Genomic DNA, 1,039,485 nt, shown 5'->3' with positions numbered 1-1,039,485 from the left:
TCTGTCACCAGGGTGGCATCATGGTCCTGGGGTAGAGAAGCCCAGTGAGGGCACAGATTGAGGCACTGAAGGCATCGATGCCTGTGTCGGGCAGGCTCCACAGCTCCCAGAAGCTCCTCACGCAACCTCCCCTACCCTGGTGCTGAATCTGACCACAATCCTCCAACACAAACAGGAAGCAGCTCTAGCCTGGGAGGCCAAAGCTGGTGGCTGTACCTCAAGCACCTCAAGCATCAAGGGAAGAAGGGGCTTCTGTGGCAGAGTCTAGCCTGGCCCATGAGGATTCTCCAGTCTCACTGGGCAGGCCCCCACCCCAGGCAGGGAGGTAAGGGGTGCCAGATGCAGCAGGACTGGAAGCGGGACTCTCAGGAATATGGGGCTCACACAATCTGAATTGGTGGGAAGACCACAGGAAAAATCAAAGTGCAGATGACTCCAAGCAGAAGCCAGTTATCCTCAATCCCACAGTTCACGTCCCCTGAGTGACAGGCTCAGCCTTGCAGAACTGAGGAGAGCCTGGGACATTTCTAGATGTCCTTGATTCTCACTGGATGGAGTGTGGATCCTGCTGCCTTCCCCAGCAGGGACCATGACAGGGGTGGGAGTTGGCATGAATGGGGGATTTGAGGGTCAGCTGAGGACTTAGAGCTCAAGAATGTATCTCACAAAGAACATGACCTCAGAAGGCAGAGGCCAAGAATGGAGAAGCCTCTGGAAAGAGCAATGCCAGATAGCAGAGCAGAGGTCAGCCGGTCAGGCCCAGGAGCCATCAGAGGCAGACTGAGGACGCCACAGGTTGTGGGAAGGGGCACTGGTGCTGGGCTGGTCAATGAGTCTCACTCCGGGTTCTCTGCTGGAGCTGGCCAGGGGGCCCCCTTTTCCCTGACCCCACTTGTTGCCTCACCTGGCACCTGTTCCTTTTCCGTACTTGAGGTTCACTTTTATCTGAGGGGCGAATTTCCGGTCCTCGCCCTGGAACGGTGACTCCATGGGAGTCAGCCCGCTCCCCAAAGCCGGCTTTACTTCGTCCACCTCAGCGCCATCTTCTTGGCCTCCATCTAATGTCTCCAGCCTGAAAACTGGAGAGCTGGGGGGTACGGTCATCCTAGGAGGAGGAGGCTGCTCAGTCCAGCCAGGACCTCTGTGGAGATGGAGATGTCAAGGGTCCCGTCTTCCTCCCAGCTGCAGGTTGGTGTTGGCCTTACTGGAGCCTGAAAAAGGAGGTATTAGGTTGATGCAAAAGGTTGGGCGCGGTGGCTTACACGTGTAATCCCAGCACTTTGGGAGGCTGAGGCAGGCTGGTCAGGAGTTAGTTCGAGACCAGCCTGACCAACATGGTGAAACCCTATCTCTACTAAAAAAAAATACAAAAATTAGCCAGGCGTGGTGGCTTGTGCCTGTAATCCCAGCTACTTGGGAGACTAAGGCAGGAGAATTGCTAAACCCAGGAGCTAAGATGGCACCACTGCACTCCAACCTGGGCAACAGAGCAAGACTCTGTCTCAAAAAAAAAAAAGGAATTGCGGTTTTTGCCATTACTTCTCATTACTTCTAATGGCAAAAAGCCAAGCGCAAGTAGGTCCACCCGCTGTGTGGGAGCCCAGCCACAATACAGAGGAAGTTTGCCAGGAGGGATGAGGAGCAGGGGTGAGGAGAGGGAGGGAAGCCCGTGGTGTGAGGAACAGGGAACCAACAGGGCCACCCCTTTGATGTTGTCCCCCAGGAGAGCCATGACTGTCCCCGACTTTTCCTCTGGGACTTCCTGGTATCTGAGGGGTCGCAACCCCTGTTCCCATTTGCATTAACAGCACAACACTTTCTTCACACAACATCTTGCCTGGCGGCCAATATTCCAACAGAGAAAAGTACGATGGCTGGGATGGGGCCAGTCACTCAACCCCTCACCACAGAAGGGGAGCTCTAAGGAGAAATAATTGGGAAAACCACTAGACTATCAAGCCCTTCATTTTGCTGCCAAGACTACTAAGGCTTAGAAGGGGGAGTGGCTTTCCCAAGGTCACCAGTTGTTGGCAGAGCCGGATCTGACACCATGCGTCTACCATGAGGTTCCTCTTCCGTTCTCAAAGTCTTTCAGGGTCTATCTATATTTTCAGTCTGATTCAGCTCTGAAGGCATCGAATGCCACCTCTGTGCCTCAGGGCCTCTGGGGGCTTCACGAGGGGAGGGAGGCCCCTAGCCTGTGGCCCAGGCTGTCTCCACCACCCTACCTTGGGCCTTAGGCTGGCCTAGGAAGCTCAGCAAACAGCACAATCTCACCCTCACAGGAAAACTGAAACCACAGCCTCCATCACTTGGCAAGGGTGGGGCCTCAGTCAGGGATGGGCAACCCCCGTGGGCCCAGTGAGCAGGATCAGAAAGAAGAAAAACAAGTCAGAGAGTGATAAAGAGACAGAAGCGTGGAGAAGGGGGCCGGGGGCAGACAGCAGAGAGGAGCAGCAGCAGCAGAGGGAAGTGGAGAGGGTAGGCTGGGATCAGGCCCTGGGGACCCACGTGGGGCATTTTCCCATGGAAATATGGGAGGCGGGGAGCTACCTGACTGCCTCAGTTTGCAGATGTGACCCACCACCCTTTCTACGCACACTGGGGCAGGAGGGCATCCTTTCTGTTTCGTACCATTTAGCCCATCTCTGTCCCCAACCAAACCCTGGCCCATTCCTCCAGCCCAAGACTCCCAAGCCTCAGCAGCAACAGCTGTCTGTCCAGCCCCTACCCCACCTCCTGGGACCCCCACCCACCCTGGCAGGAGAGGAAGGGGTGTGGAGGTCCAGGGAGAGGGAGCCGGAGCCCCACACAGACCCTGACTCCAGGCTGTAGAAGCCAGGAGCCCACTAGCCTTCCCCGCCCCATCATTCGCTGTCAGGCTTGGGGACCCGGCCCCCTCCAACATCCCCAGCATTGCTCACCGACTTACTGCGCAGGCTGAAAGCAGGGTGTGGCGGCTGCTGGGATCCTGGAGCTTCTCGGTGGCAGGGGCTGCGGGAGGAAGTGAAGCGGGGAGGGGCTGCGGGCGCTCACAGCGGAGGAGCCGCGGAACCTCCCTCCCCAGCTCTGAGCACTGAGCTCCAGCAAGCAGGTTCTGGTCTCTGGGTCACCCTTAGCCCACCTGGCCAGCCGGCACGGTGGAGAGTGGGAGCTTAACTCTCCCCTGTCAGGACAGGCTAGCCACCACAGACTGACCATCTGGACACACCCTGCTGCGAATCAGGCCCCGCCCCCACCCCTCCCCCATCTAACCACTAAGGTCTCAGGTGGGGGTGGGTAACAATCAGAGGCAGCCCTTGGATGCTGGGGCCTTGCCTCCCATGGAAGCTGCCATGGATGGGGGATTCTTCCCCAAGTACACTGACAGCTATCCCCTCCCATTCTCCACCACCACACCCTTCCAGCAGCCTTATGGCCCATAAATGGGCCTGAGTTGACCCACAGCAGGGGAGAGAGCTGATGTGGACAGCCCCCAGGGAGAGGCTCAGCCCAGCAGATGCCCTTGGGAACGCAGTCCCACCCACCCATTCACCCAGCAGTTGGGGGACTTTCCCACCTCCCAGGACCTTCCCCCAGCCTCCTGACCCCAGGACTCATGGCTAAAGTTCCCCTAAAGATGCTCCCAGCACCAGCCAGCAGGTGGAGACAAGGAGGTGGGCACACACTGCTAAAATCAGACCTCACCACCGACTGGGCCCTGGTCTGGACTCAGTCTTGGAGCTTGGGGACCCAGCCGCCACCGAAGTAGCCCTAGGACTCCCTCTCCCTCACTCCCAAAACCTGGCATCAGCTCTGCCTCCAAAATTCGTCTTTCTGCTTGGTCCAAGCCACAATCATTGCTCCCCTAGGCAACTGCAGCCACCTCCAAACTGGTCTCCCTGCTTCATTCTTGCCCCACACTCATAATCCATTTCTCCTTATAGCAACTGAAGTGACCTTTTAAAAATGGGAACCAAGTCCGGGCGCGGTGGCTCACACTTGCAATCCCAGCACTTTGGGAGGCCGAGGCACATGGATCACTTGAGGTCAGGAGTTCAAGACCAGCCTGACCAACATAGTGAAACCCCATCTCTACTAAAAATACAAAATTAGGCCAGGCGCAGTGGCTTACGCCCCTAATCCCAGCACTTTGGGAGGCCGAGGTAGGTGGATCACTTGAGGTGAGGACTTCGAGACCAGCCTGGCAATATTGTAAAACCCAGTCTCTACTAAAAATTTAAAAATTAGCTAGGCGTAGTGGTGCATGCCTGTAATCCCGGCTACTTGGGAGGTTGAGGCAGGAGAATCGCTTGAACCTGGGAGGCAGAGGTTGCAGTGAGCCAAGATTGTGCCATTGCACTCCAGCCTGGGCAACAAGAGCAAAACTCTGTCTCAAAAATAAATACATAATAAAATAACAGTAAACATTCAGTTCTACTGTCCCATTAGCCACATTTCAAATGCTCAAGCAGCACATGTGGCTAGTAGCTACCATACTGGGCAGCACACAGAGAGATAAATTTTTCTTTTCTTTTTTTTTTTTTTGAGACAGAGTTTCATTCTTGTTGCCCAGGCTGGAGCATAACGGCGTGATTTCAGCTCACTGCAACCTCCGCCTCCTGGGTTCGAGTGATTCTCCTACCTCAGCCTCCCGAGTAACTGGGATTACAGGCACGCACCACCAGGCCTGGTTAATTTTGTATTTTTAGTAGATACGGGTTTTCTCCATGTTGGTCAGGCTGGTCTCAAACTCCCGACCTCAGGAGATCCGCCCCCCTCAGCCTCCCAAAGTACTGCGATTACAGGCGTAAACCACCATGCCCGGCCTGAGAAATTTTTCGTAAACATAGAGTTCTATTGGACAGCACTGCTCCAGACATTCTGAACACATTTCAGTCTCCCCAGTATACCATGCCTCTTCTGTTCCACCTTCCAGGAACACACACACACACACACACACACACACTCACACACACACTGCTCTTGATCTGATCTAGCCAACTACTGCTCATCCATCACCTCTCAATTTAAGCATCAATTCTTTGGATAGCCTTTCCTAGACCCTGAACTGGGCTGGGGATGCCACTCTGTGCTCCCATGACACTCTGTACTTCCCCTATCACATCTCATTATCTGTTACTGTAATATTTATTATATTGTCTGGCTTCACTTTTTTTTTTGAGACAGAGTCTCATTCTGTTGCCCAGGCTGGAGCACAGTGGCATGATCTTGGCTCGCTGCAACTCCGCCTCCCTGATTCAAGTGATTCTCCTGCTTCAGCCTCCACAGTAGCTAGGATTACAGGCACACACCACCACACCCGGCTAATTTTTGTATTTTTAGTAGAGACGGGGCTTCACCATGTTGGCCAGGCTGGTCTCGAACTCCTGACCTCAAGTGATCCAGCCACCTCGGCCTCCCAAAGTGCTGAGATTACAGGCAGGAGCCACCATGCCTGCCTTCACCTTTAACAATAAAAAATACTTAGTGAGCACTCACTATGTACCAGACACTGTGCTAAGTGCTCAATGTGTAACTCCCAGAGCAACCTTATTTCACAGACAAGAAAACTGAGCATGGGAAAGGCCAAGGCCACAAGGCTAGGAGGTGAGAAAGCAGGGATTCAAGTCCAGGGTCCCATGCTTACCACCATACTTTCCAAGGGGTGAGATCTTGCTTTTTTGCTGTGTCCCCAACAACCAGCACAGTGCCTGGCACGCAAGTGGTGCTCAAGAAGGCTTTGAGTGACAGGGTGGCTAATTATAATCACAGTGCAGAGGGCACTGCTGTGCTGCTGAGAAAAAAGTGAAAAGTGGACAACCTGAAGTCCTCCAGAGCCATCACCACATCTGGTGAAAATGACAGTTGGCTAGACAAACAACCTTAACTGCAAATTCTGGTTACAAAAAGGCCTTGGATCATAGCCATCAGGGAAATGCAAATCAAAAGCACAATGTGGTCCCACTTCACACTACTAGCATGGCTATTATAAAAAGACATGTAACAACAAAGTGTTGGCAAGGGTGTGGAGAAACTGGACCTGTCCTACACTCCTGGGAGATTGTAAAATGGTGGAACTACTTTGGAAAACAGTCCGGCTGCTCCTCAAAAGATTAAACATAGAGGGCTGGGCGCGGTGGCTCACTCCTATAATCCCAGCATGTTGGGAGGCCGAGGTGGGTGGATCATGTGAGGTCAGGCATTTGAGACCAGCCTGGACAACATGGCGAAAACCCTCCTCTATTAAAAATACAAAAATTAGGCCGGGCACGGCGACTCATGCCTGTAATCCCAGCACTTTGGGCGGCCAAGGCGGGTGCATCACCTGAGGTCAGGAGTTCGAGAGCAGCCTGGCCAACACAGCGAAACCCTGTTTGTACTAAAATTGCAAAAATTAGCTGGGCATGGTGGCGGATGCCTGTAATCCCAGCTACTCCGGAGGCTGAGGAAGGAGAATCACTTGAACCCAGGAGGCAGAGGTCACAGTGAGCCAAGATCGCCCCATTGCACTCCAGCCTACACGACAGACCAAGACTGTGTCTCAAAAAAAAAAAAGAAAAAAAAATTAGAGGGGCACAGTGGCACATGCCTATAATCCCAGCTACTGGGGAGGCTGAGGCAGGAGAATTGCTTGAACCCAGATGGCGGATGGCAGAGGTTGTGGTGAACTGAGATCCTGCCATTGTACTGCAGCTTGGGCAACAGAGCAAGACTGTCTCAGAAAAAAAAAAAAAAAGTTAAACATAGTTACCATATGACCCAGCAATTCCACTCCTAGGTATGTACTCAAATAAATAGAAACATATGTCCACAACAATTGTACATGAATGTTTACAGCAGCATTATTCATAATAACCAAATAGAAACATCCCAAATGATGATTAACTGATGAATGGATAAATAAAATGTGGCATATCCATTTAATGGAATATTATTTGGCCACAAAAAGAGAAATTAAATACTGATATACACTACAGCATGGAAGAAACTTGAAAAATTAGGCTAAATGAAAGAAGTCAGTCACAAAAATCACATATTGCATGATTCCATTTATTTATGCTTATTTTTATTACATCCTCAGATAGGGGACACATCAATCTGGTAAGAACAGATATTACACTTGATTTTAGCTGAAAGGTCAAGAAGTAATCTGCATGATTCCATTTATATGAAATATCCAAAACAGGGAACTGTAGAGTGCTTGTCTAGGGCAAAGGGGTGTTGGGGGGTGAGTGTAGAAAGGACTGACTGCTAAAATGTATGAGATTTCTTTTTTTATTTTTTTGAGACAGGGTCTCATTCCATCGCCCAGGATGGAATGCTGTGGCACGTGATTACGGCTCACTGCAGCCTCAACTTCTCCAGGCTCGGGGGATCCTTCTGCCTTGACCTCCCAAGTAGTTACAGGCACATGCCACCATACCTGGGTCTTTTTTTTTTTTTTTGTATAGGCAGGTTTTGCCATGTATAGCATTTTTATATAGGCAGGTTTTTGCCATGTTGCCCAGGCTGGTCTCAGACTTCTAGACTCAAGCCATCTACCTCAGCCTCCCATAGTGCTGGGATTACAGGCGTGAGCCAATGCACCCAGCTCAGGTATGAAGCTTCTTTTGCGGGTGATAAAATGTTCTAAAGTTGATTGTGATGACAGCTGTGTAACTTTTGTGAATTATACTAAAAGACCAACGAAATGTACACTTTATATTTGTGAATTGTATGTGAATTATATCTTTGTTTTAAAAAGTCCTCTGTGTAGGGAAGAATGCCTGTGTTTTTAGTGGGAAGTGAATCAAGCAGGGAAGCAAGACTTCCTCAATCTCAATACCACTGGATTCATATTTTAAGAAGTCTCACAAATCAGCCGGGCATGGTGGCACGCACCTGTAGTCCCAGCTACTCCGGAAGCTGAGGTAATGAGGAAAGAAAAAGACCCTCTCACACTGTTTTATGTTGTTTTATACTCAGTACCTCTTATAAGAAAAAAAACAAGGAAGTAAAACCAAAGACAGGTAGCCCAGCGCCAGGCCCAAAAACAGGCCTGGGTCTGCCTGGCCTAAACCCAGTAGTTAAAAATCAATTCATAACTTAGAAACCGACGTTATTCATAGATTCCAGACATTGTATAGAAGAACACTGAGAAACTCCCTGCCCTGTTCTGTTTCTATCTGTGCATTAAACCCCTGTCACGTATCCCCTAGACTGCTCAATCAATCATGACCCTTTCATGTGAAATCTGTAGTGTTGTGAGCCCTTAAAAGGGACAGAAATTGTGCACTCGGGGAGCTCGGATTTTGAGACAGTAGCTTGGCCGATGCTCCCAGCTGAATAAAGCCCTTCCTTCTACAACTTGGTGTCTGAAAGGTTTTGTCTGTGGCCTGTCCTGCTGCAGTAAGAGAACTGCTTGAACCTGGGAGGCAGAGGTTGCAGTGAGCCGAGACTGTGCCATTGCACTCCAGCCTGGGAGATGGAGTGCAAGATTCCGACTCCATTAAAAGAAATAACAACAAAAAAAAGAAGCCTCACTCAGTCCAGTGTCCACCTAAGGAAAATCTACCCCAAGCAGGCTTTGTACCCTATTTTTCCGATTGTGCTTCATTTCATTTGGTAACTTTTTGTAAATGTTTCTTTTATTTGAATTTTCTTTCACATAGATTTTTAATAAGAGCAAAGAGAGATCACAAAAATATGTAGCAGATGTTTCCTCTGGAGCAGGGAACTAGAGGTCAGGGGCGGGAAGGCACATAAGATGCATCCTTTGTATATTTGAAATTTTTTTATTTTTTATTTTTATTTTCATTTTTTGAGATGGAGTTTTGCTCATCGCCCAGCTAGAGTGCAGTGGTGCGATCTCGGCTCACTGCAACCTCCGCCTCCCAGGTTCAAACGATTCTCCTGCCTCAGCCTCTCGAGTAGCTGGGATTATAGGCTCCCGCCACCACGCTTGGCTAATTTTTTGTATTTTCAGTAGAGACAGGGTTTCGCCATGTTGGGCAGGCTGGTCTCGAACTCCTGCCCTCAGGTGATCCACCCACCTCGACCTCCCAAAGTGCTGGGATTACAGGCGTAAGTCACCGCGCCCGGTTTTTTTGTTTGTTTGTTTTGTTTTTGTTTGTTTTGAGACGGAGTTTTACTCTTGTTGCTCAGGCTGGAGTGCAATAGCAGGATCTCAGCTCACCGCAACCTCTGCCTCAGCCTCCCGAGTAGCTGGGATTACAGGCATGCGCCACCATACCCGGCTAATTTTATATTTTTAGTAGAGACTGGGTTTCTCCATGTTGGTCAGATTGGTCTCAAACTTTCAACCTCAGGTGATCCGCCCGCCTGGGCCTCCCAAAGTGCTGGGATTACAGGCCTGAGCCACCGCGCCCCGCCTGTTTGAAATTTTTGCCACTGGCTTTAAAAAATAAAATTGGCATCTCATTTAGATGTAAAAAAAAAAAAAATTCAACTCAAATGTGCAAGAGATGTCTAAACCCTGTGCATAATATAAATTCAAAAAAGAGGTGGGAGAGAGGATTTCAGGGTCTGGAAGGTGGAAACTGCCCTGGCCTTAAAAGGAAAAAAAGGTGGGACACTTGAGGGTGCTGGGGGTAGGGATTGGAGCGGTGTAGACAAGCCAGGGCCTGAACCTGCAGCCTTTGCTTCTTTTTGTACTAATTCTGAAACTTGGCCCCGAGCCAGGGCTGGGGCTATGTCTAACTGGCCAGATGTAGCTTCCCTGAGCAGATTGTGTCTGAGTCTGACAGAAAAGAAGAAAGAATAAGGCAGTTTAGCAGGCAGCACAGGCTTCCTGGAGCAAGGAAGACTGAGGCGGCGGAGGAAAAAAAATGCTAGCTGGTCCTCAAACAGGGCCTGAGGGGACCAACGGGGACCAGCTGGCTGGGTACAGTCGGCCCGGCTTGAGAGAATTTCCGCTCTCACGGAAAGCGTGCCCCTTCCCACACCGCCCCAGGGAGCCCCAGAGGCCACAGCTTGGCCAGGCCCAGACGTTCCGTCTCTTCCAGGACCAAGAAGAGCCACAGCCAGGTCCTGGGCCAAATCTAGGAGCCCAGCCCCAAGCCCCTACCCCTCTGGGGAATTTTCCCAATTTCCGCAGGCACAGGATGCATTCCCAACCGCCTCAGCCTCCCCACCACCGCTCACTCTTCCACCTGCCTCCCACCGCGCCTCCTCCTCCCCTACCCCGACCCCTCCAGCCTCCAACTCCTCCACCCCTCACCCCCCCACCTGCCTCCCACCCCACATCCGCCTCTCCTACCCTCACCCCCACCTGCCTCCCACCCTACCTCTGCCACTTCCACCCCTCACCCCACTACCCCTCACCCCCACCTCCCTCCCACCCTCGCCTCTGCTTCCTCCACCTCTCACCACCCACCCCTCACCCCCACCTGCCTCCCACCCCACCTCTGCCTCCTCCACCCCTCACCCCCCCCCCTACCCCTCACCCCCACCTCCCTCCCCTACCCCTTACCCCGCTACTTTCCTCTCACCCCACCTCAGCTGCGCCTCCCACCCTTGCCTCTCCACGCCCTCCCATCCCACTTCAGCCGCGCCTCCCACCCCTCACACCCCGACCCGCCTCAGCCGCGCCCCCCACCCCGTCTCTCGGGTAGTCGGCTCCACAGCGGTTCTGCTAAGACCCCCACCGCGACTCCAGTTCCTCTAGCTACTGAGCTTCAGGCGCGTCCCCCCAACTAACTACCCAGAATCCTGGGCCCCCTCCCACTGCGCCTCGACCGCATCCCCCGCGCGCGTTCCCTGCTCTTTCCCCTCACGCCTCCCCACGAATCCCGCGAGTCTCCCGCCCTGTTATCTGACGTAGGCATCGGTCCCCCTGCCGGACACGCCCTCCTGGGACAGGCCTGGGAACCGCGTCCGCAGTCGCTTCGGCGGATCCGGGGTCGGGGGCCGGGACGGAAGGACCTTCCTTTGGACTCCGGCTTCGCGCTCCTCATGCGCCACTCCCTTCCCCAAGTCACTGAGCTGGACTGTAAGGGTGTCAGGGACTGTGGGCTCCACTCCCCTTCCCTCCAAAGGAACCTGAGGATGCAGGCGGACGGCGTGACCACAGCATCTCCCTCCGGCTTGGAGGGCGGGAGCCGACCCGGGAGCGCGCTCTGGAGCGGTGAGCCAGGCGCCTTGGGACGCTTTCTTTCGAGGCAGGGTCTTGCTCTGTCGCCCAGGCTGGAGTGCAGCGGCCCCATCACGGCTCACTGCAGCCTCCATCTCCCGGGCTCAAGCGATTCTCCTGCCTCAGCCTCCGGATAGCTGGGACCACAGGCGCGTGCCACCACGTCTGGCTAATGTTTGTTTATTTATTTATTTAGAGATGGAGTCTGGCTCTGCCTAGGCTGGAGTGCAGTGGCATGATCTCGGCTCACTGCACCCTCCACCTTCCGGGTTCAAGAGATTCTCCTGCCTCAGCCTCCCGAGTAGATGGGATTACAGGTGCCCACTATCACACCTGGATAGTTTTTGCATTTTTAGTAGAGACCGGATTCCACCCTGTTGGCCAGGCTAGTCTCGAACTCCTGACCTCAGGTGATCCGCCCACCTCGGCCTCCCAAAGTGTTGAGATTACAGGCGTGAGCCACCGCCGCAGTCCGATTCTTTCTTTCTTTTCTTTTCTTTTCTTTCTCTTTTATTTATTAGGATTATTTTTTTGAGATGGAATCTTGCTCTGTTGCCCAGGCTGGGGTGCAGCGGCGCAATCTCGGCTCACTGCAAGCTCCGCCTCCCGGGTTCACGCCATTCTTCTGCCTCAGCCTCCGGAGTAGCTGGGACTACAGGCGCCCACCGCCACGCCAGGCAAATGTTTTGTATTTTTAGTAGAGACGGGGTTTCACCGTGTTAGCCAGGATGGTCTGGATCTCCTGACCTCGTGATCAGCCCACCTTGGCCTCCCAAATTGCTGGGATTACAGGCGTGAGCCACTGCGCCCGGCCGCTTTCTTTCTTCATCCTTTCCACACCCCAGGAGGTAGGTTCTGCTGTAACCTCCATTTCGGTCAAAAGAAAAGAAAAAGTAACTGACTTGCTGTAGGTTACTGCACAGTTTGCAAGTGATGACGGTGGGATTTGAACCCAGAAGGTCTCATTCCTATAGACTACAATACAGTATTCTCTCCCTTTACCTTCTCATCTCCTACTTAAAAAAAAAAAATCAGATTTATTGTGGTATAATTTACACCCTTTTTAACATTAGTTAATTTACACTCATTTAATTTTTAAAAGTTTACGCTCTTTTTAAGTGTATAGTTCAAAGAATTTTGACAAACGGTGTGAGCAGCACCATATTTTTTTTTTTTTTTGAGATGGAATCTTGCTCTGTTGCCCAGTCTGGAGTGCAGTGGCACGATCTCTGCTCACTGGAAGCTCCACCTCCCCAGCTCACTCCGTTCTCCTGCCTCAGCCTCCTGAGTAGCTGGGACTACAGGCGCCCGCCACCACACCCGGCTAATTTTTTGTATTTTTAGTAGAGAAGGGATTTCAGCCTGTTAGCCAGGATGGTCTCAATCTCCTGACCTCGTGATCCGCCCACCTCGGGCTGCCAAAGTGCTAGGATTACAGGTGTGAGCCACCGCACCCAGCAGCACCATAATTAACATATAGGGAATTTCCATCACCCCAAAATGTGTCCTGGTGCGCGGTGGCTCACACCTGTCTGTAATCCCAGTACTTTGGGAGGCGGAGGCCAGTGGATCACCTAAAGTCAGGAGTTCGAGACCAGCCTGACCTTCATGGTGAAACTCCATCTCCACTAAATAGAAAAACTTAGCCGGGAGTGGTGGTGCACGCCTGTAAACCCAGCTACTTGGAAGGCTGAGGCAGGAGAATCGCTAGAACCCATGAGGCGGAGGTTACAATGAGCTGAGATCAGGCCACTGCACTCCAGCTTTGGTGACAAGAATGAGAAAATATCTCAAAAAAAAAAAAAAAAAGTGCCCTGGTGCCCCTTTGCACCCCCCTCGCCTGCCACCAGTCTCTGATAATCATTAATCTGATTTCTATCCTTGCATCCCTGCCATGTCTCCACGGGAGTGGAGTCCCCTGGTGCGCACCTGTGCACCTGGCTCCTTTGAAGGGACTGTGTTTCTTATTCTTGCTGCAGTTGCCGTTGGCAGTGTCTGACCTGCCTCCCAGACCCATAGTCTTTTCTTAAAATTTTTTTTAAAAATTTTTAAAATTTTTTTAGACGGAGTCTCTCTCTGTCATCTGTCATCCAGGCTGTGGTGCAGTGGTGCGATCACCTCTCACTGCAGCCTCCGCCTTCTTCCAGACTCACAGACTTTAAGGAAAGTTTATTGCCACTGCTTGGGGAAAAGGAGAGTGGGAAGAATGTTTTGAGGGGATGACACATTAGCTAAAGAACCAGGGACAAAGCTGGGCACGGTGGTTCACGCCTATAATCCCAGCACTTTAGGAGGCCGAGGAGGGTCTCCTAAAGTGACTCGAGGTCAGGAATTCAAAACCAGCGTGGCCAACACAGTGAAACCCTGTCTCTACTAAAAATACAAGAATTAGCCAGGCATCCTGGCGTGGGCCTGTGGTCCCAGCTACTGACTGAGGCTGAGAATCACTTGAACCAGGGAGCCGGAGGCTGCAGTTAGCCAAGATTGCACCACTGTACTCCAGCCAGGGCAACAGAGCAAGACTCTGTCCCCCACCCCACCCACCGCAAACGCACACACAAAAACTGAAATAGAAACTGAAACTGAAAATTTGAAAACGCTGGGTTAAACAATGTTAAACCAGTTCCTATAAGGTAGAACTCCTTGTTAGCTAGGCATGGGAGTGAATGCCTGTAATCTCAGCTACTCAGGAGGCTGAGGCAGGAGAATCACTTGAGTTTGGGAGTTGAGGCTGTAGTAAACTATGATTGTTCCACTGCACTCCAGCCTAGGTAACCAAGTTGAGACAGTCTCTGAAAAAAACAAACAAGCAAACAAAACAACAACAACAACAACAAAACACACAAAGAAAATAAGATCTTTCTGAGATGGAGTCTCACTCTGTTGCCCAGGCTGGAGTGCAGTGGCGCCATCTGGGCTCACTGCAACCTGCGCCTCCTGGGTTCAAGTGATTGTCCTGCCTCAGCCTCCCAAGTAGCTAGAATTACAGGCGCCCGCCACAAGCACGCCCGGCTAATTTTTTGTGTTTTTAGTAGAGATGAGGTTTCACCATTGTTGGTCAGGTTGGTCTTGAACTCCTGACCTCAGGTGATCCACCTGCCTCGGCCTCCCAAAGTGCTGGGATTACAGCATGAGCCACTGCACCCAACAACTTTTTAATTTTTGTATAATTATTCTAGAGGAATTTGTGCAGGAAGCCATTTTTAAACTGGAAACCAAACGTAACTGTCATATTCATTTCTTTCTTTCTTTTTTTTTTTTTTTGAGACGGAGTCTCACTCTGTCGCCAAGGCTGGAGTGCAATGGCGCGATCTTGGCTCACTGCAACCTCTGCCTCTCAGGTTCAAGTAATTCTCCTGCCTCAGCCTCCTGAGTAGCTGGGATTACAGGCGCCCGCCACCGCGCCCGGCTAATTTTTGTATTTTTAGTAGAGACAGCGTTTCACCATGTTGGCCAGGCTGGTCTTGAACTCCTGACCTCAGATGATCCACCTGCCTCGGCCTCCCAAAGTGCTGGGATTATAGGCATGAGCCCCTGCGCCCAGCCTATTTTATTTCTTTTTAAAAGACAATCTATATGTGATGAATTTCAGGACTGTAGAAAAAAAAAGGAAATCTAAAACAAAAAAAAAAGCGGATGGAGTGGAGACAATGTCTGCAGATCACCCTTTGGAGATGCTTCATTGTAGAGGGAAGCAGAGAGGTGGCAACTAACTGGAAGGAAATATGGGGTCCATGGGCAGTAGGGAGATTTCTTGATTTAAAGGTCAAAGCCAGGTACAGTGGCTTACGCCCATAATCCCAGCACATTGGGAGGTCAAAGCAGGATGACTGCTTGAGCTCAGGACTTCAAGACCTGCCTGGTCAATATAGCGAGACTGGGTCTCTACTAAAAATAAAAAAAACTAGCTGGGCATGGTGGTGTGTGCCCATAGTCTCAACTACTTGGGAGGCTGAGATGGGAGGATCACCTGAGCGTGGGGCATTGCCGCTGCAGTAAGCTATAATCACACCACTGTACTCCAGCCTGGGCAACAGAGCAAGACCCTGTCTCAAAAAGAAATTCTAGGTTCTAAGATATTTCTCTTCATTACTTTGAAAATTCTATGCCATTGTCTTCTTCCACCTGGTATTGGTGTTGAAAAATCTAATGTTAATAAATAGGCCTCTTCAGCTGGCACAGTGGCTCACGCCTGTAATCCCAGCACTTTGAGGGGCCAAGGCGGGCAGATCACCTGAGGTCAGGAGTTCAAGAGTAGCCTGGCCAACATAGTGAAACCCCATCTCTACTGAAAGTACAAAAATTAGCTGGGCCTGGTGGTAGTCACCTGTAATCCCAGCTACTCAGGAGGCTAAGGCAGGAGAATCGCTTGAGCTCAGGAGGCAGAGGTTGCAGTGAACCCAGATGGCACCACTGCACTCCAGCCTGGGCAACAGAGTGAGACTCTGTCTCAAAAATAATAAACAAATAGATCTCTTTTTCCTTTATCTGTGATCTGACTCTCTGGAAATTTTTAGAATGCTCTTTCTGTCTCTGATATTCTTAAATTTTCCCCAAATGTTTCTGGCTATAAGTTGTTTTGTTTTTTGTTTTTTGTTTTTTGTTTTTTTTGAGACAGAGTCTTGCTCTGTCACCCAGGCTGGAGTGCAGTGGCGCGATCTCAGCTCACTGCAAGCTCTGCCTCCCAGGTTCACGCCATTCTTCTGCCTCAGCCTCTCAAGTAGCTTGGACTACAGGCGCCCACCACTACACCCAGCTAATTTTTTTTCTGTATTTTTAGTAGAGACATGGCTTCACCGTGTTAGCCAGGATGGTCTCAATCTGCTGATCTCGTAATCTGCCCACCTCGACCTCCCAAAGTGCTGGGATTACAGGTGTGAGCCACCACACTGGGCGCTGGCTGTAAGTTTTTCCTTCTCTCTCCTCATTGACATATTCCAACTCTCATTTTTTTTTTTTTTTTTTTGACAGGGTCTTGCTCTGTTGCCAAGGCTGAAGTGCAGTGGAGTGATCACGTCTCACTGCACCCTCCATCTCCTAGGCTCAAGCGACTCTCCTACCTATAGGTTTGTGCCACCACACCAGACTAATTTTTTTTAGGTTTTCTTTTTTTTTTGAGAGACAGGGTTTTGCCCACCCAGACTGATCTCTAACTCCTAGGCTCAAGAGATCCTCTGGCCTTGGGCCTCCCAAAGTGCTGGGATTATAGGTGCGAGCCACCACGCTTGGCCAAAAAAAAATTTTTTTGTTTTTTGAGACGGACTCTTGCTCTGTCCCCCAGGCTGGAGTGCAGTGGCACAATCTCGGCTCACTGCAAGCTCCGCCTCCTGGGTTCACGCCATTCTCCTGCCTCAGCCTCCTGAGTAGCTGGAACTACAGGGGCCCGCCACCACGCCCGGCTAATTTTTTGTATTTTTAGTAGAGATGGGGTTTCACCATGTTAGCCAGGATGGTCTCGATCTCCTGACCTCGTGATCCACCCGCCTCGGCCTCCCAAAGTGCTGGGATTATAAGCATGAGCCACCGCGCCTGGCCATGCTTGGCCAAAATTATTTTCAATGAGGAATAATCTGTATACAGATCTTGTGTTCACACTTCATCTTTTTTTCCTAATTCTGAGAATTTTTTCTTCATTATTTTTTCAAATATTTCCTCTTCTCTATTTTTCTCTTTCTCTTTCCATGAATCTTATCTTCTGAATGTTACCATTTCACTTTTATTCTCCATATCTCTTAGCCATTCTTTTATATTTCCTGTTCTTTTATTTTTTCTTCTTCCTTTTGGGGAATTTATGTTATTCCAGTTCACTAATATATTCCTCAGCTCTGTCCATTCTGCTGTTTATTCAATCATTTGTGTTCTTTAGTACAACTGTTATATTTTCTTTTCTTTTCTTTTCTTTTCTTTTTGAGACAGAGTCTTGCTCTGTCGCCCAGGCTAGAGTGCAGTGGTGCGATCTCGGCTCACCGCAAGCTCCGCCTCCTGGGTTCGCGCCATTCTCCTGCCTCAGCCTCCAGAGTAGCTGGGACTACAGGTGCCCACCACCATGCTCAGCTAATTTTTTTTGTATTTTTAGTAGAGACGGGGTTTCACCCTGTTAGCCAGGATGGTCTCGATCTTCCGACCTCGTGATCCGCCCGCCTTAGCCTCCCAAAGTGCTGGGATTACAGGCATGAGCCACTGCGACCGGCCTTTTTTTTTTTTTTTTTGAGCCGGAGTTTTGCTCTTGTTGCCAAGGCTGGAGTGCAGTGGCGTGATCTTGGCTCACCGCAACCTCCGCCTCTTGGGTTCAAGCAATTCTCCTGCCTCAGCCTCCTGAGTAGCTGGGATAACAGGCATGCGCCACCGCAGCCAGCTAATTTTGTATTTTTAGTAGAGACAGGGTTTCTCTATGTTGGTCAGGCTGATCTTGAACTTCCAACCTCAGGTGATCCACCTGTCTCGGAGTCCCAAAGTGGTGGGATTACAGGAGTGAGCTGCCACGCCTGGCAACAACCGTACTATTTTCTCTTTTTTTTTTTTTTTGAGATGGAGTCTTACTCTGTCACCCAGGCTGCAGTACAGTGGCACGATCTTTGCTCACTGCAACTTCCGCCTCCCAGATTCAAGCAATTCTCCTGCCTCAGCCTCCTGAGTAGCCGGGATTACAGCAGGCGCCACCACGCTCGCCTAATGTTTGTATTTTTAGTGGAGACGGGGTTTCACCATGTTGGTCAGGCTGGTCTTGAACTCCTGACCTCAGGTGATCCACCCTCCTTGGCCTCCCAAAGTGCTGGGATTATAGGCATAAGCCGCCGTGCCCAGCCTCAACTGTTATATTTTCAACTTAGTATTTCTTGTTGGTTCTTTTTGGTGTTTTTGTGTTCATTTGTTTCATAGTTCTAGTATCTTCCTTATATCTTTTAATGTGTTTATTAGGCTAATTAAAAATTCTTATTCTGAAGAATTTCATTTTATGGTTTTTTCTTTTCAAAGTGGTGATGCTTGTTATTGTGGCCTGGAAATTTATTTCCCTTAGTGGGTATATTCTGTTTGGCCAGGCAGGCCCCAGTGATCTCAGGGAATGGGGGCAGATGAGCTCAGGGAGGCTCCGAAAAAAGACAGCCAATCGTGCCTCACCCCATGAGACAACTCCTTGGGTCAATTTTCACACATTGCTCTCCAAAGAGAAGCAGCGTTAGGAGGACTCATCCCCAAAATGTCATTCCCCAGCCTGGGTGTTTGGAAGAGGGTGGATGAGTAGGCAACTGCTGGAAGCCAGTTAGTCCCCATCTGTTTTTCTCAGCATTTCACAAACACAGGATATCTGGGCAGCCCTGATTTGACTGCAAGTATGCCCAGAGCAGAGATCTGAGTCATTGCAGATGTGGAGGCAGATACTGTTTGTTCCAAGGCAATGGTGCAGAACCCCCGTGGCTCTGTTTTTATCTTCCCATTTCAAAACAGTACACCCCTTCCCATCACCGCAATAGCTTTTTCACACCTTTTCAATGCAGGACCTTGCTTGACTCTGGCCTGGCTCTGTATCACGACATATCCCCAGCATCTGTTTACTTAAGCTGTCTCCACTCTATTCCCAGCATCTGTTTACTTATCTGTCTCCACTCCATGACTAAGCATATTTGTCAGGGGAGCACTTTGCCCAGGGTAGGAAAGATCAATTTTATTCCTACAAATATCAGGCTTTTAGGGTTAGGTTGAGAACAACATGCTTATTTACTGAGGAGGCATTTTAGACCTGGACTCTAACAGGGAACTGGTTCCCCACACAAAGCTGTCAGGCCCCACCTTTCCAGAAAAGAAGGGGTGGTATTTGCCTGTTTCTAGGTGCACCCAAGCCATGACCTGCAGGAAAAAGTCCACATCTCTCCCTCCCCACAACCCACATTCTGTAGTCCAGGGTCACCCGAGAGAGCCTGTACAGTGTTATATTTACCCTGTGGTATGTCTTAAGGCACGGGCCCCTTATTTTATTATAAATTTCCATGTTATCTGTTTCAGGCCCTGCTCACCTGAGCCCACTCGACTGTTGACAAAAAAAGTATTTGAGGAGATTTATTCTGAGCCAAACATGAGTGATCAATGGCCTTTGACACAGCCCTCAGGAGATCCTGAGAACATGTGCCCAAGGTGCTCAGGGCACAGCCTAGTTTTATGCATTTTAGGGAGACATGAGACATCAGTCAAATACATATAGGACTTACATGGGTTCCATATGGAAGGGCAGGACAACCCAAAGTGCTTGGGGGGAGTGTATCCACGTAACACACAGATTTTAAATTTTTTCTGATTGGCAATTGGTTGAAAGAGTTGGCCAGGTGCCGTGGCTCACGCCTGTAATCCCAGCACTTTGGGAGGCTGAGGCGGGTGGATCACCTGAGGTCAGGAGTTCAAAACCAGCTTGGCCAACATGGAGAAACCCCATCTTTACTAAAAATACAAAATTAGCTGGGTGTGGTGGTGCATGCCTGTAATCCCAGCTACTAGGGAGGTTGAGGCAGGAGAATCGCATGAACCAGGAAGCAGAAGTTGTGGTGAGCCGAGACTGCAACATTGCACTCCAGCCTGGGCAACAAGAGCGAAACTCTGTCTCAAAAAAGAAAAAAAAGAAAATTAGCCGGGTGTGGTGGCACGTGCCTGCAATCCCAGCTACTCGGGAGGCTGAGGCAGGAGAATCACTTGAACCTGGGAGGAGGAGGTTGCAGTGAGCCGAGATGGCGCTACTGCACTCCAGTCTGGGTGACAGAGCAAGACTCTGTCTAGCAAAAAAAAAAAAAAAAAAGAAGAAGAAGAAAGAGTTATTATCAGTAGAAAGGAATGTCTGGGTTGTGATAAGGGGTTGTAGAGACTAAGGTTTTATCAGGCAGATGAAGCTTTCAGGTAGCAAGCTTCAGAGAAAATCGTAAATGTTTCTTACCAGACTTAAGATCTGTGTTGATGTTAATGCTGGTTGGCTTTTCCTGAATTCCAAAAGGGAGGAGGTTATAATGATGCCTGTGGGACCTGCTCTTCCATCATGGCCTGAACCAGATTTTCAGATTTGCTTGGGAATATCCTTAGCCAAGGAGAAGGGCCCATTCAGATGGTTGTGGAGGGGCCTTAGAATTGTATTTGTGGTTTACAGGACAGAGCTTGGGACCTCACTGTACTGCTCTGGCCTGAAATGCAAGTGGAGAGGACAGAGCTAACAATGAAACGAGTGAATTATTTTAAGTGTATGAAGTCAGTCTGCAGAGGATCAGGCACTTAGAGTGAATCAGCACATTGCGGGAAGCTTTTGAACAGCCCCAACCTGAGCTCTTATAGTTTTGTGAAAGGAGAAGAGACAGCAGAAGCATGAGCAGCACAGGCGATGGCCAAGGCCCAGAGCAGCAAACAGGCTGCCATCTACACATCTCCAGGCTCTTCTAGCACCCACTTCTTCAGCTTCTCCCTCCTTGTGTTTAGAGGTCCCTGTTTTTCTGGTTCCCCCCACCCTTTTTTTTTTTGAGAATGGAGTCTCACTGTATTGCCCAGGCAGGTTGCAAGTCCCTGTTTTTCTAAGCTCCCCTGGCCATGTGCTTGAGTGGCTCAGCACCTTCTCCCTTCTCAAGGACTTGGCTGGTGTGGGGGTAGGAGCCATACTGTTCCAGTAAACCTTGCCAGCCTGCTTCCAGGAAAAGCCCAGAGGGGAAGGAGAAGCATATATAAGTCTAAAAGGCCAACAGAATTTCTGTATTAAAGTGTTGTCAGTAAAAGAAGAACAGGTCACGTCAGCTTCTAAAGCAGATTATGCTCAGGCCTGATGCTCAGACAAACAGCTTTCACAGGGGCTGCTTCTCAGGAAAGGCAAACTGCAGAGTGTTGGAGGCTGGCAGCTAATCTGAAAGTGGGGGTGGGAGCCCTGGGTCTAAGGACAGGCTGTTTGGCATGGTGGGGAGATGACAGTAAGGCCCTCGTCAGATAAGCCCTACAGGCCCTTCTTCCCAAAACAGTGCTGAAACATCTCCTTTGCTAGATGCAGCAGTCAGTATTTTCCACTCTGACTCAGAGTGAGCAGAACAGTTCTGAAAATTGGGAGCATTATCTTTATTCCTGAAGGCTGGTTTTTGGGAAGCCTGGGCCACTGCCTCCCTCTGCTATTTCCAGCAGAGCCACCTGGTCTCAGAGCTTACTCAGCCCCTCCCGTCACAGCTAATTCATACCCATCCCTACTGCAGGCTTCAGAGAGCAAAGGTGATGGCTGCCTTGCTGCTGCTAAGGTTTACATTATTCTATTCTATTCTATTCTATTCTATTCTATTCTATTCTATTCTATTCTATTCTGTTCTGTTCTGTTCTGTTCTGTTCTGTTCTGTTCTGTTCTATTCTATTCTATTCTATTCTATTCTATTCTATTCTATTCCATTCCATTCCATTCCATTCCATTCCATTCCATTTTTGATGGAGTCTCTCTCTGTTGCCCAGGCTGGAGTGCAATGGTGTGATCTCGGCTCACTGCAAACTCCGCCTCCCGGGTTGAAGTGATTCTCCCACCTCAGCCTCCCGAGTAGCTGGGACTACAGGGGTGAGACACCACGCCTGGCTAATTTTTGTATCTTTAGTAGAGACGGGGTTTCACCATGCTAGCCAGACTGCTCTCCAACTCCTGCCCTCAAGTGATCCACCCATCTTGGCCTCCCAAAGTGCTGGAATTACAGGTATGAGCCACCGTGCCCAGCCTTGAGTGTATTTCTATTAACAATACTGCAGGGAACATCTGTGCTCATACTTCTTTTTTCACATCTGTGAGAGTATCTGTAAAATTCCCAGATGTGGAATTGCTGGCACAAAGGGTATGTGCACTCAAGATTTTCTTTTGTTTATTTTTTTTTTGAGACAGAGTCTCGCTCTGTCGCCCAGACTGGAGTGCAATGGTGCCACCTCGGCTCACTGAAACTTCTGCCTCCTGGGTTTAAGCAATTCTCCCTGCCTCAGCTTCCCAAGTAGCTGGGATTATAGGTGCCCGCCACTACGCCTGACTAATTTTTTTTTTTTTTTTTGTATTTTTAGTAGAGACGGGGTTTCGCCATGTTGACCAGGCTATTCTTGAACTCCTGACCTCAGGTGATCCACCCGCCTTGGTCTCCCAAAGTGCTGGGATGACAGGCACCTCACCCAGCTGCATGTGAGATTTTCATAGCTACTTACCCAACTGCCTTCCAAAGAGGTTGTACCAGTTTACACTGATCAACAATGCACGAGGATGCATTTCTCTGCACTCTTGGAAACAAAAGTATTAACAGTCTCATTTTATCTTTGTCAATCTGAAATATTAAAAAATGCCACTTCAGGGCTGGGTGCGGTGGCTCACGCCTGTAATCCCAGCTCTTTGGGAGGGCGAGGCAGGCGGATCACAAGGTCAGGAGATCGAAACCATCCTGGCTAACATGGTGAAACCCTGTCTCTACTAAAAATACAAAACAATTAGCTAGGCGTGGTGGCGGGCGCCTGTAGTCCCAGCTACTCGGGAGGCTGAGGCAGGAGAATGGCGTGAACCCGGGAGATGGATCTTTCAGTGAGCCGAGATTGCATTACTGCACTCCAGCCTAGGCAACAGAGCGAGACTCCATCTCAAAAAAAGAAAAAAAAAAAAGCCACTTCATACACTGAATGGTCATTTTTCTTATGCTAAGTGAAGCTGCACATCTTGTCATGCATTTAAGAACAATTTTCGTCTGGGCATGGTGGTTCACGCCTGTAATCCCAGCACTTTGGGAGACTGAGGCGGGTGGATCACGAGGTCAGGAGATCGAGACCATCCTGGCTAACACGGTGAAACCCCATCTCTACTAAAAATACGAAAAAACAAAATTAGCCAGGCGTGGTGGCGGGCGCCTGTAGTCCCAGCTACTCAGGAGGCAGAGGCAGAATGGCGTGAACCCAGGAGGCAGAGCTTGCAGTGAGCCGAGATAGCGCCACCACTGCACTCCAGCCTGGGCAAGACTCCGTCTCAAGAAAAAAAAAAAAAAAAGAAAAAAAAAGAACAATTTTCTTTTCTGTGAATTGTCTGATCCTGTCCTTTGTCCATTTTCCTATTGTGTTATTAATCTGTTTCTCATATATTTATAGAAACCGCTTATATATTGAAGAAATTAGTCCTTTTGGTGAGTGCGGTGGCCCATGCCTGTAATCCCAGCACTTTCAGAGGCTGAGGCAGAAGGATTGCTTGAGGTCAGCAGTTCAGGACCACTCTGGGAAATATAGCAAGAACCTGTCTCTACAAAAAGTTTTTAAAATTAGCCAGGTATAGTGATGTGCCCCTGTAATCCCAGTTACTTGGGAAGCTGAGGTGGATCACTTGTGCCTGGGACCCGTGGAGACTGAGATGAGCTCTGATTGCATCACAGCACTCCAGTCTGGGTGACAGAGTAAGATCCTGTCTCAAAAGAAAAGAAAAAAAAAGAAAGAAAGTAGTCATTTAAGGTCAGGCGCAGTGCCTCATGCTTGTAAGCCCAGCACTTTGGGAGGCCAAGGTGGGCGGATCACTTGAGGTCAGGAGTTTGAGACCAACCTGGCCAATATGGTGAAACCCTGTCTCTACTAAAAATACAAAAAATTAGCTGGGCATGGTGGCACACGCCTCTGTTGTAAACATTTCTTCCTTGTTTTTTATTTACAAAATATGTCAAGAGACTGGGCACAGTGGTTCCTGCCTCTAAATCTCAATGCTTTAGGAGGCAGAGGTAGGAGGATCACTTGAGGCCATGAGTTTGAGACCGGCCTGGGCAATATGGTGACAACCCAGCTCTACAAAAACTTAAAAATAAAAATAAATTAGCCAGGCATGGTGGCATGTGCCTGTGGTCCCAGCTACTCAGGAAGCTGAGGTGGGAAGATTACTTGACCCCAGAATTTGAGGCTACAGTTAGCTATGATGGTACCACTGCACACAAGCCTGGGCAGCAGAGTGGGAGCCTATCTCTAAATACACACACACACACACACACACACACACACACACACACATATATAAATATATGAAGAGATGCATTTATATCATAGAGTTGTTTATAAGTGCCCCATTAGTATGATTTAAATAAATTATGATATATACAACAGAAAGCTATGCAGCTATTTAAATGAAGATATATATTTATTAGAATAAAACAATGTTAAGTAGAAAAGTTTAAAAAAGCAGGATAAAAAATAGAAAGCATTATATGATAACCCATTTTTAAAAAATCTGTGCTATCAGTAGTTACCTCCAGATGATGGGAATTTGGTAATTTATTTGGGTAATTTTACTCTTTTCTTTTTACCGTTCCAGATTATCTGAATTTTTTTTTTTTTCTTTTTGAGATGGAGATTCGCTCTTGTTGTCCAGGCTGTAGTGCAATGGCACGATCTCGGCTTACCACAACCTCTGCCTCCTGGGTTCAAGCAATTCTCCTGCCTCAGCCTCCCTAGTAGCTGGGATTACAGGCTCCCACCCGCCATGCCCAGCTAATTCTTTTTTTTTTTTTTTTGAGACGGAGTTTTGCTCTTGTTGCCCGGGCTGGAGTGCACTGATGCAATCTCGGTTCACCACAACCTCTGCCTCCTGGGTTCAAGCGATTCTCCTGCCTCAGCCTCCCAATTAGCTAGGATTACAGGCCTGGGCCACCACGCCTGGCTAATTTTGTATTTTTAGTAGAGACAGGGTTTCTCCATGTTGGTCAGGTTGGTCTTGAACTCCCAACCTCAGGTGATCCACCCGCCTCAGCCTCCCAAAGTGCTGGGATTACAGGCATGAGCCCCCGCCCCCGGCATCATGCTATTTTTAAATGTGTTACGAACTTATGAAGAAGCATGGGGGTATCACATGGAGTATTAAGAAACAATTATAATAGTGTTCAGTATGCTTGGCAAAGTATAGTCATGTGATATAAAAGGCGTTTGTCAAAGCTACTACTGACACTGGAGTTAAGATAGGCATTAATCAGTAGATTCTTTTTTTTTTTTTTATGAGACGGAGTCTTGCTCTTGTCGCCCAGGCTGGAGTACAATGGCACGATATTGGCTCACTGCAACCTCTGCCTCCCAGGTTCAAGTGGTTCTCCTGCCTCAGGCTCCTGAGTAGCTGGGATTCCAGGCACCCACCACCACACCTGGCTAATTTTTTTTTTTGTATTTTTAGTAGAGATGGGGTTTTGCTATGTTGACCAGGCTGGTCTCGAACTCCTGACCTCGTGATCCTCCCGCCTTGGCCTCCCAAAGTGCCAACAGGCGTGAGCCACCATGCCCGGCCTTAATTAGCAGATTTCAATGGCTCCACAGTCTCTCTATCACTGGTTTGTTGGTCCCTGGAGGGAATAAATGCTATTATGGTCTAGGGGTTGTGGGATGGCAGGTTTCCTCTTCCTGGAACATCCTTACCCTAAGAAGGTCATGAATTTGATTTCCCCACCCCAGCCCCTGCCCCTTTTGTCCCTGGCTTGGGTGAGGCTTGGGCGAGGGCTCCAGGGTGGTAGCTGCCTAGTGGCTGGAGTGGGAGGCTCAGGCAGGCAGAAACGCTGATCCTTTGAAAGGAGCCTCTCAGAGGTCGCTGGGCTCGCTAGGCTCCCAGTCGTGCTTGAGGGTGGCAAGACTTTGGAAAAGACAGTCGCCTGGCCTGGTTCCTGGCGACCAGCCCGCAGAGGTCAGGCGATCATCCAGTCTCTTGACGAGTTTCACTACCACATCTAGGAAAGGCCTCTCTAGGAAGTCCTGAGGTCTGTGCCAGCAGAACCTGGGGCATGAAGACCCAGAAGAGGCTAGTTCAGGCTCCACTCCAGGGCCAAGGCTGCCCCTGTGGCGTCCAGGGTTTTATCCCACTCATCTCATCTGCAGGTCCTACAAAAGAGTGAGCCGCCACGCTGGCTTTGCATCTTCCAGAGACACTTGGCCAGTTCGCCTTCCAGAGCCACATCGTCGCGGCCGAAGTAGAAGCTCAGAGAGATGCCGGTTGACCAGGCAGTTGGTGGCTGCCTCTGCCTGGGCAGAATCATTCTGACACATCTGGGAGCTCATGCTTGGGGACAAGAAGCAGATAACCACAAAAACAGTGTTGGCTGGGCCCAGAAGCAGGAGGTTGCCAAGAAGATGGCGTCGGAGGCTGCAAGTGGAAAGGAGTTGGGAGGCGATCAGAGGCTGGAAGAGGGAGCACCCTGGTCTGTTCGTTCCAAACACTGTTCAAGCAAGAGACAGAACCAGAACCCAACATGCTAACTTCAGGCAATGTGCCGTAGATTTCAAATGTGTGTTATGTATAGTTTTTTGTTTTTTTTTTAAAATGTGTGTTATTAATAGTTATCAACAAGCCTTAAACCTTCATTTAATCCTTTGGCCCAGAAGCCATAAAGAAAAAGATTGTCAGATGATGATGATGATGATTGAGACAGGGTCTTGCTCTGTCACCCCGGCTGGAGAGCAGTGGGGAGATCACAGCTCACTGCAGCCTCGACCCCTGGGCTCAGGTGATCCTCCCACCTCAGTCTCCCGAATAGCTGGGCCAACAGGTGTGTGTTACCACCCCCAGCTAATTTTGTATTTTTGGAGAGATGGGAGCTTTTTTTTTTTTTTAATTAAAAATGTCTGTTTTTACAAAAGACACCATAATTGAGCAGTGAAGTAAGGCCAGGCGTAGTGGCTCACGCCTGTAATCCCAGCACTGTGGGAGGGTGAGGCAGGCGGATCACTTGAGGCCAGGAGTTCGAGACCAGCCTGGCCAACATGGTGAAACCCTGTCTCTACTAAAAATACAAAAATTAGCTGGGTGTGGTGGCGTGCACCTGTAAGCCCAGCTACTCGAGAGTCTTGAACCCCGGAGGTGAAGGCTGCAGTGAGCGGAGATCACACCACTGCACTCCAGCCTAGACAGCAGAGTAAGACTGTCTCAAAAAAAAAAAAAAAAAAAGCCAGGCGCAGTGGCTCAAGCCTGTAATCCCAGCACTTTGGGAGGCCGAGACGGGCGGATCACAAGGTCAGGAGATCGAGACCATCCTGGCTAACACGGTGAAACCCCGTCTCTACTAAAAAAATACAAAAAACTAGCCAGGCGAGGTGGCGGGCGCCTGTGGTCCCAGCTACTCCGGAGGCTGAGGCAGGAGAATGGCGTAAACCCGGGAGGCGGCCACTGCACTCCAGCCTGGGCGACAGAGCCAGACTCAGTCTCAAAAAAAAAAAAAAAAAAAAAAAAAGAAGTAAGTCTGAAAGACAATATTTACCACAATTAGATAAATTATTAGTTGTTAGAATATATAAAGAAGTCGTACAAATTCATACTAAAATTGGGCAAAGGAAATGAACAGATAATTCACAAGACAAATTAATGTTAAATAAACATTTAAAAGGGATCCAATCTCAGAAGTAATCGGGCACATGCAAATTAAAACAATAAAGTGTTGTTTTTGCCCCTCAATGTGTCCAAAGTATAATATTAATGAAGTGGTGGAGGACTAGATACTCTCTCTTATGCAGTATTGGTGGGAATTGATATTGGTACAGTCTTTTTAAAAATTGTGGTCAACAATAACAAAAAATGTGCCATTTAAGCCATTTTTAAGCGTACAGTTTGGTAGCAGTAATTAATATTCATTGTGTGTGACCATCACCACTATCCATCTCCAGAACTCTTTTCGTCTTTTTCCCCACTAAACACTAACTCCCCATTCCCTCCTTTCCCAGTCCCTGGCACCCACCATTCTACTTTCTGTCTTTATGAGTTTGACTACTCTAGCTACCTCATATAGTGGAATCACACAGTATTTGTCCTTTTGTGTCTGTCTTGTTTCATTTAATGTAATGTCTTTAAGATTCATCCATGTGGTAATATGTGTCAGAAGTTCCTCCTACGTTCAAGAGATTCTCCTGCCTCAGCTTTCAGAGTAGCTGGGATTGCAGGCGCCTGCCATGACACCCGGCTAATTTTTGTATTTGTAGTAGAGACAAGTTTCACCATGTTGGCAAGGCTGATCTTTTTTTTTTTTTTGAGGTGGAGTCTCGCTCTGTAGCCCAGGCTAGAGTGCAGTGGCTCAATCTCAGCTCACTGCAACTTCTGCCTCCTGGGTTCAAGCGATTCCCCTACCTCAGCCTCCGGAGTAACTGGGATTACAGGCGTGCGCCACCACACCCAGCTAATTTTTGCATTTTTAGTAGAGACGGGGTTTCACCATATTAGCCAGGCGGGTCTGGAACTCCCGACCTCGAGTGATCTGCCCTCCTTGGCCTTCCAAAATGTTGGGGTTACTGGCATAAGCCACCGCGCCTAGCAGGAGTTCTTTTTTTTTTTTTTTTTTTTTTTTGAGACAGAGTCTCGCTCTGCCTCCAGGCTGAAGTGCAGTGCCCTGATCTCGGCTCACTGCAACCTCTGCTTCCCAGATTCAAGCGATTCTCCTGCCTCAGCCTCCCAAGTAGCTGAGTGGGACTACAGGTGCGTGCCACCACGCCCAGCTAATTTTTGTATTTTTAGTAGAGACGAGGTTTCACCATGTTGGCCAAGATAGTCTCCATCTGTTGACCTCGTGATCCGCCCACCTCGGCCTCCCAAAGTGCTGGAATTACAGGCATGAGCCACCGCACCCAGTCAGAAGTTCCTTTTTTTATTTTTCAGTTTCTGCTCTGCTAAATGAATTTTCTTCCTTTTAAGGCTGAATAATATTCCATTGTTTGTTGTACAGTCTTTCGAAGGGTAATTTTGTAATAATCCCCAATTTTTAAATGACATAATCTTTGATACAGCAATTCTACTTCTAGTATATCCTGAAGAAATACTTGCACATTTGTGACAAGAGACATTTACAAGGATGTTAATTGCAGTATTAATAGTAAAAAATTAGAAACAATCTAAATACCATCAGCAAGGAGAAGGATAAAATATGGTGTATCTATACCATGAAATGTTTTGCAGCAGTTTAAAAAGAATAAGGCACATCTATATGTGCTAGCATGGAAATGTCTCTAAGAAAGATGGGTATGTAATGTATAATTCCATTTATATATAATTTTTAAAGTATGTTTTTATATAACACAAACATATGTGACACATTGAAAACAATCTGGTGGTAAATACACCAAACTTCTAGCAAGTGGCACAGAAAAAGATGCGTGGGAAGAGGACAGCTGGGAAAGGACGCTGAAAAAGGACTTCAATGTTTTTACTCACTATGTATCTGCTGGTTGAGTCCTTACAACTGCATTGTATTTGTTTTTATTTAAGTAAAAAATTAATACTGGGAAAAGAGGAAACATGCCAAACTGAATATACTTGGATCGTAGGGATAATGAGTGCTTTCTTTTCCTATATTTCCCAAATTTCCTACACTGAGCATGTATTACATTCATAGTTAGCAATAACATTATTTGAAGGAGAAAATGGTATATCTAGTGTAAATGCAGCCGTGAACAAGGTGGGAGTAACTATATATGGAGATATCTATACACATATGCATGTTTACATTGGCATAGAAGTTCAGAAAGACAGGTATAAATGTGGCATTACAGTGTCCTCACACAGCAATTACCAGCAATGTTCCTATTACCTTTTTTTTTTTTTTTTTTTTTTTTTTTGAGACAGAGTTTCATTCTTGTGGCCCAGGCTGGAGTGCAATGGTGTGATCTCAACCCACTGCGACCTCTGCCTCCCGGGTTCAAGCGATTCTCCTGCCTCAGCTTCCCGAGTAGCTGGGATTACAGGCACCCGCCACCACGCCCAGCTATTTTTGTGTGTGTGTGTTTTTAGTAGAGACGGGGTTTCACCATGTTGGCCAGGCTGGTCTCGAACTCCTGACCGCAGATGATCCACCAGCCTCGGCCTCCCAAAGTGCTGGGATTATAGGCTTGAGTCACCGCGCCCGGCCCCCCATTACCTTTTTTGTTTGTTTGTGTTTTGGAGACAGGGTCTCCTCGCTCTGTCACCCAGAGGCTTGAGTGCAGTGGCGCGATCACGGTCCTTCCTTTCTGGAAGGCAGGGGCGCGCTTCCCGAAAAGAGGGGTATTTCCGGCGGGAGAAGGAGAGGTCTTTCGCTCCGGCCTCCAAAGTTCCAGTTCCCCAAATTCTGCGTTTTCGGGCAGTAAGCTAGGAAAAGCGGGCTCTGCAGCCAGTTTCTCAGACAGGCCACCGCGCCACAGACGCGGGACGGCGCGGCACCCGATGTCGCGACACCTGGTGGTGACCGTGAAGCACAATTCCCTCTCACATCTTAAAAACGCGCGCCCCTCACACACTGGCCAGTTTTTTGTTTTTCTTTTTCTTTCTTTTCTTTTTTTTTTTTTTTTTTTTTTTTTTGAGATAAGTTCTGGCTCTGTCCCCCAGCGCGATCACCGCTCACTGCAGCCTCGAACTCCCTGGCTCAAGTGATCCTCCCACCTCAGCCTCCAGAGTGGCTGGGACCACAGGCGTGTGCGCCACCATGCCTGCCAAATGCTTGTTTTTTTGTTTTTTTGTTTTGTTTTGTTTTGTTTTTGAGACGGAATCTCGCTCTGTCGCCCAGGTTGGAGTGCAGTGGCGTGATCTCGGCTCACTGCAACCTCCGCCTCCCGGGTTCAAAATGCTTGTATTTTTTTCAGAAACGAAGTCTCGCTATGTCGTCCAGGCTGGTCTCGACTCCTGGGTTCAAGCGATCCCCTTGTGTCGGCCTCCAAAAATCCTGGGGATTATAGACGTGAGCCACAGTGCCCGGTGAGATCCCATCTCTTTAAAAGAAAAAAAAAAGAAAAAGGTCTCGGCCGGGCGCGGTGGCTCACGCCTGCAATCACAGCACTTTGGGAGGCCGAGGCGGGCGGATCACGAAGTCAGGAAATCGAGACCATCCTGGCTAACACGGTGAAACCCCCGTCTCTACTAAAAATACAAAAAAATTAGCCGGGCGTGGTGGTGGGCGCCTGCAGTCCCAACTACTTGGGAGGCTGAGACAGGAGAATGGCGTGAACCCGGAAGGTGGAGCCTGCAGTGAGCCGAGATCGCGCCACTGCACACCAGCCTGGGCAACAGAACAAGACTCCATTAAAAAAAAAAAAAAGTCCTGGCGCCGTGGCTCACACCTGTAATCCCAGCACTTTGGGAGGCCGAGACGGGTGGATCACCCGAGGTCAGGAGTTCAAGACCAGCCTGGCCAAGATGGTCTCTACTGAAAATACAAAAAATTACAAAAAATACAAAAAATTAGCTGGACGTGATGGCAGACACCTGTAATCCCAGCTACTCCGAAGGCTGAGGCAGGGAATTGCTTGAAACCGGAAGGCAGAGGTTGCAGTGAGCCGAGATGGCACCACTGCACTCCAGCCTGGGCTACAGAGCCAGACTCCATATCAAAAAAAAAAAAAAAAAAAAAAAAGAGAAAGAAGAAGAAAAAGTTTTTTAATGAGCCTGGCTTAGTGGCAGGTGCCTGTAGTCCTAGCTACTCGGGAGGCTAAGGTGCGAGGATGGCTTCAGCCCGGGAGTTTAAGGCTGCAGTAAGCTATGATTGTGTCACTGCACTCCAGGCAGGGCCACAGAGTGAGACCCTGTCTCTAAAAAATTAAATTAAATTTTTTTAAAAAACAGCAAACACCTAATATTTGTTGAATGAATAAATAAATGAAAACATATACTCTCATTAAACGGTTTTTTTCTGGGGATACAAGGAAAGGTTAGAGGGGAGTTTTTACTGGATACCTTTTTTTTTTTTTTTTTTTTTTTTTTTTTTTTTTTTTTTGCAACGGCCAGGCTGGAATGCAATGGTGAGATCTTGGCTCACTGCAACCTCCGCTTCCCAGGTTCAAGAAATTCTCCTACCTCAGTCTCCCTAGTAGCTGGTACTACGGCATGCACCACCATGCCTGGCTAATTTTTGTGTTTTTAGTAGAGACAGGGTTTCACCATGTTGGCCAGGCTGGTCTTGAATTCCTGACCTTAAGTGATCCGCCCGCCTTGGCCTCCCAAAGTACTGGGATTACAGGTGTGAGCCATGTGCCCAGCCTGCTGGATACTCTTATATGCCACTAAATGTATTTTTATCAAGAGCTTGTTATCACTTTTGTATTTTACAAAACCAATCAGGCTGGTCATGGTGGCTTAATGCCTATAAATGCAGTACTTTGGGGGACAGAGGCAGGCGGAACACTTGAGGTCAAGAGTTTGAGACCAACCTGGCCAACATGGCAAAACACCATCTCTACTAAAAATACGAAAAGCAGAGTGTGGCGACGGGCACCAATAATCCCAGCTACTTCGGAAAGTAAAGCAGAAGGGTCGCTTGAACCCGGGAGGTAGAGGTTGCAATGAGCAGAGATTGGGCCACTGCACTCCAACCTGGGCAACAGAGTGAGACCCTGTTTTGAAAAAACAAAACAAAACCAGGACTGGGCAGGGTGGCTCAGGCCTGTAAGAGAGGGGCTAATCACCTGAGGTCAGGAGTTCGAGACCAGCCTGGCCAAACATGGTGAAACCCTGTCTCTACTAAAAATACAAAAATTAGGCAGGGCACACCTGTAATCCTAGCACTTTGGGAGTCTGAGGCAGGTGGATCGCTTGAGGTCAGGAGTTCGAAATCAGCTTGGCCATCATGGTGAAACCCCATCTCTACTAAAAATACAAAAAATTAGCTGGGCATGGCGGTGTGCGCCTGTAATCCTAGTTACTCAGGAGGCTGAGGTAAGAGAATCACTTGAACCCATGAGGTGGAGGTTACAGTGAGCTGAGATCATGCCACCATACTCCAGCCTGGGCGACAGAGCAAGACTCCATCTCAAAAAAAAAAAAAAAAAAAAAATTAGCTGGGCATGGTGGTGCATGCCTGTAATCCCAGCTATCCAGAGGCTGAGGCATGAGAATCACTGGACCCTTGGAAGCAGAGGTTGCAGTGAGCCGAGATCACACCACTGCACTCCATTCTGGGCAAGAGTGAGACTCTGTCTCAAAAAATGGCAGAGGTTGCAGTGAGCCAAAATTGTACCACTGCACTCCAGCCTAGGCGATAGAGTGAGACTCTGTCTCAAAAAGAAGAAAACAACCAATTAGATAATTTTTTTAAATTCCATGTCCAGGCCCGGCACGGTGGTTCACTCCTGTAATCCCAGAACTTTGGGAGGCCAAGGTGGGCGGATCACGAGGTCAACAGTTTGAGACCAGCCTGGCCAATATGGTGAAACCCCATCTATACTAAATAATACAAAAATTAGCCAGATGTGGTGGCATGCGCCTATAGTCCCAGCTACTCAGGAGGCTGAAGTAGGAGAATCCATTGAACCTAGGAGGCAGAGGTGGCAATGAGCTGAGATCATGCCACTACACTTTACCCTGGGCGACAGAGTGAGACTCTGTCTCAAAAAAAAAAAAAAAAAAAAAAAAAAAATTCCATGTTGAAATGTGTCTGTTAATTTGTCTGGTAACATATGCTTAAAGACAACCTGCAGCCAAGTGGCAACTGATTAAGATAATCTATAAGCCGGGCATGGTGGCTCACGCCTGTAATCCCAGCACTTTGGGAGGCCAAGGCAGGCAGATCATGAGGTCAGGATATACAGACCATCCTGGCTAACACGGTGAAACCCCATCTCTACTAAAAATACAAAAAATTGGCCGGGTGCAGTGATTCACACCTGTAATCCCAGCACTTTGGGAGGCCGAGGCATGTGGATCACCTGAGATTAGGAGTTGAAGACCAGCCTGACTAACATGGTGAAACCCTGTCTCTACTAAAAACACAAAAATTAGCTGGGTGTGGTGGCGCACACCTGTAGTCCCAGCTACTCGGGAGGCTGAGGCAGGAGAATTGCTTGAACTGTTGCAGGATTCAGGAGGACAAGAGAGATCTCGGGTTGAAATAGGAGAATCTTTATTGAGTGCACTCAGGCCCGGCTGACTCATATCTAAAAGACTGGGCCCGGAATAAAGACAGCACCTGACTTTTATACACACTTCACAAAAGGGGGTGGGCTAGCTTGAAGCAAGGTTATAGTGGCATGAAATCAGGCATACAGAGGCAGGACAAAGGCAGGATTGCACATGACTGTTGCCAAGCAACCCAGATGTCCGTTATCTAGGTTTGTCTGGGCACAGGCTTATCCTATAACCTTCACTATGGTGCCCAGGCAGCTGTAGTTCAGGCCTACTCGGGCTTCTTGTGACCTTCGTTGTACTTCTTAGATAAAACAGAATACTTGAAATCATTAGTTACAGAGAACAAGAATCTATAAACTCATTCCATGAAACAAAGGAAAATCTGTTTTTCTTCTCCCATGTTGAGGGAGTGCTGGGAGTCTCCAGAACACATTAGATAATATTATCAAGACTTTTCCTGGGTCTGGGCTGTGCCTGTTGCCACCTCTGGGACAAGTCAGCCTAATACAGGACAATTTATTTCTCTTTCTTTTAAATTTTATTTTTCTTTAATTTTCCGCCTTAGAACCTGGCAGGTGGAGGTTGCAGTGAGCCAAGATCATGCCACTGTACTTCAGCTTGGGTGACAGACCAAGACTTCGTCTCCCCAGTATTTGAATTGTTCTTTTTTTTTTGAGACGTAGTCTTGCTCTTCCTTTTTTCATACATTTTTTTTCTTTTCTTTCTTTCTTTCTTTTTTTTTTTTTTTTTGAGACAAAGTCTCACTCCGTCACCCAGGCTGGAGTGCAGTGGCGGAATCTCAGCTCGCTGCAACCTCTGCTGCCCCGAGTTCCTGTGATTCTCCTGCCTCAGCCTCCTGAGTAGCTGGAATTACAGGTGCCCACCACTATGCCCGGCTAATTTTTGTATTTTTAGTAGAGACGGGGTTTCACCATGTTGGCCAGGCTGGTAGCGAACTCCTGATCTCAGGTGATCCAACTACCTCGTCCTCCCAAAGTGCTGGGATTACAGATGTGAGTCATCGCGACTGGCCTGTATTGTTCTTTTTTTTTTTTTTTTTTTTTTTTTGAGACGGAGTCTTGCTCTGTTGCCCAGGCTGAAGTGCGGTGGCGCGATCTCGGCTCACTGCGTGCTCCTCCTCCTGGGTTCACACCATTCTCCTGCCTCAGCCCCTTGAGTAGCTGGGACTACAGGCACCCACCACCAGGCCTGGCTAATTTTTTATATTTTTAGTAGAGACGGGGTTTCACCGTGTTAGCCAGGATGGTCTCGATCTTCTGACCTTGTGATCTGCCTGCCTCAGCCTCCCAAAGTGCTGGGATTACAGGCGTGAGCCACCACGCCTGGCCCTATTGTTCTATTTTAAAAGTAGAAGATCCAAGACCAGTGTGCAGCCTGCCTCAAATTCACAGCAGCATGTTTCTGTCATTGAAACACGCCTAGAACCAAGCACAATCAGTAGTACTAGATATGGAGACAGGAGAGAGGGCATGGCTTGAACACTGTTTCTCAAAGTATGAAAAATGTTAAGTCATTAAAAAAGAAAGTGATGGCCAGGCACAGTGGCTCACGCCTGTAATCCCAGCACTTTGGGAGGCAAGGCGGGTGGATCATAAGGTCAAGAGATTGAGACCATCCTGGCCAACATGGTAAAACCCTGTCTCTACTAAAAATACAAAAATTAGCTGGGCATGGTGGTGCGCACCTGTAGTCCCAGCTACTTGGGAGGCTGAGGTAGGTGGATCTCCAAATATCTCGGTGCCGGCTAGCCTCAAAAACTTGAGCCTTGCTCAAAATTTTCTGGAATGTTCTTTTCCAGATCCTTATATGACTGTCTTCTGCTTATTCTCTCAGGAGATTTTATCTTGAATCATTAACAGCAAGAACTCTGGAGCCAGCCTGCCTAGGCTCAAACCCCAGTTCTGTGTGCCTGAGTGGGTGGATAGTTGTGAAAATCAAACAAGCCAGTGCATGTAAAATCTTAGAATAATGCCTATTGCATGGTAAGTGCAATTAAGAGTTAACTATTACAGTTCATTAATAATAATATGTCACCTCCTGTTAGAATCACATGAACCCGGGAGGTGGAGGTTGCAGTGAGCTGAGATGGCGCCAGTGCACTCCAGCCTTGGGGACAAAAAAAAAAAGAGTGATGGCCAGACGCAATGACTCACACCTGTAATCCCAACATTTTGAGAGGCTGAAGTGGGTGGATCGTTTGAGGCCAGGAATTCAAGACCAGCCTGGCCAAACTGGTGAAACCCTGTCTCTACTAAAAATACAAAAATTAGCTGGGCATGGTGACACATGCCTGTAATCCCAGCTACTCGGCAGTGTGAGGCAGGAGAATCTCTTGAACGCAGGAGGTGGAGGTTGCAGTGAGGCAAGATTGCCCCACTGTACTTCAGCTTAGGTGACAGACCAAGACTTTGTCTCCCCCATCAAAAAAAAAAGTAAGGCCGGGCGCTGTGGCTCAATAAGTGAAATTGAAAATTGGAAAACACTGGGTTAAACAATGTTAAACCAGTTCCTATAAGGTAGCACTCCTTGGAGACTTAAATATGCTAATGTACATTGTAGGACATTGTAGGTCTTCCGGGGGGAGATAATGGATAACTTCCCAAGCTCCTTGTGATCACAGCATCCTTTTTCATAGTGGTTGTAACGTTTGGAAGATACAGTTTGGGGAAACACTGACATCAGAAATTTCTGAAGATAATGCTGTTTCTTAAAACGGGTCCTGGTTAGTGTTGTGTGGTTAGAATAGGTTTTAGAATTTTATAGAAGCTGGCTAGGACCTGCTGGCTGGAGAGTGAACTTCACCACCCAACTTTTGATATTAAAAAAAGTGGGAGGCCAGGCACAGTGGCTCACACCTATAATTCCAGCACTTTGGGAGGCTGAGGTGGGCGGATCACCTGAGGTCAGGAGTTTGAGACCAGCCTGACCAACATGGTGAAACCCTGTCTCTACTAAAAATACAAAATTAGCCGGGTGTGGTGGTGCATGCCTGTAATCCCAGCTACTCAGGAGGCTGAGACAGGAGAATCACTTGAACCTGGGAGGTGGAGGTTGTAGTGAGCCAAGATCGCGTCATTGCACTCCAGCCTGGGCAACAAGAGTGAAACGCCTTATCAAAAAAGAAAAAAGGAAAAAAAAAGTGGGAGATCAGCTGGGCACGGTGGCTCACGCTTGTAATCCCAACACTTTGGGAGGCCGAGGTTGGCAAATCAGTGGAGGTCAGGAGTTCGACACCAGCCTGACCAACATGATGAAACCCCGTCTCTACTAAAAATACAGCAATTAGCCGGACGTGGCTATGGGCACCTGTAATCCCAGCTACATGGGAGGCTGAGACAGGAGAATCGCTTGAACCTGGGAGGCAGAAGTTACAGTGAGCCGAGATCGTGCCACTGCACTCCAGCCTGGGCAGCAGAGTGAGACTCCATCTCAAAAAAAAAAAAAAAAAAAAAAAAAAAAGTGGGAGATTAAGAAAGTATAAAACCCAGCTACTCGGGAGGCTGAGGCAGGAAAATTGCTTGAACCCATGAGGTGGAGGTTGCAGTGAGCCGAGATCACACCACCGCACTCTAGCCAGGATGACAGAGAGAGGCTTTGTCTCAAAAAAGAAAAGAAAAAAGTATGAAAAAAGGAAAAACCTCAAAACCTACTTCCTTGTTGCACTGAAGAAGCTAAGTACTTATTGTTGGACTAAGGAAACTAAGTACTTATATCACTAAGTAATTATTGCTGCACTAAGTATAAGGTCCTTTCCCAGAACCCAACATGGATCTAAAGCTTCCATTTAGAGTTAGCTGGGCCCGATTAAAATGGAGTCATGAATTGCCCCCTCAGATTCTTTGAGGAATGAATAAGGTATAGCTTAAATAAAGTATGTTGAGGTTCAGGAAGTCTCATGAGATAGAGTTTCTAGAGGCCCTATAGGAGTGATAGAGATTGAACCAGAGACTCGTGCAAAATGTCTACTCTATCCAATTAAGAAACACAGTCTGACTTCAGGGCTGAGTTACATTGCTGGCTGTTAAACATGGGGTACTTGTGAACAATGCTTATGTTATGTGGGTGCCAAATTTAAGAATATCTAGAGAGGAGCTGAAATATGCCCGCCTTTAAAACTACTCCTCTATTCTCCTGAAGCAACCATTGTTAACAGTGGCCCACCTGTCTTTGTGCTTAGGCATATTTTTTTCCTATAGCATTTTTTACTCTATTGGATATTGCCCCATGAAGTTCCCATCACCTTCATTCAGTTTACTTATTGCATTACCACCTTTTTTTTTTTTTTTTTTTTTTAGATAGGGTCTCATTCCCATCACCCAGGCTGGAGTGCAGTGGCAAGATCACAGCTCATTACAGTCTTAACCTCGTTGCTGTGATCCTCCTGCCTTATTATTATTGTTTTATTTTTTGTAGAGATGAGTTCTTACTATGTCGCCAGGCTGATCTCAAACTACCAGGTTCAAGCAATCCTCCCACCTCGGGCTCCTAAAGTGCTAAGATTACACAGGTGTGAGCCACAGCACCCAACCTATCATCTCTTTTTGATTGGTAATTTTATTACAAAAAATAGCATATTAAGCACTATGCAAGTGTGTGGGGTTTTTGGTTTTGTTTTTAGAGACAGGGTTTCATTCTGTTGCCCAGGCTGGAGTGCAGTGCAGTGGCATTACCCGTAACTCACTGCAGCCCTGTCCTGGGCTCAAGCCATTCTGCTTGTTTTCCAAGTAGTTGGGACTACAGGCATGAGTCACCTCACCTGGCCAAGTTTTTAACATTGTTTTAAGTACTTCACATGTAATTATAACTACTCTGAGACAGGTGTAATTAACCCAATTTTTATAGATGAGGAATTTGATGTACTGACAGGATAAATTAGTTGCCCAGCGTTACAAGCTTGTAAGTAGTTAGCCAGATTTGACTCAAGAAGTCTTGTATCCAGAGCCACACTAAACCATTAGACCACAACATTTTTTTTTTTTTTTTTTTTTTTTTTTTTGAGACGGAGTCTCACGCTGTTGCCCAGGCTAGAGTGCAGTGGCGCGATCTCGGCTCACAGCAAGCTCCGCCTCCCGGGTTCCCGCCATTCTCCTGCCTCAGCCTCCTGAGTAGCTGGGACTACAGGCGCCCGCCACCGCGCCCGGCTAATTTTTTGTATTTTTAGTAGAGACGGGGTTTCACTGTGGTCTCGATCTCCTGACCTTGTGATCCGCCCGCCTCGGCCTCCCAAAGTGCTGGGATTACAGGCTTGAGCCACCGCGCCCGGCCGACCACAACATTTTTACAGAGGACATGTCTCACTGAAATCTCTGCCTCCTGGGTTCAAGTAATTATCCTGCCTCACACTTCTGAGTAGCTGGGATTACAGGCGCGCGACACCACATCCACCTAATTTTTTGTATTTTTAGTAGAGACGGGGTTTCACCATGTAGGTCAGGCTGGTCTCGAACTCCTGGCCTCGTGATCCGCACGCCCCCCACACCCCCGCACCCCGTCCTCCCAAAGTGCTGCAATTACAGGCATGAACCACCGCACCTGGCCGCTGTTATCATTTTTATTTACCTGAGAGCTGACAAAAACTATTTTGGACTGGCATCAGGCCATAGACCAGGCCTCCAACACATATTTAAAGAGCCTTTCCCTGGCCAGGTGCGGTGGCTCATGCCTGCGATCACAGCACTTTGGGGGGCCGAGGCAGGTGGATCACCTGAAGTCAGGAGTTCAAGACCAGCCTGGCCAACATGGTGACACTCTGTCTTTATTAAAAAATACAAAAATTAACCAGGTGTGGTGACCACTCTTGTAATCCGTTAGTCAGGAGGCTGAGGCACAAGAATTGCTTGAACCTGGGAGGCGGAGGTTGCAGTGAGCCAAGATCGTGCCACTGCACTCTGGCTTGGTCTACAGAGTGAGACTCTGTCTCAAAATTGCTCAAATTCATTTGTGTGCAGACTGAATTTGCTGAGATCCATGAATTACTTAGAGGGGGATTTCTACAGAAAATAAGATTGATTCCCCCCCCCAAAAAAAAAGAAAAGAAGATATTCCAAAAGAGAACTAAAGAGCAATAGCTGAATCTTCTTCTGAAGGATTCACCAGACTACAGACCTATGAGCCTATCGTGTCAGACAGCAATGCTTTGGGAGAAATGACTGCACAGTATTTTTAAGCCCTATTGCCCCAGATAATAGTTTTTAGGTATTCAGTGAAATGTTCTAATTTTCCAGGTTTGAAGAGCTAGGTTTTTAGTGACAAGATCTTGCTATGTTAGGCTGACCTGGAACTCCTGAACTCAAGCAATCCTTCCACCTCAGCTTCCCAGGTAGCTAGGACTACAGGCATATGCCACCATGCCCATTTAAACTTTTTTTTTTTTTCTTTTTTTGGTAAACAGCCAATTGCCTAGTCTGGCCTCAAGCTCTAGCCTCAAATGATCCTCCCGCCTCCACCTCCCAAAGTGCTGGGATTATAGGCATAAGCCACCATGCCTGGCCACGTTGACTGGTTTATTATAAAGGTATTACAAAGGACTCAGATGAAGAGATGCATAGGACAAGGTATGGGGGAAGGGGTGCAAAGCTTTAATGCCTTGCCTGGGTGTGCCATCCTCCAGGAACCTCCATGTGTTCAGATATCCAAACTCAATCCTCTTGGTTTTCTAGGGAGGCTTCACGATGACAGCATTCCTTTCCCCAGGGTATAGGACAGAACCCTCTCTGAAATGGGGGTCTTAGGACTCACAGAAAGGTAGGGGAAGATTAGGAGTCCTGTCTTAGGGAAGGTAAAAGGGCACAAGTTAGGTGAGTTTCCTGTGGCCTCACACACCCAACATGACTATAACAAGGGCTATAGAAGTTATGAGACAGGAACTGTGGGCAAAGAACGGTAAAACCAGAGTGACTAAGGCAGATTACCTAAAATTATGCGTGAAACCATTCTCAGGTACACCATGAATATCAAAGGCGTATTTATAGATATGCTATTCCTGCATTTGTGCAATATACCCATGGGTACTTTTTGCATGCCAAACCACTAACTAGAGATCAACTGGCCAGTGATTTAAAGTCCTAAGTATGCACTTAAACCATGCCAGTTTTAGTACCAGAAAATGTTATTTCTCTACTATAAACCTGAAAAAACCAAACAGGGCTCCCCACACCACTCCCAATTTTGTGCCAAAAATCACATTTATTGAAGTTATATTACAGAAGATACTGAAGGGGGAGGATTGAGAACTTCCTTAGTACACCCTTACTCCCTCAAATATTTTCTATTAGCACTGTGCATGTATTACTGCCTGGTATCCATTGGCATAGAAGCCTAAGAACTGCTTATGTTGCCAGACTGAGACAAGGATAAGCATTTTTACCAAATACAGGTAAAACTCATTTGTTGCTGCAATCTTTTCACAATAAAGTTAAGCTGTTAGTCCTTAAGAACCAACAGCGTGGCCAGGTGTGGTGGCTCATGCCTATAATCCAGGCACTTTGGGAGGCCAAGGTGGGCGGATCACTTGAAGCCAGAAGTCTGAGACCAACCTGGTCAACATGGTAAAACCCCATCTCTACTGAAAATACACAAATTAGCTGGTGTGCCCCTGTAGTCCCCAGCTATGTGGGGGGCTGAGGCACGCGAACTGCTTGAACCTGGGAGGTGGAGGTTGCAGTGAGCCGAGATCGCACCATTGCACTCCAGTCTGCGGCAAGAGTAAGATTGTGAGTTTAAAAAAAAAGTGTGAGGAACCACTCTAATTTGTCACCTAATTCATCAAATCAGGAAGATTGTCTTAGATCAGGATACCGTTTTAAACATTAAGTACCTGCAAGCCATCTTTCTCCACAGCCAGTCTTCTTCCATACTCTGATTAGCTGCTTTCTTGGCTCATCAGTTAAAACATACACAGCAGAGACATTAATGGTCCCGTATTACTACCCAGGTTAAACACCTTGCTGTAATACACTACAGAGCAATAAACACACAACCGATAGTCACTCAGTAATTGCAGAATTGAAAGCAGTTACCACTATTCAAGCAGCGTCAAAACTTTATTTCTCCGGCCATCTTTGATTAGGTCTAGGCAAGCACATTTGCTTTCCTTCAATGTAAAGAAAATGCCTGCAAGCACTTGAGCCCAGGAATGATAGTGAGCTATCAATGTACCACCGTACACCAGTCTGGACTACAGAGCAAGACCGTCTTTTAAAAAAAGCCTGCCTATCCAACTTTTTGAGATGGCGTGTTGCTCTGTCACCAGGCTGGGGTGCAGTGGCATGAGCTCGGCTCACTACAACCTCTGCCTCCCAGGTTCAAGTGATTCTCCTGCCTCAGCCTCCCAAGTAGCTGGAACTACAGGAACGCGACACCACGCCCAGCTAATTTTTTTAAGTAGACAGGGTTTCACCATCTTAGCCAGGATAGTCTCGATTTCGTGACGCGCCCGCCTCGGCCTCCCAACAGACTTTAAATTCGAGCTTCAGAAAGTTCGCCATTAATCCAGGATCCTAACTTGTAATGACTTACAGCAAAGAAAGCTCTTACCCCTCAGCTCACCCAACTCTATTCTAGAGTCAAGTGACTTCACTTTGGGCACAATACCAATCTCAAAATTAAATCCCTCCCCCTCGACATTTTCACTAGTTTTAAGTGTACCCACACATCACTACAGAATTTCATGACAAAACACCAAGTATGCTACCATGCAACGAAACCTTTATTAACATTTTGAACAGGTTCAGCTATTACTGAAACTTGTAATTTCTAAACTTAAGTTGGGGCAAATGGCTATAGTGCAGAGTAATGCCATCACTGGGCACTGCAAATGCAAGACTTAAGAATTAACAGCCACCCCTCAGGCGCAGGACCAGGTGCAGGGTTGACTCCTTCTGGATGTTGTAGTCAGAAAGAGTGCGGCCATCTTCCAGCTGCTTGCCTGCAAAGATGAGCCTCTGCTGGTCGGGGGGGATGCCTTCTTTATCTTGGATCTTGGCCTTCACATTTTCGATGGTGTCACTGGGCTCCACCTCCAGGGTGATGGTCTTGCCGGTCAGGGTTTTCACGAAGATCTGCATACCACCTCTCAGGCGCAGGACCAGGTGCAGGGTCGACTCCTTCTGGATGTTGTAGTCAGAAAGAGTGCGGCCATCTTCCAGCTGCTTGCCTGCAAAGATGAGCCTCTGCTGGTCGGGGGGGATGCCTTCTTTATCCTGGATCTTGGCCTTCACATTTTCGATGGTGTCACTGGGCTCCACTTCCAGGGTGATGGTCTTGCCGGTCAGGGTCTTCACGAAGATCTGCATACCACCTCTCAGGCGCAGGACCAGGTGCAGGGTCGACTCTTTCTGGATGTTGTAGTCAGAAAGAGTGCGGCCATCTTCCAGCTGCTTGCCTGCAAAGATGAGCCTCTGCTGGTCGGGGGGAATGCCTTCCTTATCCTGGATTTTGGCCTTCACATTTTCGATGGTGTCACTGGGCTCCACCTCAAGGGTGATGGTCTTGCCGGTCAGGGTCTTCACGAAGATCTGCATTTTGACCTAGTTTAAAAGTAAAACATAAGCATGTCATCTCAAGATTATTGTATTTCTTGCTTCAAGAATTCTTGCTTCATCTAATAAGCTTCAAAGTTAGCAACTATTCCTTCAAAATGCCTTAAACACGTTAACATTCCGCCAATCTCCCCTCATTTATACGAGACTAAGTCACTTAATATGAAATTCGTCACTCAAGGTTTCAACGTCAACGGCGGAGAATCCAAAGCACTCTCTAACAAGCGTCCACAGCTTTCTCCACTAACAGTTCCGGATATTCAAACTCCCCCGACCCAACTCCAATCCGCCTCAAACCTAAGCACAGTGTTAGGTAAACTGAAAACAAAACCGAACCCACAAGACTCGCGAAGTAAAAATCCCACTGAAACACAAGGGGCACCTTTCTTAAGTAAAGGTTTCCAAAAGCCACACAAACTACCTCTTTTCCGCCTTCCCCCGAAGTAAACGCGAGGAAATCGCCGTCGGTTAAGCGTCCTTTAGTTTCCCTCGGCGCGCGCGCGCGCGCGGCAACCGCCCTCGCCCCCCTCAGGTCAACAAGGCCCACTCTCCCAGAAAGGCCCGGCGCCGCGTCACCTCGCCCTCCCCTCCCCCACGCCCTCCCCTCAGCGGCCCACCCAACCCCAAAAAGCCTCCAGCTTGACTTCACCCATTCCCCCCTCTCACGCCCCCGGAGGTCGTAATGGCAGCGGGACAGTACCTGTTAGCGGTTACGAGGATGCTGCGAATCACCAATCACGGTCAGCCGCAGGGACACCAAACCAAGCACAACCAACAAAGCCAGCCACCCCTGAATGCTCCCGTTTGGCGGAGCGCAAATTTATACAACGTGTGTTGCGTTACTTATCACTTCTTACGTAGACGCCGTCTCCGTGCGCCACTGAAAGTAGTTCTCCGCGCCCAAACTCCCGAGACGTAGTTTAGGCTTTTCAACTGAGCCACAAATTCCTCATAGCCGTAAGGAAGGATCCCAACAAATTATGTCCCTTCTTCTCTATGCGCTTCTCTTCCTTCTTTAGGAAAATATAAGAAAATTATAGGGCGGATGAATTCGAGTTAAAGAAACCTTCCTCGAAAGCTCTGGAAACTTCCTCGCAGCGCCGGCACTGATTGGTTAGGCATGCGAAGGCGAGATCGGCGCTGATTGGTGGGGGACGCAGTGACTCTATTGTTGCTGGGCTCCGCCTGGGGTGGTTTAGCGCCGACGTTGCTAAGTAACTGAGTGCGCGTGCGCCGCACGGGCGCGCCTTCCTGAAAGAGGGTATTTCCGGCGGGAGAAGGAGGAGGGTGTTTGTTTTTTTTCCTTTTTTTTTCTTTTTTTTTTTACTGAGAGGGAGTTTCGCTCTTGTTTCCCAGGCTGGAGTGCAATGGCGCGATCTCGGCTCACCGCAACCTCCGCCTCCCGGGTTCAAGTGATTCTCCTGCCTCAGCCTCCCGAGTAGCTGAGATTACAGGCATGCGCCACCACCTCTGGCTAATTTTTTGTATGTTTAGTAGAGACAGGGTTTCACCATGTTGGACAGGCTGGTCTCGAACTCCGTACCTCAGGTAATCCACCCGCCTCGGCCTCCCAGAGTGGGCCGCCGCGCCTCAGAAGCGGGACGGCATGGCACTTGATGTCGCGACACCTGGTGGTGATTGTGAAGCACAGTTCCCTGTCCCATGTTTTAAAAAACACGCGCCCCTGGTCGGGCGCGGGGGCTCACGCCTGTAATCCCAGCACTTTGGGAGGCCGAGGCGGGTGGATCACGAGGTCAGGAGTTCAAGACCAGCCTGGCCAAGATGGTGAAACCCTATCTCTACTAAAAATGTTTTAAAAATTAGCCTGGCGTGGTGGCAGGCGCCTGTAATCCCAGCTACTTGGGACGCTGAGGCAGATAATTGCTTGAACCCAGGAGGCAGAGATTGCAGTAAGCCGAGATCGCGCCACTGGACTCCAGCCTGGCGACAGAGCGAGACTCCGTCTCAACAAACAAACAACGCGAGCCCCTCATACACTGGCCAGTTGTTTTTGCTTTTTTGAGACAAAGTCTGGCTCTGTCCCGCATGCTGGAGTGCAGTGGCGTGATCATTGCTCACTGCAGCCTCGACCTCCAGGGTTCAAGTTATCCTCCCACCTCAGCCTTCCAAGCAGCTGGGACCACAGGTGTGGAACACGCCTGGCTTTTAAATTTTGTATTTATTTTTTGAGACAGAGACTCGCTCTGTCATCCAACCTGAAGGCCAGTGGCATGATGTGGCTCACTGCAACCTCCGCCTCCCTGATTCAAGCGATTCTCCTGCCTCAGCTTCCTGAGTAGCTGGGATTACAAGTGCTTGCCACCATGCCCGGCTAATTTTTGTATTTTTCAGTACAGGTGGGGTTTCACCATGTTGGTCAGGCTGGTCTTGAACTCCTGACCTCAGGTGATCTGTCTGCCTCGGCCTCCCAAAGTGCTGGGATTACAGGTGTGAGCCACCGTGCCCGGTCTAATTTTTTTGATTTTTTTTTTTTTGGTAGATCAGAGTCTTGCTATGTTACCCATGCTGTTATTGAACTCTTGGGCTCAAGAGATCTGCCTCCCTCGGGCTCCCAAAGTGCTAGGATTACAGGCATGAACCACCGTGCCTGGCGGACTAGCCATTTTTTATTTTTGTTCATGGTTATTGCAGGGTTGTGGAGCTTTAAATCATGCTTCTGTAGTCAGAGTGCTCTTAATTGTGTTGTCTTAATCCTCATCACGGCCCTAGGACAGTCTGTAAATCTGGAGTTCAGAGTGGGACCCTCGGCAGGGCCCGGGCACCTGTTGCTGAAGCCCCTCACCACCAGGCCCAGAGAGGCGAGGCTAGAGTCCAGGGTGACAGTGGCTGGGCTTCTCTCTGGCTCCGGCAATACCTCAAATCCAGTCCTTCCCTGTTGTTTCTCCAAACTGGTAAGAAAAAAAAGTGCAGATTAGGGAGCCGAAACCCCATTTCAAGAAACGGTAATTCACCTATAAGAAAGTAGCTGATACTGCTCCCATTGACGTGCTTGTTGTGCAAGGGTGGGGTTAACCAGCTAGGACCAAGTGACGGGTTTCCCTACACCCTGGGTGTGGCCACTCGTCCTGCAAGGAGATAACCCAAGGAGGGTGAGTAAGGCAGATGTGTTTGGATCCTGGTGCCTGGCAGAGTCACGGGGGTGGGGTGGAAGTAAACATGAAATTGCCTGTTTTTCACGTGATACCAACCTTCATAATGTAAGAAGTAGTCTAGAAATGTGCATGTTAATACAATTAAGTAAACATCACTTAGAAAGGTCGCTAATTACTAAATTCAACATACCTGATCATAACGTTGGGAAGCTGTCGACAAATGAGCTGGTATATGAGTTAACACCTAGACAGCTTTCAGTTAAATTAAGTAAAACCAGGATCTACTGTCTCCTGACGTGAATAAGCAGGAGATAGAAATAAACAGTTTAAGATAATTTTGGAAGTGATTTTGAACGACTTGGGAGGTGGTTTATAAAACGTTTATTTGAATATACAAAGTATGGATTTTCCTTTTTGTTAGCCTAACAGTGATTCTGAAATTTGTTTCACCAACAAGCAGCTCCTCCTGAATCATACATGTTGATCGAAGAATGAGCTAGAAGGCAGCTCTCATGACTGGTATAATGACTTCACTGGGAAGTTCTAGCAGTTGCCGGAACTTATAGTCAGTCATACAGGCTCCTGGTTCAGTGTTTTCCCAAAGTAGGTAATTTGGTAACTTAAGATCAAGAATTTGGTAATCTGGCACAGTAGGCACTGTGCTCAATAAGTGTTTGTTCAGTGACGAAAATGCAATTTTCTCTTTTGTTCAACTGGAAAAAAGAAATTTTGTGACAGCCTTGAAACACAAAGCAAAAAGACAGTAGAGTACTGTATTTCATCTCCATAGGCAAATGGTATTTGCCCTGGCAGTTCCTTCAAAAGAAACAAAGGGGGATTGATTCTGAGATCTAAGTGATTTTACTTGGCTAGATGCCTTTTAATGAAAATCTGTGAGAAAACTGTGGTTCCAATTAAAAGTTCATAGTTGTTTTCTTGACATTATTTGGTGATGTTTAAAATGTGGCATTAATCTCTGGTTTGTCAATTCCTTTATATTTCACATTTGGCTATTTCAATACAATTATGTAATGGACTCCTGATTTTTTTACAAGCAAGTGAGAAACTTTGATATTGAATGCCCAAAGGAACACAGAGCAAAATTCTGTACTGTTTTCATGTTAGGCCTGAAAAGTACAGAAATCTATCCATTAAAAAATAGCTACTTTAGGCAGATTGCAGCAGTTTGGGAGGCTGAGGCAGGTGGATCACTTGAGTCCCAGCAGTTCAAGACCAGCCTGGCCACCATGGCAAAACCCATCTCTACTAAAAATACAAAAATTATCTGGGCGTGGTGACGCATTCCTGTGATCCCAACTACTTGGGAGGCTGAGGCATGAGAATCCCTTGAACCCAGGAGGTGGAGGTTGCAGTGAGCTGAGATCACGCCACTGCACTCCAGCCTAGGTGACAGAGTGAGACTCCATCTCAAATACAAACAAACAAAAAATAGCTACTTTAAATTTTTTTTTAACATATTTATTATCTATTTTAGAGTATCTGTTGCCCAGACTGGAGTGCAGTGGTGCAATCATAGCTTACTTCAGCCTCCAACTCCTGGGCTCAAGCACTCCTCCTGTGTCAGCCTTCCAAGTAGGTGGGATTACACATACAAGCCGCTCTGCCTGGCTACAATATTGTTATGAAATATTACATAAATTCATGAAAGCTGGAGGTAACAAACCAAATACCATATAATTCCCAATTTGCTTAAGCATTTAAAAACCTTTTTTTTTTGGCCAGGCATGGTGGCTTACACCTGTAATCTCAGCACTTTGGGAGGCCAGATCACCTGAGGACAGGCGGTGGATCACCTGAGGTCAGGGGTTTGAAACCAGCCTGGCCAACATGGTGAAACCCCATCTATACTAAAATACAAAATTAGCCAGGCATGGTGGCGCATGCCTGTAATCCCAGCTACTTGGGAAGCTGAGACAGGAGAATCAATTGAACCTGGGAGGCGGAGGTTGCAGTGAGCCAAGATGTTGGCATTGCACTCTAGCCTGGGCAATAAGAGCGAAACTCCGTCTCAAAAAAAAAAAAAAAACCTTTATTTTTAAATTTTAAATTGTGATTTAAAAAAAATACATAACCTGGCCCGGCGCGGTGGCTCACACCTGTAATCCCAGCACTTTGGGAGGCCGAGGCAGGTGAATCACGAGGTCAGGAGATTGAGACCATCCTGGCTAACACGGTGAAACCCTGTCTCTACTAAAAATACAAAAAATTAGCTGGGCATGGTGGTGGGCACCTGTAGTCCTCGAGAGGCTGAGGCAGGAGAACGGCGTGAACCTGGGAGGCGGAGCTGGCAGTGAGCCGAGATTGCGCCACTGCACTCTAGCCTGGACAACAAAGCAAGATTTCCGTCTCAGAAAAAAACAAAACAAAAAAAAAAAACACATAACCTGACATTTACCCCCAATTTTGATTGTACAATTTGCTAGTGTTAACTATATTCATATTATTGTGCAACAGTTTTGTTTGTTTTTTTGTTTGTTTTGAGACGGAGTTTTGCTCTTGTTGCCCAGGCTGGAGTGTAGTGGCGCGATCTCGGCTCACTGCAACCTCCATCTCCCGGGTTTAAGCAGTTCGCCTGCCTCAGCCTCCCAAATAGCTGGGATTACAGGTGCCCACCACCACGCCCAGCTAATTTTTGTATTTTTAATAAAGACAGGGTTTCACCATGTTGGTCAGGCTGGTCTCAAACTCCTGACCTCAAGTGATCCACCTGCCTTGGCCTCCCAAAGTGCTGGGATTACAGGCGTGAGCCACTGCGCCTGGCCATGTGCAACAGATGTTCTGTGGCACTTTTTCATCTTGTAAAACTGAAGCTCTGTCTACATCGAATAATAACTCCCTTTTCCCCCTCCTCCCAACCCTGGCATCCACCATTCTACTTTCTGTCTCTATGAGTTTGACCACTTTAATGCCTCATATAAGTGGAATTGTACAATATGTGTTTTTTTGTTACTGGCTTATTTATTTATTTATTTTTGAGATAGGGCCTTGCTTTGTTACCTAGGCTGGAGTGCGGTAGTGCAAACGTGACTCACTACAGCCTCGACCTCCCAGGCTCAAGTGATCCTCCTGCCTCAGCCCCCGAGTAGCTGGGGCTGTAGGCACACATCACCACACCAGGCTAATATTTTGGTATTTTTTGTAGAGATGGGGTTTCACCATGTTGCCCAGGCCTCCCAAAGTGCTGGGATTGCAGGTATGAGCCACCATGCCTGGACTGGCTTATTTCATTTAGCATAATGTCCTCAAGGTTCATCCATGTTTCAGCATGTGACAGAATTTCCCTCTTTTTTTGAGATGGAGTCTTGCTCAGTTGCCCAGGCTGGAGTACAGTGGCAAGATCTCAGCTCACTGCAACTACTGTCTCCCGGGTTCAAGCAATTCTCCTGTCTCAGCCTCCTAAGTAGCTGGGATTACAGGCACCCGCCATCATGCCCGGCTAATTTTTTTTGTATTTTAGTAGAGACGGGGTTTCACCATGTTGGCCAGGCTGGTCTTGAACTCCTGACTTCAAGTAATTTGCCCATCTTGGCCTCCCAAAGTGCTAGGATTACAGGTGTGAGCCACCGCACCCGGCCTCCTCTTTTAAGACTAATATTCCCTTGTATGTACCTCATTTTTTTTTTTTTTTTTTTTTTGAGACGGAGTCATGCTCTGTCGCCCAGGCTGGAGTGCAGTGGCCGGATCTCAGCTCACTGCAAGCTCCGCCTCCCGGGTACACGCCATTCTCCTGCCTCAGCCTCCCAAGTAGCTGGGACTACAGGCGCCCGCCACTTCGCCCGGCTAGTTTTTTGTATTTTTTAGTAGAGACGGGGTTTCACCGTGTTAGCCAGGATGGTCTCGAAATCCTGACCTCGTGATCCGCCCGTCTCGGCCTCCCAAAGTGCTGGGATTACAGGCTTGAGCCACCGCGCCCGGCCTTGTACCTCATTTTCTTTATCCATTCATCTGTTGATGGACACTTGGGTTGTTTCTACATTTTAGCTATTGTGAATAATACTGCAATGAACATGGGTGTACAAATATCTGTTCAAGTCCTTTCAGATCTTTTGGGGTATATACCCAGAAGTGGAATTGCTGGACCATATGGTAATTCAATGTAAAAAAAAATTTTTTTTTTTTGGTGACAGGGTCTTGCTTTGTTGCCCAGGCTAAAGTGCAGTGGTACAATGACAGCCCACTGTAGCCTTGATGTCCCAGACTCAAGGGATCCTTCCATGTCAGCTCCCAGAGTAGCCGGGGCTATAGGCATGTACCACCATGCCTGACTAATTTTTAAATTTTTTGTAGCAACAGGAATCTCACTATGTTGCCCAGGCTGGTCTCAAACTTCTAGCCCCAAGCAGTCCTCCCACCTCAGCCTGCCAAAGTGCTGAGATTACAGGCGCAAGCCACAGTGCCTGGCCCAAAATGGTGGCTCTCATCTGTAATCCCAGCACTTTGGGAGGCCAAGTCAGGAGGATCAGTTGAACTTAGGAGTTTGAGACCAGCCTGAGCAATATAGTGAGATCTTGTCTCTGTAAAAAAAAATGTTTTTGGCTGGGCATGGTGGCTCATGCCTGTAATCCCAGCACTTTGGAAGGCCAAGGCGGGCAGATCACAAGGTCAGAAGATTGAGACCATCATGGCTAACATGGTGAAACCCTGTCTCTGTTAAAAATACAAAAAAATTAGCCCTGGCATGGTGGCGGGCACCTGTAGTCCCAGTTACTCGGGAGGCTGAGGCAGGAGAATGGCGTGAGCCCAGGAGGCAGAGCTTGCAGTGAGCTGAGATTGCACCACTGCACTCCAGCCTGGGTGACAGAGCGAGATTCTATCTCAAAAAAAAAAAAAAAAAGTTTTTAATTTAAAATTTTATTTTTTTCTTTTCCAAAATGCAGAAAAGATCAATTTTTAATTTTTGCGGCGTCACCATACTGTTTTCCATAGCAGTTGCACCATTTTTTTCTTCCTTTCTTTTTTTTTTTTTTTTTTTTTTTTTTTTTTTTAGAGGTACAGTTTCTCTTGTTGCCCAGGCTGTAGTACAATGGCGCAATCTTGACTCACTGCATCCTCCGCCTCCCAAGTTCAAGTGATTCTCCTGTCTCAGCCTCCCAAGTAGCTGGGATTACAGCATGCACCACCACACCCCGCTAATTTTTTGTATTTAGTAAAGAGGGGGTTTCACCATGTTTGTTAGGCTGGTCTTGAACTCCTGACCTCAGGTGATCCACCCACTTTGACCTTCCAAATTGCTGGGATTACAGGCGTAAGCCACCGCACCTGGCATTTTTTTTTTTTTGAGATGGAGTCTCGCTCTGTCGCCCAGGTGGGACTGCAGTGGTGCGATCTCAGCTCACTGTAACTTCTGCCTACTGGATTCAAGCGATTCTCCTGCCTCAGCCTCCCGAGTAGCTCGACTACAGGTGCCCGCCACTAAGCCCAGCTAATTTTTTTTTGTATTTTTAGTAGAGACGGGGTTTCACCATATTGGTCAGGCTAGTCTCAAACTCTTGACCTTGTGATTTGCCCGCCTTGGCATCCCAAAGTACTGGGATTATAGGTGTGAGCCACCGTGCCCAGCCTGATTTACTCATTTTTAACCTTTGGTTTCCCTATCTGTAAAGAAAAAAATGTGGACTAGATGTTATCCTACCTTGTCAAATTAAGGTGAGTCTTAAATCTTTGTCTTTTTGCCTAGTTTCCATTGCCTTTTCAGAGCTGCCCTTTGGGAGACTGATTTTTTTTTTCCTATGCTTTTCTAGGGAATTCTCAAGCCTAGTCAAGAAACTAAGAAACTGAGGCTTGCTGTAGCAATTTCCCAAGCTGTCAGAAAGTTCTGTTATGGATGGGCACGGTGGCTCACTCTTGTAATCCCAGCATTTTTGGAGGCTGAGACGGGTGAATTCCTTGAGCTAAACTCAGGAGTTTGAGCAACATGGCAAAACCCCATCTCTACAAAAATACAAAACAACTGGGTGTAGTGGCATGCACCTGTAGTCCTAGCTATCTGGGATGATGAGGTGGGAGGATTGCTTGAGCCCAGGAGGTGGAGGTTGCAGTCAGCTGAGATAGGACATTTAAACATAGATTAGATTGGGCGCGGTGGTTCATACTTGTAATCCCAGCACTTTGGGAGGCCAAGGCGGGCGGATCACTTGATGCCAGGAGTTGAGACCACCCTGGCCAACATGGGGAAACCTAGTCTTTAGTAAAAATACAAAAAATTAGCCAGGTGTGGTGGCGGGTGCCTGTAATCCCAGCTACTTGTGAGGCTGAGGCAGGAGAATCTCTTGAACCCGGGAGGAGGTTTCAGTAAGCTAAGATTATGCCATTGCACTCTGACCTGGGTGACAGAGCGAGACCCATTAGATTTATGGCCAGCTGTGTTGCATTTAAACATAGATTACACTTAGGGGACCTAATACATATATATATGTGTGTGTGTGTGTGTGTGTATATATATGTGTGTGTGTATATATATATATAAAACAATCTCTGATACATAAATTTGAAATACAGTGATTATACATATTAAATCAGCCTTTATATTATGTTCTCATTGATGTGTATATACTACAATGCATTTACAACCATTATCGTAAATTCCTCCAGCCAGCTATTCCTGGGCATTGTTATGCTCTTGAAGTTTGAATCCTGAGCCAAGAGAAAGATACTAGGTCATTCATCCAGTCAGCAGACGTTTGTTGAGCAAGTTCTGGGTGTGGGAGGCATTTAGATTGCTGACTGAGACAGGATATGGACTCCACCCAAGAGAAAGATGGTCTTGGTGCCCGTAAGGGGGTCATTGTGAGGACTAACAGTATCCACCTTAAGGAGTTGTTGGAGAATTCATTGAGTTGATTCGTGTTGAGGTTTATTGATTAATTGATTGATTTTTGAGATGCAGTCTCACTCTGACTTGCCCAGGCTGGAGTGCAGTGGCACAATCTTGGCTCACTGCAGCCTCCGCCTCAGGGGTTCAAGCAATTCTCCTGTCTCAGCCTCCCGAGTAGCTGGGATTACAGGCATGTACCACCATACCTGGCTGATTCTTGTATTTTTAGTAGAGACAGGGTTCTACTATGTTGGCCAGGCTGGTCTCAAACTCCTGATCTCAAGTGATCTGCCTGCCTCGGCCTCCCAGAGTGCTAGGATTATAGGCGTGAGCCACTTGGCCAAGTTTTTGAGGATTAAATGGACTTGCCTCATATGGTTGCGTTAATATGGCTAAAATGCTTAGAACAGATCCTGGGCGTTGAAAGCACTCAATAAATATTAGCTATGTAGAAAACTAACTGATTGCTGACTGAGACAGACCAATCAGAGGCACATACAGACTTCTGTGGAGGCACAGAGGAGGAAGGGGCCGTTTAGCGGTCTGGAGTAGGGCAGGAGGGGAACCAGAACATTTCAGAGAAGGCGTTATTTAGAAACCCAGTCACAAGGCAGGAGGGAATAGGTGAAAGATGAGAAGGCATAGAGTATTGAGGAAATAGTGGGGAGCAATTTATAGCTGGAATTTAGGGCAGCTGCTTGTGGGCCTGTGGTTTTCCATGGGAGAAGCAGCCAGGGCTCAACTCGCCAGCAGCCTCGTCATCTCCAGCCATCCTGGCCATCTGTAGTTCTTAGGAAACACCAGGTTTTTTCCCACGTGTGGACCTTTGCAACCAATGTTTCCTTTGCCTAAAACTCTTCTCATGGCCATTTCTGTTCCATATTTTAGGCAGAGTAAATGTTGCCACCACAGAAAGACCTCTGACATCCACCTCTGCTCCTGCATCTCAGTCATAACACCCAGGTTATTTCTTTCTCAACAATTTCATATTAGGCTGGGTACCAGTGGCTCATGCCTGCAATCCCAGCACTTTGGGAGGTCGAGGCAGCCAACCCGGCCAACATGTTGAAACCTTGTGTCTATTAAAAATACAGAAATTAGCTGGATGTGGTAGTAGACCCCATCTCTACTAAAAATATAAAAATTAGTCGAGCGTGGTGGTGGGCACCTGTAATTTCAGCTACTTGGGAGGCTGAGGCAGGAGAATCATTTGAACCTGGGAGGCAGAGGTTGCAGTGAGCCAAGATCACACCACTGCTCTCCAGCCTGAGTGACAGAGCGAGACTCTGTCTCAAAAAAAAAAAAAAAAAAAAAAAAAAGAACTATTTTGTATTTGTTCAATCTGTAACTTTACTGCTTGATTGGTTGCTTATCTCTTTGTTTTCCCCCAAGTGGAACGTAAACTCCGCGAGGGTACGGGCCTTGTCTATCTAGTTTATCACCATATCTCCACACGTAGCCAGCTGGCATAGTGCCTTCTACATAATCAGGACTTAGTAAATATTTATTTGTAAGTAATTAATCTTTTTTTTTTTTTTTTTTTTTTTGAGACACGGTCTCAGTCGTCACCCAGACTGGAGTGCAGTGGCGCAATCACTGCAGCTTCGACCTCCCAGCCTCAAGGGATCCACCCACCTCAGCTTCCCAAGTAGCTGGGACTACAGACACACACCACCATGCTCAGCTAATTTTTCATATATATATATATATATATATATATATATATTTTTTTTTTTTTTTTTTTTTTTGGCAGAGAGAGAGTTTTGCCATATTGCCCACATGGGTCTTGAACTGCTGGATTCAAGTGATCCACCCACCTCGGCTTTCCAAAGTGTTAGGATTATAGGCGTGAGCCACTGTGCCCAGCCAGTAAATATTTATTGAATGAATGAGCGACAAATGAAGGGCCCACCTTGCTATATTAAGAACTTAAGACTTCTTCCTGTGTATTGCATGGGAATGACATGATCAGATTTCTATTTTAGAATGATAACTTGGTGACATCATAGCAGGTGATTAGAAGGAAGATTAGATTACAGCACCTCAGAGATTGTGGCATTTGTCCAAGCAGGATATGATGAGCATCTATAAGTAGGCTCAGTCTACAAAAGCCAGTGTCCCTAAAGAAAGCAGGAGGAAGGAACTGATACAGTCAAATAAAAACAGAGCATTGTTTACTTGTATTCATTTATTTATTATTTTTTTGAGACGGAGTCTCACTCTGTAGCCCAGGCTGGAGTGCAGTGGCGAGATCTCAGCTCACTGCAACCTCCGCCTCCCGGGTTCAAGTGATTCTCCTGCCTCAGCCTCCTGAGTAGCTGGGATTACAGGTATGTGCCACCACGCCCAGCTAATTTTTTGTATTTTTAGTAGAAATGGGGTTTCACCATGTTGGCCAGGCTAGTCTTGAACTCCTGACCTCAAGTGATCCACCCGTCTTGGCCTCCCAAAGTGTTGGGATTACAGGCATGAGCCACTGCGCCTGGCCTTGTTTACTTGTAATTAGTTCTTGTTCCAGAAAATATCCAAGGTAACTGAATTAAATATATATATAACAAAATAAAATAAAGATAAGTGGACAAGGAACATATACAAAGGGAAAGGAAAAGAGAAAATACAGTTAGGAATGAGATTAGTGTACAAAATGCTGGTTTTGAAGTTTTCCCTTTGGTAGAGGTAGGCCATAGATTTAGTGGGGTTTTGGGGGAGGTTTTTAGTTTTTCTCCCCCAGCCAGTGCGAAGAGAAGGGCACATAATAAGGTCATGTGATTTAAAAAATGAATTGTAGGCCGGGTGTGGTGGCTCACACCTGTAATCCTTGCACTTTGGGAGGCCGAGGCAGGCAGATTGCTTGAGGTCAGGAGTTTGAGAGCAGCCTGGCCAACATGGTGAAACCCCATCTCTACTAAAAATACAAAAATTAGCCCAGCATGGTGGTGCTCGCCTTTAGTCCCAGCTACTCGGGAGGCTGAGGCAGAATTGCTTGAACCTGGGAGGCGGAGGTTGCAGTGAGCTAAGATCACGCCATTGCACTCTAGCCTAGGTGACAGAGCGAGACTCCGTCTCAAAAATAATAACAAAATAAAAATGAATTGTAGTATATACAATGGAATACTACTCAGTAGTAAAAAGAAATGAACCTTTGATACACATAACATAGATGAATCTCAAAAATAATTATGCTGAGTGAAAGAACCCAGACCAAAAAAGGGTATAAGCTGTATGATTTCATTCCATATCAAATTCTAGAAAATGCAAACTAATGAAAGAGAAAGATCAGTGATCACTTGAGGATGGAGGCAAGGAGGAGGAATGAGATGGGATGGATTATAAAGGCAGGAAAAACTTTTAGGGGTGAGGGAAATGTTTATTATCTTGATTATGGTGATTGTTTCACAGGTATAAGCATGTATAGAAATGTATCTGTTTATATTCTGTACATATTTATATATAGTTAGGTAAATCCTCAGTGAGCATGAAGGTATCCCAGTAAGTAAAAGTAAAAGATTTTTTTATTATTATTTTTTCTTTTTTTTTTTCTTTCTTTTTTTTTTTTTTTTTTTGAGATGGAGTCTTGCTCTGTCGCTCAGGCTGGAGTGCAGTGGCGCGATCTCAGCTCACTGCAAGCTCCGCCCCCTGGGTTCAGGCCATTCTCCTGCCTCAGCCTCCGGAGTAGCTGGGACCACAGGCGCCCGCCACCTCACCTGGCTAATTTTTTATATTTTTAGTAGAGACGGGGTTTCACAAGATCATGTTAGCCAGGATGGTCTTGATCTCCTGACCTCGTTATCTGCCCGTCTTGGCCTCCCAAAGTGCTGGGATTACAGGCGTGAGCCACCGTGCCCAGCCTATTTTTTCTTTTTTCAATTTTTTCAGACCTGGTCAACGGGAAGTTTTTTTTTTTTTAGATGGTGTCTCACTCTGCTGCACAGGCTGGAGTACAGTGGCGCCATCTCAGTTCACTGCAACCTCCGCCTCTGGGGTTCAAGCGATTCTCCTGCCTCAGCCTCCTGGGTAGCTGGGACTGCCAACGTGCCTGGCTAATTTTTGTATTTTTAGCAGAGAGGGGTATATTAATCAGGGTTCTCCTAGAGGGACAGGACTAATAGGATGTATATATAGACACTCACATAACGGGGTTATATGTGTGTGTGTGTATATATACATATATACACATAATGGAGAGTTTATTAACTATTCACTTATATGATCACAAGGTCCCACAATAGGCCGTCTGCAAGCTGAGGAGCAAGGAGAGCCAGTCCCAGTCCCAAAACTGAAGAGCTTGGAGTCCAACATTCGAGGGCAGGAAGAATCCAGCACAGGAGAAAGATGTAGGCTGGGGCCAGAATCAGTGGTTCACACCTGTAATCCTAACACTTTGGGAGTCCAAGGTGGGCGGATCACCTGAGATCAGAAGTTCAAGACCAACCTGGCCAACATAGGGAACTCCCACCTCTATTAAAAATATAAAAAATAGCCAGGTGTCATGGTTGGCACCTGTAATCCCAGCTACTCAGGAGGCTGAGGCAGGAGAATCGCTTGAACCCGAGACGCGGAGGTTGCAGTGAGCTGACATCATGCCACTGCATTCCAGCCCAGGCGACAGAGTGAGACTCTTGTCTCAAAAATTAAAAAGAAAGATATAGCCTGGGAGGCCAGGCCCATCTCTCCTTTTCATGTTTTCCTGCCTGCTTTATATTCACTGGCAGCTGATTAGATCGTGCCCACCAGATTAAGTGTGGATCTGCCTTCCCCAGCCCACTGACTCAAATGTTAATCTCTTTTGGCAACACCCTCACAGACACACCCAGGATCAATACTTTGTATCCTTCAAGCCAATCAACTTCACACTCATTATTAACCATCACAATGGGGTTTCACCATGTTGGCCAGGCTGGTCTTGAACTCCTGACCTCAGATGATCCACCCACCTCGGCCTCCCATAGTGGTGGGATTACAGGCGTGAGCCACCTCACCCAGCCTAGGAAATAATTTTGTTGTTGTTGTTGAGGTGAAGTTTTGCTCTTGTTGCAAAACTTCGTCTGGAGTGCAATGGCGCAAATCTCGGCTCACTGCAGCCTCCGCCTTCTGGGTTCAAGTGATTATCCTGCCTCAGCCTCCTGAGTAGCTGAGATTACAGGCATGCACTACCACACCCAGCTCATTTTGTATGTTTATTACAGACGGGATTTTTCCATGTTGGCCAGGCTGGTCTCGAATTCCTGACTTCAGGTGATCTGCCTGCCTCAGCCTCCCAAAGTGCTGGGATTACAGGCGTGAGCCACTGCATCTGGCCGACTTTTTTTTTTTTTTTTTTTTTTTTAAGACAAGGTCTCACTGTGTCACCTAGGCTGGAGTGCAGTGGTACATTCATAGGTACGGCAACCTTGAACTCCAGGGTTCAAGCAATTCTCACCTCACCCTCCCAAGTAGCTAGGACACAAAGATAAGTCATCTTGCCGGACTAATTTTTTTTTTTTTTTTTTTTTAAAGTAGAGATGAGGTCTCTTCCTGTGTTGTCCAGACTGGTCTCAAACTCCTGGCTTCAAGTGATCCTCTCATCTTGACCTCCCAAAATGTCGGGATTATAGCCATAAGCCACTGCATCCGGCCTGTTTTAAAAATAGAAATTGACGAACTATTCTTTTTTTTTTTTTTTTTTTGAGACGGAGTCTCGCTCTGTTGCCCAGGCTGGAGTGCAGTGGCCGGATCTCAGCTCACTGCAAGCTCCGCCTCCCGGGTTCCCGCCATTCTCCTGCCTCAGCCTCCCGAGTAGCTGGGACCACAGGCGCCGCCACCTTGCCCGGCTAATTTTTTTTGTGTTTTTAGTAGAGACGGGGTTTCACCGTGTTAGCCAGGATGGTCTCGATCTCCTGACCTTGTGATCCGCCCGTCTCGGCCTCCCAAAGTGCTGGGATTACAGGCTTGAGCCACCGCGCCCGGCCTGACGAACTATTCTTAAAATGTATATGTAAATGGAAAGGACCTGGAATAGCCAAACTATTCTTTTAAAAAGATAAGGCTGGGCACAGTGGCTCACACCTGTAATCCCAGTACTTTGGAAGGCAGAGAAGGGTGGGTCACCTGAGGTCAGGAGTTCAAGACCAGCCTGGCCAACATGTGAAACCCTGTCTCTACTAAAAACACAAAGTCAGCCTGGTATGGTGGCACATGCCTGTAATCCCAGCTACTCGGGAGGCTGAGGCAGGAGAATCACTTGAACCTAGGAGGCGGAGGTTGCAGTGAGATGAGATGGTGCCACTGCCCTCCAGCCTGGGTGACAGAGTGAGACTCTGCCTCAAAATATAAATAAATAAAATAAACCCATGACAAGATGCCATTTCACAACCTCCATATGGGCAAAAAAAAAAAAGCCAAGTGTGGTGGCTCACTCCTGTAATTCCAACATTTTAAGAGGCCAAGGTGGAAGAGTTGCTTGAGGCTGAGAGTTTAACAGCCTGGGCAACAAGTGAGACCCCCATTTCTAGGGGAAAAAAAAAAAAACCTAAAAATTCAGACAATATCAAGTATTGGATAGGATGTAGAGCAATAGGAACTTTCTCCCACTGTTGGCAAGACTGTAAACTGGTATAACCCCTTTAGAAACAAAATTTAATATGCATATATCCTAGATACAGCAATCCAACTGTGGTTATTATAAAAGAAAAATTGTCCTAAACTTGGCTTGAGGTGGAATATTTTTGGGTAATGTAATTCACAACCTTCTCAAGGAAGACAGTAGTATCCCTAATAAAATATTTGGGTCAGGAGTGGTGGCTGATGCCTGTAATCCCAGCACTCTGGAAGGCCAAGTTGGGAGGATCGCTTGAGGCTGGGAGTTTGAGACCAGTCTGGACAACATAGCAAGACCCTCCATCTCCACAAAACTTTAAAAAATTCCCTCATGTGGTGGCATGCACCTGCAGTCTTAACTATTTGGTGGCTGAGGCAGGAGGATCCTTGAGCCCAGGAATCAAGGCCACAGTGAGCTATGATCGTACCACTGCTCTCCCACCTGGGTGACAGAGGGAGATTCTGTCTCCTACCCCTGACCCCAACAAAAAATTTAAGCAATTTTTTGATAGTTTGTCATCGAATTAAGACACTCTCCTGAGAAGCTAGATCCCCACTCACCAAGATGAATATCAGCTATCAGTCAAGAGTCTATCAAGATCTTTAGGCATTTCTTTTGTATACAGTCTAAATAGTGATTATGTAGTCATTTTCCCCCATTGTTTCTACCAAGAGAGAAATCTTTGACTTGGTCTGTCAGAGGCCTTTGTTGTTGTAGCAAGACTATAGTGAAACTTTGTCACATATTCATAATCAAATTGCCTGAAAGTCTTTTTATTTTTAAATTTTTTCTACTATTTATTTTTTGAGGCAGGGTCTTGCTCTGTCACCCAGGCTGGAGTGCACTGGCATGATCATAGCTCACTGCAGCCTTGACTTCCTGGGCTCAAGTGATCCTCCCTCCTCCGCTTCCCAAATAGCTGGGACCACAGGCATGCACCACCACGCCCAGCTAATTTATTTTATTTTATTTTTGTTGCAATAGGAGTCTCACTATGTTGCCTAGGCTGGTCTTGAATTCCTGGGCTCAATTGATTCTCCTGTCTTGGCCTCCCAAAGTGTTGAGATTACAGGCGCGAACCACTGTGCCTAGCTGAAAAGATTTTTAAACATCTCATACCCTAGAGAATCTCTTGCACATGTGTGCCAGGAGAGATGAACAAGAATGTTTATATCAACATTGTTCAGAATAGCAATAACTGTAAACATATATTCCATCAACAGAAAAATGGACGATTGTAGAAAGTTCCTCCTGTGCAATAATGAACACACATCAACTCTAGGATACACATCAATATGCATGAATCACAAAAGAAAAGTCTCAGAAGAATGCATGCATTATTTGCTAACTTATATAATGAGTTCAAAAACAGATGAGACTGCAGGGAGTGGTGGTTCACACCTGTAATCCCAGCACTTTGGGAGGCCAAGGCAGACCAATCACCTGAGGTCAGGAGTTCAAGACCAGCCTGGCCAACCTGGTGAAACCCCGTCTCTACTAAAAATAAATTAGCTGGGCATAGTGGTGCGAGCCTGTAGTCCCAGCTAGTCAGGAGGCTGAGGCAGGATAATTGCTTGAACCCGGGAGGTGGAGGTTGCAGTGAGCCGAGATCACGCCACTGTACTCCAGACTGGGAGACAGAATGAGACTCCATCTCAAAAAAAAAAAAAAAAAAAAAAAAAAAAAAAAAAATTAGCCAGGCATGATGTCTCATGCCTGTAATCCCAGGCTCTCAGGAGGCTGAGGCAGGAGAATCACCTGAATCCAGGAGGTGGAGGTTGCAGTGAGCCGAGATCGCACTACTGCACTCCAGCCTGGGTGACAGAGTGAAACCCTGTCTCAAAAAAACCCCCAAGAAACCAGATGATACTAAATGTTATTTAGATATATGTACTTCTATGTGATAAAGATGAGCACAAAAGTCAGAAGGGTGGTTACCTCTTGAGCGGTGAGGGGGATGATGGGGCACATCAGAGCAATTGATAAAGCTCCATTGCTTGTCATAATTGGACATTCTTACTATTGTTTGAATTCTACATGTATGTGATATACATTAGTTAGTATAGCAATAAAGAGTTAAGAAAATCACTCTTATCCCAGCACTTTGGGAGGCCGAGACGGGCGGATCACGAGGTCGGGAGATCGAGACCATCCTGGCTAACACGGTGAAACACCATCTCTACTAAAAAATACAAAAAACTAGCTGGGCGAGGTGGCGGGCGCCTGTAGTCCCAGCTACTTGGGAGGCTGAGGCAGGAGAATGGCGTGAACCTGGGAGGCGGAGCTTGCAGTGAGCTGAGATCCGGCCGCTGCACTCCAGCCTGGGCGACAGAGCGAGACTCCGTCTCAAAAAAAAAAAAAAAAAAAAAAAGAAAAAAGAAAATCACTCTTGCTGCTGTGAGCATGTAGTTTGGGATGAGATGAGGGGAGACTCTGGTGAGTTCAGTGGATGTGGGAATAAGTTCAGGACATCTGAGGTCATTATCCATCCTTTTGCGCTCTACCACTTGCTAGCTGTGTGACCCTGAGTGAGTTACTTACAAACACCCTCAATTTTCTCAGCAGAAAAATGTGGACAATAAAAGTGCTTGCCTTTTTGTGAAGATTGTTAGACAAAGTTTGCAAAGTTCATCTCAGCACAGTGCCTGGTGCTTAGTAAACACTCAGGGCTACCACATAGGGCTGCACAGGAAGAAGGGGTGTCTTTTTCTAATTCACTCAGAAGCACTGACAAAGATTCGTTGCTTGGACAAACTTCAGTCAGGCTTCTGAACTTTCTCCAGAGGCCCATCTGTGTACTTCCTTATAAATCCAGTTTTAGCAAAAGAACTCTGCTAAGTCATTTTAGCCAGAACCCCTGTATCTTGATATCTGATCATCTTCAATATCTGATTAGGTTTCTCATCCCCCATCATCCTCCAGCGGATGTTGGGTCACCTTGGCCTGTCTTCAGCAAGAGTCCTGTTAGGTGGGTTTGGCCAGAATCCCCCTTACTCTTTTTTTTTTTTTTTTTTGAGACGGAGTCATGCTCTGTCGCCCAGGCTGGAGTGCAGTGGCCGGATCTCAGCTCACTGCAAGCTCCGCCTCCCGGGTTCACGCCATTCTCCTGCCTCAGCCTCCCGAGTAGCTGGGACTACAGGCGCCCGCCACTTCGCCCGGCTAGTTTTTTGTATTTTTTAGTAGAGACGGGGTTTCACCGTGTTAGCCAGGATGGTCTCGATCTCCTGACCTCGTGATCCGCCCGTCTCCGCCTCCCAAAGTGCTGGGATTACAGGCTTGAGCCACCGCGCCCGGCCTCCCCTTACTCTCTTAGTAATTTTCCATCCACTGACCTCCACCCTGCTCCTTGGCTATAAATTCCCACTTGCCCATGCTGTATTTAGAGTTGAGCCCAATCTCTCTCCTCTATAGCAAAATCCCACTACGGTGGTTTCTATACCCATCTTGATGGTCCCAGATAAAGTCTTGCTTACTATCCTTTACAAGTATCATTGAATAACTTTTCCTTTAACAGCATCAGGCAGCTTGCCAAGTTCCGGGCCTAATAGGTTGTGTCTGTCCAGGAGAGGCTTCTTTTTCTTCTTGGCACAAAGGTTAGTGGTGCCGCTGAAAAAGGTGAGAAAAATAACATTTACCACAAGTATGCTGATAAGAGAGATATAAATATTGAGGTAAATAATACCATCAGGGAAAGAAATGAGGCCTGCCACATGAGCTGAGAAATTTGAGTGCTCCTGCTATGGTTGAGAGTACAGCCTGCCAGTCCACCCTAAACTCCATCAAAGTCTTTCCCCACTTGTAGGAGGCTAGAGTAGCTTGCCCGCTCTCAAGCCTGGGGGTACAAAATGATGCCCCTTAGTTGATTGCATTAATTCCTTGTCACTGCCCGATCTGTATGACACATGCTCCTGCCCCCTAGCGGCTGTTGCGGATTCTGCTGCACACTCCCAGGAGCTAAACAAGAATTCTGTTTCTGGAGGGAGCCTTACCAGGTACAGCTCAAAACAAGCACAGACAGATCCAATCTGAAAAGCACATTTGCATATGAAGGTACCATTATTTACTCTCTTTTGCTTCTTTATTTCTAGCAGCTCCACCCCCTGCATAGGAACTTACAGAGCAGTGCTTTAGAGAAAAGCGAATCAAACACACCATACCGTTTTCAGATTCCCTTAAAAGCCTGTACAGATATACCAGGACTTTTTTTTTTTTTTCCCTTTGGAGTTGAGTGTTGCATGTGTTCTCCTTCTGTGAACACATCACATACTAGATCTGTTTCTCCTTATCCTGAGTCACCAGAGACTTCATCATGTTGGTTTTAGGGGCCTAAGCTGGAGTCAAAAATGCTCATTTAAAACATTTTTTCAGGCCGGGCGTGGTGGCTCACGCCTGTAATCCCAGCACTTTGGGAGGCTGAGGCAGGCGGATCACCTGAGGTTAGGAGTCCGAGACCAGCCTGACCAACATGGAGAAACCCTGTCTCTACTAAAAATACAAAATTAGCCGAGCGTGGTGGTGCATGCCTGTAATCCCAGCTACTCAGCAGTCTGAGGCAGGAGAATCGCTTGAACCCGGGAGGCGGAGGTTGCCGTGAGCCGAGATCGCACCATTGCACTCCAGCCTGGACAACAAAAGTGAAACTCCGACTCAAAAAAAAAAAAAAAAAAAAAAAAAAAAGAAAGAAAGAAAGAAAAAAAAAATGTCAGTTGGGTGCAGTGGTTTATGTCTGTAATCCTAGCACCTTGGGAGGCCAAGGTGGGCGGATCAATTGAGCCCAGGAGCTGGAGACCAGCCTGGACAACATGGCAAAATTCCTCGTCCTTTTTTTTTTCTTTTTCTTTTTCTTTTTTTTTTGAGACGGAGTCTTGCTTTGTCGCCCAGGCTGGAGTGCAATGGCAGGATCACGGCTCACTGCAAGCTCCGCCTCCCGGGTTCAAGCCATTCTCCTGCCTCAGCCTCCCGCGTAGCTGGGACTACAGGCACCCACCACCATGCCCGGCTAATTTTTTTCGTATTTTTAGTAGAGATAGGGTTTCACTGTGTTAGCCAGGATGGTCTCGATCTCCTGACCTCGTGACCCGCCCGCCTCAGCCTCCCAAAGTGCTGGGATTACAGGCGTGAGCCACCGCACCCGGCCACAAAATTCCGTCTTTACAAAAAAAATTAGCGAGTTGTGGTAGCTTGCATGTGTGGTCCCAGCTACTTGGGAGGCTGGGGTGGGAGGATCCCTTGAGCTGGGGAGGTCGAAGCTGCAGTGAGCTGAAATCTTGCCACTGCTCTCTAGCCTGGGCACCAGTGAGGCCCTGTCTCAAAAAAACATTCTTTTTTATTTTTTAAATTGTGAAAAACGCATACATACACAAAAAGTTGGGTGCAGTGTCCAACTTTTGGGATCACACCTGTAATCCCAAAACTTTGGGAGGCTGAGGCAGGCAGATCACCTGAGGTCAGGAGTTCGAGACCAGCCTGGCCAACATATAGTGAAACCCCGTCTCTACTAAAAAATACAAAACTGGGTGTGGTGATGCACACCTGTAGTTTCAGTTACTTTCGAATCTGAGACAGGAGAATTGCTTGAACCTGAGATTGCACCATTGCACCCCAGCCTGGGTGACAGAGCAAGACTCCTTCTCTCAAAAAAAAAAAAAAAAAAAAAAAAGAAAAGAAAAGAAAAAAAAAACACGAAAGTTACCATTTTAACTCTTTTTAAGTGTACAGTCCAGTGGCATTAGGTATGTTCATACTGTTGTGCACCCATCACCACCATCCCTCTCCAGAATTTTTTCTTCCTCCCTAACTATACCCATTAAAGAACTCCCGGCGGGGTCCAGTGGGCTCACGTCTGTAATCTCAGCACTTTGGAAGGTCAAGGCAGGGGGATCACCTAAGGTCAGGAAGTCAAGATGAGTTTGACCAACATGGCGAAACCCAGTCTCCACTAAAAACAAAAAAACTAGCTGGGTGTGGTGGCAGGCACCTGAAATCCCAGCTACTCAGGAGCCCGAGGCATGAGAATTGTTTGAATCTGGGAGGCAGAGGTTGCAGCGAGCTGAGATTGGGCCACTGCACTCCAGCCTGGCCTACAGAGCAAGACTCTGTCTCAAAAAAACCCAAAAACAACAACAAAAACTCCCTAATCCCCGTACCCCTAGCCCCTAGTAACCACCATCCTACTTTTTGTCTACTAATTTGACTATTCTAGGTACAAAAACAACCACTTTTGATTTTCATGAATGGGCATTGATATTGGGACTCTACTGCCGTATTGTGCATCCACAATGTGCAAATGATGAGGCATTCTTTTCTTTATTCATTCTGCTTGTGCTTTAAAGTCCAGGAAGAATTCTTTTTGTGTGTGGTAAAATATATACTGTATAACATAACATTTTAACTATATAAGTGCACAGTTCAGTAGCAGTAAATATATTCACAGTGTGCAGCATCACTACTGTTTCCAGAACTTTTTCATCACCCCAAACAGAAACTCATTAAGAAAAACTCGGACCGGGCGCGGTGGCTCATGCCTGTAATCCTAGCACTTTGGGAGGCCAAAGTGGGCGGATCACCTGAGGTCGGGAGCTCCAGACCAGCCTGACAAACACGGCGAAACCCCATCTCTACTAAAAATACAAAATTAGCCTGGTGTGGTGGCGCATGCCTGTTAATCCCAGCTGCTTGGGAGGCTGAGGCAGGAGAATTGCATGAACCCGGGAGGCGAAGGTTACAGTGAGCTGAGATCGCTCCATTTGCACTCCGGCCTGGGCGACAAGAGGGAAATTCCGTCTCAGAAAAAAAAAAACAAAAAAACCAAAAACCAAAAAAACCACCAGTAACTCCCCACTCCCTCCTCCCTCAGCCCCTGGCAATCTCTATTCTACTTTATGGCTGACATGGGAGGATGCCTTGAGCCCAGGAGTTCAAGGCCGCAGTGAGCTATGATCACGCCACTGCACTCTAGCCTGGGTGACAGAGTTAGACCCTGTTTCAGAAAATAAAAATAAAAATAGACGTTATGATTTAGTAAGTCTTATCAAAACCTACGCAAACTCATGTATGCTACTAAGAGGGTATAACAGAGATGATGAAAATATTTTCCAAAGGACCCAAGAAAGCATATAAGATCCTGTGATAAGCATTTTGAGTTTATTCTGTTTCTCTAGTTAAATTTTCTTCTTCATTTATAATGTATAAATGTAATTTTGATTTATCTTTCTTCTTTATCAGGCCATCTAGACAGGAGTAATAAAAATATGTATATACCTATACACACATCCTGGCAAAAGTCCTAAATTCCATGGGAAAAGAGAGAGGTGCACAAGTTTTCACATTGAAGAAAGAGGCTGTTTTATAAAAAAGGAAAACAAAACTAGCATTCGAATTCTCATTTCTGGCTGGGCATGGTGGCTCACACCTGTAATCCCCAGCCCTTTGGGAGGCTGAGGCGAGCGGATCACGAGGTCAGGAGTTTGATACCAGTCTGGCCGACATAGTGAAACCCCATCTCTACTAAAAATACAAGAATTAGCCAGGCGTGGTGGCACATGCCTGTAGTCCCACCTACTGGGGTGACTGAGAAAGGAGAATCGCTTGAACCCAGGAGGCAGAGGTTGTGGCGAGCCAAGATCACACCACTGCACTCCAGCCTGGGCAACAGAGTGAGAGTCCGTCTTAAAAAAAAAAAAAAAAAAAAGAATTCTCATTTCCAGCCGGCACGGTGACTCATGCCTGTTATCCCAGTACTTTGGGAGGCTGAGGTGGGCGGACTGCTTGAGCCCAGGAGTTCGAGACCAGCCTGGCCAACATGGTGAAACCCCGTCTCTAGAAAAAAATACAAAAATTAGCCAGACATGGTGGCGCATGCCTATGGTCCCAGCTACTTGAGAGGCTGAGGCATGAGAATCACTTGGACCAAGCTGGCGGAGGTTGCAGTGAGCCGAGATCGTGCCACTGCAAGAGCGAGACTGTGTCTGGAAAAAAAAAAAAAGGCTCAAACCTGTAATCCCAGCGCTTTGGGAGGCCGAGGCAGGAGAATCACTCTAGTCCAAGAGTTTGAGACCAGCCTGAGCAAAATAGCAAGATCCCTGTCTCTATAAAAATAAGTAAAATGAAAAAATTAGCTGAGCACGATGGTCCCAGCTACAGGGGTGGCTGAGGTGAGAGGATCCCTTGAGCCAAGGAATTCAAGGCTGCAACGAGCCATGATCAAATTGCTGAACAATGGTCTGGGTGACAGTGAGACCATGTCTCAAAAAAAAAAAAAAAATCTGTCCCCAGACAAAATGTCATTCATCTTTTGGGGCAAAAGAAGATAAGTTAAGCACCTATGTACTCAGTATCACCCATGCACCCTACCCGAGGAAAATACGGAAAAGTTCTCTAGGTGTGCAGTGGCTCACGCCTGTAATCCAGGCATTTTTGGGATGCCGAGGCGGGCAGATCATGAGGTCAGGAGTTCAAGACCAGCCTGGCCAACACGGCAAAACTCTGTCTCTACTAAAAATAAAAAAATTAGCCAGGCATGGTGGTGGCTGCTTATAAGCCCAGCTACTTGGGAGGTTGAGGCAGGAGAATCACTTAAACCTAGGAGGTGGAGGTAGCAGTGAGCCGAGATCGGGCCACTGCACTCCGGCCTGGGCGACAAGAGTGAAACAGTCTCAAAAAAAAAAAAAAAAAAAAATTCTCTAATCAATTGTTAATCATATTTAAAAAGAGACCTCAGGCTGAGTGCAGTGGCTCACACCTGTAATCCCAGCACTTTGGAAGGCTGAGGCAGGTGGAACACTTGAGGTCAGGAGTTCGAGCTGAGCCTGGCCAACATGGTGAATGAAACTACGTATCTACTAAAAATACAAAATTTAGCTAGGTATAATGGCCTACCCCTCTATTCCCAGTGACTCAAGATGCTGAGGCAGGAGAATTGCTTGAACCTGGGAGGCGGAGTTTGCAGTGAGCCAAGATCATGCCATTGCACTCCAGCCTGGGCGACACAGCAAGACACCATCTCAAAAAAAATAAATAAAGTAAAATAAAATAAAAAGAGACCTCAGTATTAGGTAGATGGTGAGCACAATGCTTGTTGTGAACAATTGATCTTGTAATAAATATGGTTATATCTAAATGAATAGTTTATTCATTCAACAAATATTTTGAGTGCTGGGCTCAGTTCTTAGCTCTGTGGACACAAAAGAACAACAAAAGTCATCAGAATTCTTGGAGCTGGCCTTATGGTTAATAAGAAATACCGAGTGTACATGCTCTGAAGGAATCTTCAGAAGAAAGTGTACTTCAGAGAGGCTGGGCATGAGGTCAGTGGGAAAGTGAGGAACTAAAAATTTCAATTTCCAAAATTTTCCTCTAGGTGAAGGGTTGGGGAGTGAGTGGATAAAATATTTTGGAAAACATATTTGTTGATCAATTTGGCAACATTACTAGAGGAACACAGGTTTTATCATAACTACTAGATATAAGAAAGGAAACCACCACCATTATAAAGATAAACGATAGAATTTCCAAATTAACAGGAAGGCAAAAAGGGAATGAAGAAAACTTTTCCAAGTCAATATAAAGAAAAAGATGGCCGGGCGCAGTGGCTCACGCCTGTAATCCCAGCACTTTGGAAGGCCGAGGCGGGCGGATCACAAGGTCAGGAGATCGAGACCATGGTGAAACCCCGTCTCTACTAAAAATAGAAAAAATTAGCCGGGCGCAGTGGCGGGCGCCTGTAGTCCCAGCTACTCGGGAGGCTGAGGCCGGAGAATGGCGTGAACCCGGGAGGCGGAGCTTGCAGTGAGCCGAGATTGCGCCACTGCACTCCAGCCTGGGCGACAGAGCGAGACTCCGTCTCAAAAAAAAAAAAAAAAAAAAAAAAAAAAAAAAAAGATAAGGGCTGGGCACGGTGGCTCACACCTGTAATCCCAGCATTTTGAGAGGCTGAGGTGGTTGGATCACAAAGTCAGGAGTTTGAGACCAGCCTGAACAACATGGTGAAAGGCTGTCTCTACTAAAAATACAAAAATTAGCCAGGCGTGGTGGCATGTGCCATTAATCCCAGCTACTCGGGAGGCTGAGGCAGGAGAATTGCTTCAACCCAGGAGGAGGTTGCAGTGAGCCGAGATCATGCCATTGTACTCCAGCCTGGGCAACAAGAGCGAAACTCCATCTCAAAAAAAAAAAAAAAAAAAAAGATAAATAGATTGAGTTTTAAAAAAGTTCACCTATTAATTATTTTCATTTAAAAGTGTTGGCTGGGCATAGCAGCTCACGTCTGTCATCCCAGCACTTTGGGAGGCCGAGGCGGGCGTATCACTTGAGGCCAGGAGTTCAAGACCAGCCTGGGCAACATGGAGAAATCCCGTCTCTACTGAAAGTACAAAATTAGGTGGGCATGGTGGCACATGCCTGTAATCCCAGCTACTCAGAGGGTGAGGCAGGAGAATAGCTTGAACCCAGGAGGCAAAGCTTGCTGTGAGCCGAGATCGCGCCATTGCACTCCAGCCCGGGGAACAAGAGCAAAACTCTGTCTCAAAAAAAAAAAAAAATTCAAGTGATCCATTACATGTGGATCAATGTCTCAACCCTCCATTCTGTTCCAGTGATCTACTTACCTATCCTTAGACCAGTTCCACTTTGTTTAAACTACTTAGCTTATTTCCTTAGTTCTGAAATGAGATACATCAAGTCCTCCAAATTTTTTGTTCTTCAAGATTATTTTGGCCCGTCTAAGTCATGTGCATATCCACATAAAGTATAGAATTGGCTGTTAATTTCTACAGAAAAGCCTGATGTGATATGCTATGTCAATCATATTTCTGTTTTTTTGTTTTGTTTTGTTTTGTTTTTGACAGAGTCTCACTCTGTCGCCCAGGCTGGAGTACAGTGGCGCCATCTCAGCTCATTGCAACCTCTGCCCCCCGGGTTCAAGCGATTCTCCTGGCTCAATGTCCCAAGTAGCTGGGATTACAGGTGACTGCCACCACACCTGGCTAATTTTTGTATTTTTAGTAGATACGGGGTTTCACCAACTTGGCCAGGCTGGTCTTGAACTCCTGACCTCATGATCCACCTGCCTCGGCCTCCCAAAGTGCTGGGATTACAGGCATGAGCCACCGCGCCCAGCCTATCAATCATATTTCTATGAAAATCCCTCACTTCCTCCAATTTGATAGCCTTAACCTCATTCCTTTAATTTTCAGTTTTTCACTTCTAGTGTTCTGAGAGCCTAATGAATAATTTTCATCTTATTCTAGTTACTCCTTGATTTTCCAATGCCATGATTAAATCAACTCAATTTCATTCCCAGAGTCAGACTGTTCCGGGCACATGCCTTGTTTGTTTGTTTTGAGACGGAGTCTCTCTCTGTCGCCCAGACTGGAGTGCAGTGGCACCATCTTAGCTCACTGCAACCTCTGCCTACCGTGTTCAAGCTATTCTCCTGCCTTAGTCTCCCGAGTAGCTGGGACTACAGGCATGCACCACCATGCCCGACTAATTTTTTGTATGTTTTTCGTAGAGATGGGGTTTCACCATGTTGGCCAGGGTGGTCCCGAACTCTTGACCTCAAGTAATCCACCCGTCTCGGTCTCCCAGATTACAGGCGTGAGCCACCGCACCCGGCCTTTTTTTTTTTTTTTTTTTTTTTTTTTGAGACAGAGTTTTGTTCCAGGCTGGAGTGCAATCTCACTGCAACCTCCACTTTCTGGGTTCAAGCGATTCTCCTCGCTCAGCTTCCTGAGTAGTTGGGATTACAGGTACCTGCCATCACGCCAGGCTAATTTTTGTGATTTTAGTAGAGATGGAGTTTCACCATGTTGACCAGGCTGGTCTTGAACTCCTGACCTCAATGATCTGCCCTCCTAGACCTCCCAAAGTGCTGGGATTACAGGCGTGAGCCACTGCACCTGGCCAGCACATGCCTTTTTAATTGCCTTCTTGAGTTTTGGGTTTGCATAACTATTCAATTGTTTTCTTCACCTCAAGCCTACTTAATGGTATAATGTCTTTAAAATAAAAGCTTAACTTATAGATTTTTTTTTTTTTTTTTTGAGACAGAGTTTCACTCTTGTTACCCAGGCTGTAGTGCAATGGCGCGATCTCAGCTCACTGCAACCTCCGCCTCCTGGGTTCAAGCAATTCTCCTGCTGCAGCCTCCTGAGTAGCTGGAATCAAAGGCATGAGCTACCATGCCCAGCTAATTTTGTATTTTTATTAGAGATGGGGTTTCTCCATGTTGGTCAGGCTGGTCTCGAACTCTTGATCTCAGGTGATCTGCCACCTTGGCCTCCCAAAGTGCTGGGATTACAGGTGTGAGCCACCGTGCCCAAACACATTCTTCATTTTTAAATTGAGCTAAGTCTTACATACACTGAAGTGTTTTTATGTGTTTTACATATCTCCGTAACTACCACCTGGATCAAGATAATGTGGAGAACATATCCAGTGTCTTGTTTTTCTTTGAGACGGAGTCTTGCTCTGTTGCCCAGGCTGGAGTGCAATGTTGCAACCTCCCGCTCACTACAACCGCCATCTCCCGGGTTCAAGAGATTCTCGTGTGTCAACCTCCTGAGTAGCTGGGGTTGCAGGTGCCTGCCAACACGCCCAGCTAGTTTTTGTATTTCTAGTAGAGACAGGGTTTTGCCATGCTGGCCAGGCTGGTTTCAAACTCCTGACCTCAGGTAATACGCCCACCTCCACCTCCCAAAGTGTTGGGATTACAGGCGTGAGCCACTGTGCCTGGCCATATCCAGCATTTTAGAAGAGTCCTTTGTTCTCTTTCCCAGTTAGTTCTCCTCAAGGATAAGCACTCTCCACACCCAGTTTTTTGTTGTTGTTGTTTTTTCTTTTTTTTTTTGAGAGGGAGTCTCGCGCTGTCGTCCGGGCTGGAGTGTAGTGGCCGGATCTCAGCTCACTGCAAGCTCCGCCTCCCGGGTTTACGCCATTCTCCTGCCTCAGCCTCCCGAGTAGCTGGGACTACAGGCGCCCGCCACCTCGCCCGGCTATTTTTTTGTATTTTTTAGTAGAGACGGGGTTTCACTGCGTTAGCCAGGATGGTCTCGATCTCCTGACCTCGTGATCCGCCCGTCTCGGCCTCCCAAAGTGCTGGGATTACAGGCTTGAGCCACCGCGCCCGGCCTGTTTTTTCTTTTTTGAGACAAGGTCTCACTCTGTCACCCAGGATAGAGTATGGTGGTGCAATCACAGTTCACTGCAACTTCTACCTCCTGGGCTCAGCAATCCTCCTTGCCTCAGCCTCCTGAGTCGCTGGGACTACAGGTGTGTGCCATGACATCCACCTAATTTTTGTATTTTTCGTAGAGATGCAGCCTCGCTCTGTTGCGCAGACTGGTCTGGAACTCCTGGCCTCAAGTGATTCACCTGCTTCGGCTTCCCAAAGTACTGGGATTAAAGGCATGAGCCCCCACACCCAGCCACCACTTGTCTTATATTATTACTGTGAAATAGTTTTGGTTGATTTTGAACTTCATTTAAATGTATTTACACAATATGTACTCTTGTGTATGACTTATTTTACTCAATATGTCTGTGAGATTAATCCATGTTGTTGTACATATCTGTGGTTCACTCACTTGCATTGTGCTGTAGGATTCCATTAAATGATTATACCTTTTTTTTTTTTTTTTTTTTTTTTGAGTCAGAGTCTCACTCTGTCGCTCAGGCTAGAGTGCAGTGGCACAATCTCGGCTCACTGCAACCTCTGCCTCCCAGGTTCAAGTGATTCTCGTGCCTCAGCCTCCCAAGTAGCTGGGATTATAGGCATCTGCCACCACACCCGGCTAATTTTTGTATTTTCAGTAGAGACAGGGTTTCGACATGTTGGCCAGGTTGGTCTTGAACTCCTGACCTCAAGTGATCCATCTGCCTCAGCTTCCCAAAGTGCTGGGATTACAGGTGTGAGCCACCTTGCCTGGCCTACATTTTATTTAATCTATGGTTGAAGAACATTTAGGGTGTTTCCAGTTTTTGGCTATTTGAACAGGCCGCTATGATATTGTTGCAACCCCCTAACCCCACTGGAATGTTGGTGGTTTGTGTGGTGTGTGGTGGTGGGCACCTGTGTTCCCAGCTACAGGAGGTTGAGGTGGAACAATTGCTTGAGACTGGGAGGTGGAAGTTGCAGTGCGCCCGATCATGTTACTGCACTCCAGCCTGGGTAATGGGGAAGACCTCGTCTCAAAAACAAAAACCACACCAAAAAACAACAGTGCTAACCTGTGACCCACAGAGTCCACTCCAATGTATGTACTGAAGAGAAATGTGAATCCACAAAAACCTTGTATACAAATGTCCATGTAAATAGGAGCTTTATTCATAATTGCCACAATTTGGAAACAACCCAAATATCCATTAACAGAATAAATTTTAATATATTCATAAATCAAATATTTCAGAGCAATAAAAAATCAATATACATAACATGGATGATTCCCAAAAACATGTTGAGTGAAAGATGTCAGGTGTAACAGAGTACATGCTGCTTTTACACTTGGTCTTAGCCAAAAGGCCGAGAAGCGATAATGCTGTTTTTATTTTTTAAATTTTTTAAGTTGTTGAGACAAGGTCTCTCTGTTGCTGAGGCTTGACTGCAATGGTGTGAGCTCCACTCACTGTAGCCTCGACCTTCGGGACTCAAGCGATCCTCTCACCTCAGCCTCCCGAGTAGCTGGGACCCCAGGCACAAGCTACCATGCCTGGCTTTTTTTTTTTTTTTTTTTTTTTGACAGAGTTTCGTTCTTGTTGCCCAGGTTAGAGTGCAATGGTGCGGTCTCAGCTCGGTGCAACCTCTGCCTCCCGGGTTGGAGCAATTCTCATGTCTCAGCCTCCGGAGTAGCTGGGACTACCGGCAGGTGCCACCATGCCCGGCTAATTACATTTTTTTCAGTAGAGACGGGCTTTCACTATGTTGGCTAGGCTGGTCTCGAACGCCTGACCTCAAGTGATCCACCCGCCTCGGCCCAAAGTGCTGGAATTACAGGCGTGAGCCACCGCACCGGCCCCGACTATTTTGTGTGTGTTTGTTTGTAGAGACGGATTTCACCATGTTGGCCAAGGTTGGTCTTAAAAAACTCCTGGGCTCAAGCGATTTGCGCGCCTCGGCCTCCCAATAATGCTGGGATTAGGCATGAGTCAATGCGTCCGGCCTACATGTTGTTTTAAAATGATGTTCAAGAATAAGGAAAACCAACCTATGGTGGTGAAAGAACAGTGATTGCCTCTGTTTTCTTTTGCCTGAAAGAAACTCTGGTGTGTTGAAAATGTTCTGTATCTGAAGTGGTGGTGGTCACATAAGCTGTACATGTAAGATATTTGCACGTTGCTGTGTGTAAACCATAATTCCAACAACAACAACAAAATGGCAAGGTGGGGCTCGGTGGCTCACGCCTGTAATCCCAACACATGGGAAGGACTAGGCGGGAGGATCGCTTGAGGCCAGGAGTTAGATAGAGACCAGCCTGGGCAACATAGGGAAACTCGGTATCTACAAAACAATAGCAACAATTAGCGGGGCGTGGTGGCGCCCGCAGCCTGTTGTCCCAGCTGCTCCAGAGGCCCAGGCGGGATGATCGCTTGAGGCCAGGAGTTCTTGGCTACACTGAGCCGAGATCGCCACTGCACTCCAGTATGTTAGATCCTGTATGGAGGGCGGGGGGAAGACAGTTAAACTACGCCTTTAATTCAATAAACTATTAAACTAAAAATACCACGAAGAAAATCAGAATAAAGAAGAAAGATAGACTGAGTCAGGAGAATCGCTGGAACCGGGAGGCGGAGGTTGCAGTGAGCCGAGATCGTGCCACTACACTCCAGCCTGGCGACAGAGCGAGACTCCCCCCAAAAAAGAAAGATAGGCTGGGCACGGTTACTTAGTAATCCCAGCACTTTGGGTGGCCGAGGCGGGCAGATCACCTGAGGTCAGGAGATCAAGACCAGCCTGGCTAACATGGTGAACCCGTCTCTACTAAAAATACAAAAATTGGCCGTGCACTGTGGCTCACGCCTGTAATCCCAGCACTTTGGGAGGCCGAGGAGGATGAATCACCTGAGGTCGGGGGTTCGGAACCAGTCTGACCAACATGGTGAAACCCCGTCTCTACCAAAAATACAAAATTAGCCGGGTGTGATGGCGAATGCCTGTAATCCCAGCTACTCGGGATGCTGAGGCAGGAGAATCGCTTGAACCTGGGAGGTGGAGGTTGAGGTGAGCCGAGGCCATTGCACTCCAGCCTGGGCAACAAGAGCGAAATTCCGTCTGGAAAAAAAAAAAAAAAAAAAAAAGAAGAAGAAGAAGAAAAAAGAAGAAGAAATTAAAGACGTAGAAAAATAAAAGAGTCAAAAAAAAAAACAAAAACGCGAGTTCTTTGCAGATATGATTAAAATAGAGCAACTAATAGGTTTGGGGACCATCTGGGTTCCATCAACGATTCTTGTGCCTTTTGTCTTTAAACTTTGGTGCTGCATTCATCAAAATCATACTAATGAAATTCGATGCGCCGGGTCATTCATTTAATTAAAATGAAACCCTAAATCTGTTGACTATTGGTATCCTCATGACACTGTTCTATAATGTGACAGAAAAGACGAAGGTGAAGAACTATGGTTTTGGCCGCTGTTACCCAGGAGGTAGCAGGTGGCAGGCCGTTTACACAAATTAACTCGTTTTTGCAGACGAAGTTACCCTAGGCTGCCCGCTCGGATGAGCCTGCGAATTCAGGCCCGACCCAGGCCCCTCCAGGTCAGGAAGGTACGAAGAGCCCGCTGGATTCACACAAGGCAGGGGCGCCTTCGCAGGTGCGAGTGGATTCTGGGTATCGCGTAGGCCGGGCGCAGCCCCTCTGGGCCTGCGGGACTGAACAGGCAGGTGCGTCCCAGCGGCCGGGCGGGCCGGGTCTCCCTCCTGCGGGCAGGCGCCTGGCTGCGGGACGCGGCGGGCGGAGCGGGGGAGCCGGGCGCAGCGCCCCCTGGGCCTGAAGACTGGCGGGCGGCGGGGGCGCGCGCGGGCCAGCGGGGGCGCGCCGCGTTGCGAGGCCTGCGCGCCAGGCTGCGGGAGCCATGCGGCGATCGAGGAGCTCTGCGGCCGCCAAGCTGCGCGGGCAGAAGCGGTCCGGGGCCTCCGGGGCCTCCGCGGCCTCCGGGGCCCCCGCGGCCGCTGCCTCGGCCCCCAGCGCCATCCGCACACGGCGCTCCGCGAGCCAGGCCGAGAGCAAGAGCCAGGCGGCGGCGAAGCCGCCGTCGGAGAAGCCGCGGCTGAGGCGCTCGTCGCCGCGGGCCCAGGAGGAGGGCCCGGGGGAGCCGCCGCCGCCGCCGGAGCTGGCGTTGCTCCCGCCACCGCCGCCGCCGACTCCCGCGACCCCGACGTCCTCGGCGTCCAACCTGGATCTGGGCGAGCAGCGGGAGCGCTGGGAGACGTTCCAGAAGCGGCAGAAGCTCACCTCCGAGGGCGCCGCCAAGCTCCTGCTGGACACCTTGTGAGTGCGGCGGGCCGGGACGCGCGGGAGCCGGTGCCACGCGGACCCCTCGGCAGGAGTCGGGCTCGCCGCCCGCGCGCAGGCCTTGGGCGCCTTTCAGCTCTGATCCTTCCACGTTACGGAGCCGACGCGGCTCCCCCGTTAGCACTGGGGTTGTTCGCTAATTCTAAGGGCGGCGGGGCGGTGCTTCTAGGGCTCTGTGGTCCGGGAATTGAAAGGGGGCTTCGTCCGGAGCTTGAGGGCGCGCGCGGCCGTCTTGGGACACAAAGGGTCTTTCCTGGCTACAAGCATCGTGCTCGGGGACGTTGTCTCTTGCTGGCGCGCAAAGGGTGTGGGGGCCTTTCCTAATGAAAAGAAGATATATCCCACGGCTTTCTCTTACCCGAATCCCGTTTTTTTTATGTTTGCACACGTGTTTTTGAGGGTAGGTGGAAGGGAAAGGTAGAATCGCTGAAGGAAGCATGAGTAGTTTTGAACTAACTGGGAAGCGAAATCCCGTCATTGTTCCAGGCACTGCCAGGGAGGGAGCAGGGGGCGGGGGTTATTGATCTGGGAGAGAAGCGCGCGCAAAGAGATGCTCCGGCGGCGGCGGCGGGGATGCCTGCGCAAGGAGGCTTTTATGTGCTCCGCCAGCTAATGCTCCCGGCCGCTCGTCGTCCTGGCTGCCCCGCAGTCTTTTAGATGGCCCAATGAGCATCCCGAGTGTCCGCAAGTTAGAAAAGAGCTGTTAACTGGGCTGTTAAAGGGCTGCCTTCTTTTCTCCAAATGTGATCTGGATTCCTGCTTCGGGGAAAAGTTGTGCTACGGAGAGATATTTTAACGGCCTGATAATGTATTTCAGTGTCAATTTTACGAATTAAAAAGAACAATCAAAACACTAGGGGGAAAGACCGACAAGAATAACCTAGCAGTTGCATAACCTGAGAATTACTTCTTTTCTTGAACATGTTCCTTTGAGCTGCTTGCAGAATAAATTCTCTTAGTTAGGATGGGTCGTCCCTGACAGAAGATATATATTTGGTTTTCTGTGTGCTTCATACATATTTGGTTTTCTCTGTGCTTCACTTTTTGGTTTTTCATCTTGGACTGCACACTGAATTTTTAAAAAACGTTCATCCATCAAACATTTTTTGAGTACCTATGGGGTAACGGCTGCCTCTGGGCAGAAGGAATATGAAGATCCTTAGGAATGTAAAACTCATGGTGTCTTCAAGGCATACAGAAAAAGAAAAAAAAAAGGAATGTAAAACTCAAATTTGAGGTAAATTTTGACTTTAAGACAAACTGATAAATGGTCAAGAAAAAGATTTAAAATAGTGACATAAAAGAGATGTTTTTCTCCCACTAGATTGCCATGACTTTGTACTTATAAAGTCCACTAAATTATATTCAAAAAGTGTGTATAACTGTATCATTTTCATTACAATATTGTATAGAAAAAAGTTTGGGAGAATATATAGCAAATAATTACCTGTAGATCCCTCTGGGTGTAAAGATTACAGGAGGCTTTCACTTTGAGCACTCTCAGATACTGTAAAGTTTGGATTTTTTACAATAAGCATTATGTATGCCCCCAAAATTAAAATACATAAACTTGTAAAGAAACATGAAAAAATGATCAGTCTTAATCATGCAAATTAAAACTGCAGTGAGCTATTTTTCCTATGATTATTGCCGGAGACTGTACTGTGAAATGTTTTCTCATTTGTGTATCGGGTAAGAGTGTTCAGTCCTTTTGGAAAGCAATTTTATGACATTTATCAGATCTTAATGTTCATTTCTGAGTTTGGCTTATATATAAGCTTTAAAAGGATTAAAATGGTATATAGGCCAGGTGAGGTGGCTCACGCCTGTAATCCCAGCACCTTGGGAGGCCAAGGCGGGCGGATCACCTGAGGTGGGGAGTTTGAGACCAGCCTGACCAAATGGAGAAACCCTGTCTCTACTAAAAATACAAAATTAGCCAGGTGTGGTGGAGCATGCCTGTAATCCCAGCTACTCAGGAGGCTGAGGCAGGAGAATTGTTTGAATACTGGAGGCAGAGGTTGCAGTGAGCAGAGATTGTGCCACTGTACTCCAGCCTGGGCAACAAGAATGAAACTCTGTCTCAAAAAAAAAAAATTGTATGTAATGTGTATTACAACTATATAAAACGCCTGTGTATGAAGAATAGTGGAAAGAAATAGAGTAAAAATATGAGCCTTTATTAACTTTCTCAAAAGGCTCTTCGGAACCTCTGGACTTGATTGAGTACCCAGTCTTAATTTTCATAGCAGCCTGTACCTCCTTTATCACAATCATAATTAATTATTATTTGAGTAATTTGTTAATGTCGGTAAGGGCAGCAATCGTGTCTGCTGTGTCTTGTTTACTGTTCTCTCCTTCGTGCCCAGCTCATAAAAATTTTTAGTATTTGAGGCTGGGAGTGGTGGCTCATGCCTATAATTCCAGCACTTTGGGAGTCCAAGGTGGGTGGATCACGAGGTCAGGAGTTCAAGACCAGCTTGGCCAAGATGGTGAAACCCTATCTCTACTAAATACAAAAATTAGCAGGGTGTGGTGGCAGGCATTTGTAATCCCAGCTACTTGGGAGGCTGAGGCAGAAGAATTGCTTGAACCCAGGCGGCAGAGGTTGCAGTGAGCCAAGATTGCACCACTGCACTCTAGCCTGGGCAATAGAGTGAGACTCCATCTCCAAAAAAAAAAAAAAAAAAAAAAAAAAAAAAAAAAAAAAAAAAAATTTGTATTTGACATATAAATAAAAATGTTTGGTAGTGGGTTAGGATCCCTCACATTTTCGAAATGTTTGGAATGTTCTATTTTGCAACTTAATACAATTTAAGAAATTGGAGAAAAGAGAGCTCATAGATAAAGAAGGTGCTGAAACCATTCTTGACTTAGAAAATTGACAGTATCTCCCTAAAAGCAGAAGTGCATTTGGTTGTCATGTAGAAAAGACTTTTGTCTAATCTTACGTCTTTCATTCAACAACGAAAAGAAAGAGAGCAGGAGGTAGCTATTCAGAAATTCTTATCTTTCTGATTTTTGTTTCATTTAGTGAATACCAGGGCCTGGTGAAGCACACAGGAGGCTGCCACTGTGGAGCAGTTCGTTTTGAAGTTTGGGCCTCAGCAGACTTGCATATATTTGACTGCAAGTGAGTATTTTTTTTTCCCCCTAAATTGACTTAAAAGAATTTCAGAGTTAAAATGCAGTATTTCAAAATAATCTGGGGAGTTGGGGTACAGAGGAAACATTGGCCATGGGCTGGTAACTGCTGAAGTCAGGTGATGGGGACAGAAAGGTTCATTGTTCTATTCTTTCTCCTTTTGTGTGGCTCACCACAGAGCTTCAACAGCATGGCCCAGGTGAGACAGAGCAGGGTCCTCAGGGCTTGTGACTTGTGGCAGCGTCACCCTCAGACTGACACTGCTGAGGAGCCGGGGGCGGTTAGCTGCAGGTGTGCCTGGCTGGGTACTGAATGGAAAGCCTTGGGCAGAATCTTCGTAGGAGTCTGGAGTTGGGGAGAATTGGAGGGTGCTTTAGTGAAGGGTGTGTACACCTAGAGGCTCCCCAGGCCCTACACTCTCGCTCTGCTCTTTGGTTGAGGCAGATGGTGCTGCTGGCTGTGGAGGGCCTGATTTGTACCACCTTCCCCGGCATTATGATGGAGCAGGGATGACAGGCTCTGGCTTTGGGACCCAAAGTTGGCATGCAGCTAATTATTTAACAGCATCCAGTCCTTTTTGCCCCTAGGTACCGGAATTATATATGAATAATAAACACATACGATGGAATTACTCAAATGGAGAACTGACCAGGCTACTAACAATAGAGTCCAGATTGGAAAAGAAGCACTGTGGAATAACTTGTGAGAGGATTCTATACTAAATTAGAACTTTTTCAAAGGTGGCCTGAAAAGAGGGGACTTCAGTTTAATTCCAGAGATGGTAATTCTGGGGACGTGTTTTACTTGGAGCTGGACTTTTTGTGACATGGTGATGAAGAAAGAGGGCAACCTAAACATCCTTGTCCATTTTTGATGTGGATGTCTCAGAGACATCAGGTTGTAGAAGTGTCTGAAATTTGTTTTCTAAGTGTCTCTGAAGTCCAGCGCCTCTCCTTCACTATAAAGAACTGGGGGGTGGGCAGTACAGACGTGTCTGTTGGTCCTGTGTTCTGAGCATTGCAGAGCCTCGACTGCTGACTTGGGACCCCCCTGGGCTCTGCTGTACCTGCAAACCAGAGGCCCTGGATATCCAGGCCTTTGCCCCAGCTCCTCAGCCCTGGATGGTACTGAAAAGAGCCTTATCTGTGGGGTCGGCTGGCTCTGAAAACATATCAGGCTGGGCTGCTCAGGCACAGAGGACGCAGGTGGCTGCTCACAATCTGGAATTTGCTCTCTTTTTGTAGCTGCAGCATTTGCAAGAAGAAGCAGAATAGACACTTCATTGTTCCAGCTTCTCGCTTCAAGCTCCTGAAGGTCAGTGCTTAAGAGCAGGGTCAAAGAGTGCAGAACGCATTGGTGAGATTTACAACACTCCCCAACGAACCCTCAGCATGCCCTCTGTAGCATGGGAGGGGCCTGGAGCTTAGCAGGGCCTCTCACAGGCTTTGGTTTCAGATTGACATTTAAAAGGTGGGCTGGGCGCAGTGGCTCACGCCTGTAATCCCAGCACTTTGGGAGGCCAAGATGGGTGGATCATCTGAAGTCAGGAGTTGAGGACCAGCCTGGCCAACATGGTGAAACCCTATCTTTACTAAAAATACAAAAATTAGCTGAGCATGGTGGTGCATGCCTGTAATCCCAGCTACTTGGGAGGCCACGACAGGAGAATCACTTGAACCTGGGAGGCGGAGGTTGCAGTGAGCCAAGATCGCGCCATTGCACTCCAGCCTGGTTGATGAGCGAAACTCCATCTCAAAAAAAAATGAAAATAAAAAATAAAAGGTTGTGTTATTTTTTACCTTTATTTTTTGGAGGCCTATTTGGTATTGTGGAAACATTTTCAAATTCAGAGAATCAAAAAACAATAAAATCACCTAAATCCTATCAACTAAAGGTAACCACTGTTAATATTTTGGTGTCTGTCCTTGTGTATAATTTTCTACTCTGAGAAAATACATCTGAGACTACATCTAAACCTATTGTCTTATGTTTATTAAATAGAATTTTACCATTCTTTTTGTTGATAATCTGCTTATCTCATTTCCCAATGAAAAACTTATATACATATTTTTAACTTTAATTTTATTATTTTGGGGAATTTTTTGTACTTGGTACAAAATTTGAAAGGTAGAAGAAAATATATATATACACAGTGAAAAGTCTTTCCCTACTGTCCCCATGCCCCAGTCTCCCTCTTCCCCACAGCCGATTTCCTAGTCTACTTATCCCATCACTGTCTCTGCATCATTGCACTTCTAGGTTGAATCCAGTTTTTTTCTGATTATCAACAACACTGTGGTGAACCTCCTTGGTATACATTTTTGACAATTTAGAAATTTTTTCTTCGGGATCAATTCTCTTAGAAATAAGTTATCTGGCTATTCTGGGCACACTTCTATACCCTGCTCTACAAGGAGCAGTGAAAAAAAAAAAAAAAGAGAGCGCTTTAATTCCATCCAGATAATGCTGGATAGCTTGGGACCACCTGGCAGTCCTTTGCTGCTTTTCTGTGCTGCAGTGGCTATGGAGTGAGCAAGGCTCCTCAGGGAGCTATTTCTATAGGAAGCACAATTCTGGATGGTATGTTAGTGGCTGGGGAAGCGTAAAGAGGGTTAACAATGATAAGAAACCTCTACCCCCTCCCCTTCAGCTGTCTGATTTCTCTCCCTAAAGGTAGGCCATTGTTTCTTGGATCCCTCTTCAAAGATACACATGCATATAAAAGCACATACAGGCCAGGCAGGGTGGCTCATGCCTGTAGTCCTAGCACTTTGGAAGGCCAAGGCGGGCAGATCACTTGAGCCCAGGAGTTCAACTCCAGCCTGGGCAACACAGTGAGACCCCCATGTCTACAGAAAATAAAAAAATCAGCTAGGCGTGGTGTTGCATGACTATAGTCCCAGCTACTCGGGAGGCTGAGGTGGGAGAATCACTTGAACCTGGGAGGTCAAGGCTGCAGTAAGCCGTGATCATACCACTGCACTTCAGCCTGGGTAACAGTGAGACCTTGTCTCAAAAAACAAAACAAAACAAAAACAAAAAACAACACACATACCAGTATATAGCCTTAAAAAAAAAAAAGAAAAAAGAAATGGTAGTATACCACATACATTGTTTTATACCTTGCTTAACTTTTTTTTTTAGACAGTCTCACTCTGTCGCCTAGGCTGGAGTGCAGTGGTGTGATCTCGGCTCACTGTAACCTCCGCCTCCCAGGCTCAAGTGATTCTTCTGCCTCAGCCTCCTGAGTAGCTGGGACTGCAGGTGCCCGCCACCACATCTGGCTAATTTTTATATTTTTAGTAGAGTCGAGTTTTTGCCATGTTGGCCAGGCTGGTCTTGAACTCCTGACCTCAAGTGATCTGCCCACCTTGGCCTCCCAAAGTGCTGGGATTACAGGCATGAGCCACTGTGCCTGGCCTATACCTGGCTTAACTTTGTAACCTTGGCAATTGTTCTATGTTAGTATTTGTAGTGCTGTCTCATTCTTCTCAAAAGTCGGAGAATATTCCATTTTATGAGTGTCCATAATGCCTAACGGGTCCTCTATTGATGGACATTTTCAATTTTTTCAATCTTTAGCCTTTATAAATGGTGCTATAGTATCTATATACCTATGTCATTGAGACATTTGTAATACATTTGTAAGATAAATTTCAAGAAATGGAATTATGTGCTAAAGCGTATGTACACTTTAAAATTTTGGTAGATATTGGTGAATTGTACCAATTCCTATTCCTGTGACTGATGTATGAGAGCACATATTTCTCTACATACTTGTCAATACCATGTTAACAGCTTTGATTTTGCCCACCTGACAGTGAAATACATCTCACTGAAGTTCATTTAGGTGAGCATTTCATAGGCTAAAGAGTGATTTATTTTTCTATCTGAACTGGCCATTCATGTCCTTTGTCCAGTCTCCCATTTGTATTATCCATTAAGGAAATTAGCCTATCTATGATGTCTGGCAAATATTTTTTTCCTGGTTTGTCCTTTGTGGATAAATTAAGCACAGCCATCTGTTTTCTTAAGACCTTGAGTCGTTCTGTTTGGGGACATGGAGAGCCAGACCCTTGGGTAAACTGTTTCTCCACATAGGCCCTAGGAAGCAAGCTCTCTCCCTCCCTGATGTGATGTATGAGGGAAGGCTCAAGGCTCAATTCTGTGTGCAGCTGACCTAAGGGAAGCTGTAAGCTGTCACGCTGCAGACTGACATGACTCTGTATAGTGTAGATGGGTCTCTGTCCTCAAGAAGGTCCCAGTCTCTTACAGGAGATAGGAAGTGGCCTCTTAATACAAAGAGCCCTACAAAAGACCTCCCCCCATTAAATTTTTTTCAATATGTATTTTTTAATGGTGCAGTCTCAGCTCACCGCAGCCTCCACCTCCCCAGGCTCAACTGATGCTCCTACCTCAGCCACCCAAGTAGCTGGGACTACAGGTGTGCGCCACTGCACCTGGCTAATTTCTGGAGTTTTTTTTGTAGAAACAGGGTTTTGCCATGTTGCCCAGGTTGGTCTTGAACTTCTGGGCTCAAGCAATCCGCCTGCCTTGGTCTCTCAAAGTGTTGGGATTACAGGCATGAGCCATCATGCCTGGCCAAAGATGTATTTTTTAAGTGACAAAAAAAATCTCTTTGTGGCCAGGCATGGTGGCTCACACCTGTAATCCCAGCACTTTGGGAGGCCGAGGCAGATGAATCACGAGGTCAGGAGTTCGAGACCAGCCTGGCCAACATGGTGAAACCCTGTCTGTACTAAAAATACAAAAAATTAGCCGGTCTTGGGGGCACGCGCTTGTAATTCCAGCTACTTGGGAGGCTGAGGCAGGAAAATCTCTTGAACCTGGGCAGGCGGAGGTTGCAGTGAGCCAAGATCGTGCCACTGCACTCCAGCCTGAGAGACAGTGGGAGACTCTGTCTCGAAAAATAAACAAACAAACAAACAAACAAACAAAGCTCTTTGTAAAAAAGAACACCTGTTTGTCTGTTTTCACCTAGGGAGCTGAGCACATAACGACTTACACATTCAATACTCACAAAGCCCAGCACACCTTCTGTAAGAGATGTGGCGTTCAGAGCTTCTATACTCCACGCTCAAACCCTGGAGGCTTCGGTGAGTAATGGGGATGGACTGCAAGCTCAGGGGGACACAGAGAGGCCCGTGGTGCTCTCACTTAAAGTCTTGGTTGGACAGGGGGACACTGACTAGACCCTGTCACATGCGTATCTTAGAGGAACAGGGCTCCTCAGCAGAGCGCTTTCCAAGTGATAGAATGTGAGTTGGGCTCTGGTGAAACTTGTCTGAATCCCATATCTGAATGTGGTGAAGTTGGACTCGGAGCCCATCCAGGTTGTGATTCTCATTCACTGGTGCTGCCAGAGCTGGTGTTGCTGGGGATCGTGTTGAAGGGTAGGGAGTAGAGGGGTGGGGAGATGGGCTTGTGGGGCCAGGGGAGGCAGGTTTAATAATGACAGGGGTTAAGGGAGTGAAGGAGGCAAGATTGGGGAGCATTGATAATGCCATTTGAAAGCTTTTTGGTTGTTCAAAAATTAGGCAGGACTGGCTGGCTGCGGTGGCTCACACCTGTATCCCAGCACTTTGGGAGGCCAAAGTGGGAGGATTTCTTGAGCTCAGGAGTTTGAGACCAGCCTGGGAAACATAGCAAGACCCTATCTCTGTTCTTTCTAAAAAATAAACAAGCAGGGGACCCTCCAAGCCCCGCTTCAGGGCCTACTTGGGTCTGACAGTTGTTGAGAATCATACCAATTGTAGTGTGAATTGAAGGGGAAAGCAGAGGTGGAAGATGTTCCTGAGGACTCTTGTTCTCTGGGTCAGTGCAGCCTCCAGAGCTGCGAGAGCAGCTGTGACTGTCAGTGTCTTTTGCTTTATGTCAGTGTCTTTTGCAGAGGGGTGCATGGTGTCATCCTTACCGCACCCCCATTGCTTCAGGGGCTCTGTTCCTCATCTGTCACATGGAGACTCATTCCTGTCTACCTCGCAGAACAGGAAAGAGTTTTGAAAAGTATGAAATCTTGTACAAATGGGAAGACATTTAATTCTTAGAAAGTTATCTATCTAAGGCCAGGCGTGGTGGCTCACCTGAGGTCAGGAGTTCGAGACCAGCCTGACCAACATGGAGAAACCCTGTCTCTACTAAAAATACAAAAGTAGCCAGGCTTTGGTAGTGCACACCTGTAATCCCAGCTACTTGGGAGACTGAGGCAGGAGAATCACTTGAACCCGGGAGGCAGAGGTTGCCAAGAGCCAAGATCACACCATTGTACTCCAGCCTGGGCAACAAGAGCTAAACTCTGTCTCATAAAAAAGGAAAGAAAGTTATCTATCTAAACACAGGAAAGGCCTGTGAATTCTTTAGGCCGCCAGTCAGAGATTGCTCTGGGCTGTGCCTTTCTGCATGTTGTACTGTCAGCTTGGTATTGAATGATGTCTAGCCTTGGCCATCCCTGGTTCAGGGAGTGTGATTCCCATCTGGCAGCTGAGGAAAGTGAGCCAGAGGGCTGAAGCGGTAGGCTAGAGCCAGTGCTTTCCGAGCCAGCTGGCAGCCTGTGGGTCTCATCGCTGAAGCCATAAGCTGTGGCATATCCTTTGGAATCCCTAATGTGTAGCATGATGATGCCTGCAGGTGGGAGCTTATCCAGGAGCCAGTACACCATCTGGTCTCACTCATACTGAGGATCCCTCTTTGTCTGTGCCACTTTCTCCTAGGAATCGCCCCCCACTGCCTGGATGAGGGCACTGTGAGGAGTATGGTCACTGAGGAATTCAATGGCAGTGATTGGGAGAAGGCCATGAAAGAGCACAAGACCATCAAGAACATGTCTAAAGAGTGAGCTTCTGCCTCTCCTGCCCTGAAAAGGAGGAATGATTGGGGCCAGCAACTTTGCTTTCCTTGCCGTGCCTCGGTGGTGCTCCTAAATGTGGCTGACCTGGGCTGCTGGTTCCGTTAACTAGGGCCATCTTGATCTCTGCAGTTTGCTCCAGCTACCAGTTTCTTTAGGCAGCTCTTTGTCCTCCCTCTGCCCAGATTTTGATGTAGTCTAGTTGACATCCTTCTCTTCCCAACTTTTGTGTGATCTTTTAGGAAAAAAAAATAAATATTTTTAACATTAAAGCAGTTACTTTGGTTTATCATTTCTTTTGTACTGTGATTTGCTTCTGAGGCCAGTCGATTAATAGCAGATATATACTCAGCACTATCAAGATGTTTGCAACCAGGCATTGTGGCTTAAGCCTGTAGTTCCAGCTAGTCTGGAGGGTTGATCGAGCCCAGGAGGTTGAGGCTGCAGTGAGCTGTGTTCACGCCACTGCACTCCAGCCTGGGTGACAGAATGAGACTGTCTCGAAAAAAAAAAAAAAAAAGTTTGTAGCCAAATTGGAAAGAAGACATAAACAATTATTAAAAATGGAAGATTGTGGCCGGGCATGGTGGCTCACACCTGTAATCCCAGCACTTTGGGAGGCTGAGGCGGGTGGATTACTTGAGGTCAGGAATTCGAGACCAGCCTGGCCAACATGTTGAGACCCTGTCTCTACTAAAATTACAAAAATTAGCTGGGCATGGTGGTGTGTGCCTGTAGTACCCAGCTACTTGTGAGGCTGAGGCAGGAGAATCACTTGAACCTGAGAGGCAGAGGTTGCAGTGAGTGGAGATTGCGCCACTGCACTCCAGCCTGGGTGATGGAGTGAGACTCCATCTCAAAAAAGAAAAAAAAAAAAAAAAGGCTGGGCACCATGGCTCACACCTGTCATCCTAGCACTTTGGGATGCCAAGGCAGGTGGATCACCTGAGGTCGGGTATTTGAGACCAGGCTGGCCAACATGGTGAAACCCCATTTCTACTAAAAATACAGATTAGCCTGGTGTGGTGGTGGGCGCTTGTAATCCCAGCTACTCAGGAGGCTGAGGCAGGATAATTGCTTGAACCCAGGAGGCAGAGGTTGTAGTGAGCCAAGATTGCACCACTGCACTCCAGCCTGGGTGACAGTATAAGACTGTCTCAAAAAAAAAAAAAAATTGTGAATGGTTACAATCCATGTGAGCTGTAAAGATAATAAGAGCTCTAAGAGTTCAAAGGAGAGAATTCAGGGAAGCCTTGAGGAGAGAATGATTTGAGTCTATTTTTAAAAAGTTAAATCAGCTTCTAATTTCTTTTTCAGTTGTAAAATACACATAAAATTTACCATAAACTTAATTTATTTAGAGACAGTCTCCCTCTTGAGTTATTTTGAGACTGTCTTGCTCTGTCACCTAGGCTGGAGTGCAGTACATGAACATGGCTCACTATAGCCTTGACTTAGACTTAGATCTCCCCACTCTTAGCTTCTGGAGTAGCTGGGACTACAGGTGTGTGCCACTACATCCGGCTAATATTTTTTGTAGAGACAAGGTCACTCCATGTTGCCCAGGCTGGTCTCAAACTCCTGGGCTCAAGCAGTCCTCCTGCCTCGGCCTCCCAAAGTGTTGTGATTACAGGCATGAGCCACTGCACTTGGTCTTAACCATTTTTAAGTGTACAATTCAGCAGTGTTAAGTACATTCTCATTGTTGCGTGGCCAACACTGCCATCCATCTCCAGAACTCTTCACCTTGCAAAACTGAAACTCTGTACCCATGAAACAACAACTTTGATCCTATTTTTAAAGGAAGCAGGATTTCGGCTGGGCACGATATCTCATGCCTGTAATCCCTGCACTTTGGGAGGCCAAGGCAGGTGGATGGCCTGAGATCGGGAGTTCAAGACCAGCCTGGCCAATGTCGTGAAACCCTGTCTCTACTAAAAATACAAGAATTAGCCGGGCGCGGTGGCTCAAGCCTGTAATCCCAGCACTTTGGGAGGCCGAGGCGGGTGGATCACGAGGTCAGGAGATCGAGACCATCCTGGCTAACATGGTGAAACCCCGTCTCTACTAAAAATACAAAAAACTAGCCGGGCGTGGTGGCGGGCGCCTGTAGTCCCAGCTACTCGGAGGCTGAGGCAGGAGAATGGCGTGAACCTGGGAGGCGGAGCTTGCAGTGAGCTGAGATTGCGCCACTGCACTCCAGCCTGGGCGACAGAGCGAGACTCCGTCTCAAAAAAAAAAAACAAAAAAAAAGAATTAGTTGGGCGTGGTGGCAGGCACCTGTAATCCCAGCTACTCGGGAGGATGAGGCAGAATTGCTTGAACCCAGGAGGCGGAGGTTGCAGTGAGCTGTTTGCGCCATTGCACTCCAGCCTGGGCAACAAGAGCAAAACTCCGTCTCAATCAATCAATCAATCAATCAATAAAGGAAGCAATATTTAAGGAGACAGGAGAAGTAACTGTGAACAGAGGTACGCACACATGCGAAAGCCAGGCTGAAGCTGCATGTGGTGGTGCACACTTGTAGTTGCAGCTACTCAGGAAGCTGGGGACCTCATGGGCCCAGGAGTTTTGAGACTGCAGTGAGCTTGATGGTGTAATGCATTCCACCCTGGGAGACACAGCAAGACCTCATCTCAAAAAAAAAAAAAAAAAAAAAAAAAAAAAAAAAAAGGCTGAATTGGAGGCTTTTAATGGGAAGAAGTAATGAAGAGATCAGAAAGGTATGTTGAGGATAGACTGGACGGTCTTGGATATTAGGCTCAGGAATTTGGCCTTTATTTTGTAGGCATTGGGAAGCTGTGACCACCTCTGAACAGGATGAATAAAGCCTGGCCTGATACCGTCTTTTGATTGGTTGCCATCTCCCTCTTTTCTTAACTTCACATTGCCCCATATTACTATCATATTAACTTTCCTCAAATATTCCTGCCATTACCAAATACTGAGTACAAATAATGGCAAATGCTTAATAAATATTTGCTCTTTGCTTTAGGCAAATTAATCATGAAATGATTTGTGAGGTAGACTAGACAAGGAAAAAGAACAGGGAGAAGAAATAAAGATCTCAGAACAAAGGTCTCTGAGGAAAAAAAAAACATTAAAAAAAAAAAAGCCAAGTGTGGTGGCTCACACCTGTAATCCCAGCACTCTGGGAGGCCAAGACGGGTGGATCACCTGAGGACAGGAGTTCAAGACCAGCCTGGCCAATATGGTGAAACCCCATCTCTACTGAAAATACAAAAATTAGCTGGGCGTAGTGGCGTGTGCCTGTAATCCCAGCTACTCGGGACGCTGAGGCAGGAGAATGGCTTGAGCCCAGGAGGCAGAGGTTGCAGTAAGCTGAGATGACACCACTGACTCCAGCCTGGAAGACAGAGTGAGATTCTGTCTCAAAAACAAACAAACCAACAAGAAAGAAATATAGACAGCCAGGCCAGGCATGGTGACTCACACCTGTAATACAGCACTATGGGAGGCTGAGGCAGGAGGATTGCTTGAGCCCAGGAGTTCAAGACCAGCCTGGGCAATATAGTGAGACCCCCATCTCTACAGGAAACAATAAAATACAATAAAAATGGCAGTTTCTCGGTTTGCTGTGCTGGGGTTCTGTGTGGTAACTGCCTCTTCAGAATCACTGATGGCCAGGTTCACTCCTCAAGACTGGAAGGAACACCCACAAGGATGGGATTTTCGAGGTCAGAACTCCAGGTATTTTTAATTTTTAAAAAAATTTTAAAATTATACAGGGGCCAAGCACGGTGGCTCATACCTGTAATCCCAGTACTTTGGGAGAACATGGCAAAACCCTGTCTCTACTAAAAATACAAAAAATCAGGCCGGGCACGGTAGCTCACGCCTGCAATCCCAGCACTTTGGGAGGCCAAGGCAGGTGGATCACCTGAGGTCAGGAGTCTGAGACTAGCCTGGCCAACATGGCGAAACCCCATCTCTACTAAAAATACAAAAATTAGCCAGGCATGGTGGCAGGCACCTTTAATCCCAGCTACTAAGGAGGCTGAGGCAAGAGAATTGCTTGAACCTGGGAGGCGGTGGTTGTAGTCAGTCAAGATTGTGTGCCATTGCAATCCAGCCTGGGTGACAACGAGACTCTGTCTCAAAAATAAATAAATAAATAAATAAATAAATAAATAAATAAATAAATTAGCTGGGTGTGTTGTGCTCACCTGTAGTCCTAATTACTCAGGAGGCTGAGGTGGGAGGATCACCTGAGCCCAGGAAGTTGAGGCTGCAGTGAGCTGTGATCACACCATTGCACTACAGCCTGGGTGACAGAGCGAGACTCCGTCTTAAAAAAAAAAAACTTTTTTTTTTAGAGATATGTGATCACAGCTCACTGTAACCTTGAACTCCTTACTTCAAGCAATCCTACCACAGCCTACAGGTGTGTGCCACCACACCTGGCAAATTTTTTAAAATTTTTTGTAGAGATGGGGTCATGCTATGTTGCCCAGGCTGGTCTCAAACTCCTGGCCTCAAGTGAGCCTCCTGCCTCAGCCTCCCTAAGTGCTGGGGTTATAGGTGGGAGCCACAGAACCTGGTTGCATTTTTTTATTTAATCACATCTTGATCTTTTCATATCAATAAACATATCCTCATTATTAACTGTTGTGTAGAATAGCATACTGTGGGTATAGTTTATTTAGCTATTCTTTTTTTCATGGAAATTATGATTGTTTCCAGTTTTTTGCTACTACCAAGAGTGTTAACAATTGTATAAAGAGTGTACCTCTTTATACATACATATGTGTATTATTTGAGAATAGAGAAGTGGGATTGCTGAGCTGAAAGATATGCATTTGTTTTTTTTTTTTTGAGATGGAGTTTCGCTCTTGTTGCCCAGACTGGAGTGCAATGGCGTGACTTGGCTCACTGAAACCTCTGCCTTCCTAGTTCAAGGGATTCTCCAGCCTCAGCCTCCCAAGTAGCTGGGGTTACAGGCACCGGCCACCATGCCCAGCTAATTTGTTTTGTATTTTTTGTAGAGATGGGGTTTCACTATGTTGGCCAGGCTGGTCTCCAACTCCTGAACTCATGATCCACCCACCTCGGCCTCTCAAAGTGCTGGGATTACAGGCATGAGCCACCACACCTGGCCGAGTTTTAATTTTTGATGGAGTCAAATTTATTAGTCTTTTTTTTTTTTGTCTTAATGGCTCTCTGACTTGGGTTTTCTGTTTTTGTGTGTGATTTCTTTCTTTCTTTCTTTCTTTCTTTTTTTTTGAGATGGAGTCTGGCTCTGTTGCCTAGGCTGGAGTGCAATGGCATGATCTCGGCTCATTGCAACCTCCACCTCCTGGGTTCAAGCGATTCTCCTGCCTCAGCCTCAGCCTCCTGAGTAGCTGGGATTACAGGTGCGTGCCACCATGCCCAGCTAATTTTTGTATTTTTAGTAGAAACGGGGTTTCAACATGTTGGTCAGGCTGGTCTCAAACTCCTGACCTTGTGATCCACCTGCCTCAGCCTCCCGAAGTGCCAGGATTACAGGCGTGAGCCACCGCATCTGGCTGTAATTTATTTCTTGTTTGAGAATATCTTTCTGGGACTAGGTGTGGTGGCTCACACCTGTAATTCCAAAACTTTGGGAGACCAAATGAGGAAGACCACTTGAGGCCAGGAGTTTGAGACCAAACTGGACAACACAGGGAGACCTCATATTTGCAAAAAATTTTTAAAAATTAGCTTAGCAGGGACGGGCGCGGGTGGTGGCACATGCCTGTAGTCCCAGCTACTTGGGAGCCTGAAGCAGAGGGTTCCTTGAGCCCAGGAATTTGAGGCTGCAGTGAGCTGTGATCACACCACTGCATTCCAAGCCTGGGTGACAGAACAAGACCCTGTCTGAAATAAATAAATAAATAAATAAATAAATGGATTTATCAGTGGCCAATAAACAGTCAACTTTTGTAAACATTCTATCACATAAGTGAATGTTTGCTTTATTCAAACGTTCGATGTTATTATTTTTTGCCAACTTGATTTTTCAAAATTCTGAAAAAATACTGAGGCCTCCTACTATTATTGTGGTGTTTTGTTTATTTTTGTTTTTTAATAAAGGTCTTGTATGTCTGGGAGGTTTTGTTTTATGTATCTGGCTACTGTGATGTTGGGTGCCTATCATCTCACGGAGTGAACCTGTTAACATACCCATCTTCATCCAGTTTAGTGCTTCTTGGTGTCATATTGGGCTTGGCCTGGATTTCTGGTGTTGCTCTTCCTTCTTTTTGTTCTCCTGCTATATGGTATATGGTTCATCCTTTTATTTTTAGCCTTTGTTACTTTTAGATGTACCTAGATTTTATTTTCTAACACATTGATTTGACAGTCTGTTTTGGTCAGGAAATTCAACCTATTCATATTTTTTGAAGTAGCTCTGATTTTATTCTTTTTGTATTACTTCTATTATATTTATTACATTTTATACTATTTTCCTTTTTTCTTACTTTTGCAGTCTTTTAAGTTTCTCTTCGTTTCCTGCTTTCCTCTTTGTTAATTGAGATCCCATGCTTTTCAGTTTCAGTCCTGGAACTTTATACCTTTCAGTTCCTCACAATCCAGACTGCAGCCCATCACTTGTCTGTTTGTCGCCCTGCACCATGCGGCTTTACCCCTAGCCCAGCCCAGCCTCCCCTTGACCCCAGAGGACACCACTTTTTTTTTTTTTTTTTTAACGAAGTGTCGCTCTGTTGCCAGGCTGGAGTGCAGTGGCGCAATCTTGGCTTACTGCAACCTCCATCTCCTGGGTTCAAGTGATTCTCCTGCCTCAGCCTCCCGAGTAGCTGGGACTACAGGTGTGCACCACCACGCCCAGCTAATTTTTTGTATGTTTAGTAGACAGGGGGGTTTCACCATGTTGACCAGGATGGTCTTGATCTCTTGACCTCATGATCCGCCCGCCTTGGCCTCCCAAAGTGCTGAGATTACAGGCATGAGCCACTGCACCTGGCCTGGTTTCTTTTTTTTTTTGAAACAGAGTCTCATTCTGTAGCCCAGACTGGAGTGCAATGGCACAATCTCGGCTCACTGCAACTTCTGCCTCCTGGGTTCAAGTGATTCTCCTGCCTCAGCCTCCCGAGTAGCTGGGATTACAGGCATGTGCCACCACACCCAGCTGATTTTTGTATTTTTAGTAGAGACTCCTGACCTCAAGTGATCTGCCTGCCTCGGCCTCCCAAAGTGCTAGGATTACAGGTGTGAGCCATGGTGCCTGGCCCCCAGAGGAGACCTTTTGAATACTTTAATCTCCCCCTTCTCACTGGGAACTTAGGAATTTCATAGCATATTTGTGCTTCTGTTTTAAAAATCAAAGCTGCCTAGGATTTGGCGGGCTCTTTTAGTGTACTCAGTCTTCTTGAGATTATGGAAGTTCTCCTGTATTACCCTCCTGCTTTTGTTCCTTCTGAAACTTCCATTATTCATGGAAATCATTCACCCATTAAGGCTCTCCTTAATGTGTTTTCAAATCTCTTTCCCACCCTTATTTCTATTTCTTGGCTTTTTTACCTCTTTGTTCTGCAATCTATCTTCTGCTTGATGTTCCACATTACTAATTTGGTCACCATGGAGAAGCATGCTTTTTCGTCTGGGTCAGTGCCCGGGCTTTCCCTACTATTTCTGATAAAGTCTCTTCCATTTAATTGCTACGTCAGTGAGATCTGCCCTATTCCCCTCCATCTGAGCCTCCTCAGGTCAGGGTTCCCCTTTTCTGTTGTGTCTGGTTGCTCTCGGTTTTTGTGTTTCCTTAATGAGTCAGGGCTGCTGAGTAGTGGCCAAGTGGGGAGTGGTTTCTGCTCTCTGGACCGAGGTGAGAACTGGCAAACCGTCAGCCCTTGCTGAGGATGTGGGTGGGGGATGGTTTGCAGGTCTCTCTGACAAGGGGTGACCCTCTCCTGATTTCAGCACACACACCCCGGCCTGGCTGCTCTCCAGGCCTCTGAGCAAGTGGATGCTGCCCCTCCCAGAGGATTCTTAGTTCACTGAGATCCTTTCTATGTGGGCAGTTGGAGGAAAGAATTCTCTCTCTTCTCTTCCTTTCTTTTTCTTTTTTTCTTTTTCTTTCTTTTTTTTTTTTTTTTTGGTGTTCCTTCAAGGAACCATGAGATTCTGATTTTTGCTCCAGGCTTCGGCGCTACTGCTGCCTAGTTCTGCAAGTTGTTAACCAAACAAGGGCATCCGGTTAAGTGGATGCTTAAGTCTCTGCTCCTTCTCTACAAGGCTGTTGGTGGCTGTCCCTGGGGAGGGAATGTGTTGCCTGCAGGAAAGACTACCTTTTGATAATTTGCACAAGGACACTCTTTTCTTGCTAGGACAAGTGTCCCCAGGGCTGCATTGCATCTGGAGGGTACTTTCCTCACCAAGGCACTGGTAGTGGCTGCCCTAACTGGCTTCCAGGGGCTTCCTTCCCTCCTGTGCTGCGGTCCCTTGGCTCTCTGCTGGTACCAAGGAGAGCCTAGTTCTGGTCTGTCCTCTTTCCTGAACCCAGAGTAGAACTTGCAGTCTCAGATGCAGCAACCCTCTTTTTTTATTTTTTAAATTAAATTAAATTAATTAATTTATTTATTTTGAGACAGAGTCTCCCTCTGTTGCCAAGGCTGGAGTGCAGTGGTGTGATCTTGACTCACTGCAACCTCTACCTCTCAGGTTCAAGCAATTTTGCCTCAGCCTCCCAAGTAGCTGGGATTATAGGTGTGAGCCACCGTGCCGGCCTATTTTTACTTAATTATTTCAAAAAAGTGGAATGTACAGTAAAACAAAACAGGCAGGAAGGCTGGGCACAGTGGCTCACGCCTGTAATCCCAGCATTTTGGGAGGCCGAGGCATGCGGATCATGAAGTCAGAAGATTGAGACCATCCTGGCTAACATGGTGAAACCACATCTCTACTAAAAATACAAAAATTTAGCCGGGTGTGGTGGCAGGAGCCTGTAGTCCCAGCTACTCAGGCAGCTGAAACAGGAGAATGGCGTGAACCCGGGAGGCGGAGCTTGCAGTGTGCCACTGCACTCCAGCCTAGGCGACAGAGCGAGACTCTATTTCAAAAAACAAAATAAACAAACAAACAAACAAAAAAGGCAGGAAATAAGTTTCAAATCTCACCATCCAGAAGCAATATTAATAATTTTGTTTGGCCGGGTGTGGTGGCTCAAGCCTGTAATCCCAGCACTTTGGGAGGCCGAGATGGGCGGATCACGAGGTCAGGAGATCGAGACCATCCTGGCTAACACGGTGAAACCCCGTCTCTACTAAAAAAAATACAAAAAACTAGCCGGGCGTGGTGGCAGGCACCTGTAGTCCCAGCTACTCGGGAGGCTGAGGCAGGAGAATGGCGTAAACCAGGGAGGCGGAGCTTGCAGTGAGCTGAGATCCGGCCACTGCACTCCAGCCCGGGCGACAGAGCGAGACTCCGTCTCCAAAAAAAAAAAAATAATAATAATAATTTTGTTCATCTTTCTAACCTCTAAGATTTATACATATAAATATACATATATATATATATATATATATATATTTTTTTTTTTTTTTTTTTTTTTTTTTGAGACAGGGTCTCATTCTGTGGCCTAGGCTGGAGTGCAGTGGTATGATCATGGCTCACTGCAGCCTCAACCTCCTGGCACAAGTGATCTTCCCTCTTCAGCCTCCTGAGTAGCTGGGACTATACATACCCACCACCAAGCCTGGGTAATTTTTAAATTTTTTGTAAAGATGGTGTCTTACTATGTTGCCCAGGCTGGTTTCAAACTCCTGAGCTCAAGTAATCCCCCTGCATCAGCCTCCCGAAGTGCTGGGATTACAGGTGTGAGCCACTGCACCTGGCCTATACACGCTTTTTTTTTTTTCCTTTGAGATGGACTCTCACTCTGTTGTCAGGCTGGAGTGCAGTGGTGTGATCTCAGCTCACTGCAATCTCTGCCTCCCAGGTTCAAGTGATTCGCCTGCCTCAGCCACCTGAGTAGCTGGGACTATAGGCGCTCGCCACCACGCCCGGCTAATTTTTGTGTTTTTAGTAGAGACGGAGTTTCACCATGTTGGCCAGGATGGTCTTGATCTCTTGACCTTGTGATCTGCCTGCCTCGGCCTCCCAAAGTGCTGAGATTACAGGCGTGAGCCACCGCGGCCAGGCCTATAAATGCACTTTTTAAAAACTTCACATGATATCAAAATTCTCCCATCCAAATGATCCATAAACAATAACAAAGTCCTCTACAATTATAAATGTTCATTGTTGAAAGATTACCTTGCCAGCTAGTATTTATCTTTTGGATATATATCTTTTGATATATATGTATTTATTTATTTGTATACTTGTGTATATATTTATTCAACAAAAATGGGATTGTGCTATTCCTAACCCTTTTAAAAATTTAATACGGTGTGAACGTTCTTCCTTGTTAGAAAACACAATTGCATCACTGGATTTTTCCAGTTTTGCTATTATAAATAATACAATGATGAACTTGTGTATATAATTATTGTTGTTTTTTTGGAGACAGAGTTTCGCTCTGTCACCCAGGCTGGAGTGCAGTGGTGCGATCTTGGCTCACTGCAGCCTCCGCCTTCTGGGTTCGAGCAATTCTTGTGCTTCTGAATAGCTGGGACCACAGGCCCGCGGCACCATGCCTGGCTAATTTTATATTTTTAGTAGACACGGGGTTTTGCCACGTTGCCAAGCTGGTCTCAAACTCCTGGCCTCAAGTGATCCACCCACCTCGGCCTCCCAAAGTGCTAGGATTACAGGTGTGAGCCACTGCGCCCAGCCTGTGCGTATATAATTTTGATTTTCTAAGTATTCCTTAGTTCATAGAGTATGCATATTTTAAAAGCTCTGAGCAGAGTTGCTGTTCAGAAAGGCTGGGTCAGTGTCTGTCTTCCTAGTAACAGGGCAGAAGTCAGCCTGTCCTACCACACTCTCCTACTGCACTCTAGCCAGTGTTAGTAACGTGCTTCTGGTCACACTTTCACATGAAGGCTATTAGGAGCTACTGACAAAGTTTAAGTAGACAAATCACATAACCACATTTGCATTTTTGATTCCAGCTTCAGGGCCTAATAGCTCTATTAGTCTTATATGGCCCCTAGGAGGCATTCAAGATAATGATGACACTAAGCAAAGTGGGGGCAAGTTGAGGTAGAGAGTCTGAACAAGCAGGTCTCTAACCTGCAGCTATGGAGAAGCAATTCAGTGTTTCCTGTGGCAGGTGGAGGGAATACTTACCCAGCAGAGCATGCGAGACTCTTCGATATGCACCTTCATGTATTATCTGGTTCAGTTCTCTGAGGCTGGGATCGTTGTTATCTCCCATTTTGCAGGTGGGAGAATTGAGGCAGAGAAAGGTTCAGCACCTTGCCTTTGGTTACACAGCTGATCATTCTGGCTTCAATCACAGGGCTACCAGCCTGTGCTCTTCACCACTGAGCTTCCCTGCCTCAGGCCACTTCCCCGGACCATTAGCTGGATTCTGAGAGTAGTTTCCAAGCCAGAGCTTTCAGAGTGCTTTTGTTTGTAGGACAATTTTAAGACAGTGGGTTCTTGAATCTTTTGTGTTTTTTTAAGTCTCAGATTTATCTTCCTATTTCCTACTTCTCCAAAAAGACTGAGAGCTGACATATTTGATTGTAAGCTCTTTGGGGCAGAGCCCTTGTAATCGTCTCTGTATAAAACAGTGCCCACCCCAGTGACTGGTACTTGGATGCTTCAGTCAACAGCTGTGCTGTTAAATAGGGCAAGTTTTTCCTAGACCCGCATTCTGATAAAAGAAAAATCAAATGAATTATGATTGAACCAATTCAACACACACTGTTGCATTTTATGTATGTGTTTTTGGTGACCTTACTTTGGAAACAATGTAAAAGTCACATCTGTGGAGTGTTTTTAGAGCACTTTTACATTCATTTATGATAATAGGGACCTGCCCAGACACTGGGCTAGGTGTTCCACATATACTGTGTCATTATGTAAATTGTGATTCACAAGAACTTGAGAAGCTAGCAGGGTAGCTATTATTATCCTTGGGGTGGTTTGTTTTTGGTTCTTTGGGTTTTTTCCCAGGGGAAGAAGCTGGAGTTTGGACAGCCCCTGGCCTACATGGGCTCCCTTTTGCAGAGGCTGCTCCAGTGGGGATCTCCTTGAGCTCAGGCAAATAAGCCAGTGCCAGGCCAGGTCCCCTGCACACCTTTGTCTATTTTCCCCTTTGTTCCTTGGATCTGAAAACCCTTCAAGGCTTCAGAGGAAGCTCAGTGAGTTGATTCTCATGTACCGGGAGAAGAGAATGTAGAGGCGGCGGAACCAGAGGAGCTGGCTGCGGTGGCAGGACATGGCTCTCTAGAAGAATCAAAGAGAATCAGTTATGAAACACTTGCACTGGAGCTGTTTCATTACTTTCAGATCTGGCCTCCTCACCTTAAATCCTTCCTCGCACTAATATGCTTCATGCTATAGCCTTATCTTCTTCCCGTAACCCACGAACCTCTCTGGATTGGCCCCCTATCATGGCCCCTGCTTTCATATGTCCTACTTACTCCCTGTGATTATAACACACAGTGCTCACGGTAGCTACAACACTCACTATGGGATGCCAGAAAACTGGCAAAACAGTCCACATGCATCATCTCAATGTTAATAACCCTGTGAATCAAGTACTGTTATTACTGTTTTTTTAAAAAATAAATAGATGAGGAAACTCATCAGTCTCAAATAGCTAGTAGGTAGTAGAGCTGGCTGAGATTTTAACCCAGAGCCATCTGATTGACTCTACAGTCCACATTCTTTTTTTTCTTTTTTTTTTTTTTTTTTTGAGATGGAGTCTCGCTGTGTCGCCCAGGCTGGAGTGCAGTGGCCGGATCTCAGCTCACTGCAAGCTCCGCCTCCTGGGTTTACGCCATTCTCCTGCCTCAGCCTCCCGAGTAGCTGGGACTACAGGCGCCCGCCACCTCGCCCGGCTAGTTTTTTGTATTTTTAGTAGAGACGGGGTTTCACCGTGTTAGCCAGGATGGTCTCGATCTCCTGACCTCGTGATCCGCCCGTCTCGGCCTCCCAAAGTGCTGGGATTACAGGCTTGAGCCACCGCGCCCGGCCTTTTTTTTTCTTTTTTTTTAGTTTTTTCTTTTTTTTTTTTGAGATGGAGTCTCGCCCTGTCGCCCAGTCTGGAGTGCGGTGGCGCAATCTTGGCTCACTACAAACTCTGTCTCCCGGGTTCACGCCATTCTCCTGCCTCAGCCTCCCGAGTATCTGGGACTATAGGCACTCGCCACCACACCCAGCTAATTTTTTGTATTTTTGGTAGAGACAGGGTTTCACTGCGTTAGCCAGGATGGTCTCCTGACCTTGTGATCTGCCCGCCTCGGCCTCCCAAAGTGCTGGGATTACAAGCCTGAGCCACCACGCCTGGCCGTTTACAGTCCACATTCTTAATCATGTTGCTACTACCTCAAATGTACAACACAGACAGGGATGTTTCATGGGAAGCAACCTAGTACGTGCTAGTACACTATGCCCAAATTCCTCTGAGTTAGGTCATTTCGGAGGTACAATCACTGTCAGAAGAAGAAAACAAGGAATGGCACACAGGCGTGAGTTGTCGTTCCCACCTTCTAGGGGAAATGTACATTATCTTGTTATTCAGACCTAGTATAGTTCGGTTTTTAAACAGAATAGATTACAGCAACTGACTTCACTAGATATACATAAAAGGATGTGCCTGTTTATCTCTGAGTACCATAATTAACTTGCCTCTCTAAGCTAATATCTTCACAAACTTTTATGTAAAGAACCCCTTTTATATTCATTGTCAGACGCTACATGACTTGCCAGGTGCAGTGGCTCACACCTGTAACCCCAGCACTTTGGGAGGCCAAAGTAGGCGGATCACCTGAGATCAGGAGTTCGAGACCAGCCTGACCAAAGTGGAGAAACCCCGTCTCTATGGAAAATACAAAATTAGCCGGGTGTGGGAGCTCATGCCTGTAATCCCAGCTACTTGGGAGCCTGAGGCAGGAGAATCGCTTGAACCTGGGAGGCAGAGGTCGCAGTGAGCTGAGATCACACCATTGCACTCCAGCCTGGGCAACAAGAGTGAAACTCCATCTCAAAAAAAAAGAAAAAAAGAAAAGAAAAGAAAAAGAACCTACATGACTTTAAAGACATAAACACACCTGTGATAACCAAGCTTTAACTGATAAAGAGAATTGAGGCAGAACAATCACCATAGAATATTATTGAGTAAATATTATGCAGCATTATTTCAACAGGAAATCCAACTATGATTTTTTTTTTTTTGAGATGGAGTCTCTATCGCCCAGGCTGGGGTGCAGTGGCACGATCTCAGCTCACTGCAACCTCCGCCTCCCGGGTTCAAGCAATTCTCCTGCCTCAGCCTCCTGGGTAGTTGGGATTACAGGCTCCCACTGCCATACTCACCTAATTTTTGTATTTTTAGTAGAGATGGGGTTTCATCATGTTGGCCAGGCTGGTGTCGAACTTCTGACCTCAAGTGATCCACCCACCTCAGCCTCCTAAAGTGCTGGAATTACAGGTGTGAGCCACCGTACCCAGCCCAACTATAATTTTTTTTTTTTCTTTTTTGAGATGGAGTCTCACTCTGTCGCCCAGGCTGGAGTGCAATGGTTCAATCTCGGTTTAGCGCAACCTCTGCCTCCTGGGTTCAAGTGATTCTCCTGCCTTAGCCCCCAAGTAGCTGGGATTACAGGCACCTGCCACCACGCCTGGCTAATTTTTGTTTTTTTAGTAGACACCTGGTTTCACTATGTTGTTCAGGCTGGTCTTGAACTCCTGACCTCAAGTGATCCACCTGCCTTGGCCTCCCAAAGTGCTGGAATTACAGGAGTGAGCCACTTCGCCCGGCCCAATTACAATGTTTTCTTTTTCTTTCTTTCTTTTTTTTTTTTTTGTTGAGATGGAGTCTTGCTGTGTTGCCAGGCTGGAGTACAGTGGCCCCACCTCGGCTCACCACAACCTCTGCCTCCTGGGTTCAAGCTATTTTCCTGCCTCGGCCTCCCGAGTAGCTGGGATTACAGGTGCGTGCCACCACATCTGGCTAATTTTTGTATTTTTAGTAGAGATGGGGTCTCACCATGTTGGCCAGGATGGTCTTGATCTCCTAACCACATGATCCACCCGCCTCGGCCTCCCAAAGTGCTGGGATTACAGGCGTGAGCCACTGTGCCCAGCTATAATTTTTAAAGGAAATTTACCATCAAACAAAATGGATGTGTAAGATCACAGAATAAAATGAAAATTTTGAAGACTGTAATAAAGAAAAAAATATTTAGGAAAAAATTGAGAGAGATCATTGTAGTCCAATCACACTTGATTTGTCTACTTGTAATAGTTACCAAGTTACAAGGATTTCCCATATCATGCTGCCTACATGGCCCATATACTGAGATGCCCTAATCTTTCAATGACTTTCAGCATTCATTAAGATAGACACTTATAGAAATTATTTATGTAGTGTGTCCAAAAATTTATTTAGATGTGTCCAAAATTATGTGTGCAATTTTGTATTTCTGCTTTTTCCCCTCTTTTGGAGCATTTTCACTATATATCCTTCAAAACTGTAATTTTATTCGTTATATAGTACTGTCTCATTCACCTGGTGAATATTAGTTCCTATTTTGGTTATTATAAATTATTCTAATGAAAATCCTTGGACATAAATTTCTGGACACATCTTTGTTCACTTCCTGAACATAAAATTGTAAAAATATACAGAAGGAGTAGGATTGAAAAAAATTATGGAAATAAAAATTATCGGGTCAAAGTACATATATTTTATTTTATTTATATATATATATATGTGTATATATATATATATATATTTTTTTTCTAGAGACAGGGTCTCACTCTATTGCCCAGGATGGAGTGCAGTGGCATGATCATGACTCACCGCAGTCTCCAATTCTTGGGCTCAAATGATACTCCTACCTCAGCCTCTCAAGTAGCTGGGACTACAGATAGGCTTTGCCACACCTGGCTATTTTTTTTTTTTTTTTTGGAGACAGAGTTTTGCTCTTTTTGCCCAAGCTGGAGTGCAATGGCGTGATCTCAGCTCACTGCAACCTCTGCCTCCCGGGTTCAAGTGATTCTCCTGCCTCATCCTCCCGAGTAGCTGGGATTACAGGCGCCTGCCACCACGTCCGGCTAATTTTTTGTATTTTTAGTAGAGATGGGGTTTTGCCATGTTGGCCAGGATGGTCTCAATCTCTTGACCTTGTGATCTGCCCACCTCGGGCTCCCAAAGTGCTGGGATCGCAGGCGTGAGCCACTGCACCTGGCCTTTTACACCTGGCTAATTTAAAAAAAAAATTTTTTGTAGAGACAGGGTCTTGCTATGTTGCCCAGGCTGGTCTTAAACTCCTGGCCTCAAGCGATCCTCCTCCCTTGGCCTTCCAAAGTGCTGGGATTAGAGGCATGAGCCACCATGCCCAGACTAATTTTTTCTTTTTAATTTTTTTTGAGACAAAGTTTTGTTCTTGTCACTCAGGCTGGAGTGCAATGGCGCGACCTTGGCTCGCTGCAACCTCCACCTCGCAGGTTCAAGTGATTCTCCTGCCTCAGCCTCCCAGGTAGCTGGGGTTACAGGGATGCGCCACCATGCCCAGCTAATTTTTGTATTTTTAGTAGAGACGGGGTTTGGCTATGTTGGTCAGGTTGATCGCGAACTCCTGACCTCAGGCGATCCACCAGCCTCCCAAACTGCTGGGATTATAGGCGTGAGCCAATGTGCACAGCCTTTCTTTTTAAAATTTTTAAACATCTTAATAATTGTGTAATTATTACTTGTAATTATACATAATAATTACTTATATAATTCAATACATTTGCCCAGGTGCAGCGGCTACTTGGGAGACTGAGGTCAGAGGATTTCTTGAGCTCAGGAGTTCAAGGCTTCTGTGGGTTATGACCATGTCACTGCACACCAGCCTGGGAGACAGACAGAATGAGAGCCTATCTCTAAAAAAAATTTTAAATTATATTTTAAAAAATGTAGGGGGCCACCACAAACAGCAGGGAGAGAAACAAGGGAGAGAGACTGTGGAAAACTTGACTAATAGAAGGCAGGAAAAGAATTGGGGGTGGGAGGAGTGTTGAACAGAAAACACAAAATTAGATAGTAGAACTGTCTAAATATAGCAGTAATTACAAATAAAAATAGACCAAATATATCCGCGATATTTCATAGCAGGACTTAAAAAAATTCCAACTACACGCCACTTACAGAAAATACAACTAAAAATCACAAGAAAAGGGTGAAAATAAAAGGATGAAAGAGAAAGATAAACCATGCAGATACTAACCTAAAGAAAGCTGGTATATGGAGGCCAGGCGTGGTGGATGACACCTGTAATCCCAGCACTTTGGGAGGCCGAGGCAGGTAGATCATCTGAGGTCAGGAGTTTGAGACCAGCTTGGCCAACATGGCAAAACCCTGTCTCTATCAAAAATATAAAAATTAGCTGGGTATGGTGGCACATACACATAATCCCAGCTACTTGGCAGGCTGAGGCAGGAGAATCGCTTGAACCCAGGAGGCGGAGGTTGCAGTGAGCCGAGATCGCACTGCTGTACTCCAGACTGGTGACAGAATGAGACTCCGTCTCAAAATAAAATTAAAATTAAAAAAAAAAAAGAAAGAAAACTAGTATATGGGCCAGGAATGGTGGCTCACGCCTGTAATCTCAGCACTTTGGGAGGCCAAGGCGGGCGGATCACGAGGTCAGGAGATCGAGACCATCCTGGCCAACATGGTGAAAGCCCATCTCTACTAAAAATACAACAATTAAGGCTGGGCATGGTGGCTCATGCCTGTAATTGCAGCACTTTGGGAGACCAAGGCAGGTTGATCACCTGAGGTGGGGAGTTCGAGACCATCCTGACCAACATGGAGAAACTCTGTCTCTACTAAAAATACAAAATTAGTGGGGCGTGGTGGTGGGCGCCTGTAATCCCAGCTACTCGGGAAGCTGAGGCAGGAGAATTGCTTGAACCCGGGAGGTGGAGATTGCAATGAGTGGAGATTGCAGTGAGCCGAGATCGCCACTGCACTCCAGCCTGGCGACAGAGCGAGACCCTGTCTCAAAAAAATAAATAAATAAAAATAAAATAGAAGATAAAGGGAAAACCATTACAAAAGAGGGAACTTATAAGATAATAAGAGGAATTGGTTAGATGCAGTGGCTCATGCCTGTAACCTCAGCACCTTGGGAGCCTGGGGCGGGTGGATAACTTGAGGTCAGGAGTTTGAGACCAGCCTGACCAACATGGTGAAACCCCATCTCTACTAAAAAAAAAAAATCCAAAATTAGCTGGGCGTGGTAGTGCATGCCTGTAACTCCAGCTACTAAGGAGGCTGAGGCAGGGGAATCGCTTGAACCCAGGAGGCAGCGGTTGTGGTGAGCTGAGATTGTATCATCGCATTCCAGCCTGGGCAACAAGAGCAAAACTCTGTCTCAAAATAAATAAATAAATAAGATAAATAATTTCCTAAAAAGATATGACAGAGCCTGGGCGCAGTGGCTCCCACCTGTAATCCCAGCACTTTGGGAGGCCGAGGCAGGCGGATCACAAGGTCAGGCGATCGAGACCATCCTGGCTAACACGGTGAAACCCCGTCTCTACTAAAAATACAAAAAATTAGCCGAGCGTGGTGGCAGGTGCCTGTAGTCCCAGCTGCTGGGGAGGCTGAAGCAGGAGAATGGCATGAACCTGGGAGGTGGAGCTTACAGTGAGCCGAGATTGTGCCAATGCACTCCAGCCTAGGCAACACAGCGAGACTCCGTCTCAAAAAAAAAAAAAAAAAAAAAAAAAAGATATAGCAGCTTTGGGCAGGGTGCGGTGGCTCATGTTTGTAATCCCATCACTTTGGGAGGCTGAGGTGTGCGGACGACCAGGTCAGGAGTTCAAGACCAGCTTGGCCAATATAGTGAAACTCCGTCTCTACTAAAAATACAAAAAACTTAGCCAGGCTTGGTGGTGTCAGCCTGTCTGTAATACCAGCTACTCAGGAGGCTGAGGCAGGAGAATCACTTGAACCCAGGAGGCAGAGGTTTCAGTGAGCTGAGATCTCACCACTACACTCCAGCCTGGGCAACAGAGCAAGACTCCACCTCAAAAAAAAAAAAAAAAATCAGTGTTACGAAAACCATTCACTGACCACAAAGCAATTAAATTATAAATTAACAATAAAAATACCACATACACGGCAGGGCACAGTGGCTCACGCCCGTAATCCCACCACTTTGGGAGGCCGAGGCGGGCAGATCACCTGAGGTCGGGAGTTGGAGACCAGCCTGACCAACATGGAGAAACCCTGTCTCTACTAAAAATTAGAAAATTAGCCGGGCATGGTGGCGCGTGCCTGTAATCCCAGCTCCTTGGGAGGCTGAGGCAGGAGAATCATTTGAACCTGGGAGGTGGAGGTTGCAATGAGCTGAGATCGCACCATTGCACACCAGCATGGGCAATAAGAGTGAAACTCTGTCTCAAAGAAAAAAAAAAAACAAGAAAAAAAAAAGACCACATATACACACATAGCCATGCCATTCTCATTTGTGGTAGTTCTATAAAGTCACTGAGAACACTGAATTAGTGAATACTGAACCATTGTTTCTAGCGGAAATACAGGGTTGGGTTCCCCCAAGCCTTTGGCCACAATAGTTTCATCCATCCATCAATATATAACCTTGTTTTATGTATATTTCTGTTTAAAAACTCCATATGAAATACATATTGTGGATTCATTAGCACTGAACTCATGGCCAATTGCACTGTAACTCATGCTTGTGATCAAACCCACATAAGGCATATTACAGCCTCTTGTGCTTAGGAATGCAAGACAGCAGTTCAGCATCATTCTTAGAGGCTATTTTAAACAGCAAAATCAACAAAAACCACAAAAATGAGAAAAATGGGGCATGAAATATACCACAAAAAGGTATTTTTTTACAGTGGGAGAGTTGAAACAGTTGGGAACATGCATATGTGCATCCAGTGACTCACGTTTCACCCCTCTGCGAGTGTCCACGAATGACCACAAAAGCACTTCGAGCACTGACTTTGGAGTTACAAATGAATTTTAGTGAGTAGGTGCATTCATAAATATTGAACTACAAATAATGAAGATTGACATACATGTCTGTAAACTCTATACCCTCAAAGATTAAGGAGGAACTCACAATGGAGACTATAAATTACTTATAATTAGGTGACAATAGGAGAACTACATATCAAAACTTATCATGTGTAGCTAAAGAAACACTTCAAGGAAAATTAATAGTATTAAAGTTTTTTTTTTTGAAGATTGTAAGTGAAAACAAAACTAACCTTTCAAGTTAAAGAGATTTAAAGAACAGGCTGGGTGCGGTGACTCACGCCTGTAATCCCAGCACTTTGGGAGGCCGAGCTGGGTGGATCACTTGAGGTCAGAAGTTCAAGACCAGCCTGGCCAACATGGCGAAACCCAGTGTCTACTAAAAATACAAAAGTTAGCCAGACACGGTAGTGGGTCCCTGTAGTTCCAGCTACTCAGGAGACTGAGGCAGGAGAATTGCTTGAACCCAGGAGGTGGAGGTTGTGGTGAGCTGAGATCGCTCCACTGCACTCCAGCCTCAGCGACAGAGCAAGACTGTGTCAAAAAATAAAAATAAAAAATAAATAAATAGGCTGGGTGCGATGATTTATGCCTGTAATCCCAGCACTTTGGGAGGCTGAGGTGGGCGGATCACCTGAGGTCGGGAGTTCGAGACCAGCCTGACCAACATGGAGAAACCCTGTCTCTACTAAAAATACAAAATTAGCCAGGCATGGTGGTGTGTGCCTGTAATTTCAGCTACTCGGGAGGCTGAGGCAGGAGAATCACTTGAACCCAGGAGGCGAAGGTTGAAGTGAGCCGAGATCACACCATTGTACTCCAGCCTGGGCAACAAGAGCAAAACTCTGTCTAAAAAAAATAAATAAATAACAGCAGAAAGAAAGAAAGAAAGAGCAGAAAGAAGGAAGGAAGGAAGGAAGGAAGGAAGGAAGGAAGGAAGGAAGGGAATAAAACCATAAATAAAGTAGGACAGAAATAATAAAGTACAAAAACTAATGTACGATCAAAGAAACAAGATATGTGCTCAACACTGCATTCTCAGTACCTAGCAAAGTGCCTCTTACTAGGTACAAAGGTTTACTGTAGAAAATTCAGAAAATATGGGCTGGGAACGGTGGCTCATGCCTGTAATCCCAGCACTACGGGAGGCTGAGGCGGATGGATCACCTGAGGTCAGGAGTTCAAGACCAGCCTGACAAATGTGGCGAAACCCTGTGTCTACTAAAAATACAAAATTAGCTGGGCATGGTGGCACATGCCTGTAATCCCAGCTACTCGGGAGTGTGATGCAGAAAAATCACTTGAACCCAGGAGGTGGAGGGTGCAGTGATCCGAGATCGCACCATTGCACTCCAGCCTGGGCAACAAGAGCGAAACTACGTCTCAAAAAGAAAAAAGAAGAAAAAAAAAAAAACAAGCCCAGTGCAGTGGTTCACGCCTGTAATCCCAGCACTTTGGGAAGCAGAGGTGAGTGGATCATCTGAGGTCAGGAGTTCAAGACCAGCCTGGCCAACCTGGTGAAACCCCGCCTCTACTAAAAATACAAAAATTAGCTGGGCGTGGTGGCATGTGCCTGTACTCCCAGTTACTCGAGAGCCTGAGGCAAGAGAATCGCTTGAACTTGGGAGGCAGAGGTTGCAGTGTGCTGAGATCATGTCATTGCACCCCAGCCTGGGTGACAGAGCAAGACTCCATCTAAAAAAAAAAAAAAAAAAATCGCCAGGCACGGTGGCTTAGCCTGTAATCCCAGCACTTTGGGAGGCCAAGGTGGGTAGATCACCAGCGGTCAGGAGTTCGAGACCAACCTGACCAATATGGTGAAACTCTGTTTCTATTAAAAATACAAAAATTAGCTGGGCGTGGTGGTGTGCACCTGTAGTCCCAGTTACTGGAGAAGCTGAGATGGAATTACTTGAACCTGGGAGGCGGAGGTTGCAGTGAGCCGAGATTGTGCCACTGCACTCCAGTCTGGGTAACAGAGGAAGACTCCATCTCAAATAAAATTTAGAAAATAAAGCTAGGCCGGGCACGGTGGCTCAAGCCTGTAATCCCAGCACTTTGGGAGGCCGAGACGGGTGGATCACGAGGTCAGGAGATCGAGACCGTCCTGGCTAACACGGTGAAACCCCGTCTCTACTAAAAAATACAAAAAGCTAGCCGGGCGTGGTGGCGGGCACCTGTAGTCCCAGCTACTCGGGAGGCTGAGGCAGGAGGATGGCGTAAACCCAGGAGGCGGAGCTTGCAGTGAGCTGAGATCCGGCCACTGCACTCCAGCCTGGGCGAAAGAGCGAGACTCCGTCTCAAAAAAAAAAAAAAAAAAAAGAAAAGAAAAGAAAATAGGCCGGGCGCGGTGGCTCAAGCCTGTAATCCCAGCACTTTGGGAGGCCGAGACGGGCGGATCACGAGGTCAGGAGATCGAGACCATCCTGGTTAACACGGTGAAACCCCGTCTCTACTAAAAAATACAAAAAACTAGCCGGGCGAGGTGGCGGGCGCCTGTAGTCCCAGCTACTCGGGAGGCGGAGGCAGGAGAATGGCGTGAACCCGGGAGGCGGAGCTTGCAGTGAGCTGAGATCCGGCCACTGCACTCCAGCCTGGGTGACAGCGCGAGACTCCGTCTCAAAAAAAAAAAAAAAAAAAAAAAAAAAAAAAAAAAAAAGAAAAGAAAATAAAGCTAGTGCAGCACACCAACATGGCACAAGTATACATATGTAACAAACCTGCACGTTATGCACATGTACCCTACAACTTAAAGTATAATAATAATAAATAAATTAAAAAAAAAAGAGAACCTAAAAAAAAAAAAGAAAAGAAAATAAAGCTAAACAAAAAAACCCCAAAACCAAAATAATCATCCTGAGTTTCTTCTATTCTCTTAGATTTTTTTCCTTCCTTCCTTCCTTTTTTCTCTCTCTCTCCCTCGCTTCTTTGTTTCCTTCCTTCCTTCCCTCCTTCTCTCCCTTCCTTCTTTCCTTCCTTCCCTCCCTCCCTTCCTTCCTCTCTCCTTCTCTCTCCCTCCCTTCTCTTTCTTTCTCCCTTCCTCTCTCTCTTCCTTCCCTTCCTTCCTTCCCTTCCCCTTCCTCTCTCCCCGCTTCCTTCCTTCCTTCTTTCCTTCCTTCCTTCCTTCCTTCCTTCCTTCCTTCCTTCCTTCCTTCTTTCCTTTTCTTTCTCTCACTCTCTCCTTCTCTCTCTCTCTTTCTTTCTCCCTTCCTTCCTCTCTCTCTCCCTTCCCTTTCCCCTTCCCCTTCCCTTCTTCCTAATAAAGCTGTGTTGCCCAGGGCAGACACAAACTCCTGGGCTCAAGCTATCCTCCCACCCCAACCTCTCAAGCAGCTGAGACTACAGGCACGAGCCACAATCCCCGACTTGGTTCTTTCACTTATTGTGCTACCCGTCTCTCTGTGGGGGGCTTAAGTCTACAGGGGGATGCACCTGGAGACAAACTGGGGAACAATTCTCCTCAGCCCACCCTCTCCCTAACTCTGATGGCACTCAATCACCTGCTCCATGGACAGCTAAGAGTTTTCCCTAGGATGACCTGACCTGGCCTAGCTCTTCCTCAACCTGCATATAGGCTTCATATAGGCTTCTTGCAGTCTGCCCTGGGCTCTTTTTTTTTTTTTTTTTTTGGAGACGGAGACTCGGAGTCTCACTCTGTTGTCCAGGCTGGAGTACAGTGGCGTGATCTCAGCTCACTGCAACTTCTGCCTCCCGGGTTCAAGCAAGTCTCCTGCCTCAGCCTACCGAGTAACCGGGACTACAGATGTATGCTGCCACGCCTGGGAGGGTGTGTTGTGTTGATAGTGTGAGACCTGCCCATCTCACAGGATTAATATAAGAATCAAATGGCTGGGTGCAGTGGCTCATGCCTGTAATCCTAGCACTTTGGGAGGCCGAGGCGGGTGGATCACCTGAGGTCAGGAGTTCAAGACCAGCCTGACCAACATGGAGAAACTCCATCTAAAAATACAAAAAAAAAAAAATACTTTTTTGTATTTTAGTAGAGACGGGGTTTCACCATGTTGGCTGGTCTCAAACTCCTGAACTCAGACGATTCGCCCATCTCAGCCCACCAAAGTGCTAGGATTACAGGCGTGAGCCACCCTGCCTGGCCTCCCCTAGGCTCTTTACAGAGGCTCCTGGCAGGTCTGAATTCTCCTTAACCTCAAGCTGGGAGCATTGCTCCATGTATAACAGTGATAAAATGGCAAATCAAAATGTCTAACAGTAAGGGATTCATGATATATCTTATGGTATATACATACAGTGGAGTAATTGGCAGCCATTGCTATTTGAATACTAAATGAAATAGGAGAAAATGTTCATAATAAATAGTTCTGATTTTTTTTTGGCTAGGGTCTGGCTCTGTTGCCCAGGCTGGAGTGCAATGGTGTGATCAGGGTTCATTGCAACCTTGACCTCCTGGGCTCAAGTGAACCTCCTGCCTCAGCTTCCCGAGTAGCTGGGACCACTGGCATGTGCCACCATGCCTGGCTAATTTTTTTGTAGAGATGGGTTTTGCTCTGTTGCCCAGCAAGCAGTCCACCCACCCTGGCCTCCCAAAGTACTTGGATTACAGGCATGTGCCACTGTGCCCAACCCATAACATATTGTTAAAGCAGGTTTTTTTTTTTTTTTTTTTTTTTTTTTAGACAGAATCAGCTCTGTCGCCCGGGCTGGAGTGCAGTGGTGTGATCCCAGCTCACTGCAACCTCTGCCTCCCAGGTTCAAGTGATTCTTCTGCCTCAGCTTCCCGAGTAGCTGGGACTACAGGTGCATGCCACTATGCTCGGCTAATTTTTGTAGCTTTAGTAAAGACGGGGTTTCAACATGTTGGCCAGGATGGTCTCGAACCCCTGACCTCGTAATTTGCCCACCTCAGCCTCCCAAAATGCTGCGATTACAGGCGTGAGCCACCGCGCCCGGCCGAAGCAGGTTTTAAATAGACACTGTGTGATCCCATCTGAAATGCGTTTACACCTACACACCATAAATATATAAAGAGTAGGGCCGGGCGCAGTGGCTCACGCCTGTAATCCCTGCATTTTGGGAGGTCAAGGTGGCCGGATCACCTGAGATCAGGAGGTTGAGACCAGCCTGGCCAACATGATGAAACCCCAGCTCTACTAAAAATACAAAAAATTAGCCAGGTGTGGGGGCGGGTGCCTGTTATCCCAGCTACTCAGGAGGCTGAGGCAGGAGAATCGCTTGAACCCGGGAGGCGGAGGTTGCAGTGAGCCGAGATTGTGCCACTGCACTGCAGCTTGGGCGACAAGAGCAAAACTCCGTCTCAAAAAAAAAAAAAAAGAGTAGAAAGATGTAGCCCAACATGTTAACAAGGATTACCTGTGATTGGTGGGGCTGCAGGTAATTGTTCCTATTTTTATTTTCTTTTTGATGCTTTTATGTTTTTCAAAATTTTCTGCAATGAGCATGTGTTACTTAGTTTTAGAAAAAGCATATATTATTTTTATAATTAGAAAAAAAGGCTAAAGTCATTGAAAAATCTATGCCTCTCAAGATCTAGCTGGCCTAGTCCTAACTCTCAGGGACAGATGCTGAACCACTGTGGAAGGCCTTCAATTAGGGCTTCTGCAGAGGTGGGGCTTTGAGGAGACAAGGGGTCTGGGGCAGAGATCTGAGTTGGGGTGTCCAGGAATTTACAATCCTCACCTTGGCCTGTGCCACTTCTTTGCTGTTGAGCACAAAGAGGACATCCTGAGTATGAAGCCGAGACAAGGGCAAATCCAGAAGGGAGATGTACTTGCGCAGCACATTCACAGACTGAAGTGTGAGCACAGAACACCCTGGTTGGAAAGGAGACAGGGAGAAGTGATGAGCCTTGAGGTCTCCAGCCAGATTTTCTCCTGAGCGTCCTCCCTCTACCCTGTGGCTCAGGGCAGGGCAGGACAGTGGCCACAGCATTGCCAGGTGTTTCTGTGGCACCAAAGCTGCTCTGTGCCCATCATTCTTGCAGCTAGAATGAGTAAAAGGGCCACAGAAGACCTGGCTGGCTACCCTCTACCCTGCCGTGTGCCCTACCAAAAAAAGGTTGGTTGCTAGAGGTTGAGATCTGGCTACCTCAAAGCCAAAGGAAAGGTGAAGGAGACAGGAATTACTGTATTGGGAGGTTAAAGACCCGGTTCTAGCTCTGTCAGTCAAAAACTGACAGGGTTGGCAAAGTCCTTTAACCTCCCTGAGACTCAGGTATTTTTGTTTGTTTTTGTTTTTTTTTAGATGGAGTCTCGCTCTGTTGCCTAGACTGGAGTGCAGTGGCATGATCTTGGCTCACTGCAAGCTCCACCTCCCGGGTTCATGCCATTCTCCTGCCTCAGCCTTCCAAGTAGCTGGGACTGCAGGCGCCCGCCACCATGCCTGGCTAATTTTTTGTATTTTTTAGTAGAGACGGGGTTTCACCGTGTTAGTCAGGATGGTCTTGATCTCCTGACCTCGTGATCCACCCGCCTGGGCCTCCCAAAGTGCTGGTATTACAGGTGTGAGCCACCGTACCCAGCCTGAGTCTCAGTTTTCTAATCTGTAAAATTGTGTTGATAGTGTGAGACCTGCCCGTCTCACAGGATTGATATAAGAATCAAATGGCTGGGTGCAGTGGCTCATGCCTGTAATCCTAGCACTTTGGGAGGCCAAGGCGGGTGGATCACCTGAGGTCAGGAGTTCAAGACCAGCCTGACCAACATGGAGAAACTCCATCTAAAATTGCAAAAAAAAAAAAAAAAAAAAAAAAAAAATTAGCCAGGGATGGTGGTGCATGTCTGTAATCCCAGCTACTGGGGAGGGTGAGGCAGGAGAATGGCCTGAACCCAGGAGGTGGAGGTTGCAGTGAGCCAAGATCCTCCATTGCACTCTAGCCTGGGCAACAAGAGCGAAACTCCATCTCAAAAAAAAAAAAAAAAAAAAAAGAGAATCAAACGAACTATAGTCATGTACCAAAGACATCATGGCTTGGTAAGCTCTTTTCAGTCATCCCACACAGAAAGGGCATAACCTACTTATGTTTTCATTCATTGAATCTTCATATCGCTCCTATGAGGTATGACAGACCACCCCAGAAACTGGCCCAGAGAGGATAAGCATGGGGGTCATGCAGTAAATGGTCAGGTGAGGTCAAATACTTTCTGTGGGTTAGGGAGAGTTCCTGACTAAGGCAAATTGATCCATCAAGCATCCAGCAGTCATTTACAACCTGCCTAATTGGTGGGGGGATGGGATTGAGTTCAGACTGGAAGAATACCAGAGGTGTAAAACATCCACCCTGTGAAAAAGCTAGACAGGTGAGGGGCAAACCTGGCCTCCCCACTCATCTAGAGGTGGCCCTGCAGGCAGGCACTTGCTGGCAGATACAATTTGCCAGGTACCCTGAGGTGAGTGAGGAAGAGCTTGGCGGCCTCCCCAACCACTGCCTCTGCTCGGCTGAGGGCAGCTCTCCGTGGATTTGCAAATTTCCCTCTCATAAGTTTCTCAGAAGGACAGTATATTGTGGCCCTTTGCAAAAGGAACAAGCCTTACCTTTAGGTAACTTCCCTTCTGAGTGCAGGGCCCTGGAGGAGGGAAAGGACAAGAGTGAGACGCATAAGAATCATTTCCTTTGTAGGTAATAGGAGGGGCCTTCAGAGGAAAGCCTGCCATGCCCATGGTCCCCCTCCATGTGAGTTTCCAGGTGGTTTCTTTTGCATAAATCACTGCATAGATTTCCAGGATCCCATACCTCTGGCAACAGCTGAAGGGATCCGGATGGGCACCTGAGCCAGGGACAGCCAATCCAGAGGCTGGTCTGTGGCTTGTGAAGTACCCTGGTCTAAGCTTTGCCCATTAGAGAATGAAGATAACTGTGCTGGACTCTTCATAGTTTTCCTCTTGAAATTGTAATGGGAGTATGATGGGGGAATATTTTACAATGCTAACTGATAGCTCTTCCCTGATATTTCCTTTCTCCTTTCTGAGCTCCCCCACACCTACCTTCTGACAGTGAAGGTCATTCTGTGCTCACCACCTTAAGAGGAGGAGAGTGTCAACTGCAATGAGCTCCAAGTCTCTTCCCTACTTTGTTGTTTAGAAATCTGGGGGCAGAGAAGGATTGGGAAGGTAGCCCCGGCAACTTAGACACACATACTTATATGAACAGAGACTCTTGGGAACAGGGGTTAAAGAAGAGAAGTTGAGAGAGAATTGACAAACTCATGGAACTGACTGCCTAGCAGAGCCTGAGAGGTAGAAAAACCTGAAAAAGGAGGCAGGCGCGGTGGCTCACACCTGTAAACCTAGCACTTTGGGAGGCCGAGGTCGGTGGATCACGAGGTCAGGAGTTCAACTCAGCCTGGCCAACATGGTGAAACTCCATCTCTAATAAAAATACAATAGCCAGGTGTGGTGGCATGCACTGGTAGTCCCAGCTACTCAGGAGGCTGAAGCAGGAGAATCGCTTGAACCCAGGAGGCGGAGGCTGCAGTGAGCCGAGATCACGCCACTGCCCTCCAGCCTGGATGACAGAGCGAGACTCTGTCTTTAAAAAAAAAAAAAAAAAAAAAAAAGAAAAAGAAAAGAAAGAAAAGAAAAACCTGAAAAAGATTTCTGGGATCCTGAGAATGAAGTGGCTTGTTCTGTTCTCTGGGCAAAGCCCTGTGGATATTCTGATAACCAGGGAAAGCAGTGAGCTGGAGGCACCTGTCTGGAAATAGAGCTTATAGTCCTTAAAGCCACAGGGGAAGCTGTGCTGAGGAGGCCTGGGGAGCGAGTCTTGGGGACAGGGGGATCAAGGGGCCACTGGTGGGAGGGAAGCCAGGAAGAGACTGAGAAGTAGCCAGAAAGGCCAGAGTGAGGAGGGCAAGCTGGTGCCATATAAGCCAAAGCAGCATTGCAGTGAGGGACATGCAGGGCCAAATGCCACAGAAAGTTGAAGATGGCTGAGGGCTAAGGTGAGTCTAATGAATTTAGCAGGCAAGAGATGACTGTGGGGAAAAAGGTTTTAGAAGATTGGTGGCATGTCCACGAATTGTTTTATCTGAAGCACAGTGGCCCACCTTCGTGCTGAGAGCCTGTGGCACTCCAGCCTCTTCTGAGGAAAATGGTCCCAGGCAGTTCTATCTACACAGAGTTGTCTCCTTGGGTTCTTTCCATCCAGAATGATGCCTTCTCTGCTTTTCCCCACTTCAGTGATGACTGGACCAGGAATGGGACCAGGTGACTCAATCTCAAGTGCCCCAGCCCCCTGCCTGTGGAGGTACTCTTAGTATGTTTGCAACAGACCTGACCTGATCCTTTCTCTGGTGCAGCGTAAATTCTTGGTGAGAAATCACCAGGCTCAGTGTGCATCCAGAATGAGGTGAGACCATTTTTCCAGTTCTCCATGGGGCTTGCTGTCCATGCTAGTCTTGGAAGCTCAAGGCCTCAGAGTAACCATGTGGTTGGAAAGACCACTCCGGGGCTGCCTCATTTTTCCATATATCATCAAAAAAATTTGTATTTCAGACTAACCAGGGAATGTTCCTTTCCTGAATCTGAAGGGACCTAATGTGACTAGCAGCATGTCTCCTCTAAAGCTGTGGCCACTGGCTGGACCAGGAACTGAATAGCCTTCACGGGAGAACAGTCTAGCCTCCCCTCATTCCACAGTCAAGGAAACAGGGAAAGCTGCCTAGAAAGAGTATGTGGGTAAAACTATAGCATCTTCCACCAAGTGATGTAAAATTTAAGGACAAGGAGGGTCTTCAGTTTGGATTGGTCTTCACATACATCTGAGAGAATAATGAATGGAGAACTAGGATTCCTGAATTCTGCCTCTGCCATAGTTTAACCTTGTAGTGCTGGGCAAACCACTTCCCAGCCTCAGTAAAATGAGGTGGCTGGACTTAATGGTTGGTGAGGTCATTTCCAACTTTACATATTGCATTGCTTCAGTCTGAGTGTTAAGCATGTTTAGAAGAAGGTTATCAAATAAGTCCTTCCCTTCAAGTTGCTCCTTTCCTTCCTCAGTAGCTGGGACAGGCCTGCCACACCGCTGATCAGGGGCCCAGGAGAAGCACTTTGCTAGGGGACAGGAAACACATCTATGTTTCTATGACTCTATGTCACTCCATATCTTTGAGCTTGCATTTTACTTTTATTGGTAAAATGTAAATAAATATCAGTAAAATCGGGTGACTGTGAAGAACAAACGCATTTCATATTATGTATGTATATCCTCCTTCTCCAAAGATTTGAGAGTTGTATAAAATACATGAAGGAAGTGAGAGTAAGGGGAAGAAGATGGTGAATCTGGAGGCACACTGATTCACAGCACTCATTCCTTAAAGTCTTGTCCATGTGGCACAGGGGTTGCAAATTTGGCCCTCAAGATTTCTGTGGCCACAGAAAAGAGATGAATAAAGTCAATTACCCCATTTGCAGTATTCAGTGTATACAAAAAATTCAGCTGTTTAGGAGATGAGCATTCGTACTAGGACTCGAGAGAGATTTCTCAGAGAGAGGACATGGTGAGATGCAGTGAGCAGGGCTAGATGATAAGCCAGCAGTGAGTTTCATGGGCTCACATAACAAGTGGGAAAGTGCTTTAGACTTTAAACCATGAGCCCTAATCAAACAAACAAACCCTCCCCCACCTCCATCGCCCAGAGAATCATACCTCACAGCTGCATACAGAGCAATGTGATTGCTGTGGCCACTTACTCCCCCTGCATCGAAAGTCACCACCTGTAGAGAAACACAGGGTTTTCACTTATGACTGTCTGAATGCCTTCTCCACCACCTCAACTTCAATGGAGCTATCTCCATCCCTTGGGAAGGAGAGGAGAGAACAGAACCCTGACACTTTCCAAATGCAGCATCTATCTGAAGTGACTTCGGAGCAGATCAGTGGTGTGTAGCTCGTGCTGTGGTTGATCACGTAGAGACTGTTTCCCAGCGTTTGACGCTTTACTCTTGTTCCTAACCAGTGGAGCAGAGTGGAATTCAGCCATGATATCAACTTGGGTTCAGAATATCTTTGTTGCTTATCGGTTTAGCCATTTATTAGCACATTTAGCATTCCTGGCTAGCTTCTAAGTGAACTCTGTTCATGCAGATACAGCCTGAATTACTGGTTCTCTTTTTCTCGTGCCATACTGAGGGCAAAAAAAAAACTTTGAGGGACAATGTCCACCGTGTCCTGGGATTGAGTTCATGGAAAAAGTGTATTTATTCATAGACTGCCTCTGTTCCCATTTTCACAGCTATATCAACATCTGTTTATTAACTACAAGCTCAGTCTGTATTCCAACATTTCATTTCTACACAAATGAATTAAAGAAAAAACAAAGAATAATTTGAATAATTATAATAAAAAGGCTAACTTAAATAATAAAAGAAACATAAAAACGACAACAAGGACTGAAGAAAAGGATAGAATGGTTGATTAGGGGTGATAGAAAGAGGCCAGCTGTCCCCAAGGAAAGGTGACCATCCTGCATGGATGAAGGAGCCTGGAACTGGGATTGGAATGGTCTGGGAAGGGATTCACTCTTGGTCTTTCTATTTTAAACTGTAAAGCATAGTGACTGCATATACAGCAAGCCCTCTGTTAATAAGAGTGGCTAACATTTACTGAGCAAAGGCATAGTATTAACCCTATCTTACATCTGAGGAAGTTCAGAAAGCAGAGGCCGAAGCTGGGATCACCTTGCCACTGAGTGGAGGAGTTGTTCTTGGGGTTTGGATCTTTCTGACTCCACAGTCCACGCTCTTTACCAGCATCCTCTATGTGAGAAGGCGTGCTAGGTTGCAGGAAGAAGCACTGTGTAAGAATCAAAAGACCTTTGGGAGACCGAGGCGGGCAGATAACTTGAGGTCAGGAGTTCGAGACCAGCCTGGCCAACATGGCGAAATCCTGTCTACTAAAAATACAAAAATGAGCCGGACGTGGTGGTGAGCGCCTGTAATCCCAGCTACCTGAGAGGCTGAGGCAGGAGAATCACTTGAACCTGGGAGGTGGAGGTTGCAGTGAGCCAATATCACGTCACTAGACTCCAGCCTGGGTGACAAGAGTGAAATTCCATCTCAAAAAAAAAAAAAAAAAAAAAAAGAGAGAATCAGAAGACCTGTACTCTTATTCTGATAGCTACCAACCAAGTACATAAGTTTAGATTAGTTATGCTTTCTCCTGGAGTCTGGAAGAGCTCATCTGTGAGGGAATATGGTATTCCAGGCAAGCAAACACTCTGGTTAGAAGGATTATCTTGAGAGTCATTAATAGATCCCTTATTTGAAAAGATAAGTACATAGTTAACCTCACTGTTCATGGCACCAAACACACACACACACACACACACACACACACACACACACACACACACTTTTTTGTTTTGTTTTGTTTTTGTTTTTGTTTTTTTTGAGACGGAGTCTCGCTGTGTCTCCCAGGCTGGAGTGCAGTGGCGTGATCTCGGCTCACTGCAAGCTCCGCCTCCCGGGTTCACGCCATTCTCCCGCCTCAGCCTCCCAAGTAGCTGAGACTACAGGCGCCCGCCACCATGCCCGGCTAGTTTTTTGTATTTTTAGTAGAGACGGGGTTTCACCATGTTAGCCAGGATAGTCTTGATCTCCTGACCTTGTGATCCACCCGCCTCGGCCTCCCAAAGTGCTGGGATTACAGGCTTGAGCCACCGCGCCCGGCCACACACACACAAACTTTTTAATAATTCAGAAGACATTTTAGGATCCTGTGACGTTAAAGTTACCATGACCCTCAATGTATTACCATGTTGACAAAATCAACAGAAGTGGTGGGTAATGGAAGAATTTTAACAACAGAATGCCATAATTCAACTAGAGTCTTTTAATGATGAATGGTTTATATTACTTTTTCTTTCTTTCTTTTTCTGAGATGGAGTCTTGCTCTGTTGCCCAAACTAGAGTGCAGTGGTGCAATCTTGGCTCACTGTAACCCGTCTCCTGGGTTCAAGAGATTCTCTCACCTCTGTTCCCAAGTAGCTGGGCCTACCGTTACGTGCCACCACGCCTGGCTAATTTTTGTATTTTTAGTAGAGACAGGGTTTCACCATGTTGGCCAGGCTGGTCTCGAACTCCTGACTCAAGTGATCCACCCGCCTCGGCCTCCCAGTGTTGGGATTACAGGCATGAGCCATGTGCCTGGCCTAATGTTTATATTTCTGTTTCTTTTTTTTTTTTTTTTGAGATGGAGTCTTGCTCTGTTGCCCAGGCTGGAGTGCAGTGGCGTGATCTCTCGGCTCACTGCAACTTCCACCTCCCAGGTTCAAGCAATTCTTCTGCCTCAGCCTTCTGAGTAGCTGGGATTACAGGTGCGTGCCACCACACCTGGCTAATTTTTTATATATTTGGTAGGGATGGGTTTTATCATGTTGGCCAGGCTGGTCTCGAACTCCTGACTTGCTGATCCACCCGCCTTGGCCTCCCAAAGTGCTGGGATTACAGATGTGAGCCCTGACACCAGGCCTAATGTTTATATTTCTATCCTGAACCAGATTACTGTTTTGTGCTCAACGATGGAATCCAAGTAAGAACTAATTTAAAAATGATACTTTTCGGCTGGGCGGGGTCTCTACAAAAGGTACAAAAAATTAGCTGGGCGTGGTGGCGGGCACCTGTAGTCCCAGCTACTCAGGAGGCTGAGGTGGGAGAATGGCGTGAATCCAGGAGGCGGAGGTTGCAGTGAGCCGAGATCGTGCCACTGCACTCCAGCCTGGGTGACTGAGTGAGACTCATCTCAAAAAAAACAAAAACAAACAAACACACAACAACAAAAAAAACAGGATACTTTTCATGCTTCTGTCACTTACTTTTCAAACTGCTTTTATGTTCACTTTATTACTTTCCTCTTTAGGTCCCTGGAAGAAGACTAATCTAATTATCTATGAGATGGTTAAGTGTTCCTGCTCTGCCTCCCAGGCTGTAGTACAGTGGCATGATCATAGCTCACTGCAGCCTTGACCTCCTGGGCTCATGCAGTCCTCCCACCTCATCCTCCTAAGTAGCTGGGACTACAGGGGCATGCCACCATGCCTGGCTAATTTTCTAAATTTTTAGTAGAGACAAGGTCTCATTATGTTACTGAGGTTGGTCTTGAACTCCTGGGCTCAAGCAATCTGCCTGCTTCAGCCTCCCAAAATGCTGGGATTACAGGCGTGAGCCACTGCATCCAGGGTTTCTTTGTTTTTGTTTTTGTTTTATTTTTTAGAGACAAGGTCTTCCTCTGTCGCCCAGGCTGGAATGGTGTGATCATGGCTCACTGTAACTTTGAACTCCTGGGCTCAAGTGATCCTCCTGTCTTCCTCTCCCAAGTAGCTGAGACTATAGGCACATGCCACCAGGCCCAGCTAATTAAAAAATTTTCTTTTTGTAAAGACAAGGTCTCGCCACATTGCCCAGGCTGGTCTCAAACCCAGGGGTCAAATGATCCTCCTGTTTTGGCCTCCTAAAGTGCTGGGATTACAGGCATAAGATATTGTGCCCAGCCGAGCATTTCTTTTTAGAGGTTGTGGTAATAGCTGTAATAATAGCTAACTGACATTACTGAGCACTTACTCTGTACCAGGCACTGGGGTCAAAATCATTCTTACCTTTGATGACAGAACTATATGTAATGCCCAGAGGATACATAAGGGGACACATTTTTAAATGTGGTTTCCTTCATGGTAGTAAAGAAAGAGTCTTGACAACTGTGCTAGGTGCAGTTATTGCATTCAAGCTGCCCTCTCCCACCCAGCATGCACGGTGCAGGCTGGAAACGCGCAGCTGTGGAAATAAAGCAGAAACTTTGAAGGAGTTAGCACCTAGGCCAAGGTGCCCTGGACTTTACTGCACTGGGTCAGGCCCACACCCTATGGCCTAGCAAGAGGACCAAATCTAAGAGGTGGAGACAGTGGAAACAACCACAGAACACAAGGTCCAGTCACCAAACATCCTCTGAGAGTGCCATGGCCATGGGGAGACCGGCTTCTGGGCATCATGAGATTCAGGAATCATTGGGAACATCATGAAGAGTCAGCATCACTTTAGGTGAATTCAGGGTGATCTCAACATGGTCTCCTGATAACAGAGAGAAGGGTTGTGCTTGTGCCATGGGAATGGCCCCTTTTGTTAAAACCGAGCAGCTCCCTGACAGAACCCTCTCTCTTTCATTTCCCTCTCCCTTTCCTTTTAAAGCTCCAACTGCCAAGTTTCCATGGGATCAAGTGCCCTGAAGAGAAAGGCTTTCCCAGGGCTGGGCAATCGAAGCTGAGTCTTACTATTAGTAGCATGTGTTTCCATCTCCCCTACTCTCCTGGCCGTCTCTGAACTGTCATTCTAAGAATCTCACCCCTTCAGGGTTGATATAGTTCAAAAGCCGGCCGGGTGCGGTGGCTCACGCCCGTAATCCCAGCACTTTGGGAGGCAGAGGCAGGCAGATCACCTGAGGTCGGGAGTTCAAGACGAGCCTGACCAACATGGAGAAACCCCGTCTCTACTAAAAATACAAAATTAGCTGGGCCTGGTGGCGCATGCCTGTAATCCCAGCTACTCGGGAGGCTGAGGCAGGAGAATCACTTGAACCTAGGAGTCAGAGGTTGCAGTGAGACAAGATTGCGCCATTGCACTGCAACATGGCCAACAAGAGGGAAACTCCATCTCAAAAAAAAAAAAGAGCTAAACATATAACTTAGATACATGGTTCTGATCTCACCCTTCCATGCAGTACAAGGTGGGTGGTGGGGTGGTGGTTGGGGGAGATCAAAGTCTACTTTTATCTCTAACTCTAGTTAATCACAGCACCTTGGGTAAGTCGGAAAACTTTAGTACTGGAAGTTATTTCAACACGGAATGTCTTGGTTTTCCTCATGTATAAGATCAGGAAAAGTAATGCCAGCTCTACTTTCCTCGCTGGGTTGAGGTGAAGATAGTCTTTAAAAACTGTACAGCGAGGCCGAGCGCGGTGGCTCAAGCCTGTAATCCCAGCACTTTGGGAGGCCGAGACGGGCGGATCACAAGGTCAGGAGATCGAGACCATCCTGGCTAACACGGTGAAACCCCGTCTCTACTAAAACATAGAAAAAACTAGCCGGGCGAGGTGGTGGGCGCCTGTAGTCCCAGCTACTCGGGAGGCTGAGGCAGGAGAATGGTGGGAACCCGGGAGGCGGAGCTTGCAGTGAGCTGAGATCGTTCCACTGCACTCCAACCTGGGCGACAGAGCGAAACTCCGTCTCAAAAAAAAACAAAAAACAAACAAACAAAAAAAAACAAAAAACTGTACAGTGAGGCCGGGCACGATGGCTCACGCCCGTAATCCCAGCATTTTGGAGGGCCGAGGTGGGTGGGAGATGAGGTCAGGAGTTCAAGATCAGCCTGGCCAGGTTGGTGAAACCCTGTCTCTACTAAAAATACAAAAAAACTAGCCAGGCACGATGGCGTGCTTCTGTAGTCCCTGCTACTCAGGAGGCTGAGGCAGGAGATTCACTTGAACCCGGGAGGCAGAGGTTAGTAGTGAGCTGAGATCACACCACTGCACTCCAGCCTGGCGACAGAGTGAGACTCTGTCTCAAAAAACAACAACAGGCCGGGCGCCGGTGGCTCACGCCTGTAATCCCGGCACGTTGGGAGGCCGAGGCAGGTGGATAACGAGGTCAGGAGATCGAGACCATCCTGGCTAACATGGTGAAACCCCGTATCTACTAAAAATACAAAAAATTAGCCGGACATGGTGGCAGGTGCCTGTAGTCCCAGCTACTCGGGAGGCTGAGGCAGGAGAATGGCGTGAATCCGGGAGGCAGAGATTGCAGTGAGCCGAGATGGCGCCACTGCAGTCCAGCCTGGGTGACAGAGCAAGACTCTGCCTCAAAAACAACAACAACAACAACAACAAAATTAGCTGGGCATTCTGGCGTGCACCTGTAGCCCCAGCTACTCAGGAGGTTGAGGCAGGAGGGTCATTTGAGCCTAGGAGTTTGATGTTATAGTGGGCTATGATAGCACCACGCATTCCAGCCTAGGCGACAAGAACAAGAACCTCATCTTGCTACAAAAACGAAAACTGTACAGCAGAAAACCCTAGAATAACTCAACTCCCAGTCTGTTGCCATCAGATGGAGCTGGCTAGCACACTGGCTGGATGAATATCAGAAGGGTGCTGGAGGGGAGTCCCTTGGTTAGTGGATTTGGGGTCCCATGAAATTCAGCTCCATCACTTTTGAAATTCTCCAGTCTTTGCTTTTTCTCTCATCCTGTACCTTGCAGTTTCTCCCTTTCTGTTGCAAGTAGGGCTAAGCTAAATTATGTTCAGTTCTCTGAACTTTGCAAATTTGTACATGACAATGTCACCTGTCATTCTTTACAAAACTCCATCCACTGTTATTTTTTCCTAAAGTGCAAAAGTATTTGTTCAAATAAAATCTTACCCAGATCCCAAAAAATAGGTAACTATGGGGCTGCTCTGGTTTCTAAGACACTGGTTCTCACCTAGGGTAGTTTTGCCCCGGGCTCATTTGGTAACTTTTGGAGGTTTTTGGTTTTTTTTTGAGTCACAGTCTTGCTCTGTTGCCCAGGCTGGAGTAGTGCAGTGGCACGATCTCAGCTCACTGCAAGCTCTGCCTCCCGGGTTCACGCAATTCTCCTGCCTCAGCCTCCCAAGTAGCTGGGACTACAGGCGCCTGCCACCATGCCCGGCTAATTTTTTGTGTTTTTAGTAGAGACGGGGTTTCACTGCATTAGCCAGGATGGTCTCGATCTCCTGATGTCGTGATCCGCCTGCCTCGGCCTCCCTAAGTGCTGGGATTACAGGCGTGAGCCACTGCGCCCAGCTGGTTTTTGTTTTTTTGTTTTGTTTTGAGACAGGGTCTCATTCTGTCACCTAGGCTGGAGTGCAGTGACGTGATCATGCTCACTGCAGCCTCAACCTCCCAGGCTCAAGTGATTCTTCCACCTCAGCCTCAGCCTTCTGAGTAGCTGGGACTATAAGTGTGTGCTACCACACCTAGCTAATTTTTAAATTTTTTTGTAAAGGCAGGGTCTCACTGTGTTGTCCAGGCTGGTCTCAAGCGATCTACCCCCTGCCTGAGCCTCTGAAAGTGTTGGAATTACAGGTGTGAGCCATTGCATGCAGCCTAGAGACGTTTCGATTGTGACAACTGAGGAGGGGGATTGCTACTGACATCTAGTGGGTAGTGGCCAGGGATGCAGCTAAACATCCTTCAATTCACAAGGCCAACCCCCACAACAAATTCTCCAGTCTCAAATGTGCAATAGTGCCGCACCGACACATCCTGCTCTATGGGAGCAAGGACTAAGTGCTTCTGGCTCACTGTTGTATTGCCAGTTCACCACTGATAGTGAATGTCCCATATTGAGTACTCAATAAATATTGGATGAAAGTTGAGGTAGAGGGGTTGAGGCCCAGGACCTAGCCTGCTTGACACCCAGAGAGGACATTACTACCCCCCTAGGCTGCTTTCCAAGGATGGTAGCTTTGTACTTTTCTTTTTAACATTTATTTTATTTCATTTTATTTAAAAATAGAGATGGAGTCTTGCTATATTGCCCAGGCTGGTCATAAACTCCTGGCCTCAAGTGATCCTCCCACCTCAGCCTCCCAAAGTGCTAGGATTATAGGCGTGAGCCACCACACCCAGCCACCTTTGTACTTTTCAAAGCTCTGTCCTGTCTGCTATTCCTTGTGGTCTTTGTGATGTTCCTGCAGTACTATAGAGCTGAGGCCAGACAGAACCCAGTTTCCTGCATTGATGGCTGCAGAGTCAGTTTTGCTTTGGATGATGATGGAGAGCTTATGCTCTCATCCTGGTTCAGCCCAGGTGAGAAACTCTCTCCCCGTGGCTTAGTCTGTGCTCCACACCTCTGTCTGTGCTTCTGTGTTGCTGTTCCACCATCTCTTGTGTGCAGTTGAAACTTCTGGGCTGAATGGAAACCCATGCTCAGCTCGAATGATGGCCAGTTATAGCTACACTGGCCACGGTGTTAGCATGATCTTATACTTCTACTATGGCACTAAGTGCAGGCCAGAGAAATCATTCTCAACTGTACTGTAAACTTGAGTTTCCTTATTAATAGCAAGTGTGTCACAAGAAATTTGTTAGTAGGCTGGGCGCAGTGGCTCACGCCTGTAATCCCAGCACTTTGAGAGACTGTGAAACCCCATCTCTACCAAAAAAAAAAAAAATTATCTGGGCATGGTGGCGCACACCTGTAGTCCAAGCTACTCGGGAGGCTGAGGCAGGAGAATCGCTTGAACTGGGGAGTCAGAGGTTGCAGTGAGCTGAGGTCACGCCACTGCACTCCAGTACGGAGACAGAGTGAAACTCCGTCTCACAGGAAAAAAAAAAGATGAGAGTATCCTACAGCAGGAGCAACTTGAAGACCAGTAGTTCTCGTGCACTGAAGTAGGGGAGGACAGAGAGTATTTAGGGACTGGGAAGCCACTAGCATAGAAAATGAGGTGCCAGGGGGTACTTCAGGCTGGCCCTGACAACTTCCAACCTCAGCCCTGTCTACATATCTAGGCTGTGGAGGCTCTGAGAAGTTCCAACTGTGTGGGCTGAAGAGGAGGAGTAAGAGAACCAAGGCAAGCCCCAGTCAGCACAGCTGGGCATTATTCCTAAGCCCATGGATCTAACACTACTGCTTTCATGCTCAGACCCTCTGGGAAGGGTAAGCAAGATTGTGGGGCCTGCAAGCTGCCAGTGACCATTTTTCCAGCCAGGAAAAGGAATAAAGCCAACATGCAGAGCAAGATGGAGATGAGTCCTGGTAGGGTCGGGGTATCTGAGGCCCATCTGTAGCTCAGCCTTTATGTGACTCAGGGTGAGTCAGTTAAGTGCCTGTTTTGGCCTGTGTGTACTAAATTTCAGTTGTATTTCTGTCATTAGAAAACAAAAACAGTTCAATCAATATATCAATGAAAATCTGCTCTCAGGACCTGGTGCAGTGGCTCACACCTGTAATCCCAGTGCTTTGGGAGGCCAGTGAGGGAGGATAGCTTGAGCCCAAGAGATGGAGACCAGCCTGGCCAACATAGCAAGATCCTGTAACTAAAAAAAAAATTTAGGCCGGGCATGGTGGCTGATGCCTGTAATCTCAGCACTTTGGGAGGCCAAGGTGGGTGGATCATGAGGTCAGGAGATCGAGACCATCCTGGCTAATATAGGGAAACCCCTTCCCTATTAAAAATACAAAAAATTAGCCGGGCGTGGTGGCAGGCGCCTGTAGTCCCAGCTACTCGGGAGGCTGAGGCAGGAGAATGGTGTGATCCCAGGAGGTGGAACTTGCAGTGAGTGGAGATCGTGCGACTGCACTCCAGCCTGGGCGACAGAGCAAGACTGTATCTCAAAAAAAAAAAAAAAAAATAAAAATTGGCTGGGTGTGGTGGCTCACGCCTGTAATCCCAGCACTTGGGAGACCGAGGTGGGTGGATCATGAGGTCAGGAGTTTGAGACCAGCCTGACCAACATGGTGAAACTCCATCTCTACTAAAAATACAAAAATTGCCGGGCGCGGTGGCTCAAGCCTGTAATCCCAGCACTTTGGGAGGCCAAGACGGGTGGATCACAACGTCAGGAGATTGAGACCATCCTGGCTAACACAGTGAAACCCCGTCTCTACTAAAAAATACAAAAAACGAGCCGGGCGAGGTGGCAGGCGCCTGTAGTCCCAGCTACTCAGGAGGGAGGCAGGAGAATGGCATTAAACCCGGGAGGCGGAGCTTGCAGTGAGCTGAGATCCGGTCACTGCACTCCAGCCTGGGAGACAGAGCGAGACTCCGTCTCAAAAAAAAACAAAAAACAAAAAACAAAAAACAAAAATTAGCCTGGCGTGGTGGAACTCACCTGTAGTTCCAGCTACTCGGGAGGCTGAGGCAGGAGAATCACTTGAACCCAGGAGGCGGAGGTTGCAGTGAGCCAAGATCCCGCCACTGCACTCCAGCCTGGGCGATAGAGGGAGACTCCATTTCAGGAAAAAAAAAGAAAAAAAGAAAAAAAAAATTTACCTGGACATGATGGTATGTGCCTATAGTCCTAGCTACTTGGGAGGCTGAGGCAGCCACTGCACTCCAGCTTGGGCAACAGAGGGACAACCTGTGCCTAAAAAAAAAAAAAAAAAAAAGCCTAATATGTTTCTCTGCCAGCAGGATTCATGTTTAATGAGAACTTAATCAAAACTCAAGCCAAATGAGTGAGGCTTTAAATGTGGAATTTTAGGTATTATCTCATGAAGGATTACTATATATTTTTTGAGTGGTAGACAGTAAGCCTCCTTGGCAGCTTTAAAATTGACTATGGGCTAAGCAGTCCTGCTGATCCTAGAAGAGCTGAGACTGGTGTTGCTTGGCTTGTCCACCTTTGCAGTAAATACGAATCTCTGCTATTGCTCTAATTGCATGTAAAATTTTCTTCCTTAGTGGGTATAAATGCATTCTCATGGTTTTTTTGGAATGAAGAAATCAACGCTTAAAAATCCTAGCTTCACCACCACTTGCTTACCTTGGACAAGCTGCTTGGCCTCTGCAAAACCTGTTTCTTCAACGTAAACTGAGAATTTTACTTTTTTTTTTTTTTTTGAGACGGAGTCTCGCTCTGTCACCCAGGCTGGAGTGCAGTGGCCGGATCTCAGCTCACTGCAAGCTCCACTTCCTGGGTTTACGCCATTCTCCTGCCTCAGCCTCCCGAGTAGCTGGGACTACAGGCGCCGCCACCTCGCCCGGCTAGTTTTTTGTATTATTTTTAGTAGACATGGGGTTTCACTGTGTTAGCCAGGATGGTCTTGATCTCCTGACCTCGTGATACGCCCGTCTCGGCCTCCCAAAGTGCTGGGATTACAGGCTTGAGCCACCGCGCCTGGCCCTACTTTTTTTTTGAATTTCTGAGACAGAGTCTTGCTCTGCCGCCCAGGATGGAGTGCAGTAACAGAATCTTTGCGCACTGCAACCTCTGCCTCCCAAGTTCAAGTGATTCTCGAGCCTCAGCCTCCCAAGTAGCTGCGATACAGGCACACACAACCACACCCGGCTAATTTTTGTATTTTTAATAGAGACGGGGTTTCACCATGCTGGCCAGGCTGGTCTGGAACTCCCGACTTAGGTGATCTGTCCAACTCGGCCTACCAATGTGCTGGGATTACAGGCATGAGCCACCGCATCCAGCCGCAAAGTTTACTTTTAAAGTTAAGATGATATTCTGTGAAAATGCTTGGTAAACAGTGAGGTGAAGTTCTGTATAAATGAGAATCATTGGGCAGGCTATGGGAGACCTGAGTTTTTAGGTGTCAGGACAAACGCAGGGGCTTGAGGGTGTTAAGGGGCACAGTTTAGAAAAAACTTCTGCCTCTATCTGAGCATTGATAATTTAGTTATTCAGTCTCACAAAAGATAGTAAATATATCAAAAGGCATGTTTGTTCCTCAGTAGGTTTAACAGTGAGCATTGGAAGTTCTGGCCTCCTTAGAGAGTGGCCCTGGAGAAGGACTGGAAGTGGGAGGGCAGCCACAGGAAAAATTACAGAAACCACCTGGTGTGAATGGGACCAAGACCTCAGGCTTTCCATTCAGGGAGCTGTCCCCTTACCAGATTGATGCCATTCACTTCTATGTGCTGGAGGAGGACGCTGGCCACATGCTCTGTGTCCCACTGCACACCTGGGTCATCTGGGAAATCCCTACAAGGGAGAAGCACAACTTGAACACATTTTCTAATCAGGCGCAACCTTCTCCCTAAGCTCCAGTAAGTAGGTGCATGCCCGGTTTTGTGATAATTACATTGGGGGTAAGGGGTCCCTGCCCTTAAGCTTCCTCAGATTTCAGTTAAGGTGAAATTCACAAACATGAGACAACTAGAAATTAATGCACAATTCCACACAACACACTTTTGGAGCTTTATGCTTATTGCTGAGGGGAAGAAACAATATCAACGAGATAAGGCTCTGTTTACAAGTTGGGGAGACAAATGTGTTAAAAATGAACTTGAGCACAAGGCATGATGATATGCACTTTATGAGAATAATAGTAACAGTACTTTAATAAAAAGTACAAAGATATGTTATTTCATTAACCTCATGAACACCTTTTGATGGAGTTTTTTTTTTTTGAGATGGAGTCTCCCTCTGTCACCCAGGCTGGAGTACAGTGGTGAGATCTCGGTTCACTACAATCTTTGCCTCCTGGGTTCAAGCGATTCTCCTGCCTCAGCCTCCTGAGTAGCTGGGATTGCAGGCACCCACCACCACGCCCGGCTAATTTTTGTATTTTTAGTAGAGACGGGGTTTCACCATGTTGGCCAGCCTGGTCTCGAACTCCTGACCTCAGGTGATCGGCCCAACCTCGGCCTCCCGAAGTGCTAGAATTACTGCTCCGTCACCTAGGCTGGAGTACAGTGGCTCACTGCAACCTCCGCCTCCTGGGTTCAAGAAATTCTCCCACCTCAGTCTCCCGAGTAGCTGGGATTACAGGCATATACCACCACACCTGGCTAATTTTTTTTTTTTTTTCCCTGAGACTGAGTCCTGCTCTGTTGCCCAGGCTGCAATGTAGTGGCGTGATCTTAGCTCACTGTAACCTCCACCTCCTGGGTTCCAACAGTTCTCCTACTCAGCCTCCCAAGTAGCTGGGATTACAGGTGCCCGTCACCACACCCAGCTACTTTTTTGTATTTTTAGTAGAGATGAAGTTTCACCATGTTGGCTAGACTAGTCTTGAACTTCTGACCTCAGGTGATCTGCCTGCCTCAGCCTCCCAAAGTGCTGGGATTAGAGGTGTGAACCATCATGCCTGGCCTTTGACAGAGCCTTTATCAATGAAGTTAAGTAGCTTGTTTGCAAGACTGTTAGAGTTAGATTTTGAATGCAGGTTTTGCCTGCAAAGCCAAAATGCTTTAGCAGTAGGGAGCTGGCTACATCCCCCCTCCATCAGGACTGGGGCTTGCTGCATGTTAGGTACAAAAGTCTTTACCAGAATAAACTGCAACTTATCTGTGTCTCCACCTGGCCACACCACAGGCCTATCTATCTCCTTCTCCAACCTGCTGAAATCCTTCCTATCTCTTTTTTGTGCTTTGATCTATGGTGTCACCTGATATGAGACCAAGGCCTACTTTGGCCCCCTTTTTTGAAAATATTATTAATAATCTTATAAACTGATACCTATCTCTCTTTTGGTCAGGTCCTACAGCAACACCCATAATGCTGCTGAGAGGACATGGGCTCTGCTCCCTACCAGGCAGGTTGTTATCACTTCCCTATGGACAAAGGTCATTAACTGGCCCCCTTTCGAACTTTGGGCAAAGGAGAGTCACAGGAGGTTTTTCAGCACAAAAATGACATGAGCCTCAGCAATAAATAGTGTCATTATTTCCTTTGCTTCAGCTGGTTCATTTACCAACCACTTATGGCAGTGGTCCCCAACCTTTTTGGCACCAGGGACCAGTTTCATGGAAGATACTTTTTCCACGGACAGGGGTGGGAGGCATTAGATTCTCATAGGGGTGTGCAACCTAGATCCCTCGCATGTGGAGTTCAAAATAGCGTTTGCACTCCTATGAGAATCTAATTCCACCACTGATCTGACAGGAGGCAGAGTTGGGGCAGTAATGCTTGCTTGCCCGCCACTCACCTCCTGCTGTGCTGCCTGGTTCCTAACAGGCCAGGGACGTGTACTGGTCTGAAGCCTGGGGGTTGAGGACCTCTTCTTTAGGGTGTTTACTGCAGAGGGCAGCTTTGTACTTTTCAAAGCCCTATCCCGTCGGCCACTCCAGGTGGTTCTCATAGTGCTCCTGCAGTGAGCAGGACGGGCAGCTCAGCAGGTGGGGGACAGGATTGGGAGAAAGGGATAAAGTGGGATCAGGACAAAGTCCAGTTTTGCTTCCTGGATATGGAGCTGAATATGATGTGTAAAACATAACCCCCTGAGCTCAGGCAGCTGAAGGAGAAATAGACACAGGGCACAGAGAAAATGTCTTGGAGTGACAACAGCTACATACATACTCCCGGCTGAGAGGTCCACATAAATGTACCAAGGCATCATTTTGGAGAGAGAATACACCAGTAATAGTATATGGAACGTTAGCACACGAGAGAAAGGATAGGAGGATAGTTGGCTAAGCCTACTAATTCTCTGTTGTTCTGAGGTTCTAACGTGCTGAAAGATAAACCTCAAAGAGGGGGAAGTTCATGGCTGCCTTTCATTTATCTTCAGAGAACTGGGATCTGCTTTTTTGAGGGGCGATGCAGGAACAAGTGTTGCTCCATGCCTTTCTTTCGGTGGCTCCACCCAGTCATTGTGGGTGAGGCCAATCATTTAGGGAGGGACTTTGAACTGTAAATATCTGCTCTGTGATGTGACACATCTGATAACGCATCATCACTTTTATGATTAAGTCCAAACTCCTCTGGTCAGGCATTCAAGTTTTCCCCAATCTATATCCTATTTTGATTCACTTCCTTTCTCATTATTTGAAGGGGTCAATGAGATAACACAGGTCAGAAGGCATTTAAGAACTGTCTGTAATGCCAGCACTTTGGGAGGCTGAGGCGGGTGGATCACAAGGTCAGGAGATCGAGACCATCCTGGCTAATACAGTGAAACCCCGTCTCTACTAAAAATGCAAAAAAAATTAGCTGGGCGTGGTGGCGGGTGCCTGTAGTCCCAGCTACTCAGGAGGTTGAGGCAGGATAATGGCATGAACCTGGGAGGTGGAGCTTGCAGTAAGCTGAGACTGCGCCACTGCACTCCAGCCTGGGCCATGGAGCGAGACTCCAAGAACTGTAAAGAAATGTGTAAACATCAAAATCGTGGCTGTTATTGCTGCATTAGCCTAATTTAAACCCCCCTTTAAAAAAAAAAAGAAAGAACTCCCCAGTCCTTTTTTTTTTTTTTTTTTTTTTTTTTTTTTTTGGGATGGAGTCTCACTCTGTAGCCCAGGCTGGAGTGCAGTGGGGCAATCTCAGCTCACTGCAACATCTGCCTCCTAGGTTCAAGTTATTTTCCTGCCTCAGCCTCCCCAGTAGCTGGGACTACAGACACCTGCCACCATACCCAGCTAATTTTTGTATTTTTAGTAGAGACAGGGTTTCACCATATTGGACAGGCTGGTCTCAAACTCCTGACCTTGTAATCCACCCACCTCGGTCTTCCAAAGTGTTGGGATTACAGGTGTGAGCCACCGCGCCCAGCCCCCAGTCCTTCTTTCTTGCAGTCCCTTGCAGAGCTCTTTGACGGCCACTTCTATTGCGGTTGATGATTTCAAAGTGGGGTAGGCACCACAGGAGATGTGTAAGATGACTCACTGAGGTAAAGCAATGAATCACCAGGACTTCTATTTACCTGTTTTTCTGTTTAAATCTATATTTTGTAGCTATTTTATAAGGCATCATATACGAACGGGGTTAACATGTATATAATTTGAGTAAATAAGTATATAAATATGGAGGTGCAAGCTCAAATGTTGTTTCTTGCCATTAGGGGAGTGTGATAAAAATGTTTGGAGATCACTAATCTACTCATTTTTCATTTATTTTCTCCTGAATATTTTATTTTATTTATTTATTTTTGAGACAGAGTTTTACTCTTGTTGCCTAGGCTGGAGTGCAATGTCACCATCTTGGTTCACTGTAACCTCTGCCTCCCGGGTTCAAGTGATTCTCTTGCCTCAGTCTCCCAAGTAGCTGGGATTACAGGCGTGCGCCACCATGCCCGGCTAATTTTGTATTTTTAGTAGAGACAGGGTTTCACCATATTGGCCAGGCCAGTCTCAAACTCCTGACCTTGTGATCCACCCACCTTGGCGTCCCAAAGTGCTGGGATTACAGGCGTGAGCCACCACGCCTGGCTGATATTTTATTTTTTTGAGACAGATACTTGCTCTGTCACCCAGGCTAGAATGCGGTGGTACAAGCACAGCTCACTGGAGCCTTGACCTCCAGGCTCAAGTGATCCTCCCATCTCAGCCTCCCAAGTAGCTGAGATTACAGGTGTCAGCCACCAAGCCCAGCTAATAACTCGGTGATTTTTAGTACATGTATGGAATCTCTACATTTTATTTTACTAGTATTTTACATATATATATATATACACACACATATATACACACACACACACACACATATATATATATATATATTTTTTTTTGAGACAGAGTCTTGCTCTGTCACCCAGGTTGGAGTGCAGCGACATGATCTCAGCTCACTGCAACCTCCGCCTCCTGGGTTCAAGCGATTCTCCTGCCTCAGCCCATCAGTAGCTGGGATTACAGGCATGCAACACCATGCCCGGTTAGTTTTTGTATTTTCAGTAGAGACAGGGTTTCACCATGTTGGCCAGCCTGGTCTAGAACTCCTGACCTCAGATGATCCACCCACCTCAGCCTCCCAAAGTGCTGGGATTACAGGCTACATATATTTAATTCTTTACTCTCCAACCTATCATAAGTCCCCTGATGGACGATGTTACATGAGCCATTCATCAGTCAAGGTCTAGCCAAGTAAATAGAGACCACCAGGTATTTCAGAAGGAATTTAATACAGAAATCTGTTTACCCACTCACTGTATGGGAAGAGCTGAGAGGCCAAACAGTGAAACAACGCAGAGACTGGCAACAACAGAAGGGCACCACCGCCTCTAAGATGGGACACCAGAGCCATGGAAGGGGAGCAGTGGTGGGAACTAGATGTCAGGAGAACTAGCCTGATGTCAGGAAAAATACCAACCTGCTGATGGACATGCCACTTAGGGTGGAGGGTGGGGGAAATACCTTGTTCTTCCCTCTGCTACCTCCTAGTCATCCATCATTGCCATCTACTGGTCAAACCTCTCCAGAAGCCAATGGACATGGGAGCCTGGAAACTGTAGTTTCCATTGGAAAAGAGCAAAGGCGTAAGATTGAGGCGACGTCTTACTCACAGCAAGTGTTCAATTGATACTTACTTTCAATTGCTGCTCAATCTTGACCCTAAACCTTCAAAGGACAGCAGCAGTCTGGCCACCTGCCTCTCACTGTCTAAGAGTTTTCCAACTTTATGGAAAAGCAATAACCCACCATGTGCTTGGTTATAGAGGGCAGCGGGGAGCACTGTAGTGGGGGACATGGGGGCACCACAGGGCAATCAGGATTCAAGGCCAGCGAAGGGAGACATGGCAAAGGTTAATAGCCAACTTCACCCCAGAAGCTCAAGGACAGAGTACTGTCCATGATTACAATGGTCCAGTGTCACCAGCAGGCAATGTGATGTGGCAGAGAGAACATGGGGTAGGATGACACAGAACCCGAGTTCTAGCTCCCCTGCTTTCCATGTGACCATGGCAGGAGCTGCATCATCAGTAAAGATAAAATAATTCTGGGATGCACCTGATGACTGCCTGAGAGTCCTTCCAACTCGTAAGTTTAGGACTGTGTCATAAGCAAATGATTGACCTCACCCACTATCAGGAGGTGGACCAACTGAAAGAAAAGCATGGAGCAACACCTGTTCCTGTGAGCCTTTCTCCAAACGAGCTTCCCTCACAGAGCAAAGACACGGCTATCAGGTATGACACAGATAACCTCCCAAAAGCCAGAGACCAGATCTCTCATTGGGCAAGGCCAAATTCTTTTAAAAAAAAATTTTTTTTTCTATGAAATACTTTATTAGGCAAAACTGCATACTATACACATGCTTTAAAATGCATCAGGAAAGGTGAAGACACAAATGAACAAGTGTGTAGTGACACATGGCTGTCAGAACACACTAAAGAACCCAGTTTCCCTCCTTTACCAAGAAGCAAGGCCAAATTCTTTACTACACACCTTTCTTGTATTTAAAAACCTTCACTGAACTCCTCTACCAACTATAGCTCAAACTACCCGACTTCGTACCTGATTCGAATAGTATTCTATTATTTTCTGTTGTTTTGTGTGTCTCTTCAGCTAAAGTTAAAATATAAGACTAGGCCTGTTCCTTATTCTTCTATTTCTTAGGTGGTACATGGCACAACTCAAGTAAATGAACAAGTTTTTAAAATAAATAAACAATGAGTAATTGTGCTTCTACCCTATGCAAGGAAGAGTGTTTGGGGGTTTAATAAGCACCAGTTGCTTGATAGAAGTACCCTGTATTTGGATGAACCAAAGGCAATTATACCAGCTACTGGGGGCTGATGCATGTAAGCAAGATGTTTGAAAGATTGCAATTTTCTTTTTCTTTTTTTTTTTTTTTTTTTTTTTGAGATGGAGTCTGCCTCTGTCGCCCAGGCTGAAGTGCAGTGGTGTGATCTCGGCTCACTGCAACCTCTGCCTCCCGGGTTCACGCCATTCTCCTGCCTCAGCCTCCCGAGTAGCTGGGACTACAGGTGCCCGCCACCATGCCCGGCTAATTTTGTTTTTGTATTTTTAGTAGAGATGGGGTTTCACTGTGTTAGCCAGGATGGTCTCGATCTCCTGACCTCGCGATCCGCCCGCCTCGGCCTCCCAAAGTGCTGGCATTACAGGCATGAGCCACTGCGCCTGGCTGAAAGATTGCAATTTTATAAAACAGATTAGGGGTAAAAAGTGTACACACTGGGCAAAAGGGCAAAATATCCTAATAGAACCCCTTCCCCTTGATATAGGAAAATATAAAATTTAATGCTGGGAAATTTCAAACAGATAAATGTAGAAAAAACTCCTTTTAGACCAACTATCTGAGTTGTTATTTGCCTAAAGTTCAATCCTAATCAGCTCAAGGCCTAGGTCCAAGTATTGTTTCTGTCTTCTATAATAGAGTAACAATTCTACCCTAGATAAACATGTTGTAAGTCAGTTTTTGGATGCTTCCTTAAGAGACAGTTGGTGAATGCCATTTGCCCCAGTTTTCTTTGTCTCGTCCCTCTTCCTGATAACTAGAACAGGAGAAGCCCTCTTGGTCTGTGAAGTAATCTTAGGTATGAAGTCAGACACAGCAGAGTAATGAAAAAGGAGAAAACCTGCAAGGACTCTGGGGAGTGAGCCATCACACGGTCCCGGACAGCACCCCTCCTCCTACCTCAGTTACTGTGGGTCATCTGCTATTTGCAGCACAGCCAAATTCTCATTTACAGATGCCATAATTTTTTAAAGCTTCCCTATCATCAGTTATTTAGGTTGTATCCAGTTTTTTAGTATTGTAAAAAGGTTGTAATGAGCATCCTTATCCATAACTCTCTGTACGCCTCTCTCAATACTTCTTTGTGATAAAATCATAAATGTAACTTCTGAGTCAATGGTGAAATGAAAAGCACATGTGTGGATCTCTCTTGTAAGAACTCTGCTATGAAGAGTAGATGGAAAGTGTGTTAACTTGCAAGGGGTACAGCATCAAAGGAGTGCTTTTTTTTTTTTTTTTAAAAAGAGAGAGATTTGTACATTTTATAGGCTGAAAGGAAAAACTAATAAGTACAATTTATATCAAGAGCTCCATTCCAGCCCGAGATGTTGGCTCATGCCTGTAATCCCAGCACTTTGGGAGGCTGAGGTGGGTGGATCACCTGACATCAGGAATTCGAGACCAGCCTGGCCAACACGGTGAAACACGTCTCTACTAAAAGTCAAAAAATTAGCTAGATATGGTGGTGCACGCCTGTAATCCCAGCTACTCGGGAGGCTGAGGCAGGAAAATCGCTTGAACCTGGGAGGTGGAGGTTGCAGTGAGCCAAGATCATGTCACTGTACTCCAGTCTGGGTGACAGAGCAAGGCTCCATTTCAAAAAAAAAAAAAAAAAAAAAAAAGAGCTCCATTACTTTGAAAAATCTAAGGTATTTTAATATTGTCTGCTTTTTAATCCTTTTTAAATTTTATAGCCATGGGGTCTTGCTATGTTGCCCAGCTAGTCTTTAACTCCTGGTATCAAGCGATCCTCCTGCCTCAGCCTTATTTTCTTTTTTCCTTTTCCTTCTTTTTTTTTTTTTTGAGATGGAGCACCCGCCATCATGCCTGGCTAATTTTTGTGCTTTTGTAGAGACGGGGTTTCACCACGTTGGTCAAGCTGGTGTCAAACTCCTGACCTCAGGTGATACACCCTCCTCTGCCTCCCAAAGTGCTGGGATTACAGGCATGAGCCACCGCATCCAGCCAAGTCCTATTCTCTTATCCTTGTAAGCTCTCTGAAAAATCCATATCATTTACTTCTTCTTCTTCTTCTTTTTTTTTTTTTGAGCTAGCGTCTCGCTCTGTTGCCCAGGCTATAGTGCAGTGGTGCCATCTCAGCTCACTGCAACCTCTGTCTCCTGGGTTCAAGCAATTCTCCTTCTTCAGCCTCCTGAGTAGTTGGGACTACAGGCACCCACCACCACGCCCGACTAATTTTTGTAGTTTTAATGAAAATGGGGTTTCACCATATTGGCCAGGCTGTTCTCAAACTTCCGACCTCAAGTGATTTGCCCACCTTGGGCTCCCAAAGTGCTGGGATTACAGGCACGAGCCACCACGCCCAGCCCCATATAATTTACTTCTTTCCACAGTTGGAAAGAACTGGTTAAAAGAGATTTACTTAGTACATGTGGACTTATACAAGCACTAATGGGGCCAACTGAGAATATAAAAGAATGCACATATGGTAAAGACCACAATTTTATCTTGTTAACTGACGCTCCTCCTTGGAAATTACTTGTATGTAATTCAAAACCAATTTGAAAGCATAAGTCAAGCCTCAAAGAGCAGTCAAGCTTTACACTTAAAAGAATATCTGGGGGCCATGTATGGTGGCTCACACCTGTCATCTCGGCACTTTGGGAGGCCAAAATGGGAGGATCACTTGAGCACAGGAGTTCAAGACCAGCCTGGGCAACATAGCGAGATCCCATCTCTACAAAAAATAAATTATAAAAATTAGCCAGGTCAGTGGCATGCACCTGTAGTCCTAGCTACTTGGGAGGCTGAGGTATAAGGATCACTTGAGCCTGGGAGATCAAGACTGCAGTGAACCGTAATCACACCACTGCACTGCAGCCTGGGCAACAGAATGAGACCCTGTCTCAAAAGAGAGGGAAGGGAAGGGGAGGGGAGGAAAGGGGAGAGGAGGGGAGGGGAGGGGAGAGGACAGATCACTCCTGTAATCCCAGCACTTTGGGAGGCCCGGGAGCGGGGGGCGGATCACTTGAGGTCAAGAGTTTGAGACATGCCTGGCTAACATGTTGAAACCCCATCTCTAGTAAAAATACAATAATTAGCCGGGTGTAGTAGCACATGCCTGTAGTCCCAGCTACTCTGGAGGCTGAGGCAGGAGAATCACTTGAACCCAGGAGGCGGATGTTGCAGTGAGCAACTGCATTCCAGCCTGGGCAACAAAGCGAGTCTCAAAAAACAAACAAACAAACAAAACCCCCCCAAAAAAACAAAGAAAAAAAGAAGGCTGGGTGTGGTGGCTCACACCTGTAATCCCAGCACTTTGGGAGGCCAAGGTGGGCGGATCACCTGAGGTCAAGAGTTTGAGACCAGCCTGACCAACAAGGAGAAACCCCATCTCTACTTAAAATACAAAATTAGCCAGGCGTGGTGGTGGGCGCCTGTAATCCCAGTTACTTGGGAGGCTGAGGCAGGAGAATCGCTTGAACCCAGGAGGCGGAGGTTGCAGTGAGCTAAGATCGTGCCACTGCACTCCAGCCTGGACAACAAGAGCGAAACTCTGTCTTTTTTTTTAAAAAAAGAAAAGTCTGGCATTTCCCTCCCTATGTGACATAGGCATGAACCAGGCAATGGATTTGCTCCAACAAAAGACAGGTATTCTAGTGCACTTCCCTTGCGGCCTGTGACTTTTCAAATCCAGACCTTTGCAGCTGTACAGGGAATGGTCGTAAAGTTACTGAGCTTAGAGTTCCTAGAAACTTCCTTTCATTTTAAGCAAGGTCCTTTGTGACTTTTATTGCAATTTTAATCAAAGAGTATGGAAATTTCTCAGATACTGATGTGCGTGGGTAAGTTTGCAAAGATGTAAAGCTGAGTTAAGTCTGCCTAAAACAGATGGATATGGAGGACTGAAGCCAAGTTTCCGGCCAGGTTTTATCCAAGTAAAGGAGAGATGACGAATCTGAAGAATGGAGCTAGATGAGATAGCATCATATACTGCTGGTGCAGGACGAAGATAACTAGAGATTGCATCAGGCAGTTGCCGAATCCTCCTTTGTTGACATATTGCTCTCCTTTCAGAATTCCAGTCCAAAGGGTTTATCTCACCTGGCCTTCTCAGCTCAGAAATGATAAAAGGCAAGCTGTGAAATATCTGGTAAGGTTGTACCTTGCACCTAAACCTTCGAATACAGAGACCTGTGGTCTTTGCACTCCATCACTTTACATCTCAAATCAGAATTCCAGTCCAAAGGGTTTATCTCACCTGGCCTTCTCAGCTCAGAAATGATAAAAGGCAAGCTCTGAAATATCTGGTAAGGTTGTACCTTGCACCTAGACCTTCGAATGCAGAGATGGTCTTTGCCCTCCATCACTTTATATCCCAAATCAGTTAGGTGGTGTTTCCTGATAAGAAGCCAGCAAAAGAGAACTGAGAATAAAAGGCAAAACTTTCAAGAGGGTTCACAGAGAAAATCTGAGGACTACTTAAAACATTAAAGAGACCTATTAAAGAATGTTTAGCCAGGTGCAGTGGCTCACACCTGTAATCCCAGCACTTTGGGAGGCCGAGGTGGGTGGATCACCTGAGGTCGGGAGTTCGAGACCAGCCTGGCCAACACGGAGAACCCTGTCTCTACTAAAAATACAAAAATTAGCCGGGTGTGGTGGCAGGCACCTGTAATCCCAGCTACTCGGAAGGCTGAGGCAGGAGAATAGCCTCAACCCAGGAGGCGGGGGCTGCAGTGAGCCGAGACTGCACCACTGCACTCCAGCCTAGGCAACAAGAGTGAGACTTCGTCTCAATAAATAAATAAAAAGAAAACAGTCAATTTAGAAAAGAAGAAATGCAAACTGCCAACATATATTCCTTCTGCTTCTCAGAAAGAATCAAAGAAATGCAAGATTAAAGCAAGATGTCTGTGTTGGAGAAAGACACAGAGAAAGGGGCACCGTTATATACTGCTGGTATCAGTTTAAATTGTTGCATCTCAAGAAGAAGGCAACTTGCCTAGATGTGAATATCTGTGCCCTTTGACCCTGTGTTTCTGGAAATCTATCCTAAGGAAATAATTAGAGAAGCCTAAAGGCCAACGTCAGCTCAGGCAGAGAGATACCACTTTCACTGCAATTGGAGCGGAAAGAGGTCGGCAGTTCTGTTGCTCTGCACCAGGGAGCAATTTCTCTAACTTCCTGAATTGTGGCTTATGAAAAATGCTAAAGATAACACAAGAGTTTTTTTGGGCATGTTCAGAGTAACAGCAAAGAAAGCACAGATACACCCACAGTAAGGAATGTCAACGTATAACAGGACAAAAAAACCCTAGTCACTAAACTTTAATTTTGCTTCTGACTTCTCAGTCAAAAAGAATGAGACTCAGACGAAAGAGGAACAGAAATATATTTAGAGGAATTGAATTTTGAAAACAAAAATAAGTCTGTGAGAGAACTTCTTAAAGGGCTCTGAATGTATTCAAGTCTCAGTTCCCCTAGGAAGAAGGCCTCAGCTTAGTGTGTACTTTACTGGGGACTGCGACCCCAGGAGCAGAAGCCACTGACAGATGGAGAAGGCAGGGAAGCAGGGATGCTCTATTGATGTGGCCCTACTTAGGGGCACTGGCTGTTGTGATCCCACGAAACTGTCTGAAAGATGTAAGAAAATCATCTTACAAATGTCCATCTTCCCAGGAAGATAAAGAAGGAAGTACTTATCTCCATAGGCTGTTAGCTCTCTAATCTTTCCGAGTTGAGCCCGCTTGGGGACCCCAGAGCAATGGCAAGTCCTGGGGCAGACAGCAGGAGGAGCAGTGTGGGCCTGAGGCGAGGGGCTGTGAGCTGGAACCAGCCTGAGGCTTCTGGGTGCCTGCACAGCCGTGGCTGGAGAAAGGCATCTGGAGGGGTCCCCAGGGACCCACACCACCAGAGCGGGGCTCCGAGATAATGAAATCATTGTATATTTAAGTGATCTGGACTAAGCACACACTATGTGCCAAACATAGGGCTGAGTTTTAGGGATATAAACATGAATACAAGTCATGGTCCCTTCCCTTGGGAAGCTTAGAGGCAGAGTTCGGGCCGCTGTAGGCTGAGCAGTTTGCTGAGGGAAGGAGAGATGGGCAGGGGAAGAGGTGAGAATCCAGGCAGGTTCACGGTACCATCAGTCAGTGGCTATTGAAGCACATGAGGCACCTCACGAATATGACGGCACCGCGCGTCTGACTCTGAGGAGAAAGAGACTACTATTTTGGAAGCTAAGAATACAACAGAAGAAGCCAACTCTTGCCAGTCTTTAAGTGTGACACGTACAAGCCCGACGACTCCTTCCCTGAGGTGTACTTAGCAAACACAGTGTTAATACCTCTGGAAAAGGCCCCAAACTCTAAGCCCCGCCCTAGACCTTAATGTTCAGGAAACAAGCCAGGCTGAAAGAGTTCATTAAAATAACGTTGTGTTTTTCTCCTCCACTGGCTGCATATATCCTCAAACAGTGACCTTTCCTACACATTCTAATGAGTCACACTGGCTGGCACTTTTTAGTCGGGAGAGTCATGGAAACCCTTTGTGAAAATCTGTGGGGTTATGGGTCCCTTCAGTCACCAGGTGCTGGTGAGGGAAGCCCCCCTTCCTTCCTCTCCCCTGCTAAGTAAGCCCAGGGGCCCAGATCTTCCTCCCCCAGACCTAGCCCTGCACGGAGCGGGAGACTCCGCAGCCTCCGCTGCTGGAACTCAAGCAGGGTTGGGTAACAGCTTATCTCTGAAAACCTAGTCCCACTTTTGCACACTGCACTCTGAACTTTAATACAGACGGAGGCGGCTCACACGCCCTTATTTGGTCCTGTGGCTTGTACAGCGCAGGCCGGAAGGTTCAGCCACCCCTCCACCCACCTCTGGCCCATCTCTAAACTCGATTACTTCCTTTGTCATCCAAAGCGAGCAAAGGTCAGTAGAGTTCAGAGCTAACGTTAAGGCTAGCCAAGGACGTGGAAGCCTAACCTGGGACTGCCAATATCGCCCCCCAAGGGCCACTGTGGGAGGCAGCAACTGTCTCCTGGTCTGAGGGCCTGGCAGGATCGTCGCTGCTCCAACTATAGGAGTGTGAAGAAATGAAGTCTAAGCTGCAGGGAGATTGCAGCAGGGTCCAACAACTTCTGGGGGGTGTCTCTGCACCGCCAAGGACTAACGTAAACCATAGGCAGAGAAAAGAAACGGAAAAGATGAGTAAGAGAAGGAAAAGGTGATCCGAGAAAAAGAAAAAGGACTGAAAAAAGAGATGTATAAAGATCAATGCACTTTTATTAAGTATCTGCTGTGATAAGGACATCATTTCCAAGCAGCTTAGGAGCCCAGACAGACCAAATGCCCCAAGAGAGCCTTTTCCACATACGGCTTGAAGCCCCCAAATCAAACCACAAAATGGATTTTTTTTTCTTTTTTTTGGGAGACAAAGTCTCACTCTGTCGCCCAGGCTGGAGTGCAGTGGCGCAACCTCTGCTGTCCGAGTTCAAGCGATTCTCTCGCCTCAGCCTTCCGAGTAGCTGGGATTACAGGCACCTGCCATCATGCCTGGCTAATTTTTGTAGTTTTAGTAGAGACGGAGGTTTCACCATCTTGGCCAGGATGGTCTTGAACTCCTGACCTCGTGATCCACCTGCCTTGGCCTCCCAAAGTGCTGGGATTACAGGCGTGAGCCACCATGCCCAGCCTGGATTTTTCCTGTCTCATAGGACATAAAAGGATTAGCAAATCATGAGTGCCAAGTATTATACCGAAATCAGTTACCTGTGTTCTTCTTCCCAGAAAGATGCATTTCATATTATTGCAACAAATAAAGTACATAAAGCTTGCAAAGTCCTTGTGAGAAATCTTTCTTCAAAAATTGCCAATTTGGCCAGGTATGGTGGCTCATGCCTATAATCTCAGCCTTTTGGGAGGCTGAAGTGGGAGTGCTGCTTAAGGCCAGGAGTTTAAGACCAGCTGGGCAACAATAGTAAGATCCTGTCTCTACAAATATATTCTTTAATTGCCAATTTGCTATCTAATGTTGTAACCACCCAGTGGGTTCACCTTGCCTGCTGCCTAGACAGAGTCGATTTATCAAGACACAGGAATTGCAGTAGAGAAAGAGTAATTAATTCATGCAGAGCCGGCTGTAATGGAGACCAGAGTCTCTTATTATTACTCAAGTCAGTCTCCCGTAGCATTCTGGAATGAGTTTTTAAGGACGACCTGGTGCAGGGGGAAGCCAGTTAGCGAGGAGTGCTGATTGGTTAAGTAGGAGATGAAATCATAGGGAATTGAAGCTGTCCTGTTGTGCTGAGTCAGTTCCTGGGTGGGGGCCACAAGATCAGATGAGCCAGTTAATCGATCTGGGTGGTGCCCGCTGATCCATCAAGTGCAGAGTCTGCAAAATATCTCAAGCACTGATCTTAGGAGCAGTTTAGGGAGGGTCAGAATCTCATAGCCCCCCCCGCTGCATGACTCCTAAAACCTAATTTTTAATCTTGTGCCTAATTCGTTAGTCCTACAAAGGCAGTCTAGTCCCCAGGCAAAAGGAGATATGTTTTGAGAAAGGGCTGCTATCATCTTTGTTTTAAACTATGAACTGGCGGGGTGCAGTGGCTCACGTCTGTAATCCCAGCACTTTGGGAGGCAGAGGAGAGTGGATTGCCTGAGGTCAGAAGTTCCAGATCAGCCTGGCTAACATGTTAAAACCCGGTCTCTACTAAAAATACAAAAAGATTAGCCAGGCCTGGTAGCGCACACCTGTAGTCCTAGCTACTTGGGAGGCTGAAGCAGGAGAATCGCTTCAACCCGGGAGGCGGAGGTTGCAACCCGAGATCGCGCCGTTGCACTCCAGCCTGGGCAATAGAGCGAGATTCCATCTCAAAAAAAAAAAAAAAAAAAAAAAAAAGAAAAGAAAAGAAGTTTGAGTGAGTGAGAGTGATAGGAAAGTGAAAAAATAAAGATCTAAAGGAGTGACAGCCTGGGGAAGGAGTTTTATAAGCTAGAAGATGTTTGACTAGTGAGGCAAAGAAGTTGGTAGAATTGGAGGATGAAGCTACTGGAGGGGGCAAAATAACAGAGACAGAACAGAGGAATTGCAGATAAAAGTGTGGTGCAGTTTGTGATTGGGGAAAAGGGACATATCAAGCAGGGAGCAGAGCTGTTGGTTTTAACTGGGTTAACTGCTCCCACTTCATCAGGCCGCTATGAGGATTAAATGAGATAGTATCTGAAAATCACTAAGAACAGAGGTTGGCATATGGCAAGTGTCCAATTAATGTTAGCTATTGAGCTTATTCTTGATTGGAAGGTAATTCAATGCTGGGGAAAGAAATGAGCAATGGGGCGGCTAGGCGCAGTGTCTCACACCTGCAATCCCAGCACTTTGGGAGGCCGGGGCAGGTGGATCACTTGAGGTCAGGAGTTTGAGACCAGCCTGGCCAACATGGTGAAACCCAGTCTCTACTAAAGATACAAAAATTAGCCAGGTGAGATGATGGGTGCCTGTAATCCCACCTAATTGGGAGGCTGAGGCAGGAGAATCGCTCAAACCCAAGAGGCAGAGTTTGCAGTGAGCTGAGGCCACTGCACTCCAGCCTGGACTACAGAGTGAGATGTCATCTCAAAAAAAAAAAAAAAAAAAAAAAAAAAGAAAGAAAGAAAGAAAAAGAAAAAAATAAATGAATGGGATATGAGGCTTCACGAAGAAGTGGTCAGCTAACAGCAGACAGCCCTGTGTGATTAGATTGCAAAATGAAGGAGAATAGAGCTGGGCCATGAGGGGCCTTCAATATTCTGCTCAAGGGATTGGACTAAGATAGACCCAATAGGGGGCCTTTAAAGATTTTGGGGGATTCAATCTATGTTTTAGAAAGGCATACTCTGGAGCAGGCTGAATGAGATAAAAATCTTTGCAGATGTGCATAGAGAAGATGATGAGGAGGGCCTGGATTAAGATGGTGGGGTTGAAAAGATGGATATCAATAGCAGAATGATACAGAACTAGACTCTACCTGATGAGGATGCTGACTAGAATGGAAGGTAGACTGAGAGAGAAGACCTGAGGCATTTACCAGAGGGACTGGGGGGAGGGTGGTGGTGCCAGCAGCACAGATGTGAGAACTGAAACTGCCTAGGAGAGGGCACTTTAAAGACAGCACTTTAAAGATCTACAAAGAAAGAGCTGGCAAGAAGAGGAGCCAGGAAAGGAGAGAGGAGGAGCAGTTGGAGATTGCCTGTCTGACTTGCTCTGGATAGGACATAAACATTTACCAGATACCAGCAGCATGCCAAGGACGAGGCTGGGTGCTGGTAACTGAGCATGACAAGTACAGAACCTGTTTATAAAAGCAGCTTTCAGGCTGAGCGCAGTGGCTCATGCCTGTAATCCTAGCACTTTGGGAGGCCGAGGTAGGCAGATCACCTGAGGTCAGAAGTTCGAGACCAGCCTGGCCAACATGGTGAAACCCCATCTCTACTAAAAATATAAAAAAATAGCTGGGCATGGTGGCGGGCACCTGTAATCCCAGTTACTCGGGAGGCTGAGGCAGGAGAATCGCTTGAACCTGGGAGGCAGAGGTTGCAGTGAGGCGAGAGTGCGACATTGCACTCCAGCCTGGGCAACAAGAGTGAAATTCTGTCTCAAAAAAAAAAAAAAAAAAAAAAAAAAGCAGCTTTCATGAGCAATATCCTGGTGGCCACCCAAGTTCATGAGGCAAACGCAAGATACATTTCCCTCTCTATGAGGCAACCTTGGCAGACCAGGAAGGGAATTATGAGATAAGGCTTTAAGCTTGATCAATGGATTCTGATCGAAGTGAAGTGGGTTCTTACTCATATTCAACAGCATTAATAGTAATTGCTAACTCCTTAATAATTCAATAAGAGCTTTTGTATAATCGGTGATTTAAAAAGTTTTACAGGCCGGGCGCGGTGGCTCACGCCTGTAATCCCAGCACTTTGGGAGGCCGAGGCGGGCGGATCACAAGGTCAGGAGATCGAGACCACGGTGAAACCCCGTCTCTACTAAAAATACAAAAAATTAGCCGGGTGCGGTGGCGGGCGCCTATAGTCCCAGCTACTCGGGAGGCTGAGGCAGGAGAATGGCCTGAACCCAGGAGACGGAGCTTGCAGTGAGCCGAGATCGTGCCACTGCACTCCAGCCTGGGGGACAGAGCGAGACTCTGTCTCAAAAAAAAAAAAAAAAAAAAATTAAAAAATAAAAAGTTTTACAAAATCTTCACGCTATTCAATTGTTTAATATAGATTAACATCTCTCTCTCTCTCTCTTATTTTTTTTAAGAGACAGAGTCTTACTCTGTTGCTTAGGCTGATCTTGAACTCCGGGTCTCAGATGATCCTCCCACCTCAGCCTCCCAAAGTGCTCAGATTACAGGTGTGAGCCACGCCACCTGGCCAGATTAACACCTCTTCTAAGAGCAGTGAGTCTTGAATGATAAATTTTGCTCCTCAGAAATATATATATTTTTGAAACAGGGTCTTGCTCTGTCATCCAGGCTGGAGTGCAGTGGTGCAGACACAGCTCACCGCAGCCTCAACCTCCTAGGATCAGGTAATCCTCCTTCCTCAGCCTCCTAAGTAGTTGGGACTACAGGCATGCACCACCATGGCCAACTGATTAAAACAATTGTTTTGGCCAGGCATGGTGTCTCACACCTGTAATCCCAGCACTTTGGGAGGCCAAGGCTGGCGGATCACCTGAGGTCAGAAATTAGACACCAGCCTGGCCAACATGGCGAAACCTCATTTCTACTAAAAATACAAAAATTAGCTGGGCATGGTGATGTGCGCCTGTAATCCTAGCTACTCAGGAGGCTGAGGCAGGAGAATCGCTTAAACCCGGGAGACAGAAGTTGCAGTGAGCCAAGATCATGCCACTGCACTCCAACCTGGGCGACAAGTGAGACTCTGTCTCAAAAAAAAAATTTTTTTTTTTTTTTTTTTTTAACACATGGGGTCTCACCATGTTGCCCAGGCTGGTCTTGTACTCCTGGGTTCAAGTGATGCTCCCGCTTCAACCTCCCAAAGTGCTGGGATTGAACCACCGCACCTGGCCAGAAATATCTTTTGAAGTAGGCATTGCTTACTATTACTGGCTGCTGGACCCATAATGGGGGCTGAGTCCTATGACCAGCCTGGACATCTTGGCCAGCTTCTTTTTTTTTTTTTTTGAGACGGAGTCTCGCTCTGTCGCCCAGGCTGGAGTACAGTGGCCGGATCTCAGCTCACTGCAAGCTCCGCCTCCCAGGTTCACGCCATTCTCCTGCCTCAGCCTCCCGAGTAGCTGGGACTACAGGCGCCCGCCACCTCGCCCGGCTAATTTTTTTGTATTTTTTAGTAGAGACGGGGTTTTACTGTGCTAGCCAGGATGGTCTCGATCTCCTGACCTCGTGATCCGCCCGTCTCGGCCTCCCAAAGTGCTGGGATTACAGGCGTGAGCCACCGCGCCCAGCCGCCCAGCTTCTTGAGAGGTGCCAGCATCACATCAGGATATATGTATGAGCTGCATTCTGCACTGACTCTTTCACCAACTTAATGAGTACTCTGGATTCCCTGATACCATTCTTAAAAAGAGTTTGAGGAAGATACTTTCCTTCCACATGATTAATGCTGATTCATTAACCAGAGAATGCAGGAGTTAGAAGGGACTTTAAGAATCATCTAAGTAGTCCTGTTAGCCTTAGAAAGAGTAATTCTAGGGATATTTTGTGAAATCCTCACTGACTATGTTTGGGAAGTAAAATGATTGCTTTGTTAAGGTGTTCAGGTTTGGGTGTTTAGGGTATGTAAAAATAGGTATTTTACATAATAGTAGTAACTAGACTGGTGAAAAAAAACCCAGACCAATTATTTACCTCTAATTCAGCATTCCATTGTGCTATCTCTCTCCTATAACTCAGGCTTTTCTAAGTTGTAAAGAACAAGGGTATGGAGTCTTTCTACCTCCCTCCTGCATGTTCGCTCTGAGATGCTGGCTATGGTGGGCAAGAAGGAGGCTAAGCCAAGGAATCCCCAGCCATTCCTGTCACACCCAGAAAAAGAGAGGGCTTTTAGGGCACTGTGGGCAGGCAAAGCTGAGGGAAATTTGGGATTTGTGCTAATTTCCAGGAAGACCTTGTCTGGTGATGCTCAGATAGCTTTTGCAGGGTGAATTCTTCTCAAAAGGCAGTGGTCTCCAGATCAGGGCAGTCCACCACTACGGTGAGTTACAGTCCTGATCTGCTGATCAACACCCTCTTAGCAGTGCCCCTATGGACAGCTGTCGCCCCCCTTCCATTGTCTAAGGGCAACAGCAGAATGTCTGAGGATAGGTCTTACAGGTTGCATTGCTCTTGCTCCCCTTCGGCTTGCCTGCTTCTTGTCAGATGGGAGCTGTATCAGTGGGCACCCCACCTGTGTACCAGAGCTCCTGCTTCTGCAGGAGACTGAGGCCAGTATTTCCCCCTTGTCTTGGAAGATTCTAACACAGGTCCCCTTCTTCTTTCTCCTTTAGCCAGTCTTGTAAAAATTTGTCAATATCGGTACCCAATTCCTTCTAAAATTAGTATTTCTTAGATGTAGGCAAGGAACTAAGCATTAAATATTGCAGCAGAAAATATGCACGCCTACCAGGCTAGGGATTTATAGAGAAAATATACAAGAGAGATCCAAATCACTTCGAAATCATTTCCAAGTGGGTTGACGCTATTTGATGTGGTTACTTAAGAGTGTAGATAAAAGATACACTTGCAGTGCTGGCCAGAAGATAGCCTTAGTTATTACAAATGTTGCATCTGGCTTTGCAGAGAGCAAATGCCTAGACACACTCTCAGGGATGGGATGGGATTTGTTAAACAATCTCTTGCATCCAGTCTTTGAAACATAAAAGCCGTTGATATTCTTTTAGAGCAGGTGAAAAATGCTTGGACTTTTCTTAGAAAAGGGAGAACATTCCTAGAATTAGCATCTAAAACATGTCAAAATTTAGCTTGCAAAAACGAGTTAAAAATGAACTACTGTTCTACAGCAATGTTTTCCAACTGAGGTCCACAAATCCCTGAGAGTCTGTGGCTAAATTCTCAGGGGTTCATGCATTCCTAGAAAAATTTTTACTTAAATAATAATCTGAAACATTTCACGATTATTTCCTTGACAACTTCAAATGAATGTATGTTCACGTGATTTTAGTGCTTATATTTATACATGTGAAAGCACAAGAGTCTTCTCAAAGTAACTGAGATTTTTTTCCTTTTAAAAAACACCTAGTGGGCCAGGCATGGTGGCTCATGCCTGTAATCCCAGCACTTTGGAAGGTTGAGGTGGGCGGATCACAAGGTCAGGAGTTCAAGACCAGCCTGGCCAAGATGGTGAAACCCCATCTCTACTAAAAATACAAAAATTGGCCAGGTGCAGTGGCTCAAACCTGCAATCCCAGCACTTTGGGAGGCCGAGACGGGCAAATCACGAGGTCAGGAGATCGAGACCATCCTGGCTAACATGGTGAAATGCCGTCTCTACTAAAAAATACAAAAAAGTAGCCGGGCGAGGTGGCGGGTGCCTGTAGTCCCAGCTACTCGGGAGGCTGAGGCAGGAGAATGGCATAAACCCGGAAGGCGGAGCTTGCAGTGAGCTGAGATCCGGCCACTGCACTCCAGCCTGGGCGACAGAGCGAGACTCCGTCTCAAAAACAAACAAACAAACAAACAAAAATTAGTCAGGCATAGTGGCAGGCACCTATAATCCCAGCTACTTGGGAGGCTGAGGCAGATAATTGGTTGAACCCGGCAGGTGGAGGTTGCAGTGAGCCAAGATCGTGCCACTGCTCTCCAGCCTGGGTGACAGAGTGAGATTCCATCTCAAACAAACAAACAAACAAACAAAAGAAAACACTGAGTGAACCCTAATGTAAATTATGGATTCCAGGTGATAACTATATGTCAATGTTGGCTAATCAAGTGTAACAAATGTACCATTTTGGTTGGGGATGCTGATAACCAGAGAGGCTGTGCAGGCGTGGGACAAGGGCTATAACTTCTGCTCAATTTTGCTGTGAACTTAAAACTGCTCTAAAAAATAAAGTCTGTTAGAAAAAAAATTATTTAAAAAATGACCCAATACTGTATGTAAGCTAAACATGAACAGAAAAGTTAAATTACAAGAAAAAAAAGATCCATCCATCACTCAAAGTTAACCAATCCTGCTCCAAAGTATTGGGGGCTAAAAACCAGCTGACGTTCACTAGGCAATTAAGGCTAATCTATCTGCATCAACCCTCTTTCTCCAGTCTTATGGGACCCTTAGCCTCTCTCGAGTAGAGTCAGTATGGACCCATGCAGGCACCATTTGGTGGGACCTGCCCCTGGGAGCAGATAAGGTCTAGAATTACCAATGTGAAAACATATTTCAGACCCAGTATCTAATGGACCGGGGTGAATCTCAAGCATCTGTGTGTACATCAAACTCCAGGCACTTCCTCAGTGATGCATACAGTTTTCCATGTCCATGTGCCTGGGCTTCTGCCCTGATGTAGTTGTCTGTTCCTCTACTGAGAATAAAGCCTGCCCAGTTGGTCAAGACCGTAAGAGGGTCTGGCAAGATGACATGTTCAAGCCTAGTGACTTGAACCCGTTTTCTCTCCTAGATGCTGGCTATAGTCATCTAGCTCCAAACAAGGTCAACCCAGAATCACAGCAAGGCACCCCTGCCTGACTCTGACCATCTTGTTAGCTAGAAACATTTGCCGTAATGGCTTACCCAATAGATTGGGCCTCCTTGGAAATAGATACTAGTCCAGTTCAAGCCTGTATTCACCCCATTCCCAGGCTACTATAATCTGATGACTGACTCACTGGCATGTGCTGTTGAGGTCCCTGTGCCTCTGATAGACACAGCAGTCTAAGATATGACAATCTGGAGCAAGAGAAAGACAATGGGGACTGAGTTGAGGTACAATAGGAAGAATTTAATAAACCTTTTATAAAAAATCTTCTCTTGGGAAGTGTAATAAAATAAACAAATGTAAATGAAAATTTAAAAGTTAGATATATAAATCTGTTCAAGGATAATGCTGAGCCTAAGTCCATCCTAAGTGGGTCTCATTGGCCTTGCAGGCAAAATATCTCTTTATTACATGCATTTGTTTAGAAGTCGCAGTCCTTTGATGCCAACAAGTCTAATCTTATGCCTTACACTAAATGAACTGGCATCTAAAATATGTGAAAAATTAGGTTGTAAAAATGAATTTAAAGTGACTGGCTGCTCTGCCTATGGAGTAGCTATTCTTTTATTTCCTTTACTTAATAAACTTCCTTTCACTTTACTCTATGGATTTGCCTTGAATTCCTTCTTGGGCAAGATCCAGAACCCCCTCTTGTGGTCTGGATCAGGACTCCTTCCCGGTAACATCTTTCAGGTGAACCCTGAAGGGACAATACTGAGGAAACCCTGGCCCAAAGGAAATAGACTGCTGCACCAATTGGCCACCTTTGGCTGTACCTGCTTACGATGCCCTAGAAACTGCATGCTTTCCTGGGCCTGTTCCTCCAAGTGCTCTACCCTGAAGCCCATAATCCAATTAAGAAACTGGTAAATGAAAAATCTTAACAACTACTGAATATTCTTCTGTCTGTGTATTTATATGTGTTGTGTGTATGATATGAAAGCATTTTGATTAATTAGTTTAAAAATAATAGGTGCTTAAATCAAATATTGTCAGAAAAGTAAAAAGTATAAATGCTTTTTAGTTCATGAGACTTAAGCAATCTTTGAGAAATAAAAATAGTTTTACATGCAAGGAAAGTGAAATGTGGTTTTTGGTAAAAGATTATAAGAAGGCAAGTGAATGTGGATTTTTTTTTAACCTAGATTTAAGGGTTAAAGGATTGTTTTAGGTTAGATAGGAAAAAGCTGAAGTTTGAACAAGTTGTAGAAGGTGTGTGAAAAATTAATCTTGTAAAAGAAATTCTGTGTGTGAACATATTAGCTAAAATTAAAGGGGTATTATTCAGTTTATCCATAAATTGAAGACTGAAATAAAAGCACAACAGAGTTTTCTTAGAACACGAATCTGCCCTTTAACAAAAATTGTAAAGGGTTTTAAAAGGTTTATAAGAATCTTACCTTATGGTCAGACATTAAAATTGGATAGATTTGCCTATAAGGTTTTATTAAGAATCGGGTTTGAGCCTGGGCACAGTGGCTCACGCTTATAATCCCAGCACTTTGGGAGGCCAAGGCAGGTGCATCACCTGAGGTCAGGAGTTTGAGACCCATCCTCACTGGCGTGTGCTGTTGAGGTCCCTGTGCCTGGCCAACATGGCAAAACCCTGTTTCTACTAAAAATACAAAAATTAGCTGGGCGTGGTAGCTCACACTTGTAATCCCAGTTACTTGGGAGACTGAGGCAGGAGAATTGCTTGAACCTGGGAGGCAGAGGTTGCGGTGAGCCGAGATTGCACCACTGCACTCCAGCCTGAGCAACAGAGTGAGATTCTGTCTCAGGAAAAAAAAAAAAAAAAAGAATTGGATTTGACATCAATAATGCACTAATTCAATTGTGAAGTTTGACTTATTGGTATAAAAATCACATACGAAGCACTGTCAAATACAAAATGGTGTTTGGCTTTCTTTGGGCTATATTTGTATAAATATGTTATTGGTATATGTTCCAAAATCATAGAAAACTATAATTCTGATATGACTCAGTGTATGTTGTTAATCATTATAATTGTTATGTAAAAATTGTTATATGCCACAGAAGTAACCAAAATTCTTAGTCAACAGTGGCTTTAATAGAGGCTGCCCTAAGGTGTTTTGTCATCCATGGATAATTGTTGTCTTGTCTTGATCCTCTTTAGAAGGTGGTTTTATAATCAACTATAGAACTCTAATAGGTGTTATTGAATGTAGGTTTCTAATAACTTTGGAAATTGTGACATTAAAATAGAGGCAAAAGCTTTCAGGACTCATGGAGAGCTGAAATGTTCATGAATATCAAGCAAAACAGGAGTTAACTGCATGGATTGACCTAACAGAAGACTGAAGCAATCTTTTTTTAACTTTGGCTTAAAATGTTGCTGATCCTGGCCTGGTGCGGTGGCTCATGCCTGTAATTCCAGCACTTTGGGAGGCCGAGGTGGGTGGATCACAAGGTCAGGAGATAGAGATCATCCTGGCTAACACAGTGAAACCCTGTCTCTACTAAAAATGCAAAAAAAATTAGCCAGGTGTGGTGGCGGGCTCCTGTAGTCCCAGCTACTCAGGAGGCTGAGGCAGGAGAATGGCGTGAACCTGGGAGGCAGAGCTTGCAGTGAGCCGAGATCGTGCCGCTGCACTCCAGCCTGGTTGACAGAGCGAGTCTCTGTCTCAAAAAAAAAAAAAAAAAAAAAGTTGCTGATCATTCCTTTTGTTTTTTAGAGCCAAAGAAGCTTTTCTTTTGAGCTATTAACAGCTTTTAACAATTGAGTAAAGTATACTCCTGTGAACAAAATTTGAAGCATATTTGTTTCTCTCTACCCAATTTCTCCAAAATTTGGAAACCATTTGTGAATATTTTTAACTTATAGCAATATAATTGTTTGCATAAATGCAATAAGAATGTTTTCTTTTGTACCAGAACACAATTGGAGAAACTGATTTTTTACCAAGGCTTTGACTGGAATGACACTTTTTCCTTTAAGGAATCAAACTTGACTTACAGTGCCAATAAAAGCCCCTTAGGAAAACTGGCCTCATACATTGTCTACGTAGTCCCTGTACAGGGTTCCTGACCTGTGGTAAGTAAGGAATGTCACTTTATGACAAGTCCAGGAGCCTCAAGTTATCTTGGGACCTCAAGAGGAGAGAAATTTACCCAATTCATACAGATATTTGAGGGTACAGATCCATGGCTGGGCTCAGCTTTAAAAAAGTCTTATCTGAGATTCCTTCTAAGGAACAAAGTTCCATCAAAGCCGATTTAAAAAGCCTATCTGAAAAATAATTATTGTTGCTGTACTTTATACAAATAATCAGGCCACGTATAATAAAGCAAACCACTCTTACTTGTTTTTAGTAAAAATGGGAGACTAGAGAGAAAAAAGTTATCTTTCAAAAACTATGGTACATGTGTTATTAGAGTGTAGATTTTTATTTTATTTTATTTATTTTATTTTTTGAGATGGAGTCTTGCTCTCGTCACCCAGGCTGGAGTGCAGTGGCGTGATCGTGGCTCACTGCAGCCTCCATCTCCCAGGTTCAAGTAATTCTCCTGCTTCAGCCTCTTGAGTAGCTGGGATTACAGATGCCCACCACCACGCCCACTTGGTTAATTTTTGTACTTTTCGTAGAGACGAGGTTTTGCCATGTTGGCCAGGCTGGTCTCAAACTCTTGACCTCAGGTGATCCACCCACCTTGGCCTCCCAAAGTGCTGGAATTACAGGCATGAGCCACCGCGCTCAGCCAGAGTTAGTCTTATTGGTTGTTTTTAAGTTTTTTTTCCTGCAATTTTAACTGACTGCTTATTCCTGAGAACCAACCAGTGATCTCTGGCTGCTGCTTAGAAGAAACAAAAGGGATGGATAATGTAAAAATCTGGATCAATATTCTAATTCTGGCCACATATTGGAATCAGCTAGTGACCCCATATCAGCTTGGTTTCAACAATTGCCCAGTTCATAGAAAGCCTTCTTATTTAGTTTACTTGGAATAATTTCACTTATTTTGCTTTACCGTTGTGGAATATGTTATTGTTATACTCTTTGTGTAGGAATGCAGGATAAGCTTATTGAATGTTTCCTTAAATTGAACACTTATTAATCTTTTAGATATCACCTTTTGTCAGAGTTACAAATGGACTTCACCATAATGACGCTTTCTTTCTTTTTTTTTGAGACAGAGTCTCACTCTGTCACCCAGACAGGAGTACAATGGCCTGATCTCGGCTCACTGCAACCTCCACCTCCTGGGTTCAAACGATTCTCCTGCCTCAGCCTCTTGAGTAGCTATGATTACAGGCACCCACCACCACACTTGGCTAATTTTTATATTTGTAGTAGAGACAGGGCTTCACCATGTTGCCCAGGCTGGTCTTGAACTCCTGATCTCAAGTGATCTGCCTGCCTTGGCCTCCCAAAGCACTGGGATTCCAGGTGTGAGCCCCTGCGCCCAGCCTCTATACTGACACTTTCTGTCAGAGCTCCTCTCTACCCCAAATACAAGAGACCCTAATAGGCAGTAATATCATTGCCCCTATTCAGCCTGAAGAAGTCACAGAAGATGGATCTTCATCTCTCTACAACCCTTAGGATTAAGGTTCTCTTATAAAAGGAAAGGGCGAAATATGTCAGAGGCATTTGAACCAGAGCAATTCCATCTTGAATAGCGGCTGGGTAAAATAAGGCTGACACCTACTGGGTTGCATTCTCAGGAGGTTAGCATTCTTACTTATGAGATAGGAGGTCGGCACAAAATACAGGTCATAAAGACCTTATTGATAAAACAACATGCAGTAAAATGTTGTTTTACTGCATGCCCACCAAAACCAAGATGGCAATGAAAGTGACCTCTGGTGGTTCTCATTGCTCATTATTCGCTAATTATAATGCATTAGCATGCTAAAGGACACTCCCACCAGTGCCACTGACAGTTTACAAATGCCATGGCAACGTCAGGAAGTTACCCACTATGGTCTAAAATGGGGAGGAACCCTCAGTTCTGGGAACTGCCCACCCCTTTCCCGGAAAACTCACGAATAAGCCAACACTTGTTTAGAGTATAATCAGGAAATGACTGTAAGTCTTCTTAGTGCAGCAGCCCACTTTGCTGCTCTGCCTGTGGAACAGCCATTCTTTATTCTTTTACTTTCTTTTTTTTTTGAGACGGAGTCTTGCTCTGTCGCCCAGGCTGGGGTGCAGTGGTGCGATCTCAGCTCACTGCAGCCTCTGCCTCCCGGGTTCCAGCAATTCTCCTGCCCCAGCCTCCTGAGTAGCTAGGATTATAGGCGCAAGCCACCACACCCGGCTACTTTTTGTATATTTAGTAGAGACAAGGATCACCTCAGGTGATCCGCCCGCCTCGGCCTCCTAAAGCGCTGATATTACAGGCGTGAGCCATAGCGCCCGGCCTATTCCTTTACTTTCCTTTTTTGTTTTAGATGAAATATCGCTCTTGTCCCCCAGGCTGGAGTGCCATGGGGCGATCTCGGCTCAATGCAACCTCCACCTCCTGGGTTCAAGCGATTCTCCTGCCTCAGCCTCCCGAGTAGCTGAGATTACAGGCGTGTGCCACCACGCCTGGCTAATTTTTGTATTTTTAGTAGAGACAGGGTTTCACCATGTTGGCCAGGCTGGTCTCGAACTCCTGACCTCAAGTGATCCGCCCGCCTCAGCCTCCCAAAGTGCTGGGATTACAGGTGTGAGCCACCGTGCCTGGCCTCCTTTACTTCCTTAATAAACTTGCTTTCACTTAAAATAAATAAATAAAGTGACCTACGTTCTACAGCAACATTTTCCAACTGAGATCCACAAGAGAACTCTTGCCTTCCTCTTCTTGGCCTCAGGTCTGAACTCCCTGTCCTGCGACCCATTTCCTTTATCACACTCCAACCTCCTCCTCACGTCTGGCCTCAGTCTTATCTCCTACATCTGGCGTTGTCCTGACTTCCACACTTGACACCTGACACTATCTTCTTGGCAATAACCTTAGTTCCCAACTGACCGGACTAAGGTTCCCTATTTGTGATAGTCAGCTTCAGAATACTTTAAATAAATGCCTTTCCTGATTAAGTACACTCTAGAAGCCCTGATGATCTGGGGCTTTGAACCACACCCTGTGAGTATCAAGGGCAACGACGGAGGCCATCAGTTTGCTAATGAGAACAGGAGCCTCTTCACTAGCCAGGAGAACCTGGAGACCTTACTCTCCTCCAGAAGCCCTGTTCACGCCTCTAACACTTCAGCCCTAAAAAGTATTCAATGGCTTAGTTTAGCCATAGGGCAAAAGGGTTTTCCCTCAAAGAAATGTTTTCCCCCTTTAGGCAGAGTGATATTTTTGGTGTCCAGACTAACAGGGATGATGAACAGATGAATTATTTAGTGGAGGTGATGCATTATGCAGTCACTAAATCCACACATCTGGGACACCCTTTGGTTTTTTTCCTCCCTCTTATCTTTGACAATCAATTGTTCATCAAGCCTTAGAAACGCTACCTCTGTAGCAGCACTAGAAACTATCTCCTCTCAATTTCCTCTGCCATTGTTTCTTTTCTGACTCTCCTTTCTCACCTGACCATGCCCATTGGTTCCACTGCACCAAGTCTGGAGCCCCCTTCCCAAGCTGCTCTCCACAGTATTGTCAGAGAAATCTTTCTAAAATGAAAATCAGATCAAGTTATCGCCCAGTTTGACGTACTTCAAAGCTCCTTATAGTTTTAAGACATTTCAATTCCATAACCTTCGCCTCACACATGGTCTTTGTGATCTGGCATTTGCCTGGCTCCCTCACTTGATCTTCTGTCATATTCCCTCAGGCATGTGGACTCCAGCTATCTGGAAGAACTCATATGGAATGCAACTGGCTAATTCCTACTTGTTCCTTAAAGCTCAGATCACAGGTAACCTGTCTCTAGTGTCTTTCCTGGCTCCTGCATCTGAGTCCATGGTACCTTTGTGTGCGGTCCTCACATCATTAGTCAGTTTGTTGGCTTTTACTAGACTGCAAGTTCCTTGAGGGCAAGGACTTGACTTGCCATTTTGTACTCCCAGGACCTGATATTTGAGATACAGTATATGCTCAAAAAATGAGTGCTAAATGGACAAACAAATATATTTCAAAGATTAATAAAGAAACAAAGTGAAATCCATGTTCCTCTCATGTCCTCTCAGAATCCTGTTTCATCCTGACTTCCATGTGAACCTGGCTCAGTGGGGCACCAGTGTTTTGTAAATACCTCAATCACAACTACAGAGTGTGCATCAAACACTGAGAATCCCAGGCAGATGACAAGAGTGGCTGAAGGTGACTGACCCAAGTGGTCAGGGAAGTAAGAAGGTAGGAGGACAGCTGGAGCCAGGGACTGTTAACAGAAGCCAAGAGTGGTTTGTGGGTTGGGGGAGTGGTCAACATTGGCCAGAGCTGCTGAGAGGTCCAGTAGGACTGGGACTGAAAAGCATCCTACTGATTTCACAAATAGGAAGTTACCAGTGACTCTGGAAAGAGGAGCTTCAATGGCAGCGAGAGGAAGGAGGATGATGAGCCAGAATTTAATGCATTGGGGAATTAATAAGAGGATGTGAAGACAATACATGTAGATAATACTTGGTTATGAAGGAAGAGAGAGAAGTAGGGCAGTAGTGGGATGAGGAGGGTTAAGCAGAGGTTCGTGTTTATTTGTTTTTAATGATGAGAGAATCTTGAACAAACAAATATGGAAAGAACCCAAGCAATACAATAGGAATAGAGGCAAATGAAAATTTCCAGGAAGGCATGCTATGGTATAACAGATTACATGGCATAGGTCAGAACTATTGACAAAATGTCAATAATGAGGCTGTAAATAACAGACGTCCAGGTGTAGTCCTGGCAGCTAGTTGTAGGAAACAGATTGCTGTTAACTATTCTCTCCAAGTTCTGGGAATTTATTTCATAGGTAAGGCAATGGAGTGAGTGAAAATTTGATATTCACAACCTGTTTCAGGCTAAGGATAAAAGGCAGAAATAAGCAAGTTCACAGGAGGGAAACAGTGACACTGACTTTCACAAAATGGGATAAAAAGCAATGGCTTTGGGGTTAGGGTTGCCAATAGCCAGTTACAATTTGATTTTAAGCTGGGCATGGAGGCTCACACCTATAATCACAGTGCTTTGGGGGGCCAAGGTGGGAAGATTGCTTAAGGCCAGGAGTTCGAAACCAGCCTGGGAGACAGAGGAAACTATGTCTCAAAAAATAATAAAAATAAAATAAAATAAAATTTGAATTTCAGATAAACAAGTGAATAATTTTTTCAGTATAATTATGTTCTGGCAGGGCATGGTGGCTTACGCCTATAATCCCAGCACTTTGGGAGGCCGAGGTGGGCAGACCACGAGGTCAGGAGTTCAAGACCGGCCTGGCCAATATGGTGAAACCCCATCTCTACTAAAAATACAAAAATTAGCTGGGTGTGGTGGCGCGCGCCTGTAGTCCCAGCTACTCAGGAGGCTGAGGCAGAAGGATTGCTTGAACCCAGGAGGTGGAGGTTGCGGTGAGCCGAGATTGCACCACTGCACTCCAGTGTGGGCGACAGAGTGAAACTTCATCTCAAAAAAAAAAAAAAAAAAATTTGTTCTATGTTAAATTTGGGACACACTTAACATTAAAAAATTATTGTTTATCTGAAATTAAAATTTAATTAGGCATTTTGTATTTTAGTTGTAACCCTATGTAGGGTACATACCTATTTGCAGGACAGTTAATCCGTTTATTGAATCACAAAATGCTAGTTGTGAAAAAACCTCAGAGATAATCTAACACAATGCTTCTGTTTGATGAAGAGAAGCCTGAGGGTCAGAGCATGAATGTGCCTGCCCGCTGTCGCAAAAGGTGGAGCTGAGGACTGATCCTGGACTGCTCGAGGTTGCTACAGAAGAATAATTCCTAATTCTATTTTTGAGTCTAGCTTTAGGAGACATAACGAAATTCCCTAAGATGCCTTAGAATCACAATAATTTTAATAAACATTATTCAATAAAGAAATACATATATATTCCATGACTTCTTTAGGAATTACTGAGGAAAAAGGTACATTGTTGAATTGATCTGTCATTCATAATACATCCCAATTACAAAAAGGTTAATAACCTTTACACTGGAAATGAGTCCAAGGGAGGGACCATGACTACTTTTCTTTTTCTCTCTTTTTTTTTTTGAGACAGAGCCTCGCTTTGTCGTGCAGGCTGGAATGGAGTTGCACGATCTCGGCTCACTGCAGTCTCCACCTCCTGGGTTCAAGTGATTCTGCTCAGCCTCCCGAGTAGCAGGGATTACAGGCGCCCGCCACCACACCAGGCTAATTTTTGTATTTTCAGTAGAGACGGGGTTTCACCATGTCCGCCAGGCTGGTCTCAAACTCCTGGCCTCAGGTGATCCGCCCACCTCAGCCTCCTGAAGTGCTGGGATTACAGGCGTGAGCCACTGTGCCCGGCCTGACTACATAAGTTTTCATGGGTAACGTCTAGCGTGCTTGTAAGTAGGAGGCTGACAATCATCTAATGAAAAAAATACTGCATAATTTTTTCTCAGGTTCTATTTAATAAACTTGAAATTAATTGTGTGATCACAGAGGATCAGTCTAGGAAAACACCTGCAAAATTAGAACACAGGCAGGACAATGAACTAAATATGCCACAGTGGGAAGACTGGAGAGTGACAGCAAGACTAGCATCTGATTAGAATTTTTTTTTTTTTTTTTGACACAGCGTTTCACTCTTGTCGCCCAGGCTGGAGTGCAGTAGTGCGAGCTCGGCTCACTGCAACCTCCGCCTCCTGGGTTCAAGCAATTCTTCTGCCTCAGCCTCCTGAGTAGCTGGGACTACAGGTGCCTGCCACCATGCCTGGCTAATTTTTTTTATTTTTAGTAGACAAGGTTTCGCAATGTTGGGCAGGCTGGTCTCAAACTCCTGACCTCAGGTGATCTGCCTGCCTCAGCCTCCCAAAGTGCTGAGATTACAGGCGTGAGCCACCATGTCCGGCCTAGAATTTTTAAAGTATAGATGAGTGCTGAAGAAACAGGATATGGTTTCAGCTCTGTAACTTTGTAAAAACAGATGAATGAAGTGTAAGATTATCTTGGTCAAATACTTGAAAGATGCAATGACTCATTCTTAAAAAAAAACAAAACAAAACTTGGATTTCAACCCAGAGACTCCAGCCCAGAGGTTCCCAAACATTACTGTGCCTTAGGATCATTTGGGGAGTTAAAAAAAAAAAATTCGGGTTTTTAATCACCCACCCCATTAGATTCATGCAGAGTACAGTGGAGCCTAGGTATCTGTGTTTTATCAAATGCCCCAGGTAATTCTTTTTCTTTTTTTTTTTTTTTTTGAGATGGAGTCTCACTGTGTCACCAGGCTGGAGTGCAGTGGATGATCTAGGCATCTAGGCTCACTGCAACCTTAGCCTCCCGGGTTTAAGTGATTCTCCTACCTGAGCCTCCTGAGTAGCTGGGATTACCGGCACATGCCAACACACCCAGCTAATTTTTTTTGTATTTTTAGTAGAGATGGGATTTCACCATGTTAGCCAGGCTAGTCTCGAACTCCTGACCCCAGGTGATTCACCTGCCTCAGCCTCCCAAAATGCTGGGATTGCAGGCATGAGCCACTGTGCCTGGTCTGCCCCAGGTAATTCTATTGCACCTAGGCTGCAGATCAACCTCTGTGTTTTACAAAACACCACTCTAGTCAGTCTGGATGGAGAGTGGTCATGTAAAGTCTAGGCTATAGAGGCCATATGTGTCGGCTAAAGCACAGATGACAGACCACATGGCCCTATGTGTACCTTTGAGAAGTTACTTACTCTCCCTCTAACTCAGTTTCCTCATCTGTAAAATGGGAGTAATAACAGCATTTACTCCTAGAGAATTTAACAACTTAATAAATTTAAGGGATGTAGAATAGAGTTGGACACAGAGTAAAAACCTGGCTGGGCATGGTGGCTCACGCCTGTAATCCCAGCACTTTGGGAGGCCGAGGCGGGCAGATCATGAGGTCAGGAGATCAAGACCATCCTGGCCAACATGGTGTAACTCTGTCTCTACTAAAAACACAAAAAAATAGTCAGGCATGGTGGCGCACGCCTGTAGTCCCAGCTACTCGGGAGGTTGAGGCAGGAGAATTGCTTGAATCCTGGAGGCAGAGGCTGCAGCGAGCCAAGATTGCGCCACTCCACTCCAGCCTGGGTGACAGAACAAGACTCCATCTAAAACAAAACAAAACAAAACAACAACAAAAGAAAAAATGCCAGGCGCGGTGGCTCACGCCTGCAATCTCAACACTTTGGGAGGCTGAGGTGGGTGGATCACTTGACGTCAGGAGTTTGAGATCAGCCTGGCCAACGTGGTGAAATTCCATCTCTACTAAAAATACAAAAAACTAGTCAGGCATGGTGGTGGGTGCCTGTAATCCCAGCTACTTGGAAGACTGAGAGGTAGGAGAATTGCTTGAATCCAGGAGGCAGAGGTTGCAGTTAGCCAAGATTGCACCACCGCACTCTAGCCTGGTCAACAAGAGCAAGACTTCATCTCAAGAAAAACAAAACAAAACAGAACAAAAAACAAAAAACACCTAATATATGTCAGCTATGATTGTTATTAGGCTGCTAGCAATGTTTCACTTAAAAGGGGAAAAGGAAGTGGCAACAGAAGGGAAATGGCTCAGAAGACAGCAAATATCTCACTTTACACCCCTGTCTTGCACTATGTTTGTGCTACTATTACCCCCAATATTCATAGCATGCAGCTTGGGGCCTCTGATGCCTTTGGGTTTTCTTTTTTTTTTTTTTTTTTTTTTTTTTTTTGAGACTTTGAGACGGAGTCTCGCTTTGTCGCCCAGGCTGGAGTGCAGTGGCACGATCTCGGCTCACTGCAAGCTCCGCCTCCCGGGTTCACGCCATTCTCCCGCCTCAGCCTCCAAGTAGCTGTGACTACAGGCGCGCACCACCACGCCTGGCTAATTTTTTGTATTTTTAGTAGAGATGGGGTTTCACCGTGTTAGCCAGGATGGTCTCGATCTCCTGACCTCGTGATTCGCCCGCCTCGGCCTCCCAAAGTGCTGGGATTACAGGCGTGAGCCACCGCGCTCAGCGCCTTTGGGTTTTCTATCTGTAATGCTCTTCTCCTGCTTCTTCACAAGCCTATCTTTCAACCCATTCCCATCTTGGCTGAGGTCATGTAGACCAGTCATCATCTTCAGGAGAACTTTCCCTAAATCTCAGGTTAGACAAAGTACCTCTCTTCCGAGATCTTTCTCTACACTTCCCCTTGTGCTCCATCTCTGCTCTTACCACGGCATGGTGAATATTTACAATCTCCTCCCCTCACTGGTCTGGGAGCTCCTTGAGGGGTGAGTCTGTTCTCCTTACCAATCTAGCCCCTGTTCTTCCCTGGCATAGAGTTAAGTAGAGCAGAGCCTGCCTCCACCAGGAGAGCCTGGGACACCTTCTTTACTGTGGCTAGTATTGCGCAAACAATTCTGGTGCTCAAGTTGCACCCCCTGGGCTGGCTCTTAGTGAAGATATTGAGTCTAAACTTGGGGTCAAAGAAAAATTAATTGCCAAGTTAGAAACCGCAAATTCGGGTTAATTTCTTTCCTTTTCTTTTCTTTTTTTTTGATATGGAGTCTCACTATGTTACCCAGGCTGGAGTGCAGTGGCACCATTATAGCCCACTGCAGTCTGGGTTCAAGTGATCTTCCTGCCTCAGCCTCTCAGGTAGCTGGAATTATAGGGCGTGTGCTACTGTGTCTGGCTAAATTTAGGTTAATTTCTAAGACCTAATGGCTAAAGAACCCCGACAATATGACCACAGTTGACCCTTGAACATGTTTGAACTGTGTGGGTCCACTTATACAAAGATATTTTTTCAACAAAAGTTACACCAACTGTGCCTGCCTCTCCCGCTTTCCCATCCACTTCCTCTACTTCTTCCGCCTCTGCCACCCCTGAGACAGCAAGATAGCCTACTCAATGTGAAGACAGGGATGAAGACCTTCATGATGATCCATTTCCACTTCATGAATAGTAAATACACTTTCTCTTCCTTATGATTTTCTTAATAACATTTCTTTTCTCTAGCTTACCTTATTGTAAAAATACAGTATATGATAAAGATACAAAATATGTGTTAATCAATTGTTTATTTTATCAAGAAGGCTTCTGGTCAATAGGCTACTAGTGGTTTGGGGAATCTAATGTTTTATGTAGGTTTTCAACTGTGTGGTGGGGGGTTGGCACCCTAACACTCTCATTGTTCAAAGGTCACCTGTAACTCTAAAAACAATGAAAAGGAATTGCTGGGATGGTGCTGTTTGGAATAATTCAGAGATCAAGGAGATTCATAAACTTAGTTTCCACGACAATCCCCCACCCCTGCAGGAAAAAAAAAAAAAAAAAAAAGCCAGGCTCGGTGGCTCAAGCCTGTAATCCCAGCACTTTGGGAGGCTGAGGCAGGCAGATCACAAGGTCAGGAGATCGAGACCATCCTGGCTAACACAGTGAAACCCCGTCTCTACTAAAAATACAAAAAAATTAGCCGGGCGTGTTGGCGGGTGCCTGTAGTCCTAGCTACTCAGGAGGTTGAGGCAGAAGAATGGCGTGAACGCAGGATGCAGAGCTTGCAGTGAGCCGAGATAGCGCCACTGCACTCCAGCCTGGGTGACAGAGCGAGACTCCCATCTCAAAAAAAAAAAAAAAGAGACTATTATCTGTTGAGCAGCTTCCCTTGTAAGTCAGGATACTAGGCAGTTAAAGGTCTTGATTCAGTCAACGTAAGAGGCTGGTGATGTGAGTACCACCTCACTCAATTCGTAGATATGAAGCCATGATTTCAGTTGCCCAAGAGTATCTGACACAATAAATGAAGTAATAGAAGATACTCATTCTTTTTTTTTGAGACAGAGTCTTACTCTGTTTCCCAAGCTGGAGTGCAATGGCGCGATCTCAGCTCAGGCAACCTCCCTCTCTTGGGTTCCAGCAATTCTTCCGCCTTAGCCTCCCCCTATCATGTGGGGCTAATTTTTGTATTTTTGTAGAGATGGGGTTTCACCATGTTGGCCAGGCTGGTCCTGAACCACTGACCTCAGGTGATCCGCCTGCCTCGGCCTCCCAAAGTGCTGGGATTACAGGCGTGAGCCACCACACCAGGCCAGAAGATACTCATTCTAATTCTGGAGATGAATGAGGTTATGTAAAATAGCACTGAGATTTTTCTAGAAAGAGACATGACAGCCAGATACTTGGTGTGTTTTTCAGACTAACACTTAGGGGTATATGGTAAGGTAACTAAGACATGTCCTCTCAGTCCTCTTACTTCTTTTCAGCATGAAGAGTCCTTTCTGGGTGAAAGGGCCCTCAGTTCCCCTTCTTCATGATTAGTACTGAGGAGAAGCTGCCCAGGGATGGGATGATTCCTAACAGGATATTCAGGACTTTTACTCTTCTTAAAGTACAGGGTCTATAATGCTCTTCAGGGCATGGGGGGAAATGCAGGGTCTGAAGCCCAGAAACTCTCCTTTACTTGTTGGGACTATTAAGCCCCAGCTGTTTCTAAGAAAGTTTCCTTGATTTTTCTTTCTTTTTTTTTTCAATATGGAGTCTCGCTCTGTTGCCCATGCTACAAGTGCAGTGGTGCAATCTTGGCTCATTGCAACCTCTGCCTCCTGGGTTCAAGCGATTCTCCTGCCTCAGTCTCCCAAGTAGCTAGGACTACAGGTGTGCGCCACGATGCCTGGCTAATTTTTGTATTTTTAGTAGAGAGGGGTTTCACTATGTTGGCCAGGCTGGTCTCAAACTCCTCACCTCGTGATCTGCCCGCCTCGGCCTCCCAAAGTGCTGGGATTACAGACGTAAGCCACCACGCCTGGCCTGGTTTCCTTAACTCTTGATGCCAATTAGGTTGTGAGGACTAATATTCCATCATGGGCAGTCTTGAGCACCTATGCAGTCATCATGTTAACACCCACAGGAGTCTCCAGCCCTAAATCATCTGTCCAAATCACCTCGTGACCACAACTTGCTCACTATGTGCCCTTTTGCATCACTCCCCACCCATTTATGAATGTGACCTAATTAGCACCCTTAAGGTCACCCTTAGTTACCTTACCATATACCCCTAAGTGTTAGTCTTAAGGTAACACTATTGCCTTTATTCCTAGGTGTTCTTCTCCAAACCCCTTTCTGTTACCTCACAATGACACAGTGTCACTTCCCCTCTCATACAGAAAGAATTAATACCACTACTCTGCAGTCAGTGGGCTGATTCTTCACAAAGGCCTTTACCATCTTAGAAGGACTATCAGCACTATATAAATTGACGTGAAACGTTATAAAACTGTTTGTCTCTTTATTCATGTTGCCACGTGAAAATGACTACATTGCATTTCAATAATATGGAAAGTAGCCAGGCACAGTGGCTCACACCTGTAATCCCAGCACTTTGGGAGGCAGAGGAGGGCGGGTTACCTGAGGTCAGGAGTTAGAGACCAGCCGGGCCAACATGGTGAAACCCCCGTCTCTACGAAAAACACAAAAATTAGCCGGGCGTGGTGGCGGGCACCTGTAATCCCAGCTACTTGGGAGGCTGAGGCAGAAGAATCGCTTGAACCGGGGAGGCAGAGGTTGCAGTGAGCTGAGATCACACCGTTGCACTCCAGCCTGGGCGACAAGAGTGAGACTCTGGCTCAAAATAATAATAATAATAATAATAATAATAATAATAATAATAATAAGGACAATGTGTTTGGGAAGACTAGTTTGACTTAAAGGTTACATGGCATACACAAAATTCCTTGTGAGGACATTCTAGGTGAGGCATTTCAAAGAGATAGGCAGTTATCTTCTAGAGCAGCTAATCTGCTTCTGGTATTAAGAGTCAATTTATATAGGCCATATGTAGTGGTTCACACCTGTAATCTGAGAACTTTGGGAGGCTGAGGTGGGTGGATCACCTGAGGTCAGGAGCTTGAGACCAGCCTGGCCAACATGGTGAAACCTTGTCTCTACTAAAAATACAAAAAATTAAGGCTGGGCCCAGAGACTCATGCCTATAATCCCAGCACTTTGGGAGGCTGAGGCGGGTGGATCACTTGAGGTCAGGAGTTCAAGACCAGCCTGGCCAACATGGTGAAACCCCATCTGTACTAAAAATATAAAAATTAGCCGGGCATAGTAGTATGTGCCTGTAGTCCCAGCTACTCTGGAGGCTGAGGCAGGAGGATCACTTGAGCCCAGCAGTTTGAGGCTGCCATGAGCTGTGACTAAGCCACTGCACTCCAGCCTGAGAGCAAGATCCTGTCTCAATGAAATAAAAGAAAATGTACAATTCAAGTTTTTAGTATGTTCACAGAGTTGTACAGCCATTACACTAATCAATTCAATTTTTTTACTATGTTCACAGAGTTGTGCAGTCATTACCACAATCAATTATCAAATCTAGAACATTTTCATCCCCCCCCACAAATAAATCATATTTTAATAAACCCCATTTTTCCCTCCTCCCAGCCCCTGGCAAACACTTATATACTCTGTTTCTATGGATTTGTTTCTGGGCATTTAATATAAGTGGAATTGTATGTAGCTTTTTGTGTCTAATTTATTTCACTTAGCATAATGTTTTCCAGTTTCATCCATGCTACAGCATCAATAAGTATTTTATTCCTTTTATGGCCCAAATAATATTGTAATTGTATTAACATACTACATTGTGTTTATCCACTTATCAGTGACAAACGTTTCGGTTGTTTCTGCCTGTTGGCTAGTGTGAAAAGTATTGCTATGAACATTCATATACAAGTTTTTGTTTGAATTATTATTTTCAATTCTTTTAGGCATTTACCTAGAAAGATAATTGCTAGTCATATGGTAATTCTATGTTTATTTTTAATTTTAATTTTTTTTTAGAGATGGGGTTTCACTATGTTGCTGAGGCTGGTCTTGAACTGGCCTCAAATAATCCTCCTGCCTCAGTCTCCCAAGTAGCTGGGGTTACAGGCACAAACCATTGTATCTGATGTTTATTTTTAATTTTTTGAGGAACTGCCAAACTGTTTTCCACGGTGGCTGCATCATTTTTCATGCCTACCAGCAATGTATTAGGGTTCCAATTTCTTTGCATTCTCACTAACACTTTTATTTTTCCTTTAAAAAATTTATGTAGGTGTGAGTGGCATCTCGCTGTGGTTTGGATTTACATTCCACTAATGACTTATGATGTTGAACATCTTTTCATGTGATTTGGGGCCATTTGTCCCATCTGACATCTTCTTTGGAGAAATGCCTACTCAAGTCCTTTGCCTGTTTTTCAACTGGACTGTCTTTTTTTTCTTGAGACAGTGTGTCACTCTGTTGCCCAGGCTGCAGTGCAGTGGTGTGATCTTGCCTCACTGCAACCTCTGCCTCCCGGGTTCAAGTGATTCTCCTGCCTCAGCCTCTTGAGTAGCTGGGATTACAGGCGCCCACCACCGTACCCGGCTAATTTTTGTATTTTTAGTAGAGACGGGGTTTCACCATGTTGACCAGGCTGGTCTTGAACTCCTGGTCTCAAGTGATCTGCCCGCCTTGGCCTCCCAAAGTGCTGGGATTACAGGCATGAGCCACTGTGCCTGGCCACAGGGGCAATTTTAATAATTTTTAAAATTACTTTTTCAGCCACACATGGTAGCTGACACCTATAATCCTAGTGTTTTGGGAGGCTGAGGCAGGCAGATCACTGGGAGCCTCAGAGGTCAAGACCAGCCTGGGCAACATGATGAAACCTCGTATCTACAAAAAATACAAAAAAATTAGCCAGGCATGGTGGTGCGCACCTATAGTCTCAGGTACTTGGGAGGCACTGAGGTGGAGGGATCATCCCTGTCTCAAATTCCAGGCTGGTCTCAAACTCCTGGCTTCAAGCAATAATAATAATGTATTATTATTTTCTCTGCCTCCAGAGTATTGGGATTACAGGCGTGAACCACTGTGCCCACCCTATTTGTTGTCTTTTTGTTGTAAGACTTCTTTATATATTCTGAATGTCAATCCCTGATGAGCTATATGGCTTGTAAATATTTTCTCCCATTCTTCAGATTGTCTTTCCCAATCTAGGTTCAAATGATCCTCCTGCCTCGGCCTCCCAAAGTCAACTTCATTATTTTGCATGTGGATGTTCCAGCACCATTTGTTGAAAAGAGTATTCTTTTCCCATTGAATTGTCTTGGCACCATTGTTGAAAATCAACTGACTATATGTGAGAGTAGAATGTATTATTCTTTTTTTTTTCCTGCCAAGTCCAGGATTGAGGCTTAGAACGTATTACTAAAAAGAAAGAAACAAAAAAGAGCAACATAACATAATAAAGCCTACTCATCCTTCCATTACAGAAACCAGCCCATTAAGTTGTGTCTCAGTCTTAAGGAACTAGGTCTATCTGATCATAACAGTTGTACCAAACTAGTAGATGTAGCAACACATCATCTTGAATTACAACACAAACAGCTGCAACTTTACTTGTCCTAAGGGCTCTCTGGAACATCCCACACACGACTAGAAATTGTTTTTTGGAACTTGGTGTTATGGGGAAATAATCTGAAAGACTGACCCAATAACCTTTCTTCTGGACACTAACATTATTTGTCTTTAAGACTTGCATTTTAGAAAATTCGTTGCCTCATATACAGTTTTTGGTCCCAGTACAATTTTTGTAGAGGCAACGGTGAGCCAACTAAATTCATTTTGGTTAAGAAAAAAATGTCTACTTCCAGGCTGGATGTGGTGGCTCACACCTTTAATCCCAGCACTTTGGGAGGCCGAGGTGGGCCAATCACCTGAAGTCAGGAGTTCAAGACCAGCCTGACCAACATGGAGAAATCCCACCTCTACTAAAAATAAAATTAGCTGGGCGTGGTGGTGCATGCCTGTAATCCTAGCTACTAGGGAGGCTGAGGCAGGAGACTCCCTTGAACCCAGGAGGTGGAGGTTGCAGTGAGCTGAGATTGCACCATTGCACTCCAGCCTGGGCAACAGCAGCGAAACTCTGTCTCAAAAAATAAATAAATAAATAAAATAAAAATAAAAGAGGCCGGGCGCAGTGGCTCACGCCTGTAATCCCAGCACTTTGGGATTGGTGACAGTGGGAGACTCCATCTAAGAAAAAAAAATAAAAAGAAAAAAAAATCTCCTTCCTTCCTTCCTTCCTTCCTTCCCTTCCTTCCTTCCTTCCTTCCTCCCTCCCTCCCTCCCTCCCTCCCTCCTTCCTTCCTTCCTTCCTTCCTGCCTTCCAAGTTTTGCTCCTGTGGCCCAGGCTGGAGTACAGTGACGCTGTCTTAGCTCACTGCATCCTCCGCCTCCCAGGTTGAAGCGATTCTCCCACCTCAGCCTCCCGAATAGCTAGGATTACTGGTGCCCGCCACAACACCCAGTTAATTTGTATTTTTAGTAGAGATGGGGTTTCACCATGTTGGCCAGGCTGCTCTCAAATTCCTGACCTCAAGTGATCCGCCCGCCTTGGCCTCCCAAAGTGCTGGGATTACAGGCATGAGCTACCGTGCCCGGTGGAAATATGGACTTCTAGTTAAAGGACTAGTGTCATTTTCACTTTACTCTCTTCTCTCAAACCCCATTAAAAACAACAACAAAAGGAATAAGAATTAAATAGCATCAATTTCTATTAAGAAAGAAAGAAAAAAAAAAACACCGCTGAAAACCACAAAACATGATACATTCCTGCCTATTACTGTCAACCCTGCCCCAGAAAGAGGAGGGCATACAGCCGTCTGGTACATGCTGCACCTTGGACTTTTAACAGGATATAGAATTCCCTCAAAACTGAGCCTCAGAGGCATCTTCAGAGGCTCACCATCTTCAGAGACAACTAGTGTTCTTTTTGGTTGTTTTTTGCTTGTTTTTTTTCAGATGGAGTTTCGCTCTTGTTGCCCAGGCTGGAGTGCAACGGTGCGATCTCAGCTCACTGCAACCTCCGCCTCCTGGGTTCAAGTGATTCTCCTGCCTCAGCCTCCCGAGTAGCTGGGATTACAGGCGCCCGCTGCCAGTCCTTGCTAATTTTTGTATTTTTAGTAGAGATGGGGTTTCACCATGTTGGCCAGGCTGGTCTCAAACTCCTGACCTCAGGTGATCCACATGCCTTGGCCTCCCAAAGTGCTGGGATTACAGGTGTGAGCCACCGCGTCTGGCCTGTTGTTTGTTTTTTAAGGACATTAATTAATTAATTTTGTTTGAGACAGGGTCTCACTCTGCTGTCCAGGCTAGAGTGCAGTGGCAGTGGAGTGCATGGCTCATTGTGGCCTTGACTTCCTGGGCTCAAATGATCAGGAAGAGGGTCTTAAAAAGAGACTGGCTGGCATGGTGGCTCATGCCTGCAATCCTAGCACTTTGAGAGGCTAAAGTGGGCAGATCACTTGAGCCCAAGAGTTCAAGACCAGCCTAGGCAACATGGCAAAACCCATTTCTACTAAAAACACAAAAAATTCCCGAGTGTGGTAGAGCATGCCTATAGTCCCAGCTACTTGGGAGGCTGAGGATCACCTGAGCCCAGGAGGCAGAGGTTGCAGTGAGTTGAGACTACACCACTGCACTCCAGTGACAGAGTAATACCCTGTCTCAGAAACAAAACAAAACAAAAAACAAAACAAACAAATATAAAGGGTGAAAAATGGCTGGGCATGGTGGCCCATGCCTGTAACCCTAGCACTTTAGGAGGCTAAGGCAGGCAGATCACAAGGTCAGGAGTTTGAGACCAGCCTGGCCAACATAGTGAAATCCCATCTCTACTAAAAAATACAAAATTAGCCAGGCGTGGTGGCACACGACTGTAGTCCCAGCTACTTGGGAGGCTGAGGCAGGAGAATCGCTTGAACCCGGGAGGTGGAGGTTGCAGTGAGCAGAGATCACGCCATTGCACTCCAGCCCAGGTAACAGTGTGAGACTGTCTCATACAAATAAACAAACAACAAAAACCCCTCAATATTATATTATGAGCATCTTCCTGGGTTATTAAATATGCACAGAAAACTTTAAATTGTGGTTTAATGTTCTAGACCATGGCTATAAAACAGTTCACCTACTGCTAGATGTTTCAGTTGCTACCAGTTTTTTGCTATTATAAATAGTACTGCAATGAATATCACAATATATAAAGGCACCTCGAATCCTATTTTTGTGGTATTTGCAAACCTTTTCCAAACAACCTCTTCCAATGAGTGGTATTAGCTCCAAGTGTATGCTTTGTTCCTTCCTGGTCTCATTTTTTTTTGTATTTGACTTCCCTAGTCATATTACTTTAAGGCTCAGTCTCCCTTCAGTTCCCAGAATAAACTGGCTTTGAAGTAGTATCGAAGCAGCTTTCAGTTTTCACGTAATAGCTCTATTATCAGCTAGGTCTACTTTGGTCTCCTTCCTTGGTTTCTTTTCTAGGAAACATTCTTGTCCTTTGCACCCTTTGGGAGGACCAGAGCCCTGCCCTGCTCTTGCCAACAGGGACTGGAACTGTGCCCTTGAGCCTCAGCCCAGTCACTTCTTTGTGTATTTGGAGAAAAGGACTGCTGGAGGCTTTATTTTAATCTCTCAGAGTGAGAGGACACTTGGTCAGATCCACTTTGGCAGCAAGCTATGGTCTTTTTTGTTTTTTGTAGGGGGAAGCCTCTCACAGAGTTTCAAGAGGAGAAAGAGTTTAATTACTAACATGATCCCAACAGTCCCAGCCTCTGCTTTGTGGCTTCTCTTTCCCTGTTACGATTTGCATGGATTTATTGGAAAACACAATGACTTCCAGGAACTGTTAGCAAGCCAGGCCCATTTATGTTTCTTAGTAGGTACTAGATTCTATATCCTTGTTCAGCTTAAATTAAAAGTCTTGGACTTTTTAATGCTACATTGATGTCAAGACAAGCACTGGGAGAAACGAGATTTTTATTGTGCTGAAACCTTAGGACAATGGAGCCAAATCTATAGAATGGCAAAATAAATAGATGTAGAAAAATACTTTCAAACCTAAGTATTCATTTAGAACTTTCCATCCAGTGTGGCAATCAGGAACAGGAAGAGAGAGAGAGAGAGAGAGAAAGAACTTTCCAGAAGGTTAAAACTAGTAAGTCAAGGGTTTAGACTTTAAATAAAAGGAAAACAATTTCACTTAAGACTCAGAAATTAGTTTGCTAATTTCCATTTCTGGGTAAATAAAAACTGAGGAAAGTGGGTTGAATAGCTTAAGCATCATTCAAGTTCTTAGAGACCACACATTCACATGCTGGCCACAGGAAGAAAGTTTATTGTATAAATGGAATCATTCCTTTACTAAACAAACATAATTGAGCAAGTACTATATATCAAGGGTTCAAAGGGTCTTATGACCTACAGTAAAAAACTAGTGTATATGGGCCAGGCGCGGTGGTTCACGCCTGTAATCCCAGCACTTTGAGAGGCTGAGGCGGGCGGATCACGAGGTCAGGAGATCGAGACCATCCTGGCTAACACAGTGAAACCTCGTTTCTACTAAAAATAGAAAACATTAGCCCGACCTGGTGGTGGGCGCCTGTAGTCCCAGTTACTCAGGAGGCTGAGGCAGGAGAATGATGTGAACCTGGGAGGCGAAGCTTGCAGTGAGTTGAGATAGCACCACTGCACTCCAGCCTGGGCGATAAAGCAAGACTCTGTCTCAAAAAAACAAAACCAACCAACCAAAAAAAAAAAAAAATTCGTGTATATGCCGGGTGCGGTGGCTCACGCCTGTACTCCCAGTACTTTGGGAGGCCGAGGCAGGCGGATCACCTGAGGTTGCAAGTTAGAGACCAGCCTGAACAACATGGAGAAACACCATCTCTACTAAAAATACAAAACTAGCCAGGTGTGGCGGCGCATGCCTGTAATCCCAGCTACTCGGGAGGCTGAGGTAGGAGAGTCACTTGAACCCGGGAGGCAGAGGTTGCGTTGAGCCGAGATCACGCCATTGCACTCTAGCCTGGGCAACAAGAGCAAAACTCTGTCTCAAAAAAGAAAAGAAAAAAAGAAAAAAAAATTAGTTTATATGCTAGATATACAACACAGTGGAACAATGGGAATGTAACAAAAGTGTTCAAGAAAACCTGGGGCAAATCAGGGATGATGCCATGGGATCTAAGATAATTCTTCTGAAGGATAAACAGAAGGTTGCTAGAGGGACAAGACGAGCGGTGTTGGAAAATGAGGAAGCGTGTTAGAGGAGGGACTAGCACATACAAAGGCGTGGATGCATTAGACAGCATGGTGTATTGGAGGCACAGCTTAAATAGGAGACTGGGAGATGGAGAGGAGAAACATAGATTGGGGTACTGAGAAGTCCTACCTTTTTTTTTTTTTCTTAGACGAAGTCTTGTTTTGTCACCTAGGTGGGAGTACAGTGGCATGATCATCACTAATTGCAGCCTTGACCTCCTGGGCTCAAGTGATCCTCCTGCCTCAGCCTCCCCAGTTCCTAGAACTACTGGTGTGCAGCATGCCTGGCTAATTTTTAATTTTTAGTAGAGATAGGGTCTGGTGTGTTGCCCCGGCTGGTCTTGAATTCCTGGGCGCAAACTATTGAGCCTCCCATCTTGGTCTCCCAAAGTGCTGGGATTACAGGCATGAGCCACTGTGTCTGGCCAGTTCTACCTATTTTTGTTATGGGAATAGAGGTGATATGTGTATAAACAAGTGCTAAAAGATGAGGCTGAGCAAGGAAAAAGAAATTAGACCACAAACTGCTTTTTGTGTGTATTTTTTAAAAGTTTTAAAAAACCTTTTAGAAAAGTAATAATTGTATATATTCATGGGTTACAATGTGATCTTTTGATATAAGTATACATTGTAGGTTGATCAAATCAGGCTATTTATCACATTCATCACCTCAACTATAAATTGTTTCTTTGACCAGGAACAGCTTTTAGACCTTCAAGTTGTGCCAAACAATAGGTCATTGGGGCCCCATGCACTTTAATAGGCATAGGTTTTAATTGGAGGGATCTTGTTTGTTTTCTGTTTTTTTTTTTGAGATGGAGTTTCCCTCGTGTTGCCCAGGCTGGAGTGCAATAGCACGATCTTGGCTCACCGCAACCTCCGCCTTCCAGGTTCAAGCTATTCTCCTGCCTCAGCCTCCCGAGCAGCTGGGATTACAGGCACATGCCTCCACGCCTAGCTAATTTTTGTATTTTTAGTAGAGACGGAGTTTCACCATGTTGGCCAGGCTGGTCTCGAACTCCTGACCTCAGGTCATCTGCCCACCTCAGCCTCCCAAAGTGCTGGGATTACAGGAATAAGCCACCGCGCCGAGCCTTCTTTATTTTATTTTACCATAAACAGTCCTCTTCTGACTCCCTCACCATTTCTAGTCTAAGCGCTTAGGAGTGGTGTCTCTGGGTCACTCCCTACTCATCCTCCAGAAAGAAGCACACGAGAAGACTACACTGTTTATGAAAAGGTTTAAAGGCATTGTCATCTTTTAAAGGAACTCTGTTCTATGCTTTGAACTTATCAAGTAAAATATTATCAAAATGTACACAGAATTATTTCTAATCTAGCATTCACTTGGATGGCTAGAAGTTGAGTAGAGAGGGAGGAAAGTTTTATTAGTTATGTAGGGTAGTCTTTTAAATTATATATATGCTTTCAAAATTATATACATATAATTATTATTATATACACATAATTTTAAAAGTAATAAAGGCTTACTAAAAACAACCTACACAGATTCATGTGGAATTAAAAAGTGATTATCCCTCTTCCCTGGCTCCAACTAAGTAGTAGCTACTGTTAAAGAGTTTGGTGTCTATCCTTTTAGAAATTGTCTGTGCATACTACCTAAGTCTTGTCTTAGTGTTATTTAAAAAAGGAAAAGAGGCTGGGTGGGGTGGCCCACGCCTGTAATCCCAGCACTTTGGGAGGCCAAGGTGGGTGGACCATGAGGTCAAGAGATCGAGACCATCCTTGCCAGCATGGTGAAACACCGTCTCTAATAAAAATACAAAAATTAGCTGGGCGTGTTGGCGTGTGCCTGTAATCCCAGCTACTTGGGAAGCTGAGGCAGGAGACTCGCTTGAACCTGGGAGGTGGAGGTTGCAGTGAGCCGAGATCGCACCATTGCACTCCAGCCTGGTGACAGAGCGAGACTCTATCTCAACAACAACAACAACAACAACAACAACAAAAGAAATAAATTATCTGTGCATACAGAAATTCATGTTTTTGTTTTTTTAAATATAAATAAAATAATTCTATAGATTCTTCATAATATGCTAAGAAGCACAAAAGCAACAAATGAAGACCAAATCTGTTGGCTGCATTTCTCAATCACATACAGTTCCCAAGTATTCTGGAAAGGGTCTCTAATCTTCTTTCTAGGCCTGACCTTCAACACACACATAATGAAATATCTGTCCACAAATCCAGCAGCAATGACTGTCATGGCAAAACCTATTATTCATTTCCTATACCTTTCACTACTTTTCTCTTTCTTCAGCATCTAGCACAGTGTTATTCTAGGTACTGACTAGGTATCTGTTAACATCTGTGTAGCACACATTTTAACATCATACTAGATGTTAAGGTACTGGGTAAAGTTGCCAAAAGTCCCCATATAGTCATCTTATGATTGAGATTATGCCTTCTTTTCTTGAGAACTAGATTTTTCCCCCTTCTTTAACTGATTAGTTGAGGGGTTTACTTGGATGAGCTCCCCTGGCTAAATGTTTTGTAGTGAAGTTCAGAACAAGGGGAAAATAGAGCTGATTCTGTACGATGTCAACTAAATATAGTCATAAACCCATGTTGGTCTTTTAAACAATTTTTATTATTTTTTTATTTTTATTTTTTATTTATTTATTTTTTGAGACAGAGTCTTGCTCTGTTGCCCAGGCTGGGGTGCAATGGCATGATCAAGGCTCACTGTAACCTTGACCTCTTGGCCCCAAGCGATTCTCCCACTTCAACCTCCCGAGGAGCTGGGACCACAGGCACACGCCACCATACCAGGTTAGTTTTACTTTTTGTAGAGACGGGGTTTCACTATGTTGCCCAGGCTGGTCTTGAAATCCTGGGCTCAGGTGATCCTCCCACCTCGGTCTCCCAAAGTGCTAGGATTACATGCACAAGCCACTGTGCCTAGCTTGTCTTTCAAATACAGTAACAAAGTGGTGATCTGTTTCCCTGAAGAAAGTCAGAATCTATTCCATCTCCCTTTCTGTTTTTGAATCCTCACATTGTCATTTATTAAACGTGTGACCACAAAGATTCTCTTAACCTCTCTGAGCTTTAGTTTCTTCCTGTGAAACAAAAAAAGAAAATAAAACCTATCTTGTGCAGTTAGTCTAAGAATTAAATGAGATTGCCTTTGTGAAAGCATGTGTCAGGCATGGAGAAGGTGGAAAATACAGTGGTTGAAGCGTACACTCTGCAGCCAGATTGCATCAGCTCAAATGCCAGCTCTACCACTTATTAGCTGGATGACCTTGAGCAAATTACTCAGTCTCTCACTGTGTCTCTGTAAGATGGGAAAAATAATTGGACTATTTTGAGGATTAAGTAAGATCATATATTTATTACTATTTTTTGGCACTGACAGTAGTAGTTTTATATTTACTCTTATTGTTATAAGTGCAGGTCCTCTATAAAACTTCCCTTTCTCTTCTTCCCCTTCATTATTCTCTTTGATTTATCTAAATAATCTAAAGTAAGATTTGAAAGCTCTGCTTTTTCTGGGTTAAGAGATGAGAGGCTGAAAGACTGACTGTTGCGTGTTGCTATGGATTAAACTGTGATCCCTCCAAATTCATCTTAGGTTGAAGCCCTAAACCCAAATGTGACTGTATTTGGAGGCAGGTTTTTTGGAGGTACAGCACCCTCCCTTTACCTGTGGATGATATGTTCCAAGATCCCCAGTGGATACCTGAAATAGCGGATGGTACTGAACCCTATATATACTACGTCTTTTCCTATACACACATAACTATGATGAAGTTTAATTTATAAATTAGACACAGTAAGTGGGTTAGTTAATTTTAAGTATTGGCCAGGCATGGTGGCTCACACCCCTGTAATCCCAGCACTTTGAGAGACCAAGGAGGCGGATGGATCACCTGAGGTCAGGAGTTTAAGACCAGCCTGACCAACATGGGAAAACCCTGACTCGACTAAAAATACAAAATTAGCTGGGCATGGTGGCGCACGTCAGTAATCCTGGCTACTTGGGAGGCTGAGGCAGGAGAATAATTTGAACCCAAGAGGTGGAGGGTGCAGTAAGCCAAAATCATGCCACTGCATTCCAGCCTGGGCAACAAGAGTGAAACTCTGTCACACACACACAAAAAACAATAATTTAGGTATCAACTTGACTGGATTAAGGACTACCTAGAGAACTGGTAAAGGATTATTTCTGGGCATTTTTATGAGGGGGTTTCCAGAGGATACTGGCCTGTGATTCAGGGAACTGAGAGGGGAAGACATGCCATCAATGCAGGTAGGCACAATCCAATCAGTGGGGGACCCGCATGCAACAAAAAGGTGACTTCTTCTCTCCTGGAGCTGGGATACATTCTTTTTCTTCTGTCCTTGGACATCAGAACTCCAGACTCTTTGGCTTTTAGATTCTAGGGCTTATACCAGTGGCCTGCTGGTTTCTCAGGCCCTTGGCCTTGGACTGAGTCATACTTCTGGCATCCAGCTTGCAGATGGCCTGTTGTGGGACTTCTCAGCCTCCATAATCACATGAGCCAACTCCCCAAATAAATCCCCTCATATATCTATATCCTACTTTTTGTTTTTTTTTTTTGTTTTTGTTCTTGTCTTTGTCTCACTCTGTTGCTCAGGCTGGAGTGTAATGGTGCAATCTTGGCTCACTGCAACTTGTTGCCTCCCAGGATCAACTGATTCTCGCGCCTCAGCCTCCTGAGTAGCTGGGACTACAGGCATGCGCCACCACGCTCAGCTAATTTTTGTATTTTTAGTAGAGATGGGGTTTCATCATGTTGACCAGGCTGGTCTTGAACTCCTGACCTCAGATGATCCACCTGCCTCAGCCTCCCAAATTGCTGGGATTACAGGTGTTGAGTGAACCACTGTGCCCAGCCAGAATGGTGTACATTTTAAAAGGTATAAATTGTTTATTTCTGGAATTTCCATTTAATATTTTTAGACCACAGTTGACTGCAGGTAACCGAAACAATAGAAAGCAAAACTGTGGATAAGGGAGGACTACTGCAATTAAGGTTATATAAGCCCATAAATGTAGGGCCCTAATCTGATAGAACTGATGGTGCTATAAGAAAAGGAAGAGATCTCTCTCCGTCTGTCTCTCCACCACATGAGGCACAGTGAGAAGGCAGCCATGTGTAAGTCAGGATGAGGACCCTTACCAGAAACCAACTCTGCCAGACCTTGATCTTGGACTTCTAGTCTGCAGGACTGTGAGAAAACAAATTTGTGTTGTTTAAGCCATCCAGTCTATGGTGTTTTGTTTTGGCAGCCCAACCTGACTAAGACAGATTTTAGTACTGTGAAGTAACAGATACATAAAAATGTGCAAGTGGCTTTGGAACTAGATAATGGGTAGAGGTTGGAGGAGTTTTGAGGTGAATGTTAGAAAAAATCCTAGACTGCCAGGAAGGAGTGGTTGGTAGAAACATGGACATTAAAGCTGATTCTCGTGAGGACTCAGTAAGGGAAAAGGAGAGCTGGAGAGAAAACCTCCATCTTCTTAAGAGAATACATAAACAATCATGAACAGAATGTCAGTAGAAATATGGTCTTTAAGGCCATTCTGATGGGGTCTCAGAGAAAAATGAGATAAGATATTGGAAAATGGAGAAAAAGTGATCACTATTATAAAGAAGCAAAGAACTTGCCCGTATTGTGTTCTAGTGTTTTGTGGAAGATAGAACTTGTGAAGGATGAAATTAGATATTTAGCTGAGGTGAATTCTAAGTAAAATTTTGAAGGTGTGGCCTGGGTCCTCTTGACTGTTTATAGTAAAATGTAAGAGTTGAGAGATAAAGAGGGAAGTGTTATGCTTAAAAGGAACCAGAACGTAAAGGTTTGGGAAAATTTTCAGCCTGTCCATTTTGTAAAAAAATGAGAAAGCTTGAGGTCGAGTGCGGTGGCTCAAGCCTGTAATCCCAGCACTTTGGGACACCAAGGCGGGTGGATCACGAGGTCAGGAGTTCGGGACCAGCCTGACCAACATGCTGAAACCCTGTCTCTACTAAAAACACAAAAATTAGCCTGGTGTGGTGGTGTGCACCTGTAATCACAGCTACTTGGGAGGCTGAGGCAGGAGAATCACTTGAACCCGGAAGGCAGAGGCTGCAGTGAGCCAAGATCGTGCCACTGCACTTCAGCCTGGGCAGCAGAGTGAGACTCCATCTCAAAAACAAAAACAAAAACAAAAAAAAGAGAGAAAGCTTGTTCTGAAGAGAGCACTCTGGTGTGACTGAACAACCATTTGATGAGGAGATTAGCACAGGTGTGAACCACACATGTAATCAACCACCTCAACAACAGCCAGGAGAAAGAAAAAATCGGGCGGGACGAAAGAAGGCTGCTGGACTTAGAGTCTACAGGACGAGACAACAGAGCTATCTGGCTGCAAACATGCATTGTCCTTCAGGAAAAGGGAAGAAGGACCTCAAAAGTTATCCAGAGATCAGAAGGACTACTATTTCCACCACAGGCTCCAGAGGGCTTGGAGGGCCTAATATCGACCCAAAGAGGATTATTCTCAAGCCTCAAGATCTAATGGAGTTTACTTTCCTAGGTTTTGGCCTTGCCTGGGGCCTGTCACCCATTTCTCCCTTTTGGAATGAAAATATCTATCCTATGCCTCTCCATTCCTTGTATTTTGTAAATATATAACTTGTCTGTTTTCACAGGTTCCACAGCTGGTGAGGCTATTTAGATGAGACTTTGGACTTTCGAGTTAATGCTGGAATGAGTAAAGACTTTGGAGGCTGTTAGGATGGGATGAATGTATTTTGTATGCAATAAGGACATTAATTTTGGGAGTCTGGGATGGAATGCTATAAATTGAATAGTGTCCTCAACAAATTCATGTGCTGAAGCCCTAACCACTAGTTGTAACTGTATTTTGAGATAGGGTTTTAGGAGGTAACTAAGATTACATGAGGTCATACGAGTGGGGCTTTAATCCAATAAAACTTGTAGCTTTATAAGAAGAGCCAGGGAAGAAGGAGAGGGTGAGAGAATCTCTTTCCAGCATGTGAGAACATAGCGAGAAGGTCATCTACAAGCCAGGAAGAGAATCCTCATCAGAAAGTGACCCTGCAAGACCTTGATCTGGACTTCTAGCCTGCAGAAATGTGGGAAAATAAATTTCTATTGTTTAAGCTACACTGTCTATGGTATTTTGTTAAGGGAGCCTGAGCAGACTAAGATGCATTTTTCTTGAATCTTCAAACTGGTTTCTTGAAGTATTTACTTTTTTTTTTTTGAGACGGAATCTCACTCTGTTGCCAGGCTGGAGTGTAGTGGCACAATCTCAGCTCACTGCAACCTCTGCCTCCCGGGTTCAATTGATTCTCCTGTGTCAGCCTCCCAAGTAGCTGGGACTACAGGCATGCACCACCACACCCAGCTAATTTTTGTATTTTTAGTAGAGATGGGGTTTCACCATGTTGGCCAGGATGTTCTCAATCTCTTGACCACGTGATCCACCCCTCAGCCTCCCAAAGTGCTGGGATTACAGGTGTGAGCCACCGCACATGGCCTGAAGTACTTACTTTTAACAGGCTTACTATCCCTCTACTATAGCATTTCACGAGTAGGAGAGTGATGCTGAAGCTACATGGTCTTCATGTGATACTATAAAAAATACAGGGGACATGGCCGGGCGTGGTGGCTGGGCCAGGCATAGTGGCTCGCACCTGTAATCCCAGCACTTTGGGAGGCTGAGGCGGGCGGATCATGAGGTCAAGAGATTGAGATCATCCTGGCCAACATGGTGAAACCCCATCTCTACTAAAAATACAAAAAATTAGCCACTGCACTCCAGCTTGGTGACAGAGCAAGACTCTGTCTCAAAAACAAAAAAACAAACAACAACAACAAAAAAACATATATATATGTACTCCCTGGCTTACAATCCGGCTACATCCCAATAAACCCATCCTAAATTGAAAATATCATAAGTAAAAAACACACTCTAGGTCGGGTGCAGTGGCTCATGCTTGTAATCCCAGCACTTTGGAAGGTCGAGGCGGATGGATCATTTGAGGTTAGGAGTTCGAGACCAGCCTCGCCAACATGGCAAAACCCCATCTCTACTAAAAATACAAAAATTTAGCTGGGTGTAGTGGTGGGCGTCTGTAATCCCAGCTTCTTGGGAGGCCGAGGCGGGCGGATCACGAGGTCAAGAGATCGAGACCATCCTGGCCAACATGTGAAACTTCGTCTCTACTAAAAATACAAAAATTAGCTGGGCGTGGCAGTGGGTGCCTGTAATCCCAGCTTCTTGGGACGCTGAGGTAGGAGAATTGCTTGAACCCGGGAGTTGGAGGTTGCAGTGAGCCGAGATTGCACCATTACACTCCTACACTCCAGCCTGGGCAACAAAAGCGAAACTCTGTCTCAAAAAAATAACAAGAACAACAAAAAACACACTCCAGTCTGGGTGTGATGGCTCACACCTGTAATCCCAGCACTTTGGAAGACTGAGGTAGGTGGGTTGCTTGAGCTCAGGAGCTCAAAACCAGCCTATGCAATGTGGTGAAACCCTGTCTCTAAAATAATTATCAAAAAAATTAGCTGTAAGTGGTGAGGTGTGCCTGTAGTCCCAGCTACTCAGAAGGCTAAGGCAGGAGGGTAACTTGAGCCCAGGAGGTGGAGGCTGCAGTAAGCCATGATCCTGCCACTGCATTCTAGCCTGGGTAACAGAGTGAGACCCTGTCTCAAAAGCAAAAAACAAAAACCAAAAACTCCCCACTCTATACCTTCAACTTAGTAGGTGTTTATCCAAATGTAACCCCATCCCAAGTTGAGGAGTGTACTGAATGCACATTGCTTTCTATCAGAGTAAAGATCTTAATAACCAAGATCTCCAAAACAGATTTGGCCCTGAAAAAAATTGCATTACTGGGCCAAAGCAGACACTGCACAGGCAGGACACTGTGCAAATGGAGTGCCTGAGAAAAAATGCATCATTATTAACATTGAAATTGCCTTTGCAAAATTTTGACTGAGGCAGTGAAAGAGAGCTAACTTAACCGACTCCATCTTGCTTCTAACCTCCATGCTGTCCTTGTTCATTCCTGGGCATAGGATGAACTAACTTTGGGAGAAACTCAGTTTATAGATCATAGTTTAAACAAAGATGGTAACAGCCCTTTCCCAAAGCAGACCTCCTTCTTGCCTGGGGACTAGATTGCCTTTGTAGGACTAATGAATTAGGTCCAAGATTAGAAATTATGGTTTAGGAGTCATGCAGCTGGAGGATACAAGATTCTGACCCTCCCTAAACTGCTAAGATAAGTGCTTGAGATATTTTGCAGATCCTGCATTTGATGGATCACCCAGATCAATAAACTGGCTCATCTGATCTTGTAGCCCCCCACCCAGGAACTGACTCAGCCCAAGAAGAGAACTTTGACTCCCCATGATTTCATCTCTGACCAATCAGCTCACTGGCTTCACCCCACTCACCAAGTTATCCTCAAAAACTCTGCTGCCTGAATGCTCAGGGAGACAGATTTGAGTAACAATAAAACTCTGGTCTCCCGCAGCTCTGTGTGAATTACTCTTTCACCATTGCAATTCCTGGTCTTGATAAAGTGGCTCTGTCTAGGCAGTGGGCAAGGTGAACCCCTTGGGCGGTTACAATATTAACGTGAAAAAACAAATCACAACATTCACAGAGTAAGAGGGCGGGATATCATCTTTGAAAACAGGCCGGGCGCGGTGGCTCACGCCTGTAATCCCAGCACTTTGGGAGGCCGAGGCGGGCGGATCACAAGGTCAGGAGATCGAGACCACGGTGAAACCCCGTCTCTACTAAAAATACAAAAAATTAGCCGGGCGCGGTTGTGGGCGCCTGTAGTCCCAGCTACTCGGGAGGCTGAGGCAGGAGAATGGCGTGAACCCGGGAGGTGGAGCTTGCAGTGAGCCGAGATCGCGCCACTGCACTCCAGCCTGGGCGACAGAGCGAGACTCCGTCTCAAAAAAAAAAAAAAAAAAAAAAAAAAAAGAAAACAAAGGAACCCATGATTCCTTTCACAAATTGACTCAAAACCATGTATCTTTCGAGGTTTACGGAGGAAGAAATTTAGGAACAGAATTCAGTAACTTGCCTAGGTTATGCAATTAAAAACTTGATTAAACTTGGGTCTCATTCTGGGCAGTCTGGCTCTATAAATTCACTGGCATAAACAGAAGAAAGTCTCCCGTGGTGACCTCAGCAGTTTACCCTGAAGCAAGTAAGATCAAGAATAAATCTAAACTTTTTCTTCATCTCTTTGTAGCATACTGAAATGAACAGGATCCCCTCCCCAAATTGAATACAATGAACATCAATTCCCACCAATGCCTAATATTATAAAGAATAACCAGCAGGTCGGGCACGGTGGCTCATGCCTGTAATCCCAGCACTTTTGGAGGCTGAGGCAGAAGGATCCCCTAAGGTCAGCTTTGAGACCAGCCTGGCCAACATGGTGAAACCCTGTCTCTACTAAAAATATAAAAATTACCTGGGTGTGGTGGCACATGCCTGTGATCCTAGCTACTTGGGAGGCTGAGGCAGGAGAATCGCTTGAACCCAAGAGGTGGAGGCTGACATGAGCCAAGATTGCACCACTGCATTCCAGCCTGGGTGACAGAGCAAGACTCCGTCTCATAAAAAACAAACAAATAAACAAACAAACAAACACACACCAGTAACAACACAGTTAATGGTCAAACACTAGATATGTTGTCAATCAAATCATAAATAAAGATAAAGTTGCCTGCTTTCCCTATTTTGTTTAACATAGATTAAGGAAATCCACTCAAAGCAATAAGAAATGGATCAGGGCCAAGCGCAGTGGCTCACGCCTGTAATCTCAGCACTTTGGGAGGCAGATCATTTGTGGTCAGGAGTTCAAGACTAGCCTGACCAACATGGTGAAACCCTATCTCTACTGAAAAAACAAAAAATTAGCCGGGCATGGTGGCGTACGCCTGTAATTTCAGCTACTCAGGAGGCTGAGACAGAAGAATCACTTGAACCCAGGAGGCAGAGGTTGCAATGAGCTGAGATCGTGCCACTGCACTCCAGCCTGTGTGACAGAGCAAAACTCTGTCTCAAAAAAAAAAAAAAAAAAAAAAAAAAAAAAAAAAAAGGATCAGAAATAAGAGACATACCTTGAAAAAATGAAGGATTGTATTAGCATTATTTGCAGATGATTTACCTACAAAACTTTAGGGAATCAAGTTAAAACTGGTAGGTTTTTTACAGAAGTTTCAAAGTGATGAATATAAAATAAATATGTTAAAAAAATCAATAAAGCTACATACTAGCAGTAAATTCTTAGCCAAAAAATCTTATTCACAACAATAACAATAAAAAAGAATCAAAATAACTTTAGCAGAATTGTTTAGTACCTAGATGAAGAAAACTACAAAAAGTCCTATATAGACTGGGAATGGTGGCTCATGCTGTAATATCAACACTTTGGGAAGCTGAGGCAGATCACTTGAGCCCAAGGGTTGGAGACCAGCCTAGGTGACATGGCAAGACTCTGTCTCTAAAAAAACTTTTAAAATTAGTTGGGCATGGTGGTGCACACCTGTAGTCCTAGCTACTTAGGAGGCTGAGGTGGGAAGATTGCTTGAGCCCAGAAGTTAGAGCTTGCAGTAAGACATGATCACGTCATTGCACTTTAGCCTGATGGCAGAGACCGTGTCTCCAAAAACTAACAAACAAAAAAAAACTCCAAAGAAAAAGTCCTATACTCCGACCCAGTAATTCAATATCTGGAAATTCATTTATGGAAAGAGTCAGAACTTCAAAGATTTGCTAAAAAAAATTATAAGTGCTTAAATATTAGAAAGATTTAAATATTCAATAGTAGGAGCATGTTAAATGTTATGGTACATCTTTACTATTAAATCTTTACAATCATTAAAGACTTTTAATGATTATTTAATGACATAGGAAAATGCTAAAAATACTCTCTAGTGAAAAAAAGCAGGGTACCAAATTTCTTATACCATTTGATGCTAATTTTGTTTAACACTGGGCAGATAATTCTCATTTTCCTTATAATTTTCTCAAGTATTCCCACCTTACATCTCAATTCTTCCAGTTCTCCTCATTATAGTTTGTGGTTTTATTTTCCTCTGACTGATCCCCAATTCTTATCACTCCAGTTAATCCACAGGCAATTTCATTCACCCCAAATACTTTCTTTTTTTTTTTTTTTTTTTTGGAGATGGAGTTTCACTCTTGTTGCCCAGGCTGGAGTATAATGGTGCGATCTCAGCTCACCGCAACCTCCTCTTCCCAGGTTCAAGTGATTCTCCTGCCTCAGCCTCCCGAGTAGCTGGGATTATAAGCATGCACCACCATACTTGGCTAATTTTGTATTTTTAGTAGAGATGGGGTTTCTCCATGTTGGTCAGGCTGGTCTCAAACTCCCAACCTCAGGTGATCCACCCTCCTTGGCCTCCCAAAGCGCTGGGATTACAGGTATGAGCCACTGCACTCAGCCCACCCCAAAGACTTTCATCCTCCCATATGCTAAAGATGCCTAATTTATTATCTCTTCATACCCAATTCTCCTCCTTTGCAAACTACCCTCGCTAATCTTTATCCACCTAGATATCTAGGTGGGTTTCCATTATCCCAAATTTCTTCTGTTCCTTGAATTCCTACCATTTCTTTCTTTCTTTTTTTTTTTTTTTTGAGAGGGAGTTTCGTTCTTATTGCCCGGGCTGGAGTGCAATGGCGTGATTTCGGCTCACCGCAACCTCTGCCTCCTGGGTTCAAGCCATTCTCCTGCCTCAGCCTCCCAAGTAGCTGGGATTACAGGGATGCGCCACCACACCCAGCTAATTTTGTATTTTTAGTAGAGACCGGGTTTCTCCATGTTGGTCAGGCTGGTCTCGAATTCCTGACCTCAGGTGATCTGCCCCCTCTCGGCCTCCCAAAGTGCTGGGATTAGAGGCGTGAGCCACCGCACCCAGCCTATTTCTACCTTTTAAATAAGATTGGAGGCCAGCTGTGGTGGCTCATGCCTATAATCCCAGCATTTTGGAAGGCCAAAGTGGGAGACTGCTTGAGTCCAGGAGTTCAAGACCTGCTTGGGCAAGCTAGCAAGACCCCATCTCTACCAAAAAAAAAAAAAAAAAAAAAAAAAAAAAAAGGTAGCTAGCATGGTGGTGCATGCCTGTGGTCCCAGTTACTCAGGAGGCTGAGGTGGAAGGATCCTTGAACCGCGGAGTTAGGCTGCAGTGAGCTGTGATTGTGCCACTGCATTTATCCTGGGTGACACAGCAAAACTCTGTCTCAAGTAAAATGAAACAAAACAAAACTTTGAGGCTCGGGCTGGGCATGGTGGCTCACATCCATAATCTCAGCACTTTGAGGGGTTGAGGTGGGAGGATTGCTTGAGGAGTTCCAGACCAGCCTGGGTTCATTAGTCCATTCTCACATTGCTATAAATACCTGAGACTTGGTAATTTATAAGGAAAAGAGGTTTAATTGGCTCATGGTTCTGCAGGCTATAAAGGAAGAATAGTAGTTTCCGATTTTGAGGAGGCCTCAGGAAGCTTCCAATATGGCAGAAGGCAAAGGGGGAGCAAACATCTTACATGGCAGAGGGAGGAGCAAGAGAGAGAGGGAGGAAGTACTATATACTTTTAAACAAGCAGATCTTGCCAGAACACACTGACAAGGACAGTACCAAGCAGGATAGTGCCAAACTATTCATGAGAAATCGGCCTCCATGATCCAACCACCTCCGACTGATCCAAGGCCCCACCTCCAATATTAGGATTACAATTCCACATGAGATTTGGTGGGGACACAGATCAAAACTATATCACTGCGTAACTCAGGGAGAACCCATCTCGACGAAAAGTTAAAAAATAAGCCAGGCATGGTGGCCCACACCTGTAGTCCCAGCTACTCAAGAGTTCAAGGCTGCAGTAAGCTAAGATTGCACCACTGCCTAACAGCCTGGGTGTCAGCGTGACACCTTGTCTCTTAAAAAAAAAAAAAAAGAGTTGAATTCATCCCATCATCTCCATCTCAGTTGCTGCTACTCTAATTTGAGATATCCTCCTTCCACTGGGACAAAAACAGTAGACTAACCCATCTACAATCTTGATCTCTTCAATCCATACTTTCATTAGAGTAATCATTCTAAAGCACAAAACTCATCATCTCTCTCCACTATTCAGTTTACATTTCTGTATGGTATCATGAAGGTTCAACAGAAAGAGATATATGTTCTGCCAAAGCTAATGTGTTCACAGCTCACCTGAATTTTACTGCCTTTTCTTTTCCTTTTTTTTTTTTTTTGAGACGGAGTCTCACTCTGTCACCCAGGTTGGAGTGTAGTGGTGCGATCTCAGCTCACTGCAACCTCTGTCTCCTGGGTTCAAGTGATTCTCCTGCCTTAGCCTCCCGAGTAGCTGGGATTACAGGCACGTGCCTCCACGCCTAGCTAATTTTTGTATTTTTTAGTACAGACGGAGTTTCACCATGTTGGCCAGGCTGGTCTCGAACTCCTGACCTCGTGATCCACCCGCCTTGGCCTCCCAAAGTGTTGGGATTACAGGCGTCAGCCACCGCACCCGGCCCTGAAATTCTTGAAAAGATTAAAGAAGAAAATGAGTAATTATGTTCATGTTCTTGGAAAGGACTTTCAGTGTGACAGAAAAGAGATTCAGTTTTTTTTTTTTTTTTTTTTTCTTTTGAGACAGGATCTCACTCTGTTATCCAGGCTGGAGTTCAGTGAGCATGACCTTGGCTCACTGCAGCCTCCACCTTATGGGTTCAGGTGATCTCTCACCTCAGTCACCCAAGTAGCTGGGATTTCGGGCATGCCACCATGCCTGGCTAATTGTTTGTATTTTTAGTAGAGACAGGGTTTCACCACATTGCCCAGGCTGGTGTCAAACTCCTAGGCTCAAGCGATCTGTCCACCTCGGCCTCCCAAAGTGCTTGGAGCCACTTCACCCAACTAGAGATTCCATTGTAAATATCAATGATGTTAAACAAAACCCCTGAAATATTAACTTTGAATTGTAATTATCGGTATATATTTCTGATTTTTTTTCCTTAAAAAAAAAAAAATAGGCCAGGCATGGTGGCTCACGCCTGTAATCCCAGACTTTGGGAGGCCGAGGAGGGTGGATCACTTGAGGTCAAGAGTTCAAAACAAGCCCGGCCAACATGGCAAAACCCCTTCTCTACTAAAGATACAAAAATTAGCCAGATGTAGTGGTGTGTGCCTGTAATCCCAGCTACTCGGGAGGCTGAGGCAGGAGAATCACTTTAGCTCAGGTGGCGGAGGTTGCAGTGAGCTGAGATCGCACCCCTGCACTCCAGCCTGGGCAACAGAGCAAGACTCTATCTCAAAAAAAAAGAAAAAAAAAATTAGCCAGGTGTGGTGGTAAGTGCCTATAGTCCCAGCTACTCGGGAGGCTGACACAGGAGGATTGCCTGAACCCAGGAATTCAAGGCTACAGTGAAGTGTGATCACGCCAGTTCACTCCACCCTGGGTAACAGTGAGCTCCTGTCTCTAAAAAAGCCAAAAGCACACAAAAAACACACATCCTAGCTCTGTCCACTATAAAAGTCAAGTAGCAATGAGAAATAATAACACTATAGCAGCCAGGCGTGGTGGCTCATGCCTATAATCCCAACGCTTTGGGAGGGTGAGGCAGGCGGATCACCTGAGGTCAGGAGTTTGAGACCAGCCTGACCAACATGGTGAAACCCTGTCTCTACTAAAAATACAAAAATTAGCTGGGCGTGGTGGCGTGCACCTGTAATCCCAGCTACTCAGGCTAAATTTTTGTATTTTTAGTAGAGGTGGGGTTTCACCATATTGGCTGAAACCAATATGGTGAGGCTGAGGCAGGAAACTTGCTGGAACCTGGGAGGCAGAGGCTACAGTGAGCCAAGATCGCACCACTGCACTCCAGCCTGGGCAACAGAGCAAGACTCCGTCTAAAAAAATAAATAAATAACACTATAGAGTCCGGGCGCGGTGGCTCAAGCCTGTAATCCCAGCACTTTGGGAGGCCGAGACGGGCGGATCACGAGGTCAGGAGATCGAGACTAACGGTGAAACCCCGTCTCTACTAAAAAATACAAAAAAAACTAGCCGGGCGAGGTGGCGGGCGCCTGTAGTCCCAGCTACTCGGGAGGCTGAGGCAGGAGAATGGCGTGAACCCAGGAGGCGGAGCTTGCAGTGAGCCGAGATCGGGCCACTGCACTCCAGTATGGGCAAGAGTGCCAGACTCCGCCTCAAAAAAAAAAAAAAAAATAACACTATAGCAATGAACACTCCTACTATGCTGGTTATGGCCTCTAAATACCATTCCCTACCAAGACAAACAAAGGCTCTTTGGAGAAATGGCTGATTTCAGAATTGGGGCAGGAAAGTATACAACATAGTACTGGAAAGTCTCATTGTACTTGAAAGAAAGGAAGGAAATCATAAAAGACAAGGAGGTCATATGAAAAGGATCTATAAGCCAACATGAAGAGACTCTCTGGCCAAACATGAGACAATTTAGTATTAAAGAACATTACAACTGAACCTGAAACACTGAATACATGAAAACACACAATTTCCTAATGAAAGTTAAAAGTGTCCTCCCCATTCAAGAAACAAACAAACAATAGATCACGACTGTAGGTGTACAGCGTATCAACTCTTTATTCTGAAAAATGTCAATTAAAGGGAAAAAGTTAAGCACATATCCTGTTTTTTGTTTCAGATTATTATACATAGCAGTGTAACTTAATAGTGAAGATTCTGTTTTATAAAAGAATTATAGCTAGTACACATAGAATATGTGAGACAATTGGAAACTCAGCATTTTGCAACTTCTAGGTAATTAATGATTCAGGCAATAGGCATGAGAACATATGAAAGGTTGATGGGGCCTTTAAAATAAAGGGAATCATTGCCATCTGAACTTGCTGATCAATTGTAGATTCACTATAGGTCTATCAGATAGTACATGTCTCCTGATAAGATGCAAAGTACATAGTGCAGCCTATGAAATATTCTTGCCCCCCAAAAATTTAGACCCAAATCTGATTTGTTGTGTGAAAAAAAAAAAAAAAGACCAGGCGTGGTAGCTCATGGCTATAATCACAGCACTTTGGGAGGCTGAGGCGGGTGGATCACCTGAGGTCAGGAGTTCAAGACCAGCCTGGCCAATATGGTGAAACCCCATCTCTACTAAAAATATAAAAAATTTGCCAGGTATGGTGGTAGATGCCTGTAATCCCAACTACTCGGGAGACTTAGGGGGGAGAATCGCTTGAATCCAGGAGGCGGAGGTTGCAGTGAGCTGAGATGGCACTACTGCACTCCAGCCTGGGTGTGACAGAGTGAGACTCAGTCTCAAAAAAAAAAAAAAAAAAAAAGAAAAGAAAATAACTTAGACATACAGGAAACAAACAGATAAATCTAGAATGTAGAACACTCTGTATGACAACATAATTCAGTTTCTTCAACAAATCCACTGATTTGGAGAAAAGGGGAATTAAAAGCAGAATATCAACTAACTATAATGTGTGGTCCTTGCCGAGATCCTGATTTGAGTAAACCAAGTGTAAAAGGAAATTTTTGAGCTACCTGAAGAAATTCTGATATGGACTGGGTGTTAGTAGACACCAAAAAATTACTGTTATTGTTAATATTGTTAGATGTAAAGATAATGGCTGTCTGTAGCTAGGTGAAAAGTGTCCCATCTTCTTAAGAGATGCAGACCTAGGTACCGAGGGGTAAAAAACCTGATGGCTGGAGTTTTCTTTAAAATGCTTTGCATACACAAAAGATGTTAAGTTAGGGATAGCTGAAGAAACAAGCACTGTATAGTAAAGTCTAGATAATCAGTGAGTTTAGGTAATGGGCACATGGGAGTTTATGATACTGTTCTTTATACTTTTGTGTGTTTTTGAAATTTATAATAAAACTTTTTAAAGCTGTAGATATAAAGAGAAGTAGCCATGTCAGGAAAAAAAATCCAAACAGAAGTTAAAAAATTTCTTTCAATCACGCTGTCATTTAAAAACAAATGTGAAGTTTTATTACTATTATTATTATTATTATTATTATTTTTGAGATGGAGTATTCCTCTTTTGCCAAGGCTAAAGTGCAATGGTGTGATCTTGGCTCACTGCAATCTCTGCCTCCCAGGTTCAAGTGATTCTTCTGCCTCAGCTTCCCAAGTAGCTGAGATTACAGGTGTGTGCCAACAAGCCCGGCTAATTTTTGTATTTTTAGTAGATGTGGGGTTTTACCATGTTGGCCAGGCTGCTCTCGAACTCCTGACCTGAGGTGACCTGCCCACCTCGGCCTCCCAAAGTGCTGGGATTACAGGTGTGAGCCACCGTGCCCTGCCATGAAGTTATTTTATGTAGACTTTTCGTTTCTTTTTTTTTTTTTTTTTGAGATGAAGTCTCACTCTGTTGCCCAGGCTGAAGTACAACAGCTTGATCTTGGCTCACTGCAACCTCCGCCTCCTGGGTCTAAGTGATTCTCCTGCCTCAGCCTCTTGAGTAGCTGGGATTACAGGCGTGTGCCACCATGCCCAGCTAATTTTTGTATTTTTAGTAGAGGGGGGGTTTCACCATGTTGGCCAGGCTGGTCTCAAACTCCTCACCTCAAGGGATCCGCCCACCTCGGCATCCCAAAGTGCTGGGATTATAGGCGTGAACCAAAACACTGAGCCCTAGATTTTTCATACAAGATGTTCTAAGCCACTCACATTAGTTTTTTTTGTGTCTTTTGAGTATATCACTGCATATTTATTGCCAATAAATTTCTACATTGTTAAAAGATATATTACCTGTTGTCAATAATCATTACACTGGAGAGTGGAATCCCCAAAACATCACAGCTCTGCAAAAGTTCTTTCTTACGAGTCTCTCCTTGATTGTAGTAATTTCCTGAGGATAACAAATATACAGTGGTAGATTTTTTTAACAGTGGAGAACTATCTATTCACTCATTCTCATCCTGTTTTTGTTCCTTGAAGGATTTAAGCTGCCTGAAAATGTGTGATTATGATACAAAGTTTAAGAAAACACAACACCAAGATACTCCTGTGAGAAGACTACCAGTAGCACAATCTTTAGAACCACCATTCACAATTCTTTCCCATCTTTGTATTTATCTACCTATCTTTCTGACTGCATTTCAGTCACATGCTAGAGGCAGCATGGTACACAGCCAAGGGTACTAACTTTGAAGTTAAGCAGATTTAGGATCAACCCATGTATGACCACTGAGAACAACTGGGACCCCCTCTTCATTGACAGCCCTCAAATAACTGTTTAACATTGATTTAAGGATGAAGCTTTCCAAGCTCATTCTTGTTGGTATAGAAAAAGAAAATAGAGGCTGCTACTCTTGAGTATTACAGGAAAATGTGCAGATACACGGAAAGCATCCTCTTTTGAAGAGTTTCACAGCCAGCTATCCAGCATACCCCAAGGGGATCTTGATCCCATTGGCACCCCAAACAACATATATTCTTTATTTTCCCAAAACATATACTATATTCCCTAAAAATAGTTCTGGTAAATAAAACTCTTCTGTATTCTTACAAATAATACAGTGACATTTTGGTGTCACCTAAGTTGGACTCATTTTGAGCAACTGTCCAGCTAATGCACCTGTTAATTCAACTCTCCGATAAATAATTGCAGGTCTGATTTGTGCAAGTTACTTAACTTTCTTGAGCTACAGTTTCTTCACCAGTTAAGTGGGGATAATGGCTATTTCTTTTTTTTTTAGAGTCTTGCTCTGTTGCCCCAGCTGGAATACAGCGATCTCAGCTCACTGCAACCTCTGCCTCCAGAGTTCAAGCGATTCTCCTGCTTCAGCGCAGTAGTTGGGATTACAGGCACCCGCCACCATGCCTGGCTGATTTTTGTATTTTTAATTGAGATGGGGTTTCACTATGTTGCCCAGACTGGTCTCGAACTCCTGACCTTGTGCTCCACCTGCCTCAGCCTCCCAAAGTGCTGGGATTACAAGTGTGAGCCACTGCACCTGGCAAACAGGCTTAGTTTTGTATTGTCCTCATCATACCTTTTTTCTTGTTTTTTTTTTTTTTTTTTTTTTGTCATAAACATTTTGTGTATATTTTGGGTTTCCCTCAAATCTCTATACATACCCTCTCCCATTTTTTTGCTCCCTAGATTACTTGATTTTTGGTGATAGTCTCATGTACATTAGTACTGCAATTGCTAAGTTCAAAGGCTGTGCACATTAGTCTATGATTATGGTTATGAGAAACTGCTTAGAATTGAGGTTAATGTGTTTTATTGGGGCCAGTTTTATTGCTTTGTGTTTGAACTAAGGAACTTACAACAGTTCTGGAAGTTGAAGTCAAGGACCATTTTAATTGTTTTCAATAAGTTTGGTGAACATGTAGGCACTCAACAGAACACGTCTGAGATCCTTCAGCAGCTTTTAACTGATACATTCTAGAACAATGTCCAAGTAAGATGGGTACACCCTGGGATGCACAAAATAATCTTTTGGGGGTGGTAGAGGAAAAGCATTAGGATGTCTCCCCCTAATTTTCTTTTCTTTTTTCTTTTTTTTTTTGAGACACAGTTTTGCTCTTATTGTCCAGGCTGGAGTATAGTGGTGTGATCTCAGTTCACTGCAACCTCCGCTTCCCGGGTGCAAGCGATTCTCTTGCCTCAGCCTCCTGAGTAGCTGGGTTTACAGGTGCCTGCCACCACGCCTGGCTAATTTTTGTATTTTTAGTAGAGACAAGATTTCATTATGTTGGCCAGGCTGGTCTTGAACTCCTGACCTCAGGTGATCCACCCACCTCGGCCTCCCAAACTGAAGGGATTACAGGAGTGAACCACAGTGCTCGGCCATCTCCCCCTAATTTGTTTACCTTGTTTTTTACAAATGTAAGTTTTTGTTAATGTTTTTAATGTACACATTAGTCCATATACTTATGATATATTGTAAATAAATATACATATAATGGGAGTATATGCTCCACATTTTTTACCGATAGGAAAATGTGACCAAAGAGTTTTGAGACTATTATTCTAGGAAACAGAAAATGATAAAATTAATGTAATTTCTAGATGTAGAACTACATTATGCGTGTGTGTATAAGCTCATGCACAATTGTATGCTTAGTAGTCTTCCCATAACATACTTCTCAGTCATAACTAGCAATCATAATCACATTTAATACAAAGTAAAGACATTTTGTAAAGACTCAAATGTATACATTATAATTTATAAAGGTAAACATTTTATTTTACTTAAAAAATTTAAAATTAATTTATTCTAAATAGGTAATAGATTTATATGGTTAAAAAAAAAATCAAAGCTGGGCATAGTGGCAAAGTGTCCCAGCATTTTGGAAGGCTGTGGCAAGAGGATCAGTTGAGGCAAGGAGTTCAAAACCAGCCTGGTCAACATAGTGTCTTTACAAAAGAAAAATTTTAAAAATTAGCTGGGCATGGTGGTTCACGCCTGTAGTCCCACCTACTCGGGAGGCTGAGGTGGGAGGACCACTTAAGCCTGGAAGTTCGAGGCTATAGTGAACCATGACCACACCACTGTATTACAGCCTGGATGACAGTGTGAGACCCTGTGTCTCAAAAAAAAAAAAAAAAAAGAAAAAGAAAATAAATCAGTAAGAAGCTGGCTCATGCCTGTAATCCCAGCTTCCACCACTTTGGAAGGCGGGAACATTGTTTGAGACCAGGAATTGAAGACCAGGCTGGGGAATATAGCAAGACCTCTCTCTACCAAAAAAAAATAATAATAATAATAAAGGAAAAAAAGCTCCTCTCCCACTCCAACCTGGGAAGTTTTAATTTGTTAGAACAAGAAGTGGACTGGGCATGAAGGCATCATGGTCCCAACACTATCTGGTCTTTTACTAACTATATGAATTTGGAGAAATTCTTTAATTTCTTTAATTTTATTATTTAAAAAAGTTTTACCTTTATACATTGTGATGTAAAATTTGAGTCTTTACAACGTGACTTTACTTTGTATTAAATGTGATTATGAGGCTGGGCGCGGTGGCTCAGGCGTGTAATCCCAGCCTGTAATTACTTGGGAGGCTGAGGCAGGAGAAATGCTTGAACCCAGAAAGCAGAAGTTGCAGTGAGCTGAGTTTGTGCCACTGCACTCCAGCCTGGTAACAGAGTGAGACTCCAACTCAAAAACAAAAAGTGATTATGACTGCTAGATTGCTAGTTATGACTGAGAAGTATGTTATGGGAAGGAATAGCTGCAAGGTTTTTCCTTTAACATGACCAAGTAATTCTAAAATGTATTTGGAAGACAAAATGGTACAAGTTTCTTCCCCTATAAAATGAGGGAATTTAGATGCTATGTCAAGATCTATCCAGGGTAACAGAAACCACATCAAATAGTTAAAACAGCAAGAATTTAATGCAAAGATTTTGACACATAACTGTTGGAGGATCTAAGGGGTCAAACAGAACAGTGAAGTAATCCAGAGTTTAGAGATAGCTAGAAGTGACTACCAACCCTCGGTTGGTGAGGTAAAGGAAGGAGGCACTGTTATTGGAGCCCAAAGGCCTGGGTTCCCAAAGGAAGCTGAAACTAAGAGAGCTGGATCCCCTTCTGTTAGGATGTGTCCACAGAACCTAGTCTAAGAAATCATGACTTGGCCGGGCGCAGTGCCTCACACCTGTAATCCCAGCACTTTGGGAGGCCGAGGCGGGCGGATCACGAGGTCAAGAGATTGAGACCATCCTGGCCAACATAGTGAAATCCCGTCTCTACTAAAAATACAAAAATTAGCTGGGCGTGGTGGCAGGTGCCTGTAGTCCCAGCTACTCAAGAGGTTAAGGCAGGAGAATCTCTTGAACTCAGGAGGTGGAGGTTGCAGTGAGCCGAGATCGTACCACTGCACTACGGCCTGGCAACAGAGCGAGACTCCATCTCAAAAAAAAGAAATCATGACTTAAAAATGAAACTAGAATCAGAAAATGGGCAAAATACTTGAACAGGTATTCTCTAAAGAAGATATATAGATGGCCAATAAGCATGTGAAAAGATGCTCATCATCATTAGTCATTAGGGAAATGAAAATAAAAACCACAATGTGACATCATCACTGCACACTTACTAGGATAACTATAGTCCAAAAAATGGAAAATTACAAATGTTGACAAAGATGTGGAGAAACTGGAACCATGGTTAATTGCTGGTGGGAACGTAAAACTGTACAGTTGCTGCAGAATACAGTTTGTCAATTTTCAAAAAAATTAAATATAGAATTACCACATGTCTCAGCAATTATACTCAAAAAAAAAGAAAAAGGAAAACTGGTACTCACAAATAAATACTTGTACACCGATGTTCATAGAAGCATTATTCCTAATAGCCCCAAATTGGAAATAACCAAGTGCCTATCATTAGATGAATGATAAACAAAATGTAGTATGTGTATATATATATATATATATATATATATATATATACACACACAATGGAATAATAAAGCTATAAAAAGAAATGAAGTTTTTTTTGAGACAGGGACTTGCTCTGTCACCCAGGCCAGAATGCAGCAGACTGATCAAGCTTACTGCAGCTTTGACCTCCTGGATTTAAGGGATTCTCCCACTTCAGCCTCCTAAGTAGGTGGGACTACAGGCACTTGCCACCCAGCCTGGCTAATTTTTTTATTTTTATTTTTTGTAAAGACGAAATCTCACTATGTTGCCCAGACTGGTCTTGAACTCCTGGTCTCAAGGGATCCTTCCACTTCGGCCTCCCAAAGTGCTGGGATTACAGGCGTGAGTCACTGAGCTCAACCAGAAATGAAGTTCTGATAACATGCCACAATATGGATGAACTTTGAAAACAGTATGCTAATTAACATAAGCCAGGCATAAAATAACAATTATTATATGATTCCACTTATTCAAGTTACCTAGAATAGACAAATTCATAGATATAGAAATAATGGTGGTTACCAGAGGCTGGGGAGAGCAGGGGATAAGGAATGCTAAATGGGTATAGAGTTTCTATTTGGGATGATGAAATAGTGGTCATGGTTACATAATACTATGAAAGTGCTTACTGCCATGGAATTGAACACTTAAAATGTTTAAAATCGCCGGGCGCAGTGGTTCACGCCTGTAATCCTAGTACTTTGGGAGGCCGAGACAGGTAGATCACCTGAGGTCAGGAGTTCAAGACAAGCCTGGCCAACATGGTGAAACCCTGTCTCTAATAAAAATATAAAAAATTAGCTGGGCATGGTGGCAGGCACCTGTAATCCCAGCTACTCAGAAGGGTGAGGCAGGAGAATTGCTTGAACCTAGGAGGCAGAGGTTGCAGTGAGCCAAGATCACGCCATGGCACTCTAGCCTGGGCAACAAGAGTGAAACTCCATCTAAAAAAAAAAAGTTTAAAATGGTAAGTTCTTGTTATGTATGTCTTAACACAATTTAAGTAATATTAAAAACTGGATTCTCAATGAATAAAATCTTTCAATTATGAAATTGCTGGGATTACAGGCGTTATCCCTATAAAACAGAAATTGTCTTTAAAATTCTTCAACAACTTTTTAAAGGATCATTAAGATAAAAAAATTAAAAAGGCCAGGCGCAGTGGCTCACGCCTGTAATCCCAAACTTTGGGGGGGCCAAGGTGGGCGGATCACCTGAGGTCAGGAGTTTGAGACCAGCCTGACTAACATGGAGAAACCCCATCTCTACTAAAAATACAAAATCAGCCGGGCGTGGTGGCGCATGCCTGTAATCCCAGTCACTCGGGAGGCTGAGGCAGGAGAATAGCTTGAACTTGGGAGGCAGAAGTTGCAGTGAGCTGAGATCATGCCATTGTACTCTAGCCCGGGCAACAAGAGGAAAACCCCGTCTCAAATAAAAAAAAAAAGAAAAGAAAATTAAGAAGAAAGCTGAGCACGTATCTCTGCAGATCAAGAAACATTGTCACATGATATTATCAGCCAATATAGCCATACTTGCGAGTAGTGTCATTTCTCATTATTCCCAAAAGGATTGCATTCATATCGACTCTTACTAATGAAATTGCTACCTTTCACCGGGTGTGGTGGCTCACGCCTATAATCCCAGCACTTTGGGAGGCCAAGGTGGATGGATCACTTGAGGTCAGGAGTTTGAGAGCCATTTATTCCACTACTAATTTATTCCACTCTTTTTTTTTTCTTTTGTCACCCAGGCTGGAGTGCAGTGGTGCTATCACAGCTCAATGCAGCCTTAACCTCTGGCTCAAGCTATCCTCCCATCTCAGCCTCCCGAGTAGCTGAGACCCCAGGCACACGCCACCATGCTTGGCTAGTTTTTTTTTTTTTTGCAGAGACGATGTCTCACTATGTTGTCCAGGCTGGTCTTGAACTGTTGGGCTCAAGTGATTGTCCTGCCTTGGCCTCAAAGTGCTGACATTACAGGCATGAGCCACTGCCCATTCCATTCTTTTTTTTTTTTTTTTTTTTTTTTTTTTGAGACAGGGTCTTGCTCTGCCTTGTAGGCTAGAGTGCAGTGGCACAATCTTGCTCACTGTAACCTCCACCTCCCAGGTTCAAGCGATTCTCCTGCCTCGGCCTCCCGAATAGCTGGGAATACTGGCTTGTGCCACCACGCCTGGCTAATTTTTGTATTCTTAGTAGAGACGGAGTTTCGCCATGTTGGCCAGGCTGGTCTTGAACGCTTGGCCTCAAGTGATTCACCCACTTCAGCCTCCCAAAGTGCTGGGATTACAGGCCTGAGTCACAGCGGCCAGCCCCAGTCTATTCCATTCTTTACAGGATGCAGTCAATACTTAAAATCATATTAAAAAAATTTCAAAGATATTGAGTTGGAAAGAACAGAGTTAGAAAGACAAGACTAACACTTTGAGGCTAGGTCTAAATATATCTCAATATGAAAAACTTTGGGTCAGGTGCAGTGGCTCACACCTGTAATCCTAGCACTCTGGGAGGCCGAGGCGGGCAGATTGCCTGAGCTCAGGAGTTTGAGACCAGCCTGTGCAACTCGGCGAAGCCCCGTCTCTACTAAAATACAAAAAATTAGCCGGGCATGGCAGTGTGCGCCTGTAGTCCCAGCAACTTGGGAGGCTGAGGCAGGAGAATTGCTTGAACCTGGGAGGCAGAGGTTGCGGTGAACCGAGATTGCACCACTGCACTCCAGCCTGGGCGACAGAGCCACACTCCGTCTCCAAGAAAAAGAAAAAACTTTGAAGAATTATTAATGATTAAAAGCAATATTAAGGCCTGGCATGGTGGCTCATGCCTGTCATCCCAGCACTTTGGGAGGCCAAGGCGGGTGGATTACTTGAGGTCAGGAAGTTGAGACCAGCCTGGCGAAACCCTGGCTCTACAAAAATACCAAAATTAGCTGGTTATGAGGGTGGCACGTGCCTGTAATCCCAGCTACTCGGGAAGCTGAGGCAGGAGAATCACTTGAACCCAGGAGGTGGAGGTTGCAGTGAGCTGAGATCGTGCCACTGCACTCCAGCCTGGGTGACAGAGGGAGACTCTGTCTAAAAAAAAAGCAATATTAAAAATAACCTCATAAGTTCTATTTAGGCAACATGGCAAATCAGATATGCAGAGAAACCCTCAGGACGAATACCTGAACATGTGAGATAAGAGGCAAATGTGTTCTAGAATGCATGGTTTAACTAGCAGGAACGTAAGGGATATCCTTGATGGACTAAAACAATAGGCAGACATGAATCCTGAGAGGTATTATGGGGCTGACCCAGAGCACTTTGTGAACATCTGCATATCCTTGGTGGCCTAAAGTCAGGGGAGCAGGAGATAAAGCTTGGACACAAATAAGGAGACCTCCACATAAAGACAGGACCTTCAAAAGGCAACACCTTCTCTGGATGAACCAGGAAAAAACTTGCCCTAGACAGATATGGTGGGGCTACTTCCTATCCGTAGGCTTGGTTCTAGCAGAAGGGAAAATAAGACAAAATGTCACCGCCTAAGAATTGCTAACCACATACTCTTTTACTTGGTGTGATAGACTGTATTTTCCAAAAGTAGTGAAAGCAATATTTCTAGTCCCACATGCACTTCTAGAATGTCTACATTCCCCATTAGGAGGTGGAATCTAATTCTCTCCTTGAACCTGGATGTGGCTTATGATATTGCATGATTTTCAAGGATAGGTCCTGAAAGGAAATATGGTTATCCCTAGCACAGGTCTTTCTTAGGACACTTGCCCAAGAACTCAGCCACCAGGCTGTGAGGAAGCCCAAGTCACATGGATATACCGTATGTGGATGTTCTGGTTGACATCTGTAGCAAAGTCCCCAGCTGACAGCCAGATACATAAGTGAACGAGTATTCAGGTGATTCCAGTCCCTAGTCTTTGGGTTCTCCAAATGAGGTACTAAACGTTGTGAGGCAGAGACAAGTATACTTTGTCTGAAACCATGAGAAAAAAGGTTTTTCTTGTTTTGTTTGTTTTTGAGACAGGGTCTCAGTCTACAAGGCATGATCATCATAGCTCACTGTAGTCACAAACTCCTGGGCTCAAGTATTCCTCTACCTCAGCCTCCCAAGTAGCTGAGACTACATGCAGGTGCCACCAAGATCGGCCTTTTTTTTTTTTTCCTGGTCTGGCTATGTTGCCCAGGCTGAACTCTTGAGTTAAGTGATCCTCCTGCCTCGGCCTCAGAAAGTGCCAGGATTATAGGTGTGTGCCAGCACACAGGCTGGAAAGATTTAATTATGGTTTTAAGCCACACGGTTTTGAGACAATTTGTTACACAGCATTCCACAATGAATGCTCTTGGGTTAGATCCCTGAATTTATATGACCTCTGTGGCCTGAAAAATCTCAATCTAAAATTTTAGAGTGATCACAGGTAGGTAGTGCCCTTAGCTACCTGGCTGAAGCTAAAGCAAATCACCAAAATATTACCACAAATACGGTTCTAAGAAACATGTGCAAAAAAAAAAAAAAAAAAAAAAAAAAAAGGCCAGGCACGGTGGCTGATGCCTGTAATCCCAGCACTTTGAGAGGCTGAGGCAGGTGGATCACCAGGTCAGGAGATCAAGATCATCCTGGCCAACACAGTGAAATCCCGTCTCTACTAAAAAAAAAAAAAAAAAAAAAAAAAAAAAAAAAAAAAAAAAAAAAAAAAAAATTAGCCGGGCATGGTGGCGGGTGCCTGTAGTCCCAGCTACTCGGGAGGCTGAGGTAGGAGAATGGCGTGAATCCGGGAGGCAGAACTTGCAGGGAGCCGAGATCGCGCCACTACACTCCAGCCTGGGGGACAGAGCAAGACTCCGTCTCAAAAAAAAATAAGAAAGAAAAAAAAGAAACGTGCTTACATTAAAAAAAAAAAATCACAAAATACACATGGAACCAAGTCACCCAGAATGAATTACTAGAACAAAGAACAGAATCAGATATACAGACTGCAGAAACTGGAATTATTAGAGGCAGATATAAATGTTTAATATAGTTAAAGAAATTAAAGAAGATACTGAAGTATGAGAAAGTAACAGACTATATTTGCAAAAGGAATGTCTACACATAAGAACAGATTAATGGACACAATGACATAATCATCTCAATATACATATTTAAGACATTAATTATAAAACTATTAACAGACAGTAAAAAAGGCCAACATATAATAAATGGAAGCATACCATAATATCAGAGACACAAAGGCTTTATATTGGAAATGTCAGTTCTCCTTTTATTAATCAGTAGAGTCAATGAAATTCCAATAAAAATGCCAGCAAGCACTGTGCACTGTGGTTCATGCCTGTAATCCCAGCACTTTGTGAGGCCGAGGCGGGTGGATCACAAGCTCAGGAGATCGAGACCATCCTGGCTAACACAGTGAAACCCCATCTCTGCTAAAAATACAAAAAAGTTAGCCGGGCATGGTGGCACATGCCGGTAGTCCCAGCTACTTGGGAGGTTGAGGCAGGAGAATCGCTTGAACCCGGGAGGTGGAGGTTGCAGCGAGCTGAGATCGCGCCACTGCACTCCAGCCTGGATGTCAGAGCGAGACTCTGTCTCAAGGGGGAAAAAAAAATGTCAGCAAGATTTTTCCTTGAACATCACCAAGCTAATTCTAAAATGTATTTGGGGGCTGGGCATGGTGGCTCATCTTGTAATCCCAGCACTTTAGGAGGCCTAGGAGGGTGGATCACCTGAGGTCAAGAGTTGGAGACCAGCCTGGCCAACATGGCAAAACCCTGTCTCTACTAAAAATACAAAAATTAGCTGGGCGTGGTGATTCATGCCTGTAGTCCCAGCTACTTGGGAGGCTGAAGCAGGGGGATCACTTGAATCCAGGAGACAGAGGTTGCAGTGAGCGTAGATCGTCTGTGCAACAGAGTGAGGCTCTGTCTCCCCACATAAAAAAGGTATTTGTAAAAAAGGGTCAACAACAGCAAACATACCCTGAAGAACAGTCAGAAGGCTATTCATATCAGATAATAGAGCTTCCATAATATAGTGTAGCTTTTTTTTTTTTTTTCCCTGAGACAGAGTCTTGCTCTGTCACCCAGGCTGGAGTGCAGTGGCACAATCCTGGCTCACTGCAACCTCCGCCTCCAGGTTCAAGTGATTCTCCTGCCTCAGTCTTCCGAGTAGCTGGGACTACAGGTGCACGTCACCATGCCCAGCTAATTTTTGTATTTTTAGTAGAGACAGGGTTTCACCCTGTTGGCCAGGATGGTCTCACTCTCTTGAACTAGTGATCCACCCATCTCTGTCTCCCAAAGTGCTGGGACTACAGGAGTGAGCCAACACGGCTGGCCTAGTGTAGCTTTTATAAGCTGCAGTAATTAAGATAGGGTTGTTGAAATGACTATAGTGTATAGACCAGAATTACATACAAATCTAATATATGAGAGCTGGCAGTGCAGTCTAGAGAAGAAGCCTGGGCTGAATTGGTTTTCCTGACTCCAATATTTCCTTCCAAACCATTCTCCACATTGCCACCAGAATCAGCTTTTTTTTTTTTTTTTTTTTTTCTCCTTTTTTAAATAGATGGGATCTCACTATGTTGACCAGGTTGGTCTTGAACTCCTGGCCTCAAGTGATCCTCCCACTTTGGCCTCCCAAAGGGTTGGGATTACAGGCATGAGCCACCATACCTGGTCCAAGACGGAGCTTTTATTTTTGAGACAAGAGTCTAGCTCTGTCGCTCAGGCTGAAGTGCAGTGGAGCAATCTTGGCTCACCGCAACCTCTGCCTCCCGGGTTCAAGCAATTCTCCTGCCTCAGCCTCCCGAGTAGCTGGGATTACAGGCATCCACCACCATGCCCGGCTAATTTTTGTATTTTTAGTAGAGATGGGGTTTCACCATGTTTGCCAGGCTGGTCTCGAACTCCTGACCTCATGATCCACCCACCTCAGCCTCCCAAAGTTCTGGGGTTACAGGCATGAGGCACTGTGCCTGGCCAAGAATGAGCTTTCTAAAACACAAAACTGATTATGTTACTTCTCTACCATATATATTCAATGACATCCTACTACATAAGAGATGCATCTATTAGTAGGTATTTTAGTGGTCACATAAATTGGAGGAATACTGGATTAAACCAAGTAAAAGTTTTTTGCAGCAATGCTTCTCGAAGATGTTGATATTCTCATACAGACTGTAAACGTCTACATAAAGGATAGCACATCTGGCTATTCTCCAAACTTGACCAAGGCATTCTTTTTATTTTATTTATTTATTCTGAGTTGGAGTCTTGCTCTGATGCCCAAGCTGGAGTGCAGTGGTACGATCTCTGCTCACTGCAACCTCTGCCTACTGGGTTCAAGCGATTCTCCTGTCTCAGCCCCCCAAGTAGCTGGGATTACAGGCGTGTGCCACCACACCTGGCTAATTTTTGTATTTTTAGTAGAAATGGGGTTTCTCCATGTTGGCCAGGCTGGTCTGGAACTCCTGACCTCACGTGATGCACCTGCCTCGGCCTCCCAAAGTGCTGGGATTACTGGTATGAGCTACTGTGCCTGGCCTCTTTTTTTAAAATAGCAGCTTGATGAACTAATGTTCCTTGGAACATACACTGGGAATCAATTTAGGTATTTCATCAACTGACAAGGCATACAAGGCAATGTGAGAGGCAGATTGGGTGTAATGGTTTTAGAACAGAGAAAAACCACGGGATCCTGGCTTCTTCACACTGTAGCTGGTCACTTCGGTTGTTAGTTAAACTTCATGATTCAGTTCCCATACTTGTATAATGGAGAAAACAATGGTACCTACCTCATAGAGTTGCTGACAGGATGAAATGAGCCACCAATAACAAAGCAATTATTAGTTTTTCCCTGCTTCTCCCCTTCTCTTAAACTGAAGATCTTGGTAGAATGAATTATTCATGCGAATCCAAGAGTTACTGATGCCTTTACTACTGCTTGCTTCCTATATATATCTACTCCTATTTTTAAAGTCCAGCTCAAAAGAAAACCAATTTGGAGATTTCCTTAATCTAAAACCCTGAAAAGAGATTTAATGCTTTTTTCCATTTTGTGTCCATAGTACTTTCTCCATCAAAACATCATAGCTTTCATTATATTACAAATCAATAGCTTCCTGTTTTTCATATTAGTATGTTAAGTCAGCAGAATAGATAATGTTTAATCCCTACATGTTTGAATAACTTGTGAATTTAAAAAGTGATTTTAAAAATTAGGCCTGGAGCAGTGGCTCACGCTGTAATCATTATTTCCTCTGAATCCAACTTACCATTTTTTCTTGTATGTTATTCAGTTTGGTTTATTTTATAAAGACAGGGTCTTCCTCTGTCACCTGATATAAGAGCTGGCAGTGCAGTCTGGAGGGGAAAGGCTCTAGACAGAACAAGATCCTGTTTTATAAAATAAACAAACAGGCCATGTTCGGTGGCTCATGCATGTAATCCCAGCACTTTGGGAGGCCGGGGCAGGCGGATCGCCTGAGGTCAGGAGTTCGAGACCAGTTTGGCCATCATGGTAAAACCGTGTCTCTACTGAAAATACAAAAATTAGCCTGACGTGGCCAGGCGTGGTGGCTCACACCTGTAATCCCAGCACTTTGGGAGGCTGAGGTGGGCGAGTCACTTGAGGTCAGGAGTTCGAGACCAGCCTGAACAACATGGTGAAACCCCGTCTCTACAAAAAATACAAAATTGGCTGGGCGTGGTGGTGCATGCCTGTAATCCCAGCTACTCGAGAGGTTCAAGTGAGGCAGGAGAATCACTTGAACCCAGGAAGCAGATGTTGCAGTGAGCCAAGATCGAACTACTGTACTCCAGCCTGAGAGACAGGGTGAGACTCCGTCTCAAAATAAAATAAAATAAAATAAAAAACAAAACACGAATAAAGAATAAATAACATACAAGAAAAAACAAAATGGATTCAGAGGAAATAATGAAAGACAATAAAAACATTGAGTGCCAAGTGCGTGCTCTCTATACATATATATGTACATATATCTCTATGTATATATATATTTTGAGACGGAATCTCCCTCTGTTGCCAGGCTGGAGTGCAGTGGCGCGATCTCGGCTCACTGCAACCTCCGCCTCCCGGGTTCAAGTGATTCTCCTGCTTCAGCCTTCCGAGTAGCTGGGACTATAGGCGCAGACCACCACAGCCAGCTAATTTTTGTATTTTTAGGAGGGACGGGGTTTCAACACGTTGGCCAGGATGGTCTCGATCTCTTGACCTCGTGATCTGCCCGACTTGGCCTATCAAAGTGCTTGGATTACAGGCATGAGCCACCATGCCCAGCCTATATTTTTTATTTGAACAAATTTTCAATTGTGGTCCCAAATTTTTATGAACTTATTGAAAATAAGGGTAAGTTTATTAAAGAGCAGTACCTATAATGTTTTGCAAATAAAATCTAGGCTTCTCTTGAAGATCTTGTAACAAACTAGCTTATCATTTGACTCCTACAGTTGTAATATAAAATACAAATACAACTAAAAGCTAGCCGGCTGGGTGCGGTGGCTTACACCTGTGGGCAGATCACTTGTCAGGAGTTCGAGACCAGCCTGGCCATCATGGTGAAACCTTGGCTCCACTAAAAATACAAAAATTAGCCCAGCATGTGGTGCACACTGTAGTCCTAGCTACTCGAGAGGCTGAGGTAGGAGAATTGCCATCCTGGCTAACACAGTGAAACCCCGTCTCTACTAAAAAAAACAAAAAAACAAAAAAATTAGCTGGGTGTAGTGGTGGACACCTGTAGTCCCAGAAAGAAAGGTGTGAACCTAGGAGGCAGAACTTGCAGTGAGCCGAGATTGCGCCACTGCACTCCAGCCTGGGCAATAGAGCGAGACTCTGTCTCACACACACGCACAAGAAAGAAATTTATAAAAAAATCAGTCAATGCTACAGGAAGTAATATATTAAGACAGATACTCTCATTAGTGTCAGTAAGAATGCAAATGGGTAGGCCAGGCATGGTGGCTCACACTTGTAATCCCAAGCACTTTGGGAGGCCAAGGTGGGTGGATCACTAGAGGTCAGGAGTTTGAGACCAGCCTGGCTGACATGGTGAAACCCCATCTCTACTGAAAGTACAAACATTAGCCAGGTGTGGTGGCATGCGCCTGTAAACCCAGCTACTCGGCAGGCTGAAGCAGGAGAATCACTTGAACCCGGGAGGTGGAGGTTGCAATGAGCCGAGATCGTGCCACTGCACTCCGGCCTGGGAGACAGAGTGAGACTCCATCTCAAAACAAAAAGAGTAAATTGGCATATAGTTTTTGGGAATGTGTTTTGCATGCAAAGCCTCAAAACAGCCAATTTTAGAAATTAATACTAATGAAATAATATAAAATACATACAGATGTTTTCTGCTCTTTGCAATAAACTAGGAAAAAACCTCTGAAGGTACAGACAATAAAGGATGATTAAGATTTATCCCAATGAAGCCATTTAACAAGCTATACATTTAGATCTAATTAATATGGGTAGATGTTTTAAGTTTCATGAGGACACTGCTCTTATCTAGCTTTTCACTTTTGTATCCCTAGGGCATAGAATAAGGCCTAGCACATAAATGTTTAATAAGTATTTGGTAAGTAAATGAAAAAGTAATGTTAAGTAAAAATGATATAAAATTTTATAAAATGTGATTTCTGTGAAGAAGCTGTATAGAAAAAGAATTGGAAAGACACACAACCAAATGGGAAAAGAGGTCATGGGCAATTTTACAAAACAGCTTTATTGAGGTATAATTTGACATACCATGAAATTCACCCATTGTATGTGTACAATTCAATTACTTCATTTATACAACTGTTCAATAATCACCATATTCCAGCTTGATGGTCAATATTTGCTTTGTCATTTGATCTTTTCTCTATGGTAAACAAAAATCTATTATTTGAAAGGTTCCTTCACTGAAAGCTGGGTGCAGTTGAACTCTAAAATTACCTACAAAATTACTTTCTATGTAATCATCTATGTCTAATTCTTCAGTTTGACACATGCATGTTACTAGCACAAGTTGCATTTAAAGGCAGCAGGAAGGTCTTTCACTATTATTAAAAATTAACTTTAAGGATGGAGCAGGCACGATACAGTATAGATTGTTTCGTGAACTATATAGTAAGGTCAATATTCTTGCTCCTTCTACAAATAAAAAAAAAATGTTCCGCAGAATAACAAGTACAGGTGGAGTTCCCATTGGAAATGCAGGTATTGAATGCAACCAACCGCAACTGTTTCTCTGCTCCTCAATCCTGCTAGCGTACTACGCGAGCTGCCGACGTCCCCCAACCCACCAGGTAAGCCAGCCGCTCCTGTCCCCAGCCTGTGAGGGGGTCAGAGGTAAGACCCTCGGTGTATTCACTTAGCTCCCTACGGAAAACTCTTCGAGAAGAAGGCGACTGAGATCGGTTAGCACTTAAATCCCTTTCACAGCCCCGGCTCCCATCGCCCCTCCTATGGCCTCCTACCTGCAGAGAAGCAGAGCAGGTACACCCAGTGCCTTAGGCGGGCCAAGCCTAGCACTGTGGGAGCAAAAAACATGGCTTCATCGTCAGGGTGCGCTATGGCCAGGAGGGTCCGGCTTTCGGCTCCCAGCCGTTCTCCCTGCTCCCGACTCTTCACTCGTTCTGAGGAGTCCCAAACCCAGAGGAAGCCCCATGCCACGACCGCCGCCGCCACACACAGGAGCCACATTGCTTCCATTACGGGTAAGTAGCATTGAGCCTGCGCAGTAGGAAAGGCTAACTGACCCCGACTCCGGCTGGAAAACGGCACCCGGGGATGTTGGGTTCCGCGGTTAAGTCCCTCCCCACCGACATGCTCCGGAAGCTTGAGGTTTTACCATTAAGGGTTCTCCTGTGTTTTAACACAGAAGTCGCCATGCCGTCCAGTTTCCTAACCTAGTCCTACCACACTGTACAATCGCTTTAAAAGGACGCGTCTTATATATAAGCTACCACTTCTTGTCTTGTAGGAAGAGTGCCTTCCTCTTCTTCAACTCATTTTCGAACTCATTTCTTAAAACTCGGGCCCTTCTCGTAATTATAGGGTTAGATAGCCCGTTATCCGGATGACAGTTTTCCGAAACAGCCAGTTACACCAACTTTGTTTTTCCTTCTCACTTTTGGATGGCTTTTCTTTTCTTTTTTTGAGAGGCTCTGTCGGCCAGGCTGTAGTGCAGTGGAGCGATCTCGGCTCACTGCAACCTCTGTCTCCCGGGTTTAAGCGACTGTTCTGCCTCAGCCTCCCGAGTAGTTGGGACTATAGGCGCGCGCCACCACGCCCGACTAATTTTTGTATTTTTAGTAGAGACAGTGGTTCACCATATTAACTAGGCTGGTCTCGAACACCATATTAACTAGGCTGATCCGCTCGCCTAGGCCTCCCAAAGTGCTGGGATTACAGGCGTGAGCCACCGCTCCCGGCTCCTTCTTTTTTTTTGAGTCAGGGTCTGGCTCTGGTCGCCCAGGCTGGAGTGCAGTGGCGCGATCTAGGCTCGCTGCAACCTCAGCCTCCCGCGTTCAAGCAATTCTCCCACTTCGGCCTCCCCAGTAGCTGGGATTACAGGCACGCGCCACCACGCCCGGTTAATTTTTGTATTTTTAGTAGTGACGGAGTTTCTCCATGTTGGTCAGGCTGGTCTCGAACTCCTGACCTTAAGTGATGGGCCGGCCTCGGCCTCCCAAAGTGCTGGGATTTACAAGCGTGACCCAATGCGTCCTGTCGGGCCTGGCTTTTCTAAAGGAAAGTATGCGTGCGGTTACGAGGAACCGTCATTTCCCCGGCAGGGTAAGGCTGAGAGTGCACTTAACAGTCGCGAGGGCCACAGGCTCCTATTGCAAGTAACTTAAGGTTAAGGAGCAACATCGTGGACAAATCGGCCTCGCCCAGCATTTCAGTGAGGGCTTGATGCGAATTCCAGCCAGAGCCCTAGAAAGTATCTTGGGCAGGTCGAAATGCACCCCTCCGGCTCCCAGCCACGAGGGGGACCTGGCTTCCCTCTCCGCGGCTCCGGACAGAGGAGGCCGCCACCGCCCCGCCGCCGAGGGGTTGCAGGGTCCCTTGCACGGCCTGGCGTTTTTCCTTTTCCCACGCCTGGGGAAGGCCTCGGGCGCGCAGAACAGACTGGCTCGCGGGGGGCGCACAAGCCCAGGGCGCGATGGCAGCCGCGCTGGATCCGGCTACGCGCTGCCCGGCCCCGTCTCCGTCCGAGAGGACCGCCGCTGCCAGGCCTAGAGGAGACGTGAGGAGACCGGGCGCGGCGCGACCCAGGAAGCTCCGCCGAGGTAGGAGAGGCGCCCGGCCAGCGGAGGGAGTCGGTCTCCCAACTCTCCGGAAGGAGGAGGAGCCGGCGCCGGAGCCGCCTTAGCCGCGGCTCCCCGGGCTGGGGGGAGGGAGAGGGGTTGAGTCAAGATGGCGGCCAAGGTGGCGAAGCAGCAGCAGCGGCGGCGGCGGCGGCGGCTGGAGTGAGCGCCCGGCTCGCCGCGCCAAGCGAGGTCCCGGTGTAGGGCCGCGCGCCGGGACCGCGCCCCACTGCTCAGGCCGGGGCGCACGTCGGCTCCCACGCTCAGCCAGCTCCCGGTGAGTAGGCCCTGGCGCCTGCAACCCCGGCCTCCGGGCTCCTGTTAGTCCGGGGGCTTCCGAGGTCTCCCGGGGCAGCAGCCGCTGGGACGGTTTCTCCGCCAGGCGGGGGGTGTCGCAGGCCTGGGCAGGTCGGGACCCGTCCTGGCCGCCTGGCCTCTTCTCCTCGGTAGCCCAGGGGAGAGCCGGGCGCGGCGCGGAGCTCGGGCTCGGCTAGCGGAGGCTTATGGAGTTTGAAGGAAGAATGGGCTGTGGCCGGGCCGGGGCTGGTCCCGAGGTGTCCTGTGCGGAGGGGCGTGCAGAGCCTACAGGGCCCGCGAGGGAGAGCGGGCAGCCGGGGCCCCGGGTGGGGCCGGCGCAGGTGGCGGGCCTGGGCTCACTGAGGCGGAGTTGGTGGCCGACTTGGGAGTGTAGAAGGGGGCTAGGGAGGGTGACAGCCATGGACAAGTGCGAGCAGAGTAAATTAGTTCACCTTTCTAACAGACCGCTTCAGGGTGTAATGGCGAAGGCTGGGTACTGGTGGAGATGGCAAAGATCCGAACCCTATACCTCTGCCGTTTATTGTTGGTGTTTTCTTGAGCGAAGTCCGTGAGTGCACCTCTTTTTGGGGAGAGAGGAATTTGAGAAACTGTAGTTGTGAAATCAGCCTTTATGGAGAGGAGACTGAATTCTTCAAATTCACTGGATCAGGAATAGTCACGTATTAGAGGAATGGATGGGAATAAGTGATATGGACGAAAACTATTTGCTCAGAAAGTGTCAGTTTTCTTTATGTGATGTTGCATGCTGCAGTGCCTCTTCAACAGAGTTAACCTTGGAGAGTAGTGGTATAGGTAATTCTAATCTTTGGGATTAGTATGTAAACCTGCATCAGATTTGCTTCTCTAATTATATCCTAATTATATTGAAATTTACATTCCATGTGTGCACCCTGCTGAGGCAGTGATGGAAGGCTGAACATGGCAATGTGCAAGGAGCAACAGGCCTGGGATCTAAAAATGCCTACAAAGATTCATTCATTCGTTCAACATATCTTGATCAATAGCTGCTGATGCTGGGTTACATGTGATTGTCCTGTGGATAACTGAAGAGTTGATGGCATTGTTTAATTTTTAATAGCTTTTTGAAATGTTTTGATGTACCTTTTCATGAAGATATTTATTGGATGAACCAACTTGTACTTGCCCGGGCTCAGGAGCAGACCAATTTTAGAATGTTATTTAGACAAGGGTAACAATTACAGAAGAAGTAACCGCAAGTTACTGGAGAGAGAAATCTTGTATCTTTTTTTCTTCTTCTGTTAACATCCGGTGGAAATTTATTTATTTATTTTAGTATTTATAGTACCCAGTTGCTTGGCCTTGCTTTAAGCACACCTGTTAATGGAAGTCAAGATTAATTGTATATATGGATATAGCTATGTATAAAATGCTCACAGTAGGAACTGATTACTTACAATACTAAAATACTCTTTCCTTTTACAAAAGGCTTGCCATATGTTGAACTACTCCCCCGGAGAAAATATAATACAAAGTATCTTGATTCTTGCTGTAACTATGTGACATTTTGGAACTTGATCAACCTTTCTGTGCTTCAGTTTCCTCATCTTTCATATTAGGTAAACATCTACTCTCCTAGGGTTGGCTATTGTGAGCCTAAAGGGAGTTAATAGTTATCAAATTGTTTTAAACAAATTGAAGGGGTTATATTTCTGTGAGGTGGTAACAGCTCCCTCTGGACTCCTGTAATGCTTTTTCTGCACATCTCTTGTGGCATTTACACTTTCAATCTTGTAGGTATTTATGTACCTATTTTATCTCTTGAGAGCAGGATAGGCCCTTCTCTGATTTTATCTTTTTTTTTTTTTTTTTTTTTTTTTTTTTTGAGATGGAGTCTCGCTCTGTCGCCCAGGCTGGAGTGCAGTGGCACAATCTTGGCTCATTGCAACCTCTACCTCCGGGTTCAAGTGATTCTCCTGCCTCAGCCTCCCAAGTAGCTGGGACTACAGGCGCGTGCCACCACGACCAGCTAATTTTTTTGTATTTTCAGTAGAGGCGGGGATTCACCGTGTTAGCCGGGATGGTCTCGATCTCCTGACCTCGTGATCTGCCCGCCTTGGCCTCCCAAAGTGCTGGGATTACAGGTGTGAGCCTCCATGCCTGCCTTATTTTTAATTGAATTTAAAAAACAGTAAAATTTGTGTTTTGCCTATCCTCTTAATCAAAAAAGAATGAAATGATGGAAATTAACTTATAGGCAAAATTAGATTAGTCAATAACTTCTGTAAAGCTTTTTTTTTTTTTTTTTTTTTTTTTTTTTTGAGACAGGGTCTCTTTTGCCCAGGCTGAAGAACAGTGGCTCGCTGCAGCCTTGACCTCTGGACTCAGGTGATCCTTCCACCTCAGCCTCCCCAAGTTGCTGGGACTACAGGCGCAGGCCACCATGGCTGGGTAATTTTTTTTTTTTTTTTTTTTTTTTGAGACGGAGTCTCGCTCTGTCGCCCAGGCTGGAGTGCAGTGGCTGGATCTCAGCTCACTGCAAGCTCCGCTTCCCGGGTTTACGCCATTCTCCTGCCTCAGCCTCCCGAGTAGCTGGGACTACAGGCGCCCGCCACCTCGCCCGGCTAGTTTTTTGTATTTTTAGTAGAGACGGGGTTTCACCATGTTAGCCAGGATGGTCTCGATCTCCTGACCTTGTGATCCGCCCATCTCGGCCTCCCAAAGTGCTGGGATTACAGCCTTGAGCCACCGCGCCCGGCCCTTTTTTTTTTTTTTTTTTGTAGAGACAGGGTTTAACCATGTTGCCTAGGCTGGTCTCCAGCTCCTGGGCTCCAGCGATCTGCCTGTCTCAGCCTCCCAAAGTGCTAAGATGATAGGGGTGAGCCGCTGCAACCGGCCTTAAAAGCATTTAAAAAAAGTTGTGTTATGAATTGGTGAGATTTTCTTTTCTTACCTTTGTTATCTGCTGTAGAAGGCAAAGGACTTTGGATAGACTGGGGGCTGATGTAGGTGAATGTCAGGCTGTTTGTTTTTTAAAAAATATGTTTTGGTTATTTGGTTTTGATTGTATTCTGTGATCTATCTTAGTTGTAATTTCAAATTCTTATTGATGCCTGGGAATGATATAACTCTTGCATATTTAGTTCCATCTGTTCTTTTACTTCCGATATTGGATTTTACTAGACTATGATACAAAACAACTAGTAAAGGTTGATCAGAATTTATTATGTATAATCTTATTTGTAGATTAGAGATTCATGTATTTTTGTTTACTCACTTATTCAACCAGTATGAGGTGTTTTTTATGTTCTGGCACACTATTAGTAAATACTAGAGAGTTATAAAGTATAGTCGAGCAGGTCAGTTATGTTCACAAATAACTCAGTCTATAGATTATCTTTTTTTTTCTTTTTTTTCCTTTTTTTTCCTTTGAGACGGAGTTTCACTCTTGTCGCCCAGGCTGGAGTGCAGTGGCGCGATCTCAGCTCACTGCAACTTCCGCCTCCCAGGTTCAAGTGATTTCTCCTGCCTCAGCCTCCTGAGTAGCTGGGATTACAGGCATGCGCCACCATGCCTGGCTAATTTTTGTATTTTTAGTAGAGACGGGGTTTCACCGTGTTGGTCAGCCTAGTCTCGAACTCCTGACCTCGTGATCTGCCCGCCTTGGCTTCCCAAAGTGCTGGGATTACAGGTGTGAGCCACTGTGCCCGGCCACATAGATTATCTTATATTTGGTCCTTTCCAGGTTTGAGGATGTGAAAAATACATGTAATACATGTAAATGGTTAAGAAAACATTTTCTTTTTTTATTTGCCCTTTTTAAGAGCACTGAAAAACTATGAAAAGCTTCTGTAATGTAGTAATAACCGTATGTGGAGCATCTGTTTTTTATTTTGGTTTTTTTCTGGTGGCATTTTTCCTTGAACACTTACACTATTCTTCTACTATTTTTTCCTACCCCAGTAGCTTGTGTGGTCAAAATATTACTAGAATAGTCTTCAGATACAACCTATTTTTTTTTCTTTGCATTTGAAAGTCAGAGACTGTATGAAACACTGCAGATGTTCCTATGGAGTTCATCAGACAGTTTGCTTCTTCCATATGTGCTGCTGTTACTTTTATTTAACGACGATCTCAAAACCAACAAAATTGGTTAAAATAAAATGTTAATGGCAGGGCACAGTGGCTCACGCCTGTAATCGGAGGCTGAGGTGAGAGGACCACTTGAGGCCAGGAGTTTGAGACCAACCTACATAACAGAGTGAGATCCCATCTCTATAAAAAAATTTAAAAATTAGCTGAGTGTGCTTGTGGTTCCAGCTACTTGGGAAGCTGAGCCTGGGAGGTTGAGGTTGCAGTGAGCCGTGATGGTGCCACTGCTCTCACTTCAGACTGGGTGATAGAGCAAGACCGTCTGTCAAAATAAATAAATAAATAAAGCTAATTTATAGAATGTAGAGTCAGATTATCTAGTCTTGTTTTACTTTTGATAAAACCGAAGGTCCCAGAAGTAAAGTGATTTATCTGCCTAAGTTGCTAAAGTTGGGCAATAGTGGAAATCTAAGTCTTTTCATATCCATTATAGTGTTCACTGTGTTACACTGTATCATCCATGGGATGAATCGATTTGATGATTGACACTTAAAAATTGGCCGGTGGCGGTGGCTCACACCTGTAATCCCAGCATTTTGGGAGGCTGAGGCGTGCAGATCACGAGGTCAGGAGATTGAGACCATCCTGGCCAACATGGTGAAACCCCATTTCTACTTAAAAAAAATACAAAAAATTAGCCTGGCGTGGTGGCGGGTGCCTGTAGTCCCAGCTACTCGGGAGGCTGAGGCAGGAGAATGGCTTGAACCCGGGAGGCGGAGCTTGCAGTAAGCTGAGATCGTGTCACTGCACTCCAGCCTGGGTGACAGAGCAAGACTCTGTCTCAAAAAAAAAAAAAATTGGAGTAATAGGAAATGAGAGATTACTCTGGATATTTAGCTTAGGTGTTGAATTTAAGGTACTTCTTAATATTAAATTTCTGCAATGAAAATATAGTTTGAAAAAATTGATACTGATCTATGTCAGTGTTACAGTGATCAGGAATTACTTAGTTTGCTTAATTTTTAATCTGCTTTGATGAATATCTTTTTTTTTTTTTTTTTTGAGACGGAGTCTCGCTCTGTCACCCAGGCTGGAGTGCAGTGGCCGGATCTCAGCTCACTGCAAGCTCCGCCTCCCGGGTTTACGCCATTCTCCTGCCTCAGCCTCCCAAGTAGCTGGGACTACAGGCGCCCGCCACCTCGCCCGGCTAGTTTTTTGTATTTCTTAATAGAGACGGGGTTTCACCGTGTTAGCCAGGATGGTCTCGATCTCCTGACCTCGTGATCCGCCCGACTCGGCCTCCCAAAGTGCTGGGATTACAGGCTTGAGCCACCGCGCCCGGCCTGAATATCTTCTTAAGATATTCTGTCTTTGAGGTTATCTGGATCCAGTGACACTTCATGGAATTTAAGTATTATAGTGATGGAAATTTTATTATGCCAGTGGTTTAAATACCTCTGAGGCCCAAACAAATAGGTTAAATAATAATAATAATTATTATTATTATTTTTGAGGCGGAGTTTCACTCTTGTTGTCCAGGCTGGAGTGTAGTGGCGCCATGTCAGCTCACCGTAACCTCCGCCTCCTTGGTTCAAGCAATTCTCCTGCCTCAGCCTCCCGAGTCGCTGGGATTACAGGCGCCCGCCACGACGCCTGGCTAATTTTGTATTTTTTAGTAGAGACAGGGTTTCTCCATATTGGACAGGCTGGTCTCGAACTCCTGACCTCAGGTGATCCGCTCGCCTCGGCCTCCCAAAGTGCTGGGATTACAGGCGAGAGCCACTGCACCCGGCCTACAAGTAGTTTAAATTATTTTGTAAATTAGCTGTTGCCTGTTTTGCCTACTCTCAGACTTCTGGATTTTTTTTTTTTAAGTATGAAGGATTTCAATTGTTATATTAATATAAAAGCTTAGATAAATAGTACAAACATGAACCTTTTTTTTTTTTTTTTTTTTTGAGACAGAGTCTCACTCTGTTGCCCAGGCTGGAGTGCAGTGGCACAGTCTCAGCTCACTGCAACCTCCACTTCCCAGGTTCAAGCGATTCTTGTGCTCAGCCTCCCAAGTAGCTGGGGTTACAGGCATATGCCACCATGCCCAGCTAATTTTTGTATTTTTAGTAGAGACGGAGTTTCACCATTTTGGCCAGGCTGGTCTCGAATTCCTGGCCTGAAGTGATCTGCCTGCCTTGGCCTCCCAAAGTGTTGGGATTACAGGCGTGAGCTATTGCACTTGGCTGACTGTATTCTTTATGAATTTTTTTTACATCAAAAAGCTCATTTGTAATATTCATTTTCTTTATGTATTCATGCTATAAAATTTATTTTATTTTAATTTTTTAAAAATAGAGACGGGGTCTGACTTTTTTGCCCAGCCTGGTCTTGAATTCTGGGCTCAAGTAATCCTCCCACCATAGCCTCCCAAAGTGCTGGGATTACAGGCATAAGCCACCATACCCGGCCTATAAAATTTATTGTAAAGGAAAAGGCATATTCTTATTAAGCTGATAATCTTTACCTAAATACTGAAGCATGGCATATTTATTCTACTTGGGCTATTTTGTGTTGCATTAAGAAGAATTTTTTGTTTGTGTTTTCTTGTTACTATGCTTGCTTCTGGAATACTGCTTTCCTCCCTTACTCTTCCAAACTCTACTACGTCTAAATTTATCCTATTTTTCAAGGGTTTGATCACATATTACATCATCCAGGAAGTGTCTCTGCTATTCCCTCTTCTCCAAAATGTATATTTTTTATTCTGGAAACTCTTGATCCTTTGCCTCTAGACCATAAGCCCTTTGTAGGCATGTCTGTATCTGAGTTTTAAAAAAATTTTTTCTTCTTTTCCCACTCCCAGAATAACACCGTATGCCCAGGAGTAGTAGATACTTGTTGAATACATAAAAAAGAGCTTAGCAGCTAGAGTTAGTGTGGATGCTGTAGAAGATGTCTGATACACATGTGGCAGTTTGATGCTGAATAGTTTTTGGAAATTAAAAAACAGGTAGACATTTCACCAATGTCAGTGACTAACATAGCTGTAATTAGTAAATTATCAAAATATTTCTTTCTTTTTTTCTTTTTTACAGAGAGGGTCTCTCTCTGTTGCCCAGGCTGGAGTGTAGTGGTGCGATCATAGTTCAATGCAGCCTCCAAGCCCTGGGCTCACGCGGTCCTCCCGAGTAGCTGGGACTACAGGTGTGTGCCACCACACCTGGTCAATTTTTTAATTTTGTAGAAACAGGGTCTCATTATGTTGCCCAGGTTGACCTCAGATTGGTGGGTTCAAGTGATCCTCCCACCTTGGCCTTCTGAAGTGCTGGGGTTATAGGTGTCGGCCACTGAACCCAGTTAAAAGCATTTCTTTAAAAAAAAAAAATTCTGGCCGCCGCGGTGGCTCACGCCTGTAATCCCAGCCCTTTGAGAGGCCGAGACGGGCGGATCACGAGGTCAGGAGATCGAGACCATCCTGGCTAACACGGTGAAACCCCGTCTCTACTAAAAAATACAAAAAAGTAGCCGGGCGAGGTGGCGGGCATCTGTAGTCCCAGCTACCCGGGAGGCTGAGGCAGGAGAATGGCGTGAACCCGGGAGGCGGAGCTTGCAGTGAGTTGAGATCCGGCCACTGCACTCCAGCCTGGGTGACAGAGCAAGACTCCAACTCAAAAAAAAAAAAAATTCTGTTTATTGGGATTTTGGGGAGGAAGAGAAAGTAAACATGGGGTTGGTTCATCCTAGACAGCACTCATGGTTCTAGATAATATTAGAATGCAGTAATGTTTTAATTTATATATGCAGGGAATTTTGGAGTAGTTTCAATCTTAGGAGAAAACTGTGAGTTAGAAATATGGAAGGCTGGCCGGGCACGGTGGCTCATTCCTGTAATCCCAGCACTTTGGGAGGCCGAGGCAGGCGGATTATGAGGTCAAGAGATCGAGACCATTCTGGCCAACATGGTGAAACCCCATCCCTACTAAAAATATCAAAAAAACCAAAAAAACAAAAAACTAGCCGGGAATGGTGTTGGGTGCCTGTAATCCCTGCTACTCAGGAGGCTGAGGGAGGAGAATCGCTTGAACCCTGGAGGCGGAGGTTGCAGTGGGTGCCATTGCACTCCAGCCTGGCAACAGAGCAAGACTCTGTCTCTCAAAAAAAAAAAAAAAAAAAAAAAAAAAAAAAAAAAATACAGAACGGTTGGTGTTGATAGGATTATAATAGAATTTGAGACTCCCTTTGAAAGAATAATATCGACTAGTTTTATATAAAAAATTAAATTCTTAAGTAGATTAGTCAGGAGTAAAGGAAAAGTCAAGATTCCCAACTTATTTGGATTTCTTTCCCCCATTACAGTGTACTCGAGGAACAAAATTTGGGCTGTTTGGCTGTTTTTATTCTTTGTTATACACAAATAAACTGATATAAAAACCAAATATGTTGAGGTTACATTTTTCTTTCCTTTTTTTTTTTTTGAGACAGAGTCTCGCTCTGTCGCCCAGGCTGGAGTGCAGTGGCGCGATCTTGGCTCACTGCAAGCTCTGCCTCCCAGGTTCACGCCATTCTCCTGCCTCAGCCTCCCGAGTAGCTGGGACTACAGGCGCCCGCCACCACGCCCAGCTAATTTTTTGTATTTTTAGTAGAGACGGGGTTTCACCGTGTTAGCCAGGATGGTCTCGATCTCCTGACCTCTTGATCCACCCGCCTCGGCCTCCCAAAGTGCTGGGATTACAGGCGTGAGCCACTGCACCCGGCCAAGATTACATTTTTCTGGGGAAAATTTGACTCTTAGATTTATGATGAGAGTCACCTTTATGCTTATAGATTGCCCCTTTACCCCATACTTTTGTTGAACTAAGACATTCTTCTTGCCATTATCACTGTCATACACAGTTCACATTCAGAGTAATTTGTTTCAGGCAATTCATTTCCCTTGACAATAACAGCGATTTGTGTAATTTTGAAAATATTTGTTTTAAGTAGTCATGATCATGACTTTGAGTTTCTGTTCAAAGATGTTTAACTTTGCATTACTTTAAGAGTTTTAAATTCATTTTTAATTACAGTAACTTTTATGTATTTGGAGGTATTTGGAATGAAATCAAAACTTGTGCTATCTAGGAGTTATAACCTAAAATATGCAGAATGTAAATATACCTGATGTAGGAGTATATATATTCTGCTGAGGGGGGAAGAAGAAGTTACTTTATATTCACACAAAATCATTTTAATGCATGAAGGAGGATATGCTATTTTAAAATCTTATCTTTCATTAATTATAAGTAATACATTATTTTACATATATACTGAAATTGAAAGAACTACTTCCTGGATGTAATCTAGTGAGAGTTTGTTGCATTTTAAGACAGAGCCTTGCTCTTGTTGCCCAGGTCGGAGTGCAGTGGCACGATCTTGGCTCACTGCAACCTCCGCCTCCCAGGTTCAAGCGATTCTCCTGCCTCAGCCTCCCAAGTAGCTGGGATTACAGGCGTCCGCCACTATGCCTGGCTAATTTATGTATTTAGTAGAAGATGGGGTTTCACCATGTTAGTCAGGCTGGTGTCCAACTCCTGACCTCAGATGATCCACCCTCTTCGGCCTCCTAGAGTGCTGGGGTTACAGGCGTGCGTCACCACGCCCAGCCATATGTCTTTTATAAATTGCCTTCTGTTGTTCTTTGGTTATTTTCTGATGGGGTTATTGGTTTTTAACAGGTTAAAAAGTTCTCTACATATTCACTTTTTTCTTTTTTTTCTTTCTTTCTTTTTCTTTCTTTTTATTTTTGAGACAGAGTTTTGTTCTTGTTGCCTAGGCTGGAGTGCAATGGCATGATTTCAGCTCACCTCAACCTCCACTTCCCAGGTTCAAGCGATTCTCCTGCCTCAGTCTCCTGAGTAGCTGGGATTACAGGCATGCGCCACCATGCCTGACTAATTTTGTGTTTTTACTAGAGATGGGGTTTCTCCATTTTGGTCAGGCTGGTCTCAAACTCCTGACTTCAGGTGATCCGCCCACCTTAGCCTCCCAAAGTGTTGGGATTACAGGCGTGAGCCAATGCGCCTGACCTTATTCACTTTTTTCATACGTGTGCACATATCCCCCTAGCAATTCTTTTGTAGTGTTATGTACTCAGATATATCCAAACCCAGCACTGTGCTGCTGTGGGACCTTGGGCACATTATTTAACCTCTGTACACCTTAATTTCCTTATTTGTAAAATGGACATAATGTAAATAGCATTAGGCATAGTGGCTGGCACAAAGTAAATACTCAATAAATCTTAGCTGTGATTATTTGTCTATTTATGTGACTTTTGTGTTTTGTGCTCTACTTAAGACTTTCTTTACTCCAAAATGTAAAATATTCACCTATCTACTAAACTAGAAAAACAAAGTGACATTATATGCCTCTATGTTTCTTTGAGTTAAAGATGAAAAGCATTGTATACATGTTTGCTTGTATATCACAGGATATATGATACTTGGAAACACTGGTTGTCATAGTAAGAAGAATGAATGAGAGGAAGACTTTTTGACTGCATGCCTTTTTGTATTTTTAAAACAAAGAAGTCCTCAGATTGTAATTTAATACTTCAATGGTTTCTTTTTCTCCTTTTCTTTTCCTTCTCTTTTTAACCCTTCTAATTCTTTGATCCATCTGGAATTTATTTCTGGTATAAGAAGTGAGACATATTTTGGGGAATAAAATTGTGTGTGAATTCTACCCCAACTAGCTAGTTGTGTCAGCACCATTTAGTGAATAATCTGTTTTTTGCCCCACTGTTAGAATTGCAACTTTTGTCATTTACTAAATGTGTTTGGGACTGTTTCTGATTGGCCTTATTATTTTATTTTGATCTCGTGTGTTACCATACCCTTTAAATTACTATCATTTTATAATTTTAATACAGATGGGGTTAGTTACCTGTTCATTACTTTTTTTTCCATACTTTGACAATTCTGGTCTATGTGTTCTTCTATATGAACTTTAGAATCATTCTGTGACATTCAAAAAGAAATCATAGAGATTTTTATTGAATACTGAATGTTGATTGGGAATACTGAAATTGTAGGTGAAGTTTGGGGAAATTGACATCTTTATGTACTTTCTGTCCTGTGTTCAAATAGATTTTTATGTCCCTCAGTAGATTTTCAAACTTTGCTTCAAATAAGTCCTGTACAAATAAGTCTTGTATATTTCTTCTTTATTTCTTTTAAAAAACATCAGACCCATGAATGGGAGTTTGTTTGTTTATTTTATTCAACAAATATTGTAGAGAATCAAACAGGTAGCTTTTATTCTAGTGAGAGAAGACAGAACATACTCAAATAAAATGAAGTACATAATCCATTTAAGATTATGATAAACCTATAAAGGAACCAAAAGGGTGATGTGATGGAGAGTAACAAGTGGGAGCTTACCTTATATGTAGGGTGGTTGGAAAGACTCTCCTGAGATGACATTTGAACTGAGACCTTAAGTTTGAGGAGGAGCTAGCCACCTGAATGAGCCAGGAACAGCATTCCTGGCAGAGAGTAAAGAAGGACAAAGGCCCAGCTAGGAAGGACCTGGCAGAGAAGGGCTCCTGAGGAAACTAAAAGGAAACTCACGTTGCTGGGGCCTAGCAAACAATCTGGAAAGTAAGCAGGCCAAATCAAGTAGGGCCTTGGGTCATCGTAGGTAGTTTAGAGTTTGTTTGCCGTGCTTAGGAAATCCTTGGGGAATCTGAAGCAGGAGAGTGATGTGTTCTAATTTAAGGCTTAAAAAGAATACTTGGCTTTTTGAGTTGAGAAAGTATTGAAGTGGGAAGCCCAGTTAGGAATTTTTTTGCGGCAATAGGTAAGGATGGTGGTAGTTAGATGGAGAGGCCTGGGAGGCTTCAGAGAGTGTGTGTGTGTGTGTGTGTGTGTGTGTGTGTGTGTATGTAAGGAACAGCTAAACAACTTGCTGTTGGACTGGGTGTTACTGAGAGCTAAGTACTGCTAACTCCTGCAGAGGCCATGTAGAGCAGAACAGAGCTGATCTTTGCCTTCATAGGTGGTGTCTGATAGCTCTGTTTGTTTCTAACGTGTGTACCAAAATAAAGTAGGCTAAAAGCATTTGACTTTAAGATTTATGGAGCTCGGGGGTGCTGAGGCGGGTGCAGCAAAAAACAGAGTCTGTTCATAACCCATGTTTTATATTGCTTAATAACCTGTCTCTGTTAGTGGGTCAAAGGGGAGGCAGCAGCAGGTGATCTTTAAGGTATCTGTCTCTGAGTTAGAAAAACATAGCTTGAGGAAGTTATGTAGCTTCCCTACAGCCTTAGAGGTAATAGTGGAACCAGACTTTTAGGTGAGCTCATGCACACACCAAGTCTTAGTACACTGCCTAGTATATATGTAGAACTCAATAAATGGTAACTCTTTTAGTAATATCCACTTAGATATTGTTATATCTGTTTATTTAGGCCAAATATCTACATTAAAATTTTTCTCATCTCAATTTCTTTGTTCTTCTTTTGTGTTAATCAAGGAGGGAATTGGCATGTAGTCATCCATTTTTGTTGTGAAATATATTTGTTTTTTTTTTTTTTTTAAGATGAAGTCTTGCTCTGTCACCGAGCCTGGAGTGCAGGGGTGCGATCTCGGCTCACTGCAACCTCCACCTCCCAGGTTCAAGTGATTCTCATGCCTCAGCCTCCTGAGTAGCTGGGATTACAGGTGCACACCACCACGCCTGACTAATTTTTTGTATTATTATTATTATTTTTTGAGATGGAGTCTTGCGCTGTCGCCCAGGTGGGAATGCAGTGGTTCTCTGCTCACTGCAAACTCTGCCTCCCGGGTTCAAGCAATTCTCCTGCCCCAGCCTCCCAATTAGCTGGGATTATAGGCGCACGCCACTATGCCCAACTAATTTTTGTGTTTTTAGTAGAGATGGGGTTTCACATGTTGGTCAGGCTAGTCTCAAACTCTTGACCTCGTGATCCGCCTGCCTCAGCCCCCCAAAGTGCTGGGATTACAGGCGTGAGCTACCACGCCCAGCCAATTTTTTTGTATTTTTAGTGGAGACAAGATTTCACCAGGTTGGCCAGACTGGCCTTGAACTCCTGACCTCCAGTGATCCACCTGCCTCAGCCTCTCAAAGTGCTGGGATTACAAACATGAGCCACCACGGTTGGCTGGTTTTGAAATAACATTTGTTCTTATAAGTTGAGTGAGTGAGTGTTGTTCAGTTCAGAGAATTAGTTCAATGTAGTGCCGATACACCACAGAGTTCTCAGTTGGATATTGTTATATTGTACTGCTGTCTTGGGACAGCACTTTATGTAGAGGTAAAGTAGCATCATTTTCCTTTCATTTAAGAATTATATATTATTTATTATTATTTTTTGAGATAGAGTCTTGTTTTGTTGCTTAGGCTGGAGTGCAGTGACACGGTCTCACCTCACTGCATCCTCTGCCTCCTGAGTTCAAGTGATTCTTGTGCTCAGCCTCCTGAGTAGCTGGGATTACAGACATGTGCCACCACGCCCGGTTAGTTTTTGTATTTTTAGTGTAGACAGGGTTTTGCCTTTTTGGCTGGACTGGTCTCAAACTCCTGGCTTCTAGTGATCCTCTTGCCTCGGTCTCCCAGAGTGCTGGGATTACAGGCATGAGCCACTGTGCCTGGCCAGAATTACTTATTGAATATGTGTACCCATAGATTTATCAAATAATTATATCCTTATTAAAATTTTTCTTTCAATATCATATTTTATAAGAGGTAGGATAGGTTAACTAAAAATCTTTTTCTTTAGCTTCCATTTGTTTCTCTGTCTTTAAGTAAGATGTCATGATATCAAAAGAGGCTGCAAATAAAATACCTTGTTAATGGCATTCCCCCAGAGTAGATCTTAACCAAAGGCTGAGAAACAGTAGCTTTTTTCCCCCCAAAGAGAAGAATGCTTTAGTTTATTTTACAAGAGAAAATTTATTATAGTGTAGCACTACTCTGGTCTTGTACAAATTACAGAATTCACTTAGATAATTTCTAGTCTTTTCTCTCCTGGATGCTGGACTCTGTAATACGTTTAGGAGGTTGTCTTTGTTTAAATTGTCCCCAGGTTGGAGGATTTTAGGTGGTTGGGATGCCCAGGGTGGTGATCCTTCTTAGCCTTGTCTTGCCTAACATACTTTTAGAATTGGACTAGAGGTGGACAGCTTTGTGGGAACTGGTGTGACCTAATTTGCCTCAGTTTAATAACTAATATTTAAGCATTTGAATGTCATAGAGGCATTGCCCTATCCCATACTTGTGTATTAGGATATTTTATTATTTTATCAGTTAAAAATTGTGTATTTTGTAGGATCCTTTTTCTGCTTTGGTGAAATGTAGGCTTCACCTATATTGTGACGCTTGGTGGATTCATTCTTGCTCATCCGAAGTGGCATCTTTAGTCCTGCCACAGTGAAGTGTATTTTTAGCTTCTTTTTTTTTTTTGTGAGATGGAGTCTCACTCTGTTGTCAGGCTAGAGTGCAGTGGTGCGATGCCAGCTCACTACAACCTCCGCTTCCCGGATTCAAGCGATTCCCCTGCCTCAGCCTCCCAAGTAGCTGGGACTACCAGGTGCGTGCCACCATGTCCGGCTAATGTTTTTTTTTTTGTATTTTAGTAGAGATGGAGTTTCACCACGTTGGCCAGGATGGTCTTGATCTCCTGGCCTTGTGATCTGCCAGCCTTGGCCTCTCAAAGTGCTGGATTACAGGTGTGAGCCACCGTGCCCGGCCATTTTTAGCTTTTTTTCCAAGATGGCTTAGGCCACCTTGAACACCTTTGCATAACACATTTTGGTTATGCAAAGGTTGTGGGCCAAAAGCCAGGAGTTCCTGCTGAGAGGAAAAATTGCTTTTTTTTTTTGGCAGGATAGTATTTGAAATTTTGTTGTTGCAAGATTTTCCTGTTGAGTAAATATGTATGTGTTTATTTAATATGAGAAGATTTAAAAAGGAACTTAAATAGATCATTTTCATTTTGCAACATCATATTGCTTGTTTGCAATATATAAGAGGCTAGTTCTGGGTTTATCTGTGTAATTCAGTTAGAAGTGCTATTGTCTTTTATGACAGTGACATATAATTATTACTATATTATTCCCATCCTAAAACATTGTATGTTGATATTTAAGAGATGAGGAAGTTGATTATAAAATCTTGATCAGATTTCTTAAACAATTCATAGAATTTTTTTCAGTTCATGAGTCAACCATGTAACTACCCTGAGTTAATGAGTTTTGGTGGCTAAGAACTGAAGTTGTAATTTGATACTGCCACTTAAGGTGCTCCCTTCCCCTTCAGTCTGAACTTTAAGCTAGATTCTTTTATTTCAGTGGATTTCAAATGTAAAGTATTCTGCCCAGATATCTTAGTGAGCCAGGACTGGAGTGAAGGGTGGAGGGGAGGATGGGGAAGGGCAGGGGGAGACTGAAAAGATGAATCCTAGGTCTCCCATTCTCACTAGATCAGAATGTTTCTCCATTGTATCTTTTGTACATTTAGCTTTCATTTAAGACTTTTGAGGAAAACATTCTGGTTAAAAAATAAGATCTGAGCACTGTTGCTGTGTATCTCGTGGATACGTTTTGAGGAAGGAGGTTGTAGTGTTCTCCAGGCTGCAGTTCATGTGAGGACAGGAAGGGCTTGCTTTAACCTGTAAATTTGTATGCCAGTAGGGGCTAATTTCCTGATTTTGCTAGTGTTTTTTTTTTTTTTTTTTTCCCTTCTGTGTTGGGCGGATAGTACTTTTAAATAAAACTGACTTTTGTTTTTTTTTTTTTTTGAGATAATAAAGTTAAACTTCACTAAAGTCATACCACAAAACTAGGACAACAGGAAGGATTACTGAGATGAGGGAAAAAATGGACAAGTCACTTAACTTGTGACTTTGAGTGACATTGAGTGTAATTGTTGAACCCAGGACTCACCATAGCTGAAAGTTAAACAATGTGCATTAAAAAATTATACCTCATGGGTTTCTAATCATTTAGGCCACTGTTGGAAAAAAATTGGATGACCCTGGGTTAAAATCTTTTTATTTTTAATTTTTTGCTTCTCCATTCCATTTATAGCTTTATTTATTTGGGATGTCTGAGTTGGGAGGAGAACGCAGAGATAGATCACTTAAAGCATGTTTTAGGACAGCACATCATACTTAGTTGGAAAACTTACAAAATGAATGAACGTTCATATAGTGAAATACTCTTTTTTTTTTTTTGACTGAGTTTCACTCTTGTTGCCTAGGCTGGAGTACAATGCTATGATCTCGGTTCACCGCAACCTCTGCTTCCCAGGTTCAAGCGATTCTTCTGCTTCAGCCTCTCGAGTAGCTGCAATTACAGGCATGTACCACTATGCCTGGCTAATTTTTGTATTTTCAGTAGAGATGGGGTTTCACCATGTTGGTCAGGCCGGTCTCGAAAACTCGACCTCAGGTGATCCACCCGCCTCAGTCTCCCAAAGTGCTGGGATTACAGGCGTGAGCCACCATGCCCGGCCCATATAGTGAAATACTCTTTAGCAATAGAAAGAACCATAAATTCATGAGAATAATTGCCAAGATTTTTTTTATTGTTTGTTTGGTTTTTTTTTGAGATGGAATCTCGCTCTGTTGCCCAGGCTGGAATGCAGTGGTGTGATCTCGGCTCACTGCAAGCTCTGCCTCCCAGGTTCACGCCATTCTCCCGCCTCAGCCTCCTGAGTGGCTGGGACTACAGGCGCCCGCCACCATGCCCGGCTAATTTTTTTGTATTTTTAGTAGAGACGGGGTTTCACCGTGTTAGCCAGGATGGTCTTGATCTCCTAACCTTGTGATCCGCCCACGTCGGCCATCCAAAGTGTTGGGATTACAGGCGTGAGCCACCGCACCCGGCCAGCCAAGATGTATTAAGTAATGAAAGCAAGATACAGAACAGTGTGTATCTAGTATGCTACCATTTACATAGGGGAAAAAGTGTGAGTGTATGTATGTGTAGGATCTTTCTAAAGGACACTCTAGAAACTAGTAACTTTAGTTGCTTTCTGGTAGGGTAACTGGGTAGCAGCTAGAGGAGAAGGGCGAGGAGATTTTTCACTTTGTATTCTGTGGTACTTTTAAAAACTCTTAAGTCCTGCATATAATATTTATTTCCAAAAAGATCAACCCTCCCCACAAGGCCAAATGTTGGCTTTTCCCTTTCCACTTGGAGCAGTTGCAGGTGTATAGATGAGGCGAAAGCTCCTCAGGTGGTTTTAATGTGTGGTCTCACTGAACATCTCAGCTCCTCCTAGTTCACTACTTGCTGAGAAAGCGGCAAAGCATTGCAGAAAACATTAGTTTTTCCCGTTTTGCCACAGACAATTATGTGATATTGGAGGAATTGTTGACTTTCTCTGATCTTCAGATTTCTCATCAGTGTTAGCTGGGTAATCTCAACCTTCCAATCCTTAAGATTTGCTGACCTCCATGCCTCGGGCCTTGGAAGGGAGCAGGGAGAAAACAGACTGAGGGACAGCTGGTCAGTCTTCTGACTCTTTTCCTGGTCAGCTTTCACAACAGCAGGAAATGTGACATCAGGAGGAAATATGGTATATTTATTTAAAATATTTATATATTACATGGTACCACATATGGTTTTTTTTTTTTTTTGAGACAGAGTCTGGACCCCTCGCCCAGGCTGGAATGCAGTGGCGCCATCTCGGCTCACTGCAACCTCTGCCTCCCAGCTTCAAGTGATTCTTCTGCCTCAGCCTCCCCAGTAGCTGGGTTTACAGGCATGCGCCACCATGCCTGGCTAATATTTTGTATCTTTAGTAGAGATTGGGTTTCACCATGTTGGCAGGCTGGCCTTGAACTCCTGACCTTGTGATTTGCCCGCATTGGCCTCCTAAAGTGTTGGGATTATAGGCGTGAGCCACTGCGCCCGGCCTTAAAGTTCTTTCTATACGTTTTTTCTTTTTGTTTTTTGAGTCAGAGTTTCATTGTATCACCCAGGCTGGAGTGCAGTAGCACAATCACGGCTTACTGCAGTCTTGACCTCCTGGGCTCAAGTGATCCTCCTGCTTCAGCCTCCCAGGCAGCTGGGACCATGGGTGTGTACTGCCATGCCTGACTAATTATTATTATTATTATTTTAATTTTCTTGTAGAGATAAGTCTGCCTTCATTGCCCTGACTGGTCTCGAATGCCTGGCCTTAGGAGATCCTCCGATCTTGACTTCCCAAAGTGCTGGGATTACAGGTGTAAGCCACTGTGGCCAGCCTACAAGTTTTGTTTTAAAGTTAGATTGAACGACAATTCCCTAGAAAATTTTACTTTCTAAACCTAAACTGGGTAAAGAATATATTGATAAAAACTGGGAAATTGATCAAGTTGTTACACTGAATTATTTTTTGAATTTGCCCTCTTCCCAAATCCCTTGAAATGATGGAAATAAAATTAAAACTTTATGAATAAAATATTAAATGGGTGGAGATTTTATATATATAAAATTTATATATTTTTATATATGCAGTTATATAATTTTCATCTTATGTATAAATTCTGTTTTTTTAAAACCACCCAATTAGGTAATAGTAGAAATCCTGTCTTAAAGTAAGAGTGTATGTACACACATGCACATGTATATATGTGTATGTATATAACATTTTTGTCATGGGAGTTTTATATATGATTAAGATAGAAATTATATATTATAGCACACATTTTTATACATGTGTAATATTCTTTATCATATGTATGTAAAATACTCCCATATTAATTATGTATAACATAAATATGCTATCCTGAAACATAAACATAGATAATCATGTTTTAGGATGGGAATACTCAGGAGTATAAAGGTACCTGTTCTCTCATTAGTCAGTCTGTGAATTCAGTATTTATGTGTTCTTATCCAGAATTTCTATGGGACCTGACAAGCCGACTCTGATGCTAGTGTGCAAGAGGAAATGTGCTAGAATAGCTGAGAAGGCGATGAAAGTAGCAGCAACAACAAAGCACAGCGCAGGTGAAACTTGCCTTGCTGAATATGAAACCTCGTAATACTAGAGTAATTTGAAAAGTATGGCATTGGCACAAGAAAAGACAGACAAAAGACAAATCAAATTAGTCTGGAATTGTGGATAAGTAGGAATGTACTTTATAATGAAGATGGCTTTGTTTTTCTTTGTTTTTTCTTGAGACGGAGTCTTACTCTGTTGCCCCGGCTGGCGTACAGTGGCGTGATCTTGGCTCACTGCAACCTCTGCCTCCCAGGCTTAAGCAATTCTCCTGCCTCAGCCTCCCAAGTAGCTGGGATTACAGGCGCATGTCACCATGCCCGGCTAATTTTTGTATTTTTAGTAGAAAGGAGGTTTGACCATGTTGGCCAGGCTAGTCTCGGAACTCCTGACCTCAAGTGATCCACCTGCCTCAGCCTCCCAGAGTGCTGGGATTAACAGGAGTAGCCACCACTCCTGGCCTTTTTCTTTATTTGCTATTTCAGGTCCATAGAAGCATGCAAAGAGTAATATAGCAAATGTCCAACTACCTACCATCTCTGATTACAAAACTTAGTATTTTATCATCCTTGCTTCAGAATTATTAAATAAAGACAATACTTCCTCTGCACAAATACTTACCTTAAAACTACTCTTGAATTCTTTTCACAATTGACTTATCAACTCCCAAATTTAGAACCATGTATTTTTGTCTTTATATTTGTTTCTCAGACATTTATAGAAATATATTTACTGAGCAGTTACAATGTGTCAGACTTTATGCTGTTTTTATATACTGTTTTTACTTATATAGCTAATTATATTATTTGTCACATATTAACCTATTTTAAGCATAAAAAGAAATGACCCATTAATGTTTTGAAACTTTGGTAACTTTTATTAAGTAAATACATGAGAGGAAGCTTTTACTGGTAATTCTGGTTTTATTTATGTAGCTATAGTTATAATTTATTAGAAGTACACTTGGTGTTGGCCGGGCGCAGCGGCTCATGCTTATAATCCCAGCACTTTAGGAGGCCGAGGTGGGCAGATCACGAGGTCAGGAGATCGAGACTATCCTGGCTAACACGGTGAAACCACGTCTCTACTAAAAAAAATACAAAAAAACTAGCTGGACATGGTGGTGGGCACCTGTGGTCCCAGCTACTTGGGAGGCTGAGGCAGGAGAATGGTGTGAACCTGAGGCAGAGCTTGCAGTGAGAATAGATCGGGCCACTGCACTCCAGCCTGGGTGACAGAGCGAGACTCTGTCTCAAAAAAAAAAAAAAAAAAAAGCACACTTGGTGTTTTAGTTCTTATTAATTCTATTTTTTCCCATCCTGTTTAGGTGGTTTCCTGGAAACATGATTGTTTATTGGTGTTGATCTCACAGTCTGGTGAGGACTTCTTTACTGATAATGTCAAGTTCAGGTTATCCTCCCAACCAAGGAGCATTCAGCACAGAACAAAGTCGTTATCCTCCTCACTCTGTCCAGTATACATTTCCCAGCACCCGCCACCAGCAGGTAAGGAACAAATACTATGCAAATTATACGTGTTTTTTGTGTTTTTCTTTACTTTTCCTATTTAAGACACATGTTGGTCAGAAACCACCAAATTTACATTTTTTTAAGTGGCAAGAGCTATTTACAAAGACGAGGAACCAAAGGTTGGGAATTAATTATTTCTGTCTTCTTACTGTGGTTTTATGCCGGATTTCAGGAGTTGAACTTGTGTTTGCTTTTGATGATAGGAATTGATGATAAATAGAAAACGTATCAATTCTCTAGAATTTCTAGGGTAAGACCTATATTTATACTCCCAAGTTGTGGTTGAGTTTTAAGCTGGCCAGATAACTTCGCATGTCTTGAGAGATGGCCAGGATAAAAACCTCTCTCTTCTTGAGAGATTGATGGTAGGAAGATTTGCATAGTAGGTAGGAAGGAAGGAAGGAAGGGATGGTAGATAGAAAGGAAGACTTTATCATAGGAAGAGTTTGTAAGAGATTGATTTACCTTGTGAAAAATAAAATATGAGGTGAAATAATCATCTCAGAGGGAGACCAAGGATATGTAAGAGGTTTAAAGAAAAATAGGAAAGGATGGGATAAAACGACCATCTCAGAGACTAAGAAAGCAGATTTGTCATCAAAATGTACTATGGGGTCCTACTGAGGACTCCTTTGAAGTGTAGTCATGATTACAGAGTTAGAATGGACATTCTTACATTGTTCCTGTGTAGGGAGGCATTTAGTCTTTCACCATTACATGGAATGTTAGTTGCACGTTTTTGTTGATGCTTTTGGTTGAAGAGGTTGCTTTCTGTTCCTAGTTTGGGAATTTCTGTCATGATTGGGTGTTGAATTTTGCTTGTATTGTCCCCCTACCCCAGTGTTATTAATCTGATTACCAATTTTCTGGATTATCGTTGCTGCTGGTTTTTTTTAAAAAATCAGGCCGGGCGCGGTGGCTCACACCTTTAATCTCAGCACTTTGGGAGGCTGAGGCAGGTGGATCACTTGAGGTCAGGAGTTTGAGACTAGCCTGGCCAACATGATGAAACCCCTTCTCTACTAAATATATGAAAAAATTTGCCAGGCATCGTGGCAGGCACCTGTGATCCCAGCTACTCAGGAGGCTGAGGCAGGAGAATCGCTTGAACCCGGGAGGCGGAGGTTGCAGTGAGCCAAAATCGTGCTGTTGCACTCCAGCCTGGGCAACAAGAGTGAAACCCCATCTTAAAAGAAACAAAATTAACTTTGCAGTTTAGTTTATATATATACACATATATCTTTATTAATGCACTCATTATATGTGTACATTGTAACAAATTTTGAAAAATTCATAAACTCATAGAACCATCACCAAAATGAAGATGAACAACATTTCTAACACTCCAGAACGTTTCTTGGTACCCCATCCTCCTTGGCACCCTATCGGTGTCAGTCCTTCTCCCCCACTTCCTACTAACCTCAGCTCCTAGGAAACCACTGATCTGCTTTCTATCATAATACATTGTGTATGTTCAGAGCTTCATGGGAACTCTTTTGTCTGTGGCCTTTTTTGCTTCCCATGATACTTCTGTGATCTATCCATGTCTGGCATGTCTCGGTTCATTCCTTTTTATTGTTGAGTATGGGTATGCCACAATTTATCCAGTCGCCTATTCCAGGTTTTGATTATTATAAGTAAAATTACTTAGAAAACATATATCTATATATTTGTTGTATCTAGATTATTAAAAGAAGTATTGCCTCGTTTTCTTAACAGTATCCTTTGGAGAGTGTACATTTTTTATTTTCATCAAGTCCGATGTACTTTTTTTTTTGAGATGGAGTCTTGCTCTGTTGCCCAGGCTGGAGTGCTATGGTGCCATTTCAGCTCACTGCAGCCTCTGCCTGCCGGGTTCAAACAATTCTCCTGCCTCAGCCTCCCGAGTAGCTGGAATTACAGGCATGTGCCACCACACCCAGGTAAGTTTTGTATTTTTAGTAGAGATGGAGTTTCACCATGTTGGCCAGGCTGGGGTCGAACTCCTGACCTCAGGTGATCCACCCTCCTCGGCCTTCCAAAGTGCTGGGATTACAGGCATGAGCCACTGTACCCAGCCCCAATGTATTATTTTTATTGTTCCTTTTTTGTGCTTTTTGTGTCATACCTAAGAAATTTTTGCCAAATTCACTAAGATTTTCACTTATGTTTTCTTCTCTAAGTTTTATAATTTTAGGTTTTTCATTTAGGTAAATTACCTATTTTGAATTAAAATTTTATATGTGATGTGGTAAGCATTGAGTTTCAGTCTTTCTGCATTAAGAATAATGTTAGCTCGGAGAGTGGTCTTTACTCCTGTGTTTTCTTAAGGGGTTTGCGTAGGATTGGTACTTTTTTTTTTGAGATGGAGTCTCGCTCTGTCGTCCAGGCTGGAGTACAGTGGCATGATCTTGGCTCACTGCAACCTCCATCTCCTGGGTTCAAGCGATTCTACTGCCTTAGCCTCCTGAGTAGTTGGGATTACAGGTGCGTGCCACCACACCTGGCTAATTTTTGTATTTTTAGTAGAGATGGGGTTTCACCGTGTTGGCCAGGCTGGTCTCGAACTTCTGACCTCAAGTGATCCACCCGCCTCAGCCTCCCAAAGTGTTGGGATTATAGGCATGAGCCACCGTGCCTGGCCTTCTCTCTCTCTCTCTCTCTCTCTCTGCCCCTCTCCCTCTCTTTCCCCCTCTCTCCTCTTTCTCCTCTTTCTCCCTTTGAGTCTTACTCTGTCACCCAGGCTGGAGTGGGCAATTGCATGATCTTGGCTCACTGCAACCTCCTCCTGGTTCAAGCAATTCTCCTGCCTCAGCCTCCCAAGTAATTGGGATTACAAGCGCCCACCACGTTGCCTGGCTAATTTTTTGTATTTTTATTTGCAACAGGGTTTCGCCATGTTGGCCAGACTAGTCTCGAACTCCTGACCTTAGGTTATCTACCCACCTCAGCCTCCCAAAAGTGCTGGGATTACAGATGTGAGCCACCACGTGTGGCCCAGGATTGATACTTTTTCATCCTTAGATATTTGATAGAATTTATCAGTGAAACTATTGGGCCCAGAATTTTTTTTGTGGGAAGAATTGAAATATGAGCTCCCTTTCTTTAATAGTTATAATTCAGATACTCAGTTTTTTTCTTGAGTCAGTTTGGATGTATTTTGTTGTTTAAGGTATCAGATTTATTGACATAATTTGTCACAATATTTCCTCATCATTTCAGTGCCTTTGATCAGATATGTTGCAATGTTGTTCCTCATGTGGATAATGTGTTTTTTTTATTTTATTTTTTTTTAATCAGTCTGCCTAGAGGTTTATCAGTTTAATAGATTCTTGAAGAACTACCTTTGGTTTCAGTCATTTTCACTATTTTCTCTATTTCATTGATTTCTGCTCTTTATTGTTTTTTTCCTTCTTTAATTGTCTGTGTATATATCATTTCTGACATCCTTCATTCTTTCTGTATATTCAGGTTTTCTTCTGATATTATTGTGTTTTTGCCTGAAGAACTTCATTTCTCTTAGTTTAGGTCTTTTGGCAATTAATTCTCTCAGCTTTTATTTGCCTGAAAAAGTTTTTATTTCTGAAGACTATTTTCACTAGATATAGAATTCTAAGTTGACAGTTTCAGTATTTTAAGAGATACCTGGCTAGTATGATTTCTGACTAGAAGCCTGTGGTCATTCTTAATTTTTGTTCATTAATGTATAAAACACATTTTCCCCCCTCTGGCTACTTGTTGTTTTTTTTGAGGCAGTCTTGCTCTGTCATTCAGGCTGGAGAGCAGTGGTACAATCTCAGCTCCCTACAACCTCTACCTCCCGGGTTCAAGCAATTCTTGTGCCTCAGCCTCCTGAGTAGCTGGGGCTGCAGGCATGCACTACCACGCCCAGCTAATCTTTTTTTTTTTGAGACGGAGTTTCACTCTTGTTGCCCAGGCTGGAGTGCAGTGATGCAATCTTGGCTCACCACAACCTCCGCCTCCTTCAAGCGATTCTCCTGCCTCAGCCTCCCGAGTAGCTGGGATTATAGGCATGTGCCACCATGCCCGGCTAATTTTGTATTTTTAGTAGCTACAGATGGGATTTCTTCATGTTGGTCAGGCTGGTCTTGAACTCCTGACCTCAGGTGATCCATCCGCCTCAGCCGCCCAAAGTGCTGAGATTACAGGCGTGAACCACTGTGCCCGGCCCTAGCTAATTTTTTGTATTTTTAGTAGGGACAAGTTTTCGCTATGTTAGCCAGGCTGGTCTTGAACGCCTGGCCTCAAGTGATCTGCCTGCCTTCGCCTCCCAAAGTGTGGGGATTTCAGGTGTGAGCCACTGTGCCTGGTCTCCTCTTGTTACTTTTTAAGAGTTTTATCTTTATCATTGGTGCCTTGCTATGTTGCCTAGGCTGGAGTGCAGTGGTTTTCATAGGTGCAGTCCCACTGCTGATCACACAGGAGTTGTGACCTGCTCCTTTTTGTTTTTTTTTTAACCTGGGTGGGTTCATCCCTCCTTAGGCAACCTGGTAGTCCCCCTGCTTCTGAGAGGTCATCATATAAATGCTGAACTTAGTGTAGACATCTGATTGGCATAGCCCAGAGCGGTAGCCCAGAACTACTGGGCTGAAGGGATCCTCTTGCCTCAGCCTCCCAAGTAGATGGGAATACAGGTGTGAGTCACGACACCTGGCTGTTGTGCTTTTTGAATGAATACATTATTGTCCCTGACATTCACCAAGCTTCCTGATTCTGTGGATTTACAATTTTCATAAAATTTGAGCAGTTTGGGGCCATTGTTTTTTCAAATATTTTTTCCTGTCTCCTTTCCCCCTAGTTTCTATCTGGGACTCCAGTTACTCATGTTGCATGTTATTCCACAGTTCACTGTACCTCTGTTCACTTTTTTCCTCCTGTGTTTTTAAATCCATTAGCTTCATTTTGCTATGGTATCATAGTTAGTGATCTTTTCTTTTGTACTTTTCAGCCTGTTGTTAGTTTTATCCAGTGACACTTCTATTGCAGATGGATTTCATTTTTGATTAGAATATGAACGTGAATTTCGTACTTTTTTAGTGCTGGCCTTTGTTATATTCCTGTAAAGAGAGATGAAGTCCTTCTGGTAGGAAATTAAGTTACTTTTGAGGCTTGTTTTTAAACTCTTAGGGCAGGTCTAGAGTAGTCTCTTTATTCTAGGTCTAATTTATTCCCCACCTCTAAGCTTGTCTCCTAGGGTTTCTGTTGAATGTCCCATGTATTCAGTGGGGTTTCCTCACTCTTGCTGGAAGAAATTTGAATGAGTTCTTGCCCTGAGTGAGCTCAGGGAATTGTTTGCTTTATAGTTGCTTCTAATTGTTCTATCATCAGAAATTATTTTTATCCCAGCCTGTGATATTTCTCCTTATGCATTTACAGACTAGAATTCAGACAGAGGCTTAAGGGATCCTAAATTCAGAGTTCAAGAAATCTTTCTCTTTGAAACTCACTTGTGAAAGTTCAGTCCCTATGGCTTATCCAAACCTCATACGGTTGCTTCTTCAATGACTGTGATTGTGGGACACGAATTAGGTTCCCTTCCCATGGCTGCAGTTTGGAAATTGCCTTTAGGCAGAGGGCCTAGAGTATGGTAGGTAGGGCTTACCTCATTTGCTTCATTTCTCTCAGTGATCAAGCCCTTTTTTTTTAGCTGTTGACTGTGGGAAGGTAATTCTGAGCAGTGTTACCTGCTTATACCTGGAAGCTGCAGTGCACTGTTGTTACTTTTATTTTACTCCTTACTCTTAATTTTTCTTGCTGGGTACATCCTTTAGAAATTCTTTCAGAGAGTATTGGCTGGGCGCGGTGGCTCATACCTGTAATCCCAGCACCTTGGGAGGCTGACGCGGGCAGATCACGAGGTCAGGAGATCAAGATCATCCTGGCTAACACGGTGAAACCCCGTCTCTCACTTTGGGAGGCCGAGGCGGGCGGATCACAAGGTCAGGAGATCGAGACCACGGTGAAACCCCGTCTCTACTAAAAATACAAAAAATTAGCCGGGCGCGGTTGTGGGCGCCTGTAGTCCCAGCTACTCGGGAGGCTGAGGCAGGAGAATGGCGTGAACCCGGGAGGCGGAGCTTGCAGTGAGCCGAGATCGCGCCACTGCACTCCAGCCTGGGCGGCAGAGCGAGACTCCGTCTCAAAAAAAAAAAAAAAAAAAAAAAAAGAAACCCCGTCTCTACTAAAAATACAAAAAAAAAAAAAAAACCCAAAAATTAGCTGGGCATGGTGGCCGGCACCTGTAGTCCCACCTTCTCGGGAGGCTGAGGCAGGAGAATGGTGTGAACCCGGAAGGTGGAGTTTGCAGTGAGTCGAGATTACGCCGCTGCACTCCAGCCTGGACGACAGAGTGAGACTCCTTCTCAAAAAAAAAAAAAAAAAAAAAAAAAAAAAAGAAGTTCTTTCAGAGAGTGTCTGTGGTTGGTACATTTTTTGAGTTCTTGAATACTCAAAAGTTAGTAGCCTTAAAACTTGAGTGATGGTTTATTTTTTATTTCATTTTATTTTTAAAGACAAGGTTTCACTCTATCACCCAGGCCAAAATGCAGTAACACAGTCATAGTTCACTGTAACTTTGAGCTCCTGGGCTCAAGTGATTCTCCCACCTCAGCCTCGTGAGTAGCTGGGACTACAGGTTTGTACCACCGCCGTGCCCAGCTGATTTTTAAATTTTTTGTAGAGATGGGCTCTCACTGCACAGGCTTATCTCAAACCACTGGCCTCAAGCTGTCCTCCTGCCTTGCCCTCCCAAAATGCTGGGATTACAGGCATGAACCAGCATGGCTGGTCAATGATGACTTAGTTATTCAATTTGTAGCTTCAAAGTTATTTTCCTCTGAACTTGGAATATGCTATTATTTGCTGTTTGCTTCTATTCAGTGTTGCTAATGAGAAGCCTGCTTTTATTATGATCCTTCTAACTTTGTAGGAAATCTGCTTTTTATTTCATGGAACTTATAACAAAGTTTCAATTTATTCTTGTTTTCTAATATTTTTATGTGTCCAGTATGGATTAATTTTTAAAATACATCCAGTTTTTTCCTTAAGCCCTTTTAAATCTGAAGACCATGTTTTTTTTTCTAACTTCAGAGAAATGCTGTTCTATTATTTCTCAGGATCCTGTCTCTTACCTGTTGATATGGGAAGTTGGAACTTTTTGCACTAGCTCCCATTTTTAACTTTTCTTCTGTGGTTTCTATGTCTTTGTGCTTTACTGGGTACTGAGAGAATTCCTCAGTTCTCTCTTAGCTTTTCACTTCTGTGTGTTCAACTATTGTTTACATTCAGTGATTCAATTTTTAGTTTCTTTGATTTTTTTTTTTTTTTTGAGATGGAGTCTCGCTCTGTCACCCAGGCTGGAGTGCAGTGGTGCCATCTCGGCTCACTGCAAGCTCCACCTCCTGGGTTCAGGCCATTCTCCTACCTCAGCCTCCCGAGTAGCTGGGACTATAGATTCTGCCACCGCGCCTGGCTTATTTTTTGTATTTTTAGTAGAGATGGGGTTTCACCGTGTTAGCCAGGACGGTCTCGATCTCCTGACCTCGTGATCTACCTGCCTCGGCCTCACAAAGTGCTGGGATTACAGGCGTGAGCCACCGCACCCGGCCTCTGATTCTTTTATTAAATTTTAAAAAAATTTTTTGAGACAGAGTCTGACTCTGTTGCCCAGGCTTGAGTACAGTGGCATGATCTTGGCTCATTGCAACCTCCACCTCCTGGGTGCAAGCAATTCTCGTACCTCAGCCTTCTGAGTAGCTGGGACCACAGACATGTGCCACCACGCCCAGCTAATTTTTGTAATTTTAGTACACATGGGGTTTTGCCAAGTTGGCCAGGTTGGTGTCAAGCTCCTGGCCTCAAGTAACCCTCTCACCTTGGCCTCCCAACGTGCTAAGATTACAGGTGTGAGCTACCATGCCCGGCCTACCATTTTATTTATTTTTTATTTATTTATTTTTTTTACAAACCCTTGTGATGAGGGCTGACTTTTTTTTTTTAATTAAAAAAAACAAAACAAAACAGAATCTCGCTCTGTCGCCGAGGCTGGAGTTCAGTGACTTGGTCTTGGCTCACTGCAACATCTTTCTCCCAGGTTCAAGCGATTCTCCTGCCTCAGCCTCTGGAGTAGCTGGGATTACATGTGCCTGCCACCATGCCTGGCTAGTTTTTGTATTTTTAGTAGAGATGGGATTTCACCATGTTGGCCAGGCTGGTCTTGAACTCCTGACCTCAAGTGATCTGCCTACCTTGGCCTCCCAAAGTTCTGGGATTACAAGCGTGAGCCATAGCACCTGGCCTATTTGATTGTTTTTGAGAATATTATTATTATTTTCTAAGTCCTTTTTATTTTTATCTACTGTTTTACCTGTTTCCTTGGATGTAAATTCTTTTTTGTTTTGGTGCCTTTGAAAAAACTTTTTTTTTTTTTTTTTTTTTTTTTTTTTGTGAGACAGAGTCTTGCACTTTTGTCTGGGCTGGAGTGCAATGGTAAGGTCTCGGCTCACTGCAGCCTCTGCCTCCCAGGTTCACGTGATTCTCCTGCCTCAGTCTCCTGAGTAGCTGGGATTACAGGAGCACGCCACCACGCCCAGCTAATTTTTTGTATTTTTAGTAGAGACGGGGTTTCGTTATGTTGGCCGGGCTGTTCTCAAACTCCTGACCTTGTGATCTGCCCGCCTTGGCCTCCCAAAGTGCTGGGATTATGGGCGTGAGCCACCGTGCCAGGCTGAAAAAGTTTTTTAAATGGTTTTGTTTTTTATGTATTCAACTTTATATCTGAGATTTCTTCTTAGACTATGAGTTATTTTTCACTCATAACTTACAGAGAAGGGCTCTCAATGGCTTTATCTACCCCCTGTTTTATCCTGGACAGCACAGTTTTATCTGTTTATGATTTTTAAAACATTTTTGTTGACACAGAATTCATATAACAGAAAATTTACCATTTTAAAGTATATAATATAGCAGCTTTTAATATATTCATTATATTGTGCAACTATCACCATTACCCAATTTCAGGATATCTCCATCACCTGCAACGAAACCCCATACCTAATAGCAGTTTCAGTTCTCCTCCTCTCCCCATCTTTTGGCAGCCACCAATTCATTTTCTGTTTCTATGGATTTGTTGCCTTTTCTTTTCTTTTTTTTTTTTTGTTTTCTTTTTAAATACAGTGTCTTGCTCTGTCACCCAGGCTGGAGTGCAGTGACGCAGTCGGAGCTCACTGCAGCCTCTAACTCTTGGGCTCAAGTGATCCTCCCGCCTTAGCCTACCGAGTAGCTGGGACGTGCCACAATGCCTGGCTAATTTTTAAATTTATTTTTTGTAGAGATGAAGTCTCACTATGTTGCCCAGACTAGTCTTGAATCTCTGGGGTCAAGCAATCTGCCCACCTTGGCCTCCCAAAGTGTTGGGATTACAGACGTGAGCCATAGCACCCAGGCTGGATTTGCTTATTATAGACATTTTATATAAATGGAATAATAATATGTGACCTTTTGTGCCTGGCCTTTTTTTTTTTTTAAACTTAGTATAATGTTTTCTATGTTCATCTGTGTTCTAGCATGCGTTCTAGCATCTCTTCTTTTTTAAGGCTGAATGATATTCAGTTGTATGGTTATACTACATTTTGTTTATTTGTTCATTAGTTGATGGACATTTTGGTTGTTTTTTGTTTTTATTTTTTGGCTATTGTGAATAATGCACCCATGAAAAATTGTTTACTAGGTTTTGTGTGTGGTTTTATGTACTTGCAATTCTTTGGGGTATATACCTAAGACTGGAGTTCCTAGCTTATTTAGTAATTTAGTAATTCTGTGTTTTTCTGTTTATGATTGAGTTAGCACAATAGATTTGTTTGGAAAATAAGTTTTTGCCAAAAAACAAAAACAAAGGAAAGGTACAAAAACAAACACAAAAAACGCACCTAGTTTTGATGGGAAAAACTACTACTCTTAACTAGCAGGTTGATTCTCCGGATTTCAGTTTCTTCATTGTAGGTGTGGAAGGATTTGATTAGACTTCCATGACCCTTCTTCCAGCTTACTCATTATGAATTTAGTATTGGAATGCTTTTTAGGATTTCATATTGAACACGTGAGTTTGAGATTTTACTGACGTGAGTAATACGGATTGGGAGTTATTGTAATTTGTTATTAGAGGAATGAATCAATATAGATTAAACTTGAAATTTCATTTTGGATTATTTTTAATGATACACGGTTAAAATGTTGATTATTTTAAGGAGAAGATTATGTCAATGAAGGATTGAAATAGTCATTGCTCTTTCTTTCCATACTTAGTGGTCCATAACTACCTTTATACTTGCTTTGATTTCATGATGCTGTTCAGTTTTTGGTTAACGACTGATGTATGATTATTTTAATACTAGGAGTTCGCAGTCCCTGATTATCGTTCTTCTCATCTTGAAGTGAGTCAGGCATCACAGCTTTTGCAGCAACAGCAGCAGCAACAGCTTCGAAGGCGACCTTCCTTGCTTTCAGAATTTCACCCAGGTTCTGACAGGTAATGAGGTTTCTTTTATGTTTCTATTTAGGATTATAACTGTGAAGTATACAAGTTTGTCATTATTTTATATTTTTACTTTTTATTAACCAAGCCATGACTGGTCATTTATAGTTTACATTTTGAATTCTTTCTTGTTGGTTGGTTGCAGTAGTTAACAAGCTCTTAAAACTTGTTTCCTTAGTTTGGCATTAATATTATATAGTAGAAAGGCAGTAAACCCCCTGGTCACCTGTGTGTCCTTGGTTATGTTCTATAGACTTGGGCTGCACATTAGAACCACCTGGGATGCCCAAGTCTCATCACAAAACACTTAAATCAATCTCTGGGGTTGGGCCCAGGCTTTATTTTATCGCGGAAGTTTTTCTGGTAATTCTGATTTGCAGCTAGGGTTTCCAATCAGTGATCTCAACTCTTCAAGCTTAAGTTTTCCCTCCTATAGAAATGGAGATAATAGTGGCATTGTCCTCAACTGATAGTAAATATTCTATCAGATAATGTAGGTCCTGTAAAATGCATGGTGGGTTCTCTTTTTCCTCAGTGTCCTTACCATCTCTGCTTTCTTTTACTTCATTCTCATTCTGAAAGTTGTGTGTTTTTGTTTTTTTTGAGACGGGATATTTGTAGCTCTGTTGCCCAGGCTGGAGTGCAGTGGCATGATCGTGGCTTATTGCAGCCTCAGCCCCCTGGGCTCAAGTGATTCTCCCACCTTAGTTTCCCAGTCCAGGCAAATTTTGTAATTTTTGTAGAGACAGGATTTCGCCATGTTGAGGCGAAATTGAAGGAGTCTTGAACTCCTGAGCTCAAGTGATCCGCCCACCCCTACCTCCCAAAATAGTTAATTCTTTTTTTTTTTTTTGAGAAGGAGTCTCGCTCTGTCACTCAGGCTGGAGTGCAGTGGCATGATCTCAGCTCACTGCAACGTCTGTCTCCAGGGTTCAAGTGATTCTCATGCCTCAGCTTCCTAAATAGCTGGGATTACAGGTGTACACCACCACACCCAGCTAGTTTTTGTATTTTTAGTAGAGACGGAGTTTTGCCATGTTGACCAGGCTGGTCTTGAATTCCTGGCCTCAAGTGATCTGCCTGCTTTGGCCTCCCAAAGTGTCGGGATCACAGGCATGAGCCACTGCACCTGGCCAGGGTTTTTTTTTTAAATTGCGTGTGTTTAAGGCATACAGCATGTTGTTACGGGATATGTATAGATAATAAAAAGGTCACTATGGTGAAGCAAATTAACGTATCCATCATCTCACAAAGTTATTTATTTTTGCTTTTTGGTTTTTTTTTTTTACTCTTATGGCTGGACCAACTAAAATGTACTCATTTATCATGAATCCCAGATATAGCACAATATTATTGCCTGTAGTCCTCATGTTGTACACAAGAACTCTAGACTTGTTCATTCTATATATCTGCTACTTTACATCCTCTGACTTTCATCTCCCGCATTTTCTTTCCACCTCCTGCCCCTGGTAACCACTGTTACCACTGTTTTGTTCTCTTTGTAGAGTTCCTTTTTTTTTTTTTTTTTTTAAAGATTCCACATATAAATGAAATCATGCAATATTTTACTTTCTGTGTCTGGTTTATTTCACATAGCATAATGTCCTCCAGGCTTATCCATGTTGTGGAAGGCAAGATCTCTTTTTTTTTGGGGGTGGGTGGTGAATAATATTCCATAGTATATATATACCACAGTTTATGATTCATTCATTGACAGACACTTAGATTGTTTTTATATCTTGGCTATTGTGAATAATGCTGCAATAAACATGGGAGTGCAGTTATCTTTACAAGATGGTGATTTCATTTCCTTTGGGTATATATCCAGAAGAAGGATTGCTGGGTCATATGGTAGTTCTATTTTTAATTTCTTTAGGAACTTCCATACTGTTTTTCATAATGGTTGTACTAATTTACATTACCACCAGCAGTGTACAAGAGTTCTTTTTTCTTCACACCCTCGTTAATATTTGTTATCTTTTGACTTTTTGGTAATAACTATCCTAATGGGTGTGAGAGTATCTCATAGTGCTTTTAATATACAGTTCCCTGATGACTAATGATACTGAACATCTTTTCATATACCTGTTGGTGATTTTTGTGTTTTCTTTTGAGAAATGTCTATTCAGGTCTTCTGCCCATTTTAAAATCAGGTTATTTGTTTCTCTGCTATTGAGTTTTATGAGTTCTTTATAAATTCTGGATATTAATCTCTTAGCAGATACATAGTTTACAAATATGTTTTCTGTGTCTACAGGCTGCTGACTCATTTTGTTGTTTTCAGAAGCTTTTTAGTTTGATGTAGTCCCATTTACATATTTGTGCTTTTGTGGCCTGACCTTTTGATATGCAAAAAATCATTGCCAAGGTCAGTGTCCTGGAGTTTTCTCTTGCAGGACTTTTATAGTTTCTGATCTTATATTTAAGTCTTTTATCCATTTCGAGTTGATTTTTGTGTATGGTGTAAAACAAGGGTCTAATTTCGTTCTTTTGCATCTGGATATCTAGTTTTCCCAGCATTATTGAAGAGACTACCCTTTCCCCATTGTGTTGCTGTGGTGCCCTTGTCAAAAGTTAGGCGGCCATATGTTTAGATTTATTTCTGGGCTTTCTATTCTAATGATCGGTGTGTCTGTTTTTTTTTTTTTTTTTTGAGACGGAGTCTCGCTCTGTCACCCAGGCTGGAGTGCTGTGGCCGGATCTCAGCTCACTGCAAGCTCCGCCTCCCGGGTTCCCGCCATTCTCCTGCCTCAGCCTCCCGAGTAGCTGGGACTGCAGGCGCCCGCCACTTCGCCCGGCTAGTTTTTTGTATTTTTTAGTAGAGACGGGGTTTCACCGTGTTAGCCAGGATGGTCTCGATCTCCTGACCTCATGATCCTCCCGTCTCGGCCTCCCAAAGTGCTGGGATTACAGGCTTGAGCCACCGCACCTGGCCCAGTGTGTCTGTTTTTATGCCAATACCATATTGTTTTGATTACTGTAACTTGGTAATACAATTTTAAATCAGGAAGTGTGATGCCTCTTTGTTTTTCTTTTTCAGAATTGATTTTGCTATTGGGGGTCTTTCATACACTTCCATGTGAATTTTAGGGTTTTTTTCTATTTATGTGAAAAACGCCATTGGGATTTTAATAAGGATTGTGTTGAATCTGTACTGTATATTTCTTTGGGTTGTGTGTACATTTTTGCAACATTCTTCTGATCCATGAGCACATGATATCTCTTCATTTATTTGTGGCATGAGTTTCTTTAATCAGTGTTTTATAGTTTTCAGTATACAGATTTTTCACCTCCTTGGTTAAATTTATTTAAATGTTTTTTAAAACTCTGTCATAAATTGTTTCCTTGATTTCTTTTTCAGTTAGGTTGTTATTTGTGTATAAGACTGCTGTTGATTTTGTATCCTGCAACTGTACTGAATTCATTTATTCTAACAGTTTTTTTTAAATGTGTGGAATCTTGGGGAACTTTTATATGTAGGATTGTGTCATCTGCAAATAGAGATATTTTTACTTAGGATGCCTTTTATTTCTTTTATTATTATTTTTTTTTGTTTGGTTGCTCTTGCTAGTACTTCTAGTACTATGTTGAATAGAAGCATTTGCCACTGCTTCTAATCAACATAGTACTAGATGGGAAAAGGATCCCATCCTTACCTTTCATGGTATCTTAGTGGAAAATCTTTCAGTTTTTCCCTTTTGATTATGTTGTTAGTTGTGGAATTTTCCCAAATGGCCTTTATTTATGTTAAGGAACTTTCGTTTTCCTAAGCTGTTGAGTTTTTTAAGTCAAGAAAAGATTTTGGACTTTGTTGAATGCTTTTTCTGCAGCAGTTAAGATGATGTGTTTTGTTTTTGTTTTTACTTCTCTTCTTTTTACCAATAGGATATTTTATATTGTCGTTTTTTTCTTCTTGAATATTTATTTCTTCTCCTCAGTAAAATTTTTTTGCTAACGTATTTATTCTTAATAGCATTTTACTTACTGATGACTCTCATATATTTCTGCTACAAATACATATAGAAATTTTGGGCCAGGCACTGTGGCTTATGCCTGTAATCCCAGCACTTTGGGAGACCAAGGCGGGCGGACCACGAGGTCGGGAGATTGAGACCATCCTGGCTAACATGGTGAAACACCATCTCTACTAAAAATACAAAAAAATTAGCCGGGCGTGGTGGCGGGCACCTGTAGGCTCAGCCACTCTGGAGGCTGAGGCAGGAGAATGGCATGAACCCGGGAGGCGGAGCTTACAGTGAGCCAAGATTGTGCCACTGGACTCCAGCCTGGGCGACAGAGTGAGACTCCATCTCAAAAATAAATAAATAAATAAATAAATAAATAAATAAAATAAATTTATTTAAATTTTCTGTGATTTTAGGCCCTGAGTGTTTAAAAGTTTTACTCTGGATTAAGTTATGACAATTAGTAGTAGTAGATCATCGAACAAAAAAGCATAAATATATGTATACATTTTATTTATATTATTATTAAAAGCAAAAAGTAAAATCTTATTAAAAACATATCTTTTAATGAGAGAGGACTGGTTTCCCTTCCCCCAATTATTGTAATTTTTGAGTACTAATTACTGGAAACAGGCAGGCTTCTATGTGAATACTATTCCAATTTTTATTTTTTTTAAACAATGAATAATGTTCATATAAGTAGGTAGAAGTGGAATAAATTTTGTAGCTGCAATTTTGCTTAATTCTCTGAGTGCCTTCCAATTTCTAGACCAACAATCACAATTATCTGATGTCTAAAATTATTTTTTTGATCTTTCAGCTAAAATACAGTTTCTCCTTTGATACAAAAGCAAAGAATTAGAAACCACTTGGTTTGGAAAAAAGTTTGTTACCCATACTTTTGCCATTCTCTTCTTTCAGTATTGACATCATTATTTCAAATTGTTCTTTTGCAGTACTGGAGGTTTAGTTTTATTGGTTTTTCACTTTTTTTATTATCTAGGATAGAGGTTGCCAAACTAAGGCTAGTTAGTGCTGACCATATCTTGCCTGTCCTGTTTTTGTTGAGCCCTCAAGTTAAGAATGATTTTTTACATTTATGTGTTAAAATAAATTTTATTTTGTATATTTGAGGTTTACGTGATGTTATGGAATACACATGGTTTAGCCAATGAACATGCCTGTCATCTCACATATTTTGTTTTGGTGATGAACAGCTAAAATCTATCCATTTAGCAAAAATCCCTGATATAATATAATTGTATTAACTTTAGTTCTCATGTTATACATTAGATCTCTAGACTTGTTCATCCTACACATCTGCTATTTTGTATCCTTTGACCTGCATCTCCTTATTTCCCCATCCCCAACTGGTAAACCACTGTTTCATTCTCTAGCCCTGTGTAATTGAGTGCTTTTTTTTTTTTTTTTTTTTTAAATATTTCATATATAGGGGAGATCATGCAATATTTTTCTTTTTGTGTCTGGCTTATTTCAGCATGGTTTCAGCGTGGTCCATCCACGTTATGGCATATGAAAGGATTTTTTTCTTTTTTAAAGCTGAATAATATTTTATATACATATATATATACACACACACACACACACATACACACATACATACATATATATGTATACACACACACATCACATTTTCTTTTTTTTTTTTTTAGACAGAGTCTCACTCTGTCACCCAAGCTGAAGTGCAATGGTACAACCTTGGTTCACTGCAACCTCCACTCCTGGGTTCAGGCTATTCTCCTGCCTCAGCCTCTGGACTAGCTGGGACTACAGGCACGTGCCACCATGCCCAGCTAATTTTTGTATTTTTAGTAGAGATGAGGTTTCGCCATGTTGGCGAGGCTGGTCTCGAACTGTGGACCTCAAGTGATCCACCCACCTCAGCCTCCCAAAGTGCAGGGATTACAGGTGTGAGCCACTGTGCCTGGCTTGCACATTTTCTTTATCCATTCATCTGTCAGTGGGCATCTAGGTTGTTTCTATATATTAACTATTGTGAATGATGCTGCCGTGAACATGGGAATGTAGATATCTGGTGGTTGTTTTTTTTTCTTTTGAGATAGGGTCTTGCTTTACCACTCAGGCTGGAGTACAGTGGCATGATCATGACTCGCTGCAGCCTGGACCTCCCAGGCTCAAATGATCCTCCCACCACAGCCTCCCAGGTAGCTGGCACCACAGGTGCATGCCACAGTGGCATGTTAATTTTGTATTTTTTGTAGAGACAGGGTCTCACTATATCCAGGCTGGCCTTGAACTCCTGGCCTCAAGCGATCCTTCTGCCTCGGCCTCCCAAAGTGCTAGGATTACAAGCATGAACCTCTGAGCCCAGCCCAGATATCTTTATGAGGTGGTGACTTCATTCCTTTTGAGTATACAACCAGAAGAGGGACTGCTGGGTCTATAGTAGTTCTATTTTTAATTTCTTTGGAACCTTTCATACTGTTTTCCATAATGGCTATAACAATCTACATTCCCACTAACAATATACTAGGGTTCCCTTTTCTCCATACCTTTGCCAACATTTGTTATCTTTTGTCTTTTGGAGAATAGCCATCCTTACAGGTGTGAGGTGAGATCTCATTGTAGTTTTAATTTGCGTTTCCATTGTGATTAGTGATATAGAGCGCCATTTTATATATCTCTTGGCCATTTTTATGTTTCTTTGGAGAAGTGTCTGTTTAGGTCCTTTTCCCATTGTTTTCACTTCTCTTAATATATCACATTGATTGATTTGTGTGTGTTAAACCAGTCTTGCATGCCGGGGTAAATCCCACTTGCTAGTGGTTTGTAATCTTCGTAATGTGTTGTTGAATTCAGTTTGTTAATATTTTATTAAGGATTTTTGCATCAGTGTTCATTAGAGAGATTGGCCTCTAGTTTTGTTTTCTTGTGATGTCCTTGACTTAGATATCAACCTAAATGCCATTGACTTAGATATGCTGGCCTCATATAATGTGTTGGGAAATATTCCCTCTAGCTCTATTTTTTGGAAGAGTTTAGGAGGAGTTGGTAGATATTTTTCTTTGACTATTCAGTACAGTTCTGCCATGAAGCCTTCAGATCCTGGAGTTTTCTTTGTTGAGAAGTTTTTGATTACTTCTTCAGCCTCTTCATTCGTTATTGGTCTGTTCAGGCTTTCTACTTCTGCCTAACTCAATCTTGGTAGGTTGTATTTTTCTAGGAATTTATCCATTTCCTCTAGGTTATCCAATTTACTGACATATAATGTTTCATATAGTTCCTTATGATCCTTTTCATTTCTGAGGCATCTGTTGTAATTTCTTCATTTTCTTTCTTTATTTTATTTATATGAATTCTAAGGTATTTTGAAATATAATTACCTTGATAAATTTCCTTTCTGATTTCAGCAATTTTATAAGGTACCTGATTTCCCATTTCAAAAATATGCTCACTGTTTAGGTTCTAAGATGATCAAAGATTTGAAATATAATATTATTTTTTTTGAGACGGAGTCTCACTCTGTTGCACAGGCTGGGGTACAGTGGCGTAATTTTGGCTCACTGCAATCTCTGCCTCTCATGTTCAGGCGATTCTTCTGTCTCAGGCTCCGATTAGCTGGAACTACAGGCACTACAAAAAAAAATACTTTTTTTGTATTTTTAGTAGAAACAGGGTCTCACCGTGTTGGCCAACCTGGTCTCAAACTCCTGACCTCAGGTGATCCCCCGCATCAGCCTCCCAAAGTGCTACGATTATAGGCGTGAGCTACCACTCCCAGCCTAAAATTTTTATATAATACATTTCTTGGTTAAGTTTGGAGAGAGAATTCAGATTACTTGTCCCCTGATACCTAAAAAATATACAAAAATATTTATTTTTCAAAAAGGCTAAAAATTTACCCTTTTATGAACAAGGAAAGGCATATAGCTATTGTCAAAAACTTGGAAAAGTGGGATTCACAGAAAGAATTACAAGTATCTTGAATGACTTGGCCTCCTATTTTCTATTTTTTTTTTTTTTTTTTTTTTGAGACGGAGTGTCGCTCTGTCGCCCAGGCTGGAGTGCGGTGGCACGATCTCAGCTCACTGCAAGCTCCACCTCCCGGGTTCACGCCATTCTCCTGCCTCAGCCTCCCGAGTAACTGGGTCTACAGGCGCCCACCACCGCAACCGGCCAGTTTTTTTTTGGTGTTTTTAGTAGAGACGAGGTTTCACCGTGTTAGCCAGGATGGTCTCGATCTCCTGACCTCGTGATCCGCCCGTCTCGGCCTCCCAAAGTGCTGGGATTACAGGCTTGAGCCACCGCACCCAGCCTATTTTATTTTTTTGAGACAGAGTTTCGCTCTTTTTGCCCAAGCTGGAGTGCAGTGGTGCAATCTCTGCCTCCCAGGTTCACGGGATTCTCATGCCTCAGCTTTAAGAGTCGCTGAGATTACAGGTGCCTGCCTCCGTGACCGGCTAATTTTATATTTTTAGTAGAGGTGGGATTTCACCATGTTGGCCAGGCTAGTTTCGAGCTCCTGACCTCAGGTGATCCGCCTGCCTCAGCCTCCCAAAGTGCTGGGATTACAGGCGTGAGCCACTGTGCCCGGTGAACATGAGTTTTTAGAAAAGAAAATTTTAAAAAAGCGATATTGAAGAAAATAAGTTAGTGAAATCCTAGGATTTCTCATGAATATTCCTTGATTGGAGAAAATTTAAATTGGTGGTGGTGAATGGTGTGCTTGAGAATTCCCATTATGCCATCCTGGTTTCTTAACAGCTGCAGAAAGGACAGTTGGGATGTGCCATTCTGTAAGTGATGAGCCAGAACCTTCTGGAGTGGTCTACATGTCTGGCTGGTAGAGGGGGCCAGAGTCCTTAGCAAAGGCAGTTACAGCCCTAACCAAGATTTTTCCTCCTTTGCCCCACTTCCTTGCTCCCTCGGGTCGTAGAACAGTATATAGGAAGCCATACCCAGTCTTCCGTTTGCAGAGAAGATGAACACATGCCAGAAAAAGTGGGAACAATCAAGGAGAACCTACCCAGACTATCCCACACCGAGAGAAAGGCTGCCACAATGTACCTGAGCAGGAGGGTGGGGAATGGCACAAACAAGGTGAATATATTCCTAGAGAAGAAAATTAAAGCAACACAGTATGCCAAAAATAAAATCACCACGTGTAAGAAACATAAAGAGCATGCCTCGTAAGTGCTATGCACTATAAAAGAACTTAAATAATGAAGTATTCAAAAACAAAATGATAAGACAGACAAATGGGCTAAGTGTAGTTCAGACATTTGACTGCCCTCGAGATATAAAATGAGAAAGAAAAGGAATAAAGTAGATGTGGCTTAAGGTAAACCTTGTCTTAGAACAAAGTCTTGATATAATTAGAGTGAGTACAGAAGAAAAGGACAAAGATTAAGACAATTAGAACTTGTAGGGAGGACAAATAAGGATCATCCAGGATACTGTAAGAACATGTTTTTGAGGTGGAAAACCTGATAAAGGAACAGTAACAATATTCATAATATAGAAATTCCCCATAAAGTTAAGGAAGAATCGATAGAATCTATAGATTGATAAAACACCTTGTTCCAGGAAAAATTTGTACAGAAAGAATGATCCATACCAAGACAGATCATGGTTAAGGAATTAAATTGCGAGGATAACTAAAAGAATTAGGAAGTCAGGAAACAAAATAAATGCTCCACAAGGTGGAAGAATCAGGCTGCAAACGTCTATATAGCAGAATTGAGTGACTGAAGATAGTGGAGCAATAGCTACAACGTTCTGAGTAAAAGAAATTGATATTCAAGAATATTATACCAGACAGTTTAACAATCAAAAGCAACAGGCAGATGTTCTTAGACATGAAAGCACTGAGCAATTATAGCATCTAAAACTGAAAGAGGCCGAGTGTGGTGGCTCACACCTGCAATCCCAGCACTTTGGGAGGCCAAGGCAGGCGTATCACCTGAGGTCAGGAGTTCAAGACCAGCCTCACCAACATGGTGAAACCCTGTCTCTACTGAAAATATAAAAAATTGCCGGGAGTGGTGGCGCACGCCTATAATCTCAGCTACTCTAGAGTCTGAGGCAGGAGAATTGCTTGAACCCAGGAGGTGGAGGTTGCAGTGAGCCAAGATTGTACCACTGTACTGTTGCCTGGGAGACAGAGCGATACTCTGTCTCAAATAAAACAAAACAAATCAAAACAAACAAACCAACCTGAAAGAATTTCTTTTTTTTTCTTTTCTTTTTGTTTATTTTTTTTGAGACGGAGTTTTGCTCTTGTTGCTCAGGCTGGAGTGCAATGATGCGATCTTGGCTCACTGAAACCTCCGCTTCCTGGGTTCAAGTGATTCTCCTGCCTCAGCCTCCCGAGTAGCTGGGATTATGGGCATGCGCCCTCACACCTGGCTAAATTTTTTGTATTTTTAGTAGAGATGGGGTTTCTCCATGTTGGCCAGGCTGGTCTCGAACTCCTGACCTCAGGCGATCCACCTGCCTCGGCCTCCCAAAGTGCTGGGATTATAGGCATGAGCCACTGCACCTGGCCTGAGAATTTCTTGATGACCGATTCCGGCCAAATAAAGAATGGATGCCACGGTAAGAGGATTGGTAGTAAGCCATAAACCCATCTTTTTTGTTTGTTTGTTTGTTTGTTTTTAAAGAGACAAAGTCTCCAAATTCCTGGGCTCAAGTGATCCTCCTGCCTCAGTCTTCTGAGTAGCTGGGATTACAGGCGCATGGCATTGTGCCTGACTAATTTTTTTTTTTTGTAGAGACAGAGTTGCTATGTTGCCCAGACTGGTCTCAAAACTTCCAGCCTCAAGCGATCCTCCTGACTTGGCCCCCGAAAATGATGGGAAACATGTGTGAGCCACTACATCCGGCAACTAGGGCACAGGAAAATTAAGAAAAACATTGAGTATGGAACATTCTCTTTTTATCAAGAAATCAGACTGCTTTAGAATTCTTTAAAATTCAAATGATAAAGTGTAGTTATTTAAATGTGTTTTGTAATTTTAATTTGTTTTAAAGATGTTTAAGGATGGTGTTACTAGATGACAAAAGTCAGTAAAATGGGGAACTTTACAAAGTTTGCAAGCCTACAGAGTTTTGTTTTTGTTTTTTTTGTTTTTTGTTTTTTTTTGAGACGGAGTCTCGCTGTGTCGCCCAGGCTGGAGTGCAGTGGCCGGATCTCAGCTCACTGCAAGCTCTGCCTCCCGGGTTTTTACGCCATTCTCCTGCCTCAGCCTCCCGAGTAGCCGGGACTGCAGGCACCCGCCACCTCGCTCGGCTAGTTTTTTGTATTTTTTAGTAGAGACAGGGTTTCACCGTGTTAGCCAGGATGGTCTCGAACTCCTGACCTCGTGATCCGCCCGTCTCGGCCTCCCAAAGTGCTGGGATTACAGGCTTGAGCCACCGCGCCCGGCCTTGTTTTTGTTTTTTTAAAGACATGAGTCTCGCTTCATCGCCCAGACTGTTGTGTTGTGCAGTGGCATGATCTTAACTCACTTCAACCTCTGCCTCCCGGGTTCAAGCGATTCTCCTGCCTCAGGTTCCCGAGTAGCTGGGACTACATGCGCGCACCACCACCCCCGGCTAATTTTTGTATTTTTTGTAGAGACAGGCTTTCACCTTATTGGCCAGGCTGGTCTCGAACTCTTGACCTCAAGCGATCCACCTATCTTGGCCTCTCAAAGTCTTGGGATTACAGGCATGAGCCACGGCATCCGACCCTACAAAGATTTCTTTATATGAAAATTTGGTGTTAGGTTTTGTTTTGTTTTGATTTGGTATACCACATTTTATTTATCTATTTTCATCAGCTGATGGGTGTTTGGATCATTTTTACTTTTTGACAATTATGAATAATTCTGTGAACATTCATGTACAAGTTTTTGTTTGGGCATATATTTTCCTTTCTGTTGGTTAGATACCTAGGAGTGGAATTGCTGGGTCATATGGTAACTCTATGTTTATTTAACTATTTGAGAAACTACCAGATCATTTTCGAAGTGTACCATTCTACTGGTGTTAATTTTAAAAGGCAAATACATTAATTTAAATTGGAGATTTCATGCTTAGTTGTACCAGAACTCCTAATATTAAATTGTACTTAGCAAAGATTTTCGTAGTTTATTTAAATTTCTGAGATTTTATACATTATATATTTATTTATGGCTGAGTAGGTTTGTTCTTCTAAAAAGGATTGGCGGGCTGAAATGGGAAGTAGTCTGATTTCTAGATAGAAAAGGAGCATTCCATACTCACTGTTTTCTTAATTGTCCTGTTCCTTGGTTTCCTTAGTTTCTTCTCCAGTACTGGGTATGGTATATCTCAACTTCTAGCTTTGATAAATCTCAGAGGCAGAGTTGCTGGAAATGAAATGTCATACTTGAAAATTATGCTTTTGTCGGTTATGTTCTAACTGAGGGGGCAACTGAGGGTGGAAGTCCAGGTAAGGCATTACTTGGGTAGATTACCTCTGGCCTTAGTGGAGGATGAATCTTTTGATTATAATAGCTTTGTAGTAAGCTTTAAAAGGTGAAGTGTGAGTTTTCCAACTTTGTTCTTTTCCAAGATTGTTTGGCTGTTTGTAATCCCTTGAGATTCCATATGAATTTTGTGATGACTTTTTCTGTTTCTGCAAAACAAGCCAATGGCATTTGATAGAGATTGCATTGAATCCACAGGTTGCTTTGTATAGTATTGTCATTTTAATGACATTGTCTTCCAACATACGAATTTGAGATTTCTTACTATGTATTAAGTCTTTTATTTCTTCGAGCAATGTTTTGTGGTTTTCAGCGTTTAAAGTTGTAAGCCTCCTTGGTCAAATTTATTCCTAGCTATGTTCTTTTGGGTGCTCTTATAAATGTATTGTTTTTGTTTTTTGAGACAGAGTTCCGCTGTTATTGCCCAGGCTGGAGTGCATGGCACGATCTCGGCTCACTGCAACCTCTGCCTCCTGGGTTGAAGTGATTCTCCCGCCTCAGCCTCCTGAATAGCTGGGATTGCAGGCGTGTGCCACCACGTCCGGCTAATTTTGTATTTTTTAGTAGTGATGGGTTTCTTTATGGTGGTCAGGCTGGTTTCGAACTCTCCATATCAGATAATCCGCCCGCCCCGGCCTCCCAAAGTGCTGGGATGACAGGCATGAGCCACCGCACCTGGCATAAATGTATTGTTTTTAAAGTTTCATGTTTGGATTGTTTAGTGCTAGTGTATAGAATACAACCGAATTTTGTGTGTTGATTTTGTGTCCTGCAACTTCGATGTATTTATTTGTTAGCTCTAATAGTTTTTTTTGCCAATTCTTAGGGTGCTACATATGGAATCATGTTGTCTTGAATAAAAATGCTTATTTCTTTTTAATTTGGATACCTTTTATTTCTTTTTCTTTCCTAGTGCTCTGACAATAATTTCCAATATCATATTGAATATAAATGGTGAATGCAGTCATCTTTGTCTTGTTCCTGAAGTTTTCCACCCCATCATTTTTTGTGATGTCACTCTGAATTTTAAGATAATGGGATTCTATGTGTTGAATGAGATTTAAAATTTTGAAGTATAATAATTTTTACAGAATTTAGCATTCAGGCCAGGTGCGGTGGCTCATGCCTGTAATCTCAGCACTTTGGGAGGCTGAGGCAGGTGGATTGCTTGAGCTCAGGAGTTTAAGACCAGCCTGGGCAATGTAGCGAGATCTCATCTCTACAAAAATTAGCCCGGCATGTTAGCTCTCGCCTGTAATCACAGCTACTGGGGAGGCTGAGGCAGGATAATCACTTGAATCTGGGAGGTGGAGGTTGCAGTGAGCCAAGATGGGGCACTCCAGCCTGGGCCTCCAAAAGCAAATGAACAAACAAACAAGGAATTTAGCATTCATTTCATTGTCTGTCCTCAATATGAAACCTAGTGATTCTGTTTTCAATGAAATATTGCTTTACAAAGCATTAGTTTACAGGTTGTCTGTGAGATACAATATCACCTCTGTAAACATCTGGTAGAAAATGAAAAGTCAAATTAATGAGCACTCACGAGCAGGACTCAATAATACATCCTGTAAAGAAATAAAAGATTCTGATCTTCAAGTCGTGTATTTAGGGAAACTAGACAGAATACATGTTTTGGGGGCCAGGATGATGTTTTAGAAGCAATGTTGGATTTCTCCTCAAGATACTTGTCTTTAAGACTGAATCGTACCTCATAACTGAAGTCATTTCTCTTTCTATGTAGCGGTAGCTGGGAGAGTTTTATTTCTTGCTTGTTTTTATTATTGGTTGAAAAATGGTGGCTCTTCTGGTTTATATTATCCCAAATTTAATTATTATGGCATTTTAACATTTAAAAATATTAGTTTATAGATATTCTTCAGCAACTAAATTTTCTGCAAATGTTTTGTTTTGTCTTTCACTTCCAGATTAGTTTTTAACCCTCTCCTCAAACATTTTTTTTTAAGACGGAGTCTCATACTGTTGCCCAGGCTGTAGTGCAGTGGTGCCATCTCAGCTCACTGCAACCTCCACCTCCCAGGTTCAAGCAATTCTCCTGCCTCAGCCTCCTGAGTAGCTGGGATTACAGGGGCCTGCTACCACGCCCAACTAATTCAAACCTTTTTTAGAAATTAGAATTGAAGTTGAATGGTACTATAGTGAGGTATCTATTCTTCGGGGGTGGGAACAGAAGGGGTACGGGTTCACTTTGAATGCAAGCATGACTTTTTCATTTATTATTTCAAAGTCTATCCAGGGATATTAGCAGGGAGTTGTACATCACTTACAAATTTTCAAGTGTTTATTTTCTTTGTATGTATTAGGCCTCAAGAAAGGAGAACTGGTTATGAACCGTTTCATCCAGGCCCATCCCCAGTGGATCATGATTCACTGGAATCGAAGCGACCACGGCTGGAACAGGTTTCTGATTCTCATTTTCAGCGTGTCAGTGCTGCGGTTTTGCCTTTAGTGCACCCACTGCCAGAAGGGCTGAGGTCTTCTGCAGATGCTAAGAAGGTAAATATTTGTTCTCTTACCCTGTGGAGTTGTAGGTTTGTAATGTTTGTTTAGTTGTATTCATGCATAGCATCTCAAAGAAAGTCCAGTGACGCCAGTCTCTAAAGGTTAGTGGTATGGGAAAGTAAAAATTTTGTTAAACAAAGCTAGAAACCACAGATGAGTGCTCCAGACTGCTAAAGTGAGCACTTTTGCCTTTTTGGTAAGTGAAAACAATCCAAGAAGACTGCTCCCGTAAAGAAGAATTTCTATTAAATAATGCTCAAGCATTTTTGTATTGGCTTGCTGGCTATAAAATGTGGTCAGAGGTACTCAAGACTACTAGTTTTGTTAAATCTTAATTAAATTTTAAATAAGTCCCTTAAATTTAGTAGCAGTTTATTAACTGCTATATGGGAGAAAACACATCTAGGTTAGGTTTAATTGTGCTTATAAGTTTTATACAAAAAAAAATTGTTCCTAATTTATATAAGTAATACATACTTATAGAAAACTTGGAAAATACAGAGGAAAAAAGTTACTTGTAATCCTATAACTTGGAGATAATGACCCTCCCCCAGTTTTATTGTGGAATAAAACTTGTATATATTTATGGTGATATTTATACAGTGTGATATTTTGATATATGTATACATTGGGAAACACATCAAGCTAATTAACATATCACCTCACATAGTTTTTTTTTTTTTGTGGTAAGAACATTTAAAATCCACTCTTAGCAATTTTTAAGTATATAATACATATTGTTAGCTATAGTTGCCATGCTGCACAAAAATAACAAGTTTTAATATTTGGCTATATTTTGTGATATTTCAAACAATGAGAGTTCTATTAATAACTTTCCCCATGCACTTATTTTTATTTACCCATCTTTTGTGAAATGTTTGCTCATGTATTATGTCCTTGTTTTGTTGCTGTGTTTACCTTTTTCTTTCTTTTTGTTTTTTTTTTTTTGAAATGGAGTCTCACTCTATACCCCAGGCTCCCAGGCTGGAGTGCAGTGGTGCAATCTCGGCTCACTGCAACCTCTGCCTCCTGGGTCCTGGTTTAAGCAATTCTCCTGCCTCAGCCTCCCGAGTAGCTGGGATTACAGGGATGCACCACCATGCCCAGCTAATTTTTGTATTTTTAGTAGAGACAGGGTTTCACCATGTTGGCTAGGCTGGTCTCTTGAACTCCTGACTTCATGATCCACCCACCTTGGCCTCCCAAAGTGCTGGGATTACAGGCGTGAGCCACCGCGCCTGGCCTATGTTGACCTTTTTCAGCCCTCTGCTTTGCTTATTATTAATTCTGCAGATTAGGAAGTGCCTGACACTTAGTAGATACAGAATAAATATTTGTCATAGAAAGAACAAATGAATTTAAAAAACTCTTAAACAGTAAAGTGTTAACCTTTTTATTAACATATACTAATATTTTTCCCAATGTCTTTTTGTTTCAGTTTTTCTTTTTTTTAAAGCATACTGAAGTTTAAAATGTTTTTACTGTCATCAAATCTTTTTTCTATAATGTTTATTAACCTTTATGCCTAATTGCCCTTTCTTCCCTGGTATCAGGTAAATAAGTACCCACGCATTTTCTTTGAGTTTTCATGCAATGAAGAATAATTTAAAAGATAGTAAATGTTACGTACAATTTATTTTCAAATAGTTCAGGCAAAATGAAGTTATATACACACACACACACATACACACCCCCGAACACACACACAGAAAGCAAATATATTAACTACTGGTGAATCTAGATAAAGGATAAATGAGTGTCCATTATACTGTTCCTTCAACTTTTAAGTAAATTTGAAATTTTTCAAAATAGTAAGTTGGATGGGGAAAAATTCTTTGCCATAAGCTAGAAATTAGCTAAGCGTCTAGGTGTTTTGTGACCCACCTTATCATGTAAAATATCTTGATCATACAGTAGTCTGTGAGGTTTATAAGAAATGTTCTGCTGCATTAAAAAAAAAGAAATTTAAAAATATAGTGAATAAAGGTCATCTTCCATGGCTGAATACATGACCACAAATGTAATTTATAACTATAGAATTTTGTTTTTTAGCAGAAAAGTGTCTTAAAAACTCATTCATTAAAATGGGACGTGTCATGTTGTAGTGTGACCCATTTCCATGTTATAATTAAGAAACTGGATGTTCAGAAAAATTAAGTGACCTAGGTAGTACCTCCTGAGTTGGAATTAACCCAGGACCCCTGACTCTAGTCCTGCTTTTTTCCCCCTAAAGTGTAAACCATGGCTACTACTACTAACTAATACTTCTCCTTCCGTCTTCCTCTCCCCTTTCTCTCCCAACTGCCCACCTCCAGAAGTAAGGATTTAAAAAGAACTGACATTTGTTATATATATATTTTTAAATGTTAAGCCTAGGTATATCATTTATAGAAGAGTTGAATAAGCTTGAAAGAAAAAATTACCTACAGTTTTGCCACTTAAAAGTTATTAACATTTTCATGTTGATTCTTCCCTATTTCTATGTGTATTATTTTAATATTAATTTTGTGGGGTGTTTTTTTTTTTTTTTTTTGCTACTCCTTGTGGAACAGGGCTAACCCACAGGCGGTGTATCCAGAGTCAGCCTGTAAGACTATTTTAATGTGCTCACTTTGTACATTCTGTTTAACTTTACTTTTGCTTAAATATGTGCTTAGCTTCTTTTTGTGCCAATAAGTTTACAACTGTATTGTTAGTGGCTGCTTAGTATTCCACATATGAATAAATAAAGTTCATTGATTAAGTAAAGTTATTTATTAAATTGTCATACATTTAGGTTACCTATTTATTCAGAAGTACGGTGTTGTGACATGCATTGTTTTTTTTTTTGAGACGGAGTCTCACTTTGTTGCCCAGGCTGGAGTGCAGTGGCACGATCTTGGCTCACTGCAACCTATACATTCCAGCGGTTCTCCTGCCTCAGCCTCCAGAGTAGCTGGGACTACAGGTTCATGCCATCAAGTTCAGTTAATTTTTGTATTTTTAGTGGAGACGAGGTTTCACCATGTTGGCCAGGCTGGTCTCGAACTCCTGACCTCAGGTGATCTGCCCACCTTGGCCTCCCAAAGTGCTGGGATTATAGGCGTGAGCCACTGAAGCTGGCCCATACATTATTTAGGTTGATTTTTTTTGTATACATTCTTACTTATTTCCTTGAGGTAGATTTCTTTTAGTATAATTAATTACAGACCAGGTTGATTTTTAAGGTTCAGTGGATATTTCCCGATTGTCCTGCAAAAGAGTAGGGCCAGTTCTTAACTCCTGACAGCAGTGTAGAAAGGTACCCACTTCTTGGCCAGGCGTGGTGGCTCACGCCTGTAATCCCAGTGCTTTGGGAGGCCGAGGTAGGTGGATCACCAGAAGTCAGGAGTTCGAGACCAGCCTGGCCAACATAGTGAAACCCTGTCTCTACTAAAAATACAAAAATTAGCCAGACATAGTGGCAGGCGCCTGTAATCCCAGCTACTCGGGAGGTTGAGGCAAGAGAATCGCTTGAACCTGGGAGGCGGAGGTTGCAGTGAGCTGAAATTGCGCCATTGCACTCTAGCCTGGGGGACAAGAGTGAGACTTCGTCTCAAAAAATAAAAAAAAAAAGGTATCCACTTCTTTTGTATCCTTGCTGACACCACGTGTTTATTGTTTAACAGAAAGATTGTTAATTTGATGAATGATTGTTTTTTAACTTACACTTATTATTTGTTAGTAAAATTTAACATTTTTAAATTTGTTTATTGGTTATTTTTCCTGTTTTGTAAATTGTTTTTTCATATATGTTGCCCATTTTTCTGTTGGTTCATTTTATATTGAGTTGTTAGTGCATGTTTTACAGAAGGTTTTCCTATTTAATCATTTGCCTTTTTAATTTGTTATTGCTGTTTTGATAAGCAGAAGAAGATTGTGTTTTTTTGTGTGTGGGTTATTTATTTATTTATTTATTTTTTATTTTTTTTGAGACGGAGTCTTCCTCTGTCACTCAGGTTGGAGTGCAGTGGTGCCATCTCTGCTCACTGCAACCTCCGCCTCCTGGGTTCAAGCCCTTCTCCTGCCTCAGCCTCCCAAGTAGCTGGGATTACAGGCACTCACCACACCTGGCTGATGTTTGTATTTTTAATAGAGATGGGATTTACCATGTTGGCCAGGCTGGTCTTGAACTCCTGACCTCAAGTGGTCTGCCCACCTTGGCCTGCCAAAGTGCTGGGGTTACAGGTGTGAGCCATTGTGCCCAGCAGAAGATTGTTTTTATTTTGATCCATCAATCTCTCCTTTTTTGAAACTAATGTCTTTTATATCTTTTGCTTTTGGCCTTCCTGAACAAGATAATGTGAATCCTTTTTTTTTTTTTTCCTTTAAACTTGAGGCTTTTGTGATTTGCTAATAAGCCTTTTATAAATGTTTACTATTACTTGGCTTTTTTTTTGATGTAAGATATGAGGTAATAATCTAATTCTTTTTCTTCAGGATTGGTATCTGGCTGTTTCAACCCAAGATTGTAAGCTGCATGAAGGCAGATAGTTTGTTTTGATCCACCACCCTATTCCTGTTATATAAGTAGGCACTTGAGGATTTGTTTTCTTGTTAAATATTTAATATTTAGAAAGGAAGTCAGTGGAAAATATTCATTTGTAATATTAATTCTTTGGGCATGCATCAGAATCACCTGAGGAGCATTTTTGAAGATTGCTGAATCAAAATATAATCTCTTTTGCTATTATATATGTTTCTATAACACAAATTTGCTCATATGCATATAGTGGGAGAATGATATTAATTAATGTATCATGAATGTCCTGGTGGTTCACCAAAGATCTTTCTTTATGCATTAACATTTCTAAGTTCTCAGGAGTATGCCATCTCATAATGAAAGAAAAAGGCTTCACAACACATGAAGACTTAGAAATATTTGAACATTCTGCATTTAGTTTTCATTTAGTGCAAGTAGTAGCTGGTTTAGTGAATTTAAGAACTGCTGTGCTTTTCACAGTGCTAGTGAAGATTTGAGCATTGAAAAGACAGTGTGAAGAAAATTTTCTTTTAACGTTGATAAAGGAGGGAGGGGGAGAAAAAAAGGTTGATAAAGATGGTTATATGCCAAATCTGATTTTTTTCTTTTCTTGAGATGGAGTCTCCCTCTGTCACCCATGCTTGAGTGCAGTAGTGCAATCTCAGCTCACTGCAACCTCTGCCTCCTGGGTTCAAGCCATTCTCCTGCCCCAGCCTCCCGAGTAGCTGGGACTACAGGTGCCCCCCACCACGCCCAGCTAATTTTTGTATTTTTTAGTAGATATGGGGTTTCACCATGTTGGTCAGGTTGGTCTCGAACTCCTGACTTCGTGACCTGTCTGCCTCAGCATCCCAAAGTGCTGGGATTACAGGCATGAGCCACTCTGCCCGGCCACTGATATTTTATTTAGATGAAACATACTGGTTTATTTTGGAAGCCAGTGACCTCAAGGATTTACATCTTAAGAGAGGAATCATAAACTCTAGGGCTTAAAGCTGCCAAAGATTGACTGTATGCCAGATGCAAAGGATACTGGAGCTCTAACTCTATTAAGTCTATTAGAATTGTTATTGTTTTTATTGGTGCTTTCCTTACAGAATTGTACAGGTTTTAGGGTATAGCCATAATCTTATTTTCCCAGAAGGCCTCTTAGATTCAGTGCATACTATTACAGAATTTGAGGCTTTTCATCAGTGTATATTAGCTGAAATATCTGTACGAAGGTGTTTTGAAGCAGCTGTCCCGTTATCTCCTGTATACATTCTTGACTCACAACTATTGACTTTTCACAGTTCCTTAATCATTATTTAATACATTTTAGGGTTCTGTAATCCTGTGAACTCTCATTGCAGGTTTCTCATAGTCTAAGTAAAACTAGTTCTCTAAAATTTATCTGTTTTATAGTATTGCTTATATCTTTAGAGCAGACTGGAAATTAATAGGGTGTGTGTGGATGTGTGTTGGAGTGTAGTGGATTTTGGGTGAAGGGGCTTTCATTCTGGTACAGCTCTGCTGATTTGGAGGTACAGTGGGATGTTTTTGACTAAGGAAATGTTATGTATGCTGTAGTGTGGGCTTTATGAAATTAGGCCCAGAGATAGTAGCAACTGAAGTTCCTAGGTCACTTCTCTGACTTGTGTACCTCAGTTTTGGTTTGGAAAGCCTGAAAACTTTTGATAGGAACTCTTGGCCATGTTATAGTTGTTAAGTTGGGTGGGTACACAGGTTTTGCCTGGAATAATAATATTTCCCAACCACTTGTTCAGACCATTTGAAGAGCCATTGCAAGGAAATGGCTGAGAAGTTGGTATCTTCCTTTGTCGTGGTTGCATTATTTACCTATAAATTCTCTATAGTTTTGGTATTGTTACACTAGAGGCTGAACAACACTAACTCACCTCACTTTGTATAGCTTTTAGGGTCTTCAAAATAGTACATGGTATATCTGAACTATGAGGTGTGAATTTGCATGTATGTGAATATGAAAGTTACTACTAAAAGTTTCATTAGAGACATAGTACACATGGCTCTGCTGTGGTTTAAAACTGACTTTTTCATTTAAGGCAATCTGGACTGTATTAGTGAGAAATAAATTGTTTTTCTTCGTTTTATTCTCTAAAGGATCCAGCATTCGGAGGCAAACATGAAGCTCCATCCTCTCCAATTTCGGGGCAACCATGTGGAGATGATCAAAATGCTTCACCTTCGAAACTTTCAAAGGAAGAGTTAATACAGAGTATGGATCGTGTAGATCGAGAAATTGCAAAAGTAGAACAGCAGATCCTTAAACTGAAAAAGAAACAAGTAAATGTCTTTGCTTAATATATTCTAAGAATGTATGTTTGTCTCCCTACAGAAGATATTTTTGAGTTTTCCATATTTTGAAACTTTACATAAAAGGAATCATGCCTTATATATTCTGACTTGCTGTTTTTTGTTACTATTGTGGTTTTCTTACATTCATTCATTTCCCTTGCTGCACTGTCTGATTATGTGATTGTAGAGGGTGAAATTTGTTTGTCCATTCTATTTTTGATTTTTTTTTTTCCTATTCCATACAATGGTGCTGGTTTTTGGTTCACATGTAGAGGTTTTTCCAGGGCATGTGCCCAGGAATGGCAGTGCTTGGCCCAAGATTATGCACAGTGAACTATTTAATAGATGATACCAAATTTGCTAAGAAGTAACACCATTTTACATTCCCACTGGCAGCTTATGTGAGTACTGGTTTGTGCACATTCTTGCCTTTACTTGATATCGTTTTTTCAGATATGAGATAGTCTTCTCTGTGGTTTTGAAGGAGGCTGAGCTTATTTTCATTTGTTTATGGGTTATTTGGGTTCCTTATGTGCATTGTTCAAGTCTTTTGTCTATATTCTCCTATTTTGTCTTTGAAATTTTTAGGATTTCCTCAAGTCCCTTGTCAGATATGTATATAGAAGATTTGCCTAGTTTGTGGCCTGTCACTTCACTTTTAGCCAGTATTCACTCTAAGTGTACACTAAGTGCATTTTTTTTTTCTTCTGATTTGGAGTCTCACTCTGTCACCCAGGCTGGAGTGCAGTGGTGCGATCTTGGCTCACTGCAACCTCCGCCTCCCAGGTTCAAGCAATTCTCCTGCATCAGCTTCCTGAGTAGCTGGGACTATAGGCGCTTTAAATGCTTTTAATGTATTTGTAAAGTTGTACAGCTATCACCACTCTCTAATTCTAGAACATTTTTATCATTTCAAAAAGGAACTCCATACTTACTAGCAGTTATTCCCCATTTCCCCCTTTCCCCAGCCCCTGACAGCCACTAGCCTATTCTCTGTCTCTGTGGATTAGCATATGCCGAATATCAGAAAAAACAGAATCATATGTGACCTCTTTGTTTGGCATCATTTATTTAGCATGTTGTCCTGATTCATCCATGTTGTATCTCGTCTCAGCACTTCATTACTTTTTATGCCTGAATCCCATTGCATGAGTATACTATGTTTTGTTTATCCATTCATTAGTTGATGGATATTTGAGTTGTGTTCATTTTTTGACTATGATTAATAATGTACTGTGATGAGATTCATGTACTCGTTTTTGTGTGGACGTATTTTTACAATTTTCTTTATATATCCAGGAGTGGGCATATGGTAAATCTATGTTTAAATTTTTGAAAAACTTCAAAACTGTTTTCCAAAGTCTCTGTACCATTTTATATTCTTACCAGCAGTGTATGGAGGTTCCATTTTTTCCTACCTCCTTGCCAACATCTGTTATTTTCCTTTTTTAAAAAAAATAGCCATCCTTATAGATGTGAAGTGGTATCTAGTTGTAGTTTTCATTTTCATGTCCTTAATGACTAATGATTTTGAGCATCTTTTCATGTGCTGATTGGCCATATGTATATCTTTTTAGAGAAATGTTCATTTAGATTGTTTGCTCATTATTTAATTGGGTTGTCTTTTTGTTATTCTAAGAATTCTTTATATATTCTGGACATGAGTTCCTCGTCAGATGTATGACTTAATAGATATTTTCTCTCATTCTGTGGGTTCTTTTCCCTTTCTTGATAGTATCCTGTGATGTACAAAAGTTTTGAATTTTGATGAAGTCCAGTTTGTTTTTTCCTTTTGTCGCTCTTGCATTTGGTGTTGTATCTAAGACCCATTGCCTAATTCATGGTCACAGATTTATACCTATGTTTTCCTCTATAAATTTTATAGTTTTACCTCTTATATTTGGGTCTTTGATCCTGATAGTGTTTTTTTTTTTTTTGGTGAACAGAATTTGTTTAGGTTTTATATGAAAACCCCCTGGGGTTATTAAGGTAGTTTTACTGTATTATTTTTAGAAGTTTTATAGTTTTGCTTCTCATCTTGTTCTTAATCCACTGAAAACTACATGTTGTATAGTCAGTGTTCATTTATATTTACCTATATATTTGTCTTCTTACATGCTCACCATTTCTTCTCGCAACTCAAGTCTTCCATCTAGGGGAACACCCTTCTACTGAAGAACATCTCTTAGAATTTCCTTTAGTGAAGGTCTTTTAGTTGGCAAATTCAGTATTTGTTTGGTTTTTATGACTTAAATATTGTCTTATATTTGGCCTGTTTATTAAAAGATATATTAATTTGGTATGTAATTATCTTGTCTTAGTACATAGTCTTCTTGCTTCCACTTTTAAGACATTAGCTCTTGGTCTAAATCCGTATTCTTTAATGGATAATGTGAATTTTCTCTCTGGTTGTTTTCAATATATTCTTTTCTTTGGGGTTCCGTTATTTTTATGATGATATATTTAGGTGTTTTCTTTTCCTTTTAAATCTATCCAACTTGAGCTTCCTGAATATAAAGGGTGGAGTTTTTCATCACTTTGGGAAAATTCCAAGCCATTATCTTTTTTACAAAACCTTTCTAACCGTTTCTTGTTCTACTTAAAAAATTCCTGTTAGTTGTAACATCTTATCACTCTTGTCTTCCCTATCTCTTGTTTCTCTTTCTTATTTTTTACTTCTTTAGGCTTCATTCTGAGCAATTTCTTCAGCCTGTCTTCCAGTTTACATTTTCCTTTTCAGTTATATGTAATCTGCTGTCAAATCTGTCTTCAGTTTCAACAATTATGTTTTTATTTCTGGAATTCCTGTTTGTTGTCCTTCTCAAATCTGCCTGGTCATTTTTTAAAACTTTTTTTTTTTTTTTTTTTTTTGAGACGGAGTCTCGCTCTGTCACCCAGGCTGGAGTGCAGTGGCCGGATCTCAGCTCACTGCAAGCTTTGCCTCCCGGGTTTACGCCATTCTCCTGCCTCAGCCTCCCGAGTAGCTGGGACTACAGGCGCCCGCCACCTTGCCCAGCTAGTTTTTTGTATTTTTTAGTAGAGACAGGGTTTTACCTTGTTAGCCAGGATGGTCTTGATCTCCTGACCTTGTGATCCGCCCGTCTCGGCCTCCCAAAGTGCTGGGATTACAGGCTTGAGCCATCGCGCCTGGCCCTTTAAAACATTTTTTTTTGCTTTCATTGAGTTGTATTAAATTTTTATTATATGCCCAACAATTCTAATTAAGTCTTTATTGGTTTGATTTTGCTGAGTCTCTTTTCTTTCTTTTGTCCTTATTTTCTTTACTTGCACAATGGTAATAATCTAGTAATAACACCAACTAAATCACATGATTGTTTTATGAATTGAGATAATGAATATATTGCATAATATCTGGTACATAGTAAATGTACATGCAATCCATTATAATAATTAGAAATAATGAAATACGGTGTATGATTATTATGAAATGTACCAGAGCCACAAATTTTATTGAGAGATATAAAAGACAACTAGAGAAAACAAAGAAATATGCCATAGCTGAATGGAAACAGTAATAATACTGTGTGTTCATCTTGCATTAAATCATGTCTCATACAGTTTCAATAAAATTCCAATTAAATTTATTTTTAAAACATGGCAAATACATTGTAAAGTTAATGTAAAAGAACAACCAGGGCCAGGCTTGTTGGCTTGACCTATAATCCCAGCACTTTGGGAGGCTGAAGCAGGCCGGATCACCTGAGGTCAGGAGTTTGAGACCAGCCTGGCCAACATGGTGAAACCCCACCTCTACTAAAAATAGAAAAAATTAGCTGGGCGTGGTGGCGGGCGCCTGTAATCCCAGCTACTCTACTTGGGAGGCTGAGGCAGGAGAATCACTTGAACCCCGGAGGTGGAGGTTGCAGAGAGCCGAGATTGTGCCACTGTGCTCCAGCCTCGGCAAAAAGAGTGAGACTCCGTCTCAAAAAATCAAAACAAAACAAACAAAAAAACAAAAACAAATAGGTGAGGAGGGAGTGTGTGTGTATGTGTGTGTGTGTGTGTGTTTGCTTTTAGCCTTTGAAGTGTAATGATTTTGTCCCAGGGCTATTTGAGTACTAAGAACAAAGTGTGATGTGTTTATTCCTTAACAAAGATTCTTTTTTTTTTTTTTTTTTTTTTTTTTTGAGACGGAGTCTCGCTCTGTTGACCAGGCTGGAGTGCAGTGGCTTGATCTTGGCTTACTGCAAGCTCCGCCTCCCGGGTTCACGCATTCTCCTGCCTCTCCCTCCGGAGTAGCTGGGACTACAGGCGCTTGCCACCACACCGGGCTAATTTTTTTGTATTTTTAATAGAGACGGGATTTCACCGTGTTAGCCAGGATGGTCTCGATCTCCTGACCTCGATCTGCCCACCTCGGCCTCCCAAAGTGCTGGGATTACAGGCGTGAGCCACCGCGCCCGGCCTACAAGGATTCTAAAAGAAGGACTGAGGCAGGAGAATGGCATGAACCTGGGAGGCGCAGCTTGCAGTGAGCCGAGATGGTGCCACTACACTCCCACCTGGGCGACACAGCAAGACTCCGTCTCAAAAAAATAACAACAACAACAAAAAAAATAAATAAATAAATAAAATAAGACCCTCTAAGCAGGAAAGAAAGGGAATCATTGAAGAACCCTTTACCATAAAAATGATCTCAGAATTTCCAAATCTTTCTTTTGCTTATACAGATAACAGACTGCAAGAGTACTTATAATTCCAAAAAGTGGAAGTGTTCCATACAGTTTACACTCTCTTGGTGGTTATTTATTATTATTTAAAAAAATTTTTTTTCAAATCAGGCAGCCTTTTGAGCCAGAATAGATTCAGAAACTCCCTCTTGGTGTATTTTTATGCTTTCATTTGGACATGGTCTGATTTAGAGTACTGGGAGCTTTGACTATCACCCTTATTTATTTTATTTTTTTGAGACGGAGTCTCCCCTTGTCACCTAGGCTGGAGTACAATGGTGTGATCTTGGCTTACTGCAAACTCCACCTCCTGGGTTCAAGCGATTCTTCTGCCTCGGCCTCCTGAGTAGGTGGGGTTACAGGTGTGCGCCACCACGCTGAGCTAATTTTTTGTATCTTTAGTAGAGATGGAATTTCACCATGTTGGCCAGGCTGGTCTTGAACTCCTGGGCTCAAGTGATCCACCTTCTTGTTCTCCCAAAGTGCTGGGATTACAGATGTGAGCCATTGCACCCAGCCTGTCAGTCTTATTTAGTAGTGTAGATCATTTTTTCCTATAGGCTATACTAGACTTAACCTTTATTTGTCTTTACCTAATTTTTCTTTTATCATGTTAGACAGTGAACTTATGCTAAATTTATTCATGTGGATATTTTTAAAGCATTAACTAGGTATCAGGCACTGGTTTAGGTGTTGAAAAAAAGCAGTAGACAAAGCAGACAAGTCCCTGCTTGCTTCACTGGTAATACTGGATAATATTTAAAATTTATAGTTGTAATATGCTTTATATATATGTTAAGTCATTTAGTCTTTTCAAAAAACTGTATGATAGGTAGTATTATTATCCCTACTTTATTTATGAGTAGTTTAGGTGTTTGCTTAATATCGACTTAAGGGAGCCAGGCATGGTGGCTCACACGGGTAATCCCAGCACTTTGGGAGGCCAAGGTGGGTGGATCACCTGAGGTCAGGAGTTCGAGACCAGGCTGACCAACATGGTGAAACCCCGTCTCTACTAAAAAAAAAATACAAAAATTAGCCGGGCATGGTGGTGGGCACCTGTAATCCCAGCTACTCAGGAGACTGAGGCAGGACCAGGCTTGAACCCTGGAGGCGGAGGTTGCAGTGAGCACCATTGCACTCCAGACTTGGTGACAGAGCAAGACTCCATCTCAAAAAAAAAAAAAAAAAAAAAAAAAAAAAAAAAAAGAAAAAAAAAGATTGACCTAAGTACCCAGAAAGTTTCCTAGGATCACACCACCTATAAAGGGTGACCCTGAGGCTCAAACTCAGGCACGCTAATACAGTTAGCTTTTTCTTTATACTTGCGCACACCAACAGTCTATATTTTTGTAGTTTTGTTGATTGCCCTTTGACTGGAGCACTGTAACATGTGAAGGTTGGGTGTTGAGGGTGGCATGGTGCCATGCTGAGTTAAGGATTAACCCTTGAACTCCTTTCTACCATATTCTGCCCAGCAAATATTAATGTATACTGTGTATCTATAACATATAAGAGTGTTTTTTCAGTGCTGTCAAAGGTCATTGTGATAGAGGTATGTAGAGTACCTTCATTAAATTTAATTTCTCTTATTATTTTGCTTTAAGTTTGTCAGAATTAAAATCTTAAAGGATGCTTCCTCTTATTTATTTATTTTTTTAATTCTGTGTCTTATGAAAATTTGTGTTGTTTGATTATGAAATAAATCTGGTTAATTCTCTTTGAGCTCTTGGTCCATGAGACCTTTGTGGATTAATTGGTTACCCTACAGAATCTACAAGCAAAGCTTAGTAGCCTGTGTTATCTCCAGCGGTTAATCACTGCTGGGTGTGGTGTGCAGCATATGCTTAATTCTTTCTTTCTGGATCTCTCAGCAACAGCTTGAAGAAGAAGCAGCTAAACCTCCTGAGCCTGAGAAGCCCGTGTCCCCTCCTCCTGTGGAGCAGAAACACCGCAGTATTGTCCAAATTATTTATGATGAGAATCGGGTAAGCTCATACCATCTCTGGCAGCACAGGCCTTTAAACCCACTTGACTCTGCCCTTTTCAGTTTTGAATGTATGCTGGTATAATTTTAATTTTATTAAAACCTGATTTCTTTTATAATTTTGAATGTTCGTAACTTTGGCTGACTGAAGCTTGGTGTTTTTTTCCTTGTCAATTGAAAGAAAGTTTACAGTTGTGCTTTAAATTATGTAATATTTCATTTTACATTATACATTATATAAATATTTAATCAGTAAAATTTTGTCAGCTGAGTCTACTATTGTATGAATACTGGCAAGGAAGTTTGGTAGCACATAATACAAAACAACCATTCTGCAATTTTTCATATAATACATGATGTTTAATGCTGACTACTGATAACATTTTAGTAAAGATAGGTCATTGTATGTGGAAATGAACTTTCTTATCAGCATTAGTTCACAGTCCAATGTAGTTGGGCTGTGGTTTGAACTTCAGTTAAAAAGTTCAAGGCGGGGCATGGTGGCTCACTTGAGGTCAGGAGTTCGAGACCAGCCTGGCCAACATGGAGAAACCCCGTGTCTACTAAAAATACAAAAATTAGCCAAGTGTGATGATGCATGCCTGTAGTCCCAGCTACTCGAGAGGCTGCGGCGGGAGAATCGGTTGCACCCAGGAGGTAGAGGTTGTAGTGAGCTGAGATTGAGCCACTTCATCCCAGCTGTTTGGGTCTGTTTGGACAACAGACCAAAACTCAGGTCTCAAAAAAAAAAAAAAACCAGTTCAAGGTAGATTTTGACCTTTAGGTAGACTTTGCTTTTTTAGGTTTACTTTCATACTCTTAATTAAAAATGTTCATGGATTCAGAAAAGCCAGCCATGAATTCTATGAACCATTTTTGTAATATCAAAATTAGTTTTGGCCAGAATATAGCCCAGGAACTAGCTGTTAGAGGGAAACTGATTTTACCTCAACATGAAGAAAGTGTCTGTTTAACAGTGGGCTTCCAGAAGTCCTCAGTGCAAAAGATGATAATATGCTCTATACTGTGGGATGGAATAGGCTTTTTAGCTAAAGGTGTGATCATCAGGTAAAATTTGGGATTGTTGTTTTGATTTATTTGATTTGTAGTGAGTGGATTCATCTGTCAGTGTATCTTACACATACAGTCTGTAACTTTATAGTAGTCCACAGCCTAAAGGAAATTGACCTTAAGTAAAGCAATTGTGAATTAATAAATATTTATGTACATGTACTCCTGAACTTAAAAGCTAAAGAAATAAACATTTATAGGAATGATCTTGGATTTAGATATACATGTATCAAGTAGATTACTGAGAGTCATCAGAAATATACTTATGGTAATGGTAAGTGTTATGGGCAGGTAAAAATACGGGCAATTAACATTATTTTCTTGGCTGGGTTCAACATTTGTCCAATTTATTGTATGGCCACAACAGTCTACATGAAGATAAATCCAGTAAAGAAAGGGAAGGAGGTGACCATGCCTAAGATGGGGGCTGTGGCCCAGGATATACAGTTGCTCCCTTGTTTAAGAAAAGCCCAAAATAGGGGTTTTATGTGAAATCTCTGATTTGTTTAAAAAAAAAAAAGTCCTCTGCATAGCTGCAAAACACTTTTGTGGGCTCATGGGCTCCATAGCCAGTTTGTGACTGTGACCTCAGGGATAAAGTAAATAGGCATTAGTGGGGATACCAATGGAGATTTGATAGTTTTTTTTTTTTTTAAGTTTTATAACTTTTTTTTTTTAGTATGAATTATTTTTCAAATACATTGGATTTGGTAATAATTATTAATGGATCTAATTTATTAATGAGCCTTTTCTTACAATATTAGTCAATTCTGTGGTTGCCTCACTGAGATTTGAGGACTGAATACTATTGAACAAGATCTGATCTGATAGAGAATTTAATTTGTGTTTAATTTTTATATACAGATGTTTTTATTAGTATAGTGTTTCTTGGTGCACATTAGCAAAACTTGAAAACTACTTTTACACCTCTTCTTTCTGTTTTAACATGTCCATATTTGGTTTGTTGTTTATTCTATGAAGAAAACCAAATCTGAAATCTGTTTTAGTATTAGACTTGCCTTCCTACAGTGAAGATTTTTTCTAACCCACAGCAACTATAGAAGTCATCTTTCTTTTCCTTTTTTTCTTTTATTTTTCTTCTCCACCCTCTCCTATTCTCCCTCTCCCTCTTCTCCTCCCTCTCCTTTCCTTTCCTTCTTTTCTTTTCTTCTTTTTTTTTTTTTTTTTTTTGAGACAGAATTTTGCTTTGTCCCCAAGGCTGGAGTGCTGTGGCGCAATCTCGGCTCACTGCAACCTCTGCCTCCCAGGTTCAAGCAATTCTCCTGTGTCAGCCTCCCAAGTAATTGGGATTACAGGTGTGAACCACCACACTCAGCTAATTTTTGTATTTTTAGTAGAGACGGGGTTTCGCCATGTTGGCCAGGCTGGTCTTGAACTCCTGGGCTCAAGTCATCTACCCATCTCGGCCTCCCAAAGTGTTGGGATTACAGACGTCAGCCACTGCACCCGGCCTCTTTTATTCCTTAACAGACAGGGTCTCACTAGGTCTTGAACTCCTGGCTTCAAATGATCCTCCTGCCTCAGTCTCCCAAAGTACTGAGATTACACATGTGAGCCCCCATGCCTGGTCTCATCTCTTTTTTATGTATGTTTTATACATGTACCTGTGCAGTTTCACAATTGTAACAGGGAGCTCCCGGAGGGAAGGAGGAGAGCACAGTGGGCCTAGAACCCAGTCTTTCTCATATGTACTCTCCAAGGCTTTTTCTGCCCCAATATGCTCCCTTTGAAAGGCCCTCCCTGTCTCTTTAGCATTTTTTAATGAATGAGCATATCTGTTTCAGCGCCATAGGCAAGGAGGAAAGTGGTGATTACAGAAGTACACCTCCCTCTTAGTCATTGTGTGACATCGGTCTACACTAGTTGGAATTAAGCCAAGTGTAGCTTAAGAGATCGAGGGACCGTTTCTTTTATTTAGAAAGTTAGTGGGAGGAAAAAAACTGCCCCAAAGTGTTAAAGTTGACTTCCTGAGAAAAGTCGACTTGCATCATAGTTAAATTTCAGTCTAAGTTTGTTTAGTCTCTAAACAGACTATTTTTAACAGTTCTATTTGATATTACCCTATCAGTTGTAAGTTCCAAAAATATTTGTAAATATACTAATTTCAGAAGAATAATACATATAGAAAGGTGATTATTGGGCTCTACTAGAGAAATTTGCAGAATATCTTGTGTGTGTGTGTGTGTGTGTGTGTGTGTGTGTGTGTGTGTGTGTATAAAAAAAATTTTTTTTTTTTTTGAGGCGGAACCTTGTTCTGTTGCCCAGGCTGGAGTGCAGTGGCACGATCTTGGCTCACTGAAACCTCTGCCTCCCGGTTTCAAGTGATTCTCCCGCCTCAGCCTCCCAAGTAGCTGGGATTATAGGCACCTGCCACCTTGCCTGGCTAATTTTTGCATTTTTAGTAGAGACCGGGTTTCGCCATATTTTTAGGCTGGTCTTGAACTCCTGACCTCAAGTGATCCACCTGCCTCAGCCTCCCAAAGTGTTGGTATTACAGGCATGAGCCACCGCAACCTGCCTTGTTTATATTTTGATGGGTTGATTTGCAAGAGAATGTGACATCAGAAGAAAGAAAAGGGTGATGGTAGGAAGTATATTCTGTGCCAGCACCTCTGGTCATCTAGGCCAGCATCCTAGGAATTATCCAGTTCTCTCTCTTTGCCTCTTCATGTATGTTGAGGTAATCAATGAAGAGTGTTAGTCCCACCTCCTATATATTGGTCTGGTCTTGCGCTTCTTTCCTCTACCTTTATCATTAGCTTAATTTGAGCCTTCATCTCCCACACAGTTATTGAGTCTCACTCTTCAGTCTTTTTTTTTTTGAGACGGAGTCTCACTTTGTCGCCCAGGCTGGAGTGCAGTAGCGAGATCTGGGCTCACTGCAAGCTCCGCCTCCCGGGTTCACGCTATTCTCCTGCCTCAGCCTCCCGAGTAGCTGGGACTACAGGCGCCCGCCACCTCGCCCGGCTAGTTTTTCGTATTTTTTAGTAGAGACGGGGTTTCACCGTGTTAGCCAGGATGGTCTCGATCTCCTGACCTCATGATCCGCCCATCTCGGCCTCCCAAAGTGCTGGGATTACAGGCTTGAGCCACCGCGCCCGGCCTCAGTCTTTTCTTGCTAACCCATCTTTCATATTTTCTCCCATTTAACGATTCTCCAAATAGAACCTTTTGATGATTTCCCACTTTATACAGAATAGCCCAAGCTTTTATTGATGTTTACATGCTTACCCGTCTGGCCCTTTCCCCATACTCTTTTCTTAGTAATATTCCACCAGAGGAGGTTTTGGATGTTCTCTTGTTAGTAATATATTTACCCCACTATGTTGCCCCTGCTGTCACGTGGCCCCGTGTTTTGTCTTTTCTGCCGAGCACACTCTTACCTCAAGCCCCAGTTCAAGTATCATTTTCTCTAGGAAAACTTTCAAGACTCCTCATCTTCCTATGGTGGGAAGGCTTATCTTATTCATTATTTTCTTAGTGTCTAGCGAGTGCTTGGCACATAGAACATACCGAACATATGTTTGAAGTGTTGTTTACTTATGTCTGTAGACTTAGAATACAAATTCTAATACGAACATATGAGGGTCTTAAGTTAAAATTTTTGTTGCCAAAATATTGATTGATTAATCTTAGCAAGGGAAGATTTCTGCTGGTTAACACTTTGGTCTAGATTATTTTGCTTTTGAAAATAGCAACTGGGGCCGGGCACGGTGGCTCACGCCTGTAATCCCAGCACTTTGGGAGGCCGAGGCGGATGGATCACAAGGTCAAGAGATCGAGACCATCCTGGCTAACACGGTGAAACCCCATCTCTACTAAAAATACAAAAAATTAGCCGGGCGTGGTGGCAGGTGCCTGTAGTCCCAGCTACTCGGGAGGCTGAGGCAGGAGAATGGCGTGAACCCAGGAGGTGGAGCTGGCAGTGAGCCGAGATCGCTCCACTGCACTCTAACCTGGGCGACAGAGCGAGACTCCATCTCAAAAAAAAAAAAAAAAAAATAGCAACTGGGTGCTGTGGTTCACACCTGTAATGGAAGAGCTTTTGGAGGCTGAGTTGGGGACATTATTTGAGTCCAGGAAGTTGAGGCTGCAGTGAGCTATGATGGTGCTATTGTGTTCCAGCCTGGGCGACAGAGTGAGACCCTGTCTCAAAAAAAAAAGGGGGGCGGGGGGGGGAAATAGCATGTTACAAATACATATAATTCAGCATTTTTTAACTACTGAGCACTTTGAATAATTCAAATTAGCGGTTTTCTTTGTTGTTCAGCTATTACTAAGGATTCCTTGTGACTAGAAAATTAGCTCATTAACAGCTTTTCTTCAAAGAGATCAGTGTGGCTTACCACAGTAAAGAGTGGCCATTTTATGGTATTTTATTGCTTTAAAAAGTTTCTGTTAGAGATAATATGAGTTAAAGTATGTAGAATGTTTGGGGGATTTATTTCTAATAGTGAATTTTCATTCCCTCTCTCCAGATTTTTAATATAATTATTTGCTTTTTAAAAACTTGTCAATTCTTCAGGCATTGCTTTCAATACAAATGTTAAGTTTTGACTGAATTTGGTGAGGAAAGCTATGAAAATACAATTTCAGAGTTTTTTTTATCATTGTAACTACAAATTAAGAAAAAATAAAAAATAATTGGAACATATTTCAGCCTATCATATAGAAGAAGGATATTTGGAAATAAGGATAAGTTCATCTATAGATTAGTCTTAGATAAATATATTTAAATAATGATTTTGCACTTAGATAATGTAATTTTTAATTATATGATACAACAATGTCTTTATCTCTAGAAAAAAGCAGAAGAAGCTCATAAAATTTTTGAAGGTCTTGGCCCAAAAGTTGAACTGGTAAGTAAGAAATTACTTTTTTCATTTGCAGTGATTTTATTTTTATTTTTTTTGGTAGTTTTCTTGGGATAAGATGGAATATGATCCATTTATTTTGGGATAAGAGAGATGTAGCTGAGCAGAGTTTGAGATGAAGTTTAAAGTAATGATGAGTGAACTTGGTTACCTTTGCAGACCTTTGCAGAAGCATCATCCTGGGCTTGTTTTTGCTTGAGCAGCTATTTAATCCTTCCAGGTAGAATGAGAATTAAGAACAGAATTAGAAAACTCTTTGAATGTTACTGTTAAAATAGTGACAATGGTTAATACTCCTGAGTATTAGGGAATATTAATACTTTGAAATTAAAAATGTGCATAAATATACTTATTATGGGAAACAATGGATTTATAAACTGTATTGTGGGAGTGACAGGAGATGGGATTAACAGTTATTGAGGGAATCTAAAAGTTAGGAGGTTTTGCCACAATGAGGTACCATCTCATACTAGTTAGAATGGCGATCATTAAAAAGTCAGGAAACAACTGGTGCTGGAGAGGATGTGGACTAATAGGAACACTTTTACACTGTTGGTGGGAGTGTAAACTAGTTCAGCCATTGTGGAAGACAGTGTGGCAATTCCTCGAGGATCTGGAACTAGAAATACCATTTGACCCAGCGATCCCATTACTGGGTATATACCCAAAGGATTATAAATCATGCTACTATAAAGACACATGCACATGTATGTTTGTTGCGGCACTATTCACAATAGCAAAGACTTGGAACCAACCCAGATGTCCATCAATGATAGACTGGATTAAGAAAATGTGGCCCATATACACCATGGAATGCTATGCAGCCATAAAAAAGGATGAGTTCATGTCCTTTGTAGGGACATGGAGGAAGCTGGAAACCATCATTCTGAGCAAACTATCGCAAGGACAGAAAACCAAACACCGTATGTTCTCACTCATAGGTGGGAATTGAACAATGAGAACAGTTGGACACAGGGTGGGAAACATCACACACTGGGGCCTGTCGTGGGGTGGGGAATGGGGGAGGAATAGCATTAGGAGAAATACCTAATGTAAATGACAAGTTAATTGGTACAGCAAACCAACACAGCACATGTATACGTATGTAACAAACCTGCACGTTGTGCGCGTGTACCCTAGAACTTAAAGTATAATTTAAAAAATAAGTAAATAAAAAAAATAGAAGTTTGGAGGTTTTGGTAGGGCATGTTATTGTGTAGATCCATTAGTACTTTACCTGTGCTTACATTAAAATTATGTTTCTTTGTCTCTTCATAGATATATGTACAACATTTTATATATAAATATTTGATTTCTTTTATAGCCACTCTATAACCAGCCATCAGATACCAAGGTGTACCATGAGAACATCAAGACGTAAGTATTGATCATCTTTGGAGTTCTTCAATTAAAGACCATATATTCTATAAAGAGATCATTTTTGTTATCTGCTGACATTATTATAATATAGTGTAGGTATGTTTTAGATTTGTGTAATTTGCTGTCGTTTTACTATATGTTATCTTCCTCTGGCTTCTTGGGGGTTGGGGTAACAGCTTTGAGTTTCCGAGGCCAAAAAATGAAATAAATTATTGCATAAAACTAGCTGGTTTTATAATCTGCTAGTAAAAAAGGTGGATACTTAACATTGAAATGGCTTACCTTGAGGCTTGAATTTTTTGCCTCCTGTTTTGTCTTTTTTTCAGTGGAGTACCTGCAAGGCGCATGATGAAGTAAGATAATGAAGCTTTTTCATTTAAGACTAGTGATGACACCGTCCCCCACCAAGCCACATCTGCCATTGCAAAGTAGAAGTGCCACGGATCATTTTATCATTATTCAAAATCCTATTCTAGGGAAATCCCTTCCATGACTCTTGCTAATGACGGTATTTGTAGACCCTTCTGCCATTTAATGTCCTGGTGCCTTGGAAGCGCTCAGTCACCTCGTGGGTGAGGAGGCTGCTCCAGAATGTAGTTTGCTTAGCCTTGCTCATCCTAGTACCAGGCCTTTATGGATGCAGATTTTGGAATAAGAAAATAAGTGAAAAGAAAATCTTAATTTCTTGATCTGATTGAAGTAAGAGAGGAAGCTAGATAGGTATCTTTTTTTTTTTTTTTTTTTTTTTTTAAATTATACTTTAAGAGAGTTTTAGGTGCTTTATTCTTAGTTTGTGACAAAAATGTGATATTTCTACTTTATATGTTTTATTAAGTATAACCAGAACATTATAATTATTTACTAGTGTGGTTACTAATGAGCACATTGCTATTTTATATATATATATATATATACTTTTTTCTTTTTAAAAATTTCTTAACTGAGAGTATGTGCAATTATTGACTACTTTGCAGAACTGGTGGCAAATATGATTTGCATGGTAGTATGCATGAAAACAATTGAATTTGAATAATTTTAACTTTTGTTAAGTAAGTGGTTCATAATAAAATTTATGTATTTGTGAATTTTTCTGTGAGATGCTATTATGATCTTGAGAACCCTTAGAAGTAAGTTAGTCAAAACTCACATATAATATACCTTGTTTTGGAACTGCTTAGCTGTTTTAACATTTTTAAAGAGTAGAAGAGCAGATAAGATCTAGTTGGCTACTTAATGACTTTTTTTTTTTTCCCCACAAAGCCTCCGTGTTATGTTTGTGGTGTTGTCCTGTTTCTCCTGATACAGTCTGGAGAGCAGCCCTGTCCGATTTATTTCATGTCATCTACATTGCCTATTTAGTGCTCAGCACACTATCCTGAGATGGATTACTGACTGGCTGACTTCATTTAAATTCCTAGGAAACATTTAAGATTGTATTTGTTCATTGTCATTTGCTTTTGAGTAACATATAATTATAATTAGAGCAAATTGAGTATATAGTAATGCTTCCCTGTATGACACCTTTTGAAATATTTCCTCAGCTGCATGCATCTGTATGAGTCATTCAGTAGCTATTCTTTCATCACCGTCATTTGCTTTGTATGAAATAGCAAATGTACATTTTAATAATTCTTTTCATCTCTTGGCTACTTTTTCATATAGCCAGCTCCTGATTGTCCATGCTTATTTGAGTGGAGCCAGTGTCAATGTTAGTCCTGAGTGGCAGATAATCCAAAAAATTATTTCTACTTGCCTTGGCTTTGTATTTGTATTTGAATAATCAGCTTGAAATCCTTTCTGGAAATAGGTGGGGTATAAATATTTATATTTGAACCTGCATGTCATTGTTTTTGAAGGTCACAGTGCTTCCAATTTAAAAAGTGATTAAGATATATTAGAAATCTTCCTGTTTTGTCACATTGCCCTCCGTTACTTCTTAGAGTGGACTGTGTCATTCTGTGACTGAAGAAAATCTTCTGTTTAAAGCAGAAGTCTCCTATCTCTACATATGTTGGTATACATTCTCCTCGTAGAAGGGAGGTTAGCACCTGATGTAGGGAGGTAACTGTAAAAACATTTCCTTCTCTTCTCCCTCCCTTCCTCAAAGAGTAAGATGTTTATGTCACCAGAGTTGTTAAGAAGGATAAGTAACTGTAATTTTAATTTGAAAATATTTATCTTATAATTGGATGTGCTAATTGAAAGTTAAAACCATTTTGTATAAAGTCTTACTGTAGAATGGGAGGAACTTTAGTCAGTTCTAATTTTTGCAAAAATTATAAAGTCTTATTTTGCAGGGTGAAAAAATTAGGATTAACTTTGTTTACATCATAAATTCTTAAGTGATCTTTGCCTATTTTCCAGTGTCTCTGGAAAAAAAGTGAGTGCATTATTAAATTGTGCTTTTTCTAAATGTCATGCAACCATATTTTTCTCTTCTAGAAACCAGGTGATGAGGAAAAAACTCATTTTATTTTTTAAAAGAAGAAATCATGCAAGAAAACAAAGGGTGAGGTCCTATCCTTGTTAACTGAAATTTGTACAGCTTTCCCATTCATGCTCATTTAGGCATTCACTTTCCTACTATTAATAAGATTGGTCCTTGACTTCATTTGAGGATAAGTGCTGATTTAGAAAGTAATCATATATATATATGACTTAAATCTAATTGTAGTAACATTTTGATACCATAGTTTATATTTAATATTATCAAATTAATTTCATTGGTCATCTATCTAGCACATTTTCATTTAGTCAAAATAAAATGGTGAGTAGTTTAAAAGAATATGAAAGATACTTTAGTTTCTTAAGCCTCAAACAGTTGTGGGTAAGTTGCAGTCGTGCTGATTAGATATTACTATTCTTTCTTTTATTAGAAATGGGGTCAGCTAGGGTTCAGCTTTTTCAAATTCAAATAGTTTTCCATATTTTGTTATATGACTTACAGTCCAAAAGTTTTGTGGTTATATACATGGGAATTAAGTTATAGAAAATATAATGCCAGTAATTTTATTTTCATAATATGTTTACACTAATTTTACAGATAAACTGTTACTACATTTAAACTCAAGTGTCTATTAAATAAATGCTACTCTTTAAATCGACATCAAAAATGAACTTTGTGCCTTAAGTTAATGACCTGACAGTTTAATGAGTTGTAAAGCTCAAGAGTCAGCAGCTTTTATTTGGTGGAAAACATCTAACGTTCTAATTTGCCAGTCTGTTCCTTCATACAACCTTAAATTACTGGTCTTGAATTGTTTTTTTGCCAAGAACATATAAATATCAAGTAAGAAATTCGTTCATGTATTTTTTTTTTCCTTTCCAAGTAATTTTGTTGTAATTCTGGTACTCACTAAATAAGTTCACTGGTGATGCAAACACTATAAGGTTTGTATTTTCACCGATTTGCTTAGATATCACTTGGCTGTGTACTCTGTGCCATATATTATTCTGCAAAGGTGAGCAAGATAGCCATATGGTTTTAGTAGTTAGGGGGAGCCTAACGTGTTGGGAGTCAGACAGGTCAGTCATAGTATTGGATCACACCATGGTCATGGACTATGGATGACTGAGGAGGACACCTAAGGCAGATAGGAGTTATGAGGGGAAGTTTCAGGGGAAAACCAATTCTCTGCAAACTTGTATACACAGAGGGAGTGGCTTAAGTGAAGGTCTGGGAGCCGGAGGGAGTGTAGACTGAGCTGGCAGTGTGGTGAGAAATGAGGCTGCTGAGGGAAGCCAGAGCCAGGTTGCATACTGTCCTGGAGGTTGCATAATGTTTGGGTTTGCATTTTAAGAATTTGCATTTAGCGGGGCAGGCGCAGTGGCTCATGCCTGTAATCCCAGCACTTTGGGAGGCCAAGGCCGGTGGATCACGTAAGGTTGGGAGTTCAAGACTGGCCTGACCAACATGGAGAAACTCCATCTCTACTAAAAATACAAAATTAGCTGGGTATGGTGGTGCATGCCTGTAACCCCAGCTACTCAGGAGGCTGAGGCAGGAGAATAACTTGAACCCGGGAGGCAGAGGTTGTGGTGAGCTGAGATTGTGCCATTGCACTCCAGCCTGGGCAACAAGAGTGAAACTCCATCTCAAAAAAAAAAAAAAGAATTTGCATTTGGCTACAACATTAAGAATGTATGGGAGCTATTGTTTTGATCTAGGTGAGGGATGGTGTTGGCCTGGATTATGAGGGTACCAGTGGAAATGGAGAAAAGGTGAAGGACACAGAAGACATACAAGAGTAATTGAGAAGTGGGAGTGGGGTGTGGTGTGGAATGTGAGGAAGACAATATTCTCTTCTACAGTGCCACTTTCTTAAGATGAACATGTTAGCAGTTTTTCATGAACCCTTCCTCACTTTCCTCTATCCATATGTCATCAGATATGTTGACAGTTCTTTGTCCACAGTGGGGGGTTCGTCTGTCTTTTCTTCTCTGTTTAGAAAATGGTATCATAATTCAATTACTTCTCTAGAAGCATTAATTCTCAATTTCATGTAGTTCACTGGATTTCTGTTTTTTTTTTTTTTTTTTTTTTTGTCTGTCACCCAGGTTGGAGTGCAGTGGCGTGATCCTGGCTCACTGCAACCTCCGCCTCCCGGGTTCAAGCGATTCTGCTTCCTTAGCCTCCCAAATAGCGGGGACTACAGGTGCCCGCCACCATGCCTGGCTAATTTTTGTATTTTTAGTAGAGATGGGGTTTCACCATATTGGCCAGGCTGGACTTGAACTCCTGACCTTGTGATCCACCCACCTCGGCCTCCCAAAGTGCTGGGATTACAAGTGTGAGCCATGTGCCCAGCCTGGATTTCTTTTTTTGATAAAGTACAACCAATCATTTTCTGCCTTTTTCATACTGTCAAAATGTTTATTATATAACATTATTTATAATAGCAAAAAGTGTCAGTCAGCCAGAACCTCCAACAATAGAACCGTTAAAGCATGCGTGTTTTGTTTCGCAGATTGGAAGGATGACAACAAAATGTTCATATGGTTGCCTTTGGGTAATTGGTCAGATTATGAACTATTTACATGTTTGTATTTTAAATTTTCCATTTTTTTGGGACAACAATAACATAATGTTTTAAGCAAAATAAAAGTAACTGGTCAGCTACTACTAGTAGTAGGTGTCAAGTAGTTTATAAATATGCATAGCCTTAATGTTAACTAAAATATCCAGCCAACCTGTGCTCTGTGTATTGATCTTAGTAGGAAACAGAGCTACCTTTCCTCTCTCCTCTTTCAGCTTTTCATTCACAATTGAGTCATAAGCCAAATGTACTTCTGACTTAACCTTAAGAAGTAGCATTTATTTTAAAGTATTAGGTTTGTCAGAATCAGAGTTTAGTTTAATTATTATTAATTTGCTACGGATATTTAATAGGAACAAAAAATCTGCCAGCGTTATGATCAGCTCATGGAAGCATGGGAGAAAAAAGTGGACAGAATAGAAAATAATCCTCGGAGGAAAGCTAAAGAAAGCAAAACAAGGGAATACTATGAAAAACAGTTTCCAGAAATTCGAAAACAAAGAGAACAGCAAGAAAGATTTCAGCGGTAAGTAGTTTGGTGTTTAATGACTGTGATATTTTTCCTCAAATATTTATTGTTTCTTGAAACTGATCATGAAGAAAGTTTATAACGAACTTTTATGTTTTGGACACATAGAGGGGAACAACACATACTGGGCCCTATCGGAGGGTAGAGGGTGGAGGATGGAAGGAGGGAGAGGGATCAGGAAAAATAACTAGTGGGTAGTAGGTTTAACAGCAGAGTGATGAAATAATCTGTACAATAGATCACCATGACACAGGTTTACCTATAAAACAAACTTGCGCATGTACCCACGAACTTAAAAGTTAAAAAGAACTTTTATGTTGAAAAGAAAACTTTATTATCAACCAGTAAACATTGTGTCTTAGTAAATTTAATTTTTTGTATTATCCCGTCGAATCTAAATATGTGATTATTTTGAAATTAATTCTGAAGTTCCTAAAAATATTACATCCTTTGGAAATGATAGTGAACAAGAACAGACCTAAACATCCTTTAGTCCTTTGTTACCAACATATTCGAAGTATATTCAGTTGATGGCCAATTAAATTCTTTGATAGATTCTGATTTGTTTTACTTTTAGCGAACAGGTATTTTACAAAGATTTTAAAACCATTAGTTTTCTCTTTTATTGTTTCGTGTAAGAGTCATGTATGGAAGCCCCTTAACTCACAATTAAATCTTTGTGAGGGATGTTGGTTGAGTTTTTTCTCTCCTTTTAAAAATGTTTCATGTGTTTTTCTAAGTCTACTACAGGACATACAAAGACTGCCATTTGAAATGGAAATGGCATCAGTAACTGTGATTTTCTAGAAGTTTTCCCTAACTAGTTCTCCCATTTGAACTTGGACATGTAACCTTCAAATCTCAATCGTAACATTTAAATTGTTGTTAATAGGTGACACAAACATTACTTAAAAGTATATATTCAATAGTATTTTACATTTCTTCTCTTAACTTTGTTAAAAAGTTCCATTTAGAAAAGTAATCTATAATTTAATTGATATGTCTTCTTTATATAAGGCCTTTAAATATATTTTTCATTTCTCCCTCATGTTTAGAGTTGGGCAGAGGGGAGCTGGTCTTTCAGCCACCATTGCTAGGAGTGAGCATGAGATTTCTGAAATTATTGATGGGCTCTCTGAGCAGGAGGTAAGAAAATTTAATTCAAGTTAATTCGTTAATTATTAAAGCATTTTAGCTCTGTAGACTAGGAGCTAAGGGTTTATTTGTATGTAAATGTGGGAACTTTATTTAGTGCTAAAGTTTAGACTGTGTCAAAGATTTGAGGTGTCTATTAAAGGGTTTTTAAATGAGGCATTCACATGATCATACTGGAATTTTACAAAGATGGCTTTGGCAGCAAGGAGACCTGGAGAGAAGTGAGGAGGCTGTTAGGATAAAACTAAGGTTCTGAGTCAGGGCAACAGTTGTAGGGATGTATAGGAGAGTGTAATAGAAAGGTAGAATGGACAGGCCAAGATGGATGGGATGTGGGAGATGAGAAAGAGGAAGAATAGAATGTGACTCCCTGGTTTCTAGGTTAGGGGACTAAGCTGGTGGTGCCTTTTCCTAAAGTGGCAAAGGAGCATGTATTTTACAAATGGCAGTATGTTCTTCAAAGGGTGTTGTCTAGCAGGTGAACCTGGGATATAGTTGAACTGGGGATGGTTAGATATCAGAGTCATCTGTATGCAGGTGATATAGTCCCAGACAAGTATGGTAACATGAAGTGAAAGGGACCAGTGAATGAGAATATAGAGATTAAGTTTATATATGGAAGAGATTCATCTATGAACAAGAATGTTTCATCTATGAAACAAAAATTTCACTAATTTTTAAGGTGAAGATATTCTTTTGTAGCAAGTGGTATTACTTTGTTTTTCAAGCATTTCCTTTGCCTGTATAAAGAGCAGAATTAATAAAATTATAACACAGGTAGTAGAGACCAAGGTATATGTTTGACAAATACATCTTCAGACCCAAAAGCAGTATTTCCTCCCTTGTGAAGCTTCCCCACTCACTTTCCCAAAACAGAACTCAATGTCTAGTTAGTGTCAGTTTACATTTATTTCTATTGTGTTTCTGTTCAATAAATATTTATGATCAGCTAAAGTGTTGTCTTCATGAGTGCAGTTATTATAAACCTTTGGGTCAGGCTATCTTTGAGTTCCTGGTGCCTAATGTTTAATTGGATATTAATAAAAATAAATGCAGAATAAGAATAAATTTCCATTTCTAACATTGAGTCTTCTTAGCCGTGTTCAGACTCTCAAGATTGTTCCAAAAGCCATCTAGTATTGACTGAGTTTTGCTAGTTTTGATTTTATTATATGGCTTTTCTTTTTTTTTTTTTCTTTTTTATTATACTTTAAGTTCTAGGGTACATGTGCACAACGTGCAGGTTTGTTACTATATGGCTTTTCTTAAACCTCATCTCAAAATTCTGAGAGTCTTGTTTATTTGAAGTAGTGGCCTTAAGTAATGATCAAAGATATTTTTTACAATGCTTTATACTTCAAAATAAATGTTAAGTGTAAATAAATATATTTTTTGAAGACTTAAATATACAGCTAATACTTGATTTGCAAAATTAAGTGGAGTAAAGTGGATTTAATCTGAAATGTTAAATAATTTAGAAATAATATAGATAAGTCAAATTCCTGCTTATATACTGCTTAGCACATTTAGAAGTAAAAAGCAGTGTCATGAATTCCTCTTCTCTACCCTTTACTACTACTTAACCTAGCCAGTTTTTTTTCTCCTCTTTCTATGGATATTGTTGGTTTAGGTTGTGGTGGACTAACTATATCTGGTTTTTTGAGGAGGGGGAGTTTGAGGGGTAGTTACTACTTAAAATTGCCAATTGTGATAAGCACCTCATATGTATTATTTAAACTATGAAAATTCTGTGAAGTGGAGGCTATAATTTTTTTTTTTTTTTTTTTGAGACGGAGTCTTGCTCTGTTGCCCGGGCTGGAGTGCAATGGCCGGATCTCAGCTCACTGCAAGCTCCGCCTCCCGGGTTTACGCCATTCTCCTGCCTCAGCCTCCTAAGTGACTGGGACTACAGGCACCCGCCACCACGCCCGGCTAATTTTTTGTATTTTTTAGTAGAGACAGGGTTTCACCATGTTAGCCAGGTTGGTCTCGATCTCCTGACCTCGTGATCCGCCCGTCTCAGCCTCCCAAAGTGCTGGGATTACAGGCTTGAGCCACCACGCCCGGCCAGTGGAGGCTATAATTAATGGCTGTTTTGCAAGTTAGGAAACTAAAGCCCAGCTGCAAGTTAAATAATTTGCCCAAGGTCACAAATTAATAAATAGTGGAGCCAGACACTCAACCTAGGCAGTCTGACTCTGGAACTGTGTGTTCTTTTCCATATCTATATTCAATCAAGTCTATTCTTTCAACAAATATTTATAACCCATTATGTGCCAAACTTTCCTTTAAGCATTGGGAATACAGTGGTGAATTAAACCATCAAGTTGCTTGATCTCATGAAAAATTACTTGCAGTAAGTTTTCCTCTAGGATGAAAAAATAGCCTGTTTGTACAGAGTTTGTCTTTGTGTTGATATATGTTATAGGGTTCTATCAGTATTTGATTATGATACCCTGTTTTGCATTCATAACTAAATAAAAGTATATAGTATGTTCTTATAACTTACTGTGTTTCAGAATTCTAGTTAAACTAGCCCTGGAGGAGGTAGAGAACTATATAAGCTATATCTCAGAGTTCCTTGATCCATATTACTTCTCAGATTGTTCTTACACTGATCAAAATAGACTTTTACAGGTGGTTTTTCTTTCCTTTCTTATTTCTGATATTCTCTTTTCCCAAAGAGAGGATTCCAAGGTGATTTTTGGTGCATTGAAATACATAACCCTTTAGGGGCAATTACAATATTTAGTCACAGAGGTATATCCCACACTCAAGCTTTTCAGTGCATTGTTATGTGATTTCAGGATTTTAGCCATTTCTAGAGACACCTTTGAGTTATCAGTGTTCCAGAGCACACCAGCTTCACTGTGTCCAGATTCCCGGAGATATACTTCTTTTGGAATACATTGATGATGTTATCCTTGCTAAATTTTATCTCAAGCCCTAAATACATATTGCACATAATATTGCATAACATCAGGACAAGTGGGTTTTTCTTTTTCTTTTTCCCCTCTCCTCTCCTCTTTTTTCCTCTTCTTCTTCCTTTTTCTCTTTCTCTGTTTTTTTTTTTTGAGATAGGAGATAGGGTCTTACTCTGTCACCCAGGCTGGAGTGCAATGGTGTGACCATGGCTTGCTGCATCCTCCACCTCTTGGGCTCAAGTGATCCTCCCACCTCAGTCTTCTGAATAGCTGGGACTACTGGTACACCACTATGTCCAGCTAACTTTTTGTTTGTTTGTTTGTTTGTTTGTTTGAGATAACGTCTTGCTCTGTCAGCCAGACTGGAGTGCAGTGGCATGATCTTGGCTCACTGCATACCTCTGCATCTCAGGTTCAAGTGATTCTACTCCCTCAGCCTCCCAAGTAGCTGGGACTACAAGCGCATGCCAACACACCCAGCTAATTTTTGTGTATTTAGTAGAAACAGGGTTTCACCATGTTGGCCAAGCTGGTCTCAAACTCCTGACCTCAGGTGATCCACCTGCCTTGGCCTCCCAAAGGGGTGGGATTACAGGTGTGAGCCACCCCACCCAGCCTCTCACTTAGCTAATTTAAAAAAATTATTTTGTAGAGATGGGGTCTCACTATACTGCCTAGCTTAGTCTTGGACTCCTGGGCTCAAGCAGTCCTCCTGCCTTGTCCTCCAAAAGTACTGGGATTACAATCGTGAGCCACTGTGCCTAGCAATTTTTCATTTGTTTTGTAGCAGTATATTCAAGAGCTTTAAAACATAACCACTTACTCTATATTGCTTTTAAAATTACCTCTAAAGTATATGATTGAAATGACATTCAGCCCTTGGAATATGTAGCCATTATTTTTACAATGGTAAGTAAATCTCTGTTAAATTTCTTTTTTTTTTTTTTTTTTTTTGAGACGGAGTCTCGCTCTGTCGTTCAGGCTGGAGTGCAGTGGCCGGATCTCAGCTCACTGCAAGCTCCACCTCCTGGGTTTACACCATTCTCCTGCCTCAGCCTCCCGAGTAGCTGGGACTACAGGCGCCCGCCATCTCGCCCAGCTAGTTTTTTGTATTTTTTAAGTAGAGACGGGGTTTCACCGTGTTAGCCAGGATGGTCTCGATCTCCTGACCTCGTGATCCGCCCGTTTGGCCTCCCAAAGTGCTGGGATTACAGGCTTGAGCCACCGTGCCCGGCCTAAATTTCTTTATTGGCTCTTTGACTGATTCCATGAGGAAACATCTGTAAGCATCTAAAATTAGTTTATGTATTGAGGTAATTTCAATCTAATGTGTAATTTCAATCTAAACACTATATGTTCAAACTGATTGAGAGTGTCCCAGGAAATTAGAGACTGTGTAAGGACTTGACTATTAGGCAGTATCCACTTTTATGAGGATAATTTTTAGGGAAATACCTTTTCTTATACTTGGGTAAATACTTGTAATTTGGGTAAAAGTTTTTAAATAGAAGTTTGTACTTACAAATTTCCTCAGTTAAACTTTGCGAAAAATAAGTTCTACACGTGTAACAACGTTTTAGTTGAAACAAGTTTCATTTCTAAGAATAACAACCTTAAATTTTCAATGGAAGGATGATGTAAAATTAGCAAGAAGCATTTAATAGTAAAGTGAGTGTAATTTAAAATCACTGACTTAAATTTTGATGCCTGTTTTTTTTCTATTTATTCTCTAATATGACGGTAAAAGTTGTTCTCTAAAATGATGTTGAGATTTTTAAAAATGAGACTAATATGATAATTAAATGCTCCGTAAGGAACTTGACATTACTTTTTATCTTCCAGGTCTAAAATTTTATTATGTTAAGGATCAGCTTAGTTTAAGAAAATAATTCTTCTCAAAGGATTAGATTATTTAAAAAGTGATATGGATATTCTCTGCCTCTGTAATTCATACAGTGAATATTTATTAGACATGAGTAATTATCGTATGTTAGATGCTGTGGTATACACTGCTGTTGTTTTTAAACTGCACACATGGTTTTTTAGTGTATATTAAGAGCATTGGTCCATGGCCCTCCTTAAATTTCTAGTTTATGTTTTATTCTAAGTAAGTTGTATTTTTTTTCCAGAATAATGAGAAACAAATGCGGCAGCTCTCTGTGATTCCACCTATGATGTTTGATGCAGAACAAAGACGAGTCAAGTTCATTAACATGAATGGGCTTATGGAGGACCCTATGAAAGTTTATAAAGATAGGCAGTTTATGAATGTTTGGACTGACCATGAAAAGGAGATCTTTAAGGACAAGTAATTTATATTTTAAATTATTCTCTAATAGACGTCTACATAAGTTAGTAAAAAGTATTTGGCATTTACTTGTAAATTGAACTGTTTTCACAAAAACTTGGTCTCATTTTGGTGTTTGAATCAATACTGTGAAAAGTAGAGAATATTGATCTTCCTGTAAGTTTATAGGTGGGAAGAGAGGTAACAGATAAGAACTGGGGTTATGAAGTCATGTTAAGAGTGGTTCCCAAACTTGGGTGCTGTCTGAACTTTTGGGGAGCTTTTATAAAGTACAGATTTCTGTGTATTACCATAGACCAATAATTTCCTGGTGTGTGGTGCCCAGAAATCTGTGCCCTTTAAAAGTCTCCAGTGATTCTACAGTTGTTCCTCAGATTGGCAGTTAGAAAGCCCTATACATAGTATTTCTTTTCTGTTTTTTTTGAGACGGAGTCTCGCTCTGTCGCTTTAGCTGGAGTCCAGTGTTGTGATCTCGGCTCACTGCAACCTCTGCCTCCTGGGTTCAAGCGATTCTCCTGCCTCAGCTTCCCGAGTAGGTGGGACTACAGGCATGTGCCACCATCCCCGGCTAATTTTTGTATTTTTAGTAGAGATGGGGTTCTGCCATGTTGGTCAGGCTGGTCTTGAACTCCTGACCTCAAGTGATCCACCTGCTTTGGCCTCCCAAAGTGATGGGATTACAGGCGTGAGCCACCACGCCCGGCCTATACATAGTATTTCTTTTCCCAAGTTTTCTTTTTTAGTTGCTGAAATGTTTGTGTGCAAGTGTGTTTTTGTTTTCGTTTCACTCAGGTTTATCCAGCATCCAAAAAACTTTGGACTAATTGCATCGTACTTGGAGAGGAAGGTAAGACATGGTTTGCATTGGGAATGTTTGTAGGTTTGTGATGTTTGTTACTTTGAAATTCTTGTGCTCTAACACACATAAGTAGTTAACTAGAACCGATTTTAAAAAGACTGCGAAGAGTCTCATGTGATTAATGTAGTGATAATTATAATTATAACAGAAATCTTAACACAGAACACAGAACTAAATGGTTAATGAAAGATGACCTGATTTTTATTTCCCTAAAAACACATAGATTACAATGCTTTTAGAGCCTCATTAAATTTCTTATTAAAATACGAGTCTTGTGCTCGCTTCAGCAGCACATAATACTAAAATTGGCGAAGAAGAGATTAGCATGGCCCGTGCGCAAGGATGACAAGCAAATTTGTGAATCATTCCATATTTAATATAAAATTGATTTTAATGTTTTTGAACAAAATATTTAAAGACATTTTAAAAATTTACATATATGTAAGCAGAAAGGGAATTTACTTGTTAATAAGAAAATATTTGAATGTTTCTGATAGTTCCTGGTATCTTTCACATAATTTGGATTAACAACTGTAACTGTCTGTTATAATAGTAGATAATGTAAATAGTTTTAGAGCCTAGATATGCCTTAAAATGCTAGCAAAGTATCTTGTTGTTTTTCTTTAATTTGTACTTTGAGAATACCAGAGATTTTCCTTGAAAGTAATATTTAATTAAAAAAAAATTTTATTTCATTGGATCCTCAAAAATAATTGTTTTGTTTCTTACAGAGTGTTCCTGATTGTGTTTTATATTACTATTTAACCAAGAAAAATGAGAACTATAAAGCTCTAGTCAGAAGGAATTATGGGAAACGGAGAGGCAGAAACCAGGTGTGTTTTCTTACTGTATGGAAGCTATTTCAGGATTGGAGGAAATAGGCAAGCAAAAAATGTTACAACAGAAGTCCTGCCCTTAGTGTGTAGTTTGAACATTGATGTTTCTGTTAAATTAATGAGGATGTTGTAATTATTTTGAAGTTTTATATATATATATTTAATGTATTGTATCTTGTATTTCAAATATATTTTAAGTTTCTAGTGTGATAAAATTAGAAAAGTTTTATACCTTTCTGTCATCTGAGTCATGCATTTCAGTGTCAGCAATAATCATGTAATTAAATATGAAACCGTTAATACTTTTAATACACTATCTTTAGCCAGTCTGTTTATCTGAGGAGGGGTCAGGTAGAGTAAGGGAGAGAGATACAACATGGTACCTTGGTTAGGGATTTTTTACAAATCCTGGAACCTGATTTTGTTTCATATTAACTTCATTTGTGGAGTTTAGATAATTTAATTTCTTTTTTTTTTCTGAAACAGAGTCTTGCTCTATCGCCTAGGTAGGCTGGAGTGCAGTGGTGCTATCTTGGCTTACTGCAACCTCTGCCTCCTGGGATCAAGCGATTCTCCTGCCTCAGCCTCCCGAGTAGCTGGGACTACAGGTGCCTGCCACCATGTCTGGCTAATTTTTGTATTTTTAGTAGAGATGGGATTTCACCATGTTGGCCAGGATGGTCTCTATCTCCTGACCTCCGTGATCCACTTGCCTCGGTCTCCCAAGGTGCTGGGTTTACAGACATGAGCCACTGCACCCAGCCTAGATAGTTTAATTTCTAAAAAAGCACTTTTTCTGCCTGGTGTGGTGACTCACGCCTGTAATCCCAGCACTTTGGGAGGTGAGGGCCAGAGCATCACCTGAGCCCAGGAGTTCAAGACCAGCCTAGGCAACATAGCGAGACCCATCCCGTCTTTTACAAAATAATAGAAAAAATTAGCCGGGCGTGATGGCGCATGCCTGTAGTCCTAAATACGTGGGAGGCTGAAGTGGGAGGATGGCTTGAGCTTGGAAAGTCAAGGCTGCAGTGAGCCGTGATTGTGCCATTGCACTCCAGCCTGAGTGACAGAGCAAGACCCCTGTCTCCAAAAAATAAAAAAGACACTTTTACTAAAGGTAGTTTTCCACAAGTACAAAACTGAAAAGGTTAGTTTTCATATTTGTAATTCAGTAATTTCAAAATGATTTTCCCCAAAACAACTGATCAGCAGCTGCCATCGCTCACGGGTGCTTACCAGAGAGGCTGCTGTGCTACTGCCATCATCACAGCTAATATGGAGGCTTTTGCTGTCCACACCCAGATAGATATTACAATAAGGACTTGCATACATGAGCTCCGACATTGCAACTATTCGTTAGCATTATTAAATCTCTTCGGGCGTTCCCACTCAGCCACCCTTTTATTGGGGTGGGGTCTTAACTCCCTTTCTTCGTTTGATACCCCCTGATTACCAGATATAGGTTATTGACCCAGTTCTCAGTATGCACAGCTATAACCTTTTTATGTTTTCTGGGTCATTATTTCCCACAGAACACCGCCACCCCACATGATGTGATTACATGTTCTTTGGAAACAGTATTTCTTATTTTAAAAAGTATAGAATGTTTCATGAGTCAACTGTGTAAAATGCTGCTAGAGGTTGAGTAAGCCAAGGTGCCTTAGACATGGATTTTCAGTGGATTAGTGAGGGGGCAGAAACACGGTTACACAGAGTTGAAGAAGATATAGAAGGTGAGGAAGTGGCATTAGTACAAGTGCAACCTTGTTTTTAAAATTTGTATATAAAGTGGAATAATGAAATGGGTCGGCAGGGCTAATGAGGATCAGGGAAGGGAGGGTAAAGGGCATACTTGTACACTGATGGGTGCAGTACCGTAAGACAAAGAATGGATACTTGCCAAGCTTCATAAAGATGTACTGACAGAAAAGGAATAAATTGAGTGTTGACAGTGAGATAGGAAGCACTATTCCATCAGAGAGAAGAATATTGCCAGGGCTTTTCTTCCTGCTTCCCCTAAAGAATGTGGAATCAAGGTCCTGTAATACTTCCTGCTTCCCCTAATGAATGTGGAATCAAGGTCCTTTTAGCTAGAGATCATAGGGACCATCTATGTTTTAAACAAGTTTCAGCTGCAATTTTTTTTTTTTTCGAAACGTAGTCTCGCTCTGTCACCCAGGCTGGAGCACATTGGCGTGATCTCGGCTCTCTGCAAGCTCCGCCTCCCAGGTTCATGCCATTCTCTTGCCTTAGCCTCCTGAGTAGCTGGGACTACCGGCACCTGCCACCACATCTGGCTAATTTTTTGTATTTTTAGTAGAAACAGGATTTCACTGTGTTACCCACGATGGTCTCGATCTCCTGACCTCGTGATCCGCCCCCCTCAGCCTCCCAAAGTGCTGGGATTACAGGTGTGAGCCACCATGCCTGGCTTCAACTGCACATTTTTAACAGTTTTTTTCCTAATTACCAAATAGTATTCATAACTTTATTTTTAGAAATTATGTATGTTACTGTTTAACATGTTCAGTCCTACATTAATGTGAGGGGATAAGGTGATACTTATCCAGTGTACCTTAACCTTTGCCAGATTAGCAGCCAGTTGCCCATGATGATAGAGGAGAGAGCTCTAGGAGGAAGTTCTGTGGGGCAGGGATGTCTGTTATTCTGAAACAGTCGTTTCTGTCCTGAAGTTGTCTGCGACCGGTTTCACTCCTGTCTGTGGCACACTGATCCTTGTTAAGATCCAGCCGTGTCGGTGTTCTCTTCCATACATTCTTGTCGCATGTTTCAAAGTACCTGTCTCAGAATGTATTTGCAGATCTAAGGCTTGCCACGTACACCCTCACCTTGACCTGAGCCTTAGGTTGCTTACCTCCAAGTAGGCTCAGTTTTGGGTTGGTCAGCACTTCTAGTAGGCTAGCCCTGCCCTCATTGGCTTTTAAGTTATTATTTTGAAGATTTTTCCTCCAGTTTTACATTTCTCTGGTTGTTTCACTGGGTATTTGGGAGAGGTGTGAGTTAAATGATGAATTTAGAGCATCATCTCACGCCACCAAATTTATCGTTTCTTAATTGTTTGTATACTTATTCCATTTATTTGTGTCAAAATAGAGGGGCAGCTTTTCAGAAATTAGGTGGTGTTAGTTTAAGGGCTCTCTGTGTAAAGTTGAATGCCTTTAGAGCTAATAGCAGGTAAGAGAAGAAGCCACTGGGTTTTGAGGAAAAGAGTGATGCCAGATTTCAGTTGTGACATGATTACTCTGGTTGCTCTGTTGAGAATAGTTTGTAAGGAGACAAGAGAAGAAGCAGAGAGACCAGTTAGGAGTTTGTTTTAGTAATCCCATTGGCTTGGACTACGCTACAGTGAGGAGGTGGGGAGAACGGATTAGTTTCCGGATGTACTTTTGAAGGTAAAACCACGAGATTTTGCTGATGGATTGATTGTGGGGATGAGGGAAGGACAATAATCAAGGAAAACAAGTTTTGACCTGTGGACTTGCCATTTGCTGTGATAGACGTGAATGAAGGAGGAGCAGGTTTTGAGGGGAAATCTGGACGTGGCTGAATTTGAAATAGCTATTAGGTGTCTAAGCAGACATCCAAATGAGATGTCCAAGTAAAGTGGGTAGTCTAAGTCTGGAGTGTAGGAAAAAGTTCCAGGTTAAAGATAGAAAATTTGCTATATAGAAAAAAGTTTAGAAATACTTCTTTTTAAAAACAGAATTGAGTTGCAAGGTTAAGATTTTCAAAATTTATGTATCACCTTTCTTGATTTTACCCTGGTGGAGACAGAGATCCAGATAATTTGAAAATCGCTTTGCTTCTCTGCTATGTAACCAAGCTCCAGTTAGGAAGGTTTAGCTCAGCTAATCTCACAGCCATTATGGCATGTTTCCTTAAAGATTTTTTAGAGTTCTGCTGAAGTTTATGCTTGATCCTGTCAATATGAGTTTGATTACCTATCCTCTACTCCCAGCCTCCTTTTTATAGGAAGTAGTTTTTATTCAGCGGATAAATGTATAGTTTGTGGCTGGGTGCGATGGCTCATGCTTGTAATCCCAACACTTTGGGAGTCCAGGGCGGGTGGATCACTTAAAGTCAGGAATTCGAGACCAGCCTGGGCAACATGCTGAAACCCTGTCTCTACTGAAAATGCAAAAATTAGCCTGGAGTGGTGGTGCACACCTATCATCTCAGCTATTCTGGAGGCTCAGGACGAAAAATCACTTGAACCTGGGAGGCAGAGGTTGTAGCAAGCCTAGATCATGCCACTGCACTCCCACCTAGGGTGACAGAGCAAGACACCCCCATCTGGAAAATAAAGAAAAAAGAGAGAAGAGAGAGAAAGAAAAGGAAGGAAGGAAAGGAGGGAGGGAAAAAAGAAGAAGGAGGAGGAACGGAAGGAGGGAAGGAAGGAGGGAAAAGAAGGAAGGAAGGAAAGCAAGAAAAGCCAGGCTGGACTTGGTGGCTCATGCCTAGAATCCCAGAGCAAGACTCTATCTCAGAAAAAAAAAATGTATAGTTTGCTATTGATAGATTCTAAGTTCGCAAAGTTTGATTTTTTTAAACCTGTTGCCATAGGGAAGCTTGTGTAGTATTTACTCTGAAAATGAGTTTTAATCTTAGACTCATAGGAAAATGAGACAGATATTTATATTTTTGTTAAAATTGTGTTCAGAGGTGATTATTGGCAGGAATTTTAACTCCTCTCTCCAAATTCTGATAAGAGTCTGCCCCAACCCATTTTTATAGTTCAGCTTGTTACCATTCCATGGAGAGTGAGTGTGGTTCTCTATATGTTTTTGTTGAAGTAGTGAATACATATTAGAGATTAGAAGCCAAAAACCACTGTTGAATGTTATTATTTGGGATCTAGGATTATGCCCTACGTAATAGTTTGATTCTATGTACATTGTTCTTGCTAGCAGTAAGAATTTCGTCCCCCTAGTAAATGCTGCATTTTTCCAACATAAATTGCCATCTGGTAAGTCTGTCACTGTGCGGGTAGAATTTACCGCTAGTTACCTGCGGTAAAGCAAGTCATGTTAGAAACCATATTCTTCATTTCCAAATGCTTGATTACTTTTACAGGAATTCGTGCCCTTCTTTTTATGCTAACACCATTTTCCCCTTTATACCAACATGTTTTTATTCTCTAAAGGTATTCAGAAGCATATACTTAGGTAAATATAGCAATTTTGAAATTGGAGGAATTTCTGACTAAACTGTTAGCTAGTCACTAGATCGAAAGAATGTTTCAGACAAGTTAAAAAGTTTATTATACCAGCAAGAGCTTTAGACTCCAGAGTGCTCTACCCCTTTGTAGCTATGTGACTCTAGGTGGGTCTTTTCACTTGGTGAGCCTTGGTTTCCACATTCATGAGAAGCGGGGGGACAATAATACTTCGGTTGCATGGTTAATGAGAACTGGGTATGTGTGTAAAGTACCTGGAGTGCAGAGTCGGGCACAGAGAGTGCTCAATAAATGGTAGCCACTGTTATCTTCATTGCCATCGCCATAGTCTTGTTTTTTGGTGATTGACAGCTTTCACTCTTCAGGAAGTTAGTCTGAAATTCAGTTGGCTTAGGAACACTAATTGTTAATATGTTTTGATAAGATAGGCTTAAGATATTTTCTGTTTATTTCCTGAAGTATATTTTTAAAGAAAATACTGTCCAGTGGTGAAATGGTATTTCATTTTCTTCCTCTTGTAAATTTTTATTTACAATTGCTGCTTGTTATTAAATTTAGTAATTTAGTTTTTTGGCAACTTATTTTCTGCTGAGTGGGAACTTGTCTTTCTGTTTTCTAAAAATGTGAACATTTTCACAAATATAATTAGCATATATATATATAATTAGATATTCATTTATATATAGTAGTAATGAATCTCAGCATAAACTATTATTTGATCTTGCCAAAGAGGACCCAGATGAAACTGAATTCTGTTCTTAAGTTATGTTGAAATACACTTACCAGGTCAAGCATGGTGGCTTACACCAGTAATCTCAGCAGTTTGAGAGGCTGAGGGAGGAGGATTGCTTGAGCCTGGGATTTTTGAGACCAGCCTGGACAAAAAAATTTAAAAATTTATACAAAAAGTTAAAAAATTGAAAAATTTGATTTTCTACCAAAAAATTAAAAAATTAGCATGGCATATTGGCATGCACTATAGTGTAATCCCAGCTATTCAGGAGGCTGAGGTGGGAACATTGCTTGAGGCTGGGAATTGAGGCTGTGGTGATCCGTGATTGTGCCACTGTACTCCAGCCTGGGCAACAGAACAAGATCCTGTCTTTAAAGAAAAAAAACAAAATCCAGGTGCAGTGGCTTATGCCTATAATCCCAGCACTTTGGGAGGCTGAGGTGGGGATATTGCTTGAGCCTAGGAATTTGAGACCAGCCTGGGCAACACGGTGAAACCTCATCTCTACAAAAAATACAAAAAAATTAGCCAGGTGTGGTGGTGTGCGATGGTAGTCCCAGCTACTCAGGAGGCTGAGGTGGGAGGATCATTTGAGCCTGGGAGGCATAGGTTGCAGTGAGCCGAGATTGCACCACTGCACTCCAGCCTGGGTGACATAGTAAGACCCTGTCTCACAATAAAAATAAAATAAAATAAAAATAAAAGAAATACACTTAACTTTTACTTTTTTCTTTGAATTTTCATTTTGTTTTATATGTGTTCTAGAATATTCATTCATAGTGAATAGCTTGTTATTTGACCGAAGTGTTTCATGTTGTATTAACATCCTGATAGAATTAAACTTGTTTTATTGACTCTCAAGTATTGGGTTTAAAGAAGGGGGGAAAAGGAAAAACCTGGACAACGAGCCATTGAGAATATTTGTGTCAGTATAGGGAACTTTTAGAAGGGTTTCTTTTGAAGGGGTGGACCTCTTTTGCTCCAGCCACCCTGCAGAGTTGAGGGATGTAACTTGTAACCTTCATCCTATGTGGATTGATTGGCACTTCTCTTTACAGATTTGCCTGAAACAAAAGTAGTAGTTCCAAGCATCTCTTGTTTAAATTGGAGGTAATTCCTTACTCTCTTGAATGTCAGTGGCAGTTGTTTTGATAGGTCTTTATGCATATTGCACAAAGGTGAGGTCCTTCAGTTGCTGCTGACTGCACTTCCTCTCCGCTCACCACTGCCTGGTCAGTATACAGAGTGGTGAGAAGTTCTGCTGGACAGGTGCCAAATACTTCTCTAAACTCTAATCCAGCAACTCTGTCCATTTCTTTGGATTGTTTCCACACTTTCTGCAGAGCCAGGAGCTGTTGCCTTCTTTACACTGATTGGTTTAAGCAGGTGCTGCAGTTGTTTCTTTTTCTCTAGCACCAGGGAAAGGGGAGTGAAGTTATTTGTTGGCTGGATTTTAGACAGCAGGGAATGTGTGAGATTACTTTGAAGCTCTGATTGGCATTAGAAGCAGAAAAGTATTGGGGAAATAAGATTAGCATGTGTTACCCAAGTCTAAGGGGATACTGAATCTCTTTCCTTACCTTCTGCTGAGTTGACATGTCCTTATCGTATCTTTAGGCTATAAACCATTTTCTGGGTTACACAGCTCACTTGCTAGGCAGAAGACATGATTTGTCCTTCCTGTGCCATCTTACTGGTTCAGAGTGACACATGGATGCTACATTGGTTGCAGGGTTAGGTTATTAGCATTTAAACAGGTCTTGTGACCACTGTAGTGTCCCAGGGAGTCCGAGCAGAATAAAACTTGCCCAGTTATAAAGCAGACCTACTCATGGTTTGAAAGTTTAAATTTTAAAATCTCCGTGATTGATCAGTTTTCTCTAGCAATAAATACCCAGAAGAAAGAGAGACTGGCAGTTAGCCAGGGTGAGAAGTTAGTAAGGTCAGATAAAGCAAGTGAAGGAATCATGGTATTGAAATTAGCAAGTACAATAGTAGGTACAGTTCTCACTGGACTGTGAAAATTTGATAGACTAAGGGTTTGAAGGTCACGATGAGGACAAAGCAGGATCAGTCACAATGAAGGCGTGCGATGGGTGGTTGTAGTTGGAGAGAAGACTTTCTGATTTTAGGATCTAGGAGGCAAAGCAGTGCCCACTGCTGATGAGGCAGTTGTGATTTTGCATGTAGGGAGTTTAATGGACATGACCTAAAAGTATTTTAACGGTTAGATGTTATGTTGATTGAATGGTGAGTGTTAAAAAAGCCATTGACATGCATTTTGAAATCTGAAAAATAATGTCAAGGCATAATGAGCCATGTGATGCAATCACTTATATATTCTAGGGAATATTTAAGAAGTCATTCCATAACACCAAAAGAGAATGTCGACATAGGGAGATTTTATGAAACGTGAAAAAGGAATTATTTTTAAAATATCACAGTTCAGCAGTGTTCTGGAAGTGGACCAAGAGGGATTCATTTTCTTCTTTCCTTCCCCCTTGGATTAGAAGGAGGCATAATGTGGGTGGGACTTCTTTTGGGGAGGCGAATATTCCTTCCCCCTTGGATTAGAAGGAGGCATAATGTGGGTGGGACTTCTTTTGGGAAGGCGAATAAGGCCTTCGTTATCTTAAGGAAAAAGCTAAGTGTTGGTTTTGATAAATAGGTAGAAGACTTTGGAGCACTATTAAGGGAAATTTTTCTTAAAATTAATGAGTTACTTCCATGTTTTCTGGTGAAAACAGGTAAGAGGACAGGTAGAGTTACTATGAGGCAAGATTGACATTAGCCTGAATCAGAATGAACAGTCGGGATTGGAAGGTAAAAACTTTTCAGATAACCAGAATAAAGGAATTTGATTTTTGTTTTATCCAACATACGCATACACCTATCATCATGGTCCAGACACTCTCCTGGGAGCTGGGGCTGCTTAGAGAAGTAAGATTGGATTCTTGTTCTTGATGAGATGATAAGGCACAGAGAGCCAGACGGATGCTGATAAGCAGGCACTAAGCTGCCTAGTAACAGTGCTACAAGCAGGTGTGGGCTGTGGTGGAGAGGGAAGGACATGGGCCCAGAGTTCCTCTGTGGAAATCAAGAGAGGCTTCACAGGAGATACTGCATTTTGATCTGAATTGTAGAGATTATGTGGGACTTTACCAGGCAAGGGAAGGGTAGAAAGCTGTGCAAGTGCTGGGTGTGTTTAGGTGAGTCCAGAACAGCGAAGATGATGTGGCATGATTTGGATTGGAGGGAGGTGTGCACGGGCCAGCCTGCTGTGCTGTAAAGATGTGTTGAAGTTCTGTTTTAATTTGGTTATACAGTCTTGATTTCTGAATTAAATAAAAATGCAGGCCAGTCACAATGGCTCGTGCGTGTAATCCCAGCACTCAGGGGAGACTGAGGTGGGAGAATCACTTGAGGTCAGGAGTTTGAGACCTGTAGCCCCAGCTACCTGAGAGGCTGAGGTGGGAGGATTGCATGAGCCTTGGAGTTTGAGGCTGCAGTAAGCTAAGATCACACCACTGTACTGTAGCCTGGGTGACAGAGTGAGATGTTGTCTCTTAAACAAAATACAGCAGTTCCCCTTTATTCACAGGGGATATGTTCCAACACTCCCAGTGGATTCTTGAAACCGCAGATAGTACCGAACCTTAATATACTATTTTATATATATATTTCCACACATATATACACACACGTATATGTATATATACATACACTTATACACACACACACACACACACACACCCCCCTATGATAAACTTTGATTTGTATATTAGGCACAGTAAGGAATTAACAGTAACAAATAAATAATAAAATAGAGCTATTATAGCAATATACTGTAATAGAAGTTACATGAGTGTGGTCTTTTTTCATATATACTGTACTTCAGTCACCCATTTTCATACTGCAGTTGACTCCAGGTAACTGAAACCACAGAAAGAGAAACTCCTGATATGGGACTACAGTAGCATTCAGTGCACCCTTAGTTTCACTTTTTTCTTTTAGAGTCACAGGTTTTGCAAATGAGACATCAGAGATAAAAGGGTTCCTAATCTGACTGCTCAACTTAGAAATATTTAAGCATTTTACTTCTTTTCACCTTATTATATCTTTAGTATTTTTCCGAATTACTTCAGTCTTAGTAATGACAATAGCTGTTTACTGTTCCATTAAGTAGACTATAGCTCAAAAGTATAAACGCATAAAGATGTTTCTTATAGCATTATAGATAGTGATGAAAAAATTGGAAACATATTAAGTATCTAAAACATGATAAATTATATATGGTTAGCAAATTTTAAGGTAGAATTGAAATGCTTGAGTGACAGATTAGATGTGGAGGTTGCCAAAAAAGGGAACCAACCCCAGATTTCCAAGTAGAATCTTAACATATTTACTTTCTCATGGGTCCAGATGCTATGAGCATTTGTGTCTGTGTAAGACCCTTTAAACAGTACATATAGAATACATTATAAACCTCTAGACTGGTTTTTAACACATGATCACCAGTTACATTGTAAATGACTAACAATCATTTAAAATTTTTTTGGATAGACATAATTTATCACACTATAAGGAGCTATTTCTGTTGCCTTTGAATTTTACAAATGATGGTTGATTCTAGCAGCAAATTGCCCGACCCTCGCAAGAAGAAAAAGTAGAAGAAAAAGAAGAGGAGAAAGCAGAAAAAACAGAAAAAAAAGAAGAAGAAAAGAAAGATGAAGAAGAAAAAGATGAAAAAGAAGACTCCAAGTGAGTTAAATAATTAGTTATATAATAAGTTAAATGTTTATTTTTATTTTTAGTTTTGTAGATTTACGGAGTACAAGTACAATTGTCACATGGATATATTGCATAGTAGTGAAGTCTGTGCTTTTAGTGTACCATTGCCTAAACAGTGTACATTATACCCATTATACCTCACCCACCCCCTCATACCCTCTCACCTGTTTGAATCTCCAGTGTCTATTATTCCACTTTCTATATCCATGTGTCCACATTATTTAGCTCCCGCTTATAAGTGAGAACATGTGATAGTTGACCTTCTGTTTCTGAGTTATTTCACTTAAGGTGATAACCTTTAGTTGTATCCAAGTTGCTGCAAAATTATAGTTTTTTTTTTTTTTTTGTGACAGCATCACGCTCTCTTGCCCTGGCTGGAGTGCAGTGGCATGATCTCGGCTCATTGCAAGCTCCACCTCCCAGGTTCATGCCATTCTCCTGCCTCAGCCTTTCAAGTAACTGGGACTACAGGCACCCGCCACCGCACCCAGCTAATTTTTTATATTTTTAGTAGAGACGGGATTTCTTTTTTCTTTTTTTTTTGAGACGGAGTCTCGCTCTGTCGCCCAGGCTGGAGTGCAGTGGCCGGATCTCAGCTTACTGCAAGCTCCGCCTCCCGGGTTCACACCATTCTCCTGCCTTAGCCTCCTGAGTAGCTGAGACTACAGGCGCCTGCCACCTCGCCCGGCTCACTTTTTGTATTTTTAGTAGAGACGGGGTTTCACTGTGTTAGCCAGGATGGTCTCGATCTCCTGAGCTCGTGATCCGCCCGTAGAGATGGGATTTCACCATTAGCCAGGGTGATCTCTATCTCCTGATCTCGTGATCTGCCAGCCTTGGCCTCCCAAAGTGCTGGGATTACAGACATGAGCCACTGTGCCCAGCCTAGTAATTTTTAAATAATGAAATTTAATCTGCTGAAATTTTATTTTATTTACTTATTTTTGCGACAATCTCACTCTATCGCCTAGGCTGGAGTGCAGTGGCGTGATCTCGGCTCACTGCAACCTCTGCCTCCCAAGTTCAAGTGATTCTTGTGCCTTGGCCTCGCAAGTAGGTGGGATTACAGGTGCGCATCACCACGTCCTGCTAATTTTGTGTTTTTAGTAGAGATGGGGTTTCACCATTTTTGCCCAGGCTGATCTTGAACTCCTGACCTCAGGTGATCCACCCGCTTCAACCTCCCAAAGTGCTGGGATTACAGGCATGAGCCACCATACCTGGCCGAAATTTTAGAAACATCTAATAGTTACATGATTAAGTTGATGTGATTAAGGAATAGAATATTATAGTAAATGTAACTTTTGACTTAATGAACTTATTTGCAAGTCATGAGTTATTACTGCTTTTCAGAAGGAATGGGTTATAGTAATAAATACTTTCCCCCAGGATATATTGAATGTCATTTAATCTTTGATTTGGAAGATTCCTCAGGTTCTGTTTTTGAGTCTCAGGTAGTATATATTAGATAGTAAAAATGCTAAGAAAGGAAGACTTTTTAAATTTTAGATTCCAGCTTTATTGACTTTGTCATATAAAATGGAGTTTTGGGTTTGTTTGTTGTTGTTATTGCTGTTTTCTTGGTTATAAAAGTGCATTATAGAAAAACAGGAAAAGAAAGAAAAATATAATGAAAATTAACCTATGATTCTGCCACTCAGAGAGTTATTTTTGATGCTTTTGTGTATATACAGGGGTGTGGTAGGTGTGGCGGCATGACAGTTGGTTTGGTTTCTTTTTTCCCCAAGAACTAGCTTTGTAATTTACATGGAACAAAATTCACCATTTTGAAATGTATACATTGATGTGTTTTGACAAGCATATGCACTTGTGTCACTATTATCACAATTGTGATGTAGAATGTTTCCATCACCCCAAACAGTTCCTGTATGCTCCTTTGCAGTCAGTTTCTCTTTCCTCATTTCCAGCCTCTGGCAGTCACATACCTGTTTTGCTTTCTCTAGAATTACATAAAAATGAAATCATGCAGTATGTATGGCTTCTTTTACTTAGCATGAATGCCTTTGAGATTCACTTAGGTTATTGAATGTATCAGTAGTTTGTTCCTTTTTAATATTTATTATGTTATTTCTTTAGTCCTTGTGGAACTATTTAAGATTTACCTAGTTTTGTGGAAGCTAAAGTAGCTAGTCACTTGCCATGGTTTTAAAAGAGACAGATATTCCTCTCATTGTAATTTTATACCTTAGGAAGATACCTATAAGGGAATATATTTTTTTCTTTTAATTTAGGTTAAACATATTTTGGGCCATGTAACCAGTGGTTCTTCTCACATAGAACTCTGTCATATCTTGATTTTATTTTTTTGTTAAAATTTCTAAACTATTTAACAAGCTTTCATTTATTATCTGTGTGAGCTAGGTCTTAGGGAGAATGTGAAAATATGTAAGATGTATACTATTCCCAGGTAGTTCATGATTTAGTAGGGGAAAACTAGGTAAAGTACAAGTATTACTTTAAGAAATAAAAGCCTGGCAGTAAGAAGTCAGCAGACAACCAGTTAAGTGCTTTGGCAGATTAAGAAGAGGTCGAGGCTACTTCTCTCTGGATAATTTGGAGGACATTATGCAGATGCTAGTGGTTAATGTGCATAAGGTAGAGGGAATCACATGAATAGCTAGTGACAGATAATGATTTCATTAGACTTAACATAGTGTGCATCAAGAAGAGAAGTGGAAGGTGGATTGGAGTTAAATTATGTAGAGCTTTCATGAAAGCCAAACATGTTAGACTTCATTCAGGAGGCTGTGCAGTGCGTCTGTTTGGGAATAGTTAGAAAGGGATTAGAATGGATGGAGTGGTTTATTGCCAAAGCTATCCTGCTAGAATATTGATTCATTGGCAAGGTAGAAATGAATAGACTAGAGATATGAATCAGGGAGGCCAGTATGAAAGGCCAGGATTGGGATACTAACGTGTTGAATAAGTGTAGTGATAGTAGAAATAGAGATGGTAGAATTAGTGAGAGAGGCATTTCTGAGATGAAATAACCAAAACTTGGCATTAGATCACATGCAGGAAGTATGGGAAAAAGGAGAGAGCAAAGGATGATATCAAATCTGTAAACCTGAATGATGATGAACATGGTAGGAGTGTTAACAACAAATGATTAGAGAATGACTTGGAGCAAGGAGCAGAGGTGAGGATGAATCTGATTTTGGATATGTTCAGTTTCTGTTGATGGGAAATCCAGGTGGCCCTTCCAGCAGGTAGTTGGGAAGACAAGCCTGAGTCTTTGGAGTTGGTGTGTGTCCAAAGATAGAGATTGGAGTCTTCCCAGTAGAACGTATGAGAATGGGTAACCTCACATAGCTCTAAGGCTCTAGGGGAGAGCCTTGGGAAATCCCTGTATGAAAGGATGAGAGGAGCCCGGCACAGTGGCTCACTCCCGTAATCCCAGCCAAGGTGGGAGAATCGCTTTAGCACAGGAATTCATGACCACCCTGAGCAACATGGTGACACCCTGTCTCTACAAAAAATGCAAAAATTAACCAGGTATGGTGGCATGTGTCTGTAGTCCCAGCTACTCCGGAAGCTGAGGTGGGAGGCTCCCCTGAGCCCAAGAGATCGAGGCTGCAGTGAGCTGTGTTCACGCCATTGCTCTTCAGCCTGGGTGATAGAGTGAGACACTTTCTCAAAAACAAAAATCAGAAACCCAGAAGAAAGGAATGAGAGGAGAAAGGTCTGTCCCCAGTAGGAAAGCCAGAATAGCAGCAGGGATATTTCAAAAGCTAAGTTTAAAGTGATATAAAAAGAAGAATTAACTGCAGCGTCAGTTGTGACAGAAAGACTTGTGGGGAAAATTGAGAAGAGGTCATTTGATTTTGCCGTTTGCAAGTCATTGGTGACTTTTGAGAAAACATCTTTTAACAGGAGGCTGCAGAATAGAAGCCAGCTTTATAAGGGAATAAGTAAGTAAAGGGAAAGAGGGCTATGCAGTAACTTCAATTTAGGACTGAAGGGGAGAGAATTATTTTTGAAAAAAAAATCAACATCTTCCATTAAGCAAGAATAATTAAGTCTTTGAGTATTGTCATCTATCCATTCATTTGCGAAAATGTACATTGAGTATGTTTTCTTAAATATAACAACCATGGGAGGTAAGTAGTACAGAGAATGGTCTTCCAGTATTACATGTAGTACTGTTGCTATTAACAGGAACTACCGTTTTTCTACATGCCTGAGACGATGGTAAGCACTTTATATCCTGAGGGAATTTTAGCTTGAATAATAGCCAATTGTTATTTGATGCTGACTGTGTTCCAGGCACTGTTCTGGGTACTTTATTTAACTCCTTCAGTCCTGGCAACAGTCCCATGAAATAAACTCTTTTTCTCATTGTACAGATGAGGAAACTGAGGCCCATGGAGGCGAGGCAGCTTGTCCAAGGTGATCACATGGCTAGTAAATGACAACTGTGGTACAAACCCAGGCAGCCTGGCTCCAGAGGCTGTTTCCTAAGCATTAACCATTACTGCCCAATTTGTACATAATTAGTATCAGACATGATTTAGAGCATTGAGTCTGGTTTTATAACACAATATTGTGGATTGTTACTATAGAAAAAATATCTATCATGAAGATCATCTATTTTAGCTTCTTCATTTCATGCATGAGGCAACCTAGACCAAAGGCAAATAAAACCCTAGAATTTCTGCCTTTTGGTGTAGGCTCTTGCCTCTGGATTGGAGGTCTAGGGCTTTTCTGATGTCATTTGTTGCTTTCTCATGTAGTTCTGGTTTCTAAATCAGTTGGTTTGAAATGTGTTTAAATTTTAAGTCCATTAACATGTAAAACAGGTCTTATAAAATGTCTTAATTTTAGCTGGTCAAAACTCTTAAAAATTATGGTATGGCAGAATTTTTTTTTTTTTAAAGTAACTGAGAGATTAGGTAGTTTCATTCAGTTTCTATTTAGATAATATTCAAAACTAAAACCTTCTTTGATGGATGTATACTTTTGAATCACACAAGTTTTCATTTACTTTTATGTCCAGAGAAAATACCAAGGAAAAGGACAAGATGGATGGTACAGCAGAAGAAACTGAGGAAAGAGAGCAAGCCACACCCCGGGGGCGAAAGACTGCCAACAGTCAGGGCCGCCGTAAGGGCCGGATCACCAGGTCCATGACAAACGAAGCTGCAGCTGCTAGTGCTGCAGCTGCAGCGGCCACTGAAGAGCCCCCACCACCTCTGCCACCGCCACCAGAACCCAGTGAGTGGAAGAGATTGGCATAAACAGGCCATAATTTTGTTTGGGATTCTGTTTCACCGCTAGGATAGGGTTGGAGGGACTTTTAATATTGACAACCTAGAAATAATCCTGAAGTGTGATCTTTAAATTTTTTTAACTTCAATATCAAAGTTTTTTGAAAAAGAGCATCACCCGCAGTCTTGCCACTCCAATACAGCTGTTTTTCTTTTTTATTTCGTTGTTAGCTAGTCAGCATGTTACTGTGTCTTCTGATATCTTAACTTGGTATATATCATAATTTCTAATTTCTAAGTAATTTCCATTTTTATTTTTTAATGGCTGTGTAATATTCAGGCATGACTTCTTTAACCATTCTCTTATTTCTGAATGATTAGGTTGTCTGTCCTCTTCCCTGCTTTTAAAATGTATATAGCACTATAATAAAAAAATCTTTATTCACATAGTATTTTGTTTACGTTAAATTATTTTTCATGGAATAAATTCCTACGCAAGGGAATACTGGATCTAATAGTTCAAGCATCTTTCTCTAAGTATTGTCTTATTAGTTTATAAAAAGGCTAGATTAATGATAGAGTACCACTGTTAATGATTCAGAGGTACCAATGTTACTGTAACATGAAGTATGAAAGAAAATGCAGTTTAGGGAATGGCAAGAATGAGATAGGGGCACTAACTAGATAGGAGGAGGAAAGATAGGCTGGGGCAGGTCACGATGGGCCTTGTTTGAGATGTATTTTGCTTTGATTATGAAGTGGGGAACTTGCACAGGTTTTTAAATAGAGGAATGCTGTGATTAGATTTGTGTCTTAGAAAGATAACTGGTAGCAATTGTGGAGGTCAGGTTAGACAAAATAAAGGCTGGAGGCAGAGGGCCTGGCATATATGCAGTGGCCCAAGTAAGGAGGGGATGGATTCAGAGTTGATGTATGTCATTGGATGTGAGTGGTAAATGGGAGGCATGATTCAAAAGTTAGTCATCAGTCTAAGGAGGCTATTAGTACTTTAAGTGACTGGGTGAATAGTGGTACTTACAAATTGGGAAAGGGAATGTGACAGGAGCTCATCTCAGGCCTGATGTTCTCAGGAGTTTTTTTTTGTTTTGTTTTTTTCTGAAGCAAAAGAGAACATATTCAGTTTATGATCCATCTTTACCCACTGGATGTCAGACACTCGGGGATGAACTGAGGGGTCTTCAGGAGTTAGGACAAGATGGAGGCTTAGAGGAGTGGAGAGGGAATTGTACTTGGACAGGAAGGAGGTGGGTTGCTTCTTCCTTTGACACTGCAGGAGAGGAGAGGTGGAGATCACTAAGTGGGAAGCTACTGGGTGAGGTGGAACTTCTCCAAAAAAAAAAAAAAAAAAAAAAAAGCTAAAAACGTTTAAAAAATGTAGACATGGAGAGAACTTTTAAGAACATTGAAAAAGATCGTAATATTGAAGTGTTGACTTGTTTCTTTTAGTTTGGTGGAGGAGAGGTTGATACTATCCTATCCTATTTCTGCAGTTTCTTTCACCAAATACTTTTACATAGTCTTTTATGTCAGATAAACAGATTATATAATTATATGATTGGTTTGAATGAAGGATTTAACTTTGTTTTTCTCTGCCTGATTGGGTTCTCTCTTTATTTTAGTTTCTACAGAGCCTGTGGAGACCTCTCGATGGACAGAAGAAGAAATGGAAGTTGCTAAAAAAGGTAAATTGTAGTAGTTCTGGTTTCTGAGGTTTTTGTTTTGTTTTTTAGGGTTATTAGTAATGAGTGAGATGGAACTAATTTTTTTAAAAGGCAAACAGGAGTCAGAAGTGACTTTAAGAGTTCTTTTTTGGTAGTATAGTACCCAGTAAAGTACCCCCAGTGTGCCTTGTTTAAGATGCCCAGTTTTGAACGATTTAAGATTCTCTCTACAGTTTTATTTTGAATGTCATTTAATTAAAGAACAAGTAGGTCATTTTCACTTTTTTAGAGTAGTTATGACTATATGCTATTGAAATTGTTTTGGAATGAATGTTGATATAAAGTCTTATGTTTCTGTTAATTAAAAGTTATATTTATAGGATGGTAAATACTTTTGTCAGTTTGCATTTGGTAAGTCATTTAATTATAAACCACTAGCAAATTGCTCTGTGATTCAGAGGAAAGAGCATGAAGTTTGTAATCAGGCCAACACAGGTTTGAGTCCTGTCTCTGCCACTTTCATAGCTTTGTGGCCTTCCTCTTACTCTGGCACTTTATGGACCTTGTGCTTTTCTGTTGTTGCTTGTTAATGTACTATAATTTGAAATTGAACTAAAATTTCTAATAGGATAAATAATTGGTAATATTGAGAAAGATTAGCTAATTTTTTGGTGGTTAAATATTTACCTTGTAGTTGTAAAGATAAATTATTGTAAATAGCTTGACATTTGAGTGACACATTTCAGATTTTTTTTGTATCTTCCCGTATATATGTATACAAATGCATAGATACATATTCTTTGCACATATGTGTGTGTTTATGTGTGTGCATATATATATGTGTATGTATATATAGATTAGAGAAGTGTTAAATTGCACTGGTTTCTGTAATGCATTGTATTACCATAGGATTGTTTTTAATTGGCTAGTATTTTTCTGATGGCATTGCTTGATTGTGAATTGACTGAGGACAAATATGGATTATAAGTGGAGTCATATATATATCTTTAAATTGTGTTCATTTATATATGATTACCTTATTGGCTTGATATATTGTGTCCAGAGATCTAGATATACCTAATCATTTAGTTTGCAAGTATTTGAGCTATTACTAATGTGTCTAACGTTGTCCTAGCCCTGTGGGAGATACATGGGAAGGACAAGGTTTAGCCCTTCTATTAATGAGCATATTTTAAATTTGAGGGGAAAAAATATAGAACTGTAAATGAGTTTTGTTTCAATAAGTATTTTTATAAGTATCAAAGTATATGTAAGTAATTGAAAGCACACTTCTAGTGTCAATGGTTGTGAATACAATGATTAAGTTAATTTATTATTTCTCTTGTTTGCTTGATCAGGTGACTGTTCAATTAACATTTGGTCTGTTTTTAAAATGCAGGTCTGGTAGAACATGGTCGTAACTGGGCAGCAATTGCTAAAATGGTGGGAACAAAAAGTGAAGCTCAATGTAAAAACTTCTATTTTAACTATAAAAGGCGACACAATCTTGACAACCTCTTACAGCAGCATAAACAGAAAGTGAGTATATCAGGGGTGGTGAATCTTTTACTTATTGTTTTTTACTTAGAGTGTTGTTGTTGTTGTTTGAGATGGAGTCTCACTCTGTCACCTAGGCTAGAGTACAGCAGTGCAATCTTGGCTCACTGTAAACTCTTCCTCCTGGGTTCAAGCAATTTCCTGCCTCAGCCTCCCGAGTAGCTGGGACTGCAGGCACCCACCACCATGCCCGGCTAATTTTTGTAGTTTTAGTAGAGACAGTGTTTCACCATGTTGGCCAGGCTGGTCTTGAACTCCAGACCTCAGGTGATCCACCTGCCTCAGCCTCCTAAAGTGCTGGGATTACAGGTGTGAGCCACTGCGTCTGGCCTTGATGTTTTTTCCTGAGCTTCAGAGATTGGTTATAAGAGAAACCTTTTTGTATCTTACATTTTTATTTACTGCACTTACATGTAAAAGGTATGCTAAATTTTTAGTACAGGCTAGCTGTTTCTCTATTTATTGCTCAAGGAGTAAAGTTTCTATTTGTATTCCTAACAGTCGAAACAAGGCCCATCGTGACCTGCCCCAACTTATCTTTCCTCCTTGGAAGTTTCTGTTTGTAGTAAAGGGAATTAAATACTCTTGAATTACTGTAGGCCGGATTTGAAAAATATAAACTTTTTGGAGGTTGAATTGAAAACTTTAGTTGGAGGTCTGTTGATAATATCGAGTGAATTGATTTGGTATATTAGACATTTTTTCAGAGAGAAGATTCCATGGTATAAATATTAAAAACCAGGGAGTATAACATTATTGGAAATTCCTTAATAAGAAAGTTCCAGTGTAGTGGTTGTCAAAGACCATAGAGCTTTTTTGATGATTCCATGAGGTCACGGCTATTTTCATAAAAATATCAATCAAATGTTATTTACTTTTTTTCAGTATATGATGTTTGCATTTATGGTGTCAAAGCAGTGGTAGATAAAATTGCTGATGCCTTAGCATAAATCTTGGCAGGGAACCAAACGATGCTAATACTCAATGTATTTTTCATCTCTGAGCATTTGCAGTTTTTTCTTAAAATGTCACTTAAGAATGTCCTTGATGACGCAGTGAAAGTTAGTTTTATTAAATCTTGCCCCTTGACTACGTCTTTTTATACTTCGTGTCATGTAATGGGAAGTAAACATAAAGTTCTTCTGCTCTATACCAGAATATGATGGTTCTCTCAAGGAAAAGCACTTTGGCAATTGTTTGAGTTCTAAGTTGCACTAGTCTCCCCTTTTTCATGGAATGTCATTTTAGATTGAAAGAATGACAGACAAACTATGTTTTCAGACTGGGATTTTGGGAGACATTTTCTTGAAAATTAATGAATGAGGCTGTCTTGCAAATAAAATAACTGATAGTATTTGTCGCCACTTTAAAATTTGGAGTTTTCAAGCAAAAAATGAGAATTTTGGAAATAAGTTTCTCTAACCATGAGCTTTACACCTTCTCATTACAGATTTTCTGATGAGATCAGTGGTAATAATAGCAAATGTGATAGTTGTTATTGTGTGATGAAATGTATCCAAATTACAAAAACTTGCTTTAACTCAGTACTTTTCAAATGGCCATTTCATGATGTCATAATGTGATTTGGTTTGACTGTGTTGCCACCCAAATCTCATCATTAATTGTAACTCTCACAATTACTGTGTGTTGTGGGAGGGACTCAGTGACAGATAACTGAGTCATGGGGCAGGTTTTTTTCTCATGCTGTTCTCGTGATAGTGAATAAGTCTCAGGAGATCTGATGGTTTTATAAAGAGGAATTTCCCCACACAAGCTCTTTTTTTGCCTGCCCTATCCATGTGAGATGTTACTTGCTCCTCCTTGCTTTCTGCCATGATTGTGAGGCCTTCCCAGTCATGTGGAACTGTCAGCCCTTTAAGCCTCTTTTTCTTCCAAGTCTTGGATATGTCTTTATAAGCAGTGTAAAAATGGACTAATACAATAAATTGGTACCAGTAGAGTAGGGCATTGCTGAAAAGATACCTGAAAATGTACAAGCAACTTTGAAACTGGGTAACAGGCAGAGGTTGGAACAGTTTGGAGGGCTCAGAAGAAGACAGGAAAATTTGGAAATGTTTGGAATTTCCTAGAGACTTGTTGAATGGCTTTGACAAAAATACTGATAGTGACATGAAAATAAGGTCCAGGCCAAGGTGATATCACCTCAGATGGAAATGAGGAACTTGTTGGGAATTGGAGCAAAGGTGACTCTTCTTATGTTTTAGCAGAGACTGGCAGCATTTTGTCCCTGCCCTAGAGATTTGCAGAACTTTGAACTTGTGAGAGATGATTTAGAGTATCTGGTGGAAGACATTTCTAAGCAGCAAAGCATTCTAGAGGTGACTTGGGTGCTGTTTAAGGCATTCAGTTTTATGAGGGAAGCAGAGCATAAAAGTTTGGAAAATTTGCAGCCTAACAACGTGATAGAAAAGAAAATCCCATTTTCTGAGGAGGAATTCAAGTCTGCTGCAGAAATTTGCATAAGTAATGAGGAGCTGAATGTTAATTTCTAAGACAATGGGGAAAATTTCTTCAGAGGATGTCAGAGGTCTTTATGGCAGCCCCTCGCTTCACAGGCCTGGAGGCTAAGGAGGAAAAAATGATTTTGTGCCCTGGACCCAGGAACCCCTGCTGTTTGCAGCATGGGGACTTGGTGCTCTGCACCCCAGCAGCTCTAGCCATGGCTGAAAGGGGCCAAGGTACAGCTTGGGCCGTGGCTTCAGAGGATGCAAGCCTCAAGCCTTTGCAGCTTCCATGTGGTGTTGAGCCTGTGGGTGCACCAAAGTCAAGAATCGAGGTTTGGGGACCTCTGCCTAGATTTCAGAGGATGTATGGAAATGCCTGGATGTCCAAGCAGAAGTTTGCTGCAGGGGTGGGGCTCTCATGGAGGACCTCTGCCAGGGCAGTGCAGAAGGGAAATGTAGGATCAGAGTCCCTACTAGGGCACTGCCTAATGGAGCTGTGAGAAGAGGGCCACTGTCCTCCAGAATGGTAGATTCACCTACAGTTTGCGCCCTGCGCCTGGAAAAGCCGCAGACACAACGCCAGCCTGTGAAAGCAGCAAGGAAGGAGGCTCTACCCTGCAAAGCCACAGGGTCAGAGCTGCCCAAGACCATGGGAACCCACCTCTTGCATCAGCATGGCCTGGATGTGAGACTTGGAGTCAAAGGAGATCATTTTGGAGCTTTAAGGTTTGACTGCCCTGCTGGATTTTGGACTTGGATGGGCCCTGTAGCCCCTTTGTTTTTGCCAATTTCTCCCATTTGGAATAGCTGTATTTACCCAATACCTGTGACCCCATTGTATCTAAGAGGTAACTAGCTTGCTTCTACTTTCACAGGCTCATAGGGGAAGGGACTTTCCTTGTCTCAGATGAGATTTTGGGCTATGGATTTTTGGGTTTATGCTGAAATTAGTTAAGACTTTGGAGGACTGTTGGAAGGCATGATTGATTTTGAAATGTGAAGACATGAGATGTGGGAGGGGCCAGCGGCAGAATGATATGGTTTGGCTGTGTCCCCACCCAGATCTCATCTTGAATTGTAGGTCCCACAATTCCCATGTGTTGTGGGAGGGACCCAGTGGGAGATAACTGAATCATGGGGCAGGTCTTTCTCATGCTATTTTTATGATAGTGAATAAGTCTTATGAGATCTACTGGTTTTATAAAGAGGAGTTCCCCTGCACAAGCCCCCCTTTTTTTCTTCTTTTTTTGGCCTGCCACCATCATGTAAGATGTTACTTGCTCCTCCTTGCCTTTTGCCATGATTGTGAGGCCTCCCCAGCTGTGTGGAACTGTAAGTTCATTAAACGTCTTTTACTTCCCAGTCTCAAGTATGTCTTTATCAGCAGCGTGAAAATGAACTAATGCATAATGGATCATGCATTGATAAAATATTGATAATTTTTTTTAATATACCAAATGTAAGATAGATTTTAGATTTTTTTCTTTTTTCTTTTTTCTTTTTTTTAAGATGGAGTCTCACCCTGTCGCCCAGGCTGGAGTGCAGTGGCATGATCTCGGCTTACTGCAACTCCGCCTCCCAGGTTCAAGCAGTTCTCCTGCCTCAGCCTCCTTAGCAGCTGGGATTACAGGCGCACGCCACTACACCCGGCTAATTTTTGTATTTTTAGTAGAGACAGGGTTTCACTGTGTTGGTCAGGCTGGTCTTCAGCTCCTGGCCTCAAGTGATCTGCCTGTCTCCGCCTCACAAAGTACTGGGATTACAGGCGTGAGCCACCACGCCTGGCCAGATTATAGATTTTAACAGGGTATAAAGGGTTCCTTGATATGGTATCAGATTTCATATTGTAACTAACAAATAAGAAGTGACATTTGCTTAGTTTTGGTACAATATCAAAAAGTAATATTCACAAGTATCTGAAAAATCTGTTAAAATATTCTTCCCTTTTCCAACTACATATCTGTGTGAGGCTACATTGTTTTCTTATACTTCAACCAAAACATTAGATGACCTAATGTAATCCACAGATTAAATCATATGTGGAAGCACCTTGAGAATTGTGCTGTCTCTGTTAGATCAGACATGGAAGAGATTTCCAAAAACGGAAGGTTGTGCCACTTTGTTTGTAAGTCATTTTTTGTTTTGGAAAATGGTTACGTTTCATTAAAAAAATAAGTCGCGCATGGTGGCTTACGCCTGTAATCCTAGCACTTTGGGAGGCTGAGGAGGGCGAATCACAAGGTCAGGAGATCGAGACCATCCTGGCTAACACAGTGAAACCTCGTCTCTACTAAAAATAAAGGAAAAAATGTTAGCCGGGCGTGGGGGTGGGCGCCTGTAGCCCCAGCCATTCAGGAGGCCAAGGCAGGAGAATGGCATGAACCCAGGAGGTGGAGCTTGCAGTGAGCCGAGATTGCACCACTGCACTCCAGCCTGGGCGATAGAGCGAGGCTCCATCTCAAAATAAATAAATAAATAAATAAATAAATAAATAAATAAATAATTTATGAGTTTATATTGTTTTTAATAAGTTAAAATTTTAAAGTTTTCTTAGTTTTAGTTTCTGATATAGTAAGTGTCTATCTGGCTGTCTATGTATATTTCTCTCATAAAGAAAAGTTCTTTGGCCAGGCGCGGTGGCTCACGCCTGTAATCCCAGCACGTTGGGTGGCCGAGGCGGGCGGATCACGAGGTCAAGAGATCAAGACCGTCCTGGCCAACATGGTGAAACCCTGTCTCTACTAAAAATACAAAAATTAGCTGGATGTGGTGGTGTGCACCTTTAATCCCAGCTACTCGGGAGGCCGAGGCAGGAGAATCACTTGAACCTGGGAAGCGGAGGTTGCAGTGAGCTGAGATCGCACCACTGTACTCCAGCCTTTTTTGAGGCGTCTCAAAAAGGAAAAGAAAAAGGAAAAGTTCTTTGCGGCCTTTAATACTTTTTAAGAATGTTGCATCCTTAGACCAAAAAATTTGAGAATTATTAAAGTGTGATAGTAAAGCTAATAAGATTTGAATTTATTAAGAGTATACAAGATACAACATCAACTGATTTAAAAGGGTATATACAAAGGGGTCTTTAGGTTAATAATAAGAATGTGAGAGTTAAAAATATGCTGTAGCAACCAAAACATGAAAAAGTCTACTGACAAGATAAAGACTTGACTTCACGAGATAACATCCAAAATGTTTTGAGACAAAGTGAAGTAAAGAATGAATCAGATGTGTATTTAAAATATAAATGTTGGCTGGGCGTGGTGACTCACGCCTGTAATCCCAGCACTTTGGGAGGCTGAGGAAGGCAGATCATGAGGTCAGGAGATTGAGACCATCCTGGCTAACATGGTGAAACTCCGTCTCTACTAAAAGTACAAAAAATTAGCCGGGTGTGGTGGCAGGCACCTGTAGTCCCAGCTACTCGGGAGGCTGAGGCAGGAGAATAGTGTGAACCCAGGAGGCGGAGCTTGCAGTGAGCCCAGATAATGCCACTGCACTCCAGCCTGGGTGACTGTGCGAGACTCCGTCTCAAAAATAAAAGTAAATAAATAAATGTATGTTATATTAGTCATGGTCCTTCTGAGAAACAAAATTAACAGGATGTGTTTATGCATATATATAGAAAGACTGAGATTTAAGGAATTGGCTCACGCTATTGTGGAGGGTTGGCGAGTCCAGTGTCTGATGGGGTAGGCTGGTTGATTGGAGATTCTGGGAAGAGTTGCAGTTGGACCCCAAAGGCAGTTTTCCCGGCAGAATACCTTGTTTTTATTTTTGTTTTTATTTTTATTTTTTTGGGATGGAGTTTTGCTCTGTCGCGCAGGCTGGATTACAGTGGTGCAATCTCGGCTCACCGCAACCTCCGCTTCCTGGGCTCAAGCGATACTCCTGCCTCAGTGTCCCGAGTAGCTGGGATTACAGACACGCACCACCATGCCCGACTAATTTTTGTATTTTTAGTAGAGACAGGGTTTCACCATGTTGGCCAGGCTGGTGTTGAACTCGTGGCCTCAAGTGATCCGCCCGCCTTGGCCTCCCAATGTGCTGGGCTTACAAGTCTGAGCCACTGGGTCCGACCATGAGCCACTGCGCCTGGCCTGTGTTTCTGTATATTTGACTTTACATTAAGAATTAGTGAATACTATCATATATTGAAGAAAATGCTTGGTGACGTAGTGGATTATTGCATGTGAACAGAGGGATGTTGTAGTAGGGTAAAACGTTGTCTCTTCCCTAGTTACTAGTGAAAGGATCAAACAGAATGGGTTAATATTGGCAAGAGAGGGACATACACTGGGCTCTGGAAAAATCCATATAATAACTTATCTGCTGGGCATGGTAGGTCATGCCTGTAATCTTAGCACTTTGGGAGGCCAAAGTGGGAGGATTGTTTAGGCCAGACGTTCCAGACCAGTCTGGGCAACACAGCAAGACCTCATATTCAAAAACAAACAAATAAATTAAAAGTAGCTATTATCTAATCCTTGAAAATTTACAGAATCTTCTGAAAGCTTTTTAGAAAGTGTAGCCAGTGTGTCTCTGGGATTCTCTTGCATTCCTACTATGAACATAGAAATATTAGCCTTGAGAATTGCAGCTAATTCTGTGACTCTAATATAGAAAATGATTGTTTCTCTTGAGTTAATTAATACTTTAGGTTGGCTCCTAAATATCATCCACATGAAAATGTTGAGTAGACGTGCAGGTAATTTTTAACAAGGTAGTAATGTATTTTCCTCTCCTGAGGAGTCTCACTGGGAGAGGCTGACAGCTGAAGTGAGGTGAAATGTAGGCTCTGTAAGGGGCGCAGGATAGAGGACCATCAGGGCTGGGACTTCCAGAAACCTGGGTCTGCAAACGCAGAAGATATTAAGCTTTCTATTTAGTAACATGAAGTTATAAATATAATGTAAATAGTTAATGTCTTACAGTTAAATGCGTACATATGTACTCTTATGTATATGCGATCCCAGTAGAAGAATGAGCAATTTTGTATAAACATACTTTGCAGAAGGGAGCATACTATTTTTTAAAAAAAGGAATTAAAAAAATTTTTTTTTTTTTTTTTTTTTTTTGAGCAAGTCTTACTCTGTCACCCAGCCTGGAGTGCAGTGGCGTGATCACAGCTCACTGCAGCTTCAGCCTTTTGGGCTCAGGTGATCTCCCTGCCTCAGTCTCTTGTGTAACTGGAACTACAGGAGAGCACCAGCACACACAGCTAATTGTTTTTTGTAGGGGCAGGTGTCTGACTTTTGTTGCCCAGGCTAGTCTCAAACTCCTGGGTTCAAGTGATCCTCCCACCTCAGTCTCCAAAAGTGCTGGGGTTATAGACATGAGCTCCTGTGCCTGGCTGAATTTGCACTTTTTTTATAGTAAAATAAATTGAGTGGTATTGGCTGGGCATGGTGGCTAACGCCTGTAATCCCAGCACTTTGGGAGGCTGAGGCGGATGGATCACGAGGTCAAGAGATCAAGACCAGCCTGGCCAAGATGGTGAAAAACCCCGTCTCTGCTAAAAACGTGAAAATTAGCTGGGCCTAGTGGCAGGCACGTGTAATTCCAACTACTCGGGAGGCTGAGGCAGAGAATTGCTTGAACCCAGGAGGTGAAGGTTGCAGTGAACTGAGATCGTGCCACTGCATTCCAGCCTGGGTGACAGCAAGACTGTCTCAAAAAAGAAAAAAAAAAAAAAGAAAAATAAATGGACTGGTAAAAAGAAATAATGTTCTACATTATTTCAGAAACGAAATTTTCTTTTTAGTTATTTAAATCAAATAATACTCTTTACTCCTTTAGACTTCACGAAAACCTCGTGAAGAGCGAGATGTGTCTCAATGTGAAAGTGTCGCTTCCACTGTTTCTGCTCAGGAGGATGAAGATATTGAAGCCTCCAATGAAGAGGAAAATCCAGAAGACAGCGAAGGTATCTCCAAATTTTAAATTTAGTTGTGACATCTGCTACCCAGAATAAATAATTTTTAGTCATTTGACTGTGTAGGAGTTGCTTCATTGAGGAAACAGTGTGCCAGTGTTTTCATGGTTATTTTCATGATGTGGAGACTTCAAACTTGAACATAATTTTTTTTTTTCATTCAGTCAACTAATATGTAGCACCTAGGATGGTCCAGAAGATCTTGGAAATGGCAGTCCTGCTTCAGACATCAAGTGCCAACATCAATAAAGTACCTGTGTGTCTGTGTTGTTGCCACATTTATTTGTTCAATTAGTATAGTCGGTTATATTTCTCTTTTATTGCCTTGAGTTTGATTTATTATCATATTTTCACAAAGATTTATATGTACTATAGTAATGTTTTTATGTAAAAAGAATTAGTGACCCTAGAAGCACCAGTAGGGAAAAAAAAAAAAACAAAACATGAAACTTAAGGAAATTTAAGAAATCATGTCTCTTTGTCATTTAAACTAATGACAAGTTCATGAAAAGGTAAATGTTTTCTTGATTTTTTTGGTTAAAAAAAAAGACACCTAATTTATTTCAATATACACTCTGATTAAAGTTTCTGGTTTTTTGTTTTTTTGTTTTTTTTTGTAAATTGACTGCTTCTGATGTGGGGATTTTTATAATGGTTTTAGTAGCTCTTCATATGTATTAAACATGTTCATGTTTTGTATATGCAGATAATTTTTCCATCTTATTTCCCTTTTGTTTTGCTTTTAAATTACCTTTGTTTAAACTTTGTGTAATTAGAGTTGTATATCTTTTCTTTGTAGGGTCTTTATTTTGTATAAGCTTTAAAAGTTCTACCTCCTCCAGGTTTAGTAATATTAGATTTTGGGTTTTTTTTTTCCCTGTAGATTATTCTTGTTATCTTTTAAAGTTAAACTTGTATTGAAATGGGTTTTGAACAACTCCTAACCTTAAACTTGTTTTTGGGAGGGTTTGTGAAGAATGAGGTCATCTTTACAAGAGTAAAGAGAGTATTAGAGAAGGCTCACCCGAGGGTAAGGTAAGAGTGCTGTAAACAGGGAAGGTAGTTGGGTGTGTTAATGGCACTTCCAGAGAGGTTGTCAGAGTTTCTTGGTTTTAATGGGTTTCTGATGGCTAGTATTCTCTGGGGTTATAAATGTTAATAAAGCCTGGAGGTTAATAAACCTTGGGCTGCCATAAGAAAATACCACAGATTGGGTGGCTGCAGCAACAAGTTAATTTTGTCATGGTTCTGGAAGCTGTACGTGCAAGGTCATGGTGCTGGCACAGTTGCTTTCTGATGAGGACTGTCTTCCTGGCTTGCAGATAGCCAACTGCCTCCTTACTTTGTCCTTACGTGGCCTTTCCTTTGGGTGTGCGCACTCCTGGTGTCTCTTCCTCATATGAAGACAACTCCTACTGGATTAGAGCCCACCATTATAACTTCATTTAACCTTAATCATCTCTTTAAAGGCTTTGCCTTCAAATACAGTTACATTGCGGGGTAGGGCTCCAACAGAAGAATTTTGGTGGGGAGGGGCACAATGCAGTCCATAACAAAGCCCAAGTCTGGTATTAATATATCTGTCTGGGCTGGGCACGGTGGCTCAAGCCTGTAATCCCAGCACTTTGGGAGGCTGAGTAGGGCGGAACATGAGGTCAGGAGATCGAGACCATCCTGGCTAACATGGTGAAGCCCTGTCTCTACTAAAACTAGAAAAAGAAGTTAGTCAGGCGTGGTGATGGGCGCCTGTAGTCCCAGCTACTGGGGAGGCTGAAGCAGGAGAATGGCGTGAACCTGGGAGGCGGAGCTTGCGGTGAGCTGAGATCACGTCACTGCACTCCAGCCTGGGCGACAGAATGAGACTTCGTCTCAAAAAAATATATATGTGTTCATATATGTATCCGTCTGATCAAGTGTAGGGTGGCACCATCACATCTGCTCAATCATCTAGAAGAGTTTCCTATTAAGAGGAAATGAATTTCCCAGTAGAATTGTAGACTCTGTCTTCCTGTTGACTTAGCTTCATTTGGAAAGTGTCAAGAAGAGAACATAAATGCAGTTCATGTGACCTATGATCTCATACTTATTCCTAATCTTAATGAGACACCACAGATGCACTGTTCATTGTGTGGCAAGGCTCTTGCCAATTGAAAAACGAAGGCAACTGCTGAAGGGAGGATTCCTATATCTGTTTTCCTAAAACGCATCTGACTGTGTGAGTATCTTTCACGATTGGAATAATTAAATCAGACCAGAACTTCACCAAAATTTGGATTTGCTCTTGTTCTGTTTTTCTACATCATTCTTTAAGGTTTTCTTTTTGTATTTTTCGGGGAAAAAAGATACTCATGTTTGGCTGCTGCTTGGTGAAACAGTATGCCTTGGAAACTTTCCTAGTGTTTTGTGGCTTGGAAGAAGAAAATTGGAAAAGTGGTTATGTCAAATGATATCATCTGCTGTATAACCACTAACATGTCTTCTACTAGTTTGAAGATAAATGCCTTGTTAGTTTAACCTTGGATTTGGGGCTTTCTACCACCATGTAAACAGAAATGAAGGTTAAGTTGGGCTTTTTGTTAGCTTTTCAGTGCTTTGGTAGAATCTTTCAATAATGGTAATGGCTGCCGTTTTTGTTTGTTTGTTTGTTTGTTTGTTTGTTTTGGAGATGGAGTCTTGCGCTTGTTGTCCAGGCTAGAGTGCAGTGGTGTGATCTTGGCTCACTGCAACCTCTGCTTCCTGGGTTCAAGCAATTCCCCTGCCTCAGCCTCCCAAGTAGCTGGGATTATAGGCGCCTGCCACCACGCCTGGCTAATTTTTGTACTGTTAGTAGAGATGGGGTTTGGCTATGTTGGCCAGGCCTCGAACTCCTGACCTCAGGTGATCCGCCCACCTTGGTCTTCCAAAGTGCTGGGATTACAGGCATGAGCCACTGGGCCCAGCCGTGGCTGCCATATATTAAAACCTTACTACATGTGAGGTACTGTTCTGAGTTATTTGCTTGTCTGTCTTTTGTTTTTTTTTGGAGACTTGAACTCTCATGTGAACTCCAGGCTTATACATTTGATCACCTACAGTATTTTCATTTGGATGCCTAAGAGCCATCTTATCGTTAACAGCCAGAGCAAATTCTTGTGTGTCTACCACCACAAGCTGCTTTTCCCTCTGGTCTTTTGCTATATCAATAAATTAGGTTTTCTTTAGTCTCTTTAGAATTGGATCCTTGTCTCCATTGCTCCTACCCTGCTTCCTAGGAGCCCTCATTGCAAGAGCTTTTTGATTAGTCTCTTGCTTCTTTTTGTTCCATTCTTTTTTTTTTTTTATTTTTAGAGATGAGGTCTCGCTGTGTCACCTAGGCTGGAATGCAGTGGCTTGATCGTGGCTCACTGCAGCCTTGAACTCCCAGGCTCAAGCAATTTTCCTACCTCATCCCCCCAAGTATCTGGGACCATAGGCATGCAGCACCACACTTGACCAGTTTTTTTATTTTGTGTAGAGACAAGGTCCATTCTGTTTTTTCTTCTGCAGCAGCCCGAGTGATTCTTACAAAATGTAAATCAAATCATGTTTCTTCTCTAGTTCAAATTCTGTAATACTTTCCCATCTCAGTAAGAATAAAGACCTAAGGCCTTACTGTGATTTTTGAGGCTCTGCATGAACTGACCTTTGTACCTCTGTGAACTTTCTGCCAGCTACTTTTTTGTTGGTCCCCTCTGCTCCAACCACACTGTTCTCTTTGTTGGTCCTGGGCAAACCAACCCCGACTTCAGGAGCCTTTGTGCTTTCTAATCCCTCTACCTGGGATGCTCTTCCCCACCATGTGCCCAGGGCTCATTCTCTCGTTTCCTTGAGTCCTCTGTTCAGATATCACTTTATTTTATAATACCTCCCACCTCTTTCTCAGTTTTGTCATTTAGTCACTGCACTGATCACCACCTGATATATTACTTTTTTTGATTTTTTGAGACAGGTCTCACTTTGTTACCCAGTGCTGAAGTATAGCGGCATGAACATGGCTCACTGCAAGCCTTGACTTCTTGGGCTCAAGTGATTCTCTTGCCTCAGCCTCCTGATAGCTGGGATTACCGGTGTACACCACCATGCCTAGCTAATTTTTTAATTTTTTTTTTTTGTAGAGATGAGGCCTTACCATGTGGCCCAAGCTGGTCTTGAACTCCTGGTCTCGGGCAGTCCTCCTGCCTTAGCTTCCCAAAGTGCTGGGATTATAGGTGTGAGCCACCACTCTCAGCTTGTATCACATATTTACTGTTTATTGTCTATTGCATGCTAGAATGTGGGCTCCATGAGAGCATCTGCTTACATTTTTTTAAATTACTATGTCCGCAGTACCTCAGATAGCTCCCTGCACATACATAGTTGACACTTCATCATATTTGAAAGAATGAATTTGTAGAAGTTTTTTATATTGCTGTATGTTATATACAATTAAAAACTAATTTTTTTCCCAGATGGTTATTTAGGTTTTCACAACCATTCATGTACTTTATAATCCAGCCAGTATTTGAGTCTACTGTGTACCAGGCTAGTACTTAAGTGATAATCAAAATATATGATCTCTGTCTTCATGGAGTTTATAGCCTAGTGGAAGAAATAGCCAGAAATCATTCTAGTAAATGTAAGATGTAACTGTAACTACTACATGTGGTATCAGAACTATATTAGCAAAATATAACTTTGCTAAGGAAACCATGGAAGGCTTTTTTGGGGGCGGGGGTGGGGGGACAGAGTTTCACTCTTGTTGCCCAGGCTGGAGTGCAATGGCACGATCTCAGCTCACTGCAACCTCCACCTCCTGGATTCAAGCGATTCTCCTACTTCAGCCTCCCAAGTAGCTGGGAGCACAGGCATTCCACACCTGGCTAATTTTGTATTTTTAGTAGAGATGGGGTTTCACTCTGTTGGTCAGGATGGTCTTGAACTCCGTACCTCAGGTGATCCTTCCACCTCGGCCTCCCAAAGTGCTGGGATTACAGGCATGAGCCACTGCGCCCAGCCCATAGAAGGCTTTTTAAGCATGTGATGTTTGAGCTGATCACCAAAGGAAAAGTAGGTAAAAGCCTTTCAGTAAAGGTGAATGGTATGTACAAAGTCTCTGTGGTAGAAGATGCGTGAGGCATTGAACAAACTAAATAAAGGCCAGAGTGACTTAATTCAGAGAGCTGTGTGCAAGCTGGAGAGGCCCCACTGGGCAAGGCCTTGCAGGTCATACTAGCAATTTTGGAACTTTATCCTAACAGTAATGGGGGTCTATTGAAAAGTTATGAGAGAGACAGTGAGAGAGTGAGTTATTGTGGTAAAATCTGGCTTTTAAAAAGATAACTCTGTCTTTGTTGTAGAGAATGGTCTGAAGTGGAGTGAAGAGAGTTGGTTTTGGATTAGAGTGCTAGCTGTGAGGTCAAACAGGATTGGATAGATTCAGGAGAAATTTTTAAAGAGAAAATCAGTAGAACCTTGTCAAGGCCGGACATAGGGTAAATGAGATGGTTTAAAAGATGACTTCTTGGTTTCTGGTTTGTTTAATTAGATAGTAAACCCTAGAAAAGAATCTGATTTGTGAGTGGTTATTACAACTCTAGTACAGGACATATTAAATTTGTAATGCGTTTGATATATCTAGGTAAAGATGTCAAAAGCACTGAAAGTCTATTCATAGAACAATACAAATGATATGGGGAAACATCTGTGTTACAACATTAAATGAAAAATCTCTGAAATATTATTCTAGAGTCTTCTGTCCAGTGCAGTAGCCGCTAGACACTTGTGGCTATTGAGCACTTGAAATTTGGCTAGTTTAAATTTAGATATGCAGGCTGGGTGCTGTGGCCTATGCCTGTAATCTCAGTACTTTAGGAGGCCGAGGCAGGCAGATCACCTGACGTCAGGAGTTCAAGACCAGCCTGGGCAACATGGTGAAATCCCATCTCTACTAAAAATACAAAAATTAGCCAGGCATGGTGCCAGGCACCTATAATCCCAGCTACTCAGGAGGCTGAGGCACAAGAATCACTAGAACCTGAGAGGCGAAGGCTGCAGTGAGCCAAGATAGCACCACTGCAATCCAGCCTGGGTGACAGAGCGAGACTGTGTCTCCAAAAAAAAATATTAGATATGCAGAAAATGTAAAATACACACCAGATTTTGAAGACTTAGTACCAAAAAAAGGAAAAATAATTTTTTTAATGGTTTTTCACTGTTGATCACATGTTAAAATGATGTTTCACGTATACTGGGTTAATTAAAAAATTCTACAAAATCAGCTGGGCATGGTGGCACACACCTGTAAATCCAGCTACTTGGGAGACTGAGGCAGGAGAATCGCTTGAACCCGGGAGGCGGAGGTTACAGTGAGCCGAGATCGCACCATTGCACTCCAGCCTGGGTAACAAGAGCGAAACCCCATCTCCAAAAAATAAAAAAAATTAAAAAAATTGTTTCAATTATTGACCCATTTCTTCTTACTTTTTAAATGTGGCCATCAGAGAAAGTAAAATTACAGATGTTATTACATTATATGCCTATTAGATGGAGCTGTTCTAGAGTGTCAGTTCAGCTGGGTAAAAGGAAATTCACAGGAAGAGCTTCTAGAAATACACCAGAATGTCATCATTTATAGGAATTTTTTTTGTTTAGTTTTATTGTTCGTTCTTTGTTTTTCAGTTTCATATAAATTATTTTCAGACATTAAAATCCTTTATGCTTTTAGTTTCAGAAGGTCAAGACAATTTGATCTTTCACTTTTATACCCTGTAGGAAACTTTAGCCTTCTCGATGGCTGTAAGTACTTCAATGAGGTCATCAAAGGAGTAGAATTCATCCTAAACAACTACTTTCAAGCATGGTTTCTATCACCACCTGAAACATGTTCATTATCAGATTTTTATGCTGTATCATTATCTTTAAGGTGCAGAAAATAGTTCTGATACAGAAAGTGCTCCTTCTCCTTCACCAGTTGAAGCTGTCAAGCCCAGCGAGGACAGTCCTGAAAATGCTACTTCTCGAGGAAACACAGAACCTGCGGTTGAGCTTGAGCCCACCACGGAAACTGCGCCCAGTACATCTCCCTCCTCAGCAGTTCCAAGTACAAAACCAGCTGAAGATGAAAGCGTGGAGACCCAGGTGAATGACAGCATCAGTGCTGAGACAGCAGAGCAGATGGATGTAGATCAGCAGGAGCACAGTGCCGAAGGGGGTTCTGTTCATGATCCCCCACCCACTACCAAAGTCGACTCTGTGGATGTTGAAGTGAGGGTGCCAGAAAACCATGCATCTAAAGTTGAAGGTGATAATACCAAAGAAAGAGACTTGGATAGAGCCAGTGAGAAGGTGGAACCCAGAGATGAAGATTTGGTGGTAGCTCAGCAAATAAATGCCCAAAGGCCCGAGCCCCAGTCGGACAATGATTCCAGTGCCACGTGCAGCGCTGATGAGGATGTGGATGGAGAGCCAGAGAGGCAGAGGTGAGGCTCGTTCCATAAGTCCTCCCCTGTGCTTACTCTGCTGGTTGGTGACTGAATCACAGGGTGGTGCTGGCTGCAGACATGGCTCCTATATAAATATTGGCACCTTATAGGTAGTCTGTACGATTTTAATGTTGGGCTGATATTATTCTGTTTAAATAACCACAAACAATTGTATGATCATTTTAATGAAACAGATTATACATTTCTTCTACGTCTGTCTTGTTATGTGTGTTCTGTATGATAGCATAACAGGGAATTTCAACTAATAAAGTTGTGAATAAACCACAGATAACTGTTGTGCCCGAGGAGGGCAGCAGTGGGATGTGGTAGATGAAGGTGGAGGCTAGAGGCATTGAGGAGCTCCCACTGCACTAAGGCAGTGCAGCCTCAAAACAAGGCCTACCAGCCCCTACTTACTAGATAGAAGAAAATGCTATGGAAAGAGAGAGATGTTTGGTGTTCTGAAAATTTTTAGAAAGCATAATTTAAATGCAAATTAATGATAATTATGATGACCACTTTTTTGTATCCATTAACATTTTAGATTGTTCATATTTGTAATTTAAAATATCAGGTATAATGCGATTAATTTGCAATTTTTTTTTGGTTTTTGTTTTTGTTTTTGTTTTTGTTTTTTTGAGACGGAGTCTTGCTCTTCCCCAGGCTGGAGTGCAATGGCACCATCTTGGCTCACTGCAACCTCCATCTCTTGAGTTCACGTGATTCTATTGCCTCAGCCTCCTAAGTAGCTGGGACTACAGGCACATGCCACCATGCTTGGCTAATTTTTGTATTTTTAGTAGAGATGGGGTTTTGCCATGTTGGCCAGGCTGGTCTCAAACTCCTGAACTCAGGTGATCCACCCACCTCAGCCTCCCAAAGTGCTGGAATTACAGGCATGAGCCACTGCGCCCTGCAGTTTACAAGTATTTTTAGTCATTAAAGGTTAATTAATTATACAAAAAATGCATCATATCTTTATGGTTTTTGTAAAAATTACAGTAAAAGATATATATTTTACAGGTATAGTTACTACTTTATTTTGTATATTTTATTTCCTGGTGTTTCCTTTTCCTTAAAAGAAATGAATCACTTACAATTTTAGTAGAATGTTAAATTGGTGCAAATTCTAGAAGTGAATCAGACTGAAACATCACTTAATCCGAGCCCAATTAAACCCCTCTCCTTTTTTTCTTTTTAATAAGAAAAAAGAGACAAGCTACTCAACAGAGAGCTAAATTCTCTTCCAAGTTTAGCTTTCAAAGTGTGTCTTGGTGTCACTATTTTCAGTTCATATCCAATATATTTTTATGTACTCCATAATGAGATTTGATATTAGAAAAATAATAGCACTATAGTGCTGATTCTTCAAAAGAGTGTTTTATATAGTAGATGCTAGAATTTTCATCAACATGAGTTGAAATAAAATAGGTGTTCTGCTTAACTATTGGTTTACCAGAAAATTTGACTATCACTCTTTTTCCTTCACCTCACAGTAATCTAGATTTTATTTTAATGGTGTCAGTCTTTAACTGCAGTAAACATAAATGGATTCAAGCTGTGTAGTCCCTTTTTAAGCATTCTTTATGAAACATCTCATCTAAAATAAAGATTATCTGTGTTTTGCACTGTTGTTTTTGGTAACTATACGTGAAGGAAAGATTAGGATGGCAGTAATTTTAAATGGTAAACATCCTAAGAGATGAACATGATAGTAGTTTTGAAATTCAGAAATTCCTTGGAAAAATATGATGGTTTCTGAATGACACCTTGAAGTCTACACTGCTCCCCTATGACCAAAATAACACTTTCAATTTTCTATAGCTTTAATATCATCTTTCTTCTTTATGTAGTATGTGAATTGTTTTTTAAAATAGATTCTAATTTTCTTACCAACTTATACAGTTTTAAATGTTCACCTTCCCCCAGTGATCATGACAACATTGGGAAATATGACCAAGCTCATAAAGCATGACACTAGTACAAAATTTCCTCAAGTTTATATATTGGGCGTCCTAAACTTGAGTGTAGGTATTGGCAGCATCAGCTGGTGGAGTGTGAGATGGCAGGGACTATGGTGAGCAGAGGAGTGTGTGCTCATGTGAGCAGGGCAGCGGCTGCTAGATGCATGGCAGGTCGCTGCTGTGGGGGAGTGCTGATTTCGTGTTGTTGGTTCTTTCCATTTTTCATGAGAAGCCAGAAGTCTGGAATTTTGGATGAAATTTTCAGTTTAAAAATCACAGCAGCTTATTCAAATATTAAAAAAAAAAAATACTCTGATCCCAATAAAACATCCTCTAACAGGTAACTAGTTTTTAACCCATGTTAGGACATTTGTGGTAAATTAGGACTGAACAGTTTTAAATGGACTTTGTTCAGATTGTTTTGTTCAGATTGGTCTTATAGACGATTGACATAAATTTCAACCTGTAAGTCAGTATTAGGTTTCTTTTTTCTTTTCTTTCTAATATAAAATGCTTTGCAAATTTGCATGTTTTTCTTGCGCAGGGGCCATGGTAATCTTTGTATCATTTTAATTTTAGTATGTGTACTGCTGAAGTGAGTACAATATTCAGTTTCTTTATCTGGAAAATCAGCTTTATAGGTTCCTTTTTCCTTAACTGTCCAAATATCTTATATGGGTATATGTGTGTCCAGTTGTGCATGTGTATGTACATATTAACTTAGAGGAAATTATAGTGATCATATATGTTTGGGTCTCAAAAATGTATTCATTTATCTTTGTTTTCAAATTGCAATTGCAGGATGTTTCCTATGGACTCAAAGCCTTCACTGTTAAACCCCACTGGATCTATACTAGTCTCATCCCCATTAAAACCAAATCCACTGGATCTACCACAGCTTCAGCATCGAGCTGCTGTTATCCCACCAATGGTAAGTTTTCATTGAGGAAGAAAACTAAAATAGAAAAACTGAGACCTTGATAGACAAATTTCTTCTCTTCTTTAATTGGTTCTAGATTTTAAAAAATTGTGGTACAAAATGTAACATGAAATTAATAATCGTAACCAATTCTAAGTATACAGTTCACTAGTCTTCTGTGTGTTAAGCATATTGACATTGTTTAGAAAATGATCCCCAGGACCTTTTTGTCTTTCAAATGCGATATTAATTAAACAACTCCTCTCTTCCTCCTCCCGCTAGCCACTGGTAACCACTCTTCTGCTTTCTGGTTCTATGAATTTAACACACAGTTTAGATACCAATGAACTGTTTTTTCCCACAATACTTACTATAACAAATGTATGGGGTTTTTTTTCCTCACACCAATGAATTCTCCACCTTTTTGGTCACCAACTAGGTTCCTACAGTTCAGTTCAATTCGGACACTAACTACCTGGTGTAATCGTCTTTTTTTTTTTTTTTTTTTTTTTTTGAGACGGAGTCTTGCTCTGTCGCCCAGGCTGGAGTGCAGTGGCCGGATCTCAGCTCACAGCAAGCTCCGCCTCCCGGGTTTACACCATTCTCCTGCCTCAGCCTCCCGAGTAGCTGGGACTACAGGCGGCCGCCACCTCGCCCGGCTAGTTTTTTGTATTTTTTAGTAGGGACGGGGTTTCACCGTATTAGCCAGGATGGTCTCGATTTCCTGACCTCGTGATCCGCCCGTCTCGGCCTCCCAAAGTGCTGGGATTACAGGCTTGAGCCACCGTGCCCGGCCTGGTGTAATCGTCTAATACCACAAATGTAAGGGCTCAGTATCACAAGGCTACCCCCATTTCTGATGCCAGCTCTATAGGTATTGGGTCCCCAGGTTACTCATACTTCTGACTAGGCTGCAAATTGGGGATTCCTCTGACTCTCCCCGTCAGGTTCCATAATTTGCTCGAATGCCTCAGAGATCTTAGGAAAGTGCTTTACTTATAATTACTGGTTCATTATAAAGGGTATAACTCAGAAACAGCTAAATGGAAGAGATGGATCGGGCAAGGTGTGCAGAAGGGATGTGGAGCTTCTGTGCCCTCTCTAGGTCTGCCTGCCTCCCAGCATCTCCACGTGTTCACCAACCTGGACACTCTTTAAACCCCATCGTTTGGAGTTTTTAAGAAGGCCTCATCACATAGGCATGAATGATTACATCATTGGCCCGGTGATGGATACATGAACCTTTAGCCCCTCTCCTCTCCCTGGAGGGTTGGTGGTGGGGTGAGCTGGATGGAACTGAAAGTTCCAAAATATTGAGAGACATCTTACTCCAATCCCCAAAGAAGTTCCAGCCCCTTGCCTTGTGGTTTTTTGGACTGCCAGCCCTTATCCTGTGGCAATCTAGAGTCCCCTAGCCTGGAGTCAGTCATCTTGTTAGCATATAAAAGACACTCTACTGCTCTGGAAATTCTAAGGATTTGAAACAAAAAAAGTCTTTGGGAGAAGGACCAAATATTTAATTTTTATTGTATCACACTATGTCATATAAATGAAATCATACAGTATTTGTCATTTTGTGATAGGCTTATTTCAGTCAGCATAATGTCCTCCAGGTATATTTAGCACGTGCCAGAATTTCTTTCTTTTGAAAGGCTGAATAATACTCCATTGTATCTGTATACCACATTTTATTCATTCATCCATTCATAGACATTTGGATTGCTTCCACCTCTGGGCTAATGTGACTAGTACCTGTATGGTCAGTCCTTGATTTTAGTACCTTGGTTTTTCATATATCCTCCTGTACTTGGCGTGGACATATGGGTGAGAAGGGTAAGAAGATGCTGAGTCTAATTTTGAGTAAACCCTTTGAGATAACCAAAGGTTATATCCTTAGTACATTGCTTTTTCAAATGACTTGTAATGATTGATTGCAATGGTCATTTCCAGTTAAGAAAAAAAAGAAATATAATGCTGTAGTCATAAATATTAGTAAGTCCTGTTTTTGTTTGTAACCACAGCAATAAGGAGCCATAAAACAGTAGTAGCATTAAGCATGTAATTAGGTTTTGAATATTTAGAATGAATTGTAGAGATTATGGCTAGCTCCAGTATATAATTTCAAGTCTAGTTTATATTTTACCTTAATAATCTACAGATTTCAAGTATATTTTATTTACATTTTACCTTAATAATCTGTAAAATTTGACTCATTTTTGATACTGAATTCCCCTGTTGGGTATTGTTCTTTTCTTTAGTTATTTTCTCTTTATTCAAATATTTAAAGCTCTTACTTTATTAAAAAATGTGTTTTCTATCTTAAATAATAATTGGTAAAAGTTGTTAATTGTGTACTTATCACAAAAAGATCATTAAACATTTGTTCATTCACTGATTCATTCAAACGGACGAATGATTGAGTGATTAGTTTAAGACAATGTTCTTAATACTGGGGAGAATATATATTATAGTCTCTGATTTCAAAAAACTTAGGGACTGGTCTGCATAATAAGGCAAAGAGGCTGGGCGTGGTGGCTTACGCCTGTAATCCCAACCTATTGGGAGGCTGAGGTGGGCGGGTCACTTGACCGCAGGAGTCCTGAGACCAGCTTGGACAACATGGCGAAACCTTGTCTCTCCCCCCCCAAAAAAAAAAAAAATTAGTTCGGCATGGTGCCATGTGCCTGTGGTTGGGAGGCTGAGGTGGGAGGATTGCTTGAACTTGAGAGTTTGAGGTTGTGGTGAAGTGAGATGGCACCACTGCACTCTAGCCTGGGTGAAAAAGCGAGACACTGTCTCAAAAAAAAAAGCATTAAAAAAAATTATCGTAAAAGTTAAAATGGGCCGGGCGCGGTGGCTCACGCCTGTAATCCCAGAGCTTTGGGAGGCCGAGGCGGGCGGATCACGAGGTCAGGAGATTGAGACCATCCTAGCTAACACAGTGAAACCCCGTCTCTACTAAAAAATACAAAAAAATTAGCCGGGCGTGGCGTTGGGCGCCTGTAGTCCCAGCTACTCGTTAGGCTGAGGCAGGAGAATGGCCTGAACCCGGGAGGTGGAGCTTGCAGTGAGCCGAGATCGCGCCACTGCACTCCAGCATGGGCGACAGAGCGAGACTCCGTCTCAAAAAAAAAAAGAAAGTTAAAATGAATTAAAATGCGATGCTCTATTCGGTTAAAAAATACTATGGATGTTTTGGAGAAGAGGGAGTGTCTTAATTAGAAGCTTAAAGAAGATTCTGCATAAGAAATAATATTTTCACTGGATCAAAACAGCTCATTTGGCTTTATAGCAAAAGGAGGAAAAGCTATGTTTACGTGTAAGACAATGCACAAAGGCAAGAAAGTTATGGCTTTTAGGATCAGTGAATAATACTACTTATGCGAGGGGAAAAACTATGGAAGTCTTAAGTTACCAGATTCTAAAAAAGTCAGATCTCTAGGGCTTCCTAGGGATATTTGTTATTCATTAGGTATTTAATCGTGTACTGTGTTCTGGGCTATTTTTTTAAGTATTGGACAAAACAGCTTGGTTGTTTCCTTTATAAAGTCAGAGAGACAGAAAAATAAAACAGTTTCAAACTGTGGCAAATACTGTGTACTGTGAAAGCAATGAACAGGTCTCAATGAGAGGGAAAATGGGGAGGGAATCGCCATGTTTTATTGGATGGTTCTGGATGGCCTATCTTAAAGAACAGTCCATTTCTATCCTAAGGGAATAGCTATGTAAATGAATTGGTTGTGGGAGAGGAGAAGATTGTTTAGTCAGGGATGGCTGCCAAGTTTCTGGCTGAAGCACCTGAGGTTCCGTGTCTAAAATGGAGAGCAACTGAAGAAGAAGAATGGAGTTTCAAAAATGGGAAGTTCCCTTTTTAACATAAGTTCTGAGCTTCCTTGAGATATCCCAAGTGGAGTTGTTAGGTAGGCCATTTTATATGAGTGTGGAACTTGGAGAAAGTGTCTTGAGGAAATAGAAAATTTGTGAATCATTAACAAATGGATGACATTTAAATCACATAAATGGATGTGATCCGCCAGGCACGGTGGCTCATACCTGTAATTCCAGCACTTTGGGAGGCTGAGGCGAGAGATCACTTGAGGCCAGGAGTTCGAGACCAGCCTGGCCAACATGGCGAAACCCCTTTGCTACCGAAAAAATAGAAAAATTAGCCGGGTATGGTGGTGTGCACCTGTAATCCCAGCTACTCGGGAGGCTGAGGCAGGAGAATTGCTTGAACCCGGGAGGTGGAGGTTGCAGTGAGCCAGGATCACACCATTGCACTCCAGCCTGGCCAACGGAGCCAGACTGTGTCTCAAAAAAAAAAAGAAAGAAAAGAAAAAATATATATAAATGGATCTGATCCCTGGTAAGAGAGAGATGAGGGATGGGACCTAGGGCCACAAGGGACTTGGCTGCCATAAATTAGAATCAGACAGATGTGTTGTGATTTCTGATTTTTTGTTTCTCTTACTACAGATTGTGTGATTTACATTGTGATCAGTTCTGAAAGAAAACTAGGTCTCGCTGTGTTGCCCAGGCTGGAGTGCAATGGTGCGATCTCAGCCCACTGCAACCTCTGCCTCCCCAGGCTCAAGTGATTCTCATGTGTCAGCCTCCCGAGTAGCTGGGACTACAGGCATGCATCACCGCACACGCCTAAATTTTTGTATTTTTGGTAGAGACGAGGTTTCACCACGTTGGCCAGGCTGGTCTTGAACTCCTGACCTGCCTGCCTCAGCCTCTCAAAGTGATGAGATTACAGGCATGAGCCATTCACCCAGCCTTAAGCATCATTCTTGAAGATACCTTTGATTAAAAAATGATAAAATCAATTCAACCAATAATATGACAGAAATAAGCGTTACTTGTAACAAATGGCAATTATTATTACATTGGTTGTTTGCATATTTAGATTTATTTTCTTCCTGTAGGTATCCTGCACCCCATGTAACATACCAATCGGAACCCCAGTGAGTGGCTATGCTCTCTACCAGCGACACATTAAAGCAATGCATGAGTCAGCACTCCTGGAGGAGCAGCGGCAGAGACAAGAACAGATAGATTTGGAATGTAGAAGTTCTACAAGTCCATGTGGCACATCCAAGAGTCCAAACAGAGAGTGGGAAGGTAGGTAAATAGAGCCATCACCACAGAGAACTTTTATGAAGGGAAATAAAGCTAAACCCATAAGCAGTGTCCATTGTGCTTTGTAAGTTATCAGCCTCCCAACTGATTATTACATTTGTCCCTAACAGACACAGTTCCTTAAATTGACCTTAAACTCTGAAGAAATGTTAGTATTATTAACTATTAAAGGATGCCAGTAACATTTTTAGTAGCATTCTAGTTAATGTGAATTTTCTGATCTTCATCTTTGTGCCGGAAGACTTACAAATAAAGTCATGCTTTATGTTCCATTCATCTGAATTTTCAGAGTAAGTGAGAATTGTTGTCCGGTCCTCGAAGCAAATCCCCTTCAAATATTACAGTGTAATATTCACATTCTCTGGTAGATGAGAGACACAACTTTGTGTAGTGGCTGTTCCCAAGCAGATGCTGGTTAAGCCTTCACCTTGGCGTTTGCCAGCTGTGTGGCCACAAGCAAGTCACTTAACCTTTCATAGCTTTAGTTTTCTCATCTGTAAAATGAAAATAATAGTACAACCACCTTGTTGTGGTTGTAAAATTAAAGAAGGAGCATTCGGTATTGTTATATAACATGTGGCTCTGCGTTATTTTATGTATAATGTAGTGTATAATTACATACTAATTAGTGCATTAGTACTGTATATACACAGTATTAGTAGATACTATGGAGGTACCTGTTTTCATTGTTACATCACTGTTTTTATTTCAAGTAATAGATTTGAATTGGTCTGTTGCTGTTTTAGTTGGTGTGTGGTACACTTTTACTTTCTTTAAAAAAAGAAGAAAGGAGCGGTTTTTAAGTTTTAATACATTCTTCTGACATGGTTAGAAGATGGGCACATGTTTCTGGTTAAGAATGAGTTTACAGTCTACTTATATGCTATGATATGCTTAGAATATAAGAATACTGAAATAGTCTGAATGATTCAGAAGATTCTTTACAGTACTTTATTTAGCTAAATAAGAGCTATTAGTTTTACAATGCCATGCGTTCCAAGGGTTATTTAATATAAAATAGGAACTGTGGTATTTAACTGATCCTGCTGACTCTGCCTAGATCACACCAATAATGAGTTATTAGTTACATAACACACTGAACTTCTTATGTTAGAGTTTTAAATGTAAACTTGTTAATCTTTTAAACATAAATCTTGTGCTAGGAAAAATGTGAACCAGAATGATAATATCCACCAAGGAATATAAAAGGTGCTAAATGAATATTTCCTTGAATGAAGGTAGAAATATTGATAACTTTTAGGCTTTTACTTTGTTGGGTCTAGGGAATTCTTAATCCCTAGTTCTGTAATTGACATATGTACTCGGTAATTACACCTTAAAGGAATGAATTATAAATGAATGACATAATGGAGATATCTTTATTTCATTTCACTACAGCATATTAACGGACTTATCGCAGGTGTTTGTCCTTTGAACGTTCCAATTATGAGGAAATTCATCAGTGGAAAATGATACTTTAGAGAATAAAAGTCTCTGGATGTATTTCTTACATTAATAATTTAGGACAGATTTTGTGAAGAAGTAGTAAAAGTTAGAAAAATGACATTCAGATGGTATCATTTGTTGAACTTATGCCAAAGCATAACATTATTGTTGGTAATATCTGGGTCATTTTAATATGGATATCATATTATAATTTTAAAGCATCAGTATCTTTTATTGATCTGCTTTATAAAATGAGTTGTATTTGGGAACTGAAAAAACTGAACCAGGCTAGATCTCCAAATTCTGAGACTCCAAACTGTGAATTGTACTTCTCTGTGTTAGTCACATTAATACATGTGGTTTAGATCTCAGTGGTATCCTAATTTTTAATCATAATTCAATCATCTTAAAACCAAATTGTAATTGTATGTTTGATTAGTATGACATTAAGAATTTTACAGTTTGGTTGAAGGTGATGCTCTATAAGGAGGGAAAGTTTATCCAAAGGTGGTTTTGTTTTAGCTAATCTCCCTAGTGTATTCATCCTATAATTTGTTTAACAAGTACCAGAAATCTTTCTTTGAATCTATCCTGTAGTTCAGTGTATAGGATAACCTTTCAAATAACATTTTAATGTTTGCAGTTAAGATGCTTGTGTCTAGAATGTTTGACACAAATGGTTTAAATTTAACCTCACAGAACAGTTTATAGAGTGTGAAGAATAGTGAGAGTATGGATTTATGTATAAAGTATCACCAAATATTGGTACGGTCCACCCGAATTAGGGCCATGTTTTCTACTTTTCCCTTCATGGTCTCTTAGCAAGTAACAGGCAGCACTTGTTGTCCAACTATTTGGTTGTATTTATTTCTCTTAATGTGAATGGTATAAATAATTACTGTAGGTATGCCCGTTTTAAGTTGCTTAAAGCTTTTCCCATCTTTAGAAAAGGTTGAAATAAACCTTACAGAATTGTTTTCACTTACCAGTAACATTTACACGAGTTGACCTCTGCTTTATTGGTAACTTTTAAGCTTCTTTTCTACAGTGAAGGAACTCAAGCATATGGAGGTAGAGTTACAATTGAACTTCTAACGCTATTTAACAAAATTATCCAATTAAAATAAGAGTTAAGGCTGGGCACGGTGGCTCACGCCTGTAATCGCAGCACTTTGGGAGGCCGAGGTGGGCGGATCATGAGGTCAGGAGATGGAGACCATCCTGGCTAACACGGTGAAACCCCGTCTCTACTAAAAAATACAAAAAAGTAGCCGGGCGAGGTGGCGGGCGCCTGTGGTCCCAGCTACTCGGGAGGCTGAGGCAGGAGAATGGCGTGGACCCGGGAGGCGGAGCTTGCAGTGAGCCGAGATCACGCCACTGCACTCCAACCTGGGTGACAGAGCCAGACTTCGTCTCTAAATAAATAAATAAATAAATACAAACAAACAAACAAAAAAAGAGTTAATGCTTCTTTGTAACTGACCCTAGTTTGTTGCATGTTTATTTTGTTGCTGTTGCTGTTTTTCTTTTCCTGCTCCGGGTACATGGTAATTTAAATAGCTGTGTTTAGAACCATGCAAATTTCCATCATTAAAAAAAAAAAAAAAGGCCGGGCACGGCGGCTCACGCCTGTAATCCCAGCACTTTGGGAGGCCGAGGCGGGTGGATCACGAGGTCAGGAGATCGAGACCATCCTGACTAACACGGGGAAACCCCGTCTCTACTAAAAATACAAAAGTTAGCTAGGCGTGATGGCGGGTGCCTGTAGTCCCAGCTACTTGGGAGGCTGAGGCAGGAGAATGGCGTGAATCCGGGAGACGGAGGTTGCAGTGAGCCGAGATTGTGCCACTGCACTTCAGCCTGGGAGACAGAGCAAGACTCTGTCTCAAAAAAACAAAAACAAAAACAAAAAACCTACTTTGACCAGTGGATTTTTTTTTTTTAACATAGTTATAAACTTACTGGAAATGGTAAAATAATTAGACATTGGATTTTTAATACATTATCATATTAAATTCTCTAGGAAAGAAGTGGTGATTTTCTTTTGGAGTTGGGTTATTTCATAAATCTGTTTGCTCAGTATTAGGACACTTACTCTAATTCATTATATTAATGTGTCATAGAAGGAAAAAGTACCGTCATCTTGATGGATACCCCAGAGACATCTGAAATTCAACACCCTGTCCTTTAGTGAGACACTATTGACCTGTGGTTTAGAGCTAATGGTCTGTAATTATACTGCTTTAAAAAAAATCCCTGGTAGACCTTGGTTGGGCAATTAGATGTGATTTTTCTGAGCCTCAGTTTCCTCATCTGTAAAATGGTATTAATAATCACATTGGTCTTGAGGGCTAAATAGATAATATATGTAATGCACCCTGCCTAGCACTTGAATATTAGTTGATATTTTTGTAATTGTTTCTGATTTTTAAAAGCACCTTAGTAAATGATTACAAAAAATAGTGTAGTAAGGAAATAAGAGATTTAGGTATTTGAAGGGAAAAGACAAATTATTTATAGGATAAGATTATTCACCTAAAAGCCTAAAAGAATCAACTGAAAAGTTATTAGAGCTAAAAATAAAGTTCATTAGTTTCTCAGAAAAAAATATTACACAGAAATCCGCATCTTTCCTGTACGTCTCCAGTAATCAGGTTTATTTATATAAACCCGTATATATGAAAGAGATGGTTTTCTTACCAATATGACACATCTAGGAATAATTTTTAACAAGCAATGTATGGACCTATCTGACAAAAACAAGATTTCTCAACTAGAAAACTCATTATTATAAAATGTCAAGTCTTCTGTATTTATTCATAAATTTAATACAAGTCTGATGAAAATTCCAGTTGTTTGGGAACATTTTAAATTTAGATTTACCAGGAAAGATAAATGGATACAACTAGGTAGTGAAAATAATAAATAAAATGTGTGGGAATTTATTCTGACAGACATTAAAATGCTACAAATCTAAGTGGTCAGGGTTACAAATGAGTTTTACTTTGTGCTTTTTGGATTTTCAAAAATTACAGATGTTAATTTCATTTTAAAAATAAACTATATATTTTAAACTCTTAATATGACTGCATTTCTGGCATGCCCTTTAAAATGTTTAAAGTTTCTTTATGCTTTATGTGGAGGTAATTTACATGATAAATAATTTTAATTAGTATTATTGTAGTTATATTCATGGTTTTGATAAGCTTATATAGGATTTTTGGATTAGTTTGATCTGCATCTTTTGAAAGCCTTCTTCCATTTCTTAATTAAATTTATTTCTGTGCATATTATCATGGAGTGAGCTTCAACAGGCTAATTATAAGAGTTGTGAAATCCTCGCAAAGCTAATAACCTCCAGTCAGGCCAGATTTGAATTAACAGAATTGCTTGATAATCTGATATTTCCCTGTTGTGATTTTATTGCATGTGAAAACACTTGATTCTCCTTAAGAGGAAAGAGAAGTTCTTGGTCCTTTAAAGGGAAAACTCGTAAATGAGTATTTGAGGATACACAGAAGATTTAGAGTTAGAGGATTTCTTAACTTCTCTGTGGGTGGATTTTGCCCCCAGGAATTTTAGACTTTAATGTTAGTAATATAGTTGGATCTGCCCCTGGATGGTGTGGGCTTGGTCCTTTCACACTTACTATTTTAATTTGGGGTTCTTCCCTTATTTTGATAACTTTAACTTTCATAGGAAAATCAGTCGCCTATATGCCTTATGCTGAGGTCAAACGTGCTCTAGAACAGGAAGCACAGATGCACAATACTGCAGCAAGGTCAGCCTCACCGTGTAGGCTTTCTCCAAGAGAAGTCAGTAAAGCCGCTCCACAGCCTGATATGAGTGCAGCCCGCTATAGTGTCCCGCCAGGTAAATATCACTCCTCTGTGCAGTGGCTGCTGGCCATCCACCCACACATGTTCCACGTGGGCGGTTTAATCTCGTGAATGAACTGCTCTTCCAGGACATGTCCTTGCTGTTTCAAAATGACTTTGTTTCTCTGCATTCCATCATCAATTGTATTTAGCTGAGTTCACTGGGCCACTGGGAAATTTGTGTTCACACATTTATACTGTGACATTGACTGGCTCTTCCTTTAAGAAGAGTACATGAATTTGTAAAATTCTTGAGATCTCCCCATCCCCAAAATTCAAGTGTTCTGTGAGAGCCGGAATCAGTAAATGTTTCTCAAAATGTGCAAGATGCGAAAAGGATGTATAACTGGTTGTCAGTCATGTGTGTGCATTCTATGAAGTAGTGTTATCAGCTGTTCTTAAGAAGTACCCTAAGAGTGGTGGCGAGAGATAAATATTTGAAGACTGATGTTTGCTCTGCTAAGCAGTAGTAGTTTGAAATGAGCATCAGCTTGGAAGCTCTGGTTTGAAAGGGAGTTGAACATTTCAACCCCACAAATAGTATTTGTGACTTAAATATGTATACAGGCTTACGTGAATGAGAAATTTTAAATAGAAATGTTCATTGTTGGTTTCATGTTGCATTTTTTAATTTGTGATTTAAAAATTCAGGAATGACTGAGAGAGGTAACCTGTTGTAAACTAGGAAATGGACTATTTTTAAATCATTTTTCTTTCCTTTTAAAAGTCCTTCAGCCTGCTCCACATCAAGTGATAACTAATCTCCCTGAAGGCGTTCGGCTTCCAACAACTCGACCAACCAGGCCACCGCCCCCTCTCATCCCGTCATCCAAAACCACAGTGGCTTCAGAAAAACCATCTTTTATAATGGGAGGCTCCATCTCACAGGTGAAACGACTTCTCTTTACAGTAGATTTCTTGTTGAATATGGCTTTGTTAAAACTTGTCCCTCCTTCTTGCACTGATTTGTCAGAGTACTAATAAATAATAATCTGTCTGAATATGAAATTTCAAGAGATAATGACCAGAAAATGCAGCAGTCACTATACTTTTGCCACAAATCAGAACTTTCAGTGAGTTATGTACTCAGATTGAGTAGTCATGGCATACCACCCATTTAATTACACTTGGCACTTGGCATACCACCTAGTTTAATTTACATCACTCTAAACTTACCGAGTTTTAAACTTAGTTTCAAACAGTAGAATATTTGTTCACTAATCTATGATAAAGGCTCTAAATATTAAATTGTAGGTGGTTAGTATTATAATTTATTCTGACTTTGGCCACTAAATCTTTTTCCTGGTTCATTAGTTTTTAAAAAGTTGAGATATGGTCTGGTCTTAACAGTTCCATCAGTTTTGATTAACATGGATATCAGTGGTCACACCCCTGTCAACTTATTGAACACTTCTTCACTTCAGAAAGTTTTCTCATGTTCCTTCCCAGCCCATCTCCCCTCCCACTTCCTGAAGCAACCACTATTCGACTTCCTATTGTTGTAGATTAGTTTTGCCTTTTCTAGAACTTCCTGTGAATGGAATCAAACATGGTGTACTCTTTTGCATCTGTCTTCTTTAACTCAGCATAATGGTTTTAGGGAATTCGTCCAGGGTTTTATGTAATCAGTAGTTTTTTCCTTTTTATTGCTGAGTAATACCAGTTTGTTTATCCAGTCTCCTGTTGATGAAAACCTGAGCTGTTTCCAGTTTTTGGCAGCTATGAATAAAGCTGGGCATTCTTGTAATGGGTTCTTTGTGGACATATGTTTTTATTTTTCTTGTACAATTACCTGGCAGTGGAATTACTAGGTTTATGTATGTTTTATACTTTTCCAGAGCGGTTCTACAGTTTTATGCTGCCACTAGCAATGTACGAGACGTGATTGCTTCATTTGATGTTGTCAAGTCTTGGTCATTTTAGTCATACTTGGTGTGTAATAATATCTTATTGTGGTTGTATTTCACATTTCCCTGACAACAAACAGTGTTGGGCACTTTTCATGTGCTTATTGGCCATTTGTACACCTTTGAAGTGACTATTTAAGTCTGATTATCTCTTTCTACTGAGTCTTTTTGATACTGTGTTGTAGGTCTTTATTATGGTTGAAAGTTCTCTGTTAGATGTATGTATTACAAATATTTTCTCTGTTTTTTTGTCTATTTTCTTCCTGGTATTTTGATGAGCAGAAGTTGCAAATTTTTATGTCGTCTAAATATATATACACACTTTTTTCTCCTATGATTAATTTCATTTTGCTAAGAAATCTTTGCTTGCTCCAAGGTTGTGAGATTATTTGCCTGTTTTTTTCTTCTGAAAGCTTTATAATTTTGGCTTTTATATTGAGGCCCATGACCAGAATCAAATTAATTTTTGTGTATAGTATGAGGTCAGGATTAACATTCATCTTTATGTAAATTTCTAGTAGAAAATAGCACCAATTGAAAAGTCTTTTACTCCTTTGATCGCTTTAGTTCCTTTGTTAGAAATCGTTTGACAGTATATATGGTTCTGTTTCTGCATTGTCTCCATGCTGTTCCATGGATGTACTTTTTCATCCTTTTGTCAGTACCACAGTCTTGATTACTATAGCTTTATTGTAAGTACTGAAATCATGTAGTATAAGTCTTTGGTGTTTTTGTTTTTCAAGATTGTTTTGGCTATTTGATGCCTTTTGCATTTTCATATAAATTATATAATCAGCTTAACAATTTCTGTCTCCCACACTTTTTTTGGTTCCCAAGTTTTATTCAAGGACTCATACAAAAAATTCCAGGTAAATGAGTTTTAATCCTCATCTTCCTTCTCTTCTTTGTCCTGATTAATTTGGAAGTAACATAATCCGAAATTCTCTTTGCTGTTAGCAGCTATGCACACCAATCACATAGCTTACTCTTCAGATATTTTTTGGTGAGCTATTTCAAATACCCTTTGGAAAAAGGCACCTCAGAAGTTACGGTGCTTGTATTCTTGCTCCTTTCAATAGTTACTACCCCTCCACCAAGATTCCCAGCTTTTCCATTCACTTTAATTCTGTCTTGGAGAAACTGCTAACATTTGGCAGCAACATCTAGGGGTAGGTTCAGTCAAGGGTGAACTTCAGAACCTGCTCTTTTTTTTTTTTTTTTTTTTGCCCCCACTTTTTCATGGGCACCTGGCAGCAGCAGAGGCTGAAACAATCTGTCAGTCTACTTAAAGAAAAAAATTTTCTCTTTTCCTTCTTCTCTTTCTCCTCCTTCTCCTTCTCTTTTTCTTCTTCCTCCTCCTCCTCCTCCCTTTCCTTTCCTTTCCTGTCCTGTCCTGTCCTGTCCTGTCCTGTCCTTTCCCCACTTCATTTATTTTATTTGCAGGAGGAGTAGAAATATGTTTTAAGGGAGAGTTTTATTTTTCCCCCTAAACATGAATCTTGTAAGTAAAACCAACTTAACTCTAGAAATGTAGCAAAGTAAGGGGAAAGTAGCACAAACCACCCAAGAGGCAAAGGTTGTGGGGAAGAGGTGGGTGCAGTGGGCATATAACATATGCGTAAATGCTTTATGATTCACCTGCTCAGCACTGTCTGCCCAGAAGGCAAGCACAGGGACCCATTTTAAGAAGATGTTGCCACCCAAACATCTGAGAATGCTTCAAATCATAGTTTACGGTTTAAAAGACCAAACAAAACAAAACAAAACAAAACCAGAAACCACCCATCTGCTGGGATTTTTGTTGGAATTGTATTAAATCTATAGATGAATTTGGGGTAGAAATGGATATCTTAACATCGAATCTTCTAATCCATGAACTTGTATATCTTTTCATTTATCTGTATCTCTCAGCAGTGCTTTAAAGTTTTCACTTTAGAGATTTGTACATGTTTTGTTTGATTTATATTTGGCTGATTCCTTTAAATTTTTTTTTAATTTTTTAAAAATTTTTTAACAAAGTCTTGCTCTGCAGTGGTGTGATCATAGCTCACTGTAGCCTCCAACTCCTGGGCTCAAGCGATCCTCCCACCTCAGCCTTCCGAGTAGTTAGGATTTTTTTTTTTTTTCTGAGACAGAGTCTTGCTCTGTTGCTCAGGCTGGAGTGCAGTGACGCGATCTCGGCTCACTGCAACCCTTGCCTCCCAGGTTCAAGCGATCCTCCAGCCTCAGCCTCCCAAGTAGCTGAGACTACAGTCATGTGCCACCCTGTCCAGCTAATTTTTTTGTATTTTTAGTAGAGACGGGGTTTCACCATGTTGGCCAGGATGGTCTTGATACAGGAATGCTAAATAGTGAATTGGTAAACATGGACATGCATTTCTTGTTGCTTATCTTAGAAGGAAGGCATTCAGTATTTCACTGTTAGGCAAAATGTTAAGTTTTTCATGGATGTCTTTCATCATATTGAAGATGTTTCCTTCCATTCTTAGTTTGTTGAGACCCACCTTCACCCCTAGTTCTTATATTTTTTTAGCTCCAGAATTTCTATTTTGTTCTTTTTAATGATTTCTTTCTCTTTGTTGGTATTCTCTATCTGGTGAAATATCATTCTTGTACTTTCTTTTTTTCTTTTTCTATCTCCTGGAGTAATTCTGTTGCTCAGGCTGGAGTGCAGTGGCATGATCTTAGCTCACTGCAGGGTCAGTCTCCCAGGCCCAAACAATCTTGCCTTAGCATCCTGAGTAGCTGGAACTACAGGCATGCACCACTGTGCCTTGGCTTTTAATTTTTTTTTAATTTTTTTTGTAGAGACAGAGTCTTAATATATTGTTAAGGCTGTTCTCAGACTCTTGGCCTCAAGTGATCCTCCTGCTGGGTTTCCCAAAGTGTAAGGATTCAAGAAGGCAGGCCACTGCACCTGGCCTCCTTTAATTTAGACATGGTTCATTTTAGTTCTTGGAATATATTTATAATAGCTGATTTAAAGTCCTACTTTAGTTTCTGTTCCCAGATCTGTTTTGTATGTATAGCTCACATTTTCATGTTTCTTTGCATATCTTATAATTTTGGGTCAAAAACTGGACATTATATATAATGTAGCAACTCTGGAACTTGAATCCCCCCGGGCCCCCCCCCACTTTTCTTTTCAGGGCTTGTTGTTTCTGTTTCTTTTGGCTGTTATTATTTGCTTTGTGACTTTTCTTAACTAATTCTGTAAAGTCTGTATTGTTATGTGTGGCCACTGAGGTCTGATGAACTTAGTGATCAGCTAATGATTAGACAGATTCCCTTAAATGTCTAAAATCAGTAAAATCAGTAAATTCAGTCTTTGCTGAGGGGTGCTCTTTGTGTGTTGGGCACTTGATAGCTTTGCCTTAGTCTTTACTTCCTGGCCTGCAGAGCCTTAAGGACAGCCTGAGATGAGAGCATGGCGTCTTCCCATGTCTTTCCTTGGCATATCCATAGCCTTGCACATGCATGTAGCATTCTAGGTTCTAGGGAATATGTTGGAGCTTTTCAGACCCCCATGGACATCTCATTCCCTGGCTTTTCCTTTTAAGTGTTTTGGTTAGCCTGTTGTTTACCCTGGCTGTGATCTACTGTCTCAGGCAGTGGAGAAGTTAATCAGTTGCCTCTGATTGTTTTTGACAAGCCTGCACCTCCTCTCCCACTCCAGTCAGGTCAAATAAAGACACCTTTGTGAATGGAGTCTCCCAGAGAACCAGCAGACAAGTCAGACAATGACAGTTATCTGGGAATTAGGCTTGTAAGGAGCTCCAGCCTTGCTCTTTCCCTTCTAGAGGGTGCCAGGCAGCTGGTTTGCACTATGATTGTGGGCTTTTGGTTTTCAACACTACCATAGAGCTTAATCAGGAGAATGAGAATGGAACAGGTTAAAATGCCACAAAGCCCATTGTTTTTACCTAGATTCAGCTTTTTTTTTTTTTTTTTTTCTTTTTTAAATAAATGTTTCCAGATTTCTACAAGCCTTTGGTTAATTTCCAGGGTTCTTTAAAAGTCGATTCTTACATTGCTTGAGACTGGGAGGTGGAGGTTGCAGTGAGCTGAGATGGCTCCACTGCACTCCAGCCTGGGTGATAGAGCAAACCTCTATCTCAAAAAAAAAAAAAAATAGAAAAAAAGAAAAGGTTGATTCTTAAAACGTTTCCAGGTTTTCTTGTTGCTTTTATGGAAGAGAGTTTTTGGAAGTCCTTATTACTTTGCTGTATTTGCTGATACCACTCTCCATAGCATTTTTAGTAGGAGTGAATATTAATAATAGTAGCTTACATTTTTATTGCAACGTATTAGTGCTTTATTTATGTAATTTATTAATAGTAAATACGATCTACATGTAATGTATGGTAATTTTAGGAGACATATCCTACTCCCCTTAAAATTTTTTTAAATTTAAGCAATCTACGATGAAGATTATCTTGCTTTACAAAAACTATTCTTAGTTTTGGGTAGAAGGGGTATAACTTTTTTTTTAAAACCGAAATGGGAATGCTGACTTTGTGAAATTGACCTTGTGAAAAAACAATGTTTGTTTAATCTTTAAATTATTATTTTTTTTTTTTTAGGGAACACCAGGCACTTATTTGACTTCTCATAATCAGGCTTCCTACACTCAAGAAACACCCAAGCCCTCAGTGGGATCTATCTCTCTTGGACTGCCACGGCAACAGGAATCTGCCAAATCAGGTCAGTGAGTTAATACAGTCATAATGCATCTACGTTTGTAGCATCAGAGCCAGTAATTTAGTACTGGATTGCTTCATGTTTCTCTGCCTTTCCACAGCTACTTTGCCCTACATCAAGCAGGAAGAATTTTCTCCCCGAAGCCAAAACTCACAACCTGAGGGTCTATTGGTCAGGGCCCAACATGAAGGTGTAGTCAGAGGTAAAATATGCTGTTTGGCAGAAATATTAAACTTTTGTTCCCAGTAAATTTATTAAAGTAAGTTATTAGTATATTTTAATGATGGGCTTTTTTAACTATAGTCTTTACATTCTAAATTTGTTTTCTTTCCATGTAAAAGTCATTTTAAAACTTTGAAGTTCCATGTTTCAGCAGTTCTTTAGTATTATTTTGGAAGTACATTTTAATAAAACAAACATGATGGATTTTGTGCTGCTTTTTTCTTTTCTTCTTAGTTGAGTTCTATCCAAGTAGGGGCTGTTTTTTTGTGTTTTGGGGCAGGGTCCGGGGGTGTAATTTGCTAATAACTTTGTTTGTATTCAGGTACCACAGGAGCCATACAAGAAGGAAGTATAACTCGGGGAACTCCAACCAGCAAAATTTCAGTGGAGAGCATTCCATCCCTACGGGGCTCTATCACTCAGGTTAGTTATGATCATCTCTGATATACTCAACAAAAGCTCAGGAAAAAATGATAAATAATTCTTAGCACTTTGGCTACTTTGTGACTTAAATTCATTTTTCTGCATTATGGGACAGGGTCTCAATGGTAGTAAAACCTAGATGTACAGACTGTCTGCACAGAGATGTTCATGTGATCATTTTGACTGGAAGCTATATTATGTATACTTTGGTTCATTTGAAAAGGTCACTTATTTGCAAATTGGAAGAAGAAATATGTTCTAATTGATGCAGCTCTTATTGTCTTCCTGGAAAAGCTTTTACCATGTGTTTAGCCTAGATAGAAATTGAGAAGAAAACCATTACAAATTATTTGCTTACTTTTGCCCCTGTGGAGAGGTAGTTCTAGAATCTCAGTATGTGAGCTGCCTTGTTAGAATCTAATGCTAAACCAGGAAATGTGGATGGCATTAACAAAGGCACCAAAAATCTTCCAGTTTTGGGCTAAATAAATCACTAGTTTTGATTAATACAGTTTCTCTCAGTTAGTTGTTAATTTTAACTTGATGTTTAAAAAGTTCTTAGCCTCATTATGTATACGCATAAGAGGGAAAATTCTGTGTTGGGAAATCATTGTAAACAGAAACCTGTGCCTTGCATTTTCTAAAGTGTTCATTCATTGTCACGAGTTTTTTCTTTGTCTAGTTCCTGTTCTATAGGACAGTTGTTCTCAGAGTATGATTCCCCACACCAGTAGCATCAGAATCACCTAGAAAATTGCTACACATATAAATTCTCAGGGCTTACCCCAGATTTACTGAAACCCAACCCTCGTTGGTGGGGGCTGGCAATCTGTGTTTTCCCAAGCCCTTCACTGATTCGGCTAGGGCTTTGCTGGCCAAGTGTGGTTTGTGCACCAGAGCATTGGCATCACTGGGAAGCTTGCTAGAATAATGCAGAAATGTCAGTCCCCACTCTAGATCATGTGAATTAAAATCACCATTTTAATGAGGTTCACAGGTGATTTCTTTCTGAAATGTAGTTTATATGCTACTTCCTTGAGTGGATAAGTTAAAAACAGAAGAAAAGAAAGTTACATACTGACTCCTAAAATCTCTCTTTTTAGGCCGGGCGCGGTGGCTCACGCCTGTAATCCCAGCACTTTGGGAGGCCAAGGCGAGTGGATCATGAGGTCAGGAGTTTGAGACCAGCCTGACCAATATGGTGAAACCCCATCTCTACTAAAAATACAAAAATTAGGCGGGCCTAGTGGTGTGCGCCTGTAATCCCAGCTATTCAGGAGGCTGAGGCAGGAGAATCGTTTGAACCTGGGAGGCGGTGGTTGTAGTGAGCCAAGATTGTGCCACCTCACTCCAGCCTGGGTGGCAGAGCAAGACTCCATCTCAAAAAAGTCTCCTTTTATATTTGGTCAGTGTGTTTCTGTTTTTACAGCAAGCTAATACTTTAATATGGACAGAGGAAAGTAAATGGGCCTATATGTTTTATTCTTTCTCTTCACTCTGGTATCCAAACTATGGGAAGAAAGACAGTATGAACTGGGCCAAAGGGGACTAAATTTTATCTGTTTGTTTTACAGTCTGTTTGTGCATTTGAGATGAGTACTTCTGAAGTGGGTGTTAAGGATTTCTAGATATTTACTAATGAGTTCACTTAATGACTAGACAAGTAAATGTATGTCTTTTATCGCTTTTCTTAAGCATATGGTATCAGATTGTGCTCTCTAGGGTTTTAGCAGTACTCATCGTGGTGACCCTAAATGTGTGAGTAAACTCAGTCTAGGCCTCTAACTCCTATTTTACGGCAAGCTGTTCTCTCTTACAAAATGCTCTACGTATTAGGTTCTATGAACAATTTTCCTTGAAGGAAGGGCTCGCTGCTTAAAGGAACGGTATAAAGAATCATGGTCATTGGCAACCCAGAGGAGGACTGATGATGGTGAAAATGTAGATAACCTGCCCTAAACTGAATCGGTATCACAACACGGAGGCATCCAACGGCCTAACAACCTAGTAGTCAGTTTCATATTTGAAAGTTATTTTTCCCTCATATCACAATTTGAGAGACCCTCATATCACAATTTGAGAGAAAGTTGTAGTACTCTAAATTTAAAACTTACTTTATCATCTTATTTTTATTAGAAAATTTATATTAGGTTGGTGCGAAGATGCGATTTCAGACTGTGAATTTTAAATCATTACAACTAGGCTCAAACACATCTTTATTTATCAAAATAGGAACCATTACAATCCACACATTTTTGCCAATGAGAAATAATCTTGTTTATTCTTGTAACATAAAAATACATGCTTCGAGATTCGACAAACTCTTGGAAAGCTCGCTCCTTCCTTCCTTCCTTCCTTCCTTCCTTCCTTCCTTCCTTCCTTCCTTCCTTCCTTCCTTCCTTCCTCCCTCCCTCCCTCCCTCCCTCCCTCCCTCCCTCCCTCCCTTTCCTCTTGCTCTGTTGCCCAGGCTGGAGTATGGAGTGCCGTGGTGCCATCTCAGCTCACTACAGCCTCTGCCTCCAGGGTTCAAGTGATTCTCCTGCCTCAGCCACCCAAGTAGCTGGAATTAACAGGTGTGCACAACCATGCCTGGCTAATTTTTGTATTTTTAGTAGAGATGGTTTTTGCCATGTTGGCCAGGCTAGTCTTGAACTCCTGGCTTCAGGTAATCCGCCCGTCTCGGCCTCCCAAAGTGCTGGGATTACAGGCCTAAGCCCCACACCCAGCCATGGAAAGCATTCTGCTGGTTGTGGAAGAATTTTCCCTGCATAAAGTAGTCGAGATGCTTGAATAAGTGGTAGAGAGAGAGGTCAGGTGAAAATATGGCAGATGAGGCAAAACTTCGTAGCCCAATTCATTCAATTTTTGAAGCATTGGTTGTGTGACACAGGTGTTGTTGTGGAGAATTGGGCTATTTCTGTTGACAGGTGCTGGCAGCAGGCATTGCAGTTTTCAGTGCATCTCATTCATTTGCTGAGCATACTTGTCAGATGTAATGGTATTGTGGGGATTCAGAAAGCTGTAGTGGCTCAGACTGGACGCAGACTGCTTCTTTTTGGTGCAAGTTTGGCTTTGGGAAGTGTTTTGGAGCTTCTTCTCAGTCCAGCCACTGAGGTAGTTGTCGCCAGTTTTTGTATAAAATCTACTGTTCTTTTTTTCTTTTTTCTTTTTTTTGAGACAGAGTCTCACTCTGTCATCCAGGCTGGAGTGCAGTGGCGCGATCTTGGCTCACTGCAAGCTCCACCTCCCGGGTTCACGCCATTCTCCTGCCTCAGCCTCCCGAGTGGCTGGGACTATAGGCGCCCGCTACCACGCCCGGCTAATTTTTTGCATTTTTAGTAGAGACGGGGTTTCACCATGTTAGCCAGGATGGTCTCGATCTCCTGACCTCATGATCCGCCCACCTCGGCCTCCCAAAGTGCTGGGATTACAGGCATGAGCCCCCGTGCCCAGCTTAAAATCTACTTTTCATCGGATGTCATGATCCGATTGAGAAATGGTTTGTTGTTGCCTAGAATAGGAGAAAACACTTCAAAAAGACAGTTTTTAAAATTTTCGCTTAGCTCACGAGGCACCCACTTACTGAGCTTTTTCATTTTTCCAATTTGCTTCAAAAGCCGAACAACCATAGAATGGTTGGTGTTAAGTTCTTTGGCAACTTCTCATGTAGTCGTAAGAGGATCAGCTTCAGTGATTGCTCTCAATTGGTTGTTGTCAACTTCTGATGGCCGGGTAATATGCTCCTCATCTTCAAGGCTCTTTTTCCCTTTGCAAAACTTCTTGAACCACCACTGCACTGTATGCTTGTTAACAGTTCCTGGGCCAAATGCGTTGTTGATGTTATGAATTGTCTCCGCTGCTTTATGACCCATTTTGAACTTGAATAAGAAAATCACTTGAATTTGCTTTTTGTCTAACATCATTTTCATCGTCTAAAATAAATATAAAATAAACAGCAAGTAATAAGTCATTAACAAAAAAACAAAGTGACAAATGCACATTAAAATGATATGTAGCATAACTACATTCAAACGAAAAAAGAACATAACCACATTTATTTAAGAATGTATTCTAGTATCAAGCGGCAAATTTCAACAATGCAAAAACTGCAATTACATTTGCAGCAACCTAATAAAAGCTGTTTCATTTACTTGATTTTAGTCCTTAAGAGAAACTTCTGAGAGTTAAGTCCTGTAATAGAGTCCTCACATGAAGGTGGGAGCAAAGTTGATTCACCTAATATACCTGTCATAATTTTAAGTGTTACGTAGCTGAGTTGAAGGATGAAGGTACAGGATGTCTTCATGCCGATAAAAATTCAATGTGTAATTTCCTTTCATGTACGTGTGCTTTCTTCTTTGAAGCAATAGATTAGCCTGACTCTGTGATAGGGTAAGTTTTCTGAACACCTTGTGTTTTCCCTAAACTCGAGTTACTCCTTGATTTGATGCTTGATTTGATGGCAGGGCACTCCAGCTCTGCCCCAGACTGGCATACCAACAGAGGCTTTGGTGAAGGGGTCCATTTCTAGAATGCCCATTGAAGACAGCAGTCCTGAGAAAGGCAGAGAGGAAGCTGCATCCAAAGGCCATGTTATTTATGAAGGCAAAAGTGGACATATCTTGTCATATGATAGTAAGTATTGTATGTATGTACCAAAACCAGTATTACAATATGTACTAAAAACATAGGCTTGGGTTTTCCCACATTTCTGCTATCTGGAAGTCAGTTTATCTTTGCTGAGCCTATGTTTTCTCTCAGTAAAAGGGGTTAGTAATACTTGTCTCATGAGAATTTTGTGAATATCAGCTCAGTCAATGAAAAGTAATTAAAAACGCAGAGCTCATATTAAATGTCCCATAGGTGGTAGCTAAGATTATCGACTGTGGTCAGTTTAGCTTAGGTAAAGAGCCTTTGTTGAACTTTAATAGAATACTTTTCTTTTGAAGAGATTCATGTTTTATGAATTAAGAATTAGAGGGTAGATAATACTCTGATAATCTTGATAAGAATATTAAATACTCTTTAATAAAACTATTTTAATGTCTGTGTACATTTTTTAGATGTATTCTTAAGTTATATTTTCTCAGTAGTAGTATTTTATAAGAATGACTCAAATGTGATAGAAATATTAGCCAAAGTTTTGACTGAGTTTGAGTTCTTATTTGCACCTGACTCTGTGACCTTGGAGTAGTCATTAGCTATGCATTTTCTCTTCCAATACAAAGAAATAAAGTATGTGTGTACATAGTGCCAAATGCTGCAAAATGCTTGATAACATTCTTATTTCCCTCTGCTTTACATGTCTGGCATATTTTGATTAACATTTTGTTTTTGGGGTTAAGAAATTAATAATTAATGTACGTTGTCCAAACCAGAAGTCTGCACACCTCTGTTTCTTTCCACATCTACCAAATCACTAAGCCATTTCTGTTCATTTTCCTAAAGTGTCTAGAATCCATCCATTACTCTGTATTCACCACTCTTACCATCATCTTTAACTCAGCAGCCACCTAACTCATCTCCCTACCTTCAGTCTCACCCATATTCAAAGTGTGTGCCACATCACTCCTTGATTGATTTTTCCATCACCCTTGAGATAACTGCAAGCCCCTACCTTAGCTTTATCACCCTTCCAGGAGCTGCTTCCAGCTTAACTCTTCAGATTTTTCCTTTCTCACTTTTATGTTTACCTCCCCTACACTCTTCCTCCCAACTCCACTCTACACATTAGCCAGTTACCAAGCTTACGTTCTTTTAATGTACCATTCTGTGTCTCACCTTGGGGTCTTTGTGTTCACTGTTCATTCTGCCCGTACGTTCTCCTTCTATTACCTTTGACTTGAACAACTCTTATTCATCCTTCATTCTCAGCTTACACATTGCTTCCTCTAAGCTGGCTTATCTGAACCTGGAGGTGTTAGGTTTCTCTCCTAGCATTTTCATAGCACATTATACTTCTCCTTTCATAGCTTATTGCACAACATAATCTGTACCTACCACTGTTGGGTATGTTTCATGCAGAAAGGGATTTAATTTGTTAATCTTATCTGCAAGCCTAGCTTATGCCTAGCACACAGTAGGCATCAACAAACGTATTTGAATGAATGAAAATATTTTTATGAATCATCCACACAGATTTTATTGTAGGTTAAGACGAGTTTTTATATTATTATTTTTAAAAGATAGACTATGAAATTAACCTATTTACTGTACATTGTATACCATGTGCTCTGTCTGAGCAAGTCTTGTTTGTGTATTCTGTAGATATTAAGAATGCCCGAGAAGGGACTAGGAGTCCAAGAACAGCTCATGAAATCAGTTTAAAGAGAAGCTATGAATCAGTGGAAGGAAATATAAAGCAAGGGATGTCAATGAGGGAGTCTCCTGTATCAGCACCGCTGGAGGGTAAAGCACTGTTTTCAGAATGTTATTTTGATACATGTAATTTTATATAGTAAGTTTGCATTGTTGAATTAAGTTGTATGCAGTTTTTATCATTTCCACCTGAAATGTATATTTATATTAACTTTATATCTATATACATAAAGTGGCACATACCAATGGAAGGAGGTAAAAATTAAGCATAATTGGTCATAAGTTACTATTAGAATGTTCATATTTGAATGCTCTTACAATTTCCAGATTATTCCTGTTTCAGCTAAGTGAGTTAAAAAAGGTAAAATTTGTTATGAGAACTTCTTTTTGAATTGTGAGACGGATAAAGTGGTGTAATGGGTAAAGACATGAATTTAAATTTCAGTTTCACCCTTCCCTGGTGAATTCCTCTGAGCCTGTTTCTTCCTCTGTAAATTAAGGGATCGTACCTAACACTGTGTGAGGGTTGGAGGCAGGCGTCTGAACTGGTGCTGCTCATGTGATATGCCTTCAGTACAGGATCAGTAGGATTTTGTTTTGTTAATGGCCCACTTTGTTTAAATGTTAACCTGCCTCAACCAATTTTAAGCTAGATGAAATACTAAAAGCAGGGTAAGTCCTGTGTAATTCTCTAAGAGCTGTATTTTTCTCTGTTAAAAAAACACACACACACTTTCACTGTAAATGTGTGTGGTTATTTCTAACCCTTGATTTATATTTATCAGCAACAATAATGTGAAACTTCTTAGGAGGTTATTTACAACTCTTTCGTTTCAGTTTGCATGTTGCATTTAATACATTTTCCCTATTTTTATGGTATCCGTATTTCCCGTTTTCCCTTTATCGCAAGTATATTTCAAAACTAAGCAATGGTTTCCAATCCTATATCTTCTTTCTTCTTGATAAAGAAGTGTTGGGATTTTAGATTTAACTTTGAAGGTATCTTTCCTTTTTAACCTTTCATTTAGATGCCTTTGGTGGCCATTTTTTATTTAGGAAAATATTTACAAAGGACTGTGTGATGTCTTATTAGCTACTTCTGGATAGTTCACAAACTTAAATTGACATTCCTTCCTTCATAGAGCATTTATCAAAAACATATACTTTAAGAACAGCATTCAGTATATGTGAGTTGACATATATGTTATGTTGAATAATTGATTGCTTTCTTGTTTTGGAAGGGCTGATATGCCGAGCATTACCCAGGGGGAGTCCTCATTCTGACCTCAAAGAAAGGACTGTATTGTCTGGCTCCATAATGCAGGGTAAACTTTCTGCTTGTTTTGCATTTTTATTTATAATTGCCTTCCTGGCAAAATAGTTTGACATTAATTTACAGTGTATTTCTGCTTTTCAAGATATTTTCCCTTTTGAAGTATTAAAGTCTTGGTTATTACTTTTCTGCCTCTAAGCTACATAATTTATTGGAAGATGATAGTTGCTTAGTCTTTTAATATAGAGATATCTTTATTATGCAAGAACCATTCTGTGACTATTATGAATGATGCATTAATATTATATCTCGAGCAACCCTAAAGAAATGATTGATGAATACTGATTAGAGGATCTACTGTAAATAGAAAATTAATTAGAAACTACAAGATGTCAAGGCATTATTTTAAATTATGTTAAAATATGTGTAACAAAATTTACCATTTTAACCATTTTTAAATGCACAGTTCCGTGGCATTGTTGTGCAACCATCAGCTTTATTTTAATGTTTCCTGAACTCTTTTTCAAGGGACACCAAGGGCAACAACTGAAAGCTTTGAAGATGGCCTGAAATATCCCAAACAAATTAAAAGGGAAAGTCCTCCCATACGAGCGTTTGAGGGCGCCATTACCAAAGGAAAACCATACGATGGCATCACCACCATCAAAGAAATGGGGCGCTCCATTCATGAGATTCCAAGGCAAGATATTTTAACTCAGGAAAGTCGGAAAACTCCAGAAGTGGTCCAGAGCACAAGGCCGATAATTGAGGGTTCCATTTCCCAGGTAACTAAGTTTTGGCTCTTTTTGTCAGTAACTGATATTTATGGAACATTTTAAAAAGTGTGACTTAATAATTATAAGTGGTTCTTACGATGTCAGACCTCCTGGAAGTAAACGTGAAAGTTTCCTGTACCTTTTTTTTTTTTTTTTTGGCTCTGTGGACCAGGCTGGAGTGCAGTGGTATGATCACAGCTCACTATAGCCTTAACCTCCTGGGCTCAAGCAGTCCTCCCACCTCAGCCTTCCAAGTAGCTAGGACTACAGGCATGTACCACCACACCCAGAATTTTTGTATTTTTGTAGAGACAGGGCTTTGCCATGTTGCCAAGGCTGGTCTTGAACTCCTGAGCTCAAGTGATCTGCCCACCTCAGCATCTCAAAGTGTGGGATCACAGGTGTGAGCCACCGCACTTGGCCTTTGTGTAATGGCACTATCTCGGCTCACTGCAACCTCTCCTTCCTGGGTTCAAGCGATTCTCCTGCCCCAGCCTCCTGGGTTGCTGAGATTATAGGTGCCCGCCACCACGCCCGGCTAATTTTGTATTTTTAGTAGAGATGGGGTTTCTCCATGTTGGTCAGGCTGGTCTCGAACTCCCGACCTCAGGTGATATGCCCGCTTCAGCCTCCCAAAGTGCTGGGATTATAGGTGTGAGCCATGGCGCCTGGCCTTGCGTACTTCTTATCATCAAGTTTTCTTGTGTCCATAGCATGGAGTGTGGAATGTGGGAAAGTATGCAGCTTGGGATCAGTGGGGTTGTGATTGAGATGTCCAGCAGACAAAAAAAAGGTCACCACAGTGAACTGTAACTGCCATGGGCCAGACGTAGACCTGAGATAGAAAAGTAGCCAGATGACTTTGCCACCTGTAATGTTTGTTTCTTTCCCTTTAGGGCACACCAATAAAGTTTGACAACAACTCAGGTCAATCTGCCATCAAACACAATGTCAAATCCTTAATCACGGGGCCTAGCAAACTATCCCGTGGAATGCCTCCGCTGGAAATTGTGCCAGAGAACATAAAAGTGGTAGAACGGGGAAAATATGAGGATGTGAAAGCAGGCGAACCCGTGCGTTCCCGGCACACGTCAGTGGTAAGCTCTGGCCCCTCCGTTCTTAGGTCCACACTGCATGAAGCTCCCAAAGCACAACTGAGCCCTGGGATTTACGATGACACCAGTGCACGGAGGACCCCTGTGAGTTATCAAAACACCATGTCCAGAGGCTCACCCATGATGAACAGAACTTCTGATGGTATGTTACTTTTGTTGCTTGGTCTGATCCTTTTTATTGCATTAAAAAAACAAAACAAAACAAAAAAACCTTTGTCAAGTAGTAAATATCAAATTGTTAGCTTTAGAGTATCCCAAGATCTGCAGGTCATGCTTGATTCTAGGAGTATGGAAGGCTACTAATTTAAAAGTAGGCATAATTTAAGTAAAATACCTAATATTTAAATCAAGTGCAGATTACGGCACAGTCCAGAAATGCTGTAGAGTAAGTATATTTTTAGAGTGGATTTTCAGCCAATTGCATAAGGTTTTCTGGAAGTCAGTTTTCACATTGTTCCTTCAGTGGCAGTGTGGTGTGAAAGCTGAAAGTAGCCTCTGGAACAAGACTGCGTAAGCTTGAATTAACATTCTTACTGCATAAACTCAGATGAGTTACTTAGCTTTTTTGTAGCTTAGTTTCCTGATCTGTAAAATCATAATGTAACATTAAGACCTACCTCTCTGGATTATTATGAAGATCAAATAAGGTAGTACATGTAAAGAACTTAGAAGGGTGCTGAGTATTTACGAAGGGCTCGATAAATGTGAATTAAACTGTTGGTGTTACTGTCGTTATCATTGTTATCACTATAACCCCATGCTGCTGGCAGCTACATCAGTTGAGAAGTGATTTTTACCAAGTGGTCCCTGAATCAACCTGAGGCCCTTAAAAATGCATCCACCTACCATTTTTTATTATAATACAAATTTATTGGTGGCTCACATGCTACATCCTGGGCTGGGCACTGCGAGCTGTAGAAGAGTGTTTTGGCGGATGTGAGAGGCGTAGCACAGAGTGAGGAGAAGGGGAAGTCCTTGTTAGGGATAAGGGGGTGAGTCCAAATGCTTGTAGCTTTAGTTCTTACGGAGAGTTGCCCTGCAGAGGGAAGGGCACTACATGTTTGAGCACAATGGGACTTGGAAGGGGATGTGACAAACCAGTGTGATTTCTTTCTTTGGGCAGGCAGATTTGTTTGTGGTAAAGTTTATAGTATCAAAATATTAGTATTTAGATGTAATGGTTACACAACCCTCATGCATTGTACTTAATGCCACTGTGAATTGTACCCTTTAAAATGGCTAAAATTGTAAATTTTATGTTATGTATATTTCACCACAGTTAAAAAAATTGAGGGTGGCTGGGTGCGGTGGCTCACACCTGTAATCCCAGCATTTTGGGAGGCCATGGTAAAACCCCGTCTTTACTAGAAATACAAAAAAAATTAGCCTGGCATGGTGGCGTGCTCCTGTAGTCCCAGTTACTCGGGAGGCTGAGGCAGGAGAATTGCTTGAACCCAGGAGGTATAGACTGCAGTGAGCCGAGATCACGCCACTGCACTACAGCCTGGGCGACAGAGCGAGACTCCATCTCAAAAAAAAAAAAAAAAAAAAATTGAGGGTGATGGCTAGTAAGTGTTCGAATATATAGTTATTGGTGGGACAGTCTGAACACTCTGAATAACATAATTTAAAAGAGGAGAGGCTGGAGTAGGGAGGAGATAGATGTTGGTGAAGTAATGAGAAAGTCATTGTGGAAGAACAGAGCAAGGAAAAAATTAGTGAAATTTGTGATTAATGAGTAGTAAGGAAGTTGCATTAACACAGGCAATGAGAAAACTGAAGTTTACTACATGTGGGGACAAAAGAATTTAGAATGTTAAAGTCATACAAAAAACAATCATTCATAATGAGATTTAAAGAAGAGTATTGAATTTTATTTTTAATGTTACATAAGGTGGTAAAATACTGGTGCTGTGATCCAAAAGGTGACAGTACTCTCCAAATCTCAAGTTTCTACTAGTTGTTTCCATTTTCATATTTTGCAATATTGAATGTTAAATGTTGAGGGGAAAGAGAAGATCCAAATACATGAATATAGTCTGTATTTGAATGGTTGAGAAATGGACAAATATTATCATACTTTGCAAGTTTCTTAAGAACTTGTGGCATTGGCTCTTTTTTTCCAGTTACAATTTCTTCTAACAAGTCTACCAATCATGAAAGGAAATCGACACTGACCCCTACGCAGAGGGAAAGTATCCCAGCGAAGTCTCCAGTGCCTGGGGTGGACCCTGTCGTGAGCCACAGTCCGTTTGATCCCCATCACAGAGGCAGCGCTGCAGGAGAGGTTTATCGGAGCCACCTGCCCACGCACTTGGATCCAGCCATGCCTTTTCACAGGGCTTTGGATCCTGGTAAACATGAAATATAGTGATAATTTATGGCAAATAAATATGCCACCTGTATGCCTTTTCAGCTTTCTGTTGTTGTATAATACAGTACAATTGCAAGTACCATTAATGTACAGCTCAGTGAATTTTCACAAACTAAATTCCCCCATGTTACCAGCACCCAGATCAAGAAATAAAATCTTATCAGCACCCAGTAAAGAACTAAAAATAATAGTATATGAAAAGCTCTCTTATGGCACTTGGTGAAGCTAATTGAAAATGTGGGTTAATGTGAATAATTATTTTTAAATGACAGGGGCATACCTTAAACGTGTTAACTTACAGCATAGATGTTCATTTACCAGTACTCTGATCTAAGGCCAAGGCTTTTTCAACAACGATTGATTAAAGCTCACTGTCTTATATAAAAGAAATTCACATTTCCAGGTGTTTCTTTTTTTAAGTAAAGCTAGAATTTCCAAGTAAAGACACTTCCAAGCAATCTAAATACAGAATCCTTCTAGATTTTTTTCCAGCCTTTTAAAGTTGTCTGGTCCACACCTGATTCAACTTCTGTATCAAGTCTTTCCAAAGCTATTAACTTAGTTTTCAGAGAAACCACTCTTCATTCTTCTTTGATTTACAAATTATGTCATTAAGGTCCATAATTCTAGTAACAAGTACAGCTGGAAGAAACTTTAGAACACCACTGACGTTGGTAGACAGAATCTGATAGGTGCAGACATGTGCAGGTTTCTAGAGAGCAGTCTGTGCTGGGCAGAGGGCACTGTGTTTTACATAGGGAGGGGAGGGGAGCAGTCCCATTGGTTGGTACAGAGAGGCTCGGCTGGGCTGTTATAATCTGCAGGACCAGCGGCTGCACCTTGTCCTCCCAGGGTGCAGTCCTTGCTCTTCCTTGCCGCTATTGGCTGAGCCCAGTCACACATGTGTTTTCTGCTCAGACCTCTTCTCTGGCCTAAACTCTTTGCTTTGCTTATTACTTATATCCTTCAGGTGCAAATTAGAACACAGAATACTTGTGCCTCACTTTGGTCCTTAGGGAAGAATTTTTCATTATCAGTATGCTAAATTTTAAAAGTAAGAATTCTAAGGGTTATTTACATTTCATAATAGCAAAGTACCTGTGGGAAATGTTTTATCTAAAAGCTGTGTAAGTGTCATCAAAGTATGTGTCATTTGACAACACTGTTTCAGAGGAGCCCAATACCTATTACTTAGGGCACTGTGTCCCAGATTGTGTCAGCTGACAGACTTACCTAGCTTCTAGATGAAGGGGAAGCAAATATTCCAGAAAACATGTTATTTGTTTTTCTAGGGAGAACATATACATATAAAATAGGTCACTCCGGTTCTCAGACAAAATGGAATGTTTCTAGTTTCTATTTAGTGTTTATCATAGTCTTCATTTTGTAATGGTTTCATTTGCTTGTTTTTGAGCCTGAGCTGGATTATAATGTTTCGAGGAGAGAGACATTATCTTCTACTTTTTACCACACCTTACGCCTTCCTCGTGTCATGTGTCTTGTGTCATTCTGTCACCTAGGGGTTGCGAAAAACTACAGCTTTTTAGCCAAATCCTGTTGCCTCTTGTGTTTGTAAATAAAGTTTTATTAGGACACAGCCACACCATTTATTCTTTTTTCCTGTAGCTCTTTTTGTGCTACAGTGTCAGAGTTGAGTAGCTGTGACAGATACGAAAAGGCCCACAAAGCCTAAAATATATTTACCATTTGGCCCTTTATGTCAAAAGTTTGCCAGTCTGCTCCAAACACATGGGCTAATTAAATGCTTATAGTCTATAATCATTTTCACCCCCTGGAGAGTAAAGTTACTGATTGCCATAAAGTGTTTTCGTATACATTTCTGTTGGTTGTATTGGATGATCAGTACTGTAAAAACAATTCTGTTTTCAAACACAACTCTTGCAGATGGCAGGTAAAAATATAATAAAGTTACATGTCAAAGATTGAAAGTAAAAGTACTTGAGTAGTTTTTAGCTACTGTTATCCTTCCCCTTTTTCCATTACTTCTCAGACATTAGAATGAATTAGAAGTGATACTGCTAATATATCAAGGTCTAAAATAAATCCACCTTAATCCTTATAACTAAGTAAAAGTTCCATGTGCACTAGCTCAGCACATGATTTTTCTCTACTCTTTTGTAGATGGTGTTTAGCAAATGCATTTCAGCCAGGACAAAACTCAGTGCCTTTCTTTCATTCTCTCAATCAGCAGCGGCTGCTTACCTGTTTCAGAGACAGCTTTCACCAACTCCAGGTTACCCAAGTCAGTATCAGCTTTACGCAATGGAGAACACAAGACAGACAATCTTAAATGATTACATTACCTCACAACAGATGCAAGTGAACTTGCGTCCAGATGTGGCCAGAGGACTCTCCCCAAGAGAGCAGCCACTGGGTCTCCCATACCCAGCAACGAGAGGTGTGTGTCTTTGCATTTCAGAATTCATAGAATATTTATGTTTACCCAGTGTTTCTTAGGTACTCGATAAATACTTGTTGAATGAATGATGGGAAGAAAGAAAGAAAAGAACACTGTATCCTTCTTCCCATAGACTTTTTAGCCCCGAGACATACATTGAGAGAAGGTGTTTTGGTGAATACTGAAATTTTGGTTTAGTTAAACCAAATCCTTGTGCTGAGTATTTGTAATCCATGTTTTACAAATTTCTCTGTCTCTTTAATCTCCCCATACTTTGAGGTTACTAATATGAAGTAGAGTCTTTAATATCCTTCTTGAGAGTTAAAGAATGTTTTAAAAAGTAATGATGATAGTAAACATTTTTATTTATATTATATACAAATTATCCTTGATTCACAGAGATAGACAAAATCCAAAAGTCATGTATGGTTCTGTACCTTTAGAATAACACTTAACATAAATTGTATTTGTCTTTTGGATAGGAATCATTGACCTGACCAATATGCCTCCAACAATTTTAGTGCCTCATCCAGGGGGAACAAGCACTCCTCCCATGGACAGAATCACTTATATTCCTGGTACGCAGATTACTTTCCCTCCCAGGCCATACAACTCTGCTTCCATGTCTCCAGGTAAGATTCTACAGTCACACACCTCTCTAATAGAACCATTGTGTTTATGTTTTTACAACATAGTCTTTTAAGGTATTTAGGGCAATTTTCCTTTCTTTGGTTTCTTGTTTTTCTTTTAACATTTAATAGTAGTTCTTATGTGCCAACTGTCACTAGATACCTTAGAAATGCCTTAAAAGCTTATGTTATGCTTCAGTTCTTATCCAGGACTCTTAATAAAACAAACTCCTTTTTCTGTTTTCTTGTCTTGTCTTTTTTTTGTTTGTTTTGGAGACAGAGTCTGGCTCCGTTGCCCAGGCTGGAGCGCAGTGGTGTGATCTCAGCTCACTGCAACCTCCATCTCCCGGGTTCAAGAGATTCTCATGCCTCAGCCTCTGGAGTAGCTGGGATTACAGGTGTGCGCCACCACACCTGGCTAAGTTTTTGTGTGTTTTTAGTAGAGACAGGGTCTCACTATGTTGCCCAGGCTGGTCTCAAACTCCTGGCCTCCGGTGATCCACCTGCCTTGGCCTCCTGAAGTACTGGGATTATAGGTGTGAGCCACTGCACCTGGCCAAAAGAAGCTTCTTATATCCTAAATTTGAAGCTTTGTGAAAAATTTTCAGTCACTTGGAATTTCAGAATTGTTTGATATACTCAGTCAGTTGATATTTTTATCTTTAAGCTGCAGGTTTATGTTTTACAGGACACCCAACACACCTTGCAGCTGCTGCAAGCGCCGAGAGGGAACGGGAACGGGAGCGGGAGCGGGAGAAGGAGCGGGAGCGGGAACGGATTGCTGCAGCTTCCTCCGACCTCTACCTGCGGCCAGGTCAGTGAAAGGCACTGCTCTTCCATTCTCTGGACACATCTTAGCAGTCTTGTACTCTGTGTTTAATGCTGCACACAAAAATTTTTGATGCAAACAAAAATTCTAAGACATCGTTTTTACAGGCCCCAAGTGAAAAACAGGTGAAAGTGCTGTAACAGCTGAGATGGTGGAAACATGGATTTTACACGGAAAAATGTTTTCATGATGAAGCTATCATTTTTATTTGGTGCAAACAGTGGACTGCGGGGGCCTGAAGATATTGGTCACAGAGCTTTCAAGGCTGAAAGAACAGCCCTAGCAAAATCTCCTGGATATGAAGGTGTTTTTGAGCTTGAGTTTAGAGGAGGAATGGAAAATACAGTTAGCAGCTTGTGTAGCATCTTGAATTACAATGAAATGTTGTGTCCAGGAGGCAGGTGACATGATCAGAGGTACATTTACATATGAGTGGAATAGGCGGATTAAAACCCTGAAGGGTGGGTATGGCTGGTTCCAGAAGGCCAGTGAGACTGTCAATAGTTCATATGCATCCTAATGGTGGCCTGGAATACTTTACACTGGGAATGGCCAGAAAAGAACTGCTGGGAAGAATATCACTGTAGACTCAAAGGGACTTAACTAGATATGGGGAGTGAGAAAGAGACGAGGAACAAGATTAGTCTGCAATAAAGATAGAGCATGATGAGTGAAAGCAAAGATGTAATGATTTTAGACATCCAGGTTGAATATCCCAAATGCTTGGAACCAGGATTTTTTCGGATTTTGGAATATTGGCATTATGCCAGTTGGACATTGCTAATCCAAAAATAATGAAATTTGAAGTGCTCCAGTGACTGTTTACTTTGAGTGTCATGTCAGCTAAAAAGTTTTGGATATTGGAGCATTTCTGACTTGGATTTGGGATGCCCAGCCTCTCATGTGTCCATGGGGAATCTTTTTTATCCATGCTATACTTGCTCTTTTCAGTTCTTTTACTTAAATCAAATCATTGACCATGTGTGTATTGTCAGATACTCTGATCTGGTACTCAGAAGAAAAGACAGAGCTTGGAGATACTGATTTAGTAGTCACCTGCAAGAGCTGAAGCTCTGGCTTGAATGAGATTTCCAAGGGGCAAGAGTGTGAAAAGAAGTGTAGGTCAGTCTTTAGATATTACCAGGAGAGTCGATCTAGGTCGGGGCAAAAGGAAGCAGAAACGTGTCAGAGAGTTAGGTACAGAACCAAAGGGCACAGTGGCAGAAGGTTGTCACATTGATACTGCCATAGGAAACAAACCTTTGAAATCAATATGAATGGCAATGTATGGAAGGAGCCCAAAAGATAGTCATCATATTTGATCCAGTAATATTTCTGAGGAGTTAAATAATTCAGTGGTTACAAAGCTCAAACACATTTAGCTATAACTGTGTCACCCAGAAGATCTTGTATAATCTATGTAAAGTAAGATTATCTAAATACCTTTATCTGTGTACAATAAAAATCACTAAGAATTTGACTATAGGAAGTGCTTTAATGAATTGTAAGGCAGAACAGTAATATTGATTCCATGTTAATTGCATAAAACATAGAAAATTGTTTAAGAAACCCTCATACAAATAATACATAACTTTGGTAGAGACCAGATTTTTAAAATGTTTGTGATCCTACTGATGAACAAAATTTATATTTAAGGCACAAAGATACCATTTCTCTGCATCAGACATGTAAGAAAGTTGATAAATATTGTGTTGGAGTTTCTGCAGAAACAGATACTCATGTTGGCAATGGCAGTGTAAATGGTGTAGCCTCTGTGGAGATAGAAATTTTAAATACTCTTCCATCTAGTAATTCACATCTAGGAATATATATCCCATAGAAATAGTTAGATAAGCTGGGCATGGTGGCTCATGCCTGTAATCCCAGCTACTCAGGAGGCTGAGGCAGGAGGATTGCTTGAGGCCGGGAATTCAAGACCAGCCTCAGCAGCATAGTGATACCCTGTCTCTAAAATATATATATATAAATTAGCCAGGAGCGGTGCTGTGCACCTGTAGTCCTAGCTACTCAGGAGGCTGAAGTGGGATGATCCCTTGAAGCCAGGAGTTTGAGGCTGCAGTGAGCTGTGGAGTGCCCTGGGTAACAGAGTGTGATGCTGTCTCTTAAAATTTTTTAAATTTAATTAAAAAATAAATATTCATATAAGCTGATGAATGGTTAGAAGGGAGAAAACTGCTGAGAAGCCTGGCTGAGGTGGTGGTGTGTGTGAGAAGAGTGGTGTGTGCTAAAACGGCTAGCTGTTATGAAGCCAGTGAGCAGGTTAGAAGGTTGGAGTGAAGGCACAGAACAAGACGAGGTCAAGAGGAAAGTGATTGGGGAGGGATTTGAGAGTTCAAAATCCTCTGCGTGAAGTAGTTCTGACCAAGTCCAAGCTCTGACTTTGTTATGGGAGAGTTAGAGTTAAGTGAACAAAAACATACCAAATATTGTAGAAGTGTAATTGTGGGAGCCAAGTTTTATGTGGGAGGATAATGTGAATGATTTCATTTCAAAAGAGAGCTTGCTGAGAGAAAGAGTCACCTGTGAAGGGGACAGTGAAGAAATGAAGCAGGGCAAACTGTGGTTGAATGAAACAGTCTCAAACCCTAGTGTAGCAGTGGTATATTATTTTCATTATGATGCTTAGAAAGTTGTGCCTGATTAGATTTTGGAAATCATGTACAGACTGGAGTTTGAGGAAGACTCTGAAAGATGAACTTATATGATTTGTAGTAGTACTTCTTGTTGGTGCTGTTTTATTTCTGGGATCAAGATTGAAATTTATCAGAGAAATGGAAATGACAGTAAATGATGGCTGACGTTTTGTTTCAAGTTACTGCTGCGGTTTTATTGCATCTTTATTTGGAAACTTTTAGAACATATTTCTGGAAAGGCCAGAAAGTAGACTATCAAGTTTCTTGTCTTGTTTTCCTTTTTTCTATTTAGGTATATTAGGAAATAAACAATCCGGCCGGGCGCGGTAGCTCACGCCTGTAATCCTAGCACTTTGGGAGGCCGAGACGGGCGGATCACGAGGTCAGGAGATCGAGACCATCCTGGCTAACACAGTGAAACCCCGTCTCTACTTAAAAAAATACAAAAAAACTAGCCAGGCGAGGTGGCGGGCGCCTGTAGTCCCAGCTACTCGGGAGGCTGAGGCAGGAGAATGGCGTGAACCCAGGAGGTGGAGCTTGCAGTGAGCCGAGATTGTGCCACTGCACTCCAGCCTGGGCAACAGAGCTAGACTCCGTCTCAAAAAAAAAATAAAAAATAAAAAAATAAACAATCCATAAGCATTGCTTCCTTTTATCTGTAGCTTCCTCCTTATGTCTTTTTTTCTTTTTTCTTTTTCACCTCTGCAGGCTCAGAACAGCCTGGCCGACCTGGCAGTCATGGATATGTTCGCTCCCCTTCGCCTTCAGTAAGAACTCAGGAGACCATGTTGCAACAGAGACCCAGTGTTTTCCAAGGAACCAATGGAACCAGTGTAATCACACCTTTGGATCCAACTGCTCAGCTACGAATCATGTCAGTCTCTTGTACATATTTTGACAAAAAATGTCTCTTGTATATTCATTTTAAAATTTGTGACTGCAATAGTCTAAGTATAGTCATGCTTTTCTGCCCGTGCCACGAAGCCTTTTTTGTTGTTGCAGTTTGTCCTTCCATCTCCCCACCACATTCCCAGCAAATGGTCTTCCCTTCACAGAGCTGTGATTTGGTTTTATTTACAGGCCACTGCCTGCTGGGGGCCCTTCAATAAGCCAAGGCCTGCCAGCCTCCCGTTACAACACTGCTGCGGATGCCCTGGCTGCTCTTGTGGATGCTGCAGCTTCTGCACCCCAGATGGATGTGTCCAAAACAAAAGAGAGTAAGCATGAAGCTGCCAGGTTAGAAGAAAATTTGAGAAGCAGGTCAGCAGCAGTTAGTGAACAGCAGCAGCTAGAGCAGAAAACCCTGGAGGTGGAGAAGAGATCTGTTCAGTGTTTATACACTTCTTCAGCCTTTCCAAGTGGCAAGCCCCAGCCTCATTCTTCAGTAGTTTATTCTGAGGCTGGGAAAGATAAAGGGCCTCCTCCAAAATCCAGATATGAGGAAGAGCTAAGGACCCGAGGGAAGACTACCATTACTGCAGCTAACTTCATAGACGTGATCATCACCCGGCAAATTGCCTCGGACAAGGATGCGAGGGAACGTGGCTCTCAAAGTTCAGACTCTTCTAGTAGCTGTATGTATCTCAATCTGAGTTTCACAATGTGATGTCTGAGTAAAGAATTACTTTATTCTTTAGGTCAAGTAGAACTATATGGTATTTAAAAATCCTAATGCTTGATAGTAAATGTAATGCAAAAATGTATCTTCTGCTGTTTTTATGATTATTTAAATATCCCAGTTTCCTACATATAAGCCTATCAATGTATTTTCCACAAGAAAACTGTATCATTTATGTAATTAAATTTAGAAAGTAGAAGGCAGACCTTATTAACATATTTAGGCATCTGAAAGGTAGTGGATATATCTCCAGGCTCTGTGCTACTGAGGTATAATTTCTCAGGAAGCATTTGCTAGGACATGGTTCTGTATTTATGCCAATACCCCAAAGCCTCTAATATCCTTTTTCTAAGACACAGATTTTTAAAAGTGAGACTACCTATTACTGGTGATTGGTATTTATATTGCATCTTTTTTGCAAGTTGGATTTTGTTCAAGTCTGGTTAGTCATTGTGATGGCTAACCTGCAAATCTTGAAATTCACAGGTCTACATTAAAATGCTAGAAAAGTTACTTTTTAAATTTTCTTTTAAACTATTGCCTCAATTCTATGTGGAATTGTAGAAAGAACAAGCAAGTATTTAAATAAGCATCTGCTAACACTGGAAGTAATTTAATCATATATAGTCATCTTTCTGTTATATCCATTGAATAAATTCAGTAGAGTTAGAGATCATGAAAAAAAATGATTTCTTATGCTCCAGAATGCAATGTGCAGTTCTTTTGATCTCTAAGTATCCACTAGCTTAATTATAATTTGTTTAGGTCACATCTACCCCATTGCTGAGGCTTTTAGAGAGAGAGGGTAGTGTTGTGTAGACAAAAGACTTCTTTTAGCCTGAGATTAGGAAAATCTGCAATATAGATTTTCTGCATGCAGAAAATTGCTCACTGAGAAAGAGATACTCTATAGTTGTATGAATAGGTCTTTTGAAGGGAAGTCGCCAGCACACTGGGAGATCCCACCTGGGCTTATTGAATGGTATAGCACATGGGTTCCTTAATCATTGGATTAAACATTTCTTTTCAGTTTGCATCACAAACCAAACCTTGCTGTAGGAATTTGATTTTCAGAAGGTTTGAAAATAGCTCATCTTTTCTGAGTGTCCATGTCTCTGTGTGTGGTTATCATTTTTATCACTGGTCAGTGAATTCCATGATGTCCAAAGGCTATGTACAGTTCTTCAGTGTGGCTTTCAGTTTGACTCTTGAGAGCCCCCCTCATCCTGAAGGTGAAGTCCGTTGCCATGTAGTCTTGCCCCTTAAGGCTTCAAGAGCAATGTGAACACAGTTCGGAATCAGACTTTCTACTGCGTGAATATTGGAAGTTGTAAGCAGATTTAGGATGTGAATACATAACCAGTGATGAGTAACAGTGGATACAAAAGTCACAAATTGCTGTAAACTTCTTAGAATATAGTGATTTATTTTAGTTTCTCAATGATCATTTCTGTCCCATTTATCAAGTTTCCAATCTCCTAAGTGTACTAGAACCCAGGTAGCTGCAGTTTCCATGACCTGGTGGGGATAGGAAGGACTGTTGAGTACCAGAGGAGCAGCTGGTGGCTAGGGAGCAGGGTTCATTCCCACCTGCTGCGTCTGTGTCCAGCCAGGGCCATGTACCCTTTGGGGCTCTGACAGTGCTCTCAGATTCTATAGTGTAGTTTGTAGATGTGAAGAGCCCTCTGAATTCAGAGGTTCCTGAATAGGTGGTTACATCTGCTCTCAACTGTCAGCTCTGAGGCCATGGCAGGACTGTGAAAAGCTGCCTGTTAGCCCCACTGCACAGCCCCTCTGTTTACTTGAGAACTGCGTCTTAGAGGAGGTCCTTTTTGATGTGGGTATCCTCCAGAGTTGGTTGACATCCTCCCTTTCTGGGAATATACTTCCCTTCAGACATTCTGTACCATTTCTGGTTATTTTCACAATGTAACACAGTGCAAAAATATTATTAATATTTGGAGTAACTTTTGTTAGCAATACTCCAGTTATTTGAGAAAATCATTATATATAGTGTTATATAATCCATAGCTTTAAAATCATCATGGTAGTGAATGAAGCAGCTTTATAGCCTCAGCGTTTTTCTAAGAACGGAATGTCCCACAGAATTGGAATTATTGGAATCAGTTATTGAGATCTACTCCCTTATTTGTTTATTAACCTCTTTCCATAAATGTTTCCCTGGTGATTTCTTTTCCAGCTCCCAGGAAAAATATCATAAATCTGTTCTCTGTTCTGCCTCATTCCAGTGTTTATTATTGTGCTTTAAAACGTGTCTTTTTTTTTTTTTTGAGACGGAGTTTCGCTCTCGTTGCCCAGGATGGAGTGCAATGGCGCAATCTCAGCTCACCACAACCTCTGCCTCCCGGGTTCAAGCGATTCTCCTGCCTCAGCCTCCCGAGTAGCTGGGATTACAGGCATGAGCCACCACGCCTGACTAATTTTGTATTTTTTTAGTAGAGACAGGGTTTCTCCACGTTGGTCAGGCTGGTCTCAAACCCCCGACCTCAGGTGACCCACCTGCCTCGGCCTCCCAAAGTGCTGGGATTACAGGTGTGAGCCACTGCACCTGGCCTAAAATGTCTTAAAGCTCATAAAACTTCAGAAAACCCTCATTAACCTGGAATACCATTGAACATGGTTGATCAGAATTGAAAATATGCTGTAGGTTTGAAGAACTTAGACTTTAGAAACTTTTCCCAGGATTAGTTTTAAAATAAGATTTTCTTTTCTTAAAGTATCTTCTCACAGGTATGAAACACCTAGCGATGCTATTGAGGTGATAAGTCCTGCCAGCTCACCTGCGCCACCCCAGGAAAAACTGCAGACCTATCAGCCAGAGGTGGTTAAGGCAAATCAAGCCGAAAGTATGTCTTCTTAAGCTACCATTTACATGTTTTCATATTTACATTTATCATTTGCTTCTAATTATCTGTCTAGACCATGGTAAGAATTAACTTGTTTTGTTTATTTTAGGGTTATCTTACATGAGCCTGCTTTAGAAACAGCTATCGATTCTTTTTTATTTTTTAATGATACAGAAAATAGTTTATATTAATTTTGTTTGCTTCTGCATTTATATTTTGTTCTAGTCCTCAGACTTCTGTTGGTGAATAATTTTTTTTTCCAAAATTAAGATAAGTTTTTTGTTTGGAGCTGTGTACCACATCCTTTCATGTGTTCTTCTGAATTATATTTAATCTTTGATAATGAGTGAAAGGCACAGACATTCCTGGAGTAAGACATCTATGTGTTCTCTACTAGACGATGCTACCAGACAGTATGAAGGACCATTACATCACTATCGACCACAGCAGGAATCACCGTCTCCCCAGCAACAGCTGCCCCCTTCTTCACAGGCAGAGGGAATGGGGCAAGTGCCCAGGACTCATCGGCTGATCACACTTGCTGATCACATCTGTGTAAGTTTTTCATTATTCTTATTAGCTGATTTTCTTTTTTGATCATGGGGAAAGCAGATTTCATATAGAAAAAGAAATTTATAATAAAGATATCTAGATTTCTTAATACTTTTTTTTTTTGCAAGTACTCAATGAATTTTCCCACTTCCTTCTTTTCTCATTCACAGCAAATTATCACACAAGATTTTGCTAGAAATCAAGTTTCCTCACAGACTCCCCAGCAGCCTCCTACTTCTACATTCCAGAACTCACCATCTGCTTTGGTGTCTACACCTGTGAGGACTAAAACGTCAAATCGTTACAGCCCAGAATCCCAGGTTCAGTCTGTCCATCATCAAAGACCAGGTTCAAGGGTCTCTCCAGAAAATCTTGTGGACAAATCCAGGGGAAGGTATGATCTTTATTCCAAATTATATATAAATTTCCCAACAGTAAAACAAATGGAATATATCTACAGGATAAGGAATTTGTTTCTCACAACTAAAGTTCATTTGCCTTTAATCCCTGGAAAGTGTAAATGAGCTTTGTTCCCCTGAATATTATTCTTAGAATGTCCACTGTCTTGGCATCTGGTACTATGTCTTTTTAATATATATTCAAAAGATGATTATGTTCTGTTGGTTGGTTTGTAAAGACAGTTAAGAAGAATGTGTAGTTTGGTAGTGGTTTAGGGACACTTCAGTGGTCCTTCCTAATAATACCTCTCATATTTATCTGTCTCAGTGGTTTCTACTGGGTCAGCATCAGTAGAAGTTTAAGAAGGTGATATCGACCAGGCACAGTGGCTTATACCTATAATGCCAGCACTTTGGGAGGCTGAGGTAGGAGGATTGCTTGAGCCCAGGAATTTGAGACCAGCCTGGGCAACATAGTGAGATCTCATCTGTACAAAAAAAAAACTTAAACAAAACAAAACTGTCTATCTATCTATATATATATATAGGTTGTTTGCTTCTGCATTTATATTTTATTCTAGTCCTTAGACTTCTGTCAGTGTATATCTATACACACACATATATATACACACACACGTATATATTTTAAGGTGACATTAAATAAAGGAAAGGGAAGCCAATAGTGGCACCATGAGTGGAAACATGTTATATGCCAGGGCTCTCGGATAAAGAGCATATCTTCTTACCTGATAGTCTGTGTTTGGTTAAAATAAAGTGGATGCAGGATTCTTGCTTCAAAGTGGTAGACTAAATATTAGCACATGTTAAATTATAGTTAACAAGCACAAGGGAAATAAATTTAAGAATGCTGAGAAGGCCGGGCATGGTGGCTCACGCCTGCAATCCCAGCACTTTGGGAAGCCAAGGTGGGGGCATCACCTGAGGTCAGGAGTTCAAGACCAACCTGGCCAAAATGGTAAAACCCCGTCTCTACAAAAATACAAAAAAAAAAATTAGCCAGGTATGATGGCAGGTGCCTGTAATCCCAGCTACTCAGAAGGCTGAGGCAGAAGAATCGCTTGAAACTGAGATCATGCCATTGCACTCCAGCCTGGGTGACAGAATGAGACTCCGTCTCAAAAAAAAAAAAAAAAGAATGCTGAGAACAAGACTGAGATATTGGCAGATCAAAGATTCTGGCAAATACTTGGAAGACATAGAGGACAGATGAGCCAGAGTAATGGAAGCCATGGCTCAGAGCCTGAAAAAGAGAAATTTGTAGCAGAAGTGATTCTCCAGCCTACCTACCAATCCATCGAAGTGAGCAAAGAGTAGAAAGAAGAATATAGATGAGAAGCTAGATGGTCTTCTTTAAAAAAAAAAAAAATATTGTGGAAGTTTTCAAATACATACAAAAGTAGAGAGAACAAGTATAATACACCTCTAGGAATCGATCACCTAATTTTGGTAATCATCAGTGTATAACGAGTTTTGTTTCATTTTTATCCCCGCTTGCCCCAACCCCTAAACTGCATAATTTAGTCATTAGAAGAAGCTGGATAACCTTAAGGATAAGATGAAAGCACATTTATTCCCTGTTAGCAAAACAAAACCAAAAAAAGAAAAGAAATGCAATTATCAAGAAAAATGGAAAACTATATAGCACTGCCATGGTCCATTCCTGATGAAAATGTTTACACAATCTGTGGTGTTAGAAAACAGAATCAACTGGTTTTCATTTTAGTTATTTATTTAACTTTCATTTTAAGTTCAGGAGTACATGTGCAGGTTTATTATATACGTAAACTTGTGTCGTGGGGGTTTGTTGTAAAGATTATTCTGTCACCCAGGTATTAAGCCCGGTACCCATTAGTTATTTTTTCCTGAGCCTCCTCCTCCTACCCTCCACCCTCCAATAGGCCCCAGTGTGTGTTGTTTTCTTCCATGTGTCCGTGTGTTCTCACCATTTAGCTCCCACTTATAAGTGAGAACACGTGGTATTTGGTTTTCTGTTTTTGCGTTAGTTTGCTAAGGATAATGGCCTCCAGCTCCATCCATGTCCCTGAAAGGGACAGGAGCTCATTCTTTTTAATGGCTCCATAGTGTTCCATGATGTGTATATATACTGCATTGTCTTTATCCAGTCAATCACTGATGGGCACTTGGGTTGATTCCATGTCTTTGCTGTTGTCAGTAGTGCTACAGTGAACATACATGTGCATGTGTCTTTATAATGGAATGATTTGTATTTGTTTGGGTATATATTCAGTAATGGGATTGTTGGGTTGATTGGTAGTTGTGTATTTAGGTGTTTGAGGAATTTCCACAGTGCCTTCCACAGTGGTTGAACTAATTTACACTCCCACCAACAGTGTATAAGTGTTCCATTTTCTCTACAACCTTTCCAGGATCTGTTATTTTTTCACTTTTTCGTAGCCATTCTGACTGGTGTGAGATGGTAGCTCATTGTGGTTTTGATTTGCACTTCTCTCTCTTTTTTTTTTTTTTTGAACAGAGTCTTGCCCTGTTGCCCAGGCTGGAGTGCAGTGGTGCGATCTCAGCTCACTGCAACCTCCACCTCCCAGGTTCAAGCGATTCTTCTGCCTCAGCCTCCTGAGTAGCTAGGATTACAGGCTTCTGCCACCATACCCAGTTAATTTTTGTATTTTTAGTAGAGACAGGGTTTCACTATGTTGGCCAGGCTGGTCTCGGACTCCTGACCTCAGTTGATCCACCTGCCTCAGCTTCCCAAAGTGGTGGGATTACAGGCATGAGCCACTGCACCCGACTTGATTTGCACTTCTCTAATGATCAGTGATATTGAGCTTTTTTTTCATAGGCTTCTTGGCTGCATATATGTCTTCTTTTGAAAAGTGTCTGTTCATATCCTTTGCCCACTTTCTTTTTTTATCTCATTCTGTTTGCCCAGGCTGGATTTCAGTGGTGCAGTCTCGGCTCACAGCAGCCTCAACCCTCCCAGGCTCAGGTGATTCTCCCACCTCAGCCTCCCAAGTAGCTGGGATTACAGGCGCACACCACCACACTCACTTTGCCTCCTCTTTAATGGAGTTGTTTTTTCTTGTAAATTTGTTTAAGCTCTTTATACATGCTGGATATTAGACCGTTGTCAGATGCATAGTTTGCAAAATTTTTCTCCCATTCTGTAGGTTGTCTGTTCACTCTGTTGATAGTTTCCTTTGCTGTGCAGAAGGTCTTCAATTAGATCCCCCTTGTCAGTTTTTGCTTTTGTTCCAGCTGCTTTTGGTGTCTTTGTTATGAAATCTTTGTCCCTGCTGATGTCCTGAAAGGCATTTCCTAGGTTGTCTTCCAAGGTTTTTATAGTTTTGTTTTGTTTTGTTTTGTTTTGTTTTTCACATTTAAGTCTTTAATCCATCTTGGGTTAATTTTCATATATGGCATAAAGAAAGGGCCCAGTTTCAATCTTCTGCATGTGATAGCCAGTTATCCCAGCACCACTTATTGATAGGGAATCCTTTCCTTATTGCTTGTTTTTATTAGGTTTGTCGAAGATCAGATACTTGTAGGTGTGAGGCCTTATTTCTGGGTTCTCTGTTCTGTTCCATTCGTCTGTGTGTCTTATTTTTGTACCAGTACAATGCTGTTTTGGTCACTGTAGCCCTGTATTATAATTTGAAGTCAGGTAGTGTGACACCTACAGCTTTGTTCTTTTTGCTTAGTATTGCCTTGGCTATTCAGGCTCTTTTTTGGATCTATATGAATTTTAAAATAGTTTATTCTAGTTCTGTGAAGAATGTCGTTGGTAGTTTAATAGGAATAGCATTTAATCTGTAATATGCATTGGGCAGTATGGCCATTTTAACGATATTGATTCTTCCTATCCATGAACATGGAATGTTTTTTCATTTGTTTATGTAATCTTTTATTTCTTTGAGAAGTGTTTTGTAGTTCCCCTTGTAGAGCTCTTTCACCTCCCTGGTTAGCTGTATTCCTAGGTATTTTATTATTTTTGTGGTGGTTGTGAATCAAATTGCATTCCTTATTTGGCTCTCATTGGTGTATAGGAATGCTAGTGATTTTTTTTTTTTTTTTTTTTTTTTGCACACTGATGTACCCTGAGACTTTGCTGAAGTTGTTTTTCAGCTTAAGGAGCTTTGGGGCTAAGACTATGGAGTTTTCTAGATATGTGGTTATGCCTCTGCAAACAGAGATAGTTTGACTTCTTTTCTTTCTATTTGGATGCCCTTTCTTTCTTTCTCTTGCCTGATCACCCTGGTGAGGACTTCCAATAGGCTGTTGAATAAAAATGGTGACAGAGGGTATCCTTGTCTTGTGCTGGCTTTCAAGAAGAATGCTTCCAGCTTTTCCCCATTCAGTATGATTTGGCTGTGGGTTTTCATATATGGCTTTTTATTTTGTTGAGGTATGTTCCTTGAATACCTACTTTACTGAGAGTTTTTAACATGAAAGGGCATTGAATTTTATTGAAAGCCTTTTATGCATCTATTGAGATTTGTATATATTGAACCAACCTTGCATCCCAGGGATAAAATCTACTTGATTGTGGTGGATAAGCTGTTTAGTGTTTTGCTGGATTTGGTTTGCCAGTATTTTGTTGAGGATTTTTGCATTGATGTTCATCAAGGATATTAGCTGGAAGTTTTCTTTTTATTGTTGTTGTGTCTCTGCCAAGTTTTGGTATCAGGATGATGCTGGCCTATCAGGAGAACCTGCTCCCGATGTTTAACATGGGTTCTTTTCTATTTCCTGAGTGTCTCGGCTGGGTTGAGAAATAAAGGGAAAGAGCACAAGAGCCAGAAATTTAAAGCTGGGTGTCCGGGGGAGACATCACATGTCGGCAGGATCCGTGATGTTCTCCGAGCCGTAAAACCAGCAAGTTTTTATTAGCGATTTTCAAAAGGGGAGGGAGTGCATGAATAGGGTGTGGGTCACAGAGATCACATACTTCACAAGGTAATAAAATATCACAAAGCAAATGGAGGCAGGGCAAGATCACATGACCACCGGATGAGGTGAAATTAAAATTGCTAATGAAGTTTCGGGCACTGTGCCCAAAACAGTGATAACATTGTTTACATCTTATCAGGAAACAGGGTTTGAGAGCAGACAACCTGTCTGACCACAGTTTATTAGGCAGGAATTTTCCTCGTCCTAATAAGCCAGGGAGCACTACAGGAGACCAGGGCTTATTTCATCCTGTCGGCTTCGACCATAAAAGACAAAAGACTGCACGCTTCTAAAGGGGCCATTTATAAGCCTACCTTCAGGGCACATTCTCTTTCTCAGGGATGTTGCTTGCTGAGAAAAATAATTCAGCGATATTTCTCCTGTTTGCTTTTGAAAGAGGAGAAATATAGCTCTGTTCTGTCCGGCTCACCAGCGGCCAGTTCAAAGTTCCTCTCTTGTTCCCTGAACATCGCTGTTATCCTGTTCTTTTTTTAAGATGCCCAGATTTCATATTGTTCAAACACACATGCTCTATAAACAATTTGTGCAGTTGACACAATCACAGGGTCCTGAGGCAACATTCATCCTCCTCAGCTTACGAAGAAGATGATGGGATTAAGAGATTAAAGTAAAGACAGGCATAGGAAATCACAAGGATATTCATTGGGGACGTGATAAGTGTCCATGAAATCGCCACAATTTATGTTCAGAGATTACAATAAAGACAGGCGTAAGAAATTAGAAAAGTACTAATTTGGGGAACTAATAAATGTCCATGAACTCTTCACAATTTATGTTCTTCTGCTGTGGCTTCAGCCAGTCCCTCTGTTCGGGGTCCCTGACTTCCCGCAACACTGGCCTCATAGAATGAGATAGGGAGGAGTCCTTTCTCAATGTTTGGAATATTTTCAGCAGGAATAGCTCCAGCTCTTTTTGTACATCTGGTAGAATTCAGCTGTGAATGTGTCTGGTCATGGGCTTTTTTTGGGTGGTAGGCTATTTATTACTGACTCAATTGCAGAGCACATTATTGGTCTGTTCAGGGAATCAGTTTTTTCCTGGTTCAGTTTTGGGAGGGTGTATGTGTCCAGAAATTATCCATTTCTTCTAGATTTCCTAGGTTATATGCATAAAGGTGTTCATAATATTCTAATGATTGATTGTGTTTCTGTGGGGTCAGTGGTAATATTCCCCTTGTCATTTCTGATTGTGTTTATTTGAATCTTCTCTGTTAGTCTTAACTAGTGGTCTGTTTTATTAATTTTTTCTAAAAACCAGATCCTGAAGCCGGGCATGGTGGCTCACGCCTGTAATCCCAGCACTTTGGGAGGCCGAGGAGGGCGGATCACGAGGCCAGGAGATCGAGAGGCTAACACGGTGAAATCCCGTCTCTACTTAAAAAAAAAAAAATTAGCTGGATGTGCTATCAGGTGCCTGTAGTTCCAGCTACTCGGGAGGCTGAGGCAGGAGAATGGCGTGAACCAGGGAGGCAGAGCTTGCAGTGAGCCGAGATCGCGCCACTGCACTCCAGCCTGGGCGACTGAGCGAGACTGTCTCAAAAAAAAAAACAGAAAAAAAAACCAGATCCTGAATTTGTTGATCTTTTGAGTGGTTTTTTGTGTCTCAGCCTCCTTCAGTTCAGCTTCAGTTTTGGTTATTTCTTTTTTTTCTCTTTTGAGACGGAGTTTTGCTCTTGTTTCCCAGGATGGAGTGCAATGGCGCGATCTCGGCTCACTGCAACCTCTGCCTCCCGGGTTCAAGCAATTCTCCTGCCTCAGCCTCCCGAGTAACTGGGATTACAAGCATGCACTACCATCCCAGTTAATTTTGTATTTTTTTAGTGGAGACAGGGTTTCTCCACATTGGTCAGGCTGATCTCAAACTCCTGACCTCAGGTGATCTGCCTGCCTCGACCTCCCAAAGTGCTGGGATTACAGGTGTGAGTCACTGCACCTGGCAGTTTTGGTGATTTCTTGTCTTCTGCTAGCTTTGGGATTTGTTTGCTCTTGGTTGTGATGTTAGCTTGTTAACTTGAGATCTTTCTTTTTGATGTGGATATTTAGTGCTATAAATTTCCCTGTCAACACTGCCTTAGCTGTGTCCCAGAGATTCTGGTATGTTGTATCTTTGTTCTCATTAGTTTCAAAAAACTTGCTTTCTGCCTTTATTTTATTATGTACTCCAGGAGCAGGTTATTCCATTTCCATTGGAATTGTATGGAGTGATTTTTATAAGCAAAACACAGAGGAGTTTCTCTGTAGTTCTAGAAAAGGATGTGAGGCAATAAATCATAAAAATGGCTGACAGATATTGAGAGTTGAGGGTTGCATAGGAAAGAGAGGTAGAAGTAAAGGTATGTGTACTAATTTCTTCATTTTTAAAAAAGAAAATATAAAAGGCTGAAGTATGCTATGTAAAGGCAAAATGCACAAAATTAAAATAAAATAGGCAAGCCAGCACGGTGGCCAACACCTTTAATCTCAGTGCTTTGGGAGACCAAGGTGAGAGGATCGCTTGAGGCCAGGGGTTCAAGACCAGCCTGGGCAACATAGTGAGACCCCATCTCCACAAAAAAAACTAAAAAATAAAATTGCCCAGGCATGGTGGCATGCACCTGTAGTCCCAGCTACTTGGGAGCCTGAGGTGGGAGGATCAATTGAGCCCAGAATTTGAGGCTGCAGTAAGCAGTGATCATACTACTGCACTCTAGCCTGAGTGACAGAGGGAGACCCTGTCTCAAAAGTAAAAATAAAATGGGCAGCAACAGAGAAGGCAAATCAAATTCTTCATCTTTCATGAAAGAGAGTTAACAGATTCTGTTTCAAGTTTTATAAATCAAAAACATGTTTAAGATTATTTACCAAGTTTTGGAGGTAAACACTAAAACAACTAAAAAAAAAAAAAGTGGCTATCTTGAATAACTGGATGGACTGACTGGGAAAGGCCATAACAAATCATGTTATAATTTTGCTTTAGTGTTATAGTCATAATTCAGATGTTGAAAGTCACAGGTGGCTTTAATATGCATAATCACTATGTCAAAAAATTTCAGGGGGGCTGGGTGTGGTGGCTCACGCCTGTATTCCCAGCACTTTCGGAGGCAAGGCAGGTGTATCACTTGAGGTCAGGAGTTTGAGACCATCCTGGCCAACATGGTGAAACCCTGTCTCTAATAAAACTACAAAAATCAGCCAAGTGTGGTGGTGGCTACCTGTAATCCCAGCTACTTGGGAGGCTGAGGCACTAGAATTCATTCAGCCAGGGAGGTGGAGGTTGCAGTGAGCCAATATCATGCTATTGCACTCCAGCCTGGGTGACAGAGCAAGACTCTGTCTTTAAAAAAAAAAAAAATTGGGGGTGTGGTGGGGCCAGGTGCTTATAATTCCAAATACTTTTGGAGGCTGAGGTGGGAGGATTGCTTGAGGCCAGCAATATAGTGAGACCCCGTCTCTACAAAAAATTAAAAATGAGCCACACAGACATAATAAAACATATAATAAAAACATAAGCTGGGCATGGTGATGCATGCCTGTAATCCCAGGTACTCAGGAGATGGAAGTGAGAGGATCACTTGAGCTCAAGAGTTTGAGGCTGCAGTGAGCTATGATTGCATTCCTGTACTCCAGCCTGGTCAACCTGTCTCTAAAAAATAAAAATTGTAATAATAAGATAAACGGGCCAGGCATGGTGGCTCATGCCTGTAATCCTAGCACTTTCGGAGGCCCAGGCAGGCGGATCACCTGAGGTCAGGAGGCCTAGCCAACATGGTGAAACTCTGTCTGTACTAAAATTACAAAAATTAGCCGGGGAGTGGTGGTGGGCGCTTGTAATTCCAGCTGCTCGGGAGGCTGAGGCAGGAGAATCGCTTGAACCTGGGAGGCAGAGGTTGCAGTGAGCTGAGATCACACCACTGCACTCCAGCCTGGGTGACAAAGCCAGACTCTTGTCTCAAAAAAAAAAAAAAAAAAAAAAAAGAGAGAGAGAAATGGGTGGGAGCTAAATAGTGTGTCTATCTTATATTATTCTTACCAAATGGTATCCAGAGAAAAAATATAAAATTGCAGAGAACCCCTCTGCCATAATACAGTGTAACTAGAACCTATGTTGACTCTCACGCCTGTAATCCCAGCACTTTGGGAGGCCGAGGTGGGCCAATCACCAGGTCAGGAGATCGAGACCATCCTGGCTAACAAGGTGAAACCCCGTCTCCACTAAAAATACAAAAGATTAGCCGGGCGTGGTGGCAGATGCCTGTAGTTCCAGCTACTCAGGAGGCTGAGGCAGGAGAATGGCATGAACCCGCAAGGTGGAGGTTGCAATGAGCCGAGATCACGCCACTGCCCTCCAGCCTGGGTGACAGAGCGAGACTCTGTCTCAAAAAAAAAAAAAAAAAAGAACATAAGTTGACTCACCTGATAAAACTTCTTGGGTGTCAGTTTAGTACTGAAGTCCTTTATCTTTAACTTGATGATGAAAGAACTGGTCAGTCATGACTCAAAATAGGTAGGAAAACCTCAATAGGTAGGAAACAAGGGTTTTCCTAAGGAGCCAAGGGTGGGATGGCGTCTGACGTTGAAGTACATGTGGGGAGCCTCAAGGACGCAACTTCTGCCACTGCTGCTGCCCGGGCAGCACTGTCTGATGACGTGACTCCTTGATCCACGGGGTGTGCATGGGTCAAGTGGCAGTAACACAGTGGTTTTTGTTTGTTGGTTTGTTTGAAATATGTATATAGTGAATACCTGAGGTAACTTTTTTTCTGATAGAAATTGGCAGCTTTTGCTCCTTCTCCTGAATGAAGTCATGAGTTAACAAGTTTCTGTTTAGGTAAGTCTCAGGTGTGCCTTTGAAACACAATCTAATATTTCACGTTACAATAGTAGGCCTGGAAAATCCCCAGAGAGGAGTCACGTCTCTTCGGAGCCCTACGAGCCGATCTCCCCACCCCAGGTTCCAGTTGTGCATGAGAAACAGGACAGCTTGCTGCTGTTGTCTCAGAGGGGCGCAGAGCCTGCAGAGCAGAGGTACGTGCACTTCCTAGTGACAGCAGCCATTCCTGGCGCGGGTGCTTATGCTTTAACATTTCCTTCAGTTGGTGCCATTTTTCTCCTTTGGGCTTTTATGTCTGGATGGCATTCTCAGAGGATCATTTGTCTCTGTTTTCCTACTGATTTAATGCTAGTGGATTTTAGCAAAAAGAAAATATTTATAATATCACATTTAAATAGGTTAGAAAATATTTGTTCATTATTCTTGAAATTAAGTCTTTCTAGATATTTTTTTAAATGTTTTTGTCTAGGGGAAAGGGTCATCCATTGATTCAGCCAACATTTGAATGCTTACTGTATACCAAGCACTGTGGACTCTGAAAAGATTTAATGTTACCTATTTCTAACCCTGACCCCAACCCTATTAATTATTAAATTATTATCCCCATTTGACTAGATGCCTTTGAGTTGGCTCCTTTCCAGTCAATCTCCATACCTCCACCTGGGTGATTTGTCTAAAACTCATGCAGAATCCAGCACCCAGTCTTTAGCATGGCATCTGAGTTCTTGCATGACCAGGTGTATGCTGCCCATTCAGCGTCACTTCCCTCTGCATCACCCCTACACTGGAATCTCTGTCCAAATCATGTTGTTTATTGTTCCCTGAATTCCATAGTCATACAGTTTGCCTAATGCTGAACCCTTCACTGGTGCGCTGAAAGCCAGACCTGTCACTTGCTCATGGTCATACTGATACTAATGGGGAAGGGCCAGTTTTAAACGAAGGTCTAACTCCAAATTGCTAGTGCCTTTCTTACAATGTGTTGCTATTAATTTATTGCATTTATTCTTAGGGAGCTAAACAGATATTGGTACTTTTCAATGAAATGAAGAAAATCCATTTTTGGAGAGGGAGTGATGTTCAATTTTATTATACATTTACGTCTTTCCCCCTATGTTTATGAGTGTTTTGAGGACAGGGACCATGTCTTATTCCTGTTCCTATCACCTTAATTGTCTTTCCTGGCATAGAGTAAGTGTTCTTGTATTTGAATGATGAATGAATCCACATGACTGGATTAGGCTGTCAATAACCTATATTCTCTGTTCTCAGCTCTGGCTCTAGCTAGATCCTTGTGGCCTTGAGCTGTTAGGGGAAACTTGTTTTTTAAAATGTGTTAGTATAGGAAGCTGCCAATAAAATATGAAACTCTTTATATTAAATTCAGCTCATTTGTTAGGTGGCTTAACAAATGATTGTTAACAAATAGGCAGTTTTATTCCTATACTGTTGTGTTCCAGTCCAGCTGTTGATTGCTTAGATATGAGTTCTTGCTATTTTATAGGCAAGTGTGCTATTAGTTTTAATTGTAGTTTACTTAAAACTAATTCTAGTAAAATAGTTCCCAGTTTAGGTGGTAACCATGAATATATTAATGTTTGTGCTGTTAAGAAGGCATCACGATAAGCTGTTTCTGAGTTCTCCTATTAATATTCATTTGCTACTTCTTCATTCCTTCCGAATAATTTCTGCTCTAGATTATCTCCATTCTAATTCTAATTTTATGATTTCATTTTGAGAGCTAAATCCTTTATCTTCAAATGATGTACTAAGTGGTTTATGATTACATACTGTTTCTTAGGGCTGTAACCACAAACACGGGATAAGGAGGCAGTAGTTTTCTAAGTACTCTCTGACTGTTGTTATCATTGATAGGAATGTCCCCAGGATTAGGAGTACATGGTTGTAATATACTTAACTTTGGCCCTAACAGGAATGATTCCCGCTCACCAGGGAGTATAAGCTACTTGCCTTCATTCTTCACCAAGCTTGAAAATACATCACCCATGGTTAAATCAAAGAAGCAGGAGATTTTTCGTAAGTTGAACTCCTCTGGTGGAGGTGACTCTGATATGGGTAAGTGGGATTTCTTTCATGAACCCCAAATAAAACATGCATTAATAATGATCTCCAGTGTTGCCTCTCCTATAATGCTTGAGTTTGAAGGCTCTTTACAGGACATCTGTCCAACACATCTGATCCTAGAGTTCCTTCTCAAGTGTCTGCCAGCCCGTGAAGAGTTCTAATTAGGAAGCAGGAGTTCGCCCCTTTCTGAAGCTGTGCCATTTCTCTTTGAAGGAATCTGTGTCTAGGTTACTTTTCTTTCCGTGGGAATGGATTAACTCTCCATAGTTTATTTTTCTTTCTCCCCTACCCGTCAGTCTTCCTTTTGTCCATTTGGGCCCATCCCCACGTAACATCTCCTCAGATATTTGAAGACGTGTCTTTCATGAGTCCTCTCAATCAATGTCCCCAGTTTCATCAGCTGTGCATCACATGTCCTCATTCTTAGTACCCCTACCATCTCAATTATTCTCCACCAAAAACATTTAGCCTAGCCTTTCACTCGGTTTCGAGTAATACAAAATAGAGTAGTGTAATATGATCTATGCTAAATTCATCATTTTTCGCCTAAGATTATTTAAAGTAGCATTTAAACTAGCCTAAGACTATTAGCTGTTGTGTTGGCAGCCTGTACACTGTTAAATTATGAAGTACACTGTTAAGTACTTAGTATGAATGTTGATGTCAAGGTCTTGGGCTACTTTTAATTCACGCCTTGCCCTTGCTCTACTTTTGCAATAACTAGCTCCAAGTATAGGACAAGTCCAAGTCCGTCTGTGCTTGCTCCAGTCCAACTACTTTTTCTACCCTACCGGTGTCTTTCTGGTCTTGAGTTGATTCATTCACTATTCATATGCAACTCTGATAAACTCACAGTGTAAAAATACAACATTGGCCAGGCACGGTGGCTCACACCTGGAATCTCAGCACTTTGGGAGGCCAAGGCAGGAGGATTGATTGGGCCCAGGAGTTCCAGATTAGCCTGGATAACACAGGGAGACCCCGTCTCTACAAAATATAAAAAACTAGCTGGGTGCAGTGGTATATGCCCCTGTAGTCCCATTTACATGGGAAGCTGAGGTGGGAGGATCGCCTGAGCCTGAGAAATTGAGGCTGCAGTGAGCCATGATCGCTCCAGCCTAAGCCACAGAGTGAGATGTCTCAAGAAAAAAAAAAAAAAATTACAAAAATTGTCTGGGTGTGGTGGCTCCCGCCCGTAATCCCAGCACTTTGCAAGGCCAAGGTGGGTGGATCACCTGAGATCAAGAGTTTGAGACCAGCCTGGGCAACATGGTGAAACCCTGTCTCTACTAAAAATATAAAAATGAGCTGGTCATGGTGGCGTGCACCTGTGATCCCAGCTACTCGGGAGGCTGAAGCATGAGAATCACTTGAACCTGGGAGGCAGAGGTTGCAGTGAGCCAAGATCGTGCCACTGCACTCCAGCCTGGGCAACAGAGCGAGTCTCTGTCTCAAAAAAAATAATAAAATAAATAAAATAAAATATAAAATCAGTAATAATGGTAGCAAAAGGTTATCTAGCATGTACTATGTGGTAGGCTCTATTCTAAGCACGTGTAGATATAATCTCATTTATTCCTCACAACAACCCTACATATTACACATGACAATTATCTCCATTTTGTAGATGAGGAAACATACTCAAGTTTAAGAGTCGGAACAGGTTACATATCTAGTAAGTAATGAGGCTGCTGTTCAAATGAAACCCAGGCATTCCAACTCCAGAGTCCATGTTGCTAATGATGGACCAGCTGGCTTCTAACAGTTCCATACTCATAGCATCTTAGGCAGATTGTTGGTAAATACCCTGCCTAATGCTCTGTGGCAGAACCTTTCCTCTGGGTTGATATGCAAGTATTAATCAGAACCTCCTCGTGCCCTGTCAGCACTCTCTCAGCACACTCAGTACTATCCCCCAGTCTTATTAGTCTTTTCCTCAGTCCCTGTGATAGAAAGACTTTGGGTATACCATAGTCTGGTTTATTCTTTTTTTTTTTCTTAAGTTCAGCTTTGTATTGAACACATTATAAGAGATTTAGTCAAAACGACTAAAGCCCATGTCATCACACTCCTCAGATTCTTCCTTCTTTGCTTCCACTTTCTTCTCCTTAGCTGGAGGAGCAGTAGTGGAGTGGGCAGGATCTCCTGCTGGTGTAGCACCAGCTGCTGGAGCAGGTCCACCAGCCCCTACATTGCAAATGAGGCTCCCAGTGTTGACATTGGCCAGGGCCATTGCAAACAAGCTAGACCAAAAAGGTTCAACATACACCAGTTGCTTAATGAGAGCATTGGTCTTATCCTTTGTGATGGTCACCTCACTGCCATGCAGAGTGAGGGCTGAGGAGATGCAGGCAAGCTCAGAGACAGAGGCCAGGGCGCAGGCGAGTGTGGGGCTGGCACTACCGGATGTGGTGCTAGTCGCTGGATCAAGTGAGGGCCTCACCCCACCGTGGCCTTAGCTTCCTTGGAAGGACTGAGCACTGTGGCGGCAGCTGAGGAAAGGGCGATCTGCTTTATTTCTGTGATCTACCATCTACTAGTCTCCTGACCCTGTCAAAAGAAAGGAAAGTGGGGGGCCTTGCACTGTGATACATGTTTAGATCTGTGCCACTCTGTTTCTGAACTTGTCCTCGCTCTTAATTACTAGATTCTCTGTTTAGGTGGCAACAAAATAATCTAAAAGACAAATATTTTAGAATGCTGACCAAAATTGTTATCAGGCTTACAGATACCCTTTCTTTTCTTTTCTTTTTTTTTTTTTGAGATGGAGTTTTACTCTGTGGTCCAGGCTGGAGTGCAGTGGCGCAGTCTTGGCTCACTGCAACCTCTGCCTCCCGGGTTCATGTGATTCTCCTGCACCAGCCTCCCAAGTAGCTGGTATTACAGGCACCCATCACCAAGTCTGGCTAATTTTGTATTTTCAGTAGAGACGGGGTTTCTCCATGTTGGCCAGGCTGGTCTCTAACTCCCAACCTCAGGTGATCCGCCCACCTCAGCCTCCCAAAGTGCTGGGATTACAGGCATGAGCCACCGTGTCTGGCCACCTTTCTTTTAAAAAAATATTGTTATTACTATTTTCTGTCTCCAGTCTTCAACAGTTTAATGTATTATTTACAGCTCCTCAAGTGTCACCAACAAAAATATACTCTCATTTTCAAATTCTTTCGGCACTCATAGATGAATCTGTGTGAGCATGGAGAGCTAGAGATCTCAGTGCAGCCGGGAACTGAGATGCAAATCATTTCACCTTTGTGTGGTTTGCTCTCATCTGCTAGTCTATCTTTCCTTAAAGTGGGAAACTCTCGACAGGGAAATGCCATGTTTGAAATGAAGAAGCCTACTTTATAGTTTCTCCTCTCTTGCCTAATGTTTTGAGTAGTGTACTATGTTGGGTGTTTTAGTATGCCAGATGGTCTCTACTCCCTGAAGCTGTATGATGAAACAAGTACCTAACTTTAACAGGAGATAATTATGTCTTAAGGGAAGTACTAACAGAATTGCTTTAGAGTCTGGGATTTTTTTTTATTGCAAGAACTATTTTTCATGGTGGAAAGGAGAATTTATACTAAAGAACCAGTAGGCTCCTGGGCCCACCATGGCACATTTAGCCTTCACTGGGAAGCAGAACTAAATGAAAGCCATCAGCGGCTAACACAGCTTCACTTCAGCTCGTTGTATCCGAATCCAGTGTTCCCAAGGACATCAATGACTTTATTGTTTTGGAAACTGTAATGCTTTAAAACTTACTTTATTGGATCTCTTTGCAGCTTTTGACACAGTGAACCACTTTCCTTCCCTGAAATGCTTTCTTTTGGCTTTCTGATGCCATGTTCTCCTGTTTCTTCTCTACTTCTCTGGCCACTTTGTCTCCTTAGAAGCTCAGTCTTGCTTTGCCTGGCCCTTGACTGTTAGTTTTCCCCAGGGCTCACTTCTTAGCTCCTTTCTCCTCATGCCTTATAATCTGAGTCATCTCATCTACTCGGGATTTGAATGGTCACCTGTATGCTGAAAACTGCCAAATTTGTATCTGTAGTCCAGCGTTTCCTACTAAGCTCTACTTACATATCTTTGCAGACCTCATTACTTCTTGACTAACTTACTGGCTCCTTAAGTATCTAAACTTAAATTCATATTCTACCTCCCCACGCAAAAAGTTCCTCCTGCTTCCCTACCACAGTTACCTTTACTCTGGCTGTCACTATCCTGGTCTCTCTGCCTCCTGATGGGAGTTACCTCTTCCTGTCAAGTTGGCCTCCACAGTGGCTTTCACATGCCTACCTTCCCTTCTGCTAAGTTCTGAGCAGTTACCACATTCTTGCTCAACAGTAGGTACCAGTCACCTGGACTGCTTATTAAATAGTTGAACTATGGGGCCCCAGGAATGTAGACAATTTGCTAAGCTACCCAGGTGATTCTAATTTGGCCTCAGCAAGTACCACACTGCACTGTAAGCTCCATAAGCAAAGGAAGGGGTATCCTGCAAATGTGGTATCTAAGGATTATCATTGGTTAACTTATAGGAAATTGTCTTCATCTGACCATTTCTGATCAATAAGAAGGTAATCTTACGATTCAGCCAAATAACTGCTCAATTAAATATCTATCGAATGAATGAATGACTCCTATTCCACACACTTCATGATAACAAGGCTCTGCTATTTCAGGCTCAAATTATTTACCTAGTCACCTGGCCCATAAGAAGACTATCATCCATGGCCATTGTTTTCTAGTTCTTCTGAAGACTTTTCTCCTCTGTCAGTTTAAAGCCTCCCTAATCAAGTTTGTTTCTAGGCACATGCACTCTTCCCTTTTCTCTAATGTGCTCACCCCTTGGGTAAGAGTCCATCGTTCTGTGGTTTCATTAGAAATTTCATTGTGGTGGGGCACGGTAGCTCACGCCTGTAATCCCAGCACTTTGGGAGGCTGAGGTGGGCAGATCACCTGAGGTCAGGAATTCGAGACCAGCCTGGCCAAAATGGTGAAACTCCATCTCTACTAAAAATACAAAAATTAGCTGGGTGTGGTGGTGGAGGCCTATAATCCCAGCTGCTCAGGAGGCTGAGGCAGGAGAATTGCTTGAACCCAGGAGGCAGAGGTTGCAGTGAGCCTAGATCACGCCATTGCACTCCAGCCTGGGTGACAATGAAACACCGTCTCAAAGGAAAAAAAAAAAAATTTCACATTCTTCGGGACACATCATTTGGCCACCCACTTGCTTTCTGCATTCTTTTTTTCTCTTTAAAATTCTTAGCATCAAGTTGGGAATGACGGAAACACCAATTTATGTCCCAAATTCTTCCCCTTTCTGGCACACTGCTTTATTATAGGTGGTTCCCAGGTCTTATGCTGTTAGCATTCAAACTGCAGATTACAAGTTGCACAGTCAGCAGGAATGAAAAGGATCAAGAGTCTTTTGTTTTTTCCAGCAAATATCCTGAGTTTCCAGTTAGCCATGCAGGGAAACACAGTCATTTTCATAGTATTCACTGTGGTGGCTTTCCTCTGGATCACATCCCAGGCTGCCTCAAACCTGTTGGTACTCATGGCGGTCATCCCAGAGTCCAAGGTTTCTTCTTCATCAGAAAGCCTTGGTTCCTGTTCTGAGAACAGTATTTTCCTATTTGTTTTTCTCCAGCAGTGCAAAGTTCCTTAACTTTTCTGGGTTACATTGCTCCTTTATTTACCTTTTTGGGAGAGTCTCACTGTGTTGCCCAGGCTGGCGTCAAATTCCTGAGCTCAAGCAATCCTACCGCCTCAGCCTCCTGAGTAGCTGGGGGACTAGAAGTGCACCACTGCACACAGTTTATTGCTCTTCTTTTGATGTTCTTACCTTACCTATTTCCTGATTTCCTTTTAAAAAACAGCCTGGGCAACAGAGTGAGACCCTGTCTCAAAAAAAAAAAAAAGTTCTTCCATTTTATCTTCACTTAATGGGTGAAAAGTAAAGGTTGAGGTCATGGAAAATAAAAAGATTAATTTTATTATAGGAATTTTTTGAGACTTTAGTTTGGTGTATATGATTATCACATCTTAATTAACTCAAATGTTTGCTTAAATATAGCAGCTGCTCAGCCAGGAACTGAGATCTTTAATCTGCCAGCAGTTACTACATCAGGTAAGACTGAAAAGACATTATTTACCAATACAAAATTGGCACAGCAGTAGTCAGTCCAACAAATATGTACTGAGTACCAACTGTATACCAGGGGAGTGACTGCTCTAATATGAAAAAATGAATAAATAATTTAGTGAAGGAAGGTTTACCCAGTAGTACACAAAGGAACTGAGATCCAATAAATACCTATTGAAAAGATAAATGAACAAAAAGAATGGAAACTATTAAAGAACAAGGTTGAAACTAGGGAACTGGGAAAACTGTTGAGTAACTTTAATAAAAGTGTGAGTGACTGATTCACTTGGGAAACAAATTTCCTTAAGGAGTTATTTGTGGATTAAGATGGTCTCTGGGCTGGGTGCAGTGGCTCACGCCTGTAATCCCAGCACTTTGGGAGGCCAAGGCAGGCGGATCACCTGAGGTTGGGAGTTCGAGACCAGCCTGACCAATATGGTGAAACCCCGTTTCCTAAAAATACAAAAAAGTAGCCCAGTGTGGTTGTGGGTACCTGTAGTCCCAGCTACTTGGGAGACTGAGGTGGGAGAATCCCTTGAACCTGGGAGGCGGATGTTGCAGTGAGCCAAGATCATACCACTGCACTTCAGCCTGGGTGCAACAGAGACTCTGTCTCCAAAAACAAAAAAAAAAGGGGGTCTCTGTGTGGTGGGTCCTGGTGTTGTTCTAGGTCACTTGCCAAGTGCTATGTGTATTCAGTGGGCTGATGGGGCAGTGCATGTTTGTTTCCTGATTGGCCTTTCAGAAATAAGTAGAAATGTTTTTGATTCTTTTTCAGGCTCAGTTAGCTCTAGAGGCCATTCTTTTGCTGATCCTGCCAGCAATCTCGGGCTGGAAGACATTATCAGGAAGGCTCTCATGGGAAGCTTTGATGACAAAGTTGAGGATCATGGAGTTGTCATGTCCCAGCCTATGGGAGTAGTGCCTGGTACTGCCAACACCTCAGTTGTGACTAGTGGTGAGACACGGAGAGAGGAAGGGGACCCATCACCTCATTCAGGTACAGCTTTCATTTTAGTGCTTTTCTGCTGCTTTTCCCCAAAAAAGCCAGTTTATTTCCCAAGCTCCGATGCATCACTAAGACATTTCATTTATGTCTTTATGTGCTCAGAGTTACCTCTTAGGGTTTCAGTTACTTAAAAAAGGTTTTTTAAAATCTACCCAGACATTATAGTAACATGAAATGGAAGAAAACTTTTACCCTAAGTGTCACCCTAGGATGTCCATTTTTTGTTTGTTTGCATCTAGTCCTCATCTATACATACTACATTGTAATTATAACACAAATATGTTTTTGAATAAAAGTGATTTAACTGTAAACATTAGGTTTAATATAAAAGAATCATAAGCCGGCCGGGCACAGTGGCTCACGCCTGTAATCCCAGCACTTTGGGAGGCCAAGGAGGACGGATCATGAGGTCAAGAGATCGAGACCATCCTGGCCAACATGATGAAACCCTATCTCTACAAAAAATACAAAAATTAGCCGGGCATGGTGGCAGGTACTCAGGAGGGTGAGGCAGGAGAATCGCTTGAACCCGAGAGGTGGAGGTTGCAGTAAGCCGAGATCACGCCACTGCACTCCAGCCTGGCAACAGAGTGAAACTCTGTCTCAAAATACATACATACATACATACACACACACACACACACACACACACACACAGAGTAAAATTAAAATAAATCATAAGCCATAGAAAAGAGTAGGAAAAAAGGTGGAATCATAGCACTTTGGGAGGCTAAGTTGGGTGGATCACTGGAGCTTAGGCGTTTGAAACCAGCCTGGGCAACATGGTGAAAACGCCGTCTCTACAAAAGTTACAAAAAGTAGCTGGGTGTGGTGGCTCACGCCTGTAGTCCCAGCTACTTGTGGGGGCCGAGGCAGGAAGAGCACTTGAGCCCAGGAGGCAGAGGTTGCAGTGAGCTGCGATTGTGCCACTGCACTCCAGCCCAGGTGACAAAGTGAGACCCTGCCTCAAAAAAGAAAAAAAAAAAGAGTAGGAAAAAAGGGAAGAAAAAGAAACAGTTCTTCAGAGCACATCATCCAGAATGCTAATGCTTCTATCTGGTAAGCATTGTTTCAGACATGTCTCTGGATAGCCAGATAAGAGTTGCTAGAATGAGATTTTATACATTCTGTTAAAAACAAGCACACAAAAAAACCATAATAATCCTAAGCTTTAATCTTATAACCTTTTCCTTAATATTTTGAGAACTAATATCTCTTGTGCTTTTAAAAATTATCTGAAGTTCAGCAGTATTTCTGTTTTAGCTTAGATTTATTTTCCTGTTATCATCAAGCAAAAGATCTTTCTCACTATGGTTAAGAAAAATATTAAAGAGATTAGAGATCTTTAAAAAAAAAAAAAAAACTATACATGTTAACTTTTAAGACCGTATCAGTGTACTTCCTCCTCTGAAAAATGAGCATCATCTTCTTCTTTCTGTTCTTACCTTCCAAGTTTTATTGGCTTTAAGTGTGTATGTTTTAAGGTTATAAGACTGGTGACATAGGCAATTACAGTTGTACTGGTTGTATAGGAATTTGGGGCAGTGTGAAATTGTTTTGCTGTGGCTGAGGAAAAAGTTTGATGGTGACCTGGGCTCTGATCTCTTCTGAGCTCTTTTTGATATTTTCTTTTAGAGCACAGTCAGAGGTGTCTCACTTCTGTGAACTTCTGCTGAGTTAATCAGCTACACAGTGTGGAAAATCCAAAAGGGCTATCAAAACTTGCTGAGCCTCTGCTCAAGTCCTCCTTTGTTCTGCAGTTTTTCCTTTACATATTTCTTTGTGTGGTGTATTAACTCCAATTGGGAAGGGGGGTTGGTCATTAGTGAAGTATGATTTTTGTCACCCTGCCTTCTTTCTTTAGCAGTTTCTCTACTCAGGCCAGTAAAGAAGCCTTGATGTTCCAGAAATTTCAGTTCCTTAATTACCACATTTTAATGGCAGGAGGATGACCCTTGTTTTTTGTTTTGATTGTTACAAGTGAAATTCTGGCTTTCTTCTAAATACAAGCATACCTTGTTTTATTGTGCTTTGATTTTTTTTTTTTTTAACTGAAGGTTTGTGGCAACCCTGCGTCAAGCAAGTCTATCAGCACTATTTTTTTAATAGCATGTTCTCTCCTTTGTGTCTCTGTGTCATATTTTGGTAATTCTCACAATATTTCAGACCTGTTCATGATTATTATCTGTGTGATGGTGATCAGTGATCTTTGATATTACTATCGTAACTTTTGGGGCACCATGAGCAGTGCCCATATAAGATGGCAAACCACCCATAAAGGTGGTGTGTGTCCTGACTCCTCCACTGACTGGTTGTTCCCTGTCTCTCTCCTTTTCTGGCTTCCTTATTCCCTGACACACAACAATATTCAAATTTGGCCAGTTAATAACCCTACAATGGCTTCTAAGTGTTCAGGTGAAAAGAAGAATCACAAGTCTGTCACTTGAAATGAAAAGTTAGAAATGATTAAGCTTAGTGAGAAAGGCATGTTGAAAGCCAAGACAGGCTGAGAGCTAGACCTCATGCGCCAAACAATTAGCCAAATTGTGAATGCAAAGGAAAAGTTTTTGAAGGAAATGGAAAGTGCTATTCCAGTGAACACACAAATGGTAATAAAGCAAAACAGTGTTTCGTGAAACACAGAAAGTTTTAGTGGTCTGGATAGAAAACCAAACCAGCCACAGCATTACCTTAAGCCAAAACCTAATCCTAATCCAAGCCCTAACTCTTCAATTCTCTGAAGGCTCAGAGAGGTGAGGAAGCCACAGACGAGAAGGCTGAAGCTAGCAGAGGCCGGTTCAGAGGCTGAAGAAGCCGTCTCCGTAACATAAAAGCGCAAGGTGAGGGAGGGAGAAAGTGCTAATGAAGATGTTGCAGCAAGTTACTCAGAAGACCTAGCTAAGATCATTGATAAAGGTGACTACATTAAACAACAGATCCTCCATGTAAACAAAACGGCCTTCTACTGGAAGAGTCCAAAACGTCAAAATACAGGCTGACTCTCTTGTTAGGGGCTAATGCAGGTGGTGACTTGAAGTTGAAGCCAGCGCTCCTTTACCGTCCTGAAAATCCTAGGGCACTTAAGAATTATGCTCGGTCTCCTCACCTGTGCTCTAGAAACGGAACAAAGCCTAGATGACAGCATGTGTTTACAGAATGGCTTGCTGAATATTTTAAGCCCACTGTTCAGAACCTATTGCTTAGAAAAAAAAAATGGTTTTCAATACTGCTCATTAACAATCCACTTAGTCACCCAAGAGCTCTGATGGAAAGGTTCAAGGAGATGAATGTTGTTTTTACGCCTAACACAACATCCATTCTGCAGCCCATGGATCAAAGAGTAATTTCTACTTTCAAGTCTTATTATTTAAGAAATACATTTCATAAGGCAATAGCTGCCACAGTGATTCCTCTGATGGATCTGAGCAAAGCAAACTGAAAACCTTCTGAAAAGGATTCACCATTTTAGATGCTATTAAAGACATTTGTAATTCATGGGAGGAGTTAAGAGTATCAACATTAAGAGGAGTTTGGAAAAAGATGATTCCAACTCCCATGGATAACTTGGGAGGGTGTCAGTGGAGGGAGTCACTGCAGGTGTAGTAGAAATAGCAAGAGAGGCTGGGTATGATGGCTCATGCCTGTACTCCCAGCACTTTGGGGTGGCTGAGGCAGTAGAATCACTTGAACTCAGGAGTTTGAGACCAACCTGGGCAACATAGTGAGACCCCATCTCTGCAAAAATTTTAAACAGTAGCCGGGTGTGGTGGTATGCACCTGCAGTCCCAGCTACTTCTGTCTGAGGTGGGAGGATTGCTTGAGCCCAAGAAGTTGAGGCTTTAGTGAGCTGGTAAGCCGTGATTGCACCACTGCAGTGCAGCATAGGCAGCAGAGGTGAGACCCTGCCTTAAAAAAGAAAAAAGAAAAAAAAGAAATAACAAGAGAACTAGAACTAGTAGTGGAGCCTGAAGATGTAACTGAATTGCTGCAATCTCATCATCAAACTTGAAATGGATGAGTTGCTTCTTAGGGATAAGCAAAGAAAGTGGTTTCTCGAGATTGAATCTTCCTCTGAAGATGCTGTGAACATTGTTGAAATGACCACAAAGGATTTAGAATACTACATTACATAAACCAGTTAATAAAGCAGGGTTTGAGGGATCAACTCCAATTTTGAAAGTTCTACTGTGGCTAAAATGCAATCATTGCATGTTACAAATAAATATTTCATGAAAGGAAAATAAATTGCCACAGCCACCCCAGCCTTCGGCAGCCACCATGCAGGTTTAGTCAGCAGCCATCAACATGGAGGCAAGACCATCCACCAGCAAAATAATTGTGACTTACTGAACCCTCAGTATCTCTGAGGTATGCCTGCAGTGTTTTATTTCATTGAGTACCAGGATCTGGATTCTCTGTGTTCCCATTATGCTTTTTTCATTTAGCACTATATAATCATTAGCATTTTGAGAACTTAATATATTAATACTTTAACTTGAATTTCACTTTTAGGAGGAGTTTGCAAACCAAAGCTGATCAGCAAGTCAAACAGCAGGAAATCTAAATCTCCTATCCCTGGGCAAGGCTACTTAGGAACCGAACGGCCCTCTTCAGTCTCCTCTGTACATTCAGAAGGGGATTACCATAGGCAGACGCCAGGGTGGGCCTGGGAAGACAGGCCCTCTTCAACAGGTAAGAAGCCTGCTTTAACTTAGAAAATGAGACAAAGCAGTAATATCAATGTCTTGGTTATTAGTTCTTCAAAATTCAGCAACTCTTCTACTTTGGAAACCTATATTCCCATTTCTGTATCATTAGTAGATTCCACTTCCCAGAATAGAAATATTTTTTTGAGGGGTCTTGCTCTGTCGCCCAGGCTGGAATGCAATGGTATGATCATGGCTCACTGCAGCCTCGACCTCTGAGGCTCAGGTGATCCTCTAGCTGGGACTAGAGGTGTGCACAACCATACCTGGCTAATTTTTCCTTTTTTTAACATTTTTTGTAGGGACAAGGTCTCACTGTGTTGCCCAGGTTGGTCTCGAACTCCTGAACTCATTCCTCCTGCTTTGGCCTCCCAAAGCATATTACAGGCATCAACCAATGCACACGCCCAGAATATGCACATATAACCTGAAACATTTTTAGAATGCAAAGCCTGATTACCATAAACAAAGGAAGAGCTATGAAAAAATAATCTCAACCATTCTCCTCACTTCTGTATTACACTGGTAATGAACATTTGCAAAGCAAATAAGGTGGTTTTAGTTACTTTGAGAACTGTACCTGAATGTACCCATGCCACTTCTAAGAGAACTTAACTTTCTCTAAGATACCAATATGAAGGGTAAATACTAAGAAATCAAAATTAGAAATGAGAAGACTAGTTTAAAAAGCCATCATCTATCTGGCCAGGCGCGGTGGCTCACGCCTGTCATCCCAGCATTTTGGAAGGCTGAGGCGGGCGGATCACTTGAGGTCAGGAGTTTGAGACCAGCCTGGCCAACATGGTGAAACGCCATCTCTACTAAAAATACAAAAATAAGCCGGGTGCAGTGGCACGTGTCTGTAATCTCAGGTACTCAGGTGCCTGAGGTGGGAGAATCGCTTGAACCTGGGAGGTGGAGACTGCAGTGAGCTGAGCTTGCGCCGCTGCACTCCATCCTGGGCAACAAAATGAGACTCCATCTTAACAAAAACAAAAAAAGCCGTCATGTCTCTGTACATTCACTACATTTACACAAACTGATGAAAAACAATACTCCAAGACACTCATTATTTCCTATTTTGTGCCTATTTGTAAACTTAAAAAAAGTATATAATAACTATGATCATGGTAGCTTTAAAAAGCAACAGACTTTTAAAATAAAACTGGGATATTATGAATTTTAGAGTCTCAGAGAATTATAAGCCATCTTTTCCTTAGGATTAAATACAAATATGTCACTGAAAAAAATCTGAAATGTGCCCTTCCCCTTAAGATATATATAAATTATATCAGCCTTTTGCATTATAAAACTCATGCCACATGACATGCAAAGTGGTTGTGTTTGAGTTTGAAAGCTTACAGCCTAGACCAGTGGTTGCGGCTTCTCAAATCTCTCTTAGGGAAGAATTAATTAGACCATACATGAGATTTATTATTTGATGAAATGGTTATGTTTTATGTTTTTGGTTTTTTTTTTGAGACGGAGTTTCACTCTTGTTGCCCAGGCTGGAGTGCAATGGTGCTATCTTGGCTCACTGCAACCTCCACCTCCTGGTTTCAAGCGATTCTCCTGCCTCACCCTCCCAACTAGCTGGGATTACAGGCATGCGCCATCACGCCCAGCTAATTTTGTAAGACGGGGTTTCTCCATGTTGGTCAGGCTAGTCTCGAACTCCCGATCTCAGGTGATCCACCCGCCTCGGCCTCCCAGAGTGCTAGGATTACAGGCGTGAGCCACTGCACCTGGCCTGTTTTTGCATTTTCTTAAGCTGTAGGAGGCTTTCTGGGGACAATTAAACATCTAGAAACTGATGAAGGGTAGCAGTGTTCATTAATTACCTCATTTCTCAATCTTGTATACTTTAAAATCTGCCCAGTGAGATTCAGCAGATGACATGCATCCTGCTGCCCCTCAGTGTGCAGATGTTCCTGGGTACTTGTCTGTTGTTGTCTGAGAACTGTACTCTTGGATTTCTCTTGAAGAGTTAAGAAAGCTCCTGGTATAACCTGACTCTGTTTCAATTAGAGCTTAATACTCAATAGTTCAACTTGGATTCTCCATGGAAACACCTGATAGTTATAGACTTAACTAAAAATCTAGCCTGGGCTTTCTCTTCTGGGCTCAACAGCCCTCAGTCATATGCTACTCATGTTACTCTTCTTTTTTGGATCCACACTGACTGCTACATATCATTGGCTAGGATTTAAGTGGTGAGACTTTGGCCCTTCCGTGTTGTATTCATTTTGCTTTCATGGTGTCACATGACCATTTTAGAACAATCCTATTCTACTCCATCCTACAAAAGTTGGATTGGATGAAGTAGCAGTTATGCTCATGACAATGAAAACCTAATTTTTCTTTTGTCAGGCTCAACTCAGTTTCCTTATAACCCTCTGACTATGCGGATGCTCAGCAGTACTCCACCAACACCGATTGCATGTGCTCCCTCTGCTGTGAACCAAGCAGCTCCTCACCAACAGAACAGGATCTGGGAGCGAGAGCCTGCCCCGCTGCTCTCAGCACAGTACGAGACCCTGTCGGATAGTGATGACTGAACGGCACAAAGTGAGGGGAACAGGGTGCAGGAGAGGGATCTCTAGTTTTTGGTGGTTTAATTTTTAGTAGCAGGTCAAAAACCTGCCCTCCTATGACTTATTCCCTGAGACTTTTCAGGAGAGCCAGCCCACAGATGATGAAGAAATGATGGAAATTCATTTGGAGAGTCAAATGGGAAAAAACCATACAAAAAACTGCCTTTGATACAGGCAATTCAGTGGACTATAATAATAGTGGAGGGTTGAGATGTAGAGTTTTTAAAAAGTGGACAGTTCCTGTTCTTACATCTGTTTGTAAAGAAAACCATGATGTCTTTAAATCACTCTTCTGTAAATAGATGACCTTTTTGCAGTGTATATCCCCTTGCTGTAGTATCTGGTGTACTTATGTTCAAATCAGCGCATCAACTTTGGGGGTGATTTTTAAAAATCTTTTTGTCTATCTTTTTAACCCTAGCCTTCTAAACAACCTCATACAGCCCAGTTACATAATGTTGGCTGTCACGGGCATTGTACTTTTATCTGATTTTGTTTCCTCTAAATTCAGCTTTCCAGTGATGTTTAAAATCTTGTGAAAATGTTTAGATTTTTAACACAGACCCTGTCATAAAATCTGTACGTTAGGGTCAAAAGGTAGAAGTAACAAATTCTGCCATATTGTAAATTTCCAGTGCAGGCTTTAATTTTTTTTTTTTTTTTTTCATTAGTAGCACTGAAAAAATATTACTGCATGGGTATGTTCTAGTTCAGTTTATAAAGTTTTAAAGGCTTATTTGAGGCATACCTCACTGTTATGCACACTGGTAATTTAACCATGCCCCTAAGTATTCCTTTTCTCCTGCATTTGATGCAGCCCAACAAAGCTTTTGTTTTGAAATAAATTTGACTACCCTGTCCATAGCTACAGTAGATTATTTGTGGGTTTAAGGCTCCTGGTGTCTCAGGTTCCAAAGGAAAAGCTTACATATTTTTCCCTTAGTTTGATATATATGATTGGTTGGGTTAAAAGATAATGATCTGTGTAGTATTTAGACGTGCTTTGTGCTGTATCCTGAAAAACTCATGGTGAACACAGTCCTTTTCCCTATCACTATGGACCAGCACTTACTCTCACTTTGCTTCCTTGGGATAAGAGTTTACTGTTAAATGTTTTCATTTCACAGATTCTCAAGGTGCAAATAATTTAAAAGACTGAATTCTAAACTAATTATGGTACTAGAGGGCCAGTTGTATCTTTCATTAAGAATTGCTTGCTGAATTTTTAAGTTTTTTTCATACAATTTATCATAGCATTTAATTATCTTTCCATAACATATAGATACTAAGTTTTGGGAGAATGCCACTGGTAACTGGAAAGGGGAGAAATAGATCTCTCAAGATGATAAAAATTAGTACTTTACAGACTTTCAAGTAGACCTAAACTTTTAAACAAAAGTACTCAAGGCTTTTAAGGAAGCAGCTCTGTGATTAGCTACTGACCAAGACCCTCCTATCACTAGTGTCTAATCCCTATGTTACAGATGAAGACACAGGTTTAGTACTTTGCCCATACAGTTAAATGAGTGACAGAGATAGGCCATAAGCCCACATTTGTCTCCAGTCAAAGCTTTCACACTCCTGTCCCTGTTCCACTTCTGTATACCTGAGGTCCCCAACACAAACTTTAGATCAGGCTTAGTGGTCAGCGTTCCTAGTACTTGGAAAGTTGGTATATTTACAATAGATATATGTAAATACATAAAAATTTCAAAATGAATGAAAAACAGTGACTAAATGTTCCACTTCACAGTTTTCTGCTGAATTTTTCTTTCCAGGTACTGGTAATATTTTAGAATTTGTTAATAATTTATATTGCCAACCTACCATAAAAGAGATTATGATGGTATTTTTCTATGACCCTGAGGGTCTTAAGCTATTCTGAGTCAGAATACAGTTGACCCTTGAACAACACGGGTTTGAACTGTGTGGGTCCACTTATACACGGATTTTCTTCCACCTCTGCCACCCAAGATAGCAAGACCAACCCCTCCTCATCCTCAGCCTACTCAACATGAAGATGACGAGGATGAAGACCTTCATGATGATCCACTTCCACTTAATGAATAGTAAATATATTTTCTCTTCCTTATAATCTTAATAACATTTTCTCTTCTCTAGCTTACTTTATTGTAAGAATACAGTATATAATACATATACAAAATATGTGTCAATCGACTATGTTATCCGTAAGACTTCTGGTCAACAGTAGGCTATGAGTAGTTAAGTTTTGGAGGAGTCAAAGTTAGATGTGGATTTTTTACTACTTAGGAGGTCTATGCCCCTAACTCCTGCATTATTTGAAGGTCAACTGTATAGTTTCTGAGAACATGTCAGATCAGAGCCTAACTTGTTACTCTTGCAGTTCCACTTGAGGACCCGAAGGTGAGCTGCTGTGAACCACTCACTCCATCCTCATCATAATGAATGTGCGTATTACTTTATTTACCATCACCTGGAGAAGAAATCTCAGAATGAGAGTTAAAATCTAGTAACAGTTCTTGGTTCAAAATAAATGAAAGGACAGAATTCTCACACGGCTTACCTATGGAGGTTCACCTTATCATGATTTAAGTGGTAAGCACAGCACAGAGCAGCACTGACAACTTACTGAGGTTCACCGCAAACCAAGGCATGATACTCTTTGTAGACTTAGATTTCACTGTTCTGACACTATATCCTTACACATTATTTTTTAGCACCCAGAACTAAATTAAGGTCTTCCTAATACTCTTCATAGAAGTATTCTGACAGCCAATTTTCCAGTGCATGTTTATGATTGGAAATTGCATAATGTTTTAATTTTGGTACACTGAGTGATTCTATTTTAAAAATATCTATGCCCTGAAAACTCCAGTGACCACTGGACAGTTCAAAAAATTTAATTACATGATTTTAACCAATTCACTTTTGAATTTAGAACAATCAGTAAAGGAGATCAGTCCTCCTTTTGCTTCAGTACCTTATTTTACAACAGTGCAAATGAACTGTAATGAGAACACCCACATGAGGAGACTGTCCTGAAAACTCCTAGTGTTTCCAACAACCAGACCACTGAGTCACTGTGGATGATTTAAAATTAATAAATAAATAAAACTTGGAATGAAAAACCTTTCAGTAACCCCTGCAGTTGTGAAAAGGTAAAAACATTCTCAATGCAAAAAGGTGAGTGGTTGATATTAATTTTTTTAAGAAATCACCATATGGCCGGGCGCGGTGGCTCAAGCCTGTAATCCCAGCACTTTGGGAGGCCGAGACGGGCGGATCACGAGGTCAGGAGATCGAGACCATCATGGCTAACACGGTGAAACCCCGTCTCTAGTAAAAAATACAAAAAACTAGCCGGGCGAGGTGGCGGGCGCCTGTAGTCCCAGCTACTCGGGAGGCTGAGGCAGGAGAATGGTGTAAACCCAGGAGGCGGAGCTTGCAGTGAGCCGAGATCGCGCCACTGCACTCCAGCCTGGGTGACAGAGCCAGACTCCGTCTCAAAAAAAAAAAAAAAAAAGAAAGAAATCACCATATGTTAATACTGGTTTCTACTGAAACTCAATCTGATTTATACTGTATCTTATCTCTCTGAGCTAGACTTGATAAATGGCATTAGCTGGATGGTAAATTGAGATTAGAGAGAAAATAGGAAGAAATTTACATCTGCAACATACAAAACTCTAGTTTTAGTCTAATCCCTGAGGATTTGGACCTCAAGGTTTCCGGTGTTTTTATTCTTCAGGAAGTTTTTTTTTTTTTTTTTTTTTTGTGAGAAATGCAAAGATTACTGGGATACATACAATCTTGTTGTATAGTCTCATTTATTATGAAAAGATTCTTCCAGTATGTACATACGAACCAAAAATATCAGTTTATCAGTCCCACTCACATCCCACCCCCACAGGCATACCAACAGGGTCCTTCATGGTACCTAGAAAAACTGTCTTTTTCCTTAGGTAAATGGCTAAAAATGTACCATACAACTGCTGCGGTAAACGCATCCACCTATGTATCTTTACATACTTTGAGGCAGTGTGGCAAAGCTCTTCCAGCACAGCAGTCTATTCATTCAAAGTCATCTAACCAAATACCTTCTCCCACAGCTAAGAAAGAATCCCAGTGTTTCCCTAGTTTAGAGATGAAGATACTGAAGTTGCAAAAGCAAAAAGGCTAGGACTAAGATCCAGGTCAGTAGTTCAACTATAGCAGCAGTACACATCAGAATTACGAAGAGTTTTAAAATATACCTGTAGGGGCCTATTCTGACTCAGAACAGCCTGGGCTGTGTGTCCTTAAAGAGTACTTGAGATGACTCAGTTGTGTGACTAAGGCTGCAAAGGAAGTAGAGCGTTCAGATAACGTAGACAAAAGGTTACATCATTCTTCCTAGCCCATCCCCACTTTTAGTTTTATATAACCAGATACATATGGTTCACTTTTATTTAAATTCAAATGGGTGCTATACTGTCATGTGCCTAATCCCCACTTTAAAACTTCATACTGGATGCTGGTAGCAAACTAAGATATTTTCCTTTTTTATGCATTAAATTCCATACTGTGCTTCACGAAACAGATTATAAGAAGAACAATTCACCATAATCCCCCTTTGCCATGAAGAAGGTAATTCTGGTTAGTTTGCCAGGTATTGATAAAGTACGAGAAGAGAGGGCAGCATATCAGGAGACCAAAAACTTATAGTAGAAATGCCAGGCTGAATCACCACACCCACAGCCCACAGGAACGCCAGCCCATAATAATCTATAGTTCTACTTAGACCAGCAGGGACAGCACCAAGTCACGTGTTACAACTGAAAGCATCACTTGACAGCAGTCCTGAAAGATCATAATCAGTTGGGAATGAAAGTCATTTTTCCTTTAAAATACAAAAATGGCAGTGTATACAACTCCCCCTTCACTAAGGCTAAATTGAGGAAACCTGAATATCAAAAACGACAGATTTAAGCCATTGATTTGGGTGCCACAGAGACAGGAATGACAGCTATTCTTCCGCATTGCTAGACATTATTCTCCCTACACAAAAATGGATTTAGAGCTTGACAATTTAAGTCAAAGGTCTACTTTTCTTTGACAGCTCAGCCAACTCTTCCCTGATGTGTTGTACAGAAATTTCATCTTTTTTCAGCTTTGCTTGCTTCAGTGCTTCCTGGTAGATCTCTTTTGCTTGTGTATATCGTTCTAAAATAACCCAGAGAGAAGGGACAGTAAGAAGAAAGTGTATGTTTCCCAGGTGATTCTGAAGAGACAGCACTAATGTGGATATAGGGCTAATTTACTGTGTGCTTATGAAGTGACAGGCTGGTGCTGCCTCATTTCATCCCCATCTGACAGGCTGGAACTCCACTGAATGCTGGGGGATTCTTTACAGTCCTTTCCAGTATATCTTGAGGCCTTTGATGAGCCAAAGATTTCATGAATGGTGGTATGTGTAATACACCTGTCATCCCAGGTTTCTGAAAATGATAGGTATAGTGTGCTGACACTAAGAAATGTCTGTCAAACTGATACTTCCTGTCATACAAGCTTCACCAGCACTCTGTGAGAAACACATTGTAACTGAACACATTTAGAAATCCGTAAAGCACTACTGACGTGTAAGGTACTATCATTGCAAGGTTTTCTGCAGCTTGATGGGCTTTGACAGGCTACTGCAGGTCTGCAGAAGTTATGTGAATTGAGCACAACAGTACTTCAACCTAATTAATACCTTCTTTCTCTGCCATTCAACCAGCCTTTTAATTTACATGTTTCTTTGTTGGCCCTTGCCCTCCCTACATACCATTTCACAAATTTATCAATCCAGTGACATCCCTCCCTTAAAGGAAGTCAGTTAAGTTTCCATTGCTACCTACCTCTGTGCATCAAAACTGCAGCTAGATTACTGAGTACCATGTGTAGCTCAGGATGATTTATCTGTCTTGCCAGATCTGATGCCCTTTGCATATAAATATAGGCCTCATCAAAGCGGCCCTGTGCATCCAGGGTAGTAGCCAGGTCACTCATCAGCACAATGGTCTATATGGAAAAGAAAAAAGTAGTTTCTTTAAAAACATGCCTGCACAGAACTTTAATGTGGAGTGCATCCAACTCTGAATACATAAGATTTCATCTTTCCTAGCATTCCACAAAAGATGAGGGATACCAGCCTTTAACAAATTTGTGGGCATTTGGTAATCACATTGTACAGTGGAGAATGTTAGTTCGACCTTCTGGGAAATACAAATCTGGAAATTAGGAAACAGTACATATTAATCCAACTAATTACCCAATTAGAAACACCAAATGAAAAACAACAGCAAGATGCTATACATATGATCTCATTTAAGGCTGAGCACCTTTGAGAAGCCAGCCTCGTATGGTTTGATTGCCTCTAGAACCCCCCTGTATTATGTTGTTCCTGCTGATAACCCTGAGGCTCATCAAAAACAAGAAACATACCATCTATTTTAGGAAGATGCCCAGTAAGTTTTTTTTAATTTGGCTACTGTAACAGGTACACTTCCATACCTACTTCCCCACTGATGCCATGCTTTAAGCCCCCTGACCCTAGTACTTGGAGATCTGAATTCTGTGCTTGCTTGTTTATTATTCCTCACTCTATTAAGGGACTCTTCATAATAAGTCATAAATCCCTTTCATGGAGATAATTCATAGCTCAACCCCCCTTTTCTTCCAAAACATATTACTCACCCTGCCCATGTACCCCAGCCTTGGGACACATTCAGTTAAAATAGTTATGTCTTATATTGGGGGTAGCGAGCATTCACAGACAAAGCAATGCACTCCTTACATCTAAGAACTTATTTGGATGGAGGGGAGACCCAAAGAGATGATTTCGATTGAATGTGTTTAGTGTTCTAACACAGAGCTTTACACGTTACACTTAAATTCTATAATATGCCAATGGTTTAAAAGTGTTTTTAATGTGGTCCCTTGTTCCTTCCCTCACCTCCTGCCATTTTAACCATGGGGTAAGGGAGGCAAGGATATCTGTGTATTAAACTGTTCCCCATAAGCTTCTACTGGGGGTATCTACAGACCCCACTCAAATACTGTGCTGTGTCCATTGAAGCCTGACCAGTCCTGCCTTGTAGAAAGGTTGCTCTGTTGTGCAAACCGTGGATCACGCGAAAAGTTCTGGGCAGACCTAGTAACTGATAACTAGTCCCAAATCCTTTCTGAAACAAGTAGTTGGAGTGAGGGTGCTGGTGGTAAGAAAATAAGTAGACTGGGGAGAAAGAAGGATCTAAGACCATCTGCTGATCCTGTTACCAATGAGTGTGACATTTCACACCCTTCAATTTTGAAACCTTTGTTTTATATTCCCTCTTCTGTGTTTTCCTCCCTTACCTGTGGGTGTCTTTCTCCTTGTATTTCTTCAGAAATCTGCAGAGCTTTTTCATACATCCTTTGTGCCTGTGATGGCTGCTTGGAGAACAGAAGGTAGCGAGCACAGGCGTCTAAGCACATGCCCAAGAGGAGGTGGGTATTGGCTTTCTCTTCCACTAAGAAGAAAAGAGGAATCAGCAATCTACCCAAATTGTTGTTACCAGGACCCACAAATATGTCAGCAGAATGGGACCCACATGTCACTTAGGGGACAAAGTAGGTGGATTAACATCCAGTTAAACGACCTATTCCAAACTAGCTGGAATCATGGAACTTCACCCCACATTTTAAGTAGATTAAGAGTCCACATATTAATTAAAATGTGGAATGTTATTTTTAGTTTGAAACAAACAATATTCAGCAGAAACAAATGAAGATAAACTCAAAGAAGAATGAGTTAACAACAAAAAGTCAAGGCCAATGAAAAATCTGTAAGGTATAAGAAAAACAATGCAGGAAGAAGACAGAGAACACTCAGAATCCTGAAGTGCAAAGTCACAAGCCGAATTTAAAGAATTCAAGGTAAAAGCCAGGCATAGTGGCTCACACCTGTAATCCCAGCACTCTGGGAGGCCAAGGTGGGTGGATCACAAGGTCAGGAGATGGAGACCATCCTGGCTAACATGGTAAAACCCCATCTCTACTAAAAATACAAAAAAAAAATTTAGCTGGGCGTGGTGGCAGGTGCCTGCAGTCCCAGCTACTCAGGAGGCTGAGGCAGGAAAATGGCGTGAACCCAGGAGGCAGAGCTTGCAGTGAGCCGAGATCACACCGCTGCACTCCAGTGTGGGTGACAAGAGCGAGACTCTGTCTCAAAAAAAAAAAAAAAAAAAAAAAAAAAAAAATTCAAGGTAAAATTGAAACAAGCTAAGAAGAAGAATAAAGCTTACAATGACATAGCACCTCTCAACACATTCAAGAATTGACTATACGATGTCTGAAAAAGAACAAGTTTAAAATACCTAATGCCACATAAGAAGAATTGGAGACACAGATCATAACAGTAACCTGTATCAACCTGGGTAAGACTTCTAAAAGATGATACAAATAACGCAGAAATGTTCATAAGCAAGATTATATGGAAATTCTGCAAACAACTCAGCAGGAGGTAAATGTTCACATAATAAAAGACTAGAAAAAGAGGTTACCTTAGATAATCTTAGGTAACAAATTAGTAGACACCCAACTGAGTATATTCAGTTGGGTTTATTTGCCAGCAAAGCTGTCGTTCATACCAAACCCTTTCCCTTCCATGTCTTCAGTTTTCAGAAATCTACAATTGGCATACAGAGTTTAAGGAAGACTATGTTACTAAAATGAGACTTTTCTAATACCTTCCCATTTAGAAAAAAAGTGCAGCTTCCTTCTATCGCTTACCTAATTTTACATAAATATGCTCTTTAAGGCTGGAGCAAATCTGATTTTCAATGTGAAAATAAACTATTAAAAGTGTTCTTGGAGTTATTTCTAAACAGAACACCAGAATCGTCTGAATCATCTATTTCGGAAAAATCGGATTCATCAAATGAATCTTCAACCAACCACTGTTCAAGAATGATGTTAACATCACGCGTAGGCATGCTATGTTTTCTAGGATTTGACATTTTCAGCGATCAAGAATTACTGTATTTTGTAAATGGAAATACCACTACTAAAAACAGAATGCTATAAATAGAATGATATCTTGTTCCCAAAGTTGATATACTAGAGCAATGTGAAAATGATAAAAGCAAGATATTTTGTGGCAACAATTTAAAAAGATGTTCAGTGGTATAACTAAAGTACAAGAATAAAGTGACAAGCAATTCTAGCGGAAAATTGTTACCCTTGTTATCACTGAGTAGTGGAGTGGAAGCAAAAGCAGTAAAGCTTTTTAGAGAAAACAATGAGGTACAATTTAGCTATAATATTTTAAAAGTACATGCACATTCTGACTACAATAAAAATGGAAACACTTTTTTGAAAAGCAACCTTTTCTAAAAATAAATGTACTATTACTGAACTTTTAGAAAACATAAAACCTTTAGCAACTGCCAAGAGAAAATTTCAAAGTTCCCCCAGAGTTCCTTTGCTAGTAATTTACTTAAACACAGTTCTTCGAAACATTAAAATAAAAATTGCTAAAAGTTAGGCAAGAAAAAAATCAAGTACTTTAATAACAACTGAGAAATATATTGGAATCATTTATATAGAGCCCCCAAAGGATCATTTGAAACTGAGGCATATTTACTTCTTCAAACATAAATGATTCTCTTTCATAAATAACTTCTGATCACAGAAAAAGATACGCTACTATACTCAGTCCATGAGGTAAATAGGATTCACTATAGAATTTTTTACTCAAAATATTACCAAATGGAATAATAATCAGATGTATTAAGGAGATGACCAAACAGCATTTATTCCAGGAATAAAAGAATGGCTCAGTATATCAAACTAGGTTTATATAAATATAGACTAAAGGGAATTTGATAAAGTACTGGGGCAATTATATGCATTTATAACAATAGCAAAAGAGCATCTCTAATTTAGGGAAACTTGAGCATAGGCCTCTTAACTCTCCCCTACCCCCTCACCATCAACAGCAATATAGGAAAGTCTACAAGGGTCTTTGAAACTAGAGATCTTTATGGACCAAATTCCAAGAATATCCTGAAATTTCTGCTAAACTAAATCACTTGTTAATCAACTGATTAGCACTTCCTAATTAGTGTTAATGGTTTTAGTAGAGGGAATAAAGGAGAATCTAACAACGCTATTGATGAAACTCATCTGCTTCAAACACCTAGAAATCTTAGATAAACTGTAACACACATCCTTTCCATGCAGAGCTGAGCTCCCAAGAGAAGGAAATCCCAAGTGCCAGAAATTAGGAGTAAGCTAAAACCCAAAGTGGAGAGTCTGTGAGTTGACACAGCAAAAGCCTGGTTTTTGTTGTAGCTTGAGCGTTTCTGTAATCCAGGAATTCAAGCTGTTGATGTGTACTAAACAGAACTAGATCCGAAGCCAATGCATAAAACCAGGATTACCATTAGGACCACAACCCCAGGAAAAGACTGTATGTGAAAAGAATTGCACCACTCCAACCTACACCTCCCCTAACCCCCTGACCACAGGCACAGGGAGACAACAAGGAGCTCTGAATGGCCAAGTCTGGAATCTAGATGAGAAAAATGACTACCCTGTAAATTTGATGTCTAAATTTATAACATCCACTTCGGCCAGGAGCTGAGTGCCTGGAAGACACAAAACTATTCTGGAATCTCACTGTATAGCTAAAACCTTGCTGAAGATGAATGTATAATCCAAATAAATGAGAATCAGCAGACAGTAAGAAAGCAGGCCTCATCCCCCAAAATTTTATAAAATCAGACAACTCCAGTAGTTCTTACTTCCAGTAAGTCAAGCATACGCCACCTGAGTCTTGTACCTGTAATTGCCCTTTGCCTGTAATTTTCTTCCCTCACAAATAGCCACTTGCCTATTCTCTCCCATTCACCAGGTTTCATACTAACAAGGCCTTCCCGACCCCCTCTATAAGACAGCATACTTCCCCAATGTATTCCTGCTATACATATTCCTTCATAAATATCTACATAGCACTCTGGACACACCAACTTACTGGATAGTGCTTACTATGCATCTTTCCCCCACCAGAAATGTAGCTCCATGAGGCAGTGACTTTTTTGTTTTTTCTTTTTTGAGACGAAGTCTCACTCTGTCGCGCAGGCTGGAGTGCAGTGGCACAATCTCCGCTCACTGCGACCTCCGCCTCCCTGGTTCAGGTGATTCTTCTGCCTCAGCCTCCTGAGTAGCTGGGACTACAGGTGCACCACCACGCCCAGCTAATTTTTTTTTTTTGTATTTGTAGTAGAGACGGGATTTCACAATATTGGCCAGGCTAGTCTTGAACTCTTGACCTCTTGATCCGCCTGTCTCAGCCACCCAAAGTGCTGGGATTACAGGCGTGAGCCACTGCACCCAGCCAACTGTGTTTTATTTATATCTGTATCTCAGAACCTAGCAGCATATCTAGCATGTAATGGGCATTCAGTATTTCTGACTGAATTGTTGAATGAATGAACAAATAGAAGGATTTACAAAAGGGCTAGGCATGGTGGCTCACACCCACAAGCCTGTACTTTGGGAGGCCGAGGCAGGAGGACCACTTCAGCCCAGGAGGTCGAGACCAGCCTGGGCAACATAGCAAAACCTCATCTCTACCCTCCCCAACCCCCCCAAAAAATATATACATTCCCCAAAAAATACATATATATAAGTCAGACATGGTGGCACGTGCCTGTAGTCCTTATTCTTCTGGAGGCTGAGGTGGGAGGATCACTTGGTATCAGGAGTTTAAAGTTGCAGTGAGCTGTGATCATGTCACTGCACTCACTCCAGCCTGGCCAAAGGAAGACCTTGTCTCTTGTGGGGGAAAAAAAATAAGGTACTGAATTAAATAGGGAGAAATTATAATGAAACTAAACATTAGTTATAATTACAGATTTAAACATTAGCACCCCACGAATTTATGAAAACCCAATATAGAGATGTCATTACAAATCAAGATATAACAAGCACAAACTATGAAGATAAATATCGATTCTGTTAATATCCAAAGTTTTAATCTATGTCAAATGCCCTAATGTGAAAAGACAAGCTACAAAGAGATAAGTAACCTACAAAAATATAAAATGATCGAATACATAAGGAACTCTTACAGATTGTTAAAAGACAACCCCTCAAAAAAATAGGCAAAGGATATGAATAATTTTCAGAGCACATAATCTAATAGCCAATAAATACAGTAATCAGAAACATAGTGAAGCCACAATGAAATTCCTTTTCAAACCCTGCAGATTATCAAAAATAACTGATGATAACAAAGATATACAGAGAGCATCACGAACACTAATATATTGCTAGTCAAAATGTAAACTGGTAAAACCACTTTGATCAGCAATTTGGTTTTTGTTGTTTTTGAGACAGAGTCTTGCTCTGTTGCCCAGGCTGGAGTGCAGTGGCATGATCTCAGCTTATTACAACCTCTACCTTCCCGGGTTTAAGCGATTCTTGTACCTCAGCCTTCCAAGTAGTTGGGATTACAGGTGGCCACCACCACGCCTGGCTTTTTTTTTTTTAAGTAGAGATGGAGTTTCACCTTATTGGCCAGGCTGGTCTCCAACTCCTGACCTCAAGTGATCTGCCCATCTCAGCATCCCAAAGTGCTGGGATTACACTACACCCAGCCTGATAAGCAATTTGGTATATGCACCCCGGCAACTCCACTTTTATGTACATATTCCAGGGACTATCTTGCAGGTGTGTACAAAGATGCAGGTCCAAGAATGTTCAGTGAAGTATGACTTTTAATAGCAAAACATATAGAATGACCCAACAGGTCCATCAATAGAACTGTGGGGTATATTTTGGTGTTTTAGACATGAAGTCCTTGCCCATGCCTATGTCCTGAATGGTAGTGCCTAGGTTTTCTTCTAGGGTTTTTATGGTTTTAGGTCTAACATTTAAGTCTTAAATCCATCTTGAATTAATTTTTGTATAAGGTGTAAGGAAGGGATCCAGTTTCAGCTTTCTACATATGGCTAGCCAGTTTTCCAGCACCATTTATTAAATAGGGAATCCTTTCGCCATTTCTTGTTTTTGTCAGGTTTGTCAAAGATCAGATGGTTATAGATGTGTAGTATTATTTCTGAGGTTTCTGTTCTGTTCCATTGGTCTATATCTCTGTTTTTGTACCAGTACTATGCTGTTTTGGTTACTGTAGCCTTGTAGTACAGTTTGAAGTCAGGTAGCGTGATGCCTCCAGCTTTGTTCTTTTTGCTTAGGATTGTCTTGGCAATGCGGGCTCTTTTTTCGGTTCCAATTCTGTGAAGAAAGTCATTGGTAGCTTGATGGCGATGGGCATTGAATCTAAATTACCTTGGGCAGTATGGCTATTTCCACAATATTGATTCTTCCTATCCATGAGCATGGAATGTTCTTCCATTTGTTTGTGTCCTCTTTTATTTCGTTGAGCAAGTGATTTGTAGTTCTCCTTGAAGAGGTCCTTCACATCCCTTGTAAGTTGGATTCCTAGGTATTTTATTCTCTTTGAAGCAATTGTGAATGGGAGTTCACTCATGATTTGGCTCTCTGTCTGTTATTGGTGTATAAGAATGCTTGTGATTTTTGCACATTGATTTTGTATCCTGAGACTTTGCTGAAGTTGCTTATCAGCTTAAGGAGGTTTGGGGCTGAGACCAAAAGCAATGGCAACAAAAGCCAAAATTGACAAATGGGATCTCATTAAACTAAAGAGCTTCTGCACAGCAAAAGAAACTACCATCAGAGTGAACAGGCAACCTACAGAATGGGAGAAAATTTTTGCAATCTACTCATCTGACAAAGGGCGAATATCCAGAATCTACAAAGAATTCAAACAAATTTACAAGAAAAAAACAAATAACCCCATCAAAAAGTGGGCGAAGGATATGAACAGACACTTCTCAAAAGAAGACATTTATGCAGCCAACAGACACATGAAAAAATGCTCATCATCACTGGCCATCAGAGAAATGCAAATCAAAACCACAATGAGATACCATCTCACACGAGTTAGAATGGCGATCATTAAAAAGTCACAAAACAACAGGTGCTGGAGAGAATGTGGAGAAATACGAATACTTTTACACTGCTGGTGGGACTATAAACTAGCTCAACCATTGTGGAAGACAGTGTGGCGATTCCTCAAGGATCTAGAAGTAGAAATACCATTTGACCCAGCCATCCCATTACTGGGTATATACCCAAAGGATTATAAATCATGCTGCTATAAAGACACATGCACACGTATGTTTACTGCAGCACTATTCACAATAGCAAAGACTTGGAACCAACCCAAATGTCCATCAATGACAGACTAGATTAAGAAAATGTGGCACATATACACCATGGAATACTATGAAGCAATAAAAAAGGATGAGTTCATGTCTTTTGTAGGGACATGGATGAAGCTGGAAACCATCATTCTGAGCAAACTATGGCAAGTACAAAAAACCAAACATCGCATGTTCTCACTCATAGGTGGGAATTGAACAATGAGAACACTTGGACACAGGAAGGGGAACATCATACACCGGGGCCTGTCGTGGGGTGAGGGGAGGAGGGAGGGATAGCAATAGGAGATACACCTAATGTAAATGACGAGTTAATGGGTGCAGCACACCAACAAGGCACTTACTGACATATGTAACAAACCTGCACGTTGTGCACGTCTGTCCTATGATTTAAAGTATTAAAAAAAAAAAAAGAACTGGTATATTTCTACAATGGACTACTATACCATGGTTGTAGTGAGGGAATCACACAGGGCCACCTTTAGCTTGTGTCTACACTTGTGAGAACAGAAAAAAGATTCACCTTACCCCTCACCCCAGCAGATTAATTAGAGGAAGTCACTCTTTAAAGACAGATGCAACCCAGCAGACATGCAGTTTGGCAAGCAAACAGGGCCTCTGTGCTAAGAAAACTGCTTTAAATATCAGCCCAATAAATCTCATTAACATAATATTGAGTGACAAAAGCAAACTACAAAAACAATTGTACAGTATGATACCATTCATATTAAGTTTAAAAACATATTAGCCCTATGGCATATTGTTTGTTTTGGAGACGGAGTCTTCACTCTGTCACCCAGGCTGGAGTGCAGTGGCGCGATCTCAGCTCACTGTAACCTCTGCCTCTCAGGTTCAAGCAATTCTCCTGCCTCAGCCTCCCGAGTAGGGGGGAATACAGGCGCCCGCCACCATGCTGGGCTAATTTTTGTATTTTTAGTAGAGACAAGGTTCCGCCATGTTGGCCAGGCTGGTCTCGAACTCCTGACCTCAGATGATCCACCTGTCTTGGCCTCCCAAAGGGCTGGGATTACAGGTGTGAGCCACTGTACCCAGCAATATATTGTTTATTGATATATACAAGTGCAATAAGTAGGCAAACAAAACCAAATTGAGGATAGCAGCTACCCCTAGGCAGGGAGGGGTATACAGGGGTTTAAATATCAAAAAAAAAAAAAAAAAAAAAAACTAAAGCAAATATGGTAAAACATTGAAATTTGGCCAAGGCTGAAAGTATACAGATATTTGGTAAGTCCTGAAAACTTTACTTTTGTTTGAAATCTATTTTAAAAAAATACATCAGAGCGCAGCCAGGCGTGATGCCTCATGCCCATAATGCCAGCATTTGGGGAGGTCAGGGCAAGCAGACTGCTTTAACTCAGAAGTTCAAGACCAGCCTGGGCAAGATGGTGAAACTCTGCCTCTACGAAAAATCCAGAAATTAGCCAGGCATGGTGGCATGCGCATGCAGTCTCAGCTACTTGGGAGGCTGAGGTAGGAGGATCAGGTGAGCCTGGGAGGTTGAGGCTGCAGTGTGCCATGACTGCACCACTGCACTCCAGCCTGGGCGACACAGTGAGACCCTATCTCAAAAAACAAAAAACAAATCAGAAGAAAAGCACAGAACTGACTTTCCTTAATCATAAATCGGTCATGTGGAATATCAACTGAAGAAACTCCCAAAATATAGATGAGAAAACTGATGGAAGAGGGGATAATGTGAAGGATAGAGAAGACAGAGGTCAACATACAGGTAAAGGACATTCCAGAGTAAAAGGCGGCCGGGCGCGGTGGCTCAAGCCTGTAATCCCAGCACTTTGGGAGGCCAAGACGGGCGGATCATGAGGTCAGGAGATCGAGACCATCCTGGCTAACACGGTGAAACCCCGTCTCTACTAAAAAAATACAAAAAACTAGCCGGGCGTGGTGGCGGGCGCCTGTAGTCCCAGCTACTCGGGAGGCTGAGGCAGGAGAATGACGTAACTCGGGAGGCGGAGCTTGCAGTGAGCTGAGATCCGGCCACTGCACTACAGCCTGGGCGACAGAGCGAGACTCCGTCTCAAAAAAAAAAAAAAAAAAGGCAGAGTAAAAGGCCAGAGCATGTGGGACAGAAGCATTGAGCCAGGATAGACTACAGAAGCTCCAGAGAACTGGATGCTAAAAATGAAGGTTCACCAGGGATTAAACAAGCTTCACAAACAGACAACTCCCTAACCTTATGCTGATGTAACTTCTGAGTCCAGCAAAGCATCTGAGCAGGAGAAAATAGACTACTTAAAAAACAAGGCAAATATGCAGGCTTCAGAATTCTCCTCTGCAATAAATTCCACTAAGTCTAAAATTCCAGATCACAGAGAAAAAACAAGTGAGGAAAAGGGAAAGGTAGGATAATGTTAAAATGTACTCATCTCATTTTAGAGAAGAAACTGAAAACAATTTTTTTTCCTCTGAGTCAACTATGTCTTTAAGAAATGTTTAGGTTACTCCTTATAGAACTGAAAATCATATATACATATACCTTCCCTACAAAATACAAATATAGGTCAGTGAGGGAAAAATTCCTATAAAAGGAACTGAAAACAAAGGAATTAACAAAAATGCAATAATTAGACCAATTATCCCTTTCAATACCAATTTGTTTTTTGTTTTGTTTTGTTTGTTTGAGACGGAATTTCACTCTTCTTAACCAGGCTGGAGTGCGATGGCGCGATCTCGGCTCACTGCAACCTCCACCTCCCAGGTTCATGTGATTCTCCTGCCTCAGCCTCCCGAGTAGCTGAAATTATAGGTGCCCACCACCACACCCAGCTAATATTTTGTATTTTTAGTAGAGACGGGGTTTCACTATGTTGGCCAGGCTGGTCTTGAACTCCTGACCTCAGGTAATGCACCTGCCTCAGCCTCCCAAAGTGCTGTGATTACAGGTGTGAGCCACTGCATCCAGCCTCAATACTAATTTTTAAAAGGTTTTCAGATTCTGTATCAGAAGACAGTGATACTCAGGTTTAAAAAAAAAATCCAACCATAGCTTTCTACAAAAGATACACTGAAAAATGACTCAGAAAAATTTAAGGGTTAAGATATAGTAGATAATATAAAACTAGAATTTGTAACAAATACCTTAAATAGGGAAAAAGGAATCATTTTCCTGATGAAGGGACAATTCATAACAAAGATAGATATATATATATCTGAGACTGTCTAAACAGCACAGAAACATGTATAAAGAAAGAAGATTTTTAAAAAGTTATCAGCCAGGCATGGTGGCTCATGCCTGTAATCCCAGCACTCGGAGGCTAAGGCAGGTGGACCACCTGAGGTCAGGAGTTCGAGACCAGCCTGGACAACATGGTGAAACCTGATCTCAACTAAAAATACAAAAATTAGCCGTATCCAATGGCACATGCCTGTACTCCCGCTACTCGGGAGGCTGAGGCACGAGAATCGCTTGAACCCGGGAGGTGGAAGTTGCAGTGAGCCGAGATTGCGCCACCGCACTCCAGCCTGAGTGACAGAGCAAGACTCCGTCTCAAAGAAAAAAAAAAAAAATTAGAACAACTTGACAAAATCAGTAAGGACACAAAAGACTTGAATAACACTATAAACCAACTAGACCTAACAGACATTCATAGAAAACTCCATTCAACAGAATACACATACTTCTCAAATGCACATGCAACATTCTCCAGGATAAGCCATATGTGAGGCCATACAACAAGTCTCAATAAATAAAATCATGCACAGTTGTTCTCTGAACACAATGGAATGAAACTGGATTCAACAGAAGAAAATTTGAGAAATTCACTATATGTGGAAATTAATCTATATACTCCTAAATATCCAAAGGGTCAAAGAAGAAATCCAAAAAAAAATTGGAAAATACTTGAGACACATGAAAATATACCTTACCAAAATTAATGAGATGCAGCTAAAGCTTATAGTTATAAATGGCAATTATGTTAGAAGCAAAACCTTAAATCAGTAACCTCATCTCCTGCCTGAGAGACCAGAAAAAAGGGAACAAAATAAACCCAAAGCAAACAGGAGAGATGCAATAAAGACAGAGAAGAAATAAGTGAAATAGAAAATAGAAAAACAATAAAATTAATGAAACCAGAAGATGGCTTTTTGAATGAATCAACAAAATTAACAAAAACCAAGGAGAAACTATAAATACAATAGCCAGGAAGGTCCTTCATAAATTGAGCGTAGTAAAATATAGGTGCCAAATCATATAATAAATAAGATTAGTAAATATATCACATTCCACACACTCTTATATAACAGTGCCTAATGAGTACCGGTCATAGTCCTGGAGCATTTCATTCTCATAACTCTTACGAGGTAAGTTCTATTATTATTTTCATTTTATTGATAAGGGAAGCTGAGAATAGAGAAGTTAAATAACTTGTCCACTGCTAGTAAGTGGTAGAACCAGAATCTGAACTCAGGCTCCAGACTTTAAGCACTCATGAAACCAAATATTACGTCATCAAAAATAACTTTCTAGAAATGTTTTATTTAAAATGTAAAAATAAAAAGTTTCAAGGAAAGGAGGAGGAAAGAATCAATGGGAAACATCTTTTTACTAATTTAAAAAGAAATCCATAAAATTAGGAACTAGAAAAGGAAGATGATATCAGATATGTTAAGAGTAGTGTAAAATATGCTTTAAAAATATAATTCCTTAAAGTTTCTTCTGGAAATTAGTAAGTTATAAAATTTGTTCACCCATACGTTCATTTATTCAATAGATATTAATGCTTATCATGTATTAGCACTGTCCTATATTGAAATTAAGAAAATGGAAGAAATACATGAGTAATCAAGAAGGAAGAAAAAATCTGTCAGAGAATTAACTCAGGAGTTCTGGTCCATCTGGCATGATAGACTCTACAACTTTCAAGGAACAGACCATTCCAATGCAATATCATACACTTATTTCAGAATAGAAAATAAAGCATCCCAATTCATTTTATCACATTAATACAATCCTGCAATAACAAATAATACAAATACAATAGTACAAACAATACAATAAGAAATTTACTGTGGATCTCATAAGAAACACAAAAGTTACATATCAGCATTAAATATTATCCAGCACTACACAGGTACTAAGCAATTAACCTACAAGCAAGCCTGGTCTGCTCTAGATATATAATAGTAATAAATCTAGTCACATAGTTTGGTACCAAATTGGATATAAGACTAAGTTGCCTATTACTACTATTTCTTGATGGTACGCCAATGAACTAATTTTATAAAGGGTGGGGAAAGGAGACAGTAGTATAACTCTCTGGAAGGAAACAATTACAGCTTGAGTATTCCTTATCTGAAATGTTTAGGACCAAAAGTGTTTCAAATTTCAGATTTTTTGAGTTTGGAATATTTGCTTTGGATACTGCCAGCATCCCAAAACCAAAAACCCAAATCCAAATGCTCCAATGAGTACTTTCTTTGTACATCATGTTGGCACTCAGAAAGCTTCAGTTTTGGGGGATGCTCCACCTGTACCATCATTTCTGGAATGTATGATTATAAATCTGGAATTAGCGTGAATATCAACTGAAAAGCAAAGAGTGCAGTCAAGGAGTCAGTTAGAATCAAATTTAATAAATAGCTGCCATTTATATGAAGAAAACTATAATATAAGCAGGAGCTATAGAATGTTCCTCAGTGAGACGGCTCACTATTACAAATATTTTCCTTTGCTAGCAGAGCAGCTGGTTTGTCCCAGTATCCGTTCTTTTCTCACATGACTCACATCCTCAGGAAAAGATACTGATGAGTTTTAGCCAATCATGATAATCCATTTTTCTTCCCAAGGACTGGGTTAGAAATGGCATGTAACCCAATTCTAACCAATAAGAAGTAAGGATAAATCTACTTGGAGACTTCTAGGAAAGATTACCTTGATCCTATGAGAAACATCAAAGAAGTCTCCTTTTCCTCTGGACACTGTCATTTCTGGATGAGATTCCTGGGAATTGCTAGTTTCACGTTTCAACCACCAGGGGAGCATGGGAAAAAAATACATGAGTGAGGATGGAAAGAGCCTGTTCCGTCACGATTTTAATGAATCACATTATCAACTAACTCAACAGCCTGCTCCCTGTCACTGAACTGCCAGTTACTTGACATAAATGTCCTTACTGTTAAACTTAATTTAGCTGAAATTTCTGCTCTTTGCAGTCAAAGATATGCTAACTTATTCAGATGGCAATCTCCTCAGACTAATTTGTAAATATAATGCAAATCTGATAATTCAGTTTCAAGGCACTTTAGGAACTTGAAAAAATGATTCTAAAATTCATGTGAAAACAGTGAAATGTGGGAAGGAATTCTGCAAAGGAAGCATGTGTCAACTGTCCTACCATATAACTAAATATATAATTCAAACAATGTATACTGTTATAAAACTCATCAGATAAATACATCAGAATGGAAAACCCCAAAAGAAACCCAAGTATATACTAATTAGCACATATAGATTGATTACTATCTGTAAGAAAACAGTCACCAGCTTCACACCAAAATAAATTCCAGATATACTAAAAAGTTAAATTAAAAATGTTTAGAAATACAAGGAGAAAAATAGAAAATTATCAGGAAAGATAAATGAGGATGCATACGATTTCAAAGCTTGAAAAATACTTCTAAGCATTAAGCTCCAGAAGAGCAGGGACTTTTACCTTACTTGCTGCTATTCAAATCCTAGAATACCTGGCACAGAACAGCTACTCAGTATGTATTAAAGACGAATAAAAGCAAAGGAAATTAGAAATGAATTCTGATCTAATTCTGAAAAGATTACTCGTGCAAGTAATAAAAATGCCCTAAAATGAATACATATTACGATTCATTTATATAATTTTAATTTGTTTTGAGACAGGGTCTCTCTCTACTGCCTGCGCTAAAGGACAGTGGCACTATGATAGCTCACTGCAGCCTCAACCTCTTGGGCTCAAGTTATCCTCCTGCCTCAGTCTGCTAAGTAGCTGGGACCACAGGCATGTGCCACCGTGCCCAGGCAATTTTTTTATTTTTTGAAGAGACAGGATCTCACCATGTTGCCCAGTCTGGTCTCAAACTCCTGGACTCAAGCGATCCTCCCACCTTGGCCTCCCAAAGTGTTGGGATTACAGGCATGAGTCACTGCACCCAGCCTATTTAAATTTTTAAAAGCAATATGCAAAAATTAAATGACACCTTCTTAAGGGACACAGAGTAAAACTAAAGAAAAGCAAATGGGCCAGGCATGGTGGCTCATACCTGTAATCCCAGCACTTTGGGAGGCTGAGGCAGACAGATCACCTGAGGTCGGCAGTTTGAGACCAGCCTGACCAACATGGAGAAACCCCACCTCTACTAAAAATACAAAATTAGCCGGGCGTGGTGGCACATGCCTGTAGTCCCAGCTACTCGGGAGGCTGAGGCAGGAGAATCACTTGAACCTGGGAGGTGGAGGTTGCGGTGAGCCGAGATCGCGCCATTGAATGATAGTGACAAGATTAAGGAGAGTATTATCTCAGGTAGGAAGAGCTCCAAAGGTACTGGTAATGCTGGGTCCCTTGTCTATACTCACAATCATCTTCTGCCTACGCCCACCCACCCCCGCCCCAAGACAAGGTCTTGCTCTGTCACCCAGGCTGGAGCACAGTGGTGGGACCTCAGCTCACTGCAACCTCCACCTCCCAGGCTCAAGAGATTCTCACCTCAGCCTCCCGAGTAGCTGGGACTACAGGTGTGCAACACCACGCCCAGATAATTTTTGTAAACATGGGGTTTTGCCACATTGCCAGGGCTGGTCTTGAATACCTGACCTCAAGTGATCCTCCCACCTTGGCCTCCCAAAGTGCTGGGATTACAGGCATGAGCCACTGTGCCTGGCCAATTCTCATAATTCTTTATACAAATGTTAATTTCACATTCCCTTTTTATTAGAAAAAAAAAACCACTCTATAAACACAAATCAGGAGGAAAACCCAAGAGACAAAGGATTAATGTTTTTACAATAAAGCTCCAATGAAAGATAAACCTCTCAGCACCCTAAGACATGGTGAGAAAAAAAAGATAAACCTCACTGTTTATCAGAGAAATGCTAGATAATGCATCAAGGCCATATCATCAAGCTAACAAAGATTATAAAAATTAATGAGTTTTGGGAAGGAGGACATAGCCTTATCACAATAATAAAAACCACTAACAAACTCTTTTTGAGCAGCTACAATGTATTATTCTAAGTACTTTTTATGTATTAACTCATTCCACCTTCCTAAAGGTCCTATGCATATTACTCTTAATCCCATACTGAAGAAAAAGCACACAGGGATTAAGTAATTTGACTAAAGTCACAAAGCACATAAATAGCCAGACCAAGAAATGTAAATTAACACAGTCCTTTCAATGGCAATTTGGCAATAGTCATCGACAACCTTAAAATGTGCTACTCTTGACTTGGAAATCTCAGTGCTAAGAAGCCACTTTAAAAAAACAGGTTTGGACACCATCTTGATGCCCAATAACAGATTTACTATTCTGAACTGAACACATACATTCCTCTCCACTCCTTCCCCAAATACCACTAAAATGAAAGTTACAGGATGAAAAAGATATAACATGGCTGGGCGTGGTGGCTCACGCCTGTAATCCCAACACTTTGGGAGGCTGAGGCGGGCGGATCGCCTGAAGTCAGGAGTTCCAGACCAGGCCAGCCAACATGGTGAAACCCCATCTCTACTAAAAATACAAAATTAGCCAGGCGTGGTAGCTCACGCCTGTAATCCCAGCTACTCAGGAGGCAGAGGCATGAGAATTGCTTAAACCCAGGAGGCGGAGCTTGCAGTGAGCCAAAATCGAGCCACTGCACTCCAGCCTGGGCGACAGAGTGAGACCCCATCTCAACGAAAACAAACAAAAAAGGAAGATGAAGACTGAATGCCTATGGCCAGCCATGCCAATGAAAAGTGAGCCAACATGAACTCTAGAACACTGAGAAAGCTTATGAATTGAAGAAAGCAAATAATATATAAAAGTGAAGAATCTGACATATACATAACAAACGGAGCCACAAAAAAACCTAGTTAACTTCAGAGGAAGCAAAATGTACACAAAAGGAAATGTAATTGTGTAATCATGTTACTTGGCTCAGCAGCTAACACTATTCATACACTCATAATATAGACACAAGCAGAAATTGCACTAAATATTCACTTTCCCATAAATCAACAGATTCTGAAAATAATGAATTAGGAAATAGCAATTTATATTACTGAGAAATGTGAAGGTAAATACCAGAGGAAGCTGGTTTAAGAGCTGAAAACAGGGGCCGGGCGCTGTGGCTCATGCCTGTAATCCCAGCACTTTGGGAGGCCGAGGCGGGCGGATCACGAGGTCAGGAGATCACTGGCTAACACGGTGAAACCCCGTCTCTACTAAAAATACAAAAATAGCCGGGCGTGGTGGCGGGCGCCTGTAGTCCCAGCTACTCGGGAGGCCGAGACATGAGAATCACTTGAACTCGGGAGGCAGTGGTTGCAGTGAGCCGAGATTGCACCATTGCACTCCTGGTGAAAGAGCGAGACTCCATCTCAAAAAAATAAAATAAAACAAAACAATAAAAAAAATAGATGGGGTGGGGTGAGGTAGCAAGAAAATGCTCTCTTAAATTAAGCTTTGTACTATTAATATTATTTGACTTTTTATACTAATAGATAACATTGGAAATTAAAAAGAAAAATAGAAATTTGTGCAAAATTATAGAATACTCAGAGAAACACAAATAAAATATAAATTCCCTATAAACCTACCAACCAAAGAGAATCACTGCCTATATTTTGATATCTATCATTAAGCCTTTGTTCCATTCCTATCATTAGTCTACATACTAACTATACTGTTTTGTAACCAAAGTTTTCACTTAATTTTTTATGGGCATTTCCTCAGTAAGTATATATATATTTACAACATAGGTAACAAAATAATTACCCTAGAGCAAGGTTTTATGTAAGTAATGTAATTTTACGTAATTAAGTAATGCTCTCCTGGGATAGAGATAGTTGTGTCAATAAAAAGCACATAAATTTGATAATGGATTTGCTTTGTGCAAAACTGAATAAGTAGGAATTTATTTCTTTTCTAGAAAAAATAAGATGAAGAATCATGTAACACATTTTCTATACGGCACACCTAGTAAAATGTAAAAATAATATTTATAATAGAGATTAGTTTGCTCTATCCAACAAGAATTCCTTTGCCTGGGAAAAAAAAAAAAGTGTTTTCACAATATGTTACTAAATTTTTAAAACTCAGGTTACAAAGTGGGATATACAGTATCATCCCAAATTTATGTCTTAAAATGTAACCTGAAAAGCCGTAGGAAAAACAGTAGCTTTTTCTTAGTAGTATGATTATAGATGATCTTTACTTCTTAGTGCTTTTCTCAGTTTTCTTCAGTGTTTACTGGAATTACTTTTTGAGTCAGGAATACAGCTTTACACTCCTAAGAAACCATAGAAAGATAGCAAAGGTGTAAATAGTTCAGAAGTGACTTACTTGACAGCTAGACTTGTTTTTACACCTCTTGTGGATTTCCTCAAAGCACTTCCACACTGCACTGAAACTGCATTTACTTGTTGGTCTTTCTTGGGTCTTTTGTTCTTTCATTCAGTAATTATTGAGCCTCTATTATGTGCCAGGCACTGTTCTAGGCACCGAGGATTTAGCAGTGAGCATAAAGGATGAAGTCTCTATCCTTCTTTGATAAGGAAGACAAAGACTAAAAATTTTTAAAAAAAAACATACTTTTAGTGGAGAAACAAACACAAGCACACAACACACACACCTCTACTTTCAAGTGTGATGAAGAAAAATAAAGGAAGGAGGAGTAGAGCAATAGTAAGGTGGGAAGAGATGATAATTTTAGTGAGGAGAGGACTCTGAGGAAGTGCTATTTGAGCAGAGACCTGAGTGAAGTACGGGAGTTGGCCAGGAAAAGGTAAGAGAGAACAGTCTAGGTAGAGGGAATATCAAGCAAAGTGGCCTTGAGGCGGCACTGAACTTGGAATGTGCCAGAATAAGACCAGTGTGGTGAGACTGGAACAAGCGAGGGGAGAGCAGCAGATGGCGTGGAAGAGGTGGGTGGGCCCAGGTCATAAGCGCCTTACAGGTCCACGCAGGGATTCTAAATTTATTCTAAAGGTGATACAAAGGTACTGAGGTCTTGAAACAGTGATGGCCTGGACCAAAGCAGTAGGGTAATGGGATGAGATGTGGTCAGTATGGATATATTTTGATGGCTGATCCAATATAACTTGCTGATGGATTAGATCCGAGGAATGAGGAAGAAATCACGGACAATTCTTAGGTTCTTGGCCAAAGCAACTAAATGAGTAGTGTGCCATTTACAAATCTGGGGCTGACTGGTGAAGAAACAAGTTGTGAGCGGCAAAACTGAAAAGATCTATTTTGGACATGGGAAGTATGAGATGACCATTAGACTTCAAGTCAAGATGTCGGGTAGGCAATCATAATCATAAGCCTGCCATTTAGGGGCAAGTTGGGGCTGAAGGTGTAAATGTAATATTTAAAAGTATGGAACTAAAAGATATCTCCTAGGTGTGGGGGCAGAGAGAAAAGAGAATAGGACTGAAAACAGCCCTAAAGCCTGCCAACATTAAGAGGTAGGGAAGTCTGTTCACCTCACTGGAGAGACCACTGAGGCATCCCAGAAGCCAAGTGAAAGTATTTTCAGTAGGAGACAGTGACCCCCTAAGTTAAAGCTGCTGATGAGTAAATTAAGGATTGACAAGTAACCATTGGATTTGGTGACTTTGATAAAGGTAGCTTCAGTGGAGTGATGAAAACAAAAAAATTGGTGTACAGTGATCCCTCCTAATCCACAGTTTTCTGGGGTTTCAGTTATCTGCAGTCAACCATGGTCTGAAAAATATTAAATGAAAAATTCCAGAAATAATCCATAAGTTTTTAAATTGCATGCCATTCTGGGTAGCATGATGAAATCTTGCCCTGTCACACTCCATCCTGCCCAGGACGTGAATCACCTCTTTGTCCAGTGTACCCAAGTTGTATACGGCACCTGGCCTCAATCACTTAGCAGCAGTCTCAGTTATCAGATCAACCCACAGTGTTGCAGTACTTGTGCTCAAGCAATCCATATTTTACATAATGGCCCCAAAGTGTAAGAGTAGTGATACTGGCAATTTGGATATGACAAAGAGAAGTCATAAAGTGCTTCCTTTTAATGAAAAGGTGAAAGTTCTCAATAAGAAAAAAAACAAAACTGTATGCTGAGGTTGATAAGATCTACAATAAGAATGAATCTTCTGTCTGTGATACTGTTAACAGTATATAGTTATAATTGTTCTATAAGTTGTTGTTAATCTCTTACTGTGCCTAACTTATAAATTAAACTTTATCATAGGTACATATGTATAAGAAAAAAGCACAGTGTATTAGAATTCTTTTCAGGCATCTGCTGGGGGTCTTGGAACATATTCCCCATGGATAATAGGGGACTACTGTCTGTTCAAGAGAGAGTTAGAAGACAATTAGGTACAGAAGAGTTGACTGCTGTATCCCTACCATCTTGATAGCTCTTGGTATAGAGTAGGTATTGAATAAATGACAAATCTGAAAATTCTCAATACCTCAACCCAAATTAAGAAACCCAAAATGGTGGAGAGCTAGAGAACTTCCTGCTCATCCAGTTCTATTCCTAGTCTCTAGAATGAGTGAGGATGAATTGCAAAAACATGAGCTTTTTTTCTCTTCTTTCTTAATTTGCTGCATATCTAGGGCTAAAATGTAATAAGCATTTTGATTGGTAGCTGAACTAAGAGATAATAAAGAAAGACCTTCTTCTTCTGCTCCCCGATTTTCCATAAGTTATATGTAACTAAAAGTTAACAGATAAATTATGAACATGTCACCAAGGGGGTAAAAAAAAAAAAACCACCAAAACAGCAAATATTTTAAACAAAACATCTTACTCCAAAACTTCTGCTGATACCTTAAAGATAGGTAACTTTCCCTCTTCCCAATTTAGATCTCTTTCCATTTCTCAAAGTGTAAAGTAAAGCCTTTTGTGGAGAAAAGTGATGCCCAGATAATGGGTTTCCTACCTGACATAATGTCTTCTGCTAATTCCTTTTCTCTTTCAATTTTTTCCTCTAGAGTTGAAATGCAGAATTCATAGCCAGCAATAGCAAATTCCTGTCTGTAAAGCAAAATCAATAATCAGCCATTTACCTTTTCTTCTTTTTTTTTTTTTTGCCGTTGAGATGCAGTTTCGCTCTTGTTGCCCAGGCTGGAGTGCAATGGCGCGACCTCGGCTCAGAGCAACCTCCACCTCCCGGGTTCAAGCGATTCTCCGGCCTCAGCTCTCAAGTAGCTAGGATTCCAGGTGTCTGCCACCATGCCCAGCTAATTTTTCTATTTTTAGTAAAGACAGAGTTTCTCCATGTTGGTCAGTCAGGCTGGTCTCGAACTCCTGACCTTAGGTGATCCACCTGCCTCGGCCTCCCAAAGTGGTGGGATTACAGGCGTGAGCCACCACACCCGGCCCATTTACCTTTTCATAAATTCCTTTTTTATCTTCATTTTTGCAGCTCAGTTTAAACATTATCAGTAAAGGAAGTGTAAAATGGGAAGAGGGAACTTTGTTTAAAGTCTAAGGAGTGTCAAATCTGCCATTTCTCAAAGTAGTTAAAAGTCATCCATTTAATATAACTTAAGACACAAAAAGCTAGGAATGCTGCCCTAATTTTAATAACTGACATAGCCAGCGGTCTTCATCATCTCCCACTAACAGATGGTCTCCAGTGAATCAGTTTCTCCATGTGCGAAAGTCTTACCTCTGTTCAAACTAATACTACCCTGAACAGAGGTTCAGGCCACCCTGCAGTGAGGATTCCAACTGTTGACCTCATACAGCTTCTCAGGAGCTTTAGTCATTTTATATTTATTTCAAGCTGTAGGTCTCTGATAAAAGTTTCTTTTGCAGAAATGGAACTCCTAGCTGTGGCAATAGAAGTCGTTTAACCCAACTCTGTAGCCCTGGACCCTCAATCAATTGGAGAGGGTTCAGTTAACCCAAGCAGGCTGGCTGACTGCTGCTTTTTACAGAGATGCAGAGGAAATGTGACAGAAATCCCTTCTCCATTTAGGAACTCAGTTTTGGTTCTTGTTCTTCGGTTTTGGCTCTAGTTTCTTACAGAAGTGGCACTAAAAGCTCATCTTTTCTCTAGTGCTTTGCCAGGGGAGAACTTACGACCCTACTGTTCTGCTCTGTTCTCAGAAGAACAGAAGCATCCCCATCCTTCCCTAGACTCAAAACTTGGCAAGAGGGCCCTCTCCAGCCATAACACAGGGCAAGTGGATGCTGCCCACAAGATGCTCCCAGTCAGAGCAAGAGGTCCACAAACAATTCCCCTCCTAACTTATATCAGCCTTTCGAAGCCTCAGATCTGGCCATGTCTTTTCTAGTCTCATGCTTGTCTTAATAAAACAAAATAAAAAGTACAGTATACCATGTAACTTAGAGGCTAATTGTTACTAGCTTTCACGTCTATAAGACTATGAATTTGTCTTATTCAACAACGTTTATTAGCTCCGGGCTTCTTCTTACCCTAGGAGTTCATACCCAATCAAGAACTAGGCATGTTTGTTACAATTCCAAGGAAGATTGACCAAGCTGCAGTGTTCTCTGGCATAGGCCAAGCTCAAAGCTCCTCAAAAGACATGAAGTCAAAGGCTCTAGGAAGCTCTAGCCTATCTAGTGTCCAATCAAAATGCAAGGAGACTCTGCAGGTCCTGATGAGAACAAAGGAGCCGGTGAGTAGGACAGCAGGGACCAGTACCAGGGCCTGGTCTCGGTAAGCACCCTTTCTACAGCATCAGGCTCCGTGTCACTCCAAACCTCTAGCACCAACTTCTGCACCACTAAAACCCTAAGTGAAGCTAGTCTTAGGTCTCTCCCTAAATTCACCCCAAATACAACTCCCTAGAGGAGTTCTCTGCTTACATCCTAGATGCTTCATCTTTGAACTCTATCTATACCAGCAAAATGGCTTCTTCAGAGTATTAATATATTATCCCCAGCAGCTTTCACACTGCTCTTTCCTCTTCTAAAAAAGTTAAACTAAAGTTGTAACTCTAACTTCCCTTCCCACTTCAAGCAGCAACAGAAAACTTAGCTTTGTCACAGGGCAGCCAGAGATGCTGTGTGCCCCACTAGGCAGGCTACTGGAAACAGGAGGGGCAAACTGGAAAAGACTGACAATTCCAAAGATGAGGGACAGAACACTTTTTGAGTGTGGCACCCAATTTCTGGGAGACCCAGATGACCAGCAGGCAATGAATATTATGTAACATCCCAGAGTCAAACTTTTCTGCCCACAGTCCTACTCCCTGGCTGCCGTACTTACCTATTCTGCGCAGCATAGATACTAGCCAGCTTTAGGGAAATTTCAATTATGGCATTGTCCTCCTGTGAGAGAAAGAGAATGAAGGGAATTCATAACAAGTCAAATATTCAAATTGGATTATTTCAGATCAACTTCCAGACTGACGGTGGCCTCAAAGCCACAGTCTTTATTCTTTTAGAGTGATTAGCCAACTGTGAATTCCTTGGCGAACATGCTGTTGCATTTAGTGAAAGAACGTCTATTTGTATACAGATCTCAGAAGGGAAACTCCACCTTTCCTGACCAAAGCGTATGGTGGGGCTAGCAGGAGTTTTCAGCAGACAAGACTGTTCTGAAAACTGCTTCAGTGAGGGGCCAATACTAGGCAATGTCCTTACCTGCTTCATGCCCCCTCCAAGGAGGTAACTCATTGTTGCTTTAAAAAGTTGTTCAGCCTAAAAGCATAAGAAAAAGATTTTTCTTTTAATTGGGACCCATTATATATATATGGCCCCGGATTCTAAGTACCAATCTGATGTATCATTCCTTGTAAAGCCCATATACTCACACACATGCACACTCACACACAGAAAAGTACCCTTTTGAAAGGAAAACAGATCAAAATATCAGGACCCCCAGCATCCTCTATGTACCTTAAACTACTCTCTGATGAGCAGAAAACAACCTCAGAGATTAACTTCTTATCCAAACCCACTGTGGCAGAGACTACAAACTGTCTCCTAATAGTCATTCTGCTTCTCCATCTTTTTGATTACAGAGTCCCCTCAATTTAGCCTGGGAAACATGGTGAAACCCCGTCTCTACAATAAATAAATAAATAAATAAATAAATAAGAAAATTAGCCAGGTGTTGTGGCACACGCCTGGAGTCCCAGCTACTCAGGAGGCTGAGGTGGGAGGATCAACTGAGCCTGGGAGGTCAAGGTTGCAGTCGGCCGTGATCAAGCCACCACACTCCAACCTGGGCAACAGATCAAGACCTTATCTTAAAAAAAAACATTCAGTCAATTTTAGCAGCTTGGACACCCTGAAGTTAGATATGGTCATATGATAAAATTTAGGCGAAGGGATGCAGGCAAAAAGAACATGAACTTCTAAATCATATTTTATAAGGAAGCTGCTCACAGTCCATCTTCTCCCGCTTCCTGCAGGCTGGAGGTGAGGCAGTTCACCCAGGCAGATGAGGGCTTATCTTAGAAGGAACCTGGACTTCTGGATCAGAGAGCAAAGGTGCCTATGTCTATCTGCCTTCAGTCTTTAGCCTATCTCTGGACTAACACAATAAAGAGAAATACACTTGTATCTTGTTTGAGTCACTATATTGTGGGGTCTCTTTGTTATAGCAGCTTATCCTGTACCCTTACTATCACAGTACCCTTGAAGCTACTCCTTCACAAATTCAAGACATTGCAAAGTAATTTACTTACATTTTCAAGCTGACCCCGTATAAATGCTAAGTTGGCCATCTGAAAGCAAATTACAAATTGTTTTTCAGTTTAGAGTACTGTGTTCCTACTTATTTCAAAACTTTAAAATTCCCTTTTGCTTTCACCCTCAAAATTAAAAAAAGTTTAAAATGAAAAGCATGTCACCAATTAATCTGCTAGAAGCGCAGAACAGCAATCATGTGAGAAGTAAATACTTGCACATACTTTGTTGTTAACAAACCAAATCTAGGTCCACTCATCATTAAAGAAACATGCTAATGATACTGGTTTCTTTTGGTCTGGAATTGAGAGGTCTTATGTCACCCCAAGGGTAAAAAAACTGAAGCCATGGCCGGGCATGGTGGCTCATGCCTTTAATCTCAGCACTTTGGGAGACCAAGGCAGGTGGATCACCTGAGGTCAGGGGTTTGAGACCAGCCTGGCCAATACGGTGAAACCTCATCTCTACTACAATACAAAAATTAGCCAGGCATAGTGATGCGTACCCGTAATCCCAGCTACTCGGTAGGGTGAGGCAAAAGAATCGTTTGAACTCATGAGGCGGAGGTTGCAGTGAGCCAAGATCGTGCCACTGCACTGCAGCCTGGGCAACAGAGCAAGGCTCCATCTCAAAACAAAACAAAACAAAACAAAAAAATAAAACTGAAGCCAAAAGAAAACTCATTGAAAAAGAAAAGGAGCTTTAGAACATCATGAAAGTCAGGAATATGAATCAGGAGAACTAATAACCCTTCCCTTCCATCCAACCTTCCTCATCAGTGGTTCAGACTGGTTATAAGAGTTACCAGATCATAAGTGTAAGTGATGGCCTTCTTGTTATCAGTCTGATAGGCGAGGCGAAGAGCGTCATGCAAAATTAACTCAGCCTCTTCTGGCTCATCTTTCATGATGCTCAACTGAAAAGGGAAGACAAAATAATAGAAAATGAAACATACAGTAGATGCATATGCTACCAGACAGAAGTGTATGCAACTACACATCCCAATGATAGAAGGAAGCAAACTCATTCATCAGACATTTACTGAATTCCTACTATGTACAAGGCATTGTCTATAGAGGTGACAGGGAGGTCAGTCTCCCTTGCAGCTAAGTGTGGCCATCTGATGAAGTTTTGGCCAAGAGACACAGGCAGAAGGAATGTGATCTTACAACATATTTTATAAGGAAGCTGCTTGTCCTCCATCCTCTTTCTAATTTCTTGCAGCCTGGAGGTGACCATACAGGACAAGTAAGCTTAATTACAACTAATGATAAGAGCTATAAAGATGACAGAAAGGAATGATAAGGGGTCTCCTCCAAATAGGACTTAGGGAAGCTTTCCAAGGAAGTGACAGCTAAACTGAGATAGGAAGGATGAGAATGAGTCAACCAAAGAAGGACCTGGGGAGAACAATGACTCAAACAGAGGGTAGAAAATGAGTGAAGTCCCTACAAGCTGAAGAGAATGGTTTTGGGGAAGAAATGCAAAGAAACAGATGTGAAGGGAGGATGGTGAGCTAGAGGATTACTGCCAAACGGGTGGGCAAGGTATGCTAGTTTAGATCATGTGGGGTGTTGCAAGCCACGACAAGGAGTTTGTATTTTATCATAAATGCAGTGGGTAGCCATTCAGAGCTTTCAGGCAAGGAGATGATATGATCCAATTTACTTTTTTTTTTTTTTGGTCGCTTTGGTTTCTGCATGGAGAATAGATTGCAAGGGGACAGGAGGCTAGGAAAGACTATTGGAGCATAGGTGGTGGCAATGATGGTTTCCACTAGGGTGACAGCAAAGGAGATAGAGAAAAGGGGAAAGATTTGAGACATATTTTGCATTTGTTGGCAACAGGACTTGTTGCTGGACTGTAACTGCATTGGAAGGCAATGGTAACGTACCACAAGTTTTAAGAATGACTATGAGGTTTTTAGGCTGAAAAACTTATGGTAGTAAAGAGATGGTGAAAGCACATGTTGAGGAGGCATTAAAGATCGAGTTTAGTTTTGGGCATGTTAAATCTGAGAGGTAGGTAAAGTACCAAAGTGCAGATGGCATGTCAGGAGCACACTACAGTCTGGAAACACAAATTTGGACGTTGTTGGCATGAGATAACTTGGGGAGAAGGGGAGACAAGAAAATAGAAAAGCATGTGGAGAAAGGGAAGAATTCAGAAAGAGAACCGAATCGCATAACCAACACTAAGTTGACATTTTCAGGCCGCTATATACGTGCGAAATTGTGTCATTTCAGGTAGGCTGGTTAATTGATAAAACAACTACAAAACGTTCCTGGTATTTCGTTTGCATAAAAGCATGATGCCTGGGGCGCCATCTCCATTTGCACTTGACACTGCAGAGGTTTAACTGCAGGCCTTAGAGTCGGGAAAGCCTGGATGGATTCCAATCCCCTCTATGATGACCCACCTCATTCTCGGCAATTTTACCCGCGGAGCCTCCATCCACTCTTCGGCGAGGCGGAGAGAGCAATGCGCAGCGACAACGCCAAGACCCCGCTCACAAAGGCTACCGCGCTCGGCCGGGCGCAGGGCCCGGAGCCGCCTCACCTTGGCTCGCTTCAGCAGCTGGATGATCTCGGCCTCGGCTTCGTCCGCCCCGTCCTCGGCGGCGGCCCCGTCGGCTCCCTGCTGCTCCTCCTCCTCCTCTGCCGCAGCAGGCCTCGAGAACCAGGCGAGCGCTGCGGGAAGGGGCTCTGAGGTCATCGGGCCCGGCCCGCGCCCCTGTCCCCGCCCGGTCGGCCCCGCCCGGCCCGCGCCCCTCACCTGCCAGCAGCGGCAGCAGGCCTGGGCCCCGGCCGTGCGGCGCGACTCGGGATGGCGGCACCTGCACCTCGGGCCCCGGGCCTCCTGCCAGCCCAGGGAGCAGGCGCGCGGAGCAGCCCCGGTACCGCCGCCCCGCGGCCCGCAGGAGGCCTCGGCCCAGACTCCCGCTGAGGAGCCTGTACATGCTCCCGCCGCGTCCTCTGCGCACTGCAGGCCAGGCGCGATCCTGGTCCCCGCCCCCGCGGCGAGCGCCCTCTGGATTGGCCGGGCCCTGACGACTGAGCAGGACCTCCTTGCGTCCGCACGCGCGTCGACGTCACTCTGTCTCGCCCTGCCCCGGCGGGCGTCGGAATCCTCCGCGGGTAGGCGCGGTCAGTTGGAGCGTCGCAGCGGTCGACCAGTCGTGGAGGGCGTGTCCTGCGGTACGATGGCCGTAGTGTTGCCGGCAGTCGTGGAGGAGCTCCTGAGCGAGATGGCCGCGGCGGTGCAAGAGAGCGCGCGAAGTACGGGATCGAGGTCGTGTGTGGCTGCGCCGTGGACGCGAGCCCGGCATCCGGGCACCGCCGGGCCGGGAGGCAGGAGGCGGGGCGTCCGGGCCTGGCCTTGCCTTTTTTCCATGTGGTTCTCTAAACCTCTTGTTCGTAAAAAAGCAACCAAAAAAAAGCGAAATTGGAACAAGTAAAAGTCAAAACGATTCAGCAAATATTTAGGGTACAGCGCAGTTGCAGGAGCCCCTCCGTCGGATCGAGTAGACCAGTGGGGACCGAAGTGCTGAGAGCTGGCTGGGTCCCTGGGAGGGGTTCCCGCCCGGGGGTGGAAGGGACAGGAGCCTACAGTGAGTGATAGAAACGTGGAGTTCTGGATTATTTTACACGAAATTTTGAATTATTAAACTTCTTTTTCTCAAATTCTGATGTTAACATTAAAGTTAATGCTTTCATACACTTTAAAAAGTAGGCCCGGCGCGGTGGCTCACGCCTGTAGTCCCAGCACTTTGGGAGGCTGAGGCAGGTGGATCAGCTGAGGTCAGGAGTTCGAGACCTCAGCTGAGGTCAGGTTTCAGCCTGGCCAGCATGGTGAAACCTCGTCTCTACTAAAAATACGAAAGATTAGCTGGGCGTGGTGGCGGGCGCCTGTAATTCCAGCTACTCAGGAGGCTGAGGCAGGAGAATCGCTTGAACCCGGGAGGCGGAGGTTGCAGTGAGCTAAGATCGGGCCATTGCACTCGAGCCTGGGCAACGAGCGAAACTCCGTCTCAAAAAAAAAAAAAAAAAAAAAAAAGCATTTTGAGAACCACAAACCCTAAATGCGTATGCAATCACTGGAGTAAATCTGGGTATTGTGAAAGCACCATTTTTTTTTCTGACCAGCAGAGGATGCTCTTTGGCTATGCTTGCCAAAATCACTTGAGAAGGGTTGAACTCAAGATGTGTTCAGAGTATGCTAGGATAAGATCAAATCAAATTTGATCTAATCAAAATGCATTGACTAATGAACTACTCTCACGATGTAAAAATGGCCAGCTTATAAATAACAGCCATATTAGGCCCCAAAACTGCCACTGCTTATTCAATGTGGATGTCTTTTGTTTTAAAAGTACTGTACTGCATTTTTGAAAGGATTTATCTTGAGTTACTGTTTTTAAGGAACTGAGAAAAATAAGCCAACTTTTGTTTTCTCATCTCAGTCAAAATTAAGGAGACTTAAATATATGTGCTTGAAAGATTAGTGCAGCCAGGTATTCAAACATACTTGATTCCAAAAAAATGGGAAAAAAGCCAACTGATGTTAACTTATACAATTGTTCTGGGCTCTAAGATTTGATGGCCTGAGGGTTTGGAATACTGTCACTTTAAACAATCATCACCAGAACTGTTCTGTGTCTGAATAGATTAATCCATACACTGACAGTAGTTTGGTTTTTTCTTTTTTTTTTTTTTTAGGCAGAGTGTTGCTCTGTCTCCCAGGCTGAAGTGCAATGGCACCATTTTGGCTCACCGCAACCTCCACTTCCCGAATTCAAGCGATTCTCCTGCCTCAGCCTCCCAAGTAGCTGAGACTACAGGTGCATGCCACCACACCCAGCTAATTTGTGTATTTTTAGCAGAGACGGGATTTCACCATATTGGCCAGGCTGGTCTTGAACTCCTGAGCTTGTGATCCACCCACCTCAGCCTCCCAAAATGCTGGAATTACAGGCATGAGCCACCGTGCCCAGCCAGTTTTGGGTTTTTTCCCTCCTGCAAGAAGGTTCACAAGACACATTGACAGTCCTGAAGGGGGCATAATCATTGCCCCTGACACCCATGGTTCAGACACAGGGACCAATGCTGTTGATTCATGTTTATTTTCAGCAGCCCTGTTTTATGTGTTTTTAAAAATCTTTGTTCAGACAGGCGGATCACGAGGTCAGGAGATCAAGACCATCCTGGCTAACACGGTGAAACCCCGTCTCTACTAAAAAATAGAAAAAACTAGCCGGGTGACGTGGCGGGTGCCTGTAGTCCCAGCTACTCGGGAGGCTGAGGCAGGAGAGTGGCGTAAACCCAGCAGGTGGAGCTTGCAGTGAGCTGAGATCCGGCCACTGCACTCCAGCCTGGGCGGCAGAGCGAGACTCCGTCTCAAAAAAAAAAAAAAATTCTTTGTTCTATTAATGTATAGTTATACACCCTTCCTAACTCCCATTCTTCAGTGGTAATTTTTTTAGATCAAGATTCCAAATTTATACTTGTATGATATATAAACTAGTCACAGTGGAACCATGAAGGAAGCTATGATTACTTTTCGTTTTCTTTGTAACTTTTGGATTTCCCTGGAGTTATAACTGTCTTGGTTTTATTTACTTGTTCAGTTTTTTACATATTTATTCCTACTTTAACCTCACATCCTTTACTAGTATTCTCAATCTCCCCTCAAGATGTTCAGATGAATGAAGTGTGCTATCAGTTTCACCTTCCTGAAGACATCTCTAGAGCCTTCTGACTTGCTTAATATGGACTGGCTAATCTCTTGGCTGTTTCCTGAGATCTCTCTTCACCATTATTATCTGGGAATTCTCTGTATCTATGTTGGGTGTTATGTTTAGTATATCCTACAGTTTTCTTTTTCTTGGTTTACTACTTTTTTTTTTTTTTTGAGACAGTCTCACTGTCACCCAGGCTGATGTGCAATAGCATGATCAAAGCTCACTGTACCTTAGACCTTCTAGCCTCATGATCCTCCCACCTCAGCCTCCCAAGTGAGTATCTGGGACTGCAGGTGCACAATACCACGGCTGGCTAGTTTTTTGCATTTTTTTGTAGAGACAGGGTCTCACCATGTTGCCTAGGCTGAACTCGAACTCTGGGGCTCAAGAGATCCACCTGCCTTGGTTTCCCAAAGTGCCAAGATTACAGGCATGGGCCACCGCACCCAGCCCATGTAAATTTTTTTTTTTTTTCTGAGACAAGGTCTTGCTCTGTTACTCAGGCTGGAGTGCAGTGGCACAATCATAGCTCACTGTTCCCTCAACTTCCCCGGCTGAAGAGCTGCTCTTGTCTCAGGCTCCTGAGTAACTGGTACCACAGGTGTGTACCACCATGCCCAGCTAATTTTTGTATTTTTTGTAGAGACAGGGTTTCACTGTGTTGCCCAGGCTTACTACCTTATTATATGGCACACATACTCTGCCAGCTTCCTGAAGAAGGGGGCATGAGATGTACTTTTTGAGGCTTTCTTTTCTATTTTTTGAGACCGGGTCTCACTCTGTTCTCCAGCCTAGAGTACAGTGGCGCAATCACACCTAACGCCCAGCTGATCATTTTATTTTCTGTAGAGACGGGGTCTTCCTTTGTTGCCCGGGCTAGTCTGGAACTCCTGGGCTCAAGCGATCCTTCTGCCTTGGCCTCCCAAAGTACTGGGATTATAGTTGTGAGCCCCCACACTGGCCCCTTTTTGAGGCTTTTTATGTCTGAAAAAGTTGTGGGGTTTTTTTTGTTTTTTTTTGAGACGGAGTTTCACTTTTGTCACCCAGGCTGGAGTGCAATGGCACGATCTCAGCTCACCACAACCTCCGCCTCCTGGGTTCAAGGGATTCTCCTGCCTCAGTCTCTCGAGTAGCTGGGATTACAAGCATGCGCCACCATGCTCGGCTAATAGTTTTTGTATTTTTAGTAGAGATACTAAATGTTGGTCAGGCTGATCTTGAACTCCCAACCTCAGGTGATCTGCCCACCTCAGCCTCCCAAAGTCCTGGGATTACAGGCGTGAACCATCGCGCCCAGCTGAAAAAGTTCGTTTTCTACCCTCACACTTAAGTGATTGTTTGTCTAGGTATTGAATTATTTGTTGGAAATATTTCTTCAGACATCTGAAAATCTTATTCTACCTCCTGGCTTCTAGTGTTACTTCTGATTTTTGTGTGTGACTTTTATTTTCTCTGGAAGTTTGAATTATCTTTTCTTTATAACCAGTGTTCTGAATCTTCCGATAAAGTTTGTTTTTTTCACTTCACAGTGTGGGCACACAGTGGGCCCTTTCAAGCTAGAACTTCATGTCCTTCAGCTGTAGGGAATTTTGAATTATTTGACTGATGAGTTCCCTCCATCTGTTTTCTCTGTTCTTTCCAGTATTTGTGTAATTAAGTTACTGGATGTCCTCTGTTGTCCTTCTGGTTGACTTACTGTGGCTTCTGTGTTTCTTTTATATATTCTCTACTTCCTGGGAACTTTCTTCAACTTTATCTTCCAGATTTTCTGTTGGATTTCTGCTTTTTTTTTTTAAGAGATGGGGTCTTGCCGGGCACAGTGGCTCATGCCTGTAATCCCAGGATTTTGGGAGGCCAAGGCCAGCAGATCACCTGAGGTCAGGAGTTCGAGACCAGCCTGACCAACATGATGAAACCCCGTCTCTACTAAAAATACAAAATTAGCCGGGCGTGGTGGTGCATGCCTATAATCCCAGCTACTCTGTAGGCTGAGGCAGGAGAATCGCTTGAACTTAGGAGGTGGAGGTTGCGGTGAGCCAAGATTGTGTTGTCGCACTCCAGCCTGGGCAACAAGAGCGAAACTCCATCTCAAAAAAAAAAGAGAGAGAGAGACGGGGTCTTATTGTATTGCCCAGGCTGGCCCCAGACTCTTGGTTTCAAGCAGTCTTACTGCCTCAGCTTCCCAAGTAGCTGAAAGTACAGGGACGTACGTATTTTTAATTTATAACTTCTTTTCAGAAAATTTATTTTTTCTCATTATTAATTTTTCTTATTAATGTTTTGTGCCTGTTTTCTGATTGCATTAACTTTTTTCTAATGATAAAATATTAATAATAGATGTTTAAAATTTTCTCCTTTCTGCAGTTTTTCCTCTAACTTTCTTCTGTTTGTTTTATTCTGTTTCGTTTTTCCTTTGTTGTCTGGTAACCCTTGGCTGTCTAGTCATATTTCAGAGTGGAAGACTAAAAAGCTTCTTGGAAGCTCTGGGTGGTAGAGGGGCATATGGAATATGAACGTCATTATAATTGTTCTCACTAGACAGTTTAGTTGGGGAAACCATTTCAGTGTCATTCCCACTTCTCTTGGGATATACCCAGGGAAGACTTCCAGTCTCCTGGCTGGAGGGCAAAGGCCTGATTGCTCGTGTTATGGGAGCCATGTTAGGGAAGAGAGCAGGAGATCCTGTTTTCAGTGTGACACCTTGACTTTCACTGTACCTAGTATTTTTCCCTAGTGCAGATAGCCTATGTTTGAACTTCTCCAGAAGATAAACCTAGCTCTTTTGCCAGAATGAGGGAAAGGCAGTCACCTAAAGCTGTGGAGGGAACTGGGGTGCCACTACTTCTCAAACGTACTTGAAAAGAGTCTTATTTTCATATCCCTGCTTCATCCCCAGTGAAGCTATTTGGTGCCAATTTGTTAGGGTTTGGGGAAGGGGAGAGGTGGATTTTGCAGTGTAACTCAGGCTGGTGCTTGACTCTCCCCATTGCTAGCCTAGGATTCAGTTTTCTTAGGTCTTATAAATCATTTTCCACTCTTCTATCAGCTTCCAGTGTATCATAGCTGTTGTTTCTCCCTGTCCTTCTCATCCTTTGGAATTCATACTTTTAAAAAGAAATCTGGCCGGGCGCGGTGGCTCACGTCTGTAATCCCAGCACTTTGGGAGGCCAAGGCGGGTGGATCACTTGAGGTCAGGTATTTGAGACCAGCGTGGCCAGCATGGTGAAATCCTGTATCTACTAAAAATACCAAAAAAAATTAGCTGGGCGTGGTAGTGCATGCCTGTAGTCCCAGGCTGAGGCAGGAGAATGGCTTAAACCCAGGAGGCAGAGGTTGCAGTGAACCAAGATTGCACCATTGCACTCCAGCCTGAGCGACAGAACAAGGCTCCATCTCAAAAGAAGAAAAAAGAAATCCTTTTATTATGGTTTTAGTGGGATTTGGAGAAGGAGTAAAACCAGATGCATAGGTTCAGTTGACCATCACACACAGAAGTGTTTGTAGTTACAGTTTTTTTTTTAAGATTTTTATGTCAATGGTCACTGGCTTAATATGATTAACGTTTTTTCCATTCTCATTTTACAGTTCCTGATGAATATCTGTTATCGTAAGTACATATACTGTTGTGTTTGATTATTTTTTTAACCCTTAATGTTAAAATCCTTTCAACATCAACTCTTCATTTTTAAAAATATTCTTGGCCGGGCACAGTGGCTCACGCCTGTAATCCCAGCACTTTGGGAGGCTGAGGCAGGTGGATCACAAAGTCAAAAGATCAAGACCATCCTGGCCAACAGATTGAAACACCTCTCTACTGAAAATACAAAAAAGTAGCCGGACGTGGTGGCAGGCACCTGTAGTCCCAGCTCCTCGGGAGGCTGAGGCAGGAGAATCACTTGAACCTGGGAGGTGGAGGTTGCAGTGAGCCAAGATCGCACCACTGCACTCCAGCCTGGGGACAGAGTGAGACTCCGTCTCATAAATAAATAAATAAATGAAAGATAAATAAAAATATTCTTACTACCAGGCACTGTGACTCACACATGTAATCCCAGCACTTTGGGAGGCAAAGGCAAGAGGACTGTTTGAGCCCAGGAGTTCGAGACCAGCTTGAGCAAAATAGGGAGACCCCCATCTCTACAAAAAAAATGTTAAAAATAGAATAAAAGTCTGGGCACCATGGCTCACACCTGCAATCCCAGCACTTTGAGAGACTGAGGCGGGTGGATCACTTAAGGTCAAGAGTTCAGCCTGACCAACATGGTGAAACCCTGTCTCTACTAAAAATACAAAAGTAGCGGGACGTGGTGGCACACACCTGTAATCTCAGCTACTTGGGAGGCTGAGGCAGGAGAATTGCTTGAACCCGGGAGGTGGTGGTTGCATATCTCGCTGCAATTGTGCCATTGCACTCTAGCCTAAGTAACAAGAGCAAAACTCTGTCTCAAAAAAAATAAATAAATAAAAATAAAAAATACTCTTATAAACTAGGAATAATATTTTCTTGACATGATTCTTAAAAATTGTCTCAATTGAATAGCCAACATGATATCCAGTATTGTCCTATTTGCCACTCTTATTTAACACTGTTTTAAAAATTGTGGCTGTTGGCCAGGTGCAGTGGCTCACGCCTGTAATCCCAGCACTTTGGGAGGCTGAAGCAGGCAGATCACCTGAGGTCGGGAATACGAGACCAGCCTGACCAACATAGAGAAACCCTGTCACTATTAAAAATACAAAATTAGCCAAGCATGGTGGTGCATGCCTGTAATCCCAGCTACTCTGTAGGCTGAGGCAGGAGAATTCCTTGAACCCAGGAGGCGGAGGTTGCCGTGAACCAAGATCGCCCCATTGTAATCCAGTCTGGGCAATAAAAGGGAAACTCTATCAAAAAAAAAAAAAAATTGTAGCTATTTAACACATGAAAAAGAAATTAGAAATGTACCTATCTGCAAGGAAAGACAATTACCATTTATTTGCAGATGATATGACTACTTAAATGAGAATAAAATAGAGTGGTCAGTTAGTTCAAAATTGCAGAGATCAAAAAAGTGAAAGCTACCTAGGTATAAGTGATACTTAATTGCTGACATACACTTATATTTAAAAGTCCTGGCCAGGTGTGATGGCTCACGCCTGTAATCCCAATGCTTTGGGAGGCCGAGGCGGGTGGATCACCTGAGGTCAGGAGTTTGAGACCAGCCTGACCAACATGGTGAAACCCCATCTCTACTAAAAATACAAAAACGAGCCAGGCATGGTGACAGGCACATGTAATCCTAGCTACTCTGGAGGCTGAGGCAGGAGAATCGCTTGAACCCAGGAGACGGAGGTTGCAGTGGGCTGAGATCGTGCCATTGCACTCTAGCCTGGGTGACAGAGGCAAGACTGTCTCAAAAAAAAAAAAAAAAAAAAAAAAAAAAAAACTGTTCCAGGAGGATTGTTTGAGCCCAGAAGTTCGAGGCTGCAGTGAGCTATGATTGTGGCACTACAGTCCAGCCTGGGTGATGTGAGACCTCATCTCTAAAAAAATAAAAGTTCTGAAGAATATATACCAAGCTCTACCACTGTTTTTTCTTCGGGGCAAGGAAGGAGGTAGAATTGAGGGAAGGGCTGTAACCTTTACTGTATTTCTTAAATTTTTAATAAGAATTAAATGTTACTGGAAAAAAATGTACTACTTTAAAAACAAAAGGGCAAAGAATAAAAGATGCAAATAACCAAATACTTTGGTAGGAAAAAGATAAATCTTACTAGTGACCACAAAAATACAAATTAACATAACTTTTCATCTAGAAAATTAGTGACCACAGAAAAGAAGTTGACAGAAATATGGGGAAAGGGATCATTTATAACAGGAATGTAAATTGCAGGGTAACAGGCAATAGAAACTTTAAAACGTACATATTCTTTGACCCAGAAATTCCACATAGAAGAACATATACCCAGGAATTAATTATAGATGGACGTAAAGATTTTACAGTGAGGATATTCTTAGTGTGATGAATATCCAGTATTGTTTGTGGTAGCAATAAAACCTAGAAACAATAATTCATGGGGTTTGAAGAGAATAAAAATGATTCATCTTTACAGTAGAATTATTCGTAGCCATTAAAAGTGATATGGAAAAATCTTTAATGCATTCAAGAGATGTTCACAATAGGTATTATAGTGGACAGAGCAGGTTAAAAAAAAGTCTTTTTTTTTTTTTTTTTTCAGAGTCTCGCTCTGTCGCCCAGGCTGGAGTACAGTGGCGCCATCTCAGCTCACTGCAGCCTCTGCCTCCCAGGTTTCAGCAATTCTCCTGCCTCAGCCTCCTGGGTAGCTGGGACTACAGGTGCCGCACACTGAGGCAGGCGGGTGATGAGGTCAGGAGTTCCGCCCGCCTCAGCCTCCCGGGGTACTGGGGTTACAGGCATGAGCCACCACACCTGGCCTTAAAAAATCCTTAAAGGTAACTGCTATGATTGATTGGTAAGGTTCCCGACAAACTATTTCATTGTGTTTTGTATTTTGTTATTTTGTAGACTAAATCTTCATATGTTTAATATAAAAATTCAAAGCACTCTTTTCTATTTCCCCCAATAATTTGTTCTATATGTGGCTGGTTTGTTAAAAAATGAAGAAGTTGAACATTTTAATTTTGAAGACTTACTAGGTTTGTCTTACTCTGTGTTAAGTCATGTAAGTTCTTTAAAACATTAACTTTTCAGTTTGAGTTTAACCCTGCCATTTTATTTTCTAGTTTATAAAAATAACCCACACTTAGGCCAGGTGCGGTAGCTCATGCCTGTAATCCCAGCACTTTGGGTGGCCAAGGAGGGAGGATCACAAGGTCAGGAGTTCGAGATCAGCCTGGCCAATATGGTGAAACCCCATCTCTACTAAAAATACAAAAATTAGCCCGTCATGGTGGCGCATGCCTGTAATCCCAGCTACTCGGGAGGCTGAGGCAGGAGAATCGCTTGAATCTGGGAGGTGGAGGTTGCAGTGAGCCGAGGTTGTGCCACTGCACTCTAGCCTGGGCAACAGAGTGAGACTCCAACTCAAAAATAATAATAATAATAACTCACACTTACAAAAAACTTTTATTAGAAAATAAAACCTATAAAAAGCATCAATAATCATACCACCCAGTAATAATCACTCTTAAATGTTTTTATTTTTAAACAGAAAATTTGAAACATACATATTCTTTGACCCAGAATATGTATGTTTTAAAATTTTTGTATTTTTAGTAGAGATGGGGTTTCACCATATTGGCCAGGCTGATCTCGAACTCCTGACCTTGTGATCCTCCCTCCTTGGCCACCCAAAGTGCTGGGATTACAGGCATGAGCTACTGCACCTGGCCTAAGTGTGGGTTATTTTTATAAACTAGATAAACTTAAATTTTGGTTTTACTGCCTTTTATAAACTTAAATTTTGGTTTACTGCCTTTTCCAAAAATTAAATTTTGGCCAGGCATGGTGCATCACGCCTGTAATAACAGTACTTTGGCAGGCTAAAGCTTGAGGATCACTTGGGGCCAGGAGTTTGAGATCAGCTTAGGCAGCACAGAGAGACCCTGTCTCTACAAAATCAAAAAATTAGCTGGGTGTGGTGGTGTATACCTGTAGTCCCGGCTGCTAGGGAGGCTGAGGTGGTGGGAGGATCACTTGAGCACAGGGGGTTCAGGCTGCAGTGAGCCATGATTGCACCACTGGAATCCAGTCTGCCTGGATGACGACCTTGTCTCAAAAAACAAAACAAAACAAAAAAGTCCGGACACGGTGGCTCACGCCTGTAACCCCAGTACTTTGGGAGGCCGAGGCATCAGGAGTTTGAGACATGGCAAAAGCCCATCTCTACTAAAAAAAATATAAAAATTACCTGGGCATGGTGACCTGCACCTATAATCCCAGCTATTCGGGAGGCTGGGGCAGGAGAATCTCTTGAACCCAGGAGGCGGAAGTTGCAGTGAGACGAGATTGTGCCACTGCTCTCCAGCCTGGACAACAGAGTGAGACTCCATCTCAAGGAAAAAAAAAAAAATTAAACTTTTAATTTTGACATAACTGTAGCTTTCCTTTAAGAAAGTTAACATGCTTGAGAGTTCCTAAAATATAATTTTCTTTCCAATCTTTCTCACTTAACATTATAAGAATTTTCTCACATATAAAAATTTTTTCCTGTGTATCATTTAACAGTTGGAGAGCCTTATTACTAATCCAAAAAGTACACATTTAATATCTTCAGATGGACAAACTTAAAAAAGCCTGATAATACTGGTGTTAGTGGGGACATGGAGAAAATAGAAGTCTGGTTTTTCTGTCTGTTTTTTTTGTTTGTTTTTTGAGACGGAGTCTTGCTCTGTCACCTGGGCTGGAGTGCAATGGCGCAATCTCGGCTCACTGCAACCTCCGCCTCCCGGGTTCAAGTGATTCTCCTGCCTCAGCCTCCTGAGTAGCTGGGACTACAGGCGTGTGCCACCACGCCCGGCTAATTTTTTGTATTTTTAGTAGAGACGGGGTTTCACCATGTTAGCCAGGATGGTCTTGATCTCCTGACCTCTGGTGATCTGTCTGCCTCAGCCTCCCAGAGTGCTAGGATTACAGGCGTGAGCCACCGCGCCCGGCCTGAGAAAATAGAAGTCTTAACACAGCGCTGGTGGGAGTGCTGTTTTCACTTTTTTATGTGTTTTAGTTTTTTTTTCTTTTTCTTTAGAGATGGGGTGTCGCTACATGCTCACACTGGTCTTGAACTCCTGGACTCAAGCGATCCTCTTGCCTCAGCCTTCCAAAATGCTGGGATTACAGGCATGAGCCACCACACCTGGCCCCGTTTCCACTTTGGAGAGCTATTGGCAATATCTATTAAAGTTGAAAAATGAACGTATCCTTTAGTTACATAAACTAAAGGAGGATTTTCAGAGATGTATGCCAAAGGATACGTATGGGGATAATCGAGTATTATTTATAATAGTATAAAATGGACACAGAATGTCCATACATAGGGTATTTAAATAAAATTCAGTGTGTACATATAATGGAATATTATTCAAAGGTAAAGTAAAAACAGATGTTTGTCAAACATGCCTCATTTTCAAAAATGCATTGAGTAGAAAAATGCAAGTTGCCAAAAGAATTCTATGATATTTTATATTTTCTTTTTTTTTTTTTTTTTTTTTTTTTTTTTGAGACGGAGTCTCGCTCTGTCACCCAGGCTGGAGTGCAGTGGCCGGATCTCAGCTCACTGCAAGCTCCGCCTCCCAGGTTCACGCCATTCTCCTGCCTCAGCCTCCCGAGTAGCTGGGACTACAGGCGCCTGCCACCTCGCCCGGCTAAGTTTTTGTATTTTTAGTAGAGACGGGGTTTCACTGTGTTACCCAGGATGGTCTCGATCTCCTGACCTCGTGATCCGCCCGTCTCGCCTCCCAAAGTGCTGGGATTACAGGCTTGAGCCACCGCGCCCGGCCTATATTTTCTTTTATTTTTCATGAGCTATTTCAGGAACAGCAAAAAGAAGCCTACAATATATCTTTTATGTTTTAAAACAATATCATATATGTATATGCATACATGTATGCACTTGTGTTTATTATGTATGTGTGCATACATATGTTCTACATATAATTTTTTTTTTTTTTTTTTTTTTTTTTGAGACGGAGTCTCGCTCTGTAGCCCAGGCTGGAGTGCAGTGGCCGGATCTCAGCTCACTGCAAGCTCCGCCTCCCGGGTTTACGCCATTCTCCGGCCTCAGCCTCCCGAGTAGCTGGGACTACAGGCACCCGCCACCTCGCCCGGCTAGTTTTTTGTATTTCTTAGTAGAGACGGGGTTTCACCGTGTTAGCCAGGATGGTCTCGATCTCCTGACCTCGTGATCCGCCCGTCTCGGCCTCCCAAAGTGCTGGGATTACAGGCTTGAGCCACCGCGCCCGGCCATGTTCTACATATAATATTTAATATGAACACATTAACAGGAAGGAAACCAACAAATGCATGTGGTTACCTCGGGGATAAGGGGAAGGTAAGAGGAAGTACAGGAAGCACTACAAAGAAGTATAAAGAGGGCTTCTTTATCACTAACAGTGTACTCCCTGTATTAAAAATATAATACAGGCTGGGCACTGTGGCTCATACGGTAATCCCAGCACTTTGGGAGGCCGAGGCGGGCAGATCACCTGAGGTCTGGAGTTTGAGAGCAGCCTGACCAACATGGAGAAACCTCGTCTCTACTGAAAATACAAAATTAGCCAGGCGTGGTGGCACATGCCTGCAATCCCAGCTACTTGGGAGGCTAAGGCAGGAGAATCGCTTGAACCCGGGAGGCGGAGGTTGCAGTGAGCTGAGATTGCACCATTTGCACTCCAGCCTGGGCAGCAAGAGTGAAACTCCATCTCAAAACAAAAAAAACATATATATATAAAAAATATATATATAAAATATATACACACATATATATAAAATACAAGAAGATCTGAAGTAAGTACAGAAGATATTATCATTAATTCTGGGGAGTGAATGGGTCCATGGGTTTTGCTGTATTATTTTCCTTTTTTCGAAATTAAAATGAATTTTTAAAAAATGCTAAGGCTAGTGATCCTTTGGGTCAAGTTACTGAGGTGACTTTGAGAATCAGGCCTTCTAATCTGAAGTGTTTTTATTTCACAGGCTGAAGTTTCTCTTTGGCTCATCAGCCACCCAGGCCTTGGACCTAGTTGATCGACAGTCCATCACCTTAATCTCATCACCCAGTGGAAGGCATGTTTACCAGGTAGAAGTCCACAGATGGGGGTGATCCCTACAGAAACCCCTTAGGACAAAATGTTTTCTTCATCTCTGTAGAAGCTGGTGACTAGCTTTAAATATTTCCTCGACTGTTAAAAAGCTTTTGCCCCAACTTGGTAAAATTAACAAATTGATAATTTTTAAAAATTTTTATTTACTTTTAACTGACAGAAATTGTCTATATTCATGGCATATAACATGATGTTTTGATATATGGATACCTTGTAGAATAACTAACTGAATCAAGCTAAATAGCGTATCTAATACCTTACATATTTTTTTTTGTGGTGAGATCACTTAAAATCCACTATCTTAGCAATCTTCAAATTTACAGTACTTCAGTCTTTTATTTCTTTGTTTTTATAGAGACAGGGTCTCACTCTGTTGCCCAGGCTGGTCTCAAACTCCTAGGCTCAAGCGATCCTCCCACCTTGGCCTTTCAAAGTATTGGGATTACAGACATGAGCACCATCCCCGCCAATACTTTGTTATTAAATATATTCACCATGTTGTACCATAGTTACCCTGAACTTATTTCTCCTAACTGAAATTTTATACCCTTTAACTAATATCTTCCTCTTCCTCCCCCACCCCAAGGCCCCTGGTAACCACTATTTCTTCTTCTATGAGTTCAACATTTTTTTTGTTGTTTTAAATAAAGACAGGGTCTTGCTATATTGCCCAAGCTGGTCTTGAACTCCTGGCCTCAAGCAGTCCTCCCCTCTCCACCTCCCAAAATGCTGGGATCACAGGCATGAGCCACTGCACCCAGCCTATGAGTTCAGCTTTTTTTAGATTCCACATATAAGTGAGATCATGTGGTATTTATCATTCTATACCTGGTTTATTTCACTTAGCATAGTTTCACTTAACAAAATCCTCCAGACATTTTTGTAACTAAAATAAGATGGCTGGGTGTAGTGGCTCACGCCTGTAATCCCAGCACTTTGGAAGGCCAAGGCAAGCGGATCACCTGAGGTCAGGAGTTCAAGACCATCCTGGCTAACATGGTGAAACCTCCTTTCTACTAAAAATACAAAAAATTAGCCGAGTGTGGTGGCACACACCTGCAGTCCCAGCTACTCGGGAGGCTGAGGCAGGAGAATGGCTTGAACCTGGGAGGCAGAGGTTGCAGTGAGCCAAGATCGTGCCACTGTACTCCAGCTTGCAAAACAAGAGTGAAATTCCATCTCAAAAAAATAATAATAATAAGATAAATACCTACTAACTGTACCTAAGAGCATTGTGTAGAAGTCTGCTCACCTGGCATGGTGGCTCACGCCTGTAATCTCACCCTCTATTGACCCGGGCAACATAGTAAGACCCATCTCTGCAAAAACCCAGCAAGTTTATTTCTTTTGCAGGAAACGGAAATGCAGAAAAGTAAAGTAACAGTCACATCTGGCTACCCCACACTGCCTGTCTTATGAGACATGAATAAAGACTATATAAACAGGGAGCCAGACTCCAACCACCTGACCCTTCTCCCTGTACCACCCAACCCCAGTTTAGCTATATGAGACACAGTGGTAAGTGCAGCTGGGATTGAAGGAAGGAAATCATGAATGAAATGAAAATATTGGCAGTGGTGTCCAAAATTTTGTGTCTGTCTTGGAAGCCATGTGTCTTGTGTCTGTCTAAAAGCCATCAGCTCTTGTATGTAATCCAGGCCTTACTGAGACCAGAAAAGGGTAAATTTTTCAGAGTTTGAATTCTGGTTTATTTACAGTTATCTACTCAGAGGTGAGACCATATTGGTTAACTCTCATTGAAAGATCGTGTGAGTGGTCTTAGGGAGTGAATGGCTCGAGCAAAGCCTGGTTGGGCAGATAGATGCCTTTGCTGAGTGAATTAACTTGCCCTTCCTCACACTGATCTGGTAAAATCTTCATGCATTTCTGCATTAAGGAAAATATGGTAATTAGTGTTGGTTGCTGTGTTTAAAACTTTTGGATGGACAGGCATGGTGACTCACACCTGTAATCCCAGCACTTTGGGAGGCCGAGGCAGGTGGATCACCTGAGGTCAGGAGTTCAAGACCAGCTTGCCAACATGGTGAAACCCCGTGTCTACTTTACAAAAATTAACTGGGTGTGGTGGCGGGCGCCTGTAATTCCCGCTACTCGGGAGGTTGAGGCAGGAGAATCATTTGAACTCGGGAGAAGGAGGTTGCAGTGAGCCAAAATCTTACCATTGCACTCCAGCTTGGGTGACATGACAAGAGCAGAACTCCATCTCAAAAAAAAAAAAAAAAAAAAAAAAAACTTTTGGATGGTATTGGCCTACTCAAAAGAGACTGCCTATTAGATGAATTTTCTCATGGAGAACTTAAGAGATTAATAATCGAAGTCACTGAACTTACAGTTTGTACCTGAGGAGGTATGTCTGTCCTCTTTCCTGGTGTTTTTATTTTTGGTTTTTAGGTAGCTAAAATACCCGAAATTAGAGGGACCTTCAGGTTTTTCACTTTGCTTTAGTTTGGGATATTTGGTCTTGATTCCATTATGGGCACAACACTTGACCTAGGCAAGCAGACTTTTGTTTGAAATATTTTAATTACTGTTGACTTTTTGTTCTTCCCATTGGTCAACAGTAACTTGTTTAAGTTATTTGTTTAGTTTTTGTCGTTCACATCTGGTATATATTATATTGCTTTATTAATTATAAAATACTAACTTCCAAGAATTGTTACTGTCATCTTGGACTTTGAATTAAATGAAGCTGCAGAAATCTTATACACCCTCAAATTAACCTTAATGGTTGCATTGTATGGTAATATAGTAAGAATTTGGCTGAATTCAGGAGTTCTATGAGATGATAAAAGTTGAGTCACATACTGCCTCAATGCCCAGCTAGTTATCTTTTCATAGGTCAATCTTCATCCCATAGGTCAACTCTAATATTATTGTTCTCCAGATGTAATGTGAAAAAATTCTAAAGTCATTGTTATATTGCTGACACCTGAGTTGTTTTCTATACTTTTTTTTTTTTTTTTTTGAGGCGGAGTCTCGCTCTGTTGCCCAGGCTGCAATGCAATGGCATGCTTGGCTCACCGCAACCTCTGCCTCCTGGGTTCAAGCGATTCTCCTGCCTCAGCCTCCTGAGTAGCTGGGATTACAGGTGTGCACTACCACGCCTGGCTGATTTTTGTATTTTTAGTAGAGACGGGGTTTCACCATGTTGGCCAGGCTGGTCTGGAACTCCTGACTTCAGGTGATCCACCACCTTTGCTTTCCAAAGTGTTGGGATTACAGGCCTGAGCCTCCGCACCTGGCCACTTGTTATACTTTTTTGGTTCACTTAAGAAGGGAGATATTTCAATCAGGAGAGGCTAAGTTATGCTGTGCTAACAATGACCACAAATCTGAAAGGCTTACAAAAACAAAGTTTCAGATCTCATTCATGCTGTGTATCCACCAGGAGTCAGTTGTAGCTCTATTCCAAAACAGCTTCATGCAGGGATCCCAGTGAGTGAAGCAGCCCATATCTGGAACACTGTGAATCTCAAAGAGAAAAAGGAAAACATGGTACACAATTTTTAACATTTTTCTGCTTGGCTACTCAGATTTTGCTAAAGCAGGTCACATGGCCAGCCTGTATTCAACAGGACAGGAATGTATAATCCTGTTTTCAGAGAGAAGCACCCAACACAAGGAACAACAGAGACACTGTAGAGTGTCCTAAGAGGCTTGGAGCAGTCATAAAATAAAACTGTACCCATGAATGGATGACCTCGTACATGGGTCACCTCTCCTGGTGACCTAACTGAAACCACAGTAGAACCATAGTAGAAACCACCTCCAAGTGAGGTTCCTACAAGTGCAGTCAGCCATGGTCTGAGTATCCTCTTTCCAGCATGTTCCTTTTTTAAAAAGCTCTCTCCTTCTGGGGATAAACATTCCAGACTATAAGCAGGAAAACTAGGAGCAATTCCTGTAAGAGGAAGTTGTTTTTTCACTGAAGGGTGAAGGAATTGAATTATGTTATCCTTAAGGTCAATTTCCAGTTCTAAATGTTTCTAACTCAGATTTTGCCTGATTATTGGGTTCATTAGTTGTCTACTGCTAGATAAGCGAAAAGCAAATTCAAAATTTAACCTCTTTCAGTGTTTATTGCTTTAGGCAGTTGAACTTTTTTTTTTTTTTTTGAGATGGAGTCTCAAAAAAAAAAAAAAAGAATTATACATGTCACTGCTGGATGTTGTGGGTTTTTTCTTTAGGATTAAGTGAAAAACAATCTGCTTTAATGCTCTTCCTTCAGTGTAAGCTTCCACACATGCGGGGAAATCTCTCCATTGATACTGAATGGTCTAGGTGATATGTTAATAACACGTCAGAGCCTTGCGGTAGGTAATATGCAAGGTGTGCTTTTTCAACACTTAATTTGTAACTGGGCGGAAATTTTTTTTTTTTTGAGACAGAGTCTTGCCCTGTCCCCCAGGCTGGAGTACAGTGATGCAATCTTGGCCCACTGCAGCCTCCGCCTCCTGGGTTCAAGCGATTCCCCTGCCTCAGCCTCCTGAGTAGCTGGAATTACAGGCACTCACCACCACGCCCAGCCAGTTTTCATATTTTTAGTAGAGACGGGATTTCACCATATTGACCAGGCTGGTCTTGAACTCCTGAGCTCATGATCCTCCCACCTCGGCCTCCCAAAGTGCTGAAATTACAGACGTAAGCCACTGTGCCCGGCCTGAACTGAAATCTTGAATGTGTTCAGTAGGTATCTTCTTACCCAATCATTGGCCATTTTTGGTAACTCCCAAGGAATTCTGACTGTCAAAAAACCACACTGAGGCTGGCTGTGGTAGCTCATGCCTGTAATCCCAGTGCTTTGGGAGGCCAAGGTGGGAGGATCACTTAAGCCCAGCAGTTCAAGTCCAGCCTGGACAACATAGCAAGACCCCATCTCTACAAAAAATGTTTAAAATTAGCATAGTGTGGTGGTGGTGCACGCCAGTACTCCTGCCTACTCAGGACACTGAGGTGGGAGGATCACTTTAGCCGAGGAATTGAAGATTGCAATGAGCTATGATCACACCACTGTACTCCAGCCTGGATGACAGAACAAGACCCTGTCTCCAAAAAATAGAAATTTAAAAAAAATGTTAATAAAAGCTGTAGTGGGATAACTGCATTATATGAACCGCTGAAAATGCGACAAAAGTGCAGCACTGGAACCTGCTGTTTGTTCTTGCAGTCAGACCACACCTGTAGCTTCATTCTCTGCGGGTAAGAAAGGTTAAAGAATCCTAGGAGTGCTAACATTGTAATTCAAAAAAAATTTTAAAGTTCTTGCTTTTTCATTTAGATTGCCATCTGAGAGCCTAAAAGTGCTTTGAAGGCCGTGTGGCAAATTCCTAAGTGGCAATTCATTATAAAATCACCCTCAGGACATTTCTGCTTCCCTCAGATACTAATAAGAATCTTACGCCTCCAACTGGGAAGTTAACTCTAGGAATGAAGACCTCAACAAAAAGTTTTTGACTGGCTGGTGGTAGAGAGACTTAAAGGATTTCTCCAACAAATTTGTGCAATCATACTACAGATGTATCTTGTTTTTCCTGTACCTTTCCTTTTTGTCCCTCTTGACCACCACCAAGACTGTTAGACTGTGCCTCTTCCCAGCCCACTATGTATCAGGGTCCTCCTTCCATCCTGCTAGATGAGTAGGCAGATCTGGGCCTGCCTCTTTTCCTGAGACCTCCATCCTTAACAGCTGAGTCATTCCTTTCACAAGGGTCTTTGCTTTATTTATTCTCTCTGCTCTCCTGTTCCCAAATGCTTTTCAAAAGCCTCTTCCCAGTTTCTTCTTTTCTTCTATGACCTATCTTTATTTTAAAGACGGGGTCTTTGTCACCCAGGCTGCAGTGCAGTGGTGCAATCACAGCTCACTGCAGCCTTGACCTCCCAGGCTCAAGCATTCCTCCCCTCTCAGCCTCCCAAGTAGCTGGGACTACTGGCATGTGCTACCACACCTGACTTTAAAAAAAATTTTTTTAATAGAGACGAGGTCTCACCATGTTGCCCAGGCTGGTCTTGAACTCTGGGGCTCAAGTGATCCTCCCACCTCAACCTCCCAAAGTGCTGGGATTACAGGCTTGAGCCACCACACCTGGCCTGAGACCTGTCTTACTCCTGCCCTGCTACTGATGCTTTGCCTGTTTTTACTCTCTCTTTAGGTATGTAAGAAGCTTTAGAAATTTACACACCTGCTGTGAAATACCAAAGGTTAAGAACCCCCACAATGAAATGTAGATGAGAGATTGCCCCTCCACTTCCTTCTTACAGTCTGCCCATAGAGTGGGCCCCATGAACCACTAGGCGTCGGAAGAGAATGGTCTATGTGGTTGGTTGAACTAATCTGAAACTTTTCAATTCCTTTATATGAAGTCCTAAAGGTAAGCACTGAGGTGAGGAAGGGAGAGTCTGCACGCTGGAGGAAGAGAAGTTGTTTCGTCTTTCATGTAAAACATAACTGCAGTTCTTCTCAGTGCAATTTGCAGAGCAGCTCTGAGTCTACATAGATAAAAAGGGAAAGAGGTGGTTTTTCCAGCACATCATCTGAGGTCTGATCCCATCTATCCTTTCTTTGTAGGTGCTTGGAAGTTCTGGTAAAACATACACGTGTCTGGCTTCTTGTCATTACTGTTCATGTCCTGCATTTGCCTTCTCAGTGCTACGGAAGAGTGACAGCATCCTGGTGAGGACGGGGAAGGCTCTTCCCACTGTAGTTGAATGTAGAGAGAAATTGGCCTTACTTTGTGGTTTAACTATTCTACAAAATGGGAATCTTACTACATGTTGAAACAAATGGTAGCTTTTTGTCCTTGACTTCAGTTAGTCATCTCTTAGGGGTTTAGCCTCTCAAAATGCAATGTCATTTTTAGAACTACATCAATTTCCTGAATTTTTATTTAAAAGATCATGAGTGAAGCTTTGAGAAGGAAAAAAAGGGGAATTAGATGGCCCCATAAAAGTATGAACTAAAATTCGATGTTGGCAACTTTGCATATCCTACCTTCAGCCATGTCGTATATCTTTGCACTACCTGTAAGACAACCTGACACCACACTTGACCTTCACATGGGACATGAGTACCTTCACCTATTCCTTTAAGCCTTTGCCAATTTCATCAGAGTCCAGATCATGAAGCAGAAACAGGACATACTCATACACACCTTATTCCAAAGGGAAAAACGCCACCTTCCTGAAAGCAGGCAGCTATTTTTTAAGTCTTGCCAAAGAAGCAAATAATGGTGTCCACTCCATTCTTCCCTTCTTTTACACTGTTAACTTCTTAAACATCTTGGGACCTGGCTGGCAAGTTGGGTATACCATTGTACAAGAGACCACATTCATAACTGATGTGCCGGAAGTTTATCTCAACTGCAAGAGACAGGATTGAACCAGGGCCCCTTCAGGATCTAAAGCTGTGTTCTCTGACATCAGCTGCAACATAAAGCTGTGTTCTCTGACATCAGCTGCAACATAATCATCTCCCCAGAAGCGTGTACAGGCCAATATATGCAAGAGTTTCGCCACTACTCCCCGCCCCCCAACCCCAGAAGTATAACACAGTAGCTAAGAGAGTAGCCTAGAGACTCTGATGAGCATCTGGGTACAATACCTGTCTTCCTAGGGAGCTGTCAGATTTCAGTGAGGTAATCTGTGGAAAGCACTTCACAGCATAGTGCCTCAAGGAATGTTAGCCATTGCTGTGACAGCTTTCTGAAGGCAAGGAAGAAATATCACTTAGGACTAAAGTGAGGAGCGCAGCTAGTCTTGGTTTTCACCATGGGTTACATACCTTGTGCCTGATGGATCTAAGCCGTTTTCCAAAGCAGCAGGCAAAGTAAGTCTGTCTTTGTCCACTCTGATTTCTAGAGAGAATACACCTGTCTCATCATCTTTATCTGCAGTTTTTATTTATTTATTTTTTGAGATGGAGTCTGGCTCTGTCGCCCAGGCTATAGTGCAGTGGCGTGATCTCAGCTCACTGCAACCTCTACCTCCTGGGTTCAAGCGATTCTCATGCCTCAGCCTCCTGAGTATCTGGAATTACAGGCGTGCACCACCATGCCCAGCTAATTTTTGTATTTTTAGTGGAGATGGGGTTTTGCCACATCAGCCCAGCTGGTCTTGAACTCCTGACCTCAAGTGATCCACATGCCTCGGCCTCCCAAAGTGCTGGGATGACAGGCATGAGCCACCATGCCCGGCCTGTCCACAGTTTTTAGACAATCAGTTAGAGACCCTGTAATCGGTGTGCTCTAGTCTTTTCCTGCCAAATAAGATGGTAATGAGAAATCTTGGTTAGACTGGCCAGCCTCGGCCCTGCCTATTTCTAATAGGTGTGTGTGTTTTATATTCCAGTGCAAGCATCTCTTGGCAGTTTACCTTAGTCAGGTTATGAGGACTTGTCAGCAGCTAAGTGTCTCCGACAAGCAGTTGACTGACATATTATTGATGGAGAAGAAACAAGAAGCATAAAAGGTACAGATTGAGCATCCTTCTTTCAAAATAGAATCCTGTCAAGAAATGCATTTAAAATGTCACGATTCACAAGGAAAAGAGGTGAAATAGATCTTCAGACACTTCATGTTACTATCCCTTTTCCCTCCAGGACTGCAGGAGGTGCTGTGGGTTGGAGCCGTGGGCTGTGGAGGGTTTGCGTATGATTAGAAGCCTTGTACAGTCTTCTCAAGAAAAACCCTAAGCCAGTCTCTGAGGTGCTTGGGTAAAAAATGTCCCTGGATGGAATCAAGATTTTAAATTCAAATAAAGCCTAATATCATGTTGTGTCCACATTACTTAGCCTTTTATTTTGAGACGGAGTCTCACTCTGCTGCCCAGGCTGGAGTGCAGTGGCATGATCTCAGCTCATTGCAAGCTCTGCCTCCCAGGTTCAAGCTATTCTCCTGCCTCAGCCTCCTGAGTAGCTGGGACTACAGGTGCCCACCACCACGCCCGGCTAATTTTTTTGTATACACACAGAGTTAAATTATTTTACTTAGTAAAATTTTCACACTTTGGGTTCCAAGAACTTAACGAAACTTCAACTTTGGAGAGAAGCAAAATTCCCTACCTAGCTCTAGAAGGCAGAATTTGGTAGAGGAGGGATCCCATTTCACCAGTTTCTTCCCCACGGGTAGTTTTCTGTATATGGAAAGGAATGGAGCTTAAAATTACATGATGAAAATTTGACTTATGAGAATATCATTTCCCTAAATTAATACAGCAGTTTTTTGATTGAATAATTATACTTTTTTTTTTTTTTGAGACGGAGTCTCACTCTGTCACCCAGGCTGGAGTGCAGTGATGCAATCTGGGCTCACTGCAGCCTCCACCTCCCAGATTCACGTGATTCTCCTGCCTCAGCCTCCCAAGTAGCTGGGACTACAGGCACGTTGGCCACCATACCTGGCTAATTTTTGTATTTTTTAGTAGAGATGGGGTTGCACCATATTGGACAGGCTGGTTTTGAACTCCTAACCTCATGATCCGCCCGCCTTGGCCTCCGAAAGTGCTGGGATTACAGGTGTGAACCACCGCGCCCAGCCGAATAATTATACTTTTAATTTTTGAGATCACCTTCCTAGGAACAAGTATACATTTTTAGTACGGCCAACTTTTATTTTTCCATTGCCTCTAAGTTAAAAAAGATTTGCATTATAATAGTTCACAGTGTTTCACAGTAAAATAGTTTCAGTAATTTTCCACCATAAACAAGGCAGACTTTTAAAAACAAAAGTGTCTCTTAGAATCCATTCAAGCTGTCAGCATCATCCACACAGTAAAAGCAGCTGAATAGATCATAAATATATTTGTCAACCCTTGGAGCCTACTAGTGACACATACGTATTAGCTAGATACGTGGTGGGTCCAGGGAAGTGCTCAAGAAAGGCAGTCCATGTCCTTGTGAGGTGTAGCTATCTTTCACAATGAGAATAAGCCAGCCGTGTCCTCTTTGTTTCCTGTGGATTTGTATCTTCTCCTGGAAGAGGTGAGAGCCTACATCATAGGCCCACACCGAGAGCAGGCTGTACCCCAGCCTGACCATCCCCACTCTTGACATCTGCTTGGCAGAGAAGATACCTGGAGATAATTTTGCGAAAAGTAGAGCGGAAGTCTCGGTTCCGGTAAGCATAGACAATGGGATTGACAACTGAATTGGCATGTGACAGAAGAATGGCCATGTTCATTGCCCACTTGGGCTTATTTTTACCCTGAGTTGGCTGAAAAAGAGTGACACAGTTAACAGCATGCACTGGTAGCCAGCACAGGGCAAAAATCCCCACAATCATGGCCAGTGACTTGGCTGCATGGATCTCCCGCTGGAGGGTAGTCCTCGAGTGGTCCATCAGCTCAGTGCGCTGAAGCTGCCTGCAGGCCACCATGAAGATCTTGATGTAGATCACCAGCATTATAAGCAGTGGGGGCAGAACACACCCAAAGAAATTGAAATACACCATGTAGCTCATGGGGACCACATTCTCAAAGAGACACTTCACGAGGCAGCAGCTTTCATTTGTGGTTCCATCCCAGGGTTCTGTGCAGTTGGTGGCACTGTCTTTACTGTTCCACCCCAGGAATGGAGTCAATCCGATGCCAAAGGCAAGGACCCAGAGGACAGCAATGACCCCTCTTGCTCGGGTCCCAGTGACCAAACTTTTATACCTGTTTAAAAGAACACCATCTGGTTATGGTCAGTTTATAGTGCTCTGCAACCACAATCCAAGACCCCGCCTCCTCTTTATTTCCATGACCCTTTAACAACCTCTGAAGTTCACCTTCCAGGGCACTATGGCCTTTACCCTCAACCCTAAAGACATGCAAGCAGGGATGAGCAGCTTTGCTCTAGCAAATGCAATGAGATCTTCATTCTTGACTTAGTAACTCCTTTCTGTTTAGTGACAGAAGTCCTCACTTAACGTCCTCAGTAGGTTCTCACAAACTGTGACTTAAAAGTATATGTCATAGGAAGTTAACTCTTGTTTGTGTTGTTAAGTTTAGCCTAAAGCTGCCTCCTTACATATTTTAAATTTGGCCTAAAGGTTTCTCTGTTCATCGTGGACTATAACAAGTGGGGGTGTAGACAGACTAGCCTGCACTCATGCCAGTCCCCAACTTTTGACCAATCAGATGTGGCCAACTGTTTGAACCGTGTTCAAATAGGGTAAATGCCGAGCTATAACCAATCCAGCTGTTTCTGTACCTCACTTCCATTTTCTGTACGTCACTTTTCCTTTTTCTGTCCATTGCTTGCTTTTTCCTGTCCATAATTTATCTTCCACCACATGACTGCAGTGGAGTCTCTGAGCCTACTCTGGCTCAGCAGGCTGTGCAATTTGTGAATCATTCCTTGCTCAATTAAGCTCTTTTAAATTGAATTCAGCCAAAGTTTTTCTTTTGACAGTATCAACTGTGGTAAAACTGGCTTTGTTATACAGTGCATCATTTTGCTTCAAGTCACAGCTTCCAAGAACCGATCAACTTCCTATACTTCCTAATTACCTAGGTACCGCCCTCTGAGTCTAGGTCTTCCATAAGGTGTTGTTCTAGGTCAGCAGTCCCCAACCTTTCTGGCACCAGGGACCAGTTTCATGGAAGACAGTGTTTCCACAGACCAGGGGTGGGGGTGATGCATCAGATTCTCATAAGGAGCGCACAACCTAGATCCCCTGCATGCGCAGTTCACAATAGGGTTCAGCTCCTGTGAGAATCGAATGCTGCCGATCTGACAGGAGGCAGAGCTCAGGCGGTAATGCTCGCCTGCCTGCTCACCTTCTGCCGTGTGGCCCAGTTCCTAACAGGCCATGGACCAGTACTAGTCTGCGGCCCAGGGGTTGAGGAACCCTGTTCTAGGTGCTTGAGATACACCAGTGAACAGAGCACACAGAGAGTCCTACTAAATTTTAAGACTCAAGAGTCTAGCAGGGGTAAACATAATAAATACAAGTTAGTAAACAGTATGGATATGTGTGTGGTATGAAAAATGAAAAAACAGTAAGAAAGATCAGGATGGGCAGGACTGCAGTTTTAAAGAGGCCAACATCATGGATAAGGTGACACTTGAACAAAGGCCTGAGGCAGTAAGCACTGGAGTCAGCACCACCTGTGGCTCCAGGCAAGGATCTTTCTGGCTTCCCACAAACACCACAAGAGATTTGCCTAGGACTGGGCAGAATCATTTCTGAATACCTCTGCAGACTGCTGGAAAACAAGAGTCTGTCAATGCCCCTGTCTACTGAGAAATATTTGGGAAATAGCAAATATTAAAATTTTTTGGTCCTCTTTAAGCCATTAGATCAGGAGTTTGAGACCAGCCTGGGCAACACGGTGAAACTCCATCTCTACAAAAAAATACAAAACTTAGCCGGGCAGGGTGGTGTATATCTGTGGTTCCAGCTACTTGGGAGAATGAGGTGGGAGAGTCAGGATCACTTGTGCCCAGGAGGTGGAGGGTGCAGTGAGTTGTGATTGTGCCACTGCACTCCAGCCTGGGTAACACAGCAAGACCTAGTCTCAAAAAAACAAACAACAAAAACATGCTAGAAACCACTACTGGGGATACTAGTACAAAGGGACAAGGTCCTAGTCCTTAAGAGGTTGACCAGTATCCAGTTGAGGGATACGACATGTATCAGATAAGCAGGCTCTATGACAAGTGAGTTATGGGGCAAGAGAATGGGAGCAGCCACCTCTGCCTAACAGGTGACCAAGAAAGGAAGTGACCTTATAAGAGCAATATACCTAATATACCTTTTAGACATTTTGCTATAAACTAGTCTATCCATAGTTTATAGCAAAGGTATAAATTTTGTTATTAACAACTGGTCCATAATACATACATAATGTATAAATGAACATAATCAATGTAATATATTAAGTAAATGAAATAAAAATCCTCTGTAATCTCTGGGAGAAAACTGGGAAATAATTTGACTGACATTACCTGAAAACTTGCCTATTTATTTCCTTTACCTGCAGTGTAAGACGTACACTTCCCAGCATGGCCACAGAGCCCTCCAGCCTCAGCTCCACACATCCAGTGTCTGCCATTCTTGACCAATGGCTCCCTCTGGCTCATGCTATTCTCAACATCAGACAAAAGCATGTGTTGCTCTTATAAGGTCACTTCTTTTCTTGGTCACCTCTTAGGTAGAGGTGGCCACTCCCATTCTCCTGCCCCATAACTCACTTGTCATAGAGCTGGCTTATCTGATACCTGTGGTATCCCTCAACTGGAATGTCAGCCTCTTAAGGACTAGGACCTTGTCCCTTTGTATTGGTATCCTGAGGACCTAGCACAGTGCCCGGCACATAGTAGGTTCTTAATATGGCCATTACAGGCCAGGCATGGTGGCTCATGCCTGTAATCCCAGTACTTCAGGAGGTCGAGGTGGATGCATCACTTGAGGTCAGGCATTTGAGACCAGCCTGGCCAACATGGTGAAACCACGTCTCTCCTAAAAATACAAAAATTAGCTAGGCATGGTGGTGGGCACCTGTAATCCCAGCTACTCAGGTGGCTGAGGCAGGAGAATTGCCTGAACCTGGGAGGCAGAGGATGCGGTGAGCCGAGATCACAACATTGCACTCCAACCTGGGCGACAGAGTGAGACTCCCATCTCAAAAAAAAAAAAAAAATGGCCATTACAAATACATTCATCATTTATTATCTGACTTTATTAAGCAGCTTTAAAGAATGACTCCACTTACTAAGAATACTTGAAGTTGCAGCCTGGACAGGCAGAAGAACCAGTAGTTTGCTGAGGAAGTTAATTGAGGTCTTGCCTCATAATTTACAATGATCTCTAATCTTTTCTACTCCCTCTTAGCAACAGGCAGCTCAATCATGGGCCCCTGGACTACAGAGGACCTGCTGGGCTCAGTTTTTTCACTGAATTTTTCTTGGCCAGTGAATCCATCCATTTCCCGCCTCATTCAGGAATGTAAAGCCTTCCTTAGAAAAAGTTGTTCTTTGCCATTGCCTCACTGGAGGTGTGAACAACACAATTAGTCCCTGCAGCATAACAAGGAAGCCTCCCAAAGGCGGAGCACTAAGAATCACAGAACTTCAGGTCCATGAGGCAGCCCATGCAGCAGCCTGCCCTTACTCCTCCTTTGTTCACAGGACTAAGCTGTATCGAGTACAGCGGGTAACAGGTCAGCTCTGGGGGATGAACTTATATCTGGGATAAGGAAATGATGGCACTTCCATTCTCACGATTGGTCTAGTGGATCCATGAAGTGGTTCTGGCCAGTGAGACATACAAGGACATCTGCTAGGGGACCTCCAGGAAAGATTTTACTTCCTGATGAAGAGAGAGGGACCCACGAGGAGGGCTCTGCCCCATGCCCATCCTTTTCTGCTTTTGATGCTCTTGTGGAAGGGTGTGATGCCTAGAGCTGCAGCAGCCACACTGTGACCACGAGGGACAAGCCTGGAGACAAAGCTGATGGCAAAGCAGAAGACAACAGTAGAGCTTGGATCCTTGATGACACCTTTGAACCACCTGACTAACCCTAGAACCATCATGGCTCTGTATTCTGGTTTCAAAAGATAATTAAATGTTTTGATTGCTGATAATGCTGTGAGGTACTCTGTTAACGCAGCCAAACTGGAGAGGACTTTTATCTTTCTAATCCAATCTCTCTTATTTCACAAATAGGAAAACAAAGAAAAGAAAAACAAAGCTAATACACAAACCAAAGACCAGAAGCTAAATTAGTACTCAAGAGGCCTGTGTTCCTTGCACTATGTCATGCTGCCTCTTTTTTTCCCAAAGCACTATTATATTTGGAGTACCCTGTACACAGAGGCTCATTCATGGGAGTGGCTTCCCACAAGCGTTCAGAACAACAACTGGAATCCACCCCATCTGAACTTCTCATAACTGCTGGATCCTACACATGTGCAAAACTGTCATGCCTTGTCTTGGATAAGGAAAAGCAGCTAATTCAATCAGTGGGGCAGCTGGTCACTGCCTTCTCTGTGAACCTCCATCACCACCTCTCTTCCCTGTTGGTTCATTAGTTCATTTGAAGAGTTTTTCGTTTGTACCACACATTCTGCCAGGCACTGGAAACACAATCACTGCCCTCGTGGAACATAAGCTAATGGGAAAGACATAAAATAAGTAAACATATAAATCTGAAACTATGAATTGGGATGGGCTCCGCCATACCAAAATGAATTGGATGTGCTGATAAGAAAAAAACGGAGGCCTTGGATACAGGATGTCAGGAAGGCCTTTCAGGCAGAAAGCTAAAGGTTGAGAAATTTGAAAAATAGAACATTCCAGGCAGAGAACAGCATGTGCTAATAAGGCTTTCATGCAGGAAAATGAGCTCAAGATGAGGCAGGGGCCAGTTCATAGGCACTGGGACCCATGGAAGACTTAAGCAGGGGATGGTACTGATTTATGTTGTAAAAAGGTCACCTGGTCAGAGTACGGAGACTGAATTTTAGGGGAGCCAGAAGAAAAGCAGAGAGATCAGCTAGGAAACTATTTCGGTAGTTGACTCGAGAAAACGTCAGCTTGGGCCAGGGTGACAGCAAAGATGATGGAAATGGATATACTCTGTGGAGGCAGAACCAACAGGTCTTGAAGATCGATGGGTGCAGGAAGATGAAGACTGGAGGAGATTCCTTAGGGTTTTCCCCCTATGCGTGTGCATTTCCTGAAAGAGAGGATTAAAGGAAGAGTGGGATAAAGATCAAGAGAATGGTGGATGTGCTCGAACTGCTGAAAATGATCAGTAGTGAAGATGCAGGAAAAAGGGACAGATTATTATCATTATTGTATTTTATTTTTAATTATTTTTTTTTGAGATGGGAGTCTTGCACTGTCGCCAGGGCTGCAGTGCAACGGCGCGTCTTGGCTCACTGCAACCTCCGCCTCCTGGGTTCAAGCAATTCTCCTGCCTCAGCCTCCTGAGTAGCTGGGACTACAGGCGCCCGCCACCACGCCTGGCTTTTTTTTTTTTTTTTTTTTTTTTTTTTTTTTGTATTTTTAGTACAGACGGGGTTTCACTGTGTTAGCCAGGATGGTCTCTATCTCCTGACCTCGTGATCCGCCCGCCTCAGCCTACCAAAGTGCTGGGATTACAGGCGTGAGCCACCACGCCCGGCCAAAGGGACAGATGATTAAAGGAGATAAGAATGGGAGGAGGTGAAGGATGCAGGGTCCAGGGCACGTGGGGAAGGACACTTCCTCAGCTGTAGTGGAAGGAAGAACAAGAACAGCACCAGTACACGGAGTGGGACAGTTGAGTCGTGAGAAGATGGGCCAGAATCTCCTTCGAGAACTGCTGTTACCTCAGAGAAGGGTGGAAAAAGTCATCAGTTGAGGCAGGGGAGGAACCACAAGACCAAACCCCAAGTTTTGTTGACAGATACCTGCAGACCCTCCCCCAGGTGTCCGGATGGCTGGCACAGCTACCACCGCCTACACACCGCTCTTTGGGCAGCTCTGGGCTGTGGACCTCTCACATCTCATCAAACTACGCCTCCTAAGGTGAGAGCTGCTATCTTCAGTTTACAGATATGGAAGCCACAAGGCTCAGAAAGGCTACCTCATGTGCCTGCTGCTGCTAAACTGCAGTCAGGACACAGACCTCATCTAATCTGATTCCAATTTTGCCCCAAACGACCGTTTTTCTGCATAGCAATCTACAGCTCTTCCATGTTCATCTCACAAATTCCAGCTCCCTCCTCTGCCTGACCACACAGCCATAAGTCAGCGGCTTGAAGACTTGAAGGAAGGGGTTTCTGCCACCCTCCTGGGAGGCAGTCCTCAAGGACAGCAAAAAGAGGCGTGCTGGAGGACATAACCAGACCCCTCAGCACAACCTCTGTAGGAAGTGGAGTGTTCTCTGCGATGTTACGGTATGTGTGTACAGTCACCTCGCAGTATGTACACACGGGGTTGGTTGCAGGACCCCCACGTATGCCAAAGTCCTCACATACTTAGGTTCCGCAGTTAGCAGCCCTCCATATACGTGGGTTTCACATCCCAGGAATACTGCATTTTCAGTCATGTTTGGTTGAAAAAATCCAGTCCAAGTGGACCTGCGTAGTTCAAACCTGTGCTGTTCAAGGGTCAGCTGTGTTGGCTTTGGTCCGCAGTTCCTGGCACATAACTCCCATAGCCCTTGTTACTTCTCCCCAGACAGGCCATGATAACTAAAAACATATCTTCCTCTGTCTTTCTGTCTTGGAGCTGTCCATAAAGAAATTCTCTGACCTACCTTGTTTGATTGTGACTCATAAGACCCGCATTTCAGAAGGGGTCCTGCCCCTCCCCTAGAAGGAGCCACACAGGCCAAGAAGCATCGGAACAGATAGGTTTTGCTGAGTTTCCCCATTCAGCCTGTCAGTCTGAGATCATGCCCTTTTCATCCACTCACATTTCCACCCGGTTGTCCATGCTTGAGTCATGTCTATCCAATGAAGAATCCAAAAAAGGGCTACGAGGAAATGGTACGGAGAGCTTCAGGACAGCCAAACACATGGACGTTCCTGAAGGGTGGTGCACCCAAGGAGGGCATGGAAACGCCACGCTCCTCCTCACACCTCACCTTGTGTATCTCTTCATCTATGTCCTTTGTAATGTCATTAAAAAAATTTTTTTATATTTTTTTGAGACAGAATCTCGCTCTGCACTCCCAGGCTGGAGTGCAGTGGTACAGCTGAGGAAGTGTCCTTCCCCACGTGCCCTGGACCCTTCATCCTCCACCTCCTCCCATTCTTATCTTCTTTAATAATCTGTCCCTTTGGCCGGATGCAGTGGCTCACGCCTGTAATCCCAGCACTTTGGGAGGCCGAGGTAGGTGGATCACCTGAAGTCAGGAGTTCGAGACCAGCCGGCCAACGTGGTGAAGCCCTGTCTCCACTAAAAAAACAAAAATTAGCTGAGTGTGCTGGCGCATGCCTGTGATCCCAGCTACTCATGAGGCTGAAGCAGGAGAATTACTTGAACCCAAGAGGCAGGGGTTGCAGTGAACTGAGATTGCACCATGGCACTCCAGCCTGGGCAACAGAGCAAGATTCCATCTCAAAAAAAAAAAAAAAAGGACAAGCAGGTGTCCCTGCACTGGGCAGGACACTGGAAGGAACGCCTGGGGACTCTGGCATCTCAGGAGGGCTCTGGTAACTGCCTGCCATCCTGCCATGCCCTCTCCTTTCCCACTTCCTGCTGGGCCTCCGTCCTCTCCCCAGGCCTGTCTCCCTCCCTGGCCCCACCCCTTGCTGCAGACTCTGCCTCCCTCCCTGCACTCCGAACACCCTCAGGTCTGCATGCGCGTGTCCATCTTCCCAAAACATTCCTGAAGAGCATGGGCCACGTCCTTCCATTCACCAGCCCGTGGCAGTCACTGCTCTGCTGCAGAGGTCACTGAGCACTGCAGTGAGGCCAGGGAAGCAGGACAGCCGCCCCAAGTGTAGGAGAGTGGATAACAGGCGACTGAAAAGTGAACACAGGAAACACAGGCAGCTTTATTATTCCAAACAAGGCAGAAACAATCCCAGCCTTTGCAGACCCACACAAAAGGGGGGTTCTGGGAAAGTCCACACTCTGGGAAATGACTATGCCCCACCACTGTGTACAGAGCTGTGCTCTGATCCATCCATTCACCTTATAAGGAGCTCATTAGCTAAGAAGATTGATAGAAAAACAGTCACATGGAGGGAATCAACAAAAGGAAACAGCGTGAACACGGAGGTTACGTAAGCAAACGAGGAACCGCCAAGGCCTGCATAACAAGCGCTGGCCTATTTCTGGGGCAGGGTCTCCTCCTGCTCTGACTCTGTGGCCCTCAGCTCAAACCAGGCTTAGAAATCAATTCCTAGTTCTAAGGTGCTCCTAGTATAGATCAAGGGCAGCTACCTGGGGAGTGACATTGAGCCTGGCCAGTCCAGCCACAGGCTGGATGGAGCCTGAGCTTCCCATCAGAAACGCTGGCCCCAGAACCTGCCTCCAGGTTGCTGCTGAGGCTTTTAACATAAGACGGAATGTGTACAAAGCACTTTATAAACGCAGATTGCTAAGTAAATGCACACAGAGTTCTACTGCCGCTTATTAAAAGTGTTTCCTGTTTGTTTTAGGGACGTTTCTTCCCTTTATAGTCTATCTAGCTCACAAGTTTTAAATTCCTCTGAAATACATACATTTCTGCTATAAAGCAATATATACTTTCTTAGAAAACCTCATGTTATCTTATTGTACATAATTAACAGGCCTTCTGTGAAACATGAGGCTAGAGCAGACCACTCAAACCTACAAAATGTTGTCACTAGAGCACTAACAAAATCTTTTGGGCCATCCAGGCAGACAGCTCAGTGGGGCGAGAGGCTGCCACCGTGGGTATTAAAACTGCACCAAAAGAGTCAAATAGAAAGCCTGGCAAACTTTAATTAGAGCAAGGCTGACAGGTGCCAAGACAGTGGAGATGAAAAAGGAGTTCTAGGCCGAGGCGGGCGGATCATGAGGTCAGGAGATCAAGATCATCCTGGCTAACACGGTGAAACCCCATCTCTACTAAAAATACAAAAAATTAGCCAGGCGTGGTGGCGGGCGTCTGTAGTCCCAGCTACTCAGGAGGCTGAGGCAGGAGAATGGCGTGAACCTGGGAGGCGGAGCTTGCAGTGAGCCGAGATCGCACCACGGCACTCCAGCCTGGGCGACAGAGCGAGACTCCATCTCAAAAAAAAAAAAAAAAAAAGAAAAAGGAGTTCTGAGCCAGGGGGCTGTTACTAAGTGGGGCCTGGAGGCAGTGTAGCCTGCCACGGCCAAGACCCCAACAGGCTAGGATGTGGCTTTCTACGGGAGTGCCAGCTGCAGGCACTGGTTTTTTCTTGTTCCCAGGAGCCCACAGGGCTGACTGCGGCAGAGCAGTCAAAGGGCTTTTTCCTTTCCTGCTGAAGACTGTCATTCTCCTCCCCCCATTCCATCTCCTTTGCCTAGGCAAAATCACAGGTGAACTAAAGCAATGTCTCCATTACACCAACATCCTTCCCCTGCTCACCTGCCACGCATGAATTAATTCACAGTACAGAAGTTCACATGGAAGCAGAGTAGCTTATCTGCCCCTGAGCTCTCAGGGCAGCTCATGACCGCCCAGAGCACCTCTTCCGTGTACCTACCACATGACTGCATTTTCTGTCTCCACTGAAGGATGAGCTCCTCCGTGGAACAGACTCACAGCTGTATCCAAAACACCTAACACTGCCTGGCAAGCAAATGGTGAGAGAAAGCCTGAGTATAAGGGAACAGAACCCCGCCTTCTTAATCAAAGAAATGTGTGGAACACCCACTTTTGGGACTTGGGAGTTCTAAATAAAGCAAGGTATCAAGTGCGTGAACACGGTTTCAGCTTCAGCTTACAAACCACTACAGGCTGTCTATATAAGAGCAGATATTGTTATGACGAGTCTCTGAGCAGCCTCCCATTTTTCAGATCTCCCATGGGACCAAACTATAAAACTTTTTCTGTTTGTTTGTTTGTTTTTGAGATGGAGTCTCACTGTCGCCCAGGCTGGAGTGCATCTCGGCTCACTGCAAGCTCCGCCTCCTGGGTTCACGCCATTCTCCAGTCTCAGACTCCTGAGTAGCTGAGACTACAGGCGCCCGCCGCCATGCCGGCTAATCTTTTGTATTTTTAGGAGAGACGGGGTTTCACCGTGTTAGCCAGGATGGTCTCAATCTCATGACCTCGTGATTCGCCCACCTTGGCCCTCCCAAAGTGCTGGGATTACAGACATGAGCCACTGCTCCCGGCCACATTTTTTTTTTTAATATTCATCCATTTTTCAGATTTCCTATGGTACCAAACTATAAAAGGTTTTTTTTTTTTTTAAATATTCACGAACAGAAAAATAAATAGAAATTTTAATAGCACTATAACAATTAAAAAAGTAGAATTCACCATTTTTTTTTTTTGAGACGTAATCTTGCTCTTGTCGCCCAGACTGGAATGAAAGTGCAGTGTCATGATCTCAGCTCACTGCAACCTCCACCTCCCAGGTTCAAGCAATTCTCCTGCCTCAGCCTCCTGAGTAGCTGGGATTACAGGTGCCTGCCACCACGCCTAGCTAATTTTTTTGTATTTTTAGTAGAGACGGGGTATCACCATGCTGGCCAGGCTGGTCTTGAACTCCTGACCTCTGGTGATCCCCCCGCCTCAGCCTACCAAAGTGCTGGTATTACAGGTGTGAGCCACCGCGCCCAGCCTAAAATTCATCATTTTAAACCTTCCCACAAAGAAAACTTTAGGCCCAGATGACTTCACTAATTAATTCTACCAAACATTTAAGGAACAAATAAAATCTTTCTTATACACAAAAAAAAGCCGGGCGCGGTGGCTCAAGCCTGTAATCCCAGCACTTTGGGAGGCTGAGACGGGCGGATCACGAGGTCAGGAGATCGAGACCATCCTGGCTAACACGGTGAAACCCCGTCTCTACTAAAAAATACAAAAAAAAAAAAAAACTAGCCGGGCGCAGTGGCGGGCGCCTGTAGTCCCAGCTACTCGGGAGGCTGAGGCAGGAGAATGGCGTAAACCCGGGAGGCGGAGCTTGCAGTGAGCTGAGATCCGGCCACTGCACTCCAGCCTGGGCGACAGAGCGAGACTCCGTCTCAAAAAAAAAAAAAAAAAAAAGAAAAAAAGAAAAAGAAAAAAAAGTAGATACTATTCGATTTTACTTGTACACAGTTCAGGTCTAGGAACGGGAAGCAGGTTTCTCCGCCATCTGTGTCCTGAGAGCAAACCACCTTGTCTCTGCAGACAGTCATAGCTGTAGCCAGGAGGCGAGTCTGAGGAAAGGAGAGCATCTGCCTGCCCACTGGATAGCAAGGTTTGGTCACCAGAGGTTACTTTCAGGCTGAGTCTTCCCAGGAGGCCCTGGCCCTGGACTGCTCTGGCTCCTGCGGGGTTCTCATCTACTCCAGCAAGTTCAGACATGTCTGAATTCCAGTGGTGGACCTGGCTGGGCCTGAGCTGAGCCCACCTGCCTTATGTGAAGGTGGTTGGGAGAGATACCATTTGTCCTTCACAGTCACCTAAGAACAACAGATGAGCAATACAGGTCGCGGTCAAGAAAGTTGGCAGCACTCCCAACCAGCTTCCTATGGCAATAAGAGGCAATCCAAGGTGGTCCACCAGTGATTCAACCAGTTGAGGTGAGGGTAGGGGCTAGAACCAGGTCTCCCAGAGTTCCCCCTTTGGGATTCGTGATTCTCATGCGCTGTTTTCATGGATCACATGGGACACAGAGACAGCCCAAAGCTGCTGGGCTCCAGACTCTGATCTCCTTCGCATAAAATAAGCAGCCCTTGAGACAAAGGGCTCCTGCCTGGAACCAGACCAGAAGAGAACAGGACAATCTGTCCTCTGCCCCAAAAGTGCCCTCCCATGGCTGGGGTCACGGAACACTGCCTCAGATGTGACATTAACTGTCAAAAGCATCAGCCGCCATAAACACAAGCGACCAGTGAGAGAGGACATGAGAAGGCACTTGGTTGATGTGGTGTCTGCCAGGTTTCTCCATCATAACGTTCCCATTTTAATTAGTAGGTATCTTGTGGTACGTGTTTGGGGACTGTAAGAATCTTACTCTTCATCAAACTCTCACCTATGAGTTTTAGCACCTAGTGATGATTCTTGCCTGAATCAGTTCTTACTATGGCAGTCATGAAATGGTGATTTGCTTAACTCAATCATTCCTTCTCATTAATCAGACGGCATTCTATTGTAAGCAAGAGTTCTTGTAATTCACTATTTTTTTAAAAAAAAAAAACCTCCTTCCTCTGTTTATTGCTAGGGCCCAGAAAAAATGATACTCCAGTAGCACTAAGCAAATCTACTCAAATCTTGGTTTCTATATGCAATTCTCCACTAAAAGGAACCAAGGCTCTTTGGAAAATGGCTAGTACTCAAACTGGAAACTATAACGTGAGCCTGGAATACCTTTCTATGCCAAAATATAGGAAAGTGCTCAAAAACAATGGGAACACTCAAACAGAAGTGGCCTTGTAGGCCCTCTGTCACTGGCTGACCTTGGGCATCAAAATAAATAACACGGGCCAGGCACGGTGGCTCACGCCTGTAATCCCAGCACTTTGGGAGGCCGAGGCGGGTGGATTGCCTGAGGTCAGAAGTCCGAGACCAGCCTGGCCAACACGGTGAAACCCCGTCTCTACTAAAAATACAAAACTTAGCCGGGCGTGGTAGCAGGCACCTGTACTCCCAGCTACTCAGGAGGCTGAGGCCAGAGAATCTCTTGAACCCGGGAGGCAGAGGTTGCAGTGAGCTGAGATCGCGCCATTGCACTCCAGCCTGGATGACAAGCACATAACTGTCTCAAAAAAATTAAAAAAATAAAAATAAAATAAATAAATAACACGAATGGATTATAACTCATTTAATGAAAATAAAATTCCATAAGTCCATACTGACATTAATAAAATAAGGAAGGGCAAGGAGAAGCTAAAGCATGTCTTTACAGAAGAATGCAAACTGATAAATGTGGAAGGAATGAGGAAAAAAAGAAAATTAACAATTTTTGTTTTGTTTTGTTTTGAGACGCAGTCTCGCTCTATTGCCCAGGCTGGAGTGCAATGGCGCGATCTCAGCTCACTGCAACCTCCGCCTCCCGGAACAATTCTCCTGCCTCAGCCTCCCAAGTAGCTGGGATTTCAGGTGCCCACCACCACGCTCAGCTAATTTTTGTATTTTTAGTAGAAACAGGGTTTCACCATGTTAGGCAGGATGGTCTTGAACTCCTGACCTCAAGTGATCCACCCGCCTCAGCCTCCCAAAGTGCTGGGATTACAGGCATGAGCCAGTGCACCCAGCCTGAAAATTACCATTTTCTAATCACCGTGGTTGCTGTGATTTGAATGTGTCCCCTGAAGTTCATGTGTTAGAAACTTAAATCTCCAATGCAACAGTGCTGAGAGGTGTGACCTTTAAGAGGCGATCAGGTCATGAGGGCTCTGGCCTCAGGAATGAATTAATGTCACTATCATGGGAGTGGGTTCGTTATCTTGAGAGTGGGTCTGTTATAAACGCAAATGCAGCCTTCTCTTGCTTGCTCATTCTCTCACCTCTCTTACCCTCTCACTTTCTGCCATGGGATGATGCAGCAAGAAGCCCCTCGCCAGATGCTGGCACCTTAATATCAGACTTCCCAGCCTTCGTAACTGTGAGAATATATTTGTTTTCATTATAAACTATGCAGTCTGTGGTATTGTTATAACAGCATAGAATGGACTAAGACAATAGTAATAACTCATTCAGGCAAGAATCATCAATGGGGAAAACATACCCTTACAGTGAAGAACCCTGGCAGACATAACCTTCACCATGTGATCAGATTTATACCAACAATGGGAGAAACAGGCATTGTGTCCTTCTTATTTGATGGACTGACTGAGGATACAACATCACTCATGTAGACAGTATTGCCACCAAAAAGGTTTAACCTGAATGTAACCATAAGGAAACAACCAAACTCAACTTGAGGGACATTTGGCAAAATCACCTGAACTCAACAATGTTAATTTTTTTTTTTTTTCCGAGAAAAGGTCTTACTCTGTTGCCTAGGCTGAAGTGCAGTGGTACACTCATTATTATATTAGGGTGATGCAAAACTAATAGCTACTTTTGCCTTTTTTTTTTTTTTTTTTTTAGACGAAGTCTTACTCTGTCGCCCAGGATGGAGTGCAGTGGCACAATCTCCGCTCACTGCAAGCTCCATCTCCCAGGTTCACACCATTCTCCTGCCTCAGCCTCCTGAGTAGCTGGGACTACAGTCACCCGGCTAATTTTTTGTATTTTTAGTAGAGACTGGGTTTCACTGTGTTAGCCAGGATGGTCTTTATCTCCTGACCTTGTGAATCACCCGCCTCAGCCTCCCAAAGTGCTGGGATTACAGGCGTGAGCCACCGCGCCCGGCCAGTATGTGCCTTTTTTTAATGGCAAAACCACAATTACTTTTGCACCAATCTAATAGCTCACTGTAACCTTGAACTCCTGGGCTCAACCAATCCTCCCACCTCAGCCTCCTGAATAGCTAGGAATACAGGCATGCGCCACCACACTTGACTAATTTTCTTATTTTTCATAGAGATGGAGCCTCGCTGTGTTGCCCAGGCTAGTCTTGGACTTCTGGCCTCAAATCATCCTCCTGCTCGGCCTCCCATTACAGGTGTGAGTCAACGCGCCTGGATGAAAATATTAACGTCTTGAAAGACTAAAACAAACAAACAAAACACTGAGGAACTCTTTCAGATTAAAGGAACATATTAAATGCAAGCATGACCTTTTAATAGAATCCGGATTTTTTAAAAAGAACAACTATAAAGATATGATTGCATAACTGGGAACATCTGACTATAGACTGTGGTACCTATTACAATTTCTGAATGTGGCCAGGCACGGTGGCTCACGCCTGGAATCCCAACACTTTGGAAGGCTGAGACGAGTGGATCACCTGAGGTCAGGAGTTCACGACCAGCCTGGCCAACATGGCAAAACTCCATCTCTACTAAAAATACAAAAATTAGCCGGGCATGGTGGCATGCACCTGTAATCCCAGCTACTCGGGAGGCTAAGGCAAGAGAATCGCTTGAACCCAGGAGGTGGGGTTGCAGTGAGCTGAGATCGCGCCATTGCACTCCAGCCTGGGTGACAGAGCAAGATTCTGTCTTAAAAAAAAGAAAAAAAAAAAATCGGAATGTGATCATTGTGCCAGTGTATGTGTGTGAGAGAGAAACCAAATGTAGCAAAATATTCATAATTTGTGAATGTAAGTGAAAGACATAGTAATGCACTGTATTACTTGTGCAACTTAAAAGTTGTGAAACAATGCACTGTTTCAGAATGACTCATTATTTCTGAAACCACAAACTTCGTTAGATGAGTCAGATACAAATATGTACTGTACTCATTTTGTAATTTTTTTAAAGTCCCTGCAATGAAAAAACTAGGTTGCTAAATGATTTCTGAAAATGCCAAATTTAGGAGGTATTTTATCCCTCTGTAACACTGCTAACCATTCCCCTGCTGGTTTTGTAGTAAAGCCAGTCCAGCTTTTCTGCCTCTTCAGTTTCTCCTATCTCTCCTCTCAGGACACCCAATGTGGGATTCTTATCTTTAGGCGACAAGCTCATCGGTTCAGAGCTAATCCCACCCCCAAGTATACACACACAGAGACACATGTTCATACATTTGCATGCACACGCATACTGCCAACTCTTAAATATGTCACAAGCCAAGCCAGTGACTGGACAATGTATGGGGAATAATGAGAAAGTTTAAATGGGGAAGGGAAGAGGCAGGAGTAATGAACGGTGCAGGGCTCCCATAGAGCAGGAGGAGTTGGCTCCAGAGCCAGCTGGAAGAACTAGCAGCCCCAAACTCCCCAAGACTCGATCACTACTGCATCTTTCAACCTGCAGGCACCTTAAACACAACCTAGGCAACACCTTCCCAAAGCCCCCCATCTTCAGGATGGCATCACCCAGGCGACTGAAAATCTGGGAGTCATCCTGGAGTCTTCCCTCTCCCTCATCTCCACATCCAACTGAGTCACCAAGTCCTCCTGAACCTGTCCCCGTGTGCCCTGTCTTCTAGCCAGAAGGACACGACTATGTGCTGTCGATTAGATCCGCTTGCCAGTCACGCGCGCTGACTCATCACGGCTCCACGACTGCAGATCTCACGCACATCAGTTCCACTCAGCCTGGCCCTAACTACCCACATTTCTAGGTGTCGCTCACTGATTGTGGCTCCAGGGCCCATCCGTGGTTCTCAGGACTCTTTCCTACATGATTTCACCTGTGGCTCCTCTGCTCCAGACTGCTGAACTCCATGGCTGGCATCAAACATCAGCCTTCTCTGGTACAGAAATTGCGGTTCTACGAGTCTCCAATATCTGTAGAGTCTGCTGCCACCTCCATGGCCTCTGCCCTGGTCATGCTTTTTTCCTTCTCACCTGGATGGCAAGTGGCTACCCTATATCATCTTGTCCCATCCATTCCTTCCTTCGCCTGTCCAGTGACTTTTAAAATGCAAACCTGACCACATCAAACTCCAGATTAAAATCCTACCTTGGCATTCCAAGTTCCACCTAATTATCTCTCCTCACAAAATCACACTTTAATGACAGTAAAGACACACAGGCTGGGTGCAGTGGCTCATGCCTGTAATCTTGGCACTTTGGGAGGCCGAGGCGGGTGGATCACCTGAGGTCAGGAGTTCGAGACCAGCCTGACCAGCATGGTGAAACCCCATCTCTACTAAAAACACAAAAATTAGCTGGGCATGGTGGTGGCATGTGCCTGTAATCCCAGCTACTTGGGAGGAGGAGCCAAGAGAATCGCTTGAACCCAGGAGGCAGAGGTTGCAGTGAGCCAAGACTGCACCATTGCACTCCAGCCTGGTCAGTAAGAGAGAAACTCTGTCTCCAAAAAAACAAAACAAAACAAAACAAAAAAAACAACACATAATCATCCTAAAAACAGAAGTAGAGGGTGATATCAGCAAACCAGAGATTTTGATAAGTTTCTAAAAACAGAAGGTGGACAGGATCATCAGCATGAACCATGGAGCCCTAAATTGGAAACATGGATGGCCAGGATGAGAGGCTCCAGTCTAGCAAACAGCAGGGATCAGAATGGGATCAAGAAAAGAACAGAAAAAAAAAAAAAAAGAGAAAATAAATAAAAGTTAAAAAATAAATAAATTTAAAAAAAAAAAAAAAGAACAGATATCGAGAGGAAGACAGCCTACAGGCCAGCTTTGGGAGCTGTGGCATTGATCCCCTCCCCCTCCCACTCTCTCCCCAGGCTGCAGCTAGAGACCTAGTGATAAAGGATGGGGGAGGGGAAGAGTTTAGATTAGCTACACTCTGTGCCACACGAGGAATCTCAACCATGTGAATCTAAAAAATGTTTTTCAAAGTCAATTTAAAATCCTTTCGTCTTCATCAAAAGTAAACATATGAATGCCAAAACTGTATTTAAAAAATAGAAGAACAAAGGAAAAAAAATCAAGGAACTCTTCCAGAGAATGAGAAAGCACTGGGAACTGTAAGAGAACAGTGATCAGGAAAGGAGGGGACGTCCCCATCTGCCTATTAAGAATCCCAGAGGCGTGACTCACACCTGTAATCCCAGCACTTAGGGAGGCAGAGGCAGGCAGATCGCTTGAGGTCAGGAGTTCGAGACCAGACTGGCCAACATGGTGAAACCCCGTCTCTACCAAAAATATAAAAAATTAGCTGGGGGTGGTGGTGCATGCCTGTAATCCCAGGTACTCGAGAGGCTGAGGCAGAAGAATCACTTGAACCTGGGAGGTGAAAGTTGCAGTGAGCCAAGATCGTGCCACTGTACTCCAGCCTGGGTGACAGAACAAGACTGTCTCAAAAAAAAAAAAAGGAATCCCAGAGGCGGCCAGGTGCGGTGGCTCTTGCCTGTAGTCCCAGAACTTTGGGAGGCCAAGGTGGGCAGATCACCTGAGGTCAGGAGTTCAAGACCAGCCTGGCCAACATGGTGAAACCCCATCTCTACTAAAAATACAAAACATAGCCAGACATGGTGGTGCATGCCTGTAATCCTAGCTACTCGGGAGCTTGAGGCAGGAGAATTGCCTGAGCCCGAGAGACAGAGGTTGCAGTGAGCCCAGATCATGGCACTGCACTCCAGCCTGGCCAACAAGAACGAGACTCTATCTCAAAAAAAAGAAAAAAGAAAAAATCCCAGAGGAAAGAACAGAGGAAATGGAGAGAAGGAATTAATCAAGAAAATACAGTTTTCGCTTGGTATACACAGGGGATTTGTCCTTGGGCACCCAAGTACACCAAAATCCGCATCAAATCCTGAAGTGGGCCCCCAGGAAAAGTTGGCCCCCTGTATACTCGGGTTCACATCCCACAAATACTATGTTTTCAATCTGCGTTTGGTTGAAAAAAAATCCATTTTAAGTGGACCCGCGCAGTTCAAACCCAAGTTGTTCAAGGGTCAACTGTATTCTTTGAAAATTTCAGAGCTGGACCTAAGTCTTCAGGTTGGCAAGGTTCACCTACTAGTGCCATCCTCAATGAAGGAGAAAAAATAAGAGTCACTATTTAGACCCAGCCTCACGAAATTTCAGAACACCAAGGAAAAACAAATGATGTCAAAGGTTCCCAGTGCAGAGATACAAGTTACAAGTAGTTACAAGTAAGAATCCTTATGCACCAGACTTTGTGAGCAATACCGGATGTTACAGCAACCCCTTCAGACACCTGAGGGAAAACAATTCCGAACCACAAGCCATCAACCAACCAATCATATGTGAGAAATAAAAACTTTTTTTTGAGACAGGCTCTGTTGCCCAGGCTGGAGTGCAGTGGTGTGAACGCAGCTCACTGCAGCCTCAACCTCCTGGGCTCGAGCAATCCTCCTGCCTCAGCCTCCCAATGGGCTGGGATTACATCTGTGAGCCATTGCACCAGGCCAAAAAAACATTTTTTACATGTAAGAACCCAGAAAGTTTATCTCCATGTCTAACAAATATGAAATCCTAGAAAGAGAACACGGAATGCAGGAAATGCTGGAACCACTCCAAGGGCACAGTAAAGGAAGCCCTAGCAGCTATGTGGCACACGTAGAAAGGGGGTGAGGAGGCTCAGCATGAGGGTGATTAAGCAGCTGGCTGACCATGAGGATGTGGGAAGGCATGCTTCTTCCTTTAACTTTCTAATTTCCAGATGGGAAATGCTAATTTCCAGATGGTAAGCCTGAAGCAGGCTAAAATATGACATAATTTTGAGTAATGTCTGAGTAATGAATAGCATCTAAAAATAGGATCCTAGGCCAGGCGCAGTGGCTCACACCTGTAATCCCGGCACTTTGGGAGGCCGAGGCAGATGGATCACCTGAGGTCAGGAGTTCGAGACCAGCCTGGCCAACGTGGTGAAACCCCGTCTCTACTAAAAATAGAAAAATTAGCCAGGCGTGGTGGCACATGCCTGTCATCCCAGCTACTCGGGAGGCTGAGGCAGGAGAATGGCGTAAACCCGGGAGGCGGAGCTTGCAGTGAGCTGAGATCGCACCACTGCACTCCAGCCTGGGCGACAGAGTGAGACTCCGTCTTTAAAAAAAAAAAAAAATGTACATGGTATAAACCTTAACTGCATAAAAGTCATGGTATAATGTAAATGTGTTCAATACACAATCTGTGCAGAGGAAGCCATGAGAAATAGTGGCTGCCTCTGACAGGCAAAGTAGGAAAGCAGAGATCCGAGACAGGTGACATCTCCACAGCTTCCCCCTGTGCAGGATCGGTTTCTTTATAGCAGCATGAGTTACCTTTCAAAAGGAAGACCTCATGAGAGGCAGCGGGCTCACCGTAACAGCGCAGCTCACAGAAACCAGGAGCAGACCTGGGAAAGGAATGGGGGACACGCTCTTCCTCGTTTTTCTTGACAGTCAGCAGATATAATCACCACCTGACAGAAATACAGGCCGAAATGTCCACAGGAAAAAAATCAAAACACAACAGAAATTAAAGTGGGACGTGGGGGAGAAGGCTGGCATGAGCCACGGGCCTCGCGGCTCACAATCGGGAGTCAACAGATTCTGCTTCCAAGATGGCAGCACAAAACCAGGGCTCAGCCCGGAGCACCCCTCGGGGCAAATGCCAAGAGAAATGGTCTGGGGGCTGCCCCTGGCAGAGGGACTGTCGGGGGGCTCTTGCTTTCCTTCTTGGGCCCTTTTGTACTTTTGATTGTTTACTTCTTTTTTTTTTTTGAGACGGAGTCTCTCTCTGTCGCCCAGGCTGGAGTGCAGTGGCCGGATCTCAGCTCACTGCAAGCTCCGCCTCCCGGGTTCACGCCATTCTCCTGCCTCAGCCTCCCGAGTAGCTGGGACTACAGGCGCCACCACCACGCCCGGCTAGTTTTTTTTTTTTTTGTATTTTTTTTAGTAGAGACGGGGTTTCACCGTGTTAGCCAGGATGGTCTCCATCTCCTGACCTCGTGATCCGCCCATCTCGGCCTCCCAAAGTGCTGGGATTACAGGCTTGAGCCACTGTGCCCAGCCTGATTGTTTACTTCTATGCCCACTGGTTGATTTGTAACTCAAAAACATAGAAAATAATAAATGCGACTCCTTCATGGACTCACCAGCACCTTCAGGACAAAATCCAAACTCCTCAGTAAGCTCTAGGCCCTCCTCCAGCTGCCTGCTCCCTGGCCCGTCCCCCACCACAGCCCGAATCTCGTGCCCACTCACATCCCCAAAGTGCGAAGCACCCAAGGTGCCAGGCCAGCTCAGGAGTCCCCCTGCTCCGGCGTACCCTGCACTCCCAGCTCCGCAGGCGCTCTCCTCCCACCTACCACACCGCTCAACCCTCCACCCTACAGAAGAAGCACTGCCCCTCAGCCCAGACTGAGTGGAAGCCTGCCTGCCCGCCCGTGCCTGGCACAGGCTGTTCTCCACTTCAATTCTGTCCAAGAAGATACATTTGCTATTTGCCATTGAATTCCCACTGCCCATGGTGCTGTCTCTGGCTGATGAGCCACAGAGTCCAAGAGCCTGTCAAGTTAATACCTTAGGGAAGAATAATCATGGTTAAAGCCTCATTCTGGAGTCAGTAATGAATCTGAGGCAAAAGGAAAGGCTGGGCCTCAGTTCCCCAATCCGAGGAAGGAGCAGGTGGCAGGAGATCCACAGGGCCTCGCAGCTGTCAGGCAAATGCTGTGAAATTCCATTCACACTGGCCAGGGCTTAGCTTTCTTCACTCGTCCATTTGATGGGTTAGCTGGAGTCTTCTTTGTCCAGGTAATAATTAAAGGGATCTAATCACAATTTGCCAGTGTCCTTATTCATCCACCACTAGAAGGGACCCCTCATCAAGGGGGTGTTTGGAGGTGACCTCGGGGTGTGCAGTCCTTCCCGCTAGCTGCTCACATGATGGTTAAGGGCTCCTGGGAAGATAGGCTGACTCAGTCCTGGCTTCCGTGTGACCCTGGGCTAAATGTAATTCTCTGCACCTCCATCTCCTTATCTGTGAGGTGTGAAAATAACTGTATCTGCTTCCATAGGGCGGTTGTAAAGATCAAAGGAAATTATGGATGTAAGGTGCCTGGCACCCAGAAACGGCTTGGGAACAATGACTGCCGTTCATGAGACTGAAAATCTCAATGTCCAGAATGGCTGAGGACACTTCCCCATATCTGTACCTGCAGGGTACACCCATGGTGTGATCTCATGCGCCGTTTCCCTGGCTGTGCTGCTCCAGGACACCTGGTCACCTCCAGGCATGCAGAGCTGTTGCAGGCTGTGCCTGGTCTGAAGAGGAGGCTCCTCTGCCCTCTGGGAGCAGCTCCAGGCTCCGGTCTCAGGGCAGGGCCCAAGGTGGCTTGAGTTGGCCCTCCTTCCCGGCCTCCTTCAGAGGGAACCTGTCCACAGCACCCCAGCACACGCCAAGTCCACTTCCATCTCCCCTGCCTTGCAGTTCCCATGTGCTCCTGATGACCATCCAGCCAGGTCAGGCTGACTCTACCCTCTCCGAGGGGACAGGGCCTTCAGGTACCCTCTGGATTGAATTACCCCAGTTCTGACCTGGTTCCAAGACACGTTTGAGGGCCTCATTGACCAAACTAGACCTTGGCCCCTGCCTAGGCATGTGTGTGTTCCTTGGAACAACACACCGGGAACCAGCCCCTTATCTCAGTTGGAGGCCCCAGCACGATTATAAACAGCACCTGCTGGTTTTAAGGTTGCTACCTGGGAAGTGGAGTTGGGAGGACTGTGTACTAACAATGGAGGATAAATCACAGCAAAGTAACACCCAGGCCTGGGTGATACCCTGACGCAGGCCAGTGCATGGGACCAGGAGCCAGGGTCCACGGGTCACGTCCTGCGCGTCCGCAGCCCCTGGCCTCAGCCTGGGCCTCTGGCCCACAGCCCTTGCTGGCTGCCTGGCAGTCCCTGGACACCTCTGCACTCCTCCCCACCCTTTTGTCCCTCAGGCCCATGAGAGATGTTTTCAGAAGACGGTTTTCCTGTCTTCTGTTCATTGGAACTTGTGGGAGCAGGTCTTCTGGCGGTTCACAGAGCCCTTCGGCCCTCACTGTACATCTGCTGTCTCGGACCCTCCCCTCCCCTCCCACATGTCCAGCTGTTCCCTGGGCATGATGTAGCCTGACATGTACCCTTTTCACCCAGTCACTCATGCATTCATCCACAATGTGCTTTCCTAGCCTGTGCCAGCATCGTGCTGCATCCTGGGGTGTAAGACAAGGCCCCTGCCCACAAAGCTAGCGCACTGGGTGCAGAGAGACTCTAAGTAAGGACATGGTTTAATGGGATAACTAGAGATGGCGGTAAACCAATGCAGTGGCTGAGAAGTCTCTCCAGGTGGGTGAAGTGAGGAATGGGGGTGCAAAGACCATGGGTGAGAAAAGAACTTGGCTGTGGTGAGACTGGGGGGTGAAGGCCAACCATGCACAGCCTCAGGCTATGGTAGGGCATGGGGATTTCACCCTCGGTGCCTTGGCAGCGCGGTAAGCAGGGGAACGGTATGATGTGGCTTAGGTTTTAAGTCATCCATCTGGCTGCTGTGTGGAGTGGTTACAGGGGAGCAGGAGTCCAGCTAGGGGCCCACAGTGCCCACCAGGAGCTGCAGAGAGAACATGTTCAACGAGGTCCGAGAAGTGACAGCTCGATTCTGCCAGAAGAGGGACAGCGCATGGGTGACCTGACAGGGGAATTCAGTGGCATCCTGGTGACAAGTGGAGGAGTTTGCGGGGGAGGGGAGGCAAAGGAATAGATGAGGAAGTGAAGGGGTGTTGATCTAGGGTACTGAGGGTGGCTTCCTGGTGCTGCTCTGACAAAGCCCCACAAACCTAGCAGCTTAAAACAAGCAGGGCCAGAAGGCTGACTTCGAGGTGTGAGCTGCGCTCCTGCCAGAGGTTCCAAGGGAGGATCTGTTGCCTCTTCCAGCTTCTGGTGGCCGTCCTTCATTCCTTGGCTGTGGCCTCCACCTTCACATGGCCTTCTCTGCAGATTTATCTGCTGAGTGCGATCGCATGAAGGGGCCACCCAGATAATCCAAATAAGCTCCTTCTCTCAAGATCCACAGAAGGCAGTATTTGTGGGGTTTTGGTTAGTTGTTTTTTGTTTTGGCTATATAAGCGCATAGTCAGAGGTTCTGGGAATTAAAATATGGACATACGTTTTTTAGGGGGCCATCACCCAACTCATTCCCATGGGAGTGATCTGGAAGAGAAAGATAACACTGATGCAGAAAAAGGGTGAACCCAAGGAGGGAGCTCTTGGGAAAGCTGCAGGATACGACCTAGAGCCAGATATCTTCCTGCCGAGCTTTTTTATTTATTTATTTATTTTTTTTGAGACAGAGTTTTGCTCTTGTCACCCAGACTGGGGCTCACTGCAACCTCCACCTCCCAGGTTCAAGTAATTCTCCTTCCTCAGCCTCCCGAGTAGCTGGGATTACAGGTGTACGCCACCATGCCCTGCTAATGTTTGTATTTTTAGTGGAGACAGTGTTTCATCATGTTGGCCAGGCTGGTCTCAAACTCTGACCTCAGGTGATCCACCTGCCTCGGCCTCCCAAAGTGCTGGGATTACAGGCGTGAGCCACCGTATCCAGCCCCTGACAAGGTTTATTTCAAACATTACCAGTGAATTTTATGGGACAGGAATTATAGCTCAATTTTTGTGTGTGTGAGACACAGTCTCACTCTGTCGCCCAGGCTGGAGTGCAGTGGTGTAATCCTGGCTCACGGCAACCTCTGCCTCCTGGGTTCAAGCAATTCTCCTGCCTCAGCCTCCCGAGTAGCTGGGATTACAGGCGTGTGCCACAACGCCCAGCCAAATTTTTGTATTTTTAGTAGAGACGGTATTTTGCCATGTCGGCCAGGCTGGTCTCGAACTCCTAGTTTCAACTGATCTGTTCGCCTTGGCCTCCCAAAGCACTGGGATTACAGACGTGAGCCACTGTGCCTAGACTATAGCTCAATTTTTTTTTTTTTTTTTTTTTTGACAAGGAGTTTCACTCTTGTCGCCCAGGCTGGAGTGAAATGGCGTGATCTCGGCTCACCACAACCTCTGCCTCCTGGGTTCAAACGATTCTCCTGCCTCAGCCTCTTGAGTAGCTGGGATTATGGGCACCCACCACCACGCCCGGCTAATTTTTATGTTTTTAGTAGAGACAGAGTTTTGCCATGTTGGCCAGGCTAGTCTCGAGCTCCTGACCTCAGGTGATCCACCCTCCTAAGCCTCCTAAGTGCCGGGATTATAGGCGTGAGCCACCGTGCCCCGACCTATAGCTCAATTTTTTAAAGTTTTGAAAAACATTCAGAACCCCCTGCCAACTCCCACCCTAAGTGGAGGCCACATTTTCACTCAAGGCACAAAGTCTTGCTAAGAGGTCTTTAATCCCTACCTCGAAGACCAGATACATGAGGCGCAGAGAGAAGCCTCAATGTGGCAAGAGTAGGGAGGGTGACTAGGCAAGGTCCAGGGATAGGTCAGATAAACATGGCGCTGGACCCATCCGACCAACTAAACCCTCCCGGATCCACCCTCTTTCAGTTCCACTAGGAAAACAGCTGGCCTCAGCCCCACCAGAGACTCAGTGCCAGAGGGCCAGGGAAACTGAGTCTACCAGCAGGGAAGGCCCCCACAGTGGGTGTGGCATGAAAGGAACAGGATTCAAGCAGGGAGGAGGAAGTGCTTCTCCCTGAGGGTGAAGTGAGAGCTGGGAGCAGCTTTGGGCAGGGCCCACACCCTCCTGCTTGTAAATGCCCACCTGCCCCAGCCCAGGAGCTGCACGCACCACTGGGACGGGACGCCCTGCCAGGCCCCAACATCAGGAACTGTCTATGGACTTGAACCAGAGGCAACGGACTTCTGTTTGTGGCCAGCCCTGTCCTGAAGGCAAAGGGCAGTGCCTGGTGTGAGCAGACACTCCTTTTCCCAGCCAGGCCAAGGGTGTCATATTTGTCCCCGGCATTCCCTCGGGGCTCCCCTCCCTTCTACACTGTCATCTGTCATATCAGTAAACACCTAAACACCTTGGCAACGCGGTGGCAGGTGGGGGCTGTGGTCTCTGCGGCTGCAGGCCTCACATTTGGAGCCCGTGAACCGGGAGGAATTGGGGGTAGGTCCCAGGACTGTCCTTGCCTAAGCCCTCAACCCTCACTCCCTGCACCTCACCCTCCTTATTGCTTGGCTTCAAAGGAGAGACACCTCCTCCCAAACAGGGCACTTCCGACTTTACTCTCACCTGGACTTCCACGACCCCAGGAGGGCCTCAGGGCCAAGTCAGAGTTTGGGGCGCCCTGCACCCAGCCTGTGTCAGTCAAGTGAAGAGAGCTTCAGGCCCCAACTCTAGGAGGGTTCTCAGATAGGTGGAACCAGATGTCCCTGGTTAAAGATCCCACTGCTGGAATCCCCCCACATCCCACTCCAGAGATTCTGATTCAGTACAACCAGGTGGGGCCCTGTAATCTGTATTTTAACCTCCTCCCAAGGGGCCATGAACTGCTAGGCCAGTTGAGGGAAGGCCTGCCCCAGGCACCAGCCCCCGCAGAGGGAAGCCCTGGGGGCCCCAGTACACCTCTCCCACCCACCAGGGTTGGGGTGGTGCTGTGGCCAGGTCAGATGAGTACCTCTGGGGCAGGGAGCTGGGGACTGCCTGTGCACCTCTTCCAGACCTCCAAGCTCTGTGGAAGGGCCAGGAAGGCAGGATGGGGCGAGCCTCAGTGATCTCCCCTCCTGCCCTTGGCAATGCAAAGAAGTTCAGGGCCTGTGATTCACAGCACTTTCCCCTTAACACGCCCACACCCTTTTTTTTTCAAGACCCCACCCAACACAAACCAGGACAAGAAGGAACAGATTTAAACTTTTATAGAACTTCCTGCTCCCTGTGGCCTGGGAGATTGTTCCAGTAACTCCTCTCTGGGTCTCTGGTCTCTGCCAGGGCAAGTCCAAGGGGTTTCCATTAGATGGACAACTCAGGCTGGGGCTCGTGACTCCTTTGCTAGATGCAAAACATCCAAGAGGCCATCAGGTAGCAACGATGACACCAAAAGTCAGGGGGAAGGGATCCAGAAGAGAGAGGAGAGACTGCTGTCCTCCCTAAGCCTTGGAAATCCCTGGGCTGTCACACCTGATGGGAGGCATGAGGCCTCCTGTTCCAACAGCATGGGCAGCAGCATGTAGAGCGGCCAGACACCCACATGTGGCTCACAGCCCTCCCAAGCAGGAGGTTCCTGTTCCTGTTGGGATCCACAACACAACCCACAGCAACCAAGCCCAACACATCTGCCTACTCAAATGGCCTCTGGGAGCATTCTCCCGCTCCATTCCCACAAACACATTCCCCTACAACCACCAATTTACTGCAGGCAGGCTCCTCCTCCAGAAACGGCAGAGCACTTTTCTCCCTGTCTCCCAAACACAGTGCCACACATGGCCCTGCAAGGTGGCCATGGGTGGGGACATGGTGCCAGCTGTGAGTTCAAGCCCCGGCTCTGACACCCATCCCTGATACACCATCCTGGGCAGGACTCCAGCCTCCCTGAGCCACCACCCCTCCTCTATGAGATGCAGGTTACAGCACCTATCCTCTGGTATTACTGCAAGGACTGCTGGGGACATGTTTGTTATAAACTGTCTGCACAGAGTTGGCACCCAATAAATGACTTCCTTCCCTTCTTTCCTAGTCTGTGATTTAGTTTCCCTGTCTCAGCTCCAAATTTACAGAGATCTCAAGCTCTCCTCAGAAATGCCAAAGTGGCCCAGGCACCAAAAACAGAGAATAAATACTTTCTACAAACTCTCAATGTTGAAGTCAAAAGCTCCAACTGGGAATCCACTCTGGTCGCTGGCTGACTCCATCCCCTGAATCCTAGACTTTCTCAGCGTGGGAGAAAGAGTGGACAGGTAAATTCGCCACCATTTTCCGTACTTCTCAGCCTGCTCCCCGACAGGGCAGCAGGAGATAAACGGTTACACAAGGGCAGGGAGGCTGTAAGGCCGTTTGCCAGACACCAGGAAGCACTGTAACTCCTTTTAAAAGTATATGGAGGTAATCTGAGTCACCATTAAACACGCAGGAACAAGTGTCCGTAGCGTTCCCCAAAGTTAACGGACACATTCCCCTGGGATGGGCCGGGCAGCCTCTCTGCAGCAGGCACATTCTGAAGCTGGCTCATGCGTGTCCATCCTGATGGTGCGAATGCCCAGCGTCCCAAGTTGCCATGCCCTTGGTGGGAAGCTCCCGGGACTGCGTCTGGCCGCCGCTCTGGACCCGGGGCCCCGCTGTGGGGCGGCCGCTCTCGTGGACACCGCCGCTGCGGGCGAGTGTTAGGAACCACCTTCGCGGCAGGGGTGGAGATGTGATCACCAAACCTCCCGCGCCCCGGGCTCCACCCGCCCACGAGGGTGACGCTTTCCCCTGGGTTTCCAGGGCGCCTCCCCGGGCGCCGCACTCCCCGGATCCCCTAGAGCTGTCCCTACGCGGATCTCCTTAGAGGGACACGCATCCGAGACGACTTGGGTGCCCGGGCGCACTTGTTCAGCGGGGCAGGGTGGCCAGGCTGGAAACCAGACTTCCAAGCGCCCCGCGCGCCGCCAGCCTGTCCCGTCTCGGGTACCCGAGGGAGGAACCCTGGCCCTAAGAGAACGACCCATTTGGGAGCTCCGACGGGGCCCCGAGTTCGGGGGACGCCGAGCGCCTCACCTGAGCGGGACACAGACGGCCAGGTACCTGTCGACTGCCACGGCCATAAGGCTGAAGATAGAGCTCTGCGTGAGCACCAGCACGAAGCAGGCGAGGAAGAGGCAGCCGTAGAAGTCAGTGCAGAAGCCCAGGCTGATGGTGATGGCAAAGGGGATGGCGAAGAGCCCCACGGCCACGTCCGCCGCCGCCAGGGACACCAGGAAGTAGTTGGTGGGCGTCTGCAGCGCGCTCGCCGTACCCACCGCGGCGCACACCAGCACGTTGCCCGCCACCGACAGCGCGGCGATGACCAGCTCCAGCGCCACGTACAGCGCGTCCTGTGTCTCCAGCAGCATGGCCGGGCCGGCCAGGCCCCGGGCGTCCCCTACCGGAGGCGCGCCGGGCGCGGGGCAGCCGCGTGAGCCCCGCCGGGCATGGCCGTAGCGCCCGGACCGCGCCTCCGCCGGCCGCTTCTGAGCCTCGGGTCTGGGGAGCTGCCGGCCGGGACCCAGGGGTCGGGGCCGCGGCCAAGAGGCGGCACCCATTGGCCGGCGCGCCCGCCCGTCTCGGGCTGGGCGGAGCACCACCCCCTCGCCCAAGCCCAAAGTTCGCGCCCGCGCGGGGGCCCTACGGTCCAAGCGCAGCGCCGCGTCTTGGTGGCGGCGGATAACTAACAAATTGCCCCAACTTCCCGTCACGCTCGAGCTCGGAGGCTGCGTCCCAGCGCTCGCACGGCCTTCCAGTCCGGGCGGCTCCTGGGATGGGGCCGGGCTCTGGCCGCGGCGCCGGACTGCAAGGAGCCCTTGGGGGCTGCAGCCCCGGCCGCCTCCCCGCTGCTCAGCGCTGTCCACCCGCTCCCCCGCCACTGTCCTACGGCCCCGCTCTGCCTTCTTCCTTAAGGCAGGCTCGTGTCCGTCCCATCCTCGTCCACCGCCCGAAAATACCAGTGTTCCCCGGGCCCTCTTTCTTCTTTCCTTCACACTCACCCTGGATCGGCACCGGCTCCCGAGGCCTCCCACGTAGCCCTCACACCCTTAACTCCCAAATCTCCTGCTTCACCCCTAACAGCCTCCTGAGGACCAGATCCTAACATCCCACTGCCGACTGCGGGACTCGCCCGGAGAGAGACTGGCGGCCCCAAATCCAACAAGTCCAAAACCAAGCTCATCTCTAATTCTCCCCAAACCTGTGCTGCCACCTTTTCCTGGGACCCTGTTCGTTACTGACCTCGCAACCCTCACCCACCCTAGGAATTCTGCTGACACCCTGAGCCTCTGCCTTTCTCCGCGTCCCAGTGATCAGCAGTGCTGCTGGTTCTGCTTCCAGAGCCTTGCTTCCCTCTACCCACAAAGTCCTGCCCCAGTCCCTTCTCACCACCTGCTTCTGCCATCGCTCCCTCTCTGCCTGTGGGTCCTCAGCTTCTGCAGCCCTCACCACCACCATTGTTCTAGAGCACGCCTGGCCACGCTATTTCACCACATGAAAGCCTTTGCTGACAGTCACCAAAGAGGATGGGTAAGGAGATTTTCCAGAAACAGGAAAAGGTGCTTGTAAAATCATGTTAAACAAAAGGCAAAACATGGGGTGACTGCTAAAGGGTACAGGACTTTTTTTTTTTTTTTTTTTTTTTTTTTTTTTTTTTGAGACGGAGTCTCGCTCTGCCACCCAGGCTGGAGTGCAGTGGCCGGATCTCAGCTTACTGCAAGCTCCGCCTCCCGGGTTCACGCCATTCTCCTGCCTCAGCCTCCCGAGTAGCTGGGACTACAGGCGCCCGCCACCTCGCCCGGCTAGTTTTTTGTATTTTTTTTTAGTAGAGACAGGGTTTCACCGTGTCAGCCAAGATGGTCTCGATCTCCTGACCTCGTGATCCGCCCGTCTCGGCCTCCCAAAGTGCTGGGATTACAGGCTTGAGCCACCGCGCCCGGCCTGGGTACAGGACTTTTTAGGGTGATAAAACATTTTCTCAATGTGGTGACGGTTGTACGGTTCTGTGGATATACCCAAAGCCACTGAACTGTACACTTGAAAGGGATGCATTGTGCGGCACGTAAATTGTATCTCAAGGTAGCTGTAACAACAACAACATGGCTCATGCCTATAATCCCAAAACTTTGGGAGGCCAAGGCAGGAGGATCATTTGAGGCCAGGAGTTCAAGACCAGCCTGGCCAATGTAGGGAGACCCCATCTCTAAACAAACAAACAAACAATAAATCAGTCAGGCATGGTGGCAGGTGCCTGTAGTCCCAGCTACTTGGGAGGCTGAGGCAGGAGGATCCTTTGAGGCCAGGAGTTTGAGGCTGCAGTGAGCTGGGATCATGCCACCGCCTTCCATCCAGGCTGGGCAACAGAGGGAGACCCTGTCTCTAAAAAAACATAGAAGAAAAACCCCTCAGCTCTCCACAGGCATGAACAGTTAACATCTGTCCTTGTACCGAGGACAGCAAAATGTCAAAAGCACACACAATATACCTCCTAGTTGGGTAGGATGATTATAGGGAATTTGTTCTATTTCCCTTGAGGTTTTGTTACTTCCATAATGAAAACACTTGATTTATATATCAAAATATTGGCAAGCCCACACATTCCATGTCCTGGTCACCTGAGTTCTGGAATCACCTGCTCCACCAGCCATGTTCCCATAGCACTTGACACAAACTTCTGCTGCCACACAGAAGGCCAGAGAGATCAGGCAGCTCATCCAATAGCACTTCCTTGGAGTGGCAGAGGGGAAAGGGTTAGAGGAGGCTTCCTGGGGTACTGGCTTTTACAGAGTGAGGGAGGCTTCACAGTGAGGCGGTTCCAGCCATGCCAGGCAGAGGTGGTAGTTAGGATTTTGCCCAAAGATGCCACCATGCCCAGAAGAGTGGAGAGAAAAAAGCCTAGTGGGGAAGGCTCTGGTTGCCAGGCTGGAGAGTTGGGTCATCCTGCTGGGACACCAGTCCGCAGAAGTCACAGGGCGAGGTGGGGATGGTCACAGTGCTATCCAAAGGAGTGAGTGGAGATTTTGCAGAGGGAGAGGGGGCGAACAGTGTCTGGCTGGTTGCTATGAGTGGTTCCTGCATGCCCTGCAGCTGCTGGGCCTGGGCTCTGCTCCAGCATTTTCTGTGCCCAGAATCCCCATTTCCCCTTTTCAGAGCCCAACCTCCAACAGGAAACCTTCTCTGAATCACCCAATGTATTAGGCCATTCTTATGTTGCTATAAAGAAATATCTGAGACTGGGTAATTTACAAAGAAAAGAGGTTTATTTGGCTCACAGTTCTGCAGGCTGTAAACCATAGTGCCAGCATCTGCTTGGCTTCTGAGGGGCCTCAGGGAGCTTTACTAGTGGCAGAGGGTGAAGTGGGAGCAGTCATGTCACATGGGGAAAGCAGGGGCAAGAGGTGGGGGAAGGTGCCACACCTTTTTTAACAACCAGATCTCGTAAGAACTCACTATCATGAGGACAGTACTAAAAAGGATGGCACTAAACCATTCATGAGAAACTGCTCCCATGGACCAATCACCTTCCACTAGGCTCCACCTCCAACACAGGAGATTACATTTCAGCATGAGATTTGGGAGGACAAATTTCCAAACGATAGCACCCAAGTAGGAAGTCTCCAGCACAGGGCTGTACCCTGTTCCCTTCTATGCTGCAGTCCACCAAGTTTCCTGTCCCTGGTGTCCCTCACCAGCAGAAGCTTCCCCTTCTCTGTCCTCTCCCCACCCCAGCCCCACCTGGTACCCTTTGACTCACACAACCACACACTCCTCTTCACGAAGTCTATGTGAAATGAATAATACATCATACATTTTCTGGACTCCTTCAACCCCTGATCTATGCTAGGATTTGAGTTGGACCCACTAGGTCCATGGGGGTGCCAATTATTATTATTAAATATTATAATAATTATTAACAGGCTATTATTCAGGAAACACGAGGAAGGGTGGAATCTGAAGAGAGTCATGGAATTTAGTCTTTTTTTTTTTTTTTTTTTGAAACAGAGTCTCACTCTGTCACTGAGGCTGTAGCACCATGGTGGGATCATAGCTCACTGCAGTTGCAACCTCCTGGGCTCAGGTGATCCTCCCACCCCAACCTCCCAAGTGGCTAGGACTACAGGTGCACACCACAATGCCTGGCTAATCTGTAATATTTTGTAGCGACAGTGTCCCACTATGTTGCCCAGGCCAGTCTTGAACTCCTGGGCTCAAGCGATCCTCCCATCTCGGCCTCCCAAAGTGCTGGGATTACAAGTGTGAGCCACTGCACCCAGCCGGTTTAGTCCTGAAAGCAATTGGTGTGCAGTGAGCAGAGCCTTGGTCTTAGCAACAGAGAACCCAGGTTTGATTCCCAGTTCTGCTGTTGATGTTGGACAAGTCAATTAATCTTTCTAAGCCCCTATTTCTAGATCCTGACTCCTGGAAAACAACTGCAGTGATGAAAACATTTGGGTAGGTTAGGACTACAGCCCTAGAAACTCAAGTGGGCTTTTCACTGGTGAAAGTGGAAGGGTATGTTTCGTGAACAAACTGACCCTCCATGGACCTCTTCCAGACTGCTAGTACACATCCTCTCATCTCTCACCTCTCTCATCCTGCCTCAACTGCCAGAGCAGAATCCAGGTGGCATGCAGATGGTCCCAGAAATGGCATGAAAGACCCAGGCTCTCTCTTTCTGCTCTGCCCTCTTCAGAGCTTTCCTCTTAGGCTTGTTGCCACATGGTTACAAAAAGGCTGCCACAGCTGCAAGCATTGCTTGCTCATGCAACCTCATTCAAAGCAGAAGAGGGCTAGCCTCCCTACCATTTATCATGGGGTGAAGTCGTGGATCACGTGCTACCCTACACCAACCATGAGCACAGGGAAATGGAATGATCGTGCCTGGTTTTGACCAAATATGGTTTATTCCATGGGGAAGAAAGAGGGGCATACTTTTCCCAAATATGTTACCATCCAAATAAACTCGGGGCTCTATAAAATAAAGAGGAAAGGAGTACAATGCACATTGCCCCTCAGTGTCTGTGTGAGTGTCAGAGGGAACTTTTAACTCTAACCTGAGAGCTCCAGGCCTCACTGGCTTGTACCTAAAGATGGCACACATCAGGAGTCACAGCCTGTATTTCAGAACAGCTGACTCTCTCCAGGTGTCAGCTCCCCACAAAATCCATCAAGCACTTCTGGAAATCAACAAGGATTTCTTACTGTACCTCAACTTTCTACTTCTCTTTGAAATCCAAGGACTTGTTACTGGTTCAAACTTGGGACTGGCTCCAATTTTCCTGAGAATGAGCCCAATCCCAGGAGGCTCCTCAGTCTCTGGTCAGTGAATGACTGTTGGGTAGGTCTTGCCAAGTCTCCAGAGGCAGCTCTACACCCCACAGATGGACCCGGCCAGACTCCTGCACCACTGCACACACACATCGCATATTCCCAACACTGATGGGCTTTAAGTCCTTGGACTAAAAGACTTTGCCTTCTATTTCTTCTGTACTGTCTTTCCTAAGGTTCTTGAACAATGTTTGCAAAATAGTGAGCCCTTAATAATGTTACCACACATATTGTTTCAGAAGTAAAGTGGGTGCCAGACAGTGCACCTCAATTTCCTCAAATCTGAAATGAGAATGAAAGTTAAAATAGGCCGGGCGCGGTGGCTCAAGCCTGTAATCCCAGCACTTTGGGAGGCCGAGGCGGGTGGATCACAAGGTCAGGAGATCGAGACCATCCTGGCTAACATGGTGAAACCCCGTCTCTACTAAAAAATAAAAAAAAAAAACTAGCCGGGCGTGGTGGCGGGCGCCTGTAGTCCCAGCTACTCGGAGGCTGAGGCAGGAGAATAGCGTGAACCTGGGAGGCGGAGCTTACAGTGAGCCGAGATCGCGCCACTGCACTCCAGCCTGGGTGACACAGCGCGAGACTCCGTCTCAAAAAAAAGAAAGTTAAAATAAGGACCAAATTATATGATAAATATAGAAGCACATTAAAGAGTATTCATTCCATATATGTATGAAGTAATGTTACACATACATTCACTCTGCCCTCAGACATTCAGAGAAAATGTAACTTGTTTATGCTCTGAATTGTCTTGAACTTCTTCAGGCTCCCCCAATCAAACAGGCAGTGGAGACAACTTGGATTTTCCAATTAACATTTTTTGAGTCCAATTACCAAGATGGTGGTGAAGGGAAGCCCCAGAATGTCTGCTTTGCAGTGGTCCTGGTTAATCAGTTCAGAGTTGTGTGAAAAGACAGAATACTCCAGGAGGAATGTTTCCAAGAAAGAGTAGAAAGCAGCAGCCAGGTGCTGTGGCTCACGCCTGTGATTCCAGCACTTTGGGAGGCAGAGGTGGGAGGATCACAAGGTCAGGAGTTCAAGACCAGCCTGGCCAACATAGTGAAACCCTGTCTCTACTACAACTACAAAAAATTAGCTGGGCTTGGTGGCGGGCACCTGTAATCCCAGCTACTCAGGAGGCTGAGGCAGGAGGATCGTTTGAACCCGGGAGCTGGAGGTTGCAGCAAGCCGAGATCCCAGTGTTGCACTCCGGCCTGGGCAACAGTGCAAGACTCTGTCTCTCTGTCTCAAAAAAGAAATAAACAAATAAAGTTAGAGTAGAAAGAAGCAATTACCTGCTATGTTTGATGTTATGGAGAGATATTTGGTATACATTTGGAGATCTTAGCAAATAGTGATAGTTACTAAGAAAAAATAAGGTAAGCAATTAGTAACTATAAAAAAAAAAGAAAGTTGAAGAGAGAAAATGCAGTAACAGTACATATGTTTCAGTGTAAACATAACTATACAGTCGAAATACTGTGAAGCAGATTATTAACCAAGTGATACTGCCTGCTGAGCTCAAGAGGATGTTTAGAAATATGTAGGCATGTTTTTGGTTCCCACTGTTATATAGGCATCATTGGCAATTAGTGGACAGAGACCAGAGATGTTAAATATCCTTTACAATGAAGAATTGTCCCACCAAAATGCCATTATTGCTCCTACTGGGAAACTCTGATATAAACACTGAATATGAGCCGGGTACAGTGGCACATGCCTGTAATCCTAGCACTTTGGGAGGTCAAGGTGGGCGGATCATGAAGTCAGGAGATCGAGACCATCCTGGCTAACATGGTGAAACCCCAATACAAAACATTAGCTGGGCCTGGTGGCAGGTGCCTGTAGTCCCAGCTTCTCAAGAGGCTGAGGCAGGAGAATCATGTGAACCTGAGAGAGAGGTTGCAGTGAGCCGAGATCGCACCACCGCACTCCAGCCTGGGCGACAGAGCAAGACTCTATCTCAAAAAACAAAACAAAACAAAACACAACACTGAATACTGATTTAATGAAAAAATTTGATAAATCTCTTTTCCTTCCTTCCTTTCTTTCCTTCCTTCCTTTCTAACTTCCTTCCTTCCTTCTTTCCTTCCTTCCTAACTTCCTTCCTTCCTTCCTTCTTTCCTTCCTTCCTTCCTTTTTTTTCTCTCTCTCTTTCTTTTTTGACAAAGTCTCAGTTGCCTAGGCAGAACTGCAGGGCTCATGTGATCCACTCACGTTGGCCTCCCAAAATTCTGGGATTACAGATATGATCCACTACAACCAGCATGATAAAACTGTCTTGAAGAAATGGAGGCATGGAAAAGTGTGTGTGTTTAGGGGTGGGTAAGGGAAAAGTTTAAGCCACAGTTGCCTGAGATGTCAATACCAGGCAGGACTAACAAGCAGCTGGTAAAAAATTAAAAAGAAAAACTAAAAAAGGACATGTCCATAGGAGGCTTTGAAAAGCTCTTATTCAGGCCAGGCTTGGTGGCTCACGCCTGTAATCCCAGCACTTTGGGAGCCCGAGGTGAGTGGATCACCTGAGGTCAGGAGTTCGAGACCAGCCTGACCAACACAGTGAAACCCCATCTCTACTAAAAATACAAAAACTAGCAGCGTGTGGTGGCACACGCCTGTAGTCCCAGCTACTTGGGATGCTGAGGCAGGATAACTGCTTGAACCTGGGAGGCAGAGGTTCCAGTGAGCCAAGATGGTACCATTGCACTCCAGCCTGAGTAACAAGAGCAAAACTCCATCAACAGAAAAGAAAAGAAAAAGAAAAAAGCTCTTATTCCTGGGAATATGTAAGGCCTTGTGCATGTGCATAGGCCCAGGAAAGACATGAAAATGCCATAATCTGTCACCTTTGGCTGACTTTGAGGCTGTGCATAAGCAGGAAATGAAGGCTAAAGTAGAGTTGTCAATCGTGAAAGTGTACCCCAACACACACACTAAGCCCTTCTGCAAAGGCTGGGAGACCTATAGATTCAAGGCATTTAAGGAAACTGCTATGCAATTATCAGCTGACTGCTAAGCTAACTAGGCAGAGACTTTAGCTGCTGTATGTGACAAAAAATACAGACATCACATAATTTGTCTAGGAAATTCACTAAACAAATGAACAGCAACAACAGCAACAAACAGTATCAACCACAAACCCTGGGGAGGCAGGATCCAATTTTCAGAGTTGCCACATTGTATTATTTTAAATGTTGTGCTTTCAACAAAATATTATGAGACATGCACATAAGAAGGAAAACATGGCCCACATACAGGAAAAAAAAGAAACAATAGAAACTGTTCCTAAGAAAGTCGAGATGTTGGGTTTACTAAGCAAAGACTGTATGTAGGTATGTTTTATTTATTTTTATTTACTTAATTTTTTTAGAGATAGAGTCTCACTCTGTTGTCCAGGCTGAAGTGCAGTGGCACAATCATGATTTGCTACAGTCTCGAACTCCTGGGCTCCAGTGATCCTTTTGTGTTAGCCTCCTGAGTAGCTGGAACTACAGGCATGTGCCACCATGCCGGCCAATTTTTTAATTTTTTTGTAGAGATGGGGTCTCATTTTGTTTTCCAGCCTGGTCTCAAACTCTTGGCTGCAAGTGATCCTTCTGCCTCAGGTGCCCAAAGTGCTGAAATTACAGGCATGAGCCACTGCGCCTGGGGCCTAGACAAAGATTTTAAATCAGCTATTTTAAACATGTTCAAAAAATTAAAAGGGGCCAGGTGCAGTGGCTCATGCCTGTAATCCCAGCACTTTGGGAGGCTGAGGGGGATGGATCACCTGAGGTCAGGAGTTTGAGACCAGCCTGACCAACATGGTGAAATCTCATCTCTACTAAAAAAATACAAAATTAGCTGAGGGTGGTGGCTCATGCCTATAATCCCAGCTACTTGGGAGGCTGAGGCATGAGAAGTGCCTGAACCCAGGAGGCAGAGGTTGCAATGAGACAAGATTGCACCACTGCACTCCAGCCTGGGTGACAAGAGACTCCATCTAAGAAAAAAAAGAAAAAAATTAAAAAGGAATCATGTCTAAAGGATTAAAAGAAAGATGTCTCACCAAATAGAGAATCTCAAAAAAGAGATGGAAATGATGAATCAAACAGAAATTCTGGAGTTGAAAAATAAAATAACAGGCCAGGTGTGGTGGCTCATGCCTGTAATCCCATCACTTTGGGAAGCCAAGGGGCAAGGAGGGCAAGTCACTCAAGGTCACGAGTTCGAGACCAGCCTGGCCAACATGTTGAAACCCCGTCTCTACTAAAAATAAAAAAAATTAAAAAGTAGCTGAGCATGGTGGCACACTCCTGTAATTCCAGCTACTCAGGAGGCTGAGGTGGGAGGATCACCTGAACCTGGGAGGTGGAGGTTGCAGTGAGCCAAGATCGCCATACTGCCCTCCAGCCTGGGTGACAGAGTGAGACTCAATCTCAAAAAAAAAAAAAAAAAAAAAAGTACAATAACAAATGAAAAATTTAATAGAAGGGCACAACAGCAAATTTGAACTTGCAGAAGTAAAAATTAGTGAACTTGAATGCACTGGTCAATTGGGATAATCCAATTTGAGGAACAGAAAGAAAAAAGATAAAAGAAAAATCAATAGAGTTTCAGAGACCTCAGGGGTATCATTAAGTGTACCAATATATGCAAAATGAGAGTACCAGAAAGAGAGTGAGAGAGAAACAGAAAAACTTAAACATAATAGTCAAAAATTTCCCAAATTTGATGAAAAAAATAAATATGTACATCAAAGAAACTCAGTGAACTCTAAATGGGATAAAATCAAATATATCTATACCTAGACACACCAGTCAAATTGTCAAAAGCTAAAGTCAAAGAGAGAATCTTCAAGGCATCAGGAGAAAGGTGACTTATTATGTACAAGGAACCCTCAATAAGATTAACATCTGACCTCTAATCAGAAGTCATGGAGACCAGAAGAGGCATCTACCACGACATACTAAAAACTCTGAAAGAAAAAAACTGCCAACCAAAAATTCTCTATCTAGTAAAAATGTCTTTCAAAAATGAAGCAGATATTAAGAGAGAAACAAAAATTCACCAAGGGATCTACAATAAATACTAAAGGGATTTATTCAGGCTGAAATGAAAGCACACTAGACAATAACTCAATATGCATGAAGAAATAAAGTACACCAGAAAAAGCCACTACAAAGACAACTATAGGCCGCGCGGTGGCTCAAGCCTGTAATCCCAGCACTTTGGGAGGCCGAGTGGGCGGATCACAAGGTCAGGAGATCGAGACCACAGTGAAACCCCGTCTCTACTAAAAATACAAAAAATTGGCCGGGCGCGGTGGCGGGCTGTATCCCAGCTAAAGGAGGCTGAGGCAGGAGAATGGCGGGAACCCGGGAGGCGGAGCTTGCAGTGAGCCGAGATCGCGCCACTGCACTCCAGCCTGGGCAACAGCGTGAGACTCCGTCTCAAAAAAAAAAAAAAAAAAAAAAAAAAAAAAAAAAAAAAAAAAAACAAAGACAACTATAAAAGAGTATGAAATGTAAATACAGGCCAGGCGCGGTGGCTCATGCCTGTAATCCCAACACTTTGGGAGGCCAGAGTGGGTGGATCATTTGAGGTCAGGAGTTTGAGACCAGCCTGGCCAACATGGTGAAACTCTGTCTCTACCAAAATATACAAAAATTAGCCGGCATGGTGGCATGTGCTTGTGGTCCCAGCTACTTGGAAGGCTGAGGCAGGAGAATCATTTGAACCCAGGAGGCAACGGTTGCAGTGAGCCAAGACTGCACCACTGCACTCCACCTTGGGCAACAGGGCGAGACTCTGTCTCAAAATAGATAGACAAATAAAAACACAGCATCAAACAATAATTAGAAATATGTGCTGATGGGCACATAATGTATAAAGATGTTATTTGTATGATGTTAATAGCCAAAAGGAGAGGAGGAAATGGAACGATATAGGAAAAAAGCTTTTTTATATCATTATATATTCTGACCTTTTAACAAATAATTGACAAGAGAATTAAAATGGTACACTAGATAATATCTATTTAACAAAAAAGAAGTCAACAATGGAGGAATAGAGGAACAAAAAGGATATAAGATATATAGAGGATATGCGTGGTGGCTCACACCTGTAATCCCAACACTGGGAGGCCAAGGTGGGCAGATCACAAGGTTAGGAGTTTGAGACCAGCCTGGCCAATATGGTGAAACCTTATCTCTACTAAAAACACAAAAATTAGCCAGGCATGGTGGCATGCACCTGTAGTCCCAGCTACTTGGGAGGCTGAGGCAGAAGAATTGCTTGAACTCAGGAGGCAGAGGTTGCAGTGAGGTGAGATTGTGCTACTGCACTGCAACCTCGGTGAGAGAGCGAGACTCCATCTCAAAAAATAAATAAATAAATAAATAAAATATATACTATGATCAGGTGGGATTCATCTCAGGAATGCTAAGTTGGTTTAATGAATAAGATTTAGTTATGCAACATATGTTATTAATAGAATAAAGGAAAAAATAACATGATCATCTCAATATACACACAAAAAGTATTGGGTAAAATCTAACATTCTTTCATGATTTAAAAAAATCAACTAAATAGAAATGGAGGGAAATATCTTCAACCTGATAAAGCACATCTATGAAAAACTCAAAGCTAATATAGCATACTCAATGATAAAAGACTGCAAGCATTCCCTCTAAGATCAAGAATAAGACAAGGATTTTGCTCTCACTTCTTCTATTCAGAATTGTATTGGGGGTTCTAGCCAGGGCAATAAAGCCAAAAGAAAAAATTAAAAAACAAATAATAAGAGGCATCCAGATTACAAAGGAGAACTAAAACTCTCTCTCTCTCTCTCTCTATATATATATATATACACACACACATATATGTATATTGCAAATGCCATAATCTTGTATACAGAAAACCCGAAGAGATCCACAAAACAAAAACAAAACCTCTTAGAACAAATAAATGCCTTTCAGCAGGGTTGCAGAATACAAGATCAGTATCTTGGACCAAATATAAAATTAATTGTATCTTTACTCAATAGTAATGAATAATCTTAAAATAAAATTAGGAAAACAACTTCATTTACATTAGCATCAAAAACAAAATTCTTAGGAATAAATTTAACCAAAGAAGTACAAGACTTTTACAAAGAAAACTACAAAATATAATTGAAAGAAATTAAAGAACTCCTAAATACCTGGAAAGACAGTCTATGTTCACGAACTGGAAGACAATATTAAGATGGCAATACTACCCAAATTGATCTACATATTCAATGCAATCTCTGAATATCTCTGCTGGCTTTTTTGCAAAAATTGACAAGCTGATCCTAAAAATTATATGGAAATGCAGGGGACCCAGAATAGCAAAAACAATCTTGAAAAAGAAAAACAAGGCTGGGCACGGTGGCTCACGCCTGTAATCCCAGCACTTTGGAAGGCCAAGGCAGGTGGATCACGAGGTCAGGAGATCGAGACCATCCTGGCTAACACAGTGAAACCCCATCTCTACTAAAAATACAAAAAATCAGCCAGGCATGGTGGCGGGCACCTGTAGTCCCAGCTACTCGGGAGGCTGAGGCACGAGAATGGCGTGAACCCGGGAGGCAGAGCTTGCACTGAGCCAAGATGGCGCCACTGCACTCCAGCCTGGGCAAGAGTGTGAGATTCCGTCTCAAATAAGAAAAAAAAAAGAAAAAAAGAAAAATCAATTTGAAGGACTAACACCTTTCTTTCTCTTTATTTGTTATTTTTGAATTTTTACTTTTAAATGAACATTTCTTGATTTCAAAACTTACTACAAAGCTATAGTAATCAAGACAATGTGGTACTGGCATAAGGGCAGACATATAGATTGATGAATTAGAACTGAGAAGCCAGAAATAAATCCTTACATTTATGGTCAATTGATATTTGACAGGGGTTCCATGACAATTTAATGGGAGAAAGAATAGCTTTTTTAACAAATGCTCCTGGGACAGCTGGGTATCCACATGCAAAAGAATTAAGTTGAACTACTACCTCAAATCATATACAAAAATCAACTCAAAATGGATCAAACACCTAAATGTAAGAGCTAAAACTATAAAAATCTTAGAAGAAAACATAGGTGTAAATCTTCATGACCTTCGGCAACAATTTCTTTTCTTTTTTTTTTTTTTTGAGGCATTGTCTTGCTCTGTCGCCCAGGCTGGAGTGCAGTGACGTGATCTTAGCTCATTGTAACCTCTGCCTCCCAGGTTCAAGCAATTCTCCTGCCTCAGCCTCCCCAGTAGGTGGGAATACAGGCATGTGCCACCACACCCAGTTAACTTTTGTATTTTTAGTAGACACGGGGTTTTACCACGTTGGCCAGGCTGGTCTTGAACTCCTGACTTTGTGATCCAAAGTGCTGGGATTCAGGCATGAGCCACCGCGCCCAGCCAACAATTTCTTAACCATGACACCAAAAACCCAAGCAATCAGATAAAAAATAGATACGTTGAACTTCATCAAAGTTAAAAACTTTTGTACATCAAAGGGCACTATCAAGAGAATAAAAAGACTGTTCACAAAACGGGAGAAAATATCTGCAAATCATATATCTAATAAAAGTCTAGTGTCCAGGCCAGTGTGGTGGCTCAACCTGTAATCCCAGCACTTTGGAAGGCTGAGGTGGGCAGATCACCTGAGGTCAGGAGTTTAAGACTAGCCTGACCAACATCGTTAAACCCCATCTCTACTAAAAATACGGGGCATGGTGGCGAGTGCCTCTAATCCCAGCTACTCGGGAGGCCAAGGCACGAGAATAGCTTGAACCTGGGAGGCAGAAATTGCAGTGAGCCGAGATCATGCCACTGCACTTCAGCCTGGGTAACAGTGAGACCCTGTCTCAAAAAAAAAAAAAAAAAAAAAAGACAAATAATCCAATTTTAAAAATGGGCAAAGGATTTGAATAGACACTTCTCCAAAGAAGATACACAAAAGCAAGTCACACAGCTTGTAAGTTCATCCTGTGTAGAGAGGTGAAATGGCTGAGGCTGCAGCTGACTGGATGACCTTCCCAGAGCCACAACACATAGCTGGTAAGTGGCAGAGCTGGATCTTAAGCCATGTCTGTTTGCGTTCTTGCTGCCCCTTTGGTGATGCCCACACCATGCCCATCCCAGGGCCAGATCTGCATGTGGATCCTTGCTAAGGAAAAGGACATGGAAGTCTTTCTTAGGCTATTTCTACCCAATGTTGATGTCCTTCAAAGATATCAGATCTCACTTCACACATGAGTGGGTGCTGGGGAGGACTGAACGTTTCCAGCCTTCTGGAGTAAGATGAAGAGTTGCCTCAGGGTCACCTTGGATTTAGGCCCTTGGTAGAGGCCAGCATTGAAGCACTAAGGTCCAAGGGGAAAGTCCCAGGTGGGATAACATAGACATTACATCTGGACACCCTGTGTTTCTCTTTTCTTTCCTATCTGTGTGGCTCATTTTGAATTTTTTTTGTAGAGATGGGGCCTTGCTGTGTTGCCCAGGCTGGTCTCAAACTCCTAGGCTCAAGCAATCCTCCTGTCTCAGCCTCCCAAAGCACTGGGACTACAGGCATGAGCCACAGTGCCTGGCCAGGCTGGGCGCGGTGGCTCAAGCAAATCCCAGCACTTTGGGAGGCCTCACGTCAGGAGATCGAGACCATCCTGGTTAACACGGTGAAACCCCGTCTCTACTAAAAAATACAAAAAATTAGCACTGGGGGCGCCTGTAGTCCCAGCTACTCGGGAGGCTGAGGCAGGAGAATGGCGTGAACCCGGGAGGCAGCTGCAGCCACAGCGGCCACTGCCTGGGGCCAGCAAAACACAGCAGCACTGCATCTCTATGGGGTGTTTTGATGTGTACAGGGTGCATCCTCCTTCATTCTTACTCCAAATTTTCTTGGCTTCATCCTTCCCAGCGAACTTAGGCTTGTCAAGTTCCAAACAAGTGCTGTCAGGCCAGCTGTGCTGAACAAACACTCAGGTGGATATTATGGATTTTAGCAGACACTGTTTTCTCTAAATGAAAAAATATGGACATTTTAATGATAGTTTTGAGATTTGGCACTTGAGACTGAGGTCAGGAAAATAACCATAATGCTCAGGGCCTGCTGTTTGTGAGCATTTCAGCTTTTTGCTGAGCCGGGGCTAAGCTAAGTGCCCATGGTGCTCTGCTCCACCCGATGCAAATCATCACCCTTGGGAATTCAAATGTCTCTGGGTAAGATGTGAGTGTGGCAAATGCGTCAGTGAAAGTTCTTCCTGGCCAGGCAAGGTGGCTCACATCTATAATCCCAGAACTTTGTGAGGCCAAGGCACGCAGATCGCTTGAACTCAGGAGTTCAAGACCAGCTTGGCCAACACAGCGAAACCCTGTCTCTAGGAAAAATACAAAAATTAGCCAGGTGAGGTGGGGCACACCTGTTGTTCAAGCTACTTTGGAGACTAGGTAGGAAGACTGCTTGAGCCTGGGAGGTGGAGGGTGCAATGAGCTGAGATTGTGCCACTGCACTCCAGCCTGGGTGACAGAGTGAGACCCTGTCTCAAAAAAAAAAAAAAGAAAAGAAAAGAAAGGAGACATGCAAACCAATTGTAGTGTCTCACATTCAAATAAACTAACCACAAAATAAATAAATAAAAATGTAAAAAGTTATTCCTAAGAGGCTCAGCAGGGTCACCCCAGGATGCTCACTGTTTGTAATCACCACAGCCCCAACTCTTCCTCTGCCTTGCAGAGCCCCTACAGGGCGTGGGGTCAGAGACACATTCTGGCCCAATGCTGCAGCCTTATGTCAACTGCGTGGCCTCGAGGCAACAGGATAGCCTCAGCTTCCCCAAGCTGACATTTTTTTAAATCCTCTTAAAACATTTTGGTGGCATTAATCAAAATGTACCTTCACATTATTGTGCATCCATTCCCCTCACCTATCTCATCCTGCAAAACTTAGAACTCTGTCCCCATTAAACACTAATTCCCCATTTTCCCCTTCCGCCAGACCCTGGCAACCACCATTCTACTTTCTGTCTCTATGAATCTGACTACTCTAGTACCTCATATAGGTGGAATGACACAGGATTTGTCTTTCTGTGTCTTACTTCACTCAGCATAACGTCCTCAAGGTTCATCCAGGTTGTAGCACTGTGTCAGAATTTCCTTCCTTTTTAAAGTTGGATAAGGCCCCATTATATAGATGAATCATGTTTTGTTTATCCAGTTATCTGTAGATGGATGCTGGGGGTGCTTCCACCTTTCTGCTATTGTTTGGAGTGCTGCTGTGAATGCGGGTGGGCACCAGGTTGACTTTTGATACCGGATGGAAGGAGGAGAGCACAGTGCTCCTTGGCCACCTCCACAAGGAAAGCCTTCCTGGCCAGGGCAGCCCCTCATGAACTGGGCTGAGAAGAGCATGGTCAGTGAGTTTCTTCATGGATGGTTCTACTATAGCCTCAGCACATCTTGGAGTCCACCCCATGGCTCCTGGGCTCACCTGGTCATTCCATTCACCTGACTCCAGAAAGTGCTCCTGGCTCTTTCCTGTTTTAGTCTGGATTCCACTTCACATTCCACACCATTGTCATCTCCAGAAGCTTCAAACATTCTCTAAACTGACGTAAATGTCCACCTCTTCCTGACCCCCAAATTGTCAGTAGGTCACTGGGAACTCATGGTGTTAACAAATCACGGTGTCATCAGAAAACCCTCACATCCTTAGCCTCTTCTCAGACATCCCTCCACTCTCTCACTCTGCTAGAAGCTGGGCTCTCCCCTGAAGACGCCGTTTCTCCTGCAGCTCTCTCAAGGGGTGGCTGTTTTTGTCTCCCACACCCTGCCTTCTCTAAGGACCTGCAACTGACAAGAGTTCTTCTCCCCACTTTTCCAGCATATTCCTCCCCTCTCCTTCTGTTAACAACTCAGCCTCTCCAAAAGCATGCTTGGGGACCACATCACCCTCCAGCCTGGCTTGCTGCAGTCACCTCCAGACCTCTAGCCATTCTGCCCACTCAGGGAAGGTTTCTCATCCTCCTCACACTGTCCTTCTGTCACCAGACACTCCTGTGCTCATTTCTGGCAGCTTCAACAACGTTGTTCATGAATCCTCCTGCCTCTGCTTCCCAATCTCTTCCTCCACAGCCCTCTTTCCCTCCAACACACCTGACCCACCTTCATGGAGTCCTGGCCAAGGCTGAGACTTGTCACTCTCAATAACTGCATCTTCTCCAGAGTTTCTGCTTCAGGTGTCCCCTCTTGGACAACTGCCTCCACCTTGCCAGCCTATTTCCTCCACCTTCCCTCAGCCTTGTCTGGCTGACATCCAGTCCCATGCCCTTGTACAGCTGCACCCACTGTAGGAAGCAACAACACGCCAAAGCCGCCAGCCTCCCCACACTCGCCTCCCTGCTCCATGTGTGCCCGGAATCTGGTTCCTTCCCTATCTCCCTGACATCCGCACATCCTCCCTCACTGGGCACTTTCCCCCACAGGCAAGATAATGCACTGTTATCTTTCCATACTTTCAGAAAAAAAAAACAAGAAAGAAAACACCCTCCCTAATCCCACATCCCTTTCCGATGATCTCCCCATGTCTCCGTTCCCTTTTACAGCAAGACTCCTCCCAAGCGAGGTCTGCCCTCGGTCCCCACTCCTGACACCATCTTATAAAGCCACCAGCAACACACGTCTTGCCAAACCCAATGGCCGCCCCTCAGGCCTTGCTCAACCTCTCAGCAGTTTGTCACCCATCACTTCCTCTTTTTTGAAACCCACGGCCTCGGCCAGGCATGGTGGCTCGCCTGTAATCCCAGCACTTTGGGAGGCTGAAGTGGGCAGATCACAAGGTCAGGAAGTTCAGGCCACTGTGAAACCCCATTGCTGAGACCAGCTCGGCTGGGGAGACCCTATCCCAGCGGTGCTAGAGGAATTAAAGACACACACACAGAAATATAGAGGTGTGAAGTGGGAAATCAGGGGTCTCACAGCCTTCAGAGCTGAGAGCCCCAAACAGAGACTTACTCACTTATTTATTTATTTATTTATTTATTTACTTATTTTTTGCGATGGAGTCTCACTCTGTCACCCAGGCTAGAATGCAGTGGTGCAATCTTGGCTCACTGCAACCTCTACCTTACCGGTTCATGCCATTCTCCTGCCTCAGCCTCCGGAGCAGCTGGGACTACAGGCACCCACCACCATGCCTGGCTAATTTTTTGTATTTTTAGTAGAGACGGGGTTTCACCGTGTTAGCCAGGATGGTCTCGATCTCCCGACCTCGTAATCTGCCCACTTCGGCCTCCCAAAGTGCTGGGATTACAGGCATGAGCCACTGCGCCCGGCTACTCACATATTTATTAACAGCAAACCAGTCATTAGCATTGTTTCTATAGATATTAAATTAACTAAAAGTATTCCTTATGGGAAATGAAGGGATGGGCCGAATTAACTGCAGCAGGAACATGCCCTTAAGACACAGATTGCTCATGCTTTTGTTTGTGGCTTAAGAATGCCTTTAAGCGGTTTTCCGCCCTGGGTGGGCCAGGTGTTCCTTGCCTCAGTCCCGTAAACCCACAACCTTCAAGCTTGGGCGTTAGGGCCATTATGGACATATCACAGTGCTGCAGAGATTTTGTTTACGGCCAGTTTGGGGGTCCGTTTACGACCAGACTTTGGGGGGCTTGCTCCCAACACCCCATCTCTACTAAAAATACAAAAATTAGCTGGGCGTGGTGGTGGGCGCCTGTAGTCCCAGCTACTCGGGAGGCTCAGGCAGGAGAATGGCGAGAAGCTGGGAGGCGGAGCTTGCAGTGAGCCCAGATCGAGCCACTGCACTCCAGCCTGGGCAACAGAGGGAGACTGTCTCAAAAAAAAAAAAAAAAAAGAAGCCCATGGCCTCCCTCTTGCCCACCCAGCTCAGCTACTCTTGGGAGGCTCCAGGGCTTGGTCTTTTTTCTTCTGGGCTTTAGGCTTCTATATTTCCCTGTCTACTCACCTTCTCCACTTGGATGTCGAAATGAAATCTTGCGCCTGACTCTGGATCCCTGAGTCTTCTCCACAGCAACAGCAGGCACTGAGGGGCATCCTGGATTCCTCTCCTTCCTGCACTCTCCAGAGCCGCTCCATCTGCTCCGCCCTTGCTGGGCTGAGTCCCCTCATCTCTCACCTGAACTACTGCAATGGCCGCCTAGCCAGGCTTTACTTTTAATTTTATTTTATCTTATTTTTTTGAGATGGAGTCTTGCTCTTGTTGCTCAGGCTGGAGTGCAGTGGCGCGATCTTGGCTCACTGCAACCTCCGCCTCCTGAGTTCAAGTGATTCTCCTGCCTCAGCCTTGCGAGTAGCTGGGATTACAGGTGCCTGCTACCACACCCAGCAATTTTTTTTTTTTTTTTTTTTTTCTGAGATGGGGTCTCATTCTGTTGCCAGACTGGAGTGCAATGGCTCAATCTTGGCTCACTGAAACCTCCGCCTCCTGGGTTCAAGGGATTCTCCTGCCTCAGCCTCCCGAGTAGCTGGGACTACAGGCACATGCCAGCATGCCCGGCTAATTTTTTATACTTTTAGTAGAGACGGGGTTTCACCATGTTAGCCAGGATGGTCTCGATCTCCTGACCTTGTGATCTGCCTGCCTCAGCCTCCCAAAGTGCTTGGATTACAGGCGTGAGCCACCGTGCCCAGCTTATTAGTTTATTTTTAACTCTTGTGCCTCTACAATCACTTCTCTGCATGGCTACCAAACAGATTGCTTATTTTTAAATTTTTATTTTATTTTTTGAGACAGGGTCTTGCTCTGCTGCCGAGGCTGGAGTGCAGTGATGCAATCAAGGCTCACTGTAGCCATGAACTCCTAAGCTCACGTAGTCCTCCTGCCTTGGCCTCCTGAGTAACTGAGACCACAGGTACACACTACCATGCCGAGCTGATTTTTAAAAATTTTTCATAAAGATGGGGTCTCACTGTCTTGCCTAGGCTGGTCTCAAACTCTTGAGCTCAAACAATTCTCCAACCTCGGCCTCCCAACAAAAAAAATTGTTTAGAAATGTAAATTAGGTCCTGCTCAGAACTTTGCCGTTCCTTAGATAAGGCCTTGGGAGGTTCTGCCCTACCCATCTCTCATGAGCCACCCCCTAGCAGCTGCCTTGCCCATTCTGTTGCTCACACTAGCCTTCTGCTGCCCCCCACACCCTGACCCTCACCAGTGAACCAGCAATGGCCCTGCCACAGGGCCTTTGGATGTACTGTGCCCACCCATCAAGCTCTCCCCAGATTGTCACATGGTTCTCCCCGCATACCTTTCAGGTATCTGCTCACATTGTGCCACCCACTCAGGGACTTTCTCTGACCATTCTCCCTAGAACAGCACCCCTCTCCCTGGCTCTTCTTTCCTCGCCTTGCTCTGCTTGTCTTCCTAGTGCTTATCAACACCTGTCATCTTGTGTATTCAGCTGATTCATGTCTGCGTCCCCTACCAGAGTGTGGGCTCCAAAAGAGCACAACCCGGTTTGTCTCACTTACTGTTCTATCTCCAGCAACTGGCAGGGTGCCTGGCACAAAGGAGCCTGTAGAGCATCTGCAGAGGAATCTTGGGGCTGCTCAGAAATGCGAGGCTGAAAGCGTGGAAGTATATAAAACCGACGCTGGGTTATTGCTTATTCAGAGGCAAATGCAACCAGCTATTTTAAACAATAAGTTTGTATAAGTAGAAAAAATTGCTTTGGAGAAAAAAATAAGGAATTCCTCTCATCCCATGCCTTACCCCTAAATCTGTCTGTTTGCTCTGTCGCCCAGGCTGGAGTGCAGTGGTACAATCTCAGCTCACTGCAACCTCCGCCTCCTGGGTTTAAGCAATTCTCTGCCTCCGCCTCCCAAGTAAGTGGGATTACAGGCAAGCGCCACTGCGCCCAGCGAATATTTTTTTTTTTTTTTTAGTAGAGACAGGGTTTCACCATCTGGGTCAGGCTGGCCTTGAACTCCTGACCTCGTGATCCACCCGCCTCAGCCTCCCAAAGTGCTGTCTGGATTTTACACTTTTGAAAAGGAGGTCACAATTACCAACTCAGGTTAATTATTCAAATATGCAGAAAGAGAACAGCCAAATCCTAGTAGTAACTGCACAGAAATACTGACACAGATTTCACTAACATTTATGACTTCACCTCTATTTGAAGGGAAGATCTCTCATGCAACATAACAATGAAGCATGCTTAAAATTAATGAAGTTAACATACAACAGTGTTAGATTACTATTTATAAATAGGGAGGTACATATAAAAAGAAACTTTCAGACTAGACTTGGTGGCTCCTGCCTGTAATCCCAGCACTTTGGGAGGCTGAGGAGGAGGATCGCCTGAGGCCAGGAGCTTCGTTTCTATATATATTAAAAAAGCAAGCAGAGCACGGTGGCTCACGCCTGTAGTTCCAGCACTTTGGGAGGCTGAGGCAGGCAGATCACCTGAGGTCAGGAGTTTGAGACCAGCCTGGCCAACATGGTGAAACCTCGTCTCTACTAAAAATACAAAAATTAGCCGGGCGTGGTGGCACCCGCCTATAATCTCAGCTACTCGGGAGGCTGACGCAGGAGAATCACCTGAACCCGGGAGGCGGAGGTTGCAGTGAGCCAAGATCGTGCCACTGTACTCCAGCCTGGGCAACAGAGAGAGACTCCATCTCAAAATAAAATAACTGGGTGTGGTGGCATATGCCTGTGGTACCAGCTACTCAGAGGCTGAGGCAGGAGGATTGCTTGAGCTCAGGAAGTTAAGGGTACAGTGAGCTATGCTCACGCCACAGTACTGCACACTTCAGCCCAGGTGACAGAGCAAGAAGACTCTGTCTCTAAAAAGAAAAAAGGAAAAAAACATTTTGAAAGACTAGAGGGGCTAAGGTGGGGGTAAACAGGGAAAGGGTTATAACAGGAGACTGCTGTCTTTTGAGATATACCATAAATACTACTTAACTTTTTTTTTTTTTTAGATGGAGTCTTGCTTTGTTGCCCAGCCTTGAGTGCAGTGGCGCGATCTCGGCTCACTGCAAGCTCCACCTCATGGGTTCACGCCATTCTCCTGCCTCAGCCTCCTGAGTAGCTGGGACTACAGGCGTCCACCACCACGCCCGGCTAATTTGTTTGCTTTTTGTATTTTTAGTAGAGACGGCGTTTCACCATGTTAGCCAGGATGGTCTCGATCTCCTGACTTCATGATCTGCCCGCCTTGGCCTCCCAAAGAATACTACTTAACTTTTAAACAACAAGCTTGTATTACTATGGGAAAAGTAAATATACTTATTTAAAATGTATATAAATCCATAGTCTACCATGTACATCAAGATAATTCCCAAATGCATTAAGGATTTAAGACAAAACAATGAAAGTTCTAGAAAAAAACAATGAAAGTTCTAGAAGAAAGTTCTAGAAGAATTCAAGTTGTAGAAGGTTATAAAAGAGCACACCTTTATAACCTTGGAATGGGGAAGGGCTTTCTAGCTTTGACTTATCCAAAGCCACAAAAGGGCTGGGCGCAGTAGCTCACGCCTGTCATCCCAGCACTTTGGGAGGCCAAGGCAGGTGAATCACCTGAGGTCAGGAGATCGAGACCAGCCTGGCCAACATGGCAAAAACTCATCTCTACTAAAAATATAAACATCAGCTGGGTGTGGTGGTGGGCACCTCTAATCCCAGCTACTCTGGAGGCTAAGGCAGGAGAATGGCTTGAACTTGGGAGGCAAAGGTTGCAGTGAACCAAGATCACATCATTGCACTCCAGCCTGGGCAACAAAAGCAAAACTCTGTCTCAAAACAAAACAAAACAATAAACAACAAAAAACACAAAGCTATAAAAGAAGAGACAAAAATTAAAAAATTTTTCTGCATGGCGAAAACAAATCATCATAAGCAAAAACAAAGACAATCACTGGGGAAGCTATTTACATCTCAAATCACAGACATAATCTCTCCAAAGTACTAAAAGTTCCAAGATGAGGTTTCCAAACACAAAGAAATAATGGGCAATGGGGCCAGGCGCAGTGGCTCATGCCTGTAATCCCAGCACTTTGGGAGGCTGAGGTGGGTGGATCACGAGGTCAGGAGATAGAGACCATCCTGGCTAACACGGTGAAAGCCTGTCTCTACTAAAAATACAAAAAAATTAGCCGGGCGTGGTGGTGGGCGCCTGTAGTCCCTGCTACTTGGGAGGATGAGGCAGAATGGTGTGAACCCGGAAGGCGGAGCTTGCAGTGAGCTGAGATCACGCCACTGCACCCCAGCCTGGGTGACAGAGGGAGACTCCATCTCAAAAGAAAAAAAAAAAAAAAAAAAAAAATATATATATATATATATATATAGAGAGAGAGAGAGAGAGAGAGAGAGAGACAGAGGCAATGGCAGGGTGTGATGGCTCACGCCTATAATCCCAGCACTTTGGGAGGCTGAGGCAGGTGGATCGCCTGAAGTCAGGACTTCGAGACCAGCCTGGCCAACATGGTGAAACCCCATCTCTACTAAATACAAAAAAAAAAAAAAAATTAGCCAGGCGTGGTGGCAGGTGCCTATAATCCCAGCTACTCGGGAGGCTAAGGCATGAGAATTGCTTGAACCTTGAACCCAGGAGGCAGAGGTTGCAGTGAGTCGAGATCACACCACTGCACTCCAGCCTGGGTGACAGAGCCAGACTCCATCAAAAAAGAAAGGAAAGAGAGAGAGAGAGAGAGAGAGACAGAGAGAGAGAAACAGAGACAGAGAGAGACAGAGAGAAAGAAAGATGGGCAATGAATATGAAAAGGCAGTTCACAGAAAAAGGAACACAAATAGAATTTTAAAACATATTCAGTCTCATTTATAACAAAATGCAAATGTAAACTAAATTCAGACACCACTTCTCACCTATTAGGCCAGAGGCCAGCAAAAATCCAAATGTCTGATAGCACTCTCTGTGGGCCAAGCTGTGGTTAAAGAGGCACTCTCCTATGATGCTCATGGGAGAACAAATTAATCCAATTCCCACAGGAGCAATTTGGCATGTTCTATCAGAAGCATAAACTCTTTGATCCAGCAAGTATATGTTTGAAACTTACACACATGAACATATACATATGCACGTTAATGTTGATAGCATTGTCATAAGAGCAAAAGACAGGAAACAGTCCCTATGTTCATCATCTATGGGGTGACCCTACATCCCAGTTTGCTTGGGACAGCCCTGGTTTATACCTTTGCCCCAGTATAATTAATAATAGAACCCTGTTCACTCTTGAAAATGTCCCAATCTGGATGGTTGGTTTTATGGCTACCCTAATCATAGGGGACTAGATAATTGATGCTACACCCATATAATAGAATACCATGCAGCAGAAAAAAAGAGTGTGGATGCGGATGCTTTCTATGTAATGATAGGCAAATGTCTCCAAGACACATTGCTAAGTGAAAAGAAAAAAAAAAACAAAAACGAAAAGCCAGGTGCAGAATAAAATGCATAGCATGCTAACTTTGGGGTTAAAAGTAAGAGGATATGATGCTACTCACATTTGCCTGTATGTGCCTAAGAAACTCTGGAAGGATACACAAAATACTGATAACAGTAGTTACCAGTGTATACGCATCTGAGAAGGGAAGGGAAGGGAAGACTGAGTGGCAGGGACTTTCACTGTATATTTTTTCATAATTTTTATTTTTGAGTCAAGTAAAAATAAATGTTTGAATCCATTCAGAGTTAAACTTTAAGATGAAAAGTATATAAATTGTCACAGACTTCTAATTGCCTACACAAGTCATCCTTCCTTTTTGTAATAGAACCCCAGATTAGATTTCCCACCCTTCCTTGAAGCTAAGTGTAGCCATGGGACTAATGAAATATAACAGCAAGTGTCACATGAGTCTTCTAGAAAGACATAAACTTTATCCTGTCACCTGGGATATAGTTGTGATGACTGGAACTCTGGCAGCCATTTTCATTTATGAGGATAAATGCCACTCCCTTAAGGACGTGAGAGCTAAAAGGTGCCTGGATCCCTAGTAATTTTGTGAATTCAACATGCTAGCTTTGGAAGTTTTACCTCTGGACTTCTTTTTTTTAATGAGAAAGAAGGAAGTTTCTTACCTTAAAGCACTGTTTTTCAGGACTCTATTCCTTGCCACTTAACCTAATTCTAACTGATACGGACGTGTGCTAAACTACCAAAAAATATGTTAATTTTCATTACCCACTTTTGGTGAGATGACAGGACGTCTCTATTTTCTTTGTACCTTTGGTATTTTCTGTACTGAACATGTATTTTAGCATCAACTATCACTTTAAAACAACATTTACACGATTACAGAAAATGGATCTTCTAGTTTCTGGTTTTGTGTCAGGTAAATTTCACTTTTTTTTTTTGAGACGGAGTCTCGCTCTGTCACCCAGGCTTACAGTGGCGCGATCTCGGCTCACTTTTTGTACGGCTCACGCCATTTTCCTGCCTCAGCCTCCTGAGTAGCTGGGAGTACAGGCGCCCGCCACCACGCACGGATTTTTTGTATTTTTAGTAGAGACGGGGTTTCACGTGTTAGCCAGGATGGTCTCGATCTCCTGTCGTGATCCGCCAGGCTGGAGTGCTGGGATTACAGTGAGCCACCGTGCCCGCAAATTTCACTTTCTTTCTTTTTTTTTTTTTTTTTTTTTTGAGATCTCGCTGTGTCTCCCAGGCTGGAGTGCAGTGGCGTGATCTCGGCTCACTGCAAGCTCCGCCTCCCGGGTTCACGCCATTCTCCTGCCTCAGCCTCCTGAGTAGCTGGACTACAGGCGCCCGCCACCACGCCCGGCTGAGTTTTTTGTATTTTTAGTAGAGACGGGGTTTCACCATGTTAGCCAGGATAGTCTCGATCTCCTGACCTCGTGATCCACCCGCCTCGGCCTCCCAAAGTGCTGGGATTACAGGCTTGAGCCACCGCGCCCGGCCAACTCACTTTCAAAGGACATAATGACAGCAACCATCAAGAGGGATAATATCTCCAGAAGCCATCTGCTGTGGTGCTTTGTTAGCAGCAGAGATCCCATAGCATTCTTACTGCTGCAGAAGCACAGGCTGAGGCCTTTCAGTTGAGGAAAAGCCGCCTGTTGCTTTAAATTGTTAAGTGGGACCTAGAAGATGCTTGGAGCCAGTTCTGATTGAGATTTGCCAAATCCCCAGGCTCAGCTTGTCTGCTTTCTGCTGGTAAACAGGTTTCTATTGTCTACGACTGTCTGAAGCAGGGGAGAAATCCTCCATGGCCTGCGGAGATGGATGATAAAACTCACATGGGTGCCCCACTGGCTCATTGACTCATCCTGGAATGATCGGAAGGCCGGAAGGCTGGCACATGTTCTTGGACTCAAACGTCAGTTTCCTATATTGCCATATACAAACAATTCCAGAGCGAGAGAACTTTTATAGAAGACGTGTTGAAAGTGGCTGAGAAGACCATCAGCAGGGAGCTCCTAGATGCCTGCAATTGTGCAATCTGTGAGTCATCCTGTTGGCCTCCTGCTGTGTTTCTCCAGCTGGGCTCATAGCCTCTAAGGGATGAGGCCTGTCACAACTACCTGAGCGGGGCTATGATGCACCTTTCTGGCATGTCATTTTTATGCAAAAATTTATGGAGGGGAAAGTCATCTTTTTTTTTTTTTTTTTTTTTTTTTTGAGACAGAGTCCCGCTCTATCGCCAGGCTGGAGTGCAGTGCCGCAATCTTGGCTCACTGCAACCTCCACCTCCCAGGTTCAAGTGATTCTCCTGCCTCACCCTCCTGAGTAGCTGGGACTACAGGCACGTGCCACCACACTCAGCTAATTTTTGTATTTTTAGTAGAGACGGGGTTTCACCATGTTGGCCAGAATGGTCTTGATCTCTTGACCTTGTGATCTGTCTGCCTCGGGCTCCCAAAGTGCTCGGATTACAGGCGTGAGCCACTGCACCTGGCCTGAAAGTCGTCAGTTTTATATTAAACTATCACTGCTATGTTATGAGGAGAGTAGAAACCTTTTATTTATTTTGTATAAATTTAGGGGGTACAAGTGCAGTTTTGTTCCATGGGTATACTGAATAGTGGTGAAGTCTGGGCTTTCGGTATAACCATCACCTGAATAGTGTACATTGCACCCATTAAGTAACTTCTCATGCCTCACTCCCCTTCCACCTTCACACCCTTCTGAGTCTTCCATGTCTATTATTCCACTCTGCATGTCCATGTGTACATATTATTTAGCTCCCACTTATAATGAGAACATTCAGTATTTGACTTTCTAAAAATTCTGAAGCATTTATAAGGCTTCAAAAGAAAAGATTTCAAAAAAAATTATTGTAGTACACAGCTTCAAACTGTGTTCTGAGACCCCCTAGGGGGCCACTGGGGTACTTTGGTCTAGGGAAAAGGTTTAAAACTCTGACTTACAGGACTGCACGCTGACACTAACTGAAACTATCTTTGGGTCTGTATCACATCCAATCTTGTCTAGACACATTCACCCAATTTCTTCATGAAGAAAGATTTTTTTTGTTTTGTTTTGTTTTTTATTTTTATTTTTTTATAAAAGGTGGCTGGAGAGGTGGGTCTTTTTCATCCTGTACACCCAGCTGGCCACTGGGGCCTCCTCTGCCCCACCTGGATCCCACCTGGCCTCCCTTCCCTTCCCACTCCCTGGGCACCTCCACTGCAGTACCTGGTGGCTGTCTCCTGACCTCAGAAGGCTGAACTCTTGCAACATGCCTGCCACTGGGCTCCCAGGCACACATTTCCTACCGACGAGGTGGTGCCAGGACACACTAGGGGATCAAAGACACAGCTCCCTGCCCTGGCACAGCTTGCAGTCCCTGGTTGACAGTGGGAAACAGACCTTCACCCCAAAACGACACCCATAGCTGGAGAGTTAAACATCTGATGATGACCCTGAAGGAAAAATTAAGGCCACATTTTTTCAGGGGTCCCAGTTTAATTGGGATAGGGAAATGGAGGGGTGCTTCTCTAAGGCAGTCTTGTTTCAGGTAGTCCTGAAAGGTGAATAGAAGCTGGTAGGTGGAGGACAGATGCAGGGATGACTCGACGGGCTGCAGTGGGATTGGATGGGCACCTTCTAAAGGCTTTGGCTGGAAAATTCGGATCAAATAATCCAAACTGGTTCCTACCAGGGCCTGGAATAGGCCACTGGGCTTTAGAACAAGACGCCTCCAGTGGGCACTGTGGTTGTAAGATGGCAAGGAGCCCATCACAGTTTCCTTCCCTAAGAGGTGGCACCGAGGAGGCCATGCTGCATCTGGAGAGTATCTGCTTAGGGCTCCCAGCAGTCAGGATAGGCACTGGACAGCTGCCCAGGATGCAGAGGAGAAAATAAACTTCCTCCTGGAGACTGAGAAGGGACAGAAACCAGATGTTGGTGGAGGGCTCAGGACCTGCCTGGGTGATTCACTCAGGCTTCACTACTTGCTCCTCCTGCCTGGGCCTCTGGCTGTCCCCAGTCACACAGAGTGACCTGCCTGCCCCAAGGTTCTTACAGGGCTGCCAGCGAAATCTGAAATTCAGATAAACCACCAGTAATTCCTGAGTCTGTCCCAAATATTGCAGGAGGTATACTTATGCTAAGAAATTATTCACTGTTGGCCGGATGCGGTGGCTCACACCTGAATCCCAGCACTTCGGGAGGCTGAGGCGGGTGGATCATGAGGTCAGGAGTTTGAGACCAGCCTGGCCAACATGGTGAAACCCCGTATCTACTAAAAATACAAAAATAAAATGGGCGTGGTGGCGAGCGCCTGTAATCTCAGCTACTCAGGTTGAGGCAGGAGAATCGCTTGAATCCGGGAGGCAGAGGTTGCAGTGAGCTGACCTCGTGCTACCTGCACTGTAGCCTGCGAGCCAGGGCGAGGCTCTGTCTCAAAAAAAACAAACAAAAAGAAATTATTCATTGTTTATCTGAAATCCAAATTTAATTGGGCATCCTGTGTTGTATGTGGTGACTGTACTCAGCCTACAAACTAGGCCCGTACCCGAGGAAAGGTTTAAGACTCCCACTTTTAAGGGGCCAGAGGAGGCAAAAGAAGATACAAGCCCAAGACAATGCACTGAATGTTTGTGTCCTCCTCTCTAAATTCCTCTGCTGAAATCCTAACCAAGATGAGGGTATAAGGAACTGGGGCTTTGGGGAGATGACAAACGTCATGATGATGGAACGATTCCTGCCCCTGTAAGAGGAGGCCAGGAGCAGCTCGCTCTGTCCCCCAAGTGAGGACACAGCAAGAAGCTGGCCTTGGGCAACCAGGAAGAAGGCCTTTTCCAGATCCCGACCACGCTGCCACCCTGAGTGCAGACTCCCAGGACCACCAGACACCAACGTCGTTTCTAAGCCGCCCAGTCTAAGGTGCCTCGCGACGGCCGCCCGGACGGACGGTCACCCACAGGGATACGGAGGACAGCCTGGGCCCAGTGCAGGCTCGGGAGAGACGGAGGGAGGGACAGCGGCGGGAGACAGGGCTGGGACCGAGCCCCAGCACTGGCTTGGACAGGCGAAGTTTGGGGCGGCCTCCTGTGGCAGGGATTGGGGAGCTTAAGCCAAGGGGCCGAGTAGGCGGTGACTGCTCGCCCCTGCCCGCGCCAGACCCGGAGCGGTCGTCTGCTGAATGGAGCCCCCGATGCGGCCAGCATGGGCCAGGTAACCGGCGCGGAGCCGCAGCCTGGGGAAGCCCCTGCCGCGGGCGTCCCGCCCGGCAGCGCGAGGTCGCCGGGCATCTCTGTTCCCTGGCCAGGAGCCCAACCTAGGGGCGCCGTCCAGCGCCTGCGGGGGCCGGGCTGGGCCGGGGGGAAGGGGTCCTCGGGCGTCAGACCCAAGCCCGGCCCACACCGTCCACGAGGTGCGGGGCGCGGTCCCAGGCTGGGCGGCCCTAGCCCTGAAGGGATTTGGCCGCGCTGGCTCAGCCTGGCGCCTGGCGGGCGCCCCTTGGGAGTCCTGAGGGGCACGTCCCCTCAGGACTCCGCGGGTACCGCTGTCTCCGCCCAACTCCCCCTTCAAGAGCACCGGCGCACCGTGGCAGTCACGCTGGTCGCCCCTAACCTTCCAGGCGAACAGCACCCGGATCTCCCTCAGGCGAAGGGCGTTCGCGTCGGGGAAGCTGCGCCCGCCTCCACCCACCGCGAGCCCGAGCCCGGGCAGCTCCAGACCTGGGGGGCTGGTGGGCACTGCCTTCACCCGGATTGACTGCGCCAGGGACTACAAGCTGGGCCAGCGCAGGGACCTTTGTCTTTCGTCCCCACCTGACTCCGTTTTGGCCAATGGGATGAGGCTGGAGGCGGGCGCCGGGCAAGGCCTGCCAGCGGCGCTCCAGGGAGTTCTGACAGGCGCCGGCCCGTGCTTCCGCTGCCCTCAGAGAAAGAAACGCACCCACGCGCTCGCTGCAGGCTGACCGCGCGCTGAGGCCTGGGGCGCCAACTGGTTTCTAACCTTTATCAGATGGGAATCACGTGCTTCTTTTTCTTTCTTTGAGGCAGGGCCGGGCTCTGTTGCCCAGGCGAGAATGCAGTGGCGCAATGACAGCTCACTACAGCTTCGACCTCCCGGGTTCAAGTGATTCTTCCGCCTCAGAGTCCCAAGTAACTGGGACCACAGGCACGCACCACCATGCCCGGCTCATTTTTAGTTTTTTGTGGAGATGCAGTCTCTTTTTGTTGCCCAGGGTCATCTTGAACTCCTGCTCAAGCCATCCCCCGTGTTGGCCTCCCAAAGCGCTGGGAAGCCACCACGCCCGGCCTCGTTTTTCAAATAAGAGATCACAGCAAGTGCTCTTCCTTCTCCAGGACAGGTGGCCAATGGTGGAGCATTGAGCGGTGACTAGGAGTGCAGGCTTTGGTGCCAGATCACTTGGGTTTAAATCCTTGCTTTGCCTTCTCCAAGCTGAGCTGTTTTAGGCAAATTATTGAGCCTTTCTGTGCCTCAGTTTCCTGGTCTATAAAATGGTCTAGCAAGGACCTAATTCACTGGTGCTGCAATCCCTTCTAAGGGAGGAGACCACCCCTCATATTGTCTTATGCCCAATTTCTGCCTCCAAAGAAAGAAGTAAAAACTAAAAGGCAGAAATGAAATCCACAGGCAGACAGCCTGGCGCCACACCCTGGGCCTGATAGTTAAAGATCGACCCCTGACCTGATCGGTTATGTTATCCAGAGTACAGACACTATAGTAAAACACTATGAAAATCCCCGTCCTGTTCTCTTCCATTCTAATTACCGGAGCATGCAGCCCCTAGTCACGTACCCCTGCTTGGTCAATCAATCACAACCCTCTCACGCGGACCCCCTTAGATGTGTGACCCTTTAAAAGGGACAGGAATTGCTCACTCAGCAGCTCGGTTGTTGGGAGACGTGTCTTGCCAAAGCTCATGGCCGAATAAAGCCCTTCCTTCTTTAACTCGGTGTCTGAGGGATTTTGTCTGCTGCTTGTCCTGCTACACTTCAACTCAGGGGCTGGCTCAGACCCATGCTCCTGCTGGGCTTCCAGCTGCAGTAGCACAAAGCTGCAATCCCCAGGAAGGCTGACTTGTTTGGGAGAAGCCTGATTCCCATCCCAGGACACATATCAGCCTGTAGCCCATCCCGCTTACCACTGCCTTTGGAGGGAGACAGCTCTGGGCTGCAAGAGTCTTGGCCTGTTTTTAAGTAGGCAGCCGTAGTCAGTGCCATGTGACCTCCCCGCCGACCCCAGCTGACAGCCAGGGCAGCCGACCGCTGACTGGTTACCCGTAAGGCAATCCCATGTGAAAATCAGTGCCTGCTCAGGCAGAATGGGGAGACCTAACGCAGGCTGATCTGATTCTTCAGCTTGTGTGATGGTTAACTTTATGTGTCAACTTCACTGGGCCAAGGGATGCCCACATAGCTGGTTGAACAGTGTTTCTGAGGTGGCTGTAGGGTGTTTCTGGAAGAGATTAGAATTTGAGTTGGTGAAGTGAATCAAGCAGATACTCTCCTCGATGTCAGTGGGCATCACCCAATCCACTGAAGGCTTGAATATAAACAAAAGGTGGAGGAAGATTGAATTCTTTAGGCCTTTGAACACCACCACTGGCCTTCCTGGGTCTCCACTTGGACATAGCAGATTGTGCGACTTCTCAGCCTCCAGTCACATGAGGCAGTTCTGTATAATAAATCTCATTCCCTATCTGTCCACCTGTCTACCTATCTATAGATCTATCTATCTATCATCTATCATCTACCTATAGGGTCTGTTTCTCTGGAGAACCTTGACTAACACAGCTTGGTAACTACAGAAAATACAGAAAGATTCCATGGATTGTTAATGGAAGGAGAAAGAAAGAAGAGATGACTTTGGCAGGCAGAATAATGGTCCCCAGAGATGTCCACTCCTGAGTCCCTGGAACCTGTAAATGTGTTACCTTACATAGCAGAAGGGACTCTGCAGATGTGATTAAGGTTAGAGACCTTGCAATAGAGAGAACAGCCTGGATTCTCCAGGTAGGCCCAATCTACTTACATGAGTCCTTAAAATCAGATTGCCTTTCCCAGTGGCAGAGAACCAGGGGAGATGTGACTGGAAGAACAGCCACAGAGGCAACGCTGCTGGCTTTGAAGACGCAAGAAGGGGCCACAAGCTAAGGAATGCGGGTGGCCCTTGGAGGCTGGGAATGGTGAGAAGGTGGATTCTCTTCTAGAGCCTCCAGGAAGGAAGCAGCGCTGTGACACCTTGATTTTAACGCAGTGAGGCTATGCTGCCCTTCTGAACCCCAGGACTGTGAGATACCAGTTCCTGTTGTTTTAAGCCACTGAGTTTGTGGTAAATTGTTACAGCAGCCACAGGAAGCGAATACAATGATAAACAGTGAGCAGTCATGACCCAGCCCCAGGGAATCACAAAATGAGGGTTGCCCCAAAAGACCTTTGAGGAGAGTTGCCTAAGAAGGTAGGATCTGAAGTCGGTGCAAAAAGTGGAAATTCTCCTGTGTCAGTTGCCATCAAGATACCATCTGGAACATCTAAAAATCCTCTGAAATGGCCCCAACACAGTCAAGTTTTCCTCCAGAGATGGGCCGAGCATTAGGTGAAATAGTTGGCTGGCAGTTAAGGTCCATACTGTATCCAAACAAGCAAGCAAGCAAAGAAAGCTTTAAATACTGAAACTGCACTCAGCGTCACAGGATACTCACACCATGAGGGACCCATAGGAGCTGAGGCTGTAGACAGGACCAGCTACATGGTTCTTGCTTGCTCGGGGGCACATGATTATTGGCTACAATGGCAGGTGGCAAAAGACACATCCTGCTTTTTAACAGCTGGGCGCAGTGGCTCACACTTGCAATCTCAGCACTTTGGGAGACTGGGGTGGGAGGATCACTTGGGGCCAGAAGTTTGAGGCCAGCCTGGGCAACAAAGCAAGAGCCCTCTCTCTACAAAAAGTAAAAATAAAAAAAGTCAGCTGGGTGTGATGGTGTGCATCTGTAGTCCTAGCTACTTGGGAGGCTTAGGTGGGAAGATCCCTTGATCCCAGGAGTTCAATGTTCTAGTTTGCTAGGATCATGCCACCACACTCCAGCATGCGCAACAGAGTGAGATTGTCTCAAAGAATTTTTTTTTTTTAACTTATTTTTTCTTTCAACCACAGGTGGTCAAATGTGTGGGAGTGAAATGTGAGTTCGAAATGCCTTCCCAGGACTCAGTATGGCTCATTTCCCTCCTTGCCATGAGCTGCATGTCCCCATGATTCCAGGCAGCCCGCCTGGATATCTGTTCCTGGCTATCGGAAGAGCCCGGTGAAGTCCTCCTGCCCCTGAGAAGATCGAAGACTCTGCAGTGGTCAAGGTTCCTTCTCCAGCCAGATGTGTTTTCTAGGATTAGACCTTTCAAATGGTGGCCAGGCCTTCTGAGGTCACATGCAGCAATAAAAGCAAGCTGCGGCTAACTTTTCCCATGTTCCATTTTCTGTTTTGCTATTTTTCTGATATGAGGGTAATGATCTGTTTTAAAGGGTGATATAAATAGTAACCCAGATGGACATATGGGAGGGGTGACTGGGCCGGCCCTTTGGCCAACACTGCAAGATGTCCAGGCCAAATCTTTTTACAGCATATTTTTATAATCTAGAAAAATCTTGGTGAGGTTTTAGTAGGGCAGGTGAGTCAAGTTATAATGTATCAATTTAATGAGTTTGGAAGGCTCAGAGATTCTGCTTGGAAATGTATTGTGTCCATACCACAAGTGATATTAGCAAACAAAGAAGGAAAAATGACAAAGGTCTTAGAATGGCCAGCTTTTGAGTTTCCCCCCAGGGGTCTTTCTCATTTGCAATTCTGGGATTTTCACCATCAAGCTGGAAAAGGCTGGAAACAATTGTTGGCAAGATTGTACTGCAGCTCTGAAACCAGGCTGGATGCGGAGCTGTTTATTCCTTTTGAGTTCAATGAAGAATTCTAAGTCAGAATGAGGGTGAGTGGGAGCTGGATATTTCCAGTAATTAATCAAAAATTATCTATTTAGCAACTGTTACACATTAGGCTGTAGCATTTTGAGCCAGTAAACACACAGCTCTGCTTCCAAGGAGCTCAGAGTGCAGGATGTAAACGCACAGCCTAAGAATCCAAGCCCTTCTGGCTCAGGGAAGGAAGAGCCAGCTGTGGGCCAAGGGGACACATGGTAGGCAGGTCCCCGTAGGCTCCTGGGCAGCAGAGACCACTGCCACAGACAGTGCAACAACAGACGCCTCAGGGGGCACATTGGGAGCCTCTCACCTGACACCTCTTTTTTTTTTTTTTTTTTTTTTTTTTTTTTTTGAGACGGAGTCTTGCTCTGTCACCCAGGCTGGAGTGCAGTGGCCGGATCTCAGCTCACTGCAAGCTCCTCCTCTCGGGTTCACGCCATTCTCCTGCCTCAGCCTCCCGAGTAGCTGGGACTACAGGCACCCGCCACTTCGCCCGGCTAGTTTTTTGTATTTTTTAGTAGAGACGGGGTTTCACCGTATTAGCCAGGATGGTCTCGATCTCCTGACCTCATGATCCGCCCGTCTCGGCCTCCCAAAGTGCTGGGATTACAGGCTTGAGCCACCGCGCCCGGCCCTGACACCTCATTTAATACGATCACTTTTTGGGATGTTTTCTCTCTGTCACCATATGAGGAATCTAGGCTAGAGAGGCGGAGGAAGAGGCCCTGGGGCTTCAGTGCAACTAAGTGGCCTGATGCCAGGTACCTGTAAAGTGTGTGTACTCAGACAGCCTAGGCTCGAAATGTCCACAGATGATGCTTTATTTTTGTAGTGGTCCAAGCCACAGGATGGGAACCTCCCTAATGGGGCCCAAACAGCGGCAAATACGGAAGAGATCATCCCATGTGCTAAAACATTGGCCCTCCATAAAATGCATGTGTGTGCATGCATGTGTGCGTGCGTTCACATATGCCTGCATATGCATGTGTCAACCACTGAGTAGCTGAAGACAGCTGCAGATGATCAGATGTTGGACAAACAAGACACGGTATCTCCTGGACACAGCTTCTCTTGTCACCTGACAGCCTGAGAGGGAAGTGAGCTGTGGCTGCTATCCTGGCTAGGTGGTAAGTGATGATCCCTTATCCGAGCCTGTGCTGTCTGAGAAGATGCAGAGGCCCTAGGGAGAAAAAGGCTGGGACAGTGTGGCTTCCCTGGCAGGAAGAAGTGAAAATTTCAGGACAGGCAACCTCACTGCCCTGAAACACCACCTGCATTTTTTTTTTCAAATTTGATACAGGGTCTCCCTCTGTCACCCAAGTGGGAGTGCAGTGGTGCAATCATAGCTCAACCTCCTGGGCTTGAGCAATCCTTCCATCTCAGCCTCCCAAGTAGATGGGGCTACAGGCATGTGCCACCAGGCCTGGCTAATTTTTTTTTTTTTTTTTTGAGACGGAGTCTTATTCTGTCAGCCAGGCCTGGGTGCAACGTCGCAATCTCGGCTCACTGCAACCTCCACCTCCTAGGTTCAAGCGATTCTCCCTGCCTCAGCTTTTCGAGTAGCTGGGATCACAGGCCCCTGCCACCACACCTAGCTAATTTTTGTATTTTTAGTAGAGACGGGGTTTTGCCATGTTGGCCTGGCTGGTCTCAAACTTCTGACCTCAGGTGATCCACCTGCGTGGGCCTCCCAAAGTGCTGGGATTATAGGCGTGAGCCACCGCACTCACACTTGGCTAATCTTTAAAAAAATTTTCTTGTAGAGATAGGGTCTTGCCATGTTGCCCAGGCTGATCTTGAATTCCTGGCTGAAGCAGTCCTCCTGCCTCGGCCTCACAAAATGCTACAATTACAGGCATTTTGAGCCACCATGCCCAGCCACCACGTGTTATTTCTATGGACAGGATATGCCATTCATCTTCTACATGCATGTCTATTGGCAAGTAAAATGGTAGTCAGGGAACCTCCTTGAGTTACAAAAATAAGTTGTACATGGCCTTTCTTTCATGCGATGTTTCCTTGCTTCTTGTTAGCCTAAAGGGATCAGGATACAGACCAGAATGACTGAGTTTGGCTAAAGTAATCGGCAACTTGGGCTCCCATTGGAGAGGGGCTGGTATGGCCCCAGTGTGGAGAGAGGGAAACCACAACACCATCCAGCATAGAAACTGCTTTGAGCAGAGCTGGTTCTAGATCATTTACATGTAATCACTCAGAGCCAATCACAGTTAAACACTGACTCCAGGTATCCCAAGACCACAACTACCTTCCCACACAAAACCCTGGAGTAATTTCAGCTTAAACCCAACAACCAACAACTCAAACTACTTGGGATATTACTTTCCCCCACTTTAATAGCAGGTAAAGTAGAAGCACAGGGAGAAAGAAAAATGCATCGGTTATGTCAACAAAACACAGGTGCGTGAAGCAGCCCAAGTAATAACTTTCGGGTTGAATTGGTTCTGACTGTGCCTCAAGTTTCACTTAAAAACAAAGGCGCGGGTGGTATAATGACCGTTGCCAAGCAGCTTCTCAGGAGCTCCCACAGGCTGCCTGCCCTGGGGCCACCAGGGAGATCCCCACCCCACTCAGTGGTTCTCCATGCAGCTGTGCATTGGAGTCGCCTAGAGAACTTTCGAAACATGTAGACTGCATCTCTGGTCCCATTCCAGACATTCTCAGTCAACCAACTGGGGCAACCAGTAATGTTTTCAAAACAGTGCCCTGAAGATTCTGATAAAGAGCTGCAGCTGGGATCCACTAACAGAGCCAGGGCAGAGTCTCTTGTCCCCAGGTCAGTGCTGGCTTGATACTCAGGGATCCACTGACCTGCAGAGCCCAGCTGCCACCTCTGCAAAGGTCTGGTTTGGAGGAGGGGACCGAGCTCCTATCCTTTCCAGGTACAGGAAGGGGCTGAACCTGCAGCCCCCGGGGTGTCCAATCTTTTGGCTTCCCTGGGCCACACTGGAAGAATTGTCTTGGGTCCCACATAAAATACACTAATACTAATGATAGCTGATGAGCTAAAAGAAATCGCAAAAAAATCTCACAAAAAGATTACGTATTTGTAGGCCAGGCATGGTGGCTCATGCCTGTAATCCCAGCACTTTGGGAGGCCAAGGCAGGTGAATGACCTAAGGTCAGGAGTTCAAGATGAGCCTGGCTAACATGGTGAAACCCCGTTTCTACTAAAAATACAAGACATTAGCCACGCGTGGTGGCACACGCCTGTAATCCCAGCTCCTTGGGAGGCTGAGGCAGGAGAATTGCTTGAACTGAGAGGCAGAGGTAGGAGAATCGCTTGAACTCAGAAGGCGGAGGTTGCAGTGAGCCGAGATTGCGCCACTGTACTCCAGCCTGGGTGAAAGAGTGAAACTCAGTCACCGGAAAAAAAAAAAAAAAAAAAGGTTACATATTTGTGTCGGGCTGCATTCAAGCCACCCTGGGCTGCATGTGGCCTGCGAGCCATGGGTTGGACAAGCTTGCTCTAGAACCTGGCTCTGAACCAGTAGCTCAGATCAGCAATCAAGAGATGTACTTTGAATAGTAATGTCAGTCACTGTCATTCTCGGTCACTCACTGGATGGATGATCCTTTGTCAGAGGAGCACTAACAGGCTCTTTTGCACTTAAAACAGCAAGGGATGGGCATTACCCATTTCCCTCAACCACCTGTATGAGCCGCGCCCTCACTCGCTGTGTAGTCCACACTGATCTGCCCAGAAGAACACCGCAGAGCCACCAGATGGGCACCTGGGCTGGACCCAGCACTTCTGAGGGACTGGGGCGGCTCTGGGGAGGGCTCTGCTGCCACTTGAGGTAACCAGTAGGGTGCCAGGGGCAGCTGCATTCCTTTTTGTTAATTAAAAACGGGCCTTCCCTCACACCCTTAAGGGCTTCTTTTTCCCATGCTGATGTAAGAGGCCTGGGAAAGCACTACAGGCCAAGTCAGTCCAGAGCCGAAATACTGTCGGGATTTGCTGTCAGCCCAGGGTCCCCAGAGGCACACACCCTCAGCCTGCTCAACCCTGCAAAGCAGGCACAGGCCATTCCCACAAACATGACCTCCTGTCAAGTTCAGTGGGGGACAAGCCTGTGTGGGTGTGAATGGGAGTGTGAAAGAATCGGAGGTCAAAGGCGTGGGCCACGAGGACCGTGGTTTCCCTAGCATGAAAGAGGCCGGCTGCTCCGCAGCACGGAGACTACGGTGGCAAAGGTGTGGGGCGCCTCCCAGGGACTCCAGCAAAGCAGCCAGGGGTTCCCTTGCATTATCACAGGCTTTCCTTTTGCTACAATGAATCAAATAAGGGACTATGAGAGCTAAAAATGTAATCAAGTTCTAGGTGTTAACACTGTTACCCAGAATTCTCATCTTTCCCCAAACGCAGGGCCAATGTGTTTCCAGGTTGTCCTGAAGCAGATGTTTGCTTTTGTGTGTTTTTTTTGGATAAAACAAGCACAAGGTTCCCAAGAGCAAAGTTTTGTTGTTATTGTTGTTGCTGTTTTTTTAGAGACACAGTCTCGCTCTGTTGCTCTGTAGCCCAGGCTGGAGGGCAGTGGCTCAATCATAGTTCACTGTGCCTCCAACTCCTGGACACAAGCAGTCCTCCTGCCTTGGCTTCCTAAAGTGCTGAGACTACAGGTGTGAGCGCTACCACACTCAGCCAAGGGCAAAGTTTTTATAAAGGCAAAAGCCAGGGTATTTTTAGCAAAAAAAGGAGACTAATTTGGAGGTGCTGTTTCACTGAATCTCTGTGCAGATGATGTGTTCGTTCACCCAATGTAATTAGCAAAACAAGCCTGGGGGTGGGGTCTTGGTCTGGAAGGAGGGAGGCTGCCCTCTTTAGAAGCGTTCCACGGGAGAGCAAAGCACCCCAATTTACACTCCAGCTGCGTTTGCATTTGAGACAGGAACACGGTGGGACCCACTCTGTTTCTTATTTGGGTGTTGGTCCACTAGGATTGAGCCTGCCTTTGAAGTTCCTCTAGCTGGGTGGTGGGCAGAGCAGGGTCAGTGGACAGTAATCAGGTGCTTCCAGGACAAATTGCAGTAGGTGGCAGTGGTGGCTGCTCCGGGCCCTCAGGGGTTACGTCCCAAAGTACCTGTAGATTTGGGCCACATACTGCATCACACTCTGCCAGTCAGGCTGGTCTGTGTTCAGCATCTTGCTGTGAGCAGGGGAAGGGGATGGAGGACAGAGCACAAGGCAGGACATCACAGATCCCTTCCCCTCAGAGACTTCAATCCAGGTTAGGGCTTACGCTGCCTGGAAACCCTCCACCTACACAGATGGGATGTGAAGACCAGCACAGGTGGAGCTGAATGTGATGAGTTAAAAGAAAAGACCTTTTCTCCCACTTATTCAGGAGATACTATCCCTTTCCAAAAATCGAAGACATGACCTCCCGCCACTTTCATCTTTTAACCGTATGACAGCATTTTAAAAAGTTTTAAAAAGAAAACTCAGGCATGGTAGCACACACCTGTAGTTCCAGCTACTTGTGAGGCTGAGGTTGGAGGACTGGTTGAGCCCGGGAGGTTGAGGCTGCAGTGAGCCGTGATTCTGTTACTGCACACTAGCCTGGGTGCTCTGGGTGACAAGGGCAAGTCTCAAAAAAAAAAAAAAAAAAAAAAAAAAAAAAAAAAAGAAAAATAAAAACTCACCCATAATTTAACGATTAAGATGATTTCCAAATTAATTTGGAAATTACAAATGTTTCAAAATTACATTTGAATCCACATTTCTAATTCCCCAGGCTCCCAGCATAGTGCATACGCTATTATGTGGGCTGAGCACTTCACACCCGGGTCCCCGTGCTGCTGTGCTGTTCTGTGGGCTGCCATTCTAGTGGATGCGCACTGACCAGGGAAACTGCTGTCCATGAGGAACATGGCGTGCAGTGTATGCTCACCTGGTCAGCACCACAGACTTTGCAATCAGCATCTTTGTGCAGTATTGTTTTCTTCTGTTGAACTAGTCCCTCAAGATAAATTACTAAGAGTAGGATTATCATGAATCTTGAACCAATTTCGAATGCAACCATTTATTTTACCAGCATTGTTACCATTTAATGTGTTTTTTTTGTTGTTGTTGTTAGTTTGGTGATTTTTTGCTTATTTTTAGTTTTTGCTAATTAGTGGTTTTTACTGGTTGATTTATTTTTGTTCATTTTGCAAGTAAGCTTGTATTCAGCATGTGTAAGGTCCAGCCCAGAAAGGGAGGGGCAAGGGCATCCTGTCAGGCACTCAGTCAAGCTTTTCTGAAATTTGTGTCACTGGACATATTTAATAATGAACTTTGGGGTTGAATTTGGATTCCTGTGTGGTTACAAGAGAAGAGCAGGAAAGGACCCTGATGTAAAGCCAGAAGCAGAGATGCCATGGAAAAGTAAGGCTGAACTTTGCACACTGGTCCCCTGATTCAATATCTGAGCAGTCTTCATCTATTCTGCTTCCTGGTGATGCTAAAAAATTATCAGCATATCATTAGTCATGGGAAAGGTGTGGAAAAGGAGTGAAACATTCCATGCAGATACACCTAGAACAATTTAAAAAAAAAAAACTTTCACAGTATACAAGGATAGAAAGTCTCCTTCTACCTACACTGCTCTACTCATGACTACACACAGACTGAAGCCTGGCAAGCTAAAATCCTTACCACGAAGGTTTGCTACATGACTCACAGAAAGCAAGTGATGAAGAATTGGGTATGCTATTTGGGGGACAGATGAGCTCTGGGCAAAGAAGGGATGCCTACAAACCCAAGAGAGATGGCAAGCTTTCCTCTCTACAATGGGAAGGGTGTCTTTAACCTCAGAGAGGACTCAGAAGTCCGGTCAATATTCACAGTTTTACTCAGACTATCTTACATGCTTGAACTTCATAATACTTGAACTAAAAATATTTGATACCTTGTTAACATCACGTTTGAGAATTTGTGAAGAAAGATTTTGCACATGTCAGAAGAGAGTATGCTGCATTAGGAATAATCTTATAATGCATGACATTTGTTTGAAATAGTAATTAAAACCTTCCAAAAAACCACCAGACCTATATGACTGTACTTGTGAATTCTATCTAATACTTAAGGAAGAAATTATACCAATTCTACAAAATCTCTTCACAAAATGAAAGAGGATGGAATACTTCCCAACTCATTCTATGATGCCAGCATTACCCTAATATCAAAGCTAGACAGAGACATTATAGGAAAACTATAGGCCAATTTCTCACATGAATACAGACACAAAAACCCTTTAAAAATTAGCAAATTGAATCCATTAATCTATAAAAGTATAATATATCATGATCAAGTGGGGTTCATCCCAGGAATGCAAGGGTGGTTCAACATTTGAAAATCAATGTAATTCATCATATTAATCAATTAAATGAGAAAAACCACATGATCGTATCAACAGATGAAGAAAAAGCATTACATAAAATTCAACAACCATGACAGTTATTTGTGCTAACTCTCAGCAAACTAGGAATAGAAGAGAACTTTTGCCTAATAAAGGATAGGTGCAGAAAACAACAACTAGCATCATACTTAATAATGAAAGACCTGAACACTTCCCTCACAAAATCAGAACAAGGCCAGGATGTCTTTTCTCATCTGTCCTATTTAACACTGTACTGGAAGTTCTAGCTAATGCAAAAAGGCATGAAAAATAAATGGCACACGAATTGGAAAGGTAGAAATAAAACTGCCTTTATTTGCAGATAACATGATTGTTTATGTAGAAAACCCCAAAGGGTTTACATTGCAGGTTTAGCAAAGTCTTAGAATACAAAGTCAGTATACAAAATTCAATTGTGGCCGGGCGCAGTGGCTCATGCCTGTAATCCTAGCACTTTGGGAGGCTGAGGTGGGTAGATCACAAGGTCAGGAATTAGAGACCAGCCTGGCCAACACAGTGAAACCCCGTCTCTACTAAAAATACAAAAATTAGCTGGGCATGGTGGCGCACACCTGTAGTCCCAGCTACTCAGGAGGCTGAGGTAGGAGAATCACTTGAACCCAGGAGGTGGAGGATGTGGTGAGCTGAGATCGCACCACTGCACTCCAACCTGGGCAAGAGATCAAGACTCCCTCTAAAAAAAAACAAAAACAACAAAAAACAAAAAAACTGGGCTGGGTGTGGTGGCTCACGCTTGTAATCCCAGCACTTTGGGAGGCTGAGGTGGGCCGATCACAAGGTCAGGAGATCGAGACTATCCTGGCTAACACGGTGAAACCCCAACTCTACTAAAAATACAAAAAAACAGCCGGATGTGGTGGCGTGCACCCCTAGTCCTAGCTATTTGGAGGGTGAGGCAGAAGAATCGCTTGAACCCGCGAGGTGGAGGTTGCAGTGAGCCAGGATTACGCCACTGCACTCCAGCCTGGCGACACAGCGAGACGCCGTTTCAAAAGAACAAAACAAAACAACAACAACAAGTCAATTGCTGTCCTGTATACCAGAAATGAGCAATTGGATTTTGTAGTAAGAAAAAAAAAGCCATTTACAATTGCACCACCTACCGCCTCCCCCCAGCCCCGAAAAAAAAAAAAAAGAACTAAGGTCTAAATCTAACAAAATAGGTGCAGGATCTATATGCAGAAAACTACAAGACACAGATAAAAGAAATCAAATACCTAAATAAAATAAGATATATTCTGTGTTCCTGGACTGGAAGACTGAACACTGTTCAGATGTCAGTTCTTCCCAGTCTGATTTACAGAAACAATACAATCCTAATCAAAATTCTAGCAAACTTTTTTTTCGGTAGATAATGACAAACTGAGTCTAAAATTAAAAAGGCAAAGTACTAGAATAGCCAAAGCATTCTGAAAAGAACAAAGAAGACTAGATTTCAAGATTTTTAATAATGCTATATTAATCAAGACAGTGTGGTATTGGTAAGAAACAGATTCTTAAATCAATAGAACAAGAGAGAGCTCAGAAATAAAACTACGCAAATATAGCCAACTAATTTTTGACAAAGGTGTACAGAAGGTCAATAGCTAAAAGACGCTCTTTCTAACAAATGGTGTTGAAATAACTGGATGCCCATATGCAACAGGAAAAAAAAAAACCCAAAACCTATATTTTATAGTTTGCACAAAAATAAATTAATTCAAAATGGATGATAGACCTCAATGTAAAAAGCAAAAATACAAGCCTGGCATGGTGGCTCACGCCTGTAATTCCAGCACTTTGGGAGGCTGAGGCAGGCAGATCACGAGGGCAGAAGATCAAGACCATCCTGGCTAACAAGGTGAAACCCCATCTCTACTAAAAGTACAAAAATTAGCATGGCATGGTGGCGGGCGCCTATAGTCCCAGCTACTCAGGAGGCTGATTCAGGAGAATGGCATGAACCCAGGAGGCAGAGCTTGCAGTGAGCCGGAACTGCATCACTGCACTCCAGCCTGGGCAACACAGTGAAACTCCCGTCTCAAAAAAAAAAAAAAAAAAAGCAAAAGTACAAAAGTTCTAGGAAAAAATACAGGTGAAAATCTGTGTGATCTTGGGTTTGGTGATGAGTTTTTAGAGACAACAGTAAAATATCATCAAGAAAGAAAAAAACTGGCTGGGTGCAGTGGCTCATACCTATAATACCCGCACTTTGGGAGGCCAAGGTGGGAGGATCACTTGAGCCCAAGAGTTCAAGACCAGTCTAGGCCACATAGCAAGACCCTGTCTCTATTTTTAACTTAAATAATAATTTTTTTAAAGTTAAAACTTTGTGCTAAGAGAGATTCTGCTGAATGAAAAGACCAGCAGCCACAGACTAGAAGAAAATACCTAAAAATTATATATATGATAAATGACTTGTATTCCAAAATACACAAAAAAAATTCTTAAAATTCAACAGGAAAATAATCAGATAAAAAAATGAGCAAAAGGTCTGAATAGTGACTTGAACAAAGAAGATGGGCTGGGAAAGAACCCTATGAAAAGAGGTTCTGCGTAATGTGAAGTAGGGAAATACCAATTAAAGCCACGAGATACTATGCTACACATATTAGAGTGGCTAAAATCTAAAAAATGACAATACCAAATGCTGATGCAGAGGTGGGGGCAACAGGAACTCTTACTTTTGAACTCTTACTTCTCACAACTAAAACCACCACCAAAAAGTCAAATCATTTATGGAATAACTTTTGTAACGTGGACACAAATTCTTCCAAAAGATATTAATTCACCCAATAATTTTTCAGACAAGAAACTGAAAACCCACAGGGAGATAGCAAGTGAGATGCTAGGGTGGTGACAGGCTGGGAGGCTTGACAGTGGGTGCTGGAGGCGATTTTGAAGCGTAGGTGCATGGGGAGGGTCTCCAGGTAGCATTCAGCCTAGAAGGTGCTTTCTTCTCCCTACATAGTGCTAAAGTAGGCCCTTCTCAGTAAAATTTCCAATTTACATAAAAGGTGAATTTAGCAAAGTTCCCACTATATCTAGATAAAAATACAGCCTAAAGTGGATAACCACAGAAAATAACATATATTTTTCATTTCAATCTTATATTTTTCATTTTAACTTGAAATATACAACTATACATACTCATTTGCCCATCTAATGATTTGAACCTAGGCCTTTTATCTGAGCATGGTCCAAGGTCGAGGGCTTGATGCCATCTTTCTTGCAAAAGCCAGACCCAAAATGGACAGTCCAAAAGGCCCTAATTTACTTTTTAAAAATTTTCAAGCAGAGCAAAAATTTAAAAACAGTTATGAAGCAAACTGCAGAATCCATCTAGATGTTTATAATTACTTCCAATCTTTTAACAGCTCCTCATTGTGAAACATAAGATACATTCAAAAAATATATAAATTTGTAATTTAATGAGTTATTATAAAGCAAATATTATATATGATCACCTCCCAGATCACAATCTGCATCCCAGAAGCCCCCGTGGGATGGGGCTTCCCATCACAACCTGCCATGACAGGTTGCCAGTACGCCCTTCGGAATCTTCTGCATTGTTCATCTGACAAGGAGAATGCTTCTACTGTGCATCTGAAGCTGATTCTGAACTTCAAGGCTACTGAGGAACTGTAGATCCAGAAGCCAAGTAGCCTTTGTAATGGTATGTCAGCTCTGATATAGGGAAATCATCCTCCCATGTGGTTTGGTGTGGACAGCTATGGGATGGATTAACATGGAGTAAGTATCCAATCCGTGGGATGCTGAAGACAGAACAAATGAGATGGAAGAGAAAAAGGCTCCAGCCAGGATGAAAATGAACTTGGTTTGGAAAATATTGACTGATAAATGGATGAGCAAAATGTGGTTTATCCGTACAATGGGATATTATTCAGCCTTAAAAACGAAGCGGCCGGGCACAGTGGCTCACGCCTGTAATCCCAGCACTTTGGGAGGCTGAGGCAGGTGGATTACCTGAGGTCAGGAGTTTGAGACCAGCCTGGCCAACATGAAGAAATCCTGTCTCTACTAAAAATACAAAAATTCGTCAGACATGATGGCGCAGGCCGGTAATCCCAGGAGGCTGAGGCAGGAGAATCGCTTGAACCTGGAAGGTGGAGGTTGCAGTGAGCCAAGATCGCACCACTGCAGACCAGCCTGGGTGACAGAGCGAGACTCTGTCTCAAAAAAAAAAAAAAAAAAAAAAAAGGAAGGGAATCCTGGTACACGCTAAACCTGGATGAACTTTGAAAACATTATGCTGAGTGAAATAACCCAGTCACAAAAAGACAAATCCTGTATGATTCCACTCAAATGAGGTACTAGAGTAGTCAGATTCACAGAGACAGAAAGTGGAATGGTGACTGCCAGAGGCTGAGGGGAGGGAGAATGGGGAGTTAATGTTTAATGGGTACAGAGTGCCAGTTTGAGAAGATGAAGACTTCTGGAGAGGAAGGTGGTGACAGCTGCACCCACAACATGAATGGACTCAATACCACTGAACTGTAAACTAAAAATTAAGACGGTGACTCTTACGTGTATTTTACCACAATAAAAAACAAACAAGATAAAACTTCTTGCTCTTGGGAGCTCGTGGTCTTGCGGAGGTGGTGGGGGGAGATTTGCCATATGATCAGATAAATTACAATATAATAGGGTATGTGCTCGATTATACCATGAATACATTGTGTTTTAGGAGCCAGAGGCTGGACACAACTGTCACCGTGGTTGAGGGCATGGGCTCTGGAGCCACCTGCCTGGACTTGCCTCTTGCCTATGCTGCTTATGAGCTGTGTGCCTCTGTTTCCCCCTGTACAGTGTATTCATTTTCTAGAACCTCCGTGAGGGTTCAATAAATCTTTTTTTTTTTTTTTTTTTTTTTTTTTTTTGAGACGGAGTCTTGCTCTGTCACCCAGGCTGGAGTGCAGTGGCCGGATCTCAGCTCACTGCAAGCTCCTCCTCTCGGGTTTACGCCATTCTCCTGCCTCAGCCTCCTGAGTAGCTGGGACTACAGGCACCCGCCACTTCGCCCGGCTAGTTTTTTGTATTTTTAGTAGAGACGGGGTTTCACCGTACTAGCCAGGATGGTCTCGATCTCCTGACCTCATGATCTGCCCGTCTCGGCCTCCCAAAGTGCTGGGATTACAGGCTTGAGCCACCGCGCCTGGCCGGGTTCAATAAATCTATGCGTGGAAAATGCCTAGAACAGGTAAATAGTAAATAGACATAGTAAATATTATTCTTCATGTAATCAAGCTCAAATTAGCTTTTTTTTTTTTTTTTTTTTTTTTTGAGATCGAGTTTTGCTCTTGTTGCCCAGGCTGGAGTGCAATGATATGATCTTGGCTCACCACAAACTCTGCCTCCTGGGTCCAAGTGGTTCTCCTGCCTCAGGCTCCTGAGCAGCTGGGATTACAGGCGTGCACTACCAAGCCCGGCTAATTTTGTATATTTAGTAGAGACGGGGCTTCTCCATGTTGGTCAAGCTGGTCTCGAACTCCTGACCTCAAGTGATCTGCCTGTCTCAGCCTCTCAAAGTGCTGAGCTCAAAGGTGTAAACCACTGTGACCAGCCTCAGATTAGCTATTTAAGTACAGCTCCTCAAGTTTAGACTGCAGAGTAGGTATGGCCATGCCTCAGGAATCGCTTTGTAGTGACCTCCCTAGAGGGCGCCTGCAGCACCCAGTCTGTGTGTGCAGCAGCTGACCTGGTGGGCGTGCTGGCACTCAGTGAGCAACAACCCTCATGGACTAAATGGCCCGGTACAGACATGGCAGCCCTGGGGACACACGTTCTGACCGTTTTTACAACAGCAATGTCACATACCCTCCCTCACCAAATTCTTTCTGTGGGGAACTGCTCACACTTGCAATTGGGCCGGCTAAGATGCTTTCCTTACATGGTGGCTGAGGAGGAACACTTTCTAAGATCTGGGGGACACTGCAGAACTTCACTATTACAGATTGCATCCTCTCACACCAGTCAGAATGGCTACTGATAAAAAGTCAGGCTGGGCACTGTGGCTCACACCTGTAATCTCAGTACTTTAAGGGGCCGAGGTGGGAGGATTGCTTGATCCCAGGAGTTCAATACCAGCCTAGGCAACATGGTGAGAATTCATCACTACAGTTTTTTTGTTTAAAATTAGCTGGGCATGGGGGCACATGCCTGTAGTCTCAGCTACTTGGGACGCTGAGGTGGGAGGATCACTTAGGCCTGGGAGGTCAAAGCTGCATGAGCTATCATCATATCACTGTGCTTCAGCATGGGTGACAGGACAAGACGCTGTGTCAAAAAAACAAAAATAAAAAGTCAAAATATAACACATGCTGGCGAGGTTGAGGAGAAAAGGGAATGCTTATACCCTATTGGTGGGGATGTAAATTAGTACAGCTACTGTGGAAAGTGATTTGGAGATTTCTCAAAGAAATCAGAACTACCATTCAACCCAGAAACCCCATTACTGGGTATATATCCAACAGAAAATAAATCATTCTACCAAAAAGACATATGCACATGTATGTTCATTGCAGCACTACTCACAATAGCAAAGACATAGAATCAACCTAGGTGTCCATCAATGGTGGACTGGATAAAGAAAATGTGGTTGGCCAGGCGCAGTGGCTCATGCCTGTAATACCAACACTTTGGGAGGCCGAGGCAAGCGGATCACGAGGTCAAGAGATCAAGACCATCCTGGCCAACATGGTGAAAGCCCGTCTCAACTAAAAATACAAAAATTAGCTGGGCATGGTGGTACATACCTGTAACCCCAGCTACTTGGGAGGCTGAGGCAGAAGAATCGCTTGAACCAGGGAGTCAGAGGTTGCAGTGAAAAAAAAGAAAATGTGGTACATAAACATCATGGAATACTACACAGCCATAAAAAAGAATGAACTCATGTCCTCTGCAGCAACATGGATGCAGCTGGAGGCCATAATTCTAAGCTAACTCACGCAGAAACAGAAAACCAAATATTGCATGTTTTCACTTAGAATAGGAAGCTAAACACTGGGTAGTCATGGACATAAAGATGGGGACAATAGACATTGGGGACTACAAGAGCAGGAATGGAAGAAGGGAGGTAAGGGTTGAAAAACAACTGGGTGCTATACTCACTACCTGGGTAAGAGGATCAATCAGGCCCCAAACCTCAGCAGCATGCCATATACCCATGTAACAAACCTGCACATGTACTCCCGGAATCTTAAGTAAAAGTTGACATTATAAAAATAAGTAAATAAAGATCTCATCCTTGCTAATATGTTATACCCAGAAACTTCTATTTACTTGAATACATACATATAAGAACATTTTCCCTGCATAATCTAACTACAGAACTTAATGGAAGATTTATGGATTATTACTGCTGTCACTTCTGACTGGGTGTAGTCTAAAAGTGTCATGTATAATTCAATATATTATTTCCTTTTTTTTTTTTTTTTTTTTTTTTTTTTGAGACAGAGTCTTGCTCTGTCACCCAGGCCAGAGCACAGTGGCGCTATCTTAGCACACTGCAAACCTCCACCTCCCAGGTTCAAATTATTCTCCTGCCTCAGCCTCCCAAGTAGCTGGGATTACAGGCATGTGCCACCATGCTTGGCTAATTTTTGTATTTTTAGTAGAGATGGGGTTTCACCATGTTGGCCAGGCTAGTCTCAAGACTCCTGACCTCAAGTGATCTGCCTGCCTTAGCCTCCCAAAACGCTGGGATTACAGGCGTGAGCTACTGTGCCCAGCCTATATTATTTTTCAATCTACATCACAGTATTGAAAAACAAATGTAAGAATGTAGGACATTTCTATGTCCTACATGTGAGGAGTCAGCAGCTCCTCACAGACCATCCATACAAATAAATCCCTGGCTCTGACAATTAGGATAGGAACATAATCTCATTCTCTTCCCAGCTAACTTCTATAGTGCATTAGGCAAAAATTAAGACAAAGATAATAAATTCAAAAAGCAAGGCCAGGGGACAAAGATAATAAATTCAAAAAGCAAGGCCGGGGGCAGTGGCTCACGCCTGTAATCCCAGAATTTTGGGAGGCTGAGGCGGGTGGATCGAGGTCAGGAGTTCGAGACCAGCCTGGCCAACATGGTGAAACCCCATCTCCACTAAAAATACAAAAATTAGCCATGTGTGGTGGTGGGTGCCTGCAATCCCAGCTACTCAGGACTTTGAGACTCTGTCTCAAAAAAAAAAAAAAAAAAGAGAGTGGGAGATTAAGAAAGTATAAAACCCAGCTACCCGGGAGGCTGAGGCAGGAGAATTGCTCTAAACTGGAAGGTGGAGGTTGCAGTGAGCCGAGATCACGCCATTGCACTTCAGCCTGGGCAAAAAAGCAAAATGCCATCTTAAAATAAATAAATAAAAATAAAAAGCAAATTATTAATTAAAACACTCCAAAGAAAAATATCTTCTGCATAGAATATAATCTTCCAACAACGTCTCATTGTATCTTTATCCTTACCTGATCTCTCTGTTGGTACTCGTTAGTTTTGTCGTTTCTGAAGGGAGATCCCTGCTACTCCACCCTGGTCAGATGTGTAAGTTTCCTCACTCCTTTTTAAATTCCCTGGACTTGTAAATACACAATAGGGATATCTGTTTCTTAAAGATTTAGTAGAATTTGGGCTTGTTGGGACATTTTTTGCTTGTGTGACTACATTTTAAAGTATGAATTCAACCCCTTTAATGGTTAAAAGTTTTAATTCTTTTTAAGTTTTGGAGAAATATTTACATTCAATGTTTGAAGAAATATATTTATATTTTTCTAGAAAACTGTCTATTCTGTTTCAGAAATATACTGGCATAGAACTGTTCATGGTGTTGAGCTTTCTACAATAGCTGTACTTTCACTTTCTCATTTCTTAGATTCCCCACATCCTCTGAGGGTTATCAAATTATATCTCACTGTTATAATCTATAAAAACTTAGATTTTCCTGATCACTAATGAGACTGAACATCTTTAAAAATGTCTACTGGGCATTTGTGATCCTCTTCTGTGACTTGTCTATTCTAGCCTTTGGTAATTTCCTGCTAGGTTGTCTTTTTATTACTGGTTAGCAGAAAGTTGTGGGGGGTTTTTGTTTTGTTTTTGAGACAGAGTCTCACACTGTCACCCAGGCTGGCGTGCAGTGGGGTGATCTTGGTTCACTGTAGCCTCGACCTCCTGGGCTCAGCCAATCCTCCCACCTCAGCATTCCAATTAGCTGGGATCACAGTCATGCAACATCACACTTGGCTAATTTTTAAATGTTTTGTAGAGATGAGATCTTGCTATGTTGCCCAGACTGGACTCCAACTCCTGGGCTCAAGTGATTCTCCTGCCTCAGCCTCTCATAGTATTGGGATTACAGGTGTGAGTCACCATGCCTGGCTAGAAATTTTTAATAGATTACCTATCTTGTCTTTGCTCTTCCTGCAGTTTTCATAATAATGTGTCTAGATGAATATTTTCTTTTACTCATCCTGCTTGAGCTAAATGAACAATCTGTGAACTCTTGTCTTTCATCATTCTGGAAAAATTTCAGGTGTCTTATCTTCAAATATTGTTTCCACCCCATTCTCTCTATCCTTTTCATCTGGAATTCCCTCTGGGCATGGGGTACAGCCATCGTCTGATTTTTTTCGTCTATGTCTCTTAAGCTCTGAGACAGACAGTATTAGATAGCCCAACAGTCATTCCCAAGCTCTCTCGCCCTTGCAGGCTTCCCACTAAAGAAGCTGAAAAATGTTATATGCTCCCTTCCTCAAACACCCTTGTAGCTGGGGACCACGTAACAGACTACTGTCAATGAGCCAGAGAAACCCAGGGAGTCTTTTACTTTTATTATTTAAAGGGAAAAAATAGGAGGGACTTATCTCTTCCTCTTCTTCCTGCCCTGCAGGTGGAAGTGATGTCTAAAGTTTGGCAGCTAAAACGAACCAGTCACACAGGAACAAGTATGTGGACAAAAGTCAACAGATTAAAGATGGTGAGCATGGAGAGGAGACACTCTGGGGCCCCGATTACAACATTGAGTGGTGAACCAATCCTGAAACTACTTTTGTTAAAAAAGCAAATTAACATTTTTAATGGTTTAAGCAACTGTTGGTTTCTTGAAGGTGAACACATACTAATTCAACCCCTCTATTATATTTTCTATTTTTTAAAATATCTCTTTTATATTCTGGGTAATTTCCCTATATTTATTTTCCAGTTCATTAGTTCTCTCTTCTCCTGCATCTAATCAGTTTGGCAACACATCTCATTGTGGCTTTAATTCCAAATTTTCATTTCTAGAAGTGTTCTTTTTCCAAATTTCTTTTTTAAATAGAATCATTCCTTCCTTGTGGTTTTCTATTGTTCTCTTTCTCTCTTTAATATGTTTAAACACAATCTTTTTGTAGTCATTATTTATCATCTCAAATTCTGGTAGATAATATTTTCATTTGCTGTATTTGCTGAATAGTTCAAGTAGATAATTTTCACGAGCTATTGTGTACTATAAGCCCAGGGGCTTCTGTATCTGGGAGCAGAGCATAATCTAAGGTCTTTATGCAGCATAGATACTATAAATGTGGACTCCAAACCTCATCTGGCCTGATTTTCTTTCCTTACAAGAGACTCTCTCTTTTCCTCTCTCTTTTTTTCTCTCTCTGCCCATAACCAAAAAATACCAGATGGAGACCAGCTTCCTTATCACCTCCCTGGACTGGCAGGTGGAGCTGCAAAAATTTCTGCTCTTACTAAAAAGAGCAGCATGTTGTGAACCTTGGTTGGCTTTACACAGGGGTCTTGGTACTAATGCTGTGTTTATGGAAGTGCAGGACCTTGTCTCTTGTTCCTGTGGGGGCAAACACTGGGGTCCCCAGGTTTGTTCTTCAGTCCTCCCTCTCTATGCTTCCCTAAGACCAAGGGCCTCCACTCTGACAGCTTTAAATACCATCACTGTGCCCGCCCTCTCCAACACAGCAGTCACACATGACGTAGCTATGTAAATTAAATTAATTAAAATTAAAATTGGAATTAAAAATTCAGTCTCCAGACATACTAGCTGTATTTCAGGGACTCAAGAGTCCATGTGGTTGGTGGCTGCCATGAAGGCAGCATAGATACAGAACATTTCCATAATCTCAGGAACCTCCATTAGATGGAGTGGATTATGGATGACCCCCAGATCTGTGTTTCCAGCTCTGCTCTCCCATCCTGGCTCTGGATTTGCTGTGCAATCACCTGCCTACCATCATCACCTGCATAGTTCACAGCACCTTGGACTCCACATGATTTAAACGCAACCTTTCCCCTAGAATGCTTAATAATCCTGTCCAGCCTGCTTCACAAACAAAGCACCCCACAGAAAAGTAATTTAAAGATTTTAATACATTCTGTGATGGTTAACTGCATGTGTCAACTTGGAAAGACATGGATGGCACCCAGATATTTGGCCAAATATTATTTTAGATGTTTCTGTGAAGGTGTTTTTTAAAATGAGCTTAACATTTAAATGTTAACATTTACTTTAAATTAGTAGACTTCTGGTAAAGCAGATGCTCCTCCTTAATGTGGTCTTCATTTAATCAGTTGAAGGCCTTCATAGAAAAATACTGGCCTCACCTAAGAAGAGGAATTTTGTCAGCTGACAGTCTTCATACTCAAAGCATCAACTCTTTGCTGAGTCTCTAGCCTGCTGGCTTACCCTGAAGATGGTGGAGTTGCTAGCTTCTATACTCTTGAGCTAACTTCTCAGAATAAATCTCTCCCCCCTCCCAATTACCCCCAATATCCTACTGATTCTGCTTCTCTAGAGGACTCTTAACACTTTAAAAAATTAAATTACTTTGCTCAGTTATTGTCATTACCATGACCATTCTTTGGACTTTATTTAAATCCTGACGTGGAGTAATCAAAACAGAGCTTTTAAACGTATTTATGCCCTCCCCATCTCAGAAAATGGCCCTATCAAACCAGACACCAGGGTGTTGTCTTTGACTCCTTCCTCTCCTCCTCCCCTACAACCAATCTGTCACTAAGTTCAGCTGATTCTAAGACATATTTCAAATCTTTCTATGTCTTTCCATACGCATTGCTACACCCTCATGGTTAGTGGGTGAGGCCAAACCTGAGCCAGGGAGAAGCTCTGCAGGCTCTGCCCCCTTGGACTGCCTGGATCAGCACAGCCTCTCTGGCTCCACTAACTGCATCCAGCCAACTGGCTTTCTTCCATGTCCTGAACCACACCAAGGTATTCCCTAGCCGCAGCTACTCCTTTGCCCTGGCTCTGCACTGCTCCTCCTCCACCTTCTGACACTGGTTTTGACATCGCTGCCACAGTCTCCCTGGTCTAAATGTGACCCCCATCACTCACTCTCACGGCACTGAGTTTCTCTCTGGGCTCTTTGATGACTTATCCTTGTTCATTTATAGTTTTACTTGTTATAAAGTCTACCCGCTTGCTTGTCTGCCTAGTTCATGAGAGCATCAGAGTTCAGAGTTCATGAGTTCAGAGAGCATGTCTCTACTGTTGACTGCTGTCTTAATATGGTGCCTGGTCCTTGGCAAGAAATTCTTGAGTGACCAAGTGTAGGGCCCAGCACAGCATTTTCCAAAGTATGTTCTATGGGACTTATTGTAGGATGTTCTAGGTCAAGGGTTGGCAAACTGCTGCTCACGGGCCAAATCTGGCTTATAGCCTGTTTTCGTAAATAAAGTTTTGTTGGGACACAGCCATGCCCATTCATTTACAAAGTGTCGAAGCCCTCTTTAGCCCCATGGTAGAGCTGGATAGTTTTGACTGAGACCAACTGACCCACTGAGCCTATTACGTGGCCCTTAACAGGGAAAATGTGCCAAACCTTGTTACCATGATTGTAGTAAAATAAACAAATAGTAAGTAAAGAGGTTATGTGGATCTGATCTATGTTGGGTTAAACAGTCACACAGATTTCTTAATGTAGGACTTCTTGAAGTCTTTAATGTGTTAATAGGCACTGTGCTGTCTACAAATGTCATGTAATATACAGTGTTCCAGCAGGGAATGTTTTGTTAGTGCTTGCTGGTTCTTTGGAATAGGCTTTGAAAAATGCTGGCCAAGGTCTTGAAATATGAAGGTGAGATTCCAGCAGGGCTTTCTCTGGAAAGCAGTGATAGGAACTTATCAGTGACCACAGTGGGGAGGAAGAAAGGGAAGGAGGGAAGGAAGGAGGAAAGGAGGGAGGGAAGGAGGGAGGGAGGGAGGGAAGGAGGGAGGGAGGGAGGGAGGGAGGGAGGGAGGGAGGGAGGGAGGAAGGAAGGAAGGAAGGAAGGAAGGAAGGAAGGAAGGAAGGAAGGAAGGAAGGAAGGAAGGAAGGAAGGGGCGGGCTGATTATCTTAAGGGGCTGGAGCGTGGTGTCCACTCTGAACGATAACATTTAGAATTTATGTACAAGATTTATTGGGAGGAAAAAGCAGAGCAAAAACAGAAACAGAAGGAAAATTTCCCCGGGGAAATGGTAGTTACTCATTGCAGATTATCTCTAACTTTCCCTAGGATATAAATACCTTAGAGATATTTCTCAGTAGGATATGGGACTTTTTGACGGAAGGAAGTCTCAGATACAAAAAAGGTTAACATTCCAAGCATCTCCAAAATTGGTTAGGTCTCTAGGAAAGCTTACACAAATATTGTGTAATATACAGAATTTTATTCCCCTCAATGCAGCAAAAGTCATTTGAGAAAAAAGAAGATATTGAATTGCACACGGGAAGGTAAAATCCTAATTTTAGTGCATATCCAAGAATATCTTCCCAGAGTGTTGAGGTTGTACTAAAGTTCCAGACGGGGGAATGTAGATACAGCACTCATGTATAATGCGGCAGGACAGGGCAAAGCAAAACCACACAGCCCAAGGCATTTGCTTCTAGAAGATGCTTTCGCTTGCCTTGGTTGCCTGGTTACTTGCCTTGCCTTGGTTACTAACATTTGGTACAGACATCAATCACTTGGGGGAAAAGCTGCAGTGTACACACGGAATTGTGTACTGTGCTAAATTCCACTGAGGACACAGTTGGATTCGTGGCTGCATTCCCAATACTTCTTCACCTTTGCCGAGGTCTTCCAGGTGCCTCCATGAGGTGTCTATTAATGAACTGACTCTGTACATTAATTGCAAGAGTCAAAAAAAAAAAAAAGAAAGAAAGAAAAAAGCAAACCATCTTGGGAAGAAGGCAGAAGACTGATTAGAAAATGCTGTATGGGCCAAGCGTCATGGCCAAGCCATTACAAGGCTCATGCCTGTAATCCCAGCACTCTGGGAGGCCGAGTCAGTCGGATCCCTTGAGGTCAGAAGTTCGAGACCAGCCTGGCCAACATGACGAAAAAATTCGGCCAAGCATGGTGGCTGATGCCTGTAATCCCAGCACTTTGGGAAGCCAAGGCGGGCGGATCACCTGAGGTCAGGAGTTTGAGACCAGCCTGGCCAACAGGGCAAAACCCTGTCTCTATTAAAAATACAAAAATTAGTTGGGCATGGTGGTGCCTGCCTGTAATTCCAGCTACTCGGAAGGGTGAGGCAGGAGAACTGCTTGACCCTGGGAAGCAGAGGCTGCAGTGACCCTAGATCACGCCACTGCACTCCAGCTGGGGCAATAAGAGTGAAATTCCGTCTCAAACTCTGTCTCAAAAAAAAAAAAAAATTAGGACAGGCACAGTGGCTCACGCCTGTAATATCAGCACTTTGGGAAGCAGGCGTGGGCGGATTACCTGAGGTCAAGAGTTTAAGACTAGCCTGGCCAACACGGGGAAACCTCGTCTCTACTAAAAATACAAAAAAAAAAAAAAAATAGCTGGGCATGGTGGTGCGTGCCTATAGTCCCAGCTACTGGAGAAGGCTGAGGCAAGAGAATTGCCTGAATCCAGGTGGTGGAGGTTGCAGTGAGCCAAGATCATGCCACCGCACTCCAGCCTAGGCGACAGAGGGAGACCCATCTCAAAAAAAAAAAAAAAAATGCCAGGCGTTGTGGTACACGCCTGTAATTCCAGCTACTCAGGAGGCTAAGGCAGGAGAATCGCTTGAATCCAAGTGGAGGTTGCAGTGAGCCGAGATCACGCCACTGCACTCCACCCTGGGTGACAAAACAGAGAGTCCATCTTAAAAAAAAAAAAAAAAAAAAAAAAAAAGTTCTGTACGTTCGTTCTTGCAGGAACCAGCTGTCTCAGGCTCATGGTGATCTAAACAACCTCATTCCCAGGATCTCTCTGGGGTTTTCCCAATAGGTCTTTATTATTACAGCTGTGGAATCAGTTTGAGTTTTCGGGAAAATGTAAGTTTACAGATCACAGAGGATAAAAGCAGTTCATTCCTCACTGGAGCTCAGCATGTGCAGTAAGAGCCCAGGGAGGACCACACTTACATTAAAGGTCTGGTGAGAGAGAATACAAAGCAAACGCACACATAAGCAGGTTCATGTGAAATCTCAGCAAATGTAGCCTGTGCTCTTCCCCTGCTGTGCATTCAGTGTTCAGTCCTTGCCTGGGACTGGTGTATACACACATTCGATTTTATTTATTACTTATTTATTTTATTTTATTTATTTATTTATTTATTTATTTATTTATTTTGAGACAGAGTCTCACTCTGTCACCCAGGCTGGAGTGCAGTGGTGCAATCTCGGTTCACTGAAACCTCTACCTCCCAGGTTCAAGCGATTCTCCTGCCTCAGCCTCCTGGGTAGTTCGGACTACAGGCGCCTGCCACCACGCCCAGCTAATTTTGTATTTTTAGTAGAGATGGGGTTTCACCATGTTGGCCAGGCTGGTCTCAAACTCCTGACCTCAGGTGATCGGCCTGCCTTGGCCTCCCAAAGTGCTGGGATTACAAGCGTGAGCCACTGGGCCCAGCCACAGACATCCAGTTTCAGTATCTCTGTTCCAATCTCAGGCTAGCTGGTAAACCTCGCGTGGCCTCGTCCTGCACACGGAGATCACAGCCCTTAGCCATGGACTTGTGGTGACCTGCACATAGACTCCTGGGTCCCCTCTCTTCATAGCATCCTCCTTTCTGATATCCCATTCCATAAAATGTGTGGCTTCAGCTGCCCTCTCTGGTCACTGCTTGATCACCATCTCCTCAGCCAGTGGGGCTGCTATGCTCTGGTCAGAAGCCAGCTCCCTGCACTGGGCGGTGGATATTGTTCCCAGGTAGAGAACTGGTGAGCTGGCCATCACTGCAGGAGTTTCCCTTCTCTCAGAGATTATTCCCACACTGCTTGTTTCCTAGAGATGAGTTCCAGATGGCTAAGCTTAAAAACTAAAATTATAACATTATAAAAAGAAAATACAGAATTAAGATTATAATCCTGGGGAAAGAAAGCCATATAAGGCACAAAATACAAAAGCAAAACAAAACAAAAAACATAAAAGAAAGGACTGAGAAATCTGACTACAAAAAATTAAGTTTCTGTATGACAAAATTAAAACCTGTGTGTGTGTTTGTGTGTGTGTGTAGAGAGAGAGAGAGAGAGAGCAAATGTCTAGTATCCAGAATATATTCCTATAATCACTAAGAAAGAGACAGATAACTCAAGTAAAAATTGGCAGGGAAATGAACCAGTAACGTACTGAAGAGGAAACACAAATAGTCTGAAATGTACGAAAAGATGTTCAGTCTCATAGAAAAAAAAAATGGTAATGTATCATGTTCACCCATTAAACTGGCAAAAATTGAAAAAGACTCTTAATCCATACGGTTCATGAAGATGTGGGGAAATGGGTAGTCTTATATTGGCTGATGGGAACATAAAATGATACAGGCTTTTAAGAACGCAACTGGAAGTATGTTTTGGAAAATGAAAATACAATTTGACTCAGTAATATCACATCTAGGTGTCTGGTATAGAGGAAACAGATATGACACACGCACAAGGACGTTTACTGCAGCATTACTGTTCAAAATGGGGAGCTGAAAATATCTGAATTATCTATCAATTAGGCTAAGAAAACTTATTTATTTATTTATTTATTTGTTTTTTGAGACTGTCGCCCAGGCTGGAGTGAAGTTGCATGATCTCGGCTCACTGCAACCTCCACCTCCTGGGTTCAAGCAATTTTCTTGCTTCAGCCTCCCAAGTAGCTGAGATTACAGGCACACACCACCATGCCTGGCTAATTGTTGTGTTTTTAGTAAAGATGGGGTTTCGCCATGTTGGCCAGGCTGGTCTCGAACTCTTGAGCTCAGGTGATCCACCCGCCTTGGCCTTCTAAAGTGCTGGGATTACAGGCATGAGTCACCATGTCCAGCCTAGGCTGAGTAAACTTTTAAAAAATTTTTTACAAAAAACATTCTATTACTCCATTTGCTAATCTTCAGATGTTCCTGTAAAGCTCATGGGAAAACTGATATTCTGATTTTTGATGGCTTTGCTATATGCAGCACCTTCTAGGTACTTGATGTTTTTCACTCATCATTTGATACACGTCAACCTAAAAGGTTGGACCTGTGCATCTCTACATTTTCTAATGTGGTCAGAGAAGTCTGGGAAGGATAGAGAATAGCAAATTAATAGACGGTTAGTATCCAAAAAGATTTTGATATGCCAGAAGTAGGAACCAAATTAAGTGAGCTGACATTTAACTCAATTCTTCTTCACCTTAATGTGTGTGTTTACATTTTTTCACAATGACCATGTATTACTTTTACAAATTACACATTTTTAAAAATAATACACATTACGAAAAATATTAGTGGTGGGCTGGGTGCGGTGGGTCACGCCTGTAATTCCAGCACTTTGGGAGGCCGAGGCGGGTGGATCACCTGAGGTCAGGAGTTCGCGACCAGCCTAGCCTGGCCAACATGGTGAAACCTTGTCTCTATTAAGAATACAAAAATTAGCCAGGCGTGGTGGCGGGCGCCTGTAGTCCCAGCTACTCGGGAGGCTGAGGCAGGAGAATGGCGTAAACCCAGGAGGCGGAGCTTGCAGTGAGCCGAGATCGTGCCACTGCACTCCAGCCTGGGCGACAGAGCGAGACTCCGTCTCAAAAACAAACAAACAAACAAACAAAATATATATATATATACACACATACACATGTGGTATCACATATAGACAAAATAGGCCAATGTGGATTCCAAAGTCATGAATGAATAAGAGTTCTAGTAATTATATGATTCTGTGTCAAACAGATCGTAAAGGAATGCCTTATCCTTTTCATTCCAAAAATTTTGAAGAAGATTTGGCTGTAAATGAGGGAAACAAGATGCAATTCAACCCTTGCTAGAAAGGCAGGCCTTAATGTTTTTTTTCCTTATGTGATAGGTTAAAGATGTCTACAGATTCTGAGAAATCCTCCATTTAAGAGACAGAGTCCAATTCTCCTCCCCTTGAATCTAGGCTGGCCTTAACAATTTGCTCGAATGTGGAGTAAGTGACTTGGGACTCAGAAGGCCAGTTCCTAAGAAGCTTGAAGTTCCTACCCAGGATTCTGGGAATGCTCTCTTGGACCCCTGAGGCTCCTGGGGTATGTGGAAATTCACGCTGGCCAAGTATACAGGCTGCATGGAGAGAGATGGTGGCCCCACTGTCCCAGCGGCAGCCATGAGGGCTGGTGACCAAGGAGCAGACAGCAGTCATGCCCAAACAAAATGAACACTGTTGTTATTCTAATCCACTGTGTTTCAGGGTGGTTTGCTCTACAGCTATAGCAACCACAACACCTGACCTGACTTCTTTCACATCTGATGCAAAGGAGTGAATCACATCTCTGTGGTGGTGGAAAGCAACCTATTGTCCCCCAAGCAAATAACTCTGGGGTTCCTTGGAATTCCAATTCTGATCCTGTTCATGTTATTGTTTTAGTCACCTTCTTTTTATTTTATATGGCTCATTATCTCCCAAATCAAGGTTGGCAACTTCTGCTTATCTTTTTTTTTTTTTTTTTTTTTTGAGATGGAGTCTTGGCTCTGTCGCCCAGGCTAGAGTACAATGGCGCGATCTCGGTTCACTTGCAAGCTCCGCCTCCCGGGTTCACGCCATTTTCCTGCCTCAGCCTCCTGAGTAGCTGGGACTACAGTGCCCACCACCACGCCTGGATAATTTTCTGTATTTTCTTTTAGTAGAGACAGGGTTTCACTGTGTTAGCCAGGATGGTCTCGATCTCCTGACCTCATGATCCGCCCACCTTGGCCTCCCAAGGTACTGGGATTACAGACATGAGCAACCATGCCCAGCCTGCTTATCTTTTAAAATTTAAGAAAATGCAGACCTCCTCAACCCACTCAGTTCAATGTCATTACTACTCTGAAACATGCGCTGCAGGGGCCATGCTCATGGCTGTTTCCACTGTGCCTTTCCTTCTGCAACGCTAGGGTGGGCAGAATGACGTGTGAAGGGGGCCTTCGTCGCACCTTTCCAATCAGGCAGGGCAACCTGCCTTCATCAGCACTCTTTCTCTATACTTTCTTCTTGTTTCTTCTTCCAGGTGAATTTTTAATTATTTTGTTAAGTTCAAGAATAAAGTTTGTTGGGATTTTAATTGGAGATTGATTTGGAATAATTTGCCTTTTTTTTTTTTTTTTTTTGAGACGGAGTCTCGCTCTGTCGCCCAGGCTGGAGTGCAGTGGCCGGATCTCAGCTCACTGCAAGCTCTGCCTCCCGGGTTTATGCCATTCTCCTGCCTCAGCCTCCCGAGTAGCTGGGACTACAGGCGCCTGCCACCTCACCCGGCTAGTTTTTTTTTGTATTTTTTAGTAGAGATGGGGTTTCACCAGGTTAGCCAGGATGGTCTCGATCTCCTGACCTCGTGATCCGCCCGTCTCGGCCTCCCAAAGTGCTAGGATTACAGGCTTGAGCCACCGCGCCCGGTCATAATTCGCTTTTTAAATGGTTCCTCTCACTATCTGCCCTGACGGAACTGAGGGTTTGAGACTGGGAAAGAGGAGACAGCGACCACGGTGAGTTGGTCCAGGAAGCAGCGCCCCTCCCTTTACTCCTCTGTGGGCAAGAGCCTTCCCATGGCAAGAGGACAGCTGTGTCCCAGACATGTTCAGGCGGATGCTGCACAGCCTCTCCCTGGAGACAGAATCACAGGAGTTCACATATCAGGAGTGGCTGGGGCCCCATCTTTCTTACTTCCTCTGTTTTCATTTGACAAACACTCAGGAGTCCCCACCTGCAGCGTTTCCTCCCTGAGGTTCCCTGGCTTTGGCATTGTGACACAGGGTCTGGCTGCTTTGCGAGCACAGGTCAACACCTCCTGCCCCCTGGCTAGGTCCACTTCCTCTGGCCCACCAGCAGCTCAGGTAGTGCTGGCCTTGCACAGCACCTGAAGGCAGGCGAAGCCCCGTGGCTCAGCAGGCGCCTCTGGTTCTTCTGTGGCATCGTGAGAGCAGGTCTTCTCTGTGCCCTCAGTTCAGGACCCACACGATTTCCTGCCATCTTCTGTCCCCAGGACCATGCTCCAGGCCTCTGGACAAACACTTTCCCGGAATTTTCTTCCTCTCCTTTCCTCTTCTGCCTTTCTGTTAAGCTGGCTACCTCATTTTCATTAATTCCTCTCTTCTTCCTTGCTTGCTGCTTCTAAAAACTGTCATAACTATGCAAAGCTCTGCTGGCTCCTCTCCTCCTGGAGTCACCTAGGGTCAGTGGACTGGCAGCCCCCCGAAGCCCCATCCTGCTCCTTGCTGAACGTTTACCTGTGTCCAGCAGCTCCCCCAAGGAAATGCTGGAGACACCTTCTCATAAGCCACCTGCACAACTCACTAGCGGTTCAGCCCTCGAGGCTGGGAGTAGAGTCCACACAAACATTTCTAAAGCCCTCCATGTGTGAGGGGCTGAGGAGTACACCTGCAAGGAAGTGTGGTCCTACCGCATGTGATTTACCCATGCTGTGGTGCAGGCAGGCAGCACAGCCTGAGGTTGGGGTGTACAGGAGGCAGGATGAACTCTGGGGCTTCAGGAAAGGGTGAGCCACTACAAGATTCCTCATGGAGTTCTGGGTAGGCCCAGGAGACAAAAATCTGGTTCTTTCTTTGTTTTGTAGTAAGTCCTCACTTAATGTCATCGAGAGGTTCTTAAGACACTGTGATGTTAAGTGAAATGGTGATGTGCTGTGTCACAAAACCAGTTTCACTGTAGGCTAACTGATATGAGCCACAGTTGAGTTCTCATGGCTTATGGTATGTGGTTTCACCCAAAGCTGCAGTTTCCAGGAACCGACTGCCCACACTAACAACTGAGCTGACATCAAACTGAATGAAGCCCCTGGCTAACCTAAATGTCCATTGCTCTAAAGAGTAACAAACCAACCCAAACCGTGACCAGCTCCTCCTCCTCTCACTAAAGCAACTCAGTGTGACTTCAGGAAAATGACTCATCTTTTCTGCCTTTGGTTTTCTCATCTTTCAGATGAAGTGGCTAGATTAAATCAGTGGTTCTGAAATAAACAGTTATGAAACCTGTTCTTCCAACTTGACATTTCTGCAAAGGTTTTTCTTTTTTTTTTTCCAATATGGAGTCTTGCTCTGTTGTCCAGGCTGGAGTGCAGTGTCACAATCTCGGCTCACTGCAACTCTGCCTCCCAGGTTCAAGTGATTCTCATGCCTCAGCCTCCTGAGTAGCTGGGACTACAGGCACATGCCACCATGCATGGCTAATTTTTGTATTTTCAGTAGAGTTGGGGTTTCGCCATGTTGGCCAGGTTGGTCTCGAACTCCTGACCTCAAGCCATCTGCCCGCCTCGGCCTCCCAAAATGCTGAGGTTACAGGCGTGAGCCACCATGCCTGGCCTGCAGAAGCTTTTTTAAAGGTAGGGTTTGCAAACCACAAAATCCAGTGATCTTCTCTTTTACAACCTTCTGTGTTTTACCTTGCATTGTCCCAAAGAGCAGCCAGCAGCCACATGTGGCTGTTTAGTTAAAATCTTAAACAAATTTACAAGAAAAAAACAACCCCTTTAAAAAGTGGGCAAAGTCGGCCGGGTGCGGTGGCTCAAGCCTGTAATCCCAGCACTTTGGGAGGCCGAAACAGGTGGATCACGAGGTCAGGAGATCGAGACCATCCTGGCTAACCCGGTGAAATCCCGTCTCTACTAAAAAATACAAAAAACTAGCCAGGTGAGGTGGCGGGCGCCTGTAGTCCCAGCTACTCGGGAGGCTGAGGCAGGAGAATGGCGTGAACCCGGGAGGCAGAGCTTGCAGTGAGCCGAGATCCGGCCACTGCACTCCAGCCTGGGCGACAGAGCGAGACTCCGTCTCAAAAAAAAAAAAAAAAGGTGGGCAAAGTACATGAACAGACACTTCTCAAAACAAGACATTCATGTGACTGAGAAACAAATGAAAAAAAGCTCAACATCACTTATTAGAGAAATGCAAATAAAAACCAAAGTGAGATACCATCTCACACCAGTCAGAATGGCAATTATTAAAAAGTCAAGAAACTATGGATGCTGGCAAGTCTGTGGAGAAAAAGGAATGCTTTTACACTGTTGGTCAGAGTGTTCAATCATTCTGGAACACAGTGTGGCAATTCCTCAAAGACCTAGAAGCAGAAATAACACTTGACCTAGCAATCTCATTTCTGGGCATATACCCAAAGGAATATACATCATTCCATCATAAAGATACAGGTATGCATATGTTCAATGCAGCACTAGTCATAAGAGCAAAGACATAGAATCAGCTCAAATGCCCATCAATGACAGACTGAATAAAGAGAATAAGGGACATATACACCATGGAATTCTATGCTGCCATAAAAAGGAACGAGATCATATCCTTTGCAGGGACATGGATGAAGCTGGAAGCCATTATCCTCAGCAAACTAATGCAGGAAGAGAAAAAAAAAACACTGCATGTTCTCACTTATAAATGAGAGATGAATGATGAGAACACATGGACGCATGTATGGGAGCACCACACACTGGGGCCTGTCTGGGGGCACGGAGGGAGTGACAGCACCAGGAAGAATAGCTAATGGATGCTGGGCTTAATACCTGGGCGATGGGTTGATCTGTGCAGCAAACCATCACGTCACATGTTTACCTATGTAACAAACCTACACATCCTGCACATGTACCCCAGAAGTTAAAAGTTGAAGAAAAAAATTAATAATTTTTAAAATTAAAATACAATAAAATTAAAATTCAATTTCTTAGGCACATTAGCCACCTTTTAAGTGCTCAGCAGCCACTGTGGCTAAGGTTCAGCCAGCACAGATCTAGAACATTCCCATCATCACAGAAGGTTCTACAGGACAGTGCTGCCCTGTACTTATGCAAACATGCATGCATAGTTCCCCTCTTTTATGCAGATGGCAGCATGTTCTGCTCCCTTACCAAGATATACAGAGCTAGGTCCTTCATGACATCTGGAGGAACAGTTTCAGTGTAGAGACCAAGGGACCGGATGCTGGGCCCAACAGCAGTTCAGTCCCAGCTCTGACCTTTACTAGAGTGTGACTTTGAGCAGTCATGGAGCCTCTTGCTGCTTTGGTTTCATATTCGTAAACTGGATATAAAATGCCTAACTCATGGAATTGTGGTCAAGACCAAATGCACTTAGACAATGTCGGTCACACGGTAAATATTTCATCACTGCTAGCTTTACTTCCGTCACCATTGCCTACTTCATTCTCTGATGACACATGCAGGCCCATCATATGGATGGAGACAGTAGGCGTTTAGGGTGTTTCCAGTCTTTCGTTATCACAAACACCAGTGCAATAATTATCCTCCCAAGCACATCTCTACACACAGGTGGAATCCATTTTAATGGATTCTGCCAAATTGCCCTCAAAGAGGTTCTTCCACCTTAGACTCTGTCTCCCAACAACACACGCGTGACTGTGTCCCTCTACCATACAGCATGTGCCCTTTGATGACGGGCTTCTTTTTACTCAGCACAGGCCCATCCGTGTTGTCGTGTGTGTCAGCCATGCTGCTTCTGCATCCACCCATCCACCTTCTTCTCTCAATACCCCAATTCCCATCATGGTTCAGGAGTTGTGGGTTTCCTCGTGTCCTCCAGAACCACAGTTCTGGCTGAGAGACCACCTGCCACCATGGCTTGAAAACCCTTTCCAACTCTGTAGCCAGCGGAGTTAGATCCATATTCCTGGCCTATGTGGAAAGACGTTAAGTCATAAGTTAATCCACAAAGTTCTAGCACTCCAAAGAGAACATTTTTAGTAAGTGAAATTTTTTTTAAAGGAAACAGCACTTCTATATTTTTGGATGTGCTTACTAAGAAAATAATATGTAATAACTAAAGAATTAATTCAAAGGAATTTTGTTCCAAGATTAAGTTTAGTTTATACTTAGAAAGGCGGAATTCAGCCTCTAAAATCGTGAGTGTCTTGTGGTGAAATTACTTCTTTTTCCCAAATGGACAACATTTCATGAGTAAGGGAATGGAAAAAATGCTCAGTGCAGATTCACTTGGGACTGTAATTATCTAAATAGGCTCACATGCTGTCCTGGGGGATGGAGCGGGAACAGCAGCAAATACCAAAGCCTCCTTTTTCTGAATGGTGACATGATGGCTTTGGTGTTGGGTGTGTCATGTCGTAGCACCAGTTGCTGCCATATTTGACCTACTGAGGCCCTCAGCCTCAGATAGCCCTCGGGAGGAAAGAAGACAATGATACTTAAATCACCCTCAGTCTCCAGGAGGAGGACACTTTCTGACAATATTTATTTTTGAAAATCCTATTTTTCCTTCCTAAAGCTGGCATGACATCTAGTATTTCTATTTACAAGGAAAAAAAGTGTAAATGGGCAGTTTTGATATAGATATTTCCTTCAAATGACCCTGGAAAGCCAGAAAATGAAGCTAACTCATGATAATAACCTTTCTTTCGTTTTAGAGACAGGGTCTCACTCTGTCACCAAGGCAGGAGTGCAGTGGCATGATCATGACTCACTGCAGCCTTGAACTCCTGGGCTCAAGCAATCCTTCTGCCTCAACCTCCCAAAGCGTTGGGATTAAAGGCATGAGCCACTGTGCCCGGCCAAGAACCTTTAACTGAAAGTCCAGTGAGGTCTCTAAAAGCCCACCTTGTGAGTCCCCTCACTTTCTCCCGCATTTCATAGGAATTTGACAGGTTGGAAGAGGCAGGATGTGGGCCCTTAGTCTGCAGGGTGGCTGAGTTTCTGGTCTTCCTAGATGTTCCTCTCAGCCACCGGCCACCATCTCCGGGGGCATGCTGGCCTCTGCTCTCCCTCCACAGCCCACTGGAACTTTCGCTCTTATCCTCTGCCTCTGTTACACCTCTAATTCTCCAATATGGACCTCGATGAGTTGCCTTGATGAAGGCCTGGAGCCCAAACTGCTGGCAACCAAAACACTCTCTCCTTTTCCTTAAGGACACGGAGGACCTAATCTTCCCGTTTTTCAGGTAGGTGGTGGTGAGGGCAGGGAGGGGAGCTGCATACCATACCTCTGAGAAAAGGGAGGATAAATAAAACAGCTAAGTACTCCTGTTAAAAAAAGCCAGTCTTTCCACACAGGCCAGGAATATGGGTCTAACTCCGCTGGCTACAGAGTCAGTACGGGTTTTCAAGCCATGGCGGCAGGCGGTCTCCCAGTTGTGGTTCTGGAAGACACAAGGAAAACCACAACTCCTGAACTAGAATGGGGTAGGGGCTATGGAGAGAAGAAGGTGGACGGATGGACGCAGAAGCAGCGTGGCTGACACACGCCGCAACACAGATGGGCCTGAGGAAGCTGCACTGAGTGAAATCAGCCCCTCACCAAAGGGCACATGCTGTGTAAGTCCACGTCTATGAGGTGCCCAGAATGGGTAAATTCAGAGACAAAGCAAAACGGTGGTTAGAGGCTGAAGACAGGGAATAGGAAGCCCCCACCCCAGTGTTTAAAGCTTACAGAGCTCAGTTTGGGATGATGAAAACGTTTTGGAAATAGAAAGTAGTGATGATTGCACAACCATGTGAACGTGCTTCATGCCTCTGAACTGTACATTAAAACAGTTAAAATGATAAATTTCATGTTATGTGTATTCTACAATAAAAAATAAAAAAAGAGGCCGGTCATGGTGGCTTACACCTGTAATACCAGCACTTTGGGAGGCCGAGGTGGGTGGATCACGAGGTCTGGAGATCGAGACCATCCTGGCTAACACAGTGAAACCCCGTCTCTACTAAAAATACAAAAAATTAGCCAGGCGTTGTGGCAGGCACCTGTAGTCCCAGCTACTCAGGAGGGTGAGGGCAGGAGAATGGTGTGAACCTGGGAGGCAGAGCTGGCAGTGAGCTGAGATTGTGCCACTGCACTCTAGCCTGGGTGACAGAGTGAGACTCCGCCTCAAAAAGAAAAAAAAAAAATCTTCTGACCACGTGTGGTGCCTCATGCCTGTAATCTCAGCACATTTGGAGACTGAGACGGGTGGATCACCTGAGGTCAAGAGTTCAAGACTAGCCTGGTCAACATGGTGAAACGCCGTCTCTACAAAAATAGAAAAATTAGCTGGGCATGGTGGCGGGTGCCTATAATCCCAGCTACTTGGGAGGCTGAGGCAGGAGAATCACTTGAACCCGGGAGGCAGAGGTTGCAGTGAGCCAAGATCGTGCCACTGCACTCCAGCCTGGGCGACAGAGTAAGACTCCATCTCAAAATAAATAAACATAAAAAAAAAAAAAACAGATCAAGAACAACAAGGCTTAAGGGACAGACCACACCTCCTCTTCATCAAAGCAACAATAAAAGGAGCTAGGTAAGTGAACTTCATTTGGCAAAAACGGATCCTTGCTGTGAAATAAAAAGTACTTTCATTTAGCAGCATCATTAAAAAAATGTTTAAAAAGTACTTTAAGCATATGCCCTACTTCACAAGCTGGTAAGTAATCTTGCCCAATTAGGATGGAGAGTTTCCAGTTATCCCTTTAAACAGCTGCTAAGAAGTTCTGCTTGGTCATGTGGGTGTTTCTGTCCAGGAGCACCCTGGTGCTACGAGGCTCAGTCTTGCAGAAGTGTCAGCCCACGAATGCAGGCGCGACCCCATGCGTGCTGGTGACTAGGCATCAGATGCCACGAGATGCTGGTGTGGATCCCTGAGTGGGCCACATCTGTCCTTCTCTGTTCACCCTGTTTCTCACCACCCTCACCCTTGCAGGCTGCTGTCCGACCCCGACTCCTCCAACTCACAGTGCTCCAGATCTGCTCTGGGTCTTGGGAGTCCCTCTTGCTCCCAGGCACAGCCCTGACTTTTGGTTGCACCCCTGGCGACAGTGGCCAGTGGTCTTGGCCCAAGGCTCTTCCTCCATTCTACCCTAGAAAACAGCCCTGGCAAGAGCACTTGGGTCCAGACCCTGCCTCCAACTCTGATTTTTAATCTCAGAACATAGATGGAAACAGTAATGTTAGTATTGTAAAATGTATACTTCAAGATTAAAAGGACTAACTAAAATTAAAGGTAAAAACCATCAAGAAGATAGGGCTAGAAACCTTTAAGTATGGTTCGACATAATCTCTCAGAAATCAAAGCTTTTGACACAAACCACAGTTAAGAGTAAGAGACTTCAACACACCTGACTCAGAATTCAGCAGATCAAGTGGCCACATGGGATGGGAGACACTCGATCTCCCACTGAGGCACAGGGGTCGCTGACGGGCCTCAGACCACTCACACCTTGAGCCCTGAGAACAGGAGGAGGCCTAGCCTTACCTCTGTACAACTAACAGGTCCTTTCAGAGGACCTTCTCCAAAACAACAGTATCAGTCCCAGGGAAAACTTCAGTCTTCACTGTTAGAGAACATAAAAATTGTCTGGAACTTTTAAATGAGAAGTTTCCCAACTTCCATCCATTTTTTTTTTTTTTAAAGCTTCAAGTTTTCATTTGTCAGATTGGAGAGTCAGAGTCTTATACCCAGAGTATAAAACATCTTTGGCCGGGCGCAATGGCTCACACCTGTAATCCCAGCACTTTGGGAGGCTGGCGGATCATGAGGTCAGGAGATCGAGACCATCCTGGCTAACACAGTGAAACCCCGTCTCTACTAAAAATACAAAAAATTAGCCAGGCGTGGTGGCGGGCATAGTCCTAGCTACTCGGGAGGCTGAGGCAGGAGAATGGCATGAACCCGGGAGGCGGAGCTTGCAGTGAGCAGAGATTGCGTCACTGCACTCCAGCCTGGGTGACAGAGCAAGACTCTGTCTCAAAAAAAAAAAAAAAAAAAAAAAAAGGCCAGGCGCGGTGGCTCAAGCCTGTAATCCCAGCACTTTGGGAGGCCGAGACGGGCGGATCACGAGGTCAGGAGATCAAGACCATCCTGGCTAACACGGTGAAACCCCATCTCTACTAAAAAATACAAAAAACTAGCTGGGCGAGGTGGCGGGCGCCTGTAGTCCCAGCTACACGGGAGGCTGAGGCAGGAGAATGGCATAAACCCGGGAGGCAGAGCTTGCAGTGAGCCGAGATCCGGCCACTGCACTCCAGCCCGGGCGACAGAGCGAGACTCCGTCTCACCAAAAAAAAAAAAAGTTTGCCTGAGAATTAATTCTGTCACCAACCCTACTAGAGAAGGCAGTAAAGTAAATACCTATTAGTTTTTTGTTTTTTATTTAAAGAATCAGAGTCTCACTCTGTTGCCCACACTGGAGTGCAGTGGCATGATCACAGCTCACTGCAACCTTGAACTCCTGGGCTCAAGCAATCCTTCCACTTCAGCCTCACAAGTACCCAAGACTACAGGCATGTAGTGCCACTATGCCCAGCTATTTTTCTACAAAGTTTTTGTAAGAGAAGGTCTTGCTACGTTGACCTTATTGGTCTCAAACTCCTGGCCTCAAGCGATTCTCCCACCTTGGCTTCCTAAAACCCTGAGATTATAGGTGTGAGCCACTTCACTTGGCCCTTAAATTGCATTTTTGACTATATAAAAAGGTGATACAGGGTTTTAGAGCTCACTAACATCATAACTAAAAAGATCAGCCCTTATTAACACAAAACTTCATTTATACTTAAAGCAAGCAACCACAAGCCAAATGTCTCTTCAACAATAAGAATATAAAAAATAATATGCTTGATACTAAATATTAACCGCAATCAAGTAGAGATTTCCCACAACAGTAATACACCATAACCAAATTGGAATTTTGCCCCCAGATATGTAAGAATTTTTTCCTATCAGAAAATCTATTCGTTATTAATTACATAAATAAGTTTAAAAAGAAACCATATGAACAGCTTATTAACTGCCAAAAAGGAATTTGCTGTAATTCTTATCTATTTCTGGATTTAAAAAATAAGTTTAAAAAGAAACCATATGAATAGCTTATTAACTGTCAAAAAGGAATTTGCCATAATTCTTATCTATTTCTGGATTTAAAAAAACTCAGTAAATTCAAAACACATGCAAGCTTCCCTTAATTGATAAACTATTCATCAGAAAACAATACAAAAATCTTATTTAAAGTAAGATATTGCTATTAATGGAAAAATAAAACAACAATGTCCAGCATTAATAAGTATTAGTTGTTCTGGACTGTCATGAATGCAATAAACCAAAAAAAGTACAAGAGGTATAAATATTGGAAAGAAGAAACAAAATTATCATTATTTGTAATAATTTATCTAGAAAACCAACAAGTATAATGAAATAATGAAAAACGCCAGGGCATAAAAGTCATCACAACAATGCACATCACAGCACTGGCTGACCCTCACGGGGCCCTGGCTGGGGCCCAGGACGCTGTGCCACACTCAGGTCACACTCTCATTTCTCTCCTCAGCAGCAACCTGTGGCAGAGGACCAGACCCACAGAGCCACAGAAGGGAACAGCAAGTCCAGACACCACGCAGTTCCCATTCATACCTAGGCCTATCAGGTAGTTCAAGAGAGATGATGAAGTAAGTGATGCTGAAATAAATGGCCATCCAGAACAAAGGGGTATGTGTATTTACATAGTGTGTGTGTATAGATGTGTGTGTGTGTCTATATATATAGACACACACAAATATATATATATATATAAAGGATACAACTGCAATCTCTGTGACAGATATGGTTAATATCCTTCAGGAGAAACGAATAAAGCTCTCTGAGGCCTCCAGGCAGACAGCGATGAAATGCATGCACTCACTCACAATCTCATTCCATTGTGAAGCCCCACGAAACCACAGAAAGGAATTTTTTTCCCCAAAAGCATTAACTGACAAGGAAAAAGAGAACAGGAAACAAAACAAAACATTGGCAGTTGAAAAGTTGATGGACAAGAAATAACTAACATAACAGACCTAAGCAAATTAAATCCCAAGACAGCAGTGGGGAAGGGCAAAGACCCAACCTGATTTATGGTACAAAATTCCCCAAAGGCTCAGGAAATTTGTGGCAAGAGGTGCTTCAGGTGGGGGAATGAAGGTGGTTAAAAACAGGAGGACTGGGTTAGAAATCTGTTCACATAGCAGCCAAAGCTCCAGACACTCTCTCTTCTCTGCACACCAGAGGATAAAATGAGGCCTCTGGACCAGGTGGATATCGAGCAGTTGAGGCACAAGTGATGCACCGAAAACAAGGGAATTAAGTGAATTTACAAGGTAAGGGCTGAGATCGTCACTCTCCATCCCCAGGCCTCTTCTCTGACTGATCCCATCATCCCGGCTGCCAAGTCTAAGCCCTCAAGCAGGAGACTGGAAGGCCCTTCTCTGGGGAATGGATGAGCCCAAGAGGAAGGACCTAAAGACACTGACATCAGGAGTTCGTCATGGACATGCCACGGGAACAGCTCTCTACTATGAAGACCATAGTCGCAGGCCTCATACACAGGTCCGGGCAGTGGTCAGCTTTGCAGAGCCTCCAACTAAACATGAGCAGTCAAACCTTGAGCATAAAGATAGAGACCTAAAGATACCAATGGAGCAAAGGGACTGTAGGAAACAATCCAGGTAGGGAGATTTGGTGATAAAATCAACCTACAATCTTCAGTGAAATTCGTATGTGACATTACATCTAGGAAACAAGAACAGGATGCTATAAAAAATTTAGGGAACAAGAAAAATCCTAGAAGTTAAAAATATGAGAGCAAACATATACGATGGAATTTTATTCAGCCTTAAAAAGAAATGAAATTCTGACATGCTATAATATGGATGAACCTTGAGGTCATTATGCTAAGTGAAATAAGCCAGACAAAAAGGACAAATACTATATGATTTCACTTATATGAGGTACCTAGAGTAGTTGAATTCATAGTGCTACAAAGTAGAATGGCGGCTGGGGGATGAGGGGAATGGCAGGTCAGTATTTAAAGGGTAAGAGTTTCAGTTTTGCAAAATGAAAAAGTTCTGGAGATTGGTTACACAACAAGGGGAATATACTCAACAATACTGAACTGTACACTTAAAAATGGTTCAGGTGGTAAATTTTATGTTATTTGTATTTTGTCACAATTAAAAATAATAAAATTGAAGGGATGCAAAAACAAAAAAAAAGATAGCAGAAATGAACCATTTAATAAAATTTGTAAGATTAAACTTAGGGAAGTCTCAAGTTTAATCCCAGAAAACAAAACTATAAGGCAAAGAGATAGAAAACAGGAGAAAAAAATATGATAATTAGGGGACCAGGGTAAAGGGAGCTCCAGAAAAAGAAAACAGAGTAGAAGAAATTACCAATGAAATAATTCCAGAAAATAAAGACACGAATTACTGTATTGAAAGGGTGCAGTGAGTGACTAGCATGATGATTAAAAAAAAAAAAAAAAAAAAAGAAAAAGAAAAAAAAAAAAAAAAAAAACCTTAAGCTATACAGCAAGGCCAACCACACTGAAAGTTTAGAATCCTGGGAACAGCCAGAACCTCCTATGAGCTTTTGGAAAGAAAAAAGTCACAAAGGACTGGAATTATTTTCTTCTTGCTGCAACACTGGCAAATAGAAGACAATGGAGCAATGCCCACAAAATTATAAAGGGAAATAGTTTCTGACCTAAAATGTTATACCCAAGGAAACCATGAAGCATTAGGGTAAAACAAAGATGCAAGGCCATAAAATTTTACCTTCTATGAACCCATTCTCAGGGAGATACTGGAGGAAAAGAAAAAAAAAAGAAAAAGAATAGGATGTAGGATACAGAAGATCAAAAAAGGGAGGCAAAGAACTAACAGGAAATCTGTGCACCAGGCACAGAGGGCGGCCATGATGGAGGAGAGCAGAGGCTCCAGAGAGATCTCAAGATGACACTGCTGTGATCCCCGACCCCTGTGATGTATGGGGATATCTCACAAAGAGTTGGGTTGAATTAGTGACATTTACATACAAAACTAAGTAAACAGGCTGGGTGCGGTGGCTCACGCCTGTAATTCCAGCACTTTGGGAGGCCGAGGTGGGTGGATTACCTGAGGTCAAGAGTTCGAGACCATCCTGGCCAACATGGTGAAACTCCGTCTACTAAAAATACAAAAATTAGCTGGGTGTGGTGGCATGTGCCTGTAATCCCAGCTACTTGGGAGGCTGAGGCAGGAGAATCACTTGAACCCAGGAGTCGGAGGTTGCAGTGAGCCGAGACCGTGCCATAGCACTGCAGCCTGGTAACAGAGTGAGACTCCACCTCAAAAAAAAAAAAAAAAAAAGATAGAAAAAGAAAACTAAGTAAACAGACAAAAACAGATAATTTTAAGTGGAGGGCGAATAAAAGGTTGTGTAAAAGAAAAAGCAGCAGCAGTGTATACTACTACATGGCTAATCTACGAATGTCACTCACAGCATCTTAACGTGAACTCCAGGTACACACAACCACAATGAGAGAATGCAAAGACAGGAAGCACAGAGGCTGGGGGCTGAAAAGAAATAAATCCTCATCTTTCACAGTAGGAGATCAAAATATAACATCTAAAATGAAAACCTAGAAACAGCAGTGATAAGCATGCTATTTAGCAATGTAGAGGTAAATGCCAAAAAATCAGCAAGGTGACTTGAAAACGCTTGACTCTGGGGAGCAGGAAGCACAAGCTCCCAGGCCAGACTGACTGTTTTACTCATCAGGATCTCTGCAGACTTGATTATGGGAACACTGAGCTTTGATAGAAATAAAAACCAACACAAAACAAAAAAGAAGTTGAAAATTTTGAGGAAAAAAGAAGAACATGCAAATAGAAAAGCAAGCAAAGCAACTGTACTAGTAATTCACAGAAGAAAGATATAAATGACTAACAAACTGATAAAAAGTACTTCACTTTCATCTACAATGAAGAATTAAAAGGAATGCCATTTTCTCCTCTTAGGCTGAAAAAGATCAAAAGAGTACATGTATCCAGCATTGGGAATGAGTATAATCTTGTACATTGTGTAGGGAAGTGTAAACTAAATAACCTTACAGGAGAGCAATTTGAGAATATGTATTAAAACGGAAAGTATAACACACCCTTTTGCAAAGCAAATTCACTTCTAGGAACTTATTTCACAAAAATTTAGCAGTATTTCATAACTATTTAGCACAAGCATAAAAAGGCCTAAGTGATATTCATCATCATGGCCATTTTTTATCCCCAGAGATGGTGTCTCTCTTTGTTGCTCAGACTGGAGTAGGGCAGCATGATCATAGTTCACTGCAGCCTTGAACTCTTGGGCTCAAGCCATTCTCCATCTTCAGCCTCTTAAGTAGCTGGTACTACAGGTTCATGCCACCACACCTGGTTATTATTTATTTATTTATTTGGTAGACACAGGGTCTCACGATGTTGCCCAGGCTGGTTTCAAACTCCTGGCCTCAAGTAATCCTCCCACCTTGGCCTCCTAATGTGCTGAGATTACAGGAGTGAGCCACTGTGCCCAGCCATGACACTTTTAAAAATTTGGGCAAAATTCATATATTTTTATTTTATTTTATTTTTAAAAAATTAATCCCCCTCCCTACCTTTCCCTTATGAGTCTCTAAAGTCTACCATACCACTCTGTATGCCTTTGCATACCCACAGCTTAGCTCCCACTCATGAGTGAGAACATATGATTTTTGATTTTCCATTCCTGTGTTACTTCATTTAGAATAATGGCCTCCAGTTCCATCCAAGTTGTTGCAGAATACATTCTTTCATTCCTTTTTATGGTTAAGTAGTATTCCATGGTGTGTGTGTGTGTGTGTGTGTGCATGTATGTATATATAAACATTTTCTTTATCCACTCATTAGTCAATGGGCACTTAGGTTGGTTACATATCTTTGCAATTGTGAATGTGCTGCTATAAATACGCATGTGTGTCTTTTCCACATAATGACTTATTTTCCTTTGGGTAGATACCCAGTAGTGGGATTGCTGAATTAAATGGCAGATCTATTTTTAATTCTTTAAGGAATATCCATACTATTTTCCAAAGAGGTTGTATTAATTTACATTCCCACCAGTAGTGTATAAGCGTTCCCTTTTCCCCACATCCACGCCAACATTTATTGTTTCTTGACTTCTTAATAATGGCCATTCTTCCAGCAGTAAGGTGGTCTCTCGTGGTTTTATTTTGCATTTCCCTGATGATTAGCGATGTTGAGTATTTTTTTCATATGTTTCTTGGCCATTTGTATATCTTATTTTGAGAAATGTCTATTCATGTCCTTTGCCCACTTTCTGAGAGGATTATTTGGTTTTTTCTTGCTGATTTGTTTGAGTTCCTTGTAGATTCTGGATACTAGTCCTTTGTTGGACTGTAGTTTGCAAATATTTTCTCCCATTCTGTGGGTTGTCTGTTTACTCTGATTATTATTTCTTTTGCTGTAAAAAGCTTTTTAGTTTAATCAGGTCCCACTTATTTTTGTTTTTGTGGCATTTACTTTTGGGGTCTTAGTCATGGATTCTTTGCCTAGGCTGAAGTCTAGAAGAGCTTTTCCAAATTGCCTTCTAAAATTTTTATGGTTTCAAGTCTCATTAAGTCTTTGATACATCTTGAGTTGATTTTTTGTATAAGGTGATAGATACACAAGTCAATAAATGTGACATCGCATAAACAGAATTAAAAACAAAAACCATATGATCATTAGATGCAGAAATAGCATTAAACTAAATTCAGCATCTCTTTATGATAAAAGCTCTCAACAACTAGGCATAGAAAGGACTTGCCTCAAAATAATGTATATGTGGATATATGACAAACCCACAACCAGCATAATACTGAATGGGGAAAAGTTAAACACATTCCCGATGAGAACAGGAACAAGACAAGGATGCCCACTTTCACCAATCCTATTCAACATAGTTCTGGAACTCCTAGCCAAAGCAATTAGGCAAGAGAAATAAATAAAGGGTATCCAGATTGGAAAAGAGGAAGTCAAAGTATCTCTATTTGCAGATGATATGATCATATACTTAAAAAATTCTAAAGACTCTTCCATGAGACTCCTAGATTTCACAAACAAATACAGTCGAGTCTCAGGTTACAAAATCAATGTACACAAAGAAGTAGCACTGCTATACACCAACAACGACCAAGCTAGGAATCGAATCAAGAACTCAATCCCTTTCACAACAGCTGCAAAACAAAAACAAAAACCTAGGAATATACTTAACCAAGGAGGTAAAAGATCTCTACAACAAGAACCACAAAACCCTGCTGAAAGGAATTATAGATGACACAAACAAATGGAAACACATCCCATACTCACAGAATCAATATTGTGAAAATGATCATACTGCCCAATCTACAGTCTGCCGAATGAAATTCCCATCCAAATACCAACATCATTTTTCACAGAATTAGAAAAAACAACCCTAAAATTCATATGGAACCACAAAAGAACCTGAATAGCCAAAGCGATCCTAAGGAAAAAGCAAATCTGGAGGCATCATATTACTGGACTTCAAATTATACTAGTTACCAAAATGGCATAGTACTGGTATAAAAGACCAATGGAACCAAATTTGTGTATTTAAACCAGTTTAAAGTGTATAGTTCAGTGGCTTTTAGTACATTCCCAATGTTGTGCGACCATCACTAGTCCAGAACATTTTCATCATGCAATAGAAAACTGTACCCACTAAGCAGCCACCCCACTCCCTATTCCCCTCTCTCAGCTCCTGGCAACCACTCATCTGCTTTCTGTTTCCGTGGATTTGCCTACTGTGGACTTTTCTTATAAATGAACTCGAACAAGATGTAGCCTTTGCACCCAGCTCTTTCACCTGGCATCACGTCTTCAGCGAACATTCATACTGCAGCCTGTGTCAGTGCCTTACCCATTTTTAAGGCCCAATAAAAAGTCTGTGTTCAATGATCAGGGGGAGGACTCGCAGGACACAGCATGGAGCCATGGCCACAGCTATGCAGATTTATTACAGTGAAAGGACACAAAGCCAGATCCGCAAAGGGAAAAGGCACAGGGCATTAAGTCCAGGGGAATCCAGGCATGAGCTTCCAAGAGTCCTCTCCAGTAGTCACGGGCACGTTTAATTCCCCCAGGGAATTAATTAATGAGGGAAGCTCATTAGGGACTCTGCATCCAGTGTTTTTATCAAGGGCTGGTCACATGGGCCCCTTCTGCCCAGCATATACCACATTCCAGTCTCTTCACAGGAAAGCCACTGTTCAGCACAAACCACATATTTGCACAAAAACAGTTTCAGCACCGTGAACCCCTCTCATCAGTTCTGGGAATGGTGCAAACCCTCCTGTAATCCTAGTTCTCAGACTCCAGCCAAGGACCAGCCTTGCAAGCAGCCTTGCTAAGGGGGAGCCGTCCCAGGCTTCCTGGGTTAACTCTTTTCTGCACAGAGGCAAAAACATGGCTGCCAACAGCATCTGGGCTTTGTATTTTAAGGTGATCTTACTCAGTTTTACTTCCGAAAATCCTGAGGAAGAGGCTGATGGGCCCAGCTTAGACTTGTCAGGGCTGCTTCTTTGGTGTTTGTGCAGATGAAGGTGGGAGAATGCGTCCCTCCCCATCTGCTGTGCAAACAATCTGACAGGTCTCTACACTGTTTGATATTTTTGTTCAGAAAGCCATTTTTATCCCTCAAAGTTTCATACCTCTGGGAGTGCACACACCACTAAGAGTGGGAGCAGGTGCCCCAAAGCACACTGGTTCATGACAGAAAACCAACCAGAAACACGGTCATCAGGAGAGGACTGTGTCTCCCACAACATGCGAATTTTCAAACAAACTCCACTGTTAGGTTGTAGCACAATGCCTGTGCCACTTGACAAGCCACTGTGTCAGAAAGGGCACAGAAGCAGGGAGAGCGGGTAGAAAAGGCCTCAACAGACTGGGGAAGCCCATAGTGCCGCGCATCTGCTATTGAGGCTCTATCTTCACAACCAAGACAGGGAAAGGACCACTCTGATGGCAATAAATAAGTCAAAGGCTTTATGTTCTTTGAATTGTACATGTAGCCCTCAAGAGACCTCTCTCAAAAAAGACAAGAAACAGAGCCCCAAGAGGCCTGATATTTCAGGGGCTGCTTGCTATTTACTGGCTAAGCAGATTTTAGTGCTTGTCTGTGAGAATTCAAGAGACAGAAAAACAATTTGCCTGCAACGTGTGTGTTCTTTCCAGATTTAAAACAAGATTCTGTTTGGATAGCACTCTGTCATCCAGGATGGAGTGCAGTAGCACGATCTTGGCTCACTGCAACCTCTGCCTCCTGGGCTCAAGCTATCCTCCCGCCTCAGCCTTCCAAGTAGCTGGCACTGCAGGTATGTGCCACCACAACCAGCTAACTTTTCTGGTATGCCCAGCCTGGTCTCGAACTCCTGGGCTCAAGGGATCTGTCTGCCTCGGCCTCCCAAAGTGCTGGGATTACTGGTGTGAGCCACTATGCCAAGCCCCAAATACAGGAGATACTTGCATATATCTTCATCGAAGGGATATGTGTATTAGGTTGCTGCAAAAGTAATTGCAGTAATGGCAAAAACCGCAATTACTTTACACCAACCTAATACATATCTTCATCTAAGTGAATTTTTTCTATAAAGGGTCAAATTGTAAATAATTTCAGTTTGGTAGGTCATCTAACTGAAAAATTTCTGTTGCAACTACTCAGCTCTGCAGTTGCAGCAAAAAACAGTTCTAGAGAATATGTAAATGAATGTATGGAGCTGTGTGCTTACAAAACTTACTTACAAAAACATGTGGCGGGCTGGATTTGCCATTCATCTGACTCAAGACTTAAATCTACTTTAACAGTAGCAGACTCACATCATTACTATTTCAAATTGCAAAAGCTCTGATGATATAAAATGTTCACTTTTATTATTTTTATAAAATAAGAACAGACCATGTCAAAATGAGAAAATTCTGAGTTATAACACAGTATATGCAATTCAGGCTAAGGGCATTTTTAGGTAAGCTACTTGGAGAAATACCATTTTTCTGAACAATGTTTTTATCACTCTTTTATGTGTATATTTTAATTTAAAAAGTCACAGTTTAGGAAGAAATAACTGACTTGTGAATTGTCACAGGGCTGTGAAGTGGGATAGAAGCACTATGGATCGTGCCCAGCTCAGGAGGCCCCTCAGGTCCATTCCTGACACTGTCATTCTAGGACAGCACACTCCTCATGGGTTTTATTTCTCCATTTTAAATCTTTTCTCAGAAAGCATCTGGTTTAATTATTAACTACAATACTTCTTCATGGCCTTTCCTTCAGATTTTCCACATCCAAATTGTAGGTCATAATATAACCTCTGACACAAAGAATATGCTTGGATTATGAATGATAATAACAAAATAAATACTTGTGAATCCCGCCTCCCAAGTAAAAACTAGATTACTAATAACTTGCATCTATCTCTTTTACTTTATTGTTTTGCTTCAATTATTATTATTATTATTATTATTTGAGATGGAGTCTCATTCTGTCACCCAGGCTGGAGTGCAGTGGCATGATTTTGGCTCACTGCCACTGCTGCCTCCTGAGTTTGAGCAATTCTAGTGCCTCAGCCTCCTGAGTAGCTGAGATTACAGTTGCGCATCACCACACCTGGCTAATTTTTTTGTATTTTTAGTAGAGACGGGTTTTCACCACGTTGACCAGGCTGGTCTCGAACTCCTGACTTCAGGAGATCCACCCACCTCAGGCTCCCAAAGTGCTGGGATTGCAGGCATGAGCCACCGTGCCCGGCCTTCAATTTTTTTTTAATATACAAAGTAATACATGTATATTCTTAAAATTATAGTTTGATAATATTTATAATTTAAATCACAGCTCCTACCCCATCTGATGTACTCCCTCCCAACCTCTTCCTAATCCCTCTACTTAAGCCCTTCAAACTGTATTATTTTTAAATAAATCACTTATTGGTATATAAATCACATACCACAAAATATACCCTTTAAAAATGTGCTATTCAGTGATTTTGAGCATATTCACAAGGTTATGCAACCATCACTGTTCACTTCTGGAACATTTTCAACCCCCAAAGAAGCTCTGTCTTATCAGCAGTCACTCCCTATCCCCTCTCCCCTGGCAACCACTCATCTCCTGTCTCTATGGATTTGCCTATTCTGGACATTTCATAGAAATAGAATCATACAAGATGTGGCATTTTTCACGTGGCTTCTTCATGTAAAAAAAGGCAATTTTAGAAACTTTTTTTTCTGTTAAAAATACAATATGTTTGAAAGGACACAATGGCTCATGCCTGTAATCCCAGCACTTTGGGAGACTGAGGCGGGTGAATCAACTGAGGTCAGGAGTTTGAGACCAGCCTGGCCAATGTCTCTACTAAAAATACAAAGTTAGCTGGCGTGGCAGTGCGTGCCTTCCTGGCCACTGGGGGCTGAGACAGGAGAATCGCTTCAACTGAGGAAGCAGAGGTTGTAGTGAGCCGAGATCTCATCACTGCACTCCAGCCTGGGTGACAGAGTGAGACTCCATATAAAAAAAAGTATATATATGTATATATATATGTGTATGTATGTATATGTGTGTATATATGTATATATGTGTGTATATGTGTATGTATATGTGTATGTGTATGTATATATGTATATGTGTATATATACACACACATATATATACACGCATACATATATAAAACGTTCATTGCAGAAAATATAAAAATACAGAAAAGCATGAATTTTAAATATTCACCCAGAGATAAGCAATGTTAAAATTTATATAGATCTCTTTTGCAAAACTGAAATTATACTCCCGAGACTTAGAATCTGCTTTTTGACTTAACATACTGTGCACATTTTTTCCTGTGCCTTTAAATAGATTTTCCCAACCCATGATTTTTAAGGGCTTTATAATATTCCACCATACACACATACCATAATTTATTTAGTTGATTCCCCTATTGTTAAAAATGTGTACCATTTCCAGTTCTTTTGAAGTAATTATAAATAAAACTATTACGAACTTACTTGCAATTACATCTTTACAGGCATCCATGACTATATCGTTAACAAAAATATCTAGAAATACAATTTCTGTGTTAAAGAACATACTCATTTTTAAGATTCCTGATACCCACTGCTCAACTGTCCTCCCCAAAGGCAGTATTCATCTGCACTCCCAACAATGATGTAGTAGGATTCTCACTTGGACCACCTTTTCATTTTAAAAAATCTTCCAATATTGTAAGCAAAGAAACATTTCACGCCGGGCACAGTGGCTCACACCTGTAATCCCAGCACTTTGGGAGGCCGAGGTGGGTGGATCACCAGAGGTCGGGAGTTCGTGAACAGCCTGACCAACATGGAGAAGCCCCGTCTCTACTAAAAATACAAAATTAGCCAGGTGTGGTGGCACATGCCTGTTGATTCCAGCTACTCGGGAGGCTGATGCTGGAGAATCGCTTGAACCTGGGAGGTGGAGGTTGCAGTGAGCTGAGATCACACCACTGCACTCCCACCTAGGCAATACAGCAAGACTCCATCAAAAAAAAAAAAAAAAGAAAAAAAATAGCATTTCATTCTTTCATTTGCATATCTTTGGTGACCAATGGGATTGAGCAATTTTACATTTAGTTTACGAAACAATTTCAATATTTCTGGCTATTTATAACTATTTACAATGCTTGTTAATGATTGAAGCCAACCACTTTAACTTATGTAGGGGTTCACCACATTGAGCTTCAGGATCTACAGTCAGAGGTGGTTGTCTGAGCCTGTGCTGCAGAGAAGATGTTCAATGCTCTGGGAAGGCAGGGTTGCCACGTTAAATCCCCTGGCAATACATGGGGGAGTGCGACAAATACAGGTGCCAAGGTGTCCATGACTTCAAGGGTAGCCACTTTCCAGCTGGGATGGAACAAAGGTCAAGCAACCATTACCTTTTGGAGGCTCTGAACCCTCACCCAGAAGCCCCATTTCCACAAGAAATAATAAACCTAAGATGCAATATTGGTTCAACTCTCCAATCTCATTGGGCCCACTCTGTGCCCGCCGACCATCACCCTGGCCACAGAGCCTTCCTCTGTCCCCCCAACATGGCAAGCTCCTTCCTGCCCCAGGCCCTTGGCTCTAACTGCTCTCTGTACCTGGGATCCCTCCACCCCATCTCCACAGAGTTGGTTCTTCCTTTCATTCTGGTTCAGGTGTACATGTCACCTCCTCAGCCGGCCTTCCCAACTTGGAGCACCCCAGGCACTCCTGTCCATCCTGTGCAATTCTCTGCACAGCCCTTCTGCCTGTTCCCCTTCCCCTTTTCTTTTCCTTCTTTATTGTCTGTCCCACTTCCCTTGACTCACCTGTTTCCTGGGGGTCTAGGCCTGGTTGCTGAGCACAGGGTCCAGCAAGTATTTAGAATATATTTAGTGAGTGCACACATGTGTGCACAGAGTTAGCCTGGAGACTGCCCCTCTCCCACCACTCCCTTGGACTGGAACTTCTTTGGTCATTCCACAGTCACGACTCGCCTAATAGACTGTCTCAGGATGGGGGTGAAGGATCCCCATGATGTGCCCCCCAACCCTGAAGCTGCCCTGAACCAAAACTGCTGGATGCAGCACTGCCCCCATCAACAGCAGTGCCCAGTCTCCAACACCTGCTCTTCCTGCAGCCTCAGCCAGGCTCCATTCATCCTCTGACTCTCACTTCTCTGGGCCCACTGCTTGCAAAAGAAAATTATAAGCCCCTCAAACACTGATTCAGCCTGGATTACAATGAAAAGATAAAATGTGAATCACAATGATGTGCAAAGAGTGCTTGGAGAAGAAACCTTCCTGCTGACATTGAAATTCTCTTACTAAATTGTCTTTTCTCAATGATCTCACATCAGTGACCTCACTGAAGGCACATAAAGGATGAGGCAGTTAGAGGATATTATACTCCAGCAACTATAAACGTACTGGGAGGAGAAGCATGATCAGAAGAGGGCAAACGTCTTACTTGAGTTTAAACATGTGGTGCTTCTCCTACTCATCAGAAATCATAGTCATTCTGTTCAAAATATCCTGAGAAGGGGAAAGTAGCTCCCTGAGCTACTCAACTATCTGCCATAATTTTTGGTTTAGTTCCTCATAGATGAAGTCCTTAACTATGAAGTATACTATGGTAGCAAAGCTTGTAAACAGGCTTGTTATAGAAAATACCATCTGCTTATTATCATACGGGATATAGGAAAATGGATTTCTGTTAAGAGGAAAATGAACTCAAGAGTCATGAGGTGAATGACCCACTCCATGGGCAGTGTACGGCTTTCTCTGTCAGGAGACTTCAGAATCCTTCTGGCCTTGTAGGATGCTTGACATAAGGGGTGCCTCTAGGGCTTTCTCTGTCAAGAGACTTCAGAATCTTTAGGTCTGGCCTTGTAGGATGCTTGACATAAGGGGTGCCTCTAGTGAATCCACATCCAGCTGCGGAACCTCGTTCTTCCTTGGTGCCTGTGGGTTGACTGGGACACGCCAGCACTAAAGCATTAGAGTGCTGAGGCTGACAGCTGCAAGTGTGGTGCCACTGGGTCCTTTGTCCTCTCTCTCCTTGTTCTGATAGGTAGGAGATGGGTCAGTTTGCTTTGCCCTCTGCCTTCCCTTTGCTGAAGGACTTTGGCCTGTAAGTCATCTGATGAATGTGTGAAATTCAGCCCTAGGTCTCTTCTCAGTCTTCTGTCACTTCCCAAGAAGCATGGCGAGGCACAGCTACCGTATACCTCCACGGCTCGCAACCTTGGCTGCGTTCCTAGGGCTCTGCCATGTCCTAGATTCTGCGGCTGACACTGGTGATGTGGTCAAGGTCATAGGGCAATTTTTAAAGGGTGAAGTCTGCCAACACTGGAGTGAACTTGGAATCAGATTCCTCCCCAGAGCCTCCAGGTAAGAGCCCAGCCGACGCCTGGACACACGGGGCAGAGAACCCACCTGGGCTCATAGGGGCTTCTGATGTACAAAACTGTGAGCTGCTAAGTGGGCACTGTTTAAACGACTATTTTTGTAGCATTCTGCAGCAACAGAAACCTGATAGAGAGGAATTACTGGGATCAAGAAAAACAGAGAATTCCACAGTTCCTTAGGATCAGATTATTTTCCTGGCCTAGATGGTGAAAGAGTGGTGGTCTCTTCTTCAGGCCATCAGTGTCTCCATCGTTCACGTCCACCATGTTTCTCATCTTTTATAGCACGCAGACGGCTGGCAACTGGAGACACAGAACTGGAAAGACTTCTCTCAGGTTTAGGCATGAGTTTTAGATCAGAGGTTTTCAACACTGCCTGCATGTTAGAATCACCTGAGTAGCTGTCCTAGGTAATTCTGTGGCTACAACGAAGTATCACAGGTGGGGTGGCTTATAAGCAACACAAAGTTTTCACAGTTCTGGAGGCTGGACAGTCCAAGGTCAAGGCAGGTTTGGTGTCTGTGAGGGCCCATTTCCTGGTTCATAGGTGACACCTTCCCACTGTGTCCTCGCACCGTCGGAGGGGAAAAGCAGCTCTGAGGTTTCTTGGATAAGGGCTCTTATTCAGTCCCGGGGAGGGGACTGAATCACCTCCCTAAGGCCCCACTGCCTAACACCGTCACACTGGTGATTAGGTTTCAACATACTAATCCGGGGTTGGGATAAGAGGAACACAAACAGACCACAGCAGCAGCTTTTTAGAAACCCTGGTGCCTGGGGCCCTCCGCATTAGAATTTGATTCTTTAGATCCAGGGTTAGACCCAGACACGGGTATTTTTAAAAGCTCTCTAGGTGGTTCCAATCCATAGTCCACATTGAGAACTGCACCTGAGGGGCTGAATTCTAAGATGCCCCGACGACTTCTACTCCCTGGTGTCAACCTGGTGTTATTCCCATGATTACTTATGGCAAAGGGATTTTGCATATGTGATTAGCTGATTAATGAACTGACCCTAAAGTAGGGAGAAGATCAGATGGACCTGACCTAATCACATTGGATGTTTAAAGGCAGAGAGTTCTCTCCAGCTGGTGGAAGAGGAAGTCTGAGATTGGAGGCACGACCACGAAGGCACTGCCACAAGGGATCAGCCTCGATGGAGGAGCTGAGCATGACCCCTGGCCAACAGCCGGTGGGAAAACAGGGACCTTGGTCTTACCACCGTGAAGAGCTCATCAATCCCTGGATGAGCTGTGGATGCAGGCTCTCCCCAGAGCCTCTGGGTGAGGGCGCTGCTCAGCTGATGCCCTGACTTCAGCCTCAGGGGACCCTCAGTGGACAGCCCAGCCTCGCAAGCCAAACTTTTGACCTGCTGGGAGCTAATGAACACATGATGTTTACGTCACCAAGTCTGTGATAATTTGTTACACAGTGAAAGAAAACTAATGCAATGACTTAGATGAAAGCAATAAAAGTACTTGGCCATTTCTAGCCAAACCGTTTTCAAAGTTATGTTTTCCACAAGAGTGAACTTTGCTGTCACTTTACGTCTTTTCCTTTCTGCTACAATACTGCTCTAATATTCTAAATTGACATGTGAAACCAGTGGACTTTAAAATTCTTAAACTTGGGCCATTATAACTTCCTAAGGATTATGGATTCCAGCTTTGGAGACGCAGGTGAGATGTATGGACTCCCCACCCCTGCCCTTGCCTGATTCACCAGTATTGGCCAAGGGCCCAGGGAGCACAGCCAAGCTGCCACCCATCAAGGGGCGAAGCAGCTATACCTCTTGATGCTTCTTGGGAGGTGACAGAGGACTTGGGAGAGACTTAAGAGCTGAATTCCACATACTAATCAGAGTGACTTTTAACCCAAGATCCCCTAGCTGAGGGAAAGCAGAAGGCAAAGCAAACTGAGCATCCCTTGGTCTAGCTGAGGTCTGAGGGCATCAGGCCAGGGAGAGAGGACAAAGGACCTGGTGGCACCACCCTTGCAGTCGTCAATCTCAAAACAGCAGAGCGCCCCATGTGACAATTTCTGGCCATGGCTAGGACCTCAGCACTAATGCTTTAGTGCCACAAAGTCCCTGTTTCCTGCTGGCTGTCAGCCAGGGGCCCTTCTCGGCTCCTTCTTACGTGCTCCTCCCTCTTTAAGCCACCAGGAACACAAAGAGTCCTTTTCACACTTTGAATTTCCCCGACTTCTGCCACAAGCCAGAGACATCGCTTGGCTTTTAAGGGGCTCTGTGATTAGGTGGGGTACACCCAGACCATCTCCCTGTGTCATATAAAAGGGAGGACATTATACCAGGGAGAGTCATGGGGGTTATCCTTACAATTCTGCCTGTCACATTCATCCTCCTGGCTTTCTGTCCTTTCAGAATTCTTACTGGTAATTACATTAGAGATAGAGATCTTCCCATTGTAACACAAAACTAGGAGCTCAAGGTAGACTTTTAGATGAAAGGAGGTGTCGGGGTTCCCTGGGTCAGGGCTGCCTTTAGCGTGGAAAACAGCTAACAGGCATCAGGAGCATGAAATGTGAGGACTGAGAGTAATTTGCAGGGCCTTCCTGGGAGTGACTTATTCCAAAAAGACCTCAGGATGTCTGAGTTGAGCAGAATGTGTGGGTCTCCCAGGAGCATCATTTTGAGCTCAGTGAGGGCCTCACTTGATAATGAGGGCAGACTCATGTCCTGTTACTGGGTCTCAATCCTGGGCCACTCAAGACGTCAGGCAGTCGGCTCGGGGCTCGGCAGGTGGGTCTGGCTGCGATGCTCACTTCCCAGTGCTGCTGACCTGGGGCGGCCACCATGTGTCACTTCAGCTCCAATTGGCACAGTAACGGCAGTGAGGACCTCCTTACTCTGACCCTCCACACCTAGTCCTTGGTGGGAAATAAACCTTCATGCAGACACCAAAGCCCTTCAGGGGAGGGGAGCAAGTGCTCGAATGTCACCTCCCTGACCACTGTGTATAAATTGTACCATTCACCCAACATTCGCAATGCTCCTTTCCTGCTTTATTTCTCTCCACAGCAATACAACCTTCAAATACGGTACACATATTACTTTCTAATTTTAATTAACTGCCAATACCCCTGAAAATGTAAGTTCCATAACAGCAGAAACTTTTGCCTGTTTCTTTTGCTGTGTAATCCCCAGCAACTGCAATTACCTGGAGCTGAACAGGTAATTGCAGCTCAACAAAAATTCATTATTGAAATAACACACAATTTAATTCATTATTGAATAATATATTAACAAAGACCAGTAGAAACTGGTTACAGAACCCAAAAATAAAGCTGTATACCTATGATCATCTGATCTTCAACAAAAGCAACAGGAAAGGACCTCCTATTCAGTGAATGATGCTGAGATACCTGGCTAGCCATATGCCCAAGAATGCAACTATACACCTACCTTTCCCCACATACAGAAATTAACTGAAGATGGATTAAAGATTTAAATGTAAGACCTCAAACTATCAAAAATACTAAAAGGAAATGTCCTTCTTGACATCGGCCTTGGCAAATAAATTTTGGTTAAGTCCCCAAAAACGACTGCAGCAAAACCAAAAATTGACAAGTGGGACCTAATTAAGAGCTTCTGAACAGCAAAAGAAACTATAAACAGAGTACACAGACAACTTATAGAATAGGAGAAAATATCCACCAACTCTGCATCTAATATCCAGAGTCTATAAGGAACTTAAACAGATCAACAAACAAAAAACAAATAACCCCATTTAAAAATGGGCAAAGGACATGAATAGACACTTCTCAAAAGAAGACATACAAGCAGCCAACAAACATGAAAAAAATGCTGATCAGCACTTAACATCGGAGAAATGTAAATCAAAACTGCAATGAGATGCCTTCTCACATCAGTCAGAATGGCTACTAAAACGCTGAAAAATAACAGAGGCTGGTGAGGCTGTAGAGAAAAGTGAACACTTAAACACCATAGGTGGGAATGTAAATTAGTTCAGCCAGTGTGGAAAGCAGTTTGGAGATTTCGCAAAGATCTTCAAACAGAGCTACCATTAAACCCAGCAATCTTACTACTGGGTATGTACCCAAAGGAAAACAAATCATTGTACCAAAAAGACATGTGTACTTGTATGTTCATTCCAACACAAGTCACAATAGCAAAGACATGGAATGAACCTAAGTACTCATCAATGACAGACTGGATAAAGAAAATATGGTACATACATACCATGGAATACTACACAGCCATAAAAAAGAAGGAAACCATGTCCTTTGCAGTAAGATGGATGCAGCTGGAGGCCATTATCTTAAACAAACTAATGCAAGAACAGAAAACCAAATACCTCATGTTCTCACTTATAAATGGGAGGTAAACATTAAGTATATGGAGACAAAAAGATGGGAAAAACAGACACTGGGGACTCCAAAAGGGGTGACAGGGGGTGGGGAGTAAGGCCTGAAAAGCTAACCATTGGGTACTATTCTCACTACTTGAGTGATGGCATCAGTTGTACCCCAAACCTCAGCATCACACAACATACCAGTGTAACAAACCTGCACATACACCCCTGAATCTAAAATAAAAGGTACATGGCTACCGGTTTTCAAAAAGACTATGAACTATCTGACTTTCACCCGTTCTTTTTGGCTTCCTAATTCTGACAGAATAAGCCTATGAGCCATCTTAGACAAACAGGTCTAGACAGAATATTTTGTGAAGAGTAAATAAAGCAGACACATATTTATATTTCTAATCTTATGGAGATTTAACAACAAATGGAAAGTACTCCAGGCAAAATGAGTTTTGGATTTCATTAAAATGTTATGAAAGCTAATATAAGACATTCACAAAAACAAACAAAAAAAGCACTCCAGCAGGAAATACTATCCGTAGGATCATGACTGGAAACATCTTATTTTCTGTCTCTTCACTGCAATCGCATTACAACAAGGTTACATCATAAAAGGCCACTCCTTCTGAAAATGTGAATTGCCTTTTCATATCTACTCTGGCAGCTGCCTCAGTCCATTTCTTTCAGGTGGGGAACAGCACAAGTGGCATCTGTGGCGTCATTCTTTTTTTTTTTTTTTCTTTTTCTTGAGACGGAGTCTCACTCTGTTGCCCAGGCTGGAGTGCAGTGGCATGATCTCGGCTCACTGCAACCTCCACCACCTGGGTTCAAGCAATTCTCCTGCCTCAGCCTCCCAAGCAGCTGGGATTACAGGCCTGTGCCACCAAGTCCAGCTAATTTTTGTATATATATATATTTTTTAATAGCGATAGGGTTTCGCCATATTGGCCAGGCTGGGCTTGAACTCCTGAACTCAGGTGATCCGCCTGCCTTGGCCTCCAAAAGTGCTGGGATTATAGGTGTGAGCCACGGCACCTGGCCAGTGGTGTCGTTCTTGAATGATTGCTCCTTTTAACTATTTTCTTCAATTTCTCATTACCATTCCTATCTTCTTTATGCTAAACCTCCTGCTGGCAGCTGTCTCCCTCTGGCTTCTTATTCTTTCCCATGTCCTTGGCAGTGTGGCTGATGGGCTGGGGAGGCTGTAATCAAGGGATCTTCCTTCATGGCATGGTCTAGCCTGGGAATGGGGCGGAGGCAGAGTGGACAGGGTAGCAGGAAGAACAAAAAGGCACTAACAGGGGTCTAAGGCACGTTTATACTTTGGGAGCCACTATTACTGGAGAGTAACACAAGAGACCCTCCCTCCCTCCCTCCCTTTTTTTTTTTTTTTTTTTTGAGACAGGGTCTCCCTCTGTCACTGTCACCCAGGCTGGAGTGCAGTGGCGCTATCATAGCTCATTGCAGCCTTAAACTCCTGGGCTCAAGTAATCCTCCTCCCTCAGACTCCCAAAGTGCTGGGATTTTTTTTTTTTTTTTTTCTGAGATGGTGTTTCACTCAGTTGCCCAGGCTGGAGTGCAGGGGTGTGATATCAGCTCACTGCAACTTCCACCTCCTGGGTTTAAGTGATTCTCCTGCCTCAGCCTCCCGAGTAGCTGGGATTACAGGTGCACACCACCATGCCCAACTAATTTTTTGTATTTTTAGTAGAGATGTGGTTTCACCATGTTAGCCAGGCTGGTCTCGACCTCCTGACCTTGGGTGATCCTCCTGCCTCAGCCTCCCAAAGTGCTGGGATTACAGGCATGAGCCACCGCACCTGGCCTCTTTTTTTTTTTTTTTAAACATAAAGTCAAAAGAAGCTAATAGCAAAGATAAAGTTACATACACTCTGAGTAGATTCTGGTTTTAAGACATCTGACAGCTGATATGACAGAGACTTCCAGTTCTGCTAATTTACTATCTGGGCTGCATCTTTGCTGAGACTGGGTTTTTCCTTCCACCTTCTCTCTCTCCTCACCTCCCCCAAAAGCTTGAGGCTGGGAAGGGAGTGTTGTGGTGCCAGAATTTTCGGAAGGTTTAGCAAAATGTTGTAAGAATGCAGTAGGAATTGGTGATTCTAAAGAGGGTTTCTATTTAGTGCGAAAGATACAGTAATAAAGCTTTTACAGAAATAAGTAGGACAACATGTTTATGATCTATGAATAAACAATTTCTTTTTTGTTTTTTTGAGATGGAGTCTCGCTCTGTCGCCCAGGCTGGAGTGCAGTAGCGTGATCTCAGCTCACTGCAAGCTCCACCTCTCGAGTAGCTGGAACTACAGGCGCCTGCCACCACGCCCAGGTAATTTTTTGTATTTTTAGTAGAGACGGGGTTTCACCGTGTTAGCCAGGATGGTCTTGATCTCCTGACCTCGTGATCCGGCCTCCTCGGCCTCCCAAAGTGCTGAGATTACAGGCATGAGCCACCACGCCAGGCCATGAATAAATCATTTCTTATACAGAAAACAAAAAGCACTAACCATTAGAGGAAAGACTGATAAATCAGACTTAATTAAAATTAAGAACTTTGTTCATCAAAAGAAGAAAATTTAAGGCACACTGGGAGAAGGTATTTGCCATATATGTATTTGACAAAGGACTTACATGGAGAATACATAAAGAATTCTTAAAAGCAATAAGGAAGAGAATGACATCTGATTCTTAAAATGGGCAAAAGTTCATATCCTGTTTAAAAAGCCAATACTCCCCGCCCCGCTATGCAACCAACAAATAAAGTGGGCAAAAATTCTGAGCAGGTGCACTCCAAAAGGGATTATCCACATGGCCAATTTGCTATGAAAAGGTGCTCAATCTCCACTGCCAAAAGAAAAATGCAAATCAAAACCACAATGAGACACTACACATTACCCACATGACCTCCAGTACAGACTGATGCTACTAAGTGCTGATGAAAATGTACAGAAATTGACCTCTCATACATTGCTGAAAATACATAAATTATACAAATATTTCAGGCATCTGTTTGGTACTATCCTAGAATGTATACATACCCTAAGGCCCAGGAATTCCATTCCAAAGTATGTAACCAACAGGAATGAGCACATATGTGTTTCAAGAGACATCCACAAGAACATAACAGCGCTATTCACCTTAGCCCCAAACTGGACTTGACTCAACTGTCTACCAATAATAGAATGGATAACTAAATAATGCTATAATCCTACAATGAGTTACTAAATGGTGAAGAAAATGAATAAATTACAGTATAGGCGACGACATGAGTAAATCTCACTGATTCAATACTGTGTAAAAAAAAAAAAAAAAGCCAGATGCAGGGGGTTCCCTCCCTCCGCTCTGAAATCCCCCTCCCTCTGTCTCTGTACAGGGGAGCTTCTATTTTCTGCCTTCTCCCATCTTTCTTGCCTATTAAACCCTCTGCTCCCTAAAACAAACAAAAAAGATAGATGCAAAATTACACAGTTTTAAAAATTCCATTCGTAATAAAATTCAAATGCAAGCAATACTAACATAATATTTACAGCTGCATACTTTTGTAAAATTCCATAAGGAGAAGAATTGAGGACAATGGTTATCTTAGGGAGTAGTGAGGGGTTATGATGGGAAAGTCGTAGGAAAGGTCTGTGGGAACTGGCGATGCTCTTCTTCTGGATGCGAGTGGTGACTGTATGACTTTTCACTTCCTCACAGTTCAAGAAAATATCATTTGGGGCTGGGAGCGGTGGCTCATGCCTGTAATCCCAGGACTTTGGGAGGCTGAGGTAGGTGGATCACCTGAGGTCAGGAATTCGAGACCAGCCTGGCCAACACAGTGAAACCCCATCTCTACTAATAACACAAAAATTAACCAGGTGTGGTGGCTTACACCTGTAATCCCAGCTACTCCAGAGGCTGAGGCAGGAGAATTGCTTGAACCCGGGAGGCAGAGGTTACAGTGAGCCGAGATCACGCCACTGTACTCCAGCCTGGGCAACAGAGTGAGACTCTGTCTCTTAAAAAACAACAACAAACTATCGTTTAAATTTTGTGCATTTTTATCTTTGTGTATAGTGTTTTACACACACAAAAAACCTAAACTTATGCCAGGTATTAATTCCTTTTCTGAACAGAAAACAGATACTGTCCTAGTAAACAAAAACTCTTAAACTAAATGCAAACAACTCTGAAAGCAATAGAAAGAAAATATTTGGAGAAGTTTTGGAGGTCCATTTATGTAGGGCCTTTATATGAATTAAGCAAAGCACTCTTCTTTGGGAGTGTAATTTAGCAAAAGCTGTCTCCTTGGGTGGAGGCCCCACTACAGCATTCTTCCACACATTCCCACTGATCACAAAACCCACACCACTACCTCACTGACGCCATACCCACTAACAGTCACGCAAAGAAAACAGCCATTCTATATTGTTCTTTGGTGCTCTCATAATGTTTAACCTTGCCTTTTACTTAAAGGATTACAGGAACTGGCCTTAGGAGATCCAAAATATCCAACCAAGGTTGCAAGTATCCCACCTCAGGAAGGAATGCTAAACAACTGATTCATACAGCTTTGCTGCCACCAACCAGAACACCAGGTGGCCCATTACTCAAGACAACCATCGCCAGCAGATAAGCTGACCCACATCCCTTCCCCCTCACGTTCTCTACCCTACCCAGCCAGCATTCCCTACCTTGACATCAATTTCCGCACATTGCCTAATAAAAAAAAAATCCCTACCAGCTCATTTCAGGGAGTCAGCCAGAGAATCCTCCCTCTCCTGTGCTTCCTCCCTTGTGCCTGGGCATATGCTCTAATAAAGCCTTGCTGGAAAAACTCTTTTAGCCTGGTGAGAATTTCTATTGCATCAAAAGCCTAAGAACCCGTGGTCGGTAATACTTTGAGGAAAGGAAAAGGTCCCACTTCCCTAGGGAGATGCAGCTCTGCATGCAGCCATATGTTTGGTGGGTGGAGTGCAGACTGGCTTCCCGTTGCATTTGCCTCTCGGTTTGGGAGAATAGAAAGATGATAATTACATGCATACTGGCCCACTAAGCACAGGCACACATGGAACATGTACTGGCACAGGACTACTACTGCCCTGGGCTGGTGGAAGTTGGCTAATGTTGCCCCTTACCGCGTAACCTTCTGTCTTCTGGTACCATTTCAGTACAGCATTGTGCTTGGAACCGCCATATTCCCAGGCCAAGGCCACCAGGTTTCTTCTTTCCACACTGGTTAGAGAGAAGAGCAAATGTTAAGGAGAATATGCTAATGTTTAGAATCCTCAAATTCACAAGAAATAAATACCTACTTTAGAAAAGAGAATGTCTGGTTTATGCAGCCAGACTCTGAAGAAGCAACCACATTAGTTACATTAATAATATATTTGATGTCTCATAGTGTGAAATAAACATGAAATTGTGCCTCCTGTCATGAGTCTGGGGAGAGTTTTGCTACATTTTGTTTTAAAATCCATCTGTTGCTCATCCATCTAGTCTTTTATTTGTGTAAATATAATTCAGGCTAGAACTTTCAATTCAATCTCATTTGAATTAAGGATATCTATACAAAAGCATTCTACAGGTTTCAAGACTACATCAGTATCTAAATAACTTGCAAAGGGTAGAGATTGGCACAGCACAGTGGCTCACGCCTGTAATCCCAGCACTTCGGAAAGCTGAGGCAGGAAGATTACCTGAGCCCAGGAGCTTGAAACCAGCCTGAGCAACATAGTGAGACCTCGACTCTGAAATAAATAAATAAATAAATAAATAGGCTGGGCATGTTGGTGCACACCTATAGTTCCAGCTATTCAGGAAGCTGAGGTGGGAGGACTGCTTGAGGCCAGAAGTTCAAGGATGTAGTGCATTATAGTTATACCACTGCACTCTAGCCTGGGCAACGGAGCGAGATCCCCACCTCTAAAAAATAAAAATTTTTTAAGGTATATTGGAAGGGCATATTAAAAATACCAGATATCCTGCCATTGCTTTATCTCAATGAGATAAATGTAAAATCAAAATAAATTGATTTTACTAATTCAACTTTTCACTATGAAAGATAAAATATCAATAGCATATTGATAGCTTTCCTGTATGCATATCTGGTATAATAAAAATGAGAATTTTAGAATAGCACTAATACTGGTTTTTAAAACCTCTTTTGATTATTTATATCTTGTGCACATAAACAGGACAATATGTAATATCTGGGGCTTTAAATTAAACCTCTGAAATATATGACTTCATCTGTTTGGGTGCAAATATAGGCTACATCAAGGTATAACAATAAGACCTAACTTTTTCATTCAGACTTTCATAAATCCTTTGACAGTACCCTTATTTGTAATTATAATATTTATTAAAAAGCTACTACTAGCTACTCGGGAGGCTGAGGCAGGAGAATTGCTTGAACCCGAGGCAGAAGTTGCAGTGAGACTCTGTCTCCAAAAAAAGAAAAAAAAAGCTATTACTCCAAAAGTAGCCAATTTTATATATTGATAAATAAACATACATTCATAAGTTTTACTGAGTGAAATATTATGTGTATTGCACAATGCAAGGGGCTGGGAGAGATACCAAATGTAAGCTGAACATTTACTGTCCACTAAATTACAGCATAAATGGAGATAAAGGCAAATACTGTGCAGAAGTTATCCACACCACAAAGCAGTACAGAAATTAAACACTGGAAACAGTGTAAGACACCGAAGTCAGAGAAGGGAGATGTTGGCCAGGCATGGTGGCTCACACCTGCAATCCCAGCGTTTTGGGAGGCTGAGGTGGACGGAGTTTGAGATCAGCCTAGACAAAATGGTAAAAAAACTCGAGGTCAGGAGTTTGAGACCAGCCTAGACAAAATAGTAAAATCCCGTCTCTACTAAAAAAAATTACAAAAATTAGCTGGGTGTCGTGGTGCATGCCTTTATAATCCCAGCTACTTGGGAAGCTGAGGCATGAGAATCACTTGAACTCGGGAGGCAGAGGTTGCAGTGAGCCCAGATCGTGCCACTATACTCCAGCCTTGGTGACAGAGTGAGTGAGGATCTGCCAAAAAAAAGGGAAAAGGCAGATGTCAATGCTGCCAGGTGTTAGCTATAACTTCATGGAAGTTTTGACCTTTAAATAAAGGGAACAGTATTTAGAATATGAAAGGGCAAAAGGAAGACAATTCAAGTTAGAACCTTATACACAAAGACTTACACTCAGATATGCTTGTGCAGTATTGCTAAGACACGGACTAAAATAGGTTCGGGTAGAAGGAGAGGCCAGGCTATTCTGGCTGGTGGGCAGGGGTGGTGCTAAGTACTGGAGCAACTAGAAGACTAGGATGAGGAGTGTGGATGACAGAGTCATGAGAAATTTCTGCAAGGTCTGTAGCAGGATGTGCTCAGTGCTTCAGAAGATTAACCAACATGAAGAAGCAGGAAGACATGAGAGGAAACAGTTGAAAGAGGTTTGCTGTAACCTGGGTGACCAGGGGCACTGAAAAGGAAGGGGGTGACTGACAGAGGTGTGGCAGCAAAGACCAGCTCTTAGTGACCACCCTGCTGGCCTTGCAGTCCTCTCCCTCTGCCAACCCCTCCTTCACATCCCTGCAAAAGTCCTCCTTAAACACTGATTTCAAAATGCCTCTCTAATCCTTATATGCCACTGTTTTCTGTTGACTCCTCCTTAAAATATGGGTCCAATCTCACTGTACCATAACTCAAAAACAGGAACAAAATCCCATAAACTTGGTGGCTCCTCAGTGTTTTACCAAAATAAAGCACAAACCTCTTCCTTAGTAATGAAGATTTGCAATATGGCTCCAACCTGCCTTCCAGCTAGAATGACCTAGCCACCTATCCATCCACCCAACAAATACTGACAAAGAGCCTACCATGCATATATATGGCAGAGTGCCTGGCCTCAGGAAGCCCACAGTCTAGTCCAGACACACACCACCACCCACATTCCTCAAACTTCTACTTCTCTCTAGACTTCTTAAGCCAACTAACGACTCTCAAGTACTTTGCCTATTCAGTATTGTTTTTTTACAGCTCTTAATTTCATCTTGCACACTACTTACTGTCCAGCACCCTCCTTTTAAACTCGCTGAAGGTGGGCACTGCATCTTAACAGGGACATGGATTCTCCAGGCAGGACCACCACATCCTTTATAGGATCTATAACCAAATCAACCCTTGCTCAAAAATTGTGAATTTCAAGATGATGTCGTCAGAGCCCTTATGAAATTGCCCTCACCTGGGGAAAGACATTACCTGCCCCCAGGTAATGTTTTAATTGACAGACATCTGATAGACAGAGAGAGAGGGAGGAAAATGCCTCATGTGATGATCAGATCACAGGCAGCAGCAGGCAAGAAACTGGGAACCATGAAGAACTATTTTACATGAGAAAAGGCCATTCCAGCCACAGGGCCTGGTTCAATAAAAAAGTAGAAATCATTCTGCAGCAGGAAGAGCTGCAAACAAAACCCCTCAGACACCAAGTTAAAGAAGGAAGGGGTTTATTCGGCTGGGAGCATTGGCAAGACTCCGGTCTCAAGAGCCGAGCTCCCCAAGTGAGCAATTCCTGTCCCTTTTAAGGGCTCACAACTCTAAGGGGGTCTGCATGAGAGGGTCATGACTGATTGAGCAAGCAGGGGGTATGTGACTGGGGGTTGCACACACCAGTAATTAGAACCAAACAGAATGGGACAGGGATCTTCATAGTGCTTTTTTATACAGATAACCGATTAGGTCGGGGTCGATGTTTAACTACCAGGTCCAGGGTGTGACACTGGGCTGTCTGTCTGTGGATTTCATTCTGTCTTTTAGTTTTTACTTCTTTCTTTGCAGGCAGAAATTGGGCATAAGACAATATGAGGGGTGGTCTCCTCCCTTAATTCTTTCGAGGCTCTTTCTGTTGTTATATTAGTCAGATTCAAAACAGATAATGAAATAGACCGAATCCTCCAGATGATATTTCTTTTTCTTTTTTAGATATGGGGTTTTGCTATGTTGCCCAGGCTGGATTTGGACTTAACCTCCTGGGCTCAAGAGATCCTCCCAAGTCAGCCTTCTGAGTAGCTAGGACTATAGGAGCATGGCATGATACCTGGTCAGATGATATTTCGTAAAGGACCATAAAAATATAGAGCAGGAGAAACCTTTCAAGATTGTCTAGTTTATAGTTATAGAGGAAACTGGAGCTAAGAGAACTAAGTGCCTTGTTTAGAGCTATGCCACAGGCCAGAGACCAGGCCCACAGTTGCTGCCCATGACCCACAAATAGTCACGGAAGAAAACAATCCTTCTACAGCTCACAGCCACCAATTATGGGTACTAAAGTTGGGAGTGGGGCTAATTAGCTCTAAATAGCAGAGAAAAACAGTATTTACATCACTAAAGAGAACAACAAAAACAGCCCATTAATCCCTGTTTCTGTAGCTTCTGATGACCTCAATGTTGACAAGCAACTTCTGGGGACTGCTGGAAGCAAGCAATTGTCACTGTGATCCTTTGTTATTACAGTAAATAGAATCATCCAAGCAGACAGGTGCCTGGAGGGGGCTAAGTGGGGAGTATTGTCAGTTAGGTATTTACTTCAGGGCAATAGTTGTGGTCTCAACTTTAGCATGCATCTTGGCAATTAAAATAATGTTGTTTTTGGCCAAGCATGGTAGTTCACATCTCAGTGCTTTGGGAGGCTTAGGTGAGAGGACTGCTTGAGGCCAGGAGTTCAAGACCAGCCTGGGAAACAAAGCAAGACCCTACATCTCCAAAAAAAAAAAAAAAAAAAAAAATCAGCAACAAAGTTTCTGTCTCCCTAGCACAAGCACACTGAGAGGTACAGCTGGCAGGAGGTAAGACACTTAATTTCTTGCATCAGCTGCACTGCTGGATCTAATGTCCATGACATGTCCATTATTCAGGGGTTGAAACTGCAGTTAAGTCAAAAATCTTTTATGTTTACATAATTTACCTGAGAGGGGAAGGTCAGGAAGGTCCAAGTCACCCCTTTGCTGGCTGACCTCACACTGCTCTAAGCCAGATGCCTCTGTAAAAAGCGGGGCACCAGAATGGTGAGCTTGTAACATCAAGAACAGCACCAACACAGGTGTGTGTGTCTGTGCGTGTGTGTGTGTGTGTGCAACAGTTCTTAAACACAGTGGAGTAACTGGGGAGTTTTTAATTAACTCATTTATTCAAATAGGTAATATATGTAATAGACACAATCCTTAAAAGAAACAAAAAGGGCAAATAGCGAAGAGAAAGTCTCCCTTTCACTCCTGTACCCCAGTTCTCCTTCCCAAGTGTACTCAATACTAATCAGCTTTGTGAATATCTTTCCTGGAATGTTCTCTGTATATTCAAGGACATGTGTAAAGGTATTCTATTTTGAATGGCCAACGAGTATACGAAAAGATGCCCAACATCACTAATCATCAGGGAAATACAAATCAAAACCACAGTGACATGCCACCTCACACCTGTTAGGAAGGCCATCATCAAAACCCAGAAAAAATCAAGTGCTGGTGAGGAGGCAGAGAAACCCTTGTGCACTGTTCATGAGCACATACAATAGTGTAGCCATTATGGAAAACAGTATGGAGGTTCCTCAAAAACATAAAAATAGAACTACCAAATGATCCAGCGATGCCACTTCCAGGTATTTATCCCAAAGAATTGAAAACAGAATCTCAAGAAGATATTTACACTCTCGTGATCATTGCAGTGTTATTCACAAAAGCTAAGAGGTGGAAGCAACTCAAGTGTCCACCACCAGATGAATGGATGAAGAAAATATGGTATGTAATATACAATGGAATATTATTCACCCATAAAATGGAAATATTATTCACCCATAAAAAGGAAATCCTTCCCATGCCACAACATAAATGATCCTTGAAGACATTATGCTAAGTCAAAGAAGCCAGTCAGAGAAGGATAAATGTTGCATGATTCCATGTATGTGAGTGTATTAGTCCATTTCACACTGCTATAAAAACAAGTCAGTCACCTCCAAGATACAATGGGAGTACAGGAATTGAATAAATGCTCCTGTTCCAAATGGGATAAATTGGCCAAAATAAAGAAGCCACAGGCCCCATGCAAGTCCAAAACCCGGTGGGACAGTCATTAAATCTTAAAGTTCTGAAACGATCTCCTTGACTCCATGTCTCACATCAGGTCACGCTGATCCAAGGGGTGGGCTCCTATGGTCTTGGGTAGCTCCATTCCTGTGGCTTTGCAGGGTACAACACCCCTCCTAGCTGCTTTCACGGGCTGGTGTTCAGTGCCTGTGGTTTTCCTGGGTGCACAGTACATGCTGTCAGTGGATCTACCATTCTAGGGTCTGGAGGACGGTGGCCCTCTTCTCACAGCTCCACTAGGTAGTGTCCCAGTGGGAGTTCTGTGTGGGGGCACCAACTTCACATTTCTCTTTTGTCCTGTCCTAGCCGGGGATCTCCATGAGGGCTCCATCCCTGCAGCAGACTTCTGCCTGGACATCCAGGCATTTCCATACATCCTCTGAAATCTAGACGGAGGTTCCTAAACCTCAGTTCTTGACTTCTGTGTACCCACAGGTCCAACACCACATGGAAGCCACCAAGACTTGGGGCTTGGGGCTTGCACCCTCTGAAGCAATGGCCCAAGCTGTACATTGGCCCCTTTTAGCCACCACTGGAGCTAGAGTGGCTGGGACACAGGGCACCAAGTCACAAGGTTGCACAGAGCAAGGCAGCCCTGGACCCAGGCCACAAAACCATTTTTAATTCCTAAATCTTCGGGGCTGTGATGGGACAGGCTGCCACCAAGATCTCTGACATGTCCTGGAGACATTTCCCCACTGTGTTGGTGATTAACATTTGGCTCCTTGCTATTTATGTAAATTTCTGCAGCTGGTTTAAATATCTCTCCAGAAAGTTGGTTTTTCATTTCTATTGCACTGTCAGGCTGAAATATTCCAAACTTTTATGCTCTGCTTCCCTTTTAATCATAAGTTCCAATTTCAGATCATTTCTCTCAAGTTTAAAGTTCCACAGATTTCTAGGGCAGGGGCAAAATGCCACCAGTCTCTTTGCTAAAACACAGCAAGAGTGACCTTTGCTCCATATCCCAATAAGTTCCTCATCCCCATCTGAGACCACCTCACCCTGGACTTCATTTTCCAAAACGTATCAGCATTTTGGTTAAAATCATTCAACAAATCTCTAGTAAGTTCCTAACTTTCCAACATCTTCCTATCTTCTTCTGAGTCCTCCAAACAGTTCTAACCTCTGCCTGTTACCCAGTTCCAAAGTCACTTCCACATTTCCAGGCTATCTTTATAGCAGTACCCAACTCTACTGGTACAAATTTACACTATTAGTTTTCATGCGGCTCTAAAGACCTTCCCTGAGACTCAGTAATTTATAGAGCAAAGAGGTTTAATTGACTCACAGTTTCACATGGCCGAGGAGGCTTCAGGAGACTTACAATCATGGTGGAAAGGGAAATAGGCACCTTCTTCACAAGGTGGCAGGAGGGAGGTGGGGGAAGGGGAGGGGACAGAGAAAGAGACAGTGCATGTGGAGGAGGAACTGTTAAAGACTTATAAAACCAGGAACTGTCAAACACTTATAAAACCATCAGATCTTGTGAGAACTCACTCACTATCACAAGAACAGCATGGTGGAAATGGTCCCCATGATTCAATCACATCCCACCAAGTCCCTCCCCAGACACATGGGAACTATGGATATTACAATTCGAGATGAGATTTGGGTGGGGACACAGAGCGAAACCATATCAGTGAAGAATCTAAAGTAGTCAAACTCACAGAAGCAGAGAGTAGAGAGGCTGTGGGGAGGGGCAGTGGGGAGTTGTTCAGTGGGTACAGTTTCAGTCAAGCAAGATAAAAAAGTTCTAGAGGACAAAAAGATGGCAACATAGACATCAGGGAGTGCTAGGTTGAAAAAGGGTTGAAAAACTACCTATTGGATACTATGCTCACCACCTGGATGATGGGATCAATTGTACCCCAAACCTCAGCATCCCACAATATACCCATGTAACAAACCTGCACATGTACCTTGAATCTGAAATAAAGCTGAAATTATAGAATAATAGATTCTATAAATTATAGAAATAAAGCTGAAATAAGTTTGTGGAGATCTGCTGTACAACATTGTGCTTATAGTTAACTGTACTTGAAAATTTGTTAAGAGGGTAGTTTTCATGGTATATTTGTTTTACCACCATTAAAAAAAAGTATTTCAGAATGCAGGTGAGAGTGATATTATTCAAAGAAAAACCTTGAAGAAAAACCCTCTGTTATGCTAAAAACACAAATGTTATCACAGGATTCCATTGCTTTGCATACCGTTTTGCTTCTTTCACTTACTGGTCATTCTCTACCTATCATCTTGGTGGCTTCTCATGGGAAGTGTCACACAAGAGGCCAAGCACAGGGCTCTAGGGCCAGATAGCCACCACCCAGCTGCATGATTCTGGGTTACTTCATCCTCTGTGCTTCATTTTCTTTACCTATAAAATGGCACTGATATAAATAGTACCTACCCCAGAGGATTGCTGGGGGGATTAAATGAGTTAAATCTGGTTGGGTGTAGTGGTTCATGCCTGTAATCCCAGCACTTTGGGAGGCCAAGGCAGGTGGATCACTTGAGGTCAGGAGCTCAAGACCAGCCTGGCCAACATGGTAAATCCCCATCTCTACTAAAAAAATATGGAATTAGCCAGGCGTGGTGGTGCACGCCTGTAATCCCAGCTACTCGGGAGGCTGAGGCAGAAGAATCACTTGAACTTGGGAGGCAGAGGTTGCAGTGAGCCAAGATCGTGCCATTGCACTACAGCCTGGGCAACAAGAGTGAAACTCCGTCTCAAAAACAAATAAGTAAATAAATTAATAAATGTCTCTGAATTGAGTTTTCCAAGATTTTGTTCAGGATTTTTGCATGGAGGTTCATGAGAGAGACTGACCTTTCAATTTTCCTGTCTTTTAATGTCCTTGCAAGAATTAGGTATCGAAGGTATACTGCTCTCTTAAAATGAGCTGAGAAGGTTTATCCTTTTTTCTAGTCTTTTTCTAGTCTCTGTATGAATATGTAAGATTGGTGTTATTTCTTCCTTAAATGTTTGGGAGATTTCATGATGAAAACATCTGGGCCTCCTGGCATTTCCTTTGAGAAAAATATTTAAATTACAGACTATCAGGATTTCCTACTATTTTTTCTTATGCCAGTTTAGTAAGTGATGGTTTTCTAAGATTTTGACCATTTCATCAACATTTTCTAATTTACAGAGTAGTACCATACAGAGCAGTAATCTGTAATCTCCTTATCACTGTTTTCATAATTATGGGATCTTTAGTGATACACCCCTTTTAAAATTCCTGATATAGTTAATTTATGCCTTTTCTTTATATCAGCCTTGTCAGAGGTTCATCAATTTTAATAATCTTTTAAAAGAACAAACTTCATGCAGAACTTTTTAAAATAATCTTTTCATTTCATTACAAGTACACTAGTAAAAAAAGAAATCTGTTTTTGTTGGACTGAAAGCATCTTCCTTTTGTGTCCATCTTTGAAGGATATTTTCACCAAGTACGCCATTCTAAGAAAGCAGGCATTCCTTCAGCATTTTGCAGACGCCACTGCATTGTCTTCTGGCTTCCATCATTTTTGCTGAGAAGGCAGATGTCAGTTTTGCTCTTGCTCCTTTGACATTAAGGTTTCTTTTTCCCCTTTGAGTGCCTTTACAATGCTTTCTCTTTCATTACTAGCAGTTTTAGCCTAATGTGTCTAGGTGGTTTTCTTTGCACTTATTTTGCTTTTGGTTCATATTGTTCTTGAATCTGGGGCTTGCCATCTGTTTAGTTTTCAAAATTCTTGGCCATTATCTCTTCCAATATTGCTTCTGCCCTATCTGTCTTGTTTTTCTTGTCTTCCCTTTTGGGGACTCCAATTACACATTAGATCTTTTCACTCCATCCCATAATAGCTCTTATGTCCTTTTCTCTATTTTCTATTCTTTGTTTTCTCTGTACTCCAGTTATTTCTATCGACTTGTCTTTAGTTCCTTAAGCCTCTCTGAAAACGTTTAATCTACAGGTAAACTTTGTTGAGTCTTAAATTTAGGCATTTTATTTTTAAGTTATAACATTTCTAATGGGTTCTTTTTTATAGATTGTGGTTTTCTGCTAAAATTATCCACCTTGTTACTTATTTTCTTTACTGGATTAATCCCAGTTGTTTTAAAGTCCATGTCTAATATCTGCATCTCCTGTGTCTGTTTCTGTTGCCTATTTTTTCTCTTGTTTTTTCATCATTTGGTATTACCTATTTGTATACTTAGTATTTCTTAAATTGACTATGACACCATTTTTTTTTTAATGTGGCTGTAAGTTGAAGTTCTGGATGATGTAATCTTCCTTCAAAGAGTATTTATTTCTGATTCCAGAAGGCAGTTAAGATAGAGAAAGATCTCTTAAATTCAAACCCAAGTTTCTACGGGTTTTAAGACTGAACAAATAAAAGACTTCCTTAAGATGTTAAGGAAGAATATTTTCATAATCTAATAGCTAGAAAGGTCTTTTTAAGGCAGGAAACAAAACACTTAAAATCACAAAGGAAAGCAATGAACACAACATGCAACATTTTTCTTCAGTAAAATATAACTTCAAACAAAGTTCAAAGATAAAGAAAACAGCATTACATATAAAAAAGTTAAAAAGCACAATATATCAAGATTTCTTACAAATATGAAAAAGACTAATACCTCAAAAAGAAATACAGACAAAGTATGTAAGTTTTCATTCACACACACAAAAGACAGATAAATGGTCTGTAAACATATGAAGAAGTGCTCAACCTTACTGAAGAACAAAGTAAATCAAGATATTATTGTTCATTTATTTAATCTTTAAAACGTATAGAGTGTGAAAATTCTGGGAAAATGGTACCTTGCATGTTGTGAGGGGGAGGGTAAACTGAAGGGCAGTATGTCTACCAAGTTTTTCAACGTGCCAGGACAGGTCAAACACACTTCCTTTTCTAGGACTCCATTTTCCTTTTCTAGGCATCAATGTGTGGAAGATCTCAGGACAGGCTCACTTGATTTCATCCTCATCTCTTTGAAGGGTGACGTACTGGCTTATAAAAGACTGGAAAGTCAAAGGGTGTATTTGCCAAAGTCCTTAAAGCTTGGCTCATCAAGTGGCCTAGTTTCTGTCAAACAGGCCCCTTCTCAGAGGATGTGGAAGGTACAAGAGAGTAGAAGGCTGCCCTTCTGCAGCTTCTCCTGGCAAGCATGGCTGGGAAGGCATTTGCTGTTCTGTGGCAGGGGAGTGGAGGTTCTTGGGTCTATTTCATCATCTTCTGGGCAGTATGAGGGAGGCACAGAGCATGGTTTGCTGGCATGGACTGCACCTGTGGCTGTGTGGTCCCAAGGCTGATCCTAGATCTTGGCAGCAATGGTGGACCTGGGCATGTATCTACAGAAAGACTTCCTGATTCTGGCAGGAACAGAAGCTCCTTTACTGGACCAGCACTGAGATGCACTGGGAACTCTTCCTAGAAGCTCAGTGGACGGAGCCTACTGCCTTCTCCAGCCCTTTCAGTACAAAATGCCCTGGATTAAATCCCTTTCTGCTTAACTACAGTGATCTCTCATATTTACAAATGAATCTTGATACACCCTTATGCAGAAATAGCCTGTTTAGTGGTCAAAAAACTGCATAAGGATCTTCACTTTATTGATTACCCCAAATAACCTAAAATCTATCAGTAGAAGTATGGCTACATAAATTGATGCATATTATGTAACCTTTACAAAAAGGAATCATTTCTCCAAATGTTGAAATTTAAAGATGTCTCAGACATATTCCTTTATTCATTCAACAAATATTTATTGAGCTTCTATCATGATGTGACCATGTGTCACTCCCTGTTAGCGACAAAAGATGTGTTAGCAAGCAAAATAAACAAAAATCTTGGTCCTCACGGTGCTCACATTCCAATGATAAAGTGAAATAAGTGTTGGACTAATGTGTAGTATAATCCAATTTACACAACACACACCCTCTCTCCACACACACACATATGTATACAGAAAAACATCTAGAGGGATATACAGCAAACCATAAGCAGTGGTTATTCCTGGGGCTCATCTACCTGACTGAAGAGACAGCAGCTGCTGGGGGGGGTCCTCACTGCTATTTCACTTAGGGGGCTTCTAAGGGCCTTATGGACAGAAGTATTCTGTCCAGTTTCACCTGCCAAGAAAAGAGATGGGAACATTTATATGTTTTTCCAGTTCAAAATAGCAAATAATACTTTCTGATTTACCTTTCTGGTGACTTGAGAAGTATTCCATGTTGTTTAGTGTGATATTTATTATCCTTTTCTCCTCTGGACTAGAGCTGAATTGGAGAAATGAGAGGTGAGGAGGAGTTAGCTGAGTGGAGGCCAGTCCTAGATGTAGGACAACTGAATAAAATGAAGATGTTTAAATAATAAGGTGCCTAAGGGAGGAAGGAACAGGAAAGTTCTTGCACAAACTGTTACTGTTAATTCATTTCCCATTAACAGTAACAGTTAATGTAACAGTCACAGACTCACTCACTGAGCTTTCATGTTTTTCAATATGTGTAGTTTAATCTTCATTTAATTTAATTGCAAACTATTTTAGCAGAGATAATAACTGGGTACATTCTAGGATTAATTTTTACTACAGTCTTTTATTTTTTTTTTTTGAGATGGAGTCTCCCTCTGTTGCCCAGGCTGGAGTGCAGTGGTGCAATCTCAACTCACTGCAAGCTCCGCCCCCCAGGTTCACGCCATTCTCCTGCCTCGGCCTCTCGAGTAGCTGGGACTACAGGCATCCGCCACCATGCTCGGCTAATTTTTTGTATTTTTAGAAAAGACAGGGTTTTGCCATGTTAGCCAGGATGATATCGATCCCCTGACCTCATGATCCGCCTGCCTCGGCCTCCCAAAGTGCTGGGATTACAGGCATGAGCCACGGCACTGGCCTACTACAGTCTTTCAATACAATGGCATGTTCATTGCAGTCCAGGAAGAAAGATACTGTTACAGTGGAGAGATGCATGTTCTGTTTCTTATATTTGCTATCTTTATGTGTACAGTGTATGTATGAAGTATAGCTATGTATCTTTCCAATATATGAAGATAAGTATGACTAAAGGGGAATTGTGAGTCCATCAGAAAATTCCAGGAAATCAAGCCTGTAATCCCAGCACTTTGGGAGGCCGAGACGGGCGGATCACGAGGTCAGGAGATCGAGACCATCCTGGTTAACATGGTGAAACCCCGTCTCTACTAAAAAAAAAAAAAACAAAAAAACTAGCCGGGCGAGGTGGCGGACGCCTGTAGTCCCAGCTACTCGGGAGGCTGAGGCAGGAGAATGGCGTGAACCCGGGAGGCGGAGCTTGCAGTGAGCTGAGATCCGGCCACTGCACTCCAGCCTGGGTGACAGCGCGAGACTCCGTCTCAAAAAAAAAAAAAAAAAAAAGAAAATTCCAGGAAAAACTGGGAGCACACCAAGATCAGGAGTGACAGATCAACACAGGTGCTCACATACAAGACAAGACAGAAAAATGTCTAGCAGGCTGCAACATGGGGATGGCCAGGGGTGCCTACAAAAGGGTCAGGTGCACAGTTGTGATGCCTGGTTTCCTAGGAGATGAAGCCTCTGGCTGACCATGCTAATTCTCATGAGATAAGAAAATGGCAAATAGTAGTGACCTGAATTTAATGGCTATGAGACGCAGAAAAGAAATGAGGCAAGACAGGAACTGGAGGGGGGGAAGAGGTAGAGAGGAAGAGGCTGCAATTTGTGTTATTCATGAGTCAGGCTCTCCATCAGTGCCTCCCCGGAGCCTCGGCCAGGCTCCTGCATGCAGTGGCTGCACGTGGTAGCACCTGGAAAGTGCCCTTGTGTTTGTAACAACGTGAAGCCTGGGTAGAGTCAAGAAACGTTTGATATGTCAGGCCAAAGTTTGAATTTGGAGTTTTGCTTATAGAAAAAAATGATTAAATACCTGGGCATCCCAAGTCAAATGACTTGATGAGTGACTTACAGTGGCCATGGGCTCTGAGGGCGTTGCAGATGTTCTGTTAATGCAGACACCAGGCCACTGGCCAGCAGCATTGACCTTGGGGGACTCTGGCTCTTCATCCACAGGTCTGCGAGGCAAAGGTCAAATCAGATTGAAAAGGTGGAGGACGTTCCCATGGGAGAAAAAGACACAGAGGAAAACAGAGCTGATGTGGAGAAAATAAACAAAGCTGGAAGGGAAATTCTAAATTTAACATCCTATTTTCTCTATCAGCTTTGCATCTTCAGGAAATAACGTAGGCATTGCTCTCAATTTTTTAAAAAGCTGTTTCTTTGTAGGTTCTGGATATTAGCCCTTTGTCAGATGAGTAGATTGCAAAAATTTTCTCCCATTCTGTAGGTTGCCTGTTCACTCTGATGGTAGTTTCTTTTGCTGTGCAGAAGCTCTTTAGTTTAATTAGATCTCATTTGTCAATTTTGGCTTTTGCTGCCGTTGCTTTTGGTGTTTTAGACATGAAGTCTTTGCCCATGCCTATGTCCTGAATGGTACTACCTAGGTTTTCCTCTAGGATTTTTATGATATTAGGTCTAACATTTAAGTCTCTAATCCATCTTGAATTAATTTTCGTATAAGGAGTAAGGAAAGGATCCAGTTTCAGCTTTCTACTTATGGCTAGCCAATTTTCCCAGCACCATTTATTAAATAGGGAATCCTTTCCCCATTTCTTGTTTCTCTCAGGTTTGTCAAAGATCAGATGGCTGTAGATGTGTGGTATTATTTCTGAGGACTCTGTTCTGTTCCATTGGTCTATATCTCTGTTTTGGTACCAGTACCATGCTGTTTTGGTTACTGTAGCCTTGTAGTATAGTTTGAAGTCAGGTAGCGTGATGCCTCCAGCTTTGTTCTTTTGACTTAGGATTGTCTTGGAGATGCGGGTGCTTTTTTGGTTCCATATGAACTTTAAATCAGTTTTTTCCAATTCTGTGAAGAAACTCATTGGTAGCTTGATGGGGATGGCATTGAATCTATAAATTACCTTGGGCAGTATGGCCATTTTCACCATATTGATTCTTCCTATCCATGGGCATGGTATGTTCTTCCATTTGTTTGTGTCCTCTTTTATTTCACTGAGCAGTGGTTTGTAGTTCTCCTTGAAGAGGTCCTTTACATCCCTTGTAAGTTGGATTCCTAGGTATTTTATTCTCTTTGAAGCAATTGTGAATGGAAGTTCATTCATGATTTGGCTCTCTGTTTGTCTGTTACTGGTGTATAAGAAGAACCTACAAAGAACTCAAACAAATTTACAAGAAAAAAACAAACAACCCCATCAAAAAGTGGGCAAAGGATATGAACAGACATTTCTCAAAAGAAGACATTCATACAGCCAACAGACACATGAAAAAATGCTCATCATCACTGGCCATCAGAGAAATGCAAATCAAAACCACAATGAGATACCATCTCACACCAGTTAGAATGGCGATCATTAAAAAGTCAGGAAACAACAGGTACTGGAGAGGATGTGGAGAAATAGGAACACTTTTACACTGTTGGTGGGATTGTAAACTAGTTCAACCATTATGGAAAACAGTATGGCGATTCCTCAAGGATCTAGAACTAGATGTACCATATGACCCAGCCATCCCATTACTGGGTATATACCCAAAGGATTGTAAATCATGCTGCTATAAAGACACATGCACACGTATGTTTATTGCGGCACTATTCACAATAGCAAAGACTTGGAATCAACCCAAATGTCCATCAGTGACAGATTGGATTAAGAAAATGTGGCACATATACACCATGGAATACTATGCAGCCATCAAAAAGGATGAGTTTGTGTCCTTTGTAGGGACATGGATGCAGCTGGAAACCATCATTCTTAGCAAACTATCACAAGAACAGAAAACCAAACACCGCATGTTCTCACTCATAGGTGGGAACTGAACAATGAGATCACTTGGACTCAGGAAGGGGAACATCACACACCGGGGCATATCATGGGGAGGGGGGAGGGGGTAGGGATTGCATTGGGAGTTATACCTGATGTAAATGACGAGTTGATGGGTGCAGCACACCAACATGGCACAAGTATACATATGTAACAAACCTGCACGTTATGCACATGTACCCTACAACTTAAAGTATAATAATAATAAATAAATTTAAAAAATAAATACATAAAAAAATAAAAAATAAAAAAATAAAAAGCTGTTTCTTGAGATATGGTCAAAAATGGTATTTTTATATGTAGAATGACTTGATATTAGCTCTAAGAAGCCTGTATGCTGCAAATTGTGAAAAAAATGCAAATGTTAACTGATCATAAACATTTCGCTTATTATCAATGGTGAATGCAGTGGATTGCCTTGCTGGCAAATTCTCCAAACCCCACGTAGCACACAGAGGCTGGAAAGATGAAATCTCGGAGCTCTCCTGCAGCTGGGATTTTGGGTGTGATTTAAGTTCCACCAATCAGAAAGACTTGGGCAAGACCTGGAGTGGCACCTGAGTCAGAGGAAGAGAGGCAAGGCACAGGGTGTTCGCTATGTGTACAGAGACTGTAGCAGAGACAAGATGCTTCTGGTGCTGGTAACTGGTGGCAGCTTTCCAACTGGGTGGGCAGCTTTCTGAAGTTAAGGCTCCTCTCCTGGTGGAGAGAGCAGGTTCCCTGGTGGTTCAATTCTGTGTGAAGGCTTTGGGAGCTGCTCCTGGAAGCTCAGCCCTCCCAACAATTCTGCAAGCCATTTAACACCTTTCTGCCAAAGCCAACGAGAGTGCAATCCATTAAACACAACAGAATCCTGACTCAGACATTCTGTCTTCTAAGTCTAAGAATCATAACACCACTCTAGAATAACACCGCAATTCTGCATGAAGTGAAGCTCCTGCTCTCACCGAAATTCCCTGGTGTGTTCTTCGTGAGGTTTCTGAGTTTAAGCACAGATTCACAGAAAGTCTTTTATGATAGATCATCGACCCAATCCTCAATCCTCTCATGCATGGCTTCATCATCCAGGGGACTTTAGCATGTCATGTGATCTTCCTGTGAACGAGCCAAGACAAGGACTCCCAACCTTCTGATTGCTAAATCACTGCTCTCTTCGTTATATCATATTGCCACAGCTGTTTTGCAAGATGACTAATTTATGAGAATAGTTCAAACAGAATGTTTCTGGAAGTATATTTTAATAAGGTCAGTGGAAGTTTAAAATATTTATTTACTGATTGTTTTGAAGTTAATCTAGTTACTCATAAGCTTCTGTGGTTCAATTTACCATGCACTTAATTCTCTAAGCTTTCCCCTGTTGTTCTATAAACATGAACAGAATACATTTCACAGGAACAGAACTTAAAACAGTTAACCCACACTGTCTTACCCTCTTGACAGCCCCTTCTTCTGAGTGAAAAAAAAATCAGTAAACTGAAAACTTCATTGGAAGAAACCAGGAACTTAAGAAATTGTAAGGCGTTGGGTTTTTAAATGATTTTTTAAAGGTTTACTGAGAGGTACTGGTTTTCACATTTTCCCCTTTATGTTACACAGAATAAAATCAGGTGGCAAATACACAGAAAGAGAATGAAATCAGGTTAAGTCTGAGGAGAAAAAAATCTCCTCTGTCTGCGCCAGCCATTCTCAAGGTCATCAACAAACAAAATGGGCCACCTTCTTACCAGTCCATTTAAATGACTTCTTGCCCAAGGCCTCCAATGACAATCATTTTAAATAATTCATGTTCATTTCCTTCTTTGATAATTTAATAAGAACAAAATAGAGAAGCCTACATTCTTCTGAGGTATTCCTTTCAGTTATCTAAATTTCTCTGCAATAAAAAAATACCGAATGATAAATAGACAAATTTAGACTGTATAAGAAAGGCCACAAGAATCAATTTCCAGTACCCCTGTCTTCAGGCATCCTAAGATGTTATTTCAAACACCCAGTCTGCTTGGCTAGAACAATACAAGTCAGTATGAGAAAACCCTGCATCATTTAAGCAGATTAGAGAAATACCCACTAATACTCACCATGTTATATAACAGCAGTTGTGTGTGTGTGTGTGTGTGTATGTGTACATCTATGTGTGTAGGAGGCATTCACGGAACAAAGCCTGAACTGAATAACCAAACAAAATGGTTATTAAGAATGCTATTGGTAGCTGGGCATGGTGGCTCATGTCTGTAATCCCAGCACTTTGGGAGGCCCAGGGTGGATCACTTGAGGTTAGGAGTTCGAGACCAGCCTGACCAACAGAATGAAACCCCGTCTCTACTAAAAATACAAAAATTAGCCAGGTGTGGGTGGTGGTACACATCTGTAATCCCAGCTACCTAGGAGGCTGAGGCAGGAGGATCACCTGAACCTGGAAGGCGGAGGTTGCAGTGAGTGGAGATTACTTCCACTCCAGCCTAGGCGACTGAGCAAGAATCTGTCTCAAAAGAAAAAAAAAAAAAAAAGAATACTATTGATGTCTAGGCCTGGTGGCTCACACCTATAATTCCAGCACTTTGGGAGGCAGAGGTGGATCACCCAGGCTACAGTGTAGTGGCACCATCTCGGCTCACTGCAGCCTCAATCTCCCAGGCTCAAGCGATTCTCCCACTTCAGTCTCCAGAGTAGCTGGGACTACAGATGCACACCACCACACTTGGCTAACTTTCTTTTTTAAGAAATGAGTTTTCACCATGTTGCCCGGGATGTTCTCGAATTCCTGGACTCAAGCGATCCGTCTGCCTCAGCTTCCCAAAGTGCTGGGATTACATGCAAGAGCCACTGAGGTTGGCTCTTTCTTTAGTTACATTACTGATGAAATAGCTGCTTTGTGTTTAGGGGCCATATTAACACAACAAAATGAAGCATATGTTCTACTTGTCCCCAGTATATAAAACTATGTTAATAATCGAAAATTTCACCAAAACAAATATGCATATATAATATGGTTTGGTTCTGTGTCCCCACCCAAATCTCATGTTGAATTATAATTCCCAATGTTGGAGGTGGGGCCTGGTGGGAGGTGATTGGCTCATGGGGGCAGTTTCTAATGGTTTAGCACATCCTCCTAGTGTTGTCCTGCCATAAGAGGTCTCAAGGGATCTGGTTGTTTGAAAGTATGTATTACCTCCTGCTTCATTCATTCTCTCTCTCCTGCCAGCCATGTGAATATGTACCTGCACCCCCTTCACCTTCCACCATGATTGTAAGTTTCCTAATGCCTCCCTAGCCATGTTTCCTGTGTGACCTGTGGAATGTGAGTCAATTAAACATTTTTTTTTTTTTTTTTGAGCCGGAGTCTTGGCTCTGTCACCCAGGCCTCAGTGCAGTGGCATGATGTTGGCTCACTGCAAGCTCTGCCTCCCGGGTTCACGCCATTCTCCTGCCTCAGCTGAGGCAGCTGGGACTATAGATGCCTGCCACCACGCCTGGCTAATATTTTCTGTATTTTTTAATAGAGATGGGGTTTCACCACGTTAATCAGGATGATCTCGATCTCCTGACCTCGTGATCTGCCCACCTCAGCCTCCCAAAGTGCTGGGATTACAGGTGTGAGCCACTGTGCCTGGCAATACCCAGTCTCAGGTAGTTCAATCTTTTTTTTTTTTTTTTTTGACTAAGTCTTGCTCTGTCTCCCAGGCTGGAGTGCAGTGGGGCAATCTCAGCTCACTGCAACCTCCACCTCCCAGGTTCCAGCGATTCTCCTGCCTCAGCTTCCCAAGTAGCTGGGGTTACAGGTGCACACCACCACGCCTAATTTTTGTATGTTTAGTAGAGACGTGGTTTTGTCATATTGGCCAGACTGGTCTTGAATTCCTGACATCAAGTGACACTCCTGCCTTGACCTCCCAAAGTGCTGGGATTATAGGCATGAACCACTGTGCCCTGCCTCAAAGTAGTTATTTATAGCAAAGTGAGAACACACTAATATAAGTCCACTGTGTATGACAGGCATAGAACCATGTGTCTTAAAAGTGTTATCTACTTTAATTTTCCATAACCTCCACATATTGTCCCTTATTTTAGAGGAAAATTTGACGACAGTCCCATGGTTCACGAATGGTGAATCCGGGATGCAAATCCAGCTCTAGCCATGCCTTTCTCAAATTTTCTGTTGCGCACAAGTGTTCTGCGAGAGGTACACAAGGTTCTAAAAATAATGCTGTTGGTATTTCTTCTTAAAATATAAGAATATTTAATAAAAAATATCCCCAATATTGCTTTCAACATTCCTATTTTTGTACAATAATCTTGTCTTACAAGGCAGCAACCCATACCTACGAATAACAGTTGGAGGCCAGACTTTCTGATGGTATGTCACACACAGCAGGTGACATGCACACACCCTATAAGCAGGCAGCCTCTCCACAGAGCACAGCAAGGTGCATGGCCCTCCTCACTGAATGGTGGTCTGCCTTCTACATCTTACCTTGTCATTTAAGACCATATATATATATATGTCTGTAATTGTTTCCTTTTAAAACTCTTATTTAACCTTTCTAATTTGTTGCTTTCCTTGTTATGTTAGAGAACAGAGTCTTCAAACACCTGTGATTGTCTAAAGCTTTTACTTCCTCAAGACACCACTTTACGTTGTTTATTCTGATCCAGGCACAGGTGAGCTCCTGTACATGATTTTTTTTTTTTTTTTTTTTTTTTTTTTTGAGACGGAGTCTTGCTCTGTCACCCAGGCTGGAGTGCAGTGGCTGGATCTCAGCTCACTGCAAGCTCCTCCTCTCGGGTTCACGCCACTCTCCTGCCTCAGCCTCCCGAGTAGCTGGGACTACAGGCGCCCGCCACTTCACCTGGCTAATTTTTTGTATTTTTTAGTAGAGACGGGGTTTCACCGTATTAGCCAGGATGGTCTCGATCTCCTGACCTCATGATCCGCCCGTCTCGGCCTCCCAAAGTGCTGGGATTACAGGCTTGAGCCACCGCGCCCGGCCGATTTTTTTTTTTTTAATGTTTAGTAGAAACAGGGTTTTGCCATGTTGGCCAGGCTGGTCTTGAACTCATCATATTAAGTGATTCATCCACCTTGGCCTCCTAAAATGCTGGGATTACAGGCATGAGCCACCATGCTTGGCCCATGATGATTTTTTAAAGTATTCAAAGGTAACTCCCTTTGGGAAGCATTGCATGGCACCACTGCTACTTTCACAACAATATTTGTGAAGAGGGCGGGTTGTGCCAACCACATGCTCATGCCTGCTGGGATCTTTCCTCAACACCTGGATGACGCCCAGCCCCAGTCCTTTCAATTGATCTCTCATGAGTCCCCTCTACCCACCTAGTTTTTGGACTATACACCCAGCCACCTGAAGTTTTTTTTTCTTTTATGTCCTGCCTCTATGCCTTTGCTCATTCTATGCCCTTGCCTGGAGTGTAATTTTCTCTAAAAACTTCTTATTGTTTTACACAAAACAAATCTAGGAAAAGTTTGTCCCTCTACTGTGAGACAGAAATTATGAAGTACTCTGTCTCTCAGATGTCAAACAGTATCTTCTGAATTTCACTTTCAAATTTCAATATAAGCATATTCAACAATAAAACCAAACAGGATAAGATGGCAATATGAACATAAGCATCTTAATCTACAAATCTGAACAAAAAGAATCAAAGAAACAGTAAAAATCTTGTAGTCAGGTATCATCTACAAGCTTGGACTTTGAAGAATTTCTGCTAATAGAGAGTATGCTATCCTGGCTAACATGGTGAAACCCCGTCTCTACTAAAAAAAATACAAAAAAAACTAGCCGGGCGTGGTGGCGGGCGCCTGTAGTCTCAGCTACTTGGGAGGCTGAGGCGGGAGAATGGCGTGAACCCGGGAGGCGGAGCTTGCAGTGAGCCGAGATCACGACACTGCACTCCAGCCTGGGAGACACAGCGAGACTCTGTCTCAAAAAAAAAAAAAAAAAAAAAAGAGAGTATGTGTGTTGGGGGAGGGGGGGAAATAAAATACCAAGAGCTTTCCCCCAAATCCCTTCCAAAGAAAATGGATATAAGGGAAACCCTCCACTAATGTCCCCCACCCTAGAGCGCCAGGGCTGGCAAGGAGCACAAGAAGCCCAGAGAGATGCAGGGCGTTCTGGCAAAGGATCAGGAAAAAGAGGAATTTACATCTGAGGAGGCCAAGGTTGGTTTACCCCAGACACAAAGGACAGTAGTGACAAGGGACAGGGCAGAAAAAGCCATAGTGTGCATCTAAAATGGACGAGGGGCATGCAAATGTAGACCCAGAGAGTTGGCTCTGCATCCCAGGCTCACCAGGCAGAGAAGAAACTGGGCAGAGGTGAATTTCCCCATTAGGCACTCACCCTTCTCTACTCTACCTGAGCTTCTGTACCTTTCAATATGTAATATACATGCACCTTCAAGAGCCTTCCATCATGTTTCAGTCATAAGAAGATCCTAAGCACTGTCAGGCAAAGGCAGTGGAACTGAGCAGGATCCAGACACTGACGTGGGCCAAACATCAGACCCTGCCACACCTGGATCTGCTTCAGCAAGAGAAGGTGACAAACAAAATAATGCCCTGCTTGATGCAAACATTTGTTTAAATTTTTATTTATTTATTTATTTATTTTGAGATACAGTCTAACTCTGTCGCCCAGGTTGGAGTGCAGTGGTGCAATCTCAGCTCACTGCAACCTCCACTTCCCAGGTTCAAGAGATTCTCCAGCCTCAGCCTCCTGAGTAGCTGGGATTACAGGTGTGTGCCACCATACTCGGGTAATTTTTGTATTTTTTTTTTTTTTTGAGACAGAGTCTTGCTCTGTCGCCGAGACTGGAGTGCAGTGGCCGGATCTCGGCTCACTGCAAGCTCCGCCTCCTGGGTTTACGCCATTCTCCTGCCTCAGCCTCCCGAGTAGCTGGGACTACAGGCACCCGCCACCTCGCCCGGCTATTTTTTTGTATTTTTTACTAGAGACGGGGTTTCACCGTGCCAACCAGGATGGTCTCGATCTCCTGACCTCGTGATCCGCCCGTCTCGGCCTCCCAAAGTGCTGGGATTACAGGCTTGAGCCACCGCGCCCGGCCAATTTTTGTATTTTTTTTAAGTAGAGATTGGGTTTCACCATTTTGGCCAGGATAATCTTGAACTCCTGACCTCAGGTGATTCACCCACCTTGGCCTCCCACAGTGCTGGGATTACCGGCATGAGACACCACGCCCAGCCGATGCAAATATTTCATAATACAAAGTAAAGGGGAAACTGCATTCAAGAGAGGACCAATGTTTGTAAATTCATGACCAGAAACAACTTGATACTGGTAATATCTACCTTAAAGTTCAACAAAATAAGAAGACATAAATTAAAGATGACAATTTAAAATGAAAAGTGAGTTAAAAATAATATAAGCAATCTAATAGCTCATTAATATTTTAAAGCAGAACTAACCCAAAAGAAAAAGAAATGGGGGCATATTTAGGGCAGTTCTCTCTGAATGCAGATGAAGTGAATCATGTAAAGGTGGGATTTCAATTCAGTGGACAAAGGATGGTTCTGACAACAGTGCTGGCATGACCGGCATCCAGCTGGGAGAGAAAGACCCACAGCTCACATCAGATTACATAAAGAAAGGTGGATCAAACCCCTGCGAGTGTGTGTGTGTGTGTGTGTGTGTGTGTGTGCGCGCGCGCATAAAACAGACAGTGAAACTTAATCGCTTATTTGTAACAAACAAGATTGGAGAGGAAAAACCTTCAAACAAACAGAAAGAAACAATAAAAGAAAACACTAACAGTTAACATTACATAAAAATATAAACTTTTCTATGCTACAGATGTTAAAGCCAAAGGCCCATAGTACACTGGGGTCAAAAACACACCTTTGGGCAGGCACGGTGATTCACAATTGTAATTCCAGTAATTTGGGAGACTAAGGTGGGAGGATCACTCGAGCCCAGGAGTTGAAGACCAGCCTGGGCAATAAAGTGACACCCCATTTGTACAAAAATTCGAAATAATTATGAAGGCATGGTGGTGTTCGCCTGTAGTCCCCGCTATTTGGGAAGCTGAGTGGGAGGATCATTTGAGCCTGGGAGGTCAAGGCTGCAGGGAGCTGTGATCGTGCCACTGCACTCCAGCCTGGGTGACAAAGCAAGAACCTGTGTCAAAACAACAACAACAAAAAACCCCAAAACAAAAAACAAAACAAAAAAACCCCGACATCCCTAAAAAAATACTAACTTATAAACTGATGAGAAAGAAACAATCAGCTCAGTGAAAAAATAGGCAAAAGTGCTAAGTCTAGAAGAGAAAGTGCAATTGGTTAGTAAACATAAAAATATGCTCAGAGAAATACAAATTAAAATCTAATAAGATAGTATTTTTCACTTATCCTATTGGCAAAAATAAGATCAACACTCTCTGTGGCTGCTCAGACTATGTAGAGATGGGCACGTTCATCAAGAGTGAAATGTCACAGCAGTCAGGTGAGTAACCTGGAGACATCTATTAAAATAAAAATGTGCATAGTCTCTAGAGCAGCAGTCATAGTTTTAGAAATTCATCCTATAAAAATAAAATCACAACTATATAGGACTATATGAATAAGGACTGGTATTATAGCATCATTCGTAATGAAGAAAACCATAAACTTGCTAGCATTAGTAAGACAATATTTGAATATTCCAGGGCACATCCTTCCTGTGGAAGGCCACGCAGCTCTTAAAATGAGTTCTCTTTGTATATATTGACCTGGAAGGATGCCCATGTTACATGAAATAAAAAGTGAAGGTGCAGCGTACTGAGTAGAATATAGTCCTGTTTATATTTAAAAATATATAAACAAAGCCTATACATTTTATGATTAACACAAAGTATACACACTGTTACTACTGATTACCTTGCAGGGTAAGTACTGAAGGAGGAGAAAGATTAGTATTTTTTTTGACACATCTCCATTTTGCTACCAGCATACCTAAATATTACTTCATAAGTCCAGTACATGAATTCACCAATCTATTCATTTTTAAATTACAGTAAGACACATCTAGGCCGGGCGTGGTGGCTCAAGCCTGTAATCCCAGCACTTTGGGAGGCCGAGATGGGTGGATCACGAGGTCAGGAGATCGAGACCATCCTGGCTAACACGGTGAAACCCCATCTCTACTAAAAAATACAAAAAACTAGCCGGGCGAGGTGGCGGGTGCCTGTAGTCCCAGCTACTCGGGAGGCTGAGGCAGGAGAATGGTGTAAACTCGGGAGGCGGAGCTTGCAGTGAGCTGAGATCCGGCCACTGCACTCCAACCTGGGCGAGAGAGCAAGACTCCGTCTCAAAAAAAAAAAAAAAAAAGACACATCTAGACTAAAAAGTCCATACTATATTTTCTGAGATTCTACAGTTTTGCTTAAAAATTAATTTATGCAAAACTAGTATTTTTGCTCCACGTCCTCTTGTTTAATAATAAAATCATTCATATCCCATGTCAACCTTCTATCTACAACTTAAAGTCCAGCTTGTTTCTCCCTCAAATTCTATTATTTGAGGAGGCTTTGAAGTTCTGAAACTATATTCATGAAAAAATGTAGAACAAAATGACATAAAGGCCCTGCAGAAACATAGCTGGTGATTAAAACTCAAGTAGCAGAAGGGCTTCTGTATAATAACATTATTTAGCATTTTATAAATGCTTACAGATAAAAATACTCAGCAGTACCAGGAGTAAAGACAGGACAAAATGTGGGGTGCAAATACGGTGGTACCTTTTAAGTTGAGGTTGCAGTTTTCTTACTGTTTATATTTAAAAACATCCAGCAAATGAGTTTCAAATCATCCCAATAACTCTGAATACGAGGTAAAGAGCTCCCAGAATATGCGGTCCTACTTGCAAGTATTTATTTTTACAGAGAAGATATCAATGTCTCTTCTTTCTCACAGCAAGCCAATTATTCTAGTGATTCTGGGCTGTCTGGTTTGACACCCCAAAACATCTTCCTGAGTTTAAAGAACATTCCTGTTCCTAATTTTCCTTTTATTAGACAGTAACTCTTGCCTTGTCTCATCCTTTGGATAAGATAGATATTAGTTATCCTTTGAATAGGTAATAGCTCCATGCTGAGAACTGCAGGAAGTTTCTGCCTGATGGAGGCTGCTGAATTGGGTTTGGATCTTCACAAACACATGTATTTCTGGAAGTTTAAAATCCACGTAAAATTGTGGATCGCTCTGAGTTGAACACAGTTTCCAGGGTGAGTTTCATTCATGAGGCTTTTGGTGTAGCTGTCATTCAACCGTTTTCCACTAGATTTCTATTGCCACTGTCACCGTGCTTACCTACCTAGCTTAACATCCTTTATGATCAAATGCCAAGACGAGCTCGGTCTGGAGACCCTGATCCAGCGGCGCTAAAGGAATTAAAGACACACACACAGAAATACAGAGGTGTGGAGTGGGAAATCAGGGGTCTCACAGCCTTCAGAGCTGAGAGCCTCAAACAGAGACAGACCCACATATTTATTGACAGCAAGCCAGTGATAAGCATTGTTTCTATAGATTATAGATTAACTAAAAGTATTCCTTACGGAAAACAAAGGGATGCACCCAAATAAAGGGATGCGCTCTGGCTAGTTATCTGCAGCAGGAGTGTGCTCTCCTTAAGGCACAGATCACTCATGCTATTGTCTGTGGTTTAAGAACGCCTTTATTCTCTTTGAAGCAATTGTGAATGGAAGTTCATTCATGATTTGGCTCTCTGTTTGTTACTGGTGTATAAGAATGCTTGTGATTTTTGCACATTAATTTTGTATCCTGAGACTTTCCTGAAGTTTATTATCAGCTTAAGGAGATTTTGGGCTGAGACAATGGGGTTTTCTAAATATACAATCATGTCATCTGCAAACAGGGACGATCTGACTTCTTCTTTTCCTAACTGAATACCTTTTATTTCTTTCTCTTGCCTGACTGCCCTAGCCAGAACTTCCAACACTATGTTGAATAGGAGTGGTGAGAGAGGGCATCCCTGTCTTGTGCCAGTTTTCAAAGGGAATTTTTCCAGTTTTTGCCCATTCAGTATGATATTGGCTGTGGGTTTGTCATAAATAGCTCTTATGATTTTGAGATACGTTCCATCAATACCGAATTTATTGAGAGTTTTTAGCATGAAGGGCTGTTGAATTTTGTCAAAGGCCTTTTCTGCATCTATTGAGATAATTATGTGGTTTTTGTCTTTGGTTCTGTTTATATGCTGGATTACGTTTATTGATTTGCGTATGTTGAACCAGCCTTGCATCCCAGGGATGAAACCCACTTGATCATGGTGGATAAGCTTTTTGATGTGCTGCTGGATCCGGTTTGCCAGTATTTTATTGAGGATTTTTGCATCGATGTTCATCAGGGATATTGGTCTAAAATTCTCTTTTTTTGTTGTGTCTCTGCCAGGCTTTGGTATCAGGATGATGTTGGCCTCATAAAATGAGTTAGAGAGGATTCCCTCTTTTTCTATTGATTGGAATAGTTTCAGAAGGAACGGTACCAGCTCCTCCTTGTACCTCTGGTAGAATTCAGCTGTGAATCCATCTGGTCCTGGACTTTTTTTGGTTGGTAGGCTATTAATTATTGCCTCAATTTCAGAGCCCGCTATTGTTCTATTCAGGGATTCAGTTTCTTCCTGGTTTAGTCTTGGGAGAGTGTAAGTGTCCAGGAAATTATCCATTTCTTCTAGATTTTCTAGTTTATTTACGTAGAGGTGTTTATAGTATTCTCTGATGGTAGTTTGTATTTCTGTGGGGTCAGTGGTGATATCCCCTTTATAAAATACCTAGAAATCCAACTTACAAGGGATGTAAAGGACCTCTTCAAGGAGAACTACAAACCACTGCTTAGTGAAATAAAAGAGGACATAAACAAATGGAAGAACATACCATGCTCATGGATAGGAAGAATCAATATCCTGAAAATGGCCGTACTGCCCAAGGTAATTTATAGATTCAATGCCATCCCCATCAAGCTACCAATGAGTTTCTTCACAGAATTGGAAAAAACTGATTTAAAGTTCATATGGAACCAAAAAAGCACCCGCATCTCCAAGACAATCCTAAGTCAAAAGAACAAAGCTGGAGGCATCACGCTACCTGACTTCAAACTATACTACAAGGCTACAGTAACCAAAACAGCATGGTACTGGTACCAAAACAGAGATATAGACCAATGGAACAGAACAGAGTCCTCAGAAATAATACCACACATCTACAGTCATCTGATCTTTGACAAACCTGAGAGAAACAAGAAATGGGGAAAGGATTCCCTATTTAATAAATGGTGCTGGGAAAATTGGCTAGCCATAAGTAGAAAGCTGAAACTGGATCCTTTCCTTACTCCTTATACGAAAATTGATTCAAGATGGATTAGAGACTTAAATGTTAGACCTAATACCATAAAAACCGTAGAAGAAAACCTAGGTAATACCATTCAGGACATAGGCATGGGCAAGGACTTCATGTCTAAAACACCAAAAGCAATGGCAACAAAAGCCAAAATTGACAAATGGGATCTCATTAAACTAAAGAGCTTCTGCACAGCAAAAGAAATTACCATCAGAGTGAACAGGCAACCTACAGAATGGGAGAAAAATTTTGCAATCTACTCATCAGACAAAGGGCTGATATCCAGAACCTACAAAGAACCCAAACAAATTTACAAGAAAAAAACAAACAACCCCATCAAAAAGTGGGCAAAGGATATGAACAGACATTTCTCAAAAGAAGACATTCATACAGCCAACAGACACATGAAAAAATGCTCATCATCACTGGCCATCAGAGAAATGCAAATCAAAACCACAATGAGATACCATCTCACACCAGTTAGAATGGCAATCATTAAAAAGTCAGGAAATAACAGGTGCTGGAGAGGATGTGGAGAAATAGGAACACTTTTACACTGTTGGTGGGAGTGTAAACTAGTTCAACCGTTATGGGAAACAGTATGGCGATTCCTCAAGGATCTAGAACTAGATGTACCATATGACCCAGCCATCCCATTACTGGGTATATACTCAAAGGATTATAAATCATGCTGCTATAAAGACACATGCACACGTATGTTTATTGCGGCACTATTCACAATAGCAAAGACTTGGAAATCAACCCAAATGTCCATCAGTGACAGATTGGATTAAGAAAATGTGGCACATATACACCATGGAATACTATGCAGCCATAAAAAAGGATGAGTTTGTGTCCTTTGTAGGGACATGGATGCAGCTGGAAACCATCATTCTCAGCAAACTATCACAAGAACAGAAAACCAAACACCGCATGTTCTCACTCATAGGTGGGAACTGAACAATGAGATCACTTGGACTCGGGAAGGGGAACATCACACACCGGGGCCTATCACGGAGAGCGGGGAGGGGGGAGGGATTGCATTGGGAGTTATACCTGATGTAAATGACGAGTTGATGGGTGCTGACGAGTTGATGGGTGCAGCACACAAACATGGCACAAGTATACATATGTAACAAACCTGCACATTATGCACATGTACCCTAGAACTTAAAGTATAATAATAAAAAAAAAGAATAAATAGATATAAAATGCAAAAAAAAAAAAAAGAACGCCTTTAAGCAGTTTTCCGCCCTAGGCGGAAGTGGGCCAGGTGTTCCTTGCCCTCATTCCAGTAAACCCACAACCTTCATTGTGGATGTCATGGCCATCATGAACATGTCACAGTGCTGCAGACATTTTGTTTACGGCCAGTTTGGGGGCCAGTTTATGGTCAGATTTTGGGGGCCTATTTCCAACAATCAATGAAACATCTACTTGTGTTTAGCCCAGCAAGATTCTGAAAATTAACCCAAAGCTTAGTGGCACTTAGTTTCAGATAAGGTAATGAAGTTAGATCCCGTGTGAAGAGGCACAATCAAGACCCCACAGAAGGAAGCCAAACTTTCTGACTTCTTCAAAATAAGACATTGCTCAGATCTGCTCTGCCACTGTGCCCTCTCAACATTCCAGCTGCAAATAACTCTTCTTCATGAGACTTGTACTTTGTTTTTTCAGGACAACTTCATTTTATTCTCCAAATAAAAGACTGCTGAAGCTTCTGAGAAAAACAAAAAAGAGTGAAGGATCATCTTTGATCACGCAGCGAGCTGATTCCAAAATGCGGACAAAAAGCAGAGACTCAATGGCAATGATTCCGAGAAACAGTGAATGTCACAAGGAGACAACTGGGCTCTTTACAAAGAGGCAATTTCTCTTCTACACATTCCCCCTTTCATATGGAGATGGCTGTGGCTCTCAATCATGGGAAAAGCTGGGCTGTCTTTCTTCCACCAAATGCTCTGCTAGCTGACAGAGCCCAGGGAGCTGTGAACATGGAAACGGGGAGGGAGAGGCTGTAAAGGAGTTACCTAAGGCAACACCGTCTTAGTTCACAAACGCAAGAATTTCCAGCTTACACTGTCCCACATGGACAAGCTAATGTCCAGGATAGGTCAATGGGTTTTAATTCCTACTGTTCCAATTTTTTGGAAGCCAAAGGTTTTCAGACATAAAAAAAAAATGTCAGACTACAAGTGCCTGTACTAGGCTCCTTCCACCAGAACTTCTCCAACAAAGAACTGTGTGGTGAAGCAGAGATGCCCATGATGAACACCACAGGCCCCTCCAGAATTTACAGAGAGGCTTGTGCTTCCCTCTACTGTCAAGGCCAAAAAACTTTTTTTCTTTCATAATTTCAACCTAAAAATCCTGAAGGCCTAAGAGAAGCTTATGTCCACACTGTTTAAATCTGTAAAGATGCAGGTTAGGGAACAGGGAAGCAGACGCAGCTATTTAGAATTATAGACTGTGTATCTATGTCATAAATGTAACCTATAAAAAAAAGTACTATGTGAGTCAACAGATAATGCTGACTACAGTAAGAGGATATGAGAGGACCAGGTTCTACATTAACGGCCAAATTAAATGCCAGAGGCCCCTATCCGTCATGGGTACTAAGATGAGGTCTGTTCAGAAACGGTTCAGGAATCCTCAGGGGAAGGGCTCCCTCTACCTGGGACAGGGGCTCGGTACCAGAGCATCTGCGGCAACAGAGCTGAAAAAGGGACCTTAGGGACCCAAGAATCTATACCTCCAACTTCCGCCCTTCCCCTCTGCGCGGCAGCTGGAGAACACGTGCTGAGCGGCTGTGACCCATTAGAGCCATCAGAGCAACACAGAAGGCAGCAGTGCAGGCACATGCAGTGACGCTCGGGCTGACACTCATGTGCGCACACGGAGTTAAGCCAATTCCAGCGGAGTCTGCACATGCTGCGCTGCCACACTGCTCACCTCCGAGAGGGGACAACCCAGGAACTGGTGGTGCAGGCAAAACACATTCGAATCACAGACATTCTATTTAGATACCAACAGCATTAATTAGGCACAGATGTTAAGTGTGTTTAATGGATCTCTTTTAAAGATGTTTTCCATGGATGCTTACTGGTATTATATAAGCACGGTAAGAACTAGGTAAGTCACCCTGAAATAACAGCATTTATGCTAAGGCTGGCACAGGAGTTTCTGACTCTCCCACCAGGGAAAGGTCAGTTGACCAACCACTCCAGAGAATAGCAGAGCTTAAACGACCTTGAAAACTACTCACTTTTCCCACCTCTTTTAACAGAGGCAGGAGACAGGGCTGGGAATGAGATATTGCTAGTTGGCTGCAAAAATGAGGCTGAGAATGAGATACCGCTAGTTGGCTGCAAAGATGAGGCTAGCACCTTCCTTCCCCACATACCTTAACATCCGTTATTCTAACTCTGAAATAAAAATATTTTTGAAAGTGTAACAGGGCTGAAGATCGTTGATGAGTTAGATAATATCCCACTGTAGAGTTACTGAGTTCCGGTAATAAATGCTGATTTGCATTCCTCTCTGTGCCCTTCATCTCATGCCTATCAGCCTGGCTGCAACCATCCCTGTGAGTGCCCATAGATGCAAACAGAGCTTAAGAACCAGGTAATCCCGTGTCAGGATCCAGGTGCTTTTTGGGTGTTCTTACCTTCTCGCAGTTGTACTTGAAGATCTCATCAGAGAATGTTCTGCAAGTTCTTTGGCTGTAGCTGAACCAAGAATGACTTTTGAGTTCTCATTAGATGACTGCCAAAGTCAAATTGAGTTTCAATCAAGAAGTCATTCAGCCAAGATGGAAACACTGGCTGGCTTCTGGAGCTTGGAGGGTGTGAGTTGGTTTTAATTCTTGCTCATGGGGTAGGTTCCAGAAGTGGGTGAGCCATGAGCTAGTAACTGCCCAATAGTCAACTCTTCAGAGGGGACATCTTGCCAGAGAAATGCAAAATCAGACAAGAAACCATCACTGGCACTTGTCTGACTTCCTGCCAAATGCAATGACAGGCAAAATCATTATGATGCCTGATTCAGTACTATGACATGTTCTCATTGGTGTCAGTTCTAAAATTTAGAAATACTTTATGGTAAGGGATTAAACTGCTATATTGAGAAAGTAATGTTGCAAATCACTGGAAAATCAAAAAAGAAAATTCTGTGTTTAAAAAAACAGTGATGCTAAGATTGAAGATGCAGGATGCAGCATAGGGAGTCCTAAACTGCCAGGATGCATGCGGAGATTTCCTAGAATATCAGGGTTCACGCTGCATGGTCTGGACTGTGTCTCACAATATACATAAGAAATGCCGCAGCTCACACAAGAACCTGGTTATTCGGGGCCACCATGGAAACTTAGGACTTGTCTTTTACCATTTATCATTAAAATAGCATCCATGTGAAGCAACACAAGTTCTGACTGGGATCTTCTTCCAATGACAGACAATAGGGAAGCAAGACAGAGGCAAACAAACAGCAGCAGACCAGAGGCCACCCAGAATGGCCTCACTGCTGTTTCAATAGGGAACACTGCAAAATCTAGTTTTCCTAAAATCCACATCCTTTGGTGGCCAGAAGGTAAAGGTCCAGCTATAAAGTAATGATCTTGTCTGGTGCAACTGTAGTCCTAGATACTCAGGAGACTGAGGCAGGAGGATCACTTGGGCTCAGTAGTTCGAGTCCAGCCTGGGCAACATAGCAAGACCACATCTCTAAAAACAAATAGCTAAATAAAATAATAATCTTAATTTTGATTTTTCAAGGTGAGTTGTCTGATCTTCATCTTTCTCCAAAGGCCATTTTATGTAAAAGTCATCAACAAAGAAATGAACTACTCAGAAGCAGAATTAACAGAAAAATCACAACAGAATTCTGAGAAATATCCTCTTTCCAATATCATGAAATTCATGAAAACAGAACATCAGACCCAAAGGCTCAGAAGGAAGTCACTGATCCTGGAATTGTGTAAAAATCAGGGCCAACTGATCAACATTCAGAGCCCAGTAAACTTGATCTAAAAAGACTGATATTTGAAAGATACTTAAAAATTCAAAATCATCTCCTAGTATCCAAGAATCTCAAAGGGCACTCATTCTTGATTGGGTGAATATAATATCGCATTAGTTAAAGCATAAAATACTGTTTATAATTTTGTCTATAAACCATTTGAATTTCAGATAATAATTAACATTGGGCTCACTTTGGGAATACCTTCCTCTTAAATGTTGCTATTAGCAGAGCTCTCTGGACTGACAGGCTGTGTGTTTCTCCCCCTCAAGAGCGGAGGGGATTGTCACACATCAGCCAAATGCATGTTTTCCACTCTTTTTTAAATAAAGTGGGTTACGTCAAGGCCTTTTGAAGTAGCCCATGGGTGTTCTCAATGAGTAGGCACATCCCTGGGCCAGGAGGAATGTGTTATTATTTGGTGGCCCCTCCCTTTGGGAGTGATTCCAGCTTCTCCCACTGCATGGGAGTGACCTGTGCAAGGTGGTGGGTTCATATTTATTAGTGTGCACTCCCTGCACTAATAAATACTAAGACTCAAGGAGCATCCTAGACAGGACTTCTATTCTTTAAGCCTAGCAGGATACTTGGCTAGAACTTGCCCTTCATGTATAAGTGAGAAGCTTAACACCCCTTATGCTGCTAAGCATGGCAGAACTGCACTGGATAGAATGTTCCTAGAGTTGTGATGGTGCTGGTAGTGCAGACTGATCCCAGAAAAGAAACAGCAGAGCCTTGCACAGAGAGGCATGAAGCATCTCATCCCCACCAGGGAGCCCCACGCATAGTGATTAAGTGAGAAGCAAGCATGGCCTGGGTGCCCACCAGATTCATGGAGGGGCAGCTGTGCTGGGAACCACCCTGCTGGGGCCCTGCACATTCCCCAGCTCCTTCTGCAGCCAGGCATCATCATCCTCCTCCCCCTCCCCCTCCCCCACCTCCTCCAGCAGTTTCCTCTTCACAGTGCCCAGCTCCTGGTGGGCTTCTCACTTGATATTGTTGGCCACTGCCACCGCAGTCTGCAGATCCGGTTGGAATCACCTCCATTCCTTGGCCTCCTTCTGAAAATGCCAGAGCCCACCCCTGTGTCAGATGCCTGCCAGGGCTGGTGCCTGGGTAGAGACCCCAGAGTCCCTGTGTCAGTCACCAAGAAAGAACAGCCAGCAGTGCTTAGTGAGGCCCTTCTTTCACCGCCTCTCACTGCTAGGAAAAGGCACTGGTGGGAATTACACCTTCAGGTTATAAGAGCTCTCCATCCTGACAACAAATGACTGCTTTGATTTTACTTCCTGCTGGCAAGAATTTAGTTTCAGGGCCCAGGTCATGAAAATGTTTCAAGAGAAAGCAGGATAGAGACAGTGATCCAGATCTCGGAGGGGGTAATTTATAGGAAGATTGTGGTGAAGGCTCCCACCACATCTCCTCTGTATCTGCTCAGTCAGAGTCTTTAGTTGCCTCCCCAAATCTGACTTCTGTTCCTCCAGCTTGATCACATTACCTAGAAATAGACAATTCAGATAGGCCTTGGAAGAGTTGTGAGACTCTTGAGAGAAGGTAAGTCAGGTAGCAAAGGGGCAGCTCCAGATGCCACAGCAGGTGTTCAAATCTATCCATTCTACTCTAAATGCAACTTTTAGCAATTTCAATTTACCCTGCAAAGAGGGGCTGGAAGAAGTAAGTTCCTCCAAGATAGGGAACAGGATGATCTGAAAAATACATGGTGCATATTGAGGTTACAGCCTCAGCAAACAGAATGCACAACCAAATAGCAGCACTATAGGAAGAGGCCTCAATGGCCATGCACACTTGCACACCGAGCCCAGCCTCCCTTGCACTCACACACAGTCGTCCTAAGCATCCTTTATCACTGTGAGATAGAAGCTTTCACATAACAGAGCACATGACTGCTTATTCCTCCTGTGGTTTGTAAAGCACTTTCCAGAGTCGTGGGTGTCAATCACAGTTAAGCCTCTGAATCACTGATGAAGCTTTCGAAAAGCACTTACGTTCTAGTCCCACACTCCAGGTACATGGAGGCAGAATCTCCAAGGGCAAACGGAACCCAGGGATGTGTGCATTTAACATCTTCCCAGGTGGCTGGCCCACCTCTCCCTACAGCCCCTCATTCTCCCTGCCTCCAATTCTCTCCATATGGCTATCAGTCATTCGAGTTTAAATGTGATGGTGTCAGTCACCAAGCTGAAATTTCTCAACAGGTCCTCATCCTCTAACCTAGAGCATTAGTTTTCTATGAAGCATGTGAATCAGAATCACCAGAGAAGGCTAAAAAGATGCCTGTTGGCAGGTCCTACCCCAGCAGTTCTAGTTCTAGTGGGCCTGTGAGTCTGCATCTGGGATCATTCTGCAGAGTAGAAAACACTCCCTAATTTCCTCTTATTTTTCAGTCCATTTCTCTCCCATCAGGATCTTATGGGAAGGAGTGATTGGTCTAGGGCCGGATTCGTGTGTCCCAGGGTCTCTGAGCAAAAAGATATCCGAATAATACTTCAAAATCCTTTTAAAAAGTTTAACAGCTTTTCAAAAGATGGCTTGGGTTACTGTCAGTCTTGGATATATGATGATATAACCACAGGGGTGGGCCTAAATTTTGCTGTGGACATTAATTACACACTGGTTTTCTTGGTGTGTCTGTGCTGACTTTTAAGGATTTAGAGACAATACAACCCCATTCTCAACAGCAAAATATCACAAAAACAAAAACAAACAGAACAGACCTTGTCTTCTTTGACTTTTCTTCTCAATCATGGTGCTGGGTTTGGAAGGATACACTGACGATGATGGCGTACAGGTTTTCAGTTGTATTCTGAGAACAGCCTGGATGGCACCAACGCTGAATGCTGAGGTCCCGCAGTTCTACTGCGTGTCATGTCCAAGGAGAAATGGGGCAGGCGCTGTCAACTCTCACTCATACCAACTCATCAATAACTGGAATACACAGGTTCATGCACAGAGTTGCCATGCACACCAAATCAGCGAACACTGAACTATCGTGAAAAATACAGGTTAATACAGGTTAGGTTCCCGAGATCCTCTGGTCACAACATTCTCATCAACTGAAATGCCATTTGTGTTATACAGGTTCATCTGCCAATCTCTCCATAAAACAAGTAAGTCTCATCAGCAGTGGAAATCCATTCTTCCCATTTCCTTCTTCCTGATACTGAGCAAGTATTTTTAAATTCTTCCTCAGCCTCCTGATCTGCAGAATCTGCCTTGCCTCCAAGGTTAACCTTTCTCACACTTTACAGCCTTTTGAAACCTGGGAGCCGACCAGCATTAGCCAAGAAGAATTTAATATTTTCCTGATTTTGGGCGATGTGCACGTAAATGTCTTTGGTTTTCAATCTCACAATAACGTCGCCCACTGCTTTTTAAAATTGGCTGTCTTCTCATGAATCCATGAATTTGGCCACTTTTCCATCTTTTCCACGGCTGCATCACACTCTACAGATGTCCCTTTAGCACGTCAGGGCAGCTTTACAAACGTATTGTCAAACACAAACATATTGTCAAACTTCCTCTCCCTTTCTCTCGTCGATTCAATAACTCACGTTTAACAGCTCAGGAGCTCATGCCTTCACGAAGCTTCCCTAACACACATGTTTTCTCTGCACGTCTCTCCCAGCCTCCCTGTGCTTAGGGACAGTGGACAGCACTGCGGCACTGCACTTGGGGCCATTTTAAACAGCGAAGTCACCAAAACCAAGCAAAAAAATGCTAAAAGTGCAGTACTAAATAGACCACAGAAAAGACACGTGTACAGTACGAGAAGGTAAAGTGTTCGCCTGACCTCATGGGGAGCATAAGCACCAGATGACTCAACTTTTTCACTTCTCTGTGCATGTCCAAAAATGACAAAAATGACTGTGAAAGTGCTCGGTGTGTTGATTTGGGGGTTAAAATACATTTTAGAAGCTGGGTGCCGTGGCCCATGCCTGTAATCTCAGCACTTTGGGAGGCTGAGGCGGGAGGATCACCTGAGGTTGGGAGTTCAAGACCAGCCTGACCAACATGGAGAAACCCCGTCTCTGCTAATTAAATTCAAAATTAGCCGGGCATGGTGGCGCAAGCCTGCAATCCCAGCTACTCGGGAGGCTGAGCAAAACTCCATCTGAAAAAAATAATAATAATTTTAGCAAGCAGGTGGATTTCAAAAATGTGAAATCTGTGAATAAGGAGGATCAACTGCATGGGGTGGGGAACTTCTCAGGCAACTGACCAAGCTATTCTTAGTAATGGCTGGTGTGACCTAAATGCTTTGTCCATTAAATCTTTTTTTTTTTTTTTTGAGGCAGAGTTTCACTTTGTTGTCCAGGTTGGAGGGCAATGGCGCGATCTCAGCTCACTGTAACCTCTGCCTCCTGGGTTCATGCGATTCTCCTCCCTCAGCCTCCTAAGTAGCTGGGATTACAGGCATCCGCCACCACACCTGGCTAATTTTTGTATTTTTAATAGAGACGAGGTTTTACCATGTTGGCCAAGTTGGTCTCAAACTCTTGACCTCAGGTGATCCACCCACCTCGGCCTCCCAAAGTGCTAGGATTACAGGCGTGAGCCACCACACACGGCCATGTCCACTAAGTCTTTTGTCACAAAAGCAAAGAACATTAGATATGACAATTTGATAAGGCTCATTTGGACAAAGCAGGCAATGTTTAATCCCTTTTAAAAATTTCTTTCCCAAGTCAAAGTAAACAATGAGCTCATAAGCCACATGCTGATGCCTCTTCAGCAACTAAGTGGCCGACATCTGTAAGTTACTTGATATCCTATCATCAATGGCACACATGCAGGAATTGTTTTCTTCCTTAGACGAAGAGCACACATTGTTCATCCACTGTGACACCTATCATCCATCTCTGTCAGATCTAAGAGACAACACAGAGTCAATACTTGGTGACTGGCAAGGTATTTCTTCTGAATAACCCATTCCTACCCCGCAGAATGTCCTTAGGAAGAGTCCCTGTGAACTCTCACACAGTCACAGCTGAAGTGTCCCAACTTGCAGCCTCCAAGCCGATCAGGCTGCATAGAGACAGTGGCAGCAGCATGGCTCACACACAGCACATCTAGCACACACAAGAAATATTTGTGGCCGGGTACAGTGATTCACATCTGTAATCCCAGTGCTTTGGGAGGCTGATTTGGGACGATCGCTTGAGCCCAGGAGTTTGAGGCTGTGGTGAGCTATGGTCGTACCACTGCACTCCAGCCTAGACAACACACTGAGACCCTCTCTCTAGAACAACAACAAAATGAACAACAAACAACAAAGCATTTGCTATTTTTCACAGTCACTTATGTTGCTTATTTTTTTCTTCTGTTATCCAGTTTTAAACTTAGTTTAAGAGATTAATGATTGTTTCTTAGGGGCTATTCTTCCCAGGAGACTATAGCACACTCAAATGAAAGACTCTTCATAAACCCCAGCCAACACACGGTCGAAAACCTTCCCACAGTCACCCACTGCTGCTGGGTTCTTTAGTGTCCTACTCACTCCCATTCCACATTTCACCTGGGCTTGACCCCACTTATTTTTTAGCTCACTGATAAGTTGATTACTATGTAACTTGACAGCCTGGTGCTGTTCCACCTCATCTTCCAATGCAAACATGGTTTCTTTCATGTCTTTGATCTCTGCATCACTCTCTGATGTTTCTTCTTGTAGCTTTAGGCTGGTTCTGTTTAGCTGTTCTGCTTGGTGATTACATATCTCCTTCAGGTATGAATAATCTTTTTCCACTTAAAATAAAAGGAAAGTTCCCTGGTTGGCTTAACAACAACAAAGTTCACATGGTGATCAGTCCACTACAAGCCAAAGCCCCATCATGGACACAATATACCCATGTAACAAACCTGTGCATTAACCCCCTCAATCTAAAATAATACATTACAAAAAGCCCCTGGCAAGTCAGCAGCAGGCTCATGGACACAGTGGCAAAGACGCCCTTGGCATGTGCTGTTTCTTGCATTATTGGCCTCAGAAACAGCTGAGGCTACAAATAGTCAGAGAAAGATGATGTATGCTTCCAAACGGCTGGATTTTGTGCCCCTTCCTACAAGTCAAAGGGAATCTGCACGCACTTAAATATTCCTCTTTCCTGCAGCTGGGGGAGCGGTGCTTTCCTGGGAGGCACTGGCCCTGCACCAAGAGGGCTCCTTGGTGTGGCCGCCCCACCGCACATCAGCTGTGGAGCGGCGCCCTCTGCTGCTGAGCTGTGAACAACACCCCTGAAGCCAGGCTGATCTGCAATCTCCTTAGCCCTAAGATACTTCGCCATTAAGTTACAACGTTTCTTTAGAGAAATACATTATGAACCTGATAGAGAAACACAGTGGAAGGCACAGAGCACTGAAACATACACACACCAGAAGCAGAAAAGTGGCAGAGTACAGTCGTTCCACTTGTTCAATTTTTGATTGTTAAATATTTTAAATATACAGGAAACTACCAAAAATAATGATAAACAGGTATCCAGACTTAACAATAGTTAAATTTTGCCACACTTGCAAAATCTTTTTATTCTAGGAAGAATTTTTTAAGCTTCAATGTTCCCTCCCACCTCCAAGAGTAATAAACATTATCCTAAAATTGGTATGTGGTCATCCCTTGAATGGTTTTTCACTTTCACTATGTATGTATGTATCCATGATAATGCGTAGTATAGTTCTGGGTGTTCTGAATGTTTTACACAATGATGTTATACTATATTGTGCTTTTAGAGTATACTATATTATGTTGGGTTTGTAACATGGTAACATGCTCTATCCCTCACCAACCTATGCTTATTATGTCCTTGCAGCTTGTTTTTAGCTGTGTTTTCAAAATGTATCCATACTGATACACATCCTGCTAGGTGGCTACTTTAGTTGCTGCATAGTATTCCACTGTCTACAGAAGAAACTATAAACAGAGTAAACAGACAACTTATAGAATGGGAGAAAATATACAGTTAAGGTATATATTAACAAAGGGAAGCCAGGCAGGTGGCTCTGGACTGTAATCGCAGCACTTTGGGGGGCCGAGGTGAGTGGATCACCTGAGGTCAGGAGTTCAAGACCAGCCTGGCCAACATGGTGAAACCCCGTCTCTACTAAAAAATACAAAAAATTGGCCAGGCGCAGTGGCTCACGCCTGTAATTCCAGCACTTTAGGAGACCGAGGCGGGCAGATCACTTGGTCAGGAGATCGAGACCATCCTGGCCAAGATGGTGAAACCCTGTCTCTATCAAAAATACAAAAATTAGGTGGGCGTGGTGGCGTGTGCCTACAATCCCAGCTACTTGGGAGGCTGAGACAGGAGAATCTTTTGAATCAGTGAGTCAGAAGTTGTAGTGAGCCGAGATTGCGCCACTGCACTCCAGCCTGGTGAAAAACTGAGACTCTGTCTTAAAAAACAAAAAACAAAAAATTAGCTAGGTGTGGTGCTGGGCGCCTGTAATCTCAGCTATTTGGGAGGCTGAGGCAGGAGTATTGCTTGAACCCTGGAGGTGAAGGTTGCAATGAGCTGAGAGCACACCATTGCACTTCAGCCTGGGCAACAACAGTGAAACTCCGTCTGAAAAAAATAAATAAAAATAAAAAGGAACATGGCGAGAAGATATAACAATTATAAATTTATATAAACCTAATGACAGGATCCCAAAACATATTTTTGTTTTGTTTTGTTTTGTTTTGTTTTTTGAGACGGAGTCTCGCTCTGTCGCCCAGGCTGGAGTGCAGTGGCGCGATCTTGGCTCACTGCAAGCTCCGCCTCCTGGGTTTACGCCATTCTCCTGCCTCAGCCTCCTGAGTAGCTGGGACTACAGGCGCCCGCCACCGCGCCCGGCTAATTTTTTGTATTTTTAGTAGAGACGGGGTTTCACCGTGGTCTCGATCTCCTGACCTTGTGATCCGCCCGCCTCGGCCTCCCAAAGTGCTGGGATTACAGGCGTGAGCCACCGCGCCCGGCCCCAAAACATATTTTTAAAAATTGACAGAGCAAAAGGGAGAAACAAATACTCTTACACTAGTATTAGGATATTTCAATACTCCACTTTCAATAATAGAACAACCAGACAGATCAGTAAGAAAATACAGGACCTGAACAACACTACAAACCAATTGGACACAACAGCCATATAAAGAACACTCCACTCAACAACAGGAGAATACATTCCTCTCAAGTGCACATGGTACGTTCTCCAGAATAGACCACGTTAGGCCACAAAACAAACCTTAATACATTTTTAAAAATTAAAATAATTCAAAGTATCTTTTCTGATCACAATGTTATAAAACTACAAATCAGTAACAGAAGGAGAACTGGAAAATTCACACGTGGAAATTAAACACACTCTTCTTCAATTGGTCAAAGAAGAAGTGACAAGGGAAATTTGAAAATATCTCGAGACAAAGGAAAATGAAAAGGCAATATGCCAAAAGTTATGAGATACAACAAAACAATGTGAAGAGGGAAGTTTATGTAAATACATACACTGAAAAAGAAGAAACATAACCCGATCATAACCTAATTATACACCTTGAGGAAATAGAAAACGAAGAGCAAACCAAACCCAAAGCTAGCAAATGGAAATAATGATTACAGCAGAGATAAATAACATACAGAATGGAAAAACAATAGAGAAAACCAACAAAACCAAAAGCTGGCTCTTTAAAAGATAAACAAAATTGGCAACACATTAGCTAGACTAATAAAAAGAGAGACTCAAATTAACAAAATCAGAAATGAAATTCATTAAGAAAAAGAAAACTCAAATTATCAAAATTAGAAATGAAATATACTAAGAAAAAGAGAGAGGACTCAAATTACTAAAATCAGAGGTGAAATTGGAAACAGTATTACTTATTTTATGGAAACAAAAAAGATTGTAAGAGAATACTATGAACAGCAGTATACCAATAAATTTTATAACCTGGATAAAATGGACATATTCCTAGAAACACACAATTTACCAAAACTGACACATTAAGAAACAGAAAATTTGGTGGCTGGGTGCGGTGGCTCAAGCCTGTAATCCCAGCACTTTGGGAGGCCAAGACGGGCAGATCACGAGGTCAGGAGATAGAGACCATCCTGGCTAACACGGTGAAACCCCGCCTCTACTAAAAAAAAAAATACAAAAAACTAGCCGGGCGTGGTGGCGGGCGCCTGTATTCCCAGCTACTCGGGAGGCTGAGGCAGGAGAATGGCGTAAACCCAGGAGCGGGAGCTTGCAGTGAGCTGAGATCCGGCCACTGCACTCCAGCCTGGGCGACAGAGCGAGACTCCGTCTCAAAAAAAAAAAAAAAAAAAAAAAAAAAATGATTTCAAGAGACATTTTACCAAAAAAAGACCTATGACTGGACAACAAGCACACGGAAAGATGCTCAACATCACTTGTCACTAGGGAACTGCAAATCCAAACCACAGTGGGATACTACCTCACACCCCCTGGGATGGCTAGAATGAGAAAGATGGTCAATGACAAGTGTCAGTGAAGATGTGGAGAAATCGGAACCCTCATGAATCAAGTGAATTATAAAATAGTGCAGCTGCTTTGGAAAGCAGTTAGGCAGAGCCTTAAAATGCTAAATGTAGAATTGTATGACCCAGTAATTCCACTTCCAGGTATCCATCTACTCGAAAGAAATGACACATGTCCACCCAAAATTTGAACCCAAGTGTTCACGGAGACATTATTAATAATCATAGTGACTAAAAAGTAGAAACAAGTCAAATGTCCATCCACCGATGACTGGATAAGCCACATGATATATCTATAAAATGGAATGTTATTTAGCCACAAAACTGAAGCAAGTACTGATACCTGATACAACATGGACGGCCTTTGAAAACATGCCAAGTGAAGCAGCTAGTCACAATACACCACATATGATTCCATTTATGGAAAATGTCCAAAATAGGCAAATCTGTAGAGACAGATAATAGATTAGTGGTAGCCTGGGGCTGGGGAGGAATGAAGATTGACAAGGTTTCTTTGTGGGGTCATCAAAATGTTCAAAAATTAGGGTTAAATTAAAATGAATTAGGTTGCCTAACTCTGTAAATACACTAAAAAACAGACTTGCATACTTTACACAAGTGAACTTTATGGCATGGAAATTACATCTCAATAAAACTGCTTATTCGAGGGGAAGCAAGAAGGGAGAAGTTGGTGGGAAAAAAGACTTTGTTATATCTTTCAACACGTTGTGAGTTTCAAACCATCTGACTATACTATCTATTCAAAAGGAAATCTAAAATCAAAGGATCAAACAAAATTAAAGACAGACTCCTGATACTCCCCCAATTTGGGCTGGGGAGTGAAGAAGGGAGCTACCACCCACCCTGCCATAGTGTGAAGCAGTGGCTGAGTAAAGTCCGGTGGTGGGTTCTATGTGACAAGGGCAGCCTTGGGGAGGTTCCAGGGCCCATTCATGGCCTAGAAGCCACCAAAGCCACTGGACCTGAGGGGGAGATAATGTCCGACTAATCAGATGGCAGATGGCCCCAAGTGACTGGAGGAGCTGTCCATGCCCTTCCTCCTCTACCACTATCTCGACCTACATAAAATCTCAGAACCACCATCAAGCCCAAAGAGGAGCACGAAAACCCCGACTGACACCAGTCAGGCAGAATAGAAGCTTGAGAGAGAAGCTCCATTAACGGAAAGGGAAGAAAGGGAATTCCTCTCTGACACTAACTCTGTGGGCTGGGCTTACACCCTGGACTACCGCAGACTGGGATCAGCATGGAGACTCTCCCCTGCACCCCGGGACCAGAGAGCAGCCAAGGAGGGTGATTCTCAGAGCCCTCTGCTGTGCCTCCTCACGTGCTTGGCTGGTTAACAGGTGTTGTACCAAGAAAGATCTCTGTGGTCAAATTAGCTTGAAAAATGGTAGGTTAAAGAAACTCAAAACATATTTTTTTTAACTGCAGGCCTTCTCAGAGCCTTTTCTTGTGACTCTTCAAGAGGGAGTCTGGCAGGTTCAAAGCACTTTTGTGTTTTTTGAGGGATATCTAATAGGAAAGACAGTCTTCTTCATTTTACAGCCGAGAAGAAGCGGCTCAGCCAAGCTCCCAGAGTGGGTCAGTGAACAACCGGCCAGGGCTGACTCGGCAGCACCAGACAGCCTCTGCCACTGCCAGGTCACAGTTCTGGCTGGGTTCCGAATCATGGTGCCAGAGCTCTGGGGAATTTCATCCTGTGTCGAGGCAGCCTCTGGTCACTGCCTTATCCAGCTCTCTCAGAAACTACGTATCTGAGCCCCTGGTCAGGTACATGTCTGGGACATGGTCGGTGAGCACAAAAGATGATCAGAGAACAGATCTGCTCCCCGCCTGGGGTGTGGGGACAGAGCAGCAGGGAAAGGCTGTGAATCTAGGCTGTGTCCGGGATCCATCTGGCAGTGGGGTCCATCTGCACAGCGAGGGACCTGCAGTTTTCCCCTCAATCTGTTGTATATAAATCAGCCACAACCCCTCCCAGCCTCGTGCCCGCACCTTGGGTCTCTGAAGCCCAGGTGGATGGCTGGGGTCCAGGCTCCTAGCATCCCATGAGGCACTGCCCACCAGTGCGCACAGAGCAGTGGAAGGCCTGCCTGGCCTTGGGATGAGGTATCAACTATGGGATGGCCCGAGTCTTCTAGATCTGGTCCTGGCCAAACCCTTGGTCCTCATCTTCTGCCCCACTCTGCCACACACCCAAGGCCAGCTCTCCAGCCTCCCAGTATCACTCAGGCCCCTCCTTTTTCCTGGACATACTTATTCATGCCTGGTCAGCTCCTCCTGCTCCCCCTTCAAGGCTCCACTGAGGTGTCACCTCCTCCAGGAAGACATCCCTGACTTCCCCAGCCCAAGTCAGGTGGTGTTCATTCTCTGTGTCTCGTTGGCCCTGTCCAACATCCAGCAGAGCACTTGAGAGGCTGAACCCCTGGGCTGGACAGCCTGGGTTTGAATCTTGATCCTGCTGCACACCAGCAGAAGGCCTCGGTAGCAATTTATGGAACTCCTCTGTGCCTGCATGTTCTCTGAGCAAGAGGGGATGAGAACATTGCCCATCTCACAGGTGGTTATGAGCATGAAGTGAAGGAGCACAGTTACGTTCTTAGAGCAGGTTCTTGGCAAACAGTAAGTCCTCGACAAAGGCCGTGGAGGATGAACACTGGCCCCTATTGCACTGCATGGCGACTGTACTCCTGTGTCTTCACCATCCTCTGAAACCTCCCAGGGGATGGGAAGCCCAGCAAGTCAACAGTGGAGTGAGAGGAACGTAAAAGTCAAAGAAAGCCCATGGGCCCTTGGGAAGAAACTGAAGGACGAGGAGGATGCGGGCAGGTGGAGACGAAGGAGGGAGGCTCCAGGAAGCAGCTGGAGCAGGGTGATGGTGCACAGAGCAGGAGAGGAGATGCAAACAGTCAGCAAACACGGAAAATGTCCAGTCTCCCAAAAATCAGAAAAACACAACTGAACAATGAAAAACTAACTTTCACCCATCAGGTTGCAAAGCTTTAAAGTTGGTAACATCAAGGGCAGAGGGGTGATCTACAGAAACATGAACTCAGGGCCCACTGGAGGGAGGGAGTTGGCAGCAGCATTCTGGAAAGTAACCAGACATAGTCAGTTAAATGCAGAACACAGACCTAACCCACTCCTCAGAAATTCTCCTCCTCGGTGAGCCTCCTAACGACAGTGAGAAACGGGAAACCATGTAAATGTCCACGCAGCAGAGGATGCCTGAATAAGTAGGGTGCACAGGGCAGAGCCAGGAGTCTATGCCACAGGTAAAAGCGTGAGACAGATGTAGAAGCTCTCAGGACAGATACTGAGTGAATAAAAGTAGTTTATAGCATAAGCCTTACAGTATTGTTACTGGAAGGATGTGAGTGTGAGTTGTCCAGGTCCTTAGTGTTTTGAACAAATAATTGAACAAAACACACAAAGTAGCAAAGAAATTAAACACAGGAAAGAAGCAGGAAGGCAGGGATTTATTAAAGTGAGAAAGCACTCCACAGGGTGAGAGTGGACCCGAGCAATGGGCTCAAGGGCCTGGTTACAAAGTTTTCTGGGTTTTAAGTACTCCTTTTGAGATCCCTATAGGCTACCCCTTACCTGGATGAAGGATTGGTGGTGGCTAACTAAAGGCTGGGGCAAACTGGTGCCCTACGCAGAGGAAGGGATGGCTCATGCTTGGCCCTGGCCAATATTATATGAATGAAGCCACCCATGAAAACACAGTAGATCAATACTAAGTGGAATATACACCAAAATGCAAGGGTCCTTAACATTCAAAATAAATCATGTAAGTCATCCCATTAGCAGAAAAATACAGGAGAAAATAGTAAGATCATTTAGACGAAAAGTTTTTTAAAGCATTTAATAAAATTTAAAATTGAACCCCACACACACACACACACAAAAACTTGAGTAAAATATCAAAGAGGACGGGCCAGGCATGGTGACTCACACCTGTAATCCCAGCACTTTGGGAAGCCAAGGTGGGCGGATCACCTGAGGTCAGGAGTTCGAGACTAGTCTGACCAACACGGAGAAACCCCATCTCTACTAAAAATACAAAATTAGCCAGGCGTGGTGGCACATACCTGTAATCCCAGCTACTCAGGAGGCTGAGGCAGGAGAATCGCTTGAACCCGGGAGGCAGAGGTTGCAGTGAGCCAAGGTCACGCCATTGCACTCCAGCCTGGGTAACAAGAGTGAAACTCCGTCTCAAAAAAATAAAAAATAACAAAAAAAAGAAGGCAACTTCTGGCCAGGCATGATGGCTCATGCCTGTAATCCCAGCACTTTGGGAGGCCGAGGCAGGGGTATCACCTGAGGTCAGGAATTCAAGACCAGCCTGGCCAACACGGTGAAACCCCGTCTCTACTAAAAATAGAAAAATTAGCCAGGCATGGTGGTGGGTGCCTGTAATCCCAGCTATTCGGGAGGCTGAGGCAGGAGAATCACTTGAACCTGGGAGGTGGAGGCTGCAGTGAGCTCAGATCGAGCCATTGCATTGCAGCTTGGGCGATAAGAGCGAGACTCTGTCTTGAACAAAAAAAAAAAGCAACTTCCTTAATTTGATGAAGTCTGATGAAGTCTAATATGAGCCAATAACAAACAACATAATTAATAGAGAATTATAAGAAGCTTTTTGCCCCAGTGCAGGACCAGACGAGGATGCCTGCTGTCACTCTCTGATCAGGATTGTAGTGGAGAAACAATACAGTAAGAAAAAAAAAGGCATTAGGATTAATTTTTAAACCAAAAAAATTGTCATTATGACACTATTACATGCCTAAATAATCCCTGAAAACCCCAAAACCAATACCATTAATAACTTACTGGATACATTATTGTTATCAACCAGATTACTTTAAACTAGTATGAAACCAACAGAAAATAATGATCAAACTAGAGAACAAGTATGAGTACAAAATGAGCAAAGCATATGAAGAAAAGTAAGGCACAGAAGCCAATAAACATTTGCTAAACTCTACCTCACATGAAACCTGCCACTGCAAGTTCCAGGTGAGAGGATCCCTGCAGAAACACTGCAGGGCAGGAGGATCCCCGGAGGCAGGACCACTGGGGAAGTGATGGAGCCCCTGCAGTGGGGAGGGTCTCAGGCCCAAGAGGGCCAGGTGGCTCCAGACCTCCTGCTCCAGCTTCCCCTTACTCCCCACACTAGGCACAGCCCCACGTGACTGGCCATGTCTTCTCTGCCACTGTGCAGCCTGCCAAATGGCAGCCTCCTTGCCCATTACATCATTCTAGGCTTCCCTTTCATGGGTCACCTTCTCCCTCCCAACACATTGCCAGAATCCACCCCAGGAGGATAGGGATCGGGAACCAAACTGTGGCACAATGAGTGGAGACCCTGGAGGCAGACATGGGTGCAGGCACCAAGAGTAGAAACACACTAGGCCTGGCCGAAGAGTTACAAGCACAGAAGATGGGGACATTCAAGGGCAGACACGGGCTGTAGGCACAGGAGAGAAGACCTGGGCTACAGTTACAGGGGATCCATACAAAAAGGGAGCTCACTGGCTACAGATGCATGGCACAGAGGCACACCAGGGACAGACATGGGTACAGGTGCAGGACAGAGGAGTAGGTGAAGGTTGGTGTGGGCAGGGAGCACAGAGATAGAGACACCCAAAGGTAGATGTAGCTGTAGGCTGAAGGGTGGAGTCACAAGAGTCCTAATGTGGGCTGCATGGACAAGGGCTGGAGACACAGAAAGACGGGCATGGGAAATAGGCACACTCAATGACAGGCCCCTACTGCAGTAACAACAGATGGAGACACCCAACGAAACAGACTGGCTGCAGGTACAAACACTAGGGATAGGCGTTTTGGGCACAGTCTCCTGGGAGAAATGATCCAGAAAAAGGACAGAAACAGGCTGAAGGCACAGGGGAAGGAGACACGACTGCAGACATGGCCCAAAAAGCATGGATGAAAACACTGACTGTGGACATGGATTAGGGGGACAGAGAATGTAGCAAACACAGGCTGGCATGGGCAGAAGCTCAGGGGACAGACAGACAAAACCATCGGAATGGGCTGCAATGGATTGAGGCACTGGAAGACTGCTACTGCCTGAAGGCTAAGGAGATGGCAACACTCAAGGCAAGCAATGTGCTGCAAGCACACAGGATAGAGACTCACATGGCTGGCAAGGGCTGCAGGAGCAAGAAATAGAGACTTCTGACTGGAGGCTTAAAGTGCAGGCAGAGGACAGACCAGGTGACAATACACAAGGGCAGACGTGGGCTTCAGTCATTATGGAATGGTGATACTGGTGAGAAGATACAGGCTTCAGGCACAAGGATGGAGACACACAAGGCCTTGCATGGCTACAGGCATACAGGGTGGAGACACTGGGAGGTCAATGCGGCTGCAGACACAGGGTTTGGAAACAGCTGGTGGAAAATGTGTGCTGTCAGATAAATCCCTGCTTAGAGAGAAATTTACAGCCTTAAGGGAATGTGTTACAATAGAAAAGAAGATTGACAATCACTCACATAAACTTCCTTCTCAAGAATTAAAAACGATCAAAATGAAAGAAAGCAGAATTAAAGTAATAAAGAGCAGACATCAATGAAATACGAAAAAAATGCAACAGAAACAAATCAAGGATAAAAGTTGGTTTATAGGGTCAGGCGCGGTGGCTCACGCCTGTAATCCCAGCACTTTCAGAGGCTGAGGCGAGCAGATCATGAGGTCAGGAGATCAAGATCATCCTGGCTAACATGGTGAAACCTTGTCTCCACTAAAAAATACAAAAAATTAGCCAGGCGGGGTGGCGGGTGCCTATAGGCCCAGCTACTCGTGAGACTGAGGCAGGAGAATGGTGAGAACCTGGGAGGTGGAGCTTGCAGTGAGCCGAGATCGCGGTATTTTTTAGTAGAGATAGGGTTTTGGCATGTTGGCCAGGCTGGTCTCGAACTCCTGACCTCAGGTGACCCACCTGCCTCAACTTCCCAAAGTGCTGGGATTACAGGCATGAGCCACCATGTCTGGCCTAGTAAGTTTGTTTTTCATTGTGGTATTATTTGAATCTCTGTTGTCAAACTCGTAGTCCTAAGTATTTCACCGAACCCTCCTCGTGTCTTAATACACTGCTCTGTAGAGCAGGCTTCTGTTTTGATTCCTGATATTGGTCTTTTGTGTGTTTTCTCTTTACCTTAATTAGTTTCACTAGTGGTTTATTAAGTATATTAATATTTATAAACCTTTTTTTTTTTTTTTTTTTGGAGACAAGAGTCTCGCTGTGTCGCCCAGGCTGGAGTGCAGTGGCCGGATCTCAGCTCACTGCAAGCTCCGCCTCCCGGGTTCACGCCATTCTCTGGCCTCAGCCTCCCGAGTAGCTGGGACTACAGGCGCTGCCACCTCGCCTGGCTATTTTTTGTATTTCTTAGTAGAGACGGGGTTTCACCGTGTTAGCCAGGATGGTCTCGATCTCCTGACCTCGTGATCCGCCCATCTCGGCCTCCCAAAGTGCTGGGATTACAGGCTTGAGCCACCGCGCCCGGCCACAAATATTCTTTAAAAAATCACATCATATGAATTAAACCACATATGAAAATGTAACACATGGATACCAAGTGGGATATACTAAAAAATGCAGGATTGGTTAACACCCAAAAATAGTTCATGTAAAATATCCTATTTTGAGAAAAACAGGAGAAAAATGTATGATTATTTACAGCATATGTAAAAAAAGCATTTATTCAAATTTAACAATTAGTCATAAATAAGTCTTAGCATATGTAAAAGAAGGCAGCTTCCTTAATCTGATAAAGTTTGTCTAAAATGAAATTATAACAAACTATATAATTAATACAGGACCTCTGAAATCTTTTCCCTGGAATCACAACCAGACACACCGTGTTCAGGAGGTGTGATCGGGACAATAAAAGAAAATAAAGAAAAATAAAGGTGTAAGAACCAACATTTAAGCAATATAGCTGTTATTACATGTGGCTGACAGTAAGTACATAAGTACCTAAGTACATAACTACATGTACATAAGTACATGAAAAATCCACCACAATCCAAAAATGACAGCTATGAATATGTGAATTAAGCCAGGTAACAGGATACAAAATCAATATATAAAATCAATTAGATTCTTATTTACCAGCAAGAAAGATATGCGAAATAAAATTAAGGTACAATGACCAGACTAAGAAACAACTATCTGCACTAGAAATGACCCTAGAAAAGATGAATTTATAGAATATCTTTTTAAATTCTTCAAATCAAGGTAAGAACACAAACGACCCAACAGAAAAGCCAGCATTGAAAATGAAGAAAAAGATGCAAAGGCCAATAAATATTGACAAACCTTCGCTTCACTAACATTTCCAGATCCAGATGACAGGAGGCCCGCAGGGACCCAGAAGGCAGGACCCCAGGCCCGGCCTCTGCCTTGGCCTGAGCTAGGCCACAGCTCCCCGGGGGCTGCGGGGGGCACGCAGCCTGAGCAGCCCGACGCTCTGGGTCCCTGCGCACGCTTCCCTCCCTCCACCCGGTTCCCCTCTCTCTCTGTGCCTTGGGCCCCGTGGGATGAGCTCACAACCAGACTCACCAGGCCCGAGACGTTAGGAGAATGGAGAAGCGCTTGCGAGCGGAAAGTCCTCCAAGAACACGTGAAGGAAGCTTCGCCTTCACCTGGGACACACTTCCCTGATGCTGGCCTCGAGGCAGGCGCGCCCGCACACGCTTCCGGTCCATGACGACCACAGCGCAGACGACTCGAGCCTAGCCTCCACGAAAAGAAAATGGCGGAGTGGGCCTTCCCCTCCCTTTTATAACGGCTGTGCGCAACCGCTGTATCTTGGAAGCTTGGTTCTGATTGGATGAGAAGGAACTTTTTTGCCAACTCTTATTGGATAATAGTCTCCATCTCTGACTGGATAATCTTAACTAATCAGAGTTGGAGACTTATCCAATCCGTGTTGTAGTACAGAGTCTGCTCTCATCCTATCAGAAAGAGGCTTCCAGGCTGTGGCATTTGAATACAGACATTATAAAAGGGAGGCAAAGATCTGCACCTGCTGTGGAGGTTGGGCTCATGTCCTCCGCTGCAATGGAGTTAGCCAAGGAGCGTGTGCAGAACGCTTGCCTTATAGGCCAGCCATAGAGAAGGATGTCCCAGATGCAGGCAAAGTTTTGTTCATGTGTTCCTGGAGGATTTTTCTTGTGACAAGCGCTTCTCCATCCTCCAGCATGTCAGGCCTGGTGAGTCTGGATGTGACCGCTTCCTATAGGGGCCCCAGGCACAGAAAGATGCAAAGGAGGGTGGATGGAAGGGGAACGTGGGCAGGGCCCAGAGAGCATCAGGTTGCCCGTTTCACCAGGCGCCCCTGCTCTGGTGCAAGGCAGAAGCCGGCCAGACCCCCACCCAGCGCCCCTCCTGGGCTCTGGCCCTGGCACCTAGACCCATCCCGCCCTTCTCTGCAGCTCCACTGCCCCGCAGGCAGGAGCTGCCAGCGTGGAACCTGCGGGCTGCAGTGCACAGTGGAGGCAGTAGCCGCTGCTCCCTGGATTCCCGGGATGTTTTTCTTTGGCTTTTTTCTTTTTCTATTTTATTTTAGATTCAGAAGGTGCACGTGCTTGTTTGTTACATGTATATTACATGCACAATGGTGCGGGTTGAACTTCTAGCATACCCAGCACCCAGATATTGGAGGTTGTACCGAATAGGTACGTTTTCAACCCTTCCCCCCAACTTTTTGAGTCCCCAGAGTGTATTCTCTCCATCTTCATGTCCATGTGTACCCATTGTTTTCACTTAATACATGAGAACAGGCAATATTTGGCTGTTTCTGCAATTCACTTAGGATAATGACCTTCAGCTGCATCTAAGTTGCTGCAAAGGACATGATTTTGTTTTTTTTTTTTTTTTTTTTTTATGACTGCCTAGTACTTTGTGGTATATATGCACCACATTTTCTTTATTTAATGAACCGTTAGTGGATACTTGGAACGTCAGTTCCATGACCTTGCTGTTGTAAGTTATCTTGTGATAAACATGGGAGTGCAGTGCCTTTTTATATAATGACTTCTTTCTCTTTAGGTAGATACCCAGTAGTGGGATTGCTGGGTCGAAAGGTAGTTGTACTTTTAGTTCTTTGAGATACGTCCCTACTTTTTCCATAGAAGTTGAACTAGTTGACATTCCCACCAACAATGTATGAGCGGTTTTAGGTCTTACATTTAGGCCTTTAATCTACCTCGAGTTAATTTTGTACAGGTCAATGATAGGGGTCCAGTTTCATTTTTAAGTAAATGGTCAGCCACTATTCCTAGAACCATTTAGTGAATAGGGTATCCCTTCCACGTTAACTTTTTTGAAGATCCATTGGCTGATTTGTTTCCTGGCATTATTTCTTGAGCAAAATCCTTCAGCAGAATGTTGATGGAAGTGGTCAAAGTGATTACTCATGTATTGTTCCAATCTTATGGAGTAAACATTCTTTCCGCACTAACTTAGTTTAGGATGTTTATTGTAGGTTTTCTTAGATGCACTTGACCAGATTGTGGAAGTTCTCTTCAATTTCTAGTTTGATTAGGGTTCTAATCATATGATGGATTTAGCCAAATGCTTTTTTTCCTGTGTCAACCAGATTATCACAACTAATTCTGGTGGTCAAACCTGTAGACGTGTATAGTCTTATTACACACTGGATCATGGGTCACTCTTATCTCTGCTTTGCCCATGCAGTGCACCAGGCTTCCTGTGCCCATTGATGGACTGAGAGGAAGATGAGCCCTTAGGATGCCTGCTATGCTCACTGTTAAGGTAGGACTCATCCTTCTCCCATGAGCACCAGTGTTGCTCCTGCCCATCTCTCAGTGACCATTTCCTATCATTGGCCTGGACATTCTGGCACTTCAGTTCCCCACCTGAAGGTCTCGCCCCACCAAGTTCTTTGCACCGATGATTAGTCATGCCTACTGGGAACCTTTACAACTCCCCAGACTCCTCCAGGTGGTCAGTACCTCATAATATCACCCAAGCAAGGCACAGAGGGGATCTGCCCAGTTAATAGAGCTTGTGTTCTGAAACCCACCATCTCACCTTTTAACTCACCAATGGCCCTTTCTCAAGGCCAGGGAAAAGAATGAAGTCTCATTGCTAATAACTGCAATCTCAACAAGGCTGTACTTCCTTTTAGAGCCCCCTTACCTGGCATTGTCATTGTCTTGGAAGAAGTTCAGAATGCTTCTGCCTCTTGGTTTTATTACTCACCTGACAAACCTGTTCTGTCATGTCTAATTTGGGAAGAAGATAGGTACAGCTCACCTTGGATTTGAAGGCTGACAGTACACCATTAGGAGGCATCTGATGGACTACCTCAACAATCCTCCACTGGCTCAAGGTTGCATTGACTAGATCTAGCTACCCTCTGACTGCCACCTGATGGCCACTTGTGGCACTATGTGGATAATGTCCTTGTGCCTGATAACAAAGAGGGAGAGGTTCAATGGGCCCTCATATTGACAACAAACCACACAACTCAATGGGGATGAGCCATTGTCCCATATGATACAACAGCCTGCCATTTCCATCAAATTGTGGGGCTATATTTACTTATTTTTTTGGATGTAAAATGTTAATTTTATAGGAAGAATGGAATTTAAATTGGCATTCTTTAAATGTGGAATATCCAAGTTCAACAGTCTGTACTCATTGATTTCTTCCAAAAACAGAAAAATTTAAGGGACTGATCTGAACAAGTCACTAATTACTTGAAGCTATATGGTTTGCAAATGTTTTGCCCTTATTTCAGTACAGTTTGATATAATGAGATCGAATTTTTCCAAAACTGATACACTATAAATCTCAGTGGACATGCTAGTATCCTTTCAATAAATTTTCATTTCAGTAATATGGGCAATATCCAAGTATTATATACAGAAGGCTAAGAAACAGAAGAAATTGCCAGACTATATTATTCAAAACATCAAGAAACTGATGTCTAACTAATGTATTCAATCCTTGTTCTGGAGATCAACATTGTGAATGCATGAATTTCTAAGGGAAAATTTTAAAATTATAATTTACTCATGTTATAGATTTTGATGTTGAGAAAATTAGTTTTTGGAATAAATCTTTGATTTTTGTCAAATAATAGAGGAAAAATTTCCAGCATACTAAATAGCATATGACATTTTTTATGGCAAAACAAAAACGATTCTAATTGATGTTTCCTTTTAAAAATCTAAAAAGTGCTCATCCCTTGACCTTTCTGAATTCCCAAATATACTCCCTTAAATTAATAACATTGAAAATGCAATTGTATCAGAAAAGAACTATTACATTCTTACATTGTTTTCAACATTGTTAAGCTATTGCTACTTTTTAAAAAAATTTTAGTAGATTTTTGGAGAACAGGTGGTGTTTGGTTACATGAATAAGTTCTTTAGTGGTGATTTCTGAGATTTTGGTGCACCCATCGCCTGAAGAGTCTATACTGTACCCAATGTGTAGTAGTCTTTTATCTCTCACCCTGCTCCCACCCTTTCCCCGCCAAGTCCAAATTGTGAGGCTATATTTAGAATAAGGAAGGCAGACAAAATCTACAACCAGTCGGCCTCAGGCTCCTCACCCTCAGGGATCCCATCTCCACCAAGAAGACCCAGGGCATTGTCGGTATTTTTGGCTTCTGGAGAAAACATATGCCAAACCTCCAGTAAGTTCCATTTTTCAGGTCACCTATGAGACATCCACCTTCACTCAGGCCCTTCTCCAGAAGAAGCTTTAAGGGCTGACCAGCAGGCAATCCAGGAGGCCCTTCCACTTGTCCTCTGGAGGAAGGATTTGCAGATGTAGGCTTTAGGTTTCAAAGACATCGCTTTTTCACACATAGAGGCTTTAGACTACCCAATCCAGGTCTCTTCTTCCGTGGGCTTTTGGCATAAATCCTGTGTTAAATGTGTTTGACTCTCTTGAGACAGCTGGCTGCAGCTTACTTAGCCCTCTCTGAGATGGACACTGATGGGATCCAAGCCCATCACAATAAAAATCGATTCCCATTGTGCCTTGAGTTTAGGATCCTCATCTTTGCAAACTGGGCACCACCACCGACCATCTCTTGCCAAGTGGAAATGGTACTCACAGGACTGAGCCAAGCCCGAATGCTTAGCAGTTTCTGCGCCTCATGAGGATTTCAGTCTCTGCTCCTCCAGAGTGCCTGAGGAAGATCTCCAATAAACAGCTCCCACTCAGCCTTTGGTTAGTTGGGGCCCTTCCACCAGCCAGGGGCCATCACATTGCTGCAGCAGGGGTGTGACTGCTTCGCTGATGGGGCATGCAGAGGTGCCATCTGGGTAGCTACCAGCCATCCTTCTGCATCAGACAACCCCTTCCAGCTGCAGAGGAAGGGTCACTAAGCTCAGTGGACAGAAATTACAGCCATTGTCCTGGTTCTATCATCCAAGGCCATCCTGAAATCCACATCTTCACCAACTCTGGGGCCTTCACTGATGGCTATGGGTGGCGTCATGCTGGGTGATCATGACCAGGCAGTGGGACGGGGGTGCTTCCCTTTGCGGGTACATTGCTGATACTTAATAATATGCCACTTGTTTGCTGTGTGTCAGCTCACAGCAGTCACCAAGGTGCTGCCTCTCAATAAGACCAAAAGGCAGACTGCCTTTCCCACATCTCTACCCTTATAGCTGAGACTGTGGTACTTGGACCGGCTGGACCTCCTGGGCACACCTGACTTTGGGACATCTAAGCTAGGCCTGACTGTCAACTTGGATTTGCACATGGGGCTTCCTTGTCCCATCCAACTCATTTGCTTGGGCCATCCAAGACTGGCTGCGCTGTTGATGAGACATCACTCTTTTTTCTCCCTTAGTCACCTTTGGAGAGGTGACTACCCGCGTGCCAAGTGGCAAGTCAATTTTATTGGCCTACTCCGGCAAGAAGCAGGCCTCACCAGCTATGTTCACTATTGTTGACAGCTACTCTAGCCTGCTCCTTGCTTTTCTGTTGATGTTGACAGCCCAGAAGGTCTTCTTCCTACCTCAGTTGTGACCCCTTTGTGGAACCCCCATGTCATTCAGTCCAACCAAGGTACCCATTCTACAATTGAGGTCACCCAACAGTGGGCACTGGGGAATGGCATTCACCTGGGCATTTCACCTTCAATACCAGCAGACTGTGGTGGGCTAATGGAGAGAATGTGTGGGCTGTCGGAAAGACATCCCTTCTTTGTAAACACATTCGACTCCTTCTTGGCACTAATGTCTGCCCCTGGTGCTGGCCCATTTTAACGGCTATCCACTGCTGCCACTACTCATCTCCACACCCAGGAGGCAAACCCACCTTTCAGTCTTTCTGTATGGTTCTTTAGGCCAACCTGCCACTCCATTGTGGGTTAATTGGACTTTGATGCTGCCATGGCCCTTGTCCTGGCCCTAGGAAAGGAATCCTTGAATCACGTTTTCCACTTACCTGTCTTCTCAGGGGTGCTACCCATACCTCAGGGCCACCCACCATGGGCATTGGCATCTCAGGGTCTCCTCACCTCTCCCTATCCAGTTACTGTTACAGGGATGGGTATGCCACCAACCATCCTGTATTTGATCTCACTTTGAGACATGGCAGCCACCACCATCTTGCTGTCCCACCGGGGACTCGACTGCAAAATCAACCCTGCATGAGAGTGAGCTGACAGCTGGCAGACTAGAAAAATATCTTGGCATGGCCGGGCGCGGTGGCTCAAGCCTGTAATCCCAGCACTTTGGGAGGCCGAGACGGGCGGATCACAAGGTCAGGAGATCGAGACCATCCTGGCTAACCCGGTGAAACCCCGTCTCTACTAAAAAATACAAAAAACTAGCCGGGCGAGGTGGCGGGCGCCTGTAGTCCCAGCTACTGGGGAGGCTGAGGCAGGAGAATGGCGTAAACCCGGGAGGCGGAGCTTGCAGTGAGCTGAGATCCGGCCACTGCACTCCAGCCTGGGCGACAGAGCGAGACTCCGTCTCAAAAAAAAAAAAAAAAAAAAAAAAAAAAAAAGAAAAATATCTTGGCAGATGCCCTGGGAAGCACATCACCCTCTTTATGTTTCTAGCGATAAGGTAACATGGGCTGAATCACATTTCTGCCCTACATACAGACATACCCAATCCTGGTTATTGCCACTGATGCCTTTGCTTTGTGTTAGTGCTTCTCTTTCAGGGCCTCATCTCGATAGCCTGGGCAAACCTCCTGAGAATGACCACCATGCAATGCTGTGGACTGGGAGCCTCCCTGTTGGTGTCCTCTACTGTATGACCTGCTTACTACTAACTCCACATTGTCTACCACAAACCTCAGAACTGAAACTGCCCCTCCAGTGCCAATAAGCACCCCTGGGGTCACTTGTACCAAAAATACACCTGATTAGTGAGGACAGGACCCTGCTCTTCCTGCTAAAATGCCTTTTGATTAGCATCTCCAGTGTTGGAAGGAGTGCCCTGACATCTGTTCCTACCAGTGCTACTACTACTGCTGTCAGCAAGCCTGTGAGCTGTGCTTCCACTTACAGCCCCAACTAGGAACTCTTGAATGGTGCCTAATGCAGAGGCCATCCACTGGACCAAGTTCGCCTCCTGGGGATTCAACTTCTTGTGCTGCTTCTGGACTGGGCTGATTCAGGGTCCCATTGTCATTACATTGACTGGTTCTGACTGTGCTGTCTACAAGAGTTACTCCAGATTTGACCCCCTTTTCTCACTTTGCTTTCTCACCATGCAGTGCCTCCACTGCTAGATTGCCAGAATTCCAACAATTAGTTGCAGCATCGGCCTCATGACACCTTCTCTCTGGCACTCACATCTTTCCTCATGAGAAGTGGAAGCTGGGACTTCACTGCTAATTGACTCCTATCCCACGGACTCTGCCATCTTGCTATGTGACAATGCTACTGGCTAATATCACTGCCTGATTGACCACAGGCAGCCTTCTGTGTCACAGGCCGTCTTCTCTTATAAGAAGTCTGCTTTCTTCTAACACATAGCAAGCTTCCCTTCTGGATCAATTTCCATAAAAGTCTCCTCACCTTTTTTCTTAGCTTTTCTTTGGACCCCTCTATTGCTGTGATAACTATACAGGCTAGCGCTTTTGTGACACTCATCTAGTCCTTGAATCCACTCAGAGCTTTCCAATCTTCCGGGAACTACCTCATGCCTATGAAGCTTCTATGCCTTGTACCCCCTGGAGACTAGTTCATGCCTTTGCAGATCACATACTGATTTTTCCACCTGCTGGAAGACTCTCTCATTGTAACCATCCCTGTCATGCACCCAGGATGGCCACACACGGTCCCACTAACCATGACTACATTCCTATCCAGCAAGACCTTTACTGGTGTATTTAAAACTTTAGACAAATTAAATTTCACAGATTTTAATTGAGTAAAGAATTATTCACAAATTAGACAGCCTTCAGGACCAGAGGAGGTCAGTGCTCTGCTCCAAAGTGTGTGCAGGAGGGAGCATTTATAGATAGAAAATAGAAGTGAGGTCCAGAAACAGCTGGACCAGTTATGGCTTCGCATTTGCAATTATTAGGCATGCTTTGATATGTTGGCAGCCTATGATTGGCTGAATCTCAGCTGCTGTTATTGGTTGGGACTCAGCTATTTGTTACAAAAAATACACTCTTAAGTTAGGCTTCAGGTTTCTTTCCATGCTAAGTTAGGTTGCAGCTCCATATGTAGAAACTCAAGGTATGGAGGCAGCCTCAGGCCACGTTGAGTTTAACTCTTAGGCCACCTTTATCACAGTTTCTACAGCCTGTGCCTCCTAGAAACCCTTGGCATCTCAGTTGTGCTTCGCAGCCATTCGGGATAGATAGAACCTAAAACTTAGGGTTGATTAGGCCACCTCTGAGATCAAGCTTTTGTGCCTATGACATCACCTCCAGCACACACAGTGTATTTAGACCTTACTGCTTAGTTCTGAGTCCTCTTGGTCCTGTCCCTGTCCCCTCTAGCCTGTCATTGCTCACAATGCAATAACTCCAAGCCTACTACCACCCAGACCTTTCAACTCCTTTTATATCCCCATGGAACCATTTTTCCAAGGCTCCGTGTGCCGTGGCTTTTGCTGTCCCAGGTTTCCCAAAGTTCCTCACGTAACTGTGTCTTCTCCAGGCCTATTCACCAATTACTCGGCACTGAGGTCATGGACAGCTTTTATCATAGGGTCATTTCAGATACCACCCAGTAGCCAGCCGTTTAGCTCACCAGTCATGCCTTTGCTGACATTCTGCAGCCTTACAGTCAGACCCTGGTTATGACCCATTCACTGTTTTTCCCTCACCGTTGGTGAGTCTGCCTCAAATCTGCAGCTGTACCTCACTCACAGAATCTCCTCTAATAGTTCAGCCACCAATGGACCTACTATGCCCTCTCTGCTGATGGTGCAGTTCAGTTCCCAGCAACCGTTTCAAGGATGCCACTGAGTCCTGTCTTACCATCACAATATGCCCTCCTATGAGATACCCTCACACTATTTTTAATTTTAATTTATCTTTTTTTTTTTTTTTTTTTGAGGCGGAGTCTCGCTCTGTCGCCCAGGCTGGAGTGCAGTGGCGCGATCTCGGCTCACTGCAAGCTCCGCCTCCCGGGTTCCCGCCATTCTCCTGCCTCAGCCTCCCGAGTAGCTGGGACTACAGGCGCCGCCACCACGCCCGGCTAATTTTTTTGTATTTTTAGTGGAGACGGGGTTTCATTGTGTTAGCCAGGATGGTCTCGATCTCCTGACCTCGTGATCCGCCCGTCTCGGCCTCCCAAAGTGCTGGGATTACAGGCTTGAGCCACCGCGCCCGGCCTAATTTTAATTTATCTTATGTTGTCTTTTTTGACCCATATTTTACTTACAAGCATATGTTTTAAATCTCCATGTATCTTGGGATTTTCCAGATCTTTCTGTTACTGATTTCTAGTTTGATTCCATTGGGTATGAAAACATAGAACATATGTTTTGTGATTTCTATTTTTTTTTTTTTTTGCATTGTTCAATGTATATTTTATGGCCTAGAATCTGGTGTATCCTGGTAAACGTTCCCTTATTCTGTTGCTGGGTGGAAGTATTCTATAGATATCTATCATATTCAGTTGATTAATCATGCAGGGGGAGTTCAACTAAGACCTTCCTGATTTTTCTGTCTGCCATGTCTGTCCATTACTGATAGAGGGTATTAAAATCTTCAACTAAAATACTGGATGTATCTAGTTCTTTTTGCAATTCTATCAGTTTTTGACTCGTGTTTTGATGCTTTGTTCTTAGGCATATACATTGAGGTATATATATGTACATTGATATCCCTGATTGAAAAATTGACCCTTTTAAAATTAACAGATGTTCCTGTTTATCCCTGATGAATTACCTTGTTCTAAAGTCTCCTCTGTCTCAAAACAAGCTTTTTTAAAATTAGTCTTAGTACAGTATATCTCTCTGTATACCTTTACTTTTAAACTATATGTGTATTTATATTTAAAGAGTGTTTCTTGAAGATGCCATATAGTTGCATTTTGTTTTGTGATTCACTTTACATCTGTCTTTTAATAGATGAATTTAGACCATTGATTAGTTATTGGCATAACTGGATTAATATCAACCATATTTGTTACTGTTTTCTATTCATTGCTCCTGTTCTTTGTTTCTATTTTTCCTTCTATTATTTAACTGCCTTTTACAAAATGAGTTTATGGAAGAATGATTGACTTACAAAAAGCAGTAAATATTTAATATATAAGTTGTATAGTTTTGGAGATAAGTATATATCTGTAAAACCATCAACACAGTCTATTCTGTAAACATATCCAATAACTCCAAAATTTTCCCTGGTGCTCTTATTTATTATTATTTTATATGATAAAAACACAACATAAAATACACCCTCTAGGCAAGTTATTTATTTATTTATTTATTTATTTATTTATTTATTTTGAGACAGAATCTTGCTCTGTTGCCAGGCTACAGTGCAGTGGTACAATCTCAGCTCACTGCAACCTCTGCCTCCTGGGTTCAAGTGATTCTCCTGCCTCTGCCTCCTGGGTAGCTGGGACTACAGGCATGCGTCACCACACCCAGCTAATTTTTTGTATTTTTAGTAGAGATGGGGTTTCACCGTGTTAGCCAGGATGGTCTCAATCTCCTGACCCTGTGATCTGCCCACCTCAGCCTCCCAAAGTGCTGGGATTACAGGCGTGAGCCACCACGCCCAGCCCAGCTGGTGAAAACAATTAAAAGCTTTCAGGAAGACAGTGATGCTGAATGATCATAAAATATATAGGGAGATTTTATGCATGAGGAGTTGACTTCGACAACTTTCTAGTTTTTTTGTTTTGTTTTGTTTTTGTTTTTGTTTTTTGAGACAGAGTCTCGCTCTGTCGCCCAGGCTGGAGTGCAGTGGTGCAATCTTGGCTCACTGCTAATTTTTTTTTTTTTTTTTTTTTTGTATTTTTAGTAGAGATGGAGTTTCACCATGTTGGCCAGAATGGTCTTGATTTCCTGACTTTGTGATCTGCCTGCTTCGGCCTCCCAAAGTGCTGGGATCACAGGCATAAGACACCTGGGTGTGAGCGCCTGGCCTAGGTCTTCGTTTTTTACAGAATGAGAATAGGCCAGTACAAAGATAGGAGCAGTTGGAATTAGAGCAACAAAAATATTTCTAGATGATGTTTTGGGGAAAACATCAGTGAGGTTTAGGTGTATCAACTATCGATATCAAAAGAAAATTTACAGAAGCGTTTTTTCCCCTATTTTAAACGAACCAGAGATATACTATGTATGTCTATGTATGTGTTGACTTACACATTTCAGTGCACTAATAAAAATCCATTATACCTAGAGTCACTTCTTAATGTCTTTCATTTAGGATCCCAGATAGTTAATTTTGGTGGAAAAAGTTCCTTGCTGTACACATTTAATCAGAAATTCGATAAGCCCAGCAAAAGAAATTATTTCTTTGAAATTTAAAACCAATTGGAGTGATGGAATCCTATTCCCTGGGGGACACAATGGCAAACACATCGCCCAGAAATTGAAAGAAAACTCCTCTTAATTCAGGTAGAAAACTAAAGGGCAATGGTTTTTGAAAATGTGATTATTTAGAAGAAAGTATTTTTTCATACTTCATTTTTTTCAGTTAAGTGTTGATTTATCTTGAAACCAGAACACATTTGAGAATGAAAGGATGTCCTGTAAGTAATTTCTTTGGGCAGTAAGGGTGAGTCAGAACCATGTAGGTGTCAGGAACACAGTTATCCTATAATTGAGGTGTATTAAGGGCAACCTGTGTATATCTTAAATATGCTTTTATGTGAAAAGTCTTACAGTTTGGTAATTGTGTAAGACCATTATTAGATGCTCCATAAATAAACTGATGACATCATAAAAGGCCCTGGGAAGAAAATATTTTCAAGAAAAATGAAAATACAATGAACAATAATATTTTATAAACAGAAAACATTTCTGAAGGTGGACAGTAGATTGTATTTAGACAAAGCCAGCTGACAAATTCTTGGAGCAGAAGGATGTAAGGAAAGTGCAGTGCTTGTGAGAAATGCTAAACCTCTGTAACCATGGCATTGAACTGGATGGAACAGTGCAGTTACTTTTCCTCTCTTTCCAGGCGATGCTAACCTGCTCTCCATGGATGCCCTCGTGACCCTCTCCCTGCCTAGGGCAGCCTGCTGGGCAATCAGCACTGGCATTCCGTCCTCTTCAAGTTCCTCCAGACACGTGTCAGCATCACCGTGGACAAGCACACTCATCATTTTCAGGCAAAGGGAGAGTCCAGCTATTGTGGATCTTGATTATGAGGTGTGAATATTACTTTTTAAGTATTATAGATTTTACCATTGACGCACCAGTATTATAATTATCTAGATAAAATACTACTACATAGTGGAATATCCTTTCTTAGTAATTCAGAATTGTGATGACATATTTCCCATGAGTGACTATCACACAGTTGTAGAGAACATGCAGGCACTATTGAGACATATTATCGCTTAAAAATGTACATTTTCAAATGAGAGTCGCTTGTCACACCATTATGTTTAGAAAGCATATAGATGAAGAGCTATCAGTATAGGAAGCAACATATTTTTGTTTATTTATATATTTTTTTCTGGAGCAATATTTATTTTTAGAGTCCCTTGAATACAGAAGTGAAAATGTACTATTTAAGACTCGTGGCCGGGCGCGGTGGCTCAAGCCTGTAATCCCAGCACTTTGGGGGGCCGAGACCGGCGGATCACGAGGTCAGGAGATCGAGACCATCCTGGCTAACCCAGTGAAACCCCGTCTCTACTAAAAAATACAAAAAACTAGCCGGGCGAGGCGGCGGGCGCCTGTAGTCCCAGCTACTCGGGAGGCTGAGGCAGGAGAATGGCGTAAACCCGGGAGGCGGAGCTTGCAGTGAGCTGAGATCCGGCCACTGCACTCCAGCCTGGGCGGCAGACCGAGACTCCGTCTCAAAAAAAAAAAAAAAAAAAAAAAAGACTTGTATTTAACTTTATAAAATTTCTTTGCTAGATGGATATTACCTCTTATTGAACAACTAATAAAATATGTGGTATATAGTCATACATTTAAAACGTGGGAAGACGACTAAAACTTTTTTTCTTTTTTTTTTTTTGAGACGGAGTCTCCCTCGGCTGCCCAGGCCGGAGTGCAGTGACGCCATCTTTGCTCGCTGCAAGCTCCGCCTCCCGGGTTCACACCATTCTCCTGCCTCACCTTCCTGAGTAGCTGGGACTACAGGCGCCCGCCACCATGCCCGGCTAATTTTTTGTATTTTTAGTAGAGACGGGGTTTCACCGTGTTAGCCAGGATGGTCTGGATCTCCTTAGCTCGTGATCCGCCCACCTTGGCCTCCCAAAGTTCTGGGATTACAGGCGTAAGCCACTGCACCCAACCAACAACTAATATCTTAAAGTACATGAAGACAAACTTCAGGAGGCAAACATTAAATATATCCCCAAACTAAATGGACCTGTACTTTGCTTACAAATTGCTTAAATGGAAATGAAATTTGTGTTTAAGAAATGTTTTCACTGATGGAAAATAAATCTAATAAAACCATTATGTAAAAACATACTGATTTACAAAGCCAATGTGTCTCCATTTTAATTTGTATATACCCTAAATGAGGTTTATATTAAATGAAAATAAAATACGAAGAGTCCGTCAACGTGTAGAAAAGAAATTCAGCTGCTCGAGTACTAGATAGAGCTTCATATTCTTTAATCTATTTCCAGACCTGTGAATTGACTTTTTAAAATTTTCTAATTTATCAACTACTCCCTATGGTTATTGACAATAGCAGGTGTTGGCCGAGCGCAGTGGCTCACACCTGTAATCCCAGCACTTTGGGAGGCCTAGGCAGGCGGATCACCTGAGGTCAGGAGTTCAAGACAAGCCTGGCCAACATGGAGAAACCTCATCTCTACTAAAAATACAAAAATTAGCCGGGCGTGATGGTGGGCGCTTTTAATCCCAGCTACTCAGGAGGCAGAGGCGGGAGAATTGCTTGAACCCTGGAGGCAGAGTTTGCAGTGAGCCGAGATCGCATCACTGCACTCCAGCCTGGGCAATAAGAGCGAAACTCTGTCCTAAAACAAACAAACAAACAAAACAATAGCAGGTGTTATGACTGGGCATATGATGTCATTTGTTTCTCCTATTACTTTTATCTCTATATTACCATATAAAATTTTCAATCCAGTATTTTATAGCCCTGTGTTTAAACTGATTAGTACCCTTAAAAAAATAAGATTCTAGATATAAACTTGGTGGTTTAAGGCCCAGTAAACAGTAATCAAACAAACAATAGATTTGTCCTCATAAAGAGCATATGAAAGCCAAAGGTTTTTTTCTTTGTTGATCCTGCTTTGTATTACTCTGTTCTGTCCATTTTCTTTTCTGTAAGAAAACCCCAAAGAGATATAAAACAGTGGTGAATGGCCTCCAAATGACTGTTTGCCCTTGTTTTTTGAGCCAAAAACCTCTGGGAACAGGTCTTTAATTCTGGCAGCAGATTAGAACACATGCTCAAAAATTCATGTTTTCTTCAAAAAATTTCAACTGGCGAGCTTTCACAATGTAAATTGTATACTTTTCACCCACATGCTCCCACAAACGTGCCTCTCTCTCATATTCATCCTCCTCTTCCAAAAGATCATACACCTGCTCTAAAAGCTGAACTCCCAGGCCCCGAATTACATCAGCTCTCAAGACTTCAACTAGTCTCCTGATCTTTTCAGAACCTCACATGGTAGCTGAAGGCAGTTCTTTGAAATGGAGTTCCTCTGCCTCTTCTGCAACTTTCCCATGAAGTATCAGTGTGTTCCGATATTTCCGATGCAGTTTGAATTCTGACACTCAATTTGCTACCAGGAGATCTTCACAGCTCGCTTTAGAATCCAGTTTCAGGTCATCAATTGTACCAAGGCATTAATTTCATTTGTCTGACCTTTCCCTTCCCTGGAATCCCCATCTGACTTATCAGTTGCACTTGTAGAAGAACTTAACTCATCCTCAGACAATGAATCGGTTTCCTTTCCTGAGGGACGCTGCAGTCAGAGGAGAGCCATCAGGCGGGATGGGTTGGTCTTCCTCCTGCGGTTTCCCTGGCCCTACTACACTCAAGAGAAGCTTTCCTCACTGAAGGGCCTGAAGAGAACATTTCTTCCTGAGACTGCTTTAATTGCCTCCTCTCTGGCTGATAATGGTCAGTCCTTTGATGATGACGTCTCACTGCTCCTTGAACTGCTCAGACCCTGTGGCCACTCTACCTTGATTTTCAGCATCTTTTTTGTGTTGATGTGATATCCACTTTTCCAACAATGGGATGAGAGGGCAAAAATCGAGGAGGCGACTCTTGGAACTGTCTCTTTTCCCCTCTGTGCTCAGTCTGTTCTTTCTTCTTCTGCCATCACTGTTGAGACAGGGAAGGTTCAGATCTCGAGTTGTGTGGCTGTCAATCTGGGTGGATTCTGCCGTGTCTTTCTATAATACATTCACCAGCAACTTGATCCTGGTCCTTTGGCTTTTGTTCTTTGATTAGGGGCTGCAGAGCTTCATTGGTTCATTCTTTTCCCCAGTGACAACGTCAGAGGACCACGTGGGAATAAGGTTTTCAGGCTGAGCACTGGATTTAGTGTTGTCCTGCAGCAACTCCTCTTCCACTTGAGAAACACTGCATTTACCTGCTAACTCGTTAGAGGCATCCAGGTGTCTTGGCTGATTCTCCTGAATGAAGCCATCGCTCCCTGAGTCCCTCCCTTTTGCTGGTAAGATGTCAATATTTACCCTACTGATTGTGGCTAGTTCTGTGGTATGGGCTTTCAGGCTGGCACGTGACTTCAAGGGACCAGTTCCTAGGTCACTTGGCCAATTCCTAGGTTCCCCACTTTGATGATGTTTGTTCTTGTTAGGAAGACATTTTGAGTTTTCAGATCTCGATGAAGGGTGTGTTTTTCATGTAAATACTGCAAAGCCATGGCGATCTGTACAAATCACTCTGCCACCTGATTCTCAGGCAGAAGCTGCCCTTTCTGCTCCTTGAGTTTTCGGTACAGATCACCTCCTTCAAAGAAGCCCATGACAATGTCTCCTCCCTCCCATGACTCCTTGTAGGTGACAATGTTGGGATGCTTCAGCTGAGACAAGAGCTGGGCTTCCTGTTCAGCAGCTCGCCGCTCTTGGCTACAGGCATTTCGGAGGTTCAGTTATTTTTGTTTTGTTTTAGACAGAGTCTTGCTCTGTTGCCAGGCTGGAGTGCAGTGGCACAGTCTCGGTTCACTGCAACCTCTGCCTCCCGGGTTCAAGCGATTCTCCTGCCTCAGCCTCCCAAGTAGCTGGGACTACAGGCACATGCTAATTTTCGTATTAGCATGCCCAGCTAATTTGTGTATTTTTTAGTAGAGACAGGGTTTTACCATGTTGGCCAGATGGTCTCGATCTCTTGACCTTGTGATCCTCCCACCTCAGCCTCCCAAAGTGCTGGGATTACAGGCGTGAGCCACCACTCCCAGTCCCTTGGAGGTTCAGTGTTTTAATGACATACTGCTTGTCATCCTTCTGGTGATTCACAAGCATCACCTCTCCATAGCTCCCCTTGCCCACGACCCGCAGGTAGTGGTAGGCAGCCAGGGGCACATTCCCAGCGCTGGCCCAGAGTCAGGATGTGGCAACAACGGCAGGTAAGGCAGCAGGCAGCAGCAGGAGGCTCAGTTCACGCCCAAGAGGCAGCAGTGGGGGCTACTGTTGAGGCAGCCATTCCCCGGGCAGGAGCGTGAGTTCCAGCCCAAGATGACACCACTGCCATAGCCTATTTATTTATATATATATTTTAAGAGGCAGGGTCTCACTATTGCCCAGGCTGGATTACAATGGTGCAATCATGGCTTGCTGCAGCATTGACCTCCCAAACTGAGGTGATCCTCCCACCTCAGCCTCCTGGGTAGCTAGGACTACAGGTGCACACCACCATGCCTGGCATATTTTTTTATTAAAAAAATTTTTTGGTACAGATGAGGTCTTGGCAAGCAACATTTTAAAATGCATTCTTTTGGACCATTCTTCTGTATTACACCTGGTGTTTCACTGTGAACCCTGAATATTTCTTCTTGCTTTACTTATTATATTATTTTATTTATTTATTCCTAAATAGAATAAGCAATATGGAGAGGCTGTCAACATGTATTCTAACCTGATTTATTATGGACCAAAGGACCTAAGTGCACATAAATTAAAATACTGTTTCTTTTGGATTTTTAGGATTTTAAAGGACCTAACAGTGTTTGCAATACATTGCCTACAGACCTCTATTCTACCCTGAAATGCAGCATTTATCCTGACCATGCTGCTTATCGCCTGTATTGGAGTGAGCAAACCAGAATATTTTGACATTCACTGGCCTCAGCAGAAGAGACCAGCTGAAGATCCTGGGCTTGAATGAGATTATCAACGACTTTACTATTCTAACCTATTAATGCCACAGCAAAGCCAGTACCCTAAAGTCTCACTACTAGAAAGATTTATACAAAGTCATATGCCATCAGAGTAGGATACATTGTTAGGCAGATCAAGATTTACTAGGGAAATAAAGATGCAATATTCCCCATCATAAATGATGACAGTCATATGACTAGCAAATTATAAGAATGGGATATATCTATATAAATACAATAAAGATAATGATAAACTTACATCTTAAAACTTCATTTGAAATTAAAATGACAATGTAAAATAATGCAAAATAGACTTGAAGGCAACTGACACTATACCCATTAATCATAAATGCTTTAGGCAGATGATATGGTGAGGCTTTGTGTCCCACCCAAATATTATCTTGAATTGTAATCCCCATAATTCCCACATGTCAAGGGAGAGACCAGGTGGAGGTAATTGAATCATCGGGGCAGTTTCCCCCATGCTGTTCTTGTGATACTGAGTGAGTTCTCATAAGATCTGATGGTTTTATAAGGGGCTCTTCCCCCTTCACTCAGCACTTCTTCCTGCTGCCTTATGAAGAAGGTACCTTGCTTCCCCTTCACCTTCCTCCATGACTGTAAGTTTCCCAAGGCCTCCCCAACCATGCTCAACTGTGAGTCAATTAAATCTCTTTCCTTCATAAATTACCCAGTCTTGAGCACTTCTTTATAGCAGTTTGAAAATGGACTATTACAGCAGATAATCAGAAAATCATTAAGCAACATTATTTATGTCTTTTTTTCCCCTAAGATCAGCTTTGGAGGGACTCCTGGACATGGAAAAACAATGGCGTTCCTACATAAAAACTTTGATGGGTGTTTCAAAAACCTCTATTAGAATAGAGCAGATTATCATTGATTTGTCAAAGAAACACGAACCACAGATTCTCATTCCGGTAAGAAACTCTATTTGAGTTCAGTAGAAAAGGGAACTGCAATCTGTTTCATTAATTCAGTTTTAAAATATACATCTTCTGAAGGTACAGATTCTATATACTTAGTTCATGTTTGACTTCATTTTTACATATGTATGGAAAGATATGTGTAACTTTACAAAAGTGTTAAAGTGTAATCATATAAAGGTTTTTAAATGCAATATCTTTTCTAAAATTGTGGTAAGAGCATGTAACATGAGATCTACTCTCTTAACAAAACTTTAAGTGTATGATAAAATGTTTTTAACTATAGGCAGGTTGTTGTACAGCAGATCACCAGAATTTATTCATCTTGCATGTAACACACTTTATATTGGTTGTATAGCAACTCCTCATTTCTTTCTGCTTCCAGCATTTCACAATCATTCTATTCTCTGCTTCTATGAGTTTGACTACTTTAGATACCTCATATAAGTGGAATCATGCAACTCTTAATTTCATTTACTTTTTATTTTATTTTTTGAGATGGAGTCTCACTCTATCGCCCAGGCTGGAGTGCAGTGGCACGATAGGGGCTTACTACTAGCTCCGCCCCCTGGGTTCTCACCATTCTCCTGCCTCAGCCTCCCGAGTAGCTGGGACTACAGGCCCCTGCCACCATGCCCGGCTAATTTTTTTGTATTTTTAGTAGAGACAGGGTTTCACCATGTTCACCAGGGTGGTCTCTATTTCCTGACCTCATGATCCGCCCACCTCAGCCTCCCAAAGTGCTGGGATTACAGGGTTGAGCCATCGCGCCCAGTCTACTTTTAAAAATTTCCTTTTCTGTCCTCAATTTATTTCTGCTCTACTGTGATTTCCCTTTTTTTGCCTAACTTTAGGCTTTGTTTATTCTTCTTCTAGTTTTTTGAGGTGTAAAGTTTCGTATTTGATTTGAGATCTTTTTCAAAGTCAGCATTTATTATTCATTTCCTTCCTGGCACTGCTTTTGCTGCATCCCGTAAGTTTTGGTATGCTGTGTTTTCATTTTCATTTGTCACAAGATGTTTTCTGATTTCTCTTTTGATTTCTTCTTTGACACATTGGTTGTTCAAAAATATGTTCTTTAATTTCCAGATATTTGTGAGATTTCCAGTTTTCCTTTAGCTGTTAATTTCTAGTTTTATTTCATTGTGGTCAGAAAAGACACTTAATATGAACTCAGTGTTTTAGTGTTTGTTGAGACTTACTTTTTGGCCCAATATGTGATCTGTTCTGAATAATGTTCTGTGTCCTTCGAAGAATGTGCGTTCTTCTGCAACTGGGTGGAATGTTCTGTCTGTCTGGTCCATTTGGTCAGCAGTGTTGTTCAACTCTGCTGTGTCCTTATTGATTTTATATGTAGATGTTCTATCCATTATTGAAAGCTGGGTATTGAAGGCTACTTTTATTGAATTGTTGTCTCTTTCTCTTCTCTCGGTTCAGTTCTCCCAATGTTTGTTTTATATACAGTATTTAAGTGTTCTGATGTTGGTTGTATATATGTTTATAGTTGTTCTATCTTTCTGGTGAATTGACCCTTTTATCATTTTATGATGTCCGTCTTTGTCTCTGGTGACAATTTTTGACTGAAAGTCTATTTTGTCTGAGATAAGTTTAGACACACCTACTCTATTTTGGTTCCAACTTGCATGGATGATCTTTTAACCATTCTTTCACTTTCGGCCTATGAGTGTCCTTGTATCTAAGTGAGTCTCTTATAGACAACTTTTAGTTAGATCTTGTTTTTTATCCATTCAGCCACTCTGTGTCTTTTAATTGGGGAGTTTAGTTTATTCACACTTGAAGTAATTTTTGATAAAGAAATTGAACTACTTGTGTTCATAACACTTCTCACACCAAATGTGTGGATTTTTTCCTGCTGACATCAAATATGTGGTATCTTTTTAAGCACCAGTTATCCAGTTCTCTGGACACCAATTGTGTGTCCTATAATTGAATAAAACACTGACTACCCAGAGTAGTGTCAGACTCCACAGTTTATTTTATTTTAATTAATTAAGTAATACTATTATTATTTTTTGAGACAAGATCTCACTCTGACACCAGGCTGGAGTGCAGTGGTGTGATCATAGCTCTCTGCAGCCTCAACCTCCTAGGCTCAAGCTATCCTTTCACCTCAGTCTTCCCAATAGCCGGGACTAAAGCTACTCATGTGCCACCACACCTAGATGATTTTTGTATTTTCTAGACAGGGTCTCACTGGGTTGCCCAAGCTGGTCTTGAACTCTTGGGCTTAAGCTATATGCCCACCTCAGCCTCACAAAGGGCTAGGAATTACAGACATGATCCACCACATCCAGCTGCTACTTTTTAATTTTAACAGAAAGAACAGATCTGAACGCATATGCTTCTGGTAAAAATGAGTCAAGATGTATAAAGACAAAAGTTGACTAAACTAGAAGAAGAAATTTATAAATCAACCATGATAGAAAGAGGCTTAAATATACATCTGTTAGTAATTGGTAAGTCAGTTGGACAAAAATTAGTAAGGAAATAGAGTTAACAACAAAACGAACAGCTTGATTTGTTAGAACAAAACTAAAGAATACATAATTTTCTCAAGCACACATGGCATGTTTTTAAAAACTGGTTGCCCAGCCGGTTGCGGTGGCTCACGCCTGTAATCCCAGCACTTTGGGAGGGTGAGGCGGGTGGATCTTGAGATCAGGAGTTCAAGACCAGCCTGGCCAAGATGGTGAAACCCAGTCTCTACTAAAAATACAAAAAATTAACCGGGCGTGGTGGCAGGCGCCTGTAATCCCAGCTACTTGGGAGGCTGAGGCAGGAGAATCACTTGAACTCGGAGGGCAGAGGTTGCAGTGCGCTGAGATTGCACCACTGCACTCCAGTCTGGGCAACAGAGCGAGACTCCATCTCAAAAAAAAAAAAAAAAGAAAAAGAAAAAAGAAATGCCTACACATTCAGCAAGGTACATTGCAAACAATAAAATGAAAAACACTCTATTATTATAATATCTGCCTAAATACATACAACTTGCATCATGATTTTATATATGTATTTTCAGGACGCTGTACGCATTGTCAACGTTTAAAGCAGAATTAATGTTTAGTTTTTTCTACATTAAAAAATACAGTTTTTGACCAGGTGCGGTGGCTCACGTCTGTGATCCCAGCACTTTGGGAGGCTGAGGTGGGCAGATCACCAGGTCAGGAGATTGAGACCATCCTGGCTAACATGGTGAAACCCCTTCTCTACTAAAACTACAAAAAAATTAGCCGGGCTTGGTGGCGGGCACCTGTAGTCCCAGCTGCTCAGGAGGCTGAGGCAGGAGAATGATGTGAACCCAGGAAGTGGAGCTTGCAGTGAGCTGAGATCATGCCACTGCACTCTAGCCTGGGGGACAGAGTGAGACTCGGTTAAAAAAAAAAAAAATTGTTTTTAATTAGTTCCTCAAGATTCAAACATCCACAGTGAATAACAAATACACTTGCATTTTTACTCTAGGATGTTTTTTTAAAACAGCAATCATAGGAATTAAAATGTTTATATGTGATGTTACAGATAGGTTGATATTTAACACCAGAAATTAATTCGGTGTATTATCCTCACATTTATAATAAAACAAATGTCCAGGTTCACTCCCCCTATAATCTGGTGGTTCCTTCTGCCTTGTTGACCACTGGTTCCAAACACAGCTAGATAGTACTATGTTGGCAATAATCTACGGGCTTTCCTTAGGGGGAATCACAGGGGCTTACCCAGATAAAGCCATGCCATTTTATTTTGTCTGATTTTGGTAGCAGCCTGATTCAATAAAACAATTTCTTAACTTTTAGGATATTCATTTTATATTTCTTCCTGTCTTGCCAAATATTCTGCTGGTCACTTTATTAAAAATTTTAGACAGGATATAAACTTAACAATGCTAACTTTTCTATCTGAAATGAGGGTTCTGAACCTAAACAGAATTTGAATGACTACTAAGTCATTCATATTTTTTAGTGCAAAGCTATTCGTTTGGGTCATATTAAATTGTTGACCTGCAAAAGTGGTAGTTTTACATGCTTCAATCTGTATATCTTGGAGTGAGTGGTGGCTTTGTGATTGTTAGGAATTAAAACTTACTAAGTTCTACACGAATAAAGGACATCAGAAAGGTAAAACTAGATGAGCGATTATTTGTCCATAAATCAGAAATACACGTATAATTGAAGTATTACAACAACAAATATGAACATCTTAAGAGCTATAGAAAAATTGCCTTACTCTGTCCAGAGGGGAGGTTGTTGGTCCAGCCAGCTCACCTGCCAGGTCTCTGGCTCCTATGCTAGACCTTTATGTGTTGGAACCACAGATACTAGTGTTTCCCCAAGTATTTACTTACATGATGATATTATTGTTGTCATTATTATTATTGGTAATATCCATCAGATTTCCTGGGGGCATGAATGATACTTATGTCCACATGCCCCACCCACAGGCCTGGCAAATACAAGATATGCAGTAAGTGTCGATGCACGGGTGGTGACAGTCATTGGCCAAGCACTTTCCCATGCATTATCCTACACAATAACTTTAAGAACGCATTGTATCATACCTTTATCTTGCTCTTGAATCAGTATTTTTTTATTTTTAAATTTATAACATCAATGAGTAAGGAAATGCCTAATAATCACAATAGGAATCTCTTAGGACTTTAGCAATAAAGTTCTGATAAATTGAAATCCTAAATCTTCTCAGTCAGGTGCTTTTATGGTGAAGACAGATTGCTATTCCTTGCATGGTAACTGCATTTAAGTTTTATGCAGTGGCTACATTGGAAAAAGCAGTGGCGTGCTTAATTGCATGGAGAATGTAATCTCACGTCTGCACCCACGACCACTTGCTTTTCTGTGGTCAGGTTTATGAACAGTGAATACTGATCCTCAGATGACCTCACTAAATACATTACTGTGTTTGTAAGTGTTCACATGAGCATTTTGATTTCCCTGCTATTATGGATGAAAAAAAGAGTCAAATTCTGTAAAATATCTGAGGAGATTTATTCTGAGCCAAATATGAGTGACCAATGGTCCGTGACACAACCCTCAGGAGATCCTGAGAGCATGTGCCCAAGGTTGTTGGGGCACAGTCTATTTTATACATTTTAGGGAGACACGAGACTCGGTCAGATACATGTAAGATGCACATTGGTTCAGTCTGGAAAGGCAGCAAGAAGCGGGGAAGGGGAAGCTTCCAGATTATGGGTAGATGGAACAATTTTCTGATTGCCAGTTGGTTGAAAGAGTTAAGTTATTAACTGGACGACTTGGAATCGGTAGAAAGGAGTGTCTGGGTTATGATGATAAGGAGTTGTGGAGACCAAAGTTTATCATGTAGATGAAGCCTCCAGGTAGCAGGCTTCAGAGAGAAGAAATTGAAAATGTTTCTCAGCAGACTCAGTTTGTTCCGTCGGTAATTCCAAAAGGGAGGAGGGTGTAATGAGACACCCCTTGTCCCCCATCATGGCCTGAACCAGTCCCTCAGGTTAGCCTTGGAATGCCCTTGCCCAGAGGAGGGGTCCATTCAGATGGCCAGTAGGCTTAGAATTATATTTTTGGTTTACATTATGTATTTACAAATGTAACTTAATACCTCTTGAACTGCAATGAAAGGTTATTATTTACTGTGTGTTGTTCAGAATAACATTAAGGTAGTTGTATTTGCTTCCTAAGGCCAGTGACACAGAAGTTCTTTCCCATGAGGAGCTCCTGCTGGTCACTCAGGTTGTGAGGATGGACACACAGCAGCCATGCTCTGAAGCGGCTTACATGCTGGGGCCTCTGCTCTGCCAAAGGGACAGTAAGTAGTGGCAAGAGGAACTGTCTTGGCCCACTAATAATACATGTCCATGTTTTATGGGAAATTTACCTGCATGGGTTAATAACAATATTGTCTGCCCTGGCAGTCTGTGTTTCATTAGGAATAATTAACTTGAAAAAGCAATGTATCTTATAATTGGGAAAAAGGTGATAAAAATTATATTACCTCTGGGTTATGTCTCTTTGATACAGTGTTTAAATAAGACCACAGCTGTAAAGACTAATGGAATCATCTGAAATATTTTATCACTTGCTAGCAATATCACCTATTGAAATGTTTTCAATAGGTGAAACTATTTTATCACCTATTTTACCAAAAGCTAAGATCACTAAAATTGGTCAGCAAATGAGAAAATGTGAGGACAGAGCCATCAGGCCTATTGGCTCATTAGCACCTCTGACAACTCTGCATGTTCACAGGGAAACCTCCATGACCTCAGCTCCCCCAAAACAGGCAAAATGAAACGCATGTATTCTAGCTTTGATCTTGTCTCTCATGAATATGCTCTGTCCAGGACTTCTCTGTCATCACTCCCCAGAAGCTGGAAGAAAGCCACAGCCATGCCAGGAGTGGAGCCAGGGTGTGCAGGACACGGCAGCAGCACCCACATGTGATGGGCTGTCTACACGCAAGGTGGGTGTGCCCATGGAGCAGGTCGCAGAGAAACTGTGGGAGATCACAGACTGCAGAGATCATTCTGGCATTTGGCACTCTAAGGAAAGTATAAGGCAATTCTGTCTGATTATTTAAAATAGAATTGTTTCTGTCCCAAACCCATTTACTTTAGGAGGAGATAGGATTCCATTCTTGAGACACCTGTGGCTGCTTCTGTTGGATTTGGTGGCAGTCCTTTCTGCATTTCTCAGAGGATCATCAGTGCAACACCCTGAGGAAAGCAGTAACATAGAAATTACACAGTTCTACTGGAGATTCACCTTTATCCAAATCGAAGATGAAGCATTTTGGGGGCAATAATAGGATGTTAGTTGTTAATTCTGGGTCCTGGGAATATGAGGGAGTTTAGTTATCTATATTTTATATTCCTCTTTGTTTAAAATTTAATAAGTTTCCAGCACTTTGGGAGGCCGAGACGGGCGGATCACGAGGTCAGAAGATCGAGACCATCCTGGTTAACACGGTGAAACCTCGTCTCTACTAAAAAAAATACAAAAAACTAGCCGGGCGAGGTGGCGGGCGCCTGTAGTCCCAGCTACTCGGGAGGCTGAGGCAGGAGAATGGCGTCAACCCGGGAGGCGGAGCTTGCAGTGAGCTGAGATCTGGCCACTGCACTCCAGCCTGGGCGACAGAGCGACACTCGTCTCAAAAAAAAAAAAAAGGCCGGGTGCGGTGGCTCAAGCCTGTAATCCCAGCACTTTGGGAGGCCGAGGCGGGCGGATCACAAGGTCAGGAGATCGAGACCACAGTGAAACCCCGTCTCTACTAAAAATACAAAAAATTAGCCGGGCGCGCGTGGCGGGCGCCTGTAGTCCTAGCTACTCAGGAGGCTGAGGCAGGAGAATGGCGGGAACCCGGGAGGCGGAGCTTGCAGTGAGCCGAGATCGCGCCACTGCACTCCAGCCTGGGCAACAGCGTGAGACTCCGTCTCAAAAAAAAAAAAAAAAAAAAAAAATTTAATAAGTTTAAAAAAACATCAAAATGCCATGATTATTTTACTTTGAGATATTTAAGGATCACGGACACTTTAAAATATACACAAAGTAAGAGTCTGGCACATACATATGCCTAACATAGCAAAACTGTGTCATTCCAGAGATTTTGGCATGTTGAATGGGCACTGTGGTGTTCTACAATCTTCAAGAACAGTACACTTACACCTTCAGTAAGAACTCCAGCTTCCCTGCAGCTTTATTTCCTGAAGAGGTCATGCTGACCAGAGAGGCGGCCACACTGAGCTTCCGAACCACCGTCCCCCCGCTTACAGCTCTGCAAGAGCTCCTTCCGCGAGGAATACCTTCCAGTTGTTCTCACCTTAAATGGTGAGTGTCCTCAGCGTAACAAGAGTGAGGCCAAATATTATAACCATAACAAGGTGGGGCCTTTCAGTGTTCAAACCACAAACAAGAAACTCGACAGCATATCCTGCAACTGTCATTTTATTAGCATTGGTTTATTTTTCATTATAGCCCTAAATATTTATCCAAAAAAGTTAAATTTTGGTGATTAAAATTAAGATACCTTTCTTCCATAAGATTTTGATCGTTTTTATGTATTTGATGTGAAATTGTGCTTCTGCTTGTCTGGAAGCCTTTCCTTCTCTATATGAATACATTTTAAATCAATTTACTTTGAAATAAGACCTATTATCTCATCTATGGAAATTATTTCCTCCTCCTAAACAAAGTAGCACTTAACCCATGTAAAAGCTAGTATCCATGTGCATAGATACCCGCAGCTGCTCTTCATCCATCGGTAGCTGGGAAGTGGCTCATGTCATCCCTGCATGAAACAGAGAAGTGGAGCGGGAGTTACCCAGCCTGTGCCCCACCAGGGCTTTTTCAGGCGTGGACATTGGAGAGCAAAACCAGCCTTCAACCTTGCCTCGTGGCACACGAGAGGAGAAACTTCTGGAAGCACCTCCACACTCTCTAATAGGATCTGGCATAGGCATCAAGGTAGAGAGTCTATCTGTGAAGACCATTGTGTGGGTAAAGGGTTTAGATATTGTAGTAAACCACTTACTTCTCTTTCCCATGTTCCTTGATTATGGCGGAAACATTAGAAAAAAAAATCCCGGTTGTGCAAAGAAAAATTATGCAAATGTCAGTAATACATTCAAATGTATTAAAATAAGTCATATTAAAAGAAGTTATTAAAAAATGTTTTCAGGGTTCATCCATGTTGTAAGAGGTATCAGAACTTCACTCCTTTTTATGCCTTAATTATATTTTATTGTTTGTATATACTATAGTTTTTAAATCCAGTCATCTGCTGGGTTGTTTCCACGTTTTGACAATTGTCACTACAGCTACTTTCACTTTTTTTTTTTTTTGAGATGGAGTCTTACTCTGTCGCCCAGGCTGGAGTGCAGTGGCACAATCTTGGCTCACTGCAAGCTCCGCCTCCCTTGTTCAAGCGATTCTCCTCCCTCAGCCTCCAGAGTAGCTGGAACTGCAGGTACCCGCCACCACACCTGGCTAATTTTTTGTATTTTTAGTAGAGAGGGGGTTTCATCGTGTTAGCCAGGATGGTCTCGATGTCCTGCCCTTGTGATCCGCCCACCTCTGCCTCCCAAAGTGCTGGGATTACAGGCGTGAGCCACCGCACCAGGCCAACATTTTTTTACAAACAGAAGTTAAATGCTTATAAAACTGAATGGTAATGCGGTATTGCCTAAGTTCTTGCCATTTAATAATATAAATATCACATTAATAATAACTTAGAGACTAACTCAGTTTTCATATGCTTAATTTCACCTTTTTCCTTTATTGAATGAAAATAGGGGGACTTGATTGTTGGTGTTTTTTGTTTATTTGTTTTGTTTTTGAGATGGAGTCTCGCTCTGTTGCCCAGGCTGGAGTGCAGTGGCGCAATCTTGGCTCACTGCAAGCTCTGCCTCCCAGGTTCACGCCATTCTCCTGCCTCAGCCTCCTAAGTAGTTGGGACTACAGGTGCCTGCCACCACGCCCGCCTAATTTTTTGTATTTTTAGTAGAGATGGGGTTTCACCATGTTAGCCTGGATGGTCTCAATCTCCTGACTTCGTGATACGCCTGACTTGGCCTCCCAAAGTGCTGGGATTACAGGCGTGAGCCACCTCGCCCGGCTGATTGTTGGTGTTTTTTAAGACTTGGGTTCTCACTCTGTCACCCAGGCTGGAGTACAGTGGTGCAATCACAGCTCACTGCCACCTACAACTCCTGGGCTCAAGGAATCCTCTTGCCTCAGCCTCCTGAGTAGCTGGGACTACAGTCATGCACCACCACACACAGCTGAAAATGGGGGAACGTGGAAAAGGTATTGTTTATTATAACCTATTTGGTCTTGACTTTTGAAATAATTAGAATTGGATTTAAAATTTGGTCCTGGAATAGCCATAATTGATCATTATTCCAGGAAAAGTAAATATTGGTGCACCCAAGTAAATGCTTAATAGATTTGAATTGTATTAAATAAATTAAAACAAAATGTGCTTTAGAACCTGCATTCACAGTTTAGTACTTCACTGGTTTTAGTTTACTTGGTAGCCAAATGTTGTCTAGTTTATGATAGTGACAACTGGGGATATGCCAATGATAATTTCTGTAAAACTCTGTTTTGGCCAATTAAAATTGTTACTCCAAGAATGTAAGACTTAGAGCAAAAATTTATAATAAATCCTAAAGAGAAGAGATACGCATTCAGCACTGTTCCTCCTTAGATCTTGCTATGACATAACTTATAGTCAAGGTGTTTTGTTTTGTTTAACAATATTTAACAATGAGACTGTCAAATTATCATTGATATTTGACCATTTAAAATACCAAGCTCTTCTCACTGGTTGTCCTTTACCTGGCAGGGAAATGTTTGATTTATCATAGTGACTACTGGAGACGTGCCAGTGGGAAGCCATTCCCACTGGGTACAAAATAACAAGGCTACAGCCAATTTACCTGAAGGAAAAATCAAGATTTGGCTTAAATAGGAATACATATTTATGTATGCACCAGAGACCAGGTGCAGTGGCTCATGCCTATAATCCCAGCACTTTGGGAGGCCGAGGCAGGAGAATCACTTGAGGTAAGGAATTCAAGACGAGCCTCACTAACAAGGCCCTGTCTCTACTTAAAATACAAAAATTAGCCGGGCGTGGTGGCGGGCAGCTGTAATCCTGGCTACTACTTGGGAGACTGAGGCAGGAGAATCGCTTGAACCTGGGAGACAGAGGTTGCAGTGAGCTGAGACTGCGCCATTGCCCTCCAGCTTGGGCAACAAGAGCAAAACTCATCTCAAAAAAAAAATAATAATTAATTAATTAAAAATAAAAATTAAATTAAAAGCTCCAGAGTATTTAAATTATGCATCGTCACTTGGTTTTGAAAAATAACAGTTTTATGTTGAATCTGTATATAGCATACATTTTTCCGCTTGCATTACAAAGTACCTGTTGATATAAGAAAAGCTTTGGCCGGGTGCGGTGGCTCATGCCTGTAATCCCAGCACTTTGGGAGGCTACGGCGGGTAGATCATGATGTCAGGAGATCGAGACCATCCTGGCTAACACAGTGAAACCCTGTCTCTATTAAAAATACACACACACAAAAAAAGTAGCTGGGTGTTTTGGCAGGTGCCTGTAGTCCCAGCTACTCAGTAGGCTGAGGCAGGAAAATGGCATGAACCTGGGAGGTGGAGCTTACAGTGAGCCGAGATCAAGCCACTGCACTCCAGCCTGGGCGACAGAGTGAGACTCCATCTCAAAAAAACAGAAAAAATAAAAGCTTTGAGGTTTAAAATAAGTGTCTTTGTGAATTATACCAATTATAGATACTTAAAACATGAAAAAGCATAGAGGAAAAAGGGATAGACAGTGGGGTGGGGTGGAATTTGAGGTATTAGAGAAATTCTTTATGTAACAGTTTCCCCCTTTCCAAATCTTCCATTGTTTGATGTTAGTTTCTTTAACCTTTGTAATAGCACTAATGCTATTGGCTTATTTTTATCATTTTTCTTGAATTTCCTTTGATTCCCCTTCTATTATCAAAATTGCTTACTGGCCTGTCACAATGGCTCATGCCTATAATCCCAGCACTTTGAGAGGCCAAGGTGAAAGGACTGCTTGAGGCCAGAAGTTCGAGACCAGCCTAAGCAACATAGTGAGAGACCTCATGTCTACAAAAAGTTTTTGAAAAATTAGCTGGGTGTGGTGGCACATGCCTGTAGTCCCATCTACTTAGGAGGCTGAGGCTGCAGTGAGCTATGATCATGCCACCACATTCCAGCTTGGGCAACAGAGCAAGATCTTGTCCCCCTGGGGGGGCGGAGGGACCACTCACCATTTTACCGTTTCAACATTTGCTTCTTGTAGGAACATTTAATAGGTTAACCAGATTACACGGAGACAGAATTCTTTTTCATTACAGACAGAATTCAATGATTCAATGCTGTCAAATCCCTTATGTTGGAGGCAATTTTAAGAAAGAAAAAGAAAGAGTATTTCCCCCATGACATGGATCAGAGGCCCTAAATTGCAAATGCAGGAAGCACTGGCTATGCTGAAAGAAGCTCCTTGTCATATTCATAATTTCCCAGTGAGAGACAAGGTAGAAACTGCTCTCGGCTGAGCGCACATGTCATCCTAAATGCTACCTGTGAGACCACCAGGACCTTCCAAGAAAAATGCTTCCACACTGACTCCCTCACTTGGCAATCAGGCATAATGTAAGAAACTTAGCATTTTTCTAACAATTCAGGAAAGCTGAAATCAAAGCAGACATCAACTTCACAAATGATATATTAATCTGAGCTCAAATATGGAAATTATTATTATTATTATTATTATTATGAGTTGGAGTCTCACTCTGTCACTCAGGCTGGAGTGCAATGGCATGATCTTGGCTCACTGCAACCTCTGCCTTTCGGGTTCAAGCAATTCTCCTGCCTCAGCCTCTGGAGTAGCTGGGATTACAGGCACCTGCCACCACGCCTGGCTAATTTTTGTATTTTTAGTAGAGAGGGGGTTTCACCATGTTGGTCAGGCTAGTCTCGAACTCCTGACCTTGCGATCCACCCACCTCAGCCTCCCAAAGTGCTGGGATTATAGGCAGGAGTCACCGTGCCCAGCCAGAAATTATGTAATGATAAAACTAGATTTAAGTGTGTGGGAAGAAGAGAAATAACTGTTCATTTTCTTTTAGCAAATGAATACATTTAAGGCTGTGGCTTGGGTCCTGCCTTGCCTGTGGGTTGAGGTGAGATGTATCCAGTGCTCCCCGTTACTCTTGCAAACAGGACCTAAACATTCCGCAGACATTTTTTCCAGCTACCGGTGATTTTCCATAAAAACATACTTTACTATTTAGGCATTACATTCCTAATGCCTTTATTATGTTTTCTTCTTCACAAATAATTACATTGAAATATAAATAAGTTTTCACCTTCTTTCCAGGTATGCCTTTGGACAGTCCCAGCTATTCAGGAGGCTGAGGTGGGAGGATCTCTTGAGCCTGGGAGTTCAAGGCTGTAGTGAGCCATGATTGCATCACTGCACTCCAACCTGGGCAATAGAGTGAGACCCTGCCTCAAAAAAATAGTTAATTCTTTTCTTTTTGTTCATATATAAATTGTACATTTTAAAATATTTAAATATCATTTGGAGCAAATCCCCCTGTGGCATGTTTATGATTCCTGCTTTGGTACTTGAGACTCAGCCAGGTCTGTTTTGTCCTAAACAACTGCTGGGATCTTTGTTGTTTTTTCAGCCATTTGTACATTGATTCTCCTGGTCATTTATTTTACCCCTGTGTATAATAGCACAAACCTGGGAATGTTAGAGAAGACACATGAATGGGCATTTAAAATATGTTGAGAAGCACAGTAACTATTAAAACTAACACGGCTTTCAAACAGATGATGATTAATAAAATTGTGGCTTCTTATTTTTCTAACAGGAAATGCTATGAATTTTAGTGCACTAAAAACCAATGTGTAACAGAGAGTGCAGCCTGATTTTTAAATTTTGTTTAAAACAGTGTCATAGTGTAGGAAACCAGAAAGAATTGGAAACACAAATGAAAGAAAGAGACTGCTCCCTGCAACTTTTAGCCATGAGAGTAACAGTATACATTTAGATAGAAAAGGCTATGAGATTCCAAAAAATTCAAAGACAGTATTGAGTTTCAGAGAATAGCGGGATATAACCCAGTCCTTGGTGGTCAGCTGAACCATATTATGATTGTTTTTAACATGGAAGGAAGAAGACTCTGCTCTCTTTTTAAAAACCTGCTGTTGAGCTGTGTACTCTCTGCCCCAGCCGATAGTCACAGCCTTGTCCTTACTGTGAGCAGAGTGAGGAACTGATCATCTCACTAGTGTGCAAGCTCTCAGACTTGTTCTTTACTAGAGTAGGTGCAGTCTGGGCGCAGTGATGGTTTCTCTCTGTGCCCAGAGGGCTGCTCCCTCCTTCACTGCCAGGACAGATGTCAGTGTGTGTTCTCCCAGCCAGTAGGACAGATGCAGTCAGTAAACAAAACAAACAAACACAGACACACACAAACACCTTCCTGGCTCAGCAACCCTGACCCCTGACAGCAGAGATGAATCATGTTACTCAAAGTAGAAAGTTGCCATCAGTAAGTGAAACTGACAAAAGGGTATCTTAAAAGACAATTGCTTTAAATTTAACATCTATAAATTAATATGGCTGGGCACGGTGGCTCACACCTGTAATCTCAGCACTTTGGGAAACCAAGGTGGGCGGATCATCTGAGGACAAGAGTTCGAGACCAGCCTGACCAACATGGAGAAACCCTGTCTCTACTAAAAATACAAAGTTAGCCAGGCGTGGTGACGCATGCCTGTAATCCTAGCTACTGGGGAGGCTGAGACAGGAGAGTAGCTTGAACTCAGGAGGCAGAGCCTGCAGTGAGCTGAGATTATGCCATTGCACTCAAGCCTGGCAACAAGAGTGCGACTCCATCTCAAAAAAAAAAAATTGCAGTTGATTATGGAGATTGATTAAGAAGTAAACTGCATGATAGAAAGGGGAACATATTAATCAAAAGTAGAATAATAAATTTCATTGTATAATTTTTTTCTTTTTCTCCAAGTTAATATATAAAGGACAATAGCATAGAATTAAGGGTGTTTGTTTTTATTCAAGAATGATTTTTTTTTTTTTTTTTTTTTTTTAGGCAGAGTCTCCCTCTGTTGCCCAGGCTGGAGTGCAGTGGCATGATCTTGGCTCACTGCAACCTCCACTTCCTGGGTTCAAGGGATTCTCATCCCTCAGCCTCCTGAGTTGCTGGGATTACAGGTGCTGAGCCACCACACCCGGCCAGGAATATTTACCTTTTTTTTTTTTTTTTTTTGGAGACGGAGTCTCACGCTGTTGCCCAGGCTGGAGTGCAGTGGCGTGATCTCGGCTCACTGCAAGCTCCGCCTCCTGGGTTCACGCCATTCTCCTGCCTCAGCCTCCTGAGTAGCTAGGACTACAGGCGCCCGCCACCGCGCCCGGCTAATTTTTTGTATTTTTAGTAGAGACGGGGTTTCACTGTGGTCTCGATCTCCTGACCTTGTGATCCGCCCGCCTCGGCCTCCCAAAGTGCTGGGATTACAGGCTTGAGCCACCGCGCCCGGCCTTTTTTTTTTTTTTTGAGACAGAGTCTCGTTCTGTCGCCCAGGCTGGAGTGCAGTGGCACGATCTCGGCTCACTGCAAGCTCTGCCTCCCGGGTTCATGCCTTTCTCCTGCCTCAGCTTCCCCAGTGGGTGGGACCACAGGGGCCCACCACCACTCCTGGCTAAATTTTTCTATTCTTTTAGTAGATACGGAGTTTCACCATGTTAGCCAAGATGGACTCAATCTCCTGACCTTGTGATCCGCCTGCCTCGGCCTCCCAGAGTGCTGGGATTACAGGCGTGAGCCATCACACCCAGCCAAGAATATTTTCAAAAGCATATCTCTCAGGCTATAAAAATTGAAGTTCAAATTGTGTAATCAAGTTTATAGCCTGAAGCAATTGGGTCTATTAAAATAATAAGTATTCGTTTTATTTCTAAGTAAAAGAGATAAATCAAAGGCCAATAAAACATTTCACTTGGGAAAACTTTCTTTTCAGATGGTTTTCATTCTGATTCTGCTGTTACTTTCAGATCAGTTAATACATAGAAGACGACTACAATTTTGTGTTCAGATTTAGAGTATAAACCAAGTCTCATTTCATTAACTAATATAGACCAATGGGTTGGTTAAGAAAGGAACCATTAATTTTACAAAGAGAGTTATCCTAAACTGTGACCAGTTTTCCAGTACTTAATTCTTTTTGTAAAAAAGAATTCATTCTTTTTTTAAATGGCAAATAAAATTGTATATATGTTGTGTAAAACCTGTTTAGAAATAAGCAGATTGTGGAATGATTACATTGCACTCAGGAACATATGCATACTTACTTTTTTGGTGAGAACACTTCTTGATTTTCAAGAATACAATACATTAACTGCAGTCACCATGTTGAGCAATGTATCTCTTAAAATTATTCCTCCTGTCTAACTACAATTTTGAATGCTTTCACTGTCTCCCCAAGTCCCTGCCTCCCAGCCCCTGGTAACCTCCATTCCACATCCTGCTTCTGTGAGTTCCATTGTTTACATTCCACATAAGTCAGATCACGTGGTAGTTGTCTTTTTGTGCCTGGCTCATTTCACTTAACACAATGTGCTCCATTAACCTCCTGTGAATCCCAGTTTCTAACCTGCAATTGCTCTAAGTGTTTTCATTCCCTTTTCATGGTTTCTACTAAGAATTCCAGAGCTCAGCTGCAATGTGTTCACTGCTTTGGAAGTTATTCATTGTTTTTCTTCACTTCTTGTCCACGGACACACAAATAAATTGTCTGGTGCAAGTGCAGCGGCTATATGCCCTTCCTGTGAAGGCAGGCCGGTTTGACATCTATTAAGCAAATCCATCTCAGCATTCGTAACAGCCTTTATATTGTTTGATATCAAGCTCAGCAATTTGAAAAATATGCCTCTGTCTCTGTAAGACTACCTATGAGTTGGAGACGACTTATGTAGTATTCAACCCAGCAGATAATGTATATAAAAATTATTTCATATGATTTAATGATCTTGAATCAATTTAACTGTTTATATGTCATACTTGGAAAAACCAGGGCAATTATAATGTTTAATAATGGCATCTGCATAAAAAGCAATAATTCATATTCCACTTTAAAAATCTTTTCTCTTATGTAGAGGGGTATGTGGCATCCTAGTGGCACCAGAAGGATGTACTGGTGAGCTTGTGTAGCGGTCCCTAAGTTAACGCATGTTGCTTTATTTGACTGACACTGATGTTCCCATCTTAGCTTCCGGCTGTTACGTGGGCAGAAAACCCAAAGTTAGTAACTTTGAACAGTTCCATCAATGTTAGTAACTCAAGGGCCAAAGTGATGGACTAAACTGCCAGTCGAGTCAATCTCTGGTTCGCCCTCATGATGACAGAGTGTTTTAAGGTAGTGAGGCAGTGCTTAGTCTCAAGGTAGCCTCCCTTCCTCTCATGCATTACCTGGTGTTTGTGTGCAGGAATGTGGATCCTCTATACATGCCTGGGGTTGTGGGTGTGGGGAGGCGCCTCCAGTGTGCTGGGGTATATATACCCCGGGGACTCTGCAAGTGCCTCACCCATAGATGCTCCCTGTGGCCTGGTGACAGGGGTCACCAGGCCCATGGAGGCTTACAGTGTGGAAGTTGGAGGCTTCACCATAATCTGTGGCCTGAGCTTGGCCTCAGGGAATATTCCTGGGTGGTGTCAGCTATACATCCTCCTTACTCATGGTCATAGGGAAGCAGTGACTCTCTGGGACTGTGGGATGGGTGGTAAAAGAATTTACCAAGACAATTGTAGGTAAAGAAAGGCAGATTTATTGGACACCACAGAGTTTACATGTTTGTGGTGATGTGGGTGTGTACAATTATGTACAGTGCATAGTGCTTGATGAAAATAATAGATGCTGATGTTAATATTTTATGTATTTAATATCCTGGTTTTTTTCTTGTTATTTTAGAGTATATGCTTACTACTTTGTTTTTAAGTTAACTGTGAAGCAGCCTCGGGCAGGTCCTTCAGAAAGTTTCCAGAAGAAGGCATTATTATCAAGGAGATGACAACTCCATGCCTGTTACTGCCCCTGAAGACCTTCCAGTGGGACAAGATGTGGAGGTAGAGGACAGTGAAATGATGATCCTGACCCTGCTTAGGCTTAGGCGAAAGTGTGTGCTTGTGTCTTGGTTTTTAATGAAAACCTTTTAAAAGTGAAATAAATAATGAAAAAAGCTCATAGAATAAGGTTAAAAGGAAAGAAAATATTTTTGTATAGCTATATAATTTGTGTGTTTTTTTGTTGATCTGTTTGAGACAGGGTCTCACTCTTTCACCCAGACTGGAGGGCAGTGGCACAATCACGGCTCACTGTGGTCTCCACCTCTTGAGCTCCAGAGATCCTCCCACCTCCCTCAGGAGGACGCCAGTCCTGCAGGCAGACATCAGGCCCCAGATGGACTCTCAAGGTGTACATCAGGCCCCAAGTTGACAACCAGGCCCCAGATGGACACCAAGGCCCTAGGTGGACAGCAGGCCCATTTGAACACTAGATTCATGTGGACATCAGGCTGCAGGTAGACACCATGCCGTAAGTAGACATGTAGGCTCCAGGTGGACATTAGACCCAAGGTACACAGCCAGTTCACAGGAGAACATCAGGCCCAGGTGAAAACTCAGGCCTTAGGCACACATCTGGCCTTAAGTAGACACCCAGGCCCCAGGTTGATACTCAAGTCCCAGGTGATCACCAGACCCCAGGTGGATACAAGACCTTAGGTGAACAAGACCCAGTAGGCCATCAGGCCCCAGCTGGATACAGTCCCCAGGTGAACACAAGGCCCCAAGAGGAACATAGGCCCAAGGCAGACATCAGGCCTTCTGTGGACATCAGGCCTGAGGAGGACATCCGGCCCCCGGTAAGCATCAGGCACAGGTGTCCAAGCAGGCCCTGGGTGGACATAATGGTGTCTAGGTAAGGAGGTGTCCTGGGGAGAGGGCGAGCAATCAGCAGCCCAGTGGAGTCCTAAGGAGGTCTTATGGAAGGGGCTGAGGGGACGGAACCTTAAGTGACCTCACTTCCTTAATGACAGACCCGAACAGAACTTAGAACTCTGGTAACCAGGTGCCCATATCCTAGAGTCAGCCCCGTAACCAGCTCACTTGGTAGAATACGCACAAGAGAACAATATGTTCTCGTGTTGCTTCCCCACTTCGAGAGGCTGCTGCTTCAGGAATGGAGGGAGTGAGAGCCTTTTCCGACGATGCTGAAGAAGGCTCATCCCTCACCCCAGATGCCTGTGGCCCTTTGTAAGAAGGCACGACCAGGTACTACAGGGCAGCGCAGGGCAGGCCCTAGCAGGCCAGGCCACACCAGAGATCCCATCGGGGCTGCATCTGCACATTGTCCTTGTCCAGGAGGAGATTCGGGAGCCCATGGAGGCAGAGGCACATGGTGAGGTGGCCTGCAGTCTGGAAGACTTTGTGGGGGCGGTGTTTAGGGGCTGGAACTCCTTTAAATTCAGTGAGGTTGTTTCTGTGTTTGGAAATTCCAGTGGAAAGTGACTGCGGCTGGGGACGCTTTCTCCTTTTTCAGCTCCTGTTCCACATACAGAAATACCAGCACTTCCAGCACCAGCTGTTGAGCCAGAGCCAGCATGGGAAGAGCCCCCTCCAGAGACAGTGCTGGAACTGGAGGGAGCTCCAGCCAAGGACCAGTCCAACGAGGAGCTGCCTGAAATTATGGCACCTACTGTAGCCACTGGCCTTAGCCCTGCAACTGAAAACGTGGCTGTAGAGAGAAGTCGGAGGGAGGGGGTGACCAGCACGGTCCCAGCCAGCAGCTCCCATGCTGCGCCTAGTCCTGGGCAGGTGGCAAACATGGAGGCAAAGACCAGGGTTTTGAGCCTGGGCTCCTCTACCCTGCCGGAGAGAGCCTTGTCTCATTTACTAGAGCTGCAGTCCTGCTGCTGCAGGGCCTGTTTATTCTACTGCTGCTGTTGGGGTCCATCTGTGTGCAGGAGGTGCTTAAGGGCATTAAAAGAAGAGTGGTTAGAAGAGTTCCAGTAGCTCCTCCTGCATCCAGAGGCGGCCTCCTCCTCCAGGCATGGATGTCTGTCTGCAACTGGGCATCCAGGCTGTTTGCCCCTGATGGGCTGCCCAGGACGGGCTCCTAACAGGCGGGCAGGGAGTGAGGGGATCAGGAAGCAGCTCCAAAGGGTACAGCAAGCAAAGCTTTTAAAGACAGCACTTGTGCCCCAGGCTGTCCATGCCACCACCTGCCCTAGCATTTATTAATAGTGTTAGAATTACAAGTTGATGAAACTGTATATCAATAAACTCTTATTTCTGAAACTTCGCACCTTTTTGAACTCCCTAATGTTAGACAGTGTTTTTGAGGTGATCCTGAAAATCTTTGGTAGTTGTGTCTTTTGTTGTGGTTGTTTGTGTGATTGAATTACCATCGAGTCAACTGCTATTGGAAACCTTTCAGGTATGGCTTTTAGAAGACCTTGACCTACTCTTGCCTGTTTTGACTCTCTGTTTTATTGTGGAAAGAGGGAATGATGTAGGCTCATGTCTCTGGCAGATCAATCACCTTTTGCCATCAAGGATTTGGCATCAGAGTTTCCAAGAATTATGTGTGCAAGTTGACACGCTGGCACTTTAGCTAATCTGAGTGTCAAAACAGAATGCCATAGACTAGGTAGCATAGAAAATTGATTTCTCACAGTTCTGGAGATGGTAAAATCCAAGGTCAAATGGTCAGTAGATTCCGTGTCTACAGAGGGCTGGCTTCCTTGTTCATAGACAGCCATCTTTTTACTGTGTCCTTACATGACAGAAGGGATGAGGGAGCTCTCTGCAGTCCCTTTGATAGGGGCACCAATTCCATTCATGAGGTCCCTGCCTTCACGAATTTATTCACCTGCCAAGGCCCCACCTCCAAATACCATCACATAGAATTAGAATTCGACACATGAATTTGAGGACAGTAACATTTGCTTTACAGAATCAGGTCACCCCAAGCCATATGCACTCACAGGAAATCTATAATCTTCTATTAAGTATTTGCTGGTCCCCTCTGGGATTAGGGAATTTTTTTTCTTTAAGAAAAGTGATCTTTCATGTGATTCATGATTTATTCATAGAAAAGCACTGTGAGTTCACACACCTGCTAAAAACAAGGGCAATTGTGACACAAAAATGAAGAGTAACCTCTCTCTGTCTCTCTCTCTCTCTTAACCAACCCATTGGGCTGAGACATAGGGGCGCTTGGCTGGGCAGTAGGACTTGAGTAGCCACAAGTGGCAAATACAACTTCTTGGTCAGTTTGTAGTAGAAAAGGTGACAGTTTGTCAACGAAAAGCAGACGGAGAAGTTCCTAGTTCGCATTCTAGATATACAACTCCTTCCCTAAGAAACCCCACCCCCAACTCAGAAACTAAGACATAAAAGAGTAAACAGCAAGGTAACCAACTGACTCTTCTGATAGCCCTTGCTATCTCCTACAACAATTCCAGGCTGAGCATAGGGGTCAGGAAGGTAGCAGGAATATGATGATACACTGCAGAGGTCAGCCAGGGCTATGACAGGGCTGCTCACTAGGGCTAGAAATTAGGAAGGGAGAGGCTAAGTGCAGACCAGCCCTAGCCTTCAAGTCATCAAGCAATGAGACTGTGACAAAAGCAGGCAGAGGAAGCTTGAGGTAGAAAGGCAGGGGAAGAAAGCAAGTACGGGACGAGAAGAGAACTGTGCAGCAAAAGCAGCCAGTTTGATGGCAGAGGGAGACTGGTGCTTAGAAGCTCATTTGGGGAGAGAATGAATAGAGGAGGCACAGAGATGGGGAACACACATTTAGCTGGTGAAAGAGATTTAAGACGAATAGGAAGAGAAATCTCACAAAAAGGACACATTCATGCAGTCATTCCTACATGTAGAAATATGCTCAGTTACACATATAAAACCACAGATGCATGGAGAGCAAGCATACACACAGACACATATTTCTACACATGTGCTCATGTGTGCCCAGATACACACTAAACATGCAAAACATGAGAGCATTTATACATAGATATGCATCCTCACATGCATGCAAATGTTACATCCTCACACAGAGACCCACAGTCCAGTGTGCACATATCCACACAGGTACGCAGCCATAGAACTGACATAGATACACATAAACCTATAATGTGCACATACAGACAGGCATGTGCAGATTTATCTATGCACATTGACACATGTACTCACTCAGTTATACAGATACACACACTCTTTTAACACAAAGGTGACCAGTGTAGATGAATATTGTGAGCTCAGTGGCTTTGCAGACGTTCGTCTTTTCCCTGCACTTGTTTCAAAGGTGCTCAGCAGACTCCTGGCGAGGCTGTGTGAGGCAGGGGAGGAGCTTCAGAGTCCTTACAGCTTTGTGAGGCAAAAGTCTAAGTCCAGTCCTGGCCTCTGCCGTTCACCCACCACTGGGCTATTAATGCCCTGTCTGCAGGTGAGAGATTCTGCATAGACTAGTCTTGGGATTTTTTTCTAACTGGCTGTTTTTCTCCTTGGCATCCCCACTATCCCACTGGGAAGGGCATACACTCTGCAAGGGAAACCTGAGAAATGGTTGTGAGTCTCCTGAGACAATAAGCATATCCTCCACCCACAGCTACCTCAAGGGCCCATCAAATCAGAACCAGAATTATAAATATTTACAACTTTACAATAATTGGCAACACATATACTATAGTATTTACAGCACCATAAATGCATCTGTTTTTCTGGTTCAGCAATCTCTGAGATGGAACAGTGTTCTGTGTTTGCCAAGGGAGACAGCGCCAATGCCCAGGACATGCAGGACATAGGAGCAGAAGGTGGCATATCTTGGGCTTTCTGGTCGACCTGCAGGGCCCAGCTTCTCCGTGAACAGTGGGCTGTAGTGACAAGTTTGCCAAGGTATGCATATCCACTAGAGTTGGACTCTCCCCATCATTAGCCCTGTGGTCCTTTGGCCTCAGCCACAGGTGCTCAGAGTCCTCTCAGGGTGGACAAATGTTTCAGTGTTTTTGGCCTGACCTGATACTACTTGGGGACCCAGGCTGCCAGGCCAGTGAGCTACTTGCTTTCTCAGCCAAAGGGCTCTCGAACCAGCTGCATCAGCTTTTCCTTGCCTTTGTAGATCTGTTTGTGGTTGCTAATGAACTGGGCAAATTGCAGGAAGCCATCCTGGGGCAGCAGGAAGGTCTCCCGAGCCTTGCTTAGAAACTCAGTGAACTCCATACTGGCAATGGCTGATGTGTGTCAGGCTGATGTGGGTGTTGATGTAAGCATTCATGGTGGTATCAGCAACTGGCACAATGGAGCTCTGTCAGTAGAGATGAGCTTTCCAGAGCTGCGGCAGCCTCGGGTGCAGTCACCGTGCAGTGTCGCACACAGGATGTCTGAAAGCATCACGGCAATGTGCACACTCTTCACCACCAGGGGGATGAGCACTGCCAACTCATCCTTGCCCAGAGAGTGGCTGAGGGCACAAACCTAGAGCACGTCATTGATGGCTTCGTGGGTGTCCTGGTTAAGAGCCAGGTTAAGATGGCTCATGGCCAATGAGGCCAGCTTGAAGGCACGGAGCGTGCAGCCACGGAGCTGCGCATAGCAGGCAATGGGGAACAGCTGGGAATGGACCATGCCACCGGCAGCAGCCTCAGTGGCAATCTGGCAGGCGGCCTCAAAGGCAATGTGGTCTTTCTTAGAGTGTAAGGGCTGACAGGGCACAGCTCTGTGGATGCTTCATAGCAGGGCTGCAAGGCCAGTGTGCAAGCACAGCTAGCCAGTTCCTCCCACTGTGGATAATCAAGACTGAGGCACAGGATAGTGGTGTGGGATATGGCTGTGGCAGCTACAATATTAGTAGCCTCAGTAGGGGTGAAGAGTGTGTCCCAGCTCTGCAAGATGCTCACTGGGGCCCACACACCTGTGAGGGAGAACCTGAGCTCAGCCGTGGCAACCTGGGTCCTGATTCAGGTCTGCCCAGATTACCGTGTGAGGTTTGAACTTGGCCTGCAGAGATGGGTTATCCTTCCTCCTCAGCAACCTTGAGATGATCTGAGGCAAACCAGGGCTAGGGAAACATCCCAGGTGGCCAGACCCTGCTTGGGGTCTCTTCCTATCCCTTCCATCCCCAGGCCAGAGGGTTGAAGGTTTCTGCAGGTACTCTTAGCCCCTCACAAGGATGGAGCAGTAGAGCCTGGGGTTTGCTTGCCCCGAGGCCAGGGTGGCGGATCTGCCAGGGGTTCTAGGTGAAGTGGGGCCTCTCAGGGTTGAGTCTTGTGCTGGTCTTTGGGCTTTAGAAAGGGTCCTGAGCCGGTCAGGCGTGGTGGCTCACACCTATAATCCCAGAACTTTGGGAGGCCGAGGCGGGCAGATCACGAGGTCAGGAGATCGAGACCATCCTGGCTAACACGATGAAACCCTATTTCTACTAAAAATATGAAAAAAATAGCCAGGGGTGGTGGCAGCCGCCTGTAGTCCCAGCTACTCAGGAGGCTGAGGCAGGAGAATGGCGTCAACCCAGGAGGTGGAGCTTGCAGTGAGCCGAGATTGAGCCACTGGACTCCAGCCTAGGCGACAGAATGAGACTCCATCCCCCTCCGCCACCCCAAAAAAAGAAAGCATCCTGAGCCTCCAAGCTGTCTGGGGTTTCTCACAAGCATGGACAGAGACAGGGACCAAACCACCAGGCCCACTTCCTCCCAGGGGCACACTTGAGTATTGGCAGCTGAAAATTCATTCTCTTAGGCATGTCTCTGATGCAAGGGTCAAAGTGCTGCTGACGTCAGCATACGGTTGTTTTAAGCAGTGAGGACAGAACTTGGGCTGGCTGAACAGAGGCCATCTTCTCCCACCATCAGCCCCATCCTTTCTTAAGCCATCAGGAATAGGAATATGAGAGCTCCATGGATTCATTGTCCTGTCCCAAGAGTAGGGCATAGAAACTCCTTTCCCCTGGGCATAAAGGGAGGTGGGAGTTACCCACTTCTGTACCACAGATCACCAGCCATCGTACTATCTCTCGGGGTCTCCAGTTAAGGGTTGATAAGATCATCCGCATCACCTGTAGCCCAGGTTCCAGGGCCACATTGAGCAGGGTGCTATCAGTACTACTGTTAATGGGAGTAGCAATCTTGAACGCATTTTTGGCCAGTTTGAAGATGAGGGGGAAAGAACAAATGTGCCTCTGCATTGCTTCCGGAATTGTTCAGAGCCTCAAAGTGTCTCCTTTGGCAGCAGTCAGCATGGTGGAGGCCAGTTCACACCACTTTGATTCCAAGTGTCCAAGCAGGAACCAGGGAGGATAACGGCTGGGCACCAGAGACACCATTTGGTGAGGGAGGGATGTGTCGCCTGCACAACCTGAGTTTTCTAAAACAGGTAACCTTACGATACGTAAGGCTAATTTATAGGCCAGGTCTGGATCATGAGACAGCAGAGCTGAGAACAAATACTGGCAGAAGTATGCATGGAAACACTCTCTCGCTGGATGACTTCCCAGATTGCTGAAAGGGCCACCTTCCAGCAGCAAGATGCTCTATTTTTGGAGAGTTTGCACTAAGTCTTCACCCAGCTGCAGCTCTTGGAGTTGGCTGAGGAGCTGCTCCTCATTACCGCACACCTTGTACTGTGGGTAGGAGACTTCAGGCATTACCCTCTGTGACCCAGGCCCATGGATGCAGCTTCCAGGGCCAATGACAAGTAGGACTCACTGCGGTTTGGGGAGCCTATAGCCACAGGTACATGTTGGTACACAGGGGGTCTGCTTTCATTCATATTTAGATAGCCGTCATCATTCAGGAGGCAGGCCTCAGTCAAAGTGAGAAACATGCAGTCAATGGGATCCAGGGGGTGGCCCACCCAGCCCTCCAGGTTTGTGATGGTTGTGGTTCCTCTCTGCAACACCTCTTTCTTCTGATGCTTGTAGATTTTCAGTTGTCACTGCTGCTGCAACCTCAGAGTATTAATAATGGCCACTGTGAGTCTCAGGGCCTCTTTTGGATAACCATGGGAATGTGGGGCATCAACCCGAGCATAGGCTGTGGCACATGCTCAAACCACAGTGAGTGGCCTTGGGAATTAAAGAGCAGTCTTGGCCTGGTGCGGTGGCTGACGCCTGTAATCCCAGCACTTTGGGATTCCCAGGTGAGCGAATCCTGAGGTCAGGAGATCGAGACCGTCCTGGCCAAAATGGTGAAACCCCGTCTCTATTAAAAATACAAAAACTTTAGTGGGGTGTGGTGGCAGGCACCTGTAGTCCCAGCTATTCAGGAGGCTGAGGCAAGAGAATGGCATGAACCCGGGAGGCTGAGCTTGCAGTGAGCCGAGATTGTGCCAGTGCATTCCAGCCTGGGAGACAGAGCGAGGCTCCATCTCCAAAAAAAAAAAAAAAAATTAGCTGGGCATGGCGACACGTGCCTATAATCCCAGGAGAATCTCTTGAACCCTGGAGGTGGAGATTGCAGTGAGTCTAGATTGTGCCACTGCACTCCAGCCTAGCAACAGAGCTACTAGACTGTCTCAATAAATAAATAAATAAATAAATAAATAAATAAATAAATAAATAAATTTGCACGGATCCCTGAAAATATGTTTATATACATTTTCTTTTTTATTTTGTTTTGTTTTGGCTTGGTTTTTGGAGACGAAGTTTCGCTCTTGTGCCCAGCCTGGAGCAATGGCACGTTCTTGAGTCACTGCAACATCCACCTCCCAGGTTCAAGTGGTTCTCCCGCCTCAGCCTTTCAACCAAGTAGCTGGGATTACAGGTGTGCACCACCACACCTGGCTATTTATTTATTTATTTTTGAGACAGAGCTTCGCTCTTTTCGCCCAGGCTGGAGTGCAATGGTACGTTCTCGGCTCACTCCAACATCCGACTCCCGGCTTCAAGCAATTCTCCCGACTCAGCCTCCCGAGTAGCTGGGATTACAGGCACACGCCACCACGCCCAGCTAATTTTTTTTGTATTTTTAGTAGAGATGGGGTTTCATTATGTTAGCCAGGCTGGTCTCAAACTCCTGACCTCAAGTGATCTGCCCACCCCGGCCTCCCAAAGTGCTAGGATTACAGGCATGAGCCACCGTGCCTGACCAAATACCCTTTATTTCTTTCTTTTGCCTGATTGCCCTGGCCAGAACTTCCAATACTATGTTGAACAGGAGTGGTGAGAGAGGGCATCCTTGTCTTGTATCAATTTTCAAAGGGAGTGCTTCCAGCTTTTCCCCTTTCAGTAAGATATTGGCTGTGGGTTTGTCATAAATAGCTCTTGTTATTTTGAGATATGTTCCATCCATATCTAGTTTATTGAGAGATTTTAGCATGAAGGGTGTTGAAGTTTATTGAAGGCCTTTTCTGCATCTATTGAGATAATCGTGTCGTTTTTGTTATCGGTTCTGTTTATGTGGTGGATTATGTTTATTGATTTGCATATGTTGAACCAGCCTTTCATCCCAGGGATGAAGCCGGCTTGATTGTGGTGAATAAGCTTTTTGATGTGCTGCTGGATTCGGTTTGCCAGTATTTTATTGAGGATTTTCACATCGAAGTTCATCAGGGATATTGGCCTGAATTTTTTTTTTGTTTTGTCTCTGCCAGGTTTTGGTATCAGGATGAGGCTGACCTCATAAAATGAGTTAGGGAGGAGTTCCTCTTTTTCTATTGTTTGGAATAGTTTCAGAAGGAATGGTACCAGCTCCTCTTTGTACCTCTGGTAGAATCTGTCTGGTCCTGGAGTTTTTTTGGTTGGTAGGCTATTAATTACTGCCTCAATTTCAGAACTTCTTATTAGTGGTCTATTCAAGGATTCAACTTTTTCCTGGTTTAGATGTGGGAGGGTGTATGTGTCTAGGAATTTATCCATTTCTTGTAGATTTTCTAGTTTATTTGCATAGAGGCATTTATAGTATTCTCTGATGGTAGTTTGTATGTCTGTGGGATCAGTGGTGATATCCCCTTTATCATTTTTTATTGTGTCTGTTTGATTCTTCTTTTTTTCTTTATGAGTCTAGCTAGCAGTCTATTTTGTTGATCTTTTCAAAAAAAACCAGCTCCTGGATTCGTTGATTTTTTTGCAGGGTTTTTCATGTATCTCCTTCAGTTCTGCTCTGATCTTAGTTACTTCTTGTCTTCTGCTAGCTTTTGGATTTGTTTGTTCTTGCTTCTCTAGTTCTTTTAATTGTGATGTTAGGATGTCAATTTTGTATCTTTCCTGCTTTCTCTTGCGGGCATCTAGTGCAATAAATTTCCCTCTAAACACTGCTTTAGCTATGTCCCAGAGATTCTGGTACATTGTATATTTGTTCTCATTGGTTTCAAAGAACTTATTTATTTCTGCCTTACTTTTGTTATTTACCAAGTAGTCATTCAGGAGCAGGTTGTTCAGTTTCCATGTAGTTGTGCAGTTTTGAGTGAGTTTCTTAATCCTGAGTTCTAATTTGATTGCACTGTGGTCTGAGAGAGTGTTTGTTACGATTTCTGTTCTTTTGCATTTGCTGAGGAGTGTTTTACTTCCAATTATTAGTCAATTTTACAAGAAGTGTGATGTGGTGCTGAGAAGAATGTATATTCTGTTGATTTGGGGTGGAGAGTTCTGTAGATGTTTATTAGGTCTGTTTGGTCCAGAGCTGAGTTCAAGTCCTGAATATCCTTGTTAATTTTGTCTCATTGATCTGCCTGATACTGATGATGGGGTGTTAAAAGTCTCCCACTATTATTATATGGAAGTCTAAGTCTCTTTGTAGGTCTCTAAGACCTTGCTTTATCAATCTGGGTGCTCCCATATTGGGTGCATATATATTTAGGATAGTTAGCTCTTCTCATTGCATTGATCCTGTTACCATTACATAATGTTCTTCTTTATCTCTTTTGATTTTTGTTGGTTTAAAATCTCTTTTATCAGACTAGGATTGCAACCCCTGCTTTTCATTTTGTTTTGTTTTCCATTTGCTAGGTAAATATTCCTCCATCCCTTTATTTCGAGCCTATGTGTGTCTTTGCACATGAGTCTCCTGAATACAGCACATTGATGAGTCCTGACTCTTTATCCAGTTTTCTAGTCTGTGTCTTTTAATTGGGTCAGTTAGCCCATTTACATTTAAGGTTAATATTGTCATGTGTGAATTTGATCCTATCATTATGATGCTAGCTGGTTATTTTTCCCGTTAGTTGATGCAGTTTCTTCATAGTGTCAACGGTTTTTACAATTTGGTATGTTTTTGCAGTGGCTGGTACTGGTTTTCCTTTCCATGTTTAGTGCTTCCTTCAGGAGCTCTTTGTAAGGCAGGCCTGGTGGTGACAAAATCTCTCAGCATTTGCTTGTCTGTAAAGGATTTTATTTTTCCTTCGCTTATGAAGCTCAGTTTGGCTGGATATAGAATTCTGGGTTGAAAATTCCTTTCTTTAAGAACATTGGATATTGGCCCCCACTCTCTTCTGGCTTGTAGGGTTTCTGCAGAGAGATCCACTGTTAGTCTGATGCGCTTCCCTTTGTCGGTAACCCGACCTTTCTCTCTGGCTGCTTTTAACTTTTTTTCCTTTGTTTCAACCTTGGTGAATCTGATGATTATGTGTCTTGGAGTTGCTCTTCTAAAGGAGTACCTTTGTGGTGTTCTCTGTATTTCCTTAATTTGAATGTTGGCCTGTCTTGCTACGTTGGGGAAGTTCTCCTGGATAATATCCTGAAGAGTGTTTTCCAACTTGGTTTCATTCTCCCTGTCACTTTTAGGTACCCCAATCAAACACAGGTTTGGTCTTTCCACATAGTCCCATATTTCTTGGAGGCTTTGTTCATTCCTTTTCATTCTTTTTTTCACTAATCTGGTCTTTATGCTTTATTTCATTAAGTTGATCTTCAATCTGTGATATCCTTTCTTCCGCTTGATCAATTCGGTTATCAATATTCGTGTATGCTTCATGAAGTTCTTGTGCTGTTTTTCAGCTCCAGAAGGTGACTTTTGTTCTCTAAACTCATTATTCTAGTTAGCAATTCCTCTAACCTTTTCTCGAGGTTCTTAGCCTCCTTGCATTGGGTTAGAATATGTTCCTCTAGCCTGGAGAAATTTGTTATTACCTATTGTCTAAAGCCTACTTCTGTAAATTTGTCAAATTCATTCTCCGTCCAGTTTTGTTCCCTTGGTGGCAAACAGTTGTGGTCTTTTGGAGAAGAGGCGTTCTAGTTTTTGGAATTTTCAGGGTTTTTGTGCTGGTTTTTCCTTATCTCCATGGATTTATCCACCTTTGGTTTTTGATGTTGGTGACCTTAAAATGGGGTTTCTGAGTGTCCACTTTTAAAAAGTGCCCTTTTTATTGATGTTGATGCTATTCCTTTCTGCTTGTTAGTTTTCCTTCTAACAGTCAGGCCCGTCTGCTGCAGGTCTGCTGGAGTATGCTGGAGGTCCACTCCATATTTTTTGCCTGGGTATCAGCAGCGGAGGCTGCAGAACAGCAAAGATTTGCTGCCTGTTCCTTCCTGTGGAAGCTTCGTCCCAGAGGGGCACTTGCCAGATGCCAGCCAGAGCTCTCCTGTATGAGGTGTCTCTTGACCCCTGCTGGGAGGTGTCTCCCAGTCAGGAGGCATGGGGATCAGGGATTCACTTGAGGCAGTCTGTCCCTTAGCGGAGTTCAAGTTCTGTGCTGGGAGATGCACTGCTCTCTTCAGAACTGGCAGGCAGGAACGTTTAAGTCTGCTGAAGCTACACCCGCAGCTGCCCCTTCCCCCAGGTGCTCTGATCCCAGGGAGATGGGGTTTTATTTATAAGCCCCCGGCTGGGGCTTCTGCCTTTTTTTCAGAGATGCCCTGCCCAGAGAGGAGGAATCTAGAGAGGCAATCTGGCCACAGTCACTTTCCCATGCTGTGGTGATTTCTACCCAGTCCAAACTTCCCAGCCTCCTTAGCACTGTCATGGGAAAAGAGCCTACTCAAGCCTCAGTAATGGTGAAAGCCCCTTCCCCGACCAAACTCTAGTGTCTCAGGTCAACTTCAGACTGCTGTGCCGGCAGTGAGAATTTCAAGCCAGTGGATCTTAGCTTGCTGGGCTCCGTGGTGGTGGGATCCACTGAGCTAGACCACTTGGCTCCCTGGCTTCAGCCCCCTTTCCACAGGAGTGAATGCTTCTGTCTCACTGGCATTCCAGGCACCAGTGGGGTATGAAAAAAAACTCCTGCAGCTAGGTCGGTGTTTGCCCAAACAGCTGCCCGTTTTGTGCTTGAAACCCAGGGCCCTGGTGGCGTAGGCACCCGAGGGAATCTCCTGGTTTGTGGGTTGTGAAGACTGTGGGAAAAGCATAGTATCTGGCCAGAGTGCACCATTCCTCATGGCACAGTCTCTCAAGGTTTCCCTTGGCTAGGGGAGGGAGTTCCCCCACTGCTTGTGCTTCACAGGTGAGGTGACGCCCCACCCTGCTGAAATGTTCAGTTTTCATGTAATAGCTTTAGTCAGTCATAGACCTATGTTTACAAAAGAAAGGCAACAGTGATCCTGTTTCAGCCACAAAAAAGATCTATATCTGCTGAAAATTCATTGAAAGACTCCTATTTATATAACCATATTTGTCCTTCACTTTCATAGATCACTGGATTTGTGTTCAACAGTTTTGAAAAATCTCTTTATCCGTGTATGCATCCATATATGAATGTATCTATCTATGTATGTAGATATGTGTGAATGCTTGCATGTATGTGTGTACCTATCTGTCTATGATCTATCTAGTCCCTCGGTTCTCATCTGTGATGCCACGATTCAATCAAAGAAAAGCAATATGGCATCACTGCTGTGACACGGTTACTGAACGTGCAGTATAGCGTAGGATTTGGTCAGCCTCCTCAACCATTTTCTTGTCTACTTGATTTTAGAGTTAGTTCTTACTATCAGGCAGCTACTAATTAGTTGATATTAAAACCAGCCCTTGTTTAGGCATTTTACTTCAATAATATAATTTTTATTGTTTAGATATTTTATAAGCTTAACCTTTCTCTTGCTATCGCTCCAGAAAGATGACAAGCCTGCATTTATAGTTTTGCAGCTACAGATAATTGTACAAATAACTAAATATATGGAATTGTTAATGTGTCAAGCACTGTACTAGGCATATTATATACATAATTTTATTTACTCTATATATCCACAGTATAAATTACTTACCATTATAATCCACTTTTTACAGATAAGAAAATGAGGCACCAAAAATTTAAGAAATATATATGTTACACTAGTAGGATGTAGCAAAACCCACATTTACCGACATGTTCTCCCCAAAGAGCTTAAACTCCTAACTTTTATGTTATACTGATTTGGTACTTATCACTTTTGAGTTCAGTTTTCTCATCTAGGAAGTATACTACTTCATTTATTCATTAACTCTCAGCTGTTTAATTGTCTACTATGTGCTAGGTTATATGGAGGTGCAGGCACAAGGATTAACCAGGAACAAAACAGACTGTGTATGCTGTCAAGGGCATAACTTTCCAGTGAGAAGAGTCAGACAGACAGGAAATAAATGACTGTAACATGTCATGTGGCGACAAGAACTTTCATGAAAAATGAAGCAGGCTAAAGTAGAGAGAAAGTGTTGTATTGGAAGCACTATTTTATATTGTACGTGGAAAATTCTGCTAAAGAGACATTGGGAAAGCAAGAAGAAGATTCTAGGCAAAAAGTAAGACAAATGTAAGAATGAGGATGTTCTAGGAAGAACGTGTCCATCAGTGAGACCAGAGCAAAGTGCACAAGGGGAGGATGGTAGACAACAGTTTCAGAGCAATGCCAGGAACTAAATCATGCAGGGCCTTGGGAGACATTGTGGTCAGTTACTGTCCAACCAGGAGACTGAAACTGCACAGTAATTTGAATAAGGGGAATTGAACGTAAATAACTATTAACTATTTCAGGGAATTATCTCTTAAAGCAGGGGTGTCCAATCTTTTGGCTTTCCTGGGCCACACTGGAAGAATTGTCTCAGGCCACACATAAAATAAATACATGAACACTTAACGATGGCTAATAAGCTAAAAAAAATCACACAAAAAATTTCATAGCTTTGTTTGTTTCTTTTGGTTATTTGTTGTTGTTTTTGGTTTTTTGTTTGGTGGTGGTGGTGTTTTTTGATACGGAGTCTCACGCCGTTGCCAGACTGGAGTGCAGTGGCACCATCTCGACTCACTGCAACCTCCACCTCCCGGGTTCAAGTGATTCTCCTGCCTCAGCCTCTTATGTAGCTGGACCTACAGACACACACCACCACACTCAGCTAAGCTATTTTTGTATTTTTAGTAGAGACGAGGTTTCACATGTTGGCCAGGATGGTCTCGATCTCTTGACTTCGTGATCTGCCTGGCTCGGACTCCCAAAGTTCTGGGATTATAGGTGTGAGCCACTGTACCCAGCCTGTTGTTTTGTTTTTTGAGACAGAGTCTTGCTCTGCCACCCAGGCTGTAGTGTAGTGGCATGATCTCGGCTCACTGCAACCTGTCTCCCAGGCTCAAGCGATTCTCGGGCCTCAGCCTCCTGAGTAGGTGAGATTACAGGCATGTGCCACCACACCTGGCTAATTTTTGTACTTTTAGTAGAGGGAGATGGGTTTTCACCATATTGGCCAGGCTAGTCTTGAACTCCTGACCTCAAGTGATCTGCCCACCTCAGTCTCCCAAAGTGCTGGGATTACAGGCTTGAACTACTGGCACCCAGCCAAAAAGCTCATAGTGTTTTAAGAAAGTTTGTTGGGCCTCATTCAAACCAGCCCTGTGCTGTGGGTTCTACAAGCTTGCGAAAGGTAAAGCAAACACACACACAAAATAGGGACAGCAAATTCAGGGAGCTGCCACTGCACGCTCCACGGCTTCAGGCAAGCACTGCAGGAAAAAACAAATCTGGAAGAATCCCCCACACACACCAGAGCAGAGCGCTAGACCTCCTTGGAGAGGGTGAGGATGTGGCCTGCTCGACAGCAGAGAATTTTGCTGAGTTTCTACACTGACAAAACACTGGGAAGCTGCTCCCCTAGATGCTGCCTGTGACCTGCTCTGTCCCCAGAGAGGTAATGGCCACGGTTGGCTATTGCGCACCACAAGAGCAAGCTGAGGAGCACTCAGAACTAGGAAGAAGAACTCTGTCCTTCTCCAGCATCCCTCCAGCAGATGCTGCATAGTTTCACACCATGACACAGATAAGGCAAAGCCGGCAAGCAGGGTAAAGTGGGGAGGTTTGGAACTAATGGTAATCAGCTGAAGAGTGCAAGAAAAATGAGTTCTCACCTTTCGAAGAGTGGAGGGTGGGAGGAGGGAGAAGAGAAGGAAAAAAAACTAATGGGTACTAGGCTTAATACCTGGATGATGAAAGAATCTATACAACAAACCCCCATGACACAAGTGTACCTATGGAACAAGCCTGCATATGTACCCTGAACTTAAAAGTTAAATTAAAAAAAAAAAAAAAAAAAAAAAAAAGAGTTTTGTCCTCATTTAAAGAATTTGAGCCAAAGGGTGACATTTTATTTTTTTTTTTTTTAATTTTTTATTTTATTTATTTTTTCTCTTTGAGATGGAGTCTCGCTCTGTCGCCCAGGCTGGAATGCAGTGGCAGGATCTCAGCTCACTGCAAGCTCCGCCTCCCAGGTTCACGCCATTGTCCTGCCTCAGCCTCCAAAGTAGCTGGGACTACAGGAGCCCGCCACCACACTCGGCTAATTTTTTTTTTTTTTTTGTATTTTTAGTAGGGACGGGGTTTCACCGTGCTAGCCAGGATGATCTCGATCTCCCGACCTCGTGATCCACCCGCCTTGGCCTCCCAAAGTGCTGGAATTACAGATGTGAGCCACCACACCCGGCCAGGGTGACATTTTAAATGATATTTTTGAAAAATCAACTACATGGCTTCGTGGAAAGACAAACGGAATAGTAGGAGTAAAAAGCATCTAGAAGGACAGGCTACTAATCGAGACCTGAGATGATAGTGGCTGAGCAAGTGGCAGCAGTAGACCTGTAAGAGATGCTTGGATTCACAGTATGTTTTAAAAGAATCACCAACACGATCTACTGATGAATTGGTTTGGAGTATGAGAGGAAGACAGTAGTACCAGAAGATTCCAGATTTCTTATGGAAGAATAGAAGTGACATTTACTAGATGATAAAGACTGAATAAAAGTGAAAAACAGTGAGTTTCTCACTTCAAGAAAAACTGACAATATCCTATATGTCAGTGATAAAATTTAAAATCTGAATTAAAAAAAAGAATTTTGGAAAACTTTATCAACTACTTGAGCCAGACTGCTGTCCAAACACCTAAAGATCTTTCTGGTTAGGCTGGCAATGATGTAACAAAGCTTTTGTTTGTTTATTTGACATTGTATAATGCAATGTGCCAACATTTAAAAGATCTGCTGAACTCCGTGAAGCAATGTCTAATGGGTGATATTATAAAATTGGGCATGGGTAAAAATTAAAAGTGTAAGATGGAACAACAGATTTTCGAGTAAATGTAATCTTTTTTAAATCTTAAGAGTTCTAGGAGTTTTCATATTTAAGGTTCCAGATTCCACATTACAGCTAACCTTTAAGAAACTACCCCTTTAAAATTTTCAGTGTAGTATCAAAGAAGATTGTCCCCCATTACCCGAAAAGGTTATTAAAATACTTCTCCCTTTCCAACTATTTTTCTCTGTGAGACCAGATTTTCTTCATACACCTGTTTAAACTCAGTAACATATTTTAACACACTAAATGTGGAGTTAAATATGATAATCCTGCTATAATCTATTAAATCAGACATTAAAGAGGTTAAATAAAAGATAGTATCACTCTTCACATTAATTTCTATTTTAATTTTTCATGCAAATTTGTTACTTAACACACAATGAGTTTGTCATCACTGCTTTGAATCAGCTAACATACTTCTTTCAATTTATCAGATTCAATTTTAATACGGTAAATACCTACACATAAAATTGAGGTCAGGAAATTGAGACCACGGTGAAACCCCGTCTTTACTAAAAATACAAAAAATTAGCCGGCGTGGTGGCAGGTGCCTGTAGTCCCAGCTACTCTGGAGGCTGAGGCAGGAGAATGGCATGAACCCGGAGGCAGAGCTTGCAGTGAGTGGAGATCGCGCCACTGCACTTCAGCCAGGGCAACAGAGTGAGACTCTGTCTCAAAAAAAAAAAAAAAAAAAATATATATATATATATATATATATAAATATATACACACACACATATGTATATAATTTCATGCTAACCCTCTCCATTTATTTCAGAATCATAACATTTCACCTTTGATTATTAAGCAATGTTCTCAGTATCATCTAATATTTATGTTCTTTGCAAATGCAAGCACTGAACACTGATGTTTTAAATAACATTATCTTGTTTTTAAAAATCATGTATCTTTCATGCATCTGTAACCATCTGATCAATGATCAGAAAACGGGAAAGTGAGTAGCACTGGGATTCTCTCAGAGAGGCACATTTAATTGACTGGGCCCCTTTGAATTTCCATCTAGAATCTTCTGAGATTAATGTACAAGTGATCACTCTGCATAAAAGCAGCTTAAAATATTGGACATAGCTTCAGTATCAGAACACTTTTCAACTACAGTGTGATGTGCACAATTGCTTTGTATTTCTTGAATATTTTCTCTCTTCCACTTGGTTAAGAATTGAGCAGATTGTGCTTTTCTGGAGAAAAAAAAAAAACGACGTCGGAAACCAAGTTTTATTTAACAAAATTAAGTGATTTAAGCAGAGAGAGATTTTGAACTTCATTCTACGGTACATGTTTCACAACAAATTTCCTTGTATTAATGGTAGGCCATTTCACACACAGAGCAAGTTTGAGCATCGCAGAACACAGCTAATTTTGCTAACGTATCACAATTACAGAAATACCTATGCTAAATAACCTTGTCCTATTTTCATGAAAATGAACAGTGTTCAATAACCCTCAAAATATTTTATTTCATGCTGATTCAGATTTTTTCTAACCATTTTTTTCTGTGACATTGCTTCAACATAGAATGCTTTTAAAAAGACAAATGCAGTTTGTTTTCATGTATCTTTTTCAGACACTCTCTTTCTTAAGAAAGCATGGTGACTTGCATTTATTACCATGCGTATTCTTTCTTTTTGGCAAAAAGATATAATTTGTTTTAAAAAGCCAATCCGAACACTGTCCTATGTGTATATAGGGTGCCCATGCTGTTAAATTTGCATATAGAGACTGTCAGTGACTGAGAATGACTCAAATTGCAACCTCCTTGTTTTAAAGTTGCAAAGGTTGCCTATGCCTGATGGTGTGTTAAATACCCATAGCTTGCACAGAGGGAACTAACAATGGACCTTTCCACTGGGTGGTGCTGCACAGTTGTGCTTCCAGAATCTTTATCTACTTTACTTCGTAGTAAAATAACAAGAGAGAAACAAAAGACAAACCACCTGATCTCCAACAGCTTCTTTAAAATCAAAACCATCATGTGAGACTTAAAGATTACAGAATTAGTATAGCATGCATTAGATATGGATCACATATCTGCAGCAAGTCACTTGTAAGTCTAGTAAATATCCAGATGAAAACATCTATTTAAGAGCAACACTGATAATTATATACGAGGAAGTCATGTTAGTGTTCCACAACAAATTAAAGAGATGAAGTCCATGAAATTATCTATGCTATTCTATATAACAGATGGGAAAAGCTTGGGTAATACTCATGGCGGATACTGACTTGTGTTCCTGACTCATAGGCGGTGCTCAGACACGTTTAACCCACTGTCTGACAGTATGAATGAACGTAAGTGAACTGTAAGTGAACCGTAAGTGAACCCCTTTTGGGCATGAGGTTAATTATTTTCTGTATGAGTACATTAAATCATTTTGTTTTCCAGGTGTAAATGAAGCCTTCAATTTGATCAAATAAAATGCAAGAGGTGCACCACCATGCCCGGCTAATTTTTTGTTTATTTTTCTACAGGCAGGGTTTCACCATGTTGCCCACCGCTAGTGTGGGACTCCTGAGTTCAAGCCATCCACCTGCCTTGGCCTCCCAAAGTGCTAGGATAACAGGTGCGAGCCACTGCAACTGTCCTAAAATACAGATTTTGCTTAATTTCTACAGTTGATGTTCCGGTACAAACATTTGCTTGGAAATACAATATAGTTAGCTGAAGCCTTTTCATGGGGAAATAAGATATCAGTAAGTATTCCAGGATTTTAAACTAGAATACAAAAGAAGAAAATATTTTTTAAAAACTATACCGTAATATAAAATGTATTTACATCATTACATTTAACTGCTTATTTTACAAGCAATAATAGTTATCATTCACCAATTAATAATTTGTCAAGTTCACCTGTAAGTATTAAAACACAAACTTCTATGAAGTTCTATAACTTAAAAAAAGCAACATTTAAGGTTTAAAACGTATTTCATATAGGCATAACGCAACACCAGCATTACAGGATTGCATTTACAAATTCTCTTGACTCTAAGCTTGAAGTTATGGTAAAAGACTAAGGCAATTTAACTGTTTTGGGGTTTTTTTTTTTTTTTTTTTTTTTTGAGACAGAGTCTCGCTCTGTCGCCCAGGCTGGAGTGCTGTGGCCGGATCTCAGCTCATTGCAAGCTCCGCCTCCCGGGTTCCCGCCATTCTCCTGCCTCAGCCTCCCGAGTAGCTGGGATTACAGGCGCCCGCCACCTCGCCCGGCTAGTTTTTTGTATTTTTTAGTAGAGACGGGGTTTCACCGTGTTAGCCAGGATGATCTCGATCTCCTGACCTCCTGATCCGCCCGTCTCGGCCTCCCAAAGTGCTGGGATTACAGGCTTGAGCCACCGCGCCCGGCCTGGGGTTTTTTATATTAAGGAAATCTAAATTTGTATGAGTGAATTAATTAAATTGAATTAATTTTCTTATAGGCATATCAGTTTACCCTATCTTTGTTAAAATAACATGCACTGCCCTACAAAATGAATGCCGTATTCAATCACGTTTCTGCCACATTCTTAAAGATTTGGGGAAACAAATGCAATCTAAAATCAGAGACTCCATGTTCAATGCCAAAGGTACACACCTCTATTTTTTTCCCCAATGAGTCTCTTAGAAAAGTGTTTGAATTACATATTGAAGTGCGCTTCAAGGAAATATGAATCTTTTCGTTTATAGCTGGTGAACAGCATGCAATTTGATAGCACCGTCACTAACAATCAGAGACTGCTCTGGATCTAAGTACCAAAAACGACCCACACTGCAATCGCAAAATATTTGGAAGTGGGAATTTATTGAACAAAGTTAGGCCGGGACTCTAAAGCAACACTTCATTCTTCAGCTCCAAGACGACGACTTTTAAACGTTAGTATCACTATTCTTTTTCCCCCAACTCTTCTCCCACACTGCCTTCTTCTCCCCCACCACCTTCTCCCACCGTCTTTCCCCGCTTCCCTTCTCCCTCCCCTCTTCTCCCAGCACTATCTTCTCTCTCAGCCCGTCTTTCTGCCTTTTTCTTCCCCTCTCCCCACCTCGTTCCCTGCTTCATCCTCCTCTCCCACCCATCTTTTTCCCCTCTCCGTCTCTTTCCCCAACGTCGTCTTCGCCACTTTCCCCCTCCCTTCTTCTTCCCCGCAACCCGTCCTCTTCCCTTCTCCCTCCCCACCCTTTTCTTCCCCTCTCCCTCTCCCCTTTCCAACCGTCTTCTTCCCCACCTTCTCCCCTTTCCCTCCCCTCTCCTTCCCGACCCTTCTCCTTTACCACCTTTCCCTTCCCCAACGTCTTCTTCCCACCTTTTTTTTCCCCTCTCCCTCCTTCCCCACCGCGGTCTTCCCGCACCCTCTGCTGCCCTCTCCCCACCGTCTTCTTCCCGCACCTTCTTCTCCCCGCAGTTTTTTTTTTCTCTTCCCCACCGTTTTCTTCCCCTCAGTCTCGCCGCCTCCTCGCAGCACCGGTTCCTGTGGCGGCAGCTTTTCCTCCCCGTCTCCCTCTCCCCACGGCCTCCCCCACCCTCCTCTCGACCCGCTCGCTTCCCCTCTCCACCTTCCCGCCTATTCCCGCAGCAGCGTCTTCCCGCCGCTCCCTCTTATCCCCTCCCCCTCCCTCTCCTCACCGTCTTCTCCCGGCCTATTACTGCAACCGTTTTCTTCCTCACCCCGCACCGTTTTCTTCCTCTGTCTTCCCACCTCCTCGCAGCAGCGTCTGTCTGCCGCGGTCTTGCCACCACCCTCTTCTCTCTCCCCATCTTCTTCTTTCCCAGCCTCTTATTCTCCACCATCTTCTTGTGGCCTCCATCTCCCCACCTTCTTCTCGCAGCAGCGTCTTCCTGCCGCGCTTTTCTCTCCCCACTGTCTTCTCCCCGCGCCGTCTTCTCCCTTCACCATCTTCTCCCCCGCGCCTTTCCCACAACCGTTTTCTACCCACCCGTTTTCTTCCCCCACACCGTTTTCTTCCCGTGTCCTCCCACCGTCTCGCAGCAACGTCTGTCATAATCTTCCCACTCTCCCTCTCGCCATCGTCTTCTTTCCCAGCCTCTTACTCGCCACCGTTTTCTTCCCCTCCCCACCATTTTCTTCCCGTTTCCGTCTCCCCACCTTCTCGCAGCAGCGACATCCTGCCGCGCTTTTCTCTCCCCGCACCCTCTTCTCCCCTCTTCCTCTCCCCACCGCCTTCTCCCCCGATCGTCTTCTCGCCCACTCCCTTCTCCGCGCTCTCCCGCTGCCTTTCACTTAGAAACCCTCCACGCATGCGCGCGCCTGTGTCCCAGCGCCCAGTGTGTCTCTGCGCCCAGGTAGACCCCTGAGCTCCGCCCCTGAGCGAGCTCGGCCCCAGCAGCCGGCTGGAGACCCCGGAGAGTCGCTGCCTGTGCCACCGCGGCTGCCCCCGCCCCCACCCCCGCCCCCACCCCCGCCCCCACCCCCGCCCCCACCCCCGCCCCCACCGCTACCTCAGAACTGAACAGTGTTGGCTGCGGCTGGAAGTCAGTGGGGCCCAGAAGACTGCGGGGAGAGGGGGGAGGAGGGGACGGAAAGGGTGGGAAAGAACCTTGGAAAGTCGGAGGAGAAAGGAGGGTGGGAAAGAAAACGGTGAAGACACAGCAGGGCGCGGTGGCTCATGCCTGTAATCCCAGCACTTTGGGAGGCTGAGGCGGACGGATCACAAGGTCAGGAGTTCGAGACCTACCTGGCCAACATGCTGAAACACAGTCTCTACTAAAAATACAAAAATTAGCCGGGTGTGATGGCGACCGTCTGTAATCCCAGCTACTCCAGAGGCTGAGGCAGGAGAATCGCTTGAACTCGGGAGGTGGAAGTTGCAATGAGCTGAGGCCGCACCACTGCACTCCAGCCTGGAGTTTTATTTATCTCAAAATAAAAAAGAAAAAATCTACTGTGGGGAGAGGGCGAGGGGAAGAAGATAGTGGGAAAGAGGACCACCGAGAGAGGGAGATGTGGGGAGAGCTCTATTGTTTCACTCAACATTCCTCAGTTAAAATGTTCTCATAAGTTCTGTATTTTCAACTTTTGCTCTTCGAGACGGTATATTCTTTTCTTCCTCCATCTCCTTACTCAACACCAAGTTAGAACTCCAACGACTTTTCTCTTTTTATTTTCCTATGTTTTTCTTCTCAGAACATTCCTAACGCTGATAACACTTTACAATGTTGCAAAGCTCTGAATCCTATTTCCTGTCATCTCCATGGTTTCCCGTTGAGATATCAGGAGATTTTCATCCTATTATTTTGTTTACACTAGGAACATTTCAGCTTGACTAGACCTGTATTTTACTTAATTTCTTTCCAACTTCAAACTTGACAAACCCCAATGTGCTCCTTTACCAATTGTTTCTGTCTCAGGGATTAGTTTCTTGTTGCACTGTGATACACATGAAGCCATATACCTTTTTCAGCTCATTATCCCCAGAATGTTTTTGTACATTATTGACATAATAGACACCTAATAAATATTTCTAAATTTTTGTTGTTCTTCCTTGTCACAAAACAGCAATCACTTTTTTTTCAGCATGATGTACATGCCCTTCTATCATCTTGCCCTGAACTATTTATCAAATCTTACTTCTTCCCACTCCATTTATTTCCGACGCTGTGGCCATTCAGAACTACTTAGAGAGCTCTGTCAACTCTCCATGCTATTTTATAATAATCAACACTAATGAAAAGAAAAGGGGCTTTATAGCAGAGGCAGAACTCATTATTTTCTAAAAAATACATGCATATATCTCCCATGTTGGGTAGTGTCCCGCAGAAAGTCATATCCACCTGGAACCCAAGAATGTTGAGCTATTTGGAAAAAGTGTCTCTGCAGATAACACTTGGTGAAGATGAGGTCACAATGCATTAGGGTGGCCCGTAAAGCCAATGGCTGTGTCCTTACAGGAAGGTGGTGGGAACATACAGAGACTTACAGTGAAGATGGCCATGAGACAAGGGAGGCAGAGTCTGGAGTTACGCTGCCTACGGTCACGGAATGCCAAGGAGAGCTGGAAACCACCAGAAGCTAAGAAGGAGATTTTACCTGAAAGCCTCCCAAAGAAATCAATCATACTCATACCTCCCTTTTGAATTTCTGGCCTTGTGAACTGTGAAAAAATAAATTTCTATCGTCTTAAGTCCCACGGTTTATGGTCATTTGTTCTGTTCCTGGCCTTAGGAAACTAACACAGCATGCTAAGGGAAAAGAAGAAAATTCTGCGTAAAATGTCATTTTACTTTTTAAAGTAACTGCTATTGACAGTAAATGAGTATTCTTCCAAGATTCATATGCAGAACGTACATGCAGCGCAGAACGTACATGCAGCCCAGAACATTTTTGGAGACCTACGGCACAAGTGATATGATCAACAAAATCCAAATATTAACCTACCAAAAGAATTATTTTTTCTTTTGCAGTATTTAAAGGTAATAAGCAGAGGTCATGAGCCCTATAAAAATCCATTCATTTGTTGTTACTTGATACTTATGATCCACTGACATATTTAGGTTTTTAATTCTTTGTACAGATTATCGTTTGTCTTGCTACACAACAAATTTTTTATCATATATCTAAGTTTTTTTTTTTTTTTTTTGAGACGGAGTCTTGCTCTCCCCAGGCTGGAGTGCAGTGGCACAATCTCAGCTCACTGCAAGCTCCGCCTCCCGGGTTCATGCCATTCTCTTGCCTCAGCCTCCGGAGTAGCTGGGACTACAGGAGCCTGCCACCACGCCCCGCTAATTTTTTTTTGTATTTTTTGGCAGAGACGGGGTTTCACCGTGTTAGCCAGGATGGTCTCGATCTCCTGACCTTGTGATCTGCCCGCCTTGGCTTCCTAAAGTGCTGGGATTACAGGTGTGAGCCACTGCGCCCGGCCAACAGCTGCTTGTAGTTAATAAAAACATAATTCCATTTTCCTTTTATGTATAGATTATAAGTAAAATCGGCATTTAAAAAGAAAAATCTGTTCCACAATTTCTATTGGTATTGTATGTAGTATAACATATAATTTGTCTTATTTTTCCTTCACTCATTGACAGCTTAAGTAAATTTTTTAAACCAAGAAACTCTTTTCACATACCAGGCCCAGTGACTGGAATTGAGTATTCAGTATTGAACAGAGCAAACAAGTTTCTTTTTTTTTTTTTTTGAGACGGAGTCTCGCTCTGTCGCCCAGGCTGGAGTGCAGTGGCCGGATCTCAGCTCACTTGCAAGCTCCGCCTCCCGGGTCTACGCCATACTCCTGCCTCAGCCTCCCCAGTAGCTGGGACTACAGGCGCCCGCCACCTCGCCCGGCTAGCTTTTTGTATTTTTTCAGTAGAGACGGGGTTTCACCGTGTTAGCCAGGCTAGTCTCGATCTACTGACCTCGTGATCCGCCCGTCTCGGCTTCCCAAAGTGCTGGGATTACAGGCTTGAGCCACCGCGCCCGGCCAAGTTTCTTATCATTAAGCTCATATTCTATGTTATAAACATTTTTCCAGTGAAATTACTGCAATGTTTACAAGCAATATTGAATTGTGTTCTTATAATCACCTATCTCCATTTATTGTTGAGAATGAAGAAAATTGTAGAGCACATAATTCACTGCAATGATTTTTTTTTTTTTTTTGACAGAGTTTCACTCTTGTTGCCCAGGCTAGAGTATAGTGTCACCATCTCGGCTCACTGCAACCTCTGCCTCCTAGATTCAGGCAATTCTTCTGCCTCAGCCTCCTGAGTAGCTGGAATTACAGGCATGTGCCACCACGCCTGGCTAATGTTTTGTTTAGTAGAGAAGGGGTTTCACCAGGTTATCCAGGCCACTCTCGAACTCCTGACTTCAGATGATCCACCCGCCTCAGCCTCCCAAAGTGCTGGCATTACAGGCATGAGCCACTGCACCCAGCACAATGCTTATGGTGGTTTTAAAGTGACCTGAGTGAATATAGTGCTTATAGCAATTCCTCATCTGCCATTCATTTCATCTAGTAATCTGCTCTAACTACATTATTTCTTTTTATTAAATGTCTTCGGATAAAAAAAGATATTTTGTAGTTATACTCAAGCTTCAAATACAGTATCATTCTCCATAAAATACTAAATGTATGTAAAGCTTATATAAAATTTAAAGAATAATTGTGACACTAAAGTAATCCAGAGAATATGTAAAGGTATTTTTGAAGTCCGAAAAATAGAATCAGAAAATGGAATACATGAAGAATTAAAAGGAAAATGAGAAGCTGAGAACAACTTTAAAAATAGGACATTTATAGTAATGAGTTATTTTGATGCATGACAGAAATTATCAGTTAATTATAAAGATGTCACAGACAGTAAAATATAAATGAAAAATAAGCAATTACTTGTATACCACTAAATAACAAAGGAAGCTTGCCAGATAGGAATGCCAAATGTATAGGAAATGAAATCAAAACTAAAATGTGGTCTTGTAGGAATGAATATTATCTAGAAATCAAAAGACAAGGTAAAAAACCATATGATAAAATTACACAAGAAGGTGAAACATTTGAGAAAGACAAGCATTAACCTAATTAAAAGACAAATGAATAGTCTATCATATTTTGGTCATGTTTTCATAAGTTATTTATGATGAAATATTATGAGTTTCTCCTGAAAAGGACCAGAGTTATGTTTTGACCCCTTGCATAGTTTGTATGACATCAGGAATGTAGCAGAGTATTGGAAAAAAAAAAAAAAAAAAAAAAAAAAAAGCATGTTTACTTGAATTGAAAAAATGAACCACAGATATTTCAGGGAAGTGGCATGGAAAGTGAATGAATGGTCTGCATAAAGCCAGAGTCATATAACGAAGAAACAAAACTGTCTTGTTGCCAACTGGGTTAGATATAGAAATCACAAGTAGAGAAGTTTAACATGGCAATATTAAGCCTACTTTGAACATTGTGGAGCGATTGGCACATAGTAAGTTATTGAAAAATTTTTATTTATAGCCATTCACAAAGGAGTCAAAGCAAAATACATCATTTATATATTTTACATATTTATGTATTCAGTGGCCTTTACCATAAAGCATTGAAATAAAAACAGTAACAATAAATTATCTTAATTATTTGATGAGCTATTTATATGAAATATTTATAAAAGGATAAGAGTAGAAAAATAGAATTGATATTCTTCTAAAACTCAAACACTGAAGATGATAATCTGGTGATTAAAATAAATAATAACCATGGCTACTATATTTTTAAAAAGAAATTAACCAATATCTAGAACGTGGAGAAATTGAAACCCCTGTACACTGTTGGAAGAGATTTAAAGTGGTGCAGATTCTATGCAAAACAGTATGTCAGTTCCTCAAAACTTAAAAGCAGAATTACTGTATAATCCAGCAATTCCACTTCTGGATACATACTAAGTAAAACTGAAAATAGGGTCTAAAACAAATAGTTTTATACCCATGTTCGAAGCAGCATTGTTCACAACAGCCAAAAAGTAGAAGCAACCTAAGTGTCCATCAGTGAATGACTGTATAAGCAAAATGTGATACATGTTTTGGCGCACAGTAAAATATTATTCATCCCCAAAATGGAAGGAATTCTGATGTATGCTATAGCATGGATGAAACTTGACTACATTATGCTAAGTGAAAGAAGCCATTTACAAAAAGCAAATACTGTATAATTTTATTTATATGTATTATCTCGAGTGGGCAAACTCCTAGAAATAGAAAATAGAATGAAAGTTACTAGGGGGTGGGGGAGGAGAAATTGGGAGTTGTTTAATGGGTATACAGTTTCATTTTTGCAAGATGAAAAAGTTGTGGAAATTGGATTTACAATAATGTGAATATACCAAATACTGAACTGTGTACTTAAAAATGGTTAAGAGGGTAAAAATAGTATGTTCATTTGTGATAATTAAATCAATTTAACAATAAAACAAACAAATGAATCAATAAATCTCTCTACATATTAATTCATTGTGGAGCTACTCAAATATAAATTGTCATTCTTACGGGACCCAAAACCAGGTAAAATGGATTATATATACATATAAGTGTTATATATACATATCATTGTAAGTTTTGTACTGTCACAACAGTCAATGTGTGAGTCAGGCTTACATCACGTCTTTGTGTGATTCTAGATCTTCTATGCTCCGTATCAGTACTTTTGTTGTGGACCTTTTCTTTTGTGGTTTTGTCACTATTGTTGTTGGTTCTGTGTTTGCATTTAAAAAAAAAAAGTGAAAATAACTCTGTTTATTAAGGTAATGATTATTCACGGTTAATTTATTTGATAATTTCAGAGAACTGGAAAACTTCTGTTTTTAAAACTCAGAAGGCCGGGCGAGGTGGCTCATGCCTGTAATCCCAGCACTTTGGGAGGCCGAGGCGGGTGGATCACAAGGTTAAGAGATCGAGACCATCCTGGCTAACATGGTGAAACCCCATCTCTACTAAAAATGCAAAAAATTAGCCGGGCGTGGTGGCGGGCGCCTGTAGTCCCAGCTACTCGGGAAGCTGAGGCAGGAGAATGGCATGAACCCAGGAGGCAGAGCTTGCAGTGAGCCGAGATCATGCCACTGCACTCCAGCCTGGGCAGCAGAGCAAGACTCCATCTCAAAATAAATAAATAAATAAATAAATAAATAAAACTCAGGAAAAAAAATCCATTAATCTGATTAAAACTTTAATCAGAGGACGATGGTTTTGCCTAGCACACATCTTTTGAAACCTATTTAAACTAAGCATAAGTGTTTTGCTTTGCAACACTTTGTAATTTGGATCATATATCTGATATAGCAGAAATTTTTAATGCCTTCCCCAAATCCATTGCCCATTTACTTGAAAATTTGCCTTTTTTTCTGTTAAAGCCTCTGTACTCTTCCTGTGGTGATGTAAATCATAACTCCATGCTGGATCACAGAGTGTGGGGGTGCTCAGTCCTATAAATGCCATCGTAATCAATCCCTGTGCTCAGAGATGAGAACATGAACTCCTCCGGACCAGGAGGTGCATGAAGATTGTGGGAAAGAAGATTCTGCTGTTGTTTTGTTCTTTTTTTCCTTGCATCTTTGAAATAATGTATTGTTCACTTTTGCACACACGCATCATGAGGACAGGGCAGGTCCAGCCTGGGGCCTGCCCCCTACTGCAGCATTTCCAAGCCCCCAGAGTGGACCGAGGGGCAGAACATGGGCATGTCTTTCCATCTGTTGATTTTTTTTTTTTTTTTTTTTTGAGACAGAGTCTTGCTCTGTCACCCAGGCTGGAGTGCTGTCACATGATCTCGGCTCACTGCAACCTCTGTCTCCTAGGTTCAAGTAATTCTCCTGCCTCAGTCTCTTGCCTCAGCCTCCCAAGTAGCTGGGATTACAGGCGCATGCCACCACGCCCGGTTAATTTTTTTTTTTTTTTTTTTTTTTGTACTTTTAGTAGAGACAGGGTTTTGCCATATTAGCCAGGCTGATCTCTAACTCCTGACCTCAAGTGATCTGCCCACCCTGGCCTCCCAAAGTGCTGGGATTACAGGCGTGAGCCACTGTGCCTGGCTACCATCTGTTGATGTTTTGAGAGAGCTTCAGAAACTGACATTTTTTCCTTTTCATTGTACGTAGATTAGAAAGCAAATACCTAATGCCTTTTGGGGAGCACTTTGATAACTTTGCAAGGGAAATGATCTGAAAACAAGAAAACAAGTGTTACTCAATAGAAACAAATCAGGTATTATGATTTTATTAATACACTGAAATACACTAGTCCTGAAACCTATACTTCGACTTTTGTTAGTAAATCATATCCCTCTATTGGTTGGCAAGTTTAAGCTGGATTTTCTTTTACTTGGAACTTAAATTAGCACGATCACTATTTGATAAATCCTGACCTATGTGATGTGTGTAGAACATCTTCAAAATTAAGGAAGTCCATTCTTATGATGGGGACAAGGTCAGAGTGACTCAACCTGTAACCAAAAGAAGTTCATCTTTCTGGCCGGGCGCGGTAGCTCAAGCCTGTAATCCCAGCACTTTGGGAGGCCGAGACGGGCGGATCACGAGGTCAGGAGATCGAGACCATCCTGGCTAACCCGGTGAAACCCCGTCTCTACTAAAAATACAAAAAATTAGCCGGGCGTGGTGGTGTGTGCCTGTAGTCCCAGCTACTCGGAGGCTGAGGCAGGAGAATAGCGTGAACCCAGGAGGCGGAGCTTGCAGTGAGCCAAGATGGTGCCACTGCACTCCAGCCTGGGCGACAAAGCGAGACTCCGTCTCAAAAAAAAAAAAAAAAAAAAGAAGTTCATCTTTCTTAACTCCAATGTGCAGAGTACATCAAAAATGTATTATCAAAGTATTCTTCAATATCTAATGCAAAATACCTTAGTACAAATACATTTTTATTCAGATGTTATTCAAGCTCTATTTATATTTCTATAAAGATTACTTTTCAAACCAAAAAGTTATATAATTGTTGACACTGAATAAAATGTTTTAAATTCTTAAGAGTTTTGAATATCTATTATTTTTATATGTCAACTCTAAACAATAGCACTAGCATAAAAGTATCAAAATTTAAGGATGAGTTTATTATTAAAATATTCAGTAAAAGTCCTATATTTTATGAGAACTGATATTTTCTCTTTCACATATAATGTGTTTACATAATTTATTATTCTTCTAATAGCTCAAAAAGCAAACTGATAATCACATTTTCAGGGACCTAAGTCATTGTCATTTGTGTGATTCAAAGACCCAGGAATATAGTTATCAAATACAATTTCTAGCACATAAAGATAAAAAGACACACAAGACAAGATACTATAAGGAAAAATCAAGAGAAATAATTGACAACAGAAATATTCTCAAAAAGTGTTCACATTTTAGATCTTTAAGCTTAGATGATTAAGCAAATATGATTTTGTTCTAAGAAATAAAAGCCACATGGACACAGGGAGGGGAACATCACACACCAGGACCTGCTGGGGTCGGGGATGGGGCGTGGCGGGGAAGGGAAGGGACAGCATTAGGAGAAACACCTAATGCACGCAGGGCTTAAAACCTAGATGACAGGTTGATAGGTGCAGCAAACCACCATGGCACGTGTATACCTATGCAACAAACCTGCATGTTCTGCACAGGCATCCCATAACTTAAAGTAAAATAATTCTTTTAAAAAAAGAAAAAGAAAAGCCAACATAGTAAAATTTGATCATGAAACTGGTTACTTAAAAAATAGAATAACATAAAAACTTGAAAATGAATAGAGTATAATTTTTACAACTGAAAACTTTAAAACTGAAATTGTTCCATTTTCAATTATTGAATGGAAGTGATTTCAGATTTTATTTAAATGAAAGAAAAAATTAATGGACCTGAAGAAAAGTCATAATAGAATATACAGAAAACAGTCTACAAATGAAAACACAGAACAGAAGGTAGAAACTTTGGGAATACATTGAGATAGCCTAACATGCATTTAATGGTGTCACTGGGGAGTTGAGAAAGTGATACAAACATAACATTTGAAGAAAAATAGTTCAAAAATGTTTGATTTTCCAGAATCAATAAAATATCAACCCAAAGATTTGATAAGACCAATACATCTCAAGCAGGATAAATAAAATATCCACTTTGAAAAATCATCATCTTACTAGAGAAAACCAAGATGCTCTGCAGCAGCAGCCTGGCCTAGGAAACCAAAGCCGTGGCCCTTCCTTTTCAAGTTGGGAAGGGAGAGTCCTGATATCCTCTCTGGGTCTCTGGGGAGGGTGCAGCCCTGATGACCACTGAGTCATCTTCATGGTCATTCTCTTTTCTTGAATGATACAGCATTCAAAAAAATGTTTGCAGCCTAACAGTTTTACTGTCCTGTCCTGTAGAACCCAAGAAGTTTGACAGTCTTCCTTTAAGTCATCCCACTTTTTAATTCCTCTTTAGTTCAAACTAGCTCTATCTCTGTGGATATAATCCATCTCCATTCTTGGCTTTTCCTGAGATGGCTGATTAATCCATGAGTCATATCCATGATCTCCATCATATGGCTGTTCTGCCTCACCTTTTGTTTTCTGTTCAGAACATGCTTCTTTCCTTTTCTTTTCTTTCTTTCTTCCTTTTCTTTATTTTTTTTTTTTTTCTGATGGAGTCTCACTCTGTTGACCAGGCTGGAGTGCAGTGGTGCAATCTCAGCTCACAGCAAGCTCTGCCTCCCTAGTTCATGCTATTCTCCTGCCTCAGCCTCCCAAGTAGCTGGGACTACAGGCGCCTGCCACCATGCCCGGCTAATTTTTTGTATTTTTAGTAGAGACGGCATTTCACCGTGATAGCCAGGATGGTCTCGATCTCCTGACTTCGTGATCCACCCACCTCGGCCTCCCAAAGTGCTGGGATTACAGGCATAAGACACCGCGGCCGGCCTTTTTTTTTTTTTTTTTTTTTTTTTTGAGATGGAGTTTTGCTCTTGTTGCCCAGGCTGGAGTGCAATGGCGCAATCTTGGCTCACTGCAACCTCCGCCTCCTGGGTTTAAGCGATTCTCCTGAGTCAGCCTCCCGAGTAGCTGGGATTACATGCATGCACCACCATGCCTGGCTAATTTTGTATTTTCAGTAGAGACGGGGTTTCTCCACGTTGGTCAGGCTGGTCTTGAACTCCCGACCTCTGGTGATCCACTCACCTGGGGCTCCCAAAGTGCTAGGATTATAGGTGTGAGGCACCGCGCCCAGCTGAACATGTTTCTTATGTTTTGCAATATAGATAGGCTGAGGATGTTTCAGATATTCAAGCTGTGATTTCCTTTTTTTTTTTTTTTTTGACAGACTCTCGCTCCATCACCCAGGCTGGAGTGCAGTGGAGTGATCTCAGCTCACTGCAGCCTCCACCTCACAGGTTCAAGTGATTCTCATGCCTCAGCCTCCTGAGAAGATGGGACTACAGATGCATGCCACCACACCTAGCTATTTTTGGTATGTTTACAAAAATGGTAGAGATAGGGTTTCACTAAGCTGGTCTCGAACTCCTGACCTCAAGTGATCTGCTCTCCTCGGCCTTCCAAAGTGCTGACATTACAGGAGTGAACCACCGCAGGTGGCCTGTGATTCCTTTTTATTTAAGTATTATTTTAATTTATCTCTTTTCTGTTGCACTTTACTGTAAGTGGTAAAGAGAAACCACACCACTCATTCATCACTTTGCTTAGAAATCTCCTCAGCAAAATATACAGTTTCATCACTTGCAAGTTCTATCTTTCACAAAATATTAGAACATGATACATCCAAGTTCTTTGCCACTTTATAACAAGGATCACTTTTCCTCCTGTTTCTTTTTCTTTCTTTCTTTCTTTTTTTTTTTTTTGAGACGGAGTCTCGCTCTGTTGCCCAGGCTGGATTGCAGTGGTGTGATCTTGGCTCACTGCAAGCTGCACCTGCCGGGTTCACGCCATTCTCCTGCCTCAGCCTCCCGAGTAGCTGGGACTACAGGCACCTGCCACCATGCCCAGCTAATTTTTTGTATTTTTAGTAGAGACTGGGTTTCACCATGTTAGCCAGGATGGTCTCGATCTCTTAACCTTGTGATCCACCCGCCTTGGCTTCCCAAAGTGCTGGGATTACAGGTGTGAGCCACTGTGCCTGGCCTTTTCCTCCTGTTTCTAATAAGCTACATCTTATTTCCATATGAGACCTCACCAGAATGGCCTTCACCTTTCATAATTTTACCAACATTCTATTCATGATGATATAGGCATTTTCAAAGCCAATAGATATATGCTTTTAAAAAATAGTTCACCTCTTTTCCTTCTGAAGCAGCACCGTAACTTAATTGGAGGGGGATACAATCCAGGATACGATCCAGTCCGTACCAGTTGGTCACTATGGTTCCAAGCTTGAGTATAACTACAAAATATCTTTTTAAATCCCAAGACATTTAATAAAAAGAAATAATGTTAATGTAGTTAGAGCAGATTACTAGATGAAATGCATGACAGATAAGGAATTGCTATAAGCACTGTGTTTCACTCAGGTCATTTTAAAACCACCATAATAACTATGAAATCATTGCATTGGGCCAGGCGCAGTGGCTCATGCCTGTAATGCCAGCACTTTGGGAGGCTGAGGCGGTGGATCATCTGAGGTCAGGAGTTCGAGACTAGCCTGGACAACCTGGTGAAATCCCGTCTCTACTAAACAAAAAATTAGCCGAGTGTGGTGGCACAAGCCTATAATGTCAGCTACCCAGGAGGCTGAGGTAGGAGAATTGTTTGAACCCAGGAGGTGGAGGTTGCAGTGAGCTGAGATGGTGACACTGCACTCCAGCCTGGGCAACAAGAGTGAAATTCTGTCTCAAAAAAAAAAAAAAAAAAAAAAAAAAAATTATTGCATTGAATTGTATGCTCCAAAATTTTCTTCATTCTCAACAATAAATGGAAATAAGCGATTATAAGAACACAATTCAATATTGCTTAAAAACATTCCAGTAATTTCACTTGAAAAATATTTATGTCATAGAATATGAGCTTAATGATAAGAAATTTGTTTGCTCTGTTCAGTACTGAATACTCAATTCCAATCACTGGGCCTGGTATGTGAAAAGAGTTTCTTGGTTTAAAAAAATTATTTAAGGCCGGGCGTGGTGGCTCAAGCCTGTAATCCCAGCACTTTGGGAGGCCGAGACGGGTGAATCACGAGGTCAGGAGATCAAGACCATCCTGGCTAATATGGTGAAACCCCGTCTCTACTAAAAATACAAAAAAAACTAGCCGGGCGTGGTGGCGGGCGCCTGTAGTCCCAGCTACTCGGAGGCTGAGGCGGGAGAATGGCGTGAACCCGGGAGGCGGAGCTTGCAGTGAGCCGAGATCGCGCCACTGCACTCCAGCCTGGGCGACAGAGCGAGACTCCGTCTCAAAAAAAAAAAAAAAAAAATTATTTAAGTTGGGCCGGGCGCGGTGGCTCACGCCTGTAATCCCAGCACTTTGGGAGGCCGAGGCAGGTGGATCACGAGGTCAGGAGATCGAGACCATCCTAGCTATCACGGTGAAACCCCGTCTTTACTAAAAATACAAAAAATTAGCTGGGCATGATGGCGGGTGCCTGTAGTCCCAGCTACTCAGGAGGCTAAGGCAGGAGAATGGTGTGAACCCGGGAGGTGGAACTTGCAGTGAGCCAAGATTGCACCACTGCACTCTAACCTAGGTTATAGAGCAAGATTCCATCACACACACACACACACACACACACACACACACACACACACACAAATTAAGTTGTCAATGAGTGAGGAAAAAAATAAGACAAATTTTATGTTATACTACATACAATAGCAATAGAAATTGTGGAACAGATTTTACTTTTTAAATGCCGATTTTACTTATAATCTATACATAAAAGGAAAATGGAATTAGGTTTTTATTAACTAGAAGCTGTTATGAGAATGTCGACAGAATTCTTCTATTTTCAAGTGCAAAGTTATTTACATTTAAGAAACAACTTAGATATATAAATAAAAAATTTGTTGTGCAATAAAATTAGAGTGCAAGACAAACCATAATCTGTACGAAGAATTAAAAACCTAAATATGTCAATGGATCGTAAGTATCAAGTGACAACAAATGAATAGATTAATTTTTACAGGGCTCATGACTTTTGCTTATTACCTTTAAATGACTTAAAAGAAAAAATAACTCTTTTGGCAGGTTAATATTTGGATTTTATTGATCGTATCACTTATGCCATGGGTCTCCAAAAATGTTCTGGGCTGCATGTATGTTCTGCATATGAATCTTGGAAGAATACTCATTTACTGTCAATAGTAGTTGTTTAAAGGAAAATGACATTTTATGCAGAATTTTCTTCTTTTCCCTTAGCATGCTGTGTTAGTTTCTTAAGGCTAGGAACAGAACAAATGACCACAAACCGCGGCGCTTAAGACGATACAAATTTATTTTTTCACAGTTCATTAGGCCAGAAATTCAAAAGGGAGGTGTGAGTATGATTGATTTCTTTGGGAGGCCTTCAGGTAAAATCTCCTTCTTAGCTTCTGGTGGTTTCCAGCTCTCCTTGGCATTCCGTGACCGTAGGCAGCGTAACTCCAGACTCTGCCTCCCTTGTCTCATGGCCATCTTCACTGTAAGTCTCTGTATGTTCCCACCACCTTCCTGTAAGGACACAGCCATTGGCTTTACGGGCCACCCTAATGCATTGTGACCTCATCTTCACCAAGTGTTATCTGCAGAGACACTTTTTCCAAATAGCTCAACATTCTTGGGTTCCAGGTGGATATGACTTTCTGCGGGACACTACCCAACATGGGAGATATATGCATGTATTTTTTAGAAAATAATGAGTTCTGCCTCTGCTATAAAGCCCCTTTTCTTTTCATTAGTGTTGATTATTATAAAATAGCATGGAGAGTTGACAGAGCTCTCTAAGTAGTTCTGAATGGCCACAGCGTCGGAAATAAATGGAGTGGGAAGAAGTAAGATTTGATAAATAGTTCAGGGCAAGATGATAGAAGGGCATGTACATCATGCTGAAAAAAAAGTGATTGCTGTTTTGTGACAAGGAAGAACAACAAAAATTTAGAAATATTTATTAGGTGTCTATTATGTCAATAATGTACAAAAACATTCTGGGGATAATGAGCTGAAAAAGGTATATGGCTTCATGTGTATCACAGTGCAACAAGAAACTAATCCCTGAGACAGAAACAATTGGTAAAGGAGCACATTGGGGTTTGTCAAGTTTGAAGTTGGAAAGAAATTAAGTAAAATACAGGTCTAGTCAAGCTGAAATGTTCCTAGTGTAAACAAAATAATAGGATGAAAATCTCCTGATATCTCAACGGGAAACCATGGAGATGACAGGAAATAGGATTCAGAGCTTTGCAACATTGTAAAGTGTTATCAGCGTTAGGAATGTTCTGAGAAGAAAAACATAGGAAAATAAAAAGAGAAAAGTCGTTGGAGTTCTAACTTGGTGTTGAGTAAGGAGATGGAGGAAGAAAAGAATATACCGTCTCGAAGAGCAAAAGTTGAAAATACAGAACTTATGAGAACATTTTAACTGAGGAATGTTGAGTGAAACAATAGAGCTCTCCCCACATCTCCCTCTCTCGGTGGTCCTCTTTCCCACTATCTTCTTCCCCTCGCCCTCTCCCCACAGTAGATTTTTTCTTTTTTATTTTGAGATAAATAAAACTCCAGGCTGGAGTGCAGTGGTGCGGCCTCAGCTCATTGCAACTTCCACCTCCCGAGTTCAAGCGATTCTCCTGCCTCAGCCTCTGGAGTAGCTGGGATTACAGACGGTCGCCATCACACCCGGCTAATTTTTGTATTTTTAGTAGAGACTGTGTTTCAGCATGTTGGCCAGGTAGGTCTCGAACTCCTGACCTTGTGATCCGTCCGCCTCAGCCTCCCAAAGTGCTGGGATTACAGGCATGAGCCACCGCGCCCTGCTGTGTCTTCACCGTTTTCTTTCCCACCCTCCTTTCTCCTCCGACTTTCCAAGGTTCTTTCCCACCCTTTCCGTCCCCTCCTCGCCCTCTCCCCGCAGTCTTCTGGGCCCCACTGACTTCCAGCCGCAGCCAACACTGTTCAGTTCTGAGGTAGCGGTGGGGGCGGGGGTGGGGGCGGGGGTGGGGGGGGGGGGGTGGGGGGGGGGTGGGGGCGGGGGTGGGGGGGGGGGGGTGGGGGCGGGGGCAGCCGCGGTGGCACAGGCAGCGACTCTCCGGGGTCTCCAGCCGGCTGCTGGGGCCGAGCTCGCTCAGGGGCGGAGCTCAGGGGTCTACCTGGGCGCAGAGACACACTGGGCGCTGGGACACAGGCGCGCGCATGCGTGGAGGGTTTCTAAGTGAAAGGCAGCGGGAGAGCGCGGAGAAGGGAGTGGGCGAGAAGACGATCGGGGGAGAAGGCGGTGGGGGAGAGGAAGAGGGGAGAAGAGGGTGCGGGGAGAGAAAAGCGCGGCAGGATGTCGCTGCTGCGAGAAGGTGGGGAGACGGAAACGGGAAGAAAATGGTGGGGAGGGGAAGAAAACGGTGGCGAGTAAGAGGCTGGGAAAGAAGACGATGGCGAGAGGGAGAGTGGGAAGATTATGACAGACGTTGCTGCGAGACGGTGGGAGGACACGGGAAGAAAACGGTGTGGGGGAAGAAAACGGGTGGGTAGAAAACGGTTGTGGGAAAGGCGCGGGGAGAAGATGGTGAAGGGAGAAGACGGCGCGGGGAGAAGACAGTGGGGAGAGAAAAGCGCGGCAGGAAGACGCTGCTGCGAGAAGAAGGTGGGGAGATGGAGGCCACAAGAAGATGGTGGAGAATAAGAGGCTGGGAAAGAAGAAGATGGGGAGAGGAGAAGAGGGTGGTGGCAAGACCGCGGCAGACAGACGCTGCTGCGAGGAGGTGGGAAGACAGAGGAAGAAAACGGTGCGGGGTGAGGAAGAAAACGGTTGCAGTAATAGGCCGGGAGAAGACGGTGAGGAGAGGGAGGGGGAGGGGATAAGAGGGAGCGGCGGGAAGACGCTGCTGCGGGAATAGGCGGGAAGGTGGAGAGGGGAAGCGAGCGGGTCGAGAGGAGGGTGGGGGAGGCCGTGGGGAGAGGGAGACGGGGAGGAAAAGCTGCCGCCACAGGAACCGGTGCTGCGAGGAGGCGGCGAGACTGAGGGGAAGAAAACGGTGGGGAAGAGAAAAAAAAACTGCGGGGAGAAGAAGGTGCGGGAAGAAGACGGTGGGGAGAGGGCAGCAGAGGGTGCGGGAAGACCGCGGTGGGGAAGGAGGGAGAGGGGAAAAAAAAGGTGGGAAGAAGACGTTGGGGAAGGGAAAGGTGGTAAAGGAGAAGGGTCGGGAAGGAGAGGGGAGGGAAAGGGGAGAAGGTGGGGAAGAAGACGGTTGGAAAGGGGAGAGGGAGAGGGGAAGAAAAGGGTGGGGAGGGAGAAGGGAAGAGGACGGGTTGCGGGGAAGATGAAGGGTGGGGGAAAGTGGCGAAGACGACGTTGGGGAAAGAGACGGAGAGGGGAAAAAGATGGGTGGGAGAGAGAGGAGGATGAAGCAGGGAACGAGGTGGGGAGAGGGGAAGAAAAAGGCAGAAAGACGGGCTGAGAGAGAAGATAGTGCTGGGAGAAGAGGGGAGGGAGAAGGGAAGCGGGGAAAGACGGTGGGAGAAGGTGGTGGGGGAGAAGAAGGCAGTGTGGGAGAAGAGAGTTGGGGGAAAAAGAATAGTGATACTAACGTTTAAAAGTCGTCGTCTTGGAGCTGAAGAATGAAGTGTTGCTTTAGAGTCCCGGCCTAACTTTGTTCAATAAATTCCCACTTCCAAATATTTTGCGATTGCAGTGTGGGTCGTTTTTGGTACTTAGATCCAGAGCAGTCTCTGATTGTTAGTGACGGTGCTATCAAATTGCATGCTGTTCACCAGCTATAAACGAAAAGATTCATATTTCCTTGAAGCGCACTTCAATATGTAATTCAAACACTTTTCTAAGAGACTCATTGGGGAAAAAAATAGAGGTGTGTACCTTTGGCATTGAACATGGAGTCTCTGATTTTAGATTGCATTTGTTTCCCCAAATCTTTAAGAATGTGGCAGAAACGTGATTGAATACGGCATTCATTTTGTAGGGCAGTGCATGTTATTTTAACAAAGATAGGGTAAACTGATATGCCTATAAGAAAATTAATTCAATTTAATTAATTCACTCATACAAATTTAGATTTCCTTAATATAAAAAACCCCAGGCCGGGCGCGGTGGCTCAAGCCTGTAATCCCAGCACTTTGGGAGGCCGAGACGGGCGGATCAGGAGGTCAGGAGATCGAGATCATCCTGGCTAACACGGTGAAACCCCGTCTCTACTAAAAAATACAAAAAACTAGCCGGGCGAGGTGGCGGGCGCCTGTAATCCCAGCTACTCGGGAGGCTGAGGCAGGAGAATGGCGGGAACCCGGGAGGCGGAGCTTGCAATGAGCTGAGATCCGGCCACAGCACTCCAGCCTGGGCGACAGAGCGAGACTCTGTCTCAAAAAAAAAAAAAAAAAAAAAAAAAACCCCAAAACAGTTAAATTGCCTTAGTCTTTTACCATAACTTCAAGCTTAGAGTCAAGAGAATTTGTAAATGCAATCCTGTAATGCTGGTGTTGCGTTATGCCTATATGAAATACGTTTTAAACCTTAAATGTTGCTTTTTTTAAGTTATAGAACTTCATAGAAGTTTGTGTTTTAATACTTACAGGTGAACTTGACAAATTATTAATTGGTGAATGATAACTATTATTGCTTGTAAAATAAGCAGTTAAATGTAATGATGTAAATACATTTTATATTACGGTATAGTTTTTAAAAAATATTTTCTTCTTTTGTATTCTAGTTTAAAATCCTGGAATACTTACTGATATCTTATTTCCCCATGAAAAGGCTTCAGCTAACTATATTGTATTTCCAAGCAAATGTTTGTACCGGAACATCAACTGTAGAAATTAAGCAAAATCTGTATTTTAGGACAGTTGCAGTGGCTCGCACCTGTTATCCTAGCACTTTGGGAGGCCAAGGCAGGTGGATGGCTTGAACTCAGGAGTCCCACACTAGCGGTGGGCAACATGGTGAAACCCTGCCTGTAGAAAAATAAACAAAAAATTAGCCGGGCATGGTGGTGCACCTCTTGCATTTTATTTGATCAAATTGAAGGCTTCATTTACACCTGGAAAACAAAATGATTTAATGTACTCATACAGAAAATAATTAACCTCATGCCCAAAAGGGGTTCACTTACGGTTCACTTACAGTTCACTTACGTTCATTCATACTGTCAGACAGTGGGTTAAACGTGTCTGAGCACCGCCTATGAGTCAGGAACACAAGTCAGTATCCGCCATGAGTATTACCCAAGCTTTTCCCATCTGTTATATAGAATAGCATAGATAATTTCATGGACTTCATCTCTTTAATTTGTTGTGGAACACTAACATGACTTCCTCGTATATAATTATCAGTGTTGCTCTTAAATAGATGTTTTCATCTGGATATTTACTAGACTTACAAGTGACTTGCTGCAGATATGTGATCCATATCTAATGCATGCTATACTAATTCTGTAATCTTTAAGTCTCACATGATGGTTTTGATTTTAAAGAAGCTGTTGGAGATCAGGTGGTTTGTCTTTTGTTTCTCTCTTGTTATTTTACTACGAAGTAAAGTAGATAAAGATTCTGGAAGCACAACTGTGCAGCACCACCCAGTGGAAAGGTCCATTGTTAGTTCCCTCTGTGCAAGCTATGGGTATTTAACACACCATCAGGCATAGGCAACCTTTGCAACTTTAAAACAAGGAGGTTGCAATTTGAGTCATTCTCAGTCACTGACAGTCTCTATATGCAAATTTAACAGCATGGGCACCCTATATACACATAGGACAGTGTTCGGATTGGCTTTTTAAAACAAATTATATCTTTTTGCCAAAAAGAAAGAATACGCATGGTAATAAATGCAAGTCACCATGCTTTCTTAAGAAAGAGAGTGTCTGAAAAAGATACATGAAAACAAACTGCATTTGTCTTTTTAAAAGCATTCTATGTTGAAGCAATGTCACAGAAAAAAATGGTTAGAAAAAATCTGAATCAGCATGAAATAAAATATTTTGAGGGTTATTGAACACTGTTCATTTTCATGAAAATAGGACAAGGTTATTTAGCATAGGTATTTCTGTAATTGTGATACGTTAGCAAAATTAGCTGTGTTCTGCGATGCTCAAACTTGCTCTGTGTGTGAAATGGCCTACCATTAATACAAGGAAATTTGTTGTGAAACATGTACCGTAGAATGAAGTTCAAAATCTCTCTCTGCTTAAATCACTTAATTTTGTTAAATAAAACTTGGTTTCCGACGTCGTTTTTTTTTTTTTCTCCAGAAAAGCACAATCTGCTCAATTCTTAACCAAGTGGAAGAGAGAAAATATTCAAGAAATACAAAGCAATTGTGCACATCACACTGTAGTTGAAAAGTGTTCTGATACTGAAGCTATGTCCAATATTTTAAGCTGCTTTTATGCAGAGTGATCACTTGTACATTAATCTCAGAAGATTCTAGATGGAAATTCAAAGGGGCCCAGTCAATTAAATGTGCCTCTCTGAGAGAATCCCAGTGCTACTCACTTTCCCGTTTTCTGATCATTGATCAGATGGTTACAGATGCATGAAAGATACATGATTTTTAAAAACAAGATAATGTTATTTAAAACATCAGTGTTCAGTGCTTGCATTTGCAAAGAACATAAATATTAGATGATACTGAGAACATTGCTTAATAATCAAAGGTGAAATGTTATGATTCTGAAATAAATGGAGAGGGTTAGCATGAAATTATATACATATGTGTGTGTGTATATTTATATATATATATATATATATTTTTTTTTTTTTTTTGAGACAGAGTCTCACTCTGTTGCCCTGGCTGAAGTGCAGTGGCGCGATCTCCACTCACTGCAAGCTCTGCCTCCGGGTTCATGCCATTCTCCTGCCTCAGCCTCCAGAGTAGCTGGGACTACAGGCACCTGCCACCACGCCCGGCTAATTTTTTGTATTTTTAGTAAAGACGGGGTTTCACCGTGGTCTCAATTTCCTGACCTCAATTTTATGTGTAGGTATTTACCGTATTAAAATTGAATCTGATAAATTGAAAGAAGTATGTTAGCTGATTCAAAGCAGTGATGACAAACTCATTGTGTGTTAAGTAACAAATTTGCATGAAAAATTAAAATAGAAATTAATGTGAAGAGTGATACTATCTTTTATTTAACCTCTTTAATGTCTGATTTAATAGATTATAGCAGGATTATCATATTTAACTCCACATTTAGTGTGTTAAAATATGTTACTGAGTTTAAACAGGTGTATGAAGAAAATCTGGTCTCACAGAGAAAAATAGTTGGAAAGGGAGAAGTATTTTAATAACCTTTTCGGGTAATGGGGGACAATCTTCTTTGATACTACACTGAAAATTTTAAAGGGGTAGTTTCTTAAAGGTTAGCTGTAATGTGGAATCTGGAACCTTAAATATGAAAACTCCTAGAACTCTTAAGATTTAAAAAAGATTACATTTACTCGAAAATCTGTTGTTCCATCTTACACTTTTAATTTTTACCCATGCCCAATTTTATAATATCACCCATTAGACATTGCTTCACGGAGTTCAGCAGATCTTTTAAATGTTGGCACATTGCATTATACAATGTCAAATAAACAAACAAAAGCTTTGTTACATCATTGCCAGCCTAACCAGAAAGATCTTTAGGTGTTTGGACAGCAGTCTGGCTCAAGTAGTTGATAAAGTTTTCCAAAATTCTTTTTTTTAATTCAGATTTTAAATTTTATCACTGACATATAGGATATTGTCAGTTTTTCTTGAAGTGAGAAACTCACTGTTTTTCACTTTTATTCAGTCTTTATCATCTAGTAAATGTCACTTCTATTCTTCCATAAGAAATCTGGAATCTTCTGGTACTACTGTCTTCCTCTCATACTCCAAACCAATTCATCAGTAGATCGTGTTGGTGATTCTTTTAAAACATACTGTGAATCCAAGCATCTCTTACAGGTCTACTGCTGCCACTTGCTCAGCCACTATCATCTCAGGTCTCGATTAGTAGCCTGTCCTTCTAGATGCTTTTTACTCCTACTATTCCGTTTGTCTTTCCACGAAGCCATGTAGTTGATTTTTCAAAAATATCATTTAAAATGTCACCCTGGCCGGGTGTGGTGGCTCACATCTGTAATTCCAGCACTTTGGGAGGCCAAGGCGGGTGGATCACGAGGTCGGGAGATCGAGATCATCCTGGCTAGCACGGTGAAACCCCGTCCCTACTAAAAATACAAAAAAAAAAAAAAAAAATTAGCCGAGTGTGGTGGCGGGCTCCTGTAGTCCCAGCTACTTTGGAGGCTGAGGCAGGACAATGGCGTGAACCTGGGAGGCGGAGCTTGCAGTGAGCTGAGATCCTGCCACTGCATTCCAGCCTGGGCGACAGAGCGAGACTCCATCTCAAAGAGAAAAAATAAATAAAATAAAAAATTAAAAAAAAAATAAAATGTCACCCTTTGGCTCAAATTCTTTAAATGAGGACAAAACTCTTTTTTTTTTTTTTTTTTTTTTTTTTTAATTTAACTTTTAAGTTCAGGGTACATATGCAGGCTTGTTCCATAGGTACACTTGTGTCATGGGGGTTTGTTGTATAGATTCTTTCATCATCCAGGTATTAAGCCTAGTACCCATTAGTTTTTTTTCCTTCTCTTCTCCCTCCTCCCACCCTCCACTCTTCGAAAGGTGAGAACTCATTTTTCTTGCACTCTTCAGCTGATTACCATTAGTTCCAAACCTCCCCACTTTACCCTGCTTGCCGGCTTTGCCTTATCTGTGTCATGGTGTGAAACTATGCAGCATCTGCTGGAGGGATGCTGGAGAAGGACAGAGTTCTTCTTCCTAGTTCTGAGTGCTCCTCAGCTTGCTCTTGTGGTGCGCAATAGCCAACCGTGGCCATTACCTCTCTGGGGACAGAGCAGGTCACAGGCAGCATCTAGGGGAGCAGCTTCCCAGTGTTTTGTCAGTGTAGAAACTCAGCAAAATTCTCTGCTGTCGAGCAGGCCACATCCTCACCCTCTCCAAGGAGGTCTAGCGCTCTGCTCTGGTGTGTGTGGGGGATTCTTCCAGATTTGTTTTTTCCTGCAGTGCTTGCCTGAAGCCGTGGAGCGTGCAGTGGCAGCTCCCTGAATTTGCTGTCCCTATTTTGTGTGTGTGTTTGCTTTACCTTTCGCAAGCTTGTAGAACCCACAGCACAGGGCTGGTTTGAATGAGGCCCAACAAACTTTCTTAAAACACTATGAGCTTTTTGGCTGGGTGCCAGTAGTTCAAGCCTGTAATCCCAGCACTTTGGGAGACTGAGGTGGGCAGATCACTTGAGGTCAGGAGTTCAAGACTAGCCTGGCCAATATGGTGAAAACCCATCTCCCTCTACTAAAAGTACAAAAATTAGCCAGGTGTGGTGGCACATGCCTGTAATCTCACCTACTCAGGAGGCTGAGGCCCGAGAATCGCTTGAGCCTGGGAGACAGGTTGCAGTGAGCCGAGATCATGCCACTACACTACAGCCTGGGTGGCAGAGCAAGACTCTGTCTCAAAAAACAAAACAACAGGCTGGGTACAGTGGCTCACACCTATAATCCCAGAACTTTGGGAGTCCGAGCCAGGCAGATCACGAAGTCAAGAGATCGAGACCATCCTGGCCAACATGTGAAACCTCGTCTCTACTAAAAATACAAAAATAGCTTAGCTGAGTGTGGTGGTGTGTGTCTGTAGGTCCAGCTACATAAGAGGCTGAGGCAGGAGAATCACTTGAACCCGGGAGGTGGAGGTTGCAGTGAGTCGAGATGGTGCCACTGCACTCCAGTCTGGCAACGGCGTGAGACTCCGTATCAAAAAACACCACCACCACCAAACAAAAAACCAAAAACAACAACAAATAACCAAAAGAAACAAACAAAGCTATGAAATTTTTTGTGTGATTTTTTTTAGCTTATTAGCCATCGTTAAGTGTTCATGTATTTATTTTATGTGTGGCCTGAGACAATTCTTCCAGTGTGGCCCAGGAAAGCCAAAAGATTGGACACCCCTGCTTTAAGAGATAATTCCCTGAAATAGTTAATAGTTATTTACGTTCAATTCCCCTTATTCAAATTACTGTGCAGTTTCAGTCTCCTGGTTGGACAGTAACTGACCACAATGTCTCCCAAGGCCCTGCATGATTTAGTTCCTGGCATTGCTCTGAAACTGTTGTCTACCATCCTCCCCTTGTGCACTTTGCTCTGGTCTCACTGATGGACACGTTCTTCCTAGAACATCCTCATTCTTACATTTGTCTTACTTTTTGCCTAGAATCTTCTTCTTGCTTTCCCAATGTCTCTTTAGCAGAATTTTCCACGTACAATATAAAATAGTGCTTCCAATACAACACTTTCTCTCTACTTTAGCCTGCTTCATTTTTCATGAAAGTTCTTGTCGCCACATGACATGTTACAGTCATTTATTTCCTGTCTGTCTGACTCTTCTCACTGGAAAGTTATGCCCTTGACAGCATACACAGTCTGTTTTGTTCCTGGTTAATCCTTGTGCCTGCACCTCCATATAACCTAGCACATAGTAGACAATTAAACAGCTGAGAGTTAATGAATAAATGAAGTAGTATACTTCCTAGATGAGAAAACTGAACTCAAAAGTGATAAGTACCAAATCAGTATAACATAAAAGTTAGGAGTTTAAGCTCTTTGGGGAGAACATGTCGGTAAATGTGGGTTTTGCTACATCCTACTAGTGTAACATATATATTTCTTAAATTTTTGGTGCCTCATTTTCTTATCTGTAAAAAGTGGATTATAATGGTAAGTAATTTATACTGTGGATATATAGAGTAAATAAAATTATGTATATAATATGCCTAGTACAGTGCTTGACACATTAACAATTCCATATATTTAGTTATTTGTACAATTATCTGTAGCTGCAAAACTATAAATGCAGGCTTGTCATCTTTCTGGAGCGATAGCAAGAGAAAGGTTAAGCTTATAAAATATCTAAACAATAAAAATTATATTATTGAAGTAAAATGCCTAAACAAGGGCTGGTTTTAATATCAACTAATTAGTAGCTGCCTGATAGTAAGAACTAACTCTAAAATCAAGTAGACAAGAAAATGGTTGAGGAGGCTGACCAAATCCTACGCTATACTGCACGTTCAGTAACCGTGTCACAGCAGTGATGCCATATTGCTTTTCTTTGATTGAATCGTGGCATCACAGATGAGAACCGAGGGACTAGATAGATCATAGACAGATAGGTACACACATACATGCAAGCATTCACACATATCTACATACATAGATAGATACATTCATATATGGATGCATACACGGATAAAGAGATTTTTCAAAACTGTTGAACACAAATCCAGTGATCTATGAAAGTGAAGGACAAATATGGTTATATAAATAGGAGTCTTTCAATGAATTTTCAGCAGATATAGATCTTTTTTGTGGCTGAAACAGGATCACTGTTGCCTTTCTTTTGTAAACATAGGTCTATGACTGACTAAAGCTATTACATGAAAACTGAACATTTCAGCAGGGTGGGGCGTCACCTCACCTGTGAAGCACAAGCAGTGGGGGAACTCCCTCCCCTAGCCAAGGGAAACCTTGAGAGACTGTGCCATGAGGAATGGTGCACTCTGGCCAGATACTATGCTTTTCCCACAGTCTTCACAACCCACAAACCAGGAGATTCCCTCGGGTGCCTACGCCACCAGGGCCCTGGGTTTCAAGCACAAAACGGGCAGCTGTTTGGGCAAACACCGACCTAGCTGCAGGAGTTTTTTTTCATACCCCACTGGTGCCTGGAATGCCAGTGAGACAGAAGCATTCACTCCTGTGGAAAGGGGGCTGAAGCCAGGGAGCCAAGTGGTCTAGCTCAGTGGATCCCACCACCACGGAGCCCAGCAAGCTAAGATCCACTGGCTTGAAATTCTCACTGCCGGCACAGCAGTCTGAAGTTGACCTGAGACACTAGAGTTTGGTCGGGGAAGGGGCTTTCACCATTACTGAGGCTTGAGTAGGCTCTTTTCCCATGACAGTGCTAAGGAGGCTGGGAAGTTTGGACTGGGTAGAAATCACCACAGCATGGGAAAGTGACTGTGGCCAGATTGCCTCTCTAGATTCCTCCTCTCTGGGCAGGGCATCTCTGAAAAAAAGGCAGAAGCCCCAGCCGGGGGCTTATAAATAAAACCCCATCTCCCTGGGATCAGAGCACCTGGGGGAAGGGGCAGCTGCGGGTGTAGCTTCAGCAGACTTAAACGTTCCTGCCTGCCAGTTCTGAAGAGAGCAGTGCATCTCCCAGCACAGAACTTGAACTCCGCTAAGGGACAGACTGCCTCAAGTGAATCCCTGATCCCCATGCCTCCTGACTGGGAGACACCTCCCAGCAGGGGTCAAGAGACACCTCATACAGGAGAGCTCTGGCTGGCATCTGGCAAGTGCCCCTCTGGGACGAAGCTTCCACAGGAAGGAACAGGCAGCAAATCTTTGCTGTTCTGCAGCCTCCGCTGCTGATACCCAGGCAAAAAATATGGAGTGGACCTCCAGCATACTCCAGCAGACCTGCAGCAGACGGGCCTGACTGTTAGAAGTGTCAGTAACATCTTCACCAAGTGTTATCTGCAGAGACACTTTTTCCAAATAGCTCAACATTCTTGGGTTCCAGGTGGATATGACTTTCTGCGGGACACTACCCAACATGGGAGATATATGCATGTATTTTTTAGAAAATAATGAGTTCTGCCTCTGCTATAAAGCCCCTTTTCTTTTCATTAGTGTTGATTATTATAAAATAGCATGGAGAGTTGACAGAGCTCTCTAAGTAGTTCTGAATGGCCACAGCGTCGGAAACAAATGGAGTGGGAAGAAGTAAGATTTGATAAATAGTTCAGGGCAAGATGATAGAAGGGCATGTACATCATGCTGAAAAAAAAGTGATTGCTGTTTTGTGACAAGGAAAAACAATAAAAATTGAGAAATATTTATTAGGTGTCTATTTTGTCAATAATGTACAAAAACATTTTGGGGATAATGAGCTGAAAAAGGCATATGGCTTCATATATATCACAGTGCAACAAGAAACCAATTCCTGGGACAGAAACAATTGGTAAAGGAGCACATTTGGTCACGCCTATAATCCCAGCACTTTGGGAGGCCGAGGCGGGTGGATCACGAGGTCAGGAGATCGAGACCATCCTGGCTAACACAGTGAAACCCCGTGTCTACTAAAAATATATAAATTAGCCAGGCGTGGTGGCAGGCTCCTTTAGTCCCAGCTACTCGGGGAGGCTGAAGCAGGAGAATGGCATGAACCTGGGAGGTGGAGCTTGCAGTGAGCCTACCGAACTCCAGCCTGGGCGACAGAGGGAGACTCCCTCTCAAAACAAAAACAAAAACAAAAACAAAAAACAGGAGTACATTTGGGTTTGTCAAGTTTGAAGTTGAAAAAAATTAAGTAGAAAACAGGTCTAGCCAAGCTGAAATGTTCCTAGTGTAAACAAAATAATGGGATGAAAATCTCCTGATAGCTCAATGGGAAAGCATGAAGAGATGACAGGAAATAGGATTCAGAGCTTTGCAACATTAAGTGTTAGCGTTAGGAATGGTCTTAGAAGAAAAACATTGGAAAATAAAAAGAAGGTCGTTGGAGTTACAACTTGGAGTTAAAAAGGAGATGGAGGAAGAAAAAATATACCAACTAGAAGAGCAAAAGTTGTAAATACGTAACTTATGAGAACATTTTAACTTTAACTGAGGAATGTTCAGTGAAACAATAGAGCTCTCCCCACATCTTCTCCCTGTCTCGGTGGTCTTCTTTCCCACTATCTTCTTCCCCTCGCCCTCTCCCCACTGTAGTTCTTTTTTTTTCTGAGATGGAGTCTCCTCTGTCATCCAGGCCGGAGTGCAATGGTGCAGTCTCAGCTCACTGCAACCTCCGCCTCCCGGGTTCAAGTGATTCTCCTGCCTCAACCTCTGGAGTAGCTGGGACTACAGGTGCATGCCCTCATGCCCGGCTAATTTTTGTATTTTTAGTAGAGACGGGGTTTCAACATGTTGGCCAGGCAGGTCTCGAACTCTTGACCTTGTGATCTGCCCGCCTCAGCCTCGCAAAGTGCTGGGATTACAGGCGTGAGCCACCGCGCCCGGCCTTGTCCTCACCGTCTTCTTTCCCACCCTTTCTCCCTCTTCTCACCGTTTTCTTCCACTGTCTTCTCTACCACCCTGTCTTCTCCCTGCACTTTCTCCCCACTGTCTTCTTTCCCCTCCTCCCCGCTCCCACTTTCCAAGGTCTTTCCTACCCTCTCCGTCCCCTCCTCCCCCTCTCCCCGCAGTCTTCTGGGCCCCACTGTCTTCCGCCCGCAGCCAACACTGTTCAGTTCTGAGGTAGCGGCGGGGGCGGCGGCAGCCGCGGTGGCACAGGCAGCGACTCTCCGGGGTCTCCAGCAGGGTGCTGGGGCGGAACTCAGGGGCCCAGCTCACGGGTCTACCTGGGCTCAGAGGCACACCGGGCCCAGGAACACAGGCGCGCGCATGCGTGGAGGGTTTCTAAGTGAAAGGCAACGGGAGAGCGCGGAGAAGGGAGTGGGCGAGAAGACGAACGGGGGAGAAAACGGTGGGGAGAGGAATAGGGGAGAAGAGGGTGCGGGGAGAGAAAAGCGCGGCAGGAAGTCGCTGCTGAGAGAAGGTGGGGAGACGGAAACGGGAAGAAAATGGTGGGGAGGGGAAGAAAACGGTGGAGAGTAAGAGGCTGGGAAAGAAGACGATGGCGAGAGGGAGAGAAGAGAGTGGGAAGAAGATTGTGACAGACGTTGCTGCGACATGGTGGGAGGACACGGGAAGAAAACGGTGTGGGGGAAGAAAACGGGTGGGTAGAAAACGGTTGTGGGAAAGGCGCGGGGAGAAGACGGGGAAGGGAGAAGACGGCGTGGGGAGAAGACAGTGGGGAGAGGAAGAGAGAAGATGGGGCGGGAGAGAAAAGCGCGGCAGGAAGACGCTGCTGCGAGAAGGTGGGGAGATGGAGGCGGAAGACGACGGTGGAGATTAAGAGGCTGGGAAAGAAGACGCTGGGGAGAGGAGAAGAGGGTGGGAAGAGACTGCGGCAGACAGACGCGGCTGCGAAGAGGTGGGAAAACATGGGAAGAAAACGGTGCGGGGTGAGGAAGAAAACGGTTGCAGTAATAGGCCGGGAGAAGACGGTGAGGAGAGGGAGGGGGAGGGGAGAAGAGGGAGCGGCGGGAAGACGCTGCTGCGGGAATAGGCGGGAAGGTAGAGAGGGGAAGCGAGCGGGTGGAGAGCAGGGTGGGGGAGGCCGTGGGGAGAGGGAGACGGGGAGGAAAAGCTGCCGCCACAGGAACCGGTGCTGCGAGGAGGCGGCGAGACTGAGGGGAAGAAAACGGTGGGGAAGAGAAAAAAACTGCAGGGGAGAAGAAGGTGCGGGAAGAAGACGGTGGGGAGAGGGCAGTAGAGGATGCAGAAAGACCGCGGTGGGGAAGAAGGAGGAGAGAAGACGTTGAGGAGAGGGAGAGGGGAGAAAAAGGTGGCAAGAAGACGTTGGGGAAGGGAGGGGTGGGAAAGGAGAAGGGTCGGGAAGGAGAGGGGAGGGAAAGGGCAGAAGGTGGGGAAGAAGACGGTTGGAAGGGGGAGAGGGACAGGGGAAGAAAAGGGTGGGGAGGGAGAAGGGAAGAGGACAGGCTGGGGGGAAGAAGAAGGGAGGGGAAAGTGGCGAAGACGACGTTGGGGAAAGAGACGGAGAGGGGAAAAAGATCGGTGGGAGAAGAGGATGAAGCAGGGAACGAGGTGGGGAGAGGGGAAGAAAAAGGCAGAAAGACGGGCTGAGAGAGGACAGTGCTGGGAGAAGAGGGGAGGGCGCGGGGAGGGAGAAGGGAAGCGGGGAAAGACGGTGGGAGAAGGTGGTGGGGGAGGAGAAGGCAGTGTGGGAGAAGAGTTTGGGGGAAAAAGAAACAATAGTGATACTAACGTTTAAACGTCGTCGTCTTGGAGCTAAAGAATCAAGTGTTGCTTTAGAGTCCCGGCCTAACTTTGTTCAATAAATTCCCACTTCCAAGTATTTTGCGATTGCAGTGTGTGGGTCATTTTTAGTACTTAGATCCAGAGCAGTCTCTGATTGTTAGTGATGGTGCTATCAAATTGCATGCTGTTCACCAGCTATAAACGAAAAGATCACATTTCCTTGAAGCGCACTTCAATATGTAATTCAAAGACTTTTCCAAGGGGCTCGTTGGGGAAAAAAATAGAGGTGTGTACCTTTGGCATTGAACATGGAGTCTCTGATTTTAGATTGCATTTGTTTCCCCAAATCTTTAAGAATGTGGCAGAAACATGATTGTGAATAAGGCATTCATTTTGTAGGGCAGTGCATGTTATTTTAACAAAGATGGGGTAAACTGATAAGCCTATAAGAAAATGTAATTAATTCAATTAATCATTCATACAAATTTAGGTTTCCTTAATATAAAAAACCCAAAAACAATTAAATTGCCTTAGTCAAAACATAACTTCATGCTTAGAGTCAAGAGAATTTGTAAATGCAATCCTGTAATGTTGCGTTATGCCTATATAAAATACATATTAAACCTAAATGGTGCTTTTTTATTTGTCATTACAGAACTTCATAGAAGTTTGTGTGTATTAACACAGGTGAACTTGACATAAACTAATTGGTTAGTGATAACTATTACTGCTTGTAAAATAAGCAGTTAAATGTAAAGGTATAAATACATTTTATATTACCCTACATTTTTAAAAAATATTTTCTTCTTTTGTATTCTAGTTTAAAATCCTGGAATACTGATCTTATTTCCCCATGAAAAGGCTTTAGCTAACTATATTGTATTTCCAAGCAAATGTCTGTACCAGAACATCAAGTGCAGAAATTAAGCAAAATCTGTATTTTAGGACAGTTGCAGTGACTCGCACCCGTAATACCAGCACTTTGGGAGGCCAAGGTGGGTGGATGGCTTGAACTCAGGAATCCCAGACAGCATGGGCAACATGGTGAAACCCTGCCTGTAGAAAAATAAACAAAAAATTAGCCGGGCGTGGTGGTGCACGTCTTGTATTTTATTCGATCAAATTGAAGGCTTCATTTTTACTTGGAAAACAAAATGATTTAATGTACTCATACAGAAAATAACCTTATGCCCAAAAGGGGTTCACTTACAGCACACGTTCATTCATACTGTCAGACAGTGGGTTAAATGTATCTGAGCACCGCCTATGAGTCAGGAACACAAGTGAGTATCCGCATTGAATATTACCCAAGCTTTTCCCATCTGTAATATAGAGTAGCATAGATAATTTCATGGACTTCATCTCTTTAATTTGTTGTGGAACACTAATATGACCACTTCGTATATAACTATCAATGCTGCTCTTAAACAGATGTTATCATCTGGATATTTACTAGATTTAAATGACTTACTGCAGATATGTCATCCATATCTAATGTGTACTATACTAACTAATAAATTGAATTACTAAGTCTTACATGGTTTTGGTTTTAAATAAGCTCTTGGAAATCAGGCAGTTTGTGTTTTGTTTCATCTTATTGTACTATGAAGTAAAGTGGATAAAGATTCTGGAAGCACAACTGCACCACCACCCAGTGAAAAGGTCCATCCTTAGTTCCCACCTTGCAAGCTTTGGATATTTAACACACCATCAGGCATAGGCAACCTTTGCAACATTAAAACAGGAGGTTGCGGCCGAGACGGGCGGATCACGAGGTCAGGAGATCGAGACCATCCTGGCTAACCCCGTGAAACCCCGTCTCTACTAAAAAATACAAAAAACTAGCCGGGCGAGGTGGCGGGCGCCTGCAGTCCCAGCTACTCGGGAGGCTGAGGCAGGAGAATGGCGTAAACCCGGGAGGCGGAGCTTGCAGTGAGCTGAGATCCGGCCACTGCACTCCAGCCTGGGTGGCAGAGCGAGACTCCGTCTCAAAAAAAAAAAAAAAAACACAGGAGGTTGCAATTTGAGTCATTCTCAGTCACTGACAGTCTATGTGCAAATCTAACAGCATGGCCACCTGTATATACATAGGACAGTGTTCGGATTGGCTTTTTACAACAAATTATATCCTTTAGCCAAAAAAAAAAAAAAAAACACGCATGGTAATAACTGCAAGTCACCGTGCTTTCTTAAGGAGAGTATCTGAAAAAGATACATGAAAACAAACTACATTTGTCTTTTTAAAAGCATTCTATGTTATTGTGGAAGCAGCATCAAAGAAAAAAATGGTTAGAAAAAATCTGAATCAGCATGAAATAAAATATTTTGAGGGTTATTGAACACTGTTCATTTCATGAAAATAGGACAAAGTTATTTAGCACAGGTATTTCTGTAATTGTGATACATTAGCAAAATTAGCTGTGTTCTGCAGTGCTCAAACTTGCTCTGTGTGTGAAATGGCCTACCATGAATACAAGGAAATTTGTTGTGAAACATGTACTGTAGAATTAAGTTCAAAATCTATCTCTGCTTAAATCACTTAATTTTGTTAAATAAAACTTGGTTTCCAACATCTTTTTTTGTTTCTCCAGAAAAGCACAATCTGCTCAATTCTTAACCAAGTGGAAGAGAGAAAATATTCAAGAAATACAAAGCAATTGTGCACGTCACACTATAGTTGAAAAGTGTTCTGATACTGAAGCTATGTCCAGTATTTTAAGCTGCTTTTATGCAGAGTGATCACTTGTACATTAATCTCAGAAGATTCTAGATGGAAATTCAAAGGGGCCCAGCCAATTAAATGTGCCTCTCTGAGAGAATCCCAGTGCTACTCACTTTCCCGTTTTCTGATCATTGATCAGATGGTTACAGATGCATGAAAGATACATGACTTTTAAAAACAAGATGTTATTTAAAACATCAGTGTTCAGTGCTTGCATTTGCAAAGAACATAAATATTAGATGATACTGAGAACATTGCTTAATAATCAAAGGTGAAATGTTCTGATTCTGAAATAAATGGAGAGGGTTAGCATGAAATTATTATTATTATTATTTTTTTTTTTGAGACAAGAGTCTCACTCTGTTGCCCAGGCTGGAGTGCAGTGGCACGATCTCGGCTCACTGCAAACTCCGCCTTCTGGGTTCATGCCATTCTCCTGCCTCAGCCTCCAGACTTGCTGGGACTACAGGCACCCGCCACCGCACCCGGCTTATTTTTTTTATTTTTAGTAGAGACAGGGTTTCACCGTGGTCTCGATCTCCTGACCTTGTGATCTGCCCACCTCGGCCTCCCAAAGTGCTGGGATTATAGATGTGAGCCTCCGTGCCTGGCCAAAATTACTATTTTACTTACATTTGTTACCAAATCACTGAATTCAAAAGTAGAATTGCTGAAGTCACTGGAGTTTGATACTTCAGGATTGATGGTTTTGGTTGAATTATTTAAAAAATCAAAACTATAACTATATGGTATAAACAAACATGTTTATTTGTTTCAATATAAGTTAAATATATGTCCATACAGTATTCTTAGGTCAAATAGTCAATTGAATGGTTAACAATACTACTTCCGGGCCGGGCGCGGTGGCTCAAGCCTGTAATCCCAGCACTTTGGGAGGCCGAGACGGGCGGATCACGAGGTCGGGAGATCGAGACCATCCTGGTTAACACGGTGAAACCCCGTCTCTACTAAAAAATACAAAAAACTAGCCGGGCGAGGTGGCGGGCGCCTGTAGTCCCAGCTACTCGGGAGGCTGAGGCAGGAGAATGGCGTGAACCCGGGAGGCGGAGCTTGCAGTGAGCTGAGATCCGGCCACTGCACTCCAGCCTGGGTGACAGAGCGAGACTCCGTCTCAAAAAAAAAAAAAAAAAAAAAAAAAAAAAAAAAAACAATACTACTTCCCAGTCAATTGCTTTGTCATTGTTAAGATAAATCTTCAAAGAGTTTGAATGTACTTTAAAATAAGATTTGACTTGTAACTTACATAAGTATGAATTTGATAGCTATAATTTGATTTGTTGTAAACAAATCTGAATGATTATAGAAAATTATTTCAATATGTCAAATTAGTTCCATGGCACCCGCGGTTATGTAACTGTTAGTACCTGTGGGGAGGGGTCCTTTTTTTCTTAATTCTCAAGCCCATAAGCAATCATTGACAATACTCAATTCTGATTCCTTTTCTTGGGGCCACATAAAATTTAATCCCTGTCACTATTTCTAGAAAAATCTAGAAAAACTTCCTATCCTGAGAGAGAGTCTTTTGCCAGACAATATAATACTTTTTCAGGGATGCAACTGCTTGGATAGATATTTTCAGTTTGGAGTTGTAAAATCATGTTCTATCATCTCAACTATTCCATATACCAGTAGTTTTTTGGGACTGTGATGTAACAATTTATTTTTCATTTTATTCACTTGGAAAAAAATAAAGTAATAACTATGCTGTTGACTTAGGAATCAGAGGTATTTGCTGTTTGATACAGAGTAGGAACACTGCAATTACTTCAAGAAAATGATGACATTCTTCTAGACTGAAAAATGCATGTGTCCTTGACCAAATAACAACTCTTTCTTGTACAGATCGCCCGGACACTCAGAAACTGCCCATTCAGAACATGGCACATCATAGAGATGAATTTTTAACAATTTTATTTGCCCATGTTTTCTGATTGTTCTATTTCACTGTGAACTCTCAGTACCAACGATTAATAACATAATTTGGAGGCTGGGGTTTACAACTGATTGATGACACCAGTTACAGATTTCTTTATTCCTTCTCTACTCCATTCTATGCTGCGACAAAAAATAAGACATTTATAAATAGAAACATTTTATTTGCAGTATAGCATACATTCAAATTAGGTGCTTGCATAGACATTTTGACAAATACTGCCATTTTTCTTTTAACACATAGGTCCTTAGTAAGCACTGCTTTGTAACACCAGTTTAAAATAGTTCTTCTTTTCATCTAACCATTTACAACATAAAAGTTTCAAGAATGGCACAAAGAAAAAATTATTTGTCAAAACAATATTATCAGACATAATTAAGAACATTTTTGTAAGATAACTTTGTGAGGTCAACAACAAAACAGATCACAAGTGAAAGAAAATTTCAAATATCGTCTTTTATGATGAATAAATGTCAGACTTAGGCTTCTGATAAAGACAGACTAGGTACCCTAGAATAATTTAAATTAGTTTTTGTATGTAAAATAACATTTTAAAACAAATCAGGTCCAGGCACGGTGGCTCACGTCTATAGTTCCAGCACTTTGGGAGGCCGAGGCGTGTGGATCACTGAGGTCAGGAGGTCGAGACCAGCCTGGCTAATATGACGAAACCCCGTCTCTACTAAAAATACAAAAATTAGTAGTGGCATGCTCCTGCAGTCACAGCTACTCAGGAAGCTGAGGCAGGAGAATCCCTTGATTCTCGGAGGCGGAGGTTGCAGTGAGCCGAGATTGTGCCACTGCACTCCAGCCTGGATGACAGCAAGACTCCATCACAAAAAAATAAATAAATAAATAAATATCGGAGGTAATAATTTAATTTTTTTAAACACTAAATTAATGCACAGCCGAGAATTGTCAGGCTGAGATTTGGAGAGAAACAGCATCTAGAGAAATAAAAGCTGCTTTGCCCTGGAGCCATTTGTTACTTCAGATGGGATATCTACCAGATTGTGTTAAACCTCTGCTAGTCTTGCAGAGGCCCCGGGTTTGGTCATGGATATTAAAGGCTGCTGGTGCATTAAAGCAGTGAGAAGGAACTAGAATTCACCCAGTCACCACAGCAGGCTGGCTGCTCTCCACCTGAGTGCCCCAAAAAGGTTCCAACTCCAAATTTTTATGAAAGTAATTCAGGACTTGACTGTCCTTATCCTTCTGGCATGAGCCAATAGCAATCATTTGAGAAAGAAAACATTATCTGGGCCTCTAAAGACAGCCAAAACCAGTTGTTCACCCACTATATTTTGTACATTTGCTCAAAGATATGAGGGTCAATGAAGAAAAAAGACACTGTGAGAAGGAATAAACAGATGCCAAGGGGAAAAAAAGTGTGTCAAAGCAACTAGAATTACTATATTCAAAGACATGAGGTCAAGCTTGGAAATTTCAAGAAGAAAGTGGAAACTATAAAAGTGACAGATTAGGGTAAAAAAACAAAAAAATTCTAAGACTAAAAAATGTGAGGAAGAAAAAAGGTGACTCAATAGATGAGTTTAACAGCAAATGAGACAGGTGAGTAAAGAAGCAGTGGATTATAATTGATATCATAAGAAACTAACCAGAAAAATATGCATGTTTATACATACATTCATAAAGATATGGATACAAGAGTTTAAGAGTCACTGAGGATAGTTAATAATCTAATATGCACTGAAGAAAAGAAAGGAAAATAAGAATGGGACAGAAAAATATTTAAAGACCCAATTGCTGAGAATTTTCTAAAGTTAATGAAATGTAATAACCTGCAATTTCAGAAAGACAAACTCCTGGTAATGAAGCTGCAGAAAACCAAGAAACAAGTAGAAATTAGTAGAGCTTCACTGTGATGTAAGATACTAATCGCTAGTCAAAAAATTCCCTACACAACAAAAGTATCTTTTAAAAACAAAGATAACATTAAAACATGTTCAGATGCGTAAAAACTGACATAATTTTTTTTTTATCAGCAGATAGACCCTAAATGAAATTCTAAAGTGTGTTTATTGAGAAAGAAGAAAAAGCGAAATGATCACAATAAATGTTTTCAAGGGTTCAGGGATGAATGGAGAGCAGCAGAAGTGGCAGATATCTTGACAATACACAAATGGACTAAAACAGCAACGCCTTGGGGATATTAAATACACAGCACAGACCCAATTCACACACAAGTACAAGTACATGTGAGAAGGGATAACAGGGCTGGGCACGGTGACTCATGCCTGCAATCCCAGCACTTTGGGAGGCCGAGGTGGGCAGATCATGAGGTCAGGAATTCAACACCAGCCTGGCCAACATAGTGAAAGCCCGTCTCTACTAAAAATACAAAAATTAGCTGGGCATGGTGGTGGGTGCCTCTAGTCCCAGCTGCTTGGGAGGCTGAGGCAGGAGAATCACTTGAACCCAGGAGGCAGAGGTTGCAGTGAGCCAAGATCAAGCCACTTGCACTCCAGCCTTGCACTCCAGCCTGTAATCCCAGCACTGGGGCCGAGACACACGAGTAAGACCATGTTTAAAAAAAAAAAAAAAAAGGCGCCTGTAAGGGAACCCGGGAGGCGGAGCTTGCAGTGAGCTGAGATAAGGTCCTTCCTTGCATTTTCCAGAATAATGGTAAAAGTATTAATAACTATTAAATTTTGATAAGTCAACAAATATATTGTAATTTCTAGTAAATTTCTAACAAGAGAGTAAGAGTGTATAAATTCCAAACCAAAGGGAATAAAATGAATGTTTAAGAAAATCTACATTCGTCAAAAGAAGGCAAGAAATACCAAGAAAAGGGAATAAAAAGCAGGCAAGACAAAAAGCACCTGAGAAAGTGGTAGGAGATTGCACAGCGACTACTATTGAGGGTAAATTGTGATTGGGGCGAAATGGCAGATGGGAAATTCTAGACTGTTTAGGAAACTTGATCTGGGTATTGAATTTATAGATGTTTATTTCATGATTATTTTGATCTGGGTATTAAATTTATAGATGATTGTTTCATTTAAGCAGTATATTCATATTTTTTGCACATGATTACAGTCTAAAATTTAAATTAAGAATGAAGGTTCACCTTGCTGACTTGGAGGAGTCCATGTTTTTTGTTCTCATTTCCAAGGCATTATGTCATTTCACAAGTTAGGGAAAGCTTAGCGGATGGACGCGGTGGAAACAGGAAGATGTTAGGAAATGCATGTGCTCCGATAATAGGGAAGGACTGAAATTCATGGAAGCCAAATAACATGAGTAGCACAAGGTGGAATACTATACCTCCTAGCAGAAAAAAGAAAATTCTTATTTACATTAAAACAACTAGACATTTCCTTTAAGAACTTAAACCTATAGTTCCCAAGGGACAAATATTGTGTTTCTATCATTTCTTTATTTACATTTTTGGATAAATGTGATCCTTGGTAGCCCTTGACGATATAAACAAAATTTGAAAGAGTTGTTAAAGGTACATCTCTGCATGATATTTCCAAATTCAGAGGTTAAGGGAAAAAAATACGATCGATAATGTAGGTAAGGTTCTTCTAGTCAAACATGGCACAAATTTTAAAAGAGAGATAAATACACAGTTTTATTAATTTAGTAATGGTCTCTGTATTGAGTTTATGGTTAGTTTTCAATTTTTTGTCAACTTGAATCTGTACAGCAAGTATGTAGTCTTGAAAATGGAATAAAAATTACAGTACAAAAGAATAAAGACAAGTTTTCAAAATTTTTGGCATCAGGAATTCTTTAAAATCTTAAAAATTATTGGGGGCCACAAAGTAATTTGATTTATCTGCATTATATGTTTAGGTATTTACCATATTAAAATTGATACCTTGAAAGAAGTGTATGAGTTGATTCAAAGCAATGATGACAAACTCATTATGTGTTAACATAAGTAACACATTTGCATAAAAAATTGAACAAAATAGAAATTAATGTGAAGAGTGATATTAGTTTTATTAAGCTCCTTAATATCTGATTTAATAGATTATAGCTGGATTATCATATTTAACTCCATATTTAATCTGTTAAAATATGTTATTGAGTTTAAACAAGTGTATGAAAAAAGTCTGGTCTCACAGAGAAAAATAGTTGGAAAGGGAGAAGTATTTTAATAACCTTTTCAGGTAATGGGGGACAATCTTCTTTTGATACTACACTGAAAATTTTAAAAGGGTAGTTTCTTAAAAATTAGCTGTAATGTGGAATCTGGAAACTTAAATATGAAAACTCCTAAAACTCTTAAGATTTTAAAAAGATTAATTTTACTCTAAAATCTGTTGTTCCATCTTATAATTTTTACCCATGCCCAATTTTATAATATCATCCATTAGACATTGTTTCACGGAGTTAAGCAGATCTTTTAAATGTTGGCACATTTCATTATACAATGTCAAATAAATAACAGCTTTGTTAAATCATGGCCACCCTAACCAGAAAGATCTTTAGGTGTTTTGACAGCAGTCTGGCTCAAGTAGTGGATAAAATTTTTTGAAAATTTTTTAATTCAGATTTTAAATTTTATCACTGACATATAGGATATTGTCAGTTTTTTTCTGAAGTGAGAAGCTCACCGGTTTTCACTTTTATTCAGTCTTTACCATCCGGTAAATGTCACTTCTATTCTTCAATAAGAAATCTGGAATCCTCTGGAACTACTTTCTATCTCTCATACGCCAAACCAATTTATCAGTAGATAGTGTTGTTGATTCTTTTAAAACATATTGTGAATCCTGCCGGGCGCGGTGGCTCACGCCTGTAATCCCAGTACTTTGTGGGGCCGAGGCGGGCGGATCACGAAGTCAGGAGATTGAGACCATCCTGGCTAACACAGTGAAACCCCATCTCTACTAAAAATAACAAAAAAATTAGCCGGGCGCGGTGGTGGGCGCCTGTAGTGGCAGCTACTGGGGAGGCTGAGGCAGCAGAATGGCGTGAACCCGGGAGGAGGAGCTTGCAGTGAACCGAGATTGCGCCACTGCTCTCCAGCCTGAGCAACAGAGGAAACTCCATCTCAAAACAACAAACAAACAAACAAAAACATTGTGAATCCAGGCATCTCTTACCGGTCTACTTCTGCCACCCCTACCCATCTGTCATCTCAGGTCTCGATTAGTAGCCTGTCCTTCTACATGCTTTTTATTCCTTCTATTGTTCCTTTTGTCTTTCCATGAAGCCACCTAGCTGATTTTTGAAAAATATCATTTAAAATGTCACCCTTTGGCTCTTTGGCTCAAATTCTGTGAACTAGGGCAGAACTAATCTTTTCTTTTTTCAAAAAAAATTTAACTTTTAAGGTCAGGGTACATACGCAGATTTGTTACGTAGGTACACTTGTGTTATGGGGGTTTGTTGTATAGATTCTTTCATCATCCAGGTATTAAGCCTAGTACCCACTAGTTTTTTTTTTTTCCTGCTCTTCTCCCTCCTCCCACCTCTCCACCCTTCGAAAGGCCCCAGTGTTTGTCATTCCCCTCTATGTGTCCATGTATTCTCATCATTTAGCTCACACTTATAAGCTTGCTAAGGATAATGGCCTCCAGCTCCATCCATGTCCCTGCAAAGGACATGATCTCGTTCTTTTTTATGGCTGCATAGGACCCCATGATGTATATATACCACATTTTTTTTATCCAGTCTATCATTGATGGGCATTTGGGTTGATTTCATGTCTTTGCTATTGTGACTAGTGCTGGAAAGAACATACACATGCATGTGTCTTATAATTAAATGATTTATATTCCTTTGGGTATATACCCAGTAATGGGATTGCTTCATTGAATGGTATTTCTGTCTTAGGTCTCTGAGGAATCACCACTGTCTTCCACGATGGCTGAATTAATTTACACTCCCGCCAACAGTGCGTACGTGTTCCTTTTTCCTCCACAACGTTGCCAGCATCTGTTATTTTTTGACTTTTTAGTAATAGCCATTCTGATTAGTGTGAAGTAGCATCTCATTGTGGTTTTGATTTGCATTTCTCTAATGATCAGTGATGTTTTCCAAAAGAAAACTCATTTTTCTTGCACTGTTGAGCTGATTACCATCAGTTCCAAACCTCTTCCCTTTACCCTGCTTGCTGGCGTTGCCTTGTCTGTGGCACAGTGTGAAACTTCATCTGCAGCATCTGCTAGAGGGACACTGGAGAAAGTTGAGGCTCTTTCTAGTTCTGAGTGCTCCTCTTACCTTGCTCTTGTAGGGGACAGCAGCCAACAGTGGCTAATCACCTCTCTGGGGACAGAGCAGGTCACAGGCAGCACCTAGGGGAGCAGCTTCTCAGTGTTTCGTCAGTGTAGAAACTCAGCAAAATTCTCTGCTATCAAGCAGGCCACATCCTCACCCTCTCCAAGGAGGTCTAGCACTCAGCTCTGGTGTGTGTGTGGGAGATTCTTCCAGATTTGTTTTTTCCTGCAGTGCTTGCCTGAAGTCCTGGAGCGTGCAGTGGCAGCTCCCTGAATTTGCTGTCCCTATTTTGTGTGTGTATTTGCTTGGCCTTTCACAAGCTTGTCCAATGCACAACCCAGGGCTGGTTTGAATGAGGCCCAACACAAACTTGTAAACTTTCTTAAAACACTATGAGCTTTTTGGCTGGGTGCTAGTGGTTCACGCCTGTAATCGCAGCACTTTGGGAGGCTGAGGCAGGCAGATCACCTGAGTTCAGGAGTTCAAGACCAGCCTGGCCAACATGGTGAAAACCCGTCTCTCTCTACTAAAAGTACAAAAATTAGCCAGGTGTGGCAGCACATGCCTGTAATCCCACCTACTCAGGAGGCTGAGGCACAAGAATCGATTGAGTCTGGAGGCAGAGGTTGCAATCAGCAGATTTCATGCCACTACACTCCAGCCTGGGTGACAGAGTAAGACTCTGTCTCAAAAAACAAAACAAGGCTGGGTAGAGTGGCTCATGCCTGTAATCCCAGAACTTTGGAAGGCCAAGCCGGGCAGATCACAAGGTCAAGAGATCAAAACCATCCTGGCCAACATGGTGAAACCTCGTCTTTACTAAAAAGACAAAAATTAACTGGGCGTGTGACTGTAGTTCCAGCTACTCAGGAGGCTGAGGCAGGAGAATCGCTTAAACCCAGGAAGCAGAGGTTGCAGTGAGTCGAGATGATGCCACTGCACTCTAGTCTGGCAACAGGGCAAGACTCCATCTCAAAAACAACAACAACAACAACAAGAACAACAAAAACTCAAAACAAACAAAAAAACACTATGAGGTTTTTCTGTGACTTTTTTTTGTTTTAGCTTATTAGCCATCATTAGTGTTCATGTATTTTTTGTGTGGCCTGAGACAATTCTTCCAATGTGGCCCAGGAAAGCCAAAAGATTGGACACCCCTGCTTTAAGAGATAATTCCCTGAAATAGTTAACAGCTATTTACTTTTCAATTTTCCTTATTCAAATTACTGTGCAGTTTCAGTCTCCTGGTTGGACAGTAACTGACCACAATGTCTCCCAAGGCCCTGCATGATTTAGTTCCTGGCATTGCTCTGAAACTGTCGTCTACCATCCTCCCCTTGTGCACTTTGCTCTGGCCTCACTGATGGACACGTTCTTCCTAGAACATCCTCCTTCTTAGATTTGTCTTACTTTTTACCTAGAATCTTCTTCTTGCTATTCAAATACCTCATTAGCAGAATTTTCCACATATGGTATAAAATAGTGCTTCCAATACAACACTTTCTCTCTAGCCTGCTTCATTTTTCATAAAAGTTCTTGTCACCACATGACATGTTATAGTCATTTATTTCCTGGCTCTCTGACTCTTCTCACTGGAAAGTTATGTCCTTGACAGCATACACAGTCTGTTTTGTTCCTGGTTAATCCTTGTGCCTGCACCTCCATATAACCTAGCACATAGTAGACAATTAAACAGCTGAGAGTTAATGAATAAATGAAGTAGTATACTTCCTAGATGAGAAAACTGAGACTCAAAAGTGATAAGCACCAAATCAGTATAACATAACAGTTAGGAGTTTAAGCTCTTTGCGGAGAAATGTGGGTTTAAATGTGGGTTTTGCTATGTCCTACTAGTGTAACTTACATATATTTCTTAAATTCTCTGTGCCTCATTTTCCTTATCTGAAAAATGTGGATTAAATGGTAACTAGTTTATACTGTGGCTATATAGAGTAAATAAATTATGTATATAATATGCCTAGTACAGTGCTTGACACACATTAACGATTCCACATATTTAGTTATTTGTACAATTATCTGTAGCTGCAAAACTATAAATGCAGTCTCGTCATCTTTCTGGAGAGATAGCAAGAGAAAGGTTAAGTTTATAAAATGCCTAAACAATAAAAACTATATTATTGAAGTAAAATGCCTAAACAAGGGCTGGTTTTAATATCAACTAATTAGCAGCTGCCTGATAGTAAGAACTAACTCTAAAATCAAGTAGACAAGAAAATGGTTGAGAAGGCTGACCAAATCCTACGCTATACTGCACGTTCAGTAACTGTGTCACAGCAGTGATGCCATATTGCTTTTCTTTGATTGAATCGTGGCATCACAGATGAGAACCAAGGGACTAGATAGATCATAGGTAGATAGGTAACACACACACATGCAAACATTCATACATATCTACATATGTAGATAGATACATCCATATCCGGATTCATACATGGGTAGAGAGATTTTTTAAAACTGCTGAACCCAAATCCAGTGACCTATGAAAGCGAAGGACAAATACAGTTATATAAAGAGTCTTTCAATGAATTTTCAGCAGATATAGATCTTTTTGTGCTGAAACAGAGGATCACTGTTGCCTTTCTTTTGTAAACACAGGTCTATGACTGGCTAGAGCGATTATATGAAAACTGAGCATTTTCATTCTGTATCTAGTTTTAGAAATTGAGGAAAATGTCTATTGTGAAATATTAAAGTTTCTGAACTTAGTTTACCTTTGAAAATAGTGTCTTGTGCCCCTTGAAGGTAACTGGTATTTTATTTTGGTTAAATATTTTCTAGCAGAACCCTGAATCAAGTCGCTTTGATATTTCCATATCAGCCTCCTGAGTAGCTGGGACCACAGGCATACACCCCCATGCAAGACTAATTTTGATATTTTTTGTAGGGACAGGGTTTCGTCATGTTGGCCAGGCTCATCTCAAATTTCTGACCTCGAGCAATCTGCCCACCTCAGCCTCCATGGATCATGGAGAGCACTTTTCACCATTCTGCATTATTTTGTTTGCTGTCTGGCGTCTCCTCAGGAGCCACCTGGGTTCTGGCCCCAAATGCCCCAGCCCAGCCCAGGGGAACCTGGGAGGTGCTCAATCCATAATCCTGGCTGCTCCCTGGCCAGAAGAGCCCTTGGTGGCTCTGTCAGCCCACCTGGGTCGCCCTGGCCTCTGCCCTGGGGAAGCTCCCATCCCTCTGGATTGCCCATCTCCCCTAGGACCCCTACAGCCCCCGAAATGCGTTGACACTGAATCGTTCTGTAAACACCACGTGCCTTGACTCCATATCGCTCTCAACATCATGTGGGGATCTCTTGCCCTTCTCCTTCATGACCTGTAGGGCAGGGCCAAGAGGAGGAAGCAGCCTCAGAACACACAAAAGACTCCCTGCTCCAAACGGCAGTCATCCCTCCATCAGCACTTCTGGAAGGAAAGGAGGAAGGTTTCCTTCTGCAGAAAGCTCCTTTTTTGCCTTGTTTCTGAAACCTGGGAGGGTCAGCAGAGCCCAGTGCACCTGTGGTGCCTGAGTCACCGTCTGTGCCCAGGATATGCGTCTGACCACAGCCCCCACCCCCAACCCGGGCTCGATGTTCCCTCCAGCTGGAGTCCTGGGCTCCTGACATGGCCTGACCTGTTTGTCCTGCCCTGGCCGAGTATGGGAGGGCCTTATCTTGTATCCCCCTGGGTTCTTAGCCTTGACTTCCTCAATGTTTAGAAGGAGGTGAGCACGCCCAGTCCCTCACCGGTGGGGGGAATTCCTCTGTAAACCCTGTGAGACAGAAACAGACAAAATGCTTTAGTGAGACAGGACACGGGGCGACTCAGGGAGGATCAGAGCCTGAGGGCTCTGGAAGTCTCCAGCCTTTTTCGGGTCCCAGGGAGAGGCAATTGAAAGTGTGAAGGAGCACTCAGGGTTGTGCACTCTGACCTGGACCTTTTCCTTTTTCCGGGTCACCAGGACACATCCCTACCCCTGAGCTAGGGGTGGCCCAGGTCCTGGTATTAGGTTTTCTCCTAGAAAGGCGATGCTTGCATGGATGGGCAAAATGCTGGCAACCAGGCCTGGTGTCCTCTGGGTGAGGACAGGGTGCCACCAACCCGCTGAGAGGCAGACGGTGCCAGGTCACGGCCATGGGCGCCTGTCTCCTGGCTCTGTAGAGAACAGTCATGGGGCCACTCCCTCCCCATGTTACTTTTTGCTGTTCTTATATTTTGGCCAGTCTCCAAGCATCTTCAGCCACTTGTCGGTGGTTTTATTTCCTGATCTCTTTGCTATCAAATGAGCCAGGATGGAGTTAGCGGAAGTGTCTGGCCTCTGGCAGCAGCCCATGGATGCTGGGTCCTGGGCTCCAGGAACTGGAAGGAGCCAGGAAAGGGCAAACCCTGGGGGGACTGAGACCCTCTGATAGAACGGGCATCAGCTGCCTGGACTCCTGATAGCAAGACTCGGCATCTTCAGACCACAAAAAGCTTGGGTTATGGTTGTTTCCAATCCTTCAGCTGGGGTCCTGGAACAAGAAGGCAGTGACTTCTGAGCAAGACTGTGGTTCTTAGTTTGGGTTTTGATTGAACCACCATGGAGACAGAATCTTGGGTTCAGGTGGAGCAGGAACTGCCATTTCTCTCAGTGACAGTGTCACTCCCAGTCACCACAACTTCGGCCCATAGGCTGCCCCCTCTGCCTTGCCCACCAGCCCTGATTCCCTATCCCTGGGGCAGCCTCACATGCAGCAGGCACAGGCTCTTATCTTCACCTCCAGGGCACTGACAGGAGCCAGCTTCGTCTCACTGTAAGGCAACTCAGACAGAGCTGAGGACATGCCCAGGCCAGGAACCATCTCCCTCCCTGAGAGGGCCCCAGCCCCTCCGATCCACCCTAAGTCTCAGCCCGGAGGAAGGCACAGGGAAGGAAGGCAAGGCCTCCCTGCGGAGCTGGGCACATGGTCCCCGTGAGAACCCTGGAAAAGAAGGAGTGCGAGGCTGGCCTGGCGGGGACGACTCGGGGCCTGTGAGAGGCCTCAGGCTGCACAATGGAAATGCCCCTCCTGGGCTAGAGGCGGCACCCTCTGTGGGAGCTGAGAAAGTCCAGTCCTGAGACAGGATGGGTGCCGCCTAGGGTGGGTGGCCAAGCCCTGACTGACAGCAGTGCCTTGGGAGTGACCCCATCACCCACCAATGTCCAGAGAGCCTGGCCTGAGAGCTGCCCAGTGCCCTGAGGACGCACCTGGAGCCCTTCGCACCTGACACTCCCCACAGGCCTTGCAGGGTCTGACCTCCCAGTGTGCACCTGTCTCTCCCTGCAGCCTGGCCGTTGACCCTGGCTGTTCCCCATCTTCCCCCATCCTGCCCAGCCCAGAGACCATGACCCTCTCTCCAGCTACCCTGGCCTTCCTGTGACCCTCTTCCTGTCAGCGCCTAGGCATGAGACCCCCAGGTGTCTCACTGGGCTTCCCAGCCTGCTGGAGAGAAGCCTGGGTTGACAAGGGTGACCAAGAGCCCTGCCAACAGTGGGGATGGCCCCACCACCCCGCCTCCAGCCAAAGCTGGCTCTCAGGGCAGTCAGCCTTCATCCCTCAGCCTCCTTCCAGCCACTGCAGCAGCCAGGACATGGGGTGCCTGGCTGTCCTATCTGCACCGACTCGGTCCCCCCATCTACCCTGCACAGTGCTGACTGAGCCAGCGGGAACCAGAGTCTCTGGAGGGCCACGCAGAGCCTTGGGGACTGACCAAGTCTCCCCACTGAGGGGTCCCAGGTGTGCCACTGTTCCCTGCCCACCCCATCTGTCATCCTCCCAAGGCTATCAGCTCCACCCTGGGCTGGCTTGGTTCAGGTGCGTCCCAGAAGTGGCAGGTCTCATGGGCTCACCCCGCCCCTCTTCCCCAGACTCCTCCCTCTCTCAATCCTGTGAGTCCTGAGGGGCTGACTCCAGGCTGGGCTCCCCTTACCAGGCCCAGATCCCTTCCCAGCACCACTCCCGGGGCCTTCAGCTGCATGCTCTGTTACTCCCCAGCCTCATTGTGAGATGCCAAGGCCAGGCCCTCCCCTCCTTCTTCCCCAGCCTCCCACAGTCACAGCCATTGATGTCCCCATGCCCCTCCCTACAGTACGCCTCAGCTGGGTCCCCTGAGCCCTTGGAGACCTGCTACACAATGGCCCTCAGGCATGGCCAGGGGCCCCCTAGCCTGTGGCCACCACCCCCAGATCTCATCAGGGCAGCCCCCAAGGGGACAGGGCCAGACCCACAGGCTGCCCCCTCTTCTCCTGCTGATGTGGAGACCTAAGTGCTGAGAGCTCAGGGGTCAGACCCAGCCCCTGTCTGTCCCACCCGCTCTCCCAAGCTCCCTAGATGGGCCTCAAGGCTCTGCCCTAACCCTGACCACGGGCTGGACCTGCAGGAGAAGCAGGGAGGAGTTCTGACCCTGGAGAGGAGGTTGGCCAGAGCCAGGGAGACATGTCCTGCCTCAGAATCTTTCTAAAAACAAAACCTGTCCCTGAGGTGAGACCGATGTGTCAGGGGTCAGAGGACTCACCACACAATTCCGAGGCGATCAGTGAATTTCCAGATGTCAACATGCTCATGCCCCATGTCCACTGTTGACCCAGCTCCGTGTCCCTGTGACCCAGAGGGGGCCAGGGAGAGGGGGGCAAGGTGAGGCGCTTGCGGTCCTGAGGGCGTGGACAGCCTGTCCCGGCCCTGTGATCTTAGGGATCCCAGGAGCCTTTGACCAGGCACAGCGAGGGAGGAGAGGCCCCACCTCTCTTGAGGGAGCGGCCCCACCTGTACCTGCTCATACTTTTCAATAATGTCCCCTCACCCATGCACATGCGGGGTATCCATGACCTCATCCATCACCATCCCACAAGACCAAGTCATCCAATGGCTCTGCTGTACCCGAGTGCTCCAGACAACACCCAAACCACTCCTGCCACACCCCTAGACACCCTCCGGCCCGAGGAGCCCTATTCTACCACCCCCTCCAGGTGACAGGGGGCCAGACCCAGTGACCCCACCCCTTCCTCAGTCTCTGGAGTCCTTGCATCCCACCTGGGGTGGGCTCCTTCCTGAGGACTTGAGCACAGGGCAACCTGGAAAGAGAGGCCTATTGTCCTCAAGTGCTCTCAGGTGGATACACACCTGCCCCAGCAGGGCAAACGGCGTCCACCTGTCGAGTGTCAAGGGCTCACGATGAGCTATTCCGGGCACCTGGAGGCAGATGGGGTCAGGACTGGACATCTGTATAAGATCAATCTCCATGAAGATGCCCAGTTTTCTGTAGGAAGCAAGACATCTGGTGACTGCTCCGTTCTACTCCAGTTCTCACGGACTCTGGCCGGGGGAGACGCACTCCCCCAGGACCCCATGTGTCCAGTGGGTCCCACAAGGATCATCAGTGACCACACCTGAAGTCTGAGTTGGCGAGACCTCCTCCCAGCTTAAGGCACAGAATTGGACTGAGAACCCCCGCCTCCCCACCACCCATAGGGCCTCCATTTTAGTGACTCTTCCAGGGCCAGGCTCTGCCCCACTGAAGTCCGGAACCCCAGGGAGATTTGGAATCCAGGGCAGGGAGGCCGCAGAGGTCAGGGCTTGAGTCCAGCACTGCACAGGGCAGGGCTGAGAGCACATCCCAGGCTCACATCTGGGTCCCTGGGCCAGTATCGGCTCCTCTGACCACAGACAGCTCACTTGTCAAATGGGTGCATTTGGGGACAGCACCCACCCCACAGAGTTGCTGTGAGGATGCAGGAAACAACCGTCTACACAGTCAGTGCAGAATGGGCACCTGGTGAGTGCTCAGGGATGGCCCTCCTCAGCACCTGCCCAGAGGACAGCACTGCCCACCAGGTAGCGACAGTCCCACGTCGGCAGGGAGGGAACACAGCAGGTCACACTCACCTGAGTCTGCTGATCCAGCTGTGCCTCTCACTTAGGAAAACCTCCTCTATGCAGAACCAGACACCGCTGTGTGTCTTGTCTCCAAGAGCTCCAGATACAGAGAGGGCAGGCAGGTAGGCGGGAGGGTATGCAGCACCAGTGACATTGTGGAGTCATGGCACCCATTACAGACCCAAGCAGGGCCTGGAGTCAGCATCCTCCCATCCCTGAAGTTTCAACATGCATGTGTGCAGCGTGTTTGTGCAGGTGAGCGTGCACATGTATGTGAGTGCACTAATGTGTGGATGCATGTGTCACTGCTCTGGCCAGGCCTGGCTGCCCAACTCATGTATGCACCCAGATCCTTGTCACTGTCACCGCCCCCACCCTAGGACCCGTAGCTAGCATCAGAACATCTATGTGTCCTCCCCAATCGCACACCTCCCAATCTGGGGCAGTCCTGGGGGTGCAGATGGGGGATGGGTGGCTGACAGTTGAGGGCAGAGGGCGTGCCCCTTCCTTAGCAGGGGACTCAGCTAGGGTGTAATGTGCTAGGTCTGTGTGGCAGGGCTGGATTCCATACACCACCTCACCTCCTCCTCCCAGTAACCCTCTGGGGTGCCATGACTCCTCCCTGCTATGGATGGAGGAAAGTGATTGATCTGCCGGAGACATTCTGCCGGAGACATAAAACTACATGATCCTTCTTTCCACAATAAACTGGAGGGTCAAAACAGGCAAGAGTAGGTCAAGGTCTTTTAAAAGCCATACCTGAAAGGTTTCCAATAACAGTTGATTTGGTGGTAACTCAGTCACACAAACAACCACAACAAAAGACACAACTATCAGAGATTTTCAGGATCGCCTCAAAAACACCATCTAACATTAGGGAGTTCAAAAAGGCATGAAGTTTCAGAAATCAAATTTTATTTAAACGTCATTTGTATAAACTGGTAATTTAACACTATTAATAAATCCTAGGGCAGAAGACAGATTAGAGACCCCGGGGCACAAGTGCTGAGTTTGGAAGATTTGATGCTGTACCCTTTGAAGCCCCCACGTGGTCCCCACGCCCCTTGCCTGCCTGTTAAGAAGAGCCCGTCCCAGGGAGCAAATCAGGGGCAAATAGCCCAGAAGCCCAGTAGCAGAGAGACCTCCATGCCTGAAGGAGGAGTCCACCTCTGGGAGCAGGAGGAGCTGCTGGAACCCTTCCTCACAGGCTCCTTTTCCTGCTCTCAAGCACCTCCAGCTTGCAGATAGACAGCCCCAGCACCAGCAGAGTGAAAAGGTCCCGATGCAGCAGGGCTGTGGCTCTAGTAAATAAAAGAGGCCTCTCTTTAGTGAGGTAGAGGAACCCAGGCTTAACACCCTGGCCTCCGACACCAAGGCTCACACCATGCCCGGGACTAGGGGCAGCTTGGGAGCTGCTGGCTGGAGCCTTGCTCGCAATCTCCTCTCTGCCACGTCTATCTCCAGCTACGCTCTCAGCTCCAGGGTTGAAGCCAGTGGCTATAGCAGGTGGCATGAGGTCTGGCAGCTCCTTGCTTGGCTGGTCCTTGGCTGTACCGGTGCAGGGCCTGGAGGGCTCTGGAGCTACCTCTAGCTGCACTGCTGCCTCTGAATGGGGCCTTCCCCATGCTGTGGACTCTGGCTCCATAGCGGGCACTGGAAGTTCCTCTCTCTCTGCACGTGCGGCAAGAACTGAAAAAGAAGAAAGGGTCACTGACCAGCTTTTCTATGTCTGAGCCCCAGAGTTCAATCCCTGCTGACCAGACCCCCACTGACCAGACCCCTGAGCGATGGTGCTCAGAGTCCCCTAGCAATGGCCCCTCTGAGTCCACAAATTCCTCCTTCCCCTCATCAGCACCCACAGGTGACTGAGAGTCTTCTCAGGACTGGACCCCAACTCCAGGACACAGGGAGGGGCAGTTGGTCCCAGGTTCTGGGTGTCGAGCTTCATGCTTGCACCACAAGGTCCTCTGGACCATCTCAAAGGGGGCGGTGATGTGACCTGGCATACCTGGACACACCGTCTGGGCCTATCCCTGAGCCACACAGCCAGAGGAACAGGAGGATGTTTGTCAACCCAGGCACCCCACTCTGCTGGGTCTCCCAGGGTCCTTCCCATGGAGGCCAGATCCAGAGACACAGCACAGAGACCGCAGGGTGACCAGCCCAGAACCCTTGAGACTAGGCCAGGGATGACACGAGGACTGTCCCCAGACAGCCAGAAGACCCTTTGCTAGTTTCTTGGTACTTCATTTCTCACCGGCTACCCTTCCCCCACCAGGAATCCCCTTCACGCAGAGTCAATGAGGAGAGGAAGATGGTCACAGAATCCATGGAAAGAAAGAAAGCAAAAGTTGGGTGGGGAGAAGAGTTGGGAGTGTAGCGTTGTAAGGGTCCTACACTATGCGGATTATTTGAGGGTTGGCTGTGATTAATTAAAGGTGTGTCTTGTACACAACCTTTACACACACACACACAGAGAGTCTTGCTCCATCACTCAGTCTGAAGTGCAGTAGCCCAAACACAGCTCACTACAGCCTTGACTTCCTAGGCTCAAGCAATCCTCCCACCTCAGCCTCCTGAGTAGCTGGCACTGCATGTGTGGGCCCCCATGCCTGGCTGCTTTTGAAATGTTTTCTTGTAGAGACGGGATCTTACTGTGTTACCCAGGCTGGTCTGGACCTCCTGGCCCCAAGCAATCCTCCAGTCTCAGCTGGAAGTGTTGGGATTACAGGCATGAGCCACTGCACTCGGCTTACACATGTTTTTAAGAGGCGTAAATATGAAGGTCAGTGTTGCCATGAAGTCAGGCAGGGGTTGGCAAACTATGGCCCACAATCCAGATGCAGTCCCCCTCCTGTCGTGGTGAATAAAGGTTTATTGGAGCCACAGTTCCTCCCCTGTGTTCACTTCTTGTCTGTGGCTGCTTTGGGGCTGCAGTGGCAGAGATGAGTAATTGCTGAGTATGTGCAACAAAGACCACAGGGTCCACGAAGCCCAAGATGTTTACTGCCAAGTCCTTTGCAGAAAAATCTTGCTGAGCCCTGGGGGGGAGGGCCAGGTGGCAGCGGGGAGGCCACTGGGGAGGCTGGTACAGTAATCCAGGCGAAAAATGATGGGGGCTCAGATTAAAGTGGTCATGACAAATGGATGGAATCAGGATATATTTTGGGGATAGGACCAACAATACATGGATAAAATGGACAGTATTTAGGTATTTAGAGTTTCAGACTTTCTTTCTGCCAAAGGATCCCTCTCTTAAAAAAAATTCTTTCTGCCAAAGGATCCCTCTCTTAAAAAATATTCTTTCTGCCAAAGGATCCCTCTCTTAAAAAAAAAAAGATCAATTAAAAAAACTGACCAAAAAAACATGTCAACAAGATTATTTGTGTGATTGAAGCTGGGGTTGAGCCTGGGTACCTTGTGTTTTCAGCACCCCTAACACCCCGGCTGTTCCAGAGGCACCCTACAGAGCCCCTTGGGTTCAGACAAGCAGAACTTGAAACCACAGATCGGAAGGAATAGAAATCTGCGCATCTTTCACACAAGCCGTAACATTCTAAGCCGCATCTTTGCAGCACACTGACATGGGGCTACTTCACCCACAGCCAGCAAGTGATTGCACCAGTGCTGGGATTTGTGTCCACCCTGTTATAAGAAGGCAGCTGCCTGCGTGAGGCATGGCGGTGAGGAAGCAATGCCACCCGGGTCTCACCATTAGCTGTGTGGACTAGCTGTACCATGGGCCAGACGCATGTCTTAGGCAGACACTTTTTAGATGCCAACTTGCCTGTAGACAAAGATGACGCAGAGGTGGCCTCAGGGAGGGCCTGTGTGATGGGTTGAACTTGTCCCCTGAAATTCCTATGTTGATGTCCTTAGCCCCAGTACCTGAGAATGTGATCTTATTTGGAGATAGTGTCTTATGGAAATAAGTTAAATGAAAAATGAGGTCAGTAGGGGATGCCCAATTCAATATGGCTGATGTCCTTATAAAAGGGCAAATTTGGACACAGAGTCACACATAGAGGGAAGATGAGGTGAAGAGACACAGGGAAAGCCACCTACACGCCAGGAGAGAGGCCTGGAACAGAGCCTTCCTGGACCGCCCTGGAAAGGGGCCTTCCCTGCCGACACCTTGATCTTGCTCTTGGACCTACAGCCTGCAGGACTATGAGACAGCAAGATTCTGTTGCTGAAGCTGCCCAGTCTGTGGTACTTTAAGGGAGCCCTAGCAAACCAACGCAGCCTGGTAGCCCACAGATGGTGAAAAGATGGAAAGAGCAATGGAGACCCAGGCTTCCTGTCTACACCTCCCAAAGTGTGCTACGGGATCCTTTGCTGGGCGTAGGTTTGCAAGATAATTTTGGCGGAGGGCGGGGTGCAGGGTGCATAATTTCAGTGTACATTATCATGTGTTTATCTTACTGTGTAAATGCTTATAAGAATAGTTAACCAACTTATGGTTTATATGCTACTCAAAAAACTAGCCGGGCAAGTTTAAATGCAGGAGAATGGCGGGAACCCGGGAGGTAATAAAAACTGCACCCCCAGCCTGGGCGACAGAGGATGCAAAAAAAAAAAAAAAAAAAAAAAGAATGAAAACACTGTCCTGCTGTGGTCCAGGGAATCTCGATCTTTCTTTCAGAGAGACTTGCAGCTTTAAGCAGGAGCTGCCCTCTCCTTGCTGCCTACTGCACGCCCCTACAACACACACACATGCACACACACATACCTTTGCACACAGCTGGACACAGGTACACTGTGCTTCATGCCCTCATTAAGGAGGCATGGAAGGGAATGTGTGTCTGTAAGGAAATGAAGACGGCTCAAGCCCCTCGTTCCCTGGGTGTTTGCACAGGTGTCCTCTCTGCTGACCATTCTTTGGTCTCTTTCTCCTCTTAGTGAAAGGAGAAGCAGAGCCCCAGCGGGTACCCAGCTACTTTGGGCCCAAGCCAAGGTCACAATCTTCCTCGGGAGCCTGGTGAGACACGGGCACCACTGGTCCTCCCAAACCGAGGGAGCAGCGTTCAGTGGAGCTGTGAGCCCAGGAAGGTCATAGATGGGACGACTCGGTTTATTAGACACAACCAAAATCCAGTGAGGAAGGGCAGTCACCAAAGGTTTTATTCTCCAGGAGGAGGGGCTCTCGGGGGCTGTGAGCAGCTGGCACAAGGACTTTATTGCCCATGTGGTTAGGTGATGACGACCTACAAGTGCACTGGAAACTGGGACCCAGAGTGACCTGACCTGCTCTCTCTCTTCCCTCTCTCCCTCTCTCCCTTTCTCCCTCTCTTCCTCTCTCCCTTTCTCCCTCTCTGCCTCTCTGGCTTCTCTGTCTCTCTTGTAATCTCTTGCCCCTTTCTCCATCTCTCTTTCTCTCTCTCTGCTCTCTCCATCCTCCTCTCCCTCCCAGCCTCCTCTGTTTCTCCCTCATCTCTCTCTACCCATCTTTCGCTTTCCACCTCTCTCTTCTCTCTCCCCATCTCTCTTCTCTCTTTCTCTCTCCCCCTTCCTCTCCCTCCTCACCCTCATTCGTGCTCCCTGGCACCCATCCTAGGCTGCTGCTAAGGCAATGCCAAGGCTGCTGTCCTGTCACAGTGTCCCCACTTCCAGCATCTACACATGAGAAGATGTTCAACATCATTAGTCATTAGGGAAATGCAAATCAAAACCACAATGAGATATCATTTTGCACTCGTTAGGATGCTATTATCAAACAAATGGAAAATAGCCAATGTTGGAGATGTGAAGGAACGGGAACCCTCACGTATTGCTCATGGGAATGTATAATGCAGTGACCCATGGAATGTATAATGTATAATGTGGAAAAGTTTGGCAGTTCCTCAAAAAGTCAACATGAAACTACCATATGACCCAGTAATTCCACTCCTAAGTAGATGTCCAAAACTCCTGACAGCAGGGTTGCAAACAGGTACTTGAACTCAGTAATGGAAAACCAAACATCCTATGTTCTCACTGATATGTGGGAGCTAAGCTATGAGGATGCAGAGGCATAAGAATGATACAATGGACACTGGGGACTTCAAGGGAAGAGTGGGAGGGGGGCGAGGGATAAAAGACAACAAGTATGGTGCAGTGTATACTGCTCGGGTGATGGGTGCACCAAAAATCTCAGAAATCACCACTAAAGAACTTACTCATGTAACCAAATACCACCTGTGCCCTAATAACTTATCAAAAAATAAAACACAATTAAAAAAAAAAGATACTTGTGTCCCAACATCAAGAGCAGCATATTCACAATAGCCAAAAGGTAGAAACAGCCCAATTGTTCATCAACAAATGAATAAATGAGCAACATGTATTATATGTGCACATGGGGATGCTATTCAGTTGTTAAAACAAATGGAATACTTATACATCCTACAAACATGGATGAACTTTGAAGATTTGCAACTCAAATCTAATGAATAAACAGGGCTGAGCATAGCGGCTTATGCCTGTAGTGCCAGGAGTTTGGGAGGCTGAGGTAGGAGGATCACTTGAGCCAGCAGTTTGAGATCAGCCCGGGCAACAAAACAAGATCCCATCTGTACAAAAAAATTGCTTAAATGCCGGGCCTCATGGTGTGAGCCTGTATCTCAGCCACTGGCAGGGCTGTGGAGGGAGTCTTGCTTGGGATCAGGAGGTTGAGGCTGCAGTAAGCTAGGATGCCACCACTGCAATCCAACATGGGGAAGACAGCAAGATTCCTCTCTAAACATAAAAATTACATAAAATGGCTCAGCACAGTGACTCACTCCTGTAATCCCAGCACTTTGGGAGGCCAAGGCAGGTGGATCACAAGGTCAAGAGATCGAGACCATCCTGGCCAACGTGGTGAAACTCTGTCTCTCATAAAAAAACAAAAATTAGCTGGGTGTGGTGGCTCATGCCTGTAGTCCTACCTACTCAGGAGGCTCAGGCAGGAGAATCGCTTGAACCCAGGAGGCAGAGGTTGCAGTGAGCTGAGATCATGCCACTGCACTCCAGCCTGGCGACAGAACAAGACTTCGTCTCAAAATAATGAAAACAAAAACAAGTAAGTGTGTGTCTGTGCCCATGCCTTCGAGCACGTGCATGTCAGCTTGCATAGCTGTGTGTTGTGTCTGTCTAAGTAGGCACATGTGCATGCGTGTGAGTGTTGGATGCTGGAGCAGTCAGGGTTCAAGTCACTCACAGTCAGCACCTGCTCCTCACTTCCTCATTCCTGGTTCCTACAGGTCCCCCGAAGAAGCATGTAGGGCCCAAGCACTCCCTGCCACCTCTGAACCCCAAGCACAGGCACGAGAGGGTGAGTGTGGCCGACTTCAGGGCCCAGGCTTGGAGGACCCTGGAGCCGACTCCTGGTGCACATGCCACAACCGCCAGCCTGCCCTGGCCTGGCTCCTGGGAAACACTTGCCCTTGGCCAGCTGGAGAGCTGTTGATTTGGGACACAGCCCCACAGCAATCACCACTTTATCCCACCCCCAAATACTTCCTAAGGCCATTTGTTGTTAGGAGACGGGCACAGGCAGCCTGCTCTGATGGCTTCCTAGACACAGTCTCCAGGGACAGGAAGCCTGTCTGGCCCCCTTCCTATGAGGTGGCTGGGGAGGCTGGTGGTGGGCATTGGGGATGAAGGATAAATTGGGGCAGTTTGGGCATGTTGGGGTGATCAGACTCAACGCCAGGCTGTGGAGGCTACAAAGTCCAGCGGAGTCAAAGGAATGAGAAATGACAAGACAGAAAGTGGGACCTGGGGGCCAACGCTAATATGGAGGCTGCGAAGGCCCCAAGCTCTGGGAGCCCACGCCATTTATTGGTGCTCAAACAAAGAAACAGGTGGTAAGGATGTGGGGGTTTAAAGGAAGCAATGTATCCAGTGAATGAGCTACAGCTGTGATGTTGTAGCATTTTCTTTGAAACATATGGCTACTTGAGATAATGCAAGTGCTAGAAGCAAGGAGCCAGCAAGTCTAGCAGACATGGAAACCCTACCTCAGCTTCTCTCCCAACACTCAGCTTTTCTCCCAACAGGGCAGAGTAAGCAGCAGGAAGTTTCAGAGCCTTAGGACCACAGGGGCCCCGGCGCCCCTTGGTCAGGATGCTGAGCCCAGAGAGGGCAAGATCTTGACTTGAGGTCACAGAGCAGCAATCCCTGGCAGAACTAGCATTCCTTTTGGAGAAATTCAGAGTTTGTGGTCCCCAGGAGTCGTTCATTTACTCATGCATTCATTCGGCGATTACATATTGAGCATCTATTATATGCCAGGCCCACTTCTAGCCCAGCATACAGCAGTGGACAAGACAAACCAATCCCCACCTCAAGGAGCTGATGCTTTGGTCACAGAGACAGGAAACAAGTGAAGAAGATCACATCACATGATGCTAAAGGCTAGCAAATAAAATTACACCACATGGAAGGCTGGAGTCACTCTGTCCAAATGGTGGCCACTAGCCTCATGTGGCTATTTGAGTTTCAAGCAATTGGAGTAATTGAAAATGAAGAGTTTAGCAGCTGGGCGCAGTGGCTCATGCCTGTAATCCCAGCACTTTGGGAGGCTGAGGCGGGCGGATCACAAGGTCAGGAGATTGAGACCATCCTGGCTAATATGGTAAAACCCCACCTCTACTAAAAATACAGAAAAATTAGCCAGGCATGGTGGTGGGTGCCTGTAATCCCAGTTACTTGGGAGGCCGAGACAAGAGAATGGCGTGAACCCGGGAGGTGGAGCTTGCAGTGAGCCGAGATCACGCCACTGCACTCCAGCCTGGGCAACAGAGTGAGACTCTGTCAAAAAAAAAAAAAAAAGAATGAGAGAGAAAATAAATGCGATAAAATGTTAATAATGGGTGAATGTAGGTGAAGAGTATGTGGCAGGGTATTTTTTTTTTTTTTTTTTTTTTTTTTTTTGAGACGGAGTCTCACGCTGTTGCCCAGGCTGGAGTGCAGTGGCGCGATCTCGGCTCACTGCAAGCTCCGCCTCCCGGGTTCCCGCCATTCTCCTGCCTCAGCCTCCTGAGTAGCTGGGACTACAGGCGCCCGCCACCGCGCCCGGCTAATTTTTTGTATTTTTTTAGTAGAGACGGGGTTTCACTGTGGTCTTGATCTCCTGAACTTGTGATCCGCCCGCCTCGGCCTCCCAAAGTGCTGGGATTACAGGCTTGAGCCACCGCGCCCGGCCAGGGTATTTTTTATTCTTGCAAATTTTGTGTAGGTTTGAAGTTATCTCAGAACAGCAAACGTAAGAATGATTCCTGCAGACACACGAGTGATTTGAGCTGTTCACAGGGCTCAGGCAGGAAGAAGATCTCTCGCCCCACTCTGATCCGGGTCACTTAGTCCAGTCCCTGAAAGCAGTGGATGGACAACCATGCCACCTTCTTTCTTCAAATACGCCTTGTTTTGTATCCTGCCCTTTTTGTGTAGCATTAGATCATGAACATTTTCCTGTGCTATAAATATCCCCTCAAACATGTCGTTTCTTGTGGCTCCCTAGTGTTCTACCTGTGATTTCCTCGGTTGCTCTGCCTTGGTGGAATTCAGTGATTCTTCTGCCTTTTCACCATTGTAAGTGATGCTTTGTAGGTTCATCTGTGCTGAACCTCTGACCAGTCTCTTCTGAAAGAGTCTAAGGAAGGAGACAGGGACATGGACCACCGGCTTTTGAAGGCATTCCGTGGGTCCTGCCACGGTGCCTTCCAGCATTCCAGAAAGGTGGTCCCAGTGAACAACCCACCAGCACGGGCCCCGCTCCACGGTGCCCCAGCAAGGCCAGTGTCCCTATACAGCAAAATTAAACCATTTGCCAATTCAAGGCACTCCAGATGGATCTCTCTGTTTTCTTTGATGACTGATGTGTCCATTTTTGTTTCCTTCAGTGCACGAAGACTGCGCATTTTCCCGGGACTGTCAGGGTGGTTTTCTTACCAACGTGTGGTGGTTGTGAGGATTCAATTGAGTCGATGCCTGCAAAGTGCTGGCCCAGCGCAGGAAAAGCACCCAGTGCTTGCTGGCTGTTTGCCATGCCACTGCCCGGGTCACAGGCTGGGTCTGCTGCTCGCTGTCAGTGCCACTGTAGCCAGGCTGCTCACCTCACTGAACCTCAGTTTCCTTCTCTGTGAAAGGGGAGCACCTTCCTCACAGGGCTGTGGCGGAGTGAAGGCAGGTAAAGCACTTAGGAGGGCGCCCTCCCAAGCCTGGCGCACTGCAAATGCTACTGGGATTTGCACAGGAAGGAAATTGACCCTTTGTCTTATTTATTGCCCATAGTTTCCTTCCGGAATCCGAAAGCGAAAACGGAGTGTGGTGTGGCTGGCAGAGCAGACTGCCCAAGGGAGCCAGGAGGACGGGAGGAGGGAAGGGGTGGGGGCGGTCTCCTCCAAGGCTGCTGTAATGCTGACCTAGAGAAGACCTCCAGAGTGGGGCATGTCCCACACTCAGCTGGCCCTGCTCCTGCCACCAGGCCTGGCACACATTGGGTGTTCCCTGAGCCACGTCGAGGAAGGAATGTTTAACTCTTGAAAACAGTCTAGAGCCATAAAGGTAGTCCTGGTTGGACCCAGACCAAACCTCAAATTGGTCCCAAGGAAGATTTCACAACTTCCTTTGTGAGATGCCTCTTAGCGTCGCCCAGCGCGGGTCAGGAAGTCCTTCTTGAGAACTAACCTCAATCCTTCCTGCTCGCCCTCCTCATGCTCGGGAGAGGAGGCAGCAAGGAGGGGAGGACAGATGGGCCTCTCACCTCAGAGCTCAGATGAGGTCCCGAGAAGGTGAGGCTAGGCCCTGACTCAGCTTCAGCCCACACTATTTCCATTCCCTTCCGGTGACTCAACAGGGGAGGGGCCCTGGGGCCACTCACCTCTGTCTTCTCAACCTGCAACTCCCCCCACCCCTTCCTGGATTCCTGTGACGCAGGAATCCCTCTGGTCTGTGTGGAGGAACCCAGAGCAACTTGAGCCAGAAGTGGATGTCCAAGACGGCATGAGTCACCCCTCAAAATCAGGACCAGTGAGGGCCTGAAGAGGCCACACCGTCTCTGGCAGCCTGGCCACTTCTCACTTCTCTGGGAAAGTGGCCTGGAGCTCGCATGGCATCTGGGCCCAGCCTCTGCCTCTGACCTGCACTGCCCCCTGTGTCACCCGCCTCCAGGGTGACCCTCGTCCTGGCATTCAGACAGCTCCACTCACTGCTTCAAACAAACCTCTTCCACCCTGGTTCAAACATTAACCAGCTGTGTGACTTTTTAGAAGCCCTTCCCGTGTTTAAAAACCAAGCTGGGAGGATGCTGCACCACTGCCATGATGGTTCTCACTGAACCGTCACAGGAAAAAGCATTTCTTGCGCCATGGCTGTGTGCAGAATAGGCTTCCCACGGTTGAGTCCCCCAGGCCCCCAGAGACACTGCCAGTGAAATGCCATCAGCCTCAAGCATGGTTCTTGGTACCCAGCCCTGGTAAAACCACGTGTCTCAGGCCTTCTGAACCACAGTGCCCACAGCCCTGGCTGGGTTTTGTCCCAGGGTACAAGACTGGCCAACCCCTGGCTGAGCTGGAAGAATAGCTCCCTCAGCTGGCAGGGACCTGCCCCTGTTGCAATTTGGACTAAGTAAATACTGATAGGAGCAGCCTGCATGCCAGGCCAGGTGGGACAGAGGCAAACTCTGCCCTCACAGAGCTTAGAAGCTAGGGTTGGAAATCATGGGAAAGGGTCAGACACCCAAGAGAAACAAGTGCTGTTGTCCGTCAAAAGTAAACTTACTGCATTCTATAAACTAAAAACAAACAAATGTTCTCCTGCATTGCATAGCAAAGGAAAAGACCAAATGACTCTGCCATGCAACAACTTAGATCAATCTCGCAGATAAAGTTGGACGAAAGAATCCAGATGCAAAAGAGCATGCACAGTATGGAATTCAAAAACAGGCAAAAGTCATCTATGGAGACAGAAGTCAGGGTGGTGGTTTCCTGGTGGGGCTGGTGGAGGATGGGGTTATTGATGGGAAGGAGGCACCAGGGAGCTTTCTGGGGTCCTGGAAATGTTCCATGTCTTCATCTGGGGTGTGATGACGGGGTGGACACATTTGTTAAAAGGCATTGAGTTGCACACCAACGTTTGTGTGCTTTGCTGTAAATTTTGCCTCCATTTTAAGAAGAGGAGGGAAGAAGAACCCATGGGGAGACCAGCTGGGATCCCTTGCTGCTGACTCGTGGGCATTGCCTTCGTGCCTCATGATTGTTGGGCCATTAAGGCCTCCTGGCAGCCTGGTAGACCTAGAAGTATCTATGCCAATAAGACACAGATTGTTGGCTCCACCCCCAGTTTCTGAGTCAGGAGGTCTAGGGGGGCCCTGGAATTAGCATTTCTAACAAGCTTGCAGGCCATGCTGAAGCTCTGGCCCAGGAACTGTGCTTTAGAAGAGACAGTAGAACGTGGTGCTGGCTACAGCATGTACTGTGAGATCCCTCCAAGCTGGGAAGGACCCAGGTAAGTTCACAGAGGAGGTGCCCTTGAAAGATCAGTAAGATCTGAAAATGCCCAGACAAGCAGGAACTGCTGGTTCCAGGGAAGGAAGTCAGTGTGAGGCAAAGCAGAGAGGCTGGGAAGTGCAGCGAACAGCATCCCAGGCCTCAGGAGGGCAGGGCTGGCAGACAGATGTCTGAGTCCATTTTGTGCTGCTATAACAGAATACCTGAGACTGGGTCATTTATAATAATCAGACATTTATGTGGCTCATAGTTCTGGAGGCTGGGAAGCCCAAGGGCATGGTGCCGGCCCGAGCCCAGCATTTGGTGAGGGCCTTCTGGCTGCCTCATCCCATGGTGGGAATCAGGAGGGTGAGAGACGAAACTCACAGTCTCGAGGCCTTTTATAATCAGCATTAATCCATGCGTGACGGTGGGCACCTCAGAACCTAAACACCTCCTATCAGGCCCCGCTCCCAATACCATTGCACTGGGGGCTAAGTGTTGAATACGTGCCTCTTGGGGACACATTCAATCCACAGAAAGAGGACGTCGGCTAAGTGTTGAATACGTGCCTCTTGGGGACACATTCAATCCACAGAAAGAGGACGTCGAGGCTTCTGCTTAGGAGGTTTGGTTCTGCAAGATAAAGCTTGAAAATAGGAGGAAGCTCCAGAAAAATGGCCCTCCCCCACCCCCACTGTGGGATTATGTTCCAAAGTCAGAAAGTGAGGCACAAACCACGCGTGGTCATTTACCTGTGACAGCCTGTGATTGGCCTATGAAGGTAGATAGCCTAGTTCAGGGCTAAAGGGCTGAAGCAGAGCTGAGTTCACTGGCTGAGAGCCAGTAAAGCCATCCGTGTGCATTAAGCGCTTATATTGGATGACAAACCTGGACAAAGAGCCCTCCAGCCCTTCCCTGTAAAAAGCAGGAGCCGGGCAGAAGGGCAGAGATGCAGCACAGCCGGGTCCAATGTGGAGGGCAATGTGGGGCAGGGCCAGGAAAGGGGCCTGCAGCTGTTGGTAGGCAAGCGGGTAAACAAACCCATTACAGTGGAGGTGTGCTGCTGACCGCCTTTCCTGCAAGCTCATGGGCCGCCTTCACAGCACTTTCCCGGCTGTGTTTTCAGTGTAATCTTACAACTATTCTGTCAAAACACCATGTTAAACACTAGTTGAAAAGTCACTGTGCAGAATTGCCATATAATCTAGTAATTCCACTTTTGGGTGCATACCAAAAAATACGCAAAAAATAATTGAGATCAGGGTCTCCAACATATATTTGTTCACCCATGTTTATAGCAGCATTCTTTACAACAACCAAAAGGTGGAAGACACCGAAATGACCATCGCTAAACAAAATGTGGTCTATGTGCACAATGAAATATTATTCAGTCTTACAAAGGAATGAAATTCTGGCAGGTGCTACAATACGGAAGAATGTGAGGACGTAATATTCTGGGAAAAAAGCCAGCCACAAAAAGAGAAACTCTATATGATTCCACTTATATGAGCTAAGGGAATGGGGAATGAGGAGTTACTGTTCATTGGAGACAGAGTTTCAATTTGAGGAAGACAAAGAAGTTCTTGAGATGGACGGTGGTAATGGTTGCACAACAATGTGAATGTGTTTAATGCCACTGAACTGTACACTTCACAATGGTCAAGACGGTAAGTTTTATGTGGACAAAAAGAACATGCTGTGTTTGGCCAGGTGTGGTGGTTCTTTCTCCAGATTGTTGGCTCCACTCCCAGTTTCTGAGTCAGGAGGTCTAGGGGGCCCTGGAATTAGCATTTCTATCAAGACTGCACGCCAAGCTGAAGCTCTGGCCTAGGAACTGTGCTTTAGAAGAGACAGTAGAACGTGGTACTGGCTACAGCATGTACTGTGAGATCCCTCCAAACTGGGAAGGACCCAGGTAAGGATTACATGCCTGTAATCCCAGCACTTTAGGAGGCCAAGACGGGCAGATCACTTGAGGTCAGGAGTTCGAGAGCAGTCTGGCCACTGTGGTGAAACCTCATCTCTACTAAAAATAAAAAAATTAGCTGGATGTGGTGGCACACGTCTGTAGTCCCAGCTACTCGGGAGGCTGAGGTGGGAGAATTGCTTCAAACCAGGAGGAGGAGATTGCAGTGAGCCGAGATGCGCCATTGCACTCCAGCCTGGGCGAAGAGTGAGACTCTGCCTCAGGAAAAAAAAAAAAAAAAGAACATGTTATGTTTGTATTTAGGATCTAGGCTTAGCTACGTCTAACAACAGTGGCTTTAACAAGACAGAGGTTCATTTCTCCAGCACATGGTCTAGGGGTGGCAGGGCAGGGCTGTGGTGGCAACTCTGCTCCATGCAGTCATTCAGGGATCCACCCTCCTCTCTCCCATCCCTAGGGTGTTTCTCTCGTCCGTGTAGCTCAAGACAGTGCACCATCACATCCACATCCTAAACAACAGGGTTAAGAAAAAATGGAAAAGGGCTTACCTCCAGCTTAATAATTTTTTTTTTTTTTTTTTTTTAGAGACTGGGTCTCACTTTGTCACCTAGGTTGCAGTGCAGTGGCACCATCATAGCTCACTGCAGCCTAGCCTGGGCTCTAGGAATCCTTCCACCTCAGCTTCCTGAGTAGCTGGGACTATAGCCACATGCCACCATGTCCAGCTGAATTTTTTTTGGGGGGGGGGTTTTGTAGAGATAGGGTCTCGTTATGTTGCCCAGGCAGGCCTTGAACTCCTGGCCTCAAGAGATTCTCCCACCTCGGCCTCCCATAGCTCTGGGATTACAGGCATGAGCCACCGTGAGCAGCCAGCTCCCACCTCCTGTGAAGCACTGTCATTTGGGGCCTCTGTTCTAGAAGGGGGTGCCATTGCTGCTTGGTGTGTTGTCCATCCCCTCCACAGGATGGCAGCTACACTTAATCTCTGGTGGCCACCATGGAGGTGCTCTTCTCAGGTTGGCCTTCAAGAGAGAAGCCTCTGCAAGAAGTGCAGTCAGCTGACAGCCTCCAGCTACTTGGGGATCTTCCGCCACATTCAACTCATCCTGCCCAACCTGGGACCCCACTACTGGCCATCTTTGCTCCAGAGACCCCTGGGGCCGGCTGAGGCTCCCCCGCCCAGCTCTTCAATGGCCCCTGTCCTTCACAAGCATTGTGCTTGGTGCGCTCCAGGCTCTCCCTGACTACTCTGCCCCTCGCCCCTTTCTCCTTTACAGCTCCTTCTCCTAACACAGTTCTTGCATTTCTAACTCCAATCTGTTGTCTACTTCCCAGGGGACCTGAACTGACACTTTTGCCCCAGGTCACACCCCCAGGACCCAGACGAGTGCCTACCACATAGTAGACACTCAACAGAATTTCCAAGTGAGCACAAAAAACACAGTGGGCAGTCAATACGTGTATGTTGAACTCAGCAAATTGCAAAGCAGCTGGGAAACAGCCATCGCCGGCTTCCCTGAGCGTGATGCTCCCGCAGCCGTGTCAGCTGCGGTGCTTTGCCAATGCGAACAGGAGTGGAGAGTTAGACCCAGGCGCACTCCAGGTGCTGGGCCCCTTGCTCAATGCAGCCCCTTCCTGCCACCTGCAAAGTGGGGTCTTCCTGAGCCCACAGAGGGCACAGAAGGAAACATCTGCTCCCGGCCATACAGGCCTCCCTGGCATGGGTACTCTGAGAGTCCCGGTCCTGGGAGCCAGGAATAACAAAGAGGCTGCCAGGGCCAGGACCCTGGGACTCTGGCTGAGGGCAGAGCATGCCTCTTCGGTTTGCTGGGCAGGAGGCTGATTGGGCTAAATGGGTTTTGTTGATGCTGACCCTTTGTTCCTCCATGGCGGCTCCATCTGAGGAGTGTTTTGGAGGCTGTTCATTCTCCCTGCTTCCCCTGCTGCCGCCCCAGAGACAAGGAGAGCAGCCTCCCAGTGGCCTGCTGGTTTGTAAAAGAGTCAGGTGTGGGAGGTTGCATCATGTGCTTCTCTGGACTCACGGTCTGCAAGGATGTATGACAAGTGTGGCTGTAGGTCGATGAGCTGTGTGTGGCTTAGTAATGGGCAGTGGATGAGCCAGCGGGAGCAGCAGGTGGCCCAGGCCCCAGGGATGAACATGGGGGAGCTGGGTCTGATGTAGGTAGGAAGGAGACGTCAGCAGCAGCAGCCCCAGGGCATCGGGGCACAGGGTACGGGAGTGGGGGCAGAGACAAGCCAGAGATGCCTGGATGATCCATTCTGCCGAAATAACAACCTTGAATCCAGGGCTGGGCCTGGCTGTGACTTGGCCTGGACAGGGCTGGTGAGCAGCAGGTGTGCTGACTGCAGTTGAGAAGCCATCGGTGTCAGACCAGAGTCCCCGGGCTCTGCACCTGAGGCTGCTGCGAGGGGAGAGCAATAGGGGCTCAGGCATGTCGAGGAGGTAGGTGGGCACATGGAGGTGGGGCTCCAGGAAGGGGACATGAACACAGCAGGTCTTGGAGCTTTCTCCTTCAGGGGCAGGGGCAGGAGGACGGCCACCTGGCTTCACCACGAAGGGCCCGAGAGCACGGCACGGAGGGAGAAGCAGATCTGGAGAGAACACTGGCTGGTCTGTGTAGGGAGGTGGAGGAACAGGTTGAAGAGGGAAGAATTCCTGACACAAACCCCGAAATGACAAAGGGAAAGAATGACAAATCCAATTACACAAACATAAGTAACTTCCAAAGACCAATCACAAAAACAATCACAAAGTCCCCACCAACACAGCTGAAAGTAAAACAATCAGCCAAGAAGAAATATTTGTCACCTGCAGACCATGGCAGACAGAGGATTTTATTTTAAAGCACCCTACAAATCACTAAGAAAAAACCCCAAAGAAATAGCAGTCTGGAAAAGGACACAAAGAGGGAACGTGCAGAAGAAGTGCCAGCAGCTGCCAAACCCACGGTCCACAAAATCCTGGGTCAAACAGGCAGGAGACAACATGACAAGGTGCCACTCTCTGCCCATCGGTTTGGCACAGATTTAAAAACAAGGACCCGGTATTGCCAAGGATGTGGGGAAAGAGCCCTGTGGGTGAGGGCGTCAATGGGACAATGCCTGTCAACTTCTAGAATAATCATGTGTGCTTCCTTTTGATCCAAGAATCCCACTGGGGTGGATTATTCCTGTAGAAATGTTTGCTCAGGTGTGTGAAGATACCTGCATAAGACTTTTCATCTCAGCATTGTGTGTGATGCTGATGCCACAGCGTGGTGCCAAGATACCTTATGGAGAGGACCTGGAAGGCCTGGCCAAGGGTGGGGGCCATGGTGCTGTGGTCCCTGCCTAGAGGATGCCTGGCTGGTGCAGGGCAAGAGGGAAGTGGTCCTGGAGGCAGCATTGCCTTGATCTAACCATAGGAGTGCACTGGACAGGGGTCCTGTGTGTGTGGGATCGGGGTCCCCCAGGCCCCATCTGTCCCCTCATGCCCGGCGGCATTGAGCAGGTGTCTTAGCCACTCTGACCTCCACATCCTCCTCTGTGAAACGGGGTGTGACGGGACTCCCTCTTGGGCTCCTGAGATCCTGGCATGTGTAGCGCTGTTCAGGTGCAGTTCTAGGCCCTCTACCTTCACTGGGCTTAGGTAGCCTCCTACCAAAGGAGCATGAGAAGACACAGAGAAGCCAAGCAATTGCCTGAGGTCACACAGCTGCCCAGTGGCCGCAGAGGACACAGCTGGTGTTCCATCCATCAATCACCCACCCTCCCCATGCAGGACTTGCCTCTCCATGTCTAAGCCTGGGACGCCCGAGCAGGATCCTTGGGCTGCTTCTCCCAGCTGCAAGGATGGGCAGGCTCCACAGCTGGAGGCCTGGAGAGTCCCTGCCCCAGGAGAGGGTCTCAGCCAACAGTGGCTGTAGGGGTGGTGGACAACTACTCTAGCCCCTTGCTCCTTAGTGTGGCAACCTCTGGGGCCTGCTCCACGCTATCTCCCAGGGCTCCCCGCAGCACAGGGTTCCCCGCAGCACGGAGCCTGGTGCTTCACTGGTAACTGCCTTGATAACGCATACTTTACTGGCTTCTTCCCTCCCCTGCCTCTCGTGCCCTCCCCTGGGGATTCCTGCATCTCTCAAACCAAGCACTTGCTCTGGAATCCTGGTCCCGGGGTCTGACTCTGAGCCCTCGCCCGAGACAGTGGAAAAAGCCAGAGTTGGGCCAGGAAGTCGGGTTCCAGAACCTACTTTTCAAAAGTTTTTGTTTTTGTTTTGATTTGTTTTGTTAAATAAAGAGGCAATGGTGTCTTGCTTCGCTCCGTCATTCAGGCTGGGGTGCAGGGGGCAGGCAGCCTCGAACTCCTGGGCTCAAGCCATCCTCCTGCCTCAGTCTCTTCAAGCGCTGGGACTGCAGGTGTGACCCACTGCAGAATCTGTTCAGTGGGGCGGCTGGACTGGTTTCGACCCACTGGACTGGTTTGCAAAACTCGCCACCCGGCACAGTCTCTGGACATTTTCTTTTTTTTTTTTTTTTTTTTTTTTTTTTTTTTTTTTTGAGACGGAGTCTCGCTCTGTCGCCCAGGCCGGAGTGCAGTGGCCAGATCTCAGCTCACTGCAAGCTCCGCCTCCCGGGTTCACGCCATTCTCCTGCCTCAGCCTCCCAAGTAGCTGGGACTACAGGCGCCCGTCACCTCGCCCGGCTAGTTTTTTGTAATTTTCAGTAGAGACGGGGTTTCACCGTATTAACCAGGATGGTCTCGATCTCCTGACCTCGTGATCTGCCCGTCTCGGCCTCCCAAAGTGCTGGGATTACAGGCTTGAGCCACCGCGCCCGGCCGATGGACATTTTCCTAGATTGTGACAAGGGGCCGCTGCCAGGGGAGAGTGAGGGACCGTTTACCCCCTGTGCCCCTCTGTCCCTGGGTCAGAGCCTGAAATTTATTGCACCCACTCGCCCCAGGGACAAAGTCCTCTGCACAGGGCAGGCAGCCAGCCCCTGGACCAACGCCTCAGGAAGGTAAAGAAGCTGGGTCCACCCGCGCTCGTCACCTCATTTTGGTCCAGGGCAAGCGGTCCAGGGCTCCTCCCGCCTGAACTGGTTCCTCCCAGCCCATCCGGAACCCGGGGTGCGGAGGAGCCTAGTGCTTAGGTCAGAGGCGCCACCTGCTGGTGATCATCAGGAGGTGCTGGCGCCTGGTTCTCTGCTGGAAGACTGGCATCCACTCTGGAGTATCCAGGGCTGTCACCCAGGAGGGCTGTCACGCAGGAGGGCTGTCACCCAGGGAGGCTGTCATCCAGAAGGGCTGTTACTCAGAAGGGCTGTCACCTAGGGGGCTGTTTCAGGAAGGCTGTCATCCAGCCAGGCTTTCACCCAGGGCTGTCATCCAGGGGGTCTGTTACCCGGGACTGTCACCCAGGAGGCATGTCACCCAAGAGGGCTGTCTGCCAGAAGGGTTGTCACCCAGCAAAGGCTGTCACCCAGGACTGTTAACCAGGAGGGTTGTCACCCAAGGCTGTCACCTCTGGCTGTCACTCAGGAGGGCTGTCACCCAGGAGAAGCGGCTGCCCACCCACAGGTGCCTAGGGGCTTTTAGATAAGGTCTGCTTCAAGCTGCTGGGGTGTCCTGTGGCAGTCCTCACACAGTGTTACAAAGGGGGTTTAACACAACAGAAGTTTATCCTGTCAGGCCAGAGTCCAGGATCGAGGGGTCGGCAGGTTCCCCCCTCCTGGCCCCTTCCCTGGCTTCTGCTGGTGGCCGGAAGCCCTCAGTGTTCCTGGGCTCTGGATGCAACCTCTGCCTCCGTCTTCACATGGCCTTCCTTCCTGTGTCTCTGTCCAAATGTCCCCTGCCTTATAATGATACCAGTCACTGGGTTAGAGCCCTCCCTAATCCAGCAAGATCTCATCTTTCCTTGATCACATCTATGAAGACCCCATTTCCAAATCAGGTCACGTTCACAGGTGCTGGGTGGACATGACTTTTGGGGAGGTCGCTACTGAACTCAGCACAGAGATCAGTTCAAACACAGCCCCCTCCCCTCAAAAAAAAAAAAAAAAAAAAAAGGAAAATTTCCCACCAGAATGCAGATTTACAGCTTATGCTGGAAAATCAGAGCTGCCTAATCAATCAGTGTAATCCACTGCATTACAAGAATGAAAGGAGAAACATGATCTTTTTTTTTTTTTTTTTTTTTTGAGACAGGGTCTCCTTCTGTCACCCAGGCTGAAGTGCAGTGGCGCGATCTCAGCTTGCTGCCACCTCCGCCTCCTGAGCTCAAGATCCTCCCACCTCAGCCTCCTGAGTAGCTGGAACTACAAGCATACGCCACACCACCATGCCTGGCTAATTTTTGTATTTTTTTGTAGAGACAGGGTCTCCATGTTGCCCAGGCTGGTCTCTAACTCCTGGGCTCAAGTTATCTGCCTATCTTGACCTCCCAAAGTGCTAGGATTACAGGTGTGAGCCACCACACCTAACTGATAAAGCACATTTATTAGTTTATAGTTTATACTTTAAAACAAAGATGATAACAGCCCTTTCCCAAAACAAACCTCCTTCTCACCTAGGGACTAGACGGCCTTTGTAAGACTAACAAATGAGCCACAAGATTAGAAATTATGGTTTAGGACTCATGCAGCTGGAGGCTACAAGATTCTGCCCCTCCCCAAATTGCTCCTGGGAATTACGTCCCTATTGTAAAACCTAAGATCCGTGCTTGAGAGATTTGCTCTTGATGGATCAACTGGCACCACCCAGATTGATAAACTGCCTCATCTGATTTTGTGGCTCTTACCCAGGAACTGACTCAGCTCAAGAAGACAGCTTTGACTCCCTGTGATTTCATGTCTGACCCAAGCAATCAGCACTCCCGACTCACTGGCCTTCCCCACCACCTACCAAATTACCCTTCCAAACTCTGATCCCCGAATGCTGATGGATCATGCCAATGGAGACTGATTGGAGTATAACTCTGGTCTCTCCTACGGCCAGCTTTGCATGAATTACTCTTTCTCTGTTGCAATTCCCCTGTCTCAATAAATCGGCTCTGTCTAGGCCGCGGACAAGGTGAACCTGTTTGGCAGTTACAGGGGCACCCCTGCTTTCCTGGGGTGTCCACCACAGAGTGCAGAACACAGGTGTGTGGGCCTTTCTGGCAGCTGCCTGTGGTTTGGCCAAGCCCCGCCTCCCCCATGTCTCCCTGGGCTTCCATCCTGTCTCCACTTGCATTTAGGGGTGGCTGCTGCTCTGGGAACATTAGAATCCAGAAGAGAGATGGAGCCACATTAGTTTTCTTCAGGCATCTTTCTAAATGTTTGTATCCAAGTTAATCTCCCTTACTCACTGTGGCATTGCCTTTCTAAGCAATTACCTCTGTGCCTGCTGCTAAAGAACTTCTCACCCAAGAGGGACAGCAGCCCTGGGCACTGCCGTGGGCATTAGGTCCTGTGTTTGATGTGCTCTTGTGATTTTACTTTGTTAGAACCAAATATTGACATGATGGGTTTGGGAATCTCTCTTCTTTTAGCTCCCGATCCAATATGAAATTCAGGAAACCAGTTTGTGACAAACTGCATCTGGCCACTAAGGGAGCCCCTGGGTGACCCCAACACATTCACACCAGTGTATGAAAAATTGCCTGCATTTCAGAGAAGATAAATGGACTTTCCCTCTTCAGATGCTTGAAGGGAGCGCTTTGAGCCGAGTGGTACATGACCTCCCTCCAGCCCTCAGTGGACCTGGGCTGCCTGGCAGGCACTGGAACCTCCCTGGATGTTCCCTCCTGCACCAGCACCACTGCAACATACAGACCCAAGTGTGACTTATTTTGGCTTGGTGTGTATGCTTTTCATTGTGTAAAACTGCTGTTCTTTTGACAATTCAGGAGACTGTTTTGTTTACTGTAACTTTGAAAACAAAAATTGTAACAAAAACATTCCCATGACTGTGCTGTGGTTGGAGACTTTATTACCAACATATTTACACCTTTCTTTTCCCTCTCATTTTCAGGAGCTGTTTCAGGACTCCTCCTCCTCCCCTAATAACTTGAGTCTTTCCCATGTCATAATAAAGCTACATTTTCTTCTGAAAACTGGCAGGTTCTCCCTCCCCAACACAGACAGCCGAGGAGAGGGTGTCAGGAGGGAGAAGAGCAACCAGGGCACACTGGCCTGCATTGGGGCGTCCCTGGTCAGAGTCAGTGGCCAGAGCTGCAGCCTGCCCTCATGCCCAAAGTCTTGTCTGGGTGTCAGGAAGGTCACGCACTCACATTTCACCCCTTTCCGTGACTGGCTCGCTGTTCGTTGACGCTTGTTCCTTCTTTTTAGAGCAGGAAGGTGTCATCTAGGACTCTGTCCTTGGGTGTGCACAAAAGTCACCTGAGGCCCTTGACCTACAGGAATCCTTGCCAGCCTTGGATTGCAAGACCCAGGCTATGGTATAGCAAAGTGCATTTTGTAGCAAGCTCCTTGCTTGATTGGAGAGTCACAAATGGAAAGAAATACTATAATCAGTGGAGAGAAGGTGTACACAGCTATTCAAGAGCACGGTTCTCTGACAGATCACAAGGTGGGGGTAGATCGCTATGACATCGTCTCCCAGCCACCCCCACATACTTTCCCTGCCCTCAGCAGGTCAGGAGTCTCCTGGTTGGCCTCATCTTCGATTCTGAAGCCTCTGAGATCTGAATAGTTCTGCCCCCTCCTTTTTCAGATGCCTCTGTGGCAAACCTTTGTTATTTGACTTTCTTTGCATGAAAACACCAAGAACACCAGAGAACACCCTGGGTTTCAGACTTAGTCCTGTCTTCTCATATTAAATAGAGCCATTGTTGTGTTCCCCTGGGGGAAGCTTCACTCTGCCTGGGTCCTCAGACCTTCCAACCAGCAAAGCTCCATTTCTCCAGGACAGGCATAGGAAAACTTTGTGACTGAGACATTCCACGCAATACTGAACATCGCCCACTTTCACACCTTCACTCTCTCAGAACTACACCTCTGGCTGTCGGAGAGTCAGCACCGTATACTGGTTTCCAGTAGAAAGCATAACATTTATCTTGTAAGACAAACCATCACTTCAGTGTAACTGAGCGATGCTTCCAGGTGGTGGCTGACGTAGTGAGAACAGTTAGTTCCCTGATCGGGGCCATGGCTCCATGTCCCTCACTGTGAATGGGGTACCCTGGTCTCAAGCAATGCCCTGTGGGCTGCTGTGATGGCAACAGGCAGGGCCGGCGAGTCTGTGTCCAGGTAGGAGCTCTCTGCAGTGAAAGCCGATCTCAACCCTCTCCACAATGTGGGTAGCCTGCCCACAGGTGGCCAACCGGTCCTCCTGGGAAACAGTGCCAGCCCAGGGATCGACACCAAGTCTCTCAGCAGATGGGGCACTCGGCAGTGGTGTCGGCCTGGTCATCCTGGTCAGGGTACAAGCAGGATGCTGAGCCTCTTGGGTCTCATTCCTGTCTGATGGCCACTTTGTCCGTGGGTCCATCCAGCAATCGTGGTGGCTGGGGAAAGGAGCTGACTCCATCCACCTGGCGTGCCGTTTTCCCCACCTCAGGATCAAGAGCATCCTCTGCAGCGATTCTCTTTGGTGGGAACATGGGAATGTAGATGAAACTATCTTCACAGTGTGAGCTGCTGAGGCAATGACTGCAGGGCGCCTCTGCCCTCTGGGAAGCCCGGCTGGAAGGCGCTTGGCAGTGGTGCCTGCTGTGGCTGTAACAGGGACTAGGCTGCAGGACAAGGCTTCCAGGAGGGGGGTGGTGCGGCAGGCAGGGCTGTGAAGTCTCTGGGTGCCACGTTGGCATAGCGGACTAGGGCACTTGGGGCGCTGGTGGGCCAGTCTCCGGGGTGCAGACTGCCTGCACTGCAGCAATGGGGTCGGGAAGAGGCAGCAGTGTTCACAGCTGTTGACCCCCTTGAGCCAGCCCCCCACATCCTCATCACTGCACGGGCTCAGCGTCTCTGGCCTGGCTTACCCAGGTTCTCTGATGTTAATCCTTACAGCATCAGGGCTTGCAATGCCCTGGTCCCTTGCGTGGTCACCTGGAGGCCTGCGGTGCCCCTCTCCTCCTAGGACTCGGGTTGAAGCCAGGTCCCTCTGGACTGGGACTTGGGCCCTGGGGGAGGGACTCTGACCCACAGGTGGAGTCAGGGGCCCCAGGGCACGCTGCTGGCTGGCTGGGGCTGTGGGAACCCCATGCTCAGCCTTCCCTCCTGAGGCCTTGATGGGACCAAGTCCCCCATTGAATGGGATTTCTCAAGGCCCACAAGCCAAAAATATAAAATAAAAATAAAATAGCAGTAAAAACCAAGGTCCAGCAGCCATCTGGGGCTGTAAGGCAGCTGGGCAGGTACTGCCTGGGCTCCTTCCATTCCAAGTTCTTCTTCTACCGAGGGGAGTCACAGGCAGGTGCCACCTTGCTGCTCGGGTGTCTTTTGACCGGCCTCTTCTCTGTTATAAGCCAGGGCAGGGCCTGGTGTCGGGGTCCCAGTGGGCTCGCTGGGTGGGGTCTGTCTTTTTGTTCCAGGGCTGTCCACAGAAGATGGAGAAGTGACAGAGTCCCAGGAGCCGTGTTCAAAATGGCAGCACAGGAAACACGGACCCCCGACATGCGGGTCTGTGTGGAGCTGTGGCATAGAGTTCCCGGACAAATGTTAGTGTAATACAAAGCCTGACCTCACCGGGGGACAGGCTGCCCTCATCTTGAGCTTCTGGGCCCCTCAAAGAGTGGCTTGCTGCCCTGGGTTCTGGGGAAGCCCCTTGTGCTGCTGGGCCTCAGCCTCGGCCTTGGGGACAGTCCTTTCCGGCCAGGCTGGGGGTGACAGGGCTTTTGTTCCAGGGGGACTAATGGCATGAGCTCCTGGAGCTGAGCTGGTGGGGTGGGGAGGGCCAGTCTGTCCCCTTGACAGAAGGGCCCAATGCCAGGGGACACCCTCGAGGACCCTCACTCCATCTTGGCGGAAAAAAAGAAACATCTTCACTGAAAGCGTTGGGTCCCTTCAGGGCGGGCCCCAGAGACCGGGGCCTCTGGAGTCCTCGGGGTCCCTGTGTGGCCCCCTGGCCTGACACTGAGGATGCCCCTGCACGCTGCTGATCCCAGGGCGAGGGCTGTGTGGAGCCTGGGGTGGGGGAGCTTTCAGAGAACCTCAGGTCACTCCCAGAATGGCCCCCTGGGTTCAGGCTGACTCAGGGCTTCCTGCCTCACACCCTCACCTCAGGGCTGTTCGGCAGCCCTGACTCAGAACTCAGGTGGAAGAAACCTTCACTGTCACCCAGCACCTCGCATGGGGGCCTGTCTCCACAGCAGGTGAGAAGTGAATGGGCACAGCTTCCCCTCTGCCCTCCAGTCCGTCCACCCCATGCCAGGGCTGGACCGATCCCACGCCCAGCTGAACTCTTGGTTATGGCTCTGGGTCAGGGCTTCCCCCATCCCCTCTGCCCAAATCCTCTCTGGGTCAGGGACACTGATTCTCTTGTCCCCCTGGCTTGTTGTCTTGATACCCTTGGAGGGGCACTCAGGAGTGAGGGGCCCTTGCTGCTCTCTGAGGTTGCTTGGAGGTGGGGGTGGGGGCTTCCACAGCTCGGTCTGACTGCCCCAATGCCCTTCAGGGCCCTTTGAGGGGGTGAGGGAGACAATGTGGAAAGTCGGGGAGGGGTGTTGTGGGGTCCTGCCCATGACCCCTGCCTGTCCACACAGCATGTCCAGCACACACACACATGCTCTCAGAGCCTGCCCTGAGGACTGGCAGACCCATTTGAGTTTCTTAGAGTAGAGGAGGAAGAGGAGGAAGAAGAGGTGCAGGAGGAAGGCCAGATAGGAGGGCTGATGGGGCCAGGGCACTCCCCACTACTGACTGTCCCAGAGGGTGACTCGGGACGGGACCTGGTGCTGGAGCTCACCTGGGGGTGGCAGGTCCCAGTGTTTCCTTGTGAATTCCTTCATGGAGGTTTGAAGGTTCCTGAGGACTGCGTTGTCCTCCAGGGCCCAGCTCTGAGACAGTTGCTCCTGAAACTCCCAGATGGTGCTCCAGGAAAGCTTCATGAGGTACTCTAGGGACAGGGCGGGCATCAGGTCAGGAGGATTCCTTGGGGGAGATCTGTGCCTGCACCCCATTTCCACCAGGCCCACCTCCCACTGGGTGGTGCCTGGTCCTTCTTGGCCACCCCAGGGTCCGGCTGTGCACAGGAGGCCACAGCTGGGGAAGGCCGGGCAGGGAAGTGCTCACCACACTCCTGACTTTCATCTGGGTCATGTGGGGGTGGACTCAGTGTCATCATGCCTTGCCCAGCCCACCAGGCCAGACCCCCCTATCAGGATAGAGGAAAGAGTCATGGGGACAGTGTGAGGACGCTTCCCTCAGGCCAGCTGGGATCTGTTCTGCGTGTTCCCTCCCCCAGGCACCCTTGGGCACACAGGACGTATTCCTGTGTATTTTGGATGATTCATGCTCCACGACCGTCACTACCTGCTCGCCCTCCAAGATAAACACATCCCACAGTTGCGGGGTGAGCCCAAAGGATTTCTGTGGGGACAGCAGGTGTGGGAGGACCTGGCCTTTCCAGGCTGGAGCTGATGGCCTGAGCAGGGCCCACCCTGGAGTGCTGGGGACCCCCTTTCCATGGGATGAGATCCCCCATAACACTGAGTCAGACAAGGTTCTGTAGCTCCTCATGGGGGGCTCATCTCAGCAGTGCTGCGGCTTCCGGAAGGAGGGGTTTCCTGAGGACTTGGGGCTTCCCTGGGCCCTCCCAAGTCGGGTCCTGCCCCAGTCTTCCCGCGAGGCTGGGCCGAGCCTTGGCCTCTGCTATGGGATGCCCCTCTTGGGCAGGGCCTGGCTTGTGAGCCCTGCAGGGACCTGCCTGTGCCTCCTGCGAGCTGGGGGTGAACCAGGTCCTCCTGGAGGAGCTGGACCCCTGGGCTGAGGGAGCCGGGCACTGCACCCCTGGGCTGGGGTCTCCCTGTGCCTCCTTATCCCACCCATGAAACACCAGAGGAGCCTCATCAACATGGAACCCTCAGTGCACACAGCCCTTCCTTGCCCTGAAGGGAGGAGCAGAGGTGCTCAGGGCCCCCTGGGCTACCCTGAAGTCCTCCCACTTCCAGTCCCCTCTACAGACCCTCCTCCGAGGAGCAGAACCCAGGGCAGTGGCCAGGGGTCCCCCAACCCCTGCCCCATACCCAGATGCCCGATGGACACACTTCCCTCAGCCCTGCTCAGCCAGAGCTTGGCTCTGGTCCCAGCGCCTCTGCCTCCCCCAGGGCAAGAAAAGGAAACCCAACTCCGAACCCACGGAGAATCCCCATCCCAGGTCAGGCTGTGGCTGGGACTTGGCCTCTTGTCAGCTCCATGAGGGACTCGAGCCGCCCCTGGCTCGTGGGACCCAGGGCCTCTGGGGAGGAGCTGGGGGTGTTGTCCACTCACCAGGTGTCTCATGATCTTTGGGAAGGACTTGGGCAACACCTGCTCCTGGTGTGATAGGAGCCTCCAGAGCCAGGCAGTATTCGGACTGTAGAATACTGAGAAGCCCCTGACCCATCACCCCATCAGAGTCCACTGCCAAGAGCTGGGTAGTGGCAGAGGACCCTGGGCCCTGAGGCCTCCCTCCCTCCTATCTGGTGACCCCATCATGCGGCCTCAGCCCTAGGGAGGAGGGCCCTAGCTGGAGGTGCTGCCCAGCAGCATCATGGGTCGAGGTGCCAGGAGGGCAGGCCTGCCTTTGATGTTTTGAGGCAGGGCAGAGGCAGGCAGGTGCCAGTGGGGAGAACGGGGTGGGTGCTGGGGGCTGTGTGGCCATCTCCTGGATGTGATGTCAGGCTGGGGGACATGGGATGCATGGGGAACATTGCCCTCTGGGCTTCATTGGCCGATTCGTGGGCAGGGAGAGTGGCTGGGAGTGCAGCCAGCTGGGAGGCAGGAGGACACTCAGGGAGGTGAGCGGTGCCTGCACAAAGTTGGGGCTGGCTTCGGGGGACAAAGGCCAGCCAGGGGGAGGTATCAATGACCTCTGCTGTTGGGGGTGAAAGGCATCTGACTGGAGGTAAGAGGGTCCCTGTCCAGACCCAGGCTGCTGTGGGACCCTCAGCAGGGACATCCTGGAGACTCCAAACAAGCTGGGATGCAAGGAAGGCGCCTTGCCTGGAAGTCAGGATCATCAGCCAGGGTGGCCGTCCCCTGGCATGGCTGTGTAAGGCCCTGGGGGCAGCTGTCCACCTACCCTGCAGGGAGTGCCCCTCACCGACCAGCAGCTGGGCCAGCACCCAGAAAGCATTTTCCTCCAGCAGATACAGGAGGAGGATGGCGGTGACGTGGCTCAGGTCCCTGTGGTAGCTCACCTCCTGCAAGAGCCAGAGTCACCATGGAAGGATGTCACCTGGGAGGGCTGAGGCCACCTGGGAGGACTCATGTCACCAGAGATGGCAGAGGTCCTTGGGGACACCTGCCACAGGCCTCCAGGGATTTGGGGTGGGCATGAGGACTGAGCAGGTCACATATGACTCAGCTGACAAGGATCCTGGGGGGACTCCTGCAGCGAGCGTCTAAGCTCACATGGCCCTAAAGGGCACAGGCAGGGATTGTTCATGCCCCTTCCCCTGGGCCAGGCTAGGGAGGCCACTGTGCCAGGCCTGGAGCAGCACCTGTGAACTGCACCCACCATAAGGGCAGGCAGCGGGGACTGACCACCACACAAAGGGTCCTACAACAGCTCAGGGGCTGCCTGCCAGGCACAGGAGGGCGGCTGGGTCCAGACCCCATGTGGGCAGCCCATGGAGTCAGCTCAGTGGCTCTCCCTGCCTGGAATGGTCTGGAAAGTGGGAGTGGCGCAGGAGCAGCCACCTGGGTGACACCCTGCCTGTCTGTTGTACTCGTATGGCATTCAGGGAAAGGGAAAATTGGATCTTTGCCTGGTTTCTGGTGAAGAAAAGGCTTCCTCAGGATGCAAACTCATTTAATGACAAAAGCCTGGTCCATCAGGCACCTCAGCAACTTGTCAAATCTGTCTCCTGTGAGGACCATCTGCATGCGACCCTGCCAAGCTCCTGGGCTTCGGAGCAACACCAGGAAGGGAAGGTCATTTCTTCATCTGAGACGTGGGGATCGGGTCAAGATGACACCAAGAGTCTGGACCTCAACCATTTTCCATCTCAGTTTGACCCCCTCAGCCAACCCTTGCTTGGGTGTCCACGCCAGCAAGTGAGCTTGAGTCCTGCCTACTACGTGCTGGTGGGTCACGAACACTGAATTTTCCAGAAGTGCTGACACCCCCGAGAGACACCCATGCCTGTGAATATGGGCACAGGGCCCAGGAATATCGCTGCCCGGAATACTCACAGGGTTATATGCAGAATAGGCCACGAGGATGTCACATAATTCCTGCTGCCTAGAAAAGAGGGAAAAGAGGGGCTTTTTGTTTTGTTTTGTGCAGATGCTGTCAGTTTCATTTTGTCTACAAACCCGGACAACAAACACAATTCTGGGTTCAGATGTTCTCCCAAATAAGCAGTGAGCTCTTCAGGACACCTGAGTTTTTAGGAGTTTTTTCAGTAAAATCCACATTCCTTGCAATGCAAATATCACAGGTGTACAGTTAGATCAGTAATCATTTTCACTCTGGTTGATTTTTTTCTTCCCCTTTTGCTCGGGTTGCAAACACAGAAGTCCAGTCTTTGGGACGTGCAGTTCTACGGTTCTGAACCAATGTGCAGACCCTTCCGTCCACCACTGCCGCCCCTCCCAGAGCGGCTCCTTCATCCTTCAAGTCCCCAGCGTGTCCCCTTTGCAGTCAACATCTCCCAGCTCCGTCAGCGCCTGGCCATCCTGACCCGTTCTCTGTCTCTATGCTTTGCCCTTTCCCAGAATGGCCGATGAATTGGAATCCTGCGGTGGTAGCCTGTGGGGTCTGGCGTCATTCCCTCAGCAATACGCATCTAAGTTCCACCTATGTTCCTGCAGGCATCAGGGATTCGTTCCTTTTCCTCACTGAGTAGTCTTTGTCTGGAGTGGAACCTCCTACCTCTTAAGTACCCATGTTGAAGATCATCTCGGTAGCCTCCGGGTGTGAGTGACAATCAATCAAGCAGTGAACGTGGCGTGCAGCTTTTATTTGGACGTCAGTTTTCAAATCAGTGTGGTCAATATCTGTGACACTTTGGGGATGTGTGGTATAAGGCCACCGAACTTTGTGAGCCACGGCCCATCTGACCTCCAAAGTGGCTGTGCCCTGTCGTGTTCCCATCAGTCATGGGTGAGAGTTTCCGGGGCCCCACATCCTCCCTAGTATTCTGGGCTGTCAGTATTGCCTGGGAAGGCTCCCAAGTCCCACCACCCTGCCACCTTCCTGGGTAGTTGTGGGTCATGGAGGACACTTTTCACCATTTTGCATAACTTTTTTTTGCTGCCTTCCATTTCCTTGGAAACCACCTGGGTTCTGGCCCCACATGTCCCAGCCCGGCCCAGGGCTTAGAGCCCGGGAGGTGCTCAGTCCGTAATGCTGGCTGTTGCCTGGGCCAGGAGAGCCCTTGGCAGCTCTGTCACTTTTCCTGGGTGACCGTTGGCCTCTGCCCTGGGGAAGCCCTTATCCCTCTGGATCACCCCATATTTCCCGGGACCCCTGCAGCCCCCATAGGCCTTACTTGACTCTGAATCCTTCTCTAAACATCGTGTGGTTCTGCAGGGTACAGCTGGCATCTACCTTGATGCGGTGGGTGATCCTGGAGGACCTCTTGCCTTTCTCCTTCATGACCTGTAGGGTAGGGCCGAGAGGAGGAAGCAGCCTCAGAACAGACAAAAGACTTCCTGCCCCAAACGGCAGTCCTCCCACAGTCAGCACTTCTGGAAGGAAGGGAAGAAGGTTTCCTTCTGCAGAAAGCTCCTTTTTTGCCTTGTTTCTGAAGCCAGGGAGGTCACAGGCACCTGTGGTGCCTGTGTCACCATCTGTGCCCAGCATGTGCGTCTGACCACAGCCCCCACCCCCAACCCGGGCTCAACGTTCCCTCCAGCTGGAGTCCTGGGCTCCTGACACAGCCTGGCCTATTTGTCCTGCCCTGGCCGAGTGTGGGAGGGCCTTACCTTGTATTTCCCGGGTTCTGAGACTTGACTTTGTCAATGTCTAGCAGAAGTGACCACGCCCAGCCTCACACCGCCAGGGGAATGCCTTTGTACACGCTTTGAGACAGCTACAGACAGAAGAACCCTCTAGTGAGACAGGACGTGTGGTGACTGGGGGAGGAAAGCCAGCAAACAGTCCTGCTGTCCTATGATGAGGATTGGGTGCCACCCACCCGCTGAGAGGCAGATGGTGCCATGTCATGGCCATGGGCGCCTGTCTCCTGACTGCAGAGAGCAGTCACAGAGGCCACTCCCTCCCCATGTTACCTTCTTTTTCTTTTGAGATGAAGTCTCACTCTTGTCGCCCAGGCTGGAGTACAGTGGCGTGATCTTCGCTCACTGTAACCTCCACTTCCTGGGTTCAAGCAATTCTCGTGCTTCAGCCTTCTGAGTAGCTGGGATTACAGGCGCCCGCCACCATGCCCAGCTAATTTTTGCATTTTTAGTACAGACAGGGTTTCGCATGTTGGCCAGGATGGTCTCAAACTCCTGACCTCAGGTGATCCGCCCACCTCGGCCTCCTGAAGTGCTGAGATTACAGGTCTGAGCCACCAGTCCCAGCTGTTCTGTTACCTTCCTGCTGTTCTTATATTTTGTCCAGTCTCTGAGTATTTTCAGCCACTTGGCAGTGCGTTTTATTTCCTGACATCTTTGCTGTCAAATGAACCAGGATGGAGTTAGTGGAGCTGCCTGGCCTCCAGCAGCGGCCCATGGATGCTGCGTCCTGGGCTTCCAGGCCCTGAAGGAGCCAGGACAGAGCAGACCCTGGGAGCTGAGACTCTCTGAACTAACTGGAGCTGGTGATCTGGACTGGTGATCCCAGGACATGCAATCCTCAGGCCACAAACACCCCAAGTTTTGGTCGGGCCCCGGCCTTTAGCTGGGGACTTGGTGCAAACAGGCAATGGCCTCTGAGCCAAGATTGTGGTTCTTGGTTTGGGTTTTGGTCAAACGCTCATGGGAACAGAGTCCATCAGGAAAGGCTGCCCGTCCCAGGGACAGCCATGGCCTACTCACCACTGCCTGGGCCCACGGGCCACCCCCTCTGTCTCACCGACCACTCCTGATTCCTGGTCCCTGGACCAGCCTCCCACGCAGCAGGCACTGGCTCTTACATGCACCTTCAGGGCATTGACATGGGCAACTCTGTCTCACTGTAAGGCCACCCAGGCAGAGCTGAGGACCTGCCCGGGCCAGGAGCCATCCTCGTCCATGAAAGGGCCCCGGCCCTCCCCATCCACCCTAAGTCTCATCCCGGGACAAGGCACAGGGAAGGAAGGCAAGGGCCTCCCTGTAGAGCTGACGCCCATGAGACACAAGGACCCTGGAGAAGAGGGAGCTCGAGGCTGGCCTGGCAGGGGCCACTTGGGGCCCGTGGGGTACCTCGGCCCACACAGTGGGACTGCTCCTCCTGGGCTGGACGCAACACCCTCTGCGGGAGCTGAGAAAGTCCAGTTCTGAGACAGGATGGGTGCCGCCTAGGGCGGGTGGCCGAGCCCTGACTGACAGCAGTGCCTCGGGAGTGACCACATCACCCACCGGAGTCCAGGGAGCCTGGCCTGAGAGCTGCCCAGCGCCCTGAGGATGCACCTGGAACCCATCCCACCCGACACTCCCCACAGGCCTTGCAGGGTCTGACCTCCCAGCATGCACCTGCCTCTGCCTGCGCCCTGGCCGCTGACCCTGCCTGTTCCCCATCGTCGCCCATCCTGCCTGACCCAGAGACTGTGACCCTATCTCCAGCCACCCTGGCCCTTCCCGGACTCTCTTCCTGTCAGAACCTAGGCATGAGACCCCCAGGTCTCTAATTGGGCTGCTCAGCGCTGCTGGGGAGAAGCCTGGGGTGACAAGGGTGACCAAGGGCCCTGCAGGCAGTGGAGCTGGCCCCACCACCCCACCTACAGCCTCAGTGAGCTCTCAGGGTCATTGACTTTCAGCCCTCAGCCTCCTCCCAGCCACTGCAAAAACCAGGACGTGGGATGCCTGCCTGTCCTCCCCCTACTGTCCTACCTACCCCAACTCAGCCCCCCATCCACCCTGCACAGTGCTGACTGAGCCAGCGGGAAGCAGAGTCTCTGGAGGGCCACGCAGAGCCTTGGGGACTGACCGAGTCCCCTCACTGAGGGGTCCCAGGTGAGCCACTGTTCCCTGACCACCCCACCTGTTTTCCTCCCCAGACTATCACCTCCACCCTAGGCCATCTTGGTTTAGGTGCCTTCCAGAAGTGGCAGTTCTCACGGGCTCACCCCGCCCCCCTGCCCCAGGCTCCTCCCTCTCTCCATCCTGTGAGTCCTGAGGGGTCGGCTCCAGGCTGGGCTCCCCTTACCAGGCCCAGGTCCTATCCCAGCACCACTCCCGGGGCCTTCAGCTGCATGCTGTGTTGTTCCCCTGGTCTCACTATGAGATGCCCAGGCCAGGTCCTACCCTTCTTCTCCCCCTGCCTCCCAGGGTCACAGCCCTTGCTGTCCCCATGCCCCTCCCTATAGGATGCCTCAGCTGGGCCCCCTGAGCCCTTGGAGACCTGCTACACAACTGCCCACAGACCTGGCCAGGTGTCCCCTTGCCCTGTGGCCACCACCCTCAGATCTCACCAGGGCAGGCCCCAAGGGGACAGGGCCAGACCCTGAGGCTGCCCCCTCCTCTCCTGCTCATGTGGAGACCTCAGTGCTGAGAGCCCGGGGGCTGACCCAGCCCCTCTCTGACCCACTCACTCTCCCCAGCTCCCTAGATGGGCCTTGAGGCTCTGCCCTAACCCTGACCACGGGCTAGACCTGTAGGAGAGGCAGGGAGGAGTTCTGAGACCCTAGAGAGGAGATTGGCCTGAGCCGGGGAAACCTGCCCTAACTCAGAGAGACCTTTCTAAAAACAAAACCCATCCCTGAGGTGAGACTGGTGGGTGGGGGGACAGAGGACTCACCACATAACCCAGAGGCGACCGGTGAATTTCCAGATGTCAACATGCTCATGCTCCATGTCCACTGCTGCCCCAGCTCAGCGTCCCTGTGACCCAGCAAGGGCCAGGGAGACAAGGGCAAGGTGAGGGGCTTGGGGTCCTGAGGGCATGGACAGCCTATCTCCACCCTCTGATCCTGGGGAGCCCAGGACCCTCTGACCAGGCTCTGACCAGTAGAGGAACTGAGGCCCCACCTTCCTCAAGGGAGCGGCCTGACCTGCACCTGCTCATACTTAGTAATGATGATGTTGCCTTGCCCCTGGGTGCACAGGATATCCGGGTCCTCATCCATCTCCATCCTGCAAGACAAAGTCATCCAAAGGCTGTGCTGCACCCGAGAGCTCCAGAGCACACCCGAACGGCTCCCACCAGACCCCCAAATGCTGGCCAGACAGGTAAGCCCCATTCCACCATTGCTCCCTGAGACAAGAGGCTAAGCCCAGTGGTCCCACCCCTGCCCAGTCTCTAGAGTCCCTGCCCTGGACCAGGAGTGGGCTCCTTCCTGAGGATTTGAACATAGGGAGACCTGGACAGAGAGGCCCATTGTTCCCAAATGCTCTGAGACAGGCACACACCTGCCCTGGCAGGACAAACAGCGTCCACCTGCTGAGGGTAAAGGGTCCACGATGGGCTGTTCCGGGCACCTGGAGGCAATTGGGGTCAGGAACCAGACGTCTCTTTAGGATCAGCCTCCTGGGATCCTTCTGGGACCATGAAGATGCCCAGTTTTCTGTACGAAGCAAGACATCTGGTGACTGCTCCGTTCTACTCCAGTTCTCACTCACTCTGGCCAGTGAAGCCGCTTCAGGAACAACGCCAGCTAAGCAGGAGGGTGTTTAGTTTGGGGAAAAAATGACCTATCGAGTCCAAAGCAGCCTCTTTGCTTGTGGAAACCCCGTCTGAGGTGGAGGACGGCGGACTCCGCAATTCCCAGCTGTCAGTACAGGAGGGGGCTTCGTTTTCCTGGATCACCAAGAAAAAAACAACAGAACTCTGGGGCCTTGGTCCTGGAGAACACCCAGGGGGACCATCCTCCTTGAGAATACCTGGGACAAAGGGAGGACAAGGTCTCCAGAGGATCAGACAGAGAAGGTTCCAGTCCCCAAGCCCCTTTGACCAGGAGAGACAATCGTCACTCTCCAGGCAGCCCTCTAGAGCTCCTTCATTTTCCACAACTGCCTGAGGGCAGAGGGCTCCCCACCCCACTCCCAGATGAAGGACCCCATGTGTCCAGTGGGGCTCATGGGGACCATCAGTGACTGCACCTGAAGTCTGAGTTGGTGAGACCTCCTCCTGTGGGGACTCAGCTTCGGACACAGACTTAGACTGAGAATCACCCCCTCCACCCCATGAAGGTCCAGAACCCCAGGGAAATCTAAGGGAGGGAGGCTGGGATCTAAGGGAGGGAGGCTGGGATCTAAGGGAGGGAGGCTGCAGAGGTCAGGGCTTGAGTCCAGCATGGCACAGGGCAGGGCCGAGAGCACAGCCCAGGGTCACATCTGGGTCTCTGGGTCAGTCATTACCTCTCTGACTCTAGACATCTCATCTGTGGAATGGCTACATTTGGGAACAGCATCCACCCACGGAGTTGCTGTGAGGATGAAGGAAAAGACCGTCCACAAGGTCAGTGCAGAACCTGCACCTGGCGAGTGCTCAGGGATGCCATGACTCATCCCCACTATGAATAGAGGCAAAGAGGCTCCAAGGACAAACCCTCTGTCTGAGGTCATCCAGCGGCCAGCTGGCCAGGCCTCTGCTAGCCAGGCCCTGCTGAGCAGGCCCCTTGACTATTTCCCCACTGATCATACTTTCACTAAGCCCCAGTGTCCAAGTCTCTGCTGACCAGGCCCCCACTAACCTGACCCATGACGACCAAATCCCCCACTGACCATGTTCTCGATGACCAGGCCCCCACTGACCACGCCTCCCTGGCCAGGACTCTGCTGACCAGGTCCCCACTGCCCAGGTCCCAGAGCAGCAGTGCTCAAAGTCCCCTACTCAACTGCCCAAGGGCAGAGGGCTCTTCACCCCACTCCCAGACAAGGGACCCCATGTGTCCAGTGGTTCCCACAATGGCCATCAGTGACCGCACGTGAAGTCTGAGTTGGTGAGACCTCCTCCTGTGGGGTCCCAGCTTAGGGCACAGACTTGGACAGAGGACCACCACCTCTACCCCACCCATAGGAGCTCTGTCCCAGTGGCTCTTCCAGGGCCAGACTGCACCCTTCAGGGGCTGGAACCCCGGGCAGATTTGGAATCCAGGGCAGGGAGGCCACAGAGGTCAGGGCTTTAGTCAAGCACAGCACAGGGCAGGGCTAAGAGCACCGCCCAGGGTCACATCTGGGTCCCTGAGCCAGTCACTGCCTCTCTGACCCTAGATCTCACCTGTGGAATGAGTACATTAGGGGACAGCACCTACCCCCCAGAGTTACTGTGACAACAAATGAGACAAACATCTATACCATCAGTGCAGAACGGGCACCTGGTGAGTGCTCAGGGACCTGAGGCCGGCACCGCCCACCAGGTAGCGACTGTCCCAGGTCAACAGGGAGGGAACACAGCAGGTCACACTCACCTGAGTCTGCTGATCCAGCTGTGCCTCTCACTCAGGAAAGCCTCCTCTGCGCAGAACCAGACACCGCTGTGTGTCTTGTCTCCAAGAGCCCCAGACACAGAAGGCAGCCGGGTAGGCGGCGGGGACTCAGCACCAGTGACATTGCGGGGTCACGGCACCCATCACAATGGGCCCCCGCCTGGGTCAGCAGGGCCCAGAGTCAGCGTCCTCCACCCCCAAAGCATCAACATGTGTGCATGCAGTGTATTTGTGAACGTGAGCGTGCACACGTATGTGGGTGAACACGTGTGCATATGGTGTGTTGCTTCTATGGCTGGGCCAGGTGGCCCCATTCATGTACACACTCAGGTCCTTGTCACTGTCATCCCCGGCCCTGGGCCTGTGGCCAGCATCAGAGTGTCCACAGGTGCTCCCCAACCTAAGCCCTCCCTAGGTGGGGCAGTCCTGTGGGTGGGGAGCAGAGAATTGAGGGTGGAGGGCAGAGGGCAGGCCCTCTCTTTAGCAGGGGACTCAGCTAGGGTGTAAAGTGCTAGGTCTGTGTGACAGGGCCGGATTCCACACATCTGCTCACCTCCTTCTCCCAGTAGCCCTCTGGGGTGACATGACTCATCTCCACTACAGATGGCAGCAAGCTAGTTCCAAGGACAAACCCCTGCATGAGGTCACCCAGAGGCCAGCTGGCCAGGACCCCACTAACTAGGCCCCCACTGACCAAGCCCCCCCCCAACAAGGCCCCTGTTGACCAATGCCCCCCCACAAGGCCTTCACTGACCAGATCCTGACTGACCAGGCTCTTGATGACCAAGCCCCCAGTAATCAGATCTCCACTGACCAGGTCCCCACTGACCAAGAAGATCCATTGACCAAGCACCCAATGACCAGGTCCTCACTGACAATCCCTCAATGATCAGGCCCCCTGACCAAGTCTCTGATGGCCATGTCCTTTCTGATCATATTTTTTTGTGACCAAGTCCTAATGTCCAAGTCTCTGCTGACCAGGCCTCTCCTGCCCAAGTCTCTGAGCCATGGTGCTCAAAGTCTTCTTTCAATGACCCCCCTCAGTTCACAGAGCCACCCCTCCCCACATTGGCACCCATAGGCCAGGCACTGGGTGTCTTCTCAGGTCAGGGGCCCTCCTCTGGGACACAGGGAGGGACACTGGGCCCCAGGCTTTGGGTGCCCAGCTTCATGCTCACCCCACAAGACCCTCTGGGCCCATCTCAAAGGGAGTGGGGAGGTGGCCTGGCACCACCTGGACACACTGTCTGGGCCTATCCCTGAGCCACACAGCCAGAGGAATGGGGGGACGTTTGTCAGACCAGGCATCTCGCTCTGTTGGGTCTCCCAGGGCCCTTCCCTCGAAGCCCGAATCTAGAGACACAGCACAAAGGCTGCAGGGTGACCGGCCCAGAACCCTTGAGACTAGGCTGGGGACCACACAAAAACTGTCCCCAGACAGCCAGAAGACCCTTTGCTAGTTTCTTGGTACTTCATTTCTCACCAGCTACCTTTCCCCCACCAGGAATCCCGCTCATGCAGAGTCAATGAGGAGAGGAAGATGGTCACAGAATCCGTGGAAAGAAAGAAAACAAAAGATGGGTGGGGAGAAGAGTTGGGAGTGTAGCATTATAAGGGTCCTACACTATTCGTGTTATTTGAGGGTTGACTGTGATTAATTAAAGGTGTATCTTGTAGACAACCATTACACACACCGTATTTTTTATATATATATATATATATACATACACACACACACAGAGACAGAGAGTCTTGCTCCATTACTCAGGCTGAAGTGCAGTGGCCCAGACACAGCTCACTACAGCCTTGACTTCCTAGGCTCAAGCAATCCTCCCACCTCAGCCTCCTGAGTAGCTGACACTGCATGTGTGGGCCCCCATGCCTGGCTGCTTTTGAAATGGTTTCTTGTAGAGACGGAATCTTGCTGTGTTACCCAGGCTGGTCTGGACCTCCTGGCCCCAAGCAATCCTCCAGCCTCGGCCTCTCAAAGTGTTGGGATTACAGGCATGAGCCACTGCACTTGGCTTACACACGTTTTTAAGAAGCATAAATACGAAGGTCAGTGTTGCCATGAAGTCAGGCAGGGGTTGGCAAACTATGGCCCACAATCCAGATGCAGTCCCCCTCCTGTCGTGGTGAATAAAGATTTATTGGAGCCACGGTTCCTCCCCTGTGTTCACTTCTTGTCTGTGACTGCTTTGGGGCTGCAGTGGCAGAGCTGAGTAATTGTTGAGTAGCTGCAACAAAGACCACAGGGTCCAGGAAGCCCAAGATGTTTACTGCCAGGTCCTTTTCAGAAAAATCTTGCTGAGCCCTGGGGAGGGGGCCAGGTGGCAGTGGGGAGGCCACTGGGGAGGCTGGTACAGTAATCCAGGCGAAAAATGATGGGAGCTCAGATTAAAGCGATCATGACAAGTGGCTGGAATCATGATGTACTTTGGGGATAGGACCAAAAATACATGGATAAAATGGACAGTATTTAGGTGTTTAGAGTTTCAGATTTTCTTTCTACCAAAGGACCCCTTTCTAAAAAAAAAAAGTACAAAAGATCAATTTAAAAATCTGACCAAAGAGGCCGGGCGCGGTGGCTCAAGCCTGTAATCCCAGCACTTTGGGAGGCCGAGACGGGCGGATCACGAGGTCAGGAGATTGAGACCATCCTGGCTAACATGGTGAAACCCCGTCTCTACTAAAAAAAAAAAAAAAAAAACTAACCAGGCAAGGTGGCGGGCGCCTGTAGTCCCAGCTACTTGGGAGGCTGAGGCAGGAGAATGGCGTGAACCCAGGAGGCAGAGCTTGCAGTGAGCTGAGATCCGGCCACTGCACTCCAGCCTGGGCGACAGAGCGAGACTCCGTCTCAAAAAAAAAAAAAAAAAAAAAAAAAAAAAAAAAAAAAAAAAATCTGACGAAAGAAACACCACCACAAGATTATTTGTGTGATTGGAGCTGGGGTTAAGCCTGGGTACCTTGTGCTTTCAGCCCCCCTACACCCCGGCTGTTCCAGAGGCACCCTACAAAGCCCCTTGGGTTCAGACAAGCTGAACTTGAAACCATAGATCGGAAGGAATAGAAATCTGCGCATCTTTCACACAAGCCATAACATTCTAAGCCGCATCTTTGCAGCACACTGATGTGGGGCTACTTCACGCACAGCCAGTAAGTGTCTGTGCCAGTGCTGGGATTTGTGTTCACCCTGTTATAAGAAGGCAGCTGCTTGCTTGAGGCATGACAGTGAGGAAACAATGCCACCCGGATCTCACCAATGGCCGTGAAGACTGGCTGTACCATGGGCCAGACGCATGTCTTGGGCAGACACTTTTTAGATGCCAACTTGCCTGTAGACAAAGATGATGCAGAGGTGGCCACGGGGAGGGCCTGTGTGATGGGTTGAACTTGTCCCCTGAAATTCCTGTGTTGATGTCCTTAGCCCCAGTGCTTGAGAATGTGATCTTATTTAGAGACATCATCTTATAGAAATAAGTTAAAATGAAAAATGAGGTCAGTAGGGGGTACCCAATCTAACCACTGGTGTCCTTACTATAAGAAAAGGAAATGTGGACAGAGACACACAGAGGGAAGACAAAGTGAGGAGACACAGGGAAGGCCACCTACATGACAGGAGAGAGGCCTGGAACAGAGCCTTCCTGGACCACCCTGGAAAAGGACCTTCCCTGCCGACACTTTGCTCTTGGACCTGCAGCCTGCAGGACTATGAGACAGTGAGATTCTGTTGCTGAAGCTGCCCAGTCTGTGGTACTTTAAGGGAGCCCTAGCAAACCAACGCAGCCTGGTAGCCCACAGATGGTGAAAAGATGGAATGAGCTACGGAGGCCCAGGCTTCCTGTCTACACCTCCCAAAGTGCACTAAGGGATCCTTTGGTGTGTGCAGGTTTGCAAGATAATTTTGGGAGGTGCAGGGTGCATAATTTCAATGTACATTATTATGGATTTATCTTACTGTGAAAATGCTTCTATAGTTTACTTAAGGTTTACATGCTACTCAAGATATAGCTTTAAATGCTAACAAAAAGTGGATGCAGATGAAAACATTCTCTTGCTGTGGTCCAGGGAATCTCAATGTTTTTTTCAGAGACTCGCAGCTTTCAGCTAGAGCTGCCCTCCCCTTCGTGTCCACTGCACACCCCCACAACACACACACGTGCCTAAATGCATGCACAGACACACACATGGACATACATATACACGCATGCACACACATACATGCACACCCATATGCATGCACACACCTGCACATACACACACACTGTGCTTCATGCCCTCACTTAGGAGGCATGGAAGGGAATGTGTGTCTGTAAGGAAATGAAGACAGCTCAAGCCCCTGGTTCCCTGGGTGTTTGCACAGGCACCCTCCTGCAGACCATTCTTTGGTCTCTTTCTCTCTCTTAATGAGAGAGAAGTAGAACCCGAGTGGGTACCCAGCTGCCTAGCGCTCAACCCAAAGTCACAACCTTCCTCGGGAGCCTGGTGAGATAGGGGCATCACAGGTCCTCCCAAACCGAGGGGGCAGGGTTCAGTGGAGCCTTGTGCCCAGGAAGGTGATAGACGGGACGTCTTGGTTCATCAAAGACCCAACCACAATGCAGTGAGGAAGGGCAGCTGCCAAAGGTTTTATTCTCCAGGAAGAGGGGCTCTCAGGGTCTGTGAGCAGGAGGCACGAGGACTTTATTGCACATGTGGTTAGGTGATGGCTGCACTGGGAACTGGGAATCAGAGTGTCCTGACCTCCTGCTCTGTCTCTCTCTCCCTCTCTGCCTCCTCTGTCTCTCTCTCCCCATCTCTCTCCCCTCTCCCCACCTCTCTTTCTCTCTCCCCTTCTCTCCATCTCTCTCCCTCCTCCTTTCCCTCCCTGACCCCCATTTATGCACCTGGGCCCCCTTCCTGGGCAGGCACACACACAATGCCAAGACCACTGTCTGGGATGTGGGGGCAAGGCTGCAGGACTGTGGTCCTGGTGTGGCACCCCCACCTTCCAGCACAAGTGGGGTCGGGGGTCCCAGGCATGACTGCACTCTCCTGGGTGGGCGCCCTGCACTCGGGGAAGCAGAAGCTGCAGGTCTCCACTGGCTCAGGGGATGTGCCCACAGGGCTGCCAGCTTCCATCGCGTGATCTGCAGAGGCAAGAGTGGAGTGTGTGGGCCAGGCCTGGCCCTGCACCAGGGTAGGGGTGACGGTGTGGGCAGCTGCACTCTTCTCCTACCCAGGAGCTAAGGGCAATCACCCAGGCCAGTGTCAGTGTCCCCCAGTTGCCAACCAGAACCTGTGCCTGGGCAGGGGTGGGCAGGCAAATCTTGACTCTCACTTCAGTCCAGCACCAAGCCTGCCAAACCCCCCAAAGGGACACCTCCTCCCAGGCTTAGCCCTAAAGGCTCTGCATCCTGAGAATCCTGGGCCCAGGCAAATCTGAAGGCCAGCACCCCACACCCACCCTTCCTGGGTGCCACTCTCTTGGGTATCTGCCTGCCAGGATGTCTTAAATTGATTTTATCAAGCTACAGCAAATAACAGGGATGAGCCCTGGGCCTCTCCACTTAGAAGCAGGGGCAGTGACAGGATGGAGGGATGGCCCGAGGCTTGTCACCCAAGCATTGAGAAGGGCGAGGACCCCAGTTTCATGAACTCACCCTGGGAAGACTTGGTCGGATTTTGACAGGACCTTGAGCGGGGCTGGCAGGAGCAGGGATCCCCCCTCTTCTTGAGGAAGCAGGCCACTGTCACCAGGAAGCAGCAGAGGACGGCACACAGGCAGAGCCCCAGCGTGCTGTAGACCAGGGCCAGCTGATCTGCACTCAGTTTCAGCCCCGGGAGAGCTGCAAGACAGCGTGAGACCCCTCTCTGCAGTGCCTTCTCCTCTTCCCACTCTTAGATTTAGGAATCTCATAAAGTGACAGAGCTGCCAGGACTCTTAGGGGTCATCAGTGCCACTCTGACATTTACAGGGGGAGATGGGAACTTGGGGTGAGCTGGTGTCACTCCACCAGTCAGTGGCTGTCCTTCCTGTCCAGTGCCCAGATCTCAAAGAGGCCTAACGGAGGAAAACAAGACCCCAGGACCTGCAAACTTGGTGCCACATATCCAAGGCTTACCTGCTCCTACTTGCCTCTGGAATCAAATGCAAACAGTGCCCTGGAGGCATGAGCAGGTGAGACCCTGCCAGCCCTCAGAGCACAGACAGAATGCCGGGCTACAATTTGTTACTAAGCGGAAATGAACTGCATTGATTCAAGGAGGAAAACAAAATATTTGTGCATATTTCAAACATTTCAACATGAGGTTCTGAAACCCAACTGTTCAGAAACCATGCAAGTGTTCAGAGACCATGCTTACAGCATGGTCACCTGACATCGTGTGGACCATCTGGGCTGGGCTGGGCCTCATTCTATCCAGGAGAGTGCCATGGGGGCAAGGCTGTGCCACTCTGGGCCTCCACCTCAAGAAGACCTGACAGCCTCAGTGTTTGCTCCCTTGGGCCTGAGCCACCACTCAAGAAGTCCAGCGGGAGAGTCCCAGTGGAGAGGGACAGGCCCTGAGATCAGCTGGAGGAGAAGCAAGACCTGAATATCCCAGCATCAGAGTCCAGCCTCCAATAGCTCCATCCCCAGCACCATCTGCATAACAGACCCCAAGCAAGAGCAGCAGAAGACCCGCCCAGCTGAGCCCTGCCTCCCCACAGAGCCACACAAGGTCACAACATGAAGATAAGAATCTGGGGACGAGTGTCCAGATCCAGTGACAAGTGTCCTTATACAAGAAGAGAAGGGAGGAGACACAGGCACGGGAAAGAAGCCATGTGAAAGAGGCAGAGATGGGAGTGATGAGGCCACAAGCCCAGGAGGCCTGGGGCAGCCGCCAGAAGCCGGAGAAGGCAGGGAAGAATCCTACCCTGGAGCTTTCAAAGGGAGCAGGGCTCTGCTGCTGCTTGGATCTCAGACTTCTGGGCTCCAGACCAGAAGACAGAGGATCAGTTTGTGTTGTTTTAAGAACCTAACATGTGCACACTGTCATAGCAGCCCCAGGAAGTACAGCCTATCCTAGGACAGAACGCACCCAGCCAGGGTGACAACCCCTTCAGTCCTGGGCAGGGTTCTGAATGCTCAGCAAACCCCAAGTCACTGAGGCCCCACAAAAGCCCTGGGAGGTCAGAGTCATTATGACCAATTTAGGTGGGGACAGCAAGGCACAAGTAGCCCAGATGCACGTAGGTTAATTCTGATGTCGCAATTTGTTCAATATTTAGATTTCAGCACTAGGGTTTTTTTCCTAACCTTATGTGCTTTGATGCATTCCAGAACCTTATTCCCAGAAGGGGTCACGGGCACCCCCAATGTCTGCAGGACACAGAGGCTGAGCAGTTCCATGACTGACTACTTCCAGTTCTTTTTTTTTTTTTTTTTTGAGACGGAGTCTTGCTCTGTCGCCCAGGCTGGAGTGCAGTGGCGCCATCTCGGTTCACTGCAAGCTCCGCCTCCTGGGTTCATGCTATTCTCCTGCCTCAGCCTCCCAAGTTGCTGGGACTACAGGCGCCCGCCACCATGCCCATCTCATTTTTTGTATTTTTAATAGAGATGGGGTTTCACCGTGTTAGCCAGGATGGTCTTGATCTCCTGACCTCGTGATCCACCTACCTCGGCCTCCCAAAGTGCTGGGATTACAGGCGTGAGCCACCGCGCCTGGCCTCTCCCTCCAGTTCTAATCTCATGCCAATGCACTGTCCCTCTGTCCCTTCCCAGGTCCTTGTCATCTCTGGTTCCTATTATTGCCAGAAATAGCTTCTCACAGGGCCCCTGCTGCCATCACCACCATCCAGAGGCAACAGGGAGCTCTCCCACAGCTGTGCTCTGACCCCTTGTCCCATGGCTGCCCCTGTCCCCAGCAAGACATCGGCCTCCCAGTCTGGCACATGGGGCCCACTGTCATCTGGCATCTGGTCCCTCCTGGTGCCATCTCCAACTACCCCTGAATGCTTGCTCTTCCCAGCTCAGTCCTCTGCAGCCCCCACACTGGGGGACAAGGTCCTGCCCTTGGTGCTTTTCCTCCTTCTCTGCTGGACAGATGAGCAGCCCCACCCACTGGGGCAGGCTCCCTGGGCCACCTGTTCCCCTCAGGGAGACACAGACACTACATACGCACCTGCCCCGGAGCCTAGGCAGGGAGCTCCTTGCATCGGCCTGGAGTTGTCGCAACAGAACCCCACACCAGACTCCTCTCCTGCTCAACATCTCAAGCCATTTTCAGTCCAGCTTGGGGGCCTGCCCTGCTCTCCCCACGAAGCCCCATGTGTGAGCAGCAGGGCCTTCTGTGCCCTCTTGGTGAGCATGTGGAGTGGTCAGTCTCCACCTTCAAAGCAGATCTGGGGTGGGGTTCCTCCTGCTTCCGTGGAGTGGCCACCACACTCCTGCAGGCTGGAAGCCTGAGAGGAAGGGATTTAGCCCATTCTCCAGCACAGAGCCCCTCACAGCCTCCCAACAGCCCAGTTCGCTGCTCCTAGCAGCACCTGTATGTGCTGTTGCCTCTGCCTGGAACCCTGTCCCCACCGTGTGGCTTCAACATAGTTGCTTTTTGAATGAGCAGTTCCAGCGCACAGAGCACGTGCTCCCCAAAAAACGTATTCTCCCAAATCACCCTCACAGCAACTCTATGAAGGTGAACAACTCCAGCTTCACAGAACTAAGGCTCAGAGAGGGTCGGTAGCTTGCTCCAGATCACACAGCTTGTGAGGGACATAACTAGGGGTTTGGCTCCATATTCCACACCCCCGCCCCAGCCTGCCCTAAAGGCTCCTCCTCCGGGAAACCTTCCTTGTCCCCGTGTCACCTGCAGCTGGGTTACGTGGCCCCCATGCACTGAAAGGAATGTGTCATCTGCATGGCTTGTCCACTGCCTGGCCTTCCACAAGACGGTAAACTCCATGGGTCTGGGACAGGAACTGCCTCATTCTCCCCGCTCCCCATGCACAGCAAGCCTGCCACAGTTCCAGGTTCAACTAAGGAGGGGCAGTTCTGAATGGGATGCAAGAGAAACCTGGAGTCAGGGTGAGGCGGGGCCTGGTAGGGCTGGAGATGGGGGACAGCAGATTTTGGGGAGCCCATGAAGAGGGCAGAGAACAGGTCAGCCCTTCCACCGTGTGCAGCTGGACAACTTGGTCGCATGGTGTCCTCTGCTCCCTGCCCTTAAATAGGTCCATCTCTGGGTCCCTCCCCTGGCCATGTGGCTCTGTACTTCCTGTTTGCAACCCACAGCAAGCTCCCCTCCTGCCCCACCAGCCCATGCAGGCATCGGAGGTCAGAACAGAATAGACCTTAGCCCTGGGCCCCTGGAGAAATACAGGGCAGGGCAATGCACAGCGACAGTCACACAGTCACCAAAAGCCACGCCATGGCACAAGTGTGGCAACTGATGCAGGGTGAGGCGTGGTAATGCCGACCCCACTGGCACCAACACGTCCTCACACAGCCCCCAATGCTCACAGCCTGGGGCTCCATCCCTGGAGCCAAGATGAGGCTCCAAGGTTCTGCCCAGTGGCCTCTGGGAAGGGGGCTTGGCTGATGGTGACACACAATAAGTGGCTAACCTTGTCCCAGGGACAACAGTTCACCCCCAAGGAGCAATAGCCCTGTGGACACCACTTTGGGTCATTTTGCTGTTGCAGAGGGGACAAACTTTGGAACCCCCAGACTGTGCTCAAATCCCAGCTCAGCCATGCACTCGCTGAGTGACTGTCAGCGAGTCACTCCAAATTTGAGACTGTCTCTCGATCTGTGAGGTGGGTAGGAATGACCCACAGGGAAATCTATTACATCAGAGATGGGCAATGTTCCAGGTTTGCCGGAAGTTTCAAATGCATCACTGGATGCAGGGAAGGAATGCAGGTGGCCAGACACCAGGGGGGCAGGCATGGCCACTTGCATCGGTGGCTGGGCTCTTCAGCCCCTCTGTATCCACACCCCCTCCATGTGAATCTGCACTTCCCCTCAGAAGAGGCTGTGCTAGATTAAAAATGGCCTTGAATTCACCATGACTACAAGTTTCCCCCCACCCCCCGCTTGCTCCTTCCACCAAGAGGTGGTGTCTGTTTCCCCTCTCCTGAATCTGCTGGCACTGTGAATGGAAAGAAATGCAGTGGTGGTGATGAAATGCAAGTTCCCAGCCTACGTGGCAAGAGGCCTGTGTGCTCCTGTCTGCTGCAGTCCTGTATCATCATGAGATGGATGCACCTGGGCAGCCCACTGGTCCCAGGACGGGGATGAGAGGCACATGGAGCAGAGCCAGCCTGGCATAGCTGAGCCCAGCCAAATCCCTGACTCTGGAGGAAGCCCACACCTCCACATTTGGGGATGGCTTGTTAGGCAGCAGCAGCTAACTGGCAGGAGAGCAGGAGATGCCAGGCTAAGCAGGGACAACGGGGTGCTGGGCAACCTCCATCATCAGGCACACAGGCTCTGCCCATGGGACCTTGGCCCTGGGGACTGGCCTCATGGAAATGAGGTTATCACAGGAAAGTCACTGCAAAGGAAAGGAACCAATCAGCCTCGAGAAGAACAGGCCTGCTGTCTCTCTAGGACAGGCTGAGAGCAGGGCAAACTCCATCACTAGTGTTTATGGATCCACACAGCATCCCTCTTCCGTCCTTTCTGATGCCACAGAGCAGGGCAGGTGCACCAAGAGGTGGTTGCTGGGAGGACTAATAAGATCATTTCTGATGCCTGGCACTTAGCAGATGCCCAGCTCAACAGGACCCTTCTTCCCATGTCCAAAGTGGCCATCTCCAGCCATAAGTTTTTTCATTTTCTTTCTTTATTTTTTATTATTTTTATTTATTTATTTATTTATTTATTTATTTATTTATTTATTTTGAGACACAGTCTCACTCTGTCCCTCAGGCTGGAGTGCAGTGGCACGATCTTGGCTCACTGCAACCTTCACCTCTTGGGTTCAAACATTTCTCCTGCCTCAGCCTCCCAAGTAGCTGGGACTACAGGTGTGCACCGCCACATCCCGCTAATTTTTGTATTTTTGGTAGAGATAGGGTTTCCCCTTGTTGATCAGGCTGGTCTTGAACTCCTGACCACAAGTGATCCGCCTGCCTCTGCCTCCCAAAGTGGTAGGATTATAGGTATGAGTCACCATGCCCAGCCTTTTCTTTGTACAATTTTTTTTTCCCTCTGGCAATGGCTAATGAACCACAAAAACTTTTTTAATAATACCTTTCCCTTCTCATTCTTAGGAAGCCTCTTTTGCCTCTAAATGGAATCTGACGGATTCACAGTCAGATTCTACCAGAAGCACAAAGAAGAGCTGGTACAAATTTTACTGAAACTATTCCAAAAAATCAAGGAGGGATTCTTTTAACTCATTCTGGAAAGCCAGCTTCACTCTGGTTCCAAAACCTGGCAAAGACACAATGAAAAAAAAGAAAACTACAGGCCAATATCCCTGAGGAACATAGATGCAAGATGCAATTAGAGATTTAAATGTAAGACCCTAAACTATAAGAATCTTAGAGAAATCCTGGAAAATACCAACCTGGACATTGGCCCTGGGAATGAATTTATGACTAAGTCCTCAAAAGCAATTGCAACAAAAACAAAAGTTGACAAGTGGGACCTAATTAAACGCAAGAGCTTCTGCACTGCAAAATAAACTATCAGTGTAAACAGGCAACCTATAGAATGGGAGAAAATGTTTGCAAACTATGCACCCAACAAAAGTTTAATATCCATAATCTATGAGGAAGTTAAACAATTCAAAAATCAAACAACAACCACATTAAAAAGTGGGCAAAAGACATGAACAGACACTTTTCAAAAGAAGACATGCAAGCAGCCAAGAAACATGAAAAAATGCTCAACATCACTGATCATCAGAGAAATGCAAATGAAAACCACAATGAGGGACTATCTCACACCAGTAAGAATAGCTATTGTTAGAAAGTCAAAAAACAACAGATGATGGTGAGGCTACAGAGAAAAGGGAACACTTATACACTGTTGGTGGAATGTAAATTAGTTCAGCCACTGTAGAAAGCAGTTTGGAGATTTCTCAGAGAACTTAAAACAGAATTACCATTCAGCACAGCCATCCCATTACTGGGTATATATCCAAAGGAAAATAAACCATTCTGCCAAAAAGACACATACACACGTGTGTTCATCACAGCACTATTCACAATAGCAAAGACATGGAATCAATCTAGGTGCCCATCAATGGTGGATTGGATAAAGAAAATGTGGTACATATACACAATGAAATACTACACAGCCACAAAGAGAAAAAAAATCATGTTTTTTGCAGCAACATGCATGCAGCGGAGACCATTATCCTAAGTGAATTAACGCAGAAACAGAAAATACCACATGTTCTCACTTAAAAGTGAAATGTTAAGCACTGCATACAGATGGACATAAAGACAGGAACAACAGACACTGGGGCCTACTAGAAGGGGGAGGTAGGGAGGGGGTAAGGGCTGAAAAACTACCTACTGGGTGCTATGCTCACCACCTGGGTGACAAGACCATTTGTACCCCAAACCTCAGCATCAAGCAACATACCCATGTAACAAACCAATACATGTACCCCCAGATCTAAAATAAAAGTTAAATTATCAATAAAATAATAATAGAAATAAATGGAGTCTGCAGCATTGGTGGAGGGCAGGTGGTGGCTCTGCTCAGGTGCTCACACAGGTGGGTCTGCTGCTTACTCATGCTTGTGCTTCGAGAACTGGCACAGCTTCAGCAGCCCCCAGTACAAGGCTCTTCCTCACATGGCAGGTCCTTTCTCCTGCTTTCTTCTTGTCCACAGACTTCTGGCAATGTTGTGTACATTGTTTTTTTAATCCTGGGATGATCTCCCTGGCTTCTGCCCATTTGCCTGTGCATAGTTGACTCTCCTGTTCTAGGCCTGGCATCAGGCCTCCTACCCTTTCTGACCCTGCGTGACACCATACAGATTCACCTGGGGTGGCTTACCTGGACTTGCTTCTGAGCCTCTGTGCTCTGATCCTTGGTACCTTCCCGAGTTGTCTGAATTGTTTTCAACTTCTCCACTCCGCTGTCTCCTGAGCTCTGGTGGGAGGTTCACTGGGCTCCTGAGCTTGTTCTCACAGAAGTATGCACATTGCTTAGGGTGCTGTCCACAGATGGAGGCACAGCTGATGCAGTCCCTCAGGAGATGGTCATAGAACCTGCCTTGCTCCTTGCGGCAGTTGAGTGACCCTGGGAGACAGAAATGCGTAATACTGCTGGGTAACAGACTAGCAGGAGTTGTAGGTTTGACCACAAAAGACATCAAAGTTAAAAAAAAAAATTACGGTAAAATTCCAGCAAGCAATTCCAGAGTAAGGCAAGTACTTTTACAATATACACATTGAAGACTGTGCATTGTCCTCTAAGTACTATTTTAGCTGCGTTGCATTTTGATGTGTATTATTTTTCCTCTACCTAGTTCAAAATGTACTTATTTTTCATTATTATTTCTTCTTTGACCAATGGGTTATTTACAAGTGCATTTCTTAGTTTCCAAACATATGAAGATTTTCTGTTATCATTTAAAATTGAGATCTAGATTACATTGTTACATAAGACCTTTACTTGCATTTTTCAAGCCTCATCAAGGAGAAATGTATTTCAAATTATTTCAAATATTTTGATTATCAAATATTTCAAATTATTTCAAATATTCAAATAATTTGAAATATATTTCAAATTATTTCAAATGTATTTCAAAATATTTCAATAAGGAATAAAGGGGAAAGGCCAGAATCCTCTTTGGCAAGTTGGGGCAGGGGGCTGGAAGGAAGGTGGAAAAGTTCACATGAATAGTGTTTCTTCTCTCTTACTACTAAGTAAGAATTACAGCAGCTTACACAAGTATCAGCGCCAAGGCACAGAAGCCAAGGAAACTGAAGCCCAATCATACTTGCCTTAAGAGAGCACAGTGGACTCAACTTTGAATGCATAAATAAATCTATTTGGAACAATCAATTATCTTATCTAAAGCCTCAGAATATTTCTTTCTAATTTTTTTTTTCCTTGAGATGGAGTTTCGCTCTTGCTGCCCAGTGGAGTGCAGTGGCACGATCTCAGCTCACTGCAACCTCTGCCTCCCAGGTTCAAGAAATTCTCTTGGCTGGGCGCGGTGGCTCAAGCCTGTAATCCCAGCACTTTGGGAGGCCGAGACGGGCGGATCACGCGAGGTCAGGAGATCGAGACCATCCTGGCTAACCCGGTGAAACCCCGTCTCTACTAAAAAAATACAAAAAACTAGCTGGGCGAGGTGGCGGGCGCCTGTAGTCCCAGCTACTCGGGAGGCTGAGGCAGGAGAATGGCGTGAACCCGAAAGGCGGAGCTTGCAGTGAGCTGAGATCCAGCCACTGCACTCCACTTTGGACGACAGAGTGAGACTCCATCTCAAAAAAAAAAAAAAAAAAAAGAAATTCTCTTGCCTCAGCCTCCTGAGTAGTAAGTAGCTGGGATTACAGGCGACCATCACAACACCCGGCTAATTTTTGTATTTTTAGTAGAGATGGGGTTTCGCCATGTTGGCCAGGCTGGTCGTGAACTCCTGACCTCAGGTGATCTGCCTGCCTCGGCCTCCCAAAGTACTGGGATTACAGGCGGCATGAACCACCGCACCTGTCTAGCCTCAGAATATTTCTACATGAAAGTTTTTACGTGAAAAAGGCAAGTTTCGTTTGTCTTTAGAATAAGGTATTTATGTGAAAATGTGGCTCACACATATATTTTAAGGACACATTTCAGAGGCAGTGCAGGATAGTGGATAAGAACCCAAATTTCAGAACCAAATTTCAATTGGGGTCATCCCCGGCTATACCACTTGCAGGCAGTGTGGTCTCAGCCTTTCCATGCCTCAGTTTCCTCATTTCCAACATAGGGAAAATAACAGTACTGACTTCTTCTTAGGGTTGGTGGCAGAGTTGTAGGACCCAACACAGTGCCTGGCGCATACTAAATGCTCACTTAATGGAAGGCTTGAGTAGAATATTCATTTGAGCCTCTTCACAAAGCAAACACCCGTTCTTGTGTCTTTGACAGAGTAAAGGAAGGAACTAAAAGATCACAGAATTGGGACCTTGGGGAAAACTCAGATGGCCCACATGGGGCCAGTGACCTCCCCTGTTCTGGCCCTGCCCTATGCCCAGGGCTCCCCTGAACCGCACCAAAACTGACACCTCCACTCGGTGTCACACAGGGTTAGTCCAGCATTGGTGTCCTTGGGGCTTTCTGTGACCTCTTCCCCTGTTGCAGGTGGTGCCTGAGCACCCCAGACCACTGACCCTCCCTGCCTGACCTCACACCCTGTCCCGCCACCCCACCCCAGGACTCGGTCCTCCCTACTGTGTTTCCCACCTCTGCACCTCTGCGCATACTGCCCTCTTTTCCAGACATCCATCTGATTTCCCCATTCTGTGGCCTCTTAACAATCTGCCTCTGATGGTGCTTCCTGTAGGGACACCTCCCCACCCTGCAGCCCTTCAGCTGAAAGTGGTATCTCCCAACTGCAGCTTTCTAACTTGACACGTAGTCATTTCTCCCATTAGATGACACTGTCTTTCAAGGGCCATGCCAGATTCCTGTTTCCATGGGGCTGGAGCACTCCATCTATGTTTGTGGGATGAACCAATGAATATTCTAATTCATTAATGGGTAGTGGTTCAGTCATGATTTAGGAGTGGGAGTCCTGGGTTCAAATCAGGATGTTGCTGTGACATCTCCAGTTTTAAACTGGGTGATCTTGGGTAAGTCACTCATCCTCTCTGAGTTCTCCTCAACAAGTATTCATTCAAGTATTCAAGGACTTACTATGTGTCAGGCACTGTGTTAGGCTCAAGTCAGGCATGGTTCCAAGTTTCAAAAGAATGTAACAACAGACAGTGACAGGGGAGGGCCTAGTTCTACTGGGTGATCAGAGGAGACCCCTGATGTTTGGGCTGAGACCTGAACGTTGAGTAGGAGGGAGCTGAGGGAAGATGATAGAGGGAATGCATTCCAGGCAGTGGGAACAGCATGTGCAAAGGACCTGAGACAGGAAAGAATGTACTATGTTTGAGACACTGAAAGAAAGTTGTGTGACCAAAGCAGGAAGGTGGAGAGGTAAGAGGTGCTGCACTGTACATCTCCTCCTGCCACCCTTTCCTCAGCCACCTGACTGTGGGGCCAGAGGGTGCTCTAGGGAAGAAGGAGGAGGGTGATTGCACTGTCCCCTGGGCTCAGACCCCAGAACTCACTGCAGAAGGTTGCACAGGTGCGCTGGCTCTGATGGTTGCAAATGGCTTTGCAGGACATGCAGGTGCCCAGCAGGGGATCCCAGTACTGCTCTTCGGGGCAGGATCTCATAGCCACCCCTGTCCACAGGCCCTGTGGAGCTGAGAGACCAGGAGAGTGAGGGCAGCTGGCAGGCGGCCACAGCCCAGCCTCTTGTCCCTGACGGGAACCCAGACAGCCTCTCCTGCCCACATTCCCACAGACAACCTTTCTGTCTCAGGAGCAGACAGGGCAGACAACCCCCACTGCACTTGCTGGAGGCCTGGGGCAGCCACCTCCCCTCTCCAGCCTCAGTTTCCCCATCTGCACATGGTTGTTTTCAGGACCACTGCTCTCTGACATGAGCAGTACCCTGCTGGGCCCTAATCCCTGCCCTCCTTAATGTGTCATGCCTCTCCCTGCCACAGGGTCTTTGCACATACTATTCCCTCACATGACGTGCCCTTCTCCCCAGCCCCTGCCCCTCAGCTGCTTATTCCTTCTCAGGCTTATTCCTTCTCAGACTGAGACCTCTGTCTAAACCTGATCTCCCAGGGAAGGCTTTCTGACTCGCCCCCAGACTAGGACGCAGTCCTTCTTCCACTCACTCGCACAGCCCTTTACTTGTTGCTGTGGCCACTTTCCTTATTTGATGCTGGCTCCTACACTAACTGTGAGCACCATCTGGCAGGGGCTGTGCCTAATTTTTCTTGTTAATTGCTGAGTCCTCAGAACCTAGACAATACTTCGGACATAGTACATGCTCATGAAATGAATGATTAATTAAAAGCAGACCAAGTCAGTGCCTAGCACACAGCAAGAACCAAGAAATGTCGATTTCCTTTCCATTTTCTTTTTTAACTGAAGTATGAAACAACCACAATGATGTGTGTGTGTGTAAAGTGTGCAAAAAGTGGAAGAATACATCTTGGTGACATTTGATGTATGTATGCACCTGTGTCATTACAGCCCACATTGAGATGTAGAATATTTCCTGCACCCCTGAAGACTCCCTGGGGTCCCCTCCCACCCAATGCCCACTTCTAGAGGCAGCTACTGTTCTGTTGTTACCCCCATAGGCTAATATTGCCCCTTCTGGAACTTCCATGTCTGGTTTTGTCCCCCCACGTGGTGCCTGAGACTCATCCATGTGGGTGCTCTCTGTGTGTCTGGTTTTGTGTTACTGTGAGTCTTCCACTGTGTGCAAGCATCACCTTCTCTACCCTTTCCTGATTTCATGACATTTGCTTCCCCCAATAACTTCTCCTTAAAAATGTTTAAAAGCGGCCGGGCAAGGTGGCTCATGCCTGTAATCCCAGCACTTTGGGAGGCCGAGGCGGGCGGATCACGACGTCAGGAGATTGAGACCATCCTGGCTAACATGGTGAAACCCTGTCTTTACTAAAAATAATAATAATAATAATATGAAAAATTAGCCGGGTGTGGTAGCAGGCACCTGTAGTCCCAGCTACTCGGGAGACTGAGGCAGAATGGCGTGAACCCAGGAGGCGGAGCTTGCAGGGAGCCGAGATCACGCCACTGCGCTCCAGCCTGGGTGACAGAGCGAGACTCTGTCTCAAAAAAAAAAAAAAAAAAAAAAAAAAAATGTTTAAAAGCATTTTGCAAGACATGTATTTGTTCTTTTTTTTTTTTTTTTAAACCTTCTTGAGAACAAGCAGGCTACCCATAAAACTCTGTTAGTTACAAAGTCCCGACATCTCAAAAGCAATCCTGGGATGTGAGGAGTGACATGGAGGAAAGCAGTAGAGTGGCAAGCTCTGGGAATCTGTGCCTCCTGCTAAACGACTACGGAGCTGCCAGCCACTATCTGAAGTCACTATTTGGGAATTCTAGAGTTGTCCAGGGGAGAGCTTGATGGTAAATTTTAGGAATGTCAGCCTATCACATGGTAGTGGCTACTATTCCACAGCAGTGCCGCTTGCTGGAGCCAGGATAAGCAAGAAGGACCCTTGTCCTCCAAATATTAGGGTTGTGGGTTCTGATTGCTGATGACCGCCTGTGACCACTGAGGGGCCAGCACAAAGGACATTGTTTCAACCCCCAAAGACTGAAGTGGCTTCCAGAGGATTTAAAGAGAAAGTATCCTTCTCTGGTCTGGAAGCCAAGCATTTAAGGAAATCTTTGTCAGGTCACTAGTTGACTGCAGAGATAAAAGAACAGAAACTTCAGTGACTACACGCAACAAGGAATACATACTGTGCAAAAATACAAATTAAAGTTGGGAAAAAACAAAGCTTAAAACTAAAAGTTTGGAAAAGTCGCAAACAGATAGCTTCAGCCCTTAACAGGCAAGGTTCAGAATCCTTGAGGAGTTTGGTAAAGTTAGATTTCCAGTCACCACAACACAACACTCAAAATGTCCAGGTCTCAAAAAAAAAATTACAAAGCATACAAAGCAGCAGCAGTTTTGCCACATTTACAGGAAATACAGACTCTGACAGAAACCATTTCCAGGAAAGTCTATATATTGGGATTACTAGTCAAACGTGTGAAATCAAGATTTGTGCTAAGTATGTTCAATGAGCTTAAGGAAACCATAGACAAAGAACTAACGGAAGTCAGGAAAATGTTGTATGAACACAATGAGTGCGTGGTAAAGAGACAGAAGTGGTAAAAAAGGAACCAAAACTTGGAAAGCAACCAAAATGTCCTTCAGTCCGTAAATGTATGAATCAAGTGTGGTATATTCCAACAATGGACTGTTATTCAATACTTAAAAATGAGCTATCAGGGCATTAACAGACATGGAGTAACCTTAAATGCATATTACTAAGTGAGAGAAACAAAGCTAAAAAGTCTACTGTATGATTTCAACTCCATGACATTCTGGAAAAGTCAAAAACTATGGAGACAATAAAAAGATCAGTGATTCCCAGGGGTTGGAGGACAGGAGGGATGAGTAGGTGGAGCACAGAGGATTTTTAGAGCAGTGAAGCTACTCTGTAAGCTACTCCAATGGTGGACACATGTCCATGTACATTTGTTCAAAGCCATGTACCACACTGAGAGTGAACCCCAACATAAACTTCAGACTTCAAATGATAATGATGTGTCAGTATAAGCTCACTGATTGTAACAAATGCACCATATGGTTTAGGATGTTGATAGTTGAGGAGACTGTGCCGGGGGATGTGGACAGGGAACTCTCTGTGCTTTTGCTAAATTTTTCCATGAGCCTAAAAATGCTCTAAAAGTAGTTTAAAAAAAATACAGAAGTTCTGGAATGGAAAAGTCCAAAAAGTGAAATACGAACCTTAATGGACGGGGTTTATCAGCAAATTTAAGCAAGCAGAAAAAGGGATCGGTGAACTTTTAAGTTTATCTTTAGAGAAAACAATTGAAGTAATTGTCTGTGTAACAAGAATGAAAAAAGATTGAGGAAAATTGAACAGAGCCAAATGTACTAACATATGCTCATAGAAGTTACAGAAGGAGAAGAGACAAAACGGCAGAAAAAGTATTTGAAGGAATAATGGCCCCAAACATCCCAAATCTGAAAAAACATGGGAATATACTCATTCAGGAATCTCAATAAATTTGATGCATGAAAACCTCAAAGAAACCCACACCAAGACATATTACAATAAAATTGAGGAAACCCAAGGCCAGACAGAATTGCGAAGGCAGCAAGAGAGAAGCAACTTCTTGTGTACAAAGGATCCTCAATACGGTAACAGCTGATTTCTCCTAAGAAACCAGCCAGAAGGTAGTGTAATGATATATTTAAAGTCCTGAAAGAAAACAATAAGCTGTCAACCAGGAATTGTATATGCTTTTAAATCAGCTTTCAATAATGAAGGAGAAATTAAGACATTTCCAGATAAACAAAATCTGAGGACTGCACTACAAGAAATGCTAAAGGGAGTCTTTCATGCTGAAATAAAAGTACTCTCGATGGTACCTTGAAGCCATAAGAAAAAGTGAAGTAAATATAAAGGTAAATAAATAAATATAAAAGCTAGAATTATTTTACATTTGCATGGTTTGTAATTCCTACTTTTTTCCTATATGATTTAATAGGTAATGAGTAAAACAGTGATTACAAACCTATGTTAGTGACAATAGAATGTACAAAGATGCAATATGTGACAATAACAATATAAAGGGAAAGGCAGAGAAATATAGGAACAAAGCTCTTATGACCCACTGAAACTAAGTTGATATTATTCAAACTAGCGTGTCATAAGTTTAAGATATTAATTGTAATCCCCAATAACTAAAATATGTATAGAAAAAGAAAGAAAAGGGGACTCAAAGTGGCCCACTACAAAAAAAATCAACAAAATACAAAAATGAAGTAATTGAAGAAACAAAAACATGTAAGACATACATAAAACAAATATATAAATGACTGAAGTAAATCTTTATCAGTAATCATGTTAAATGTAAATGAACTAAACTCTGCTAGTAAAAACAAAATTGGGCCGGGTGCAGTGGCTGACGCCTGTAATCCCAGCACTTTGGGAGGTTGAGGGGGGTGGATCACAAGGTCAGGAGATCAAGACCATCCTGGCTAACACGGTGAAACCCCGTCTCTACTAAAAATACAAAAACAAAATTAGCCAGGCGTGGTGGCGGGCGCCTGTAGTCCCAGCTACTCAGGAGGCTGAGGCCGGAGAATGACGTGAACCCGGGAGGCAGAGCTTGCAGTGAGCCGAGATTGCGCCACTGCACTCCAGCCTGGGCGACAGAGCGAGACTCCATCTCAAAAAAAAAAAAAAATTGGCAGATTGTATTTAAAAACCCACAGGCTTTATGTATATTCTGTGTATAAGAGACTTATTTTAGATTAAAAAAAATAATACAAAGCCAGAATTACTTTACATTTTGCATGGTTTGTAACTCCAATTTTTCTTCCTATATGATTTAATAGACAATGAGTAAAATAGTGGTAAAATAGAAGTTGAAAGTAAAGGTATTTCATGAAAATAGTAACCAGAAGAGAGCTGGGGCAGCTATACTACTGTCGGACAAAACAGACTTTAAATCACAAAAAGTTTACAAAAGACAAAGGACAATACATATTAATAAAGGGGATACAGCATAAAGATGTAACAATTATAAATATATACACACCTAATGACAGGATTCCAAAATATATGAAACAAAAATTGACGGAACTGAACGGAGAAATAGATAGTCCTACACTAATATTGGGATATTTCAGTACCTCACTTTCAGTAATAAGACAGAACAACTAGACAGATTAAATAAGAAAATAGAGGACATCAAGAACACTATAAACCAATTAGACATCACGGACATATAGACAATGCTCAATGCAACAACAGCAGAATACACATTCTTTTCAAGTGCACATGGAACATTCTCCAGGATAGACCTTATGTTCAGCCACAAAACAATGCTAAAATTTAAAAACTTTTAATTTTTTAAAACTAAAATTATTCAAAGTTTCTTTTCTGATCATAATGGTATAAAACTACAGATCAATAGCAGAAGGAAAACTGGAAAATTCACAAATATGTGTAAATTAAACAACACACTCTTCAAAAACAAATTGGTCGAAGAAGAAATGACAAGGGAAATTATAAAATATCTTGAGACAAATAAAAATGAAAATACAACATACCAAAAGTTGTGAAATACAACAAAAGCAATGCAAAGAGGGAAAATAATGCAAATACATACACTGAAAAAGAAGAATCATAACCTGATCATGACTAAATCATAACCTAATTATATACCTTGAGGAAATAAAAATAGAAGAACAAACCAAATCTAAAAACAGCATAAGGAAAGAAATAATGAAGACTAGAGCAGAGATCAATAACAGAGAATGAAAAAACAGTAGAGAAAATCAACAAAACAAAAGCTGGCTCTTTGCAAAGATCAACAAAATTGACAAACCTTTAGGTAGATTGACTATGAAAAAGAGAGATGACTCATATTATTAAAATCAGAAATGACATTAAGAACTTTATTACTTATTTTACAGAAATAAAAAGGATTATAAAAGAATGCTATGCACAATGATACACCAAATTTGATAACATAGATAAAAATGGACATATTCTTAGAAACACACAATCTACCAAAACTGACAAATGAAGAAATAGAAAATTTGGATACACTTATAACAAAATTGAATCAGTAATCAGAAACCTATCAGTGACAAGCTCAGGACAAGATTGCTTTTGAATTCTACCAAAACATTTAAAAAGGAATGAACACCAATTCTTCTGAAACTCTTCCCAAAAATCAAAGAGGAAAGAACACTTCCTAACTCATTCACAAGGTCAGGATTACACTAATACAAAATCACAATAAAGATGTCACAAGGAGAGAAAATTACACACCAATATGCCTTATGTATGCAAATTGAACTCAATGGCACATTAAAAGTTTATTCACCATAACCAAGTGGGATTTATTTCTGGAGTGCAATGGTAGTTCAACATACATTTTATCAACTAGTAAAATGCACCACACTAAAGAAATGAATAGTAAAACTAAATGATCATCTCAATTGATGCAGAAAAAGTGCTTGACTAAATCCAAATTTTTTTAATGATAAAAACACTCAAGAAACTAGGAATACAAAGTAACTTTCCTATCATGATAAAGGCCATATTTGAGAATCCCACATTCTCAATGGTGAAAGAGAAAGCTTTCCCCTAAGATCAGAGCAAGGCCAGGATACACATATTTGCCACTTCTCTTCAACATAGCACCAGGAGCACTAGCCAGAGCACTTAGACAAGAAAAAGAAATAAAAGTATCCACAGTGGAAAGGAGAGCATAAGATTATCTCTTATCACAGGTAACCCAATGTTATATGTAGAAAACCCTAACAATTCTATTCAGTGGGGAAAAGGACAGTCTTCCACAAATAATACTGGAAAAATTTGATAATCACATACAAGAGAATGAAGTTGAATGCTTCCCTAACACCACATACAAAAAATAACTCAAAACGGACTAAGGGCTAAAACTATAAAACTTTCGGAAGAAAACATAGCGGGAAATCTCCATGCACTAAATTTGACAATGATATCTTGGATACAGCACCAAAGGCATAGGCAATGAAAGGAAAAAACTAGATAAATTGGACTTCATCAAAATTTAAAACTTTTGTGCACCAAAGGACACTATTGAGAGAGTGAAAAGACAACTCACAGGATGGGAGAAAATATCTTCAAATCATATATCTGATGTGGGAGTAATATCCAGAATATATAAAGAACTCCTAAAACTCAACAACAAAAAACCAAACAACTCAAGTCAAAGCTGAGCAAAAGGCTTGAATCAGCATTTCTCCAAATAAAACATTCAAGTGGTCAATAAGCACAAGAAAAGATGCTCAACATCATTAGTCATTAGGGAAATGCAAATCAAAACCACAATAAGATATCATTTCACACCCATTAGGATGGCTATTATTTAAAAATGGAAAATAAGCAGCGTTGGAGACGTGAAGAATGTGGATGTGAAGGCACTGCTCATGGGAATGTATAACAGAGCAACAGCTGTGGAAAAGTCTGGCAGTTCCTTCAAAAGACAAACATAAAACTACCACATGACCCAGTAATTCCACTCCTAAGTAAATATCCAAAAGAACTGAAACAGGGATGCAAACAGGTACTTGTACCCCAACATTCAGAACAGCATATTTGCAACAGCCAAAGGTGGAAACAGTCCAATCATTTATCAGCATATGAATGGATGAAGAAAATATGTTACAGGTACACAGCGGGATACTATGATGATATTAAAATGAATGGAATACTTATACATGCTACAACATGGATAAACTTTGAAGATATTATGCTAAGAGAAATAAGACAGTCATATAGAGAAAAATATTGTACAATTCCCCTTACCTGAGGGAAGTAGAAGAGGCAAATTCATAGAGTTAGAGAGTAAAATAGAGGTTAGCACAGGCAGGCTAATTGATTAATGGGTTCAGAATTTCTGTCTGGGGCCGTAAAAAGGTTTTGGATATAGATAGTGGTGCTTGTGCATGTACGTAGTGCCACTTAATTGAATACGTCATCATGATTAAAATGGTCAAAGTTTCATTATATATATTTTACCAGCAAAAAGTGGAAGTAGAAAGCAGAAAGTAAGCAGAAAATGGAGCAATGCCTTAAAGTTTATGATAGAAAGTTATTTTCAGTCTAGAACATTGTTATCTATCAAGTGCGAGGTAGAATAAAGACTTTCTCAGACATGCAAGATCTTGGAAGCTACTGGAGGACGTGCTCCACTGAATCTGGGGAGCGGACAAAAAAAAATCAGGGGTGGTGAAGAACAGGACCCCTCTCAGCGGAGAGGGGGAGGTGGGCATTCTCGGAATGATGGTGAAGGACTTCCCCAGTGACAGCTGCTTGGAGGTCTAGAGGGTACTCTATTCCAGCTAAAATGGAAGAAGGGTAAACGTCACCAGTGAAAACACAGAAGTGATAGGTAAGTGAGGATGTCTGACCAACTGACAGGGTGGATTTGTCCCAGAGCTGGAGATGAACTACATGCATAGAAAACAGAGGAGTTACCAACTCCAGGGAAACAGAAGACATCACTAAGAAAAGAAAAGTAAGCCAGGTATGGTGGCTCATGCCTGTTATCCAATCACTTTGGGAGGCTGAGGCAGGTGGATCATTTGAGGTCAGGAGTTCGAGACCAGCCTGGCCAATATGGTGAAACCCCGTCTTCACTGAAAATACAAAAATTAGCTGCTTGTGGTGGTGCATGCCTGTAATCTCAGCTACTTGACAAGCTGAGGCAGGAGAATCACTTGAAACCAGGAGACAGAGGTTGCAGTGAGCTAAGATTATGCCACTGCACTCCAGCCTGGGCCACAGAGTGAGACTCGGTCTCCCCCCACAAAAAAAAGAAAGAAAGAAAGAAAAGAAAGGTAATCGTGGGACATGAATAGCAGCTCAGCTGTGGGCAATATTTACATTGTCATAAATAAATGAACCATCTGAGTCAATGAATAAGGTGGAGACTTGGAATTATTCCTTCTGTAAAAGAGTTTACTCACTGTGAGAGCCATTAGACCATTGTCAGCGAACAAAGGCAAAAACAGGCTTTCTAGGAGAGAGGAAGGAGAGCCGGGAGAACAGAACTGCAGAGGAGTTGACTTTCTGGGGCAGAGCCGGCAGCCAGCAGGTCTATCTTGACTCCAACTGAACACGCACCCCTACTTCACTGGGGGCCTGGGGAGGGGAGGCTGCGTGCACACAGATAGTGACGTCCAAGTTAAGTTCTCACCTCAGAAAGTGGGAAATCAATCCAGAGCGTCTAAAATGGACAAGTCAAGGACCAGCAGGGGGAGTGGACCAGATTCTGAGCCACTTTGGGGATGAGCCTGGGGAAAGCCACGGGGCAGCCCTGCTTGGGAACCCTGGGCTGTGAGTCATGGGGCTGGTACTCCTCGCTGTGTGACCTCGGGCACAACTTCCCCTCTTGGAGACCCAGTGTCCTCCCCTGTAAAATGAGGATGCTGTTGTTACTCACAGAATCACCGCGAGCAGCATATGCATGGCAGGTCCCTAGTACAGTATTGAGCATGATAGTAAAGGCAACCCCCTGAGCTGCTGCCCTTGTTAATATTGCCGCTTCCTGTGATAAGGAGTATTGTACTGGACAAGGCCCACACCTGGATCGAGAAAACAAAACTTTTAGGGGCCAATTCCTGTTTGCGTGGGCCAACTCCATCTTTTCCTCCTTGGTGGGGAGGGTTCTGTGCAGGAGTGAAGGAACAGGGTTGAGGGGAGGGGTCGGCTCCTCGTTCTTGCCCTTTACAATTTCACCAAGAAAACCTGTAGATGTGGCTAGAAGAGAAGGAACAGTAAAAGCTTGGCAGATAGGAGGAATTTCTTATCTAGTTTTTTTTTGGTTTTGTTTTTGCTTTTTTTTTTTTGAGACAGAGTCTCGCTCTGTCGCCCAGGCTGGCATGCAGTGGCGCCATCTCTGCTCACTGCAAGTTCCGCCTCCCGGATTCATGCCATTCTCCTTTCTCAGCCTCCCGAGTAGCTGGGACTACAGACGCCCGCCACCACGCCTGGCTAATTTTTTTGTATTTTTAGTAGAGACGGGGTTTCACCGTGTTGGCCAGGATGGTCTCGATCTCCTGACCTCGTGATCCACCTGCCTCGGCCTCCCAAAGTGCTGGGATTACAGGCGTGAGCCACAGCACCCGGCCTTTCTCATGCAGTCTTTCAAGCAAACACTGATTGCAAACTAGGGCTGGGGGCTATGAGTTGAGCTCACCAGTGGGGTGGGGACAGGAGAGGATTCCAGCATGCAGAGACAGGGTGTGTGCCCCGATGAGGCTGCAGCCTGAGACCTGAGGGACGTGCATGGGAATGGATGGTGACCTTACAACCTAGCTTCTGCTAACCAGGAAGGAGGAGGAAGAAGAAATGGAGCAGGAAAAGAAGAATGAGGAAGAGGAGAAGAAGGGAAAAAGAAGAGAGATGAAGAAGACAGGGAAGAGAAGGGGAGGAGAAGGAAGGAGGAGGAGGAAATGATGGCTTTTGGTTTCTGTGAGTTGTATTTTGCAATAGACCACCGTGGCTGCTCCCATCTCCACTCAGAATGAACCTTCAGAGATGTTCAGGGTTGGGAGTCCACCATCCCCATGCTTTTTGTTTGTTTGTTTTTTTCTTTTTTGAGATGGAGTTTCACTCTTGTTCCCCAGGCTGGAGTGCAGTGGTGAGATCTCAGCTCACTGCAACCTCTGCCTCCTGAGTTCAAGCGATTCTCCTGCCTCAGCCTCCCGAGTAGCTGGGATTACAGGTGTGTGCCACCACACCCAGCTAATTTTTGTATTTTTAGTAGATGGGGTTTCGCCATGTTGGTCAGACTGATCTCGAACCCCTGACCTCAGGTGATCTGCCTGCCTCGGCCTCCCAAAGCGCTGGGATGACAGGCATGAGCCACCACGCCCAGGCTCCCATGCTGGTTCTAAAGGAAGAAGAACTTAGTTAGGTCCTGGGAGAACTGGTCAAGTCACCTTCTCAGTTTTCTGTTTGTGAAATGGGGACAGCCACTTCCACCCATCATAATTTTCACCTCCTGTCAGCTCATGTTGAAAACAGATTCGCCATGGTTCGGTGACCCAGAGTGTGCCGGAGTGAAGTGCCCACGGTGGGGAAAGCACGGCTGAGTCATCTTGGGAAGGACTCAGGCTGTGCACAACCTCAGTTTTCCTGACCTGTCAAATGGGGATTCTAGGCTTTCTTTTGTAGATCTTCTCAAGGGTGTGTACATGACAAGCATGTAACTGGCCCAAGATATGGCTGCTAGTATAAATATAAATAGTGTGAAATATAACGGGTTAATAGTTATCATTTTATGATAAAATAATTTTAATATTAGTGATAATTAAATTTTCTTTTATAGAGACAGGGTCTTGCTCTGTCTCTACAAAATTACAGTGGTGCAATCATAGCTCACTGCAGCCTTGAACTCCTGGGTTCAAGTGATTCCCTCCCCTCAGTTTCCCAAGTAGCTAAGACAACAGGTGTGATCCCCTGTGCCCAGCCAATGATAATCATTAATAATGACAGTAGCATCAAATTAGTACTCTGGGCCAGGAGAACTACTCCCAGAACCTGAACTCCCAGCACCCACTGCTGGGTGACATTTCTTGTTGGTAATGTGACATTTCAGGGTGTAGCCATTCTGCCTCCCCCTACTATCTCATTCGTCTCTGAATCCAGTGCCTTCCATGACAGCAGGCACACAGCAGGTGCTGGATAAATGCTAATCAGTAGCTGGATTCCTTGTATATAGTTATCCTCAGTAAAGACCTGTGGAAGGAAAAGCAAGCCGCATGCTTGCACTGTGCCTGATAGACAGCTGGGCAGGGATCGTATTGAGTTTCAGCAGCAGCTCCCTCCCTGCCTGCATCTCCTCCATCCAGGGAGGACGCAAGGAGAGGTGCCTTGATGAGGAAAAGGGAAAGTCCTAGCTGTTGCTTTCAACCCTCAGAAGAAAAGATTCTTGGCACAAAGTGACTGGGCCAGAAAGGAGCACGGGAAATAATTTCCCTCATATCAAAAAGCAACCCAATAAAATATTTAAATGTGAAAAAGAATAAAAATATGTAAATTTAATAGAGAAGAAACCATTTCATAACTGTTTTCCATCATCAAATTGTGAAAGGCCTTTCTATGACCCAAAATCCATAAAAGAAAAGATGCATAACATAGAATCCACAAAACAACAGGCAAACAAAAAAACTTTTTCGGCTGGACACAGCAGCTCATGCCTGTAATCCCAGCACTTTGGAGCCCGAGGTGGGTGGATCACCTGAGGTCAGGAGTTCCAGGTCAATTTAACCAATATGGTGAAACCTTGTCTTTACTAGAAATACAAAAATTAGCTGGGCATGGTGGTGTGCACCTGTAATCCCAGCTACTCAGGAGGCTGAGGCAGGAGAATTGCTTGAACCCAGGAGGGAGAAGTTGCAGTGAGCTGAGATTGCACCATTGCACTCCAGCCTGAATGACAGAGTGAAACTCCATCTCAAAAACAAAACAAAGCAAGCAAACAAACAAACAAACAAAAACAACAACAACAACAAAACTTCTTTATGACAACAAACACCCAAGTCCAAAGACATATGAAAAACAGGCACAAAACCTTTGCAACTCAGATCTAAAGATCTAAAGAATAAACAGAAAAATAAAGATCAGCTACCCATGAGAAAAACGGGCAAAGGACATGAATAGACAGTTCACAGACAGGGAAATACAACATAAGGATGTCTCATTCAAAAGAGACAGGCAAATTCAAACTACACTGATACCATCTTCACCCTGAGATTGGTAAAACTCCAAAAGCTTAATAGAACCTTCTATTGGCAGAGCCTGTGGGGAGAGTATTCATTACAGAAGGAGAGTAAATAGAAATAATCCCCATGGAGGGTAATTTGACAACATTTGTCAGAATTACTGATGGATTTACCCACTGACCCAGTGATTAAACTTTGAAATTTATCCTGAAGTGTGAAATTATAAATTTACTGCAGTAACATTTTTTTTTAGTATATGTGCTGCCAAGGTGAGCACAACATTTGCTTTTTGTGTGGTTTTTTTTCCTCTTTCTTTCTTTCTTTCTTTTTTTTTTTCTTTTGAGATGGAGTATCATTCCATCTCCTAGGCTGGAGTGCAGTGGTGTGATCTCAGCTCACTGAAACTTCTGCCTCCTGGGTTCAAGCAATTCTCCTACCTCAGCCTCCCGAGTAGCTGGGATTACAGGCACCTACCAGCATGCCTGGCTAATTTTTGTATTTTTAGTAGAGATAGGGTTTCACCATGTTGGCCAGGCTGGTCTGGAACTCCTGACCTCAGGTGATCTGCCTGCCTCAGACTTTCAAAGTGCTGGAATTACAGGTGTGAGCCACCACATCTGGCCAATTGCAGCAACATTTGTAATAGCAGAAGATTAAAAGTAACCCAATATCCATCAGCAGGGAATTGACTGAGTAAATTACAGTACATTTATACACTAGATTGTTATATAGCTATCAACAAAAGTAATGAGGAAGCTCTCTGTACGTTGCTATGGAAAGAACAGCAAGACATATTAACTAAAAAAACAAAAACAAAACAAGGTATATAATGGCATGGCTCATAGGCCCTGTTTTTGTTTTGGAGGTTATTTTTGAAAAAAGGGGAAAGTTCTAATCATATTTGTAAATGGTCATGTATGCATAAAAAAATTCTGTTACAAATAAGAAACCAGGCCGGGCACAGTGGCTCACACCTGTAATCCCAGCACTTTGGGAGGCTGAAGCTGGCAGATCACGAGGTCAGGAGATCGAGACCATCCTGGCTAACACAGCAAAACCCATCTCTACTAAAAATACAAAAAAAAAAAAAAAAAAAAATTAGCCAGGTGTGGTGGCGGGTGCTGTGGTCCCAGCTATTCGAGAGGCTGAGGCAGGAGAATGGCGCAAACCTGGGAGGCAGAGCTTGCAGTGAGCAGAGATGGTGCCTCTGCACTCCAGCCTGGGCAACTCTGTCTCCAAAAAAAAATTAAAAAAATAAATAAATAAGAAACCAAAAACACTATTTTAAAGAAAATATTTAAGAAAAAAATTAATAAAAGAAATGAGAGACATACATGAAAACTAAAAAACATTGCTGAAGGAAATTAAAGATTTAAATAAATGGAAAGCCATCCCATGCTCATGGATTGAAAGAAAACAAAGCATAGTTGGAAGACTCACGGTTCCCTACTTCAAAACTTACTGCAATACAATGCTAATTAAGATAGGGTGGGCCGGGCGCGGTGGCTCAAGCCTGTAATCCCAGCACTTTGGGAGGCCGAGGAGGGTGGATCACGAGGTCAGGAGATCGAGACCATCCTGGCTAACATGGTGAAATCCCGTCTCTACCAAAAATACAAAAAACTAGCCGGGCGTGGTGGCGGGCGCCTGTAGTCCCAGCTACTCGGAGGCTGAGGCGGGAGAATGGCGTGAACCTGGGAGGTGGAGCTTGCAGTGAGCCGAGATCGCGCCACTGCACTCCAGCCTGGGCCACACAGCAAGACTCCGTCTCAAAAAAAAAAAAAAAAAAAAAAAAAAAAAAAAAAAAAAAAAAAAAAAAGGGTGGTACTGGCATCAAGACAGGTACAAATCAATAGAATGAAATTGAGAGTTCAAAAATAAAGCCTAACAGTTATGATCAATGGATTTTCAACAAGGATACCCAGACAATTCAATAGGAGAAAGAATAGTGTTTTCAAAAATATTGCTGGGTCAACTGGGTATTCACGTACAAAAGAATGAATTTGGACTGTTATCTCACACCACACACAAACATTAAATCCAAGTAGATCATAGACTTACATGTAAGAGCTAAAACCACAGAACTCATAGAAGAAAACATAGAATTAAATCTTCATGATTTGGGGCTAGGCAATGACACCAAATTTGCATGTGATAGAAGAGAAGATTGATCAAAATTGAACTTAATCAAAATGAAAACTTTTGTGCTCCAAAGAAAATCATGAAGAAAGTAAAAAGACAATCCACAAACTTGGAGAAAATAGTTACAAATCTTATACCTGATAAGGAGCTTGTATCCAAAATATATAAAGAATGCTTATAACAGAATAATGAAAAGACAAAAACCCAATTTTTATATGGACTATTTCCATAGACATTTTCCCCAAAAAAACATATAAATGGCCAAAAAGCACATGCAAAAGATGCTCAACATCATTTGTCACTAGGGAAATGCAAATCCAAACCACAGTGAGATACCACCTCACACCCCCTGGGATGGCTAGAATGAGAAAGACGGTCAATGACAAGCATCAGTGAAGACGTGGAGAAATCAGAACCCTCGTGCCTGAAGTGAATTATAAAATAGTGCAGCCACTTTGGAAAGCATTTGGCAGTTCCTTTAAATGTTAAACATAGAATGTATCATATGACCCAGCAATTCCACTTGTAGGTATCCGTCTAAGAGAAAAGAAGACATGTTCACTTAAAACTTAAACCCAAAAGTTCATAGAAGCATTGTTAATAATCACAGTGACAAAAAGTAGAAACATCCCAAATGTCCATCCACCGATGACTGGATAAGCCACATGATATATCCATAAAATGGAATGTGATTTAGCCACAAAACTGAAGGAAGTACTGACACCTGCTACAACTTGGACGGCCCTTGAAAACATTATGCCAAGTGGAAACAGCTAGTCACAATACACCACATATGATTCCATTTATGGAAAATGTCCAAAATAGGCAAATCTATAGAGACAGAGAGTAGATTAGCCTGGGGCTAGGGAGGAATGAAGACTGACAAAGTTTCTTTTTGGGGTCATCGAAATGTTCTAAAATTAGCTTACGGGGATGGTTGCACAACTCTGTAAATATACTAAAAACACAGACTTGTACACTTTACACAGGTGAATTTCACGGCATGTAAGTTATATGTAAATAAAGCTACTTATTCTAGGGGAGGTGGGAACTTGGCAGATGGAGGACAAGGAGAAAAAAAGACTTTCTATTATATATCTTTCAATACTTTCTGGGTTTCAAACCATCTGACTATACTATCTATTCAAAAGCAAATCTAAAATCAAAAGATCAAACAAAATTAAAGACAGACCCCTGATTCTCCCCATATTTGGGTGGAGGAGCAAAGAGGGAGAAAGCCGCCACCCACCGCATATCACCGTGAAGGGTTGGTTGAGTGGAAGGTGGGCAGGAGGTTCTATGTGACAAGGGCAGCCTTGGAGAGGTTCCAAGACCCATTCATTGCCTGGAAGCCACCAAAGCCACTGGACCTGAAGGAGAGATGGAGCCTGACTGACCAGATGGCAGATGCCAAGCTGACCAGTGGGCCTGTCCCTGCCCCCTCCTCTACCACCATATGGACCTACATAAAATCCCAGAACCATCATCAAGTGCCAAAGGAGGGTGGGAAAACCCCATGACTGACACCAGCCAGGCAGAAGAGAAGCTTGAGAGAGAAGCTCCATTGACGGAAAGGGAAGAAAGGGAACTCCTATCTGACACTAGCTCTGTGGGCTGGGCTCACACTCTGGGCCGCCACAAATTTGGATGCAAGATGGAAACTCTCTCCTGCATCCCGAGACCAGACAGCAGCCAAGGAGGGTGATTCTCAGAGCCCTCTGCTTGTCCCTCCTCACGTGCTTGGCTGGTTAACAGGTGCTATACCAAGAAAGATCTCTGTGATCAAATTAGTTTGAAAAACACTGGGTTAAAGAAAGTCAAGGCATTTCTTTTAACTGCAGGTCTTCTCAGAGCCTTTCCTTGTGACTCCCCAAGAGGGGGTCTGGTAGTTTCATCAAAGCACTGTTGTGTTTTTGAGGGATGTCTGGTAGGAAAGACAGTCTACTTCATTTTACACTGAGGGGAAGCGGCTCAGCCAAGGTCCCAGAGTGGCTCAGGGCTGATTCGGCAGCACCAGACAGCTGCTGCCACTGCCAGGTCACAGTTCTAGCTGCGTCCTGACTCGTGGTGCCAGAGGCCTGGGCAATTTCATCCTGTGTCAAGGCAGCCTCTGGTCACTGCCTTGTCCAAGTCTCTCAGAAACTTTATGTATTTGAGCCCCTGACTTGGTAGATTCTGGGGACATGGTGGCTGGACACAAAAGAGGATGGGAGAACAGATTTGCTCCCTGCCTGGGGTGTAGGACAGAGCAGCAGGGAGAGGCTGTGAATCTAGGCTGTGCCCCGGTCCATCTGGCCATGGGTTCTGTCTGCACAGTGACGGACCTGGGGCCCTTTCATAAAACCTTAGAAACTCACTCTGATAAAAATGCTATAAGGGCCGGGCACCGTGGCTCACGCCTGTAATCCCAGCACTTTGGGAGGCTGAGGCAGGTAGATTACCTGAGGTCAGGAGTTTGAGACCAGACTGGCCAACATGGCGAAAGCCTATCTCTACTAAAAATACAAAAAATTAACCGGGCGTGGTGGTGAGCACCTATAATCTCAGTCACTTGGGAGGCTGAGGCAGGAGAATAGCTTGAACCCTGGAGGCGGAGGTTGTAGCAAGCCAAGATCAGGCCATTGACTCCAGCCTGGGTGACAGAGCAAGACTCTGTCTCAAAAAAACAAAAAAAAAACTATAGGATAAACAGTCCAATTTTGTCAACAAATAAATAACCGAGGAAAAAATGGGCGGAAACTGTTATAGATTAAAACATAGCCAAAAGTCTAATGTGGGCCAGGCTGATTTGAACAAATCAACTGAGAAAGACATAGATGAGATAGTCGGGGCAGTTTGAACCCTGGCGGGCTATGTGATGATGTTCAGGAATTGTTGTTTCAGCAGGGGTGATGGTATGATGCTTCATTTTTTGTTTTGGTTTTAGAGTTTGTGTTCTTAAGGAATAGATCCTGTGGTCTCTACAAATCAAACAATCTGGTGTTTGAGATTAGCATTAAAATGGTCCAGCGGGCATGTAAGGGGGAAAATAGGGGGTGTCCAGAGGGCCGTGGTGACAAAGGGAATTCCTGCTGGTGTGGCCAACCCTGCAGCCTCGATGGCTTCTCTCCCGGAAGGCAAGCCCCACACCCCAGAGGCATCCAGATCCAGGGCTCTCCATGTGCCGGGGCTTGGGAGGCTGGGACTGCCCCAGTGTGTGGATCTGCTGTGGGCCTTGCACCCACCAGACACTGCCAACCCCCACAGCACTGAGGCCCAACCCTCCTCACACCTCACACCTGCCCTCCTGCCCTCCTGCCCTCCTGCCCGGCTACTCACACCGCTCCTCCTGGTCCACACGGCTCCGGCCACCTCGCCTGCTCCGGCCCAGGCCACTCATTACTCAGGATGCTTATTATTAGTCTTAGATTTGATTAGTGCCTGGGCTGCACTTCCTGGGTTTTCCCCTCAACCTGTTGGATGTAAATCAGCCACACCCACTCCCGCCCCCATGCCTGTGCACTGGGTCTAAGGAGCCCAGGTGGGTGGCTGCAGCCCAGGCTCCTGGCGTCCCATGGGGTACACACAGAGCAGTGGAAGGCCTGCCGGGCCTTGCGATGAGGTATTGACTATGGGATGGCCCAGGCTTTTCTAGATCTGGCCCTGGCCATCCCTTGGTCCTGCCCCCCGGCACACACCCCAAGCCAGGCCAGCTCTCCAGCCTCCCAGCAACACTCAGGCTTTTCCCTCTTCCTGGTTATACTTATTCTATTCATTGCCTGGTCAGCCCCTCCTGCTCTTCCCTCAAGGCTCCATTGAGGTGTCACCTCCTCCAGGAAGCCGTCCCTGACTGTCCCAGTCTGTCAGGTGGTGCTCATTCTCTGTGTCTCGTTGACCCTGTCCAGCACCTAGCAGAGCACTGGAGAGGCTGGACCCCAGGGCCAGACAGCCTGGGTTTGAATCTTGACTCTGCTGCACACCAGTGGAAGGCCTTGGTGGCAATTTATGGAACTCCTCTGTGCCTCCATGTTCTCTGTGTAAAACAAGGATGAGGTCGGGCCTGATGGCTCACGCCTGTAATCCTAGCACTTTGGGAGGCCAAGGTGAGTGGATTGTCTGAGCTCAGGAATTCGAGACCACCCTGGGCAACATGATGAAATTCCATCTCTACTAAAAAACAAAAAACAAAAAACAAAAAAATTAGCCAGGTGTGGTGGCCTGTAGTCCCAGTCTGTGCCTGTAGTCCCAGCTATTTGGGAGGCTGAGGCAGGAGAATGGCTTGAACCTGCGAGGCGGAGGTTGCAATGAGCCGAGATCGTGCCATTGCACTCCAGCCTGGGCAACAGAGACTCCATCTCCAAAAAAAAAAAAAAAAAAAAGGATGAGAACATTGCCCGTCTCACAAGTGGTTATGAGCATGAAGTGAGGGAGCACAGTTACGTTCTTAGAGCAGGTTCTTGGCACACAGTAAGTCCTCCATAAAGGCCGTGGAGGATGAACACTGCAGCCCATATTGCACTGCATGGCGACTGTACTCCTGTGTCTTCCCCATCCTCTGAAACCTCCCAGGAGATGGGAGGCCCAGAAACAGCCAAAGGCAGAGTGAGAGGAACGTAAAAACCAAAGAAAGCCCATGGGCCCTTAGGAAGAAACTGAAGGACGAGGAGGACGCGGGCAGGTGGAGAGTAAAGAGGGAGGCTCCGGGAAGCAGCTGGAGCAGGGTGATGGAGCACAGAGCAGGAGGGGAGATGCAAACGGTCAGCAAACACGGAAAATGTCCAGTCTCCCAAAAATCAGAAAAACACAACTGAACAATGAAAAACTAACTTTCACCCACCAGGATGCGAAGTTTTAATGTTTGATAACATCAAGAGCAGGGGGTGATCTACAGAACATAACCTCACGTCCTGCTGGAGGGAGGGAGCTGGCAGCAGCGTTCTGGAGGGCAACTGGCCAGGGTCAGTTAAATGCAGAACACAGACCTTACCCACTCCCCAGAAATTCTCCTCCTCAGTGAGCCTCCTAACGACAGTGAGACACTGGAAACCATGTAAATGTCCACACAGCAGAGGATGCCTGAATAAGCAGGGTGCACAGGGCAGAGCCAAGAGTCAATGCCACAGTTAAAAGAATGAGACATCTCAAAGCTGTCGGGACAGACGCTGAGTAAATAAAAGTAGCTTATAGCATGAGCCTTACAGCATGATGCCTTTAGTAAAACAAAAACAAAAACAAACAACACACACACAGATACACACACAGTACAGCACCGTGTTGTCCGTGATCACGCACACATAACTGTGAAGCATAAGAAGTCTGCAAGGACATGCATGACGACTCTGGCTCTCATAGGTTGGGGCAAGAGGGAACCAGGACTGGGGGTGACCGTCAAAGGGGAATTTAGCCCTATTTGTAACTTTTACATTTAATTACTTGTGTCAATGAACAGTAACAAAACCATAGCTGGGCTCTGGCAGGTGGATTTCTAAGAGAGAGGTAAGAAAGAGATCCTATTGCCAGGAACTTTCTGCCTGTTGAAATGAGTAAGCCCAAAGTCACTACAGGATGTCCTCATTGTGTCCCCCGTCACCTCCTGTTTGCACACCCCCAGGGTCAGGGCTCTCACCACCTCACGGAGCAGCTGGCTCGCTGGGGGTTACCATTGATGGTTAGAAAGCTCAGCTCTAGCCTGGGCAACATAGCGACCCTGTCTCTATAATTTACTTTTTTTTTTTTTTTTTTGAGACTGAGTCTCACTCTGTTGCCCAGGCTGGAGTGCAATGGCGTGATCTCAGCTCACTGCAACCTCCACCTCCTGGGTTCAAGCGATTCTTATGCCTCAGCCTCCTGAGTAGCTGGGACTAGAGGTGTGAGCCACCACTCATGGCTAATTTTTGCATTTTTAGTAGAGATGGGGTTTCACCATATTGGCCAGGCTGGTCTCGAACTCCTGACCTCGGTGATCCACCCATCTTGGCCTCCCAAAGTGCTGGGATTAGAGGCGTTAGCCACTGCACCAGACCTAATTTTTTTTTAATTAGTTGGGTGTGGTGGTGTGCACCCATAGTCCTAGCAACTTGGGAGGCTGGAGGATTGCAACCCTGGGCTGGAGCTCAGGAGTTCAAGGCCACAGTGAGCTACAATCACACCACTGCACTCCAACCTGGGCTACAGAAGGAGACTCTGTTGTAAAAAAGGAGGAGGAGGAGGAAGAAGGAGAAGGAGAAAGAGGAGAAGGAAGGAGAAGAAGGAAATACAGCAAGTTCAGCTTTGTCCAGTGAGCAGACTGCGCTTCCAGACTGTGCTTCCATGGGACTGACTGCCGCTCTCTGCAGCCACACACATTGTCCTGGTCAATCTACAGCACTTTGGAGTTTTAAAGCCAATACCTGTTATGCATGAAATGAAAAACAAAATCCAGCCTGATTTGGGGAGTGGCTGAGAATTGAATGGCAGGGTTCCCTAATGTCTCATTGCCAATCACAGCTTGTTAATGCTTTTGCTCAAATGCAGTTTACAGAGAACGGATTTAATTTGCTTTCTATTTTCTTTAATTAGATGGGGTAATTTACAGACAGTGAAATGCACCCTTTTAAAATGGGAAGTTCAGTAAGTGTTCACGTACATGCACACCCAGGCAACCACAACCCAGATCACGACTTAGAGCATGCACAGTCCCCAGAAGGCCCCTCACTGCCTTCTTCTAGCCAGCACACCCGACTCCATCCCCACAAGAGCCACGATTCTGACTCCCACCACCACAGATTCATTTTGCTTGTTCCCCGAACTTTGTATAAATGGAAACATACAAATGGAATCATTTCATGAAACACAAAAATAGATTCCCCCTCTGCACTGGCTCCCCCAGAAGACTGAACAGGTGCTGGAGGTTTCTAAACCTCATTCTGAGACCAGCCTTTTTTTGAGCTGTCTCCCAAGAGGATGCAGGATTCTAATTTTAAGCCCCACAGCCAAGGTGACAAAAGAGATTTAGAACCCAGAGTAGAGCTAACTTATATACCTTAAGGTTTTGGATCTGGTTCATTTATATATGTATAATTAACGAGTTAAAATGCACACATAGTAAAGAAAAAAATTCAAGCAGTGTAAAAGAATGTGGCAGAAGTAAATTTCTCTCCTATCTAGTTATCCTAGGCCCATCAGCAAAGCCCAGGCATTTCTGAGCACGTGTGTGTCGCTAGAGGATGTATTTCCCCTCCCTTTCCCCCTTCATACCTTTTTTTTTTCTTTTACACAACTGCTGGCTTATACAGATCAAGCTCGCTGTTTATCATGCTACCTTTTCCATTTAGTATAGCCTGCCAGACAGTTCTTAACTTTTTAAATGAACTCCTACAGTGGTCATTGGGAGTAACAATAGGGAAAACTTAGGGCACTATTCTAAACACGTAACATCTGCTCATTTAATTCACATTTTACCGTTTTTGTGTCACCTTGAAGGGCATGAGCTCCTTAAGTGAAATTGTTTGATGAAAGGGAACACTATTCTGTCGATCAATATTTCCCAGGGAGATGATTCCACTCTGCACTCACATGTCCGTGGCATTTTGGCCCTAAAGACCCATGTGCAGGTGCTGTGGTCTCTTTGAGCTCCCTCATGTCTGCCACCTACTCCTGGTCCCTTGAGGCCCTGCTGTTGAACCTCCTCTGAGACAGTTCTGGGTGTAAGACAAAAGGAAGAGTCTCCAAAAGAGGACATTTCTTAGACATGCAGCGAAAGCCCTCATTTTCATTATTGCCATTTACATAGATGACTCAGATGTGCTGAATTTCCTGTTGCTAATGTAGCTGTTCCTTTGGGTTAATTTCTCAGAAATGCTAGATACCATTACTTTAGCAAAACTCACTTTGAAAAAGCAAAGAGCAGGGTTTAAAAAATGATAATAAGGGTCCCCAGTGTTCTGTGGGAAGATCTAGTTTCTCTACTTTAAAATGTTTCCTTCCTAACTTTTTATTATGAAAAATTCAAAACTTCAAGAAAGTTAAAAATATAATGAAGACTCAGGGACCTTCCACTGAGATTCAACAGCTCTTCACCTTGGTGTCTGCATGGCTCCATCCATCTCTGTCTCTTCCTTCCTGCCTTCCTGCTGAGACCCCGAAGGCAATTTGCAGACATCCCGACACTGCAGTCCTAAGTGTGTCCACAGACACTTCTTAAGAAAATGGACATTCTCTCATATAGACTGTCATGATCACATCTAAGAAAGTCAATCACAGTTCAATAAGATCATCTGATGTCTAGTCCACATTTAAATGGCCCTGGTGGTTATAAGAAGTTTTCCATGGCTATATCTTTCGAATTGGAATCCCACTGGGGGTCACATATTGCATTTGGTCATTGTATCTGTGTAGTCCTTTTTTGGCTAGAGCAGTCCCTTCCCTTTTGCTCTTTTTCTTCTCTTTTATCTTCTTTTCCTTTGTTTGGTGTGTTTGACATTGACTTTGTGAAGAGACTTGGCCGTGGTCTTGTGAAATGTCCCACGACTGATGTCTCAGGCTGCGTCCTCCTGGCGTTGGTTCACGTGTTCCTCTATCCTCTGAGAGCTCCTGGAGGTGCATGATGTTGGCTTTTTCTCCCAACAGTGATGCTGTCAGATCCCTTGTTAAGATGGTGACACCGGCTGCCCCCTGTGGAGGCACACTGTCCCTTTTGCAATTAGTGTCCCCTGTGGGCAATGCCTTGTGAGCGTTCTGGTTCCCAACAGAAAGGACGACCCTTCTGTTGATGGTAACTTTCTAAACCTTTTAGATTCCTTCTACATTTTTTAGCTGGTGCTTTTCTGTAAATAGAGCTTTCTTTTTATTTTCCCCTTTGAAAAAAATATACAGAAAATAACCATGAAAAATATAACCAACATCCATATTTTCACCACCCAGAATTTGTGTTAGAATTTTGGCATATTCACCTTCCATTTTTTCTTATAAGAAAGAAAGGGCCGGGCATGGTGGCTCAAGCCTGTAATCCCAGCACTATGGGAGGCCGAGACAGGCGTATCACGAGGTCAGGATATCGAGACCATCCTGTCTAACCCGGTGAAACTCCATCTCTACTAAAAAAATACAAAAAACTAGCCGGGCAAGGTGGCGGGCGCCTGTAGTCCCAGCTACTCAGGGAGGCTGAGGCAGGAGAACGGCGTAAACCCGAGAGGCGGAGCTTGCAGTGAGCTGAGATCCGGCCACTGCACTCCAGCCTGGGCGACAGAGCGAGACTCCGTCTCAAAAAAAAAATAAAGAAAGAGAGAGAGAAACAAACAAACAAACAAACAAACATGTGGTGATGCTCTGCTCTGTGGATCTGAGCTGCTAGTGAATACTCGATCTCTCCCCTAGAAAGCCCACTCTCAGCCAATCGAGGCACTAACAATCAGGTGGCTATCATGAAGGGAATGAAATTATTCTCCATTGTCATTGCCCTTATATTTGCATGAATAATATTGTCACCTAGTACTTATCACCCGCTTTCTATGTGCCAGGCTTTATCACTTTACTCACTTTATTTGATCCTCTCAGAAATTTATGTATTTATTTTCAGATAGGGTCTCACTCTGCCACCCAGGCTGGAGAGCAGTGGCACAATCACAGCTCACTGCAGCCTCAACCTCCTGGGCTCAAACAATCCTCCCACCTCAGCCTTCTGAGTAGCTGGGATGACAGGTGTGAACCATCATGCCTGCCTAACTTTTAAATTACTTTTTAGTAGAGAGACAGTCTCACTTGTTGCTGAGGCTGGATTTGAACTCCTGTGCTTGGGTGATCCTCCCAGCTCGGCCTCCCAAAGTGCTGGGATTATACACGTGAGTCACCTTGCCAGGCCTAGGAATTGATTTATTATTTCTATTTTTCTGAAAAGGAGACAGAGGGTCAGAGAGGGACAGTGACTTGCCTAAGGTCAGAGAGCTGGTAAGCGATCTGCTTCCAGAGCCCAAACCCTTCCCTCTACAGTATTGCTCCTCCACACTCCTCCCAGATGCCCAGACAGTTCCCAGGGAGAATAAAAGATGGTTTCACACTGAAAGAATAAGATTTGTTCTGGTTTTCTGGTCTCCTTACCTGGTTCCTATGGCTATGAGCAGAGAAGTTGTTTGTTAACCAAAAATTATAGCCTTGCAAATAACTCCCAGCCCATTTGCCCAGGTTTCTGGGTAGGAGACAAGCAGAGCAGGCAGTTATAGTATAGCCGGCCCTTCATATCTGCAGTTTCTGCCTCCACAGATTCAACCACTAACCACAAGTAGAAAATAGAAAATAATGGCCAGGCACGGTGGCTCATGCCTGTAAACTCAGCACTTTGGGAGGCTGAGGTGGGTGGACTGCTTGAGGTCAGGAGTTCAAGACCAGTCTGGTTAAAATGGTGAAACCCTTTCTTTACTAAAAATACAAAAATTAGCCGGGCGTGGTGGCGGACACCTGTAATCTCAGCTACTCGGGAGGCTGAGTCACGAGAACTGCTTGAACCCAGGAGGCAGAGGTTGCAGTGAGCAGAGATTGCGTCGTTGCACTCCAGCCTGGGTGACAGAGCAAGACTCCATCTCAAAAAAAAAAAAGAAAAAAGAAAAGTAAAAGAAACAGAAAATAATGCAAATGAAAATAATACAGTATAACCATCTATATAGCGTTTACATTGTATTAGGTGTTATAAGTAATCTAGAGATTATTTAAACTGTATGGAAGGATGTGCATAGGTTATGTGCAAATACTACCCATTTTATATCAGAGACTTGAGCATCTGCATATTCTGATATTCTTAAGGACCTGGACCAGATCCCCTGTGGACACTGAGGGACAACTGTGCTTCTTTCTCACTCCAGGTTAGGAAGGAAAGTGGGTTGGTAAACTCAATCTCTTCTAGTTTTTGGATTGGTTGTTGCCTGGGGCGGCGGGGGGGGGCGGTGATCTGGGTGTGCAATGGAGCCACAGAACTGAACATTCAAGAAACTTTTAGATCCTAAGTTGGGAAAAAAGAATCTCTCTCTCACTCGCTTTAGTTAAAGTCCTCTGTTGTACATGTGGTATTGGGTAGAGATATGTACAGGCTTCTCCGGCGTCATCAGAACTCCAGAGGAGCGGTGGCTTCCAGGTGGATGAGCCTTCAGGACTTCAGGTCCAGTCTGACCATTTATAAATAGGAAAGCAGAGGCATTGAAACCTCTAGGTCCTGGGCTGCTTAAGGACATCAAAGTTCCTGACTGGTCCTCAGAGCCTAGCAAAGTATTCAGCTTACAACATACATTTCATTAATATTTGTTGAATGAATAAATAAATGGACAAGAAGGCCAGACGCAGTGGCTCACGTCTGTAATCCCAACACTTTGGGAAGTCTAGGTGGGCGGATCACTTGAGGTCAGGTGTTCGAGATCAGCCTGGCCAACATAGTGAAACCCCCGTCTCTACTAAAGATACAAAAATTAGCTGGGCGTGGTGGCAGGCACCTGTAGTCCCAGCTACTTGGGAGGCTGAGGCGGGAGAATTGCTTGAACCTGGGAGGCGGAGGTTGCCGTGACATGAGATCGTACCATTGCACTCCAGCCTGGGTGACAAGAGCGAAATCTGTCTCAAATAAATAAATAAATAAATAAATAAATAAATAAATAAATAAAGGACAAGAAGTTTGGAAACTTAAAACAATTGCACAAAACCCCCAAGCTTTTGATTCCTTTGGGTTCTGATGGGTGGAGGGGACCTATTTGAGGAAGGAGAATCAATGAACCGGGTCCTTCGTGAGAAGATGGGGCCAGGTCCTGCCGTGAGGCCCTGGGTGACTCAGTGAGCACTCCCTGTCCACAGCTCAGCGACTCACAGATGTCCCCAGGGAGAAGTACAGAAGCTGAGAGTCTGGATGAGGCCCCAGGCTGCCTGGCCCCTGCCTTCCTGCTCTTCTCTCCCACCTCTCCCCATTCACTCTGCTGCAGCCACAGCCATCTCGGTCTTGAGACAAGCCAGGCCCATTCTCCGCTCCGGGGCCTTGCCCCTGCTGCTGCCCTGCCAGGAGTGCTCAGCCCATGGCTCTTTGAAGGACTGAGTCCTGGTTCCAACAGCACCTCCTTAAAGAGGCCTTCCTGGAAATCCTGGCCAGAGTTCCCACCCTGACCACCCCCAACCACTCCCATCTGGTTTATTCCCTGAGAACTTGCTCCTGCTTAGACTGACCTGGCACGTTCCTGTGCTCGCTGTTGGGCTATCTGCTTCCCTCATCTGAATATCACTATGTCCCCGGCATCTGAGGCTGCGCCTGGCATGTGGCAGGCACTCAACAGACAGCTGGTGCAAGAATGAAAGAAAAAGAGGCTGGGGCTGAGCGCCATGCTGACGCCTCTGGCAACCTTTATCTCTGAGCAGTGAGGAGCCCCAGCTGGAAAAGGCCACGTGGCTCAAGATGAAGGTGATGATGATGATGCATGTGTGTGCACGGCAGGTGTTAGACTAACAATAAGTGGCCACAGTTAGCTGAACACCTACTATGTGCCAGACACGAACTTGATTTTTAAATCAGCCTATCCTCAGAATAAGGCAGATGCTGCCGTGACCTCCTTCTCACAGACAAGGGAGTCCAAGCCCAGAGAGACTGAGCGTTTTGCATCCAGCCTGGGGTGTGGGGAGCTGAGATGTACTCCCACAAACACCTGACCCCAGAGCCCAGGTTCTTTCTAGTGGGCAATGAATAGCTGAGGCTGTTACCAATTTTCATCAGGCCCTGAATAGCAGCTTAACTTCCCGCTGATCTTGCTGTTCTTTCTGCCCAGGGACCCCCTACCCTCTCAGAGCAGAAGACAGGCCCAGAAACAGAGTGTCCACTCACTCAGTCCACAAACATGTATTAAACACCTACAGTGTGCAGGGGTGCGGGGATCCAGCAGGGCTTAAGTGAAAGCTCACGCACTGGTGGAACTCACAGTCTGCAGGGGGCATAACAAAGAAGTAGGCAAAGGAGTGGGCAGCAGATACTGGTCTGAACTGGGACAGTCAGGGGACAGGACCAGGAGAGCTGGGGCTGGGGACCTGGGTGTGGGGAGTCAGGCAGCCTCTCTGCAGAGGAGAAGCCAGCTTGCAGCAGCCCAGGTGAGGGGCTGCCCAGCAGCCGGTGCACTTAGGAGAGAGTGGACCTAGCACACTAGTGGAGAAGAAAAGAAGGCCCGTGGGGGCAGGGGTGGGGAGCAAGGTGGAAACGGTTACTGAGCTAACAAATATTGAAATATCATCTTGGGTTCCCCCAGTGCCTGGCACAGAGAAGCCCCTCCAGAAATGTCTGCAATGAATGGAATTGGATCAGGTCAGTGCCCCACTTGGCAAAAACACAAAAAAACAATTTCTGGTGCAGCCTGTCTCACAGAAAAATTTCCTTCAGGGAGGAGGATGAAGGTGAACCTTCTGGTTTTCGCAAACCAAAACAATAAATTCAGATGGAATAAGGCAGATTAGCAATTCTCAGGTTGCAGGTTGCAGAGGCAGAATTTAAACATTTTGGGTAAAAAAACAAAAATCCACTTAAGATCTTTTTATTCCTTCTTTTTTTTTTTCTTTTTGAGATGGAGTCTCATTCTGTCACCCAGGCTGGAGTGCAGTGGCATGATCTGCAACCTCTGCCTCCTGGGTTCCAGCAATTCTCCTGCCTCAGCCTCTCGAGTAGCTGGGATTACAGGTACCTACCATCGTGTCTAACCAATTTTTTTTTTTTGTATTTTTAGTAGAGATGGGGTTTCATCCTGTTGATCAGACTGGTCTCAAACTCTTGACCTCAAATGATCCACTGCCTTGGCCTCCCAAAGTGCTGGGATTACAGGCGTGAGCCACTGCACCTGGCCCCACTTAAGACCTTCTATGTTGCAGGATTTGAGCTTAATCTCCCATTGCTATTGAAGGTTTATCTATTTTTCCCTTTTTGCAGATAAATGAGGAGTTGTCTCTGGTACAAGAACTAAACCAGCTTTGGGATCCCTAATGGCTGGGCTGGCCTAGTTGCTTCAGCTCTGGATTCAAACTGGCCAAGGATGCAGGAGCCCGGGGGTGGGAATGGTAAGATCCTGCTTCCAGCTGCCTGCCAGAATCATTGACTTAACTATATATAATAACAGGAGCTAACATCTAATCATCTTAATAAAGCTATGAGGTGAGTATAAGTATGGCCCCACCCAGAGATGAGGAAAATGTGGCTCAGAGAGAGTAAATTACCTACTAAATGTAAGACATCCCGGCCGGGCGCAGTGGCTCAAGCCTGTAATCCCAGCACTTTGGGAGGCCGAGACGGGCGGATCACGAGGTCAGGAGATCGAGACCATCCTGGCTAACACAGTGAAACCCCGTCTCTACTAAAAAATACAAAAAACTAGCCGGGCGCGGTGGCGGGCGCCTGTAGTCCCAACTACTCGGGAGGCTGAGGCAGGAGAATGGCGTGAACCCGGGAGACGGAGCTTGCAGTGAGCGGAGATCCGGCCACTGCACTCCAGCCTGGGCGGCAGAGCGAGACTCCGTCTCAAAAAAAAAAAAAAAAAAAAAAAAAAAGACATCCCAAACCAATGACACCACCCCTTACTGTACTAAATTGCTCATACCAGAAATCTGGGGGTGACCCTTGATTCTTTCTTTGCCTCACCCCCACATCTTACCCATCACCAATTTATCTGTTCTATCTTCCAAAACACAGGATGTCCTCAACGTGGCTATTGCTCTTCCATTCCTCCCTGCTGTCACCATCACTGTACCCACCCTCTGCTCTCTGCTGAGCCACTAACTGCCCTACGACTACCACCCATTCTCCTCCAGCAGTGGCAGGTGATCTTTTTAAAACCTAAGTCAGATGCCGTGTCAGCCCTTACTGAAAACTCTCTAATGGCTTCTCATTGCCTTTATTTTTTTCTCTGTCTAGTTGTAAGATTTTTTTCTTTGTCTTTGATTTCCTGTAATGTTATACTGTGCCTAGGGGTGATTTTCTTTTTTTTGAGACGGAGTCTTACTCTGTACCCCAGGCTGGAGTGCAGTGGCGTGATCTCGGCTCACTGCAAGCTCCGCCTCCCGGGTTCACGCCGTTCTCCTACCTCAGCCTCCCGAGTAACTGGGACTACAGTTGTCCGCCACCATGCCCAGCTAATTTTTTGTATTTTTAGTAGAGACGGGGTTTCACTGTGTTAGCCAGGATGGTCTCGATCTCCTGACCTCGTGATCCACCCACCTCGGCCTCCCAAAGTGCTGGGATTACAGACGTGAGCCACCGTGCCCAGCCGGGTGATTTTCTTTCTATGTATGCTGCTAAGTGTTCACAGTCCTTCTCAAACCCATGACTCGATGTCTTTCATTTACTTACAAATATTCCACACATACTCACAGCTATTTCAAAGTCTGTGTCTGATAATTCTGCTATCTGGATCCCCTTGGACCTGTTTTTGTTGTTTGTTTGTGTTTTTCCCTCTGAATTGTGGTCAAGTATTGTATTCTTGTGAGGATAGACATTTAATAGGAAAAATGGTTGAAATAATTTATGTCATCTTCCTCTTTACTTTTACTTCTTCTTAGGGATTATACCTGGATCTCTGACCTTTGGGCTCCCTACTTCCCTGGTGCCATGTTTCTGCCCTCTGCCTCTCCTGATATGATTATTAATTTTATATGTCAACTCAGCTAGGCCACAGTACCCAGCTATTTGGTTAAATACCAGTTTAAATATCCCAGTGAAGGTATTTTTTAGATGAGGTTAACATTTAAATCAGTCAACTTTAAGAAAAGCAGATTAGGGTGGGCGTGGTGGCTCGTGCCTGTAATCCCAGCACTTTGGGAGGCCGAGGCGGATGGAGCACTTTGGGAGGCCGAGGTCGGGAGTTCAAGACCAGCCTGACCAACATGGAGAAACCCATCTCTACTAAAAACACAAAATTAGCTGGGCGTGGTGGCACATGCCTGTAATCCCAGCTACTCAGGAGGCTGAGGCAGGAGAATTGCTTGAACCCAGGAGGGGAGGTTGTGGTGAGCCGAGATCATGCCATTGCACTCCAGCCTGGGCAATAAGAGCGAAACTCTATCTCAAAAAAAAAAAAAAAAAAAAGAAAGAAAAAGAAAAAGAAAAGAGAAAGAAAAGCAGATTGCCCCAAAATGTGGGTGGGCCTCATCCAGCCATTAAAAGGTTTTACAAGAAAAGACCTATGGTTCTCCTGGGGAAGAGGAAATTCTGTCTCCAGAACACCTTCAGGCTCGAGTTGCGATATCAGCTCTATCCTGGGTATCCAGCCTGATGGTCTGTCCTGCAGATTTCAGATCCACTAGCCCCACAGTCACCTGAGCCAATTCCTTAAAATCAGTCTCTCTCTCTCTCTATCACACACACATGCACACACACACACACACCCCCAACTGGTTCTGTTTCTCAGGAGAACCCTGATACACTTGGCCTGTGTTCAGTGACAGCACCCAAATTCCTATCTGCAGTCTGGGCCTCCTTCTGGGCTTCAGAACTGAGGATTCATTGGCCTCCTCTGTGTCTCCTCTAGGATTCCTAGCGGGCATCTCAGTCTTAGCACAGCTTCACCAAAGTGAGCGCCTGACTTCAGCTCCACGACCTGCTGTGTCTCAGCCATCCTGGTCTCAGGAGCTGGCACCATTCTTCTGGTGGCCCAGGCCCGGCTGTGGTCTGAATGTGTCCCCCGAAATCCATGTGTTGGAAACCTAATCCCCAATGCAAAAGTGTTAGGAGGTGGGGTCTTTAGGGAGGTGTCAGGTCACGAGGGCTCTACCCTCAGGAATGGACTAATGCTGCTATAAAGAGTCTTGTGGGAACGGGCTCTCCATTCTCCTGCTCTTCCACCATGTAAGGACTCGTTCATCCCTTTTTGTCCTTCCACCTTCTGTCATGTGAGGAGCCAGCAAGACGGTCCACACCAAATGTTGGCACCTTGATCTTGGACTTCCAGCCTCTAGAACAGTAAGAAATAAATTCCTATTCTATATAAATTACCCAATCTCAGGAATTCTGTTACAGCAGCACAAAACGGACCAAGGCAAATATCGGTACCAGGAATGTGGCTGCTGTAACAAACGCCTAAAAGTGTGAAAGCAGCTTTGGAACTGAGTAATGGGCAAAGTCTGGGACAGAATGGAAGTGCATGCCAGGAAAAGCCTGTATTGCCATGAACAGCCCATTGAGGGTGATCCTAGTGAGGGCTCAGAAGGGGACAGCTGTAGGAAAAGCCCGAATCTCCTTAGAGATTACTTGAGTGCTCATGAAGAGAATGCTGGTAGAAATATGGACAGTACAGGCCATTCTGATGAAGTCTCAGATGGAAATGAGGAATAGTGTATTAAAAACAGGAGGGAAAGTGATACTTGTTCCAGAGTGGAAAAGAACTTGGCTGAATTATGTCCATGTGCTAGGACTTCATGGAAGGCAGAACTTAAGAGTGATATATGACTAGGCACAGTGGCTCATGCCTGTAATCCCATCTCTTTGGGAGGCCAAGACAGGAGGATCATTTGAGGCTAGGAGTTCAGGGCCAACCTGGACAACATAACAAGATTCTGTCTCTACAAAATTTTTTAAAAATTAGCAGGCATGGTGGAGTATGTCTGTAGACCCAGCTACTCAGGAGGCTGAGGCAGGAGGATCACATAACCCAAGGGTGAGCTATGATCACGCCACTGCACTCCAGCCTGGGTGACAGAGTGAGATCCTGTCTCAAAAAATAATAATAATAATAATTGAAAAAGTAATGAACTAGATATGTGGCAGAAAAAAATCTCTAAGCAAGAAAGTGTGCAGGATGCTATACATCCTCTCTTAGCTGCTCATGGTAAAATGCGAGAGAACAAATGATTTAAAGATGGAATTTATAACCACAAACGAAGCAGAACACAAAGATTTGGAAAATTCTCAACCTGGCAGTGTAAAGAATAAAAAGGTGTGTTTAGGAGAAAATACCAAGGGTACGATCAAGTGCCCATGTGATAAGGAGATGAGTATGGCTAGAAAGAAGCCAGGTGCTGTTCATCAAGATAGACTCTGAAGGGATTTGAGAGATCTGGATGACTCATCTCATCATAAGCCCAGAACCCTTGGAGCTTGAGGGCAGAATGATTTGGGGGAATGGGCCAGGGGCTGGCTGCCTTGGGTCTTTGCTCCCTGTGTTTTGGCACAATGCTCCTTGGCCACCCCAGCTGTGGCTCAGGTGGGCCCAGGTGTGGCTTGGGCTGCTGCTCCAGAAGGTGCAAGCTGTGAGCCTTGGCAGCGTGCATGTGGTGCTAATTCTGCAGGCACACAGAGTGCAAGAGCTTTAGGGGTATCGTTGCCTCCACCTGAATTCAAAGAATGCCACAGAGGCATAGCCCCCATTAGGGCAATGCCCACCAGAATTGTGGAGTTGGGCCTAAGACTAAGACAGGCCCTAAATTCCTGGAGTCATCCTTGACTTCTCTTTCTCTCCCTGTCTCCTTCCCTTCCACCAATCCATTAGCAAACACCTTTGGCTTTACTTTCAAATAAGCCCAGTCATCTGAGCACTTCTCACCACCTTCATGCCTGCTTCAAGCCATCCCCCACCGGCCCCTCCTCAGTGGCCCCCCACCCCCAGGTGCCTGTTAGTACCTGAGCTACAGCTGAGCCCTCCACTGCCCAGGACCCTCTGCCACTCCCCAGCTGCTCTGACTGGGCACTGGATCCTTATAATGGCCCTGGGCCTTGAACCTGGGCCTTCTCTCCCTGAGCCGTCTGCTGCTCTCCCCTGCTTACACCAGGCCAAGGCTGACAACTGCCCTCTGTGCCGTTCCGCTGCCTGGAATGCTCTCTGCCCCGACGTGTGCTTGGGTGACTGCTCGCCTCCTAGGAAGCTTGCTCAGATCTTGGCTCCTCAGTTAGGATAGCCCTGGCCATTCATCTCGAAGGCAAGGGGCACAGAGTGTGGGCTCAGTACGCGTATGGGGGAGGAGGAAGGGAGGGAGGGGGAGGGGGAGGAGGAGGAAGGGAAGAATGTACAGGCCATTTCATTCCAGTGAAAACGGGTTACAAGGAACACCCAAAAGCAACCCGGGCGGTACAAAATTAAAGATGACCAAAGGCCACCATGAATGGGCGGGAGAGGGCAGCTCTGCTCATCAGCCCTGGGGCAGATGTGGAGACTCCAGATGTGTCACATCTGGCCAGCCCCTTCTCTGCCCCTTCCTACCCCCTGCCCCACCCATCCACCAAGGGTTCAAGACAATACAGGAGACAGCTGTCCTTCTCTCAGGACCCTGGGAATGGCTGGGGCTGGGGAAGACGCTCAGTGGCCCTTGAAACTCAGCTCATTTTTGCTCCAAACGGGCGACCCTGCCACCCCCATGAAAAGGAAGAGCACTAGAATGAGAGTCCAGACTCTCGACTCTAGTCCTCTTCATGTCCCAGGCTCAGTGTGTGACCTCAGACTAGGCACTTAGCCTCCGTGGACCTCAGTTTCCCCTTCTGTCCAAATCAGGGGGGTTGGATGTGGTCACCCAACAAAAAGCCCACTCTATACACCAAGCTTCTACAAACACAAGGTACACAGAATCGCTTTGTTAGGAAACCCATCAGGCCCATCTTGACCTAGATGGGTTTCACTCTGACGTTGTGCAGTCAAATGCTCTACCCCTGAGCTACACCCCCTACTCTGACGTTGTGACCGCTGCACCTGGGCTGATTGTACCCCAGACCAGGGGCAATGTCACCTGGCACCACCCTTTCCCACTACTCTTCCCTCTCGAGAGAGACTGGGGTTTCACACAGAGCCGCCAAGTCCCATAAATAGCAGCTGGCCACTCACAGGCCAACCCTCCCAGGCCCCAAAAAGGAAGTGAGAGACAGGCAGACACTTCTGTTCTTCCTGCTGAAAGTGCTGCTTCTGCAGTAACTCCTCAGATGCTCCCCAGAGCCCGGCACAGACCCAGCTCTGCCCACTTCTGTGGGTTGGCCAGTTGAGTGAGAAACACAGGCACAGCCAACGAGAGGGAGCTGAGGCCGGACCCAGGAGTCTTTTTCCTATGGCAGGGGACATCTGTGTGTGAGGAAGCCCCATGGGGAGTCCTTGGATGAGTTGACAGGAGGAGGTGACTCAGGATAAACTCCGTTAGGAGGTGCATTCACTTCTAGATCCAGAGTCATCCCCTACCTCCTTAGGGTAAAACTAGATTTTGAGTATCCCAGTGTTTGTGGATAACTTGGCCCCAGTAAGTCCCCTTGCAAGGGCCTTTGGAGATGCTTCTGCACATGGACACCAGGAGCCATGAGCAGAGACAGTCCCCGCAGCAGCATCTGAAACCACGAACCCCGGGAAGACAACGTGGAGCTGCTTTCGTCAGCCCTGCCCACGCCTTGCTAAAGTCCATCCATTCAGCTCTTTTTCATGTTGACCGCACCACTGTTTCCTGTTTCCTGCCCAGGTCCTGCCTGATGCAGTAACAGCGAAAGGGATGAATGGAGCATCACAGAGCAGGTCAAAGACATGAGCCACACATCGATGAGTGCAGACAGGCGGGGCAGAGTGCAGCTGCTGTAAGTCCATTTTAAACATGGACCCCAACATAGCACTAGACATTGTTCATAACACCTCCCTACATACGTAAAACAGAAAAGTGGATTGGAGACACACAGAGGGGAGACTGCAGGGGCCTCAGCCTCTCATCCCTCACCTCTTCTCACCAGGCTGTCTCTACACTAGCGGTTCCCAACCAAAGTGCTTCTGCCCTCACTGTCAGGAGACATGTGGCCGTGCCTGGGGACATCTGGGGTGTCTCAGTAATGGAGGTGGGAGGGATTGCTACTGGCATCTAGGGAATAGAGGCCAGGGATGTTGCCAACCATCCTAGGATGCATGGGACAGCCCCACAGCAAAGCAGGTGTGGCCCCAGCTCCTTCACAGCTGTCTACTCCATCCCGGAGTAGCTGTGCAACTTGTACAATCAAAAACAACACGTATTTGTTTTACAAGGAACTCACTGGGGACAGCACCCAGTCTGAGAACTTTGCACTATGGAAGGGTTTTGTTTTTGAAAACCGAAATTACAGAATAAATACTGAGAGAGAGAGAGAGAGAGAGGGAGAGAGAGAGAGAGAGAGAGAGAGAGAGAGAGAGAGAGAGAGAGAGAGAGCAAGAGCGAGAGCGAGAGCAAGAGAAAGAGAGAGAGAAACTTCACCATATGGGTTCAAATGAGCAACCTGAGTATTCTCAGCTCCTGTGGAAAGGGAGGTGCTAATCTCTGGCGAGCCCATCTGCTGTGGCGTGGGGCTTGGTTTTGAGCTGCTCCTTCCATTCCTGGCACAAGAGGAGCAGATGTTTAGGGCAGCCACGTGACTAACTGGGCAGCCAAGACCAAGACTCCTGTGCACGCCAAAACTCATGTTCTCGGTGGAAGGGAAAGATCTGCTGACCGCTCACTCAGGATGAGCGGTGTGGTGAGTCACCAGCGGGGCCTCTGTGTGCCCAGACCAAACAACTGGTTTTGAGCGTGGCAGAAGTCAGTGAGGCAAGGCCCTGATGGGTGCTACCTGGCTAATCTGTTCATGCAGCTCACACGCTACAAGTGGCTGCTAGTCTCTTGTGGAGATTTAAATTTAAAATCTTGCTTCTCAGCCCCACCAGGTACATTTCAGGTGCTCAGCAGTGCCCATGTGCCTTGTGGCTGCCTTCTGGACAGCACCGATGCAGACCATCTCCAACCATCCCAGAAAGTTCCATCACAGGCACTCAGCTGAAACTGGCCTTGATAATGGAGCTGCCAGGAGGGTGAAGCCTAATCTCACTTTGGTCAACATGTCAACACCCAGGGACAGGTGCCCGGGGGCTGGTGCCTAGTGGCAGAAAGGTCTTCAGGGAACCTCCCTGCTCACAGGCACTCTCTCAATGTCATCTCCTGCCTCCCAGCCCAATCATGCTCCATCCTCTCTTGGCTCCTCTCCTCCACTCTGCCCCAAGCCTGAAGACGTCTGTCCTTCCTCTAAGCTCCTGGAGTCTCTGGGAGGTGTTTATGGGTTAACTCTGTTGAAATGCACAGGGATTGCTCAGAATAAAGCTCACCAGCCTTTGTTGGCCTGGAGGCCCTGCCTGCCCTGCATCTGCTGACTCTCTGTCCTCCCCCCGGCTCTCTCCACCCCAGCCCAGGTTCCCCGAACACATCGGGCAGGGCCTGCTTGCGGCCTTTGCAGCTGCTGTTTCCTCTGCTCAGAATGCCCTTCTCCAATGCCCCCGGTCATCCCCCTGCCCCGCACTGCTTCAGTCAGATCTCTCAAATATCACCTCATCAGAAAGCCTCCCATTCTAGCCAAAAGAACTCAGGTATATGCACACTCACACACACCCACACACCCACACACATTCACACAGGCACACACACTCTCACACACTCTGATGCTCACACACACTCTCCCACATTCACACTCACACACCCTACATGCACACCCCACACGCCCCACAGGCACAACCCCCACACTCACACACCCCACAGGCACAACCCACACACACTCACACATCCCACAGGCACAACCCACACACAATTACACACCCCACACACCCCACACACCATCACACACCCCACAGGCACACCTGCCACACACTCACACACCCCACAGGCACAACCCACACACACACACACATCCCACCCAACCCACACACAATTACACACCCACACACACACACACACACACCCCACAGGCACACCCCACACACAATTACACACACAACCCACACACACCCCACACACACCCTCACACACACCCCCACAGGCACACACTTACCCCCACACACACTCACCCCACACACACACCACACACACTCACACACCCACAGGCACAACCCACACACACACACACACCACACACACTCCCATCCCACAGGCACACCCACACACACCCCCACACACACACACACACACACACACACACACTCACACACACCCCACAGACACATCCCACAGGCACACCCCACAGGCACAACCCACACAAAATTACACACACCCCACAGGCACCCCACACACACACACCACACACTCACACACCCCACACACTCACACATCCCACAAGCACACCTTCCACACACACACACTCCACACACACACCCTACACACACATCCCACAGGCACACTCCACACACCACACACACACACACACACACACACCACACATCCCACAGGCACACCCCCATCACACACCCACACACCACAACACCACACACACACACACCACACACACACTCACACACCCCACAGGCACAACCCACACACACTCACACACCCCCCACACTCACGCACCCCACACACTCACGCACCCCACAGGCACACCCCACACACGCTCACACATACCACACACACCCCACAGGCACACCCTCCACACACACCCCACACACACCACATCACACACCCACCACACCCCACACCACACACACACACACCCCACAGGCACAACCCACACACACTCACACACCCCACACACACACCCCACACACACACACACACCCCACACGCACACACACTCACACACCCCACACACACACCCCACACACTCACACACCCCACAGGCACACCCATCACACACCCACACACACATCCCACACACACACACACCCCACAGGCACACCCACACACACACACACACACACCCCACACACCCCCACCCACACACACCCCCACAGGCACACCCTCCACACACACCCACACACACACACACCCCACAGGCACAACCCACACACACTCACACATCCCCCACACACACACACACACTCACACACCCCACACACACTCACACACACCCACACACACACACACACTCACACACCCCACAGGCACACCCATCACACACCCACACACCCCACACACACACACCCCACACACTCACACACCCCACAGGCACAACCCACACACACTCACACCCCACACACACACACCCCCACACTCACACACACAGGCACACTCCCCACACACACTCACACACCCCCCACACACACACCCCACACACTCACACACCCCACAGGCAAAACCCACACACACTCACACACCCCACAGGCACACCACACACACACACACACACACACACCCCCCCTGCGCACACGCCCTCACCCAGGCCCAGCCCACAGGCTCCATGGGCTCCGCACGCCCATGCTGCCGGCAACCGGCTGTGATTTTCCTAAGCAGACGCCCCCTGGCGGCTGTCCCTCCACCGGTGCTGGAGGAAGCTGGCACCCAGCAGCCGCTCCCAGGCTCAGGGGCCCGAACACCTCCTCTTTTCTTACCTGGCTGGGATTCGTGCCAGCCAAGGGCCTCGGAGGAGATGTGATGGGTTTCTGAGAGTCAGAGCCCTCGAATAGGGGTCGCAGCCCTATGCTTTGGCTTCCCCAGCTGTAGGAAACCCGTGTGGCAGGAGGACAGGTCACTGAACTCAGGATCCAACAAGCTGGGCTCCAGTTCCGACACTGTCCTGACTAGCTGTGTGACCTGGAGCAAGTCACTTAATGTCTCTGAACCTCACTCTCCTCCTCATTGAAATGGGGCAGTCAATGTGTTGAGCAGGATTTGGTGAAAATGTTTCTCTCCCCGATCCTGAGTGGTGGTATAACTGACTACACATTCTCTGGAAGGGGATTTGGTAATATGAATCTAGAGCAGGGGTCTCAAACTCAGGTGCCCCATGAGCCAGGTAGGTGATGTAATAGAGGGAGAGCCCATTAGCATAAGGGCAAGGGCAGCTCTGATTTTTTTTTTTTTTTTTTTTTTTTTTTTGAGATAGGGTCCTGCTCTGTCGCCCAGACTGGATTGCAGTGGTGCAATCTCAGCTCACTGCAACCTTGACATCCTGGGCACAAGTGATCCTCCAGCCTCAGCCTCTCGAGTAGCAACAGATGTGCACCTCAATACTCGGCTAAACTTTTAACTTTTGTAGAGATAAGGTCTGCTTGTTGCACAGGCTGGTCTCAAACCCCTGGTCTCAAGCAGTCCTCCTACCTCAGCCTCCCACAGTGCTGAGATTACAGGCCTGAGCCACTGCACCTGGCCTGATTTTAAAGAAAAAAAATTGGCCAGGTGCAGTGGCTCATGCTTGTAATCCCTGCACTTTGGGAGGCCAAGCTGGGTGGATCACCTGAGATCAGCAGTTCGAGACCAGCCTGACCAATATGGTGAAACCCTATTTACCAAAAATACAAAAATTAGCTGGGCGTGATGGGTGTGTGCCTCTAGTCCCAGCTACTTGGGAGGCTGAGACAGGAGAATTGCTTGAACCTGGGAGGCGGAGGTTGCAGTGAGCCGAGATCTCACCACTGCACTCTGGCCTGGGCAAGAGAGAGCAAGACTCTGTCTAACAAAAAAAGAAAGAGGCCGGGCGCGGTGGCTCAAGCCTGTAATCCCAGCACTTTGGGAGGCCGAGATGGGCGGATCACGAGGTCAGGAGATCGAGAGTCCTGGCTAACACGGTGAAACCCCGTCTCTACTAAGAAATACAAAAAATAGCCGGGCGAGGTGGCAGCTGTAGTCCCAGCTACTCGGGAGGCTGAGGCCGGAGAATGGCGTGAACCCGGGAGGCGGAGCTTGCAGTGAGCTGAGATCTGGCCACTGCACTCCAGCCTGGGCTACAGAGCGAGACTCCGTCTCAAAAAAAAAAAAAAAAAAAAAAGAAAGAAAAAAAGAAGAAAAAAATTTGAGGTAAAACTCACATAACATAAAATTCATCATTTTAAGTATTATAAAGTGTACAATTCAGTGGTGCTTAATACACTCACAATGTTGTGCTACCATCAGCAGTATCCCGTTCTAGAACATGTTCAGCACATTAAAAGGACATCCGTACATATTAAGCAGTCACCCCCCATTTCCTCCTTCCCTCATTCCTTGAAAGCCATTAATCTTCTTTTTTTTTTGTTTTGTTTTGTTTTGTTTTGTTTTTTGTTTGTTTGTTTTTTGAGACGGAGTCTCGCTCTGTCGCCCAGGCTGGAGTGCAGTGGCGCGATCTCGGCTCATTGCAAGCTCCGCCTCCTGGGTTTTACGCCATTCTCCTGCCTCAGCCTCCTGAGTAGCTGGGACTACAGGCGCCCGCCACCGCGCCCGGCTAATTTTTTGTATTTTTAGTAGAGACGGGGTTTCACCGTGGTCTCGATCTCCTGACCTTGTGATCCCGCCTCGGCCTCCCAAAGTGCTGGGATTACAGGCGTGAGCCACCGCCCCGGCCTATTAATCTTCTTTCTGTCTTTCTGGATTTACCTATTCTGGCCATTCCACATAAATGGAATCATACCATATGAAATTTATGTCTAGCGTCTTTCACTTAGCATAATATTTTTATAGATTTATCCACATCATAGCATGTATCAGTATTTCCTTACTTTTTATGTCTGAATAATATTCCATTATGGATAGACCACATTTTGTGTATCCATTCATCAACTGTGAACATTTGGGGTGTTTCCATCTTTCGGCCATTACAGCAATTACAATGTACTGCTGAGAACATTTGTGTACAAGTGTTTGTTATCAATTCCTTTGGGATACACACCTAGGAGTGGAAATGCAGGGTAATTCTATGTTAAACTTTTTGGGGAACCACCACATCGTTTTCCACAGCAACTGCACCAGCTTACATACCCACCAGGAGTGTACAAAGCTTCCAAGTTTTCCACATTTTCACCAATACCTGTTATTCCCCCCACCCCAAAATTATAGCCATCCTGGTCGGTGTGAAAAGGTATCTCACTGTGGTTTTGATTTTGTGTCCTTAATGATTAATGATGTTGTACAACTTTCCCTGTGCTTATTGGCCACTTGAATATCTTCTTTGGAGAAATGTCTATTTAAGTCCTTCGCCCATTTTTAAGTTGGGCTATTTGGGATTTTCGTTGTTGAGTTGTGAGAGTTCTTCCTCTATCCTGGATACTAGATATTTATCAGCTATATGCTTTGCAAATATTCTCTCCTATTCTGTGGGTTGCCTTTTCACTCTCTTAATAGTGTTCTTTGCTGTATATAGATTTTTAATTTTAGTGAAGTCCATGTTATTTGTTTCTTTTGTTGCCTGAGCTTTTGTTGTCATAGCTAGAAAACCGCTGCTAAATTCAAGGTCATGAAGATTTACCATTATGTTTCCTTCTAAGAGTTTTATAGTTTCTGCTCTTATATTTACAATTTTAATCAATTTTAAGCTAATTTTTGTAAATGGTGTGAGGTAAGGATTCAACTTCATTCGTTTTTATGGATATCCAATAGTCCCAGCACCATCTTTGAAAAGGCTGGCCTTTCCCCACTGAGCAATGTTGGCATTCTTGTCAAAAATCAACAGACCGTATATCTCAGGGCTTAATTCTGGACTCTTAATCTATTTTATTGTCTATATGTCTGCATTGTCTTAATCCATTCCATTGTCTATATGTCTATATTCCATTACATAAGTCTGTCTTTATGCCAGTATCATAGGCTTTTGATTGCTGTAGCTTTGTAGTAAGTTTTGGAAATCAGGAAGTGTGAGTCTGTCAAAACTTTGTCCTTTTTTCTTTTCAAGATTGTTTTGGCTGTTTGCAGTCCCTTGCAATTCCATAGCAATTTGGAAATCAGCTTTTCCATTTCTACAAAAAAAGCCATTGGAATTTTGATAGATATCACATCAAGTCTGTATTTTGCTTTGGGTGGTATTGCATCTTAACAATATTAAGACTTCCAGTCCATAAACACGAGTTAAGTTTCCATGCATTTAGGTCTTCTTTAATTTCCTTCAGCAATGTATTATAAGTTTCAGTGTATAAGTCTTTCATCTCCTTGGTTAAATTTATTTCTATGAATTTTATTCTTAAGGATGCTATTGTAAGTGGAATTGTTTTCTCAACTCTCTTTTTCGATTGCTCATTGCCGGCATATAGAAATACAAGTAATTTTTGTGGGTTGGCCTTGCACTCCACAATGTTGCTGAATTCCTTTGTTAGGGCTGATAGTTTTTCAGTGATCTCTTTCTATATAAGATCATGTTATCTGTGAATAGATACTTTTATTTCTTCTCTTCTCATATGATGCCTTTTATTTATTTTTCTTGCCTAATTTGTCTGGCTAGAATCCCAGTACTATGCTGAACAGAAGTGATGAAAATTGGGCATCCCATCCTGTTCCTCTGTTGGAGTAAATGCTTTCAGCCTTTCATCATTGAGGGTTTTTCACAAATGTTCTTCTTTGCATTAAAGAAGTTTCCTCTGTTCCAAGTTTGTTGGATGTTTTTATCATGAAAAGATGCTGGCTTTTGTTAAATGCCTTTTCTGCATCAGTTAGGATGATCATCTGACTTTCTCCCTTCATTCTCATAATGTAGTGCATTACATTGATAATTGTATATTGGGCAGCTTTGATTTTCCAAGATAAGCTGTAAATCTGCATTCTGACAGGAAATCTTACTTTTAAAAATGTGTGTACAGGCTGGGTGGCTCATGCCTGCAATCTTAGTGCTTTGGGAGGCTGCAGTAGGAGGATTGCTTTAGGCCAGGAGTTTGAGACCAGTGTGGGCAATATTACAAGACCCTGTCTCTACACAAATATAAAAAAACCTTAGCCAGGCATGGTGGCATATGCCTGTAGTCCCAGCTACTATGAAGACTGAGGCAGGAGGATTGCTTGAGCCCAAGAGTTTGAGGCTGCAGCGAGCTATGATCACGTCACCGCACTCCAGTCTGGGCAACAGAGTGAGACACCATATCTAAAAAACAAAACAAACAAAAAACTGTATGTACATTAAAAAAACTTGAATAGGCCAAATGAAACTCAGCTAACAGCCAAATTGGCCCTGGCCCACCAGTTTGAAATCGCTAATCAAGGGACTTAAAAGTCCTCCCTCCTTTTGACTCAGGAATTCCACTTCTAGGGATCCACCCAGAAGAAATAACCCAAAATGTGGGCAAAATTTGACACATGCACTTGAGTATCACCTTGAATTGCCAAAGCTAGAAAGTCCCTGAACACCCAGAAATAGGGGACACAAAAATGTCATGGTCAACCTAGTAGGGTGAATGTTTTGCAGCCACTTAAAATGGCTTTCATGAAGACTATGAAATGTCATCAATAGATACAGGTGATATCATTTTAATGATGATTGTTCAATATCACCATAATTGTCATATACTATGAACATACACTTTTTTGTGTGTGTGACAAAAAGAAGAGGGGTTCCCCAAGGCCTCCTCTCCTGGCTGGGGTAGTGTGGCTCAACAATAAGTCATCTCCCCACTGCCCACCTTTTCTCTATTTCCAAATTTGGATTGATGTCCTGATATAACGTTTCTTGGCACTTCCCACATTTGATTCGCATTTTAAGCACTTGACTCTCAGGAGTACATCTCTGCACACCAGTTGCCCTTTGGCTGGCTGCATTCTGGTCCACAGCCATTTGCCCTGCTGGTCCCACATAGGAAGTGCTTTGGGCAGAAATCCACGCCCTGTCCCACCTGTTTTTCATAAGCACTTGAATCAAAACAATCTTTTATTTTATTTTTATTTTTGCTGCCCAGGCTGGAGTGCAATGGCACAGTCTCAGCTCACCACAACTTCTGCCTCCCAGGTTCAAGCGATTCTCCCGCCTCAGCCTCCCAAGTAGCTGGAATTACAGGCATGCACCACCATGCCTGGCTTATTTTTGTGTTTTTAGTAGAGATGGGGTTTCTCCACGTTGGTCAGGCTGGCCTCAAACTCCTGACCTCAGGTGATCCACCTGCCTCAGCCTCCCAAAGTGCTAGGATTACAGGCATGAGCCACTGCACACGGCCGAATCAAAACAATCTTGAACATCGTTTCTCATCTCGCTGGCTGACAGGGATGCACCTGTCTCCAAGAAATCGACACCATGGACAACAGGATTCACTGGGCTACCATTTTTGACCATTGCAACTGCAGCCCTTTCTCTAAGCAGCTGGGATCACAGCCTTTTCCATTCTTCCCTCTTGTACATCGTGTCACGGAGCAGATGTTACACCCAGAAACCCGACAGTTCTTTCCAGGCTTCAACCTGTAAAACCCAACTCCACTCTGAGTATTCTAGGCCCACACATCAATGACAGTGCCTTGAAAACAGATCAAAACAAGGGTCCCCTCCCAGAGGGGAGGGCTCAGCCTCCACGAGGAGATGCCGCTCAGCTGTGTGCTGTGATGTAGATGTAGAGAGAAAATGCTTCACAACCAGCAAGCCAGGTGCAGTGTGGTGCAGGCCCATCCAGCGGCCCACAGCGCCCTGCTGGGCTCAGAGGACAGAGGATGCTGCAGGGGGTGGGGCAGGGCTGCGTGGAGGGGGCCGTGTTTGAGCTGAGCCTCTGTGCTGAGTTCAGTAGGGACCTCCCCAAAAGTCATGTCCACCCAGCACCTGTGAACGTGACCTGATTTGGGAACAGTCTATTCGCAGATGTGATCAAGGGAAGATGAGGTCTTGCTGGATTAGGGAGGGCCTTAACCAATGGCTGGTATCTTTATAAGGCAGGGGACATTTGGACAGAGAAACGGGAAGGAAGGCTATGTGAAGACGGAGGCAGAGATTGCATCCAGAGCCCAGGAACACCGAGGGCTGCCAGCCACCAGCAGAAGCCAGGGAAGGGGACAGGAGGGGCGGAACCTGCCGATCCCTCGATCCTGGACTCTGGCCTAACAGGATAAACTTCTGTTGTGTTAAACCCAGTTTGTGACACTGTGTGATGGCTGCCACAGGACACCCTGGCAGCTTGAAGGAGGCCTTATCTAAAGGCCCTTCAGCACCTGTGGATGGGCGGCCACTCCTCCTGGGTGACAGCCCTCCTGGGTGACAGCCCTGGTGACAAATCTCTTGGGTGACAGCCCTGCTGGGTGAGAGCCCTCCTGCCTAACAGCCCTCCTGGGTGACGCCCCTTGCTGCCCCTTAGTGGCTGCCTAGCGTGCAACACAGCACCAGGCTCTGGCACTTCCCTATGGTCACCAGCAGGTGGCGCCCCTGACCTAGGCGCTGGGCTCCTCTGCACCTCCCCCCCCCCAACCCCGCTCCCCCCAGGTTCCTTGTTGGACTGGGAGGAGCTAGCTTGGGCGGAGTGGAGCCCTGGGCTGCCAACCCTGGACCAAAGGCAGGTGGTGAGCATGGGTGGATCTGGCTTCTTTACCTTCCTGAGGCCTTGGGCGAGGGGCTGGCTGCCTGCCCTGTGCAGAGGTGCAGAGGACTTTGTCCCTGGAGCGGGTGGGTGCAATGAATTTCAGGGCTCTGACCGAGGGACAGAGGGGCACAGGAGGGGAAAGCGTCTCTCACTCTTGCCTAGCCCCTATTCACAATCTGGGAAAACTTCCAGAGGTTGTGCAGTGTGGGGTTTTTCAAACCAGTCCAGTGGCTCGAAACCAGTCCAGCCTCCCCTCTGACTCTGGGCCTGAACCCCTGACCCCATGCAGGCTGACATGAGTGGGAGTGTCTGTCCCAAGGACGGCAGGAGCAGCCTTCCCTTCTGAGGATCTGCTGGGGTGGGTGGGCTTCGTCCTTCTCCTGGCAGAGGGAAACGCTGGCTCCTTGAAGGACCATTCCTTAGGGTGGGGCGGGGTGGCGTGGGGATGGGAATGGTGGAAAGAGCACAGATCAGGAGGGAGACCCAAAGTCCAGGCCCCTCTGCTGCTTACCTGCTGGGTTCCTCCTTCCTCTGGCCGAGTCTTGGTTTTCTCCATTGTAAAATGGGTCTGACTCTGTCCCCATCTTTCACGGATGGGGCATCAGCTGACCGGATAACACACAGGAAAAGCTCTGCAGAGAAATCTCTCTGGGCGTTTTTGGTTTTTAGTCTGGGGTTTTGTTTTACGTGTGGTAAAATGCATAGAACATAAAAGTCACCATTTTAGGCCAGGTGTGATGGCTCACACCTGTAATCCCAGCACTTTGGGAGGCCGAGGCGGGTGGATCACGAGGTCAGAAGATCGAGACCATCCTAGCTAACATAGTGAAACCCCATCTCTACTTAAAATACAAAAAATTAGCGGGGCGTGGTGGCAGGCGCCTATAGTCCCAGCTACTCAGGAGGCTGAGGCGGGAGAAAGGCATAAACCCAGGAGGCGGAGCTTGCAGTGAGCCAAGATCGCGCCACTGCACTCCAGCCTGGGTGACAGAGCGAGACTCCATCTTAAAACAAACAAACAAAAGGTACTATTTTAACTATTGTTAAGTGTCTAGTTTGGTGGCAGTAAGTACATTCACACTGTTGCGCAACCATCCCCATCGTCCCTCTCCAGAACGCTTTCATCTTGTAGAAATGAAACTGCCCCCGTGAAACACTGACTTCCCTTCCCCCTTCCCCAGCCCCTGGCAACCCCCATTCTACTTTCTTTTTTTTTTTTTTTTGAGACGGAGTCTCGCTGTGTCTCCCAGGCTGGAGTGCAGTGGCATGATCTCGGCTCACTGCAAGCTCCGCCTCCCGGGTTCACGCCATTCTCCCGCCTCAGCCTCCCAAGTAGCTGAGACTACAGGCGCCCGCCACCTCGCCCGGCTAGTTTTTTTTTTGTATTTTTAGTAGAGACGGGGTTTCGCTGTGTTAGCCAGGATAGTCTCGATCTCCTGACCTTGTGATCCACCCGCCTCGGCCTCCCAAAGTGCTGGGATTACAGGCTTGAGCCACCGCGCCCGGCCCCCATTCTACTTTCTATCTCTAGGGATCTAATTACTCTAGTGCCTCACCTACGTGGAATCATACATGATTTGTCTTTGTGTGACTGGCTTATTTAGCTTAGCATAATGTTCTCAAGGTCCATCCATGTGGTGGCATGTGTCCGAATTTCCTTCCTTTTGAAAGCTGAATAACATTCCACTGTGCAGATGTCCCACGGTGCCCCTCTCCATTCATCCGTGGAGGGACATCCGTGGAAGGGACACCGCTTCCACATTTCAGCTATTGGGAATAAGGCTGCTGTCAACACGGGTGTGCACACATCTCTTTGAGACCTACTCTATTCTTTGGGGTATGTTCCCGGAAGTGGGATGCTTGGATCATGTGGCAATTCTGTGTGTGTGTGTGTGTGTGTGTGTGTGTGTGTGTGGAATCTCCTTCCTGTTTTCCTCAACAGCTGCACCAGTTGACATTCCCACCAACAATATGCAAGCATTGCAATTTCTCCACATCCTTGCCAGCATTTGTTATTATTATTTTTTTACAGTGGCCATCACAATGGGTATGAATGATATCTCCAGGTATTTCAGCAGCTAGGATTTGATGCAGGCATCCAGCACTTAGAAAATCCCTGGGTGAGCTGGAGGAGAGGTCTTGGGTTGCCCCTGCCCCATGGCTCCCAGAGCCCAGCAGAACCAAGCTGCCCAGGAGGTAGGAATCAGGGGTGCCACTGAAGCACCACTGTCTTCGTGGGGTGCAGGGAGTTGGGATCAGGGCCACTGGGCAGCTCAAGACCAGACACTGGAACACTGCTTTAGACACTTCCACGTTCCTGTGACCCTTCTGGGTGGCAGAACACAGCCCAGAGCTGCAAAAAGATGCCCCCACCCCCACCTCCTTGGTCTCACCTGAGCATGTTTACTAGTGGATCCTAACGCACACCTGGAAGCCATTGCAAGGGATCTGGAAATGCAGCCTTCAGCTTCCCAGCCCCTGCAGGTCAGGAAGGCACAGAAGGAGGAGGTGGGAATGAATGTGGAGGGCCACACATCAGGCCAAGGCAGCAGGCACTCAGAACACAGCAGCCTAGAAGCAGGGTACAGGAAGGGACGCCCCTCAGCCACACCAGCCTTCAGGGCCCCAGGCAGCCTCCCTCCTGTCACAGGCCTTTGTGTATGTTGTTCCTGCCTTCTCAAATGTTCCTCCCTATCCTCTCTGCCTCTGCATAGCAAGGTAGCTTCCACTCAGCCAAAAACTATCACTCTCTAGCATAACCCAAATATCCATAAACAGAACACATCAACAAATGACAGTGTATTCATGCAATGAAATACTATACAGCAATGAAAAAGAATGACCTCCGACCACATGCAACAATTGAGAGGATCTCACAGATGTCATTGTTGAGTGAAGAAGCTGGACTCAAAAGAGCACCATCCACAAACCTCCATTACTAGGAAGCTCAAAAAGAAGCCGAAATAATCTATGGCACAAGGGCTGAGAAGAATGGTTACTTCTCAGGGGAAGTATTGGATGGGAGGGGACAAAGGAGCCCTTTAGGGGCTGGGCATGAACTTGGTCTTGTCCAGTTTGCTCTGGGGGCTGAGCCTGAGTGCACCCATGGGTAAAAGTTCATCAAGCTGAACACTTAAACTGTGCGCTCTTCCTACGATGAAAAAGTAAAAGTAAAACAGACCCCTTTCTCTGAGAAGCCTTTTCCCAGACTAGAGCATCTTCCCCAGGATGAGCTGCCAGGGTTCTGTGCACCCCTCCTGCAGGCTATTGTCCTGCTGTGATGGTCTGTTTCCCCATGGGATGGTCAGGTGGTCGGCTCCCCCAGACAGTAAGCTCCATATAGGAAGTCTCTCTGTCTTCCCAGGGCCTGTATGTCCAGTGCTCAGATCTTAAGCATCTGCTGCAAGCGTGGGTGACCACCATCATGGAATGAGCCCACTCTCTAGCAACAGCAATGTGAACCTTCTGCTGGTAATGTAAATTTGAAACCCAGGGCCCAAAAGAGATTCCTCAGATTTGCTGTGCAGCCATGGAAGGCAGGTTTTTCAAACAGAAACTCTTCTTCCTAAAAATATTCCATGTTCAAATCTGTTCTCTGCAAAAAAAGACGGAGGAGGAAGAAATGAAGTTGCCTGTGCCCACCTGGAGGGCAGCAGCCCAGGAAGGGCCAAGGGACTGACAGTGACAGCTCAAGCGTTACAGCACCTGGGCCTCCTGCTCTCCCAAGCCAGCAGGATTCTCACTGGCTTAGAGTCTCCCTCCATTGCCCAGGCATGAGTGCAGAGGTACAATCTCAGCTCACTGCAAGCTCCACCTCCCAGGTTCACCAGATGGCAGAGGCAAGCCAGTGAGAGATAGATGTTGGCTCAAGTGGTTTTGAGAGCTGATGAGTTCCCTGTCCCTGGAAGTATGCAAGTAGAGACTAAAAGACCACTTGTGAGGAATATTGTGAGACAAGCAGGGCTTGGGACTGGAAGGATGGCCCCTGGAGGACCTCAGAGACCCAGGCCTCTTGTGTCTGTGTCCTTTTGGAACCCTTGGTCCTCGCCGAGGGAGGGATGCCCTCCAGGCTGCCTGGGACCACATAAGGTCTTGGGAGACAGGAGCAGCAGTAACAGCTTCGTGTATGAAGGTGCTCGCAGTGCTGGGCACTGTAGGGAGGGCCTTCCTACCGCATCCTCTCAACGAAGGGCTTCTGTAGAGTATGGTTAAGAATGCAGATTCTGGCCGGGCGTGGTGGCTCACGCCTGTAATCCCAGCGCTTTGGGAGGCCGAGGTGGGTGGATACACGAAGTCAGGAGATCGAGACCATCCTGGCTAATACCGTGAAACCCTGTCTCTACTAAAAATACAAAAACTTAGCCGGGTGTGGTAGCGGGCACCTGTAGTCCCAGCAACTCGGGAGGCTGAGGCAGGAGAATGGCGTGAACCCGGGAGGCGGAGCTTGCAGTGAGCCGAGATCGCGCCACTGCACTCCAGCCTGGGCGGCAGAGAGAGACTCCGTCTCAAAAAAAAAAAAAAAAAGAATGCAGATTCTGCTGTGGGTCATACCTGCAATCCCAGCGCTTGGGGAAGCTGAGACAGGAGGATGGCTTGAGCCCAGGAGTTCGAGGCTGCCTGACCCCTGCACCCCAACCTGAATGACAGCGAAGTGAGACCCTGTTGTCTCTTTATTTAAAAAAAAATATTAAGTAGGTTCTGGAGCCCGTATGTTGCAGAGAACCAGGCGGTCACCAGCAGGTGGCGCCGCTGACCAAGGCGCTGGGCCCCTCTGCACCACCCGCCCCCACCCCCCCCCGCGCCGCCCCCCGCCCCGCCCCCGGTTCTGGGTGGTGCTGGGAGGAGCTAGTTTGGGCGGAGAGGAACCCTGGGCCGCCTGCCATGGACTGAAGTCTGGTGGTGGGCACGGGTGGACCCGGCTCCTTTACCTTCCTGAGGCCTTGGTTGAGGGGCTGGCTGCCCGCCCTGTGCAGAGGACTTTGTCCCTGGGGCGGGTGGGTGCAATAAATTTCAGGCTCTGACCCAGGGACAGAGGGTCACAGAGGGTAAAGGGTCCCTCACTCTCCCCTGGCAGCGGCCCCTTGTCACAATCTAGGAAAACGTCCAGAGACTGTGTCGGGTGGGGGTTTTGCAAACCAGTTCAGTGGGTCAAAACCAGTCCAGGCGCCCCACTGAATACAGATTATGTCGTGAGTCACACCTGCAATCCCAGTGCTTGGAGAGGCTGAAGCAGGAGGATGGCTTGAGCCCAGGAGTTCGAGGCTGCCTGCTTTTTTTTTTTTTATTTTTATTTTTAGATGGAGTCTGCCTCCATTACCCAGGCTGGAGTGCAGAGGCGCGATCTCGGCTCACTGCAAGCTGCGCCTCCCGGGTTCACGCCATTCTCCTGCCTCAGCCTCCAGAGTAGCTGGGGAAAAAAAATTTTTTTTTAAAGGTAAGTTCTGGAGCCCAGCTGTCTGATCCAACTCCAGCTTTGCCACTGTCTCAGGCAGGGGTTCAGGGTCAGACCCCAGGGACAAGGATTCCAGAGCAAGTGCTTGGTTTGGGAGATGCAGGAAGCCCCAGGGGAGGGCACAAGAGGCAGGGGAGGGCACAAGAGGCAGGGGAGGGAAGAAGTCAGTAAAGTATGTGTTATCAAGGCAGTTACCAGTGAAGCGCCAGGCTCCGTGCTGCAGGGAGCCCTGTGCTGCGGGGAGCCCTGTGCTGCGAGGAGCCCTGGGAGGCAGCATGGAGCAGTCCCCAGAGGTTGCCCCACTGAGAAGCAAGGGGCTGGAGTAGTTGTCCACCACCCCCATAGCCACTGTTGGCTGAGACCCTCTCCCGGGGCAGGGACTCTCCAGGCCTCCAGCTGTGGAGCCTACCCATCCTTGCAGCTGGGAGAAGCAGCCCAAGGATCCTGCTCAGGTTGTCCCAGGCTTAGACGTGAAGAGGCAAATCCTGCATGGGGAGGGTCGGTGACTGATGGATGGGACACCAGCTGTGTCCTCTGCGACCACTGGGCAGCTGTGTGACCTCAGGCAATTGCTTGGCCTCTCTGTGTCTTCTCATCCTCTTTGGTAGGAGGCTACCTAAGCCCAGTGAAGGTAGAGGGCCTAGAACTGTGCCTGACACAGAGCTACACATGCCAGGATCTCAGGAGCCCAAGAGGGAGTCCCGTCACACCCCGTTTCACAGAGGAGGATGTGGAGGTCAGAGTGGCTAAGACAACTGCTTGATGCCACCGGGCACAAGGGGGCAGATGGGGCCTGGGGGACCCCGATCCCATACACACAGGACCCCTGTCCAGTGCGCTCCTGTGATTAGATCAAGGCAACGCTGCCTCCAGGACCACCTCCCTCTTGCCCCACACCAGCCAGGCATCCTCTGGGCAGGGACTACAGCACCACGGCCGCCACCCTTGGCCAGGCCTTCCGGGTCCTCTCCAGAAGGTGTCTTGGCGCCACGCTGTGGCATCAGCATCACACACAATGCTGAGATGAAAAGTCTTATGCAGGTATCTTCGCACACCTGAGCAAACATTTCTACAGGAATAACTCCCCCCAGCGGGATTCTTGGATCAAAGGGAAGCACACATGATTATTCTAGAAGTTGACAGGCATTGTCCCATTGACGCCCTCACCCACAGGGCTCTTTCCCCACATCCTTGGCAATATCGGGTCCTTGTTTTTAAATCTGTGCTGACCCGATGGGCAGAGAGTAGCACCTTGTCATGTCGTCTCCTGCCTGTTTGACCCAGGATTTTGTGGACCGTGGGTTTGGCAGCTGCTGGCACTTCTTCTGCACGTTCCCTCTTTGTGTCCTTTTCCAGATTGCTATTTCTTTGGGGTTTTTTCTTAGTGATTTGTAGGGTGCTTTAAAATAAAATCCTCTGTCTGCCATGGTCTGCAGGTGACAAATATTTCTTCTTGGCTGATTGTTTTACTTTCAGCCGAGTTGGTGGGGACTTTGTGATTGTTTTTGTGATTGGTCTTTGGAAGTTGCTTATGTTTGTGTAATTGGATTTGTCATTCTTTCCCTTTGTCATTTCGGGGTTTGTGTCAGGAATTCTTCCCTCTTCAACCTGTTCCTCCGCCTCCCTACGCAGACCAGCCAGTGTTCTCTCCAGACCTGCCTCTCCCTCCATGCCGTGCTCTCGGGCCCTTCGTGGTGAAGCCAGGTGGCCATCCTCCTGCCCCTGCCCCTGAAGGAGAAGGCTCCAAGACCTGCTGTGTTCATGTCCCCTTCCTGGACCCCACCTCCACGTGCCCACCTACCTCCTCCACATGCCTGAGCCCCTATCGCTCTCCTCTTGCAGCAGCCTCAGGTGCAGAGCCCGGGGACTCTGGTCTGACACCGATGGCTTCTCAACTGCAGTCAGCACACCTGCTGCTCACCAGCCCTGGCCAGGCCAAGCCACAGCCAGGCCCAGCCCTGGATTTGAGATTGGTATTTCTGCAGAATGCATCATCCAGGCATCTCTGGGTTGTCTCTGCCTCCACCCCCGTACCCCGTGCCCCGATGCCCTGGGGCTGCTGCTGCTGACGTCTCCTTCCTGCCTACATCAGACCCAGCTCCCCCATGTTCATCCCTGGGGCCCGGGCCACCTGCTGCTCCCGCTGGCTCATCCACTGCTCCTTACCAGCCGCACACAGCTCATCGACCTACAGCCACACTTGTCACACGTCCTTGTAGACCATGAGTCCAGAGGAGCGCGTGATGCAACCTCCCACACCTGACTCTTTTACAAACCAGCAGCCTGCTGGGAGGCTGTTCTCCTTGTCTCTGGGGCGGCAGCAGGGGAAGCAGGGAAAATGAACAGCCTCCAAAACACTCCTCAGACAGAGCCGCCATGGAGGAACAAAGGGTCACCATCAACAAAGCCCATTTAGCCCAATCAGCCTCCTGCCCAGCAAACCGAAGAGGCATGCTCTGCCCTCACAGCCAGAGTCCCAGGGGCCTGGCCCTGGCAGCCTCTTTGTTATTCCTGGCTCCCGGGACCGGGACTCTCAGGGTACCCATGCCAGCGAGACCTGTATGGCCGGGAGCAGATGTTTCCTTCTGTGCCCTCTGTGGGCTCAGGAAGACCCCACTCTGCAGGTGGCAGGAAGGGGCTGCATTGAGCAAGGGGCCCAGCAGCTGGAGTGGGCCTGGGTCTAACTCTCCACTCCTGTTCGCATTGGCAAAGCACCGCAGCTGACACGGCTGCGGGAGTGCCACGCTCAGGGAAGCCGGCGACGGCTATTTCCCAGCTGCTTTGCAATTTGCTGAGTTCAACATACACGTATTGACTGCCCACTGTGTTTTTTGTGCTCACTTGGAAATTCTGTTGAGCGCCTACTATGTGGTAGGCACTCGTCTGTGTGCTGGGGGTATGACCTGGGGCAAAAGTGTCAGTTCGGGTCCCCTGGGAAGTAGACAACAGATTGGAGTTAGAAATGCAAGAACTGGCCGGGCGCGGTGGCTCAAGCCTGTAATCCCAGCACTTTGGGAGGCCGAGACGGGTGGATCACGAGGTCAGGAGATCGAGACCATCCTGGTGAACACGGTGAAACCCCGTCTCTACTAAAAAATACAAAAAACTAGCCGGGCGAGGTGGCAGCGCCTGTAGTCCCAGCTACTCGGGAGGCTGAGGCAGGAGAATGGCGTAAACCCGGGAGGCGGAGCTTGCAGTGAGCTGAGATCCGGCCACTGCACTCCAGCCTGGGCGACAGAGCCAGACTCAGTCTCAAAAAAAAAAAAAAAAAAAAAAAAAAAAAAAAAAAGAAATGCAAGAACTGTGTTAGGAGAAGGAGCTGTAAAGGAGAAAGGGGCGAGGGGCAGAGTAGTCAGGGAGAGCCTGGAGCGCACCAAGCACAATGCTTGTGAAGGACAGGGGCCATTGAAGAGCTGGGCAGGGGAATCTCAGCCGGCCCCAGGGGTCTCTGGAGCAAAGATGGCCAGTAGTGGGGTCCCAGGTTGGGCAGGATGAGTTGAATGTGGCAGAGGATCCCCAAGTAGCTGGAGGCTGTCAGCTGACTGCACTTCTTGCAGAGGCTTCTCTCTTGAAAGCCGACCTGAGAAGAGCACCTCCATGGCGGCCACCGGAGATTAAATGCAGCTGCCATCCTGTGGAGGGGATGGACAACACACCAAGCAGCAACGGCACCCCCTTCTAGAACAGAGGCCCCAAATGACAGTGCTTCAAGGGAGGTGGGAGCTGGCTGCTCACGGTGGCTAATGCCTATAATCCCAAAGCTATGGGAGGCTGAGGTGGGAGGATCACTTGAGGCCAGGAGTTCAAGGCCTGCCTGGGCAACATCTCTACGAAAAATACAAAAAAAAAAAAAAAAATTCAGCTGGACATGGTGGCATGTGTCTATAGTCCCAGCTACTCAGGAAGCTGAGGTGGGAGGATTGCTAGAGCCCAGGCTAGGCTGCAGTGAGCTATGATGGTGCCACTGCACTGCAGCCTAGGTGACAAAGTGAGACCCAGTCTCTAAAAATAATTATTAAGTGGGAGGGCAAGCCCTTTTCCATCCTTTCTTAACCCTGCTGTTTAGGATGTGGACTTGATGGTGCACTGTCTTGAGCTACATGGACGAGAGAAACACCCTAGGGATGGGAGAGAGGAGGGTGGATCCCTGAATGACTGCATGGAGCAGAGTTGCCACCGCAGCCCTGCTCTGCCATCACCAGACCGTGTGCTGTAGAAATGAACAGCACACTCCATCTTGTTAAAGCCACTGTTGCTAGACGTAGCTAAAACTAGATCCTAAATACCAACGTAGCATGTTCTTTTTTTTTTTTTTTTTTTTATTCTGAGGCAGAGTCTCGTTCTTCACCCAAGCTGGAGCACAATGGCGCAATCTTGGCTCACTGCAACCTCCGCCTCCCAGGTTGAAGCAATTCTCCCACCTCAGCCTCCCGAGTAGCTGGGACTACAGGCACATGCCACCACGCCTGGCTAATTTTTCTATTTTTAGTAGAGACAGGGTTTCACCATGTTGGCCAGACTGCTCTCGAACTCCTGACCTCAAGTGATCTGCCCGTCTCGGCCTCCCAAAGTGCTGGGATTGCAGGCATGAGCCACCGCGCCTGGCCGAACACAGCATGTTCTTTTCGTCCACATAAAACTTACCATCTTGACCATCATGAAGTGTACAGTTCAGTGGCATTAAGCACACTCACATTGTTGTGCAGCCATTACCACCGTCCATCTCAAGAACTTTTTTGTCTTCCTCAAATTGAAACTCTGTCTCCAATGAACAGTAATTTCCTATTCCCCTTCCCTTAGCTCATGTAAGTGGAATCATATAGAGTTTGTCTTTTCGTGGCTGGCTTTTTTCACGGAATATTACGTCCTCACGTTCTTCCGTATTGTAGCATGAGCCAGAATTTCGTTCCTTTGTAAGACTGAATAATATTTGATTGTGCGCATAGACCACATTTTGTTTATTGATGGTCATTTCGTTGGCTCCCACCTTTTGGTTGTTGTAAAGAATATTGCTATAAACATGGGTTAACAAATATCTGTTGGAGACCCTGATCTTAATTATTTTTGGGGTATTTTGGGATATTTTTTAGTATGTACCCAAAAGTGGAATTACTAGATTATATGGTAATTCTGCACAGTGACTTTTCAACTAGTGTTTAACATGGTGTTTTGACAGAATAGCTGTAAGATTACATTGAAAACACAGCTGGGAAAGTGCTGTGAAGGCGGCCCATGAGCTTGCAGGAAAGGCGGTCAGCAGCACACCTCCACTGTAATGGGTTTGTTTACCCGCTTGCCTACCAACAGCTGCAGGCCCCTTTCCTGGCCCTGCCCCACATCGCCCCCCACATTGGACCCAGCTGTGCTGCACCTCTGCCCTTCTGCCCGGCTCCTGCTTGTTACAGGGAAGGGCTGGAGGGCTCTTTGTCCAGGTTTGTCATCCAATATAAGCGCTTAATGCACGCGGATGGCTTTACCTGGCTCTCAGCCAGTGAACTCAGCATCTGCTCCAGCCCTTTAGCCCTGAGCTAGGCTATCTACCTTCATAGGCCAATCACAGGCTGTCACAGGTAAATGATCACACGTGGTTTGTGCCTCACTTTCTGATTTTGGAACATAATCCCACAGTGGGGCTGGGGGAGGGCCATTTTTCTGGAGCTTCCTCCTATTTTCAAGCTTTATCTTGCAGAACAAAACCTCCTAAGCAGAAGCCTCGATGTCCTCTTTCTGTGGATTGAATGTGTCCCCAAAAGGCATGTATTCAACACTTAACCCCCAGTGCAATGGTATTGGGAGCGGGGGCCTAATAGGAGGTGTTTAGGTTATGAGGTGCCCACCGTCACGCATGGATTAATGCTGATTATAAAAGGCCTTGAGACTGTGAGTTTGTCCTCTCACCCTCCTGATTTCCACCATGGGATGAGGCAGCCAGAAGGCCCTCACCAAATGCTGGGCTCAGGCCGGCACCATGTCCTTGGGCTTCCCAGCCTCCAGAACTATGAGCCACATAAATGTCTGATTATTATAAATGACCCAGTCTCAGGTATTCTGTTATAGCAGCACAAAATGGACTCAGACATCTGTCTGCCAGCCCTGCCCTCCTGAGGCCTGGAATGCTGTTCGCCGCACTTCCCAGCCTCTCTGCTTTGCCTCACACTGACTTCCTTCCCTGGAACCAGCAGTTCCTGCTTGTCTGGGCATTTTCAGATCTTACTGATCTTTCAAGGGCACCTCCTCTGTGAACTTACCTGGGTCCTTCCCCGCTTGGAGGGATCTCACAACACATGCTGTAGCCAGCACCACGTTCTACCGTCTCTTCTCTTCCTGGGCCAGAGCTTCAGCATGGCCTGCAGGCTGGTTGGAAATACTAATTCCAGGGCCCCCCACTAGACCTCCTGACTCAGAAACTGGGGGTGGAGCCAACAATCTGTGTCTTATTGGCATAGATAGTTATAGATCCACCGGGCTGCCAGGAGGCCTTAATGGCCCAACAATCATGGGGCACGAAGGCAATGCCCACGAGTCAGCAGCAAGGGATCCCAGCTGGTCTCCCCATGGGTTCTTCTTCCGTCCTCTTCTTCTTAAAGTGGAAGCAAAATTTACAGCAAAGCACACAAACGTTGGTGTGCAACTCAATGCCTTTTAACAAATGTGTCCACCCCGTCATCACACCCCAGATGAAGACATGGAACATTTCCAGGACCCCAGAAAGCTCCCTGATGCCTCCTTCCCATCAATAACCCCATCCTCCACCAGCCCCACCAGGAAACCACCACCCTGACTTCTGTCTCCATAGATGACTTTTGCTTGTTTTTGAATTCCATACTGTGCATGCTCTTTTGCGTCTGGATTCTTTCGTCCAACTTTATCTGCGAGATTGATCTAAGTTGTTGCATGGCAGAGTCATTTGGTCTTTTCCTTTGCTATGCAATGCAGGATAACATTTGTTTGTTTTTAGTTTATAGAATGCAGTAAGTTTACTTTTGACGGACAACAGCACTTGTTTCTCTTGGGTGTCTGACCCTTTCCCATGCTTTCCAACCCCAGCTTCTAAGCTCTAAGAGTACAGAGTTTGCCTCTGTCCCTCCTGGCCTGGCATGCAGGCTGCTCCTATCAGTATTTACTTAGTCCAAATTGCAACAGGGGCAGGTCCCTGCCAGCTGAGGGAGCTATTCTTCCAGCTCAGCCAGGGGTTGGCCAGTCTTGTACCCTGGGACAAAACCCAGCCAGAGCTCTGGGCACTGTGGTTCAGAAGGCCTGAGACACGTGGTTTTACCAGGGCTAGGTACCAAGAACCATGCTTGAGGCTGATGGCATTTCACCGGCAGCGTCTCTGGGGGCCTGGGGGACTCAACCGTGGGAAGCCTGTTCTGCACACAGCCATGGCGCAAGAAATGCTTTTTCCTGTGACGGTTCAGTGAGAATCATGATGGCAGTGGTGCAGCATCCTCCCAGCTTGGTTTTTAAACACGGGAAGGGCTTCTAAAAAGTCACACAGCTGGTTAATGTTTGAACCAGGGTGGAAGAGGTTTGTTTGAAGCAGTGGGTGGAGCTGTCTGAATGCCAGGACGAGGGTCACCCTGGAGGCGGGTGACACAGGGGGCAGTGCAGGTCAGAGGCAGAGGTTGGGCCCAAATGCCATGCGAGCTCCAGGCCACTTTCCCAGAGAAGTGAGAAGTGGCCAGGCTGCCGGAGACGGTGTGGCCTCTTCAGGCCCTCACTGGTCCTGATTTTGAGGGGTGACTCATGCCGGCTTGGACATCCACTTCTGGCTCAAGTTGCTCTGGGTTTCTCCACACAGACCAGAGGGATTCCTGCGTCACAGGAATCCAGGAAGCGGTGGGGGGAGTTGCAGGTTGAGAAGACAGAGGTGAGTGGCCCCAGGGCCCCTCCCCTGTTGAGTCACCGGAAGGGAATGGAAATAGTGTGGGCTGAAGCTGAGTCAGGGCCCAGCCTCACCTTCTCAGGACCTCATCTGAGCTCTGAGGTAAGAGGCCCACCTGTCCCTCCCTCCTTGCTGCCTCCTCTCCCGAGCATGAGGAGGGCGAGCAGGAAGGATTGAGGTTAGTTCTCAAGAAGGACTTCCTGACCCGCGCTGGGCGACGCTAAGAGGCATCTCACAAAGGAAGTTGTGAAATCTTCCTTGGGACCAATTTGAGGTTTGGTCTGGGTCCAACCAGGACTATCTTTATGGCTCTAGACTGTTTTCAAGAGTTAGACATTCCTTCCTCGACGTGGCTCAGGGAACACCCGATGTGTGCCAGGCCTGGTGGCAGGAGCAGGGCCAGCTGAGTGTGGGACATGCCCCACTCTGGAGGTCTTCTCTAGGTCAGCATTACAGCAGCCTTGGAGGAGACCGCCCCCACCCCTTCCCTCCTCCCCTCCTCCTGGCTCCCTTGGGCAGTCTGCTCTGCCAGCCACACCACACTCCACTTTCGGATTCCGGAAGGAAACTATGGGCAATAAATAGGACAAAGGGTCAATTTCCTTCCTATGCAAATCCCAGTAGCATTTGCAGTGTGCCAGGCTTGGGAGGGCGCCCTCCTAAGTGCTTTACCTGCCTTCACTCCGCCACAGCCCTGTGAGGAAAGTGCTCCCCTTTCACAGAGAAGGAAACTGAGGTTCAGTGAGGTGAGCAGCCTGGCTACAGTGGCACTGACGGCGAGCAGCAGACCCAGCCTGTGACCCGGGCAGTGGCATGGCAAACAGCCAGCAAGCAATGGGTGCTTTTCCTGCGCTGGGCCAGCACTTTGCAGGCATCGACTCAATTGAATCCTCACAACCACCACACATTGGTAAGAAAACCACCCTGACAGTCCCGGGAAAATGCGCAGTCTTCGTGCACTGAAGGAAACAAAAATGGACACATCAGTCATCAAAGAGAACAGAGAGATCCATCTGGAGTGCCTTGAGTTGGCAAATGGTTTAATTTTGCTGTATAGGGACACTGGCCTTGCTGGGGCACCGTGGAGCGGGGCCCCGTGCTGGTGGGTTGTTCACTGGGACCACCTTTCTGGAATGCTGGAAGGCAGCGTGGCAGGACCCACAGAATGCCTTCAAAAGCCAGTGGTCAACCAGGCGCAGTGCTCATGCCTGTAATCCCAGCACTTTGGGAGGCCGAGGCGGGCAGATCACGAGGTTGGGAGATCAACGCCATCCTGGCTAACACAACACAGTGAAACCCACTCTCTACTAAAAATACAAAAAATTAGCTGGGCGTGGTGGCATGCACCTGTAGTCCCAGCTACTTGGGAGGCTGAGGCAGGAAAATGGCGTGAACCTGGGAGGCAGAGCTTGCAGTGAGCTGAGATCGCACCACTGCGCTCCAGCCTGGGCGACAGAGCAAGACTGTGTTTAAAAAAAAAAAAAAAAAAAGTCAGCGATCCATGCCCCTGTCTCCTTCCTTAGACTCTTCCAGAAGAGACTGGTTAGAGGTACAGCACAGATGAACTTACAAAGCTGTTCATGAAAGCATCATTTACAATGGTGAAAAGGCAGAAGAATCACTGAATTCCACCAAGGCGGAGCAACCGAGGAAATCATGGGTAGAACACTAGGGAGCCGCAAGAAACGACATGTTTTAGAGGATATTTATAGCACAGGAAAATGCTCATGATCTAATGCTACACAAAAAGGGCAGGATAGAAAACAAGGCGTATTTGAAGAAAGAGGGTGGCATGGTTGTCCATCCACTGCTTTCAGGGACTGGACTAAGTGACCCGGATCAGAGGGGGCGAGAGATCTGCTTCCTGCCTGAGCCCTGTGAGCAGCTGAAATCACTCGTGTGTCTGCAGGAATCATTCTTACATTTGCTATTCTGAGATAACTTCAAACCTACACAAAATTTGCAAGAATAAAAAATACCCTGCCACATATTCTTCACCTACATTCACCCATTATTAACATTTTATCGCATTTATTTTCTCTCTCATTCTTTGTTTGTTTGTTTGTTTTTGACGGAGTCTCACTCTGTCACCCAGGCTAGAGTGCAGCGGCGCGATCTTGGCTCACTCCAACTTTCATCTCCTGGATGCAAATGATCCTCCTGCCTCGGCCTCCCCGGTAGCTGGGACTGCAGGTGTGGACCACCATGGTTGGCTTATTTATTTATTCGTATTTTTAGTAGAGACAGGGTCTCACTGTGTTGGCCAGGTTGGTCTCAAACTCCTGATCTCAAGTGGTCTGCCCGCCTCAGCCTCCCAAAGTGCTGGCATTACAGGTGTGAGCCACCACACCCAGCCTGTTTTTCACTTTTCTATTTGATGCTCCGGAATTCAGGAGCTCTAAGAGGAGGCTGCCTGGGCGACCTGCCTGCAGTAGGGGTGGACAGGCTGCCTCCCAGCTGCTCTGAGGATGGCCCTGGGTCTGAGGGAGGGCGTTGCACTCTGGCGTGTTTGGGACTGGCCTTTGCAGATGTAAACATGGAGCATCCCTCAGGAACCCAGGGCAGGCGCCCCTGGGAAGAGGAATGGCTCCTACTTTCCTCCCTTAGTCCCTTTCCTGAATGCCTATGTCACTTCTGGGCACACAGAGGCTCAGCTTGCAGGGAGGCGCTCTCCAGGTGAGGCTGAGGTCTGGGGGCTCTCTGTGTGCCCCATCTGCTCCAGCACACTCTCCTCAGATGGGCCTCCTCTGTTCTCTGCTCTGTGCTCCCTGCAAGGAGTCCAATCCTTGAAGGTAGGAAAGTCCAGAGAAGAAAAGAGCCAAATGGAGGAAGAGGACCCTGGAAACCCTTGGGTGCAGCAGAGCTTGGGAGGTGACGCATCTGGCCCAGCTCTGCTCCTCTCTGCCAGTTCCCGAAGCCAGAAGTAGGCAGCTCCCTTTTCCCATCTTTTCAGAGGAAGTGTTGAGTCCAACAGGATGGGGTTCAAATCCCAGCCTCACCACCAATTCTGGACAAGTTTATTCTCCTTTCTGAGCCTCTGTTTCCTCATCTGGAAAGGGGGGCTGTCTGAGAACTAAACCTGAGAAGGCGCAGGAAGGGCTTCCCGTGGCTTCTGCAGAGTTCCACGAACACTCGCTCTCCTTCATCCGAGCAGCAATCCTTGCTGGGCCTCAGGTGCAGGGGGTAGCGGGGAACAAAACACCGCCCTTGCCCTTTTGCAGCTTACAATCTAGTGATTCTCGTCATCAGTACATGTGGCCAAAGGCCCCTGGCTGACTTGTAGGCTGTAGGGTTGAATATGAGCTTCTGGTTGGTGTGGAAAATCTAGGAAACAGGTGGAAAGGGCAACTATTCGGACCCTGCAAGAGTGCCGGGGCCATCAGGTTGTAAGTGGCAGCACAAGTGAACTCAGGTCTTCTTACCTGGGGCTTGTCAGGTACTAGGGACAGGAGGCACCCAGACTCCTCTGAGGAGCCACAGGGCCAGCCAGGCCTCAAGAAGAACAGAGTGTCAAAGTTCAGGGAACCCTGTCTCTCACCCCTTCAGGAGCCAATGTCCCTGCAGGGCCCTGACAAAGCACAGCTGAGCTTATCCCATTTTCTCTGTATTTCTTTCTGCCTTCAGCTTCCTCCGTGGCGGCCTTTGTTTTACCTGACCGTCTTTGATGGCTCTCAAATGTCATCCCTACCCCACAGAGAAAAGGTTGCTGAGTGGCCAGCCATCCAGCATGAGGGTCCCCTGCAGCAGCACGCTCAGGCCAGGGCCCCCCTCAAGATGCTGGTTCCATGAATGGACACAGGCTCCTGCCTGTCTTGTCACTGGGGCCCTGGTGGGGAGGGACAGTCAAGGAGCACAGGCAGAATTTGTGCAAAATATCTGGCCTGTGGCTCCTTCCTTGGTAGGGGCTGTGGGCCTCCATCCTTCCCAAGATTCCCCATGCAGAGCCAGGGCCTAAGCCTTGGACCCTTTGGTCATCCAGGCCCCTCCAAGGCCCTGGGCCCACCGAGACCTCTGGCCTGTGGTCCTCTGGTCCCCAGCTTATGTAAAACGTGGCATGAGTGAGAAACTCAATCACAGCGGGCGAAGACTGCCACCTCTTTCCAGCCTGTCTTTCCTCCACCACACTTCGGGGAGGTGAGGGGGCTCAGGCTTGATCATCAGGGGGTGTTCAGGCACCTCTTGCATAGGAAAGTTGTTCCTCGGCACCCCAGCATGGGCTTGGCTTCCAGGAGCCCTTCCTCCTCCTGGGCTGACTCACCTGCTTGGCACCAGGACATGGGAGATTCAGGGCCAGGGGCGGGGTCCTGCGGTTGTGGGCTGCACGTGGGTGGTGAAGGCAAATCCGAGTTGAAATGCATAGAGGCTCTCTAGGACACAGTGCAAATATACCGGAAATCCACCCACTGATTCCAACACCTGACCAAGATCCCCGGATGCAGAGCAGGCAGGCTTTGCCCGTAGCCATGGAGAAACCAAACCACTGGGAGGTTCCCTTCCCATCTCTGCAAACATGCTGTTCCCAGGAGCTCTGCCTACCTTGAATGTCCCATTTCTAGCTCTAGGATTTGCATCTGACAGTGGGATCTGTGTTTATGAAGGGAAGACCACAGAAAAGAATCTTTTGGGAAAATAAATGATCTTCCCTGCTTGGCCTGCTTTGAGAATGCAGATTTTCCTTGCACTTGGAGTTTCCTTCTCTAGGCTATTTTCAATATAACAGTGGATGTGAGCTTGGCCCTGGAGCCAGACTACCTGGCTTCAAAGCCGCTTGCCACTTCCTAAGTGTGAGCCGTGGGAACTAAGGTGAGCCGTGGAGCTCTAGGTCCCTCACCTGTGAAACGGGAAGAACCACGGTGCCCATGTTGCATCATACACTTGCATACGCAGGCACAACCTGCTTGCAAAAAGCAAGGTGCAGGGTAAGGGAGCAGCTGTCTTGGTCATGTTCCCCAGAAGCAGAGCCTGATTTGTATGGCAGTGATTGATGAAGGACAGGCACCCAAGGAGAGCGGTAAGGGAATGGGGGTCGCTGACGGAGAGGGGAGAAGCCATGCAAGGCTGTGACCCCAGGCAAAATCCCACAGAAGCAGGTCCCTCGGCAGACTGTGGAGTGGAGTCACATCTCCGTTTCCCAGCCTGAGCTAAGGATACATGTGTCAGTCATTAGTGAAGGGCCATCCTGCGGCAGGGGGACACTTCCAGCTCTCTGCAGAAAGGGCCAAGGGACTCCAATAGCCTGATGACAGTCTTGCTGCAAAGAGTCATAGGTGTGGACAGTTGCAAACCAAGGCCATTCAGGCCAGGAAAGGGGCGCATGGGAAGGTACGAGGGGTCATGCTTCTGTGACCTACCTGTGGAGAGTGGACAGTAGCCACACAAGACAAAGGTGAGCGTTCTGAATTCAGAGACCAGAAATGGAGGCTTTCACAAATACGCATGCACCATGATTTTTCATGGGATAGTCTATCTGGAAGATCATTCCAGGCTGCAGTATGTAAAGCTATGTCATTCTTCTTTTTCACAGTTGCAGAGTTCACTGAGTGGCTACATTATTATAGAGTTCACCGTCCTCTATTGATGGGTATTTAGATTCTTTCCAATTTTGCTATTACAAGAAAAACATACCGGCTGGGCGCGGTGGCTCAAGCCTGTAATCCCAGCACTTTGGGAGGCCGAGACGGGTGGATCACGAGGTCAGGAGATCGAGACTATCCTGGCTAACACGGTGAAACCCCGTCTCTACTAAAAAATACAAAAAAAAAAAAAACTAGCCGGGCGAGGTGGCGGGCGCCTGTAGTCCCAGCTACTCAGGAGGCTGAGGCAGGAGAATGGCGTGAACCCGGGAGGCGGAGCTTGCAGTGAGCTGAGATCCGGCCACTGCACTCCAGCCTGGGCGACAGAGCGAGACTCCGTCTCAAAAAAAAAAAAAAAAAAAAAAAAAAAAAAAAAAACATACCACAATAAATATCTTTGTACTAGGGCCATCAGCACATTTGCAAGTATCCCTGTAAATTTCTAGGAGTAAGTTTTCAGATCAAAAGGCATGTGCATTAAAAAAAATGTTGATAGTGGCTTTACCAGTTTATACTCCCGCCAGTAATGTACGAGAGAGCGTGTCTCCCACACCCACGCCAACACAGTGTTATCATAGTTTTGGATGATTGCCAATCCGATAGGTGAAAAATGATCTTGAACTATAGTTTCCATTCACACTTCTCTGATTATAAATAAGGCTAAACATTGTTTATAAGCTCCAAGGCCATTTCTACTTCCTGCTCTGTGAACTACCTGTTCATGTCCATACTTGTGGACTTTTTTTCTGTTTTATTTTTTCTATTGCAGTTTTATTTGTCTTATTGATTGGTAGGAACTCTTTATATATTAAGGAAATTTGGATCTTGCGTAGAGTGACTTGAGGATAAAAGCAGAGAGAATTCATTCATCCAAGGGCTTCCCATTGGTTCTGCTACCTAAATATCATATCCAAACCAGTTATTTCCAGTATGTGAATTTTTACTTCTTCTTTTGGTTCTGTGAGCTAACCTATAACTTCCTGGCACATTCCTTGCTTGCTTTACCTTGACTGGACTTAGCCAGAGTTGATTTTGGTGGTGTAAGGAGTCTTGATGTATCCATTCTCCCTCACCAGGTTGAGTTTCCAAAGAGGAGGGTCTGAGTTGATGTCATTCCCATCTTCCTGCTGAGGGTTCCTCAACTTCCAGGTCCAGACAACTAGTGACCTTCCTAACCAGCTAGCTCAGGGGCGTTTGCAGCCGCCTCTGCCCTGTCCTTGTGTCTAGGCCAGGGGTCTTGCTTTCTTCACTTGGAAGATGATGTCACTGATTGATTTAAGAGCTTGTTTGGGCTCTCAGCTCTGGGAGTGTAGGCAGCGGGTCTCCCTTGATAATTGTGTCCCAGAGCTTCAAAGGTGAGGGCCAGCAGAGCCCCTGGGGATCTTGGGGACCAACCACCACAGTGGACAAAGGAGATGCAGTGCAGAGGGGGAGGTGGTGCAGGCCACACACTGTGTTGGGGGACACCTGTGGACCCAGGACCCTTATCTGAATCACTGTTGAGGGCTCGTTCATTCTCTTGGCAAGCACTCCTCAATGGCTGGATTCCCCAGCTTAGAGGCAGGGCCGTGCCATAGTGAGAACCGACTCCACATGCAAAGGCAACCATAACTGCCCTGCAGGCCAGGGACAGAGGAGCCTGTTTGGGGAAGTGGGGAGGTGACTCAGAGGGGGTGGCCTGGAAAGACTAGCTTGTGTTGGGGCATGGCAAGTGCAAAGACCCTGAGGCAGGAGAGAATAAGCATTTTGAGCATGGAGGCCACAGGGAGAGGGTCCCAAGTGCAGGGATGTTGGTTGGAGAGACTGTTCTCCAACCAAAACCGTAACCAAGACCTGGCAGAAATGGAAACAACGGGCAAAGAGCTTTCTAGGCAGGGGAAGTGGCCAGGGAAGTCCGTGCAGCTGGAAGGAGCTGCAGCGCTGCGAGGAAGTGTGGCTCCAGACTGGCGGGGACAGAGAATGTGAGCCGGAGCAGTCAGACAGGATGGGGTGGACACAGGCGGGATCCCGCTCGTTGGTCTGGCAGGCTTTTATTCCAAGTGCACCTGGGAACACTGCGGTGGCCCTGGTGTTTCTAGCGGGCAGGCCGTGGCACCATGTGGGAGTGAGCGCTCCTTCCATGGCCATGAAAAGGGCCTTAGAGATTGTGGCAGAAGCTGTCCCAGCACCCACCCCCCAGGCCCGGCCACAGGGATATGGGCCATGCTTCTGGCTGCCTGGGGCTTTCTCTGCGACACACTGCACCCTACGAGGAACCACAGAACCAACTCCAGCACCGTCAACCCAGAACAGCTGGCAGCCAATGCCCAGTGAGAACTGGGTTCAACACCCCAGCTGGCTGGCCGGGCTGGGGAGCCTCTGAGGTATGTTCTGCTCCCCCAGGGAGGGAGCTCCATGTACCCGCAGTGCTCCCTGTCACCCCCTCCACCCCGCCGGGAAGGAATCCTCCCCCAGGGATGGAGGTTCAGGTGCCCAGAGCGCTCCCTGGCACAGCCTGTCTTGGCTCCTTCTCTTGCCTGCCTCACTTCCTGCCTCATTTCCTGATTCAGCAACTGGTGTTTTCTAGAGCTCTCCACATAAGCTGAGATCCTCCTCTCAGGCTGGGGGAGCCCACCGTAGCCAGGGCTCTTCCCAGAGACATGTGTCCCCACTCTCAGGCCCCAGCCACTCGATATCACCTGACGTTCCTGAACTATGACTCCCCCAAAAGGCTAGGATCCATCCTTCCCGCTCACCGCTGAACCCCCAACTCCAGGCAGAGCCCCTACGCATCACAGACGCCCGGTGGGTGTTGTTGGAGGGATGGTGAGGCGGGCCCCGAAGGCCAGAGGGGCTGAGGAACAGCCCCCAGGCCAGGGAGAGAGAGGCTCAGCCAGACCTCCTGGGCCAGAAGCCCTCAGACCTTGTACCAGGTAACCGGCTGCAGGTGAGGGACTGGCCGTTCTGAGCAGAGGCTGAGTCCTGTCCACAGCAATCCTGTCGAACCTGTCTGGCCGGGTACAGAGCTGCAGGGCCCACGTCCACGCTCAGGGGCAGGTGTCGTCAGGCGAGGACCATCGGGCAGCTTTCCCCCTCCAGGGCCCCTCCCTAGACAGGGCTCACACCAGACTCGCCCAGGGCCACAGCCCAGGACAGAGTGTTTGGCGCGTCTAAGGACCAATATAGATTCCAGAATTCATTCATGGTTGCTGAACATTCCAATGCCAGACTCCAGGCCTGGGGCTGGGGACACGGGATGGGCAGGAGGGGTCTGCTGCCTGATCTGATGGATCTTCCATCCTGGTCGGGCAAGGGGCAGATAAGAACCAAGTGGACACACAGGGAGATGGGAACTCAAGGCTGGGTTGACAGGGGCAGCTCTGTGGGCTAAGGACAGAGGAGACTGTTTGGGGGATTGGGGAAGGTGACTTGGAGGGGGCAGACTACAAAGACTAGCTTGGGTTGGGGCATGGTGAATGCAAAGGTCCTGAGGCAGGAAAGAATGAGGATTTTGAGGCCCTGAGTACAGGCTGGCAGTGGGGAGAAAGGAGGCAGGAGACGGGGGTGGGGGGGCAGGCCTCAGGGCCAGGTAGCCATGGGGGCAACCAAGTGTGGTTCTGGGGGCACGGAGGAGCCAAGAGGAGAGGGTGAGGTGGAAGGTGGCCAGACTCCATTTGTGTTTTTAGCAGACCCCTGCAGTCAGGACTTGGGATCTGGACCAGAGGAAGGGAGAGCGACATCTGGGCTGTGACCATTTTCACTGCAAGGGACCTGGGAAGGGGAGAGGGCGTGAAGCGGCCCTGATGTGGCTTTCCATTGGTTACCTCATGCCCCACTCTCCGCTGCCCCTTCCCACTTAACACTTCAGGAAACAGGTTCAGAGAGGGGAAGGGAATGGCCCGAGGTCCCGTGGCCCGGAATTGTACCTAGACAGGTGCACCTGGTCCCCAGACTGCTCTCTTCTCACCACCCCACACTGCCCCCAGTCTGTCAGGTAAGAAACTTTGGGGGGGGGAAGGGAGAAGGAAATTGAACAAGGAGGTGATTACGGCCTCTCATGCACAACTGGGAAGCAGGTGAAAGGCCAGGCGGCCCAGCCCCCGCTTCCAGGGTCCCCAAAGCTTGTTATTAGTATGTTGTGCTCACCTCCCTGTCCAGGAGTGAGAATTGGCTGCGTCTGACTCCCCGGGGAGGCTGTGCCCCCAGCCTGGGCCCTGTGGGTACTTAGTCATCTCGCACCCCAGAGTCACTCTGAGCTCTGACGTGAACTGACCACTGAGCTTCAACGAATTGAGTGTCAAGTGCAGGAACAAGGTTGGATCCCACCCTCTTCTGCTTCCTCAAGCCACAGCCTGGAGTGAGGAGCCACCTCCACTCTGACCTCACCTCCTGCCAACTCCCTGGCTCCTTCGGCGGGGGGCCTGGCCAGCCTGTTCAACCACTCTGGGTTCCAGGCTCCTCAACTGGAAGGAGATGCTCCTTGGAGTTCCTCCTGGCAAGTCTGGGCAAGCCAGCCTGATGGCCAGCCTGCGACTCCTTGCCCAGAACTCTGTCAACTCCACCAGTGCCTGTCACGGAAACCACATGGCCACCAGCTTCAGGTGACAGGCCTCTTGCCTAGGTGATGAGCTTCCCAGGCCCATGCTATGGTGTGTACTTTTTCTTAGGAAGACAGTCGAGAGCAAGGGTCCCATCCTGGTGGTCCTCAGCCCGCAACTGGCCCACAGATGTTTACTTGGGCTGACACAACAGTTTTACTTATTTATTTATTTATTTATTTATTTTGAGACAGAGTCTCCCTCTGTCACCCAGGCTGGAGTGCAGTGGCGCCATCTCAGCTCACTGCAAGCTCCGCCTCCCGGGTTCCCGCCATTCTTCTGCCTCAGCCTCCCAAGTAGCTGGGACTACAGGCACCCGCCACCACGCCCAGCTAATTTTTTTGTATTTTTAGTAGAGAGGGGGTTTTATCGTGTTAACCAGGATGGTCTCAATCTCCTCACCTTGTGATCCGCCCGCCTTGGCCTCCCAAAGTGCTGGGATTACAGGCATGAGCCACCACACCCTGCCTAGTTTTACATTTTTAATGCATTGCCAACATTTGAACATGAGTAGTTTTCACACAGAAAGATGGCTCATTGGCTCCTCTGAAACACTGGACGACTGGGTGCCCTGCAGGGCCACAGTGAGCCAGAGGTGGGGGACATGGGCTCCAGACAAAGCCCATGCTCAGCAGGCCATACCAGCCATCGACACCGCAGGCCTGGCCCTTGGGCATCGGAGTAATGGTCTAGAATTTCCTTCACATTGTCAAAGGAGCCTGTGACCCAGAAATGGTAAGTAAGGTCCAACTCTCACCAACAAAGCAGGCATGACCTCAGACAAGTCCCTACCCCGCTCTGGGCCTCAGTTTCTCCTTTAGTAAGGAGGTGGGTGAGGTTCCTGTCCTGCTCCGGGAACTGGCGATTTGGGAAGGCGGAGACATTCCCAGAATCCCCCAGAGTCCTGAAGACGCCCACACCCTTTGTCCCAGTGATCCTGAGAAAGGCCACACTGATAAAGCTGTGGGTGGCCAGATGACAGCATTCTTGAGCCTCAGACGAAGTGGGAGGGGCCCACCCGCTCGGCTCCTCATAGCCCAGGGCAGCAGGGACATTGCCTGCTGGGGCCGTGGGCGGCCCGGTGCCAGCCCCTACTGGCATTTCAATGATGCCACAAGTGCTGGGCCACAGCAGGGAGCCGCACAGTCATATTTTGCAAGGTTTCGAGGAAAGAATGCCAGTGTGGTAGGAGGGAAGACCAGTCCCCTCCCTCCCGCCCCTCTGGGCTCCATCTGAAGCTGGTTCCTGAGAAGCACGATTGTGCCTTTCCCCTGAAGGAGGGGCCCCCAGCTGTACTATGGACCCCCTGACTTGTTTCCCAGCCCAGCCCACCCTGGGAGCAGAGCTAGGCAGGGCCTTGGTGAAGAGGGTGCAGGGCTGGCTTGGCCTGGTCATGACACTGGGATAAGGAAGCCTGCTCTCCTCCCACCACTTCCAGCTCACAGGGAATCTGAAACAACCTCTTCTCTAGACCTGGGGGTCCCTTTCAGCCACAGCACCTACAGTCCCATCACAGCACATGCTTGTCAGATAAGGCATCATCTTGGATGAAAAATGTAGATTTTCCCTCCTGTGAAACGCAAGTAGGATGAAATCCAAATGGACTTAGGGAAACACAGACACCTTTGTTTCAACGCCTGGCCACAAGGCCCCCCAGAAGCTTCTAAAAACAAAAGGGCTGACAGATCTAGCTCAGCTGGTAGGCCCAGAGCTTCCTTGTCCAGGGGTGCCATGCAGGTAACCGACCCCGGGCTAGGGCAGTGGGGGCTTGAAGACCAGGTGAGCTGGTCTTCCCCGGGCAGAGGCAGTTCTCATGGTCCCAGGGCCTTGGGTCTGCTGCTGGGTGTGATGAGTTAAGAAGGAGCGCATCATGTGCAGAATGAGCTCAGGTCCTGGCTATGGGACCTCTGGCCAGCACTGTAACCCTCAGAGCCCATCTTTCCATGGGGTCTTTAGAGTCCTTCTCTTGCAGCTGTTGGGAGAATGAAACACTGGCCCAGGGCCAGTACCAGGCACAGGTCAGTGGCGACAGGTGAGATCACGCCATGTCCCCAGACACATCTGTCCTCTGAGCCTTTCACCTTGGGCACGCCACTGGACTGTCTCTCAAGTAGGAGGGGCCATGGGCGCCCCTCCCTGGTGGTCAGCAGCGGGGTGACCACTTCCTAAAGCAGTGAGTTCCCCATCAATGCACGTGGCGGTTACTGAAGTGGGGCTGGGGCTGAGCCTGCTGGTGGGGAGAGGGGAAGGCTGCAGTGGCTGGGGAGCCAGGTCCAACCCAGCAGCCTGGCGGCCCCTTCCCACTCTCAGGGAATATCCCACGCCTTCCCTGAGCGCTGCCTCTGGGCCTGGCCCTGCTGGGAAGGGAGCTGAGAATACCACAGACAGGTCCCCAGCCTCACGGGCTGAGGCTACTAAGTAACATCCCTGTCCCTGTGACACCGGGAAGAGGAAGTCGGGAAAGAAGGTTCAGGAATCCTTTGCTATTTTCCTAACACCAGACCCATCTTTTTCTTTAGCATGTCAGCAACTCCCCTCCCTTCTGTGCCTGGAGACTCCCCTTTCTCCTTCAATACATATTTTAAAATTATATTTATTAACATAAAAACTATAAAACCTTTCAAACATCCAGAAAAATATAAAGAAACATACCAAATATCCATGTTCTCACCACTTGAATTTAACAAATGTGAACATTTGCCATGCTTCAGATCCTCCTTTTAAAACAAAATTGTATGACATAGCAAACGATGAATGGATCATCAATACAACGGACTGTTTTTCAGTCACAGAGAGGAATGATGTGTGGACTTGCCACAGTGTGCATGAGCCTCGAAGACATGATTCTGAGTGAAGGAATCAGACACAAAAGGCCGCAGACTGTCTGATCCCATGTTTTGAAATGTCCAGCTCAGGCAAATCCATGGAGACAGAAAGCAGGCGAGTGGCTACCAGGGACTGCTGGGAGGGGATGGGGAGTGACCACTTAGTGGGTACAGGGCTTCCTTTTGGGGTGAAGAAAATCTTTTAAACTTAGGTCATGGTGATGGTTGCTCAACTCTTTTTTTTTTTTTTTTTTGAGACGGAGTCTCACTCTGTCGCCCAGGCTGGAGTGCAGTGACCGGACCTCGGCTCACTGCAAGCTCTGCCTCCTGGGTTCACGCCATTCTCCTGGCTCAGCCTCCCCAGTAGCTGGGACTACAGGCGCCCGCCACCGTGCCCGGCTCGTTTTTTGTCTTTTTTTTTTAGTAGAGATGGGGTTTCACCGTGTTAGCCAGGATGGTCTCGATCTCCTGACCTCATGATCTGCCCGTCTCGGCCTCCCAAAGTGCTGGGATTACATGCTTGAGCCACCGCGCCCGGCCACAACTCTTTTACTAGAATAAAAATCACTGAATTGTACACTTTAAATGAACAAATTTTCTGGTATGCAGATTGCATCTCTCTCTTTTTTTTTTTTTTTTAAGACAGAGTCTCTCTCTGTCACCCAGGTTGGAGTGCGATGGTACGATCTAGGCTCACTGCAACCTCTGCCTCCTGGGTTCAAGCGATTCTCTCACCTCTGCCCCCTGAGTAGCTGGGACTACAGGTACCCACTACCACACCGGGGTTCATTTTGTATTTTTAGTAGAGATTGGGTTTCACCATGTTGGCCAGGCTGGTCTCAAACTCCTGACCTCAAGTGATCCACCCACCTTGACCTCCCAAAGTGCTGGGATTACAGGCATGAGCCACCGCGCCTGGCGAGTGGATCGTATCGCAATAAAAATGTGCATTAGTCTACTGGGGCTGCTGTGGCAAAGTACCACGGACTGGGTGACCGAAACAAGCGATTTTCTTAGAGTTCTGGAGGCCATAAATCCTAGATCAAGGTGTCTGTGGGCAGGGCCCTTCTGAGGGCTGTGCAGGAAGGTTCTGTTTTGGGCCTCTCTCCTCGGCATGGCAGTGCTGTCTTCTCCCCATATCTCTTCACCTCATCTTCCCTCTATGCACCTCTCTGGGTCCAAATTCTCCCCCACCCTTTCTTCCCCCCTTTTTTTCTTTGAGATGGAGTCTCACTCTTTCACCCAGGTTGGAGTGCAGTGGCACAATCTCGGCTTCACTGCAACCTCCACCTCCCAGGTTCAAGCAATTCTCCTGTCTCAGCCTCCCAAGTAGCTGGGACTACAGGCGCACACCACCACGCCCGGATAATTTTTGTATTTTTAGTAGAGACGGGGTTTCACCATATTGGCCAGGCTCGTCTGGAACTCCTGACCTTGTGATCCGCTCACCTTGGCCTCCCAAAGTGCTGGGATTACAGGCGTAAGCCACCGCGCCCAGTCCCAAATGTCTCCTTTTTTTTTTTTTTTTTTTTTTTTTGAGACGGAGTCTCGCTCTGTCGCCCAGGCTGGAGTGCAGTGGCCAGATCTCAGCTCACTGCAAGCTCCGCCTCCCGGGTTCACGCCATTCTCCTGCCTCAGCCTCCCGAGTAGTTGGGACTACAGGCGCCCGCCACCGCACCCGGCTAGTTTTCTGTATTTTTTAGTAGAGACGGGGTTTCACCGTGTTAGCCAGGATGGTCTCGATCTCCTGACCTCGTGATCTGCCCGTCTCGGCCTCCCAAAGTGCTGGGATTACAGGCTTGAGCCACCGTGCCCGGCCAAATGTCTCCTTTTTATAAGGACATGGGTCATGCTGGATAAGGGCCCACGCTACTGACCTCAGTTTAACTTGATGACCTCTGTAAAGAGCCCATCTCCACAAAAAGAGAGATCATTATTGCTCCTGTTGCTGTGGCTATTGATAACATTTGGGGATTCGTGGGAAGAAGGATGTACTGAGAGCGTCCGTGACATTGGGATCCAGGCTGGCAGCATCTCCCTGGCCATCCGAGATGGCTCTGTTCCCTGCCCGGGTGCTTGATCCTACCCTCCCTATGCCCTGTGGTCCCCAGTGCTAAATTCCCGAAAAAGCTGGTAGGCCCTTGTTGCCCACGAAGCCCCCAAGACCCCAAGTGTAAAGCACGGCAGAAAGTGTGGGGGCAGGGGGAGCCAGGGCAGGCCTCGGAGAGCTCAGGGAAGGCCACAGAGCTCTGGGCTTCTGCCTGCTGTCCAGAGGCTATTAGCAAGAACAGAGCCTGGGGCCAGAGTTCAGGGCAGGCGGGCAGCAGGACACCCTGAGGCACCCATTCCTCGAGCAGGGCCCCAGCCAGGCTTGCTGGGAAGTACCTGACTCCATCCCCCATGCCCCACATGTGTAGGCCCCTCTCCCTTGGGTCAGGGCCAACCACATGGTCCTGCTGAAAGCCAGCCCCCTCCCTTCTGTGGCACGGCCTTCCGAGGGACTCAGGGTTGGGAGAGCAGCCAGGAGCAACTCCAAAAGCCAGGACCTGACCAAGTCCAGAGCTAGACCCCTTGCTCTCTGCAGAACCTTCCTGAGAAAGAGCAGGGCTCCTATCTAGTCGGGCCCACATCCCCAACCGGGCATCCCTGCCCCCTCTGATATGCCACCCCACATGGCCCGTGGCCGGTTCTGTTAAGGGGCACCCTCAAAAGCAGGCTCTGAAATAAGGGCTGGGGACAAGTTGTTTTGGGGGACATATGATCCCAGGAAACACCGGTAGAGGAGGGAGGAGGTAGACGTGAGGGAGGGAGGCCAAAGTGACCTGCGTTAATGAGTGGGGTCACACTGTGGGCCTGGCTCCCCTGGAGACCCTGCAGAGAGGCTGTCCCTCCTGGAGCCCAGCAGTGGGTGTCACTCACTAACTCACGACCTCATTGCTCTGAGCTTCCAGGATTTCTGTCCCACCTCTCTGGAAGTGACAGGCACAGAAGCCCTGGGCTGGGCAGGGACTATCCATCAGGACCTCGGGAATGCCCCAAGCACAGGCAGCAAAAGCATATGCTTCCCCCGCAGAGGGGCCGGGCTTGGGTCCCCTGAAGCACTTCTAGCTGTGCAGCTGTGTGTAAGTCACAGTGAGCTGTGGCTGACAGCAAAGGCACTAGAATGTCAGCTCCCTGAGCGGAGGGGCTGGGTCTGTTCTGTTTCCTACTTTATCCCCAGAGCCCAGCCCAGGGTCTGGCACACGCAGTGCTTGGCTAATATTTGTAGGTAAATGTCTCGTGGCTCATGGTGTAAATCTCATTATCAATCATTGCTACCAATTCATAGACACTTCCTATGTGCCAGGCACGGCGCTGGGTGCTTGGCGCCTCATTTCTGCTCTGGATAATCCATTGTTGTTACAGTAGTAGGATCACCCCCAAACGGACACGTGACGAAACAGGAGCAGAGAAACCAAGGTCACCTCGCCAAAAGTAGCAGAGATTTAAGCCAGGTTCCCGAGCCTGCATTTCTTATTCATTGAAAAAAATTAGGCCGGGCACAGTGGCTCACACCTGTAAGCCCAGCACTTTGGTAGGCCGATGTGGGAGGGTCCCTTGAGGTCAGGCGTTTGAGACCAGCCTGGCCAACATGGTGAAACTCCATCTCCACTAAAAATACAAAACTTAGCCAGGTGCGGTAGCACATGCCTGTAGTCCTAGTTACCCAGAAACTGAGACAGGAGAATCGCTTGAACCAGGGAAACGGAGGTTGCAGTGAGCTGAGATTGCACCACTGCACTAAACCTGGGCCACAGAACAAGGCTCTGTCTCAGAGAAAAAAAAAAAAAAGAAGAAGTAGAAGAAGAAATTATATGTGGAATCGAAGAAAAAAAGTCAAATACACACAAAGAATAAAACAAGCCTAGAGATCTAATGCACAGGATGGGAATAACAGGTAAGAAAGTTGCACAGTGCGTGGGATTCATGTTAAGTAGATTTTAGCTGTTCCTGCCATAAAAGCAGAAACTACGGGCCACTATTAGTATCTCAGATGATGGATCTGTTCATTTGTTTCATTATAGTTATACTTTTACTATCTTTATATATGATATAGCCTTTGTACCGTAAATATACACAATAACATTTATTTATTTATTTATTTTTAATTAATTTATTTTTTTGAGATGGAGTCTCTCTCTGTCTCCCAGGCTGGAGTGCAATGGCGCGATCTCAGCTTACTGCAACCTCCACCTCCTGGGTTCAAGCGATTCTCCTGCCTCAACCTCCCAAGCAGCTGGGATTACAGGCGTGTGCCACCACGCCCAGCTAATTTTTGTATTTTTAGTAGAGACGGGGTTTCACCATGTTGGCCAGGCTGGTCTTGAACTCCTGACCTTGTGATCCACCCACCTTGGCCTCCCAAAGTGCTGGGATTACAGGTATGAGCCACTACACCCAACCAAAATGTATTTATTTATATATATATATATATATGCATGCATGTATTTATTTTTTGAGATGGGGTCTCACTCTGTTGCCGAGGCTAGAGTGCAGTGCTGCAGTCATTGCTCACTGCAGCCTCAACCTCCCAGGCTCAAGTGATCCTCCCACCTCAGCCTCCCAAGTAGCTAGGACTACAAAGGGCACACAATCACACCTACCTAATCTTTGTATTTTTTGTAGAGGCAGGGTTTTTCCATGTTGCCCAGGCTGTTCTCCTGGGCTCAAGAGATCCTTTCACCTCAGCCTCTCAAAGTGCTGGAATTACCAGCGTGAGCCGCAATACCCGCCTTTGCCTGTTCTTGAAATTCAACCAGATCCTGGCCTTTTTGCCATCATGGTATGCTGTGTCGTTTGTTCAATAAAGATCTTGAGCAAATTCTGACCAGGCCCTGTGGAGAGGTAGGTGGAATTCAACCCTCACGCCCAGTTTTCTCAGCCCTACCCTATGGTTCCAGAGTGAGGGTTGTGTGCACGATTCTGAGGGCTGTGTGTGGTGCTGCTCAGGAGCCAGGAGGACACTAAGCCATAGTGGGTGTGAATCCTGGTACCCTGCTTCCTGGCTTCCAGTTACCCAGACCTCAGTTTCCCCATCTGCAAAATGTGAGTAAGGATAACACTTCCTCTTCAGAGAGTTGTTGTGAGGATCAAGATATGGTGCTTAAACCGGGTGCAGTGGCTCAGATCTGTAATCCCAGAACTTTAGGAGGCTGAGGCAGGAGGATCACTTGAGTCTGGATGTTCCAAGAGACTATGAGCTATGATCACGCCACTGCCCTCCAGCTTGGGTGAGAGAGCAAGATCTTATCTCAAACATTTTTTTAAATTAAAGAAAAAAGAGTCCACGCTTAGAATAATTCTGGCATTGGGCAAGTCATACAGAAGTTGTTTTTATAACATGTGTTTTTTTTTTCTCTCATTATAAAAGTCACACATGCGTGTGGTTGCAAAGTCAGGTGGCAATGGATACTCTGGTCCTTTTTCCTGGAGCTGCTGGACCATCACAGGGCAGAGGGGGTCAGCCTTCCTTGGGCACCTCACTCAGCTGCCCTTGTCCGCCTGGACAGACTTGCCTCTGGGTGTGGCCATGGTGAAGGAATCCTGCCCCATCGCTGACAATGAGCTGCATTCTTCAGAGAGGCTGCCCCAGTCCCCCCAGCTGACGTAAGCCCCGGGCGTGGCAGGTGCACTCAGGAGGCAGGGCTGCCTGCCCAGTGATGGGTGGAGCCACATGCCTGTCCAGGGCTGGGTCCAGCCAGTGTGGACTGAGGCCACCATGCGCACGTTTTTCAGCTATGCCTCATTCGCTTGCTGTGTGAATCTGGGCTACAGGGTCTCCTGCTGTGCGCCACAGGCTAGTCCCCTGCATTGGTGACTGTACCTGAGGACCCTAGGTGGTCAGGGATGCCCCAGGTGGGACTTGGCAAGGGAAGCAGGGCCTGTGGATGGATGGAGAGCTGTCATGTGGAAAGGCAGTCTGTCCCCAGGCCCTGGCCCAGCCTCCACCCCTCCAGAGCCCCCTCCAGGCCTCTCCAGACCAGGCCCACCACATACTGCCTGTGCAACCTCGGTGAGTGACCTCACCTCTCCAAGCCTCAAAGTCCGGATCCCCATTGGGAGGGTGCAGTGAGAGGGTGAGTCTGAGCCCACTGGTGCCTGGCAGGCTCCGTATGCATGGCATCTACCTGCCCACACTCACCCCAGACATCTGCTCATTCCCGAAACTTCCTGGGAACATCCACCATGTGCCAGGCACAGTGTCAGATAGGAGGGGACAGAGAGAAATAAGATCAACAACTGCCTTGCCCTTGTGGAGCTGGCGTTCTAGTACAGGAGACAAAGTGCTTCCGAGAAGGGAGCCGTGCTCATCAGGAAATCTGCCTCACCGCTCAGGAGAAGACTTCGGAGCATGGAGCCACCTGGGGTCTTGGGGGAACAGCATTCCAGGCAGAGGGAACTGCAGCTGCAAAGGTCGTGAGGAGGAATGAGTGCCCAGTGTTTGAGAAGCAGAGCTTGCCTCTCAGTGCCCACCCTAGGGAGCAGATTTTCTACCTCATTCTTAGGGCCCTAGGGGATCCCCTCCACTGTGAAGGCAGGAATGCATGAAGATGACATCGGCCCTTCTACAGAGCTGAAGTTCTTCCCACAAACGAACCAAAGTCCCTCCGGGGGACTTTGCAACTGAAGCTGAGCCTTCTCTTTTGGTTGCTCCCACCCCCCAGACCCAGAGACAGCTGGTTCCTCCTGCCTCCTGCTCACAGCTCCGGGAAAGCATCCTGGTGCGGAAAGTCAGTGAAACACCAGGTGGCCTAAGGTATCTTCCCAGGACCCCAAGGTGACTAGATGGGGCTATCTTATCAACCCTGGGATGCAATGAAAGGGGCAAAGCCCTGCAAAAGAAACTGGACCCAGGGCACTGAGGGAAGCCTAGGTCCCATCTGAGCGCTCTGCACAGGGACAGGAGGAGACACAGTTGGGGGTTTTGTAAGGGAGGGGATAGGTGGGTGGTAGTCATGAGGGGTGTTCAAGTCAGTGCCTAGCAACCAAGAGGAGGAAGAAGGGAGTGGGGGATCAAGAAAGCCGTAGCTTCAGGCACAGCTGGATCCACAACTCTGAGGCTTGGGCTATGATGGCTGCTGCCCATCTCCTGCCCCCATATCACCCAGGTCTCAGTCACCTTCCTCTCTGTGACATAATAGCCTCATAGCCTCCTCCCTAGGGCTCCCTCCTTCCACTTGCCACAAATCCATTCTCCATATATTGTTAAAACCATGCCACTCCACTGCTTAACCCCACTCCCCATGGCTTCTTGATGCCCTCCACATAAAGCAGAAACTCCTTACCTAGGCCCCAGAGGCCCCCGCTAACCTCCCCAACCCCACCTTCTCTCCTCTCTCCTTCGATGCCTCTGTCCTTTCTGTCCCTTGAACACACCAAGCACATCCCCACCTGGCCAACATTGCACCTGCTGTCCCTCCTTCCGGTGCATCGCCATGTGGCCACCCCTTCTCAGTGGGACAGCCCAGATGTCGCTGTCCTCGGCTGCCCAGCCCCCAGCCTTCTGTCCATTCCCCACACCAGCCCTGTCTGCAGCTCCTTCTGCCATGGAAGTGTTCTTTGTCCACTGTCACCAGCCTCTGTCAGAAGTTACCAGCCCCATGTGGCTAACGAGCCCCTAAAATGTGGCTACTGCAATGGAGGAACTAGACTCTTAATTTTCAATTACTCCAATTACTTGAAACTCAAACAGCCACATGGGGCTAGTGGCCACCATTTGGACAGAGCGACTCCAATGTTCCACATGTTGTAATTTTATTTACTAGCCCTTAACACAAAGTGACATGATCTTACTTCACTTGTTTTCTGTCTCTCTAACCAAAGCATCAGCTCTGTGAGGTGAGGATCACCTCTGTCTTGTCCACTGCTGTATGCTCGGGCTTAGAAGTGGGCCTGGCATACAGTAGATGCTCAATATGTAATTGCTAAATGAATGAATGAATGAATGAATGAATGGGTAAATGAATGACTCCTAGGGCCATGAACTCTGAATTTCTCAAAAAGGAATGTTAGAGCTGCCAGGGATTGCTGCTGTGTGACCTCAAGGCAGGATCTTGCCCTCTCTGGGCTCAGCATCCTGACCAAGGGGTACCAGGGCCCCTCTGGTCCTAAGGCTCTGAGACTTCCTGCTGCTTACTCTGCCCAAGCTGCCCCCATCTATTCTTCATCCCCGATGCCCACCCCCAGCCTCCCCAGCCATCTCATAGGAAGGGGGCCAGACGGGCTTCCTGTCCCCGGAGTCTGTGTCTAGAGAGCCATCAAAGCAGGCTCCTGTACCTGTCTCCTAGCAACAAATGGCCTTCGGAAGTATTTGGGGGCGGGATAAAGTGGTGGCCGCTGTGGGGCTGTGTTCCAAATCAACAGCTCTCCAGCTGGCCAAGGGCAAGTGTTTCCCAAGAGCCAGGCCAGGGCAGGCTTATGGTTGTGGCACGTGCACCAGGAGTTGGTTCCAGGGTCCTCCAAGCCTGGGTCCTGCAGTCGGCCACCCTCACCCTCTCGTGCCTGTGCTTGGGGTTCAGAGGGAGCAGGGGGTGCTTGGGCCCGACATGCTTCTTGTGGGGACCTGTAGGAACCAGGAATGAGGAAGTGAGGAGCAGGTGCTGACTGTGAGTGACTCGAACCCTGACTACCCCAGCATCCAATGCTCACACGTATGCACATGTGCCTACTTAGACAGACACAACACACAGTTATCCACACTGACACACACTCGTGCAGAGGCATGGGCACAGACATGCACTTATCTTATTTTATTTATTATTTTTATTACTTTTATTTTTAGAGACAAGTTCTTACTCTGTTGCCCAGCCTGAAGTGCAGTCACGCCATCCTAGCTCACTGCACCCTCAATCTCTTGGGCTCAAGCGATCCTCCCACCTCAGCCTCTCAAGTAGCTGCGACTACAGGTGTGTGCCACGATGCCCAGCTAATTTTTTTTTTTTTTTTTTTTGAGACGGAGTCTCGCTTTGTTGCCCAGGCTGGAGTGCAGTGGCGCGATCTCGGCTCACTGCAAGCTCCGCCTCCCTGGTTCACGCCATTCTCCTGCCTCGGCCTCCCGAGTAGCTGGGACTACAGGCACCCGCCACCACGCCCGGCTAATTTTTTGTATTTTTAGTAGAGACGGGTTTCACCGTGTTAGCCAGGATGGTCTCGATCTCCTGAGCTTGTGATCCGCCCACCTCGGCCTCCCAAAGTGCTGGGATTACAGGCATAAGCCACCGCGCCTGGCCTCTAATTTTTAATTTTTTTTGTAGAGATGAGGTCTCACCATGCTGTCCGGGCTGGTCTCAAACTCCTGGCCTCAAGCAATCCTCCTGCCTCAGCCTCCCAAAGTGTTGAGATTATAGGTATGAGCAACTTGCCAAGCCCAATCATGCACATATAGATATGGACACATAGACCCGCATATATACAACAGACATGCAAACATACAGAGCTCAATCAGACAGAACAGATACACACACACAATGACACTCAATCACATAGAAGCCCAGATATATATGCAATGGGTACAGCCAGATAGCCCAGTTGCCCACAAACACACATAAATAGGTACCATCATCTCACAGATCATATAACAGATATGCAAAGATGGATTCATCTGTATAATTCACATGCATATTCATAAGTCAGAGATGCAGGCACAGACTCCCAGATAAACAAGCCAACATGCATGTAGATACATAACATGGTCATTTTTAGAGACACCCTCAGAGATAGCCAGACCACCCCCCAGACACGCACAGACACAGACACATAAGGAGATGATATATCCATGACTCTTACACACACACACATACGAGTCACAGCCCCTGAAGTGATCTGGTGAACTAGAAGTGTCAGCCCCCATTCCTGTGGACTCTGAGCAAACCTCCACTCCCCAGCCTGGCCGCACACAGGCACGCAGGCCGGAAGGGCTGCCGCCTCCCCCTGCCCCGGCCAGCTGGCCGTCCTCCAGGCTTGGTGCAGATGGTGGGGCCAGGGCCGGGACAGCCCAGCCTGCGGCCTGTGTTGTCTGCCTCTTGGATCCCAGGCCTCTTCTTCTTGGCTGTGTGACCCTGAAGGCTCCCTCCCCACAGCTGAGTGGGCACTGAAAATTTGTGTAACAACCTTGATTTCCGGTTTATTTTGGAAAATTAAAAGATCCGTCACGACTAGGCCCAAATCCTGTAGGACAGATGGCTACGACCGAGGCCATGGAGCTGTTGTAGGGGCACGGACACCCCAGCTCACTGAGGCCAATGCCGTCACCTGCCTGGCCCTGGAGGCCTCTGAGTGTGCAACCCTGGAACTACATGCTTCCCTGCATGTCTTGAAAAAGAAAAACATGTCAATCCAGAGAGTAGGTTACTACAACTTTCCTGGCGCTTTGTTTAGTGATACTTACCGAGAGCCTTAACAATGTGTTTATCTTTTGCCCTAGCAATCCCAACCCATGAATTTATTCTAAGAAAAAAAAAATTAAAGAAGTACACAAACGGCCAGGCACGGTGGCTCACGCCTGTAATCCCAGCACTTTGGGAGGCCGAGACAGGCGAATCACGAGGTCAGGAGATCGAGACCATCCTGGCTAACACATGAAACCCCGTCTCTACTAAAAAATACAAAAAACTAGCCGGGCGAGGTGTCGGGCGCCTGTAGTCCCAGATACTTGGGAGGCCGAGACAGGAGAATGGCGTGAACCTGGGAGGCGGAGCTTGCAGTGAGCTGAGATCTGGCCACTGCACTCCAGCCTGGGCGACAGCAGGAGACTCCGTCTCAAAAAAAAAAAAACATTAAAAAAAGAAGTACACAAACATTGTTCATGAATGGTTAGATATGCACATACACATACATATGCAGCCTCGTGTCCCTGCGTGTATGTACATGTGCATATACACACATACATATACATATACACATATATATATATGGCTCACAGAAACCTCTACTTCCTGGGTTCAAGAGATTGTCCTACCTTAGCCTCCCGAGTAGCTGGGATTACAGGCACGCACCATCATGCCTGGCTAATTTTTTTGTATCTTTAGTAGAGACCGGGCTTCACCATGTTGGCCAGACTGGTCTCGAACTCCTGACCTCAGGTGATCCGTCCACCCTGGCCTCCCAAAGTGCTGGGATTACCGGCATGAGCCACCGTGCCCAGCCTACATGTACATATATACACATTCATGTAGACATACACCTTGTTATTAGTGTTTTTACAAATACGGCCTCATTCAGCAAAAACTATGTGAGGCTATAAATACTTTCCCCTTAATATGCTGTGAATACATTTTTAGGCTAATAAATATCTACACCCTGATTTTTTGAATAATTTTTGTTTAGTGATTTTAGATTTACAGCAAAGTTCCACAAAGTTCCCATACTCTTCCCCCACCTTCCCCTAATGTGAATATCTTACATAACCATGCTACATTTGTCAAAATTAAAAAGCTAACATTAGTAAAACATTATTAGCTGGATGACAGAGTTTATCAGGATTTCGCCAGTTTCCCACTAATGCCCTTTTTCTGTTCCAAGATCTCATCGGGCATCTCACGTGGCATTCAGCCTCCGTCATCTCCTGAGGCTCCTCTGGTTCCTAACAGTTCTGACTGTTTTCTTATATTTCACGACCTTGACACTTTCGAAGAGTGCTGCTAAGGTATTTTTTAGAATGCCCCTCATTTGGGTTTGTCTGATATTTTTCTCATGAGACTGAGGTTACTAGTTTTGGGGTAAAAGACCACAGAGATGAGGCGCCCCTATCATTGTGTCAGGGGGTACTCAATAGCCACAAGATTCACCACCAGCGATATTGAGGGAGCGTCTGCTGAGTTTCTTCACTATAAAAGGACTGTTTTTCTTCTTTCCATAGTCCATTAGAGGATGAGGATGAAGCTCCGCCTCTTGGAAGGGATGGTTATCTATGTGTATTATTATAATCTGATTTTATATGACAGAACAACGTTTCATTTTGTGGATCTGACCTCATTTATTCAGCCAGTACCCTCATGTCACACACTTCCACGACTTTCAGCTTTTCTTTTACAAACAAAGCTGCAAACCACAGCAGGAGCTCAACTTCAAATTCAACAAAAATTGTGTTTTTGTTTTTTTTTCTTTTGAGATAGGGTCTTGCTCTGTCACCCAGGCTTGAGTTTTAGCGATACGATCACAGCTCACTATAGCCTCGAAATCCTGGGTTCAAGCAATCCTCCTGTCTTGGCCTCCCAAGTAGTTAGAATTATGGGCATGAGCCAGCCAGGCACAGTGGCTCACACCTGTAATTCCAGCACTTTGGGAGGCCGAGGCGGGCGGATCACGAAGTCAGGAGATCAAGACCATCCTGGCAAACACAGTGAAACCCTGTCTCTACTAAAAATACAAAAAAATTAGCTGGGCATGGTGGCGGGCGCCTGAAGTCCCAGCAACTCGGGAGGCTGAGGCAGGAGAACGGCATGAAACCAGGAGACGGAGCTTGCAGTGAGCCGAAGTCATGCGACTGCACTCTAGCCTGGGTGACAGAGCGAGACTCCGTCTAAAAAAAAAAAAAAAAAAAGAATTATGGGCATGAGCCACCATGCCTGGCTAATTTTTAAAAAATGTTTTTGTAGAGATAGGGTATTGCTGGTCTGGAACTTCTGGCCTCAAGCAATCCTCCTGCCTCGGCCTCCCAAAGTACTAGTATTACAGATGTAAGCCACCTCATCTGGCCTCAACAAATAGTTTTCAAACAACTTCTCTGTAACAGACACTGCACACTCTAGTGAACAATGTTTGTATACCTCTTCAATTTTTTTTTTTTCTTAGAATAAACTCACAGGTTGGGATGACTAGGGCAAAAGGTAAGCACATTGTTAAGGCTCTTGATAAGTATCACTAAACAAAGCTCCAGGAAATTTGTACTAATCTACTCTCTGGATTGACAATTTTATCTTTTTCAGCCTTTTTTTCTTATTACAAAAATAATTTCTGTTTTTAGGAGATAACTGGAAATCACTTACTGGGCATTTAATGATATTAAAGAATTATTGTTTTTTAGGTGTGATAATGGTATTGTGGCTACTCTTTGAAAATAGTTCTTATCTTTTACAGACACACAGAGTGGATAAGGGAGTGTGGTTGAAATAAGACTTGTCCTGAATTGATATGGAAGAGGGTAATGGATACATCCACCTTCATTATATGATTTTCTCTATCTTAGTAAGAAAACAAAAGCTTGTATTAAAAATTTTAAACATGGCCAGGCGCGGTGGCTCAAGTCTGTAATCCCAGCACTTTGGGAGGCCGAGACGGGCGGATCACGAGGTCAGGAGATCGAGACCATCCTGGCTAACACGGTGAAACCCCGTCTCTACTAAAAAATACAAAAAACTAGCCGGGCGAGGTGGCGGGCGCCTGTAGTCCCAGCTACTCGGGAGGCTGAGGCAGGAGAATGGCGTGAACTCGGGAGGCGGAGCTTGCAGTGAGCTGAGATCTGGCCACAGCACTCCAGCCTGGGCGACAGAGTGAGACTCCGTCTCAAAAAAAAAAAAAAAAAATTTAAACATGATATAAATCTCTAGCTTAGATGTGAGTCCCCATTCTTTCACCTCCCAGGGTTAACTGCAATAAACAGTTAGGTGTATGTGCCCCTGACCTTACCCACGCAAACACTAACTGTGAATATTGCTAACACACATGCTCTTAAAACAAGGATGAGCTACTACAATGCATACCATTTCTCCAATAGCTTTTCACTTCACCATGTTTTGAGATGGTTGGCCACGTCAACACCATCTCAGTCTTTAACAGCTAGCTCCATGGTACTCCCTTACGTCAAAGAACCATAATTTATTCATCCGATTCTCTAATGATAGACAATTGGAGTATCTCCAATGTTTGCTATTAAGAACAATGATGGAATGAACGTCCTTGTACATAACATCTGTGTACCCGTGTAAGCGATTTTACAACCTATCTTTCTAGAAGTGGAATCACTATGTCAAAGTGGTCACACACTTAAAATTTAAATAACATGTCCCACTTGCCCTTCCGGTGGACTTTCTGTGTCCAGTGCACTACATTCTTTCCTAGTGCACATCTGGAGACTATGGTCATTTGATGACTGCTGTAGAAAAGCCTCATGGAGTCACAGCTGGAAAGGGCCTGGGAGATCTTGTGGTCTTGCCTCCAGGGAAGGCTGGGGCCCAGCCCCCAACGCAGTCAGGGCTGCGTGCAGCTCCCTGGGCTGGAGGTTGTGCAGAGCAGTGCTCACGAAGATACTGCCCATGTCTGAATCCCAGTCTTACCATTTACTGTTGTATGACCTTGAATACTTGCCCTGTCCGTGCCTCAGTCTCCTTATCTGTGAGTTGGGGATAATACTAATTCTGGGGTAGCAACTGGAAAGGGGCTAGGAGATTTTTCTTGAAGCTACATTTACTAAGTATATATTTATTTGGGGTGCCTTTCAGGGGATTGATGGAAGATGGGGGGTGGGCATTAAGGACTCCCATCAGGCACCACCAGCGCTGCCAGAGCTAATTTCAAATGAGGACAGCTGGACTTAGTGAGACGTGACGAATGCCCAGCACATGGCACAGAGCCTGGCACACCGTCAGTGCTCGATCGTCATGACTTCTTTAGTGCTGACAGGTGCTGGCTGGGACAGGGAGACCAACATTTCAGAGAGACTGTCCAGGAGAGGGAGGCCTGAGCAACAGGAAAAGGGGGGACCCAAGAAACAGCCTAGTCTGGCCTGCCACTTACTACTGTAAATCAAGTTTGATCGCAACACAGCTGCGCCCCTTCATTATGTATTGTCTATGGATGCTTGCACGTGACAATATCAAAGCTTAGTAGTTTGGACAGAGACCATACGGCCTGAAAAGGCTAGAATATTTACTATCTGGCCCTTTACAGAAAAAATCTGCCAACCCCTGGCATAGGGGTTATAGGCACACTAATACATGCTGACAGTTCTTGAGCTCACCCTGTGTTTCAGGGACTGTTCTAAGCACATCACATATATTAATTTCTTTAGTCCTCACAATACTCCTATGACATGGCTACTATTTATGGTAGCTAGTCTCAACGGAGGCCCCAGTGAACCACGTCTCCTGAGGCTCATGCCCCTGTGGGCCCCCCACCTTGAGTCTGGGACATCCTGTGCCGCGTGCTGACTAATGGCATGCGGTCGAGTGCCAGGCCTGGCGTTTAGGACGGGCACTTCTGCTTCCTTGCTCTGGGGAACACTGAGGTGCTGCATGCAGAGCAGAAGGGGAGGCCATGGGAAAAGGAGAGGCTCTAAGGCTGCAAGGAAAGGACGAAGGTTCAGCCAGCCCTGTCTCAGTCCAGCCTCCAGTGACCTCACCCAGCTACCATGCAGCCACACTTACAGCAAGCAAGACCAGCAGGACTGCTGAGCAGAGCCCAGTTAACTCTCTGAACCAGAGAGATAAGAAAACGGTGCTCAGGCCACTCTGCTTTGTGGAGTGGGGTGGTTTTCTGCAGCAATAGCTGGCTGAGACACACCACGCCAGAGCCATCACCTTTCCACCCTTTATCCAGTGGTTCAAACTCCTGTGTGGCTATGAGAATCCCCCGAGGAGGCTTTATCAACACCAGTTAAATCAGAATATCTGGGAATGGACCAGAATAGGAATTTTTTTTTTTTTTTTTTTTTTTTGAGACAGGGTCTATCTCTGTCACCCAGAGATAATAGTACTGTGGCACAATCTCAGCTCACTGCAACCTCTGCCTCCCAGGTTCAAGCCACCCATGTAGCTGGGATTACAGGCCTGCACCATGATGCCCAGCTAATTTTTGTATTTTTAGAGATGAGTTTTGACATGTTGGCCAAGCTGGTCTCGAACTCCTGGCCTCAAGTGATCCACCTGCTTCGGCCTCCCAAAGTGCTGGGATTACAGGCATGAGCCACTGCGCCTGGCCTCCAGAGTAGCAATTTTTTTAATCCCCCATGATTTGAGAACCACAGCTCCACCCACTATTTCCAAAACTTGCTTAGCAGAAATATTTTAAAAACAGATTCTTCGGCTGGGCACAGTGACTCATATCTGTAATCCCAGCACTTCGGGAGGCTGAAGCAGGAGGATCTCTTGAGCCCAAGAGTTTGAGACCAGCTTGGGCAACATAGTGAGACCCTGTCTCTACGGGAAAATTAACAAGCAAGGTGGCACACTCCTGTAGTCCCAGCTACTTGGGAGGCTGAGGTGGGAGGATCACTTGGGCCTGGGAGGTCGAAGCTGCAGTGAGCCCAGATCACACCACTGCACTCTTGGGCGACAAAGTAAGACCCTGTCTCAACAACAACGACAAAATAGATTCGTGCACTCCAACAGACACACAATTCCATGGGAGGCTCTAGAAACCTGTAGCAGTCACACATTCCTCCAGATGAAGTGTATTATCAATGATTAGCAGAAAAAGGGTGAGATGAGAGCCCAGCTCTCAGATGTGGAGAACTGTTCAGCAGTTTCCCATCAGGTTAAACATTCACTTCCCAAAACCTGGCCATCCCCACTTTTGGGTATTCCCAATAGAAATAAATGCTTGGCCAGGTGCAGTGGCTCACGCCTGTAATCCCAGCCCTTTGGGAGGCAGAGGCAGGCGGATCACGAGACCAGGAGATCGAGACCACCCCAGCTAACACGGTGAAACCCCGTCTCTACTAAAAAAAAATACAAAAAAAATTAGCCAGGTGTGGTGGTGGGCACCTGTAGTTCCAGTTACTCAGGAGGCTGAGGCAGAAGAATGGCTTGAACTCAGAAGGCAGAGCTTGCAGTGAGCCAAGATCCTGTCACTGCACTCCAGCCTGGGTGACAGAGCGAGACTCCATCAAAGAAAAAAAAAAAAAAGAAAGAAAGAAATAAGTGCTTATGTACACCAAAGACAAGCACAAAGATATCTGCAGCATTATTCATAATGGCCCCAAACTGGAAACATCCTGAATGCCTACCCACGGGAGCATGGACAGATAAATTGTAGTATTTCCACACAAGGGACTACCAGGCAGCAATGAAAAAGAATGAAGTACTGATACATACAGTAGCCGTGTGGATTGATGAATTTCACAGACATACTGTTGAATGAGAGGAGTCAGGCACAGCTCGCAGCGGATTCCACTCATCTACGGTGATGGAGATCAAAATAGTGGGCCGGGCGCGGTGGCTCAAGCCTGTAATCCCAGCACTTTGGGAGGCCGAGATGGGCGGATCACGAGGTCAGGAGATCGAGATCATCCTGGCTAACACGGTGAAACCCCGTCTCTACTAAAAAACACACAAAAAAACTAGCCGGGCGCGGTGGCGGGCGCCTGTAGTCCCAGCTACTCCGGAGGCTGAGGCAGGAGAATGGCGGGAACCCGGGAGGCGGAGCTTGCAGTGAGCTGAGATCCGGCCACTGCACTCCAGCCTGGGCGGCAGAGCGAGACTCCGTCTCAAAAAAAAAAAAAAAAAAAAAAATAGTGGTTACCTCAGGTTATGTGTGTGTAAATTCTGCTCCCTAACAGGACACAGGGAAAACGTCCCAGGATGGCAGTCAGAGCCACAAACCAAGACTTAGCTGCATTTGGGGCTCACCTGAGCGGCCTTTTCTTGCTTGCTTGTTTGTTTATTTGAGATAACCACTATACATCGAGGTGTACACAATGCAGTGAAAAAAGCATACAGCCCAGTGAATCTTTACATGTTTACACTGAGTATTGAACTTCACGAGAAGTGAAGTTCCAGGGGCTATTCTAGGCCCCTGGAAAGTGAACTCAAGGTTATAAGACACAGACCCTGTCGGTATGGATTCCATAATCTGCTGGAGGAGATATTACAATACAAGGTGGAATGATGGCTTTTCAACCATTCGCCCATGGAGTGTTTTCAGTTTGCTCTTTTTTTTTTTTTTTTTTTTTTTTTTTTTTTTGAGATGGAGTCTCTGTCGCCCAGACTGGAGTACAGGGGCGTGATCTTGGCTCACTGCAAGCTCCACCTCCCGCGTTCACATCATTCTCCCACCTCAGCCTCCGGAGTAGCTGGGACTACAGGCGCCCGCCACCATGTCCGGCTAATTTTTGTATATTTAGTAGAGATGGGGCTTCACTGTGTTAGCCAGGATGGTCTCAATCTCCTGATCTCGTGATCTGCCCTCCTTGGCCTCCCAAAGTGCTGGGACTACAGGCGTGAGCCACCGCGCCTGGCCCCCATGGAGTGTTTTTGAGCCCCTGCTCTATGCCAGGCACTGAACTAGACAGGGGAAATGGAGTAGCAACCAAGACCCCACCCTACCCTGAGGGTTTTGGAGAGGAGGACAACTAATTGATTCTACCTCCTGAACATTTTCCAAATTCATTCCCTTGCCTCCCACGGACCCTATCCTGGTCAGGCTGCTACCCTCTCTCCTCTGCAGCTCTCTTAGTCCTCACCTCTGATTCATTCTCCAGATCAGCAGCCCCTACTTAAGTGCTCAGCCGAAAAAATTGAAAATTGATGACTGCCCCTGGCCCAGGCAGCTCCGGTGCTGGCCTGTGTGGGCTCAAATCTTCACCTGTAGATCTATAATTGTGACCACAGGCAAGTTCCTGATATGTCCTGAGCCTTGTTGTTTAACAACAAAAACCACATCTGTCTCCCTGAAGAGGCTAGGCTTGCACCATCCGCTACTCCTCCCAGTGCCTCTCAGTGCTGGTCACTCCCGCCTCTCTGAACTATCCAGTGATAGAAAGCTGCTTCTGTTCATGAACACACCCTTTGGTGTCAAGGCCTGAGACTCTGGAATTGGTGCCCCAGTTTGAGGTGTCTTTGCTTTCACTGTCTCTGGCCGGGTTTTACTCAGCTCCAGACTCAGCCTAGACATTGTCTCCTCCAGGAGCCTTCCCTGAAGCTGCCTACAGGGCTGGGTGCCCTGTGTGGGCCCCCACAACACCCTGGATTGAACTTGTCTGTCTCCTGTTTCTGTTTATCTCCACTTGCTGGAGTGTGGGCTTCTGCTGGGCAGGCAGCCTCTGAGTCGCTGAATGAAACTCTTCTTTGCACCCCTACTGTGGACCCCTCCAGTCCAGTTCAGGTGCTGGATGTGCCTACTGACCGGAGAAGAACATGCTGAGCACTTTAAGGGAGGTGGCCTTGAGGCATGGGTAGGACGTCAAAAAATTATATATATATATAAAAACAAGTTGTACATGCACACGATACTAAATTCAGCAGAAACAAAAGGGATTGCAATGAAAATTAAAAGTAGGTCACCTCTCAAACACCCAGCTCTCCTCCCCAGTGGCCACCTCTCCTATCAGTTTCTGAGTATTCTCTGCAGGGCAGAATTATCAGTCCTCCGCCCCCTTTTAATTTTGCAAAAATTTAAAGCAACGGAAAAGTTGTAAGAATAATATAATAAACACCTTTTGCCTAGATTCACCAATTAACATTATGTTACTTAACAAGCATTGTATCATTTAATGTTCACATTAATTAATTAATGCCAATTTTGTAGATGAGGTCAGTGAGGCACCAGGCAGGTTAAGGGACTTGCCAAAGGCCACAGAGGTCCTGCCGGGTGGAGCTGGGCTTTCCCCCTTAGGCTGCCAAAGACTTTGATCTGCTTTCCCACAGCTCCCTTTGGAGGAAAAGCATTTTCTTACACTAAGTTGAAATCCACCTCCCTGGGATATTTACCAGATGATCCGTGGAAAAATACACAGCTCTGGAAGCATCTGCTACTTCTCTTCCTAAAACCTCCCCATTCCCTGAGCAACAGCTGCTGTGGCTGCCACTACCACATGCTCCAATGTCACCTCCTCTGTGAAGGCTGGGTTAGCTCACTCCCCTGTTTAAAGACTCACCATGACTCCCAGCTGCCAGTGGGATGACATGTGCACGCCTGGGCTTGGAATACAAGGCCTGGGTGATAGAGCTCTCTCCCAATCCCTCTTGCTCCTTCCCCTATCTCCACCTACAGCCACACTCGACCCTCTCACTGTCCACTTAAACCTCCCCCTCCTCCTTGAGGCCACCCGAATTTTTCTAAAGAGCGCATTTCTCCCCTCTCTGGGCTCCTGCAACCTTCTGCCTGAGCCTTTGACAGCCTTTTCCAGGTTGTCTTTTGGCCAGGAGGCTGGACAACGGAGGATGGGAGTGACAGCTTGGCCCCTTCCTAACAGAGTGATCCTACACAAATTATTCCAGGTGTCTGAACCTTCTTTTCCTCAAGCACATCATAGGGGAAAGAATGCCTAATTCAGTACCTGGCAGAGAGTCAGCCTTCGCTCATCTCCCCTAATGGAGCTGACAGCTCTTCAAGTCCGCTGACATCTTCTCTTAGTCATCCCTTGAAACATTACCCGCTGTTACTTCTCTGCTCCTCAGTCTCCTCCTGTGTAAAATGGGGATGAGAATGGAGAGGTTGTGAAACTTTAATGAGCGAGCCCTTGGAGCAGTATCCAGCCCTTCCCGACGCTAACTATGACTCCTACGAGTGGGCCTGGTACACAGTAGGTGCTAAACTAATCCTCTCCGAGCTGGGCTTGGGGAAGATGCCTCCGTTGGGTGTACAGCATGGGCGCGGGAAGGCCAAAAGACAACCTGGAAAAGGCTGTCAAAGGCTCAGGCAGAAGGTTGCAGGAGCCCAGAGAGGGGAGAAATGCGCTCTTTAGAAAAATTCGGGTGGCCTCAAGGAGGAGGGGGAGGTTTAAGTGGACAGGGAGCAAGGGGGTTGCCGAGAGGCAGCCTGAGGTCGGCTCCGCCTTCCCCTACAGCCCCCTCCCGGACCCTGCAGCTGTCAGCCGGGCCGGCCTCGGCGCCAGTCCACCAAACCTGAACGTCCCATGCCGGCGCCCCCACCTTCCCGGCCTGCACAACTTACCTTGCGCTCGGCGGCCCTCGGTCCCGCCCCCAACTGCTATTGGCCTAGAGATTCCTTTGTTAGCGAGAGCGCGCCACCGCCATTGGCCAGTGGGGCTGCCGATCGCGTCGGGCGCGGCCCCGCCCCGTACGCCCCGGCGCCTCCCCGCGCCCGGCCGCCCGCCCGCCCCGCCCGTAGTGCGTGAGGCGCTCCGCTCCCATTTGCAGCGGCCGCGGGGCGCCGAGGGCAGCGGCGGCGGCGCGGACTAGCCGGGCCGGCGGGCGACCGGCGCCTGAGAGGCGGGCCGCAGCGGGAAGCAGCGGGCCCGAGGCCGTGTCCATGGGCCCGCGGCGGCCGGGCGGCGGCGGTGCGGGCGGGAGCGGGGCGTCGCGCGCGCTGTGAGGCCCGGGCGGCGCAGGAGCCTCGGCGCGTGCAGCGAGCCGCCGGCCGGGGAGGAGGCCGGGACGGGCCTGCGGCGGGGCCAGCGAGGGATGCGGCGGCGGCCACGCTGAGCCCCGAGCCCGCCGGGAGCGCCAGGCCGGCCGGGCCTGCGCCGCCGCCGCCGCCGCCGCCGCGCCGACCATGTCGGCAGCCAAGGAGAACCCGTGCAGGAAATTCCAGGCCAACATCTTCAACAAGAGCAAGTGTCAAAACTGCTTCAAGCCCCGCGAGTCGCATCTGCTCAACGACGAGGACCTGACGCAGGTGAGCGACCGGGGCCGGCCGGGACACCTCTGTTCTGGGAACCGCGGACCGGGGGCAGGGGCGCCGCCAAGGGCTGCAGGGAAAATAAAAATGGAGCAGGGAAATGCGCGAGTCCTGGGGCATGGGGACGGGGACGGGAAGTGCATTGACAGAGCTGGGACAAAGGGAAAATCCTCGAGTATGCCGAAAAATAACATCCTTTCCCGTTCCCATTGCCCGGCTGTGTGATTCATGCTTTTTGGGTGACTCAAAAGTGCCTGGTTTCGCTTAGTAGGAACAAAGCGCTTAGTGATTGCATGCCGCTTGACGGGACCCCCTTCAGAGTCCGGCTTGGGACTGGTCTTGGACTTGTCCAGCCAGAGTGGCCCAGGGGTCGGATTGTTGGGAAGGACTGTGGGCTTCCGTCTAGTGGGACGCAGCCTGCCCGGATTCTGAATCAAAGTCACTGTCAAGGACTGGAGAGAGGTGAAGGGTGTCCAAGTCTGGCGAGGAGGGTCTTGTTCTTGAACTTAGGCTGGCAGGCCGTAGTTGAGTGGGGAGCTGGGACCAGTTCCCTGGTCACTGGCCGAGGGGTGAGGAGACCTGTGGGTCCTGGGGAAAGTTGATTTCTGACTCCCAGCCTTATCTGTCAAACAGGGCTTTGAACTACTTGCGGCTCCCAAACGTGCATTAGAGTCACAGCCCAACACAGAGTTCTGGGGCCCCCGCTCTGGAGTAATTTGGGAGATGGGGAATTCGTATTGATGAAAGGCTCCAAGAGGCTTGGCTGCGGTCACCGTGGCCCTTGGGAACCCCTGCAGTGATTGCTCTTTGAACTCCTAGTGTTCCAGGATTCCGAGCCTTGTGTACACCTCCTTTGGATGTGCCTGGGTACCCTCCCCACAGCCATCATCTCTGTCCTCTTCAGAGCTTTCTCTCAGCCTCCTGAATGAAGCCAGGGGAAGTCCCTTCACATTCCAGTCCAGTGTGACCTAGTTGTAGCCACTGCTGTCGCAGAGGAACCCCTTAGACTGAAAACGAGTGAACGGGCCTGGTTGTTTTTAATGCCACTTCAGTGCACCCAGGGTTTGACTAGTTTACATGGCCGACTGGAGTAGGGTGGTGGGGCATGGGTTATGGCCTGGGGCCTTTCTCTGAGGTCAGGTTTCCAACTGCCAGGAAAAGATTCTTTTCATCTAAACCTCAAAAGCTTGACCAAACACTCAAGGCTGCAAAGTCGTAGATGGTTAAGATACCAAGAGCTTTAAGGACGGTCAGCTTGGGATGGGTTGAACTCGTTTACCTCGGAGGGTGTTCTGGAGTATAAAGGAGAACTTGATTCCTCCTTCTCATCTGGATGCTTTTTTGGGGGGAACAGTTTATTCGATGAGGAGTTGTTAGGAGACTTTGCTTCAAGTCTTGGTTGTCACTTCCAGCTGTGTGACCTTGAACAAATCCCTTTACCTCTGTATCTTAATTTCCTTATCTGTAAATTAGCAATCCTGGTCCCCAGCTTACCTCCTTCACTGAGCATTTGTGAAAAGCAAGAAACGATGTTTTATGAAACTTTTTTCTTTTACAATTTAACAAACCAAAAAAAACTGTCACTTTAAGAAGTTTCTGGGCAAGGGTTGTTCTGAGAGAGGATTGTAAGTTTCCTGGTTATTCTAAGCAACTGCCAAAATTGGTAAATTTACACCTCATAGGGGCTATTTGCGAATTCTTAAGCTTGGATAAACTAGGATGGAATCTGCATGTTCGAGTCCAGTCTGCTAAGATTTTTAAAAATCTGTTGATTATTAATTGGATTCACGGGGAGAGGCAAACTTAAAATACTGTACTCTCACTGTATTCAAAGTTGAATTGTGGGTTTTGAAACAGGCCTGAGACCTTCAGGGCACAACTGGAATGGTAGTTTCTGAAATAATGAGTGGGGTTATTTGTGCTGGGAGAGATTAGCCCAGCCTTCTACCTCCTGGGATCTTTCAGGAAGAAACTGCTCTTGAAAAGAGAGGAGGGAGACTCAGGGCTGTTGCCAACAGCCTTCTCTGCTGCTCTCTGCATCCGGCCCTCCCCCAGCCTCTCACTCTCATCCTTATGGCTCCATTAGAAAACCTCAACCAATCGTTTCCCATCAGTCTCCCCCAAGCCCCTGCTTCCTGCTGCCCCTCCCAGCCTCGAGCTTATTTTAGACCGTCAAAGCTGGAAGATACATCAGCCACCATCGAGGGCACCTCCTCTTTAAGAGGAGAAGATACTGGGCCCAGAGAGGTGGTGGGCAGCCTTGGCCGGCTTTTGCTTTTGAGATGTCATCTTCGCAGGAGCAGACATTTGTCTGAGCCTTTTGGTTTGAGGTTTATTTCCTCAGCTGTAGGTTTTGTTTGTTTGTTTTTCCCCTAGAGAGGCACAGAAACCTCTTGCAGGGACTGTATTATGGCATCAGACCTGGAAGGGACTTGGAGATCAACTAATGTAACCACTTCCTCTTACCGGTGAGAAGATTGAAACCCAGAGAAGGGAAGCTACTTGCCCAGTTCAGGGATGGAGCCAGGATTCTGAAGCCAATGTTAGTTTCCCTACTCCTGTTCAGGGTCTACATCTACAGTGGCCACGCCATGAGCACGTGATGAGGACAATAATGTCAGGGATGGTTATGTTGCAGGAGGTGCCTTGAGAATGCTGGCTTGGAGCAGAGGAGTTCTTTGCCTTTTTCTCCTCACGGGAATTCGGAGTAGTCTGGGATAAGTGATAAGTGACCATCCTTTATTACTTGTTCCAGGCCCCTGTTCACAGAGTGTCATTTATCCTCCAGTTCTCCTGTGCGTTTCTCAGCGAAATATGGACTCAGATATACAGTTAAACCTTTTTATCCTGAACTGTGTGCATGTATTTGCTCTGCGACATGCTTTTTGTTTTCTGCTTAACAGCATGTCTTAGCGTTCTTTTCATGGTGTTGCATATAAAGATGTCAGAACCATTTTGCATTTTGGGCCTTTAGGAGTGTACTATAATTTAACCTGTTTCCTTATTGATGGACATCAAGGTTGCTTACGGGTTTTGCTGTTATATACAGTGAATGTTTCGGCAAACAGCCTTATAAATACTTTTGGGTGTGTGTGCGTGCACGCATGAATGCAAGTATTTCTCTGGGGGCAGATACCTATAAATAGAATGGCTGGGTTGACATCAAGCGCATTAATTTTTTTTCAGATACCACGAAGTTGCCTTCCAAAAAAGGCTGTGTCATAACGTTTCCAGGACTGGATATTATCAAATGATTTAATTCTCTAATAATTTTCCTGATTACTGGCGAGGTTGAGCCTTTTTTAATACTATTTACTGAGTATTTTTGTTTCTTTTGTGGATTGCCTGTTCGTATTGCTTGCCCAGTTTTCTGTCAGGTTAGTTTTTCCCCCAGTTGATTTGTAGGGGCTTTCTATAAGTGCTTTAGGTCAGGGGTCTGCAAACTTTTTTGGTAAAAGGCCAAATAGCAAATATAATTTAGTCTCTGTGGAGTATATGGTCTCTGTGACAACTGTGCAGACTTTGCCGTCTCATCACAAAGGCAGCTGTGGACAACACATTGATGAATGAGTTTGTTATGAGTTATGAGTTCGAATGAGTTACTGTGTTCCAGTAAAACTTTATTTACCGGCAGGGTGCAGTGGCTCACGCCTGTAATCCCAGCACTTAGGGAGGCTGAGGTGGGCGGATGACCTGAGGTCAGGAGTTCAAGAGCAGCCTGGCCAACATGGTAAAACCCTGTCTCTTCTAAAAGTACAAAAATTAGCTGGGTGTGACAGTGGCACATGCCTGTAATCCCAGCTACTCCTTGGGAGGCTGAGGCATGAGAATTGCTTGAACCCAGAAGGCAGAGGTTGCAGTGAGCTGAGATCGCGCCAGTGCACTACAGCCTGGGCAACAAAGTGAGACTCCTTCTCAAAAAAGTAATAATAATAAAAAATTTTAAAAACTTTATTTACAAAAACAGGCAGCTGGCGTGATGTGTGGCCTGCGAGCCATGGTTTGCTGACCCTGCACTAGATACTAGTCCGATGCTTGCCATGTATTGCAGGTATTTTTTCCCAGAATGTCACTTGTCTTTTATGTGTGGTCGTTTTTCTTTTTCATAATATGAATGCAGTTGTCTGTTTTTTTTTTTTTTTTTTTTTTTTTTTTTTTATAGTTTGTAGTTTTAATGTCATGTTTAAGGCCTACTTTCCAAGATTCGTAAAATAATTTCTCATATTCTTTTATAGCTATTTTTATGCTTAGCTTTTTAATCTATCAGACTTGTTTTTTAGGAAAATAATTCTGGCTAAAGGCAGAAGATCTACTGGAGGATATTAAAGTAGGTAAATTACAATCAATGCCTTCTCTCCAGATCAGTGCTGATGAGGATGGAAGAAATCAGACTCTAGGGACAGGATGTTGTTGGTTGATCAGAGGTGGGTGTTGAGGAACCTGGGGTACCTTTATAGGTACTTAGAAGTACCTTTAACAGAGATTGAGAAGAACAGATTTGGAGTAAATGGGGGGATGGGGAGGGGTAAAAAATAATGTGGTAAGTTTGACCAGAGGGAGGCTGGGTTGGAATTCTTAAGTCTTGGATGTGGAGGTGGTTGCTGAAATCATGGGAGTGAGTGTGAGCACTCAGGAGGCTGCATAGAGTGAAAGGAGAGGAACCAACCTAGGGAGCCCCCATGTAGTGGGCAGGCAGAAGGGGAGCAGGTGCAGAGGCCAGGAGGTGAATCAGAGGGGTGGGTGTTAGTGGGAGAAGCAGGTCTGGAACCCAGGGTGCTCAGCTTCTACATCCATGTGGGCTCCCAGCAGGTGTTGATCTGGGGGTGACGTCTCATTCTCCTGCTGACTGTAACTTCAGGCATTGCCTCTGTGGAAGGAGCCTGCAAGCTTCTTTCTAGTTCTTTGTCTAGCCCTGTTTTTTTGTGGGACCTTGGCTGGGTCATTTCATTGCTCAGGCCTCTGTTTTCCCACCTGGGAATGAGCTTGTTTTTGATCTCTCCCAGAGTTCTTAGTCTTCCTGGTATGATTCTGCCTTCGCTGTGCCCATACCCCACACTGCCAAGGCTGCGGGGGCCTCGGGTGGGAATTTCAGACATAGAGGGTGTGGGCCAGGACGAGGTCTTAGGGAAGCATTTCATCAGGTTCCCTTTGTTCCTGTAAACATTCATAGAAGTTCTAAGGCATAGGACTTACTGATTTGACTTAATGTGTATCTCAGAAACAATGGGGAGATTTCGCATCCCCCTTTGTAGAAGATCTGTAACAGGAGTCGGTGTGTTGCTTGGCAGGGAGTGTGTCAGAAATCTCAGACACACAAAGTCCCATTTCAAACGGCCAAGCACCCTGAGAAATGCTCAGCGTTGTCATCAGTGAAACCCAAATGGAAACCACAGTGAGATATCACTTTATACCTGTCAGGATGGCTAGAATTTAAAAAAAAAAAAAAAAAAAAAGGATATAACATGTTGGCAAGGACGTGAAGAAGTTATAACCTTTATGCGTTGCTGGTGGGAGTGAAATGGTGTAGCTGCTGTGGAAACAGTTTGGGGGTTTCTCAAAAAGTTCAGCATAGAACCTACCACATGAGCCAACATTCCCACTCCTAGGTATGTGCCCAGGAGAATTGAGGACAGGTGTGTTCATAACAGCACTACTCACGATAGCCAAAAGGTGGCAACAATCCAAGAGTCCATTCACTAATAAGTAGATAAGCAAATCATAGTGTATCCATACCATGGAATATCATTCAGTTCTAAGAAGGAGCGAAGTACTGAGACGTGCTACAGCATGGACGAACCTAGAAAACATTGCGCTAAGAAGCAGACATGAAAGGTCATGTGTCACATACTGTATGATTCCATTTGTGTAAAATGTCCAAAACAAGTAAATCTGTAGCAACAGAAAGCAGATTGGTTGTTGCCAGAGCCTGAGGGTTGGGTGGGCGATGTGGAATGACTTCTGATGAGATTGGGGTTCTATTTTGGGGTGATGAAATGTTTTGGAATTAGATAAAAGTGCTGGTTGCACAACATTGTGAAATGTATTAAATGCCACTGAATTGTTCACTTCCAGGTGCTCCTTGACTTATGATGGGACTTATGGTGGGGATACATCCAGGTAAACCCATCAGACCTATCACAAAGTCAAAATTGTAAGTCAGGGACTGTCTGTACAAGAATCGCTCTCTCACACACACACCTGTCTTCTGCTCCTTGTGTCACCCGGAGTGAATATCTGATTGTTTCTAGAGTCTAGACCAGGGCTTGGCAATTTTTTTTTTTTTTTTTTTTTTTTTTTTTAAAGACGGAGTCTCGCTCTGTCGCCTGGGCTGGAGTGCAGTGGCCAGATCTCAGCTTACTGCAAGCTCCGCCTCCCGGGTTTACGCAATTTTCCTGCCTCAGCCTCCCGAGTAGCTGGGACTACAGGCGCCCGCCACCTCGCCTGGCTAGTTTTTTGTGTTTTTTAGTAGAGACGTGGTTTCACCGTGTTAGCCAGGATGGTCTCAATCTCCTGACCTCGATATCCGCCCGTCTCGGCCTCCCAAAGTGCTGGGATTACAGGCTTGAGCCACTGCGCCCGGCCAGCAATTTTTTTTTTTTTTTTAAAGGACTCTTCTTTTATCCTGGGGAACTCCTTCCCCAAGCCACTCTTTGCCACCTGAATGACACAGTTGGACCAGGTCAGTGGTTTTCAAGCTTTCATCAAATCCCAGAGCCTTATACTCAAAGGAATCTTGTATATTTTAGGTTTAGCAGGCCAGTAGGCAAAAATCGAGGAGGTTGTGTAGGATTATAGCCATTTAAAAACGTAGAAGCCAGTCTTGGTTTTGGGGTCTTAGAAAAGCAGGTGATGGGCCGATTTGGCACAGGGGCACAGTGTGCCACCCCTCAGTTAGACCAGCCCTGTCATTTAGAGCTCTAATGGAAGCCACATAGGAAATTTTAAATTTTCTAGCGGCAGGCACCCGCTAGAAAAGAGGGGCTAGGTGCAGTGGCTCATGCCTGTAATCTCAGCACTTTGGGAGGCCGGGATGGGTGGATCATGAGGTCAGGAAATCAAGACCATCCTGGCTAACACAGTGAAATCCCGTCTCTACTAAAAAAAAAATACAAAAATATTAGCCGGGCGTGGTGTCGGGCATCTGTAGTCGCAGCTACTAGGGAGGCTTAGGCAGGAGAATGGTGTGAACCTGGGAGGTGGAGCTTGCAGTGAGCCAAGATCCTGCCACTGCACTCCAGCCTGGGTGACAGAGTGAGACTCCGTCTCAAAAAAAAAAAAAAAAGTAAGAGGTGAAATTAATTTTAATTGTATTTTATTTAACCAGACATATCCAAAATACTGTCATTTCACCATGTAAAAAAGTTATGATGTGCGCATTTTACCTTACAGCACATTTCAGCTCAGACCAGCCACTTTCCCACTGCTTAGTAACCCAGTGGTGTGGCTGCTGCCTACAGTCCTGGCGGCAGCCCTGGGGTGCTACAGCTGGTGGTGAGTTTCCTCCTCCCTCCCTTGGGCCCTGGGTTGGAAGGTTTCTGGAGTGCTGCTTCTCTGGGACTTCTTACTCCTTTTTGTGTTCCCACTCCTCCTTGGCCCTTGGTGTCTGTTGCCAACTTTTGAAGTTTCTTTCTTTGACTGTCATGTCTTTGATGGCATCTTTTGGTGTGTTAGAAGTTCTGTTCTGGGCTGTGATCCCCACTCCCTGCCCACAGGCAGAGTTTATGGGGAGAAGGGAGGAGGGTCCTGGCCAGGGCCTCACGTCTGTCCTGTGGGGGAGCAGGTGAGGACCTTGGGGGGCAGGCTGCCGTATCCCCCTCTAGACTGGACATGTGATGTTCCAGTATTATGTAGTTGCACCCTAGCTTTTTTCCCTGGGTTCTAGCCTGTTACCTGACCTTTTCCTCTGAGTTCTGTTTCCCTTGCCACGCAGAAGGACTATAGTCCAAGGCCTGTGTTCTCTTCCTGACACAAATGTGCAGGGTGACCCTGGAAGGTGACTTATGTCTCCCACCTGTAAAGCGGGTGCCTGCCTTCTCTTTGCAGGGGAGGAGTAGTGTGCTGATGGAATGGAGGAGTTCCTGAACCCGCCATGTGGTGAGGGATGTTCCAGGAAGCACGTTGGCTGCCGCCTCTGGGGGAAGTAGCCTTTCTTTGGGCAATCTCATGCTCTTTAGCAGAAATAAAGAAATTCAACTCGGAATGTTTAAATTGTTCCAAGCTGCCACTTAGTCTTGAAAGTGGGAGAGAGCGTGGCAGCGAGGCGCAGGGAAAGACATGCTACTACTGGACATGGATGATCATTGGGTGCTAATTTGGAAGCATCTGACCTAAGAAAAGGGGCTCTTCTTTTATCCTGGGAAACTCATTCCCCCAGCCACTCTTTCCCAGCTGAATGACACAGTTGGACGAGGTGGATGGTTTTCAAGCTTTCACCAAAAGCAGCGCGGCTCTGGGCAGTGCAGCCAAAGCCTGGAGCTTGGCCTCCCATCCTGGGGGGGCAGGTGGGCGGGGAGGGGGAGGGCCTCTGGTCATCTCTGGGGCCACTTGGGGCAGGTTCAAAAACTCTGCCCTAGATTTTGTGCTTTTTCCTTTTTCCAGTTTTAGCAATTGAGGCAGTCTCATAGCTGCTCTGGGTTGGAAACCCCATGCCCTACCCACCACTCTCGAGGCATTGTCACTTCCATTGGGGGCAGGAGAACCTGGGGGGTTGATTCACTGACATTTTGTCTCTGGAAGCTGGAACTGGAATCTTCCAAACCACTCACTGGTTTTCTCAGTCAGGGTCATCCTAGTTCACATGAAACCACAGCCTGGTTTTTGCCTGGAGCCTGTAACCCATCTGGCTGCTTCCCCTTGGGCGCAGCTTGGCGGTTGCATGCTGTGCCAGAGGTGGCCCTGGTGTCAGAGCTGCCTTGCAGCAAGACTCTGAGTGGATGGGCTTGCTGGATCCTTTGAATCTCTACCTACTATATCGTATCATAGCCCGTGATTTCACACATACCTCAGCAGGCAAGCGTTGCCAGCAGGGCTGGTGGCAGCAAGGCCTCCCTCGGAGGAGGGGATGCTGAGTTTTCAGAGAGCTCGAGTGACCTGCTCAAGGTCACTGAGCTGCTCAATGATGGGGCCGTGATACAGAGCTCAGTTCCATGAGGCTCCCATGCCAGAGTCCACCCTGGCTCCAGACTCATCCTCCCCGTCCTTGGGAAGGCCACTTTGCTTTGTAAACTCCTTAGTGTTTTTGTTTGGCTCGGGGCAGATGGGTGGTAGGGAGATTGGTATATTGCAATGCTGCAGAGTAAATCACAGCTGTTTCCTGGACTTCTCTAATTCCTAGCCCTGGAAAGAGGGACCTGCTGGGGCTGTCTGTACCTGCCCTCCCCGCCTTTGCCCCACATTATGCAGGTGAGGAATTGTCTTCAGTTAGCAGATGGAGCCTCCAAGACCTGGAGAGGTTCAGCAGAAGAGGTTCAGCCACCTGCCTAGGTCACAGGAAGGCCAGCATGGTTTTTTCCAAAGTCCTGTTTGGCCACCTTGTCTCTGATAAGTGTTAACCTTTGCTATCAGGAACAGGGCCTTGCCCCAACGTGGACTCCTTAGTTATTGAGTGTGTGGTGGGGTGTGTGTGTGAATGGCGCAGGCTGTTGTGCAGGGCATCGCCTAGGTCTTCTCCTCTCCTCCGCCTCGGGGTGCCCCACTTCCCCAACATGGGCTACTGGCCTAGGCAGCAACCACACCTTTGGCAAAGCTCTGAACAGGAAGCACAATTTTTTCCCCTGAAAGAGGAATTCAGAATCAGGAAATAGCTTTGTCCTTGATCTCTGTAGTTTCTGAGGCACTGGTTTTAACAGACCCATAAGCAACCATGGTGCACTTTCCACACAAGATTTCTGACCTCCTCATGGTCCTGCCCATAAAGGGGCCAAGGGAAGGGGGAGCAGCTGCAGGGAGCCCCAGCTGAGCCAGAGAAAGGGGCCATGTCTCCTGGGTCTCCTGATGCCATACCCAGAGCCTCACTATCAGGACTGGGTGAGCCACTTGGGGCTCAGGAGCCTCAGGGCCCCAGGAGGGGTGGTTCAGGGCATTTGTATGGCTTCTGCTTGGGGACCTGCTCTGACCTAGAAATCTGACACAGTCCCACTTTTCATTTCAGTGTGCCCAGGCAAGGGAATTGGAATGGTGGCGAGCCTAGATTTGAGTTTCCATTCTAGCTCCATTTTCCATGCTGATGGAGCAAGTTACTTAGAACTGAGGCATCTGTACCCCTCATCTGAAAACTGGGGGATTATAATAATAGTGCCCATGGCTTTGAGTCGTGATAAGGATGCTGGAAGATGCTTGCAAAGTCCTCAGCAACCGCAGGATCTGTGGCAAGGGCAGAGTTTGGAAATACTGGGTTATATGGTGGGTGCTTAGTAAATGGGGTCCGTTTTATCAGCAATAAACCATGCAGTATGGAGCCTTGTGTGGGACACGGATCTTGCCCTTGGGAAGCTCTCACTTAGCATGCTGGCCCTTCCGCTCTTGAATGTCCACCATGGGCCAGGCCATGGACGAGATGGGACAGGGGCAGTGCAGGGAGCGCCAGGTCCCCATCCCTCTTAGGTTCCTGCTGAGAAAACAGCCCAGGAAGGGGACCTTCCACTGTGATTTTGTGGGCGAGCGAGCCCTCAAACCTGTTTCTCTGTGTCCCATGCCCATTAAACAGAAACTCAGGCCCATGCCCATTAAACAGACACTCAGGCTGTCTCCTCTCCCACTGAGCTGCTCTGCACCACCCTAGCAGCTTCCTCATGTCAGCCCCTTGAAGACTGGAAAGAAGTAGTCAGTTTGCCTTCTGTGTGTTTGATTTTTCAGAATGAATAAGTACAGTAAGTCCTCACCATTGTTGGTAGGCTTTTGGAAACTGCTACTGTAAGCAAAACAACACACAACCAAACCAATTTTATCATAAGCTAATTGATATAAACAAGATTTAAGTTTCTATGGCATATTTCAGGTTACAAAAAAATAACCAAACTTCTAAATAAAGATCCAAAATATTTCTAATATTAAACATGGAAATATATGTGAGCTATTACATACATTTCAGGAAGATGAATAAAAATAAGATCATTATCCAGGTTTTGGTGAATCAGTGAGTGACGACAGTCATGGTGGTGGTTAAATCAAGGAATAAATGTCTGCAAAGTGAAAGTTGTAAGGCACACCTCCTACCACCAGGAAGTTCAAAAACAAGAACAAAAGTGGCGGGCTCGCTGAGTGCTTCTTACTGCATAGTTTATTGTCATGTATTTGTGTGATCATCGTAGACTTGATGACTTTTTAGTTGGCAGTTACCTATATTCATTCATTCATTTTCCAGTTCGCTTATTCCAGTTCAATGTCATCGGTGGCTGGAGCCTCTCCCAGGGCATAAAGCCTGGACAGGATGCTGTTCCATCACAGGACACACTGGTACCCACACCTGCTCGGACTGGGACCACTTAGATGTCCAGTTTACTGAATGTGCACATCTCTGAGATGTGAAAGAAAGCAGAGTACACAGAGAAAACCTACAGAGTTGTGAGAGCACACAAACTCCACACAGACAGTGGGTGCAGGAATTCTTTTTTTTTTTTTCTTAACATTGTTATAACAAATCAATGTTGAATGAAATGACATTATTTGAGGACCTGCTGTGTAAGGACTGAACTGATTTTAAGAATTTTTAGGTCAGGTACTGCGGCTCACACCTGTTATCCCAAAACTTTGAGAGGCCAAGGTGGGCAGATTGCTTGAGCCCAGGAGTTCGAGATCAGCCTGGGCAAGACAGGAAACCCTGTCTCTACAAAAAAGTAAAAAACATAGCCAAGCATGGTGGCACATGCCTGTGGTCCCAGCTACTTGGGAGGCTGAGGTAGAAGGATCGCCTGAGGCAGGAGGTGGAGGTTGCAGTAAGCTGAGATCACGCCACTGCACTCCAACCCGGGTGACAGAACGAGACCCTGTATCAAAAAAAAACAAAAATTTTTTTAGAGGGTGGGAAGTGAAGGGGCCAGGCGTCATCAGCTTAGGATTTAACATTAGAGGCCACTTCTGTGCCCCTGTCAAGCCCAGAGAAGTCATGCAGGTCCCATGAAGGGCAGAGCAGATCCTAATTTTAGGAATTTCTTTGAAGGGAATATAAGTTGCCATGGGCAGTGTGGGAGAAGATTAAGAGAAGCCATGCACATCCCACTCATATCCGTGGAGCAACTGCCTTGCAGTTGTCTGGGAAGGAAAATCCTTGTGCTGGGCCTGGTTGAAATGCCCAAGGAAGGTAGAGAGGAGCCCAGAGCTGGGGAGCCGGGTCTAGTCCCAAATCACTGGGTGGCTGGGAGATCTGGCCAGGATGTTTCATGGCCTCCTGGTCACCAGTGTTGAGTGGGTCCCCTCAGTTGGCAGGCAGGTCTTTCCAGCCTCTCTGTCCACCCCACCCCCAGCCTTTACAAGTCATTCACCCTTGCAGGAAAGGGAGCCTCTGCTGAGGGGACCCTTCTGTGAGATCTAAACAAGAGGAGTCTCTTCTTTTGAACCTGAGAACGAGCTCTTCTAACAGACAGATGTCACCTCGGCAGACAGCCCACTACTTCTCAATTCCACATCTCCCTTCCCACCTGGAAACCCCGTGAGCCTGGGAGCTTAGGAGTCCTCTTCCTGGGGGCCCAGCCAGCTAGCACCTGGCCTTCTATGGTGTGGAGGTTTTCCTATACGGAAATTGCTAAAGGGTGGCCTGCCCTGGCATTGTGTTGTTGCGCTGTTGGTGGTATTCATAGCTGACAGGAATTGCCCTGTGCCAGGCCACTATTAGCTCATTTATGTTTCCAGCAGCGTCAGAAGGCGGAGATAAGAGAAGGGTAGAGAGAGGTAGTATCATATGCCTAGAGCAGCTCCTCTGTTGGCAAAGCCAGGAGGAAACCCAGCTGTGGGACTCCAGGCCTTCCCGGTCTCCACATGACCCGAGAGGACTGAGCTCGGCCTTGAGACCGTCACTCTCTGGCTGTGTGTGGCCCCCTTGACCCCTAGTGTCCAGGAGCGGGGCTGACCACCTTGGTACGTGCAGGGAAGGGTGGGGCTGACCTCGTTTAGCTTTCCTGTCTCGTTTTTGCTCCTCCTTCCACCATGCTTCTGTCCTACCTGTTTCTGAATGGGAAGGACGGCTTTTTGAGGAACAGGGTGTGACTCTTCCCCACAAAGATGTTGCCCCAGAAATTTGTCCCCACGCATTCTCCAGCTCTCTTCCCTTTGCCATGAATGGCGTCATGTTCCAAAAATCCTGTGGCCATGAGCTGTTTGTCAAGACCGAACAGGGAAGAGGCTTTTAAAATGTCACTTTCCCCCTCCAGCTGGAGTACAGTGGGGAGCTGGGGCTGGGCTTTCAGGACATGCGTGTGGGCAGAGGGGGCCCAGGAGCCCAGTGGGAGTCAAGGGAGAGTTTATAGCCGGCCAGCAGCTGTGGGCCCTGCTGTCCCCGTGCTATGATGGGGTGAACTGTGTGTGTGGTTTCTTGGTTTTGAGGGTCTTTTTTTTTTTTTGAGGTGAAATTCACGCAACATAAAATTAACCATTTTAACATGTACAATTCCATTGCATTTAGCACATTCACAGTATTGTACAACTTCCACCCCTCTTCAGTTGGAAACATTTCCGTTGCTCCAAAAGAACCCCCCCCCCACCTTAACTATTAAGCAGTTCCCCCACCTTTAGTCCCCAGCAACTACAAATCTGCTTTGTGCCTCTATGGAGTTACTTATTCTGGAAATTTCATCAAAACAGAATCATACCATACCATATGTGCCCTTTTGTCTGTGGTGTCTTGCATTTGGCCTAATGCTTTCAAGGTTCATCCACCTTGTAGCACAGGTCAGAATTCATTCCTTGTATGGATGGTGGACACTGGGATTGCTTCACCCTTTTGGCTGTTGTGGATAGTGCTGCTGTGAACACAGGTGTGCGGGCATTTGTCTGAACACCTCTTTTCAGCTCTTTTGAGTGGACCCCAGGAGAGGACTTGCTGGCCTGTGACCGTTCTGTCAGTGAGCTATTTGGCATCAGCACCTGGAGCCAGATGTCAGCCCTGCAGACTACTGGGTGGGAGGGCTATGGGTGGGTCCCAAATAGTGCCCGCCCAGAGCCTGGTGCTCTTCACAGAGGAGTCTGGGATGGAAACTGGGTTCCTGGAACATCCCTCAAGAGTGGCACACATGAGTGCCACTATGAGGCAGTGGCACAGGGGGCCATGCAGGTGCAGGGGTGGCTCAGCTACTCGGAGGTTCACGCCTTCTTTCTTCCCTTTTTGTCTGACCTGAAGATAAGCTGAGCTGCCAAGAAAGAGGCAAGTTAATCCTTAAACATTGTTGGAAGAGGGGCTGTGGGGCATGGGAGTTGAAGGCTGGCGACCCCAGGGAGATGTGGTGCCTTCCCAGTGCTAGGTGCTGGGAGCTGCTGGCAGAGGGCACACAGAGACCCACAGTGGTCCCCAGAGGACCTTGGGCCCAGCTAGAGGGAAAAGGCCTTTGCTGCGCTGTTCATCACTGTTACCAGTTTTCAAGCTTTATTTCTTTGGCAGCAGAACACCCACCCCCTTGAAATGAAACATGGAGCTCACGTATATGATGCGTGAATGTTCTCATGTTGAAGCCCAGGAAGAGAAATGGCACCAGCTGTGAGACCAACTTGACCCCCACGCGCTGCCCCATCCTACACCTGAGGTGGCCCCTGAAGCATGACCTCCGGGGATCTTCACAGTTTGAAGAACCACTGATGTACTCTAATACTTGCAGTAATATTTTTTAATAGAATGCAATATTGGATGTACACAAAAGGATACAAGCAGCATACATTTACAGTATACATCTGAATAATAAAAATGAATGCTCATGAACCTGCCACCTGACTTAAGAAAGAGAACACTGACATCCAGTCAAAGCATCCTTCACGCCCCTCCCCAGTGGTATCCCTTTCACAGAGGTGACCTGGGATGATTTAGGGGTGGGAGCCGAGGCCCAGTTGGGTAGCTCAGGCATTGCCCTTCACGACAGTGCTGGTTGAGCTGTTCTAGGGAACACGGACAGAAGCACATTGCAGTGGAGTCCCCTGCTTTTCTGACTCCTCCACAGGCTCAGGGATATTATTCCTATGGCACAGTAAAGGTGTTTATGTTTGTGGTCCTTTAAGCCTCTCTTTGCAAGCAGGGACCCAGGGAGAGGACTCCAGGGGCCATGGGGAGCAGGGACCCAGGGAGGAGATCTAAGCACATGGGGAATGGGGACCCAGGAATATTAGGAGTAGGGACCCCGGGAGGGGAGCTCCAGAGCTGTGAGGAGTGGGGACACAGGGAGGGGAGCTCCAGAGCTGTGAGGAGTGGGGACACAGGGAGGAGAGCTCCTGAGCTGTGGGGAGTGGGGACCCGGGGAGGAGAGCTCCAGGGCTGTGGAGAATGGGGACCCGGGGAGTGGAGCTCCAGTGCTGTGGGGAGTGGGGACCTGGGGAAGACAGCCCCAGGGGCCGTGGAGAGTGGGGACCCAGGGAGGAGAGCTTCAGCGGCTGTGGGGAGTGGGGACCCAGGGAGGGCTCCAGGTCCACTGGAAAACAGGTGTTGCCTCTGTCGCAGCCCCTCCTCCTGTCCTCGTCACCAAGGCAGAGGTCCGCATTGTTGAGAGAAAGGTTTTCCTGTCTGCCTGTGCCTTGGAGTCTGTTTCATTTCCAGATGGACCGTATGTAACACAGCCACCAGGAGCAAGTCTAGGGTTAGATGTCGCCTTTTAATGCAGTGCTGTTGGATAGAAAGGACTCTTGAGTAGAAACCAGGAGATAGACTTAAACACATGTTTGTGTTTGGGCGCATGGCAACTGAGAAGTGGGATCAGCAGGGCTGCTCCCCAACAAAGGTGCAGAAGGGGTGGGGATGTGCTAGGGGAGTGGGTGGCTAGGCCAACAGTTCTCAAACTTTCTGGGTTCCAGACCCTTTTATGCTCTTGATTATTGAGGCCCTCAGAATGCTTTAGTTTACCTGTATTATGTCCGTTGGTATTTCTTGTATTAGAAGTTAAAACTGAAAAAGTTTAAACTATTCATGAATTCACTTAAAAGTAACAATAAGCCTATTATGTAGTCACATAAGTAACATATATTCTGAAAAATAACTTTTCTAAAACAAAAAATTTGCTGAAAAGCCCCACATTTTTGACTCTTTGCAGAGCTCTTTACTGTCTGTCATAGTGAAAAACGGCTGGGTTCTCAGAACTTCTGCAGTCTGTGGCCATAGCATGTCCTGTGTCGCCTTTGGGCAGCTCTACTGTACACTCATGAAAGAGAGAGGAGTCCAAGGATGTCATAGTATTTTTATTAAAATGGTTTTGACTCAGGGACCTCAAAAAGGGCCTCTGGGACTCCCACCTTTGCAGAACACTGGTTAAGTTGGGCCATGGGCCTGAGGAGCTTGCTGGCCTCGATAGGAGGGGCAGTGCAGTTCATTGTTCCAGGCTGCGCTGCTGCCTGGGGGCCTGCTTGGCTGTGGCTGTGTCAGCTTCCCATAGGTGGTGTCCCCTGACTTCCATTTCTGAAGTCTGTCATTTGCCCACTCCCAGGGAAGTCTCCCAAACTCCTCCCCTTTGCTCCCCAGCATGATGCTGAGTTCCTTTCCCTTTGCACCACCTTTCGTGCCTTTGTCTCCTTGTTGGTGTTCCCAGAGGCTTTGCGATCTTTGCATCAGTGGCCTTGCGGAGGCTGGTACACATCAGAGGCATCCCTGACCTGCCTCCATAGAGAGCAGCAGAATGCGGGGGCGGGAGTGGCCCAGTTGGGAGGTGAGCCAATTGCAGTCTGCAGGGGCTGGGGTGGGCATGGCTGTTCTGAGTCCTGGGACCAGCAGTCCTGGCATAATTAGCAGAATCTGTTTTCCTTCCCCAACTACCCCAATTAAGACAATAAATTACACTGAGCACCTTACTGATGAGGTTCTGAAGTAGGTGGCTTATTGGCCCAGCTTTTCCTGGGGTGGGTGGAGGTGGTAGCCTGCACCCAGGTTTGATGTCTTTGCACAGGTAGGAAAGAGTCCTTCTGGAGGACAGCCCCCAATCTCTGCCAGCTTCCTGAACTCCTGCGCGGCTGACCAGGCTGTGTGCTGCGGAAGGGTGGTCTGTGGCTGGCTCATCCAGAAGTAAAGGCTGTAGGGCTCTTCCTTCCATGTGTGCCTCATGGGCAATGTGCTTTGGGGCCCCACTGGGTCCCTAAGCCCCCACTTGCAGCCTCCCAGGGCCGTGGCCCCAGCTGCATGGATGTGGGGCAGAACTGAGTGCTGTGCTGGTGAGGACCAGACCCCTACCCCTGGGAGCACGTCTCACTGGGGAACATGCCCGTCACCTGTGCCACCCTTTACCTTCTGGAGTGGCCTGCTAAACTGGGAAGGAGTGTCCCATGGGCCAGGGCCAGTGTGGAGCTAGGTAGCCTTGGCACCTGTTTTGCTTCTACTACTTCCTGGCTCTGTGGCCTTGGACAGACCACTGAGTCTCTGTGTGCCACAGTTTCCTGGGGTATAAAATGGAGGTCATGAGAGCTCACATGCCTTAAGTCCTGGGGTTAGCTCCAGTGCCAGCAGGGAGGAGTGCAGACCTGCCCTCAGGCTCCCATAGCTGGGATGTGTGTCCTCCCCGCAGAATGCTTTCCTGCCAGCTGGTGAGCAGGCGTTCTCCCTCGGAGGCTGGGCTTCCTCCCCAGGCACGGCTCTGGATCCTGATGATGTTGAAACACTTGCAGGGGCTGTAGCTCCATCTTCAATACCTGCACGGTGGCTGGCTGTTCGTGGAAGCCTGTGCTGAAGCCTGTATTGAGGACGGTAGTTTGGGTCCACAGCTGTGGCTGTAGAGCAACAAAACAGTATTCTCCAGGGCTCAAGGCCCCATGGACAACTTTTAGTAGTTCTAGCATAGTTTGGTCAACCCGGGACAAGCCTGTGGCCTCTTGAGGGGTCTGCAGTGGTGACCAGTGTTCGTCGGCCCTGGCAGGCTTGTTCTGAAAGAGAAGCCCCCATTCTGAGCATGGTCAGAGGTGTGTGCTAACCTCACTGTGGGTGAGGCAGGTGGTCACAGCTCTGCCAAGAAGCTTCCCTCCCCAGGTGCTTGGATTCAGAGCCACTGATCCTCTCACAGTCCATCTGGGTGGCCACAGGACACACAAAGTCTTGTCAGGGGTGAGGCTTGAGACGGGACTTTGATGTGTGCTCACCCCTGACTTTTACTGACTTACATCAGAATGTCCCAGAAAAGACAGGCAACCTTGAAGTCTCCCATGATTTACAAGCTTAGAAAGAGGGCCAGACGGCTGCTACCCAGGTATCCTTTCTCTTTGGAATTGAAATGCAGAAAACATTATTAAACAGCCTATTTGCTATGAGTATGGAAGTGTTTCCACAGACACCCTTTTGGTAAAAAGAAAAGGGCAAGAATCAACCTGAAAACTACAGAGGATATATTAGCCACAGTTTGCACACATCCTGCTTATGGATCTTTCAGTGACTCCAGTGAGGGGCCATCTGTCCCACCCAGTGCCTGGGTGCAGCCCCCACCCCCACCTTTGGTCCAGATAAGTTTTTGCCCCAAGAATCTGCCCAGAGTTGGGGCATCAGCCCCCACAGGTGTGGGTCCTTCTTCAGGACTGTGTGGAATTTTTCCTCTTGAAGAGCTTTCCTGGGGATGACCGCTCTGCTTGGAGTCTAGGGTGGAGCCTGGTGTGAGGTATGAGGGAGCCCGTGTGGGGTTTGGGTGCCTGCCCCACCCTCAGAAGCAGGAGCCCGGCTGCCTTTGGACTAACCAGTGCTGTTCTGGGGCTCCCACTGGCTGCTTCCACTGTGGAGCACTCCCGTGAACACTGCTTTGGTTTGAGTACCAATGTAAGTGCTGGGTGTATCTTTCTGACCTTGAGGCATTCCTGATTGTGCAGTTACCCAGGGTATGCTTGTGTCTGACGTAATTTTTTTTTTGTTAATAAAAAATGGTATGGAAGGAATATGTGTATTTTTCTATTATAGATGATGAAACTGAGAATCACAGAGATACTGCCTTGCCCTGGGCCACACATCAAGTAGGTCGTGGAGCCAAGACTTGAATTGGCCTTCTCGTTCCCAGGCCAGTGTACATTAAATACCTGGTCCTGTTGGTGGAGCCCAGAGTGTAGGGGTTCCCTAACTGCACCTACTTCTTGTTCTGCCAGGAATGACCAAGACCTGCCCTATTGAAGCCACTCTGCCAGGGTTATATCAGAAGTCCTGCATGCTCAGTCAGGCAGACATCTTCCCCTCCCCTAAATAATAATTGATAAGTGCCGTGTAGTGGCGTTTACATTACAAAAATGGTAAAATCAAGCAGAAGCCCCCAAACCTGCTGCTGATCCCAGCAGTCTGCACAATAGCTGTTTTCTCATCAACTCTCAATCTTTGTCCATCCTTACATGTGTTATAAACAGAACCAACCATGAGCCCCTTGGGAGGCGTGTGTGCTTCATGTTTTTGTTTGCAGAGCCTTGAGTGGTGCCAGCTTCAGGGCAGCTGCTGGAGAAATTCTGTTGCACACTTCCAGGGGGTGCCATTCACCAGCGGACAGAGCAGCAGAGCCATGAAGGCCTGTGCAGGACAGGCTGGCTGCGTTCGATAGTGTGGGTGGTGCCCTGGAGAGCATCTTGTTTTTTGTGTTTTGTTTTTTTTTGTTTTTGAGACGGAGTCTCACGCTGTTGCCCAGGCTGGAGTGCAGTGGCGCGATCTCGGCTCACTGCAAGCTCCGCCTCCTGGGTTCACGCCATTCTCCTGCCTCAGCCTCCTGAGTAGCTGGGACTACAGGCGCCCGCCACCGCGCCCGGCTAATTTTTTGTATTTTTAGTAGAGACGGGGTTTCACTGTGGTCTCGATCTCCTGACCTTGTGATCCGCCCGCCTCGGCCTCCCAAAGTGCTGGGATTACAGGCTTGAGCCACCGCGCCCGGCCCTGGAGAGCATCTTGAATCCTCGTCCTCGCTGGTAATTAATGGCCAGGTAGTGTGTTAGGGAGTGGATGTATTGTCACTCTCGAAACTGTTTCTCTGTTGGGTGTTGAGCTCTTCCCACATCAGGAATGAGACTGTTTGCTTCTCTCTTGTGTGAGTTCTTCAGGCCCAGGCTCTGGACGTGGGCTCACTGTATCAGGAGTGTGGAAGCACCATGGCTCTTGCATGGGGCCGTGTGCTGCTGTCTGAGTGCCAGCTTTGTCCACACCCTGTCTCTTATCCTTGGTGGCATAGTGCACACAGTGGCACAACTGGAGACTTGGACTCAAGAAAGGAGAAGTACAAGTTGGATTTAGCCGTGTTGGGGGGCAGGCCCTGGCTCGTGTCTACTCGTGTCTCAGTGCTGATGGTCCATCACTGCTGGGTGCTGACCAGCGTTGTCCTAGTGACCTGGGAGCTGGGGTGTGGGAGGCAGAGCTGCAGCCTGGCTCGCCCAGGACTAATAAGTATACCCGTAGACTTGTTCACGTGTTTTATTTATTTGGTCATTGGAGCCCAACTTTGTACTGGGTGTTTCACTGGATGAGGCAGGATTCTTGTCCCCAGCGAGGAGATGTGGTGGTGTGAAGGAATACATGTGGCCTTGGGGCCGGTTAGTGTTCTTGAAGGAGGTGTGGGATTTTGAGGGGTTTGTGTATGGGGCAGTGTATCCTTATTCCGTGGAGTAGAAGATGTTTGTGTATGGGAGGTGAGAGGTGGCAGGACGTGATGGGGTGAGAAGGGTGAGACTCACCTGTCTGCATCGACTGTTTGAGGCCTGCCCTCTTTGGTGCCAGATTGTTCAACGTGTCTGACTACCTTTCTCCTCGCCCACTGCAGTCTAAGGGCAGGTGAGTCCAAGGGGACAGGAAACCTGGGTTAACCACTGTTAGAGATCTTGTCACCGACTGTTCCTTCCTCCTCTTGGAGCCACAGGCCACGTGGAGTGAGAGCCAAGAATGTTGTGTGGGCTAGTTGTGATGGGGTGGCTGTGTCCAGAGACCTGTGCACGTCTGGGAAGCGTCAGTGTTGGCAGCTTGACAACACCAGGTATAGCAGGCTGAGATGTTTTTCCATCCCTTGCTCCTGGCTGCCTGCTTGGGGCAGTTGGGCAACCCAGAGTTGAGACAGTTGGGTTCATCCTGGCATGCATCCCAGATTTGCCTGGGGAGGGTTGTGAGGGGAAGGGACAGAAGAACCCCTGAGAGAGGGGATGTGCGTGACCTCCAGGGAAGTAGCTGGAGAGGCCAGCAGAGCATACGCAGTGCAGCTCAGGGCCATGGCAGACAGACGTCACTGGAGGAGGCCTGTGGCCATCCACCATAGACCCCTGAGGACTGACTGCAGAGGCCACAGTGGCTGAGTTTTGTTTTTCTTTTTCTTTTTTTTTGAAACGGAGTCTAGCTCTGTTGCCCAGGCTGGAGTGCAGTGGCACGATCTCAGCTCACTGCAACCTCTGCCTCCTGGGTTGAAGCGATTCTCCTGCCTCAGCCTCCCAAGTAGCTGGGACTACAGGTGTGTGCCACTATTTTTCCTTTTTTATTAAACTACTTATGTTGAGATAATCGTGTTTCTCCTGTGGTTGTAAGAAATAACAGAGATCCCATGTACCCCTTTGCCCAGGTCCTCCGATGGTGACCTTCTGCAACACTGTGGTATGGCATCGCAGCTGGGATACTGACTACAATGCAGAAAGTACCCAGTGTCTCCATCGCCTTCTCCTCCCATCAGCCCAAGCCCAGCCACCCAGGAATCCTCCATTTCCATAAATCTGCCATTTCAAGAATGTTATGTGAAGAGAATCATACAACCCTAACCCTAACCCTAACCTTTGAGATTGGCTTTTTTCACTCAGAATTCTCTGGTGATTCATCCAGGTTGTTGTTTGGATCAGTAGTTTGCTTTTCATTGCTGACTTACATTCCGTGGTATGAGGGGACACCTAGGTTGTTTCCAGTTTTGGGCTGTTACAAACAAAGCTGCTGTAACCATTCACATGTAGTTTGTGTGTAAGTGTATGTTTTCATTCTCTGGAATGAATATCCAGGAGTGCAGTTCCTAGGTTGTATGGTAGTTGCATGTTTAGTTTTTTAAAAAACTGCCCAACTGATTCACACCAGCAGTATATGAGTGATAGATATACTTACTTTGTGACCTTGCCAGCATTTGATGTTGTCACCATTTGTTTTTCTAGCCATTCTGATAGGAGTATGGTAACATCTCATGTGGTTTTAATTTGCATTTCCCCTGTAGCTTTTGGTATTGAACACCTACCTCTTCATGCTATTTATCTTCTGTAGAAAGTCTTCTCGTGTCTTTTGCTCTTACTCTAATTGGATTGTTTTGTGTTTTCACTATTGAGTTTGAGGGTCTTTATGTAGTCTAAATACTAGTGTACAGTCTAGATACTAGTCCTTTGCAAAAGGATGCTTGCAAAATATTTTATCCTACTTTGTGGCTTATCTTTTCATCTTCCTTAGCAGGACTTTGTGCAGAGCAAAAGTTTTTAATTTTAATGAAGTCCAGTTTATCCATTTAAATTTGTTTCATTTTGTCTTTTTTTTTTTTTTGTATAACATTACTTTCTGTATTAGCTTGAGATAATTTTTTTTTCTTTTCTTTTTTTTTTTTTTTTTTTTTTTTTTTTGCCTGTGGATGAACGGTCACTCTAGCACCATTTGTTGAAAGACTGTCTTTCCTCCATTGAATTCTTTCTGCACGTTTGTCAAAATTGGGCATATTTGTGTTGGTTTATTGCTAGCTTCTGTTCCATTGATCCATGTGTCTGACTTTCCACTAATACCACACAGTCTTCATTGCTGTGGATATATAGTAAGTCTTGTAATTGGGTAAATAGATTATACCCTCTTTATTTGTTTTAATTAAAAATACTCTAGTTCATTTGCATTTACATGTAAATTTTAGAATAATCTTGTCCATATCTACAAAAAATCTTGCTGGGATTTTGATGGGAATTGTGTTAAACTGAATATCAATTGGATGAGAATTGATATCTTAGAATCTTCCAGTCCATGAATACATTATGTCTCTCTTATTTAGATCTTCTTTGATTTCTCTCATCAGTGTTGTATAGTGTTCAGCAGTTCCTGTACATATTGTGTTGTATATACACCTAAGTATTTCTTTCTTTTCTACAGCAATTTTACGTGGTATTGTATTTTAATTTCGGTGTCCGTGTGTACATTGCTAGCATATAGAGATACAGTTGATTTTTGTATGCTGATCTTGTATCCTGCAACTTTGTTGAACTCACTAGTTCTAGGAGTTTTTTGTAGAATCTGAGATTTTCTATACAGACAGCTATGTCATCTGTGAAGATTTTATTCCTTCAATTTTAATCTGTATGCCTTTTATTTCCTTTTCCTGCCTTATTGCACTAGCTAGAAATTCTCGCACTATGTTGAATAAGAATTCTGAGATGGCCATCATTGCCTAGTTCCTGATATTAGAGGGAAAGCAATGAGCATTTCCCCATTATGTATAATGCTAGCTGGAGGTTTTTTTAGAGATGCTTTTATGAAGTTGAGCAAGTTCCCCTCTATTCCTACTTTCTGAGAGGTTTTAAAAATAATTATGAATGGATGTTGGATTTTGTCAGATGCTTTTTCTGCATCAGTTGATAGGACCATGTGGCTTTTCTTCTGTAGAGCATTAATTTGGTGGATTGGATTACATTGGTTGGTGTTTGAATATTAAACCAGCTTCACTAGAATAAATCCCCTTGGTCATGGTGTATAATTCTTTAAATATATTGCTGAATTCTGTTTGCTAATATTTTGTTGATTTCTGCATCTATAGCAGTCCCCCTTTATCTGCAAGAGATACATTCCAACAGCCCCAGTGGATTCCTCAAACCACAGATGGTACTGAACCTGATTGCTCTCAGTCGGAACACATTTCTGATTGGAAACAACCTAGATACCCCTTCGTATCAAACCCACCAGTACTTTTTTCTCCTTTTTTGTTTTGAAACAGGGTCTTGCCCTGTTGCCCAGGCCAGAGTGTAGTGGTGCAAGCATAGCTCACTGCAGCCTCGAATTCCTGGGCTCAAGTGATCCTCATGCCTCAGCCTCCCAAGTAGCTGGGCCTCTGCCAGCACTTACCACCACGCCTAGCTATTTATATATATATATATATATATATATATATTTTTTTTTTTTTTTTTTCGTAGAAACAGGGTCTTGCAATTCCCAGGCTGGCCTCAAACTCCTGGCTTCATACCATCCTCCTGCTTCAGCCTCCCAAATGCTGGAATTACAGGTGTAAGCCACCACACCCAGCCATAAATACTTTTTCTATCTTAACTAGGTACTTTATCACACACAAGGGCTGTAACATTTGCAGTTCAAGGTGTGATAGAAAAACTAGCATGAATTTCCTTTTCCTTCTCAATTTCAGCGATGGAAGATTTATTCTTACTGTGCATCTTAATAACCTCAGCATATGATTTTTTTTTTTTTTCTTAAATTGAAAACTTTTACCATTTCACTTAAGGGAAGCACTTTATGGCTTCTCTTTGGGATATCCAAATTGTTGTCATCACTACTCTTGTGCTTTGGGGGCATTAGGTATAATGCTAGCTGGATGCACAAGCACTGCAACACCACCACAGTCCATCTGATAACTGACGGCTACTAGGTGACTAAGGGGCAGGTAGAGTATACAGCATGGATGCGCTGGACAAAGGGGAGGATCCACATCCCAGGAGGATGGAGCAGGACGATGCAAGATTTCATCACACTACTCAGAATAGCATGCAGTTTAAAACCTGCAAATTATTTCAGGAATTTTCCATTTAATGTTTTCAGGCTGCGGTTGACCGTGGGTAAGGGAAACCGTGGAATTGTGGATGGAGTAGGGGTGAACTACTATATATTAATGAGGGATATTAGTCCATAGTTCATTCTTTCATTTTTAAAAAATGTTGGGGTTTTGTCATGTAGTTTTGTTTGGTTTTGGTGTCAGGGTAACACTAGCTTCATAAAATGAATTGGAAAGTGTTTCTTCTGTTGTTTTTTTTTTTTTTTTTTTTAAAGATTATATAGAATTACTGTTAGTTCCTTAAACACTTGGTAGAAATCTCCAGTAAAATAATCTGGGCTCGAAGATTTCTTTTTTGTGAGTTATGGAATTACATACTCAGTTTCCTTAATAGTTACACGATCATTTAAATTATGTGTTTTTTAGAGAAATGGGTCCATTTCCTATATGTTGTCAAATTAATGTTTGTAGAATTGTGTTAGTATTCTTCATTATCCTTTTGATGTCTGCAGAATCTGTAATGCTATCCCTGTTTTATTTCTGATAATAATTTGTGCCATTATGTGTTTATGTGTTTTTTTTCTTTTTTGGTCTTGGAATTTGTTTTTTTTTTTTTTTTTGAGACAGAGTTTCGCTGTTGTTGCCCAGGCTGGAGTGCAATGGAGCGATCTCGGCTCACTGCAACCTCTGCCTCCCAGGTTCAAGCGATTCTACTGCCTCAGCCTCCCGAGTAGCTGGGATTACAGGCATGCGCCACCATGCCCAGCTAATTTTGTATTTTTAGTAGAGATAGGGTTTCTCCATGTTGGTCAGGCTGGTCTCGAACTCCCGACTTCAGGTAATCCGCCCCTCAGCCTCCCAAAGTGCTGGAATTACAGGTGGGAGCCACTATGCTTGGCTGAAGTTGATCAATTTTATCAGTCTGTTCAAAGAACCAGCTCTTTGTTTCACTGATTTTTTTGTTTCAATTTCATTGATTTCTACTTTTATCTCTTTTTTTTTTTTTTTTTTTTTTTTTTTTTGAGATGTCTCGCTCTGTTGTCCAAGCTGGAGTGCAGTGTTGCAATCCCAGCTCACTGCAACCTTCACCTCCCAGGTTCAAGCAATTCTCCTGTCTCAGCCTCCCGAGTAGCTGGGACTACAGGTGCACGCCACCACACCCAGCTAATTTTTGTATTTTTAGTAGAGGTGGCGTTTCACTGTGTTGGTCAGGCTGGTCTTGAACTCCTGACCTCGTGATCCGCCCGCCTCGGCCTCCCATAGTGCTGGGATTACAGGCGTGAGCCACCGCGCCCAGCCCGATTTCTACTTTTATCTTTATTATTTCCTTCTTTTTCTTGGTTTTGGTATATTTTGTACTTATTTTTCTAGGTTCTTGAGATAGAAGCTTAGATTATTGATTTGAGACCTTTCCTCTTTCCTAATGTGAGCATCATGGTTACATTAGTTCCCTTCTAGGACTGCTTTAATTGTGTTATTAAGAGGAATGTTGACGTCTCCAACAATATTTGTGGATTTATTTTTCCTTTTAGTTCTATTAGTTTTAGCTTCACGTTATTTTGCACTCTGATGTTTAAAGGTGCATGAACATTTAGGCTCACTATGTCTCAGTGAATGGACCCTTTTATCATTATGTAATATTCTTGGTTTCTAGTCATTTTCTTTGTGCTGAAATGTAATTTATCTGATCATATAACAACTTTGCTCTCCTTAGATTAATATTTTCAGGATGTATCATTTTTAGTTTTTTCTTTTCAACCTGCCTGACATCATTATATTTGCAGTGAGTTTTTTGTAGACAGTGTACAGTTGAATTATTTTAAAAATTTACTCTATCAATCTTTTAATTGGAGTATTTAGATCATATACATTTAAAATATTTACGGATAACTTAGAGCATAGTTATGTGTCTCTGGTTATTATTTCTGTTTTGTTTTTTCCTGCTTCCTTTGGGTTACTTGAACATTTTCTTTAGAATTGTATTTTGATTTATATATCAAAATATGAATAGTTTTTAAGTGTATCTCTTTGTATATATTTTTTAGTGGTTATAATAAGATATGACTTTATATATACATAACTTGTCACAATCTCTTGGTGGTGTCATTTTACCAGTTTGAGAGAGTACCCATCTGTCCACTGCTTTACCTTTTCCTTGTATGATTGTCTTAAGTGTTTCCCTTAGATACCTTTAGAACCACATTAGACAGTTTTTGCTTTAGTCATGAAACAATTAGAGAACTCAAGAGAAAGAAAGCCTAATTACTTACCCCCTCCCCGCTTTTTTATTGTGTTCTTGCTTCCTTTCAGATGTTCCAGGATTCCTTCTTCTATGATTCCTTTTTTGTTTAGAGAACTTCCTTTGGCCATTTTGCTAGGGGTAAGTCAGCAAAGAAATTCTCTTAGTTTTCCTTCATCTGAGAAGGTCTGGATTTCCCTTTCATTCCTGAAGGATATTTTTACTGGTTATAGGATTCTAGGTTGACAGTTGTTTTCTTTCAGCATCAGAAAAGTAGTGTGCCACTTCCTTCTGGTCTCCATGGTTCCTGATAAGAAATCTGTTGTCATTCTGCTTAGTTTTCTCAAAACTATAAGGTCTTATTTTTTCTGGCTGCTTTTGAGATTTTTTTCTTTGTCTTTGTCTTTCTTTGTCTTTTAGGTTTTTCTTTAGTTTAATTATTATATGTCTTGGTCTGGATTTCTTTGGGTTTATCCTTTGATGTTCACTAAACTTCTTGAAGGTGTAGGTTGCCACTTTTGCCAAATTTGGGAGGTTTCTAGCCATTCTTTGAGCCCTTTTTCTGCTTTACCCTCCGTTCTATCCTGCGGACTCTGATGACATGAATGTTAGACTTCTTGTTACAGTTCCACAGTTCCCTTTTATTTATTCATTTTTTCCTGTTTTTCCTCTGTTGTTAGATGGGATGATTTCTGTTGTTCTGTGTTCCAGTTCACTGATTCTTTCCTTGCCCCCAATCCTTCTGCTCTCGAGCCCACCCAGGAGCTTTTATTTCAGTTACCCTATTTTTCAAGTTCAGGATTTTTGTTTGGTTCTTACAGCTTGTATTTCTTTGCTGTCTTTCCTTTTAATTCTAGTGTGCTCATAATTTCTTGTTGAAGCATTTTATCATGAGTGCTTTAAAATCTTTAAATGTGGGATAATTCTAGCATGGCTGTCATCTTGGTGTTGGCATTTCTTGGTTGTCTTTGTTAATTCAGTTTGTGACCTTCCTGGTTCTTGGTATGATGATAATTTTTGGTGGAAATGAAGTGTTTTTATATTCTGTTGGGTGACTCTGGGTCTCATTTGAACTTTCTATTTCAGTGGGTTTTTCTGACAGTGCTTCCGTGGGGGAAGGGAGTCACCATGACCACCTAGTTACTCAGATGGAGACAGAAGTCCACCCCTCGGCCTCCACTGATGCCTGAACTGGGAGGCTCCTCGTCATGGGTTGCCTTCCTACTGGGCAGTGGTAAAAAACCCTGACCCTCCACTGGGCACCCTCTGACACACACTAGCACGGAGCAGGAAGGGTCCTCATTGCTGTTGGTGGGATGTAAGGCCCTTGTGTCTTCTCGCGCCACCCTGGCTGGGATGTGGGGCACCTCGTAAAGGTGGAAGTCCAACCTTTGCTCACTTGGGGTGGCATGCTGGCTTTCCCATAGCTTTTGGCCAGAGTAGGGCAATTCTTGGCTAAGAGTTTTCTGTCTTGCTGGGCTGCTCCTTTCTGGTTTCTTCAGCTATGGAAAGTAGCTTTTTGTTGATTCTTTTGGTTGTGTGCCCATTGGCATTTTCAGGTTGCCAGTTCTCCTCTACCCACTCCGGGATAGTGAGACAAAAAGAAAGTCTGGGAGAGTCGCCACAGTGTCCCTCCTTGGGTCCTGGGTCCTTGGCCCACCTGTCTTTTTTTCTCCACCTTTCAGAGTCTTCTTGTGTTTGTCTTGTACATGATGGCCCCAGGTTTTTGGTTGTACTTAGCAGGAGGAATAGGGAAATCTACATCTGCCCCATCGTCCAGGAAACAGAAGTTTCAAGGCACTGTTTTTGAAAGAGCTTCAGGTTGAAGGCACACCCAGACCACCAGCAGTCTCTTCCTAGAGGCCAACCAGAAGTGGAGCCTCCAACTTGTGTGGGTCATGAGTGAAGGCCGAGTTTAATTGGAGAGGAGGTAGCTCAGGGGAGTCTCTCATGTGGTCACTTTTATATGGGATCCAGAGCCACATGCATCCTCTGGGAAGACCTGCATAGAAAGGGGCCCTGTGTGCAGAGCTGCTTGAAACAGGACTCGGACCCCATCCTTTGGGTCCTTACAGCCCAGCTCAGATCCCCCATGTCAACAACAGATACCTGCTTCTCCTGCCTCCCTCCAAAGGGCCCACCAGCTCAGCCAGAAAGCAGCAAAGCTAAGCCTACCCACTCAGTGTTTCCAGAGCACACTCCCTCCTGCCCGCTGCCTTTTGGGCTGTTTGTTTTGTTTTAGTGTCCCAGTTTCAGATTATTACAGGGCTCTCTGGAAGAGAATACCTTAGGGCCTTTTAGAGGCGCTGCCCCAGGAGCAGGTGGGCGTGCGTGGGAGCCTCTGCCCGTGGGCACTTCTGCACTTGCAGACACTGTGGTCTGCTGTGTGGGGGAGGATGCAGCATTTTTAGATAGTCTGACATAGAGGAGCAGCAGCTCTTCCTGGGAGGCCTTTCCCACGCCTGGGGGATGAGAACAGGTTGTCTGAGTCAGGACCTAGGTTATGTAAGGAGAAGGAAGCTCAGAGAGGGCACCATGCACCCACTGCTGGCTTAGGCCAGCGGGCACTCACCTCCACTCCCTCTGCACACCTACCTCAGGATCAAGGACACAGCCAGGGCCAGGCAGACCCCATTCCTGCCTTCCTGGAGTGAAGGTTCTGGGGTAGGGGTGGGGGGCAAGTCATGTCATAGCAATGTAATTACATACATAATGAAATGGTAGGTAGAAATTAGTTCTGTGATATGCAATGACGGTAATGGCAGAAGTGAGTCATTAGAGACTGAGGGGGAGGGTCAGGACTGTCCCCTTGAGGAAAGGACATTTCAAGGAAGCCCTGAGGGATGGTAGAGAAGGCCAGGTTTTGGGAAGCTGAGGAGGCTGGGAGAGGCTGCGCAGCCCATGTGGCTGGCTGTGAGAGGGAAGAGTGGCAGTGGTATAGCTGGCCAGGCCCTGTCCCTGGCTCCCTGGGCTTGAGGAGTGAGTTCTCAGTAATTACAGATGGCTACTTGTGACCCCATGGCTCCCTCATTCCTGCCTCTGCACCTGTGTGTCAGCTGCACCCCTGCCCGGAGAGTCCTCTCCACCCCAGATCTCCCCGTGTATCTATGGAGTCCTTACCTTCTTCAGGGCTTTTTTAAACAGTTTTGTTAAGATGAAATTCACACATCATGCATTTAACCCATTTAAATGATACAGTTCTATGATTTTTAGGATATTCCCACAAATGTGCAGCCATCATCACAGTCACTTTTAGAACATTTCATCATCCCCAAAAGAAACCCTGCACCCCTTGGCTGTCACCCCCATCCTTCCGCCCCCCGCCCCCCCCCAGCCCCAGGCAGCCACTCCTCTGCTCTCCATCACTCTGGAATTGCTTTGATGAATGCTGGATGAGGTGTCACCTGTGTCTCAGCCTGCTCCTCCACCCGGAGACCTTGCACCTCGCCCTCTGCTCTGTGTCCGCCCCACCTGCCCACCTGGATCAGTCCCCTCTGTGGTGATCCGTATCAGGAAGTCACAGCCCAGCAAGGTGGCTGCTGCAGGCTCCCTGGTGTGCAGCACCCAGGGCCATGCACATGGGGGTCCTGAGCAGAGGTTTGCTGAGGATGTCTGGGTTGAGACCAGGGCTTGGGTTCTGATAGAACAGATGCTGATCCCTCGGCTCCCCACAGTTCCTCCTAGAGAAAGGTTGGGTAAATGTAGCTGATTATGTGACAACACCCCAAACCCTGCCTCCAGAGGTGAGGGTGGTGGTGCACAGTCAAGATGGAGATGGAGGAATGGCTTGGCAGGCTGGCCTCTGACCTCACAGGTGGGCACTTGTGGCCGGCAAGAGGCCCAGCTGGGAGTCACAGAGTCCGGATACACACAGGGAGTTGTCCAACTCTGGCTTTCCCGTGCAACGCCTCTGGGTGGGGTCTGCTTAGGATGTGTGCTTCTGGATGGGGTGTGGAGACGCCAAGCGTGTGTGCCTACCTGGAGGCTTGCTGGGCACAGCCGGAGTTTGTAGAGAGCACAGATCTCTCCTTGCCTTTGCTTCTGCCTTCCCAGGTGGGATCTCCACCACACACCTTTTAGCCCTCCTGCACTGTGTCTGCAGCCAACACCCATCCCCTGTTGTGTCAAAGCAAGCCTCTCCTGTCCTTGCAGCTTTCCCCCGACCCCAGGCACACAGCTCCACTTGCACCATTCATGAGGAAAGCCAGTGCTCCTGGGGACCTTGAGGACCCTGCAGAAGAAGCCAAGAAAACAGGGGTTCTTGGTTCAGCCTGGAGGCTGTGTGGCCTCTGGCATGTGGCCTGCCCTCTCTGACTCACAGTCTGCAGCTACCAAATGAGGTAGTGTGGTGGGGCCTCCTAGTTTGGAGAGCACTGAATAAAAAGCACATCAGCAGGGCCCATGAGGGGTCCTGCGTGTGTAAGCAGCAGTCAGAGAACTTGTGTTTTAATTTGTGTTACCTCCCTCCGAAAGGGACTGGATAAATGGGCCTGGTTGTACCTTTTCCAGTGCGTTCTCGCCAGCTGGGTGTGGCTGAGGAAGGAGATGGAGCCAGAGTGTCTGTCTAGATCCCCGTGTTGAGCTCCTACCCGTGGTTTGGGGAGTGGGGACTCTGTGGATGGTAAAATAAAGCAATGCCTCACATTTGTTGAGACCTCACAGGCCAGACACTGCTCAGTGTTCTTTGTGCTCATGCAGCTTTTTAAATTGAGATATAATTCACCTATCTTAGGACTCACTCTCTTAAAGTATACAGTTTGGTGAGTTTTAGCATATTTACAATGTTGTGCAACCATCTCCACTGTCTGATTCTAGAACATTTTAGTCACCCACGAAAGAAACCCCATACCTGCTAGCTGTCTCTCCTTATTTCCTTTCCTCCAGTCCCTAGCAACCGCTAATCTGCTTTCTGTGCTGTGGATTTGCCTATTCTAGACCATTTGTGTAAGTGGAATTCTGTAATATGTGGGCTTTTGTGTCTGGCTTCTTTGACTTAGCATCATGTTTTCGGGGTTCCTCGGTGTTGTATGTTAGTGCTTCATCCCTTTTTCTGGCTGAATAATGTTCCCTTATGTGGATCCATCAAACTTTGTTCATCCATTCGTCTGTCCGTGGATATTTGGGCTGTTAACCACCTTTTGGCAAGTGTGAATAATACTGCTATGAACATTCATGTGCAAGTTTTTGAGCCCCTGTTTTCCATTTTCTTGGGTGTGTATACATAGGGGTGAAATTGCTGGGCCCTGGTAACTCTGCCTTCAACTTTCCGAGGAACTGCCAGACTTTTCCAAGGTGGCAGCACAGTTTTACATCCCTGTGCTGGGTTTTACTGATTGCATTAACTCATCAGTCCTCACATCAGAGTCATGAGGTTTAGGTAGAATTGTCATCACTCTCACTTTTCAAATCGGAGAGTTTGAACTGAAAGGGTTTCTGCACGCAGCCACACAGCCAGTCAGTTGATCATTCTTTGGCCAGAGCTGGCTTTGATCACAAAAGCAGTTTCTTCTCAGGCCCTGTTTTGTGTCTTCAGCATGAGGCTTTTTGACTGTGTTGTTCATGTCCTATTTCCTGGCTCCTGGCACACATTGATGCTTACATATTTGTTGAATAAAATGTCATTTTTTCCTGATCTTGGTGGCTTGATCAGTAGCTTGCAGGAGACAGCATGTCTTAAGGGATCCTGTACTCTCCAGGTTCTCACACTCCTGCCAGGGCCTGTGTGCTCTCCACCCTGGATGCTGCAGAATCCCCACCAGCCTCTGACTCTCAAGCAGCCACAGATGCACTGCGGTGGGAATAGCGTTATGACCTCTGCAGAGCAGAGGCAACGTCTGTTTCCAGCGAGTGCTTGCTGTTAACGTGACCTGTTCTCTCTTCTGGGTTGAAGGCCGCTGGTGACCTGCCCTCTTTTTTCTCCTCTAGGCAAAGCCCATTTATGGCGGTTGGCTGCTCCTGGCTCCAGATGGGACTGACTTTGACAACCCGGTGCACCGGTCTCGGGTAAGCGCATCAGAGCCAACTCTCAGGGTGGGACGAACCAGAGAAGGGACCCATCTAAGGGTGAACTGGAGAGTGGAAGAGGGAGATGGAGAGTTGAACAGTGGATCCTGGGATGGCAGGATCAGCAGGGCTTCCCCATTTGGCGCACTTGTATGTTGTACAGAAAAGGTCTCAGTTATATGTAGTTATGTGTAGTGCTCCCTTCAGAATGAGGAGCTCTCATGTGGATGTTGCCTGTTTTATGGGTCAGCTTGACTGTAGGAACAGTCAAATGGAAGAGGCAAAAGAGTGGTTAAAAGTTTGCGTTATGCTGAGCAGCTCCCAGTTCCTTCCATGCCAAGGCCCGTCCCTGTAGTACCTCTCTTCCCCGTGAGCCAGGGGTTCAGCACACTAGCACTAGTGAAGGGTTGGGGGCCCAGAGGCCTTGGCTTACCTCTTACTAAAATGTACATTGCCCAGGGCGGGGCCCCGCTAGAGCTGGTACCACCATTGGCCTGACCTGTGGTTTGTTTCTCTGCCAGGAAGCCCCTCTGTGTTTGACTCCAGTTACAAAACTCTCCTTCCTCACAAACTAAAGTGCTGCCGCTCGCACCCTATAAATTGCTTCTACTCAGCCCCCTCCGTCCCTGGGAGGTCCTTTTCCTCTTCTTAGTTTCTGCTGCCCACCCCTTCCCCACCCTGAATATTACACTTTGGAATAGGGACCTTGGGCTGTGTATTCTGGTCCCACAGGCCTTGCATTGTGTCTCTGGTCTTTGGGATTTCTTCTGTAATGGGTTTTGATTTCAAAGGCAGCACATAAGGCCCTTGGAAATGTTCCTAGGAAGCATGTTCAGATGGCCTCCTCTACACACCCAGCATAGACCAGCCCTCTACAGGGCCTCTTTGCAAGGCCCTTTGAGTCCCTGTTCATGCCACCCACACAGGAGGACTCAGGAATAACTGGTCCAGCTGGACTGCAGTTTCCAGGGAGTAGTTCCCTTTCCTATTTTATATTGAGGTTGTACACAATTGCCATTTCCAGCCTCTGACAGGAGTCATTATTATAAATGAGAACCCTGACCCAAAGCAGAAAGGTGTGCTTTTATAGTCAGTTCTTGTGGCCTTACTGCCAGTTAAACTTTGAGTATTGTTGGGCCCTCCCCTCTCCTCCTGTTACAAAACTCTCCTTCCTCACAAACTTTCTTACAGTGCTACCTCTCCTTTCCTTCCCTTTCCCTTTCCCTTTCCTTTTTTGGAGACAGAGTCTTGCTCTGTCACCCAGGCTGGAGTGCAGTGGCGTGATCTTGATTCAGTGCAGTCTCGACCTCCCAGGTTTGTGTGATCCTCTTACCTCAGCCTCCTGAGTAGCTGGGACTACAGGCATGCATCACCATGCCTAGCTAATTTTTGTGTTTTTTTGTGGAGACAGGCTTTCAGCATGCTGCCCAGGCTGGATTGGGCTTGTTGAAATGTTGAAAATAGGTCATGGACCCTTGTGATGATTTGGGGCTGGGAGCTGTGCCTGTCATTCATGACCTGGGCCAGCAGACTCGCATTATGGACAAAGCCCTTCTCCCCACACAGAGGAAGACATACACCTCATAGTCCTTTTCATTTCAGCTCCTGGTGGCATCTGACCACTGTGGGCATTTCCCAGTGGTCTGGCTTTTGGAGGGAGAGTAGAGCGGGGGACGCTCTGTGCCATTTGATCACTCCTTGGATATTGGAGTTATTTCCACTGGTCTTGCTGCTCCTGTGTTTTGATTTTCATTAGCTCGTTTCACCTCAGTGAATTCTGGAGCCTGGCTGTTTTCGTGCGTCCTCTTTGCCAGTGGATCATCAGAACAACCCCTTTTGTAGCAGTTTCCCAGATTTTTTTCAGAAGTGGTGAATCCGTGCCTTGGCATTCCTGGATTATTCCATGTCATGTCAGATCATTCATCAAATATTGACACATATCATGTGATGCATTCTGTGCTGGGCACCATCAGGAATACAAAAAGGTAACCACACATTGTTTCTGCTCCTGAGGAGCTTCCAAATGTTTAAAAAAAAAAAAAAAAGCTTCTTGTTAAGCCTCAATCACTCATGTGATTTGGGCCTTTCTCCCAGCCCAGTCCTGGCTGATGAATCAACATTCTTATACCTCGGGTCCCTCTTTTCCTGCCACCTGCCCCAGAAGTGGAATCTGTGGAGCCACCTTCCTTAGATACGGGCTTGTCAGACACGGGAACTCCAGAAGCCAAGCTCTGGGGCCAGGACCCAGATCCTCCTAACCACCCTCCTTGTGCTCCGTTGCAGAAATGGCAGCGACGGTTCTTCATCCTTTACGAGCACGGCCTCTTGCGCTACGCCCTGGATGAGATGGTAAGTGTTACCTTTGCCTACTCCCTGTCCCCAGCCTTCACCAAGTCCCTCCATTACAGTGCCCTTGCGTTGTTGTGTGAGAGCACAGCAGCTGTGTGCTCTCACTTGTGTCTGTTTGGGAGTGTGGAATGTTTTGAAGAATTTGTGGCACCTGCTGGAGACAGCTTTAAAAACCCAGACCTTTGGTTTGAAGCATCATCTTCTGTGGTCTTGAGTGAGAGGAAGAAGTGAGGGAGGAAGTCATTTCTGTTCAAGGCTAATAGTGTGGACTTGGCTGGAGCACTCCTGGTTAGGGGAAAGTGGGGGCAAAGTCCTGGGTCACAGTGAGGACGTTTGCAGGCTGTGGACCTGTGGGTGTGGGGCGGGGGCTGGCCCATGTCCTCACGTGCCTAGTCCTGGGGCTGCCTGTCAGTTCTGAGACTGTAATTGGTTTTGCTTGTCTCATTTTAGCTTGGCATAGTTTTCTGAGCTGACTTCAGAGGCCTCCTGGTCACAGGGTCAGCGTTCTTCTGGTCACTAAACCAGGCAGACAGGCTCCTTCCTGCTCCCCACCTCCCTGGTTTTCCAGCTACTAACTGGGCTGGATGAGTGTTTGCTGCTGTTGCCCCAGAGGCCAAACCTGAAAATCAACTAGGTGGAATTTCTGGCTTTTCTTTTTCTACCCATTTTATCTCCTGACTTTTTCTGTAAAGGAGATTAGTCTCTCCTAATTAATCTAAAGCAGGACTGCATTCCAAACTTTGTAAAGGGTTGAAGATGGGAGATTTGATTGCCTTTTCCAGTTCCACTTAGTGGGTGAATGTTTGTATGCACATATGTGCAGCATTGTAAAATTGGGACTGTCCTGGAAAGTCTGGTCTCACTATGAAATAGGCAGCCCCTGCCTATCCTACCCAGAGTTCGTTTCTTTGCTGCAGGGGCGAGACAGACTCTGGAAGTATGAGTGGAGATAACTGTGCCCTCTACGGACCTTCCAGACTGCGGGAGGGGGTGGCGGGGGCGCCTGGGATTTTTGGGTAGTCATTATAGCTCACATGTGCAAAGACCAGAAGTGGGCGTGTTTGTACTCCAGTCCTAACCTTTGTGATGTGATACTTTTTCTACTTTTGTTTCTGGGGTGAATTAAGAGGATGATACTGTAATCCTGTATCAACTGTCACCTCACTGGTTCCTTCTTAAAAAGAGTTGTCTTCCTTTTCATTCTTTCTGGTGAGCATATTTGTACATCATGATTAGAGCATAGGGGGTTTTTGCTGTGGGAACATCTGTGCTCCAGGGTAGTGGATTAGAGGTGAGCACCGATGGTGGACTTGGCTGGAAGTAGGAGCAGGGAGACAATGCATTTGGACACTCCATTCCTTTGAGGCAAGAAAGCAGACCTGGAGGATAGACTTCACACTTCTTGTTCTCCTGGCTTAGCCCTTACACAGGGAGTAGCCCTGGAGTCAGCTGGGCTCCTGCAGCTGTGAGGTTTACCTTGCCTCCCTGTGGCTGGCTGACTGGCTAAGTCCTGCAGTTGACTCAACAGTATCAGAGGAGCCTCAAGAGGTCACTGGATTACATTCAGGCTGGGCTGGGTCATGAACCATCCCAAAAAAACAGAGCTCCCTGCACTGTTTCCTTGGGGACTGATCATTTCAGTCAGGAAATCTTTCTTTAGGTCAACTAAAGTCAAGCAAAATCCGTTATTCCCTCTGGCTCAGTTGCACAAGCACAAAGAGAGTAGCTCCTGGGGACGCCTTGGTGCTGGCACAAGTGCAGAGCACATGCTGCCTCCCAGGCGTGGCTTCTGGATAATTGAGGCCGCCTAGCCAGGAGCACCGACACTGGTTTCCCAGCAACCTGGATATGAGTTGCGTATTATTTCATGGAGTGCTCAGGGAGAGGTGGGACTGTGCCAGGGATGTGGGGAAAGAAAGAAGCCCCAGGGAAAACTTGGACTGAGCGAGGGCATGGGGACAGGCCCAGAGCTGGGAGTTTTGGGCCATGGGCTGCTTTCTGGCAGATGACCTGGGAGCTGGAGAGACTGACCCAGTGAGCCCATTAGTAAATACTGCTCTGCCTAGTCGAGGCCATGGAGGGGTTTCCCTGTTGTATCTGGAAGGTCACAGGAGACGGTTGCAAGGAGGCAGTTGGGTAGAAGCCAGGTGGGAGGAGGCAGAGGCTGGAAGGATTTCTCCAGCACCCAGTGCTCTGCATCAGGGTTTGTTCCTCAGAGCCACTCCCCAAGGTGAGCAGACAGCCCGTGGCCCAGGAGCTCCAGTTTAACGGTCAGCCACCCTGAGCTGAGAGTCCCACCCAAAACAGGCTGGCAGGATCCTGAGACCTGGAGCAGGAAAACTCCATTTCAGGCAGGCTCATGTGTGGGTGAACTCAAGCCAAGCTGGAAGCTTCCTTTGTGAGTGCCTGGAAATAGACCAGTGGTCCTCAGCGTCGTGCCTCCCAGGGCCACTGGCCATGTCTGGAGTCATCCTTGATTGTCACAACTGGGGCAGGGCTGCTGCTGGCATCTAGTGGGTGGAGGCCAGGGATGCTGCTGAATCTCCTCCACTGAACAGCCCCCAGAACAAAGAAGGCTCCAGCCCAAAATGTCCACAGTGTCAAGGCCAAGAAACTGAGCAATTTTGACAAGGGTTTATTTAAAATCTTATTTATTTTTAAAAATGAAAATGTAAATGTGATTTGCTATTAGCTCTGCTCTTAAACAGCGCAGGGCTCACCTGTCAGATTTCCTGGGAGTGAGGGGGATGATGGCGCAGAGTCAGCTTGCTGATGGTACAGTGCCAGTCGTGGAATGGGGTGGGCCTGTTTCTGATCTGGAGAGGCCTGTGGGGTGCTCCTGCACACCAGGCAAACCACAGGGCCTGCAGAACTGCGTGTGTGTGTGTGTGTGTGTGTGTGTGTGTGTGTGTGTGTGTGTGTGTGTATACCAGGGAACACATAGGTGGCACTCCCTGCATGGTGCCCTCAGACCACGATGTTGCAAAGCAAGCCCTACCTCAGCATTTGTCTTCAAAAGCAGCAGCTCTGAGCAGCCCCTGGCCACCTCTGACCCTCCCAGGCTCACATAATAAACTGTAGCATTTAATGGCTGGTCTGTGCCCTCCACACTCAGTCACCATCTGTTTCGAATTGTTGCTGACATTTATACAGTGTTACCGTTTGATTTCATTTGAGTGTTACCTTGCCAACTAGACTGACTTCTTGTTGTTGTTGTTGTTGTTGTTGTTGTTGTGGATGGGCCCCTGATAATTCTTGGTGTTTCTCCCCATTGTCTAGCATGGGGTTTGGGCGGCACAAATCTAGCCAGGCAGTAAATGCTTGTGGAGTTGAACTACCAACTTTGTAAATGCCTTGCTGCATAATTTCTGCTCCCAGCTTGAAAACCTTAAGACAGAGGGTAGGTAGGAAAAGAGAGAAGATAGGATAAGGGGTGTTCCTCGGAGGGAGATATACGGATGTAGTGACCCTTAGGGATTACTCAGCAGAAGGGAGAAAACCTCCCAAGAGCTCCAGAGAACCGGGATGGGGAAAATTCAGTTACCTCAGCCCCACTGTGTTGGGACCTGGAGAGGAAGATGGACATCAGGAGGTCACAGCGTGCAGGAGGAGGAGGAAGGCAGCAGTCCCTGGATCTGGGGACAGTGGCTTCAGGAAGCCCTTTCTGCTCGGGGACTTCTGCAGGGGCTGGGGCTGCTGGACCTCATCCAGTTCCGGAGGCTGACCATTGCCTCTCCAGGCAGCCCAGAGATGGGACTTACTTTGGGGAATCGCTTTTCCTTTTTTGGGAAATTTCTTTCTCGATACACCCACGTACCCTGTAACTGGTGGGTGTGGAAGAGAGGCAAATTTCCCGAAAAAGGAAAAGAAATTTTTCAAATGCAGGCTGAGGTGAGATGGGGTCCAGGCTGCCTCACAGACAAGTAAGAGCCTGAGAGGTTTGGCTGGGCCCCTGTTTTTTCAGGAGTGGATGAAGCAACAATCTAGAAACCTGGATTGCTGCCTGTGTCCTCTGCCTTTGTTTCTCTGCCTATAAAATGCTGCCCAGGATTTTACCTAATTCTGCCACTGAGTTTTTGGGGACTGATGTCAAGCTGAGGTGTGGATGTCACCAGATGTCACTAGAAGGCTCTTGGGAAGAGCTCCAGGTCTAGAAGGAGAATGGGAGCTCCGGGAGCTTGGGGTGGAGCAGGCCAGGCCATGAGGCTTTGGGATTCTCACAGGCCTGCTCTCCAAGGCAAAAAGCTCATCAAATGCTTTGTTAGAATGTTTTTAACTGTGGTAAGTACACAGGAAGTTCACCATCTTAATCGTTTTTAAGTGTGCAGTTCAGTGGCATTAAGTACATTCACATTGTTGCACAACCACCACCACCGTCCCTCTCCAGGACCCTTTTTGACTTGCTAACTGAACTGTGCACCCATTGAACTATAACTCCCTTCCCCAGCCCCTGGAAACCCCCATGCTACTCTCTGGCTCTATGAATTTGACTCCTCCAGCACCTCACATAAATGGGATCGTGCAGTGTTTGTCCTTTGTGACTGGTGTATTTCACTCAGCGTAAGGTCCTGAAAGATCATCTGGGTTGGTGTCAGAATTTCCTTCCTCCTGATTATGGTAGGTCTAATGCTTTTGGACCGTGTCTGCTGACCCCGAGCCTCTCACACATGGAAGCCATAGAGAGACTGAGGCCACCTTCTGTGGCAGGCATGGTGCTGAGGGCCGGCCTGCATGGTGTGGAGCTCTGCTCCGTCCTAGCCTGGAGAGTGCTTGAGCGTCGTGAGAGATGAGAGCTGCCTGACTGTAGGGGCCATGCTAAGGACTCAGCTCAGCTCATATCCTCAGACATAGTAGAGAAAACACTTTTAGCTCTTGGATATGTGCCTTTTTCAGGGGCAACCTGGGAGTTTGTCAGTTCCATAAGATGTGAAGATCCAGCCTGATAAATTAATTTGGGGTGCCTGTGTACTTGTGTATAAAGTAAATAGGCTTGGTCCAAAGGATCTTCAGAGCATTCCAAGTGCAGACAGGTTAGGATTCTGGCTTCTTTTGAGTTTGCTTCCTATAGGAGAGGTCCAGGAGGTTGCCTTGTTCTTGGGACCTCTGCTCACCTCGCTCTTGACAAATTTCTGCTACTTTTGGTAGTGTTAAAGCCATGAGCAGCCCAAAGTTGCCTGGGCCTGTGAGAGCCTAGGAGGAGGGGCATTACCACTGAGCCCTGCTGTCTTTAGGATCTGTCATTTGAGGTTTCTCCCTTTTCTGCAGCTAATCGCCCAGTTCCCGTTGCTCCCCAAGCCATTTTTTTTTGCAGATGTTGCCCTGCATCAGAATCTGCGGGGCGAGGCTGGGAAACCAGTTTAAATAACCACTCTACGTGTTTTTTTGTTTGTTTTTGTTTTTTGTTTTTGTTTTTGAGACGGACTCTCACTCTGTCACCAGAGAGACAGGGGCGTGATCTTGGCTCACTGCAACCTCCGTCTCCCAGGTTCAAGTGATTCTCCTGCCTCAGACTCCCAAGTAGCTGAAACTGCAGGTGCATGCCACTACGCCCGGCTAATTTTTTGTATTTTTAGTAGAGACAGGATTTCATTGTGTTAGCCAGGATGGTCTCAATCTCCTGACCTGGTGATCCGCCCGCCTCGGCCTCCCAAAGTCCATGTGATTTCTAACCACTCCATTTGATAACCGCTGCTTCAAGCTCTGACTTTGTGTCCTCTAGTTCAGAGCTTTCCCAGGCAGGCGAGAGGAACCATCTGCTCCTCCTTGGTGCTGAGGCACCTCCCGGGTATCTGATTCTTTGGGAACCATAGTGGCTGCTGTGTCCATAACAGAGCAGTTGAGAGGACACTAGGCCATAGAAGGCCCCTTCTGTGGTGAAGCTCATACCTTTCAGTACCCATATAAGCACATGCAGACTAAATCCCTAGCAGAACCATGATGTGTAGGCTCTTAAAGGCGGTGGGTGGTTGGGGAGGCAGAGAAGTCTTCTGGGAGGAGAAAGGTGGTACTTGTCTGCCTTCCCACTCATCACAGAGATTCGGGAGGAGCCATGTGCCCAGCCGGGACTCCTTGCTGGCACTTTCTGCCCATTTCTGTCCTGCTCCTCACAATGGTAGATACTATGTCCATTTCACAATTGAAAAGACTGAGCTCAGCCCACAGAGATTGTGAGGTGTCTGAACTAGTGAGTGACAGACCTTGATGTGTAGGCAAGGCAGACTCCTGCTGAGAGGGATGGTGTCTTTCCTTCCCCAAGTGATCTTGTCCTTGACATTCAGAGAGGCCGCTCCACCAGCACCTGTTGCCTCATGCGGGCGGGAAATAGGGCTTGCTGGAGGCCAGGCAGGGCTCTCAGCATCCTTCCTAACCCTCTGGCTTGTCTGTTGCTGCAGACTGACCCAACTACAGTAGTTGACCTGTGTCTTTATTAATGCGATTGAACCAAGCTAGCGGCAGGCCTGCAACGTTGTAGGGTCCACCTGCCTTTTTTACAACATGGGCATATGAATATATATTCAGAGAGATTTATAGAAATCAGAACAATAAGAACGTAGAGCCTGTAACTGTCTGAGAGGCAGAGAAGCTTCCTCAGGCCTGGAGACCCTTCATGTTTTAAAGGACAGGAAGGGGCAAAACAGGGAACCAAGGAATGTGTTTTATGGGTCAGTCTTGTACTTTCAGATTTAACTTTAAATCTGTCATGTTTCAGCCTTGCCCTGGCCTTTGTGCTTTCCCATGAGGTCCTGGTCGCAAGGGGAAGGAGGCAGGTCCTGCTGTGTGGTATATGGAGCCTGAGTACCTTAGGGAGGGCTTGTTGGGGTGGGGTCAGTGACTGTGGGGTCACCCAGGCCCTCTCTCCCTGTGTAGGCACCTCCTAGGCTATTCGGACCACAGGAAGCCCTGTGTTCTTCCCTCCTCTGCTCTGCTCCTCACTCAGTTCTGTGCTGTGTGTTTTCAGAATCAGATCATTTTAAAAAACAACTTTGGACTCAGGTGTGTTTTCATCTTTACATGAGCCCCATGAGCAAAGTATGAGGGGCTGTTAATGGGGGAGGCAGCCCTCCAGCCCCTCCTCATGCATCACATTCCCCCGGGGTCCCTAGGTGCTTTCAGACTTTTGGTTGAGAGACTTCGGTCTTTAAGTGGAATTCTGAACGGAGTCTTAATACAAGTTTTAAAATGTATACAGTTAGATATGTTGCTTTATTTGAAGTTTTGGAATATTTCTGACCTCTCCCTTATCAACAACCCCTGCCTCTGGCAGCTGCAGAAAAGAATACATACTGACGGCCGGGCGCAATGGTTCACGCCTGTAACTCCAGCTCTTTGGGAGGCTGAGGCAGACAGATCACGACGTGGTCAGGAGATCGAGGCCATCTGGCTAACACGGTGAAACCCCGTCTCTACTAAAAATACAAAAAAATTAGCCGGGTGGGGTGGCAGGCGCCTGTAGTCCCAGCTACCCAGGAGGCTGAGGCAGGAGAATGGCATGAACCCAGGAGGCGGAGCTTGCAGTGAGCCGAGATCAAGCCACTGCACTCCAGCCTGGGTGACAGAGCAAGACTCCATATCAAAAAAAAAAAAAACAAAACACACACTGACCAGACCGGACCAACCTCCTTCTCTGCAGAATTATCCAGGTGCCCAGAGGCCCAGATCACAGGCTTGTTCAGGAAAGGCACCTCTTCTTATGCAGTCATTTGATTATTTTTCCAAATGAATACATTTATTTTTTAAAGATTTCCCACAGCAGTCAATGTCTTCAAGCTCTTTGCCATTGGTGACTGGTGAGTGAGCAACGCCCATGTTTATAGGTGAACTCTCAGGCACACAGGGGCTTGTGTTCACAAGAAGTGTCCGAGCCTGGGGCACAGTCCACTGGCTTTCAGGGCTGGCATAGCCACGAGATGCCAGAAATTGAGGCCAAGCCAGGGTGTTGAGAAGGTTCTTCCAGGGTGTTGAGGTTTTTTTTTAACCCCTGCATCCCGCCCCACTTGACTTTTCTGGGCACAGAGCCTTAGATGAGTCCCCATCCCGTCTTGATTTGGTCATGACAATTGGGATGTTGCCTATTTGTAACAATGAATTCCTAAATGAAGAAAGATAGATTCTTGACTGGAAGGTGAGGTCTGAACCAGTCCAGTGGAATCTGTGTGATGCTCTTTCAGCAGCAGGGAGTTGGTGGTATAATAAGTGGGACAGGGAGGGCCCTGCTGGACTGAGCTTCCTGTAGGCCACTTTGCCTTAGAGCATCTGTGGCCAGATTTTATTTTGAAACACTAAAGGTGAGTGAGCCAGGTCTGGGTGCAGGTGAACCCAGGTGGGATGGAAACACTTCCTAAGTGCTGTGAAAGTGGAAGGTAGGGGTCATAAGGGAAGCTCAGAGCCATTTGCTGACAAGTGACACTCACTTTTTTCCCCTAAGGTGTAATTTACGGTGACTCATGAAAATTCACCCATTAGAATGGAGCACGTAGAGGTCAGAGCATTCTCTGTACCTCTGTGGGACCTTCGAGATGGATGTTGTTCTCAGGAAACTGGCGGCTGAACTTTAAGCCCCCTCCCTTCCTTTTATCATAGTTGGGAGGTTGGGGGAGGAGAGCTAATGACAGGTCCGGGAAGGGCTTGGGACCCAGTCTTGTAAGACTCTTGGACCCAGATCTGTTAGGCAGCGGCAGGTTCTGCCTTCGGGAGCTTTCTTGTTGTTTGCATCTCTGCCCAAAGTGGCATTTCCCACACTGAAAGAATCAGGGAATGGAAGCCAGCAATGGTTAATCATGGGGCTGTGTGGACCAAAAACAGCCAACTCCTGAGGGTGACAGTCGGGAGTTCCCGCTGTGACCTGATCCAGACCTTCCATTTTGTGGTGAGGAAGCTCAGCCACGGGGAGGGGTCGTGAGTGACTGAACCACAGATGTGGACAAGCAGCCGGGTCCCTGAATCTCCTGTCCCGACTTAGAGCCTGGGAGTTGCCCTTCAGGGAAGAGTGAGAGGGAAGGGACTGGCCCTGTGTGGGGCAATTTGGATGTTCTGTGTCTCCAGTATTGGATGTTCTGCACCTCCAGTATTAGAGTCGTACATGGATGGCTGAGCCCTGTAGAGGGAATAAGTTGGAGAAGAACGTGCCAGAGTGAGCAGGCAAAGAGAATCAGAGGAAGGGACCTCTCTGCAGGTCACCCTGGGTCTTTCTGGAGAGCCATGAGAAGACACAGGTTGGCCCTGGCCAGACGCGAGTCCTCCCTGTGTTCCCAACCCCAGGACACCTGTCAGAGCATGGGGAACACCGTGCACTTACTTCCACGAGGATCTCCCTCTACAGGACGGTGAGCGCCTCTAGGCAGCACTGGTGTCTGCCTACCTAGACAGGGCGCATGTTGGCTGGCTGGCGAATTGGGCAGCTGTCCTCCCCAACTCTTTCCTGCTTGAGTTTTTAATGTAAAGATTTCAGATAGGCCACTCCCAAAACCCCCCTTCTTTGAATCTCAGGCCGCACTGAGACGATTTAGTGACCTCAGGTGCCCAGTGAGTGCCTTTCTGTCTCATCAGGACTGTCCCGTGTGCTTACCTTCCTGTTACATAAGTGGTGAGTCAGGGACAGCAAAATAGGAATTAGCTGCCCGCCTGTGTTCAGGGCTATAATGAGATACCCACATTCTCTCTCTGCCTTCCCTGTGTTGCCTGAGTGGAGCGACTGCTGGCCACCCACAATTAATTATCAAGGGGCTGAAGAGGGGTTCTACCTAGTTGTCCACTTAGGTGCTCTCTGTCCAGACTTTTGCCATATGCATAGCTCTTTCAGTGGTGGGAGGAGGTGATGGGAGTGGCGAGAGCTGTTGTGAGGGTGAAGGGGTTTCTGTGGCCCACACCCCGCACTGGGGAGGCAGCCGGGAAGATGGGCTGTGATTGGCACCGTTGCTGGGCTATCTTCAGAGCTGTGGGTGGACTTCTCTGCAGCAGCTGTGACGGTGCCCTGCAGCGTGAAGGCTCGTGATAATGCACTGGGCGTCTCCCTCCCACACAGAGAGAAATGACTTTAGGTATTAAGAAAGTGAAAAGCTTGGAATAGTTGGTTAGGAAACTAATTAAGCAGCAGTGGGGAAAGAACTGTCAAAAAAAAAGTCATTTCATGGGAGTTGCAACAGAAAACATTTAGAGTTGAAAAAGCAAAGCCACGTGGCTGGTGCTAGTGTGTTCACGTGTTTGCACAGCGCTCACACACTTGCACAAACAGGGCTGGCAGTGTGGTGCCAGACTGTAAAGTCCCCCAGGGGCATATCCCCTCCACTCTCACCTTTTAGGTGTCCCCTTGCTCTGCCTCCTACTCAGATCCCCACCTGCCTGGCCATGTCTTTTGCCTGGGGCATTTCTGGGAAATATGTCATGTCTGAAAACAGTCTGATGAGCTGATCCACGTAGGGCACCACTTGTGGCAGGCAATGTAATATGTCAGTGTCTTAACCTCTCCTGGCCTCTGCAAGACTGTTTTTCAGAAAAATCTTTTCTTTGGCCAGGAAGGAAATGTCCTTTATGGTGTGGAAAACACTCTGAATCCGGAGCGGTTGCACTGGTGGGATCTCAGAGATGCAGGTCAGCAGCACAGGGACCTTAGGAAGGAGGTGTCCTTCACCTTGTGCCATGTACTAGCCTGAGGGCTGATCCAGCCACACACAGGTACGGCAAACATCTGCCAGCAGTGTGTCAGACTCGAACTCCAGGGTGACTTCCTTCGTTGGAGGTGCCGGTCACAGCACACAACATGGCAGGTGTGTTTGTTTCCTGTGGCCACTGTAACAAGTTGCCACAAACTTAGTGGCTTAAAACAACACATCTTTGTTCTCTGATGGCTCTAGAGGTTGAGAGTCCAAAAAGAGTATCACTTGGCTAAGGTCCAGGTGTGGGCGGGGCAGCGTCCTCCTGAGGTCCCAGGGGAGAATCCTCTCTCCACTGCTTGCAGACTCCAGTGGTCACCTGCCTTCCTTGGCTCGTGGCCTCTTCCTGTCACAACTACAGTCTCTTTCTCCTGCCATCACATTTCCTTATCCTCTTTGTCACATTTTCCTCTGCCTCCCTCTTAGATCAGAATCTGGATGCCTTTTTCTTTCATTTTTTATTTTTTAAAGATTGGGTTTTGTTTTGTCACCTATCCTGGAGTGCAGTGGCACAGTCATAGCTCACTGCAGCCTTGAACTCCTGGGCCCAAGTGATCTTCCTACCTGAGTCTTTCGAGTAACTGGGATTACCAATGCTCCAGTGTTAGGCTCTGGGGAGTTCAGCAGGACTTGTGGGGTCTGCTGCTAGGTGTGAGGTATAGGCACGAGAAACAGGGAAAGGAAGATGGGGCCACCAGAAACTGCCCTGATGGACGGCATAGTCCCCACCTGGGTATCAGCATCACCCCCCTTCCAGAGCATTTGTGTTTTCAGTGTGAAGCAGGATCAGGGAATGTCATTGTAGGAAAGGACCTAGAAGAGCCAGCCCTGTCCACAGTTGGGGGCGATGGAGAAGTGGCTTTTGCCCTGGTTGGGGCAGCATGGAACCTGGCACTGCGGAGCTTTGAAGGCTTCCCTGACTCAAGTCAGCGTGGAAGCTGAGCCCCTCAATGTGTAGAGCGCAGTAGACACCATGCCTGGCCTCCTCTTCACTGATTCAGCCCAAGGGGGAGGTGGGGAGACAGAAAACACTCCTTGTCCTTGAGCAGTGTCGTCTTGTGGTGAGACTGGTTTTGTGTTTGTTTCTCACTTGTGAGGTGCAGACAGGCATGGTGTTGCAGACCAAGACCGTGGGACACGAAGGTGAAGGAACAGGGACAGAACAGGTGGAGGAGGAGAGAGACTCCCTGGAGCAACAGGCTCTAAAGGACTGTGCTGTCCCAGCTGTGACCCACCTCCAACCAGCTACACTAAGGCAGGCTTGTCCTGCGGGGGCAGAAGGGTCTTATGGCCCCAACCCGTCCCCCACTCTCAGTCCCTCCTCAGGTAGCTAATGCTTGCTTTTGGGCTTCTGTCTGTTGCTCTGCCTTGATGGAAGGGTGGTAGACAGGCTGCTCCACAAAGTCTAATAAGCAGTGAGTCATTGTCTTCCTCTGAGCCCACCATGGTTGCACCTGGTGACGGAGGAATGCTTTGTGATACCCAGGCCCCAGCTGAGAAGCAGTGGTGCTGGGGTTCATCAGTGGTGTTGGCCATCTGCAGGGCGCGGTGGCTATCACGGGGCAAAAGTCCGAGGCTCACTTCCTCCAGATACTGAGTACAGTTTTTGGAACCAGCAAGCCTCTGATCAGTGTAGAGGTAAAAAGTAATCACACACAAACCACAGTGCTAGCGTCCTCACTGTGGTTGCATTTAATCCTTAAAGTGGTGGCATGAGGAGAGCAGTAACTTGCCCAAAGTCAGGGTTTTTCTGGGAGAGCGGGGGGTCTTGTGTTGAGCCACAGGTTGGAGACCTGGTGAGTGGAGCTGCTCTGGTTCCATTCCCATTCTGTGAGCTGGGGCCCAGACACCCCCTGGCCTAAGGTTTTGGAGCCTTACCTGATTAATGTTTGAAGATCTCAGCTATGCCAGGATAAACTGGAGCAGGTTTTTACACCTCTGCCAGGTGATGGGCACTAATGCTGTCAGGTGGCCAACACTTGTGGAGCATGCTGGCCATGGGGGAGCACAGGGCCAGGAGTCCTCTTGACTTCATCCCCCAAGACAGCTGAGGTTTGACGATCTCGGGGGCAGTGGTGGCAGAGGGTTTGACTTGCACCTGGATATGGAGGGCATGCTTGCCTGGCCCTGACTTCCAGTGGGTTTTCAGCAAGAGACCCACCCAGGATGACCTTATATTCTAGTCCCAGCAGCAGACCCAGAGGCCGTTCTAGCGGTATCTGAAGGGGCCATGAGAACAGTAGGTGTGGGGTGGTCTGGGAAGGAGGGTCTTTGGGGACATCATCTAGTCCAGCCCTCACCTTTGACAGATGAGGAAACTGAGACCCAGAGGGCAGGCAGGGTCCCCACTGTCACTCCCAGTAGGTTTTCAGGGACAGATGCCGCTTGCCTCTGTGCAGCAGCCCTCCCTGCCTGGGTTGGTGTGAACAGGGCAGTTGTCAGCGAGCAGTGAGCAACTAAGACACTCCTCAAGGCCCAGCCCAGCAGATGCTCGCGCGTGTAGCAGGTGCTGGGTGACTGCGGGCTGAATGGAATGTGTTGTCCAGGGTCATGCGGCTCGTTGTCCCAGAACTATGGCTGGACAGCCAACCCTCGTCCAGAGCCCTTTTCACTACACCATATCCCTTGTGGTCCTCCCAGCCCTGTTTAAAGAGGCAGGGTTGGTGCGACTCGCCCCCAGGAAAAGCCGAGGATGCAAAGAAGGGGGAGGGCAAGAGGCTGTGATGAGAGACATGGACTTGCAGTGGGAGAGGTGGGATGTGTGTTGCAAGAAAGCCTTGGATTTCTTGTTTCTTGAGGCCTCCATTCCAAGATGGAGAAGAGAATACTATTTGTGCTCCACAAGAAAAGGTTAGGAAAACAGCCCCACTCCAGTGGACCTGGCAGCATTCTATATAAACATCGACATCTGGGAGAGAGGTCCAGTTGAATATTGTTGCAAACGGAGTTGTGCTGTTTTCGGGTGGTGCTATGGTGACCCATACTAGGGGAGGTGGAGCCCAGCGTCAGGCCAGGGCCCTCTGTGGGAAAAACCCCTTACCTCCCTGGGCCCTGCCTGGCTTGCTTTGTTTGACTGTCTGTAGCGTCTTGTTGCTTCTTCCATCATATTCCCCATGACATCCTCTCCCCCCACAAAGATGGGTGGCATAAGCGCTACAAAGTGGGGCAGATGGCTAGAGCCACAGGTGTCAGAGTCATTCACATCATCCATGTGGCCAGACTTCAGCTTCCTCTTTCTCATGGTCTGAAGCGTGTTATAGTCATGTTAAATGCCCAGCGCTAGAATCTTAGGGAAGGAGAGTGGCTGTGAATATATGTCAGGTGCACACTGGTTGGTCATCTGCTTGACTTGTGCTAGGCACTGTGCTGTGCAGGATATGTCATTGTGACAGCTGCATCCTTGAGGGTCGGCTTAGGAAGGTGGACACTTCTAATCTTTAGTCCCTCCCTTCTTAGCAGAATGGGAGTGGGGGACGGAGAGGCTAGAGCACAGCTGGTGGGAATTCCCAAAGGCTTCCCTCACCCTTTTCTTTCTCGTAGCTTGCTTCTGTTCACGTTTCTGTCTCCCTCAGCCCACGGGATCAGACCTTGCGCTGAGCTCCTTCACTGTGTGTCTGTTGTTGAAGTAAATGCAAGCCCTGTCCTTTCCAGAGCAGGAAAGGGGAGTAAAGTTTTCCTCCTAGGGTCATTTCACCTTTGTTCTCTCTCTCTCTCCTACAGAGACTCTGCAGGGAAAGACAGGTGTAGGTAATGTCAAAGGACATCCAGCTTGTGTTCTAGGACCACAGCCTCGCCCTTCTGCCGTGGCCCCCACTGGGTGAGGAGAGTGCCCCAGTCCCACCAGGGGTCAGTTGTCGATGGAAAGGAATAGACATGCAAGTGTGCATTTACTGTTTGTTCTGTCACTCACCAGCCATTTGAGAAGTCCTGGGTGCTGTGAGGTGGCCTGTGCAGTAGTTTGAAGGGTGGGGAGGGGTAAGAGGGCTGTTGTATAGAAGTTTAGCCTTAGAGTAACACATTTGAATTTTGAATAAACAGGTGGCCATTTTGGCCATGCTGGTTTCCTTCATATATTGTTAGCCTTTTCCTGGCTGGGAGAAAAGCATTTGCCTAATTTTAGAACACATCGGTCATTTGGTTGAAACATCATATTTCCCCCAAAGTCAAGTGTTTGAATTGTAACAACTTTGGAGGCTTGGAAAGGATCTCCATATAGTTCCTGCATGAACTCTCCTGAGTGGATGCCCTCTCTGAGGAGTTTGACTTAGGACTTAGGGAAACAATCTTTATTTCCAGTGAAGAATTTAATGTATGAACACACTGAAAGAGAAGTGCAAACTGCTTGACCTGTGGACCTTGCGAGCAGTCTCTCGGACCTTTAAAACTTATTCTGTATTCTTATTGGTGTGATAGTGGGGCGGTAGTTTGTTGTTATTTTTTCCGGGGCAGGGGGATTACATAAGATGTACCCATTTATCTCCCTATCATTCAGTAGTTACCCTTGGACCTTACTGTCCTCCCTGATATATGTGAAGGCTGAAAATGGGCCAGATGGGAATTTTAAAGGCATTGAGGGGCTTTAATTTTTTTTTTCAAAATAGTATACGTGCAGTAGTTCATAAAGTCAGATATGTAACCACAAAACTTATACTAAAAGAGTTTACTGCTCCATTTCTTCTTACTCCTGAGTCCTGTTCCCAGAGGAAGCCATTTCGGCTCTTCTAGCCAGAATACTCCAGTGCCTACCTCTGTGTTTGTAAATAACTGGTTTTTACTGATACTTCTTGAGTTTTAGAAGATATTATCTATTGGTTTTATACACCATAGCTTTTTCATCGGCCTGGCTCCTTGCTCCTACCCCACTACCCTTGTTTTTCCTGGTAATGTTGCTCACAGAGCTGGCCGTCCTCGTGTTCCAGACTGGCTCTGGCTGTCCTCTGGACCTGCTGCATAGCACTCCATCTGGGCTTGACCTTCCCCATCATCCTGGGAAGCCTCTTTCTCCCCCCGCTTCTCCCCCACCCATTTTGTTTGTTTGTTTGTTTTTGTGTTGTTTTTTGTTTTTTGGTTTACTTCATTTGGTGAAACTTCTTGAGAAATGCACAGGGAGGAAAGGTTTTGTGGCCTTGCCTGTCTCAGGATGCCTGTCCTGCACACACTCTTGACCAGCAACTGGACTGGCTGTAGGATGTTAGATGGGACCTAATTTTCCCTTGGAATTTTGAAGGTAGTGTTCATTTTTAACTTTATCATTGCTATTGAGAAGTTCATGTGCAAGGGTCTGATTCCTGATCCTTTGCAAATAAACCGAATCTTCTTTCCAAAAACTTTTAGGAGCTTCTCTTTATCCGCTTATCCCTTGAGTTCTAAAATTTCACGAAGATATGCCTTGGTGTGGATCTGTTTTATTTTATTAAGCTAGAGGCTTGTGTATATTTCAGTGTGGGAAGTTCTGACCTTCTAGTCCAGAATGTGTCTTGTATTTTCTTTCTCTGGTAATTTATTTCTTTTCTTTTCTTTTTTTAAACTCATCATCTCTCTCTTCTCTAGTCTTTTTTTTTTTTTTAAGATGGAGTCTCGCTTTGTCACCCAGGTACAGTAGTGCAGTGTTGGCTCACTGCAACCTCCGCCTCCCGGGTTCAAATGATTCTCCTGCCTCAGCCTCCCGAGTAACTGGGATTACAGGTGCCTGCCACCACGCCTGGCTAATTTTTTGTATTTTTAGTAGAGACAAGGTTTTGCCATGTTGGCCAGGTTGGTCTGGAACTCCTGACCTCAGGAGATCCGCCCACCTCAGCCTCCCAAAGTGCTGGGATTGCAGGCCTGAGCCCCACTGCACCAGCCAGTTTTTTTGAGACAGGGTCTTGCTCTGTCCACCAGGCTGGAGTGCAGTGGCGCTATCACTGCTCTGTAGCCTCAACCTCCTGGGCTCAAGTAATCCTCCCTTCTCAGCCTCCCATGTAGCTGGGACTACAGTTATGTGCCACCACGCCTGGTTAATTTTGGTATTTTTGGTAGAGATGGGGGTATCACCATGTTTCCCAGGCTGGCCTCAAACTCCTGGACTCAAGCAGTCTGCCCCCCTTGGCCTCCCAAAGTGCTGTGATTACAGGCCTGAGCCACTGTGCCCATCCTGGTAATTTCTTTTTATTTTTCCTGGTCTTTACTTCTGAAACTCCTGTTATTTGGCTATTAGTCCTTCTGACTCGATTCTCGAAGTTTATTGTCTTTTTGTGTGGCTTTGTTGTGCCTGAGAGCGCATTAACCTTGCCTTCTTACCCTTCTGTTGGGATCTGATTCCAGCTATTGAATTCTTAATTTCTTAGAGCTTGTTTTTTGTTTCCATGTGTCCTCTTTTGTAGCATCCTGTTTGTGTTTCATGGGTGCAGTACTTTCTGTAATCATTACAGTTATTTTGAAGTTGTATTCTGTCTCTGGTCTTTCATTCTCCTAGTTCCCTTTCTGTTTGTTTTGGTCTTGAGCTTTCTCACATGAGTGGTGACCTTCAGAAGGAGGCTGTGTGTGTATATGGGGTGCGTGTAGGAATATCGACTGGTAGGCCTTGCCTTAGAAGTACAGGCAGGCAGGGTACTGGTTTGTTTTGGGAGAGACCCTAGAATGTCCCCAGGTGCAAGCCCTCTCATCTCCATTACATGGAGAATGACAGTTTTAGGAGGTCTTTCTCTTGGGCTAGTTGGTTTCCCCTGATAGTTCTCTCATCTCCAGTCTAGGGAGACCTATGGGCAGCAGAAGGACTTGGGATGAGGGACTCAACTTTTAGGATGCAGATTTACTTGGACTTTTCCTGCTGTTAGTCCTTCACCCCTGCCTCCCCTGCCCCCTCAGCTGTGCCTGCTGCCCCTGATTCTAGGGCCCTCTTAGGGCAACCCTCGGTGCTGGTCAGTAGGTAGGATTCTCTGGCCAGAGCCAAGTCCTGGGATCTGTCTGCCCTTGTACGGGTGCTGATCAGTCCTGCTCTCAGCCCTGCACCTGCTGTTTGAGTCCCCTCTGCCCCCAGGCCCTGAGCTTTCTGGTGTCTGCAGCAGTGCCAGCCTGCCTCCTCCTGGCTGTCCTCAGGAAGCTTCATCTGTGCCACCAGGCCACTTTCCATGTTATCCAGCCACTTCCCACTCAAAGTTTACTTGATATCTCATATCTGCTCTTGTCTCCTCTCCAGCTTTTTACCCTTGAGAGTTTATACCTCCCCTGCACACTCACACACACTTTATGGTCATATTAATTAGGGTTTTAGCAGGAAATTGAACATTCTGGTGTGTTAAGTCAGCTGTGTTTAACTGGAGGCCCCTCTGTGTGTCAGGAACTGGCCCACAGTCTGTCGACACATGTTGGTGTCCACCATGGGCACATCATGCCTGCCTCACATCCACCCGTTTCCGTGCCACTGTTCCCTGTCCTTTCCCACACTGTCCCCTGTGTGGGTCATATTGTTGGTCTGGGCCTGTATAGCTCTTTTTATGTGCTTGGCGGTGTGTGTGTGTGTGTGTGTGTGTGTGTGTGTGTGTGTGTGTCAGTGTCAATGTCAATGCCAGGGACCTGCCGGGGACCTGTGTGTGTTGGCATCCTGCATTAAATGTACCATCTATAATTTGCTCCAGTACCTTGGAGCAAATTTTATGAGGAAAAGGTACTTTCATAAATAGTTGAAATGCCAGATTCTTCTGGTTGGAATCCCAAGGGTTAATGATGACTGTTGTTCCAGAAAGGTTGGAGGGAGAGGAGACAGTTTATCTCATTTCCCTCTGGTGAATAAGGCCATTTACTGATGGGGCCCAGTCACCTACCTGGGACTAACAATAAGGCCCTTGTTGTTGACTGGGCAGGTTCCACAGCTGGTACTCTGGCTGCCTTGAGCAATAATATCAGGCATATCTGGGGCTCAGCCCTGTCCTTACCCAGGGCCACAGAGCACTAATATGTTTTCCTTTTCCTCACTCCAGATGTCTTCTCAGTTGACTCTCCTTGGGGCCTAGGGAAACCACAAGGGAGCTTGGATTCATTCACCCATTGCTGCCTTGCTGTGTGCCTCAGAGAGGCTTGAAGGTGGAAAATAAATACGAAAAAGCGTCCTTGTCTTCTAGAATCTTGTTGGATGGCTGGGAAGACCAAGGGGCCAGCCATCTCAGGGAGCATAAGCGCTGAGACAGGCACATGTGCCTGCCCGGCTGTCGTAGCCAGGCTGGCAGCCTTGCAACTCCCTGGGGAAGAACAATCTAGGAACATTCTGGGGTGTGGAGTAGGGAGGGAGTGCCCCATGCAAAAGGCAGGATCAGGCAAAGTAATGGGGCTGGAGAAGCAGTGATTCCCCCTCTAATGTCAGAAGTAAAATAGGTTCATGGTGAATATTGGGGGAAACAAAATCATGCAGCAAAATTGCCCATTAAACCCCACCCGGAGGTAAAAATCAGTTCATATTGTGGTTATGTATCTATTTTCTTATGATGTATATTTATGTGCTTATGTAAGAACTAAAAACAAGAATTTTTAAGTAAACCAGTTATTTTTAATAAGAATATTCTGGCCAGGCATGGTGGTTCCTGCCTGTCATCCCAACACTGTAGTAGGCCAAGGTGGGCGGATCGCTTGAAGCCAGGGGTTCCAGGCTGCAGTGAGCTAGGATCGCACTACTGCACTCCAGCCTGAGTGACGGAGGGAGACCCTGTCTGTTAAAAAAAAAAACAGAACAAATTCTGTCTCACAGTTCCTTTCCTATCCTTCTATGCATGATCTTTAATAGCTACACCGCATTCCATTGGGTGGCTGTATTTGATTCCTTTATTATGTACTTTTGGACATCCAAGTTGTTTTCAAATTTTTACTTTTTTAATATAGTGCTTCAGAGAACATTCCTGGAAGTAAAGTTGCCAGTGCAGAGATGCAAGCATGTTTGAGACAGCTGATAGTTACCTCTCTCTAGAACTGGCCCACTCCCAACAGCAGCAGGAGGCACCCGGGGTCTCTCACTTTCCTTTCCGTTTTCCTTTCTCCACATCCTACCCCCAGATTTGTCTGACTTTTCCAGAGGCTGTTGAGAGAGGCTTTTTGAGTTGAGGCAGCACACAGATGTTTAAGACTAGGTTTGTGGTCTTTGAGAACTGAGGTAGCCTGACCCATTGGAAGCCTGCAGATAATTGAAAAATCTTATTTTAGATCCTGTTTCGTTCTTCCACTATCAAACCAGAGCCAGCAGCAAAGGAAGCCGGGGGTGATGGGCCTTCATCCACCTGCCATGTTACCTCCCTGTGCTGCTTCTGCCAAGAGTGGGCCACTGGGGATGTTCTGTTGGGGCCAGGCACCAGAGTCCCATTGCCAAGTAGTGGCATTCACCCAGCTTTTGATAAGCAAGGAAACCACTAGGCAGCAGGAAGAAAGGGTAAAGCAGCTGCAGAGAGCTTAGCACTCAGCCTCAACCTCTTTCCCCAGAACCTGTGCCTGCCCGCTCCACCTCCAAAGCCCCTCACTCTCCAGCACCCATTTGGCCTTTTGGAATTGGGACTGGAATTGTTTCTGGCTCCAGAAGGCCCCTGCCTGCCTAATTCCCATGTCTCTAAAAATATCTGCAAGCCTCTTCCCACCCAGGCCTGTCCCCACAGAGCCCACTTCTCTCCCCCGACCCTCGGCTGGGGGAGGAAGTAAGATCCCCCCTCTTCACAGGCTTAGAATGGAATAAATAAGAAAGGCTGAGTTTCCAGAGTTGAAAGGGTAGGGCTGCCTTTGTTGGGTCTGGAGGACTGGTGTGGCATCAGTACAGGCCCACACTCGGAGGAGGGAATCCAGGAGAAAAAAGGAAGGGGAAAAGAGCAAGAACCCCTTTCTCCCCTCTGCATATGGATGGCCAAGAGAAGCCAGGCCCTGCTGTGGGTCCCCGGTGGGAAAGAAGCTGGCTCCCAGGGCTCCCAAGCCCCAGCCACGCCTGGTCAGCACAGGCGAAAGGAGTCTGTGGGAAGCCTCCAACCTCCAGGCTGCCTGAGGCCCCTGGAGCTTTCTCAGGCATTCCTAGATTGGGACAGAGCCTCAGACCCCTCCCTGCCCCACCCCCCAGCATTGGATGCCTGCCTAATAGAGGCTTTATTTATCTCCACATTTTCCCAGCTCTGTATAAAGAGACAAGCACGTGGGTGAGGCCTACAGATATTCCAAAAACAGGGGGGTAGGGTGGGGGATGAAGAATACGCAAGGATCTGCTTCCACCATCCCCTAGAGGGGCTTTGGAGGAGGCGGCAGGGGGGTGGGGGGGGTTAGGGCGAAGGGTGGCTGTGCAAAAGTCTTCTTTTCTTTCGTTTTCCCCCACTCAGAAACCCAAAAATAGCCATGTCAAAGGCACATATATTGCAAATAACAGCCGAGAAGAGCCAGCTGAAAGCCATTTGCTTTTCCCTCCCTCCTCCCTGGACACACTCCCCTTCCTCTGCAGTCCCCTTCTTTCCATGCTCTTGCTGGGTCAACAAGTCCTGCAGCCTTGTAGGGTCCAGCACCTCCCTATAGGGTAACTGAGTTGCATCTAAATTCACTTAACCGGCGGTCACATCTTTTTGTGAAAACCCATGAGGAAATGTGAAAAGTCCTCCTTTGGTTTACTTTTCTTGCAAGTTTGAATTTTCCTACTAAGAGTCTTTAAAGTAAAGCAAACCTGTAGCCAAAATGAAGACAAGAGCCAGGCACAGTGACTCGGGAGGCCAGAGTGGGAGAGTCAGTTGAGGCCAGGAGTTTAAGACCAGCCTGGGCAACATAGCAAGACTGCTGTCTCTACAAAAATTTTAAAAATTAGCTGGATGTGGTGGTGCATACCTGTCCCAGGTACTCGGGAGGCTGAGGCCAGAGGATTGCTTGAGCCTGGGAGTTGGAGGCTGCAGTGAGCCTTGATTGCACCACTGCAGTCTAGACTGGGAGACAGAGAGGGAGACCCTGTCTCTTTTTTTTTTTTTTTTTTTTGAGACAAAGTCTCGCTCTGTAGCCCAGGCTGGAGTGCAGTGGCCGGATCTCAGCTCACTGCAAGCTCTGCCTCCCGGGTCCACGCCATTCTCCTGCCTCAGCCTCCCTAGTAGCTGGGACTACAGGCGCGCGCCACCTCACCCGGCTAGTTTTTTTTGTATTTTTCAGTAGAGACGGGGTTTCACCGTGTTAGCCAGGATGGTCTCGATCTCCTGACCTCGTGATCCACCCGTCTCAGCCTCCCGAAGTGCTGGGATTATAGGCTTGAGCCACCGTGCCCGGCCGACCCTGTCTCTTTTCTAAAAAAAGCAGACAATAAAAAATATATAAAGATTGGATTTGATCTCAAGTCAAGAGGAGTGGTTATATGCAAGAGAGCAAATGCCATGAAAATGGTCTGCTCTCCCAAGTGTTTTTCCCAATTATAAAACTAACGTATGTCTTGTACAAATTTTGTGAAAATAGGTAAGCACAAAGATGAAAAGATGTTCTCCAGGAAGAATCCTTCCAGGTGGGACATCTCCACCTGATGTCACTCGCGGCAGGCGAGGGGACACTTACCCTTGTGTGGTGGTCTTCTCCTGGGATGGTGCTGGGTGGGGAGGCCCACCTTTTGGAGGTCCTTCAGTGGCTCTGACCAGGCTCCACCCCTGCACTATAGCTGTCCTGGATGGAGGGTTGAATAGAAGGGTACAGGTTTAGAGTTGACTTGGAAACACATTAATTTGGAATTCTACCTTCACCATCCCAGAGATTCTGACTTGAGATCCAAGGTTTCCAGAGTGCCTAAATGCCCCTCCTGAATCACCACGTTCAGTCTGGCTTGGAGAACGTGGCACGACTGACCCAGTGAGTCCAGGGTGCAGAGGCCATACTCACAGCTCTTTTCAAGCTGGGCTTTTTCCCCCTTGTCGAACCAGTCAAACGAAATTGGATTAGTCTGTCTTCAAGCAGTTTGTCAGAAAATACATAAATTGGTGTGTGTGTGTGTATTTCAGTTCTGCCATCTGTTGGCTCAGGGGTCCCCAGTGCCCAGGCGGGTACATGGCTTATTAGTAACCAGGCTGCACAGCAGGAGGTGAGCAGCAGGCGAGCGAGCATTACTGCCTGAACTCCACCTCTTTCAGCATTGGATTCTCATAGGAGCGTGAAGCCTACTCTGAACTTCGCATGCGAGGGATCTAGGTCGTGTGCTCCTTACGAGAATCTAATGCCTAGTGATCTGTTACTCTCTCCCATCACCCCCAGATAGCACCATCTAGTTGCAGGAAAACAAGCTCAGGGCTCCCACTGATTGATTCTACATTATGGTGAGTATGCAATAATAATAGAAATAAAGTGCACAGTAAATGTCATGCGCTTGAATCATCCTGAAACCATCCATCCATTCCCTCCGGCCCTGGAAAAACTGCCTTCCACAAAAGTGGTCTTTGGTGCCAAAAAGTTTGGGGACCACTGTATTAGCTAACCTTGAGCAGTGTTGCAATCTCACTAAACCTAAATTTCCTCATCTGTAGGATGGGGAGAATAAGAACAGTTTTTTAGGATGACTATGGATTTAAACCAGAACTCAGTGGAGCGCTATATTCTATCTTCTCTGCCACCCTTCTTCTTCACTCAGAATTTATCTTAAGAGTTGGGGAGAAGGTAGGGGAACCTTTTGCCAAGTCCTCCTGTGCTTGTGTGACCCTCTAAGCAAGGGACAGCTTCGCTTCACCCTCAAGAAAGTATCTTCCTGGTCTCAGGCCCAGTGACACCTGCCAACTGGTTAAGAAGCGGAGTTTAACATTTCAGTAATATTATATCCGGATATTAAGAAAGAAAAGGCCGGGCGCGGTGGCCTACGCCTTTAATCCCAGCACTTTGGGAGGCCAAGGCAGGTGGATCACCTGAGATCAGGAGTTCGAGACCAGCCCGGCCAACAGGGTGAAACCCCATCCCTACTAAAAAATACAAAAATTAGCCGGACATGGTGGCGGGCGCCTGTAATCCCAGCCACTCGGGCTGAGGCTGAGGCAGGAGAATCACTTGAACTCGGGAGGCAGAGGTTGCAGTGAGCCGAGATCACACTACTGCATTCCAGCCTGGGCAACAGGAGTGAAACTCCATCTCTAAAAAAAAATTTTTTTAAAGAAAGAAAAAACATATATATATATATAGTTACTTCAAAGAAAAACCTTCAGCAACATTAAACAGTAGTGTAGACAGCAGTGAGGACTTCAGTTGTGTATATATTTTCCTTCCTGGGGAATTGTTTCCTGAGGATGGAGTTCTAGAAATAGAACGGAAAAGGCCAATAGCTGTAGGTACTGCTGTGGCTCCTGTGGCAGGTTTGCAGACTGCTCGGACAGCTGCAGTTCAAATGCCCTTTCCAGGCCATGGTCTCCCTTGAAGCCATGCTCAGAAAGCCTGCCTGCCTTGGCTGCCCATCCTGATGCCCAGGAGGTCAGGCTTCGCCTAAAGGAGGGCTGGCTTACCCTTGGATCAAATGTCACCTGCAGGGAGCTGGGGGCTGAGGAAGAGGAAATGTCCAGGTGGGTGTAGTCCTCTGGCTTCTAGGCTTTCCTTTCCTATATATATATATTTTTTTATTGTTTTTATTTTTTAAAAATAGAAACAGGATCTCTCTGTGTTGCCCAGGCTGGTCCCAAACTCCTGGACTCAAGCAATCCTCCCGCCTCAGCCTCCCAAAGCACTGGGATTACAGGCATGAGCCTCCACACCCGGCCTCCCTTCCTGTCTTTATGGGCCACTCCTGTCTCCATTGCCCATAGTCAAGGCCAGGCCTTGGGCCAGGAAGGGGGCTGTGCCATCAGCTCCCCAAGTGTACAAGGCCCTTGCCTCTCTTTTGACCTACATGAGCACCTGATTTGTGCTCTATGTTGTGCCAGGCATTGTGGGAGATGCCAAGAAAGCCAGTCCCTCTGCTGCCCCTTCAGTGCTGAGACTGAGGGCTGGTGCAGTGAGGAGCTGTCAGGCTTTCCTCTCTGCCAGGTCCTTGTGATGGGGCAGGTGATGGTCAGGACATATGTGGAGTATGCGAGCAGGTCCACCCGTCACTAGTGGAGCAGCCTTGACTAAGCCACTTTCTCAGCTGTGCAGTGGTGACAGCCCCCTCCTCAGGGTCATTAAGAAGTCAGTGAGATGGCCATGTCTCATGTCCCATGTGCTTGGTATGCACACCCCCAAGAGAGGCCAGGCTTGGCCTGACACAGGTACCCCTCACTCTGTGGCCCAGGTGGCATGTACTGGCAGCACACCTACCCTCCCTGTCTTCTGCACTTCCAGCCCAGCTAGTAGACACCTGTCCACAGAGGTCTCTGAAGGAAACATCTCAAAGGTTAGGGGCCTGCTTGACAACATTGATGTCGACACTGTGGACAGGCAGCTCCATGTAATTCTTCTTCCTGCCCTTACCCAGCCAAACGTGCACCCGTCTGGGGGTGGACCTCTGTTTATCCCGTTTGTAACCACTTCTGTCTGGCATGGGCTCCAAGAGTTGATGCTGCATGCAGACCTCATGTACTTTGACACAAGTGTGAGTGTGCTCGGGTTGAAAGACTCCTGTGCCAGCCTCCAGGTACAGCTGGCCTGTTTCCTCCATGCCAAGGCATTGTCTCCCTTGAGGCAGAGTGGTGAGTGGTGGAGTGAGTACTGGACCAAGTCAGAAGGCCCAGGCAGTTCAGGCAGCCACAGATTAAATCACTTCCACTGTCTGCCCATGGGGTCTTAGTAGGATGAGGAGGTTGTGTCAGATGCACTTTGGTGAAAGTATGGAAAAAAAGCATTGGTGATGTGTGGAGCTACGGAGATCAGGCTTGTCACTAGGAGCTGGCCCTGTCCCGAGCCCTGTGTCCCCATCAGCACTGCTGGAAAGCAGCTCAGACCCCAGGGCCAGCGGCCGTGAGGATATCTTGCAGTGGCGCTTTGGGAGCAGCAGCTGCTATTTTTAGTAAGCTGCCTAATTGGAGGCCCTGGTGGAGCTTAACCAGCTCACCTTGTGCTTTGATCCTTCTGTTTGGCCTTCTCTTTTTACATGGAAAGAGTTGAAGTTCATGCACTGACCAAAGCAGATTTGTTTTTGCAAGAGACAGACGCTTTTGCTATTAAAAAACTGCCCCTCCCGGGCCCCTGCTCTGTCTCTTAAGTAATTTCCAGTGGGTTGTCAGCATTGATGTTGGTTCCTTCCTGATAAGATCTCCCTCTCTTATCTGCTATATCAGGACATCAGGGGTGGGGGCTGAAAGAGTATTGAAAAAGATGGAAGCATAACTCTCTGCAGGAAAACAGATTGGTTTAAAAAATGCTGTCCTACATCCTGCCTCAGATGATGGCCCTTCGCACATGATTTCTCTCACTTTTGATGCCCTCACTTTATTTTAAGCTGAAAGAACCAAACCTTCGAGTAAAGCCTCTTTGTTCCTTTTTAGCAGTGAGATATCTCCTAGGATGGGAGACCAAGTGTTTTCTCGGAACAGTCATCATTTAGCTTTTTCCCAAAGGAAAGGAACTCTGTGTGTCCCTGGTGGCTCTGGGAATGGCGTGTGAGCCCATTTCCTCAGAAGTAAAACTAAGATGATAATGAATAATGTCTGTCTTATTTGTGTCAGATATTCACATGACACAGACACTAAGTGCTCGTAAACATTCTCAATTAATCCTCGTGACAGCCTTTATGGAATAGGCCTCATGCTTACCTCCATTATACAGATGAGGAAAACTGAGGCCTAGAGAATCTGAGTCATCCCACTGCTATGTGACCATGTTCCTGCACCATCTAACATGGTGCCAGCGCTCCTGGCGCATGGATGTGAGCAACTGTTTTCTGGATGTGCATACAGCAGTGTGCCAGGCCACATGACCATGGGGTGCTGCCGCGTAGAGCCTTTGGCCGTGAGTGAGTTATTGGTGAACTAACAGAATTCATTGTCCCCTTCCTGGTAGAGAATTGCTTCTGTGTCCTGCCAGTAGAGGAGATGTGGCGTGAAGGGTGGGCAAGGATTGTTTCTGCTGGCTGGGTGGCGTTGTCTTTCATCCTTCCTTCCTCCTGACCAGTCCACGGCAGCAGCGTTCAAGCCCGGTGGGGAGCCATGAAGGCAGAACCGTTTCTCCATCCTCCTTTTGTCCCTGTCACCTTCCCCTGGCTGCTAGCAGAGTACCTGTCCTGCGTCACAGACAGACAGAGCCCCGATTGTTTTCTTTCCGCTGCGTCTGCTCTTTGCCTCCCCCTCAGCCACCCACGAGGTCTCAGTGCCGTGCCAGCTAGCTTGCTGGAGGGAGCCGCTACCTCCCTTCGGAGCACCCACCCTTCCAGTCTCCCTTCCCTCTTTCACAAAAGCATGGGCCTGTGGCTCAGTGGTAGGGGCCACCAGCTTTGTCCTTAAGCCCCCTCTTCATTATTTCCCTGAGCCCACTCTGGGGCCCAGTGTGGGCACTTGTTCAAGTTTCTCTGTTGGTGTTCTTCTTGGTTTAGGAAGGGTGGTTGGCATGTGGTAGAGTTGAGAGGGGCCTTGTTGCTTCCAGGTGCTTTGGTAGAGTGGTCCCAGGTATCCGCTGGGCGTGTTTGCTGCTTTCTCCTGTCCACTTTAGGGTTATATAAACTGCACACAGAAGCCTACAAATAGACTTTTGTTGTTCATCCTCCAGTAGACACTAATTCCATTCGATGGAACCTCGGATGGGCATCGCTTCCTCCCAGGGCAGGGAGCACTGCCTGCTATCCCACAGCATGTCTCACCCACCCTCGTGGTAGGGCAGGTCGAGGGCCCAACAGGGCTGCTGTTGGGCTTTTTCACTGCAGGCCTTGGCCAGCACCCCCAGGCAGCCCCTATTGCTGCTCTCTGGCCAACAGTCTCCTAAGAGTCCAGGGTTGCCCATTGCTATTGTGGGGTCACACATATTTTTACATCCACACTCCTAGGGAGGCGGAGTTGGTCTTGAAACCAGGTAGGGACCCTTCCATTCCCCCATGCTCCTCTTGACTGGGGCAGGACTGCTCTCGCCCCCTAAGAAGGGGGTAGGAAAGCTCTCACCTCAGAGATGGATGGGTCCCTTGGCCACTGAGTCAGCCACTGAGGCAGAGGAGGGCAGGCAGTCACTCACTGGTGGTGTTGTGAGAGGTGCTATCTCTGATTATCCTGTAATGAGATGCTTTTCAGTGAGGGCTGTTCCCTGGAAACAGTGTGACTCCAGGACTATGTGAAGGGGGTCTGATTTGGGTCCTACTTCCAGCTCAGCCATTACCAGCCCGGTGGCCTAGGCAGGGCCTTCCTTTCAAGGATTTGATCTTTATACTAGTTTTGATCTTTATTTAGGGTTAGGGTAAGGTTAAGGTTTTGATCTTTAAAATAGTTGTTCCCACCCCATATAGGACATCTGCTACTCAAAGGGAGGCATGTTAAAGAAACCTTTTATTGCAGTAAGCCATAAGACAGAAAAACATGTGCATCACAGGTTCAGCTTGATGAACTTTCACAGACTGAGCACACCTGTTAGCCAGTACCATGATCAGGATCTTCCTGAGTCCCTCAGTGGCTTTGAGGGATCTCAAAGCACGGCATCTCCAGGTGGGCGTGGGAGCTTGTCCAGGGCGAAGCGTCTGCAGAGTGTTTTAGTGAGGCCTGGTGTGTCCTCACCACCATGTCTCTCTCAGCCCTGCCTGTGTCCAACACAGCAGGGGTGCTCAGTACCCCATTGTCCACTGAGTGACGGAACGGGTGAAGGGAAACTGGATTCCTGTACTCTTGGTCTTTTCCAGGGAGTCTGTGGCCGTGTCTTGGTGTTTCTGCTTCTTCACCCTTTGTGGTCGACTTGTAGAAGCCCCTCTGCCCAGAGGACTTGATCCTGGGCAGGCAGCAGCAGGAACACGCCATGCCTGGCGTGGGCAGAACCCGTGATGTTGAAAGAGTTGAGCCTCCACCACTTCTGAGAGAGGGTGGCAAGAGCGCTCCGGAGCCTGCCCTCCGCAGAGCTTGGTGCTTTGAGACCTGAACGGTGCCCACCAGACAGAATCCACAGAGTGTTTCCTCTCCTCCTTCCAGAACTGGATCTTCCTGAGTCCCTCAGTGGCTTTGACTGGTGAAGGCTGGCCAGGCCCACTGGAGAGATCCAGAATGGAGAACTATTTAGTCTGGGAGGCAGATCAGTCCCAGAGGATGGGTGGGTCAGGGCTGAACACAAGGAAAAAAGACGCCACACATGGAAGGAAATCACCACTATGCCATCATAACTGACCAACTGTACATTTTCCCAACCTTGGAAGGACAAGATGGGAGTGGCAGGCTAGAAGGATGGGTCTTCAAACATCACTGTTGATGCAGAGCTCCCATAACAAGTTGGATTTCTGAGAAGCAGACTGGGAATTCCCAGTGGGAGAGAGGCAGATGAGAGCATCCAAGATAAGGACTTCTTTCCCAGATGCTGGCCTTCCTGGAATGCTGGCAGAGGATCTCAGTTCTTAATAATTATTTTATTGGGTGGGGAAGTCTTTGGAAGCAGAAAATAAACCAAAGAGGAACTTAATGTCATACCCCCTTCTCAAGGAAAGTTTTATCTACAACATATTTGGTTGATTCTTAGTTTCTGCTCCTGTCCTTTGGAAAGATAGCCTAGAGGGTGTCGGGATTTAATGGGCTCTAGCCCCCTGCCCCTCCCTTTAGAGTGAGGAGGTGGGTTGGTGTTTGTGGGTTTTCTCTGTGAATCACTTCTGAGAACACCAGGGTGCTTCTTTCAGGGTTCTGGACTTACAGTCAGGAGGCCCAATTCCTCCCAGTGACAAACCCCAAGAGTCTTCAGGAAGGAGCCTCAGAGCCTGGGCAGGGCGGGGTCTTCGAGGCTGCTGCCAGGTTTGGGTAGATGTGGGGAGCAGGAGCCAGACAGAGGCTAGGTGCTATTCAGGTTGCTCTGGCATCTGGCATTTGGGCAAAAGACCTGTCCTTAGAAGGTTTGGGGCTGGCAGATGCCTTGTGAGCCTGACACTGTTGGTGCAGGGAGACATCTGCGTCATCACACACAGCAGCTTCCTCTGGAGTTCAGTGTCTAGGGAGGCAGCAGGGAGGGCTGTGACCTGGCCTGTATTCAGGTGGATTTGGCACGCAGGCCCAGGCTGGTCCTGCACATCCCCTGCTAGAGGGAAATCCCTACCCTCCTTTGTCCTCTTCATGTCTGAGACCCTGATTGATGGCGGGGAAACCCAGAAATTCCTGTTGTGTCTGGAGCTCATTCTTGAGTTCCCATCTCTCTAGCTGGTTTGGAATCTTGAGTTTCTCCCAAGCAGGTGATTTGAAGTCCTTTGGGCTTCCAGCTTGCACGGGTTCCTCTGTGCCTGCCTGCTGCCTTCTGGGTCTGTAAGTGGTTGGCAGGAAGGTGCATGTGTGAGAATCCATGGTGTGCCAGCTTAGGGCCAGGGCTACAGAGGTTGCTCGCTACTCAAGGGCCTGCCCAGAGCCCTGGCCACATCTCCCGCCTCACATACCTGCAAGGGCCATTTCCCTGTAGACAGAGCAGTTGCTTGACACAGCCACCACCTCTCCCTTTTTCCCAGGCCTGCTGGAGAAGGATGGCCCTCCCTCCTGCCTTGTCCCTCAGGCTGCCTGAGGTTTTCGTTTTCTTTCCTTGTGACTGGCATGGCCTTTCAGGGTACTGCCCCCAAGCACTTTATGAATCATAATCACAGCTCCATTGCGTCCATTCACCCCCACTGCCAGCAGGCTCTTTACAGCTGCGTTTTGTCTCCACACTCCTCTGTCTGTCTTTGCCTTCATCGGGCTCTCTTTGGCCCAGCAAAAAGCTGTAAGTGACTTAATACAGCTGGGTGACCAGCCTGGGACAGACAGACAGCCATTGGAGCCAAGCCTCTGGCATCAAATACAGATCAAGGTCTCACTTTGAGGCAGTGGTTCCCAGCTTTGATTGAACATTAAAATCACTAGAGAAGCTTTTAAGAATTCTTATGCCCCAGCCTTACGTCTGAGAATTTAAATCCTAGTCTCTGGGCATAGAACGTCTATTTTGAAATCTTCCCAGGTGATTCCATTATTCAGCAAAAGTTTGGAACCATTGCTTTAGGCTCTAAAACCTTCCATTTTAAGCCAGCTGGCCTTCTTCTCTAGCCTCTAGAGAGGTCTGGGCTCCCTGAAGCTGCTTCTCCCTGCTTTAGTTCCCTTAGGGGTAACTGGGAGGGTGCTGGGGATGGGGCTGGGTTAATGTTGTGGACCTCACAGCTGCGTTGCTTTCAGTCTCACTGCAGCAAACAGCAGTTTGCTTTCTTTAGATCTGCGTGGCAGGCCTTTGGGCAGAAAAGGCAGTTATACCATGTGGCATGGCAGTGCCCTCTCCCTCTCAGGCTCAGGCAGACTTGGAGACCAGGCGAGCTGGGACACAGGAAGCTCCATCCGAGGCCACCAGCGGCAGCACTCCACCTGCCTGTGTGCCAGCGCTGCCTCTTCTCCAGCGCAACTTCTCCCGCTGGCCCTGGTGCGCAGATTTCTGAAAGCCATCAGACAGGCTAAGGAGCCCCCTTCTCTCCCTTTCCTTCTGTGTTGTCTCCTTACCCTTGCCACTTTGTTCCCCTCCCTTCTTATCCAGACATGCCTTGGAAAGGTCTCAAAAACTCATGCCAAAGGTATAAAATATTCAATCGATATCTGTTCTGCCCACTGCTGAGCTCGTGGGTATATAGGGCACTGTTGCAGGTTCTTCTCTGAGAATTCACCAGAGGGACTTCCAGACAGTGGTGTAAAAAGGAATGTGCACTTTTGCAGTGGAATAGAGTCTGCAAGCCTAGAGGCCAGAGGAGCCATGCATAGGCTCTGTGTGCAAGGTGGCAGGAGCCACTATTGCACACAGTGACAAGGAACAGGCAGACAAGGGAAGGAGGCTAGAGTGATCCACGGAGGTATTAGTGTATTTAGTTGATAGAGACTTTAATAAAGATACATAAGGATACAGAGAGAAGTGTTTATAGATATGTGTTATGCCCAGGTTATATACACCTCTGTTTCCTTGTTCCTTTAGCAGAGAGGGCCTAGAATCTGTGAGACCCGCAGAGCAATGAGCACACCTGCCACCCAGATCTTGATTTTTAATGGCACTTTCCAATAAAAGTGAAGCAGGGCTTCTGAAGGAAGTGATCGATACTAGGGCTGGGGCGGGAAATATACCCCAAAGGTACATGAAGCACCTTGCAGTGCCAGGAAGTGCTTTGAGGCTGCACAGGTGCACGTGTGAATGTGAGTGTGTCAGGGGGACATGGGAGCCGGCTGAAAAGCTCCCAGGGGCCAAAGCTGGAACACTTTGAGCAACAAAATAAATACTGTAGTGTTGGATTATGGTGTAGTATGGATGTTTGTCCCCTCCAAACCTCATGTTGAAATTTGTTCCCCAGTGTTGGAAGTGGGGCCTAATTGGGAGGTGTTTGGGTCATGAGGGCAGATCTCTCATGAGTGGATCAATGCCCTGCCCTAGATGGGGGCGGCAAGTGGGTTCTTGCTCTGTTAGTTTCCTGGAGACCTGGTTGTTAAAGAGTGCCAGGCAACTTCCTTCTCACTCCCCCCCTCCTCTCTTACCATGTGATCGCTGCACACACCAGCACCCATTTGCCTTCCACCCTGAGTAAAGCAGCACAAGGCCCTCCCCAGATGAGATGTCCACCCTTGAACTTTCCAGCTATCCAGAATTGTGAGCCAAATAACCGTCTTTTTCTTTATAGATGACCCAGCTTCAGGTATTCCCTTATAGCAGAACAAAACAGACTAAGACAAATTATAATCCAAAGTATAAAATCCACAAGTCCATATTGGCATAAGGAAATGATTTAGTAAAGAAAGAAATAAATGAGAGAGAAGAAACAAAATGTCCTGTGCAGAATTTCAGGTAATTTATGCAGCTACTTAAGGAGACGGCCATAGCTCCCCATTCCGTGTTGAGTGGTGACTTCTTTCCGGAGAACACGGGTAGGGAGCAGCTCTGCAGCAGAGAAACTGACAGGCACGACACCAGCCACTCGAGGTCATCATCAACAGTGATCAGTCGTGAAGCCTTGAAAGGATGGGAGGAGAAGGAGACATCACCTCTATGGTTGTCTTCCCTTGAACACATAAGCACAGTCTAGTCATGAGAACAACATCAGACAAACCCAAATTGAGGTGCAGTCTACAGCACACCTTGTCAGGTCTGAGAAACTGGTCAGGTCAGGTTTCACAGAAGGTCTGATAAACTGTTGCAGCCAAAAGGAGCCTCAGGGGACAGGACACTTAATGTGATGTGGGGTCTTGGGTGGGATCCTGGAGCAGGAGGAGGGGACAGTAGATGCAAGCTGAGGCCACCTGAATCAAGTTGTGCTGAATGAGGTGTGAGCCTTAGTTAATAACAGGTCAGTATTGGTTTATTCATTGTAGCAAATGCACTGCACTGATGTGTAAGGTATTAATAACAGGGTAAACTGGGTGAGAGGTGTAGGAGAACTCTTCACACGCTCTGTCAACTCTTCTGTAAATCTAAATCTATTATGAAATTAAAACGTTATTTTAAAAGTTAAAAAAAAAACCCTCTAGGCACAGTGTCTGTGGGGGAGCCCTGTTCCACACGGAGTAGTACCAAAAAAAAAAAAAAAAGTACCATAGAGACTCAAAGAGAGAGGAAGCCACTGCCACTCTAGGTCAAGCTGCTAGGAAGGACCTGGAAAGGGGGTGCCAGTGGCCTTGCCCTTGAAGGACAGGGAAGACCAGCAGCCCGGCCATGAAGATCCCAGCAGGTGTCCTGAGGCAGGACTGGGGCCCCAGGTCATGAGAGGAAAGCTGGAAAGTGGGGCTCAGGTCATGATGGGAGCCTCACCAGGGGCTTTCTCCCATCTCCCCTGCAGCCTGGGCACCTGCCTACTGGCCTGTGTGTCCAGGGGGTCTCTGTTTTCTGCTTCTGCTGAGGAGGGAGACCTGGCAATGGGTGGTACCTGAGAGACTGTGCTGGGAAACAGCTGTGGAGGCTGAAACTAGCGTCCCTCTTGGGACCACACGTTCCGTTGTTGTAGGACTTATTCAGACTCTTCTGCCTGTTAAACTGAGGCAACAGGACCAAGTGGTAACTGCGGACTGACTCGGCCGTCATGAGCGGTGCCAACAGCAGGCAGTCTCCTACTTTTCTAAGTGTGACCTTTCTAAGTGTGATGTCTGGTCAGACCTGTGCGCAGGCTCCCTCGAGCGGGCCACCTTCCCCAGCACTGCGCGCTCACTCTCTGTCCCCAGGAGGCCTTTCCCACCGTATCTACTGGCTTCTTACCAAGGTCCTTTGCTACACTGTGGCATGCTACACCCACCCCGGTATTTGTTTAGCTTGCCTGACTGCTCTGGAAGGGCAGTCGTCCAGGCCAGGGTTCATCAGTTCTGTTCATTGTCACATGACGGTCATCGGCACCGCACAGAGCAGGTGCTGGGTAAATGTTAATAGTTACGAGGTGTGCGGGTTCTGCGGGCAGTGTGATCCACCTTGGGCAAGCTGCTGCGCTTTTCCAACTGGTATCCCTGTGTAGGCGATGGCAGTGATGCACCTCACGCTTGGCGGGACAGAACATGCCTGTGTGAAAGGCCTGGGTAACTGCCCTTTCTTATCTCCAGCTGAACTCTGTCTCTGCCCTCCCGCTCCTTGGGCCTAGCTCTTTCTGTCGGGATCTCCCAGGTCAAGTCTCGAGCCTTGTGCCTGGAGCCGCCTTTAAGACATCTGAATCCTCCGAACCTGGCCTCCTTGCCTCTGCATCCCACAGGTGTTCATCTCAAAGCGGCTATGTATGCCCTCTCTTCCCCTGGGATCATGAAGTCTGAGGCAGGCACCATGTCTACCTCATCACTGTGACCCCAAGCCTGATGTCCAGTAGATGCCATGGAGTTAAAGGATTTAGGGGACGGTGGCCCTGCCCTGTAGCCCCAGCCCCTCCCCAGCTGCCCCCGTCCTCTGTACGTGAAACAGCCCTGGCTCCTGCCATCTGGTCCTGCAGGGCTCACTCAGGACCCTCATCTGCATGGTTCATCGCTCCCATGAACTGAGTTCCACTTATTCCCAGCCTCCTCCCCTCTGCCCCTTTAAGGGGAGCCCAGCTCAGCGGGAGGAGGACGGCCTCCTGAGGACAGGGCTGCGACTGGGCTGTGGGTTGGTGCCACTGGATAAAGGTGTTTCAGGGCAGCCGGTGGCATTGAGGGGGAGGGAGGGAGGATGAGGCGGCCCTTAGGCTGTGCATGTACTGCATTCCCCACTAAGAGGCACACGGGCCTTGGGAGAGGCTAGGCATTTCTGCTGGTGACACAGCCAACTCACGCTGTCCTTTCTTCCTGGCCACAGGAGGCCAGTGAGGCGTCCTCAGCCCTGGGCTGTCTCCCAGCAGCCCTCCCAGCTCAGATACCTGGGATGGAACTTGGGGTCTCACTAGCTCCCATGAGCTTTGGGAGCTGTCCACTTGGGGACTCCCCAGGGTTGGGGCTGGAACTGTTTCATGCCCTGGGGGGTGGCAACTTGGGGCTGCCCTTGCAGACGGCTCCTGGCCCTGTCCTGCAGTCTCTTCCACTGATTGGTATCCCTGCCTGCTCTCCCCATCTGAGTCCATCACTAGCGGTATAGCCCTAAAGAGTTTGTTTTCTATGAAGACAGGGACAGAAGTGCCAGAGAAAGGTAGCTGGGGTATAGGTCAGGTACAGAATTTTTTAAAAGAAATTTGCCAGTACCTATTCTCATCCTGGCAACCACCATTCTACTCTGTACGAATTTGACTACTTTGGGTGCCTCACATAAGTGGAATCATACAGTATCTGTCCTTTTGTGACTGGCTTGTTGCACTTAGCATGTTTTTGAGATTCATCCGTAGTATAGCACATACCAGAATTTCATTCCTTTTTATGACTGATTTAAATGGCAGTTTATGTACATACTACATTTTGTTTATTCATCTATCTATTAGTGGACACTGGAGTTGCTTCCACTTCTTGGCTATTGTGAATAATGCTACTATGAAACGCGAGTGTACAAATATCTGTTCGATTCCCTGTGTTCAGTTCCTCTGGGTATATACCTACAAGTGGAATTGCTGGATGAAACAGCAGATCTATAAAGTCCAGTTTAATTTTTTGAAGAAGCTCCATACTGCTTTCCAGAGTGGCTGCGCCACAGTTCCAGTTACTCCATGACCTCACCAACTCTGACAGTTTTCTGTTTTTTAACTTATCTCTACCCTAGTGAGTGTGAACTAGCATCTTATTGTGGATGATTTGGTTTGCATTTTCTTTTGTTTTCTTTTTTTCTTAAGAGACAGGGTCTCACTCTGTTGCCCAGGCTGGAGTGCAGTGGTGCCATCACAGCTCACTGCAGCCTTGAACTCCTGGGCTCAAGGGATCCTCCCTGCTCCTGAGTAGCTGGGACTGCAGGAGTATACCACCACACCTGGCTATTTTTTAATTTTTATTTTTAGAGATGAGGTCTCACTATCTTGGCCAGGTTGGGCTCGAACTTCTGGCCCCAAGCAATCCTCCTGCTTTGGCCTTCTGAAGTGCTAGGTGACTTTCATTTTCTAAAGACTAATGATGTCAGGCACCTTTTTATGTGTGTCTTGGCCATTTGTATATCTTCTTTGGAGAACTGTATATTCACATCCTTTGTCTATTTTTAATTGTCTTTTGTTGTTGAGTTTTAGGAGCTCTTTATTCTAGATACTAATACTTTATCAGATACATGATTTGCAAGTATTCCCTTTCCTTCCCTAGGTTGCCTTTTCACTCTTTTGGTAGTGTCCTTAGATGTACAAAGGTTTTTAATTTTGATGAAGTCTAGTTTATCTTTTTTTTTTTTCTTTTGTTGCTTATGCTTTTGGCGTCATATCCAAGAAATGGTTGCTAAGTGCAGTGTTACTGGGCTTTTTTTCCTTGGTCTTCTATGCCTTTTATAGCTTTTGTTCTTGCATTGAGGTATCTGCTCCATTTCAGGTTCATTGTTGCATATGGTGTAGCGTCACCCTTGGTTGGTGGATCCTGCTAGCTGACCATTGTGGTGAGTGAGGGAGTTGAAAAGCTGTTCTTCCCAAGTTCCCAAGCCTCTCCCACCCTCTTCCCATCTACCCCCACACCAGTTTTAGGAGGAAGGTGGGCCTTCGCTGGGTGAGGGCTCCCAAGGGAAGCTCCTTTGGCAGAGGGCCCTTGACCACTTGGCGGGGGCCCTGGTATCTTGCTGCCCAGGCAGCGGCCGGAGCCAGCAGGCCAGCCTGGCACAGCAGGTGTGAGGAGGAACTTCCTGGTCTTGGCAGCAAGTGAAAAGGGTCCTTGTTTTCTTATTTTCTGCCTTAAAAAAAAAGTAGTTTAGTGGTTCTAACTACGCCCCTGGGAAAGCCCTGAACAGGTCATTTCCTCAGCATCCCACAAAGTCCCTTCTAGCAGAAGGCCCAGCCCATGCACTGCAGCATCAAGGCTGGGGCGAGGCCCACACTGCACTGTTGCTGCTGGCATTAGGAGATGCTGCGCATCTTGGAGGCCCCTCCTGCTAATCCATGAATGCCTCAGAAAGCCCACACTGTCTCTAGGGCCAGAGCTGAATCTTAAAAGAGGGCCTACTTGGGATGGGAGCAGTAGCTCTGCCTCTGCGGTGACACCCACTGTCACATCCCAGTAGAGGGAAAGAAAGGTAGGGCCTCGGGATTTTGGCCCTGGCTGCATGGTTCCTGCTTCCTCTGTGGTGGAGGCGGCATGTTGTGGTGGGCTAGGAGTTAGGAAACCTGGGCCTCAGTTTCCATGTCCAGACATTAGGGGAGAGAAGGGGTGTAGAGAACCTTCCAGGCCTGTGTTGGTAGGGAGGCGAGCTCTCTCTCCTCATGGAGCCTTGAAGGCCTATTGAAAGGCCTGGCCTGCTTGGTGCTGAGCCCATGGTTTCTCCCTGTTATCTGTGCAGTGTTCGGTTTTGTTTTGTTTGAAGTGTACAAGCCATTGTCTTTTAGGATATTCACATGGTTATACAACCACCAACACAATCTGATTTCAGAGCATTTTTCATCAACCCCCAAAGAAACCCTGCATCCCTTAGCTGCCTCCTCCACTCCTCCCCTCTTGCTTCCCATCTTTATCGATTGGCCTGTCGTGGACGTTTCGTGTAAATGGAGTCATGCAGCATCATCTCCACAACTTTACCGTCTGCTGATTGCAGCAGAGTCCTTGGCCCAAGGCTGGAGTGGTGGCTTCAGACCAACACCATGGCCTTGGTGGCCTAGGTGTTGTTCATGGGAAGGCCATTCCTCAGGGGCCTGCATCTCTTTCCAGACAGCTTGTCCACCTCATGCCCTGCAGAGCCTGTCACTGTCTGGTCTTTGCACACATATCATCCTGTTAACCCTTAATGAATATGGGATTTTGGTAAAGTTGATGGTTTCTATTTTATTTTATTTTATTTTTAGTTTAGTTTAGTTGAGCAGTGTAGTGTAGTGTAGTGTAGTTTAGTTTAGTTTAGTTTAGTTTAGTTTAGTGAGATAGAGTCTCGCTCTGTCGCCCAGGCTGGAGTGCAGTGGCGCAATCTCGGCTCACTGCAAGCTCCACCTCCTGGGTTCACGCCATTCTCCTGCCTCAGCCTCCCGAGTAGCTGGGACTACAGGCACCCGCCACCAAGCCAGGCTAATTTTTTTTGTATTTTTTTAGTAGAGACGGGGTTTCACGGTGTTAACCAGGATAGTCTCGATCTCCTGACCTCATGATCCGCCCACCTCAGCCTCCCAAAGTGCTGGGATTACAGGTGTGAGCCACCGCGCCCAGCAATGGTTTCTGTTTTATAAATAAAACATATCTATTACATGTATAAGTAAATCTATAATATAAATCTAGCAGGGTTGGCTTGTTTCATTGTTCAGAAATGTTTACTGAAGCACATATTGGAAGGTGCTGACCTAGGTGTATAGAGTAAATAAATACAAGGAGTTTTATCAAGCACCTTACAGCTTAGTGTACAGAGCAGTTGGGCAGACCTGTGAATGGGCCATGGCCTCTGCACAGGGGCTCCCTTCAGGGAGCACAGAACAACGATCCAGGAGGGGAGATGTGTCAGGCAGGCCTCTCCGGCAGGGCAGTGATAAAGGAGGCTGTCCTGTGCAGTGGGTAACCGTGGGTCTCCCAGGTCAGCAAGCAGGTCCAGTAGGCAAGGTGGGGCAATTGGTGCAGGGAGCAGAGCTTGGGCTGGGAGCTGTTGGAGCAGTCGAGTCTGGGGATGGCCTGGCCAGATCTGGGTTCATGAAGAATGGTTCTGGGGCTGTTCCTATTGAACTATTCTGAGGCTCCGAGTGCTGCTATGCCTAGGAGGGTAGAACCCGTGGGCCTCTTCACTGTGTACTAGATGTTCCCAGCTGGCCGCATCTGGCCAAGCCTCCCATGGAACTCCCAGAATCACAGGTCTGAGGCCTCCCTCCTGCCAGTCCCCAGTCTGTATTGGTGGGCAGTGGGAAAGGGCCTGCCCTGCGTGCATCTGCAGCTGGGGAGAGGGGTCAGAAATGTTTTGCAGGTAGCGTCAGGGGCCAGGTGCTGTCGGCCTGGGGCTCAGCAGAGGGGCAGACCCTGCTCTCCCCTGGATTGTGGCCTGGGAAACCGGCATCTGGTGCTCCCCAGGGCTCCAAGGCAAGAGCCAGAGAGGCACAGGGAGAATCTGTGAGGTACTCAACTGCCTTTGGATTGACCCCTCGGCTTGGTCCATTGTTTTCAAGAGCCCTCATCATCCATCTTAGCACAAGTAGCTGGCCGTGGTCTTTGAGTAGAGGACGTGCCCCCTCCCCTTGCAGGAGATGGTGGCCCATGATGCCCAGAGCTCCTCAGTCCACTGAGCCCTGCCTCTCTTGCCCTAGGGTAGGAGACGGAACATGCCTGACACTGTTCTCCCTCCTTCCCAAGCATTCAGGGAAAGTTGTTGAATACATCGTCTTCTGACCACCACCCTTGCCTGGTAGGAGAGTGATGATGTGCACTGAGAAGCAACGGGGGACAGCACGGGTATGCCAGCCTGAGCCTGAGCCTGAGCCCGAGTCCGAGTCCCGCTTCAGCTGTGCAGTATCGTTTGTAGTCTTGTGACAGAAGGGGGTAGATTATCACCCCAAAGGGAAATCTCTAGGCGAAAACATTAGGCCACTCCTCATTCCCCTCTCCTAGTCCCTGGCAACCACTCCTCTGCTTTTTCTCTATGGGTTGGCCTTTTCTGAACATTTCACCAAGATGGAATCACACAGTATGTGTACTTTTGTGACTGGATTCATTCACTTAGTGTGATGTTTCCAGAGTTTGCTCATGTTGGAGCATGTGTCAGGATTTCATTCTTTTTATGGCTGAATAAAATAATATTCCATTATATGAATATTGCATGTTGTCTGTCCATTCGTCCACTGATGGACATTTGGGCTGTTTCCACCTTTTGGCTATCACGAATTATGCTGCTACAATATGATTTGTGTACACATTCGAGTACCTGTCTTCTGTTCTTTTGAGTGTATATCCAGTAATCAACTTGTTGGGTCATATGGAAACGCTTTGTAAATTTTTGAGGAACTACTGAAGTTTTCCACAATAGCTACACCATTTTACAATCAAAATGAGACCTATGTTTACCACCATTTTACGTTAGGGAAACTGAGGCTCACAGTTTGTGACTTGCCCAGAATTACAGAGCTAGTGAGTGTGGAGCTAGGACTTGACTCCGAGGGTAGGCTCTTCTTGGCTAGAGAACTCTGAAAGCAGGGAGCTCAGAGTCTACCTTAGATCTCAGAACTTCTACGGAGGGAAACAGCTGGGAGAGCAGTGGTTTGTGGCTCCAGCTCTCCCTCCTGTCCTGGACTGATGGAAGCCCCATGAGCTGGTCTCCCTTGCCTGTGCCGTAGGTCCAACCTAGGTAGCCCTGGCTGGCCAAAGCTGCCTAGGGTCCTGGGAGTCTCACAGGGGCTGTGTGGCTGGCCCAGGTCATGGAGTTGTCTCCCTGCCCTTCTTGCTGTAGCCAAACTGCTTCTAGGGGCCTGATCTAACAAATCACAAGCCTGTCTTTTGAGGAGGTGCTGGTGACCACCCCAAAGGCCACAGGTGTAGAATGGGCATCCAACTCTTGGCCCAGAGTCCCTCTGAGGCTGCGGGACCCTCTCTGGGGTTCGCCAGGTTGTAGCATGCAGGTTTCATGTGAGACACCTGAAGGGTGGGGAAGGATGCAGAATCATGGCTGCCTTCCCAAGGAGATGATATGACCGGGAATCAGACCTGACACCTGAGGACATTGGGATGTTGGGATGAGGGCTCAGCCCAGCCTAGGGGCTGTTCCATGCAGCCCCAGGAGGCTACAATGTGGAGGATGATTGTGGAACTGCCCTTTGAACCATGAGGACTGTGGAATACACCAGGACTGGCAGTGATGACTGGGAAGGGGGAAGGGAGTTCTGCCCAGCAGGTACCTGCTACGACCTTTTGTCAGTCCCTAGGCGTGGTTGGCCTAACGCTTCTCCGAGTGTGGCACAGAGGCCAGGCAGAGGCTTTGCTTACTCCGAGTCTGCGTGGGATCATGACCCCCTTTCTGCGGCTCTGTCCAGTTTCCTCAGAGGACTTGGGCTTTGGGGATATCTCTCTGTGGAGAGTGCTGCACACTGGAGAGGTCTGCAGCCCCGGAGGGACTTTGGGTCAAGAGTTAAGTGCCCTTTCTACACCTGATGGCCTTTGGGGTGGTCACCAGTACCTTCTCAAAAGAGAGGGGCTTGTGATTTGTTAGATCAGGCTCCTAGAAGCAGTTTGGCTGCAGCAAGAAGAGCTGAGAGACCACCTTTGACCTGGACCAGCCACGCAGCCCCCATGAGCACCGCTCCTGTGTTGTGCCTCCCAGGATGTGGGTTCCGGGGGCACCTAGGGACTCAGCTGGTGCTCCCCAAGGGCTGTGTTCCTTCCTGAGAAAACTATGGAGCCAACCTCCTGATTCCAAAGAAACCAGGGACTTCTCCTTAGACCTGGCTCGAGCAGCCAGACCAAGTATGCAGCACAGCCCACCAGCCCAAGGGAAGAGGGAGTTGGTGTTCCTGCCTGCGCGCTGCCTTATCAGGCCATAGCTCAGTGAAGGGCCAGGCTGAAGGCAGGGGCCGGGCTGGGCAAGTCTCCACGTGGTCCAGGCTGGGTGGCCCTGCCTACAGTTTCTCCGATAAACTTAGGCATGACCTTGTGCAAACAATTGCAAAGTCCAGGGAGGAAAGATGCCAAGGAGAGAGGTGCAAGGACCAGACTTGTTCTGGGTGGCACCATGGAGCGCCACGTCCTGTAACCACTTGGAGCCCCAGCTTGTACATCTGAAAGTCAGAACAGTGATATCCCTGCCTCCTGAAGCTGTCATCAGTACCTGTAGCTACTCAGGGCCCGGCCACAGTGAGCACCCGGGAAATGGTGGATGCACTTCCGACTTCTGCTGCAAGGCAATTCCCCGTGTCCTCCCTGGAATGTGCTAAGCCACCTGTCCCTGCCAGAGTGCAGATGAGCGAGTTGACCACTCAGCACCAAAGTTTGCAGGCAAAGCTTTTCATACTCCTTAAATGGGTCACAGTGCATATGAAAAAATAATAAATACGTGCACGTGGTAGAAATACTGACTCACCGTTGTCCATGTCATGTGCGTGTGTGCACTTGTGTGTGTGCTCATCATGGTATGAATGCGGTATTCCTTGTGGGCCTTGGTTGGATGAGTTTGTGAAACATGCTGTCTCAGGACCTCAGGTGTGGGGGGAGTCAGGTTTCACCTTGAAATCCCCTTTCTGACCTTGAGATTTTGGGAGTAATTCTTTGCCCTGGTGGAGAGCCTTTGTTTCTTTTTTTTTTTTTTTTTTTTTTTTTTTTTTTTTTTTTTTTTTTTTTTTTTTGAGATGGAGTCTCACGCTGTTTCCCAGGCTGGAGTGCAGTGGCGCGATCTCAGCTCACTGCAAGCTCCGCCTCCCGGGTTCCTGCCATTCTCCTGCCTCAGCCTCCTGAGTAGCTGGGACTACAGGCGCCCGCCACCGCGCCCGGCTAATTTTTTGTATTTTTAGTAGAGACGGGGTTTCACTGTGGTCTCCATCTCCTGACCTTGTGATCCGCCCGCCTCGGCCTCCCAAAGTGCTGGGATTACAGGCTTGAGCCACCGCGCCCGGCCGAGCCTTTGTTTCTTGAGTCTCTGTTTTCCAGTCTGAATGAGGGATTAAGGGATAAAGGGAAGACTCCCACCCAGGTCTCACGTGTAACTGGTTCTGTAACAGCAGCTGCCTGGAAGGAAGGGCCTCCTGACGGTAACGCCAAACGGCCCCTCACCATATTTCTACTTACTTTCCTCTTGTTTCCCTCTGACTTGGAAGCTTGCCTTCCCACACTCATGGGGTCAACAAGAAGCAAAGACCGGTTTTCCCAAAAGTGCACCTGTTTGGGCCAGGGATGTGGTGGAGGGTCCCCGGTTGGAGAGGCTGCTGTAGCAGTATTATCCTAACCCAGGAAGGTTGCTCTGGCCTCTGACAGACGCCCTGGCTGCAGTGCACAGAGCTTCCAGTCTCCTGTGGGCCTGTGGACAGAGGACAGGCAGGAGGAGCACGGTGTGCTCATCTCTTTGGAGAGAAGCCTTTGTCCTGTGTCCTCCTGCCTAAACAATCTGCAACCTGTAGCACCTCTGCCCTCTTAGCTGGGGTAGGATGGAGCCTAGAAGAGGACCAGAGGCTCCTGATAGCTGGAGGGCTATGTGGGGGCTGAACCCATAACTTAGTGACATAGCAGAGTCAGTGACCTACAGAGGGCCATCTCTTTTTCGGAAAATAAATCAAGCAAAACTAGGTGAAGCTCGGCCTCCTAGGAAACCTGGATTCCTGACCTCTGGAGTTACAGAATTAGGGCAGGGAGCTCATCAGAGCTGCTTTGCTGACAGCGTTAGAGCTGAGGCATTCCTTCTGGCTGGATTTGGGTTACAGCCTAGATATTTGCCCTTACTCTCACAGCACAAGGTTCAGGCCTACCCAGACATAGATGGTTGTGTCCTGCCCCCTAGGCAGAGGCAGGGGAGGGGAGAGGTGCTGGCTGAGGGGCTCCCAGGAGCCATTGGTTGAGTCTGCTCCAGTCTTGTAAGCCCTGGAAATGCTACTGAGTGTAGAGCAGCAAGGGGACCAGCTCTGGAACCAGAGTGCCTGGGTTTGAATCCCAGCATGGCTGCTTCGTAGCATTGTGGCCTTAGATCTAAATTACAGCCCTGCATTGTTTAATGACAGGCACACATCCTGAGAAATGCATCCTTAGGCAGTTTGGTCCTTGTGTAAATATTCTAGAGTACGCTAACACAAAGTTAGACAGTATAGCTTACTGCACAACTAGGCTTTGTGGTAGAGCCTATTGCTTCGAAGCCATAAACCTGTACGCATGTACTGTAATATCGCAGGCAGTTATAACACAGTGGCAAGTATTTATGTATCCAAACCTAGCAAAACATAGAGGGCCCTGTTGACTAACACCGTTGTGCAGTGCATGACTGCACTTAGCTTCTTAGCAGTGTGCTTCCTTGTCTGTTGAATGTGGGGTGACAGTATTGCCTGCCTCATAGTGTGTTCGGAATGTTCAGTGAGAGGACGCAGGGGAAGAGTTTGCAGCAGTGCCTGGTATTCAAGGGCATGGGCGCAAACGTGAGCAGCATTGCGCCCTGCGCCTGTGCTGGTGCTGTCGTTGCTGCTTCCCCCATCGGCAGCAGGGAGAGGGGAAACGCTGCGCTACTGAGACTTGGAGGGAGCTGTTTTCTTTTTCCTTTTTTTTTTTAAGTTCAGGGGTACAAGTGCAGGTTTGTTACATAGGTAAACTTGTGTCATGGAAGTTTGTTGTACAGATTATTTTGTCACCCAGATATTAAGCCTAATACCCATTAGTTACTTTTCCTGATCTTCTCCCTCTTCCCACCCTCAACCCTCTGAAAGTCCCCAGTGTGTGTTGTTTCCCTCCATGTGTCTATGTGTTCTCATCATTTAGCTCCCACTTATAAGTGACAGCATGTGCTATGTTTTCTGTTCCTGTGTTCGTTTGCTAAAGATAGAGGCCTCCAGCTCCATCCATGTCCCTGCAAAGGATATTATCTTCTTTTTTATGGCTACGTAGTATTCCATGGTGTATATGTATATATCACATTTTCTTTCCCTGGTCTGTATCATTGATGGGCATTTAAGTTGATTCCATGTCTTTGCTATTGTGAATAGTGCTACAATGAGCATACATAGGAATGTGTCTTTATAATAGAATGACTTATATTCCTTTGGGTATATACCCAGTAATGAGATTGCTGGGTCAAATGGTATTTCTGTTTTTAGGTCTTTGAGGAATTGCCACACAATCTTCCATAGTGGCTGAACTAATTTTTACTCCCACAGCAATGCATAAGCGTTCCTTTCTCTCCACAATCGAAGGGAGCTATTTTCATAGCAGGTCCTCGGACCTGGACCTGTCTTCCAAGAGTGCTGGTTAGAAGCAGTACATAAATACAATTTGAAAAGTTAGTCCCAGACCTTCACACAGTGGTGGTGGGAATGTGAAATGGTACAGCCACTTTGGGAAATAGTCTGACCCAGCACTTCTGCTCCTGGGTACACACCCGAGAGAAATGAGAGCACACGAACACTGTACAGGAATGTGCATAGCAGCACTATACACAGTAGCCAAAAAATGGAAACAGTCCAAACGTCCATCAACAGATGAATGGATAAACAAAATGCAATATAGCCACACAATGGAACGTTTTTCAGCTGTAAAAAGGATTGAAAGACTGACACATGCTGCAATGCAGAGGAACCTTGAAAATACGCTAAATCCTTGAAAATATGCTAAATGGAAACCAGATTTTTCCATGTATGCAAGGTATCCAGAAGAGATACATCCACAGAGGCAGGAAGCAGGTTAGCAGTTGTTGAGGTGGGGGCAGGTGTCAAAGGGAAGTGACTACGAATGCTCCAAGGCTTTTCAAGGGGAGATGGAAATGTTCTGCACTTAACTGCTGTACAGCTCTGTGAACATGATGCTAAAAGCCATTGAACTGTACACGTCAGGTAAATTGTATGTAAATTATATCTCAATAAAGCCGTTGTTAAAAAGAAAAGCTAGGCCAGGGGTGGTGGCTTCACGCCTGTAATGCCAGCACTGTGGGAGGCTGAAGCAGGCGGATCAGTTGATGTCAGGAGTTCGAGACCAGCCTGGCCAACTTGGTGAAACCCCATCTCTACTAAAAATACAAAAATTACTATAAAATACAATACTAAAAATACAAAAATTAGCTGGGCTTGGTGGCAGCCACCTGTAGTCCCAGCTACTCGGGAGGCTGAGGCAGGAGAACCACCCCCAGGAGAATCACCCCAGGGGGTGGAGGTTGCAGTGAGCCGAGATCACACCACTGCACTCCAACCAGGGCAACAGAGCAAGACGTTCTCCAAAAAAAAAAAAAAAAAAAAAAAAAAAAACGAAAAATTAATACCAGGATTAAATAAAAATGAGATCATCTGATTAAGAGCAGGAAGTTTTTTTTCCCTCCTCCGGGGAAATAGATTGGACTCCGGAGTTAAAATTTTCCCCTCTTTGATAACTGTTATTTACCCCCATTTGCTCTCCTTTCTCTGTGCGTGATAGGGTTCAGTGATGCCCGCCTCACAGTAAGTAATATTTAAAGGGCATAAAAGAGAGTGTAACTGTGAGATTCTGACACACAGGTAGTTAATATATGCTAATTTCCTTCAGTTCTGGCCCAGCTTGGTATGTTTTTGCCTTTTATTAATGCTTCTGAAATCCTTTTTGGAAGGAGGTAGAACCCTCACTTTGCACATGAGGAAACTGAGGCCCAGAGAGGTGGAGAGGTGGTAGGCATTGCTTCATACTGAGTTGGTGAAGCTGAGACACAACCACGTTCAGCGACAGAGCAGGGGTTTCGTTGGGCTGGGGGCCAAGTGCCCAAACAGTTACTGTGTAAGAGGGAGGAGTGGGCTTCAGGGACAGTGAGCAATTTGGTGACACTGAACCCTGGAACCGTGGCCTCAGAGTGGGACCTGTGCCTCCAGGAGGCCAGTGGATGATCCCTTGAGAAGAAAACTTTGGAATTTCATTATGTTCCATCTAACGTATATCTCTATGTGTGTGTGTGCACACGCATGCACCCTCATAGTAGACTGGCAGCTCATTCAGGGCCTGCACTGTCAGCATTTTGAGACCACGGTCCCAAGGACCAGGGTGGGAGTCAAAGACCAGAGAGGAAGGGCCGCCTTAGGAAAGCCCCTCTGCCTCCACGGTTGTTCCTCTACGATGGCTTCTGGCTCACTCTGGTAACGAGTGCACTGGCCACTTTACCATTTCATGTCATCCAGTCCTCACTGTGGTCCATGGAGTTTCCTCAGTTAGCAAACGAGAGTCCACCTCAGAGAGACAAGATGCCTTGTCTAAGGAGGTGGGGGTGGGGTGTGCTTTTACATGGGGGTGTTGGGCTCAAGAGGGAAGTCAGAGCAACCCTTCATTTGTCCAGAGGGTTCAGACAGGCACCTCCACCATGCCAGGATGCCCAGGATGAGAACTTCTGTCAAATAGAGTAAAGGGGCTGGAGCTGGAGAGAGGGGATTGGGAAAGCCAGGATCCCTGCCTTGGGCAGGAAGGCCCACCTGTCCTGTGGCTGTGGCCATAGCACTCAGTGTGGGCCTCCCCAACCAGAAGGTGGCAGGGGCTTGGATCCAGCCCTCCTGGACTAACTTAAAGATGGGGTCTGAGGCTGCCTCCTCTACCCTCTCCTCCTCAAGACTTAACACCCACTCCACTGTTGGAGAGCACTGAGCTGGGCTTGAATGTGGCTCCTCCTTGTGTCCCCCCAGGGTCATTGCTGAGGCAGGATACCAACGGTGTGTGCTGAAAGGGTAAAACCACTGAAAGAGGCTTCCCTGTGAGCCCAGCCTCCATTCCACCTGCTGTGCCACCTCCATTCTGAGCTGGACCCACAGGGGATGGCTGAGTCCAGAGACCCCACAAGGAAAGGCTTCTTGGACCTGGGCATTTAACCATGGAGAAAAGAGCCAGCAGCCATGTAGGCAAGGGCTTTGCAAAGCCAGCAGTCCTAGGGTCTGACTCCTGCAGGCAGGCATCAAGGGGTGTAGAAAGAGGTGGCAAGTAGGTCAGAGGAAGTAACAGGAAGATCACAGGAGCTTGAGCTGGAGGGACGAGGAGGTTGCATCTAACTCGTATCTGAAAGAAAGAAGGTCGGGGGTGTGGAGAGTGGTTGGTCTGAACTCAGCGTGGGCACCAGACCCAGCATCCTGCTCTTCAGACCAAGCCCCCATTGACTGTCAGCGAGGAGCTTGAGGCTGGATAGTGGGAGGAACCTTCTCGACCTCTGGGTGGAAGGCAGCCCAACTGTAGGCCACCCCTCAGATGGATCAGAAGCATCTCCTGCTTCTTCAAGAATGAGAACAAGGAAATGGTGGGCTGTTGGGGGTGCTCGGTGGAAAGGCCAGCAGCTGCCCATTAGTGGGGTGGAGTCAGTGTGGAGCATGTTAAGGACAGGGGCACCCCTGGTGTAGTGGTAGCCATGGCGACCTATCTGCTCTCCCAAAGCATCCTTACCTTGGGAGAGTAAGAAAAAGGCCAGAGGGCACAGGGCTAAACAAGTTATCTCCATAAAGGTCCTCTTGCCTAGCCCTTCGCCTCAGTAGGGACTTCTTAAAGGCTTCCTTTCCTGCTTTTGGTTTTCTGTCCCTAATTTCAGTGTCTAACAGCTTTTGCTGTAAGAAAAACAGTTACCGTTTGCCATGCCAGAACTGGCGTGGCAGCCTTTGCTGGGCTCTGCACTGGCCCTGGGAAGGTGCCGTGGGCCAGGCTGCTGGGTGTGCTCCTTGGCCGCCTCTAAAGAACACACAGTGCATCCACCCCACAGCCTGCTCTCAAGGATGTGGCTTCTCTCTGGCCCCCTCGTTGCCTCTAAAAATAACCCTGCTATTTTGAAACTGCCTCCTCTGGAGCTTTTTCTTGCTTCTCTGTGGGATCAGCAGCCCTTCCGAGACCAGGATCTCGGCTGCCCCTGTCACCCCAGCTGTCCCCATCCTGTCCTCCCCTGCACATCCCCTCCAGTGCAAGTGGGATGTTGCTTTCCAAGTAGGAGGGGTATTTAGCTCGGTGTCCGCTGGAGAAGGCCAGGCCTGTCCCCGTCCTCCCTGGGATGGGCGCAAAGGAAGAGGATCTGGGGCTGGGGCGAGGGAGAGCACACCTGGAGGCCCCACAGGCTGTAAGGATCAGGAATGGCCTAGAGCTGTGGGACGTCTATGGCCCCGTTGGCTGGCCTCTGGGTGACTCTCTGCCGCCTTCTTGCAGCCCACGACTCTGCCTCAGGGCACCATCAACATGAACCAGTGCACAGACGTGGTGGATGGGGAGGGCCGCACGGGCCAGAAGTTCTCCCTGTGTATTCTGACGCCTGAGAAGGAGCATTTCATCCGGGCAGAGACCAAGGAGATCGTCAGTGGGTGAGTATGCTGGTGCTGTGGAACAAGGCGCCACCACCTGCTGCGGGGCCAACACCAAATGGGCCGCCTGCCCCTGTGGTGATGTCGACATTGTCTACTTCCCCACGTGTCTCTATTCTTGGGCTCTGTCTCTGTTCTCCACACTGCCATGTGCTGAGCAAAGCAGAAATCAGGACATCCGCCATTCCACCTGCAGCCTCTGGGGACCCCTCTTTGCTCTGGCCACCTTACCCTCCTCGGGCCTCCCCACCTTTGCACTCACCACACCCCCAACTCACCTGCCCCTCCACCCAGAAGGGGATCAGTCCCTGAAGCGCATGACCTGGGCACGCCTTCCCCGAGTCTGGGGTGGCTGCTCCTCCTTCCAGAGAGGGTGTGGGCTCCACCACCTATGAAAGCACCAGGTTACTGCTGTGTCCACGTGTTTCTCCCTCAGTGATGGTGGGGGTGGGAGGTGTCTCAGTCACATCCCCAGCACCTCACACCTGTGCCACTCTGCTGTCACTGCACGGATTGGTTTCTGTGAGTGGAGAGAATGGATAAGTCTTTCGCTCACCCAGGTCCCCCAAAAGTGGCGGACTGGCTCAGGTTGAGAGATCCCACAGTCCAGGGGCCTGAGCACAGTGCTCCTGAGCCCAGGGCAGCATCTGCCTTCCCAGAGCTCCCAATCTAGCAGGGGATTCTTTGCTACCCGCATGGCCTGGGCCGTGGTGAAAAGCTGTATGTGGTCCGTGCAGGTGACAGGCTCATTGGGCCTGACAGGAACTCACAAACTGGATCTCCAAGAATCCCTGTCTTGCTTAAGGCTGAGAAGGAGGCACATGAGTCTAAGAAACTCTGGGAGAAAGTAAACCTGAGGCTTGCTGGGCCAGGCTGACTGTAGCAGTACAGAGTAGAGGGAATCAGGAATATGAAGCCCTTGGGTTTGAACACACAGATGACTTGGAGCACCAGCCTTGCTTTAGCCTCTCAGCTGCAGCCTGGCCAAGCCTGGTGAGTGAGCACGGCCATAAGTCCAGGGTCACGTGGCAAGGCATCCCGGAGCCAGTGCTGGGCCTCGGGGGGAACTCTCTGCAGATGTGTGCTGTCCCCTAGAGTCCTCCTCTGGAGAGAGACAGGTTTGCATTTCTGAGCACCTGGAGCTGAGCTGGAGGAGAACTTGTGTCTCCCCCGATCTTAATCCAGAACCATATGATCAAGAATGTCAAGGGCTTCTGAAGAACCCTTATGGCACAGTCGAGGAGACCCAGGGCCTGGAGACGGGAGCCTGGCCAAGGGCACCTTCTGCACTTCCTGGCTAACACCTGTTGCTGCTATTGGCCGGGCGGGCCACAGCCGAGGCTCCCTCTGCCCAGGTGGCTTCCCTAGGAAACCCTCACCCTTTCCAGAGGAGCTGGGTCCCAGGGAGGGTGTGGGAAACAGGTGGGATGGATGGGAGTTCTGGGTCTCCAGAGCAGGCTGGGAGTGTCTGGAGCAGGGTTGGTTCTAGGACCAGCCCAGAGAGGTACGTGTTGTACCATGTGGTATTAGGAGAGGGTGATGTTTTGCATTTGGACTGCCTCCAGCAGGCAGCCTAAGTCCTGCCAGAGGTCCTCACTCCATCCCAAGCCCCTCTCCTATTTCTGCTCTCTTCTGTTGCATGTTCAGGCTTGCCATACCCATGCAGCTTGGATAGACAAGATCATTAATGGACCAAGGTACCAGGTGCATACGCCATTGGGGCCCCACATGTGGTGTCTCAGTGGCATATCCAAAGCCAGGATAAGCTACCTGAGGCTCTTCCGCTTCCCCTTGCCCTGGTTGTGAGCCATGTTAGTTTGTGTCCAACAGGCAGGTTCTCACGTGGCAGCCTATCCTGGGCCTCTTGCAACCCCTCTCATGAAAGTGGGCAGTCACTTCCTCACCTTCCCATAAGCTGGGATGCTGAGCTATGTGAGGGAGTCAGGCGTGGCCTGTGCACCCTGGGGACAAGTACTTTTGCCTCCTTCTCCTGTTGCTCCGTGTCCTGCCCTCGCTGACAGCCCCCTTCCTCTGCTCCCTCTGTTGCCCATTATAACTCCTCTTCCCAGTAACCCCATCCCTAGGCTCTGGAGCGCCACTCTGCGTCTGAGCTCTCTGATCACATCAAAGCTGGTCCCTAAGGAGGTGCAGACACTTCTGCCAGGCAGCTGGGAGCAGGGTGGATTGGGGACAGTCCTACCCAGCCTTCTTCCCAGGTCTTCTCTGCATAGCCCTGACAGCTGCGTGGGCTGCCAGGTCTCTCCTGGGCCTGGGTAGAGGAAGTTGGCAGCTCTTTCCAATTCCCACTTCCAGGATGCTGGACCACACTTTACACAGCTCTTTTAGACGAGGTGGGATTTGGGTAGGAGTTGGCAAGGAAGCTCAGCTGGGTGAAGTCTGGGCTTCCCTTCTCCCTGCCCTGCCTTTTAACCTTACCCACTCATCTGGGCTCTGCCGTCCCCATCTGGAGAGCCCCAGCACCTACCAGTCCCATATTCACACTCACCCCGCTCCTCTCTTCTTGGGGTTTGTTTTGTTAACATTTATAACACATCTGGGTGATGTTAGATGCTTCCTATTGGACTTCCTTGAGAAATCCAAGTGCAGAGGACACAGTCCATCATCTGTTCCTGGACCCTACATCTCTGTGACTCCAGCCACAGACTCCAGTCTGAACAGAGATTAAGGTGTGTAATGGGACTGAGGCCACATGGGACACCTGCTGTCCTGGCTCCTCCCGAGTCTCGGGCTTGTTGGAGCCAGCCCAGGAGAGCTCAGCAGCTCCACATAGTCAGCAGAGCACCTGCGGTGCAGCCTTCTCCCCTCCCCTCCAGGTTCCATCCTGCAAGGCCATTAGTCATTGCTGACTGATGGAACCTGGGCCAGTCTGCAGGGGCTTGGGGTACCTGGCAGGGTTCTGCAGCTCCAGCATGCTCCACACCTCAGGGAAGTTTTAAGTGCAACCTTCTGCAGGCATGGTCCCTCAGAGTGGTCAGGAGAAGTGGCCGCTGCCATGGCAGACTAGAAGGGCAAACATGTTTAACCCCATATGCCTGTGAACACCCCATGTTGTATGAGCGAGGCCCTCTCCTGGGACCTCTGCTACCAGCCAGCCTTAATGAGAAGTGTGACCAGGGAGGAGAGGGGCTCAGGACCCTCAGAAGGCCTGCCTGTCTGCTGGCTTTGCAGATAGTGACAGCCTCCTTTCTTGTTTTGGGGCCGTGGAGGAATGACCCACAGGACCTGTGGCTTGGGTCTCTGGCAATGCAGTTGTTTATTCATTCTCTTAGCAAATCGAGCATCACTGGCTGTGGGCTGAGCTGGGCTGAGAGTGGCCCTTCAGCTCTGTTGCTGTGGTTCCTTGCGTTAAGCCTGGCCTCTGCTGCCACCAGATGTCAACCGCACACCCATCCTGAGACTGTCTCAGAAGCCAGTGACTCTGACTGACCCTCCTTTTGTCTGTTCGTCTGTCCTTCCCTCCTTTCTTCATTTTCTCCTTCCCTCTCTTCCTTTCCTGCTTCCTCCCTCCTCCCCTCCCTCCTCCTCCCCATCCTCTTCCTCCCCATCCTCTTCCTCTCTTCCCTCCTCTATCCCTTTTTTCCTTCCCCTCCTTTCCCCTCCACCTCAAATTAAAGAAACACCTCTGGGCACAGAAGACTCGAGCCCTTCTTCTGCCCCAGGCTCAGTGTGCTGCTGGGTGCTGCGCCCGTGTGATCTCTAGCAGGGTGCAGCAGTACAGACCGCCCCCATCCCCAATCCTGGGCCCAGGCTGCCAGCAGGACCAGCATGGACCCTGGTGCTGGAAGACCTGGAGCAGTGTCTTCTGAGGCTCCTTCCACTCTGGAGAGGACACTAGGGCTGTCCTTGCACAACCAGGCCCAGGGCTGGAGCCGGGGCTTCAGAAGCAGGACCTACACTGCCCTCCGCTCCTCCCACCCCCGTCCTCCAGCCCCTACAGGACTCGCAGGCAGCTCTGGCAAGGCGACTGCTGTTAGTTCCTTTGTCTGTTGTAAAATTCTATATGGTGGAAGTAGTCGTCGTGCCATGATCCGATCTAGCTTCTGATTTCAGACATGAGAAGATTAAAGCTCCTAAGGGGCCAGGAGCTACCCAAGATTGTGGTGGGATGGAGGCAGAGCCAGATCCAGAGTCCTCCTGCTGGCAGTGCCTGCTCTTGCTGTACCCCTGGTGTCTATCCAGAGTGAACTTCCCACATACAAGCCCTGATGGGGTCCCTGGGCAGCTCTGCCCAGCCTTCCTCAAAGCCAGGGTGCCCAGCACCCTCCCTCTGCAGGGACTGTGGGAGTTCAGCTCTCCCCCGACTCTAGTCCCTCAAGAGGACCCGTTGTGGGAACTTGGCCAGCATAGCTCCTAGATTCTCGCCTCAGGGCCAGCACCTGCCTCTGTTGCCCTAAATGGCTCCCAGTCACAGCTCATCTGTGTTCTCGCCAAGCCCCCTCTGGGAGAGCAGTGTTAGGGCAAGTCCAGGCCCTGGAGACAGGGTCAGTAATGGAAGTTACATGTCCTGTGCTCTGAGGCCATGGCTAGGCCTGGCCTCTCTGCCAGCATGGAGTCTGTGTCATGTCCTGAGCCTGCTGTGGTTGTGGCAGGGTCATCGTCCAGACTTGCTCTGTGGGCGCTTCTAGCCCTAGCATAGCAGTCTGTCGCTGGGGACGATGCCCTGCTCTCCTTGGTGCCCAGAGACCTGGACTACCCTAGCAAGGGCCGGGGCTCCTAGTCCCCGAGTGCCAGGATCTTACCTGGTACTTGTCTCCTTTTCCCTTCCCAGGTGGCTGGAGATGCTCATGGTCTATCCCCGGACCAACAAGCAGAACCAGAAGAAGAAACGGAAAGTGGAGCCCCCCACACCACAGGTAGGCAGTGGGTTTGCCAGGTGACATCCCCTCAGTGGAGCCAGGGCTTGGGAAGAAGTGAGGGCTCTCTGGAGGTTAGAGGGTGAGGACGCAGTCAGGCCAGGGCTGAGGCGGTCACCACCTCTGCACATCCTTGCTGTGGGCTGCGGTCTGCAAGATCCTCACTGAGCCACAGGGGAACCACAACAGGGACAGGATGGCCTGCTAGTGTGCTCTGGGGCTGCCCAAGGGAAGTTTCCAGTCAGCCTGCAGTACACAGCTGTGACACTTCCCCTCGCTATCCTGCTGGCAGCTGGGGAGGGGCAGCACAGGCAGCCTGCAGCCACAGGCAAAAGGACTCTGCACCCACAGATGGCTCTGCAGGCAGCCGGATGGGGAGGAGAGTCCTGGAGTGGCATGGCCCCTGAGGAGCTCACAGGGGCCCTTGCTCCAGTTCCCATGTGACCTGAGCAGGGCGTGGCTGGCTGGGGTGGTCCCTCAAGGCCCAGTCCTTCCGCCCTTCCCCACAGGCCATGATCCTCCTTTTCTCCCTGGCCAGTGTGCAAGGCTCAGGGCATAGAAGGGTCCTACATTGCCTTACCACACTCCCCACGTTCCTGGGTCCGTGGGGAAATGAGATAACCTTTTTGAGCCTCAGTTAATCAACTTGCAAAGCGGGCCTGTTGCTGCCTAATCGCCAAGATTGTTGTGAGCATGAAAGGAAGTTTTGGACCTATTATGGGTTCTCAGTAAATGTAATTCCTTTGCCTCTGTACCATATGCTACTGTTCCCAAGTGCTTTGCCTTGTCCTGAGCCTCCTAGTCACCCTGAGAGAGAGCAGGGTGGGGATGGGAGTCCCTTGGGCATTACAAGGCCAGAGGCCCACAGAAGTTAAGAGAACCAGCCCACAGGCTGCAGAGGTCAGGGGGCATGCACTAGCCTGGGTCCCTTTCTCCTCTCAGCCCCTTGGGCTGCCCTTGGATGTACCTGCCCTGGGCTGCTGTATTGGCCCTCCTGCTGATGGAGTCAGCCTGGGCCACTCTCAGCCTATGGTCATCCACCCTCCATTCTGGGGTTGAGGGTGGGGGACACCCAAGCCAACATCCACTGGAAAGGAGATGTCGCTAGCAAGAAGCTGGCAAAAAATACAGAGTGGTTCCTGGGACTGAAAATGGAGCTCCCTGCTGGGGAACAGCAGTTGATACGTAAATCCCCCAAAGCTACCCGGTTTGAGAGAAACAAAAAAATCACAGGCAGAATAACAGCGTTTAGGGTTACGCTACGTTTCCATGGTAATGCCTTGGAAACAGTACAGAAGCAGAGTTCCTGCCTTCAATAAGGTAACTCCAAGTGCAGAGACCACTGTCAGCCCAGGCCAGGGAACTTGCTTGCTCTCCCTCCCCCATGACACCCAGCTCCCCAAAACAGCTACCCATGACCAAGCGTCAACTTTTTTGTTGGTAGAAGGAGCCACATGATCCCAGGGTGGGTAGATTACCCTCAGGTAGGTTCCCTGAGGGTCTCTTAGAGTCTGGAGCACAGCGTTCCTAGCCTGCACTCAGCCCCCTCCTGAGACAACCTTGTGGGGTCTCTCCTTTGTACCCCTTGGTCCCTAGAGCATCGCATTTGAGGCTGCTTGTTTCCAGAAGCTTTGAACTTTAATCAGGGGCCATCTCTTTGTCAAGTCAGTCTTGTGGGGTGACGTGGGGACCCTGCAGCGGAGCAGCAGGGACCATGGTTGAGATGGGGTCTTTGGGCAGGCCTCCCCTCTGCATGCAGCCTGATGCTAAAGGCATTCTCATGGCCTAGGGTGGGGCTGGGGGTAAACCTCACACCTGCAGAGCACCTGGAGAGGCGAAAGCCCGAGACTCTATACTTCTTTCTCCATGGCCCAGTGTAGGTCCAGGAGAGTTTCACATTGAACCAGTGGAGGGCTTGAAGTGGTGGCTGTCCGTTGTGCCCAATAAGAATCAGCTTCTGCCCTTGAGGAACTCAGGTGGGACCTTCTGGAAGGTTCTGCTTCCAGAAGTTGGGGCCAAGGATCACACTGCGGGAGCAGCAGACAGCCTTTCAGCTGAGGGCGGGAGTCTCAACAGAGTCTAGGGCTGGGAGAGGAGAAGGGCTTGGCCCCGACCAGTGTTTCCAAAGCCTGCAGCCTGAGAGGCATGGGCTCCAGGCAATAAAGGAGAAAGCCTGGAGCAGAAGGAAGTGATGACCCATGTAAGTGTGAAGGGCAGGAAGGATGGAGATGGATGGGAAGCCCAGAGCTATGTTTCCAGCCAGGTCTGCAGGCCCCGGGTCTCCACTCCTCTGGTGGAGCTGAAGGAGGCCCGCTGCTCCATCTCCCAGCCCACAAGGTTCTGCTTTTCTCCGGCTTTCTTCTGAGTTCAGTGTGAGCCCAGCCAGCACCACCGGGCCCACATGTGTGTCTCCTTCTTTAAGAATCCTGTTTTTTACTGGGGTGTCTACTGCCACCACCACCACTCCAAGTTAGAATTCTTCCTTCGTGTTGGTTGCCGTGCTCCGTGTTCCTGCTAGGGAAGTGGGGAGCCTTCTGAAACCCCTGCAGAGAGAGGCCCTGCTTGGCAAGCAAGACTGTAGAGCAACTTTGTTTTGGGGAAGCGCTACTGCCATGGTGGGCAGTTAGGGTGGTTCTGCATCCAGTACAGCTGCTGGTTTCCCATGGGTAAGCAGCCCAGGGCGCGGTGCTTGCTACAGGGACAGGCGGTCCTGGGGTGGCATACCCTTGGGTCATTGGAGCCATTGGGAAACTTCTCAGGAGAAACCTTCACTATTTGCTTCCGAGAAGCTGGCTTCTTCTGAGGGGAGCCTTCAGCCTGGGAGTCTGTCTGCTGGCAGCCCTAAGTTGAGTAGGTGGTCAGGTGTGCGTCCTGGGTCTGTGGGAACAGCCTCCCTGCCTTTATCCTGTCTGTGAGGCCTGGAATCCTTGCAAAAGTACCAACAGCTTTGGACCCAGAGCCCCACCCAAGACAGTGCCCCACCACTGGGTGAGACTGGATGTTTGGAGCCCAGCCAGGCTATTAATAAATAGTCTGGTGGTGATGCTGCATCTGCAAGTGTGCACACATGCAATAAAGAACCTGTGTCATCTGCAACCCTCTCCAAGGGCCTAAGCCAGAGAGGGACTAAGGTGGGTTTCTAAAAATGAGGCTTGGCCATCAGGATGGGAGTGGGAGGTGGGCACTTGTATATCATGCTCTTTTGCAAGAGAGCTGAGATGTGCTTCACTTTTGGAGAGGGGCCAAAGCCATCCTGTTGGCTGCCCTCTGGGCAGGGTTGTTGGGGCTCAGGATGTAACCTGGCACTGCAGAGCAGCTGGGGATCACAGCCCTGCTGTTGTCTGGATTCTGTGTTTGCAGAGTCGAGTTAAGGTTCTCTGCCCAGGGACTGGACTCTGCATCTGCCTAAATGCCTGCCCCACAGACACTTCTCCCTCGGAGCAATACCACTTTCACAACCTGGAGAGATTGGGGTTCGACACCTTTTCCATCTGGGCTACTGGCTTGTGCATGTGTGAGCTTGTGAGTGTGAGAGAGTGAGCATGTGCACATGAATGTGTATATGCATTTGTGAGTGTGTGCCTGTATGCAGATTCAAGTGGGGTGTTTGGTGTCTTTGTGTGTTCTGTCTGCTATAATAAAATACCACAGACTGGTCAGCTTATAAATAATAGAAATTTTTCTCACAGCAGGCTGGTTAGTCCAAGATTAAAGTGCTAGTACTTTGGGTATCTGGTGAGGGCCCCCTTGCTGGTCCTCACATGTTAGAAGGGGCAAGGCAGCTCTCTGAGGCCTCTTCTATGAAGGCACTGAACCTGTACATGAGGGCTCCACTCTCATGACCTAATCACCTCCTAAAGGCCCCACCTCCTGATACCATCACCTCAGGGTGATGTTGTGGGGAGACACATATATTGAAACCATAGCATTTAGTTTGCATCTGAAAACTCTTTCCTTCACATAGCGTCTGGACACTCCATTTTAGCCTCTTAGGAGCAAAAAGCAGATGGTGGGTAAGGCCTCAGGGCTGGCCCAGACTTGGGTGCTGTGAACTTGTTCTTGCGTTCACCGTAAGGAGCTACAGATGATGCTGGACCTGTCTCGAGGGCATGCTCTCTTTCCACACTCTGTTCTGTCTCGCCTTATTCGAGTCTTGAATGTCTAGGAATGACAGACTCCACATCTACTACTGTGGTCTCACTGTTAATGCCTGACCCACTGTTACGGGGCACTATCTGAAGATTCCAGGCCCCTGACATTGTATAGTTAGTTGGTCCTGGTGTTCCCTATAGCTGGGCAGCCAGGACATGTGACCCATCCTGAGCTGTGTGCTCCTGCACCTGCACAGACACCACTTTCTCCTTCTCCAGGAGCCTGGGCCTGCCAAGGTGGCTGTCACCAGCAGCAGCAGCAGCAGCAGCAACAGCAGCAGCAGCAGCAGCAGCATCCCCAGTGCTGAGAAAGTCCCCACCACCAAGTCCACACTCTGGCAGGAAGAAATGAGGGCTAAGGACCAGCCAGATGGCAGCAGCCTGAGTCCAGCTCAGAGTCCCAGCCAGAGCCAGCCTACTGCTGCCAGCTCCCTGCGGGAACCTGGGCTGGAGAGCAAAGAAGGTGAGCAGGGGCCAGGCTGGCCTGTATGCACTGGAACGGCCCTTCCTCCCATCAGAGCTGGCCTTGGGGATTCAGCCAAGGCCTGTAGCGCCCAGTCACAAGCCCTGGACCTCCATTCCCTTTGTCCATCAGCCCTGTGGGGAGCATCTAGCCTGGTATGGACTGAGATTCCTGGGCTCCAGTCTTGGCCTTGCCCCTTCTAGCTCTTAAATTCCATCTTTAAAGGAGGAAGACAGCTCCTGTTCTCTCAGCCCCAGTTGCTTGTCAGGAGAATCAAAAACGTTTTGCAGCAGGGTCTGTGGATGGGAAGGCCTCTGTCACTGCACCATCGTGTTTCTGTGTGCATCCTGCCCCAGGAAGCAGCAGTCAGTTTCATCCCTCACCATCTGCATTCTGCCTGGGCCCCTGGCAGAAGGAGGGGAAGGGGTGCTGGGGAGGCAGCAGTTGGCATCCTCGTGCCCTATCTTTTAGCACTTTGAAATTGCCTGAGCAGGAGTAGGGCTTCCATCTTTGCCTCTCTTGTTCCCAGGCTCTAGAGGGCTTTGTAAGACACAGGCTGGGTTTTCCCATCTGTATTTTGTCTAGATTGTTAAAAGTAAGTGAGCAGCTGGGGCCAGCCCAGCTCACTCTGGCTGCATGTTTTACATGCACTCTGGGTAGAAGGTGTCTCAGTCTTCCTCTCAGGCCTATCCATGTCAAAAATCTGTTCACTGTCTCCCTTCTGTAGAAGTCCCCTGCCCCTTCCCACCCCCAGAATACACTAAAAGACTGAAGGGGCTGGGCATGGTGGCTCACGCCTGTAATCCCAGCACTTTGGGAGGCTGAGGCAGGTGGACCACCTGAGGTCAGGAGTTTGAGACCAGCCTGGCCAACATATTGAAATCCCATCTCTGCTAAAAATACAAAAATTAGCCAGGCGTGGTGGTGCATGCTTGTAGTCTTAGCTACTTGGGAGGCTAAGGCAGGAGAATCACTTGAGCCCAGGAGGCAGAGGTTACAGTGAGCTGAGATCGCACCACTGCACTCCAGTCTGGCGACAGAGCGAGATTCCGTCTCAAAAAAAAAAAAAAAAAAGACTAAAGGGCTTGTTGACTGTCAGCTTCCCCCTTGATGTTGGTGAGAAGCAGTTGGTGGTGGTTGTCTTGTGTCCTGAGGTACAGTTTTGCTCTTCCAACCAAGCCCCCAGACCAGAAGTGCAGGGCCTGCCTGCCAGTCTGGCTGAGAGGCAGCCAGCTGCAGGGGAGAGATGGATGAGAGAAAAAAGCATTCACGGAATATTGCATTCCCATCCATGGTTCTTTCCATCTGACTGTGCCCTTGAGTGGGCTGTGCTGGACGTTAGAGATGGAAAGTAGAGAAGGCCCCTGCTTGGATCCTACATGGACTTTTAAAAAAAGTCCTCAAAGCAAAGCTGCCAGCAGGCTGAGTGCGTCCCGTCCCTCCCACTGTCTTCCAGAGGAGAGCGCCATGAGTAGTGACCGCATGGACTGTGGCCGCAAAGTCCGGGTGGAGAGCGGCTACTTCTCCCTGGAGAAGACCAAACAGGACTTGAAGGCCGAGGAGCAACAGCTGCCCCCGCCGCTCTCCCCTCCCAGCCCCAGCACCCCCAACCACAGGTACAGTTGCCCCGAGTCGCCCTCCCGGGAGCTCGGTGGTCCTCTTCCTTCCCCAGGTCCTCGACTCCCCCACCGAATGGTCTGCAGCATCTCCCTCGGCTCCCTGGATGTGGCCAGCCAGCCACCTGCCTACGTGGACTCTGGCAGCACTAGGGGGCGGGGGACAGAGAGACTGGGGAGCACCTTTGCCTTTAAAGCCAGCAGGCAGTATGCCACCCTGGCCGACGTCCCTAAGGCCATCAGGATCAGCCACCGAGAAGCCTTCCAGGTGGAGAGAAGGCGGCTGGAGCGTAGAACTCGGGCCCGGAGCCCTGGCAGGGAGGAGGTGGCCCGTCTGTTTGGCAACGAGCGGAGGTAAGGAGCAGGTTAGAGGGCTGAACACCCAGGCCCACACACCATGCACTTCCACCCACGCATATACACTCACACTGTTTCTCTCACATACAGTCCCCAAGCCTCCCTTGTGAGGGGAGCGTGCTTTCTGTTCAGAGCATAGGGGGATTTTCCCTCTGGGCCCAGAACTCAGCTCTTGTAGCCAAATGCAGAATTTCTGACCATCAGAGGTCGAGGCCAAGAATAGCAGTTTTCACATCAGTGCCTCCTAGGACTGGGGCCTTAAGGTTCCCTGGTGGGTTCTCAGCTGCCTGGTTCTTGTAGGGCTGGATCTTATCCTCCTGGGCCATTTCTGTTCTCTGAAGTGGCATGGAGGCAGGGAGACCCTAAAGCTACATGTGGTGACAGAGGCGCTCCTCACCCTGTCAGTCCCAGGGTGGGCAAAGGGTATTGAGAGAGGTTCAGAGGCAGACAGTTGTGCCCAGGAAGATGGGGGCAGCACTGGTTCATCTCTCAAGGACATGCTCCCTGGGGAGCTTCCTGCTCACCCAGGAAGCCTGAGGCAACCTGTGAAGCAGCCGAGCACCCAACAGCATTGCTTTTGCCCTCCAGGGGAGCATTGCTTTTTGCCCTGTAAGACTTTGATTGGCTGGAGAGAGACAGAGTTTGGACATCTGGACCTAGGGCAGGGACCAAGGGGCACAGGTGCAGAACTTGACTGCTGCCTAAGAAGAGGCGGGCCCATGCCCTGCCATGCCCTTCTCCAGAGTTTCCTGGAGAACTAGAGAAAGAACTGGATGCCATCTGAGGCCTCGAAGCCCAGATCCAGACCCAAGTGCCCAAGCACACCTTCAATCAGGTTTGCACCGCTGCATCTATAAACTCAGGCTTTGCCTTGACACCAGGGTTCCTCAGCCTGGTTTATGGATAGACTTCTGGAGGTCCATGATGACCTGCCCCCTCAATAAAACATTTTCACAGTATTCTTCCCAGAAGAGGATTAAGGTTAGGCACTCTTCTGGGAAGAAAACCCGTAGTTTTCATTAGGTTCCCAAGGTTCACTGTCCAGAAAATAGGTTCAAACCATAGTTCTGGAAGTCTTCTCAGAGTGTCCTCCCTTCCCCAACCACAACCTCGAGCTCAGTTAGAGACACTACTGGAAGGGACAGGTGAAGGCAGCCATGAGCTCCCGTGCCTTGAAGGGCAGGTGGAGGGAAGTGTTTTTTACCTTCTGCCCCCTTTGCTTCCGAACACCCACCATTGCTGACAGCCCACCCACTCTTCCAAACATCCCAGATGAAAAGGACCTGTGAGCCTGCAGGTTAGTCTCCAGGATAAGGAAGTGTCTCCCAGAGATGCTGCTCTTGAGAGGAAAATGACACATTGACTTCCTAGGGAAAGGAAGGGCAGCCAAGTGGTTCCCAGCCCCTGCCCAGTGCCCTGGGGTGCTCTGCTAAGCACGTGGCTGCCTTAACATTTCATAGTAGCCTGATGAGGACCTGTTACTACCACCCCGGTTATAGACGTGAACACTGAGGCTCGGGAGTAAGTGTCTTCTCACAGTGGATAGCTGGTGCAGATCCCAGTGGGGCCTCAGCTGGGAAGTCCCTGTTCCCATCCTGTGACCCAGGACTGATGCCAAGGGTGCTCTTTTAAGCAATTAAGAAAATATATAAGTAAAGGGTTTTGCTAGAGAGAGGAGGAGGCCAGTGGGTGGGCAGGGGAGGCTTCATGCTGGCTGGCAAGCAGGCTGTGTGTCGTGGTGGCTCCAGAGCAGGATCGGCCACGTCCTGGTTTAGCGCCAGACCACAGAATTAGCATTCAGCACACCTGCTTGGCTTGGCTTCTTCTCAGAGAGACTCCTTTTGAACTCGTTCTTGTCTCCTGTCGCCTGGGACAGGTGCAGTCTCGGGGGCTTTGTACTCTGCATGCACTGCCACACGGATGGGTTTTCACCTGGTGCTGGCCCCACCCTCCGCCAGTTCTGCATACTAATACTGCAGCATCCCTTTCTCCTGACCCTGGTGACATCTGATTGGCTGCTGTCGCTTTCCGAGGCCTGCTCACTAGATCCCTAGTAGCCCACCCTGTGCTTGGTTGGATTCCTGTCCCCTAGTTGATTAGAGCAGAATCCCCAAATTGGCAAGAGATTGGCCACACCTTCCTGGAATGGCAGCCACAACAGGTGTTCCCAGGAGCCAGACTGCTGGGACTATGGGGTTGGTTTTTTGACAAGCCACAGTCATCTAGGCAGGCCTATCTGAACCTGACTGGCTCTGGGCTTCGATGTGTCTATTCCTCTGACGTCCAGAGTGTTTCTTGGATAGTCACCTCTGGCTGTTGAGTGGGGGAAGCTGTGGTCCTGGTTGGCCTGCTGGTGACTGGCAGCAAGGCCAGCTCCCCATGCAGCCCTAACCCCTCTACCCTCAGCACAGCACATAGTGTCCTGGGAACCCTGGAGCTGCAGGGTGCAGGCCCCGTTTTCTCTGCTGACCAGTAAGGTGCTTGCTGTCCCACCTCCAGTGCTTCCAGGGCACCAAGTAATAACTTTCCGCCTCGCCCAGTAGATCAAGGCAGCCGGTGCCTGAGCCTGTGGTCTTACAGGATCTCCCCAGGCCCCCATGCAGTGCAACTGTAGCAAGTGCCTTTCCTTTTCTCCACCATGACTCCTCTGTCTGGATCCCCACAATACCACGGCATGTGATTTGCATGGGGTTCAAGCCCAGCAGCTCCTCACTGCTTTCCTGGGGCTTTCTAGGCCCCAGTATTGGGCAGAGGAGCCCTCCTCCGGGAAGTGGCGGCACTGAAGCCTGTTGGTGAGCCTTGAATCTCACCAAGATCCCACCACAATGGCTCAAGTGTGGTGGACGCCTGGCCTGCACTTACCAAGCTTTCCCTGGGTGCCCGGGAACTCCAGCAGCTTCCTTAGCTTCCTGCTCTCACAATGCCGTGGCCTCTCCTGCTCCCCTACCCCAGCGCCTGCCTCTGCTGCCGGTTCTGGCAGGCTGGCACGGCACAGGCTTCTTTCCTGAGGAGGACACTTTGTGTCTAAGCACAGGGAGGAAGGGGAGCTGAGGAAGACACTTTGTGTCTAAGCACAGGGAGGAAGCAGAGCCCGGGGCCCTCCTCTCTGAGGTGAAGACATCTTAGGCGGCTGGTTTTCCCTCGCCCTCCCTGAGAAGCACCTGGCCTCTTGGGGGAGGTGGGGTCTCAGGAATTGATCTAGTTTCCTCTTTTCCTTGTGGAGATAATTAGGCTTCCAGGCTTGGAAGCCCTTCACCCACTTCCTCTGGGTTCTTATCCTTGTCCAGAGCACTAGTGACACCCTCCCAGCCAGGTAACTTAGGTGTCCCTAGGAGAACAGGCCCGGCACCGTGAGCTGAGCCTCAGCAGGCATGTCCCCCACCTCTGACCCCACCAGGGTGACTTCTTGCAGCTGGAGGACAATCATGGTCTCTCTCCCTCTTCAGTGATTATGTTGGGTTTTTGCTTCTTTAATTCTTTGAATAATTTTGGTTCACCATTATTTGATTTGAAAAAGCAGTGCTTTTCCGTGTATTCATTTCCCAGCCTTGTTTTCTTTCAGGTCTTGCCTCTGCGCTCTCCTGCTGTGCCGCTGGGTGGCGCTGCGCCTCCTCCACCCGCTTCGCCCCCATCTCAGCTCCGTCTCCAGCCGTAGACAGCCTGAGGAGGCCGCCAGCCCTCTCACATGAAATCAGCCTGCTTTGTTTTTGTTTTAATTTGGTCTTTGATTCCTTTTACTGTTGGCAGAAACAATGTTAATTCCTGGGCCTCTTTCTTGCTAAATTTTGGGGTGGGGGCTTCACTGTGATCATGAGGGATGCAATGAGAATGGAGGCCGCCCTCTGAGGTGGTGGTTGCCTTTTGATCATGTCTGTGGCTCAGGAGAGGCTGCTGGGTGCCAAGCTGTGTGAATGCCGAGTGGGTCAACACCACAGAGCCTGCGGGGCCTCCAGCGCGGGGCAGAGGGCAGGGGCAAGCGCAGGCCTGGTGGGAGGGAGGGCCGTGGAGGGGCGCAGGCGGAGCTCGGGTTGGCTGAGCACGTGTCTAGACAACCTCGGTGCTGTGCAAGCCTGAGTGAAATCAGGCCCAGGCAGGCTGGGCATGGGAGGAGTCGGCTCACTGCCACCTCACAACTCACCTCACTGCCACCTCAGGGCCTCGTGTCTTCTCTTGCAGGAGGTCTCAGGTGATTGAAAAGTTTGAGGCCTTGGACATTGAGAAGGCAGAGCACATGGAGACCAATGCAGTGGGACCCTTGCCATCCAGCGACACACGCCAGGGCCGCAGCGAGAAGAGGGCGTTCCCTAGAAAGCGGGTGAGTTCCTGGGGCCAGGCAGCACCTCAGGGGTGGCTCAGGGGCGGGTCAGCATGCACCCCATGCGCCGAGTCCCCTCCACACAGGCCTGGGTTGTGCTCCTGCCAGGCTTCTGCTCTCCAACTGCCTCCTCTGCATAGTGACCTTCTCGAGGGCAGGCCTGTCTCCTGCAGCTTCATATCAGAGCCTTCTCCGTCTCTGCTGAAGGATATTCTCACACATTTTAGATCCCAGATTTAATTAGGATCACTCTCTTCCTCTCTGAGGCAGCCCAGCAACAAGGCTGAATGTCATACCTTCCTAACTCTTTCTTTCAGTACAGCTGCACCCTTCGTTTCTCCACTCAGCCCAAGGTAGACTCGGCTTCTGAAATCCTCCTGGGTACCCGCCTGCTGCTTTTGTAGCCGGCCAAGTCCAAGCTCATCTTCTCCTGGCTTCTCTCTTGTTCACAAGGTGCCTAGTGCCCACTGCCTGGCCCATGGCTTGCCACCTGCTGCCACAGAGCCCAGGGCTCTTCCTTTTGTGGCTCAGAGAAGCTAGGGGATGGGGTGGGGCCAGGAAAGTGATAGTGACTGGGAATCCAAAAGAAAAGGCTGCTCAATCAACGAGGACATCTCAGGACCCGGGTCCTGTCCTGGTCCTGCCGCAGACTTGCTGTGGGGGCTAGGCAGATCACTGCCCCTCGCCAGGAGCAAGGCCCTGGCAGCTCTTGGAGGGGTGGACGGCACCAGCTCGTCCCTCACCTGCCCGTGTTGCCCTGGGCTGCGCTGACTGGCGGCTGCTCTCTGCCACAGGACTTCACCAATGAAGCCCCCCCAGCTCCTCTCCCAGACGCCTCGGCTTCCCCCCTGTCTCCACACCGAAGAGCCAAGTCACTGGACAGGAGGTCCACGGAGCCCTCCGTGACGGTGAGCCCAGGCGCCATGTCCTCCGGAGGCCGTGCTCCTCTGCTTCTGTCACTCTGAGGCACTGTCTGTTTCTGTCTATGCATCCACGCCAGCTGTCCCTCTGTGCACAGGCCCTCGTGTCCGTGAGCACCCCCACCCACCAACCCACAGGCCGTCGAACGCAAATTCTGCGTTTCTTCCCTTTTCTGGTCCCAGCAGAACCAAGAGCTCCATGGCATCCTGAGCTCTGGGAGGAGGCCCTGCGGAGGAGGCCACCTTGGCCAGGCAGACTCCCGACTCTAGGAGGCAGGGCTGCAGTGGGGACCCTCTGCTCCTCTGGCGTTGGGCATTGCTTTCTGTGGCACTTGGGAGGCAGAGGCTACGTCTTGCTGGAGCTTGTCTCATTCTCTGCGTCATGCCTCAAGTGGAAGAGCAGACCTTGCACCGGGTCCTCCATGGGCCTCAGAGCTGTGACAGCAGAGGTGTGGAAGGAGTGGTCAGGGTACAGGAGCAAAGCCAGCTCAGCATGCTGACCCAGCTCTTCCCCGTTCGGTCTTCAGCCTCCAGGGGAGCCTGGGGCCTGCTCACTGCCTCTTGTCTCCTTGCTGCCTGCCCCAGGGCTTGGGGGCTCCCAACCACAGATTGATGTGTAATATGGAGTGTGAAGAGGAGTAGGATTTGGGTTTCTCCTTCAGTCTGGGTTTTGCTTCAGGTGTCTCAAACAAAACCCGTTATTTCTCTGTTAACTTATCTGGGAGTTCCTGTCCCCAGCAGAAAGCACCACCAGGGAACCCACCTGCATAGGCCTTGCCATCGGGGTCAGATTGCAGGCTTGACTTCAATGGCACAACCATGATATGGAAGTTACAAGTTTTTGTTAAAGATCCGCAAGCTAGGCCAAGTGCGGTGGCTCACGCCTGTAATCCCAGTACTTTGGGAGGCCAGGGCGGTCAGATCACAAGGTCAGGAGATCGAGACCATCCTGGCCAACGTGGTGTAACCCTGTCTCTACTAAAAATACAAAAATTAGCTGGGCATGGTGTCGTGCGCCTGTAGTCCCGGCTATTCGAGAGGCTGAGGCAGGAGAATCGCTTGAACCTGGGAGGCGGAGGTTGCAGTGAGCCGAGATCACGCCACTGCACTCCAGCCTGGCAACAGAGCCAGGCTCCATCTCAAAAAAAAAGAAAGATCTTCAAGTTAAGCAGGCTGTCAGAGAGGGGCAAGTGGCAGTCCCACGTCTCAGGTCTTGTGCCACAGTGGCAACTACAAACATGCAGGAGAGGACCTCCCTATTTAAGGGTCACTTGGGGTAGGGTGTCTTAATTTCATAGTGTTGCTTTTGATTGGGTGCCTCAACTGACTCTGGCGGCAAGGACAGTTGCACAGCTTGGCAGGACGTTGGGGTTGAAACAGGGCTCTGTAGAGGGACGTCTTATCTATCTGGGTCAGCCTTAGCCAGACCTAGGCAGCAGCCAACTGTGGTTCCTCCCTTGCTCCGCAGAGACAGGGTTCTGAGCAGAGGCTCCCAGAATGCTTTGTCCTGGTAGCTGTTGTGACAATTCTTGCCTATTCTCACTGTCACTCCTTGGAATAATACAAAAAGACACCAAAGCTGGTTTCTGCTCAGATGGCTGTAGAAAAGACAGCACCTGGGACCAGAGGTGGAGTGACCCATGTCTCTGTGGGGCCAGCCAGGTGGGCTGTAGGTGGCAGTGCTCTCTCAGTCTGTTCTTCAGGGCCCAGGTGTGTCTGGGTGGCACAGGTGGAGGAAGGACAGAGCCCTTTGCCTGGGCGCTGTCCCCCTGTCTGCCATCCTGCTTCTTGTGGGGAATACAGGTCAAGCCTGTTCCTGGTGGAGAAATGGCCTGAGGGTCTCAGCGGGGCTGCAGCTGCTGCTTCCTCAACACCGCACGTCTCTGTTTCCCAGGCTTCCTGTGGCTTCTGCAAGAACTTTTGAATCAATTCTCCTTTCAGCCTTCCCTGCAGATGTTTCCCTTCAAATAAAATGTTCTGTAACTCTTCATCTGGGCTTGTTTTCTGCCCCCCAGATAGGCCCTGTGCAGTGGGCCCTGTATAGACCGGAGCCCACACCGCTCACAGGGCAATGAGACCATACCTTCTCTCCTGCCAGCCTGCCAAGCCCAGCATCTCCTTCCTCAAGGTCGCGCGCACCTACAGAAGGCGGGTTGCAGGCAGCACCCACCAGGGTGAGGGGGCTGCACAGGCTTGTCTGGCAGGTGGAGAAACCCCTTTCCTGGTACCCGCCTCATCTGGACAGAAATACTGGCCCCATCAGACACTCTTGACACTAGAGGAGTTTCCTCTGAGCTGTTCTTTTTTCTCCCTTTCTCAGCCCGACCTGCTGAATTTCAAGAAAGGCTGGCTGACTAAGCAGTATGAGGACGGCCAGGTGAGTGTACAGGGTTGCCATGGCCCCTGAGGGGTCTGGGGGCAGGGTGAGGGTGAGCTGGCCTTGTCCCCAGCCAGTCCGCGAGTGCTGGCTCCATGCCTTCCTCCTCCATGCCCCTTGTCTCACGGACCAGGGCTGTGGCTGAGACTCCCATCTGCTCCTAGAAGTGCAGGCACGCAGCCTTCATTTCTGCAGTCAGAGGTGCTCTGGAGGGGCGCTCGGTAGGCCTGTCTGCTGATGGCAAGGGAATCTTGGCCTCAGGCCCTAGGGATGCCTTGTAACACTGGCCCCTACCTGGTAATCTTTCCTAAAAGTTCTTCAGAGGCCTGGCTTCCCCAGGGGCAAAGAAAGTCTCTGGCTGTGAGATTGGCTTGTGTTTCCATGCAAGCCAGCCAAGTAGACAGTAGCCTAGCACTGCAGGACTCTCATGCCCGAGACCCCTCAGCTGCAGTGGCAGTGTTAGCTCTGGAAGGAGCAAACATGGTACATTTCTTGCCATCAGACTCAAGCAGGAAGAGCCATCTGAGGCTGGACCTGCCAGCCCACCTTGACCCTGTGCCATGAGCTGGAAGGCCAGGCCTCCCAAGGAGGCATGAAGTCTGCTGGGTCCTTACCTAAGAGGCCCTGATGCCCAGCCCATCCGCACTCCCTTCCTGCTTCCTGAGCTGCTATCCCAAGACATTCTCTTTCTTTCTCCTCCATATCAAATGCCCTTGGCCTGGCATGAAGACTCAAGTTCCCCTCCTTACTGCTCACAGTGAAGACTTGGTCTCTAGCTGGTTAGTTACCCCTGCTGGTTAGGGGGCCACATGGCCTTGGCTTGTGGGTTGCCACCTGCAGGTGGAGATGCCATTTCACAGCCACCTTTCTGTTCTGATGGGCCCAGCCTGTTGTCTGCAGCCTCTGTAGTTACGGAGGACCTCACGGCCTGGCCACCAGCCACACTACTGGTCGTAGAGCCCACAGCCAAGGCCTGCTCAGCTATCTGTGCTGCCTCTTCACTGGAGGGTCGCAGCTTAGTGAGCGTCCTGAGGGAGTGAGCGCATGACTGCCTGCAGTCCCAGCGGAGTCCTCTATGTGCTGTCAAGGAGGCGCCAGCCTGTCCCCTGCTTTCCCTGTGCTCTGGGTGGGTCCCACAGGCTCTGGCTGCGCATCGCCATGGAGTGGCAAGTGTGCTGTTACAGGAGTTGGTAATTGAGTCATTTTTCTTTCTTCCCCCTTAGTGGAAGAAACACTGGTTTGTCCTGGCCGATCAAAGCCTGAGATACTACAGGGATTCGGTGGCTGAGGAGGTGAGTGTCTGGGCTTTGCCTCTGCTGTGGAGACAGCTGGAGGGGGGTCCAGGCGGCATCTGGGGCTAGTAGATCTGCTTCCCCTCGGGCTAATGTCCCCACTTCTAAGGACGACGCCCTTCGGTGGTGTTCCCTTGCCGTAGGTGTATCCATGTTGCCCTCTTGGGTGTCCCAGTCCTGACCTGGTGGGAAGGTGAGCACAAGACCAGCCTTTGTCCTTGTGATCATTTTTCTGGCTGTGATGCCGGGCTTCGTCAAGGCCCTGAATTAAGCGCCCAGTGAGTGGATTCAGGCAGCTTTTGTTTTCTCTGTTCTTTGAAAAACACTGAAATTTGAAAACTCAGGATGAAAACTTTTGTTTTTTCCACGAAGAGATTTCATGGTAAATGGAGTTGGAAGAATTGAACTACGTCTTTTGCCCTGCCTTCTGGACAAAGACAGGATATGATAGATGAGCTTTGTTGGGCCCCTTGACAGTCCTGATTCTGTGGTCAAAGACCAACTAGAAGAGGCTTCACCTACAAATAAAAATAACCTCTTCTAAACAGTTTGGCAAGTCTCTTTCCCCTTTTCCCCAGTAGTTCCACTCCAGGAATCCCTCAGATATACTCACACATGCGGAAAAACGTCTGTGTTTCAGGTTAGTCATTCCCACACGTTTGTAATAGCCAGATGATTGGAAAGAGCCTAAATACCCATCATTAAGGGCTAGAGTATGTATTAAATACTCTGAGCCAATCTTTACAGACTGAAGGGGAAAAGGCGGTAGTGATAAGAAGTAGGGGTAGGAGAGTGTGGGCGGTGGGCCTCTGGTGGTGTCCAGTGTTGGGGAAGTAAGGAGCCTGTGTAAGTGTTTGGTTGTGTGTGCATAGAAGAGCACTTCCGAGTGTGATCTGTAGACCTCTGGGGGTCCCTGAGGCCCTTTCAGGAGAGCAGTGATGGTTAAAATAATTTATAATATTAAGATATCATTGACTTTTTTTTTGCATGTGGCCATCTGCACTGATGGTGCAAAAGCAACGGGAGGTAAAGCCACTAGTACTTGGCACAGCCCCAGCTGCAACAACAGGCTGGACCAGTGGTCACTGGATTCTTCACTGCCATACATTTTAAATAAATAATGGTTTTAAAATAAATAAAGGTCCTTGAAGGAGCAGCAGAAGTTACTAATTTTATGAAGCCGCAATCTTTAAATGCCCATCTTTTTAATATTCTGTGATTTGAAATGGAAAGTAAGCATCACCTGGCTGCATACCAGAGTATGCAGGCTTTCTCGTGGAAAGGACTCGTGATTGTTTGAGTTGCCAGCTGAACTAGCAGCAGCTTTGTGGAGCACCATGTTTACTTGAAAAACAACTAGTAGGCAAAACTGTAGTCATTCATTTTGTGTGTTTGGCATATATTTTCATGAAAATGAACCAAGTTAGCTCATTCCTCTAAGGAAAGCAACTGACAGAGTTTGTTGCTGGTGATATAATTTGAGCTTCTAACCAAAAATTAGAACTTGGGAAAGTTTGTATTCACCATCGTGAACTTCCGTTTACTTACACTCTCCTGATGAAATAGGTGGTGGTATTAGCAAAGGCGATATTTTGATCTTGCATAATGAAATGTGTAGACAATTGGAAGCTATGCATAACTTAATATTTTCCATGTGACCAATACCACATGCTACAAAAGCATGCATGGGTTTTAATGTAACACAGAACAGAGAGTTCATTGGCATGAACTCAGATACCACATTGCAGTTAACCTTTAAGAGCCTACTAGTCAAAGAACAGCCACAACTACTTGAAAAAGCTATTAAAATACTTCCTTTATTGTCTGGTGAAGGGCATTTAAAGATTGAGGCTTCATAAAATTAGTAACTTCTGCTGCTCCTTCACCTTCTTACAGTGGCTCACGCCTGTAATCCCAGCACTTTGGAGGCCGAGGCAGGCGGATCACCTGAGGTCAGGTGTTTGAGACCAGCCTAGCCAACATGGTGAAACCCTGTCTCTACTAAAAATACAAAAATTAGCCAGGCGTGGTGGTGGTCATCTGTAGTCCCAGCTACTTGGGAGACTGAGGCAAGAGAATCACTTGAACCCAGGAGGCAGAGGTTGCAGTCAGCCGAAATCATGTCACTGCACTTCAGCCTGAGTGACAGAGCAAGACCCCATCTCAAAAAAGAAAAAACCTTCCTGTATTGAACAGATGGAATTAAGAAATAAGAATCCAGCTGTCCTTTCTGAAGACAGATGTTAGAGAGATTTGCAAAAGTTCAAAGCCGTGTGACTCTTATCACTGATTTATCAAATTTTTACTTTAAAATGAGTTTATTTTATTCTCAAATGAACAAATATATTTGAATTTTTTATTTCTATTAGTATATTTTTTCATATGTATTTAAATACATATTTTATATATTTAAATACATTAAATATATACATTTGAGTCTAGGATTTCGAGGCTGCCGTGAGCCATGAGTATGCCACTACACTCCAGACTGGACAGCAGAGTGAGACCCTGTCTTGGGGGAAAACAAAAAGAAATGGGGGCAGATGTGGCAGTCCAGAGGATATAAAAAATATACATTAAATATATAAAATATGCATTTTATATATTTAAATACATTAAAATATATTTAAATATTTTTAATTTAAGAATAGTAAAATATTTACATTTTAATTTCTAACATGGTAAATACCATCAATAGATGAAATCCACGTAACAGAAACTCTTCTAGGGTCCCCAGTTTTTAAGAGTGTGAAAGGATTTCAACAGCAGCATGTTTGAGGACCACTGGTGTGGACTATCTTTGGCTGGATACAGGGACAAATGGTGGTGTGGTTGCACCCAGGGAGGGGCCTGGGTCATACAGTAGTAGGATAGACAGTATCCTCACTTGTCAATATGTATACTATTAAAAATAAAGTCAGTGTAGGAAATCACTTACGGAAATTTGCTCACCTAGGCGTTGATTCTGCTTCCTAAAAATCTCAAGACATTCTCATTTCTCTCTGCAGGCAGCCGACTTGGATGGGGAAATTGACTTGTCTACATGTTACGATGTCACGGAGTATCCAGTTCAGAGAAACTATGGCTTCCAGATCCATGTGAGCCCAGGGATGGAAGTGGGGCCACAGGCTTGACAGGCAGGGACACGTGTCAGAGTGCCTGATATCTGGGCTGGGGGCATTTCTGGACAGGCCTGATGCAGTGTGTGTGGTCAGCACTTAGTGTTTCCTACTACCCTTGACACCTCTGTCCTGTGGCACCTGACCCTCTTCCCCAATTCGTGATCTGAACAGTACATTAGATGTTAGTATCTTTTTTCTGAAGACTGCTTAAAGATTTTTTGTTTCTGAAGGTTCTTTTTTCCTTTTGTTTTTTGTAATGCTAGAGTTGGGGCAGTTGGAAGGATGTAGGGTATGGAGAATAAGAATGAAAGTGTCAGTCAATTATTTACATCGGTTTTTTAGTCACTTATTCATGTGGTTGTTCATTCATTTACTTACAAGGCTATTTTTTCCCAAAATCTTGTGAGGTACTCAGATGAACAAGGCATTGCCCTGTTCTCAAGACACAAAATGATTCTCATTGGCTGTTTCTTCAAAACTATGTGGATTAAGGGCTGCCTGCAGTCAGCCAGCCTCCAGGTTAAGGGCACAATCCTCCGGACTGCCACATCTGCCCCCATTTCTTTTTTTTTCCCCCCAAGACAGGGTCTCACTCTGCTGTCCAGGCTGGAGTGTAGTGGCACACTCATGGCTCACTGCAGCCTCAAAATCCTAGACTCAAACGATCCTCCTACCTCAGCCTCCAGAGTAACTGGGACTACAGGCGCATGCCACCATGCCCAGCTAATTTTTATTATTATTATTTGTTTTTTGGAGAGACAGGGTTTCACCATGTTGCCCAGGCTGGTTTTGAACCACTGGGCTCCAGCGATCCACTTGCGTTGGCTTCTCAAAGTACTGGGATTATAGGCATGAATCACTATGCCCAGTCCTGCCCCCACTTCTGACACCAGTTGTGAGTCTGGAGGTTTTCAGAACCACCTTCAGTTTCGAAAATTCACTAGAATGACTCACAGAATTCAGGAAAATAGTATCTTTACAATGAGTTTTATTGTAGAAAAAGTATACAAGTCAGAACCAGCCAAAGGAGAGCCATGTGGAGTAGAATCTGGGACTGGGGGAGTCGCAGATGCCAAAAGTTTCTGCATCCTTGGGGACACGGTGTCCTCTTAGCCCTGATGTGGGGCAGCATGCAGAGCATTGCCAGGAAGCCCACCTGAGCCCTGGTGTTGAGCTTTAGGAGGCTCTGTAGCTGCTGTGGTTGATGGAGTTATTGTCCTCATGGTTGAACTCCACCTAAAGCCCTTCCCGCCATGGTCGGCTACTTTCACATGGCCTAAACCCCAACCCTCTGATTTAATGGGTTTCCTCTGATTTCCTGCTTCTGGCCAGGCCAGCCTCCACCCTGAGTTGTCTTGTCAGCATGAAGTGTTAGGTGGGGTCCCAGGGGACCACCATGAGTAATGAAGACTCTAGTCATCTAGGAAATTCCAAGGTTTGGAAGTTCCCTCCCAGGAGCCAGGACAGAAGCCAGGCCTCTCTTTGGGTAAAGTTAGTTCGTCACTTGCAAGAGCTTTAAGATGGGTGGAGAGTGTGATGAGTAGAGAGCTGCCCCCGTGGGGCTGGACCCTGGCCCTGGGACTTGGTTTCTCACAGAAGGCTAGACTCTGGTGGGCTCACCTGTAGCAGGGTCATACCTTCACATTTTGGGGCCCAGAAACTCAATTGTATTGCTGTTTTGAGAGTTGATCCAGTATTTGGGGCTGACTCAGATTGACCCAATTTAGGGGAGACTGAAGTATAGACCCAAAGGCCAGTGTGTTCATTTACTAAGAAAATCCTGGCTGCCAGCCCACTGGGCTGCTGGCTGTGGCTTCCTGCATGCCGGCATCTGCGAAAGGAGCTGAGTCACAGTTGGAGGCTGCACTGACAGCCTGGCACCAGGGCTAGGTGTGAGTTGCCTGCTCTTAGTGGCCTGCACTGCCCAAGTTTCGAGGCTCCTCTGTCCTCAGCCCCTGTGGGAGGGGTAGTCAGGCATAGTGCCTGGTGAGCCTCCTCTCCTGCCATCCACCTCACATCTTCATGAGCAGCTTCCTCCAGGCAGGGCACACCTGAAGTCTGAGAACTCACCCCACTCTCCTAGTGACAAATGAGGGCACCAACCAATCTCACCCACTGATCAACCCCTCCTCACTTCACCCTGGTAGGGCTTATCCTGATGAGTTTCTGTGAACCCCAACTACTGAGAGTTCTAAGGAATGAGGAGTTCCTTCCAGTGTGGAGAAGGCTTCCTGGGGGAGGCTTCCTGGAGGAGAATCCCTCGAGGCTCAGCAGGAGGGCTGAGTGTGAAAACATGTCCCAGACTGGACTCCAGACTTGGTGGCACAGAGAGCACAGAGCCAGTCTGCGGCTAGAGTGCTGGGTGGAGGGTCAGGTTGGCACTGGTCCAGTTTTTGTGGAGAGCACTGAAGGGTGTTAGAAGATGCCAGACAGTTGTGCGTTCATGATACATGTCTGGCAGGATATGCAGGTCCATTAGAAAGGAGCCAAACAGGCTGGCACAGTAAGGCTGGGCAAGAAAGGTAAGAGCAGCACCCGGGAGTAAGAGTTGAGGGCAGCGCCAGGACCCAGAGCATGGCAAGGCCCCGCCCGCTTAGAAGCCAGCAGAAGAGCTGACGTCACAAAAGCAGGGGGATCCCCTGGAATTCCGGCTGTGATCCATTTGAGGCATGATGGGCTCTCAGAGAACATTAGGTAGCCGCTGGGTAAGAAAATTCAGCTGGAGAAAACGGCTCTATGTGGAGCACTGAGGCCAAACTCCAGCAACGCCCTCACCTGGGGGTGCAGAAGGTGGGGCCCCCAACTCAGCTCATGTGGACGTGAGAACTGATGAAGGAGGACTGAGCTGAGCAGTGGCGGTGTCTCGATCGGGCATGTGGAGGGGCAGGTCAGGTCCCTCCCAGGTGTGCTTTGTGACACATCAGGCTGGCGCATGATCTCCTGTTTTGACTTCTGGCCAGGCCACTAGTGCCCATCTGAAAACCATCCTCATGATTGCATCCTGCCATCAGCTTCACTACTGACCTGGCTGCTGAGTTTGCTTGTGAGCAGCTCTCAGTTCAGGACTGCAGTCCTCGCTTCTATTGGGCAGGTGCCTGTAAGTGCAGAAGCAGGCCTCCAGCTCCATGCAGGCCACTGGCCCTCCCCTTTCTGAAGGTACCCAGGCAGGTCTGCTCAGGGGCGCAGCAGTCATGTCCCAGAGCCATGTGCTCTTTGCTTCTTTGTCCTACCTGCTGCCCCGTTCCCCACCCAAAACAGGCTCCTCCTCTGCTGCCTTGGACAAGCACCTAGGACAAGCCCTAGACTCCACCTCATCCAAGCAGGAGTCTAGGGCTTGTCCTAGGTGCTCCCCAACCCAGCCAACCAGACACTGTCCATACCCCTTTTGTTACTTCTGAGCTGCCCTATCCCCTGCCATCACCTTAATTCTCATCACTTGGACAGCTGCAGTAACCACCCAGCAGGTATCCCTGCCTTTTCTCAGTGTCACTAACAAGACCCTGATACCCCTTGTTCTTAACCACTCCCCAGCCCCATCATGCCATGTGCCTGTGTGGATTCAGACTGCAGGTGCCACTCCCCACACCCAAGAAGCACGCCCTTCCCCATTCCCCACCTCCACTGCTGCTCAGCACTTGCTGATTCTGCCCTTCCCCCAAGGCTGGGAACTCCTTAAGGAGGGGTGCAGTGGCTGGGCACGGTGGCTCACGCCTGTAATCCCAGCACTTTGGGAGGCCGAGGCGGGTGGATCACCAGGTCAGGAGATCGAGACCATCGTGGCTCCACTAAAAATTACAAAAAATTAGCTGAGCGTGGTGGTGGGCACCTGTAGTCCCAGTACTTGGGAGGCTGAGGCAGGAGAATGACGTGAACCCAGGAGGCGGAGCTTGCAGTGAGCTGAGATCGCGCCACTACACTCTAGCCTGGGCGACAGAGCAAGACTCTATCTCCAAAAAAAAAAAGAGGAGAGAGAGGGGTGCAGCATCCTCCTCTATCTGAATGGGCAGGCTGCTGGTGCGTAGTGGGTGCTCGGTAACTGTGAGCTGACCTTACTGAGAGAAGATACTGGATTTACCATTGCCACAGATGCACGTCCCTCCCACGGCTTTGCCGTCTCCTGCTCTCCAGCTCCCTCTTGTCCCAGTAGTGGGCACATGTGGCGCTCCTAGAAGGGTCACCCAGTCACAGGCTTTCTCCCTTTGGGACTTTGTACCCAGTGCAAGAAGCTTCTTTGGAGATGGAGGGCAAGAGGGCAGCAGGTACCCTAGGGGACAGTCACTGATGGTGCCTCATCTTTTCTCTGTAGACAAAGGAGGGCGAGTTTACCCTATCGGCCATGACGTCCGGGATTCGGCGGAACTGGATCCAGACCATCATGAAACACGTGCACCCGACCACTGCCCCGGATGTGACGAGGTAGGATGGTGAAGATGCCAGGGAGCCCCTTGTGCATCCTGTGGGTGCCACTCTCTCCAGGGCAGTATCAGACTCAGGTCTGAAGTCTGAGACCTGAGCTCAGTGCATCCCAGTCTGCTGCTCCTTCCTTCCTGTGTCCTTCTGTTGCTCAAGTTCCTGTCCCAAGCACATCAGAACAAACATTTCCGGTTCTTTTCCTCTTTTAAGCTCAGGCGTTTTCATCTTGCGGGTAGTGTGTATGCTGGTCATTAGAACTGGGCTTCGGTGGAGAATCTTCCATCTGTGTCAGCAGGCACCTGGCCAGACCAGCCTGAGCCCCACAGTCGGTGCTCTCAGGCCTTGAGCTCTGCTGGCATGAGGATGGCCCTGTGTGCAGCATCCATAGGCCACCCAGCACTTCGTTGCCTCGGCCACCTTCTCACCTCACTCCTACGTCTATTTGATTTCTGTGCAGCCAAGTTGAAAAACTCTCCTGTGTTAGCATTCTGTGGTTCATGCGCCTCAGATTTTGCTCTGGGCTTTCTTCCTCCTGCCCTGAAGGTTAAAGACCTAGCTCTCATTTTAAAAGAAAGTGGAGAATCAGAAGACTCAGACGTCTCCCAAAAAAAAAAAAGCAGGGAAGATTCCAGAGTGGGGGCTGGTCCTTTGAGGGCCAGAACTCTGCTGTTCCCACCTCAAGGCTTCAGAGCCTCCATGCATCTGAGCACCTCTGGTGCCATTTCTCAGGTCATGTGATGTAGATTACATCTCAAATGTATTTCTTGTGCTGTGGGTTAGGCTGCTTGGGTATGGCAGTGTCACAGCAGGGGCTGTCCTTGGAAGCTTTGACCTAAAGGCATGTTCTTTTTTTTTGAGATGGAGTCTTGTTCTGTCACCCAATCTGGAGTGCAGTAACGTGATCTTGGCTCACTGCAACCTCCACCTCCTGGGTTCAAGCAATTCTCCTGCCTCAGCCTCCCAAGTAGCTGGAATTACGGGCGCCCACCACCATGCCCGGCTAAGTTTTGTGTTTTTAGTAGAGACGGAATTTCATCATGTTGGCCAGGCTGGTCTTGAACTTGTGACCTCGGGTGATCCACTCGCCTTGGCCTCCCAAAGTGCTGGAATTACAGGCATGAGCCACCGTGGCTGGCCTAAAGACACGTTCTGTATCCAAACCTTTGCCTTTTTCCTGCCGACTCCATACCTCTTTGCCTAATTGATTATTTTCTTTTTAGTCCTCTTTTCTGTGTCTGTCATTTGTTCATGACTTCATTTATTAAACAAACACTGTCTAGTAAGGTCAAGAGGCCGTGGCCAGGACAGGTTGCCCTCTGTCTCTCAGGATCCTGTTCAGAGAGCTGGCTTGTTGGTTAGGGACAAGTCCTCTGCATGCACAGCCAGTAGGAGGCACCCAGGGCTGCCGCAGGCTTTCCCCCGCCCTCCAGTGGCCACATCCTGTGGTGGCCTCAGCTACTTGCCTCCATGGTTCTCCCATCAGGAGCAGACACCCAAGCTTGGCAAGCTAAGAACTCTTTTCCAAGCACCTTTAGGAAGCCCCCAGAGCAAAGTGAGAAAGGCCCCAGCTTCTTTGCCCAGGCTGTTGGCAGCAAACAGAGCTTATCACAGGGGTCCAGGACGGGGAGTGGTGGGCGTGCATGTGGGTGGCTGGCCTGAGGTCCTCTGCTGCCCCTCTTCCCCGCCAGGCCTGGGCTCGGTGCTGTAGATGGGCCATCCTGGCTGGAAGAAGTCAGCTTTGGGATGTCCCAGGGCAGGTGTCAGGAATGCACCTGTGCACATGCCTGTGCCTGCACACGGCTCAGGAGAGGTGCCTCCACACTTGAGTGCCTGCTTGCCTGTATGCAGGGGCTTTGGGCCCAGGGAAATGAATGAGGAGACAAGGGTTTTGCTCTCCTATGAAAGCTGACCTGGCAGTTGGCCTCCTAATAACTACTTCATAATCTAGCATATCTGTGTAGTCTGGTAGAGTGCTCACCCTCTACCAGTTTGTTTTCAGCGTTTCTTCTTCCTCTGTGTAGGCTTTTATTATTTGAGGAAAAATGTGAGTTTTTTAGTGCTGCCAGGCAAAATCACAAGAAGGCATGAAGGCCGGGCGCGGTGGCTCAAGCCTGTAATCCCAGCACTTTGGGAGGCCGAGACGGGCGGATCACGACGTCAGGAGTTCGAGACCATCCTGGCTAACACGGTGAAACCCCGTCTCTACTAAAAAATACAAAAAACTAGCCGGGCGAGGTGGTGGGCGCCTGTAGTCCTAGCTACTCGGGAGGCTGAGGCAGGAGAATGACGTAAAAACCCGGGAGGCGGAGCTTGCAATGAGCTGAGATCCGGCCACTGCACTCCAGCCTGGGCGACACAGCAAGACTCCGTCTCAAAAAAAAAAAAAAAAAAAAAAAAAAAAAAAGAAGGCATGAAAACAGAAACTGCAGTTTCAGAAGCTGCTGTCCTCATCCTGCTCTCGTCGCCTTCTTGAAATGTGGGAGTGGGGAAGTTGCAGGGCGCTTCCTGCCTTTAGTGCTGGAGGAGCCTTGTGGGGAGGTTTCTCCTGGGGAGTGCGGCCGGTTCTGGTGTGGCTGTGACTTTGGCGGCTGTTGGGGCCGGGCTGGGGGCCTCCGTGCACAACCTGCCCTGTGTGTCATCCTGACACTCTCCATGGCCAGAGATCTGCCCTGTGTCATTTTCCTCCAGATGTTAGCGTACTCTTACAGTGGACACCTGCAGATCCCCCTACTCTGAAGCACTTTGCGTGTCACCCGATTGCTGCCTGGACGGGTGACCCTTGCTCCAGGTGGTGATGGCAGCCATTTCCTCTTTTCGTTGGTTCTCTCTTTAAAGACTCCTTTCCTTTTGGACCTGATTGAAACACATGTGCTCCCTGGAGCTCCTCCTTGGGCCCTCACTGTTCCCAGGTGGGCTTGCAACTGCCTTCTGAGGGCCTGGGTGAGATTAAGGGCCACTCAGTCAGCCTCGTACCAGCTGGCAGTCTCTAGGGCCTATCCCTAGAGTCTACAAACCTCTGTCTCAGACACTCCAAGCCTCCTTGACAAATTGCCATCGGCAATGTCCCTGTTCCTCCGCTGCTGCAGACGAGGCCTCCCCAGGAATCTCTGCTTCTAGCAGATGGGGACTAGGCATGGTGGATTCCTTTGGCAGACCTGGCTTTGCCATGAGCACAACCTGCGCAGCTTATGTCCCGTTGCTGGCTGCTGCTTGCCTCCTCAAGGTGGCGGGTAACCAGCAGCTGGATTGGGCTTTTAAAACATAGAGTTAGGATGGGCACAGTGGCTCATGCCTGTAATCCCAACACTTTGGGAAGCCAAGGCGGGCGGATCACCTGAGGTCGGGAGTTTGAGACCAGCCTGGCCAGCATGGAGAAACTCCGTTTCTACTAAAAATATAAAATTAGCCAGGCATGGTGGCACATGCCTGAAATCCCAGCAACTCGGGAGGCTGAGGCAGGAGAATCACTTGAACCCAGGAGGCAGAGGTTGTGGTGAGCCTAGATCGTCTGTTGCACTCCAGCCTGGGCAACAAGAGTGAAACTCCATCTCAAAAAAAAAAAAAAAAACTGATCATGTTACCTGCTTATTAAAAGGTAAGCCCTTCTAGAGAAGTGCTAGTTTTCCCTCATTTTGTTACCACTGTCTAGTCCAGGGATGCACAGAGGCAAGGCCTCACCAGGCGAGTACAGTGGCTGTGCCCAGGTGTAGCCTGATGCAGTTCTTGGCCCTGAGCAAGGCAGGGCTGGCCCGTCCTGCCTGTGAGGCTGTGGGAGTCCTGGGACTCCCCTGGTTCCATACCCTGGCAAAGGGGCCACCCCAGTGAGCCCCTCACAGCACCTCTTCAGGGATTAGGATAGAAAAGGATGTGGTGCCCACAGGGGCTGGGTCGTGGCTCAGCATTGCCAGCTTCTGCCTGGCAGGCCACACCAGAGTCACCCCTGACAGTCTTATGTCCATCCTCCTGCTCCACAGCTCGTTGCCAGAGGAAAAAAACAAGAGCAGCTCCTCTTTTGAGACATGCCCGAGGCCTACTGAGAAGCAAGAGGCAGAGCCGGGGGAGCCGGACCCTGAGCAGAAGAGGAGCCGCGCACGGGAGCGGAGGCGAGAGGGCCGCTCCAAGACCTTTGACTGGGCTGAGTTCCGTCCCATCCAGCAGGCCCTGGCTCAGGAGCGGGTGGGTGGCGCAGGGCCCACTGACACCCATGAGCCCCTGCGCCCTGAGGTGGAGCCTGGGGAGCTGGAGCGGGAGCGTGCACGGAGGCGGGAGGAGCGCCGCAAGCGCTTTGGGATGCTCGACGCCACAGACGGGCCAGGCACTGAGGATGTAGCCCTGCGCATGGAGGTGGACCGGAGCCCAGGGCTGCCTGTGAGTGACCTCAAGACGCATAACGTCCATGTGGAGATCGAGCAGCGGTGGCATCAGGTGGAGACCACGCCTCTCCGGGAAGAGAAGCAGGTGCCCATCGCTCCCGTCCACCTGTCTTCTGAAGATGGGGGTGAGCGGCTCTCCACACACGAGCTGACCTCTCTGCTGGAGAAGGAGGTAATAGCCTGGGGCCAGATCCTCCCCCTGCTCCCAGCAGCCTTTCCAGAGCATCAGCTGTAAGCTGTGGCCTTAGGGGTTCATCTACACAGTCCTTACCTCGAGGGACTTGCAGACCCCTAGGGGAGACAGACGCACAGATGAGTCCTCATAGTTGAGGCAGACCTGAGAGCTGTGGGAGCGTGCCAGTGCGTGCAGGACAGGGAAGGGGGCCTTCCAGGCACAGAGGAATTCATCCCATGGTGCGGGCCACTGCCATTGAGAGGCAGGCGGCGTTGCAGGTCCCCAGTGGTTTCCTCGCTCTGACTCCCGATGGCAGGAGGGGCGTAAGCAAGGTGAGGCTTTTGCGTTAGGCAGCCCTGGCTTGGACAGGTCAAAGCTGGAGGCAGAGATCAACCCCAGGTGCTCTTACAGTGGCTTGGGGATGGCTGATCAGATCTAAAGCCAGGGGCATCCAGCAGGAGATGACAGCTGGGTCCCAGGTCATGAGGATGTGAAGCAGAAGGCAGTGGTGAGGTGGGGTAGGCCGTGGATGAAGGCTGCCCTGTGACTGTCACTCCTCCATGAGGCCCTCAGTGCACCTGGGTACAGAGATGAACAAGCCGGCCCCCAAACTATAAAATAAGATGTTATTTCATTGAAATGTATCCAGAAATGCAGTCTGCAGAACTACAGCGGTGGATTTACATTTCTGGACAGGGAGTCTCGTAACCAGGGACGTATAGCATTACGGTTTTTGTGGAACTCCCTGTTTCACTCTCAATTTAGGGACAGTTTTCAACACTGTGTTTCAAATATGTTGTCTTACGTAAGTAGTTTGTTAAAGATTTGCCACTTGGGTATGCCTTATGCTTCTGATCTTTTTTGTATTAACTGTATGAGGCTGAGTTATCACCAGCACTAATACTTGTACTTTTTCATTTTCTTCATCCATTAACAAATAACAAGGGCAAGATGAAATAAAATAACAGTTGAAACTCACATTACTTCAAGCTACCAAAATGGACCAACCAGCAGGTGACACACTGGTTCAACAATCTGAGGGGGTCAGTCTTCACTGTTTGAAAGTCAGGGGTCAGCTGGGCGTGGTGGCTCATGCCTGTAATCCTGGTACTTTGGGAGGCTGAGGTGGGTGAATCACGAGGTCAGGAGATCAAGACCATCCTGGCCAACATGGTGAAACCCTGTCTCTACTAAAAATACAAAAATTAGCTGGGCGTGGTGGCATGTGCCTGTAGTCCCAGCTACTTGGAAGGCTGAGGCAGGAGAATCACTTGAACCCAGGAGGCAGAGGTTGCAGTGACCTGAGATTGTGCCATCGCACTCCAGCCTGGCGACAGAGCGAGAGTCCGCCTCAAAAAAATAAAGGAGGTCCCCCCGCCTCTCACAGCACAGCCTGGCAACAACCTGGGCAGCACTGGCGTGACTGCCCACTACACACATAGCTCCACTCAGCACGAGCTCTGGAAGCAGGATGGGTAGCCCTGCACACAGCCAGGCATCAGGAGGCACCTGGGAGGTGTGTGGGGAAGAGGTGGACGGATGAATGAGTAGCTGAAGCTGTTGAAAGCAAGAAGAGTATAAAATAGCTTACTCATGAGTGTCCACACCTTGTTTGAGAGAACTGCGGGAACCGTTTTTGCAAACAGAACTTTGTGGAATCCATCATGTAAAACTGGTCAAATGGAGTGGTTTCCGTTGAGACCATTGTGGGCCCTGGAGTGAGGCCTGCTTGAGGCCACCACTCGCAGTGGTCCATGTAGAGCCTAACCTGGCCTGTGTGACCAGCTGAGGACACTCACAAGGACCCCATGGGGTGGTCTTCCTCTAGATACAGATGCAAAACCCTTGTTCCCCAGTGGACACAGCCCCCTTCTCAGAAATGAACACCCCCTATGGGCCTTGGTGCCTGTATAGGGCGTGCACGTTGGAACCTTGAGCAGGTGTGGGAATTATGTGGACACCCAGGGCTGCCTGGAGTAAGAAGGATAAGGTAGTTCCTTGGTCCCCAGAGGGTACGGAGTCTGTCATTGTTACTGATGGCTTGCATTGGAACCTTCACTTCCAAATGCTGCTGGTAAAGACCATATCAGCACATTTGCTGAAATGTGGAGACTCCAAAACTCTTGGGCCGCATGGAAGACCAGTGAAAGAGTCTGTGCTGGGCAGCTGCTTTGTTTATCGTTGTCATTTTGCATAAAAGTGTATGTCTTTTTGCCAACAGCTGGAGCAGAGCCAGAAGGAGGCCTCAGACCTTCTGGAGCAGAACCGGCTCCTACAGGACCAGCTGAGGGTGGCCCTGGGCCGGGAGCAGAGCGCCCGTGAGGGCTACGTGCTGCAGGTAGGGTGGAGGGGCTGCTGTGGCCCATGGTGCGCTCAGGAGCTTCAGTGTGAAGGGTTCATGCTCAGGCAGGCTAGGAGTGTGTAAAACTTGGCTCAGCAGGGGCCGCCTCCTGGGAGCTCACACCCCTGGGCTCTTCTGCCACAGGACTGGACTCTCAATGTGCTGGGGCCCGGGGGGGTGGTGTTTTTCCCTCCTGGTATGACATTTTGGGGAATCTCCCTGAAACCTCTATATCTAAGGACTTTTTTTGGTAATAAAATCATTGTGGTGCCCTTTCCCTTTGACTCTGAAAGTAGCCAATGTACATTTATTATGAATACCATACATTTGCATGTGATTTCTCATAGTTTTCACTATAGTAATATTGGGCCTGTTGTACAGATTGAAGACATTGAATCACACAGCAAGTCCGGTGCCTGCTTACAACCAACAGCAAGTCAGTGACAAAGCTAGCACTGGACCCCATTCCCATCTGTGTTTATACCACATCTGCAGGCAGACTTGGGGCTCTTACCACTACTAGTCCAACCCCGGGATACCTCCTCTGAGATCCTGTACCACAGAGCCCTGGTATAGGGGTGTCACAAGGCTGGAGCTATCCTGGTCCAAGGGCAGGCCTGTGTCTGCTGACTTTCTTGCAGTGTGCCAGGCCCTGTGCCAAGTATCGGGCATGAAACAGATATACTCCTGTCCCCATTGAGCGGTAGGGGAGATTGTGATAGGAAGATTGATACATAAATACTGCAGGAGAAGTGAAATGGGGTACCAGAACAGGGAGCCTGAGTTCTCAGCAATGGCTGAGGGTATAACATTAGAATCAGGGTCCTCGGTTCAAGACTTGGCCCTGCTACTGACCCCCAAAGCAATTGCATGTGTCCCCTCCTCTACAGCGGCAGCCTACTGCCTGTGTAGACTTAGACCCAGGGATCCCTGAGGGCCCTTCCAGCTCTTAGACCCCGAGTCTCTGTCATGTATTGAGTGTCTACATTTCCAGACCGTAGTGCGCTGACCTTGGTCTGAGTCGTCCCAGGCAGCAGGTGAAACGGGCACTCAGCTGGCCTCTGACCATAGTCTGCCTCTTTGCAGACTCTCTGCAGTTTCTTCTCATGCGTGCTCCTTGGGCCTTCTGTTCCTCTCTGCCCCACGTTCCCTAGACTCTCCTCTCCAGCCTCTTCCGCCATAGTCATTGCCATGCCCAGTTCAGACCTGGTGACGGTGGGCCTCCCCGCCAAGGTCATTTGCACTTGCCCTCCAGGTTTGAGGAGCATCTTTTTAATTCTTGATTGGGCCTCAGCCTGTAAGAATTGACTTCAAATCAGGTGGTAAAGATACAAGTTCAGCATGCCAAATTCAAAAATCTGAAATGCTCCAAAATCCAAAACTGAACGCTGACATATGCTCCAAGGAAGCGTTTACTGGAGCATTTCAGGTTTTGGATTTTTGGATTGGGGATGCTCAACCAGTAAGTAGAATGCAAATATTTTAAAATCCGAAATAGTTCTTGTCCCAAGTATTTTGGATAAGGGATACTCAGCTTGTACTAGCAGTGGACGTTGCACATTGCTAACCTAGGAACCTGCCTCTTTGTCTAACTTGGATAATTGCATGAGCCTACACTGAAGCCCCTGTTGGTCAGCACTGGGCAAAGCTGGTCTTTAATACCTTTTCCCTAAGTCTAATAACCTGTGACTTTTCACCACCCTTTATGCTTTGGAAATGCTTTTAATCACGACTCAGAATGCACAGGGGGTCTGTGGGGTTAAGGGTCAGGAGCCAGCTGCTGGGGTGGGTGCTACACTAACTGCTGGGAGGAGCTTTTGCATGGTTTGGACATTGAGCGTGAAGTGTAACTTGAACTTAACATAACTGAGTGTCACATCTGTGGCTTCCCCGGCCAGCAGACCGAGAGGGAGCCACAGGCAGGCCAGATTCTTAGGCTGGGCTCAACTCACTCTTGTTTGTGTTGTTTTTCCCTACATTAATGAGTTCTGTCTCTGCATGCCTTTCAGTGTGGGGAGTTTTGTTTCATTTACGTTGTGTTTTGTTTTTGCATGCTTCACTTTTTCTCATTTTGAACTCCACAAAGGTTTGTTTGTTTTGTTGATTATTGTATTTTACTCCATGGTTTCCGTTCCCCCCTCGTTTTGTCTTCTTACAGGTAGAGATTAGTTCTTCCTGTTACTCTAGAGGACTGACTACACTTTCCACAGGAAAATGTTTGGATGTCACCTTGCTGACATCTCCCGAGCGTTACCTTCCTTCCTTCTCCTCCTGTCTTAGAAGGAAGTGGCATCATTTACCTACACCTTACGTCCTGCGCTTGTTTAGGATTTGTTGTCAAGACTGCATACTTTTTGTTTTGTGAAACAACAGCTGCAGGTGCTCTGCTCCTCCCGCCTGTCCCTCTTCCTGGTGCTCTCTTGTCCTTTAGTCTTTGTTTTGCTTCTCAGTGTGTTCCATTATTCAGTTTTGTTTGGTTTATTTCTCCTAGAAGCTATTTGGTTAAAGCTGTTTTCTGATGTTATTGTCCATGTTTTCTGTTTACCTGGAAGCAGCTACTTACTAAAAAAAAAAAAAAAAAAAAAAAAAAAAAAGATAATTTGTTGGATTTTTTTAATGGGAAAAAAGATAAAGTTGTGCAAAGGATAAAAGCCAAAGCCATCAAGGAGCTTTCTGTGGTTGTTCCTGGCCAGAGGTGTGACACTCAGAACTGGGAGGCCCGAGTGTTACTAACCAGTATTTAATCGGTTTTTTTAAGACTGAAGTGGCCGCCTCCCCATCGGGTGCCTGGCAGAGGCTCCATAGAGTCAACCAAGACCTTCAAAGTGAGCTTGAAGCCCAGTGCCAGCGCCAGGAGCTGATTACACACCAGATTCAGACCCTGAAGCGTAGCTATGGGGAGGCCAAGGACACGATCCGGCACCACGAGGCTGAGATCCGGAGCCTCCAGGCACGGCTCAGCAATGCGGCCGCCGAACTAGCCATCAAGGAGCAGGCGCTGGCCAAGCTCAAGGGCGACCTGAAGCGGGAGCAGGGCCGGGTCCGCGAGCAGCTGGAGGAGCGGCAACACAGCGAGGCAGCGCTGAGCAGCCAGCTGAGGGCTAGCGAGCAGAAGCTTAAGAGTGCTGAGGCCCTGCTCCTGGAGAAGACGCAGGAGCTACGGGGCCTGGAGACACAGCAGGCGCTGCAGCGGGACCGGCAAAAGGAGGTCCAGAGGCTGCAAGAGCGCATTGCTGACCTCAGCCAGCAACTGGGTGCCAGTGAGCAGGCCCAGCGGCTGATGGAGGAGAAGCTGCAGAGAAACTACGAGCTGTTGCTGGAGAGCTGTGAGAAGGAGAAGCAGGCATTGCTGCAGAACCTGAAGGAGGTGGAAGACAAGGCCAGCGCCTATGAAGACCAGCTGCAGGGCCAGGCACAGCAGGTGGAGACCCTGCAGAAGGAGAAGCTGAGTGCCACTTTCGAGGGCAGTGAGCAGGTGCACCAGCTGGAGGAGCAGCTGGAGGCGCGAGAGGCCAGTGTGCGCAGGCTCGCAGAGCACGTGCAGAGCCTCTGCGATGAGCGGGACCTCCTCAGGCAGCGGTTCCAGGAGCTGACAGAGCGCGTGGCCACATCCGATGGGGATGTGGCTGAGCTCCGGGAAAAGCTGAGGAGAAGAGAGGCCGACAACCAGAGCCTGGAGCACTCCTACCAGAGGGTCTCCAGCCAGCTGCAGAGCATGCACACTCTGCTGAGAGAGAAGGAGGAAGAGCTGGAGCGCATTAAGGAAGCACATGAGAAGGTTCTGGAGAAGAAGGAGCAGGACCTCAATGAGGCTTTGGTTAAAATGGTTGCCTTGGGGAGCAGCTTAGAGGAAACAGAAATTAAGCTCCAGGCAAAAGAAGAGATTTTAAGGAAATTTGCAAGTGAATCTCCAAAGGACATGGAAGAGCCACAGAGTACCCCTGAAGAGACAGAAAGGGATGGCACTTTGCTCCCAGGCCAACCAGTCCAAGTCACTAGGGCCCCTCTGGGCCTCCCACACACAAGGCTCGAGGATGAGGACGAGGACCTGGGGGCTCCTCTGGGGGAGGAATACGGTGACGGCAGCCCCAGTAGGGAAGAGAGCATGGTGCCCCCAAAGTCAGTGGAAGTTCTTGACAGGGAGGGCCATCAGCAGGGCACAGCCAAACTCGACCAGGGGGCACCTGGTGTTAAAAGGCAAAGAATCCGGTTCTCCACAATCCAGTGCCAAAGATACATTCACCCCGAAGGGTCCGAGAAGACCTGGACCAGCAGCACATCTTCCGACACCAGCCAGGACCGGTCACCCTCAGAAGAAAGCATGTCCTCAGAGCCTGCACCCAGTGTACTGCCTGCACCTGGCGACTCTGACACGTACCTCTCTATCATCCACTCCCTGGAGACCAAGCTCTACGTCACAGAGGAAAAGCTCAAAGATGTGACCGTGAGGCTGGAGAGCCAGCAGGGTCAGAGCCGTGAGGCACTGCTCGCACTGCACCATCAGTGGGCAGGCACCGAGGCCCAGCTGCGTGAGCAGCTCCGTGCCAGCCTGCTCCAGGTTGGTGTGCTGGCCTCCCAGCTGGAGCAGGAGAGGCAGGAGAGGGCCAGGAGGGTTGAAGGGCATGTTGGAGAGCTTGGGGACTTCCAGGTCAAGAACAGTCAGGCCCTGATGTGCCTGGAAAATTGCCGAGAACAACTGAGATCTTTGCCTAGGGCCAGCCAGGAGGATGAGCAGGACGCACGTGCAGCCTCCCTGGCCAGTGTGGAGAGTGCGCTAGTCAGCGCCATCCAAGCCCTACGGCACTGGCCAGCCCCAGCCGTTGGCGGGGCCCATGCACAACTGGAGACAGGTGGCACCGAGGAGCCTGCCTCCCTGCAGCAGTGCCCCCAGCCTGAGCTGACAGAGCAGGAGCGGCTGAGGCTTCTTTCTGACCAGATTGCTCTGGAGGCCTCGCTGATCAGCCAGATAGCAGACTCCCTGAAGAACACAACATCAGATGTCTCCAGAATGCTCCATGAGATTTCTTGGTCAGGACAGCCACTGATGGAATCTGCTGGGGCCCCCGTAGACACCTGGGCCCAGAAGGTGCTGGTGGACGGTGAGTTCTGGAGCCAGGTTGAGTCTCTGAGGAAGCACTTGGGGACGCTGGGAGGAGAGGCAGTCGGTGCCTCAGGAGACGGGCAGCAGAGCATCCCACAGGGCCTGGCCCCCATCCTGGCCAATGCCACGTGGGTCAGGGCAGAGCTCAGCTTTGCCACACAGTCAGTGAGGGAGTCATTCCACCGCAGGCTGCAGAGCATCCAGGAGACCCTGCGGGGCACCCAGACAGCCCTGCGGCAGCACAAGTGCCTGCTGGGGGAAATCTTGGGAGCCTACCAAACCCCAGACTTTGAGAGAGTGATGCAGCAGGTCTTGGAAGCCCTCAGGCTTCCAGCGGGCCATGAAGATGGTGTGCAGCTGTCCTGGGACCTGAGACCCTTAGGAGAAGTCCTGGGCCGAGACTCAGACGGCTCTCAGGAGCCCTTCCATGTGTCTGACCAAAGCCCTGGGGCCTTTGTTGCTATTCAGGAGGAGCTTGCCCAGCAGCTGAAGGAAAAGGCCAGCCTCTTAGGGGAGATAGCTGCTGCCTTACCATCTCTGCCACCTGTGGAATCGCTGAGAGATTGCCAGAAGCTTCTCCAGGCATCACAGAGTCTCTCATATAGCACTTGTTTTGGAGGCCTCGGTCAATATTCTTCATTGTTGGTTCAGGATGCCATTATCCAGGCCCAGGTGTGCTATGCGGCCTGCAGAATCCGGCTAGAATATGAGAAGGAGCTCCAGCTCTGCAAGGAGTCCTGGCAGACCCGGGAGTCCTCCTGCTCAGAGCAGGCACAGGCAGCCCAGGCCCTGAGGGAGGAGTACGAGGAGCTTCTCCGCAAGCAGAAGAACGAGTACCTGGATGTGATCGCCATCGTTGAAAGGGAGAATGCAGAGCTCAAGGCCAAGGCTGCCCAGCTAGACCATCAGCAGCAGTGTCTGGAGGATGCGGAGAGCAAACACAGCATGAGCATGTTCACCCTGCGGGGCAGGTATGAGGAGGAGATCCGGTGTGTGGTGGAGCAGCTGACCAGGACTGAGAGCACACTGCAGGCTGAGCGCAGCCGGGTCCTGAGCCAGCTGGATGCCTCGGTCAGAGATAGGCAGGACATGGAGAGGCATCATGGCGAGCAGATACAGACCCTGGAGGACAGGTTCCAGCTCAAGGTCCGGGAGCTGCAGACAATCCATGAGGAGGAGCTGAGGACCCTGCAGGAGCACTACTCGCAGAGCCTGAGGTGCCTTCAGGACACCCTCTGCCTCCACCAGGGGCCGCACCCCAAGGCCCTGCCGGCCCCTGCCCCCGACTGGCAGGCCACCCAGGGAGAGGCTGACTCCATGACTGGGCTGAGAGAGCGCATCCAGGAGCTGGAGGCCCAGATGGACGTCATGCGGGAGGAGCTGGGACACAAGGATCTGGAGGGCGACGTGGCCACACTGCGCGAGAAGTACCAGAGGGACTTGGAGAGCCTTAAGGTCTTAACGCCCCATTCAGTTTGCAAAGCAGATCCTCCTTGATAATGGGGTGGGTGTGGGGATGTCTGGCTCAGCTACTGTGCAAGCAGAATTGAGGGGATGTGCTGCTGTCCCTCTGCTTGCTGACCGTGGTGTGGTCTCAGCAGGGCCTGGGCCGTGGGCTTAGCCTCTTGTTCGGCATCCCCCGGCGTCCTCCACCAGGAGAACTAGCAGGAGGGCCACCAAGGTCCCTGGTGGGAGAGGAGCATGTAGTCTTTCCAGCATTTCTCTGCCTTCCTAATGTGGCCTCTCCGTATTCCTGAGAGTAGTCCCCAATCCCTTTGCCAGCCTTGCCTCCTTCCTGACCCTGCCCCCGGAACCTCACCTGGCCCAGTCCCAGCCCAAATCTGAGGCAGCTCCCTGAGGACAGCCTTGCAGTCACAGCAACACCCCGGAGAGCCAGGGCCCGGTTGGAGGGCAATCTCCCCCTGATTGCCCTAGGAGAGCACGGTTGGGCAGAGGGTCCCTCTCTGGAACTGGCATTTGATGTGTGCTCTGGTGAGAAGAGCTTTCCCACTGAGCACAGCCTCCAGCCATTCCTGTCCCCTTCCCCAGGACCTTTACAAGTAGCTTTTCCCCAGAACTGCCCTGCACCCCCACCCCTGAGGTCCTGGAGCACAAAGGCGACATGCCAGGGCCTGGGGGTGGGGGTGGGCTGAGTGGAGGTCCAACTCTCTGGCCCCACTCTTTGTAGCTACAGACCACACCCACCATGTCATCCCTTAGACTCAAAAGTTTACCATGATACCTGTGCCCTTATGTTCCTCCCACTCAGGAAGCTGCCCCAGTAAATGGCTAGGATGACTAGGCCCCTCAAAAGCCATGTTCAGGTGGCACCTCCCACGCTCATGTGGCAGAGCCGGGTGCACGCACAGCCAGCACCATTGTGCAGCGAGCTTCTGACTCCCATGCGGCTGCCACTGCTCCTGTCCGCACATCCCCACGGCCACTGTCCGGCAGGACACCTGTTTTTCCCAGCCCCTTACTCCTGTAGCTCTGAATGGAATCAGCAGCTCACACGTCACGTCTGTGTGATGGACTCGGCCCCACCAAGACACACAGGTTGTCAGCGAGCACCTCTGGAGAGCTGAGAAGCTTTTTTTTTTTTTTTTTTTTTTTGAGACAGAGTCTCGCTCTCTTGCCCAAATCCGAGTGCAATGGCGTGATCTCAACTCATAGCAACCTCCACCTCCCAGGTTCAAGCGATTCTTCTGCCTCAGCCTCCCAAGTAGCTGGGATTACAGGCGCTTACCGCTACACCCGGCTAATTTTTTTTGTATTTTTACTAGAGACGGGGTTTCATCGTGTTAATCAGACTGGTCTCGAACTCCTGACCTCAGGTGATCCACCTGCCTCGGTCTCCCAAAGTACAGGGATTACAGGCATTAGCCAGAGAAGCTCTTTTTCACCATTCTTTCCCCAAATCAGTCAAAACCTTTTAAAAACCATTCTGAGTTGTGAGAAGGTTTCAACAGCTATCTTTTGAAAGTGTGTGTATGTGATGACACTGTGGTCAGTTCACCAAAAGCAGCACCCAGATGGGGCCAGGTGCACCTTGAAAAGTTAATTGCACAAACCTTTGCTTTGACCCCAAACATGCTTGCTAGTGTCCTTCCCTGCAGCATCCCAGACAATCAGCAGGGTCCACAGGGGCAGGGCCTGGGCACAGCGATGCCCTGCTTCCTGTCTGCATCTGTAAGAGCCCCCTCCACACCGAGGCTGCTTTAGGTTTGCCAACCAGGTGCAGGCGAGGCCCCATGGAGGTGCCATTATACCACCAGTGAGCAAGAAATCACAAGAGAGAGGACTGCCTCATGTTGAGAACTGACCAGAGATTGTGCTGGGCCAGTGTCACCAGCAGGGAGAAACAGATGATGCAGGTCAGGATGAGGCCCCTCCCAAGGGCTTGGACACTGTCCACTCCCTGCTGCCTTAGCTGCCATTGCATAGTGTCCCCTCCTGTGCCTGGGAGCTTCTAGCCCAGGTGTGGGGTTCTCACCCACCCCTGCAGACATACAGAACTTGTAAATAGACAGCACCTTGAGATTTCATCACTTTATGCAGATTTCCACTTGGGTCATTGGGGACAGGGTCTTGGCCTAACAGCCGTCCTCTAATGTCCACAGGCTTCCACCACACCACAATTGTAGTCATCGATGAACTTCTTTTGGTCCCAGGAATGACTGGCTTAAATTAACATTTGTTTGCAAGATCAGTTATTTTTTAGCATATAGTTTCTCTCCAAAGAAGCAACTGGGTCTTTAAAGATGTCCCAGTGCTTCTGTTAGATTTTTGACTCTTACCTGCTTAATATTCCAAAGCACTCAGATCAAAATAAGGCTTTTCCCAGCAAGCAGACTCAAAAAAAAAAAAAGACCTAAAAGATCTATTAATACTAGTTGTGCTCGCTTTAGCAGCACCTCTACTAAAATTGGAATGATACACAGAAGATTAGCATGGCCGCTGCACAAGGATGACACACACATTCGTGAAGTATTCCATATTTTTTTTTTAAATTAAAAAAGACCTATTAGTTAAATGTGTTAACGAGAAGCCACATACGAACCAAAGCAAGTGGGAGGGAGAAAGAAGAGCTCAAACGTGGGGTCTGAAGACCAGGAGCTCCAGAGCTCCGAGCTCCTGCAGCCATCCTGAGGTGTGAGGGTGGCAGGAAGAGACAGCTGCTTCCAGGTGGAGCCACTGGGAGAGGGGGTGGGATGCCCAGTTATAGTGGCAGTAGCTGAGCTGTTCGCCCAGAGCAGCACATAGGTTACAGTCAAGTCCAGACTGACCACGAGTTTGGAAATACTGCCTGGGCCCAGAGAAAGATGCCCAGGCATGCTGATAGGATCTCTTGGTATCCTTTCTTGAATCCACATGCAAGAAGATTAACCAAGTGATGCAGGCTGTGAGCCCAGAGTGGGGAAGCCCCCACACTTGAATTTCGAATGGAATGTGGCCACGTTCTTCCAGTTTTTAAAACTCAGCGAGAGGCCCAGTCCCTTCTCTGAAGCAGACCATGTGAAGGATTTAGAAAGTGTGTGCCTCCATGCTCAAAATAGCTGCACACACACCCCTCCCAGCAGCTGTGCAGCACGCTCACCTGCTTTGTTAGTGAGTGCAGCTCCGATAACCAGGCCTGGGCTTCCTGGTGTGACTTGCTCCCATCCTGGGGCATGCATGTGTCGCTCTAGTGAGGTACAGGAGAGCTTGGAAAGCAGGTCTCCTGTCTTGTTGGAGTTAACAGAGGTACTAAGTCATTGGTGCCCTTCTCCTTTAAGAAAAGAGTAAGAAAGGGCCGGGTGCGGTGGCTCATGCCTGTAATCCCAGCACTTTGGGAGGCCGAGGTGGGCAGATCACGAGGCCGATCGAGACCATGTTGTCGAACACGTTGAAACCCTGTCTGTACTAAAAATACAAAAAATTAGCCAGACGTGGTTTTTTAGCAGACGCCTGGTCCCAGCTACTCTGGAGGCTGAGGCAGGAGAATGGTGTGAACCTGGGAGGCGGAGTTTGCAGTGAGCCGAGATCGTGCCACTGCACTCCAGCCTGGGCGATAGAGCGAGACTCCGTCTCAAAAAAAAAAAAAAAAAAAGTAAGAAAGAAGACACAGGCTAGAAGGAAGGAGATCCTGTAGCCTCATCTTATTCCCTCAGTCAACACCTGAGCATTAAGTGACCAGCTGGAGGTTGTCAGCTGGCTAGTGGCAGAGCCCAACCCCCAGCTCCCAGAAGTGGACTGTGTGTGCCCCCAACCCACTGTGGGTTGAGAGGTTCCCAGCCTGGTGCCCGCCAGGCCACTCCCTATACGTGGAATGGCCTTGGTTCCCTCCAGCAGACAAGTCCCTCATCCCTGTTTTACGGGCCTTTCACTGTGTCCCTCCATACCAGACGCAGCCAGCCCCTGCGCACGTGCTCTCTCCTCCCTCCTTCCTATGGGACCCACCTGGCAGCAACGCAGGAAGGTCCGGGATTGGCTGATTTCCATTTCATAGCAGCCTCTCCCAACCCACCATACCAACTTCTTCCAGGAAGAAATGGGGCACAGCACAATCACAGAAATAAGATGTAGAGTTGACTAGAAACACCCTTTTTTGAAGGCTCTGATGGCATCACTGAGAATCCCCAGACAGCCCCAGGGATCCTGCTCAGGAGGCCCATGGTGAAGCACGCTCAGTGAGTGCCCAGTCACAGCTGGGCCTGGACGGGGTGGGATTTCTGGCTCATTTACTAAAAAGGGCCCCAACTTAGAGGTAAAGAAGTCGATGAAGCCCCTTTTGCATTTTGCAGGCCACGTGCGAGCGAGGGTTTGCAGCAATGGAAGAAACGCACCAGAAGAAGATTGAAGATCTGCAGAGGCAGCACCAGCGGGAGCTAGAGAAACTTCGGGAGGAGAAAGACCGCCTCCTGGCCGAGGAGACAGCGGCCACCATCTCAGGTGGGGGGTGGGGTAACTCTGAGGGCAGGGTGACCAGCTTTTCTTGAGCCAGACACACAACTCAGAGGAATGGCCGCTTTTGAATTGCCTTTTGGCTGAGATGTAAGCTTCATTGTTGAAGGGTTCTTTGACTATTCACTCTGAGGCAAAGGCCAATTTCAGGTCCCTTTTGAGAGTTTGTGAGCTGAGAGCGCACACTTCAACCCGACAGCCCCGTCGTGGCCAGCTGCACACAAGGAGCTGTCCCAACCTGTGACTTTCCCGTCCCAACAAGTAGACTGACTAGTGTCAGTCCAGCCAGTGACTTACCCCCTGACAGACTCCTGTCAATGTGGGACCACTTCTGGCCAGAGTGCCCCTGCCCTCAGCATGAGGATATGTAGCCTCACCGGCAGGTGGCCCTAAACAAGCATGTCCCCTGTGCCTTGTGCTGCCTTCTCTTTATGTAATCGCCACCTCAGTGGTTTGTTAATTCAGTTCCAAGGAATAAAATACACCAGCACAAAAGCTTGCTTGTTTTATAAACTCATGTTGGCATTTAACATTGACATTTATTTAATCAGTTTGGTTTTCTTCTAACACCAAAAAAAAAAAAGCCAGACGTGCATTCCTTCCAGGGGGAGTTCATGGAGAATTCTCCCAGCCCGCGCCCACCTCAGAGAATTGGTTCATGAGGGGCCAGCCTGTCATGCAAAATCCGACTGCTGATTGAGTAAGCAAGCATCAGCAGTGGCAAGTGCCACTCCATTGTATGGAGCTCCCCACCCCCACCCCTGCCAGCAGGAAGGGCATGACCCCTTGGTGCTGAGGCCGTGTCCTTGCCTGCAGCCATCGAAGCCATGAAGAATGCCCACCGGGAGGAGATGGAGCGGGAGCTGGAGAAGAGCCAGCGGTCCCAGATCAGCAGCGTCAACTCGGACGTTGAGGCCCTGCGGCGCCAGTACCTGTAAGTGGCTGGGCCTGCCCATCTGCTTTTGGGAGGGCCTCTGGAAGGTGGCTGGCCAGGCCACAGCTGGGCCCTTCCTGTGTCTTTGCAGAGGCCTCCAAAAGTTGGGGCCTGGGGCCCATGGGTGCTGGGAGCAACTCAGATGCCCTCCTGTCCAGTGCAGGATGTGGCCCAAGTGGGGCCTCCTCTATTCAGAGAGACTGTTTCTTGAAATGCCAAGAACGAGATGCAACAAACGAAATCTTAAATTCCCCTCTTGTCCAGGGCTGATCCCAGCGACCACCCAGATATGTTCCTCAACAGCTGCCCCGCTAGCCCACCAGGAGCTAGGCAGCTGGACTTTGTCGTACCAGGCAGAAGTGAGAACTAGCACTGAGGTTTAAAACCACACATGTGCTGATTCCCTCTGCACAGGCAGAAGGATAGAACAATACTAGAGTAACTGCTGTAAACTTTTTTCACTTGGTAGAATTGACACAGCCAAGAGCCCACAGATTGGCCACCATGAACGTCACGGCACTCAGGCGCTACCAGGAGCCTTTATAGTATAGCTGAAGCTAGGGGTCCTGCCTCAGGAGCTGGCAGCGGTCAGTGGCACCCTGTAGAGGCTCATGCTGACCTCGGTCAGAGCAGGGTGGCTCACCTGGAAGCCCCTCATCCCTGGTTCACCTGCATGAGAGATGGCCCTCCTGGATCCAGGGTGGCAGAACAACCTCAGGAAGCTTGGTTTTTTGAGTCTTGTGTAGAGCCTGGTCCTGGCTGTCAGACACAGATGGCTTCGAAAGTGGGTTTACTGAAAACAAATTCTGGGTCAGAAGAGAGTCTAGAAATGGGAGGTCTGTGTGGCCGCAGACTGGATTCTGTCCTGACTGGCATTCCAGAGAAGTGCTAGCTGTAGGACTGTCAGACTGTGAGAAAGGACCAGGGAGGGATGTGAGGGTGAGGTCATCTCTGTAAGGGATCCCTTGCTCTGTATGACCCAGGCTGATTAAGACAACAGGCTGTGCAGGCTTGACCTGTGCTTGGCTGTGTCTGATGTCAAGGAGGGACACCGGCCTCAGAGAGGCCTGTTCCTGAAGCAGGCAGAGGAGTGAGTGCTGCCCTCTCCCCAGGGAGGAGCTGCAGTCGGTACAGCGGGAACTGGAGGTCCTCTCGGAGCAGTACTCGCAGAAGTGCCTGGAGAATGCCCACCTGGCCCAGGCGCTGGAAGCCGAGCGGCAGGCCCTGCGGCAGTGCCAGCGTGAGAACCAAGAGCTCAATGCCCACAACCAGGTGAGCCTGCAGCCAGGTTAGCCCAAGGTTAGTCAGGGGCACTCAAGGTCAGGTAGACCCATAGTCAGGTGAGCCAGTGCTAGAGCCAGGCCTCACTTTCAAAGTGGCATGAAGGTCCCTGAGCCACAGAGTGGTCACCTGCCCCAAGGCTTCTCCCTGCCATCCAGCGTGGCCATCTGTGTTGTCAGAATCGTCACCGCGGATAGCTAGAGCAAGGCTGTACTGCCACGTGCACCACCTGCATACACATGACGTCACTCTAGCTTTGACCCTTTCCGAGACTCTCGGGTGTCTTGGTGTCTTCTCTCTGCTCCTCTGAACCTCTGGCTCACTGTTTCTGGGCAGGGCCTGGCAGGGTCATCCTAGTCCTCCAGGATCCTGTCCCTCAGGGACTGAGCTGACACTGTTCAGGCTTACTGCTCACATTTATTTTTGTCAGATTTTTTTCTTAAGATTTGCTTGCTCTGGCTGGGTGTGGTGGCTCACGCCTGTAATCCCAGCATTTTGGGAGGCCAACGCAGGCAGATCACGAGGTCAGGAGATCAAGACCATCCTGGCTAATACGGTGAAACCCCGTCTCTACTAAAAATACAAAAAATTAGCCGGGCGTGGTGGCGGGCACCTGTAGTCCCAGCTACTCAGGAGGCTGAGGCAGGAGAATGGTGTGAACTCGGGAGGCGGTGCTTGCAGTGAGCTGAGATCATGCCACTGCACTCCAGCCTAGGAGTCTCAAAAAAAATAATAAAAATAAAAATTTGCTTGTTCCTTAGTTAATTGGGGAGCATTTAAATCCTGGCTAATTGAAAGGTTCGAGTCAGGATTCGTTCAATATTGGCTTTTATGTGGGCACCAAACTAAACAGCCCTCTATGACCCCGCCCTGCACAAACACCCGCTGGGACTGGGCACATAGTCTCATCCTCACCTGAGGCCTTCCCAAGGGGTATGGCTGCTGCACAGGGCTGTGTATGAGGCTACTCAGGCAGGACTGGGTCCACTCATTACTGCTGTGGCTTAAAGATGACCCCACAGGAGCTCAGATGGGACCAGCCATGGAACAGATTGACACTAGTTATTGTGACAGAAAGGAATTAAGGATTATCAATTGGATCACACCTACACAGTTCCACAGAGACACAAAGAACCCAGGGAAATGGCCTTCCCGGGTCGTGTCATGCGACTTGGCCCCAGGCAGCTCTGGAGTGTCACTGTTGTGTTGCTGTCCCCCAGGAGCTGAACAACCGCCTGGCTGCAGAGATCACACGGTTACGGACGCTGCTGACTGGGGACGGCGGTGGGGAGGCCACTGGGTCACCCCTTGCACAGGGCAAGGATGCCTATGAACTAGAGGTACCATCAGGAGCCAGGCCCTGCCTGACTCAGCTCTGCACCCAGGAGCCCCAGGGGAGTGCGGCATGGCCCCTTACAGGGTTGTGGGAGGGACAGACCTGAGACAGCAGGAGTCGCAGGGTCCAGGACGATCCAAGTCACCTGGAGGTGGCGAGGAGCAGTGAGCTGCCAAGTGGCGTGAGAGCCACTAGCCGAGCGGGGCCCTCGAGAGGCTGTGGGGATCCTGACCCCATCTCACTCTCCCCACCCACTCCTCTCCATTTCTGCCATGCCGCAAACACTGACCACTCAAAAGGACACGTTCTGTAGCCATGTGGCTGCTGCAGCTCAGGTCAGGGAGGCTCGCTTTATGTCAGAATGATAGATTCTGGAGTGTAGGGTGTCCTTCTAGGAAGGCACTTAGATTTCTCCACGTTCAATTAAAATTTCACCCTAAAATGTGCTAAAATTTCAGCACTCAGCCAGCCAGAGCTCATCCGGCTGGGCTGGTTCTGGTGGCTTCGAGCTTCGTCTCTGTAGTGGAGCCACCTCCTGGCAGCGACACTGAGAGGCCAAGGCTGGGAGGGAGCAGTGCTTGGTGTGATCAGCTCCTGCCACAAGTCCAGGTGTGGGGCCTCTGTCTGCTGTGCCTGTGCCTTGTACTAAATGAGTGCTTTACCAAAAAGGCGGGCAGGAGAGGCTGAGTGAGTCTGACACAAGTGTCAGTGGTAGCATTTCCTGATTCTCGCGGGCTTGGTCCCCAGAGACAAGCAGGTCTAGCTCACAGCACCCCAGGCTGAGGAGGGAATCCTTGGCACTGGGAGGAATCACGGCCGTTTCTTTCCTCTTCCTGTTTCTGTATGTGAGGCTGAAGCTGTGAGCGGTGTTTAAATGACGCTTCCCCGCGTTGGGCACTGCGGGGCTGCCCTGCTCACTGGTGATTGGAGAGCCCTCTGCACGCTTCAGCCTGCTCTGGAGACCCTGGTTCATTTACTCCTGAATATTGGTCCCTAATCTCTCTGTCATTTTAGGTCTTATTGCGGGTAAAGGAATCTGAAATACAGTACCTGAAACAGGAAATTAGCTCCCTCAAGGATGAGCTGCAGACGGCACTGCGGGTAAGGCCACCGCACCGCAGGAGGGCGGGTACAGGAACAGGCTCTAGGTGACATGCGCCTCCTGAACTCAGGCTGGGGCTCAGCGTGGATTGTTCTGAAGCAGATTTTACTCTTGTGAGGAAGGCACTTTCCAAAATCAAGTTCTCTTGAAAGACCAGCCTGCAGGCAGGTGCTATGGGAACGTGGACATGAGCAACCTGCCTGGCCTGGCTCCAGCATCAGTGTGTATGTGCTTTTTGTGTCCTTTGGGAGGAATGTTCCAGAGAAAAGGCCTGTGAAGTGAGGCAAGGCTTGACTTCCATTTGAGCCACCTCCTGGCTTTCACCAGCCTCCTCCAGGGACACCTGGAATCAGGGGAGACGACAGAATCATTGGTGGTCACTCAGTCACCTAGGGAATCCAAGACACAGAGACGGTTTTCCAGGCTAAAGCCCACAAGGGAGGGGCCTGGGCACTCAGGGCCACACCAGGCTGGTCGGGTAATCCCGGAACTGCCTCCTGCACTCACGGGGCCTGGAGATTATCCTTTCACGTCCTGATGGCTGTGCCTGTGTCCTCAGGCCCCATGGTTTTTCCTCTCTGTCCACTTTCTGCCTCTAGAAGACAGAGGTGAACAAGCCTCCTCTCCTGCCCAAAGCAAGCCTCCCCACCGTATTCAGTCCCCAGGGAGACAGGCCACGTTGTGCGTGCTCCTCTTTCCTGGATTTAACTACCATTCTCTGTCATTTCACTCCCAAGGACAAGAAGTACGCAAGTGACAAGTACAAAGACATCTACACAGAGCTCAGCATCGCGAAGGCTAAGGCTGACTGTGACATCAGCAGGTTGAAGGAGCAGCTCAAGGCTGCAACGGAAGCGCTGGGGGAAAAGTCCCCTGACAGTGCCACGGTGTCCGGATACGGTGTGTCCTTGGGTCATGCCCTCTGGGCTATTGCTAGGGGGCTTCTGGGGGTTTGGTCATAGAGGTTTCCTGGTGCTTGACTCGAGGCAGAAGAGTCCCAGTGATGCTTGTAGACCCAGGCATCCCAGTGGAGCAGGAGCACCAGCCTCACACAGCTGCCCCAGACAGGCCTTGCTCTCCCCAGCGCAGCAGTGGATGCTGTGCTGATTGCTCTAGGGAGAACCCATAATATCAGCATAATATTTTCGAAGTAATAACAAGTCTTATTTTTCTAAAGAACTCAACCACTGGGCCGAAGTAGCTCTCACTAGCTGCTTGATCCTAGGATTTGACTATAATATCTGTAAAAGGCCATAAAGTGGAGAATGGGAGGGAGCCCCCTGCTTTCTGAAATGAACAGCAGGACTTTTTTTTTCTTGGCTAAAAACATTTAGGTACCCTGTGAAAAATAGATGGCAGGGAGGATGAAAGAGTTAACATTTTATCAAGCACTTTCAGCTCGTACGTAATTTTTTTTTTGAGACTGGGTCTTGCTCTGTTGCCCAGGTTAGAATGCAATGGTGTGATTTCACTGCAGCCTCCGCCTCCCAGGCTCAAAGATTCTCCCATCTTAGCCTCCCCAGTAGCTGGGACTACAGGCGTGTACCACAACACCTGGCTAATTTTTATATTTTTAGTAGAGACAGGATTTTACCATGTTGCCCAGACTGATCTCAAACTCCTGGGCTCAAGCGATCCAGCCACCTTGACCTCCCAAAGTGCTGAGATTACAGGTGTGAGTCACTGCACCTGGCCAGATTATACATAATTTCATTTCACCTTCATCTTGATTTTTATATAAAGACCCACAAACAGGAAAAGATGTGCTAGCTCACTAATACCGCCCCCCCAAAAAAATCAACTTTTTTTCTGTCAGGCAAGGAATAGTGATTATGGTGGTACTGACAGATGCTGGGAGGAAGACTCCATTTTTCCATAAATACCTTGAGTAGTCAGACTTGGTGGTAGGCCTGGCTACCCAGGAAGCTGAGGTGGGAGGATCACTTGAGCCCAGGAGTTCTGGGTGGTCACGCACAAAGCTAAGTCGATCGGGTATCCACACTAAGTTTGGTATCAATATGGTGACCTCCTGGGAGTAGGGGATCACCAGGTTGCCTAAGAAGGGTTGAACTGGCTCAGGTCAAAATGAAACAGGTCAAAACTCCTGTGCTGGCCAGGCACAGTGGCTCACACCTGTAATCCCAGCACTTTGGAAAGCTGAGGTGGGCAGATCACTTGATCTCAAGAGTTCAAGACCAGCCTGGGCAACATGACAAAACCCTGTCTGTACAAAAAGTACAAAAAAACTAGCTGGGACTGCTGGCATTTATACACCTGTAGTCCCAGCACTACTTAGGAGGCTGAGGTGGGAGGATCACTTGAGCCCAGCAGGTGGAAGTGGCAGTAAGCCATGATTGCACTGCTGCACTCCAGCCTGGGTGACAGAATGAGACCCTGCCTCAAAAAAAAGAAAGAAAAAAAAAAAAAACCTGTGGTGAGCTGTAGTGGAATCACACGTGTGAATAGGCACTACATTCTAGCCTGGGCAACACAGCAATAATCTGTCTCTTAAAAGAAATAAGAGGGCCGGGCGCGGTAGCTCATGCCTGTAATCCCAGCTCTTTGCGGGGGTCGAGGTGGGCAGATTGCGAGGTCAGGAGTTCGAGACCAGCCTGGCCAACATGGTGAAACCCTATCCCTACCAAAAATACAAAAATTAGCTCTCCGTGGTGGCACGTACCTGTAGTCCCAGCTACTCAGGAGGCTGAGGCAGGAGAATCGCTTGAACCTAGAGGTGGAGGTTGCAGTGAGCTGAAATCGCACCACTACACTGCAGCCTGGCGATAGACTCCGTCTCAAAAAAAAAAAAAAATAGAGAAAACAAAACAAAAAACTTCACACATGCACAGGATGTGTGTTATGACTCAATATATGTTTGTGTTACAGGTATTTAAGTAGACATTTGTAAGAAGCCTAAAGGACTGCTGTCTGGGTGGGTGGATGATGAGAAGGCCTTGGCCTTACCATCTTGCTTTAGACAGTCTTTGCGCTACCAGGAGGAAGGTGGAGAATCATGGATAATGGGGGTAGGGGTCTCCTCAGCATTGAGATCCCACAGTGGAGTGAGAGGACCAAGTCACTTTGGAGGGAATGCTGTTCTGGGCTACAGTCACAGTGCAGGAAACCCTGGCAGGGCCCCACATACACATTCTCCCATTGTGCTGGTGTTTTGTGGTGGTCTGAAAAGATCTAGCATGTTTTATGGTTATTGGCTTTTAATTCCCTTAGAGTTGTTTAAGGAAGTGTCCTAAGTATGCTGCAGTAGGAAGCTTGGGAAATGTTTCAGGATTCAGTCAGGTTCCATAGGGTTTTAGAAAGCAAAGATAACAGGTCTGTTTGTTTTCATTATATACTTCAGATATAATGAAATCTAAAAGCAATCCTGACTTCTTGAAGAAAGACAGATCCTGTGTCACCCGGCAACTCAGAAACATCAGGTCCAAGGTGAGACTGGGGTCCAGCCCCCTGGTGGGAAGGGCTTGAGGGACACTGGGGAGAGGAGCCCAAACTGAAGTAAGGGTGCTCTTGTGGGCCGCAGCCGCGAAAGCCCAGGGCCCAGCACTCAGCCAGGCCAAGCTCACCCTGCTGGGCTGGTTCTGGTGGCTTTGAGCTCTGTCTGTCTTAGAGCCACCTCCTGGCAGTGACATTGAGAGGCCAGGGCTGTGAAGAGCAGTGCTTGGCATGATCGGCTCCTGCCTCGAGGCCGGGTTTCACCCAGCCCCGCTCGTGTTGGCCTGCTGTCAGCTGTGCCTGTGGTGTTCCTTGCATGTCACTGTTGTGACACTGGTTCCGCCTCCAGGAGACGATGCTGCCTGCTCTCCTTCCCCAGCCAGGAAGCAGCATATCTTCAGTGTGCTGTCCAGAGCCAGTCATGCACAGGAGGGCGGGCAGAGGTGGGAGCGGCACTGCGTGTGTGAGGGATTGGTTGTGTGTCTCATGTCTGCTCTCTCCTCTGACAGTCCGTAATTGAGCAGGTCTCGTGGGATACCTGAAATGCACCCGCTTCCCGGCCCATGCAGGAGGTAAACCGCCTCTCCCACTGCCTGCATGCACTGCTCACACCCCCATGGCAAACGCCTGCGTCATGGTTACTTTATTTCAATTCATCCTGCTCCAACATACCAAATCCAAGTGAGGTTTCTTTAACCTGCTCTGGGGAGTTAATTGGCACTCTAACCTCTTAACAGAGATGACCCTGGCAGTGAGGCACTCCTGTAGCCTGGTGGGCAGGCAGAGAGCCAGGCACCCATCAGCATATGCATGTTGGATAATCTGTGCACAACGGCTGAACTCACTCCACCCTCTCAGGGGACACCTGTCTTGCCCTCTGTCACGAGGTAGTTTACAGATGTCCACACTGGCAAGAGAAGTCTGCCATCACCAAGGGGCTCGCCCACCTAGTGACCCACTTAGTGGCCTCTGTCAAGGCTAACAGGCTGGTCGTTCTAGGAATGGATAAACCAGGACTAGAGCTTGGTGAAGATGGTTCAGAAGAGCATGATAACTATAAGCAATAAGGGCAAAATATTTACCAGTTTTGTTTTTTTTTTTCTTTTTTAATAAAACAAAAGCTTCTCACTAGGTGCCATTGAAGGCTCTATCCCAGAGAGGAGGTGGGGGCAGGCCCATGGTGGGAGATACCCTGAGAATGAGTAGTTGCTGGCTCAGTGGCTTGATCTCATACATTCGGAATGAGAACGTGGAGGAAAGCAAGAACCATGTCTTCCTCCTTATGCTGGTCCTTTCTCAAGCGTACCCACAGCACCCTGCCAGCCGAGGGACTTCAGCCTGAGGCTTGGCTAAAGAGTTGAGGGTTTTAAGCCTGGTCAGTTTGGTTTTATTTTTCTACAGTCCTAAGTCACCTATACCCAAATATGGTTTAGGGTTGATTGAAAACTTAGCTTGGGCGTTTTTCTTTAAACATAAAGAACATTTTGTTTAGCAAAAGGAAACTTGTTTTTTGGTTCATGGTTTTCTTACTGAAGATTCTACTACTAATTCGAGGCTAAACTCTAGCTAGTATCTTTGAGCTTTTCTTGAAGGAGTTTGAAGTTTACTATTAGTGATTTGGGCTTTTGGACCATGCCTATAAGTGACAGTCAGGGGAGGGGACCAGCTTTCACTGACAGGACCCTTCCAGGGAGGCTGTGCAACACCCACGGGCCCCTGACAGTAACTCTGTGCAGTAAGTGGGTGGGGGCCTCTCACTGTGGCTGGGAACCAGCCAGAGCAGGGATGAGGGAGCAGACTGTCTGGGCCCCAGGGAGGACTGAAAAGGATGGAGAGAAACCCCAGGACAGGGTGCTCCTGATGTGTTTTTAAGTTGATGTTTGGCTTGGCTGGGTTTCTGTAATAACAAAGTCCTTGGAGTGCAGGGCCAGTCCAAGGACTTCACAGATGTCTGCGGTGCAACGGGGCAGGATGGGGCCTTGTTGGCGCTCCCAGGAGACATTAGGAGGCACAGGCATGGGTGGGTATCATCCTTTTCCTCAACTATATCTGAAAACTCCACCCAACCCTTTAAGAAGACAGGAATGAAGTTGCCCAGAAACCGTACTTCTCATTGGTGTTTTTGATATGGCATCTGATGTGCACTGATCTGTGTCTTTCGTTCTATTCTGTTGTTCTGTCCTGTCTCACTGAAAAGGACCACAAGTTTCAGCTGCTACAAAATCAAAGCCAGCAAGTTGCTTAAGAGCAGCATAGCCTCTTCTGGGATTGAGACCAGAGAATGCTTCCCTTGGGGTTCTTAAGGGGCCCCTGTGTTAGTGCTCAGCTCAGTATGCGGGGCTGCAGGAGGCACTCAGTGGAGAGACCAGCCTGGGGGAGATGAACCCCAGAGGGAGCTGACTGAGCCCCGAGGGCCAGGCACGGCAGCCGAACCTGTGCAGGGGTCCTTGGGCTGAGCAGCCACCAGGAGAGAATCCAGAGGATATAAAGAGAGAGAAAGCCTCTCGGAGCCAGTTTGGAAATAGCGTAGGGGGTTTCGCTTACTTCCCACCGTTGGAATTGTAGCAAGCCCAGCATCACCCGAGCCTGAGCTCTGCCCTTGTCACTGGGGCAGGAGCCAGCAGCGAGCATGCTGGGTGCTATGGCTGTCAGGGCGCTCCCCTCCCCTGGGCCTGCTGTAGCAGAATTCTGGGGCTTCTCATGCAGTGCCTGCAAGGAGCAAACCAAGGCCTTAGGGGTGTCCAAACTCACTACAGTCCTGACAGAAAGTCCCCAGCAAGCCAGAACCGGGATATGACAGTGACATCCCCCAGCCATGCTCCGGGGCGTGCCTCTGAGTAGCACTTAGGCTTCAGGCTGCCTGCCTGGCTTGGCCCCAGCCCGTTTAGTGGTGACCAGATGTCTACACAGGTCCTCTGCAAGACTGACTGCTGTGAGAACCCTGCACTCTGCGGGGAGGGACCCCAAGGGCACCTAGGAGCAGGCATGGGTGTTGAAGCACATCTGGGCTCAGAATGGGAGATGGATTTTCTCCCCATTCCCCTACCCACTCTCTGTGGCAAGCTTCCAAAGAAACCCTCTCAGACACACAATTATCAAGCTGTACCAATTGCTTGAGGTGAGGCTCACCTGGACCAGTGAGTTTTAAAATGCTTAGCAGCAGAACCATTTATTTAAAAATAACATTGTTTATTTATTTACACAGACACATAGCTCCAGAATATAACAAACAAGCAGGTCTGTTCTGGGTAGAGCTGGGTGGGGTGGGGGACCCTGGAGCTCCCCCTTCCCTTGAGCTTTGGAGGGAGCCTCAAGCTGGCCAGCCCATGCTCAGTCCCCAGTCCATCACACCAGGGCCTCCAGGACGGTGTCAGAGTGTGCCTGAGCCTAAGCTAGAGACTCCCCAGTAGATGGGGTATAGCCTGCAGTTTCACGTTGCTCAGGTTTTTGGTTGAAACTGGTAGAATCGGCCGGGCACGGTGGCTCAAGCCTGTAATCCCAGCACTTTGGGAGGCCAAGACGGGCGGATCACGAGGTCAGGTGATCGAGACCATCCTGGCTAACACGGTGAAACCCCGTCTCTACTAAAAAAATACAAAAAACTAGCCAGGCGGCCGGGCGCGGTGGCTCACGCCTGTAATCCCAGCACTTTGGGAGGCCGAGACGGGCGGATCACGAGGTCAGGAGATCGAGACCATCCTGGCTAACACGGTGAAACCCCGTCTCTACTAAAAAATACAAAAAACTAGCCGGGCGAGGCGGCGGGCGCCTGTAGTCCCAGCTACTCGGGAGGCTGAGGCAGGAGAATGGCGTGAACCCGGGAGGCGGAGCTTGCAGTGAGCTGAGATCCGGCCACCGCACTCCAGCCTGGGTGACAGAGCGAGACTCCGTCTCAATAAAAAAAAAAAAAAAAAAAAAAAAAAAAAAAAAAAAAAAAAAAAAAGCCAGGCTAGGTGGCGGGCGCCTGTAGTCCCAGCTACTTGGGAGGCTGAGGCAGGAGAATGGCGTGAACCCGGGAGGCGGAGCTTGCAGTGAGCTGAGATCTGGCCACTGCACCTCAGCCTGGGTGACAGAGCAAGACTCTGTCTCAAAAAAAAAAAAAAAAAAAAAAAAAAAAAAAAAAAACTGGTAGAATCATGCAGACCCTGAGCTAGAGACCATCCCTTCAGCTTCTGATTTCTCAGTAAAGCCTGTACCTGCACCAGCTCTGGCAAGAGTAAGCCATGGGGAGTCGACAGGGCTGTCTGACGGCGACACTTAGTGTGAAGAGGGAGATGAGTGAGGAGCCACGGCACTTTCCAGTCAGTACTGGAATGCCCTTCATTTCCAGTCATTCTCTGAAAAGTGCTCTTCCTTTTCTTACTCAGAAATTGAATCATTGAGGAAAGTCTAAGAATGAGATGGAAAATACTCTGTCCCCCAGTTAGTAAGATCTCATTCATCTCTGGACATACAGATTTAAGCTTTAGCAAGATCCCACGTGAACAGAGTATTGGTTTTACGTTTTGAAAATCTTACTATACATGTTGGCGTGTTCCCAAATCCCCATAACACAGGCCTCTGATCAGGGAATGCCAGAAATGGGTCTGAGGGCAGCGGGCGCTGCAGAGGCGCTGTGAGAGCGAGGCCCTGTCCCGGGACACCCATCCTGCTGGGGATGCCCTGGAGCATCTGGTCCTCCTCAGCGGAGGCTGTCAGGTGAAGAGTGTCTCCGGAGCTGGATGTGGACAAATCCACACACAAGACAAGACACGGGGATGGGCAGTCTCCTCGCTCATTGCACTGTTTTCCCTGGCTGGATTCGTCTGATCACTGCTTGTCTAAAGAGCCCTCAGCTCAGAATTTAGCTGCTTAAACACATGGTCTTGTCTCTCTGATTTTTTTTTCCTTTTTCATCCAAGTAATTTTCTGAAGGGGAAAACATCCTCCACCAATAACAGCATTTCCCGGGACCTCTCCTCCTGGCATGCCCACTAACCGCACCTGCACCCGGCTCTCTGACTGATGCCGGCTCCACCAGTGGTCTGGTCTGGTCCGGTCCGGTCCGGTCCAGTGCAGGAGGTCTAACGGTGTGTTTATTTTCTCCTCCTGCTTTGTCTCTACCCAGAGTCTGAAGGAAGGCCTGACGGTGCAAGAACGGTTGAAGCTCTTTGAATCCAGGGACTTGAAGAAAGACTAGCTGTGTCCCATCCAAGTTGAGCACGCGCCTTCCCCAGCTTGCAGCAGCACACCCCGAGCGCTGCTTTTCACCTGTACCTTTGTTTTATTATTATTATTGCTGTTGTTGTCATCGTTAACTGTGGGCATGGAATGTGTGAGGCTGGCTTCTGGGTTGTCCACACCACTCTGCTGTGTTGACTTCCTGTTGTCTTCATCAAAGCTCTTTTCCGTGGTATTCTAAAATTAGGCCAGCAGTGGGGGCTGGGAGGGCATCTGTGTTAGTCCCTTCCTGGCTGTGACCCGCTGCACTCACTGTCAGTATTAAGGCCCAGCAGCCTGTTGATAAGCTACCCTGTCTCACCACGCGCTGGTGTGGAAACAGGGCCCAGCCAGCACGCCTCAAGGTAGATGGAATCCCCACTGGTCAGAGAAAAAGCCATGCGGACACTCCAGCTTTTGGCCTGGGTCACAGCACTGACTCCTCACCCGCTAGTCTGGCTGTTAAGAGGAGAAGGTGCGCTGCCTTCCGGCCTGGGAGGAAGACAGCATTTTGTATCTGTTCCACTGATGCAGCTTAGAACCACACACCCCTGAGAATCGTGGCAAACCTTTCACAACCTGGAAAATGTTGAAAGCAACCATTCCTATTTTTGTTTGTTTTTTATTAAATCTTGCACAAAACCCCCGGCCCCTCTCCTTCCTTCCTTCCTTCCTCTGCTCGTTCCTTTCTTGGTCTCCAGTAACCCTGGTCTTTTCATAACTACTCAAGATTGTTGACCTGCAGCCCAGGTTTCAGACTCTGATTGCAAAAAGTGAATTCCCTCCAGGAATCATTCAAAGCGGGGGAAGGTTTGGGGGGTTTGGGTTTTTTTAACCTTTTGGAGAAGAAACCGTCACATTGCTTTGGAAAAGGTTGAGAGGAGACCCCTGTTAAGTCAAGAAGAAAGTACAGAGGATGTCAGAATCTGATGAGAACAGCACATTAGTGTGTATTCAGACTCTGATCTTAACTCTCATTTAATTAATCTGCGCTCTGGAAACCTATCTTGCAACATTTACTTTTAAAAGAGCCTGTTTAAAGTAAACCTATACTACCAGTTTTGCTTTTTCTGACAGTTTGAGGAAGACCTTTTTAACTACCACAAAACATTCTACAACAATTCTTGAAAATCTCCTAAATTGGAGTCTCTATTATGGCCCCATGAAAAGCATTAATTCCATTAAGATAAGGAGTATAAACCCTGGCTGGTGGAATAGGTTCTGCTACTTTAGGAGCAAGGTGGGGTGTGAGCAGATGATTTTCATGCCAAGAACATGCTTTCACTTTGTATTCATGCTTGAGTTGGTGTGATGGTCTCTGTGGGTGTGTGGATGCTTTGGGAGTAGAAATCTAGAAATCCTGTTGCTCAGTTTCTAGATGAAGTCATGAGCATGGTTATCTGTGGAGCTCTGGCCCCGCCCCCAATGTGCAGAAAGGCTGGGAGAAAGGCCTGGAGTTTTCATGTGTTTTAAGACCCAGGTTTAGGTGCTCTCTTCTCACTGGAATAGCTAAGTGCTCTCCACTGGCATCGAGCCCTTTCCACAAGTTTTTAAGGCTCTTAACCCACACTTTCACTCCTCTGCTACTAGTCTTCAGTGTTGTTAACAGCAAGAGAAAATTGGGTTTGTTTTAAAATCTACTTCTCTGAGGTGGCACAGTTGCGCAGCTGTAGTCCCAGCTACTCAGGAGGCTGAGGTAGGAGGATCGCTTCAGTCCAGAAGGTTGAAGCTGCAGTTAGCCATGATCATGTCACTGCACTCCAGCCTGGGCAACAGAGCAAGGCCCCATATCAAATACAGATACACTTATCAGACCCCCCTGACCATTTAGATTAGCAGTGCTTTGAGAAATGCACTATGACCTTTCTGTGTCAATGGGAATATACAGAAGGAACGTTCGGGACCCCACTGTCCCCCACAGCCCCATTGTTGTCTCCAGCACACTGCTGGGACACACGAATGCTCCAGGACAGACAGGGACCTGGTGTGCATCAGGATCTGACCAGACAGGAGTTTTTGCCTGTTATCTGGGTGCTACGATTTCGTGCCATTCTCTGAGGTCCACCACCTGCCTTGCCTGGCGTGGTTTCCTTCTGCCCGGGGGACAGACCCACTGGCCCTTCTGCAGACAGCTTCCTGCCTTCTGCCCTCCAGGGGGTTCTGGGCAGAGTCCATGCTTGGAGACAGGATCTCTCTGCCTTCAGCCCTCACAGTGCTTTAAATTAAAGCAAGTTTGCCCATAGGTCAAAAGAGCATTTGATTCACTTTTTTCCATCACGTATCCCTTGAGGCTGGACTTCAGGAATCGTAGAAAATTAATATGAGTGCAGCATGTAAGGGGTCAGAGACAGGCCAGCTGCGCATCTGTATTCCTCCCTGCCACAGGCCTCTCCCCCGGGGCTGATTTAGTGTAGGGTATTGCCAGGAAATGGACTGAGGCTGCTTTGCTAAGAGCTCCTGAAAATGCCCTGGGCCTGCCCTGGCGTTTCTGAAGAGCCCTCACAAGGGACAGCCACCATGTGGGTCAAGGAAGACTGGGTTCCCTGCTGGTGGGCTCCATCCTGCGATGGATAGTGAACCAGGCGAGAAAGGATGATGATGTTCTTCATGTTCCACCTAGACATGCCCCAGGAACAGAGACTTGCCCAGATGGCAACACTGGCACAGATGTTGATGGCTGCCCAACTGGTGCCACACTGAGCAGGGAGCATTGTGCTGCACAGGGCTGGGCCCTCTCTCCAGTTTCCTTCCTGCAGGCATCCAAATACCCTGGAAAGGTCTTAGCCCCTGAATTCCAGGGAGAAGAAAGAAGAACAGTGAAGAAGTAGAACTGGTTTCTGTGTGGGGAGAGGAAAGTCTTAGGGGCAGCTGCGGGCGGGGTCTCAGGCTGCTCCTTGGCACCACCCACACAATAGTGAGCTTTCCCAGCTTTACCGATGAGGAAGATGTTCAAATAGATAAGACTTCAGCATTTTAGTTATTTTCCTATAAATGTGTTTATGTGTAGTATGCTAGCACCAGCCGGTAAGCTGTGCCCCACATATGAATGGGAAAGTGAGGCTTGTATGAGTTTTTGCGGGCATGTGCGTAATTACCTTGTGTGCACACCTGCACGTGCAGAATAGTCACTTTCTGCTGGTCAGTTTCTTTATCCACACATGGTGCCTCAGCCCCAAGCAGGTGTGGAGACCAGCGTTTCAGAGGACGCACTGTCCACAGCCTCCCGGGTCCGAGTGGATCATGGGGCAGGGGTGGAGGCGGACAGTGTGCTGCCCTGTGAGCTGGAGGCCTGTGCTTCAGGGAGTCATAATGGGCCTGTGCTAAGTGGGTGATGCAGTGAACATCCCAGGGTGACCAGAGATAGCAGCATCGCGAACTTGTGGGTTTATTGAACAAGAGGTAACATCAGAGAGGATCTTGCCTTCAGATTCAGCAAGTATGAAGGCAGAAGAGCATGGAGACCAAGGCCCCACAGCCTGCTTAGTGATGTGGAAGGCCCAGCAAGAACCTGTTTCTGCAGCAGCCACCAGCTCCTGTCACTCTCTGTCCCTCCAGCTCATGCAGCCATACAGGGAGAAGAGGGAATTTGGGCTGTTTAAAGAACACAGTTGTGAATCTCAGAATGTGCCTGAAAGGAATACTGACAGATAAGGCTGGAAACAAAACTGATGGCTTGAAAAACATTTTTATCGAATGTGTTTACTACCATTTGTTTTACTACAGAGGTAGATGGGACTCTTAACTTTTGGGTACATGGAAACATGCTGAGAAACACAATCCTGATCATCACTCCTGCCTGGCCGTCTCCTGGGAGGCTGCTGGGTGCCACAGAGCTGGAACACACCAGAGCCCGCTAGGTGTTTGCAGGGCCCTGGAGGCCAAGGCCACTCTGTGTGGGGTCCCTGTCGGCAGCCAGGTCCCCACACAAACAAGTAATCCTGTTCGGCCTACTTGGCTTTGAACATGACCTACAGCCTAATTTGGGGTGTAGGGGAAGCTCTGCTGTCCCCTGCTCCTTTGTATGTTGGGTGACTTTAATGGCTGGCCACATACCCCTTTCTCCCAGCTACTCATTCACGGACTTGCCCGAGTTCTAAGACAGTCGCACTTAGAAAAGAATGCAACACATCAACATTTACTGTTCCTGAAAAAAAAGAGTTTGCTCAACATGGTCCTAAAGAAGCTTGGAATTTATAAGACCTTCCTTTATAAAATACAGTGTTTTTTGGGGAGTTGTTGTTTGTTTGTTGCTTTTTTTTGTTGGTTTGTTTTTTGTTTTGAGACAGTCTTGCTCTGTTGCCCAGGCTGGAGTGTGGTGGTGCGGTCTCGGCTCACTGCAACCTCTGCCTCCCGGGTTCACGCCATTCTCCTGCCTCAGCCTCCCGAGTAGCTGGGACTACAGGCGCCCGCCACCACACCTGGCTAATTTTTTTTGTATTTTTAATAGAGATGGGGTTTCACCATGTTGGCCAGGATGGGCTCGATCTCCTGACCTCGTGATCCGCCCGCCTCAGCCTCCCAAAGTGCTGCTGGGATTGCAGGTGTGAACCACTGTGCCTGGCGTATAAGATAGAGTTTTTTTAAAAAAACCTGTGACCCCATTGTCACTAAGGGAGAAAGAAATTAAGTATTGTCAAAGTTTTATAAAGAATGGAAACGTATGATATTATACTTCGAAGGAATTTGATGTTGAAATTTTAAAGAAAATTTGTCATGTTGGTGAGAAAGCTTCACTTTCCTGGGAGCATCATTCATTTTAGGGTGTGAGATGAAAATCCTGGCTAGGCGAGTCACAGGTCTGATGTACAAGGAATTTGCGTTCTAAACAGGTTGTAACTTGCCGGAAGGTCCATGTTGGAGCACTAAGAGGTGACACAGGCCAGAGACGTTTCGTTTCCCCTTTCCTGCAAGCTGGCATCAGCCCTGTGTTTTCTCCTTTCAGCTGAAATGAGCGAAGGTTCTCGGTGTGGGCAAAACAGCCCCATTTCTGAAAGGATTTGGGAAGAAAGCTGCTGGTAACTTGCTTATTAAAAAGTTCCTTAGAATTAAGGCATCTACACACTGTTTTCCCACCTTTCACCTTCCTGGGCTTTCCTGCCCTCCAGCATTCTTCTGAAGAGAGGTTCCTAGCCCACTCAGCGCAAGCGTCTTCAGTGGGTACTCAGCAGCTGAACGTGGGTTTTCCACGCACTTCAGGCTTGGAGGTTGGCCATGTACAAGCACACTCCTTCCCTCCCCGGGCCTCTCCATGCCACCACACGCTTTAAAGATGTAAACTCAGTAGATTTCTCATCCCATAAAAGGTCATCTTCACATCGAAAGGTGAAGGCCGCCGCTGTTCTCAATGCCAAGCAACAGAGCGTTCTGAGATGGGCGTTCTTCCTTGCACAGCAGCTATGGCAGGTTGTTCTGCAGCCACCCCTTAGAGGGGGCTGTTCGTTGTACCCTTGTACAGTTCTTGTGTTTACACACTTGGGCCGAACACTTTTCAGCAAGGGCGTGTGTCCACAACCGATGGCAGTAAGAACCACCCTGAGCTGAAGGCTAGTAACACGGTGCTGTAGGCTCTTTAAAAGGAAAGCCTGGCATAAACCCAGTATGGAAAGGAACATTACCAGTTCTCTCAAATGTTGACCCGTTCATTCTCTTGCTCTTTTCAGAACTGTGAGCTTCAAGTATTCTTGCTTCTCTGTAAAGAGAACACATCTCCCTTCTCTGAAATCCTTCAACAAAAGAAAAGACTCTTGGCAGGGTAGGGGAGTCAGTAGCTCAACACTAGACGTCCCTAGAGATGGGACAAGTTTCCGTCTGAACACGTCTTGGGTCTGAGTCCTTAGGTGTTTGGATGCAATACTTTGTGAATACTGAAGCTACTGCATGCTTGGTGTAGCTTGCAATTTCTCTGTATTTAAAAGCACTGTGTTTATTTTCTTCAAAATAACCTGTATATTATTCAGAGCAAGCAATGTAAATATTACTGAGAAGTTACTGCAGGGATTTTTGTGACAAAGTTTGTATGGGTTTTTAAAAAAATCTTAGACACCCCTTTTTAAGATGGGGAGAACAGGGTTGACTGCACCGTTGAACCCCGCCCAGCATTATAAGGAAATGTTTTTAATGACTGCTGCATCTTGGTAAACATTTGGTCATCTAACAGATGGTTTTAAAGTATATAATATCTAAAATAACGATAGCCCTGTATCCATACGTTGTTTCATTGAAATAATTCTATATTGCCTGTTCTTGATAGAGCCAGTGTCCTCAAGGAAAATCAGGAAAATGAAGAAAATGATGGCGCCATCTTGACCAGACTTCTGCACAGTAATTTAAGGCTATCATAGGGAGACTTGGTTCAAGGCACAGTTCTGGGATCGGGGCCTAAATGTGAAGTTTCTGAGAACCTTCAAGACCACTCACTGGGCAGGGCTCTGTGTGGAGCACCGGAGCTGTTTGGATTCCCCAGCCCTTTGGTCATATCCTAGAATTCCATGGAGGCTGCAGAACTTCGATGCAGCTGTTTTTTACAACACGTATTTTTGTCAGATTGGTAAGGAAACACTGAGTCACAGAATACTTAAGAATTGGAGACTCTAGTACTGTAGGATGGCCTGGGAGGATGCCCAAGTCCCAAGGGGTGGACACGGCATGTTCCTCGGGCATGGCCTCAGTGGGGGCCTTCCCCAGGCACAGCTTGGTCACCTGAGGAAAGGGTGTTTCAGAGGCGCAGCCACACACACACACAGCGCTTGCAGCCTCACAGTCACGCCCGTCACTCCCCGCCCCCCACCCCCCTTGAGAAGTTAGTGGTGTCACATACTTAGTTTTATAGACAGCTAGGAATAGATTGTGAAGAACGCTCAGTTCACTACTGTGTTATGTTTATATCACAAGCTTCAATTAAAATGGATTTTAAAGGATTTTAGGATTTACTTTTAGTATTAACAACTTATCTACTGACATACTGTTAGGATTCAAAACCAGTTAAGTGTAAGAATTACTTCATGTGGTTTTCCTAGGGTGATATTTATAAAAGGTAGAAAGCATCCAAGTGGCTCCTCAGTAATTACAATTCTTAATGATTTTTCTCACAAAACTGTGCCCTTCTGTCAGGGTCAATGTCTCAATTTATTATCAAAGACAACATACTGTGCCAAGCTGGGGCACTGTATGTGAACGGAGTGGAAATGCTTCAGTCACCTCTGCCGCAGCTTGTGATTCCAGCAGTTCTGATAAACGTTCTGTCACATGATAAAAAGAAGCAGCTTGTGTAATTCCAACTGGCATTTCATTTCTGTCCTAATGCTAAATGGCAACGCTTAACAGACTAAAAGCCATGTGCAGAAGAAAGGGCTGAATGAGTACCGCCTCCCCAGGTTCCAGCGCAGCACTCGGCTCTGAGAAGTAGAGGCCTGGAGTCGGGTGAGCCATCCACTGTCAGGCCAGTGTCTCAAGAAAGCCTGATTAGCTGAGCTGCTGCTCTCTTTTTTGGGGGGGGGACTTTTGAGGCTTTTTTTTTTTTTTTTTTACAAAGTTTGTGATCAACTATTCACTACAATTGAAGTGTTACTTTGTCAGAATATTTATTCCTTTGTGTGACATGCTAGATTCCCTGGATGTAGCTGATCATTTTTATTTTGTAAATATTACCTAACTTTACATAAACTATATCATAATAAACTATTTTTGCATCACCCTTTGCATGCTGTGTAATGGGATTTTGTTTAGTTGAGAGACATCTGCAAATAAGCATGCAGGTCAAAAGTCAAACTGAGCAGTAGCCTCCAGTTCTAGAGTGGGTTGATTTCAGTTTCATTACTTCCTTTTTTTTTTTTTGAGACAGAGTCTCTCGCTCTGTCGCCCAGGCTGGAGTGCACTGGCGCGATCTTGGCTCACTGCAACCTCCGCCTCCGGGGTTCAAGCGATTCTCCTGCCTCAGCCTCCCGAGTAGCTGGGACTACAGGGGCCCACCACCACGCCCAGCTAATTTTTTGTATTTTTAGTAGAGACGGGGTTTCACTGTGTTAGCCAGGATGGTCTCCATCATGATCCACCCACCTCGGCCTCCCACAGTGCTGGGATTACAGGCGTAAGCCACCACCCCCGGCGTTTGTTGTTGTTGTTTTGAGCAGGTCTCACTCTGTCAGCCAGGTTAGAGTGCAATGGCACAATCTTGGTTCACTGCAGCCTCTGCCTCCTCGGCTGAAGTGATTCTCCCACCTCAGCCTCCCAACTAGCTGGGACTACAGGCATGCACCACCACACCCAATTAATTTTGCGTTTTTTGTAGAGATGGGATTTCCTCGTGTGGGCAAGGCTGATGTCGAACTCCTGGGCTCAAGCAATCCTCCCACCTTGGCCTCCCAAATTGCTGAGATTACAGGCATGAACACAGTGCCGGGGCCTCATTACCTCCTTTTGAATTACAGTGGATTTTGGGGGGTTTTTTTGTTTTGTTCTGTTTTTTGAGACAGAGACTTGCTCTGTTGCCCAGGCTGGAGTGCAGTAGCACTATCTCAGCTCACTGCAACCTCCATCTCCCCAGTTCAAGCGATTCTTGTGCCTCAGCCTCCTAAGTAGCTGGGATTACAGGCATGTGCCACCACACCTGGCTAGTGTGTGTGTGTATGTTTGTGTGTGTGTGTGTGTTTTTAGTAGAGACGGGGTTTCACCATGTTGCCCACACTGGTCTTGAACTCCTGACCTCGGGTAATCACCTGCCTTGGCCTCCCAAAGTGCTGTGATTACAGGTGTGAGCCACCACACCTGGCCAGTTTTCAGCATTTTAGAATTATGGTATTTCACATAAAAATTTGGATTTTACCTGTTCACACACAAGCCATTGTAAGAAATACTTTACATCCAGAATCTAATTAAGGTACACTGCCTCAGTTAAAGAAGCCTTCAGGGGCTAAAGGGACGATGAGAAGTGCTGATAGTGGTGATGCTTTTATTAATCAAGGTCCTGTAATTCCCCATCCCTGTCCCTCTTATTAATAGATTTATTTACAATAAAATTTTACCTTTTGCTTAAAAAAGAAAATGCATTTTACATCATGACCCAATATACACACACACCAACAACCTGAAATTTAACAAAATAGTGCACCCTTACTATATACACTTTATTTTGTTCACTTTTTAAAATTCTGATTGTGATCTGCTAAATAAATTTAAAATAACAAACTGGGATTTTTAGGTTGGGTGCAGTGGCTCATGCCTGTAATCCCAGCACTGTGGGAGGCTGAGGCAGGTGGATCACTTGTCGGGAGTTCAAGACCAGCCTGGCCAACATGGTGAAACCCTGTCTCTACTGAAAATACAAAAATTAGCCAGGCATGGTGGCGCGCACCTGCCTATAATCCCAGCTACTCAGGAGGCTGAGGCATGAGAATTACTTGAACCCGGGAGGTGGAGGTTGCTGTGAGCCTAGATCATGCCACTGCACTCCAACCTGGGCAACAGAGCAAGACCCTGTCTCAAAAAAGAAAAACTGGGTTTTTTAAACAATGTATTCACAACCTTTAGAATGAAATGGGTGAAATTTGTGGGAATCTAAACTTTTATCCAGATAACATGGAAAAAAAGTTGATTCTACCAATAGATCAATTTAAGAGGCCAGGCATGGTGGCTCATGCCTGTAATCCCAGCACTTTGGGAGGCCGAGGCAGGTGGAGCACTTGAGGTCAGGAGTCCAAGACCAGCCTGACCAACATGGTGAAACCCCATCTCTACTAAAAATACAAAAATTAGTGGGGCGTGGCAGTACACATCTGTAATCCCAGCTACTGGGGAGGCTGAGGTGAGAGAATGACTTGAGCACGGGAGACGGAGGTTGCAGTGACTGAGACTGCACCACTGCATTCTAGTCTGGACTATAGAGCGAGATTCTGTCTCAGAAAAACAAAACAAAAAGCTTACAAAATGTATAGGCCGGGCGCGGTGGCTCAAGCCTGTAATCCTAGCACTTTGGGAGGCCAAGACGGGCGGATCACGATGTCAGGAGATCGAGACCATCCTGGCTAACACGGTGAAACCCCGTCTCTACTAAAAAATATAAAAAACTAGCTGGGCGAGGTGGCGGGCCCCTGTAGTCCCAGCTACTCGGGAGGCTGAGGCAGGAGAATGGTGGGAACCCGGGAGGCGGAGCTTGCAGTGAGCTGAGATCTGGCCACTGCGCTCCAGCCTGGGCAACAGAGCAAGACTCCATCTCAAAAAAAAAAAAAAAACAAAAAACAAAAAAAAATACAAAAAATTAGCCAGGCGTGGTGGCAGGCGCCTATAATCCTGGCTACTCAGGAGGCTGAGGCAGGATAATCACTTGAACCCAGGAGGCAGAGGTTGCCATGAGCCGAGATTGTGCCACTGCACTCCAGCCTGGGCGACAGAGAAACTGTCTCAGAAAAAA

The 1,039,485-nt window shown here is 45.6% G+C and overlaps 12 protein-coding genes, 2 long non-coding RNA genes, 3 other non-coding genes and 7 pseudogenes across 39 annotated transcripts in view; 9 read left to right on the top strand and 15 right to left on the bottom strand.

The window, feature by feature from the left end:
* TRPV2 (transient receptor potential cation channel subfamily V member 2) overlaps positions 1-3,367 on the bottom strand; it is a 21,615-nt gene extending 18,248 nt beyond the window's left edge. Inside the window, exons 1-2 of one of the 3 annotated variants that reach the window (XM_050763409.1) lie at positions 2,925-3,367; positions 905-1,211 (exon numbers count right to left, since the gene is read on the bottom strand). In XM_050763409.1, the coding sequence (XP_050619366.1) occupies positions 905-1,104 (200 nt within the window). In that variant the 5' untranslated portion in view covers positions 1,105-1,211; positions 2,925-3,367. The remainder of the gene's footprint in view (positions 1-904; positions 1,212-2,924) is intronic. The other 2 variants (XM_050763408.1, XM_050763407.1) reach the window with 2 other exon arrangements.
* A 39,254-nt stretch (positions 3,368-42,621) lies between these two features.
* On the bottom strand, positions 42,622-44,287 carry UBB (ubiquitin B). Its single transcript, XM_050763479.1, has 2 exons — positions 44,172-44,287; positions 42,622-43,459 (listed from the first exon to the last, which is right to left on the bottom strand). The coding sequence occupies exon 2, from the start codon at positions 43,451-43,453 to the stop codon at positions 42,764-42,766; it is 690 nt and encodes a 229-aa protein (XP_050619436.1). The 5' UTR covers positions 43,454-43,459; positions 44,172-44,287; the 3' UTR covers positions 42,622-42,763.
* Positions 44,288-76,861: 32,574 nt separating this feature from the next.
* Positions 76,862-87,785, top strand: CENPV (centromere protein V). Its single transcript, XM_050763460.1, has 5 exons — positions 76,862-77,476; positions 80,535-80,633; positions 81,890-81,959; positions 85,648-85,762; positions 87,377-87,785. The coding sequence occupies exons 1-5, from the start codon at positions 77,061-77,063 to the stop codon at positions 87,499-87,501; spliced, it is 825 nt and encodes a 274-aa protein (XP_050619417.1). The 5' UTR covers positions 76,862-77,060; the 3' UTR covers positions 87,502-87,785.
* Positions 87,786-92,263: 4,478 nt separating this feature from the next.
* Positions 92,264-771,838, bottom strand: PIGL (phosphatidylinositol glycan anchor biosynthesis class L). Of its 2 annotated transcripts, XM_050763475.1 has the most exons (8): positions 771,835-771,838; positions 210,536-210,773; positions 194,427-194,526; positions 130,200-130,290; positions 118,272-118,339; positions 115,160-115,191; positions 113,306-113,439; positions 99,392-99,846 (listed from the first exon to the last, which is right to left on the bottom strand). In XM_050763475.1, exons 2-8 carry the CDS (start codon positions 210,768-210,770, stop codon positions 99,748-99,750), a joined length of 759 nt encoding a protein of 252 aa, XP_050619432.1. In that variant the 5' UTR covers positions 210,771-210,773; positions 771,835-771,838; the 3' UTR covers positions 99,392-99,747. The 2 variants fall into 2 exon arrangements, with proteins under 2 accessions (XP_050619431.1, XP_050619432.1); XM_050763474.1 differs by lacking the exon at positions 771,835-771,838 and having other exon boundaries at positions 92,264-99,846; positions 210,536-210,777.
* NCOR1 (nuclear receptor corepressor 1) lies at positions 212,445-401,202 on the top strand. Of its 12 annotated transcripts, none has more exons than XM_050763365.1 (48): positions 212,445-212,648; positions 233,058-233,235; positions 243,651-243,784; positions 258,554-258,746; positions 265,375-265,557; positions 272,135-272,248; positions 278,142-278,198; positions 279,538-279,590; positions 279,920-279,946; positions 282,036-282,102; positions 284,983-285,155; positions 286,214-286,304; positions 291,367-291,545; positions 292,338-292,392; positions 293,136-293,237; positions 303,807-303,931; positions 308,979-309,196; positions 310,830-310,892; positions 312,271-312,410; positions 320,687-320,813; positions 327,742-328,297; positions 331,066-331,195; positions 336,115-336,310; positions 341,474-341,647; positions 342,380-342,540; positions 348,143-348,263; positions 348,361-348,462; positions 348,805-348,905; positions 353,372-353,540; positions 355,173-355,313; positions 356,465-356,548; positions 357,025-357,281; positions 358,169-358,529; positions 360,514-360,741; positions 362,971-363,180; positions 363,663-363,812; positions 364,498-364,623; positions 368,001-368,166; positions 368,373-368,866; positions 371,649-371,777; positions 372,175-372,332; positions 372,500-372,723; positions 382,555-382,698; positions 384,438-384,580; positions 390,651-390,704; positions 391,498-391,719; positions 396,241-396,420; positions 398,805-401,202. In XM_050763365.1, exons 2-48 carry the CDS (start codon positions 233,128-233,130, stop codon positions 398,990-398,992), a joined length of 7,578 nt encoding a protein of 2,525 aa, XP_050619322.1. In that variant the 5' UTR covers positions 212,445-212,648; positions 233,058-233,127; the 3' UTR covers positions 398,993-401,202. The 12 variants fall into 12 exon arrangements, with proteins under 12 accessions (XP_050619322.1, XP_050619326.1, XP_050619332.1 ...); XM_050763369.1 differs by having other exon boundaries at positions 303,804-303,931; positions 327,790-328,297; XM_050763375.1 differs by having other exon boundaries at positions 303,804-303,931; positions 368,373-368,509.
* LOC126940003 (U6 spliceosomal RNA) lies at positions 292,679-292,781 on the top strand. Its single transcript, XR_007720536.1, has one exon. It is a non-coding gene; the product is annotated as a U6 spliceosomal RNA (small nuclear RNA).
* ZSWIM7 (zinc finger SWIM-type containing 7) lies at positions 310,100-455,510 on the top strand. 3 transcript variants are annotated; one of them, XM_050763495.1, is made up of 6 exons: positions 310,100-310,104; positions 433,368-433,470; positions 439,518-439,539; positions 446,585-446,687; positions 453,299-453,403; positions 455,077-455,510. In XM_050763495.1, the coding sequence occupies exons 2-6, from the start codon at positions 433,395-433,397 to the stop codon at positions 455,191-455,193; spliced, it is 423 nt and encodes a 140-aa protein (XP_050619452.1). In that variant the 5' UTR covers positions 310,100-310,104; positions 433,368-433,394; the 3' UTR covers positions 455,194-455,510. The 3 variants fall into 3 exon arrangements, with proteins under 3 accessions (XP_050619452.1, XP_050619450.1, XP_050619449.1); XM_050763493.1 differs by lacking the exon at positions 310,100-310,104 and adding an exon at positions 353,672-353,675 and having other exon boundaries at positions 433,309-433,470; XM_050763492.1 differs by lacking the exon at positions 310,100-310,104 and having other exon boundaries at positions 433,332-433,470; positions 455,077-455,196; positions 455,327-455,510.
* Positions 330,764-330,867, bottom strand: LOC126940001 (U6 spliceosomal RNA). The gene has a single exon (XR_007720534.1). It is a non-coding gene; the product is annotated as a U6 spliceosomal RNA (small nuclear RNA).
* Positions 386,145-389,435, bottom strand: LOC126939458 (60S acidic ribosomal protein P1-like). The gene is made up of 2 exons (XM_050764819.1): positions 389,417-389,435; positions 386,145-387,043 (listed from the first exon to the last, which is right to left on the bottom strand). Exons 1-2 carry the CDS (start codon positions 389,433-389,435, stop codon positions 386,625-386,627), a joined length of 438 nt encoding a protein of 145 aa, XP_050620776.1. The 3' UTR covers positions 386,145-386,624.
* TTC19 (tetratricopeptide repeat domain 19) lies at positions 402,821-433,151 on the bottom strand. Of its 2 annotated transcripts, none has more exons than XM_050763446.1 (10): positions 432,968-433,151; positions 432,752-432,882; positions 430,998-431,108; positions 430,192-430,230; positions 429,143-429,199; positions 428,766-428,827; positions 426,462-426,556; positions 406,385-406,539; positions 404,887-405,049; positions 402,821-404,212 (listed from the first exon to the last, which is right to left on the bottom strand). In XM_050763446.1, the coding sequence occupies exons 1-10, from the start codon at positions 433,149-433,151 to the stop codon at positions 404,079-404,081; spliced, it is 1,131 nt and encodes a 376-aa protein (XP_050619403.1). In that variant the 3' UTR covers positions 402,821-404,078. The 2 variants fall into 2 exon arrangements, with proteins under 2 accessions (XP_050619403.1, XP_050619402.1); XM_050763445.1 differs by lacking the exon at positions 402,821-404,212 and adding an exon at positions 404,219-404,487.
* Positions 456,312-486,126, bottom strand: ADORA2B (adenosine A2b receptor). Its single transcript, XM_050763444.1, has 2 exons — positions 485,470-486,126; positions 456,312-457,380 (listed from the first exon to the last, which is right to left on the bottom strand). Exons 1-2 carry the CDS (start codon positions 485,991-485,993, stop codon positions 456,720-456,722), a joined length of 1,185 nt encoding a protein of 394 aa, XP_050619401.1. The 5' UTR covers positions 485,994-486,126; the 3' UTR covers positions 456,312-456,719.
* Positions 632,170-643,779, top strand: LOC126938843 (uncharacterized). Its single transcript, XR_007720183.1, has 3 exons — positions 632,170-632,246; positions 633,733-633,810; positions 643,648-643,779. It is a non-coding gene; the product is annotated as an uncharacterized LOC126938843 (long non-coding RNA).
* Positions 646,074-648,303, bottom strand: LOC126939496 (serine/threonine-protein kinase Nek4-like; annotated as a pseudogene).
* LOC126938813 (CMT1A duplicated region transcript 15 protein-like protein) lies at positions 667,476-669,786 on the top strand (annotated as a pseudogene).
* Positions 672,638-674,349, bottom strand: LOC126939495 (zinc finger SWIM domain-containing protein 5-like; annotated as a pseudogene).
* LOC126939494 (zinc finger SWIM domain-containing protein 5-like) lies at positions 673,516-675,720 on the bottom strand (annotated as a pseudogene).
* On the top strand, positions 679,034-690,352 carry LOC126939493 (uncharacterized; annotated as a pseudogene).
* On the bottom strand, positions 703,928-718,818 carry LOC126938825 (uncharacterized; annotated as a pseudogene).
* On the bottom strand, positions 705,738-720,768 carry LOC126939492 (uncharacterized; annotated as a pseudogene).
* Positions 762,630-765,457, bottom strand: LOC126938837 (ubiquitin carboxyl-terminal hydrolase 6). Its single transcript, XM_050763497.1, has 3 exons — positions 764,929-765,457; positions 764,603-764,752; positions 762,630-763,329 (listed from the first exon to the last, which is right to left on the bottom strand). The coding sequence occupies exons 1-3, from the start codon at positions 764,978-764,980 to the stop codon at positions 763,277-763,279; spliced, it is 255 nt and encodes an 84-aa protein (XP_050619454.1). The 5' UTR covers positions 764,981-765,457; the 3' UTR covers positions 762,630-763,276.
* A 623-nt stretch (positions 771,839-772,461) lies between the features above and the next one.
* Positions 772,462-774,655, bottom strand: LOC126938841 (uncharacterized). Its single transcript, XR_007720181.1, has 4 exons — positions 774,286-774,655; positions 773,338-773,725; positions 772,986-773,061; positions 772,462-772,809 (listed from the first exon to the last, which is right to left on the bottom strand). It is a non-coding gene; the product is annotated as an uncharacterized LOC126938841 (long non-coding RNA).
* A 5,474-nt stretch (positions 774,656-780,129) lies between these two features.
* Positions 780,130-809,984, bottom strand: TNFRSF13B (TNF receptor superfamily member 13B). 3 transcript variants are annotated; one of them, XM_050763453.1, is made up of 5 exons: positions 809,883-809,984; positions 791,620-791,757; positions 788,342-788,587; positions 780,998-781,183; positions 780,130-780,484 (listed from the first exon to the last, which is right to left on the bottom strand). In XM_050763453.1, the coding sequence occupies exons 1-5, from the start codon at positions 809,941-809,943 to the stop codon at positions 780,234-780,236; spliced, it is 882 nt and encodes a 293-aa protein (XP_050619410.1). In that variant the 5' UTR covers positions 809,944-809,984; the 3' UTR covers positions 780,130-780,233. The 3 variants fall into 3 exon arrangements, with proteins under 3 accessions (XP_050619410.1, XP_050619411.1, XP_050619412.1); XM_050763454.1 differs by lacking the exon at positions 791,620-791,757; XM_050763455.1 differs by lacking the exons at positions 791,620-791,757; positions 809,883-809,984 and adding an exon at positions 799,498-799,816.
* A 74,973-nt stretch (positions 809,985-884,957) lies between these two features.
* On the top strand, positions 884,958-1,029,722 carry MPRIP (myosin phosphatase Rho interacting protein). Of its 4 annotated transcripts, XM_050763378.1 has the most exons (25): positions 885,320-885,468; positions 918,448-918,525; positions 920,809-920,874; positions 969,794-969,945; positions 974,735-974,819; positions 979,190-979,433; positions 980,890-981,049; positions 985,583-985,721; positions 986,516-986,629; positions 988,962-989,018; positions 990,242-990,310; positions 993,319-993,408; positions 997,739-997,848; positions 1,001,820-1,002,390; positions 1,004,615-1,004,731; positions 1,007,493-1,011,290; positions 1,015,619-1,015,766; positions 1,016,595-1,016,712; positions 1,017,825-1,017,984; positions 1,019,214-1,019,333; positions 1,020,344-1,020,430; positions 1,021,169-1,021,331; positions 1,023,790-1,023,875; positions 1,024,391-1,024,453; positions 1,028,989-1,029,024. In XM_050763378.1, the coding sequence occupies exons 1-24, from the start codon at positions 885,346-885,348 to the stop codon at positions 1,024,421-1,024,423; spliced, it is 6,888 nt and encodes a 2,295-aa protein (XP_050619335.1). In that variant the 5' UTR covers positions 885,320-885,345; the 3' UTR covers positions 1,024,424-1,024,453; positions 1,028,989-1,029,024. The 4 variants fall into 4 exon arrangements, with proteins under 4 accessions (XP_050619334.1, XP_050619336.1, XP_050619335.1 ...); XM_050763377.1 differs by lacking the exon at positions 1,024,391-1,024,453 and having other exon boundaries at positions 884,958-885,468; positions 980,890-981,403; positions 1,028,989-1,029,722; XM_050763380.1 differs by lacking the exon at positions 1,007,493-1,011,290.
* LOC126940106 (U6 spliceosomal RNA) lies at positions 1,013,731-1,013,837 on the top strand. Its single transcript, XR_007720617.1, has one exon. It is a non-coding gene; the product is annotated as a U6 spliceosomal RNA (small nuclear RNA).
* Positions 1,029,723-1,039,485: the final 9,763 nt, after the last annotated feature.

This window comes from Macaca thibetana, chromosome 16, assembly GCF_024542745.1.
Source record: "Macaca thibetana thibetana isolate TM-01 chromosome 16, ASM2454274v1, whole genome shotgun sequence".
NCBI lineage: Eukaryota > Metazoa > Chordata > Mammalia > Primates > Cercopithecidae > Macaca > Macaca thibetana.
This window is presented reverse-complemented; position numbering and strand designations above follow the sequence as displayed.

Coding starts and splice junctions, on each gene's coding strand:
- UBB (XM_050763479.1), bottom strand. CDS start 43,453: ATGCAGATCTTCGTGAAGACCCTGACCGGCAAGACCATCACCCTTGAG.
- CENPV (XM_050763460.1), top strand. CDS start 77,061: ATGCGGCGATCGAGGAGCTCTGCGGCCGCCAAGCTGCGCGGGCAGAAG. Junction 81,960..85,647: donor CTCGCTTCAAGCTCCTGAAG/GTCAGTGCTTAA, acceptor GTTTTCACCTAG/GGAGCTGAGCACATAACGAC. Junction 85,763..87,376: donor CTCAAACCCTGGAGGCTTCG/GTGAGTAATGGG, acceptor ACTTTCTCCTAG/GAATCGCCCCCCACTGCCTG.
- PIGL (XM_050763475.1), bottom strand. CDS start 210,770: ATGGAAGCAATGTGGCTCCTGTGTGTGGCGGCGGCGGTCGTGGCATGG. Junction 113,440..115,159: donor AGAAGGGAAGTTACCTAAAG/GTAAGGCTTGTT, acceptor CTTTCCAACCAG/GGTGTTCTGTGCTCACACTT. Junction 99,847..113,305: donor AAGAAGTGGCACAGGCCAAG/GTGAGGATTGTA, acceptor TGATTCTTCTAG/AGAGCCATGTCCTGCCACCG.
- NCOR1 (XM_050763364.1), top strand. CDS start 233,128: ATGTCAAGTTCAGGTTATCCTCCCAACCAAGGAGCATTCAGCACAGAA. Junction 320,814..327,741: donor AAATCCAGAAGACAGCGAAG/GTATCTCCAAAT, acceptor ATTATCTTTAAG/GTGCAGAAAATAGTTCTGAT. Junction 342,541..348,142: donor TGGGAGGCTCCATCTCACAG/GTGAAACGACTT, acceptor TTTTTTTTTTAG/GGAACACCAGGCACTTATTT.
- TTC19 (XM_050763445.1), bottom strand. CDS start 433,151: ATGTACAGGCTCCTCAGCGGGAGTCTGGGCCGAGGCCTCCTGCGGGCC. Junction 429,200..430,191: donor TACGGGGTCAGCTTGAAAAT/GTAAGTAAATTA, acceptor TTATGCTTTTAG/GCTGAACAACTTTTTAAAGC. Junction 426,557..428,765: donor ATCTATGCTGCGCAGAATAG/GTAAGTACGGCA, acceptor TTTGCTTTACAG/ACAGGAATTTGCTATTGCTG.
- ZSWIM7 (XM_050763495.1), top strand. CDS start 433,395: ATGGCCGTAGTGTTGCCGGCAGTCGTGGAGGAGCTCCTGAGCGAGATG. Junction 433,471..439,517: donor GGTGCAAGAGAGCGCGCGAA/GTACGGGATCGA, acceptor CTCATTTTACAG/TTCCTGATGAATATCTGTTA. Junction 439,540..446,584: donor CCTGATGAATATCTGTTATC/GTAAGTACATAT, acceptor TTTATTTCACAG/GCTGAAGTTTCTCTTTGGCT.
- ADORA2B (XM_050763444.1), bottom strand. CDS start 485,993: ATGGGTGCCGCCTCTTGGCCGCGGCCCCGACCCCTGGGTCCCGGCCGG. Junction 457,381..485,469: donor GCCGTCTGTGTCCCGCTCAG/GTGAGGCGCTCG, acceptor TCTTTTAAACAG/GTATAAAAGTTTGGTCACTG.
- LOC126938837 (XM_050763497.1), bottom strand. CDS start 764,980: ATGATGACACTGAGTCCACCCCCACATGACCCAGATGAAAGTCAGGAG. Junction 764,753..764,928: donor AGATGAAAGTCAGGAGTGTG/GTGAGCACTTCC, acceptor CCCTGTCCCTAG/AGTACCTCATGAAGCTTTCC. Junction 763,330..764,602: donor CTGGGACCTGCCACCCCCAG/GTGAGCTCCAGC, acceptor TCTATGCCACAG/CTCCACACAGACCCGCATGT.
- TNFRSF13B (XM_050763453.1), bottom strand. CDS start 809,943: ATGAGTGGCCTGGGCCGGAGCAGGCGAGGTGGCCGGAGCCGTGTGGAC. Junction 791,758..809,882: donor TGTGGACCAGGAGGAGCGGT/GTGAGTAGCCGG, acceptor CTGGTCTCTCAG/CTCCACAGGGCCTGTGGACA. Junction 781,184..788,341: donor AGGCTCAGAAGCAAGTCCAG/GTAAGCCACCCC, acceptor GCTGTCTTGCAG/CTCTCCCGGGGCTGAAACTG.
- MPRIP (XM_050763377.1), top strand. CDS start 885,346: ATGTCGGCAGCCAAGGAGAACCCGTGCAGGAAATTCCAGGCCAACATC. Junction 993,409..997,738: donor ACTATGGCTTCCAGATCCAT/GTGAGCCCAGGG, acceptor TTTTCTCTGTAG/ACAAAGGAGGGCGAGTTTAC. Junction 1,004,732..1,007,492: donor GTGAGGGCTACGTGCTGCAG/GTAGGGTGGAGG, acceptor GGTTTTTTTAAG/ACTGAAGTGGCCGCCTCCCC.